The sequence below is a fragment of the Salmo salar genome, chromosome ssa20, assembly GCF_905237065.1.
Source record: "Salmo salar chromosome ssa20, Ssal_v3.1, whole genome shotgun sequence".
In the NCBI taxonomy this organism is placed as follows: domain Eukaryota; kingdom Metazoa; phylum Chordata; class Actinopteri; order Salmoniformes; family Salmonidae; genus Salmo; species Salmo salar.
In genome coordinates, this window is record NC_059461.1 from 46544422 (window position 1) to 47697854 (window position 1153433).

General features: G+C 43.0%; 19 protein-coding genes, 1 non-coding gene and 1 pseudogene across 43 annotated transcripts in view; 12 read left to right on the top strand and 9 right to left on the bottom strand.

Annotated features, from left to right (window-relative positions):
* Positions 1-1924: 1924 nt before the first annotated feature.
* On the top strand, positions 1925-4680 carry LOC106612424 (uncharacterized). Of its 2 annotated transcripts, XM_045703455.1 has the most exons (10): positions 1925-2122; positions 2269-2592; positions 2775-2810; positions 3031-3081; positions 3242-3349; positions 3492-3516; positions 3630-3673; positions 3781-3831; positions 3930-4042; positions 4351-4680. In XM_045703455.1, exons 1-10 carry the CDS (start codon positions 2074-2076, stop codon positions 4489-4491), a joined length of 942 nt encoding a protein of 313 aa, XP_045559411.1. In that variant the 5' UTR covers positions 1925-2073; the 3' UTR covers positions 4492-4680. The 2 variants fall into 2 exon arrangements, with proteins under 2 accessions (XP_045559411.1, XP_045559412.1); XM_045703456.1 differs by lacking the exon at positions 3781-3831 and having other exon boundaries at positions 1938-2122.
* Positions 4681-14966: 10286 nt separating this feature from the next.
* Positions 14967-21043, top strand: nrgnb (neurogranin (protein kinase C substrate, RC3) b). The gene is made up of 3 exons (XM_045703457.1): positions 14967-15255; positions 16731-16944; positions 19034-21043. The coding sequence occupies exons 1-3, from the start codon at positions 15241-15243 to the stop codon at positions 19087-19089; spliced, it is 285 nt and encodes a 94-aa protein (XP_045559413.1). The 5' UTR covers positions 14967-15240; the 3' UTR covers positions 19090-21043.
* A 6038-nt stretch (positions 21044-27081) lies between these two features.
* hepacama (hepatic and glial cell adhesion molecule a) lies at positions 27082-36727 on the top strand. Its single transcript, XM_045703458.1, has 7 exons — positions 27082-27314; positions 28939-29286; positions 29779-30060; positions 32610-32703; positions 34717-34796; positions 35218-35306; positions 35417-36727. The coding sequence occupies exons 1-7, from the start codon at positions 27224-27226 to the stop codon at positions 35750-35752; spliced, it is 1320 nt and encodes a 439-aa protein (XP_045559414.1). The 5' UTR covers positions 27082-27223; the 3' UTR covers positions 35753-36727.
* A 6484-nt stretch (positions 36728-43211) lies between these two features.
* LOC123729211 (high affinity cGMP-specific 3',5'-cyclic phosphodiesterase 9A) lies at positions 43212-58281 on the top strand. Of its 3 annotated transcripts, XM_045703461.1 has the most exons (20): positions 43212-43890; positions 44335-44529; positions 49860-49930; positions 50268-50345; positions 50526-50569; positions 50787-50841; positions 50966-51036; positions 51178-51265; positions 51437-51521; positions 51654-51728; positions 51993-52079; positions 52222-52326; positions 52499-52581; positions 52927-53083; positions 53323-53436; positions 54078-54182; positions 54454-54582; positions 55039-55134; positions 55385-55465; positions 56319-58281. In XM_045703461.1, the coding sequence occupies exons 2-19, from the start codon at positions 44461-44463 to the stop codon at positions 55433-55435; spliced, it is 1563 nt and encodes a 520-aa protein (XP_045559417.1). In that variant the 5' UTR covers positions 43212-43890; positions 44335-44460; the 3' UTR covers positions 55436-55465; positions 56319-58281. The 3 variants fall into 3 exon arrangements, with proteins under 3 accessions (XP_045559417.1, XP_045559415.1, XP_045559416.1); XM_045703459.1 differs by lacking the exon at positions 55385-55465; XM_045703460.1 differs by lacking the exon at positions 55385-55465 and having other exon boundaries at positions 43823-43890; positions 44357-44529.
* A 20280-nt stretch (positions 58282-78561) lies between these two features.
* On the top strand, positions 78562-102589 carry oafa (OAF homolog a (Drosophila)). 2 transcript variants are annotated; one of them, XR_006760947.1, is made up of 5 exons: positions 78562-79368; positions 91796-91930; positions 92401-92581; positions 99825-100683; positions 100919-102589. XR_006760947.1 is itself a non-coding variant. In XM_045703462.1 (4 exons), exons 1-4 carry the CDS (start codon positions 79138-79140, stop codon positions 100100-100102), a joined length of 825 nt encoding a protein of 274 aa, XP_045559418.1. In that variant the 5' UTR covers positions 78562-79137; the 3' UTR covers positions 100103-102589. The 2 variants fall into 2 exon arrangements, 1 of the variants encoding a protein (XP_045559418.1); XM_045703462.1 differs by having other exon boundaries at positions 99825-102589.
* A 234-nt stretch (positions 102590-102823) lies between these two features.
* Positions 102824-106801, top strand: LOC123729213 (TLC domain-containing protein 5). The gene is made up of 3 exons (XM_045703463.1): positions 102824-103170; positions 105171-105373; positions 105673-106801. Exons 2-3 carry the CDS (start codon positions 105178-105180, stop codon positions 106203-106205), a joined length of 729 nt encoding a protein of 242 aa, XP_045559419.1. The 5' UTR covers positions 102824-103170; positions 105171-105177; the 3' UTR covers positions 106206-106801.
* On the top strand, positions 102849-122536 carry LOC123729214 (TLC domain-containing protein 5). 3 transcript variants are annotated; one of them, XM_045703465.1, is made up of 3 exons: positions 102849-102891; positions 110441-110643; positions 120535-122536. In XM_045703465.1, exons 2-3 carry the CDS (start codon positions 110448-110450, stop codon positions 121065-121067), a joined length of 729 nt encoding a protein of 242 aa, XP_045559421.1. In that variant the 5' UTR covers positions 102849-102891; positions 110441-110447; the 3' UTR covers positions 121068-122536. The 3 variants fall into 3 exon arrangements, with proteins under 3 accessions (XP_045559421.1, XP_045559420.1, XP_045559422.1); XM_045703464.1 differs by lacking the exon at positions 102849-102891 and adding an exon at positions 105040-105127; XM_045703466.1 differs by lacking the exon at positions 102849-102891 and adding an exon at positions 106230-106470.
* Positions 122537-123699: 1163 nt separating this feature from the next.
* On the top strand, positions 123700-204518 carry LOC123729215 (rho guanine nucleotide exchange factor 12). 4 transcript variants are annotated; one of them, XM_045703467.1, is made up of 42 exons: positions 123700-124263; positions 125267-125397; positions 169891-169911; positions 170706-170800; positions 177621-177677; positions 179196-179294; positions 180091-180140; positions 181454-181511; positions 181760-181962; positions 182198-182275; positions 183024-183143; positions 184520-184636; positions 184894-185031; positions 185338-185436; positions 185703-185813; positions 185996-186094; positions 186859-186901; positions 187677-187782; positions 188020-188157; positions 188349-188381; positions 189360-189474; positions 189587-189695; positions 190012-190230; positions 192545-192689; positions 192940-192972; positions 193260-193414; positions 195121-195267; positions 195452-195537; positions 196180-196305; positions 196723-196837; positions 197702-197802; positions 198162-198239; positions 198530-198605; positions 198834-199001; positions 199307-199394; positions 199650-199727; positions 199858-199952; positions 200240-200443; positions 200689-200937; positions 201340-201566; positions 203356-203431; positions 203566-204518. In XM_045703467.1, exons 2-42 carry the CDS (start codon positions 125366-125368, stop codon positions 203574-203576), a joined length of 4398 nt encoding a protein of 1465 aa, XP_045559423.1. In that variant the 5' UTR covers positions 123700-124263; positions 125267-125365; the 3' UTR covers positions 203577-204518. The 4 variants fall into 4 exon arrangements, with proteins under 4 accessions (XP_045559423.1, XP_045559424.1, XP_045559425.1 ...); XM_045703468.1 differs by having other exon boundaries at positions 123700-125397; positions 170709-170800; XM_045703469.1 differs by lacking the exon at positions 177621-177677 and having other exon boundaries at positions 123700-125397.
* A 19708-nt stretch (positions 204519-224226) lies between these two features.
* LOC123729216 (glutamate receptor ionotropic, kainate 4) lies at positions 224227-718737 on the top strand. The gene is made up of 21 exons (XM_045703471.1): positions 224227-225042; positions 366969-367123; positions 478897-479030; positions 539048-539212; positions 548629-548726; positions 570701-570866; positions 577799-577977; positions 600682-600735; positions 640217-640378; positions 642464-642616; positions 643798-643902; positions 692783-692890; positions 700572-700775; positions 704665-704778; positions 711001-711110; positions 712077-712250; positions 714049-714214; positions 714763-714988; positions 715622-715750; positions 716113-716231; positions 717599-718737. The coding sequence occupies exons 3-21, from the start codon at positions 478949-478951 to the stop codon at positions 717998-718000; spliced, it is 2916 nt and encodes a 971-aa protein (XP_045559427.1). The 5' UTR covers positions 224227-225042; positions 366969-367123; positions 478897-478948; the 3' UTR covers positions 718001-718737.
* LOC123729349 (U7 small nuclear RNA) lies at positions 699260-699312 on the top strand. The gene has a single exon (XR_006761135.1). It is a non-coding gene; the product is annotated as a U7 small nuclear RNA (small nuclear RNA).
* An 18718-nt stretch (positions 718738-737455) lies between the features above and the next one.
* On the bottom strand, positions 737456-740969 carry drc12 (dynein regulatory complex subunit 12 homolog). 2 transcript variants are annotated; one of them, XM_045703472.1, is made up of 6 exons: positions 740772-740969; positions 740538-740606; positions 739948-740067; positions 738730-738840; positions 738498-738628; positions 737456-738114 (listed from the first exon to the last, which is right to left on the bottom strand). In XM_045703472.1, exons 1-6 carry the CDS (start codon positions 740941-740943, stop codon positions 737986-737988), a joined length of 732 nt encoding a protein of 243 aa, XP_045559428.1. In that variant the 5' UTR covers positions 740944-740969; the 3' UTR covers positions 737456-737985. The 2 variants fall into 2 exon arrangements, with proteins under 2 accessions (XP_045559428.1, XP_045559429.1); XM_045703473.1 differs by having other exon boundaries at positions 738748-738840; positions 740772-740960.
* A 40207-nt stretch (positions 740970-781176) lies between these two features.
* Positions 781177-836478, top strand: cbl (Cbl proto-oncogene, E3 ubiquitin protein ligase). Its single transcript, XM_045703474.1, is given in 17 exon segments — positions 781177-782035; positions 801289-801536; positions 817672-817818; positions 818386-818542; positions 826289-826410; positions 827418-827555; positions 828402-828489; positions 828923-829054; positions 829219-829431; positions 830093-830188; positions 830190-830225; positions 830506-830883; positions 831059-831153; positions 831369-831539; positions 831787-831875; positions 832174-832398; positions 832869-836478. Coding segments are annotated over 17 exon segments (2787 nt in total). The 5' UTR covers positions 781177-781891; the 3' UTR covers positions 833177-836478.
* Positions 836479-839888: 3410 nt separating this feature from the next.
* mcamb (melanoma cell adhesion molecule b) lies at positions 839889-891991 on the bottom strand. 5 transcript variants are annotated; one of them, XM_045703475.1, is made up of 17 exons: positions 891752-891991; positions 857237-857364; positions 856643-856874; positions 856438-856508; positions 856097-856184; positions 855379-855558; positions 854902-855029; positions 854528-854663; positions 854049-854164; positions 847161-847302; positions 846955-847085; positions 846467-846605; positions 846186-846221; positions 844851-844940; positions 843729-843855; positions 843209-843314; positions 839889-842984 (listed from the first exon to the last, which is right to left on the bottom strand). In XM_045703475.1, exons 1-17 carry the CDS (start codon positions 891813-891815, stop codon positions 842955-842957), a joined length of 1944 nt encoding a protein of 647 aa, XP_045559431.1. In that variant the 5' UTR covers positions 891816-891991; the 3' UTR covers positions 839889-842954. The 5 variants fall into 5 exon arrangements, with proteins under 5 accessions (XP_045559431.1, XP_045559433.1, XP_045559432.1 ...); XM_045703477.1 differs by having other exon boundaries at positions 839889-842989; XM_045703476.1 differs by having other exon boundaries at positions 857237-857361; positions 891752-891931.
* A 16907-nt stretch (positions 891992-908898) lies between these two features.
* On the top strand, positions 908899-913081 carry rnf26 (ring finger protein 26). Its single transcript, XM_045703480.1, has one exon. It carries the CDS (start codon positions 909462-909464, stop codon positions 910809-910811), a length of 1350 nt encoding a protein of 449 aa, XP_045559436.1. The 5' UTR covers positions 908899-909461; the 3' UTR covers positions 910812-913081.
* Positions 913082-938609: 25528 nt separating this feature from the next.
* On the bottom strand, positions 938610-943021 carry LOC123723924 (complement C1q tumor necrosis factor-related protein 5). Of its 4 annotated transcripts, none has more exons than XM_045703483.1 (4): positions 942666-943021; positions 942293-942386; positions 939961-940193; positions 938610-939806 (listed from the first exon to the last, which is right to left on the bottom strand). In XM_045703483.1, exons 3-4 carry the CDS (start codon positions 940184-940186, stop codon positions 939271-939273), a joined length of 762 nt encoding a protein of 253 aa, XP_045559439.1. In that variant the 5' UTR covers positions 940187-940193; positions 942293-942386; positions 942666-943021; the 3' UTR covers positions 938610-939270. The 4 variants fall into 4 exon arrangements, with proteins under 4 accessions (XP_045559439.1, XP_045559440.1, XP_045559437.1 ...); XM_045703484.1 differs by having other exon boundaries at positions 939961-940196; positions 942666-943008; XM_045703481.1 differs by lacking the exon at positions 942666-943021 and having other exon boundaries at positions 939961-940196; positions 942293-942557.
* Positions 943022-953000: 9979 nt separating this feature from the next.
* Positions 953001-1007851, bottom strand: kmt2a (lysine (K)-specific methyltransferase 2A). Of its 5 annotated transcripts, none has more exons than XM_045703488.1 (34): positions 1006892-1007850; positions 993689-993761; positions 987373-990740; positions 986414-986591; positions 985940-986174; positions 985751-985815; positions 985106-985669; positions 984804-984883; positions 982327-982566; positions 981453-981599; positions 980646-980741; positions 980263-980383; positions 978996-979109; positions 978458-978642; positions 976416-976589; positions 975953-976063; positions 974242-974315; positions 970384-970589; positions 970090-970190; positions 969858-969995; positions 966795-966953; positions 966372-966489; positions 965808-965886; positions 965558-965718; positions 965174-965341; positions 960451-965065; positions 960249-960317; positions 959988-960166; positions 959684-959758; positions 959335-959509; positions 958681-958785; positions 958367-958450; positions 958045-958174; positions 953001-957712 (listed from the first exon to the last, which is right to left on the bottom strand). In XM_045703488.1, the coding sequence occupies exons 1-34, from the start codon at positions 1007135-1007137 to the stop codon at positions 957437-957439; spliced, it is 12909 nt and encodes a 4302-aa protein (XP_045559444.1). In that variant the 5' UTR covers positions 1007138-1007850; the 3' UTR covers positions 953001-957436. The 5 variants fall into 5 exon arrangements, with proteins under 5 accessions (XP_045559444.1, XP_045559443.1, XP_045559442.1 ...); XM_045703487.1 differs by having other exon boundaries at positions 980646-980744; XM_045703486.1 differs by having other exon boundaries at positions 982327-982569.
* A 6533-nt stretch (positions 1007852-1014384) lies between these two features.
* On the bottom strand, positions 1014385-1039478 carry LOC106612478 (ubiquitination factor E4A (UFD2 homolog, yeast)). Its single transcript, XM_045703490.1, has 20 exons — positions 1039378-1039478; positions 1037460-1037631; positions 1036979-1037149; positions 1036014-1036126; positions 1035549-1035701; positions 1034504-1034663; positions 1033773-1033975; positions 1033365-1033556; positions 1025075-1025408; positions 1024808-1024934; positions 1022600-1022907; positions 1021318-1021450; positions 1019318-1019508; positions 1018984-1019084; positions 1018718-1018831; positions 1017938-1018112; positions 1016515-1016695; positions 1016074-1016221; positions 1015822-1015979; positions 1014385-1015587 (listed from the first exon to the last, which is right to left on the bottom strand). The coding sequence occupies exons 2-20, from the start codon at positions 1037587-1037589 to the stop codon at positions 1015452-1015454; spliced, it is 3228 nt and encodes a 1075-aa protein (XP_045559446.1). The 5' UTR covers positions 1037590-1037631; positions 1039378-1039478; the 3' UTR covers positions 1014385-1015451.
* An 8382-nt stretch (positions 1039479-1047860) lies between these two features.
* On the bottom strand, positions 1047861-1063066 carry nherf4a (NHERF family PDZ scaffold protein 4a). 3 transcript variants are annotated; one of them, XM_045703494.1, is made up of 11 exons: positions 1062890-1063066; positions 1061434-1061616; positions 1061221-1061282; positions 1060835-1061046; positions 1060315-1060519; positions 1050579-1050715; positions 1050102-1050309; positions 1049634-1049782; positions 1049109-1049327; positions 1048604-1048828; positions 1047861-1048502 (listed from the first exon to the last, which is right to left on the bottom strand). In XM_045703494.1, the coding sequence occupies exons 2-11, from the start codon at positions 1061445-1061447 to the stop codon at positions 1048470-1048472; spliced, it is 1464 nt and encodes a 487-aa protein (XP_045559450.1). In that variant the 5' UTR covers positions 1061448-1061616; positions 1062890-1063066; the 3' UTR covers positions 1047861-1048469. The 3 variants fall into 3 exon arrangements, with proteins under 3 accessions (XP_045559450.1, XP_045559448.1, XP_045559449.1); XM_045703492.1 differs by having other exon boundaries at positions 1049586-1049782; XM_045703493.1 differs by lacking the exon at positions 1062890-1063066 and adding an exon at positions 1062205-1062312 and having other exon boundaries at positions 1049586-1049782.
* Positions 1063067-1063596: 530 nt separating this feature from the next.
* LOC123729174 (NLR family member X1-like) lies at positions 1063597-1068564 on the bottom strand (annotated as a pseudogene).
* Positions 1068565-1110608: 42044 nt separating this feature from the next.
* LOC106612429 (ATP-binding cassette sub-family G member 4) lies at positions 1110609-1144752 on the bottom strand. Its single transcript, XM_045703495.1, has 17 exons — positions 1144626-1144752; positions 1144395-1144467; positions 1144192-1144235; positions 1139199-1139481; positions 1120615-1120732; positions 1119798-1119930; positions 1119377-1119427; positions 1119102-1119247; positions 1117721-1117844; positions 1117326-1117440; positions 1116965-1117110; positions 1116722-1116820; positions 1116294-1116462; positions 1115692-1115792; positions 1115357-1115515; positions 1114977-1115095; positions 1110609-1112578 (listed from the first exon to the last, which is right to left on the bottom strand). Exons 4-17 carry the CDS (start codon positions 1139437-1139439, stop codon positions 1112353-1112355), a joined length of 1947 nt encoding a protein of 648 aa, XP_045559451.1. The 5' UTR covers positions 1139440-1139481; positions 1144192-1144235; positions 1144395-1144467; positions 1144626-1144752; the 3' UTR covers positions 1110609-1112352.
* Positions 1144753-1152541: 7789 nt separating this feature from the next.
* The window catches only part of LOC123729220 (porphobilinogen deaminase), a 13289-nt gene continuing 12397 nt past the window's right edge, over positions 1152542-1153433 (bottom strand). The window contains exon 14 of the mRNA XM_045703496.1: positions 1152542-1153433. This exon is cut by the window's right edge and continues 1032 nt beyond it. The gene's annotated coding sequence lies outside the window, so the exon portion shown is untranslated.

Sequence of the window (1153433 nt, forward strand, 5' to 3'; positions counted from 1 at the left end):
TTTAGTGAACACAAGTATTACATGTAAAGTACTACAATATATAAAACAACTTGAGAAAATACCTGAAGCAAGGGCAGGTTGTTTCAGTAGAGGATTGATCCATAATGCTGAGAGACCGAACAGAAGAGACCCAACACTATACCACTTATACATTCTTAGAAAATGTCAAATAAATTCCACATTATCCCGTTAACCTGTATCTCTGTTTGCCCAGTGTAGTCAAAGAGTATGAGGCCGTTTGATCCAAAGGATGAAACTGAGACCTCAGTCATTGAAAGTGAAATGTGAACCATGATGCAACCTGATTCCAAGAAGCCTCCTGGTCAGTCATATAATGGTATTCAATGTGCTCTCCTGTTACCTTGCACTTTCAAAGTGAATGCAATGCATCTAGAAAGCTATGCCAGTCAAGGCCTCTTTTTCGATCTGGACCGATTCTTCTTGAGGAGGGAATCAAGGATTCCTGATGACAGTATATGAAAACTAAAAAGCCGTTTCAAGAAAGTTGATGCCAATACTCAATCAAATGAAGTTCTGTATGCACAGGTTTCTTTCTGATATTATGCAACACCTCTCACAGTGTGGAATATCATCCGTGACACCTCGGTAACCTACACACCCAGGACGTTCCTAAAAATCAACCACAGCTTAAGTGTAAAGGTGAGGTGAAAAAGTGCGTAATGAATTACTGTTTATTAATGCAGGTCAGAATCAGACATGCAATCACCCTCTTCCTCACCAGGCTTTGGAACAAATGCAGTGACAAAACTGCAATAGGTTTATCAATAGTTGATGCACCAAGCCGGGCGACTTGGGCACAATGTTTCATTTGTTATGGTGCTTTCGAAAAGCCTTGTTTTCACTATCCCTACTTTCCAACAGCACAAACAAACAGACAGCCAAAATACAACCTACACAGCAACACTTAAATGAAAGGATCGATTCAGTTGTGGGCTGAAAATGTAAACAGACATTTGAGTGTTACTATCAGCCTAATGCAGCAGCAAATGTAGTGTGTCTAGAGTTTTTGTATTTTGTCCCTGACACACTCAATAAAACACTGTTAAAATACTGTATGCATGGGTTTGATCTTTTTGATATAATGCTGGTGTACCTTTGATAGGTGATTTGAGTTGAGTTTGTGTACAACAGAACAACCCTAAATACCACTCATAGGTTTACAGTATACTGTATAACTTACAATATGTGCAAAGTACCAAACATTAAGTCAGAAGACGACAACGTTAGACTGACAAAATATAATTATTCAACATTTTTGTTACATGAAGCATTCTTCTTTTTCTTGTGGTAAATGAATGTAGGATGTTTCCTGTTTGTCTCTCACTCCTCAGCAGAGGGTGAATTGCTGTGCAAATCTATAGCTGCAGTTGTGCAATGCAGGCGTTAACACAAAGCCTACTATTGTTTGTTAGTATCAAGAAGTAGACATTGTAAGTCACAGTACTACAGGGCTACATTAAAGATTTTTAAAAAATTGTCTAGTTTTGTCATATTTTAGGTGGTATTAAAGCTCACAAAAATACTTTAGATATTTAACCATTTTGTACATGTACTTTACATTTAATTATCTGTGTTGACAGCTACATACAGTACATAAAGTGTCCAAACAAAATTGTAATTGGATATAATGTGGAATGTATACATTAACATTACATTAATAAGTACTTTACTCCAAGAAAAAGTTGTAAAAGATCTCTAGCAATGAATTACCATTAAAATAAATTTAAAAAACATGGGTATACTCAAACACCACACGAATGCAATTGCATTTCAGTATGCATATTGAAATGCCATTTTGTTTCATGTTTCCTATGGATCTTTCCATTACCCAAATCTACAAAAGCAGATGTTTGAATGGAAAGTTAAGAACACTTTTATCAGGCATCCTGTTGAACACCACTTCCTGTACCTTCTACCTGGTGCATGCTGCAATATGATGGCACAACCCAATGTGACACCAGTGGTGCAAGTGTATTTTTTAATCAAGCAAATTCCGAGAGCTAACCTATTCATATAGTTGAAACATAGGGGATCTGGACAAATTTGGACAGGATGCTAATTTTAGCCCATTTGCCATTGCTGCTTCTTTTGGGAAACCAAGGTAAAATAAATTCCTCTACTTTTTACTTTATGTGTTTTCGGTTTCTGGTACAAGGATGATAATCAAATGTCCTCAAGCTATATATTTATATCCAAGGCCTACTGACTGAAGAATCGTTGCCTCAATTTATGCCTTTTTCATTACAGATTCAGTAACCTGTATCGACCTGGAGAAACAGCATGAAGTCATCTATGCAGTAGTTGGAGAACCTCTAGTATTGAACTGCACCTACAACTGCTCATCTGGATTTGTCCGTGGCCACTGGATCAAAGTCTCAGACTGTCCTCATTGTCCTAGGCCAAGGGAAACAAAAAATGTCACAAAGAATGGTGACCTCTGCACACTACCATTGTATTTTCCACATCTGTCCACGGAAGATTTTCGGTACAACTATACCTGCTTTTCTGAAGATCACGAAAGCAAACATTTCTCACGCAAGATAGAGGTTTTGGTATCACTGCAGGCACAAGGTAGGCAAAAACTAGTTGAAATGACCTACTGTACACTGTAGTTCTTACAGCATGTGCATTTTACCTCTAAAAACAAATTGTGTTCAAATGAATTATCTTAATTCTGTTAAAAAGTGAATACATTTATACATCAGTAATTACTGGATAATTGTTTTAAATTATATTGTATTTTCTTTTGCCAGGTCGACGTAGTGCCCCGGCCACAACGGTCACTACTGGTAAGTCTCACTGGAGAATCTGCTACTTAGGCTCTGGTCAAAAGAAGTTCACTATATAGGGAATAGGGTGCCATTTGAGACTCAACCTAAATCTCATTTTCTGTAATAGTCTAATTGAATTGCTCTGAGGCTGTTGAATGACATAGGCACAAAATAATATATACCCATCAAATTTCACTAGCTTACTTGATCCTGATGTCTACCATTTTCTGTGTTTTAGATGTATCGGTGACAGCGTTGAGTAACCACGAAGACTCAATAATAGATAATGGTGAGACAAAATGCTGCTATTCTACTCCTTAAAAAGAAATTGTGAAACATGTTTAAATGTATTGCAAACAACAAAAGTAACCCCCTGTTTGAGGCAATGACGAATGAGTTGCAAACTGAGATTCAATAATAATATTGTCTCTGTGCTGTCTTCAATACAGAGGAATTCCCAGTTGTCAAAGTGTTGGCAACAGTGACAGTTATTGTGGCTGCTGTGTTGACAGCCGTGGCTGTCTACTTATGTATGAGCCGCAATCGATATTGCAAAGGTGCGTATACACATTGTAAATCCAATTATGAACGCCCAGTTTCTGAATCTGAATGTCGTAAAATATGATTACTACTTTCCAAAGTTGTTATTCATTAATAACTACAGTATATTTAATTAATGCGATTTCTTGTGTATTTCAGGAAAACCTGCTGTTATCTGTACAGGGTATGTTTTCTTCATACAATGTGGCATGTTTGCTAAGGCATTTTAACACACTTTTCATTGCCAATTATTATGTGGACTTCCTATGTGGAATTTGTTCATTGGTCTTTTATCAGCACAACATCAAGAGAAGGATCTAGTGTTGGAAGGCTGACAACAGGTAAATATTTGTTTAATAATACGAAATTTCTGAAACAACCAGATCACTCAATGTCATAATTCTAATAGGTTACTTAATATAATATAAGATACTTACTTATCTTATAGGTGCATGCTTAACTAATTGTGAGAGGGTGGCACTGAGAATAACTCCAGCTGGTAAGCTAATGGAATGTACCATTCATTTCAGTTGCCAAGCTGGGTGTATTCTAAGAAAATCTACTGTACAAAACATTGCATTTCCTGTTTTGACCCAGATTGCCAGAGTGATCATGAGGTTCCTTATGCTGACATCATGATTACTATGCGAGGGGCCAGCACACCTGAACTCACACAGATCTCCTACCTAGCACCGGGGGACCATAGAGAGGTGAGGATTTGAAACTATGGCTTTGTGAGTTCTGTGTGAAATGGAAAGCGCTCTACAAATAAAATGTATTATCTATTATTATTATTATTATTATAACTTCTACAACACCACACCGCATTATTTTACGTCAACACCACCATACGTCACCATATGTGACCATATTACTGACATTCACCATATTCAACGTAATACGTCAGTGGAGGTTGTGTAATGGCTATTATTGGCTAATGCAGCCACAGTCACAGGTTGAGACTTTATTTGAATCTCACCTGAAATGGAATCCTGTGCGTTTCATGTCCCCCATGCAGAGGTGGAGAGAAGAGGCAGGCCCTGAAGCTAGGTCCCACCTGCAGGCCTCCCGCTCAGCTGATAGACTGCATGTCCAGCCCCGAGAGGTCTCCAGGAAGATGAGCACAAACTCTGAGTACGCTGTCATCACCTACTCTTAATCTGTGGGGCTGGAGATGATAAAAGAGGGAATAAGAGAGAGCAAGTGAGAAATGACTGTCACTGTACTCATATTATTAATCCTTGGCTGTTTTGTTTGCATGTTTTTAACTGTAGCAAGTTGTTTCTATAACTTTATAAAACAATTAACTGTGAGTATCATCCAATAAAGTCATACTTTTGTGTCATGATGTGGTTTCATGTGTCATTTGTTATCTCACTCAGTTTGAACCTCTTTCGTCGCCGTAGTCAGAGCCTTGTTTCCTAGCAACAAGCACCAACACTCTGGCATCAACTGTTGCTGATGCAAAACAAACGTTTTGCGAAACTGTTTGAGGCCAAAAACATTAGCTAAAGGTAATGTCATGTTCAATGATATCTTTATTTCTCCATGCAGCAGCCTCTTGCTAGCATTGCATCCAATGTTACACTTCAGAACGTTAGCTAACGTTAATCTCACAACATTAGTTAGTACTTGCCGGGATAAAGTTGACAAAACAGCATCAGACCGCTTTTTTTCTCCACCTATTTAATTGAAAGAAAAGGACAAGAGAGACCAAATAAATGTGGCTCAATTGCCGTGTTGTTTTATTGCTCATTATGAATGATTATTCCAGTGTATTTGCCATAGTGACATTTGTTTTTCATGATGAATGAACAGGTTCATACGTTGCTTTTGGTTAGCAAAGACACACAAAAGTAGAAAGTAGAACTAGAAATTGTGCACCAATATTTAATTTTAAAAGCCTGTTATACAGTATTAAATTAAGTTCCCTTTAATATAGAACACGTGGAGAATTCAATAAATCTGTTTTTTTTTATATGAATAAATCCTTGCTAAAGAGGCAAAATTCAGCACTTTGAAAACTCTGTGTCAACCCTGTGTCACTTATAGGAAGTTTTAACCCCAAAATGTTACCAAGTTTTCACCATCGTTGTAAATCCCAGGTTATTGTGTTGCTTTGACAGTCATTTCTGAAGATTATTATTTATTTCATGTGATTAATGATTTGTTTACGTCTGTCCCTACTTTTAAGGTCAACCCTGTTATGTGAACTGAACTCTTGGTGAAATCATTCCTTTTAAAATATATTTTTGAAAGAAACATTAAACATGAGTGTAATCATAGTGCAAAAGCAGGTGTGCTGGTTCTACTTTTTGGGGGCGTTTTGTGGTGTTTTGTGGTTCAAAACTGAGCGGGTCGAGCATAACACGTCAACCCTGTTACCCACAGATCAACAGGCAAGAAATGTTTTGAAATTTAAAATGTTTTTGTAAAGCTTGCATTCAATTGCTAGTCGCTGTTGCACACAAGTTTCTTTCCCCCTGTCGCAAGGGGATTTCATCTGATTTAAGATGAAATCGTCAACCCTGTTATGGTCAACCCTGTTACTTCTTTTGGCACTTAATTGGCACTTACTATAGTCATTTTTTTATTTAAACTCTTGAGATGGGAAAACATGTTTGTTATGATATTGAATATGTTCTCTTTATGACAGAATGTTACATTTAGGTGAAATCAACATTTTTTGGGGGGGGGCCAAGTTACACTTCTCCAAAAGGCACCAAATTGGTGGAACGACACATATCATAGGCCTAAAATAAGCCTCTCAATTCCAGAAAGGAAAAGACTGACATTAAATCATCACTCCCAAGAACTACATAAGTCACCTACCCACAGTATTTTCTGCAAATGAGAAAGGTAGAGGTACATTCATTAGCTTTGGGAAAAGTCTGGAAAAGGTTTGGGTTTTTATGAGATAGGCAAGCACCCTGATATTCTACTAAATGAGTCAGGGAGCCACAATGTGCACATCCGCAGTAAGACACCAGCCTGAGTCAGAAGATGATGACGAGACCATTGTCAAAGTAGTCAGGATGTATAAGGACCGAGAGGGAGATTATTAGAGAGAACATTGACATTCAGTACATTTGAATACTTATTTTATTATACCCATAATTTGTATCATTATTTATGAATTCTCAGGGAAAACAAAGGGTGAGCTGACTGAATCTCAAACAAAAGATGTAACTGGTAATATTGAGCCAGTTGGGATTCCATCTCTCACAAACTCAAACCTTGATGTCTCTGAAGATGTGCAGGGAACTGAAAGTCAAGGAAAAGACTAAATGGACAATGTCACAGATAAAGATGTAATTTCGATGCAAATAGATCCCTCCTCAGAGGTGTCAGACAATAAACTCACAGATATGGATGCAGACACTGAAGAACAGTAAGAAAGAGGAAGTAAAGAAAGAGACAAAAGAGCTGACAAAGTGGTATGCAAATCTGATTTTATCTGTAAATTGACAAATTTGAGCCCAGTGAGGAGGTTTCACTCGGTGGACTTTCAAATGTCGATGTAAGTGCTGAAGAACTGAGAAAGACTGAAGAGGGAGAAGAACAAACTTATGAGGAAATCAGCCCTGGTGATGGTGCAATGCTTGGAAGCTCAAAAAAAGAGAACCACAGTAGTGAATTTGAACTTACTCAGGAAGTCTCATTCACTGAACGTTCCAATGTAGATGTACAGTGCCTTGCAAAAGTTTTCATCCCCCTTGGCATTTTTTCTATTTTGTTGCATTACAACCTGTAATTTAAATGGATTTTTATTTGGATTTCATGTAATGGACATACACAAAATAGTTCAAATTGGTGAAGTGAAATGAAAAAAATTACTTGCTATGAAGCCCCTAAATTAGATCTGGTGCAACCAATTACTTTCAGAAGTCACATAATTAGTTAAATAAAGACCACCTGTGTGCAATCTAAGTGTCACATGATCTGTCATATGATCTCAGTATATATACACATGTTCTGAAAGACCCCAGAGTCTGCAACACCCCTAAGCAAGGGGCACCACCAAGCAAGCGGCAACATGAAGACCAGGGAGCTCTCCAAACAGGTCAGGGACAAAGTTGTGGAGAAGTACAGATCAGGGTTGGGTTATAAAAAAAATATCTGAAACTTTGAACATCCCACGGAGCACCATTAAATCCATTCTTTCCAAATGGAAAGAATATGGCCTCACAACAAACCTGCCAAGAGAGGGCCGCACACCAAAACTCACGGACCACGCAAGGAGGGCATTAATCAGAGAGGCAACAAAGAGACCAAAGATAACCCTGAAGGAGCTGCAAAGCTCCACAGCGGAGATTGGAGTATCTGTCCATAGGACCACTTTAAGCTGTACACTCCACAGAGCTGGGCTTTACGGAAGAGTGGCCAGAAAAAAGCCATTGCTTATTAAAGGAAAAATTAGCAAACATTGTGTTCGCCAAAAGGCATGTGGGAGTCTCTGGTCAGATGAGACTAAATTTAGATTTTTGTCCATAAACAAATAACGCTATGTCTGGTGCAAACCAACACCTCTCATCGCCCCGAGAACACCATCCCCACAGTGAAGCATGGTGGTGGCAGCATCATGCTCTGGGGATGTTTTCATTGGCAGGGACTGGGAAACTGGTCAGAATTGAAGGAATGATGGTTGGCGGTAAATACAGGGGATTTCTTGATGGAAACCTGTTTCAGTCTTCCAGAGATTTGAGACTGGGACGGAGGTTCACCTTCCAGCAGGACAATGACCCTAAGCATACTGCTAAAGCAACACTCGAGTGGTTTAAGGGGAAACATTTAAATGTTTTGGAATGGCCTAGTCAAAGCCCAGACCTCAATCCGATTGAGAATCTGTGGTATGACTTAAAGATTGCTGTACAGCAGCGGAACCCATCCATCTTGAAGGAGCTGGAGCAGTTTTGCCTTGAAGAATGGGGGAAAATTCTAGTGTCTAGATGTGCCAAGCTTATAGAGACATACCCCAAGAGACTTGCAGCTGTAATTGCTGCAAAAGGTGGCTCTACAAAATATTGACTTTGAGGGGGGTGAATAGTTATGCACGCTCAAGTTTTCAGGTTTTGTCTTATTTCTTGTTATTTCTTGTTTTTTTCACAATAAAAAATATTTTGCGTCTTCAAAGTGGTAGGCATGTTGTGTAAGTCAACATGTTGTTTAAATCAAATGATACAAACCCCAAAAAATAGATTTTAACCTCACTAGGGTAGGGGGCACTATTTTCACCTCTGGATGAAAAGCGTGCCCAAAGTAAACTGCCTGCTACTCAGGCCCAGACGCTAGGATATACATATAATTAGTAGATCTGAAAACATGATAGAAAACACTCCAAAGTTTCTAAAACTGTTAAAATAATGTCTGTGAGTATAACAGAACTGAAATGGCAGGCGAAAACCTGAGGAAAATCCATCCAGGAAGTGCCATTATTTTGAAATGGCTGTTTTTCCAATGAAAGCCTATCCACCATTTAAAGGGATAGGACCCAGATTCCGTTCCCTATGGCTTCCACTAGTTGTTAACAGTCTTTAGACATTGTTTCAGGCTTTTATTCTGAAAAATGAGGGAGAATGACAACTTTGAGTGAGTGGATAGTGGGATGTCCCCAGAGCTGTTTTCTGCGCACGACCGAGAGCGCGCCTTTCTTGTTTTTCTTTTATATTGATGGCGCTATTGTCCGGTTGAAATATTATCGATTATTTAGGCTAAAAACAACCTGAGGATTGATTATAAACATCGTTTGACATGTTTCTACGAACTTTACCGGTACTATTTGGAATTTTTGTCTGCCTGTTGTGACTGCATTTGAGCCACTGGATTACTGAACAAAACGCGCCAACAAAATGGAGGTTTTTGGATATAAAGAGGGACTTTATCAAACAAAGCGAACATATATTGTGTAACTGGGAGTGTTGTGAGTGCAACCATATGAAGATCATCAAAGGTAAGTGATTCATTTTATTGCTATTTCTGACTTTCGTGACTACTTGGCTGGTAACTGTTTGTAATGTTTTGTGTGCTGAGCGCTGTCGTCAGATAATTGTATGGTTTCCTTTCGCCGTAAAGCCTGTTTGAAATCTGACACGGCGGCTGGATTAACAACAAGTTAAACTTTATTTTGATGTATTACACTTGTGATTTCATGAAAATTAAATATTTGTAGTAATTTAATTTGAATTTGGTGCTCTGCAATTTCATCGGATGTTGGCCAGGTGGGATGGTAGCGTCCCACACCCCCTAGAGAGGTTAATTTCAGGTTGTAAGGCAACGAAATGGGAAAAATGCCAAGGGGGTGAATACTTTCGAAAGTCACTGTATGTGCTGAAGAACTGAGAGGGACAAAAGAGTGCGAGGAACAAGGCACTGCAGAGGATGGCCACAGTGAAGTCTTCAAAGATCTTGCTGATGCTCAGGAGAGTTCAATATCGCTCATGGTTGAACTCAGTGGACGATTATCACCACCCCAAACTGAATCCCCTTACCCTATTCTGCAGGAAACAACTGACAATTCAGGGGGTGTTCCAGAAGAGGAAGGAATAGAGAATCTAATTGTTTCCACAACATATACTGGGGAAACGTATGAAGTTGCACCCTCCATTGATGATGCCTCCAGAATCTTGTCAGATAATGGAAGTGTTTTAGGTGATGATAAAGAGCAAAAGGAGGAAAGTCTTGTTCAGATCAGCACTGAGGAGCTGCCTAAAACCCTTGAGGTCAAAATGTATGAACAACAGCCAGAGGAGGAAGGTTCTGTCGAGGTTTCACAAAGTGAATCAAAACGACCAGATGTTGTGTCTGAGGATGCTGAGGAAGAAACAGGCCTTGTTGGAGATGATACTCAAGACCCTGTTGAATCTAACACTGACATCAAAGGGGAAGCAGAGTCAGTCACTGCTGAGGCTGATGCTCAGATTAAGGCAATGTAGCAGGAGGCTGCTGATATAGACATGGAACAAGATTACAATTCTGATTCAAGTAACGAGGATGAGGAGAAACTGAGTAAGTTGAACGTCAGCACTCCTAATCAGCAGGCCTCTGAAATAGAGCAGAAACAAGAGGATGACACTGATCATGAGAACAAAGATCTAAATAAGAAGGAAATCAGTGAAGACATATCGCAACAGGATTCTACAAAGATAGAAAATAAGCAAGAGAATGATGATCCTCACACCAATGATGATGAAATGGATGAAAAATACATTTTAAACACATATTGATAAGGTCCTTCAAAGATACAAGGAGAAGCTGGTCAGGAGAACAAGGTTAGACCTATAGAACTGCAGCAAGAGGACGATGAGAAGGAGACAGGGGACACAACTGAGCAACAGGAGGACGCAGTGGAGTACAGGGAAACTGAACTAAAAGGACCTGGCAAATAGGATACAGACCAAGCTGATGACAACCCAGAGCACATGCCAGAAGGACAAATAAAGGACAGCGTGGACAAGACTTATGACCAGGTAAAGTTAAATGTTTTGTTGATTTTTGGGGGGAATTTTTATGTATAGTACAGTCATTTACCCACTGTCATTCAGTATTTCATTTATCCATTGCAGGTTTTATATATTGACACAGGTCAGTTTGGATTGGTCATAACAGCTAGATTGTCGTTGGGAAAATCCATGTAGCAAGCTGTCACGCCCTGACCATAGAAAGCCCTTGGTTCTCCATGGTGTTTAGGTCAGAGCGTGACTAGGGGGGTGTTCTAGTCATTGTATTTCTATGTTGGTGAGTTGTATGGTTCCCAATTAGAGGCAGCTGGTAATCGTTGCCTCTAATTGGGGATCATATTTAGGTAGTCTTTTTCCCACCTGTGTTTTGTGGGATATTGTTTTGAGTGAGTGGATGTAGCACATCGGTACTTCACGGTCATTGTCTGTTTCTTGGTTTGTTTAAGTTTCACTAAAATAAAGATGTGGAACTCCAATCACGCTGCGCCTTGGTCTGTCCTTTCCGACGAGCGTGACACAAGCAGAAATTTTGTTGTTGTATAATATACCACTTTGGTTATACAGTGTACGTAAGTTTGGTCTGCAGTGTAACCACACTTTTAATGGAAACATCTTCCCTAACAGACAGTATAGGCAGGCAGTATGCTAGCAGTAGCAGCTTATGCAGACTATTCACCTGGTTCAGAGACTCTAATGAAATGTGTCCTTTGCAGACTGCTCCCATTCCTGTCCCAAGTAGCTGTATTAAAAATGAACCCTTCAAGGACATCTCTGATCAACAACATCGCTCTGTACCTCTCCACACGGGGTCTCCAGTGAGAGGTGATTGAAAATGCCCCAAAAATAGTTCCGCTTCCTCATGATGACATGTAGGGACATTGAATGTCATCCATTCACCTTAAGCAGACACATTTCAAGTAGCAGTCTTTTTTGCACCCCCTTTTGCCCTCAGAACAGCCTCCATGTGTTGGGGCATGGACTCAACAAGGTGTCAAAAGCATTCCACAGGGATGTTGACTCCAATGCTTCCCACAGTTGTGTCAAGTTGGCTGAATGTCCTTTGGGCGCTGGACCATTCTTGATACACACGGGAAACTGTTAAGTGTGAAAAACCCAGCGGTTCTTGACATACTCAAACCGGTGCGCCTGGCACCTACTACCATACACCAAGTGACATCTATAAGAGATCATAACTTTCACCTGGGTTCACCTGGTCAGTCTATGTCATCAACCTGGTCTCAGAGCATTTCATTTTATTCTGTACATAAGTCCGAGACACTCCATTTAGTATGATATGTTACATTTCGTTTGCTATGTATTTAGGATGTCTATCACCCATTTCGTATGATATGTTTTGCAAAACGTACAATATGGCTAACGTTAGCTAGGCTAGGGGTTAGAGGTTAAGGTTAGGGTTAAGTTTAAGTTTAGGAGGTAGGTTAAAGGGTTAAGATTAGGGTTAGGGTTAGGGGAAAGGTTTGCTAAAAGGGTTACGGTTAGGGGAAGGGTTAGCTAACATGCTAAGTAGTTGCAAAGTAGCTAAAAAGTAGTAAGTAGTTGAAAAGCTGTTAATTAGCTAAAATGCTAAAGCTGTCTGTGATCAGATTCGAACCCGCAACTTTGGGTTGCTAGACGTTCGCCTTATACCATCCACCCCGACCAACCACCCTACTTTCGTTTTTGCCTTAAGTAACCATCTGTCTTATGTAACCATACCAAATGTAACATATCATACTAATTTGAGTTACCCTGATTTACATGTATTATCTTACGTCGTGTAGGAGACCAAGCTGATGTCCTGGAAAGAGTAGGTGTTCCTAATGTTTGTACACTCTGTGTATATCACGGACATGCCTTAACTATCTTGTGTCTAGCTTTTTTTTTAAAACAGGCTATATTCCTTTCTCTTTCCATTTGATAGGCTATGAGTATGAATTTGGGCTAGGCTACGCTTTCATCATTGTTGCATGTTTGGCTTTCTCCAGATCAAACAATGAATTAATCTAACGGAGTTCCATCTAAAAAAAACATAAGGTACCCAGGCGACTAATAATGAGAGAGAACAAACAATATCATTAGCCTATAGAAACATCTAATGGCAAGTTTAATCAAGTTTAAGCTTATTAAGAAATAAATGATCCTTGCGGTGTGGACAAATCCCATCATGCGAGGTTGAAAACCAAATTGCCACTAAAGTATCCTCCTACTAGGCTGATCATAAAAGCTTTATGACAGTTAAAATTATGAACAGTAGCTTATTATTTTCCAAATATTATAATAGCCTAAGAAGGTGTTGTCCTAAAGTTGCCACTTTCAGAAAGAACAAGAATGAAAGTGGGAGTCTGTAGGCCTAGACATAGACTATTCTCAGTCACAGCTTTATGACAGATTGAACAAACAATATTAAGAGAGGAGGATGAGCCAAATAAAACAATTATTATCCAGTTCTGAAGAATGTAGACTTTGCTTCTATCCAGCTCATGATTTATAACCTAACAGGAAGACAGCCCATTCCTCATCAGTTGCAGCTGTCACTTTGCTCAGTCATGTGGGCGCCACACAGACACACACACAAACCCGTTCCTTGCTGAAGCTTCACCAGAAAGGAATATTAGAAAAGATTTGCATGCACTTAGCCTCAACCCAGACTTTCAACAACATCTTTTGTCATGATTCGTCCAGTTATAGCATGAGATTTCTTTCTATAGACCAACGGTGGTTTGACATCGTCCAACCCTAGTGCGTGTGTTTGTTTGTGCATAGCCTAATATATTGGATCTGAATTTTCAGTGCCATGTTCTGTTTGTTCTTGGTTATTCCAGTCTAAATGATCAATGAGCCCTAAACAAGATTTCTGAGCGTGTGAATTTCTGAGAATGTGAATTGCATGATTTAGACTATTCCCACTTGGCACAGACGTCAATTCAACGTCTATTCCAATTTGTTTCAATGACATTTCATTGAAATGACATGGAAACAACGTGGATTCAACCTATGTGTTCTGAGTGGGTTGTCACCAATAACCCATTTGATATCTTTGAGCCGATGTGGTCTTAGGCTGGGAGGTAGGGAGAGTAGGATTTAGAGGGATGTTACCATGGAAACTTGCACCATCCTTTCCCCCTCTTAGTCTTATCAGGGAAGGTCTGGAAGATGGAGATGCACATGATGAACTACCAGTAGATAGTTTGCTAGACAATGCGAATTTGTGCATATGGCTTGTGGAAAATAAACTGAGAAAAGGGAGACCGGTTAGTTTGTATTCACTGGATCACTGTATTTTGCAACTTAACTTCTGCAGCATATCTGCAGCATATCCATCCCTTCTCTATTTCTCACCTTTAAATGTAGGCCATCTACTCTGACCTATACCACATGTCTTGTCGAGTGACTTTGTCCACTTTTTTTGCTCTTCTTTATTCCCAGGGACATTATGACTGATCTTTATCTGTAGGCAAAGGGCAGTTTAGTCACTGTACTGTACTCATCCTTAAATTGGCTTTGATAGATTAACAAGATGACTAGTAATGACTCACACATACACATCACATGTCACACACACACGCATATCACACAAACACACACACACACGTCACAACCCAAACCAAACAGAATCGTACATTTCCAACATACATCTGGTGAGGGGAACAGACCGTAAGAAAATATATTTATTGTACGTTTCAGACCTTTAACTCAAAGCTGAAACAAAGCGTGACCAGGTGGATTTTGGAAAGATAATATATTGACATAATGGGATGAAACAGGGGAGGCAGTCATGTAAGAGAGGAACACGGACAAATGGATGTGTTTGCCGCTCTCCTCCCTGTCTCAGAGGCAATGAGCGAGGGCGGTGGTGGCAGCTGGGATCTGAACGATGGAAAGGGTTTTTAGTTCTCCCTCTAAGTGTGTACAACTGAGAAACAAAACCAGTACTACATGTACTGTACATGTCTGTACATTGTGTGCGTGGTTTCTCTTGGGTTTTCCGGTTACACTTTACTTGGCGTCTGCCAAATGGTACAGTATGTGGCATGTGCCAAATGGCCAGACACCATCTGTTAAAGTGGACATAACTTATAATTATCACTTAAAAGATTTTTGCAATGTGTGAGACCCTTAGTTGATGACTTTGTCCTATACTGTACTTTGAGGTCAGGTAAGTCTTTGAAGTGAGGGGTACAATAGGTCTGTGGGAGCACAGCAGGTAATCAACCTTAATGAGACTGGGAAGATAGACCACATGGTTTGTGTGCTTACAGGGGGTTGTTTCGCACTCTCTCTTTCTCTCTCCCACCCTCTCTCTCACACACTCTATGCAAGCGTATACTAGGGAGTGTCTGTTAGTGGGAACGAGACGTCTCTAGTGGAGACACGAGATACATCTTGCTCGGTCAACACTGAGTGTACAGGCAAAAGGCATTTTAGGTCAGTTCATCCGAAGATTGCTCATCATGGACTGCCACATTGTGAGTACATGCTTGAAATTACTTGTATTGCTTAATACACTGAACTAATATCTAACAAGTAATTATACAAAACTATTCCTTCGTTACAGCTTTTTAACAGCATTACAGCTTTTTTTATATCATTCTAATTGGGTAATGGATTTATTAGAAGGCTTTTATATATGTGTTGAAAGAGCTTTATATTTTAGGAACCGTCAGAAAATCATTTGTTTCCTTGTTATGGTCTTTTGGCTTGCTTGTTTCATCAGCCCTGAAAACTCCAGCTCTGATCTACCAGGTGTCTACTGCACCTGCTTCAGCTTTCTTCACAAGGCAACTTTCTGCCAAATTGATCCTATATTATTTGCATATGGATTGGTTGAAATGCTTTAAATGAATACTTTATGAATATCTATTGTAGAATGATATTGATAGCCAGAATGAGTATAGGTTGTTAAAAGTATGAGTTTGTTTCTTTGTCATTTGAGCTCATTGAGATGACACATTTAGAGCATACTGTAGATTAACCCCTTGAAGCGTTAGAGAAACCTCACGGTGGAATGAAAAACACTCCTGTCTTTCTGCTGCTGTAAGATATGCGAATGTTGGCATCCTACTCAGCCGTTAGACCTAAAACTAATGAATGCTATCTGTAATAGTGGGTGGTCACACTCCCACACTAAGGGGTTTCACTGAGGACACTCTCAAATGCATCTACTTACAGTGCAGTGGGCTTTCTTTGTTTTGCCTATGCACCACATTTTTTAAGAGGGGATGAGCAACTGGTGGGGTGCAGCGGACGTGTTTGGATGATTGCTGACAACCATGTCACTGTTCTGTAACCACTTGTGAATAAGGAGACTTGTCTCTCCCACCCACCACTCACCAACCCAGCTTTGTGTATTCTGCCAGTAATAAGCTACATGGTATACAATGGTGCTGTCTTTGTGTTATGAGAGTGTCAGAGAGAGAGAGAGTCTGAGAGATCTAAAGTTGAATTCCCTTTATGTTCTTCTCACTCTTGATGGACAGTCTGGCTGACTGGCAACTTTTGAAATTGGGGATCACTTTGAAGCAGAGAAACGTATTTCCTTTCTGTGCATAGCGTTGCGTGTCAGGTTAAGCAGTTTGGGAACATTGTTTACATAGCAGTTACCCCGTTCCAGTTTAGCAATGGCAGAAGTTAAGGCAATAGGTGTGAGGAAAAACAACAGAGAAGATAGAGCTTCTGTCCGTAGAGTTACAGTGTGATTTAAGGGCCTTCTAGACTTAAGCCCTTGGACCCTTTAGGACCCTGAGGATGCAATTGAGGAGGATATTTCAATATCATTGACAACCATAGACAGCCTGATATCCACTGGTGTTGTCCTCAGGCGGATTTAGTCATTTTGGGCTCCTAGGCAAAACTTAATCTGGGGCCCCTACTCATGCTACATTACCCCAACCAAGCCCCCTCTAAATCACCTAATTTCTCAGATATACTTGTCCTCCTATAGGAAGAATGCAGCCAACCCCAGGAGGAGGAGGACATCATGGACATACCTCTGGATGACCCCGAGGCCAACAAGGCAGCTGCCAAGATCCAGGCTGGCTTCCGTGGTCACATGACCAGGAAGAAGATTAAGCCTACTGACAAGCCTGAGGGGGAGGAGGAGGATGAGGAAGTGAGCAGCAGTGGTGAGGCCCTCAACGGAAACCAGGGGGACACAGGTCAGTGACACTAGTGTCCCCTGACACATACACACACACACACACACACACACACACAGTCACTCACTCACTCACTCACTCACTCACTCACTCACTCACTCACTCACTCACTCACTCACTCACTCACTCACTCACTCACTCACTCACACACACACACACACACACACACACACACACACACACACACACACACACACACACACACACACACACACACACACACACACACACACACACACACACGTAGACCCAAACCGGTTTAGACAGGTATTAGCCTTGATATCCCCCTCAGGACTAGTCTGGTGAAGGCCTATGTCATCAATAACAGTTATACACAAATTATTGCAGTGTATTTTCAGCTAGTAACTTTCACTTTAGACATTGGCTGATAAACCAGTTATGGATCTGATGCTTGTGTCCCTGACATCCCCTACATCTTGTACATCCTGATTTTCACACTATTAGCGAAGTAACAGGACGACCATTTTGTGTCCATAACAATATTAAATGCATTTATTGATCTGTTTTCAACATCAAATGCATACATTGTATGCATAATTCAGGGACACATGAAGGTCCACCATTTAACACAGCTTGAAACCAATTTAAAAGCCATGCATTATTAACGAGGTCTAATAAAGGTCCTTAATGAGTTATTTCAATGTAAGCAATGTGACACGCTCCATCCAAATCTTTAATCACTCCATAAAGGCTGCAGTGCCTGATTGAAATCTACAATGAATGTCTTTATGAGGTGATTATTACTGAATACTCCATTAGTTATATTTTCAAATTGATGGATGCATTCGAATGAGAAATGTTGATCACAACTCAGATGTGTGATATAGGGTGTCGGTGCCCAGAACCATGGCAAATCTTATCTAGAAATTCTGCGATAGTGTTCAAATATAAAGTGAATGACATGCCTTTCTATCTAATCAACACGTTTTGTGGTGAAAATATATTCAGGGCAAAACTGTACAGTTTGCACAAATAAATGTTGAAAGTGGTTTGCCACAGTATTTTCATAGTTGAGCTCCAGTACATTTTTTTGTCAGTTTCTGTTTAAACATATCAGCTACTGAAGTGTACGTTTTTTTGGTGGGTGACTTAAAGCCTCGAGAATACTTCCAGGAATCAAAAAGTGTACATTGCAGCTTATTTCACAAGTTTTGATTCCAGGGGCAGAGTATACTATATTAGTGTGTTACCCATCCCAAATGCAAAATGCATTTGACTTATTCATTGTATCGTACAGCAACAGCACATATTATGCAAACAGGCAACCACCACTTCCCTGGTTCGTCCTTTGTTTAATAAAAAATGGGACAGGACATTTTGTGGCGTTTACAGTGTTTAATGTGTCTGTTCTATTTGTTGGTGTTGATTTTTGTGTTGAGTATGTGAAAACATGGGACAGGGGTTAGAGTATGTTCCAGGTCCAGTTTGTGTTGAGTATGTGAAAACATGGGACAGGGGTTAGAGTATGTTCCAGGTCCAGTTGTTTCACCTTTACAGTACTTGAATTGGGTTTAGCCCCGTCCTTGAGAAAGACCAACAAACAACTTTCCAATTCAAGCCTTCTCACCAACCCCCAACCCAGATCTTGGTTGCCAAGCATCTTTATGTAGCAGTATTATTTTTAACACCAGGTGCCTTATACCTCTGAGACACAGTAGAATTAATGTTCCTTGTCGTAGAGGCATGGGCCAGCTAAATCTCTCCCTCTTGGAGTAGCCTCTGCTTTTCACTTGGGTTATTGGTAACACTTCCAATGAATACAGTCTTTTATAATGCATTATAAACTCATTAATAACACATGAGCTATGCATAATGCATTATAAGGAGGGTATTCATAGGAAGTGTTTCACCAGGATCGGTAATACCAATTGAATCGTTGCAGTATGTTTTTAGTACTATTATGCTTATCACCACCTTTTGTGAGACGCCTCAATCTTGCGCATGTCATTATAGCCTTGCTGCTGTTTGGGGTCAACACTTTATTATGGAGTGTGAGTGAGTAATGGCTAAATGAATTCATCATTCCATCTGCAGTGCTAAAATCAGCTTCTTCTTCGGTCTGTTTTAGTATCAGGAGGATCAGAGGGAGTAGAGAGAGATGACACATCTGTGCCGGAACAGTGAAGCCTCTGACCTCGATGAAGAGAAGAAGAAGAAGAAGAAGAAGAGGAAGAAGAAGAAGAAGAGGAAGAAGAAGAAGAAGAAGAAAAAAAAGAAGAAGAAGAAGAGGCATGGCTGTGGCTGTACCTTTTTTTTCGAGGGGAGCAACTTTCTATGTAACACAAAAAAAGAAGTGTATTATCCAGATTTTGGGATGTGTCATCTGATTTGTGAACTCTTTAACACTCCTGCTTCCAGGCCCAATCTGCGTGGATGGTCTTTGACCCAAATTTGCGTCTCTCACTGCATGTACTTGTGAAACTTCTGGTAGTGTGCTAGTCTAGAAGAAGATATGTGAGGCTGATAATAATTGTTTTCTCATGCTAAACAGGCCTAATTTGAGTCGAATATAAAGTTTGTGTACAATTATGCATTATGAACGCACGTCAACCGCTGGAATGCTTGTTTCTATGTTGCTTCAGGTGCTTGTATAATTACTATTTCATTATTTCTGGTGTACACAATATCGCTAAAAGGGAGGTAGAGACCCTTATTGGTTATTGGAAGGCATACTATTTAAGTTGATAATTAATGTATTGTTATTTAGATTTGTAGTCTTTTAAGTGTTGTGCACCATAATGAATAATGGAATCACTTTCACATATTGGTCAGCGTCACCATTTTCTCCACATCAGATCTTCCAACACAGTAAGCATGCAGTACTATGTACTATAGTTTATTTGCGGATAGTAGTACTCACGTTAAGCTTTATCCTTAGAGAAATTGCTAAACTATTGACCTAAATCAGGTGGTATTATTATCAGGGGTTGGAACCCAAATTATTTTCCAATCGTTTCGTTCTGAACAGAACCATCATTTTTTTTATTTCCATTCCACTGTTCCGACCTGCAAAATGAAGTTCTGAACCGGTTCTTACCCCAAAAAATTACAAGTATATAACTTTCATTTCTGTTCTTTTATAAACCTCTGAAATATATATATTTTTTTACATTAGCTCAACATTAAATGACTTCACCAATTAGTGCGGATAGAGCAGCTTGCTATGGAGTGGGCAAGCTATAGTTGTTTTAGCCTTTGCAGCTTAGGCAGCCGTTAGGCTGGCTACAGTTGTTAACATGCGCGATGGACGGTCACGTGTAGGGGCATGAGATGCAACTGAAATTTTGCAGGTGGGGAGAGAGCGAGAAATGCTGGAGGGGGAGGCTTGACTTGAAGCGCTGGGCATTATTATGACATGCATTATCTGAATTAGGGCCACATCATTATTCCTACATAGGAGCGGTTTCTATGGAGGAACTTTGAATGTCTTTGAACTTCCGAGTGTTGGCTTAAAGTTGGACCAGAGCTAGCTAGCTAGCTTTCTAACAAGCTTGTGTGTGCAGAGTGGCACCAGAATTAAAAACACATCATACCTTTTTGTAGTTAATAAATCTAATGTGAAACGTGATAGTATCTGTAACTAGCATCGAAAAACTGAATCCATTCTTCTCTAATTATAAATCTGAATTTCTGAATCACGCTTGTAACGTCAGTAGGCTACAGTAGACTAAGCTTCGGAGGGAGAGGGGCAGGTTGCCTACACATGCAGATGCACTGGCAAAGATTTTCAGCTGGCAGGCAGACACTGGAATAAGTTTTTGAGTGACGGAGTGAGGGCTTTGCAAAGGCACATTGTTGCATTTTTTTATGGGACTGAAAAAAAATGCCTGGAATGTAAAATAACGTTATTAACCGGTCACCATGCTTTTAAATGAACTGTCCTGTTCCAGAACGGTATAGATCACTTTCTTTCACAGTTCTGATTCTGTTCCTCATATTTTTGGGTTATTTTCTGGTTTTCGGTTCTGTTCCCTGAACCGGTTCCAACCCCTGATTATCATCATGCTTCATGAACAGATTTAATTAAATCATTGTAAAAGAATAACAGTTGTAAATCAATAAATCCATATCAAATGTTTGTGTAGGAAATCATTTTCAGCTGTTCAGAGCACCATATATAATTCATAACAAAAACAAGTCTTGACCCTGATCCTTACCCACTCATGGATATGGTGATGAGTGTTTGAAAAAGATGAGTAATTTATATGTAGAAGCAGTCATTAACGCTTGACCCACAAATGACTGTATCCAAGGTTATTGAGCTAGGATTATGGAACGAATCAATAATAACAGCAGAGTCTTCAAGCAAACATGATCACGCTGACAACAAATTATGACAGAACATGATCTATCACCCGATATTGAATGGTGTTTCATAGAATGCATCAACCCTAGTTTTAAAGGGAACGTTCAGGATTTTACAACTTGATGTTAGATGGTTACTCACCCTGAAAGTAGTCTATGGTCCAGGAAAAATTGTAATCTGAACTTCCCCTTTAAGAGTTAAATGGATTCCAAAAGTAACGTAGGGAACGCAATCTCAAGACAGAACTTTTTTTTTTTCACTCAACCTGTTATTTTTTCACTGAACCGTAATGCAGCATAAGCATAGCTGTTAATTGGAAAGTCTTCCCACCACTAAACTGAAACAAATGGTAAACTGGTCTTCCGTGAAAAGCTTTCTCTGTAGGGGAACGCCAGGAATAACTCACATCACATGACAAGTAGGAGACTTGCTTGATTGTTTGGTTGGTTGAACAGAATCTCATCTTTCCCCAGTTTCCATTCATGTTGCAGCTTTGAATATAATACATATCATTATTTTCCTCTGAAAAACATTTTCATTGTGTCTCACATTTCAACAGGTGCATCACCTGTTAGACTGCTGTCAAATATCTTATCATCTTACAAATAATAGTAATAATTAATAATAATAGATTACATTACATAATTGATTACATTTCTATAGCGCTTTTCATAACAATCTCAAAGCAACAAAGGACAGGTTGTGTCAGCGATGTTCTTTAAAGTGAATCTTGATACTGCTTTAGTCGAAAAAGTTACATTCATAGTCAGTGATGTTTCATTGGCTGAGGTGCTCTTTCTGTTGCCTTCTCTCTCCATATGAGAAAAGAGCAGGGTTGAGATATGGAAGGAGGAAGCATAAGACTCACTCACAGCTAACCCACGCTCACTCCCACACACATCTTAGCTCAGCCCAGCCACACAGAGGCACCGAAGGAATCTCTCTCCCCCCTCGAAATGGGTTCTGTCACCGGCTGCTGAGTGATAAGGCATTAAAGAGACGTTCTGCTGGTTTTCCATGGCAACACAAAGCCACAGAAGACAGCACTAGTTTCTCAGCTTGACACGGCGCCTCACCACCTCTCCCATGGTTCCCACAGGTGTCCAGACACAGCTGCCTAATGACACTGACTGTAGAATCAATACGCCAGACAGACACCTCCAAACAGCACTTCAGCCACAGGGAACTGTAAATGAATTTCTAAAAAGAGTTTGATGGACAGCTTTGTCCAAAAGAGTATTTCACCATGGAAAGATTAACAGCATCCAAATACAACAATTTGTTAATCAATGTTTTTCAATGCAGACAAACTGTTCCAGAAATAAAATACTTCAGCTGAGACAGAATGCAATATCTGAAATTTGGCATCTATTTTGATCTCATTTTGAATGTAAAATATATATTTTTAAACATATGTGGTTGTGTTTAGTCCTTTAAGGGCTGGTGAATGTTGTGGAGGAAAACAATCAGTCTGGGTGTTTGAAACTTGCATCAAATGAAAGTCTGATAGTCTATTTTTAAAATGTTAATCTGGATTGATTCGCTCGCTTGGTTCCCTCACAGCTTGTCAGTGCAATCGCTGTGTTCTCCTGGGCAGCAATTAGTGGTGGAAGTAAGTCAAACTCAACAGCAGAGGGCGCTATTGGTCATCACGGTCATCATCATCATCATCATGTCTACGACCTCACTCTTTAACGACAGGGCTCGTATTTATAAAGCGTCTAAGAGTAAGAGGGCTGAACTAGGATCAGGTCCCTCCTGCCCATGTAATCTTATTCATTATGATCTAAAAGGCTAAACTGATCCTAGATCAGCATTCCTACTCTGAGATGCTTGGTGCGCTAGATTTCTAGGTTATCCAAACTGTGGGTCATTGGGGGTGCGATTGAACACAATATGAATTTCACTGATTACTGGATCGCTCAGCCCATACTGAAAAGGGACACACTAGCTCTACCATGTACCATTGGGCTAAAGTTCTTCCTTGCTGTCATCACAAGAGTCATACACACTGCATGTATGAAGCTACGTGTACACAGTCAGCCTAATTCTCATCTTTTTCCACTAATCGGTCTTTTGCCCAAACAGATCAGCTCGTTTGGCAAAATTGGACAACATATCAGCCTTTGAAAAGGATTCCATGTCCACGTCCAGTCTCTGTGATTTAACTATAGTCTGGTCGACAGAGAACTGCTGTGTGACTTCTCTCTGATATCGTGTGTGACAGTGTGTCTTATACATGAGCAGAAGATGGCCCCTCATACTCTCTGTTATATATTGACAGCAAGTGTTTCCCTTGATTTAGGAACCGTTAGAAGATGAGAGGGAGAGAGAGGGGTGCTTTTACCCAGGGCTCAAGAAGACAGAGTCAGTCAGATAGAGTCTGATTGTGTGTCTCAGCCCTCCAGGCTTTGATGGCTTACTACAGAGGAGTTTGAATACAGGGACCCTGTGAGAGTTCTACTCAGGGCTCGCTCTAGCCTTTTGGGGGCCCTAAGTAAGAATTGGTTGCAGACCCCCCCCCCCCCTCTCTCGACAGTGGAGAGAAAAGGTTTTAAAGTTCATTTTCTGCAATTCTACTCATTTTGACATGGGGCAGAGAGACATTTGTTCAGTTTTAAAGCGAATTTCCTGCTAATGCAAAACTAAATTTCAAACTTACCCTTTGTGAATTCTACTATTTTTACTCTCAACAGTAAGTTGAGACCCCAACTGAGTTCATTAAAAAAATATTATAAAATAAATGGCCGGGGGTCCTAAACGACCGCTTATATCACTTATGCCTGGAGCCGGCCCTGGTTCTACTATGGGTGAAAGATTCCAACGGTTGCTGGGTTGGCTAGTTCTGACATTCCACTTCTAGGTTTATTACACTGCCTTTGTTGAATAAACAGTAAGGCAGAATGTAATCATAGGGATTTCCCCTATGGACATGACATATGGTGCAATGTACAGTACATCACTGATGGTCTCTGCATCAATCCAAACTCATATTGAAGTTTTGTCAATATTGTCTGATAGACAAGTAGAAGGCTGAGAGGTTATATCATGTTAACGTTACTCCTTGTAGTCCAAGGACATCACATGCTCTGTTTAAAGGCGAATTGGCTCTTGAAGCCAAAACTACCAAATACTCAATCTAAACATGAATCGATTTAGTGTAAGTGTAAGTCTGGAATCAGACAATCTGCCGTGACATGTGCTTATTGCAGGTGTATAAATTGTGAGACTGAGCATTGAGCGGCAGGAGGAATACAGTTGTGATGATGGTGACAGCCTTTATGGTAAGGTGTTTAGCCTGACACTGCTTTGCTTATCAGTGATATTGATATCTGTTGTTTGCATGTGCAGTGCCTTCAGAAAGTACACCCCTTGATTTATCCCACATTTTGTTTGTGTTACAAAATGTGATTAAAATAGATGTAATTGTCATTTCTTGTCAACGATCTACACAAAATAATCTGTGATGTCAAAGTGGAAGAAAAATTCGAACATTTCAAAAATATGAATGAAAAATGAAACACTAATATATCTTTAGATAAGTATTCAACCCCCTGAGTCAATACATCTTAGAATCACCTATGCCAGCGATTACAGCTATGAGTCTTTCTGGGTAAGTCTAAGAGCTTTCCACACCTGGATTGTGCAACTTTGCCCCTTGCTCTTTTCAACATTCTTCAAGCTCTGTCAAATTGGTTGTTGATCATTGATACAACCATTTTCAGGTCTTGCCATAGATTTTCAAGCATATTTAAGTCAAAACTGTAACTCGGCCACTCAGGAACATTCACTGTCTTCTTGGTAAGCAACTCCAGTGTAGATTTGGATTGTGTTTTAGGTTATTGTCCTGCTGAAATGTGAATTCATCTCCCAGTTTCTGGTGGAAATCAAACTGAACCAGGTTTTCCTCTAGGAGTTATGAAGGACACCTGTATCTTTGTAATGACTGGGTGTATTGATTCATCATCCAAAGTGTAATGAATAACTTCACCATGCTCAAAGGGATATATATCTATATATTTTTTTAACTAGGTGTAACCGATGTGAAATGGCTAGTTAGTTAGCGGTGGTGAGCGCTAATAGCGTTTCAATCAGTGACGTCACTCGCTCTGAGACTTGAAGTAGGGTTTCCCCTTGCGTTGCAAGGGCCGCGGCTTTTGTGGCGCGATGGGTAATGATGCTTCGTGGGGTGTCAGTTGTTGATGTGTGCAAGGGTCCCTGGTTCGAGCCCGGGTTGGGGCGAAGAGAGGGACGGAACCTACACTGTTACATTGGCAAATCAATTACTAAGAACAAATTCTTATTTACAATGATGGCCTTGTGCAGGGGCAGAATGACAGATTTTTTACCTTGTCAGCTCGTGGTTTCGATCTAGCAACCTTTCAGTTACTGGCCCAACACTCAAACCACTAGGCTACCTGCCACCCCAAAGGATATTCCATGTCTGCTTTTGTATTTTTTTTACCCATCTACCAATAGTTGCCCTTCTCAGCGAGGCACTGGAAAACATCCCTGGTCTTTGTGGTTCAATCTGTGTTTGAAATTCACTGCTCGATTGAGGGACCTTACAGATAATTATATGTCTGGGGTACAGAGATGAGGTGGTCATTCAAAAATTATGTTAAACATTGTACACAGAGTGAATCCATGCAACTTATTATGTGAGTTATTAATCAAACCTTTGCTCCTGAACTTATTTAGGCTTGCCATTATAAAGTGGTTGAATACTCAAGACATTCCAGCTTTTCATTATTATTTTTGTTTTACTATTTCAAAAAACAAAATTCCACTTTGACATTATGGTGTATTGTGTGTAGGCCAGTGACAAAACATCTCAATTGAATACATTTAAATTCAGGCTGTAACGCAACAAATGTGGAATGTGGAAAAAGTCAAGGGATACTTGACTTGTGAATACTTTCTGAAGACAGCCCAGAGAGAGAACATACTTTTTATTTGTCTGAACTGCAGTGTACACGCTGCAACAAGAAGCTGAATTGCAGGTATTGTTACAATGATAAGATGATCAGAAATATCAAAACATGTTATAACAACATCAATCATGGTATCCTTTATTGTTCATATCTCCAGTGTATTATTTCTGTGTATTATTTCTGTGTATTATTTCTGTGCTCATTGATTTCCAGATTTTAATGCACCACCTAGTGGCCACATTGGGAACACATTGAATGTTTTTCTGAGTACTTCCCATACTTCTCTTCCCATCGTCTTACATCTGGGGTGTATGCACTAATAACCAAACGGAAGCAAATGGGCCATGACAGGGAGGGACTAACCTGAATTTGTCCAAAAAGAATTGCTTGTTTTCATTGCAAAACAGTTTTTTAAGGTGTGGACTAATACATAATCACTGTTTCTCTCTTATTTAGAGTGTGAGTCTGGAGGGGGGTTGGGCAGGGGGTGGGGACAGTAGTTGGGGAGAGTAGTTAGTTGTTTTTCAAGAGCAGTTATTCTGTTTCTCCGAGTGGGGTCCTTTTATAAAGCCTTTGGTTTATTAAGCAATTCTGAGCAGCACTGTAGGAATGACAATAAAGATACTGTTACTGAATACACTTGTTTTCAATCAAACAATATTTTGAAATGTATTGAAACCATATACATACGCTTGAAAGATATGAAGTCATCGTTGGTAATAGCAAATTTTACAGCCATACAAATGCAGTACAGAAAATAACAACATTTAAATGTAGCTATCTTCTTTAGCCTCTCACCATAATAAAAAAACAGTGCTTATTTATCTATGTCTCTGTCTAACAAAGCTGAGGGGACACACACACAGTGCTTTTGTTCATGCTGGGGTCCTGAGTGCTGGGGTTCAGAGTATGCAGGCAGCTGAGCCCAGTCTTGCAGTCTTGTGCATTCTCAGGGACGTGCCTGGAGTGGACAAATCATGCCCATTGGGTGGGAGAGGGACTCAGCGCTGTACCCAAGATGAAGGAGGAGAGGAGGAAGACTTCCTCGAAAGAAGACACAGTGTTTCCTTCGCTATTTTCACTCTTCGGCCTCTTTCTTTTCCAGGCAGGTAAGTGAACACTTTCAAACTTCATGATTTACTTTTTGGGAAACACAATGTGGTAAAGAACAAGTGGCTGAATCAGGAATGAATAGATAGTTTGAATGAATATATATGTGACTATATTGGCAAATATGTTTATCACATAGTAGTCAAGTAATAAGTGATAAGGCGATCAAGTAGATATTTGAGATTTATACAGCCGTCCTATTTAGATTCAGAAATTATTTTTTACATTGTTTCGTTAGCAATTCATTTGAACATGGATTTGTTTGATAATACATGATTTGATTGTAACCATAGTTCCTTTATGTGCTTGATCACTTCATTAAATATTATGTTAAAGTAGGCTAAGTGCTGTACAACATATTTAATTGGCCCAGGCAGTGAGAGTTGTTTTGTCCTGGTGTACCCTCTTAGCTCGAAGGCACAGGTCTATTCAGCCATACAGCTGTAGTGAAAAGAGCCTTGGTGAGCTGAGCTGTTGTTGGGATGTAAGTAGGGGAAGCATAGGTTAAGCGTTATGATATTACGAGAAGAGGCTTTGGGGGACTTGGAGTTGGAGCCCAGGCGAGGCAGTGGTGGTGGTGGTTTCTCTGCATTAAGAGCCTGTCTCAGCCTGCTTCTGCTGTGTAGCTGTGTGTTGTGTCATTGTGGCCATCCACTATTAGCAGAATCACTGAACCCTTGTGTCTCCTGCTTCTACAATCACAAAGAGCATGTCTCTCCCAGTGTTTTTTATACCACGGGAGGGAGGAAATCAGTCCAACAATCCTGGCCTTTGTCTGCCTCTCCCTGGCAACCCCCTTCAGGCTGAAAATTGTTACCACAGCGATCGAGCGATGCCATGCAGACACGCTACAGGGAGCAGAGCTGTGGCCGAGGAAGCTCGGTGCCAGATGCTCTCTCTCTCTCTCTATTGCCCCAGCATGACAAGCAACAGCCCATCCGTTAAGTACAGCGCCCATAAGTGGCTTCAGCCTATGGCTACATGTGGTCGAGGATGTGGGGACTTATAGGAAAGTCCACTGTGAGCATAATGGCGTTACTGTGTGTGGTTTCCAGGGCGGAATGAGACAAAAGGATGATATGCGGGTTATGTTGTAAGCCATCCTCCTGTATGCTCAAGGGGGATCCATTAATGGTACACAAATCAAAACAGATGTAATATGTTGGGCTTGTTTGGAGAGGGTCTGTCCTGTTATTGAATTTTCACTGAATGATTGATTGCGGTAATAATGAGGAGGTTTGAGGGACGACGTTTTCACTTGTAGATTTAATTGGATCTTGAGTCGTCTTGATTTCAAAAGTCCGCTTTCAAGAATAAAAGTTAGATCTACTCCTGGACTAATTTAGGGAATGGAGTGGAAAATATAGGCCCTTATCTGACTTTATTTTATACTGTATATCTGTGAGAGGCATATAAATACATAAGACAAACATCAGAAAGATCCATACTTTTTATTAGGACCTTATACTAGACCAGATCTCTCTGCTTGTAGGTAATGTGGTGACAGTAATCAGCCACTTACAGCCATCAAATCGTCCTGCATGCATGCGATCACTATATCCTGCACTGTATAGTCTACCACAGTGTTCACTGAACGTCGTGTGTTGGACTGTGTCCATGCAGTCAGAGTGGCTGGTGTCAACATCACCAGTCAGGCTCATCTGGTCCGAGGCACATTGGGTGGAGAGGCCCTCCTCTCCGTCAGCTACAGCAGCACCAGCTTCGACCAACCGGTCATCAAGTGGCAGCTGAAGAGGAACAAGCAGCAGCCCATCACCGTAGTCCAGTCAATAGGCACCAGCATCATCGGGAACCTGCGGCCCGAGTACAGGGACCGTATCATGGTGTTTGAGAACGGCACCTTGCTCCTCCACAACCTGCAGCTGTCTGACGAGGGGGCCTATGAAGTGGAGATCTCCATAACGGATGATGCCTTCACTGCGGAGTTCAACATCAACCTCACCGTAGATGGTAGGAAAGTTTCCTCTGTAGCTCATTTGGTAAAGCATGGTGCTTGCAACACCCGGATAGTGGTTTTCGATTCCCAGGACCACCCATACATACAATGTATGTGAAAGATTTAGGCAAGCATGACTGTAAGTCGCTTTGGATAAAAGCATCTGCTAAATGGCATGGTATTTGAGATCGCATTTACAATACGGCTCAGGCTACCGTATTAAAATAAACAGTCCAACAACTGACCAACTATTCACCTTAGTGACCTTAGTGAATTTACATCACATAAGGCTATTCCAGACTGAGGTGTAAGGCTAAAAAGTGTGGTCACACTTTAAACAAAGTACATCTTATAGCAGCCTTTATAAGTTCTTTCTAAGGCCTACTTTAAAGAGTAGGTAGCTTGTTATTTCTTCACAAATCATATACTGGGATAAGCATACTATCTAAACAGTGGAATACAGTTTATGTCACATCTATTTGACATGTTGTGTATTCTCCCCCCAGTACCTGTGTCCAGACCCTACGTCCAAATGATAGCCTCATCGGTGCTGGAGTTGAGTGAACTCTTCACCTTACACTGTTCCCACGGCGATGGCACCAAGCCCACCTATGGCTGGCTGAAAGGGGGAAAGGTGCTGACCAATGACTCGCGCCTGCTCCTGTCACATGACCAGAAGTATCTGACCATCGCCCGGGTGCTGATGTCAGACGATGACATCTACAGCTGTACGGTGGATAACCCAATCAGTAGCATGAGGAGTGTGCCTGTCAAACTCACCGTCTACAGTAAGTAGAACTACAGTCGTAGTACTTTCTCCCTAGTAAGGATATTTATCTTGATTGCTTCAACATGTACAGTACCAGTCAAAAGTTTGGACACACCTACTCATTCTAGGGTTTTTCTTTATTTTTACTATTGTCTACATTGTAGAATAATAGTGAAGACATCAACACTATGAAATAACACATATGGAATCATGTAGTAACAAAAAAAGTGTTAAACAAATCAAAATATATGTTATACTTGAGATTCTTCAAAGTAGCCACCCTTTGCATTGATGACAGCTTTGCACACTCTTGGCATTCTCTCAACCAGCTTCATGAGGTAGTCACCTGGAATGCTTTTCCAACAGTCTTGAAGGAGTTCCCACATATGCTGAGCACTTGTTGGCTGCTTTTACTTCACTCTGCGGTCCAACTCATCCCAAAACCATCTCAATTGGGTTGAGGTCGGGTGATTGTGGAGGCCAAGTCATCCGATGCAGCACTCCATCACTCCCCTTCTTGGTCAAATAGCCTTTACACAGCCTGGAGGTGTGTTTTGGGTCATTGTCCTGTTGAAAAACAAATGATAGTCCCACTAAGCCCAAACCAGATGGGATGGTTTATCGCTGCAGAATGCTGTGGTAGCCATGCTGGTTAAGTGTGTCTTGAATTCTAAATAAATCACAGTGTCACCAGCAAAGCACCATAACACCACCTCCTCCTCCTTCATGCTTCACGGTGGGAACCACACATGCAGAGGTCATCCATTCACCTACTCTGTGTCTCACAAAGACATGGTGGTTGGAACCATAAATATAACATTTGGACTCATCAGACCAAAGGACAGATTTCCACCGGTCTAATGTCCATTGCTCATGTTTCTTGGCCCAAGCAAGTCTTTTCATCTTATTGGTGTCCTTTAGTAGTGGTTTCTTTAGAGCAATTTGATCATGAAGGCCTGATTCACGCAGTCTCCTCTGAACAGTTGATGTTGCGATGTGACTGTTACTTGAACTCTGTGAAGCATTTATTTGGGCAGCAATCTGAGGTGCCGTTAATTGCCGATTTCTGAGGCTCTAATGAACTTATCCTCTGCAGCAGAGATAACTCTGGGTCTTTCTTTCCTGTGGCAGTCCTCATGAGAGCCAGTTTCATCATAGCGCTTGATGGTTTTTGCGACTGCACTTGAAGAAACGTTCAAAGTTCTTGAAATGTTCCATATTGATTGACCTTCATGACTTAAAGTAATAATGGACTGTTGTTTCACTTTGCTTATTTGAGCTGTTCTTCCCATAATATGGACTTGATCTTTTACAAAATAGGGCTATCTTCTGTATACAAACCCTACCTTGTCACAACACAACTGATTGGCTCAAACGCATTAAGAAGGAAAGAAATGCCACAAATGAACTTTTAACAAGACACATCTGTTAATTGAAATGCATTCCAGGTGACTACCTCATGAAGCTGGTTGAGAGAATTCCAAGAGTGTGCAAAGCTGTCATCAAGGCAAAGGGTGGCTATTTGAAGAATTTTAAATATAAAATATATATTCATTTGTTTAACACTTTTTTGGTTACTACATGATTCCTTATGTATTATTTCATAGTTTGACGTGTAGGAAATAGTTCAAATAAAGAAATATATGTTTTGATATGTTTAATCTCTTTTTTATTGGTTACTGCATGATACCATAAGTGTTATTTCATAGTTTTGATGTTTTCACTTTAATTATAAAATGCAAAAAATATTAAAAATAAAGAAAAACTGTTGAATGAGTATCCAAACTTTCGACTGGTACTGTACCTGTCAGGGAAAGGTTGAGATGACGTTCATTATGAAGAAACTTAATTGATGAGAGAGAGAGAGAGAGAGAGAGAGAGAGAGAGAAATCCAGTGAAAAGCTTGAGTTACTTATGAGGGCCAGTAGATAAAGGAAGCTGGTGGAGCTGAGGTCTTGCCCCAGTGGAGCATACTAATCCTTACTTCATTTTCCCCCAACTGAGACAAGGGCTGTGTAACAAATGGCACTATATAGGAAATAGGGTGCCATTTGGGATGCTACAACAGTGCGACAAGAGATCAGTTAGCCCCATAAGGGTCCTGTTTTCTCTCCTTACATACAGCCCTGTAAAAAGCCTCAAAGCAGCACTTTACAATCCTAGCTTTCACACACAGACTTGGCTGGCACAGCTAGTGATGGAAAACCTTAGTCTGGTTCCAGATCTGTTTGTTCTGTCTTGCCAACTCTTATGGTCATTGTTGCGCCAAACGTTGGCAAGACAGCACAAACAGATCCAGTTCCAGACTAGGAGAACCTAGCATTTTTACTCATTCTGAAACGGTTCCATTTTATTAGATGTTATTGTGGTCTCCACTAAAAGTTCTACAGTGGAGTGTGTTAAGATAGGCCTATAGTAGAGAAAGAGGAGAGTGTAGCTAATTTCCAGAGTCCGAGAGGTGATATCTTTGTCTAGTCCGAGTGGACTCTTTGCTTGTACAGTGGGGAAGTGTTTACGGTGTGTGAGAAAGGGCTACTCTGTTGACCACAGGCTTCATTCCTTTGCCAGGACGGAGTTCCCTGTATATCATCCTTACCACCGGGGGCATTTTCCTCCTCATCACCCTGGTGACAGTGTGCGCCTGCTGGAAGCCCTCTAAAAAGTAAGGGTTCCACATTATGCCTCCATCTTCCTATTCTGTTTGATACGTTTCAAGGAACAGAGTTAAGCACTAGGCAAGGAGCAGGCGGCTAGAATCGTAATCCCCTAGCCTAGCTCTCGACTACTCTGCAGTCCTGCAGGCGCATGTCCAATGTTACACTAAGGTTCTGACAACGATAGCATCGTGTGGGAGGGATTATATCTCTGTTGTTTAAAATGCAGTGATAATGGTATCCCACTAGCCTGGTGCCAGAACTGTTTGTGCTGTATAGCCTACTCCGATGGTTGTTGTCAATGTTGTCGCTATACAGCACAAACAAATCTTGGACCAGGCTAGAATTACACTGTATGCAGCATTTTAGATGTTCTCAAGGAGACAGAATGTACAGTCGTGGCCAAAAGTTTTGAGAATGACACAAATACTAATTTTCACAAAGTCTGCTTCCTCAGTGTCTTTAGATATTTTGTCAGATGTTACTATGGAATACTGAAGTATAATTACAAGCATTTCATAAGTGTCAAAGGCTTTTATTGACAATTACGGCAAGTTGATGCAAAGAGTCAATATTTGCAGTGTTGACCCTTCTTTTTCAAGACCTCTGCAATTTGCCCTGGCATGCTGTCAATTAACTTCTGGGCCACATCCTGACTGATGGCAGCCCATTCTTGCATAATCAATGCTTGGAGTTTGTCAGAATTTGTGGGTTTTTGTTTGTCCACCCACCTCTTGAGGATTGACCACAAGTTCTCAATGGGATTAAGGTCTGGGGAGTTTCCTGGCCATGGACCCAAAATATCGATGTTTTGTTCCCCGAGCCACTTAGTTATCACTTTTGCCTTATGGCAAGGTGTTCCATCATGCTGGAAAAGGCATTGTTTGTCACCAAACTGTTCCTGAATGGTTGGGAGAAGTTGCTCTTGGAGGATGTGTTTGTACCATTCTTTATTCATAGCTGTGTTGTTAGGTAAAATTGTCAGTGAGCCCACTCCCTTGGCTGAGAAGCAACCCCACACATGAATGGTCTCAGGATGCTTTACTGTTGGCATGACACAGGACTGATGGTAGCGCTCACCTTGTCTTCTCCGGACAAGCTTTTTTCCCGATGCCCCAAACAATCGGAAAGGGGATTCATCAGAGAAAATGACTTTACTCCAATCCTCAGCAGTCCAATCCCTGTACCTTTTGCAGAATATCAGCCTGTCCCTGATGTTTTTCCTGGAGAGAAGCTGCTTCTTTGCTGCCCTTCTTGACACCAGGCCATCCTCCAAAAGTCTTCGCCTCACTGTGCGTGCAGATGCACTCACACCTGCCTGCTGCCATTCCTGGGCAAGCTCTGTATTGGTGGTACCCTGATCCCGCAGCTGAATCAACTTTAGGAGACAGTCCTGGCGCTTGCTGGACTTTCTTGGGCGCCCTGAAGCCTTCTTCACAACAATTGAACTGCTCTCCTTGAAGTTCTTGACGATCCGATAAATGGTTGATTTAGGTGCAATCTTACTGGCAGCAATATCCTTGCCTGTGAAGCCCTTTTTGTGCAAAGCAATGATGACGGCACGTGTTTCCTTGCAGGTAACCATGGTTGACAGAGGAAGAACAATGATTCCAAGCACCACCCTCCTTTGGAAGCTTCCAGTCTGTTATTCAAACTCAATGAGCGTGACAGAGTGATCTCCAGCCTTGTCCTCGAGAACACTTACACCTGTGTTAACGAGAGAATCACTGACATGATGTCAGCTGGTCCTTTTGTGGCAGGGCTGAAATGCAGTGGAAATGTTTTTGAGGGATTCAGTTCATTTGCATGGCAAAGAGGGACTTTGCAATTAATTGCAATTCATCTGTTCACTCTTCATAACATTCTGGAGTATATGCAAATTGTCATCATACAAACTGAGGCAGCAGACTTTGTGAAAATTAATATTTGTGTAATTCTCAAAACTTTTACCATGATTGTAAACACTACACGAGTATACATGTGAAGCACTCATCTCCTATTTGTCTCTCATTGGGTTTAAGAAAGAAGCGGCGGGCTGCTATGGCAGCCATGTTGCAGAGATCTCCAGTATATGTAGAGAGGAGTGACATCAGTCATGATGGTAAGGGGAGAGAGGAATGTGAGCTTTTGACAGTGCTTTTTGAATGTGTGATGTTCTTTGTTCCCCACGCTAATTATTTCGTTTATTTATTCTTCCTATTACAGATATTTGAATGCAAACCTTTTTAGATGGGTAGATTTCATGGCAAAGTTATAGTCAATACACATTTTTTTGCAGAGTAGGCCTACACCACAGTAGGCTGCTGAGGGGAGGATGGCTCATAATAATCGCTGGAATGGAGTAAATGGAATGGTCTCAAACACATGGTAACCATGTGTTTGATGTGTCCGATACCATTCCATTAATTCCGTTCCAGCCATTACTATGAGCCGGTCCTCCCCAATTAAGGTGCCACCGGCCACCTGTGGCCTACACACATTTCTTAGTTTGTACAGTTGTTCACACATTCTTTAATTTGCAGTTGATGTGGTGCCAAAAACAATAGCCCATGGAACCCATGGAACCCATGGCCGTAGGAGCCCAATGGCTCTTTATGTTGTCAACGAAGATGTAAGTCACAGATTTTTCAATTACTGAAGACTAGTTTATTTTCAAGAATGTTGTTAGTTTTCCCTTAATTTTTTCTGCTTAACTCTATTCCTTCATTGTTGTTATTCCAGGAGAGTCTCGAAGGTGAGGATGATTGTTCAGCCAACTCCATCAGCCCCTCAGACCTCGCCCCGCCTGGTTACCCCAGCCCCCTCCCACTGTCCTCCCACTCACCCGAGGCACCCACCCGGCCCGTTCGCAAATACCCTCGTACCCCTGTGCCCTCACCCCCTGCCACCCCACTCAAGCCCTCTGCTCAGCCACCTGTCATGCCCTCAGCTCCACCCCCTGGATCACCTCCACATGTCCAGAGCTCAGGGCGTAAACTCCTCCCTCCTGTGGGCATCCCCACCAATCAACAGACAGAGGAGCTCCTGGCTACATCAGAGGCCGACGACGGGGATTAACGTCTGAATGACCACCCTCACTCACCTATCACTGCTTCTACTGTAGAATTCATCCACATCTAACCATGGAAATGTGTCGATTATCTTGTCTGTTTGGCTGGGTTTTGGTGTAAAGATATTTGCTGCGTCGGGATCAACTGCTCTGATCATGGTTTCCCTATACCCCTGGAAAAATGGTACGTTGTTCTTTTTTCCCACCAAGGTTTAAAAACATGAAACATCATCCATACTGCACAACACTGCTTTGAGATTGTTTCAGGTGTGAATCTACTTGGACCAACGGCCTCCATGTAGCCTGACTCTCGATCACTTTGCGCTTTAGCCAACTCCTCTCTGCTGTGGTGACAATGATAGTCAGAGGAGTGAGCTACAACACATACAGATCTGGGATCAGGCTAACCCCCATGGCTATTCTGGTGAACTCATGTAACACACAGTATCCACCAATCATTTTTTTGGGGCAGTCAATGTATGGCTCAGTTGGTAGAGCATGGTGTTTGCAATGCCAGGGTTGTGGGTTTGATTCCCACGGGGGACCAGTACGGGGGAAAAAAATGTATGAAATGTGTGCATTCACTACTGTAAGTCACTCTGGATAAGAGTGTCTGCTAAATGACTAAAATGTAAGGGGCAAGGGGGATGTAAGTAGCCACAGTCAATTTACACTGGAATCTGGATATGTTATTACTTGAAAATTAGAGTAATGATAATGCATCCAATTTGTTTGATTTGCTACTTCCAGTAGAGGGAAGGGGGGGTTCACCGAAACTGCCACCCTAAGCCTTGGACTCATTATGTACATATGTCAATAGTGTATGTGATGTTCTTAGAATTGTTTTTGGGACCTTTTGCCTCCAAATACATTTTTTTCAAATAACATTTCATCCTAAAATCGTGTTTCTATTCCATGTTTCAAAATGAAATGACATTTATAGCCTAAAAAATGTAACAATAAATGCAATGTTGGAAAATGCCTCTATCATGAAATAGTTTTACTTTAACCTGTATACCAGCATAAAAACAGTTATTTCTATTCAATACTGTGAGGCGTGTAATATGTAAGACTTTTATTTTGACATGCATTGATATCTATATTCTATTTGGCTCCTCCTGTAAGGGCTTCTGGGTAGAAGATTCAGAGCTGCCATGATATAGTGTGTGGGCTTGTTGCTATTCCCCTCTCCCCTTTTTAGTTCTCTATTTCACCTGATAAGTTATGCAGTCCCAACATTAAGTTTGCACTAAGAGTCCCATCATGAAGTTTGCAGTCTAATGCAAAGATGATTGAACACTGTGTCAGCTTCTCCAACTGCAAGACCTACAACCCCACAGATTTACAGTGGCATACAGTGTGGCCATGAGCTGCATGCCAGACTGCAAGTCCATCTTGTGTCCAGTAGGTGATGCCCAAGCAAAAGCTGAAGGTTTGATGGATTTTATTTTTATTAGGATCTCTTTCAGCTCTCAAAGGGCTAGTGTTCTAATAGTCCTTAACAAATGTTAAAAAACATATACAAAAAATGTGAAAAACAACACAACCTAAGTAAAAACACAATACACACAAACACAGATACGAATCCCTAATACCTCTCTAATCATAGCCTAGCTCTCTTGAATGTTATGGGGTGGATACTTCTAATCAAACTGATGAGACCCCTGGGACAATGACTGTGTTTTAAATGGAGACCTGCACTCTAACACTAAGGGCTACAGCATACTAACTGATAGATTGAGCTTGAATAGTGGTCTAAAGTGCTTTCAGAGGTTGAGATGAAGGTTGAGGCCCCAGCCGAGAAGACCTACAGGTGGAGGACACTAACCTCAGTGCCGGCTTCTAGGCATAAGCGACGTAAGCTATTCTTTTAGGAACTCAGTCTGGGTCTCAACTTATTGTTGAGAGTTATAATAGTAGAATACACCAGTTGTAAGTTCGAAATTTGTGCATCAGCAGTTTCTCTCTTATTTTGTCAGTCACTCAACTAGCCATGTCAGCTAACAAATTTTAGATTGGTAAGTTAGTCTAGACAGTTATCTAAACTTGTAGTAATAATGGCCAAATACTGACTGGGCACACAGGGCAAGTGCCCAGTGTCCCTGACCTCCAGGGGCCCCCATTGATTTAATTATTCACTCTCACTCAGATACTGTATCATTAACATGGCATAATGGCAAAATGTGTAGATTTGCAGGAAATTTGCTTTAAAACTGTAAAAAAACATCTCTGCCACATGGCAAAATTTGTAGAATTGTACAACATTTCTCATAAAACTGCAAAATATTCCCTCTTCCCCATGGCAAAATGTGTAGAACTGAGAAAACCTGCTTTAAACTGCAAAGTAAAAAAATCTGCCCAATGGCAAAATGAGTAGAATTGTATGAAATGTGTTATAAAATTGTTAAATGTTCTCTCTGCCCCATGGCAGATAACTTGCTTTAAAACAACAAAAAATGTATCTCTGCCCCATGGCAAAATAAGTACATTTCTATTAAATGTTTTATAAAAATGCAACATTTTCTCTCCGCTCCATGGCAAAATGTGTATAATTGCATCAAATTAGGTTTCAAACTCCATTTTCTTTAGCTCTGCCACATGGACAAATTTGTAGAATTGCAGAAAATTTGCCTTAAAACTGCAGTAATGTATCTCTGCCACATGGAAACATTTGAAGAACTGCATGACATGTCTTATACAATTACAAAATGTTCTCTCTGCCCCATTGCAAAATGTGTAGAACTGCCAAACATTTGCTTTAAAACGTCTCTCTGCCACATGGCAAAATAAATATAATTGCATGAACTGTATTATAAAATAGCAAATTTTTCTTTAAACCTCATGGCAAATGTGTTGGATTGCAGGAAATTAGCTTTAAAACTGCAAAAATGTCTCTCTGCCACATTGAAAAATTTGAAGAATTGCATGAAATTTGTTATAAAATTGGTAAATGTTCTTTTTTCCCCATGGTAAAATGTGTAGAACTGCAGAAAATTTGAATTAAAACGGGAAAGATGTCTCTCTGCCCCATGGCAAAATAAGTAGAATGGTATGAAAGATATACAGTGGGGGGAAAAAAGTATTTGATCCCCTGCTGATTTTGTACGTTTGCCCACTTACAAAGAAATTATCAGTCTATACTTTTAATGGTAGGTTTATATGAACAGTGAGAGACAGAATAACAACAAAAAAATCCAGAAAAACGCACGTCAAAAATGTTATAAAATGATTTGCATTTTAATGAGGGAAATAAATATTTGACCCCTCTGCAAAACATGACTTAGTACTTGGTGGCAAAACCCTTGTTGGCAATCACAGAGGTCAGACGTTTCTTGTAGTTGGCCACCAGGTTTGCACACATCTCAGGAGGGATTTTGTCCCACTCCTCTTTGCAGATCTTCTCCAAGTCATTAAGGTTTCAAGGCTGACGTTTGGCAACTCGAACCTTCAGCTCCCTCCACAGATTTTCTATGGGATTAAGGTCTGGAGACTGGCTAGGCCACTCCAGGACCTTAATGTGCTTCTTCTTGAGCCACTCCTTTGTTGGCTTTGCTGTGTGTTTTGGGTCATTGTCATGCTGGAATACCCATCCACGACCCATTTTCAATGCCCTGGCTGAGGGAAGGAGGTTCTCACCCAAGATTTGACAGTACATGGCCCCGTCAAATGATGCGGTGAAGTTGTCCTGTCCCCTTAGCAGAAAAACACCCCCAAAGCATAATGTTTCCACCTCCATGTTTGACGGTGGGGATGGTGTTCTTGGGGTCTTAGGCAGCATTCCTCCTCCTCCAAACACGGTGTGTTGAGTTGATGCCAAAGAGCTCCATTTTGGTCTCATCTGACCACAACACTTTCACCAGTTGTCCTATGAATCATTCAGATGTTCATTGGCAAACTTCAGACGGGCATGTAAATGTATTCTTGAGCAGGGGGACCTTGCGGGTGCTGCAGGATTTCAGTCCTTCACGGCGTAGTGTGTTACCAATTGTTTTCTTGGTGACTATGGTCCCAGCTGCCTTGAGATCATTGACAAGATCCTCCCGTGTAGTTCTGGGCTGATTCTTCACCGTTCTCATGATCATTGCAACTCCACGAGGTGAGATCTTACATGGAGCCCCAGGACGAGGGATATTGACAGTTCTTTTGTGTTTCTTCCATTTGTGAATAATCGCACCAAATGTTGTCACCTTCTCACCAAGCTGCTTGGCGATGGTCTTGTAGCCCATTCCAGCCTTGTGTAGGTCTACAATCTTGTCCCTGACATCCTTGGAGAGCTCTTTGGTCTTGGCCATGGTGGAGAGTTTGGAATCTGATTGATTGATTGCTTCTGTTGACACGTGTCTTTTATACAGGTAACAAGCTGCCGTTAGGAGCACTCCCTTTAAGAGTGTGCTCCTAATCTCAGCTCGTTACCTGTATAAAAGACACCTGGGAGCCAGAAATCTTTCTGATTGAGAGGGGGTCAAATACTTATTTCCCTCATTAAAATGCAAATCAATTTATAACATTTTTGACATGCGTTTTTCTATATATTTTTGTTGTTATTCTGTCTCTCACTGTTCAAATAAACCTAACATTAAAATTATAGACTGATCATTTCTTTGTCAGTGGGCAAACATACAAAATCAGCAGGGGATCAAATACTTTTGTCCCCCACTGTAATATTCCAACATTTTCTCTCCACCTCATGGCAAAATGTGTAGAACTGCAGAAAACATTTAAAACTGCAATAATGTCTATCTGCCCCATGGCAAAATAAATAGAATTGCATGAACTGTATTATAAAATAACACATTTTCTCTAAACCTCATGGCAAATGTGTTGGATTGCAGGAAATTTGCCTTAAAAAAGCAAAAAATGCCTCTCTGCCACATGGACATTTTTAAGAATTGCATAAAATTTGCTATAAAATTGGTAAATGTCCATTTTGCCCCATGGCAAAATGTGTAGAACTACAGTAAATGTGATTTAAAACAACAAGGATGTCTCTCTGCGTATTATAACATTGCAACATTTTCTCTAAACCTCATGGCAAAATATGTTGAATCACAGAATGTTAGCTTTAAAACTGCAAAAATGTTTTTCTGCCCCATAGAAAAATAAAAAGAATGGCATTAAATGTATTAGAAAATAGTAACATTTTCTCTAAATGTCATTGCAAAATGTGTTGGATTGCATGAAATTTGTTATAAAATGGGTAAATGTTCTTTATGTGTAGAACTGCAGAAAACTTGATTTAAAAGCGACAGAGATGTCTCTCTGCCCCATAGCAAAATAAGTAGAATTGCATGAAAGGTATTGTAACATTTTCTCTCCACTTCATGGAAAAATGTGTAGAACTGCAGAAAACTTGCTTTAAAAATGCAAAAATGTCTCTCTGCCCCTTGGCAAAATACAGGACAGTGTCTGTGCTTGATGTATCCGATAGCTACAGAGGAGGACATAGAGGAAGAATAGGTAAATAAGGGTCTTTCATCCTCCAGACACAAAACATGAAGGATTTCGAGAAAGGATAGAGAAAGGAGATAAAAGGAGCTTCTGAGCAGTCTTCAACAGTTCTGAGCTGTGTTGGGGTCTGAGGGAGCAGGAGAGAGTATAAGGGCGAGACCCGGATGCAGACACAGGAGGCAGATGGTAGAGGTACGATATTTATTGTAACAAAGGGAGTAGGCAAACGCAGGTCGGGGACAGGCGAGAGTTCATAAACCAGGTCAGAGTCCAAACAGTACCAGACAATAGTCAGTCTTGAGGTCAGGCCAGGTAGGGGTACGGAGTCAGGATAGGCAAGGATCGAAACCAGGAGTACTAGAAACAAACAGAAACTGGGAAAAATAGGAGCAAGGAAAACCGCTGGTTGACTTGGCAATCAAGACGAACTGGCACAGAGAGACAGGAAACACAGGGATAAATACACCGGGGATAATAAGCAACACCTGGAGGGGGTGGAGACAATCACAAGGTCAGGTAAACAAGATCAGGGTGTGACAGACAGAGAGAGAGAGAGAGAGAAAGGGGGTAGAGAGAGAGAGGGAGATTGGGGAAGGAGATAGAGGGGGGAGCAATAGAGAGTGCGAGAGAGAGAGATAGGTGTGAGTTAGAGAGTAGGAGAGAGATTGAGAGAGAGCGAGAGAAAGAGAGAGAGAGCTAGAGAGAGAGAGAGAAAGAGAGAGATTGGTTGTACGTCTTTTATCATGAAAATCAGACCGCACATTTCACGTTGTCAACTTTGTCCTGTTGATTCTGCCTCCCCGATTACCCAAAAAGGTGTGATGCTCCTTGCTCCCATTTTACATAAGCATTGAAAATAGATCTGATTTTGTTCTCAGCCCCATTGTCCCTGTTCAATTTTTAAAGATCAGTTAAACACAACCCTTCTTGAGGCGGCTGAGCTGGGCTGGCACAATATAATATTGTAAGCAAATACAGAAGAGTAGATCTGTTTGACTGAGTTTAATGTTTGGGGATATTATCTTTGATCTACGGAGCCATCTTGTATTATTCCAAGCTCTCAATGTGCTTTTCTGCCTCTCTGTCTCTACCCACTAAGGTAATGTGTACTCAAGGCCTGTACTTATACCTTAGTGACTCTATCTGGCTTGTGTTGAGGAGTCAGTCAGTCAGTGGCATATCCGTCCCTGTGAATCAAGGTAGAGGAAGCTGTTATTCCTCCCCCAGTGCAATTAACTATAGCAGACCTGTATGGTTGGAATAGGCATAGTCTTGCCTATTGTGAGCATGCCACACACACACACATGGGAATTCAAGCATGCACACACACGCATGTGCACACGCACGCACATACACACACACACTCCTCTCAAACTGCGGGATAGATAGTGAGAGCGGGAGGAATGACAGTGACAACATGAGCATTGCCAAATAGTAGCCCACATTGTTTTATGAAAGACATCTTTGTGAGTCTGTGTTATGGATCGTTGGTTCTAATGCTAGCCTTAACCTTGATTGAACTCAGTTGGCTCTGTTGAATTTTGAAGGTTGTTGATACCGAATGAGAATAGGGGGCTTGAGCGCAAAGTGTATTTGATTTTGATATGGTAGAATAGCCCATTGGTTTAGACATAAATGTGTTTCTTAATCCAGAGTGAATATTGATTGACTTTTATCACAATATCTACTTACTGTAGGCCTACATAGATTCACAGCAGTCAATATGATGTTGAAAAGAGGAGTTAAAGGGATATGGGAAGACTGGTAGATCTCTTGTGATCTCTAGATCTCAAGTTGTCTGCTGCTGAACTTGTCTGACTAAACCATCTGCTTGTCTGATTTTCAATGAGGGGTTGAGGAGAGAGAGAGGTGTGTGTGTGTGTGTGTGTGTGTGTGTGTGTGTGTGTGTGTGTGTGTGTGTGTGTGTGTGTGTGTGTGTGTGTGTGTGTGTGTGTGTGTGTGTGTGAGGAGCTGTTGGATGACCCCACAGGTGGACGATAAGGTCCCACTTGACCTCAAAGTCACCTTTTAGTTCTAAAATCCATCAACCTGAAGTGGATGCTGCCTGCAAATGAAATAAAGACAACTTTAGTTGTGAACGTGGGTTGTGTTGCTACAACACAGCAGAGCTATCCAAATAGCTTGAACGTATTTCTATGTGTACTTCCGAATGGTTAAATACCGTATCTTCTGCTCCCTCGATAGTGAGAGAAAGCAGCAGTCTCACTTGATCCATGTTCTGACAAGTATTAATTGTCTAACTAATGTCCACCAAGCCACTAATCCACTAATCCTACCTACCACCTCCTATTGTATTTTGACCTCCAGCCAATTAACTTACTGACAAAGCACACAAGTAATAATGTCTGAAGTAATAAAGACACTTGAATCATCCCGTGCATACATGCATATATCTCATTGATAAGACATATGGAAATGAGTGTGTAGTAGTGATCAGCAGCTTTCGCAGCTTCTATACTAAATATCTAAATATATACTAAAATGTTATGGGGATAGGAGGAGGGCAGCCTCTTTTTTTTATCACCGTAGTAACAGTCCCCTGGCAACGGACCAGAGTGCCAATTATTGTAAAAATATCCCCAGGTTCTCCCATCTCACTCTGTGTATTAGTAGCATCAGCAGCGCCGGGAAAGTTTAGAAGCTTCTCGCGTCAGGGGAAAACGCCATCGCTGACACAGTAAGTCATTGTGATGTGTTTAATTAGTATTTTACCATGAAAGATTAGATTCCAAGATAGAGCTTCAGAATACATTTGTGATTTAATTTGATTTATGTGTATTGTCCTTACAGTGCTGCTTTTCATGTTTGTGTTATCATAGTCAGAATAGTGATAATAATTTCATATGTGTTGATGGAGGTAGATGGAAATGATGAGATGAAAGCAATTGATTGGTGATATTTGATCAGTGATTTTAGTGTGCAGTTGAAAATTATAATGCAAAACTGCTTTATAAGTGAACATTTTTTAATTGTTTCCTGGATTACAGATGAATTGAGATAGTAAAATCAGCATATGTAATGCTTCATCATTTTCAAGTCTCAGTTCCAATGAAGTTGTTTATTGCAGTACTTCAGTAGTGGCTCCTGTGTTGCAGTCATAGCATCTCTCGGTGTTTCCCAGGGCTCTGACCCTGGCCATATAGTCTCCTCTGCAGGAGGAGCCTTCCTCCTGCTGGATTGGTGAGAGCGAGAGAGAGAGAGAGCTAGAGAAGGAACGAGAACGAGAGAGAAGCATAGAGGAATCAGCATGGGGTCCAGCTCTTCTTCCTATGCCCCAAAAACCATCTATCTGGACGTGGATGGCAAGGTTCAGAAGGTGGGTCCTCCTCTATGAGATTTATATTGTCTCTCTTTTCCCCATTCCCTTTTCTGATCGTTTTTTTGTCCATACTAATCTCCCTGGATAAGGTGGGTCCACCTCTTGATGAGGTTTATATTTTTTCCCCAATTACTATATATTTTTTAATTATTGACTTCTATCTGATATTATCCGGATCAGCTGAGTTAACAGATTGCGCCATCAGCTATTTTCTTTAGCGTAGCTAGTCAGCATACTTAAAATGAACTAGTGAACACCAAGAATAAATCTCTTATTACCTACCCATGAGTTCCATCCATTTTCATTAGCAAATATCCTAGTTGACCAAAATTAGATCCACAGACAGAATAATCATCTTCTGTGTAAGAGGAGATGTCCTCTGAGCTAGTCAGTGGGAGCGCTGGGGTCACTCTGTGGGGACTCCCGTATCAGAGTTAGACATTTATCATAGACAGCATCCAAATTATCTTGTTTGATTACATCTCTTCAATCATTGAGGTCCCTGGCTGCAATGAGGGAGTCAACCAATAGACAGACAGATGGTGAAATGATGTCATTTTTCTGGTAATGGTAGGCTACAGTATGATTTGACTACTGTATGAATCAGGTGACCCAACCAAAAGCTCGCCAAAGTCATATAATCTCTACAGGTGCCTAATGATATTGACAGAATGAGGGTTAAGGCTCCACGGTTTTTGTCGGTTACCACACACCTCATCTCGTGCTCCAGTCATTCTGTGCCCCTTGTTGCCTATACGCTCTATTTTATTTCTATATTCGTGGCGAATATGTTGTAAATACTCCTCAAAACATGAGTCATGTGAGAGGCCTCTGAAATAGCTGTGTTTTCAAGCTGTGGTAAAAATAGACCAAGAGGTGGTGTGACGGTGTGGTTCACAGGTGTTCGTGGCGGACTTTAAACGAACGCAGACAGTGCCACCTGTTGCAAGTATGTTCTATGCCTTCATTGTTTTCTACTCTCCCCTGAGTCTGAGGAGATGGTCCTGTGTGGCTCAGTTGGTGAAGGCACGTTGCTTCCAATGTTGTAGTTGAAATTCCCGCAAGGATCACATACAGAAAACGTATGCACTCACTGCACTGTAAGGAAAACCATTGTGTGGTGGACTGATTCATTATCAAAGGGGGAAGAAACAGAACGTGATATTTGTGAGGGTAGAAACATCACTAGCCTACCCAGTATATTCTTGTTATCGCAGCTCCCGGGCCATTGCACTGTAAGCATGCAATGCAGATAGACAACAATATAGGCTACTGTGTCTCATATTTGCTCTCATCGTATAAGCTACAACATTGTGGTGTGAGGGTCGACCACCGACTCAGAACTTTGAGTGATCTCGCTCTCTGAGGTTGTTGTGAGCAAAGTTTAATCAGGTCAACACTCGCAAGGCCGTGGGGCCCGATGGTATTCCAGGGCACGTTCTCAGAGCATGCGCATAACAGCTGGCAGGCATATTCACTGTAATTTTCAACCTCTCCCAGTCTGTAATCACCAAACGTTTAAAGATGACCACCATCATTCCTGTTCACAAGAGCTCTAAGGCTTCCTGCCACAATGACTACCGCCCTGTAAGCATTCACATCTGTAATCATGAAATGCTTTTAGAGGCTGGATATGGCACACATCAACTCCATCATCCCAGACACCCTAGACCAACTCCAATTTGCATACCGCCCCAACCGAACCATAGACGACACAATCTCAATTGCACTCCACACTGCCCTCATCCACCTAGATGCGTAAGAGGAATACCAGTGTGAGAGTGCTGTTCATTGACTACAGCTCAGCGTTCAACACCATTCTCCCCTCCAAGCTCGTCACCAAGCTTAGGACCCTGGGAGTGCACACCTCCTTCTGCAACTGAATCCTGGACTTCCTGACGGGCCGACCCCAGGTGGTGAGGGTAGGCAACATCACCTACACCACGCTGACCCTCAACACGAGGGCCCCACAGGGGTGTGTGCTTAGTCCCCTCCTGCACTCCCTGTTCAACCACAACTGCATTGCCACACACAACTCCAACACCATCATCAAGTTTGCTGACGATGCGACGGTGGTAGGCCTGATCACCAACGACAATGAGACAGCCTACAGAAAGAAGGAGGGCTGTGACCTGGCAGTGTGGGGCCGGAACAACAACCACTCCATCCACGTCAGTAAGGTCAAGGAGCTGATAGTCAAATCCCATAGAAAATGCTAGCTAAATGCTAATGAGGGCATTGCAAAACAAACTATTTGCAAGCAGGGGATGGAACCGGTTCAGGGACCAGAACCGGAAACCCAAAAATATCATTATCATCACAATATCCTTGTGTTTACTTGATAGCTACCTACAGAAATAGCTAGCTAGAACAAAGTTAATAAGATTAAAATTAATTAAAAAGAGTTAAAAGCAATACAAACAGGGGACGGGGGGACGGGGACCATCCACATCGATGGGGCTGCAGTGGAGCGGGTCGAGAGTTCCTCTCTGTGCAAATCACTAAGAATCTAAAATGGTATGGGCCCTTAAATCCTCAAAAAGTCCTACAGCTGTAGCATTGAGAGCATCTTGACTGGTTGCATCACTGCTTGGTATGGCAAATGTACTGTCCTCGATCGCATGGCTCTACAGAGGGTGGTGTGGACAGCCCAGTACATCATTGGGAGCGAGTTCCCTGCCATCCAGGACCTGGAGTGAAAGGAAGGCCCGGAAAATGGTTAAAGACTCCAACCACATTTTTTTAAACAACTAATTGACCGATGTCGGTTAAATTATTTGAATTCCATTTCATTCAAAAAAAATTTGGTGAGCTCATTGCTCACATTGCACATTGCGCTGAAGTTTTTGTAGAGATACAGTACCAGTCAAAAGTTTGGACACACCTTCTCATTTCAGGGTTTTTCTTTATTTGTACTATTTTCTACATTGTGAAATAATAGTGTAGACATCAAAACTATGAAATAACATATATGGAATCATGTAGTAATCAAAAAAGTGTTAAACAAATCAAAATATATTCAAAGAAGCCACATTTTGCCTTGATGACAGCAATGCTGAGCTCTTGTTGGCTGCTTTTCCTTCACTCTGTGGTCCAACTCATCCCAAACCATCATAATTTGATTGAGGTCGGGTGATTGTGGAGGCCAGGTCATTTGATGCAGCACTCAATCACTCTCCTTCTTGGTCAAATAGCCCTTACGCAGCCTGGAGGTATGTTGGGTCATTGTCCTGTTGAAAAACAATTGATAGTCCCACTAAAAATAAACCAGATGGGATGGAGTATCGCTGCAGAATGCTGTGGTGGCCATGCTGGTTAAGTGTGCCTTGAATTCTAAATAAATCACAGACAGTGTCACCAGCAAAGCACCCCCTCAGCATCACACCTCCTCTTCCATGCTTCACTTTGGGAACCACACATGCAGAGATCATCTGTTCACCTATTCTGAGTCTCACAAAGACATGGCGGTTGGAACCAAACATCTCCAATTTCGACTCATCAGACCAAAGGACAGATTGCCACCGGTCTAATGTTCATTGCTCGTGTTTCTTGGCCCAAGCAAGTCTCTTCTTATAGGTGTCCTTATCGGTTTCTTTGCAGCAATTCAACCATGAAGGCCTGATTCACGCAGTCAACTCTGAACAGTTGATATTGAGATGTGTTACCTGAACTCTGTGAAGCATTTATTTGGGCAGCAATTTCTGAGGCTGTAAAGTCTAATGAACTTATCCTTTGCAGCAGAGGTAACTCTGGGTCTTCCTTTCCTGTGGCGGTCCTCATGAGAGCCAATTTTGTCATAGCGCTTGATGGTTTTTGCGAGTGCACTTGAAGAAACTTTAAAAGTTCTTGAAATGTTCCGTATTGACTGACCTTCATGTCTTAAAGTAGTGATGGATCTCTGCATGCTTATTTGAGCTGTTCTAGCCATAATATGGACTTCATCTTTTACCAAATAGGTTTATCTTCTGTACACCAGCCCTACCTTGTCACAACACAACTGATTGGCTCAAACGCATTAAGAAAGAAAGAAATTCCACAAATGAACTTTTAACAAGGCACACTTGTTAATTGAAATGCATTCCATGAAGCTGGTTGAGAGAATTCCAAGAGTGTGCAAAGCTGTCATCTAGGCAAAGGGTGGCTATTTTGAAGAACCTCAAATATAAAATATATTTTGATTTGTTTAACACTTTTATATTTACTACATGATTCCATATGTGTTATTTCATAGTTTTGATGTCTTCACTTTTCTTCTACAATGTAGAAAATAGTAAAAGTAAAGAAAAACCCTTGAATGAGTAGGTGTGTCCAAACTTCAGATCTAATGACCAAACAGTGCTATCGCAATGTTGCATTTGGCAGCATTTCAAACAGCAACTGCTTCTCCAATGGATATGTCCTCCAATTTATTTGGCTCATTAAACCTTGAATGCATTCAGGGATAAAAATTGTCAATGCCCTCTTCATATTTGATCCACTTAGCACAAGTGACTCTACCAGATTTTGTTACCTTTGAACACTGACTTGCCTATTTATTCAAGTCTGCTTGGATTTTGGATATATAGAGCCAGGCACTTAGTAAACCCAGTATACTTGTGATTACACAAACCCCTGTTGTTATGGTGGCAGAGTTTTTCAAGTAGAGACCTGATAGTGACACATGTCCATTCAAGGCCTCAAGAGTTTGAGGCATTGTCTACTACATCTGCTTGTGCAAAAGGTCTTCAAGTTGTTGGAGGCTAGCCAACATCGCAAGCTTAGATACACTTTATTTGACAATTCATTTCAGACAGACACAATATAAAACGAATATGTGTGCCGTCAGTATACCACTACATAACTGACATCGTTCATGAAATGTAGAATCTGTTTTGGCATTTCTGTGTATATTGCTGTGATTTACAGAGAACGATACAAACTCTCTCACTGGGTTGATGACGCAAGGATTTGTTGCTAGTATGCTGTTAGAGTGTCGTATTATCTACGAGATTGGGTTGGTCCCTGACAAGGGTAGGCTACACTGTGTTTAGTTCACACACATCTTCAACTGCATGCCTTTGTGATTTAGTCCTCAACATCTTAACTCTCAACATACAGGGCTCACTTGAAAAAGAGATGTGACTTCCCTGTTTAAATAAAGGACACATAACATTTAATAAAAAAAAATACAATTGTTTTCTTCCCCCACTCTTTCCACTTTGGACACTGCAGCCTTTTTTTTTTTACACAACAGACTTAGGTCTCACAGAGAGCTGACTGTTTTAGGTGGCTTGAGATGCGTAGAGAGACACAAACGACTCTCACCATGCGTCTGCCATTTTTTTCAGGTGGTTTTCAGTCGGCACTGCAGCCCGTGTGACATCAAGGAGCTTCTTTGTTCCTCGTCCAACATCCCCAGGTCAGTGACATTTCTCCTTCTCTCGTCTCTCCCACCACTCCCTCACAGTCACACATCAGTCTAAAGTATGCATTACACACAACACATTTGTTTGAAGTTCACTGCAAATGTATCGACTCACTATCCTGACAGAGCGTTTATGAATGATAAGTCAACTACAAGTAAACACCAAACGACAAGCTTAGCTTGTGTTTTAGAGAATGCTAACAAGAAATGTATGTTGGAACCCTTTATAATGCACTACTTTTGTGCCCTGGTCAACAGTACTGCAGTTTGGGAATAGGGTGCTATTTGGAACACACCCTTATTATTTATTCTTGTTGCTCCCCGTCCACAGGAATACTGCTATCACGATGGTAGATCCTGAAGGGGCCCTGGTGTCCATAGACCCTACTATGCCTACCAACTCTCCCAAGTAACACGTCACCTTTACCCAAATCACCAAATCTCAATGATACAGTATATTTATTGATCTCAGTCATAGATTAATCCAAAGAATGCATAGCATTTGTACTATGTGTAAAAATGATTTTCAAATGTGACGTAAACAATGACTTGATGAATGATGTTGGAATGTCACTGACATGTTTTACAGCTCCTTGTACAAAGTCATTTCTTTATCCACCGGTCAGCTAGGAGGTGAAGTACCAACATGATATTTCAAATTCAGAAACACTTTAAACTTTTACCTTTTAGTCCTTAATTCAATCTTACTCACATAACTCACATAAAACGATCACAGCAAAACTTGTAAAAACAACATTAAAACAGATCTGGGTACTAAACATTTCTTCATGTTCACAGGTAGCATTTTGATCACTAGAGTGAGTTATTTCTTGTTTGTTTGCACCCACAGATAAAGAAGACATGTTTCAAAACGTGTTATCTCAGGTGGCGGAGCAGTTCAGCAGGTAATTGGTGTGTTTATGTTCCACTGCAGACAGAAGCACTCCGCTTTAGTCTTTTCTCTATCCGCAGAAATACTTCCATGACACCAGAGCCTTTCAAACAAACCCCTTTCACATATTTGTGCAGGGCTTTCCGAATCAACGAGCTGAAAACTGAGGTGACCAACAGACTGGCAATGTTGGAGAAAAGAGTGGAGTGTATGTGCAGGTTTTTTTTACTGAACTTTCGATGTGTGTTTCTCTCTTTGTGTGTGTGTGTGCATGTGTGCATGTGTGTGTGTTGTTTCACTGATACTGAATTCCCCATTTTATGTACTAACAGTCATGTTGACGTTACAGTGGAGGGATTGAAGGTGGTGGAGATTGAGAAGTGCAAAAATGACCTAAAGAAACTACGAGATGAGATGACATCCAGAGGAGGAGGGAGGTACGGTGACCTTTGACATAAATGACACTCATCAAGCCATGCTCCAGATTTCTTAGGATATTCTATAGTAAGACTTTTATGATGGTTTTAAAATGTTGTTGTGATTTAGAGATATCATACAGCTAGTAGATCGATGATACAAATGTGATGTATTCGCTCGCGTCTCTTCAGAGTTGGGAACTGTCCCTGCAAGTACAACTTTTCAGACGACGGGAAAAAGCTTAATCCCAGACGTGACGTCCCAAGTTATCCAAAGGTACGGAATTAGGGGATTCTAGAAATATACAGGAGCCTACACGTTTTTTTTTCTTCTGTCATATCTAAAGATATTCATCACTTTGACATCATTAATCCTAGTAATCCTGTGATTTCTCTCTCATTTCTACAGTACACCTTATCCCAGGAGACAATTGAAGCACTGAAGAAGCCAACATTCGATGTCTGGCACTGGGAACACAATGAGGTTAGTTCTCTTGAGATTCAGATCTAATATCTATCATATTTCCAACCAGGCATATATAATCCCATTTTTGTAGTAAAACAAAAGTATTTTCTCAAATTGGGAACTTAAAGGAATAACTACACTCAAAAACGATATTTTGGTATTTTGTTAATTAGTCCAATCCCAAAATGTTTTGCATGTCAGCAATCAAGTTTAAGATAGAGCACTTGTTGTGCCTTATGATGATGATGTGTAGTATTCCTTTGACTTTGATTGGTGGTTTAGATGCTGAGCTGCTTGGAGTACATGTACCATGACCTTGGACTGGTGAAGGAATTCAACATGAACCCCATCACTCTCAAACGCTGGCTGGTAAAAGTATAACTGTATAAAAGCAATTACCTCAATGTGCAAGTGGATATGCTACTGATATGGAACAACGACTTCAAAGAAGAGAACCATAGAGTATTGATGACTAATTGGCTAGTTTGATTGACAGCTTTCTTTCTCACAGCTGGGCATTCAGGAGAACTATCGCAGCAACCCGTTCCACAACTTCCGCCACTGCTTCTGTGTTAGTCAGATGATGTATGGCATGATTAACCTGTGTAACCTGCCGGTAAGAAACAACTGTACTAATATAATATAGTACATGCCATTTACCAGACACACATGGTCTATAACTAGGGTCCAGAGTTTTTTCCTGGTCAGGTCAGGATGTCAGGAAAATCTCCTGGCACCTTGTACTAGAGATTTATAGGAGACTAACATGTGCTGTGTGTGTTCCTCAGGAGAAGATGACTCTGACGGACATGGGCATTCTCATGACAGCTGCAGTGTGCCACGACCTGGACCACCCCGGCTACAACAACACGTAAGTGCCCAAAGGTTCCTACTCTGCGCCTCAGTTCCCCCTGCTCTACAGCCTTTGCTAGATCTCTGAATAGATGTCGATGATAGACACAATACTGACAGTGTTCATTCACAAAGAGATGTTTTGGAACTTCTTCATTTATGTTATTACATTGTGGAAATGGTCCAATCTATGCTTCCAGGTTTGATGTAAAGTTAGAAGTTCCTTCCTAACCATGTAACATGACCAGGGTAAAACTCTGGGCCCTAGTGATTATAGGCTTCCCTGGTCAGGTCATGTTGTCAAGGAACACTCCTGGTCTTAGGCATAAATCAAACTGTCACAGAGGTGTATTTTGCTCGTCAGGTACCAGATCAATGCTCGCACAGAGCTGGCCGTGCGTTACAACGATATATCTCCCCTGGAGAACCATCACTGCGCCGTGGCCTTTCAGATCCTCTCGCTGCCCGAGTGCAACATATTCGCCAACGTCGAATTGGAGGCCTACAAGCAGATCAGACAGGTAGGTGGCGTCCTAGGCTAATGCACAGTGATTCTTCTGCATCCCAATTTGCACCCTATTACCTACATGTGCACCACTATTGACAGAAGAAGAGCACTATATTGGGAATAGGGTCCCATTTGGGTTGCTGCCTTTGTCTTTTTGCATTTCCTTCTCTCCAACTAACCCCGAGATATTTCGCATTGGCCTAAGGCAGGAGGGGGCTTCATCATTTGTGATGATTCCATCTCCCTTTACAGGCCATCATTACCCTGATCTTGGCCACAGACATGGCCCGGCATGGAGAAATATTAGACTCCTTCAAACATAAAGTGGACAGCTTTGACTTCACAAACGAGGAGCATGTCACATGCGTACGTATCGTACATCACATGACATCAACTGTCTGTGTATACTGTATATCAAGAGGTGCCAAATAGGCATAACTTTGTTCAGGTATAGCCTCAGCACTTCAGCAAACAACAGAAAGCAGGAGGGTTGCTCAATAACAAAGACAGGGATGGAAAAATAGGGCATACCCAAGAAAGACTTTGAATAGTGGACTGGTGATATCATGTGATTGTAATGGAGATAAGAATGTACTGTAAGCTCACTACACAGCTATCTTGAAATGCCACTGATGGAGCTGTTAAATTAGATATTTTTTGATAGCTCAAACGGTTGGTATGTTGTCAAGGCAGGCGTTCACGTGTGTCTGCGAGCAGAGGATCACTGGTTCAAGCCCAATATGGGGACAGGGACAGTGGAGAAAGCTAAACTGTTTGCAGCACACTGATGTCGGTTTCATGACACCAGTCCTGTCCATCCTGTGGAATAAAGCCAAGAGGGTTCTAAGATAAAGTGCCTGTGTTAATCTTAAGCGCTCCAAAGCCTTTTTACCACAAGTAGACCTTTCCTGAAAAGTCAAACTAGCTAGCCAATGATAAAAACTATGGTTGTGTTGACATTACGCATGGTGAAAAGGTATCTTTATGCCTTGTCCGTATGTGTGCAGCTGAAGATGGTTTTGATCAAATGCTGTGACATCTCCAACGAGGTCCGGCCTACCGAGGTGGCTGAACCCTGGGTAGACTGTCTGCTGGAGGAGTATTTCATGCAGGTGATCTCAATCAAGTCTAATCATGTCTAATAATAATAATGTATAATAATAAAGTCTAAAAATAATGAGTCTAGTAATGTGTTGATTGGAATTATGGGGTGAAAACAGGCTCAGCTGTCACTCTTGAAGTTGCGCATGCTTTATTTAGAAGGGTAAAAATCATTTGTGTTTTTGCCATCTTGGCCTTCATCAGAATGAGTCTATTAATTAGAATGATGTCATTAAAGAGTGGAGTGACATGTGCAAACCCTCCTGTCTCGGGAATGGACAGAGTGACAGGGAGAAGACTGAAGGACTGCCGGTGGCTCCGTTTATGGACAGAGACAAAGTGACCAAGCCCACTGCCCAGATCGGATTCATCAAGTTTGTCCTCATCCCAATGTTTGAGACAGTCATGAAGGTAGGCGTGTGTGTTTGAACTACAAAGTAATGTCACCATATTTAAAAAATATATATATATTTAACTAGGCAAGTCAGTTAAGAACAAATTCTTATTTACAATGACGGCCTAGGAACAGTGTGTTAACTAACTTGTTCTGGAGTGGAACGACAGATTTTTACCTCGTCAGCTCGGGGATTACAATCTAGCAAACTTTCGGTTACTGGCCCAACGCTCTAACCACTAGGCTACCTGCACGCCCCAATATTAGATTGACATAGTGTGCAAGTATGCATGTGTCGGTGTTGGTGTTTGTGCACACAAGCGTGTGTGCATGTGTACCCGCCTGCGAGTGTTTGCGTGTGCTTCCGTTTGTACACGTCTCTTATATTTCATGACCTCTTGAAAACAACGCCAGTGGATAATTCCATATTGTCCTGAATACCTACCTACCATCCTCCCCTGTGTGTGTTGCAGCTCTTCCCCCAGATCGAGGAGATCATGGTGCAGCCTCTGAGAGACTCTAGAGACCACTACGAGGAGCTGAAGCAGATCGATGACGCCATGACGGAGGTAGGACATCTGTTCTCACTTAATATTACACTGTCCTTCAGGGTTGGGGTGAATTCCATTTTGAATTCCAGTCAACTCAGAAAGCAAACCAAATTCCAATTCCCACTTTTCCTAGTTGAAAAACATTGGAGAGAATTGGAATTTCTTATTACTCACAATCAACCGGGGTATTTGTATCAGGGGAGGGGTGGGATTACACGTCTGTGTCCAACCACTTTCTAACATAAAGATGTGTCTTTTGTTCAATGAGGCACAGAAGAAAAAAACTGAAAATATGTCATTAGGAGGGAAGAAGAAGTAAGCTTTGCTACTGCGAGCACAGTGGTACTGTGTAAGTAACTGACTCTGATTGGCCTGTAGTGTTAGTCCTGAGTGCCCCCTCTCTCTTCTGCCTCTCTCCAGTCTGCCAACAACAACGCTGCTGCAAGCTAGTGAGCTAGCTATAATAGGAGCGCAAGGCTTTTTACTACGACCGCACAATATTTTCATCACTCTGAATTTGCTTTCGAAAAAAGAACTGAATTAACAAAAAGAAACAGCTCAACTCTACTGCATTACAAATGTTTGTTTTTACAAAAAAACAACAGACTCTGGTGAGTATTTGGAACCACCAGCAAGATGAGGCTCTTCCATTGAAGATGAGGTTTATAGTTGAAGTATTCAGTTCTATAGTATTCCCCTCCAATTTGCACCAATCAGTCCTGGCCCTTGGGAGGGGGGGGCACTCACCTCAACACCAAAAACGAAGCTGGTCAGCCCAGTGGCAAAAGCAAAGTGGTGAAAACGTTGCGCTTCCGTAACGTCATCAATGTGGGTCATTGGATTCTTCACAACCTCATTGATAACGTTCTGACGACCGAATAGTGTCTTCCCCGTCTATGATTTTACAGTTTTTCTCTCCCTTTGCTGTTTGTGGTATTGCAAGTTCATAGTGTGCAGGATTTTCCACAGCGAAGAGCATTGTGATGGATATGGATACCGATGGAGCCAAGTCACAATCAAGAATGCTTTGCCCTACTAAAAGCACTGTGTGTGTGTGTGTGTGCTTGTATGTGTGCGTTGTGTGTGTGTGCGTGTGTGCGTAGGCTTGTGTGCGTGAGGGTGTGCATGTGTGTGTGCCACTTAATCAGAATCCTCTCTGGAGAATCCCATCTGATATCCTGAAGTGCTTTTTTTCATTTTAGGGCTCTGGCTCTCGTTTTATGATCCAAAAATTCAAAAAGGTCATGGGTCGTCCTGATCTGCGTCTTTGAAGATGGAGGGTGAAAAGACTTGTCTTCTACACACTGAACCAACCTCAGACTACATGAAACCTCCTGGTTGATCTCCACTGTTTTGTTATGAACATTACAGAAGGACGATCGCTCTGTTTCAATGTCCACACTAGCATACTACATAGGATGAATTCATGTATCAGGCACGTTGGAATATAGCTCATCTGAACGCTAGTTGGTCATTGTAGGTATCCACGGCTGTGTATACACAGGCAGCCCAATTCTGATCTTTTTACCCAATTATTGGCAAAAGATCTGATCTGATTGGTCGAAATACCAATAATTGGGCAAAATATCATAATTGGTCTGTCTATGTATACACAACCTATCATAATTTCTGAGTGACAATTGGTCAATGTAGGTCTATTTTTTGCCATATTTTCTGCTTTCAGTTTTTAGTCACACTTGTTGATGTTGCCTATTACGGTATAATGAATAACAACTAAGATGTTTACTGGAACACTGTATTTTCCTTTTTCAATTCTCCTATTCAAATGCAAAACTGTTTCTAAAACAGTTTGAATAAATTGACTCTTAATTTAACCATGTCAAGTACACAGCATATTTTAACATAATTATTATTACGAGGTTTAAACATTATTACAACAAATTCAACTAATTATCCCCTAGTGTGTGCACTGAATGAATTTACATAAATTCATATTTTGAGGTTTGTGTAATAGCACATCCATTGTTGTTCAATATATTCAGTCTTAGATACATGTTGTAAGTTATTACAGAAGTATTTAATTACAATTTAAAATGTTATTCTTGTATTTTATTTATTTTTGCATAGAACATCCCACGTAAACTGTGAAAACTACATTACAGTTGTAAAACACGTAACATCCTTTTATACAAAATGTGTCACCTAGTAATAAACTCCACCAGTATTTTGAAAAGTTGCAGGTTATTAAGAAGAGACCAAAATGTTCAGTAGTGTCTGATTTTCATTTCAGAAAGTCATTCTCATTGAAGGTTCATGAGTAATACCATTGACTCTTCTCTGAATGGTGCAGGGATGAATGAACCAATGGGAGGTCGAGCTCGGAAGTCTTTGAAAGCTTGTGTACTTTACTTGAAATCTGTATTCTAATGTGTATGCTTTATGCACAATACGGATGGCCCACGCTTACGCTTGGATTTCCTGCTCGTTGTCATTTAGGAAAACCATTTTAAGAGCGTGGTAGTCCATAGCTTCAGGCTTTGAGGGGGTATATGTTGAAACAGGACTTCTTTGACAGTTTTGTTGTACAACCCCAAACTACCACTTAACCCACATCTCTCTATAGTATCTCTCCACAAAAAATAAGTGGGTGGTATTCAACAGGTACAGTAGATTTCCTATTGCCTGTTTTATAACATTTATTTATTGCGACCTGTTTCACATTTCCAAGAGTGATAATTGTCTATCTGTAAGACGATACTTAAATACAGTATGCTTACACTTTTTATGACCTACATGATGCTGATGAAATTTGGATGATAAAGTATATGGCTTTGAAGAATCCAAAGAGATAGGATGTCAATACTGACTTTAATGTTTTCTGCAGGTCTGCTGCTAGATAATAATGACTTTTGGACAAATCCAGAGGGACAAACAGGGATGGAAATAACTTCATTCTGTACGTTTTCTTTGTTAGTTTTCACGTGGCTTCATGTCTAAGTTCTTTTCACCTCTTTTCTGAATCTGTTTGATTGTGTCTTTGGGCTGAACTTGAGTATGGCCTAGTCATTTTGTTCAGAGGGAACTATCTTTATACTCTATGTTGCATGGATATAAAGGACATCAACCACCTGAGCCACGACCTGTTCACCCCGTTATCATCAAGAAGGCGAGGTCAGTACAGGTGCATCAAAGCTGGGACTGAGAGACTAAAAAACTGCTTCTATCTCAAGGTCATCAGACTTTTAAATAGCCATCACTAGCTGGCTACCACCCAGCTACTCAACTCTGCACCTCAGAGGCTACTGCCCTATATACACTACCGGTCAAAAGTTTTAGAACACCTACTCATTCAAGGATTTTTCTTTATTTTTACTATTTTCTACATTGTAGAATAATCGTGAAGACATCACAACTATGAAATAACACATATGGAATCATGTAGTAACCAAAAAAGTGTTAAACAAATCAAATATATTTTATATTTGAGATTCTTCAAATAGCCACCCTTTGCCATGATGACAGCTTTGCACACTCTTGGCATTCTCTCAACCAGCTTCACCTGGAATGCTTTTCCAACAGTCTTGAAGGAGTTCCCACATATACTGAGCACTTGTTGGCTGCTTTTCCTTCACTCTGCGGTCCAGCTCATCCCAAACCATCTCAATTTGGTTGAGGTCGAGGGATTGTGGAGGCCAGGTTATCTGATGCAGTACTCCATAACGCTCCTTCTTGGTCAAATATCTCTTACATAGCCTGGAGGTGTGTTTTGGGTCATTGTCCTGTTGAAAAACAACTGATAGTCCCACTAAGCCCAAACCAGATGGGATGGCTGTAAGAGGTGCGTACTGGCGGCAGAGAAGTCAGGCGCAGGAGAGCAAAAACTGATTTACAACTGCGAAGTTTAATAATAAAAACCACCGTAAAAAGAACAATATATCAAATGGGTACAAAACCCGTCACACACCAGCATAATGTGCACAAGCACTTACAACAAACAATTCCGGACAAGGACATGGGGGGAACAGAGGGTTAAATACACAACATGTAATGATGGAATTGAAACCAGGTGTGTGGGAAGACAAGACAAAACAAATGTAAAATGAAAAGTAGATCGATGATGGCTAGAAGACCGGCGACGCCGACCTCCGAACGCCGCCCAAACAAGGAGAGGCATCGACTTCGGCGGAAGTTGTGACAATGGCGTATCGCTGCAGAATGCTGTGGTAGCCATGCTGGTTAAGTGTGCCTTGAATTCTAAATGAATCACAGACAGTGTCACCAGCAAAGCACCCCCCACACCATCACACCTCCTTATCCATGGTTTACGGTTGAAAATACACTTGCGGAGATCATTCGTTCACCCACACCGCGTCTCACAAGACACGGTGGTTCGAACCATAAATCTCCAATTTGGACTCCAGACCAAAGGACATATTCCACCAGTCTAATGTCCATTGCTCGTGTTTCTTGGCACACGCCAGTCTCATCTTATTATTGGTGTCCTTTAGTAGTGGTTTCTTTGCAGCAATTCGACCATGAAGACCTGATTCACACAGTCTCCTCTGAACAGTTGATGTTGAGATGTGTCTGTTACTCTGTGAAGCATTTATTTGGGCTGCAATTTCTGAGGCTAGTAACTCTAATGAACTTATCCTCTGCAGCAGAGGTAACTCTGGGTCTTCCATTCCTGTGGCGGTCCTCATGAGAGCCAGTTTCATCATAGCACTTCATGGTTTTTGCGACTGCACTTGAAGAAACTTTCAAAGTTCTTGAAATGTCCCGTATTGACTGACCTTCATGTCTTAATGTAATGATGGACTGTTGTTTCTCTTTGCTTATTTGAGCTGTTCTTGCCATAATATGGATTTAGTATTTTACCAAATAGGGCTATCTTCTGTATACCACCCCTGTCACAACACAACTGATTGGCTCAAACGCATCAAGAAGGAAAGAAATTCCACAAATTAACTTTTAATAAGGCACACCTGTTCATTGAAATGCATTCCAGGTGACTACCTCATGAAGCTGGATGAGAGAATGCCAATAGTGTGCAAAGCTGTCATCAAGGCAAAGGGTGGCTATTTGAAGAATCTCAAATATAAAATATATGTTGATATGTTTAACACTTTTTTGGATTCTTCATGATTCCATATGTGTTATTTCATAGTTTTGATGTCTTCACTATTATTCTACAATGTAGAAAATAGGAAAAATCAAGAAAAACCCTTGAATGAGTGGGTGTTCTAAAACTTTTGACCGGTAGTCTACATTGACATGGAATCACTTACCACTTTAATAATCAAATCAAATGTTATTAGTCACATTCGCAGAATACAACAGGTGTAGTTCTTATAGTGAAATGCTTACTTGCGAACCCCTAACAACAATGCAGTTTAAAAAAAATATGAATAAGAATAATAAATAAAAGTAACAAGTAATTAAAGAGCAGCAGTAAAATAACAATAGTGAGACTATATACAAGGGGGTACCGGTGCAGAGTCAATGTGCGGGGGCACCGGTTAGTCGAAGTAATTGAGGTAATAATAATAATGTTTAAATACTGCATTACTCATCTCATATGTATATACTGTATTCTATTCTACTGTATTTTAGTCAATGCATTACTCATCTCATATGTATATACAGTATTCTATTGTACTGTATTTTAGTCAATGCCTACTGTATTTTAGTCAATGCATTGCTCATCTCATATGTATATAATGTATTCTATTCTACTGTATTTTAGTCAATGCCTCTCCGACATTGCTCGTCCTAATATTTATATATTTCTTAATTCCATTATTTTACTTTTAGATTTGTGTATTTTTGTGAAATGTTAGATTCTACTACTACTGTTGGAGCTAGGAACACAAGCATTTTGCCACACCCGCAATAACATCTGCTAAATATGTGTATGTGACCAATAAAATTGCATTTTGATTTGACAAAAGTAACCACTAGGCCTTGCTATCTCACTCTCCCACCAACATTGTATCTTTCTGATAAATTATACTTTGCACGTAAACTGGTTGTTTTAGTTCTTTGTTTGATTCTCACTGCAGTATCATTTTGCCCTTTTCTTTCATTTCAATTACACATAAACACCCTTTCGACATGTCCTACTCTGTTGATGATGCGGCATCAAGAGATGACTCCCAAGACAAATCTAACCTTTTTCATCACTCGAGTTTGTTCAATGAAAGGACAGATCTCAGTGGACTGAGAGACACGTCTTGTCTTTGAATGGGAGTAATTACCCCCCAGCCCCCCCCCCCCCCCCCCCCTTCTCCCTACCTCCCTCCTTTGCTCTACTCACTTGCGTGCGAGACATCAAGACACACAGTTTTTTCATTAACCAGAAGGAATGCTTTAATTAGCTATGACATACTCTTATCACAAAGGTGATGTTGTTGCTTTGCCAAACAGAGCTAAAGGGACATATTGATTTAGTTTAATATACTGTATGTACCCTTTAAATACCTTGTATCGGATTACCTAATAAATGTCATCAACTGTTGGCGACCTGTTATTCAGGGCAGGTGGGGCTCTGTTTTGAGCCCCACATTTTTAGCAACAAAAAATATATATACACACCTTACCTGTTTGGCATAATATTTTGGTGTTAATATGAGTCGCATATCAGTTTGCAAACAATGTAAAAAATATATATCATTGAGTTAATAAAGCCACATACAAACATGGTCTCTTTTGTTTTCTTGAGTAAGGCAGCTCCAAAATGCAGCCTAGCTCAGTGCTTTCGGTGGTGGTGGGGCGGGCCACCAGAAAATAGGAGCATTGTGCCATGATTGGCTCAGTGTTCTGTCACTCATGGGGACACTACGTCACGGCCAAGTAGTAAGGGTAGACATTGAAAGTTCAACCCCTATGGCTCCTGCCATAGAATTACATTAGTAGTGCCCTTCCAAGAAGGCTCAAGGTCATTGGCCACAGATAAAATTACGTCAAATCACATTATATGTACAATAGCTTTGATGGGACTGATCATGTCAACATCTTACTTTCAAAATCTAGCTAGCAGTCATCATCATGAATCAATTTGACAATCTACTGGCAAATCCTTTTTAATCATTGTCATATGAAGAGAGATAATGGAGAGAAATTATAGATAAAATGTATCAGTGCTCATCGGCCATTGGACATAAACATTACACAACAAGTTGGAAATCGTAATTTCAACAATGAGTGGTTTCGAAGGATTCGGTGACAATGGATAACTACCAGCATTGCAACTGGGAAGTCGGGAATAAACGAGCTCAGACTGTGAAAATATGTTTTGAACGGTCATCCAACTTGGAATTGTAAATCTGGCCACTTTCTCTTTCTTTGATGACAATATTTGCCGACAAAGGACCGCCGCGCCACCTTCCTGTTCAAGAGAGCACATCATAACAAGGTCCAAAAATGTCTTATATGTTGCTGCATAAATGATATAATATGCCAGGGAGATATGTATACTGTAGCTAAGAAAGTAATACCAAGTGTATGTTGTGTAGTAAGCTGTTAGTAGCCCATGTGCCTCACCCTAATAATTTGGTCTATTTTCACCTCTTAATTTCACCTACTGTTCTGACTTGGTGGTGCACATGTAGCCTTATAACCTGTGTTTAAGAAATGTAATCATTGAATATTGTAAGAGCTTTCATTGTCTGCTTATATGCCCACTTTATTTATCCTGCGGTTCTGACATGGTGTACAGGGAAAACACTGTAGGAATGGCCCATGTTCTGAATTCTGTCGCTGTACATTTCAAAACTACTGAACAAATAGTTATATTGACTACGTCCATCCTGGCTCATTCATTAATGTCTTAATAGAAATTATGGATTGCCTCTTATCCGCTAACTCAAAAATAATCTAATTTTACATTTTAGCAGATGCTCTTATCCAGAGCGACTTACAGTAGTGAATGCATACATTTCATACATTTTTTCCCCCCGTACTGGTCCCCCGTGGGAATCGAACCCACAACCCTGGCGTTGCAAACACTATGCTCTACCAACTGAGCCACAGTTGTTTAACACTTTTTTTGGTTACTACATGATTCCATGAGTTACTTCATCGTTTTGATGTCTTCACAATTATTCTACAATGTAAAAAATAAAGAAAAACCATTGAATGAGTAGGTGTGTCCAACTACTTAACAACTACTTAAATATGATCCCCAATTAGAGACAACGATGACCAGCTGCCTCTAATTGGGAATCATACAAAAAACCCAACATAGAAAAAATAAACTAGAACACAACATAGAACAAATAAACTAGAATAAACCCCCCAGTCACGCCCTGATCTACTCTACCATAGAAAATAAGAGCACTCTATGGTCAGGACGTGACATATTGTCATTATTTTCCCTGAACTGATTAAGAACATAGGAGACATCTAATTCGTTTTTTGTTTAGAACAACAAAAAACTGAGTGATAATATTAAAAGTTTAGTCTGAAAGTCTAATCAAATATTATTCTTAAATTAACTGATTTTTATTGGGATTGTTTTATTAGGCTCATTAAATTTCAGCGGTGGCATGGACATCGACTCTAGGGGGGCATTTATTTTCTTTGGCACTTCTAACATCCATTTAATTGAACAACAACCCATTACTGAAGTTGTTTTTAAGAATGCAATTTTTATTAAATAATTGATAACTAAAAAGTATTATAAGTGCCTTGGGCAAGCGTCACATCTCATATTCTCTTTCCAAAGGGCTTTAAATGTATTTTTGTTGATTTAAAAAAGGTTAACTACTGTATCTCTTTTAAATAAAGCTTGACATTCCATGGTAAAAACAACAAGACCTTCCAAAGGTTTTCCAAAAAGTTTGCAACATGTTTCATTCTAACATGCTAATGTTACTTATCTGAAATGGCTAGCTAGTTAGCGGTGCACACTAGTAGCATTTTAATCGGTGATGTTGCTCGCTTTAAGACCTTGAAGTAGTTGTTTCCCTTGCTCTGGAAGGGCTTTAGCTTTTGTGGAGCAATAGGTAACGATGCTTTGAGGTGACTGTTGTTGCTGTGTTCAGAGGATCCCTGGTTCAAGCCTAGGTTGGGGTGAGGAGAGGGAAGGAAGACCAGAAGTCTGAGGTTTTGCATTTTTCAAACACCTGAAACACCTTTTTCCTGCAATCTAGAGCCATAATCATTACACTTAATTCTATGTAAAAAAAAATCAACATGACAAGCATTATATGTTCAGTACGAGGCTGTCACAATAAGTGGATAAGAGGAGGCAGTTTTTACAACAGCAATGTTTTGAACACCAACCTCTAGGTCGATCTGAATGTACCTGTGGAGCCCCATACGACCTGCATCCACCTCCTGAAGACGCAGAGTTTTTGAGGCTCTGGCTTAAAGCGCTGAACCTAAAGAAACCACCAAAACATCAATTTGTGTGCTCCAAACACTTCTTTGTCAAGAAGCCTACAGTGGAGCATCCTTTCCCAGAAAAATGGCTTGGCTACGATGCTCCACTCATGAAGAAGCGTTGTGTGTTGGTCAGGCAGTCATCAATGACAGGTAAGCCAAACGCTTGAGCAGTTTGCCTGCTCTCATTTTGTGTCTTCCTCTTGTATCTGAGCACAGTCTCATAATAGTACAATTTATTTCCTCTACAACTCAATAAAACATTCCCGTTTTATATATACTTAATTATTATGATTATTAAGTATTATTAGTAGTGTCCATGCAGTATAGTGTTTTATTGTACGGTTTTGTTATTAATTGTCCATTGACTTGTTTAACAAGCCATACTGATTTCTTAACAGATGACACAACAGGCCAAATTCCCCAAATTGAACATGGGGATTGGCCAACACAGATAGAAGGAATGGATATCCCTTCAGAGAAGGATGCCCAAACCCAATGGGAAGACCCATCTCTAAGTGATCACAACTACTGCTCAGGTGATCATGTAAAGCCCACTACCAGTGCAGCACCTCTCTACAAAACCCTGCTGAGGAACGAAGCGGAACATCTCCTACCGCTCTACGAAGGCAGTTTTCAGTTAGACCTGACAGACCAACTCCTGATGACACTGATGAAGCTGAAGCTCAGCTTGCTGCAGCAGTACCTAGCAGAAAGGTTCGGTGTTTACCAGAGTATTGTCAGTCGAGTGATTAGTTATTTGATTGACATGATGGAAGAGAATCTGAGGGAGAACATTCCGTGGTTGCCAAGGGAGACCATCCGTGCTACAATGCCACAATGTTTTAAGGACCACTACCCAGGAACAACCTGCATTATTGACTGCTCAGAAACTGTTTTACAGAAGTGCAAGAATCTGGATTCAAGGGGGGAGTCATTCAGCCATTACTACGCCCAGAACACTATCAGGTACCTGGTGGCCATTGCACCTTGTGGTCTAGTGATGTTCATCTCCTCGGGATACAGTATGGAGGTAGATGTAGCGACAAATATACAGTATAACATTGGATTTTGGGTTCCTGGAGTACCTCTGTCCAGGTGATGAGGTCATGGCTGACCGGGGCTTTACAGTCCGTGATCGGCTACAAGAGAGGAAGGTCAAATTAACAATTCCAGCCTTCACAAAAAGTGGCGCACAGCTGTCACAGGAGGACACCACAAGTACAAGAGGGATAGGCTAACATGAGGGTTCATGTGGAACGCGTAATTCAAAGGCTCAAACGGTTTCGAATCATCTCACAGACAGTGCCAGTCAACGTCTCATCTAAAATGGACAAAATACTTTGAATTTGTGCTGCCCTGTGTAACCTGCGTGGTGATATCACTCATGAAAATGCTGAATGAGCTGACCAGTCAAATGCCATTCACAGTGTCGATTTTCCAATATGAATTACAGTTGTCTAAAGTTACGTGAAATACATTTCAATTCATTCTATAACAACTCGACTTAATTATTTGCTTTACACACTCATTAATATAAATAAAAACAATACTGTGACTGCTGACGGATTAAGTCAGGCTTTTTAAATGAAACACAATGTGTTAATAGTAACTGCAAACAGGAGAGACATCTGACTACATACTTCTACAGAGCTGCATATATTTGTCACTCAGTGACAATCTGCCTGCCTGATGCTCCTCAACAATAAATGGCAGCATGTGTGTAAAGTAGAATGCCTTCAACCTCAGGACAGCCTCTGCAGAGAACTGTGCGTCATAGGGAACAGGCATGACAACTTGCTGGGACGGAGTCCAGATGAGCACCTTACTTTCTCTCGGTCCTGTGCAAAACATACCAATTTGTACCTGCATGTAGTAGCCACGTGGTCCATGTGGTTGTAGTTGGGGTGTGCCCTCCACCACCTTCACATCACAGGCTTTCCCATTGAAGACATCATCCAGAGACTCACAGCCCTTCCCCATGACAGGACACTTGATCTCCAACAGCTCCTTGGAGTTCTGCACTCCGTCAGGGTTTGCTGGTAGCCATGGCTCTTCAACACTGCCAACACTGCCTCTGTGGTCCACAGAGTATCCACAGTCTTCCAGCCACTGGGAGGCCATCAGCTCATTATTTTTCCAGTAGCATGTGGCTGCATTCCCTCGGAACCTGGGATACAGATGCTCCTGGAGAAACTTACCAGGGTTGGTGGATTCCCTGTCAGGGACTGAGCTGAGCTTGCAGTAACTCGAAGCGTCCTTTAGTCATGCCACAAGTGTGAGGCACTCTGCTCCTTTGTGATCTGTTCCAAAACAGTCAACTGGGTTGGGTCAAGTTTCACAAATTCATTGTAGAAGGACAGGCACTTCTGGCAGTTGTAACTGACATGCTCTCCATGTGGCTGTGAAAGAGTACAGAATCTATATGAAGTTATTATATGGAGTTTGAAAGCATTGCACAGAAGAGACACACATCAGTTCAAATACATTAAAATGGTACAGCCACAAATAAAAATTCCTTTTAGTCCAATTTTACCTGGGTTGCTACTGGCTGTGATATTATTGTCAGTTCAGCATTAACACACTTATAGAGCAGACTCTCCACAGGCAGATTCACATGCAGGAGTAGGAGGCAGGGGTGGACATTCAGGACGCTTTTCTGCATATTGGTCACTGGCCTTATGGTGTGTGAAGTCAATGCTGTTTAATCACATTGGCTCAAGGTTCCTCCGAGTCCCTGCATAGCATTGTCTCTGCTTATCTGTGCAGGCTATGCCAGTTAGCCTACTGGACACTGCACACCTGTGATAGAATGTTTGTTACAAAAAAAGACATTCTGAGAAAATCCCCTTATTAACAGCTGTGTGACTGAGGACTATGTGATCAACTTAATCAAAACACATGCAAGTTTTATCATAAATTTACCTTGCTATTGTTCCCAATGAGATGACTTAAACTTACCATACTTTAGGCATTACCCCCAACCACAAGGATATTTTACCAACTTATTCACCCAGAAAAACTATAACACTAAAGAAATACATGTGATGCTGACATGTTTAAATAAATGTTATACCTTACTCACCTAGACTCAGTAATCCTACCTTGCTTCACCGACATGAGATTTGACAGGATATTTACAGATTACCCACATGAATACAGCAGTTGTGTTGATCCACAAATACATGTTAACATAACCAATACATCATGACACTCTCAATTCAGCTTTCATCCAACAAAACTGCTATGTTAAGCCTATTTTATCATTCTGTGTCTAGATAAGGCAGTATTGCGCACTTTCATCTATAAAAGGAACAAAGAAAAAGGCTATACACATAAATTACAAGACCAAGTAATGCGGAGATTGATCATAGATATCATCTGAGAACTATCATAACGTTAGCCTATGGATTATAGTATCTGTCACCACAACACATGTAGGCTGCTTGTACGGTGTAATCGCTTAAATTAAGTAATGTTAGACATAGAAATGCTAGCGCCTTTGCTTATTAGCCTACCTTCCACAAAATTGAGGCTGCATGACTTTCCAAGGCCAGCGATGCAAGTGCATCCAGCCGTCTCCACTGATCCGTTGTTGGATACAAGTACCCATGCAGAGTGGTAAGAGCTGCTTGATTGGCTGGGCTGAACATCGGCCTTAAAAAAATACCAATCCTTTTCCCTCCTCCTGGTGAAGAAGAACCCGGCCCACGTTACCACAGTGGAGGTACTGACCGGCCTCTGTACTCTTGTAATTTTTCATAGTGGAACCATCCACTCCCAAGGAGAGAATGAAGTAATAAAAAATGTTCCCATATGTAACTTTATCATGTCATCCACCCAATTATTAATCATGGACGGATGGGGTACGGTGATACCATCCGACCTACGAATGGCCATGTGTGTGTGTTCTCAAATGTGAGCCATGTTTTGTTTTTGTTTATTTGTTAAGATGTGTTAATGTTGCGCATTTTTTATTATTAGCTAGCCACCGCTCGGAGGTAATTCGCTAGCGTTGACGGAAGTTGTGAAACGGAAACACAAACACAATCGCGTTCGAAAGGGAACTGGGTCAAGTGGGCAAGACTAAATAAGGCGAATACAGGACAAAAGAAATTGACAAAGTAACTTGGTAACACAGGCATTCACCTTTATAAAACCAGTCATCACCTTCATGAGTGTTGCAGTATCATTCATAACAATCTTCATAACACATTTATTCAACGTCATTCGAGACTTGTTTCCAGAAACTCTTCAGTCAAACAGTTGTCAGAGAATTGTAAACTCCAAGAAGTAGATGTGTTTTAGGAGGTGTGAAATAGCTTCCCTAATAACAGTGAACCAGGAAGAGACACAATGCTTCTCAGTAAAAAGGGACCTGTGGTAATCTGACCTCACTAGAAGCTCTGTACAGGCCCGTATCATGATTTATCAAATAAACTTTGTTCTTTAAACTGCATTTGTCAGTGAAAGTGTGTTGGAGATATGTTCTCTGGAATGTTAATCATAAGAGATTAAATCTGCACTCACCACAATGGTTGAAACTCATAGAGGAACTAAACACATCAAGTGAGACTGCCAGATAGTTTTTCTTTTTAAAAAATGGGTTACTTTGACTTATGCATCAGGGATAGGTCAGGGATGGGCCGGCCACATTCAACCGATTTGTATTTCAAAATCAATTTGCCCGGCCCGAAAAAAGGGAAGCTATTTCAATATAACTCGATTATAATTTATACATACTGTATATCAAGTTTAAGAAGCTCAAGTGTAGCCTGGAGTCCTCTTTTCATCCAAAAGAATCATGTATTGTGGAAAAGAGAAGTATGTACATTCATGTGCATTTAGAGATAACAATGATAGGTAGCAGCTGGCAATGTGTAGCAGCTGGTAATTTCTTTAGCTTAAAGGAGCAACACAAATGATTTGAAGTTGCAGAGCCATTTTGGACTGCCCAGTACATGTATCTCTCCTCCCTATGCTTTCTTTCTTTCTTTCTTTCTTTCTTTCTTTCTTTCTTTCTTTCTTTCTTTCTTTCTGCACAGAGCGTTCTCTAGGCACAGAGACTTTTCCGTGGCTGTTTTTCTGTAAATGACTAGGGTAAAAGGTCAGTGTGTGGGCTGGATGACTGCGCTATTGCTTTAAATCCCTCCATCAGCAGGCCTTCTTCCAGGGGAATTTCTGCTGCAGCTGCAGGCCCTATGATGACCCATGAACCTATAGCCTTCATACCCAAATTCTTCAAATTCACAGAGCAGCAACATTTCAACCTTACATGCCTTGTACATACCAACTACTTTCTCGGAGAACGGTCAGTGGAGATCGCGTTTAAGATTCTCTGCATTTAAGCTACAAAGTGGTTGTTTGTCATCTTCAGACCAGGCATAATGGTTATACGGTTTTGTGAGTCACTCTCGTTCTTTTCATTGCTGACCATGCAGAAAGAGACGACGACTCAGTGCTGACCAGTCCAGACACAGGCCATTTCAAGTGCTCAGACGAGAGACAAAGGTGCGCTTTTATGAGAACAGCTTTTAAACTCACAGGTGTTCTGTTCTTGACTCCCACATGCACGAGAATGTCAGATTCCAACTGATCTCTGGGTAGGAGCTAGGGAGGTAGAGACAAGACAAATACAGATAAAAGTAGCACGTCCCTCTTCCTGTGAGAGCCATTCTCTAGGCTATTTATGGCAGCATCGCAACTCATTGAACTGTTACACTTTCTACATGTTTGACAAGATTGGAAAACCTCACAAGGACACCTGTATCAGCCCCAAGTCGTTAACTTTACAGGATGTCAAGACGCAGCATAGGATTCTGCTAAACAGAGAGCATATAGCGTTTTTATTAAACCAGGTCCATTCTCATATTCTCATTCAACATTTAATTTATCACAGCTTCTTATAACATATGAGAGCAGTTTATTTCGTGTGTGAGTTATCCCTTGACTAGAAAATCTCAGTTTTTCATAAATAAGGCAATCTCTCAAAGGCAACATTCTTTTATGAAAATATGGAGAGGTCTAGTTTCCAAAAGAGCTCTGGTGGCTATGGAGGCTATGGAGGCTAACCCATCTTAAAGTATACATGTCCTGCATACCAGCATTTACCAGTGCTGTATCCACAACATGTGATTGCATAACATCCCAGATGCAGGTCAAACAACCCTGATTTTCAAGAAGGGGGTCTTTTCTGTTTTGGGAAATAGATGTTTTCAGAGAATGGTCTTATCTTGGAGCTTCTCTTTTTCTGTTCCTCTTCTCAAACGTCTTTCTTTAGTTAGTAGGTGAAGAGCTGGAACTAAATGTCAGTTACAGTAGTACTGTAATTGAATGTTCCTCTTCTCCAACCTCTATTTTTAGACTCGGTGAAGGGTCTTATGCAACTTAACTTTAAAGCGTTGCAGGAACGTTCACACGGTACTCATTCATTTTAGGAAGGGATATTGGAACCAGTTGATCGATTTGAAACAGACACCTAGGGCATTGAAACAACAACATGGAAAAGGTTTCTTTTTCGAGAGCTGACATATATGTCATGTAGCGGATGCTTCTGAAATACCCCATCATATCTTCATTTGCACCACCACTGAAAAACGTGAGGGAAATGGCCAGTTCACATGACACAACAGTCTATTAGTGGCGTAATGTATACATGGTGGATGACCATGAAGAGTAACTCCCTTGCATTTGTCAAATAACATCTTTATTTTTTATCTTTATTCATCCACATATTATGTGCTTGTATTAGATCAGCCTGCTATTAAACTCTATTAGGCCTACAACGAACAATAGCAAGACTTGCAGTATCTACATTCAAAAGCATACGTCAGTGCTTGCCCTCTTTTGCAACAGTCTAAAAACAGCCATTTTACAACGTCTGCTGCTGTAGACTGTTAAATGAGTGGTTATTTAATCCAAATTAGAATACCAGAAGACTCCAAAAACGAACAGATTCAGCTTAATCCTGCTCAGAGCGAAAATCAGGTTGCTAAAGGAAACGGCCAGACGGAATGGTTTATGCCGCGATAATCTCCTGCAGGCATCTTGATTGTGTGTTGGCAAAACATCAGTAGCGGCACAGCGACCGCTGGCCCACACGGCAATTACACTGTGCTCTTATCAGAATGAATAGCAGGCCTGTTGTCAGCCCGGGCTTAACAGCAGGTAACCATGCACTCTCTCTGGGCTGTCCTGACACTAATATACACCTATCTCTCTCTTTCTCGCTCTCTGTTTCGCTCTCTCTGTTTCTCTCTCTCTGTTTCTCTCTCTCTCTCTCTCTCTCTCTCTCTCTCTCTCTCTCGCACTCAGTCTGTCTGTTTCTGCCTCTCTCTCTCTCTCTCTCTCTCTCTCTCTCTCTCTCTCTCTCTCTCTCTCTCTCTCTCTCTCTCTCTCTCTCTCTCTCTCTCAGGTCATGAAAGCACACTTATTGCAGAATACTCGCCTTGCACTCTGTCATTCCTGTCACCGGCCACTCATGACCTCTCTCATACTTATGGGGACTTTCACTCACAAAAGCTATTTTGGGATTTACAGTGCAATGGAGAAGACTATAGGATAGCAGTTGGAGAAGTTTATTTCAGTACACAATCTTCTTATCCTTTTATTCATTGCATATCTTTTTATATAGCTGGTGTCTCCGATGAAATTCGGAAAAACCAACAACACAAAAAATAAATGTATACAACTATCCTAAATGAGAAGAAACAGTCGAGTAAAGAAAAGTGGGTCAAACGGTCCCCTCAGAATGACCCCAACACAGCCGCAACATCTTCCAGATCAACCTCCCCCAGTACATAATTGTTCCTTTGACCTTTTGAGTCTTAATGTCATTTGTGGTAACCATTCCATGAGTTTGATTAAACAATGCTTATCCTAACATCCACAACAGATGGGCCGGGATAATGCGCTTCAGTTCCACAGCACCCTAATTTAATCAATAGCACCTGAGGGTTTGCAGGAGATTCTTTGCAGACCAGTCCTGCATGCAGCTCCGCACCGCTGTATTGCAGATATTTTCCTCTGGTTAGAAAATGACCAGAGGAAGTCCGGCCGACCTCACGTGCAAACCTCTTGTTGGCTATTCGTTCAACCCTCACAGTGAGCTCTTATATCTTTGGGTGCCGGTAGATATAATAATTTTGCAGACTGATGGATCAAGGCCCATCTGATGTGTACACACAAGTATATGACAGGCTCTCCCTCTTCTGTAATTAGGAAGTTGTCGATGGAAGAAACTAAAGACAAAGTCTTCTTACGTACGGCAGCAGTCTAAAGATAGGCCATAAGAGGAGTCCTAGCAGGTATTACATCATGACAGCTTTGACCTCGCATAGTGGGGAAAGATAAATGATACCTTCACCGGCCATGTTTAAAGTGGGATAGTCTTTCCTCATGCATTGGGGTCTGGCAGAAAAGGGCTTCCATGGGGTTTAATGCTCCCACAATGAGTCCAAACATGTTTGTTTATTTTTATAATTCTAAAGACTTTTTTTTCTCTCTTCTCTCCCTTCGACTCTGGGAATTTCCATGGAATTGTGTTTAGGATTCCTTCCGTGGAGCTGTGTGTGTGCGTGCGTGCGTATCCCTTGGAATGAGAGTAATACTCTCTCTCTCTCTCTCTCTCACTCTTTTCTCTTCTTCGTTCTGTCTTTGCTTTGAGCTGTTCTCCCTGGACGAGCTGCTGCTGGAAGGATCCCATCTGGACGCCACTTGTCTAGGCTGTTGGGTAAACAACGGGCAGGCGGGGGAGGAAAAATGTGGCAATTGAGTATCACAAGAGTTGAACCATTTGATTTATCTGTAAACAACCTCTTGACAATGGAATTTCCATGCATTTAGTCAACATTTGGCAAAGTTAATGGAGCAGAGTTAATGGAGTAGACATCAAGGCTAGTATGGTTCCACTTTCTGAGTGACCTTATTACCTTCATAACAGTCAACGAATGTCCTTGTCTGTGTCGTTATCTACTGTCATCACTTAAGTCAAAAATGTGACATTTGAAACTGGAAGTCTATTCCTTTTCTTGTTCGTTCATTTCCAAGGGGACTTTTAGAGTTTAATGCTAACATTTAAGGCTCCCGAGTGGCGCAGCGGTCTGAGGCACTGCAGCTCAGTGCTAGAGGCGTCACTACAGACCTTGGTTTGATTCCAGGCTGTATCACAACTGGCCGTGATTGGGAGTCCCATAGGGTGGTGCACAATTGGCCCAGAGTCGTTTGGGTTTGGCCGGGGTAGGCCGTCATTGTAAATAAGAATTTGTTCTTAACTGACTTGCCTAGTTAAATAAAATACAAATATTGTTGGAGTATGTGCTCTTGCTAAATAAAGGACTTTTACAATGTTGCCATTTAGCTTTCATTTACCATTCTACCAATCACCTTCTTTGCCCTGAATACATCTTAGTGAGTTCAGGAGACGTCACTTCATCATCAGAGCTGAAATGACCATCTAGCCATTGGTTTTCTCCATGATATACAAGTCAAACTGTATTCCAATTATCACTGTTTGCTGCAGACTACACTCACTTCTCCACTCTTTTCCATATACAGTTTTTCTAATGCTGCTTTTGCCTTGTTGCTGATCTCCTCTCCACCATGCGAGCCTGTGCTCCTGGAGGTGAGCTACTGTAGCTAAGTGTACAGCTCTACCATCAGAGACATGTGTAAGAGGATATCCCCCCACAGCCCACAGTGCCACGGCAGACTCCAAGTATCCGAGCCAGGGACCTGGGAGACTGGAAAGCAACTTAATCTGAGCCCCTACAGTCCTTATATAAATTAGACAGTCAGTCAGCCTCAGCCTCCCACTCCTCTCACATCTGTCTGGGATAGAGATCAAGCTCTCTCAACCACCACAGGCTCTCCTTCTCCTCCTGCTCCCTCATGCTGGAGCGGAAGACGACGGACTGACTCATGGGGCCGGAGGTAAACAGTTCCTGGCCAATTGTTTTGGGAGACATTTTGGAAAAGGGTTAAAGGGTATCATGCTGTAGGAAGGTTGCATCCTGTGTTACGTGATCATGGTCTCCCAGTGTTTTCTAGAGAGTGGGAGAATGTTGGCTATAAGTTGTTGGCTATATATTATAAGTTCAACTGCACAAATGTATACGCACACTTTTTCTTTCAAGGTTATCATTAGCTTTTAACAGAGGAATCGGTTAAAGAGGGCTTGGAGAACAATCTGGGCCCCATGTGATGCTCTCAATCCCCAATGTAAATACTTGCTCATTGACTCTTGCCATGTCAGCCTGCTCTATATATGCTTTACTCCTCTGCAAGAATGCCAATCTCTAAAAAGAGGTTGAAATATACTCACCAGATGAGTGCATGGATCACGATCATTGTCCAGTGTTCCAGAGATTGTTATTTATAGGCTTAATAACTGCTTGAAAAACAATGTAATAACTAATTGACTCAATTGTTATATGATATCCTGCTTTTAAACCCAACAGTGTCTACATTTGATCGTTATCAGTGTTTAAAATGGTTGGTATTCAGCAGAGTAGAACAGAGTGGGTCAAACCTAAAGCTTACCATTTGGACCAACAAAACTTTGCAGTATAAATCCCCAGTAAGTAGGCTTTCTCATTCATACTTTTCAGAGGAATGCAGCATTATCACCCTGGTTTTAGCTAAACCCAAATACCTGACATATAGGCATATTACTTGTCCTTAATTAAACAAGAAGAAATGCTACAAAACAATTCAAACGTGGTAATTTTGAGTAATACAATACTTAAAAAATTGTTCATAAAGAGGTATTATTAATAGTTGAAAAATTAGTAGGGCTGTAAGTATACCCTGGGATGCATATTTTCTATTACAATTGAGTAGGGCTGTAAGTACGTTTTCTATCACAATTGTACATGTCGTGTAGAATTCTCTTGTAGAAGGGACAGCAACGAGTTCCCATATTGCTGTGGAATGGCAGTGACCATTTAAAGTAAAACATTTCAACCTTGAGTCATGTTTATGTGGCACCTTGATAAAGAGCTGAGTCTCCACAAGCCCTCATTGCATAAAGATGAGATCCTTATGTGACTCTGTGTGTGTGCACGCACATGTTTGTGTGAATGTGTATGTCAGAGTGTGTGTGCTTGCGTGCATGGAGTGAATGCGTTTGTATGTTCGTGCATGTGTGTGTGTGTGTGTGTGTGTGTAGGGCAGATAATGTGGGGTACAATAGAACACAAACAGTCTTGGTACTAGTTACCGCTTGTTCATAATTTTGAACTCCCAGATACCACAAAACACCTGTAGGCACTGTTTAGACTGAGAGATGCAATATGCATGTACGTATATAGTAGAGCAGAGCAGAGAGTTGAGTGTGATCATTTCTTCTCAGAACTGGTACGTTTAAAGTGTGATGTCCAGGATAGGAAACCTCTGTAGCTGTACTGTGACAATGACGAAATGCCAAACATTGATGAGTTCACAGGCCAAGTAGGCAACCATAATGTCAATGATGCAGGTCCTACCTCAGGAATGCAAACACATTTCCTCCATCTATGTCTCTTGACCAACCAATTCTACACAACCCTCCTCTCAACAATGTCAGAAGCAATGTTGGAATGAGACATTGCTTGTGAAAACGGTGCATTGTACCACAAGAGAGACAGCTTGTGGCACAATTTGTCAAATGAATTATAAACAAACTGTAGCTCTTAGTTGTAAGAACAACATGCAGATTAAACATGATGATCACGGAGCTTCACTCAGTGTCATTACCTATTACGTAGGATGGTTAAATCAACTGAGACATAATGGCTAGTGATTTCGCAACCCAATATTTGAAAGGCTGTTGTTTTGGTTCTCCCCAGTCATGCAGATGAGGGAGGTTGAATGACCCGAGTGTGTTCCCGTCACAGTTGGTCCCTGACATCCACTCTTTGTCTGACCACAGACTAATAATTCAACACTTTTATGGGTCTGTATATGTTTTTATTGGTCAAAGAGGTCCTTTGATGTAGAGAGGAAATTATACAAAAGGCAAGGCGAACGATCATCCATACACAGACAGGCCTTTGTGCTCTTTTGATAGCCGGATCACTAAATGCTTAGTTAATCATGAACACCTTTTGTACACTGCCGTGACTAACCTGTGTACTGTGCACTGGCAAGTCAAACAGTCGTGCACTTTGGACTGAGATGTTTGGATATACAATACGGAAATTATTAAGTAAATGGGAACAACGTGCCATATAAGGCAAGGCAAGCAAACGAACAAAGTCTGATGCTGAAAAAACAGTATAAAATTGTATCTCTCAAGCTTCTTTCAGGGGAAGTGAGAGGTTATAATTCTGGCATGACCTTTGTTTACTCTGTGACTTACACAGTTGTAAACCTTTATATTTGTATCATTGATTCATAATGGGCTATACTGGTATTATCGACACTTAGGTCAAGAACTTGTTACAAAACCTTTGTCTGATGTGACAGGTGTTACGCACTCAAGCAAGTAAGAACATTAAAGCCTCAATATGTAACTTTTTGGGTGACCCTACCAAATTCACATAGAAACATGAGTTATAGATCTGTCATTATCATTGAAAGCAAGTCTAAGAAGCAGTAGATCTGTTCTATGGGCGCTAATTTCTATGCTTCCTGTTCTTAAGTTTAATTTTTGCATCTTTTACTTTCAGTTTTATACACCAGGTTCAAACAGCTGTGAAAAGACATTTCACAGCGGTTTAGATGGTACAATAATTCTCTATGCTTGTTTTGTCACATACTAAAATTAGGCAAACTATTTGAATTTTTGCCACCAGGAAATGGCAGAGCGATTTCTGCATAGTGCACCTTTAACCATAGTCGCCAAAACAAATTATCCCATGCTAAACACATACAGAGATCAGATAATAATCAATTTGATGACAAATCAGCATGTTCAACAAGGCTCTGCGCTAAGCCCATAACTGCTTGAGGTTTACACACACCACAAAGGATCTGTTTGCTTGACCTTCTTGGCTCCTCCAATTCACCAATTCATCAATGTGCCTAACCAGCTGACACTGTTTGTTCAGGTTTAGAGCCCTGGTTATTTGTTTTCCCCTTCAGTGGAGCGCACCCTCACTTGGTTGCAGCAGTGCGTAAGTGCTCCTCCACAGGGTCACCAACCTGGAGGCCACCCAGCAGGCAGTGCATCACCTGGAGATAAGAGATCTGATGATGAGGTCTAGCTGTGGAACATCACTGCCTTCAGAGGTAATCTACCATTAAATGTGGCACTTTGATTGAGCCACCGGTCTCCAGATGTTGCTCTCTGTGTGTGGCACTTCCTTTTACACACCTCTGTATTGTCAAAGTTCCCCCTTAAGGACATCATAAAAGTATAATAACACGAGTGAGTAGGAAAGAGGAGTGACTTTTTCCAACAAGGAAATCAGTGAATACCCCATGTAGCTTGACACAACTAGTAATTATCTGAAGTTCACAAGCTATAATTCAATGGCCTCATAAATAATGGATGACATTGGGTTAGATAGTGGATGACTTTGGGGCGGCAGGTAGCCTAGTGTTTAGAGCTTTGGGCCAGTAACCGAAAGGTTTTGGATTGAATCCCTGAGCTGACTAGGTAAAAATCTGTCATTCTGCTCCTGAACAAGGCAGTTAACCCACTGTTCCCTGGTAGGCCATCATTTTAAATAAAAAAATGTTCTTAACTGACTTGCCTAGTTAAATGAATAAAATAAAAAAGATAGCTTTTAAGCGCAAATAAAAACAATGCCGCTGTATGTTTTGAAATCATTAGATGTTTTTAGCCACAAATTTTATATAACGCCATATATAAATTCAGAAAAGAATACGGACTATTTTGATTAGGTGAATTAAAATCCATAATCAAATGTACACAATCATTTTCACACAAACGATTATAACAACTGCAGTAGGTTTATAATCTTGTGCAGTAGTGGCAACAACGCTTCATAATAACAAAAACGGTGTTATAATTATTCAGTTTACCTTCTCTTGTGGCCTATACCATACCATATGCTATAATTATTGTGCAAGCTTGGATTTTCTTGTTGGATCACAACCAAATCATCACATATCCTTGTGCTACCTTTCGAGGGTGCTGTGCCTTTAAGAGTTTGCAACGCTCATTGAATTCACAGCGCCGTCGCTGAAAGTTTTTGAGGCCATGCAAGTAGGATAGTCTGCTGTAGTTTGGATACTGAATGAAGTGACCGGACTGAATGAGAATAAAAGAAAAAATATGAGGATAAAAACAGAGAAGCAACGTGCTGTGTTACGATCAAGAGAGAGTGTGGGATAGTACATCGCGCATGATTCTGATATGCATTGAAGTCGTGCGGGGCAACGTTTTTTTTAGTTGTTAAAAAGTATCTGTGAAATGAAAAGCAGAGATTGAAGTCTTGATCGAGGTTGGTTTACCTACTGTATGCGTTTGACAATTCACCCGAGTCGCGTTAATGTTTGTACAAAATCAAATCAATCACAGCATGAATTATAGCGTAAAGCATGGAAGACGAACAACTGCTTGGATTTCATATATTTTTTTTTCTTCACAAAGAATAGATCGCAAAGGGGCTACCTGTTGAAACTGAAATGCAACTAAATAATTATCTGTTGATATTGAATAGAGACGGTTGGATTTCACCTGGACTTTAGTATTTTTCCTCTGTCAAGTTCAGTTCTGCGTCTTCTGGAATGTTTGGGAGTTGTGTTCCACCGGTTTCAGCTCGGATAAATGCATTTCTCTGGGCACTAATATTTTTAACAACGTTCGGACTTTGTTCAGAGCTGAAAGTTCGTGTTCGTTTAGCTGATGGACAAATCACAGAGGAAGTTCTAGAAGCAGACAGTGAAAAAGACTCCATCACACTTGAGTTCAAACAGGAAGATGGAACTCTCATAACATTTGTTGCTGACTTCAAACAGGTGAGTGGCTGCAAATTTGTTTTGCCCCACACCTTCACTGTTTTGTTGGGTTATTGCCCAATGACCACCTATGTTGCCAGCCTGATCAGAGGTAATGCAGATGTTGAATGTAGACTAATATACCTCCATGTAACTAACTTAGAAAACAGTACACCATAGCCTAATCGTGTTAGTGTAGCCTGTGTCATTTCAGTGCTGATGAGTTGACTCCCTGGCCATGGGCCCTCCTCTCCTCATACTGGTAAATTCCTCAACATGCATGAGTGGATAATCTGAGGTGGCACAACAAACTGAATATTGAATTAAGCTCTCGCTTGTAAGGATCGGTTTAGGAATGTTTTTCTTACTCTTTTGCAATACAACTCATGTCTTTACTCTGAGCCTGCTCAGTCCTATCAACACAGAAGGGCCTAGTCGGAGAGCAAGGACACCCATCTACTCCAGTGGTTCACAAACGTTGTTGTGCCAGGGACCGGAAAGCTATGGTCCTTCTTTCTTGCAGGACCAGTTACATTAAACAATGGCTACATTTAAAACTAGCACAAAATAACCGACTAAGCCTAAACCAGTGTCGGCTAACCGTAAGGGACCTGTCAGCAATATCTCCAGGACCGGTGCTGGTCCATGGGCCAGAGGTTGAGAAACACTGATCTACTCACTGCTTCAGTGTGACATGTGAACCAGCAAACATGCAGCCTGTTGCCCGGGTGCCTCTGGTCACTGTGCACTACTCTCAGACACAGACCAAAGGCATGCGTCTGTGATTGTTGCAGTCGCACAGAAACTGACAGCCTGGCAAGAAGTGAAGGGGGAGATTTTCTAGGATTAAGTGGGCATGTCTTACCTTTTTTGATCTGTGGTATGGTTCACAAATCAAATGGGAAATTTTGTGATTAAAAGAGGCCGGCACGTTGCCAAATCGGTGATGACACATCTCTGAGCACATCACACCATGGCTGTGAAGCCTGTTTAGCCAAATTAGCTACAGGCACTCTTTCCTCTTGGTTTCCTCTCTGTTTGATCAGTTCCACTTGGAGGCCTGCCTCTCCATTCCGTTTACATGTGGTTCTCATTTAACTCTCTATCTCAAGTATTTATGGGAAGTTGGATCAACTTTGACTTCAAGCGGCCATTTACTGCTCAGATCCGCATATGGAAAGGAAAGCTCTTAAACAGGGGATATCAAACAATGGGTAGCAGTAAATGGACAGAGTAGATATATATATCAATGGATTTGTTGCTGTAATGATTTTGTTCACGGGACCAGCCAGCTAGGTGTGTAGATGCTGTTATTATCAGTCATAGCCTCATGCCAAAATCCCCATGAGTTGGCATGGGTTGTGGGAACAGGAGTACTGTAATCTATGGGATCAGTACAACTATGAGAATCGGAATGAGTCATTCTGTGATAAGAAGAGGGGGGATGAACTGAAAATTTTACACAAACATGGACGTGTGGTGAAATGATATGGCTACCTAACAAACCACACCTCAATCTGTAGGAATGGATTATTCTTATTCCCCATTTGCATGAAAACAGCTGGAATGTGTACATTAATTTACCATGTTCAAGCAAGCACTTGACCCCAAAATGTAGCCCCTGATTCCCAAAAATTACATTTTACTAAAAAGGGAGATGCAATTGCCAAAGTCTCTACACTAAAATCAAAATACCACTGCTTTACATTGAACTCCAATGTTGTGGCACATTCAGAATTACCCAGGCGTAGCAGTTACGATAGCAGAACTAGAGCCATCATAACAGTGCTTTTGCAAACCTGATAACAAGTAGGGCAGGGTACCCCAACTGAATTTGGACCTCCGGTGTTTAAAAAAATAGATATATAATGATTATGTGTGTGTGTATTTGGACTGTAAAAACACCAGCAAATCAGCACTAAGTTATTTTAATTTTGTAAATCTGTTCCAAAGTATTCCCATGCATAATAGAGAGAAACAGTATGTAATCATGTGCAAATGTAAGCAAGGTTTGAAATATTGATTTAGTTAAATATTATATCAGTTTGGGATTCTTGCGGTCAATTTGCAGTTGACAAATGATTTGTAATTATGTTCCGGCCCACTGACCATCCTCTCGAAAAAAAGATTGAGACGCGGGCCAATCTAGTTGATGATCCCTGAAGTAGGGCATCATATTATAATTCTTGTATTTTTAAGTCTCTAGTCTAAGACGACCTAATGTAAAAACAAGTGTTATGTTACCTTGAATGAAAAGCAAAACCTCCCCAGAGTTTCACTTCAGGGCACAACCTCCAGCCCACGACACGGGTGGAATAAAATAGTTTCAGTCCTTCCTTTTTGAAGACAATCAACTGGGAATGTCTAACATTTTTGAGGGGAAGAACTATCTGGGAATGGTCACGATGATGCAGGCCAGGCCCGCACACACTCATCAGTGAGAGAATGTTTGTGGTCTTTCCCAACAGTTTGAATGTGAACCACAAAACTAGCTTGGCTGTGTCCCAAATGGCACCTTATTCCCTAAACACTGAGTATACCCTTTCCCCTCAAAACAGCTTTAATTTGTCGGGGCATGGACTCTACAAGGTGTTGAAAACGTTCCACAGGCATGCTGGCCCATGTTGACTCTAATGCTTCTCACAGTTGTGGCAAGTTGGCTGAATGTCCTTTGGGTGGTGGACCACTCTTGACATGGGGAAACTGAATGTGGAAATACCCAGCATTGTTGCAGTTCTTGACACAAACCGGTGCACCTGGAACCTACTATCATACCCTGTTCAAAGGCACTTAAATATCTTGCCCATTCACCCTCTGAATGGCACACATATACGCAATCCATGTCTCAAGACTTAAAAATCCTTCTTTAACCTGTCTTCTCCCCTTCACCTACACTGATTGAAGTGGATTTAACGGTGACATCTATAAGGGATCATATCTTTCACCTGGATTCACCTGGTCAGTCTATCATGGAAAGAGCAGGTATTGTTAATTTTTTGTATCCTCAGTGTATATAGGGAAAACACCAGGAGACAACAAACATACTATTTACACAAGGGAACATAATATTATTTACAGTACAGTTAAATTGGATCTTTAGAAAGAGGATACAATATTTATTTTTTTAAGCTAAACTTAGCTTTTTGCCTGAGTAACCTCTTGTGGCAGAGCATTCCACGATGACATGGCTCTATACATAACTGAGTAACCTCTTGTGGCAGAGCATTCCACGATGACATGGCTCTATACATAACTGAGTAACCTCTTGTGGCAGAGCATTCCACGATGACATGGCTCTATACATAACTGAGCAACGCATTAAATCTCCATTTTTGGTTTGGGTACCGTAACGAAACCATAGTGGCTTGTCTGGTGGGGTATGTACTCTATATATATATATATATATGTATAAGTATACCCTGGTTAGAATCCAGGCTGTATCACATCCAGCCGTGATTGGGAGTCCCATAGGGCGGCGCACAATTGGCCCAGCGTCGTCCGGGTCTGGCCAGGGTAGGCCGTCGTTATAAATAAGAATTTGTTCTTAACTGACTTGTCTAGTTAAATAAAGGTTACACACACTGACCAAAACGTTATTTTGTTGGAGTTACGTATGTCCCCATTACCAGTAAAACATAATCAAAACCTATTTCTTTCACTTACTTGCTGTTCATTTGTTCAGTCGTTTCATTCTCATCCAGGATTTCATCATACATGTCAAGCAGTGAAGTTTCAGCTCTCTGTCCGTGGCCTTTCTTCCTCGGTGCTGTCACTGTGTCCGTTTCCATATTGTTCAGCCGTGTATGTAACATTTCACGTAAACCCTGTTTCTTGTCTTCATTGAAGTACCGGTCCTTGAACATAGCATCGAGCATGGTGGCGACACAGTAAAGAGAGAATGCCACCGACTCGCTTGTTCACAGCCTGTGTTGGCAGTTTTGTTGAGCAGGCGTTTCAATGCCATGACAGAGGGCATCACGTATGCTGCAGGCGCAGTTGATGAGCTTATTTCTCGAGTCAGTTGTTCGACTGGAGCTAGCTAGTGTGTTCATGTTTCAAACATGTTCTCAAGTGCCATTGAAATGGCAGCAGCGGTATGATAACCAGCATATTCATGAGCATGCGACTTTCCTCAGTATGAAATCCTTGACGACCCAGTGTGCTATCAGACTTGGCATGCTCATGGGGCTGATATCGCTGGTCCAAATGTCAGTCGTGACCCTATTACTGTGCAACTCCGGTAGGGCAACATCTGAAAAATAGTGCACTTGGTAGTGTGGTCGAGCACCGGTACAATCGGCGAAAGCCAACATCGCCCACAACAGAGAACGGTTGATTGTCAAGGGCAATGAATACCATTATCTTGGTGTTAATGGATTTTGCCTTTTGAGTTCTCGCTGAAATCTTCTTACTCTTTGGATTGACTTCTCGACTTGTTGACTGCTCGATCCACACAGCAGACATTGTGGGCTAGGTTAGGAATGCTGTGTTGCACGTGTAGCGCAAAATTTTACGTGGCGTCATTACGTCATGTACCTACACTACCATTTAAAAGTATGGGGTCACTTAGAAATGTCCTTGTTTTTGAAAGGAAATCACTTTTGTCAATTTTGAAATAACATCAAATTGATCAGAAATACAGTATAGACATTGTTAATGTTGTAAATTACTATTGCAGCTGGAAACGACTGATTTAATGGAATATCTACATAGGCATGCAGAGGCCCATTATCAGCAACCATCTGTCGTGTCTATGGCATCATTCAATTTGAAGACTTATTTTATCAAATCAATTCTCTGTAATTATTGTTACATGATTAAACTAATCATGTAAATGTAATTAACTAGGAAGTCGGGGCACCAAGGAAGATCTTCAGATTATAAAGTTATAATTTTCCTAATTGTCTTTTAATTAATTATTCTTTACCTCACGTTAGTCTCATTCCAAACGTCGTAAATTGTTTATCTGCACGAGCCCAGGCTTTACTATGAATTATCCATACATCAATTGTCTTAATCATTTATTTACTAACTAAGTAATCACAGAAATGCATAAACAAACACAGTAGATATGGTTACAAGGAAACGATAGGGGAGGTTCCCTAGTGGACTAAGCCGATATGACGGCTTGGCGGACAAAGGGAAGTGGGTGTGGACTGAGAAGGGCGGAAAAGACAGTCACTACACAGTTGATAATTATGTTAATTGAAATGCTAATCCTTTGCACTTGAACGCTCACTCATTCGGGAATAATTGCAATCAATATATATATATTTACGCCCAGTGTGTCATCGTGGCCTCTGTTGGAATCGTCAGTCCCCTCTGTTGGAAAGTTCATCCGAGCGTCTCTCTCGCTGCTTACCTGAAGTCTTTCGTGGTTAGAATGGATACTTCAGAGTACCATTCAGAAATGTTCTTATAGAATAGATGTTTTGTCGGTCTTCGCATCCCAGGTTGATATAATTTCTAGCTGCAGACTAGTAATTAGTATCTAAGATTTGCTCTTATTCTTTCGGGATCGATATTCTCAGATTTTAAGCATTTCCAGCCTTGTAGCCAATGCTCCACGTGGTATGGTTAGGAATTCAACAACCATTACAACCTTAGCTTAAACTGAGGTTTTTGTGGTCTAAACTCAACCTGTGCCCCCTCGGTGTCCATCGATCTGAAGAGGATTTCTTAAGGAGGGGGTTTTATTCGTACCAGTAGAAAAGGGCTGTTCCATGACGCTAGATCATGTCTGTGCTCACGAGGGCAGGCCAATGACTTAGTTAAACTTTAAAGGGAATACAATTATTTCACATTAAAGGTTTCACATATTACATTTCACAAATTGTTTCATTTTTACTCATTTATTTTATACAAGAATTAGATGCAAACACCATAATTGAGAAATGTACATATTCAGAGAGATAGTCATGTGTGTTTCCTGTCCTCTCTGAGGTCACCAAATGAAACACACTCGTCATACCCGTCCCTTTAGGAGTTCGCTATGTAAAATCCTTTGTTCTCTCTGTCTCTTTCTGCATGGCCCGGGGGAGAGGGTCTCCTCCAGGAATTTACGACCTGAGATAAGTGTGTATGTGAGAGAATACCCAAAAAGGGCCACGTCATGACACATCACTCCTGTGTTCCAATGGCACGTTGTTAGCTATTCCAAGTTTTTATAATTTTGAAAGGCTAATTGATCGCTTTTGATACCTAGAAAACCTTCTGCAATTATTTTAGCACAGCTGAAAATGGTTGTGCTGATTTAAAGAAGCAATAAAACTGGCCTTTAGACTAATTGAGTATCTGGAGCATCAGCATTTGTGGGTTCAATTACAGGCTCAAAATGGCCAGAAACAAAACCTTTCTTCTGAAACTCATCAGTCTATTCTTGTTCTGAGAAATGAAGGTTATTCCATGTGAGAAATTGCCAAGAAACTGAAGATCTCATACAACGCTGTGTACTACTCCCTTCACAGAACAGCGCAAACTGGCTCTAACAGAATAGAAAGAGTGGGAGGCCCTGGTGCACAACTGAGCAAGAGGACAAGTACATTAGTGTCTAGTTTGAGAAACAGACGCCTCACAAGTCCTCAACTGGCAGCTTCATTAAATAGTACCTACAAAACACCAGTCTCAACGTCAACAGTGAAGAGGCCACTCCGGGATGCTGGCCTTCTAGGCAGAGTTCCTCTGTGCAGTGTCTGTGTTCTGTTGCCCATCCTTTTCTTTTTATTGGCCAGTCTGAGATATCACTTTTTCTTTGCAACTATTTAATCAATTTTAGAATAAGGCTGTAACGTAATAAAATGTGGATAAAGACAAGAGGGTCTGAATACATTCGGAATGCATTGTATGTGTGACCGATACTATAATTGCAGCTTATTTGTCTCACACATACACACTCTGGTTGAGATGAGCAACAGATGTTGGGAATATACCTGACACACTATCACTTTAAATTTACTATGCCTCTGTACCGACAATGCCACGGTCGTGTGAACGAGAACATTAGCTCTCTCTTAAGTCTTTTATCTGTGTTCATAAATGTATTGTGTTTCACAACTCCCTTAGCCCTCAGGCTGTCTTATGTCAAGATATTCTCTCTTCAAAGAAAAGGTATTTATGATACGCCCAAACAGTAAGCAACTCTTGGGATGAATTGATTTATTTCTATCACACACCCACTTGTTTGTAAAGAGCAGCGAGCACAGTGGTTAGCCTTTATGAGCAGACTCCCATTGCGATATATCTCTGACCCGTTTGGCAGCTGCCCATCCCTTTTTATCCTTTCATAGCCATCGCATATCTCCCAGTAACCTTGGACAAGTAGTTGGAAACTTGAACAAGAACTTGGACCCCGTTGCAGCACAATTACCATTGCATCTTTTTGTTTCCAACTTTTCATTATTATCTGGGTGGCTTACACGTTATTTGGTTGCTCGTGTGGGAATTCTGGGAAATTTCTCTCAGCATTTCCTCGTGAACATGAATTTGGGTCCGTGCAATGCATCTGAAGTCGACTCATTTACCAGATCTTATGCTTGACTGAGGCCATCCCACTTTGTCACTTGCACAAACTTGTCAGACTTTTTTTTTTAACAGGCAAGCAGTGTCACCTTTTCCAGGAAATATTGTGGTTTTAGGAATGGATGCCATACAGATTAGAACTCTTGGACCACCGGGGCCATCCAGTGAATCCATCCACTGTAGTTGTGTAAGCTCCCACTATTGCACTGAGTCATATGGGAAGGATATGGACTCCAACTCCCACCATGTATTGATCCCTGTGTGGAAGATCTGCTCCACAGATAAGAAATGGGTAGTTGCTCACTACACAGGAGCTGCAGGGCATTTCCTCAGGATATCTTTTAAGGTTAGCAGACAGTCAGCATGCACACTAAAGAGGGGAGGTGTGGAGGAAGAATGGTGTCTAGTTTATTTTTCTTAAGACGAGCTGCTTTCTGATGGTAGCCTTGTTTTGGTGTAGAAAAATAATTTAGGCTGCGTTGTTATTTAGTGGATCACTCTAGGCCAAGTTTGCTGTTTTGGCGATTTTTAGCCTGCTGTTTTCAGAGCCTGTTCCCATATTTAAATATATATATTTTTTCTCACTCCTGTGGTTGTTGGCTACACAGCACAAACGGAGCCTTTCTCCCATACTCATTGTCCTCTACTCTGCTCTCCCTGAGGACTGCCTCCTGGCCTCGTCCACTAGCGGATGTCTTTATTCTGCTCTGGGTCGACAGGCAGATGTTGTGCTTTGAACACTGCTAATAATAAAAAGGTCTCCTGTCATTCCCACAGTCGGAGACCGGCAGGAGGGGAAAGGGCAGGCACAGTAACGCCGAATACCTTTTGACCTTTTCGCAATCAAATGCACCACACAACACTAGACCTTTTTTTTAATTTTATTTTTATGACAATGGATATGATTTCTGCTTGGTTTAGCCCGTCTATACTCCATTTTTGGACTGCAGCTCAACAAGGAAAGCAAGCCACCTTGTAAAATCAACACTAAGAGATACGTTCTATCAGATATGGCCAATTTTCTATGTAATGTCAAAGGGGCCTGAACTCCAGTGTGTTTTTAAACTTATCAAGCAACAGATAATGGGAAAATGGCCATTCCTACACATTGTAGATGACATCGTTGATAAGACCTGTTTTGATGGTGTTATTTATTTTACTTTAATGCGTCTTTTCTTTTCAAGGGATAACCAACTCAATCTCAAATTGAAGTTTGCTATGTTTATATTCAGGATCTTCCTGCCTGTCCTGTGAGTGTACTTTGGGTTGTCACAGTTGTGGCCTCCCAAACATGATTGAGCTACGAAACGTATGATGGTCCATAAACAAATGTAATGTTACCATTTCTTTGGGTCATAAAAATATACAACTTGTCTTATCTGCGTCGCGCCATTTACAGTGCTATTGTTTGGCATAAGGGGAAGGAAAACCTAGGTGGGCAGAACAATTACACCGTGGAAATGATCAGTAAGTATTTGCTCAATGCCTGAGCAATTTGGATTCTGAAGAGGTTGCTCTGGATTTTGATGTCCACTGCCTGTTGCAAGATATGAACTCTGGGACAAAGGTGGGGGCTGGAGCTGTATGGGACTGAAGCAATAGCTGTAAGCAGGGGCGTCGCCAGCGTCGAGCCTTTGCATGAGCAAACTCATTTATAATGACTTTAAAGTGTTTAATTTTCTAGCTAACTGGTTTCCAATTGAAAGGATGACAAGGCTGTTCAACCTGTCTTGGCACATTGTAGATCTTAGTTAGTTCTTTATAAGTTCCAGCTTACTAAAGGCACGTTCGCCTCCAGCAACTGTTCCAGGCATTGTACGGAAGAGTCGCAGTGCAACGCACACCTCTCCAAAAATGTTCTGTAGCTGCATCTCGTGGATGGCATTCAGGAGCTCTACAGGACGAAGACCATCTGAAAAAGTGGCACCATACCGTCTTTAATGTCGCACTTCATTTTCAAATCCATATGTGAGACCTTTGGTGTACTTGTTTCTCAATTTGTGGCAAGATAACCAAATTTGTGTTTCAGTCATTTTCCTAAATGTATTGGTGAAAAACTCCTCGCATATAGCTGCAATCGTGTGGAACCGCATGTCCAAATGACTGATTTGAACTATCCAGAGCCACATAGAACACTGTTGTGAAATCCAGTGTCTGACTTCTGTTAATTTGCTATGTCATCTTCACTCTCATCAGGGGAAACTCCTCTGCTCCTCTACACCAACTAAGTGTGCCAATCAGTGCACTGACATTTTAAAACATTAGATAACAAATGGGCTTGGACTCCTAGGAAATGAAAGGCCAATTTTCTGAATGTCAAATGAGAAGCCATGTCTGTTCATTTTAGATATCAATGCAACACACTCCTCTTGTCAGGGATGTTGCTGAATGTTGGGTAAAACGCGTAATTCTATATAATTATGTGGTCATATTTCCGCTTTTAGCAGATGGGCTTATTTTATCATGTTTTCTCATAGCACTTGGCACATTTTATTTTTATGCACAAATATGTAGTTCAAATATTAAAAGTGGTCACTGTTTTGGTAAAAAGCTGAAGGATGTAAATGTAACCACTCTCAAATTCATAAACAGCTATGGCTGCAAGGACAGACCATACATGATGTGTCATTTTATAACTTTAAAAAATATATATTGGAGTCAATCAATCTTATATTTTGGGCTGTGATGGGGTTCCATGAGGCAAAAGTAATATTTCAATATTCAATGGGTATAAATCATTCATTCAAAAGTCAAGAAATCAGATTGCCCTTTTTAAACTTGTTCACAGAAACCCAGTTCCTGGTTTTGATAGAACAAAGCCCCTGATTTAAAAAAAGAATAATAAAAAATATTTTTTTTATTACAGATTCTCCTGACTAGTGTACAATGCACACTTCAGTTTAGGGGCATATTTAAACATGAAAATGCTTGAATAAAAATGACCAGTCGTACAGTTGTTACAGTCCTATCACACAAATGTGTCAACAAGTTCAGTTATCTTTGTCATTTTAATTGTCAATCTTTTAGGTTTGGGCAGCTGTGGATACAACCAGTGCCAGTCTCTGAAGTGCAAGGGAAGTAGAGTGGGCCAACAGGAAGGGTTGCACACACTCCTCACCCCATTAGCATTCCTGTATGTGTCCCAAATGGCACCCTATTCCCTACATTGGGCCCTGGTCGGGATACCATTTAGGACACAGCTCCTATCTATCGATTAGCTCTTTGGCCCTAGCCCCTTTTAGCTGTTTGCGAATCTGGATAACTAAATCAGACTAGTGGTGAAGCTTCCATCATATTGTTTCCACCTTACAGATGTACTAACATCAAAGGGTTAGGGCCAGAGGTAAATGGTAGGGAGTGAATTGGAGCCGACTATCTATGCAAATTGATTTGAGGTGGCCAGTAGCTTGTGCTCAGTCACCATCTGCTGCTAAAGAGATTTGCCTTTGCCGACAAGGCATTTGCATAATGCACTGATTTAAAAAGAAAAGAAAAAAAAAACATTACCAACCCGCTTGCCAGATTTTTAAGTAGGATCTATCTTTTGATCGCTTTGGCTTTAATACTCTCTCGCATGGTGCCTTGCTCGTGACATGGCTTATTTGCATTCTGTCATCATATGAGCAGGTGTACTACTTTTTAGCCATTTTCTGACACCGCCCATCATTGGTTGCACATTTTCTCACTTATCCTGTAACCTGACGTCTGTCTTTTCTCGAGCGCACAGTGTTGCTGTGGTAGTTAGGCCTGGGACTTGGAGGGTGCCAACCTAGTGTGACTTGGCACAAGAGCTTCTGTTGCAGCCCAAAGTTAGGACTACTCCATGATCCTACTGGTGCTGTTGTATTTATAGAACAGAGGGTGTCCTCTTATTTGTTTTTAATAAATTATAGCCATTTACCAGGTTACTGAAACCACCCCCAAAATGCCATAAATGGTTTTAAAATGTGCCAAAAAAAAACATTTTTCTTGTACAAAAAAAAAACACTTACGTTTTCGCCTTTTTTAAATTCACACACAGTAGGTCTCCAACATACTTTTAGAGCAGGATGTTAAATGTAACATATAGCTGTCACCCAGTCTTAACACCTGCCATAACACAATGCTGGGGTTGGAGAAGCCTTGGCTGCATTACCATGTCCTCCCCTTGTACTACCCCCTGCTGCTCTCTGCCTGGGTTTCTCCCCTATGATGGTGGTTTCAGAGGAGAGGAGCAGTGCTGCTTTCCTGTAATTACCCTGAGTGTGCCTGGTGCAGTCCCTCCGCGGGCTGTCTGGTTCTCCGCGGACTGTGTGTGTGAGAGATGTCAGGGAAGGGAGAGCTGATGAATGGGGGAGACGGGTCTGTGGCTTTGCTGTCCTCGGCTGGAACTTTCTCTTTATGGCCTTGGGGCCGCAGCCAGATCTCTCGTTCGGTTGCCAACAGCAACAAAGTTGTGGTAAAACCTTCCTTCCAACATCTTCATTTTTCTGCTTTGTTCGCAAGAGTGTAATGAGATGATTCATCTTTTTGAAGTTATGGGTGTTAAAGTTCAAGAAGAACTCTTTGGGCACCGATTTGACTGTGTAAATAAACAGTGCTAGTGAAAGGAGACTGAATGTGAATTTATTTCCAAATCTTTCATTCTAATGTGGTTTAGTGTGTAACGGTGCAGATGCAGAATGAAGGATTCAGTTGCTTAACTTGCATTCCAACCTTGTTTCAAGGCTACTATACTGGTCCAAAACAGTATGGCACACCCTAGCAAAACGTTTTAAAAATGGTAAATGAAAATCTTTCTTTCTTATTGGACAAGTCCAGGAAGTCCCTCGCTGTTTCAATTGTTTTTTTGTTTTTCTTCCGTATGGTGCATAATGAACACGACCCAGATCCTTATGCAGTTGCAGTTACCCTGCCTCACAATCGGTCTCCCTCCTTCCCTCCCCTTCAGCATGTGAAGATCTTCCGGGCGCTCATCCTTGGGGAATTGGAGAGGGGCCAGAGCCAGTACCAGGCCCTGTGCTTCATCTCGCACCTCAACCACAACGAGTTCATCCCCAGCGAGTCCATGGCCCGACTCAGACAGGTATGTGTCACCCACCGGGGTTCTAACCCGGGTCTCAGGTGCTTCAAGACTGTTAGTTGCTGAGTTAAAGGCATTAGCTCAGGGAGCTAACAGAAGTATTCAGGTCTCAGGCAAGTTTAGTCATCGCATGAGAGTGGATCCAAACCTCCTCTCTTACATATGCACTAGTAATACAGAGAAATGAACTTTCTGAGTTGCTCTGTTTGAATATGTTGAAAGTGTATCCTTCCGCTCCTTCAGGTAATCACTGATCTAACAGCATGATACTTGCTAGCAAGAGGTTCCTATGTAGCTTCCACCTATTCCTGCTATGTCAGATCAGTGATAACACCAAAGGAAGGGTACAGGGAATAACAAATAATAAGGCCAGTGGGTATCCTTGCTGGGAGTGTTGGGGAAGTGAATGAGCATGATCCCATTTGATAAAGTGACCATGGCGACATGACTGACTTTGTCCTGCGGTCCACCAGAAAAACCCTCAATCCATTCGCACGGCGGAGGAGAGGCGGGGCCTGGACCAGCTGACCATGAACGTGGCGGTGAACCTGAGCCAGGCGTGGCAGCTCAGCAGCCACATCCACAACATGTGCAGCGAGGCCCGGGAGGCTATCTACACCCGGGAGAGGGACGTCAAACATTGGCTGGAGAGAGGTCAATAGAATGAATATGTGGGCACATCGTCACACAGATTTGAATGGATTTTGGGCAACCGACATATACAACAAAATGCACAATGTGGACCCAGAGGATATCGCTTGAAAGTATTCATTTAAAACGCTTATTTCCAAAGTGGTCCTCAATGGTAAAAACAATAACACATAATGATTTAAAAGACAAAACAAAATTACGAACAACCATAAATACATGAATTTATATTGACATCCTAAAAAGTGGCACTATTCACTGCACTTCTCCCTAACCTTAAAAATCAGCCATATTAAAACAATCTATTAATTGCACGTCATACCAATCCTTCAGATAATACACCTGACCAGCAGTAGGGGGCACAAGGGGCAGTGGAGTGGTTTCCCTTACTATTACAACCTTGACCAAATTAAACTTTGCCTGCTTTTTAAAGCTATTTTTAATTTTTATTTGCTTGATCTCCAAGGGAAGTCTATTCCATAGACAAATGCCTACAGTGAGGGGGAAAAAAATATTTGATCCCCTGCTGATTTTGTACGTTTGCCCACTGACAAAGAAATGATCAGTCTATAATTTTAATTTTAGGGTTATTTGAACAGGTGAGACAGAATAACAACAACAAAATCCAGAAAAACGCATGTCAAAAATGTTATAAATTGATTTGCATTTTAATGAGGGAAATAAGTATTTGACCCCCTCTCAATCAGAAAGATTTCTGGCTCCCAGGTGTCTTTTATACAGGTAACGAGCTGAGATTAGGAGCACACTCTTAAAGGGAGTGCTCCTAACCGCAGCTTGTTACCTGTATAAAAGACACCTGTCCACAGAAGCAATCAATCAATCAGATTACAAACTCTCCACCATGGTCAAGACCAAAGAGCTCTCCAAGGATGTCAGGGACAAGATTGTAGACCTACACAAGGCTGGAATGGGCTACAAGACCATCGCCAAGCAGCTTGGTGAGGTGGTGACAACAGTTGGTGCGATTATTCGCAAATGGAAGAAACACAAAAGAACTGTCAATATCCCTCGGCCTGGGGCTCCATGCAAGATCTCACCTCGTGGAGTTGCAATGATCATGAGAACAGTGAGGAATCAGTCCAGAACTACACGGGAGGATCTTGTCAATGATCTTAAGGCAGCTGGGACCATAGTCACCAAGAAAACAATTGGTAACACACTATGCCGAGAAGTACTGAAATCCTGCAGCGCCCGCAAGGTCCCCCTGCTCAAGAAAGCACATATACATGCCCGTCTGAAGTTTGCCAATGAACATCTGAATGATTCAGAGGACAACTGGGTGGAAGTGTTGTGGTCAGATGAGACCAAAATGGAGCTATTTGGCATCAACTCAACTCGCAGTGTTTGGAGGTGGAGGAATGCTGCCTATGACCCCAAGAACACCATCCCCACCGTCAAACATGGAGGTGGAAACATTATTCTTTGGGGGTGTTTTTCTGCTAAGGGGACAGGACAAGTTCACCGCATCAAAGGGACGATGGACGGGGCCATGTACCGTCAAATCTTGGGTGAGAACCTCCTTCCCTCAGCCAGGGCATTGAAAATGGGCCGTGGATGGGTATTTCAGCATGACAATGACCCAAAACACACGGCCAAGGCAACAAAGGAGTGGCTCAAGAAGAAGCACATTAAGGTCCTGGAGTGGCCTAGCCAGTCTCCAGACCTTAATCCCATAGAAAATCTGTGGAGGGAGCTGAAGGTTCGAGTTGCCAAACGTCAGCCTCGAAACATCAGCCTCGAAACCTGTTTTGCAGAGGGGGTCAAATACTTATTTCCCTCATTAAAATGCAAATCAATTTATAACATTTTTGACATGCGTTTTTCTGGATTTTTTGTTGTTGTTATTCTGTCTCTCACTGTTCAAATAAACCTACCATTTAAAATTATACTGATCATTTCTTTTTCAGTGGGCAAATGTACAAAATCAGCAGGGGATCAAATACATTTTTCCCTCACTGTATATGGAAAAACGTGCTCCTCGCAGTACCGTTTACTCTTGGGATTTTACAAGACATAACACTAGCTCTGGTATTGTGACTGTGTTGGTTATAGACCATATCAATGTGGTTTTTCATGTAGTCTGGGGCACGATCCTTTAAGATGTCAAGCATATGATTTAAGTTGGTCCACTCTGGACTCAAGGCAACAAGTCCACCTTCTGGAACTCCTGTACCCCTATGTGGGTCCTAGGGGAGACATTCAGCATATACCTGATAACATTATTTTGCATGACCTGCGTTGTCTTTTTCAGCTTTTTTGATAGCCCACTATACCTAGCAGAGTAGGCATAATCAAAATGACAACTGAATCAGGGTTGAGACAAGCAGTTTAACTTTAATGTTAAAATATCTAGTGTTATAATGTACATTTAATTTGTTTGCCATTTTAGATTATTATTTTTTTTGCAGCAATCAGGTCTCCAGAAAGGGATTTATCTAGGGACACAAAGATAAGATACTTGTTTTAGATTCTCTCTCCTTGCCTGCACAGTTTACCATTATCTTGTCAGCCCTAAGCAATCTATGTTTTGTTCCAAACAAAATCAATTCAGTTTTTACCAAATGTAGTGACAATTTGTTGTCAGACAACCAATCTCTAACAAAATGCAATTCCTTAACTCAGGGTCTTTATGTAAACTGCATCCTTCCATGATACCAGTATGGGTGAATCATCAGCATAAAGCAAGAGTTTGCACTTTACTGTATCTGGCATATCATTAATGTATATAAGAGAGGCCCTAAAATGTATCCCTGCGGTACTCCAAATGCCTCCGACAGAACATCACCAACATTACATACTTGTGTTCTGTTGGTCAGATAAGACCTAAAACAATTCACTGCTACATAATTTAGACCCATGCATTTCAGTTTCATCAGGAGAATATTATGGTCCACAGTGCCGAAAGCTTTCTGCTAGTCTAACACCTGTATAGTTCCCCTTCTCACTTTTCTGCTTAATGTGGATATGGCAAGTATCAGTGGAATGAGCTGTTCTAAAGCCAGATTGTAGTTCATAAAGAAGTTTGTGCTCAAGAAGGTATCCCTCAAGTTGATTTAAAAACGAATCTCTCAACAACTTTGGATAAGGTGCTGAGGATTGACACAGGTCTGTAGATTCCTACATTTGTTTAACTGCTCTTCTTGTGGAGTGGAACCACCTGGGCTGTTTTGAGATCCTTGGGAAATGTACCACTACTAATAAATGTTTACAATATGTTATCATTTTAGCAGTGACACAAGCACTATTCTTTGAATTGTGCAGGAAAGTTATCCAGCCCTGTTGCTTTGTTTATGCTTAATGAGCACAGTAGTTTAACTTTGTCCTCTATTACCATGCACAGCTCAAACAAATAATTTGTGATACCTTTGCTATGGTAAAAGTAGTTAATGAAAGACAGGCCATAGTGTTCAGAGCAGAAGGGTAACTTCTTAACCAGAGATGAGGCTATAGTGGTAAAAAAATTGGTAAAATAATGTGCAACCTTTTGCCTGGTCATAACATAAAACATCAATATCCAGGCCAATACTACAGGATTTTACATAAGGGGGAGTTTTTAAGCCAATGTCCATTTAAAAAGTTCTAAAGTACACGAGGCTGATGTAAGTTGTCATTAACGGCATCTATATAATGTTGGGATTTGGTCTTATCCATTTTGTATCTTGCCTGGTTTCTACAGTTAATATAACCATCATAATCTTGTTGTAGATTTGTCCTTCTGAATCTGGCCAGGTAGCGATCCCTTTTCCTTATGAGGTCTAAGATCTCGGAAGTGATCCATTTCCCTGACCGCTGTTTGATTTCAATTTGTTTCATCGGAGCATGAGTCGAGTGCAGACAAACAGATCGTTAAAAAGATACCAAGCTTGATCAACATCACAGTTTAGTACATGAGACCAATCCAAAATTCCAAGGACCTCTTTTTTGAGTATTGTTTCATAGACCGTACCTTCATGAATATATTACCTGGCTCTAGTAGCATTATGGATGTCTTACGGGTACAGTAGGTTACCATATGATCACTAAAACCAATATTTAAGACTCCTGACTGGCAGACATTCTCTTGATCTGATTCAATAATCAAATCCAAAGTTGATTTACTGTCAATACACACCCAGGTTGGCTCAACAATCAGTTGTTCTAGTCCAAATAACTTATTTTTAAAGTTATACAGGGCATTTACTAGTGTACTTTTCTTGGGTGATAACTGCACATTTGTATTAAAATCGCCGATAACACACACCAACAAGTATAGGACGACATTCAGGAAGAAGTATATCTACCCATGAAACCTCAAGACCATCCATTTTCAGATCTGAAAGAGGATTAAAATGCACATCATTCCTAGTAAAAACACACACGCCGCCACCGTTTCGGTCAATTGTATGAACGCTATAACATGGTAGTTCAACCTCATGGTTGGATGGGTCAATTGAGGACGATGTCACAGTAACTACTGCAGCTCGTGTGTTAGAAGCAAGGAATTTTAGTTCCTCTAATTTCAGCAAGGAATTTTAGTTCCTCTAATTTCAGCAGCAGGCTCTGCGTTCACATGGATAAAATGAAGTCCTCTCCGGTTGAAACAGTCAAACATGTCATTTTCTGTGCCCACTGCTGATACATCGACTATCTCATCTAGATTGCACTCATCATCCCTGCTTGTGTCCAGCATCCCAATGTTTGGCACCGCATTTAAACAGCATACATTGCAAACAAGCAAAATGTTACTTTGAGACTTTACAGCTTCATCATATGACAAGGGGTTGATAGTTCCACACTTTATGAACAAACAAATGTCACAATCCACTGCTTTTGAATTCTTCCTTACTGTCTTATCACAGTTTGGGCACAGTTGTTTAGCTTGCTTTGTGGTGTTTGGGCCAGGACGGGTGTACAGCATAGCAGGCTTAATGTAACACGCAGCCGGTCTCAGCGGCGTTTACTGTGTACCTTCCCCGAGCGGCTCAGCTGTTCCTGTAGGAAAGGTGATATCAGGTGCTGGTGTTGTGCCGAAAAATCTCCCCCTGCCATACCCCCCCTTTGCGTTCTTCATTGCTGCGACTTGCTTGCTAGTTGAGATTTCTGCTCTTCACTCCGTTGTCAGTTTAGCCTACATTTCACTGATCTCAGTAGCAGAAAGCATTTATGTCTGCAGTTTTCGGGTTGGCCATTTGTTTCAAGTGTCTGTGGCGGTTCTAGCTTGTATGGCGCCCCTCAGCGGTGGGCGGCTGCCCATGTCGTCCGTACATAAATCCGCTACTGATTTTATATTAGTCTATAAATCAATCTCTTTGCCAAAATTCGTCATATCCCCCGTGTTATTCGACTAGTATTTTTGAAAGTGTAAGGATAATAATTCAGCTATAATTGTTCTGAAATGTTTATTGCTTGCCAACATTTTACTCCCTCTATGTTTAACATAAAACACATTTATTAATTCAGTTTCCTATCCTGATGTGAAGTTTGTTCTATAGAAAGTATTTCACTCTGATGTGTGCCACAGAAAGTATTTGACTCTAGCCACAACATTTAAGGAAATTAGAAGGGGGAGGGGGGGTTCTGGCAGGGGGGAGATTTTCGGCACAACACCTGTTCAGTTGCTCATGGCCGAAGTTCACAGTATGAAAGCGAAGATTTCCATCCACGTCTTTCGGTGTTGGTGGAACGGGAGTTTAGGATAATCGCCATGTTTGAATTGTAGAATAAATCAGAAACGCCAAAGCAAAACTTCTGGCTAAAGCCATAATAGTATTGCACGTTGCGATGTACAAACAAACAAACAAACAATACTCGAATAGCAAAAAATAAATTAAGAATCTGTTAGGTGAAAATAATAAGTGATCTGCAGTGGTGTAAAAATATTTTAAGGTAGTAATTAAGTAGTTTTTAGTGGGAATGTATTTGAGTATTTATATTTTGGACTACATTTACTTCACTACGTTCCTGAAGAAAATAATGTACTTTTTACTCCATAAATTTTCCCTAAGACCCAAAAGTACTCATTACATTTTGAATGCTTAGCAGGACAGAAAGTGTCCAATTCACATCAAGAGAACACCCCTGGTCATCCCTACTGCCTCTGATCAGGTGGACTCACTAAACACAAATGCTTTGTTTGTAAATTATGTCTCAGTGTTGGAGTGGCTATCCGTAAATAAATAAAAATGGTGCTGCCTGGCTTGCTTAATATAAGGATTTTGAAATTATTTATACTTTTGATACTTTAATTATATTTTAGCAATTACATTGACATTTGATACTTAAGTATATTTAAAACCAAATACTTTTTAGACTTTTACTCAAGTAGTATTTTACTGGATGACTTAATTTTCAATTACGGTATCTTTAGTTTTATTCAAGTATGACAATTGGGTACTTTTTCCACCACTGGGGATCTGTATCTTTCACAGTCAATGTTTTGGCCTAGTGGCTTTTCTCAAGACAAGGTACACATTACTCCACCTTTGTGTGGACGTGGAATAAAAGATGCAGATTACCTTTTCATTTTTGTCCTCCCAGCTTCTCTTTTTCATTTGGAGAGGTCAGCCCCTCCCTCGGTGAAGTATGATTGACTGGAGTGCTGAGCTGGAATAAAAGCCTTCACACACTATGTCCTCCAGGAATTCAGTGCCCACCCTTGGTCTAGACCTTAATCACACTCTCGCTCCAAGTTTAATTCATCCAATACATGTTAGCTCTATATGTACACTACCAAACTAGCCCAGTTCTACTTCAATAACACTATTAGTATTTGACAATGTAAAAAAAATACACAATTGACTGTAAAGTCACACTCTCTCCCTGATAGTCTGTTTTGCTCCTATAGCTCTCTTGCTCTGAGTGTATATATGGCTCAACTTTAGGCAATCACTTTTTGTGATTGTTGATAGTTTTTTTACGAAATCTGGCTGAAGAGCCCTGTGTCTTTTTAGTTTATATGAAGTCAACCGTGTCTAGTTGTAGATAATGTACTACTGTACTGTAAAAAATGTAGCCTAATGGTCAGTGCAGTGCACGGTGAACCATCTGTGATTGAATAGAGATAGCAGCACTCTTTTGCATGGAAAAAGCTCCTTATTACTAGCCTAGTCCCAGATCTGTTTGTGCCATCTTACCAAATCCTATGGTCATTGTCACAGTGGGTGTTGGCAAGACCGCAAAAACAGATCTGGGACCAGGCTACCTTAATTAGTGCATTGACTCACAAATATGTTGCTTGCTGCACCTGTAGGAGTGGAGGGCTCCATGTTTGAGATCCTGCCCCAGTCGGTGGACGTGGTCCCGGTCCTGCTGTCGTGCCGCTCTACGAGAGACCTGTGGCAGCCCTGCTCCTGCAGCTTCAGCCTGCGTCTGGAGTGGTACCCCTGCCTGCTCAAGTACTGCCGCAACCGCGACACCACAGGCAAAGGCAGCCCCTACAAGTGCGGCATCAAGAGCTGCAGCAAAGGCTACCAATTCACCTACTACGTCCCCCACAAACAGCTCTGTCTCTGGGATGAGGAGATTTAGCAGCACACTGGCCGTGCAGTCAGACCCCTCCCCCCCCCCCCAAACAAGCCAATGCTTTTCTTTTCCTCCCTTATTTAATTTGGATATCACGTTGGAGTTCAGTTCATCCTGTCGTGAGATGATAACAGTTTGATGCCTTAAATGGAACAGTTTAGGTTGAAATTGAGACCAAAGCTATACCCTCTCAATGACTCCTTTTGACATTTCCTATAGTTGGGATATGATGCTGCCGAAGTGTCCAGGTTACCTACTGTGCAACCTAAAGTTACTCTCACACGTTTGTCCCCAGCTAATAGAAAATGACTACAAGAACCTCCTCTCATAAGGACACGTTTATGCATACGGCTGGACAGTGCAGCTTCTTTTCTACATTTCTTGCCCAGTGGGATGACTGGTGAAGGAACAATGTTCCCATTATGTTGTCACAGGAAACCGTGGGATGCAAGATCGGAACGGTCAGTTGGACAGTGACTTATGACGTCATAAACACAGCTTTAGCCAGCTCTCTTCCTGGTCGATGGCAACTCGGGTTGCAATCAACAATGTTTCTCTGATGCTGGGATTATTTATTTGGTTGCAAGGTGAAGTTATTGAAGATTCTTATGTATAAAATGACTAATCTGAAAAGTTTTCTTTGATATAAACTTCATCCCATTTTGTCTTTGATTTGTGTCAATTACAAGCTTAATTTCCAAAAATTCTGCATTTGTTAGCAATTAGACAGAATTGTAGCAAAACAGACAGATTATATACACAGTGTTATAAAACATTAGCAACACCTTCCTAATATTGAGTTGCTCCCTCTTTTGCCCTCAGAACAGCCTCAATTCGTCAGGGCATGGACTCTACAAGGTGTCAAAAGCGTTCCACAGGGATGCTGGCCCATATTGACCCCAATGCTTCCCACAGTTGTCAAGTTAGCTGGATGTCCTTTGGGTGGTGGTGGACCATTCTTGATACACACGGGAAATGGTTGAGTGTGAAAAACCCAGCAGCGTTGCAGTTCTTGACACACTCAAACCAGTGTGCCTGGCACCTACTACAATACCCTGTTTTTCAAGGCATTTCAATATTTTGTGTTGCCAATTCACCCTCTGAATGGCAAACATACACAACCCATGTCTCAATTGTCTCCAGGCTTAAAACTCCTTTGTTGACCTGTCTTCTCCCCTGCATCTACACTGATTGAAGTGCATTTAACGGGTGACAATAAGGGATAATATCTTTCAACTAGTCAGTCTGTCATGGAAAGAGCTAATGTTCCTAATGTTTTGTACCCTCAGGGTATATAGTGAAAATGTCTGGGCATTGTATTTAGTTAACAGTATAGATGTTGATGCTAATTTAAAGTATATTGTTGAAGAGCAAGTTACTTCTATCTATTCTATTACAGTAGCCTCAATGTTGTTTTTCTTCTGTCAATGTGATTTTTCTTGGGACCAAATTTCATGAATCCCAATTCACCATGGAAGGTCACCTCTGAGTATTTGTAAACCGTCTGGGTTTGAGAGAGAATGCCACTAACTTGAACATCATTCACAGCTCAATCACTGATGGCCATGATTTTTTTCTTTTACATAAATAACATTTCATTTTGACAAAGGTCTCCAAGTTGATTTGCTTATATTTCATTATTCTTTAAAGTTTGGCGGCAAACCACAGTAAAGATTCACAAAGGAAATATTCTCCAAGGAAGGGCTGAAGTTGCAACTTATTTGATTTGTGTTCACTTTTTTCACTTATCATGGAATGGAACTTTCTGAGCAATACTTCCACCTGTCGTTAATGCATGAATGGAATGCATTAAACTTCAACACATTGATTATTGGGGGGAAAAAAACATCTAACCATAGTCAGTGAATCCCTTTTACCGTTATTACATTTCACCTGTCGGTTCATTTCATTAACATCACAATTTGTTAAATGTACGGGTAGGCCTTCCTGATTATCACTTAGATATGTGATTCCATTGCACACAAAACACTTTGATCAGGTAGGACTAAAATAATCAGCAATCTGTAGGGAAAAGTCCAATTTTATTCCACAATATGATCTCTTGTCTGCTATCCGATTCCTATACCTCATTACATAATTTTACATCTTGAGTAGCTTAATGTGTTTAATCATATTCAGTAGTAACTGGTACCTAATTGTTTTGTTTAATTCTCCTGATTTTATTCTGTCACATTATGCTAATGCAATGTCTTTGTTCGCTTTGTGTATGACATCTTCCATAATTGACCAACCAAAATGTCCTTTTTTTGTTGTTGTAAAAACCCTTCAAACTGTGGCCATTCTATGGTAACCTATGTGCCTTAACACTTCAACTGATATTTGTGCAACGTAAAACTAAAGTCTCATATTTTTCTATGTAAGAGTTGTGTATGTTTGCAAAGAGCAATACCACAGAAAATGAAGTAATTTACAATTCAAAAGTATATTTTGCTTGTAAGGGTTCAATAAAGGCACCTCTTTTTTTGCACTGCACTTTTGTGGGTGGTTTTATTCAGCAAAAATCTGAGCAAATTCAAAAACTTCAGAACGAGATTCACTGACACCTACCATGCTTCAGGTACAGTATACATTTTCATGTAGCTTCCATGTTCCCCACTTGTACCAGAGAACATTTCTACAGAAGGCTTATACCTGCATCTCACCTTTTCACCTCCACGTACTGATGGAAAAATAACAATATTACCAGCGGATGGCGCCCCAACCCCATTCTAGTTGACAAGTAGACACCACCCGACCACGTTAAAGCTACTGCTACATTCGGAACCAGGCTAGCAGTAATTATCTTTTGTTTTTGTCTATTGAGTGCTGGAAACTAATTCACTAATTTCGTTTAGGGTTGGGCAGCTATCTGCAACACCATTTGCTGATACTGCAAGGTGGGGGAGTTGGCTACTGAGATTAGATACCCGAGACGCAATTTTTCGTTTATGAGCCGAGTAACGTAATGGACACAAAGAACCAAAGATGAAGTGACCGTCACCCGAGGGACCATGCTGGCCACAAAGAGACTAGAGATGTCACGGACGTGAACGTGCAAGCGGTGCAGAAATAAGGTGACGTTACAAAGTAGTTATTTCGCTTTGTTCGGTTTGCCTACATTTTGAAAGCTTGAGGAGCCAAGCTCTTGTCCATCTCGCTTGCTGTATTCTAGCCTGCCTTAGGAAACTGATATTGTCTAGACAGCTCATCTGGATTCATTTTTATTCACTTTTTAATGTGTTTTTACCTCAAATATTCGCATCTTTATAAATGGCTCAGTCTGAAGTCATCTTGGCAGTGTTATTTTCTCTCTTTGCTATAGAGCCCTACAGTGGAGGTGTCATAAAACCCCTAAAACGTAGTGGTCAAACGGGGAAATGGTTCCAATCGTTTTTCCACCATGAATTTTTCACATAGGGGATTTTAGAAACACTTAAAATATGGGCTGTGTTTCGTGTAGGCTTACCCTGGCCTGACGTTTTGGTAACCATGTAAATCTCTTTTTTTTAATCAAGATATTCAGCTCCATGTACTCTGATTCGAAAATGCTAGTTAGCATCAAAGTAGACATCATGCAAAACTACAAGTCCCTGCAAGCTCCTACAAATCATCTCTGAAAACGGGTATTGTGTCTTTTCAAAACTGTTAACAAAATTATTCATTTAAAGAAATGTAGCCAATTTATTAATTACTACATTTAACTAACATTAGATGGTTCATCCAGAGATTCTTTCCTTTCCCTCAATTTGCCCATCTCGTCCAGATCATTGCGTTTGTAGTTCTTTATGATAGCCACATTAGCATTTACTTTTTTGGGGATAAATACAAGCTAATACATTGATAAAAGTCACAATGTCTTAGAGAGATTTACAAGGTTATAAAAATGTCACGCTAGGGTAAGCCTACACGAAACACAGCCCTTAGTTAAGTGTTTCTAAAATCGCCTATGGGAAAAATGAATGGTGGAAATATGATTGGAACCATTTCCCTGTTTGACAGCTCAGTTTTATGGGTATTATGACTCATACTGTGGTACTCTATACTAGCAAACTAGCTGCTCTCTCCCCTTCTGCACTGATGTCAAAACAATCGAACAGGGGAAATCATAGCTAGCTCTATAAATAGTACGCCAAATTCATGATGTTAATAATAAACATTTGCATTTGGATATTTTTTACATAATGTACATAATAAAGGTGCAAGTCTAAATAATAAATAGGTACCCTAGCTTGCTTTATGACAGTTTACTGGCAGATATGGCTACTGTCTGCACTGCAGCACAACCTGGTCTCAGAGCATTTTGTGTTATTCAGTATGTAAAACCGGGACTCCATTTAGTATGGTAAGTATTCATTTGTGAATGTCCATCATCCATTTCGTATGATATGTTATGTGATACGTACATGTTACGAATTAGCTAAACGTACAATGTTATGGATTTGCTAAACATATATGTTACAAATTCCAATTTGTTGTGCCTAACGTTAGCTAGGTCGCTAACGTTAGCTAGTCAAGCGTTTAGAGTTAAGTTTAGGAGTTAGGTTAGAGGAAGGGATAGCTAAAAGTGATAAGGTTGTCTATGATGAGATTCGAACATGCAACCTTTAGGTTGCAAGACATTTATGTTATACACCCATCCATCCCGACCTACCACCCTCTCTTGTTTTTTGCCTTAAATAACCTTCTGTCTTATGTAAGCATACCAAACGTAACATACAGTATGATACTGATTTGAGTGCCCCGGATTTGAGTTTACTATGTTACGTCTTGTCTATGAGACCAGGATGTGCTGCCCCACTGCCCCAGACACAATTACTTTTGGACTAGTTTTGAAACTCCCTGAAGTGAGCTAGCATGAAATTTCCCCTTACCAACTTGGTTGTATCATGGTCTAATTTCCCAATCCTATGACATGAGACGTCCCCCTCCCCAGACCTTCACTACTCAGACTGGCCAGAGCACTACAGCTGCTCAGTTCAGATATACACTGTTTAGCAGTCTCTTTGGATTATAACAAGGGTTCATTGAAAGGTAATGTATTTCCGTATTGCAATTTAAGTTTTTGTGTTTTTAGCTGAGGGATGACATCGCTGGCTGTCGGCGTGGTCCTCTGCCTAACGGGCTGGATCACTCTCTACATCCTACTGTGTAACACCAGTGGCTGCCATGGCTCTGAGTGGAACTGTAGGCTGGTCACACTGCTCCATGGAATCCTTGCAGTTTGTATAACAGCATACATAGGCTATGTGGATGGACCTTGGCCCTTCACACATCCAGGTAAGATGCTCACTATCTAATCCCATGCAGTGTTGCTCCTGCACCACCTTTCTGTAAAGGTTGGAGCTACATGTTTTTTAATGTAGTTTCTTGATCAGTGTACTTTGATGTGTGTACAGTACCAGTCAAAAGTTCCATATGTGTTTTGATGTCTTCATTATTATTCTACAATATAGAACATTGTAAAAAATAAAGAAAAACACTTGAATGTGTAGGTGTGTCCAAACGTTTGACTGGTACTGTATGTATGTTACTAACCATGAAGAGTGTTTACAATAACGTTGTGGTCTTGTTTCTAGGCACAAAGAACACCCCCCTTCAGATCACTGCTATGGTCATTAGCCTGGGCTACTTCATCTTCGACATGGGCTGGTGTGTTTACTTCAGCACAGAGGGCCTAGTGATGCTGGCTCACCACACCATGAGTATCCTGGGTATCTTGTTGACCCTGAGCTTGGGAGAATCAGGCATCGAGTCCTGCGCTGTACTCTTTGGCAGTGAGATCACCAATCCCCTGCTGCAAGCTCGCTGGTTCCTGAGACAGTTGGGTCGCTATGAGAGCCTGACAGGGGAGGCGGTGGATGTTCTGTTTGTAGTGCTATTTGTGTTTATGCGCATAGTGGTTGGCGGAAGGATGTTGTACTGCGAGCTCATCTCCCCACAGCCCAGGTTCATTATAAAGTGTGGGGGAGTTGCCATGTATGTGCTGTCCTGGGTGTTCATGGTGGACATTGGTCGTTTCGCCTACCGCAAGAGTCAATCCAAATACAGACGCTGGAGAAACCAACACAGATTGGAAACAGATAACAGACATGATGGAAAGACAGACTGAAAGACTTCCTGATCTTTAGAAGATTAATATAAACATCCAATGTGTATACTAATATACCTTTAACACATGATTAACTAACACATGGTTGTGTGTAAGCGAAGGGTCAAAGTCAAGCGATTCTTTAAGTCTGTATGATTATCGGGGAATAGTCTTTGGTATTCAGTTTACACTTTTTTTGTGCTCAGTTCAGAAAAAAACAAGCTGCTCAGTTTAGACATGCACTGTTCATCAGTCACTTTGGATTATTACACAGGTTCACTGGAAGGTAATGTACAGTGCCTTCAGAAAGTATTCACGTCCTTTTTCCACATTTTGTTCAAATCAATTTCTATTTGTCATATGCTTTGTAGACAACAGGTGAAATGCTTACTTACGGTTCCATTTCCAACAATGCAGAGTTGAGATAAAAAATATAATACTTAAAAAAAAAATATTGACACAAGGAATTAATACACAGTGAATAATTAATAAAAATAACAAAAATAACATGGCTATATACAGGGAGTACCAGTACCGAGTCGATGTGCAGGGGTACGAGGTAATTGAGGTAGCTATGTACTGTAAATATAGGCAGGGGTAAAGTGACTAGGCAACAGGATAGATAATAGACAGTAGCAGCAGTGTATGTGGTGACTGTGTTGTGTTACAGCCTGAATTAAAATGTATTAACCTTAGATTTTTTGTCGCTGGCCTACACACAATACCCCATAACATTAAAGTAGAATTGTTGTTTGAAATTTTGACAAATTAATTACAAATGAAAGCTGAAATGCCTTGAGCAGTGGTGGAAAAAGTAACCAATTGTCATACTTGAGTAAAAGTAAAGATACCTTCATAGAAAATGACGAAAGTGAAAGTCACCCAGTAAAATACTACTTGAGTTAAAGTCTAAAAGTATTTGGTTTTAAATATAGTTAAGTATCAAAAGTCAATGTAATCGCAAAAATGTACTTAAGTATCAAAAGTAAAAGTATAAATAATTTCAAATTGCTTTTATTAATCAAACCAGATGGCACAATTTTATTTATATTTTTTTATTTATTGATAGCAGGGGCACACTCCAACATCATTTACAAACAAAGCATTTGTGTTTAGTGAGTCCGCCAGATCAGAGGCAGTAGGGATGACCAGAGATGATCGTCTCTTGATAAGTGCGTGAATTGGACCCATTTTCCTGTCCTGCTAAGCATTCAAAATGTAGCGAGTACTTTTGGGTGTCAGGGAAATGTGTGGAGTAAAAAGTACATTGTTTTCTTTAGGAATGCAGTGAAGTGAAAGTTGGTAAAAATATAAATAGTAAAGTTTAGATGCCCCAAAAAACTACTTAAGTAGTACTTTACACCACTGGTCTTGAGTCAGTAAGTATTCAACCCCTTTGTTATGGCAAGCCTGAATAAGTTCAGGATTAAAAATGTGCATAACAAGTCACATAAGTTGCATGGACTCACTCTTTGCAATAATTGTTTTTAATATGATTTTTTAATGACTACCTCATTAACCCCACACATACAATTATCTGTAAGGTCCCTCAGCCGAGCAGTGAATTCCAAACACAGATTCAACCACAAAGACCAGGGAGGTTGTCCAATGCCTCCCAAAGAAGGGCGCCGTTTGGTAGATGTGTAAAAAAGGATAGTGTATCAATACACCTAGTCACTAGAAAGATACAGGCGTCCTTCCTAACTCAGTTGCCAGAGAAGAAGGAAACCGCTCAGGGATTTCACCATGAGGCCAATGGTGACTTTAAAACAGTTACAGAGTTTAATGGCTGCGATAGGAGAAAACGTTGTAGTTACTCCACAATACTAACCTAATTGACAGAGTGAAAAGAAGGAAGCATGCACAGAATTAAAATATTCCAAAACATGCATCCTGTTAGCAACAAGGCACTAAAGTAATAGTGCAAAAAATGTGGCAAAGCAATTCACTTTTTATCCTGAATACAAAGTGTTATGTTTGGAGCAAATCCAATACAACACATTACTGAGTACCACTCTCCATATTTTCAAGCATAGTGGTGGCTGCATCATGTTATAGGTATGCTTGTAATCATTAAGGACTGGGGAGTTTTTCAGTATAAAAAAGAAACGGAATGGAGCTAAAAACAGGCAATATCCTGGAGGAAAACCTGTTTCAGCCTGTTTTCCACCAGACACTGGGATATGAATTCACCTTTCAGCAGGACAAAAACCTATAACACAAGGCCAAATCTAAACTGAAGTTGCTTACCAAGAAGACAGTGAATGTTTCTGAGTGAACGAGTTACTGTTTTGAATGAAATCTTCTTGAAAATCTATGGTAAGACCTGAAAATGGCTGTGTAGCAATGATCAGCAGAGCTTGGAGAATTTGAAAAGAATAATGGGCAAATGTTGCACAATCCAGATGTGGAAAGCTCTTAGAGACTTAACCACAGAGACTGACAGCTGTAATCGCTGCCAAAGGTGATTCTAACATGTACAGTATTGACTCAGGGGGTTGAATACCTACAGTGGGGGGAAAAAAGTATTTGATCCCCTGCTGATTTTGACTTTTGCCCACTGATAAAGAAAGGATCAGTCTATAATTTTAATGGTAGGTTTATTTGAACAGTGAGAGACAGAATAACAACAACAAAAAATCCAGAAAACCGCATGTCAAAAATGTTATAAATTGATTTGCATTTTAATGAGGGAAATAAGTATTTGACCCCCTCTCAATCAGAAAGATTTCTGGCTCCCAGGTGTCTCTTATACAGGTAACGAGCTGAGATTAGGAGCACACTCTTAAAGGGAGTGCTCCTAACCGCAGCTTGTTACCTGTAAAAAAGACACCTGTCCACAGAAGCAATCAATCAATCAGATTCCAAACTCTCCACCATGGTCAAGACCAAAGAGCTCTCCAAGGATGTCAGGGACAAGATTGTAGACCTACACAAGGCTGGAATGGGCTACAAGACCAGGGTCTCCCTGCTCAAGAATACATATACATGCTCGTCTGAAGTTTGCCAATGAACATCTGAATGATTCAGAGGACAACTGGTGAAAGTGTTGTGGTCAGATGAGACCAAAATGGAGCTCTTTGGCATCAACTCAACTCGCCGTGTTTGGAGGAGGAGGAATGCTGCCTATGACCCCAAGAACACCCTCTCCACCGTCAAACATGGAGGTGGAAACATTATGCTTTGGGGGTGTTTTTCTGCTAAGGGGACAGGACAACTTCACCGCATCAAAGGGACGATGGACGGGGCCATGTACCGTCAAATCTTGGGTGAGAACATCCTTCCCTCAGCCAGGGCATTGAAAATGGGTCGTGGATGGGTATTCCAGCATGACAATGACCCAAAACACACGGCCAAGGCAACAAAGGAGTGGCTCAAGAAGAAGCACATTAAGGTCCTGGAGTGGCTTAGCCAGTCTCCAGACCTTAATCCCATAGAAAATCTGTGGAGGGAGCTGAAGGTTCGAGTTGCCAAACGTCAGCCTCGAAACCTTAATGACTTGGAGAAGATCTGCAAAGAGGAGTGGGACAAAATCCCTCCTGAGATGTGTGCAAACCTGGTGGCCAACTACAAGAAACGTCTGACCTCTTTGATTGCCAACAAGGGTTTTGCCACCAAGTACTAAGTCATGTTTTGCAGAGGGGTCAAATACTTATTTCCCTCATTAAAATGCAAATCATTTTATAACATTTTTGACATGCATTTTTCTGGATTTTGTTTGGTTATTCTGTCTCTCACTGTTCAAATAAACCTACCATTAAAATTATAGACTGATCATTTCTTTGTAAGTGGGCAAATGTACAAAATCAGCAGGGGATCAAATACTTTTTAACCCCACTGTATCTAATCAAGATATATTAGTGTTTTATTTTTCCTAAATGTTTTTGATTATTTTTTTTTTAAGTAATTTTTCTTCTACTTTGACATTAGAGCATTTTGTGTAGATCATTGACAACATTTTTTTTTACAATTAAATCCATTTTAATCCCACGTTGTAACTAAACAAAATGTGGAAAAAGTTGAGGGGTGTGAATACCTTTTGAAGGCACTGTATTTCCATATTGTAATTATGCTGCATTTTACAGAACATTTACTGAACATAAAATGTAGGTTAATCAGACTTGCTCACACAAATCTTGAGCATAGCTAATATTTTTGTTTATAGTAGGAAGTAAAGTGTGTCATGCAATCTTTTAAAACTTCTATATGTGTTTGTTGGTCATTAAGTGGTTTTTGTCTTGTTTTTGTGTATTTAGCTGAGGGATGACATCACTGTCTGTTGGCGTGGTCCTCTGCCTTACAGGCTGGATCACTCTCTACACACTACTGTGTAATACCAATGGAAGCCGTGGCTTTGAGTGGAACTGTAGGCTGGTCACACTGCTCCATGGAATCCTGGCTGTCTGCATAACAGCCTACATAGGTTATGTGGAAGGACCTTGGCCCTTCACACATCCAGGTAAGATGCTCACTATTTAATTGCACGGAAACAGTGTAATCTTTTCCATGTAGAGTGCTGCTTCTCGAACACCTTTTTCTAAAGGTGGTTAAGTTGGTATAGGGATCATTCCGTGTCATTTCAGCAAGCCATGATACCCACCCTCTGATATTGTTCTGAAATCGTTTGTTCTGTTCTGAAATCTTTCTACAGATAAGATTAGCATTTTTGCAACATTATTTTGTTCAGATAAAATTTGATCTGTGAGAAATTAAGCTAATTGATTTTACCCAAATTGGCAATTTGAATATGTAGGCTTCATATAATATTCAATAAATATAGTACCTTACATCCAATTACAAACTTTTTTGTAACGATGAGTAAGACATTAGGAATCCAAATAAATTGTTAAAAGCCACCCAGGGACCACCACACCCCACGCCAATCCCAACCCAACAACGAGTATACGGTATCAGTTCTCTATGTCTGACAAGTAGTATGGAGCTGTGGCTCGGAGTATTGTTGTTGCATCCTATGTAATGTCTTCTCAGAAATGTGTAATTTTAAATTGTTAGGTTTATGTCGCATCCTGCATCCTGATATTACCAGGTTCTGACCGCTAGATGGTGCTGTTGCAGGACTATATAAATACTTACGGTAATATAGTAATATACACTGAGTGTACTAAACATTAGGAACACCTTCCTAATATTGAGTTGCACCTCTTTTTGCCCTCAGAACAACCAATGCTTCCCACAGTTGTATTAAGTTGGCTGGTTGTCCTTTGAGTGGTGGACCATTCTTGATACACACGGGAAACTGTTGAGCTTGAAAAACCCAGCAGCGTTGCAGTTCTTGACACACTCAAACCAGCCCGGCACCTACTACCATACCCCTTTCAAAGGGACTTAAATATTTTGTCTTGCCCATTCACCCTCTGAATGGCACACATAGACAATCCATGTCTCAATTGTTTCAAGGCTTAAAAATCCTTCTTTAACCTCTCTAGTGTATGTGGGAAGAAATCGTCCCACCCAGTTAACAGCCAGTGGAATCGAGTGGTGCGATATTCAAATACCTTAGAAATGCTATTACTTCAATTTCTCAAACATATGACTATTTTACACCATTTTAAAGACAAGACTCTCGTTAATCTAACCACATTGTCCGATTTCAAAAAGGCTTTACAACGAAAGCAAAACATTAGATTATGTCAGGAGAGTACCCAGCCAGAAATAATCACACACCCATTTTTCAAGCTAGCATATAATGTCACAAAAACCAAAACCACAGCTAAATGCAGCACTAACCTTTGATGATCTTCATCAGATGACACTCCTAGGACATTATGTTAAACAATACATGCATGGTTTGTTCAATCAAGTTCATATTTATATCAAAAACCAGCTTTTTACATTAGCATGTGACGTTCAGAACTAGCAAACATACCGAAAACTTCCGGTGAATTTACTAAATTACTCACGATAAACGTTCACAAAAAACATATTTATTTTAAGAATTAATAGATACAGAACTCCTTTATGCAATTGCGGTGTCCGATTTTAACCTCTCTAGGGAAGGTGGGACGAAATCGTCCCACCTACGTAACAGCCAGTGGAATCCTGTGGCGCGTTATTCAAATACCTTAGAAATGCTATTACTTCAATTTCTCAAACATATGACTATTTTACACCATTTTAAAGACAAGACTGTCGTTAATCTAACCACACTGTCCGATTTCAAAAAGGCTTTACAACGAAAGCAAAACATTAGATTATGTCAGCAGAGTACCCAGCCAGAAATAATCAGACACCCATTTTTCAAGCTAGCATATAATGTCACATAAACCCAAACCACAGCTAAATGCAGCACTAACCTTTGATGATCTTCATCAGATGACAATCCTAGGACATTATGTTATACAATACATGCATGTTTTGTTCAATCAAGTTCATATTTATATCAAAAACCAGCTTTTTACATTAGCATGTGACGTTCAGAACTAGCATACCCCCCGCAAACTTCCGGTGAATTTACTAAATTACTCACGATAAACGTTCACAAAAAACATAACAATTATTTTAAGAATTATAGATACAGAACTCCTCTATGCACTCGCTATGTCCGATTTTAAAATAGCTTTTCGGTGTAAGCACATTTTGCAATATTCTAAGTAGATAGCCCGGCATCACAGGGCTAGCTATTTAGACACCCACCAAGTTTAGCCCTCACCAAAGTCAGATTTACTATAAAAAAAAATGTATTACCTTTGCTGTTCTTCGTCAGAATGCACTCCCAGGACTTCTACTTCAATAACAAATGTTGGTTTGGTTCAAAATAATCCATAGTTATGTTCAAATATCCTCACTTTTGTTCGTGCGTTCAAGACACTATCCGAAGTGTAAAGAAGGGTGACGCGCCCGACGCGTTTCGTGACAAAAAAATTTGAAATATTCCATTACCGTACTTCGAAGCATGTCAACCGCTGTTTAAAATCAATTTTTATGCCATTTTTCTCGTAAAAAAGCGATAATATTCCGACCGGGAATCTGTGTTTTAGCTCAAAGAGAGAGAAAATAAAAACATGGGGTCGCCTCGTGCATGCGCCTCAGTCTCATTGTCCTCTGATAGACCACTTACCAAAGGCGCTAATGTTTTTCAGCCAGGGGCTGCAAAGACGTCATTCAGCTTTTTCCCAGGTTCTGAGAGCCTATGGGAGCCGTAGGAAGTGTCACGTTACAGCAAAGATCCTAAGTTTTCAATAAAAAGAGTCAAGAAGCCCAAGGAATGGTCAGAGAGGGCACTTCCTGTACAGAATCTTCTTTCAGGTTTTTGCCTGCCATATGAGTTCTGTTATACTCACAGACACCATTCAAACAGTTTTAGAAACTTTAGGGTGTTTTCTATCCAAAGCCAATAATTATATGCATATTCTAGTTTCTGGGCAGTAGTAATAACCAGATTAAATCGGGTACGTTTTTTATCCGGCCGTGTAAATACTGCCCCCTAGCCCTAACAGGTTAAAATAGCTTTTCGGCAAAAGCACATTTTGCAATATTCTGAGTAGATAGCTCGCCATCACGGGCTAGCTAATTTGACACCCACCAAGTTTGGCGTTCACTAAACTCAGAATTACTATAAGAAAAATTGGATTACCTTTGCTGTTCTTCGTCAGAATGCACTCCCAGGACTTCTATTTCATCCACAAATGTTGTTTTGGTTCAAAATAATCCATAGTTATGTTCAAATATCCTCTGTTTTGATCTTGCGTTCAAGACACTATCCGAACGGTGACGCGCGGACGCGTATCGTGACAAAAAATGTCAAAATATTCCAATACCGTACTTCGAAGCATGTCAAACGCTGTTTAAAATCAATTTTTATGCGATTTTTCTCGTAAATTAGCGATAATATTCCGACCGGGAGACGTCTTTTTCGTTCAAAGACTGAAAATGTAAAATGGCCTCTTCATGTGCACGTGCGCGCCCGTCTCATTGTTCTCAGATCGACCACTATCCAAATGTGCTACTGTTTTTCAGCCATGGACTGCAAAGTCATCATTCAACGTTCTGGCGCCTTCTGAGAGCCTATGGGAGCCTTAGAAAGTGTCACGTTACAGCAGAGATCCTCTGTTTTCGATAAAGAGAGTGTAGAAGGCCAAGAAATGGTCAGAGAGGGCACTTCCTGTACAGAATCTTCTCAGGTTTTGGGATGCCATATGAGTTCTGTTATACTCACAGACACCATTCAAACAGTTTTAGAAACTTTAGGGTGTTTTCTATCCAAATCAAACAATTATATGCATATTCTAGTTTCTGGGCAGTAGTAATAACCAGATTAAATCGGGTACGTTTTTTTTATCCGGATGTGAAAATACTGCCCCCTACCCTAGAGAGGTTAACCTGTCTCCTCACCTTCATTTACAATCAGTGGATTTTACAGGTGACATCAATAAGGGATCATAGTTTTCACCTGGATTCATCTGGCCAGTCTATGTCATGGAACACAGTGTATAGATATAAACAGGAGTTATAGTGATCAGTAACAGGATTAATACTAATAGTAATGGCAATCAATAATCAATGGACAGCAGCGTAATAGAGTAATAAATTAAATCAATAATAATTTTGGCAGCAGCGTAGGTTGTGTCGGAGTTGGTAGAGACCTGTGGATGGGCATATATAGAGTCAGTGTGGACAGTCTGTGGGAGAGGGAGAGCAGTAGTTGTTAGCCATTTGAGAGTATTATGGCCTGGGGATAGAAGCTGTTTAGGAGTCGGCTGGACGGGAGCATGGAGAACAGTCTTTGGCAGTTTTTTTACCCTTTCTCAGACACTGCTTGGACCGTCCTCAACTAACTCTGTAGGGCCTTCCTGTCACGGGCGGAGCATTTGCCATACCAGAGAGTGGTACAACCAGTCAGGATGCTCTCAATGGTGCAGCTGTACAGCTATGCCAAATCGTTTCAGTCTCCTAGGGGCTTCTTCACAACTGTTCTGGTGTGAAGAGACCATGTTAAGTCCTCAGTTATGTGGACACTGAGAAACTTGAATCTATTGACCCATCCCCCCCCCCATTTCCTGTAGTCCATGATCAGCTCCTAGGACTTGCTGATATTGAGGGAGAGGTTGTTGTCCTGGCAACACAGTTCTCTGACCTCCTTCCTGTAGGCTGTCTCATCTCCGTTGGTGATCAGGCCTACCACCGTCATGTCATCAGCAAACTTGATGATCGAGTCGGAGATGTGCGTGGCCACACAGTCATGGATAAACATGGAGTACAGGAGGGGGCTAAGCACACACCCCTGTGGGACCCCCGTGTTGAGCGTCAGCGTGGCGGAGGTGTTGTTGCCTACTCTAACCACCTTGGGTCGGCCCGTTAGGAACTCCAGGATCCAGTTGCAGAGGGAGGTGTTCAGTCCCAGGGTCCTGAGCTTGGAGGGCACTATAGTGTTGAATTCTGAGCTGTAGTCGATGAACAGCATTCTCAAATAGGTATTCCTCTTGTCCAGTTAGGAGAGGACAGTGTGGAGTACTGTAGATCTGTTGGGGCAGTATGCAAATTGAAGTGGGTCTAGGGTATCTGGGATGATGGAGGTAATATGTGCCATGACCAGCCTTTCAATGCACTTCATGACTACAGATGTTAGTGCTACAGAGCAGTAGTCAGTGTGGCAGGTGGCCTTAGAGTTCTTGGGAACAGGAATAATGGTGGTCAGCTTGAGACGTGGGGATTACAGACTGGGACAAGGAGAGTTTGAAAATGACCGTGGAGATGCCTGCGAGCGAATGTTGACCAGATTAAAAACCTTATTCACGTCGGCCTCGAGGTGCAAGCTCACTCAGTCCTCTGGGACGGCGGGGCCCTCGTGCACGGCTCTGTGTTGTTTTTGTCGAAGCGTGCATGCAATGTATTGAGTTCGTCTATATAGGCGGGAGTCTCGAGCCAGGATTTCACTACGTATTTAGGCAGGAGTCTCGCCCCCTAAGCTCTACAGATCAGAGCTGATGCTTAGTGTTGCTAGCTATTCTCTCAAAGCATCCGAAGCAGACAGCGAGGCACCAGCTCGCAGCATCAAAGCAGACACTGAGGCACATCAAGACATAAAGCTATTTAGCATATATTTTTTTATTATAGTTGACTTTTTCTTGGAACACACTTCTCTTGTGTATCCAATTGTATGAAATCCATTCCTTGCACACAGATTCAGTACTGTACTCAGAATGTCATTCCACCCGTGTCAACAGTGTGAGAAACATCTCCCGGCCTCAGATGAGCACACTCATCTGCTTGGGACCTGAACATGCTCAAGCGGCTTCACAGTGTAGCAGCTGTTGTACTCAGTGTCAGAAATTCAAACAGAGAGTATTAAAATCTTGACTTGAGAGCTTTGTGGGCAGAACCTCTGGACTGTCATCAGATAGATGAGTCTGCCACACAGATCATTGATCGTAGACCTTCCTCTGCAGATTATTCCAAACGCTTCAGGTCAAATGACAGGTCTCACTCACCTCGTGATCCACCGCCCAAATAACACCATTTCTTATCCTCGCCTGGGCACAAATCTCGCCATATTGAGGTGCGCAAGGAGATTGGCACTGGGCAGCCACATGGCAACCATAATGCACATCCTGGCCAGACTTCCTCCGCCGGTACCAAACTCAACCCCTACCTCTGAACAGAGTGTGGTTGTTGAATCGGACGAGACTGATGTACTGTCCACAAGAGCTTCCCAGTCTTATACCACTGACTATGATCACTCTGATGATGATGATGATGGTATGCACCATGGCTCTAGCATCGTCCAGTCCCAGCCTGTCGGCCTGGCAGTAGCAACGCTCATGCCCCGCCCACCCGCGGATCTGTATTTTTCAGCCATCAATTTCCTGTGTTTGAGGGGTGCAAAATCCACTTGTCACTTAAATCTCCATGGATTGATTGCTTTCATTTTACTCCTGCGACTCTTTCGTACTCTTGCTTGTGCCTGACGTTTTTTCACGTTAACGTTACGACGTGGAAATGTTTGTAAGGACCTGTCAAACACACCCCGGTGGCTGAAATGGGCTCAATGGAATACATTCTCTTTCTTTTGCATTTATAAGAATGCTAAAGCTTAATCTTGGATTTAACACATCATCTCGACACTTGCGTCACAAGGAAGAGAAGAATGATAACTTTATTTTGATGGGTGTTCATTTTTTGTTGAATTGAAAAAGTTATAATTTTTATAATAATAAGATGCACTGAAATGAAAGCAACTTCTGAAAATGAAGACTTATAGTGAGTGATATTATGTCTGATCTCGCAAACAATGTAAATAAAGTATGTATAGATATATGTAATATAGAGCCAAGCATGTTGATTTTTTTTATCAGAGTGTATCCTGCTATTGACTCACTTGTTGAATTATGCAACAGAATGTGACAACAACAGTAATTAATGAGGCAGTCCAGACAGCACAGGTGAGTGCAGGTAGGCCTAGACATTTTTGTGGTTGCAGCCTTGTTCCAACCCCTTTATCTTCATGTATTAATATATGCCAGTACACCCAGTGTATTTATGCAAATTAGGCACATATAGTTTTCTTTATTTTAACACAAAATATGAAATAAATACCTGATACCATTAGAAAATGTAGTGTATATATGAGTGCATTCTAAGAAAAAAAAGTTAAATTTGACAAATTGAATACCTGAATTCCCACCAAAATCCCACTCCATTCATTATTTGTCTGTGCCAGTAAAATGTTTTCTGTGCTATAATTGAGTCAATACTTGATGGATTCAAACAGTTTGGAGTATCTTCATCCGTTGCATTTATTAGAATTGTTTTTAAACCTTTTAACAATTTTGATGACCGTTGCTACTGGAAGTAACAGTCGACCAGAAAATATCCTTTGAAATCTTTGAGAGGGCAAGCAGGAACCTCAATGTGGAGCACGCCCCTTCTGCCATGGTGTCCACATTCAAGTTTGATGAATTCAGCTCTTCAAAGACTGAGGTATGCCTCCTGTTGTTCAAAGACTTTGTGCGTGAGCTCCAATGCACATGAAACACGCCAAATCAAAGAACCCCTGCCATGCCAAGCAAATGCACTCGCTTAACTACAGTTCATGATGGAGACAAGAATGGTTTTGGCCATTTCCACCGTATGGATAAATAATTTGCTTCACTTGTTCCGCCTGCTTCTCTCTGTCACAGTTCAGACCAAGAGCTGGCTTACAAACAATGCAGGACATTTGATTGCTTCCTACGCAGGACACATGACAGCACCTCTCTAGCCTCTGGACTTGGCAATTCAGAAACGATACTGGCTTCCTTTCAGGAGTAGCTGCAGGCACGCCTCTCCGCAATCTACGACACTAAAACCATGAAGGAACTGTCGACAGTGACAGATCTGCTCATCCAGTGCCTTCAGGGAAATGCTAAGATGGTTGGGAAAACTTTGGCCACACTGTGTGTTGCACAGCGCCACCTATGTTTAGCGCAGTCCAAGCTCCCTGACAAAGAGAAAGTTCCACTCTTAGATATACCCATATTACCTGGCCAGACTTTTTGCTCAGCAGCGGCCCACTTACAAGGCTCAGACAGGCTGCACGTGCTCAGCAGTGGAGAAACAGACACTCTCAGCCATACCAATGAGGTGGAGGGCCTTATCGCCCTCGGAAAAGGCAGAGATGCACCACATGCAGACTGCGTACACAGAGCCTTGGTGCTACTGCAAGTTGCTCGCTTGCCCCTCGCGCTTTCACAAAGTGCATAAGCGCAGTGTCAACACCCCTTCGCCAAGCAGGAGTCGGGGTCCTGGAGTACTTAGACGATTGGCTAGTATGTGTAGGGTCAGAAAGCCTCGGCACACACATCCATTGTCTCGCATCACCTCTCCGAGTTGGGACTAACAATGAGCTTGGACAATAGTTCTCTGGTCCCTACTCAGTGTGTGCGCTTCCTGGGTTTGAAACTGTACACTGGAGGAAAACTCTTGCCGGAAAGAGTGGTATTGTTTAGAAAATCTCCTTCAACATTCAAACTGAGGAAATAGGTGACAGTGCTAGAGAGTCAGAGGCTTCTAGGCCCCGTTGTTTTGTTGGGCTTGCTCCACATGAGGCCAATACAGTGATGGTACAACAGACACAGTCTATGTCCCAGAATGGACAAACACAAAAAGCTGACAATTTCAATTAGTTGCTAGAGAGCATTACAATGGTGGTGAATACCACTTCAAACTCCCAGTGAAGATCTCCTAGGCGCAGTTCACAACCAGATGACTTTGATTACAGACACATCCCTACATGGATGGGGAGCCGTCTTGAACCAGTAAAGGGTTTGTGGTGTACAGTCAGCACCATGGACAACAGCTCACATCAACGTACTGGCGCTGAAGGCGTCCACCTTGCACTCCAGCACTTCCTCCGAACATGTACTGATACGGACAGACAACACGACAGTGATTGCGTACATCAACTGCCAGGGCGGACTGAGGTCAATGGCACTACACCAGGTAGCAAGGGAGCTATTGCTTTGGGCAAACACACACCTTACATGCCTCAGAGCAATACACCTGCTGGGACCAATCTGTTCGCATTGCGAGACTCAACACATTGTCCTATGTGGTTCTCCATGAAGGGTTCATCAGGCCCACTCAGGGTCAGCTTGTGGCTATTCATTGGCCACAGAGTCACTGGTTTTCAGACCTTGTACAGCTGACAACCTCCCAACCATGGGAACTCCCTCTTCAAGCAGACCTCCTGTCTCAAGCAAATGGCAAGCTTTTGCACCCCAAACCCAGCATATTGAAGTTGTGTGTGTGGCCCCTGAACGTGACCGCCTTGTAGCTGTACCCTCCTTAGTAATTGATACAATACAGGCAGTAAGGGGGTCCTCTACACAAAGACTCTATTCCAACAAGTGGAACGTGAACAGGAAGTGGTGTATTGCCCATGCAGAATCGCCATCTTCCTGCCCAATTACTGACATTTTGTCTTTTCTCCAGAAGCTTATTTCTGCAGGGATGTCCCCATCTACATTGGATGTGTATATGACAGCCTCCCCACTTCTCACAGGAGAGTCGTGAGTTGCGTACACTTTGCACGGTTAGGGAATTGAGTGACCATCTTGCCGCAACAAGAACTGTTCGTCAAACATCTTGCCGCCTTTTATATTGACAGGTCACATGGGTACAGTAAGGGAGGGGCCTAACTGTAAACATCTTTGATATTAAGCATCTCATCGCGTGAAGGGGAAGGAGTTTCCATAGGTCGTTTGGCGACCCGTTAATCTCAGAGAACCAAGGCTTACATTCATAACCAAATGTTCTTCATGTAGAGTTTCTTGCCTACTATAATTTGATGTGTGTATGACAATGTTACTAACCATGAAGAGTGTTTCCAATAAAGTTGGGATCTTGTTTCTAGGCACAAAGAACACCCCCCTTCAGATCACTGCTATGGTCATTAGCCTGGGCTACTTCATCTTTGACATGGGCTGGTGTGTGTACTTCCGCACAGAGGGCCCGGTGATGCTGGTCCACCACACCATGAGCATCCTGGGTATCTTGTTGACCCTGAGCTTGGGGGAATCAGGCATTGAGTCCTGCGCCGTAATCTTTGCCAGTGAGATCACCAACCCCCTGCTGCAAGCTCGCTGGTTCCTGAGACAGTTGGGTCGCTATGAGAGCCTGACAGGGGAGGCGGTGGATGTTCTGTTTGTAGTGCTATTTGTGTTTATGCGCATAGTGGTTGGCGGAAGGATGTTGTACTGCGAGCTCATCTCCCCATGGCCCAGGTTCATTATAAAGTGTGAGGGAGTTGCCATGTATGTGCTGTCCTGGGTGTTCATGGTGGACATTGGTCGTTTCGCCTTCCGCAAGAGTCAATCCAAATACAGACGCTGGAGAAACCAACACAGATCGGCAGCAGTTAACAGACATGACGGAAAAACAGACTGAAAGACTTCCTTATCATGATTAAAAACATCCAATGTTTATACTAATAGACCACCTTTATACAATTGGTTGTGCATACTGTAACCATGCGGTCAAAGTCAAGCCATTCTTTGGGCCTATATGATTATTGGGGACAATTTTTTTGGTATTTAGCTAACACTTGTAAATTTTTTGTTTGCTTTTTTATTACAAACAAGTGTAAGAGAATGTTGCAAAAGCATCTTGAAAAATGTAGAACTGTAGCAAAAACAATTGAGACATAGTTTGTCATTGAAACCAAAGGACCTAGTGCCAATATGATGAACAGATGTATTTCACAAGCTTACTGCAATGAACTGTAACCTAATAGTATATTCTTCTAACCTTGTATCCAGCAATAAGTTGACTATTGGGAAACAGACACTTTTGATATCCATCCATTGATTCCCTCCATCCAGATGACCAAACATTCCCTCTCCATCATAGGTTAGGCCACACCTGTTTTGAGGCAGTAAAATTGAACCAATACTGACTGTTTCCTTACTTTTGCAGTATTTTGTTATTTGATGCAGTAGTTTTCCTGCAGAAATTCAACTTTTTTGCAATGTGTTATATAATTTTTCTAATTTCAGTCTAATTTGTCTAATTTAAATTGTGGTACTCTTTATAAGCCGTGGAATATCCCATGTTCCATTTCGTTTTCAGGAAGATGTTTATAAATGCTCGCTGAGATTGCAGTGTTATAGATTGTGTATTGTATGCATATTCATACGGAGTACATGACACTGGCTTTTATATAACATAAAACTCAGTAAAAAGCGACATGTTTCTTATGATATCTGTCTTTCAATTTAGCTAGTATAATGCTTTTCACAACGGTTTTTCATTTAACTTCACAGCAACAACAAATCAGTAACAAATTTGGAATAAAGTAATTATATGTTTAGTGGCATTCCATTGCTTGATTGGGTATATTAGTCATTAGTCATTGTAAATTTGTTGAAAATACCAATTGGTAAACAGTGATTTGTGCTAAATGTTTTGTATCGGTTGAAATGTTCCAGTATGATGCTAGAAGGTCACATTTCCCAATATTGTATGCATTCATATTTGAAATTCACTACTTTTATATTAAATATTTAAATCTGGTGCCTAAATAGTTAGATATGTGGATTTGTATGTCAACATTCACCACCCCTGTGTCTTAGTTTAAAAATACCAATGGTCACTGTATTGCTTAAAATCTTCCAGTATGACGCTAGAAGGTCACATTTCCCATTATTGTTTGCATTCATATTTGAAATTCCCTACTTTTATATTAAATATTTAAATATGGTGCCTAAATAGTTAGATATGTGGAATGGTATATTAACATTCACCATCCCTGTGTCTGTGATAAGGGAGAATCATACAAGTGTGCCTTTGTGACTTTATACGTGTTCAAATGTAATGTTTACTTTTGTTGTGTGTTCAATAAATACCCTGAATACAGAGCTGGTAAAGAAATATGTGCTGTAATATCAAGTAAATTATTCCAAAATGATTGCATCCCAGTAGGCCTATATAGTATAAAAACGTTTTTGAACAATTTGAAGAGGTTGTTTTTTTTACTCAGGGAACTACTAGTTTGCCATTTGTTGCAATGAACTTTTACATGTATTTATGTTTTATTACAACAATTTTAAAGAGATACAATTCTACATTACAATCAGAGAAGTAGTGTAGCCTTGTCCCATACTGTAGGGTAGGTAGGCTTATTATGCAAAAGCCATCAGAGTTCTCTGTGCTTGAAGTATTCAAATTGTCCACATGGTGGCATATGTAAATCACCAATCCTCCATTATACTGTAGTATAGTCCTCAACCAAAGATGTTTGAACACATTTTGCTGCTAAATGCCATAAACATTTATCCCTGTAAAGTGTTATGATTTATGAGTTATGATTGTCACAGTAGGAAATTATTGTACTTTATTAACTGGTCATTTTAATGGGATAGTTCATCCACAAATTAAAGTTTGTCAGAAGTTGTCAGACCTCAAAAGGTGAGTCCTGATGAGTCCACGTCCTAACCATCTCCTGTGTAGATCCAATTATACAGTATACTTGAATCCCAAATGAATGGGTGTGGTACAGGAATCTCATTTTATTCTGTGCCTTGTTTTCATTCATTTGGGTTGGAGGCATACAACAGTTAACATGGACTCCTCTTGACATTAGACCACTTTATGAGACCTAAAAACATCTGTCAAACTTTGATTTTGGAGTTTCAGATGTTTTCAAGTTTTAGAAGTGGTCTAACACAAATATATAAGTAGATACAATGAGGGGAATATAAGATGGTGTTGCAGAATACCAATGTGATAATCATTAGGCCAATAATAACAATGATAATTTTAGGTTTCACAGAAAATGTATCTACATTTTAAGTTCGAAATAGATTTGTAATCCTATCTGCCAAGGACATCCAATCAGACACTATAATGAAAAAGGCGAATGTATTATTATTGTTATTATTATTTTTGAAAGTCTGGCAAGGTTTTTATTTGAATCCCATCTGCCAGTGGCATCCGATTAGACACCATAATGAAAAATGAAAAAGACAAATGTATTATTATTGTTATTATTTATGATAGTCTGGCATGTTTTTTTTCTGGCGGAAGTAGACAGAAGCAAATTGGGAGCTGTTGGCCAGGGCGTAGTTATCCTGATATTTTGTGAAATTGTAGAAAGTCGGGTATTTTTCTCCTCAATAACATATCTGGAAACACATTCTAATAATCACGTTATTCTAAAGTGATAACCGGCTCAGTGTTTATTTTGTGTAAATGAGATAATTATTTTGTTAGCTAGCTATCCTTGTTAGCATAGCATAGACATCCAAGGGAATTCTGCAGAGAAACAACTCAAATTGTCTGAATTCTGGAAACATGGAGTCAATGAAAACTGCGCTCCGTTAAGTTTTGTGGATGTTTGCAACCCGAAGGAGATCTACAAGAAACATTTTGAAACGGTTCCTTAGGTCGTGAGGACTTCATATATATTCGTCGGGACACGTTTTATATTTTTTGCTAAGCTAGTTTTTGTGATTTAGTTTTTGGGAATGACATTCAGAATTGTCGGAGCATACGAAGCAAAGTTTTCTAGTTACTGAAAGTATCCCGTTTTCGTTGGTACAGTAGATAGCTAGCTAGCCACCGTTGGCCGAGACTCAGCAGCAAGGTACAGTAGTTAGCTAACGTATTCAGTCGGCTGAATTTCAATGATTTACTTTTGTTTCGTAGCTAGCTATCACTCTTAACTTTTAAGGAAAACGTATATTATTGGACACGTTTCGAGTCTACTGGAGGAAAAGACGTTAGGGTTTCCACTCCCTGGAGTTAACTAACCGCTAGTTAGTTAGCTAACGTTAGAGTCTGGCTAGCTTCAAGCTATCTGAACTGAAGCTCCCAACAAATTTAGACGGGCACATTGGCTAGCAAGCTAAATAGTGCAATAGCTAGCTGGGGGGAAAAAAATATGCATTTGCTATAGCTAGCTGATCAAGCTAAGAATATTACATAGTTTGTTATTTTGCTGCAATAATTACTAATAGTTATCTAGTTAATTCACAACACGGGTTTCAACTCAGACTTGTCAGTTTTTAGAAATTCTCATGGTCACGAGGGGCTGGCTGCTCGTCTACGGATAAAGGCAAACCTGGAGTCTGGGAACACCAAATGGGACTGACTCGATTTTCAACATCTTTAAAAAAGATACGCTGGCTGTTACTACACCAGGCCGGGTTAACTGGTTGTATTTTCTATAGGGCAAAAAGAGTGAAAGTGGAGCCTGTATCAATATTTTCCAAGGGAACACATTGTCAATAGCAACATCATCCCCGACCCTGGTGTCTTGTGCGATAAAGTGGAGAGCTGCACGACGTAAGACGAGGGCTTATTAGAGGTCCTAATTTATCTCAAGAAATTGCTACAGTAGCGAAAATTGCATTATCATCAGTGGCTTCACTGAATACGTACCATTTCATTGCAAATGATTGCAAAACTATTACTTTGAGGTATTGAATTCAGTATTAGGACATACCCAGACATTTATTTTTCACTGGGAGTCTATCGCCGACAATTGAAGGTGTTTTCATGACATTGTTATTTGGAGATTCAGCTCTCAATGTTGTTGATTTTTGTTGTTGATGTCATCACCTTTTTCGATCATCTCTTCAACATAGACGGATGTTAGAGAAGGGCTATTCAAAGAGTCTGTCTTATCATACTTTGGAAAATGATAATTGGATATAAATCACAGCAAATCTAGAAACGGAAGCCCAATGAGCGACACACAGTCCAGTATCACTGATAGGTAAGTACGACCTTTTCCAGGTATTATGTAAACACACTTCACAATGTCATTGAAGACAGCATGCCTCTTGGCTCCTGTACTTATGCACCTTTGCTTTATCAGACATGTTATGTTTGATCTCAAGTCTTGTAAAAGCCTGCAAGGATTGTTATGGCCACTATGGGAATTTTCCACCGGCTGCATGCAAGTGGCAATTCTTCTGATGTTATGTTATGGCCAATTGTTACAGTTTCTGGAGTCAGCTATAGACTTTTTCTATCACCCATATGGTATAGCCTAAGCTGTATGTAAGTCATTTGTATTAAATGTGTATTACTACTGAATATTACTCAATATGTATTCCAACATCCCAGGCAAGGATGTTGCCCCATTTCAAAACGATAAACCAAAAGGCAGGCCTACGTGGGGCTTTATTTTTCATTACAGTATTGTTTTTAAGTAGCACAATAACCCCCAATATATTTTCTCAACCCAGCACTCTACTCAATTCTCCAATTTGTCGCACCACTGAAATTGCCCTTTTTGGTCGGGCAGACCTCTGACCATTTTACCATGATTTTGGCACCAACAACCATTTTAATTTAGAAATAGGCCTTGAGCAGGTTGTTTTTACACCACCAAAGAGTGAAAATGGAATTTGATCTGTTCCAAGAGCATCAGCCACAATCATGGCAATAGTGTGTGTAGAGCTGAAGAGAGCCTGACAGCCAAATGAAGGCATGGTGCAATTGTGTCCTCTGCACCTGAAATCCACTTTCCTGCAAAGAAGGAAATTAACAGACCAGATATTCCACGCCTGTACTGGAAGCTGTTTCATTCATCTTATCCAAAATAGCGAAATTACATTTCCAACATGAGTAGTCTTATGGGGTGTTTTGAATGAATAGGATGCTACTTTTAGTCATTTAGCAGACGCTCTTATCCAGAGCGACTTACAGTAGTGAGTGCATACATTTAATTTCATGCATTTTTATTTATTTATTTATTGTACTGGCCCCCCGTGGGAATCGAACCCACAACCCTGGCGTTGCACACACCATGCTGGCGTTGCAAACACCATGCTCTACCAACTGAGCCACAGGGAAGGCCCTGTGGCTCAGTAAAAATAGTAATGCTGTAGCGTTAAGATTTCCCTTCACTGGAATTAGTAAAAATAATTCTACCAATGCAACTACATTTGTGTTTAATGACAGGCGTTATCTATCGGTGGCTGCAGTGCAGCGCTCTTCTCTCCTCTCTGTGAGCTGCATTTTGTTTATGCTTTGGCTTGTCTAAAAGGCAACAATACACTACACAATTTTGCTTTCTACGGGCTCTAACCATCGGAGAACCTCACATTTAACGATTCAGTCAGGCCAAATTGTAGTGACCTAGTAATTGGTATAGTACATACACCTGGCCGCACCTCTGTGGCAGTACGATTGGGCAGTTGGGCCAGAATCAGGCTATATTTGCTGGGCAGGTTTGCACATGTGCAGGCCTAGTAAGAAAACCATCATAGCAACTGAGGAAGCATAACAATGCACATATAAGGAACACAACTTCTGTGCACATGGACTACTGATGTCCTGTTTGAGAGCGCGAAGATGAGTACTGGAGGTAAACTTTGATGGCTTGCTGCTGCTATAATTGATTTCAATAAACACTATGTTTTGTTGCCCATGGGTAAGCTATTTATCAGAGATGTTGCCCTCACAATAAGCCAGATTCGAGTAATTTACATAACTTGCATTACATTGATTGTGCCGTGGCTGCCGCTTCAATCAGAGATGGACAGCGCATGGGTGCTGAAATTAGGCTTCATTTTAATTTGACTTTACTAACAACTAGGGCTTTGTGTTGAAACCTATTTCTTGTTATTTAAGAAATAAGAGCTAGGGCTGTGGCGGCCATACATTTTGTCAGCCGGTTATTGTCATGCAATTGAGTAATTGTCACAGTAATTGACCGTTAATTAACATAAACACATTTAGCATCTCCAGGCCTCCACAGATATAAGCCGCTGATGCGTGCCTTTTGGAACATCTACATTTACAAAAAAAATATATATAATAAATCAATTTAATATACATCACAATAAATTCATTATTTATTTTAGGCAGGTCTAAAGAAACATGATATGAAGAAAATGTATTTCAGAAGAACAGAATGAGTGACTTGGCTTACTGTATGTTATCTGGCTATATACCATCCCATAGGCTGTAGGCTTGTTCATTTAGCACACAAGATATACTTATAAGTCCCTTGCCATTATTTTATGATTTTATAGTAAGAAGAATATCATTGAACTTAGCTGAATAAAATGGAAAGGATATTTTTCCTGTTTCGGAAGTAGTGCACATATGAGGTGGCTGTGTTCAGTGTAAAAGTGATCATTTGAAACAGGTCCTATACGCTATATTTATAGTTATTTGGCAACTTCAGTTATAAGTGATACAAACATTTAGAATGTCTTACAAATCAAAACCTACACGAAATGACCAAAAGTATGTGGACATCTGCTCGTCGAACATCTCATTCCTAAATCATGCCTATTAATATGGAGTGGTCCCCCATTTGCTGCCATAACAGCCTCCACTCTTCTGGGAAGGCTTTCCACTAAATGTTGGAACATTTCTGTTGGGCGATTAGGCCTGGCTCGCAGTTGGCTTTCTAATTCATCCCAAAGGTGTTCGATGGGATTGAGGTCAGGGCTCTGTAGGCCAGTCAAGTTTTTCCACACTAATCTTGACAAAACATTTCTGTATGGACCTCGCTTTGTGCACGTGGGCATTGTCATGCTGAAATAGGAAAGGGCCTTCCCTAAGCTGTTGCCATAAAGTTGGAAGCACAGAGTCATCTAGAATGTCATTGTATGCTGTAGCGTTAAGATTTCCCTTCACTGGAATTAAGGGGCCTAGCCCGAAAAATCAAAAACAGCCCCAGACCATTATTCCTCCTCCACCAGACTTTACAGTTGGCACTATGCATTTGGGCAGGTAGCGATCTCCTTGCATCCGCTTAACCCAGATTTGTCTGTTGGACTGCCAGATGGTGAAGCGTGATTCATCACTCCAGAGAACACGTTTACACTGCTCCAGAGGACAGACGATTTTTACGCGCTACAGCACTCGGTTGGCCTGTTCTGTGAGCTTGTGTGGCCTACCACTTTGCGGCTGAGCCGTTGTTGCTCCTAGACATTTCCACTTGACAATAACAGCACTTACGGTTGACCGGTGAAGCTCTAGCAGGGCAGAAATTTGACAAACTGACTTGTTGGAAATGTGGCATCCTATAATGGTGCCACGTTGAAAGTCACTGAGCTCTTCAGTAAGGCCATTCTACTACCAATGTTTGTCTATGGGATTGCATGGCTGTGTGCTTGATTTTATACACCTGTCAGCAACGGGTGTGGCTGAAATAGACGAATCCACAAATTTGAAGTGCTGTCCACATACTTTTGTAAAATGAGTTTAGATTTAGAATGTCCATTATCAAATGGGCAGGGGGAAAAAGACATGTCAGATGCTGCTTTCCCGCGTGTTTGTTTTTCAATCATGCCAGGTAGGCTACTCCAGTTTTCACTCCATGCATAAACCACTGTGTGAGGAGCATGCACTCTCGCTGCATGACCGATGATATTCTGCCCAAACTCCATATGCCATGACCTCTCCAACCCTGTTCCTGCAGCTACCCAGTGTTTTTAATTTGGGTAACCAAGTGAAATTTGTTCTGGAACATTGAAAGTAACATGTTTTAACGAGGGATGCATGATATATCGGTGAACTTTTTCGGAATCGGACGATATTAGCTAAAAATGCCAACATCTGTTTCGGCCGATGTCTAGTTTAACGCTGAGTTGCAAAACCGATGTCAAAGCTGACGATCATACCCATATAACATAATGATGCCATGTAAAATGTTGCGCTTTCGTGCAACACAGCATTCCTAAACTAGCCCGCAATGTCTGCTGTGTGGATCGAGCAGTCAACAAGTCGAGCAGTCATTTGAAAGAATAACAAAATTTCAGCGTGACAACTCAAGGGCGAAAGCCATTAAAACCAAGATAAAGGTATCCATTGCCCTTGACAAACAATCATTCTCTGTTCTGGGTGATGTTGGCTTTCGCCGACAGGTCGAGCACCGTTACACACTATCATGTTCGCTATTTTTCAGATGTTGCCCTACCGGAGTTGCACAGTAATAGCGTCACTGCTATTAGCTTCATGACATGCATACTATGGAACACCGTTTGGGTCTTTTGCGTGTCAAAAACGATACAGTAGCACTGTCAAAGCAGTGCAAACAAGCAAACACCGGCCACGAACGATGTGTTTACAATACCACGTCGGTAATAAAGCATCATTTGTTTGACCGCAACCTCTGGGGTAGCTAGCTTAAGCTTGGTACCTAGCTAGCACCAATACATCCAGCCTGAAAACAATGACCAGTAGAAACTGCAGTCATTTTCATTATTCTTAGCAATGATTTAGGAGACCTTGTGAGTAAGTATTGTTGTTCGCCTATTGAAATTGAAAATAAACTAGCCAGCTACTTAACCCTGTTGCCCAAAGCTAACGTTATAAGCAGCCAGCTAGCTTCATCTGGCTAGTGATGCTCGACCGGACCGGGTTTTGTGTTATGTAGCTAGCCACAATAAGGATTAGGCACAAAAGTGAAATTTGTGGTTTGCCTTCAAAATAAAAGTATGTCATTGACAGTGATGCAAATTAATACAAAGCTTAGTAGAATTATGCCTTTTATTTTGAAGGCTAACCGCAAAGTCCACTATTGTGGCTAGCTTCACATAGATGGGTCAAACCACCATTAATCAAATAAGAACTGTCTTATAAATTACCCTAATTTATTAGATGATGACACCTAGCTGTATAGTTAGCTAGCTAACTATAGCTACTGAAACAGATTGTCATTTTGCTATGTTTTTGGGGAAGAACATTGTTTGCATCCATGAGCTAGGTATCTTTTTTTATGACCAGCACTGCAGGTGCGTGACACAACTTTACCAGCAATGTAGCATACGTATCGATTAATTGTTGTGATATATGAAATACGAGTGATTTGTGTAATATCTACGTGAAAATGTATGAACGCGTTAAATTATTATGTGACGTGCAGTCATATTCAGGTCCTGATTGGTCAACAAGCTTATTTGACACATCAAATAGTATTAAATAGTACCTTTTTTGACACGCAAAGACCCAAGCGGCATTCCAAAGAAATTCTGGTTGAGAATGAAACGACTGAACAAATGAAAAATGAAACGGCACAGCAAGTAAGTGAAAGAAATAGGTTTTCATTATGTTTTACTGGTAATGGGGACATACGTAAATGCCAACAATATTGATTTTTTTGTCTGTTAAGAATAAATTCTTATTTACAATGATGGCTTACTCCTGCCAAACCCGGACAGCGCTGGGCCAATTGTGCGCTGCCCTATTGGACTCCCAATCATGGCCGGATGTTATACAGCCTGGAATAGAACCAGGGACTGTAGTGACGCCTCTTGCAATGAGATGCAGTGCCTTAGACCACTGCGTGTGTGTGTGTGTGTGTGTGTGTGCGCGTGTGTGTGTGTTCTATTTAACTACTAGAATGCTTAATAACCTGTTGGGGCTACAGGTTAGCAATGAACCCCGAGACGGGATTGCTAACAAGGCTGGAAATTCAAAACATCAAAAATCTAATAATTTCAATTTCTCAAACAATCAACTATTTTACACAATTTAAAAGATAAACATCTCCTTAATCTAACCACATTGTTCGATTTTCAAAGAGGCTTTACGGCAAAAGCATAAAGTTAGATTATGTTAGGACAGTACATAGCCACAAAAGTACAAACATCCAGTTTCAATTCAAGGTCAGGCGTCACCAAAAGCAGAAACCAGCTAAAATTATGCACCAACCTTTGACAATCTCCATCAGATGACACTCCTAGGACATTATGTTATACAATACATGCATTTTTTGTTCCATCAAGTTCATATTTATATCCAAAAACAGCATTTTACAGTAGCGTGAAATTCAGATTTTTCTTCTTCTCTGAAATGCTTCCGGTGAACATAACAAAATTACTATTCGAAAACATTGGTAAATTATAATATTGTCATTCAAAGAATAATATATTATCATCTCGTAATTGCTACCGAATGGCCAGATCTCAAAATAACTTTACTGGGAAATCACATTTTGCAATAAACGGGGTGCTATGCTAAGAACAATAAGTTATGCTATACAGTTAGCATCATCTAATATCGATAATAACATTGTAAATATCCCCTTACCTTTGATTATCTCCATCAGAAGGCACTGCCAGGAATCCCAGGTCCAGAACAAATGTGGTTTCTTTTGACAAAGTTCATAATTTATGTCCAAATAACACCAAGTAGTTAGCGTTCATTATGCTCCCACAAAACGTGGTGGGGGGGGGGTGTAAAATCACGCCGAAAAGCTAAAAAAAACTAGTAAATAATCTATTTACGTTAGTTCAAACATGTCAAACGTTGTTTAGCATTAATCTTTTGGTCCATTTTTAACGTTAAACATCAGTAATATTTTCACACAACCTATCCTATGTCTAGATAAACAATTATGACAAACTCACGCTTCTCAGATTTATGCGCAGGCGCAAAAAAATGAAGTGACGACATGTCAACTTACCAGCATTCTAATTTGCTCTCTGTTTATCATAGACGCTTCAAACAACTTTATAAAGATCGTTGACATCTAGTGGAAGCCGTAGGAGTTGCGAAATGAATCCTTTCTCACTATGGTATCTATAAAACAATGACACTAAATAGTACAGTCACAAAATTCACATTTTTTTTTTTATCTATTTTTCACAGGTTTTTGCCTGCAATATGAGTTTTGTTATACTTACAGACACCATTCAAACTGTTTTAGAAAATTCAGAGTGTTTTCTATCCGAATGTGTTAATAATATGCATATCCTAGCTTCTGAGTTGGTGTAGGAGGCAGTTAAAAATGGGCACATATTTTTTTCAAAATTTCTCAATACTGCCCCCTAGCCCCAACAGGTTTTAACCTCTTGGGGCTAGGTGGGACGCTAGCGTGCCACCCGTGGTGCACTCCATCAACAGCAGGTGCATTTCAAGAGCGGCAAATTTGAATCCAAATAAATGTCAAAATTCAAATTTTTCAAAAATACAACTATGTTACACCATTTGAAAGATAAACATCTTCTTAATCTAACCACGTTTTACGATTTCAAAAAGGTTTTACGGCGAAAGCATAAATTTAGAGTATGTTAGGACAGTACATTTACAAGAGTTGTGTGTAATGTTTTGTCAAGTCAAAGACAGGGTCACCAAAACCATAAAACCAGCTAAAATGATACACTAACCTTTTACAATCTCCATCAGATGACACTCCTAGGACATTATGTTAGACAATGCATGCATTTTTAGTTCTATCAAGTTGATATTTATATCCAAAAACAGCGTTTTACTATGGCATTGATGTTGAGGAAATCGTTTCCCTCCAATAACCGGCAGTCAAGTCAGCGTCACAAATTAAATAATTAAAATTAGAAAACATTGGTCAAATATTATATTGTCATTTAAAGAATTATAGATTTACATCTTTTGAACGCAATCAACTTGCCAGATTTAAAAATAACCTTACTGGGAAATCACACTTTGCAATAATCTGAGCACTGTGCCCAGAAAAATACGCGTTGCGATACAGACTAGACGTCATGTTGGGGAGATCTAAAATCGAAAATACTATGTAAATAATCCATTACCTTTGATTCTCTTCATCAGATGTCACTTCCAGGTATCACAGGTCCATAACGAATGTAGTTTTGTTCAAAAAAGCTCATCATTTATGTCCAAAAATCTCCGTCTCGTTAGCACATGATGTAAGCCAGCCGGACTTCTCGTCATGAACGAGGGGAAAAAATATATTTCCGTTCGTTCAAACATGTCAAACGTTGTATAGCATAAATCATTAGGGCCTTTTTTAACCAGAACATGAATAATATTCAAGGTGGACGAATGCATAGTCTTTTATAACGTATTGGAACGAGGGTACCCAACATGAAGTAGCGCGCCAGGTGTCTAATGGGACATCACCGTTCCATGGCTCTTGTTCGGTCAGATCTCCCTCCAGAAGACTCAAAACACTTTGTAAAGGCTGGTGACATCTAGTGGAAGCAATAGGAAGTGCCAAAATATTCCTAAACCCCTGTGTTTTTCAATGGGATAGGTTTAAAGTCAATACAACACATCAGGTATCCACTTCCTGTCAGAAAATGTCTCAGGGTTTTGCCTGCCAAATGAGTTCTGTTATACTCACAGACACCATTCAAACAGTTTTGGAAACTTTAGAGTGTTTTCTATCCATATATAATAAGTATATGCATATTCTAGTTACTGGGTAGGATTAGTAACCAGATTAAATCGGGTACATTTTTTTTATCCAGACGTGCAAATGCTGCCCCCTAGACCCAACAGGTTAAGGCTGCAAAAATGTTAAATATCGGTTATTGGTATCGTTTTTTTTGGCAAGAAAAATATTGAATATTGGCATCGGACAAAAATGTAATATCGGTGCATCACTAGTTTTCACAACAAAAGCTATTTCATTAAACTGTTCACCGTCCCTCTCTCTACTAGCTTAACCTCTTGGGGCTAGGTGGGACGCTAGCGTGCCACCTGTGGTGCACTCCATCAACAGCAGGTGCATTTCAAGAGCGGCAAATTTGAATCCAAATAAATGTCAAAATTCAAATTTTTCAAAAATACAACTATGTTACACCATTTGAAAGATAAACATCTCCTTAATCTAACCACGTTTTACGATTTCAAAAAGGTTTTACGGCGAAAGCATAAATTTAGAGTATGTTAGGACAGTACATTTACAAGAGTTGTGTGTAATGTTTTGTCAAGTCAAAGACAGGGTCACCAAAACCATAAAACCAGCTAAAATGATACACTAACCTTTTACAATCTCCATCAGATGACACTCCTAGGACATTATGTTAGACAATGCATGCATTTTTAGTTCTATCAAGTTCATATTTATATACAAAAACAGCGTTTTACTATGGCATTGATGTTGAGGAAATCGTTTCCCTCCAATAACCGGCAGTCAAGTCAGCGTCACAAATTAAATAATTAAAATTAGAAAACATTGGTAAAATATTATATTGTCATTTAAAGAATTATAGATTTACATCTTTTGAACGCAATCAACTTGCCAGATTTAAAAATAACCTTACTGGGAAATCACACTTTGCAATAATCTGAGCACTGTGCCCAGAAAAATACGCGTTGCGATACAGACTAGACGTCATGTTGGGGAGATCTAAAATCGAAAATACTATGTAAATAATCCATTACCTTTGATTCTCTTCATCAGATGTCACTTCCAGGTATCACAGGTCCATAACGAATGTAGTTTTGTTCAAAACAGCTCATCATTTATGTCCAAAAATCTCCGTCTCGTTAGCACATGATGTAAGCCAGCCGGACTTCTCGTCATGAACGAGGGGAAAAAATATATTTCCGTTCGTTCAAACATGTCAAACGTTGTATAGCATAAATCATTAGGGCCTTTTTTAACCAGAACATGAATAATATTCAAGGTGGACGAATGCATAGCCTTTTATAACGTATTGGAACGAGGGTACCCAACATGAAGTAGCGCGCCAGGTGTCTAATGGGACATCACCGTTCCATGGCTCTTGTTCGGTCAGATCTCCCTCCAGAAGACTCAAAACACTTTGTAAAGGCTGGTGACATCTAGTGGAAGCAATAGGAAGTGCCAAAATATTCCTAAACCCCTGTGTTTTTCAATGGGATAGCTTTAAAGTCAATACAACACATCAGGTATCCACTTCCTGTCAGAAAATGTCTCAGGGTTTTGCCTGCCAAATGAGTTCTGTTATACTCACAGACACCATTCAAACAGTTTTGGAAACTTTAGAGTGTTTTCTATCCATATATAATAAGTATATGCATATTCTAGTTACTGGGTAGGATTAGTAACCAGATTAAATCGGGTACATTTTTTTTATCCAGACGTGCAAATGCTGCCCCCTAGACCCAACAGGTTAAGAAAGGAATGAAGGAAAGACGGGAGGAGATGGAAACGCATGGTGGTGAGCTATTCTGTAGCTAAAGTTAACCTCTCTAGGCTAGGCGGGACGAATTCGTCCCACCTACGTAACAGCCACTTGCAGCCAGTGGCGCGATTTTCAAAACATTAAAAATCCTATTACTTCAATTTCTCAAACATATGACTATTTTACAGCTATTTAAAGACAAGACTCTCGTTAATCTAACCACACTGTCCGATTTCAAAAAGGCTTTACAACGAAAGCAAAACATTAGATTATGTCAGCAGAGTACCAAGCCAGAAATAATCAGACACCCATTTTTCAAGCAAGCATATAATGTCACCAAAACCCAGAAGACAGCTAAATGCAGCACTCACCTTTGATGATCTTCATCAGATGACAACCCTAGGACATTATGTTATACAATACATGCATGTTTTGTTCAATCAAGTTCATATTTATATCAAAAACCAGCTTTTTACATTAGCATGTGACGTTCAGAACTAGCATACTTCCGGGGAATTCGCTAACATTTTACTAAATTACTCACGATAAACGTTCACAAAAAGCATAACAATTATTTTAAGAATTATAGATACAGACCTCCTCTATGCACTCGATATGTCCGATTTTAAAATAGCTTTTTGGTGAAAGCACATTTTGCAATATTCTAAGTACATAGCCCAGGCATCACGGGCTCGCTATTTAGACACCCGGCAAGTTTAGCACTCACCATAATCATATTTACTATTATAAAAGTTTGATTACCTTTTGTTGTCTTCGTCAGAATGCACACCCAGGACTGCTACTTCAATAACAAATGTTGGTTTGGTCCAAAATAATCCATCGTTATATCCGAATAGCGGCGTTTTGTTCGTTCGTTCCAGACACTATCCGAAATAGTAAAGAAGTGTCGCGCGCATGGCGCAATTCGTGACAATAAAATTCTAAATATTACATTACCGTACTTCGAAGCATGTCAACCGCTGTTTAAAACCAATTTTTATGCCATTTATCTCGTAGAAAAGCGATAATATTCCGACCGGGAATCTGCAATAAACTAAACAGCCGAATTAAAATACTCCATGGGGGCTAATCGCGCACGCGCCTCACTCCATTGTCACCTAATGGGACACTTGAATAAGATGATAATCTGTTTCAGCCTGAGGCTGCCTCGTCAACCTTCATGATTTTCCCGCGTCCTGAGAGCCTATTGGAGCCCTGGGAATTGTCACGTTACAGCTAAGATCCTTACTTTTCAATAAACAGATGCAAGACGCACGACTCCTTGTCAGACAGGCCACTTCCTGCATGAAACCTTGTCAGGTTTTTGCCTGCCATAGGAGTTCTGTTATACTCAGACACCATTCAAACAGTTTTAGAAACTTCAGGGTGTTTTCTATCCAAACCTGAACAATAATATGCATATTCTAGCTTCTGAGTTGGTGTAGGAGGCAGTTAAAAATGGGCACATCTTTTTTCCAACATTCTCAATACTGCCCCCTAGCCCAAACAGGTTAATGTCAGTATTAATTATGAAAATATGAAAAATGCTCTATTACTAGGCTATTCAAAATCAAATACAAATTCACTGTAATTGTAGGCTAACTCTGTAAGCAGTTCTTCACAAGCAATAATCAAACAGCATCGCCTTGGTCTATACATTCTCTCCCAGACTCATGGATAGAAAGTTTGGAGCGTAGCATGAGGTAACCAGTCCATCCACTATGCATAATAATACAGTCACGCTCAAAGGCGATTTACTAGAATTTGTTTAATTTTGGAGTTATAGGCCAGATCAATTATTCACCAGACATCTTAAGTCTGTATTTTTATTTTTTTTCTGCCGTGTGCAATATGTGGTAGGCTATGTATTGTATAACAATACAATCAATATTTTAATGTTGTTTTTTTTTCCGGGCTTGGGCTCATATATAGGCGTATGCATAAGCTCTATAATTTATATGGGTGTTTTGAATTAATCATCACCTTAGAAACCCCTGTCCATTTCATTGTTAATTGTTGTGGATGTTGTTTCAAAGCCTATGTTTTCCACTCAGTAGTCAACCTGTTGTTGAACTCATTTCTAGGGATGCACGACATATCGGTGAACATATCGGAATCGGACGATATTAGCTAAAAATGCCAACATTGTTATCGGCCCGATGCCTAATTTTACACCGCTGTCCAAAACTGATGTCAAAGCTAGACATGCATACTAGAGGTCGACCGATTAATCGGCATGTCCGATTTATTTAGGGCCGATTTCAAGTTTTCATAACACTCAGTAATCTGCATTTTTGGACGCCGATTACATTGCATTCCACAAGGAAACTGCATGGCAGGCTGACCACCTGTTACACGAGTGCAGCAAGGAGCCAAAGTAATTTGCTAGCTAGCATTAAACTTATCTTATAAAAAAAAATCAATCTTCACATAATCACTAGTTAACTACACATGGTTGATGATATTACTAGGTTAACTAGCTTGTCCTGCATTGCATATAATCAATGCGGTGCCTTTTAATTTATCATCGAATCACAGCCTACTTCACCAAACGGGGATGATTTAAGTGGATTTGCGAAAAAAGCACAATCGTTGCACAAATGTACCTAACCATAAACATCAATGCCTTTCTTAAAATCAATACACCAAAGTATATTTTTTTTAAACCTGCATATTTAGTTAAAAGAAATTCATGTTAGCATGCAATATTAACTAGGGAAATCGGTATTAGTATTGGTATCGGTATTGTTTTTTTTTTGGTAAGGAAAATATTGGATATTGGTATCAGGCAATTATGTCATATGGGCTGCTGGGGCTGCTGCGTTACATTTTACTCTAGGTGGGCTCTGATTTCCTACAATTTGGGAAAATGCTTTGGGAGCCCTTGTCAGTGTGTGCAGTTATCTCTTTGTCATATATAGTTTTGCTGATCTCCACGTTCCCCCCTGAGGCTCTCTCGGGAAGTGGTGACATCGCTGATAAACAATGCCTGTTAGTGTGATTTTTAGGGGCAAAGCCATTTTGGACTTCAAGAGGTGGCCAGTCTGCCAGGGCACCAAGCCGTCTGCCGGGGCATCAAAGCCGTTAACCAAAATAGACAATTTTAAATTGATTGAAAAACACTAAGTATTCTGTTCAGAAAAACATAAGTGTATGTAAATGTACATAATTAGCTTACATATCAAAGTGTAGGTGATAGCCTATGCGTATTGGCTACAGCCTCTCATGTCCACACCAATGCTGACATTATGGAGGCGCCATAAAATCTAGCCAAACTTTAGAGACTTTATATATCCCTTTATGTCCCTTTCCCTGTATGTACAGAAGTATGTGGACAACCATTCAAATTAGTGGAGTCAGCTATTTCAGCCTCACCCGTTGATGACGGGTGTATAAAATCGAGCAAACAGACAAACATTGGCAGTAGAATGGCCTTACTGAACAGCTCAGTGACTTTCAACGTGGCACCGTCATAGGATGCTAACTTTCCAACAAGTCAGTTGGTTCAATGTCTGCCCTGCTAGAGCTGCCCCGGTCAACTGTAAATGCTGTTATTGTGAAGTGAAAACATCTAAGAGCAACAACGGCTCAGCCGCAAAGTGATAGGCCACACGAGCTCACAGAACGGGACCACCGTGTGCTGTAGCGTGTAAAAATTGGCTGTCCTCTGTTGCAACACTCACTACCGAGTTACAAACTGCCTCTAGAAGCAACGTCAGCACAATAACTGTTTGTCGTGAGCTGAACAGGCCGAACAGCCTCACATAAGCCTAAGATCACCATGCGCAATGCCAAGCGCCGGCTGGAGTGGTGTAAAACCTGCTGCCATTGGACTCTGGAGCAGTGGAAACGCGTTCTCTGGAGTGATGAATCACGCTTCACCATCTGGCAGTCTGGAGGATGAATCTGGTTTAAGCGGATGCCAGGAGAATGGTCTAGTGCCACTGAATGCATAGTGCCAACTGTTAAGTTTTGGTGGAGGAGGAATAATGGTCTGGGGCTGTTTTTGATGGTTCGGGATATGCCCCTTAGTTCCAGTGAAGGGAAATCTTAACGCTACAGCATACCATGACATTCTCACTTTTCGGCAACAATTTGGCGAAGGCATGACAATGCCCCCATGCACAAAGCGAGGTCCATACAGAAATGGTTTGTCGACATCGGTGTGGAAAAACTTGACTGGCCTGCACAGAGCCCTGACCTCAATCCCATCAAACACCTTTGAGATGAATTGGAATGCAGACTGCAAGCTAGGCTTAATCGCCCAACGTCAGTGCCTGACCTCACTAATGCTCTTGTGGGCGAATGGAGCAAGTCCCTGCAGCAATGTTCCAACATCTATTGGAAAGCTTTCCCAGAGGAGTGGAGGCTGTTGTAGCAGCAAAGGGAGACCAACGATTTTGGAATGAGATGTTCATTGAGTAGGTGTCCACATACCACATACGGTCATGTAGAGTATATAGGCTAAACGCCAGTCATGTTTGACAAATATTTAATGTAGGATAATTAATATTAACATCTAAAGCAGGGGTATTCAGCTCTTACACTACGAGGTCCGGAGCCTGCTGGTTTTCTGTTCTACTTGATAATTAATTACACCCACCTAGTGTGCCAGGACTAAATCAGGCCCTGAGTAGAGGGGAACAATGCAAACAAGAAGTTGAACTGGCTTCGAGGTCCAGAGTTGAGTTTGAAGGGTCTAAAGACTTGATTCTGTCAACATACTCGAGGCACGGTTCGTTCAGATAGGAGTTGTGTAGCTTACCGGATTGGATGCAACTCAATCCAACTGCTGATTGGGATTTTCAATAATTTTATTTAGGTTGTTCACCATAAGAAATGGTGTAGTAAGTTTATATATTTATTTTGTTCTTTAAACAGTCAGTGTATTTTGTCAGTTTTAAATGAACAGGGTAATTTCATAAAGGACTCATGCTCATTCTGCCCTATCGCTGAGCTCAGGTGCCTTAACACACCATTGACATACACACACACACTCACTCACTACAGCTGGGCGTTATGGCCTACAAATCATGTCTCGATATTTTTCCCAACTGAGTGTACAAAACATTAGGAACACCTTCCTAATATTGATTTGCACCCCCTTTTGCCCTCAGAACAGCCTCAATTCATCGGGGCATGTCTCCTCCCCTTCATTGATTTGACATGGATTTAACAAGTGACATCAATAAGGGACTATAGCTTTTCAAGTCTGTCTTTGAAAATGCCCTTTTTGTTACAAATGTAATCAGAACCATCATAATAATGCACATTCACTAATAATGAGTAACTTCTTGTAGCAGGCATTATAAAAAATTATCAACTGGGTTGTTTGAGCCCTGAATGCTTGATTGGCTGACAGCTGTGGTATATCAGACCATATACCACGGGTATGACAAAGCATTTGACTTTACTGCTCTATGTTGTTAACCAGTTTATAATAGCGATAAGGCACCTCATTTGTGGTATATGGCCAGTATACCACAGCTAAGGGCTGTATCCAGGAACTCCGCGTTGCCTTGTGCATAAAAACAGCCCATAGCCGTAGTATATTGGCCATATGCCACACCCCATCGGGCATTATTGCTTAATTAACATAGTTCTCAGAAAACATCTCTCAAGCCCACGTACTAGTGAGTAGCCAGATAATCTTTATATTTAAAGTTTCGCCAACTTGGATCTATTTGCTAGCTAACAAGGCAGAACAGTTGAGTTGCTAGGAACACACCCTTCTGTCCATCTCCAGCTGTTTGAATAGCATGCTAGCCTGTCCACTTTGTTCAGATGTTAAAGTCAAGTGGCCTACCTTATTTCACAGAATGAGGAGTTGCCAATTCCTTATATATTTGTATTTTATGCTTATTGCACATTTATAAATCACAGACCAAACAGCTAGTATTACAGCCTTTGGCTAAAATGATGCTAGCGGTATGTGGTACCAAAGTGAGCAGGAATTTCCCCATATCAATATTAATACCTTAAACATAAAAAGGGTAACTTCACCTCTGAGACATTATTTTACTGTAATAATGTGTTTCGGTGTCCATATGACTGATTCTGTTGGACCTAAATGCAAATGGTGAGTTGTCAGAGAGGAAGAAGTGATCTCTCTTCTTTGTTGTTAGTGGAAGGGGAGGGGCTTGGTGTGTGTGTGTGTGTGTGTGTAAACAGAGAGGAAAAGGGCGAAGCGAGAAGTTACACTCCCCAAAATCAGTCCAAAATAAGCCCAGTGCGTTTCTATTGGCTTATTTTGGACCTAACCTTGTCGCCTGCCTTTTGGACAATGACTCCCATTGTTTGGGTGGAGACATGAGAATCTCGTCGTTATATACAGATCCCTGGCTTAAATGGGAGGTGCACAGAAGAAGCGAAGGAGACCAGACCAAAAAGACATCAGAAAAAGCAGACATAAACGATCATAAAAATAGATGAAATAACCTTGATTCTTGAGATAAAGACACTTCACGCAAAAACATACATTTGATATATAGCCCAGCCCTAACAGACACACACTCACACACTCTCTCTCTCTCTCTCTCTCTCTCTCTCTCAAACAAACAAACAAACAAACAAACAAACAAACAAACAAACAAACAAACAAACAAACAAACAAACAAACAAACAAACAAACAAACAAACAAACAAACAAACAAACAGCCACTCAGCTTAGAGAAGTGATCTCAGACAGATCCAGCTCAGAGGCCCAGCGCCTGAGTTCCCATCAGCAGCAGATATTCATTTTTAATTGGAAACCTTATTTAATCACATCAATTAGTTCCCCGAATCGCACACAATCGTTTCAAACTAAAATGTATCATATCGGAGCAAATGTTTCTAGATGCGTATCGATTTGTTCATTTACAGGAGAGCTGCATATCCCTATGAGAGACCCATGTGAGGTGCTTCGAAGCGCGGCTATTGGCAGCCGGGAGAATAATTATTCTATATTTAACTTAAGGGCACAACGGCCACTTTTTAGTGGCCATTACAGCCACACAAAGGGGCATCGGCAGCCATGGCTGGGAAATTCAAGGCCTGGTGGGACCACACTCCCTCCCGGCCCTCTCCCATAGGTCGGCTTGTTTGTCAGTGGAAGGGAGGCTGGAGTGGTCTGTTCTACCTGGCTGTTGAAGGCCTAGGACACACAATCGGAGACCCTGTGAGTTGGGATCTGACTAAGGTTCGCTCCGCCAGGTTTATTTTTGAACTGCTTGTTAGCCTACTAGATGACAGCAAAACATACATGTGTACATTACTCCCAGCCTGTGGTGCACTCCACTGGTCCGTGTTCATGCAGAGTAAGCTCTTTTAGCAGGTGTGAACTGAGCATGCAGGGGTCAAAGTAAAAAGGGATGTCTCGTGATGAGCTGTGACGACTCCAGCTCCATGGAGGGGAAAATGTCAATATTGAATCAATATTTCACTGATACTATTAGCTAGAGCTGGGAATTGCCAGGGACCTCCTGATCTGATATTATGACGATACTTTGGTGCTGATTCGATATATATTGCGATTCTATATGTATTGCGATTCGATTTTCCAAACATTTTGCTCACTATAAGTCTCCTGCAGAGAGACATTATTATTATTATTATTATTATTATTATTATGAGTTTTGATCAGTCATGGAAATAGAGTGCTGGAAACATGTTGGCTAACTATTTTAAAAGAAGATGAACAAGCTTTATGATGAACAATATCAGCGTTTTGGCGCAGGTACAGCCGACTAGCGGTAGGTAACGCTACCTAAAAGAAAGGCTTTCATCTTCTGTCTTGAAGTCAAAGTATCGATATAATATTGTCTAAAATAACATCACGGTATATAACTGTATAGATTATTATTTTCGTCACTACTATTAGCACACACTTAAACATTACAGGCCAGAACATCTGAAACAGAAAACCTTGTTGAGCAACCGATTTCATGTAAATCAAGGTTTGTTCTAAGCTATGCAATGCTTTAGCAAGGTAGCCTAGATATTATGACTGGATACCCTTATTATGCCTGGAATAGGTGTTGAGTCAGATGGAATTACTGGACATACAGTCTGTTGGGTGCCCTCTCACTAGAGATGCCTCCTCATGGGGCCTTTCATTCTCTTGATGGAATGTTATGGCGATGGCTGGTGACGCAACATGGCCGTCCCAGCGGTCCCATCCGTTCACTCTCAACTCCTACGTCGTTATTTTACTCCGTTGTTTCCTAATCCCCTTCCTCTGTCATGGTTCTCAGGGTGCCGCTAAACCTCGTAGTGAATCTACTGTTTCTTGAGTTTTAATAAAAAATCATAATAATCCAGTCTGCTCTCTCACTACCCTTCCCCAACGTTGGGTTGGGCACCTGATTTTCCTCTGGGTTTAATTGCCTTGGAGGCTCATCGTAGATCGATTCAGTCTCTCACTGGCGTGTAAATGAGGAGCTGTGGAGGGCTTGCCTCACACCTTGCTGCCACTTTGGCAGGCACACACCAGCTCCCCTACCACTGCAAACTCCTAGTCCCTATCACCAGCCCCAGCAGCTCTAGAAGGAACAAGTACATTATAAAAGATTACTGTAATGTTGAAGAATGACAGGTCAGGCGGGCCACACCTATAAATGCAATCAATGTTCCCTCAAAAAAAAAATCAGCACTGAGCAAATTTCACTTGTAGTTTGCGTTTACTGTGAACATTGAGGCTCTCCCCGCTTTAAGTTACAGCTTTAAGTGGTCAAGTAGGCTACTTTGGCTATTTGATCATAATGTAGGCTTACCAGAGTGGCCAACCATCAAGAACAATTGAGAAAATGCATCCCATAACATTTAACATGGAAGTAGCTGTTCTATCGTTCAGCCTAGAGTGGCAGCCAATGTGTGGTGTTCAATGTAGGCCCACATTCCATGAGACTTTTGAAACATGCAGAGCTTGACATTAACCTGCTTATCCACTTGTCTTTCAGAGAAGGTGACTGAAAATGTTGTTGTTTGATGCAAGAAACCCCTTTGCAAAATAAAATGCATTATTATTCCCATACCATTATTACAGAAAATCAGACAAATTATGCTACACTCTGCCTATTGGCTACTTAGCTTATTCAAGACATCTCAAAATACAACACTGCCCCTTTTAAGTCAAAAGAAAAGCGATTAGCTGACTCGCTTTTCAAAGATGTCTAGAAATGCACACAATTTGTGCTCTTGTTGGAAGCGACCACACCCCCATTGTTGACTAGAAATTATCTATAACTGGGCTAATAACGCACTAACTAGCAAATAATATCAGCAAATGTGCACATGTGGCTACATGCAGCGCTCGTTTTGATCTAAAAACAAGTGCATCTACTCAGGGGTGGCAGGTGGCCTGGCAGGTAGGAGCGTTGGGCCAGTAACCGAAAGGTTGCTGGATTGAATCCCCGAGCAGACAAGGTAAAAATCTATTGTTCTGCCCATGAGCAAAGCAGTTAACCCACTGTTCCTCGGGCGCCAAAGACGTGGATGTTGATTAAGGCAGCCCCCTGCACCTCTCTGATTCCGAGGGGTTGGGTTAAATGCGGAAGATGCATTCAGTTGTACAACTGACTAGGTATCCCCCTTTCTTTTACTCGCTACCGGTCATACTGTAGCCTGAACAAATGGCGCAGATCCATATATGGCAATAGCTATTTGCATATAGGCCTATTGCAGCTCTGCTTGGTTAATGACTCACAGGTCTGTGTTGAGTACGGGCCTGAGTCATGCCTGTCAATGCAATGGAATCCCACTCCCATGAGCTCTGCCTACAAGAAAATCTATTGAAGTTTTGTCACATGTGCCAAATACATCAGGTGTAGGTAGACCTTACAGTGATATGCTTACTTACAAGCCCTTTATCCAACAATGCAGTTTTAAGAAAATATTTACTGAATAAACTAAAGTAAAAAGTAGAAAAAAGTAACACCATAAAATAACAATAATGAGGCTATATACAGGGGGTACCGACTCAATGTGCAAGGGTACAAGTTAGTCAAAGTAATTTGTACATGTAGGCAGGGGTGAAGTGACTATGCATAAAAACAAAGGGGGGGGGGGGGGGGTCAATGCAAATATTCTGTGTGACCATTTGATTAATTGTTCAGCAGTCTTATGGCTTGGGGATAGAAGCTGTTAATGCTAGCTAGCAACTTACCTTGGCTTCTTACTGCATTCGCGTAACAGGCAGGCTCCTTGTGGAGTGCAATGTAAAGCAGGTGGTTAGAGCATTGGACTAGTTAACCATAAGGTTGCAAGATTGAATCCCCGAGCTGACAAGGTAAAAATCTGTCGTTCTGCCCCTGAAGAAGGCAGTTAACCCACCGTTCCTAGGCCGTCATTGAAAATAAGAATGTGTTCTTAACTGACTTGCCTAGTTAAATAAAGGTCTAAAAAATCAGCCAAATCGGCGTAATTCCGATTTCCAATTGTTATGAAAACTTGAAATCGGCCCTAATTAATCGGCAATTCCGATTAATCGGTCGACCTCTAATAAATATATATATATTATTAGATTTTTTTTTTCTCTGGTTGCACATTTGACATGCTGGTAGAAATAATCTTTTGCAAAGTTAGTTTTGCATGCTATTTCTTGCATAGTTTTGAAAGTGGCTAATATTGTGGTTATTCAATCACAATTCCCATAGTAGTGTGAAATGTTGATAGTGTTAACTGAAAGGGAAATCTCTAGAAAGTTGAATAAATTTCAATCGAGTGCTTCTCTGTGCAGGCTCCTATTTCTTCTGCATGTCAGTCCGAGGGGAGCTGCGCGACTGCGCAGCTTAGAGGGAATATTGAATGCAGTATGCAGGTGTTAGTGCCGGCCCTTTCTTTGACAGTCTAAAGACGTAGCTGGTAACTCAAAAGCCGCCTGATGGAAATATGTTTTGTCAGACAGAGGTGAGTCATTCTCTTCAAGTCAAAGCCCAGTATTTTAATCCCAGCCCTGGTTGGTTGCCCATCCCTTCAGTTAGATCACTTTCTTACCTAGAGTTAGGTTAGTGGAGCTAATATTTAGACTGCAGAAAAAATAAATGCTGCCTGGACCCTACTGCACTGCAACAAAAAAGAGCCCTTTATCCATTAACAAGTTAGTGGAACAAATGAAAGTAAGGAGTGGATAAAATAGAATACCATCTGCTCCCAGTATTTTCTATAATTATGTAGCCTAGTATTTTCTCAACAGTGGGTGGTTGGGAGTTGTTGGGCCTGCATAGCGAGAAAGAGATACTGGGAGATTCAGATAAATCTAGGCAATGCCCCAGGGCTGGTGGTGGAAAGGGGGTGGGGTAGGAGTCCAGGCTAAGGGGTGGGGGACCACCACCACGCATCTCGCTTTGTGCTGCTGATGCTAGTGGACACATTGCAATCTCTTATTTGCAAAGAAGTGCTGTAGGGCCCAACATTACTTTCACTTCACAAAAGACAGGATCGCAACAATGGAGAGAAGGACACGGAGGAAGGCAGTGTTGCCATTGTGTCAAGTCTTCACATGTCTGTGCTGTGATTTCAAAGACCAAGAAAAAGTAGGCCCATTCAAGGCATTATATGACTCTGCATGTAATTGTTGTTTTTGCCGCTTAGGACTGTCAGCTCTCTGTTTTTACCCAAAGGGTTTAGGAACTTTCTTGTTTTAAATGAGAGCTGCATGGACAGATAACGTTGCATTTCTTACTTCAGTGGAAGACTCGTTTCCTGACTTGGATGCTCAAAATACTGCAAATCAGAAACAAACTAAAACCAGGGAAGCAGTCTTCCCAGCTAAAGCTCACCGGTAGGTTTGTCAAATGTTTGCCTGGTGACAGTACTGACCACCTCTGAACGGTGCCGGCAGTAAATCTTATTTGTGTTCACACAGCAAAGACCTTGGAAGTTGTCAGCCACTCAGCCTTGTTAAAATACTCCAAACCAGAAGGTGGCAATAGCGTTGTTTGGCAATGCATATCTGTGCGTGTTGCTTATGGTCTAGATTCCAAGCTATCTGAGCTAATGTTGCTATTTTGTAGAAAGCCCTTGTTGATACTAGCCAGATGGCCATAGCTAGATAACTTCCTAGCAAGATGACAAAACAACAATATAATTCACTACCCATATGGCCAGTGCCAGCTCATAGCCAAATGTTTAGCTAGCTAGCTAAAGTTAGCTATGTTGTGCTAGCTAGTGAATATGCTAACTAGCTAAGGACAATGCGCTAACACAGGCAGCTGTTTCATGGAAACTAGCTAGTCCATTGTGATTTAATTATGTCAGTACTAGCTACAGTGGTTAGCTAGCTTGGAGGAAGTATTGGTGCTCAGTGCATTGCATCTGTGCACTTAGATTAGCTACCATCCCATAACCTACATTGCATATGAAGTGTGACAGGCTCATCTGTGGATGTACAGAGAAAATGTCTATTGTTTTGTTGGCTCCCCCACTTGGGGGTCCGTTCTCTTTAATTTGCTCAAGTCAAGTTGTTGTAACTGACGAGCATTGTGATTCTACAAGAAGAATCGGTAGGTTCGTCGCTACCGGGTTGGCACGCAGATTTTCTTCTAGCAAGAGAAGAAACGGCCTCACACTGTGATGTCTATTGGCAGAGAGATTCTGTGCGTTTCATGCTTTAGGCCTATATAAGTTAAATGGGCAATCTGCAGTTGTTACATCAATTTTTGGATTTTTCAATGAACGATATGTACACGTTGATTCTTGAAGAATATAACTTATAAATGCCTCATGAACTTAGTTCAACTGTTGTACTCCATCAGTACCCAAAATATAATCTTGTTTTACTCCAATGTTTATAAACAAAGTAAATGTAAACAAACACTGTATAGCCTCAAAACATGAGTGGGTACATTTCTCAAGCCCCATCCCTCAGCATTTACCGAAACAGGGGCGGGGATAACACTTTCTTATTGTTTCATCTGCTGATTGACCCTTTAACACACAACCAGCCTCCTAGTTTTTCCTCTATCTAGGCACTAGGTCCTATTACACTTCTACTACAATGGCATATGGGAAGGTGTTTGTGTGAGGGAGCAGGGTCTGCTTCTCTGCAGAGGCCGATTAGACATTATTTATTTTCCCCGGCTCCCTTTCCCTGCATCTTGGTGAGGATGCTCAAATTGAATGCGGTCTCAAGGGGTAGTGTGGAGCGGAGACTATCAGTGGCTGCACTGTGATTTAATGACCGACCAGAGCCTAGAATTCTGTGGTCTCGAAGATTAACTCCCCAAAGCAGAACATTAGGAAACAATACAACATTTCCACACTCTCCGGGGGCACAGATGCTGTCGTGAGCCCCTCCCATGCGCGTCAGTTGAGGAAGTGCATTAGGCTAGATGTGCAAAATACACTTAAAGGGAAATTTCACCTCTGCTCTTTCACTGTATATGGCCATTAATATTTTATTAACATATAATGTACCATAAAGTCAATTTCCTCACGCAAATACAAGCGTTTCTGCATCTCACCAGTAGAAATGAGCCATCTACACTTTCCTGGTTGTAAGCAAACCACAATATCCAGAGTTCCATAGCAATTTCAGGACGCCTTCAAGGGTGGGAACACAGTTGGACAAGGAAGTATGGCTCCCGTCAGCTGTAGTCTTTACAAAGCCAGAGAAAATGTGTCAACCTTGATATCCTGCAATGTCCTGGCAGATAGGTTGTTGAGAAAGTGCAATGGCGTTATTGAACAAGGGCAACCATATCAACTCGCTGCTAGCGTGATTGGTGAAACACAAAGGCCACAATAATTGCTACAAAACAATGACTCCATACATTTTTAGATCAGATGGCAGGCTCAATCAACCGATGACGTCATTGGTTGAACTCTCCCAGCATGAAAATTTAAAAAATACAGCTGTAGTTCATAATTACAGTAGCAGTCAAAAGTTTGAACACATCTCATTCCAGAGATTTTCTACGTTGTTGAATAATAGTGAAGACCTCAACTATGAAATAACGCATATGGAATCATGTAGTAACTAAACAATTTTTTTAATTAAACAAATCAAAATATATTTGAGATTCTTCAAAGTAGCCAACCTTTTGCCTTGATGACAGCTTTGCACACTATTGGCATTCTCTCATCCAGCTTCATGAGGTAGTCACCCAGAATGCATTTCAATTAACAGGTGTGCCTTGTTAAAAGTTCATTTGTGGAATTTCTTTCCTTCTTAACCTCTTGGGGCTAGGTGGGACGCTAGCGTGCCACCCGTGGTGCACTCCATCAACAGCAGGTGCATTTCAAGAGCGGCAAATTTGAATCCAAATAAATGTCAAAATTCAAATTTTTCAAAAATACAACTATTTTACACCATTTGAAAGATAAACATCTCCTTAACCTGTTGGGTCTAGGGGGCAGCATTTGCACGTCTGGATAAAAAAAATGTACCCGATTTAATCTGGTTACTAATCCTACCCAGTAACTAGAATATGCATATACTTATTATATATGGATAGAAAACACTCTAAAGTTTCCAAAACTGTTTGAATGGTGTCTGTGAGTATAACAGAACTCATTTGGCAGGCAAAACCCTGAGACATTTTCTGACAGGAAGTGGATACCTGATGTGTTGTATTGAGTTTAAACCTATCCCATTGAAAAACACAGGGGTTTAGGAATATTTTGGCACTTCCTATTGCTTCCACTAGATGTCACCAGCCTTTACAAAGTGTTTTGAGTCTTCTGGAGGGAGATCTGACCGAACAAGAGCCATGGAACGGTGATGTCCCATTAGACACCTGGCGCTACTTCATGTTGGGTACCCTCGTTCCAATACGTTATAAAAGGCTATGCATTCGTCCACCTTGAATATTATTCATGTTCTGGTTAAAAAGGCCCTAATGATTTATGCTATACAACGTTTGACATGTTTGAACGAACGGAAATATATTTTTCCCCTCGTTCATGACGAGAAGTCCGGCTGGCTTACATCATGTGCTAACGAGACGGAGATTTTTGGACATAAATGATGAGCTTTTTTGAACAAAACTACATTCGTTATGGACCTGTGATACCTGGAAGTGACATCTGATGAAGAGAATCAAAGGTAATGGATTATTTACATAGTATTTTCGATTTTAGATCTCCCCAACATGACGTCTAGTCTGTATCGCAACGCGTATTTTTCTGGGCACAGTGCTCAGATTATTGCAAAGTGTGATTTCCCAGTAAGGTTATTTTTAAATCTGGCAAGTTGATTGCGTTCAAAAGATGTAAATCTATAATTCTTTAAATGACAATATAATATTTTACCAATGTTTTCTAATTTTAATTATTTAATTTGTGACGCTGACTTGACTGCCGGTTATTGGAGGGAAACGATTTCCTCAACATCAATGCCATAGTAAAACGCTGTTTTTGTATATAAATATGAACTTGATAGAACTAAAAATGCATGCATTGTCTAACATAATGTCCTAGGAGTGTCATCTGATGGAGATTGTAAAAGGTTAGTGTATCATTTTAGCTGGTTTTATGGTTTTGGTGACCCTGTCTTTGACTTGACAAAACATTACACACAACTCTTGTAAATGTACTGTCCTAACATACTCTAAATTTATGCTTTCGCCGTAAAACCTTTTTGAAATCGTAAAACGTGGTTAGATTAAGGAGATGTTTATCTTTCAAATGGTGTAACATAGTTGTATTTTTGAAAAATTTGAATTTTGACATTTATTTGGATTCAAATTTGCCGCTCTTGAAATGCACCTGCTGTTGATGGAGTGCACCACGGGTGGCACGCTAGCGTCCCACCTAGCCCCAAGAGGTTAATCTAACCACGTTTTACGATTTCAAAAAGGTTTTACGGCGAAAGCATACATTTAGAGTATGTTAGGACAGTACATTTACAAGAGTTGTGTGTAATGTTTTGTCAAGTCAAAGACAGGGTCACCAAAACCATAAAACCAGCTAAAATGATGCACTAACCTTTTACAATCTCCATCAGATGACACTCCTAGGACATTATGTTAGACAATGCATGCATTTTTAGTTCTATCAAGTTCATATTTATATCCAAAAACAGCGTTTTACTATGGCATTGATGTTGAGGAAATCGTTTCCCTCCAATAACCGGCAGTCAAGTCAGCGTCACAAATTAAATAATTAAAATTAGAAAACATTGGTAAAATATTATATTGTCATTTAAAGAATTATAGATTTACATCTCTTGAACTCAATCAACTTGCCAGATTTAAAAATAACCTTACTGGGAAATCACACTTTGCAATAATCTGAGCACTGCGCCCAGAAAAATACGGCGTTGCGATACAGACTAGACGTCATGTTGGGGAGATCTAAAATCGAAAATACTATGTAAATAATCCATTACCTTTGATTCTCTTCATCAGATGTCACTTCCAGGTATCACAGGTCCATAACGAATGTAGTTTTGTTCAAAAAAGCTCATCATTTATGTCCAAAAATCTCCGTCTCGTTAGCACATGATGTAAGCCAGCCGGACTTCTCGTCATGAACGAGGGGAAAAAATATATTTCCGTTCGTTCAAACATGTCAAACGTTGTATAGCATAAATCATTAGGGCCTTTTTAACCAGAACATGAATAATATTCAAGGTGGACGAATGCATACTCTTTTATAACGTATTGGAACGAGGGTACCCAACATGAACTCGCGCGCCAGGTGTCTAATGGGACATCATCGTTCCATGGCTCTTGTTCGGTCAGATCTCCCTCCAGAAGACTCAAAACACTTTGTAAAGGCTGGTGACATCTAGTGGAAGCAATAGGAAGTGCCAAAATATTCCTAAGCCCCTGTGTTTTTCAATGGGATAGGTTTAAAGTCAATACAACACATCAGGTATCCACTTCCTGTCAGAAAATGTCTCAGGGTTTTGCCTGCCAAATGAGTTCTGTTATACTCACAGACACCATTCAAACAGTTTTAGAAACTTTAGAGTGTTTTCTATCCATATATAATAAGTATATGCATATTCTAGTTACTGGGTAGGATTAGTAACCAGATTAAATCGGGTACATTTTTTTTATCCAGACGTGCAAATGCTGCCCCCTAGACCCAACAGGTTAATGCATTTAAGCCGATCACTTATGTTGTGACAAGGTAGGGGTGGTATACAGAAGATAGCCCTATTTGGTAAAAGACCAAGTCCATATTATGGCAAGAACAGCTCAAATAAGCAAAGAGAAACTAAAGTCCATCATTACTTTAAGACATGAAGGTCAGTCTATCCGGAAAATGTCAAGAACTTTGAAAGTTTCTTCAAGTGCAGTTGCAAAAACCATTAAGCGCTATGATAAAACTGGCTCTCATGAGGACCGCCACAGGAAAGAAAGACCCAGAGTTACCTCTGCTGCAGAGGATAAGTTCATTAGTTAGCTGCACCTCAGATTGTAGGCCAAATAAATGCTTCACAGAGTTCAAGTAACAGACATCTCAACATCAACTGTTAAGAGGAGACTGTGTGAATCTGCCCTCATGGTGGAATTGCTGCAAAGAAACCACTACTAAAGGACACCAATAATAAGAAGAGACTTGCTTGGGCCAAGAAACCAGATCAATGAACATTAGACCAGTGGAAATCTGTACTTTGGTCTGATGAGTCCAAATTTGAGATATTTGGTTCCAACCACCTTGTCTTTGTGAGACACAGAGTAGGTGAACGGATGATCTCCGCATGTGTGGTTCCCACCTTGAAGCATGGAGGAGGAGGTGTGATGGTGTGGGCGAGTTGCTGATGACACTGTGATTTTTATTTAGAATTCAAGGCACACTTAACCAGCATGGCTACCACAGCATTCTGCAGCGAAACGACGTTCCATCTGGTTTGGGCTTAGTGCGCTTATAATTTGCTTTTCAAAAGGACAATGACACAAAACACACCTCCAGGCTGAGTAAGGGCTATTTGACCAAGGAGAGTGCTGCATCAGATGACCTGACCTCCACAATCACCTGACCTCAACCCAATTGAGATGGTTTGGTATGAGTTGGACTGCAGAGTGAAGGAAAAGCAGCCAACAAGTACTCAGCATATGTGGGAACTCCTTCAATACTGTTGGAAAAGCATTCCTCATGAAGCTGGTTGAGGGAATGCCAAGAGTGTGCAAAGTTGTCATCAAGGCAAAGGGTGGATACGTTGAAGAATCTCAAATGTAAAATATATTTTAATACTTTTTGGTTACTACATGATTCCATGTGTGATTTCACTGTTTTGATATCTTCACTATTATTCTGCAATGTAAAACAATAAAGAAAACCCTTGAATGATTAGGTGTGTCAACTTTTGACTGGTAATGTATGTCTGAAACACCTCTCATCAATCAGAATTATGTAGGGAGACTGGAAAAACAGCCCAAACAGTGTCTAGCTGTGAATGTTTAAGAAACAATTCAATTGCAAACCTCTTTAAAGTGCAAGTGCATAACAGACCTGCTACACTGGACTCGATGGATGCGCTTCAACTAGCCTACTTTTCCTCCAAATTGCTGCACAGCTCGTGAAGGTAAACACTTGATGTGGCTTGCGCTTCCTCTGGGATATGCTTCCGGTTTTAAAGTTAAAAACCTACAACGACGGGTTGCTTTTGTTAACCTCTATGGGCTAGGTGGGACGCTTGCGTCCCACCTACTCAACAGCCACTTTAAGCCTGTGGCGCGATTTTCAAAACCTTAAAAATCCTATTACTTCAATTTCTCAAACATATGACTATTTTACAGCTATTTAAAGACAAGACTCTCGTTAATCTAACCACACTGTCCGATTTCAAAAAGGCTTTACAACGAAAGCAAAACATTAGATTATGTCAGCAGAGTACCAAGCCAGAAATAATCAGACACCCATTTTTCAAGCCAGCATATAATGTCACCAAAACCCAGAAGACAGCTAAATGCAGCACTCACCTTTGATGATCTTCATCAGATGACAACCCTAGGACATTATGTTATACAATACATGCATGTTTTGTTCAATCAAGTTCATATTTATATCAAAAAACAGCTTTTTACATTAGCATGTGACGTTCAGAACTAGCATACCCCCCGCAAACTTCCGGGGAATTCGCTAACATTTTACTAAATTACTCACGATAAACGTTCACAAAAAGCATAACAATTATTTTAAGAATTATAGATACAGACCTCTATGCACTCGATATGTCCGATTTTAAAATAGCTTTTTGGTGAAAGCACATTTTGCAATATTCTAAGTACATAGCCCAGGCATCACGGGCTCGCTATTTAGACACCCGGCAAGTTTAGCACTCACCATAATCATATTTACTATTATAAAAGTTTGATTACCTTTTGTTGTCTTCGTCAGAATGCACTCCCAGGACTGCTACTTCAATAACAAATGTTGGTTTGGTCCAAAATAATCCATCGTTATATCCGAATAGCGGCGTTTTGTTCGTGCGTTCCAGACACTATCCGAAATGGTAAAGAAGTGTCGTGCGCATGGCGCAATTCGTGACAATAAAATTCTAAATATTCCATTACCGTACTTCGAAGCATGTCAGCCGCTGTTTAAAATCAATTTTTACGCCATTTTTCTCGTAGAAAAGCGATAATATTCCGACAGGGAATCTCCTTTTCGCAAACAGAGGAAAAAATCACAAAGGCGGGGGCGGTCGGGTCACGCGCATAAGCCCAGAGTCCCTTGATCGGCCACTTGAGAAAGGCGATAATGTGTTTCAGCCTGGGGCTGGAATGACGACATTCTGTTTTTTCCCGGGCTCTGAGAGCCTATGGAAGACGTGGGAAGTGTCACGTTAGAGCAGAGATCCTTAGTAAAAGATAGAGATGGAAAAGAAGTTCAAGAAATGGTCAGACAGGCCACTTCCTGTAAAGGAATCTCTCAGGTTTTGACCTGCCATTTGAGTTCTGTTATACTCACAGACACCATTCAAACAGTTTTAGAAACTTTAGGGTGTTTTCTATCCATATGTAATAAGTATATGCATATTCTAGTTACTGGGTAGGAGTGGTAACCAGATTAAATCGGGTATGTTTTTTATCCAGCCGTGTCAATACTGCCCCCTAGCCCTAACAGGTTTTTAAGTGAACACTATGCCTCCAGTGTCGCTGCACTGTGACTGACGCAGAGTCACGGTTGCGCTATGATGGTGGAAGGTGGTCCAAGATCTTATCACTGGCCCTTGCTATATGATCTGACTCATCAAGCAAAACATAAGTGTTGTGGCTTGATCTCAAGTCCTTGTATTTTGGATCAGACAGATACTAGTGCCGTATGGAGTTTCCTGTTTTCACTGCAGGTTCAACCTTGCCCTCAGTCGACACTGTCTGGCCTAAAAGGTAAAGCCAGTTTCTCGCACCCTGCCTTGCAATATTAAAGGGCAGTTCCAGACAGTCTAGGGTGAAAAAATGTCTGTCCCCAAGCTCTGTCAGAAATCCTGATTGGGTTTATTGGGGCAGAAACGGTGCCTTCCCCCTCAGGCTGTGACTGTAGGAGCTCCCTTTTCTTCTCACCAAGGCAATGCTTTGATGTCATAATTGGGGAGGGGCTGTGCCTGACAGTGCCTTAGCTTTGACCCTGCCACTTCAGCCTGGTAGTCAATCCACTGGCTCTCTTTTACCTCTATCTCTCTGTCCTCGGTAATCAACATGGAATCTTACAGGCAGAACAAGGGTCATGTCTTCCAAAGTCACTTGACTGGCAGTTTCTCTTTTCGCTTGTATCGTGACTCATCTTGACTTGGTTCTTGTAGCACATATCTTTTAGCTGTGCAAGACAGGTTGTAGCCTATTATATGGCACTATATATCTTTGAACGTTGTACTTTGACTCCTCTCTCAGACTTCACAAGTCAACCAATTGCTTTAGCCTAAATGCCCATAGGTCACATTGGTTCATTGGCTAATTGCAGGGGTGTCAAACTCATTCCATGGAGGCCCTAATGTCTGCAGGTTTTTGGTTTTTCCTTTCAATGAAGACCTAGACAACCAGGTGAGCGGAGTTCTTTACTAATTAGGGACCTTAGTTCATCAATCAACTACAAGGGAGGAGAAAAACCCCGCAGACAGTCTGCCCTCTATGGAATGAGTTTGAAACGTGGCTTATTGGCTTTGTGATTATGTTCACATGAAGGTAGCATTTCTTTGCACAGTATTGTATGTAATGTATAGCAACCATATATAATATTGTAACCTGTCTGTTCAATCAGACATTGCATTATCAACCTGAATCCCCCAAGAGAGTTTTTTAAATCATGAGCTGTGTGTGTTTGCGGGAGGACTTCTCCTCTGTTAGTGGAAAGACAGGTGATGTCATAGTTGTGACCACAGTGAGTGAGTGTGATGTTGGTGTATGTAGTCTGATACAAACAGCATGTGTTCTCTCTCTCTCGCCCACATTGGCTCTGGAAACATGAGTCACTTTTCTCCCAGCCCCTTGGGCCAGCTGCCCTGAGATCACCCGTTCACAGCTCTCAGATCATTGAGGATGTCAGAACAGAAGAAAGTTCCCCTCTCTCTCACTATAACACCTGTCTGTGCACTACTACACTGCTGCTGGAACCTTCCTTAAAATTACAGCAGTTAGCTCAAGATTTGGCCCAGTTTTAAGCTACACTTTGGCCTGGATGGAAAAGTAGTTGTAGGTATGTGTTGCAGCTACCTTTGTGCTGCTAAGCCCTAGTTGTTTGTCAGGTACCCAGTAGTAACGGTTCACCAAACCCTCAGTTCAGAACGTATTGCGGTTCTGTTTGGTTACGGTACAGCGGAAAAATGAAATGCCAACAGTTTCTGTAGTCAATTTTTGTTTATTTGGCAAAAGACGCTAAATTAAAAAGCACCCTATTTGTGGCCCAAGTTAGGGCTGGGCGATAGTTTGACAGTATTTTATGTTTCTTAATTTGCTTTATATGAGTAGTGCGTGATCCTAGGGTGGCAGCACACATTCTAAGTGATTTCAATGGGTCTTCCTCCATTTTGATTGTTTATACTGTTTTAATTCAACTTCAACCCAAAATAATTGAACATTTTCATACATTTCGGCATTTCCTGCACTCATTTGAGATCATTTCCATACTGCCATGTAAGGCTGTGTAATATTGGCAAACAATCTAGGCTTTATTTTTAACCAAATGTTGCAATTGGGATTTGGCTTGCGATTTAGAGCGAAACACTTGAACTGTTGGAATCATGTAAATAGAATGATTATTCTAATTCTACAGTTAGAATACAATAGTGGGCACTTTGACTACAGTGTTTGACACAACAACGAATGAAAATACCAGGGAGAAGTTATTGTGACAGGATAGGAACCAAAGTGTTTCCTAGGGGACCCTATAATATTTGGCTACAGTTGTTTTCTCATGTAGCTAACATATTCTTGATTTACGTATAATGCTTTGATTTAGGAGATACTGTTGCATGTTGATTTAGGTCTACAGCATTGCTAGTATTATCAGGCTGTATAGCTAATTACCTTTGCTCTGACTGAGTACATTTATTAGCTAGCTAGCAATTAGCATTAGTGATAGCAGGATTTAGGCCCACTTGCTAAGAAAAGACAAACTAGCTGTTTGCAGATGTAAGAAACACAAACTAAAAGTATAAATATAGAACCCTAGTGAATTTGTATTGAGAAGTAAAGTGAAAATGGCATCGTTGTCATCAACATTGTTGCATGTGCTGCATTGACCATGCAGACTATTTGCAAGTGTCTTGTGGTTAAGGAACAAATGCACTCCTAGATCTGTATGGGAAGCAGCATGGAGAGAGCGAGAGCGACTCAGAGATGACACAAGCAGCGAAGTAAGCTGTAAAGATTGATGTTACACACTGCGTATCACATTAAACAAATCAAACATTAAAATCCCGTTATAGAAGGTAAAGTAAAAACCCAAAACGATCCGTGCATCAATACCAGTATATCATAAAATACGGTATACTGCCCATCCCTACCCCCAAGTCCAGCTTCTGTGACAGAATTTACGATGTTCCTTACATTGTCTGTTGTAACAGGGATTGTTATGTTGGGCCTCTCAAGTAGCAGTCTTCACGGAACCGTTCCGAAATGGGCCTGGGGCTTTCCTACCCGGACCCAATATGCATAAAACATTTTTTTAATATAGAGACATGTTCCTAACGGACCCGATGACAACTGGACCAGTTCCATATAGACCTAGATCGGACCGGGTCTGGATCCGATCTGAGTGAGGGAAGCAGCATCCTATGGTTCTCCTAACGATGCATTTAGACTTAAGATGCTTTTGGGAAACCGGGCCCAGAGCTGATAAAGCACAAGGGAGAAACGTTCTGGCAGGCGGAGGAAGGGCCTTGCAGTGTGTGTGTGTGAGTTACACGGGTAGCTAGGTTATTTGACATCTATACTGAACAAAGACATAAATGCAACATGTAAAGTGTTTCATGAGCTGAAATAAAAGATTGCAGAAAAATATTATCTCAAATTCTGTGCACAAATGTATTTACATCCCTGTTTGTGAGCCTTTCTCCTTTGCCAAGATAATCCATCCACCTGACAGGAGTGGCATATCAAGAAGCTGATTAAACAGCATGATCATTACACAGGTACAGCTTGTGCTAGAGACAATATAAGGTCACTCTAAAATGTGCAATTTTGTCACACAACAAAATGCCACAGATGTCTCAAGTTTTGAGGGTGCGTGCAATTGGCATGCTGACTGCAGGAATGTCCACCAGAGCTGTTGTCAGAAAATTGAATGTTCATTTCTCTACCATACCGTTGTTTTAGAGAATTTAGCAGTACGTCCATCCGGCCTCACAACCGCAGACGATGTGTAATCATGCCAGCCCAGGACCTCCACACCCGGGTTTTTCACCTGCAGGATAGCCTGAGGCCAACCACCCGGACAGCTGAGAATTTCTGCGCAAACTGTCAGAAACCATTTCATGGTAGCGCAGCTGCATTCTCATCTTGACCTGACAGCAGTTTGGCACCGCAACCGACTTCAGTAGGCAAATCCTCACCTTCGATGGCCACTGGCACGCTGGAGAAGTGTGCTCTTCATGGATGAATCTTGGTTTCAACTGTACCGGGCAGATGAAATAAATGTGTATGGCATCGTGGGATCGAGCGGTTTGCTGCTGTCAATGTTGTGAACAGAGTGCCACATGGTGGGGGTTATGGTATTGGCAGGAATAAGCTACGGACAACAAACACAATTGCATTTTATCAAAGGCAATTTGAATGCTCAGAGATACCGTGGTGAGATCCTGAGGCCCGTTGTCGTGCCATTCATCCTCCACCATCTCCCCATGTTTCAGCATAATAATGCACGGCCCCATGTCGCAAGTATCTGTGTACAATTCCTGGATGCGGAAAATATTCCAGTACTTCCATGGCCTGCAAACTCACTAGACATGTCACCCGTTGAGCATGTTTGGGATGCTCTGGATTGATGTGTACGACAGAGCGTTCCAATTCCCGCCAATATCCAGCAACTTCGCATAGCCATTGAAGAGGAGTGGGACAACATTCCACTGGCCACAACCAACAGCCTGATCAACTCTATGTGAAGGAGATGTGGCACGCAGCATGAGGCAAATAGCAGTCACACCAGATACTAACTGGTTTTCTGATCCAAGCCCCTCCTTTTTTTATTTTAAGGTATCTGTGAACAACAGATGCATATCTGTATTCCCAGTCATGTGAAATCCATAGATTAGGGCCTAATTAATTCATTTCAATTGACTGATTTCCCTATATGTACTGTAACTCAGTAAAATCTTTGAAATTGTTGCATGTTGCGTTTTTATATTTTTGTTCAGTGTAATTTGATGATGTAGTACCGGTCTTGACTGCATCAAACCGAGAGAAGCTGGTTAGCTAAGCTAGCCATGTTAGGTAGCTAGCTAGGCTAATTGGGGCTGCATTCGCTTTCTCCATGTCCTACAGTTACAAATAACACCTCCATTCAGATTATTAAGTAGCAGCATACTTGTTGGCTCTTGGTCGTTGTAGCATACAGTTGAAGTCGGAAGTTTATATACACCTTAGCCAACTACATTAAAACTCAGTTTTTCACAATTCCTGACATTTAATCCGAGTAAAAAGTCCCTGTTTTAGGTCAGTTAGGATCACCACTTTATTTTAAAAATGTCAAATGTCAGAATAATAGTAGAGAATTATTTATTATATTTCATCACATTCCCAGTGCGTCAGAAGTTTACATACACTCAATTAGTATTTGGTAGCGTTGCCTTTAAATTGTTTAACTTGGGTCAAATGCTTCAGGTAGCCTTCCACAAGCTTCCCACAATAAGCTCCTGACAGAGCTGGTGTAACTGAGTCAGGTTTGTAGGCCTCCTTGCTCGCACATACTTTTTCAGTTCTGCCCACAAATTCTCTATAGGATTGAGGTCAGGGCTTTGTGATGGCCACTCCAATACTTTGACTTTGTTGTCCTTTTCCTCTGAATCAGGGTAACAGCATTGCTACTTCCTCTTACAGTTCACTGTTTTCTATCCCCCCAGCCACTCCTCTCTTGTCGAAAATGACTCACAGACAAGCTCTGTTTTTCGGCGTCCTCCTCTGTTTGGGGTGTCCCTGAACCAGGCCCTTTTGGCACATTGCCAGTTTCCCAAGAAAACACAAACCCTCAATTGAGTATTCAAGTCTGGCCCCGCCTTTACTGCCCCTCCCATTCCCCACCTTCTTCTCTGCTGCTCCCTTTAGTTCCTCCCACTTTGTCCTCTTCCTACTAACTCCCCCCTTCTCCACCGCTTCTTCCAATGTGAATCCTGGTCCGGGCGCCTATAGCTGGATGTTTTGTGAGGATTCTGCCCCGCTGGCATAACAGTGCAGTGAGAAACCTGGCAAAAACATCCAGGGACATTCAGGCAGAAGGCCATGAGTTCACAACAGACATTTGTCTTTGTAATAATTTTTTTTCTCTACACTGACTTTTAAATAAAAAAAAATGTTTTACAAAGAGCACGTGTGTGCCTACGTTGAAAAAATGTAGGAGCTCACAAAGAATTTTAGGAGGACAATTAAAATATTTTATGCAACAAAGCATTTTCTTTGTAGTAATGGTGCAAGCATGACGGTCATGAATCTGCGTTCAGTGTATTCTACATGGCACTCAGGGGCTGCAACAACTATCATCTGGGTGCTACTTTTTTTTAAATAGGTGCTCTGGTGCCCCCGAAATGTAAAATTCCAGGTCACACAGCTAAATATTTAGGTGCATATGCAAGTAAAATGGTCACACTGTAGAGCCCTGCTTTCTTGAAATACAGCCCAATATCTTTATATAGCATTCAGGAAGCCTTCTAGCAAATGCTTTTGCTCAATGATGATGAATGTTGGTTTTGAAAGTTAACAGATACTGGTAGCGTATATTCTTTTTGAGAGCGACTGCTCTTCGTTTTCTTTCCGTTTCTCCTATGATTCACTGAGGGAGAGAACAACACATCTTCAAGCTATGATTATAAGTCCCTGGGTTTAACCTCATTGAGGTTGTTTGTGCTTACTTTTCCATTTCTCCTCTATGGCTTTTTGATGGAGTTGCAGGCAGCCGTCTCTGGAACTTATTACAGTCTGAGAACATTTCATAAATGGGCCATTCAGCTCGTCATTGCCTCGCTGAATGGGATTCAGTGTCGCTAGAAAAGAGATTTAATATGGGTAGTTGGTGAGACAAATGTCTCATACGGTCGACATTCACTCTTACAAACAACAATACAAAATTTGGTCTCACTTCAGTATTGCTGGAGAGGAACTGGAACTTTAGTTTACTAGTTGGTCTTTAGCCTACTAGTTCAGCTTCATGCATAAATCAATTTGAATTCGATCACCTTTTGATGGCACACCTTTTTGATTTGAACGAAACCTTCCATACATATTTTCCCATTGTAGAAATACTCAAAAAGTTAGTTTTTGGACTTGAATGCCAAAACAATTGAGATAAACCTATTTTGCATACCCCACCATACTATGAGACATCCATGTCCTCATCACTGGAAAAGATAAACGGTTGAGATTGATATAATTTAGAAGTTAGCAAAAAGGACTATTAAACTATTTAATTTATTAGAAAGGGGAAAAAAAAGAAAATGTTATACCTTAAATGTAAATGATCTAAAAAAGTTTTTTTTTTTTTTTCTTCTTCAAAAAGTCACTTTCTGACCACTGCCATGGGAAAACATGTATGGAAAGTGTTTTTTTGTTTTGTTTTAAATCAAGACATGCTGTCAAAAGGTGATGTACCCTTTATGTATTTGTAACCCATCACCCCTTTTTATGAGACAGTACCAATGATTTAGTTTACTTAAATCAGCCTAAACTCACTTATAGGTCTGATTTTCAAGAGGTAGCCTCATTATTATATTGAGTCATGCCTAAGAAGGCTGCAGCTTACCCAAGTCATTAATAAGGAGCTTGTTTAGGCTTTGTGTTTGAAAACCGTAGTCATCAGAATAAGTTGTACCCACAGACTGGGGAAACTCCCTGAATCTTAACTAGGGCCCTATAAAATCTGCGATACGGAGAACGTAGACAGAATCGCGGAATCCAGACATTAAAATGCAATTCAACAACCTACATCCCACTGCTGGCTTGCCAGTAAAGCTAAGCAGGGTCGGTCCCTGTAACTATTCCCCAGGTCGTTGCTGTAAATGAATGTGTTCAGTCAATTTAACACCAATTTATATCGCAAAATTACAAATACAGTGCACATTTTCCACATTTTGTTAGGTTACAGCCTTACTCAACAAAAAAAATAATCCTCATCAATCGAGACAATGCCTCATAATGACAAAGCAAAAACAGGTTTCTAAATTACATTTACATAAGTATTCAGACCCTTCACTCCGTACTTTGTTGAAGCACCTTTGGCAGCGATTACAACCTTGAGTTATCTTGGGTATGACACTACAAGTTTGGCACACCTGTATTTGGGCAGTGTCTCCCACTCCTCTCTGCAGTTGCTGCACAGCTGTTTTCTGATCTCTCCAGAGATGTTCGATCGGGTTCAAGTCTGGGCTCTGGATGGGCCACTCAAGGACATTGACACTTGTCCCGAAGCTACTCCTGCGTTGTCTTGGTTGTGTGCTTTGGGTCGTTGTCCTGTTGGAAGGTGAACCTTCACCCCAGTCTGAGGTCCTGAGCGCTCTGGAGCAAGTTTTCATCAAGAATCTCTCTTTATTTTGCTTCGTTCGTCTTTCCCTAGATCCTGACTAGTCTCACAGTCCCTGCCGCTGAAAAACATCCCCACAGTATGATGCTGTCACCACATGTTTCCTCCAGACGTGACGCTTGGCATTCAGGCCAAAGAGTTCAGTCTTGGTTTCATCAGACCAGAGAATCTTGTTTCTTATGGTCTGAGAGTCCTTTAGGGGCCTTTTGGCAAAATCCAAGTGGGCTGTCATGTGCATTTTACTGAGGACTGGCTTCTGTCTGGCCACTCTACCATAAAGGCCTGATTGCTAGAGTGCTGCAGAGATGGTTGTCCTTCTGGAAGGTTCGCCCATCTCTGCAGAGGAACTCTGGAGCTTTGTCAAAGTCCCGATTTTGCTCAGTTTGGCTGGCCGGCCGGCCAGCTCTAGGAAGAGTCTTGGTAGTTCCAAACTTCTTCCATTTAAGACTTATGGCGGTCACTGTGCTCTTGCGGACCTTCAATGCTGCAGAAATGTTTTCATACCCTTCCCCAGATCTGTGCCTCAACACAATCCTGTCTCGGCGCTCTACGGACAATTCCTTCGACCTCATGGCTTGGGACCTCATATAGACAGGTGTGATCCTTTCCAAATCATATCCAATCAATTGAATTTATCACCGGTGGACTCCAAGTTGTAAAAACATCTCAAGGATGATCAATGGAAACAGGATGCACCTGAGCTCAATTTCAAGTCTCATAGCAAAGGGTCTGAGTACTTGTGTAAATATGGTATTCCTAAAATCTGTTTTTGCTTTGTCATAAAGAGGTATTGAGTAAAACATTTCATTTAATCCATTTTATAATAAGGCTGTAATGTAACAAAATGTGGAAAAAGCGAAAGGATCTGAAAACTTTGAACTTAGGGAATTAACTAAATGTATTGGAAAGTAATTACTATGCCCATGTTTATCATAAGACATGAATAGAATGCATCAGTGTTTTATATTTCATGCAACTTTCTGAGGAGGCAACAAGAATTCCCCGTCTATGTGTTGTGCTCGCGTCTACCACTTTGTGTAGCAGGTAGCGATGATGCTAATGAAGAGTCTTCTGGTAGATGGAAAACTTTCCCAAATGTTAAATTTTTTTACTGGACCGTGAGTTCTGTGTGCATAAATGAGAATAATTTGCTGGTGTCAAACCTTGAATGAAAACATGATATGTATTTTGAAATCTGAGAAACCGCTCTTTCAAGTGATTTGACATACAATGGCACCACATCAATCAAATTGTAATCAGTCAAGAAAAAACACTTGTCAAAATGTGTATCTTATATGAAAATCAATGCTTTTCTCCCCAACAAGTGCCATTTATCTAACTTTCTAATGGCGATAGAGAAAAACGGAGTCTTCATTATTTTGTAAGGTTTGATCATCTGAAATCAGAATATAAATACCTTTTACTGTGAATGAGTTAGATGTTTTAGTGACCGGTTATATTTTTCTGTGATCGACACTTATCTTATCTGGATAGTATATTAAACACATATCTGCACCCTCAAAAAAAACAAATATCATTTAGTTTTACATATGTTAAGGAAAGACAAACAAGTGATATAATATTAATAAAACAAGAATAATATTAGAGGGAATACATTTTCTCATTCAAACCTGAAAATGAAGACTAATTTATATCGCTTTCATAAACATAATATGATACAGCATTCATTTCAGGGCTACTTTAATCAACATTTTTACTGGAATTACAAAATCTGAAACAATACCAGGCATATAACAACAATTGGCTTTTTTACATTTTCAATTTCTACATTCAACTAGCATATTGTCTATCACACGAAGATTCAGAAAGGGAACAATTCCAAAAGCACAACATTATTTTAGTCATTACATTTCCAAGTCCTTCATATCTCCAAGGTCATTAGTCATGAAGAAAGGGAAAACATGCAAGGGAGAGGGAACATGCAGGAAAGGGAAACATACAAGAGAGGTAAAATTACTACTTAATATCTGAGCTACATCCGAGTCCCTTTTACTAGTGCCTTTTTCCGCAATAAGTCCGTCACTGGAATGCCACAACCTAAAACAATTTCGGGCCTCTCCGATGCAAAACCGTTTGCCCTCGTATTCAAGTGCCACACAAACAAACCAGGTCCTGTTGTCCTTTATCTTTCCTGTAACAATATCTAGAGGGGGCCTGTAAACTAGGCACGTGCTGTGTGTGAAAAGATGAGCTTACAGTTTTCACAGGCAAAGGTGTGTTGATAGATGGATACCTGTCATTAACATCAATACCTAACCAATGAGCAAAGTACTTTCGGAATGTAATCTGTCAGTAACCAGTTTGACAACTGCAATGTGAACACAGTGTAAAAAGTGTTTTCCACCACTTATGGGTCTTCTGCAAAACATTGTAGGAGTTGATCACTTGATCAGACTTGTCAACCCCACCCATCTGTTTATTTTAATCGTGGATTACAGCAGGCTGGCAGACCACTTTCCTATTCCAAACATCATCCTCTAGCCGCTTTACTTGAGTGGAATCCTTTGCACTGGGAAAATTGGAAAGGCAAGTGACAGTACGTGTCTCTCTCCACTGTATGGCCAATACATTGCCGTCTAACCTACACAAATGCATATCCCCACACTCAGTTTGATGCTCTCACTTTTGAAAGTCCTTAAATGTGTCAGGAAACTGATTCCAGTTTACCCTAGAAGTCCCACATGCATTGAAACTCTGTTTTCTCAGACTACTTACGCACGGGGGTGATGTATAAAAGTTGTCGAACCAAACCTATCCGTGGTTTGCATATGGCCCAACTAATTCCTCAACTTTCCTGGCTAGGTGAACCACACAACCATCCCAACTGCCGGTGTAAACATTGACATTTAAAATGTAGCCTGTGTCAGAACAAGCAATGACCCATAATTTAAATCCCCACCTAGTTGGCTTCCCTTATCATATAGTGCTTGAATCCTGATCGCCCCTTTGATTTGACCATGCGCTCATCTATGGCTTCATTGTGGTTTGCTGATATAGCTTTTTACAAATCTTTTTCAGGTGGTCCAGTAAGTACTGCGGTTTTCTAAGCCTATCTGCATTATCCTCAGTGGCAGGATCCACATGTAACGCAGCCAAGAGAACTTTGAAGCGATTACCCTAGAACCCTGGAGAGACTTTGTACCCCAGTATCGATGAAGGTCAGACTACCTAGATCTAAACCAACTGGACGTTCTGCCTGAAAGGGATAGATTCCGGTACCCATGTATCAACATTATCATAGGACTGAAACATGCTATTGGGCAAGACCGTGTGTTTACACTTACGGGGATATGGAGCACGAACGTGAAGACAAGATGAGAGAAAATAGATAATTGTTAGTATACTTAATAATATATATTTTTAAAACATAGTCCTTTTCCAATTGTATTTATTTTATTTTGTATTTCACCTTTATTTAACCAGGTAGGCTAGTTGAGAACAAGTTCTCATTTGCAACTGCGACCTGGCCAAGACAAAGCATAGCAATTTAACACATACAACAACACAGAGTTACACATGGAATAAACAAAACAGAGTCAATAATACAGTAGAACAAAAGAAAACAAAACGTCTATATACAGTGAGTGCAAATTAGGTAAGTTAAGGCAATAAATAAGCCATGGTGGCGAAGTAATTACAATATAGCAATTAAACACTGGAATGGTAGATGTGCAGAAGATGAATGTGCAAGTAGAGATACTGGGGTGCAAAGGAGCAAGATAAATAAATAAAATAAATAAATACAGTATGGGGATGAGGTAGGTAGATAGATGGGCTGTGTACAGGTGCAGTGATCTGTGAGCTGCTCTTACAGCTGGTGCTTAAAGCTAGTGAGGGAGATATGAGTCTCCAGCTTCAGAGATTTTCGCAGTTTGTTCCAGTCATTGGCAGCAGAGAACTGGAAGGAAAGACGACCAAAGGAGGAATTGGCTTTGGGGTTGACCAGTGAGATATACCTGCTGGAGCGCGTGCTACGAGTAGGCCAATATATCAAGGCCTGATGATATATAACAATAACATGTCTTAGGCTATTCTTTGGAGGGGTTGTCACTGATTTACAGCGGTGTTTGTTTAGACCATGAGACATCCCAAAAATCGGTTTTCTCACAAAACACGATGATGTTCTCTGTTTTGCTCTACGAATCCACAAGTCTCAGGAGAATCATCTGAAGTCGGTACATCTGCCAACTTCTGTCTGTAGCGTCCGGACCATTTGGGCTAAACACTAATATGACCCCTCTGTGCAAAGGTGAGACTGTTTTTGTTTTGTTTTGCTCTAGGGTGCCCACAGGCCTCACAAGACTTGTCTGGTCCCGTGGTACCAGTAAAAAAAAATTAAGGCCAAAAATATATTTTCTGCAAGTATTTTTTTAATTTTATACTTCAAGCGGCCTTAAAACTCTAAATCAAATAGCTAAATGATCCTTGGTATGACCTTCTTAAAACAATTCCATGTAGCTTAGTCGAAACTCCCCTCCCTTGGCTAAGACATGGCTTAGACTCTGATGGGATAATGCAGACATTATAACCTATCAAAAGAGGGGTTTTATGAACAGATTCTTTATTGTAGTGCAGAGATATTGTGACAAACATCGAAAACATGTTTCAGATTTGTATTTTATTTTTATGAATGGGCTGGAAAGAGTTAAATGTCAACTACAAAGTAGCCTATGCTTACCTGGTAGAATTATATCATGATTATCAATCCAGTGGGTATTTGTTTCGTGAACTCTACCATCACTTGCACTACGCAAAAACACAGCTATATACCATTTTTCCCAGACTGCAAAAGTTGTCATCTGATGTGGTTTAAGCATTGTTGTGGAAATCCAAGTTAATCATTTTTCTATTCAAATCTTGTGGTTTCTGAGAGCGAAAACCTGACAAAACAGGGGGAAACGGAAACCTGGAAAAACAAAATGGAGAGAACTGAATTTGGGGAGAATCAGGCAAAACATTCAACAGATTTTATAGGGCCCTACTTAACTGGATCATAATGGCTAATCCTTCAAGTGGTCTCTTTCACTTCCTGGACCCTGTGATAATGCGGGCTTAGCACTGTTTGCTGACAACTGAAGCAAGCTTAAAAAGTTAATAGGGAATGAGTGAGATTTTCCAAATCCTGACTGGTGCTGCCTTTTCTCCTCGGAGCCGCAGTGCTGCCTGCTACCTCTGCAGCCTGGACGTTTCTAACTCAGGAAACGGGAGCTATGCCAGGAGTGCTCATTGTTTCTGGGAATCTGTCCCTGTTTTCAGCCTTGGTGCTGGTGAGGTTAGCTTTCCCCCCCCAAGTCTGGGTCAGGGCCCTTGTTTAAGGAAAATAAAAAGGGGGAAAATGGCATGATATGGATGTGTCTGTTCTCTGGCCTGTTTTTTTTTATCCTTCATGGGATAGCCTATTTATTAATTTGGGTTATAAAAATGGATCATTAAAATTATTAGCATTGGTACATAGTTACCAATGCTAACCTAAGCTATAATGGCTTGCTGAAGCGCTTATTCAGCCTTCTACATGGGCTTGACCGGCTTGTTCACTGTCATTACTTCACAGCCACAGGAAATTCACTTCTAAAGAACTAGCCTAATCCACACATGGCCAACAAAGATCAATGACAGTTCCTCCTCAGTTGTTTCCTCATGAGAACACTCAAACTGCTGGAACCTGCCTCATTATTGATGTGATGGAGCTTAAATGAACAGCATAGAATCTGCTTTTTTTATTTTAAAGTCAATCATTGTGATTAATGGTCTTAGCTCTTCCAATCAAGCAACCAATGCTTCTCTAGAAAAGTTCCCTATTTCAATATATTGATACCCTACTTTACCCCCTACCCCACTTACAGACACTAATCCCTGCAAGGCACTACATACAGGCAGCCAGCCAGTCTGCATCCCAGTCGACAGACTGAGCAGAGCATGACTCAGATTTTATGATCATGACAGTGGTCTGTTTTTGAACTGTAAAGGACACAATTGGATAAGATCTGAGAAGGGGGGGGGATTTGACCTGGCAAAGCCTTTAATCTTTGAGCTGCTGCTGTCTGTATTAAAGAAAGCTGGTGTAGTTTCACCAGGATTATGATGTTTACGAGGGTCAGTCTCGGGAGGCGCTTCAGTAGACCTCTTGTTTTTGCTGCTCCCAAAACCCCTTGCAAAGTACCTGCATTGTACTGTACAGGCTCACATGTTCTTGTTTGAATCTGCTGTCTGCTGATGTTGTCATCACTCTATGTTGTTGCTCGAATCGGATTATGTTGATGATTGACACTCTCCCCTCTTTTACCCTGCAGGTTTCCCAATAAAGCAAACAGGTAAGAAACCTCATTTCATACAACCAAGCAGTAAGCTGTTTTATACGTGTGTTTCTGACGTTTCTACCCAACACAGAAGTAATGTTGTAGGCCTAACCACCAACAGAACACACAGGCCAGATGAAGGAAATGAAGCGGTCTTTAGGAGAAGCCTGCCTGCTACACACACACACACACACACACACACACACACACACACACACACACACACACACACACACACACAGTGGTCCTCCTCACTCAGAGTTCAGCGTCAGACAGGGGAGGGGGACAAAGGGGTCCTTCTTTTAGCACGGCCCATCTCTGCCTAGTCCGGAGAGAAAACAGAGGCCTTTTACAGCCACATGTATGCAGAGCAGGGTCCAGGGTCTGGCCTTATGACATTCCTCTGACGAGGGCCCATTCACTCGCTCCTCCAGCTCTTACAGACCCACTCAGCAGCACAGCCAGTCCAGATCATCTGTCAAATGCAGTTATCATATTCATAAGATGTCACCTCGTCGTTGATGGGATGGCCATTGAGTGAACAATTAAGTTTCTTTGTTTTGTGCTTGTGGATATTCCCATCAGCATTGCAGTTATTGGTAGCACTCCCCGACATTTAAATTGTATGTTATGTTTCCTATAGAAAAAGGACAGTTGTCAGTGTTGTAGGCCTAGTAGCTGCTCACAAGTAACATATTGTGTTCTTCGATAGCACACTGGCTGTGCTCCTCAATTCTCATCAGGTTAACTCTTATGGTTTACGTTTTTCAGACGTTTCCTTGTTTTTACAAAGCTCTCTCTCTTTTCAGAAGCAGTAGCATTCTCAGTAAAGATCACCCCCCTGATAAGAAACCCAAAAGTGATAAACCGGCAGTCTCCTCTTCACATGAGTTTGACCCTACAGGTAAACTTTCTGACACACACACGTACACACACAGATGAATGTTTTGCAATCGGCATGATGGGATGGTGAGAGTCGATGGTGTATGCTATGCACTATGCTTTATGTTCACTGTGTGGATATGCACTGTTTTTTATCTCTGATCTGCTCCTGAATTTCTGAACCTTTAAGGCCACCATGTCTTTATTAGGTCTTGCAGAAGTCTCGCTCTATTTGATTAAGCGCAGATCTTTGCACAATCACGTCTTCTGTTCAGTGTTATTGTACACAAACTGTTTGGTGTCCTTAATGCCAAGTGAAAAAAAACACCAGACAACTTTTTCGTTCATTCACACTATTGAAATCTGGGCGTATAAGAGAAAAAGCACAGATTATGTTTGGGTATGATGACTCATCACTAGCTCTCTTTATTCTCATCAAACAACCAGGGTGATTTAAAGATAGAATTTTCATGCCCTCCAACTTATCTCAGAATGACGCAACGAACACGGACAAGACGTGTTCTGCGAGAGGTTACCCAAGACAAGTCTCGGAGTGGTTGTATCACTTCCGTTCATTTTCTTCTGACGTTTAGGCCCACACTCTAGTCTCATTCTGTCAGGCTAAAGCACAGTTACGTAGAGAAGCAGCAAGCAATGTATTCCAATCTTTAGTGGAGTAATATTATCAAATAATTATTCCCGTTGAAAGATGAGAGATTGGATGAGGTTTCATTCCGATGGACTTTTCTTTACCCCTGTTGCATGTGCACGTTTCTTACTCTGTATTTCACCTTTTGGCTTGCCTTTTTGTGTTGCATGATTCCTATTTCCTAACAATGATATCCCCAAATAGTTTTCAAGCGCCATCTTTCTTTAACGTGATCAGGATTTCTAAATGAATTGGCTGTTTTTTGGGGTTTAAGTCAGTTGTCTCAGTGCTAGTCTCAAGACATTATCTTTCACTGGCATGTTAATAGTTAACAATAACAACAGAGTGTACTTGAGATTGGACTTGGGTTTGGATGGAATACTACCATTTTAACTCTCTATTGTCACAGAATGTCATTATAAGCAGAGGCATATATTTTTCGTAGTGTAAAATAATTGTGCAAAGAAATTTGCGTTAAGGAGGTGATTATTTAACTAGAGTTGAGTAAACTGAGCAATACATAAATAGTCGGCTCTTTGTAACACACATTGTTGAAGAAAGGTTTCAAATAAAATCACGCTGCCAGCTTGAGTTTTGCACTTTGTACAATTATTTTGCACTACGGAAATATCCCCTATAGCCTATAAAGATACCCTGGCTTTCTCTATACAGTGCCTTGCAAAATTATTCATACCCCTTGGATTTCTTCACATTTTGTTGTTACAAAGTGGGATTAAAATGTATTAAAACATTATTTTTTTTTTTAATAGGAATTAAATAACAAAAATATAGTCATTCCATAAGTATTCAGCTCTTTGTAACACAATAAAATGTGAAGAAATCCAAGGCGGTATGAATACTTTTGCAAGGCACTATATGTCTCGGATCATTAGTTTTAATGAGTCTAGATGGGCAATTCCACAGTAACGGAATTACGCTTTGACTCTTTCAAATGTATGTCAAACAAAAACCATTGATTTCAAAGTTTCACAAACCATACAATTCTATGCACAAGGACAATTTACACACGTTTCACAAAAACACATTTACTGGAAGAACTGTGCAGATGCAAAGTTTGTTAGAAGAATTACGGTTAAAAAAAAAACTGTTGTTTTCCGAAAATGCAATATTTGCTCCGAATTAAGATTCTAAGATGTCTGTAGAAAGGAGTGTCAGCTATGACATGACACCTTAAATTTGAAAAACATTATTATGGTTCTTGAACTATAGTAGGTGAAGTGGATTTACGGTTATGGAATTACATCATGGGTCTCTGATCTGTACTATACAGCAATACATAATTATGGATATTAATATACAGTACCAGTCAAAAGTTTGGACACACCTAATCATTCAAGGGTTTTTCTTTATTTTTACAATTTTCTACATTGTAGAATAATAGTGAAGACAACAACTATGAAATAACACATATGGAATCATGTAGTAACCAAAAAAGTGTTAAACAAATCAAAATATATTTTATATTTGAGATTCTTCAAATAGCCACCCTTTTCCTTGATGACAGCTTTGCGCACTCTTGGCATTCTCTCAACCAGCTTCATGAGGTAGTCACCTGGAATGCATTTCAATTAACAGGTGTGCCTTATTAAAAGTTAATTTGTGGAATTTCTTTCCTTAATTCTTTTGAGCAAGTCAGTTGTGTTGTGACAAGACTCACCATGGTGGAGCTAACCAGCAGCCAGCGGCATTTGCTCCACTGGTAGCCTATTTGTGGGTGCTTTTCCAAAGCCTATGTTAGATACTGAAGTGAGTGTAATTGGCTCCAATTAATGTAATTTCCTCAATATCAGGAGTTGAGAAATAAAGTTGGCATCATTAGAAACAACGTTATATTTTCTATACAGTAGGTTTGTAATTATTTTTTATATTTTTCAAGGACCCCATGCAGTTGAATACCCCTGCAGTACAGTACAGTACAGTAGATTATACTGTACTCTACTCTAGTGGGTGAGAATGCTTATTCCAGTATTTATTTTGACAGGGTGTCATATTGAGACTGTGTTTACATTTTTCAAATGAGCCATGCACAGTACAAACACACGTCAATACAAAACATAGTAAAATACTACATTACAAAACAAGATCATAAACTAACACAATCTTCACATAGAGCATTCCCCACTGTTTTAAATTCTCTAAAGGGCAACATGCATTCAAGCCTGAGCCTCCCCTGAACACATTACACATCTGTGGAGCATAAAAGCAGCTCTCCCTAAATCAGAAGCCACCCTATAGCGCACTCTAATCTTGTGTTCTTGTATTGTATTCTATTATTTTGACCTTGACGAGTGTTGTCAGATACATCGGAAGTTTCTGCCGGAGCGCTTTGTAAATAAACAAAAGGGAATGCTGCTCTCCTCTTACATAAAGAGATTCCCAACCCACCTTTTGTTACAATACACAGTTGTGAGTTCTAAAATGATTACTAGTAATCAATCTAAGGGCACAATGGAAAACAGCATCTAAAAGTTTAAGTGTGGACTCTGCTACGTGCATGTAGATTATATCTCCGTAATCTAAAACAGACAAAATGGTCTGGACAACTTCCTTTTTATTATCAAAAGACAGACATGCTCTACTGCTGTAAAATAATCCAATTTTGATCTTGAATTTCTTTACCAGCTCAGAAACATTTAATTTCAAATGGCAATTTATCATCTAGGCAGATATCAAGATATTTATAAGAGAGAACTCACTCAATTTGTGTTCTGTTCAGGCTAGTGAATTCAAGGTCACTTAAGTCTAAGTTACGGGACCTAGAAAATAGCATGTATTTTGTTTGGTTTGCGTTAAGTACTAACTAAGATCTAAGAGTGACTTCTGTAGCGCTTGGAAATCAGACTGCAATTGTGAAAAGGCTTGGTGTTGCAGACCAAGTAAAAAAAAAAAACAGTTAATGTCAAGCCCTTCATAATGTAAAAATGTTTTTAAAAGTGTGATGCAATGTAGGCATACAATGAACATCGCATATAGGCTACTGTATATAGAAATCAAAAGCTATTTCCATGTGAAAATGTTATGGGATTTGCTCCATTGGTTTTGTTGGTAGGCCCTACATTATGCTCAAATAGCCACAATAGCCTATTGGCTACTGTCTAAAACTGTAAGGGTACAGCCTAAGTGTTCACTGTAAACGCGTGCCGGAAATTGCACATATTTCTCACAAGGTTCAAGTTTCCGCTCACAAGACCTAAAATTTGCCCTGTGCCCCCCAAAAATTGAGGGAACATTGGTCCCCACTCTTCTGGAGTGCCAGCACATAAGCTGCCTTTCATACTTTTGGAATATTTCCCGATATCAATGTTACATTTAAAATGTGGGTTATTGAGCCAGTGATGAGGGGTGCTGAAAGATAGGTGGTAGGTGTCATAGTAAGTGTCAGTAAGGGCCGGGAGAGGAGAAAGGGTGGGTTTTCACAGTTTTGCTTTGACCACTAGATGACAGAAAGATAACAGTTATGAGCTGAACATAACAGTATGCCAGTGGAAGGGAGGACAGTAGCAGGTGACCCAACTGTGGTTTGTAACTACTATGAATTCCCATTGTAGCTAATTCAACTGCTGTAATTCCGTTACAGATTTGGAATCAGACATTCTGTGTTTTAATTACTTTAGTTTTTTACAAACTTTATTAGTAGAATCACTAACTAATTGGTAGATCTACCTTGTTATTTTTGTGCACTTTCATCATCCTCCCCCCTCATGAGGTAGGGGATTAGAAAATATTTTAAAGATATTGTGGCTTTTCCGTAATGGAATTTGAAGGCACAAGGCAATGTTTCTTAAACTTACAGAATGCAAAAACTTTCTCCAAAACTAAATCTAAGTGTTGATATTATTTGGCAGGGGTCTTTACTTCAACATTATTGTGTTTTGATGTATTTCTAATACCTTTTAAGACTTTTTTATGTTAGATGTTGCCTTAGACCCCTTTTCCATCTGTTTGACCAGAAATCAAGCCTTTGCTTATTCCACATTTTTAGGATGGGAAATGGTTGAAAAATTTATATATGCCTTAATTTCACAAAAATATAGAGTCTTTGCTTTCATTTGACAGCCAATCCTATGAACTTCACATGTTGGTGTTCATGGCTCCTTTTAGATTTTTTTAATTTTATTTATTTTTTATTTCACCTTTATTTAACCAGGTAGTCAAGTTGGGAACAAGTTCTCATTTACAATTGCGACCTGGCCAAGATAAAGCAAAGCAGTTTGACACATAAAACAACAGAGTTACACATGGAGTAAAACAAACATACAGTCAATAATACAGTAGAAAAATAAGTCTATATACAATGTGAGCAAATGAGGTGCGATAAGGGAGGTAAAGGCAAAAAAGGCCATGGTGGCGAAGTACATACAATATAGCAAGTAGAACACTGGAATGGTAGATTTGCAGTGGGAGAAAGTGCAAAGTAGAAATAGAAATAATGCGGTGCAAAGGAGCTAAATAAATAAAAACAGTAGGGGAAGGGGTAGTTGTTTGGGCTAAATTATGGATGGGCTATGTACAGGTGCAGTAATCTGTGAGCTGCTCTGACAGCTGGTGCTTAAAGCTAGTGAGGGAGATAAGTGTTTCCAGATGGAAATGTCCAGATACTAGCTAAATTTGTTGATGATGTAAGCATCCTTGAAATATCATGAAAGCTATTACTTTTACAAATTGTGTATATGTCGTCATCAATAAAACATCACAATAAGATGCAGAGTGTTCAATTTGCCTGCTGGGGGGTCAAGGAAACTCCCAGCTCTGCTAAAACCATTGACAACTACGTGCCGTTTGTAAGGGACTGTTGAATAAAATGTGAACTATTTGGTTGTAATACCATCACCTCTTGAAGAGCATAGTCAGAACAAAAAATGTCTGATTATTCCATGCAAAACAATTGCGCATATTTAGCACTCATCAGAGTTATACAGCACGTATCTGCCTGCTTTTCATGATCAGTAAGCATCAATTGATCATGTCATTTCACATTGGATATTTGAGTGATATAAAAGTGAACTACACCTGACAAGTATGAGTGGTTTAGATTAATTTCCCATCCTTTGTGGGCTCTGCCTGTCAAGCAGCAGAAGGGCACGTTTCCTGATGTACTGTTAGCTGATAATGTTTACTTTACAAGCTACTGGTAGAAACGTTGTACAGTTGGCTAAACATAGTGGTAAGTAGACCTAATGTACTTTTCTTCAACCAATGTAGGCCTACCTAGCGAAATTACTTAACATCCCGTTTCAACATTGTTTTTAAGAGTGTTTAGTCACGCTTGCTGCAGACAGACATGATCGGCTACATTGATTGATGGACCATGTCAAATTGGCTAGCTAGCTAATAACATCACGTCAATATGGCTAATTAAACAAGCTAACTTTCAGGGGATAAACTAGACGGTTATATCCAAATATTGTTTGATTTGCTTTCTATCTAGAGTGATGATGAGAATAGTCCAACTGACAACTTTACCAGGACGAGGACTTGCCCATGACGAGTTCTTTCCAAAAGCCTAATCTCTGATGAAGCATGCAAAATAACACGTGTTGTTTGCTTAGCTAGCTAGCTACATGCCAAATGGATAGGCTACCCTCATGTAGCTGAAATTGCATGATCAATTGGTGTTTACTGTTCGTGAAAAACATGCAGTTACTGGCTATATAACTCTGATAGTTCCTACTATGCTCTTCAAGAGGTGATGATATTACAACCAAATAGTTCACATTTTATTCAACAGTCCCTTACAAACGGCACGTAGTTGTCAATGGTTTAGTGGGGCTGGGGTATCCTTGGCCCCCCAGCATCCAAATCGGACACTCTGCACCTTATTGTCATTTTTTTTTTTTTGTTATTGATGACAAGCTATGAAATCTATGCTGTTTTTTTTTAATTTGGTTCCAATCCTGTGATAGGCCTAAATTTCAACTGGTGTAATTAAAACATATAGGTGTAGTCAAACGTAATGTTTCAGCTACATACTTCATTCATACTCAGAAAGCCACACCCCTGTCATTCCATCCCATTATTTATTAGCTAATGTTTTATTTAGATTTCTCTGTCCCCATGTTTTCTCCTATAATTTTCTTTCTCTTTGTTTGTCTCTTTTTTTCTTTTTGCGCTGGTTGTTGTTCTGTTGGGTGTTGTGTTGCTCTGCCTGCCCGCCTGCATTCTGGTGGGCCAGACGTTCTGGTGCAGAAGAGTGACTGTGTTCTAGTGGAGGGGAAGCCCGAGTCCTGTGGTAAGCTGCTCCTGGTTGGTGTCGCTAGGCTAGCTAGCTGCCTGCCTCTCTGCTGGTTGTTTCTCTCTCTCTCTCACTCACTCTCTCACTCTGACCCCCTCTGCTCCTCCCGATTCAAAACCCTCCCCCAGCCTAGAGCTCAAATCTCGCCTGACCCAGCCTCTCTTTTGTTTTGCTCCCCCCCCATCTGTGTCAGCTACACCCCTGACCAAACGTCCCACCCACACACCTCAGAGCACCGCCCCCCCCCTCCCGCTTGGGTGTATACACACACTGCATCGGATGCGTTGCCTTTGTCACAACCACAATAAAGCAAGGTTTAAGGGCCCGCTAGGAGGTTTTGATGTAAAACACTCAGGTTTGTGGAGGTCATGTCATTGTTTTATGGAGAGAAGTCTATATATATCAGGACAAAGGTAGCATGATAATATGCCAGCAGAGATGCATGCGGTTTGTCCGTCGTGACCAAACAGTACGAGTGTGAGCTTCTAGACTGGAGGGACTCAGCTACCAGAGTTGGGTCATGTTCAATTATCTGCCAGATGAGATTTTACCGACGTCTCTCGCTCCTTGGATGAAATTCAATTTCTGTGCAGAATCTATCGAAACAACCTCAATAACAAATGGAGATAAAAAAAGACCTTGGTAAACGGCATTTGAATAGACTAGGAATGTGTTGATTGACCATCAGTAGAAGCCCTTACAATAATGCCTTGTTTAGCCTATACCTTCCACTTCAATCAAACGTCCGCTCCCTTCCGCACAGGGTTCCAGAGATTTGGGAGTCCGTGCGGTTGGGGGTGGACTTCGATATTGCATGATTTGGTTTGAGCGGACCTCGCGGACGCCACAAAAGTGGAAGGTGTAGGACAAACTAAGACTTAAGTCTCATGAAGTGTCATGACAGTGAATCAGAAGGTTGTGTGGCGTCTGAATGTCATGAGCATGGCTCTCCCTTCCAAGACCCAGGCAAGCACAGCCTGCCTGTTGGAAGAGCTCAAGGAGGGCAGAGTACTAGGTCTCCACTCACTGACCCTCTCCAGCCTAGTCAATTACTAACTCATTGCCCTCCAAACACCTGTCTACCCTCATCTCCCAGTACAGGAGGTCAAGGTGTGTGTGCGCATCAAGCATGCACGTGTTTATGTGTGTCCCTGCATGTGCGTGCCCTTCTGTTTCAATGATTTTTGTGTGGTTTTGATTACAGTGCCTTGACATCTCAACACTCTACATACACTGTTCTACTAACTCCACTCGCTAACAGAAGTGTGTACATTAGCCTACAGATTTCAAGAACTCTTTGCACTTATTTGACCATAACCTTTACAGTGACCAATGAGTGCAGTAGTAGTCTTAATTTGAATCCTTCACCCTCAGTTCACAGTGTTGTTCTTTAGGCCTGCTACCTCTCCTTCACAGGACACCACTGGGTGTCTGGGTTCGCCTACCAAACTGGCCTGCGTCAAACTGAATCTGAGGCCCCTGTTTGTGACATTGTTCTCTCTCTGTACTGCGAAGGGCTTGTCCAGCGGTGTGTGATCATTCAGAAAGATGAGAATGGCTTTGGGCTGACGGTGAGCGGAGACAACCCAGTGTTTGTGCAGCTCGTCAAGGAAGGTAAGGTCGACCCCCCCCCCACACACACACACACACACACACACACACACACACACACACTACTTTTCATCCTCAATAGTCTCAGGGACAAATCTTAGTATCAGACCATCAGCCAAATACTGGTAAAAAAAAAAAAAAAAAAAATCACCGTGTGAGAGATGGGAATTCTAGCAGGCCCTGAATCCAAGGCAGCTCTTGTCTTGTCCCTTATAGAGGCTGATGTGTGTGTAGTGAGCTGCACACATGAGACCTTTCGGTTACTAGTCCAACGCTCTAACCACTAGGCTACGCTGCCGCCCCAAAATATATATATATATATAACGCATTAGCGTGACATGGTAGGAATTTCTGCCTGGTTGCCTAAGCTCCAGACTGACGTGTACAAAGCCGCACTGGTGTTTATGTTGTGACAGCACAGGCACTCATTTCTGGTGCCACCTATGTCTCAGTTGTCTCCTGACCCTATAATATTCCTCTGAATCCTATCCCATAATGAACCCTCTCTCTGGCTCCTAAAGCCCTATGTCTGGGGAGGAGCAGCCTAATGGGCTCCTTCAGCACCACACAACCACTGTGATGGTTAGGGGCCCGGAGTTCCTCACGATTAGGTCTGGAAAAACTCAGGCCCCAAGTTATGGTGTACGATATGTTACGATGTACTTTGACATTACTTTTATAGCGCAAACAGTGGTATTGTAATGGGTATATTGGGCGTTGTTCATCTTATACACTGTTATTTTTCCCTCCTAAAGGGATGTTCTGTGTTTTCCTGACTCTCGTCCCCTCTGTTTCCTAGATGGCGCTGCAGAGCGTGCGGGTGTACAGACAGGTGACCGGATCATCAAGGTACACTAATCTATACAGTTGCGGCTAAATATATTGGCACCCTTGCACTTTTCTTAAATAACTCCTATTTCTTCTCAAATAAGTTTAAATTAAAAACAACTTTTGGTCTCTACACGTTGTTGGATTTTCAACATTGTAGAACCAATTTTATTTTTGTTAACTTTGAGTTTGTAATTTTAATTTAGAAAATAAAGATAAATGGCATGGACAACACTATTGGCACCCCAGAGCTAGTACTTGGTTGCACAGCCTTTTGCCAAAATATCTTGTAACCATCAATGAGCTTGCTGCGCCTTTCTACTGGCAGTTTTGCCCACTTTTCAGTATCAAACTGCTCTAATTTTTCAGTGTTTGATGGGTACCCTCCACCAACTGCTGTTTCAGCTCTTGCCATAGGTTACAGATGTGATTTAGATCTGGACTTTTCATTGGCTACTCCAGAATAGTCCAGTGTTTCTTCTTGATCCAGTCCAGAGTGCTTTTGTGTTTGGGGTTTTTGTCTGGCTGGAAGACCCACAACCACGTTTGGACACAGGGTTGAACATTGCACTCCAAAACACTTTGATAATTGGCTCATTTTATGACATCACAGGGTAGGATTAAAAGTTTGAAAAAAAGAAAAAAAAGATTTTCAAAAGCTGAAACGAGTTTTCAGCCCAAGGGGAGGGTATTTTCCTGCTCCTCACTTAGAAATGTGCCGTTTTCATATATGTTCACACTGGTATTATGCTGGAGATAATAAAAATGAGTTAGAAAATTGGTTGCCCTTTTTAAGTTAAAATTGGTTCTGCAATGTTGAAAATCCAATAACAAGATGTTATTGTTATTTGAGAAGAAATATAGGGAATTATTTAAGAAAAGTGCAAGGGTGCCAATAGTTTTGGCCACAACTGAGTGTGTATGTATGTGTGTATATATGACATAGTAGTTGCAGGGTCCTGTTCATTTGGCACCAAACTGAAAATGTTTTGAAATAGAGAAATGAAAATTGGTGCTCTTATTGGATAAGTTTCGTGCCTACTGATCACGACCCAGGTGCCTTGTTGCCATCTCTGTATAGTCTCCAGTCACAGCTTGTTTTGTGAACCGAGGCTTCTAGCCAAAACACCAGCTCCATAATGCCACCTGCTGGTTGGATTAGATCCCATCAAAAAACACAAAAACCTAAACATTGCTGTCACTGGGGTGTGTACGAAGAGGGGTGGATGAATGAATTACTGAATTGACATTAGGCTGGACAGGAAATTAACTAATTTGATTTCCAAGCAGTGTTGAATGAAGTTTCTCATTATGACTGTTTTACTTAATTCCAGGTGAACGGGACCCTAGTAACACATTCAAACCACGTGGAAGTAGTAAAGCTCATCAAATGTAAGCGTTGTAAAGTTTTATTGTTCGTAATTGACACTGGAAAGTCATAGCCTGGTTCCTATTTGTGCTGTATTTCCAACTAATATTTTTGTCGTGGTTCTTCCAAAGACCATAGACGTTGGTAATACAGCACAAACAGATCTGGGACCAGGCTAGGAAAGTCATACAATGATAATCAGAATTAGGCCTAGTATTCCGAATACACCTTTTTTTTTAACCTTATCTCCGTATCCATCTTATTTCTTCAGCGGGCTCCTATGTGGCCCTCACAGTGTTGGGGCGACCCCCTGGGTTGCCCCAGATCCCCCTATCGGAGAGCGAAGCTAAGCTGGGGTTCCCGGGGCCCCAGACTGGGTTGTCCCCTGTCACCTCTCCAAACACTCCTGGACAGCCAACGGGGGAGCGCCCATACAGCCCCCATGACCGCATCACCTCTCCTCTACCAATATGGGTATGACCGCCTCCTCTCGCCTTTTACCGTCTTCTGAGATGCATTCCTCCTTTGTGCTCCATCTTCTTCATGTCATCCCTCTTTGCCTGTCTGTCCTCAGTGTGTGTTTCCATAGTTTACATTTGTCTGTTCACTTAAACTCTGTTGTCCTCCCTTGCTACTTCACGTAATTTCTTCTACTGTGTGTTTGGTTCCATGTCCTGATCAAGCACTGTGTATCCTTCCCATTGTACAGGAAGAGAACAACAGCGTACACAGCCAAAAGGTGGACATCCTGCAGAAGATGTTGTCCAAGGAGCAACAAGATTTGCAGGTGAGCATTCTATCTGGTGCAGGAGAAACCATCTCGGTTAGTATTTGGGCATATGCAAAATTCAGGGCCCATATTCATGAAGCGTCTTAGAGTAGGGGTGCTGATTTTAGTTTAGCCTTTTAGATTATAATGACTAAGAATTCATGGAGACCTGATCCTAGATCACCACTCCTACCCGAGACGGTTTATATATACGGGTCCTAGTCTATGAATTGTTTTTCAGAGACTGCTCACTCTGGACTTATGAGGTCAAATACTGAGCGACTGTCAAGAAAAGCAATGTTTTGTAGTTGGATGAGGTTACATTTTGATGCATGTGAAGTCATGGTGTTTGTCCTAGAATTGTATTCTAATAGGTTTTGAGACGTTCAGAACAACACTGGTGTATGGCTTGTGTTGATAAGAGCAAGCCTTTTCCTGTGGTTTTGGACTAGAACAGTCACTCTAGCAGACAGCCACTCAGAAGAGAACCAGTAAACCCCACCACCTCCACTCCAATAATTCTCTCTTGTGCTTCACAGAGCCACATTACCCACTCCACTAAGCACACTTTACTGCTGCTACGTGTGTAAACATGACAGGGCCAGGACAGTATAGCCACAGCAAGTGTGTTGAGAAACACTTTTGAAAAGGAGTGCAAGTCTATACCGTTCAAAGTCAAAAATACTTTTATGGACTTGGCTACTTTGGATTCCAATGACTGTCTGACTGAGTGTCTCGGCTGCCCTCCCCCTCTCCCTCCCTACAGGCAATGAAGGAGGAGTACAGCAGGAATCCGACGCCAAAACTACTGAAGGACATCCAGGAAGCCAAGAAGCACATTCCACAGCTGCAGGGGCAGCTCAGTAAGGCCACTGGAGGAGCACAGGTAACTTGCATCCCCCCCTGCCTGAATAAAAAACAAACATATTGTACAGTGCATTTGGGAAGTATTCAGACCCCTTCCCCTTTTCCACATTTTGTTACGTTACAGCCTTATTCTAAAATGGATTAAGTAAAAACATTTTCTTAACAATCTACACACAATACCCCATAATGACAAAGCAAAAACAGGTCAAAAAACAGAAATAACTTATTTACATAAGTATTCAGACCTTTTGCTCATCCTTGATATATTTCTACAACTTGGAGTCCACATGTGGTAAATTAAATTGATTTGTACATGATTTGGAAAGGCACACACCTGTCTATATAAGGTCTCACAGTTGACAGTGCATGTCAGCAAAAACCATGCCATGAGGTCAAAGGAATTGTCTGTGGAGCTCCGAGACAGGATTGTGTTGAGGCGCAGATCTGGGGAAGGGTACCAAGCATTGAAGGTCCCCAAGAACACAGTGGCCTCCATCATTCTTAAATGGAAGAAGTTTGGAACCACCAAGACTCTTCCTAGAGCTGGCAGTCCGGCCAAACTGAGCAATCGGGGAAGAAGGGCCTTGGTCAGGGAGGTGATCAAGAACCCGATGGTCACTCTGACAGCGCTCCAGAGTTCCTCTATGGAGATGGGAGAACAACCGTGTCTGCAGCACTCCACCAATCAGGCCTTTATGGTACAGTGCCAGACAGAAGCCACTTCTCAGTAAAAGGCACATGACAGCCCACTTGGAGTTTGCCAAAAGGCACCTAAAGGACTTTGACCCATGAGAAACTGATGAAACTCTTTGGTCTGAATGCCAAGTGTCAAGTCTGGAGGAAACCTGGCACCATCTCTACGGTGAAGAATGGTGGGGGCAGCATCATGCTGTGGGGATGTTTTTCAGCGGCAGGGACTGGGGAAAGATGAACGGAGCAAAGTACAGAGAGATCCTTGATGAAAACCTGCTCCAGAGCGCTCAGGACCTCAGACTGAGGTGAAGGTTAACCTTCCAACAGGACAACGGCCATAAGCACACAGCCAAGACAATGCAGGAGTAGCTTCTGGCTATTGTAGTATTAATAACTAATAGCTAGGGTGAGAATCTGTGGTTTTCTATGAGTGCCATAATCAGTCCAATGAGTTTTCCCTGACTATGTAACCTTACCAGGACAAACTTATGGCCCAAGTTTTAGCCTGGCCCTAAGCAATGATATTTATAGGTAGTTGATCTGTGCATGTTCTGCTCCATTTCTGTAGACTGTGTGTGATGAAATCATGACAATATAGATGCTCAATGCTTACAGTCAGACAAAATACTTGTTGGTTTTCTCTTTCAATTATGGGGAATATTTATATTATCTGCGTGTGACTGACTGGGATTTAATTCTAAGGATGCCCTGCAATTGGGTGATGGAGATGACGGTAGCATGGTGGACATGGACCACACACCTTCCTCCAGGGGGGACAGTAGCAATGATCTCTCGTGGAGCAGCAGTACCATGTCCCCTGTAAGTGTTACTTTCAGTTTTGCACCTTGCAGACAGTAAACTACAACCCAAACCTGCAACCCACTGCTGTGTTCCAAACCTGGGTTCTGTTCAAGAGGACATGCAACCAATAAAGAAAACAAGTGTTTGTTATTGGACAGGTCCAGATAATCCCTCCCTGTTTTCAGTCGAGTTTCTTCCATTTGATTCCTAATGAACACCACCCAGGTCTAGCTAGATGAATGTTTGATAGCTTACCAAATGTTCTCCATTTGCAGGTTCCCCGCAGTTTTGCACCTGCCTCCCCGGAGAGCCTGTGCCAAAGAGACATGTTGTCTTACCACAGCCCAAAGAGCACGCCCCGAGACAGCTTCAACTCTTGCCACTCCCCCGACCCAGAAGACACTCCAGACCTGGTGAGATCGAGACCTGGCTCATGTTCATTAGGGCATGCAACTGAAAACATTTAAATGTTTTGCAACGTAAAACCTAAATGAGCATTTCTAATTGGACAAGTCCAGGTAGTCCCTCCCTGTTTCAGTCAATTTTCTTTCATTTGGTGTCTAATGAACATGACCCGTGCCCTGCAGATGTGGAGCCAACTTCATTAAACACCCCTTTGATGGTATATGAGGTTGTTAGCTACCTCAGTGAACGGAGCAGTCAACGCTCAATGAGTGAGAGATCTAAGGGCTGTGTTCCTCCTCTCCCCACCCCTCCAGGACTCGCTGTCCCCCTCTGCTGTTAGCAGCCCTTCCTCACGCTTCGTCTCCCATATCATCGGAGCTGAGGACGACTACTTTGACTCTGATCAAGAACAGGTAGGCCCTAAATACATCCAAAATAAGGGGAGAAATATAACTTCGTTGCATTTTGAAAATTAAGATTCTAGGCTGCGATTATGGCCTATTGACCCAAACGTTTGTTTTTTAACATTCATTACAAACACTGTGAAGCATACCAGGGTGCTGGAGTTTTTTTGTCCAGATTTCTCTCCCCCTAAAAGGGTGAAAGACTGACAAGCTTCACTGAGGATTTTCTAACGAGGTCAAGCTAGCTCGTAACACACACACTGTGTGTATCTCAGGTCAATGGCCAGTGCAGCTGTTTCCAGAGCATGGAGCTGCTCAAGTCCAGACCTGCCCACCTGGCAGCGTTCCTGCATCACGTCGTCTCACAGTTTGACCCTGCACCGCTGGTAAGAGTCCCTACACACGCGCACACACACCCTCACCTGACCATGTTTGTGTTGTGACCAGTTACCGACAACAATAAAAGTTTATATAAAAATACAGGGAGTGCAGTGCTGACACAAAGACATGATGTTGTAGAACGTGTTTGTGTCACCTCTCATTGATCATGTGAAACGTTTCTCTTCAGCTCTGCTACCTCTTCGCTGACCTGTGCAAGCAAACTAACTCCAAAGAAACCAGACGGGTGTTCATGGACTTCCACAACTTCTTCATCGACCGGGGAGCTGTGAGTTGAGTCGAACTAGCCTACATCTGGGCCCACATTCACCAAGAGTCTCAAGAGTAGGAGTGCTGATCTAAGATCATGTAACCCCTGTCCATATACTCATATTTAGTATGCTCTAAAATGATAAATTGATCCTAGATCAGTGCTCCTATTCGGAGACTATTTATGAATACGGGCCCTGTAGTCTCAAGTGGCTTTCATCCACAGTCACTACATGATCACAGCTAGCTTTCATCCAAACTGCAGGCCCAAGCCAGCACAGACTTGCACAGTGCACTGTTGTTATTAAACAAACCCCACAGCACTGTGGCAGAAGTTATGGTCTCCCCCACATCAGTTGTGATTAAACACCTACATCCCCTGACAGTGTTGGTATGATATGCAACACTAGTGTTACTATACAGCAGTGTGTTTGTTTGATTGGTTTATTCTGTCAGGAGTCCCCTCTCCCTGCAGTAATACATTTCTCCTCAGCTGGAGCCGTCATTTCTCTGATCCACTGTTCTGTTGACTCCCATTGCAATATATTGTAGTGCCCTAGACCAATAAGACTGCAGTACTTGAGGGACCCAGAGATTTTCTTCTGCAGTTTTTCTCATACACTACTAACACACACACAGCGTACATTTAGGAATTCTTCTGCACTTGTCATTTTACTCTTTTTGTTAAATGTGAAGTATTTTTACTCTGGTGTTTCTGTAAGCCACATATAAACAAGTCTGGCTTTGTCAATGCCCGTCTAAATGGGTTTTATTTTCATACAGAATTTAAAAGTAGCTGTTCCCGAGTCCATCTCCTCTGACCTTGGTGAGTATTTGTGACTTTGCTTTCATTTCCATTAGTTTCTCTGGCTGACAAATCCATGCCAAGTCACATCTGGGTATATTGAGGAATGACTATTGTTATCTAATGGAATGCCAAATCTAGCCAACTCAAGTTTCCTTACTTCAACAGTGTACTAGCATCATTATCACAAAGCCTCAAAGTGTGTGGTTGGTTGTATAACCAATCTAACACATTTTTTTAAAATTGTTAGACTCCAGTCACCCCAGTCATAGACTGTTCTCTCTGATACCGCGCGGCAAGCGGTACCAGAGCACCAGGTCTAGGACCAAAATGCTCCATAACAGCATCTACCCCCAAGCCATAAGACTGCTGAACAAGTAATCAACCCCCCCCCCTTTGTTTTTACACTGCTGCTACTCGCTGTTTATTATCAATGCATAGTCACTTTACAAATTACCTCAACTAACCTGTATCCCCGCACATTGACTCGGTACCGGTACCCCTGTATATAGCCTCATTATTGTTATGTACATTTCTTGTGTTTTGATTGATTCGACTTTCTTTTTAACTTTAGTTTTTTGGTAAATATTTTATTAACTCTATTTCTTGAACTGCATTATTGGTTAAGGGCTTGTAAGTAAGCATTTCACGGTAAGGTCTACATCTGTTGTATTCGGACCATGTGACAAATAAAATGTTATTTGATTTAATACTACTATCCCACACCAGTTGTTGAGAAATCAAGGCTTAAGCTGTATTTTGTGTCAACCTACTTCCTATCTGTGTGGCTGTGCAGACCGGCGGAGGACGGAGCTAATCCCTGAGGAGCTGAACAGACAGTTAGTCCAGATGATGCAGGACACCCTGCTCCCTGACATCCGGAGGAACCTGGAGGACTTCAGGTCAGTCACCTTGCTCGTGCTCTTCCAAAATGGCTGCCTTTCCTATTGGTGCCTATGTGTTAGTCATATGTAAAGATGGATGAAAGTGAGTCTTAGTTGTAGACAGTGTAACTGTTTGTCTTTATAAACTTGAAGTTATTATAATCCTGTTTATAATTTTCGGTAAGTTGATGTAAGCATGTTATAAGTAAACATACTGTAAGTGGGATCTGACACCGTGGTTTGTGGGGTGTGCAGGCAGAAGCGCAGTATGGGCCTAACCCTGGCTGAGGGGGAACTGGCCCGGCTGGACACGGAGCGCGTCAGAGACCGGGTAGCACTGGAGAGAGAACGCTCCTGTGCTGAAAACATCATCACCAAGATAGAGGATGTCCTGTTAGTAGCAACCCTCACAGCCAAGTTTCTTGATGTAGAACTTCTTTAACATTAGTTTTACTTGCTGACACATTTTAATTGAGGCTGATAATATATTGATTGGAAGTCTACTACTTTTTGTACTCTGACATGTTAAAATCATTTTCTGTGTAATATAATTTGTTCTAATGGAATTTCTTGACATATTTTAGGTTGACAACTCAATCCACAGAGGAGGAGAAATGGTGAGGGGATTCTCTTTTGTTTATCCATTGGAAAGAACAGATATGAGCCCTACATATTTCACACTATCCATTTGATTTTAGTCGGTGTGATGTTTGGGGATTGTCAATGTAAGACTTTATGGTCACAGGCTGACTGGAGACCATGATCGTGTTCAGTAGGGCACAACTTAGCAAAACATTTTGCAGCCAGAAAAATAAAAACCTGTTGTTATTGGACAAATTCATGTAGATCCTCCTTGTCCCACTGAGCACAACCGATATTTACTTGTGGCTGTGAACACACAACATACTCAGTGCTCAATGTGTTTTTTTGTTTTTTTACTGCACACCCCCACAGAACTCTCCATCCTCTAAAGCTAGAGTTGGGAGCACAGGCTGTTGAGCTTTTGGAAGGATGTGGTGAAGTGCACTGCACTCCCTGAGGGGTTTAAGACACTTTGGGGCCTTGCAGACTCTTGGCCTTTCTAACCACTGTCTCTGTCATTTCTACTCAATGTCACACTGGAGACAAACCACCTAGTTTCAGTTCACTGCACAGAAAGAGGACAAGAACCTCATCTTAGATGATTTTGAGGTTGAGCAGTTAACATTATAACAGAAGTCACGTTGTATATGTGGAGTATCTCTTTGCCAGGGGGCAATCTAGCTACATGAGCTCTTGGCCAACCTCCTTTAATAACAAATGACATTTCTCTAGTTCGTTTAGATTCATAAGGGACTATTTCCGACGTTGTGTAACGACCTTATTTCAAATGCCATATGGTCCCGGCATATCCCAAATGATTAATGAATGGACACGACATCTTGCCCGCCGCCGTCACTCGTTTTCACAGCATATGGTCAAAGCCACACTAAAGACACGTCAAGATGTAGTTCACTTCAACTTCATCCCAATCTGTTCCATTGATATAAAACCGAGAATATGGCAATTGAGCCTGGGTCTCTAAATCCGGAATCCTCATTGGTCTGTTGTTGCAGCGCTACTATGCAGTGCGTCATCCTCGCGTACATGAAGCACCTTGGCGTGAAAGTCAAAGAGCCACGGGGCCTAGAGTCCAAAAGGGTCCGCCTGAACTTCCTCCCCAAGATCAAGGTATGAGCCTACCCTTACACTGAACCCTCCGCTAACCTATCTCGGTTTGTTAACCGTCACCCCCTGCTATATCTCTCTTAATGACTGATCATTTGATGTCTGTGATCAACAGAAGAGCGTCAAGACCGAGAAGGAGGGAGGGGAGGAGAAGGTGAAACGAACCAGGTTTCCCAGCATCCTCGGGCCTCCGCGCAGGCCCAGCCGCGTCGACCCCACATCCAGTGAGTGTCTGCGTTATAAACAACACCGGCTTTCATTTAGTAATTTAAGATAAACAACAGTGACCAACACTAGTATACTATAGGTCTCCCAATTTACTGAAACCCTGGAGAGGCATTTGTATTGGTAGATGGTTATCATCACCCACATATCAAAACAAATCATTGTGTTACTATGGAAAAAAGGAGGAGCAACAGAAAAGTAAATAGATCCTATAGTATTGACTCCTGCTACACCTCTGTGTGTCTGTCTGTCTCTATGTGTGCTTCCTGCCTGTCTCTCTGACTGATTGTCTGCCTGTCTTGTCTGTGTGAGCAGTCGGCAAGGCCATGGACCTCAACAAGCCGCGGCCCCAGAAGCAGCTGTCCCAGCCGTGCCTGACGGCCGTGGAGCACCTGGAGGCAGGTCGCCTGACGGCCAGTCAATCCAGCGATGGCTCAGAGCTCACACATTCCTCCAATACCAACGCCACCTCGCCAACCAACAGCACCACCAACAGCCACGCCTCTGACGGAGGCAGCAGAGACTCTGAGTTTGGTGCGACCCTGAACTACCACATACTGTACAAGACTCTAGCTAGTATATACCTACTAAACTCTCTAGCTAGCACAATTCCCATATACTGAATTCTAAACCAAGTACCCTAGTCTCTAGACCACATACTAAATCAAGCGCAGGCAACGCAAGACCAATTACGCTCCCCATAGTGTTTGAGGAGCACGGTTTGTCTGCGGCGCTCTCTAAATTCCTTTGTATTTGGTTTTATGTCCTAATTGTTAGCTGTCAATATTACCTATTATTTTTGGGTCATTGTAGCTGTAGTAGAGCTGAGCGATACAGTGCATTTGGAAAGTATTCAGACCCCTTCCCTTTTTCCAATTGTTACATTACAGCCTTATTATAAAATGGATTCAATAATTTTTTTCTTCAATCTACACACAGTACTCCATATTGACAAAGCGAAAACAGGTTTTTTTGCAAATGTATTACAGAAATGTTTGCAAATGTATTACAAATACCTTATTTATATAACTATTCAGACCCTTTGCTATGAGACTTGAAATTCCGCTCAGGTGCACCTGTTTCCATTGATCATCCTTGAGATGTTTCTTCAGCTTGATTGGAGTCTGTGGTAAATTCAATTGATTGGACATGATTTGGAAAGGCACACACCTGTCTATATAAGGTCCCACAGTTGACAGTGCATGTCAGAGCAAAAACCAAGCCATGAGGTCGAAGGAATTGTCCGTAGAGCTCCGAGGCAGGATTGTGTTGGCACAGATCTGGGGATGTGTACCAACAAACGTCTGCAGAATTGAAGGTCCCCAAGAACACGGTGGCCTCCATCATTCTTAAATGAAAGACATTTGAAACCACCAATACTCTTCCTAGAGCTGGCCGCCCGACCAAACTGAGCAATCGAGGGAGAAGGGCCTTGGTCAGGGAGGTGACCAAGAATCTGATGGTCACTCTTACAGAGCTCCAGAGTTCCTCTGTGGAGATGGGAGGTCAACCATCTCTGCAGCACTCCACCAATCAGGCCTTTATGGTAGAGTGGCCAGATGGAAGCCACTCTTTGGCCTGAATGCCAAGCGTCACGTCTGGAAGAAGCCTGGCACCATCATTACAGTGAAGCATGGTTGTGGCAGCATCATGCTGTGGGGATGTTTTTCAGCGGCAGGGACTGGGAGACTGGTCAGGATCGAGGTAAAGATGAACGCAGCAAAGTATAGAGAGATCCTTGATGAAAACCTGCTCCAGAGCGCTCAGGACCTCAGACTGGGGTGAAGGTTCACCTTCCAACAGGACAACAACCCTAAGCACACAGCCAATACAACGCAGGAGTGGTTTCGGGACAAGTCTCTCAATGTCCTTGAGTGGCCCAGCCAAAGCACGGAGTTGAACCCGATCAAACATCTCTGGAGAAACCAGAAAATAGCTGTGCATCGACACTCCCCATCCAACCTGACAGAGCTTGAGAGGATCTGCAGAGAGGAATGGGATAAACTCGCCAAAATGCAGGTGTGCCAAGCTTGTTGCGTCATACCCAAGAAGACACAAGCCTGTAATCACTGCCAAAGGTGCTTCAGCAAAGTGCTGAGTAAAGGGTCTGAATACTTATGTAAATGTGATATTTCAGTTTTTTTATTTGTATTAAATGTGCAAAAATGTATAAAAACCAGTTTTTCCTTCGTCATTGTGGGGTATTGTGTGTAGAATGATGAGGGGGAAAAATGTCAATAATACATTTTAGAATAAGGATAAAGAATAAAGTGAAGGGGTCTGAATATTTTCCGAATGCACTGTATGTACCAAAATGGACGCTCGGCTCCACTCCACAGCGCATCAAAACCATACTACGCTACAGCCTACTCCGGTTGGAAAGTGGTGCCATGAACTCCATATTAAGAGAAATACATAATCTATTCACGGGAAGTTGACTCTCCTCTCTGTAACTCGAACAGTAGTTGCTTTGAAAACTGTCTTTTCCCCGCAATAACAATTTGGCGCAACGGTCATATTGTTGTGTTTCTCAGAATGCAGCTCTACATTCTCCATCTGCTGCCTGTCCCAACAAAACAGGGACAGGCAGATGCTTTCATATCAGGAGTCAACATATTGCATTGGCTATTACTGTCGACCAAATAATGGTTTTAGAACAATCTACAGGAACGTTGTGTAGCAAAATCACCTTCCTCTTATTGAACAGCTAAATGTTTCAATAAGAGGGCAATTTTCGGTTTATTGTCCCGGCTCTAAGCTGTAGTAATGGTCTTCCCACCTGGCCTGATAGTTGTACAATGTAACTGATCTCTCCGTCTCTCGCTCTCTCTGTCTCTCTCCTCCTCAGTTCTGACCCCTAACTCTGCCTTCCTCAAACTGAGCGAGGGTCTTGGAGACCTGGACAGTCTACAGTACACTCCAAACACACACTTTGACTACAGCCTGAGCCCATACAGCCTGGACCAGCTGCAGGAGGAGGACAGGGAGAGCAGGTAAGATGGACCCCAAGAGTAGTGCACTAAAGAGGGAATAGGGTGCCATTAGATATTTGTTGTATCTACCCTCTATATATAACATGTAATTCCAAACTACTATTTTTACAGTCAACCCTTTACATTTTTTTTTTACTCCTGTTGCGTACAGTTGTTTTAGTAGTTGTTTCATGCAGGCGGAGAACATCTTGATGAGTATGTGAAGCGTTGTCATTCAGGCCTCGTAGTTAATAGTATTCTCTTGTTACAGAATCCTTGAAGGAACACCCAAGTCTATCAGAAGGTGAGTGTTTTCGTTTTGACTTGACCTGCTACTATTTCTGATAAAGACAATGGTCAGATAGTTTGAGTTTTTAGTTAGTCTCCTAAACCTCTTCGGTCAAAATGTGGACTACCTTTTATCAAACGTGATGTAGGCTATGGTTAGATACAGTGAGTTTTTAGATCATTCCTAACATCTTCTGTTATATTTCGTGACTGCATTTATCTTAGTCAGATATTGTATTTTAAGGTTGTAACCAGTGTATTTTAAGGTTGTAACCAGTGTAACTGCTGCCACCTATCTCCCAGGTTGGATGGCCTTGTTTCTGCAGAGGTGCAGAGTGAAGACGATCAAGGCGGCACGGACTCTGAGCACGACCCCCTCAACTGGCAGCAGCTGGTGGGACGTGAGGTATTGGCCGGACTCAGGGCCCACGAGATCAAGAGACAGGAAGTCATTAACGGTAACTTCCTGTTCGAACTGTAACCCAGTCACCATAATAGAAATAAATAGGGCCCATGTAACCTGACCAGGAAAAACTCTGGGCCCTAGTGATTGGCTTTGCATGATTAGGAAAAACCCAGGGCCCTGTACATACTTTATGTCTGTGTTAGTTATTCACTTTTTTTAGTAGGCAGTTTATTGTTCAAAAGGAATAATTACTGCGTTAACCCCTTACACTAGTGGGATTTGGCCTGTTTGGATAGGGCTAAATTGAAGTGTTTCTTACAGAAGAAATATGGGAAGCATATGCTGGTATTCATGGTAGCAATCAAAAGGGAACCGTTTGGGGATAATGAAAACATTATTAGACTGAAGGTGAGGATAAAACCGATAATCTGACACAAGACTGAAACCAAACGGTACACTGTTGATTTTATGTGAATTTTATATTTACTGTACTTTTCGCTGCATTTGTTGATAACAAAATCTGAAAATAATCTGGATACAGTCGGTAACAAGAATATTCATGGTAAATTTGAGGTAGGTTCAACATAAGACAAAAAAAATTACATGGGTTTGAGTGAGAGGTCTAACTGCTCTCTCCAAGTGGCCACATTCCTCTCCAAAGTGTGAACAGGTCCTATGTAATTTCAACTCAATGAATAGTCTTCAACTTTAAGGTGGCATTTTGAGCTTCCCTAGATGTGCCGTTGAGGAACTACAGCAAGCAGACGTGTAGTTGTTTTGTTTGGAACACAGCCCTGCATCCCCGCCTTTACACAATTACTGTTGTTGTTTACTCATTCCAAAAACGGTCCATTATAAATCGCAATCTAGTCAGGTGGACATCATTTGAAAGCGTGTTGTATTGTCAACATGGTTAGCTAAGTTACAAATTACAATCTTACAGTGTTAGGCTTTCACAAGTCAATTCAGAGATGCAGATCGTAATTTTGGTGCGCATAGAATAGAGTGCATTCAATTAAGTCTGAGGAAATCCATCAGAAATATTAATTTATGACGCCATGTCATCTTGTAACTGTACATCATGTGTAGTGATCATAAACGTTGGCAGTGTATATTAAATTAGTTTTATGATATGGAAATATGAAGTGCCCATTTGGACTAACGGGTGCTTGGCTTGCTTGTATGACATCAAAGTGGTATTAATTATAATCCTCAATGTCTCATCTTTCAAAATACATCAAGCCCTCTTTATTTACAGTATTTCCCTCACTCCAACAACAACAAAAATGTTTCCAAGGTAGCGGGAGGGATGGGAGCAACTTCTTGTCGCTATTGTGTTCAAGTTCAGGACCGCTGTCAGTAAAAAAAAACTGCGCTGTGAAGTGGAGACCTTGAGCTCTGAAGTCATGTATAGCATGTTACTATACAGCCACTGCGTTCCAAATGTAGGCGCTTATCAGTGTCCAAATCTGCTATTTCTAACCCATATATGGGTATGAGTGTAAAGAGTTAAGAGTGCAATGAACAGACATACACTAGCAGTGTGTGTGGTAACCACTGCAAACTCAATCAAACAAACTTTATTAATTTGTCACTTTTACAAATGCATCTTTCCTAGTAGGAACCTGGGCCAAAAAAAAAAAGAACAAGCTGAAATAACCGTTTTCGTTATCACTGTTTATCGCTTATTTATGGTTGCCTAATGAGGTCATTTATCAGTCTACGATAGTGATGAGCGCTGTCGGTCTGTGTCTACAGAGCTGTTCTACACTGAGAGGGCCCACCTGCGGATGCTCAAAGTGCTGGACAACATCTTCTACCAGAAGCTCACCAGAGAGGCCATACTGCCTCCTGCCGACATCAAGAACATATTCACCAACCTGGGGGACATTGTTCAACTGCATGGTACTTGCACGCGTGGACATAAGCAAACACACACACACAAACAGGAATGTACATGCACAACCACAAACATGTACACACACACACTTTCCCACTTTGATATGACATGACCCCACACACACACACACACACACACACACAGACACAATGTCAGAATGACCCTCTTACATTCCCTTTCATTTTTCAGTTTTGATATCTGAGCAAATGGCAACAATTCGGAAAAGGAACGAGACGTCCGTAATCGACCAAATAGGAGACGACTTGCTGTCCTGGGTGAGTACAGCTCTTTTTCTTTTGAAGCCTTTTCCCCGACGGAATATGATTCATGTAATAATTGTGTTCTTGGAGAGAAGTCTTTCTCTCTCACAAACCACGAAAGCTGTGCCGTTGCCTGAAATTACTTTTCACTGCGGAATAAACATTCACTTTGTTTTATGGGATTGCTTATCTTTTTAATTGGCAATGAACTGGAGGGTGAAGATGGTTGCTGTGTTTTTGCAGAATGGAAGTAAAATTGTTAAACGATAGTGTGCCACAGATGGACTGGCAGAACCCATCCACTAACCTGGTCCCAGATCTACACGTGCTTCAGCAAAACCCTTCTGTCTATACATGTTTAATAATGTGAAGCACCTGCTCAGGTGGTGCACGGCAACCAGTTGTGCCAGAACGCTCACCACACATCAGCTATCACGGGCGGAGACAACCATGAGAACCAACATAAAGCTATGACAGAATCATGACAGCAATGATAGTCAGAGGGAATTGGCTAAAGCATGTAGAGGCAGATTTAGACCCCCCCCCATCGATCTGGCACTGTGCCGCTACACACACGCAAGGACCAAGGGCTTGGCGGCAGGGAGTTGCCATGGCGACTGACCCCGATTCGCCTGGCTCGCCTGTGTTGTTTTCCAGTTCAGCGGGGGCGAGGAGGAGAAGATCAAGCAGGCGGTGGGCACGTTCTGCAGCAACCAGCCCTTTGCTCTGGAGCTCATCAAGAGCAGGCAGAAGAAGGACTCGCGCTTCACCTCCTTCATGCAGGTAAGTGGAGGAATGGAGGAGAGAAGAGGAGGAGATATGGACAGGGGGGAGGGCAGCGCAGGTACTGGAGTGCACACACAGGGCTATTGGGCACTGCCTGTTACTTGAGATTTAGGTCAGGTATTTGACTATGTAATCAACTTGTGCAGATTGTACAGTACAATGTATATGACAGGGAATGGGATGTATGAGGGAAGCTTGTGTAGTATTTGAATTTGATTTGTTTAAATTCATTTTAAGTAAATTAAACGTTAAAGAAAGTTGTAGAAAGTAACCATTCAAGATGTAGCTCTGTTAAAGCCACAGTCACTGGTGGGCGAAGTATATAAATGAGCGAGAAGGATAGATTGTGCCTGTTTTGTTGCTATTTTCATCATTCCTGTGGCCTTCTTACCTAACTTCACTGTGCATTTGCAGGAGGCTGAGAGTAACCGACTGTGTCGAAGACTCCAACTGAAGGACATCATTCCTGTGGAGATGCAGAGGCTCACCAAGTACCCTCTCCTACTGGAGAACATCGCCAAGTACACAGGTAGGCCACACACACACACACACACAGCTATGCCTCGTCCACTCTACTAAGCCAAGCTGCACTGTACTGGGCTGACTACACACCCACCATAGTTGCTGGAACCGTGCAAGTTCAAGAATGTGAAAATGCATACAAATACATTTATTTATTGAGGCAAGTCAGTTAAGAACAAATTCTTATTTTACAATGACGGCCTACCCTGGCCAAACCCTCCCCTAACCCGGACGACACTGGGCTGATTGTGCGCCGCCCTATGAGCCAGCACAGTACGAGTTGGTTGTGTTTGGCATGATAATGTAAAAAGGGTATTAGACTCTGACAATGAGGTGATGGCACTGGGCTCGAAGCAGACTAGGCCATCACAGTGATGCAGGGCAGCGCGCTTACAGTAGCGTTAATGATAGCAGTGTCGTTCCACTGTGGTGCCCCAGTGACCACCCTTTCTCTCTCTCTGTGTGTATGCGCGCCTGTGTGTGTTTGCGCGCCTGTGTGTGTTAGGAGCTGCCAGCCCAGCTCAAATGAAATCTGTGCTCTTGGTTAAACTGAGATGATTATTTTGGCATTTTCCGAAGTCGGTAATGCACATTTTGGGAGATGTTCTCGCATTATTTGGGTCCCATCATTTTTAATCTTGGCTCTGGTTTAGTTCTCCCTCGCGGAAATAAAATGCACTAAACATAAAGTAGAGCCAGCTGTTAAGGAATGTTAATGACCTCTACTTGGTCTTCATTTCCGGATATGATCGGCTGCTAATGGGTGCAGGAAAATATCCATTTGCTGGGCAGTACCCCACAGAGGTGTTTCTTTTTCTGTTTTTCTCCACAGAATCTTCATCACCCTTTCTCTCTTGTCATTTCATTTCAGATGACACCGTGGAGAAAGACAAGGTAAAGAAGGCAGGCGACTGCTGCAGGAAGATTCTCAACCACGTCAACCAAGCGGTGAAAGAGTCTGAAAACAAACAAGTAGGTGTGACTTAGCGTCATCTGGGAACGGCGGGTACGGAAGCACAGCCTATCCCCCTCGGTCTCCCACATCTCCCCTGTCTCATTTCACCCCTGTTCTGCCTCGAAGGCTTCTCAGCCACTCTGAAATCTGTCCTCCCACTGTTTCTCTTAGAGCCAGCAGAGATGATGGCAGGTGATTTATTGCAGAGAGAATATGGGGTTTGTGTCTCTTGGTTAGTCTAATAGTGCCTGTAGCAGCAGAACATCCAGCTTACGGCTGTTTTTCTGTGTGCCCATCTTTCTTTCTCTCTCTTTTTCTCCCTCTCTTGTTCGCTCTCTTTCTCCGTCTTTCTTTCTCTCTCTCTTTCTTTCCACAGAGGCTGGAGCACTACCAGAGGCGGCTAGACCTCTCGTCTCTGAAGCAGACGGAGAACCCCATGATTACAGAACTCAAGGTGAGGCGATCTATAAAGCATTTCTCAAAGCGTATTAGTCTGCAGACTACCCACAATTGACTTGAAGCAACATTTTTGCTTCAGTTTCTGCGAGGGAGCCACTGCAGTTATTAAAGGGGGAATTTTTTGTTTAAATGTCAGCTGGTAGTGCTTGAAATTGGACTAGGTCATGCAGCTCCATTCATTGGCGTGGAAGAGTACCTGTTTCCAAAGTGAATGTTAATGGGGATGTGACTAAACAAATAAACCCAGCTAATCTGACCTTTGACCTTAACTCCCTCCACACTCAGAACCTGGACCTGACCAAGAAGAAGATGGTCCACGAGGGACCACTGTCATGGAAGGTCAACAAGGACAAGACTATTGGTACGCTTACGACTTCATCAGGCGTTTATGTGGATAAGTAGGGCCAGGAGGATTTTCCTGACCAATGTGATCCAACCGGGGAAAACTCTTGGCCCTAGTTGTACACTACAACTGCAAACAGGGCCCAAACTAATTTCACGTCAGTTCATGTGGTTAGGAAAAACTCCTGGCCCCTAAGACTAACCATATGTAATTCTGTGGTTAAATCCCCTCTTCTTCTGGTCTCAGAGCTGTACACCCTGCTCCTGGAGGACATCCTGGTGCTGCTGCAGAAGCAGGACGAGCGGCTCGTCCTCAAGTGCCACAGCAAAAACCTGTCGGGCACCGCCGACACCAAGCACATCTTCAGCCCCATCATCAAGCTCAACGCGGTGCTGGTGCGCTCTGTGGCCACAGGTGAGTTACCATATAGATGCAATCATATTATTAGTTTCCCTGACAAAGATGGCCGCCCTGTAGTCATGCTACCATGGAATGCCAATATCCATTCTAGTGTTCTATTGAAATGTGTTTGTTAGATCCAACCTTGTTAACACAATCACACCCTATCCCCCTATATAGTCCACGACTTTTACCAGAGCCCTATGTGGCAGCCCTATGTGACTGTGGTCAAAAGTAGTGGATTATATGGGGAATAGGGTATGATTAGAGACGCAGCCAGGAGTCTGACCCTGTTTTCCTGCTATTCTCTCTCCCAACAGACAACAAGTCGTTCTTTGTTCTCTCAATGTCGGACAACGGGGCACAGATCTACGAGCTGATGGCCCAGACCGTATCAGAGCAGAGAATGTGAGTTCTCCTGACACTGTGATTTAGTCATTATAACCACTACTTAAAAACCCCATTTAATTCACTGTAGGTAGAGTAGGTAGAAGTTGGCCCTAACCACATATACAGGGTCAGATCTTTTTCTTACCTGTCTTAATGGTTAAGGTTAGCAATGCAGTTAGGGTTATCTGGTCCTAGGTCTGAGGTAAGGGACACTTTTTATCCGCAGTCTACTCGCCTCTGTCTGCCTGTGAATTGTTATCCTCCCTCCACCAGGTGGCAGCGTCAGATCACCCAGAGAGCGGACGCCATGAAAGTGAAGCCACACAGCGGCATCCACTTACCTCAAACGGAGTACGTTCCTCCTCTCAGTATAAAACGTCTTTGGTGTCTTTTTGGTTTTATTCATCAGCAAATGTATTTCATGATGACCATGACCTTGCTTCTCCTGATACTGACTCTCTGTTCTCTCCCACCGTGTCAGTGGAGAGAGAGACGGTGTGGAGATCATCGCTGCAGACGTAGCCCGACTCAGTAAGGACCCGGACCGCATCTCCTCTGGAAGCAGCCAGTCTATAGGTAACTAAACTAGCACCTCACCTCTCCCGTGTTCCCCCGTCTAGAGTGATCAGTGTATTTGAGAACTTTTTCAGTAGCAGTTAGTGACATTGCGTAATGTGCAGTGGAGGCTGACATCGCTTTAGAATGTATGAAACTGACTTGATGTGTTTGATACCTTTCCATGTATTCCATTCCAGCTATTACGTTCCACCCTCCACCAGCCTCCACTGGTAACATGCTTCAGTAGTATCTAGATTGACCGAAAGGCACGTAAAAGTGTCCTTGTTCTCTCCCCCTAAATAAAGAGTGCAGCGCTGCCTCTGGTGGCGTGATGCAGACCTCTCTCCCAGATGCCAACACCTTTGTAGGACTCAAGCCTGAAGAGGAGGGGCTTTACGGGGACCCAGACCTTGCAGATAGGCTGCCCTTCCGCATGGCCGTAGACGGGCTCAGCGAATTGGTTGGGCTGGGCGTCGGTCCTTCTAGGGCTGACGATGCCTTAAAGACATGTGAGTGAAAGGACATCCGTCTCAATCATCAAGATTGATTCTACCCAGGAAATACTCTAGTTAGAGTTATATTAACCCGGTCAGGCCGGTTGGTCAGGCCGGTTGGTCAGGCCGGTTGGTCAGGGATAGCTCTCCGCCCTAAACAAAAATTACATATATAGATTTTATCTGGTGGGGAATCAATTCATCTAGAATCACACAGACTCTCCATTGGTCTAACCGTATGTGTCCCCTCTCTCCTCTAGTGTCGGCGCTGAAGCAGATCCTGGTGACCCAGCTCATGTCGCAGGAGGACAGCGAGCGTGCCGGGCGCTCCTCCTCGGGGGGCGGGCGTCTTCTCAGGACCACGTCCCTGAGGACCCCCGTGGACAGCCGTGCTCGGGTGGTGGTGCAGAAAGGCTCTGGGATGTGCACCCAGGCCAGCCACCCTGAGGACCCGGCTCAGGACCTGGTGTCTGGGGACACGGGTTTCTTTGAGTCCCCCGAGGATTATGGTGAGCTTGCGGTCGTGTGTGAGTGAGCGAGAGATTGCACATTTTTGTTCTAGCTCAGCACCAACACACCTGATTCAACCAACCAATCTCCCAATCCCTGCGTTGAATAAGGAGAGTGTTAGTGCTGGAGAAGAACAGAAATAGGCACTCCTGTCACCTTTGGGTGTTCCAGTATTAAAGAACCCTGTGCTAGATAACTAGGTTTGAGGACCTCCAGTGCGTAGGTGTGCTGAACAGCAGGGACTCAGCTTGATCATATTCATTAGAGCACCTTGTAGCAAAACATTTTGCGACGGAAAACAAAAATGAGCGTTTTTCTTTTCTTCCTATGGACAAGTTGTTTCAATCCGTTTTCATCCCTTTGGTGCCTAATGCATTGGGCCCTGTTGTTGCGTCTCCCAGCAGGGTACCTGGTCCTGGAGGGCTACGGGGGCTCGGGGGAGAGCAGCACGGACGATGACCTCCAGGCCACCGGGAAGCAGCTGAGCGCCTCGCGGGGCTGCGGGGCAGGAGACTCTGGGATCAGCCTGAGGTTCTCCTCTGCCTCACAGGCAGGTAGCATCTCCAGCTTCAGCCGACAGGTCCTGTCCCACCTCCGCAACCTGCAGACCAACCTCAACCACCTCAAGGTACGCACACATGGGTGGGTGGGTGGGATGGTTGGTTGGTTTGTGACTGACTGACTGACTGACTGACTGACTGACTGACTGGATGATTTGCTTACTGAATTGTTGGTTGGTTGACTAACTTTCGTGACTGACTGACTGACTGGTTGGTTGGGTGGGTGGGTGGGTGGGTGGGTTACTGACTAGGTGACTGGTTGGTTGATTAGGTGACTGGTTGGTTGACTAGGTGACTGGTTGGTTGGTTGATTAGGTGACTGGTTGGTTGGTTGATTAGGTGACTGGTTGGTTGGTTGGTTGATTAGGTGACTGGTTGGTTGGTTGGTTGGTTGGTTGGTTGGTTGGTTGGTTGGTTGGTTGGTTGGTTGGTTGGTTGGTTGGTTGGTTGGTTGGTTGACTAGGTGACTGGTTGGTTGGTTGATTAGGTGACTGGTTGGTTGATTAGGTGACTGGTTGGTTGGTTGACTAGGTGACTGGTTGGTTGGTTGGTTGGTTGGTTGGTTGGTTGGTTGGTTGGTTGGTTGGTTGGTTGGTTGGTTGGTTGGTTGACTAGGTGACTGGTTGGTTGGTTGACTAGGTGACTGGTTGGTTGGTTGGTTGGTTGGTTGGTTGGTTGGTTGGTTGGTTGGTTGGTTGGTTGGCTAGGTGACTGGTTGGTTGGTTGGTTGGTTGGTTGGTTGGTTGGCTGGTGACTGGTTGGTTGGTTGGTTGGTTGGTTGGTTGGTTGGTTGACTAGGTGACTGGTTGGTTGGTTGACTAGGTGACTGGTTGGTTGGTTGACTAGGTGACTGGTTGGTTGGTTGGTTGGTTGGTTGGTTGGTTGGTTGGTTGGTTGGTTGGTTGGTTGGTTGGTTGACTAGGTGACTGGTTGGTTGACTAGGTGACTGGTTGGTTGACTAGGTGACTGGTTGGTTGGTTGACTAGGTGACTGGTTGGTTGGTTGGTTGGTTGGTTGGTTGACTAGGTGACTGGTTGGTTGGTTGGTTGGTTGGTTGGTTGACTAGGTGACTGGTTGGTTGGTTGACTAGGTGACTGGTTGGTTGGGGGGGGTCTAAGCTAACATGGAATTGTTTTAAGATGGTCATACCAAGGATCATTTAGCTATTTGATTTTAAGACCCCTTAAGGTATCAAAAACAAAATATGAAATATTGAATTTGGCATTACTGCTATTAGCCGTTGAAACGCATTTTATAACAGATTCACTACATGGAACAACAGATGGTGGCAAAAAAAATCTAAATTAAGTTTGTTGTAAAGTGTCTGTCCTATATCTGAGACTTATAAGAAAGGTCAGGAAACTATTTAAATGTTGTTTTTTTACATGTTATTTATCCCCTTAGTTTAGTGTCTAAAATATCTCCATATATACTTCCATGATTTTTTTTTTTTACTGGTACCAGGGACCTTCAGACAAGTCTTGTGAGGCTTGTGGGCGTCCTAGAGCAAAACAGAGGACACCATCAAGTCTCAGATGTCCACAAAGGGGTCATAGTGTGTAGCCCAAATTGTTTGGACACTACACACAGAAGTTGGTAGAATAGGCTGTACCAACTTCAGACGAGTCTTGTGAGGCTTGTGGGCGTCCTAGAGCATCTCACCTTTCAATAGAGTGGTCATAATAATTTTGTAGGCCAAACTGTTTGGACGCTAGAGACGTGGAGATTTGTGTATTATGTCCGCGGGACAGTGAAATTGTAGGATAAGGGTTAATTAGTAACGTTGATTGTACATTTTATGTTCATGCGTATCAATTCTGATTGCGGACTGTTCCCTGCTTGTCTGTTTTCTATCAGGAGGTAGAGGCCAAGTATCACAGTCTACTACGCCAGAGGCCGGCCAGGTCATCGACAGACACGGACATCAACAAAGGTAACGTGGCTCTAGTCTTAGGGATTTCAGTGTCTGTGTTTATTAGAAAACCCATGAGCATGTGAGGCGTGACAGCTGAGTTATTGTTTAAGGTCTGACTGCCCTGGCCCTTTCTGTTATTATCTTGTTCCTAGATAAAAGATAGTCGTGGAACTTCAACCCCTTCCCCTTCCCAGGCCTCTGCATCAGGCCGTAAGGGAGACGGTGAAAATGGAAGGGTTGATTCCTTGCCTCCCTGCTGTCTCGTTGACCTGGATGTCCTCTTAGCTTGTCCACTCAACTGCCGAGTACCCTCTTCCTCCTCCCACCGTGGTTCTCCCCGAGAGACTGAGCATGAGCGAGAGACAGTTGGAGGAAGGGGGGGTTTCTCTGGATTTCGAATCCCGCCCTCTCCGTCAGCACAAGGCAATCAGGGAAGAGGGACTGTCCCGAATCCAGCCACCCCCCGTGTGTCCCCACTCCAATTGCTGTGGGCCGCCCTGTGCCTCCCCTCCCATTTCTCTCTACTCCTAGTCATCCCTGCAAGAAAGAGAACTATACCAAAATGTACAAAGCTGTGTGTTTAGGATATATATTAAACACACAAAAAGAAGCGACAAGTGAAAGGAACATTTTAAGATAATGTATTATGTTTTTTTTATCCCATGATGTATTTATTTTCTCTCTTGTGTTTTCCCATGTTGCTTGCATGTTTTGTTGGGGGCCATTTCGACCTCCTTTTAGGCTGCTCCACCCATGTCAGTGGGCACACGATCCTATCCCTAATGAACACAGGAATAATACGAGTGTGCATAGAGTTGCACTTTGTGTGGAGCACCCCATAGGATGGTGTTTAAGCAGCATGGCAAAGTCAGGGGCTCTGTCCTGATCCTCAGTGCATTTTTACAACTGGCTAAAACTCACCCCTCCTACTTCTGTTTGGTAATTATGTCTGTTTTCCCTCCCTGTGCTGCCCATGCTACCGCTGATGTGCCAGTGATCTGACAATTCTAGCTGATAATGTCATAAAGTTCACACACAAACTATCAAGTTGGAAGGTTATGCATAACTTTAATAAAAAATGCCATGACACATTTCTAAACCTAAACACCTTTAGTCCTGTTCTCTTTGCTTAGGTTTTTTCCCAATGTGGCATTGTGGTCAGAAATGGGGATAGACTTGAAATGTTCTCACGTTCCCTTACTTCTAACCCTGTAGATATATCACTAAAACTATTTGATAAACAAGATGACAAGATGGACAGAAAGAAACACCGAGTTACTTGGACTGCAGGACGTACCTCCCTGTGGCTGTGGGAGTTTTTTTCAGCACCATTTTCCGTCGGAGTGAGAGTGAGGTAACAATTGGAGGACAATGGAGTTAGCCTACTCATGAAATGTAACCATCATAGTAAATGTACAGCCTTTTTCACTACAGTTTTGCTCAATACTGACCAATCAGGTAGGTAGGTGAACAACAGTGCAGCCTATGAGTTTGACCATGCAGGAACATGTTGCTATGCTTTTGTTAGGTAACTAACTTCGGTTATCCCATATACAGTAGTTTTCTATTTCTCAGATTTCAGCTCTTTTTGTTTCGTTGTTGTTGTGCTATTACATGGAATGGATTCAGCAATACCATGACTTACTTAATAACAAGGCAATCACGTTGTCCTTTTCCTCCTATATGAAGATTCAGTCACTTGACAACTGCCAGTAGGGGGCAGGCTTTTACCATCTACCAGATAGACACAAGGAGGACCCACCCTGAAACCTGCAGTGACATCAGTTTTCTCTGTCTGAAACAAGGTGTTCTTTTGCTGCTAGATCTGTATCTAGTCTATCATTATATGATTCAGGTCAAAGTATCAAATTCCATTTTTTCTTCAGGCATCTGTCTGAAAGCTCAGTTACTGTCTGAAAGGTTGATGGCTAAATATACCTGAGAGAAAAGGCCATTGTACCCTGTTAATGCAAAGCAATGTAATGTCTGAATAACTAAATCTGCTTTGGAATTTGACTTATGTAGTTATCAAGGGTTTTGAGTTAAATCTATGCTTCACAGTGTGTGCACATTACTTGACACTTTTACATCTTCTTGCTGGAGAGGACAGACAGAAGCCTCTACAAAGGGTTAAGCTCTAATTAATTATCCTTTGAGTGACACATCTCCTGCCTCTGCCTATCCTCCTGAAGACATTCTGCACCGAAATGGAGACCAAGAAGAGAGGGGTGGTAATTGATTGTCACACTTTCCACATGCACCTGTCAATTACCTAATTGAAGTTCTAGACAGAGGCGTGCTCTGTCATCTCAGTTTGAGCTACCGACAAGCCCATCGTTTTTCTCATTCTGCCAATGTATAAGATGGAAATAGGATCTATGACTCTGATCTATGAGTAAAGGTGTGTTCGAGTGACTGTTTAGTCTAGCCAGTAATATACAATTGTATTGTCTATGTAATTTCCATGCACCACCTTTGCTGCTTTAGTTATTTTACAGAAGAGTGAAAAAGTTTCCTGCGAGGTTTAATGCAAGGAGATTTGTGTCTCCTTGAGTCTCATCTTGACAATATCAGGAATTTTTCTGTAACTTGACGCTCAATGTCACCGAGAAGGGTTGCCTGTTTGTGACATTCAGGTAATTGTGGTGCTTTAAGTGTGGCTTGATTCTAAGGATGTTTGGCGATATGACTCACTTGACAGGAGACGTGTGTGTGTGTGTGTGTGTGTGTGTGCGCGCGCGTTTCCACCAGGAGTGAAGCAATTTTCACTTCGGCAACTGTGTGAATATTATAGATACGTACATACCCACCGAATAGACACATGCAAGTGTGAACAAGTTCCACCAAGGCCGTGTGTTTTAAAAGCATTGCCTCTGACCCTGGTGTGACATTGACATTCATTCCGTCATTCATTGTCACTTGACAATGACAACGCTCAATCTACTGCATACATGCAGCAGTCAGCCACTAAGAACTTGTCCTAAAGAATGTACCACGGCTTTTAGCCTATAAACAATCAAATGTTTTTGTATTATTAGAATGACTTCACTCTGGTTAGAGCAGTGCTCATCAGGGACAGTCGTTCCAACAATATTTAGTAACCTTGCACAAGAGAAAGAAAGCTTCTCGTACAATTGATTGCTGGCAAAAATAAAACGTAGATTTTAAATAATTCAGGCATGTATATGGTAATTAATGGCACACTGCCTTTGTTTTATGAGCTGTAGGTCTTTTTTTTAAAGTGTTTCTTGTTTCTTTGTACATTTCCTTGTGTTCAGGCACCCCACATCCTATTCACTGTTAAACATGTTCATATTTTGGTAACACTTTACTTGCTTCTAGGTATAATTCTTTACAATTTGTTAAAAGCTTGTATGAGCCTTTCTAATGTCGTGTAATAAGGTATGTATAATGTGTTGATGTTTATAAAAATGACTACCTTGTATCTAGATCTAACACCACTGACCTTAAATGTTTACAAAGTGACCAGTAAACGAAAGGTTGCTTCTTCGAATTCCCGAGCCGACTAGGTGAAAATATGTCGACCAAGGCACTTAAACCTAATTGCTCCTGTAAGCCGCTCTGGATAAGACCGTCTGCTAAAATATATATATTTTTTTTTACTCAATACCCCAAAGATACCAATGTCAGATTGATCACACTGAGGATCAATACGCCCCAAAGATTGATGAATCTTTCCTCTGCACACTGGAGTAATCACACATCAATCAGTCTGTCACTGTTGCCGTGACAGCTCAGAGGTATTTCGTCATATCCAAATCTATGTCTCCCCTAACAATTGGATTCGTTGTCCACAGAGTGGAACGGCGGGTGTCAAGCTCCCGACCTATTCCCCTCTGGATTTGTGGATACATCTCGTTGTTTGAAAACGTAAAAAAAAAAATAATCCGTGAGGGGTGTGTTGACGTCAACCGCCTATATAATGGAGAGTAAAATGCTCTGCTAGCCTCATGAATATGCATAGATTGTCTCGAATTTCAACAGGGAATACTGATAATTTTTTCTCAAAGTTGCCGGGATGTCATGTGCATCACACCTATATCAGTACACTTGTAACAACCTAAGCATTACGAAACTTCTATTAGATCAAATAATCAAAAAACATAGTCAAGACAAACAGGATTTTTTTTGCTAAATTTGACACTCTTTGCCCTCCATACAAAAACTCACCTCTTTAAAAGTAATTAAGGATCTGCTTTTGGGCAGAAATAGAGCTCTTGCTTTGCCTCCCTCTCAGTCCCCTGAGTGGGCGTGGCCCAGTAGATAACAGGTGGCGAATCACCATGCGTTTCCTGTGGGGTGGAGATGACATCAATGTTCTCGTTGACTGGTGAGTGGGATAATGGTGCTTTCAAGACAACTAGGACCTCGGAGGCAAAAACAAGGTCAAATCATGACGGCAGTGGTCTTCAGGTAGGAAAGTTGGAACTCTAGAAAGATGCCATTGTTTCCGATATGAAATTCAGAGTTGGATGTCAATTCAAAATATTGTTTTTTCGCCAAGTTCCCAGTTGTCTTGAACGCACTGAAGTCAGAGATTTCCGAATTGTTTTGAACACTGTATGAGCCCTTAGCTCTAGCTCAATCAGCTTTCCCCACATCTTTGTCTCCTCAGAACACATTGGACAAGAAGATCCAATGTGATGGACCTTGGACCTCCAATAAGGTGGAGAAGGATGCGAGGAATCGCAGAAAGACAAATTGAGATTGAGCCCTTGTCTTGTTACCACACCACATAGTGATGAACAGTCCAGGCGGATACCTCTTCCAGGGCTGTGGGTAGGCTGTATGCCATGAGGCCCCTAGGTTCAATCTGCTTTGACAGGAAGACCAAAGGAGATCTAGGAGGATATAACCTTCAGGGCCTCCTTTTCAAGTGTGGCTTCTCACGCCACTGAAGCAGTATAGAAATCAATGACTCTTCCCGATGCTGGTGATTACAGTGAACAAGGAGGTGTCGAGGTGCGCACATGCCTGTGTGGGTGCAGTTGTGCAAATGTGTGTATGCGTGCGTGCATGTATATGTGTATTTGGTTATAAGAAGGAGGCTGTGTCGTCAGGCCAGCTCAGCCTTGGATACTCTTAGCTTCACACCTTGGCACAACAAATCAATAATGTATGCGTGTGCGATCGTGTTTGGGGGTATAATTAAGCAGCCGGACAGCTTCCTCCGTGAGCGATTTCTGTTGCGTTGTTACACATTGAGTTAAACAGTGCTTTGGCTGTCTAATGAAATTCTCCCATTCAATTGACTCCTCAGTCATGTGACAAGGGTCAGGAGGACTCCATGGCGGTGCCCTTGGAGTTGGTGATTGATTGGCTGTTTATTAGCTACCACACTCCGAAGGAGGGATAGAAAACACTTGACTGTGGCCCAGTCAGGTGGACGTGTCCCTGTGTAGAGAAGAGGGCAAGCCTGTTCCCTCTCTCCCACCTCAAAGGTTCCGGGACTTAGCTGTAGATAAAGGAGCTTTAATGCATGTCTAGAATCTCAAGAATTACTGGGGAGACCTGGTCAGTTCAGGTTATTTAATCTACCTGGAGCGCCTTGTTTCACTTTGCTCTGGTCCAACCGAGCTGTGATCAATACCGGTCAGATGCTAATGTCAACTTGGTCAAGAATCCATCCAGAGAAAAAGAGGCCTGGAGAATAACAAAGCCAAAACCTGACCGAAATAAAATAAAATCACTATTTTGTTAGCTTGTCTGCATTCTCCGCAACCCCCCTGCAGGCCAGACGTTAAACTAGTCATTTGGAACATTCAAGAGGATCTCCTGCTGACCGGTTTAGCACATCTGACAGTGTCCTGCTGGCGACCAGAAAAGGCAGCCGATCCAGCGGTGCATATAATCCTCTGGGCTAAAGTTAGAGGTTAAAGCTTCCTCAGGCACTACCACCACCACTTACCTAAAGTTCAACCCTTTGGCTGGGGAGGAAATGATCCCAGTCAAGGGTTGTGATAATCCCACACTCACAGTTAAACCATCTCACATATATCGGGAGTGAGAAGGCAAGGCCTGTAAGAAAGGGTGGAAGGCAAACAATGTATGTAGATGCATTAACATTTTCACCCATGCCATGCACTGGTTTTTGTATTGTTAGGGGTTAATAAATATTAACTATTCTCACACATATCCATATTATATAGGCCTATTCATCTGATTTCCTCTCATTTGTTGTGCATTGAGATAGCTTCCCTACTCCACTAGGCCCTTTTAGCATGGTCTTAGTTAGATTGTCTGCAGTGGTCTCTGTGTGTGCTCTCATTGATAAATGCTTGCTTTTAGCTTATTGTTGTTGCTGGACTCTCTCTTATGGACATCCATCCACTGGTAGAAGAAGCCTATCACTCCATCTGAATTGCCTTTTGTGCCATTCTAAGTCCCATTCTAAGTCTCTCTCCAGAAACTGCATGTATGAGCAATTGCCAAGCGTATTTCGGTATCAGTCGAACTTAGCACAAAATTGTCCATGAAAATGCTCTCCATATTTTTTTCATAGCACCAGCATGAGATCCATCCCGGTCCTTTTTGAAACATCTTATTTAGGTAGTTGCTGATCTGGAATGGATGTTTAAATCTCCACCTGTTTGAAAGGATATGCACTGATGGCTCTTCCACTGCCTGCCAGCCGTCAAGATGCGGTGGTCTGATTGCAAATACTCTCAATGTGAATTCCATCCTCGAGAGAGGGAAAAGTGCCTGTTTACTCCGGTTAACCCCTAATAAAGTCAGGGCCAAGTGATTGACACCTCCTCCAAAGGACATACGGTGGAAATGAAGAAACAAGTGGAGGGTGGAGAGATTGAATTACCTAATCTCTCAGAGGTTTGTCAGTAATAGGAGGGTCACAGAACCAGTTCTCCTGTGGCGTTTTAATGATAGAGCTCACTACAGCCCCTCTGTGTTCAGAGTTCAAGAGGGATTGCAGGTACAACAACTTGATCTTGCAGGTACAACAACTTGATCTTGCAGGTACAACAACTTGATCCTAACCCATAGCCAATTTGTGAACTTCTGACTCACTCATGTCAGTTTTGTTACCACAGATAAGCTCGACAAATAACATACGGGTTGCACCATAAGGTGTCTTGGCATAACACTGACTTCCCCTCCCCTCCTCCTCCCACCCTCTCTTGTTGGTAAATTTGAGAGCAGGCAGATCCCCAATGCAGTAAAGGTAATTCAAACCCAGACGGCTTACTCCACCTAATGGTGTAATTGTTTTAAGCATTGTCACATATAATTTGCATCTCGATGGCAGGGCTGCGATAATAACATCCAAAACACTTTCTTTCTTTCCCTCCTCTCCCTCTCTCTCTCTTGATGCTGGAGGAGAGCCATTAGCCAGCTGTCTGTCTGTAGGAGGACAGGAATCTATACTGTTAGTTGATGCAAATGGAATACCACCACAGCAGCAGTGCCTTGGGACTCTGAAGACAACACAGTGCCTGTGCGGTCGAGTCTGATTCATGCCTACTGAATATTTACCAGCCGGTCCATCCTTATACCTTGCTACTCAGGCTAAGGCTCCAGTACACAGAGAGAAGGCAAGGGAGGTATTGAACCACTGGATGACTGTATGCTTTCAGGTGAAAACCCGAACCTCATTCTTTCTGTGGCAGTGTGCTCTCTGATTGGTGCAGAGGGGGCGAGAGCATCACCCAAGGGTGGCCTTTGTGCTATTGGAGGTTCACAGGGCTGGTGTCTGGTTGGTTGCTCGGTTACTCGTAATGCAGGCTCCAGGTGTTTGAATGGAGAGCCCGGTTATTATGCGGTTCCATGGGCCATGGTGGTCATTGGGCTACGTGTGTGCACTGGAGCCTGCACTGACACATTGACTACACTCTGATGCGTACAGTATGTTCAGCTCAGTCAGAATCCCCAGGTGGTGTAATCAAGTGTTTTAAATCAGCAGTGGGTTAACTGCCTTGTTCAGGGGCAGAACGACAGATTTTTACTTTGTCAGCTCAGGGATTCGATCCAGCAACCTTTTGCTTACTGGTCCAACATTCTAACCACTAGGTTACTTACCGCCTCATTTTACCTTGTACGTTTTTTTTCTTTTTTCTCAGTAGTTTTTTTAAAGCCTTTTAGGTGACAAGGTATCGGACAGCTTTGTCACAAAGTGCATGCTGGTCTTTAGAGGAATTAAAAATAATAAGTAGAGATATGTAATTCTAGGTTAATTACGGGGTTGTACTGTTATTAGAACTTCTGAGCAGAAACACAGGGCGATGAAGAAAAACCCTTGCTTGTCTAGACACAAAAAACAAAGGTTCAGCAGCAAGCCCACTATTTGATATTCATAAACTCACTGCACTACCCTGATTATATCAAATGGTTTCAGATTCTGCAATCAAGTGTTGTCTAGTTCAGAGAGGCGTTGACACTAACAAGGGTACACGATGTCATGGATGCTTGTCCATTTCACAGTTAGTTGAATTGTCAATAGAATATGCTCTGAATGCAAAGGAGGCACATTGCTGACAATACATGTTCTGATATTCGCTAGTAAATTTTACCCCAATGCACCTTTCCCTTGCCAGCACTTTCAATCAATACGTCAATGTGGATGCACCGGCTTCAGCATTAATGTGTCATTCATTATGAGTTGGTTCACGCTCTCTTGTTCACATCACATCATTCCGAGGTGATGGCGCCTCCCAACTATGGTCTTTCCCTGCAATTTCACGTCAGCACTCTTCTATTCAGATCCCTACCCACACACCTCTGCCTCCCTTTCTTTCTCTCTCTCTCTCTCTCTCTCTCTCTCTCTCGATTTCAGATCCTGTCTGTATTAAATTCCAATGTGTAAATTAATAACACACCATTTCAAATCTCAGTCTATGAAATAACACATATGGAATCATGTAGTAACCAAAAAAGTGTTAAACAAATCAAAATATATTAAATATTTTCAAAGTAGCCACCCTTTGCATTGAAGACAGCTTTGCCCACTCTTGGCATTCTCTCAACCAGCTTCACCTGGAATGTTTTTCCAACTGTCTTGAAGGAGTTCCCACATACGCAGAGCACTTGTTGGCTGTCCAACTCATCCCAAACCATCTCAATTTGGTTGAGGTCGGGGGATTGTGGAGGCCAGGTCATCTGATGCAGCACTCCATCACTCTCCTTCTTGGTAAAATAGCCCTTACACAGCCTGGAGGTGTCTTGGGTCATTGTCCTGTTGAAAAATAAATGATAGTCCCACTAAGCCCAAACCAGATGGGTGGCGTATCACTGCAGAATGCTGTGGTAGCCATGCTGGTTAAGTGTGCCTTGAATTCTAAATAAATCACAGACAGTGTCACCAGCAAAGCATCCCCACACCATAACACCTCCTCCTCCATGCTTTACGGTGGGAAATACACATGCGAAGACACTGCGGTTGGAACCAAAAATCTCCAATTTAGACTCCAGTCTCTTCTTCTTATTGGTGTCCTTTAGTAGTGGTTTCTTTGCAGTAATTTGACCATGAAGGCCTGATTCACACAGTCTCTGAACAGTTGATGTTGAGATGTGTCTGTTAATTGAACTCTGTGAAGAATTTATTTGGGCTGCAATTTCTGAGGCTGGTAACTCTAATGAATTTATCCTCTGGAGCAAAGGTCACTCTGGATCTTCCTTTCCTGTGGCGGTCCTCATGAGAGCTAGTTTCATCATAGCGCTTGATGGTTTTTGCGACTGCACGTGAAGAAACTTTCAAAGTTCTTGTAAGTTCCGTATTGACTGACCTTCATGTCTTAAAGTAATGATGGACTGTGTTGTTTCTCTTTGCTTATTTGAGCTGTTCTTGCCATAATATGGAATTGGTCTTTTACCAAATAGGGCTATCTTCTGTATACCCCCCCTTGTCACAACACAATTGATTGGCTCAAACACATTAAGAAGAAAATAAATTCCACAAATGAACTTTTAACAAGGCACACCTGTTAACCTCTTACATCTAGACGTTCCGCTAGCGGAACACCTGCTCCAATATCCAATGATAGGCGTGGCGCGAATTACAAATTCCTCAAAAATACAAAAACTTCAATTTTTCAAACATATGACTATTTCACAGCATTTTAAAGACAAGACTCTCCTTTATCTAACCACACTGTCCGATTTCAAAAAGGCTTTACAGCGAAAGCAAAACATTAGATTGTCAGCAGAGTACCAAGCCAGAAATAATCAGACACCCATTTTTCAAGCTAGCATATAATGTCACAAAAACCCCGAAGACAGCTAAATGCAGCACTAACCTTTGATGATCTTCATCAGTTGACACACCTAGGACATTATGTTATACAATACATGCATGTTTTGTTCAATCAAGTTCATATTTATATCAAAAAACAGCTTTTTACATTAGCATGTGACGTTCAGAACTAGCATACCCCCCGCAAACCTCCGGAGGAATTTGCTAATAATTTACTAAATTACTCACGATAAACGTTCACAAAAAGCATAACAATTATTTTACGAATTATAGATACAGAACTCCTCTATGCACTCGATATGTCCGATTTTAAAATAGCTTTTTGGTGAAAGCACATTTTGCAATATTCTAAGTACATAGCCCAGGCATCATGGGCTAGCTATTTAGACACCCGGCAGGTTTAGCCTTCACCAAAATCAGATTTACTATTATAAAAGTTTGATTACCTTTTGTTGTCTTCGTCAGAATGCACTCCCAGGACTGCTACTTCAATAACAAATGTTGGTTTGGTCCAAAATAATCCATCGTTATATCCAAATTGCGGCGTTTTGTTCGTGCGTTCCAGACACTATCTGAAAGGGTAAATAAGGGTCGCGCGCATGGCGCAATTCGTGACAAAAAAAATCTAAATATTCCATTACCGTACCTCGAAGCATGTCAACCGCTGTTTAAAATCCATTTTTATGCCATTTTTCTCGTAAAAAAAGCGATAATATTCCGACCAGGAATGTCCATTTAGCTAAACAGAGGAAAGTAAACAAAGCTTTTGGTCGACGCGGGCACGAGCCTGAGTCTCACAGTACTGTAACCAGCCACTACCCAAACGCGCTACTTTTTTTCAGCCAGAGCCTGCAAAGCCACGATTCAGCTTTTTACCGCCTTCTGAGACCCTATGGCAGCCGTAGGAAGTGTCACGGGACAGCTAAGATCCTCACTCTTCAATAAACAGAGACAAGAAGAACGACACCTTGTCAGACAGGCCACTTCCTGCATGAAACCTTCTCAGTTTCTTGCCTGCCAAATGAGTTCTGTTATACTCACAGACACCATTCAAACAGTTTTAGAAACTTTAGGGTGTTTGCTATCCATATGTAATAAGTATATGCATATTCTAGTTACTGGGTAGGAGTGGTAACCAGATTAAATCGGGTACGTTTTTTATCCAGCTGTGAAAATACTGCCCCCTAGCCATAACAGGTTAAGTGAAATGCATTCCAGGTGATTATCTCATAAAGCTTTTTGAGAGAATGCCAAGAGTGTGCAAAGCTGTCATCAAGGCAAAGGGTGGCTACTTTGAAGAATTTCAATTTTTTTGGTTACTACATGATTCCATATGTGTCATTTCATAGTTTTGATGTCTTCACTATTATTCTACAATGTAGAAAATAGTAAAAACAAAATAAAGAAAAACCCTTGAATGACTAGGTGTGTCCAAACTTTTGACTGGTACTGTAGATATTCCTCTTGTCCAGGTGGGTTAGGGCAGTGTGAAGTGCAATGGCGATTAGGTCATCCATGGATTTGTTGGGGTAGTATGCAAATTGGAGTGGGTCAAGTGTGTCGGGTATGGTGGAGGTGATATGGTTCTTGATTTTCAAAGCACTTCATGATGACAGAAGTGAGTGCTAAGGGGCGACAGTCATTTAGCTCAGTTACCTTAACTTGCTTGGGCTCAGGAATAATGGAGGAAATCTTGAAGCTAGTGGGGACAACACTGGGATAGGGAGAGATGGAATATGTCCGCAAACACTCCTGACAGCTGGTCTGCACGTCTGGGCCAGCAACCTTGCAAGGATAAACACGCTTGAATGTCTTCCTCACGTCGGCCACAGAGATCGGGAGCACACAGTCCTCGTGAGTGGCGGGGGCCCACGTCGGCGGCTCTGTGTTATTTTCCTCAAAGAAGGTGTTTAGCTTGTCCAGGAGTGTGGCAACTGTGTCTGCGACATGTCTGGCTTTCCCCAATCCGTGATTGTCTGGAGTTCCTGCCACATGCATCTTGTGTCTGATCCGTTGAATTGCGACTCCACTTTGTCCCTGTACTGTCGTTTTGCCTCTGATTGCCTTAAGGAGGTCGTAGTTGGTCTGTTTGAATATATCCATGTTACCATTCACCTTGCCGTGGTTATATAATCGTCACAGTTGGAACAACATCCTCTATGCACTTCCTGATGAACCCAGTCATAGAGCCAGAGTATACGTCGATATTATTCCCAAAGGCGTGATATTCCCAGATATTATTTTCCAGTCTGCGTGATTAAAACAGTCTTGAAGCATAGATTCAAGAGTCAAGTGTGTTCTCTCCGCATGTAGCACAGGAGGCTTGTTGATAGAATTTCAGGAGCATTTTCCTCAGATTTCCTTTATTAAATCCCCCAGCTGCAATAAATGTGGCGTCAGGATATGTGGTTTCTAGTTTGCACAAAGTAGTTTCTTGAGAGCCATTGTGTTGTCGGCTTGGGAGCGAATATACATGGCAGTGACAATAACTGAGGAAAATCCTCTCGGGATGTAATACCGTCTGCATTTGATGGTGAGGTATCCCAGATCGAGTTGAGTTCCTGTACATTACCACAGTCACACCATGAGTTGTTAATCATGAGACATACCCCTCCACCTCTGTTTTTTCCAGAGAGTTCTTTCTTCCTATCTGCACGATGCACGGAGAACCCCGCTGGGTGTATGGACTGGGACAATATATCTGTACAGAGACATGATACCTTAAAACAGAGTATGTTACAGTCGCTTATGTCACTCTGAAAGAAGTTCCTCGACCGAAGCTCATCTACTTTATTGTCCAGGGACTGAATGTTAGCGAGTAATATACTCTGAAGCAGTGGATGGTTTGCTCGCCGCCTGAGTCTGACTAGAACCTCACTTCTACTCTGGCGTTGACGTTTTGGTGTAGCACCCGGGATGAATGGGGCTGCCTCGGTGAGTCCAAACAAAGGATCCACGTCAGCGAAGTTGAATTTCTGGTGAGTGATCGCCGATCTAATGTCCAAAATGTATTTTCGTCTGTAGGTAAAAATACTAGATACGTTCTGAGCAAATAATGTAATAAATAACACACACACACACACAAACAAATGTACTGAAATGTTGGCCAGGAGCTATAAACAGGGCGACCTTGTCTTATTTCAATTTGCCCTGCTAACTTTACTAGCAAGTAGCTAGCTAGGTACCAGATTATAGTTGTCTCTGCCAGAATGGCTAGCCAATGCTAGTAACAATGTAGTGGATTTTGGGTTGAAGAACACCTTTCATTGCCCAAATCAGATTCACACTTCTGGAAAAAAATGGATCGATCATGTAATGTACGACGGTCGGCATATTCAAACTGTGCAACACAACAAGAAGGTGAGAAGAAACAGTGATACTCCACTTTTCAGCATGTAAGAATTCGCTTTTAGGAGGCACGTTGCTTCGTCCCGCGACGAGCCATTGTGGGATGAAGCAAGGGGGCACAATGAGAGGGAAAGTTCCCCTATCAAGGGTAACTACAAGAAACTTGCAGAGGTAATTGCTCGTTACAATGCTTTACTTGCTGAGCATATGGACGTTTCTACTGACTTCTCTGAAATTAATTCAGAAGGATTTGATAGCTTCCATCGCATCATCCATTAAAAGTGAGATTAAAAGAGGTTGGGCGCAGTGAATGTTTTTGCATTGGCAAATGGATGAAACCACAGACATCTGCTGTCGCTCGCAGTTGTTAGTTATCGTCAGTTATGTGGATCAAGGCTTTATTCAGGAACCTTTCTTGGGCTAATTTGATGTGTCAAGTAGCCTGTGTTTGACTTTGTGAGTTCTGAGATGTCTGAGTTTATTAACTTTATGGAGAAACGTGTTGCCCAAACCTATGATGGCGCTGCTGTAATGGAATGTATCTGCTATTTGTATTTACAGCTATGTCCCCCCCCCTGTTCACTGATTAAGAGGAGATGACCACTCCACTACCAGTCTTAACAACCTCTCCCTCAATGTGAGCAAGACAAAGGAGCTGATTGTGGACTACAGGAAAAGGAGGGCCAAACAGGCCCCCATTAACATCTACGGGGCTGTAGTGGAGCGGGTCGAGAGTTTCAAGTTCCTTGGTGTCCACATCACCAACAAACTATCATGGTCCAAACACACCAAGACAGTCATGAAGAGGGCACGACAAAACCTTTTCACCCTCAGGAGACTGAAAAGATTTGGCATGGGTCCCCAGATCCTCCAAAAGTTCTACAGCTGCACCATCGAGAGCATTCTGACTGGTTGCATCACCGCCTGGTATGGCAACTGCTCAGCATCTGACTATAAGGCGCTACAAAAGGTAGTGCATATGGCCCAGTACATCACTGGGGCCAAACTTCCTGCCATCCAGGACCTATATAATAGGCAGTGTCAGAGGAAAGCCCATAAAATTGTCAGAGACTCCAGTCACCCAAGACATAGACTGTTTTCTCTGCTACCGCGCCAAGTCTAGGCCAAAAGGCTCCTTAACAGCTTCTATCCCGAAGCCATAAGACTGCTGATCAATTAATCAAATGGCCACCGGACTATTTGCATTGACACCCCCCCCCCCCCATTTGTTTTGTACACTGCTGCTACTCGCTGTTTATTATCTATGCATAGTCACTTAACCCCTACCTACCCCTACCTACACCTACAAATTACCTCAACTAACCTGTACCCCCACACACTGACTCGGTAGCCTCATTATTGTTATTTTACATTTTATAATTTTTTACTGTAGTTCATTTTGGTAAATATTTTCTTAACTCTCCTTGAACTACACTGTTGGTTAAGGGCTTGTAAGTAAACATTTCAAGGTAAGGTCTAGACTTGTTGTATTCGGCGCATGTGACAGATAAGGTTTGATTTGATTTGGAACTCCTGATGTGAACTGAAGCCATGTCTCATGTGCCCTCTCATCCACTGGCACGTTGAATGTTCCCTCTCCAAAGCACTATGATCAGCCCTGTCAATTTTCACATTATTACACATCAATGTGATTTGAATCCTTGATTGGACTAACTCATTCTTAGCTATTTTGTGTAACTGTGTAGTGTTATAGTTTTTTTGTCTTCCCAGACAAATTCTGTCCTGCCCTCGGTGGAAGAGTTGAGCTCTTCTCCAATACCGTCCATCCATGATGAGTCTGTCCTGCACTGAAGCCTTTCCTCTGAACACCTCAACTCATGCCTCATACCCTCATTCAATCACTGCTGTGATCCTTTCCCAACACCAGTAGCCCTCTCATTCCCCATAATATTTTACTATAAATGTCTTTATTAAATGTTTCAGGTTTAAGTAATTTGTCTTTGCCATTTTTTTTAAATACTCTTTGTCGTCTCCGTGCGGTCCACGCCTATAGTAAAACCAGCTTCAGTTTTAGAGATTTACAACGGTAAATCATTGTATTATTGTTTCTCCACACTGTTTGCTAGTAAACTTAGCTAGCTAGCTTGCTGAATATACAATACATGTTATTTAGATCCATTTGAAATCCTATCTTGCGTCATGCATATAATTTTGTAAGATTGAAATGCATCCACGTTTATAGTCATAACCACTGTCAACCCTCATCAATTATGTTACATAGCTAGCTATTAAAATGATTTACAGTTGCTGGTGTTACACGCTTGCTTACAAGTTACAAACGCGAGACGTGGTGCATAACAATTTAGCTGGCACCAGGCTAACTAGCTAGTCATGTGCTAACGTTTGCTGGTAAACCTAGCTTTAGGTGGCTGGTTGTAATGTTTAGTAGCCATATCTACGACAAAAAAAAGAAGAGGTTTTACAATCGAGATATAAAAGATCTCAGATTGTAAAACCTCTTCTATTATTAGTCATAGATATGGCTACAGGTAGTTGTTTAAACATAAAAATAGTCCGATTTCACCCCACTGTAACACAGTAGTATGTTAGCCAGCTATATGGGTTTCTGTAGAAAAACTAAAGTCAGCTAGCTAGGTGGCTTGCAGAAAAAATAACTTACTTAGCTAGGCACCGTATTTTCTCATCTGCCCTCTCGGTGCTTGCATCGGCTGTAGATGAGCTTCTAACGTTAGCAAAATCCAACTCTTTGTTTTGAATCCTTTTTGCTATATTCCAGTTGAAATATGTATGGTTGAATTTTACCATGTAGCTAATAGAACATCAAAAAATGCTCCATCGTCAAATTCGTGTTGATGAGAAGAATCACTTGAAGCCATTGCGTCTGGCCAGTTCTTTCTGTTTTGCCTAAAGGATTGTGTTGTTACTAGCCCTCTCCTTTTCGAAAACATGGGCCAGAGCACAAAGCACCGCCCAACACAAGTTGTAGTCTTTCAGAGACTAGAAAGAATGTGCCCGCTTGTATATTTAGCAATGAATCTGCTGATAGGAACCTTGCTGAAAGGCATCGATGGCTCTATCGAACAAGGACAACCATATCTACACGCACAAAACAGTCTAGTGCGATCAGTATAACATAGAGCCTTCGCAATATGCCACAAAGCAATACCACATGTATTTTTAGAGTTCACCTCCCCATCAATACACTGGAAGTCATCATAGGGTGTATCATTCAGCTCGCGAAGCCCAGACCTGCCCTCCTCCTGGGCAATTATGTGTGAAACACATCTCACTGTCCTAGAAATGCCTCGGACATGATGAAAACAAGCCCAGATTCCTCTAGGGTGAAATTCCCCTTTAAAGTAATGTTCTCATGTTGTTCCGAAAACTTTAGGAAACAAGTGTTCAGTGGGAATTTCAGTACTTCAGCATAACATTTTCTACAGCACCTCTCTGATTTAGAGGGGTTGGGTTTTACTTATTTATTTATTTCACCTTTATTTAACCAGGTAGGCAAGTTGAGAACAAGTTCTCATTTACAATTGCGACCTGGCCAAGATAAAGCAAAGCAGTTTAATACATACAACAACACAAAGTAAATACAATATAGCAAGTAAAACACTGGAATGGTAGATATGTAGTGGAAGAAAGTGCAAAGCAGAAATATAAATAATGGGGTGCAAAGGAGCAAAATAAATAAATACAGTAGGGGAAGAGGTAGTTGTTTAGGCTAAATTATAGATGGGCTATGTACAGGTGCAGTGATCTGTGAGCTGCTCTGACAGCTGGTGCTTAAAGCTAGTGAGGGAGATAAGTGTTTTTCCAGTTTCAGAGATTTTTGTAGTTCGTTCTGGTCATTGGCAGCAGAGAACTGGAAGGAGAGACGGCCAAAGGAGCAATTCGGTTAAATACAGAAGGTAGGTATCTCCCTTTCCCTTTACAAGTTTCCTAATGGTTATTTTTAAAGTTATGTTCTCAGAACGTTAAAATAAACGTTTTTCTGTGTGAATTTCAGTACTTCAGCATAATGTTTCCTGCAGGTTTCCTCATGGTTCTATTTAAAGTCATGTTCTCAAATTGTTCCAAGAACGTTAAGAAACAATGTTTTTCTGTGGGAATTTCAGTACTTCAGCAAAATGTTTTCTGCAAGTTTCCTCATGGTTTTACTTAAAGCAAGCTCTATCCTGGTGGCACAGTGGACTAATTCCATTGATAGTGAACAGAAGATCATGGGTTTGAATCTCACTGACATCATGACACAAAAAATAAATGGGGTTTGTATGCATAAACTGTGCTTGGAGGTCAAAACAGTTAACCTAAGTAGCTGTGTTATTACATGTCTAATTGGATGGTGGACTGAAGACGGTGGTGAAACAGCTTAGGTTTGTAGGCCTCCTTGCTCGCACACGCTTTTTCAGTTCTGCCCACAAATTTTCTATAGGATTGAAGACAGGGCTTTGTGATGGCCACTCCAATACCTTGACTTTGTAACCCACTGTTCCTAGGCCATCATTGAAAATAAGAATTTGTTCTTAACTGACTTGCCTAGTTAAATAAAGGTAAATAAAATTGTCCATTTGGAAGACCCATGTGCGACCAAGCTTTAAATTCCTGACTGATGTCTTGAGATGTTGCTTCAATATATCCACATTATTTTCTTCCCCCATGATGCCATCTATTTTGTGAAGTTCACCAGTCCCTCCTGCAGCAAAGCACCCCCACAACATGATGCTGCCACCACCATGCTTCACGGTTGGAATGGTGTTCTTCTGCTTGCAAGCTTCCCCCTATTTCCTCCAAACATAATGATGGTCATTATGGCCCAACAGTTCTATTTTTGTTTCATCAGACCAGAGGACATTTCTCCAAAAAGTACCATCTTTGTCCACATGTGTAGTTGCAAACCGTAGTCTGGCTTTTTTATGGTGGTTTTGGAGCAGTGGCTTCTTCCTTGCTGAGCGGCCTTTCAGGCTATGTCGATATAGGACTCATTTTACCGTGGATATAGGTACTTTTGTCTCTGTTTCCTCCAGCATCTTCACAAGGTCCTTTGCTGTTGTTCTGGGATTTCTTTGCACTTTTCACACCAAAGTATATTCATCTCTAGGAGACAGAATGCGTCTCCTTCCTCAGCGGTATGGCGGCTGCGTGGTCCCAGATGAACGTGGTACCTTCAGGCGTTTGGAAATTGCTCCCAAGGATGAACCAGACTTGTGGAGGTCTACAATTTTTTTCCTGAGGTCTTGGTTGATTTCTTTTGATTTTCCCATGATGTCAAGCAAAGAGGCACTAAGTTTGAAGGTAGGCCTTGAAATAGATCCACAGGTAAACCTCTTGACTAAAATTATGTCAATTAGCCTATCAGAAGCTTCTAAAGCCATGACATAATTTTCGGGAATTTTCCAAGCTGTTTAAAGGCACAGTCAACTTAGTGTATATAAACTTCTGACCCACTGGAATTGTGATACAGTGAATTATAAATGAAATAATCTATTTGTAAACAATTGTTGGAAAAATTACTTGTGTCATGCACAAAGTAGATGTCCTAACCGACTTGCCCAAACTATATTTTGTTAACAAGAAATTTGTGGAGTGGTTCAACCCAACCTAAGTGTATGTAAACTTCCGGCTTCAACTGTATATTATTTATAAATACATAAAAACTAGGACAATTTATGAAATAATAAATCCCCAAATACAAGGAACTGGAACACAAAAGTACCCAAAGCCCGAAATTAGTCAGAAATAAACTAGGGAGGAGTTTTTAAATACATTGGGGTCATTCAGGGCCTATATGTTGGCATGCTTTCTCTATATATGCAGCTTAATAGGCTATATTCGGTTATTATGATAGGTGTTTAAAAAACAGGTGTATAAAATCGAGCACACAGCCATGCAATCTCCATAGACAGACATTGGCAGTGTAAAAGTAACTGAGCTCTTACTGAAGAGCTCAGTTACTTTTAATGTGGCACCGTCATAGGATGCCACCTTTACAATAAGTCAGTTTGTCAAATTTCTGACCTGCTAGAGCTGCCCCGGTCAACTGTAAGTGCTGTTATTGTGAAGTGGAAACATCTAGGAGCAAACGGCTTAGAAGTGATTGGCCACACAAGCGCACAGAACGGGACCGCTGACTGCTGAAGAGCGTAGCGCGTAAAAAAATTATCTGTCCTTGGTTGCAAGACTAACTACCGAGTTCCAAACTGCCTTTGAAAAAACAACGTCAGCGCAACAACTGTTCGTCGGGAGCTTCATGAAATGGGTTTCCATGGCCAAGCATCCGCACACAAGCCTAAGATCATCATGCTTAATGCCAAGCGTCGGCTGAAGTGGTGTAAAACTCGCCGCCATAATACTCTTAGTGAAGGTGTACATTTTTAATTGACAATATGTAGAAACTATGTGAATAGAAAGATTCAGAACTTATGTGAAAGAGCACAGCACAGTGGGAAAATATATGACAGCTACAAATCTAAACGGGATGGTATTCAGAGATAGATGAGGGTAGCTGAAGGCTGGGACTAAAACAATCAATACATAACTATTGGAAATATATACTGTCCGTGAAATTGATGTAGTATGTATAAGCTGGAAGTGGAAGCCTATGCATTGCTATCCATTAGTTTACTCCAATAAGGGGAGTGGTGGTAGGGTTAGGGGAAAATAATAAAGAAGGGGAAAAAACATCTATAAAAATAATTATATATAAAAATATATATATATTTAAAATAATATATTTACAAAAACATTTATAGGGGGGGGGGCAATATTAAAGCTGGTCTATCTAAAAAAATATATATAAAAATAAAAGTCTAATTGAAACATTCAGTGAAAGTTTTAAGTTATTCAAAAACTTCAAAATAACCTTTACATTTCATTCAAAACATTCACAACCTTTAGCTAATGTTTCCAGAAAGTTATATAATTATTTTCAGATAGCCTATAATTTCCTTTCTCATAATGATAATAAAATCTCCCAGGAAAACTTTCAGGGAACAGTATTTAAACATTTTCAGAACCTCCCTGCTACCTAAGGCTACATTTTTGACTGATGTTCTCGGAACGTTTAAGAAACATTCAGTTTTGCCAGTCAGGAAACGCATGGCTTCCTTCGTTCCCAGAACTAATGGGAAACCAAACACGTACGTTCTCACAACTTCCAAGGAACCAAATGTGCTCGCTGGGATTACACTCCATAGGCTGTATAGTGATGCACCTGTAAACTCACTGCACAGAAACAAGTGCTGGTTCCTTTAACATTGGATGTACTGTAGTAAGGCACCAAAAGCTAGTGTGAGAGGGACTTCACTTTACAGCGGCGTCTTTCTCCAGCATCGTTCCGGATGGCACTTGATGTCCATTCGATTCTTAAAAACGAAATTTGAGATTGCTTATTCGGTAAATGCTTGATCAAGATTTCGAGAGATTTAATTAACCGTTGACATTTGGATGCATTGCGTTCCGTACCCTCCCTGAAGCTCAAGCTGTGGTAAAGCATTTTCAACTACGGTCGGTCGGCCGCAGGAGCAAAGGGAAGGAGGGAGAGCCCTATTTTTTTCTTGAGAATAAACTGAATAAGATAGGCTGAAATAAATTCAAGCTACTTGTCAATTTCAAGGCAAGAAAGTACTCTAAGGAAAGGACAATTGTTCACATTTGGAGGAATATACCACTCATTTTCTTAAAAGAAAAGTAGAGGATAATTTCCAACTATTTTGGATGCGGATATAAGAGAACGAATCAATGCCCCATATAACTGTTACCGCAAGGATATACGGAAAGAGGACCGATTTTTAAATGGTTATTGAGTGAGTAGCATGGTCGATACGCGCATATAGCAGGTTATTTCTCTCCCTATACCAGCGTGCAAGAGGCTACCCCATATTAAGGGCTACCCGCGAAAGCGCATTGCTATAGAAAACTGGGGATTGCATTGCACAAACTGCTGCCGTGTTTTCCTTACCGCTAAAGCCAACCGAGTCTACACCTGTTCCATAAGGAGAAAAAAACAAAAGAGATATAAGGAGAAGCACTGCTAAAACAGCAAAAACGTCGATTGATGTTGAAGAGCCAGGTAAGAAAGTGTACAAGTCTACAATGACTGCTTGTGTACTGCTCCTCTGAGATAATCATTTTGAGGAATGGTAGGCTATTGACTTTCATTATGTATTGTTTACGGTTAATAGGGTTCATTGAGAATATAAAACCACATCGTGTAATGTCCATAGCCTATGCAAGATGCCTTATCGGTCCCTCAAATGTGCCATGGGGTCTGCGTTGCGTCAATTGAATAACCTGATTTATCTGCCCCCCCCCCTCATTCATTCATTCCCTATGTATTTTTTTCTATCTCAATTATGGTGAATTAAGTTTATCAAGTGTTTTCCTATAGGAATTGCCTCACACACCTATCCTCTCTGAAAAGTAAATTGTTGCATTTGTGCTTTTGTAATGTAACCTACATGGGGTTTTAAACTGAGTTAGACTAAGCCAATTTGATGTTTGGGGCATGAAGGCATATCATATATCTACTATAAAGTAAAAAAAAAAAAAAAAAATCGAAGGAAAATTCCAGCCACAATATTGGTTGGAAGACAAACTGTCTATCTTTGGGATACAAGTGTCATTCAGGGAAGATTTCCATAGACAGGGCCGCCCTAGCCTTTCGGGGGCCCTAATTGAGATTTGGTTGGGGGCCCCACCTTGCTGGCAAAACATTTTTTTCATTTAAAAAATGTTTTAAAATTAATTTCCTGCAATTCTACACCTTTTGCCATGGGGCGTAGAGAAAATGTTGCAGTTGTATTATAGCTAACTTCATGCATTTTACTCATTTTGCCATAGGGTAGAGAGAAATATTAGCAATTTTTCAGCAAATGTTCTGCAATTTACACATTTTACCATGGGGCGGAGAGACATTTTTGCAGTTTAAAAGCTAATCTCCTGCAATTCTGCATATTCTGCCATGACTGGTGCCATGTTAATATGATATCTGAGTCAGAGTGACTAACAAAACCAGTGGGGGCCCCCTGGAGGTCAGGGCCCGGTCAGTCATTTGCAGATGAGGTTTAGATAGCTAATTTACCAATCTAAAAATGTTTGGTGACATGGGCTAATTGAGTGACTGTCAGTGACCCCCCCCTTTCCAAAAAAAGTAGCCCTGACCACAGGAAGCCTCACCTGTGACAGCCTCTATGCTCACAAGGTTCTGATGAATGTCAACTCCTTCTGAGTTAGAATAAGATATTAATTAGCTAGAGTAATTGATTGATTTGATTGGCATTCACTGATTCATTCATTGATTAGTTTATATTGTTGTGTTTTGCAGTTGCTGAGAGCCTCATACGGTATATGACATTCCCTTGCTACATCTATTCCATCCACTTATCTGATGATTGAAGGTTTAGAATAAGGGAGACAAATATGTTGCAGGATATTGTCAATCAAATTAATCTGTTTGAATTGCTTGATTGAACTCCGACAGGTGTGTGTGTGTGTGTGTGTGTGTGTGTGTGTGTGTGTGTGTGTGTGTGTGTGAGTGTGTGAGAGAGAGAGAGAGAGAGAGAGAGAGAGAGAGTGTGGGTGCATGCTCAGGGGTGTTAGTTGGTGGTTTAGGAGGCTATTTGGCACCCCCTTCTGGACTACATTTGTGCACCTTTGTGTACATACTCCTAATCCATTTCCAAAACCTTTTTTGCATTGGGATTTGGGGCTTACCTAAAGCCATTCAAGAGTTCCTACTCTCCCTCAAAGAGAAACAATCATTTTCCTAACCATAACCACAATCCCGGATTTAGCCTTGACTCACCAGCCACCATTTGGAAATCCCTGCTCTACATTTCATCAAACTAATTGTAGAGCAACTAGAGTCTACCAATTAGACATATTAGGGCTTTGGTGTCTTACTACACTATTTCATGGCTGAAGTCCTGCCTTCAGCCAGGGAAGAAAAGCCACATCTCTGAGTTCTGAAAACATGGGCTTTTCTTAGCGTTAAATTGAGATGGATAATCTACAACTGCCAGGATATGTGTGTGTGTGTGTGTGTGTGTGTGTGTGTGTGTGTGTGTGTGTGTGTGTTTGCATGCGGTGCATACCTGCATGTGTAGGCACGTGCCTGTGTGTGTGTGTGTGTGTGTGTGTGTGTGTGTGTGTGTGTGTGTGTGTGTGTGTGTGTGTGTTCATACGTGTGTGTGCGTGCGCTGTACTGGACGTGAGGCCCACACGGGGTGCCCATGACCTTCCTCCCCAGTTATCCGGGATGATTGTGTTGAAGGTTAATTATCATCACCCACTCTCCCCTGAACAGTTAGGGACAGAGTGACAGTCACTAGTCCTTAACAAAGTCCCATTTCCTCTAAGTGGGCAGGGCCCAGCTCTATCGTGCTCAACATCTGTCTGAGTTCATTTAGCCAGCCATCCGCATACCCCTCTCTCTGGCAGCCTGCTGAAAACACACATGGACTTGCACCCACATGCAGGTACACACACACACACACACACACACACACACACACACACACACACACACACACACACACACACACACACACACACACACACACGCACACACACATGCAGGTATGCACCGCATGCAAACACACACACACACACACACACACACACACACACACACACACACACACACACACACACACACACACACACTGCATGCATCCTGTATGCATTAAATATGGCCCTTTTTATCCAGAGATGATTTATCTATTTGAATAGCCGACACCTCCCATAGGTCACATTTATCATATTCATTCTGCCTGGTTTGTTTGCTGTTGAATTTCAGGTGGAGTAATTTGCTCAAGGGTACACTAACACTGTCCCTCATGTTTGACACTGCATCTTAATGGCCCCAGGTCCAACTCTCTGACCACCATTTGTGCACTAGCGGAGACTCTCCAAGGTTGAATGGGGCATCCTTGGAGTATCTGCATAAGCTTTCATTACCAAAGTGCTGCACACAGGAAATAGTTTTTGGGAAATATTCCCCAATAATTCCTCAGAGTATAACGATGTTAAGGTAAACAGCTACAGCCCCAAAATCCAAATGAAGTTTTCAGCTCTTCCTCTGCTGAATGACTGCCTGAGCAAACACCTGTGTGTTGTTGCAATTTGCACCGGCTGACAGAAAAGTGAAGTAAGATGCATGATCTCATTGAATGCTTGATCAATTGATGGATTGGACACTGAGGCACAACTCCCTAGTGTAGTGAAGGTTAACAGGCCTGCTGCATCCATTGTTCACCATCTGATGGAAGGTGATCTCTACAGAATTGAGACAAGGACAATCATTCACAACATTTAACTTCAAGGGCCACTTTCAAGGCATTTGACAATCCGAAGATTACCCAGGGGACAAATTCTGCTTGAGAAGCTTATGAGTCAGCTAATGGAAATGTGCTTTAAAACTTTGTCAGTCAGGTAAACTCTGCGAACCTGTGGCGAGTGTAGAGCCAAGAGTTTTTCCAGACCACATGACCTGACCAGTGAAAAACTTGGGACCCTATAGTTTACCTGGTCAGGTCACGTTGTCAGGAAAAACTCTGGGCCCTTTATACATTTGATAGAAATGCTATTAGGGAGGACATAAAAGGGAGTTTGAGTTTGTAGCAAATAGATCTTTCTACTGCTGCATAATTACTTTTTGTTTCCAAAGCTCATTCCAATATTAGCAATTGGGACTGGCCGCTTCAGGCTTTGAAGAGATTTGAAATATTAATTAATTAACTTGCAATGATCTGAAAGCTGTGAGTGTGCTCTATGAAAGGATTCAGCCAGGATGACTGGCTTTCTAAGACGGTCCATAAAAGTCCATGTCGACCACTGATGACTGTGATAGATAGGAGCAGAATAGAGACTACCGGCTGGGTCACTTGGGTCTCAGTCACACCTGTGGAACAATCAACTTAAACATGTTATATAGCCTAATTATAACTTATCTACATATGCTATGTTATAGTAACAGATACGTCACCATGGCTGGATCTCATCTTGTTGTTTCTGTGTTTCATATTTGCGACAGCCTTACGCACACAGGTATGTGATCAATGAACTCAACGTCTGAAAGCGTTCACATGTGGGATCTGCTATGTTAAGATGCGAGACATATTGATTCTGTGTCCTGTAGCATTGAACTGGATAGCCAGTAGGCACCTCACCAAGACTTACTGAGCAGTGCATCACATTTCAAAGGCGTCCGATGCAAATTGGCTCTGATGTGGGCTCTCCTGAGTCTTGGGCATTCGCACGAGGCATGTGGATGTTTAATTTCCCTATAGTACATTGACATAGACAAATGATCTGCGTTTGCCATAACCTCAACTTCAATACTATTCAGCAATGTGTTTTCATTTCCTCTGCAATCAATAACATATTCAAGTTGCAAACTATTAAGGAATCATATTCTGCGGCACACAGTCCTAATAATCTGTAATTAACTTTTTATTTCAGAGGTGTTCAATTAATATGGATTTCGTTTTTGACTGTGAAATACTGTAGTCGATTATGGCAGTGGTACATAATACATAATAATACATCATACATGCTTTGCATGGACAGGAGTTTTCCCTGACCATGTGAACTGAACATCTCTTGGCCCATGTTATAGCCTTTAACTAACTAGGGATGATAGTTTTTTCTTCATGCTCAAGAAAAACTCCTGGTCCTATGTAACCGGTGTGAAATGGCTAGCTAGTTAACGGGGTGCGTGCTAATAGCGTTTCAATCGGTGACGTCACTCGCTCTGAGACCTTGAAGTAGTTCTTCCCATTGCTCTGCAAGGGCCGCGGCTTTTGTGGAGCGATGGATAACGATGCTTCGAGGGTGGCTGTTGTCGATGTGTGCAGAGGGTCCCTGGTTCGAGCCCAAGTTGGGGCGAGGAGAGGGATGGAAGCTGTACTGTTACACCTAGTATGTCCAAGACAGGAGTCTATGGTTGTTTTCCTTGTGGCAGTAGGTTTCTTTGTGAATATTTTAACGAAAATAGATTTGCAGGTTTTTTTCTATGGGTGTGGTTGGGCCATCTGTATGGCTGAAGTTTAGAGTATTTTAGAGACCACCATCTTGGTGGTGTAGAGACATTTTTTTAATTTTCCTGCAATTCTACAAAACCATGTAAAATAAATACAGTTAAATTCATTGTTTTGGCATTTAAAATTCATCCTGACTGTCTAGATTTTATTTAGGTGATTGTTAGTTCTCAAATATTATATTATAAACACAAATATAGGTTCATTATATTTTCTACCAGCTTATAGCTGGTTTTAGTTGTTTAAGTTAACACTGAAAGCATTTTAACATCCCGAAAAGTATTATTATATATTTTTAAATGCATCTATGATTTTTTACACTGTTTGGACTTAGTTGGCATGAAAAAACGCTTAGGATTTCAATGACAGAAAGATCCCTGATTTGTAACTTGTTGCCATGAACTAATGGAGCTGTTTAAAGATCGACCATCCACTCAAAATAGTCAGTTTTACATTTGAAAATAATGCATGAATAGAGATCTATATATGGCTCTGATTTGACTATAAATTCATAGTTTATTTTCTGGGCACAATACAGCAAGCCCTTACCTTGCACCTTATATTGGGGATACACTGTATGTTAGTTTGCCCTATAGATAGAAGGATGAAAGAGGAAAGACAGAGCCCTGCACGGGAATACATTTTAAGCCCGAGCCCTACCCATGCCTGCAACTTTCAGTCCCTACACTACCCAGGCCCGAATGCTTCTGCCAAATGTGAGGACCGGCCCTGCCCGAAACTCTAAATCAGAAAGAACTTCCTCCGTTAGTAAATCCATTAACTGCTCCTGTATGTCTGTCACTCGATCGCTCCGCTTGGGCTGCTCTGCCTGCTCTGCCAGATATATTAGAGAAAGGAGGAGATAGGAATCCCATTGGGCAATGAATGTAGGAACGTATAACACCCCACCCAGCAGACTGTTGACCAATCACGTTCACGTTGTCATGCTGAGTCACGCGGTTGCTAAGCTAATCATCATGCGATCCCTTCTCAAAGTCAGGGTGTGAGTCGAGAAACGTGTCTATTTTCCTCAAAAGAACACCACATGACCAAAAGTATGTGGACACCTGCTCGTCAAAGTCTCATCCCAAAATCATGCGCATTAATATGGAGTTGGACCCCCTTTTGCTGCTATAACAGCCTCCACATTTCTGGGAAGGCTTTCTACTAAATTTTGGAATATTTCTGCGGGGAATTGCATCCATTCATCCACAAAGGCATTAGTGAATTCAGGCACTGATGTTGGGCAATTAGGCCTGGCTCACAGTCGGCGTTCCAATTCATCCCAAAGGTGTTCGATGGGGTTGAGGTCAGGGTTCTGTGCAGGGCCCTGACCTCAAACAGTACGTCAAAGAATCACATATGGCAAAGAATCATGAAGATGGAAGGTGATAACAACTGCCGTTACAACTTACCTCTGCAAAGACATGGCCCCAATTTACACGGTCGAGAAACGGGGGTTTCGTGAGTTGGTGCTAACACTCGACCCAAGGTACCAAATGCAAATTGATATGTGACACGTATTAATGCCAAAATAACATGCAAAACAGGCAAGCCCCCCCCAAAATATTTATATTTATTTTCTTTGCAACTATAGTTGAAGTGTTTTCTATTTACCATTTTAGATTTTATACATTCATATTTGATATTTTGTTTCATGCTTAATTGTTGCACAAGTTCTAAATAAAATAAAGAATCAAATATGAGTAATGACCTTTTTATTTGTTGAGTATAATTCAAAATCTAAAAGGAATTAGGCCTTTTCATTTTATATAAACTATTTATAAATTGAATTTAAAGAAAATGTGGTGTATCGTGATATGTATCGTTATTGGGATATGAAATGACCTATATCGGGATATGAGATTTGGCCATATCGCCCAGCCGTAGTTGGAAGCACAGAATCATCTAGAATGTCATTGTACGTCTTTAGTGTTAAGATTTCCCTTCACTGGAACTAAGGGGCCTAGGCCGAACCATGAAAAACAGCATTGGGACAGGTAGCGTTTTCCTGGCATCTTCCAATCCCAGATTTGTCCGTTGGACTGCCAGATGGTGAAGTGTCATTCATCACTCCAGAGAACGTGTTTCCACTGCTCCAGAGTTCAATGGCGGTGAGGTTTACACCACTCCAGCCGAAGCTTGGCATTGCACATGGTGATCTTAGGATTTTGTGTGGCTGTTAGGCCATGGGAACCCATTTCATGAAGCTCCCGACGAACAGTTATTGTGCTGACGTTGCTTCAAGAGGCAGCTTGGAACTCGTTAGTGAGTGTTGCAACTGAGGCAGAGGATCTTTACACGCTACACGCTTCACCACTGGGCGGTCCCGTTCTGTGTGGCCTACCACTTCGCAGCTGAGCCGTTGTAGCTACTAGATGTTTCCACTTCACAATAACAGCACTTACAGTTGACCGGGGCAGCTCTAGCAGGGCAGAGATTTGACGAACTGACTTGTTGGAAAGGTGGCATCCTATGACGGTGCCACGTTGAAAGCCACTGAGCTCTTCAGTACGGGCCATTCTACTGCAAATGTTTGTCTATGGAGATTGCATGGCTGTGTGCTCGATTTTATACAGTTGTCAGCAACGGGTGTGGTTGAAAAAGTAGTTTACGTAATGTCATGATTCCAAAGCTATACAATATTACAGATAGCAAGTTAATTATCTCACATCTTGGAAAATATTTGTTATGTTGTACTTCTTGTTGACGAAATTCATGCTAATGTTGGGTTTTTAAGCTAGCGCCCAATTGACAACCATTCACTCCTTGAAGGAGAGCTCTCCTTGTCCCAGAATTGCCCAGAATGCACTGCGCTGCCCATTGGCATAGCATGGACAACGTACACAATGTGTACGGTGTTAATACGATTCCAGTGGAGTTTCCCATCTCCTCAAAAGTATCTCCGTCTCTGCTCAATAAATGAAGAGACATGATAGAGCAGTTAGCTCTTAGCTACTTTTGGTCATTCTAAACTCTGACAAAACTCAAGTAACATTCTAATTAAAAAATGATAATACAAATAATGATATTTAATGAGGTTTAATGACCTCTGACTCCATGTTATGATCTTAGTCAGATATGACTGTACTGTGCAGCAGAGCAGGAGCAAATGGCTTAGCTTCAAAATGTTACTGATCAATTTAGTGATACCCGAGCCTTACCTGTACCCTAGTTATTGATGAAGAAACAGACCCTACCCGGCCCTAACCCGATGTACAATGTCGGGGCCCCGTCAGACTCGAGCCGGGTATCAGAGCTCTAGAAAGACAGCAACCTTTTTAGAATGACCTGTACAGTCTTCTAGTCAACTCTGAGGATCAGTTTAAGCAGCACTTGAATACAGCTTTTAGTGCCTTTGTTTACTTCTTGGGAGAACTAGAGAACTAGGCGACTGTATAAGAAATACACATCAATTGAACGGTTCTCCTTCTTTAAAACAGACCTTTCACTTTATATTCCGGCTGCCACTGCCAGGACTGTGTCTTTGATACTTGGAGCTGGTGGCTCAACGGTGTTACAGAGATACGGGCCTCCTGCAGAAACAAGTTAACACAGTTCTAGCTCTGTATGGTCACCCAGTGTGAAATTAGACATCCTGAATATTCATATCATATCAAGAAAATACAGGAAGCACCGCTGTCGACCCTACTCAGCACAATCAGGCACAGACAAAAGACGCTCGCGCGCGCACACACACACACACACACACACACACACACACACACACACACACACACACTATAAACTTGAATGTTCATATTTCTAAAGAACTACCCCAAAGCCCTGTGTCAATGTACAGTGAACTTCAAAGCCTAGGCTCTTTAATTGATCATGAAATGGAAAGTGAACATTGCCATCATTATCAGTTGTCGCATGCGGCATACCAATGATTTATCTTGCTATAATTTGACTCCCAGCAAAGTTTCTCTACTGTACATCTTCACGTGACGATTTGGGCTGTGAATAGTGGATGGAGGAGCAATCTTGCTCATATATGATAGCATAATGCATACTATTCCATCAGGATACAGTGAAGAGTTGAATATTGATCATACCAATGGACGGCAAACCTCCATCTGAGCTTCTGAATCGAAGTTTGTGATATTAGTTTATTCCTGCAATACTAATTTCTCCTGTTGGGCGGTCTTGCAATCGAACATTGAAAGGATTGATTATTGGTACACCACTGTTAAATCTTTTTTTCCTGAAATAGCCCAGAGTGCCTCTCACTCCCATCACTTTGATTTGTGAATCTGCATTTTTTCCCCCAAACATCAATACGCTCTCTCCCTCTGAATCTTAGCCAAATAGATTTTTTTATAGTCCTCCAAGGAATTCAGGACTTGAATGTACCCCATTGTCAATGACTGACACAGAGACCCCATTGGTGTGACATAAGAAGTCTGCCTATGTGCGTGTTGTAGTTAGTACATTAGACATTTGGAAGGAATCTATATGGCACCAGTCTCACACACCGCCTGGGGATGAGGGTAGTTTACCCTGGCCAATCCATAGCAAACAAATTGGACACCCTTTCTCATGTAGCTTTTAACAATTAGTGTGATTTGTTTGGTGATGTTTCTTGTTTATTTGGAAGAATAGCAGAAGCAGCTGCTACTCTTCCCGGGGTCCACACAAAACACGACAAGTAACAAAAAACTGATAGACAAGAACAGAACAAATTTAAAATACAACGATATACAAACAATACAACTATAAAATAATCTGAACAACAAAATGAGTGTGTTTGTGTGTGTCCACCTCAGCAGTATTTTAGTACTTGAAACCGGTCTCGAGACCACATATTGAGTCTCGTTCTTGTCTCTGTGTCGGATACATTTGTACTAGGTCTTGACTTGGTCTCCGACAGTGAGGACTCACTCCAGCGGAGTAAAAAAACTCTGAATTAACAGCTTACACTCCTTTCTTGAAACATTAATACAGTAATTTAACAGTGTTTATATCTATTATAGACGTTTGCGTAGTGGCGAACCTATAGGCCTTTATTGTGTGCCAGGTTTGTGATTCTGAAAGGACATACTAGTAGTGTAGTGGAGGTATACGACGGATCAATTATCATGTAGTACAATAGAGAAATCCCCCAAAATATTGCTATCAGGTTGTAAATCACAGCTGGTCTGGTACAAACGGACAAATGTAACTAAGGCTGGGAATGTCAACACAATCAAACTAGCAAGGGCAATGATCACAAGTCAGTCATAACATGGCTAATAGGCTAGTGTATCTATTTATGTAGCAAGCAAATTCACTTTGGGTATCTACTCCACTCTCAGAGCACTCTGAGCGTGCCTGAGAGCAGAACAACTGATGAATTTAACGACTCGCAACACCTGCTGAATATGACCTGTGTCAGCAAACGTTGACCGAAAAAAGTAATACTTAGTGAAGAACACTCTAGAGAACATGTAAACAGCCTAACCAGCTCTGTTACGTTGAGTAAAATGATCAGAGTGAGGTGTTCTTTCAGTTGGGTCTGGAAGTAGCTTGCTAGACAATTTTAGCCAGTTAGCGTGCTTGGTTGGGACAAGCATGCATTGGCAGGGAAGCTGCAGAAGGAAGAGGAGGCTACAATTCCCCATCGTTTATCAGTGCAATTTTGACGGCCAACTAGGGAAAAAGGTTTGAGAGGGTTTATCTAATGTTCCTTTGTTAGATTTTAGCTCATCTTGATCTGGCTGTCATTAGTTGTTCTTGTAGTCGTTGATGTGCATAACTGACGGAGAGAGATCCAACCTTTTCAGGGTTGTTTGATCAATAGGACTGTAAAGTTCCCAAATGTAAGTGGACTCCCATGGTGTTTACATCTTTGCAGAAGTCTATTCAGGTGTATCTTGTGGCTTTTGGCGAATGCATTCTTATGATCTAAAGTAGTGCTGTTACAACTGCCTGTAAACACAGAGTCCAGTTTAAAGTGAATGATGGCAGGCCCGTGTGGCAAATGGCTTGTTGGTATAAAGGTCTACTGTAGCTCTGATTGGCTATGGCGCACCGGTCTGCGTAGACTCCGGTCCTGGGCAAGACAGATGTTTTTTTCCCGGTTTTATTTAGTGCAGTGTCTATTAATTTTCCAAACACATGGTCGCTTTCACACTCTATATTGCTATAGCATTTTCACAAATGCTTTACTATACTAAGAATTTATGAAAATGTAAAAATTACCATGTCTAAGTAGTCGCATGTGAGACAATGTTTAAAAAAGTGTAATATTCTTCCTGGGGGTGTATAAACAGATTTTAATAAGATGTCATATTGCTGAAATGCTGTTATTTGCACTTTAAATGCAACAGTGTTTCACACTCATAAGTTATTTTCATAGAGATGGCTAATAACAGCAAGCGCGCTGCAATAAAAAACACAGCTCCACTCACCAGATGATGATAATTTGAAACTTAATTTAACTTGTGCGGGGAGCTGTTGGCCTTCAAGAAGGCAGAGGTTTCCATACGTTTTTTGTAAAAACAGTCCCACCCATTAAGTCAAAATGTGATTTGTGGATTCCACTGTCACTCAAAAATGTTGCCGTAATACAGCTGAATGGCAGATGCCTTTATCTAACTTCTGATGGCCTAGCCAATGGCTGACTTAGCTAGCTAGATTTATCTCCCCAGAGACCGGCAAAGAAAAATCCTGATTGGATCTTTTTTTCTCTTCGGTGTTTCTCTTGTTCTGAATATTATGGTGGTGATTTGACAAAATGACTATCATGGTCTTGAATTGGACTTGCATTTTTCTGGTCTTGACTTGGTCTCGGACCCCTTGTCCCCCTCCGGGCTTGGTCTTGACTCGGACTCGATTTGCTCCGGTCTTGGTCTTGAATCGGTCTCGCTTTAGGTAGTATCGAACACAACACTGCCTCTTACAGTCCCCGCCATTCCATGAGACCCTGTTGCTGCTTCCAAGCATTGCACACCCCACCTAACATGCTCCTCCTCTTCCACCACTGCAGAGATAGTGGTCTCCAACCAATCAACCCATTGTCCGACACAATCGCTGAGTCTGCTGCACTCTGTTTTAGTTCACCTCTTCATTGATTAACTAGTTATTTTCATCCATGCGTAAATGTGTGGCTGCTACTGGACTCGTCCCTTTTGCTCCTATCCTGGTTGACTTGAGCTGGCTCTGTGTCTGAAATGAGAGCCTGAGCCTTTCAGTGCTGTGGGCTTTTGCAGTTTCTATGGCTCCTCACCAAGGACAAAGATTGGAGACCTCTGCTATAACACCAGTGACCACTTTCCCCTGCTCCTTGTCTCCTCCTTCACATCAGTGGTATCTACCAATCTGCCTGCTTAGCTTTTCCCATGCCCCCTCAATTCCATACCCAGGGCTTAACATGTCAAAGCTAGGGATCTCTGGAGAGACCCCTTAATGTGTAGCGTAGCGGTAGAGAATGATTGTCGGGCCGTTCTAATTGGACAGCCCGGTCGTGACACGGCCGGGCGGCAGGTAGCCTAGTGGGCGCGGCAGGTAGCTTAGTTGTTAGTGTTGGGCCAGTAACCGAAAGGTTGCTAGATCGAATCCCTGAGCTGACAAGGTAAAGATCTGTCGTTCTGCCTCTGAACATGGCAGTTAACCCCACTGTTCCAAGGCCATCATTGTAAATAAGAATTTGTTCTTAACTGACTTGCCTAGTTAAATAAAGGTTACATTAAAAAAAACACGCCAGAGCTCAGGTTTGATTGACAGGGAGAAAGAGGAGATCCCGGGTGGAGAAGCTAGAGTGCCCGGTGCCACTTTTTAATCATGTCGTAGAGCAGTGCCGATAAGAGATGTTCCGCGATTATGGTTTAAGGAGTACGTCCTTGGACCGGGCCATGGGATTTCTCTTCCCCTCCGTCAGAGGGAATGACAACATCAGTATTCATTCCACAGCACCGGGAGGGTTAGGGAGTGGAGAATGTTGGGAGCCAGGAACTTACCATCTCATGGTATTCATTTCTGCTTTTTAACAAAGGTCCCTCTGATGTGTGGTAATTTCATTATGAGTTTTAGTAGTAGCACAATATGTTGCATTGGCCGGGAATAGTTGAAATGCCTTTGTAATAATGTGTCCGTCTTTACTTTGTCACATTTGGTGGCAGTAGTGGGATCTAGTAGCCCTAGCCGTAAGGGGTGGTTCGTTGACGTTCTGCCGAGCAGTCAAGTCCTCATTGGGTAATGTCCGAGGTCGTCAGAGGACTATTGGAGATCAAAACTATATTTCCTATATCTAGTTGAAGTGTGAGCGGAAGTGGACCCATTCTCAACCTACTTGAATAAACGTTGTGACTGGAATCCCATCTCCTCGACCAGTCATGCTCTGTCATCACTCAGTAACTCAGTGGCGCTTTGGCTGGCAATGTGCCGCACCGAGAGAGATTATCAACTCAGCTCGACAGACCCTGAACCCTAGATTACTGCTCGACAGTTGGCCTTTCCCGGTCCCTTCAAGAAGGACATTCTCACCCTCCCGGGTCTGAATTGGTTTCCTCCATAGACATCATCTCCGTAATGAAGGCAAACACAGAGTGAGGTAGAGAATAAATCAGTGGATTGACTGTCTGTAATTAATGGTAATCTCAGTGTGTGTGATACAGAATATGACTCTTTAGTATTTGCAGTCTTTGCCACGGCTCCACAAGCTCTACACAACGAAGGCTTGAATGAGAATCGTTTGTTAGATCCCTTTCTTTTATTGATCTTTTCTAGTGTGTCATTTATGAACGCATGGATGGTTTTTCTTTATAGCTTACAGTATTTCATTAAGAATACTGATGCATGAAAGGCAATACTTTACGTACTTGTTAGCTCAGCAGCTAATGGTGTCTCATTGGCAGTCAGTGCTATGCCTGGGACATACATTATGTAGTACATCACACACTGTAAAACAGGGGTGAGACAATTGGATTAGTTCTGTGAATTATACATTTGAAGTCTCGTTTCTCAAACAAGTACATCTCGGAGGAAGGTGATAGGATTCCATTTTTTTGCCTTTTACAATCCTTCTAAATTGAAACCTGAAACTTCCAGAGAACAAAATGTCAGCAGGTGCAAATCAGGAGAAGGCGCTAATGCGGTCCTGAAGCACAGCTGAAGTACACTTTGAAATGTCAAAACTTTTGTTTTATGTATTCCACAGGTGTGCCTTACCTTGGTGGATCTGACTGATTTGCTCTGCCAACTTCGAATTAGGAATTTTCATTTGAGTCAGAAATGTATTTGTGTGTTGTTGTGCACATGATCCGTATGATCACCACTAACTTGTTTTCCTGTTATCTAATGAAGTATCTGAGTCTCACACGCGCTAGTGTTTGTTTAGAAGCCGAACAACACGTTTTCCCCAGCAAAATGAAATATCTGATCCTAGAAAATCAAACCAACCAGAACAACTCAAACAGAGATAAATGAAAGCGTCAATAAAACAACTGACATTGCCAACAACACCCCCCCCCCCCATTCTCAGTCCCTACCTGTCCATCATATCCACTCCTTAAAATGGAGTGCTGCCAGCCAGACACCGGTGGCTTCATTTGCTGATTTAGCTCCTGTGCATCGATGAGAGATTGTTCATTTTCCCTGAGACAAGGCCCCAGTAGCCCATCCCAGCCCCAAATCTCTTTTGTTTGCCGTAACGGCCCTATCTGTGTGCAGTTGGTTATTTACTGTTTGAGTTTGGGCTGAGAGAAGAGTCGTCAAGGCAGTGTGTGTGAGGGGGAATCAGCAGGAGGACACACACTACAGAGATAAGCAGGCATCTGTTCTGTTCTGTTCTGTTCTGTACTCAGTCAGGACTCTCACCGGAGTCGAGGAACTGCAGCAGACCTTCTACTCACTCAGCTTCATGCCTTACTGAGTCCATTTTACTCAGGCTTCGTGTCATTCACTGACACTAGAAGTGTCCTCAAACCCCTGCTACGTGGCTACCTGCATGTTTTATCTATTGTCTTACACACTTGGAAATGTTACTATTTGAGGCCCTTTGAGAACGAGAGTCGAGAAGAGCGCCATGGTAAATCAAGATGGATTCATTCATTTCGAGGGGGGAAGATTGACAGTTTTTTGTCATCCTTGGCCAAACCCGTTTAGATATTTTTCTCATGATGTCAGAAATACTGTCCATTTTCCCTGGGTGGAGTGAGCCAGAGATGGGCCTGCTGCCTGCCGGCCAAGTGATGATGATGATGATGGTGTGGGTGGCTTCATGGGTGGCTTTGCTGTCAGCCCATTGTCTTCTGACAGGTAGCATCACTCCTACGCAGTGCCAGTCCCTCGATTAAGTGCAGAAGAAAGGCTGATGTAAAACGTACAGTACCAGTCAAAGGTTTGGACACACCTACTCATTCAAGGGTTTCTTTTTTATTATTTTCTACATTGTAGAATAATAGTGTAGACATCTAAACTATAAGATAACACATATGGAATCATATAGTAACTAAAAAAGTGTTAAACAAATCAAAATCTATTTTAGATTTTAGATTCTTCAAAGTAGCCACCCTTTGCATTGATGACAGCTTTGCACACTCTTGGCATTCTCTCAACCAGCTTCCCCTGGAATGGTTTTCCAACACAGTCTTGAAGGATTTTCCACATACCCTGAGCACTTGTTGGCAGCTTTTCCTTCACTCTGGAGTCCAACTCATCCCAAACCATCTCAATTGGGTTGAGGTCGGGTGATTGTGGAGGCCAGGTCATCTGATGCAGCACTCCATCACTCTCCTTCTTGGTCAAATAGACCTTACACAGCCTGGTATGTAAGGGTCATTGTCCTGTTGAAAAACAAATGATAGTCCCACTAAGCGCAAACCAGATGGGATGGCGTATTGCTGCAGAATTCTCTGGCAGCCATGCTGGTTAAGTGTGCCTTGAATTCTAAATAAATCACTGACAGTGTCATCAGCAAAGCACCCCCACAGCATCACACCTCCTCCTCCATGCTTCACGGTGGGAACCATACATGCAGAGATCATCAGTTCAACTACTCTGCGTCTCACAAAGACACGGCAGTTGGACCCAAAAATCTAAAATCAGACCAAAGGACAGATTTCCACCGGTCTATTGTCCATGGACACCACCACTGTCAGTCAGCTTCTCCAGGCCCACTGAGCAATGGAAGCGTCCCAGTTCTCTTCCATTCTGCCCAAAGTATGCATTTCTCTTGCACACTTCCTCTCATGGATTTAACAATGGTGGAAAGTGTCTCTAACCAATGCTTACACCAATCCAATGCTTTTAAATCCATGATGGGGAGTGTACGAGTGCACACTTCGAAAGAAGGCCCTCTAGTGTACGATGGAGCCGAAGAACATGGCTAACGTTTTACATTCTCCCAATTTGTTATTCTTTTTTGCGTTTTGTGTAACTTATTTTTTTACTTATTGTGTACGTAATGTTGCTGCTACCGTCTCTTATGACCGAAAATAACTTCTGGTCATCAGAAAAGCGATTACTCACCGCGGAATGGGAGAAACTTTTTCCTTTAACGAGTCCGACGAGAAGGATATTCTGCTTTATCCCTGATTGTCCCTGATTGAGTCTGTAATACCAGCATGTTTCAAGCAGACCACCATAGTCCCTGTTCCCAAGAACAACCTGCCTAAATGACTACAGACCCATAGCGGTCACGTCCGTAGCCATGAAGTGCTTTGAAAGGCTGGTCATGGCTCACATCAACATCATCCTCCCGGACACCCTAGACCCACTCCAATTCGCATACCACCCCAACAGATCCACAGATGACGCAATCTCAATCGCACTCCACACTGCCCTTTCTCACCTGGACAAAAGGAACACCTATGTGAGAATGCTGTTCATTGACGACAGCTCAGCGTTCAACACCATAGTGCCCACGAAGCTCATCACTAAGCTAAGGGGACTCGGGACTAAACACCTCCCTCTGCAACTGGATCCTGGACTTCCTGACGGGCCACCCCCAGGTGGTAAGTGTAGGCAACAACCCGTCTGCCACGCTGATCCTTAACACTGGGGCGCCTCAGGGGTGTGTACTTAGTCCCCTCCTGTATTCCCTGTTCACCCACGACTGCGTGGCCAAACACGACTCCAACGCCATCATTAAGTTTGCAAACGACACAACAGTAGGCCTGATCACCGACAACGATGAGACGGCCTATAGGGAGGAGGTCAGAGAACTGGCAGTGTGGTGCCAGGACAGCAATCTCTCCCGCAATGTGAGCAAGACAAAGGAGCTGATTGTGGACTACAGGAAAAGGAGGGCCAAACAGGCCCCCATTAACATCAACGGGGCTGTAGTGGAGCGGGTCGAGAGTTTCAAGTTCTTTGGTGTCCACATTACCAACGAACTATCATGGTCCAAACATACCAAGACAGTGGTGAAGAGGGCACGACAAAACCTTTTCCCCCTCAGGAGACTGAAAAGATTTAGCATGGGTCCCCAGATCCTCAAAAGGTTCTACAGCTGCACCATCGAGCGCATCCTTTCTGGTTGCATCACTGCCTGGTATGGCAACTGCTCGGCATCTGACCGTAAGGCGCTACAGAGGGTAGTGCGAACAGTCCAGTACATCACTGGGGCCAAGCTCCCTGACATCCAGTACCTATATAATCGGCCCATAAAATTGTCAGAGACTCCAGTCTCCCAAGTTATAGACTGTTTTCTCTGCTACCGCAAGGCAAGCGGTACCGGAGCGCCAAGTCTAGGACCAAAAGGCTCCTCAACAGGTTCTATCCCCAAGCCATTAGACTGCTGAACAATTCATAAAAATCGCCACCGGACAATTTACAATGACCCCCCCCCCTTTGTACACTGCTGCTACTCGCTGTTGTTTGTTACCTATGCATAGTCACTTTGCCCCCACCTACATGTACAGACTACCTCAACTAGCCTGTACCCCTGCACACTGACACGGTACCGGTGCCCCCTGTATATAGCCTCGTTATTCTTATTCTTATTGTGTTACTTTTTATTGTAACTTTTTATTTTTGCCTACCTGGTAAATATGTTCTTCTTCTTGAGCTGCACTGTTGGTAAAGGGCTTGTAAGTAAGCATTTCACGGTAAAGTCTACACTTGTTGTATTCGGCACATGCGGCAAATAAAGTTTGATTTGATTTGATTTGGGCCTGGAGGAGAGAGAGAGAAGGATAGAGGACAAAGGAGAAGAAACAGACAGAGGACATAGAGTCAGAGTAGGGCCTGCCGGGGTTTCCTTAGCTCTTCTGAGCTTCTCATTAGGATATTATTAAGCCTAATGAGTTGAGTGAGAAACAAGTTTGGTGGAGCTAGCAATTACCCGCCTTACGTCAGAATCAGTTTAATCTGCTAAAGGGCGGAGATTGGGATCCGTGGGCCGCCTGGCTGTGTGATCTTGTGTCTCCTATTGATCAGAGAGGGAGGGAAACTGCAGAGGGCGATTACTCAGGCGCGCTGCTTAAGTCCGAGCCTGTCTGCTATTCTCCCTGACCTGCTCTGGCCACAAGACAACCTACACTCCCTAAAACTACACAACTGACATGACGTTTGTATGTTTAGAAGGGAGGAAAAAAGCAATACTGTAGATGCTATGCCTACGAAAGTAAAGTAATAGGTACTTACTTACCTTAAAAAATAAATACTGCAAGTGTGCTGGGTTTTTCCTTACTCTGTTATTCAGTATTACCAAGAAGTCAGTATAACTTATTTTTTCTATTAGCAACATTTTCTTCTCAGATCATCTTTTTTAGTGTGCTTGTCATTTTTCTTCACTCTGTTGAATGAATCATTAGCACCTGTATTATAAGCTGTCATGATACGCAATCTAAATACGATCTCATTGCCGTGATGTACTTCAGATGCACAGAAGCAGCATCCGCAAGCACCTGGAGGGAATAATGTGTAATTGTTGAGACAGTGCCCACCTTTTAGTATGCTATGATGGAACACAGAAAATATCTAATGCATCCATCTGTTGTGCTCTTCCCTCAAATCATGTAACTCTCTGGCCAACGAAGTCGTTTACCTTAAACTGAGATCAGTTTATAGTTGGTGCTCTTCTCACCAAGGGTGTATCTGGCCAAGGCAGTCGTTTACCTCAAATGAACTGTGATCCGTTTATAGAAGACGCAGAGATTCACAAACCAGGATCAATACAGGGATATCGATTAACGTTCAATAATTCTTAATTCATTGGAGCTGTCTGGTGAGAAAGAGCACTGTTACAGAAGCGCAGACATACTGAAGTCAGCGTCACCCAGACAACAGCTTGTTGTTTGATCCAGGGTGGTTTTAGAGCTTATTGTGCCTCACGGTTCTCTGTGTTCCAACGAGACTTTCTCCACCTTGACTTAAAAGCAGTGTCTAGAGTACTGGAATCTGTTTGCCGAGAAGCCCTTTCTATTTTTCATTAACGCTTACTCGTCACAGTACAAGGATTTTTTAGTAATGCCGTAATGAATCAAATTTCGGTTTGATTTCCCTTTAATTCTCCTCTGAGATGCAATAGCTTAGGTTGAAAGGCTGCTAAGGCGGCAAGTGTTTAAACACAGAGCTGGGGCTAATGAAGACAGAGTGCATGCTGGGGAGGGAATGGTCCTCCCCGCTCTGCCTCAGATAGACCCCTCACACACACATAACTCACACACACACACACACACGCGTACACACACTTGTTTTTCTCTCCTCATGGACCTGAAATGTATTTCCATCCTATTTTCTCTATTTTCTCTTACCCTAACGTTAACCCTTACCTTAACCTCTAAACCTAACCCTAATTGTAATCCTAACCCACAACCTAACCCCTACATTTTTTAAATAGCCTTTGTCCTCGTGGGGACCTGGGAAATATCCCCAACGAGAGAGAATATGTCTTGTTTTACTTTTGGGGATTTCAGGTCAAAACCACACGCACGCACACACACACACACCTCACACATACAGCCAGGGGGATAGATAGAGCCATGCTGCAGAGATTATCTGCATCCGTACAGTACACATGCTACACTATGGAAGCGTCTGCGTTGTTTCCTCTATCGGAAAAATGAATTAAACACCTCCAAATGAAGACTCATGGGAGTCTTTGTACTACTTTGCATGTGTGACCTCGACACAACCATCTCAATTTGTTGACCCACGGTTCAATGCCACATGAATCCGTTACGCCCGGTCTGACCAATTAGGGAGGAGGATGATGAGGTGCCAGCCTGCAGTAGGAATCCTGGTCATTATCTGGCTACAGTCCGTTTGGAAGTGTTGTGGGATCTAAGGAAACCTAAGAACCCTACAAGACCACAGGCTGACTCATCTCATTCGAGCAGAGTCAGCTCTTAAAGCACAATGACTCAATCATTAAAGCCACAATAGGATGACAGGAAGTTTCACGGTGTCCAAAGAGGAAAAAATGGTTCTTCTTCTCCAAGTCTTCCACTACGGTGTTTGATATAGGATGAGTAAAGAGGTCCAGTGTTTGACGGATTAGTCCAGTGGCGTGTGTTAGGCCTTGTTGCAAGAGACAGAGGCTCCACTCAAGTTGATTTGATGAAAGGGTATGGAAATTGTAGTTATTGAAGATGTAGGCCCGAGCTTTTGAAACACCTCCATCTACACTCAACGTCTCTTTCTTTGGACGTTGAAATATGGCACTGATTTACATTGTGATTCACAAAGCGGAAGCTCTAAATACAGTATGCTGTGACCAAAAGTCAAGCGCTCAAGTTATTACATTTCAAACATTAAGACAATTTTCCCAGTTCACACAGTTATGTAATAATACTAATAATAATCTAGTTCTTCACTATTCAATATATGCAATATATATATATATATTGAGTCAAATTGTGTATTCTGACTACTCTCTTCTCTTCTTTCTTTCCCGAAATGCAATTTACTAGTTCATTTGAAATGTTCTCAATTAGCTTTTCCTTATCACATCCTGATCTGCAATTGACTCAATAATGTTGGACTGTTTAATTCCTGTCCCTGGAAATGACCAAGGTACTTTGGTCATTGTAAATGTAAATGTACTTTCACTCCAATTCACAAAGTGAGAATTAATGGGCTGTGGTTAATATGGGGAGTAATCACAAGGGATTTGAACTAAGTGGTTTAAAGACAGACAGCGTGTCATAGGTAGGATGTTTTACGAGCGTCAACATCATGGACATATTTTGTTCAGGCTGAGTATAATAGAGTCTTGGAGTGGGCTTTGACCCTAACCTCAATCCTACATAGTACACACTTTAAGTTACACATCATGGGGCAGGTCAGGTGTTATTAATGGACGTGGCCTCTAACAAGATGTCCGCCTCATGTCTTTGTGCATTGAGAGTTGGATTTAGAATCCAGCAAATATACAATGAACAAAACGCAACATGTAAAGTGTTTGTCCCGTGTTTCATGAGCTGAACTAAAAGATCCCAGCAATTTTCTATACGCACAAAAACTTTTATTTCTCTCAAATTTTGTGCACAAATTTGTTTACATCTCTGTTAGTGAGCATTTCTCCTTTGCCAAGATAATCCATCCACCTGACAGGTGTGGCATATCAAGAAGCTGATTAAACAGCATGATCATTACACAGGTGCACCTTGTGCTGGAGACAATAAAAGGCCACTCTAAAATGTGCAGTTTTGTCACACAACACAATGCCACAGATGTCTCAAGTTTTGAGGGATGCGCAATTGGCATGCTGATTGCAGGAATGTCCACCAGAGCTGTTGCCAGATAATTGAATGTTCATTTTTCTACCATAAGCCACCTCCAACGTTGTTTTAGAGAATTTGGCAGTACGTCCAACCAGCCTCACAACCGCAGACCACGTTTAACCATGCCAGCTCAGGACCTCCACATCCAGCTTCTACACCTGCGGGATCGTCTGAGACCAGCTGAGGAAACTGTGGGTTTGGATAACTGAATAATGTTTTGGGAGTGTTGTGTTCATGACCTTGTTTGGTAGTTTTTTGACTGAGGTTTTGACCAGAGTTTCTGCCCTCTTTTGTGAGCTTTTAATTGACCCTACCAGAAATGCCCCCAGTCCTCAAGTACTCTATGGAATTGCTTAAGAGCATCCACCAATCTGCTCCAACAGCAACACCTCAGCTGAGAAAGATCCAAAGCAATAAAGGGTTGCAACCAGCAGTCATTCAGCAGACAAAGAGGGGGTAAGACCAAGTTGCATAAGATCATGACTGTTGTAGGCAGAAGATTTGACCTCACTAGGCCTCAACCTTCATCTAGGAGTTCTGATGGCAAATCACAATCAAACCTAATCAAAGTAAAGTTACTTAACAACAGACCACCCAACCATGACCACCCAAGTTGGTAAACCATGAGTTTACCAACTTTCCTGATGTTGAACCCCAGATCCCTGCTCCCGCTCTCTCTCTCTTGCACTCGAGGGCACCAGGCTGCCCTTCATTACGCACACCTGTTACCATCATTACGCGCAGCAGCGCTCATTGGACTCACCTGGACTCCTTCCCTTTGTTGATTGTCCCGTCTATAATTGTCTGCTCCCCCGGTTGTTCCATGTGTCTGCATTGATGTCATTATTTTGTCTCCTGTCCAGACGATGTTCCTGTCCTGTTTCATGTCCGCAGTTTATTAAATGTTCTCCCTGTACCTGCTTGCTCTCTTCAGCGTCGATCCTCACATTGTAAATAAGATTGATTAGTTCCTGGCCATTTTGACAAACCATGTACAGTACCATGTAAGCCCCGTTCTTTCCATCCACCTCATTTCATGCTCCTTAGCCTAGCCAGATTAAGGTTCCATGTTTCATGGAACTAGGCTCAAAGTGGTGTAATAAAATCAGTGGGGCTGTGTTTTACTGCTCCGGCCAGTACTGTGGATGTTAATATATTTAGCTGAAGATAAATGCCCTAGCCCTATGAATAGACCAGTTCTTTAAGTCTTTGTGCCCTCTTATTGTCTCCTTCCCAGCGGTATTTCTTAAAGCTATGCTTTAACCCTCCGACGTCTCAAAGCCAAAGAGAACTGGTGTGCCTTTAATTAAAAGTGAGTGTCTGCATACAAAGATAATTGGGAGTTTTGCATTTGTACCACCCAGGGGTGAATGAATGGCGGCTGTTCTCTAGTGGTTGGCTCTGGGGTTTTTTGAGCCTTTGACTAATATTTCTTAACTGAAGGTTAAACATTGTACAGATCATGTTGGACATAAACGGGGAGAGGATCGTCGGATCAGATTGACCTCTAAATGTATCATCCGCTGCAGACGTGTGATTTGTGTTGTAGTTTTTGCACAGTATGTACTGTATGTGGGCACGCAAGGTGACCTGCACTGTAGATCAACGCTGAACAACTGCTTGGGGAGAAGGTCCTGTCCGCCTGACTGGGTATCATTTTTCTCCATTTCATATAATGGAGGGTCTACTAAGCTCAAGTTTGACATTTTACTGCACTGTTAGGAGCTAGTAACACAAGCATTTCGTTGTACCCGCTATAACAGCTGTGTACGTGACCAACTTTGATTTGATTTACTCGTCACATAGGCACTTGCCGTGTCATGGGAACACTGGCTATCTCTCTCACGTTTCCGGTATTCACATGTACTGTAGATCCCTTCCCACTCTGTTGGTAGTACAATGCCCCAGGGCTCTATATGCTATTGGTGGATGTCTACACCATCTGCCTGCGCATCCCTCCGCCCATGTAATGGCTAGCATCCACTGATCAGCCTCATTTTTTTAAAGAAAAGTTCATAGGCCCTATCAGTTCCATGTTCCAGGCTAGTTGAATGCGTAAATACTTTGATAAGCAGCTAACACTGATACATAGCACTGCTGGTTAGAGAGAAATACTCCTACCACGTGTTATAATCATGGCTGAGGAGAAGAGACAGGCTGGCAGGAAAACAAGGCCACAAGAACAGTCAGACTCAATCAGCCGTGAGAGTTGGTAGCTGGCGCTCCACCTCCACTTTGAGACTGTTCCCCTGTTAACCTGTCTCCTGTCTCCTAGACACAGTGACATTTCCACTGCAAAGGCCCGTGTCTGACCTTCTCCTGCTGGCCAGCCTCAGGACGAATCAGAACCCTTAGCCGCAGCTCACCGCTCAACCCCGTCTACCTGATTCCTGTTCTAATTCATTAAAGGGAATAGCAGGTCCCCCGGCTATATTTCAGTCTGCTTTGTATCAATGACAGGCACAATAACCCCTTTAATGGTTGATTGAAAAAAAAATGGCCCTATTATAACCTTTGGAGAAACGAAGGGGTTGAAAGCCTCAATTTGTTCTGAGGGGATAATACCATACAAGTTGTTTGAATGAAATACATCATACAGTCATGCCACGTTATTAAACAAACTAGCACATGCCTCTGCAACAGCATATGAAGACATTTCATTGGACGCCATGAACAACAAACAGCACACCATCAATCAAACGACAGAACACACTCGACATGTGTGTTATGCCAATGTGTTTGGTCCTTGCATTATTTCAATGAATTAGCTCGCTGTGACAAGACGAGTCCTTCAGCAGCTCACTGGAGCGAATCAGAGCTGGCAAGCCTGCCTTTACCCCTCATAAACACCAGTGTGTGAGAAGAAGTGAATCATGCCATTACTGTGTAGGCGTTCCATTGTAGGCGGTCCAAGATGCAGGCTCAGTCTTGCTTAATCCTGCCAATGGTTTTCAGCGGAAGAATTCCAGACCCAGTCTATGGAGCCATGGGTATATCAATAGAGTAGCAGGGAAGAGATTTCCGGAATGATAACTGGTAATGACTCAAGTCTGAGTCATCGGTGTGATTTGGACAAGTAGCCAGGCCAGAGCCTTTTTCTCCCACCCATCCTCACACACGCGCACATATGCACCCATACAGTCACATACACACACACACACACACACACACACACACACACACACACACACACACACACACACACACACACACACACACACACACACACACACACCTTCCCTCTGCATCATTTGTACTACTTAGCTAATGAGCGGTGTACCCTTCCAAGTGGACAAACTCATGGTTAGGCTGCAGAACGTACAAGAAGCCGATGACCACTTATTGTCTGAAACTTCACTAAACTGCACCTGATTAATCCACCAGCCTTCTCTCTCCCACTGAAGGTCACATCATGCTAATAGACGTGACGTGGACCTCACAAAGAAGGGCCAAGTAAATAACAGCACTTTGAAAAACTCAGCCGATGGGACGCTGCGAGCTCAGAACACATGGCAATTAAAGATTCATGATCCAGATTTAGTTCAATCTTGACGTGATTAAGCTGATCGTATCTGACTTTTCCTGCAGTTTACGCGTCGTCGTGCCAGACGCCGCCTTCAAGTTTGGCCAAAAGTAATTTAGAAGAGATTAGGCATTTTTGGGACTTGTTAATTGCATGGCTGTTTTTAGTTGCTGTTGTGATGTTTACATCATTATCTGGCTGGTTCTGACGATGACCTTTTGCAGTTGCCACGCGCAATTTGACACATTTTGAGGCAGTCTTTCTGGTTGTTAAATGAAATGCAACGTGTTAAATTTGCTTAATAAAATAAAAATGGTATTAGAATATCCCTCTTTGGATTCGCCTCAGTAAAGTTTATGTTTGGGTAGCTTTACACTGCAATCTTCCTCCACATGGACGTCTATTATTGTACCTAAATTGCAGTACAATCTTGCTGGCTCTGTCGGTCTCACTGAAAGCTGTGTTATCACCTCTCCCATCACACCACCCATCCAACCCTCTCTTGTTTACTCCTCTATGGCTTTGCAGTTGGGGACATGTGCTTGGCTTTGTGGTCATATTGATTGACAGTGTAACCAGACAATTCCAGTGGGGGCTGAGTGACTGAGTGCTTGTGCACCCTCCTAGTCACTTCACTGTATAGACCTCAGTGAGAATAGCTTTGTGTATATCAGACTAAAGAGAACACAGGCCTACGTGGTTCAGATGCTATCAGCGTTCCCTGTTTGAGTGACATTTCAGACTGGCTTTGATTGGAATGCTTGATACTTCGTCAAAGGCTCAAAAGGACTGGGTGGGTTGTGATTCTGTTAAGGTAAATGGGAACCTCTTTTGTTCTTCGCCCATGCAGGTATGCTTAGTGTGATGTTACCTTGTGGTAAATGTAAATTGTAGACACTACTCTCTGTTCTTAAACCAGTGTCCTCTCTTCTCCTCTCCGGTTCCTCCTCTGTCTCTACCCACTAGTGTTTACCCCTCCCCTCTTCTCTTTATCCCTCTTCACTCGTTCCCTGACTACACCGTTCCTTCATCCATCCCTCTGTCCCCGTATCTCGCAGCCTCTTAGCTGAGACTTGTATTTCAATCGGCTCACAGGCTACTTTCAGAATTCAGAGTCGGCCCCTCACTTAAGTTCATAACAGTAATTAAATGTTGTTTCACTGTTGCTCTTCCCTTTCAAATGGAGGCTCTCTCCCCTTCTCTATCATTTGACATTCTGGCACCTGGATTGAGGCTCTCAGTGCTGGTCTATGGCTATATAACATGTTGTTTTCGATGGATGTCTAATGCGGCATGTACAGCATAGCGTGAATGTCCGAATATGTACACCTTAGACTCTATTTCCTGAAATGTACACCAGACTCCCTAATATGTATACCGTCCTACCTAATATAAATACACTGTTATTACTATTTATTTATTTAAAGAACTTCAGCAGCGAACAGATCCACATGTAAACAGTACATATTATTGTGGGACGTGTAATCTCTCGTGGACAGATTCTCGTGGACAGATGTAACGATGAGAATCTGTCAAGGCTCACGTATAATTATGTGCAGTACTTCCTGGTTTTGGATTTTTGTCATTGATTATTTGGACGAATCAGGACCGGGCGAAGGCGGTGCTTAAACAGGTGAAGTGATTTTCAAGCCTCCATCAAAATTAAGGCAGCTATACAATTTTAAAAACATTACAATACATTCATTACAGATTTCAGAGCACACTAAGTGTGTGCCCTCAGGCCTATACTCCACCACCACATATCTACAACGCAAAATCCACGTGTACGTGTGTGTATAGTGCGTATGTTATCATGTGTCTGTATGCATGTGTCTGTACCCACTAGATTCCACAGCCACAAAATCCAAATTGTCTCTATCGTAAAAATGATTAAAAACTAAAATGTGCTTTTTGGCCGCTATAAACACGGGTGAAATGATCATAATTGTTAACGGCATTCTCCCCCCCCCACCCACCCCAGAAGTAAAACAGGAAATGACAAACTTTTGCGAGATAATTATACTTCTGGGTAACCGAGATTACTTGACGTGTGACTCATGATAATATGCAGACATAGGTTGCAGGCAGGCGGGGAAAGGCACAGCTTTTTTGCGTCAAGGATCCTTGGATCAAAACAACTCCTTGAATCAAGGTGAAGAGATGACATGTATTGCAGGGAGGGAGGGGGACTTAGTCAGCAAAGACACCCCAGACACACTCTCGTATACTAAACGCATGCACACACAATCACAGGAGGCTGCTGAGGGGAGGCTCATTATAATGGCTGGAATGGAGTAAATGGAATGGTATCAACCACATGGAAAACATGTTTCATTTGTTCGATACCATTCTATTTATTCCGTTCCAGCCATTACTATGTGTATTATTGTATTTATTATGGATCCCCATTACCTGCTGCCAAGGCATGGTGCCATGGTGTATTTTTACCTTCTTTTTATATCTGATTCTACTGCTTGCATCAGTTACCTGATGTGGAATAGAGTTCCATGTAGTCATGGCTCTATGTAGTACTGGGCAATGGACCTGATCATTAAGCTGGAGGCCCTGGGTCTCAACCCCGCCCTGTGCAATTGGGTCCTGGAGTTTCTGACGGGCTGCCCCCAGGTGGTGAAGGTAGGACACAACATCTCTACTTCGCTGACCCTCAACACTGGGGCCACACAAAGGTGCGTGCTCAGTCCCCTTCTGTACTCCCTGTTCACCCATGACTGCGTGGCCATGCACGCATCCAACTCAATCATCAAGTTTGCAGACGACACAACAGTAGTGGGCCTGATTACCAACAACGACGAGACAGCCTACAGGGAGGAGGTGAGGGCACTCGAAGTGTGGTGTCAGGAAAACAATCTCTCAACGTCAACAAAACAAAGGAAATGATCGTGGACTTCAGGAAACAGCAGAGGGAGCATCCCCCTATCCACATCGAAGGGACAGTAGGGGAGAAGGTGGAAAGTTTTAAGTTCCTTAGCGTACTGTCAAGAACCGTCTCTAATGTGTAGGCAGGGTGAAGTCAGGCGCAGGAGACAGAACTACGTGAAACACACATTTAATGGAATAAGCCCAAAAATCCAAGGCAGGGCACAACACTCAAAACAATAGGAATAAAATCCAAAATGAGTTGGGACGCAGCCCAGCAGACCCCGATGCCTAATATACAGCACAGTGGAGCATAATCAAATCCCCAACCTATGTAGGACGAAACAAAATTAATCCCGCACAACCCCAAACCAAAAACAGACAGACTAAATAACCCCACTAATGACCTAACCCAAAACAGGTGCTAACCTAAACAGACATCACCAAACAAAACAAAAAAGGGGATCGGTGGCAGCTAGTAGGCCGGCGACGACGACTGCCGAGCGCCGCCCGAACGGGGAGAGGCGCCACCTTCTGTGGACGTTCTGACAGTACCCCGCCGACGCCGACCTCGGGGATGACCCGGAGGACGAGGCACAGGGCGATCCAGATGGAGGCTGTGGAATTCTCGCAACAGTGATGGATCCAAGATGTCTTCCAACGGTACCCAGCACCTCTCCTCCGGACCGTACCCATCCCAGTCCACGAAGTACTGAAGGTCCCCTACCCGACGCCTGGAGTCCAAGATGGACCGGACTGTGTACTCCGGGGCCCCCCCGACGTCCAGGGTGGGCGGAGGGACCTCCCGCACCTCAGCGTCCTGCAGTGGACCAGCTACCACCGGCCTGAGGAGAGACACATGAAACGAGGGGTTAATGCGGTAATACGAAGGGAGTTGTAACCTATAACAAACCTCGTTTATTCTCCTCAGGACTTTGAACGGCCCCACAAATCACGGACCCAACTTCCGGCAGGGCAGGCGGAAGGGCAGGTTCGGGGTCGAGAGCCAGACCCTGTCCCCCGGGGAAAACACAGGGGCCTCACTGCGGCGGCGGTCAGTTCTATCCTTGTGCCGCTCCACAACCCGTTTCAGGGATTCCTGGACGGTTCTCCAGGTTTCCTTAGAGCGCTGTACCCAGTCCTCCACCGCAGGAGCCTCCATCTGGCTCTGATGCCATGGCACCAGGACCGGCTGGTAACCCAACACCACCTGAAAGGGCGACAGGTTCGTAGAGGAGTGGCGAAGAGAGTTCTGCGCCATCTCGGCCCATGGCACGAACCTCGCCCACTCTCCCGGCCGGTCCTGGCAATAAGACCTCAGAAACCTGCCCACATCCTGGTTAATTCTCTCCACCTGCCCATTACTCTCGGGGTGAAAACCTGAAGTCAAACTGACCAAAACCCCCAGTCGCTCCATAAACGCCCTCCACACTCGGGACGTAAACTGGGGACGTCGATCAGAGACTATATCTTCAGGCACACCGTAGTGCCGGAAGACATGGGTAAACAGGGCCTCCGCGGTCTGTAGGGCCGTAGGAAGACCGGGCAAAGGGAGTAGACGGCAGGACGTAGAGAACCGATCCACAACGACCAGGATCGTGGTGTTCTCCTGAGACGGCGGGAGATCCGTGAGGAAATCCACCGATAGGTGGGACCATGGTCGCTGTGGAACGGGGAGGGGCTGTAATTTCCCCCTAGGCAGGTGTCTAGGGGCCTTACACTGGGCGCACGCCTCACGTCTCTCACCAAGGTGGTCCACCAATACTTCCCTCTAAGCCAACGCACCGTCCGCTCAATCCCAGGATGACCCGAGGAGGGTAGCGTGTGCGACCACCGGATCAGTCGATCACGGACACCGAGCGGGACGTACTTACGACCCGCGGGACACTGAGGTGGAGTGGGTTCTGCCTGCAACGCCCGCTCGATGTCCGCATCCACCTCCCAGACCACTGGTGCCACCAGACATGAGGCTGGAAGTATGGGGGTGGGGTTGATGATCCGTTCCTCGGCATCGTGGAGACGAGACAGTGCGTCGGCCTTGATGTTCCAGGAACCTGGGATGTACGAGATGGTGAACTGAAATCTCGTGAAAAACATCGCCCACCTGGCTTGACGAGGGTTCAGTCTCCTCGCCGCCCGGATGTACTCCAGATTACGGTGATCAGTCCAGATGAGAAAAGGGTGTCTCGCCCCCTCAAGCCAATGTCTCCACACCTGCAGGATCCTGACCATGGCTAGCAACTCCCTGTCCCCCACATTATAGTTACGCTCCGCCGGACTCAGCTTCCTAGAAAAGAAAGCACAAGGGCGAAGCTTCGGGGGTGCACCCGAACGCTGTGACAGTACAGCTCCAACTCCAGCCTCGGACGCGTCCACCTCCACTATGAATGGCAAAGAGGGGTCCTGATGCGCCAGCACTGGGGCTTCAGTAAACATGGCCTTCAGCCAACAAAAGGCCCTGTCTGCCTCTGCCGACCACCGCAGCCGCACCGGCCCCCCCTTCATCAGTGAGGTAATGGGAGCCGCCACCTGCCCAAAGCCCCGGATAAACCTCCGGTAGTAATTGGCAAACCCCAAAAACCGCTGCACCTCCTTAACCGTGGTCGGAGTCGGCCAATTACGCACGGCTGAAATGCGGTCACATTCCATCACCACCCCATCTGTGGAAATGTGATACCCTAGAAAAGAGACGGCTTGTTTGGCGAACTCAAATTTCTCAGCCTTGACGTATAGGTCATGCAGTCGTACAAGCACTTTACGCACCAGAGACACATGCGTGGCGCGTGTGGCGGAGTAGATCAGAATGTCATCGATGTACACCACCACACCCTGACCGAGCAGGTCCCGGAGAATCTCGTCCACAAAGGATTGAAAGACGGCTGGAGCATTCTTCAACCCATACGGCATGACGAGGTACTCATAATGGCCCGATGTAGTACTAAATGCGGTTTTCCACTCGTCCCCTCCTCGAATACGCACCAGATTGTACGCGCTCCTGAGATCCAGTTTTGTGAAGAAGCGCGCTCCGTGAAATGACTCCACCGCCGTAGCGATGAGAGGTAGTGGGTAACTGAAACCCACCATGATGGAATTTAGACCTCTATAGTCAATGCACGGACGCAAACCTCCCTCCTTCTTCTTCACAAAAAAGAAGCTTGAGGAGACAGGTGATTTGGATGGCCGAATGTATCCCTGTTTCAAGGATTCAGTGACGTATGTCTCCATAGCCACTGTCTCCTCCTGAGACAGAGGATACACATGACTCTTGGGAAGTGTAGCGTTAGCCTGGAGGTTTATCACACAATCTCCTCGTCGATGAGGTGGTAATTGAGTCACCTTCATTTTACTGAAGGCGATAGCCAAATCGGCATATTCAGAGGGAATGTGCACGGTAGAGACTTGGTCCGGACTCTCCACCGTAGTCGCACCGATGGAAACCCCTATACACCTGCCTGAGCACTCCCTCGACCACCCCTTAAGAGTCCTCTGTCTCCACGAAATTTTGGGATTGTGAGTGGCCAGCCAGGGAATTCCCAGTACCACCGGAAACGCCGGGGAATCAATGACGTAGAGGCTGATACGCTCCTTGTGACCCCCCCCCCCCCCGCATAACCGTAACCAGTGGCACAGTGACTTCCCTAACCAGGCCTGACCCAAGTGGTCGACTGTCTAGGGCGTGCACAGGGAAGGGTTGGTTCAACTGAACCAGGGGAATCCCTAACTTCTTGGCGACCCCACGGTCCATAAAATTCCCAGCCGCGCCTGAATCGACTAGCGCCTTATGCTGGGAATGAGGGAAAAAATCAGGAAATGAAACTAAGACATGCATGTGGCCGACAGGGGACTCTGGGTGAGGCTGGTGCTGACTCACCTGAGGGGTCGAAGTGGTGCTCTGCCTGCCCTCCAAACTCCCGGGCGAACTCCTCCAGCACCGGTTGGCAGTGTGTCCTCTGCGACCACATTGGGTGCCGGAGAAGCCCCCCCCCTCCGGTCTTCCTAGCTGCAGCCCTCCCTAGCTCCATGGGCGTTGGAGCAGGAGGACTGGGAGTTGGAACGGAAAGGACCCGATTGGAACACCCGCGCGGGCAGCCAGCAGGTTGTCCAGTCTAATGGACAGATCGATAAGCTGATCCAGGGTGATGGTAGTGTTCCGACAAGCCAGCTCCCGGTGGACGTCCTCTCGCAGACTACAACGGTAGCGCTCAATCAGGGCCCTTTCATTCCACCCCGCTCCAGCGGCTAGGGTCCGGAACTCCAACGCGAAGTCCTGGGCGCTCCTCGTCTCCTGTCTCAGATGAAACAAACGCTCACCCGCCGCCTTGCCCTCCGGGGGATGATCGAATACCCCCCGGAAGTGGCGGATGAACTCCGGGTAGTTGTCCCTAGCTGAGTCTGGACCCTCCCAGATGGCGTTGGCCCATTCTAGGGCTCTACCCCTGAGGCAGGAGACGAGGACACTAACCCTTTCCTCGTCTGAGGGAGTGGGGCGGACGGTCGCTAGGTATAACTCCAGCTGGAGTAGAAACCCCTTACACCCAGCGACCATCCCATCAAACTCCCTGGGGGGTGCGATCCGAATCCCACAGTGGCTGGACTCCGTCGGCGCTGGTAGGGGCGTAGGGTGTTGATCAGCAGCTGGTGTGTGTAGAGGAGCGCTTCTCTGCCAACCTTCCAGATGTGCCAATACCTGGTCCATCGCCGTACCCAGGCGATGGAGGATGTTGGAGTGCTGGGGTGAAGTCAGGCGCAGGAGACAGAACTACGTGAAACACACGTTTAATGGAATAAGTCCAAAAATCCAAGGCAGGGTACAACACTCAAAACAATAGGAATAAAATCCAAAATGAGTTGGGACGCAGGCCAGCAGACCCCCATGCCTAATATACAGCACAGTGGAGCATATCCCCAACCTATGTAGGACAAAACAAAATAAATCCCGCACAACCCCAAACCAAAAACAGACAGACTAAATAACCCCACTAATGACCTAACCCAAAACAGGTGCTAACCTAAACAGACATCACCAAACGAAACAGAAAAGGGGATCGGTGGCAGATAGTAGGCCGGGCTGTATCACCGCCTGGTATGGCAACTGCAAACTACCTTCCCTCCAGGACACTTACAGCACCCGATGTCACAGGAAGGCCAAAAAGATAATCAAGGACAACAATCACCCGAGCCACTGCCTGTTCACCCCGCTACCATCCAAAAGGCGAGGTCAGTACAGGTGTATCAATGCTGGGACCAAGAGACTGAAAAACAGTTTGTATCTCAAGGCCATCAGACTGCTAAACAACAATCACTAACTCAGAGAGGCTGCTGCCTACATAGACTCGCTAGTCACCTTAAACAATGCCACTTTAATAATGTTTACATATCTTACATTACTCATCTCATATGTATATACTGTATCTTATACCATCTATTGCATCTTGCCTATGCTGCTCGGCCATCGCTCATCCATATATTTATATGTACATATTCTTATTCCATCCCTTTAGATTTGTGTGTATTAGGTAGTTGTTGGGGAATTGTTTGATTACTTAGAAGCCCAAGCATTTCACTACACTCACATTAACATCTGCTAACCATGTGTATGTGATCAAAAAATTGATTTGATAATGTGTGCCTACCATAGTCTGTTCTGGACTTAGGGACTGTGAAGAGACCTCTGGTGGCATGTCTTGTGGGGTATGCATGGGTGCTAGTATTTTAAACAGACAGCTCGGTACCTTCAGCTTGTCAACACCTCTTACAAAAACAAGTAATGAGGAAGTCAATCTCTCTTCCACTTTGAGCCATGAGTGATTGACATGCATGTCATTAATGTTAGCTCTCCATGTACTTTTAAGGGCCAGCCATGCTGCCCTGTTCTGAGCCAACTGCAATTTTCCCTAGTCCCTCTTTGTGGCACCTGACCACATGACTGAACAGTAGTCCCGGTGTGACAAAACCATGGCCTGTAGGACCTGCCTTGTTGATAGTGTTGTTAAGAAGTTAGAGCAGTGCTTTATTATGGATAGACTTCTCCCCATCTTAGCTACTTTTGTATCAATATGTTTTGACCATGACAATTTCCACATGATTCATTACGAGATGTAGTTGAGGTTTAGGGTTTAGTAAATGATTTGTCCCAAATACAATGGTTTTATTTTTGGAAATATTTAGGACTCATTTAACTTATTCCTTGCTACCCATTCCGAAACTAACTGCAGCTCTTTGTTAACCTGTTAGGGCTAGGGGGCAGTATTGACACGGCCGGATAAAAAACATACCCGATTTAATCTGGTTACTACTCCTGCCCAGTAACTAGAACATGCATATAATTATTAGCTTTGGATAGAAAACACCCTAAAGTTTCTAAAACTGTTTGAATGGTGTCTGTGAGTATAACAGAACTCATATGGCAGGCCAAAACCTGAGAAGATTCCATGCAGGAAGTGGCCTGTCTGACAACTTGTGTTTCATCTTGGCTCTTTTTATTGAAGACTGAGGATCTTTGCAATAACGTGACACTTCCTACGGCTCCCATAGGCTCTCAGAGCCCGGGAAAAAGCTGAACGATATCGAGGCAGCCTCTGGCTGAAACACATTATCGCTTTTGGCAAGTGGCCGATCAGAGTACTATGGGCTTAGGCGCGTGCCCGAGTCGACCGAATGCTTTATTTTCTTTCGTCTGTTTACCTAAACGCAGATTCCCGGTCTGAATATTATCGCTTTTTTATGAGAAAAATTGCATAAAAATTGATTTTAAACAGCGGTTGACATGCTTCGAAGTACGGTAATGGAATATTTAGAATTTTTTTGTCACGAATTGCGCCATGCTCGTCACCCTTATTTACCCTTTCAGATAGTGTCTTGAACGCACGAACAAAACGCCGCTGTTTGGATATAACTATGGATTATTTTGAACCAAACCAACATTTGTTATTGAAGTAGAAGTCCTGGGAGTGCATTCTGACGAAGACAGCAAAGGTAATAACATTTTTCTTATAGTAAATCTGACTTTGATGAGTGCTAAACTTGCTGGCTGTCTAAATAGCTAGCCCTGTGATGCCGGGCTATCTACTGAGAATATTGCAAAATGTGCTTTCACCGAAAAGCTATTTTAAAATCGGACATATCGAGTGCATAGAGGAGTTCTGTATCTATAATTCTTAAAATAATTGTTATGCTTTTTGTGAACGTTTATCGTGAGTAATTTAGTAAATTCACCGGCAGTGTTCGGTGGGAATGCTAGTCACATGCTAGTCACATGCTAATGTCAAAAGCTGGTTTTTGATATAAATATGAACTTGATTGAACAGAACTTGCATGTATTGTATAACATAATGTCCTAGGGTTGTCATCTGATGAAGATCATCAAAGGTTAGTGCTACATTTAGCCTTTTTGAAATCGGACAGTGTGGTTAGATTAACGAGAGTCTTATCTTTAAAATGGTGTAAAATAGTCATATGTTTGAAAAATTTTAGTTTTTGCATTTTTGAGGAATTTGAATAACGCGCCACGGGATTACACTGGCTGTTGAGTAGGTGGGACGCAAGTGTCCCACCTAGCCCATAGAGGTTAAGTGTTGCAGTCATTTCAGTCGCTGTAGTAGCCGAAGTGGAGACACCTTCCGGAGACACCTGAAACCCCAGCTCTTTAAGGAATACCTAGGATCGGATAAAGTAATCCTTCTACCCCCCCCCGCCCTTAAAAGATTTAGATGTACTATTGTAAAGTGGTTGTTCCACTGGATATCATAAGGTGAATGCACCAATTTGTAAGTCGCCAGTGGCATGTCGTTAGTATAGATTGAAAAAAGCAAGGGGCCTAAACAGTTACCCTGGGGAATTCCTGCTTCTACCTGGATTATGTTTGAGAGGCTTCCCTTACAAAACACCCTCTGTGTTCTGTTAGACAAGTAACTCTTTATCCACAATATAGCAGGGGGTGTAAAGCCATAACACATATGTTTTTCCAGCTGCAGACTATGATCAATAATGTCAAAAGCTGCACTGAAGTTTAAGAAGACAGACCCCACAATCATTTTATCATCAATTTCTCATCAGTAATTTGTGTAAGTGCTGTGCTTGTTGAGTGAATGACTTTAGCTTCCCTCCAGGCCTGAGGGCACACCCTTTCTAGTAGGCTTAAATTGAAGATGTGGCAAATAGGAGTGACAATATCGTCCGCTATTATCCTCAGTAATTTTCCATCCAGATTGTCAGACCCCGGTGGCTTGCCATTGTTGATAGAAAGCATTTTTTTTTCACCTCTTTACGGAATTCAAAAGTACAATTCTTGTCTTTCATCATTTGGACAGATATACTTGGATGTGTATTGTCAGTGTTTGTTGCTGGCATGTCATCCCTAAGTGTGTTTAACTTGCCAATGAAAAAGTAATTAAAGTAGTTGGCCATATCAGTGGGCTTTGTGATAAATGAGCCATCTGATTCAATGAATGATGGAGCCGAGTTGGCTTTTTTACCCAAAATATAATTTAAGGTGCTCCAAAGCTTTTTACTATCATTCTTTTTATCATTTATCTTTGTTTCATAGTATAGTTACTTTTTCTTTTTATTTAGCTTAGTCACATGATTTCTTAATTTGTAGTACGTTTGCCAATCAGTTAGGCTGCCAGAATAATTTGCCATACCTTTTGCCTCATCCCTCTCAACCATACAATTTTTCAATTCCTCATCAATCCAAGGGGATTTAACAGTTTTTACATTCATTTTCTTAATGGGTGCGTGCTTATTAGTAACTTCAATAAGCAATTTCATGAATGTGTCAAATGCGATGTCTGGTTGTTCCTCATTACACACCACAGACCAGCAATTATTCTTCACATCATCAACATATGAATCACTACAAAACTTCTTCTATGACCTCTTATACACTATATTAGGCCCAGCTGTTGGAACTTTGGTTTTCCTAGATATGGCTATTATATTGTGATCACTACATCCTATGGATTTGGATACTGCTTTTAAGCAAATTTCTGCAGCATTAGTAAAGACGTGATCAATACATGTTGATGATGTCATTCCTGTGCTGTTTGTAAGTACCCTGGTACAGTTTGAAGTTTTTTCTTGAGTGGGCAGCTTGGCCAGTTTGAAGTTTTTTCTTGAGTGGGCAGCTTGGCCAGTCAATATTTAAATCACCCAGAAAATATACTTCTCTGTTGATATCACATACATTATCAAGCATTTCACACATATTATCCAGATACTGACTGTTAGCACTTGGTGGTCTATAGCAGCTTCCCACCAGAATGGGCTTTAGGTGAGGCAGATGAACCTGTAGCCAGATTACTTCAACAGTATTTAACATTAGATCTTCTCTAAGCTTTACAAGAATGTGGTTCTTTATATAGACCGCAACACCGCCTTCGTTGGCATTTCTGTCTTTTCGGTAAATGTTATAACCATGTATTGCTACCACTGTATCATCAAAGGTATTATCTAAGTGAGTTTCAGAGATATGAATGTCATCTGTTACAAGCAAGTTATTGACTTCGTGGACCTTGTTTCTCAGGCTGCATATGTTAATATGGGCTATTTTTAGCACTTTTCTGGGTTGCTTGATTTGTTTTTAATGCTTTACTGGGAATGTTATCAGAAGTAGACTTGATAGTGCAGGTTGAGCTGCACAAAGTGGTCTTCCTACTAGGGCACACCTGCCTCAGTGCTAACAGTGTAACTCTGGTTCATAGGCTCATGATTACTGCATACAATAGCTGTAGGATTAACAAAGGTATTCAGGGGGGTTAGAGGGACATAAATGACTTACATTGTGTCTGCCAACGCCCCTAGGATAATGTACATTTAATGCAGCATTATGACGAGTCATTGTCACAATGGTAGGGATTAACTGAGCTGGTCTTGGATCATCGATAATTCATTGTCTCAACGCAGCCTTGAAATGCGTGGACAGAGTCCAGGAGCCAAGATGATTTGGATGGACTTCATTCCTGTAGAGTATCTTCTGTTTCCAGAAGGGGTCAAAGTTATCTATAAAAGTGACTCCAGCAGAGCTACAATAATCTTTTAGCCAGATGTGTAAGGCCAGTTGCCTGCTGATTTTTTCACACCCGCGGCCCAACGATGGTACTGGACCTGAAATGATTGGCTGTTTTTTTTGTTGAGTCTTTTAATGCTAAAAATCAGTTCTTTAAAACCCATTTTCAGATGTTCCGAGCTAGCCCTCCTGATGTCGTTTGACCCCACATGGCTACGACAGTGTCAGCTCCCGGAATCTGTTGTAGAACAGTCGGGAAGCAGCCTTGTGACGTCCTGTACTCGTGCTCCTGGGTATCACAGGGTTTTTGCCTTGGGAACCAAGATGTTTCTCACCATAGAGCTGCCTATGATGACAGCTGGCGATGTTAAATGGGCCGGTCTCTTAGACAGCCTCACGGTCTGATGAGGGTGGGAGCTCTGAGGATCTGAACCCGAGGTAAAAGCCACCGGAGAGGGAGACAGAACAGAACTATGAGCCCGTCCTCTCCAATTAAGGTGCCACCTGCCGCCTGTGGCACGCATAAATGGACACCCATGTGCGTGCATGTACACACACATACACACACACACACACACACACACACACACACACTAGAGAACGACCAATATGTTTTTTGGGGGGCTGATGCCGATCCAGATTTTTTTGCGGCAAAAGAGGCCTATAGCCAATATTTTATGCTGATATTGAATATCATTACATTTGAAAATATGAATGTGCTAATTTCACAGAGACAGCCACTGAAAAAAAATATGTGCGCATTTATCTATAGGCCTGTGCCAACAGTGCGCAACAATGCATCATTTATCATAACCATTACAGATAACAAATTCTAATTGCTAAATTGCCCCATATACTGTATATTCAGTCAATTAAAAGCAAGTGCCATATGAGATTAATTTATTAAACCGTAATATCAACTGGTTATGTTAGTATCATCATCTGCACATCTATCACTCCAGTGTTAATGCTACATTGTCATTATTTCGGCTCTATGGCCTATTTATTGCCTTACCTCCCTATTCTTCTACATGGCAATGGCATAGCCTTCCGTTGTTAATTTAGCAGACAAGACAGTATTATTTCCTGAGCTCTTATCACAGTCAAGGAACACCTATTTTATTGTAAAAAAAGAAAAAAATCATGATATAATATTACAGAATAAAATAGAACAGAATTTTTAAAGGGTTACAAACCAAAATCCTTCTTTTTGATACACAGTTGTTCGATTTAGTTTATTCTGTCTGTTCTTTAGAATTTTCTAAATGGATGAACAATTCCACATTGAACACTGCATGGGTGATGAATTTACGGCCCTGACATCTATTTGTTGAGTAGGCCTATGCTTCATGATTCTGATGAAAATATGCTTTTGGTCTTTATCAAAATAATGTTTTTGTGGATTTTCAGTGTGGAACCTGTCTATGTTTAGTGGGGTTATCGCCTAGGCTAACCAATTCTAAATGGCACTAGCAGTTCTCAAAGTAGCCTTAGTGGAAAATTATTCAAAAACTACAGCTCGTTATTGGAACACATATTTTCCTACTTCAATCAACCAGTCCATTTTGAATTTGTGATAAAACTGTCGTCATTTGGCAAGGAATGTAGCTTGTGTATCCCATCAGTTAGATATGTTTTCATTTAGGCCTAATGGCAGCACACAGGTGTGTAAGGAGCAGTCGGAACACAATTGAGTGAATTTAGGGAGAAGAGCTGTGGGATGCCTGGCTTGGATTATTTTTTGTTGTGCCCTGCAAATGCACATGTACAAATGGAACACTAGAGTCAAAACAAATTATTTTGCAGCCACAAAGCACATTCCACCAAATAGTTTTTACAGTATTTGATTAAAAAAAAAAATCTCTGGTTAATGATCAAGCTTTGATGTCCGTTAGAGTACTCGATTACTCATGCACATCCCTACGCATATGAATGATTCAATATGAGTTTGTGCATGCATTGGGTTATTGAGCTTGCTCTGCTGATTTCTGTGGATTCTATGGGACTTATAATTAGCCTACTGATGAACCACATTTGCATAGAAGTAGTCTAATCTTTGATGATAGTGTGCTCTGTCTCTTTAAGATGAGCGGCACCAGTCACCACTGGCGTCATGCACAGGCTCAGATCTTTTCAACTTGTTCAGTTAAAAGAACAAGTATTTCAGCTCATTTCGTTCATTTGAGTTAGTAATACCCAGAGCATGCAGGACCCCCAACCAGCGAACAGTGAACTAACAACTCGAAGAGTCACAAACCTAGTTTATGTTGTTCACCATAGGGGGCGTAATGGAGCTCTCATTTGTGACTGCGACATGTAAAAGTGTGCGTTAAACAATGTACATTTGTACAGGTTTAGTTGTGGCTGCAACCGGACTAGATTGGGAACAACATTGGTGGAATGCATAGAGTAGCTCGACTTCCGTGAGGGTGATAAGCACAATACCGTTCGCGAACTACAGCCCACCAAACGATTTGTTCTCGAGTTCATTCAGCAGAGGCTGTGTATGTTTTGGTTCTATAAAGCTGTGTCCATCATAACATTCAATAATCAATGAATTAAATGTATTTGTGCACTGTGCCATCAATTATCACTTAACATGTCTTTTTCTTCTCTATGCTGTTAACAGCTTGAACTATTTTCTTGTATGCATATATGACAGCCAGTTGTTGGTCGAAGCTCGTCTCTGGAGCCGCTGAGGCGGAGGAGCGGGCATCTGTCTTGCAGCCAGCAGGTCAAACAAATGACTAAAATGAACAAGACACTCAGAAAAACAAATCATGACTCTCGAGTCAGTAAAAAGAGTTGTTCAAAAAGATGGAATTGTTTGTGAACTGCACATCACTACAGTTGGCAGGGAATGACAAATACAAACTCTTTGGGTGACAGTCAGCTTCAAAATCAGCATATTTTGTGTTATGGTTGGCATATTATCACAAATAAAAGTACTGGCTAGTGAATTGATGTTAGCTTCAGCTGTAAGGTCGCTAGCAAAGTTAGATTGCAGTGAATGTTTGCATGTTGTTTATTAGCTAGCTAACTAGCTAGCTACCAAGCTAGCTACCAAGCTACCGGTATCTTGTTTTGTAATGTATTTTAGCCTGTATGGATATTGTTTTCCAGAACAGTAAATTAGCTAACAGTTTCGACTTCTACATGCTGTGTCCCATTATTCAAGTGTGTTAGCTAAATTATGTGCAGCATGAGTTGGTAGCCAGCAAAAAGATGCTGCCCCTCAGAGGTCCCTCAGGACAAGCTAGCTAGCAACAATGAGCTAGTGATGCCGGCTGTAGCTACCACAGCAGTTTTACAAGAGGCATAGTTGTTCTCTAACACACACATACATAAACGCGGTTACACAATCAAATAAAATTGTATTTGTCACATGTGCCGAATACAACAGGTGTAGACCTTACCATGAAATGCTTACTTACAAGCCCTTAACGAACAATGCAGTTCAAGAAATAGAGTTATGAAAATATTTACTAAATAAACTAAAGTAAAACATTTATAAAAAAGTAACACGATAAAAATAACAATAACGAGGCTTTATACAAGGGGTACCAGTACCGGGGTACAGGCTAGTCGAGGTAATTTGTACATGTAGGTAGGGGTAAAGTGACTATGCATACTGTAGATAATAAACAATGGGTAGCAGCATTGTAAAAAAAAAAAAAGAGGGGGGGGGGTGTCAATGTAAATAGTTCGGGTGGCCATTTGATTAATTGTTCAGCAGTTTTATGGCTTTGGGGTAGAAGCTGTTAAGGAGCCTTTTGGACCTAGACTTGGCGCTCCGGTACCACTTGCCGTGCGGTAGCAGAGAGAACAGTCTATGACTTGAGTGACTGGAGGCTTTGACAATATAGGTCCTAGTATATAGGTCCTTCATGGCAGGAAGCTTGGCACCAGTGATGTACTGGGCCGTACGCACTACCCTCTGTAGCGCCTTATGATTGGATGCCGAGCAGTTGCCATACCAGGCGGTGATGCAACCAGAAAGGATGCTCTCGATGGTGCAGCTGTAGAACTTTTTGAGCATCTGGGGACCCATGCCAAATCTTTTCAGTCTCCTGAGGGGGAAAAGGTGTTGTCATGCCCTCTTCACAACTGTCTTGGTGTGTTTGGACCATAATAGTTTGTTGGTGATGTGGACACCAAGGAACTTGAAACTCTCGACCCGCTCCACTACAGCCCCTTCGATGTACGGCCCTCCTTTTCCTGTAGTCCAGGGAGAGGTTGTTGTCCTGGCACCACACTGCCAGTTCTTTGACGACCTCCCTATAGGCTGTCTCATCATTGTTGGTGATCAGGCCACTGTTGTGTCATCAACAAACTTAATGATGGTGTTGGAGTCATGCTTGGCCACACAGTCGTGGGTGAACAGGGAGTACAGGAGGAGACTAAGCACGCACCCCTGAGGGGCCCCAGTGTTGAAGACCAACATGGCATATGTGTTGTTGCCTACCCTTACCACCTGGGAACGGCCCGTCAGGAAGTCCAGGATCCAGTTGCAGAGGGAGGTGTTTAATCCCAGGGTCCTTAGCTTATTTATGAGCTTTGTGGGCACTATAGTGTTGAACCCTGAGCTGTAGTCAATGAACAGCATTCTCACATTGGTGTACCTTTTGTCCAGGTGGGAGAGGGCAGTGTTTAGTGCGATTGAGATTGCGTCATCTGTGGATCTGTTGGGACAGTATGCGAATTGGAGTGGGTCTAGGGTTTTCAGGATGATAGCGTTGAATGTGACCCATGACCAGCCTTTCAAAGCACTTAATGGCAACCAACGTGAGTGCTACGTGAGTGCTACGGGGCGATTGTCATTTAGGCAGGTTACCTTTTCTTTCTTGGGCACACTCGGCCAGGGAGAGGTTGAAAATGTCAGTGAAGACACTTGCCAGTTGGTCTCGTATTCCATTTTAAACACAAACACAGATGCACACCCACACTGATGTGCAGTAATCCCATTCAATCAAATGACTGCCTTTGTCATGTCCTCTTCAGTTTTCTTTTTTCTTATAAACAATTCTTCAGGTAACACCAAGGAGATTCTAGTCCTCAAGTGCTGGATCATGATTTGGCAAACAGAGAACAAGACCACAATTCATAGCACCAGGCATTGAGAAGACTTGAGTTATTCAGCCTTTTCTGTACTGATAATGTGCTACATTTAATGAAAGGTCCAATGAAGCCATTTAAAAAAAAATCTCAATATCAAATCATTTCTGGGTAACAATTAAGTACCTTACTGTGATTGTTTTCAATTGAAATGGTCAAGAAGAAACAATAATAGCTTCTTCGCAAAGAGCAATTTCTCTAGCTAGAATTTAGCTAGGACTGTCTGGGAGTGGGGAAAGGAAAACTGGAAAACTAGCTGTTATTGGCAGAGAGGTTTGGGATTCTCTTTATTATTGGTCTATTAACTCATTTACCGCATGGTGATGTCATCAGGCAGGCCAAAATAATTGCTCACAATTTCACAGTATTATTCCAACTTCATATTGTAGAAATATATATATATAAAACACAGGAAAATCTAGTTTTTGACTGCACTTGGCCTTAAATAATTTTGAGGTAGTGCATTTGAGTTGTAATACTGTATGTGTGCAGCACAGAGTCATCAACATTGTGATTATAATCATACTGTAGTCATTGCTATGGAAATTGTTCAGAGCTTTTTGTATTCATTTCTTCTCAGTCATGTAGCTCATTCTCAATGTTTATGTGCTGTAGGGGTAGAGAGATAAGCTGCTGTTAAACCCTTCATAATGATAAAGCAGTCATCCACAATAATATAGGATTTTTCTCATTTCTGGATCACTTGTATGCTGCTTTATTGACCAATTTTAGTCTTAATAATGTATTCGTCACATACAGTATCTTCTCAATTTATACAGTAGACGTTGTATAGACTACTTTACAAATATTGGGATGAAACCCGTCTCCAAACCATTAGAAATGGTGTAAGAGATCCCATTAAAATGTTGTTTCTCCTATTTTAGCCTTATTAACCTCTTTCAATTCCGCATTAATCTATTGTAAATCCTTTTTTGAGCTCCTGCTGCTAATGTAAGCACAGTAACAGAAGGAAGAGCTCCTTTGATTTCTCCTATTTATCATGCCTTTTTTTTTCTTCTTCCAACCAAGGATCCAAAGAGGGATTCATGTTCCTGGAAAGCTTCTGCCTTTATGTTCATTTCAAAGGGGACGCATTAGAATAATCATGAATGACGGACAGATGTTAGCGTGTGTGAGATGGGAGCAGTGTGAGGTAAAGTGTGTGCTGTGAGAGCAAGGTGACTGTGATACTAGGATGGGCTCGGGAGGGTAAGCATATGGACCGACTGAGGTTCGAAACCAGGTTTCCTGGGTGCCAATAGTCTGTGTTGGCCTGTTGAGCTAAAGCCCTATAGGCATTAGTTCAGGGAGCCAACCTAAGTCTTCCGGTCTCAGGCAAGGTTACTCGTGATGCGAGAGTGGTTCCGAACCACCTTCATTTATTCAAACAGTAGTACATGTATGTAAAAACTCTCCAACAATGTATACGAAAGCGCTGCCTATGTACGTGAGTATATATTTGTTTGTGTGCAGTGCACACGTCTTTGTGGCATAGGGAGGGGGAGTTGTTGAAGAGGTGGACTCAAGGGGAGATCTCACCTGCCTAGCTGTCAGTCATTCAGGACCAGCCAGATGGCTGATGATGCGGAACCAGGCTGTCTGTCCGTCCGTCTGGGCTGTACTGGCCCGTAGCCTGTATGTAGCCCCGGCCTGGCCTGGCTGCACTGTGCTGCTCTCTCTACCTCTCCAGCCCCAGACACACTCAGACAATGTGTCTGAGATACATTCTGAACTCAATCATTTTTTCCCCACTATAGTCCCTTTCTTTCTCTCACCAAACAAAATGCCCCTCATAATGGCAGCACATTCCATTTTCACAATTCACATCAACCTCAGTCGGTAATAATCAGCCTATTCACCACAGACTGGGGCTAATGCGAACCGTTTCATTCGGCCGTCTCTGATTTCTGCCTTCATTTATGAGTCTGTCTTAATGGATGTAAATGGGAAGATGAAATCAAAGCACTCAGTCTAGTCTGACTGAGGGAGGAGAGGAGGCCACTGCCAATATCAGTGGGTTGATTCTCCTCACACATGCCAGTATGGGTTGCAGTTTGTTTGCCTGTTTATTAAAGTGTCAGTGTGCACAATGCCAAAGGACTAACGAAAATCATTTGGCATAATATTTGGCGGAAAGACAGCTTAGTATCTCTCTGGATTAAAAACACACAATCATACAACCACGCCAATTTCTTGGGGAGAGAGAGCGAGAGAAAAAAAGTAAATAGAAGAATTAGTACTTGTTCAATTTAATTAGGCGTTCTCGATTGAAGTTTGGGGGACGAGCTTGGCTGAGTAGGCAATTTAAAAACGGTATGGAGTATAAGCAGACAGAATTAATTCCAAGCTGCATGGATGAGCTCGATGTGGGTTTTTCCCTGGGAAGGAACTATAGAAGGAGTGTTACATCGTGACTCTGCCCTTCAGAGATGTGACCTTGATTTGGATCTGCATTTCAGAGTCCCTATGGGCTCTGGTCAAAAGTAGTGCACTAAACAGGGAATAGGTTCCATTTGGGACGCCGGCTCAGATTGACTACACAGTGGCGCAATAACAGTGTACTCTTTATCTTAACCCACACCACCCACATGACCTGCTGTTGTTGTGCTGGACAGCTAAGTGATTGATGATGAATAATGTGATTCACTATTATTCACTGTGAAGCATAATGCTCCCTTCTTTAGCTCCGACTGAACAGCTGCTTCTGTGTGAAAATAGTCACGATTCTTTCGTAATACAATTAAGATAGTCATATGATATCATTATATGACTAATTGTCCCCCACGATGAAATTGACTGTTCGTCACACAGACACTGGCCAGATTTGGACAGAACTTGGGCGAATGACGCGTCTTGCCATAGAGATCTGTCATTTACAAAATGACACTGATTGGCCCAAGGTGAAATGTGTTAGTGCATGTGACTATCTCAATTGGCCCAAGGAGGGCGCCGCATCATCTGTGGGGGACGACATACATCAAATCAAATCAAATTGTGGTTTAGAAATATGGTTTATAATGGATGGCCTGGTCGGTTGTCTTGCAAGTCTATCTCCTCTGTTTTAAGAGAGTGGCCCTTCAATAACAAAAAGACAAACAAACAAAAGCGGGATACTTTTTTTCCATTCCTCCTGAGTAGCCAGTGCAATAAATCCATGTCACATTAAAAAAAGCATCAGATTTGGATTGAGAAAAACAAACAATCCGTTTGATTTTCCTGTGGCTGCTGCTTGGTGAGCGATGATATGAGCTCCTCTTCTCTTTTTGTTTGATCCAGCAGAGCACTTACCCACCCCACCCTGCCTACCCCATAACTCTCCACTCTGTGACTCATTTACACAGGGCCTCTTACGGCTAACATCGCATTTCCAAAGTTGGATCCACAAAGCCTGATTTTCAAGATAAACTTCACATATACGGTACACAAACACGGCGGTGTGTTTGCCCCCTGATAGCACTGTATGGATTTAGCTGAGAGAGATGAGGGAGAGGCAGAAAAAGAGAGGGGGAGGGAGAGAAAGAGGGAGGAAGAGAAAGAGAGAGGGAGACACAGAGAGAGGGAGTTAGAGACGAAACGGTCAGCAGGCAGTCTGAGATGTAGGTTTTGACTTTGCCACTTTTAATCCCCTCCATCAAGTCTGCCAATCGCAAGCCGATGCTTGATGGGAGTGACAGAACACTTGGAGGGGAGCTGTTCACAACTTGATTAATCCCACTGCTAAAGTCGGTAATGATATATTTATTTTGAAATTACAGAGCTCTCTGGGAGAGGGTGGGGAGAGTTGATAATGGATGTTGAGGCGAGGGCAGCAGGGAGGCAGACTTACATATCCTGCTACCTGTGATACCTTGCTTTAGTGGAGCCAGAGGTGGCCTGTTATTGTCAGCCATCTCTTTGCTCCATGACAGGATCTGGACTGAATCTGATTGTGTGTGTGTGTGTATTTGGGTACATATGTGTGCACCAAGGCAGACAGGTTGCATCTTTGAGATGCTCTGTGTGTGTGTGTGTGTGTGTGTGTGTGTGTGTGTGTGTGTGTGTGTGTGTGTGTGTGTGTGTGTGTGTGTGTGTGTGTGTGTGTGTGTGTGTGTGTGTGTGTGTGTGAGAACGTGAAGGACACTGATCAGGCCTGTTTGCAGGGGGGCGAAGAAGGCTAATGCATGTATTGACGTCTGTGAAAATGTTACAGTGAACATTGCCTGAGGCAATGCTTAGCAGCTGCATGTGGCTCCTGCTGTGATGTCTGACCACAGGGTGTCTCGCTCTCAAATTGGATGGATTTTTCCGCAAAGAATGTTATTCATTCTTATATTTATCCACTGAAGAAGTTACAGCTGAAATTAAAATCTTTATCATGCAGTTAGCAGAAGATGTTTTTGACGTGTTCGATGTTAGTCTGCCCTCTCTTTGACTAAACCAAGATGGCGCCCTGGGGTGAGCAGTCTGTGCGGACTGTCATTTTGCTCCTTACATCCTTTAAATCACAGAAAATCACGCAAAAAATGAAATGAATCATGACAAATGCCCATGACATCCTCAAGAATCATTCATTACATTATGTATCATCATTGTTAACATGTCTGGCTCTGTGGGAACATGAACATGAGGTTAGGGATGTGTCCTTAGTGTAAATCAGTGAATCATTTCAAATGAGCCCTGCTTACATGATTCATTCTACCTCATTATTACTAATTGAGCTAGTGTTCCTCCTCTCCTCCCAGAATCCTTAAGTAACCAGCAATTGGATCATGAAGTCAGGCAACAGAAATACCCATAATGCAACTGTTGATTCGGTCATACCAGGCGGAGATTTATTTCACTCGCATCGCCCAACGGTCCCCCAACATACTTCACTTCCCGCCATTGAAAATGAATGGGGCTCCGTTATTTCATTGCCCCCATCGTGTTATGTGGAAATGCACTGCTATTCCGCACTACACAGAGCTATACACAGAGCCCCATGTGGAGGCAGCGACTGACTCAGTCAGATTCATCTGCAAGCTTTGGCAATATCCCCAAAAAACAGAGAAACAGAACAGTGCCACTGTGCAACTCGGCTCCCGCTAGAGATGTCACTCCACAGGATTAAAGGGGGGGGAATCTTTTATGTAGAGCTTCCACAGGAGCTGTTAGGCACCACTACAGTCCTAGAAACGTGACAGAACTTTCATTGGGAACAGCGTCTGTGGTTGAAATGCAAATAGATGTTTGGTTAGGATCTCTGCCTGGGTCCCCCTAGCTAGCTAGCTAGTCGTTGTTTGACTTTTCTGTTAGTTTAAAAGTTAGTTTAAAGCTGTGCATAGATTTGCTTTGATCAAGCTAGATCTCTTTCTCCAGATCCCACTATTTGAGAGATTAAATTGCTCTCCTATCAGTTTACAAGTGTGGGTGTGATTCGCTTAGCCGGGATGGGGGCGGGTCTTTGAGTCTTCCTGAGCAGAACCTTATCCAACACCAAGTTACAGTATGCTTGTTTGACAACTTTTATTAACTGTGACCGGAACATTTCTACTCCTGATTTTGAACATGCCCTAATTTTTCTTTCCAGCATATTGAGCCCATTGTTGGCAAAGTTACTGGTTCCACCTCAATTCAATTAAAAACAGAGCCTAAACCCTTCAATACCCAACCCCCCACACTAAACCCTAAGGTGTATACTTGGAATGGTGTTGTACCATCATCACGTATACTTGGAATGGTGTTGTACCATCATCACGTATACTTGGAATGGTGTTGTACCATCATCACGTATACTTGGAATGGTGTTGTACCTGGGACAGGGAGGGAGGGTAAAACGGCACCAATGTTAATAGGGATGCCACCAATCAGATCAGATGGCAAAAGATCAGAATTGGGCAGCCTGTGTAAAAGCAGCCTAATTGTTTGTGAACAGAGGTAGATTGGAGAGGGGGCCCTCTGCTCTGTTCATTAGGTCATCTCTGATAGTTACTTTGTCATGGGAAGTTCTGTGGTGTTCATTAAATTGCTGTTCTCATCCCGATGATGGAGTACGCTTTTGGAAAAACCCAAGGACGATTTGGTTTGAGCCAATCTGTCACACTTGATGACTGAGTTGTTACATCTCGTTAGTCGTTGGCCTACAGTAAATAATGACTGTTTTGGCAATGGGAGAATGGAACACAGACTTTGGCATTATGGCAGTCTACATATCATCAGAATGGAAACTATAGCATCCTGTATTGATAGTAAATTTGACTTGCCATCATATTGAAGGTGAATTTGGGATCAAGCCTGCGCTTGGAAAGATTATAGGCTGATATATGATGTCAAAACCCATGACAAGTAAAAATTACAGTTTTCCTTTGACTGAGCTGTATCGAATAATACGGCCATGGCACTTAACGGTTGTCAACACAGAGGGGGGACAAGTGCAGTGAGAGCGTTGAATGGCTTGCAGGGGAAGGACACATTCAGTGACTCCAGAACTTTGTCATATTGATACAGCGCCTAGAATGAAAAAGGCAGTGGTTGGTTGGGGGAGAGCGAGCGGGAGCAGGGAGGATGGACAAGCCAGTCAGCCAGGCATGAGGGAGGGTAGCATATGTTGGCTGTCATCTCCTTTCTCTTTTTCTCCCTCCCGCTTTCTCCGATAGCTAGCGGCAAGCATCTGAGGTGGCTAGCTGAGTGACAGGAGTGAGCACACACCTGACAGGCCAGCTCCTTCACCGTGACACCTGGGGGATTCAATTTATATCAGGTGTCTAGACTGCAGCCGGGCCCAGATCCCGGACAGACACGCCCCTTTGGAGCTCAGTGTAACGCGTGCCAGATGCTTTTGTAGCCGGGGAATGGGGTGGGGTTAGGGGCGGCAGGCATCGTAAATCTCGCATGGGTGGGGGGGGTGGAAGTTGGAGGGGAGGTAGAGGTAGAGGGGTCGGGTGTAAGGGGGTGGTGAGCTAAAAGATAGAGGGCGAAGAGATACGATGTTGGAATTTTCACCTGTGAGCAGACTGGACTATCGCTGTTTCACGTTAGGAAGTGATTTATCGGCGCGGTTTTCTTTTTTTGGGGAGGGAGGATGGGGTTGTCCAATAGTGGGTCGTCATTATTTAGCTCCTTGCTGTGGCGGTTTCAGTACCTTCGTGTGAAGGGTTACTTCTTGTCTCTTAGGTCCCCCTCCTACTTTCCCCCGCAGGGAGTAATAAACAGTGCGTCTTCTTCCACCGCCGCCCACTATGTTGATGGTCTCTCCCGTCTTTCCATATGCAACAGCTCCGTTGGGAATCTGAAGAGATCTATGCAGGGAGCAGGGCATCAGGGGCCACTCATTTGGGGGACTAATCGCTCCAATCGCCAAAAGGGAGAGGACACTTAATTTAATTACACAACAATTATTAATGACGCTGTCTAAAGAGCCGAGAAGGGGCATTTTCTCCTGTGATTACTCAGGCCATGAAGGAAGAAGATGGAAGCCGCTCCTTGTTTCAGGTTATTAGGGAAGGCCATGAACAAAGATGGCCTCATCTATCAGCTGGGGATAAAGAGAACTGTGTTTTTCCTTTTTTCTAGTCGTGCAGCAAACTGTGCTTCTTCTCATCTCAATGAGCCGAGCTGACATTTGCTCCTAAATCCCAGTCAGTTGTGGGCTTATCTCATCTTTATTAGCTCGGCTTATAGGAAATTCTTGTTTGTTTGTGTAGTAGGCCTATCTCTAGGAAACAGTACTTGACTGTACAAGGAAAGGGATTGGAATGCAAGGTTAGACATGAACATGCTGTAATCATGGAACAGCTAACGCCAGCCTGTAAGCTTGAATTCTGCAAGAATCAATATGAGCTTGCTGGTCATGACCGGTATAAAACTCCACCACCCCATCCCTCCCTCGACCCATAGAACAGATTTCAAATGGATCTGGCAGACGGAACAAAATGTAATCTGTCCGACGAGGATTCACATAGACATAAACGTCACTGTGTGTATTTTTTTTTTTTTACCTAATATTAAATATTACCTCAACATAAAGGAAAAGCTTCTTGACCGATGGTGTAGCTCTCAACTGGACTGACTTTCCTGCCCAAATGCATTCTGGATGATAAAAAAATATCTAGATTAAGTCATGTTAAATAAAATGAAAAGAGTATCGGTGAGGAGCTGTGGCTAGTCCCAGAGTGGTGTTGATGCACAGGGACACTAGACTACCTCAGGCTGCAGACTTGAAGACTTTTACACCACACACCTACAGACTGCTGTAGTGGTAAAAAGCTAAACTCCGTCTGATTCTTCACAGGTCATTGGCAACTCCTGAATGGAGCGAGTTCACGGATGAGGGGGTCAATTATTTGTCCTCCTTTCTCACATGTTGAAAGTGCTATCCGCCACTGTAATTATTTCCCAACGGCTAATGACTATTTTGTGAGGGGGGAAAAAACAGCTGGAGTTTCCTCGGGTTAATGTAAGATACAGACAGCGTTGCCTTGGTAAAGGGTATTGTTTATGGTTGCTACTGCCGTCTCCATGGTGACCAATAGTCCAAATGTAATTTGGCAAGATTTTATGTGAGTTTTAAGTGTCAACAGTCTATTAACCCTTCACACGCAGTCCCAAGGGAGACGTAGTTAACGTCAGATGGTATTCACTCAAAGTGAAGGGAACACGGGGAAATGGGTAGTAAAGTTGATCTAGTACAGTATGTACAGATACCATGGTGCGTTCATCAGCCAGACTGCCTCTGACAACGTGGGTTCGGCGTAGTTGATATGTGGTGGAGGGGATCAACGCTGAGGAAGGCGAGTACTGGAGCATTAAAGCTGACGAGCGGTTTTTGTTTAGAAAAACTCCTGGTCAAGTGGTAGATTGATAATGTTTTCAATTCAAGTTTAAACCACAGTTAGAGAGAGAAGTTATCAAAACTGACGATCCAGTTGTGTGCCGGAGATTTTTTCAATTAGTTGAAATCTGGCTAGTTGAAATCTCGCTGTGTGGATAAAGCAAAAAACAAACAAGATAAACAAAAAGAAGACCCTAAACCCTTAAGTCTGTGATTATGGTCCAATTATTTTTGAAAAGCTTAGTACAAATAAGCACAAGGAAAGAGAGTAGAATAAAAAATATTGCAACGTTTGGGAATCAATCGGTCATGGAACGTGCATGAACTCAGTGAAACAAACAGTATATAAATAACCCATAGATCTAATTATCAGACCTCAAAAGGGCATCCTTGGTATTGAAATTGAGGGTCAGTGATCTTGCAGCGTTGGTGGCCACCTTGGTAATGACATGCACAATTACAAAGACTTTTGCCTTTGTCTTCGGCAACATAGTGGCATGCTGCCAGTACCTACCTAATTATTTGTGAGGGGTAGGCATTGCTCACGACTGGGTTCACAGTGTTAATCACCATAATAAGAGGAATATAGGTGTGTGTGTGTGTGTGTGTGTGTGTGTGTGTGTGTGTGTGTGTGTGTGTGTTATTGATGTGCTACCTTCCCATGGGAGTGATCAGCCAAATGAGGAGGATTTAATCAGATAAATAGTATTGTGCTCAACAGTATATGCTGGGTCAAGTAAATTCATCCTGTGTACATTATAAATGGATATGTAGATGTATGGTACAGTGCATTCTTATAGTATTTGCACCCCTTGACATTTTCCACATTTTGTTCCGTTACAGCCTGAATTTAAAATTGATATAGATATTTTATGTCACTGGCCTACACACAAAGTCAAAGTGGAATTACAGTCAAAGTGGAATTACACTTGTTCTTCAAATTTTGTACAAATTAATAAAAAAGTGAAAGCTGAAATGTCTTGAGTCTAATTATTCAACCTCTTTGTTATGGCTAGCCTAAATCAGTTCAGGAGTTTAACAAGTCACATTACATTACATTACATTACATTACATTTAAGTCATTTAGCAGACGCTCTTATCCAGAGCGACTTAATAGGTGCATGGACTCACTCTGTGTGCAATAATAGTGTTTAGTATGATTTTGTTTTATGACTACCTCACCTCTGTACCACACACATACAATTATCTGTAAAGTCCCGCAGTCGAGCAGTGATTTCAATTGATTCCAACACAAAAGACCAGGGAGGTTTTCCAATGCCTTGCAATGAAGGGCACTTATTGGTAGATGGGTAAAAATACTGAATATCCTTTTGAGCATGGTGAAGTTATTAATTACACTTTGGATGGTGTATCAATACACCCAGTCACTAAAAAGATATAGGCATCATTGAATGTTCCTGAGTGGCCTAGTTACAGTTTTGACTTAAATTGGCTTGATCATCTATGGCAGGACTTGAAAATGGCTGTCTAGCAATGATCAACAACCAACTTGACATAGTTTGAAGAATTTTTTAAATAATAATTGTGAAAATATTATACAATCAAGGTCTGCAACGCTCTTAGAGACTTTCCCAGAAAGACTCACAGTTGTAAATGCTGCTCAAGGTGATTCTAACATGTATTAACTCATGGGTATGAATACTTATGTAAATGGTTTCTGTATTTCATTTTCAATACATTTGCACACTTTAAAAAAAAACATGTTTTCACTTTGTCATTATGGGGTATTGTGTGTAGGTGGGTGAAAAACAACAATTGAATCCATTTTGAATTCAGACTGTAACACAACAAAATGTGGAATAGGTGAAGGGTTATGAATACTTTCTGAAGTCAGATTTAGGATTTTGTAAATTGGAATGTGTCAGCCTACTCTTTTGACACTTTTGGTTACATGCAGCAAATGGCTCATTGGAAAACAGGTAACACACATTGCAGCCTCTTTACAGTCTTGCAAATATTATGTTGGTCATTTTATTGGATTCATATATTTTTTTTTACATTTCATGCTGCTTTATCTGCATATCCGTATCAGAAAACACAATGCTACTGTAGGAATATACTAATCGTTGACAGGGTTATAGGCCCTGAAATTGATACAGTGAAATATATGATCTAATTAAAGATGTACGTCAATTCAAGTCAACAGATTAAAAGGGGATAGAGAATCGCTATCCATTTGGCGTGGTGGTGTCAGGAAATGAGATGAAATTGTATGAATGGGAGATGTGCACCGCATGAACGCCGACATATTAGCCTCGTCCACTAGCTAGCGTACATGTCCTAATTGTCGCTACCGTGTAATTACAATGTCGGTGAGACTTAGAGGGGAAGTTCACATGGATCGATTAAGTGTAATTTAGCCCCATCGTTAACAGCATCTCAAACAAGACGCGTCACTCCTCTCCTGCCCTCCTTCTCCTTTTCCTGTAGTGAGGCAAGACAGGTGGTTAGAAGCAGGACTCCACAATCCTTTCCCTCGCCTTACTCTCCACCCCTCTCCTCTTCCTCTTTTATCCTCGTCTCCTCTCCTATACTCTTCCTCCCTCTCCTCTACCTCTTCTATCCTCCTCTCCTTCCCGCTCTTCTATTTATAATATTGGGAATGGGGCAGCACAGAGCAGGGGCGGAAATCCCAGGGGGGACACGACCCCCCAATCCTGGGAAAAATATGATTTGTCCCCCCCAATATATCACTGTAAACATAACTATCTAATTTAAATAATATTACTAATACGCAATGAAAGCAATTGTGCTGATTATAGACACTTAATAGCTCATTTTTAAGTTTCAAAAGATTGCGCCCCCCCCCACCCTTTGCCTCACAATGGTTTGATCCACTGCCAGTTCCTTAGTTGGCAAGGTAACAGAGGGTTCGTATCTACTGTAAATTAGTGCTTCAAAGTCCCTGTGATAAGGTTAGTGATAAACTGAAGTCCAAACTGAACAGAAATACACTCTGTTCTACGATTGTCTTAAATATATTTAATGGTCTCGTTGCAAAAGCTAAATTGTCGCAAGGGAACTTTTATTTATTTATTTTATTTCACCTTTATTTAACCCGGGTAGCAAAGATTATAGCAAACACCACTGAAATGGAATTGGTGCTCGCTAGCTTTGCAAATTCAGCTATTGTTGGAAGCTAGCCAATATGAAACAAACGATTAAAATGACAAAAGGTTGCAGCATATGTTGTGTAAATGGTGAACTCATACAGCTGTCAACTCTTGTCACTGCAATCCATTTCACATTTGCTAGCTACCTTTTAGATCGAAGCCCATATAGAATGATAGAAGATAAGATGGTAGAAGCCCATCTCCTACTGTAAATAACCTGCAAACGGTGTGTGTGTGTGTGTGTGTGTGTGTGTGTATCCAGCCTGGTAGAAAATGGCAGAAAAAAGACGGACATCAGAGTATTTTTCAGTATACCAAAACGCAAAGTAAGAACCCTAGTAGCCTAATATCTCAAAGACTAGTTGATAAAATGTTCATAAGAAAGAAGTAAAATACTAATGGAAATGTTTCACAATGATGTCATTAGGCAGAGCAGGCAACAGATGGCACACAGACAGCAGAGTTGGGGACAGATATGCAGGGACAGACTGGCAGAGACAGGGAGTCTCAGGTAAGTTTGTTGAGTCTTTGTTTGGCAACATTATGAAAGGTTCTCAATTTTTTTTACTAGTAAAATAGGAACATAATTGGAAAATGCCATGGATACCCCCACTCTCAACTTAAACTGGTGACTGAACTAAGATTTGTTAAAGGCAATGGTATTGCTGTTGTGATTAGTTGTGTAGTTTTGGGTACCGGTAGTTAGGAGTACGGCAAACACCTTATTTCTTTGGTTCCTCAATATACATTTACCATATTACAACGTAGGGTATGTGTTACAGCATTACTTTTGGTGTCCCCCTCAGGAATTGCTCTTGAGAAAATTTCATGTAATTGTCCCCTCCAAAGTTGATATCAGATTTTCGCCCCTGGCACAGAGCAGTGACTACAGTACTACAGAAGGCCAGTGTTGTCCTGTCTGACTGACACAGATGGTGGCTAACCCTTCAGTACCTGGTCAAGGGACCTTCTAGTGTTTGGAGAGCGATCAGACAGACCAGGCCATGTTTATTTACTCTAGGAGAAGAATAGAGCATCATCTCGCTAGAGCAGCCTATGACTCATAGGCCCCTGTTTAGATCCGGGCTGTGTGCTAACCACAGGAGCACCGCAAACGCGGAGACATTTATGAGCCTAGGGAATGGCCCACACTGCCCACACTCCATTTCGTGGTGCTCCATATGTTATTTTGGCAAAATCAATACGTGACTATGCCCTGCCGAGATTTAGAGGGTCAGTTGTTTAATACAGTACTCCACCATGTGTTGAATCTCCTGGGAGAGACGTTTGATTAGTAGCTGTTACTGGTAGATGCTGGCTCAGTAGCGTCTTACAGTCGTTTAACCTGGGGGCCTGATACACACTTGTGGCACTCAACAGAAGGTTCACATATTATTTTAATGATTTATGGTTTGTCTCTCGGGCCATTCCACAGTAACAGAAATTCGCTGAGACTCAGATTTTTTTAACTTCAAATGTATGCTAAACAAAAAACATTGATTTCAAAGTTTAACAAACCATACAACTCTATCTATGCACAATGACGGCGTTTAACAGTTTACACTGAACATTTTACAAAAAAACATTTACTGGAAGAACGGTGCAAATGCAAAGTTTGGTAACAGAGTTTTGGTAAAATCTCCCTCAGCTTTTTATGTGTCCACGTTTTCTTTGTTAAATATCTGCTCTAAATTGAGATTCAACGATGTCTGCAGAAAGAATGGGCTGTCAGCTATGACATAACACATTGACTTTGAAAAAATCTATTTTTATTATTGAACTACAGTAAGTGAAGTGGATTTAGACCCTGTAACGGAATTCATCATGGGATCCTGATCTGTACCACAAAGAAATGCATAATTATGCATATGAATGTAATTCTCTTCATGTTGATGCCATTTAAATCCTTGGTAAAAAAATATATTTTATACATTTTTGGGATGGAACAATGCTTTCAGTGTAAACTTAAATAAATAAAACCAAATAGTAAGTACAGTTGAAGTTTACATACACCTTAGCCAAATACATTTAAACTCCGTTTTTCACAATTCCTGACATTTAATCCAAGTAAAAATACCCTGTCTAGGTCAGTTAGGATCACCACTTTATTTTAAGAATGTGAAATGTCAGAATAATAGTAGAGAGAATGATTTATTTCAGCTTTTATTTCTTTCATCACATTCCCAGTGGGTCAGAAGTTTACATACACTCAATTAGTATTTGGTAGCATTGCATTTAAATTGTTTAACTTGGGTCAAATGTTTCGGGTAGCCTTCTACAAGCTTCCCACAATAACTTGGGTGAATTTTGGCCCATTCCTCCTGACAGAGCTGGTGTAACTGAGTCAGGTTTGTAGGCCTCCTTGCTCGCACACACTTTTTCAGTTCTGCTCACAAATTTTCTCTAGGATTGAGGTCAGGGATTTGTGATGGCCACTCCAATACCTTGACTTTGTTGTCCTTAAGCCATTTTGACACACCTTTAGAAGTATGCTTGAGGTTATTGTCCACTTGAAAGACCCATTTGCGACCAAGCTTTAACTTCCTGACTGATGTCTTGAGATGTTGCTTCAATATATCCAAATAGTTTTCCAGCCTCATGATGTCATCTATTTTGTGAAGCGCACCAGTTCCTCCTGCAGCAAAGCACCCCCACAACATGATGCTGCCACCCCTGAGTTTCACGGTTGGGATGGTGTTCTTTGGCTTGCTAGCCTCCCCCTTTTTCTTCCAAACATATCGATGGTCATTATGGCCAAACAGTTCTATTTTTGTTTAATCAGACCAGAGGACATTTCTCCAAAAGTATGATCTTTGTCCCCATGTGCAGTTGCAAACCGTAGTCTGGCTTTTTTATGGCGGTTTTGGAGCAGTGGCTTCTTCCTTGCTGAGCGGCCATTCAGGTTATGTCAATATAGGACTCATTTTACTGTGGATATAGATACTTTTGTTCCTGTTTCCTCCAGCATCTTCACAAGGTCCTTAGCTGTTGTTCTGGATTGATTTGCATTTCTCACACCAAAGTACATTCATCTCTAGGAGACAGAACGCGTCTCCTTCCTGAGCGATATGACGGCTGTGTGGTCCCATGGTGTTTATACTTGCGTATTATTGTTTGTACAGATGAACGTGGTACCTTCAGGCGTTTGTAAATTGCTCCCAAGGATGAACCAGACCTGTGGAGGTCTACAATTTTCTTTCTGAGGTCTTGGCTGATTTCTTTTGATTTTCCCATGATGTCAAGCAAAGAAGCACTGAGTTTTTTTTATTTCACCTTTATTTAACCAGGTAGGCTAGTTGAGAACAAGTTCTCATTTACAACTGCGACCTGTCCAAGAAAAAGCAAAGCAATTCGACACATAGAACAACACAGAGTTACACGTGGAATAAACAAACATAGTCAATAATACAGTAGAAAAAAAGTCTATATACAGTGTGTGCAAATGAGGTAAGATTAGGGAGGTAAGGCAATAAATTGGCCATGGTGGCGAAGTAATTACAATATACCAATTAAACACTGGAGTGATAGATGTGCAGAAGATGAATGTGCAAGTAGGGATACTGGGGATGAGGTAGTTGTATGGGGATGAGGTAGTTGGATGGGCTATTTACAGATGGGCTATGTACAGGTGCAGTGATCTGTGAGCTGCTCTGACAGCTGGTGCTTAAAGCTGGTGAGGGAGATATGAGTCTCCAGCTTCAGTGATTTTTGCAGTTCGTTCCAGTCATTGGCAGCAGAGAACTAGAAGGAAAGGCTGCCAAAGGAGGAATTGGCTTTGGGAGTGACCAGTGAGATATACCTGCTGGAGCGCATGCTACGGGTGGGTGCCGCTATGGTGACCAGTGAGCTGAGATAAGGCGGGGCTTTACCTAGCAAAGACTTGTAGATGACCTGGAGCCAGTGGGTTTGGCGAAGAGTATGAAGCGAGGGCCAGCCAACGAGAGCGTACAGGTAGCAGTGGTGGGTAGTATATGGGGCTTTGGTGACAAAACGGATGGCACTGTGATAGACTGCATCCAATTTGTTGAGTAGAGTGTTGGAGGCTATTTTGTAAATGACATCGCTGAAATCGAGGATCAGTAGGATGGTCAGTTTTACGAGAGTATGTTTGGCAGCATGAGTGAAGGATGCTTTTTTGCGATATAGGAAGCCAATTCTAGATTTAATTTTGGATTGGAGATGCTTAATGTGAGTCTGGAAGGATAGTTTACAGTCTATCCAGACACCTAGGTATTTGTAGATGTCCACATATTCTAAGTCAGAGCAGTCCAGAGTAGTGATGCTGGACGGGCGGGCAGGTGCGGGCAGCGATCGGTTGAAGAGTATGCATTTAGTTTTACTTGCATTTAAGAGCAGTTGGAGGCCACGGAAGGAGAGTTGTATGGCATTGAAGCTCGCCTGGAGGTTAGTTAACACAGTGTCCAAAGAAGGGCCAGAAGTATACAGAATGGTGTCGTCTGCGTAGAGGTGGATCAGAGAATCACCAGCAGCAAGAGCGACATCATTGATGTATACAGAGAAGATAGTCAGCCCGAGAATCGAACCCTGTGGCACCCCCATAGAGACTGCCAAAGGTCCCGACAACAGGCCCTCTGATTTGACACACTGAACTCTATCAGAGAAGTTGTTGGTGAACCAGGCGAGGCAGTCATTTGAGAAACCAAGGCTGTTGAGTCTGCCGATAAGAATGTGGTGATTGACAGAGTCGAAAGCCTTGGCCAGGTTGATGAATACGGCTGCACAGTAATATCTCTTATCGATGGCGGTTATGATATTGTTTAGGACCTTGAGTGTGGCTGAGGTGCACCCATGACCAGCTCTGAAACCAGGTTGCATAGCGGAGAAGGTACGGTGGGATTCGAAATGGTCTAATCTGTTTGTTAACTTGGCTTTCGAAGAAAGGCAGGGTAGGATAGATATAGGTTGTAGCAGTCTAGAGTGTCTCCCCCTTTGAAGAGGGGGATGATCGCGGCAGCTTTCCAGTCTTTGGTAATCTCAGACGATACAAAAGAGAGGTTGAACAGGCTAGTAATAGGGGTTGCAACAATTTCGGCAGATCATTTTAGAAAGAGAGGGTCCAGATTGTCTAGCCCGGCTGATTTGTAGGGGTCCAGATTTTGCAGCTCTTTCAGAACATCAGCTATCTGGATTTGGGTGAAGGAGAAATGGGGGAGGCTTGGGCGAGTTGCAGTGGGGGGTGCATGGCAGTTTACCGAGGTAGGGGTAGCCAGGTGGAAAGCATGGCCAGCCGTAGAAAAATTCTTATTGAAATTCTCAATTATAGTGGATTTATCGGTGGTGACAATGTTTCCTAGCCTCTGTGCAGTGGGCAGCTGGGAGGAGGTGCTCTTATTCTCCATGGACATTACAGTGTCCCAGAACCATTTTGAGTTTGTGCTACAGGATGCAAATTTCTGTTTGAAAAAGCTAGCCTTAGCTTTCCTAACTGCCTGTGTATATTGTTTCTGACTTCCCTGAAAAGTTGCATATCACGTTTGAATGAAGGTAGGCCTTGAAATACATCCACAGGTACACCTCCAATTGACTCAAATGATGTCAATTAGCCTATCAGAAGCTTCTAAAGCCTAGACATAATTTTCGGGAATTTTCCAAGCTGTTTAGTGTATGTGAACTTCTGACTCACTGGAATTGTGATACAGTGAATTATAAGTGAAATAATCTGTCTGTAAACAATTGTTGGAAAAATTACTTGTGTCATGCACAAAGTAGATGTCTTAAGCGACTTGCCAAAACTATAGTTTGATAACAATACATTTGTGGAGTGGTTGAAAGACGAGTTTTAATGACTCCAACCTAAGTGTATGTAAACGTCCAACATCAACTGTATGTAGAAAAGATAATGGAACAACAGTAGATTCTGAAAGTATTCAGACCCCTTGACTTTTTCCACATTTTGTTACGTTTACTGCCTTATTCTAAATGGATTACATTTTTTCCCCCTCATTTTTTCCCTCACCGATCAACACACAATACCCCATAATGACAAAGCAGAAACAGGTTTTTTGAAATGTTTACAAATGTATTAAAAATAAAAACTGAAATATCACATTCACATAAGTATTCAGTCCTTTTACTCAGGACTTTATTGGAGCACCTTTGGCAGCGATTACAGCCTTGAGTCTTCTTGGGTATGACGGTACAAGCTTGGCACATCTGTATTTGTTGAGTTTCTCTCATTCTTCTCTGCATATCCACTCAAGGTCTGTCAGGTTGTACGTATTTTCAGGTCTCTATAGAGATGTTTTATTTGGTTCAAGTACGGGCTTTGGCTGGGCCACTCAAGGACATTCAGAGACTTGTCCCGAAGCTACTCCTGCGTTGTCTTGGCTGTGTGCTTAGGGTCGTTGTCCTGTTGGAAGGTGAACCTTCACCACAGTCTGAGGCACTGAGCGCTCTGGAACAGGTTTTCATCAAGTATCTCTCTGTACTTTGCTCCTTTCATCTTTCCCTCGATCCTGACAAGACTCCCTTTCCCTGCCGCTGAAGAACATCCCCACAGCATGATGCTGCCACCACTATGCTTCACCGTAGGGATGGTGCCAGGTTTCCTCCAGACGTGGCGTTTGTCATTCAGGCCAAAGAGTTCAATCTTGGTTTCATCAGACCAGAGAATCTTGTTTCTCAAGGTCTGAGAGTCCTTTAGGTGCCTTTTGGCAAACTCGAAGCGGGCTGTCATGTGACTTTTACTGAGTAGTGGCTTCCATTTGGCCACTCTACCTTAAAGGTCTGATCGCTAGAGTGCTATAGAGATGGTTGTCCTTCTGAAATGTTTTCCCATCTCCACAGACAAACTCTGGAGCTCTGTACTTGGCCCTCCTCACCCGATTGCTCAGTTTGGCCGGCTCTAGGAAGAGTCTTGGTGGTTCCAAACTTCTTTCACTGTGTTCTTGGGGACCTTCAATGCTATAGAACTTTTTTGGTACCCTTCCCCAGATCTGTGCCTCGACACAATCCTGTCTCTGAGCTCTACGGACAATTCCTTCGACCTCATGGCTTGGTTATTCCTCTAACATGCACTGTCGACTGTGGGACCTTATATACACACTGCACTGTAGGAGCAAGAAACACAATAATTTTGCTGCACCAGCTGTAACATCTGTTAATCTCTGTTTGCGACCAATTAACTTTGATTTGATTTGTGTGTTGGTGTGCACGCATGTGTGCTTGCGTGCATGCGCATGTGCGTGCATACATGCGTGTGTCCCTCTCCGGGTATCTTGGGCTGCTCTACATTCCCCCAGCTTGTAGGGTGATTGGCAGGGTGATTAAGAACAAGTCCTTTCATATCCTAGTGTCTCTCATACATTACTTACCCTCGCCAGCCGAACTGACAGTCAAATTAATGTGCAGAGGCACAAGCTAGCTGCCATGGATGGTATGAGGTGGTGCTTTGAGTCTATTACACAAACAAGGTGCACCATGAAATCTGAAGTGCACAGGCTTTATATCTGTGTGAGCATTGTCTCTCGGTAATGCTGATCTGTCGAAATCATCACAGTGACACATTGGATTTTAATGGTTTAGATTAAGACTTCCCACTGTTGGCGTTGGTTGATGTCTGACTGGCTGGCTGACTAACGCGTCTATGCAAATGTTTTTTTGTGGTGTAGCCTTATTAAGTGCCTCACACCAATTCACTCTGCACTCAAACTGCCATTAACGATGTACCTAGGAAGCATGGTCAGCCAAATTATGCTTGACTGCGCCACCCCCAGCACTCACTGATAAACACCCATCTCTCAAATGAGACCCATCCACAGATAGCTAGCTCTCATGAACGCACCACCAAGTACTGCTTCACTCAATACAGGGTATTAGCCAGCCACCTTTTTTAAACTTATTTTCCATTTACCCCTCATAACCTCGTTGCATACTGCTTGTTGACTCGAGAGAGTCGTGATTTGCTCATTTGCTCACCTCTCCATTGGTAAGCTGAGGGGAGTCTATCAACTAGAATGGGTTTAGCAACAAACTGCTGATAATGAAAGCTCTTGACGGCAAATATGAAGTGAATTAAACAGCCTCACAAACGTTATTTTTACCTGGCCTACCGAGATTCTGCTTTGTTGTGTATTCAGGCAATTTCCGTACAAATTGAATCCTGCATTTGGCCTGAGATGGTTAGCCAAATAGAGGCCATTAAGATGTACTTGGAAGTTGAGGAGGCGAACAAACGTGCGAGCCAGCTATCATCGCTAGGTACTATACTCTGTGACCCCTTATTTCCCCATTTAAAGGAGAGGAGGTAGGTCACGTCTTTACTGTGTACCTGACATTAGGGCTGGGTGATATGTCAAATTAATTTGTGTTCATGTTTTTGCACGACATTTCAAATGGCTGTATTCATTTTTATGAGCGTTTACAGTGGGGGAAAAAAGTATTTGATCCCCTGCTGATTTTGTACGTTTGCCCACTGATAAAGAAAGGATCAGTCTATAATTTTAATGGTAGGTTTATTTGAACAGTGAGAGACAGAGTAACAACAAAAATATCCAGAAGAACGCGTGTCAAAAATTTTATAAATTGATTTGCATTTTAATGAGGGAAATAACTATTTGACCCCCTCTCAATCAGAAAGATTTCTGGCTCCCAGGTGTCTTTTATACAGGTAACGAGCTGAGATTAGGAGCACACTCTTAAAGGGAGTGCTCCTAACCGCAGCTTGTTACCTGTAAAAAAGACACATGTCCACAGAAGCAATTAATCAATCAGATTCCAAACTCTCCACCATGGCCAAGACCAAAGAGCTCTCCAAGGATGTCAGGGACAAGATTGTAGACCTACACAAGGCTGGAATGGGCTACAAGACCATCGCCAAGCAGCTTGGTGAGAAGGTGACAACAGTTGGTGCGATTATTCACAAATGGAAGAAACACAAAAGAACTGTCAATATCCCTCGGCCTGGGGCTCCATGCAAGATCTCACCTCGTGGGGTTGCAATGATCATGAGAACGGTGAGTAATCAGCCCAGAACTACACGGGAGGATCTTGTCAATGATCTCAAGGCAGCTGGGACCATTGTCACCAAGAAAACAATTGGTAACACACTACGCCGTGAAGGACTGGAATCTTGCAGCGCCCGCAAGGTCCCCCTGCTCAAGAATACATATACATGCCCATCTGAAGTTTGCCAATGAACATCTGAATGATTCAGAGGACAACTGGTGAAGGTGTTGTGGTTAGATGAGACCAAAATGGAGCTCTTTGGCATCAACTCAACTCGCCGTGTTTGAAGGAGGAGGAATGCTGCCTATGAACCCAAGAACACCATCTCCACCGTCAAACATGGAGGTGGAAACATTATGCTTTTGGGGTGTTTTTCTGCTAAGGGGACAGGACAACTTCACCGCATCATTTGACGGGGCCATGTACTGTCAAATCTTGGGTGAGAACCTCCTTCCCTCAGCCAGGGCATTGAAAATGGGTCGTGGATGGGTATTCCAGCATGACAATGATCCAAAACACACGGCCAAGGCAACAAAGGAGTAGCTCAAGAAGAAGCACATGAGGGTCCTGGAGTGGCCTAGCCAGTCTCCAGACCTTAATCCCATAGAAAATCTGTGGAGGGAGCTGAAGGTTCGAGTTGCCAAACGTCAGCCTCGAAACCTTAATGACTTGGAGAAGATCTGCAAAGAGGAGTGGGAAAAAATCCCTCCTGAGATGTGTGCAAACTTGGTGGCCAACTTCAAGAAACGTCTGACCTCTGTGATTGCCAACAAGGGTTTTGCCACCAAGTACTAACTCATGCTTTGCAGAGGGGTCAAATAATTATTTCCCTCATTAAAATGGAAATAATTTTATAACATTTTTGACATGCGTTTTTCTGGATTTATTTGTTGTTATTCTGTCTCTCACTGTTCATATAAATCTACCATTAACATTATAGACTGATCATTTCTTTGTAAGTGGGCAAATGTACAAAATCAGCAGGGGATCAAATACTTTTTTCCCCCACTGTATGTCCGCTTGTTCTCATGTTGTCTTTTTGGTCTCGTCTTGTTCGCTCCTTCTGTGCTGTGCACCTTGCCATTTACACTAGAGATGTGTGTATAATGACGAGATGCTCATGTCTCTATGTCGTCCCAAAGGCGGGAAGGCAGGCGACAAGCTTACTGTAGGTTCAAAATACGCATATAGAAATACATTGGGCTTAGCTAGCTAGCTCGATAAGGGTAGCATGCTAGCTAGACACATTGACAGCGGGCATTGCCCTATTTGTTGATGTTTATCAACTCCACATGGAAATTCCCACAACCAATTCGTAAATATGTGCAAGTAGCAGTGGCGGTCAGTGCCATTTAAGTTGAGGGAGGACAATTATTTTTTTGAATTATGAGCATGGCCACATTTCTATTTCAGCATATTGGATGACTGTCTATCATATTCCATTCACCCAGCTCAATGTAACATTGATAGGTTTAGGCTTCTACGTCATACTCAAATTTTCCCAACACATCATGATGTTGCTATTGTACAACCTAGCCGAGGAATGAAAGTTTACAACATACACTAATCGGTCAAAAGTTTTAGAACACCTACTCATTCAAGGGTTTTTCTTTATTTTTACTATTTTCTAGACACAAAACTAGTAATAACACATATGGAATCATGTAGTAACCAAAAAAGTGTTAAATCAAAATATATGTCATGTTGTATAAATTATTGGAGACTGGCACAGGAATACGTAATAGGGGGTTTTAATACTCCACCCATAAATACAACATGTCATGAAAGGCAAGCCCAAAACAAACATGTATACAAAAACACAGGGATGTAACCCAAACAAAAGAGCATGGTTAAACCTCTAATAAATACACGGGACAAGACCCGTAATAACAATCCACGGGACGAGACCCGTAATAACAAGTGCACAACAATACACGGGACGAGACCCGTAATAACGAGTACACATTACACGCAGCACGAAAGCTGAAACAACAAAACACAGGTACTTACAAGACCAACGGACATGGGAACAATAATCAACCAGGACAATGGGGAACAGAGGAAACAAAAATACACATACTAATCAAGGGGAAAAGGAGCCAGCTGTGCGTAATGAAACAGTTCAGTGATGCCTAGAGGCTGGTGACGTAGACCTACAGAGCTGGTGCACGGAATGAGCAGCAGTACCGGGGGAATCCGTGACAATATATTTCATATTTTCAAATAGCCACCCTTTGCCATGATGACAGCTTTGCACACTCTTGGCATTCTCTCAACCAGCTTCATGAGGTAGTCACCTGGAATGCATTTCAATTAACAGTTGTGCCTTCTTAAAAGTTAATTTGTGGAATTTCCTTTTAAATGCGTTTGAGCCAACCAGTTGTGTTGTGACAAGGTGTGTGTGTGTGTGTGTCTTCAAGTGCAGTCGCAAAAACCATCAAGCGCAATGATGTAACTGGCTCTTATGAGGACCACCCCAGAAATGGAAGACCCAGAGTTACCTCTGCTGCAGAGGATAAGTTCATTAGAGTTACCAGCCTCAGAAATTGCCGCCCAAATAAATGCTTCACAGAGTTCAAGTAACAGACACATCTCAACATCAACTGTTCAGAGGAAACTGTGTGAATCAGGCCATGGTTGAATTGCTGCAAAGAAACCACTACTAAAGGACACCAATAAGAAGAAGAGACTTACTTGGGCCAAGAAACAACGAGCAATGGACATTAGACCGGTGGAAATCTGTCCTTTGGTCTGGAGTCTTTTTGGCTCCAACTGCCTTGTCTTTGTGAGACGCGGTGTGTGTGAACGGATGATCTCCTCATGTGTATTTCCCACCGTAAAGCATGGAGGAGGAGGTGTGATGATGTGGGGGTGCTTTGCTGGTGACACTCTCTGTCTGCACATGATCTGAGGACGCGGCTAGGGATGCTGTCTGGGCCGGCAGCCTTGCGAGGGTTAATACGCTTAAACGTCTTACTCACGTCGGCCACAGAGAAGGAGAGCCCACAGTCCTTGGTAGCAGGCCGCGTCGGTGGCACTGTGTTATCCTCAATGGGGCGAAGAAGGTGTTTAGCTTGTCCGGAAGCAAGACGTCGATGTCTGCAACGCGGCTGGTTTTCCCTTTGTAGTCTGTGATTGTCTGTAGACCCTGCCACATGAGCCGTGACTCCATTTTGTCTCTATACTGACATTTTGCCTGTTTGATTGCCTTATGGAGGGAAAACCTACACTGTGTGAATTTGGCCATATTCCCAGTCACCTTGCCTTGATTAAATGCGATGGTTCACGCTTTCAGTTTTGTGTGAATGCTGCCATCTATCCACTGTTTCTGATTAGGGTAGGTTTTAATAGTCATATAACATCTCCAAAACACTTCCTGATGTCAGTGTATTCGTCTATGTTGTTTATTTATTTAAAAAAATACAAGGGGGAATATACACGGCTGTGACTATAACCGAAGAGAATTCTCTTGGGAGGTAATACGGTTGGCATTTGATTGTGAGGTATTCTAGGTTGGGTGAACAAAAAGACTTGAGTTTCTGTATGTTATTACAATCATGAAACATACACCCCCGCCCTCCTTCTTCCTGGAGAGATATTTATTCCTGTCTGCGCGATGAACTGAGAACCCAACTGGCTGAACGGACTCAGACAGTATATCCCGAGAGAGCCATGTTTCCGTGAAACAGAGTCTGCTACAATCCCCTGTCTCTCTGGAAGGAAATCCTTGCCCTGAGCTCGTCAACTTTATTATTCAGAAACTGAACATTAGCAAGTAATATACTTGAAAACAGTGGGTGTTGTGCGCCCACCTCCTGGATCGAACTAAAAGTCTGTTTCGAGTACCTCTTTTCCGTCAGTTGAGTTTTGGAACAGCCTCTGGGATCAGTTCAATTGTCCTGGGGGGTATGAACAAAGGATCCGGTTTGGGAAAGTCATATTCCTGGTTGAAATGCTGGTGAGTTACCGCCGCTCTGATATCCAAAAGTTCTTCCCGGCTGTATGTAATAACACAAAAAAGTTTCTGTGCTAATAATGTAAGAAATAACAAAAAAAAAATGAAATACTGCAAAGTTTCCTAAGAGCTTGAAGCATGGCAGCCCTATCTGTCGGTGCCATTTCCTCTATTAGAACTAAGGCGTTAGTAAACCTGCTACAATCATGCAGTACAGTGTACAGCAAGCAGTTTAGCAGTTACACTGGTGGGCCCCAGTGGCAATACATTAATACAACTAAAAGCTTACCTTGACTTGAAAAAGTTCCAGTGTTGGATAGCCAGCTAGCTAACATAGCATCCCTCTCTGTTTGAGCCGGGTGTTTGAATAGGCTAAACTAGCTAGCTGCATTCACTAGCTAAGTAAGTGAAGTGAAAGAAAATACAACGAAATATAGCTAGCTCTCTCTCTCGCTCTCTTGCTTCTCCTTCTTTTTTGAAGAAATACATTTGTTCAACTATTGTCTTTCTCTTTGAGTCAGCTACTCACCACATTTGTGGCACTGCAGTGCTAGCTAGCTTTAGCTTATGCTTCCAGTACTAGATGAATTCTCTCATAATTTGACTGGGTGGTAATTAATCATTTTGTGAGGTGAATATATTTAGAATAGTTTTATCTAAAAATAATAACTTTTTAAATATTTCACTATTTTCATATTTTTGAAATTCAATGAGGAGGATAGTCCTTCCATTCGTCCTCTGAGGAGCCTCCACTGATAAGTAGCCTTCGTCATTCTTCGGAGGTGGAACCTAAATGTGCATTTCCTCTAGGACAGGAAATTACATCTAAATAGTGGCAGCAACTTCCTCTGGGGGGGTCCTTTACAAGTGAAGGAGTGCAAATGATCAATAGCTCAGTGTGAGATATTACATGTGGCAGTGCAATTTCCATCTCAGAGCCGAGAGCGCCCATCCAGTCCGGCATTTAATTTTCACTCATGATTGAAAAAGATTTATCTGTGTGCAGCAGGCAGGGCCATTGCTGTCAGATTAGCTTAGTGAAATTGGCACCTCTTCCCAGCAATCTGGTAAATATGGAACAGTTCATATGATCACACTATCGCTCGGCAGATGCAGAAAGACAAAGGCTTTTGTCATTTAAGCTGAGACAACTTCTGACATGTCCCCTGTCTTTGGCATGACGCTAGCTCCTAGATTTCCAATATGCTCAGCTATTGTAAAAAAAGGCTGGTAGGAGAGAGCAACATGAGAATGACAAACAGGGAAATACTGTTAAGTAAATAGGCTAAGAAGCCCATCTCGTCAGGTTTGGCTAGAGGCTTCTACTGACTTATCCTCAGGAACTTAAATTCACTTCAGACACGGGGGAAAGAGAAAAGAGTTGAAAAATTGAGCTAGCCACACAAAATACGACACAACAGCATCTCATTATCCACTAAATACCAGCAGATTAATTACAATGACAGTGACAGATGACTCGTTACTGGATCATTGATGCTGGAGCTCGGGTGAGAGAAACACACAGGTACACAATTGTTTCTGCAGTAACCATGTAGATGTACAGTAGTAGTGCAATTAATATGAGGCAGTTCATATCCAATTTGGTGAGTGACTTCACGGTGTTAGTCATATAGTAGCTACATTTCAAGTCAAATCAAATTGTATTGGTCACATACACATGGTTAGCAGATGTTAATGCGAGTGTAGCGAAATTCTTGTGCTTCTAGTTCCAACCTCAGTAATATCTAACAAGTAATCTAACAATTTCACAACAACTACCTTATACATATTTGTATGGAGGTGTTGCCTATTGTCTGTTGTTGGTAGCTTTGCTCCTCATGGGTCGTTTCTGTCGTATCTTCATTGTTTATCGCTTTCATCAAACACCTTTTTCCCCAGTTTTTTTTAAATTCAGTTTTACTCAAATTATTTGGCAGCTTCTTTTGTTTCACCATAAACATTTGTGTAAAGTTTCACCACTTTCCAGTGCAAAGGCTGTAGAATATTAAAATATGTTCAGGAGGAAGGCAGATATGCAAACTATTTGTATCACCTCAAAAACACATAGACAAAGGTCAGTTCACTTCACTCTGCCATGACATTTTGACCACACAGTGGAGTATTAGTACAGAGCTGAGCTGCCGTGCTATTTATGTTCACCACCCCACAACTACAGTGGGGGAAAAAAGTAGTGATCCCCTGCTGATTTTGTACGTTTGCCCACTGACAAAGAAAGGATCAGTCTATAATTTTAATGGTAGGTTTATTTGAACAGTGAGAGACAGAATAACAACAAAATTATCCAGAAAAACAAATGTCAAAAATGTTATAAATTGATTTGCATTTTAATGAGGAAAATAAGTATTTGATCAAATTGTATTGGTCACATACACATGGTTAGCAGATGTTAATGCGAGTGTAGCGAAATTCTTGTGCTTCTAGTTCCAACCTCAGTAATATCTAACAAGTAATCTAACAATTTCACAACAACTACCTTATACATAAAGGGAGTGCTCCTAACCGCAGCTTGTTACCTGTAAAAAAAGACACCTGTCCACAGAAGCAATCAATCAATCAGATTCCAAACTCTCCACCATGGCTAAGACCAAAGAGCTCTCCAAGGATGTCAGGGACAAGATTGTAGACCTACACAAGGCTGGAATGGGCTACAAGACCATCGCCAAGCAGCTTGGTGAGAAGGTGACAACATTTGGTGCGATTATTCGCAAATGGAAGAAACACAAAAGAACTGTCAATATCCCTCGGCCTGGGGCTCCATGCAAGATCTCACCTCGTGGAGTTGCAATGATCATGAGAACGGTGAGGAATCAGCCCAGAACTACACGGGAGGATCTTGTCAATGATCTCAAGGCAGCTGGGACCATAGTCACCAAGAAAACAATTGGTAACACACTACGCCGTGAAGGACTGAAATCCTGCAGTGCCCACAAGGTCCCCCTGCTCAAGAATACATATACATGCCCGTCTAAAGTTTGCCAATCAACATCTGAATGACTCAGAGGACAACTGGTGAAAGTGTTGTGGTCAGATGAGACCAAAATGGAGCTCTTTGACATCAACTCAACTCGCCGTGTTTGGAGGAGGAGGAATGCTGCCTATGACCCCAAGAACACCATCTCCACCATCAAACATGGAGGTGGAAACATTATGCTTTTGGGGTGTTTTTCTGCTAAGGGGACATGACAACTTCACCGCATCAAAGGGACGATTGGACGGGGCCATGTACCGTCAAATCTTGGATGAGAACCTCCTTCCCTCAGCCAAGGCATTGAAAATGGGTCGTGGATGGGTATTCCAGCATGACAATGACCCAAAACACACGGCCAAGGCAACAAAGGAGTGGCTCAAGAAGAAGCACGTTAAGGTCCTGGAGTGGCCTAGCCAGTCTCCAGACCTTAATCCCATAGAAAATTTGTGGAGGGAGCTGAAGGTTCGAGTTGCCAAACGTCAGCCTCGAAACCTTAATGACTTGGAGAAGATCTGCAAAGAGGAGTGGGACAAAATCCCTCCTGAGATGTGTGCAAACCTGGTGGCCAACTACAAGAAACGTCTGACCTCTGTGATTGCCAACAAGGGTTTTGCCACCAAGTACTAAGTCATGCTTTGCAGAGGGGTCAAATACTTATTTCCCTCATTAAAATGCAAATCATTTTATAAGATTTTTGACATGCGTTTTTCTGGATTTTTTTGTTGTTATTCTGTCTCTCACTGTTCAAATAAACCTACGATTAAAATTATAGACTGATCATTTCTTTGTAAGTGGGCAAACGTACAAAATCAGCAGTGGATCAAATACTTTTTTCCCCCACTGTATGTTTATCTGTCACTGCGGCCTACCCCACAACACATAAGAGATTATTTCTAGGTTTTATCTGTCATTAAATCATTTTTTCTCTACAAAGTCGCATATTTTAGCCATCTTTTTAACCATCTGCTGTGGTCAACTTGCCAATCATCTGGTGTGATCATCAAAAAGTGTGAGGTGTTTGCGTGTTCATGCATGGGTGCCTGCGACTGCCTGTGTGTGTGAATTTGTATTCTTACCTGTATTAGCCTAGCGGTTAGAGCGTTGGGCCAATACCTGAAAGGTCGCTGGTTTGAATACCTGGAAAGGTGTAAAAACTGTTGATGTACCCTTGAACAAGGCATATAACCATTTTCTGCTCCAGGGGCACTGCATTACTATGGCTGACTCTGTAAAAATGTCACTGCACCTACAGTACCAGTCAAAAGTTTGGATACACCTACTCATTCAAGGGTTTTTATTTATTTTGATTATTTTCTGCATTGTAGAATAATAGTGAAGACATCAAAACTATGAAATAACACATATGGAATCATGTAGTATGCAAAAAAGTGTTAAATCAAAATACATTTTATATTTGAGATACTTCAAAGTAGCCAACCTTTGCCTTGTTGTTAGCTTTGCGCACTCCTGGCATTCTCTCAACCAGCTTCAAGAGGTAGTCACCTGGAATGCATTTCAATTAACAGGTGTGCCTTGTTAAAAATTCATTTCCTTCTTAATGCGTTTGAGCCAATCAGTTGTGTTGTGACAAGGTACAGTATACAGAAGATAGCCCTATTTGGTAAATGACCAAGTCCATATTATGTCAAGAACAGCTCAAATAAGCAAAGAGAAATGACAGTCCGTCATCACTTTAAGACATGAAGATCAGTCAATGCGGAAAATGTCAAGAACATTGAAAGTTGCTTCTAATGCAGTCACAAAAACCATCAAGCGCTATGATGAATCTGGCTCTCATGAGGACCGCCACAGGAAAGGAAGATCCAGAGTTACCTCTGTTGCAGAGGATAAGTTCATTAGAGAGTTACCAGCCTCAGAAATTGCAGCCCAAATAAATGCTTCACAAAGTTCAAGTAACAGACACATCTCAACATCAACTGTTCAGAGGAGCCTGCGTGAATCAAGCCTTCATGGTCAAATTGCAGCAAAGAAACCACTACTAAAGGACACAATTAAGAAGAAGAGACTTGCTTGGGCCAAGAAACACGAGCAACGGACATTAGACCGGTAGAATATGTCCTTTGGTCTGCAGTCCAAATTGGAGATTTATGGTTACAACCGCCTTGTCTTTGTGAGACGCAGACTAGGTGAACGGATGATCTCCGCATGTGTGGTTCCCACCGTGAAGCATGGAGAGGAGGTGTGGTGGTGTGGGGGTGCTTTTCTGGTGACACTGTCTGTGATTTCTTTCGAATTCAAGGCACACTTAGCCATCATGGCTACCACAGCATTCTGCAGCGATACGCCATCCCATCTGGTTTGGGCTTAGTGGGAACATCATTTGTTTTTCAACAGGACAATGACCCAACACACATTCAGGCTGTGTAAGGGCTATTTGACCAAGAAGGAGAGTGATGGTGTGCTGCATCAGATGACCTGGCATCCACAATCACCCGTGGTTTGGGATGATTTGGACCGCAGAGTGAAGGAAAATCAGCTAACAGTGCTCATCATGTGGGAACTCCTACAAGTCTGTTGAAAGGCATTCCAGGTGAAGCTGGTTGAGAGAATGCCAAGAGTGTGCAAAGCTGTCAACAAGGCAAAGGGTGGCTACTTTGAAGAATCTCAAATATAAAATATATTTTGATTTGTTTAACACTTTTTTGCTTACTACATGATTCCATATGTGTTATTTCATAGTTTTGATGTCTTCACTATAATTCTACAATGTAGAAAATAGTAAAAATAAAGAAAATCTCTTGAGTAGGTGTGTCCAAACATTTGAATGGTACAGTAGGTGCAGTGAAACGTTTGATAGGGTCAGCCATAGTAGTACGTTGCCACTGGAGGAAATAATGGTTAAGTGCCTTTTTCAGGGGCACATCAGTTTTTGCGCCGGAAGTAATGCTATTATAGAGAAACTAGCTCACAAAGACATTTCTAATTTCTCAAAATGGAAGCCCTGAAGTGAGGTGATTTACCCCAGAGAGGCATCTTATTGGGTAGCCAGCCGATCCGACCCTCTTGCTTACAGCTGCACTAGGGTCGGACAGACTTCCTCTGTATATTAAGACACCACAGAGCTGGCTCGAAATATGTCTCGGAAAAACATACCTCAATCTAGGGAAAAGAAATGCATTGTACTCAGAATTGTCCCATTATCCCAACTGTTGCGGTATTGGGTTATGGTATGGGCAGGCATAAGCCCACCCACTTGGGAGCCAGGCCCAGCCAATCAGGATGAGTTTTTCCCCACAATGAGTCCCCACCTCAGACAATCCCGCAGGATGTGGATGTTCTGGGCAGGTGTGGTTACACGTGGTCTGCGGTTGTGAGGCCGGTTGGACGTACTGCCAAATGCTCAAAAACTATGTTGGAGGAGGCTTATGTTAGAGAAATTAACATTACATTTTCTGGAAACAGCTCTGTTGGACATTCCGGCAGTCAACATGCCAATTGCACGCTCCCTCAAAACTTGAGACATCTGTGGTATTGTGTTGTGTGACAAAACTGCACATTTGTGACCGACCGGCTCGATTCGGTCTTATGTATTGTAACTGGTGTCGTAATGATCAGACCAAAACGCAGCGGGAACGTGTATACTCATCTTTTTAATGTGAAGAAAAGAAAAAAAAAATCACGTATACAAAACAAATGACACTAACAGTCCTGTCAGGTGCTCAGACACTAAACAGGAGACAACTACCCACAAATCCCATAGGAAAAAACACCCCTCTTAAATAAGACCTTCAATTAGAAGCAACTAGGAGCAGCTGCTTCCAATTGAAGGTCAACCCCATTAACTAAACTTAGAACTAGACATACTAGATAAACATAGAAATATACTAACATAGCCCAACAAACCCCGAAACTCTAAACAAACACCCCTCTTACATAATAACATAACCCAACAAACCCCAAACCCAACAAACCACATAAAACAAACACCCCCTGCCACGTCCTGACCAAACTACAATAACAAATAACCCCTTTACTGGTCAGAACGTGACATGTATAAAAATTTGAAATGGTGTATTTTACATTGCATAAAAGTAGAGACTCAGAACTAGAAAATTGTATATCATACACTACAGTTGAGGAAAAATGGGAAAGTAATTCTGCTTTGAAAGTTGACAAACTTGTAACCTCACTTTTGAGAAAATGTCACATTTTGTCATATAAATGCCACACATATTTTGGTAAACCTACTGGAGAGCCCCTCTGTCTACACCCATTCAGGGAGTTCACACCCTCTTAAGCCTTAGCCCCGCCCATCTCTTTAAGGATCCACATGTGAGGCCATGTACTAAACAATCAAAGATTTCAAGACTAAAAGTTGGTTTTTACTACGTCTATCAACAGTTGTCACAGAGACATTCTATTGTCGTCCGACATCAATCAAATGTATTTATAAAGCCCTTTTTACATCAGCCAATGTCACAAAGTGCTATATAGAAACCCAGCAACCCCAAACAGCAAGCAATGCAGATGTAGAAGCACGGTGGCTAGGAAAAACTCCCTAGAAAGGCAGAAACCTCTGAGGCGTGGCCAGTCCTCTTCTGGCTGTGCCAAGTGAATATTATAACAGTACATGGCCAAGATGTTCAAACGTTCATAGATGACCAGCAGGGTAAAATAATAATAATCACAGTGGTTGTAGAGGGTGCAATAGGTCAGCACCTCAGGAGTAAATGTTAGTGGCTTTTCATAGCCGATCATTCAGAATTAGAGACAGCAGGTGCTGTAGTTAGGGAGAGTCGAAAACAGCAGGTCCGGAACAAGGTAGCACATGCGGTGAACAGGTCAGGGTTCCATAGCCGCAGGCAGAACAGTTGAAACTGGAGCAGCAGCACGACCAGGTGGACTGGGGACTGCAAGGAGTCATCAGGCCAGGTAGTCCTGAGGCATGGTCCTGGGGCTCAGGTCCTCCGAGAGTAGAGAAAGAGAGAGAGAGAATTAGCATACTTAAATTCACTCAGGACACTGGATAAGACAGGAGAAAAGCTCCAGATATAACAGACTGACCCTAGCCCCCGACACAAACTATTGCAGCATACTACAGGCTGGTCCAAAATAGGTGATCCAAAATAGCATAACTAGTGTATTTTAACACGTCAATCTAGCAAACCAGGCAACAAAATGCAACTTATAAAGCCCTTTTTACATCAGCCAATGTCACAAAGTGCTATATAGAAATGCAGATGTAGAAACAATGTTTTGGTTCGTTTCTAACTTGTTAGCTAGTTAGCTAATGTTAATTAAAGTTAACTGGCTAGCCAGTTCAAACAATGACTATATCATATAGCTGACAACATCTTCACTTTGCATCATTTGTCTTCATTACTACAGGAAAATAAACTCACAACAATATAATTATTTACAAGTTAATGACAAGACGATTACAGAAAATAGCTTATGATTGTGAGTGTGACGAAATAAAAGCAAAGCATTCTACCGGAAAATTGTAGAACTTGGACACTGTCTCGTTGGCCTAACGTTATATCCTAATTTGACTTTGGTGTAGGTCATGTTCTTCACATTACCGTCTCTGGTAAACACATACTATATCAAATAATATCTAAAGTTTATTTTTCACATGCACAGGATACAGAAGGTGTAGTGAAATAGTTACTTGCATAGTGGAGACTTTTGTTTAGATATGTAGCTAGCTAAACAATGAACCATAATCCCAACTCATAACTTTACTACCCTGCATGAATTTGTATGTAGCTAACCAACCAGGTTCAATGTTAGCTAGCTAGCTAACATTAGGCAATAACTAGCAATGCAAATGGCTCTGAGATACAATAATATTACTACACCGATCATACATGTAACGTTAGCTAGCGAGCCAACCAGCTACTAACGGTATGCTTTAACTTTAAATGTAAACGACTTTATGACAAATTAGAAATGTATAATATCTGAAAATGTAGCTAGCTAGATTATCTTACTTGTCACGGATGCCATGGTTGCCCTTAGTTTGAAGATGTAATCCGGAGAAAGGTGTTTTATACAACAGCCTTCTGTGTGTTCTCTTTGACTCCCTCTGCTTATTTGCAGTCAAACACCAGAATTTTCTCCATCTCCTTAGCTATAATACTCTAATTACACCAGGCATTCCACTGACTTCAAAACTCGGTCCTCCAGAAAGTGGAGAGCAACACTTTTTGCAGTTATACCACAGTGGAACAACAATTAAAAAAAAATCTTTGGTTCTACTGTGTGATACCTTTAAAAGAAAACTGCGTTATAAAGGATTACCTACACATCCTGACCAGCTCATGTTAAAGACAAAAGCGTGCTACATTGCAGACCAATTCAAACTCATCTCTCGGCATGTCCAGCCCATCCATTATCTCAGCCAATCACGGCTAGCGGGAAGGTTCCCGCCTTTTTCCATGGCTAAACCAGCTAGGCTCGCAATTTAACAATTGTATTCGTATTTACAGATGACGTACATGTTTGTTATCAAGGCACATGTTCCAGAAGGCATTTCTGCCAAAAAGCACATTTTGATAAAAAAGAAAAGAAAAGTTGAAGTTCGAATGGCTCTCCTGTGAAGTAGTGACTCACGACATATGCCTAGTTTCCTGGAAACGAGTCACATATACTAATTGATAACAAAAAAACATTATTTGGGGGATTTTTAAAATATTTTAAATGGTATAAGCTTTGTAAATGATAACATAAATAGGACTGGTGGAATTATCTCACACATGCAGTTAACACAAATGTATGGACATTTCTGCTCTATCCAAAATTACAACCAACTGATTGCAGTCTTACCGCAAAGATGGAGGAGGCAAGTGGAAGGGGGAGAAGGTAAGGTGTTCCAGTTCCTGCCAATATCCAGAAACTTCGCAGAGCTATTGAAAAGGAGTGGGACAACATTCCACAGGCCACAATCAACAGACTGATCAACTCTATGCGAAGGAGATGTGTCGCTCTGCATGAGGCAAATGGTGGTCACATCAGAGACTGGTTTTCTGATCCATGCCCCTACCAAGTCACCAAAATCCATAGATTAGGGCCTAATGAATATATTTCAATTGACTGATTTCCTTATATGAACTATAACTCTGAAGTTGTTACATGTTGCGTTTTATATTTTTGTTCAGTATAGATAACCCAATGTGTTGGGTAAAAAATAAAAAAAAACTCAATGCGTTGGGTTAAAATACCCAATGCTAGGTAGGTGCTATAATGACCCATGGTTGGGTTATTTTTAACCCATTTGTTTTTAGAGAGGTATAATCAATGCTATTATGGTTGGGAGGTCATTAATCAAGGCTATAGCATAATCTTACAATAAAAGCCTCATAAGAACTATGCTATCCCCTTTTTCTAGTTCTCCATCTTGACTGCCAACCACTCTAAACTCATCTCTATTCGAGTCGTGTGTGCTCCTTCACCATGTCCTTGCCTAGCTTGCATTTTTCTCGATCTCTGTTGAAAGGCAACAATGCTTGCCTTTTGAAAGAGAGGAAAGACTTCTCAGGAGGAAGAGGTGACAGTAAAGCATATCACCTCTCAAAGAGTAAAAAAACTTGCCGACCTTGGGAGAGATCCCAGTGTGCTAAAGAAAGAGTCTTGTCGAACCATATCTTCAGAGTTTTCTTTGCTATATCCTCCCCCCTGGGACTAAAAGACACAGAAATGACAAGGTGTAGCCTCTGATTTATTGAAGGTGTGCCAATCTATCTCTGGCTAGTCTCTGGCTAATGGGAGTGGGCGGTAATGGGGGTAGAGGTAGAATCAAAGCTTGTGTTACTACCGGGCCAGTCTGGCACAGCTGTAAATCACTTTAATGCTATGTGACTGCTGGCAGAGTTGTCTGAGAAGCAGATACCTCCAGCTTTGGCTAGCTGGAGGGTCCCAAATGTCCCTGACTGTTTCCACATATCTGCCCATCACAACTAGGTGGTGTTCAGTAGGGAGAAAACGTTTTGAAATGAAATGGGGAGGTGCTACATGACCTTATCTAATATTAAACACTAATTTTGTTTTCCGTTGCAAAACATTTTTCTACAGTTTTCCTACTGAACATGACCCAGGTCTAGCGCAGGCAGGCATGTCGTAAGGACTGACTGTGTCCACACAAGGGAGTGAAATTGTCACTCCCTGACCTTAGAGAATAACAAGGATCTCTATGTTTGGTTAGATCAGGGTGTGACACGGGTGGGAAATTCTCTGTTTTCTGTTTCTTTGTTTTTGGGCCAGTGTGGTTCCCAATCAGAGGCAGCTGTCTATTGTTGTCTCTGATTGGGAATCATACTTAGGCAGCCTGTTTTCCACCTGAGTTTGTGGGATCTTGTTTTCTGTTTAGTGTCTGTGCCTGACAGAACTGTGCGCTTTCGTTTTTTTACTTTGGTATTTTGTTGAAGTGTTTTTGTGAATAAAAGTATCATGAACACTTACCACGCTGCACCTTGGTCCACTTCTACCACCAACGAGAGCCGTTACAAAATAAAGGCCGTAGGATAGTACACAGAGACACATGCCAGTGTTAGTTCTCATGACTTTTGCCCTATTGATCAGAGATCCATACTGAACAAAAATATAAACTCAACATGTTTAGTGTTGGTCCAGTGTTTTATGAGCTGAAATAAAATATCCCAGAAATGTTCCATACTGTAACGGTCGTCATATGGAGTAGACCAAGGCGCAGCGGGTTGAGTGCTTATTTTAAACTTTAATTGAACACTTAAATAACAAAACAAGACCACGCACAGCATTGCAAAAACAACTTCCCACAAACCACAGGTGAAAAAAGGGCTACCTAAGTATGACTCCCAATCAGCAACAACGATGTACAGCTGTTCCTGATTGAGAGCCATACCAGGCCAACAAAGAAATACACAACCTATAAAATCATAGAAATACAAAACCAGAACAATACCCAAAAACCCCGGAACACATAAAACAAACACCCCTCTTACATAAATACATATCCCAACAAACCCCGAACCACATAAAACAAACACCCCCTGCCACGTCCTGACCAACCTACAATAACAAATAACCCCTTTACTGGTCAGGACGTGACACATACACACAAAATGGTTATTTCTCTCAAATTTTGTGCAAAAATTTGTTTACATCCATGTTAGTGAACATTTCTTCATTGCCAAGATAATTCACCCACCTGACAGGTGTGGCATATCAAGAAGCTGATTAAGCAGCATGATCATTACACAGGTGCACCTTGTGCTGGGGACAATAAAAGGCCACTATTTGAGTTTAACTATAATATTTATTGTAATATTTGTTCTGTCTTTTCTGGTGGATTAAACTGAAATTGCAACCAGCTTTCTATGACTTGTTTTAAAAATAGCGATATTTTGGAGAGGATTTAATTTTCAAATAACCGAAAGTGAGAGGTTGTAATATGAATAAAGGGGAAAAGGCCATTCTTGAACAAAGGGTGAACCATTCTTACTAATCTGTTAGAGAACCAGTTCGTATTTAAGTATAGCTTTTGTCTGACTGAAGCCTTTAGTGAGAGATCCAATGCTTTAATATTTAATAATTTATGCCCTCCGAATTCATATTCATTATATAAATAGGCCCCCTTAATTTTGTCTGGCTTGCCATTCCAAATAAAGTGGAATATGTTTTGCTCATATACAGTGCATTCGGAAAGTATTCAGACCCATTCCTCTTTTCAACATTTTATTACGTTACAGCCTTATTCTAAAATGGATAAAATTAATACTTTTACTCATCAGTACACACAATACCTCATAATGACAAAGCAAAAACAGTTTTTAGAAAATGTGGCACATTTATAAAAAAAACTAAACAGAAATACCTTATTTACATAAGTATTCAGACTCTTTGCTATGAGACTCGAAATTGAGCTCAGGTGCATCCTGTTTCCATTGATCATTCTTGAGACGTTTCTGCAACTTCATTGGAGTCCACCTGCTGTAAATTCAGTTGGTTGGACATGATTTGGAAAGGCACACACCTGTCTATATAAGGTCCCACAGTTGACAGTGCATGTTAGAGCAAAAACCAAGCATTGTGGTTGAAGGAATTGTCCATAGAGCTCAGAGACAGGATTGTGTCGAGGCACAGATTTGGGGAAGGGTACCCAAAAATATCTGCAGCATTGAAGGTCCCCAAGAACACGGTGGCCTCCATCATTCTTAAATAGAAGTTTGGAATCACCAAGGCTTTCTAGAGCTGGCCACCCGGCGAAACCGGGCAATCGGTGAAGAAGGGCCTTGGTCAGGGAGGTGACCAATAACTGGATGTACACACTGACAGAGCTTAGTAAAAGAGATAGGAGTCAAGGCAACAAAAGAACCAATGCAGTAACAACCAATGCAAAGTAATTCATACATTTCAATGCAATAACAACGATTGGAATGCAATTCATACATTTCAAAATGTTTAACGCTAGCTAAGTTAGCTAGCTGGTTTCTGAGATAGACACACCTTCAATACAGTGCCTTGCAAAAGTATTTCTTCAAATGTTATTGTCTTACAAAGTGGGAGTAACATTTTATTTAATTGTAATTTTTTTGGTCAACAATCTACACAAAATACTCTAATATCAAAGTGGAAGAAAAATATATATTTTTAAAGATTAATAAAAAATGTAATAAAAAAATATATTCATTGCATATGTATTCAGCCCCCTGCTTCAATACATGATAGAAACTATTTTGGCATCGATTACAGCTGTGAGTCTTCTTGGGTAAGTCTATAAGAGCTTTGCGTACCTGGATTGTGCAATATTAGCCCATTATTTTTTTTTCTTCCCAACAATACTTCTACTTCTATTTCCAGCTTATATACACTATATACATTTTACGGACGCAGTATATTTTACAATAATGATATTTTGTTTGTTTTTAGTTCCATCCTTCAGCTACCCTCAACCCCTCCCATTTATCTCTGAAGACCATCCAGGTTTGATTTCTATTTGCCATATATTTCCCCCATTATTCTTTCTTAAAATTATTTTGCTGTCATCTTGATCAGCAAGTCCAGTATAGATGTAGCTTTTTTTGCATCTACCACCATGCTTGAAAATAAGGAGGCAGTTACTCAGTGATGTGTTGTGTTGGATTTGCCCCAAACAGAAGGCTTTGCATTTAGGTCAAAAAGTGTATTCCTTTGCTGTGTCGTCCCCCCCCTCAGTATTACTTTAGCGCCTTGTTGCGTTCAAGATGCATGTTTTGGAATATTTGTATTCAGTATATTTGTATTCTTCTTTTCACTTTGTCATTTATGTACTACGTTGTTGACCCATCCTCAGTTTTCTCCCATTACAGCCATTGAACTCTGTAGCTATTTTAAAATCACCAAATGCCTCGTGGTAACATCCCTGAGCAGTGTCATTCATGTCCTGCAGCTCAGTTCAGAAGGATGACTATATTTGATGTGTCTGAATGATTTAATACATAAGCCACAGTATAATTATTAACTTGACCATGCTTAAAGATATCTTCAATGTCGGATTTGTTATTGTTAAGCATCTACCAATTACTGCCCTTTTGAAAAACTCCCTGGTCTTTGTAGTTGAATCTGTGCTTCAAATTCAATACTTAACTGAGGGACCTCACAGATGTTGCATGTATGGGGGACAGAGGAAGGGTTAGTCATTCAAAAATAATGTAATCCCCTATTATTCCATACAGAGTGAGTCCATGTAACTTATGTCATTTGTTAAGCAGCATTTTACTCCTGAACTAACTAGGCTTGTCTAAACAAATGGGCTGAATACTTATGCAACAATTATACTGTATTTTAGTTATGAATGTTTTATTTATCTTAAAGAACTAAAAATGTTCTTCCACTTTAACATTAGAGTATTTTGTGTATGATTGTTGACAAAAAAATTACAAATCCATTTTAATGTCACTTTGTAACACTGAATACCTTTGCAAGGCTCTGTATCTTGTTAGAAATAGCAATTGAGGTAGATATGTAATGTAGCTAAACAAGTATCTAATTTAAAATTACAATAAATAAATGTTAACTTACCCATTTTATCACTGTCCAGTAGCACCACAGAATATTTGCAGATCAGTGAATCCATTTGCTTGTCTATCATGGTTTATGCTGGTATCATATTGCATCAGAGAAACACTACATTTCCACCAACCGTCCATCATTATATTTCTCCATTTTTTACTCCATGTTTGAAATGTATGTTGACTATCTAGTCTAGACCAGAGCCATCTGAATATATGGCTCTGGTCTAGTGCTTCCTGTTGAACATTCTCCTCCTCCCTGTTTGTCCAGTGTCACTGATGTATAGAGCGTCACTATGCTCCACTCACTTTGACACACACACACACACACACACACACACACACACACACACACACACACACACACACACACACACACACACACACACACACACACACACACACACACACACACACACACACACACACACACACAGAGCATCTCAAAGATGCAACCTGTCTGCCTTGGTGTGTAAGACAGAGCTTTGATGTTGTATCCTAAACGGCTGCTGCTCACCTCCATCCCAAATCAGCATTCAATTGAGCAGTTTCTGTGTCTCTTGTTTTTTTGTACTCGGATGTCATTGATTGGTCTCCATAGAGTTTATTTCTTAAAACAGGCTTTAAGATGTGAATAGGTTGAACATCGCCAGGTTGGTATTTTATGCCCTTTTATTTTGTGTTTGGGGGCGGTGGGGCGTGGTCGACTTATGGCATAAGCTAGATGTAGGTGGAGGGTGTTCTGAGCTGTCCGTCTACAAGCTCAGGTGTGTGTGTGTGTGTGTGTGTGTGTGTGTGTGTGTCTGCAGGCGTGTGCACGTACAGTACTGGACGTGCATACAAAGTGTACAAAACATTAGGAACACCTAATGTTGCACCCCTTTTTTTTGCCCACAGGACAGCCTCAATTCGTCGGGGCATGGACTCTACAAGATGTCGAAAGCGTTCCACAGGGATGCTGGCCCATGTTAACTCCAATGCTTCCCACAGTTGTGTCAAGTTGGCTTGATGTCCTTTGGGTGGCGGACCATTCATGATTCACGCAGGAAACTGTTGAGCGTGAAAAACCCTGCAGCGTTGCAGTTCTTGACACAAACCAGTGCGCCTGGCACCTACTACCATACCCCCTAAAAGGCACTTCAATCTTTTGTCTTGCCCATTCACCATCTGAAGGGCACGCATACACAATCCATGTCTCAATTGTCTCGAGGCTTAAAAATCCTTCTTTAACTGTTCTCCTCCACTTCATCTACACTGATTGAAGTGGATTTAAGTGACATCAATAAGGGATCAACGCTTTCGCCTGGATTCACTTAGTCAGTCAATGTCATGAAAAGAGCAGGTGTTCCCAATGTTTTGTACACTCAGTGCGTGGCGTTAGTGTGTGCCTGCCGTATGTGTGCGCTTGCACACTTGCAGGTGTTTGTTTGGAAGTACAGCGTCATCTCAGTGACAGATTGTACCACAGGCTACTCACTTACCCACCCCTTAATCAACTTGTCGCTCTCCCTTTTTCATTAATGTCCTTTTCTATACCGTCATCATCATCCATCTCCGACGTTATATCTTATCAGACGTGGTCATTAGCTCATTAGCACTATCCTGACTTAATTTATATATTTGTAGGAATTTCCCGGAGATGGATTGGCAGGGGATGAATTGGTGTCAAGAGCTGGACAAATAAAGAGGTCTCTTTAGTCGGTTACTGGACTATTGTGAGTGAAAGGAGAGTGACCTCATCATCATTGATTCTTACTTGATTCATTATTAAAAAAGATAACCCATTTGTAGCCTATTCTGTGTGAAACTGATTGATGATAATGATCACATACAGTATGTTTGGCAATATAGGCTAGTTTAAAAAAAAGTATTATTGATTAATAATTGATTAAAGTAGGGATATAGAACAGACGCTATAACTTTTAATCTGTAGATGACACTGAGAAAGTCATTGTGTGATTTAAACCTGACGTTGTGCCCTGAAATATGAGCAGCTTTATCCACCTTAATTCAATCTGATGGTCATACAGAGGATTGGATGTTGTCCAACTTCTATTATTAATGGAGGGGCTAGAATGACATCTTCAAAGGCATGGTGGTCATCAGAGTAGAGAGAGAGAGCTGTGACCACCTTGTCCCTATTAAGGATTTATCAGACCACTTTTTAAAATGAACACTTTTAATGTTCAGACTTAATGCAAATACCGCTGTAAAGGATGTCAAATTACCCCAATTTTACATGTAATTATGACAGCACTTAAGTCCAACTACTTAATATCTACACTCCCTCTGTATTTATTTAGACAGTGAAGCTAAAACATTACTAGTATTTGGTCCCATATTCTGAGCACGCAATGACTACATCAATCTAGTGACTCTACAAACTTGGTGGATGCATTTTCAGTTTGTTTTGGATGTGTTTTGGATTAAGTTTTTCCCAATAGAAACTGAATGGTGAATAATGTATTGTGTCATTTTGTAGTCACTTTTATTGAAAAATAAGAATGGAAGTTGTTTCTGATCATGGATAATCGTGAGTAATGATGAATGAGAAAGTTAGAGAAAAGTTACTTATTTACATAAGTATTCAGACCCTTTGCTATGAGACTGGAAATTGAGCTCAGGTCCATCCTGGTTCCATTGATCATCCTTGAGATGTTTCTACAACTTGATTGTCCTTCTGGAATGTACTCCCATCTCCACAGAGGAACACTGGAGATCTGTCAGAGTGACCATCCAGTTCTTGGTCACCTCACTGACCAAGGCCCTTCTCCCCCGATTGTCCACCTGTGGGAAATTCAATTGATTGGGAAATGACTTGGAAAGGCACACACCTGTCTATATAAGGTCCCACAGTTGCAATGCATGGCAGAGCAAAAACCAAGCCATGAGGTCGAAGGAATTGTCCATAGAGCTCTGAGACAGGGTTGTGTCGAGGTACAGATCTGAGGAAGGGTACCAAAACATGTCTGCAGCATTGAAGGTCCCCAAGAACACAGTGGCCCCCATCATTCTTAAATGGAAGAAGTTTACAATCACCAATCGGGGGAGAAGGGCCTTGATCAGGGAGGTGATCAAGAACCAGATGGTCACTCTGACAGAGCTCCAGAGTTCCTCTTTGGAGATGGGAGAACCTTCCAGAAGGACAACCATCTCTGCAGCACTCCACCAATCAGGCTTTTATGGTAGAGTGGTCAGGCGGAAGCCACTCCTCAGTAAAAGGCACATGACAGCCCGTTTGCAGTTTGCCAAAACGTACCTAAAGGACTCTCAGACCATGAGAAACAAGATTATCTGGTCTGATGAAGCCAAGATTGAACTCTTTGGCCTGAATGCCAAGCGTCACGTCTGAAGGAAACCTGGCACTATCCCTACGGTGAAGCATGGTGGTGGCAGCATCATGCTGTGGGGATGTTCTTCAGCGGTACGGACTGGGATACTAGTAAGGATCGAGGGAAAGATAAACGTAGCAAAGCACAGAGAGATCCTTGATGAAGACATGCTCCAGAGCACTCAGGACCTCAGAATGGGGCGAAGGTTCACCTTCCAACAGGACAACGACCCTAAGCACAAAGCCAAGACAACGCAGGAGTGGCTTTGGGACAAGTCTCTGAATGTCCTTGAGTGGCCCACCCAGAGCCCGGACTTGAACCCGATCGAACATCTCTGGAGAGACATAGATACAGTGCCTTCTGAAAGTATTCACATCCCTTGTCTTTTTCCACATTTTGTTGTTATAAAGGGGGATTGAAATGGATTTAATTGTCATTTTTTGTCAACGATCTACACAAAATACTCTGTACTGTCAAAGTGGAAGAAGAATTCTAAATGGATTTTATTTTTTTATATGGAAAATCAAACACTAATATCTTGATTAGATAACTATTCAACCCCATACATCTATACATGTTGGAATCACCTTTGGCAGTGATTACAGCCATGAGTCTTTCTGGATAAGTCTCTAAGAGCTTTGCACACCTTGATTGTATAATATTTGCCTGTTACTCTTAAAAATTTCTTCAAGCTCTGTCAAGCTGGCTGTTGATCATTGCTAGACTTACTATAGATTTTCAAGCCAATTTAAGTAAAAACTGTAACTAGGCAACTCAGGAACATTCAATGTAAGCAACTCCAGTGTATATTTGGCCTTGTGTTTTAGGTAATTGTCCTGCTGAACGGTGAATTTGTTTACCAGTGCCTGCTGGAAATAACTAAATTCACTAGGATTTTGCCTGTGGTTAGATCTTTTTTCCTAAAAAACTCCCTAGTCCTTTGCAGATGACAATCATCCCCATAATGTGATACAGGCACCACCATACTTGAAAATATGAAGAGTGGTACTCAGTGCTGTGTTGATGGATTTGCCCCAAACATAACGCTTTGTATTCAGGACAAAAAATTCTTTGCCACATGTTTTACAGTAAACTATTACTGCCTTATTGCAAACAGGATGCATGTTTTTGAATTTAAAAAAAAATCTGTACAGGCTTCCTTCTTTGAAATCTGCCATTTATATTAGTATTGTAGAGTAACTACAATGTTGTTGATCCATCCTCTGTTTTCTCCTATCACAACCATTAAACTCTGTAACTGTTTTAAAATCACCATTAGCCTCATGGTGAAATCCCTGAATCTGTGGTTGAGTCTGTTACTCCTGAATGTATATAGGCTTGCCATAACAAACGGGTTGAATACTGATTTACTCGAGAAATTTAAGCTTTGCATAATTCCACTTTGACATTATGGGGTATTGTGTGTAGATCAGTGACACAAAATATCAATTTAATCCATTTGAAATTCAGGCTGTAACACAACAAAATGTGGGAAAAAGTCAAGGGGTGCGAATACTTTCTGAAGGCACTGTACATGCGTCACCCCAAGATAGCGCTTGGCCCGTTTCCTCCAGTGAGATGGCAGACAGAGACAGCAGACATTACTTCATTATCTTGTCCCACTTTGAGAGGTTTCTGAAAAGACTGTTACTGTTCTTCATTATAAATTCCATTAAGCTAAGACAAGCACACGCATTACACAGAGCAAAGACTAAATGGAGGATATGTCAGGCTATACAAATGACCTTTACTAAGAATGCCCCAAAGAAGACTTCGTTCTCTCTTTTTCCTATATTCTGCAGTCACTTTTTATTGCTTATTACCACCACTCACATTTTAACTATGTCGTTCCAAGCCGTCTTGAAATGTTAATACAGGCGATAGTGTCTCAATATAGTATTACTGATTATATCATCAATTCTATTCTTTATTTTTTACCTGTATTTTTCATTTAACTTATTAGCTGGACATGTTTGGTAGACTCGTTGTTTGAACCTGCGGTTATATCTCAAGACTGACTTTGCCTCAGTGTTTTAGACTGAAGACGCAAGCCCCTAACCACAGTCCTCCTCAGAAAGATGGCTTCTCCATGCATGTTCTGGTACAGACAAGACCATCAGTCTCGGACAGTTTTGTCCTTGGAAGGGGAGAAAATGCAGGGGAAAATGGAAAGAGTTTAGTAGTGTACTGTATGTTGAATAATGACTAAAGTTGTTGTTCAATCTCATCCTTTATTTTTATAGATTTATTTAGTTTATGCAAATTAAACATGGGAGATTACTTAAATAATTATTTGTTTTGTGACAATTCATCACGGTAAGTAATGGAGATGATCTGAAGGACTTTGAGAGGTTGAGATTCCGAGACATTTCATTTCAAACAAGTCAGCAAAATGCCAAACATAGGCCTACCACTCATGAAAGTTAACAATGAAATGTACTCTTTAAAATGTCAAGTAGAAACCAAGGCAGAGCTTACCATCTCTTTCACCTGGAAAAAAACATGTTTAGATACTGTAAGTTTTGCTTTGATTGTATTTACTTATATTAATACTTGTGGTTTGTCTGTGCCAGCCAGGGATGCTTTGAGGAAGTAATTCAGCCTGATGTATGATCAAGTAGGTAGACAGGAAGACGTACACTTTTGATTACATTTTTTGTTGTTGTTGTCAAATCGCCAATTGGCAACCCATCCCTTATGGGATTAATTGACACATAAACAAACATTACAATAATTCACTGTGGTAATTAACTAACCCCCCCCCCCTTAAAATATTTAGATGCACTATTGTAAAGTGGTTGTTCCACTGGATATCATAAGGTGAATGCACCATTTTGTAAGTCGCTCTGGATAAGAGCGTCTGCTAAATGACTTAAATGTAATGTAATGTAAATGTAATTCTTCTGGTGTTCTCTGCAGTGTGTATCACATAATGATTGAAAATACATAGTAAATAAGGTTATCAAAACAACCCTAGAGTAGTAAAAATATACATACAGTCGTGGCCAAAAGTTTTTGCCACCACTGTACTTGCTGAGTCGGCCAGGGCAGATGTCCCGTATAGAAAAGTAATATGTTCGTCAATAAAAATACCAAAATATTTATAATTGCTAGTAAACTCAAGAATATCTTCACCAAAACACAACAGAAAAACACTTCTCTTAGTACCTGGTTTTCTAAAATGCATTATCTGTGTTTTTGTCTGGTTGATCATGAGTCTTCATCTTTTGCACCAATTTACTGTATATAATAACATTTTCTGCAGATCATGCTCAGTTTCTGCCGTCAAAATAATATCATCAGCATATAAAAGGGTACATAGCATTTCATCATCATATCTTACTCCAATATTTAACTGTTTAATTTATTTTGCCAAATCATTAATAAACATAGCAAACAAAGTCGGTGACACACCCGAGGGTGTGGGAAACCAATCTGTTCAATATTCATTAACACGCACAGAAGCAATTGCGTGATCAAATTTCCAATAAACCCCTGTCTTTAACAAACTATAGGCTAAAATATCCCTATGTACAAAATAAAAAGCTCTCTGGAAATCAATGAAACATACAAAAGTAGGCTGATCTTCATGTAATCTATTTCTGACTATTATACAGACCGAGAAGATATGATCTATACATGCTCTGGATTTACGAAAACCATTTTGTTCTTCCACCAGAATGTTTATTTTTTATATATTTTTATTAAAGTTTTAACAAAATGTACATCAATGTAAGAACAAAGATTTTACCATATCCCAACCACCCACCCACCCTACCTCCTTACAACACATCCACCCAACCCACCTAGCCCCAACCTACCTCTCCGCCCTATCTCAGTCCACCCACCGATTCCCTCCCTCCCAACCACCCACCCCCAACCCTCTTCCAACCACCCACCCTGATCCCCTCATATAGCCAAACCATCCCACACCCTCCCTCAATTCGGTCCTCAAAAATTCTACAGAGAATTCACAACAAATAAACAAGAATACGGGGGGGGAATTCAAAATACAAAAACAGAAATAAATAAATGATCAGTAAACCTTAGACAAACTTGCTTGGACTGGATAGCATTATATTGATGACTGTACATATTATGTAATGACTACTGGTAACGCCTACTGGGAAACCTTAAAGCATCTCATCAGAGCCATTCAAGTATGATATAAATGGTTGCCATTTTGTACAAATGTATCATTGGAACCCCTAAGAGAATACTTAATTTTCTTAAGCTTTAGGAAGAACATTACATCGTTGAGCCATTGAGAAGTAGAGGGGGGCTGAGCAGACTTCCACTGGCGAAGAATTCTACGTCGAGCTAATGAGGATGTAAAAGCAACAATATCGGCATGTTTGGTGTCTAAGGAGAACAAGTCTTCTGGAATACCAAAAACAGCTATAAAGGGACAAGGCTGCAGGTTTATTTCAAGCACCTCAGATAAAGTTTTAAAAATAGAATCCCAGTAATTTTGTAGTTTAGAGCATTGAATGAACATGTGCCTAAGGTCACATGGTGAGACATGACATCTATCACACTCATTATTTACATTTGGATATATGTCAGACAATCTGGATTTGGAAAAATGCACCCTATGTCAAACCTTAAATTGTATGAGACCAAGACGAGCACAAGATGTAGTGGAGCGTACTCTATCAATCATCTGATCCCACCACTCCTGTGTAAATGCAACACACATTTCCCGTTCCCAAGCAGATGTATTTTTGTTAGTGGAGTGTTTGTCCAATGACAAAATACACAGATAGATCTGAGAAATGACTGCTTTCTGTCGAGGTAATGGAGTCAATATGCCATCCCAGGGTTGGCAAGGGGGTGGAGCAGGGAAGCCAGAAAATTGGGAGGAGACACAATGCCTAATTTGAAGGTAACGGAAAAAGCAAAGAGTATTTAAAGGCCAGGTTGGGAAAACTACAAAAAAATTATATTTACATATAAATCTTGGAAGGACTTAATGCTTTCTCTTACTGGACAAGGAAAGGTATTATCTATTAGAGAAGCGGGGAATAAGTGATTCTAATCAATAGGACCCATAGTAGATGCAGCTGAGAATTTAAAATGTCGTCGAAACTGATACCAAATCTTGAGTGTGGAAAGCACTACAGGATTGTGAGTATAGCGAGAGGGGGATGTTGGGGGAGAAGAGCAGAGTAAAGCAGGAAGAGAAGAAGAAATACAAGAATGTGCCTCTAGGTGGCACCATGGGGTATCTGGAGCATGTAACCAGAATGGCAATTTCTGAAAGTTGGCTGCCCAGTAATAGTATAAAAAGCTGGGTAGTGTCAGCACTCCACTAAACTTGCATCTCTGAAGTAAAGATCTATTGACTCTAGGTACCTTTCCTCCCCAGATAAATGTGGTAACAGCCTGATTGTTTATACAAAAGTGTTTTTTTAAGTCAATCAATCAATGGGATAGATTAAAATTGATAAAATGTTCATTTTTACAGCATCAATCCATCCTATAAGTGATAGTGGCAAGCTACCCCATCTCTGAAAGTCAGTTTTCATTTGCGCAAGAAGGGGAGCAAAGTGTGCAGAAGTCCTTCAGTAAGTAGCTAGACAAAAAGGAAAGGAAAAAAAACAACAGGAAAGCTCTGCAAAAGCCTGGAATTGTAGCCATGCATTACTATGTTAGCCATCTAGCCAAATAAAAAGGACCTCCCAAGTAGAAAAGTAATGGCAACAGGGAGAAAAAAAAATGCCCTGCTGTAAAAGTCAAACATACCTTCAACTTAGAGACTAGGCTATGCATGCTACCTGGCAAAACAGTAGGTCATAGAGACAAGATACGGCTCAGAAGTGACTGTCGAACCAACGCTGGGCGTCCTCGTGGGAGTTGAATTGTAGCTTCCCCCCGGCATGTTCAATGTGCAGACGAGCAGGGAAGCGGAGTGAGAATTTCACTTTCTTCTCATGAAGTTTGCGTTTCACGTTGAGGAATTTAGCTCTTTTCTTGGGGACATTCGAGCTGAGGTCAGGAAAGATGAACAAGTGTAGCTGGTCTCTGCCCTGCCTCTGGAGGATGCTCTCCTTGTCACCGTAGTAGTGAAAACTGATGATAAACACTCTAGGCTTGGAGTTGTTGTCTCCGCCTGCTGGGGAGGGGCCAATGCGGTGGGCTCTATTCAGCTTCGGGGGTGATGGAAAGAAGAAGAATTCCGCAAAGAATTCTGACATGAACTTAACTGGGTCCCCTCCTTCACATTTCTCTGGTATACCAACAACACATTGCAATGGCGAGAACGGGATTCCAGATCATCGGTCTTGTCAATCAGGTTTTGGTTTTCCGGAGTGCTACTATGCGGTCACTGTAGTCACACAGGTCATGTACAAAGCCGTCAATTCGGTGGCCTTGTTCATCCGCAGCGGCTCGGACACAATCTAGGACTGAGAAGAAGGGGGCCAGAGCAGCATTGATGGCAGTTTTGAGCTGTGGCAATGGTAGCTGTAATTTCTGAGACCAGAATCGTATAGAGGTTCTGAAGATCTGTGGGCAGTGTGAACGCATGAGACTCTGTAACAGTTGGACTGGAGTCGGCGCCATTATCATTCAGGTTTGCCATCGCGGTTGAAACGTTATTTACAGGTCTTCTGCTCCTCAGGTCGTGTGACATTTGAATCAAGAAGGTAATTTACGAACTCATCAATCAAATATGATATGTAAGAAAGTGGAATGCAAGGTACACATTTGGCAAAATGAACTAATGCGTAGGAGCTTCGTCCACGAGTTTCTTCTCCATTCACATGCTAAACTGGAACTCCCACCAGAATGTTTTGATGCTACAAAAAGGTCATTAGCCTACTGTTGAGGATGGATTAAAACTTCTTTGGGATCGGTGTCCCGTCAATGGGACGGTTGAGCTAACGTAGGCCAGTGTGATTAGCATGAGCTTGTAAGTAACAATGAAATACTATGACATAGACATATCTGATATTGCCAGAAAGCTTAAATTCTTGTTAATCTAACTGCACTGTCCAATTTACAGTTGTTATTACAGTGAAATAATACCATGCTATTGTTTGAGGAGAGTGCACAATTTTGAACATGAAAAGTTATTAATAAACAAATTAGGCACATTTTGGGCAGTCTGATACAAAAGTTTGAACATAAATGCAATGGTTCATTGGATCAGTCTAAAACTTTGCGCATACACTGCTGTCATCTAGTGGCCAAAATCGAAATTGCACCTGGGCTGGAATAATACATTATGTCCTTTCTCTTGCATTTCAAAGATGATGGTACAAAAAAAATACAAAAGAATTGTTGGTTTTTTCTTGGTATTATCTTTTACCTGATCTATTGTGTTATAGTCTGCTACATTCCTTTCAAATTTCCACAAACTTCAACGTGTTTCCTTTCAAATGGTACCAAGAATATGTATATCCTTGCTTCGGGGCCTGAGCTACAGACAGTTAGATTTGGATGTCATTTTAGGCCGAAAATTTTAAAAAAGGGGGCGGATCCTTAAAGACCGTACTTAGTAAACTTATGCCTCTATAGGCACTCTCAGGTCATATTTTTAAGATTTGGGGATGGGATTCACTATAGACTTATACCAAGTGGATGGGAGTATACTGTACTCAAAACAAGTTTGGAGCAAATCATATAGGATGTCAATTAATTGAGGGGATTTTAAAACTTCATTAGGCAGTTCGTCAATGCCAAATGCTTTCCCATTTTTTGCAGCGTCAAACACCTTAACTTCTGCCACAGACAGCTCCTCATTTAAGTACGGGTTACATATATAAGAGTTCTAACATTGAGTTTTCTAGTTTAGTTTTCAGGGAACATACATTATGTCTCAAAATATGCCACATTTTCGTTTCCTGAGAACAAACTTTCAAACTCCCACTCCTTAAGTACTGTGGCAAATCTCTTCAAGATTAGGAGTGTTTGTCACAAATGAAGTGGGAAACTGTCACCAAAATTATCCAAGAATGAGAGTTATTTCGAACAGGACAGTACCTGTGTGTTTGTTTCTCCGTCCTGGTCCACCCAGGCCGCAGGCAAGGTCAAGGATAGCATGGTTCGGTACACGAATAGGGTTCTCGGTAGGTCCAGGTCCAAACAGTCCAGCTCATAGACGGTAAATCCAGCCGATATATATCTATATCATCTCTTTCTCCATGGTTCACAGATCCTTCCAGCCCTTTCTCTCTCTTCCTGGTTTGTCTTGACCCTTTATTTGTGGGTCGGCCCCATCTTCTGAGGGTTCCCCTTGCAGTCGGCCATTTTGTGATCTGTAGTTGTAATCGGGTGGCCATTTTAGTGATAGAGCAGAACTAATAAGCGGTATCTGCCCTCACGTATCTACCATTTATAACTCGACCCCCTTCTTTTCCACAGTACCTGTGTACTATCAGAGTTCAGCCCTCACTGCTGTCCTCTGAATTCCATTGGAATTTTCTTATGTTGTTTTGGTCCTAACTTATTTGTTTCCAAAACTGTTAAGGATTTTTTGTCTGTATCATCAAGGTGGAATGACTGCCTTCTGATATCTCCGTTTGAATAGGCAGAGAGTCTTTTATCAAACATGCCGATTTTTCTCTTGCGCATTACAGACCACAGGTTCCTTAACTCATCATTCCAATAAGGCTTGTTCAGCTTGTAAACTTTATTGGACTTGGAGGTGTACAGTATTCTTTATTCACATAATTGTTTCCCAATTCAGAATATATGATATTCTAAAAATGTTTCATACCACACATCTACAATGAGGGAAAAAAGTATTTGATCCCCTGCTGATTTTGTACGTTTGCCCACTGACAAAGAAAAGATCAGTCTATCATTTTAATGGTAGGTTTATTTGAACAGTGAAAGACAGAATAACAAAAAAATCCAGAAAAACGCATGTCAAAAATGTTATAAATTGATTTGCATTTTAATGAGGGAAATAAGTATTTGACCCCCTCTCAATCAGAAAGATTTCTGGCTCCCAGGTGTCTTTTATACAGGTAACGAGCTGAGATTAGGAGCACACTCTTAAAGGGAGTGCTCCTAATCTCAGTTTGTTACCTGTATAAAAGACACCTGTCCAGAGAAGCAATCAATCAATCAGATTCCAAACTCTCCACCATGGCCAAGACCAAAGAGCTCTCCAAGGATGTCAGGGACAAGATTGTAGACCTACACAAGGCTGGAATGGGCTACAAGACCATCGCCAAGCAGCTTGGTGAGAAGGTGACAACAGTTGGTACGATTATTCGCAAATGGAAGAAACACAAAAGAACTGTCAATCTCCCTCGGCCTGGGGCTCCATGCAAGATCTCACCTCGTGGAGTTGCAATGATCATGAGAACGGTGAGGAATCAGCCCAGAATTACACGGGAGGATCTTGTCAATGATCTCAAGGCAGCTGGGACCATAGTCACCAAGAAAACAATTGGTAACATACTACGCCGTGAAGGACTGAAATCCTGCAGTGCCCACAAGGTCCCCCTGCTCAAGAAAGCACATATACATGCCCGTCTGAAGTTTGCCAAAGAACATCTGAATGATTCAGAGGACAACTGGGTGAAAGTGTTGTGGTCAGATGAGACCAAAATGGAGCTCTTTGGCATCAACTCAACTCGCCATGTTTGGAGGAGAAGGAATGCTGCCTATGACCCCAAGAACACCATCCCCACCGTCAAACACGGAGGTGGAAACATTATGCTTTGGGGGTGTTTTTCTGCTAAGGGGACATGACAACTTCACCGCATCAAAGAGATGATGGACGGGGCCATGTACTGTCAAATGTTGGGGCAGAACCTCCTTCCCTCAGCCAGGGCATTGAAAATGGGTCGTGGATGGGTATTCCAGCATGACAATGACCCAAAACACACGGCCAAGGCAACAAAGGAGTGGCTCAAGAATAAGCACTTTAAGGTCCTGGAGTGGCCTAGCCAGTCTCCAGACCTTAATCCCATAGAAAATCTCTGGAGGGAGCTGAAGGTTCGAGTTGCCAAACGTCAGCCTCAAAACCTTAATGTCTTGGAGAAGATCTGCAAAGAGGAGTGGGACAAAATCCCTCCTGAGATGTGTGCAAACCTGGTGGCCAACTACAAGAAACGTCTGACCTCTGTGATTGCCAAAAAGGGGTTTGCCACCAAGTACTAAGTCATGTTTTGCAGAGGGGTCAAATACTTATTTCCCTCGTTAAAATGCAAATCATTTTTGACATGCGTTTTTCTGGATTCTTTTGTTGTTATTCTGTCTCTCACTGTTCAACTAAACCTACCATTAAAATTATAGACTGATCATTTCTTTGTCAGTGGGCAAATGTACAAAATCAGCAGGGGATCAAATATTTTTTCCCTCACTGTATATCAAATGTTGTTTCTTGACATCTTTGCAGAGTTTTGATGAGTTCCAACAGAGCTCTACATATTATTTCAGAACAAAGAAAGTCATTTGGCATGTTTATTTTCTAATATTTAGGCCTACAGTGCATTCGGAAAGTATTCAGACCCTTTGACTTTTCCACATTTTGTTACGTTACAGCCGTATTCTAAAATTGATTGAATAGTTGTTTCCCCTCATCAATGTACTACGAGATGGCACATTTATTAAACAGAAAAAACTGAAGCATCACATTTACATGGGTATTAAGACACTTTACTCAGTACTTTGTTGAAGCACCTTTGGCAGCGATTGCAGCCTCGAGTCATCTTAGGTATGGTTGGATTCTCAAATGATTGCCTCGCCTGGTTCACCAACTACTTCTCTGATAGAGTTCAATGTGTCAAATCGGATGGCCTGTTGTCCGGGCCTCTGGCAGTCTCTTTGGGGGTGCCACAGGGTTCAATTCTTGGGCCAACTCTTTTCTCTGTATACATCAATGATGTCGCTCTTGCTGCTGGTGAGTCTCTGATCCACCTCTACGCAGACGACACCATTCTGTATACTTCTGGCCCTTCTTTGGACACTGTGTTAACAACCCTCCAGACGAGCTTCAATGCCATACAACTCTCCTTCCGTGGCTTCCAACTGCTCTTAAATACAAGTAAAACTAAATGCATGCTCTTCAACCGATAATTAAGAGATGGAAAATTGTTTTAAAAAATGTATCCGTCTTAAAAAATGTGGCATAAGGCTTTAATTTCTGGATTTCAAAACACAATAATGTTGATGTAAAGGCCCCTGCCAACTAATATCAACACATTTAATTTTTGAGAAATTGTTTACGTTCTGTAAGTTATAGTGCCTTGTAATTCCATTACAAAAACCCCACATATCTTTAAGATATTTTTTAATTTCTCTCCCGTTGAGGAAGAAGGATAATAAAAGTTCACAGAAGTAAGAAGAGCTACCAATTAGTTAGTGTTTACTGATATCAAATTTGTTTAGGAATTATTAAGCGATTAAAACTCATACTTTTGTTACAGGGTTCTCTCATGATCAGTTAGCCCTTTAAAATGATAAACTTGGATTAGCTAACACCACGTGCCATTGGAACACAGGAGTGATGGTTGCTGATAATGGGCCTCTGTACGCCTATGTAGATATTCCATTTAAAAAACTCTGCCATTTACAGCTACAATAGTCATTTACAAAATGAGTAATGTCTACACTGTATTTCTGATCAATTTGATGTTATTTTAATGGACAAAAAAACAAGGACATTTCTAAGTGACTCCAAACTTTTGAACGGTAGGTAGTGTATATACTGAGCAAAAATATAAACACAACATTTAAAGTGTTGGTCTCATGTTTCATGAGCTGAAATAAAAGATCCCAGAAATGTTCCATGTGTACAAAAAGCTTATTTCGTTAAAATGTTGTGCAGAAATGTGTTTACATCCCTGTTAGTGAGCATTTCTCCTTTACGAAGATAATCCATCCACAGGGTTGGGTGGGTTACTTTTTAAAATGTAATCTGTTACAGTTACTAGTTACCTGCCTAAAATTGTAATCAGTAATGTAACTTTTGGATTACCTAAACTCTAACCGTAATCTGATTACTTTTACTTTTGAATTACTTCACCCGTAAAACACATAAGAACAAAAAAAAGATTACCAATTTAACATTTATTGCAAGATGTTTGAGCCACTAAGCAGAGCCACGTTAGAGCACATCACAAAACATTGTGACAAAAAATGTATTTAAGCCCTGTATACCTGCCTCTCAAATGCCACCTTCATCCTGATCTTGTCCATGTCTAATTGCAGTCAGACCACAAAGCAGTCCACTTGTTCTTTGTCTTTGAGGTACATCCTCACCTCATCCTCTGCAGTGCCACTGGCCCTTGTTGTTGCACCACCGAACACAAAAAAATTGTCTGTGCTCCCTCAACATCTTTACAGTGTGTGTTCTCCAAAGAAGCTGCTTCTTGAACTAATGTGCTCCGCATCTCCTCTCTCTTTCAAGGGTTGAGCCAACACAGTCGAAACTTTGGCACGGTAGCAGTTGCCATTTTTGCTTCGCATAGGTCCAAACCGGCGGTCTATAGCCTCAATGTGACTGCAGTGATGATGTGTGCCAGAGATATTTTCTCTGAGAGCTTAGACTTCAAGCTTAGTATTATTGGGAAAAGAAAGCCAAGAAAACACTTCTCTCCCTGAAGATCAATAGAGAATGTGAGGGGCTGTAGGACTGTACTCTAATCCTTGAGAAAAGCAATCTCACAAGGATGTAGTTTGCTGCTCACACCCAGGTCTTCACAGATTTGCCACAGCTGGTCATCTGTGAGGGTTATATGAGTTTGCAGATGGCACGGTACGCTGAGCTCCATCTTGTCACACATGGCAGTTACTTTCAAGCTTGCAATGTCCTCTATTGCCTCTTAAGCTAAATGTGGACCTCTGTGCTTTGCTGCAAATGCTGGAACATTTTGACATTGCACTTCTGTACAATTTTCGTGATGGACCTTGGGATGCAGCTTTGTCCACCTCATTGGTGGCGATGAGGTTGAGGGTGTGTGCCCCACAACGTTGATGTGGATGGAGTAAAAAGTTCAGTTCTTGCTCAACCTCCTCAATAACCCCAACCACATCATCAAACCTCACTCCATCATCCGTATCATCTTGCTCCTCTTCATTTCCACTGAACTCCCAGAATGCCTTTACAAAGTTGTTTCCATTGTCTGTCACTGTGGCCCTCACTTTGTGTTGAATTTTTAAGTCTGCATGTATTTCACTTAACTTGGCAGCAATCAAATCGTAGGTATGATATCCTCTCAGTCTCGCACAAGCCAAAGCAGCTGACTTCCTCTCGAAGGTGTCCTGCTAGATCCAGTGACATGTCATGCCAAAGAAGCTTCTGTTATGGGCAGACCAGATGTCTGCTGTGGTGCACACTGACTTTACGCTCTGGAGTTTGGTGGAGAGAGCTTCTTTCATGGACTTCTTTCATGGACAATTCGTTGCATCAAAGTCTTTCTACACATGACCATTCTCCAACCACTAATTCCTTCTACTAGCTTGCGGAATGAAGGCACCTCTACTAGTGAAAAGGGTTGCACATCGTCTATGATGAAGTCAAATACCAGGTGATTAACCCGGCTTTGTGAGGTGTGTGGTCCTCCTGGTTGTAGTTTTGCTTTTTTCAAATGGTGTACAAGATGTCCCTTTTTGGCCATCTGCAGATGGCTGTGCACCTCTGCACTCCTCCATGTCATCTGGCTGGGTCTTCCATTGATTGTTATGCATCCTCTGAAAAAAACAAAATGTAATTAATTACTTAACTATGACATTACAGTATAAGTAAAATAACAGTGGAGTGAGCACCTTGTTATTGTTTCAATTAATGATTGTGGCTTTACCCAACTTTTGTTCACCCTTTTTTAAACATATGATTCACTTTCTATTGCCTATCCCTGTCTGATAAACCCAGGGCTGGGGTTGGAACATGTAACCACTCACACATGGACAAAGCTGTGGATTCAATGATGTCTATGGTGGTTTACATTGTTTATCTCAAAATACTCAAAAACAAAACAATGGACTAATACAGTATTATACTTTGAGTTATGATTGAATAATACAGGCATTTGTTTACATTGTTTATCTCGAAATACTAAAAAACAAAACAATGGACTAATACAGTATTATACTTTGAGTTATGATTGAATAATACAGGCATTTGTTTGGGTTGAAAAAAACTATTGAACAGCAGGAAAACTGCAGTGTGGCTTTTTTGATTTGGGTAGCATGTTACTCTGAAACCATAGCTAGCTAACTAAGTTAGCAACAACCCTGACAGTGAGAATCGTGTTATGTTGGGTTACAGATTGCAACATGCTTTCAAAACTTTGTTTTGTTACTTTTGATTTAGCTGCTAGCTAGGCTATGTAGCCCAGTGAATCTCACCCAACTATCTACAACTGATTTATCATAGTTAAAATAGATTTAATTGATAACAAATTAGCACAATAGCATACTTGCTATGATATCTTGCTAACTGCAGTAGCTAGCAACCGACAGAGCAACCTTAAGTGAGCAGCATACCACATGCTGTAGGAGAGTTGGCAAATTAAACAGGCTAGCTAGCTAAAATTCTGACTAAATAGCTAGCTAGTATTCTCTGAAATCTCTGACCTATGCTGGAACATTGGTAACATTGTGAAGACAATCTGTGTGTCTCTAGAGACTAGCTAGCAAAGCAAGCTAATGTGCCACACCTGCAAATCATCATCCTTACCTCCAAGTGTTTCTTAAGGTTCAAAGTTGAGTGTCTGGATGTCGACAGCAGCTTTACCATTGTTAACTTCTCTAGGGCCAGTGGGACGATTTCGTCCCACCTACGTAACAGCCAGTGGAATCCCGTGGCGCGTTATTAAAATACCTTAGAAATGCTTTCTCAAACATATGACTATTTTACACCATTTTAAAGAAAAGACTCTCGTTAATCTAACCACACTGTCCGATTTCAAAAAGGCTTTACAACGAAATCAAAACATTAGATTATGTCAGCAGAGTACCCAGCCAGAAATAATCAGACACCCATTTTTCAAGCTAGCATATAATGTCACATAAACCCAAATCACAGCTAAATGCAGCACTAACCTTTGATGATCTTCATCAGATGACAATCTTAGGACATTATGTTATACAATACATGCATGTTTTGTTCAATCAAGTTCATATTTATATCAAAAACCAGCTTTTTACATTAGCATGTGACGTTCAGAACTAGCATACCCCCCGCAAACTTCCGGTGAATTTACTAAATTACTCACGATAAACGTTCACAAAAAGCATAACAATTATTTTAAGAATTATAGATACAGAACTCCTCTATGCACTCGCTATGTCCGATTTTAAAATTGCTTTTCGGTGAAAGCACATTTTGCAATATTCTAAGTAGATAGCCCGGCATCACAGGGCTAGCTATTTAGACACCCAACAAGTTTAGCCCTCACCAAAGTCAGATTTACTATAAGAAAAATGTTAATACCTTTGCTGTTCTTCGTCAGAATGCACTCCCAGGACTTCTACTTCAATAACAAATGTTGGTTTGGTTCAAAATAATCCATAGTTATATCCAAATAGCGGCGTTTTGTTCGTGCGTTCAAGACACTATCCGAAAGGGTAAAGAAGGGTGACGCGCCTGACGCGTTTCGTGACAAAAAAAATTCTAAATATTCCATTACCGTGCATGTCAACCGCTGTTTAAAATCAATTTTTATGCCATTTGTCTCGTAAAAAAAGCGATAATATTCCGACCGGGAAATCGTGTTTTAGTACAAAGAGAGAGAAAATAAAAACATGGTGTCGCCCCGTACACGCGCCTCAGTCTGATGGTCCTCTGATAGACCACTTACCAAAGGCGCTAATGTTTTTCAGCCAGGGGCTGGAATTACATCATTCAGCTTTTTCCCGGGTTCTGAGAGCCTATGGGAGCCGTAGGAAGTGTCACGTTACAGCAAAGATCCTAAGTTTTCAATAAACAGAGCTAAGAAGCCCAAGGAATGGTGAGAGAGGGTACTTCCTGTACAGAATCTTCTCAGGTTCTTGCCTGCCATATGAGTTCTGTTATACTCACAGACACCATTCAAACAGTTTTAGAAACGTTAAGGTGTTTTCTATCCAAAGCCAATACTTATATGCATATTCTAGTTTCTGGGCAGTAGTAATAACCAGATGAATTCGGGTAGGTTTTTTATCCGGCCGTGTAAATACTGCCCCCTAGCCCTAACAGGTTAAACATAGTTTGCATTGAACTGTTACATTCCTGCCCTGTTCTTCCATGAACACAAACTTTGAAACGCCATCCCAAAAAATGCACTGCGTTGGCACACCAAATCAAATCAAATCAAAAAATCTAATCAAATTTATTTATATAGCCCTTCGTACATCAGCTGATATCTCAAAGTGCTGTACAGAAACCCAGCCTAAAACCCCAAACAGCAAGCAAAGCATGTGAAAGAAGCACGGTGGCTAGGAAAAACTCCCAAGGAAAAACTCCCTAGAAAGGCCAAAAACCTAGGAAGAAACCTAGAGAGGAACCAGGCTATGAGGGGTGGCCAGTCCTCTTCTGGCTGTGCAGGGTGGATATTATAACAGAACATGGTCAAGATGTTAAAATGTTCATAAATGACCAGCATGGTCAAATAATAATAATCATAGTGGTTGTCGAGGGTGCAACAAGCACGTCCGGTGAACAGGTCAGGGTTCCATAGCCGCAGGCAGAACAGTTGAAACTGGAGCAGCAGCACGGCCAGGTGGACTGGGGACAGCAAGGAGTCATCATACCAGGTAGTCCTGAGGCATGGTCCTAGGGCTCAGGTCCTCCGAGAGAAAGACAGAAAGAGAGAAAGAGAGAATTAGAGAGAGCATATTTAAATTCACACAGGATACCGGATAAGACAAGAGAAATACTCCAGATGTAACAGACTGACCCTAGCCCCCCGACACATAAACTACTGCAGCATAAATACTGGAGGCTGAGACAGGAGGGATCAGAAGACACTGTGGCCCCATCCGATGATACCCCTGGACAGGGCCAAACAGGCAGGATATAACCCCACCCACTTTGCCAAAGCACAGCCCCCACACCACTAGAGGGATGTCTCCAACCACCAACTTACCGTCCTAAGACAAGGCCGAGTATAGCCCACAACGATCTCCGCCATGGCACAACCCAAGGGGGGGCGCCAACCCAGACAGGAAGACCACGTCAGTGACTCAACCCACTCAAGTGACACACCCCTCCCATGGACGGCATGGAAGAACACCAGTAAGCCAGTGACTCAGCCCCTGTAAAAGGGTTAGAGGCAGAGAATCCCAGTGGAAAGAGGGGGACCGGCAAGGCAGAGACAGCAAGGGCGGTTCGTTGCTCCAGCCTTTCCGTTCACCTTCACACTCCTGGGCCAGACTATACTTAATCATAGGACCTACTGAAGAGATAAGTCTTCAGTAAAGACTTAAAGGTTGAGACTGAGTCTGCGTCTCTCACATTGGTAGGCAGACCATTCCATAAAAATGGAGCTCTATAGGAGAAAGCCCTACCTCCAGCCGTTTGCTTAGAAATTTTAGGGACAATTAGGAGGCCTGCGTCTTGTGACCGTAGCGTACGTGTAGGTATGTACGGCAGGACCAAATCAGAAAGATAGGTAGGAGCAAGCCCATGTAATGCTTTGTAGGTTAGCAGTAAAACCTTGAAATCAGCCCTTGCCTTAACAGGAAGCCAGTGTAGGGAGGCTAGCACTGGAGTAATATGATCAAATTTTTTGGTTCTAGTCAGGATTCCAGCAGCCGTATTTAGCACTAACTGAAGTTTGTTTAGTGCTTTATCCGGGTAGCCGGAAAGTAGAGCATTGCAGTAGTCCAGCCTAGAAGTAACAAAAGCATGGATTAATTTTTCAGCGTCATTTTTGGACAGAAAGTTTCTGATTTTTGCAATGTTACGTAGATGGAAAAAAGCTGTCCTTGAAACAGTCTTGATATGTTCTTCAAAAGAGAGATCAGGGTCCAGAGTAATGCCGAGGTCCTTCACAGTTTTATTTGAGACGACTGTACAACCATCCAGATTAATTGTCAGATTCAACAGAAGATCTCTTTGTTTCTTGGGACCTAGAACAAGCATCTCTGTTTTGTCTGAGTTTAAAAGTAGAAAGTTTGCAGCCATCCACTTCTTTATGTCTGAAACACAGGCTTCTAGCGAGGGCAATTTTGGGGCTTCACCATGTTTCATTGAAATGTACAGCTGTGTGTCGTCCGCATAGCAGTGAAATTTAACATTATGTTTTCGAATGACATCCCCAAGAGGTAAAATATATAGTGAAAACAATAGTGGTCCTAAAACGGAACCTTGAGGAACACCGAAATTTACAATTGATTTGTCAGAGGACAAACCATTCACAGTTACAAACTGATATCTTTCCGACAGATAAGATCTAAACCAGGCCAGAACTTGTCCATGTAGACCAATTTGGGTTTCCAATCTCTCCAAAAGAATGTGGTGATCGATGGTATCAAAAGCGGCACTAAGATCTAGGAGCACGAGGACAGATGCAGAGCCTCGGTCTGACGTCATTAAAAGGTCATTTACCACCTTCACAAGTGCAGTCTCAGTGCTATGATGGGGTCTAAAACCAGACTGAAGCGTTTCGTATACATTGATTGTCTTCAGGAAGGCAGTGAGTTGCTGTGCAACAGCTTTTTCAAAAAAATTTGAGAGGAATGGAAGATTCGATATAGGCCGATAGTTTTTTATAATTTCTGGGTCAAGATTTGGCTTTTTCAAAAGAGGCTTTATTACTGCCACTTTTAGTGAGCTTGGTACACATCCGGTGGATAGAGAGCCGTTTATTATGTTCAACATAGGAGGGCCAAGCACAGGAAGCAGCTCTTTCAGTAGTTTAGTTGGAATAGGGTCCAGTATGCAGCTTGAGGGTTTGGAGGCCATGATTATTTTCATCATTGTGTCAAGAGATATAGTACTAAAACACTTTAGTATCTCCCTTGATCCTAGGTCCTGGCAGAGTTGTGTAGACTCAGGACAATGGAGCTTTGGAGGAATACCCAGATTTAAAGAGGAGTCTGTAATTTGCTTTCTAATGATCATGATCTTTTCCTCAAAGAAGTTCATAAATGTATTACTGCTGAAGTGAAAGCCATCCTCCATTTGCGAAGGCTGCTTTTTATTTAGCTTTGCGACAGTATCAAAAAGAAATTTCGGATTGTTCTTATTTTCCTCAATTAAGTTGGAAAAATAGGATGATCGAGCAGCAGTGAGGGCTCTTCGATACTGCACGGTACTGTCTTTCCAAGCTAGTCGGAAGACTTCCAGTTTGGTGTGGCGCCATTTCCGTTCCAATTTTCTGGAAGCTTGCTTCAGAGCTCGTGTATTTTCTGTATACCAGGGAGCTAGTTTCTTATGACTGATGTTTTTAGTTTTTAGGGGTGCAACTGCATCTAGGGTATTGCGCAAGGTTAAATTGAGTTCCTCGGTTAGGTGGTTAACTGATTGTTGTCCTCTGACGTCCTTGGGTAGGCAGAGGCAGTCTGGAAGGGCATCAAGGAATCTTTGGGTTGTCTGAGAATTTATAGCACGACTTTTAATGCTCCTTGGTTGGGGTCTGAGCAGATTATTTGTTGCGATTGCAAACGTAATAAAATGGTGGTCCGATAGTCCAGGATTATGAGGAAAAACATTAAGATCCACAACATTTATTCCATGGGACAAAACTAGGTCCAGAGTATGACTGTGGCAGTGAGTAGGTCCAGAGACATGTTGGACAAAACCCACTGAGTCGATGATGGCTCCGAAAGCCTTTTGGAGTGGGTCTGTGGACTTTTCCATGTGAATGTTAAAGTCACCAAAAATTTGAATATTATCTGCTATGACTACAAGATCCGATAGGAATTCAGGGAACTCAGTGAGGAACACTGCATATGGCCCAGGAGGCCTACTCACTCACTATAAAAAGTGAGTGAGTAGGCTGCATAGATTTCATGACTAGAAGCTCAAAAGACGAAAACGTCATAGTTTTTTTTTTTGTAAATTGAAATTCGCTATCGTAAATATTAGCAACACCTCCGCCTTTGCCGGATGCACGGGGGGTATGGTCACTAGTGTAACCAGGGGGTGAGGCCTCATTTAACACAGTAAATTCATCAGGCTTAAGCCATGTTTCAGTCAGGCCAATCACATCAAGATTATGATCAGTGATTAGTTCATTGACTATAACTGCCTTGGAAGTGAGGGATCTAACATTAAGTTACCCAATTTTGAGATGTGAGGTATCACAATCTCTTTCAATAATGGCAGGAATGGAGGAGGTCTTTATACTAGTGAGATTGCTAAAGCGAACACCGCCATTTTTAATTTTGCCCAACCTAGATCGAGGCACAGACACGGTCTCAATGGGGAAAGCTGAGCTGACTACGCTGACTGTGCTAGTGGCAGACTCCACTAAGCTGGCAGGCTGGCTAACAGCCTGCTGCCTGGCCTGCACCCTATTTCATTGTGGAGCTAGAGGAGTTAGAGCCCTGTGTATGTTCGTAGATAAGATGAGAGTACCCCTCCAGCTAGGATGGAGTCCGTCACTCCTCAACAGGCCAGGCTTGGTCCTGTTTGTGGGTGAGTCCCAGAAAGAGGGCCAATTATCTACAAATTCTATCTTTTGGGAGGGGCAGAAAACAGTTTTCAACCAGCGATTGAGTTGTGAGACTCTGCTGTAGAGCTCATCACTCCCCCTAACTGGGAGGGGGCCAGAGACAATTAATCGATGCCGACACATCTTTCTAGCTGATTTACACGCTGAAGCTATGTTGTGCTTGGTGACCTCTGACTGTTTCATCCTAACATCGTTGGTGCCGACGTGGATAACAATATCTCTATACTCTCTACACTCGCCAGTTTTAGCTTTAGCCAGCACCGTCTTTAGATTAGCCTTAATGTCGGTAGCCCTGCCCCCTGGTAAACAGTGTATGATCGCTGGATGATTAGTTTTAAGTCTAATACTGCGCGTAATGGAGTCGCCAATGACTAGGGTTTTCAATTTGTCAGAGCTAATGGTGGGAGCCGTCGGCGTCTCAGACCCCACAACGGGAGGAGTAGAGACCAGAGAAGTCTCGGCCTCCGACTCCGACTCGCTTAATGGGGAGAACCGGTTGAAAGTTTCTGTCGGCTGAATAAGCGACACCGGTTGAGCATTCCTACAGCGTTTCCCTCCAGAAGCCATGAGAAAGTTGTCCGGCTGCGGGGACCGTGCGAGGGGGTTTATACTAACGTTACTATCTGTACTTACTGGTGGCACAGACGCTGTTTCATCCTTTCCTACACTGAAATTACCCTTGCCTAACGATTGCGTCTGAAGCTGGGCTTGCAGCACAGCTATCCTTGCAGTAAGGCGATCGTTCTCCTGTATATTATAAGTACAACGACTGCAATTAGAAGGCATCATGTTAATGTTACTTAACTTCGGCTGTTTGAAGTCCTGACGAACCATGTCCAGATAAAACCTCCGGGGTGAAAAAGTTGAATGAAAAAAGTTGAGTGAGGGAAAAAGTAAAAATATACGGTAATGAAAAAGTAAAAAACCGTCAGGTAGCAAAGTAAGATCGGCAACAAAACGCACAGCAGCGTAAACCATACCATACACCATACCTTTTTCTTTTGTGTTCGTGTATGTTGCTTAGGGGGGAAGATCAAAGTAGCACTTTTTCGGTTAATGACTGACGTTAAAATGAAAGGTAATCAATAAAACAGTTGTTTCATGTACATTCATGTACATTTATTTTTTTTTTACAGTTTTTTGTAATCCGTTACTCCCCAACCCTGTCCATCCACTTGACAGGTGTGGCATATCAAGAAGCTGATTAAACAGCATGATCATTACACAGGTGCACCTTGTCCTGGGGAAAATAAAAGACCCCTCTAAAATGTGCAATTTTGTCACACAACACAATGCCACAGATGTCTCAAGTTTGGAGGGTGCGTGCAATTGGCATGCTGACTGCAGGAATGTCCACCAGAGCTGTTGCCAGAGAATTGAATTTGACTTTCTCTACCATAAGCTGCCTCCAACGTCGTTTTAGAGAATTTGGCAGTACGTCCAACCAGCCTCACAACCGCAGACCACTTGTACCCACTCCAGCCCAGGGCCTCCACATCCGGCTTCTTCACCTGCGGGATCGTCTGAGACCAGGCACTCGGACAGCTGATGAAACTGAGAAGTATTTCTGTCTGTAATAAAGCCCTTTGTGGGGAAAAAATGCATTCTGATTGGTTGGGCCTGGGTCTCCAGTGGGTGGGCCCACGGCTGTGCCCCTGCCCAGTCATGTGAAATCCATATATTAGGGCCTAATGAATTTATTTCAATTCACTGATTTCCTTATATGAATTGTTGCATGTTGTGTTTATACTTTTGTTCACTTTCGGTGGGGGTAAAGTGACTAGGCAGCAGGATAGATAATACACAGTAGCAGTGTGTGTGTGTGTGTGTGTGTGCATGTGTGTGTTTGGGTGTCAGTGTAAGTATGTGTGAGTGTGTGGGTAGAGTCCAGTGTGTGTGCATAGAGTCAAGAGATGTGCAAAAAAGGGTCAAAGCAGCTAGTCCTCATAGGCTCCTGGGAGAAAACTCTAGTGCAGATCTCAAGTACATTTTCTCAAAGCCTTACTTCCTTCTTCATCTCGGTTTATACCTGGTCATAATGTGCCTTGCAATAATTGGTTACAGTAAACCCAACAGCTTGAGTAGAGTTTCAATAAACCAGTAGACCATATTTGGCTAAGATTCCAGGTGACAAACTGAACCATTACATCAGTGTGGTTGACATGAGACCACAAATACAATTAGCTTGTTAGTGGCTGGAGTGTACAGTACAACAGGGCCTTCTCTCTCGACCTTGGTAGGAAATCCTCCCTAACTTAGACCAAATGGATTCTTACAAAGAGTGAATTAGTTTCAGAAACCACCTGCAGGAAGACCCTATATTCTATGATAACAGAAAGTATTTTGTTTTTCGAAGGCCCGTTGGACATCTCTACTCACTGTCCATTTGAGCTTACAAACAAAACACAAAGGCATATTTATACATTACCAAGGGTTTTTCTTTATTTTTACTATTTTCTACATTGTATAATAATAGTGAAGACATCAAAACTGTGAAACAACACATATGGAATCATGTAGTGTCCAAAATTGTGTTAAACAAATCAAAATATATTTTAGCTTTGCACACTCTGGTATTCTCTCAATCAGCTTTATGAGGTAGTCACCTGGAATGCATTCCCATCTGGTTTGCACTTAGTGGGACTATCATTCGTTTCTCAACAGGACAATGACCCAAACCACACCTCCAGGCTGTGTAAGTGCTATTTGAGAGTGATGGAGTGCTGCATCAGATGACCTGGCCTCCACAATCACCTGACCTCAACCCAACTGAGATGGTTTGGGATGAGTTGGATCGCAGAGTGAAGGAAAACTAGCCAACAAGTGCTCAGCATATGTGGGAACTCCTTCAAGACTGTTGGAAAAATATTCCTCATGAAGCTGGTTGAGAGAATGCCAAGAGTGTGTAAAGCTGTCATCAAGGCAAAGGGTGGCTACTATGAAGAATCTAACATATATTTGGATTTGTTTGACACTTTTTGGTTATTACATGATTCCATGTGTTATTTCATAGTTTTGATGTCTACACTATTATTCTACATTGTAGAAAATAGTAAAAATAACTGTCCAAACTTTTGACTGGTACTGTATATTGCTAATGCAAATCACCATGACCCCGCCTCTATGTCGAAGTCTTTATTACATTAATCTGGCCATAAGGGCACCAAACTGACCTATGACTTTTCCAGACCCTTCACTATTATAGACGTACGTTTCACAAGTTTGGATAGCACCGTACAGTGAGTAGAGCACAGTAGAGTACAGTCTAATACAGTAATACAGTACAGCAAAGAAACATAGTGTAGTACAGTCGAGTAGAGTATTTTGTACTGTACTGAACTATACTGTACCAAACTCTACTTTACTCTACTCTGATGTCCAATCTTGTGAAACTTGAGGAGAATGACATTCATATCCATAATTATCATATTAGGGACCCATGATGTATTTGCGTTACCGTAATTCTGATACAGGGTGTAAATCCACTTCACTTACTGTAGTTCAACAACCAAAATATAAGGTGCCATGTCATAGCTGACACCCCATTATTTCTGCAGACATCTTTGAATCTTCATTCGGAGCTGTGGAATTACAGCTTCAGTGAAGTCAAGGGGACGCTGAATGTTTGTCTTGATCAGTGCACATGATGTTAGCCAATATGTGACCAACCGTCTAAATTGATGGGTCATGTGAAGAAAATGCTATAACAACCACTCAGCGACATCTAGCTAAGTGGATGGGTAACTATTGTCTAGACATGTACACATGATCATGAAATACTATGGATGGCCGTAATCACCCCCAGACACACTTGCTAATATGATGGGTTGTGTAATAGTCTTTTGTTTTTGACATGTAGCTAGCTAGCTAGCTAAACTATGATCTGGTATAACCCCAACTCATACTATTACCAATACAAACATTGTCATAGCTGTAGTATGAATCTGCAGGTAGATAAAGCTAACAAACTAGGTCCAATGTTAACTAGATAACATTAGGCTATAACTAGCAATGCAAATGAATTTCTGATTCTAATAATATTACTACACAGATCATACACGTAATGTTAGCTATCGAGCCAGCAAGCTAACGTTTGCTAGCTAACTAACAGTATGCTTTAACTTGCAATAAAAATGACTTCCTGACAAAATTAGAAACTTATATCTGGAAAATGTAGCTAGACTCTTACCCGTATACATGGATGAATGCTTCACAGCAGACTGGAACCATTTAACTCCATTTTGTTTGTAGCTACATCTTGTTTGGCCAGCTTTGTGTCAAGGCACTCCGGTTCACACCGACCATGGCGTGTGCAGAAAGTAGCCTATCACTTTTCTGTCGATAGCGCCTGCTAAATTCAGGGCATCAATGTCGTTGAGATAAGTAGCAAAACTTTAGTAGTTCTCAGTGGCTGACGTTATATCTTTCAAAAACGACATGGTAGAAAGGACTGTCAACACATACTGAACAGCTCAAGCTATAGACAGAAGCGTGCTCCATGGCAGACCAATCCAAACTCATTTCCCGGCATGTCCAGCCCATACATTATCTCAGCTAATCATGGCTAGTGGGAAGGTTCCTGAATTTTTCCTTGGCTAAACCAACTAAACTCATAATTTAACAATTTGAATCGTATTTATGGATGGAATACAAGTTTGTTATTAAGGCAAATTAAAGTTAATATGTTCCAGAAGGCATTTCTGGCCAAAAACGCATTTTGATAAAAAAATTTAAAAAGTAATTATGTTCATATGCTGCTCCTATTGTCACGTCCTGACCAGCAGAGGGCGTAATTGTGTTAGTCTTGGTCAGGATGTGGCAGGGGGTTGTGTTTGTTAAATGTTGTGTGGGTGATTGGACTCCCAATTGAAGGCAGGTGTGTTGAGTTGCCTTTGATTGGGAGTCCTATATAGGAGTGTATGTTTTTCTTTGGGGTTGTGGGTAGTTGTCCTTGCACTGCGTTGTATGTGCCTGCAAGACTGTTGCTGTCGTCTTTATTGTTTTCGTCCAGTGGATACTCCTTTTTTTTAAATTAAAAAACGAGTATCCACATACCTGCTGCGCCTTGGTCCATTTCTGAAGACAGTTGTTACACCTATGAAGTAGTGATGTTTGACATACGCCTAGTTTCCTGAAACGAGTCACATATATACAAAAGTATATGGACACCACTTCAAATTAGTGGATTCGGCTATTTCAGCCACACCCATTGCTGACAGGTGTATAAAATCTAGCACACCGCCATGCAATCTCCATAGACAAACATTGACAGTAGAATGGCCTTACTGAAGAGCTCAGGGACTTTCAACGTGGCACCGTCATAGGATGACACCTTTCCAATAAGTCAGTTTGTCAAATTTCTGCCCTGCTATAGCTGCCCTGGTCAACTGTAAGTTCTGTTATTGTGAAGTGGAAAGGTCTAGGAGCAACAACAGCTCATCCGCGAAGTGGTAGGCCACATAAGGTCACAGAATGGGACCGCCTAGTTCTGAAGCGCAAAGAGACTAGAAATCGTCTGTCCTCGATTGCAACACTCACTACAGAGTTCCAAATTGCCTCTGGAAGCAACGTCAGCACAAGATCTGTTTGTCCGAAAGCTTCATGAAATGGGTTTCCATGGCCGAGCAGCCGCACAAAAGCTTAAAATCACCATGCGCAATGCCAAGCGTTGGCTTGAGTGGTGTAAATCTCGCCGCCATTGGACTCTGGAGCAGTGAAAACACGTTCTCTGGAGTGATGAATCACGTTTCACCATCTGGCAGTCCGACAGACGAATATGGGTTTGGCGGATACCTGGAGAATGCTACCTGCCCCAATGCATGGTGCCAACTGTAAAGTTTGGTGGAGGAGGAATAAGGGTCTGGAGGCTGTTATTCATGTTTTGGGCTAGGCCCCTTAGTTCCAGTGAAGGGAAATCTTAACCCTATAGGATACAATGACATTCTAGACGATTCTGTGCTTTCAACTTTGTGCCAACAGTTTGGGGAAGGCCTTTTCCTGTGCACAAATCGAGGTCCATATAGAAATGGTTTGTCAAGATGTGTGGAAGAACTTGACAGGCCTGCACAGAGCCCTGACCTCTACCCTATCGAACGCCTTTGGGATGAATTGGAACACCAACTGCGAGCCAGGCCTAATCGCCCAACATCAGTGCCCGACCTCACTAATACTCTTGTGGCTGAATGGAAGCAAGTCCCCGCAGCAATGTTCCAACATCTAGTGGAAACATTCCCAGAAGAGTAGAGGCTCTTATAGCTGCAAAGGGAAGACCAAATCCATATTAATGCCCATGATTTTCAGATGTTCGACTAGCAGGTGTCCACATACTTTTGGGCATATAGTGTATAATATATTCTTAGGCTATATGGTAAATATCACCAGGGGCGCAACTTTCACTGGGGATTGGGGGGGACATGCCCACATTTTTGTGCCCCCCAGATTTATAATTGGAATGTGATGTAAATCGACGCAATGGTGTGCTTTAGGACCATGTGGACGCCTCCGAGCGGTCGGGTAGGCTGTTTGGAGTGTTTATCTGACTGGATAATAAAAAATAAAAAAATGTATGTCCTCCCCCATGACCCTGAATATCACCACACTACAATCTCATAATGGGGGTCAAATCAATTCAAATCACATTTTATTTGTCAGATGCGCCGAATACAGGTGTACAGTGAAATGCTTACTTACAAGCCCTAACCAACAATGGCGTTTAAATATTTGTGTATATATATATATATATATATATATATATATATATACTGCTCAAAAAAATAAAGGGAACACTTAAACAACACATTCTAGATCTGAATGAAATAAATAATCTTATTAAATACTTTTTTGTTTACATAGTTGAATGTGCTGACAACAAAATCACACAAAAATAATCAATGGAAATCCAATTTATCAACCCATGGAGGTCTGGATTTGGAGTCACTCAAAATTAAAGTGGAAAACCACACTACAGGCTGATCCAACTTTGATGTAATGTCCTTAAAACAAGTCAAAATGAGGCTCAGTAGTGTGTGTGGCCTCCACGTGCCTGTATGACCTCCCTACAACGCCTGTGCATGCTCCTGATGAGGTGGTGGATGGTCTCCTGAGGGATCTCCTTCTAGACCTGGACTAAAGCATCTGCCAACTCCTGGACAGTCTGTGGTGCAACGTGGCGTTGGTGGATGGAGCGAGACATGATGTCCCAGATGTGCTCAATTGGATTCAGGTCTGGGGAACAGGCGGGCCAGTCCATAGCATCAATGCCTTCCTCTTGCAGGAAATGCTGACACACTCCAGCCACATGAGGTCTAGCATTGTCTTGCATTAGGAGGAACCCAGGGCCAACTGCACCAGCATATGGTCCCACAAGGGGTCTGAGGATCTCATCTCGGTACCTAATGGCAGTAAGTCTACCTCTGGCGAGCACATGGAGGGCTGTGCAGCCCCCCAAAGAAATGCCACCCCACACCATGACTGACCCACCGCCAAACCGGTCATGCTGGAGGATGTTGCAGGCAGCAGAACGTTCTCCACGGCGTCTCCAGACTCTGTCACGTCTGTCACGTGCTTAGTGTGAACCTGCTTTCATCTGTGAAGAGCACAGGGCGCCAGTAGCGAATTTGCCAATCTTGGTGTTCTCTGGTAAATGCCAAACGTCCTGCACGGTGTTGGGCTGTAAGCACAACCCCCACCTGTGGACGTCGGGCCCTCATACCACCCTCATGGAGTCTGTTTCTGACCGTTTGAGCAGACACATGCACATTTGTGGCCTGCTGGAGGTCATTTTGCAGGGCTCTGGCAGTGCTTCTCCTGCTCCTCCTTGCACAAAGGCGGAGGTAGCGGTCCTGCTGCTGGGTTGTTGCCCTCCTACGGCCTCCTCCACGTCTCCTGATGTACTGGCCTGTCTCCTGGTAGCGCCTCCATGCTCTGGACACTACGCTGACAGACACAGCAAACCTTCTTGCCACAGCTCGCATTGATGTGCCATCCTGGATGAGCTGCACTACCTGAGCCACTTGTGTGGGTTGTAGACTTCGTCTCATGCTACCACTAGAGTGAAAGCACCGCCAGCATTCAAAAGTGACCAAAACATCAGCCAGGAAGCATAAGAACTGAGAAGTGGTCTGTGGTCACCACCTGCCGAACCACTCCTATATTGGGGGTGTCTTGCTAATTGCCTATAATTTCCACCTGTTGTCTATTCCATTTGCACAACAGCATGTGAAATGTATTGTCAATCAGTGTTGCTTCCTAAGTGGACAGTTTGATTTCACAGAAGTGTGATTGACTTGGAGTTACATTGTGTTGTTTAAGTGTTCCATTTATTTTTTTGAGCAGTGCAATAGAGATTGCATCATCTGTGGATCTGTTTGGGCGGTATGCAAATTGGAGTGGGTCTAGGGTTTCTGGGATAATAGTGTTGATGTGAGCCATTACCAGCCTTTCAAAGCACTTCATGGCTACGGACGTGAGTGCTATGGGTCTGTAGTCATTTAGGCAGGTTGTTCTTGGGCACAGGGACTATGGTGGTCTGCTTGAAACATGTTGGTATTACAGACTCAATCAGGGACATGTTGAAAATGTCAGTGAAGACACCTGCCAGTTAGTCAGCACATGCCCGGAGCACACGTCCTGGCCCCGCAGCCTTGTGTATGTTGACCTGTTCGTTGTTGGATCGTTACTAGCTTCAATAGACAGTCATAAACCCCGCCCATTTCTACAATCTTCTTAAGATTTTATTTTAAATCTAGCTCTAACCTTAACCAAACCTCAGCGCTAACCTTATGCCCAACCCAAACCTTAAAAGTCCAATGCAGACGTTTTTATCTCAAGATCAAATAATTTTTTAGTCACAATAACTTACTGTGATTTTTTAAAATTAAAATGGTAAAAAATAAACAAAAATAGCTTCTTAGCAAAAAGCAATTTCTCAATCAAGAATTTTGCTATATCTGTCCGGGATTGGTCTGAGTGGAGAGGGGAAAACTGAAAACTAGCTGTTATTGCCAGAGAGGTTGGGAACTACATTGCATTCGGGAAGTATTCAGATCCCTTGACTTTTTCCACATTTTGTTACGTTACAGCCTTATTCTAAAATGGATGAAAAAAATATCCTCATCAATCAGAACACGATACTCCATAATGACAAAGCGAAAAAAAATATTTTTTTAATTTTGGGGAAAGAGACTGAAATAACTTATTTAGATGAGTATTCAGAACCCTTTGCTATGAGACTCGAAATTGAGCTCAGGACATCCTGTTTCCATTGATCATCCTATAGAGAATTCTACAACTTGATCTGAGTCCACCTGTGGTAAATTCAATTGATTGGACATGATTTGGTAAGGCACACACCTGTCTACATAAGGTCCCACAGTTGACAGAACATGTCAGAGCAAAAACCAAGCATTAGGTTGAAGGAATTGTCCGTAGAGTTCTGAGACAGGATTGTGTTTCTGCAGCACAATTTCTCCAGCATTGAAATTCTCCAAGAACACATTGGCCTCCATAATTCTTAAATGGAATAAGTTTGGAACCAACAAGGCTCCACCTAGAGCTGCCCACTGGCCAAACTGAGCAATCGGGAATGTTTTTCAGCGGCAGGGACTGGGACACTAGTCGGGATAGAGGGAAAGATGAACGGAGCAAGGTACAGAGATCCTTGATGAAAACCTGCTCCAGAGCGCTCAGGACCTCAACATTGGGACGAAGGTTCACCTTCCAACAGCACACAGCCAAGACAATGCAGGAATTGCTTCGGGAGAAGTCCCTGAATGTCCTCGAGTGGCCCAGCCAGAGCCCGGACTTGAACCCAATCAAACATCTCTGGAGAGACCTGAAAATAGCTGTGCAGCGACACTCCCCATCCAACCTGACAGATCTTGAGAGGATCTGGAGAGAAGAATGGGAGAAACTCCTCAAATACAGGTGTGCCAAGCTTGTAGCATCATACCCAAGAAGAATTGTGGCTGTAGTCGCTGCCAAAGGTTCTTCAACAAGGTACTGAGTAAAGGGTCTAAAAACTTATGTAAATGTCATGTTTCAGTTTTTTTAAACCAGTTTTTTACTTTGTCATTATGGGATTTTATGTGTAGATTGATGAAGGAAAAAAACAATTAAATCAATTTTAAGATAAGGCTGTAACGTAACAAAATGTGGAAAATGTCAAGGGGTCTGAATACTTTCCAAAAGCATTGTATCTTTCTTTTTGGTCTATTATCAAATTTACCACTTGATGACATCACCAGGCAGGCCAAAACTCCATTCCACCACATCAAGCTGAAATCAGCTTTTCAAATTGCTCTTACCCTAAAAGAGCATTATCACAATTTTCACAAGTCCACAGTGTTATTATATAGAAATATATATATATACAGTTGAAGTCAGAAGTTTACATACACCTTAGCCTAATACATTTAAACTCAGTTTTTCACAATTCCTGATATTTAATCCTTGTGAAAAATCCCTGTTTTAGGTCAGTTAGGATCACCACTTTATTTTAAGAATGTGAAATGTCAGAATAGTAGTAGATAAATCATTCTATTTCAGCTTTTATTTCTTTATTTCCCACATTCCCAGTGGGTCAGAAGTTTACATACACTCAATTAGTATTTGGTAGCATTGCCTTTAAATTGTTTAACTTGGGTCAAACGTTTCAGGTAGCCTTCCACAAGCTTTCCACAATAAGTTGGGTGAATTTTGGCCCATTCCTCCTGACAGAGCTGGTGTAACTGAGTCAGGTTTGTAGGCCTTCTTGCTCGCACACGCTTTTTCAGTTCTGCCCACAAATTTTCTATGGGATTGAGGTCAGGGCTTTGTGATGGCCACTCCAATACCTTGACTTTGTTGTCCTTAAGCCATTTTGCCACAACTTTGGAAGTATGCTTGGGGTTATTGTCCATTTGGAAGACCCATTTGAGACCAAGCTTTAACTTCCTGACTGATGTCTTGAGATGTTGCTTCAATATATCCACACAATTTTCCTTCCTCTTGATGCCATCTATTTTGTGAAGTGCACCAGTCCCTCCTGCAGCAAAGCACCCCCACAACATGATGCTGCCACCCCCGTGCTTCACGGTTGGGATGGTGTTCTTTGGCTTGCAAGCCTCCCCCTTTTTCATCCAAACATAACGATGGTCATTATGGCCAAACAGTTCTATTTTTGTTTCATCAGGCCAGAGGACATTTCTCCAAGTTTCTTTGTCCCCATGTGCATTTGCAAACTGTAGTCTGGCTTTTTTATGGCGGTTTTGGAGCAGTGGCTTTTTTCTTGCTGAGCGGCCTTTCAGGTTATGTCAATATAGGACTCGTTTTATTGTGGATATAAATACTTTTGTACCTGTTTCCTCCAGCATCTTCATAAGGTCCTTTGCTGTTGTTCTGAGATTGATTTGCACTTTTCGCACCAAAGTGCATTCATGTCTAGGAGACAGAACGCGTCTCCTTCCTGAGCGGTATGACGGCTGCGTGGTTCCATGGTGTTTATACTTGCGTACTATTGTTTGTACAGATTAACGTGGTACCTTCAGTCATTTGGAAATTGCACCCAAGGATGAACCAGACTTGTGGAGGTCTGCAATTTTTTTTCTGAGGTCTTGGCTGATTTCTTTTGGTTTTCCCATGATGTCAAGCAAAGAGGCACTGAGTTTGAAGGTAGGCCTTGAAATACATCCACAGGTACACCTCCAATTGACTCAAATTATGTCAATTAGCCTATCAGAAGCTTCTAAAGCCATGACATCATTTTCTGGAATTTTCCAAGCTGTTTAAAGGCACAGTCAACTTAGTGTATGTACACTTCTGACTCACTGGAATTGTGATACAGTGAAATATAAGTGAAATAATCTGTCTGTAAACACAAACTACTTGTCATGCACAAAGTAGATGTCCTAACCTACTTGCCAAAACTATAGTTTGTTAACACGAAATTTGTGGAGTGGTTGAAAAAAAAGTTTTAATGACTCCAACCTAAGTGTATGTAAACTTCCGACTTCAACTGTATATAACAAAAAAATCTACTTTTTGACTGTGCTGAGCCTTTAAATTAAGACCAACAAACACATTTTCTAGTCAGTTTTGTCTTTGTGGCTGTGGAATCTGACATTGTGGCTGAAGAAGCTAGTGGAAACCAATAATGGGTGGACTGGTGGCCATTACCTATAGGAGCAAAGCAGGAAGTGCAGGCAGGAAGTGCAGGCAGGAAGTGCAGGCAGGAAGTGCAGGCAGGAAGTGCAGGCAGGAAGTGCAGGCAGGAAGTGCAGGCAGGAAGTGCAGGCAGGAAGTGCAGGCAGGAAGGGAAGTGCAGGCAGGAAGTGTACCGATCAATATATGCTGTGATTTGTTGATTCAACTGATATTCCCCAAAATATATTCCATTGCATGAGCTACATAGGTTAACATAATTTGAATGAACATTCAACATTTCAGCAAGGAGCAACAAAGTTTCATTACGTTGTTAAAAGTCCATGTTACCGCAGAAACAGACTCAACTGCACGAATGTCCCGCCATCCCGTCTTCAGTCAGCTAAAATAACCGGTTATGACAGTTAATTTATTTTCATGGTCTTCGTCTATAACCGTCGGTTACACTGTTGTACGGTAATTGTGCCAGCCTTAGTGTTGCAGCGCATTGTCTGTATTTCATCAGTCCAGACTACATTCGAGTGGAGGAAAATCAATTACTGTCAGGCAATACGTAATTGAGACAATCAAATTAGTCTATTAGTAGCAGGTAGAAATGTTTCTCCTCCCATCGGGGGAGCAGCGGAGCAAGGGAGCACAAGGTCAGATGGAGATCACAGATAGCTTGCGCGTCTTCATCCACATAAATCAAGGAGGCATCCGATACGCTCAATGAAAGCATTCGCAGGAGGGCAGGCTAAGAGATACTAGACACAAGGAAAAAATAAATTAGGATTGTATTGAGGGAACACTCTTCAATTAATGAACATTTATCCCATTTAACATTATGATATAAGCTCACTAGAGTCTGTGGAAATGAAATGTAATTAAGATGGTTATTATAACCTTAATCAAAAAGCTATTTTTGACCCCAAATATGTTGAACATGGAAACAAGCACTTTCAAGCGACTATAAGATTTCCATTACATCCACAATAATTTTTCCATAACGACAGAGACATGTTTTATTTTGAGCACAAAGCTGCTGCCCTGCTTGTGTACATGTCAATGGTGTGTCTGTGACCGATTCCTCGTTCTCTCCTGTTCCGCTCTTGAATCTCCACAGTGCAATGTAATGAGTCCTGCGACATCATTGGCAATATTTTTATGCATTCATAAATTACTTCAAATTCAGGTGGTGGCACTGGCCAGGGGCCAACCTTAGGCCTTTAAATCTCTCCTCAATGTCAGGTGTCTCACGGTCAAGCGTCTGGTTCAATCGCTGTCACCCTTTAGCCAGGCTACCTTTTATTAGCCAGGACGTTAAAAGCAGGTTTGGGAACTGAATGTAAAAATCTAAAATCGAACTCCGGGAAGGGTGAAAAAAAACGGAGACAGGCTGGAATCAGTAGACACATCGATGCTTTATGAAGCCCCTGGTGCATTTGGCTCATTATGATCAGGAACTGTATAAATGAGTTTATGGCACCTAGAGAGCTTCTAATGAAAGAGTGGTTATGACACAAGCTGAAGTAGGGAAGATGAAATATCTTCCCTCATAACAATAAAAATGAACTCCAATGTTAATTGAAGCACTATTTATTGTCGGGGCCTACTTGCTCTTTGGCGGCGGCGCACGGTTGGCAACCCCTAGCTTATGATATTTATCTTAGCACTGTAATTTTGAGTGTCCTCTGCAGTTGTTAATGATGTCTCTTCTTGACACTCCCGGGATTGCTTCCCTTGCTAGAGAACATTAGTCTGCTAAGATACAATTTAGGAATCTGGCTTCTAACCTCCACACGGTATAAACTACTACTTCACAGCATTTGGAGTTATATTCACGTTTGAGTGGTTTTGACAAGCTATCCATCATAAAGTCCTGTAATTATGCATTTCAAACTGTCAACTTTCTACAAGGTCTATTAGTATACAGTATCTATCCTTCTGTAGCAATTAACCTCAATTTTCCCTGTTCTTAGTATACATTTTATTTTGTGGAAATACTGTATTTGACTGCCATATGAAAATAAATGTCAAGTAAGCTCTTCGTCGACATTTATCTAGAAACATAATATTGCAAGAGAACTGCATCAGAGGTTCATGTCCTGACAGACTATAACTTGTTGCCACAGGGATTGTTCCCAAAGGTTTGACTGCTAAAGGTACAGCCTGGAAATATCCGTCTGGCAAAGGTTGAACTAAACTGAGAGAGATTATCGCTCTCTTCTCAATCTAACCTTTTGCCACCTCCCTGAGGAGACTTCAGAAAGACTAACTCCAAAGGCCTGTTTCTGTGACCATCTTTTTCTGGAGGTGCCATTTTTTAAACACTAGAACTGCCATCCAAGTCATTTGAACTTTATGTGAATTTCTAATTGTAATATCTCTGCCGTTTTTTTAAAAGTCATATACATCAAAAGGCTGCCGTTTCATGATATTCAGTATTTTTAATATCTTGGTATGCTACACAGACATTTGATGAAAGAGGAGCAATGTACAGTAATAGATGCAATTTATACATTCATCTCTGCCTGTCCAGACTTAGCTGGTAAATGTATGAGATGTATTACTACCGGCTGTCATGCCTTACTCAAGTGGGCGTTTAGTTTACTTTCTGCCTCCACTTTCAGAAATACAATTGGACGACTATGACCCAAATAGGGAACTGATTTCAATTTGCTCACCCATTTAATTACAGTGCATCTACTCTCTTTGAATACCGAATTATCTTTGGTGGGGGAGTTGGACAGAGATAGTACAGTAACTGTGTCTATCTGCATTTTTTTAGATGCACTTGTGGAAATTTGCTTACTGTATGGAGTTTATGGGTTCTTTGATAAAAGCGCACACAGAATTCCATTCCACCCTTCATGGGAAGAAGAGATTTTTTGATTTGGATACTCGTTAGATACTACTGCACTGTTGGAGCTAGGGACGCAAGCATTTTGCTACACCCACAATAACATCTGCTAAATATTTGTACGTGACCATTAAAATTTGATTTGATGTAGAAATATGTTGCTTGATGTGGATGTTTGGATATGGCCACTGGACAGTGGGTAATCCAACTGCAACCGATGGAAATTTTGCTACTGAAGTATACTTTGGAAGCAATTCTTAAAAAGTTGGTATTTTACCATGGTAAATGTTTTCCACTGCTGAGAACCAACCAACAGTGATGGTGTGGTTCGCCAAACCCACTGCCATTGTTTTGAGTTACGATTCGCATCATGGTTCAAATGGTTTATGCATTCATGTTCCCTGGGACCGCGATTATTCACCAGGTCCTACATTGTAAATGTACATGAAAAGGTACAGTACATGAACACCTAGTGGTGTTCTCCAACTGGCCTAGGAAGATTCAAAGTCATGGAGTCATGTTGCTTGCCTAATATACCTTAGTAGGATACCTTTGGGATTCGTACAAGGACACACTTAGTGTAGATCCTCTAGCCAGGGTCAAGGTCAGTGTATCTGGCTGGGGTCTCTCTTTGGTGGCTGGAGCTGATCGTGGTGCTGGTGCCTCTCCCCTAGAGTGAGGGAGACAGAGCGAGAGAGAGAGGACATTGGATAAAGAGAGAGACAAAGAGGAGGGAAAGAGAGAGAGAGGGTGGAAAGAGAGCAGAGAAAATTAGATAAATAGAGGGACAGCAGGGAAAGAGATTGAAATAATGGACGAGAATGAGCATAGAGAGAGATGCAGAGAGGAGAGAGAGAGAGCGAGGGAGAAAGGCAGCGAGTGAGGCAGCTGCTGGCTGGACCTGGCCAGGCTCTGCTGATTTAAGGACCCAGGCCACAGGAAGGGACTGCTCAATACGCTAGGCACGTCCCCCCAGCCACGGCTAGAGGAAGCACAACTGCCATTCAGCTCTGCAGACGCCTAAATGAGTCTGTTCTGTCCTGCAACGGACCCTGGCAACGGGCCCTCTTTCTCTCCCTCCATCTCTCCCTCTCACTCCCCAGATCACAACACTTCCATTTCTGAGGCACTTCATTGCAATCACTTCCTGCCCCACCACTAAACTGTGATAAATGACTGTCCTTTTATTTTAGAAAGCCCAGTATCCCAATGTTCCCTTCTCTCCAAGACATTGTATGCCTCTTCTGCTAGGTTCTCTCCCTCGCCAAACTCTCTTGATATCTTTCTCTCTCTCGCTCTCTTTCTCTTTGAATATTTTTTGTGCTTTATTGGTTTTTAAAAGAATTGCTCTTATAAGCCCTGAACAATTGCTATACTGCATCCAATAAACTCAGACTCCATTTTTCATGTATTATCCAAATGGTTCAGATACACACATAAACACGCGCACACTCGCTATCACACACACAAGCACACAAACACACGTAAGTACACACACACCACCCCCTGATACATTACACTTCAATCAGTGCACCGTTTTGGATTTCACAACGTCATGCATAAATGCTAAGGCAAACAACCAGAGACAGATATACCCCCACTGAGTTGACAGCTCCTGAGATAATAATAATCTCTGATCTCTTGGCTGTTGTGAGCCAAGAGCCCACCTAACCATATGTTGTCTAATAGCACTATTAGTAGAAGTGATGGGGTTCTAAGCCAATGGATGCTTAGCTATGGGGTTTGAAGTGGCCAACCCATGTTCCTCCCTGTTACTTTGATCAGCCCAGATGTTGAAGAAATAAGTGTCCCTGTGGGTCTTGGTGTGCTGCTGTTCCCAAGCTAGGGACATACATGAATTCCTCTCATTTTCTGTTTGCTCTGAATGTGCGCATCTTTGTTTGTGCTCTGTGTCTATTTGCCTGTGTATTCTGTGTCTGTGTGGGTCTGTGTCTATGTGAGTGTATTTTTCTGTGTATTATGTTTCTATGTTTGGGTCTGGTTAGGCTTGTTTTTTTTTTTAGATTGTCATACCTTCATATCGATATTCTGCCATCCTGGGATATTCGGTAATACCGGCACTGAACACAAGGGGCCATGTTTTCAAACCCCACTGAGCCTCTGTAATCTGAACATTAGCAATGCTAACAAGTACATGTAAAATACCATAGCGAACACTAGCTTCCAAAAATGTTATACAGTCTCTGACAAACTATTTGCAGGACAGAAATCCCAGCTCACAAAGTTATACAAGTAACAAAAAAATTCTACTAACAATTTTTGCACACACAAAGCAAATATTAGACAGCAAGGTTCTTCATCCACGAGGGGATTCTCTGCTTTTACCAAGAGAAGCTTGATTTTATAAGAAACTAACCACTTAGCTAGATAACTAGCTACTGACTTAGCACTGCAGAACATTTAGCACATCTTAGACAGTTAACTTAATAGTTAGAAGATATCTAGCTCGCAAACATTTAGTTGTGAATTCCATACCGTAACTAGATCACCTGGCGCATGCTGCACAACAGTGAGTGACTCACAAGGCTCCGGTCTCTCACCGTTGTATGCTTGTAAACAAACACTAGGTGACTTTTGACTACTGGTAAGCTTCATAATGTGACAGGTGATATGAAGAATGCAATCTGCTTTATCTCCTATTGCACAAGTTGACTGCAGGTATGTACTTAAAAAGTAGCGACAAAAATGTAAATGTATAAAACAAACTTGAAATAAATAGTTTCAACAGTATTGACGGTATTGGAAAAACCATCCTGTGGATATTTCCAAATACCCCGGTATATACAGTATACCGCACAAGGTAATCTGAAGGTTAGCAATGCTAACAAGCACATGTAAAAATGTTGCTTAACAAGTCACATAATAAGTCGCATGGACTCACTCTGTTTACAATAATAGTGTTTAACATGATTTTTGAATGACCGCTTCATCTCTGTACCCCACACACATACAATTATCTGTAAGGTCCATCAGTCGAGCAATGCATTTCAAACACAGATTCAACCACAAAGACCAAGGAGGTTGTCCAATGCCTCGCAAAGAAGGGCACCCCTTGGTAGATGGGTAAAAAAAAGCAGACATTGAATATCCCTTTGAGCATGGTGAAGTTATTAATTACACTTTGGATGGTGTATCAATACACCCAGGTACTACAAAGATACAGGCGTCCTTCCTAACTCAGTTAATGGAGTGGAAGAAAACCACTCTGGGATTTCACCATGAGGCCAATGTGGAATGAGTCAAGGTGTATGAATACTTTATGAAGGCACTGCATATACAGTGCATTCAGAAAATATTCAGACCCCTTCCCTTTTTCCACATTTTGTTACGTTACAGCCTCAATTCAAAATGGATTTTAAAAAAACATAATAAAAATTTGAAAACATGTTTTTACATTTTTATGCAAAAATACAGAAATATCAATTTTACATACAGTACCAGTCAACAGTTTAGACACACCTACTCCTTCAAGGGTTTTTCGTTATTTTTACTATTTTCTACATTGTAGAATAATAGTGAAGACATCAAAACTATGAAATAACACATTCAAAAAATTATTAAACCTTTAGATTTTAGATTCTTCATAGTAGCCACCCTTTGCCTTGATGACAGCTTTGCACACTATTGGCATTCTTTCAACCAGCTTCACCTGGAATGCTTTTCTAACAGTCTTGAAATATAGAAGTTCCCACATATGCTGAGCACTTGTTGGCTGCTTTTCCTTCACTCTGCGGTCCAACACATCATAAACCATCTCATTTGGGTTGAGGTTGGTTGATTGTGGAGGCCAGGTCTTCTGATGCAGCACTCCATCACTCTCCTTCTTGGTCAAATAGCCCTTACACAGCCTGGAGGTGTGTTGGGTCATTGTCCTGATGAAAAACAAATGATAGTCCCACTAAACGCAAACCAGATGGGATGGCGTATCGCTGCGGAATCCTGTGGTAGACATGCTGGTTAAGTGTGCCTTGAATTCTAAATAAATCAATGAGTGTCACCAGCAAAGCCCCCCCCACACACACACACACACACCATCACACCTCTTCCTCCATGCTTTACGGTGGAAACCACACATGCGGAGATCATCTGTTCACCTACTCTACAATGTAGAAAATAGTAAAAATAAAGAAAAACCCTTGAATGAGTAGGTGTGTCCAAACTTTTTACTGGTACTGTAAGTTTTCACACCCCTGAGTGATTACAGTGGAGTCTCTTTCTGGGTTAAAGAAAGCATTTTCCTCATCAGTCTACACACAATAATAATAATAATGACATAATGACAAAGCGACAAAGCGAAAACAGGTTTTTAGAAATGTTTGCTATTTTATTAAAAATGAAAAACAGAAATAACTTATTTACATAAGCATTCAGACCCTTTGCTGTGAGACTTTAAATTAAGCTCAGCTGCATCTTGTTTTCATTGCTCATCCTTGAGGTGTTTCAACAACTTGATTGGAGTCCACCTGTGGTACATTTTATTGATTGGAAATGATTTGGAAAGGCACACTCCTATCTATGTAAGGTCCCACAGTTGACAGTGCATTTCAGGGCAAAAACCAAGCAATGAAGTTGAAGGAATTGTTCGTAGAGTTACTGTACGAGACAGAATTGTGTTGAGACAAAGATCTGGGGAAGGGTACCGAACAATTTCTGCAGCATTGAAGTTCCTCAAGAACACAGGGGCCTCCATCATTCTTAAATGGAGCAAGTTTGGAACCACCAAGGCTCTTCCTAGAGCTGGCCGCCCGGCCATACTGAGCAATAGGGGGAGAAGGGCCTTGGTCGGGGAGGTGACCAAAACCTGATGTTCCAGAGTTCCTCTGTAGAGATGGGAGAACCTTCCAGAAGGACAAACATCTCTGCAGCACTCCACCAATCAGGCCTTTTTGGTAGAGTGGCCAGACGGAAGCACCTCCTCAGTAAAAGGCACTTGACTGCCTGCTTGGAGTTTGCCAAAAGGCACCTAAAGGACTCTCAGACCATGCGAAACAAGATTCTTTGGTCTGATGAAACCAAGATTGAACTCTTTGGCCTGAATGCAGAGCGTCACGTCTGGAGGAAACCTGGCACCATCCCTACGGTGAAGCATGGTGTTGGCAGCAACTTGCTGTGAAGATGTTTTTCAGTGGCAGGGACTGGCAGACTAGTGAGGATCAAGGGAAAGATGAATGGAGCAAAGTAAAGAGAGATCCTTGATGAAAACATACTCCAGAGTGCTTAGGATCTCAGACTGGGGCCAAGGTTCACCTTCCAACAAGACAATGACCCTCAGCACATAGCCAAGACAACGCAGGAGTGGCTTTGGGAGAAGTCTCTCAATGTCCTTGAGTGGCCAACCAGAGCCCGGACTTGAACCTGATCGAACATCTCTGGAAAGACCTGAAAATAGCTGTGCAGCGACTCTCCCAAACTGACAGAGCTTGAGAGGATCTGTAGAGAAGAATGGGAGAAACTCCCCAATTACAGGTGTGCCAAGCTTGTAGCATCATACCCAAAAAGTCTTGAGGCAGTAATCACTGCCAAAGGTGCTTCAATAAGGTACTGAGTAAAGGGTCTGAATACTTATGTAAATGTGATATTTCCTTTCTAAAAAATAAAAAATGTCTAAAAACTTGTTTTTGCTTCATCATTGTAGGGTATTGTGTGTAGATTGATGAGGGAAAATAACTGTTTAATCCATTATAGAATAAGGCTGTAATGTATTTTTTTTTTGAAATAGTCAAGGGGTCTGAATACTTTCTGATTGCACTGTAGTATGATAGCATACATATTTTTAAATATTGAGAATGAACAAAAGAAAGAACTTATTGAATTTTTTTTACAGGAGCATCTTACTCTTACGCCTGAAAAGACTTCTGGTTTCATGCGAAGCCATGAAGAACTGAACGCCTGATGAAAATCCATAATCTTCGCAACATCATGCAGTGAAAACACATTTAATGAGCCTCCTTTAATTCTCCCTCTACACACACACACACTTTTAGGAATAGTGAGGTGAGGGTCAAGCTGTAATGCTCCTGAGAGTGGTTGGAGGCCTACATTACCTATGGCAACTATGACAAAACAAAATATCCCAAATATACTCAACATCTCCAAAAATACATCAACCTCTATAGGCATTCCTTATTATCTTTGAATGTGTCCTGCATGTCCAGAAAAATTGGGCTGTCACAGCCTGCTCTGACAGGAGCTTAATTAACATGTCGCTGATATCGCTATGTTACTATTAATATGGATATATTTTTTTCTGATCTGCTATTGTCAAGTCATCCTGGAAATTAAAAAGTTAACCTTATAAATGGAAAAGAACATCTAGTAGGTTGGCAGTTTGTATCACGGAATTCTTCATCGTTCCACTTGTCCGTGAGAAAACTGGGAATCTGGTCTTTGTCATTGTGTTTTCTCTAACCTTACAGAGAGAGCGAGAGGACATGTTTGTCTTGCTGACTGGTGGTAAAGTATACTCTAGGGAGTCTGTGCTTCACCTGCTCCCTAGGGTCAATATTATTTTCATGTGAAAGACCTTGACTGTGCATGAGTACACTACGGTTCTTAAATTACTTGGATAGAGGACATTTACATGCACTATAATGGATAGTTATACTGTCATGTAAAGCCTAACTTTCAGTCTGAGAATATACACAAAAAAAAACAGTTTACAGAGTCAATGAGCCTCGAGCCTGTGGTTTCTCTGTGCAAATGGTCCGAAATGCATGAACACAATTTTGCAAGGTCTCTTTTAATATAACATTTGCACCGCACCAGTTGTGTATATTTTAAAATGTGCCCCGCAGCTAGCCAGGGAATGGCGCCTTCACGAAAATCATGAATAAACCAACAGTAGATATTTGTCAACAGAAACGGCAGTCAATTTTATCTTATCAGTAATTGCTGAATTTCCCCAACAACATAATTACATGCATACGTCTTGGTGTATTGGCAGAAGTGTGGAAACAAGTTTGATTTAATCTCTTCAAAACAGCCCAAATGTTAATATCTAATCAAATGGAGCTTACTTAAAAATTAAAAATTAAAAATGTTTGCTTGCATCTAATCAAACATCACTAACTTTTTGAAATGGATAGTTTGTTCAACCATTTGCTCACTATGAAAGAAGTTTATGGCTTGTTTTCTTTAATCTGAGGTATGAATTTAAAGGGACAATACAGTCCAAAATCAGACCTCAAAAGTAGTCTAATGTCATGATGTGTTCACGACCCAGGCCGTCTGTTTTTACATCCTGCTTTATGCCACAATGTAAAATGAATGGAAAACGTAAACCCCATGTAATGTTTTGCTGCTTATATGTTCTATTCATTTGAGGATGAGGCATGTAGCCATCGATCTACACATCCAATGAGATGGCATGTGGACTCATATTGACATTAGACTGCTTTGGAGGTCTGGAAAAAATGTGACAAATTTAGATTTTGGAGTGCAATGTCCCTTTAAACCCCCCAATGCCAACCACAGTCAGATTACTGCTTTGCTGATAATTTGTGCTGTACTCACACACCCTTTTGTCACGTAGAGTTGCAATGTAGAGAGGTTTAACTTCTTTAATGTACTCCACTCAGCCAGTCCTGACGCTTTTGGCCTGTACATCTTCAGCCCTTTGTGTCCCCTTTCTTTATGTTTCGTCACACTATGCTTTGAGCCACTGGCAGGCTAAGTGTAATCCCTTTTTTTGCTGTGGTAGATTTAGTAATACTGTACTTGGCTTACTAAACATGGGTAGAGCTCAAAGCATGCTGTACAGTACACTTTTCAACAGTATGGGTGAGTAAGCTATAAATAAAGGACTGCAGGGGTCCTTTGGGTGTCTGTAGCTGTTGGGCCAAAAAACACAAGGTTAAACTTTGTTCTGTAGCTCCCTTACCGAAAAAAAATTGGCTACTGGCAAACCTTTGGCCAAGTTGCCATAAATTTGCAGCAAGCTCATATTTTCACATGCAAATTAGTTTTGTTGCTAACTGTTACGGCAAATGTGCGACTTGTGAACTTCTGGCAAACAACTTGTGGCGAACATTCTACTGTTTGCTGCAAATGTGCTGCAAAACTCAGTATGAATATGCAAATTATTTCAGGTTTTTGGAAACTGTATGTTAACAATGTTGACATGTTTTGTGTACATAAACCAAATCACATATAACTTTAAATGAACTTGCCTCTTACAGAGAAAACTAAATGAACATGCATATAAAAATACAAATGTACTAAATATACTAAACAATATGTATTCAATGTCTTAACAGATCAAGATAAATCCAATACAATTTGAAGTCATCAGCATGCTAATGAAGAAAAGACCTAAGACTGGATATTTCCTGTAATAAATTGTTTATTTAATATTTGTATCTAACTACAACATGTACATGAGAGAAATGTAAACACTATGGGGACGTTGACCTTAGGATGTTTAAAGGGGCAAGTACAGAATTTACATGAGCCAAGTGATAACTGAGCAATAGCTTTCAACCAAAGGAAGTTTTTAAAAAATGATGTAGCTAGCATAAACTGGGACTGTCACGCCTTTGCCTACGCCTGCGCCTGCTCCTGCTCCTGCTCCATCCCTCTGGCGCTCGACGTCGCTGGTCTACTAACCACTGGCCCTGGCAACTATTATTACGCACACCTGCTCCCGATCATTACACACACCTGGTCTTCATTTCTTCGGTGATTACTCCCCCTTTATTTAGTCATCAGGTGGTATTGTTTTCTATCACGCCTCTCACGTTTGTTCATCTGTATCGTTTCTTTATTAAACTCACCTTCTACACCTAGAGCCACATTATACAAGATTTTTCTCCAGCCAAGCCTCAACACAATTGATTCAAACTAATCAAACTAATTGATTCATAACTAATTATGATATTCAATCTAGACTAGGGACTTCATCAAGAGACAGTTGTCTATTAGTTGGCTCTTCTTCGTGATTCAGGTGTGTAAGGCTTGGGTGGAAGAAAAACAACATAACTTGAGTTATACTTAATATGGCAAATCATATTATTTTTCCAAAAGGAGTTATTGTGAATTTACAGTACATCTCAAAGCCATGCATGCAAGAAGTCTTGACCTGGTGTACACATATTTCTCTGTCCTCAATCTGTCTTTTTGCCTTGTAACTGATTGTTTCTAGAAAGAGAGAAGGACAAAACATGATCATGATGCGCTAGCTACTCGTTTAAAGCAATGAACGATGTAATTGTTACAAAGACAATGTATGGGCTACATTTATGAGAATAACACATGCATTTACTTACCTTATCAATCTTGAAGACTCATTTATCACCCCAAAAAGTGTTATGAATGAGTGCACCACAAACATCTTTCCAGTGTGTTGATGCATCCTCCTCCCAATACAGCCTCTTCCAACACCACTGTAAGGGGAAGGGTATACATCGGCAAAAGTTAAGTCTTGCTTTGATGTCAAGTAAGCTCATATTGTTGCTGTTGTGCTAGCTAACATGCTATTGAACAGTGACAGTAGCATATTGACATGCATATTGGTAATAAAAGACAGCAGGCAAATCATTAGTTAGCTAGCTAGCTATTACATTATTTGTGCAAAAATATGATAGCTAACGTTAGCTAGCTAGCTAAGCGCTAGCCAGTCAGTGTTGCTGACAGATTGAAACTGGTATCAAGAAAATGTGTTTCACTCTATCCCATAAAACATGAAATTGCTAACTAGGCATCAATTAGCTAACACAATGTTAATGTTTATTAGGAAGTTTAATTAATAAGTTAGACACTCCACTGGACAACTTTGGTAGGTAGCTTAGCTAGATGGCTAGCTTGGTTTCCATTTTCCAACAGGTTTTTCTAATCCCCCTGATTGGTCGTCAATTGTTACTGGTCTTGGAACTCGTGTTCACCAGAAATGGCTTCTGGTAAACTGTTTGCCACTAGTGGCAATAAATATGGTTGTTGTCTATGGTTTGCTGCAGAGTCACCACTAGTGACGAACATTTGCACATTTCTAGCAGCATTTTGTGGAACACTATTAAGTTTGCCACAACAATGCATTTTTGTAAGGGCTGTCTCAATGTTTCACAGTCTATGAAGACTGGAAGGACATTTTATCACCATTCCCACTGAGACTTTGGATCCGTCAGCACTTCACTTTTTCTCCCTATTATTACTTACATCCCCTCAAACTGTATTAAAGCGCTTCAAATATTAATTTGATATATCTCCACCGTGCCTACTGTACATAGTCTCTTGATAGATAGATACCTTTAATCTTTTAGCATTTACTTAAAGATGAATTGGACCACTTTCCGCCTGAACAAAAAAGCTTTGAAAGCGGCATTCTTTTGGTTTTTTTCTCCACTATCCAACCCACAGAAAACCCCAGGAGAATTGAAAACACCTCTGGTTAGGATGCTCTGTCTTAAATGATACCAGTCAAATGGCAGGCCTTCTTTGATTTGTATTTAGGATCTGAATACATGATAAAGCTTTTGAGGTAGCAGTGTTTTGTGTTTATTTTGCCTTTATGTTTCATTGGCTTAGACCAGGGCTCTCCAACCCATGTTCCTGGAGAGCTACCATCAGGACCGGCCCTCCCATTAGGCAAGATTAGGCAGTCACCTACGGCGGCACTTGAATTCGGGGCGGCATTTTGGCAATTGGCTGCCACCCTCCGGCGTCCCTGATCGGCTACTACACCACTGGCACCCCAGACACTAGCTCATAGTGGTTGCTGCAGTTCCTGCCCCCACCCCATTCCCGCTTCTATCGAAGTTCACTCCCACTATCCTTGATAGCTATGGTGATTTGTGTGTTTATATGGGATTATCCAATTGTGAAAAATTAATAAAAATGTGTCCGCCATTTAAATGATTGTACTCTTCGCTGCTAGAACCAGCAAACGGGGTCAGTCTCGGCGAATGAACGGCCTGTCCTCAGAGGCTTGTCATTCTCCACACTGGCTGATGGATATTGCTGCACGCTGATAAGATTCAGCAGAGAACTTCTTTGGTTTAGAGATTGTGACTCTTATCATTCGTTTTTTTTATATATTCGCTTCCTGGTAGTTTTTGTCTCTTAGACATTGTAGCAAATTTTGTTTCAAATCTCTATAGCTTACTTTTAGCTGAAATGATATCCACTAGTAGTAGCTAGCTAACGTTAACTGGCTAGGTTAGCGGCGAACGAGCCATCCACTTCCACCGATGATGACAGCTCTCTGGGTGGACAAGAACAGCACCAGGCCGAGCCACACCTCTAAACAATGCCGGCAGAGACCCTACTACTCAGATTCGTTACTCCATGTACCCGATGACAGTGGTGGTGCTGTTGCTAAGTCCGACTCCCAGACAAAAAAACATAAAAGATCCCGGTGAGTGGCCAAAATACAGTACCAGTCAAAAGTTTGGACGAAACACAAACAATGCACCGACGTGAAAACAGAGTCAATAACACCTGAGGAAAGAACCAAGGGGAGTGACAGATATAGGGATGATAATCAAGGAGGTGATGGAGTCCAAGTGAGTGTCATGAGGCGCAGGTGTGCTTGACAATGGTGACAGGTGTGCTGGATAATCAGCAGCCTGATGACCATGAGGCCGGAGAGAGAGTATACGTGACATTGGACAAGGTAGAGGTGGTATACAGAAGATAGCCCTATTTGGTAAAAGACCAAGTCCATATTATGGCAAGAACAGCTCAAATAAGCAAAGAGAAAGGACAGTCCATCATTACTTTAAGATATGAAGGTCAGTCAATCTGGAACATTTCAAGAACTTTGAAAGTTTCTTCATGTGCAGTCGCAAAAACCATCAAGCGTTATGATGAAACTAGCTCTCATGAGGACCGCCACAGGAAAGGAAAACCGAGAGTTACCTCTGCTGCAGAGGATAAGTTCATTAGAGTTGCCAGCCTCAGAAATTGCAGCCCAAATAAATGCGTCACAGAGTTCAAGTAACAGACATATCTCAACATCAACTGTTCAGAGGAGACTGTGTGAATCAGGCCTTCATGGTTGAATTGCTGCAAACGACTACTAAAGGACACCATTGAGAAGAAGAGACTTGCTTAGGCTAAGAAACACGAGCAATGGACAATAGACCGGTGGAAATCTGTCCTTTGGTCTGATGAGTCCAAATTTGAGATTTTTGGTTCAAACCGCCTTTGTGAGACGCAGAGCAGGTGAATGGATGATCTCCACATGTGTGGTTCCCATCGTGAAGCATGGAGGAGGAGGTGTGATGGTGTGGCGGTGCTTTGCTGGTAACACTGTCTGTGATTTATTTAGAATTCAAGGAACACTTAACCAGCATGGTTACCACAGCATTCTGCAGCGATATGCCATCCCATCTGGTTTGTGCTTAGTGGGACTATCATTTGTTTTTCAACAGGACAATAACCCAATACGCCTCCAGGCAATTGAGATGATTTGGGATGAGTTGGACCGCAGAGTGAAGGGAAAGCAGCCAATAAGTGCTCAGTATATTTGGGAACTCCTTCAAGACTGTTGGAAAAGCATTCCAGGTTAAGCTGGTTGAGAGAATCCCAAGAGTGTGCAACGCTTTCATCAAGGCAAAGGGTGGCTACTTTGAAGAATCTCAAATATAGAATATATTTTGATTTGTTTCACACTTTTTTGCTTACTACCTGATTCCATATGTGTTATTTCATAGTGTTGATGTATCACTATTTTTCTACAATGTAGAAAATAGTAAAAATAAAGAAAAATCCTGGAATGAGTAGGTGTGTCCAAACTTTTGACTGGTACTGTATATGAATGGATCTTTATGGAACATGTTAGTGCAGGCTGGGCCATATCAGGATAAGGAGGGGAATTTCCCAAGAGATGAGGGTCAACGAAAGTTTTCAGTGGCACAGTACATAGGAAGATGGAGAACGGGGAGAGAGTAGAGACTCCATCATTTCCAAGCAAAATTATCCAGCCTTCTGGTTTTGCTGCAAACTTTTTTCACACAAGTATAAATCTGCCCTGGTCAGGGATGGAACCAGGGACTGAAATAATCTGTGCCACCTCCTCAGCTCGCATGAGAAGTGGCATGACCACCTAGATAGTGTCCAGAAGATCAGGCGGGTGTCCAAGCAAATTATCGATGCCCAAGCCCAACGGGCCATTGACGAAAAGACTCTCCACTGGCAGCCGGTGCTGAAGAGGCTCATAGCCCTGATACTCGTAATGGCCACCCAGAACATTGCGCTACGGGGGACCAGTGACAGGCTGAATGAGACAAATAATTGGAACTTTCTGAAGTTTGTGAAAATGCTGGGTATCTTTGATGGAATCATGAAGGAGCATGTAAGGAGACTATAGTCCAAAAAATGCACTAACTTTTGGTAAAAGAATCCAGAAGGAAATCATTGACATGCAGAGATCCAGCAGACAGTGTGCAGTGAGCTAAAAGCAGCCAAATATTTTTCTTTAATTTTGGACTGCACACCAGACAAAAGCAAAACAGAGCAGATGACCATGGTGGTGCGTTTTGTTTCAACCGAGGATGGTGGGTCAGTTCGCACGAGAGAGCACTTCCTGGATTTTAGTGAACTGCTTTACACAACGGGGGCGGGCATCAATCAATCAATCAACTGTATTTATAAAGCCCTTTTACATCAGCAGATGTCACAAAGTGCTATATAGAAACCCAGCCTAAAACCCCAAACAGCAAGAAATGCAGATGTAGAAGCACGGTGGCTAGGAAAAACTTCCTAGAAATGCATGACTGAGATGCTCATCTCAAAACTACAGAAACATGGCATCGCCAGCATGAACATGAGAAGGCAGGGGTATGACAAGGGGCGAATATTCTCTCTGATGCAGCATCGTGTTGCTTGGAGGTGGCTGGGTTTTTTAACACCATCCAAGAGATTTATACATTTTTATCCAGATCTACACACCGCTGGGACTTGCTGAAAGAGCATGTAAAAGATGGACTCACAGTGAAACCCCTCAGCACCGGGAGAGAGGAGAGGGGAGAGACGTTGTACCATGAGGTGTTGCTTTATCTGTTTTTTTAAACCAAGTTTGCTGTTTATTTGAGCAATATGAGATGGAACAGAGTTTCATGCAATAATGGCTTTATGTAATACTGTGCGCTTTCTTGAATTTGTTCTGGATTTGGGGACTGTGAAAAGACCCTGGTGGCATGTCTGGTGGGGTAAGTGTGTGTGTCAGAGCTGTGTGTAAGTTGACTATGCAAACAATTTGGAATTTAACACATTAATGTTTCTTATAAAAAGAAGAAGTGATGCAGTCAGTCTCTCCTCAACTCTTAGCCAAGAGAGACTGGCATGCATAGTATTTATATCAGCCCTCTGATTACAATGAAGAGCAAGATGTGGTGCTCTGTCCTGGGCCAGCTGGAGCTTAACTAGGTCTTTCCTTGCAGCACTGGACCACAATAATCAAGATTAGACAAAACTAGAGCATGCAGAACTTGCCTTTTGGAGTGTGGTGTCAAAAAAGCAGAGCATCTCTTTATTACGGACAGACCTCTCCCCATCTTCACAACCACTGAATCTACATTTGAAGTTGGAAGTTTACATACACTTAGGTTGGGGTCATTAAAACTTGTTTTTCAACCACTCCACAAATGTCTTGTTAACAAACTATAGTTTGTCGGTTAGGACATCTACTTTGTGCATGACACAAGTCATTTTTACAACAATTGTTTACAGACAGATTATTTCACTTATAATTCACTGTATCACAATTCCAGTGGGTCAGAAGTTTACATACACTAAATTGACTGTGCCTTTAAACAGCTTGGAAAATTCAAGAAAATGATGTCATGGCTTTTGAAGCTTCTGATAGGCTAATTGACATAATTTGCGTTAATTGGAGGTGTACCTGTGGATTTATTCCAAGGCCTACCTTCAAACTCACTGCCTCTTTGCTTGACATCATGGGAAAATCAAAATAAATCACCCAAGACCTCAGAAAAAAATATTGTAGACCTCCACAACTCTGGTTCATCTTTGGGAGCAATTTCCAAATGCCTGAAGGTACCACGTTCATCTGTAGAAACAATAGTACGCAAGTATAAACACCATGGGACCACGCAGCCATCATAACGCTCAGGAAGGAGACGCATTCTGTCTCCTAGAGATGCACCTACTTTGGGGCAAAATGTGCAAATCAATCCCAGAACAACAGCAAAGGACCTTGTGAAGATGCTGGAGGAAACAGGTACAAAAGTATCTATATCCACAGTAAAACAAGTCCTATATCGACATAACCTGAAAGGCCACTCAGTAAGGAAGAAGCCACTGCTCCAATACTGCCACAAAAAAGCCAGACTATGGTGTGCAACTACACATGGGGACAAAGATTGTACTTTTTGGAGAAATGTCCTCTGGTCTGATGTAACAAAAATAGAACTGTTTGGCCATAATGACCATCGTTATGTTTGGAGGAAAAAAGGGGAGGTTTGCAAGCAGCATCATGTTGTGGGGGTGCTTTGCTGCAGGAGGGACTGGTGCACCTCACAAAATAGATGGCATCATGAGGCAGGAAAATTTGGTGGATAAATTGAAGCAACATCTCAAGACATCAGTCAGGAAGTTAAAGCTTGGTCACAAATGGGTCTTCCAAATGGACAATGACCCCAAGCATACTTCCAGGGTTGTGGCAAAATGGCTTAAGGAAAACAAAGTCAAGGTATTGGAGTGGCCATCACAAAGCCCTGACCTCAATCCTATAGAACATTTGTGGGCAGAACTGAAAAAGCGTGTGCGTGCAAGGAGGCCTACAAACCTGACTCAGTTACACCAGCTCTGTCAGGAGGAATAGGCCAAAATTCACCTAACTTATTGTGGGAAGCTTATGGAAGGCTACCCGAAACGTTTGACACAAGTTAAACAATTTAAAGGCAATGCTACCAAATACTAATTGAGTGTATGTAAACTTCTGACCCACTGGGAATGTGATGAAAGAAATAAAAGCTGAAATAAATAATTCTCTACTATTATTCTGACATTTCACATTCTTAAAATAAAGTGGTGATACTAACTGACCTAAGACAGGGAACTTTTACTAAGATTAAATGTCAGGAATTGTGACAAACTGAGTTTAAATGTTTTTGGCTAAGGTGTATGTAAACCTCCAACTTCAACTGTTTATGTTTTGACCATGACAGTTCACAATCTATGGTAACACCAAGTAATTCGGTCTCAATTTGTTCAACAGCCACACCATTCATTAGCAGATTAAGCTTGAAGAGCACAGTAGTGTTTTCAGCATTCTGTACAACATCCCCACCATCAAGGACAGGGACAGGGACTGCGCAACACTGGAGAGGGCCCTTACCTACGGGATTCCAGGGACATCTAAGTGATGAGCAGGGGACTGGACAGTGAGGCAAAACGACTCGACGCACTGGAGTACATATTCAGACATCAAATGGCCTTGTATCCCAGTGCCTTTGCTTTCCCTGAGAGCTCTTCTCACTCCCCGTGACAGTGGTAAGTTGAGAGCGCACATTCTCCAAGTTCAAACTCATCAAAAACTAGCTGTGCTCTACCATGAATCAAGAGAGACTCAGTGGACACGCCACCATATCAATTGAACACGAGTTATCTGACAAAATCAACCTCGCAACAAGCATTGCAAGCATTTGCTGCCAGGAAGGCCAGGCGAGTCAACTTCGAATAAAAGGTAAGCGTTGATCATACACTCGCATTAATTCTATAACCGAGTAATTTGTAAGATTCCTCAATTATCTATCACGTGTGTACTTTGTATTTTTATTTATTTAATTGGACTACATCCCCCTCTATCTCCCCTCCCTCTATCTCTCTCTGTCTCAGATGATTTGATTTCAGTACCATGGACAGCCACCGAGAGAAAACGTCGCTGACTGCAATGCAGCAGCACAGCAGAGGACAGAGACCCCTCTAGGCAGAGGCTAAATAAATAAATGCTGAAACTGATGTTGGACAATCAAATTCGATATGTAAATAAACGAAATTCGTGAAGGCTGGGTAATTGACATACTGCTTATTTTACACTGCTCCAGCGAAACGAGGCCCGCCATGCATTTACGAAAGCACTTGTTTCCAAAGCTCAAAGGATCACTTTTTTTTTTACAGTTCTACAGGAATATGAAATGATATGTTAAGTATATAAAAGTGTTATTTTATTGTAATTTTAACAATTGTGGGGTCGTGCCATGTGTGATAACAGGTGGCATATTATTAGTAAGAAACATGTTTTCCTACTATAAGCAGTTGGCTGCATAGTGATTGCAACATTGTAACTCCGATGCAGGGGTTAAAGTAAAATTATCTTCTGCCTGGTAAGGGACCTCCTATATGGGCATAATCATAGAATAACATATAATTGTAGCCTATTTCTTCATATTCCAAAAAATAAGTGGTAAGCCTGCCTGTTTGACAGACACAATTATGTTATCCATAGATGTCCGTATAGCCAAATCCTCCAATACTATCGAATGCACTCCTCAAATGCCTCCGTGTCTGGGAAGGGCTTGGTGTGTTTGGTTAAAATCAGGGCTTGAATTGAGTGAGGGTATCACATACCCTTTGTTAAATAAAAGGGCAAAAATGATATCTCTTGTTTGCTTTATATTTTCAAACAAATACGTAAAAAGTGTTCAGATTATATAAAGCGTTCTATAACAATGCGTAACTCCGTGATGCCTTATGGTAGAAACGAGTTTTAAAATGCCCGCGAAAGACGTGACTTCGATGCTTATGGGGATAGATTGATTCCTCTCTGCCATTCTGAAGCTGAGCAGCAACCTATAATATTCGAGGAGATTAAAAAAAAGGACTTTGCTATTCTGTCCCTATTAATTGAGCTATTCACTTTCTGAAAAGATAAGATGTTTGTTTTAAACCCAGGCAGCTTTTAAGGAAGAACTACTGTTGTTGGGTTATACAACGGACAAGTAACCAGATGTGTTAAACATTGTGTTTAATTTGTAGTATAAATCTATTAATTGGGCTGATATGTTCTGTTCCTGAGAATTTTTGCTGAGAAAAACCTATAGTCGACCACCTGCTGTACATTGTTTAGCCGGGTAGGAGGCAGTTTTTTATTTCACCTTGGGCGGCAGAACGTCCAGGGCCGGCCCTGGCTACCATCCTGTACGTTTTTGCGCCAAATGTAATCACCCGATTCTAATAATTAGCTGGTTGCTAAACTTAATCTCGTTAGTTAAAATGGGGTTGAAGCGAAAACCTACATGAAATGTAGCTCTCCAGGAACAGGGATGGAGAGCCTTGGCTTAAACTATGTCATATTAATCAGTTTGACATGTTTCCTATAGTCCTACTGAAGGCATACTGTGCACGCTTTCCTTCTGATCATGCTTTGACGTTTCTAAAGGAATGGGGTAATCAGTAAACCAGGGAATGTAATTTCTCAGTGGAGTCCAGAGTTAATCAAGGATGCTTAAAGGAAGAAGTCACAGGTGTTGCTGTGTCGAGGTTACACAAGTAATCTTTTTTGCTGCCACAGTGCTAAGTGATTAGGTCCCTCTCTAAGGAATTTGAATAATGTCATCGCTATTTAAATGCAATGACGTTCAATTAATGCCTTCTTGTAAATTATATTTACTTTCTCATTTACCGTAAAATTAGTTTGCAATATTGTGGATTAGTTTTCTTCAAATCAAATCAAATTTTATTGGTCACATACACATGGTTAGCAGATGTTAATGCGAGTGTTCCGACCGTGCAGTAATATCTAACCAGTAACCTAACAGTTTCACAACAACTACCTTATACACACAAGTGTAAAGGAATGTATAAGAATATGTACATATAAATATATGGATGAGCGATGGCCGAACAGCATAGGCAAGATGCAGTAGATGGTATAGAGTACAGTATATACATTTGAGATGAGTAATGTAGGGTATGTAAACATTATATAAAGTGGCATTGTTTGAAGTGAATAGTGATACATTTTTTACATACAATTTTTTATTATTAAAGTGGCTAGAGATTTGAGTCAGTATGTTGACAGCAGCCACTCAATGTTAGTGATGGCTGTTTAACAGTCTGATGGCCTTGAGATAGAAGTTGTTTTTCAGTCTCTCGGTACCCGCTCTGATGCCCTGTACTGACCTCACCTTCTGGATGATAGCGGGGTGAACAGGCAGTGGCTCAGGTGGTTGTTGTCCTTGATGATCTTTTTGGCCTTCATGTGACATCGGTTGGTGTAGGTGTCTTGGAGGGCAGGTAGTTTAGAATGATAGTTTAGTTAGTTTGGGGAATAATAATTTAGGGTAGTTTAGTTTAGAATGAATATGAGTTTCAAAGTTATCCAGGAAATGCACAGAGGCTAGTGCTGAGCAGTTAACCAAAATGTTGTTTCTGATGTCGGTTCAATTACTTTAATTCCATTTAGTACATTTTTTTTTGTGAACTCAATAAATAATTTCTCTAGAGAGAAATCCTATCAAGCATGAGAGACATCAAATCAAGAACGGAGTGTGGGACGTTGTAGTTTTCAATGAGCAAATATTCTACCTACTGTATATCCATAAAAAAAACGATGCCAGCTGATTCTTGATTTCGACTGGCTGAGAAAAGCTGCCTGCCTGCCTGTCTGTCTCGTCCCGACTCCCGACACGTTCATTACTATGGGACAGCTGGAGATCGAATTTGAGTATTGAAACAATGTTGCAAATGTCGGAGAGATAGACAGCAATGTTTATACAAATCTCCAGTGTTGAAAACTAAACGTTAGTCTAAAAGAAATGTGAGATAATGTCTAGATGCTTTTTGTAGTGAAGATCAAGTTTATAAATTGCCTGGCTGGACTGATGAGACAGTGGATTGGCTTTCAGATGGAATAGAGTAAATAGGCATTTTAATGTCATATATTTAGCCGGTGGTAACTTGTGGAAAAGACACCGGCTGAAATGCGTTTTTAACCAATCAGCATTCAGGATTAGACCCAGCCGTTGTATATTATGAGGACATTACATTATGAGGACATTATGAGGACATACAGTTAATATTGTGACATGGAGGACTACCGCTTCCAAAGTGATGTTTAGTCAGAACCAGACTGTTTATCCCTGGGTTGTCCCCTGTGTCTTGCAGCGTGTCAGCAGCAGTGAGACCCAGCAGAGTGGTGAGGGTGGTGTTTGAGATGCGGAGAGCCGTATAGGAGCTAAGTGGGCACCTCACCTTAACGCCATCTGCTTCCTGTGCCGCTTCAAGATGGATTAGAGCCTTTACGCCTCCAGAGATCAAAGGTACGTGATGTCTCGTAATCAGCCGCTACTCACCTGCTCTCCTCGATAAGGCTTAGCCCAGGAGTGGAGGAGTGTAGAGGAGCAACAGAGGGAGTGTCAAGTCCCACTGTTGTTTGTCTAGTGTAGTACAGTGGGCTACATCATGGCTGGCCATTACTCCACATGGAATATAATGCATTTCAAAAGTATTCAGACCCCTTCAGTTTTTCAACTTTGTTACGTTACAGCCTTATTCTAAAATGGATGAAATAAAAAATGTTCTTCATCAATCTAGGCACAATGCCCAATAATGACAAAGCAAAAACAAGTTTTTAGAAGAAGATTAAAAGATAAAAACTAAAAAAATGTATTTACATAAGCATTCAGACCTTTTGCTATGAGACTCAAAATTGAGCTCAGGTGCATCCTGTTTCCATAGATCATCCTTGAGATGTTTCTACAACTTCATTGGAATCCACCTGTGGTAAATTCAATTGATTGGACATGATTTGGAAAGGCACACACCTCTGTATATAAGATCCCACAGTTGACATTGCATGTCAGAGAGAAAACCAAGCCATGAGGTCAAAGGAATTGTCTGTAGACCTCCGAGACAGGATTGTGTCGAGGCACAGATCTGGGGAAGCGTACTAAAAAAGGTCTGCAGGGTTGAAGGCCCCCAAGAACACAGTGGCTTCCTTCATTCTTAAATGGAAGAAGTTTGTAACCACCAAGATTCTTCCTAGAGCTGGCCGCCTGGCCAAACTGAGCAATCGGGGGAGAAGTGCCTTGGTCAGGGAGGTGACCAAGAACCCGATGGTCACTCTGACAGAGCTCTAGAGTTGGGAGAACCTTCCAGAATGAACAACCATCTTTGCGGCACTCCACCAATCAGGCCTTTATGGTAGAGTGGCCAGACAGAAACCCCTCCTCAGTAAAAGGAACATGACAGCCTGCTTGGAGTTTGCCAAAAGGCACCTAAAGGACTCTGACCATGAGAAACAAGATTCTCTGGTCTGATGAAACCAAGATTGAACTCTTTGGCCTGAATGCCAAGCTTCACATCTGGAGGAAACCTGGCACCATCCCTACAGTGAAGCATAGTGGTGGGAGCATCATTCTGTGGGGATGTTTTTCAGCGGTAGGGACTGGGAGACCAGTCAGGATCAAGGGAAAGATGAAAGGAGCAAAGTACAGAGAGATCTTTGATAAAAACCTGCTCCAGAGTGCTTAGGACCTCAGATTGGGGTGAAGGTTCACCTTCCAACAAGACAACGACCCTAAGCACACACCCAAGACAATGCAGGAGTGGCTTCGGGACAAGTCTCTGAATGTCCTTGAGTGGCCCAGCCAGAGCCCAGACTTCAACCCAATCGAACATCTCTGGAGTGACCTGAAAATAGCTGTGCAGCGATGCTCCCCATCCTACCTGACAGAGATTGAGAGGATTGGCAAAGAAGAATGGGAGAAATTCCCCAAATTACAGATGTGCCAAATTTGTAGCGTCATACCCAAGAAGATTCAAGGCTTTAATCGCTACCAAAGGTGCTTCAACAAAGTACTGAGTAAAGGGTCAGAATACTTTTTTATGAGGTATTGTGTGTAGATTGATGAGGGGGAAAAAAACTATTAAATCCATTTTAGAATAAGGCTGTAACGTCACAAAATGTGGAAAAAGTCAAGGGGTCTGAATACTTTCCCTGAATGCACTGTATGTATGATTGCGCCAGAGGGGGCTGAGAGAAAGAGCCAGGCTGCTTTTGATGCAGTAAATTGTGCTGCAGACATTACATTTTTCAAGGATGGGGAATTAAGAAAGATCGGACTGCAGAGAGGACCTTACCTGGTCACAGGAAACTCTTTGAAGATGTTTTAGGAAGAAGGAGCTCTCTTGTTTATGTGAGACTTGCAAGCAAGCTGCATGGGAGGGATGGGAGGACTAATATACTGTTGCACCACCTCTAAAGTGCCTGAGGGAAGGAAATTATTTGTTTTTAGTGTAGCACAGTTTTTACAGAGTTTAAACATGGGTGAGATGCACTGTACCATCAGTATGCGCTAGAGATGCACTCCCTCTTGACTTTTCTTACTTTATTTGTTTCTGTCAGGAATCTTCCTGCTTGTGTTTGTTGTTTTAGCACGGTGCCAAAACAAGCCATTACTCTTTTCCCAGTGCCGCGCCGACTTAAAACCAAACTGTGCTGCCTCGCATATCTTATTTGCACATTCTCCTTTTCAGCAGGGTTCCAGCCACTGAGGGCGACAGGTAGCCTAGCGGTTAAAAGGGTTGGGCCAGTAACCGAAAGGTCGCTGGTATGAATCCCTGAGTCGACAAGGTGAAAAATCTGTCAATCTGCCCTTGAGCAAGGCACTTAACTCTAGTTGCTCTGGATAAGAGCGTCTGCTAAATGGGTCAAATGTCAATGTAACCAGCTCAGTACAGCTTGGCTCGGTTTGGCTCAGTAGTGTGAAAAGCCCTTTTGAATCTGAAGAGACAGATCCAATATTGCCTCTGAAGTATTTTTTTGAGAAAAGGGACTTTGTCCAAAATCACATACAGTACGTATCTGAGTGTAGCAGGAGATCAGGATTTTATGCCAAGCCATTTTTTATTCACAGGAGAATAATACGACGTAGCCGGCGGATCATACAGAGGCGCTCTCCAATATCTACCTGCTGTTCTGGGCCAGGGAAAAAACAGCCACATTCAAAGGAAGCTTAGATTGACACAAAGAGGATCTGAATTTCCCCATACCTGCAGATACTGTATCTTCCAGATGGCAAACAATGGTTATGTAGAGTCGATCACACTGAAAGGTGTTACTGTAATTTCCGGACTATTAAGCGCACCTGAATATAAGCCGCACCCACTGAATTTAAAAAAAAGTCTTATTTTGAACATAAATAAGCCGCACATGTCTATAAGCCGCAGGTGCCTACCGGTACATTGAAACATATGAACTTTACACAGGCTTTAACGAAACATGGCTTGTAACATAAATAAATAGGCTTTAACGAAACATGGCTTGTAACAAAAATAAATAGGCTTTAACGAAACACAGCTTGTAACAAAAAATAAAAAATTAGCAGTAAGCTTTAGTTGTCTTTTTGCACTGAGTCAATTCCTCACGCTGCTGTTTCCAACGTCTTATCATCGACTCATTAAGACCAAGCTCCCGTGCAGCAGCTCTATTTCCTTTTCCAACAGCCAGATCAATCGCCTTCAACTTGAAAGCTGCATCATATGCATTTCTCTGTGTCTTTGCCATGATGAGGGTGACAAAATGACTACCGTAATCAGAATGATGGGAAGTTTGAGAGCGCTCAATTTAATCTAAACAGTAAACAAAAAAGTTGTTTGACCTTAACCCGTTCGGCAATTTCATTGGTCTAATGAAAGCTTCATGCCGACAAAAAAGCGGGAAAAATCCATATATTAGCCGCGTCATTGTTTAAGCCGCGAGGTTCAAAGCCTGGGAAAAAAGTTGCGGCTTATAGTCCGGAATTTACGGTAAGTCTTTTAGAGCTGGCTTCCTCACCTGTGAACTTTTCACTCAGCATGCATTGTCTGGTATATTTTGTGTTTTTATGTACTTTTTCCTCATACATGCAGACGCACACACAAACGTACACACAGACAGAAGCATGTACACACACACACACACACACACACACACACACACACACACACACACACACACACACACACACACACACACACATCTTCAACGTTTTTTATGGAACAAACTGTTTACTGTATTTGTGGATGAAATTTCAATACGAATGAATGTGCTGCATAACATGCTTTTCATATGTTTTAAGTAGCCCCAGTCCTCCCACAGACTGCATTGGTATGGTCTGAATACAAATATAAGAATACACAGTCTGCTCAGAAAGCATGGCATCCCTCTGAGGTACTGGCCCTGTGAAATTCACTGGGAACCGAATTTTACTTAGCTGACTTTGGCCCAGATATATTTCAATTTCATAGCATATGCATTCTTGCATGAGGTGCACTTATATCACTCTGCTGCAGATACTGCAAAATATCCCTCCAGTGTACATAAACCTCCACTTTTATACCGGATCCTAAATCACCAGAGTGTTTTTTAATTTTTTACTCAAGCTAGTTTATCATCTTCATTAAAATGGCCATACTTCATATTGTTTACCATTTAACAGCTCTCAGTGATGCTCCAATAACCAAACAGCATTGTGGTGCCACATCCGCCATCCGTTCCTGTGTGAGCCGTGCAGCAAACAGAGCCGGGTAGAGTTGAATCTCTCCAGCAGTGTGTGTTCACTGAACTCATCAGGTCCAGTCTGCCGCTGAGGTCTCCTGCCTTTATCCATGCACCTGAGAGCTGGAGATAAGCCACACTGATTTTTGTCTGCTGCTATGTAACAGATTGCATTGTGAGACGGGCATCAAGGACCCAGGAATCACTGGAGGGAAGTCTGGGCTGGCCAGAAGGAGCGCTGTGCGTGTTGAGAGAGAGAAACTTTTTACCTCAGAGTACCATTTGAATGAGAAACAGCTGACGTGTGCGTGGGCATAAGTGTGTGTGGTGTCCCCCCAGAATGGCTGCATGGTCATCATTCCAGTTGGGCCCCATGTAGAGGCTTGGATTAATGCATAAGGTCATTGACTTGTGAGTAAGGCTGTGTAATCAGCAGCTTTTACCGCTGCTATAAACCCTTTTCCACAGTTCTTTGGGTCACGGAGTGTGCAAGTTCTCTCACTTCATCAAGAGAGTGAGTGGGAAAGGTCACAGCGGAGAGGGTCAAGGAGACTGAGTGTGTCACTGATTCGCTTCCACCCAGCATGCGATTTCCCTAAATGTTACTGTCAATTTTCTTATCAGGCAAAAATCATATTTTCTGACAGATGCTCGGCTTGTGCCACATAACATGGCTTCTGATCCAGATTGTGCATCTGTGTGCCATTCAGGGCTGTACTGATAGTTTTCTGTTGTCCTTCCCGGCGCTTGTCCTATTGCCCATTGAAATTCAGTTTGTTTCACTTATGTTTGATCAGTGTTGTTTAAATAGCTGTCTCAATATTTGTGGGCCCAATTGTGAAGATGCCTGGTTGTTTAGCTTCATCAGTGGGAATCGTGTTTCTTTTTCCCCCCATGTAGTAGACGGGTCGTCCCACACTGTGACAAGTCTAGCGGAAAATGAAATTAGGAGAGGAGTAGCAGTTTGATTTAGGATTCCCAGCTAGCCAAGTTCTGCCTGTGTTGTACATTAAATATACAGTACAGGCTAGTACAGGGTGAAGTGAAAGGGATTGTTATGCGATAACCGTACATGCGTACACTGAAATGTGCGAGTCATCAAGGTTTACGAACTCAAGGGATGTTGACCTTGAGTAATCCGTTAGAGATCCACTTAAATGATATGACCTGTGTTACTGTTGTGCTGTTGCGGTCTCTCATGTATACACAATGTAATGCACAAGCGTACACCCTCTGCAATGTGAATGTGAAGTAAACAAAACTGCCCAGAACTGGAGATGCACTGTTGAGGTCCTTTGCTTCACTAGGAGCTAAAGGTGAAAAACTAAGTCAAACCATGTGAATGACATCGCTTGAAGTTGTTGAAAGCAGTCAAACAGGTAGGCATGTTGCAGGCTGTTTGATTCTGGAAAAGGTAGATAAAAGAACACATTGAAGCCTTGAACAAGCTCTGTCTCCATATGAGCGTTACAGGTCTCTCATTACACAAGACATCCTTTGGACCTGGCCATGATATATTCCTTGATGGCAGGAAGTGAGATTGTTATGCTCTGTAAAGCCTAGAGTAATGGAAGCTGTTTTTAGCATTACAAATCGAGGACATATCGAGGACCTATCAGCACTTACAACTACCCAATTGGCAATTACAACCAATAAACTGGTTCTACAATGTAAAAGGCAATTTCCACATCCATTGTTTTAATGATTATTAGCCTATTGATATTCCATCACCATTCATACATGGAAAAATAATGTTATCTTATTCAACTCCAAAGCGTGGGCCACATAGCCTATTTCTAGGGTCACCGGGGCATGCACGCTCCTCTTACACACAAGAAGTAGGATAAACATTAGATGGATGGTGCTTTCAAGACAATGCAGCACTCCATCACTCTCTTTCTTGGTCAAATAGCCCTTACACAGACAGCTTGGAGGTGTGTTTTGGGTCATTGTCCTGTTGAAAAACAAATGCTAGTCCCACTAAACACAAACCAGATGGGATGGCGTATCGCTGCAGAATGCTGTGGTAGCCATGCTGGTTAAGTGTGGCTTGAATTCTAAATAAATCACGACAGTGTCACCAGCAAAGCACCCCCACACCATCACACCTCTTCCTCCATGCTTCATGGTGGAAATCACACATGCAGAGATCATCCATTCACCTACTCTGCGTCTCACAAAGACATGGCAGTTGGAACCCAAAATCTCAAATTTGGACTCATCAGACCGAAGGATAGATTTCAACCGGTCTAATGTCCATTGCTCGTGTTTCTTGGCCCAAGCAAGTCTCTTCTCATTATAGGTGTCCTTTAGTAGTGGTTTCTTTGCAGCATTTCGAACATGAAGGCCTGATTCACACAGTCTCCTCTGAACAGTTGATGTTGAGATGTGTCTTTTACTTGAACTCTGTGAGGTGCAGTTAATTGCCGATTTCTGAGGCTGGTAACTAATGAACATCCTCTGCATCAGAGGTATCTCTGGTTCTTCCTTTCCTGTGGCGGTCCTTATGAGAGCCAGTTTCATCATAGCGCTTGATGGTTTTTGCGACAGCACTTGAAGAAACTTTCAAAGTTCTTGACATTTTACGGATTGACTAACCTTCATGTCTTAAAGTAATGATGGACTGTCATTTCTCTTTGCTTATTTGAGCTGTTCTTAACATAATATGGACTTGATCTTTTACCAAATAGGGCTATCTTCTGTGTACCAACTCTACCTTGTCACAACACAACTGATTGGCTCAAACGCAAATTAACTTCTAACAAGGCACACCTGTTAATTGAAATGCATTCCAGGTGACTACATCATGAAGTTGGTTGAGAGAATACCAAAAGTGTGCAAAGCTGTCATCAAGGCAAAGGTGGCTACTTTGAAGAATCTCAAATATAAAATATATTTTGATTTGTTTAACACTTTTTGGGTTACTACATGTACATTATTTCATAGTTTTTGTCACGTCGGACTTGGACTGGCTGATAGGTGGAATCAAGTGCAGGAGACAGAGGTGCTGGAGGTGAGTGTCTTTTAATAATCCTTACTCACACACGCCGAAAAGCACAGGGCGCTATACACAGTTCCAGTATTTGTTAACTGCGCCCGTACAGCACAAAATATAATTCCTAAGGCAAGGAGCGCAGCCCGGTAAATCCTTCTACAAAACAACTGTCGATCACGCAACGTGGACAATAAACAATCCCGCACAAAATCCCAACTGAAAACACACATTAAATAAGTCCCCACTAATGACATACACAAAACAGGTGCGGAACAGAAAGACAAAACTAAACGACACAGAAACAACGATCGGTGGCAGCTAATAGGCCGGCGACGCCGAGCGCCACCCGACCGAGGAGGGGCGCCACTTTCGTTAGATCCTGTGACAGTTTTGATGTCTTCACTATTAATCTACAATTTAGAAAATAGTAAAAATAAAGAAAAACCCTGGAATGAGTAGGTGTGTTCAAACTATTGACTGGTACTGTAAATAAACAGAACTTCTACCTCATGATTCTTGCAAACATTCATGTCCACCATAAACATCGCACCCACTCAGAGGGTAAGAAATGGTAAATGAAAATGTATCGTGTCATACATGAAACAGAAATGTCTAAGTGTTGCATTAAACGGTATGGGGATGGAATGATGAAACAGTAGCAATTATTGTAGGAGTAGATAGATTTGCCGCACTGTCTATAGAGTTTGGAGAGCACAAGTGGAGAGACGTGCTTATGTTTGCTCTTTGCAACAGCAGGCTAATTTATTAATTTTAACAACAAATTCCAAATGCAAGCTTCATAAGTAAATGATCAATTTCAACCAATTTTTACATACCAAAAGACCAGTAGGCCTATGCTAGTAATTGTTGCTTGATGCCCAATTGCTGGTGAGCATGTAAAGTAAACAATTCATATTGGTTCCACTGGATATCATAAGGTGAATGCACCAATTTGTAAGTCGCTCTGGATAAGAGCGTCTGCTAAATGACGTAAATGTAATATTCTTGATCACCAAACCATTTTTGGAGCTGCATATTTATTTCCGACAATCCTCTCACCCTACGAATTGGTGTTTGCGCTGCAAACAATCCTATCACTGTACAGAACCTGACCTTTGTTGATTGACAGTTTGCTGGTCCAATCAGAAGGGAGAGTGTGCGTTTCACTAGCCAATCTGTTGCACATTCTTTTGCAAGGGGGGGTGCTGCGCCTACTGTCTCGAGCTGTGTGGAGAGTAATCCACAGAGACTCTGGACCACAAAATGAGTGACAAAACTTGGCCAGATAATTTTATGTCATCAGTCTCAAGTCAACATTTTGTCCATAAGTCTTAAGTCATAAAATTTGTGACTCAAGTCAAACACGAATCCAAATCACGTGACTCGAGTTCACAACTTTTCTCTGCCATTTTATATTTATGAACCCGTACTGGAATTCCATCTGTTTCATTGAGGCTGTAAATACAAAACATGTACTATTGCCTATTCTCCAACATATCCAACATATGTCTCGGCCTCATGTTTAAAAAAATGTATCTAGTGCCATGTGCTTCATCTCTGCAGATCTGCTTGTTGCTGACTGTAAATTAGACTTCCGGCAACTTGTGTTTATGTTTGCTTAGAGAGTGAGAACGAGAGAGATCTCTTAAATGAACCGTCTCGAGATGCATAAAGAGAGAAGAGATGGGATGGGGTAGGGAGAAAAACAAAGACAGATAGAGGGAAATGGAGGGGGCCCAGGCTACAGTAACATCTGGCTCCAGTGGAGTGTGGTGAAGGGTGGTATTGCTAGAGCTTGGTAAACACCATTTAGGATGGAGGAGTGGGGACCATCAGTAAAAAGACTGTTGCTCCTGCCAAAGTCTTCTTGCCTGATTGATCGAACCACTTTGTTCTATATTTCTATTATTGCAGTTTTATGAGATGTGGGCTGTGGAGGGTGTGAAGGAGAGGAGGGCAAGGGGTTTTTAGTGCCCATATCTATGCATTGTCTTTTGCTGTGCAACATTTAAGTAAGCAAGCAGTTCTCAGATAGCAAAATTATTATGGCCAAAATCCAGCCCACATATACCAGGTGATGTGACCAGATCTGACCCACAGTCATCTGCTATTTGTGTTGTAGCCTAGCTACCAGTCAGAGTCTTACAATAGCACAGCAATGTTTCATATAGGTCTACATTGTGACATTTTACACAGCTCACTACATTTTCTTTCTCCATTGTACCTTTTAAGCCTGCACCGAGGCATGAACATTTCTCCCACTGGCAGACAGTGCATTGTGGAGCTGTGGAATGGGTGAAGATGAGACAATTTGCTCTGAATAACCCTGTGCATGGGCCCAACACTGAGTGACAGTTCCTTATCACTGCTACTGCCGGCTGATCAAAGTTGAAACAGGGTCAGGCTGAATTTAAGAGCAGCTAATTAAATGTCCGGGTTACACGCAAAGTGGTGCTTCATTTATCTTCTCATGCAGAGTCGGATGGAGATACGGAGCACGGAATAAAAGGAGGTCTGAGTATTACTTCCAAGTTCAACAGCATCAGATAGCAAGAACATTCAACTGGCTTCATGTTTTTTCCCCATCTCCCTCATCTTGTTTTTTTAAATCATTGTTCTGGGGGGCTCTAATAGGAGCTAAATCTAGACTATTCCCATGTTTCTGTCCATCTGCTATTCCTGTGAGCTGTGTCAAGGCCTTTTCCAAATGTCCATTTTCACAGGCTGCTTGAGAGGAGCGGGCGGTGATGGGAAGGCAGCAGTGGGGTGTGAAAAAGGTCACCGTTACTAGATCTGCCTGGCTGTACCCTCGGCTATAGTACTCTCCACTGGGGGAAAGCCGTTTTACACCCAGTGACACTTCCCAAAACAAGCACATGCTATTGACTATACTGTACATGATGAATGATGGATGCTGAGCCATGACAACAAAAAAATGTGCCTTGAGGTCTCATCTCCATTGTCATCTGCTGTGCTTGCAGAACAAGACAACCCCCACTGTTGAAAACACAATGAGTCCAGAACTTGAGATGTGCATGAGCTCCGTACGTAAATCCACCAATGGGTAGTTCATCATTTCTGGGAACGTTCTTCAACCCCAATTGAATGTTTTTGATATGTCAAAATTGCTAAAACCTTCGAATCTTTGTGATTGGGGTCGCATAATATAGAATTGTACATCAGGGTAGATGGAGAACATTGTCCAGATTGACACCGCGGGTAAATTTGCCTATTGAAATGCAGCCATGTTTCAGCCATGGTAGATGATTACCTCAGAGAGAAAAGGCTTAGATTGATGAAGGCAATCTCCATGGCCCAGAGAAGAAGCATCAGCATCCGGCCTTGCTGCTTAGACAGAGACAAGTCATTCCCTCTTAACCCGAATGACCCATGACATTCTCACGAAAACCATTCCATGCTTCCCCCTCTTTTAGTGACAGCAAAAATCGATGCAGATGCTCTTCAACTTAAAATCTCAACCTATTGACCCAAAGCGTAGGTGCACGTCAATTACCCTGTTAACCTGGCAGATATCAACCAGTCTCTCATCTCCATTGCCTAAGACCCTGTTTAAAACATATCAAGGGAGCCTATTATCTGGAATTCTGGGAATATAGATTGTTGATAAGATGCTCGGCACGTTTTGGTATTTCTTCTGAACTTAATATGCTGATAACTTAATAACAAGCATAGCGAGGGGAGTTTGGAAGCAGCAAGCCTGATCATGGAATGACTCATTTTCTTTGTGTGGCCCACCTTAAAGTGTAATTACTCACCGGTGGCCTGTGAGAAGCATTCATCTGGGCTGGGTTGGTCACCTCCTGGCTTCGCCATGTTCCTGAGAGGGGTGGATCTGGGGAGCTGAGCAACAGCAAGTGTAATATCTCAAACCGGACATCCATGAAGTCTGGAGATGAAAGTAATATTTCTCCTCCACACAGCCACAGAATAAGGCACCACGAATGTGTTTATTGGGGGCCCTGATGTTACTGCCCTCCTTGCCTTGGACGGTCGGTCGGTCCACTTAGCATGCGTCTCCAGCCCCACACTATTAGTTTTCAGAAACAGACCTCCAAAAAAAGGCTGCTCTGAGGGTAGTCTCTGCTCAGGGTTTGATGTATTGCCTTCCATAAAGAACTTTCTGGCGCTCATTGTTTTTGTTTTGCGTTTTAAGCAGACTATTAGGCCTTTCATCTCTCAATGCTCAGCCTACAGCAGCCACCTTATCTTTTAGTAGCTAATGAGTAGTGCCTAGCCCCCTTCGTTTGGATTGTGAAAGTGAATATATCAACTCCAATCTTTTTTCTGTATCGGCATAAATCAACATGGTAAGAAACCTTGAAATGGTTCTTATCTGCATTGGACCCTGCATTGGATAGTTTATAAGAGACCAAGATACAGTGATACGGCAGCCTTCCTATGACCTCAACTGTATCATCCTTTGTGATCATTTAGAATAAGGACGTTAACAGCACACTAGCTACTAAAACAACATTGTACATTCACCATTTACGTTTCAGCAATACGGTATTACAAAGAGTTTGGGTTCAGAGTGAATTAATAAACGTACACGCTCTTTGAGGATGCCCAATTTGCCAGCTGCCGCTGGTGATATGTTGTCCCTCACTGCACTCCGTACCAAGAGTGATCACTTCTCTATGACTTCTGTAGAGGTTTTTGCTTGCATCTTCAAATTGAATAAGTCAATCGAATAGGCTGTGTGGTGACACCACAATCAGATCAGAGCACTGGCACCATGCTCTGCAAATAGGGAATCTAACATTGTTTTGTGTGGAATTGTTCTGGGGGCCCAGGTAATGCATCTCTAAAGGGACCTCTCCATTGTCTTAAATGTGAGCCCTGCCAGACAACGTGGCCGCCGTGTCCTTGAGCATGAAGTATCTCAAATCGAGAAAAAATGCAAAAAAACCATTGGATCTTTTTGATTCATTTAGCATTTGCAATCCTTTTTTTGTTGTTTCGATTTTTAGATCACTCGCTCTCGGAACTCTGAGAGAAAGAGTACCAGTTTGGACACACCTACTCATTCAGGGGTTTTTCTTTATTTTTACTATTTTCTACAATATAGAATAATAGTGAAGACATCAACACTGAAATAACACATATGGAATCATGTAGTAACCAAAAAAAGTATTTTAGATTTTAGATTCTTCAAAGTAGCCACCCTTTGCCTTGATGACAGCTTTGCACACTCTTGGTATTCTCTCAACCACCTTCACCTGGAGTGCTTTTCCTACAATCGTGAAGGAATTCCCACATATGCTGAGCACTTGTTGCCAGCTTTTCCTTCACTCTGTGGTCCAATTCATCCCAAACCATCTCAGTTGGGATGAGGTCGGGTGATTGTGGAGGCCAGGTCATCTGATGCAGCACTCCATCACTCTTAGTGAAATAGCCCTTACACAGCCTGGAGGTGTGTTGGGTCATTGTCCTGTTGAAAAACTATATGGAATGGCATATCGCTGCAGAATGCTGTGGTAGCCATGCTGGTTAAGTGTCCCTTGAATTCTAAATAAATCACAGACAGTGTCAGCAGGAAAGCACCATCACACCTCTTCCTCCATGCTTCACGTTGGGAACCACACATGCAGAGATCATCCGTTCACCTACTCTGCGTCTCACAAAGACAAGGCGGTTGTAACCAAAAATCTCAAATTTGGACTCATCAGACCAAAGGACAGATTTCCACTGGTCTAATGTCCATTGCTCGTGTTTCTTGGCCCATCAGAGGTAACTCTGGGTCTTCCTTTCCTGTGGTGGTCCTCATGAGAGCCAGTATAGGGCTATTTTCTGTATACCACCCCTGCCTTGTCAGAACACAACTGATTTGCTCAAACGCATCAAGGAAAGAAATTACACAAATGAATTTTTAACAAGGCACACCTGTTAATTGAAATGCATTCCAGGTGACTACCTCATTAAGCTGGTTGAGAGAATGGCAAGTGTGTGCAAAGCTGTCATGAAGAATCTCAAATATAACATTTGTTTAACACTTTTTTGGTTACTACATGATTCCATATGTATTATTTCATAGTTTTAATGTCTTCACTATTATTCTACAATGTAGAAAATAGTAAAAATAAATAAAAACCCTTGAATGAGTAGGTGTGTCCAAACCTTTGGTACTGTACATTAATAGTTTCTACCCCTCTGTGGATGTGTGACTAGCCCTAAAATGATTAATTCAAAAATATTCAAACTTGGCCTGCATGTTTAAAATTAGTTGTCTTCGACATTAGCATTTGCTTGAGAGGGTTACAATTTATTTCGCCTTCTGTCAAATAACTATTTAAGATCTATTTCGGTTTGAGAATTTATCTGTGACTTGGATCACAATTGTGATACATATCTTGAAATTGAAGGAAGTACCATTTTATTTATTTATTTTGCCAGAATGCCGTCATCACTCATCCCCAGTTGATGGAAATAACCATCTCTGTTTCTGACTCGCTTTTGACCTTCAGACCGTGACAGAGAGCGTACAGTAGCCTAGCCATTAGCTCAGGGAAGATATGGCCCTATGTGATGAGGTCACTATGACACCAGAGAGGAAGGAAACCGATCCCCATTTCCAAACCTCACTGAGCGATGGCCGTCCAACCCGGGGTGAACAAACTTCCATTCCCATGTTATTGCACCCATGCCTCCCATACAGGCCTGCAAGATTTATCCAGGCTGTAAGTCTCGCGGACCTGGCATTGCCAGAAAATGGCCCCTTCCCTCCCCCTGCCTCCCTCCATCCTGTCCTATCCATCTGGTCGTGTCTGAGCAAGAGTGGGGGAAACTATCGCAGCTCCACATTACCCGTGCCGCACAAAGTGGCACCTGCATTAATCACAGTGGGGGCTGGAGAGTCGATCTGCTCTGTTCCGCAGTTTCTTTGGGGGGTGGGGTGGGGGAGTTGTGATAAGGGGAGAGGGACCGGGGCTGCAGCAGTAGCAGCACAGGGAGTGGGGAGTCAGCAGAGATCTAACAGGACATGAGATGGAAGTGAAGCGGGAGGGAAAGGGAAGCAGGAGCTGAGGCAGTGCGTGCTGGGGCCCGCAGTGCGTCTGTTTACTCTACTGCTGTTGATTAGTTTAGGGAAATGGGGGGTGGGGGGTGGGGGATATATGACAGAAGAACAGAGGAGTCATGCCTGGGCACTCTGGCTATCTGGAGCTAGCTAGCTAGCAGACACACTACAAACAGAGACTTTTCTGACAGAGTACAGCTGTGTCACTATAATACTCTGAGGGACAGAGATAACGAAGCAGCTTACCCACAGCGTCAAAGACCCTCGTATCCCCTGATCTACAGTGCCTTCAGAAAGTATTCATACCCCTCGACTTATTCCACATTTTGTTTTTGCAGCCTGAATTCAAAATGGATTCACTTTTTTTTCATCATCGACACAGAATACCCCATAATGACAAAGTGTACAGATAAGTCTTTTTTGTGTAAGTCTCTAAGAGCTTTGTACAATATGATTGTACAATATTTGCACATTCTTTATTATTCTTTATGTACACATTATGTATTCAGGACATAAAGTTAATTTCTTAGCCACATTCTTAGCAGTTTTACTTTAGTGCCGTATTGCATTCAAAAAGTTTTTCATTCTGTACAGGCTTCCTTCTTTTCGCTCTGTCACATAGGTTAGTATTGTGGAGTAACTTCAATATTGTTTATCCATCCTTAGTTTTCTCCTATCACAGCCTTTAAACTCTGTAACTGTTTTGAAGTTTCCTTCCTCTCCGGCAACTGAGTTAAGAAGGACGCCTGTATCTTTGTAGTGACCATCCAAAGTGTAATTAATAACTTCACCATGCTCAAATGGATATTCCATGTCTGCCTTCTTTGAGAGGCATTGGAAAACTTCCCTGGTCTTTGTGGTTGAATCTGTGTTTGAAATTCACTGCTCGACTGAGGGACGTTACAGATAATTGTATGTGTGGGGTACAGAGATGAGGTACTCATTAAAAAATCATGTTAAACACTATTATTGCACACAGAATGAGTCCATGCAATTTATTATGTGACTTGTTAAGCAAATTGTTACTCCTGAACTTATTTAGGCTTGCCATAAGAAAGGGGGTTGAATACTTGACTCAAGACATTTCAGCTTTTCATTTATAATTAATTTGCAAAAAATATTAAAAACATTGTGTGTAGGCCAGTGACACAAAATCTCAATTTAATCAATTTTAAATTCAGGCTGTAACACAACAAAATGTGGAAAAAGTCAAGGGGTGTGAATATTTTCTGAAGGCACTTTATAGGAAATATGTTAGGAAACCGCTTTAGTATTTGTAAGTAGCTGTAGTAGTTTATTTGTTATTACAATCCTCTGTATATATTGTTATTGATTTAAAAGAAACTGGTATTGAATACTTGGTGTTAGTGCTCGAAAGACAACAGTTGACTTTTTAGGTGTCCGGAAAGAGGACATGAGGCTATGATTCAGTACACAACTTCTGTTACACTATCATTCACTAAGCCTGCAGTCGTTTGAGGTAACAGTAGTTTCACTGTAATTTGGGGTAACAGTAGTTTCAGTTTCATTTGGTGTAACAGTAGAAAGGTACAGTCATTTGGGATAACAGCAGTTTGTCATTTTGGGTTATAGCAGGTCAAGAAAAAAATAATAATAATATCAACACAAATGCATAATGAGAGTATCGACTTTAGATGCTATCAGACATCTGCCAGTGCCAGGTCAAATGGAAAGTTATTTTACAGGTCCTGAGTGCATTTAGCTAAGGCCACTTTGTTCGCCCAGGCAGGGCTTTGCATGCACAGAGAGAGAGAGTGAACTTTCCCCACCTTCATGATGAATGCATCCCAGGCTATCAAGGCATTCAGGCAGTGTTTTTGAAATATTCTTTCAATTTCCATACACACAATGTTGTTTTGGGAACATTTCAACAAGCTTTTGTCATGGTGGCACTGGCAAATTGTTCAACCTAAATCAGAACAAAGTACCCCACAATGTTGTTCTGATCAGACACGTCCCATAATGTCCATTATGACATAATTTTGTGGTCAATGAAGGAAAGTATTCACACTACAGTGTATACCCCCCCCCCCCCCCACACACACACATGAACACCCACCCATTCTCAAATCATCGGCAGTGTCTATTCAAACATGACTTTTCAATCATACCTCTTCTGTAGTTCATTAACAGTTGATGGGCCCATTCAAATAATGCAATTCGACCATGGTGATTGTTTCATTGGACACTGATATTCCTCTGTCAATACTCATGATGTGAGTCTTCCATGGCATAACATGAATTAACATGTTGATAATATCAAGATTTGACAATTAGTTGTAATTACCGGGATAACAAACACCTGTGTGACACCAATCTGACACCCGGCAGAATCACTTTAGGGCTAGAACCATATCAGGGATGTTTAATGGAATGAGTGACTCCTCTGTCTTATTTTATAAGGTAGTGCGCTGCATTTTTAATGGATCTGTCCGACCAGAAATTTACCCCCTTGGCAACGACATAAAGGTTCCCAATCGAACAGCCTCACAGAAACTAAAGGGTGTCACATGGCAAAGAGGTGCCACTTTTTATGAGTTTGTCTGGCAGCCAGAGTCCAGCGGCATCTTAACAGCTCAGCACTTTCTAGTCCTCTTAAATATGAAATGCACTAACTTTATAGTGTCCGCAAAGAATGCTGTTGGGTGTTGTGCATTTACTTGTCAATATGACTTCTACATAGCTATTTCCGTGTATCTTACTATAATACACAATTTCATTTAGAATTTTTTAGTGTTTCTAGAGCTTGAACTTTTACTGACCATACAGAAAACCTCAGCTGGACAGTCCAAATGGTCTCAGTCCACTTAGCTTATACTTGGTTTAACTTACCTCAGATATGCCCCAGCACTTTTTTTTATCTACATTTGAAGTCGGAAGTTTACATACACCTTAGCCAAAAACATTTAAACACAGTTTTTCACAATTCCTGACATTTAGTCCTAGTAAAAATCCCCTGTCTTAGGTCAGTTAGGATCACCACTTTATTTTAAGAATGTGAAATGTCAGAATAATAGTAGAGAGAATAATCAATTTCATCTTTTATTTCTTTCATCACATTCCCAGTGGGTCAGAAGTTTACATACACTCAATTAGTATTTGGTAGCATTGCCTTTAAATTATTTCACTTGGGTCAAACATTTCGGGTAGCCTTCCACAAGCTTTCCACAATAAGTTGGGTGAATTTTGGCCCATTCCTTCTGACAGAGCTGGTGTAACTGAGTCAGGTTTGTAGGCCTCCTTGCTCGGACACGCTTTTTCAGTAATGCCCACAAATGTTCTATAGGATTGAGGTCGGGGCTTTGTGATAGCCACTCCAATGCCTTGACTTTGTTGCCCTTAAGCCATTTTGCCATAACTTTGGAAGTATGCTTGGGGTCATTGTCCATTTGGAAGACCCATTTGCGATCAAGCTTTAAATTCCTGACGGATGTCTTGAGATGTTGCTTCAATATATACACATAATTTTCCTGCCTCATGATGCCATCTATTTTGTGAGGTGCACCAGTCCCTCCTGCAGCAAAGCACCCCCACAACATGATGCTGCCACCCCCGTGCTTCATGGTTGGGATGGTGTTCTTCGGCTTGCAAGCATCCCCCTTTTTCCTCCAAACATAACAATGGTCATTATGGCCCAACAGTTCTATTTTTGTTTCATCAGGACATTTCTCCAAAAAGTACGATCTTTGTCCCTATGTGCAGTTGCAAACCATAGTCTGGCTTTTTTATGGCGGTTTTGGAGCAGTGGCTTCTTCCTTGCTGAGCGGCCTTTCAGGTTATGTCGATATAGGACTCGTTTTACTGTGGATATAGATACTTTTGTACCCGTATCCTCCAGCATCTTCACAAGGTCCTTTGCTGTTGTTCTGGGATTGATTTTCACTTTTCGCACCAAAATACGTTCATCTCTAGGAGACAGAACTCGTCTCATTCCTGAGCAGTATGACGGCTGTGTGGTCCCATGGTATTTATATTTGCATACTATTATTTGTACAGATGAACGTGGTACCTTCAGGCGTTTGGAAATTGCTCCCAAGGATAAACCAGACTTGTGGAGGTCTACAATTGTTTTTCTGAGGTCTTGGCTGATTTATTTTGATTTTCCCATGATGTCAAGCAAAGAGGCAGTGAGTTTGAAGGTAGGCCTGGGAATAAATCCACAGGTACACCTCCAATTAACGCAAATTATGTCAATTAGCCTATCAGAAGCTTCAAAAGCCATGACATAATATTCTGGAATTTTCCAAGCTGTTTAAAGGCACACTCAATTTAGTGTATGTAAACTTCTGACCCACTGGAATTGTGATACAGTGAATTATAAGTGAAATAATCTGTCTGTAAACAATTGTTGGAAAAATTACTTGTGTCATGCACAAAGTAGATGTCCTAACCGACTTGCCAAAACTATAGTTGTTAACAAAAAATGTGTGGAGTGGTTGACAAACGAGTTTTAATGACTCCAACCTAAGTGTATGTAAACTTCCAAGTTCAACTTTATGTAGTCACGTAGTCAGTTTACAATATTTGGATAGAAAATGTCAACAGGAAAACAACATACATTTGAACATCAATGTCATAAACAGATGGCAATAAATAATCAAAGGTCTTACAATCAGACTTTGATAGTCTACAACAAGGGTATTCAATTCCTACCATAGAGGTCTGGAGTTCTACCTGATAATTAACCTCTATGGGCTAGGTGGGACGCTTGCGTCCCACCTACTCAACAGACAGTGTAATCCCGTGGCGCGATATTCAAATACCTCAAAAATGCAAAAACTTCAATTTTTCAAACATATGACTATTTTACACCATTTTAAAGACAAGACTCTCGTTAATCTAACCACACTGTCCGATTTCAAAAAGGCTTTACAACGAAAGCAAAACATTAGATTATGTCAGCAGAGTACCCATCCAGAAATAATCAGACACCCATTTTTCAAGCTAGCATATAATGTCACATAAACCCAAACCACAGCTAAATGCAGCACTAACCTTTGATGATCTTCATCAGATGACAACCCTAGGACATTATGTTATACAATACATGCATGTTTTGTTCAATCAAGTTCATATTTATATCAAAAACCAGCTTTTTACATTAGCATGTGACTAGCATGTGACTAGCATTCCCACCGAACACTGCCGGTGAATTTACTAAATTACTCACGATAAACGTTCACAAAAAACATAACAATTATTTTAAGAATTATAGATACAGATCTCCTCTATGCACTCGCTATGTCCGATTTTAAAATAGCTTTTCGGTGAAAGCACATTTTGCAATATTCTCAGTAGATAGCCCGGCATCACAGGGCTAGCTATTTAGACACCCAGCAAGTTTAGCACTCACCAAAGTCAGATTTACTATAAGAAAAATGTTATTACCTTTGCTGTTCTTCGTCAGAATGCACTCCCAGGACTTCTACTTCAATGACAAATGTTGGTTTGGTCCCAAATAATCCATTTTTATATCCAAACAGTGGCGTGTTGTTCGTGCGTTCAAGACACTATCCGAAAGGGTAAATAAGGGTGACGAGCATGGCGCATTTCGTGACAAAAAATGTCTAAATATTCCATTACTGTACTTCGAAGCATGTCAACCGCTGTTTAAAATCAATTTTTATGCCATTTTTCTCGTAAAAAAGCGATAATATTCCGACCGGGAAATCGTTTTTTATTACAAAGAGAGTGAAAGTAAAAGCATGCTATCCCCTCATGCACGAGCCTCAGTCTAATGGCCCTCTGATAGAGCACTTGCCAAACGCGCTAATGTGTTTTAGCCTGGTGATGGAATTACATCGTTCAGCTTTTTCCCGCCTTCTGAGAGCCCATGGGAGCCGTAGGAAGTGTCACGTCATGCCAGAGATCCCCTGTATTTGTTAGAGATGATCAAGGAGGGCAAGAAATGGTCAGACAGGCCACTTCCTGTAAGGAATCTTCTCAGGTTTTGGCCTGCCAAATGAGTTCTGTTATACTCACAGACACCATTCAAACAGTTTTAGAAACTTTAGGGTGTTTTCTATCCAAAGCCAATAATTATATGCATATTCTAGTTACTGGGCAGGAGTAGTAACCAGATTAAATCGGGTACGTTTTTTATCCGGCCGTGCAAATACCTCCCCCTAGCCCCAACAGGTTAATTGCATGCACCTGGTGTCCCAGGTCTTAATCCGTCCCTGATAAGAGAGGAAACATTTTAAAAAGCAGTGGAAACTGACCTTTGAAGTCCAGATTTGAATTTGAGGGTTCTACAATAGTACAAAATAGTGGTTTGTGCTAGGGGGACATTTGACTTTTCACCTTATCTGAGATTACTCTCATTTTAGTCTCCATTTCTGTGGGAATGCATTGAAGTACTAAACAATGAAGAGAAGCGCCATGTGTGTCAGTTTAAGTGAATGTGGCTACTTAGCATAATATCCAGATGCATTTAGCCACCACATTGCTCTGCTTTGAGACTGAGGAATGGAGATTATGGTATTTAATAACTTACATGTCATTTAGACTGTCAGTTTAGATGCAGATCTCTTGCTGGCTGTAACACGCCAGCTGCTGAACTAAATAAAGAGTGACGTATCACCCATGACAACAATTTACCAATACTCCCTTGTTCTTATTAGCCTAGTAGAAGCCCAGTTTGAATGTTGTCAGATTCAGAAATATATCCTGTGCATATGGAATACATGTACTGTATGACATCTGGAATGTACAATTGGGACAATTCCACACTAGGCTATGTTTCACAATGTATGTTCTTCATATTAGAGTATGATAACATTATTTTCACACCTTTAAAGCCTTATCCCAAGCGGTTGATGCAAATTCTAATCTGTTTCATATACTATGGCAAAAGGGCAATAACGTATGTGGCTGCGTGAGATTGCTTGTCTCGGCTTCAAGTAAAATATTAACAGTGACCTTGTATAATCGTACCCTATATGTACTGGCCTGTGCAGAGGAGAGGACTTGTGTATTTTGAAATAATGAACATGATTCATGATATTCTAGGGGCTGGCTCCAACAGGTCCACCACCGCTAGTCATTAAAGAGATGAGCTACAAAGTTAAAAAGGTTAACAATTAATTAAATCACCGCCATGATGCCAGATCATTTAACCCCAGTGGTTGTTATTAATAGCGAAGAGGGAGAAGGGCAGTGGAGGGAGTGCGAATGCACTCCCACTTCAAATGTCATGGCAGAGTCTGTTGACTCGGGCAAAATACCATGTCAGTCTGTTGACTTGGAGAGATCGAGTTAGGCACTGGTTTTTAATGATCAACGCTAATATACAGCTGCTAATGGCTAGAGCTAATATTCAGATAGAGAAAACACTGCAGCCTGGACACAGTGTCTTACACAGAATCAGCACAGCATCCTTCGCAGTATCAACGCTGATGCAGCTGATTGTAGCCTACAGTAGTCTCTCTGTATGAAATTAAGTCAGGTCAAGGATTGTTTACCAGTTGGAGCTACCTTTTCTTGAGCTGCACTGTATCGCATATACTAAAAACACTACCTTGTTTTGCTCTTGCACTCTTTTCTTTGTTAAGATAAAAGGCGTGTAAAATGGGCAAAAAATTGCTTACACGCAGAGGAGTATGTGCAAACACTCCCACATAATGTGGTAGCACACTGTTTGAAGCAGCACTTCAATTGGCCACCCGAACTGCGCTCAACATGGTTTCCCACACATCACGTTGGTTTCTCTCTCAGATCAGGATTCAATTGTTTTCCCAAGTGGGTTGGCTTGGAAGGAATGCAAAAAGGGGAATGCAAATACACTCTGATATCTTGCGAAGGTGCAAGTCCATGATTTTCAGTTCTGGCTTGCCTGTGTTGACATTTACTGTAGTTTTCCACCTTTATGAAATATTGGTGATCGTTTGTGAATGTGCAGAAGTTGAATTGTTTATATAATCCCTCGGTTTTTGCTTTTTTTAATGGATACTGTAAATGTGTCCTAGGTTTACATAAGGATAACCCTATATAGGGAAAGTATGTCAGAGGAAAATGTTTTTTTTCCATGGTGTTACAGGTTTTGGTTTTTCCATTTATGTTTTGAGGTTGGACTTTAGCAGGTATAGCTGTGCGTTCTGATTGGTTGTCACCTCGATAGTCAGTATGTGTTCCACCTTTGCTGGTTTGCCATCTTGTTAGTGCGAAGGTATTCCACCTGTGCTGTGCAGAGCTCAGGTGGCCCTGGCCCAGTGCTCCAATTGGTCTTGAGAGTGGTGGAGGGCCAACACCTTCAGTTACCGCTCCCTATTTTGATGTCTAAAAAAAACATTCCTCTATCTGAGCTTCCCTGTTTTCGTTTGCCCTACTTTTTGGTTTGCTTCCTGTCTTTAAGGCACATTTTGTGGGTGTCTTTTAGGTTCCAGTTGGTGTTGCTAGTCAACTTTCAGTGGACACCCCCATGAGTGTCGTTCAGAATCCCTCTTAAAACCCCACCTGCTTTGTTTTGGTTGTTGTCAGTGACTCTTTGTTAGTTCCCCCTTCTGTTTGAGCGACATTATTTGGTTTTCTAGCTGGGGAACGTAACAATGGTAAAATAAATCATGTTTAATGCATGTGAGAATCCACTCATGCACAAATGATTGTAGAGGTCTTAACGTCTGATTTAACAGTCTAAGAAATAATTACTTTAGAATAGGTGCATTTACTTTGCACAAAAGCAGGTACTTTGTTTGCATACGTTTGTAATTAACAAGCATGACTGAAAAATAACTAAACTAGGGATATTCATGAAATGTCCTTGAAGACTTTTGTTTTTGAATATTGATACTACAGTGCCAGTCTTAATGTTATAGCAAGATTAGATACAACGTATTAAACCAATCCATTTGAAGGGAATGTAAGCTTGATACGTTTTCTTTTGATATTTTATATGGGCATCAAATGTGATGTTCTGAAAAAGCTTATAGCTACATTGGTCAAAGCGTTGTGTGGAACCTCTCAAATGAATGGAACACACCTGAGCTATCATTCTTTCTTCCAAGACTGCACGGCCATTAAATGCAAACAATTCATTTTTCCAATTCCTTCAGTTTCACATTTTTGACATTGAAGTCCTATCTGTTGCATAATTTTTGGAGATAAAGTGCACTCTGAAGTACAGCCAAAACATTAGGGTTATGTGTCATTTGTGAAACATGTCTTTTCTATAATTGCTGTCAACAGCATTTGCAACAGCAGTTGTTTGAGCACAAACTCTTTTCACTGAACAATATAAGAAATGACTGGGTAGGCATTTCTTGGTACTCTTCAGCTACACACAAGCAGCAGAAATACGTTTGTACTCGGAATAAAATAATTGAGTTTAGACAATGCATACCGAGTCTGAATAAGTGACAACCAATAGGGAAGTGACAGTCATGGAATTTTGGATGATGGTTATTGACCAGCCAAATGAGCGCAGTCACTGTAATAACTGTTCGAAGACACATTTTCTCCCCTCTGAGTGCATGTGCTGCCATAGAAATAGAATGGCCGTCCTCATTCAAGTCAGCATGATAAGTGGACTGGTAGCCATTGCGGCGCACCCATAAGAGCAAAACAGGAAGTAAAAGCAGGAAGTGCACCCATCAATATGTGCTGGGATTTGATGATTCAACTGAACTGACATGATAAAAAATGTATTCCATTGCATGTGCCAGATCAGTTAAGATCATTTGAGTGAACATTCTACATTACCATGGAAATGATTGCATCACAATACCAGGCAGCCATTGCGAGTGTACCCATGAGTTAACAGTCAAATAGGTCGTTATCAATAGAATGTCACAATAAGGCGCACAGTGTTCAATTTCCCTGCTGGGGGTCAAGGAGACCATTGCGTGCCATTTTCAAGGGATTGTTAAATGTTAACTATTTGGTTGTAATACCATCACCTCTTGACGAGCAGAGTCAGAACAAAAAATGTCTGATTATTCCATGCAAAACTATTTGTCACATTAGCTCTATCATCAGAGTTATACAGCAAGTAACTACATGCATTTCATGATTAGTAAACATCAATTGATCATGCAATTTCAGATATGTGAAGGTAGCCTCATTAAATGTCTCAATATTGGCCACCATTAATTGGATATTTGAGTGATATAAAATAAAAGTGAACTATACCTGACAAGTATGAGTGGTTTAGATTCATTTCCCATCCTTTGTGGGCTCTGCCTGTCAAGCAGCAGAAGGGCACGTTTGCTGATGTACTGTTAGCTGATAATGTTTACTTTACAAGCTACTGGTAGAAACGTTGTACAGTTGGCTAAACATAGTGGTAAGTAGACCTAATGTACTTTTCTTCAACCAATGTAGGCCTACCTAGCGAAATTACTTAACATCCCCTTTTCAACATTGTTTTTAAGAGTGTTTAGTCACGCTTGCTGCTGACAGACATGATCGGCTACATTGATTGATGGACCATGTCAAATTGGCTAGCTAGCTAATAACATCACGTCAATATGGCTAATTAAACAAGCTAACTTTCAGGGGATAAACTAGATGGCTATATTTGCTTGCCATCCATAGTGGTGATGAGAGTAGTCTGACTGAGAACGTTACCAGGATGAGGACTTGCTGATGCCAATCTCTTTCCAAAAGCCTAATCTCTGATGAAGCGAGCTAAATGACACACATTATTTGCTTCGCTAGCTAGCGAAGCAAACACATTCCCCCATGAATTCCAATGATTGTTAGCTTGTGGTGGCTAAAGTTGGCTGAAGTTTGTAGTGGCTGTTTAAAGAGATCTGAACAATGGATTACAGCTTCTCCTGGCCCATCGACTACTTTCAGGGTGAGGAACCATCTAACATCAAGTTGTAAAATAGTGAACTACTCTTTTAAGAGTCAATGTTACTGCAGAAACCGACGCAAACTGCACGATAGCCCTGCCCTCAGTCAGCTGTTCTTTCCACAAAAATAATAATATATTATGCTAGCGCAAAAATCTAAATGCTTGATTCTCTCTATAGAAATCTTATGTTCTCAGTTAGATACATAAAAAGTTGAGTAATACCAACGGTTTCATATAAAGGAATTTACAAATGCGTTTCCCACCCACAATTCTCAAGTAATGTTTTTTTGCAATGCCATAACATGTTGAATTACAAATAAAGTCAAAGGAACACAGACCTTAAATAACCACATGTAGAATGGGGCTTCCGAGTGGCGCAGCGGTCTAAGGCAATGCATCTCAGTGCTAGAGGTGTCACTACAGACCCTGGTTCGATTCCAGGCTGTATCCCAACCGGCCGTGATTGGGAGTCCCTTAGGGCAGTGCACAATTGCCCCATTGTTGTTAGGGTTTGGCCGGGGTAGGCTGTCATTGTAAATAAGAATTTGTTCTTAACTGACTTGCCTAGTTAAATAAAGGTTAAATAAAAAATATGTATGTAGATAGCACTTTTCACTGCAAAGCTTCAATTAATCTGTCTGCAAGGCTTTGTTTATATTTTCACTAGTCCCAATTGTTCCAATTTGGCTGATATACACTCAGTCACGTGGCCATGGCTTGCTATATAAAGCAGGCAGACAGGCGTTGAGGCATTCAGTTACTGTTCGATTGAACGTTAGAATGGGCAAAACGAGTGACCTAAGCAACTTTGAAAGTGGTATGATTGTTGGTGCCAGCAGCATGAGTCCATGGCCCCATCCTACTTGGTGTCAACGGTACAGGCTGGTAATAGTGTGGGGAATGTTTTCTTGGCACACGTTAGGTCCCTTGAGACCAGTTGAGTAATGTTTGAAAGCCACACCTTGTAGAATCCATGCCCTGGAGGCAAAGGGGGGTCCGACCCAGTACTAGATGGGTGTACCTAAAAATCTGTCCACTGAGTGTATATTCTGATGAAATTATTAACCAACTTCAGTGAATAGTAGTCGGTTTACAGTATAGGTAGATTTCGAAATCCATCTGAAATCCATTCAGCTCTCACTTGTAACTGTGCAACATAGAAATAATCTCAGGGCAGTGTCTCACTCTGTTTCTCTAGACTGTATTTCCATAAGATTACAACATTTGGTCACATAATATTCAGGTTTAAATAACACTTCCAAAGCGGCTGTCCATTTTCTTTCCCCAATTGAATTAATTGCAGATGACCTCATAATCAGAATCTGTTAGGTTGTTTGCCCCCACATGGTTCTTTGAATTACATTTACATTTACATTTAAGTCATTTAGCAGACGCTCTTATCCAGAGCGACTTACAAATTGGTGCATTCACCTTATGATATCCAGTGGAACAACCACTTTACAATAGTGCATCTAAATCTTTTAAGGGGGGGGGTTAGAAGGATTACTTTATCCTATCCTAGGTATTCCTTAAAGAGGTGGGGTTTCAGGTGTCTCCGGAAGGTGGTGATTGACTCCGCTGTCCTGGCGTCGTGAGGGAGCTTGTTCCACCATTGGGGTGCCAGAGCAGCGAACAGTTTTGACTGGGCTGAGCGGGAACTGTGCTTCCTCAGAGGTAGGGGGGCCAGCAGGCCAGAGGTGGATGAACGCAGTGCCCTTGTTTGGGTGTAGGGCCTGATCAGAGCCTAAAGGTATGGAGGTGCCGTTCCCTTCACAGCTCCGTAGGCAATCACCATGGTCTTGTAGCGGATGCGAGCTTCAACTGGAAGCCAGTGGAGAGAGCGGAGGAGCGGGGTGACGTGAGAGAACTTGGGAAGGTTGAACACCAGACGGGCTGCGGCGTTCTGGATGAGTTGTAGGGGTTTAATGGCACAGGCAGGGAGCCCAGCCAACAGCGAGTTGCAGTAATCCAGACGGGAGATGACAAGTGCCTGGATTAGGACCTGCGCCGCTTCCTGTGTGAGGCAGGGTCGTACTCTGCGAATGTTGTAGAGCATGAACCTACAGGATCGGGTCACCGCCTTGATGTTAGTGGAGAACGACAGGGTGTTGTCCAGGATCACGCCAAGGTTCTTAGCACTCTGGGAGGAGGACACAAGGGAGTTGTCAACCGTGATGGCGAGATCATGGAACGGGCAGTCCTTCCCCGGGAGGAAGAGCAGCTCCGTCTTGCCGAGGTTCAGCTTGAGCTGGTGATCCGTCATCCACACTGATATGTCTGACAGACATGCAGAGATGCGATTCGCCGCCTGGTTATCAGAAGGGGGGAAAGGAGAAGATTAATTGTGTGTCGTCTGCATAGCAATGATAGGAGAGACCATGTGAGGATATGACAGAGCCAAGTGACTTGGTGTATAGCGAGAATAGGAGAGGGCCTAGAACAGAGCCCTGGGGGACACCAGTGGTGAGAGCGCATGGTGCGGAGACAGATTCTCGCCACGCCACCTGGTAGGAGCGACCTGTCAGGTAGGACGCAATCCAAGCGTGGGCCGCGCCGGAGATGCCCAACTCGGAGAGGGTGGAGAGGAGGATCTGATGGTTCACAGTATCAAAGGCAGCAGATAGGTCTAGAAGGATGAGAGCAGAGGAGAGAGAGTTAGCTTTAGCAGTGCGGAGAGCCTCCGTGACACAGAGAAGAGCAGTCTCAGTTGAATGCCCAGTCTTGAAACCTGACTGATTAGGATCAAGAAGGTCATTCTGAGAGAGATAGCAGGAGAGCTGGCCAAGGACGGCACGTTCAAGAGTTTTGGAGAGAAAAGAAAGAAGGGATACTGGTCTGTAGTTGTTGACATCGGAGGGATCGAGTGTAGGTTTTTTCAGAAGGGGTGCAACTCTCGCTCTCTTGAAGATGGAAGGGACGTAGCCAGCGGTCAAGGATGAGTTGATGAGCGAGGTGAGGAAGGGGAGAAGGTCTCCGGAAATGGTCTGGAGAAGAGAGGAGGGGATAGGGTCAAGTGGGCAGGTTGTTGGGCGGCCGGCCGTCACAAGACGCGAGATTTCATCTGGAGAGAGAGGGGAGAAAGAGGTCAAAGCACAGGGTAGGGCAGTGTGAGCAGGACCAGCGGTGTCTTTTGACTTAGCAAACGAGGATCGTTCTTTTCTTTTCAAAATGGTTGACGAAGTCATCCGCAGAGAGGGAGGAGGGGGGGAGGATTCAGGAGGGAGGAGAAGGTAGCAAAGAGCTTCCTAGGGTTAGAGGCAGATGCTTGGAATTTAAAGTGGTAGAAAGTGGCTTTAGCAGCAGAGACAGAAGAGGAGAATGTAGAGAGGAGGGAGTGAAAGGATGCCAGGTCCGCAGGGAGGCGAGTTTTCCTCCATTTCCGCTCGGCTGCCCGGAGCCCTGTTCTGTGAGCTCGTAGTGAGTCGTCGAGCCACGGAGCAGGAGGGGAGGACCGAGCCGGCCTGGAGGATAGGGGACAGAGAAAATCAAAGGATGCAGAAAGGGAGGAGAGGAGGGTTGAGGAGGCAGAATCAGGAGATAGGTTGGAGAAGGTTTGAGCAGAGGGAAGAGATGATAGGATGGAAGAGGAGAGAGTAGCGGGAGAGAGAGAGCGAAGGTTGGGACGCCGCAATACCATCCGAGTAGGGGCAGAGTGAGAAGTGTTGGATGAGAGCAAGAGGGAAAAGGATACAAGGTAGTGGTCGGAGATTTGGAGGGGAGTTGCAATGAGATTAGTGGAAGAACAGCATCTAGTAAAGATGAGGTCAAGCGTATTGCCTGCCTTGTGAGTAGGGGGGGGAAGGTGAGAGGGTGAGGTCAAAAGAGGAGAGGAGTGGAAAGAAGGAGGCAGAGAGGAATGAGTCAAAGGTAGACGTGGGGAGGTTAAAGTCACCCAGAACTGTGAGAGGTGAGCCATCCTCAGGAAAGGAACTTATCAAGGCGTCAAGCTCATTGATGAACACTCCAAGGGAACCTGGAGGGCGATAAATGATAAGGATGTTAAGCTTGAAAGGGCTGGTAACTGTGACAGCATGGAATTCAAATGAGGAGATAGACAGATGGGTCAGGGGAGAAAGAGAGAATGTCCACTTGGGAGAGATGAGGATTCCAGTGCCACCACCCCGCTGGCTCGATGCTCTAGGGGTATGCGAGAACACGTGGGCAGACGAAGAGAGAGCAGTAGGAGTAGCAGTGTTATCTGTGGTAATCCATGTTTCCGTCAGCGCCAGGAAGTCTAGGGACTGGAGGGTAGCATAGGCTGAGATGAACTCAGCCTTGTTGGCTGCAGACCGGCAGTTCCAGAGGCTGCCGGAGACCTGGAACTCCACGTGGGTCGTGCGCGCTGGGACCACCAGGTTAGAGTGGCAGCAGCCACGCGGTGTGAAGCGTTTGTATGGCCTGTGCAGAGAGGAGAGAACAGGGATAGACAGACACATAGTTGACAAGCTACAGAAGTGTTGTTTCTTGTATTATTGTCTCTTGTGTCTTTAGAGAACTGTTTCACTTTGATATCCTTTTTCTTCTGTCCTGATTTTCTCTTTCTTTTCTTCTGTTAACTAGATATTCCTTGTTGTTCTTCGTTAGCTAGCTAGCTTCTTCCAAAAGAGTCCCTAGCAACTGCTTAGCAACTGGTAAACAATTCAGCTAGCTAAGATAAATAACTATTTTTCATAAAATTGTAGTTTTCAAAAGCCTATCTTCTTTGTTGCTCGTTTTTTCTCCTATTCAGTCTTGCAGTTTTCTTTTGCTTTTTTCCAATGTACTTCACTCTAAAAACCATGTAAATTTCAATATTTGTAGGAGCTCATTTTTCAGCTGCTGCTGCTCAAATTAATTGAATTGAAAGCATATTATCTATTCATGTTAATTCACTGTGCTATCATAGCTGTTATTGAAGGCTATATCAACCGCTCATCCCTGGCAAAATTGGATGAGTATCTTTTGAATGTGCTGATTCCGTGAACAAAAAAAAAACAGAATAAACCCTGGTGTAACTCAGATAGTGCCGCAGCTGCAATTTTCTCCATTTGGACAGAATGGGAAAATATTCAAAGGGAAGCAGCCGCCTTTTCCCCAACAGCCCACTGATTTTCATATTGACTCAATTCTGACTTACTGAGCAGAGATTGTGTGTGTGGTATGTGCATTTCTCTTTCTCTCTCTCTCTCTGTCTCTGTTTTCTGCCTCTCAAACCGTACTTTAAATTGATCATTTCCCAAACATTGAAGTACTCCCAAGGACCACTGGGCCCCCTATCAGTGGGCTCTTCTGAAGTGCTCAACAGCCATCTTGCCAGAATATTACATGTTTCATTACTCTTGACTTGGCTCCGTCCTCCATTGGCAGAACAGCGCGCTTCTTTTCAGTTTGTCAAAAGTAACTGACAAATGTAATACACGTGGAGAACGTTGCCAAATATATCCAGCAAAATAACCACGTCCCCTAAGTATGAGTCTGCCGTCGAATGCCGTTTGCCGGTGTTGTACCGTATGGCCACACATGATCCTCTATCACACCACAGCTCACTGTTCATATAACAGTACATTGCCAGGGCTATCTGACATATCTGCTGTTTTTGTTTGCCATAGTAGTTGCGTTACACCCCTGAAAAAGTGGAGAAATAATCAGGAGAGTGATACGGTATTGTTTCCTCAATGAGAACTTTCACTGCAATGAGGAAAAAGACCGCGATTTCCCCGCGAACTTGGGTGGAGACCAGAGCAATCGATTTCAGGCTCATAGATTAAGAGCATTTAGTAGATCACAAATTAACACTTTTACCCTTCAATTAGGCACCACAAAATAAAGTAATCAATATAACGTTTACACATTCCTCTCACAATTCTTACCCTTTGTACGCTTGATGGATTTTAACTTTTTAACACAATTATATGAATTTTATCAATCTCTGTCAACTAGTACTGAATGCATGATCTTTTTAACCTTAGATGTTTTAAGATCCTCACATACTATGAACTCACTAATACTTTTTAATGTATAACAGGCTATGAGTATTTCCTTTAACCTGTCACAGTTGCATACACTCTGAGATCCTACTATTCAGTATGTGTGCTACTATATGGCTGTGATATTCATATCAACCCTGTGTGGAGGGAAAATATCACCCAAGGAAAGTATCACTGTCAGAATCTATATAAGATTGTCCAACTCAGTCCCTAACAGTGATGAGAAAACCTTTTTTATTTTTTATTCTGAGGCAGGGAAACCGTTGGCAGGGAATTGCCACGTCAAGCTGTATCTCTTTTTCTCCTGCGTGAGCTACAAGAAAGGAATTCTAAAATTCTGCCGAGCAGTAGCGTTCCCCAGGCGCCCCTCTTGTGTGTAGTCCCCTCCTGGGACCTCCTAGTCTACGACAAGACAAAGGGAATGCCTCCAGGGTAGGTGTGGGGAAGGGATCCCAACATTTACTCAGACGCAGAAGAAAAACCCATAATTCCCAACAATCAGAAAGTTAAAGTGGAAGTGATGGAAGCGGTTTGCACGTGGGTGCCTTTTGGTGGGAGACCAGTGCGATTTAAATCAGCGGCTCCACTTGCTCTCAATTAATATGTAAATGCTGTTAATAAGGTACAGTGAATTATGGGTAAATGAAGCTAAAAAAATTATGTCTTTCTCCTTCACTTACTCACGCCTTTATCGGTCCATCTCCTTCTCTCTATACTTGATCTCTTCTTCTTTACCCTCCCCTCTTTCTTTTTCACTCTCCTCTCCTCTTCAGTACATTAGTCATGTCACTGCACAGAATAAGAAATAGTTCAGTGTCCTTCTCTCCTTGTCTTGGAAGGCTGTAGTGTGTGCTGGCTAGCGCCATAGCCCCTGAACAAATCAACCTATTATCAAGACCTTCATTAGCTGACTCAGGTGGGCTTTGTTGGGCTGGGACAAAAGCCTCCAAACACTACGCCCACCCAAGTACCAGCTGTGGAAAAACTTTGTAACTGGTAAATGTTTAGAATGACTGTTTGAATCCCCATAGTTCCTTGTCAGACGTTCACATTTAATCAATGGCTGTCGTGTTATATCATCAGCATTGCTTAATAGCAACATATGTGCCTCGATTAAAAATTCCTTCCTTTGCCCACTGACTCCAAATATTTGATATTCCTCCCTGCACTCAATTACATGTAAACCAAGACGCCCTAGGCCTAGAGCTCCTCCCTAGATCTGCTGCCAGCAAATCAAATTACAATGTCATTATTTATTCCAGTCTGATTAATTACTTGTTTGAGTGTCCTCTGACTGTCTGTGACCTACTACTGTGACTAAATAGATTCTTACAAGATACATTGAGATGCAATGCCATCATCATCGTCGTCATCACATGATTCCAGTGTAACGGATGAACCTTTCTCAATCTCTGGAGGGGTTTCATTCTACCAACACTATGCTGATCATCTTAACACTGCTATGTGGGATTTAAAAGACAGCCTCACCGATTAACTCAGCCACCCCTGAGCTTCTTCACACGATTCAATGTGGGATCATGGGATGTGTTGGTCGTACATGGAGGGAGGGAGTAATACTGGCATTGTGCAGTGTCAAACAAAGAAGCTGGTAGTATAGCTGCTCAGTGTAGGTGGCGGACAGCACAGCTCTGCCTCAGCCTGCCTGTTTTGTCTCTGTGTGCTGGGCGATGATGTTTGTCCGTAGTCTCTGAGGCAGGGACTGATCAGAGGTATTCTCTGAAGCAGAGCACACTGGCTCCCTCCCTTCGCTCTTGCTGCAGTAGAGGCCTGCCTGCAATAAACCCCTTTCTGTGTCTTCATTGCTGGTGCAGCATTTGAGTAGTTTGAGAAGTCCACACATGCCTCCAGGACATTATGCTATACAATAACGCTAAGGAATTTTGCAGTGTGTAGGGTATAACCCATTGTGTGTGTTGTTAAGGATATTTTTCCTCTGCTGTGCCTTCTGATGTCGAGCCCAGCTTTTTATTGCAGCTGTTTGAAAAGTCTTGAGAGGGCACATATATTAGCGTCATGCCAGCATATCCCATATATTAGCGTCATGCCAGCATATCCTATCTTTGGCGGTCTTCCTTTTCTTAACATGACAGCCATGTGTCATCTCTGATTGGCTCTTTGATCTCCCAGGAAATTAAGAAAAATGGATGACATAAAACGAAAGCGAGACGAGATATTGTCAATTCCTCCCCCCATGGGAATTTCATGGGGATGTTCGTATTGCATCATCTGTACAAACAATGTTGCTGTGCATTCCCCATTCCTCTAATCTTAGTCCTTTATTTGATTTGCTTGTTTGTTACCTCTGTTTGTGGGTTTTATCATTATGAATCTGCTTGGTTGAGTAACTTAATGCTCTGTGCCTGTATGGCTGCATCCCAAATGGCACCTTATTCCCTATACTGTATAGTGCCCTACTTTTGACCTAGACCTAGATGACACCCTATTCCATATAGTGGACTACTTTTGATCAGGGCCCATATGGCATCCTATTCCCTATATAGTGCACCACTATTGACCAGAGTCCTATTAGCCCTTGTCAAATGTAGTATAGGGAATTGGAACGCACTGCACCCTGTGTTCATATAGCATCTGCTGAATGTCAGGTGGGATGGCTGAAGTTTTGACTGTTATTGATTGTGGACCGTGACTTCTGGACAGGCAGGGTGGGGGCAGCTTTGTCTGAGCGCACCACGCATGTCCATCAGTCTCACCATGACGCGGTGGCCTCATTCTGCATGCATCCTCTGTCAACCTCACAGCAAGCTTTGTCATTTACTCCGAACCACTGACAAACATTAGGTGGTGGCCAGTATGTAAAATGAACGTGATGAATATTTTCTCTCTTCATCTCGCGTCCTGTCCGTCTATTTAATCACTCTATGTAAATGTGGGAACTGTATGGGGTGAGCGCTCACAGTATCTCACCGCTCAAATGACCCTGCAAGGGTCTCGTATAGTCGATTTATCAAATATAATTGGTGAACATCAAATCAAATACAATTGACGGGTGTTGGAGGAATAAGACAAATCCTTCCGTTATTCTTTAGAGGAGATTTGATCAAATTTCATGATGACTGCAACACAGGGAAAAGATTTCTGTTGATACAGTTTGCTCAGAACCAGGCCAGGATTTCTGTGAGCTGTGTGTAGATTGAGTGTATATGGTTTTTCAACGTTCTGATTCTGACTGCAGAGCATGCAAAGCAAAACCAAATAACGTACACATTTTACTTAGTCGGAACCTGTGAAAGCATTTATACTTATTTCAAAGAAAGTTTGCAGCTTATTGACAAGATATTCCATTCTAAACAGTTCTTATGTGCCATCAACAAAAATGTTATATACTGTGAAGCAATTATACTCCGACTTGTTTTCATATTTCTTTCTCTTTCTTTAAAAAAAAATGATTGGCATAATTGTTGCAAGCTGAGCTGATAAATCCATATTTCTGGACGATATTTCCCACCCAGTTACCTCAAACCTTTCATGTTGTTCTACATGTATATGCTAATGAGTTATATTATCCTGCAAGTGAGGCAAATTGACTTAACAAAGCAGTGTTTTAACTTCTTATCAACACTTTGACAGAATTGTCCAAAAATAGGACTTTGGAGAATGTAGGTCAATTGCCTAGTTAGTTACTTCTCAATATTTACAGTAATGTAATATTTACAGAGAAAGACAGGTTTACAGAACTGTCATCATTAACACTGAACGAAATGTTGCTGGTTTGAATTCCAGGGCAGACAAGGTAAAGAAATATGTTGCGGTGCCCTTGAGCACGGCAATTAACCCCAATTGCTCCGGGGGCGTTGAACAATGGTGACCCTTGCTGTGACCCCAGGGACTGGGTGTCTCAGGTGTAGCTGGGATATAGCATACTAAACCTATTCCACTATGCTAGATAAATCCGCCAAGAGATAGCATGCTCATACAGATTGCATTGTGCATTTTAAACAAACATGCATATAACGTGTCTGATGAGATCGTCACCGTATTTTTCACATTTTCTCCTATTATGATTTATTACTGGTACATCATCACAGCTATATATGAACATTCCCATGTCCATTATCACAGTAACTGTAGATATTATCCCTTATTGTTTGGTATGGATTTACACAGAAGCTTCTACGCTTGAACGAGTTATGAAAAAAATACTCTTGATTTTATGCAGACAGCTTAACACGATTGCTGGATTCTCATTTCCTTTTTTTATTTTTTATTGTGCTCTAAACACAAAAAAGGTTTTTTTTTGCAGACAATGTACAGTAAGTAGGGCTATGAGTTGTCTTTGGTTGTTGCCTAGCAACTACTTTTTGCCTTTTTCTGTTTATTCTTCAACAAAATAGTCTGCCTTCCAATTACTTTAACGAATGTAATCCACTGTAGCAGCTTTTCTAGATTTGCTAGCAACAAATGCATTTGGCTGCTGAGGAAATGGACAAAAGAGGACCTTTGATTGCTATGAGAACATACACCGAGTGCACAAAACATTAGGAACACCTTCCTAATATTGAGTTCCACCCACTTTTGCCCTTAGAACAGCCTCAATTCGTCAGGGAATGGACTCTACAAGGTGTGGGAGGCGTGCAAATCAATCCCAGAACAACAGCAAAGGCCCTTGTGAAGATGCTGGTGGAAACAGGTACAAATTATCTATATCCACAGTAAAACGAGTCCTGTATCTCCATAACCCGAAAGGCCGCTCAGTAAGGAAGAAGCCACTGCTCCAAACCCGCCATAAAAAATCCAGAATACAGTTTGCAACTGCACATGGGGACAAAGATCAGACTTTTGGAGAAATGTCCTCTGGTCTGATTAAACAAAAATAGAACTGTTTGGCCATAATGACCATCGTTATGTTTGGAGGAAAAAGGGGGACGCTTGCAAGCCGAAGAACAACATCCCAACCGTGAAGCACGGGGGTGGCTGCATCATGTTGTGGGGGTGCTTTGCTGCAGGAGGGACCGGTGCACTTCACAGAATAGATGGCATCATGAGGCAGGAAAATTATGTGGATATATTGAAGCAACATCTCAAGACATCAGTCAGGAAGTTAAAGCTTGGTCGCAAATGGGTCTTCCAAATGGACAATGACCCCAAGCATACTTCCAAAGTTGTGGCAAAATGGCTTAAGGACAACAAAGTCAAGCCCTGACCTCAATCCCATAGAACATTTGTGGGCAGAACTGAAAAAGCGTGTGCAAGCAAGGAGGCCTACAAACCTGACTCAGTTACACCAGCTCTGACAGGAGGAATGGGCCAAAATTCACCCAAGTTATTGTGGAAAGCTTGTGGAAGGCTACCCGAAACGTTTGCCCCAATTAAACAATTTAAAGGCAATGCTACCAAATACCAATTGAGTGTATGTAAACTTCTGACCCACTGGGAATGTGATGAAAGAAATAAAAAGCTGAAATAAATCATTCTCTCTACTATTATTCTGACATTTCACATTCTTGAAATAAAGTGGTGATCCTAGCTGACCTAAGACAGGGCATTTTTACAAGGATCAAATGTCAGGAATTGTGACAACCTGAGTTTAAATGTATTTGGCTAAGTTGTATGTAAACTTCCGACTTCAAATGTACATACATACACATCTTAAAAAAAAAATTTTTTTCCTTTATTACTTTCTAACCCTATTACTTTCTAATATCTCCACTAATTGGAGTAAACTAGTGAACAACAACTCTTAGGCTTCTACTTCCAGCTTATACATACTAAACTCAGCAAAAAAAGAAACGTCCTCTCATTGTCAACAGCGTTTATTTTCTGAAAACTTAACATGTGTAAATATTTTTATGACCATAACAAGATTCAACAACTGAGACATACACTGAACAAGTTCCGCAGACATGTGACTAACAGAAATGTAATAATGTGTCCCTGAACAAAAGGGGGGCTCAAAATCAAAAGTAACAGTCAGTAGCTGGTGTGGCCACCAGCTGCGTTAAATACTGCAGTGCATCTCCTCATGGACTGCACCAGATTTGCCAGTTCTTGTTGTGAGATGTTACACCACTCTTCCACCAAGGCACCTGCAAGTTCCCGGACATTTCTGGGGGGAATGGCCCTAGCCCTCACCCTCCGATCCAACAGGTCCCAGACATGCTCAACGGGATTGAGATCCGAGCTCTTCGCTGGCCATGGCAGAACACTGACATTCCTGTCTTGCAGGAAATCATGCACAGAACGAGCAGTATGGCTGGTGGCATTGTCATGTTGGAGGGTCATGTCAGGATGAGCCTGCAGGAAGGGTACCACATGAGGGAGGAGGATGTCTTCCCTGTAACGCACAGCGTTGAGATTGCAAGCTCAGTCCGATGATGCTGTGACACACCGCCCTAGACCATGACAGACCCTCCACCTCCAAATCGATCCCGCTCCAGTTTGCAGGCCATTTTTGCGGTAATACTGCAGTTAGTTGGTTGTAATTTTGGGTAGAGCAGACCATATATTTTTGTTAACTGTATGTGTGACATAACGCCACCAGTCCTATTTATGATATCCTTTACAAATATTATACCTTTTTTAATGCAATTAGTTTTTTGTATCTATTAGTATATTTGAGTTTAACCACAATATTTGTTGTATTATTTGGTCCGTTTTTTTTCTGGTGGATTAAATTGAAATTGCATCCAACTTTATATGGCCTGTTTTAAAAATAGCAATATTTGGGAGATTATTTCCTTTTCAAATAACTGAAAGTGCGAGGTAGTAATCTGAATAAAGGGAAAAAGGCCATTTTTGAACATGGGGTAAGACATTCTTAGTAATTTGCGAGAGAGCCCGTTTGGATATAAGTATAACTTTTGTATGACTGAAGCCTTTAGTGAGAGGTCTAATGCTTTAACATTTAATAATTTCTGTCCTCCGAATTCATATTCATTATATAAATAGGCCTGTTTAATTTTGTATGGCTTGCCGTTCCAAATAAAATGGAATACATTTTTCTCATATTTTTAATAACTGTTTGCTAGGTGTAGGCAAGACCATAAGAAAATAGGTAAACTGGGATATGACTAAAGAGTTAATCAGGGTGATTTCTCCACAAATTGACATGTATTTCTCTTCCCATGGTAGCAATATCTTATCTATTTTTTCTAACTTTCTGTTACATTTTCTTTCGGGATATGTATTCAGAGTATGTCCACATCACCATCATACTATTTTATTTGTAAACTACATAGTAATGTAAAAGTTGTATTTTGTGGTGATCCAATACATAGTAAAGTAAATGTATCATAATTTGGTTGTTATCCAGAGGTTATACAAATTATCTAGATCCTCTGAGGCTGTGGAGGATCCAAATTGTGAATTTAAAAGAAAACATGAATAATCAGCATACAATGACACCTTTGTTTTTAAGCCCTGGATTTATAACCCCTTGATTTTACCCTCGATATTATTGAATCTGATTTTAATAGCTAACATTTCGATGGCCATAATAAATAGATATACCGATAGTGGACAACCTTGTTTTACTCCTCTTAACAGTTTAAAACGTTCTGAGAAGTAGCCATTATTTACTATTTTACACCTAGGGTTACTATACATGATTTTAACCCATTTTATAAGAGATTCTCCAGGCATTTATATATAAAATCCAGTCGTACTTTATCAAAAACCTTTTCAAAGTCAGCTTTGAATAGCAGGCATGGTTTCCCAGATTTTTCAAAGTATTTTATTGTTTCCAGTACTTGACTTATATTATCTCCAATGTATCGTCCATGTAAAAAACCTGTCTGATTAGAATGGATAATATCTGACAATATCTTTTAACTTCTACGCGCTATACATATTTCTAGAATTTTTGCATCACAACACTGAAGTGTAAGGTGCCTCTAATTTTTTAAATGGACTGGATCTTTATATTTACCACTTGTATCCTGTTTTAGTTGTAATGAACTCAGACCTTCTTGTTGAGTGTCCGATAACCTACCATTTACAAAAGAGTGGTTAAAACATGCTAATATAGGTCCTCTGAGTATTTCAAAAAAGTTTGGTATACCTAAACTGGTATACCATCCAGCCTTGGAGTTTTTCTCTGACTTAAAGGCTTTAATTGCATCAAGAAGTTCATCCTCTGTATAATTTGGCCTTCACATGAGTCTTTCTGTACAGCTGTTAATTTTACATTATTAATAGAACATAAATCCATACAATTAGCTTTGGTTAGAGGAGATTTTGGGGACTGAAACGAAAACATATGCTTAAAGTACTTTGCTTCCTCTTTCAAAATATAATTTGGTGAATCATGGGTGACTCCGTCATTTGTAACAAGTTTCAGTAAATTATTTTTGGTAGCATTTCTATGTTGAAGATTAAAAAATATTTTGTTGCACTTTTCCCCATATTCCATTCTGTCTATGGTACGGATATTATTGCTATCTATCTGTTCTGTTATCTGTTCTCTTTTGACCTAAATTGCTTTTGTTTTATAGCTGAGTACTGAATTGCATGGCCTCTAAAGGCACATTTAAAAGTGTCCCATACAATAAGTGGATCAGCTGTACCTATGTTTGTCACGCTCGTTGTCGGAATGAGACCAAGGTGCAGCGTGGTAGGCGTACATTTACTTTTATTAAAAATGACACCGGAAAAACAACAAAATACAAAAACGATTTAAAGCTATATGCAGTGCAGAAAGCAACTACACACAAACAAGATCCCACAATCACAGGTGGGAAAAAGGGCTGCCTAAGTATGATCCCCAATCAGAGACAACGATAAACAGCTGCCTCTAATTGGGAACCATACTAGGCCAACAAAGAAATAGAAACATAGATATGCCCATCCAAGTCACACCCTGACCGAACAAAATCGAGAATAAAAAAGGCTCTCTAAGGTCAGGGCGTGACAATGTTATGTCGGTAAAATTCAGTTACAAATTCCTATGTCCTAGTTAAAAACAAGTTATCATCCAATAGGCTTTGATTAAATGTCCAATATCCTCGCCCACGTGGAAATTCAGTAAGAGTAATGTATATGCCAATTATGTGATGGTCAGACCACATTCTGTCCCCTATCAACACTTTTTTTTAAAACTTTTGGTGCCAACGAGAATGACATAAGAAAGTAGTCAAGACTACCAGCTTGATGTAGCCTCCACCATGTATATCTCACTAGGTTAGGATATTTAAGCCTCCATATATTCACTAGTTCCATCATATCCATGACATTTGTGATTTCCTTAAGTGCAGGAGGGCGATGGTTTTTAGTGTGATATCCATTGAGATATTTAAAACAGTATTATAATCTCCCACCATAATAATAATAGAGTATTGTATTACTTGTAGGGTTGCTCATGTGTTATATATATTTTCAAAGAAACATGGATCATCATTATTTGGTCCGTAAAGGATAATGAGCCATATCTGTTTATGGTCCAATAATATATTTAAAATCATCCATCAACCTTGCGGACAATTTGCACATTCGGATCAAAATTATAATCACCCCTTTTAAGTTTCTTTGCCCATGGGAGAAGTATATTTCACCCCCCCCCAGTCCTTTTTCCACACAACTTCATCTAAAATTGTTGAATGAGTTTCCTGTAAACAATAGATATTATATTCCTTCTCTTTAAGCCAGGTAAATATTGTTAGTCTGCTAAGCCATTACAATTATAACTGGCTATACTTATTTCACAATTACCATAATGAGATAAGTTTCAAATCGGTTTATCATAATATATGTTTGTAAATTTACCATTGAAAAGTACCATAGTGATTGGGTGTCCATATAGCTGTACCGTGATATTTGCATTGCTACTAAGTAACCTTCCAATTGTTCTTCACTATTCCACCTGCTAAAACCCCTACCCAGCAAAGTTGGGTTTTCATCCCAGTGACCGGCAGTTACCCACGAGTATATGAAGTGTTAATATATAGTCTAACTTACAGATATTGAACATTACGTTTATAGACACACTTGTTTATATAAGGTCTCACAGTTGACAGTGCACGTCAAAGCAAAAACCAAGCCATGAGGTCGAAGGAATTGTCCGTAGAGTTCTGAGACAGGATTGTGTCGAGGCACAGATCTGGGGAAGGGTACCAAAACATTTCGGCAGCATTGAAGGTCCCCAAGAACACAGTGGCCTCCATCATTCTTAAATGGAAGAAGTTTGGAACCACCAAGACTCTTCCTAGAGCTGGCCGACCGGCCAACTGAGAAATTAGGGGAGAAGGGCCTTGGTCAGGTAGGTGACCAAGAACCCGATGGTGACTTTGCCAGAACTAGAAGGGCAACCATCTCTGCAGCACTCCACCAATCGGGCCTTTATGGTAGAGTTGCCAGACGGAAGCCACTCCTCAGTAAAAGGCACATGACTGCCCGCTTGGAGTTTTCCAAAAGGCACCTAAAGGACTCTGACCATGACAAACAAGATTCTCTGGTCTGATGAAACCAAGATTGAACTCTTTGGCCTGACTGCCAAGCGTCACGTCTGGAGGAAACCTGGCACCATCCCTACGGTGAAGCATGGTGGTGAAAGCATCATGCTGTGGGGATGTTTTTCAGCGGCAGGGACTGGGAGACTAGTCAGGATCGAGGCACAGATGAACGGAGCAAAGTAAAGAGAGGTCCTTGATGAAAACCTGCTCCAGAGCGCTCAGGACCTCATGCTGGGGCGAAGGTTCACCTTCCAACAGGGCAACAACCATAAGCACACCGCCAAGACAAAGCAGGAGTGCTTTCGGGATAACTCTCTGAATGTCCTTGATTGAATAAGTTTGAAACCACCAAGACTCTTCCTAGTGCTGGTTTCCTCTATCCTAATCACTCCTCTTTCACCCCAGCTGCCAAACTAACCCTGATTCAAATGACCATCCTACCATGCTAGATTACGGAGATGTAATTTATAGATCGGCAGGCACGGGTGCTCTCGAGCGGCTAGATGTTCTTTACCATTCGGCCATCAGGTTTGCCACCAATGCTCCTTACAGGACACATCACTGCATTCTATACTCCTCTGTAAACTGGTCATCTCTGTATATCCGTCGCAAAGAACCACTGGTTGATGCTTATCTATAAAACCCTCTTAAGCCTCACTCCCCCCTATCTGAGATATCTACTGCAGGCCTCATCCTCCACATACAATACCCATTATGCCAGTCACATTCTGTTAAAGGTCCCCAAAGCACACACATCCCTGGGTTGCTGGTATTTTCAGTTCGCTGTAGCTAGTGACTGGAACGAGCTGTAACAAACACTCAAACTGTACAGTTTTATCTCTTCAATCAAAGACTCAATCATGGACACTCTTACTTACAGTTGTGGCTGCTTTGCGTGATGTATTGTTGTCTCTACCTTCTTGCCCTTTGTGCTGTTGTCTGTGCCCAATAATGTTTGTACCATGTTTTGTGTGGCTACCATGTTGTTGTCATGCTGTGTTGCTACCATGCTGTGTTGTCATGTGTTGCTGTCCATGCTATGTTGTTGTCTTAGGTCTCTCTTTCTGTAGTGTTGTGTTGTCTGTCTTGTCGTGATGTATGTTTTGTCCTATATTTTTTTTTGCCTTGTGGCAGGCCGTCATTGTAAATAAGAATTTGTTCTTAACTGACTTGTCTAGTTAAATAAAGGTTAAATAAAAAATAAAATTGGCCCAGCCAGAGCCCGGACTTGAACCCGATCGAACATCTCTGGAGAGACCTGAAAATAGCTGTGCAGTAACGCTACCAATCCAACCTGACAGAGCTTGAGAGGATCTGCAGTGAAGAATTGGATAAATTGCCCAAATACAGGTGTGCCAAGCTTGTAGCGTCATACCCAAGAAAACTCTATGCTGTAATCGATGCCAAAGGTGCTTCAACAAAATACTGAGTAAATGGTCTGAATACTTATGTAAATGTGATGTGACATTTTTTATAAATTAACAAAAATGTCTACCAACCTGTTTTTGCTTTGTCATTATGGGGTATTGTGTGTAGATTGATGAGAAAAACAAAACAAATTAACCAATTTTAGAATAAGGCTGTAACGTATCAAAATGTGGAAAAAGTCAAGGCGAATGCACTGTGATGCAGCTTTATTATCGTATCGTACAGATATGGAGAAAAAAATTATTTGCCCTAGTGATGCAAAAGTACTGAAACCTTTTTCTGCCAATGTGAGGTTATTTCTCTCGTAGGCTGCTCTCATGACGGGAAATCAAGCTGCGTTCAAAATGTCATTCACATATTTACAGGCATTAATGAATAGTGATGTGGGAGGATCAATGTCTATTCGTAGCTGTCAGTCAGATGTCAGTCAGTTGAAAATGCCATCAATCATTTGGAACACCCTAGCCTCTCCTATCTCTTCTTCTCAGGGCTATGCAGAAACAGCTATGCTTGTTAAACTGGGGCTGTCACACTGGCTGACATCAATGACATACTACTAGGCTGCAGCTTCGTAGGTCTCCTGTGAAGACTGCTGGAGAGGTGATAAATTGCCCTACTTTTGACCAGGGTGGTAGGGCCAATACACTACTTTTGACTAGAGCCCTATGGGCCCTGGTGAAAGTAGTGCACTATGAAGGGAATAGGGTGCCATTCGGGACGTAGACAGGTATTCATGGTCCTGTGAGACAAGATGTGTGATAACCAGCCCTATAAAGAATGCAACCCAATGCTGCGTGAGACACTGTTATGGATGCTGTTTCGACTGAGTCAATGTGGAATTGGTTTCATTTCCATTCTCCTTTCTCTGGTTTATCTCTTTATTCATGCAGAGTTTTAACCGACAGTTTGATAAACCTTTTGTTGAACAGTGAACTCCAGAGATATTAGCCACCGGGCCAATCTTTTAAAAGACCTATACAATAGGGGTTGTGATACTAGCCTACTGCTGACCAGGCAATGTTCAATTACATTTTAGGGCACTGAAAGAGAAACACTTTAATATCCTGGTGGAAATTACAATTGAATGGCCATCATTTTTTTCTTATCTCACATTCATCATCCCATTTTCAGAGTTTGTTTTAATACCTCTGTGAAATATTGTAACTCTTTAGGAGATATAGATATTAAGACGACGGTATACTGTATGTACCCTGGGTAATCGAGTGGTCAGAGCCGCCGCCTGTAGGACAAGTCTTTATCTGTCTTTCACACTCTTATCTATCCAATAAAACATAGAAAATGAAAAAAACGTGCCTTTATAAAAAAAGGAATCATTATATCTACTATCTAATATATCTACTGTATAGCCTACGTTTGGTTGGGACCAGTGGTCACCCTAATTCTTTGGCATCTTTAGCTGTTGGGATACAGTGGCCTGAGGACAATTTTCTGTGTCATTATATTGTAGTGCAGATGTTGGCTCTTCTTCAGGCTGCCTGGGGGTGGTGGTGGGGGTGACATGACACCAGCGTCGTGTGGTGGTGGTGGCAGGGCTGGGAGGGGGAACCGGTGGGTGCTGACTGCCATGTTTTGATATACCCCTGGCTCCTGGCCAAGCCAAACACGTATCAGCGCTCCAGCTTGCCTGCCATTTATTGGATGATGAAACTGGAGTTGCAGTAAATGAAATTTCATCCGAGGAATTTCCACACAACCGAGCTGTGAAATGTTATAATAAGTCTTGGTGTGTGTGTTAGTGAGCGCTTGTGTCTGTTCGTCTGTGCCTGCGTGTGTGTGCGTTCACATCTACTGTACATGCATGCTCACTCATGCACATAATATTATGGAAAAATGATATATTCACAAGCCCTAGCCAATCATGTGGAACTAAATAACACTAGCTTTCCTAAAGGGTTAACACATCCCCATGACATTACTATCCTTTTCATCAGGCTTTATTCTTTGCAGTTGCCCGATTGTGAGGTATAAAAATCCCGGGTTATTGCTGACTGACAATTAATTTCGTCCTAAGTGGTAATGATGGGGAGGTGGTCACCTGTGGTACAAAATCCTCAGTCAAGCAGGGCATGGACAACCAGAGAATAACTTATGTGTTCCACATTAAATTTAATAGCACAATCTTAACTTTTACCAAGAAAATCGAAATTATTATTTTTATGGTGTAAGCCATTTTAGCTTTTATTCAAAGCGACTTAGTTATGTGTGGATACATTTTTCATATGTGTGGCCCTAACGGGAATAGAACTCACAACCCTCGACAGTACAAGCACAATGCTCTACCATTTCCATTGGTAATAGTTCAGGCTGTAACAATGGCTGCATCCCAAATGGCACCATAATCCCTACTACTTTTGACCATAGAGAATAGGGTGCTATTTGGGACACAGGAAAAATGCCTTACAAATCATTTCAAATTTTATTGGTCACATACACGTGTTTAGCAGATGTTATTGTGGGTGTAGCAAAATGCTTGTGTTTCTAGCCCCAACAGTGCAGTAATATCTAACAAGTAATATCTAACAATTTCACAACAATACACACAAATCTAAAGTAAAGGAACGGAATTAAGGATATATAAATATTTGGACGGGCAATGTCAGAGCAGCATAGACGAAGATACAGTAGAATAGAATACAGTATTTAAGAGAAAAAAATATATATTTCACCTTTATTTAACCAGGTAGGCAAGTTGAGAACAAGTTCTCATTTACAACTGCGACCTGGCCAAGATAAAGCAAAGCAGTTCGACACATACAACAACACTGAGTTACACATGGAGTAAAACAAACATACAGTCAATAATACAGTACCAAAACAAGTCTATATACAATGTGAGCAAATGAGGTGAGATAAGGGAGGTAAAGGCAAAAAAGGCCATGGTGGAGAAGTACATACAATATAGCAAGTAAAACACTGGAATGGTAGATTTGCAGTGGATGAATGTGCAAAGTAGAAATACTGGGGTGCAAAGGAGCAAAATAAATAAATAAATACAGTAGGGGAAGAGGTAGTTGTTTGGGCTAATTATAGATGGGCTATGTACAGGTGCAGTAATCTGTGAGCTGCTCTGACAGATGGTGCTTAAAGCTAGAGAGGGAGATAAGTGTTTCCAGTTTCAGAGATTTTTGTAGTTCGTTCCAGTCATTGGCAGCAGAGAACTGGAAGGAGAGGCGGCCAAAGGAGGAATTGGCTTTGGGGGTGACCAGTGAGATATACGCGCTGGAGCGTGTGCTATGGGTGGGTGCTGCTATGGTGACCAGTGAGCTGAGATAAGGGGGGACTTTACCTAGCAGGGTCTTGTAGATGACCTGGAGCCAGTGGGTTTGGCAATGAGTATGAAGCGAGGGCCAGTCAACGAGAGCGTACAGGTCGCAGTGGTGGGCAGTATATGGGGCTTTGGTGACAAAACGGATGGCACTGTGATAGACTGCATCCAATTTATTGAGTAGGGTATTGGAGGCTATTTTGTAAATGACATCGCCGAAGTCGAGGATCGGTAGGATGGTCAGTTTTACGAGGGTATGTTTGGCAGCATGAGTGAAGGATGCTTTGTTGCGAAATAGGAAGCCAATTCTAGATTTAACTTTGGATTGGAGATGTTTGATGTGAGTCTGGAAGGAGAGTTTATAGTCTAGCCAGACACCTAGGTATTTGTAGTTGTCCACATAATACCGGCTAGGACATCCGGGTTGGCGAAGTGTATACATATGAGATGAGTAATGCATAGACTAAGATACAGTAGAATAGAATACAGTATATACATGAGATGAGTAATGCAAAATATGTAAACATTATTAAAGTGGCCAGTGATTTCAAGTCTATGTATATAGGGTAGCAGCCTCTAATGTGCTAGTGATGGCTATTTAACAGTCTGTGGCTTTGAGATAGAAGCTGTTTTTCAGTCTCTCGGTCCCAGCTTTGATGCACCTGCACTGACCTTGTCTTTGGGATGATAACGCGGTGAACAGGCAGTGGCTCAGGTAGTTGTTGTCCTTGATTATCTTTTTGGGCTTCCTGTGACATCGGGTGCTGTAGGTGTCCTGGAGGGCAGTTTCCTTAGGTTGAACAGGCACCTTTGCACCTTCTTCACCACACTGTCTGTGTGGGTGGACCATTTCCGTTTGTCAGTGATGTGTGAGGAACTTGAAGCTTACCACCTTCTCCACTGCAGTCACGTCGATGTGGATAGGGGGCCGCCCTCTGCTGTTTCCTGAAGTCCACGATCAGCACCTTTGTTTTGTTGACGTTGAGTGAGAGGTTATTTTCCTGGCACCACACTCCTAGGACCCTCACCTCCTCCCTGTTGGCTGTCTCGTCATTGTTGGTAATCAGGCCTATTATTGTTGTGTCGTCTGCAAAATTGATGATTTAGATGGAGGCGTGCGTGGCCACACAGTCATGGGTGAACAGGGAGCACAGGGCCTCAAGCTTAATGATGAGCTTGGAGGGTACTATGGTGTTGAATGCTGAGCTATAGTCAATGAACAGCATTCTTACATAGGCATTCCTCTTGTCCAGATGGGATAGGGCAGTGTGCAGTGCGATGGCGATTGCATCGTCTGTGGATCTATTGGGGCAGTAAATAAATTGAAGTGGGTCTGGGGTTTCAGGTAAGGTAGAAGTGATATGATCCTTGACTAGTCTCTCAAAGTATTTCATGATGACAGAAGTGAGTGTCACGGGGCAATAGTAATTTAGTTCAATTACCTTTGCTTTGTAGGGTACAGGAATAATGGTGGACATCTGGAAGCATGTGAGGACAGCAGACTGGGATAGGGAGAGATTGAATATGTCCGTAAACACTCCAGCCAGCTGATCTGTGCATGCTCTGAGGATGCGGCTAGGGATGCCGTCTGGGCCGGCAGCCTTGCGAGGGTTAACACGCTTAAATGTCTTATGTCGGCCATGGAGAAGGAGAGCCCACAGTCCTTGGAAGCGGGCCACGTCGGTGGCACCGTGTTATCCTCAAAGCGGGTGAAGAAGGTGTTTAGCTTGTTACGTTCCCCAGTTTCTGTGTTGTGGTTTGTGTATTTTCATGTATGTATTTCAGGAAATGGATTCCTGAAATTCTCTCCAAGCAGCTGATTGGTCGGCCCCCATTGCTGATTGGAGAGCTGACCCCGCCCCCTTGTCAGGACGCAGCTGTCTCCAATTACCAACTCCTGAAGCTTTATAAGCCAGTGTTCTGTTCCTCAGAAGGGAGATGATTGCTGAGAGAGAGAGAGGAGGCTGATGGCTATTATGTTGGTTGTTGCTAACAGACATGAGTGTGTCCTGTGTTGATTGTTGCTGGGGAACTGATTGGTAAATTTTGTGTTGTTCAGAGTTTTCTTAAGTATTGTGTAGCTGCTGATTTGAGGTATGTGTGTGCCAATAGAACTGTGTTTTTGATTATTGGAATTGTTACTTACATTTGTGTAATTCTGTTTCATTTGTTCCCAGGGGGAAGGGGAAGGCACCTAGGGAGTGTTTAGGCAAGAGGCCCGCGGGCATACATAACCCGTAGTAGTTTACTGTCTATGCACACTAGGAAAGACCTGGGCGGACCATCCCCTGTATTTTGGTTAGTGCACTAAGTGGTGCTAGTTAGGTAAGTAGTGGGTAGGCAGGTAAGGTAGGAGAGGGGGCTTTGATATTTACTTTCTTTGCTTTGGTTCCGTCCAGCCCCTTTTCTCCAAAATTACCGTGCGACGGAATAAATTCCCTGTAAACGGTATTCTCTGCCTTTTGTCATCCTTACTCACACCTACACTCCCATACCTCTTTCACAACACGGAGAGTTGAGTTGTAGCAGGGTGTTGTGTTCCCTCTTCCGAGAGGCGTGCGTAACACTTGTCTGGAAGCAAGACGTCAGTGTCTGCGATGTGGCTGGTTTTCCCTTTGTAGTCTGTGATTGTCTGTAGACAATGCCACATACATTCTGTGTCTGAGCCGTTGAATTGCGACTCCTCTTTGTCTTTACACTGACATTTTGCCTGTTTGATAGCCTTACAGAGAGAATAACTACACTGTTCATATTCCAAGTCTCCTTGCCATGGTTAAAATGCGGTGGTTCGCACTTTTTTGCGGTGGTTCGCACAGTTTTGCGCGACTGCTGCCATCTATCCATGGTTTCTGGTTAGGGTAGGTTTTAATAGTCACAGTGGGTACAACATCTCCTGTACACTTCCTGATAAACTCAGTCACCGTATCAGTGTATTTGTCAATGTTATTCTCGGAGGCTATTCGGAACATATCCCAGTCCGCGTGATCAAAACAAACTTGAAGTGTGGGCTCCGATTGGTCAGACCAGCGTTGAATAGTCCTTAGCACGGGTAATTCCTGTTTAAGTTTCTGCCTATATGAAGGGAGGAGCAAAATTGAGTCGCTCAGATTTGCAGAAGGGAGGATGGGGAGGGCCTTTTAGGCATCCCGGAAGTTGGAGTAGCAGTGGTCGTGTGTTTTACCAGCGCGAGTTCTACAGTCAATGTGTTGATAGAACTTCGGTAGCGTTTTCCTCAAATTTGCTTTATTAAAATCCCCAGCAACAATTAATGCGGCCTCAGGATATGTGGTTTCCAGTTTTCATAAAGGTCTTTGAGGGCCGCCGTGGTATCGGCTTGAGGGGGAATATACACGGCTGTGACTATAACCAAAGATAATTGTCTTGGGAGGTAATACGGTCAGCATTTGATTGTGAGGTATTCTAGGTTGGGTGAACAAAAGGACTTGAATTCCTGTATGTTATTACAATCACACCATGAGTGGTTAATCATGAAACATACACCCCCGCCCTTCTTCTTCCTGGAGAGATATTTATTCATGTCTGCGCTATGAACTGAGAACCCAACTGGCTGTACGGACATTATATACTGAGAGAGCTATGTTTCCGTGAAACAGCGTATGTTACATTCCCTGATATCTCTCTGGAAGGAAATCCTTGTCCTGAGCTCGTCAACTTTATTATCCAGAGACTGAACATTAGCGAGTAATATACTCGGAAGCGGTGGGTGGTGTGCGTGCCTCCTGAGTCGGACTAGAAGTCTACTCCGAAAACCTCTTCTCTGCCAGCAGTCTTTTGGATCAGCCTCTGGAATCAGTTCAATTACCCTGGTGGGTATGAACAAAGGATCCGAGTAGGGATCGTCGTAATGCTGGTAATGCAGGTGAGTTACCGCCGGTCTGATATCCAAAAGTTCTTCCCGGCTGTATTTAATAACACAAAAAAAATTCTGGGCTAATAATGTAAGAAATAACACATAAAAAACGAAATACTGCAAAGTTGCCTATGTGCTAGAGGCACAGCTGCCCTATTTGTCAGTGGCATTTTTACAGCGAACAGGTCAAGGATTAAGGAAATTCATTTGTCTTTTTTTTTGTTCACTGTAGAGAATTTGTTATTGTTATTGGGATTACATACCATTCCTGGGATAGGCCAAGGAACATGCACATACACAGACACTATTGTCATGCCTGGCATATTGTTGTGGCTCCATAAAAGCCCTCTAGTTGAGGTAATGGGACAGGTTCTGCATTCATTCCTCTCCCCATTGATTTCACATTTGTATAGAAATAGATGCATCCACCTTTTTTTCTATGGAGAGAGCTGGGCTGGCACCAGGCATGGACTCAATTAGTATCCACTGCATTGCGGGGTCATGGTGCCCCTGATGTAGTGCTCTGGTGTGCAATTAAAGGACTGAACTAGCAGTGCGCGTTCAGCTGCAGGCGGAATTTACATGCAGCATATTTACAGTAGGCTGCATCCCAAATGGCACTTTATTCCGTATATAGTGCACTACTTTTGACCAGGGCCCTTAAGGTAAATCTCAGTTCTTGGTCAAAATTATGGAATAGGGTGTCATTTGGACTCATTATCATTGTAGAGTACATGAGCAGTTTGCGGTGGAGAAAATAAGAAGACGTGGCTCTCATTGTAAAACAACTATTTCATCATCACTTTTCTTTGACAAAGAGCCCGTTGCTGCTCGATATGGTGTGGACTAGCTCTCTGTTAATGAATCTTCCCCTTTACGCTGTATGTGTTGTGTTTTGCTGGAGTTATAGTTTTTCTTACATCCATAAACATTTTCCCAGGGTCTCTACTTGCTTTATTTGTTTGTATCACTTTCACTCGCTTTCTCATCACTTCACTGAATCTTGTATGGATATTGTTTCCATTTTTTAAAATCCTGAAACAACAGTACCTAGAACACATCCACATAATCACAAAATTAAGTTGCATCCCAAATGGCACCCTATTCCCTATATACTACAGTACTTTTGAACAGAGCCCTATGGGTCCCAGTCAAAAGTAGTGCACTATATAGAGAATAGGGTGCCATTTGGGACACATACATAGAGAATCAAAGGAAGGAAGTGGTCCAATCATGACCACAGTCAATAACATGGCAGGGGTGTCTTGTGTTATCCCTGTACATCCCCTCAAAGGCCAGAAGGGATTCAAAAACAGGCCTCATTACGAGGTCCGGAGCTGGAAGATGACCCTTAAGCCTTTCTAGAACAACCAGCTCTCCTTCTCCTGCCATGAAAAACCTCCCCACACCTCCATGACAGGCCTTGCTTTCCCCGGCTCTCTGATCTACCTGCTCGTCTCCTTCCCTCACACACAGAACCATAAATTACACTCTAACCTCCGTCGGCCTCTGCCCTCCTCATTACCTGCTCGCGAGCCATTGTTTCTCAGACTGTGAGACACGGTCACAGCATTCTGGTAGTTGGTAGTCTCACCCTCCCTTTACATTGGAATACGGCTACTCAGAGGAATGGGATTCTCAGGCGCGCGCACACACATGGCCTCTCCTCAGTATGCAGAGCAGCAGAGAACCCTTGTGTAATTAACATGTGTTCATTCATGAACTCCCGCAGATTAGAATGATCTCTAAAATTCAATAAACCGAAGGCTGAAAAGAGAGAGTGCTATACCAGAGGGTTGCTACACTAATTTACTTTCAGGCAGTGCATTATTTTTCATGAATGCATGCCCATGTCAGAACATATTCTAAAAAGGCTCCTAGGTCCATTACAAAATGTTACTTTCATCTTTTTGGTCTGCTACATCAATTCACCCTAAAAACTTTTATGAGCGCAGGCAAAGTACTTGGCTATAACCTGGCCAGATTTCAGCTAAAGGGTGTTAACCTACAGAATTCTATTTGACATTTTAGTCATTTAGCAGATGCTCTTATCCAGAACGACTTACAGTTTGTGATTCATATCCAGTACATTTAGCACAGTTCCTGAGATAGACTAGCGTCCAGGGGGTCTACTTGTACATGAAGCTGCCTCACGCTATAGAAACAGATGAGAAGTAAGTGCAGGGAGTGAACGTTTAATAAATAATGGACATGAAACAAAACACGGACAGCGTCTGGACAGGGGAAACATAACATTAATGCTGACACAGGGATGAAACTGAGGAATAGACAGATATAAAGGAGGCAGTCAATAAAGTGATGGAGTCCAGGTGAGTCCAGAGGATGGGCAATGTTACTTACAACTACATTTAGCATAGTAAACAGTCCCTCCAGGATTTAGAGAATTTTTTTTGTGATTTCTGTGGCCAAAAATGCTTGATCTTCTGTTTTTGTCACGTTCATTTTATATAAAGCAGTAGAAAGTCGTATGTACTCCGTTTTAGGACGATTTAAAACAGAATACAAAAACAATTAGAAACATTTAAAGTGCTCAATTTTGTTTATTTTCCTGAACAAAAGCTATTTTTCTGAACAAAAAAGGGGTGGAAGCTAACTCAAAAAATGCATGCCCCTATAATCTGTAAGTACTAAAAAAAGATTAAACTAGGACAAAAGAAACACTTGGGGTCCAATCTTCAATTAAGACATGTTATATTAAGTTAAGTCTCTGTCTCTCTCTCTCTCTCTCTCTCTCTCTCATATAGATTGAAAGCTGATCAATCGCTTTCAATTTTGAGGATCGATATTTCTTCCGCATAAGTTGTCTTCAAAATACTTGAGATTGTGATTTTTTTTTTTCTGAAAGGGTCGTAAGGGAGATAAAGAACAGAAAATATAGTATTGTGGTTGTTATGTACTTTTAAAACAGTATTACCATTTCAAAAATCCAGAAAGTTTGTGCTTTCGTTATTAAGTTTTACAGAGAGTTTAAAGCGGCAAAGTTGACAAATTGCACTCTGTTTTGAGCAGCACTCTCCATAGACAGACTGGGGAGAGCAGAGTGCCGAACACCCTACTAAAGTCAAGGCTAGCAGAGTAAAAACAAAACGCCACTCACCTTGATTTTTTCAGCGCTTGCCACAGTCTTCCCTGCTGCCACTTCAGTCATGGTGATCTGCCGCTGCTGTGGGAACTGTTTTGACATTCTCATGCTTTGCTGATTTCGAAGTGACTGTTGATTGTCGACTTTCTCTTGTGTTCCAGCACAACGTTGCACGGAGTGAAAAACAATTTCCCTCCACTTTCATGTAAAACATTTGGAAATTGTTTCGCACGGTCTTTAGCTGTTATTTTTGTTGGCAAATGAGATTGATTTCTGCTCTCGCATAATATGCGCTGATTGTTTGATTTTGCATTGAATTATGCGATCGCTGAGGGACTGAGTAAAGTAGCATTCATTGTGCCTATTAAAAAAGTGGTTGACTGTCCAAAACTCGCAGCGTCCATTGGAGCTGACCCATCCTCTCCAGAGGAAAACAGCAACCTTCAGTAAATGTGATACAAAGCAAGAAAAACAGGCAGCGCCAGAGTTGGCAGCGAAACGACCACAGGGAGTTGTGCTTCCATTAGAGTTGTGCTTCCATTATATAGCACAACTTTTATTTGATTGAGGACGCCTGGTAAGGTTTAGCGCCATGTTTGTACATCGGCCATAAAAAGGAGAAGACAGAGTGGTGTAAACTCCAGTTTAAACAATACAGGAAGAGTTACGACGCGGTGCTCTGTAATCCAACATGTGTTCTTCCTCACCATTCCCTGGCGTGGGTGGGTGCCATGTTTAATTTCCACAACAGTGTACATCGATCTCAGGTAGAATAGTGTATCGTGTGTTGGGTTTTCAGTGCTAAATTTGAGCCGGATCCTACCAGAACAGGTTCTGGCACCTCTCCGTTTTGGACTGTTTCGTTCCGGAACCTATTTGTAGCATGATTCTTTTTTTCTCCACTTTTTAAAATGTACAAAATTGAATAAAAACGATCAAAGTTCATTTGAGTTGGCTCTTCGTTAATTCTCCTGCCCCCCCCCCAAACAATATAATGTAATATAAATTTTCAGCCCGGGCCTGATATTCTAAGAGTTGATTTGGGATTATGATTTGAGCAACACTGTATCTCTCACAGAACTAGAATAAGATTCACTTTATATGATCTCTCTCCCTCTCTCTGCTCATATAGACATGAGCCTGCAACCCTCATCTCTCCAGCGTTGCACTTCATAATTTATTTCCTTATAGAATCATAGCCAAGCAAAGGGTTCTGGAGGAGCTGCAGCACCCCTGATAAATTGAAATACATTTGCCAAAGTTATAGAATTACTGCTGTCTGTTCAGAAATAAAACAAATAATTCAGAGTAGCCTACTACCCGCTATTGTATTTGAAATATTGCGAAAGGCCTGTTTTGTCTGCATGCTTTTATGCATGTGCGTTCCCGACTGTAGGCTACCAAAGTATTTGATCAACTTCCAAATATTGTTTTACAAAGTAGATGATTGGCTTTTGGCACGAACGCATTGGCCATCACCGGCGAGTGAGCTGTGCATCATTGGATGAGTCAGTGACACTGGAAAGCATTTTTAGGACTATAATTTCAGCCTCATATTGTACCTAAAATATATGTCTCCACACACCTAGGCCTAGGCTATTGATGGATTCAAGACAAGGTTGTTTTTATTCATCTCAGTTTGTCAATCATTTCAATCATTTGTGTGGTATTAAAAAAGATTATGCCAAAGTCTCCAGTCATGTTGAATTATGTAGAAGTGCATGAAATACATTTATAAAAGGCCAAATTTTTCCTGGACCCTGGGCAACTAAAGTTTTTCCAAACGTGTGCAACTTCTGTAAGTGCTTCTACTCTACTGCTCTATGCTATTACGCAAATGCGATGACATGCATGCAATGCTTTATTATAACATTGTTTTTTTTGGTACCTCAGAGCTCCCGAGGTCACCCCCCTCTCACGCTCACATTTTGTTCTGGCACCTTCCAATTTACAAATTAAGCACTGGTTTTCATAGAGAACTAAATTGCATTCTGGGAGGTTGACCTCTCCTTACCCAAAATAGATTCAATTTCCTGGAGTGGGTGCCAGGATCCTCTACACAACAGTGTATAGGCGTCTGTTTATAGGGATCTGAGTAGGAGGAGGAAAGCTGAGTTGCATTCTAGGTGGTTAAACACCATAGAGAAACTTGTTTTTTGGTATTTGATGAATCTCGATCCACCGAATCCGACGATGTCGCACTTCTGCATCTACGGTGAAAGGTGACAGAGCTAGAGCGGTGTTTGTCAGACCATGAGACATCCCGAAAATTGGTCTTCTCACAAAAATCAGTCTTCTCACTAGTCTGTAGCGTCCGAACGGTTTGGAAACTATTATGGAAAGATGAGACTCACAAACATGTACATGTCGGTTGTTTTGCTCTAGGTCGCCCACAGACCTCACAAGACTCGTCTGAAGGTACCAGTTCAAAAAATTCATGGAAGTACACTGAACAAAAATATAAACACAACATGTAAAGTGTTGGTCCCATGTTTCAGTGTGTGTGTTTCAGTGTGTGTGTTTCAGAGTGTGCAATTGGCATAATGACTGCAGGAATGCACACCAGAGCTGAATGTTCATTTCTCAACCATAAGCTGCCTCCAATGTCATTTCAGAGAATTTGGCAGTACGGCCAACCGGCCTCACAACCACAGACCACATGTAATCACACCAGCCCAGGACCTCCACGCCATCCCAGGACCTCCACATCTGGCTTCTTCACCTGTTGGATCGTCTGAGACCAGCCACCCGGACAGCTGATGAAACTGTGGGTTTGCACAACCAAAGAATTTCTACACAAACTGTACACAATTCCTTGAAGCTTAACATTTCCCAGTTCCTCCAAGACCTGCATACTCACCAGACATGTCACCCATTGAGCACGTTAGGGATGCTCTGGGGCAACATCTACGACAGCATGTTCCAGTTCCCGCCAATATCCAGAAACTTCGCACAGCCATTGAAGAGGAGTGGGACAACGTTCCACAGGCCACAATCAACAGCCTGATCAACTCTATGGGAAGGAGGTGTGTCGCACTACATGAGGCAAATGGTGGTCACACCAGATACTCATTGTTTTTCTGATCCACGCCCCTACTTTGTGACCAACAGATTCATATCTGTATTCCCAGTCATGTGAAATCTATAGATTAGGGCCTAATGAGTTTATTTCAATTGGCTGATTTCCTTATATGAACTGTAACTCAGTAAATCTTTGAAATTGTTGCATGTTGCGTTTATATTTTTGTTCAGTGTATACAGTACCAGTCGAAAGTTTAGACACACTTACTCATTCAAGTGTTTTCTTTATTTTTTACTATTTTCTACATTGTAGAATAGTAGTGAAGACAAAACTGAAATAACACATATGGAATCATGTAGTAACCAAAAAAGTGTTAAACACATTTTTGATTCTTCAAAGTAAAAATAAAAAATTGCTAAAGGATTCAGTCATTTTAATAGTCACATATAAAGGGTTGCAGGTGTGCTTGCATGGTACAGTGAAATCTTAGGTTCCGAGCTCCAACATTCAGGACTAAGTGAAATAAAATAATGAAAATGGAAATAAAAAACAACAATAGAAATAGCTCTAAATACTCCATAATACACATCATAACTGTAGCAGTGATGAATACATGTCCATTGTGGAAATAAATGTCCAAGGAGGGAAGGGAGGGGCACAATAGCCAGCAATCAGTGACTGACTGCGTCCCAAATGGCGACCTATTCCCCATTATAGTGCACTACTTTTGACCAATGCCCTTTTTTTCCTCTATGGACCTTGGTAGACAAGGTCAATGTGGCAGAGCTGGTCATTCAAAAGCCTATCATTAAAGGATGAATAGATGGACAGCTTTTGGTTTGTTTAACTTCTTGTTCTCAGATAGATTCTTGGAACTCTGTGCTCTGGATGAGGCCTTGAAGCACTTTAGCTCTTTTGCATTTGCCAGGCAGCAAACACAGCAGCTGGCTTTCAGCATCATTGCCATACAGTTGAAGTCGGAAGTTTAAATACACTTAGGTTGGAGTCATTAAAACTCATTTTTCAACCACCACAAATTTCTTGTTAACGAACTATAGTTTTGGCAAGTCGGTTAGGACATCTACTTTGTGCATGACACAAATCATTTTTCCAACAATTGTTTACAGACAGATTATTTCACTTATAATTCACTGTATCACAATTCCAGTGGGTCAGAAGTTTACATACACTAAGTTGACTGTGCCTTTAAACAGCTTGGAAAATTCCCAAAAATTATGTCATGGCTTTAGAAGCTTCTGATAGGCTGATTGACATAATTTGAGTCAATTGGAGGTGTACCTGTGGATGTATTTCAAGGCCTACCTTCAAACTCAGTGCCTCTTTGCTTGACATCATGGGAAAATCAAAAGAAATCAGCCAAGACCTCAGAAAGAAAATTGTAGACCTCCACAAGTCTGGTACATCCTTGGGAGTAATTTCCAAATGCCTGAAGGTACCACGTTCATCTGTACAAACAATAGTACGCAAGTATAAAAACCTTGGGACCACACAGCCATCAATACCGCTCAGGAAGAAGACGCGTTCTGTCTCCTAGAGATGAACGTACCTTGGTGCGAAAGAGGCAAATCAATCTCAGAACAACAGCAAAGGACCTTGTGAAGATGCTGGAGGAAACAGGTACAAAAGTATCTATATCCACAGTAAAACGAGTCCTATATCGACATAACCTGAAAGGCCACTCAGCAAGGAAGAAGCAACTGCTTCAAAACCGCCATAAAAAAATCCAGACTACGGTTTGCAATTGCACATGGAGACAAAGATCGTACTTTTTTGGAGAAATGTCCTCTGGTCTGATGAAACTTAAATAGAACTGTTTGGCCATAATGACCATCGTTATGTTTGGAGGAAAAAGGGGGACGCTTGCAAGCCGAAGAACACCACAACCATGAAGCACGGGGGTGGCAGCATCATGATGTGGGGGTGCTTTGCTGCAGGAGGGACTGGTGCACCTCACAAACTCGATGAGGAAGGAAAATTCTGTGAATATATTGAAGCGATATCTCAAGACATCAGTTAAGAAGTTAAAGCTTGGTCGCAAATGGGTCTTCCAAATGGACAATGACGCCAAACATACACTGCTCAAAAAAATAAAGGGAACACTTAAACAACACAATGTAACTCCAAGTCAATCACACTTCTGTGAAATCAAACTGTCCACTTAGGAAGCAACACTGATTGACAATACATTTCACATGCTGTTGTGCAAATGGAATAGACAACAGGTGGAAATTATAGGCAATAAGCAAGACACCCCCAATAAAGGAGTGGTTCAGCAGGTGGTGACCACAGACCACTTCTCAGTTCCTATGCTTCCTGGCTGATGTTTTGGTCACTTTTGAATGCTGGCAGTGTTTTCACTCTAGTGGTAGCATGAGACGGAGTCTACAACCCACACAAGTGGCTCAGGTAGTGCAGCTCATCCAGGATGGCACATCAATGCGAGCTGTGGCAAGAAGGTTTGCTGTGTCTGTCAGCGTAGTGTCCAGAGCATGGAGGCGCTACCAGGAGACAGGCCAGTACATCAGGAGATGTGGAGGAGGCCGTAGGAGGGCAACAACCCAGCAGCAGGACCGCTACCTCCGCCTTTGTGCAAGGAGGAGCAGGAGGAGCACTGCCAGAGCCCTGCAAAATGACCTCCAGCAGGCCACAAATGTGCATGTGTCTGCTCAAACGGTCAGAAACAGACTCCATGAGGGTGGTATGAGGGCCTGACGTCCACAGGTGGGGGTTGTGCTTACAGCCCAACACCGTGCAGGACGTTTGGCATTTGCCAGAGAACACCAAGATTGGCAAATTCGCCACTGGCGCTCTGTGCTCTTCACAGATGAAAGCAGGTTCACACTGAGCACGTGACAGACGTGACAGAGTCTGGAGACGCTGTGGAGAACGTTCTGCTGCCTGCAACATCCTCCAGCATGACCGGTTTGGCGGTGGGTCAGTCATGGTGTGGGGTGGCATTTCTTTGGGGGGCCGCACAGCCCTCCATGTGCTCGCCAGAGGTAGCCTGACTGCCATTAGGTACCGAGATGAGATCCTCAGACCCCTTGTGAGACCATATGCTGGTGCGGTTGGCCCTGGGTTCCTCCTAATGCAAGACAATACTAGACCTCATGTGGCTGGAGTGTGTCAGCAGTTCCTGCAAGAGGAAGGCATTGATGCTATGGACTGGCCCGCCCTTTCCCCAGACCTGAATCCAATTGAGCACATCTGGGACATCATGTCTCGCTCCATCCACCAACGCCACGTTGCACCACAGACTGTCCAGGAGTTGGCGGATGCTTTAGTCCAGGTCTGGGAGGAGATCCCTCAGGAGACCATCCGCCACCTCATCAGGAGCATGCTCAGGCGTTGTAGGGAGGTCATACAGGCACGTGGAGGCCACACACACTACTGAGCCTCATTTTGACTTGTTTTAAGGACATTACATCAAAGTTGGATCAGCCTGTAGTGGGGTTTTCCACTTTAATTTTGAGTGTGACTCCAAAACCAGACCTCCATGGGTTGATAAATTGGATTTCCATGTATTATTTTTGTGTGATTTTGTTGTCAGCACATTCAACTATGTAAAGAAAAAAGTATTTAATAAGATTATTTCTTTCATTCAGATCTAGGATGTGTTGTTTAAGTGTTCCCTTTATTTTTTTGAGCAGTGTACTTCCAAAGTTGTGGCAAAATGGCTTAAGGACAACAAAGTCAAGGTATTGGAGTGGCCATCACAAAGCCTTGACCTCAACCCTATAGAAAATTTGTGGGCAGAACTGAAAAAGCATGTGCGAGCAAGAAGGCCTACAAACCTGACTCAGTTACACCAGCTCTGTCAGGAGGAATGGGCCAAAATTCACCCAACTTATTGTGGGAAGCTGGTGGAAGGCTACCTGAAACGTTTAACTCAAGTTAAACTATTTAAAGGCAATGCTACCAAATACTAATTGAGTGTATGTAAACTTTTGACCCACTGGGAATGTGATGAAAGAAATAAAAGCTGAAATAAATCATTCTCTGTACTATTATTCTGATATTTCACATTCTTAAAATAAAGTGGTGATCCTAGCTGACCTAAGACAGGGAATTTTTACTAGGATTAAATGTCAGGAATTGTGAAAAACTGAGTTTAAATGTATTTGGCTAAGGTGTATGTAAACTTCCGACTTCAACTATATGCGGAACACAAAAGGTTATTAAGACTTTTAAGCCCATTGCCGTGACAAACTACGGCAGTTATAGATCAAAGACCCCACTTCCTCCCAAAATCAGAGAATCACCGCAGGCATCACAGAGCTACCAATGTATTGTTCACAAATTGTATAGCCTCAATCTATTGCAGTTGTCAAGCACGTAGACCTTTACAGTGACATACTCCATTAATCAGAAAACATACTAGGACTAACTAGTGGAGAGAAAACGTGTGCGTGTATGTGCACATGTCTTGGTGTATGTATGCGTGTCTATGTACGTGCACATGTTGCAGTGTGTGTGTGTGAACGTGTGTGCGTGCTAACATGTGTGTGTGTGTGTGACTGTTCATGTGTGTGTGTGTGTGACTGTTCATGGGTGCTGACAGGGTAAGGAAAATGTCTCTTGACATAGGGTCAGTGAATCTAATTGTCTCTGTTCTCCCAGGATTTTAATGAATTTGTTATGTTCTGTTCTGTGCCTGTGGATCAACAGCATGCTGCTTTCACAAGTAAACCCAGAGAGCAAAATAGCCCATGTTCTTATGAGATGTTTAAGACATTTCCTGTCAGACTGGTCATGCTGTTAAATTTAGCAACCATGGATAAGTGCAGCACCAATACAACTGCGGGAAATTACAATACAATGGGAAAACACATAGTCATACACTGCAGGAGTGGGTTGAAAATATGGCTTGTTATACAAGCCTCAGGAATGAATATACTTCCACGGAGGACTTGTGCAAACGCAACCCGGAAATATTATAGGAATGTTTTCGCTGGGCCTATTACACATCTACAATGTAACCCACAGAGACGAACAGCATATTAACACATCATCTTTGTAAAGGCTTTTTTACAGACGGATTGGGAATTATATTTGGATTACCATGGAAAGAACATGAAAACCCCCCACAAAACCCAGCATGCTTAATCTCCATTCTCATTTCCTGTATAGGAGCATTACTGCGTAATTAGTATGCCGAGAACCCTGCATTGAAAATCATCACAACACCTGTGAAATTACAATTTTACTACCGTCAGGACGCTTGCGCTGCTTTTAGAGAAAATAAAGTTAGAACATTTTTAGATGTGGTTCATGTTCAGTCTTCTCCGCTTAGAGAATTCCAGCAGAATGATTGCCGTCTCAAGGACAAGTTGGCTTTCCATGTTAAAACATGGATTGCTTGCCCTCAAGTGAATATGTTTGCGTAGAAAAGTTTGTACAGTATGTGTGGGTGGACTACAGTTGACTATAGAATACTATAGTACCTAATATAGAATTCTATTGAATTCTGCAGCACAATGTAGTATACTGCAGAATACTATACTCCACACTGTAGTATCCCTTGATCATGGCTAGTACTTACTTGAGAATTTTGTAGTATACTGTAGAATACCATACAACACACTGTAGTATCCCTCGATCATGTAGTGTTTAATTTAGAATTTTGTAGTACACAGTAGAATACACTACAAACTTCAGTTTCCCTCGATCATGTGTAGTATATACTATAGGATGTTGCAGTATAATGTAGAATACTATAGTAAATACTACAAAAGTATCCACAAAAGCACTGTAGTAAATGCTACAGTAATGTCCACAAAAATGCTACAGTTTTTTAACTATAGTAATACTACAGAATTCAATTTGCATATACCCCACCCATTCTCCTACCCCTTATCCCAATTTGTACCACCCATGAGTGAAAAACCTACATGCCGAGTATAGACTAACTATTCTGTGCCCTACAGGTTATAGGAAAGGGCAGAAGCTCTGAACTATTACATTTTAGTCATTTAGCAGACGCTCTTATCCAGAGCGACTTACAGTAGTGAATACATACATTTCATTTTCATTTCATGCATTTTTTTAATATATTTTGTTGTACTGGCCCCCCGTGGGAATCAAACCCACAACCCTGGCGTTGCACACACCATGCTGGCGTTGCAAACACCATGCTCTACCAACTGAGCCACAGGGAAGGCGTACTAACTGTCCAGACTCCAATCCGACCTACCTACAGGTTATGGAAACTGTGCTGTTCGAGTATTTGTCCAGTTGGTTTCCTCAAGGAGAAAGACCCCACTTCTATGTCAAAGATAATATATATTTTTTAACTATAGTAAATACTACAGTATACACAGTAATGTCTGCAAAAGCACTACAGTAAATATTATAGTATATAAATATAGTTATATTATAGTATGTATACCACAGTATATTATAGTATTATTTCATGTGGGAATGTGATGTTTATGTGGGTTCGATCATACACTTTGAGTAGTTGTTGGTTGGTTGGTTTTGACAATGCAGAGTTAGAGTTGTTGTTAGCACCTCTGCAGGGCTGGAGCACCTTGTAGACGGAGACCATTTGTTCTTGGGCTTCTAGCTTCTGTTAAAACAATGATTGTTTTCCAACGTGGCGTAGTGATGAATGACTATACCTCAGTATTGGTGTCCTGTGTGAGGTCTCTTCTCCAGGCTGGGGTAGGTTGTATTGGATCTTGCTCTAATCCAATTGATGGTCAGCACCTGCCCTATGGCTGAGCAAATCCAGGTGACATCATAGCAATGGTCGATTGAGATGACATGGTTTGGATTACTCCATAAAGGGACCAGGCAGCTACTAGAAAACTCCCACAAATCAAATCAAATGTATTTGTCACATACACATGGTTAACAGATGTTAATGCGAGTTTAGCGATATGCTTGTGCTTCTAGTTCCGACCATGCAATAATATCTAACAAGTAATATAACCTAACAATTTCACAACAACTACCTTATACACACAAGTGTAAAGGAATGAATACGAATATGTACATAAAAATATATGAATGAGTGATGCCCGAACGGCATAGGCAAGATGCAGTAGACGGTATAGAATACAGTATATACATATGAGATGAGTAATGTAGGTATGTAAGCATTATATAAAGTGGCATTGTTTAAAGTGGCTAGTGATAAATTGATTACATCAATTTTTCCATTACTAAAGTGGCTAGAGTTGAGTCAGTATGTTGGCAGCAGCCACTCAATGTTAGTGATGGCTGTTTAACAGTCTGATGGCCTTGAGATAGAAGCTGTTTTTCAGTCTCTCGGTCCCCGCTTTGATGCACCTGTACTGACCTCGCCTTCTGGATGATAGCGGGGTGAACAGGCAGTGGCTCGGGTGGTTGTTGTCCTTGGTGATCTTTTTGGCCTTCCTGTGACATCGGGTGGTGTAGGTCTCCTGGAGGGCAGGTAGTTTGCACCCGGTGATGCGTTGTGCAGACCTCACTACCCTCTGGAGAGCCTTACGGTTCTGGGCGGAGCAGCTGCCGTACCAGGCGGTGATACAGCCCGACAGGATGCTCTCGATTGTGCATCTGTAAAAGTTTGAGTGTTTTTGGTGACAAGCCGAATTTCTGCGCCTTCTTCACCACGCTGTCTGTGTGGGTGGACCATTTCAGTTTGTCCGTGATGTGTACGCCGAGGAACTTAAAACTTTCCACCCTCTCCACTACTGTCAAGTCAATGTAGATATGGGGCTGCTCCCTCTGCTGTTTCCTGAAGTCCACGATCATCTCTTTTGTTTTGTTGACATTGAGTGTGAGGTTATTTTCCTGACACCACACTTCGAGGGCCCTCACCTCCTCCCTGTAGGCCGTCTCGTCGTTGTTGGTAATCACGCCTACCACTGTAGTGTCGTCTGGAAACTTGATGATTGAGTTGGAGGCGTGTATGGCCATGCAGTCGTGGGTGAACAGAGAGTACAGGAGAGGGCTGAGAAAGCACCTTTGTGGGGACCCAGTGTTGAGGATCAGCGGGGTGGAGAGGTTGTTACCTACCCTCACCACCTGGGGGCGGCCCGTCAGGAAGTCCAGGACCCAGTTGCACAGGGCGGGGTCAAGACCCATGGTCTCGAGCTTAATTACGAGTTTGGAGGGTACTATGGTGTTAAATGCTGAGCTGTAATCGATGAACAGCATTCTTACATAGGTATTCCTCTTGTCCAGATGGGTTAGGGCAGTGTGCAGTGTGATGGCGATTGCGTCGTCTGTGGACCTGTTAGGGCGGTAAGCAAATTGGAGTGGTTCTAGGGTGTCAGGTAGGGTGGAGATGATATGGTCCTTGACTAGTCTCTCAAAGCACTTCATGATGATGGAAGTGAGTGCTACGGGGCGGTAGTCATTTAGCTCAGTTACCTTAGCTTTCTTGGAAACAGGAACAATGGTGGCCCTCTTGAAGCATGTGGGAACAGCAGACTGGGATAAGGATTGATTGAATATGTCTGTAAACACACCAGCCAGCTGGTCTGCGCATGCTCTGAGGACGCGGCCAGGGATGCCTTCTGGGCCTGCAGCCTTGCGAGAGTTAACACGTTTAAATGTTTTACTCACGTTGGCTACAGTGAAGGAGAGCTCGCAGGTTTTGGTAGCGGGCTGTGTCAGTGGCACTGTATTGTCCTCAAAGCGAGCAAAAAAGTTGTTTAGTCTGTCTGGGAGCAAGGCATCGTGGTCCGCGACGGGGCTGGTTTTTCTTTTGTAGCCCGTGATTGACTGTAGACCCTGTCACATACCCCTCGTGTCTGAGACGTTGAATTGCGACTCCACTTTGTCTCTATACTGATGCTTAGCTTGTTTGATTGCCTTGCGGACGTGTTAACACTATTTGTATTTGGTCATGTTTCCGGTCACCTTGTTCTGATTAAAAGCAGTGGTTCGCGCTTTCAGTTTTGCGCAAATGCTGCCAACAATCCACGGTTTCTGGTTGGGGAATGTTTTAATAGACGCTGTGGGTACAACATCACCGATGCACTTGCTAATAAACTCGCTCACCGAATCAGCGTATTCGTCAATGTTGTTGTTCGACGTTATGCGGAACATATCCCAGTCCACGTGATCGAAGCAATCTTGAAGCATGGAATCCGATTGGTCGGACCAGCGTTGAACAGACCTGAGCGCGGGTGCTTCTTGTTTTAGTTTCTGTCTTTAGGCTGGAAGCAACAAAATGGAGTCGTTGTCAGCTTTTCCGAAGGGAGGGCGGGGGAGGGCCTTATATGCGTCGCGGAAGTTAGAATAACAGTGATCTAGGGTTTTGCCAGCACTGGTAGCACAATCGATATGCTGATAGAATTTGGGGAGCATTGTTTTCAGATTAGCCTTGTTAAAATCCCCAGCTACAATAAATGCAGCTTCAGGATATGTGGTTTCCAGTTTATATAGAGTTGAATGAAGTTCTTTCAGGGCCGTCGAAGTGTCTGCTTGGGGAGGGAATATACACAACTGTGATTATCGAAGAGAATTCTCTTGGTAGATAATGCGGTCGCCATTTAATTGTGAGGAATTCTAAGTCAGGTGAACAAAAGGACTTGTTATGATCACACCAGGTCTCGTTAATCATAAGGCATACACCCCCGCCCTTCTTCTTACCAGAGAGATGCTTGTTTCTGTCGGTGCGATGCGTGAAGAAACCAGGTGGCTGTACCGACTCAGATAGCGTGTCTCGAGTGAGCCATGTTTCCGTAAAACAAAGAACGTTACAGTCTCTGATGTCTCTCTGGAAGGCAACTCTTGCTCAGATTTCGTCTACCTTGTTGTCAAGAGACTGGACATTGGCGAGTAGTATGCTCGGGAGCAGTGCGCGATGTGCCTGTCTACAGAGCCTGACTAGAAGACTGCTCAGTCTGCCCCTTCTACAGCGTCATTGTTTTGGGTCACCGGCTGGGATCCGATCCATTGTCCTGGGTGGTAGGCCAAACAGAGGATCCGCTTCGGGAAAGTCGTATTCCTGGTCGTAATATTTTTATTTATTTTTTATTTTTTATTTCACCTTTATTTAACCAGGTAGGCAAGTTGAGAACAAGTTCTCATTTACAATTGCGACCTGGCCAAGATAAAGCAAAGCAGTTTGACACATACAACAACACAGAGTTACACATGGAGTAAAACAAACATAGTCAATAATACAGTAGAAAAATAAGTCAATATACAATGTGAGCAAATGAGGTGAAATAAGGGAGGTAAAGGCAAAAAAAGGCCATGGTGGTGAAGTAAATACAATATAGCAAGTAAAACACTGGAATGGTAGATTTGCAGTGGAAGAAAGTGTAAAGTAGAAATAAAAACAATGGGGTGCAAAGGAGCAAAATAAATAAATAAATACAGTAGGGGAAGGGGTAGTTGTTTGGGCTAAATTATAGATGGGCTATGTACAGGTGCAATAATCTGTGAGCTGCTCTGACAGCTGGTGCTTAAAGCTAGTGAGGGAGATGTGTTTCCAGTTTCAGAGATTTTTCTAGTTCGTTCCAGTCATTGGCAGCAGAGAACTGGAAGGAGAGGCGGCCGAAGGAGGAATTGGCTTTGGGGGTGACCAGAGAGATATACCTGCTGGAACGCGTGCTACAGGTGGGTGCTGCTATAGTGACCAGCGAGCTGAGATAAGGGGGGACTTGACCTAGCAGGGTCTTGTAGATGACCTGGAGCCAGTGGGTTTGGCGACGAGTATGAAGCGAGGGCCAGCCAACGAGAGTGTACAGGTCGCAGTGGTGGGTAGTATATGGGGCTTTGGTGACAAAACGGATGGCACTGTGATAGACTGCATCCAATTTGCCGAGTAGAGTGTTGGAGGCTATTTTGTAAATGACATCGCCAAAGTCGAGGATCGGTAGGATGGTCAGTTTTACGAGGGTATGTTTGGCCGCATGAGTGAAAGATGCTTTGTTGCGAAATAGGAAGCCAATTCTAGATTTAACTTTGGATTGGAGATGTTTGATGTGAGTCTGGAAGGAGAGTTTACAGTCTAAGTAGACACCTAGGTATTTGTAGTTGTCCACGTATTCTAAGTCAGAACCGTCCAGAGTAGTGATGCTGGACGGGCGGGCAGGTGCAGGCAGCGATCGGTTGAAGAGCATGCATTTAATTTTACTTGCATTTAAGAGCAGTTGGAGGCCACGGAAGGAGAGTTGTATGGCATTGACGTTCGCCTGGAGGTTAGTTAACACAGTGTCCAAAGAATGGCCAGAAGTATACAGAATGGTGTCGTCTGCGTAGAGGTGGATCAGAGACTCACCAGCAGCAAGAGCGACATCATTGATGTATACAGAGAAAAGAGTCGGCCCAAGAATTGAACCCTGTGGCACCCCCATAGAGACTGCCAGAGCCCCGGACAACAGGCCCTCCGATTTGACACACTGAACTCTATCAGAGAAATAGTTGGTGAACCAGGCGAGGCAATCATTTGAGAAACCAAGGCTATTGAGTCTGCCGATGATGATGTGGTGATTGACTGAGTCGAAAGCCTTGGCCAGGTCAATGAATACGGCTGCACAGTATTGTTTCAAATCGATGGCGGTTAAGATATCGTTTAGGACCTTGAGCGTGGCTGAGGTGCACCCATGATCAGCTCTGAAACCAGATTGCATAGCGGAGAAGTTGCGGTGGGATTCGAAATGGTCGGTAATCTGTTTGTTGACTTGGCTTTAGAAAGGCAGGGTAGGATAGATATAGGTCTGTAGCAGTTTGGGTCAAGAGTGTCCCCTTTAACCTGTTGGGTCTAGGGGGCAGCATTTGCACGTCTGGATAAAAAAAATGTACCCGATTTAATCTGGTTACTAATCCTACCCAGTAACTAGAATATGCATATACTTATTATATATGGATAGAAAACACTCTAAAGTTTCTAAAACTGTTTGAATGGTGTCTGTGAGTATAACAGAACTCATTTGGCAGGCAAAACCCTGAGACATTTTCTGACAGGAAGTGGATACCTGATGTGTTGTATTGACTTTAAACCTATCCCATTGAAAAACACAGGGGCTTAGGAATATTTTGGCACTTCCTATTGCTTCCACTAGATGTCACCAGCCTTTACAAAGTGTTTTGAGTCTTCTGGAGGGAGATCTGACCGAACAAGAGCCATGGAACGATGATGTCCCATTAGACACCTGGCGCGCGAGTTCATGTTGGGTACCCTCGTTCCAATACGTTATAAAAGAGTATGCATTCGTCCACCTTGAATATTATTCATGTTCTGGTTAAAAAGGCCCTAATGATTTATGCTATACAACGTTTGACATGTTTGAACGAACGGAAATATATTTTTTCCCCTCGTTCATGACGAGAAGTCCAGCTGGCTTACATCATGTGCTAACGAGACGGAGATTTTTGGACATAAATGATGAGCTTTTTTTTAACAAAACTACATTCGTTATGGACCTGTGATACCTGGAAGTGACATCTGATGAAGAGAATCAAAGGTAATGGATTATTTACATAGTATTTTCGATTTTAGATCTCCCCAACATGACGTCTAGTCTGTATCGCAACGCGTATTTTTCTGGGCGCAGTGCTCAGATTATTGCAAAGTGTGATTTCCCAGTAAGGTTATTTTTAAATCTGGCAAGTTGATTGAGTTCAAGAGATGTAAATCTATAATTCTTTAAATGACAATATAATATTTTACCAATGTTTTCTAATTTTAATTATTTAATTTGTGACGCTGACTTGACTGCCGGTTATTGGAGGGAAACGATTTCCTCAACATCAATGCCATAGTAAAACGCTGTTTTTGGATATAAATATGAACTTGATAGAACTAAAAATGCATGCATTGTCTAACATAATGTCCTAGGAGTGTCATCTGATGGAGATTGTAAAAGGTTAGTGCATCATTTTAGCTGGTTTTATGGTTTTGGTGACCCTGTCTTTGACTTGACAAAACATTACACACAACTCTTGTAAATGTACTGTCCTAACATACTCTAAATTTATGCTTTCGCCGTAAAACCTTTTTGAAATCGTAAAACGTGGTTAGATTAAGGAGATGTTTATCTTTCAAATGGTGTAAAATAGTTGTATATTTGAAAAATGTGAATTTTGACATTTATTTGGATTCAAATTTGCCGCTCTTGAAATGCACCTGCTGTTGATGGAGTGCACCACGGGTGGCACGCTAGCGTCCCACCTAGCCCCAAGAGGTTAAAGAGGGGGATGACCGCAGCTGCTTTCCAATCTTTGGGAATCTCAGACGACACGAAAGAGAGGTTGAACAGGCTAGTATTAGGGGTTGCAACAATTTCGGCAGATAATTTTAGAAAGAAAAGGTCTAGATTGTCTAGCCCGGCTGATTTGTAGGTGTCCAGATTTTGCAGCTCTTTCAGAACATCAGCTGACTGGATTTGGGAGAAGGAGAAATGGGGAAGGCTTGGGCAAGTTGCTGTGGGGGGTGCAGTGCTGTTGACCGGGGTAGGGGTAGCCAGGTGGAAAGCATGGCCAGCCGTAGAAAAATGCTTATTGAAATTCTCAATTATAGTGGATTTATCGGTGGTGACAGAGTTTCCTATCCTCAGTGCAGTGGGCAGCTGGGAGGAGGTGCTATTATTCTCCAAGGACTTTACAGTGTCCCAGAACTTTTTCTCGGGACACTGTAAAGTCCTTGGAGAATAAGAGCACCTCCTCCCAGCTGCCCACTGCACTGAGGATAGGAAACTCTGTCACCACCGATAAATCCACTATAATTGAGAATTTGACGTTGCCCTTATATTCAATTGTTCCTCTCAACTGTATGTAATAAAGCCTAAGATTTTCTCGGGTAACATTGTAAGAAATAACACATTAAAAAAACAAAATACTGCGTAGTTTCCTAGGAACGCGAAGCGAGGCGGCCATCTCTGTCAGTGCCGGAAGTAGGAATGTGAAGAATAGAGACGAAGGCATTAACCTTCACCCAGGAATGGACTGCACTTTTTTATCTGTAATCTTTATCAAAGCTTGCGTCTGTGGGACCAGGTACAGTTCCTATTGCTTTCACCATAACACAATGTCTCTCTCTCCATGCTTATTGAGGACTCCACGTATCTGTAATACATCATTAGCCCCATACAGGTGTTGGAACAGTCTCAATCACTAGTCGGTATTCAACATGTATTGTTTTCAGTAAACATTTTCATTAGTATTCGTGAGGAAAAGTCTGATAAGAGGGTTTGATATGACCCAGCTTTGTCTGCCGCTCACTTATTTTCAAAGAGATCCCTTCTCCATTATAACAGCCATCCACTGTAATGCATGTAAACTCTCCTCCCAAACCTCTGTTTAACATCACCCCGGATGTGTCACAATTGGCACCATATTCCCTATATAGTGCATTATATTTGACCAGAGCCCTATGGGCCCTTGTCAAACGTAGTCATACTCTATAAAGGGAATAGGGCACAATTTGGGACGCATCCCCTGTATCCCAGGCCCAGCCAGCCTATGCTGTTTTCAGATGAATGTCTTCCTGCTTTCCTAGTTGTTTACCTGATGATTAAAGACTTATCTGGAGCTTGCATGTGACAACTGTTTACCCCATCTGTCCTCATATAAGGGCCTGTGGAATTATGCATTTATCTGACTGTCAACATCCAGGTTTAACATATTTATTCATGATCAGAGTCTGCAGGCACGTTTTAGAGAAGTGAAGCTTGTTAACAGGATGAATCGTGGTTGACGGGGGAAGTAAAAGGGGAAATGTCTGTAGAAATACAGTACCTCAGGTTTCCTGAGTGGCGCAGCAGTCTAAGGCACTGATCAGTGCTAGGGGCGTCACCACAGATCCGGGTTCGATCCTGTGCTGTGTTGCGACTGGGAGACCCATGAGGCGGGAGGGTTTGGCCAGCTGGGATGTCCTTGTCCCATCGAGCTCTAGCGACTCCTTTTGGCGGCCGGGCACATACACGCTGGCTTCGGTCGCCAGCTGTACCGTGTTTCCTCCAACACATTGGTGCGGCTGGCTTCCAGGTTAAGCGAGCAGTGTGTCAAGAAGCAGTGCGGCTTGGCGGGGTTGTGTTTTGGAGGACGCATGGCTCTCGACATTCACCTCTCCCGAGTTCGCACGGGAGCTGTAGCGATGGGACAAGATTGTAACTACCAATTGGATATCAAATGAAACGTTATTTGTCACATGCGCCAAATACAACAAGTGTAGACTTTACCGTGAAATGCTTACTTACAAGCAGTTCAGTTCAAGAAGAGTTAAGAAAATATTTACCAAGTAGACTAAAATAAAAAGTAATAATAAAAGTAACACAATAAGAATAACAATAGCGAGGCTATATTGTCATGTTCGTCGTAAGGATGGGACCAAGGCGCAGCGGGAATGTGTATGCTCATCTTCCTTTATTACGAAGAAAACCAAAACAAACACTTAATCAAAAACAACGACGAAAAAACAGGCCTGTGAGGCACACAGCTACACATGGAACAACTACCCACAAATCCCAATGAAAAAACACCCCTGTTAAATAGGACCTTCATTTAGAGGCAACGAGGAACAGCTGCCTCCAATTGAAGGTCAACCCAATAAACTAAGCATAGAAATAGAATAACTAGACAGACATAGAAATAGACTAACATAGAACATTACCCAAACAACCCCGAAACACATTAAACAAACACCCCCTGCCACGCCCTGACCAAACTACAATAACAAACAACCCCTTTACTGGTCAGGACATGACATATATATTTACAGGGGGCACCGGTACCGAGTCAGTGTGTGGGGGTACAGGTTATTTGATGTAATTTGTACATGACGGTGGGGGTGAAGTGACTATGCATAGATAACAAACAGCGAGTAGCAGCAGTGTACAGGGGGGTACAATGTAAATTGTTAGCACTACCCTCTGTAGCCCCTTACGGTCAGATGCCGAGCAGTTGCCATACCAGGCAGTGATGCAACCGGGCAGGATGCTCTCGATGGTGCAGCTGTAGAACCTTTTGAGGATCTGGGGACCCATGCCAAATATTTTCAGTCTGCTGAGGAGGAAAAGGTTTTGTTGTGCCCTCTTTACGACTGTCTTGGTATGTTTGGACCATGATAATTCGTTGGTGATGTGGACACCAAGGAACTTGAAACTCTCAACACGCTCCAATAGAGCCCGTCGATGTTAATGGGGGACTGTTCGGCCTGCCTTTTCCTGTAGTCCATGATCAGCTCCTTTGTCTTGCTCACATTGAGGGAGAGGTTGTTGTCCTGGCACCGCCCTGCCAGTTCTCTGACCTCCTCCCAATAGGCTGTCTCATCATTGTCGGTGACCAGGCCTATCACTGTTGTGTCGTCAGCAAACTTAATGATGGTGTTGGAGTCGTGTTTGGCCACGTAGTCGTGGGTGAACAGGAAATACAGGAAGGGACTAAATACACACCCCTGAGGGGCCACAGTGTTAAGGATCCGCGTGGCAAACATGTTGTTGCCTACTCTTACCACCTGGGGGCAGCCCGTCAGGAAGTCCAGGATCCATTTGCAGAGGGAGGTGTTTAGTCCCAGAGTCCTTAGCTTAGTGATGGGCTTCGTGGGCACTGTCGTGTCTTTGGCATCATTAAAACTGAAGACATATTTATCAAATAACTCTCTAATTATTATTACGTGATTAAACTGATTAATCGTGTAACTGTAATTAACTAGGAAGTCGGTAACCAAGGAAAATATTCAGATTACAAAGTTATAATTTTCCTAATATAACTTTCAGATATTTTAATATCTGATCACTTAGTCTTCTGATTAATGACGTATTCTTTACCTCGTCAGTCTCATTCCAAACGTCGTAAATTGTTGGTTATATGCACGAACCCAGTCTTCACTATGAGTCATCCATACATCAATTGTCTTAAAATCATTTATTTACTAACTAAGTAATTCACAGAAATGCATAACAAACAGTAGATATGGTTACAAAGAAATCATAGGGGAATGTGCCCTAGTGGGCTAAACCGGTATGGCGGCTTGTTAGACAAAAAGGGGTGTCAACTGAGAAGGCACTACAGAGTTGATAATTATAACAATTGAAATGCTAAACCTTTGCACATGAACGCTCACTCATTCGGGAAAAATTGCAATCAATATATATATTTACGCTCAGTGTGTCGTCGGGATCTCTGTTGAAAAGTTTGTTTCTGTTGGAGAGTCTGTCTGCCCTCTCTCTCTCTGTCGTGGTTAGGATGGATAGTTCAGAGTAACATTCATTCATGTTGTTATAGAATAGATGTTCTTGACGGTTGTCGGTCTTCGTGTTCAATGATACCGAATTCCTAGCTGCAGACTTGTAATTAATATCAAAGACTTGTTCTTATTCTGTCAGTATCGATAGTCTAAGAGTTTAACCACGTGGTATGGTTAAAAGTTCAGCAAGAGGTAAGCTGGTCTCCAACCTTTAGCCATCTCGTAATTGAGGTAAGCTCGGTCTGGTGATAGAAAACCAAGGTGGGGGTTTTATTCGGAAGAGCAGAAAAAGGCTGTCTCATGACGCCAGGTCCTGTCTGTGTCCCTGGGGACGTGCCAAGGACTTAGTTAAGACTCCATAGGGAATTGGAGTTTCCTTCATTAACCTCTTACATCTAGACGTTCCGCTAGCGGAACACCTGCTCCAATATCCAATGATAGGTGTGGCGTGAATGACAAATTCCTCAAAAATACAAAAACTTCAATTTTTCAAACATATGACTATTTTACAGCATTTTAAAGACAAGACTCTCCTTTATCTAACCACACTGTCCGATTTCAAAAAGGCTTTACAGCGAAAGCAAAACATTAGATTATGTCAGCAGAGTACCCAGCCAGAAATAATCAGACACCCATTTTTCAAGCTAGCATATAATGTCACAAAAAACAAAACCACAGCTAAATGCAGCACTAACCTTTGATGATCTTCATCAGATGACACGCCTAGGACATTATGTTATACAATACATGCATGTTTTGTTCAATCAAGTTCATATTTATATCAAAAACTAGCTTTTTACATTAGCATGTGACGTTCAGAACTAGAACTTCCGGTGAATTTACTAAATTACTCACGATAAACGTTCACAAAAAACATAACAATTATTTTAAGACTTATAGATACAGAACTCCTCTATGCACTCGCTATGTCCGATTTTAAAATAGCTTTTCGGTGAAAGCACATTTTGCAATATTCTGAGTAGATAGCCCAGCCATCACGGCTAGCTATTTTGACACCCACTAAGTTTAGCCCTGACCAAACTCCGATTTACTATTAGAAAAGTTTGATTACCTTTGCTGTTCTTCGTCAGAATGCACTCCCAGGACTGCTACTTCAATAACAAATGTTGGTTTGGTTCAAAATAATCCATAGTTATATCGAAATAGTGGCGTTTTGTTCGTGCGTTCAAGACACTATCCGAAGTGTAAATAAGGGTCACGAGCACGACGCATTTCGTGACAAAAAAATTCGAAATATTCCATTACCGTACTTCGAAGCATGTCAACCGCTGTTTAAAATCAATTTTTATGCCATTTTTCTCGTAAAAAAAGCGGTAATATTCCGACCGGGAATCTGCGTTTAGGTAAACAGACGAAAGAAAACAAAGCATGGGGTCGACTCGGGCACGCGCCTGAGTCTCACAGTACTGTGACCAGCCACTATCCAAACGGGCTACTTTTTTTCAGCCAGAGCCTGCAAAGCCACGATTCAGCTTTTTGCCGCCTTCTGAGAGCCCATGGGAGCCGTAGGAAGTGTCACGTAACAGCAGAGATCCCCTGTAATGGATAGAGATAATCAAGAAGGGCAAGAAATTGTCAGACAGGGCACTTCCTGCATGGAATCTTCTCAGGTTTTGGCCTGCCAAATGAGTTCTGTTATACTCACAGACACCATTCAAACAGTTTTAGAAACTTTGGAGTGTTTTCTATCCAAAGCTAATAATTATATGCATATTCTAGTTTCTGTGCAGGAGTAATAATCAGATTAAATCGGGTACGTTTTTTATCCGGCTGTGAAAATACTGCCCCCTAGCCATAACAGGTTAAACAGTCCAAAATCACATTACACAATTTCACAAACAGTTCCATTCTTATTCATTCATTTTATACAACCATTTAGATGTAAGTCTCATAGCTGAGGCTATTGTATAAACATGATTATGGTAATGTGGCGGTATTGTCTCTCATGAGTTTCACAAAATTGTACCAAACGGACCAGTTCGTAGCTGGATTCTTCACCGATCTTTTATACCTTCTCCAGAACCTGAATATCGTTCGGTTCTCCAGTTCTGTGAGGTGGAAGAACTCCTTTGTTCTCTCTATACTGGGGCCATGAGGAGAGGGTCTCCTCGTAGGAATTTACGACCGCTCTTACAGAGCCTGGTGTCAGAAGTATAGAGGTCGGGGGATGGTGCTCGCAGTGTCCAAAGAGGGCAACGTCATGACAGCACTATGGTATTGAAAGCTGAGCTGAAGTCAGTGAACAGCATTCTCACATAGGTGTTTCTTTTGTCCAGGTGAGAAAGGGCAGTGTGGAGTGCGATTGAGATTGCGTCATCTGTGGATCTGTTGGGGCGTTATGCGAATTGGAGTGAGTCTAGGGTTTCCGGGAGGATGCTGTTGATGTGAGCCATGACCAGCCTTTCAAAGCACTTCATGGCTACTGTCGTGAGTGCCACGGGGCGGTAATCATTTAGGCAGGTTACCTTCACTTCCTTGGGCACAGGGACTATGGTGGTCTGCTTGAAACATGTAGGTATTACAGACTCGGTCAGGGAGAGGTTGAAAATGTCAGTGAAGACACTTGACAGTTGGTCCGCGCATGCTTTGAGTACATGTCCTGGTAATCCATCTGGCCCAGTGGCTTTGTGAATGTTGACCTGTTTAAAGGTTTTGTTCACATCGGCTACCGAGAGCGTTATCACACCGTCATTCAGAACAGCTGGTGCTCTCGTGCATGCTTCAGTGTTGCTTGCCTCAAAGCGAGCATAAAAGGCATTTGGCTCGTCTGGTAGGCTCACGTCACTGGGCAGCTCCCGTCTGGGTTTCCCTTCGTAGTCAGTAATAGTTTTCAAGCCCTGCCACATCCAATGAGCGTCCGAGCTGGTGTACTAGGACTCAATCTTAATCCTGTATTGATGCTTTGCTTGTTTGAAGGTTAATCTGAGGGAATAGCGGGATTTCCTATCAGCATCCGGATTAGTCTCCCGCTCCTTGAAAGCGGCAGCTCTAGCCTTTAGCACATGTTGTCTGTAATCCATGGCATCGGATTGGGATATGTATGTACAGTCACTGTGGGGACGACGTCGTCGATGCACTTATTGATGAAGCGGATGATTGAGGTGGTGTACTCGTCAGTGCCATTGGATGAATCCAGGAACATATTCCAGTCTGTGCTAACAAAACAGTCCTGCAGTGTAGCATCTGCATCATCTGACCACTTCCATATTAAGCGAGTCACTGGTTCTTCCTGCTTTAGTTTTAGCTTGTAAGCAGGAATCAGGAGGATAGAATTATGGTCAGATTTGCCAAATGGAGGGAGGGGAAAGCTTTGTATGCATCTCTGTGTGTGGAGCAAAGGTGGTCTAGGATTGTTTGGTCTCTGGTTGCACATGTGACATGCTGGTAAAAATTTGGTCAAACTGATTTAAGTTTGCCTGCATTAAAGTCCCCGGCCATTAGGAGTGTCCCTTCTGGGTGAGCATTTTCTTTGCTTATGGTCTTATAGAGTTGGTTGAGAGCCAGCTTCATTCTGTGGTGGTAAATAGATGGCTATGAATAATATAGATGAAAACTCTCTTGGTAGATGGTGTGGTCTACAGCTTATCATAAGGTACTCTACCTCAGGCGAGCAGTACCTTGAGACTTCTTTAATATTAGACATCGCGCACCAGCTGTTATTGACAAATAGACACACACCCCACCCCTCGTCTTACCAGAGGTAGCATTTCTGTTCTGCCGGTGCATGGAAAATCTCTATATTGTCCGTATCATCGTTCGGCCATGTCTCTGTGAAACATAAGATGTTACAGTTTTTGATGTCCCGTTGGTAGGATAATCTTAATCGTAGGTCATCAATTTTATTTTCCAATGATTGCACGTTAGCAAGAAGAACAGATGGCATTGGGAGGTTTACTCGCTCGCCTACGGATTCTCAGAAGGCTGCCCGATCTGCGGCCCCTTTTCCTGCTTCTTTTCTTCACGCAAAAGGCAGGGATCTGGGCCTGTTCCAGTGAAAGCAGGATATCCTTCACGTCGGACTCGTTCAAGGAAACAGTTTCTTACAGTCCACGGTGAGTAATTGCTGTTTTGATGTCCAGAAGTTATTTTCGGTCATAAGAGATGGTAGCAGCAACATTATGTACACAATAAGTAAAAAAATAAGTTATACAAATCACAAAAAAACTAACACAATAGTACAATTGGTTGGGAGAATGTAAAACGTCAGCCATGTTCTTCGGTGCCATGTTCTATCACGAAATTGGGGAGAAAAAGTGGTAAAGAAATATAGTATTTCTATACAGTATATTTCTATAAAGACAATTCAGATGACAAGATTGAAACCCTCTGTTGGTATGTAAAGTTAGTCCTGGAAGTGTGTAACACAAATGTTTCAAACTTTTTCTAAGCATTTAAAGTCATTAATGACTAATTACAACTAAGTACTAATTCGTTGAGGTGGGGTTGAACTTCTAAGTAGAATTGAAGTGATTGCAAGCCAGCTGATATTCCGGATTGTTATGTTAGGCCTCTCAAGTTTCCACTCTGATCCTGCATTTGTAACTATGTGGGGCATGGGAATTTACCAGTTGTGAAGTCGTAAATAGAAGTATGATGTCTTCGTGTGATTTAACTCGTAGAGAAACGCTGATTGGCTAATGGCCAACAAGCTGTGTGATCTATACACCAAAAGTACAGATATCATGCTTGTAAACATTTACATTTTAGTCATTTAGCAGACGCTCTTATCCAGAGCGACTTACAGTAGTGAATGCATACATTTCATACAATTTCATACATTTTTTTTTCTGTGCTGGCCCCCCGTGGGAATCGAACCCACAACCCTGGCGTTGCAAACACCATGCTCTACCAACTGAGCTACAGGGAAGGCACATTCAAACCACATTTAATAGATAGCTTTTTTATAAATAATGTTTTATTGTTGCATTTAACTGCCAACAATGCTGTTATAGTGGCCATTTCCTTAGTAGGTGACATCAGCGGTCACCATGTGGGAGAATTGTGTGCTCAGAGGATACTTTTCCACTTGTAATTACTAGTTTGAGGACTGTTCAAATTCCCACTTCCCACTTGGTTACGAACGAATCATGACACTGCCTTCTTCAGTGCCAAAAAACTGTTTGCTGAAATGGGTACAAAAGAGAAGTTCGTAACGTCGCTCGAGCACTTTCACGAGGTGCTGAAACCCCTTATTCTCAACCACTGAAAATGGGCGCATATCCACGGCTATAAACCAAAGATATAAACATAGCCTACCGATCGCTCTTGTAATTTCTTTGGCCTGGTCAGAATCAGCTTTCATGGGCTGCTTGAATGCAGAGGAGAGACGATGTGTTGTTTCTTTGCGTTTCCGTCTTGCTCTGGTATTCTGGGGTGATGTAAATGTGTCATAATATTTGAGGTGTTGGCAGCTGCATAGGCTATTCTCGTTGAGCATGGTGACACTTAACGTTTTATCCACAACTTTCTGTCCATCGCGGTTGTAATCTACAGGTAAGCCAAAATGTTCCCAAATTGAAGATTTAAACGACGTAGGATCCTCCAATTTTGGTTTATCGACCCCGCTACTGCCATCATACAGAACTAGTTCCTGGCTGCATCTCACAAAAGGGCAGTGTGAAATGTGCCAATTAAGATTATAAATTTTATTACAACATGCACATAGACTCTAGTTGTTTTAACCGAATAGCCAGAATTTTTTTTCTTCACCTGAGATTTACTCAAGAGGTAAAGGCCTACAAGGCAGTGTAGCCTATATTATTTTATGTATTCATTCGGGTTCACAGTGCGGTCAAACCGAGGTCCCCACGTGTGCCGTTACACTCCTAGTGATTACACCCTGACTCTCAAAGTATAAATAACATGTCATTTCATAAGTTCAGGCTTTTAAAGGGTAAGTTGACAATTGTATCATTTCGCTAATGGGCCACTAAGTCCACTTAGTTTCACTGATTATCGGTCTTAAAAGCACTGATTTTCTTACAAGCACTACTAATCAAATTACGAATGGAAGGCAAGTACTGTATGTAGTGCATGGTGGCTATACAGACCACATAATCATTTTGCCCTCGGTTTCAACTGTTTTGGCTTCAGAAGAGTACAATGTCATTTCCTGTTTGCTCATTGGTGTTCTCCACCATTGTTTGTTCCGTTCTGCCAGTGGTAGGACATGTTGGCCGGCTCTGTCTTTGATTGTTGCTCCTAGCTCTCATCCAAATTGATTAATTGAGCCAATTAAGAGTCCATTCAGACTCGGGAAGCAGATGAGTTTGTCATTTCTGCTATCTAAGCCAAACCATAGTAGACTCACATAGAAGACTTTGGCAAACAGTACATCCACGACACAATGAAACACAATTCAAAAAGTTGGAGACTTTAAAAATAGGTGTTTACTTTTAACAACAAACAACTTAACATTCACATACTGTGGCATATGGCAGGGAGAGGTGAGGCTGTGGATCATTAAGCCTGGGAGTGCTTGGGGATAAAAGAGGAAGTGGCCTGCACAAAGGGGCAGAGAATGGAGAGAAAAATGTGTGTTATGAAGAGCGGGAGAAGAGAGAACAATATCTGTGTAATTACCCGTTGTGACCTGGACTGTCTGATTACCCCCCTTGTGTACTGAACCAGATTGGCTGAGGACCCGAGTTTTAGGATTACCCTGGAGAATGGAACGGACAACGAGAACAGTTTGTGGACTATGAAGTAATTGGTGAATTCCCCCTCCTTCCGCAGTGTACAAAAATCCCTAATAAACCCCCCATTTGCATTCTAGTTGTGTTACTGGTGCATTTTTTTGTTATTGAACTTGGTGACGTGGAAACCCCACACCCTTGAGCCTGCTACAATAAATTTCCACAGACATGAATGACATCACACTTTTTCAGACCCACATGTTCCCACCGTACCCACACCCAATGAAGCCCATATGACTTCAAATTATGTTATGTTGTTTCTGTCTTTTTTCAATATTTAAATAATAAAGCATTGGATTATTCTATTCTCTTAATGTTGGAGTATCATTTGTCTTCCAGTGTTTAAGTAATAGCTTCAATAATGTAAGTTGACTTTTAATCCATCTATCTGCATATTTCAAGACATGGCATATGGGGGTGCGGTGAGATACCCAATGGGTTGGACAATATTATTTTTGTCACTATTGGACGCACTCATTCAAGGGTTTTAATTTATTTTGACTATTTTATACATTGTAGAATAATAGTGAATACAAACTATGAAACAACACATATGGAATCATGTAGTAACCAAAAAAGTGTTAAACAAATCAAAATATTTGAGATTCTTCAAAGTAGCCACCTTTTACCTTGATGACAGCTTTGCACACGCTTGGCATTCTCTCAACCAGCTTCACCTGGAATGCTTTTCCAACAGTCTTGAACGAGTTCCCACATATGCTGAGCACTAGTTGGCTGCTCTTCCTTCACTCTGCGGTCCAACTCATCCCAAACGGGTTGAGGTCGGGTGGTTGTGGAGGCCAGGTCATCTGATGCAGCACTCCATCACTCTTGGTCAAATAGCCCAAATAGCCCTTACAGTCCCACTAAGCACAAACCAGATGGGATGGCGTATCGCTGCAGAATGCTGTGCTAGCCATGCTGGTTAAGTATGCCTTGAATTCTAAATAAATCACTGACAGTGTCACCAGCAAGGCACCCACACACCATCACACCTCCTCCATGCTTCACGGTGGGAACCACACATGCGGAAATCATCCGTTCACCTACTCTGTGTCTCACAAAGACACGGCAGTTGGAACCAAAAATCTTATTTGGAATGCCATTGCTCATGTTTCTTGGCCCAAGCCTCTTCTTATTGATGTCCTTTAGTAGTGGTTTCTTTGCAGCAATTCGACCATGAAGGCCTGATTCATGCAGTCTCCTCTGAACAGTTGATATTGATATGTGTCTGTTACTTGAACTCTAATGAATGTATCCTCTGCAGCAGAGGTAACTCTGGGTCTTCCTTATCTGTGGAGGTCCTCATGAAAGCCAGTTTCGTCATAGCGCTTGATGGTTTTTGTGACTGCACTTGAAGAAACTTTCAAAGTTCTTGAAATTTTCCAGATTGACTGACCTTCATGTCTTAAAGTAATAATGGACTGTTGTTTCTCTTTGCTTATTTGAGCGATCCTCTGTATACCACCCCTACCTTGTCACAACACAACTGATTGGCTCAAACACAAACCTGTTGGGGATACCCCTTCCCGTTCGGATCCCGATTACGGGATTGCTAGACAAGATACAACGCGCAAAATTCAAAACAGAATAAATCGAATAATTTAAATTTCTCAAACAATCAACTATCTTACACCCTTTGAAAGATAAACATCTCCTTAATCTAACCACGTTGTCTGATTTCAAAATACTTTACGGCGAAAGCATAAAGTTAGATTATGTTAGGACACTACATTGAAAATAGCTGTGTGTACTGTTTTGTCAATGCAAAGACAGGCGTCACCAAAAGCAGAAAACCAGCTAAAATGATGCACAAACCTTTGACAATCTTCATCAGATGACACTCCTAGGACATTATGTTAGACAATACATTCATTTTTTGTTCCATCAAGTTCATATTTATATCCAAAAACAGCATTTTACAGTGGCGGTGAAATTCAGAAAATATTTTCCCTCAAATGCTTCCGGTGAATCAGCGCTACAATTTACAAAATTACTATTCGAAAACATTGGTAAATTATAATATTGTCATTCAAAGAATTATAGATTAACATCTCGTGAATGCAACCGCATTGCCAGATTTCAAAATAACTTTACTGGGAAATCACACTTTGCAATAAACGGGGTGCTATGCTAAGAAAAATAGGCTAGGCGATACATGTTAGCACCATCTTGGAACCATCTAAAATCAAATATACTATTGTAAATATTCACTTACCTTTGATTATCTTCATCAGAAGGCACTTCCTGAATTCCCAGGTCAACAACAAATGTAGTTTTGTTCGAAAAAGTTAATAATTTATGTCCCAATATTTCCTTCTTGTTAGCGCGTTCTGTAGGCTACTCAAAATGTACCGAAGCCCGCGGGACTGTCGCCACGAAAGAGCAAAAAAAATATATTTACGTTCGTTCAAACATGTCAAACGTTGTATAGCATAAGTTTTAGGGCCTTTTTCAATCAGAACTTCAATAATATTCAAGGCGGACGATTGCATTGTCTTATAAAATGTTTCGGAAAGAAAGGGTCCCCACACGCATGCGCGTCAGAGTAGACATGGCCATCTGCCTATGACCAACTTTCCAGGCTTCTTGTTCGGTCAGTTTTTACAGGAGAACACTCAAACCACTTTGTAAAGACTGTTGACATCTAGCGGAAGCCTTAGGAAGTGCTAAATGAATCCTAACTCACGGTGTGTTACATAGGCAAAGTTCGAAGGTGATTCCACAAATCAGATTTCCACTTTCCTGCTTGGAATCTTCTCAGGTTTTGGCTTGCCATATGAGTTCTGTTATACTCACAGACACCATTCAAACAGTTTTAGAAACTTTAGAGTGTTTTCTATCCATATCTACTAATTATATGCATATTCTAGTTACTGGGCAGGAGTAGTAACCAGATTAAATCGGGTACGTTTTTTATCCGGCCGTGCAAATACTGCCCCCAATCCCCAACAGGTTTTAAGAAGGAAATACATTCCACAAATTAACTTTTAAAATGAACACCTGTTAATTGATATTCATTCTAGGTGACACAGATGGATTATTATTGTTTACAGACAGATTATTTCACTTATAATTCACTGTATCACAATTCCAGTGGGTCCTCCATCTTGTGCCAATAGCAGTTATTTTTAAGTCTTAGATCTAATAGTTTTATATTTTTTTCAGAGGTTTTGTATATCTTACCTATCATATGAATATAGATTTTCTGACTTAAATAGGATTCCCTTTAGATTGCTCTGATGTCCAAAAGATTTTATTGAAATTTCGTGATATAATACTTAAGTTGCATATATTTGAAAATGTCTACATTGGTCAGTCATATTTGCTTTTGATCGCTGTAGCACGGCATTGCTGCATCCATCATTAGTTACAGGTTCAAGTGCCAAGCTGAACCTGTTTTTTGTTTGATTAGGCTTGACCTCGCTGGCATCATTTAGACACATGAAAAATGTATGAACAACAAAAAACTGTGAGTGTTTATGATCCTCTAAGCAAGCAAATTGCATTAATGAAGGGCTGCATTCGTTACTTTCATGCAAGATTTACTAAATGGATTTCATGCTATTCTTTTCATTACTTGATGATGGTGCTATATCCTTTTCACAACTACAACCCACTCCAGATGCTCTGCTTAGCCTCCAAAGACAGGGAAATTCTCTCTCTCTCTCTCTCTCTCTCTCACACACACACACACACACACACACACACACACACACACACACACACACACACACACACACACACTGCCTCTCAGTAGCAAAGGGTTAGGAGCTGCCTTGTCTGCCACCTGATATTAATGTGTGCAATTTGGATGTGTGCGTCATGGGAGAGCACCGTGGTATAAGAGGAGTTGCTTTTATGGCCTAGGCTTTGCTCAGCACAAGTAAACAGCCTCGGGGCCGCCGGGCACACCTATAATTGTGGCATTAGAAGGCGGTCAGGCTGGTGCTTCATTAGCCATAGTGTGAAGACAGCTGAGGGGCCTGGGGGAGAAGAAGAGTCAGCTTTGTGTGTGTGTGGATGCTCACAGACCAGATCGGCGGAGCCCCAGCCAGCCAGCGCCAGCGCCACAGATGTAGGTGGACAATGGCGGATGGCGGAACAGTAGTGTATTTGATCTGGCCTACGTTGTTGCAGGAAATCAGATGGCAATTAAAACACATCACTAGCTGCTCATTAGCACTGGAGACAGGATCATGGTGCGATTCAACTTGCCACACGTACAGTCACGTGAAAACACACACACATGCACACACACACTCAGCCCTCAACAGCTGATTAATGGCTAAATCGAACATCTCACTGAGGAGTTAGAGGTGATGAAAAATTCATTGGACTTGAGGTTGTTTTTGGTTTCCCTTTAGGATTAAATTCCTAGAAACAGTTTTAATTTGTTTTCCTATGGACCTTCGGAATTTGGACAGGTTTTGCTACTATACTATTGCATAAACCCTCTTTAGGTTGCTTCTCACTCTCCCTCTCTCTTTATGAGCGAGTGTATGTGAGGAGGTTTTCACTTCTCATGTGTCTTAATTAGCAGTAAAGGGATACTTCGGGATTTGGGGGATTTTATCTACTTCTCCAGAGTCAGATGAACTCATGGATACCATTTTTTATGTCTCTGTGCGCAGTTTGAAGGAAGTTGCTAACTAGTGTTAGCGCAATTGCTGAAAAGCGTTACCCGTAGACTTCCAGTCATTGCGCTATCTACTAGCTAGCAGAAACCCATGAACTTGCAGTCATTGTGCTAACGCTAGTCAGCATTGGCTCACAAAACTGCCTCTAATTTCCTTCATACTGGACGAAGAGACATAAAATGGTATCCACAAGTTCATCTGTCTCTGCCAAAATCACGAAGTATCCCTTTAATGCTGGTGGTTATGTACTCCATGATAAGAACGGTAAGCCTTCACTAACCAACACAGAACAGAATTGATGCTAAACGTTATGTAAGTTCCATTGCACCTGGAATCCCTCTGTCTACCTGGATACCTCAGGGCTGTTCTAGTCCTCCCAGTTATTTAAGCATGAGACATGAAGGGCAGCGTCTCTTGCCCACTGAATGTTAAGGCAGAGGCGGCTGTGATTTGTCTCAGGAGAAGCATCACTCTGGTCTGGGCACAGGGCAACAGTCAGAGCTACAGAGGTCTGTCTAATGCTGGTGGTAAAGGTAGAGGTGAAATAAGGATGATGAGGAGAGAGGACAGGGATTCTTATACAAGTTCTATACTAGTAGAGCCAGAGCTCTCTAATGTAGGGTAGTGGCATAAAGCCAGAGGTGATTTGAGGACCTTTCAAATAGAACATACTGTTTTGTATGGATGAGATGACTGCCAGATAAGTGCAGGAACTGCAATAGGTTATTCTGTGCAGACTCTACAATGTATTATCCAATGACCGTAACTGTGCCAAAAGTTTCATCTGAAAACAGACTGTTCTAGTCCTCGGTTGTTGATTGATTAACGACCAACTGTATTCAGTGTATCACAGCTTGTTGTTGCTCAATGCTATACTTAAGCATTAAGGCCCAAGGGGGTGTGGTATATGTCCAATATAGCAAGACACAATGCGGAGTGCCTGCCCTCAGACGTGGTATATTGGCCATATATCACAAACCCCAGCGGTGCCTTATTGCTATTATAAACTGGTTACCAATGTAATTAGAGCAGTAAAAAAAAGAGTTTTTGTCATACCCGTGGTACTGTATATGGTCTGGTATACCACGACTCTCAGCCAATCAGCATTCAGGGCTCCAACCACCCAGTAAATACTCCCAAAATGTGTCATGGGACATCAGTCTGACTTCATTTTCTGGTTATATACCAGTTTTCTGGTCGTAGAGACGTCAGACATCCAGATTACAACCAAGTAAACGTGCAAAAATGTATTAGACCTAAACATGACGTCACAAAAAAACTGCAGCCGGCAAGCAGTTCTGTCTGCTAGGTTATGGAGTAAAATGTTCTAGATCACAGCCATTGGGCACTATTGAATACAATAAGAGCTAAAAGTTGTTGAAAAGTTGTGGAAATATTTTAATGCATTTTTTTTTATCTGACATGTTCATATTATTATTTATTTTGTATTTTTTACAACGTTTAAATAAATGTTGTGAACAGACATTTCAGTTGGACCTTGGACAAATAAAGTGATCTTAATCTTAGAGGAGCTGTCACGCCTACTCCTGCTCCTTCCAGTGCTCTGACATCGCTGGTCTACTAACCACCGGTCATGGCAACCCACATTGTGCACACCTGGCAACCATCATTGCGCACACCTGCTCCCCATCGTTAAGCACACTTGGACTTTTCTATTCTCTCTGTTCCTCAGCCACATGAAAATGACTCTGATTTCTTTAGGCCTCCTCCGAGGTCACGACATCTTCGCTTTCCCCCGAAGGCACTGGCAGAGTTCAAAATAGTACAGCAATCAGGGGATAATTGTAGGTCTGAAACAAATGTATTTTGGTGACAGTGAATGCGTTTGCATTGCCTTATAATATAATAAACATAATGTTCCTTACTCAGAACTCACTGTATCCTATCATCTAAGACAGGAACATAACGCCCACATGTTCTAATGCGTGGAAAGAATCTGCTATATAAGGGTAATTTATCTCTGAATTTATAATGTAGACAAATTATACAGAAACTTTGCTCAGAAATAGCAGCATGCAGCCATTGGAGTAATTAGGATAAATGTCCTTATTCTGTCATTTATTTACTTAATTTACTTGGATTTACTATTTCACTTAATTTACTAATAGCATAAAGCAGCAGTGGCTGCTATGATCAGAGTCATGTGGTTATAGAGATTAGCCTATGAAAATCATGTGGTGATAAATCCATTGTCTTTACTATAATGCTGTATGTGTCACAAGCGTCGATGAACGGTGACCAAAATGCAGCGGGTATAGTGCTCATCTTTCTTCTTTATTTAGAAAAGAACACTCAAAACAAAATAAACAGACGACGAAACAGTTCCATAAGGCACACAGGCTATACAGAAAACAACCACCCACAAAAACACAGGAAAAACAGGCTGCCTAAGTATGGCTTCCAATCAGAGACAACGAAAGATGCCTGCCTCTGATTGGAAGCCATACCTGGCCACACATAGAAAAAGAAACATAGAAATAGAAAACTAGAACCAAAATCCCCTAGAATCAAAAAACAAACACCCCCTGCCACGCCCTGACCATACTACAATTACAAATTACCCCTTTACTGGTCAGGACGTGACAGTATGTTTGTATATAATATTTTTACCAACCAGGTGTGTGCTTATTGGCATCTAGCTTCACTTGCCGATATGTTCATTCACATTTCTTAATCATTTTTCCCATTACATTGATTTCCAGTTCACCGGACATTCAAACAATTTCAAACCGGACTTGACTATTTGTTGATTTATTGACTCCACCACTAATTGGAATCAAATGCAGTCACCTAATTTTCTCGTCTAGCTCTGCCTAATTTTTTTGTAGACTATAGTGAGTTATATATCTATTCAGTCAAGTGTGACAAGTTTCATCCCCAAAAATGTAAAAATCCTCGTATAGAAATACTAGGTTGGAAGAAACATTGAGTATTCACTCTGTCTGTCTTCTATGGTCGACACGATGAGGCACTTTCTGTTAAAAGCCCAAGTTAATACAGGCCCTGCTGGAGGCTTGCCAGCCTTAAATCTTGGCATTGCCCTGTGCTCGATGCAGGGGCCTGTGCTTTGCCTACGTGGCAGAGAGAGAGAGAGAGAGAGAGAGGGGGGGGGGGAATAGAGCGAGGGTGTCGTGCGAGCAGGGGGTGGGTGGTTCGCCCATGCATCTCTCCCCCAGGAGATGGCTATCGATTAGCCATTTGTTACCCGCCGGTGCCTCTGTCACTCCCTGCTAGTCCCTGAAAGGCTGTTAATGGCAAAGCGATGGAGAGGATGAGCGGCCCTGCACTGCTCAACACCCACCCACTGTCTGTCTCCCATGTGTCCCCTGTTCTCATTCACCGCTAGTCAACTCACATATCCCCCATCCAGACTGAAGCCGCTCACAGAAGACGTATTGACATGTAAGGCGAATTAACGGGTAATGTACTGAAACATTTACAGGTATTCTAACATGTAATACCATAGTAGTTCATTTCACAAGTTTTTTTAAATTCTGTTTTAGAATATAACAAAAAGGAGCATACACAGGCAATCTAATGTATAATTAATTTAAAGTCTTAATTGCTGTAAGCATATGGCAAAACCATATTCATCTGACTCCACTCATAGTAGACTTAATTGTTGACAATGTTAATCCCTCAGAAGTTGTCGTCATTACACCTATTCCAACCACAGTCATTAATTGACTGATAAGACCTCATTAGCAAAGTCTCCCCATTTACAATCTGTCAGTACAATTGACAATAGGGTTGCATAAATATAAAGCTCCATACAAGAGTATAATTATGGAATATTAGTAAATAGCTCTTAACTCTAATGTGCTGCACTGTGTCTGATGTAAGCTAGCATAGGAGATGTTTACAGTGTCTTGCTTACTTACTTAGGCCTATCACTCCTCAAGAAGCATAGGCTATCGATGACTCCTCTCCATCACACCCTGTTTTGGACAGTCTTCTATAGCTCATTCCACCCCATGCTGGTTCTCTTGGTGTCTCCCACATCAAAAAAATATTATAGTTTACTATAGAATACTACAGTACTTGGTATAACATTCTGTAGTATTCTGTAGTACACTGCAGTGTGCTGCAGAATATTATACTGTACAATGTAGTATCCCTCGATCATGTGTAGTACTTACTGATTTTTGATGGACAGACGCCTCACAAGACCTCAACTGGCAGCTTCATTAAATAGTACCCACAAAACACCAGTCTCAACGTCAACAGTGAAGAGGCAACTCCGGGATGCTGGCCTTCTAGGCAGAGTTGCAAAGAAAAAGCCATATCTCAGACTGGCCAATACAATTAAAGATTAAGATGGGCAAAAGAACACAGACACTGGACGGAGGAACTCTGCCTAGAAGGCCAGCATCGCGGAGTCGCCTCTTCACTGTTGACGTTGAGACTTGTGTTTTGCAAGTTGAGGACTTGTGAAGCATTTCTCAAATTAGACACTCTAATGTACTTGTCCTCTTTCTCAGTTGTGCACAGGGGCCTCCCACTCCTCTTTTTATTCTGGTTAGAGACAGTTTGCGCTGTTCTGTGAAGGTAGTAGCTTCTGTTTCTTGGCAATTTCTCGCATGGAATACCCTTCATTTCTCAGAACAAGAATAGACTGACGAGTTTCAGAAGAAAGGTCTTTGTTTCTGGCCATTTTGAGCCTGTAATCGAACCCACAAATGCTAATGCGCCAGATACTCAACTAGTCTAAAGAAGGCCAGTTTTATTGCTTCTTTAATCAGGACAACAGTTTTCAGCTGTGCTAACATAATTGCAAAAGGGATTTCTAATGATCAATTAACCTTTTAAAATGATAAACTTGGATTAGCTAACAAAACGTGCCATTGGAACACAGTAGTGATGGTTGCTGATAATGGGCCTCTGTAGGCCTATGTAGATATTCCATTAAAAATCAGCCGTTTCCAGCTACAATAGTCCTTTACAACATTAACAATGTCTACACTGTATTTCTGATCCATTTTATGTTATTTTAATGGACAAAAAAAATTGCTTTTCTTCTTAAAAACGAGGACATTTCTAAGTCACCCCAAACTTTTGAACGGTAGTGTACATATGGAAAGATCGAGGCAATAGGGACTGTCTAATTGTTATGATTTTTTACAATATTGAGTATATGCAGAGAAGTAGGTTACTTGTATCGTCATCTCCAACATTGGGACCTTCCATTTTAAAGCATTGCTTTGGTATGGATTTATGCATATACGCTCAGTTTTGTTCCTCCATTGTATTCACCTTTCCTTATTTCTGTTGTCGATTGCGTTTCTGTGCGTCAATGGAAAGGCTACAAAACTATGAGCAAACCAACCTTTGTATTGAGCACATGGAATTGGATTGTGATGACAACAATGAATGAAGCCTGCACACAATGTGTTATAATATTATAGTTGATGTCTATGAAATTGTTTGGTGAAATATGCATTAAAGGAGATTAATTGCCCATAATTCTGCACCTTTGGATAGTTGTATTTCCAATTTTGATCATCATGATTTAGTGCCTGCAAATACAATTATATTCTATTGATCTACTCTGGATTTTTAAAACACAGAATTACTTTCCATTTTGTCTGCTTGGATTCAAGATAAGTATGGTTGTGTTAATCTTGTTGCGACAGTATAATAAAGTTTTGATTAATCTAATTTCTGTTTTGAGAAGGCAACAACATTTTGAAAAGGCATTTTACTGTTTTGCAAAAAGCCACAGAGTGATGTGTCTTGTGGACTCTGTTTTGAAAATCGACAACATATTTCCATGAAATGCTTGTACGCGATTGAGAAACTTTAATAGCACTTTCTATAAATGTTGTACTACATTGCAATAACTGTCCTACCAGACATATTACCATAGTGTACTATAGTACTTATTAGAGTTTACCGTATTATACCGTGGTGCATACTATGGTAGGCCTACAAATAAGTGTATGTGTACTATGATAACTTTGTAAATAATGGCATTTATCCATATTACCCTACTGTTCAATGACAATCATGAACACAAGACATGTGTTGCACTGTACATATGTAGCCATTGGAGAAATCGTCTATCATGCCGGAAAGCTGGAAATCATTCCATCAATAACATCATTTTATTTCTGGAAAATACATGTATGGTTAGTGCAGTAGTGTACTGTAGAGAATAGGGTGCCATTTGGGACGCAGACCCTTGTCCAGTCCTGGTTAGCCTTTCATTCCAGTAGGTGGATTTGGATGCTTTTTTGGAAGCACAACGAAGGCCGAAGACCTATGTGTCTGTTTCATTGTTATCACCTTGTCCCTACCCCAATAGATTTCTTGACAGTTTAAGATCAATGATCAGTGGATTTTCATCAGCGTGAGTTCAAGTGCTACTAGTACCACAAGGAGTGACTAAAGAGCTGCCCTAGTATTGGCCTGAGGTGAATACTACTCTACCCATCTTCTGTGTGATATTATATTGTGACCGCTTGTCGAAAAGGGAGCTTTTCAATTTGCCATTGACGAGAATAACAATACTGATTCATTTAAATGTGTGGAGACGATGGTGTGTAGATCTTTCTGTAGGGTGAGCCTGGTGTTCGTTATAACTCTGTAGTAGGCCCCAAGCCTAGGACTGAACTCCCTCTGACATCTAACAGCATGGTGTTGAATTCACTTTCATGCCAGCTGTCAAAGTGTAATTTAATATGGATGATCTGGGATCACCTTGGTTTCTTCTGACCAGATTGTCAAACCCCTACACCTCTCATTTCACTAGAGCTGTCCCCAGTTTTATTTTAATATATTTTCTGTGGTCTTTCAGACATTTTTATTTTTAACAGACAGGACAGTGTTGAAAGATGAAAGTGAGGAGAGGGTTTATGACTAAGTGGTGGGTCCTGGCAAACTGAGGAGATGTGTTTGGGAGTTTTACTATAGGCTCTTCTGTTTAGCTTTTCTCACTACCCCATTGAAATACCTGCAGCTGAGGCCTGGTGTGGCCTAGTGCAGTGGTCCTCAAACCTCTCCTCTGGGACCCCCAGACATTTCACAATTCTAGAATACTTTAAATACATGGAACAGCTGGGGGTCCCGGAGGAGAGGTTTGAGGACCACTGCACTAGGCCACACCAGGCCACAGCGGATTGATTTGGCGAGAAAAGACATCAGCTGAGATCGCGGATTCTCCGTGCATTAAAGACAGACCCAAGGGTGACCCAGGCCCGGGCGTGCGCTATCAGTTTACACGAGCATCCTGATTCACCAACCATTCTCTTTTATGGGAGCTGCTGCTACTGCTTTCAAATGGAACAGCAAAAGCGCTCTAACTCTCTGAATAACGATACTCTTTTAATAATGCATCTGTTTGCAACCTTCCAAAGGTCAGTTGAGGTCTCAGTTGTAGCACTGAAGATATGTGCTGTATTTCAGGAGGGGACTCCAGGCACTCTGAGGCAGAACATTCTGCTTGGTATGGAGTCAATTCCCCAAAGCGTTTCAACAGTCAATGTTGTTAGGGAACGGATGGAAGAATGATAGTAAGGTTATCTGTACCACCAACAATGGGTATACTCGTTCTGTTGTGTTGCTCTTTTCTCTGCCACTTCTGCCTCTGAGTTGTTTTCCATAGTTCTCTCACTTTTTCCAGATGTAATGTATTATACAAGCATACAGTGGTACTGTTGCAGCTACTAAAAAATAATAAATAAATAAACCTGTACCATGCATTGCAGCAATTGTTTTTCCAATATCGCGGTGCAACCTGACTTAAAAGCCCACGACTGTTATTCTATGGTGGTGCTGTGTGACTCTCCCTTGCTGGTATGCTAGATCAATATGTAGTGGGCACTCTCATATCAGACCTAAACAGCACACCAATTCATGGATCAATGGTTGGCTGGCCCTGCTAAGGCGTAGTCATTTCATTTGTCCAGACATATTTGTCCATCTGTATAAAGCAGTGGTTCTCAGTGTTCACTTAACCACCAATCACATTTTGCTCTGGCTAAAGTACACCCTCAGGTGCAACAGATCATAAGGCCAATGTTCCCATGAGTCTTCCCAACTACTTCCTGTGGATAGGCCAGGTATCCCCAGGAGTATTAGTATATCAAGGCAGAAGGCGAGACACAGGAGGCAGATGGTTGGAGTCTTACAATGTCTAATAAACCAAAGGGGTTTGGTCGTGGACAGGCAAAAAGGTCCAAACCAGATCAGAGTCCTGGAGGTACAGAGTGGCAGACAGGCTCATGGTCAAGGCAGGCAGAATGGTCAAGCAGCCGGGTACAAAGTTCAGAAAACAGGCAAGGGTCAAAAGCAGGAGGACTAGAAAAAGGAGAATCACAAAAGGAGTACGGGAAAAACACGCTGGTTGACTTGACTAAACATACAAGACGAACTGACACAGAGAGACAGGAAACACAGGGATAAATACACTGGGGAAAATAAGCGACACCTGGAGGGGGTGGAGACAATCACAGGAACAGGTGAAACAGATCAGGGCGTGACATAGTATCCCAGCTTGAGAACCAATGGTCTCTAGTTTGGACTCAAACTACTACAACTACAAACTATTCAACTCAACACCATGCATTCCATCTGCATAGTAAGAAACCACAAATGAAGATGCATATCCTCTCAAACACCCCAATTATTTTTTGGGTTCAACAGTCTGAAGTCATGTCAATTGTACAGTGGCATGCAAATAAACATAATCTGCAGTACCTGACATGTTTGGTTGAACTGACAGTTGTAATGAGCACTTGGTGTGGATTCAGAGTGAGCTTCTGACATCCTGAAACATCCAAGATTGACAGATGAGATATTTAGGATTGTATTTATCCTTCTCCTGACAGCTGTTACAAACATGATTACTGTCAAAACCATCAAAACACTCTGATATTCAATGTTTGTTTTAGGCTTCTTCCTGAGCAGGAGTAGGTGTGACAGATATTCTGAAAGAGGAAGAAAATTATTTTAAGCATATGTTTTCCTTTCAGTCCCCACCATCTCCTCTAACCAAAGCTAAATGTATGGATTTTTTTCTATTAATAATGTCAAATTAACAGCTGTACAGAAAGACTCATGTGAAGGCCAAATTACATAGGAGGAACTTCTTGATGCAATTAAAGCCTTTAAGTCCGAGAAACTCCAGGGCTGGATGGCATACCAATGGAGGTATGCCAAACCTTTTTTGATAAACTCAGAGGACCGTAATTAGCATGTTTTAACCACTCCTATATAAATGGTAGATTATTAGACACTCAACAAGGTCTGATTTAATTTATTACTGAAACAGGATCCTAGTGGTAAATATAAATATCCAGTCCATTTAAAAATTTGGAGGCCTCTTCCACTTCAGTGTTGTGATGCAAAAATTCTCGCAACATGTTTAGCACATAGAATTAAAAGGTATTGTCGAATATTGTTCATCCTAATCAGATAAAGTTATGTGTACAATAGTCAATAATGGCTACTTCTCAGAAAGTTTAAAACTGTGAAGATGAGTAAAACAAGGTTGTCCACTATTGTCATATGTAACGGTCGTCGTACGTAATGGACCAAGGCGCAGCGGGTTGAGTGCTCATCTTAACTTTATTTGAACACAAACGAAACAAGAAAACGATCGAACGAACAGTATTGCAGGCTACACAAACAGCTATGCAACAACAACTTCCCACCAAGGGACAGGTGAAAACAGGCTACCTAAGTATGACTCTCAATCAGCAACAATGATGTACAGCTGTTCTTGATTGAGAGCCATACCAGGCCAACAAAGAAATACACAACATATCCAGTTGTTCCACTGGATATTATAGGTGAATGCACCAATTTGTAAGTCGCTCTGGATAAGAGCGTCTGCTAAATGACTAAAATGTAAATGTAAAATGTAAAGAACATAACCCAAAAACCCCAGAATACTCTAACCAAACACCCCTCTACATAAACACATACTAACAAACCCTGAACCACATAAAACAAATACCCCCTGCCACGTCCTGCCAAACTACAATAACAAATAACCCCTTTACTGGTCAGAACGTGACAGTAACCCCCCCCAAAGGTGCAGACCCCGGATGCACCTCACACAAAAATAAACACAAAAATAAACCCCCCAAACTAAAGGGAGGGAAGGGAGGGTGGTTGCCGACGGTTCCCGTGCTACACCCCCCCTCCCCAATCCTCCTACTGTGGAGGTGGCTCAGGTTCTGGCCTTAGTCCCCCACCTAACCTGTCCACCCCCGCTGAATACCTCTGGCTGAGGCACGTCGCTGTAGACCTCGGGCTGAAGCACTTCGCTGTAGACCTCGGGCAGAAGGACGACTCTGGGAGCTCCGGACTGTAGGGCGACTCTGGCTGAGCCGATTCCGGACTGTAAGGCGACTCTGGCTGCACCGATTCCGGACTGAAGGCCGTCTCACTCGGCTCCGGACTGTAGGCCGTCTCACTCGGCTCCGGACTGTGGGCCGTCTCACTTGGCTCCGGACTGTGGGCCGTCTCACTCGGCTCCGGACTGTGGGCCGTCTCACTCGGTTCCGGACTGTGGGCCATCTCTAGACGGGGCACTGTCGCCGGACACTCAGGAAGGGGCACTGTCGTCGGACACTCTGGACGGGGCACTGTTTCCGGACTCTCTGGACGGGGTACTGTCGTCGGAAGCTCTGGACGGGGTACTGTCGTCGGAAGCTCTGGACGGGGACTGCGCACTGAAAGCCTGATGCGTGGGGCTGGTAGTGGAGGTACCAGACTGGAGACACGCACCCCAAGGCTAGTGCGAGGAGCAGGAACAGGACGAGTTGGACTGGGCTGACGCACTGGAGGCCTGGTGCGTGGGGCTGGTACTGGAGATGCCAGACTGGATACACGCAACTCAGGGCTAGTGCGAGGAGCAGGAGTAGGACGAGCTGGACTGGGCTGACGCACTGGAGACCTGGTGCGTGGGACTGGCTTTGGATACGCCAGACTAGATACACGCACCTCGGGGCTAGTGCGAGGAGCAGGAACAGGACGAGTTGAACTGAGCTGACGCACTGAAGGCCTGGTGCGTGGTGCTAGCATTGGATGTGCCAGACTGGAAACACGGACCTCAGGGCTAGTTTGAGGAGCGGTAACAGGATACACTGGGCCGTGAAGGCGCACTGGCGGTCTTGAGCGCAGTACTGGCACCACCCTTACTGGCTGGATGCCTGCTTCCCTCTGGCAAATGCGGGGCGCTGGCACCGCGCACACCGGCCTGTGAATGCTCAGCCTCGACGCCGTGCGCATCACCCCATAGCACGGGGCCTGACCAGTAACAGGCTGCTTCCTATAAGCACGGGAGTTGGCTTGGGGCTTAACCCTGGCCCAGCCAAACTACCCGTGTGCCCCCCCAAAACATTTGTTGGGGCTGCCTCTCAGGCTTAAATGCCAACCGTGTGTATAGAGCCTCATACCGGCGCCGCTCCACCTTGGCTGCCTCTATCTCCTCCGGTGGGCGACGATATTCCCCAGCCTGGTGCCATGGTCCAGCCCCGTCCAGGATCTCCTCCCATGTCCAAGTTTCCGGATAGTTCACATAATTCCTCCGTTGCTCCTTACCTCGCTGCTTGGTCCATTTGGGGTGGGAAGTTCTGTAACGGTCGTCGTACGTAATGGACAAAGGCGCAGCGGGTTGAGTGCTCATCTTAACTTTATTTGAACACAAACGAAACAAAACAAGAAAACGATCGAACAAACAGTATTGCAGGCTACACAAACAGCTATGCAACAACAACTTCCCACCAAGGGACTGGTGAAAACAGGCTACCTAAGTATGACTCTCAATCAGCAACAACGATGTACAGCTGTTCCTGATTGAGAGCCATACCAGGCCAACAAAGAAATACACAACATAGAGAGAGCAGAGAAATACGAAATAAAGAACATAACCCAAAAACCCCGGAATACTCTAACCAAACACCCCTCTACATAAACACATATACTAACAAACCCCAAACCACATAAAACAAATACCCCCCTGCCACATCCTGACCAAACTACAATAACAAATAACCCCTTTACTGGTCAGAACGTGACAGCATATCTATTTATTATTGCCTTCAAAATGTTAGCTATTAAAATCAGATCCAACAATAATATTAAGGGTTTAGAAATCCAGGGCTTAAAAATAAAGGTGTCATTGTACGCTGATGATTGATGTTTTCTTTTAAATCCACAATTTGGATCCCTCCACAGCCTAATAGTGGAACTAGATACTTTTTCTAACCTCTCTGGATTAAAACCAATTGATGATAAGTGTACTACATTGCATATTGAATCCCAAAATAATATACATTTTACATTACCGTATAGTTTTCCAATAAAATGGTCTGACGGGGATGTGGACATACTCTGTATATATATCCCGAAAGAAAGAAATGATCTCACTACAAAAAAATATAATAGAAAGTTAGCAAAAATAGATAAGATCTTGCTACCATGGAAAGGAAAATACTTGTCTATTTGTAGAAAGAATCACACTGATTTACTCTCCAGTCACATCCTAGTGTACCTATTTGCTTATGGTCTTGCCCACACCTAGCGACCTGTTTTATCAAAATTATGTGAGCAAAACAAATTCAATTTTGTTTGGAACGGCAAGCCATGTAAAACTAAAAGGGCCTATTTATATATATATATATGAATTCGGAGGGCAGAAAGTATTAAATATTAAAGCATTAGACCTCTCACTAAAGGTGTCAGTCATACAAAAGTTATACTTAAATCCGAACTGGTTCTCTAGCAAATTAGTAAGAATGTCTCACCCCATGTTCAATAATGGCCTTTTTCCCTTTATTCAGATTACAACCTCTCACTTTCGGGTTATTTGAAAATGAAATCATATCCAAAATGTCGTTATTTTTAAAACAAGCCATATAAAGTTGGTTGCAATTTCAGTTTAATCCACCAGAAAAGACAGAACAAATAATACAACAAATATTGTGGTGAATCTCAAATATACTAATTGATAAAAAAACATATTTTTTGTTGAATAAAAAAAAATATATAATCTTTGTAAATTATATCATAAATAGGACTGGTGGAGTTGTCACACATGCAGCTAACAAAAATATATGGTCATGTCTGCTCTACCCAAACTTACAACAAACTCATTTCAGCATTACCGCAAAAATGGAAGAAGCAACTGGAAGTGGGAAGAAGTAAGGAACTTGTCTGTCGGCCCTGCATTAAAAAACAAAAATTGGTTAAAGAAAATTGTGATAAATAAAAAAATATACCAGTTTCATTTAAGGATAAAAAAATTGACAGCTGTGCCATAAAGATTGCAAAATATTTGGGAAGAGATTTTCGATGTACTGATTCCATGGCACATGGTTTATGAACTGACACCAAAACAACACCAGATTCAGAACTTTGAATTTTTCAATTTAAGTTATTATACAAAATTCTTGCAACCAATATAATGTTATAAATATGGGGATACAACCTTCCCAGCTCTGCAGATTTTGGTTCAAAGAGACAGAGTCATTAGATTATTTATTTTGGTACTGTCCATATGTAGCTTGTTTTTGGTCATAGGTCCAGGAATGACTGAAGAATTTACCTGAAGCTAACACTGCTGATAGCAATACTGGTTGATATGAAAAGTCAGAGTCAATTGAGCAATAATATAATAATACTTTTACCAAAGAAATATAGATTTAATTTACAATCTGTAGAAACAATGAGAATAGAAAGGTTCAGAACTTTTGTCAATCATCACAGCACAGTCAAAACATATATGTCAAATAGAAATCCAATATGGATGGTGTTAAGACATAGATGGATCAAGTTGAATCGAGCTGAAGGGTGGGACTAATAATAACAGGTTAACAAATGTAAAATATATTGTGTCTGTAAAATGTATATTGGTTCAGAACTTTTGTGAAACTGCACAGTTAAAAATATATGGCAAATTGAAATCAAACTGAATGGACATCAGAAATAGATGAGAGAGGTTGAGGGTAGAGGAAGGACCGGACACACCTGTCAAAGGTTTGGACACACCTACTCATTCCAAGGTTTTTCTTTACTTTTTGTATTTTGTATTTTCATGGTCGAATTGCTGCAAAGTAACCACTACTAAAGGACACCAATAAGAAGAAGAGACTTGCTTGGGCCAAAAAACATGAGCAATGGACATTAGACAGATGGAAATCTGTCCTTTGGTCTGATGAGTCCACATTTTAGATTTTTGGTTCCAACCGCCGTGTCTTTGTGAGACGGAGAGTAGGTGAACGGATGATCTCCGCATGTGTGGTTCCCATCATGAAGCATGGAGGAGGAGGTGTGTGGGTGCTTTGCTGGTGACTGTCAGTGATTTATTTAGAATTGAAGGCAAACTTAACCAGCATGGCTACCACAGCATTCTGCAGCAATACGCCGTTCCCATCTGGTTTGCGCTTAGTAGGACTCTCATTTGTTTTTCAACAGGACAATGACCCAACACACCTCCAGTCTGTAAGGGCTATTTCACCAAGAGAGATGGAGTGCTGCATCAGATGACCTGGCCTCCAAAATCACCTGACCTCAACCCAATTGAGATGGTTTGGGATGAGTTGGACCGCAGAGTGAAGGAAAAGCAGTCAACTAGTGCTCAGCATATGTGGGAACTCATTCAAACTGTTGGAAAAGCATTTCAGGTGAAGCTGGTTGAGAGAATGCCAAGAGTGTGCAAAGCTGTCATCAAGGCAAAGGGTGGCTACTTTGAAGAATCTAAAATGTTTTTAAATTTTTTTAACACTTTTTTGGTTACTACATGATTCCATATGTGTCTTCACTATTATTCTACAGTTTACAAAAATAAAAAATTTAAGAAAAACCATTGAATGAGTACAGTAGGTATGTCCAAACTTTTGATTGGTACTGTATATTTACAAAATATATGGGGGATTGGAAATTATGCAGACATTTACATTGATGGAGGCTTCAATCGATCTGCAATATTAAAGCTGATCTACCCCCTAAAAAAATAAAAATAACCTTGTGTCATCATTCAACATTAGAATTTTGACGTAAAGTGTACATTGAATGTGAGAAGATGAATCGTTTTGGAGTTGATCATCTTGGAGGTCTCGTCCGATGGACTATAAGAGGTTCTGTGTTCAGTGGTGAGCTACGTTTTCCCAGCCAGTCAGTCAGTAGGCAATTTACCCCAATCAGTATCTGTGCGAGACAGGGTCAATGGCTCCTGTATTTACAGCTCTTCACATACCCTCTCCAAGCTGTGTCCTCCTTGATATGAGATGACTCCCCAGCTGATATATTTATCTCCCAGGAATGAAACATAGACAGTATTTCAGCATGCATTATGATCGCCACATCCCAGACACCACTGCCAAATCTGCTTACAGATTTCATTGTAGCGTTGATACAACGTGCAGCAAATATTTCAGACTGCTGAGAAAGTTACTGTTCAGTCTTTCGCCACAGAGAGAGATCAGCATTTCATATAACGGTCTATCACCACTTCATTAGATTTGGAGCCTTGTGCCCTATTAAATTAAACCCTCACACCAATTTTCAATTAATTCATGCATGGAGGCGTGCGTGTGGATCAGAGGATGCGGCCGCAGGGGATCCACAGATAAATGGCACCGGAGGGGATGGCTGCTGTTTTACGGGCTCTTAACCAACTGGGCTATTTTGTTTGTTTTTTCGCTTTGTTTGTAACTCATTTTGTGTGTAATGTTGCTGCTACCGTCTCTTATGACCGAAAAGAGCTTCTAGACATCAGGATAGCAATTACTCACCTCGAACTGGATGAAGATTTCTTTTAATGATTCCGACGCAAAGGATATACTGCTTCCTGTAGACCAGGCCCAAATCCCTGTCATTCGTTTGAAGAAAATACGTAAATACAGGAGTGGAGGTCTGGGTGCCTTCTGAGAATTTGTCAGCGAGTGAGTAAACCACCACTACCCTCGGTATTATTGGCCAACGTGCAATCATTGGAAAACAAACTGGACGATCTATGATTAAGACTATCCTACCAACGGGACATTAAAAACTGTAATATCTTATGTTTCACAGAGATTTGGCTGGATTCTCAGTGTTTCGTCAAGACAGAGCAGCTACGTCTGGTAAGACGAGGGGTGGGGGTGTGTGTCTATTTGTCAATAACAGCTGGTGAGTGACGTCTAATATTAAAGAAGTATCGAGGTATTGCTCACCTGAGGTAGAGTACCTTATGATAAGCTGTAGACCAAACTATCTACCAAGAGAGTTCACATCTATATTATTCGTAGCAGTCTATTTACCACCACAGACCGATGCTGGCACTAAGACCGCACTCAACGAACTGTATAAGGCCATAAGCAAACAAGAAAATGCTTATCCAGAAGTGGTGCTTCTAGTGGCTGGGGACTTTAATGCGGGCAAACTTAAATCTGTTCTACATCATTTCTACCAGCATGTCACATGTGCAACCTGAGGGGAAAAAAACTCTAGACCACCTTTACTCCACACAAAGCTCTTCCTCGCCCTCCATTTGGCAAATATGACCATAATTCTATCCTCCTGATTCCTGCGTGAATCCTACTACACCGGCTCTGACGCTCTTCGGATGTGGCAGGTCTTGATAACTATTACGGACTACAAAGGGAAACACAGCCGCTAGCTGCCCATTGATGCGAGCCTACCAGACAAGCTCAATGCTCACATTGAGGCAAGCAACACTGAAGCATGCATGAGAGCACCTGACTGTGTGATCACGCTCTCCGTAGCCGATGTGAGCAAGACCTTTAAACAGGTCACCAATCACAAAGCCATGGGGCCAGACAGATTACCAGGACGTGGACTCAGAGCATGTGCGGACCACCTGGCAAGTGTCTTCACTGACATTTTTAACCTCTCCCTGGCCGAGTCTGTAATACCTACATGTTTCTAACAGACCATCATAGTCCCTGTGGCCAAGAAAGCGAAGGTAACCTGCCTAAATGATTACCGCCCCGTAGCACTCACGTCGGTAACCATGAAGTGCTTTGAAAGGCTGATCATGGCTCACATCAACACCATCATGCCAGAAACCCTAGACGCACTCCAATTCGCATACCGCCCCAACAGATCCACAGATTACACAATCTCAATCGCACTCCACACTGCCTTTTCCCACCTGGACAAAAGGAAGAACTATGTGAGAATGCTGTTCATTGACTACAGCTCAGCTTTCAACACCATAGTGCCCACAAAGCTCATCATTAAACTAAACACATCCCTCTGCAACTGGATCCTGTACTTCCTGACGGGCCGCCCCCCAGGTGGTAAAGGTAGGCAACAACACATCCACCATGCTGATCCTCAACACTGGGGCCCCTTAGGGGTGCGTGCTTAGTCCCCTCCTGTACTCCCTATTCACCCACAACTGCGTGGCCAAGCACAACTCCAACACCATCATTACGTTTGCTGACAACACAACAGTGGTAGGCCTGATCACTGACAACGATGAGACAGCCTATAGGGAAGAGGTCAGAGACCTGGCATTTGGTGCCAGGACAACAACCTCTCTACAATGTGAGCAAGACAAATGAGCTGATGGTGGACTATAGGATCACCAGCTATCATGGTCCAAACACACCAAGACAGTTGTGAAGAGGGCACGACAACACCTTTTCCCCCTCAGGAGACTGAAAAGTTTGGGCATGTGTCACCAGATCCTCAAAGATTTCCACAGCTGTACCATCGAGAGCATTCTGACCGGTTGCATCACTGCCTGGTATGGCAACTGCTCGGCTCTACAGAGGGTAGTGCGTACAGCCCAGTACATCACTGGGGTGAAGCTTCCTGACATCCAGGACCTATATACAAAGCGGTGTCAGAGGAAGGCAAAAAAATTGTCAAAGGTTCCAGTCACCCAAGTCATAGACTTCTCTCTGCTACTGCATGGCAAGCGGTACCGGAGTACCAAGTCTAGGACCAAAAGGCTTCTTAACAGCTTTTACCCCCAAACCATAAGACTGCTGAACTAATCAAATGGCCACCCGCACTATTTACACTGACCCCCCCCCTTCTTGTTTTTACACTGCTACTACTTGCTGTTTATTATCTATGCATAGTCACTTTACAAATTACCTCGACTAACCTGTACCCCCGCACATTGACTCGATACTGGTACCCCTGTATAGAGCCTTGTTATTTTTATGTACATTTCTTGTTAAAATGTGTACTTTTTTTTAATTTTAGTTTATTTTGTAAATATTTCAATAACTCTATTTCTTGATCTGCTTTGTTGGTTTAAAGGGCTTGTAAAGTAAGCATTTCACGGTAAGGTCTACACCTGTTGTATTAGCCGCATGTGACGAATACAATTTGATTAGATTTGGCGTGTGAGGCACCAGATAACCAGTTATATCATTTGGGTAGTCAAGTTAGCACTAGCAGCTTGTTCTGATGACGGTTTCATGTTGCGTTGTGATTAATTATGCACTGCAGATCTGTTATGATGATCACACTGGGAGTTTAAACTCCTTTTCACCCCTTTCTCCTAGAGAATAATGACATTTCTCTAAGTGGAGAAAACAAAAGGGAACATTTCAACAGTACATGACATGTTATGTCACCACCCTGTTGAGAATGTGGCTACAACACTTTTAATTGCTTGTCTGAGTTTTTGTCGGAGCACTCGACACTTGGTAATCTGCCCATTGTTTCCTCCGGCGCCAATTATCACAGCTGTAGAATGGGACTCCATTGTTTGTCTTTGACGTAGTCATGTTGTATTGCACCTATATGGATATAAACACATGATTTCATCTCACCATCAGCAGAAGTTATCTCTTTGTAAAAAGAGCAGGTGTGTGTCGTTTCCACAGTGTGCACTAGAATAGAGAGGCTTGGGTGATCACGCTCTCTGTAGCCGACGTGAGTAAGACCTTTAAACAGGTCAACATTCACAAAGGCTGCGGGGCCAGACGGATTACCAGGTGTGCTCCGGGCATGTGCTGACCAACTGGCAGGTGTCTTCACTGACATTTTCAACATGTCCCTGATTGAGTCTGTAATACAAACATGTTTCAAGCAGACCACCATAGTCCCTGTACCCAGGAACACTAAGGTAACCTGCCTAAATGACTACAGACCTGTAGCACTCACGTCCGTAGCCATGAAGTGTTTTGAATGGCTGGTGAGGGCTCACATCAACACCATTATCCCAGAAACCCTAGACCCACTCTAATTTGCATACCACCCAAACAGATCCACAGATGATGCAATCTCTATTGCACTCCACACTGCCCTTTCCCACCTGGACAAAAGGAACACCTATGTGAGAATGCTATTCATTGATTACAGCTCAGCGTTAAAACACCATAGTACCCTCAAAGCTCATTACTAAGCTAAGGATCCTGGGACTCAACACCTCCCTCTGCAACTGGATCCTGGACTTCCTGACGGGCTGCCCCCAGGTGGTGAGGGTAGGTGGCAACACATCTGCCATGCTGATCCTCAACAATGGGGCCCCTTAGGGGTGTGTACTTAGTCCCCTCCTGTACTCCCGGTTCACCCACGACTGCATGGACAAACACAACTCTAACACCATAATTAAGTTTGCAGACGACACAACAATGGTATGCCTGATCACCGACAATGACGAGACAGCCTACAGGGAGGAGGTCAGAGACCTGGCCGGGTGGTTCCAGAATAACAACCTATCCCTCACCGTAACCAAGAGAGATGATTGTGGACTACAGGAAAAGGAGGACCGAGCACACCCCCATTCTCATCGATGGGGCTGTCGTGGAGCAGGTTGAGAGCTTCAAGTTCCTTAGTGTCCACAAGGAACTTAAAGCTCTCAACAAACAAACTAGAATGGTCCAAACACGCCAAGACAGTCATGAAGAGGGCACGACAAAGCCTATTCCACCTCAGGAAACTAAAAAGATTTGGCATGGGTCCTCAGATCCTCAAAAGTTTCTACAGCTGCAACATCGAGAACTGGTTGCATCACTGCCTGGTACGGCAAATGCTCGGCCTCCGACTGCAAGGCACTACAGAGGGTAGTGTGGACGGCCCAGTACATCACTGGGGCTAAGTGAGGTCCTGCCTGCCATCCAGGACCTCTACACCAGGCGGTGTCAGAAGAAGGCCCTAAAAATTGTCAGAGACCCCAGCCACCCCAGTCATAGGCTGTTCTCTCTACTACCGCATGGCAAGCGTTCCCGGAGTGCCAAGTCTCGGACAAAAAGGCTTCTCAACAGTTTTTACCCCCAAGCCATAAGATTCCTGAACAGGTAATCAAATGGCTACCCGGACTATTTGCATTGTGTGCCCCCCCCAACCCCTCTTTTACGCTGCTGCTACTTTCTGTTTATCATATATGCATAGTCACTTTAACTATTTAACTATACATTCATGTACATACTACCTCAATTGGTCCGACCAACCAGTGCACCCGCACATTGGCTAAACGGCCTATCTGCATTGTGTCCCGCCACCCACCACCCGCCAACCCCTCTTTTACGCTACTGCTACTCTCTGTTCATCATATATGCATAGTCACTTTAACCATATCTACATGTACATACTACCTCAATCAGCCCGACTAACCAGTGCCTGTATGTAGCCTCGCTACTGTTATAGCCTCACTACTGTATATAGCCTCACTACTGTTATTTTTCACTGTCTTTTTACTGTTGTTTTATTTCTTTACTTACCTATTGTTCACCTAATACCTTTTTTTGCACTGTTGGTTAGAGCCTGCAAGTGAGCATTTCACTGTAAGACACCTGTTGAATTCGGCGCACGTGACAAATAAACTGTGATTTGATTTGACTTGTGCCATTCTCATCGACTGCTCATTACTGTGGCCGATTCCATCAACTGCTCCACGGAAACTCGCCGAGGCCCCTCTCATTCGATATTCGGCTGGGCAGGCGGCTGTGCACAACCCATGACAAGCTACCCAAGTCGATTGGCTATAATTACATTTAGGCGAATTGATTCAGCTTTTTGTATGTTTTTCTAATTGTAATTTTCCTGCTGCGATCAAGGAATTAGAGGGAGCCTGGCCTTTAATGAACTCTTGAGCTAAACGCTGTCTGGCTTACTGATGCTTCCTGAAGTTTGACACACTGGTGGACCTGTGTGACAGCTGTTATTTGCATACAGTTTTTCCGGAAACTTCTCAGGATATGGCAGTGATTTGTCCCACCTTGAGAAATATGCTGGTAGGTGTGATGTTTCAAAACAAAAACGTTCTATGTTAATCAGCAGATAAAGTGAGCAGCTAGTTGCTATCTTTGCCTGTTATCGTACTCAACCACACATGCTGACGTACTACTGTAGGTGAAGGATGTGAAATTCGGTCAGATCATAATGTCAACACACCTTGTAAAGAATTGAGTCCTTGAGCTGCAGTGAACCCGTGATTGTGCCGATTGGATATACTGATGTCTGATATGGCTATTGTTTTTATTGTGTTGATGGTTTTCTTGTGCTTAGTGTATTTATGTAAATTGTCTCAAATAATTCAGCATTTGCTGCTATTGATACTTTGTAATGCCGAATTTGTGAAATAAACAATTTTCTCTTTCCCTCTATTGTTCACAATTGCGCCCATTAGAATAATTTGAGAAAAAATAGGAGTATGTATTTTCCTACTTGACCAACTCCTCATTACAGAGACTGACACAGTTTAGTCTGTGTCCTTTCCTATTCGATCCAGCTATATAACCTCCATCGATGAGTAAGCCATAGTCTATAACTAGGTCCCAGACATTTTTCCTGATCAGGTCAAATGATTCTGGAAAATACCGGGCCCTAGAAGAAGTAATAGAAATGTCAGGAACTCAAGATATAGATATAGAGAGTAAATAATGAGTTACTTTTTAATCCTATACAGTTATATGTATTTGATTGTCATGTCCTGACCAGTTAAGGGGTTATTTGTTATTGTAGTTTGGTCAGGACGTGGCAGGGGGTGTTTGTTTTATGTGTTTCGGGGTTTTTGGTTAATGTTCTATGTTAGTATATTTCTATGTTCGTTCTAGTCTTTCTATTTCTATGTTTAGTTTATTGGGTTGACCTTCAATTGGAGGCAGCTGTTCCTCGTTGCCTCTAATTGAAGGTCCTATTTAATAGGGGTGTTTTTTCATGGGTTTTTGTGGGTAGTTGTTCCATGTGTAGCTGTGTGCCTCACAGGACTGGTTCTCTCGTTGTTGTTTTTGTTTAAGTGTTTGTTTTGGTTTTCTTCATAATAAAGAAGATGAGCATACACATTCCCGCTGCGTTTTGGTCCACTCCATACGACGTACGTGACATTGATAAGAAACTCCTATAATAAGAGAGAAGATGCTGCAGGCCTGATGGCACAGATGACCATTCATCACAAGGCTATGGGAGGCAAATGCATTCTCCTGACGAGAAACACTGTCATTTCTTTCAAGGATATGTGTTTTAATGGACTTGCAGAGATTCAACTCCCTGTCACGAGTGACGAATGGTTTAAAGAGTCAAAGATGAACACATGTAGCAGTTTATGGGGATTTGCACATGATCACAGACAGATTCTGATCCTGGATCAGCTTAGCACCTGTTCCACATGCTGTCACTCATGTGTGAAAACAAACTCCATCTGTTCCAAATTCATTCTGCTGTGTGCGTGAGAGATTAACCCCAAATGGAGGGCCTGAGTACCAGGTATTGGGATGGTGCGGTAGCGTGTGAGATTTGTGCTGCACGAAAAACATGCTAGCAAGCGGATGCTATATAGAAGTTGAATATGCTTATCTTCAGTTCTGGTGAAAGCTAGTCATGCTTTTAGCAATCAGAAAAGCAACAGGGAAGTGCAATAATGTAGCGTACCTGTCACGGGTGTTGTCGGTGAATGAGGACCAATACGCAGCAGGTACGTGAATGCTCATCTTGATTTTTAATTATCTTTCAAAACGAACATACAAAATAACAAAACACGAACGATCAACAAAAACAGTCTGGTAAGGCACAAGGCGAAACACAGAACAATCACCCACAAATCACACATACAAACACACCCTAATATATGGAACTCTCAATCAAAGGCAGATAGACAACACCTGCCTTCAACTGAGAGTCCCAACCCCAATCAACCAAACATAGAAACACACAACCTAGACTAACCATAGAATACTAAACATAAACCAAAACCCGGAATTACTAAATCAAACACCCTTTACACAAAACACACCACCCCGAACCACATAAAACAAATACCCCCTGCCACGCCCTGACCAAACTACAAAACAATTAACCTTATATACTGGCCAGGACGTGACAGTACCCCCCCCTTAAAGGTGCTACCCCAGAAGCACCTTAACAAAAAATAATCCCAAGCAACACCAACAAAAAGTCCCCTTTTCTAAAGGGAGGGAAGGGAGGGTGGCTGCCGTCAACGACGGCACTGTGCTACACCCCCCTCCCCAACCCACCTATTTCTGGAGGTGGCTCTGGCTCCGGCCGTTCCAGGCTGTCGGGCCACTCTGGCATCGCCGGGGGGCAGTCGGGGCAGTCTGGCAATTCGGGAGAGTCTGGGCAGTCTGGCAATTCGGGAGAGTCTGGGCAGTCTGGCAATTCGGGAGAGTCTGGGCAGTCTGGCAATTCGGGACAGTCTGGGCAGTCTGGCAATTCGGGACAGTCTGGGCAGTCTGGCAATTCGGGACAGTCTGGGCAGTCTGGCAATTCGGGACAGTCTGGGCAGTCTGGCCACTCCGGCAGTTCAGGGCAGTCTGGCCACTCCGGCAGTTCAGGGCAGTCTGGCCACTCCGGCAGTTCAGGGCAGTCTGGCCACTCCGGCAGTTCAGGGCAGTCTGGCCACTCCGGCAGTTCAGGGCAGTCTGGCCACTCCGGCAGTTCAGGGCAGTCTGGCCACTCCGGCAGTTCAGGGCAGTCTGGCCACTCCGGCAGTTCAGGGCAGTCTGGCCACTCCGGCAGTTCAGGGCAGTCTGGCCACTCCGGCAGTTCAGGGCAGTCTGGCCACTCCGGCAGTTCAGCGCAGTCTGGCCACTCCGGCAGTTCAGCGCAGTCTGGCCACTCCGGCAGTTCAGCGCAGTCTGGCCACTCCGGCAGTTCAGCGCAGTCTGGCCACTCCGGCAGTTCAGCGCAGTCTGGCCACTCCGGCAGTTCAGCGCAGTCTGGCCACTCCGGCAGTTCAGCGCAGTCTGGCCACTCCGGCAGTTCAGCGCAGTCTGACCACTCCGGCAGTTCAGCGCAGTCCGACCACTCCGGCAGTTCAGCGCAGTCTGACCTCTCTGGCGACTGTTGACTGGCGGGCAGCTCTGACGACTGTTGACTGGCGGGCAGCTCTGACGACTGTTGACTGGCGGGCAGCTCTGACGACTGTTGACTGGCGGGCAGCTCTGACGACTGTTGACTGGCGGGCAGCTCTGACGACTGTTGACTGGCGGGCAGCTCTGACGATGACTGTTGACTGGCGGGCAGCTCGGACGATGACTGTTGACTGGCGGGCAGCTCTGACGATGACTGTTGACTGGCGGGCAGCTCTGACGATGACTGTTGACTGGCGGGCAGCTCGGACGATGACTGTTGACTGGCGGGCAGCTCGGACGATGACTGTTGACTGGCGGGCAGCTCGGACGATGACTGTTGACTGGCGGGCAGCTCTGACGATGACTGTTGACTGGCGGGCAGCTCTGGCGACTGTTGACTGGCGGGCAGCTCTGGCGACTGTTGACTGGCGGGCAGCTCTGACGACTGTTGACTGGCGGGCAGCTCTGACGACTGTTGACTGGCGGGCAGCTCTGACGACTGTTGACTGGCGGGCAGCTCTGACGACTGTTGACTGGCGGGCAGCTCTGACGATGACTGTTGACTGGCGGGCAGCTCTGACGATGACTGTTGACTGGCGGGCAGCTCGGACGATGACTGTTGACTGGCGGGCAGCTCGGACGATGACTGTTGACTGGCGGGCAGCTCGGACGATGACTGTTGACTGGCGGGCAGCTCGGACGATGACTGTTGACTGGCGGGCAGCTCTGACGATGACTGTTGACTGGCGGGCAGCTCTGGCGACTGTTGACTGGCGGGCAGCTCTGGCGACTGTTGACTGGCGGGCAGCTCTGACGACTGTTGACTGGCGGGCAGCTCTGACGACTGTTGACTGGCGGGCAGCTCTGACGACTGTTGACTGGCGGGCAGCTCTGACGACTGTTGACTGGCGGGCAGCTCTGACGATGACTGTTGACTGGCGGGCAGCTCTGACGATGACTGTTGACTGGCGGGCAGCTCTGACGATGACTGTTGACTGGCGGGCAGCTCGGACGATGACTGTTGACTGGCGGGCAGCTCGGACGATGACTGTTGACTGGCGGGCAGCTCGGACGATGACTGTTGACTGGCGGGCAGCTCGGACGATGACTGTTGACTGGCGGGCAGCTCTGACGATGACTGTTGACTGGCGGGCAGCTCTGATGATGACTGTTGACTGGCGGGCAGCTCTGACGATGACTGTTGACTGGCGGGCAGCTCTGATGAAGACTGTTGACTGGCGGGCAGCTCTGATGAAGACTGTTGACTGGCGAGGCTGGGTTGACGCACTTGTAGCCTGGTGCGTGGTGCTGGTACTGGGCTTACCAGATTATGTACACGCACCTCCAGGCTAGTGCGGGGAGCGGGAACAGGACGAGTCGGACTGGGTTGACGCACTTCCGGGTCCGCACGAGAGACAGGAGCTGGAAACCCAGGGCTATGGAGGCGCACAGCCGGTCTAGATCTTACCTCCTGCACAACCCGCCTTGGCTGGATGGAACTAGTAGCCCTGTACGAGCGGGGTGCTCGTACAGGGCAGACTGGGCTGTGCAGGGGCCTGATGGTAGCCGTGCGTAGAGCGGGAGTTGGGTAGCCTGGTCCTCGGAGGCGTACCGGCGACCAGATGCGCTGCGCAGGCATCCTCCTACCAGGCTGGATGCCCGCTCTAGCACGGCACCTGCGAGGGGCTGGAATAACGCGCACCGGACTGTGCGTGCGTATGGGTGAGATAGTGCGCTCCTCAGCGAAACATAGCGCTCTCCACCCCATACGCTCCTCCATATACCCACGAGTAGCTGGCTTCCGGCTCTTCTTACGCCTAGCCAAACTACCCGTGTGCCCCCCCCCAAAATTTTCTTGGGGGTGCCTCTCGTGCTTCTCCTTCAGCGCGTACTTGGCCTCGTACCACCGCCTCTCTGCCTTGGCTGCCTCAATTTCCCACTGCGGGCGTCGATAATCCCCAGCCTGGTGCCAAGGTCCGGCCCCGTCCAGAACTTCCTCCCAAGTCCACTTCTCCCGCCAGTCCAACTCGAACTCCGTCTGCTCCTTCCTCTGCTGCTTGGTCCTTTGGTGGTGGGTGATTCTGTCACGGGTGTTGTCGGTGAATGAGGACCAATACGCAGCAGGTACGTGAATGCTCATCTTGATTTTTAATTATCTTTCAAAACGAACATACAAAATAACAAAAACACGAACGATCAACAAAAACAGTCTGGTAAGGCACAAGGCGAAACACAGAACAATCACCCACAAATCACACATACAAACACACCCTAATATATGGAACTCTCAATCAAAGGCAGATAGACAACACCTGCCTTCAACTGAGAGTCCCAACCCCAATCAACCAAACATAGAAACACACAACCTAGACTAACCATAGAATACTAAACATAAACCAAAACCCGGAATTACTAAATCAAACACCCTTTACACAAAACACACCACCCCGAACCACATAAAACAAATACCCCCTGCCACGCCCTGACCAAACTACAAAACAATTAACCTTATATACTGGCCAGGACGTGACAGTACCAGATGAATAAAAACGGCCTATAATTTATTGAGGCTAAGGTGAAGATAGATGAGCGTAGGGACGATCGACGGCGGTTGCTTTGTGTTCTCAGTGTGTGTGTGTGTGTGTTTGCTTGCGCGCATGTGTGCGTGTCTGTGCGGGCGTGCGAATGTGGTGTGTGTCTGTGCGTGCGAGCGTGTGTGTGTCTGCGTGCGTGTGTCTGTGTGTATGTGTGCGCACGTCATAGATTCTTCTATTATTTTTCTATGGTGTGCGTGCCATAGATCCAGGCTTCTATATAATCCATGCATTTGTGTGTTATGTTCTCCAGGTGGCTGTGACAGGGGGACCCCCGGGGCAGGACCCATGAGGAGTCATAGAAGATGCTCGCAGCCTGGGCGCCTCTGTTCCTCTTAGCCATGTGGGTGAGATGTACCTCCGCTGGGCCACTCTCCTTCAGAATAGGTGAGTAGTCTGATCTCTGACCCTGCATGGCTGGAGGGCACAACTCACCTCTCCCCTACCTCTCCTCACTCCTTATTCAAAAGGCGCCATCACAAGAGCTCCTCTACGTGTAATTCCAGGCCTGGTTGAGAGCGTTGACTTGCTCTGACAACTGATTGCTTCTTCAGTGCATCTCAGCAGCACTTTGACGAGAGTTCGGTATCACTCCAATTGTAGCGTAACAAGAAGAGGTGCTATTTTCTGAATGTTATATTCTGTCTGTTTCTGCCTGTCTGTTATTTCTGATGCAGCAGAAAGGTACTTTCTTGTGTGCAACAGGGTACCTTAACCAAACGGCTAGAAAATCTCATTTTCTGCTACCATTTCCCGAGCTGCAGTGGAAAAAACTAAGTGAGTGTCAAAATGAGTCATGATATTATACTTTGCCTTATTTGAGTGTTAGTTGGGAAAACCAGTTACCTGTTTAGATACATTTTAGTGTATGGTGTTTACAGGCCCGTACTCATTTTCACACAGAGATGAGAGGAAATGGTGGGTAGAGATGGACGACAGGGGTCCTCCTATCATTACATTAATTAGCCGATCCGTAGCCGGATATCCACCAGCCGTAGGGCTGGGTCTGGGGCAGCAGTGACCAGGACATCTCTCTCTCACAGCAGCAGCAGCAGAGGCCACCTCAACATGGGCTGATTTCTCCCAGCAATCACTGTGACAGCAGATGGAGGACAGACAGACTAACAGCAGCATAACAGCAGTCTATATTGATTTCTAGTGTGCCATATCTGTAATAACAACATGTATATTGGGTAACAAGCCGTGCAGGGATCAGAGAAAGGTCTGGCACTGTGAATGTGCCTTGCCGATCAATTTTTAAAGTGCACAATATGCTCGCAGAGAAACTTCTCAGTTTGCTTTAGTCCATCTCCATGCGATCGCGACAGGGAGCATCAAACACACAGCCTCCCAGCTAGCACATTTGGTTCCTTGGAAGTTGTAGGAACGTACGTTTTGGATTTCCCATTGGTTCTGGGAACAAAGCCATAAGTTTCCTGACCGGTAAGACGGAAAGTTTTTTTAAATGTTCTGAGAACGGAAATTACAGGTTATTTGGAGGCTTTCTTAAAACTTTCACTGAATCTTTTAATACCTTTTGCTAGCTTAGTTTGGGTTAACTGTTTTGAACTCCTAGCACAGATTGGACACATGGAAATGAATTTGCTTTGGCATTAATCATGCAATTTTTTATTTGTTTTTTTATTGTGGCACGGCATTAGTAATATTCAAACCTATGATCTTCATTTTAGTCTATTCAAACAGATCCCATTTCAAAGGAAACAAGCACTCATTTAAGATGAGGTGTGGCCCACATACCTAAGCACACTTTACAAGATAGAGGAGAAAGAATGTTAATGCTGAGAAAGGAATGTTAATGTTTTTAAATAACATTCTTAGAACGTTCTTTGAATGTTACTAATGTTTTCTTGTTGTTTTTATGCAAAGTTTTCTTAATGTTATGAGAGCATGACTTTAAATAGAACCAAGAGGAAACCTGCAGAAAACATTGTGTTGAAATATTGAAATTCCCACAGAAGAATCTTGTTTTTAACGTTCTCTGAACATGACTTTAAATACAACCATAAGGAAACCTGCAGAAAACGTTATGCTCAAGTACTTAAATTTCCACAGAAGAACGTTGTTTCTTAACGTTCTGAGAACATGACTTTAAATAGAACCATGAGGAAACCTGTTGGAAACATTATGCTGAAATACAGAAATTCCCACCTATGAAACGTATGTGCTAGCTGGGTATCCTGCACCATTCCCAGAACGTTGTGGGAAGGTTGTATGCAAATTAACCATATGACAACCACATTCTCACCAAGCTCTAAGAAACATATGGTCCTTAGAACGTTTTGTGCTAGCCGGGTCCCAGAATTGTCTTGGATAATTAGTGAATGCTGTATTATACTACCTCCTCCTCCTCTGTTTTCTCCTACCCTCCCACATTCCCTCCCTCCACCACCTCACATCTCTCTACAAAGGCACCTCCATAATGTTTATTCCCATCTTGTTTTAGTTGATAGTTAATTAGGCGGTCAGGCCTGGGTTTTCCCCCCTCTCTGATGTCAGGCGGTGGGAGCTCGCCGCCGTTGAAGCCTGTCAGTGGCACGCTGCGGCGCCGGCATTAGCATCGGGGCTGTTATTTCACTCCCGGACGTCTTTGCCTGCTGCCCACTGCCACGCTCCAGGAGGTGATATTTAACAATGCTAGTCCCCTCGAGTCCTGCCTGACTACCGGAATGTCACTGTCTGGCCTTCATACGGAATGAATACATTGCAACAGGCCTAAATAGCACCGCTACGCTAGCATCACACCCCACTGCCAGACAATAGTTTAGTAGTTGAGCACAGGTGAAATGAGGAGAGAAGGATGTTGTCTTTGGTTGAGTCTTAATTCTCCAGCCTTTTCCAGAAGTGTGCACTTACACACTCCCAGTCAAGACTTTAGTAAAAAGCATGTGATTGGTGTAAGCTTTGGCTGGGGTGAGTTTCCATTCATTGTCAAATTCATGTGAGAAGGTGTGCATGTTGGGAGAAGAGTTGGAGAATCGGGACGCAGCACATGCCTCTTTTGTTTGGCAGATTGATGATAGATTTGCAGAATACAGTATGGTCAGATGATTGAGATGACATGATTGCGACAGAACCAATGAACTGTTTTGATGATGCTCTTTTTGGGGGGGATAGATGAGAGGAGTCCATCCAGAGATCCAGCTAATGATATCATGAAAGTTGGAAAGGTATAACTATCCCAAATACACTGTCATTCTGTTAGAACAGGTGTTATCCAACCTCCTTGATTTCACTAGCTGAAATTTGTATTGCCTGCATACAGTATTTGTAATTTAAATGTACAATATGCAATCTTAAATTGCTAGAACAATGTTGCTATGTGATGCCAAAACAGCGTTATAAAAAAAAGCTTACTGTTTGAATTCGCCTCATCTTTGCTGTGTTACATTCATTGACTGTGTTTCCAAGGAGTTCTTTTCAGTTCCGCAGACAAAGTTAATCATTAGTCAGATTAACCAATTATGGCACCGGAGGGGATGGCTGCCATTTTATAGGCTCCTAGCCAATTGTGCTATTCTGTTTTTTCGCGTTTGTAACTTTTTTTGAACATTATGTTTCGCCACCATCTTTTATGACCGAAAAGAGCTTCTGGAAATCAGAACATCCATTTCCTCTAAAGAATCGGAGGCAAAAGATTTTCCCCAGACCTTGCCCAAAACCTCGTCATTAGCATGAAGAGTGTCTATTTGTCAACAACAGCTGGTGCGCGATCTCTAATATTAAGGAAGTCTTGAGGTTTTGCTCACCTGAGGTAGACTTCCTCATGATAAGCTGTAGACCACACTATTTATTTCGTAGCTGACTATTTATCACCACAAAACAATGCAGGCACCAAGACCACACTCAAAAAGCCGCATAAGGCCATAAGCTTCTATGCTCACTTCGAGGCAAGCAACACTGAATTGGATGAGAGCACCAGCTGTTGCAGACAACTGTGTGATCATGTTCTCCGTAGCCGATGTGAGTAAGACGTTTAAACAGATCAATTCACAAGGCCGCAGGGCCAGTTGGATTACCAGGACGTGTACTCAGAGCATGTACTGACCAACAAGTGTCTTCACTGGCATTTTCAACCTCTCCCTGAACGAGCCTGTAATATCTACATGTTTCAAGCAGACTACCACAGTCCCTGTGCCCAAGACCACCAAGGTAACCTTCCTAAATGACTACCGCCCCGTAACACTCACGTCTGTAGCTATGAAGTGCTTTAAAAGCTGGTCAATAAATAGTTAATCAAATGGCTACCCAGATAATTTGCATTGACCCCATTTTTTACACTGCTGCTTCTCGCTGTTTATTATCTATGCACACTTTACCCCTACCTACATGTACATATTACCTAAATTACCTCACATTGAGTCAGTACCAGTAACCCCTGTATATAGCCTCGTTATTATTATTTTATTGTGTTATTTTTTGTTCTCACTTTAGATTATTTTTCATGTATTCTTTTAGCAAATATTTTCTTACTTACTTTTTAAAAAGTTCTGCATTGTTGGTTAAGGGCTTGTAAGTAAGTATTTCATGATAAGGTCTACTACAAATAAAATTGTATTCGATTTTGAAAAAGCGAGTGCAGCACCATTTCAGTGTTTCTTTTCACACGTAATATCTGACCCGTTTATCATTCTCACAGTTCAGAACAAAATGTATTTCAGTTCAGAACAAAATGTATTTGTTACCTCAGAACTCCCCTAATGTTCACAACAATGAGTAAACACTACACAAAATGTGTATTTATTAATATCATTTGTATGATTTATTTTCTATCTACTGAAGGAGGGAGGCCAAACTAGAGATATATGGATTAAGTTACCACACACATGCACGCGCACAGATGCCAGTTGAGGACTTGTGAGGTGTCTGTTTCTCAAAATAGACACTCTAATGTACTTGTCCTCTTGCTCAGTTGTGCACCGGGGCCTCCCACTCCTCTTTCTATTCTGGTTAGAGCCAGTTTGCGCTGTTTTGTGAAGGGAGTAGTACACAGCGTTGTACGAGATCTTAAATTTCTCGGTAATTTCTTGCATGGAATAGCCTTCATTTCTCAGAACAAGAATAGAGTGACGAGTTTCAGAAGAAAGGTCTTTGTTTCTAGCCATTTTGAACCTGTAATCGAACCCACAAATGCTGATGCTCTAGATACTCAACTAGTCTAAAGAAGGCCAGTTTTATTGCTTCTTTAATCAGGACAACAGTTTTCAGCTGTGCTAACATAATTGCAAAAGGGTTTTCTAATGATTAATTAGCCTTTTAAAATTATAAACTTGGATTAGCTAATACAACGTGCCATTGGAACACAGGAGTGACGGTTGCTGATAATGGGCCTCTGTAGGCCTATGTAGATATTCCATAAAAATCTGCTGTTTCCAGCTACAATAATCATTTACACTGTTAACAATGTCTATAGTGTATTTTTTATCAATTTTATGTTATTTTAATGGACAAAAAATGATTTTCTTTAAAAAACAAAGACACTTGTAAGTGACCCCAAACTTTTGAACTGTGGTGTACGCACGCACGCACGCACACACGCGTACACGTACACACACACACACCTCCCTGCAGTGTTTAATAGAGATCTCTCCCCTGGTAAATGCCCTGTATGAGTGACAGACTCAGTGCAGCATGAATGACAGATGACCCTCTCTGCTTATTCTCCCCCCAATGGAGGCATACAGTCTGCGACTCACTCATCAGCGCCTCATATCAATTTGCCCGAGGCTGCACACTGCAGCGGCGTCACACCACATGTAGCTGCTCCGTGGGGAACTAGCTCGATCTAACCGCTATACAGACGAACACCGGAGGTGGCCTACAACATACCGTACTGTCGGCTCCCTGCTTTAATATGGACAAATGTGTTGAGCGGCGGCTTGCGGTGGCGGCCAAGCAGATGCATGTGTTTTATATCACGGCGGGCAACGTTAGTCTACATGGTCTCCTTTCAAGACATGCACAGGTAGCGGTTGTGACAGAGGGGAACATGTGTGCCCGTTTGAGCGGATGGGATGTACTGTAATCAGCCTGCAGGGAGGACTGCGAGGTAGACTAACCCAGAAAAGATGAAGAGAGAAGAAACCAGGGAGGAGAGGAATACTGTAGTAGCAACTCCAGCCCTTGGCCATGAGAACGAAGACAACAGTTTATTGCTTTGATAAATCATGTTTGTGCTGATGTTGCACTGCTGGCGATGCTCCTCAGGGTTCTGATCTGGTTAAAAATGAATGATCTTGGTTATTAGGCCTGTATCACAACAGGTGGGTATCAATATATTGATTCACAGATGGAAATTATACATATGTATCGTGCTAACATCCCCGTATCGCTACATATCATTCAACAAATGAACTGAATATAGTACTTAATAAATTATACCCTCACTCATCAATAAATCATAATGCACTATGTAAAGTATTATTCATGACCAGGGTCACAGTAAATGGTGGTAGGGAGGTTTTGGTCTGGGGCCAACATTTGAGCATCACTACTCTACAGTACAGCAGCCTGGTCCCACATCTGGCAAGACGGAACAAACAGATCTGAACTAGGCTAAGCGAAACCTGTTCTTAAAAACTTTTCTTGACATCATTCCATGTGGTTCTTGTTGTCTTTATGTTCAGTGTTTACACAGTACCAGTCAAAAGTTTGGACACCTACTCATTCAAGGGTTTTTCTTTATTTTACTGTTTTCTACATTGTAGGATTTGTTTTATTTATTTAACCTTTATTTAACTAGGCAAGTCAGTTAAGAACAATTTTTTATTTACAATAATAGTGAAGACAACAAAACTATGAAATAATACATATGGGATCACGTACAGTGGCAAGAAAAAGTATGTGAACCCTTTGGAATTACCTGGATATCTTCATACATTTGTCATAAACTTTTATTGTGATCTAAGTCACAACAATGGACAAACACAGTGTGCTTAAACTGATAACACACAACTTATTGTATTTTTCTTGTCTATATTGAATACATCATTTAAACATTCACAGTATAGGTTGGAAAAGTATGTGAACCCCCTAGGCTAATGACTTCTCCAAAAGGATAACTGGAGTCAGGAGTCAGCTAACCTGGAGTCCAATCAATGAGACGAGATTGGAGATGTTGGTTAGATGCCCTGCCCTATAAAAAACAATCACAAAATTTGAGTTTGCTATTAACAAGAAGCATTGCCCGTTGTGAACCATGCCTCAAACAAAATAAATCTCAGAAGACCTAAGATTAAGAATTGTTGACTTGCATAGAGCTGGAAAGGGTTACAAAAGTATCTCTAAAAGCCTTGATGTTCATCAGTCCACAGTAAGACAAATTGACTATAAATGGAGAAAGTTCAGCACTGTTGCTACTCTCCCTAGGAGTGGCCATCCTTCAAGGATGACTGCAAGAGCACAGTGCAGAATGCTCAATGAGGTTAAGAAGAATCCTAGTGTCAGCTAAAGACTTATAGAAATCTCTGGAACATGCTAACATCTCTAGTGACAAGTCTACAATAAGTAAAACACTAAACAAGAATGGTGTTCATGGAAGAACCCATTGCTGTCCAAAAAAACATTGTGGAACGTCTGAAGTTCGCAAAAGAGCACCTGGATGTTCCACAGCGCTGCTGGCAAATATTCTGTGGACAGATGAAACTAAAGTTGAGTTGTTTGGAAGGAAAACACACTATGTGTGGAGAAAAATGCACAGCACACCGACATCAAAACCTCATCCCAACTGTAAAGTATGGTGAAGGGAGCATCATGGTTTGGGACTGCTTTGCTGTCTCAGGGCCTGGACAGCTTGCTATCGTTGAAAGAAAAATGAATTCCCAAGTTTATCAAGTCATTTTGCAGAATGTAAGGCTATCTGTACACCAATTGAAACTCAACAGAAGTTGGGTGATGCAACAGGACAACAACCCAAAACACAGAAGTAAATCAACAACAGAATGGCTTCAACAGAATAAAATGTGCCTTCTGGAGTGGCCCAGTCAGAGTCCTGACCTCAACCCGATTGAGATGCTGTGGCATGACCTCAAGAGAACGGTTAACACCCGACATCCCAAGAATATTGCTGAACTGAAACGGTTTTGTAAAGAGGAATGGTCCAAAATTCCTCCTGACCGTTGTGCAGGTCTGATCCGCAACTACAGAAAATGTTTGGTTGAGGTTATTGCTGCCAAAGGAGGATCAACCAGTTATTAAATCCAAGGGTTCACATACTTTTCCCACCCTGCACTGTGAATGTTTATACGGTGTGTTCAATAAAGACATGAAAAAGTACATTTGTTTGTGTGTTATTAGTTTAAGCAGACTGGGTTTGTCTATTGTTGTGACTTAGATGAAGATCAGATCACATTTTATGACCAATTTATGCAGAAATCCAGGCAATTCCAAAGGGTTCACATACTTTTTCTGGCCACTGTAGTTACCAAAAAAGTATTAAACAAGTGAAAATGTATTTTAGATTCTTCAATGTAGCCACCCTTTGACTTGATGACAGCTTTGCACACTCTTGGCATTCTTTCAACCAGCTTCACCTGGAATGCTTTTCCAACAGTCTTGAAGGAGTTCCCACATATGCTGACTACTTGTCGGCTGCTTTTCCTTCACTCTGCGGTCCAACTCATCCCAAACCATCTCAATTGGGTTGAGGCCGGGTGATTGTGGAGGCCAGGTCTTCTGATGCAGCACTCCATCACACTAGTTTCATCATAGCGCTTGATGGTTTTTGCGACTGCACCTGAAGAAACTTAAAAAGTTCTAGACATTTTCCAGATTGACTGACCTTCATGTCTTAAAGTAATGATGGATTGTCGTTTCTCTTTGCTTATTTGAGCTGTTCTTGCCATAATATGGATGGTATTTTACCAAATAGGGCTATCTTCTGTATACCACCACTACCTTGTCACAGCACAACTGATTTACTCAAACGCATTAAGAAGGAAATCAATTCCACAAATTAACTTTTAACAAGGCACACCTGTTAATTGAAATGGATTACAGGTGACTACCTCATGAAGCTGATTGAGAGAATGCCAAGAGTGTGCAAAGCTGTCATCAAGGAAAAGGGTGGCTACTTTGAAGAATCTGAAATATACACTGCTCAAAAAAATAAAGGGAACACTTAAACAACACAATGTAACTGCTGTGTCTGTCAGCGTAGTGTCCAGAGCATGGAGACGCTACCAGGAGACAGGCCAGTACATCAGGAGACGTGGAGGAGGCCGTAGGAGGGCAACAACCCAGCAGCAGGACTGCTACCTCCGCCTTTGTGCAAGGAGGAGCAGGAGAAGCACTGCCAGAGCCCTGCAAAATGACCTCCAGCAGGCCACAAATGTGCATGTGTCTGCTCAAACGGTCAGAAACAGACTCCATGAGGGTGGTATGAGGGCCCGACGTCCACAGGTGGGGGTTGTGCTTACAGCCCAACACCGTGCAGTACGTTTGGCATTTGCCAGAGAACACCAAGATTGGCAAATTCGCCACTGGCGCCCTGTGCTCTTCACAGATGAAAGCAGGTTCACACTGAGCACGTGACAGACGTGACAGAGTCTGGAGATGCCGTGGAGAACATTCTGCTGCCTGCAACATCCTCCAGCATGACCGGTTTGGCGGTGGGTCAGTCATGGTGTGGGGTGGCATTTCTTTGGGGGGGCGCACAGCCCTCCATGTGCTCGCCAGAGGTAGCCTGACTGCCATTAGGTACCGAGATGAGATCCTCAGACCCCTTGTGAGACCATATGCTGGTGCGGTTGGCCCTGGGTTCCTCCTAATCCAAGACAATGCTAGACCTCATGTGGCTGGAGTGTGTCAGCAGTTCCTGCAAGAGGAAGGCATTGATGCTATGGACTGGCCCGCCCGTTCCCCAGACCTGAATGCAATTGAGCACATCTGGGACATCATGTCTCGCTCCATCCACCAACGCCACGTTGCACCACAGACTGTCCAGGAGTTGGCGGATGCTTTAGTCCAGGTCTGGGAGGAGATCCCTCAGGAGACCATCTGCCACCTCATCAGGAGCATCCCCAGGCGTTGTAGGGAGGTCATACAGGCACGTGGAGGCCACACACACTACTGAGCCTCATTTTGACTTGTTTTAAGGACATTACATCAAAGTTGGATCAGCCTGTAGTGTGGTTTTCCACTTTAATTTTGAGTGTGACTCCAAATCCAGACCATGGGTTGATAAATTGGATTTCCATGGATTATTTTTGTGTGATTTTGTTGTCAGCACATTCAACTATGTAAAGAAAGAAGTATTTAATAAGATTATTTCTTTCATTCAGATCTAGGATGTGTTGTTTAAGTGTTCCCTTTATTTTTTTTAGCAGTATATTTAGATTTTTGAAACACTTTTTTGCTTACTACATGATTCCAAAGGTGTTATTTCATAGTTCTGATGTCTTCACTATTATTCTACAATGTAGAAAATAGTACAAATAACGAAAAATTCTGGAATGAGTTGGTGTCCAAACATTTGACTGGTACTGTACATCTATTGGTTCTTGTCCTATTTTCATTGGGTCCTGTCCAGTAATAACTTACATTACATGTTTAATAGGACACAGTCAATCAGTCCAACTACACAATCCCACATTAACTTCTGAATTGTTATTAGACTCATGTCCATGGCCTTGGTTACTGTATGTTTTTGGGTGCTGACCAAAAACACTGTCATTAGGTCTCTTTTTTTTCGTGCTTTAGTTATTTAATCATACAATCGATGACAATAAGCATAATAGTGGTATTCTGAGTATTTACACTTCATACTTTTAACTATAAGAAGCTGATGAATGGCTGAACTGTGACATATCCTTGAACATGAAAATAAAAGCCTCCTTGTCTGAATGTGGATGGGATAGAAAGTCATCTGGATAAAAGTAATCTGGATAAAAGAGAGGAAGACATTTCTCTGTCACGAAATATACCATTTAACAAACCAGTTAGGCTTGTCGACGTGTTATTGTCAGGGTATGCTGGATGTGTTTCACATTATATCCATGAACCATATAATCGAGCTATGCGAAAACCTGACAGAGGACCTGCTCTCGGAAAAGAGGTGAAGCTCTGGTGAAAAGTGGAACAAAGGGAAACTGCCATTCACAAATAAGCAAAGTGGACCGTTTGTCATTAACACGTTCCATTACGGATGTGTCTAAACGAACGACCCATTTCACCCCGTTCCTCTCGCACACACTTGACAGCTATTCACATTTCTCTGCCCCTCTGAATTGTATTTCTCCAAGGAGATCATCAATGCAGAGTGACCTAACTGTCTCCTACTTCTCTTGCATCTTTTTTTGTTGTTGTAGCACAGGTCCCCCGCATAAGAATGTCTTGGTTGCGTGTTGGAGACGTCTCATGTTGTTAAGGGAAGCAAGGTCGGACATACTGTAGATAGCGTCACACTACACTTCAAGTAAAAAAATGATCCGGCCGTACAATTTAGGCAAAATAAAGGGTGTTATTTCTACACATTCACTCTCCAAGATTAGTAATAAACTATATATACAAAAGTATGTGGACAAATTAGTGGATTCGGCTATTTCAGCCACACCCGTTGCCGACAGGTGTATAAAATCGAGCACACAGCCATGCAATCTCCATAGACAAACATTGGCAGTACAATTACCTTACTGAAGAGCTCAGTGACTTTCAACGTGGCACCGTCATAGGATGCCACCTTCCCAACAAGTCAGTTAGTCAAATTTCTGCCCTGCTAGAACTACCCCGGTCAACTGTAAGTGCTGTTATTGTGAAATGGAAACGTCTAGGAGTAACACAGTAAACAATACTGTGCTGCCGTATTCATTGACCTGGCCAAAGCTTTTGACTCTGTTAATCACCACATCCTCATCGGCAGACTCAGTAGCCTTGGTTTCTCAAACGATTGCGTCGCCTGGTTCACCAACTACTTCTCTGACAGAGTTCAGTGTGTCAAATCGGAGGGCCTACTGTCTGGACCTCTGGCAGTCTCTATGGGGGTACCACAGGGTTCAATTCTTGGGCCAACTCTTTTCTCTGTATACATAAATGATATCGCTCTTGCTGCTGGTGAATCTCTGATCCACCTCTACGCAGACAACACCATTCTGTACACTTCTGGCCCTTCTTTGGACACTGTGTTAACAACCCTCCAGACGAGCTTCAATGCCATTCAACTCTCCTTCCGTGGTCTCCAACTGCTCCTAAACACAAGTAAAACTAAATGGATGCTCTTCAACCGATCGCTGCCTGCACCTGCCCGCCTGTCCAGCATCACTTCTCTGGACGGTTCTAACTTAGAATTTGTGGACAACTACAAATACCTAGGTGTCTGGTTAGACTGTAAACTCTCCTTCCAGACTCACATCAATCATCTCCAATCCAAAGTGAAATCTCGAATTGGCTTCCTATTTCGCAACAAAGCATCCTTCACTCATGCTGCCAAACATACCCTCGTAAAACTGACCATCCTACCAATCCTCGACTTCGGCGATGTCATTTACAAAATAGCTTCCAATATCCTACTCAACAAGCTGGATGCAGTCTATCACAGTGCCATCCGTTTTGTCACCAAAGCCCCATATACTACCCACCACTGCGACCTGTACGCTCTCGTTGGCTGGCCTTCGCTTCATAATCGTCGCCAAACACATTGGCTCCAGGTCATCTACAAGACTCTGCTAGGTAAAGTCCCCCCTTATCTCCGCTCACTGGTCACCATAGCAGCACCCACCTGTAGCACGCGCTCCAGCAGGTATATCTCTCTGGTCACCCCTAAAGCCAACTCCTCCTTTGGTCGTCTCTCCTTCCAGTTCTCTGCTGCCAATGACTGGAACGAACTACAAAAATCTCTGAAACTGGAAACACTTATCTCCCTCACTAGCTTTAAGCACCAGCTGTCAGAGCAGCTCACAGATCACTGCACCTGTACATAGCCCATCTATAATTTAGCCCAAACTACTACCTCTTCCCCTACTGTATTTATTTATTTTATTTATTTTGCTCCTTTGCACCATATTATTTATATTTTATCTTTGAACTTTCTTCAAACTACAAATCTACCATTCCAGTGTTTTTCTTGCTATACTTTATTTACTTTGCCACCATGGCATTTTTTTGCCTTTACCTCCCTTATCTCACATCATTTGCTCACATTGTATATAGTCTTATTTTTTTTCTTCTACTGCATCATTGATTGTATGTTGTTTTACTCCATGTGTAACTCTGTGTTTTTGTATGTTGTCGAACTGCTTTGCTTTATCTTGGCCAGGTCGCAATTGTAAATGAGAACTTGTTCTCAACTTGCCTACCTGGTTAAATAAAGGTGAAATAAATAAATAAAATAAAAAAACAATGGCACAAGCTGCGAAGTGGTAGGCCACACAAGCTCATAGAACGAGACCACCTAGTGCTGAATCCTGTAGCACGTAAAAAATAATCTGTCCTCGGTTGCAACACTCACTGAGTTCCAAACTGCCTCTGGAAGCAACGTCAGCACAACAACTGTTCATCGGGAGCTTCATGAAATGGGTTTCCATGGCCAAGCAGCCGCACACAAGCCTAAGATCACCATGCGCAATGCCAAGGGTCGGCTGGAGTGGTGTAAAGCTCGCCGCCATTGAACTCTGGAGCAGACATTGTAGACGATTCTGGCCCTTTCCTATTTCAGCATGACAATGCCCCCGTGCACAAAGTGAGGTCCATACAGAAATGGTTTGTCGAGATCGGTGTGAAAGAACTTGACTGAAGAGCCTTCCCAGAAGAGTGGAGGCTGTTATACTCCATGTTAATGCCCATGATTTTGGAATGAGATGTTCGACGAGCAGGTGTCCACATACTTTTGGTCATGTAGTGTAGTTGTCATGGAAAGTGAGAGGTCAGGGGCGGACTGTGCCAAAAAGTCAGCCCTAGCATTTTAGCCACACCATCCCACATTACCGTGCGTGCACCTGCCCCACAAGCTACTTACACACACAGGCAGTAAATCTACTGACACATGACATAGGCAGTACTCTATAGTACAGCATTTCTCAACTGTTACTGTACCAGTGACTGGTGAAACATAGTTCTTCTCCTTTTTTAACAAGCTCTGTTTAACCAGCTCATGTTTAAGACAAGTGTAACATATAAAAGCACCAACTGAGATACATTTACATTTTAGTCATTTAGCAGACGCTCTTATCCAGAGCGACTTACAGTATTGAATGCATACATTTCATTTCATGCATTTTCTTTTGTACTGGCCCCCCGTGGGAATCGAACCCACAACCCTGGCGTTGCAAACACCATGCTCTACCAACTGAGCCACAGATACAAGTCACCACTATAGCCATGCCTCTGTTGCCTCCCTGTTGTGCAGTCTGTTTCTGCATCTTCTCTGCTGTCACTCTGTCTCTGTCACTCTGTCTGTCACTCCTAAGTGTTAATTGCTATTACATATTCAGCCAACATATTAAGGAACTGGTCGTACATCTGTGTCTCTCTGTTTTCTTCCTACCGCCACTGCACTCCCCTCTGAGCTGTATCTGCTAAGCCTAGCTTCCTTTCCCACAGCTCTGATACCAGAAGACTAGGGTTGTCACGTCCTGACCATAGTAAGTGGTTATTTTCTATGGTAGAGTAGGTCAGGGCATGACAGGGGGTGTTTATCTTGTATTTCTATGTTCAGTTTCTAGTTTTGTATTTCTATGTTGGTTTTGTTTGGTATGATCTCCAATTAGAGGCAGCTGGTCGTCGTTGTCTCTAATTGGAGGTAATATTTAAGTTGATGTTTGTCCCACCTGTTTTAGTGGGTGATTATTTGTGAGTAGTGTTTGTTTCTCCTCTGCGTGCGTCACGGTTTGTTATTTTGTAGATTTCAGTTATTTGATGTATTGCATAGTTTTCACAGATTAAATAAATATGTGGAACGAAACACACACTGCACTTTGGTCCCCTCTCTACGACAGACATGACAAGGGTACCACACTGCATGTGCTGGGCCCAGAAACATCCTAGTTGTGAATGAATAAACACATTTATTAGATTAAAGAAGTATTTAACAAATGCCTAATAGATGACTATTGGCTCATAATATCTTATAAAATCATAAGTACATAAAATCACAACTTATATTGCAAATATAAGTGCCTGGCTTTCATACATCCTAAGGGTTAAGTACTATTATTGGCAGTACATCTGTGTCAGTGTGTCTCTCTCTCTCTCTCTCTCTCTCTCTGATTACTTCCTACCTCGACTGCACATTTGGAAAGTATTCAGACCCCCTCTTTTTACACATTTTGTTACGTTACAGCCCTATTCTATAATGGATTAAATAAAACCATTTCTCATCAATCTACACACAATACACCATAATGACAAAGCGAAAATAGTTTTTTTTACAACATTTTAGCTAATGTATACATTTTTTTTAAACAGAAATACCCTATTTACATAAGTATTCCGAAATGTGCTATAAGACTCGAAATTGAGCTCATGTGCATCCTGTTTCCATTGATCATCCTTGAGATATTTCTGCAACTTGATTGGAGTCCACCTGTGGTAATTTCAATTGATTGGACATGATTTGGAAAGGCATACTGTCTATATAAGGTCCCAACTTGACAGTGCATGTCAGAGCAAAAACCAAGCCATGAGGTCGAAGGAATTGTCCGTAGAGCTCCGAGACAGGATTGTTTCGAGGCACAGATCTGGGGAAGGGTACCAAAATATTTCTGCCGCATTGAAGGTCACCAAGAACACAGTGGCCTCCATTATTCTCATATGGAAGAAATTTGGAACCACCAAGTATCTTCCTAGAGCTGGCTGCCGGCTAAAATTGAGCAATCGGGGGAGAAAGCCGTTGGTCAGGAAAGTAACCAAGAATCCGATGGTCACTCTGACAGAGCTCCAGAGTTCCTCTGTGGAGATGGGAGAACCTTCCAGAAGGAAAAACATCTCTGCAGCACTCTACCAATCAGGCCTTTATGGTAGTGGCCAGACGGAAGCAACTCCTCAATAAAAGGCACATTACAGCCCGCTTGGAGTTTACCAAAAGGCACCTAAAGGACTCTCAGACCATGAAAAACAAGATACCCTGGTCTGATGAAACCAAGATGGAACTCTTCGGGCTGGATGCCAAGCGTCACGTCTGGAGGAAACCAGGCACCACTCATCACCTCGCCAATACCATCCCTACGGTAAAGCATGGGGTTGGCAGCATCATGCTGTGGGGATTTTTTTAGCGGCAGGGACTAGGAGACTAGCCAGGATCCAGGGAAAGACGAATGGAGCAAAGTACAGAGAGATGCTTGATGAAAACCTACTCCAGAGCTCTCAGGACCTCAGACTGGGTCGAAGTTTCATCTTCCAACAGGACAACGACCCTAAGCACACTGCCAAGACAACGCAGGAGTGGCTTCGGGACAAGTCTCTGAATGTCCTTGAGTGACCCAGCCAGAGCACGGACTTGTACCCGATCGAACCTCTCTGGAGAGACCTGAAAATAGCTGTGCAGCAAGGCTCCCCATCCAACCTGACAGAGCTTGAGAGGATCTGCAGATAATAATGGGGAAAACTCCCAAATACAGGTGTGCCAAGCTTGTAGCATCATACCCAAGAAGCCTCAAGGCTGTAATTGCTGCCAAAGGTGCTTCAACAAAGTACTGAGTAAATGGTCTGAATACTTCTGTAAATGTAATATTTTTATTATCTATTTTTAATACATTTACAAACATTTCTACAAACCTGTTTTTGCTTTGTCATTATGGGGTACTGTGTGTGGAATGATGAGGGGGAAAACAATTTAATCAATTTTAGAATAAGGCTGTAATATAACAAAATGTAGAAAATGTCAAGTGGTCTGAATATTTTCCAAATGCACTTTATACACTGCTATACCAAACATTAGGAACACCTTCCTAATATTGAGTCGCACCCTTTTGCCCTCAAAACAGCCTCAATTCGTCGAGGCATGGACTGTACAAGGTGTCGAAAGAGGAATGCTGGCCCATGTTGACTCCAATTCTTCCCAGAGTTGTGTCAAGTTGGCTGGATGTCCTTTGGGTGGTGGACTATTCTTGATACACACGGGAAACTGTTGATCATGAAAAACCCAGCAGCATTGCAGTTCTTGACACAAACCGGTGTGCCTGGCACCTACTTGCCCATTCACCCTGACTGGCACACATACACAATTCATGTCTAAATTGTCTCAATGCTTAAAAATCCTTCTTTAACCTGTTTCCTCCCCTTCATCTACACTGATTGAAGTGGATTTAACAAGTGACATCAATAAGGAATCATAGCTTTCACCTGGATTCGCCTGGTAAGTCTAGGTCATGGAAAGAGCAGGTTTTGCATACTCAGTGTATATCCTTAAACATCCTGTGTTGTGTGCAATGTCTACCAATTGCATGCCCATCTTTTTCTAAGAAATTACACTGGTCACTCAGACATAAATAATTAAGCAATAAGGAATGAGAACCCGGGGATTATCGTGTGATAACTCCAGACTAAGGACTGTTCTTAGGCCCGAGGCAAACCGATAATCCCCAGGTTCGAGGGCCTTATTGCTTTTATAATCCTTAAAAAAGGATTAATGACATGTTTTCATTAAAAACATTCTTTGAATTTGTCAATTTGTTTTATTTCATACTTCCACCAGACAATTTAGTCCGGACAAAAGCCAGTTGTTAGTTGTGAGGTTCTGAAGTTGCTAACCAAACAGGCTGATTTGTTCATTCGTTTTGGGATATTTCACGTTGCTATAGTAAACAAATCATTGGCATGTAGCTAGATGGCTAGGTAGCAGAGGTTCAATGGTGATGAGAGACAAGAACTTAAGTAAATAATGATTTAATAAATCATTTATAAATAGATTTTCAAGTCAGTAATATAATTATGGAGGATAGCTAGGCTAATGTTACTTCTCCTTTGCTAGCTAGCTAGCCATTTAAAGGAAAGCTAACACACTGTGCATTTTAGTTTGTTTTACCTTTGTTTCTACATTGCCATTTCTTTGGATATATCCATTATAATGATCCTGATAAATGATTTTGCCTGGCTGAGAGAAGCTCTCAGTCTCATCACGTTCATATGTATAGCACGGTGAAAAAACTGCAACATGTTGTACAGGCCAGCTTATATTATCCCCTCTGTACCAAATGCTAGGCTAGTATCATGGGGAAATATTGTCTTTTTCCCACTTAAATTGACTGACTGTGCTGTGGGACAGTGGAGGCTGGGCTGTCGGACAGTGGATCCGCATTGATAAATCTAATGGAACTGTTAACAGGCGCTACCCGTGTAATGCGGGGATTGTGGTGATATAACTCCCTGCTATCAACCAATCAGCATTTGGTAAAGTTTTTATAAATTATAAATAGCACTCACTTTAGATTAAGGACTGCAGAAAAAATAAGAAACCCGCACACTGCTCTTGATAGTATCACTGCTCTATAATAAGCTTTACGCATCGGCCTCAAGGCCTAAGCTTATAAAAGAACAGTGATACTATCAAGAGCAGTGTGCGGGTTTCTTCTTTTCTCGCATCTTATTCAACTGTTACCATGCACCTGTAACAAAGATGGCTCAGATGGGCGAGTGCCTTGTGAATTTTGAGATTAAGGACTGCAGAAAGATTAGTAAATGGTTTATTAATGTGGGAGTAAGGATTAATACATGGGGAACACACCATTTATAAATGCCTTATAAATGGTTTATTACAGGCCCTTAAAATAAAGTCTTACCCATCCTAGTTCTGAATGAATAAACATATATTAGACAAAAAATAAAATCACTGAATAAATGCCTTATAGATGACCATTGGCTTATATAATAACTTATAATAGCCTAACTACATATTTCAAATTAGTTCCTGTCATGTGTTCTCCCATGCCCAATTAGCTAAAGGCTACATGTAATTCAATAGAAGAAAACAGAGAGAGAGAGAGAGACTGCCAGTTCCTTAATGTTTGGCTTTATAATACAGCCAATGGCTACATTAAGGAACTGACAGTCTCTCCCTCTCGCTCTGTTTTCTTCTATTTAACTCAATATTAAACCTTCTTTGTTGTCATACAATGATGCCGAGACTAGTTTATGTGGATGCAGATAGATTTACAGCATTGTTCTTCGTTTGACAGTGCCACTGATGCGTATCTTTCGGCCACGAAGTGAATGAAATAGGCGGGAAATAGGCAGGACTTTCCGGCCTACAGTGGCGGTGGCTATGTAATGTAATACAACACCAAAGTCACTCGTTACTACTGCTCATAAACGACGACCCACTCGCTGGCTAAAAAGACAGATTCAGAAGCGAATAAACATTGATAAAACAAGTAAAATACACAGACAGTCCCCAAATTTAACAGAGGATTATTTAGCAATTAGTATGCATTAATTCAATGTTTCATTGCAATAGTTTATGACTTGTATTTAATAAAAAGCAGTAGCACTGCATTTCATGTTTAATAGATGGTTATTGGCTTACTGTATGTGTTATAAAAGCCAATCAAACAACTTTTTAGTCTATTGCAAGTTAATGCCTGTCATATGCGTTTCCCCAAATCACCCCTTCCCTAATTAGGCCTAAGTGTTAATTAGCCTACTATTTCATATGATAAACAGCCAAAATATTATCTGGCAGCAGTAGGCTAAATCTGTGTCAGTATGTGCATCTTTCTCTTCTCAAATATATTATGACACCAGAGAAATTCCGCAAAAATAATTTTAAAAAACTTAACAGGCCCATGTGCCGCCGGCTGTGTCCCTTTTTTAAATTTCGACCTGCCCACCCAACAAAAAGATGGTTTGGCCCACCTGGAATTTGCCAGAATTGCCAGATGGTCAATCCGTCCATGTAAGAGGTGTTTGATTAATGGTGTCTGACGTTTGCGACGACACTGGCAGTGTGGTCACAGGGTGGGTCTGGCTTTACACTGTTCCGATGGCACCTTATTTCTATTCACATGGCCAACTACTTGGCAGTGGTGTCACCCTGCAAAGAAGTCAGGGTCCAACAGTGACTGACTGTCTCCTGCTAGCATTTTAATCATGGGTTGTTTTTTTTACCACTTTTCCTCCCCAATTTCGTGGTATTCAATTGGTAGCTACAGTCTTGTCCCATCGCTGCAACTCTTATGCGGACTCGGGAGAGGCGAAGGTCGAGAACCGCACGTCCTCCGAAACACAACCCATCCAAGCAGTACTGCTTCTTGTCACAATGCCCGCTTAACCCAGAAGCCAGCCACATCAATGTGTCGGAGGAAACACCGTGCACCAGGTGACTGTGTCAGCGTGCATTGCACCCGGCCCACCACAGGAGTCGCTAGTGTGCGATGGGACAAGAACATCCCTGCCGGCCAAACCCTCCCCTAACCCGGACGACGCTGGGCCAATAGTGCACCACCCCATGGATCCCCCGGTTGTGGCCGGCTGTGACACAGCCTGGACTCGAACCAGGATCTCTAGTGGCTGTGACCCACTGCGCCACTCGGGAGGCTACTGATGGCTTTTCACATGCAGGCTGGTTGAAAAGTGTCAGGCTATCATGGCAGGACATATTACTTTTCACGTTTATTTTTCTTCAACCTTAGCCTATGTGTATTTAAAACAGACAGCTCCAAAGATAGCGAAAGTTGTTTGTTTTGGAAGTCCAAAAACGGACGTACCAATCCCAGATTGCGCCTTCAACTTTCAATTCAAGTACTTGCAAAGTCTCGGGACATGCTGCTTTAGGTTGGTGTCCTCTAGTTTGGAATTAAACTCCTACCACAGATAATGTAGTCTCTAGTCATCTGTTGGGTTTCAAAAGTAATAGTATTTCTATTCTGCGTGCTGTATTAAAACAAATGGGATTCCAATAACCTTTGTTCCTGTAAATTCAATCACTGACTCATTATGCCGATGCCAATTTGTAAAAGCCTGTCTCTTACTGGAATGCTATAGATAGTGTGGAAATAGGTGTTGATTACATCTATCCAGGAAGCAAAGATAATCATTCTATCACTCTCACATTGGGCAGTTTCTAGCCACGTATCTGAATATCTGAATATCTGAATAAAGTGGAGTAGAGGTTCTCTTTAATAACTAATATGTTGCTGTAGAACATTCTATTCAATTCCATACACTTTACTTGTCCCCTTAGAGCATTACAATCAGGGCTATAGCGGTGCGATACATACAACCACACAGGCACAAGAGTACATTAAGAGTACACAGACTACAACAATGACTTGAAAGTGCAAGGCAAATAAATATCAAAAAGTAAATATTCTACAGTAGCTTTTAAACTCAACCTCTTTGGGAAGCAAATGGTAGCAGCTGGTACACAGCTTGTGGTCTAACTTCTCATCACATCACTGGACGCTCGGCTCAATTGATCATGATACCGTCGAGCACGTTCCCTTGTGGTCAACTGATTTTTTTTTTCTTCTCACAAAACCACTCTATTCTCCGCAGCTTAGGAGAGGGGGATGGGAGACATGGAGGGGGACGGGCGGTCAAAGCAATACGCTAGACAGAGCCAGGGGATGGAGATGAGGAGGCGACTGAGGTGAAATGAAAGAAAAACAGTGTGAAAGAGATAGAAAGGAGAGGGGGAAAGGGAGAGAGATGTCATATGTCTGTCTTTTCCGTGACACCGCAATGATGCAGCCATCCTCCGGCGGACGGTATTCCGCCCTGAGAGAGAGGCAATCTCTCAGCGGGTGTCATTACCTGTCATTCAAGCTAACTGAGGAAGCAGATAGACATTGGCGGTGGGGCTGACAAACAGGCTCTCAGATGGAAGAGGAAAGGGAACAACGAAATAATACAGCACTGGAAAACTAATTATACTCAAAGGGGAAATACAAAGCCATACGTGTGCATTGTATTTTAATACTCATTCTAAACAGAATGGATTTTGTTAACATCTCTCAATAGGAATGGGAAATGGTATATCCTCTGAGGACATGAAATGTTGATTTTCACCTTTGTGCTCAATGCCATCCTAACGGACAGGCAGACGCACTTGTGAGCATAGCTTAACTTGTTGTCAAAAAGGAACGTTCTGCAGGCTGGTTTTCAGGTTGACCCAGTCATGCTCTGACAGAGTGCCTGCACTTCTTGACAGTTGGTAAATGTACTTTCATTATTCAATAAAATACCTCACCTTTTGACAAGAGCCCTATATGCCCCCCCATTGGCCCTGGTCAAACGTAGCGCACTCTTGAGGGAAATAGGGTGCCATTTGGGATGCAACCTCTGATGGAGTAGTGCCATGCTTCGTTTAGGTTTAATCCAAGGTAATGAAAACGGTTGTTCTAGCGCCTGTCTATGAGCAGTGAGTGGCGTGATCATGTCACCGAGTTCACTCCAAGCCTTCCAGAAAGGGGTCTGGTGGAGGAGAGAAGATTACATTGGTCTATTGGAAACATCAGTCAATTGTTAAAGACCAATGTAAGTCCATGTGGGGCAGAGGGGTGGTGATTTTGTGCTATGAGCTGGTTCCAGGTCAAGCTGAGAGACTCACTGGGAAGATAGATGGATGTCAACCGGTGCATTTCGTGCAACACGCTTAATGGAAACTGCAAATACAGTGTGTGTAGAATTATAATTGTTTGTTTAAAAAGTTTAGGATATAAAGTACATTACTAATGTACGTGCAATATATTTTACTGCTAGTGTTAATGCACAAATGCACTGTCAGAAGAATCATACTTTATGCACAAAGAAAATATATTAGATTGACGTGTGTCATTGGGAATATTCGTCAAAATAAATAAATGTTTGCGAACAACATAGGATGCGCTTTAACCATTCACAATATTTAAAAGGGAACCACAGGCAATCTTGGTTATTTTCTCTGATACAGTATTCTCCCCAAGCTTGCAGATATGACTCTGGGTTTGTGACACCATTGAAGTGACAGTCTGGAAATTGAGTGCCAGTCATTCTCGCCATTCATCCACATGAATCTGGCTGCCTGAGGTTCAGGCTCATTTCAACCCAGGTTAGGTTCATAATCCACATGCATTATTCACCTCCACTCACGAGCACAAGGAGAGAGCAATGGCTGCCCTCGTGAACTATTTTATCACCCCTCCAAGAGTGCAACTGGGACACGCTTGACCAAAGTCTCCATCTTAGGCAGTATCCATCACATAGAGGGACAACAGCAAAGGTCCTCTGTCACCTTGACCACTGAAGAGCAACGGCTTCTGCTTTTCACAGACCGAATAAATCATACAGTACCTTTAACCTGGGCACTTCGGTGTGAATAAAAATGACTAACCTTTGCAATGTCTTTTAGCGAAATAGTAGTGTTATTATGTGATGGTATATCAAATATTTACTATACAAATATAAACAATTCTTACTAACGCTGGAAGTCATTTGATACCACAATTTCTCTACTTTTGTTACGTTCAGTAATTGGGTGCCAATTACAGTACACGTACACTACATGGGCAAAAGTATGTGGACACCTGCTCGTCGAACATCTCATTCCAAAATCATGGGCATTAATATGGAGTTGGTCCCCCCTTTGCTGCTAGAACAGCCTCCGCTCTTCTGGGAAGGTTTTCCACTAGATGATGGAACATTGCTGTGGAGACTTGCTTCCATTCAGCCACAGGAGCATTAGTGAGGTCGGACACTGATGTTTAGCGATTAGGCCTGGCCAGCCGGTGTTCCAATTCATCCCAAAGGTGTTTGATGGGGTCGAGGTCAGGGCTCTGTGCAGGCCAGTCAAGTTCTTCCACACCTATCTTGTCAAACCATTTCTGTATGGACCTCGCTTTGTGAAAGGGGGCATTGTCATGCTGAAACGGGAAAGGCCTTCCCCAAACTTTTGCCACAAAGTTGGAAGCACAGAATGGTATACATGTCGTTGTATGCTGTAGCGTTAAGATTTCCCTTCACTGGATCTAAGGGGCCTAGCCCAAACCATGGAAAACAGCCTCAGACCAGTATTCCCCCTCCACCAAACTTTACAGTTGGCACTATACATTTGGGCAGGTAGCATTCTCCTGGCATCCGCCAAACAGTGAAGCGTGATTTATCACTCCAGAACACACATTTCCATTGCTCCAAAGTCAGTGAGCTTTACACCACTCCAGCCAACACTTGGCATTGCAAACTGCCATCGAAACCCATTTCATGAAGCTCCCAATAAACAGTTATTGTGCTAATGTTGCTTCCAGAGGTAGTTTGGAACTCATTGGTAAGTGTTGCAACCAAGAACAGACTACCACTTCATAGCTGAGCCATTGTTGCTCTTAGACATTTCCACTTCACAATAACAGCCCTTACAGTTGACCGGGGCAGCTCTAGTAGGGCAGAAATTTGACAAACTGACTTGTTGGAAAGGTGGCATCATTTTAAATTTTTGTCATTTAGCAGACACTCTTATCCAGAGCAACTTACAGTAGTGAGTCCATCCATTTTCATACTGGTCCTCCATGGGACTCATACCCACAACACTGGCATTGCAAGCACCATGCTCTACCAACTGAGCTACATGGGGCATCCTATGAGGGTGCCACGTTGAAAGTCACTGAGCTCTTCAGTACGGGCCATTCTACTGACAATGTTTGTCTATGGAGATTGCATGGCGGTGTGCTCGATTTTATACACCTGTCAGCATCGGGTGTGGCTGAAATAGCCGAATCCACTCATTTGAAGGGGTGTCCACATGACATAATGTGTAGAATGCTAAGTAAGTACGTAGAGTGACTAAATGCATCTTACAGTTGTTGTTTCTCAGTGAGAGATGATACAGTCAGTTTTAAATTGAGTTTACGAGCCACAGATTGAAGTGTGTGCTAATATTTTTGTCACTGTTAACACTGCTGTAAAGGTTAAAGTGGTCCTCGGGAGAGAGAGATGCTTGCCCAGTGTGTTTGGGAGGTTGCCACTAGACTAGTGCCTGTGGATGGCTCCATAGAGAGGGAGAAAGAGAGAAGAGGGAGGGAGAGTGCGAGACCGAGAGAGGGAGGGAGAGAGAATGAAAGAGGTGCAGGCACAGAGACAGAGAAAGAGAGAGACAATAGAGGAATGTGTGAGCCTCCTCTCTGACAGCAAAGTGCCCATCAGTTGTAGCCTCTTCTCCTGCAGGGCCCTAATACAGACCCGGGGAGCATCGCGGGTGCAGCAGTTGCCTGTGACTCATCCTTCACGGGGCCCACCTCCCATGGCCTGCTGTCTGTAGACGGGTGGAGCAACATTGGAGCTGGATTCATATCTCTGATCCAGGTGACTGGGCCCAGAAGGCTGTTCTCCGCTGCTCCCCTGTTCTCCACCTCTCAGGCAATGATCAGGTTAAGAATGGAAATGGCGTGGGCTGCTGTACTATAGCTGTGGGTCCTCGAGAGGAGTCATTGTGATTCGGCAGCATAGCAGGGTTAACAATGTACAAGTACAGTTAGATCCCCCTGAGCTCAAGCTGCGAATTCATGTTGTTTGTTGTCACAGACTGCAGATGTGCAGATTGGTACAAACCCACTAGTGGTGCATTGGGAGACAAAGCAGCTCAACGTGGCTGACCCTGACCACAAATTGCTTCTTTAATAAGTGATACACCTGACGCCAGAATGTGGCGCGTTGACAACAAGGAGGAGGAATAGCGGGTTTGGGATAGAACAGGGACAGGAGGACACAGGTGAGTGAGAACAGAGCGCGGTATTTCAGGGCTTTCTCCCTGGGCCTCGCTGAGTGTAATCTGCTCGACAGATAGCAGAACACTGGGAGGACAATAAAGTTCTTACCCTGAACAGTCAACTAGATGATGGACTGTGGGACCGCCATCACGTCAGACAGGGAGGACCCTGTGTGCTGATGCGTTTGCTTAACTCTATGTGGACATGGGAGGTTATTTTCCACTGTGCACTCAGGTGTGTTATTAACATTGTGCAGTCCACTCTGATTGGCGACCGATGGGTGCTGACAGGTGGCGCGTGTATTCACGCGTGTGTGTGTGTGTGTGCACGGGTGTTAATAGCTGCTTGTGTGTTTGTGAGTGCTTATCTTATCAACTGTGTCCTTGCTCATGCCTGACTGGCGCCCTACGTCTACTTCATAATTGAAAGGTTCTGCTTCCTCCTCTCCCTTTAACACAGAGACACAGAAAGGCCATCAGGAACAGAAATTCACTGATTGCGCGCAAACGCATTCGTACACACACGTACACGTACAGGCACACATGCACACACATACAGTAACCTCATTAACTACCGGCTTCTCCCCACTGCCTGGTGGGGTGTTGAGTAAGCTCGCCATTAGGCGGTGGAAATGAAATGAAAATAAAAGCAGTATGCCCACCTCTCAACCATGGCGAGCCAAGCCCCCATGCCTTGCAGGCAGATATAGTGCCTTGCAAAAGTATTCATCACCCTTGGTGTTTTTCCTATTTTGTTGCATTACAACCTGTAATTTAAATGGATTTTTATTTGTATTTGGTGTTATGGACAAACACAAAATAGTCAAAATTGGTGAAGTGAAATGAAAAAAATTACTTGTTTCAAAAAATTCCACAAAATTTTTAAACGGAAAAGTGGTGCGTGCATATGTATTCACCCCCTTTGCTATGAAGCCCCTTAATAAGATCTGGTGCAACCAATTACCTTCAGGCATCACATAATTAGTTAAATAAAGTCCACCTGTGTGCATTCTAAGTGTCACTTGATCTGTCACATGATCTCAGTATATATACACCTGTTCAGTAAGGCCCCAGAGTCTGCAACACCACTAAGCAAGGGGCACCACCAAGCAAGCGGCACCATGAAGACCAAGGAGCTCTCCAAACAGGTCAGGGACAAAGTTGTGGAGATGTACAGATCAGGGTTGGGTTATATAAAAATATCAGAAACGTTTAACATCCCACAGAGCACCATTAAATCCATTATTAAAAAATGGAAAGGATATGGCACCACAACAAACCTGCCAAGAGAGGGCAACCCACCAAAACCCACGGACCAGGCATGGAGGGCATTAATCAGAGAGGCAACAAAGAGACCCAAGATAACCCTGAAGGAGCTGCAAAGCTCCACAGCGGAGATTGGAGTATCTATCCATAGGACCACTTTAAGCCGTACACTCCACAGAGTTGGGCTTTACGGAAGAGTGGCCAGAAAAAAAGCCATTGCTTAAGGAAAGAAATACGAAAACACGTTTGGTGTTCACCAAAAGGCATGTGGGAGACTCCCCAAACATATGGAAGAAGGTACTCTGGTCAGATGAGACTTAAAATTGAGCTTTTTGGCCATCAAGGAAAATGCTATGTCTGGCGCAAACCCAACACCTCTCATCACCCCGAGATAACCATCCCCACAGTGAAGCATGGTGGTGGCAGCATCATGCTGTGGGGATGTTTTTCATCGACAGGGACTGGGAAACTGGTCAGAATTGAAGGAATGATGTATGGCGGTTTAAGGGGTAACATTTAAATGTATTGGAATGGCCTAGTCAAAGCCCAGATCTCAGTCCATTTGAGAATCTTTGGTATGACTTAAAGAATGCTGTACACAAGCGGAACACATCCAACTTGAAGGAGCTGGAGAAGTTTTGCTTTGAAGAATGGGCAAAAATCCCAGTGTCTAGATGTGCCAAGTTTATAGAGACATACCCCAAGAGACTTGCAGCTGTAATTGCTGCAAAAGGTGGCTCTACAAAGTATTGACTTTGGGGGAGTGAATAGTTACGCACGCTCCAGTTTTCAGTTTTTTTGTCTTATTTTTTCACAAGAAAAAATATTTTGCATCTTCAAAATGGTAGGCATGTTGTGTAAATCAAATGATACAAACCCCCCCCCAAAATGTTAAAAATGATTCCAGGATGTAAGACAGTAAAATAGGAAAAATGCCAAGGGGGGTGAATACTTTCGCAAGTGTGGTGCAAGGTGTGCTAGCCATGCCAGCCAGCAATGCTCAAGGCTGAGGTTAGCTGGAAAAGGTGGATGGCAGGGGCCTGGCACATCTGGAGGGGGTTGTACATCAGGAAGCCTCGCCAGCGTCTCCGCAGGGGGCTGTTTTCGAAGCCAGGTTTAAAGACCAGCCTAAATTGGAGTGGATGGGTTGGCGAGGCAGGTGTGCTGCGTTGCCCAGACTCGTTCACGAGGCTGATCAGTGGGGTGAGAGACACTTGACACCAATGACAGGTAGCCTAGTGGTTAAGAGCGTCGGGTCTATAACTGGAAGGTTGCTGGTTCGAATCCCTGAGCTGACTAGGTGAAAAATCTGTCACTTAACCCTAACTGCTCCTGTAAGTCACTCTGGATAAGAGCGTCTGTGTAAATTTTGATGTACTGTATTACTGAGCTGTTTTACAGTATGTGATACTTACAGTACAATGAAATCGAGCTTCCACTCCAAATGACCCGCCGATGAGAAGAGAGATTCTATTGCTGTACCAGGTCTCCCTACAAAATATATATTTTAACCTCAAGGGACTATTCTGGTTGAATGAAGGCTAAATGAAATCATCTGATCCAGAGAATAATAGTTATTTATGCGTTACATAAGGAATATGGTGTGACAATGGGGCCAGGGCTGGCAGCAGATGGTGATAGTTGACCTGGCCATCTTTTCATTAGACCCTCAGCCAACCAGCCATAATGAGGGGACATAGGGTAGAGGATCTGTATGATACTGAACTGACTTAACATCCAGCCCCATGTTCAGTTAGCATTGTGTCTCGCTAGCGAGCAGGGTGATTGAAGGGACAGGAATCACACCAAACCAAGCAGGGGTTAGTTTCTGTAATCTAACTTTGTAGTGGTATGTTAATTTTCTCGACAACCCAGACAGAACAGTACAGTGACTCTCTCATGGGTGTGTGGCTAAGGTGTGGAGAGAAGTAATGTACCATCTTAGCTACAAAGGTTTTAGTCTCCCCCCTGCCAGAATCCCCCCCCCCCCCCCTTCTAATTTCCTTCATTTTGTGGCTAGAATCAAATACTTTCTATAGAACAAACTTCACGTCAGGATAGGCAACCTAAATGATTAAAGAATGTATGTGTGTTATATTAAACATAGAGGGAGTAAAATGTTGGCAAGCAATAAACATTTCAGAACAATTATAGCTGAATTATTATCCTTACACTTTCAAAAATACTAGTCGAATAACACATGGGAGAGATGACGAATTTTGGCAAAGATATTTAATTATAGACTAATACAAAATCAGTAGCGGATTTATGTACGGACGACATGGGCAGCCGCCCAGGGCGGCATCTTGCTCGGGGCGCCCCCGGGTGCGGGCGGGCGCTGAAGCGGAGGTTCGCTCAGGGCGCCATAGAACCGCCACAGACACTTGAAACAAATAGCCAACCCGAAAACTGCAGACATAAATGCTTTCTGCTACTGAGATCAGTGAAATGTAGGGTAAACTGACAACGGAGTGAAGAGCAGAAATCTCAACTAGCAAGCAAGTTGCAGCAATGAAGAAGGGGGGGTGGGGGGGATTATGGCAGGGGGAGATGTTCGGCACAACACCTGTACAGCTTTCCAGCAAAATAAATAGTTGGGTACGCCATACCGGTAAAATATGAGTCTATCACAATAATGAAAACAAAACGTCAAGAAAACTGTAGGCTATTACACCACTATTTCTCATTACTGCATGTCAGAGGCATGAAAAATGAACGAATGGACTTGAAAACGGGTGGTATATCATACGCTCCAAAATGCGATGTGGTTTAAGGAGAACACTGACATTTTGCCAAGGTTGAGATGAGTGGCCGAAACCCAGGACGCGAATTAATTCTGTCCTAATGACGATCGCCACATTTCATTAGACTGTTTGGTGTTTTGTGTAAACGATGTCTCTTTCCGTGCACCACTTTGTTTGGAGGCTTGAAATATGTTGCAAGTGGGGGGGGGGGGGGGGGGAGAGAAACATGACTGTTTGCGTTTATGCCACAATAAAAGATAATACATTTTAAAAGTGAAATGACACATTTTATCACTAGGCCCTCAAAGACGCAATTGAATTAATAGGGATTATAAATATAATTAGATGATTAGGCCCCATTAGGCAGGATTAGGCAGCCGCCTAGAGCGGCAGTTTGACGAGGGCGGCATTTTCCGAGCTAAACTGACCAAAACGCACCTCCAACAACACATACCTTACATTATTCTGCCCCAAAACAATGCTAACTTATCTCACCCAGTGGCATTAAGGCCATATACTAGGTGAGCGCTGATGCCGCCCCATGATAAGCAGTGCTCACTTTGCCAAAGGCAGGGGTACAAAATATTTAGCTTGTCCATGCCCAGCGCGCCTCTCCAGGGTGCTGTTGGAGAGACGCAGCGCTGCGGCGCTCCACCAACGCTCCATCAAATTAATTTAACATAAATTATGTAGCCTGCGGTAGAAAGAGTATTACCCCATGAGGTTTTTATGTAGCTCATAGACTGGAGACCAAATGTATTACAATGTCATGAGATAGATACCTTTTTAATTAATGAGGAGAGAGAGTGCAGCAGAAAGGCATCTAGGAAGACAAACGGGGCAGGCATCTTTGGGGCGGCTGCGGCGTAATCAAACAGAGCTAGACAGCAAATGGTGCTGAAAGTAATTAATTTAAACAATTGTCTTCATTTTAATTCGACTTCACTAACGACAAGAGGGCTTTGTTGGATCGTATTTCTTCCTATAAAAAATAATAATAGGTAGGACTACCTGTTTAACAGACGCAATTATGCTCTCCATTAATTTGTCAGTATAGCCAAATCCTCCAATACTGTCACCATCCACTCCGTATAGTCAAATTGACTGAGGGTTTGACATAAACTTTCTTAAATAAAAAGGCAAAAAAGGATGCCTATTGTTAGCTTTATATTTTGAAATGAATAAATAAAAAGTATCTAGATCATATAAAACGTTCTATAACAATGCTTAACTCCGTGATTCCTTATGCTAAAACAAGCTTTAAAATGCCCGCACTCATGCATATGGGGATATTTCGATTATGACATTCTGAAGCTGAGCTGTGGGACTTGAATATTCGAGGAGACAAAACATTGACTTTGCTATTATGTCCCTATTAATTGAGCTTTTCACTTTCTGAAAAGAGAAGATGTTTAAACCTAGGCAGCTTTTAATGAATCACTTCTGTTGTTGGGTTAAGCAACGGAGGAGTAGCCAGCAGTTAAAGTTCGCATTTTTCTACGATGTTCGAGCCTCTGTCTGGGTGGATTGGTAACTTTTGAAATTTCCATGCTTAGATTCACAAGCATGTCTAATATTACATTTTCAAACCTCAACCGTTTCGTTGCAAACAAGACACTGGTTTGGCATTGGAGAAATATGGCAAGAATGCCTATTTCTCACTCCATTCATCCCTAAAACGTCTATTTTCATTATTCACCTTTCTTTTTAGACTTTCTCAGAGCGACATTGTTCTGTTTATTGCAAGCTGTTTTTCCCAATTAACGAACAAAGTTCATTTAATAGAAACATTGGCGATGTTATCAGTGTAATCGGATAGAACATAGTAGGATATGTTGTTGACATTGAGCTGATTATATAGCGTACTAAGCAGATGTGTTAAAACGTGTATTTAATCTGTAGCATATAGGTTTATGAATTGGGCTACTATTATGTTCTGTTCTGCCGACTATTAGCTGAGAAAAGAAATTGGAGCAAGGCCAAACCTATTGGAGACCGCTGCTGTACAATATTCTACTTCAGCCTGGTAGGAGAGGGTGGTATATTTTTGTCTCGCCTTGGGCGCCTTTCACCCCTGCATAGACTGATTGATTGGGATATATCAGTGTTATGACCTTAGTCATCAGCAGTGTTTCCCGCCTTACTGTTAGACCTTCCCACAGCGCCACAACATGCTTAGTGGGAAGAACCCAAGCCAACTTTAGCTCCTGCATTGCCACACCATTCATAACCCAATTTAACGTTAGCCCCATGTTTGGCCACAACCATTCTTAGTCAATTAGGGCCTAAACTAACATTAGCTCCTGGACGGCCACGCCATGCTTAGCAGGAAGAACCCAAGCTTTCTCTCTCTCTCTCTCTCTCTCTCTCTCTCTCTCTCTCTCTCTCTCTCTCTCTCTCTCTACTTCCGGTTTTCACATTGAGATGGCAATACAGAGTCTCACTGGAGCTTTTTACCTTGAGTCAATTGGATAGGGACAGTTTCCTTCTAAATGGCAGCCATTTGGAGGGAGGGGAATGAATGAGTTTCCTGTGACATATCTCTCTCTCTCTCACACACACACACACACACACACACACACACACACACTCTCTTTCCTCAATGAAATCACAAGAGTGTTTGGAATAGAGACTCCAAGGCACAGAGTTGGGGGAATAGTTGGTATAGATTGTAAACACTGTGGAGCAGGGTCAGAGGGCTGCCAAGGCTGATGGGTAGTGATGACAGATCCACCAAGTGGCGGTTGCCATTCAGTATATTCCAAATCATTTTACATAACACCTATCACAACAGAGCCTTACACTGTATATATGCCATTGAGTATATGTTTTTATCCAAAGCGACTTAGTCATGCATGCATACATTCTTCATACGAGTGGCCCGAGCGGGAATCGAACACACAACCCTCGTTGTTGCAAGCCCCATGGTCTAGCATATATCCATTCTAATGGGGTTTATTTTTCTCCCCCCTCTGGAGATATCCATCCACGACCATTACTCCGTCACTCTATCCTTTGATATAGTGAGCTTTTTGTCTGCATCCGCATAGCAGCACAGAAATGTGAATGGGAGTATTATTATATACCATGTCTTTTTGTGCTCAGAGAGACAAAGAGGGTCAAATAAAGCCTGAACAACAGCCGAAACCATGCCTTTAACACAAAACAAATAGAAAAACATCTCACCGTGATCGCACACTTAAAGATACATGATATCCTCCACATAGAGAATAACATGTACAAATGTCTTGTCGCTATTCTCTCAGTAGCTGTTATTTTTTAGTTAAAAGCTACTCAAATCCACTCACTGTCAAACCCACCTAAGGAAGCAATCCTTAGACTGTCTACAGAGAAGGATGCAGGGAGAAGATACATGAATTTTAAATAAGGCTGGCAGCGGAGTTAATAATATCTTCCTTGCTCACTGTGTGTGTACCTGTTTATGTGCCTCTATTTGTGTGTGTGTGTGTGTGTGTGTGTGTGTGTGTGTGTGTTTTGCCCGACTCACGCTTCTCCCTTGAGGTAAATGAGCTAGCCTGGCTTACCCCTGCTTCAGTCCTATTACCAATGGGCGTTGCTCTTCCAGCCCAGTCCCGATCCTCGTAGCCCTGTGCAATTATACCTCCAATAGCCCTCCTCCATCCAAGTTGTTGTCCTTGCTATCTAGGGCCTCAGCCATCGCCTCACTCACACACTTATCCAGTGCCGTGAATTGAGTTCGATTCACCACTTCTAAATCTCCAGGGGTGGGCTGGCGCTGTACCCACATTTCTACCTGTACCTTTTCCCACTTCTCCAGGGGGTCGTTTACACCTAATATATATAGTGTAACTGGCCTCTTCCACACCCAAGGCAATGTTTTATTAATCTCCCTATCTAACCCCACCTCGGTTATATTGCGGCAGGGCCATTTCATGCGTGAACCTGAGTCGTAACTCGTGAGAGTTCTACACCCCCCTGCTGGACAGGGCTTCCCATCCACATGCAAGCCTGGGTCCATGATGGGCGGCAGGTAGCCTAGTGGTTAGAGTGCTGGGCCAGTAACTGAAAGGTTGCTAGATTGAATCACTGAGCTGACATGGTCAAAATCTGTTGTTCTGCCCATGAGCTTAGCAGTTAACCCACTGTTCCCCGGGCGCAGAAGACGTGGATGTTGATTATGGCAGCCCCCTGCACCTCTCTGATTCAGAGAGGTTGGGTTAAATGCGGAAGACACTTTTCAGTTGAATGCATTCAGTTGTATAACTGACATGGTATCTCCCATGTCCAGTATTTTTGTTGCACACTGTTCATAGTATTTATATCTTTATTAACCTGCCTATGGATCCGTGGCCTCAGGTCACCTTCAGGTCTTACAGCTGTGCTTGCCTCCCTTGACCCTGTGGCATGTCAATTTCAGTTCTCCCCAGAACCAGCCATCCCGGTATATGCTTACAATGCATTCCGCCTCCCCTTGATCCACCATTTCCACGCACCCCCTTTCCCAGAGTGGTGTGTCTGGATCTCCCTTAGGGTTCTTAATGCACCAATCAGCATACTTTGCAGTATGCTGGTCCTCCCATTTCGCTAATCCAGTTCACCTGCATAGATCTGTCCTCTAGTTCGGACTATGACACCGTGGCCAGGTACCAATACCTATGGTCCCAGTTCACATCCAAAACTTGAAAGCCAGTCTTATCATTCAAGTTGCCGTCAGTGAACCAATTATCCAGCCCTTAGGTACAGTTGTCAACCGTATTGTTCAACTCCCTACCTATTGCTTCGTTGAACCCATTCCACTTTCTGCTTATATTCCAGTGACTGAATAAATGACTACTATCTCTGGGGCCCTGACCTTGTCCCCATCCACAGATCATTGGTAGCGTGTAAGTTTCAAACACTAAGTTATACGCTGTTCCGTTAAACCGCTTAGTTGGCCTTATTCCTACCCTAACGTGTGAGCGTTCCCAGCCAGGTGCCCCGAGGATGTAGAGAGTCACCATGAGCAGAGCCCCAAACAACATGTTCATTTCGTACCCTCGTTTACACCGCTTCCTGCCTGGCTTTCCTGCGGGCCCAGATGGCGGGAAGGCTCCATCTCCTTTTCATTCTTACCCTTCCTAGGTGCTGGCTCGGGGGCGTCCTTTCTTACCAGGTCAGTTCCAACTTCTGGCCCTACCTTATTTCTGTCGAAAGAGAGTAGAGACCTGTTTGCGGCACATAGACTGTTTCACCCCCAGCTGCACATGCTCCTTCCCTGCCAGTGGACCAGACGCTCGTCCACCTGACCCCCAGGGACCTGCAGCACACCCTGTCTGATTGTCTCCTCGGGCAACTGCCGTCACATAAAATTCTCTTCCATCTCTGGCTTTTATGGGACCGTACTTCGGGTTCACGGCCACCCTTTCTGGTGCAGTTCTTGGGTTATGCGGCTGATATGGTTTCCCGCGTGCCCTTCGAGCTTGTCCACGGCGAGGACAGGAATGGGATAGGCCCATTTCTGTCCTCGCCGTACCAGTCGTTGCCTTCTTCGGGCAAAAGTCCCTATCTGGGTTCCTCTATGTACTCTTCCTTGTATCTAGGTGACTTCCTAGCCCTATCCGGGGTCAGCCCTTGCCTATCACTCGCTGATCAAGACGGACTGAGGCTAAGTGAGTTCAATGGCTGAAACCTAACTGTGTTCTGCCCATGACTGTCGGCCCCCAACTCTCCCTCCTTCCGTTACCATTCCCCTGGGTGCGGGGTCCCTGGCTTTAACCTCTCACGGGGTTCATACTCATTCCCTCCATCTAGGGAAAAGGCTACTTTCCTTTCCATGTGCACATCAGCTCCCGGGGTCAGTGACCCAAGGCACTGTGGAGGGCTACCATGTGGCGGTTGCCTGGAAACCCGTTGCGAGAGTGGCGGCGGCTGGGGGGGCGATGATGGTGGACAGGGGGTTTGACTATGCTGTCCCTGTGGGCCCCGTCTTGAGGTTTCCTTTTCAGCAATTTTACTATGATTACTTTTTTCAACGATATCTTACCCGGAGGTCGCGCCTTATCACACTGTTCTAATGCTGCCAGCATTGCTTCCTCACACACACGTGGGTTAACCCCAAAGTTTCCTGCTGATATTATGGGTACCGCCAACGAGGCCGTTCCTCCTCGGTCAGCCACCTCCAACACGTTCCTTACACCCCCCCCTCCCCCTCGGATAGGGCGACCCGTAGTTCGTCAGATCCCCCCCTGTAGTGACTACACAATACTTAACCGGTATGGGGCCCCATGATTGAGATAAGAATTGTCCACTATCGCGTCTGCCCTACTCCCTGCTATGTTACCTACCACCATAGCTATTATTAACCTGTTTACCAACTGCACCTAGTTGATGATTACCGGTTCTGGTGGCAACCCCCAGTCCCCACCTTTTGGGATCCCCCCCTTCACCGTAGGGATTAACCCTTCTCTAGGGCAGAGCTGCGCTCAGTGCTTCGGGACCTCGTGCCTCTTTCAATGGCTGGGTTCCCAGGTCTGGGGCCTGAGATACTGCATTCCCCGCCTGCAAGGCACTTTTCACCTCGCCAGGAGGGGCTCTAGGCAAGTTGCCTTTCCCTCTCCTTCCTGACCCCATCTCCTCTCCTGGGGTTTAGGTTTTTGGTGCTACTCTTGGGGGTGGTACTGGCGCCATTCCATCGCCATCTTTCCCTGCCCGGGAGGCCAAATCAACACAGTCCTCATCCAACCCCTCTAGTTACCAACCTACCCTTTCATCAGGAAACACCTCAGGCTCCGGTCTCGGGTCAAACCAAGACACCTCCGACGCGCCTCGGATCGCCCTTCTCCTATCCTCCATCTGATCCTTGAAGCACTCCGTGGCTCAGACTTTACCAACCTAGAGGAACCTCGTTCCTTTTTCTCTCCTCCATACCTCGGTGCTGTGTAACCATCTGGGCCAGAGTGCATGGTTCCTTTCCCACCGGCTCTCTCGAGACCCCCTTGGCACAGCCCCCTTTGTCGGTTACATTCAAATCCTTTAGCAAGATGGCCAGTTCCTCCCTGTTTTTTAAGTAGGAGCTCCCAACCTCAGTGCTGGGGGACTCACTTCCCCTCTCTCCTACACTGGTGCTGTGAGACCCTCCGCTGCCCAGTGGGCTGCTGCTGCCTCCACAGCCCTACTGTAGCTCTCAGGTCCGGGACCGTCGGCCTGTGTTTCCGGACTCCTACTACGCCTCTGGATTATGTATCCCACCTTAACCCCCGGAGTATTATCCAGATATTAGTCCAGATACATTTTATCCCTTTTGGCTTCATACCCCTTCTGCCTTGGGCCTGCCCTTACACCATCCTTGGTGAGCATCAGCAGTACCTTTGGAGTATCCTTTCCCACCGCCTTGAGGTACTTATCCGACAGATTATTAGGGCTTACTATGGTCCGTATCGCTCCCCTTCCTAAGGATGCCATGGCCTTCCACCAAGCGCCCCACTGAACCACACCTTCCCCCATGGTTTCAGAGTTTCCCTCTGGGACCTGAGCTAGGAGAATGGGCTTCTGCTCCCATTGCTGATCTAGCTCAGCTAATTGACCTGGTCATATTGACCACATCATATCATACTCTTAAATACAAGTAAAACTAAATGCATGCTCTTCAACCGATCGCTGCCTGCACCTGCCCACCCGTCCAGCATCACTACTCTGGACGGTTCTGACATAGAATATGTGGACAACTACAAATACCTAGGTGTCTGGTTAGACTGTAAACTCTCCTTCCAGATTCACATAAAACATCTCCAATCCAAAGTTAAATCTAGAATTGGCTTCCTATTTCGCAACAAAGCATCCTTCACTCATGCTGCCAAACATACCCTCGTAAAACTGACCATGTTACCGATCCTCGACTTTGGCGATGTCATTTACAAAATAGCCTCCAACACCCTACTCAACAAATTGGATGCAGTCTATCACAGTGCCATCCGTTTTGTCACCAAAGCCCCAAATACTACCCACCACTGCGACCTGTACGCTCTCGTTGGCTGGCCCTCGCTTCATACTCGTCGCCAAACCCACTGGCTCCAGGTCATCTACAAGACCCTGCTAGGTAAAGTCCCGCCTTATCTCTGCTCGCTGGTCACCATAGCTGCACCCACCCATAGCACGCGTTCCAGCAGGTATATCTCACTTGTCACCCCCAAAGCCAATTCCTCCTTTGGCCGCCTCTGCTGCCAATGACTGGAACGAACTACAAAAATCTCTGAAACTGGAAACAATTATCTCCCTCACTAGCTTTAAGCACCAGCTGTCAGAGCAGCTCACATATCACTGCACCTGTACATAGCCCATCTATAAATAGCCCAAACAACTACCCCTTCCCCTACTGTATTTATTTATTTTGCTCCTTTGCACCCCAGTATTTCTACTTTGCACACTCATCTACTGTCATATCTACCATTCCAGTGTTTTTAATTGCTATATTGTATTTACTTCGCCACCATGGCCTATTTATTGCCTTTACCTCCCTTATCTCACCTCATTTGCTCACATTGTATATAGACTTATTTTTCTACTGTATTATTGACTGTATGTTTGTTTTACTCCATGTGTAACTCTGTGTTGTTATATGTGTTGAACTGCTTTGCTTTATCTTGGCCAGGTCGCAGTTGTAAATGAGAACTTGTTCTCAACTTGCCTACCTGATTAAATAAAGGTGAAAAAATATATACACTGCTCAAAAAAATAAAGGGAACACTTAAACAACACATCCTAGATCTGAATGAAAGAAATAATCTTATTAAATACTTTTTTCTTTACATAGTTGAATGTGCTGACAACAAAATCACACAAAAATAATCAATGGAAATCCAATTTATCAACCCATGGAGGTCTGGATTTGGAGTCACACTCAAAATTAAAGTGGAAAACCACACTACAGGCTGATCCAACTTTGATGTAATATCCTTAAAACAAGTCAAAATGAGGCTCAGTAGTGTGTGTGGCCTCCACGTGCCTGTATGACCTATCTACAACGCCTGGGCATGCTCCTGATGAGGTGGCGGATGGTCTCCTGAGGGATCTCCTCCCAGACCTGGACTAAAGCATCCGCCAACTCCTGGACAGTCTGTGGTGCAATGTGACGTTGGTGGATGGAGCGAGACATGATGTCCCAGATGTGCTCAATTGGATTCAGGTCTGGGGAACGGGCGGGCCAGTCCATAGCATCAATGCCTTCCTCTTGCAGGAACTGCTGACACACTCCATCCACATGAGGTCTAGCATTGTCTTGGATTAGGAGGAACCCAGGGCCAACCGCACCAGCATATGGTCTCACAAGGGGTCTGAGGATCTCATCTCGGTACCTAATGGCAGTCAGGCTACCTCTGGCGAGCACATGGAGGGCTGTGCGGCCCCCCAAAGAAATGCCACCCCACACCATGACTGACCCACCGCCAAACCGGTCATGCTGGAGGATGTTGCAGGCAGCAGAACGTTCTCCACGGCGTCTTCAGACTCTGTCACATCTGTCACGTGCTCAGTGTGAACCTGCTTTCATCTGTGAAGAGCACAGGGCGCCAGTGGCGAATTTGCCAATCTTGGTGTTCTCTGGCAAATGCCAAACGTCCTGCACGGTGTTGGGCTGTAAGCACAACCCCCACCTGTGGACGTCGGGCCCTCATACCACCCTCATGGAGTCTGTTTCTGACCGTTTTAGCAGACACATGCACATTTGTGGCCTGCTGGAGGTCATTTTGCAGGGCTCTGGCAGTGCTTCTCCTGCTCCTCCTTGCACAAAGGCGGAGGTAGCGGTCCTGCTGCTGGGTTGTTGCCCTCCTACGGCCTCCTCCACGTCTCCTGATGTACTGGCCTGTCTCCTGGTAGCGGTTCCATGCTCTGGACACTACGCTGACAGACACAGCAAACCTTCTTGCCACAGCTCGCATTGATGTGCCATCCTGGATGAGCTGCACTACCTGAGCCACTTGTGTGGGTTGTAGACTCCGTCTCATGCTACCACTAGAGTGAAAGCACCGCCAGCATTCAAAAGTGACCAAAACATCAGCCAGGAAGCATAGGAACTGAGAAGTGGTCTGTGGTCCCCACCTGCAGAACCACTCCTTTATTGGGGGTGTCTTGCTAATTGCCTATAATTTCCACCTGTTGTCTATTCCATTTGCACAACAGCATGTGAAATTTATTGTCAATCAGTGTTGCTTCCTAAGTGGACAGTTTGATTTCACAGAAGTGTGATTGACTTGGAGTTACATTGTGTTGTTTAAGTGTTCCCTTTATTTTTTTGAGCAGTGTATATATATATATTGATAACCTTTGTTTCTCCCATACGAGCTCAGTCACACCACTCAAAACCCGTTTTGTTTTAACCCTTTCATTCACCCTTGACCATGTTCCCTGGGGGAAAACTGACACAAAGTTGGCCATGATTCAATTACCCCTATGTTCTCTTACCTGTGGGCTATCGACTCTCCCCGAAGTTGTTTAATTATGTTTTTTTTAAGACTAACCCTTTAGTCTTGCCCACCCAAGGCTCTTTTTATCGTTCCCATGCGGGAACGCCAAAAATGTCTTGCCCAACTCACGCCTCTCCCTTAAGGTTAATGAGCTAAACTGGGTTACCCCTGCTTCAGGTCTATTAACTGTGGGCGTTGCACCTCCAACCCTGTCCCGATCCCGACAACCCGCTGATTCCAGCCACAGCTGGAGTGAAATAAACATTTTTTTATTAAAAACCACTCAGCGGGACGTTGACTCGGCGGATAGGGCGACCCGTAGTTCGTCAGGCTCTCCTAGGGCTAGAAGACCAGGGGAACTTGATGGTGAGTATACTTTCTCCACTTGGAAAATGTTATTATAAAATATATACCTTAGTTTTACACCCACGTCACCTGTGGACCTGGAGTTATTCACCGTAATGGGACCTAGTGTCCCATGAGACGGAAGAGGTATAGTCACTATGTCATGTCTTAGCCTAACATCCTAAGACATTTCTCATACAAACCCCAAGCATGGACCCAACCTGGTAACAAAGAGAGGAAACTCTCTGGTCTATTTCAGTCGGTGGCCCCTCGAGAGGAAATACACTGCCTGTATTTATTCAAGCAAAGCCCTTTACAATGAGTCTATTTATCCTTTGAATACTCCAGCTCCCGACCTCGAGGAAACCCAATGCCGTTCCTCCTAAAGAAAAATACAAATTATATGACCCTGCCTGTGTGGGTTAAGAGCAGAGGCTTACCTCTAACTGATCTCTTAGAAAAGTTAACAGGCTCCGATCTCAACAGCTAAATATAGCAATAAAAGCTATAGCAAAAATGCCCCAAAAAGAGAGAGGTGTTTTAGAAACAGGCTGTCTGCAAAAAAGCTAAAGTGAATTGAATAAACAAACCCTCCTGACTTACAAACAATTACTTATATACTGTCAAGCCTCCCTTATACACTCCTCCCCACAACCCAGTTACATCAGATTCATATAATACTGGAATTTCCCCTTATACAATCACTACTCCTCTGGTTACGTAGTGCTCTTTATTGTACAAAACATCCCCCTTACACAATCATTCCCTTGAGACTGGTTACATCTGGATAAAACAGAAATACCTTATTTACACAAGTATTCAGACCCTTTGCTATGAGACCCGAAGTTGAGCTCAGGTGTATCCTGTTTCCATTGATCATCCTTGAGATGTTTCTACAACTTGGTTGGAGTCCACCTGTGGTAAAAACCAAGCCATGAGGAATTGTCCATAGAGCTCCGAGACAGGATTGCGTTGAGGCACAGATCTGGGGAAGGTACCAAAATAGTTCTGCAGCATTTAAGGTCCCCAAGAACACAGTGGCCTTCATCAATCTTACATGGAAGAAGTTTGGAACCACCAAGACTCTTCCTAGAGCTGGCCGCCAAGTCAAACTGAACAATCGGGGGAGAAGGGCCTTGGTCAGGGAGGTGACCAAGAACCCGATGGTCACTCTGACAGAGCTCTAGAGTTCCTCTGTGGAGATGGGATAACCTTCCAGAAGGACAAACATCTCTGCAGCACTCCACCAACCAGACCTATATGGTAGAGTGGCCAGACGGAAGCCACTCTTCAGTAAAAGGCACATGACAGCCCGCTTGGAGTTTGCCAACAGGCACCTAATGACTCTCAGACCATGAGAAACAAGATTATCTGGTCTGATGAAACCAAGATTGAACTCTTTGGCCTGAATGCCAAGCGTCACGTCTGGAGGAAACTTGGCATCATCCCCTCAGTGAAGCATGGTGGTGGCAGCATCATGCTGTGTGGATGTTTTTCAGCGGCAGGGACTTGGAGACAGGTCAGGGTCGAGGGAAAGATGTACGGAGAAACGTACAGAGAGATCCTTGATGAAAACCTGCTCCAGAGTGCTCAGGAACTCAGGCTGGGGTGAAGTTTCACCTTCCAACAAGACAACGACCCTAAGCAAATAACCAAGACAATGCAGGAGTGGTTTTGGGACAAGTCTCTGAATGTCCTTGAGTCACCCAGCTAGAGCCCGGACATGAACCCGATCGAACATCTCTGGAGAGACCTGAAAATAGCTGTGCAGCAACGCTCCCCATCCAACCTGACAGAGCTTGAGAGCATCTGCAGAGAAGAATGGGTGAAACTCCCCAAATACAGAGGTGCCACGCTTGTAGCGTCAAACCCAAGAATACTCGATGCTGTAATGGCTGTCAAAGGTCCTTCAACAAAGTACTGAGTGAAGGGTCTGAATACTTATGTAAATGTGATGTTTCAGTTTAAATTTTTTTGTAAATTAGCAAAAATGTCTAAAAACCTGTTTTTGCTTTGTCATTATGGGGTAGTGTGTGTAGATTGATGAGGGGGAAAAAACAATTGAATCCATTTTAGAATAAGGCTGTAACGTAACAAAATGTGGAAGAATTCAAGATGTCTGAATACTTTCCGAATGCACTGTACACTAAGTCACTCTGCTCCATCAACTACTTTTCACCTTCCCCCCTTCTGACACACAGGTGGCGACACGCATCATTGGCGGAACTGCTCTTACTCCCAGGAAAGGCCTGCCCGCTCAAAGACGTCTCCATCATGATTGACTCCACAGTGTCGCCCTCCCAGAGTGCAAAGAACCTTGGCGTGACCCTGGACAATGCTCTCTGCAAACATCAAAGCAGTGATCCGCTCCTGCAGGTTCATGCTGTCCAACATCGTACTGTGTGTACAACCCTACCTCACACAGGAAGCGGCACAGGTCCTAACCCAGACACTTATCCTTTATCGTCTGGATTACTGCAACTCGCTGTTGGCTTGGTTCCCCACTTGTGCCATCAAACCCTTGCAAATTATCCAGAACGCTGCAGCCCGCCTGGTTTTCAACCTTCCCAAGTTCTGTCATGTTACCCCACTCCTCCGCACACTCCACAGGCTCACAAAGCTTGCATCCACTACAAGACCATGGTGCTTACCTACGGAACAGCAAGAGGAACTGACCCTCCCTACCTTCAGGCTATGCTCAAACCCTACGCCCCAACCTGAGGACTCCGTTCTGCCACCTCAGGTCTATTGGTCCTCCCACCCCTACAGGGAGTGCAGCTCCCGCTCAGCCCAGTCCAAGCTCTTCTCTGTCCTGGCACCCCAATAGTGGAACCAGCTTCCCCTTGAAGCTGGGACAGCAGAATCCCTGCCCATCTAAAAAGAAAAATAACTAGCACTTGCACTTCACCCCCCTCCGTTACTTTCTATGCCTGTGATATGTGGTTGTCCCTTCCTAGCGATCTTAAGATGAATGCACTAACTGTAAGTTGCTCTGGATAACTGCGTCTGCTAAATGACTAAAATGTAAATATGGTGTGTATAGACAGTATAGAATTTTGAAGGAAAATGGTATGTTGGATGAGCTATGTTGAGAAAACAGTATATACATACACACAGTGAGTAAACAACTGTATATAAACAGAATAGGAGGTGGCCGCATTCAATGACTCTATATACATTAATATCAAGGTGCAGGGCAGAGTCCTGGGCAGGTAGCTGGCTAGTGATGGCTGTTCAACAGTCTGATGGCCTAGAGATAGAAACTATTTTTCAGTCTCTCGGTCCCGGCTTTGATGCACTTGTACCGTCTCTGTCTGCAAGATGGTAGCAGAGTGAAAAAACTGTGACTCGGATGGCTGAAGTCCTTAGTTAGGTGTAGGCGTGATATTTACTGTGTGTGTGTGTGTGTGTGTGTGTGTGTGTGTGTGTGTGTGTGTGTGTGTGTGTGTGTGTGTGTGTGTGTGTGTGTGTGTGTGTGTGTAATGTGTGCATACGTGTTAATCTTTATCAACCTGACTGAATAATTCACCATGCAAGCCACAAGAACTGTATGCATAATTGCGTGACATTACTTTTGCATGCCACCGGTCTCATCACCCTTAACACTTTATCTCAGCGCCTGCTTTGCCAATTAAAAACAGGGGGATTACATTAATCAGAAATTAATTCAGGATCCAGGTACCTATGTAGCTCTAGCAACACCTATAATAGTAACAAAGCCAAACTGTGGACTACAGTCAAATCGTAGAAATGTTTCAAAATGCAATCTGGTTGCAAGGCAGCGACTAGAATAGGGTGTCATTTGGGACACCGCCTCGATGAACAACCCCCTGAGAGAGAGAGATGCAGATGGAGAGGCAGAAAGGTGAGGACTGAATTACAGGCTTTGCTAGCCATGTTCCTGCTGTCTGACTAAATGGAGAGGCTGATCCCAGGGGTCCGTGGCGGAGGGCGGGAGCTCAGCGCAGGGTCATTATCAGCCAGCTCCACTGAGCTGTAGTCCTGCTTGACTGATACTCTCTATGCTAGGCTAATCACCCATACACTATCTGGTAATAGCTAATGGTCCACCAACTGGGTGTTTTTCACTACATTATTACTGTGTGTGTGTGTGTGTGTGGCGCGCATGCATGTCCTCAAAACAAAATGTCACCGTTTGTTGTTACCTGGGTGACCCTACTTGACCCAGCCGCTTTGAAATAAAACGACTGTTCTAACAAGACCCGGATCCTTCTGCGGACGAAATGTTGGAATGGAAACAACCTACGACTACTGTATAGTGTTGCTATACCTCGAGCAGCAATCCTAGTTTATATTCTGGACGAGTGGACAACTGCATGTCAGGCTACATCCCTCTAAAGGTTTAAACAGCGCTGTCGTCAGTGAAATGTGATGTGTGACTGTGATGTGCCATGATGGCGGTGGTGGGAAAATAACAAACCCTCGGTCAGAACAAGGCTCATGAGAGACCATTACTGTACCGTAGCAGGCTACACTGGTGTGAAAGTGAATCCAATTGAATTCCATCCTCCACAATCCTCCATCATGCTCTTGAGGATTTCTTGCCTAGTTTCTCCGATAAAGTCTCTGGCTGCTCGTCCAACGCACTGGAGGGGATCGCAATGCACAGTCAGTACTGTTGTTAGCTAAAGGCCAAAAATAAAGGCACCTTTTCTTTAATGAGCCGGAAGCACATTTCCCCGAGCTGTCACTGAGGTTATTGTTATTTTCTATAGAAGTTATGTTTTCTGCAGTAGTAAGCTGGAGAATGGTGATAATGATGAACAGAATGGATGAATCGGTGATAGATTACCCTGCTATATGGTGTAAATCTGAATCACACAACAACGCTAACCAATTATCAAGTCTTTAAAAGGCGATGGAGATTTTCCATTTTCTACAGCAGTATTATAAAACGGTAGATGACACTCACACTCATTGAGATAGTTGGGTAACAGTTTACATGAACTGTATGCTCAGAATCATACGCGACATACATTACAGCTAGCCTACATAGAGTACACAATGCAATTGGGAGCTGCATTATTAGCTCTCCAAATGATTTAAAACGTTACGGTCCATTTACTCATAGCATTGCATGTGTGTGTTTGCGAGAGGAATTCCTCCCTTAAAGTGGAACTGAAAGAATTTTAGCAACATGAAATCTTATTAAAATGTGTTCATATACACCCCCAGGAAGAATATTACTTTTTAGTTATTTTTTTTCATTTTCTGACAAGCGAGCACTTAGATATGGTCACATTTTCATATATTCTTAGAGTGTTTGGGAATTATGTAAAGTAAGGAATTTGTAAAAATTCGATTGAAATATAGAGTGGGAAAGCAGCCGTGCGTTTGGACAATTAATAGGCACAGCATTAAATAAAACCTAATAAAAACATCTGTCTCGTCCAGGACCGGAGTCTACACAGACCGGTGCGCCATAGACAATCAGAGCTACAGTAGGCCTTTAGGCAAACAAGCCATTTGCCACACAGGCCTGCCATCATTCACTTTGAACTGGACTGTGTGTTTACAGGCAGTTGCAACAGCGCGACTTTAGAGCATTAGAATGCATTCGGAAACTGCCACAAAATACACCTGAATGGATTTCTGAAAATTATGTAGATACTGCATGAGTCCTCTTACATTTGTGAACTTTGTAGTCCTGACTCCCATTGATCAAACAACCATAAAATGTAACGAGTGTCGTGTGGAGGACCAAGATGCAACAGGGAAGTGTATACTCATCTTCTCTTTTTAATATATAAGAAGGAGAAACAAAATAAACACGTATACAATTAACAGAAACGACACTAACAGTTCTGTCAGGTGACAAGCGCAAAACAGAATACAACTACCCACAATACAAACACACCCCTAATTATAGGACCTTCAATCAGAGGCAACGATAGACAGCTGCCTCCAACTGAAGGCCCCAACACCAATTAACTAAACATAGAAATACAAATGACTAGACAGAACATAGAAATAAACTAACATAGAACAATAACCAAAACCCTGGACTAATAAATCAAATACCCCTCTCTACATGGACACATACACACAACCACCCTGAACCACATAAAACAAATACCCCCTGCCACGTCCTGACCAAACTAAACACTAACAAATAACACCTTTACAGGTCAGAACGTGACATAAAAAGGTAGTCTATCTTTCCCTATATGCACATCAACAACTACAAGATCAACAACTAATGATAGCCAGATCAAGATGAGCTAAAATCTAACAAAGGAACATTAGATAAACCCTCTCAAACCTTTTTTGCTAGTTGGCCGTCAAAATTGCACTGATAAACAATGGGGAATAGTAAGTAGCCTGCTCTTCCTTCTGCAGCTTGCCTGCCATTGTGCATGCTTGTCCCAACCAAGCTCCCGAGCTAACTGGCTAAAGTTTGCTAGCTTGCTAGCTAGCTACTTCCAAATGCAAATAAGCGAACACCTCACTCTGACCTTTGTACTCGTCCTAGCAGAGCTGGATGGGCTGTTTACATGTTATCTAGAGCGTTCGTGGCTAACTATGACTTTTTTGTCTACACTTACTGACACCGGTCAAATTCAGCGGGTGTTGCGCGTTCGTGAATTCATCGGTTATTCTGCGCTTTGGCACACTCAGATGAGAGTGCTCTGAAAATGGAGCAGATAGCCAGAGTAAATATGCGAACGCAAGATATATGCTAACTGGATACCAGTTGTTCCATGTTCAGCATAGCTAGCTAGCTAGCAAAGCGATTCACATTTCTTCCTAGCTAACCAAATGACACCTGCATCTCTAGCTCAGTAGCCACCGAAAAACAATATGAGTGGAAAAAGTCAGTCCCTTACCCACTCCTCCAATGGCATGACAACTTCCTAGCAGCTAGCTAGCTACAGTGTCTAGCTAACATTAGGCTCTGTGTTTTTAGCTTGCCACATAAATAGATACACTAGCCTATTGGCCATGTTATGACTGACTTGTGATCATTGCCCTTGCTAGTTTGATTGCATTGACATTCTCAGCGTTATTTACATTTGTCCGTTTTTGTCCTAAATATTGAGCCATTGAAATTGAAACTGTGTATCCCGAATGGAGGCAGCCAATAATGTACCAGACCAGCTGTGATTTACAACCTTATAGCAATATTTTTTGGACTACCAAGAAATGTATTGATTGATTATATTAATCATGCATTGAACTGTATCCACGTATTCTGCCAACAATGACTTATTGTACGTCATGGAATGTTGAGTCAAGTATAGCCTATTTTAAAACCGTTTTTGTAGCATAAACTGGGAATTTTATATTTTTGACTTATATGATTGTCTGTTTGTTTCATATCTGCATAGTAGTTAAAATACTATCAGTTCCACTTTAAGCTTTAATAGTGCTCTACCCAGTTATAATATTGGTGTAATGTATGCTTTAAGAACATAGGCAGTTAAATGTACATATTGTTTATAAATACAATTTCTATAGATTTTTTCTCACACACAAAACAAAAAAGACCAACAAACAGAAAAGATACAACGAACACAGTCAACACCACATGATATCTAATAAACAACTCAAGCCACACACAGCGTTTTGCAGTTGCTTCTTCAGTCTGTGAGTAGATTCTCATTGTCAGAATTCCTAGACTTGTGACGTAGTCTCTCAGCTATTGAAAGCTGGCTATCAAGGTTCAGTTGTGAGAGGTTTGAAGCTCTTCTATCCTCCTCCCAGCTCAGACAGATTCTGTGTAGGAGACTGTGGGCTCACCTTAAATACCACCCTATTCCCTATGTAGTGTACTACTTTTGACCAGGGCAGAGGGTGTCATTTGGGATGCATCCTGTGGCTACAGCATAAGAGCACGCCTGGCGTTCTCTTTCCACAATGCAGCCCACCACCAGGTGATAAAATGGGTGGAGAGGGCTGGAGATGTAAACAATTATCCCCAGCACCACACATCCCAGGGACTGGATTCCAATGGCAGGCGGGATGAGCTATCACCCCCGTTAATGCCGTCATTAGTCCCCCGTGCCTAATGACCTCTCTTAGACCACACATAGAGTACACACACACACACAGACACACAGGATTGATCAATGTCAGAGAAAGTTTCCTATGTGCCCTTTCTCTAGAATTTCTTGTAAAACCGCTTTCTATCGTAGAAAGTATTGCTTCCGGACTCTTTTAAGTCTTTTCTGGGAACTAAATAAATGCATCCCACGTCCTGAGGGGAACTCTTGCTCTGCGCTACATTTCTATCTGGGGATTGTTTTGCCTTATGATTCATAACTGAAAGAACTTCTCTTGTATTCCTCATTTGAAATCTACTCTATGTAACTTCCTGCTGATATCAGTCTTTGGCTTTTCCAAAGTTTCCCACAGGTTCTCGATCCTGCTGGGATTTCCATTGGGGATTTCCCTTATACTCCAACTGTATATAATACTGTACTTTTTAACAGAGCCACATAGAACCCCATATATGGAGAATGTCATTTGAGACTGAACTTGTCTCTTAAAGGAAAAATCTACCCCAAAACTATCTTCAGTTTTTTTTCTTCATTAGCCCACTGTTGAAAAAAGCCCAAAATGTTTTGCATGTCAGTGATAAAGTTTTCAATATATAGAACTTTCAAAGTACAGAAAGAGTCACAGTATAATGCGCTTTTGTGTGGTATTTTCCTTTAATCAACCGCTATCAGATTAGATTCCAGCCTCTTATCAGCCTTCTGATTACTTATTGCATTTGCCTTAGATATTTTGGTGGATGCCCAGGCAGTGACACTGCTGTCATAGCTACATTAATCACAAGTCCAGATGGATCAATATGTCGTAATTCGCTATTTTTCATCTCAGCCCATTTCTGAGATGAAGAATGTTAGAATTGAACAACGCCGTGGCAACAAAGCACCCTCATACTCCCTTCATACTCAACTGTGTCATTAATTTCCTGTTGGGGCTCCACTAAGGCAGTAAACAATATGTTCTCAGAAGTATAGGCCTTCTCTCTCTCTCTCTCTCTCTGAACAATGACATGATGAGGACACTACTGCTAGCAAAGTTATTTTGAATCCCCTTGCATTTCCAACCAATCCGTATGTTCTTATCACAAATGTTTCACTATGTTGCCAATGTAATGAAGCCACAGGTTGTGCTCCAATAGATGGTGGGAAACACAAGCTCTCATGAACATTTGGCTAAGCTATGGAGAGATACATGTCTTTGGTCTGCCACGTTGAAATGTTAGGATGTAAAGTACTATAGAATGATGTGAATGAACACATTTTATAATATGAATATAATAATGAATATAATGCTAGACACCTCTTTTAATGACAGTGCCTTCAGAAAGTATTCATACCCCTTGACTCATTTCACATTTTCTTGCCACATTTTTTGCAGTATTCATTTAGTGCCTTGTTGCAAACAGGATGCATGTTTTGGAATATTTTATATTCTGTACAGGCTTTCTTTTCACTCTGTCAATTAAGTTAGCATTGTGGAGTAACTACAATGTTTGTTGATCCATCCTCAGTTTTCTCCTATCACAGCCGTTAAACTCTGTAACTGTTTAAAAGTCACCACTGACCTCATGGTGAAATCCCTGAGCGGTTTCCTTCCTCTCTGGCAACTGAGATGGCAGCATCATATGTATATACTGTATTCTATACTATTCTACGGTATCTTAGTTACTTAATAATGTTTACATATCTTGCATTACTCATCTCATATGTATATACTGTGTTCTATACTATTCTATGGTATCTAGCCACTTAATAATGTTTACATATCTTGCATTACTCATCTCATATGTATATACTGTATTCTATACTATTCTACGGTATCTTAGCCACTTAATAGTGTTTACATATCTTGCATCACTCATCTCATATGTATATACTGTGTTCTATACTATTCTACGGTATCTTAGTCACTTAATGTTTACATATCTGGCATTACTCATCTCATGTGTATATGCTGTTTTCTATAACATTCTACGGTATCTCATTCCCCTAATAATGTTTACATATCTTGCATTACTCATCTCATGTGTATATACTGTTTTTTATACTATTCTACTGTATCTTAGTCCGTTCTGCTCTGACATCGCTCGTCCATATGTGTATATAGTCTTAATTCATTCCTACTTAGATTTGTGTGTATTGGGTATTATGTTGTGTAATTTGTTGGATTTTACTTGTTAGATATCACTGCACTGTCGGAGCTAGAAGCACAAGCATTTCGCTACAACCGCAATAACATCTCCTAATCATGTGTATATGACCAATACAATTTGATTTGATTCGATTTGAGTTAGGAATGACGCCTGTATCTTTGTAGTGTCTGGGTGTATTGATACACCATCCACGGTGTAATGAATAACTTCACCATGCTCAAAGGGATACTCCGCTTTTAAATGAAAATATTTACCCGTCTAATGATAATCATCTCTCTTTGCGAAGCATTGGAAAAATCTCCCTGGTCTTTGTGGTTGAATCTTTCTTTGAAACTCACTGCTCGACTGAGGGACCTTACAGATAAACGTATGTGTGAGTTACATAGATCAAGTACTTATTCAAAAACCACGTCAAACACTATTATTGCACACAGTCCATGCAACTTATTATGTGAGTTGTTAAGCCAATTTTTACTCCTAAACTTATTTAGGCTTGCCATAACAACGGAGTTGAATACATATTGACTCAAGACATCTCAGCTTTTTATTTTTAATTCATTTGTAAAACTTTCTTAAAGTATAAATCCACTTTGACATTATGGGATATTGTGTGTAGGCCAGTGACACAAAATCGAAATTTAATCAATTTGAAATTCAGGCTGTAACACAACAAAATGTGGAAAAAGTCTAGGGGTATGAATCAGTGGTCGGTGCCATTTAAGATGAGGGAAGATGATTTTTTTTTCATGATCATGGCCTTATTTCTATTACAGCATATTGGATGACTGTCGTTCATATTCCATTCACCCAGCTCAACGTAACATCGATTTAGGCTACTACATGATACTAGAATTTTCCCTGTACCCATCATGAGGTTGCAACAACTTAGCCTATGAATTCAAGTTTACAACGGTCGAGAGAATAGGTGACAGACAATGACACATTCAATACCGGCTTGCACGCTCTTGCCTGCATCTAGCTGATCTAGGGTGTAATCACCCAGTTGCAAATGAGAGTTTCTATTGGACAAATTCAGGTATGTTTCTCCACATTTGTTCTGTTTGCTTCCGTTTAAGAAACGTTTTTCAACAGAATTGGTGGAATGAATACACCCGTGATCAAATGCAAACACAGTTCACTTTCAAAGCAGCCACATAAAAACAGCATGATCACTTTGCTTGTTGTATATATAATTCCATTTCTCAACTATGTACACACTCTCCTCTCATCTTTTCCCTTCGCTTGTGGACTTCACTGCTGTCTGTGACATCAGCTGTCTGTGACCAGGCGTAAAAACTTTCCAAGTCAAACCATCAAATCATGACCGATAACCACTACACACAGCCTAGAACTAACGTGTTACTAAACCCACTACAATCATGCAGTACAGTGTACAGTCAGAAATCAGTTTAGCAGTTACACAATAAATTATAAACCAAATACATACCTTGACTTGGAAGAGTTCCAGGGTTAGATAGCCATAGCCAGCTAGCTAAAATAGCATCCCTCTCTGTTTGAGTTGTGTGTTTGAGTAGGCTAATCTAGATAGCTGCATTCGCTAGCTAAGTGAAAGTGAAAGTTTAAAAAAAATATGACCAAATATAGTTCTCTCTCTCTTTCTCTCTTGCTTCTCCTTCGTTTTGGAAGAAATGAATTTGTTCAAAATTTTTCAACTATTGTCTTTCTCTCTCTTATTCAACTACTCGCCACATTTTAAGCACTGCAGTGCTAGCTAGCTGTAATTTATACTTTCAGTACTAGATTCATTCTCTAATCCTTTGATTGGGTGGATAACATGTCAGTTCATGCTGCAAGAGCTCTGATAGGTTGGAGGACGTCCTACGGAAGTTGTCATAATTACTGTGTAAGTCTATGGAAGGGGGTGAGAACCATGAGCCTCCTAGGTTTTGTATTGACATCAATGTACCCAGAGGAGGACAGAAGCTAGCTGTCTTCCGGCTACACCATGATGTTACCCTACAGAGTACTGTTGAGGCTACTGTAGACCTTCATTGCAAAACAGTGTGTTTTAATCAATTATTTAGTGGCGTGAATTTATTTAGTATCGTTTTATCTAAAAAGGCTAACTTAGAAAATGTTTCACTATTGTTATATTTATTTATGTTTGTACAGCTCATACTCACAGTTGTAAAATACAAATCAACACATCAACAGAGCTCCAGTTAATCTACTGAAAGACTTCCAATTCTGTTAAGATTGAGTTTAGTACACTTTGTCATGTCACTAAAGTGAATAAAACATCTATTAGACATGCATGACAAACGGCCAATTGGCTATGCTGCTCGCTGCCTTACCTTTAATCCCCCTCAACCCTCGTCCAACAGTAAAATCACTGATCAAAAATCGCCTGTCCATTGTCCACGCTAATTAGTATCTGAAGTAATCAGTGGAGATTTGTATTCCCATGGTCAAAATACCAAACTCATTAACTGAAATATTAAGTTTGATTTACAAGTGAGACAATTTGCATTAATAAAATGAATAAATTAGGAAGGAATCTGACTGGGGTTTGAAATTAACCTCTCAGTCAGTCAGAGGAAGGAGATATCAATGTTCCAGAGGAGAGAGTAAATACAGCTCAGAGGGTGTCTGAATCAGTGCCAGTGTATAAACCCTATAATTATTAAAGTCAGGAGTGGGTCCTTCAGATGAGAGCCAGCGAACAACATTAAACATTACTGGCTAATATGACCTTGAAAGCACTTTTGTCTCAGCTTGGTAGCGAAGACCAGATGAATTTCAATAATCTCCCGAAATATCCCTCTGGCCCTTTCTTGTAACGGAGTGGAGAGACGTTTGACGAGAAGAATGTATTAACATTCTTCTCGTCAAACGTCTCTCCACTCCGTTACAAGAAAGGGCCAGAGGGATATTTCGGGAGATTATTGAATAATACCTGAGATGTTTAATCATCATCACGTTTAGGAGGCTGGTGAATCTTCAAGCAATATGTGTGAAATGCTCCTTTTCTGTACTGTACTTTCACACATCTTACATAGATGGACTTTTTGTATGTTTCTTGGCTCTGGCTCGCTTGTTATGTCGCCTGGTGTGATTACGCAGTGAGCTGTTTTGATAAGAGACTGTAGCGATGAATTAGGACACCTCAGAGGACCGTTAGAACACCTGATGAGGTGCTTTGCCATTTGATGCTTTTAAAAACCAGACCAGAGCGCAGTCATATTTAATGTTATGCTATTAAGTTTTGGATCAACTGGCATAGGCAGTGCTCTGTCTTTGTGTTCTCTTTCTTATTTCAATGCTGCCATGTTCTTAGGATAAACATGAAAGATTCCCTGTGAATACATGTTGCAGTGGGATAATAATTCACTGCAGCGAGAAAGCAAGGAATCGTCTAACGTCCTCAAGTCGCTGAGATGCACCACAGATGCTTACACATCCCACATCCCATGTCATATTCCCATGAGATATTCAACAGTTGTTTGCGAGGCCATCTGAAGTATGTGAATCATTCTCTGTAGACACTACAGTATGCATGGAGAACTGCATATGCAATTACTACTGTATAAGCAATGTTCTTAGGTTCTGAATATGTAGCTATGTTTCTTCAATGGAGAAACTCAAGTCTGGCCGTTCTGCCACTTTCCCTATCCTTAGGCTTGGGACTGTTCAGCAAGGCACAATCATTTGGAATGTCTAGACAGAAATATAGTGAACAACAATATTAACGCAACATGCAACAGTTTCAAAGATTTTACTGAGTTACAGTTCATATAAGGAAATCAGCCAATTGAAATAAATGTGTTAGGTTCTAATCTATGGGTTTCACATGACTGGGCAAGGGCCCATGGTAGCCAGGCCCAGCCAATCAGAATTAGTTTTTCTCCACAAAATGGCTTTATTAAAGACAAAAATATTCCTATGGTGTACATTCCTGCAGTCAGTATGCCAATATGTGGCATTGTGTTGTTTGACAAAACTTCACATTTTAAAGTGGCCTTTTATTGTCTCCAGCACAAGGTGCACCCACCTGTGTAATGATCATGCTGTTTAATCAGCTTCTTAATATGCCACACCTGTCAGGTGGATGGATTCTATTGGTTAAGGAGAAATGCTCACTAACAGGGATGTCAACAAATTTGTGCACAAAATTTAAAAGAAATAAGCTTTTTGTACATAAGGAACATTTCTGGGATCTTTTATTTCAGCACATGAAACATGGGACCAACACTTTACATGTTGTGTTTATATTTTTCTTCAGTGTATATAATGTAGAACAAACAAATCTCTGACATTTACTGTTGATATAACAATTCACGTCAGCTCTGTTAATGACATTTCTATCTGCAACGTCCAACAATGTTTGCCAATACTAAATGTGGCCGTAATAATAGTGCACTACATCATTGATTCAAAATCACCATGTGACCAAAGCCCAGCTTCTCCCCATTGCTCCCTCCCTCTTCTCCATATCAGGTAATCGCCAGGCTTCGGCACACCTAAGAGCTTTCAAAATGTAAAGCTTATTACAGACATGTAGAGAGAAAGACAGGTATTGTCTCTGCTTGTACTGTACTGCAATGCCTCGGCACACCTCTCGGCTGCCCATTGATTGGTTTAAAAGGTTCAAGGGCTACTCCATGTCTTCCAGACTGAATACAGCATTACTGTACCTCCGCCACAATTCCTATTACTCAACCATTACATATCGACCACTCACAAATGTCACCTCTTCATAACAGACCTTCCTGTTGATTGGTCTAGCTTCTAGAATGTCATAGGGATTGAGTTCACCAGTCTGTTGGATCGTATGCATGCATTGGTGCTTATGCATTGTTTCACCAGTTGATTATCCTTACCACATTCCAAGTGACCACATTATACAGAACTATGTGTCGGCCGAATGTCTGCGTCTCCCTGGCTTTGTTGTGAGCTGCTATGGGGGGGGGGGGATATGGGAGAATTGCCCAGCTCTGGCCCTTTCTGCTCTCACTATAGAAACAGAACAAAACTTGCCAGAGGCAGTAATCGAGGGAGTGAGACCAATTTGGGCTGTGTAACTGACGGTGGACGGGCAGACAAACTGTCGGATAGACATGCTATGTAAACAGGCTAGGAGACGTTCATTGTAGACTACTTTTTAAACATTAAAACATGTATTTTACATACACTGTCTGTCGGTCATGTCTTTATGCGGTGTGCTTTGTGTAGAAATATAGGCTATAGGTACAGTGCATTTGGAAAGTATTCAGACCCCTTCCCTTTTTCCACATTTTGTTACGTTTTTTTCTTCATCAATCTACACACAATACCTCATAATGACAAAGCAAAAACAGTTATATTCTTTGATGTTGCACATTTATATATTATTTTTTTACAGAAATACCTAATTTACATAAATATTCAGACCCTTTGCTATGAGACTCGAAATTGCGCTCAGGTTCATCCTGTTTCCATTGATCATCCTTGAGATGTTTCTACAATTTGATTGGAGTCCACCTGTGGGAAATTCTAAAAATAATTTTGTACCTTTTTTTAACTGGGCAAGTCAGTAAAGAACAAATTGTTATTTACAATGACGGCCTAGGAACAGTGGGTTAACTGCCTTGTTCCGGGGCAGAACGACAGATGTTTCCTTGTCAGCTCAGGGATTCGCTCTAACAACCTTTCGGTTACTTGCCCAACGCTCTAAACACTACGCTACCTGCCGCCCCATTTCTACAATTTGATTGGAGTCCACCTGTGGGAAATTCAATTGATTGGACATGATTTGGAAAGGCACACACCTGTCAATATAAGGTCCCACAGTTGACAGTGCATGTCAGAGCGAAAACCAAGCCATGAGGTCGAAGGAATTGTGTCGAAACACAGATCTGTGGAAGGGTACCAAAACATTTCTACAGCATTGAATGTCCCCAAGAACAGTGGCCTCCATCATTCTTAAATGGAAGAAGTTTGGAAACACCAAGACTCTTCCTAGAGCTGACCGCCTGGCCAAACTGAGCAATCGGGGGAGAAGGGGCTTATTCAGGTAGGGGACCAAGAACCCGATGGTCACTCTGACAGAGCTCCAGAGTTCCTCTATGGAGATGGAAGAACATCCCATAAGGACAACAATCTCTGCAGCACTCCACCAATCTGGCCTTTATGGTAGAGTGGCCAGACAGAAGCCACTCCTCAGTAAAATGCACATGACAGCCTGCCTGGAATTTGCCAAAAGGCACCTAAAGGACTCTCAGACCATGAGAAACAAGATTCTTTGGTCTGATGAAACCAAGATTGAACTCTTTGACCTGAATGCTAAGCATCACGTCTGGAGGAAACCTGGCACCATCCCTACGGTGAAGCATGGTCGCGGCACCATCATTCTGTGGGGATGTTTTTCAGCGGCAGGGACTGGGAGTCGAGTCAGGACCGAGGGAAAGATGAACGGAGCAAAGTACAGAAAGGTCCTTGATGAAAACCTGCTCCATAGTGCTAAGGGCCTCAGACTGGGATGAAGGTTCACCTTCCAACAGGACAATGACCCTAACCACACAGCCAAGACAACGCAGCAGTGGCTTCGGGACAAGTCTCTGAATGTCCTTAAGTGGCCCAGCCAGAGCTCGGACTTGAACCAAATCGAACATCTCTGGAGAGAACCTGAAAATAGCTGTGCAGCAACGCTCCCCATCCAACCTGACAGAGCTTGAGAGCATCTGCAGAGAAGAATGGGAGAAACTCCCCAAATACAGGTGTGCCAAGCTTGTAGCGTCAAACCCAAAAAGACTCGAGGCTGTAATCGCTGCTAAAGGTGCTTCAACAAAGTACTGAGTAAAGGGTCTGAATACATATGCAAATGTGATATTTCAGTTGTTGTTTTTTTATACATTTGCAAAAATGTCAAAGAAATGTGTTTTTGCTTTGTCTTTGTGGTGTATTGTGTGTAGATTTTGGAGGGAATAAAAATATAAATATTTTAGAATAAGGCTGTAACGTAACAAAATGTGGAAAAAGTCAAGGGGTCTGAATACTTTCCGAATGCACTGTACATCTTGTAAACCCCAATGTTTTGTATTCGGATTGACTATATTTGACTGCCATGTAGATCTAGTAAAGTAAAGTTAGTAAAAGTAAAGTAATACCAAGGCAGTTAATTGCATATTCAAACACCCTTCATAGCGACTCTAAAATCTCAATTTTAACAAGTAAAAATGATGTAAAATGTGGTATTTTGTCAGGAACTCATCACATGTTCATTACTTTTTAAAGTGTTAATTTGCAAATGTATCTCCAAATGAAACTTTGCGTGAGACAAACTGTCCATGTTTTTCCTTGCAATCAAATCCATATACATTTTAATTGGATAAAAGCTTCTTCCCCATCATGTTAATTATATTCTGTAGGCTACGTTGTGTTTGCACTAGCAGAGACAAGGCAAGGCACAATCTGTACATACTGACTAATCCAGTATCTCCCTCTTTGAATCCCGTTATTCACCAAAAGTTTAATTAAGAGTAATGTGGTGGTTATTTCTGTATTATCAAATGAGGAGAGTCAAACTTATCACACAAGTCAGAGTTATACTTAAAATACATATTTATTAGTGACAGCTCTGCAATAACGATGGCTGGTCGACGAACCGCCCTTAGATGATTCGTTTAATTCCCCCGACACAAAGGATACAAAGATATTTTATAGCAAAGATACACCCCCTTAGTCTCCATGACAAACAACAGATGTGTGGAATGGGTCACAAGGTCAGACTTGATATATGAGAAAGGAGTATCCCCCAGCCAGATAGAATTTGCTATGAAGATTGTTCTTTCCCTGGTACTTCACAGTACAGAAACACCAACTCATTCTATGGCATAAATCAATTGTCAACTCCAGATACCCTGATCTCAAGTAAAACTAATTTCCTTGACCACAAACCTAGCTAGACGAGCTCATTGAGGGGAGTGAACCTCTGGGTTATACACTATCCCAGGATAGGTGCAACATCAGAGATGACGTACGATGGTTCCAGACACTACCCCACACATCCTGACTCAGACCTTATCTCCCCCAAGGCTGAAGGAGGGAGTGACTGGGCACAGGCATTGTGGAGACAAGTAATTGGTTCCCCATTAATCACACCATCCTTTCACATGGTTTGTAATAGGTAAAGATACATACGGTATCTACATATGAAGACAATGTTCCCTCCTGTCCTCTTCTCTCTCTGATATTCTGCATAGCAACAGGGACATGTGATAGACAAGCCTGACTTATCCCCTCTCTGGGCCCCAGGTGACTGAGGCCCATATGAGGGAGGAAGTGCAACTGCCAACACCAGAGTCCGAAGGGATACTTGCTAATAACAAGAGTTCCACAGTTCAATCATATAAGAATATTTTACAGATAAGACATCTTAATTATCTATGTTACCGAGTAAATTCTCATTCTTCCGCCACAGTAAAATAATGGACAAATGGAAAAATATATGGATAAATAAACCTCAGGCAACCTTTTGCTATACCTTCATCTGGATCTTTGTAAACATCCCTACTTGCTGTGACCACCACCAAGAGAAATGGTGCTCTAGATAAATGGTTGTCTCGTTGACCAAAGTGTACTTGTGTTAGTTTTATCTGTGTGATCTGCTTGGGAAAAGGACAGTTTTATCCCAGCGTGGCTGTGGTTTATCAGCTCTAATGCGACAGTAATTATTACATTGTCATTGCCCTCCATCTAGATCCGATCCTGTATCTAATTACAGTGCTATTAATCTCACTCGCTGGACAACTCAGGGAAAGCAGCAATAGCTGTGATTGCTGTTCAAATGGAGCCTATAGTGTGAATGTTTTAGCAGTTATCTTTCAACAAAATTGTCAGGCAAACGACCTGCTCTTTAGTGGAGCCTTTCATTTTGCTCTACAGGTTGAGCTATGTATTGACGCAAAGCATAGAGAAATGCAGATGTCAGTTCTACACACGTCTGTACATGCATTGATTGACCTCACCGTTAGGCAACATTCCTACAGAAAGAAAGCTATTATTTAGCACTTAAGCAGATTGCAAATGCTACAGCTTCTGGTGGATTGTGTCTATGCTGGAGGGAATTATACAATTCATATTATCAATTCCCTGTTTTACTTACAGTATGGTGAGCTCAGGGTTCACTTCCCTCGTCCATTGATTTATACCTAAAATGTAATGTTTTTTTTTTTACTTAACCTAGTCTAATTCGACTAATTACGCTGGAATGTTGAACCTGAACCTGCTGTCTTGGGACACACAGGATTGCAAGCTATGCACAATGTGCCTTTTCAGTTATCCTAAAACTGTCGTGTGAATCGACCACTGAGTTGCTCATTTGCTTGCTAGGACACAGCAAGGCCCGATCTCTCAACTGGTTGTTTGATTCATTCATATTAATTCCCCCATCACACATATGACACATGCAGCGTGCGCATCATGCGTGAAACAAATATGTTAATTCTGACATGGTTGCGATAAATCACGAGTGAACAGAACAGCCCTTTTAAAATGTGTTGCCTCATCACTCATGCATTTGATTGAGTTCCAAACTTAGATAGGACCTTGCTGGCTGTTGCTCCGGATTAGGAATCACAAGATTTGTAAAGCGGTTGTGTTTGGCTTCTTTTTTTTTACACTGTAGCATGTAGTCACTTGTTTATACTGACTATACATTTAGTAATGATATAACAATCCCATGAAGCATATGTGTGATCTCTGTAGTTCTGCATTATTTGTAGCACAGTTATGTTTGAGGAAATCATGAAGTATATGCACTGTGTCTTGACAATGTGGGCCATCGTGACACCGGGTTGCCAAAGAGCCCTTCTAATGTTTTTCTTTCTTCCCATTCTCTTCTGCAGCCGCCATACTTGACGACCCAATGGAGTGCAGCCGGGGTGAGCGATTGGCCATCACTCTGGCAAAGGACAGCATCAACCGGTCCAGTAACCGCTCCACAACGGGAAAGCTGGAGGTGGACATCTTTGAGCTGCTGAGAGACAGTGAATATGAGATGGGAGAGACCAGTAAGTAGTGGGCGGGTGAGGATGAGAGAACGAGATGGCTTCCGACTCTGTCATCATTTTCAAAAAGTGAAAGACCAGGGTGTCACTGAGTGCCACATTAGAACATCTGTCTGTCTCTGGCTGTCAGGCTGTCAGTGTCTGTCTGTCCGTCCGTCCATCCGTCCTTCTGTCTGTCAGTCTTTTAAATTCTGTGCCTGTCTCCCCTTGTTATCCCCTGCTTTCAGAAATCCCTTGAGTACAGCGAGATAAGTCTATCTTGTTTAGTAATATTTGTAGTAGCGAGAACAGTGGTAAACAAATTATTGGAAAATAGCTGAGGTGCTCTCTCGTGTGAAAGAGCAAAATGAGCAGTCATATTTGGATGTTTCAGGAGCCAAAAGGTATGTTGATGTCTGGATGTTAGATTTTGGACCTTGTTTTGTTTCCTTGTTTACGCCTAGCTGTTTGAATGACTAGACTAAAGATATACAGTAAATACTACAGCTCTAATAAGGTGGACAGGATTTGGACAAATCTTAATACCAATGTCAATAGCCTATCACCATGACGTTGTGGATTGATACAGTGCAATGAAATATTAATAATGCATTAACATTTCAACAAGTTGGTTTTGGTGCTGGTATTTTCATACTAGCTACTTTGAGTAGATGAAAAAAATAATTTCGCTATTTGAGTTAGAATGTTATGACCCCTTTAGGTATCCCCCAAAAATATACACATACAGTTGTAGTGGGAAGTTTACATACACTTAGGTTGGAGTCATTAAAACTCGTTTTTCAACCACTCCACAAATTTCTTAACAAACTATAGTTTTGGCAAGTCAGTTACAGTGAGGGAAAAAAGTATTTGATCCCCTGCTGATTTTGTACGTTTGCCCACTGACAAAGAAATTATCAGTCTATAATTTTTATGGTAGGTTTATTTGAAAAGGGAGAGACAAAATAACAACAACAAAAATCCAGAAAAACGCATGTCAAAAATCTTATATATTGATTTGCATTTTAATGAGGGAAATAAGTATTTGACCCCCTCTCAATCAGAAAGATTTCTGGCTCCCAGGTGTCGTTTATACAGGTAACGAGCTGAGATTAGGAGCACACTCTTAAAGGGAGTGCTCATAATCTCAGTTTGTTACCTGTATAAAAGACACCTGTCCACAGAAGCAATCAATCAGATTCCAAACTCTCCACCATGGCCAAGATCAAAGAGCTCTCCAAGGATGTCAGGGACAAGATTGTAGACCTACACAAGGCTGGAATGGGCTACAAGACCATCGCCAAGCAGCTTGGTGAGATGGTGACAACAGTTGGTGCGATTATTCGCAAATGGAAGAAACACAAAAGAACTGTCAATATCCCACGGCCTGGGGCTACAGATCTCACCTCGTGGAGTTGCAATGATCATGAGAGCGGTGAGGAATCAGCCCAGAATGATCTCAAGGCAGCTGGGACCATAGTCACCAAGAAAACAATTGGTAACACAGTACGCCGTGAAGGACTGAAACCCTGCAGCGCCCGCAAGGTCCCCCTGCTCAAGAAAGCACATATACATGCCCGTCTGAAGTTTGCCAATGAACATCTGAATGATTCAGAGGACAAGTGGGTGAAAGTGTTGTGGTCAGATGAGACCAAAATGGAGCTCTTTGGCATCAACTCAACTCGCCGTGTTTGGAGGAGGAGGAATGCTGCCTATGACCCCAAGAACACCATCCCCACCATCAAACATGGAGGTGGAAACATTATGCTTTGGGGGTGTTTTTCTGCCAAGGGGGCAGGACAACTTCACTGCATCAAAGGGACGATGGACGGGGCAATGTACCGTCAAATCTTGGGTGAGAACATCCTTCCGTCAGCCAGGGCATTGAAAATGGGTCATGGATGGGTATTCCAGCATGACAATGACCCAAAACACACGGCCAAGGCAACAAAGGAGTGGCTCAAGAAGAAGCACATTAAGGTCCTGGAGTGGCCTAGCCAGTCTCCAGACCTTAATCCCATAGAAAATCTGTGGAGGGAGCTGAAGGTTCGAGTTGCCAAACGTCAGCCTCCAAACCTTAATGACTTGGAGAAGATCTGCAAAGAAGAGTGGGACAAAATCCCTCCTGAGATGTGTGCAAACCTGGTGGCCAACTACAAGAAACGTCTGACCTCTGTGATTACCAACAAGGGTTTTGCCACCAAGTACTAAGTCATGTTTTGCAGAGGGGTCAAATACTTATTTCCCTCATTAAAATGTAAATCAATTCATAACCTTTTTGACATGAGTTTTTCTGGATTTTTTTGTTGTTATTCTGTCTCTCACTGTTCAAATAAACCTACCATTAAAATTATAGGCTGATCATTTCTTTGTCAACGTACAAAATCAGCAGAGAATCAAATACTTTTTTCCCTCACTGTAGAACATCTACTTTGTGCATGACACAAGTAATGTGTCATGCACAATTGTTTACAGACAGATTATTTCACTTATAATTCACTGTAACTCAATTCCAGTGGGTCAGACGTTTACATACACTAAGTTGACTGTGCCTTTAAACAGCTTGGAAAATTCCAGAAAATTATGTCATGGCTTTAGAAGCTTCTGATAGGCTGATTGACATAATTTGAGTCAATTGGAGGTGTACCTGTGGCTGTATTTCAAGGCCTACCTTCAAATTCAGTGCCTCTTTGCTTGACATCATGGGAAAATCAAAAGAAATCAGCCAAGACCACAGAAAAAAAGTGTAGACATCCACAAGTCTGGTTCATCCTTGGGAGCAATTTCCAAACGCTTGAAGGTACCACGTTCATCTGTACAAACAATAGTACGCAAGGGCCTCCCGCGTGGCGCAGTGGTCTAAGACACTGCATTGCAGTGCTAGCTGTGCCACCAGAGGTTCTGGGTTCGCGCCCAGCCGGCTGCGACCGGGAGGCCCATGGGGCGGCGCACAATTGGCCCAGCGTCGTCCGGGTTAGGAAGGGTTTGGCCGCACTAGTGACTCCTGTGGTGGGCCGGGCGCAGTGCACGCTGACCAGTTCACCAGGTGTATGGTGTTTCCTCCGACAGATTGGTGCGGCTGGCTTCCGGGTTGGATGTGCATTGTGTCAAGAAGCAGTGCGGCTTGGCTTGGTTGGGTTGTGTTTCGGAGGACGCATGGCTCTCAACCTTCGCCTCTCCCGAGTCCGTATGGGAGTTGCAGCGATGAGACAAGACTGTAACTTCTACCAATTGGATACCACGAAATTGGGGAGAAAAAAGGGGTAAAATAAAAATATATTAAAAAAAAACAATAGCAAGCAAGTATAAACACCATTCATTGGACCACGCAGCCGTCATACCGCTCAGGAAGGAGACGTGTTCTGTCTCCTAGAGATGAACGAAAAGTGAAAATCAATCCGAGAACAACAGCAAAGGACCTTGTGAAGATGCTGGAGGAAAGTGGTGATCCTAACTGACCTAAAACAGGGGATTTTTACAAGGATTAAATGTCAGGAATTGGGAAAAACTGAGTTTAAATGTATTTGGCTAAGGTGTATGTAAACTTCCGACTTAAAATGTATATATATACACTACCATTCAAAAGTTTGGGGTCACTTCGAAATGTCCTTGTTTTTGAAAGAAAAGCAAATTTTTTTTGTCTCGGGCATAGTGGTGGAGGAGACAGACGTAGGAAGCAGCGAGAAGGGTTATAGCTTTTAATGCTCGAAAAGCAAAACACCTGCCAACCCAACATGCGAACTTAGCGCACACAAAATTAAAGTGCCCCAAACACAGGGGACAAAATACAGTGAGCGCAACACGATGCACTAGCGCAAAATACAGACAGCGCTTACCCAAGCAACACACAGAGGAAACAATCCCGCACAAAGAGCAGGCGGGCCAACTAGCTAATATAGCCCCGCTAATCAACCCAACTACGGACAGGTGCAAACAATAACAGAAAGGGGGAAAACAAAAAGGAATCAGTGGCAGCTAGTAGGCCGGTGACGACGACCGCCGAGCGCCACCCGAGCAGGAGGGGGCACCACCTTCGGTGGGAGTCGTGCCACAATGACACGTTTTGTTAGCTAATCCAAGTTTATCATTTTAAAAGGCTAATTGATCAAACTGTTGATCTAATTAAAGAAGCAATAAAACTGGCCTTCTTTAGACTAGTTGAGTATCTGGAGCATTAGGATTTGTGGGTTCGATTACAGGCTCAAAATGGCCAGAAACAAAGACCTTTCTTGTGAAACTCGTCAGTCTATTCTTTTTCTGAGAAATGAAGGCTATTCAATGCTAGAATTTGCCAAGAAACTGAAGATCTCGTATACCGCTGTGTACTACTCCCTTCACAGAACAGCGCAAACTGGCTCTAACTGGAATAGAAAGTAGAGTGGGAGGCCCCGGTGCACAACTGAGCAAGAGGACAAGTACATTAGAGTGTCTAGTTTGAGAAACAGACGCCTCACAAGTCCTCAACTGGCAGCTTCATTACATTTTACCCGCAAAACACCAGTCTCAACATCAACAGTGAAGAGTTGACTCCGGGATGGTGCCTTCTAGGCAGAGTTGCAAAGAAAAAGCCATATCTCAGACTGGCCAATAAAAATAAAAGATTAAGATGGGCAAATGAACACAGACACTGGACAGAGGAAGGTTGGAAAAAGTGTTATTGACAGACGAATCTAAGTTTTAGGTGTTCGGATCACAAAGAAGAACATTCGTGAGATGCAGAAAATATGAAAAGACGCTAGAGGAGTGCTTGATGCCATCTTTCAAGCACGGTGGAGGCAATGTGATGGTCTGGGGGTGCTTTGGTGTTGGTAAAGTGGGAGATTTGTACAGGGTAAAAGGGATCTTGAAGAACGAAGGCTATCACTGCAACGCCATGCCATACCCTGTGGACGGCGCTTAATTGGAGCCAATTTCCTCCTACAACAGGACAATGACCCAAAACACAGCTTCAAACTATGCAAGAAGTATTTAGGGAAGAAGCAGTCAGCTGGTATTCTGTCTATAATGGAGTGGCCAGCACAGTCACCGGATCTCAACCCTATTGAGCTGTTGTGGGAGCAGCTTGACCGTATGGTACGTAAAAAGCCAATCCAACTTGTGGGAGGTGCTTCAGGAAGCATGGGCTGAAATCTCTTCAGATTACCTCAACAAACTGAGAACTAGAATGCTAAAGGTCTGCAAGGCTGTAATTTCTGCAAATGGAGGATTCTTTGACGAAAGCAAAGTTTGAAGGACACAATTATTATTCAAATGAAAAATCATTGGAAAACAAGGACATTTCTAAGTGACCCCAAACTTTTGAACGGTGGTGTATATTTTGATAAAATATAGAATTTGTCCTTTACCACTATAGCCCAGAGAAACGCATTGAATAACACATTCATAAATGTAAAAAAAATTAAGTCAAAAAATCTATCATAAGAAACAAGGTTTTGAAGTAGCTGGAGATATAAGAAAGCTCATACTGTGTTTAACCCCTTTTTTGGGTAGGCACAAAAGTACTTTCATACTTCCGTAAATTTTTTGAAACGGTACTGGTTACGTTCAGACTAGTCCTGTGACACTTGTGGGGGTCGTAGAGCAAAACGGAGAGCAAAACACCATCGTGTTCATGAGAATATTCCCTTTCCACAGTGGGGTCATATTAGTTTGTAGCCCAAACGCTTCGGAAGCTACAAACAGAAGTTGTCATCAACAGTATTTGACTTCAGAAGAGTCCCCTGACACCTTTGGGGGTTATAGAGCAAAACGGAGACCGCCATCGTGCTCCCCTTTCCGTAAATGAACCTTTATTTAACTAGGCAAGTCAGTTAATAAGAACAAAGTCGTATTTACAATAGCGTATTTACAATACCTTTCACCGCAGATGCGGAAGTATAGCATAGGCGGATGTGGTGGACTGAGAAAAACAGATATCTCTAGTTTAAACTGATGGATTCTGATGGGGATTTTTTTTATTATGTTACTTAGATTGATGCACCTGTGCGTCAATCGACTCTAGGGGGTTAAACGCACATTGTACTGTAGGTGTATGCCCATTAGATTCATACCATCATTCAGTCAGTAACCTTATTGAGCTGGGGCTTCCAAATTGAGGACAGTAGCCCTATTGTTATAAAAAAGAGGACCCTTCCTTGCAATTCTCAGAATTAGTAGAGCTTAATGGTCGTGGTAGCTCCTCCTCATACATAAGAACAACTGTATTCCTCTCCCTGCTTGGTTGGCTGCCTGTAAACCCCGTCCTAATTTAGTGCTGTAGTGGATGTGCCCAGGTAGAAATTGGATTAGGGATGGATCAGTGGCACCAGTAAGGGGGAAATCTCACACAGCCAGCACTACCTGCCCAGCACAGTGTGTGTGTGTGTGTGTGTGTGTGTGTGTGTGTGTGTGTGTGTGTGTGTGTGTGTGTGTGTGTGTGTGTGTGTGTGTGTGTGTGCGTGTGCGTGTGCGTGTCTTTCTGCCCGCCCAGCCCCAGCCTTCCCACAACACCAGACCTCTTCCTTTTATTAGAGCTCTGATTAGGGCCATGAATGATGGATAGAAAGTCAGCCAAGACCACCAAGCTTTGTAGAGGCATGTGCGTGAGTGCCCTTACAAAACACGCACGTCAAATGTATGTGAAATTTAGAGTTCGCATGTTAACTCCACCTTTTCACATGTGAGAAAAACGTGTTTTCACCTCACTTGAATTTTGCATGTGAAAAATGGGATATACCATTTCACATGTGAAAAACTTTCTCGTGAAAATCTCACGTTCAACATGTGGAATTGCAAGTTCCCGTGTGGTGGTGAAATGGTGTCATTCTCCTCACATGTGAAAAGGTGGTGTTAACATGTTGCAGTAGAAATTTTTCCACATATGGGACTGCAAATTCTGTAACACCATTCTGTAAAAAGGTAACTTAGCCTACCTGAGTATAATAATTCAAGTGTGTTACTGCTGCAGGTACACGCCTCTCACCTTCATATGTTGGTCAGTGACTATTAGAAAGAGCCCAGTGAAAAGAACAGAAGCTAGTGCTCCATGTCTCCTTATTTATCCTGTTTAACATGTTAAAATGAGCACTGTCAGAGTTAATCAGTTAACTCAAGTTCACTTTTTGTAATTTCAGTGCAGACATTTGTTTTGGGGGGCACATTGTCTGAAATCTTTCAAAATACACTGAAAACATCCAACATAAATTACAGTTCAATTTGAGCAAATTATGAAGCGAATCCTGTGATATACTCTATACATTTTGTAATCACTTTGACAGCTCTAGTTGTCATTAAAGTGTGAAAATGCATATGTGAAAGTGTAGCGGACATGAGTACACGTGAAATGTATAATACCACATGTGAAATGTTGGGAAACCACATGTGTCTGAGTCATGTGAAAAATATCCATGTGTCTGACTCTTTTTCACATCTGATTTGTTCACATGTGAAACATTGGTGTGAAATGTCACGCGTGTCCGAAAACCACGTGTGTGTACAAACGTTTACATGGGACATTTTTCACGTGATTTGTTCACACGTGTTCAGATGTGTCCAAAAAACACATATTTGTACACCTTATTTTCACTTACTGCGTGTGAGTGGTGTGTGTGTGTGTGTGTGTGTGGTTTTGATGTGTGTGTGTGCGTGCATTCTTGTGTGCCAATGAATGTGTATATTTCTGTCGGTTCACAGAACTGAACTCCAGGTCCCGTGCATATGTTGGCTTTATCTCATTTGCAGCTGCTGCAGCTTTCAATGGGAATTAATTGATTTGAGGGAATCAATTGTAAACAAACAGAATGGACTCCAGACAACCCACTGACCTTCTGACCAAGATTAGACAGAAGTGGTGCAGAATTCCGTTATAATGATCCACATTCATATTGGAAAAGTTGTCACTTGTCACGGATGTAAATTGCTTTGGCCATAGAACGAGGAGGAGCGGGAAAAGAATCCCAAACGGACACATTGGCCTTTTCTCAATTGAATTTGCTCAACTACTGCGTTCTCTCTCCTCTGTCCTCTCTGGCCTACTTTTGAAAAAGGTAATCGAGGAGAGGCAGCGAGGAGAGTGAAAGTGGATGAAAATGCACTTGTATGAAATGGCTGTCCTTATCCAATCTTGCGTCATCAGGCAAGTTACGTGTACAGGGTGGAATTCCAAAATAAATATACAAAGTGATAAAAACTAATTCAGAAGAAATTAGAAAAGGACATTCTGTTCCCTGTGTAAAATAGAAAACACACCCCTGTGAAAAGCCTCATGGGTCATCATGTCAGGATAATCAAGATCACTTTGTAGTTCGGTGACGCCGTGCAGACAGGTGCAAATGTGCTTTAAATGGAGGAGAGAGGGGCAGGTGGGTGGGATAGGAGAAGGAGGGGAGTGTAGGGGACACTCCATTGGATGACAAAGGGATTATTTATTAATCATTTGATTCACTGCTCCTGTAATTTTCTAATCTCGTTCGGCGAGGATCCCGAGCTTTGCTCCAATGGCTAAAAGATTGTCCCCCTTTACTCTCCCTTTATAAATATTTACCCGCATTTGGTGTTTGTTAATGGCCCATCCCCCATCCCAGCCAGTCTGTCTCCCTCCACGGTTGTGTCCGAAATGGCACCCTGTTCCCTACATAGTTCACTACATAGTACATCTTAGCCGCCCACATCTTAAAACAGCAGTCCTCCTTCTCACTACCATACAATGTTAATTAAGGACAGGGATCAAGCCCCACCTGAAATTACATTTTGTTTCCCCTGCAAGTAAGATTAAACCCAAACTCGTGTGCAGGGGAGTGCATAGGGAAAATTATATTTCCCTAAATATGTTCCCTTTTAGACACTGATTCAGTGTGATGGTGATGGTGGATGTTAGAAAAGACAGATCACAACTGCTTTTTGAAGACTGATAAAATATCTGAAAGGTTTAGATTAAATGTAGTTCTCAGCTATTATTTTAACCAGGTCATTGTGCCCCTCTGCATGACGGCACATTTTGCTTGGCACTAACTCCTACATGACACTTGTAAGTACTACTTTTGTCCCCAATTGTTATCTTAAAAAGAATGCTTCTTGACAAGAGATTCTAAATGGTTAGCAAAAACTTCCACATGGCCAGATCTCATTCCAAGCTGTTGCTAATTATGTTCTATGATTGCACCCCCATTCAATCTGTCATATTTCAATCCACAGCTGTAGATCTACTATCGGTGAGGTGAAATCTTACACAGAGCAGCTGTAAGTTAATACATCGATAGAACATGATCAAGTTAATAGGCAGAAAACCCCAAAACCTCCTACTTATTAAAGATGAACTGGGAACCGCTGGCTCAGACTGTTAGTGTAGGATAAAACTACACACTAAGCAACATACAACTCCTATTTAATAGGCTGAATGTGGTCTTTTGACCATGTCCTGTCCTGTATTATCTGACTGGATGCTTGTCTCTCTGTGTTGACAGTGTGCCAGATCCTGTCCAAGGGAGTGGTGGCAGTCCTGGGTCCCTCCGCCAGCCCTGCTTCCAATTCCATCATCAGCAATATCTGTGGAGAGAAAGAGGTGAGTACTGGCTCGTATTTTGACTGGCTTTATTTTGCCTGTCACAATAGCACTGTTTGCCAGTCATATTATGGAACAGTATGTTTTATTATTACTGTGGTTTTGAGACCGTGCTTGACCCTTGTCAATGACTCACGTCAATGCCACAGCAGACAGAATTCTTTTCATAACGTTCTAAGCTATTGTCTGAATTTTCAAAGGGGCCAAGAGTCAAGGACTTAACAGCGTACAACATTAATCTAATCTAATCATTTCTCAGATGGATTGTAAATTGTCTTGGTCCTGCCATGTGTCTGTTAGTTTTGTGAAGGACCACTTCTCGTTGAACAACATAGAAGGTCATAATTTATATGTTTTCAGTTCAGGGTCCATTCAAATAAAATAAAATCAAATGTTATTTGTCACATGCGCTGAATACATGCGCCGAATACCTTACAGTGAAATGCTTACTTACAAGCCCTTAACCAACAATGCAGTTTTAAGAAAAAAATAAGAAAAGTAAGAGATAAGAATAATAAATAATTAAAGACAGCAGTAAATAACAATAGCGGGGCTATATACAGGGGGTACCGGTACAGAGTCAATGTGATGGGGCACCGGTGTCGAGGTAATTGAGGTAATATGTACATTGAGTCGTGATGTTGAACAGTTTTGCTTAGGCTCCAGTGATTTGTGCTTACTGCAGGATGTTACTACTGTCTTTTATGCATGCTATTATGCAAAATGTCAATTTATATAAGTCTATAATAAAAATCACATTTATTTTCCGATATATGTCACCTTTAATGAGAACTGTGATGATTTGATCAGTCTTTAGGCTTGGACTCCCTGCAGTTGTAACTCTCTAGTGATGTATACTGTCTATCTCTTTGAAATGTTCTGAACCTGAGGTCATTCCCTGTGTGAATAAATGAACATGTAGATGAATTGTATGTTCTTAAACAAGTTAACTTTCTGTAATGTATTCATCGGACCATGTGCCACACAAGACTCCTTAAAGCAGCGTTTCCCAAACTTGGTCCTCGGGACCGCAAGGTGTGCATGTTTTTTTTTTTTTCCCTACACAGCTGTTTCAAATAATCAACTAATCATCAAAACGTGCACCTCTTGGGGTCCCGAGGACCAAGTTTGGGAAACGCTGCCTTAAAGGGATACCTTGTGATTTTGACAATGAGGCCCTTTATCTACTTCCCCAGAGTCAGAGCATGCTAGCAGACACCCATAGACTTCCAGCCAACGCTAGTTAGCATTGGCTCACAAAACTACCTCTAACTTCCTTCATACTGGACACAGAGACATAAAAATGGTATCCACCTGTTCATCGGACTCTGGAGATGTAAATATCATAAGATGTTCTTAAAGATGTTCTTAATCTTAACTTTAATGCTAAATGATTAAGGCAAATACATTAAAATGTTTCACGCAAATACCATCTAAAAGGCCAGGCACAAGACTGTGTGAGTTCTGCAGGTCTAAAACGATGATGACATGTAAGAATGATGATGCCACATCCTGGCTTTTAAAAAAGGCCAACAGAATAGTGTTTTCGAGGAGTTTCTCGAATAGCTGTCAGAGGTGTACTCTGACAATGAATAAAGGTCACATTGCTCTGTTATTACCCTGAAAGGGATATCTCACTAATGGTCTCCTTTTGCAAACTAGACATATCGATAGTCTTTCTCAGTAGAGGACAACAGGCCTGGCCCTGGCTGATGGAACATGTCTGTGGGATTGAGGGAGGGAGAGTTCTTTGGCCACTTTATTACGACCTGTTTGAGGGGAGAGTGGAGTGTGATGGAGAATATTGTTTTCCAATATAATTGCCAGAGGTGTGTGTTTAATGCAGTAGCCACATAGTACTAATGTTGATTAGCAGTTATTATATTGATATTGCGTATGTGCTGGTATAATGTATATCCAACACTGACAAATAGATCAATGAGGAATCAATGTGTTGTATACAGTGTCTTCAGAAAGTATTCACATCCCTTGACTTGTTCCACATTTTGTTGTGTTACAGCCTTAAGTTACATGTCGCTGGCCTACACACCATACCCCATAATGTGGAATTGTGTTTTTCAAACTTTTTACAAATTAATAAAAAATGGAAAGCTGAAATGTCTTGAGTCAATAAGTATTCAAGCCCTTTATGGAAGCCTAAATAATTGCTTAACAAGTCACATAATAAGTTGCATGGACTCACTCTGTGTGCAATAATAGTGTTTAACATGATTTTTGAATGACCTAATATCTATACCCCACACATACTATCTGTAAGGTCCCTCAGTCGCAGTGAATTTCAAACACTTATTCATCCACAAAAAACAGGGAGGTTTTCCAATGCCTCGCAAAGAAGGGCACCTATTTGTAGATGGGTAAAAATAAAAGCAGACATTCAATTTCCCTTTGAGCATGGTGAAGTTATTAATTACACTTTGGATAGTGAATCATTGCACACAGTCTATACAAAGATTCAGGCATCCTTCCTAACTCAGTTCCCGGAGAGGAAGAAAACCGCTCAGGGATTTCACCATGAGGCCAATAGTGACTTTAAAACAATTACTAGTTTAATGGCTGTAATAGAAAATTGAGGATGGAATCAACAACATTGTAATTACTCCACATTACTAACCTAATTGACAGAGTGAAAAGAAGGAAGCCTGTACAGAAGACAAATATTCCAAAATATGCATCCTGTTTGCAACAAGTAACTAAAGTAATGCTGCAAAACATGTGGCAAACTGAGTACCACGTTTTATATTTTCAAGCATAGTGGTGGCTGTATCATGTTATGGGTATGCTTGTAATTGTTAAGGACTGGGGAGTTTTTTAGGACAATAAAGAAATGGAATGAATCTAAGCACAGGCAAAATCCTAGAGAAAAACCTGGTTCAGTCAGCTTTCCACCAGATACAGGGAGATTAATTCACCTTTCAGCAGGACAATAACCTAAAACACAAGGCCAAATCTACACTGGAGTTGCTTACCAAGAAGACAGTTAATGTTTCTGAGTGGCCGAGTTACAATGTTGACTTAAATCTACTTGAAAATCTATGGCAAGACCTGAAAATGGTTGTGTACCAATGATCAACAACCAATTTGACAGAGCTTGAAGAATTCTGAAAAGAATAATGGGCAAATGTTGCGCAATCCAACTGTGGAAAGATCTTAGAGACTTACCCAGAAAGACTCACAGCTGTAATCGCTGCAAAAGTACTTTTACCAAGTATTGACTCAGTGGTGTGAATACTTATGTAAATTAAATATTTTTGTGTTTCATTTTCAATACATTTGCAAAAATGTATAAAAACATGTTTTCACTTTGTCTTTATGGGGTATTGTGTGTACAGTCGTGGCCAAAAGTTTTGAGAATGACACAAATATTAATTTCCACAAAGTTTGCTGCTTCAGTGTCTTTAGATATTTTTGTCAGGTGTTACTATGGAATACTGAAGTATAATTACAAGCATTTCAGAAGTGTCAAAGGCTTTTATTGACAATTACATGAAGTTGATGCAAAGAGTCAATATTTGCAGTGTTGACCCTTCTTTTTCAAGACCTCTGCAATCCGCCCTGGCATGCTGTCAATTAACTTCTGGATCACATCCTGACTGATGGTAGCCCATTCTGGCATAATCAATGCCTGGAGTTTGTCAGAATTTGTGGGTTTTTGTTTGTCCACCCGCCTCTTGAGGATTGACCACAAGTTCTCAATGGGATTAAGGTCTGGGGAGTTTCCTGGCCATGGACCCAAAATATCGATGTTTTGTTCCCCGAGCCACTTACTTATCACTTTTGCCTTATGGCAAGGTGCTCCATCATGCTGGAAATGCATTGTTTGTAACCAAACTGTTCCTGGATGGTAAGGAGAAGTTGCTCTCGGGGGATGTGTTGGTACCATTCTTTATTCATGGCTGTGTTCTTAGGCAAAATTGTGAGTGATCCCACTCCCTTGGCTGAGAAGCAACCCCACACATGAATGGTCTCAGGATGCTTTACTGTTGGCATGACACAGGACTGATGGTAGCACTCACCTTGTCTTCTCCGGACAAGCTTTTTTCCGGATGCCCCAAACAATCGGAAAGGGGATTCATCAGAGAAAATGACTTTACCCTAGTCCTCAGCAGTCCAATCCCAGTACCTTTTGCAGAATATCAGTCTGTCTCTGATGTTTTTCCTGGAGAGAAGTGGCTTCTTTGCTGCCCTTCTTGACACCAGGCCATCCTCCAAAAGTCTTTGCCTCACTGTGCGTGCAGATGCACTCACGCCTGCCTGCTGCCATTCCTAAGCAAGCTCTGTACTGGTGGTGCCCCGATCCCGCAGCTGAATCAACTTTAGGAGACGGTCTCCTTGAAGTTCTTGATGATCCGATAAATGGCGGATTTAGGTGCAATCTTACTGGCAGCAATATCCTTGCCTGTGAAGCCCTTTTTGTGCAAAGCAATGATGGCGGCACGTGTATCCTTGCAGGTAACCACCGTTGACAGAGGAAGAACAATGATTCCAAGCACCACCCTCCTTTTGAAGCTTCCAGTCTGTTATTCGAACTCAATCAGCATGACAGAGTGATCTCCAGCCTTGCATTTCACACCTGTGTTAACAAAAGAATCACTGACATGATGTCAGCTGGTCCTTTTGTGTCAGGGCTGAAATGCAGTGGAAATGTTTTTGGGGATTCAGTTCATTTGCATGGCAAAGAGGGACTTTGCAATTAATTGCAATTCATCTGATCACTCTTTATAACATTCTGGAGTATATGCAAATTGTCATCATACAAACTGAGGCAGCAGACTTTGTGAAAAGACATTTTTGTGTCATTCTCAAAACTTTTGGCCACGACTGTAGATTGGTAAGAGAGAGGAAAAATATATTTAATCGATTTTTTATTCAGGCTGTAACACAACAACATGTGTAATAAGTCAAGGGGTATGAATACTTTCTGAAGGCACTGTATATTTTACTTTCTATATATATATATATATATATATATATATATATATATATCAACCCGGCATCTACAGTAGCCTATATAGTGTTACATGGTGTTGTGTGTGTGTGTGTGTGTGTGTGTGTGTGTGTGTGTGTGTGTGTTTGTGGCAGTTGTTGTGAAGGTGTTGGGGAGTCAATTACTTCCTGTCTGTGCTCAGTGATTGTGTCTGTGTTCATAATTCTTTACTGGGAGAGTGCACAGATGCTGGCAAGCTGACAGGAGGCCGAGTAAATAGGGGGACATATGAAAATATGGCTCATGACAGCCCCTTCCATGTGATCAACCTATTACAAACACTCAATTTATCATTCGGAGAGCTCCATATCCATTTGGGAGGCTCTAAGTGATGCTGTACAGAGGCATACTGTAACCCATCTGGATGTTTAGAATGGTAACTAATAAAAACAGTACCTGTTCAGTGGACAGGTTTTTATCTCTTCACAGGAAGCAATTGCGTAGCACAGATGCCGAGAACTCCTAGCTCCATGTACAGTATAATCCTTTTAACACCTCTTAAACGTTAGCTTTCCTATTTAGTGGACTTTGAGCGGTTCTAGACCGGTTCTGACCAACATTTTTGTGTACAGAGTGCTCTGTGAACAGCACAACATCAATTGCTGCACTCTTTGAAATCTGACACCTCATTTGCATAGAGAGCGACACATTAGATTTTCTGGCCTATGCAGATAATGGTTTGATTTCCTCTGGCTGTGAACCTCGCAGCTTCGCTTACAATACGGGAAATATGAAATGGGATACCCTAACTATAGCAGCAAAAGCAATCTCATCACGCTGTGATGTTCATTGATGGATTTAGACCACTTTCTCTTGGTCACAGCAAGACAAAATCACTTTGTGTTTAAAGCTGAAGTTGTAACAAGTCAGCAAGCATGGCGTCTGCGTCGCTCAGAGGATGCTGGGCAGAAAATGCTCTGTCGTCAGTTATGAAGTGTTGCCAATTTTGTACTGTCAATAAGTATTATCATATTTATTTTACAGTTAAAAGATAGGTTAAATATTAAAGTAATTTATAATTTGATTGTTACTATATTTAGAATGCATTTCAATCATTTCATGCCCTATTCCCCCACTTTTGTTGAGTAATATTATTTGTTATATTTTCATCTTTTTATCATGTTTGTACTGTGTACTTGAGCTTGTGTCCTCAAAAGAGACTACACCTGAGAAATGTATAACTATTTTTATCAGAAAGGTGAGATTTGAATCTTCTGGCAGTTTAAGCATTACTAGGTATTGTTTATGGCTGTCTTATGATAAATAATTATTGTCTATTTGTCTGTCTATTTAGGCAGAAATCTAAATGTTTACATTGCATTGAACAGTTTTTTATGTTTTGCTGTTGAATGCTGCAGAACATGTTTTAAGTAATAGTCTTCTACACTGAACAAAAATATAAACGCAACATGTAAAGTGTTTGGTCCCATGTTTCATGAGCTGAAATAAAAGATTCCCAAAATGTTACATATGCACAAAAGCTTATTTCTCTCAAATTTTGGGCACCAATTTGTTTACATCCATGTTAGTGAGCATTTCTCCTATGCCAATATCATCCATCCACCTGACAGGTGTGGCATATCAAGAAGTTGATTAAACAGCATGTTCATTACACAGGTGCACCTTGTGTTTGGGACAATAAAAGGCCACTCTAAAATGTGCAGTTTTGTCACACAACACAATGCCACAGATGTTTCAAGTTTTGAGGGAGCGTGCAATTGGCGTGCTGACTGCAGGAATGTCCACCAGAGCTGTTGCCAGATAATTTAATTTTAATTTCTCTACCATATTTTGGCAGTACGTCCAACCGGCCTCACAACTGCAGGCCACGTATATGGCATTGTGTGGGTGAGCGGTTGCTGATTTCAATGTTGTGAACAGAATGCCCCATGGTGGCGGAGGGGTTATGGTATGGGCATGCATAAGCTATGGACAATGAACACAATTGCATTTTATCGATGGCAATTTTAATGCTTAGAAATACCGTGGCGAGATCCTGAGGCCCATTGTCGTGCCATTCATCCGCCGCCTTCACCTCATGTTTCAGCATGATAATGCTCGGCTACATGTCGCAAGGATCTGCATACAATTCCTGGAAGCTGAAAATGCCCCAGTTCTTCCATGGCCTGCATACTCACCAGACATGTCACCCATTGAGCTTGTTTGGGATGCTTTGGATCAACTTGTATGACAGTGTGTTCCAGTTCCCGCCAATATCCAGAAACTTCGCACAGCCATTGAAGAGGAGTGGTACAACATTCCACAGGCCACAATCAACAGCCTGATCAACTCTATGCGCTGCATGAGGAAAATGGTGGTCACACCAGATACTGACTGATTTGCTGATCCACGCCCCTACCTTTTTTTAAGGTGTCTGTGACCAACAGATGCATATCTGTATTCCCAGATATGAAATCCATAGATTAGGGCCTAATGAATTTATTTCAATTGACTGATTTCCTTATATGGACTGTTAATCAGTCAAATTTTGGAAATTGTTGCATGCCGGTTGATATTTCTGTTCAGTATAATTTACGTCAGTTGTAAGGACCTCTGACGTGGGTTTAAAAATTGAGGAAATGTCTCTGGTTTTAGCATGAATCACACAGAAAATCTCACTGCCTATAGACTGCCAATAGGTACTTATCACTGTGGGAGACCGTTCATTCTATTGCTAGAATAAAAGCGGTACCTGCTGCATGCTGACTGGTAGCGACAAACCTGACGGTTCTACTTTTAGATTTGCAGTGCTTGTCAGTGGCCAAGAACTTCACTTTGTGCCAATCAGAGAGCACGAACCCCCACATTGGGGGAGCCAACAGGAGTGACAACAAATAAAATAAAATAAATTTTAAAAAATGGATTTTTTTCTCCGTTGCCATGTTTGCGGTTTTCGAACAAATTGTGTAACTTTGAAAACGATGTTGCGGTTGAAAATGTATTGGTAGCGGATTGTTTTTTTGGGCTACTTCTAGTGAGTGAATGGGTGAATGGTGGGAGGGCTGGATGGGTGTTTATGTGTTCAGAGCACTGGTTGAGAGAGCGCTGCATCTGAGTCACCAAGACAGAGCAGCACACCCACTGACAACTTTTTGCCAGTTGTCTGTTGGTGGTTTAGATTGTCATTATGGAGACACATATCCACCCCTTTCTCTATAAAACATATTAACGCACTAGAAGTGATATAACAGAGACAAAGCAATAGAAAATAACTTTAGGCGCACTAGAGGGCTTTAGATAAATAAACTGCATTCTAATGTCGACTTTTCTTATGGAAAACCATATCAAACGCATGCTCAGTGCTCAGTTCTTGGGTCTCAAGCGCTGCACGAGTGAACATTTGATATGGAAGATAAAGAACTCCCTCGCATGCTTCTGTTATGGGGAAAAGTCCACAATGAAACATGCTGACATTAAATGTGGAGAATGACAAATTTGCATCTGTTGGCTATCAAGTAGGCTATTACTTTATATGCCATTGTAGGCTACTGTAGCCTACCATGTGATACAATGAATATGTTGAAATGACGATATCGCTGGACTCATTGCAAATCAATTTGTGCCACTTGTATAGCCTACCTGGAGCTGGTAAACGGGTTTAATAAATAACCTATATCTTCAGTTTATTGTGGTTGTTGTAGCCTTGTGTTATTATGCAATTATCAATGGCCATGTTTAGTTAATTAATGTGGAAGTTATCAATTGTGATCATGGTCACAGCTCTACTGCAAATGTATCATTTTGCACATTTAATGTCAATTTCATTGTGGACTTTTCTCTGAAATGAGATGTTGGCCTATCAGGTGCTATAGACAACCTGCATCTAAGCAAACCATGGTAAAGTTGAATCGCAATTATAAACCCAGATTTTAGTCAGTAGCCTATGCCTATTGAAATAACAAGCCAACCTAGCAAATAGACAATTTATAACTATTTGTAGTCTTAACATCTGGCTCATAAGAACTGTGCAATTGCCAGAAAATAGCCTAACAATCGTTTTTTGAAGTTTGTCCAAGTTTTTGTTTTATTATATAAAAATAAACAATTAGGTGGTATAAAAAGTTTATCCAAGTATTTCACTCAAACTCTCCTGTCGGATTTATTTATAGTTATGCAGATGGGAAAACAGGATTTATTTAATATAATAAACTGGGTGGTTTGAGCCCTGAATGCTGATTGGTTGAAAGCTGTTGTATATCAGACCATGTACCATAGGTATTGCAAAAACATTTATTTTACTGTTGTAATTATATTGGTAACCAGTTTATAATAGCAATAAGACACCTCAGGGGTTTGTGGTATATTTGCTAAAATACCACGGCTAAGGGCTGTGTCCTAAGAACAGGGACCACACCTCCTCGGGCCTTCTTGTTTAATCATTGCAGTCAAACATGTTAAATTGACATCCATTGATGGAAAATTATCTGGAGAGTTTAATGAGGGCAAATTATATTTTATCTTGGGACGTATTGTTAAGCTCGCATGAATTATAATTTTGATGGCAAACCGAATTCAGCATCTTAGTCTACATCATCTTAGTCTACAGCTTCTTGATGTCTGGGGGGGCGGAGGGACCTCCCGCACCTCAGCATCCTGCAGTGGACCAGCTACCACCGGCCTGAGGAGAGACACATGAAATGAGGGGTTAATGCGATAACACCTATAACATACCTTGTTTATTCTCCTCAGGACTTTAAATGGCCCTACAAACTGTGGGCCCAGCTTCCGGCAGGGCAGGCGGAGGGGCAAGTTTCGGGTCGAGAGCCTGACCCGGTCCCCCGGCACGAACACGGGAGCCTTACTGCGGTGGCGGTCAGCGCTCACCTTCTGCCGCCAACCAGCCCGTTTAAGGGATTCCTGGATGGCTCTCCAGGTCTCCTTTGAGCGCTGCACCTATTCCTCCACCGCAGAAGCCTCGGTCTGACTCTGATGCCATGGTACCAGGACCGACTGATAACCCAACACGACCTGAAACGGCGACATGTTCGTGGAGGAGTGGCAGAGCGAATTCTGAGCCATCTCAGCCCATGGGACGAACCTCGCCCACTCTCCTGGCCGGTCGTGGCAATATGACCGCAAAAACCTGCCTACATCCTGATTAACTCTCTTCACCTGCCCATTACTCTCGGGGTGAAAACCCGAGGTCAGGCTGATCGAGACCCCCAGACGCTCCATAAACGCCCTCCACACCCGGGACGTGAACTGGGGACCCCGATCAGAAACGATGTCCTCAGGCACCCCTTAGTGCCGGAAGACGTGTGTAAACAGGGCCTCTGCGGTCTGTAGGGCCATAGGAAGACTGGGCAAAGGGAGGAGATGGCAGGACTTAGAAAACCGATCCACAACGACTAGGATCGTAGTGTTCCCCTGTGATGGAGGAAGATTGGTGAGGAAATCCACCGACAGGTGAGACCAAGGCCGCTGTGGAACGGGAAGGGGATGTAACTTCCCTCTAGGCAGGTGTCTAGGAGCCTTACACTGAGCACACACCAAACAGGAGGAGACATAAACCCACACGTCCCTTGCCAACGTGGGCCCCGCACTAAGAACCCGCACCATCCTATCAATACCCGGATGACCAGAGGAGGGTAGCGTGTGAGCCCACCTGATCAATCTATCGCGAACACCAAGTGGGACGAACCTCCGACCAGCTGGACACTCTGGTGGAGGGGGATCTGACCGTGACGCCCGCTCGATGTCCGCGTCCACCTCCCCTACCACCGGTGCCACCAGACAAGAGGCCGGAAGTATGGAAGTGGGATCGATGGACCGCTCCTCGGTATCATAGAGACGGGACAGTGCGTCAGCCTTAGCATTTTGGGAACCTGGTCTATACGAAATGGTGAAATTAAATCTGGTGAAAAACATCGCCCACCTTGCCTGTCGGGGATTCAGTCTCCTCGCCGCCCGGATGTACTCCAGATTACGGTCGTCAGTCCAGATGAGAAAAGAGTGTTGCTTTCCCTCAAGCCATTGTCTCCACACCTTCAGGGCTTTTACCACAGCCAACAACTCCCGGTCCCCCACATCATAGTTTCGCTCCGCCGGACTGAGCTTCCTAGAAAAGAAAGTGCAGGGGCGAAGCTTGGGGGGCGTGCCCGAGCGCTGTGAGAGCACGGCTCCAACCCCAGCCTCAGACTCGTCCACCTCCACTATGAATGGCAAAGAGGGGTCCGGATGCGCCAAGATGGGAGCATCGGTAAACAGAGCCTTCAGACGACAAAAAGCTCTGTCCGCCTCCGCCGACCACCTCAAACGCACCGGGCCCCCCTTCAGCAGTGAGGTAATGGGAGCAACCTCCAGTAGTAATTGGCAATGCGGTCACACTCCATCACCACCCCAGATGTGGAAATGCGATACTCCAGAAAGGAGACGGCTTGTTTGGAGAACACACATTTCTCGGCCTTGACGTATAGGTTATGCTTCAGCAGTCGCCCAAGTACCTTACGCACCAGAGACACATGCGCGGCGAGTGTAGCGGAATAGATCAGAATGTCATCGATGTAGACCACCACACCCTGCCCGTGCAGGTCCCTGAGAATCTCGTCTACAAAGGATTGGAAAATGGCTGGAGCATTTTTCAACCCATACGGCATGACGAGGTACTCATAATGGCCAGATGTGGTACTAAACGCGATCTTCCACTCATCTCCCTCTCGGATACGCACCAAGTTATACGCGCTCCTGAGATTCAGTTTTGTGAAGAAGCGTGCTCTGTGAAATGACTCCACCGCCATGGCGATGAGAGGTAGCGGGTAACTGAATCCCACTGTGATGGAATTTAGACCTCGATAGTCAATGCACGGACGCAGACCTCCTTCTTCTTCACAAAAAATAAACTTGAGGAGACGGGTGACGTGGATGGCCAAATGTATCCCTGTCTCAGAGATTCAGTGACCTATGTCTCCATAGCCACTGTCTCCTCCTGTGACAAGGGATACACGTGACTCCTAGGAAGTGCAGCGTTAACCTGGAGGTGTATCGCACAATCCCCTTGTCGATGAGGTGGTAATTGGGTCGCCCTCTTTTTACAGAAAGTGATAGCCAAATCGGCATATTCGGAGGGAATGCGCACGGTGGAGACTTGATCCAGACTCTCCACCGTCGTTGCACCAATGGAAACACCTAAACACCTACCTGAGCACTCCTCTGACCACCCCTCAAGAGCCCCCTGTCTACATGAAATTTGGTGATTGTGATCAGCCAACCAGGGAATCCCCAGCACCACCGGAAACGCCGGAGAGTCAATGAGGAAGAGACTAATCCGCTCCTCATGCCCCCCCCACTGCGTCACCATGTCCAGTGGAACCGTGGCCTCCCTGACCAGCCCTGACCCAAGTGGTCGACTATCTAGGGCGTGCACGGGGAAGGGTTGATCCAACTGAACCAAGGGAATCCCTAACCTACTCGCGAACCCGCAATCAATACAGCTCCCCGCTGCGCCCGAATCTACTAGCGCCTTATGCTGGGAGTGAGGGGAAAATTCAGGAAAAGAAACCAACGCATACATATGGCCAACAGGGAGCTCTGGGTGAGTCTGGTGCGGACTCACCTGAGGTGTACGAGCAGTGCTCTGCCTGCCCTCTCGACTCCCAGACGAGCTCCTCCAGCACCGGTCAGCAGTGTGACCTCTCCGACCACAACTGGTGCAGGAGGAGGCTCCTCCTCCAGTCGACCTAGCGGCAGCACCCCCCAAATCCATGGGCATCGGAGCAGGTGGGCTGGGAGGTGGAACGAACAGGACCCGATCAGAACGCCCACAGGCAGCCAGCAAGTTGTCCAGTCTGATGGACATATCTATTAGTTGGTCCAAAGTGAGGGTGGTGTCCCGACAAGCTAGCTCCCTGTGGACGTCCTCTCGTAGGCTACACCTATAATGGTCTATCAGGGCCCTGTCATTCCACCCCGCGCCGGCGGCCAGGGTCCGGAACTCCAGTGCGAAATCGTGGGCGCTCCTCGTCTCCTGCCTCAAATGAAACAGACGTTCACCCGCCGCTCTACCTTCTGGGTGAACTCTGGATAATGGTCCCTCGCCGAATCTGGGCTATCCCAGACCGCGTTGGCCCACTCCAGGGCTTTCCCCGAAAGGCAGGAGATAAGGACGTTGACACTCTCCTCTCCCGAAGGAGTTGGGTGAACGGTCGCAAGGTAAAGCTCCAACTGGAGCAGGAACCCCTTCCACCCGGCAGCCGTCCCATCGTACTCCCTCGGGAGCGCCAGTCGAATCCCACTGGGGCCGAACGCCGTTGGAGAGGGTGGTGGTGCAGGCTGAAGAGTGGCTGAAGACGGGGTAGGGAGACCGCTCCTCTCCCATCTCTCCATTCTCGCCAACACTTGATCCATAGCCGTTCCCAGACGGTGGAGAACGGCTGTATGCTGAAGGACACGCTCCTCCAAGGATGGGGAGGGCGCGTCCGCTCCTGCTGACTCCATATACACTGCTCAAAAAAATAAATGGAACACTTCAACAACACAATGTAACTCCAAGTCAATCACACTTCTGTGAAATCAAACTGTCCACTTAGGAAGCAACACTGATTGACAATAAAGTTCACATGCTGTTGTGCAAATGGAATAGACAACAGGTGGAAATTATAGGCAATTAGCAAGACACCCCCAATAAAGGAGTGGTTCTGCAGGTGGGGACCACAGACCACTTCTCAGTTCCTATGCTTCCTGGCTGATGTTTTGGTCACTTTTGAATGCTGGCGGTGCTTTCACTCTAGTGGTAGCATGAGACTGAGTCTACAACCCACACAAGTGGCTCAGGTAGTGCAGCTCATCCAGGATGACACATCAATGCGAGCTGTGGCAAGAAGGTTTGCTGTGTCTGTCAGCGTAGTGTCCAGAGCATGGAGGCACTACCAGGAGACAGGCCAGTACATCAGGAGACGTGGAGGAGGCCGTAGGAGGGCAACAACCGATCCTGTCGAGGTTCGTTTGCTCGATAACGTTATGGAAATAGGATTTATTGGATAAATGTGGCAAGTCATGTCTTGCTACAAAAAAAAGTATAGTTTTCAAGACTTCTGGGCGGGTTTTGAGAGGTCATTGCACTAGTAATTTTAGCTAGACCTGGCAACCCTGCGTACATCCAAGGTTAAATGTCATGAGCCAGTCATACTTCATATGCAATGAAGGCTATGGTATGGTAGCTGGCATGCACAGATGCAATGCACACAACACTAAATACTTATAATTGAAATTATTTTCCATGAAACAGCTGCCTGTGTTAGCTGCTGTTATTTTCAACCTCAGTCAGCTGTGAAACCTATGGATATGGCTTTGGAAAACAATGCATGTGGGTGGGCTGCATTGGGTGACCGCCTTCTAATGGGAATGCCCCTGTCATTTGTGACGATAGAATGATATTTTGTCTTAAATGTAAATTATTTCAGAGAGGACCTTTGATTCATTGGATTGAATAGTGATTTAAATGTTTCACCAAATGTGAATAATGTCAATACTGTTGAACCAGAGATGTAACGCGCCTTAGAATCATATTTTAGAAAGTATACTTAAGTGATAGTGTCAGATTTACTTGGATCTTTTGAGATATCCAATTTCAATGTGTCGGAGCTATGATTTCAAAGCTCTCTTATACATCTTTGGCTCAGCAAACCTTCTTAGCCATAATCCCCAGTTAAAAATATATTCTATATTTCTTCCCTCCCATTGTAGAATGACTATTTTGGCATTTGGCATCCTTTTACCCAGACACTCAAACGCATTTCTTCATGATAGAAATACGATTCAATATTTGCTATATTGAGAAGAGTAAGATTATAGTAGTTCAGTGGGGCAGTGCCTTTGAACCTGACTGACATGAGGACTGCATGCAGAGCACTCTTCTGAAGGACTTCACAATAGCCCTGGAGAGGCACAACAACAGGAGGTCCCTCACATCCACACACACTCTCCCTCTCCTTGTGAGAATACATTGTGAAAATTGCTTGTATTCTGAATGTCAGTCATGAGCAGATATTCAAATACATCTTTTTTTTTGTGTAGAGAGGCTGCCACGGTGCTTGTGTAAAAAAATTATTCAGTTAAATGTTAAATCAATTTTTTTTATATATACTGCAATCCTTTCTGTCAGGCCCAAATGTTACATTTAATGAAATGAGACTGTGAAAACACCCTGGGTCAGTTTACCCTGCCAGGTTCTCATTGATAGTGCATGTTAATTCAGGATTATTTCACTCGGCCAAGCATGAGGCATCAACTCTGACCACTATACACGATTAAAACACGGTTCAACGGCCATGAATGGAAGTTGAACACATTTTTTATGGTCTCTTGGTCCTCAAATTTACATGGTTATTGTGAAAGCAGTAATTAACATATGATATTCAATTTCTGCCCTGTATTTTTCTGACATTGACCTGTGTGTTGACTGAACTCACTGTGTGTGAGTAGTGTGTCTCAGTCTGATTGTAATGGACACCATGTTCTCTGGCCCAGCAGCACATATCAGTGTGTATGGTCACAGTGTGGAATTGCTTTTATACTGCAGTATGCTCACATTCCAGCCTATCCTCCATGCCCCGAGACCATGTTCCAGGAAATATCCTCTCACCTAACATTTCCCTGGTAGTGCTTTGAGATGCACGGAAATCAGCCAACGCAAGTCTCTTCTCACCCCCCCCCCCGCACTTCACCACGCTCAGCATCTCTGGCTGATTTCCGAAAGAGGTAGAGGTCTGACCTGGCGATCCCCCAATGAAAACTCAGTGAGAACGCTTGAGAGATCCTTAGAGGGATTTCGGCCGACCCTTTTCTTACCCCTTTATAATCACACACCATCAGCCTAATACTGGATCCCTCTTTCTGAGAACAGACAATATTTCGTTTGGGGTATTTACATTTTGGCAAGCGGTGTTGACTTAAATTTTTCGATGTACTGTAATTGGTCCTTTATACCCAGAGGCTATTTGCGGGGGAAGGCTTCCTCTCCTGACTGGTGAATGGGATGCTATGTCTGCCGATGGCAATGTTTCGGATGTTAAGCTCGGTGTCACTCGGTGCAGGGTGCCTCTGTTCCGCATGCTTGCAAACAAAACACAGGTGCGCCTGCTATTGCTGCTGGATTGCAATTAGAGATGCACAGCTGTTGCATACACACCTCCTGACCCCCTTCTTCTCTGTGTCATTGATCTGTCTTGTCGAGTGTTGCCAGGAGATCTGTGCATATCTAAATTCACTCCCTCTGTCTTCAGGAAGCGGCTTTTATTTGATCAGGGAGATGAGTGCGAGCACAGCCGCTCTCTGGTTGCCAGCGATGAATGGGCGATGCAAATTCAATTTGGCCGTTTGTTGTCATTATAGATATGCAAAAGCATATTCCATATTCCATTGTTCCTTTTGTTTTCTAGTCATCTGTGTCATTGCACTGGCCCTTTTGTTTAGGTACGAGGTGATAAGATTCGAACAGACCCATCACAGATGCGGTCCTCAGAACCGCTGAACAGAATTCATTGCCCCACAAACTCTCTATGCTATGTCTCACTTGTCTCACATCTGGACCACCTAATACCTCCCTCAGGAACTTCAAGAGCTTAAGAGTGGTCACAAGAAGCGTTTCATTCCTTACAAAGAATACAACAGGTGTAGACCTCACCGTGAAATTCTTGCTTACGAGCCCTTAACCAACAATGCAGTTTTCAAAAAGTAAGATACATTTGCTGAATAAACTAAAGGAAAACTATTAACACAATAAAATAACAATAATGAGGCTATATACAAGGAATACCGGCACAGTGTCCATGTGCAGGGGTACGGGTTTAGTCGAGCTAATTGAGGTAATATGTACATGTACATAGGGGTAAAGTAACTATGCATAGATAATAAACACGCAAGGTAGCAGCAGCATGTGTGAAGGAATATGAATGTATGAGTGTGTGGTTAGAGTCCAGTGAGTGTACATCGAGCCCGTGCAAGAGAATCGGTGCAACATATTATAATAAAATAAGGAGGTCAATGTAAATAGTCTGGGTAACCATTTCATTAACTGTTCAGCAGTCTAATTGCTTGATTCCAGGCTTGCCGTGCGATAGCAGAGAGAACAGTCTATGACGTGGGTGGCTGGAGTCTTTGAAAACGTTTTGAGGCACAGAGATGAGAGTGAAGAAGAACTATAGATTTTCCAAGGAAAGGGAGCTTTTTTCTCACGGCCGGCTGGTCAATGAGATGGGGATCTGGTTATCAATGTTCCACTTGCATAGAAAGCCGTTGTGGGATCCACCACAGACCGCTCCATCTTCATCAGCCACCCGCCTTGGACAAACCAAGCCAAGGGGACCTGCTCCGGGATCATTACAATAATAGAGGCTGTCTCCTCTCTCTCTCTCTCTCTCTCTCTCTCTCTCCCTCTCCTCTCTGTCTCCGACCCCCTCCCTCCCTCCCACAGCAGCTGAGCTCCTACTCTGTGTCACTCAGTGCCACGTATGATCAGATGGATATGATCACCCACACCTGCCCCATCCCATCCCTTCCTTTCTCTCCACCACAGCCACTTCTGCCAGCTCTGGGGTTGACTGACGGACTGTGTTCTCCTGTGCATCTGTTCTCTGATGGGCTGTGGCCAACCTGTATGCTCCTCTCTGTGCTCAGCACTGCTGGTGAGCCCAGGCACTCCACAGTGGCTATGTTGTGTGTTAATTGTGAGTGGGCCAGTTCTGGGCTTGTGACACATGGCTAATGTTTTATTTTCCCAACAAAGGACACCATCAGTTATGGCTGACACACTGCCCCCCATAAAGGATGTCTGATATTTTATTAAACATGAGTTTTGTTCAGCTGGCACATAAGGGGCAAGGTAACAGATGTAAGATCTCATTATATTTTGGCTTACCATATGGCATCAGATTTGCATGCCTCCCTCTGGGGACTCCAAGGGCTCATGGATGTTGTTTCACAGCCTACATATAGGTTTGAGTTGGACACTTGTCAACTTCTCAGTGGAAGCAGGCCCGGTAAATTAGGTTTCACCTTCAGACCAAGCGCTTTGAGAAACCGTGCTAATTTCCACATAGTTAGAAATGTATACTTTTTATCATTTGACACAACGTTTGCAGGAAACCTCAAGCTATGTCTTGGAGATCACCTCGACCAAAAATAGAGTCTTTCTCAGTCCTTTTTTGTGTGGAATAAGAACATTGTTTTAGGTGAAAACAAAGTACATGAAGCCCAACAATAACCTTGAGTCTTCTCAGAACACCATAACAGACATTGAGCAAATACAGAAGAATGCATTTGCTTGTTGCATTGGTATTCTCTGTGTTTTACTGTCGCTTGTTTTAGGGGTCTGTGGTTACACTTTACTTGAACAATGCATCATAAAGGTTTTATACTATTACCACTATCATTACCACTATCACTATACCATTACCACTAAGTCTTTTCAGAAGACAATAATGCCATCAAGATAGATAAGTAGATGATTGCAGGTGAGGTCACCAAGCACCACTTCCCATAAAATATTGGAAAATGACTGGTGCATTGCACACACCAAAGGGTACGCCTGTCCACTCAAACAGCCCAAAAGGGTTGTGGCACTGCCGTCTCGTCCCGGCGTAATGACACCTGTCGTAAACCATTGAGAATAACAATCCTGATCTATGAGAATGCCACAATGTAGACCCCACCGTCATAGAAGAGTCGCGTTCGAAACTTACTGTTGCGAATGCGACACCAACCAGTCGGGGGGCCAAGGTCATGCTTGTGAGACGGTAGCATTATGTAGGCGTTCATGGTGCGTACCGCAGGTGCTCCAGTGTGTTCTCTTCACACCCCGTGGATAGCGCCCGGTTTACCAGTTAGCCCTGCTCTCTGGCTCGCTGCCTCACTTCAGAGTCCTGTGCGGAGCTCTCTCGTTAAACAACTCTGTCACACGGCAGTAGCACACACTCAACACACACAACCAGAAATTGCATCTCTAATACACTAGCAACCCTCCCCTCAGTCTCCACCTCTTCAAGCTCCGAGAGACGTAGTGGGGTTTAAGTGTCATACGATTGCATTGCTGTAAGTGATCTGTCAGAGGATGGCTATTTCACTGCATAATATCCTATTTTTCCCGTAACAGTCATATACCTATATGGGTCAATGTGATTCATTCGCTTATGAAACCTTTGTCGGTAAGACAGCAGTAAGTGTGCTGTCTATGTATCTGTTTTACTGAAGTGTGATTTCATTAGTAGTCCCTCAATGATGGAGGGACATTAAAAGGTTTTCCAGAGCCAACTGGAGGAGGAGGTTACGTCGAGCAGGGTGATCATGACCCACTCCCCCGTCTCACAGACACGAACCCTTGACATCACAACTTTGTCTCGTGGCGGTTGTCGCCTTGGTTTTTATAGAACTTCCAGGGTCTGCATTGTTGTTCCTGACGAAGAGCACCTCTCAACTAACATTTCATTTGTTCTATGAGTTAAACTTCTTATTTGAGCTCACTGAAACCAAAGAAACCAAACCTTTTCCTTCCTGATGCGTTTATATTTTCGACACTGATTTATTGTTTTATTCATACTGTTCACTGTAGAGCTACTGGGCTAGTTCTTATGTCAGTTTAGCAGGCCTCTTTGCTGTGGTTTCATGCTTTGGTAGACAAATAATTCCTTCATTGAGCCAACATATCACAACAAGTATTCACCAATGGGCCAATGGAGGTCTCCTCTCTTCTCTCCAAACCCGACTGCTTCACAGCAAAGCTACCAGAGCGGAAAGGCTCTCCAAACAAAAGGGGCACGACGATAACACTCTGCAATCCGTGCTGCGAGAGCGAGTAGGGATCCTGGAAGGGCAGAGGGGTGGGGAGTGGTGGAGGGGTTGCATTTCCCCTGTGTGGCTCGGTCGTTATCCGTGTTTCACATTTTTGCCACCACAGCCACTGCCTGTCAGGAAAAGAGCGCGCTCCATCCATCCACGCTTCCCGGGGACTCCATTACACCCTGATGGGCAGGGATTTCAAATGAATTGGGGATACAGGGGCATAGGGAGAGCGATGTATGGGCACGCGGAACTGTGCAGGCAGGCAACCTGCTGTGATGAAGAGGCTTCCCAAGTGGCGCAGCGGTCTAAGGCACTGCATCTCAGTGCTAGAGGCATCACTACAGACCCTCGTTTGATTCCAGGCTGTATCACAACCAGCCGTGATTGGGAGTCCCATAGGGCTGCACACAATTGGGCCAGCATCATCCGGGTTAGGGTTTGGCTGGGGTAGGCCGTCATTGTAAATAAGAATTTGTTCTTAACTGACTTGCCTAGTTAAATAAAGTTTAAATAAACATTGTATTATCTCATGGCCCAAACTGCATCCTTCCAGGTACCCCTTCAAGCCCCACTGCACTAGCTGCTGCCCACCTGGTGTATTGCGTTCCCAGAGGCCCCACAGCCTGCTGCCCATCAGTCTGGGTCCATCCATCCACACCTCAGTGGATAGTGAATTAAAAGAGAGATGGATTCAATTTCTTCTGGAAGACAGGAGCGAGGAGAGGTAGAGGGGGGAGGAGATGCACTTGTGCGTCACAGGTGTAAGTTATGTTAGTCATAACTTTGGAAGTTGGGAGCGAGGGGGGTTGGACATCTTCATAGACTCTCTGCACATTTGTGTTTATCCTCTTAGAGAAACTGAGGACTTGTTATGACTGGATCCACAGCAGAGGCACTGAACGAACGGCTGCGATTTATTTAGCACATCAAACCCCAGCTGTGAAAACAGACGCCCAATCAATACTGAACATCCCTGAACGTTACAGGAAGTGTTTGTGATTTTTGGTCTCTTATAGATTCTTATCCGAGTTTTGTGTTTTTAACTTAATGCTTGGGACTCATTTAGCCTCATCACTGCATCGCAGTGCTAGAGGCGTCACTACAGACCCAGGTTTGATCCCAGGCTGTGTCGCAGCCGGCCGAGACCGGGAGACCAATGAGGCGGCATACAATTGGCCAGCGTCGTCCGGGTTAGGGGAGGGTTTGGCCGGCCGGGATGTCCTTGTCCCATCGTGCTCTAGCGACTCGTGGTGGGCTGGGCGCATGCACACTGACTTCGGTCGCCAGTTGTACAGTGTTTCCTCAGACACATTGGTGTGGCTGGCTTCCGGGTTAAGAGAGCAGTGTGTCAAGAAGCAATGCGGCTTGGCTGGGTCATGTTTCGGAGGATGCATGGCTCTCGACCTTCGCGTCTCCCGAGGCCGTACATGAGTTGCAGCGATTGGACAAGACTGTAACTACCAATTGTATATCATGAAATTGGAGAGAAAAAGGGGTAAAAAGTAAGAAAATATATAATAATTAAATAAAAAACTAGATTTGCAACGCTGCTGGATTTTTCACGCACAGCAGTTTCCCGTGTGTATCAAGAATGGTCCACCACCGAAAGAACGTCCAGCCAACTGGATACAGCTGCGGGAAGCATTGGCGTCAAAAGGGGCCAGCATTCTTGTGGAACGCTTTCAACACCTTGTAGAGTCAATGCCCCGATGAATTGAGGCTGTTTTGAGGGCAAAAGCTGAGTTGCAACTTAACATTAGAAAGGTTTTTTTATGTTTTGTACACTCAGTGTATAAACTGTTCTTTATTTAATCAAGCCCAGGAGTTATAGTTAATTTAGTAGGCGTCTGTGAGGGAGTTCTTGAATTATTCAAATGACTTTGTTTTAGTTTCAGATATTAGATGCTTCTAATTAGCCTAATGAGAATATAATGAACAATTGTAATTTTGTACTCTGCACACTCCTTCGCCAAAGTATTGCACTTGGAACTGCTCAACGAGCGGTGCTACAAACATCTCCTCTAGCAATGCTTTGGTTTTGTCAGGATCGTGCTGTTTTGTTGACACAATATTCTCATACAACAAGAGCTAACGGTCCATCAGAAACTGTCTTTGTTACTTTATTCATTCATCCTGAACCTTATCTTCTCTCTCTCTCTCTCTCTCTCTCTCTCTCTCTCTCTCTCTCTCTCTGTAGGTTCCCTATGTGAAAGTGGCCCCCGAGGACATTCTGAAGGTTCAGTTCCCCCGCTTCACCACCCTGGACCTGCGCCCCACCAACACAGACATCAGCCTGGCCGTGGCTGGCCTGCTCACCTTTTTCAACAGCACCACAGCCTGCCTCATCTGTGCCCAGGCCGACTGTGAGTGGGTCACGCACCACTAACTCTTTGTTGCCATTTGTACCATATACACACATTCCATTCCATGCGCACACACACACATAAATCCACTATAATTGAGAATTTCAATAAGCATTTCTCTACGGCTGGCCATGCATTCAACCTGGCTACCCCTACCCCGGTCAACTGCCCGGCACCCTCCACAGCAACCCGCCAAAGCCCCCACCATTTCTCCTCCACCCAAATCCAGATAGCTGATGTTCTGAAAGAGCTGCAAAATCTGGACCCCTACAAATCAGCTGGGCTAGACAATCTGGACCCTCTCTTTTTAAAATGACCTGCCGAAATTGTTGCAACTCCTATTACTAACCTGTTAAACCTCTCTTTCGTATCGTCTGAGATTCCCAAAGATTGGAAAGCTGCCGCGGTCATCCCCCTTTGAACACTCTAGACCCAAACTGCTACAGACCTATATCTATCCTACCCTGTCTTTCTAAGGTCTTCGAAAGCCAAGTTAACAAACAGATTACCGTCCATTTCGAATCCCACCGTACCTTCTCCGCTATGCAATCTGGTTTCAGAGCTGGTCATGGGTGCACCTCAGCCACGCTCAAGGTCCTAAACATCATCATAACCGCCATCGATAAGATGCATTACTGTGCAGCTGTATTCATCGATCTGGCCAAGGCTTTTGACTCTGTCAATCACCACATTCTTATTAGCAGACTCGACAGCCTTGGTTTCTCAAATGATTGCCTCGCCGGTTTCACCAACTATTTCTCTGATAGAGTTCAATGTGTCAAATCGGAGGGCCTGTTGTCGGGACCTCTGGCAGTCTCTATGGGGGTGCCACAGGGTTCAATTCTCGGGCCGACTCTCTTCTCTGTATACATCAATGATGTCGCTCTTGTTGCTGGTGATTTTCTGATCCACCTCTACACAGACAACACCATTCTGTATACTTCTGGCCCCTCTTTGGACACTGTGTTAACTAACCTCCAGACGAGCTTCAATGCCACTCTCCTTCCGTGGCCTCCAACTGCTCTTAAATGCAAGTAAAACTAAATGCATGCTATTCAATCGATCACTGCCCGCACCTGCCCATCCGTCCAGCATCACTACTCTGGACGGCACTGACTTAGAATACGTGGACGACTACAAATACCTAGGTGTCTGGTTAGACTGTAAACTCTCCTTCCAGACTCACATTAAGCATCTCCAATCCAAAATGAAATCTAGAATCGGCTTCCTATATCGCAACAAAGCATCCTTCACTCATGCTGCCAAACATACCCTCGTAAAACTGACCATCCTACCCATCCTCGACTTCGGCGATGTCATCTATCAAATAGCCTCCAACACTCTACTCAACAAATTGGATGCAGTCTATCACAGTGCCATCCGTTTTGTCACCAAAGCCCCATACACTACCCATCACTGCGACCTGTACGCTCTCGTTGGTTGGCCCTCGCTTCATACTCGTCGCCAAACCCACTGGCTACAGGTTATCTACAAGTCTCTGCTAGGTAAAGCCCCGCCTTATTTCAGCTCACTGGTCACCATAGCAGCACCCACTCGTAGCACGCGCTCCAGCAGGTATATCTCACTGGTCACCCCCAAAGCCAATTCTTCCTTTGGTCGCCTTTCCTTCCAGTTCTCTGCTGCCAATGACTGGAACGAACTCCAAAAATCACTGAAGCTTGAGACTCATATCTCCCTCACTAGCTTTAAGCACCAGCTGTCAGAGCAGCTCACAGATCACTGCACCTGTACATAGCCCATCTGTAAATAGCCCATCTATCTACCTCATTCCCATACTGTATTTATTTGTTTATCTTGCTCCTTTGCACCCCAGTATCTATACTTGCACATTCATCTTCTGCACATCTACCATTCCAGTGTTTAATTGCTATATTGTAATTACTTCGCCACCATGTCCTATTTATTGCCTTCACTCCCTTATCTTACCTCATTTGCACTAACTGTATATAGACTATTTTTTGTCTTTTTCTTTCTACTGTATTATTGACTGTATGTTTTGTTTATTCCATGTGTAACTCTGTGTTGTTGTATGTGTCAAATTGCTATGCTTTATCTTGGCCAGGTCGCAGTTGCAAATGAGAACTTGTTCTCAACTAGCCTACCTGGTTAAATAAAGGTAAAATAAATAAAAATAAAACACACACACACACACACACACACACACACACACACACACACACACACACACACACACACACACACACACACACACACACACACACACTGTGGTTTTGGGATACAGTGCATTCAAATAGATGCAGAATCACCCTGCAGTTGATACACCCACACACAAGCCTATCTATAACCCAAATGCATTTACTCTTGCATAATTCTTCCTCCCCAAAATGCATCATCATCTAGTAAATCGCAGGCAAATGACTTTGCTTTTCACGTAGTCCATTAATGCATCTTCCTCTTTTATTCCAGTGTGACATTCTTGTGTGATGTCGCATACACTTATCATCCAACACCTCCCACCCTGAGACGACAATGTCATGTCTGACCTTAAAAAGAGAAATACATGAAAATACCCAGTATGGATCCATGATCAAACCGCCAGACTCAAAGACGTCAAAGACAAAGCAACAACAAAAAAAGTATGAAAGAATGGAAGATTAAATCCCAGTCTGTTTCCACCATTCCCCGTACAGAAATCAGTAATTACAAGTACCCGTACAAAGTCACATTGACCCCATCTGCTACAGGCCAACTTTCCCCTTAATCAGCTTAGGGCTTTGAAGTGTGGCGGACTGGATTTCAGCTCTCGATTAGAACCGAGGTGTTCTCAGCTGGCACGAGCCCGCCCACCCTCTCCTCACCATCACCCCCACCCCTCACACAACTCTCCCAACCAACTTCAGAAAATAATGGTTGACGTTTATGCTCAACCAAGCCAGTTTGACTGAGGTGTTACCCGAGAAACAGAGATAACAAGAAAGAAAAGAGGGAGGGGAAAAAAAGAAGCCCTCCAACAGCTGAAGAGTTAGTGACTCAGAACTGCCTGGACTTTGATTCTTGACAATGACTGCCGGTGTCAAAACTAGCTAGTTGTTATTTTCCACTTGGTGTTTATGCCTGTTGCTGTCAATCTGCCGTTTAACGGAGAGCTCATCAAACGATGTTGGTAATCAGCCCACAGACACATGACAGTTCCGTGCTTTGCAAGAGTTATGAAACGCTGGGGAATATTGACATATCCATGAAGGGCCGCGATCTCACCATCAACAAGCTGTGTGAGAGAGGAACCTCAAACTTTAAAATGTCCTTTTTATATGGCTCTGTATGAGATCCTGCCTGTGTCAGTGTGGGCTAAGGGGGAATTGATAAGGCTGCTGAGGGGGAGCATGGCCCTTCCCTTCCTGGACAGCAAGGAGGATGCCAGTCACTTTAGCTGAGGGAGGGGATCTAAACATACTACTGCAATTGCACATAGGGGCAGAGGGAGAGGTTGTCTGGAAATGACACGGGTTGTAGTGATTGCCCTGCTATGTGACCCCTTCCGCAGCGCCACTGTAAAATACCAATGACGGCTTGGGCTCGGCAATGTGCTGTAACAGCAGTAGCAGTAGCCGCGGTAGCGTTAGCTGGCTGGCAGAGGCCCCGTGACGGTCGGCACTGGCCTCATTAATCACAGCGGGCCGGTGACAGCCTAATAGAGCGTGGCCGAGTCATGAATATTTCCCAGCCTGCCCCTGGCTTCCTGGCTGAGAGAGAGAGAGAGAGAGAGAGAGAGAGAGAGAGAGAGAGAGAGCGAGAGAGAGAGTGTGGAGCTAACGCAAAGAAGGACACCCATTAATCTGGCTAACCTGCCTACCGCTGTCGATGGCCGTGCAGTTGTGTGTGCAGTCACCGCACTCATGGAGTTGTACAGTAGAACATAGAGAACCTAGCCACAGGGGTGGAGAAGGACTGTGTGGGAGAGGGGAGCACTTTGTTAACAGGGAGATTTGTGCATGGGAGGTCAGCTGGCGGGCAGCAGACAGGTGGGAGGGGACAGATCACCCACACTTTATTTCTGGGGGACTGGCTCAGACAAGACCAGCGGGGACAGGGGGGTGGGGGGCATCCTGGTCAACACAACATCTTATGTTATGAATCCGCTATCACCTAATGTAGCATTTTATCGTCCGAAATGAATGAGCTAGAAGCAAGGCAAATAGTACCCTTTGAATGTAAAACTGAAATGACTTCTCGGATGACATGCACCATAGCAACCAACTCCCTATGTTTCTTATTGAGAGAGGTTAGACCAAATGTTTTAAAGGCACACACACGCCAAAGTTCTGGGCTTTCTCCAACTGTCAAGGTAGATGTTTGTGTCTTGGAGAGGAACAATTATAGGATATGCTTGCTCAACGATTCGACTCTCTGCTCGGAAAATGTCATGAGTAATCTGTAATTAAAGTTGATCAAGTAAAATAATGTCTCTCTGTCTCCGGAGAGAGCTGGATGAATAAACTCTGTGGGAAGACGGACCGGTTAACTGGGGTGATGAAGTGATTTAGCTGTTTACCGGAAATGACTTGTTGTTGTTTGTTGTCTGGGGATCAAGCTGAGCAATCCTCCCGCCGTGATGGCATTTAGAGAAAGTTCCAATACGGATTATGATATATTTACAGCTCCAGTAACAGCAGACGTCAGCCCACCTTAATTCTCCCCATCAGAATGAATAGTTGCTGTGGTGTCAGTTCTGTTGCACTTCCTCCCTACTGAAAGACATCAGTAAGTGAGGAAACTGTGGAGAAAATATGGCTCCACCTAAGGCTCTAAACAGAGGGATGAGAGTGAGCTTTCTCCATCAGCTTTCCCTGGGGGGGTCTAATGAGAACAAAGCAGAGGAGAGCCCTGGTCCGCTGTTTGCTCGTCTACCAGGATGAAAAATGGAAGAAAGTTTTCTTTCAACAGGGAAAAATGAGAAAGGATCACTCAGACCCACAACGTCCCAAATTCCCCACCCTTGCCCATTAAAGAGCTCTAGTGACACGCTGAACTGTTTATATAAGAGAGAGTGATAGACTATCGACATTTTGATCTGTGTGGTTATATTCAGGTTCGGGTAAGTTCATGTACTGACACGCTACCAATGCCTAGACGTTAGCACCTGTCCTATCCCAAGCACTCCAGTTAACAAATGCTGCTGGTCTGGAGGGAAAACTACATTGAAGTAATTTAACTCTCTTCCATCCGCCTGTCAATCGCTTAAATCACCTGATTAATCATGGTCATTTGGGTTCGGGCCTGTTTAAAAAGTAGATCCATCTTTTACTGTGAAATGCCATGAAATTCTGCAAACTGCACCCATTCGGTTGTAGAGTACAGGGTTCCCGGACAGCAGGAGTCCAGCAGCCCAGTCCAACAGACTGGTGTGCAGCCAGTTGAGTGCTGTGTTGACACTGGCAACACAGCACAGACCTGTCATTGGTCCTGGCTGAGCAGTGTATTTGCATAGAGGCACAGTGTGCAGGAAGGTAAATGAGAGTCGGGGCTTTGTGAGAGCCCAGTGAAATGTGACGGCCTGTGAAAAGGGGGGAAGTGACTGGCTGCCCAGACTGAGTGGCAGGCCTTACCTTTATCTGTCTGCCTGAGAGGCAGCGTCAGGCAGTGCTACAGTATGTGTGGCCCATGCCAATGAGGTACCTACAACATTGTAGAATCACAAACCAACTACTGCAGGGCAGCAGCAGCACAGCCTCCACAAAGAAAACAGACTTCACACGTCTCTAACCTTCAACGGTCTCCCTTTTTTCCACGGCCAACCGAGAAACAGTGCCTCTCCGTTTGAGAATAATGATGTTATTTTTCATTAGCATGGGTTCAAAAGCCTGAAACGTTGAAGCGACAAGGCTGCTCAAAAGAGATTGTGAAATGAAGACACCACGTACATACTCCATTTTTATTTGTGTCGCTTTGAATCATGCACCGCCTAGACACCAAATGGAAATTTATTCCCCACTGGTTGAATGCAAGGGAATGACAGGAGGGGCAACTAAATGTACTAAATGTGAAATTGCAAGCAGGGAATGAAGATTGAGAAGGTTTCGAAGGCTCATCACAGATACGCTGTGTAACTCAACAGGTAACGGAGCTGACAGTCTCGGAGCAGACAGGCATCATCGCTGATGATGTGCGTTTCTAGGAGAAACAAACCATTAAAGGCATTAGGATTCGATGAGTTGGAACACGCAGTGCCTTAGGAACAGTTGCTGCTGCTACTGCATGTAACCAAAGGAAGAAAACAATAGTTATATGTAAATAGGCTCTACTATGATCAATGCTGGATTAAGTTGTATTGCAATGTACTGTATGTTCTGACACCTATGCATGTATATAACGTCACCTCGAAGGGAGGGGGGGAAAAAACACAGCAAATGAACTCTATCAAAATGGCTTTTTCTACCACGAATAAGGCTTGGTCTCTGTTGTATTAGAAGTTCAGTAAAGTGCCACTGGAAACATATTCATTACCTCACTTCTAATTAACCCGTATCCAATCTCATTGAAGCGGTTCTGGGAACTAAATGCTGGAGATGGTGTTTAAAAATATCACCTAGCAATTAATGACTTTACAATTAGCTGTAATTACAGGTCATCAGTTCAATTATTTTCGGTGGGAAGGATTTTAATGACCGTGTTATTGACAAACAAGGCATAAAAATAACGTTCTCTTTTCAGGGACGGGTCGAAAATATCGATTCGCTGTTCTTTTTATGAATACGGTGTTTCTCACACAAAATGACGTCTTTGTATTTTTTTTAACTTATTCAATTGAAACGTTTTTGTCGTTTTTCACTGTCAGCGCAAGTTTCCAGAAATGTGACTTTAATACTCAGAAATTCATCACAGTTAACCTTTGGAGATTCATTGTCTACCTGCTCATAATAACATCTCTGTCTGCGTCCCTGTCCCCACAGGCTTATTAAATCTGGAGAGACTGCTACGCCAGTTCCTCATCTCCAAGGAGACCCTATCGGTTCGCATGCTGGATGACAGCCAGGATCCCACACCCCTTCTCAAGGAGATTCGCGATGACAAGACTGCCACCATCATTGTGGACGCTAACGCGACAATGTCCCACATCATTTTGGAAAGGGTGAGTCTGTCTGTCATAATGCTTTACAGTGTGCTCTTTCCCGATGTTCTGAGACATCTCAGCAGTAGCTGATGACACATTTTTGAAAATATCTATATGTCGATGGCAAGATAAAGTTCAGGGTCAAGGTTGATATTGAAAAGAATTGAACGAGTTACAGGCTGAATCACTTACCGGTGAATGAGTGTTGGACTGAATGAATGGTAGCTTTCAACATCATACACATAGTTCTGATATACGTACTGTAGGCCTACTAGCATGAATAAATCATGGAATATCTGTAACTCCATATTTGGAGAGTAGAATGGTGTGCAAATACAATTAGAGGAGATTGTGGAGTGCCGTTGGGCTTAGCACTTAAACCACTAGAGTACCGAAGAGTAGCAGCAGAGATTGGAAATATTGAGAAATTAAAACCAATGCTAGAGATGGGAAATATGGAGATATTAAAACCAATGCAATTAGCTTTTTAAGAAAAAGGTCTAGTCAGTCAAATCATTTTACTTCAAGTGACAGGCGTGAGATGTAAATTATGTTCTGTTCTGTGATCATTCATTAATAATGGAGAAGTACATTCATCTGACTTCATTTGTTTTTGTAAGATCAGAAAGACTACCAAAGACTACATCCCTAATAGGTTTAAATGGTTGATCTTTATAACAAATACAATCCTTAACATCACAAGCACTAATTAATATTGTTGTAGATTAAAGAAAATAGAAGTGACTAAAGTTTATTATAATATGTATTTTTCCCGTTTTGACAATTTACAGACAGCTGTTGGTAGCAACGACTTTCTTTGTTGATAAAATAACCTATTTTTCAATCATGGAATGATGAACTCTTTTTGAACTATTTATGCTTTCTATTGAAGGCATCTATCACTCATTAAGTTATATGTTGTGTATTTATAAATAAGATCATTCTTTGCTGGGTGCTTATATTTGTCCTATTTCACAAATGTACAAGTCTGTATTAATAATGTGTGAATTGGAAATGTGTTTTTTTTTTCTTCCATATCCCAACTCTCTCTGAGACCCTCCGAGAGTGGGGACACGGTCAGGGTCTGCCACTATCAACGGCAACCCTGGAGCAATTAGGGTTAAATGCCTTGCTTAAGGGCACATTGATAGATTTTTCATTGTGTCAAGTCAGAACTAGCAACCTTTCAGTTACTGACCCAACACCCTAACTGCTAGGCTACCTGTTGCCCCGTAAAAACACCAGCTGAGATTGGCAGTTCCGTGGAGAGCCAGGGATTGAACCCGGGGACTCATACATGCAAAGCATGTGCTCTACCATTGAGCTATATCCACTCAGTTGTGAAGAGCTAGTCTGACATGCATAATATAATAAGATTTAATTGGACGTTCATATCAGATATTACTATTCTTCGCAGTAAACTGTCAATATGACCTTTCAATGATGTCTGTTTCCACTAATATAACCATACCTGAAGTGAACAGAGAAGTTAGCAATTAAAGCAACAAAATAGAACACTCTGTAGCTTGGCAGAGTTCTTCCGACGCCGACATGAAGTTAATACTTTGGGTGATAGGACAAGACTCCTGCTATCCATTCTAAAGAGCTGTGATTAGATCTTAAGGTGGCAGAAACACAGGTGAAAGGCACCTTGCAGCAAATGGCCGTGTTGTAATTAAAACATAGATATTGGATACGTGGCTGCAGTGAAGGAGACAGTGACTAAAGGGAAATGGAGAGACAGAGAAAGAGAGAAAGACAAAGAGACGGACGGAGACCAAGAGAGAGAGCAATTGAGCACTGGCTAAGGGTGCATGCTCGGTTTGAATATTTGCTGTTATTTTACAAATGTTTAATCCTGAAAAAAATCCCTTTTCTCCCGGGTAGCCCGGTATTTCCCACCAAAACCGGAAGTGTAATTCAAAAGCATATAAAGTATATAGTCTATGTCTGGATTTTATTAGAGTTTTGATTGAAAATTCAGTGCTACCTGAGCCTGATGAGCTGTACATAAAAATCATTTCATGAGCCCTACTGTACATTAAAGACATTTTATGAGCCCATGCCCAAAAAAATTCTAAATGATTGTGTCCTTTTCCAATACATATATGATATACAATATAGGCTACTGCACATTACGCACTACAGAAAAACGTACAATCCCATAGATGTAGCTAGCTATATGCTCTCTTGGGTAAATAAATGAAACAAGCTCCAGTAGTCTGATCTTTTTTGAATGTGAATTGTATTACTGTACCGTATTGTATTATACTGTACTAAATGGACTGGAATTACGCACCTCGTTCAAACCATGATAAAGCTGAGAGAACATGCGATTCTGGTGCAGCACATGCGGCCTGCAAAGTTAGAAGCGTAGGCTAGCGAATTAGTAGGCTGACGCATATATACTTTTCATAATATTTCCCCTAATGTTATTAGCCTACCTCCTCTTTCTCTCTATTGTTGCCTCATTCCTTCCTCGCTTTCAACAGTTAAATGAGACAAGTTCCATTGTCCTTATCTTCATCATTCCAATGACACCCTTGAATAATATAGGACTAGAATTAGATGCAGATGGCATTCAATTCTCTTCACGAAGATTGAAATGGTTAGGGGACTTAATAAATAACTGCTGTAGCCTACCGGCATCGCTCGTTCGCTCTTGTTTCAAACTCCCTGTGAGTTCTATTGGCTGCTGTATTTAACATTCAGAAAACAAGACTTTGGACACACCTACTCATTGACAAAGAAAAACCCTTGAATGAGTAGGCGTGTCCAAACCTTTGACTTGTACTGTATGTCTATCTTGAACAGGATTATCTTTTTTGGATGCAATCTGAATGGAATTGATGAGAGAGAGTGAGAGAAAGACTGCTCGCCTATGCTCCGATTTAATGCAATGATATTCGAGGGATAGGCTGTTTCAAAAGTCTGCAGCTGCAATAAAAAAAAAAATCTTCACAATCAAAACTGAAGGTGACCCCCGAAAGCCAGACGGAGATGTGTAAATTAGACGTGCATTCGGTCCATAGGCTACGCTGCAGCAAATGTAAGCCTACCTGTCACAAGAAAAAAAGGTACCGTGATGAGATGATAGGTCTGCATGCATTGTGAACTGCGCTCCGTACTGAGATGGGCTGTCTGTCCCCACCGTGAGCGTTGATGATTGATCATGCAGAGAGCAGAGAGAATGCCGTAGAGAAGCAATATTTAGAAGTCGCAAATAATTTGACAGTTCCATTTCATGTCATGCTGTTGATATAAATCATTTATTATAATTTACCGGTTTCTCGCAGTTATTTATCCTAGGAAATGGGAGTGGTTTTGGGCGGTAAATCTCGGTAAATCTCGATAACTGGCTTTCCAGCATTCAACACTAGTGCATGCCAGTGCCATAGCAGGACTGGCACTGGAAAAGCCAATCCCTCACAATATCCTCTGAGGAGACACGCAAAAATGTGCCCGTCTTCCCATCCGCATCGATCTGGCCAAAAGCCACGCCCACTAACGTTTCTTCTCCACGATAAGTCTGGATTTGTTTCCTCCCCGGTGACTTCTCGAATGCCAACACATTCAAACCATTTTGATTGGTTCCAGAAACCGATGGGTTGGGCCCGAGCCGGCCTGCAGGAATCATGAATCACATCATTTTGACATCAGCTCAAACGACTTCTAGGACAGCAGATTCAGACTGATGTATGGCGTGATTGATAGAGCAGCGTAATTCAATTCAGGATGAGTCATCAGGCAAAGCTAATATCCCTGCCCCAATGAATATTTTTCTACATCTTTTTTTCTCTAAATGTTTTTCATTCTCTCCCTCTAAAGAATTTATCTCTCCCTCACACACTCCCTCCCTCCATCGCTGATTCGTTTTTCTGTTGTCATATTTCTGTGTTCATCCAGTCAATTCTTACTGTTTTATTTCTCTGCCACTCTCCTCTTCAGTCTCAATCTTTGCCTCAATCAGAGATACTGATGGCCGTTGCTGGGCATCCTGTCACCATGGCAACTCGGGGGGCAAAGAGTAACAACCCACAAGAGCTGACAGTGGGATTTCTTTCTATGCCTTCGCCTCTGTCCTACAGTCGCTCCATACCTCTATTATCATTCCTCTGTCTTCTACTCCTCCTTTTCTCCATCTCTCTGTCTGGAGGAGGTGTGTAGTGGTGCTGTGGATAGTTTGTTGGCACGCAGCCCGCTCATGAGGAGAGGATGTTGGCCGAGCAAATTGATGCTTTTGGCCAACATTTTGTGCTAGACTGAGGATTTAATTACATGGTAAGCTGTAAGGACTTTGTATAAAAGAGTCTAATCTTATTACCCTCTCTTCACGCAGGACATTCTATCCTCTTTGTTTCTGGATGTTTACATCTTTCGTTAGAATGCTGGTCAGCCAGAGGTATACTTCTTACAATGAAGACAGTGGGAATATTTTTTCAATACTCTGAAAAGTGTTAATTTAAGTGGGACTCATATAAGCTCTGTGAAAGTATTATATTTAACCCTCCAGTAGTTAAATAAATCAGTGTATTTGCTGTGTGTACTGCAGCAGGGCGTTAGTGGTCTGGGGGTTTAGCTTCAGCATCACTGAATGTAATCTCGATATGTCAGCCCCCCGTGTTGTCCTACTATACAAAGCTGTGATCGGATTTGCTCAGATATTGTGCTCAGCATGGTGGGGAAGAACTATACGCCCCAAAACAAAAACCTGGGAAACAGAAAAAAAGGGGCTATGAGAACAATAGAAAGCTGAGGAAGTTTGGCTTTGTGCAAGCCAAAGGAAAAACACTTTCTTTCCATTATTTATATTTGTAAACTTGCTGAAGTCCCTGACCTGTACTGCACATTTAAAGGCATATTAACTGTGATTAAAAAGCTGGTCAACTTAAAAATCTGGTAAAAAAGCTTGTAAACTCTGTCGTCTGTTGTCCATCTTCATTCTCAACACTTCAAGATCAAGACTTAGAACAATGTGCATTTTGCAGTGTGGTGTCCACCTGTCCTTCTCCACTAAATTTGACTTAAATTGACCTGACAATCTGACACTATAAAACGGTTGAACAAATGTTAGCAAACAAGCAAGTAATGTATCATATGGTCGGTTTCCTCTTATTAGCAACTATTAAAATAATTGTCAGGTATGCGTAAGTGAGTCAGGCGCAGGAGGGCAGGTATTTGGTAGCACACGGAGCCTTTTATTCAGGCGAACCAAAAGCACACGGCACAATGAACACGAAATGCAAAACGGGTATACACAGATAAACACAGATAAACAATACCACACAAAGACATGGGGGAAACTGGAGAGTTAAATACACAACACATAATGAGGGACAATGAGAACCAGGTGTGTGGAAAAACGAGACAAAACAAATGGAAAATGAAAAATGGACCGCCCGAACAAGGAGAGGTATCGACTTCGGCAGAAGTCGTGACAGTACCCCCCTGACGCACGGCTCCAGCAGTGCGTTGACACCGGCCTCGGGGACGACCCGGAGGACGAGGCGCGGGGCGATCCGGATGGAGACGGTGGAACTCTTGCAGCAGAGAAGGATCTAACACGTCCTCCACCGGAACCCAGCATCTCTCCTCCGGACCATACACCTCCCAGTCCGTGAGGTACTGAAGGCCCCTCGCCCAACGTCTTGAATCCAGTATGGAATGAACGGAGTACGCCGGGGCCCCCTCGATGTCCAGAGGGGGCGGAGGAACCTCCCGCACCTCAGTCTCCTGGAGTAGACCAGCCACCACCGGCCTGAGGAGAGACACATGGAACGAGGGGTTAATGCGGTAATCGGGGGGAAGCTGTAACTTATAACATACCTCGTTCACTCTCCACAGGACTTTAAATGGCCCCACAAACCGCGGACCCAGTTTCCGGCAGGGCAGGTGGAGGGGCAGGTTTTGGGTCGAGAGCCAGACCCGGTCCCCCGGTGTGAACACCGGGGCCTCACTGCGGTGACGGTCTGCGCCCACTTTCTGGCGCAGCACGGCGTGCTGAAGGTGGACATGAGCGGCGTCCCATGTCTCCTCCACGCGTTGGAACCAATCGTCCACCGCAGGAGCTTCGGTCTGACTCTGATGCCAAGGAGCCAGAACCGGCTGATACCCCAATACACACTGGAAGGGGGTGAGGTTAGTGGATGAGTGGCGGAGCAAGTTCTGGGCCATCTCGGCTCAGGGCACGAACGCTGCCCACTTCCTCGGCCGGTCCTGGCAATAGGACCTCAGAAACCTACCCACATCCTGGTTTACTCTCTCCACCTGCCCATTACTCTCGGGAGGAAAACCTGAGGTAAGGCTGACCGAGACCCCCAGACGTTCCATGAACGCCTTCCAGACCCTTGAGGTGAACTGGGGACCTCGATCAGACACTATATCCTCAGGCACCCCGTAGTGCCGGAAGATGTGTGTAAACAAGGCCTTCGCAGTCTGTAGGGCCGTAGGGAGACCGGGCCGAGGGAGGAGATGGCAGGACTTAGAAAAACGATCCACAACGACCAGGATCGTGGTGTCACCCTGTGAAGGAGGAAGATCAGTTAGGAAATCCACCGACAGGTGTGACCATGGCCATTGTGGAACGGGTAAGGGTTGTAACTTACCCCTTGGCAGGTGTCTAGGAGCCTTACACTGGGCGCCTTACACTGGGCGCACACCGAGCAGGAGGAAACATAATCCCTCATGTCCTTAGCCAAGGTGGGCCACCAGTACTTCCCGCTCAGACAGCGTACCGTCCGACCGATGCCTGGATGACCAGAGGAGGGTGACGTGGGGGCCCAATAGATCAGCTGGTCACAGACAGCAGACGGAACGTACAGATGCCCAGTGGGACACTGGAGGGGAACGGCCTCTGAACGCAACACCCGCTCAATGTCCGAGTCCCGCTCCCACACCACCGGCGCCACCAGGCAGGAGGCCGGGAGTATGGGAGTGGGATCCATGGGCCGCTCCTCTGTGTCATACAGCCGGGACAGTGCGTCTGCCTTCACGTTATGTGAACCTGGTCTGTAAGAAAGGGTGAAAACAAAACGAGTGAAAAACATGGCCCACCTTGCCTGGCGACGGTTCAGTCACCTCGCCGCCCGGATGTACTCCAGATTACGGTGGTCAGTCCAGATGAGAAAAGGGTGTTTAGCCCCCTCAAGCCAATGTCTCCACCCTTTCAAAGCCTTGACAACAGCCAACAACTCCTGGTCCCCCACGTCATATTTTCGCTCCGCCGGGCTGAACTTCCTCGAGAAGAAGGCACGGGGCGGAGCTTCGGTGGCGAACCCGAACGCTGAGAGAGCACAGCTCCTATCCCAGCCTCGGACGCGTCCACCTCAGCTATGAATGCCAAAGAGGGATCCGGATGAGCCAGCATGGGAGCCAAAGTAAACAGAGCTCTTAGCTTCTCAAAAGCCCTGTCCGCCTCAGCCGACCACTGCAACCGTACAGGACCCCCCTTCAGCAGTGAGGTAATGGGAGCAGCTACCTGGCCAAAACCCCGGATAAATCTCTGGTAGTAATGGGCAAACCCTAAAAATCGCTGCACCTCCTTTACCGTGGTGGGAGTCGGCCAATTACGCACGGCTGCAATCCGGTCACTCTCCATCTCCACCCCTGATGTGGAAATGCGGTACCCTAGGAAGGAGACGGTCTGCTGAAAGAACAGGCATTTCTCAGCCTTGACGTACAAGTCATGCTCCAACAGTCGTCCAATTACCCTGCGCACTAAGGACACATGCTCGGCGCGTGTAGCGGAGTATATGAGAATGTCATCGATATACACCACTACACCCTGCCCGTGCAGGTCCCTGAAAATCTCATCTACAAAGGATTGGAAGACTGGTGGAGCATTCATCAACCCATACGGCATGACGAGGTACTCATAATTCCCTGTGGTGGTACTAAACTCTGTCTTCCACTCGTCTCCCTCCCGAATACGCACCAGCTTATACGCACTCCTGAGATCCAGTTTCGTGAAGAAGCGCGCCCCATGCATTGACTCAATTGCGATAAGAGGTAGCGGGTAACTGTACCTCACTGTGATTTGATTGAGACCTCTATAGTCAATGCACGGGCTTAAACCTCCATCCTTCTTCTTCACAAAAAAGAAACTCAGGGATTCGGAGACATATGTTTCCATAGCCTCCGTCTCCGCCTGTGAGAGGTGATACACGTGACTCCTGGGAAGTGCAGCGCCTACCAGGAGATCTATCGCACAATCGCCCCGTCGATGAGGTGGTAATTGAGTCGTCTTCTTTTTACAGAAGGCGAGAGCCAAACCGGCATATTCAGGGGGAATGCGCACGGTGGAAACCTGGTCTGGTCTCTCCACCGTAGTAGCACCAACGGAAACCCCTAAACACTTACCTGAGCACTCTCGCGACCACCCCGTGAGAGCCCTCTGTGGCCAAGAAACAGTGGGGTTGTGACAGACTAACCAGGGTAGGCCCAGCACCACGGGAAACGCAGGAGAATCAATAATGAAGAGATTAATTCTCTCCGGATGACCCCCCTGCGTCACCATGTCCAAAGGAGCAGTGACCTCCCTAATCAACCCTGATCCTAATGGTCGACTATCTAAGGCGTGAACAGGGAAAGGTACATCCACGGGAATGATGGGGATCCCTAAACTATGTACAAATGATCTGTCAATCAAATTCCCAGCCGCGCCTGAATCGACGAGCGGCTTATGCTGGGAATGCGGGTAAAACTCAGGAAAAGTGACAAACAAAAACGTGTGCAACAGAGGGCTCTGGGTGAGAATGGTGCCTTCTCACCTGGGGTGACGCCAAAGTGCCCTGCCTGCTGCCTCGAACCCTAGAGGAACCAACACGGCACTGACCAGCAGTGTGACCTCTGCGGCCACAAATGGTACACGTGAGAGCCCCTCCTCCAGTCTCCCTTTGCACAGGACCTCCTAACTCCATAGGCACCAGGCACCGGAGCGGTGGTGCTGGGAAAAGGAATCGACAGAGCCCTCTCTGGATGTCCACGGGTGACCAGCAGGTCATCCAGCTGAATGGACATGTCCACCAGCTGGTCGAAGGTAAGCGTGGTATCCCTGCAGGCCAACTCCCAATGGACATCCTCGCGCAGGCTGCAACGGTAGTGGTCGATGAGAGCCCTGTCGTTCCATCCCGCTCCAGTGACCAATGTCCAAAGTTCCAGTGAGAACTCCTGGGCGCTCCTCGTATCCTGCCTTAGGTGGAACAACGTTCACCCGCCGCTCTACCTTCGGGAGGGTGGTCGAAGACTGCCCGGAAGCGGAGGGTGAAGTCCGTGAAGTCATCCAACGCCACATCTCCCTCTCCCCATACGGCGTTGGCCCACTCCAGAGCTTTCCCTGAGAGGCACGGCGGCCACTCTTTCCCTTCCCGAGGGAGCTGGATAGACGGTGCTCAGGTAGAGCTCCAGCTGTAGCAGGAAGCCCTGGCACCGTGCCGCCGTTCCATCATACTCTCCGGGAAGGGCGAGACGCATCCCACTGGAACCGGATACAGGAGGGACAGTTAGTGAGGACTCCTGTTGTACTGGAGGAGGTACTGGAAGACCTCCTTGTCTCTCCCAGTGATCCATCATCTGAACTATGCGGTCCATAGCGATGCCAAGATGGTGAATCAATGCCGTGTGCTCCTGGACACGCTCCTCGACTCCGCTACTATAGGTACCAGCCCCTGCTGACTCCATAGTTGGTGTGGTATTCTGTCAGGTATGCGTAAGTGGCTGCAAGGGAGTCAGGCGCAGGAGGGCAGGTATTTGGTAGCACACGGAGCCTTTTATTCAGGCGAACCAAAAGCACACGGCACAATGAACACAAAATATAAAACGGGTATACGTAACCCAGCGCAACCAGACTAACGTGCGCATACATCAACAAAGATAAACAATACCACACAAAGACATGGGGGAAACAGAGAGTTAAATACACAACACATAATGAGGGAAAATGAGAACCAGGTGTGTGGAAAAACGAGACAAAACAAATGGAAAATGAAAAATGGATCGGCGATGACTAGAAGGCCGGTGACATTGACCGCCGAACACCGCCCGAACAAGGAGAGGCATCGACTTCGGCAGAAGTCGTGGCAATAATAATAACCATACAATCAAAAGATAAATACTCAGTGTCATGGAAGTGTGCACATATACAGTATTATGAAAAAGTATTTGCCCCCTTTCTAATTTTCTCTACTTTTGCGTATTTTTTATACAAAATGTTATCAGATCTTACACCAAAATCGAATATTCATAAAGGGAACCTGAATTAACAAATAACACAACAATTACATATTTATTTCATTTATTTCATAAACAGAATTATGCAACACCCAATGTCCATTTGTGAAAAAGTATTTGCCCCCTTACACTCAATAACTGATTGTGCCACCTTTAGCTGCAATGACTTCAACCAAATGCTTCCTGTAGTTGTTGATCAGTCTCTCAAGTCGCTGTGCAGGAATGTTGGCCCACTTTTCCATGCAGAACTGCTGTAACTCAGCAACGTTTGTGGGTTTTCAAGCATGAACTGCTCGTTTCAATTCCTGCCACAACATCTCAATTGGGATTAAGTCTGGACTTTGACTAGGCCATTCCAAACTTAAAATTGGTTGCTTTTTAGCCATTTTCATGTAGACTTGATTGTGTATTTAAAATCATTGTCTTGCTGCATGACCCAGCTGCTCTTCAGTTTCAGCTCACAGATGGATGGTCTGACATTCTCCTGTAGAATTCTCTGAGGCAGTAAAATATCCCCAAACCATCACAATATCACCACCATGCTTGACCATTGGTATATGGTTCTTACTGTGGAATGCAGTGTTTGGTTTTCGCCAGGCATAATGGGACCCATGTCATCCAAAAAGTTATACTTTTGAATCATCTTCCCATAGAACATTCTTCCAAGAGTCTTGATGATCATCCAAGTGCTTCCAGGTGCTTTTTGGCAAACTTGAGTCAACTTTTTGGATGACATGGGTCCCATTACGCCTGGCGAAAACCAAACACTGCATTCCACAGTAAGAACCTCAAACCCACTTTCAAGCATGGTGGTGGTTGCAGCCATTCCAGCTAAAGGTAGCACAACCAGTTATTGAGTGTAAGGGGGCAATTACTTTTTCACACGGGAATTGGGTGTTGCATAACTTTGTTAATAAAAAATAAAAAAATATTTGTAAACTCAGGTTCCCTTTATCTCATTTTAAGTTTTGGTTGAAGATCTGATAACATTCAATATTTTTAGAACACCTACTCATTCAAGGGTTTTTCTTTATTTTTACTATTTTCTACATTGTAGAATAATAGTGAAGACATCAAAACTATGAAATAACACATATGGAACCATGTAGTAACCACAAAAGTGTTAAACCAATCAAAATCTATTTTATATTAGCCATAATAATAGCTATATAATAGCCACCCTTTGCTTTGATGACAGCTTTGCACACTCTTGGCATTCTCTCAACCAGCATCACCTGGAATGCTTTTCCAACAGTCTTGAAGGAGTTCCCACATATGCTGAGCACTTGTTGGCTGCTTTTCCTTCACTCTGCGGTCCGACTCAGCCCAAACCATCTCAATTTGGTTGAGGTCAGGGTATTGTGGAGGCCAGGTCATCTGATGCAGCACTCCATCACTCTCCTGTTGGGTCATTGTCCTGTTGAAAAACAAATTATAGTCCCACTAAGCCCAAACCAGATGGGATGGCGTATCGCTGCAGAATGCTGTGATAGCCATGCTGGTTAAGTGTACCTTGAATTCTAAATAAATCACTGACAGTGTCACCAGCAATGCACCCCCACACCATAACACCTCCTCCTCCATGCTTTACGGTCGGAACCACACATGCGGAGATCATCCGTTCACCCACACACCATGTCTCACAAAAACTCTAGACCAAAGGACAAATTTCCACCGGTCTAATGTCCATTGCTCTTGTTTCTTGGCCCAAGCAAGTCTGCTACTTGAACTCTGTGAAGCATTTACTTGGGCTGTAATTTCTGAGGCTGGTAATTCTTCAGTGGTTCCTCCTTTAAAAGTTGCGAGCTTGCACCACGGGACTTAGAGGTAATGCAGCATCACGGATTCATTGCTCCGGACCACCACAAGGGGGAGTTTCAGCACTCATTATGCATTTGGGTCCCAAGGTTTTTATATGACCAATCATATCGAGTGGTTCCAATGACAAATTTTGACGTGAGCCACCCTTGCCTGGTGGCGTTCTTCAACAAAGATGGCTGACAAAACATTACAGTGGAACCAGATGTAAGTTGTTATAATGTCATAACAAGTCAAGCAAAACATTTACAATTGAGAGGAACATGTTAGTTAACCTCTTACATCTAGACGTTCCGCTAGCGGAACACCTGCTCCAATATCCAATGATAGGCGTGGCGCGAATTACAAATTCCTCAAAAATACAAAAACTTCAATTTTTCAAACATATGACTATTTCACAGCATTTTAATGACAAGACTCTCCTTTATCTAACCACACTGTCCGATTTCAAAAAGGCTTTACAGCGAAAGCAAAACATTAGATTATGTCAGCAGAGTACCAAGCCAGAAATAATCAGACACCCATTTTTCAAGCTAGCATATAATGTCACAAAAACCCAGAAGACAGCTAAATGCAGCACTAACCTTTGATGATCTTCATCAGATGACACACCTAGGACATTATGTTATACAATACATGCATGTTTTGTTCAATCAAGTTCATATATCAAAAAACAGCTTTTTACATTAACATGTGACGTTCAGAACTAGCATACCCCCCGCAAACTTCCGGGGAATTTGCTAACAATTTACTAAATTACTCACGATAAACGTTCACAAAAAGCATAACAATTATTTTAAGAATTATAGATACAGAACTCCTCTATGCACTCGATATGTCTGATTTTAAAATAGCTTTTTGAAAATGTGAAAGCACATTTTGCAATATTCTAAGTACATAGCCCAGCCATCACGGGCTAGCTATTTAGACACCCGGCAAGTTTAGCCTTCACCAAAATCAGATTTACTATTATAAAAGTTTGATTACCTTTTGTTGTCTTCGTCAGAATGCACTCCCAGGACTGCTACTTCAATAACAAATGTTGGTTTGGTCCAAAATAATCCATCGTTATATCCGAATAGCGGCGTTTTGTTCTTGCGTCCCAGACACTATCCGAAATGGTAAATCAGGGTCGTGCGCATGGCGCAATTCGTGACAAAAAAATTCTAAATATTCCATTACCGTACTTCGAAGCATGTCAACCGCTGTTTAAAATCAATTTTTATGCAATTTATCTCGTAAAAAAGCGATAATATTCCGACCGGGAATCTCCTTTTTGGCAAACAGAGGAAAAATCACAAAGACGGGGGCGGCCAGGGTACGCGCCTAAGCCCACAGTCCCTTGATCGGCCACTTGAGAAAGGCGATAATGTGTTTCAGCCTGGGGCTGGGATGATGACATTCAGGTTTTTCCCGGGCTCTGAGCGCCCATGGAAGACGTAGGAAGTGTCACGTTAGAGCAGAGATCCTTTGTAAAAGATAGAGATGGCAAAGAGGTTCAAGAAATGGTCAGACAGGCCACTTCCTGTATAGGAATCTCTCAGGTTTTGACCTGCCATTTGAGTTCTGTTATACTCACAGACACCATTCAAACAGTTTTAGAAACTTTGGAGTGTTTTCTATCCAAAGCCAATAATTATATGCATATTCTAGTTACTGGGCAGGAATAGTAACCAGATTAAATCGGGTACGTTTTTTATCTAGCCGTGAAAATACTGCCCCCTAGCCATAACAGGTTAATGTAGAGACAAACGTTTGTGCATATTTTTTGTCATAAAGTTCATTCATGAAAATCGCTATTTAGCAAGTTATCTGACTAGCTAACATTAGCCAGATAGCTAGCGTTAGGAGAATGAATTTGTAATTCGTGTTGTTTAATGTTTTAGGGACTCCTGAGAAAACCAGCAAACTAGGCTGTCGTCTTGTGAAACAGTGGATGTAAAGAATCTTGCTAGCTTAAGCATTTACTGCAAATTGAATGTACAATTGCGTAAGCTTGCCTTGCAATGCAGCTGAAGTAACATAGCTAGCTAACTGTTTACTTGCTTATTGTGTAGTGGAGGATAAAAAATAACTGTATGCCGATGGATGTGTAGATAGCTACAGTATGTAGCCGATCTGTGTATGGACCCTAAAACGTTCTGAACTAATATTCATACCAATCTATGAACCTCAGTTATCATAGTTGTTGTATCAACTTCAAGTCTGAATGGCATTAATGAAGCCTATGGATAGAGTAGAATATAATAACCTCATTGTGCCAAGGATGCTAGTCCTATATACACATGTGCTATAGTTATTACCACACATGAGATCCCCACATCGTAGCCTGTACATTGAATATATTCACTGATCATGTACTCTTCCTTGGCAAAAAAAGTTGCGGTTCAGGTATGAATCTCTGAGACATTCTTTTTCAGTCATATCAAACTCCATTCTTTGAATGATGCTCTGTCTGCATGTATGTATTACAATTATATACTTCAACAATGTTTACCACTCCTGCTCCTGGGACATCAATGATTACACATTGTACCTATGCAATAGACTAGAAACGTGATTGATTTGTAATTCATATATACAGAAAAAAACTATGCATATCTAACTCCCTTCATCTGCATTAATGTGAGAACACAGGATAGTATTTTATTGAGATACTTAATTTCAACCAGTGGAGAATGTGAAACGCTTTATTGAAAGAAGTTCATTATCCAGGTGTAATAAATACATAAATGCATTATAATTATGATAATTGTAATAGTATACATACATGTTCAATCTGTACTTATAAAACGAGGAAGAAAGACGAGGTGGGGAGAGAGGTGTGGAAGACAGAAAGGGAAAGACGTAAGAACAGCGGCAGACAGCATATGATTCATGAATTACAGTGCTACCCTAATATTCTCTCAGTTCAGCACAATTGCGGTGTCTCCTAAACAGCCTTGGGCCCCCAGTTGGCCCGCAAGGTTATCTTAAGAGCGGGTGAGGTGGCGATGACGGGACTGGCTTCCTCTCTCACATCAAAACATACCTGCAGACGAGTGACAAATGGATAGAGAGCATGATTAAGCCTTGTTTTTTCATTCTACCACGGTCAGTCATCTTAATCAGGAGGTGAAATGCAAAACTGACCTTCGATCATTAACTCTGGGACTACTACATCTCTGTCTGTATTTCAATGTAAAGCATCTCTTTAATAATACTTCCTGTTGACCCGACCAAGTGACATCTCACCTATGATCATGCTGTGCCCTTTGTGTCATCCAGTTCAGATGCGAGTGGGGTTCACCAAAACAGTTTATATAACCTAGAGGATTTAGGGAGAAGGGAGAGAGGGATGAAGTGAAGAAGAGAGACTGTTATTGTGTGTGTGTTGTCATGACGTTGGCCTGTGGGTAAGGTTTATGACCCCCCCATAAATACCTTTCTCCCTTCCCCTCTCTTTCTGACCCTACTGAAGGACTTGAATAGCCTGTGTTAAATATAGAGAGTCTGGGAACATCAAACAAATGGGGAAAAGGAACCATATTTTGGTAATAAAACCAGTTGGAAATATGCTTGGGAACGTAATGAGTATGGATGTCAGTTCGGTTGTCATCTGAGACATTATGACTGATGACAGGACGACATAAACTGTACCTGAGAAAGTATACACCCTCTAGTTATCAGAGTAACATGGAATTGTTATGCAATTGAAATGTTTGGTATTGAAATTGTTTGTTAGGAGATTAAATGTAATTTTAGCTTCCAAATGAGAGAATTGGGTTTTCATAAGGAAAGTGCCCTGCTTGATCAGTGGCCCACCCCTGTGAAGAGACAGGGGTTATAAACGATGAAACACATCCTTCCCCCTCTCCACTATATAAGCCTTTGACGAAAAGATAACCACATGTTCCAGTACGTGAGGTCTGCAGCCTCTACGTTAGAAGGACACACATGTCAAGTACAGAACTAAGCCAATCTCGGCGTGAGCTTTGGTGGCGAATGGTATGAACTTTGAGCTTATTCACTACAGAAGTGATACTTCCTAGCCGTTGAGTTAGCAGCGGCCGCTGTAGACGTGGGCTAGGAAAGGACGGACGACGGATCCAGTCTAACAAACAGACGAAGATACCACCACGTATCTAATGTACCACCAGAGACATTCTTCCGAGGAAAGGAAGATCTGTTGGCCAACCCGGCCAGCATCTACGTCCAATCTACCGAAGCGCAGCTCAGAGTAAATATTTATTGCATTTTCCTTTTCCAAATGGGCGGTAATTTAGAATGCATAAGATAATGTATTTACGATAGCATAGCTGCTGTTTCTTCGTTCCTAAGTCTTCCCGCTCTTTCATTCAAGCCCAACCCCCTTTCCTTTGTGTAACCAGCCATCATGTATGACATCATTTGTATTCGGTGTATTTGTAATTCTGTGTGATTAGTTTAGGTATTTAGTAAATAAATAATTAAACCCAATTTGGTATTGCTGATTCAACTTGTTAGCCAGGGTTCGTGAAGATAGCCAAGAATTTACAACGTTCATTATGAGACTGAAAATAAGATTTAAGGGTTAATATTGACTGCTATCGATGTAAAGTATTACTAAGTATTTTAAGAGTTTATTCTGAAGATAACGGCTCTATAAACGTTCTTCCGTGGTGCCCCGACTTTCTAGTTAATTACATTTACATGATTAGCTTAATCAGGTAATATTAATTACAGAGAAAGAATTTTATAGGTTAGCATGTCATATCACTTAATCCGGCATAGCCAAAGACACGACAGTGTGGTCTCACCCGGTGTCCACACTAATGGCTACAGAGTACTTTATGCTGAAAAACAGACATACGAGGACAAACAATAGAAGACAATGTCAATAGAAGATACTGTATGTGACGCAGACACCTATCAGAGTGTACCTAAAACATTTAAATATAGTGTCTCACCACTTGGTTATTGCAAGGCTAACCCCCAGGGAAATCATGACTTGGCAGTAACAGATAGTCCAGTGAAAATGGCTGTGTTTATGTGGTGTAAATCTGAAAATTAGCAGCTGACATCTGAAGGGTTTTTTAATTAATGCATGTGAGACAGGTTCCATGTACAACAAGACAGGCAGAGATGGAGAAAAAGAACACAGAACAGTTTAATTACCTCTGGTTATGGACACTTTTAAAGCTTCCACGGCCTGTTCCTTGGACAGTGAACATCTGACAATGTCAACATTTTTGACCCCTTGGTCAGCACGCTCTCTGAAAGTAAAGGAAACAGCTTATTTTTTATAGTTATGAAAACAATAACTGATATATGACCGTTCAATCTAAAGCAGCCTATGTCATTTTTAGGATACGTCAATACAGCCCAGTGCTGCTTACCTGAGATGCCATCTTCGTAGGTGTCTGCTTTGACTTCCTTTGTGTCGGAAAAAAGTTGCTTTCAGAACAATTATTTTTGATTGAAAATAAATAAGGTTTTGCTCTCGACAAAAAGACACAAATACCTCCATAGCATATAATAATTTGCCTGTGAATAACCACACCTTCATACAAACGTGCTACTATATGCAGAATTCTTGACGCACAACCAAATTCTTGACGCGCTACCATATCCTGCCAGCACGCCCACAGCGAGCCACTCAAGAGCTGAATGATGATGCGTGGAAGAGGGAAAGGAATGAGATGGGAACAGCAATTTGTTGCAAGTTGGAGAGGGCTAATAGCTGAACAATAGACTATTCTACCTTTACTAAAGAATAGTCTAATAGCCGAGCTAGGTGTGAAACCCCCCCCTCCTATTGCAGACCAGATTTGCCCTAACGACCAAGGGTAGCTTGCTACTCAATGTAATAAAGTAATGACTTTTCAAATAAGTTACTTTACACGTTATGTTGGCTGACAATTTGTTAGCTACGCTGTCCTTACGAACCACATAGCATATCATTACAGCAGTGTGTACCGGTATGTTAGCTAGCTACCTAACGTTAGTAGTTTAGTATACATGAAACTTTCCAGTATATTAACTATAGGCTATCTAACTACCCAACGTTTATTGACTTGATTATTCTCGTCAATCTTAGCTTAGCTAAATGGTGCGCTCGGTGCAAGCTCCTCACCGTTGCCGTGCTAGAGTTGGCCGTCAGCCAGGAAGAATTGCGCCGGCTCAGCGTATCTGGTCTCCAGTGCGTCTCTTCGGCCCAGGTTACCCTGCGCCTGCTCTACGCACGGTACCCCCGTAAACCAGCACAGCCCAGTTCGTCCTGTGCCAGAGCTCCGCCCTTGCTGGGCTCAAATAACCATCCAGCCAGGACGGGGTGTGCCAGCCCTAAGCTCCAGAACTCCAGTGCGCCTCCACAGCCCAGTATACGTTGTGCCTGCTCTGCGCACCCAGTCTCCTGTGCGTCTCCCCAGTCCGGGGACTATTTTAATCAAGGGACATTCGGGTGCTTTCGTAAATTCGTTCTGGCTATCTATAGGCTGGATAATAGAACGAGTCAAAATTCACCCAAGGCTGAAAAACACTTAAGAACGTTTGCTAAGCTGAAACAGTGGTGCGAGCCCATAGCAAATTATTATTGAATGTTCGCAGAGCCTGTTTTGACTGGAGTGATGCTTAGAATTCCATAAAAAAATGTATCTATTTTAATTTTACCACTACAATCTGTTCGTCGGACGAAAGTGGAAAAAAAAAACTTGTGTAGGAAGTAAACATCCGCACCTCGATGGTGTCAACTGTGCTTATGTCTCCGTAATGAAAAAGTAGGGAAAAAATAAAAACTTCTAATTCTGGTCGAGCGATCAATGACAAACGAGCTCGCTGCCCAGACTTACATAATTACAAAGAGGAGATTCTCCTGATTAAAATGGTGCCCTCTCCTCGCCCCTACCTGGGCTCCTCTGCACACATAGACAACAGCCACCCTCGGTGCATCGTTACCCATAGCTCCACAAAAGCCGCGGCCCTTGCAGAGCAAGGGGAAGAACTACTTCAAGGTCTCAGAGCGAGTGACATCACCGATTGAAACGCTATTAGCACGCACCCCGCTAACTAGCTAGCCATTTCACACCGGTTACACCCGACTTATATATATATACAGTTGAAGTCGGAAGTTTACATACTGTAGTTTTGGCAAGCCAGTTAGGACATCTACTTTGTGCATGACACAAGAAATGTTTCCAACAATTGTTTACAGACAGATTATTTCACTTATAATTCACTGTATCACAATTCCAGTGGGTCAGAAGTTTACATACACTAAGTTGATTGTGCCTTTAAACAGCTTGGAAAATTCCAGAAAATGATGTCATGGCTTTAGAAGCTTCTGATAGGCTAATTGACATCATGGGAAATCAAAAGAAAAAAAAATTGTAGACCTCTACAAGTCTGGTTCATCTTTGGGAGCAATTTCCAAACGCCTGAAGGTACCACATTCATCTGTACAAACAATAGTATGCAAGTATAAACACCATGGGACCATGCAGCCGTCATACCACTCAGGAAGGAGACGTGTTCTGTCTCCTAAAGATGAACGTACTTTGGTGTGAAAAGTGCAAATCAATCCCAGAACTACAGCAAAGGACCTTGTGAAGATGCTGGAGGAAACGGGTACTAAAGTATCTATATCCACAGTAAAACGAGTCCTATATCGACATAACCTGAAAGGCCGCTCAGCAAGGAAGAAGCCTCTGCTCCAAAAATGCCAGACTACGGTTTGCAACTGCACATGGGGACAAAGATCGTACCTTTTGGAGAAATGTCCTCTGGTCTGATGAAACAAAAATAGAACTGTTTGACCATAATGACCATCGTTATGTTTGGAGGAAAAAGGGGGAGGCTTGCTTGCCAAAGAACACCATCCCAAACGTGAAGCACGGGGGTGGCAGCATCATGTTGTGGAGGTGCTTTGCTGCAGGAGGGACTGGTGCACTTCACAAAATAGATGGCATCATGAGGCAGGAAGATTATGTGGATATATTGAAGCAACATCTCAAGACATCAGTGAGGAAGTTAAAGCTTGGTCGCAAATGGGTCTTCCAAATGGACAATGACCCCAAGCATACTTCCAAAGTTGTGGCAAAATGGCTTAAGGACAACAAAGTCAAGGTATTGGAGTGGCCATCACAAAGTCCTGACCTCAGTCCTATAGAAAATTTGTTGGCAGAACTGAAAAAGTGTGTGCGAGCAAAGAGGCCTACAAACCTGACTCAGTTACACCAGCTCTGTGGGAAGCTTGTGGAAGGCTACCCGAAAACGTTTGACCCAAGTTAAACAATTTAAAGGCAATGCTACCAAATACTACTTGAATGTATGTAAACTGGGAATGTGATGAAAGAAATAAAAGCTGAAATAAATCATTCTCTCTACTATTATTCTGACATTTCGCATTCTTAAAATAAAGTGGTGATCCTAACTGACCTAAGACAGGGAACTTTTACTAGGATTAAATGTCAGGAACTGTGAAAAACTGAGTTTAAATGTATTTGGCTCAGGTGTATGTAAACTTCCGACTTCAACTGTATATATATGTGTATGCGTGTATGTATATGTGTGTATATATATATATGTATGTATGTATACATACATACACATACAGTACATACATGCATACACATATAAATACATACATATACACATACAAACATATGCAATTACATATATATAAATACCTATACATACATATATGTACATATCTTAAAAAATATATATATATATATCCTTTATCCTCCAACCCTACCACCCCTCTCCAAATTGGAGCAAACTAGTCTCATTGTTACTACAGATTGTAAATTGAAAAAATGTTTTGTTGTTGCTAAAAGTATTGCTATATTATTGGTCGATTGACTATGACTTTTCATATCACCCAGTAGTGCTATCTGCAGTGTTAGTTCTAGGTAAATATTGCAATTGTTCAGCCATTCCTGGACCTGCGACCAAAAACATGCTACATATGGACAGTACCAAAACTAATGATCTAATGATTCTGTCGGGGAACACATTGTTTGGGATTATTCCGCCACAAACATATACCTGTTTGAATCATATTGTTTTTTGCTGTAAGGCCTCTTTGGATAAATACATTTTTATGCCAGAAGAACCTGTGGCTCTTGGGAATGGGAGTTTGTACCCCTGAGGTAGATGTAGAGAATCCAACAAGGTCTCACAGTCTCACATCAGAATTAGATGTTCATCCATGTTTCTGAAACATACCATTTTTTAAGTTATTCCAAACGTCAATTTTAGGAGTGTTTGGGGTAAGTTTACAGTAGACATTAACTCCAAATTCTTAAGTTTAGGCATTAACTCCACATTCTTAAATTAAGAGTTAAGGTTTGCGATAGGATTAAAATGAAAACAAAACTTTCTATCACTGGATTTGAACTTGCAACCTTTGGAATAAGAGGCAGGGGCAAGACTCCCATCCACCATCCCCGTCTACATCTCCTGACGTCCTCAGACATGGATGGACGTTGAATATTGACTTGTATCACGGGTGACCTGGCTGAGAGAATCTTCTAGGTGAAATGTGTGTGGGTGGTTGAACAGAGACCTGCTGTAACTTCCATCGAATGAGATCCAGGAGTCAACAAGTCAAACCTTATTGAACAGTTTTCCCTTGACATAGTGTACTCTATGAAATATGTTTTTTCTTTTTGATGTATCTCTGTATCTTTCATGTATGTCAGACTAAGTCAGACTGGGCTGATTGGAAAACACGTTTTTAAAAAGCTTTGCATTGCACCATTATTCCACAGTTCACATTGGTTGAAACATTCAACAAATTTGGTGGAACAGTTTATAGCAAAATAAATATACTCAAAGAAACTCAACTGTAGAAAGTTCACCTTGTCCTTCACAACCAGTGCTTGCTTCTGAGGCTTTGATTTAATCAAATCCTAAAGTATTGAGCAGCATACTAAAATATCGTATTACTAATTGCACCCAAGAGAGCCCGTCATCAGATAAGAATATGTCATGTCTTATCAAGATGTGGGTGGATTTGATCTGCCGCTGTGTAATCGAGCAGGAGACTGCAGAGAATCTCTCTCTCTCTCTCTCTCTCTCTCTCTCTCTCTCTCTCTCTCTCTCTCTCTCTCTCTCTCTCTCTCTCTCTCTCTCTCTCTCTCTCTCTCTATCTCTTTTATTTATATATATATATATATATATATATATATATATATATAAACGCTGAGTATATAAAACATTAAGAACACCTTCTCTTTCCATAACATAGACTGACTAGGTGATTCCAGGTGAAAGCTATGATCCCCTATTGATGTCATCGGTGTAGAAAAGTGGAGGAGACATGTCAAAGAAGGATTTTTAAGCCTTGAGACAATTGAGACATGGATTGTGTATATGTGCCATTCAGAGGGTGAATGGGCAAGACAATAGATTTAAGTGCATTTGAACGGGCTGTGATAGTAGGTGCCAGGTGCACCGGTTTATGTCAAGAACTGCAATGCTGCTGGGATTTTCACGCTCAACCATTTCCTGTGTGTAACAAGAATGGTCCACTACCCTGTGGAATGCATTCGACACCTTGTAGAGTCCTTGCCCTGATTAATTGAGGCTGTTCTGGGAGCTAAAGGGGGTCCTAATGTTTTGTACACTCAGTGTATTTCTCCTTCTCAATATATGTACCTATTTTTCTCCTTATCCTTATCTCTTTCTCCCCCCCTCTCTCTCTCTTTCTTCCAGGCGTCGGAGCTGGGCATGCTTTCCGTCTACTACACCTACATCTTCACCTCGCTGGTAAGGAGATGGGGCCTGCTGCTGCTACTCGCTAATGGAAATTGATGATGTTGGTAACACTTTGCACTAATGGTCCTGTAGAGATGATTCATATCGGCCTGATTGATGACTCATTAATGTCCTGCTGGAGCCCATGTTTTCCTCTCACCCAGTTGCTCGGATCCCCATGTCTTTTTGTGCCACTGGGTGCTAGGGGGAAAGAGAGGGGGGATCATCGTGGAGAGTGATGACCCGCGCCCTCCATTTCCTAAAGAGAGAGAGCGATTGCTCAACAAAGCATCATACAGCGCCATCCCCACAGGAAGAAGAGACCACTCGTTATTTATGTAATTTTCTTTCAACGTTCAGTTAATCACCACTTTCCGCGCCTCGTCCCCAACGTCGCAGTATTCCCTCGAAATGACACACGCACTGCTCGGCTAATCCTCCTCCACAAATGGCAACTTTGATTAAGCCTATTTTCAACGTGTAAAGAATACTGTTCGCTATACTTCCAAGTAATCAGGGCAGGGAGTCAGGTCACTTTCTACTGCTCCGAAACAGAGGAATGTATTATGGAGGGTCTTTCTTCTGCAGGTTGAGTGAGTAATTACACATTCCGTTCATGTTGAGGGTGGGGAGAATGGGTGAGTCAAGGTAGTCCCTCCCTATTTCAGTCAGTTTTCTTCCAGTTGGTGCCTCATAAACACGACCCTGGTGTGTAACATAGGTGTCAGTGCACGGTGCCTGTGATGGCAGGCAGAATGCCTGTGGGGCACTGTAAGAAATTAAATCCCATGTCTCCGATAGTGCAGCAGCCCAATTTGTGTTTCGGCTGGGGGAGTAGACATTTGTCATTTGTCACTAGCTGTCAGATGTGGTGATAGGACAAGTTTGTGATCAGCAGCTCCAGAGGATGAGAGATAGTCACTCCTCACATCCTCTGTGTTATATCTCTCTATATACTGTATCATCTATCTCTCTCTCTCTCTCTCTCTATCTCTCTCTATACAGTATAATCTATCTCTCTGTCTCTCTCTCTGCCTCTGTCTCTCTGTCTGTCTCTCTCTCTCTGTCTCTCTCTCTCTGTCTGTCCTGGTCTCTCTCTCTCTCCCTCTCTGTCTCCCTCTGTCTGTCTCTGTCTCTCTCTCTATCTATCTCTCTCTGTCTCTCGGTCTCTGTCTCTCTCTCTCTCTCTCTCTCTCTCTGTTTCTCTGTCTCTCTCTCTCTCTCTCTCTGTCTGACTCTTACTCTCTCTCTCTCTCTCGCATCCCAGACTGTCACCTCCACCTGCATTGATCTGTCTGGGAAGCTGGAACGTATTTAAATTGGTATGTGTGCTAGGTAATCCAGAGATTTTAACAGATACAGTGGGCCTCGTTTGGATGCAACACATTTGTGAGTTTAAATTACTGAAGCTGTGAATCATTTTTAGTTAATTGACCACGGTATTCAAAAAGTTACATTATATCGTAGGTATGATCAAATCCTGGAATGCAGTCATCCAAATTTTTACTTGAACTTGACCGTAATCCACACTTTATCATCTGTCGCACTAACGATTAGACTACATGTATTCCTAATTGAAAAGTAATATAGTACTGAAAATAGCACAATGAGCAATCTCTGTCTAAAAAATCTGCTTTATACAGTACCAGTCAAAAGTTTGGACACACCTCCTCATTCAATGGTATTTTTTAATTTTTACTATTTTCTACATTGTAGAATAATAGTGAAGACATCAAAGCTATGAAATAACACACATGGAATCATGTAGTAACCCCAAAAGTGTTAAACAAATCCAAATTGAGATTGCTCAAAGTAGCCACCCCTTTGCCTTGATGACAGCTTTGAAAACTCTTGGCATTCTCTCAACCAGCTTCAGGGGTAGTCACCTGGAATGCATTTCAATTAACAGGTGTGCCTTGTTAAAAGTACATTTGTGGAATTTCTTTCCTTAATGTGTTTGAGCCAATCAGTTGTGTTGTGACAAGGTAGGGGTGGTATACAGAAGATAGCCCCATTTGGTAAAAGACCATGTCCATATTATGGAAAGAACAGCTAAAATAAGCAAAAGAAAAATGACAGTGCATCATTATTTTAAGACATGAAGGTCAGTCAACCCGGAAAATGTCAAGAACTTTTAAAGTTTCTTCAAGTGCAGTCGCAAGAACCATCAAGCGCTATGATGAAACTGACTCTATACATATGCATAAATGAATCAGCTCCTTACAGAAGTGGAGTTACAGTTAAATGGAGTTCAGTTGGTTAGCTTTAATGGTAAGTGAACAGAGAACAGCTGTACTTGTCTCTAATTGCCCAATGTGGTTTCCCGGCATGAAATGCCATCCATGGGAGCTATAGAGGAATGGTTGCTCTGTGATTTGTACGTGCATTAACTCCGAGATCATCTCGTTGAGCCTCGCGGCGGTCGCTGACGGTTAACCTGGGAAGTGACATTTTGTATTGTCTGATTTCGTCTCCAAGCACAACGCTGAGTCGTAGAGATATGGCTCGTTTTCAGGAGAGAGATACAGATTAGGTTTAATGTACATATACAGTACTCACGTTCATTGCCAATATGTGACCTCAGGTGATGACTCAGTTTGTTTGTCCGTTAGAATGTGTTTTTGTTGACATTGCGCATCGAAATGCCAATGTGAGGTGACAGGGAATCATCAGCTAACACATTGTGCAATTCAAAACTGTTCATTCATCTCGGTTTTAATATTAAGAGCAACCATGATGTTACTCAGCCAACACATTTATAGTTCTAGCAAGGATCATTTTCATTCTCCTACTCATTCGCATTCATAATCTTAAGAAGGGTCATGCCGAATGTTTATCTATGTAACACAGTAGGCGTGTAACCTTCCCATGAGCCTGTGTTTAGAGTACCACAGTATGAGTCATAATACCCATAAAACCTAGCAGTCAAACAGGGAAATGGTTCCAATTTTTTTTCACCTTTCATTTTTCCCATAGGGGATTTTTAAAAAACACTTAAAATAAGGGCTGTGTTTTGTGTAGGCTTACTCTGGATTGACGTTTTGATAACCATGTAAATCTCTCTAGGACAAGTTGGCATTTATCAATATATTTGCCTGTATTTACAATCCAAAAATGAAATGCTAATTAGCTGTTAATGTGGCTATCATAAAGAACTACAAATGCCATCATGATTTGGATGAGGCTGTTGAATCAAGGCAAATGTAAAAATCACTGGATTAACTATATATACAGCACCAGTCAAAAGTATGGACATACCTACTCATTCCAGGGTTTTTCTTTATTTGTACTATTTTCGACATTGTAGAATAATAGTGAAGACATCAAAACTATGAAATAACACATATGGAATCATGTAGTAACCAAAAAAGTGTTTAAAAAAATCTAAATATATTTTATATTTGAAATTCTTCAATATAGCCACCCTTTGCCTTGATGACAACTTTGCACACTCTTGGCATTCTCAAAACCAGATTCATGAGGTAGTCACCTGGAATGCATTTCAATTAAACAGGTGAGCCTTGTTAAAAGTTATTTTGTGGAATTTCTTTCCTTCTTAATGTGTTTGAGCCAATCAGCTGTGTTGTGACAAGATAGGGGCGGTATACAGAAGATAGCCCTATTTGGTAAAAGACCAAGTCCATATTATGGCAAGAACAGCTCAAATAAGCAAAGAGAAACGACAGTCTACCATTACTTTTAGACATGAAGGTCAGTCAATCTGGAAAGTTTCTTCAAGTGCAGTCGCAAAAACCATCAAGCGCTATGATGAAACTGGCTCTCATGAGGACCATGACAGGAAAGGAATACCCAGAGTTACCTCTGCTTCATTAGAGTTAACTGCACCTCAGATTGCAGCCCAAATAAATGCTTCACAGAGTTCAAGTAACAGACACATTTCAACAACTGTTCAGAGGAGACTGCGTGAATCAGGCCTTCATGGTCGAATTGCTTCAAAGAAACAACTACTAAAGGACTTGCTTGGGCCAAGAAACACGAGCAGTGGACATTAGACCGGTCCAAATTTGAGATACATTTTTTCAACTGCTGTGTCTTTGTAAGCCCACACAAAACACAGCCTTTTATTTGAAGTGTTTCTAAAATCCCCTATGGGAAAAGTGAATGGTGGAAAAACGATTGGAACCATTTTGTGGGTATTATAACACCTCCACTGTGGGACTCATCAGGTATCATCCCGGCTTCCACTGCTTTACCCAGCTTGCTCCTCTCCTCCTCTGACATCCCTATACATCTGCAGCCGGAGAGCTATTCCTCTGCATTGGCGATTTTAGCAAGTAAATCTTGTTGGGGCAAAAAAGAAAAAGAAGAAAGTGGGATGCATGCCAGCAAAGCCACTACACAACATATCACTAAACAATACATTAATTGCACTGTAACGGTGACAAATGGTGCCCACAAACTGTTACGGCCTACATAAAGCTGTCCCAACAGCAGAGTCCCAACAGCATTCCCAACACCTTGCCACTGCTATACCTGGCTATCAGTGGAGCCTTGTCTGGCAGCGAAACAGTTCATTCAGCCTCATTTACTGCCTTTTAAAAAAACATAGCTGATATGGCTAACTTGCTTAAACAAATGTGGTTTCTACTGACAATTGAGATGTACAAACTATGGCATAAGGGGACGACAAGCAGATAAGACGCAATCCGTAATTTCGATTAAGACAATGAGTGAGCTAGGATGGACGTAGTCAATAGAACTATTTTTTTCAGCACTTTTGAAATGTACAGCGACAGAATTCAGAACATGGGCCGTTCCTACAGTGTTCTCCCTGTACACCAAGTCAGAACCGTAGGATAAATAAAGGGGGCATATAAGCAGACAATGAAAGCTCTTACAATATTAGATGATTACATTTCTCTAAAACAGGTTATTGGCTACATGTGCACCACCAAGTCAGAACAGTAGGTGAAATTAAGAGGGGAAAAGGGACAACTTATTAGGGTGAGGCACATGGGCTATTAACAGCTAACTACTTACACTTAGTGTTACTTTCTTAGCTACAGTATACATACTCCCTGGCATATTACTTCATTTATGCAGCAGCATACAATACATTGTTGGACGCATCTTGTGCTATGCTCACTTGAACAGGGAGGTGGAGCGGCGGTCCTTCGTGGGCAAATTTTGTCATCAATCTTTGTCATCAAAGTCTGGCATTCTCTGGATTTATGGTGCTTTCAAGACAACTGGTAACTCTGAAAAAACTGACGAATCATGATGACGTCGGTGTTCTTCAGGTCGTAGCTCTAGAAAGTGGCCCGAGTTCCGGATTTACAATTCCGAGTTGGATAACCGTTCAAAATGCATTTTCCCTGTAGGAGCTCATTTTTCCAGAGTTACCAGTTGTCTTAAACTCACTGAAGTTAGATTTCCCTGTTTCGAGTTAACAGTTGTTTTGAGCACAGCTCAAATCATGCTTCATTGACAGCATGGCCAATGTTGAATGTTTATAATTTTAAACTTGGAAAAGAGACCGTTAATCCTAGACTTGGGACCACACAGCCACTCCACTGAATAACAGGCTAATGATTGCTTTGCAATGCTTGCAGTTACCACGGATCCCTTCCAAACCACTCATTGTTGAATTTGCGATTTCCAACTTGTTGTGTAATGTTTATGTCCAATGGCCGATGAGCACCGATACATTTTATCTATAATTGTTCATTATGTCTCTTCATATGACAAGGATTAAAAATGATTTGCCAGTAGATTGTCGACTTGATTCATAATGATGACCGCTAGATAAGATTTTGAAAGTATGATGTTGACATCAGTCCAATCAAAGTGACCAATGAACTTGAGCCTTCTTGGATGGGTACTTCTAATGTAACTCTATGGCAGCAACCAAGGGGCTTGAATTTTTTATCTCTACCCTTAGACTTGGCGGTGAGTGATAGAACACTGAGGCAATCACGGCGCAACTAGAGAACATTACCAACATCTACACTCTGTATTTTCCGTTGGTTGCCCCACCACCACAGAAAGCACTGAGCTAGGCTGAAACACCTGTATTTTGGAGCTGCCTTACTCAAGAGACCATGTTTGTATGCGGCTTTATTAACTCAATGATTTAAAAAAAAGTGTATTACATTGTTTGCAAACTCATATGTGGCACATATTAATGCCAAAATAACATGCAAAACAGGCAAGCTAAAAATGTAGGGCTCGATGAACGACGGGTTGCCACTAGCCCTCTGACACACACTGTGACAAACGACCTGCCACTCCATTTGCGTGCCTAATTTGTTTCCTCAAATCATCTCAAGATATGTCTCATAAAAAAAGGGGGGCACTTGGCAAATGACTTCTAAACAGGATTCTGGTGTTGCTTGTCTGGGATTCAGGGTGTAATATTTATCTTGGTGTTTGTTTTGCTTTGTTTGTCTCGGGTGTTTGTTTCCTGAGTGCAGTCATTCAGAGATGTGAAGCAGGCTGATTGATTTAAGGAGTGCGCTGGAAGGAGATTGCAGCCATTCCTCTTCTTCTTCCCTCTGTCTGTCACGGCCGTGATGTTTTAGAGAATTACAGATGAGCCCCTCATAGGACAATGGAACATAACTTACAACCTTACTGAGAGAAACCCAATGAGCAGCATCGTCTTGTCCAACATCATATTTATCTGTGTCATTGTGTGTGTGTGTGGGGGGGTTATGTGTGTTTGTGTACAAGTTAAGTACCTCAATCCCCAACAGGTTGCAAATTAATTCATTAACAGCCTTTTTTTTCGTGTGTGGGCATGTGTGAGTGAGTGAGTGAGTGAGTCTGCGTGTGTGTGGGTGTGTGTGTGTGCACGTGCGCATATGTGTGTGTGTGCGTGGACCTATGCAGGGTCGTTGAAAGCCAGGGTCATTGAGTGGCAGTGCTGCGAGTAGCAGCTAATACTGTGGAAATGAAAAAGGGCAGCTGAAACTGTGGGAGAGGGATACATGTCCACTCAGATAACATCAACCTGAGTTTTCTACATTGACTCTTCACATTTTCCTCCATGGGGTCACTTATTGAGAGAGGCTTAGGTAAGGTTATAGGAAAGGAGCCATGGAGAAGGTTAAGCCAGTGGAATCGGTTCAGTCAGTAGACATGATGCTCACACACACACACACACACACACACACACACACACACACACACACACACACACACACACACACACACACACACACACACACACACACACACACACACACACACACACACACACACGCGCACACACACACACACACACACACACACACACACACACACACACTTTTACCATCCCTCCCTCGTTCTCTTATAGTAACTTCTTGGTGTATATGTGTACACTGAGTGTACAAAGCATTAGGAACACTTTCCTATTGACTTGCACCCCCTTTTGCCTTGAGAACAGTCTCAATTCATCAGGGCATGGACTACAAGGTGTCGAAAGCGTTCCACAGGTATGCTGACTCCAATGCTTCCCTCAGTTGTGTCAAGTTGGCTGGATGTCTTTTGGGTGGTGGACCATTCTTGATACACACAGGAAACTGTTGAGTGTGAAAAACACAGTAGCGTTGCAGTTCTTGACACACTCAAACCGGTGTACCTGGCACCTACTACCATACACCGTTAAAGGCACTTCAATCTTTTGTCTGGCCCATTCACCCTCTAAATGGCACACATGCACTATCCATGTCTCAATTATCTCAAGGCTTAAAAATCCTTCTTTAACCTGTCTCCTCCCCTTCATCTACACTGATTGAAGTGGATTTAACAGGTGACATAAACAAGGGCTCATCATCATTTCATCTGGATTCCCCTGATCAGTCTTTGACATGGACATTTGTACATTCAGTCAGTGTATAGATTTTTTCACTTAATGACAGGCCAGTCGATGAGGTATTACTGTCCCCGGGGCGAGGGAGATGGATGAGGGAGAATGATCATCAATGGGCAATCATTACGGGTAATACGCTTGAATGTATGCCACCCAGGGGAGAGCGATGAATTCTTTCACTGTGAATTCCTTCATTAACACATCAGCCCAGATAGCCAGCCTATTATGAGCCGGACCATGTGTTCCCTCGCAACATTCATTTCCCTTTCCTGCCTCCAAAGGATAGGGGCCTCGCCATCCGGAAAGTAATGAATAATCAAGAAACAATCATTTCAGTTAACGATGCAGTCGGAATTAGTCCGGCAAGGTCGTGGAGAAAGGAGTTGCAGACAGGTGCCCATTAACGCAGCCTATCTCTGCTATTTGTGGTTTACAAGCCATTGTCTACTTAGCGTTAGCTGACAACAGTTTGAGCCTTAATGTAAATTCAGTACTGTCATCCAAAATTAGTGGCTTTAAGTAGCTGAATAGGAGAGTCACAGCATTTTGAGCAGCTCTCCCCTAGCAGATTTGTTTCATAGCCTATACAATGGCAGAACCTGATAGAGCTTCGTCACCTATATGTCGATAGAATCGTCCATATTCACTTAGAAAACCCGCCCCTCTTCCCTCCCCCTTCGGATTCCACCAGAGTAGTGTGCGTGTGCATCAGAGTGATTTTTTGCCTTCCGATCCAAACTACTCGGCAGGATTGAATAAATCACACCCGGTAATGCACAGCGCCTCGTCTTCCGTCAGCAAGATGCCTAATGCCATTCGAAGGTTAGGCGAGCAGAAGATCACTTCACTTTGAGGCCCCAGCGCACATGGCTTGGTTGACATATTATGGCCATCGCCTAGCGGGGGCCATTTTCCTCCTGTTTGTTTAGCTCTTCATGTTTCATTTCCTCGCCACACACCCATGATCTCTCTTGTCAATGCCGTCGTTTGCATGCATCTACGCTTGAGGAAGAGCTGCCGGTGTCTCACGCTGTCACACACACACATGCATGTATGCACACACACACACACACACACACCGCACGCACACACACACATACACACACACACACACACACGTGCACACACACACACGTGCACAGAGGAGGAAGATAACAGGGTGGCCTTGCAGCCTGCAAAGCTACCACTGCCAGGAAAAAGGCAAAATACAACAGCCAGTGGCATAATGCCATGACTCAATGTACACACACACGTGCACATGCAGAAACACACACACACCACTCTGTCTCTCACGCAAGCACGGACACACACAAGCGAACACACACAAACACACACTCTCCCTATCTTCCCCTCTAATGCACACACATAGTTTGTACAAATACAAGCTTGGTGGTCTTTGAAATCTATACCGTCCATAGCGGTTACAAGAGTCGGTACTGATTATTACAGTATGACAGATATTATATAAAAATACTAAACTAAACTTCTTCCTCACGGAAATTGTCTGAGGAGTTACAACATAAATTGCGCTGCATATTCTAATTTTACTCATCCGCAATATTTGAAATATTACTGTATTTGCTCACAGCACAGTGTGTTTGCGAGAGGAAAATGTCGCCTGTAGAGCAATTCTCTGACACCAGCTTGACTGAATGGTGGATTACAAAAAAAACACAACTCCCTATGTCTCTGTTGTCTCTCTGACTACACGCCATTTACGACTCCCAAACCTCGCCATTCAACATGCTTTAAAAGTCATTCCACTGTGACACCCAAAATGATTTGGGATTTAATGATTTCCTGGCAAACAGCTTATGTAAGGTTCATATTTCCTTGTTTAGACACAGAGTTTGAGAATCAATCAACTGAGTAATAGAAAAGGTAAAAGGCTACGTGGAAAGGTGACAACAGAGAGTGGAGCCTCTCGTCAGAATATAAAGTATGTCATTATTTTGTCCTATGCTAATGCTGGCATGATGTGTTCACTTAAGCATTGCTTCCTTGTACTCAAGGGGGAAGATTACTCTGCATTGTTGCCAGTGCAGATAAATTCCAGCGAGGGGGCAAAATGCATTTATGGGGCGATGTGACAGACAGATACAAATGTTTTTCTTAAATTGACACCAACCATTTAGCGCCTAACTTTACTGCTTCCCATCAAACTTTCTAGTTTATGCCTGAAGTCAGGTAGACTATAGATTACTGTGTGTCTCCCTCTTTGCGGCTCCATTTCTCTCTCCCTGTGCAAATGTCTTCATGGCTCAGTTTTAGCAATTACATTGCCTGCTATAGCATCCCATTCCCTCTATCAGAGGCATTTACTTTATGGAATCATGTAGTAAGCAAAAAAGTGTTCAACAAATTTTATTTTACGTGTGAGATTCTTCAAAGTAGCCACTCTTTGCCTTGATGACAGCTTTGCACACTCTTGGCATTCTCTCAAGCAGCTTCATGAGGAATGCTTTTCCAACCGTCTTGAAGGAGTTCCCACATATGCTGAGCACTTGTTGGCTGCTTTTCCTTTACTCTGCTGTCCAACTCATCCCAAAACATCTCAATTGGGTTGAGGTCAGGTGATTGTGGAGGCCAGGTCATCTGATGCAGCACTCCATCACTCTCCTTGGTCAAATAGCTTTTACACAGCCTGGAGGTGTGTTGGGTCATTGTCCTGTTGAAAAACAAATGATAGTCCCACTAAGCCCAAACCAGATGGGTGGCGTATCGCTGCAGAATGCTGTGGTATCCATGCTGGTTAAGTGTGCCTTGAATTCTAAATAAACCACCGACAGTGACTCATCAGACCAAAGGACATACATATTTCCACAGGTCCAATGTCCATTGCTCATGTTTCTTGGCCAAAGTAAGTCTCTTCTTCTTATTGGTGACCTTTAGTTGTGGTTTCTTTGCAGCAATTTGACCATGAAGGCCTGATTCACACAGTCTCCTCTGAACAGTTGATGTTGATGTGTCTGTTACTTGAACTCTGTGAAGCATTTATTTGGGTGCAGTTAACTCTAATGAATGTATCCTCTGCACCAGAGGTAACTCTGGGTCTTCCTTTCCTGCAGCTGTCCTCATGAGAGCCAGTTTCATCATAGTGCTTGATGGTTTTTGTGATTGCACTTAAAGAAGCTTTCAAGGTTCTTGAAATTTTACAGGATTGACTGACCTTCATGTCTTAAAGTAATGATGGACTGTCATTTCTCTTTGCTTATTTGAACTTTTCTTGCCATATTATGGACTTGGTCTTTTACCAAATAGGGCTATCTTCTGTATACCACCCCTACCTTGTCACAACACAACTGATTGGCTCAAACACATAAATTAACTTTTAACAAGGCACACCTGTTAATTGAAATGCATTCCAGGTGACTACCTCATGAAGATGCTTGAGAGAATGCCAAGAGTGTGCAAAGCTGTCATCAAGGCAAAGGGTGGCTACTTTGAAGAATCTGAAATATATTTAGATTTTTGAAACACTTTTTTGGTTACTACTTGATTCCATGTGTTATTTCATAGTTTTGATGTCTTCACTATTATTCTACAATGTAGAAAATAGTACAAATAGAGAAAACCCCTGGAATGAGCATGTGTGTCCAAACTTTTGACTGGTACTGCATAAGGCCTGTAAATACCCTTAGAGCAGGCATGGGAGACTCCAGTCCTCTGAGGTGTCACACTTTTGACTGGTACTGCATAAGGCCTGTAAATACCCTTAGAGCAGGCATGGGAAACTCCAGTCCTCTGGGGTGTCACACTTTTGCTCCATCTGACTCCAAAAATCACTAATCATGATGATCAGTTTAAATTGCAATTAGTTGAATCATCTCCGTCCCCTGAGAGCGCACGCGCATGTGCCTGCATGTGTGTGTTTTCACTTATCCAAATGGTGTGTGTCTGTGCGTGGGTGGGTAAGTGCCTGAATGTGTGTGAATTTACTTATTCAAATGAGCTGATTGTCACATTGGGTATTGAAAACTTTTGGAAAAACTGGAAAACTTTTTACTTCTTTCTTTTCTTTGACTCTGTAAATCAAACTCTCTCTAAATCAGCGGCGGCTAATGTTGTGTGACCCTTCTTCCCGTATTTCATGCTCTTTGAAATGGAGTCTCTCTATTCAATTGTCTTTCTTATGCCAAGCGCTAGCTACGCTTTTGTGTTCTGGCTCCTTCAGCATTTACTTCAAATCAAATCAAATTGTATTGGTCACATACACATGGTTAGCAGATGTTATTGTGAGTTTAGCGAAATGCTTGTGCTTCTAGTTCCGACAGTGCAGAAATAACTAACAAGTAATCTAACAATTCCACAACTACGTAATACACACAAATCTAAAGGGATGGAATAAGAATATATACATATAAATATATGGATGAGCAATGACAGAGCAGCATAGGCAAGATGCAATAGATGGTATAAACTACAATATATACATTTTTAAGTGGACAATTATTTCAATTCTGTATGTAGGCAGCAGCCTCTCTGTGTTAGTGATGTCTGATGGCCTTGAGATAGAAGCACAATTTTTCAGTCTCTCTTTCCCAGCTTTGATGCACCTGTACTGACCTCGCCTTCTGGATGATAGCGGGGTGAACAGGCAGTGGCTCGGGTGGTTGTTGTAATTGATTATCTTTTTGGCCTTCCTGTGACTTCGGGTGCTGTAGGTGTCCTGGAGGGCAGGTAGTTTGCCCCCGGTGATGCGTTGTGCAAACCGCACGGCCCTCTGGAGAGCCTTGCCGTTGTGGACGGTGCAGTTGCTGTACTAGGCGGTGATACAACCCGACAGGATGCTCTCAATTGTGCATCTGTACAAGTTTGTGAGGATTTCAGGTGACAAGCCACATTCCTACAGCCTCGTGAGGTTGAAGAAGCGCTGTTGTTCCTCCTTTACCACACTGTCTGTGTGGGTGGACCATTTCAGTTTGTCAGTGATGTGTACGCCAAAGAACTTAAAACTTTCCACCTTCTCCACTGCTATCCCATCGATGTGGATGGTGGGGGATGTTCCCTCTGCTGTTTCCTGAAGTCCACGATCATCTCCTTTGTTTTGTTGATGTTGAGTGAGAGGTTGTTTTCCTAACACCACACTCCGAGTGCCCTCACCTCCTACCTGTAGGCTGTCTCGTCGTTGTTGGTAATCAAGCCTACTACTGTTGTGTCATCGGCAAACTTGATGATTGAGTTGGAGGCGTGCATGGCCACGCAGACATGGGTGAACAGGGAGTAAAGGAGGGGGCTGAGCACTCACCCTTGTGGGGCCCCAGTGTTGACGATCAGCGAAGTGGAGATGTTGTTTCCTACATTCACCACCTGGGGGCGGCCTGTCAGGAAGTCCAGGACCCAATTGCACAGGGCGGGGTTGAGACCCAGGGCCTCAAGCTTAATGATGAGCTTGGAGGATACTATGGTGTTGAATGCTAAGCTATAGTCAATGAACAGCATTCTTACATAGGTATTCCTCTTGTCCTGATGGCATAGGGCAGTGTGCAGTGTGATGGCGATTGCATCGTCTGTGGACCTATTGGGGCACTTAGCAAATTGAAGTGGGTCTAGAGTGACAGGTAAGGTGGAGGTGATATGATCCTTGACTAGACTCTCAAAGCACTTCATGATGACAGTAGTGAGTGCTACAGGGTGATAGTAATTTAATTCAGTTACCTTTGCCTTCTTGGGGACAGGGACAATGGTGGACATTTTGAAGTATGTGGGGACAGCAGACTGGGATAGGGAGAGATTGAATATGTCTGTAAACACACCAGCCAGCTGGTCTGCGTATGCTCTGAAGACGCGGCTAGGGATGCCGTCTGGGCCGGCAGCCTTGCGAGGATTAACACGTTTAAATGTCTTACTCACGTCAGCCACGAGAAGGAGAGCCCACACTCCTTGGTAGCGGACCGTGTCGGTGGCACTGTATTATCCTCAAAGCGGGCAAAGAAAGTGTTTAGTTTGTCTGGAAGCAAGACGTCAGTGTCTGTGACGTGGCTGGTTTTCCTTTTGTAGTCCGTAATTGTCTGTAGACCCTGCCACATACGTCTCGTGTCTGAGCCGTTGAATTGCGACTCCATTTTGTCTCTATGCTGACATTTCGCTTGTTTGATTGCCTTGCGGAGGGAATAACTACACTGTTTGTATTCATCAAATTCCCAGTCACCTTTCCATGGTTAAATGCAGTGGTTCGCTGTTTCAGTTTTGCGTGATTGCCGCCATCTATCCACAGTTTCTGGTTAGGGTAGGTTTTAATAGTCCCTGTAGGTACAACATCTCCTATGCACTTCCTTATAAACTCACTCACTGGCAATGTGAACATGTCTAGGTCTGTGTCTGTATTGGATCTAGCTCAAATCAAAAGGTGTGTGTGTTTCTGTTGTCTGAGGAGAGATGGGGGAGAGAGCAGAAGACACATTTTTCTTCAAATGGACAAATAAAGTTGTATTGTACAGTATCGTATCAGTTTCATATCACAACTCAGGCTAAGACCCAGATGCAGACACAGGAGGCAGATAGTATGAGTCTCAGAGTTTATTATAGTTCGAGGAGCAGGCAAAAGGTAATCAAAATCAGAGTCAGGCAGGTACAGGGCGGTGGGCAGGATCAGGACTGGGAAGACTAAGAAAAACAAAAACTAGAGCACAGGAAACACGGGAACACGCTGGTAGGACTTGACGGGACAAGACGAACTGGCAACAGACAAACAGAATACGCAGGTATAAATACACAGGGGATAATGAGGGGAGATGGGAGACACTTGGTGGGGGGTGGAGACAAGCACAAAGACAGGTGAAACAGATCAGGGTGTGACATTTCATCTGAAACTGTTGAATACCTGACATCAGCAGCAGACATTTCCTTGGCCTGGGTGAAATAACCTTCTCTCCTCAATATTCATCAGCCTGTCTTGTCCAGGCTGTAGGTGATAAAGTTCTGCGGGGCTCGGTCTAGAGTATCAGGGGAGTCAATTGGCCTCCAGAGATCGATCGCAAGCGCTCAGGGCTCACCGAAATGAGAGTTTAGCTCCCCTCTCATTTCCATCGGCTGTGTGAGATAAACCCTGCTGTCTTGTCTCGTCTGAGTCCAACTTACAGGCTATGAGGCTCATCTCTGACATACCACGAGATGAGATGACCCCAGGCAAACTTTGGCGTGAACCCACTGCTGCAAGTGTGCAAGATGTGTCATCCATTTGTCAGTGTTATCTGTCTCGCAGCAAATTTCCTCTGTGTTCAGGATTCCTTACCTCAGAGCCCTTCATACAGAGAGCAGCATTAATTTGTAATTGAAGTGGAATAGTTCCTTTTTAATAGTATTTCTCAAGTGTGACATCATTGGGTTTTCTGTTTCTATTTCCTTGTTCTACCCTGATTCGAGAGAGAATAGAGATAGTGTAAAAATTGCAGTTCATATTCTCAGCATATGGTGTACTCTGCGAAATTCGTGGCCTTGTCCACTACTAGATTATTCAGGAGATCATGTCTCTTCCACCTTATAAATGTGCTATTATTGTTGCAGGCTCAGCCATAATTCTCTGAATAATGGATCCGCAAGAGGTCATTTATTTTTAACACTCCACAGAAAAGCCAACTTGTTTTTGATATATGCCCCTATTAAACATTTTCAAATAAAGGTAATGCATCAACTTCCACCGTGCTGTGCTGAGATGTACAGTAATAGAAGCATTGCATGCATTATTGCCGTCATCTCCTATGAACCCATAGGAATATGATACGGTATTACTCTCATAGGTTACGTCCCAAATGGCACCCTATTCCCTTAATAGTACACAACTTTTGACCATGGGCACATAAGGAATAGGGTGTCATTTGGGACTCATACATACATACCAATATTTACTGTTGTCTAAGACAGTGGAAATTAAATATTAATTCATCAAATTTCAGTATTACCTCTATATATAATGAGTGTGAGAGCTGTGCTGACATTTATTGATGCTCCTTACTCCCCAGTCTCTGTAATTAAGAGGCAGCAGGACGCTTTGACTGAATTTACATGGCAATTGATATGAGCATGAAATGACTTATTGCCCAAAACAGTGTGTGAACATTCCAGCTATTAGTGTAATCACTGTGCCACTAGAATTGGATTTCATTATTGCACACAGACAGAGCTGCCTGGGCTGAGAAGGCATTACTGTCTTCTTCCACCGTACAAAAGGATGTAATTAATTGATATTGTAAAATAAATATGCCAATTTAAAGATATGATACTCAATCAGGAAGTACTGGAGCCCTTGGTACTGCATTCCGGTGGTGTCTTTGGATTGATTAGGCATAGAATGGGTTTCTCTTTCCCGTTTTGCTCATCAGACGTTCTTTTCATCCAAAAACCTGGAGGATGTTCCATGAGGGACCATCATCATCACCATCCTCAAACTCCAGATCTGTTGACCATAAACTTCTTCCAGTAGATTCGATTACCAGCAACGTTTGCAGTTTTAAGTGGTTGAAGCCACTTGTTTTTCTTCCCATGCCTTTCTGTTGTACAGTATGCAATTTTCACAAATGTGACCGACTTTTTTTGTAGCAAAATTTGAAATTGTGTTTTTTACATTGGATAAAATCAGTCACAGAGTAAAAAAATTATATATCATACACTGCATTTGAGGAACAATGGGAAAGACTATAGGCGATTCTACACCTGCATTGCTTGCTGTTTGGGGTTTTAGGCTGGGTTTCTGTACAGCACTTTGAGGCATCAGCTGATGTAAGAAGGGCTATATAAATACATTTGATTTGATTTGAAAGTAATTCTGCTTTGAAAGTTGATAAACTTGTAATCTCACTTTTGAGAAAATGGCCTTTGAATATTTTGGTACCTACTGGAGAGCTCTTCTTTGTCTACACCCATTCAGCATTGTTCCCACCCCATTTAGTGTTCTGTCCTAACAACAGCAGTCAAGCACCCAAGCTAACTGGCTAACGTTGGCTAGCTTGCTAGCTACTTCCAGACATTTGATTCGCCCTAGCAGAGCTGGTTAGACTGTTTTTATGTTATCCAGAGCCTTGGTGACGGCAACTGTGCTGCTGGCAACAATTTACGCTTTTTTTGCCAACGTTTACTGGCACCGGCCATATTCAACGGGTGTTGAGTGTTCGTAAATTCGTCAGTTATTCTGCGCTCTGGCACACTCAGACGAGAGTGCTCTAAAATCAGAGTATTTACCAGCTACATCTATCAACAGTTGTCGCAGTGAAATTCTATTGAAATGGTTACTTGCATAGTGGAGTCTTTTGTTAAGACATGTAGCTAGCTAGATAGTTAAACAATGAACCATAGTCCAACTCATGGTGTTACTACCCTGCATGAATCTGCAGGTAGCTAACCAACCAGGTTCGATGTTAGCTAGCTAACATTAGGCTATAACTAACAAAGCAAATTACTCTGAGATACGAATAATAACATCATACACGTAACGCAAGCTAGTGAGCCAGCCAGCTAAAGTTAGCTGGCTAGCTAACAGTACACTTTAACTTGAAATGAAAACGACTTTCTGTCTGAAAAATCTGAAAATGTAGCTAGGTAGACTATCTTACCCGTATACATCATGGATGGACGCTTCTCCCTGTCACTGATGCCATGATTGCCCTTAGTTTGAAGATGTAATCTGGAGACAGGTGTTTTCTCTATCTCCTTAGCTATCATACTATAATTCCACTGATTTCAAAACTCAGTCCTCCAGAAAGTGTAGAGCAACACTTATGCAGGTCTACGACGCAATATATTTTTTAAAAGCCATGTTAGACAGGATTACCTACACATACTGACCAGCTCAAATAGACAGAAGCGTGCTATATGGCAGACCAATTTGAACTCATCTCTCGGCATGTCCAGCCAACTCATTATCTTAGTCAATCATGGCTAGCGAGAAGGTTGCTGACTTTTTCTGTGGCTAAACAAACTAGGCTTATAATTGAACAATTTTATTCGTATTTACAGATGGCATACACGTTTATTATTAAGGATCATGAAAGTTCACATGTTCCAGAAGGCATTTCTGCCAAAAAGGCACATTTTGATAAAAAAAAGTTTATGTTCAAATGGCTTTCCTGTGTGTAGTGACCCGCGACATACAGTGGTTCCTCCTTTAAAAGTTGCGAGCTTGCACCACGGGACTTAGAGGTACGCAGCGTCACGGCTTCATTGCTCCAGACCACCACAAGGGGAGTTACAGCACTCATTATGCATTTGGGTCCCAAGGTTTTTATATGACCAATCATATCGAGTGGTTCCAATGACAAATTTTGACACGAGCCACCTGGTGGCGTTCTTCAACAAATATGGCAGACAAAACATTACGGAACCAAATGGTAAGTTGTTATAACGCCATAACGAGTCAAGCAATATGTTAATGTAGAGACAAACCTTTGTTAAGTTAATTTATGAAAATCGCTATTTAGCAAGTTATCTGACTAGCTAACATTAGCCAGATAGCTAGTGTTAGGAGAATGAATTTGCAATTGTTTAATGTTTTAGGGACTCCTGAGAAAACCAGCAAACTAGGCTGTCGTCTTGTGAAACAGTGGATGTAAAGAATCTAGCTAGCTTAAGCATTTACTGCAAATTGAATGTACAATTGTGTAATCTTGCCTTGCAATGCAGGTAAAGTAACATAGCTAGCTAACTGTTTACTTGCTTATTGTGTAGTGCAGGATAAAAATAACTGTATGCCTATGGATGTGTAGCTAGCTACAGTATGTAGCCGATCTGTGTATGGACGGTTCAGGTATGAATCTCTGAGACATTATTTTTCAGTCATATCAAACTCCATTATTTGAATGATGCTCTGTCTGCATGTATGTATTACAATTATACACTTCAACAATGTTTACCACTCCTGCTCCTGGGACATCATTGATTACACATTGTAACTATGCAATAGTCTAGAAACATGATTGATTTGTAATTCATATATACAGAAAAAAACGATGCATATCTAACTCCCTTCATCTGCATTAATGTGAGAACACAGGATAGTATTTTAATGAGATACTTAATTTCAACCAGTGGAGAATGTGAAACCAGGTGTCATAAATGCATTATAATTATGATAATTGTAATATTATACATACATGTTCAATCTGTACTTATAAAACGAGGAAGAAAGACGAGGTGGGGAGAGAGGTGTAGAAGACAGAAAGGGAAAGCGGTAAGAACAGAGGCAGACAGCATATGATTCATGAATTACAGTGCTACCCTAATACTCTCTCACTTTATTACAATTGTGGTGTCTCCTAAACAGCCATTTAAATATCGAGGGCTATGTGTCTCACCACTTGGTTATTGCAAGGCTAACCCCCTGTCATGGGCGTCGTAAGGATTGGACCAAGGCGCAGCGGATAAGTGCTCATCTTCTTAATTTATTTAAAGAAAGCACTTAAACAAAATAAACAAACAACGATACCAGTTCCATAAGGCTCCCAGGCTATATGGAAAATAACCACCCACAAAACACAAGTGAAACAAACACAACTAAATATGGCCTCCAATTAGAGACAACGACAACCAACTGCCTCTAATTGGAGGTCATTGCCAAAAACCCAACATAGAAATAGAAAACTAGATATAAACATATAAATAGAAAACATACAACCTAAACCAAACACACCGAAACACACAAAACAAACACCCCCTGCCACGCCCTGACCAAACTACAATGATAAATAACCCCTTTTACTGGTCAGGACGTGACACCCCCAGGGAAATCATGACTTGGCAGCAACAGATAGCAACAGATAGTCCAGTAAAAATGGCTGTGTTTATGTGGTATAAATCTGAAAATTAGCAGCTGACATCTTAAGGGTTTTTTAATTAATGCATGTGAGACAGGTTCCATGTACAACAAGACAGGCAGAGATGGAGAAAAAGAACACAGAACAGTTTAATTACCTCTGGTTATGGACACTTTTAAAGCTTCCACGGCCTGTTCCTTGGACAGTGAACATCTGACAATGTCTACATTTTTGACCCCTTGGTCAGCTCGCTCTCTGAAAGTAAAGGAAACAGCTTATTTTTTAAAGATATGAAAACAATAACTGAGAAATGACTGTTCAATCTAAAGCAGCAGATGTCATTTTTAGGGTACATCAATACAGCCCAGTGCTGCTTACCTGAGATGCCATCTTCGTAGGTGTCCGCTTTGACTTCCTTTGTTTCGGAAAAAACTTGCTTTCAGAGCAATTATTTTTGATTGAAAATAAGAAAGGTTTTTCTCTCGACAAAAAGACACAAATGTACCTCCATAGCATATAACAATTTGCCTGTGAATAACCACACCTTCATACAAACGTGCTACTGTATCCAGAATTCTTGACGCACAACCGAAGATGCTGCCATATCCTGCCAGCACGCCCACAAGCGAGCCACTGAGAATGATAAATGATGACGTGTGGAAGAGGGAAAGGAATGAGATGGGAACAGCAATTTGTTGCAAGTTGGAGAGGAGGGCTAATAGCTGAACAATAGACTATTCAACCTTTACTAAAGAATAGTCTAATAGCCGAGCTAAGTGTGAAAACCCCCCCTCCTATTGCAGACCAGATTTGCCCTAATGACCAAGGGGTAGCTTGCTACTCAATGTAATAAAGTAATGACTTTTCAAATAAGTTACCTTACACGTTATGTTGGCTGACAATTTGTTAGCTACGCTGTCCTTACGAACCACATAGCATATCATTACAGCAGTGTGTACCGGTATGTTAGCTAGCTACCTAACGTTAGTAGTTTAGTATACATTAAACTTTCCAGTATATTAACTATAGGCTATCTAACTACCCAACGTTTATTGACTTGATTATTCTTGTCATTCTTAGCTTAGCTAAATGGTAGAGTCGTTGTGCTTTCTCAAAGGACATTCGGGTGCTTTCGTAAATTCGTTCTGTTTATCTATAGGCTGGATAATAGAATGAGTCAAAATTCCTCCAAGGCTGAAAAACACTTAAGAACGTTGGCTAAGCTGAAACACTGGTGCGAGCCCATAGCAAATTATTATCGAATGTTCGCAGAGCCTGTTTTGACTGGAGTAATGCTTAGAATTCAATTTTGCCTAAATGGCACAAAAAATGTATCTCTTTTTATTTTACCACTGCAATCTGTTTGTCGGACGAAACTGGAAAAAAATGACTTGTGTAGAAAGTTAACATCCGCACCTCGATGGTGGCAACTGTGCTTATGTCTCCGTAATGAAAAAGTAGGGAAAAAATAAAAACGTATATTTCTGGTCTAGCGATCGATGACAAACAAGCTCGCTGCACAGACTTACATAATTACAAAGAGGAGATTCTCCTGATTAAAATGGTGCCTGTGTTACAGTTTTGCTTTCAACACTCTCCTCGCCCCTACCTGGGCTCAAACCAGGGACCCTCTGCACACATAGACAACAGCCACCCTCGATGCATCGTTACCCATTGCTCCACAAAAGACGCGGCCCTTGCAGAGCAAGGGGAAGAACTACTTCAAGGTCTCAGAGCGAGTGACATCACCGATTGAAACACTATTAGCACGCACCCCGCTAATTAGCTAGCCATTTCACACCGGTTACACCAGACTTGAAAAAAATCTAAATATACACATTGCGAGATATTTGGCGAAATAGACAGACATGCCTATATTTCCCCCATAGGAAACAATGGGAAGACCGCAGAGTTCCAATATTATTTTTGTTGTTTACATTTTAGCTATAAAACAATGTGAGCAGTTCTCATTGCCAACAACAGCGAAGCAGGCATTGTGACGTTGAACAATAAGCTGGGAATAGAACGTTCGGAAGGCGAGTTGGTGCTCAATAGAACTAATAGGAGCTGGCAGGGTGAAAAATGCACTAAAATAAGGCCTGTTTTTTCACGATTACTTCAAAACGACGGCAAGCAGCTGGGAAATATGGTCATATTATGAAACTGGGCTCCACGGTTTTTAAAAATGTCATGTGTCCAGCCTACTATCTACACGGATTTCAGAGCACTCTCGTCTGAGTGTACCAGAGCGCAGAATAATTACTTTACGAGCGCTCAACACCCTTGAATATGGCCGGTGTCAGTAAACGTTGGAAAAAAGCGTAATTAAATTGTTTCCAGCAACACATTTACAGTCACCAACGCTCTGATTAACACGAAAACTGCCTTACCAGCTCTGCTAAGGCGAGTAAAATGGTCAGAGTGGTCTCATTTGTGTCTGGAATTAGCTAGCCAACGTTAGCTTGGGTGCTTGACTGCCGTTGTATGGCCAGAACGCTCAAATCAACCCTACTCCTCGGCCGAACGTCCATTGTGCACACCGAGAGCGAAACGGTCTGAATTTACAAACTGACAATTTTCTCTGAATGGAAACACCATAATATTAATCAAATGAATTATGCCAAATTTCTTCAAATGAATCCCATATACTATGTTATTACAAAAAAGGTTTTAAATTCTCTGTTAATGCCAATACGGAATACTATCAAATGCTTCTTAAAGATGCCCTCTGGTGGTCAAACTAGCAATAACTTGCAGTAACAGAAGAAATGGCTGAGAATTAAAATACGTGCCACAGAATGCTGCAGCAGCACGCAGGGTGTGCTGCAGTATGATGCAACGTTTAAAGGAGGACCCCTGCACGCCTAGTTTCCTGAAACGAGTCACTAATCCCTGATGGAATGCCTCAGTACTCTCTCTTGTGTATGGGGCCTTGAACTCGCATAACATGCAGCTACAACACCAACAAGGCTTTTTCAAGTGTTTTGGCACTCAAGGACAATAGCTACTCTGAAAACATAACCCTCTAATTATGACGTTGTTCAGTAGGCTACTATAAAAGACCCTTTCGCTGCTCTCCTCTTAATACACTTAACACAAACATTCAGCAACATTTCTCGGAAATCACATGAGCTGTGACCATTCTTTCACATTAAACGTAACTCACAGAATGGGTGATAATATCTCATGTCACTGAAAGCAAAAGATGAGGTAATATTGGTGTCAGTCAGTTATCATGTACCATTTAAAGAGATGCCTAATTAAATGCGTAGAGTAAATTCCTATTTAGTCAACTGTCTCTGACGTTAATTAAAGCATCCTTGCAACAATTCATGTCTACCTTTGATCATGGTAGGCATTCGCAGCTGTACAGCTTGCTAATGCTAACATGCTTTTCTTTCTAATGTTAACATGCTAGCTGGTTTTCTCTTTCTTTTGTGCTAGCTTGTTACTCTGCATTAGCTTCTTGACATTGAGCTATACGGCTTGCTAATGCTAACATGCGTTTCTTTAAATTTGTTATGCTAACATGCTAGCTAGTTTTATTTTTATTTTGTGCTAGCTTGGTACTCTGCATTAGCTTCTTTACATTGACCTAAATGGCTTCCTAATGCTAACATGCTTTTTTATTTTAGCCTCTTGAAATTGCTGCTGTTATACAATTAGCCTCTGAAGATGTACAGTTTGTAAAACACAATCCTATGTGCATGCTGAAATGTAGTCTAATTCTATCTTTAAGTATGCTTGGACGCTCTTGGAGCTTAGAGAGTATGCAAGCTCACTATAATCTTGGCACATCCATCCTATTTGAGAAAACTAGATTGATGGAAAGAGGGACAAGTCTGAGTTTCCATAGGGTTTCGACCTCACATACATACCCAGAAGGTCATCCTTGGCTGTAGAGAATACACTTCAAAATAAGGTTGGATTTTGTGTGTTTGCTTATTAGCAAACATAGCTTAGCAAGTATGTTACACAAGGGGTCCTTACTAATGGAAGATTACCTTACAGGCATTGAAATGGTGTTAGATTCTATGAATTTGCAAAATAATGTGTTTGTTAGCAAGTATGCTCAGCATTACAAAACAAATCGTTTTTGATAGATAGCTGAAGGAGTCTAGCTGTGTGGCCCCTGTTGGTTGGGCCCCTAGCAGCTGTGTGAATGTGCGTGCGTGTGTGTGTGCATGTGGTCCCTGACAGTGCACAACAGTAAGGTAACAGCCAGGTCTCTGGGGAGCTCATTATTCAGCTCTCAAGTTGGATTCACCACAACAAACAGAATGTGGGAGAGTTTTTTTTGTGTTTGTGTGTGTGCATGTGCATGTGCCTCAAGCTCCCTCACGACGCCAGGACAGCAGAGTCAATCACCACCTTCCGGAGACACCTGAAACCCCACCTCTTTAAGGAATACCTAGGATAGGATAAAGTAATCCTTCTAACCCCCCCCCTTAAAAGATTTAGATGCACTATTGTAAAGTGGTTGTTCCACTGGATATCATAAGGTGAATGCACCAATTTGTAAGTCGCTCTGGATAAGAGCGTCTGCTAAATGACTTAAATGTAAATGTAAATGTGCCTGCCTGTCTGCGACGTGCATGCATGTGTCTGCACGCATGTTTGTGTCTGTTAGTATGCCTGTGTTTTTCAGAATATGCTATTAAGAGGGTCCAGGAGGTGCCAGCAGGGGAACAGCGGGTTGGCCCAGCACCTCGTTTCTGATTGCTCTCCAGGTGACAGGCTGTGTCAGGAGGCCCATGGCCAGCCTGTCAGCTGGAGGCCACCGGGGCCAACCTGCCTGGCCCACCTCTCACACTTACTCTCTGTCTTTTCTGCTGCTCTTTATGCAAGCAGGGATGTGTGTAGGGATGTGTGTGTGTGAGGGTGAGGGGGTTGGAGCGGGTTGTGGGTCAGGTGAGGAAGGGTGGGTGGGTGGGTGAGGGTTTTGTGTGCGTGCATGTATACGTGTGTACAGTTCCTTCAGAAAGTATTATTCCACATTTTGTTGTGTTACAGTTTAAGATTACTCTGTTTTTCGTATGATGTACCCAATGATTAATGAAAACTTGCTATGTCCTCATTGTGATTTTATGGACGTATTCAATGCGTCTTATCTATACACTTTTGTAATATTTGTGAAATGCATATTGTTATGTTTGGTAGCACTTATTTATTTTTCCTTTGCCTCCAACCCCTTTCCATACGTGGAACGGATGTGGGTGGGGCTAGGTCTACATAGATGTGCTGTTTTCAGAAAATTCACAAAAGCTCTGACGAAGGCCGTTAGGCCGATACGTAAGCTTATTAAATATCAGTGATACTATCAAGAGCAGTGTGCGGTTTCCTTTTTTCCTTCATCCTGTTTCAACTGTTGCCATGCGCCTGCAGCAAGATTGCTCAGATGTGCGAGTGCCTTTTGAATGTTGTGTCACAGTCTGAATTCAAAATGGATTCCATTTAAAAAAAAATATTCTTCATCCTCTGTCAAGTTGGTTGTTGATCATTGCTAGACAGTCATTTTCAAGTCTTGCAATAGACTTTCAAGACGATTTAAGTCAAACTGTAACTAGGCCACTCAGGAACGTTCAATGTCATCTTGTTAAGCTACTCCAGTGTATATTTGGCCTTGTGCTTTACATCTACAATGGTGTTCATTCATCCTCAGTTTTCTCCTATCACAGCCATTAAACTCTGTAACTGTTTTAAAGTCACCATTGGCCTCATGGTGAAATCCCTGAGCAGTTTCCTTCCATTCCGGCAACTGAGTTAGGAAGGATGCCTGTATCTTTGTAGTGATTTGGTGTACAGTATGTAGGGGGTACAAGATGTGGTAGTCATTCAAAAATCATGTTAAATACTTATTGACTCAAGACATTTTAGCTATTCATTTTTAATGAATTTGTATTTCTAAAAACATAATTCAACTTTAACATTATGGGCTATTGTGTGTAGGCCAGTTACACAAAATCTCAATTTAATACATTTTATATTCAGGCTGTAACACAACAAATTGTGGAAATAGTCAATGGGTGTGAATACTTTCTGAATGCACTTCAGCTTTTATTAGGTACATGAAAATGGATCGCTCCTGAGTCACGTGGCCGCGGCATCCCCAAACCATCACACTAGCACCACCATGCTTGACCGTTGGTATAAGGTTCTTACTGTGGATTGCAGTGTTTGGTTATCGGCAGGCGTAATGGGACCCATGTTGTCCAAAAAGTTCTACTTTTGACTCACCTGTCCATAGAACAGTCTTCCAAGAGTCTTGATCCACGTGCTTCCAGGTGCTTTTTGGAAAAACCTGAGTAAACCTTTTGGACAAGATGGGTCCCGTTATGTCTGGCGAAAACCAAACACTGCATTCCACAGTAAGAACCTCATACCAACGGTCAAACATGGTGGTGGTTGTCTAATGGTTTGGAGATGCTGCCTCAGGACCTAAATGACTTTCCTTAATAGAAGGAACCATGAATTATACTCTGTATCAGAGAATGTCAGGCCATCCATCTGTGAGGTGAAGCTGAAGCGCAGCTGGGTCATGCAGCAAAACGCACAATCAATTCCACATGAAAATGGCTAAAAAGCAACACATTTTAAGTTTTGGAATGGTCTAGTCAAGGTCCAGACCTAATCCTAATTGAGACGTTATGGCAGGACTTGAATCGAGCAGATCAAGCTTGAAAACCCACATATGTCGCACAGTTCTGCAAGAGTGGGCCATAATTCCTCCACAGCAATGTGTTAGACTGATCAACAACTACAGGAAGCATTTGGTTGCAGTCATTACAACAACTACAACCTAATTTTGACCAAAATGAACTGGAGAGATTATTGCTTCCAAGGTTTCCTGTTTTCAAGCTCTACAGAGGGTGCTCTAGCAAACATACAGCAGAGACCTGAGGACAGCATCCAAGACCTGGAACTGAGTGAGTAGTGTTTGGTCTGATGCTATTATGAAAGCCAAGAAGAAAACGAAAAATGAAAGAAATGAAAAATAAAGTACATTACAATGATATATTTTATTTTATGGGGACTGAATGGTGAGTTAAGGCTCCCAGGCTTGCAAGGACAGACCAGATACAAATTCAATTAGCACTAAGGTGTGAAGTAAAAGGTGTTGAGGCCTTTGGGCCCAACAAGTGGCAGGAGTCTTTGAAGCGTCCTCTGAAGCAGCTGTTCAAAGACCATTCACTGGCATTTTCTACAAGAAATCTGCCTCCAGAAATAAAAGCTCCTCCCAAGTGGGTGTGACACCTACTCCTGTTGCCTGCTGCACTGCTTCTTGGATTCCACCTGGCGATCTGTTCACCGTCTGCCCTGGTCTGTCTCCCCCTGTCTGGTACAGGTACCTCCACCACACTCACCCCTCTCTCCAGCACATACGCACTGTTGGGGCGAGAGACTCTGAATTTACAATGGCTAGCCCCAGGTCCTTATATATTTTATTATTTTATTGTGCATTTTGCTATTTTGCTATTTGCCTCATGACTCCTGCATACTTTGTTGACTACAAACATTCTTTACCCAACCGTTGGACAGACTTTGTTTGTTCCCACAGTCGGGAGTCTGATTCTCTATTGGCCTCCCATCCTATTCTAACCACCTCTCGCCGGCCTTGTATTCATGTTACCTGATGAAATTATTGTACAATATGATCTTGCTGCCATCTGATGCACATTCAGATGTCATAAATCAGCACTACAGAGCTCTCCCTGTCCTATGCCCATCCTCTGCTCTCGCAAAAGCCAGTGTTTTCTGCACGTTAACGCTAGAAGCTTAGTACCAAAAATGGATCAATTGAAAGTGTGGGTTCACAGCTCCGATCCAGATGTGTTGGTGTTGAGACGTGGTTAAGGAAGTGTGTTTTGAATACTGATGTTAACCTTTCTGGTTATAACCTTCTTCGGCAAGACAGATCTTCCAAAGGTGGGGGAGTGGCAATCTTTACCAAGGATCACCTTCGGTGCTTGATTGTCTCTACCAAGTCTGTCCCCAAACAATTTGATTTGCTGGTTTTAAGGATTAAACTTTCAAATAGCTCTTTGTTGATTGTTGCTGCGTGCTATCGTCCTCCATCAGCACCAGCTGTACCCTACCTGCCCTAAGCTCTCTCCTGGCCCCTTACACTAAGTCTGAATTTGTCCTACTAGGTGATCTAAACTGGGACATGCTTAAACCACCTCACCAAGTCCTAAATCAATGGGACTCCCTAAGTCTTTCTCAGATTATTACCAATCCCACAAGGTACGACTCCAAACACCCAGAAAAGGCTACTCTCCTCGATGTTATCCTCACAAATAATCCTGATAGGTATCAGTCTGGTGTTTTCTGTAATGACCTTAGTTTTACAGCCTGTGTTCGTAATGGCTGCTCAGTGAAACGACCTGTCCTGATTTGTCATAGATGCTTGCTAAAAAACTTTAATGAGCAAGCCTTCCTTTATGAACTGGCCTCTGTAAAAGGGTATAGAATCAGCTTGATCCCCTCTGTCGAAGACTCTTGGACCTTCTTTTTTGATATTTTCAGTGGTATTGTTAACCTCTATGGGCTAGGTGGGACGCTTGCTTACAGTTGAAGTCGGAAGTTTACATACACTTAGGTTGGAGTCATTAGAACTTGTTTTTCAACCACTCCACAATTTCTTGTTAATCAACATGCCCCCATAAAGAAAATGAGAATTAAAAACAGGTTCAGCCCCTGGTTCGACCATGATCTTGCAGAGTTACTCCACCTCAAGAATTGCATTTGGTGAAAGGCTCGGCACACGCATACTCAGGCTGACTGGCTATCGTTCAGGCAAATGAGAAATAAGTGCACTCAGGCTATCCGGAAGACCAAAGTTAGTTACTTTAAGGAGCAGTTCTCTCTTTGTGTGTCTAACCCCAAGAAGTTCTGGAAAACGGTTAAAGACCTGGAGAATAAACCCTCCTCCTCTCAGCTGCTATGTCCCTTAATGTAGGGGTGGCAGGTAGCCTAGTGGTTAGAGCGTTGGGCCAGTAACTGAAAGATTGCTAGATTGAATCCCCTAGCTGACAAGGTAAAAATATCTGTCGCTCTGCCCCTGAACAAGGCAGTTAACCCACTGTTCCTAGGCCGTCATTGTAAATAAGAATTTGTTCTTCACTGACTTGCCTGGTTGAATAAAAGAATGTTGATGATGTGGTTGTTACTGACAAGAAGCACATGGCTGATCTCTTTAATCACCACTTAATTAAGTCAGGATTTCTATTTGACTCAGCCATGCCTCCTTGCCCGTCCAACATTTCCTCATCTCCCACCCCTTCTAATGCGACTATCCCCGAATCTTCTCCCTCTTTTTCCTCTGAGTCCAATGAGTCACTGACTCCGATGTGCTAAAGGAGCTCCTTAAACTTGACCCCCAAAAAACATCTGGGTCAGATGGTTTCGACCTTTTCTTCTTTAAGGTTGCTGCCCATATCATCGTCAAGCCTATCTCCAACTTTTTTAACCTGTCTCTCCTTTCTGGGGAGGTACCCATTGCTAGGAAGGCAGCCATGGTTTGTCCTTTATTTAAAGGGGGAGATCAATCTGATCCTAACTGTTATAGGCCTATTTCTATTTTTCCCTGTTTATCAAAGTGTTGGAAAAACTTGTCAGTAATTAACTGACTGGCTTTCTTGATGTCTATAGTATTCTCTTGTGTATGCATTCTGGTTTCTGCTCAGGTTATGGATGTGTCACTGCAACATTAAAGGTCCTCAATGATGTCACCAATGCCCTTGATTCTAAGCAATATTGTGCTGCTATTTTTATTGACTTGGCCAAAGCTTTTGATACGGTAGACCATTCCATTCTTGTGGGCCAGCTAAGGATTATTGTTGTCTCAGAGGGGTCTTTGGCCTGGTTTGCTAACTACCTCTCTCAAACAGTGCAGTGTATAAAGTCAGAAAATCTGGTGTCTCAGCCACTGCCTGTCACAAGGGAGTACCCCAAGGTTCGATCCTAGGCCCCACGCTCATCTCAATTTACATCAACAACATAGCTCAGGCAGTAGGAATCTCTCTCATCCATTCATATGCAGATGATATAGTCTTATACTCAGCTGGCCCCTCCCCGGATTTTGTGTTAAATACTCTACAACAAAGCTTTCTTAGTGTCCATCAAGCTTTTTCTACCCTTAACCTTGTTCTGAACACCTCCAAAACAAAAGTCATGTGGTTTGGTAAGAAGAATGCCCCTCTTCCCACAGATGTCATTACTACCTCTGAGGGTTTAGAGCTTGAGGTAGTCACCTCATACAAGTACTTGGGAGTATGGCTAGATGGTGCACTGTCCTTCTCTCAGCACATATCAAAGCTGCAGGCTAAAGTTAAATCTAGACTTGGTTTCCTCTATCGTAATCGCTCCTCTTTCACCCCAGCTGCCAAACTAATTGATTGGCAGGTAAGATTCAGATGACCATCCTACCCATGCTAGATTATGGAGACATAATTTATAGATTGGCAGGTAAGAGTGCTCTCGAGCGGCTAGATGTTCTTTACCATTCCGCCATCAGATTTGCCACCAATGCTCCTTATAGGACACATCACTGCACTCTATACTCCTCTGTAAACTCCTCTGTTTACCCGTTGCAAGACCCACTGGTTGATGCTTATTTATAAAAACCCTCTTAGGCCTCACTTCCCCCTATCTGAGATATCTACTGCAGCCATCATCCTCCACATACAACACCTGTTCTACCAGTCACATTCTGTTAAAGGTCCCCAAAGCACACACATTTATGGGTCGCTCCTCTTTTCAGTTCGCTGCAACAAACACTCAAACTGGACAGTTTTATCTCAATCTCTTCATTGAACGACTCATTCATGGACACTCTTACTGACAGTTGTGGCTACTTTGTGTGATGTATTGTTGTCTCTACCTTCTTGCCCTTTGTGCTGTTGTCTGTGCCCAATAATGTTCGTACCATGTTTTGTGCTGCTACCATGTTGTGTTGCTACCATGTTGTCATGTTGTGTTGCTACCATGTTGTTGTTATGTTGTGTTGCTACCATGCTGTGTTGTCATGTGTTGCTGCTTTGCTATGTTTTTGTCTTAGGTCTCTCTTTATGTAGTGTTGTGTTGTCTCTCTTGTTGTGATGTGTGTTTTGTCCTATATTTATATTGTATTTATTTTTTATTTTTAATCCCAGGCCACCGTGTCCGCAGGAGGCCTTTTGCCTTTTGGTTGGCCATCATTGTAAATTGAATTTGTTCTTAACTGACTTGCCTAGTTTAATAAAGGTTAAATAAAAAATATAAATATAAATTGCAGCTAAAAGTGGTACATCCAGTTATTGAGTGTAAGAGGGCAATTACCTTTCCACACAGGGGAATTAGGCGTTTCATAACTTTGTTATTTAAATAAATAAAGTAAGTATCAATTTTGCTAGCTAGGTTTCTCCAGACGCCGCCGGTGGATATTTGGTGACCTTGTGTTTCATGTGTTTGACTGTACCCAGGAGGGGCACACTTAATGACCATCTCATTTGCACGGGCTCCTCTTCTAATGATCTGTTAAAGTGCACTTAAAGAGTAATCATGGGGCCAATCCCATTGGGCTTGTCAGGATACACTGGGGAAAAGTGATGGGAAGACCATGAAACTGTTATCAGCGCGCAAATGGTAGTCAATAAAGGTGTGGTGGGGACTTTAACTTAACTGTTCGAATGTCGTAGCCCTTTACACTTGTAACTGTATACGGGTTGAAAATGGCAGATTTGGACACTGATAAGCCCCTAAATTGGAACAGCAGTGACTGTACAGTAACATGCTATACATGACGTCAGAGCTCAGGGTCTCCTCTTCACAGCTCTGTATGGGTTTTGACTGACAGCCTTTCTGAACTTGAGCACTGCGGGTGACAAGAATTTGCCCCCATCCTTCCCACTAATTGTCTGAGTGAGGGAAATGTTGTAAATTAAGAGTACTCGATGTATTTTGAAATATGAGATGTTGAGGATTATAATAAATACCACTTTGATGTCATACAAGCAAGCCAAACACCCGTGAGTCCAAATGTGCACTTCACATTTCCATATCATAAAACTCATGTAATACAGTGTCAACGTTTATGATCGCAATGTTTGATGTACAGTTACAAAATGACATGGTGTTATACCCTGGGTCGTCCTGAACAGAATGAGCCTATGTTTGTTGTATTGTGAATAAAAGGTGTGTACCACGCATCTGAAGGCACTCATGAATCCATTCCATACCCATCAAAATGGTGATCTGCTTCTCTGAATTGCCTTTTGAAAGCCAAACACTGTAAGATTGTATTTAATATTTTAGCTAGTCAAGTTGGCAGTAGAACAACATTTCAAATGATGCCCACCTGACCCAGATTGCGATTTATAATGGACCATTTTTAAACAACAGTAATTGTGTGATGGCGGGAAGGCAGGCCTGTGTTCCAAATAAAGCTACAAGTGCGCTTTGTCACGATAGTGACGGATGGTGGCGCCCCTCCTCGGCCGGGCGGAGCTCGGCGGTCGTCGTCGCCGGCCTACTAGCTACCATCGATCCCTTTTTGTTTCACTTTCGTTTGGTTAGGTCTAGGTAGGCACACACCTGTTTTGGGTTAGTCATTAGTAATGGGGGGTTATTTAGGTTAGCGTAGGATGTATGTGGTTGTACGTGATTGTGTTGCTTGTCCGGGTTTTGTGTGTTCGTAAGAACGTGTATTTAGTTTTTCCTTCTGCCAGTGGTTTCTTTTATTTTGTGTACACCACCGCAGAATCGTTCTGGGCTGCGCCCCTATACCTTGTCGACCACGTACAGTGCTTCAAATAAAGAAGGGTGGTCACGAACTCTCTCTGTCTCCTGCGCCTGACTCTACCTCTCCTGTTGTTCCTCGAGCCAGCCCGTGACAGAAATCACGTACCGTAACTAAATGGAGTCAGCAGGAGCTTCAGCGCCAGCCATGTCCATGGAGGAAACCGTCGACCAACACTCCACCCTGCTCCACCGGCTGGGGAACGCCATGGATCAGGTGTTGGCGCGCCTGGAGAGCTGGGACCGACGCGCTCTCGGCCCCCTGAACTCGGCAGGCCAACAGCCTGCGCCCCCACCAGCACCCACAGCACCCGGTACCAGTGGGGTGAAACTCGCTCCCCCCAGGGAGTACGATGGAACGGCCGCTGGGTGTAAGGGCTTCTTGCTCCAGTTGGAGTTATACCTGGCGACCGTTCGTCCCTCTCCCTCGGGGAGGAGAGCGTCAGCGTCCTCGTCTCCTGCCTCACGGGTAAGGCCCTGGAATGGGCAAACGCCGTGTGGGACAGTCCGGACTCAGCCAGGGACAACTACCCAGAGTTCACCCGCCGCTTTCGGGCAGTATTCGATCATCCCCCGGAGGGGAGAGCGGCGGGTGAGCGGCTGTTTCACCTGAGGCAGGAGACGAGGAGCGCGCAGGACTTCGCTCTCGAGTTCCGGACCCTGGCCGCGGGAGCAGGGTGGAATGAGAGGGCCCTTATAGATCACTACCGTTGTAGTTTGAGGGAGGACGTCCGCCGGGAATTAGCCTGTCGGGACACGACCCACACACTGGACCAACTGGTGGATCTGTCCATCCGACTGGACAATCTGCTGGCCGCCCGCGGACGTCCGACCCGGGCCCTGCTCATTCCACCCTCCAGTCCTCCTGCTCCCACGCCTATGGAGATAGGGGGGCAGCAGCCAGGAAGACTGGAGGGGAGGTCGCTCCTGCACCTCATGTGGTCGCAGAGGGCACACTGTGGACCGGTGCTGGGGAGACTCCCCTAGGAGTCCAGAGGGCAGGCAGAGCGCTCCTTTGACACCTCAGGTGAGTCAGCACCAGCCTCACCCAGAGCCCCCTGTCCGTCACATGTATGTGTCAGTGTCCTTTCCTTGTTTCTCCCCTCACTCCCGGTTTAAGGCGCTAGTCGATTCAGGCGCAGCAGGGAGTTTTATGGACCGTGGGGTCGCGGCTAAGTTAGGGATTCCCCTGGTCCAGTTGGACCAACCCTTCCCGTGCACGCCCTAGACAGTCGACCACTAGGGTCAGGGCTGGTCAGGGAGGTCACTGTGCCTCTGGTCATGGTAATGCGGGGGGGTCATGAGGAATGGATTAGTCTTTTCCTCATCGATTCCCCAGCATTTCCAGTGGTTCTAGGGATTCCCTGGCTAGCCACTCACAACCCTAAGATTTCGTGGGGACAGAGGGCTCTTAAGGGGTGGTCAAATGAGTGCTCGGGCAGGTGCATAGGAGTTTCCATCGGTGCGACTACGGTGGAGAGTCCAGACCAAGTATCCACCGTGCACATTCCCTCAGAGTATGCCGATTTGGCTATCGCCTTCAGTAAAACGAAGGCGACCCAATTACCACCTCATCGACGAGGAGACTGTGCGATAAACCTCCAGGTGGGCGCTGCCCTTCCTCGTAGTCACGTTTATCCCCTGTCTCAGGAGGAAACAGCGGCTATGGAGACATACGTCACTGAGTCCTTGAGGCAGGGATACATTCGGCCATCTCACTCACCCGTCTCCTCGAGCTTCTTTTTCGTGAAGAAGAAGGAGGGGAGGTCTGCGCCCGTGCATTGACTATAGAGGTCTAAATGCCATCACAGTGGGTTTCAGTTACCCACTACCTCTCATCGCCTCGGCGATGGAGTCATTTCACGGGGCGCGCTTCTTCACGAAATTGGATCTCAGGAGCGCATATAATCTGGTGCGTATCCGAGGAGGGGACGAGTGGAAAACGGCATTTAGTACCACATCTGGCCATTATGAGTACCTCGTCATGCCGTATGGGTTAAAGAATGCTCCCGCAGTCTTTCAATCCTTTGTGGATGAGATTCTACGGGACCTGCTCGGTCAGGGTGTAGTGGTGTACATCGATGACATTCTGGTCTACTCCACTACACGCGCCGAGCATGTGTCTCTGGTGCGTAAAGTGCTTGGGCGACTGGTGGAGCATGACCTATACGTCAAGGCTGAGAAATGTGAGTTTTCCAAACCAGCCGTCTCTTTCTTGGGGTATCGCATTTCCTCATCAGGGGTAGTGATGGAATGTGACCGCGTTTCAGCCGTGCGTAATTGGCCGACTCCCACCACGGTGAAGGAGGTGCAGCGGTTTTTGGGATTTGCCAATTACTACCGGAGGTTTATCCGGGGCTTTGGTCAGGTGGCGGCTCCCATTACCTCACTGTTGAAGGGGGGCCCGGTGCGGTTGCAGTGGTCCGCGGAGGCGGACAGGGCCTTTAGTCGTCTGAAGGTTTTGTTCACCGACGCTCCGGTGCTGGCGCACCCGGACCCCTCTTTGCCCTTCATAGTGGAGGTGGACGCGTCCGAGGCTGGGGTAGGAGCCGTGCTGTCCCAGCGCTCGGGCGCCCCCAAAGCTCCGCCCCTGCGCCTTCTTCTCTAGGAAGTTGAGTCCGGCGGAGCGTAACTATGATGTGGGGGACAGGGAGCTGTTGGCTGTGGTCAGAGCCCTGAAGGTGTGGAGACATTGGCTTGAGGGGGCACGTCACCCTTTTCTCATCTGGACTGACCACCGCAATCTGGAGTACATCCGGGCGGCGAGGAGACTGAACCCGCGTCAAGCCAGGTGGGCGATGTTCTTTACGAGATTTCGGTTTAACATCTCGTATATCCCAGGTTCCCGGAACACTAAGGCCGACGCACTGTCTCGTCTCCATGACGCCGAGGAACGGTCCACCGAACCCACTCCCATACTTCCAGCCTCCTGCCTGGTGGCACCGGTGGTCTGGGAGGTGGACACGGACATCGAGCGGGCGTTACGGACGGAGCCTACTCCTCCGCAGTGTCCAGTGGGTCGTAAGTACGTTCCGCTCGATGTTCGCGATCGGCTGATTCGGTGGGCTCACACGCTTCCCTCCTCGGGTCACCCAGGGGTTGAGCGGACAGTGCGTGGTCTTAGTGGGAGATACTGGTGGCCCACCTTGGTGAGGGACGTGAGGCACTATGTCTCCTCCTGTTCGGTGTGCGCTCAGAGTAAGGCTCCCAGGCACCTGCCTAGAGGGAAATTACAACCCCTCCCGGTTCCACAACGACCATGGTCCCACCTGGCGGTGGATTTCTTGACCGATCTCCCGCCGTCTCAGGGCAACACTACGATCCTGGTCGTTGTGGACCGGTTTTCTAAGTCCTGCCGTCTGCTTCCGTTACCCGGTCTTCCTACGGCCCTGCAGACCGCAGAAGCCTTATTCACCCACGTCTTCCGGCACTACGGGGTGCCCGAGGATATCGTCTCAGATCGAGGCCCCCAGTTCACGTCCAGAGTGTGGCGGGCGTTTATGGAGCGACTGGGGGTTTCGGTCAGTCTGACCTCGGGGTTTCACCCCGAAAGTAATGGGCAGGTGGAAAGGGTAAACCAGGAGGTGGGCAGGTTCCTGCGGTCCTACTGCCAGGACCGGCCAGGGGAGTGGGCAAGGTTCGTGCCATGGGCCGAAATGGCTCAGAACTCTTTGCGCCACTCCTCCACCAACATATCACCATTCCAATGTGTGTTGGGTTATCAGCCGGTCCTGGGGCCATGGCATCAGAGCCAGACGGAGGCCCCTGCGGTGGAGGAATGGGTTCAGCGCTCAAGGGAGACCTGGAACGCTGTGCAGGAATCCCTGGAACGAACCAGGGTACGACAAAAAGCGAGCGCTGACCGGCACCGCAGCGAGGCCCCGGTGTTCACCCCAGGGGAGAGAGTCTGGCTCTCGACCCGGAACCTGCCCCTCCGCCTGCCCTGCCGGAAGCTGGGTCCGCGGTTTGTGGGGCCATTTAAAGTCCTGAGGAGAATAAACGAGGTGTGTTACAGATTACAACTTCCTTCTTATTATCGCATTAACCCCTCGTTTCATGTGTCTCTCCTCAGGCCGGTGGTAGCTGGTCCGCTGCAGGAAAATGAGGTGCAGGGAGGTCCCTCCACCCCCCTGGACATCGGGGGGCCCCCGGCGTACACAGTCCGGTCCATCTTGGACTCCAGACGCCGGGCGAGGGGCCTGCAGTACCTCGTGGACTGGGAGGGGTACGGCCCGGAGGAGAGGTGCTGGGTACCGGTGGAGGACATACTGGACCCAGCGCTCATCCGGGAGTTCCACAGCCTCCATCCGGATCGCCCTGCGCCTCGCCCTCCGGGCGTCCTCGAGGCCGGCGTCGGCGCGCTGCGGGAGCCGCGCGTCAGGGGGGGAGTACTGTCACGACAGTGACGGATGGTGGCGCCCCTCCTCGGCCGGGCGGAGCTCGGCGGTCGTCGTCGCCGGCCTACTAGCTACCATCGATCCCTTTTTGTTTCACTTTCGTTTGGTTAGGTCTAGGTAGGCACACACCTGTTTTGGGTTAGTCATTAGTAAGGGGGGGTTATTTAGGTTAGCGTAGGATGTATGTGGTTGTACGTGATTGTGTTGCTTGTCCGGGTTTTGTGTGTTCGTAAGAACGTGTATTTAGTTTTTCCTTCTGCCAGTGGTTTCTTTTATTTTGTGTACACCACCGCAGAATCGTTCTGGGCTGCGCCCCTATACCTTGTCGACCACGTACAGTGCTTCAAATAAAGAAGGGTGGTCACGAACTCTCTCTGTCTCCTGCGCCTGACTCTACCTCTCCTGTTGTTCCTCGAGCCAGCCCGTGACACGCTTGCTCTAGTTCCTCAACGGCACAGCTAGGAGAGCTCAAAAAACACCTTATAGTTGACTTCTTTGAGTCATAAAGGTGCATTGAAATTACTTAGGAACTGTGCACACTTTGGAGGGGTGTGTAGCCACTTGGATACACCAGTTAGACCTCTCACTCAAACCCTTGTAATTGTTTTGTCTTATGTTGGACCTACCCCAAACTTTCCAAGAATATTCTGATCATGTTAATGAATGTATCCAGAGTAGTTTCAGCTATAATTATCAACAAATGCGGCTAAAAGAACAGTAAATGTAAAACTCACTTAAAATCAACAGTGTAATGTTGTGTCAGGTGAACTCTTGTCCTCAGCTTTAGTCTAATAATTGTCCCATAATCTCCAAACTGTTACCTTTTAATTGCTGCCATGGTTATGCATATGCTTTCCATATTTCTTCTGTAAAAAACATCTCAATTTATCTATATCCATATAGGCCAATTCCCACAAGTGTAAAGGGTTAAAGTAACGCGAAGGTAATTGAAGTGTGTGTGTGTGTGTGTGTGTGTGTGTGTGTGTGTGTGTGTGTGTGTGTGTGTGTGTGTGTAAAATGTTTCCACTCGTAGTTTATTTTTTATTGTTGCCGTATAAGAAGGGTCAGTGCCCATATATTATGCTATTTTCATAATTAAATATATTGATTATAAATATTGAGGGTAATTAAATGTTTTAAGATGTGGGGTGTAGTTCCAATTGTACTCAGGGCTGTGAACAACACCTCCGTCCATGTTGGAAATGTTCTCATGAATGAATGAATGAATGAATAAATTAATCTTTCGGCATGTTTATTTTAATACTCATTCATAAAGAATTAAGCACGGAGATTACACTGTTTCTGGCTCAACTCAGCTTTCCTTTTATCAAGTGCTGTGTGTTTCACTCCTCAATATCTATTTATCTCAAGTCCTCAATGTCCTGAATGCACTTGGCAGAAAGTTCAAAAACAATCTGCCAAGAGTTTGCCTCGAAAACATCAAAACATCGGAAGCTAGTGCGTCAGCTTCGATTGGGGTGTAGCGTCTCGCCTTAAACTTTTCAGATTGCTTTTCTTCACCTGGCATGGACAGAAATGTACTGATTTCAATCAGATACAGAGACAACATGGCTAAGAGAGTAAATCAAAAAGAGCTGTGTCACCACTAAACAGCATTGTGTTGTTGGTCTAGATTGGGAAGACGTAAGGCTGCCAGTTTGCATTGCGGTCTGTAGCTAGTGATGCTAAGGGAATTCACCAGGGACTTTCGCCTGTTCTGTTCTCCCTCAGGGGCTCTGATGAAAAATATTTTGTTCCTCCGTGGCCTGCTCACCTTCTCCTACTCTGCTAGTGTTTGTTGTAAGAGCACCAGCATCTAGTTGGGCTTTGATCTAGTGCTGCAGAGGAACCCGCTAACACGCTACCTTATCTAATCCTTGGGATTTTAAAGGCTACTGCCGGTGTCTTGTGAGGTTCCTGTTCTCAGAATGATTCTCTTCCTACTCAACTCACCAGCCCCATCACCTCTTATTGAGGATTGGACACATTCGCGCACGCACACAGACACGCACACACACACACAGACTCAGCACAGACACACCACCTCCTCTCTCCTGTCTTCCACTGTAGAGTAGTCTGTCTCTGACTAAACTGTCTGAAGCCTGGGCACCTTTCCTCCTCCTCCTTTTCCACCTCCTCCCCTTCATATCTGTCCCCGGGCTCAGCGAGGTGACAGGCGGCGTCACTGTTATAGACTGTAACGCTGGCACTGACACCTGAGGGTGACTGGGCTGATATCTCTATTAACCTTCTGGTGACGTCCTCCCCACCGCTCGGGAGCCACCAGACTGAACTTAGGGACATCAAAGTATAAGTTGTTTTTCACCCAAGCACATTTCCATGGGCTCGTTCCAGGCTGTACACACCTGCCCACGCATGTATGAATATGCGCTAAACTACAAAAGGAACACATGCACACGTTAATGCACACACACACCACATACATACACACACCACACACACACACACGCACACTGAATGAATTACGTGGGTTGTGTACATGTTAGGAATCTTAATCATCTGGATTAATGAACTTAATATAACGAACATTCAAGTAATTCAATGAAATTGGGGCTAAACTTATTAGATTAGCATGTGCCCTTTTCCCTGACATTGATTAAATATTCCGTTCATTCACATATCTCCTCCATATCGAGGCAACTAAACATGATTTATGTCGGACATGTCAAAGCCCTTGTCATACACTGTACATACCTAATACCATTATACCTTTGACCCTCTGACTCCTCCCTCTGCAGGAATTCTCTCTGCTGCGATTGGATGACGTGCCCAGTGAGCGGGTGAACATTCTGGGCTTTTCCGTCTTCAACCGAACACATCCCTTCTTCCAGGATTTCCTCCTCAGCCTCAACCGTTCCTGGCAGGAAAACTGTGACCACGCCCCCTTCGCCGGCACACCGGTGAGACCAGGGTTCAGGTTTATGTAGGACAGAGAGGATTTCTCAGCAGCTAGACAATCATATCTCATCTCCATAATATATTTACATCTGAAGGTTCTGTAATGTTGCAGGTAGAAATGTAACAAATAGACCCGATGATTCCCAAGTCTACTCTAGCATGTACTATTGGAAATTCAGCTCTGTTAGATACATTTCCATCTGTAACCAAACAGAGTGTTCAGATATATGCAGAAAATATATTATTCTCTAGCAGTGTTTCTTAATCCTGTTCCTGGGAACCCTTTATTTGCTAAATATCTACCTGAAACCTTCTGAAAGGTTCACCCTCCTGAATACACTCCAGCTCTTTTCCCATATTACAAGGTATCCCCACACGAGCGTCTGCGAGATTCGGCTTCATTACAAGCTATTAGATCTTTAAGAATGCTAAGGCTTGAAGTCTTTCTATGCCTTTAATACAGTTGTCTGTGTAGTCGTTAATTAGTCATTCTTAACGATCAAATTAGTTAATTGCCACATGCTTACTAAATGAATATGCGACTGGTAGTGTAGTACATAACATTAGCATAACATTCTTCCATGCCGCATTTGAAAAATGTTAACCCAATTCACCAGACTTGTGTAAACGACAAGTTTTCTGACATCAGAGAGCGACGAGGAATTCATTAATTGGGTTTATTGAATTTTTGTTTCTTAATTAAGCCCTCAAGAAAGATTTTGAAAAATCAATGGCTGCTGTTTTTTTAGAAACCAGCTGTTTTTCTCTAGTTGTTTTTTCCCCCTCATAATTAGGAGTTATCTTTAATTAATCACAGGATATTTTGTAGTCTATCAGATCGATCACGAAGAGCAGTGGAGGGGTAACAGCTCTGAGCCCCTAATAAAACAAGAGTAGCGAGAGCGAGCTACACCTTCTCTCCCTGCTATTCATTTGCAGTGTTCCAGGGAGCTCTTTCATATCAGGTTCCATTTTTAAAGACCCCTCTCTCTCGGCTGCAGTGTCATGGGAATGAGAGAGGTGGAGGGACGGAAGAGAGTGAGGTGAGGAAGAATGGATGGGGGGGGTTACAATGACTTGCAACCAAAGTGTGTCAGATATTTTCAAACCTAAAAATGATTTGAGATAGGTCCACATTCCAGGCCATTTGTTTTGTAGATCCAGCTACAGTATATGCCTCAATGCATGACAATCGATGGCGTAAGATGTGGATTCATTTTGATATTAGACTACTTTTGAGGTATGAAAAGACCTGACCAACTTTGATTTCGAAGTGACATCTCCCTTTAAGGTCACATGGTGCATAATCGTGACTTATGATCAGGAAGTTGCTGTCATCGACTTTCCATCCTGGAATCCAAATGACACTGAACCACTGTACACACTCGCTCTAACTACTGTTTTCCAAGCTGTTGTTTATACTCTGTTGCCTGTAGCGCAGTCCAATTCAACATTGGCCTATGCAAGGAGGAGATATATCATGGAAATTATGATGGTTATGGGCCTTATATGGTGCTCATTGTTTACTGTGCATCACAATCATCTATATATTCCCATATCAATATGCACAACAGATCAGGGCCAGGGCTTATTGGTTTATTATACAGACATATAACAGTGAAATACTCCCTCTCTCCCTCCTATAATCTTTGCCATCATGCATTTTAATTGTTTTTACATACACGGATGGGGCCTGTATGTAAACAGTCTACAGGACAAATCCCCCTTCCTGCGCTTCCACCTCCACCCCGACGGATGTGTGGTAATTGGAACAGCCAGGGCTTGCCAGCTCCAGTAGGGGTGAAAGTGGTGCGGCTTTTTTTCCCCTCTGTCAGCACATCAGAGGATCCTAACGATCTAATGGAATATCTGACTGCTGTATGGATGGCATTTTGGGGATCGCTTGTTTTAACCCATCACTGACCGACCAGAGCGGACCCAAGGCGTCAGGGAGAATGGAAGATCGGTGTGTGTTTACCACAGAATAGCCCCCCTTTTCTTCCTTCCTTCCTTCCTTCCTTCCCTCCCTTCTACTTTCTTTCTTTCTTTTACTTCTTCTTTCTCTATCCCCCCCCCACCCCTCTCAGCTCTCGTCGGCGCTGCTGTTTGACGCAGTGCATGCGGTGGTGGCGGCGGTCCAGGAGCTCAACCGTAGCCAGAACGTGGGCGCCACGCAGCTCTCTTGCAAGTCCTCCAAGATCTGGGAGCATGGCACCAGCCTCATGAACTACCTGAGGATGGTAAGGGCGCCCCACTCTGGATAGGAGGGGAATGGCATTCTGTTGTTGGTCATGTTTAAGATTAAGATTAGATTCATCTTTGTGGAGCAAAATTTGACTGCAGTGCGCACTGTGATATACAGTATGCTCCCAAGTGTGTTAGTTAACATTATACTAAAAGCCATTTGTTGTGTATATCTTTTTGCAGTAGATATTCAGCCAGCTGATCCCTATCCCCTAAACCTAACCTTACTGTTTGATCTACCAGCTGAATATATTTACATTTATGTATTTATATTTATATTTAAATCTTCTAGCCCTTCTCTTACCACTGGGTATATAGTCAGTCATATTGTCACATTAACTTGGGTCACTGCTAGTCTGGTACCAGATCTGTGTGTGCTGTCATTGATACGCCTAAGACCATAGGAGTTGGCAAGACAGTACAAACAGCTCTGGGATCAGGCTAGGTCACTGCCCCTATTTCTTCATCTGTAGCCTATAGCAGGGAGAAGGGGGGCAGGGAGGGAGTTAGAGACTGGTTGACTGGCTGTCACACTGTAATGCTCATAGTCCCTCATTAGGAATAAATGGCCTGTGAGTGAGCCGTCAAGACACTAGAGTGTGACATGTATTGAATTTCAGACTGTTTTTTTCTTCTTTAGTAAAAGCAAATCTGAAAATGATTCATCTGTTGCCATTTAGATGTTTTACCACCATCACTTTGTCATCACACAATCATTTCGTTTGAGACTCCCTCGTATCGATCATACTGCTGGTTTCTCAGTATCAGATGATGGGGTGGCTTAGGGTTTTGTTGCAGCATAATTGTCAGCCCGCTTCCCTTCTGGATAATTTAATCAATATGGAACTAAAGCCCGACAGAACCCAGACATGGATGTGAAGTTACTGACATACCTGGGTTCAAACAGTATTTATTTTTCTTTCAAATACTTGGGAGCATCGGATTGAGCCTTGCCTGCAGTGCCGGATTGGCAGGGTTTGCAGTTTTCCCTTTTGGAACTACTCCATTGGCTCTGTCCCTCAAGGCAACCTCAATCCAGCACAGCTGAAGGATTTGAAAGCAAACTAACACTATTTGAACCCAGATTACTGACAGCAAAAACAACAGTCGCAGACCAAGTGAAACACCTTAGTAACATGGGAGCTTTTCTCTCTTGTTCTCTCTCTCTCTGGGATAGGTAGAATTGGAAGGACTAACGGGCCACATTGAATTCAACAGCAAAGGCCAGCGGTCCAACTATGCGCTGCGGATCATGCAGAACAGTAGAGATGGCCTTAGGCAGGTAAAGTAACTCTCCCGTTCATACAGTGTTACAGTACAATGTTTTGCCCGGTCGCAGGCCTATTCTTTTTACCACTACCCCAGAACTGCTGTGTGAAGCACTCCCTTACATCCTGTAATAGAGCTCTATGGTGCAGCGGGGAGCCATGATAATGTATTCAATTGATGTTTGGTCGTAGAAATATCCCCTTGACCCGCATGGTTTTAAGTGCTGAGGTGTCCAAAACCCCTCCATGTGCACTATTAAATATTTAGAATGCCATTTGGACTGGCGCAGGAGGCATGGCTGAATTTGAAGGAAAGGGAAAGAAAGGAGGGTTTTAATCTTGTTTTTCGATAACTGTTTTTGGTGTCCTTTACTGAGTATCTTAATCTGAATCAGTATAGTGTTTTCAACAGTGGTGCTGATTTTGGAAGAGTTCCTAAGGAAAATGTGTTATTATAATGCCTTCTGGGACTTCACCTCAATTCACAAACCTGCATCAATTAATTTCACAGTAGGACATGTTGGTTTCATGTTGAGTTACGTTGCTTAGTTCCAGTATACATTTGGCTAGCCATCAGTATAGACTGATTCTGGTCTGGCGCTGTGCATGATCAAAGTCAAACATCTTTTGGCCTTGCCACGTCACTTGAATCTGGAAGTCTCACAATCATTCCAGTGCTCTTACAATGGATATGGCCTACTAAACATGCTGCACTGTAGCTAAAGGAAAAATCCATCCAAAACGACTAATTCCTTTAATTTATAGTGTTATTTAACACTAATATGTTAGAGCAATATTTTATTTTTTACTAATGGTGCATTTCGGCAATATCATAAGGTTGGTAGCTACATGGAAAATCGTTGTGGAAATCTGTTGCAGCTCAAGTCGACTACAAAATCCACGATGTAATTGCTGTCTCTATGGGCTGGCTAGGTAGCAAACGTAGCTACACACAATATTACCAAAGACAATATCAGCATGTAAAGTAGCTAGATAGCTGTAAAATCACCTAAACAAACTGCACTATCAATTTACATTTACATTTACATTTAAGTCATTTAGCAGACGCTCTTATCCAGAGCGACTTACAAATTGGTGCATTCACCTTATGATATCCAGTGGAACAACCACTTTACAATAGTGCATCTAAATCTTTTAAGGGGGGGTTAGAAGGATTACTTTATCCTATCCTAGGTATTCCTTAAAGAGGTGGGGTTTCAGGTGTCTCCGGAAGGTGGTGACTGACTCCGCTGTCCTGGCGTCGTGAGGGAGCTTGTTCCACCATTGGGGTGCCAGAGCAGCGAACAGTTTTGACTGGGCTGAGCGGGAACTGTGCTTCCTCAGAGGTAGGGGGGCCAGCAGGCCAGAGGTGGATGAACGCAGTGCCCTTGTTTGGGTATAGGGCCTGATCAGAGCCTGAAGGTATGGAGGTGCCGTTCCCTTCACAGCTCCGTAGGCAATCACCATGGTCTTGTAGCGGATGCGAGCTTCAACTGGAAGCCAGTGGAGTAAGCGGAGGAGCGGGGTGACGTGAGAGAACTTGGGAAGGTTGAACACCAGACGGGCTGCGGCGTTCTGGATGAGTTGTAGGGGTTTAATGGCACAGGCAGGGAGCCCAGCCAACAGCGAGTTGCAGTAATCCAGACGGGAGATGACAAGTGCCTGGATTAGGACCTGCGCCGCTTCCTGTGTGAGGCAGGGTCGTACTCTGCGAATGTTGTAGAGCATGAACCTACAGGATCGGGTCACCGCCTTGATGTTAGTGGAGAATGACAGGGTGTTGTCCAGGATCACGCCAAGGTTCTTAGCACTCTGGGAGGAGGACACAAGGGAGTTGTCAACCGTGATGGCGAGATCATGGAATGGGCAGTCCTTCCCCGGGAGGAAGAGCAGCTCCGTCTTGCCGAGGTTTAGCTTGAGCTGGTGATCTGTCATCCACACTGATATGTCTGACAGACATGCAGAGATGCGATTCGCCGCCTGGTTATCAGAAGGGGGAAAGGAGAAGATTAATTGTGTGTCGTCTGCATAGCAATGATAGGAGAGACCATGTGAAGATATGACAGAGCCAAGTGACTTGGTGTATAGCGAGAATAGGAGAGGGCCTAGAACAGAGCCCTGGGGGACACCAGTGGTGAGAGCGCATGGTGCGGAGACAGATTCTCGCCACGCCACCTGGTAGGAGCGACCTGTCAGGTAGGACGCAATCCAAGCGTGGGCCGCGCCGGGAGATGCCCAACTCGGAGAGGGTGGAGAGGAGGATCTGATGGTTCACAGTATCAAAGGCAGCAGATAGGTCTAGAAGGATGAGAGCAGAGGAGAGAGAGTTAGCTTTAGCAGTGCGGAGAGCCTCCGTGACACAGAGAAGAGCAGTCTCAGTTGAATGCCCAGTCTTGAAACCTGACTGATTAGGATCAAGAAGGTCATTCTGAGAGAGATAGCAGGAGAGCTGGCCAAGGACGGCACGTTCAAGAGTTTTGGAGAGAAAAGAAAGAAGGGATACTGGTCTGTAGTTGTTGACATCGGAGGGATCAAGTGTAGGTTTTTTCAGAAGGGGTGCAACTCTCGCTCTCTTGAAGACGGAAGGGACGTAGCCAGCGGTCAAGGATGAGTTGATGAGCGAGGTGAGGAAGGGGAGAAGGTCTCCGGAAATGGTCTGGAGAAGAGAGGAGGGGATAGGGTCAAGTGGGCAGGTTGTTGGGCGGCCGGCCGTCACAAGACGCGAGATTTCATCTGGAGAGAGAGGGGAGAAAGAGGTCAATGCACAGGGTAGGGCAGTGTGAGCAGGACCAGCGGTGTCGTTTGACTTAGCAAACGAGGATCGGATATCGTCAACCTTCTTTTCAAAATGGTTGACGAAGTCATCCGCAGAGAGGGAGGAGGGGGGGGGGGGGAGGAGGATTCAGGAGGGAGGAGAAGGTAGCAAAGAGCTTCCTAGGGTTAGAGGCAGATGCTTGGAATTTAGAGTGGTAGAAAGTGGCTTTAGCAGCAGAGACAGAAGAGGAGAATGTAGAGAGGAGGGAGTGAAAGGATGCCAGGTCCGCAGGGGAGGCGAGTTTTCCTCCATTTCCGCTCGGCTGCCCGGAGCCCTGTTCTGTGAGCTCGTAGTGAGTCGTCGAGCCACGGAGCAGGAGGGGAGGACCGAGCCGGCCTGGAGGATAGGGGACAGAGAAAATCAAAGGATGCAGAAAGGGAGGAGAGGAGGTTTGAGGAGGCAGAATCAGGAGATAGGTTGGAGAAGGTTTGAGCAGAGGGAAGAGATGATAGGATGGAAGAGGAGAGAGTAGCGGGAGAGAGAGAGCGAAGGTTGGGACGGCGCAATACCATCCGAGTAGGGGCAGAGTGAGAAGTGTTGGATGAGAGCAAGAGGGAAAAGGATACAAGGTAGTGGTCGGAGATTTGGAGGGGAGTTGCAATGAGATTAGTGGAAGAACAGCATCTAGTAAAGATGAGGTCAAGCGTATTGCCTGCCTTGTGAGTAGGGGGGGGAAGGTGAGAGGGTGAGGTCAAAAGAGGAGAGGAGTGGAAAGAAGGAGGCAGAGAGGAATGAGTCAAAGGTAGACGTGGGGAGATTAAAGTCACCCAGAACTGTGAGAGGTGAGCCATCCTCAGGAAAGGAACTTATCAAGGCGTCAAGCTCATTGATGAACTCTCCAAGGGAACCTGGATAAATGATAAGGATGTTAAGCTTGAAAGGGCTGGTAACTGTGACAGCATGGAATTCAAATGAGGAGATAGACAGATGGGTCAGGGGAGAAAGAGAGAATGTCCACTTGGGAGAGATGAGGATTCCAGTGCCACCACCCCGCTGGCTCGATGCTCTAGGGGTATGCGAGAACACGTGGGCAGACGAAGAGAGAGCAGTAGGAGTAGCAGTGTTATCTGTGGTAATCCATGTTTCCGTCAGCGCCAGGAAGTCTAGGGACTGGAGGGTAGCATAGGCTGAGATGAACTCAGCCTTGTTGGCTGCAGACCGGCAGTTCCAGAGGCTGCCGGAGACCTGGAACTCCACGTGGGTCGTGCGCGCTGGGACCACCAGGTTAGAGTGGCAGCGGCCACGCGGTGTGAAGCGTTTGTATGGCCTGTGCAGAGAGGAGAGAACAGGGATAGACAGACACATAGTTGACAAGCTACAGAAGTGTTGTTTCTTGTATTATTGTCTCTTGTGTCTTTAGAGAACTGTTTCACTTTGATATCCTTTTTCTTCTGTCCTGATTTTCTCTTTCTTTTCTTCTGTTAACTAGATATTCTTTGTTGTTCTTCGTTAGCTAGCTAGCTTCTTCCCATTTAGTAGTCTGCAATCTCACTATGCTGTACCTGCAGATCAATGTGCCTCACAGAGTGGAGTCTGACATTCGCAACAGCAGATATACTTTTGAGGAGATTACAAACGTTGCCCGTGCTACGTTAATGGACCGAGTGGTGCATTCTGGGCGATTCTGGGACAAGGAGCACTCTCCTTCAAGGAGTGAATGGGAGTCTATTGGGCGCTAGCTCAAAAACCCAACATTAGCAACATTCGTCAACAAGAAGTACAACATTACAAACCTTTTCCGAGACGTGAGATAATTAACTTGCTATCTGTAATATCGTACAGCATTAGAATGGTGACAGCACGTCCTTTCGAGGACAATAGGCACGTTTCTCGACATATACACTGACTTTGAGAAGGGATTGCACGACGATTAGCTTAGCGACTGCTTGAAGCAGCATGACAACAAGAATGCGATTGGTCGACAGTCTGCTTGGTGGGGCGTTATACTTTCCTTCATTCACTGGATTCCTATCTCCTTTCTATAATACCTCTGGCAACGGCATCATGCAATGCACCCTGGACTAAAGTAGGCAGGCAAATAGGAAAAATGTGCTAGACCCTGCATTAAATTACACATTTCTTGAGGTAGGAATATGATCAATGACTCATTCAAGAGAAGACATCCTCTCGAGTTATGACATCGACCAGCATTGAAATCTGACATGTATGATAGACGTTTTCGCGATCTTAAAGTTGTATTCCTATTCCCTTCCAGTGTAATGAGAGCAACTTTATCACAGTGCTTCGTCATACCAGCCGGATTTCTGCCTGCTTGAATGCCAATAACTCCGATACACATGAAAACATGAAATGTCCCAGGGAATCGATAGAAAATCACTCAGAGATGCACAAAAAAACAATGTAACATTCAAAATGGGTGAACCTTTCCTTTAATGCTGAGGTTTCTTCTTCTTTTGGCCCCAGATTCTGTTGGCTGCACATGAAGTGTGCTTTTATCTCTGAGACGGCTCTCTTTGAGATAAACACTGCCGTTGAAATTGTATCTTTGTGTTCTGTGTGTTGTCCGGCCTTGCGGCGGAGGGAGAAGTGGCGGAGACACAGCTCTCATATAGCAGGTAGTACTTTAGTCTCTACAAGTTTGCAGCATGTCCCGGAGCACCTGTCCTTGTATGACCTCTCCCCCCACTCCCTGTAGCACCCCCCCTCCTCCCTCCCACAACTCCACTATTATCAATTCTCCATTGACTGCACCTATGGCACCTTACTCCACATAAATGAATAAAGCCTTAGTACAAGCCTGATCCCAGATCTGTTTGTGCGGTGTAGCCAACTCCTAAGGTTGATGTTATGCCAATTGGAAATGGCTATATGTTATGCAATAGGAGTTGGCTATACAGCATGAACAGATCTGGGACCAGGCTATACTGTAGTAGCACCACCTCTCTCCCCCTATTACTGTCTATTCACCACTGACTCTGGCACCTAAGGCACTTTACTCCACAGAATGTCCTAAAGCACTACTCACCCTCCTACTCCCGCTTTCTTTGCATCGAACATAACAGTGTTTGTGGGTTACTGGTTGTCTCAGGAGTCGAGATGGTGAACTACCCTGAATGTTAAACACGAATACTAGATGTACTATAGCTGACAGGGTGTAGGCTTTATTGAATGTTGACTTAAACTTCTGTCTTACTGTATCTCTTAAAGGTTACGTCTCTCGATACATCTTACGTATTCGATTTGATGTCTCCACTTGAAGCTTCTCTATGCAATAATAGTTATACCCAGAACATGTGTACTTTGAAAATTCCCATCACCTGCCACTCAGAAATGTTCATGACGTTCAGAAAATTATGACTATATACAGTTGAAGTCGGAAATTTACATACACCTTAGCCAAATACATTTAAACTCAGTTTCACAATTCCTGACATTTAATCCGAGTAAAAATTCCCTGTCTTAGGTCAGTTAGGATCACCACTTTATTTTAAGAATGTGAAATGTCAGAATAATAGGAGAGAAAATTATTTATTTCAGCTTTTATTTCTTTCATCACATTCCCAGTGGGTCAGAATTTTACATACACTCAATTAGTATTGTCACAAAAGATGCCGTGTTGAAGGGAAGACCAAAATGCAGCGGGTATGTGGATACTCATTCTTTTAATGGAAAAAAACGAAAAGCATCCACAGGAAAAACAAAACAATAAACAGTACTCACGACTAGACAGTGTAGCAGGCTCAATAAACGCAGTGCTCACAAACAATTACCCACAAACACACAGACAAACACACCCTACTAATATAGGACTCCCAATCAAAGGCAACTCAACACACCTGCCTTCAATTGGGAGTCCAATCCCAATTAACTCTGCATAGAAAACAAACCTAGAACCTATACCCACAACTAACTAACTAAACCTAGAAATACAAACACAGAGCAGTGCCCAAAACCCCCGGAATACATAAATAAAACAACCTACTACCTACACCACCACCCCAAACCATATAAAACAAATACCCTCTGCCACATCCTGACCAAACTCCAACAACAAATAACCCTTAACTGGTCAGGACGTGACAAGTATTTGGGAGCATTGCCTTTAAATTGTTTCACTTGTGTCAAACGTTTCGGGTAGCCTTCCACAAGCTTCCCACAATAAGTTGGGTGAATTTTGGCCCATTCCTCCTGACAGAGCTGAGTCAGGTTTGTAGGCCTCCTTGCTCGCACACACTTTTTCAGTTCTGCCCACAAATGTTCTATGGGATTGAGGTCAGGGCTTGTGATGGCCACTCCAATACCTTGACTTTGTTGTCCTTAAGCCATTTTGCCACAACTTTGGAAGTATGCTTGGGGTCATTGTCCATTTGGAAGACCCATTTGCGGCCAAGCTTTAACTTCCTGACTGATGTTGCTTCAATATATCCACATCATTTTCCTGCCTCATGATGCCATCTATTTTGTGAAGTGCACCAGTCCCTCCTGCAGCAAAGCACCCCCACAACATGATGCTGCCACTGCCGTGCTTGACGGTTGGGATGGTGTTCTTCGGCTTGCAAGCCTCCCCCTTTTTCCTCCAAACATAACAATGGTCATTATGGCCAAACAGAGGACATTTCTCCAAAAAGTACGATCTTTGTCCCCATGTGCAGTGGCAAATCGTAGTTAGGCTTTTTTTATGGCAGTTTTGGAGCAGTGGCTTCTCCCTTGCTGAGCCACCTTTCAGGTTATGTCAGTATAATACTCGTTTTACTGTGGATATAGATACTTTTGTACCTGTTTCCTGCTGCATTAAGATTCCCCTTCACTGGAAGCAGTGGTGTAAATAACTTAAGTAAAAATACTTTAAAGTACTACTTAAGTATTTTGGGGGGGTATCTGTACTTGACTATTTATATTTTTCACAACTTTTACTTCACTACATTCCTAAAGAAAATAATGTACCTTTTACTCAATACATTTTCATGACACCCAAAAGTACTCGTTACATTTTGAATGCTTAACAGGACAGGAAAATGGTCCAATTCACATACTTGTCAAGACAACATGCCTGGTCATTCCTACTGATCTGGCGGTCGCACTAAACACAAATGCTTTGTTTGTAAATTATGATTGAGAGTTGGAGTGTGCCCCTGGCTATCCGTAAGTTAAAACAATTGAAATAAAATTGTGCCATCTGGTTTGCTTAATATAAGCAATTTGATATGATTTATGCTTTTGCTTTTACTTTTGATACTTAAGTATATTTTTGCAATTACATTTATTTTTGACAGTTAAGTATATTGAAAACCAAATACTTTTAGACTTTTACTCAAGTACCATTTTACTGGGTGACTTTACCTTTTAATTGAGTCATTTTCTATTAAGCTTAACTTTTTTTCAAGTATGACAATTGGGTACTTTTTCCACCACTGACCAGAACTAAGGGGCTTTTACCGAACCATGAAAAACAGCCCCAGACCAATATCCCTCCTACACCAAACTTTACAGTTGGCACTATGCATTGGGGCAAATAGCATTCTCCTGGCATCCACCAAACCCAGATTCGTCGGTGACAATGGTGAAGCGTGATTCATCACTCCAGTGAGCGCGTTTTCACTGCTCCAGAGTCCACTTGCGGTGATCTTTACACCACTCCAGCCAACACTTGGCATTGTGCACGGTGATCTTAGGCTTGTGTGCAGCTGCTCGGCCTTGGAAACCCATTTTATTAAGCTCCCGTCTAACAGTTATTGTGCTGACGTTGCCTCGCGGCTGAGCCGTTGTTGCTCCTTGATGTTTCCACATCACAATAACAGCATTTACAGTTGACCAGAGCAGCTCTAGCAGGGTAGAAATTTGACGAACTGACTTGTTGGAAAGGTGGCATCCTATGACGGTGCAACGTTGAAATTCACTGAGATCTTCAGTACGGCCATTCTACTGCCAATGTTTGTCTATGGAGATTTCAATGGCTGTGTGCTCGATTTTATACACCTGTCAACTGCGGGTGTAGCTGAAATAGCCGAATCCACATGCTTTTGGCCATGTAGCGTATGTATACAGTGAGGGAAAAAAGTATTTGATCCCCTGCTGATTTTGTACGTTTGCACACTGACAAAGAAATGATCAGTCTATGATTTTAATGATAGGTTTATTTGAACAGTGAGAGACAGAATAACAACAAAAAAATACAGAAAGACGCATGTCTAAAATGTTATAAATTGATTTGCATTTTAATGAGGGAAATAGGTATTTCACCCCCTCTCAATCAGAAAGATTTCTGGCTCCCAGGTGTCGTTTATACAGGTAACGAGCTGAAATTAGGAGCACACTCTTAAAGGGAGTGCTCCTAATCTCAGTTTGTTACCTGTATAAAAGACACCTGTCCACAGAAGCAATCAATCAATCAGATTCCAAACTCTCCACCATGGCCAAGACCAAAGAGCTCTCCAAGGATGTCAGGGACAAGATTGTAGACCTACACAAGGCTGGAATGGGCTACAAGACCATCGCCAAGCAGCTTGGTGAGAAGGTGACAACAGTTGGTGCGATTATTCGCAAATGTGAGAAACACAAAAGAACTGTCGATCTCCCTCGACCTGGGGCTCCATGCAAGATCTCACCTCGTGGAGTTGCAATGATCATGAGAACAGTGAGGAATCAGCCCAGAACTACAAGGTAGGATCTTGTCAATGACCTCAAGGCAGCTGGGACCATAGTCACCAAGAAAACAATTGGTAACACACTACGCTGTGAAGGACTGAAATCCTGCAGTGCCCGCAAGGTCCCCCTGCTCAAGAAAGCACATATACATGCCTGTCTGAAGTTTGCCAATGAACATCTGAATGATTCAGAGGACAACTGGGTGAAAGTGTTATGGTCAGATGAGACCACAATGGAGCTCTTTGGCATCAACTCAACTCGCCGTGTTTGGAGGAGGAGGAATGCTGCCTATGACCCCAAGAACACCATCCCCACCGTCAAACATGGAGGTGGAAACATTATGCTTTGGGGGTGTTTTTCTGCTAAGGGGACAGGACAACTTCACCGCATCAAAGGGACGATGGAAGGGGCCATGTACCGTCAAATCTTGGGTGAGAACCTCCTTCCATCAGCCAGGGAATTGAAAATGGGTCGCGGATGGTTATTCCAGCATGACAATGACCCAAAACACACGGCCAAGGCAACAAAGGAGTGGCTCAAGAAGAAGCACATTAAGGTCCTGGAGTGGCCTAGCCAGTCTCCAGACCTTAATCCCATAGAAAATCTGTGGAGGGAGCTGAAGGTTCGAGTTGCCAAACGTCAACCTCAAACCTTAATGACTCGGAGAAGATCTGCAAAGAGGAGTGGGCCAAAATCCCTCCTGAGATGTGTGCAAACCTGGTGGCCAACTACAAGAAACGTCTGACCTCTGTGATTGCCAACAAGGGTTTTGCCACCAAGTACTAAGTCATGTTTTGCAGAGGGGGTCAAATACTTATTTCCCTCATTAAAATGCGAATCATTTTATAACATTTTTGACATGCGTTTTTCTGGATTTTGTTGTTGTTATTCTGTCTCTCACTGTTCAAATAAACCTACCATTACAATTATAGACTGATCATATCTTTGTCAGTGGGCAAACGTACAAAATCAGCAGGGGATCAAATACTTTTTTCCCTCACTGTAATCGCTCCACGCCAGTAATGGTCATTGGATGAGACAAGGCGTTAGATGCTGGTTAGAGAGATGGGGAGGGGAGTTGTTTGTTTAGTTCTACAACACCTCCCACATGCTGCTGTGATGGGTCTGTTTCAGCCTGGCACCAGTCAGAGGTGTGAATGCCTTGGCAGGGACTGGGAAGGTGATGCCAGAGCTAGCTGGCTGCCTGGCCCACACACATATGCACGCGCATGCACACACACACACACACATCCATGCTCACATTTGTGAGCGTATAAACACATACACATCAGGGGCGGATATCCCAGGGGGGACGGGGGGGACACGACCCCCCCATCCTGGGAAAAATATGATTTGTCCCCCCCCAATATATCACTGTAAACATAACTATCTAATTTAAATAATATTACTAATACGCAATGAAAGCAATTGTGCTGATTATAGACACTTAATAGCTCATTTTTAAGTTTCAAAAGATTGCGCCCCCCCCACCTTTTGCCTCACAATGGTTTGATCCACTGCCAGTTCCTTAGTTGGCAAGGTAACAGAGGGTTCGTATCTACTGTAAATTAGTGCTTCAAAGTCCCTGTGATAAGGTTAGTGATAAACTGAAGTCCAAACTGAACAGAACTACACTCTGTTCTACGATTGTCTTAAATATATTTAATGGTCTCGTTGCGAAAGCTAAATTGTCGCAAGGGAACTTTTATTTATTTATTTTATTTCACCTTTATTTAACCCGGGTAGCAAAGATTATAGCAAACACCACTGAAACGGAATTGGTGCTCGCTAGCTTTGCAAATTCAGCTATTGTTGGAAGCTAGCCAATATGAAACAAACGATTAAAATGACAAAAGGTTGCAGCATATGTTGTGTAAATGGTGAACTCATACAGCTGTCAACTCTTGTCACTGCAATCCATTTCACATTTGCTAGCTACCTTTTAGATCGAAGCCCATATAGAATGATAGAAGATAAGATGGTAGAAGCCCATCTCCTACTGTAAATAACCTGCACACTGTGTGTGTGTGTGTGTGTGTGTGTGTGTGTGTGTGTGTGTGTGTGTGTGTGTGTGTGTGTGTGTGTGTGTGTGTGTGTGTGTGTGTGTGTGTGTGTAGCCAGCCAGGTAGAAAATGGCAGAAAAAAGACGGACATCAGAGTATTTTTCAGTATACCAAAACGCAAAGTAAGAACCCTAGTAGCCTAATATCTCAAAGACTAGTTGATAAAATGTTCATAAGAAAGAAGTAAAATACTAATGGAAATGTTTCACAATGATGTCATTAGGCAGAGCAGGCAATAGATTGCACACAGACTGCAGAGTTGGGGACAGATATGCAGGGACAGACTGGCAGAGACAGGGAGTCTCAGGTAAGTTTGTTGAGTCTTTGTTTGGCAACATTATGAAAGGTTCTCAATTTTTTTGACTAGTAAAATAGGAACATAATTGGAAAATGCCATGGATACCCCCACTCTCAACTTAAACTGGTGACTGAACTAAGATTTGTTAAAGGCAATGGTATTGCTGTTGTGATTAGTTGTGTAGTTTTGGGTACCGGTAGTTAGGAGTACGGCAAACACCTTATTTCTTTGGTTCCTCAATATACATTTACCATATTACAACGTAGGCTATGTGTTACAGCATTACTTTTGGTGTCCCCCTCAGGAATTGCTCTTGAGAAAATTTCATGTAATTGTCCCCTCCAAAGTTGATATCAGATTTTCGCCCCTGATACACATCCATTCCTTGTTACTATTTTTCTATTTATTCCTCGTGTTATATATTTTTTGACTATTTCTCTTTTTTTTCTCTCTGCATTGTTGGGGAGGCCCCGTAAGTAAGCATTTCACTGTTAGTCTACACCTGTTGTTTACGAAGCATGTGAAAAATAACATTTGATTTGATGTAGGCACATTGCACACACACACACACACACACACACACACACACACACACACACACACACACACACACACACACACGCACATTGCACACACACACACACACACACACACACACACACACACACACACGCAGCTATTTACTCACATATTGTTTCCACATCATACATTGACACAAATGCTGCAGACCATTTGGTTTTGGAAACATACAGTAGCTCCACCTACGCTGTCTCTCCAGCCCATGATATGAATGTATAGCTGAGAGAGAATCCTTAAAAATGGAACCTGGTATGAAAGAAGAGCAGGGAGAGAAGGCGTAGTGAACACTTTTTCTCTTTTTCACGCCCTCCCTACCCCTTTTCTATGTCTCTCTCACTCTCTCTTTTTCTCTGTTTAACTGGCTGGATTCCCCAGACCCCCACAGCTATTGGCATCCATGTTCCATGCAGTCCTGTGGCTGCTATGATCGTCCCACACGTGTGTGACCTCGGAGGCTCGGGGGACAACGTGAGAGGCACAGCTCCAGAGCCCCTTCACTCCCCAAAGTGAATTTCTCTGGCAGGCATTTCACATATCTGAACTGTGCACTTCTCGGAAAAACACATCAGTTACTGCTCTGTTGGAACCTGTTTATCATGGGGAGCTATCGCGGCTTGACAGGCATCTTCAGTTTAGATGTAATTTGCCTTTACCCCAAGTAAGAGACATTACGGCTGATGAAGAGTGATAGCGATGGTAGTTTTTGAGGAAGGCCCTTGCTGAGACGTACAATTTCAAAGGAATTTTGTGAAATATTGTGTTACAGTTGATGCGGTTGATTCGTCCGTGAAGATGACGTCAATGAATGTCTCGCCAGCTTCGATCCATGCCTGGGCCTGCAGCACACAAAGTTCTTTGTTTGTCAGATGAATCACTGGGTTGAAACTACAGAACAGTACAAAACAAAGGAACACACATGGTTAATATTCTGTAAAAAGAAAAGATATATATATATATATATATATATATATATATATATATATATATATTATTTTTTATATATATATATACACACACACACACAAGTAATAGGTGGTCTACTAAAATATTAGCGTAAAGTCCACTTAAGTTTCTTCAACTGTCTTCTGACTGCGATTATAGCGATGTTGATGTTGTGCCGTGATGCCAGCAGATTCCTGATGGCCTTTGCCGATCGCTCATCATCTTCATCCGTCAGTGAGTCGATGGCTTGAACAGTCTCGTAGGAAATGGAGTACAATGTAAAACATGTGCAGCAGACAGTAAAGACCAGCAGTAGGGACGAGATGATGGAGGGACAAGATGATGGAGTCACAATCCATGCCAGGCACACCTGTGAGCTCTGGAACTCTACCTCCCGACAGGCAGAGGCAACAATCGTGGCGGGTTCGTCAGGTCATCGGTTCACCCTGACATTCCCATACCCCTTCTGCCACCAGAAATTGATGAACTGTTCACCAAGCACAGCGAGGGCCATCCAGACCGTTATGCTGTTCTGCTATTCCAAGGATGTGTAACCCGAAGAGAAATACCTTGAGTGGACAAAGAATACCAACTGGGATGGATCCTGAGGCAAATTTGGCCTCGGGATCCTTTGAGTGTTCATCATGAATACTGAGTCTCAGAAGTTTCTGTCCATGAGTGATGCAACCCAAAAAAGCATGAAAGACAGTTAATGAGTACTTGAGGTCGCCAAGTCTGGACATGGCCTGCTCTCCTTTATCTTGGAATTAGTCATACAGTATATGTAGGCTGCAGTAAACATCTCATTGTCCTGTTGGTTTTTGTCACACTGCACAGTAGCCTAATCAACAGATTCATTTTGAAACTATATAAAAAAAAAAAAAAATCTCATTCAATAATATATTTCTACCGCTGTGTTTTTATTTTTAGATTACAGTTCTCGGTTTACATTAGTGATGGACCTTGGTCACAGTTCACACATTGATGAGCCATTAAATTGGACAACAGCTAGCAGAAACCCTCATAATTGCTAATTGGTGATCAAAACTACTTTGTATCTGGCCATCCAGATATAATGGCAAATGTAACAACCCCTACAAATATGTCAATTTATTATAATCCACCCTACCAAAATCCCCCAATTTCTGCCTCTAATTTCTAGATGTAAATACATTTGACCGTCATGCTTATTGGTCTATAGAATACTTTGCATAATTTAGTGGAATTAAATTGGCCTGTGTGTCTCTTTATTTCTGAACTGGTAATTGAAGCGCGCCTCCCATTCACTATTCAAGTGCAGGCGACAGGCTATCAGCGCGTCACACACCACTTTACAATGTGAGCTGGAAGCATTTTGAAACAGGTTTTCAAACACTTATTTTTCACAAGTGTAGTAGGTTGTGAACTCTGCAAACAATGTTTCCACTCCGAGAATGAGAATGGTAAATGACTGTAATTGATACATTTATTCAATACCCTGGAATACAAAAGAAGCCATCCAACCATGATGAGCTTTTAGCAGGACAATAGACTCTTGCCAAATTGATTTAGATTTGTAGGGGCTTGAAATATATTAATGGATGTTTAACGGATGTTTTCCTACTAATGATAATGACATAAAGAAGGAGATCAAGAAGGAGGGTAGGAGGAGCAAGCTCTGTGTGCTTATTACAAAATGTGTGATCTTTTTTCTGACCATTTCAAACAGTGTAACCAACAAATACAATAATAATTTACAAACAAATTATAATCAATTCCATATAGTCTGTTGTAACAAAAAAGGTTTTAATGTCTGTAGTACAGACAACATTAAAAACAGTTGAAATAATTCCTGAATTTAATTGTTTTAGTCGACATGTTGTGGTTTATTTATTATTTAATTATTCAAGGTTCCCTTTGTTATTTTGTTTTATAACTAAATGCATGACTGTATTTAAAGACATGGATGACTTGTATGCTGTGTGATGACGTGCACAAATTAATGATTGATTGATATTTATTGAAGTAGGCCTTTAGGCCAATAAGTAAGTTGTGTTAACAAATCACCGACAGTGTCACCAGCAAAGCATTCCCACACCATCACACCTCCTCAAATCAAATAAAATAGAATGTTATTGGTCACATACACATGTTTAGCAGATGTTATTGTGGGTGTAGCAAAATGCTTGTGTTTCTAGCTCCAACAGTGCAGTAATATCTAACAAGTAATATCTAACAATTTCACAACAATACACACAATACACACACATTTTAAGTAAAGGAATGCAATTAAGAATATATAAATATTTTGACGAGCAATGTCGGAGCGGCATTGACTAAAATACAGTAGAATAGAATACAGTATACACATATGAGATGAATAATGCAACATATGTAAACATTATTAAAGTGAATAGTGTTCCAATTATTAAAGTGGCCAGTGATTTCAAGTCTATGTATATAGGTCAGCAGCCTCTAAGGGGCTAGTGACAGGTGCTATTTAACAGTCTGATGGCCTTGAGATAGAAGCTGTTTTTCCGTCTCTCGATCACAGTTTGGATGCAGTGGCTCGGGTGGTTGTTGTCCTTGATGATCTTTTTGGCCTTCCTGTGACATCGGGTGCTCTAGGTGTCCTGGAGGGCAGGTAATTGCCCCAGGTGATGGTTTGAGCAGAGAGCCCCCTCTGGAGAGCCCTGTGGTTGTAGGCGGTGCAGTTGCCGTACCAGGCGGTGATACTGCCCCACAGGATGCTCTCAATTGTGCATATATAAAAGTTTGTGAGGGTTTTAGGTGCGAAGCCTAACTTATTCAGCCTCCTGAGGTTGAGGAGGCTCTGTTGCGCCTTCTTCACCACACTGTCTGTGTGAGTGGCCCATTTCAGTTTGTCAGTGACGTGTACGCCGAGGAACTTGAAGCTTTCCACCTTCTCCACTGCAGTCCCGTCAATGTGGATAGGGGGGGTGCTCCCTCTGCTGTTTCCTGAAGTCCACAACCAGCTCCTTTGTTTTGTTGGCATTGAGTGAGAGGTTATTTTCCTGGCACCACACTTCCAGGGCCCTCACCTCCTCCCTGTAGGCTGTCTCGTCATTGTTGGTAATCAGGCATACTACTGTGGTGTCTTCTGCAAACTTGATGATTGAGTTGGAGGAGTGCATGGCCACGCAGTCATGGGTAAACAGGGAGTACAGGAGGAGGCTGAAAACGAACCCCTGTGGGGTGCCTGTGTTGAGGATCAGCTAAGTGGAGGTGTTGTTTCCTACCTACACCACCGAGGTGGCAGCCCGTCAGGAAGTCCAGGACCCAGTTGCACAGGGTGTGGTTCAGACCCAGGGCCCCAAGCTTAGTGATGAGCTTGGTGGGTACTGTGGTGTTGAATGCTGAGCGATAGTCCATGAACAGCATTCTTACATAGGTATTCCTCTTGTCCCGATGAGATAGGGCAGTGTGCAGTGCAATGGTGATTGCATCATCTGTGGATCTATTGGGGAGGTAAGCAAATTGAAGTGGGTCTCGGATGTTAGATAAGGTAGAGGTGATATAAAGCACATCATGATGACTGAAGTGAGTACTACGGGGCGATAGTGATTTAGTTCAGTTACCTTTGCTTTCTTGGGTACAGGAACAATGGTGGACATCTTGAAGCATGTGGGGAGAGTAGACTGGGATAGGGAGAGATTGAATATGTCCATAAACACTCCACCCAGCTGGTCTGCGCATTCTCTGAGAATGGGATGCCGTCTGGGCTGGCAGCCTTGCGATGGTTAACACGCTTAAATGTCTTACTCCCGTCGGCCAAGGAGAATGAGAGCCCCTTGGTAGCTGGCCGCGTCGGTGGCACTGTGTGATCCTCAAAGCGGGTGAAAAAGGTGTTTAGCTTATCCAGAAGCAGGACGTCAGTGTCCACAACGTGGCTGGTTTTCCCTTTGTAGTCCGTGATTGTCTGTAGACCCTGCCACATATGTCTCATGTCTGAGCCATTGAATTGCGACTCCACTTTGTCTCTGTACTGACGTTCTGCCTGTTTGATTGCCTTATGGAGGTAATAACTAAACTGTTTGTATTCAGCCATATTTACAGTCACCTTGCCATGGTTAAATGGTTCGCAATTTCAGTTTTGCGCGAATGCTGCCATCTATCCACGGTTTCTGGTTTGGGTAGGTTTTAATAGTCACAGTGGGTACAACATCTCCTATTCATTTCCTGATAAACTCAGTCACCATATCCGTGTATTTGTCGATATTGTTTTCAGAGGCTACCCGGAACATATCCCCGTCCGTGTGATCAAAACAATCTTGATGCATGGATTCCGATTTGTCAGACCAGCGTTGAATAGTAATGGTAATTCCTGTTTGAGTTTTTGCCTATAGGAAGGGAGGTGCAAAATGGAGTCATGATCAGATTTGCCGAAGGGAGGGTGGGGGAGGCATTTCGAAAAGTTGAGTAGCAGTGGTCCAATGTTTTCTCAGAGTGAGTGCTGCAGTCAATGTTTTGGGAGAACTTCGGTAGCATTTTCCTCAGATTAGCTTTGTTAAAATCCCGGGCTACAATAAATTCCGCCTCAGGATATGTGGTTTCCAGTTTGCATAGAGTCCAGTGTAGTTGTTTGAGGGCCGTCGTGGTATCGGCTTGAGGGGCAATATACAGTTGAAGTCGGAAGTTTACATACACCTAGCCAAATACATTTAAACTCAGTTTTTCACAATTACTAACATTTAATCCTTGTAAAAATTCCCTGTTTTAGGTCAGTTAGGATCACCACTTCATTTGAAGAATGTGAAATGTCAGAATAATAGTAGAGAGAAGGATTTATTTCAGCTTTTATTTCTTTCATCACATTCACAGTGGGTCAGAAGTTTACATACACTCAATTAGTATTTGGTAGCATTGCCTTTAAATTGTTTAACTTGGGTCAAACATTTCGGGTAGCCATCCACAAGCTTCCCACATTAAGTTGGGTGCATTTTGGCCCATTCCTCCTGATTGAGGTGGTGTAACCGAGTCAGGTTTTTAGGTCTTGCTCGCACACACTTTTTCAGTTCTGCCTACAAATTTTCGATGGGTTTGAGGTCAGGGCTTTGTGATGGCCACTCCAATGCCTTGACTTTGTTGTCCTTAAGCCATTTTGCCACAACTTTGGAAGTATGCTTGGGGTCATTGTCCATTTGGAAGACCCATTTGCGACCAAGCTTTAACTTCCTGACTGATGTCTTGAGATGTTGCTTCAATATATCCACATAATTTTCCTTTCTCATGATGCCATCTATTTTGTGAAGTGCACCAGTCCCTCCTGCAGCAAGCACCCCCACAACATGATGTTTCCCCCCCCCGTGCTTCATGGTTGGGATGATGTTCTTCGGCTTGCAAGCCTCCCCCTTTTTCCTCCAAACATAACAATGGTCATTATGGCCAAACAGTTCTATTTTTGTTTCATCAGGCCAGAGGACATTTCTCCAAAAAGTACGATCTTTGTCCCCATGTGCAGTTGCAAACCGTAGTCTGGCTTTTTACGGCGGTATTGGAACAATGGCTTCTTCCTTGCAGAGCGGCCTTTCGGGTTATGACGATATAGGATTCATTTTACTGTGGATTTAGATACTTTTGTACCTGTTTCCTCCAGCATCTTCACAAGGTCCTTTGCTGTTGCTCTGGGATTGATTTGCACTTTTCGCACCAAAGTACATTCATCTTTAGGAGACAGAACACGTCTCCTTCCTGAGCGGTATGACGGCTGCGTGGTCCCATGGTGTTTATACTTGCGTACTATTGTTTGTACAGATGAACGTGGTACCTTAACCTCTATGGGCTAGGTGGGACGCTAGCGTGCCACCCGTGGTGCACTCCATCAACAGCAGGTGCATTTCAAGAGCGGCAAATTTGAATCCAAATAAATGTCAAAATTCAAATTTTTCAAACATACAACTATTTTACACCCTTTGAAAGATAAACATCTCCTTAATCTAACCACGTTTTACGATTTCAAAAAGGTTTTACGGCGAAAGCATAAATTTAGAGTATGTTAGGACAGTACATTTACAAGAGTTGTGTGTAATGTTTTGTCAATTCAAAGACAGGGTCACCAAAACCATAAAACCAGCTAAAATGATGCACTAACCTTTTACAATCTCCATCAGATGACACTCCTAGGACATTATGTTAGACAATGCATGCATTTTTAGTTCTATCAAGTTCATATTTATATCCAAAAACAGCGTTTTACTATGGCATTGATGTTGAGGAAATCGTTTCCCTCCAATAACCGGCAGTCAAGTCAGCGTCACAAATTAAATAATTAAAATTAGAAAACATTGGTAAAATATTATATTGTCATTTAAAGAATTATAGATTTACATCTCTTGAACGCAATCAACTTGCCAGATTTAAAAATAACCTCACTGGGAAATCACACTTTGCAATAATCTGAGCACTGCGCCCAGAAAAATACGCGTTGCGATACAGACTAGACGTCATGTTGGGGAGATCTAAAATCGAAAATACTATGTAAATAATCCATTACCTTTGATTCTCTTCATCAGATGTCACTTCCAGGTATCACAGGTCCATAACGAATGTAGTTTTGTTCAAAAAAGCTCATCATTTATGTCCAAAAATCTCCGTCTTGTTAGCACATGATCTAAGTCAGCCGGACTTCTCGTCATGAACGAGGGGAAAAAATATATTTACGTTCGTTCAAACATGTCAAACGTTGTATAGCATAAATCATTAGGGCCTTTTTTAACCAGAACATGAATAATATTCAAGGTGGACGAATGCATACTCTTTTATAACGTATTGGAACGAGGGTACCCAACATGAACTCGCGCGCCAGGTGTCTAATGGGACATCATCGTTCCATGGCTCTTGTTCGGTCAGATCTCCCTCCAGAAGACTCAAAACACTTTGTAAAGGCTGGTGACATCTAGTGGAAGCAATAGGAAGTGCCAAAATATTCCTCAGCCCCTGTGTTTTTCAATGGGATAGGTTTAAAGGCAATACAACACATCAGGTATCCACTTCCTGTCAGAAAATGTCTCAGGGTTTTGCCTGCCAAATGAGTTCTGTTATACTCACAGACACCATTCAAACAGTTTTAGAAAATTTAGGGTGTTTTCTATCCATATGTAATAAGTATATGCATATTCTAGTTACTGGGTAGGAGTGGTAACCAGATTAAATCGGGTATGTTTTTTTATCCAGCCGTGTCAATACTGCCCCCTAGCCCTAACAGGTTAAGGCATTTGGAAATTGCTCCCAAGGATGAACCAGACTTGTGGAGGTCTACAATTCTTTTTCTGAGGTCTTGGCTGATTTCTTTTGATTTTCCCATGATGTCAAGCAAAGAGGCACTGAGTTTGAAGGTAGGCCTTGAAATACATCTGAAGGTACACCTCCAATTGACACATTTTCTGGAATTTTCCAAGCTGTTTAAAGGCACAGTCAACTTAGTGTATGTAAACTTCTGACCCACTGGAATAGTGATACAGTGAATTATAAGTGACATAATCTGTCTGTAAACAATTGTTGGAAAAAATGTGTTGTGTCATGCACAAAGTAGATGTCCTACCGACTTGCCAAAACTTTAGTTCGTTAACAAGAAATGTGTGGAGTGGTTGAAAAACGAGTTTTGATGACTCCAACCTAAGTGTATGTAAACGTCTGACTTCAACTGTACACAGCTGTGACTATAACCGAAGAGAATTCTCTTGCCAAGTAATACGGTCGGTATTTGATTGTGAGGTTTTCTAGGTCGGGTGAACAAAAGGACTTGCGTTTCTGTATGTTATCACAATCACACCGTGAGTAGTTAATCATGAAACATACACCCTTGCCCTTCTTCTCGGAGCGATCTTTACTCCTGTCTGCGCGATGAACTGAGAACCCAACTGGCTGTACGGACTCAGACAGTATATCCCGAGAGAGCCATGTTTCCGTGAAACAGAGTATGTTACAATCCCTGATGTCTCTCTGGAAGGAGATCCTCGCTCGTCAACTTTATTATCCAGAAACCGAAAATTTGTGAGTAATATACTCGGAAGCGGTGGGTGATGTGTACGCCTCCTGAGTCGGACTAGGAGTCCACTGCGAATACCTCTTCTATGATGGCGGTGTTTTGGATCAGCCTCTGGAATCAGTTCAATTGCCCTGAGGGGTACGAACAAAGGATCCAATTCGGGAAGGTCGTATTCCTGGTCGTAATTCTGGTAATGCCGGTGAGTTACCGCCGCTCTGATATCCAAAAGTTATTTCCTGTTGTATGTAATGGATCAGCCTCTGGAAAAGAATTCTGGACTAATAATGTAAGAAATAACACATAAAAAACAAAATACTGCAAAGTTGCTTAGGGGCTAGAAGAACGGTTACCCTATCTGTTGGCGCCATGCTTTAAGGTGGGAACCACACATGCGGAGATCACAAAGACACGGCGGTTGGAACCAAAAATCTCAAATTTTGACTCAGCAAACCAAATGACAGATTTCCACCAGTCTAATGTCCATTGCTCGTGTTTCTTGGCCCAAGCAAGTCTCTTCTTCTTATTGGTGTCCTTTAGTAGTGGTTTCTTTGCAGCAATTCAACCATGAAGGCCTGATTCGTGCAGTCTAGTTGATGTTGAGATATGTCTGTTACTTGAACTCTGTGAAGCATTTATTTGGGCTGCTATTTCTGAGTCTGGTAACTCGAATGAACTTGTCCTCTTCAGCAGAGGTAACTCTGTGTCTTCCTTTCCTGTGGCGGTCCTCATGAGAGACAGTTTTCATAGTGCTTGATGGTTGTTGTAACTGCACTTGAAGAAACCTTCAAAGTTCTTGACATTTTCCAGGATTGACTGACCTTCATGTCTTAAAGTAATGATGAACTGTTGTTTCTCTTTGCTTTTTTGAGCTGTTGTTGCCATACTATGGACTTTGGTCTTTTACCAAATAGGGCTGTCTTCTGTATTCCAACCCTACAACAACACAACTGATTGGCTCAAAAGCATTAAGAAGGAAAGAAATTCCACAAATTAACTTTTAACAAGGCTCACCTGTTAACTGAAATGCATTCCAGGTGACTACCTCATGAAGCTGGTTGAGATAATTCCAAGAGTGTGCAAAGCTGTCATTAAGGCAAAGGGTGGCTACTTTGAAGAATTTCAAATATAAAATATATTTTGATTTGTTTAACACTTTTTTGGTTATGATTCCTCATGTGTTAAGTCATAGTTTTGATATCTTCACTATTATTCTACAAGGTACAAAATAGTAAAACTAAAGGAAACCCCTTGAATGAGTAGGTGTGTCCAAACTTTTGACTGGTACTGTACACACTCACAAAGAAATCCATTAATATTAATAAAAGCATGATACTAAGACAATCTATTTCCAAAGAACAGAATAACATGTTTTAAGATGGATTTGTCTGTGCTATAGTAACTGAGGCTATGGTTGCTTCATGCCAACTAAATCAAAAAACGTGTTATGCTCTTTCAGATAGGGTATAGCAACCAAAATGTCTGGCCTGCGTGCTTCATGAAGACGCCCTCAAAGATGCCCTCTGGTGGTTTCAACGAGCGTTAAAGGCGTTAACGGCATTAACAGCATTAACGGCAACGATGGCTGACAGTAAAATACTATGACCTCATGCGCTGTGACATGCCGTGCCATACCGAGCATACTGCAAGCTGTGCTACAGTATGACGCAACTTTTAAATGAGGATTGACTGTAGTTCGTCTTGCTTTATTATGACAGCGCATATATATGGCTTGAGATATCGTTCATAGTTTGGCGTGTATAAGGCCGTATAAGAATAATGCCCATTCCTAATAGGTTTTTGTTTCACAGAATATTACGATGATACGCTGTCGGTCAAATAGAATCTTTGCATTCTTCAGGAAACTAAATAAAATGATGAATTCTGCATTGGCACCTGAACCCCACCCCAACCCATCACACATACACACACACATACAGTTGGAATGGTTCATATTTTGGGGGGAATTAGCTATAATCCTGGGCACCCATTGTTTGATCCATTTATGAGTGTGTGTGTGTGTGTGTGTGTGTGTGTGTGTGTGTGTGTGTGTGTGTGTGTGTGTGTGTGTGTGTGTGTGTGTGTGTGTGTGTGTGTGTAATGAGCTGTACAGTATAAAGAAGATTTAGCTCTGTGGAGCCCTACACAGTTCTTCAGTAGTATTAAGCTGTAAATATAGTTTTTCCAGATTTATATAAGTGGGCAATACAATTCAACCTGCTCTGTTAATGCAAACATAACTCAGACAACCTTTCCTCTGAGTTCAGAGGGAAAGAGCGATCATTTTTCTAAATCAGCCAAGGTTTCTAACAAAGTACAACGTCATGTAGTTTGGGAGGTAGAAATATGAGAACAATAACATCACTTTTATGGTGTACCTTGTTCGGCTGGCAGTTAGGTGCCTTTTGAGTGACCTCTTTGACATTGTTCAACAGCTGAGCCCTGTGTGTGCGTGTGCATGTGTTTGTGTGCCTACACGCGCGTGCATTTGCCTGCGTGTGGACCAATGCAAGTGCCCTTCGGACGGTGTGAGTGAGCGACAGGCCTTGCTTGTTAGGGCCTAATGACAGCCTCTACGCCCCAGAAGGCCATGGCTGCCTGCATCCTGTCTTCCTCTGCCCGCCTGCCAGGCTGGCATGTGTCTGACAGCCGCCTGGGCAGTGGGCACACCTCTGGGCCAAAGAACAGACCTGCCTGCCAGACTTCACCCCCACCACCACCACCACTGTCGACCCAGTCCAGCCGCTCTCTTGCCCCCTCACACCTCCCTGCCACCATGCCGGCTCTCCACGGATGGCTCTCCATTGTCTTTATTGTGCTCATCGACAGACAGCAGCGAGCCAGCTATTAATTAGAGTGAAAGCTGGTGCTGGACTAATTGCAGGCAGCGACAGGCTGTTAGTGTAGCTCTCGGGTTTATTTGTTATTGTGTCTCTGTCTCCTGCAGGGGGGTTGGTTGGTTTGCTGGCTGAGAGAGAGAGAGTGGAGAGAAGAGAAGCATGAGGCCCCTTCCGTGCGAAGGGCGATTTGCTAATTAAGTTTGGTAATGGAGGCTGTTCATCAAGGCCTTGGAATGAAGCACCTGAGGAAAGGGGAAGAGACACCATGATAGGGCAGCAGAGTTGGGAGGTGTTTTTACAGTCTTTTATGTCCAACAATAAAAAAAATATAAACATAATTTTTTTTTTGGCTCAGAAAATATACTCTATAGCAGGGGCAAAGTAAAACCATATTCAGTCCTCAGGCCTCTAATTGGGGAACCCTGATATAGAGTATGTTAGGCAGAGTGGGAAGGTATAGAGTATGTTAGTGCAGAGTGGAGAGGCTATAGAGCAGGGTTCTCCAACCGGTAGCCCACCAGCTGAATTTGGCCCGCGGGTGATTTTATTTGGCCCCCCAAGTTTTCTGAGCAAAAAAAAAAGTATAATTTTTTATGTTATTTTCTATAGTTGGACATAAAAGCTCAAAGTTATTTTCATTTTGGAAATCTGTTCCAAAGTATTCTCACGCATAACGATATGTGATCGTATACAAATGTAAGCAAGGTTCAAAATATTTTAGTCAATTATTAAATCTGTTTGGGATTCTTGCGGTTAATTTGCAATCTACAAATTATTTGTAATTATGTTCCGGCCCCCTCACCATCCACTCAAGAAAAAAATTGTCCCGCGGCTGAATCTAGTTCCTGATCCCTGTTACAGAGTATGTAGGGCAGACTGAGAAGGCTAGACTGTGTAAGGGCAGAGTTGGGAGGCTAGACTGTTTTAGGGAAGAGTGGGGGAGGGGGCTAGACTGTGTTAGGGTAGAGTGGGAGGGCTATAGAGTGTGTTGGGGAGTGGGAATGCTAGACTGTGTTAGGGCAGAGTGGGTTGGCTATTAGTGTTAGGCAAGAGTGGGGAGGCTAGTGTGTTAGGAAAGAGTGGGTTGGCTATTAGTGTTAGGGCAGAGTGGGAAGGCTATTAGTGTTAGGGCAGAGTGGGTTGCCTATTGGTGTTAGGGCAGAGTAGGTTGGCTATTAGTGTTAGGGCAGAGTGGGAAGGTTATTAGTGTTAGGGCAGAGTGGGAAGGTTATTAGTGTTAGGGCAGAGTGGATTGCCTATTGGTGTTAGGGCAGAGTGGGTTGCCTATTGGTGTTAGGGCAGAGTGGGTTGGCTATTAGTGTTAGGACAGAGTGGGAAGGCTATTAGTGTTAGGGCAGAGTGGGAAGGTTATTAGTGTTAGGACAGAGTGGGAAGGCTATTAGTGTTAGGACAGAGTGGGAAGGCTATTAGTGTTAGGACAGAGTGGGAAGGCTATTAGTGTTAGGACAGAGTGGGAAGGCTATTAGTGTTAGGACAGAGTGGGACGGCTATAAGTGTTAGGACAGAGTGGGAAGGCTATTAGTGTTAGGACAGAGTGGGAAGGCTATTAGTGTTAGGACAGAGTGGGAAGGCTATTAGTGTTAGGACAGAGTGGGAAGGCTATTAGTGTTAGGACAGAGTGGGAAGGCTATTAGTGTTAGGACAGAGTGGGAAGGCTATTAGTGTTAGGACAGAGTGGGAAGGCTATTAGTGTTAGGACAGAGTGGGACGGCTATAAGTGTTAGGACAGAGTGGGAAGGCTATTAGTGTTAGGACAGAGTGGGAAGGCTATTAGTGTTAGGACAGAGTGGGGAGGCTATTAGTGTTAGGACAGAGTGGGGAGGCTATTAGTGTTAGGACAGAGTGGGAAGGCTATTAGTGTTAGGACAGAGTGGGAAGGCTATTAGTGTTAGGACAGAGTGGGTAGGCTATTCGTGTTAGGACAGAGTGGGAAGGCTATTCGTGTTAGGACAGAGTGGGAAGGCTATTAGTGTTAGGACAGAGTGGGGAGGCTATTAGTGTTAGGACAGAGTGGGAAGGCTATTAGTGTTAGGACAGAGTGGGAAGGCTATTAGTGTTAGGACAGAGTGGGAAGGCTATTCGTGTTAGGACAGAGTGGGAAAGCTATTAGTGTTAGGACAGAGTGGGAAGGCTGTTAGTGTTAGGACAGAGTGGGAAGGCTATTAGAGCATATGTGTCAAACTCATTCCATGGAGGGACAAGTGTCTGCGGGTTATCGCTCCTCCCTTGTACTTGATTGATGAATTAAGTTCAGTAATTAATAAAGATCTCCCCTCACCTTGTTGTCTCGGTCTTAGTTCAGAAGAAAAAAACAAAATCCCGCAGACACTAGGCCCTTCATGGAATGAGTTTGACACCCCTGCTTTAGTGTGATGGGACTACAGTGGGCTTTTAGATCTTTGTGTGGAAGCCACTGCCGCTGTGATTTGTCCCACGACCTCTAGCACAAACTGCAAACAATCTTCCCTCCTAAGAACTAGTGATTCAGTTGTTGTTATCAAAGTAAGTACAGGCAGGATTTATTTGTGGGATATGTGGGGGGTGAATATTTTGACCACTGTGAGGCACGATGGTATAACTTTATTGGTTCTGGCGTCATTGGTTCCAGCTATACAAAACATTTAGATGCAGTATGGTGAAGGCCAACTGTTGATTGATGACCTCTAGTCTAAGGTATGACCATGTAATTATGAATTAGAATACTAGAATGGACATGAATCTTCTTATGACGGGATAAAGGTCAGCCATTTTGGTCAGGGAGTTGGTCAACTATGGTCTGCCAGTGCTGTGATATTATGTGTAATAATTTATCTGCACTATATGTTTGTTAGCTAGCTAGCCAGCCAGTTTTAGAGGAATGATTCCATAACTTTTTCAAATGAACTGCCAATATCCCAACATTCCATTCAAACAATGCAGTCAATCCACAGTTGTCACGTATACTCTCTCTCCGGTCTCTAGGTCATCAGGCTGCTGATTATCCCGCACACCATCGTCTCGCGCACCTGCACCTCATGACACTCACGTGGACTCCATCACCTCCTTGATTATCTTCCCTATATCTGTCACTCCCCTTGGTTCTTTCCTCAGGTGTTTTTGACTCTGTTTTCATGTCAGGGCGTTGTTTATGTTACGTGTTTATTGTTTCATTTATTAAAACACTCACTCCCTGAACTTGCTTCCTGACTCTCAGCGCACTCGTTGAGCCACTGAGAGCCATACAGTGGCTCAAATCAGTCGATTATAGGACTTAGACAAGTTGTAAATGCAACAAGTACTGATATTGTATCATGTAATAGCACTCACAGCTTTCCAAGAAAACAAAAATGTTGACATATATTATAGAGGCTATTTATACAGAACATTTGTGTAAACTGTATTTATAATTAATTATCTGACAATATTTTAAGCTGACAATTTCCTATTACACTATTTCTGATGTATGATATGCCTTACTTTTATTTTCTTCCATAAGTAAAATCTGGATTGTGCCTCCACTGCTATTCATTCCAATTAGACTGGTTTGGATTTCTCCCTGAACAATAGTCCCAGTCGGTATTAGATAGAGGGTGCATTCGTAAATTGACTCTGCCTGTCTACTCTGATTTCAGAGCACTTTTGTCTGAGTGTGCCAGAGTGCAGAATAACTGATGAATTTACGAACACACAACACCTGTTGAATATATCTGGTGTCAGTAAACGTCGGCAAAGAAACATAATTCAATTTTTGCCAGCAGCACAGTTACAGTCACCAACGCTCTATATCACATGAAAACAGCCTAACCAGCTCTACTAGGGCAAGTAAAATTTCCAGAGTGAGGTGTTCTCTCATTTGAGTCTGGAAGTAGCTAGCAAGCTAGCCAATTTTAGCCAGTTAGCTTCGGTGCTTGACTGCCGTTGTGAGGTGAGAACGCTCGGCTCAACCCTACTCCTCAGCCAGAGCGTCCAGTGTGTACTCTGAACGCTCCGAGAGGAAAACACTGACAATGTTCTCTGAGCGTACTCTGGCACTCCAGAGTGAATTTACGAACAAACCCACAATGTTAGTAGAAAGAAGAGGAAGGGAAGCGCTACTGAGGTACACAATTGTACATTTTGGTAGACTGAAGGTACTCTTTGGTAAAAGGGGTGAATTGGTCATCAAAAAGAAAGGAGGACCAAGGCACTCTTCATATAATGAATTAAAATGCCTTTATTTGTATGTGTTTCGGCTGCATGACCTTCGTCAGGGAGTACAAAGAAATAATATAATGTCCTCTTTTGAACAGCTTTTCCAATTAGCCCTAATTTGAAGAGGGAGTGGTTACAAAATTGATTGGACACATTGATTGGTGGGTTAGAAGGATTACTTTATCCTATCCCAGGTATTCCTAAAGAGGTGGGGTTTCAGGTGTCTCCGGAAGGTGGTGATTGACTCCGCTGTCCTGGCGTCGTGAGGGAGCTTGTTCCACCATTGGGGTGCCAGAGCAGCGAACAGTTTTGACTAGGCTGAGCGGGAACTGTGCTTCCGCAGAGGTAGGGGGGCCAGCAGGCCAGATGTGGATGAATGCAGTGCCCTTGTTTTGGTGTAGAGACTGATCAGAGCCTGAAGGTACGGAGGTGCCGTTCCCATCGCAGCTCCGTAGGCAAGCACCATGGTCTTGTAGCAGATGCAGCTTCAACTGGAAGCCAGTGGAGTGTGCGGAGGAGCGGGGTGCCGTGAGAGAACTTGGGAAGGTTGAACACCAGACGGGCTGCGGCGTTCTGGATGAGTTGTAGGGGTTTAATGGCACAGGCAGGGAGCCCAGCCAACAGCGAGTTGCAGTAATCCAGACAGGAGATGACAAGTGCTTGGATTAGGACCTGCGCCGCTTCCTGTGTAAGGCAGGGTCATACTCTACGAATGTTGTAGAGCATGAACCTACAGGATCGGGTCACCGCCTTGATGTTAGCGGAGAACGACAGGGTGTTGTCCAGGGTCACGCCAAGGCTCTTAGCACTCTGGGAGGAGGACACAATGGAGTTGTCAACCGTGATGGCGAGATCATGGAACGGGCGTCCTTCCCCGGGAGGAAGAGCAGCTCCGTCTTGCCAAGGTTCAGCTTGAGGTGGTTATCCGTCATCCACACTGATATGTCTGCCAGACATGCAGAGATGCGATTCGCCACCTGGTTATCAGAAGGGGGAAAGGAGAAGATGAATTGTGTGTCGTCTGCGTAGCAATGATAAGAGAGATCATGTGAGGATATGACAGAGCCAAGTGACTTGGTGTATAGCGAGAATAGGAGAGGGCCTAGAACTGAGCCCTGGGGGACACCAGTGGTGAGAGCACGTGGTGCGGAGACAGATTCTCGCCACGCCACCTGGTAGGAGCGACCTGTCAGGTAGGACGCAATCCAAGAGTGAGCCGCGCCGGAGATGCCCAACTCGGAGAGGGCGGTGTCGTGACGTTGTATTAGTTAACCTCTCTAGGCTAGGCGGGAAGAATTCGTCCCACCTACGTAACAGCCACTGCCAGCCTGTGGCGCGATTTTCAAAACCTTAAGAATCCTATTACTTCAATTTCTCAAACATATGACTATTTTACAGCCATTTAAAGACAAGACTCTCGTTAATCTAACCACACTGTCCGATTTCAAAAAGGCTTTACAACGAAAGCAAAACATTAGATTATGTCAGCAGAGTACCAAGCCAGAAATAATCAGACACCCATTTTTCAAGCCAGCATATAATGTCACCAAAACCCAGAAGACAGCTAAATGCAGCACTCACCTTTGATGATCTTCATCAGATGACAACCCTAGGATGTTATACAATACATGCATGTTTTGTTCAATCAAGTTCATATTTATATCAAAAAACAGCTTTTTACATTAGCATGTGACGTTCAGAACTAGCATACCCACCGCAAACTTCCGGGGAATTCGCTAACATTTTACTAAATTACTCACGATAAACGTTCACAAAAAGCATAACAATTCTTTTAAGAATTATAGATACAGACCTCCTCTATGCACTCGATATGTCCGATTTTAAAATAGCTTTTTGGTGAAAGCACATTTTGCAATATTCTAAGTACATAGCCCAGGCATTACGGGCTCGCTATTTAGACACCCGGCAAGTTTAGCACTCACCATAATCATATTTACTATTATAAAAGTTTGATTACCTTTTGTTGTCTTCGTCAGAATACACACCCAGGACTGCTACTTCAATAACAAATGTTGGTTTGGTCCAAAATAATCCATCGTTATATCCGAATAGCGGCGTTTTGTTCGTGCGTTCCAGACACTATCCGAAATAGTAAAGAAGTGTCACGCGCATGGCGCAATTCGTGACAATAAAATTCTAAGTATTCCATTACCGTACTTCGAAGCATGTCAACCGCTGTTTAAAATCAATTTTTACGACATTTTTCTCGTAGAAAAGCGATAATATTCCGACAGGGAATCTCCTTTTCGGCAAACAGAGGAAAAAATCCCAAAGGCGGGGGCGGTCGGGGTCACGAGCATAAGCCCAGTGTCCCTTGATCGGCCACTTGAGAAAGGCGATAATGTGTTTCAGCCTGGGGCTGGAATGACGACATTCTGTTTTTTCCCGGGCTCTGAGCGCCTATGGACGACGTGGGAAGTGTCACGTTAGAGCAGAGATCCTTAGTAAATGATAGAGATGGAAAAGAAGTTCAAGAAATGGTCAGACAGGCCACTTCCTGTAAAGGAATCTCTCAGGTTTTGACCTGCCATTTGAGTTCTGTTATACTCACAGACACCATTCAAACAGTTTTAGAAAATTTAGGGTGTTTTCTATCCATATGTAATAAGTATATGCATATTCTAGTTACTGGGTAGGAGTGGTAACCAGATTAAATCGGGTATGTTTTTTATCCAGCCGTGTCAATACTGCCCCCTATCCTAAACAGGTTAATGTGACGACTGTTGCTCATCAAATGATTAACGGTTTATAATTGCGTGATTAAATGAATTAAGCAATGAATCAAGCAATTATTAACTCATTAACCTGGGGCACCATGGGAACATTATTTTGATTGAGTTTCTATTTCCCAAATTAACTCAAAGGATATCAGAATATCGATTTTACAACAGTCGCTAAATTAATCAATCTCTTGTCTCATGTCTGAACGTCGCATAATCCGGGAATCTGCACGAACCCGGGCTACACCAATGAGTTTACCACACCAATCTTAGTTGATTATTTATTTACTAGCAAGCTAAAATGATGATAAAAATACACATACACAAAACACAGTCTAGCTATTGATTAGGACTTAGTATAACGGGCCAACACACTATGGCACGTGTTACCCAAAATGGGGATTTAAAAGAGAGAGAAACAAAGAAAGTACACGAGAGAAATATACATTTGGGTTCATTTGTCAGTCATGCTTATTTAAACCTAGCCTTGCCCCGAACTGCCGCTCTTATGGGTCAGAATATAATGATGTAATTACGTGTTGGAGGTCTCAGGTGGGAAGCTCCGCGTGGGTCGTTTAGGCTTCTCAATGACGCACTTCTCCGGCGCAACTCTCTGGTTGTCCTCACGATGTCAGTGTCCTTCTTGGCTTAGTGGTCTGATCCCTCGCCCTTGATCTGAAAGGGGTCTTCTGAGGACAGACAGCTCTGTAGCTCAGAGCTCACAGCTTAGGACTCGAACGGTGTAGATACCACGATTCAATGGAGAGTGGAGGCTGGGTGGTTCGGCTTGAATTCACCCGCTTAGACACAGCTACTCGTCCGTAGCTCGTGTAGAAAAAGATTTCTTTGTCTTCAACCTTGTGTTTCGTTTTGGGGTTCATTGACTTTGTTAGACCTTCGCTGCAGCTTGGGGTCACTTAGTCTGATATGTTAATTCTTCACGCTCCTGTCTTATACCCCCGGGTCAGAAGTGGGCGTAACCGCCTTTAGGGCAATTCTCTGGGCGTACCAAGTTAAGGGACAAGGACTAGATTTGACTAAAATCCAATTTTAGACACTAACTTCACATTTCATCCTTACCAAAACATTCTCTTTGATTTGGATATTTTCCACACAACGTACAATGTATAAACATCAGGCATATACTGGGATAACTCTTAAAGGTACAATGTTTTCATAATAACGTCATCTCTTAACCTTTAATAACAATACAAAAGTTACATACATTTTCATATTCCACCTCTCGTCATGACCACCATTGTGGCTGACGGAAACCATTGTTCCAAAGTCCCTTTATTGCATGTTTAATGTTCTGAGGCCAGTTCTCCATTGTGAGGACAAAGGAATTTCTCTGTGGCCTAAGGTTTATTATGGGCGTGAGGGGTCATAAAACCCCCACATCTTCAGACCCCTAGATCTCTCCTCCCCTGTTGGGGGTTTGGGAGATAATCTGTAGGGTGGTGGTCTCCTGTACCCTGACCTGATCAGGACAGTCATGACAGCGGAGAGGAGGATCTGATGGTTCACAGTATCAAAGGCAGCAGATAGGTCTAGAAGGATGAGAGCAGAGGAGAGAGAGTTAGCTTTAGCAGTGCGGAGAGCCTCCATGACACAGAGAAGAGCAGTCTCAGTTGAATGACCAGTCTTGAAACCTGACTGATTTGGATCAAGAAGGTCATTCTGAGAGAGAGATAGCAAGAGAGCTGGCCAAGGACGGCACGCTCAAGAGTTTTGGAGAGAAAAGAAAGAAGGGATACTGGTCTGTAGTTGTTGACATCGGAGGGATCGAGTGTAGGTTTTTTGAGAAGGGGTGCAACTCTCGCTCTCTTGAAGACGGAAGGGACGTAGCCAGCGGTTAAGGATGAGTTGATGAGCGAGGTGAGGTAAGGGAGAAGGTCTCCGGTAATGGTCTGGAGAAGAGAGGAGGGGATAGGGTCAAGCGGGCAGGTTGTTGGGCGGCCGGCCATCACAAGTCGCAAGATTTCATCTGGAGAGAGGGGAGAAAGAGGTCAAAGCATAGGGTAGGGCAATGTGAGCAGGACCAGCGGTGTCGTTTGACTTAACCTCTTACATCTAGACGTTCCGCTAGTGGAACACCTGCTCCAATATCCAATGATAGGCGTGGCGCGAATTACAAATTCCTCAAAAATACAAAAACTTCAATTTTTCAAACATATGACTATTTCACAGCATTTTAAAGACAAGACTCTCCTTTATCTAACCACACTGTCTGATTTCAAAAAGGCTTTACAGCGAAAGCAAAACATTAGATTATGTCAGCAGAGTACCAAGCCAGAAATAATCAGACACCCATTTTTAAAGCTAGCATATAATGTCACAAAAACCCAGAAGACAGCTAAATGCAGCACTAACCTTTGATGATCTTCATCAGATGGCACACCTAGGACATTTTGTTATACAATACATGCATGTTTTGTTCAATCAAGTTCATATTTATATCAAAAACCAGCTTTTTACATTAGCATGTGACGTTCAGAACTAGCAAACTTCCGGGGAATTTGCTAACAATTTACTAAATTACTCACGATAAACGTTCACAAAAAGCATAACAATTATTTTAAGAATTATAAATACAGAACTCCTCTATGCACTCGATATGTCCGATTTTAAAATAGCTTTTTGGTGAAAGCACATTTTGCAATATTCTAAGTACATAGCCCAGCCATCACGGGCTAGCTATTTAGACACCCGGCAAGTTTAGCCTTCACCAAAATCAGATTTACTATTATAAAAGTTTGATTACCTTTTGTTGTCTTCGTCAGAATGCACTCCCAGGACTGCTACTTCAATAACAAATGTTGGTTTGGTCCAAAATAATCCATCGTTATATCCGAATAGCGGCGTTTTGTTCGTGCGTCCCAGACACTATCCGAAATGGTAAATCAGGGTCGCGCGCATGGCGCAATTCGTGACAAAAAAATTCTAAATATTCCATTACCGTACTTCGAAGCATGTCAACCGCTGTTTAAAATCAATTTTTATGCAATTTATCTCGTAAAAAGCGATAATATTCCGACCGGGAATCTCCTTTTCGGCAAACAGAGGAAAAATCACAAAGACGGGGGCGGCCAGGGCACGCGCCTAAGCCCACAGTCCCTTGATCGGCCACTTGAGAAAGGCGATAATGTGTTTCAGCCTGGGGCTGGGATGACGACATTCAGGTTTTTTCCCGGGCTCTGAGCGCCCATGGAAGACGTAGGAAGTGTCACGTTAGAGCAGAGATCCTTTGTAAAAGATAGAGATGGCAAAGAAGTTCAAGAAATGGTCAGACAGGCCACTTCCTGTAAAGGAATCTCTCAGGTTTTGACCTGCCATTTGAGTTCTGTTATACTCACAGACACCATTCAAACAGTTTTAGAAACTTTGGAGTGTTTTCTATCCAAAGCCAATAATTATATGCATATTCTAGTTACTGGGCAGGAGTAGTAACCAGATTAAATCGGGTACGTTTTTTATCCAGCCGTGAAAATACTGCCCCCTAGCCATAACAGGTTAACAAACGAGGATTGGATGTCGTCAACCTTCTTTTCAAAATGGTTGACGAAGTCATCCGCAGAGAGGGAGGAGGAGGGGGAGGGGTAGGAGGATTCAGGAGGGAGGAGAAGGTGGCAAAGAGCTTCCTAGGGTTAGAGGCAGATGCTTGGAATTTAGAGTGGTAGAAAGTGGCTTTAGCAGCAGAAACAGAGGAAGAAAATGTAGAGAGGTGGGAGTGAAAAGATGCCAGGTCCGCAGGGAGGCTAGTTTTCCTCCATTTCCGCTCGGCTGCCTGGAGCCCTGTTCTGTGAGCTCGCAATGAGTCGTCAAGCCACGGAGCAGGAGGGGAGGACTGAGCCGGCCGGGAGGATAGGGATCATGGAGAGTCAAAGGATGCAGAAAGGGAGGAGAGGAGGGTTGAGGAGGCAGAATCAGGAGATTGGTTGGAGAAGGATTGAGCAGAGGGAAGAGATGATAGGATGGAAGAGGAGAGAGTAGCAGGAGAGAGAGAGAGAGAGAGAGAGGTGTAAAAACGAAATACGTCAATCTTTGTATTCAATTCATTAGTTGAGTATGTGGGGGCAATGGACAGTCCTTTAGACAATACCCTTACACAATCATCAGAAAGGGGTTCTCCAGAAATGTTGATCACGGCCTTGTTCTGGTCCTGCTCCGTGTGGTTGGATGGTCTTGATTTTTTCCTCCCCCTCCGTGTTGGCCTCTTCTGCGTCCTCTCCCTCTCTTGTTGAGGTATCTGCGTGACTCCTCTTCCTGATCTAAAACATCTTGGGAGGAGCTGGCCCTCATCGTCACTGCTTGTAAAGTTGAAAGAAACAGATCTAGGCTTCCTCCTCTGCAGATGTGATTCTGAATTCTTGCACATTGTTTTTCCTACAGGCAAAGACCTTGCCATCTCTATAGTACATTTTACATTTTAGTCATTTAGCAGACACTCTTATCCAGAGTGACTTACAGTAGTGAATGCATGCATTTCATACATTTTTTTTTCTTCCCATACTGGTCCCCCGTGGGAATCGAACCCACAACCCTGGCATTGCAAACACCATGCTCTACCAGCTGAGCCACATCTCTTCTAAATGTTCTTAGCTTGTCTTGCTTCAATGTCAGAGTGAATGTGTCTACTTTCTCTTTCAAGATCTCATCACATTGTGCTTTGTTGGAATTGTCACTGTGTTCTGTGATTTTCCTTTTAACTTCTTCAATTTCTGTTTGGACTACTTGTCTGTCATTTTTAGATTCTTCTATTAGAAGTAGCATTAGGTCAAAAGAACACTTGTTGAGAATAGCCTCCCATTTATCTCTAAATTCAGTTTTACCTTGTGCTCCAGTAGCTGGAAACTTCATAATACGGAGTCCTCTGGGGATTAGGCCTTTCCTCCAATAGTCAGACAAGGTGATAGAATTGAGGTCAAGTTTGGTATCTTTCTCCATAAGGTGTTGCAAGTCTCTGTAAGCCTTGTTTAAGTCCAATCCAGTATTCTCTGTGGATGTCATCTCATCTAGCAATGAGGTAGTTGTAATAATCCTTTGGCCCTCTTCATGGGAATAGGAATAGGAAAATCTTGTAGCTTCTTGGGTAAAATCCATAGTTTGAGTTGTAAAATGTCCCCAAAAACACAGAAAAAAATGGCTGTGGAGCTGCTTCCTCTAAACACCACCCAAGTGTTATGCTTAACTACTAGAAAGAGGAGGAAGGGAAGTGCTACTGAAGTACACAATAGTACATTTTGGTAGACAGAAGGTGCTCTTTGGTAAAAGGGGTGAATTGGTCATCAAAAAGAAAGGAGGACCAAGGCACTCTTCGTATAATGAATTAAAATGCCTTTATTTGTATGGCATGTTCAATAGAAACAAGGTTTTTTTTTTAAATCCGACGCGAACCCAGAATGTTGTGGCCCCACCCACCTGTGGGGAAAACAACCTGTGGTTACCCCACTGGCTCACTGCAAAAACTTAACCTTTTTCAAATGCAATTTTCTTGTGTGCTTATTTTAGTCAATTACAAAGCTACATTTAAGAAAACTACATGGCTAAAGATAACTTTTGAGCATGTTACCTAGCTTTCTCACTACTTAGAAAAGCCTAATAATAAAGCATATTACTACTTTAAAAAAAGCATAATGTTCTTGCAGCCATGTGAGTGAGTGCTAGCTTGCTACCGACCAGAACGTTAAGCTAGCCAAGACCAACAACACAAACAAATGGACTATACAGCTACAAGTAGTGAGTGGAGTTACAAACAGACTGTACTAAATGTTTTTCCCCACATTTACACTACATAACCAAGAGTATGTGGACACCTGCTCGTCGAACATCTATTTCCAAACTCATGGGCATTCATATGGAGTTGGTCCCCCTTTGCTGCTATAACAGCCTCCACTCTCCTGGGAAGGCTTTCCATTAGATGTTGGAACATTTCTGCAGGGACTTGCTTCCAATCAGCCACAAGAGCATTAGTGAGGTCGGGCACTGATGTTGGGCGATTAGGTCTGGCTCGCAGTCGGCGTTCCAAATCATCCCAAAGGTGTTCAATGGGGGTCAGGGCTCTGTGCAGACCAGTCAAGTTTCACGAAGCTCCCGACAAACAGTTATTGTGCTGACGTTGTTTCCAGAGGCAGTTTGGAACTCGGTAGTGAGAGTTGCAACCGAGGACAGACGATTTTTATGCGCTTCAGCACTCGCTGGTCCCGTTCTGTGAGTATGTGTGGCCTACCACTTTGCGTCCACTTCACAATAACAGCACTTACAGTTGACCTTGACAGCTCTAGCAAGGCATAAATTTGACGAACTGACTTGTTGGAAAGGTGGTATTATATGACGGTGCCACGTTGAAAGTCACATCTCTTCAGTAAGGCCATTCTACTACCAATTGTTTTCGATGGAGATTTCATGGCTGTGTGCTCAATTTTATATACCTGTCAGCAACGTGTGTGGCTGAAATAACCGAATCCACTAACTTGAAGTAGTGTCCACATAGTTTTGTATAGCTACAGTACTAGATACGTGTAGCCTCACCACATTTCTCGCTTTTCCCACGCCAAGTAGCCTGAATCCACAGGACTCTTCTCGTAGGCTTTTTTCCTTACGTGGGAGCATTTTGAACCGTAGGTCTGGATTTATTTTACCTGGTTACTACATTGAACAACACAGCAGCTTTTCGCCATGTTTTCTTATTTCTGTTTAATTAAAAATCCACGACGAAATGTGCTCTTTTACAATGGGGTCAATGGGAAAGAATGTTTGTTTTCCCCAATTTCTGTCAGTGGTCGGGGGCAATTCCTTTTTATGACGTGAATATCGACATGAATTATATGTCTGCCATTTTCATCCCATTATGGCACTTTGAGGGTTTATGAAATAGCCGCTGTAGTAATTTAATAGGATGTCTATGGGTATGACTGCCGTGACAAACTGTATGTTAATGGGTAACTGTACCTATAGGCCAAGTAGAATGGTCGAAGGGGAACAACTCTAGCTAGCTGCTGTATAGGTTGTTGACTTCATGTATCTCAAGGCACAGCTTGCACTTGTAATACACACAAGCAAGGTTATTCACAAGTAAACCCAGCAGAGGAGAAGACAAGATAGAAAAAAGAGGAAAGCATCATGTCTTTATTGCTCCCTCACTCTGAGTCAACACGGGGAAGAGGAACTTTGCACAGTGGGCCACTTTAATCTACATCAAATGATTTGAGTTCTGTTATTTACAGAGCTTCCGCACTTCTAGGGTAAACATCCCCGTTTTGCATTCCACTTTTTTATATTGGATTTATTTATTTTTCCTGTCGGCGGCGTTCCCCGTTTATTACGCCAATCTGCCTTTCTTCTCCTCTCTCCTTTATCTCTGAAGAGTCTGAGAACTCAATAAGCTGCTGTGGCTGTGACTTGCAACGGCACTCAATTCAATTTCTATCTCTGACTGCTGCTGCGGCACATGGAAGAGGGGAGCTTGACGTTCCACCCGGGCAGACAGCACAGCAGCAGGGAAGTCTGACACCTTAAAAAGCTCCGGCCTCATGACGGCTCCATGTGGCGCAGCCACCCATGACTCCACTGGAAAATGAGCGTCTCTTTGAGCAGGCCTGACAGACGTAGCTTGGAACTAATGTGCCAGTGTGGTGGCTGGAGTTGAGGCTGACACCTATACAAAGTGTCGGGGACCAGAAGCTTAGTTCGACACTATGGTGCTCCGACGGCTAAGCCGCTCCCATTCAAGTCCCCCAATTAGGTACTCTCCGGGTGATAGCTTTGTGGGAAAGGACAATTCCTTTTTAGTGTGCTGTCGATATCCCCAGTCACTAAGTGCACAGCGGTCAGGGCTTAATAAGGCACGGATAGAGCCTGAGCTTGAGAAGAGTTGGAGATGAATTACATGAAGGTTTTACAGTCGCTATGTATTAGGTTTCATTGATTGATACTGGCACAGCAGCCAAGGATAGTCATTTTATACTGCAAACTAATATGTACTGTGCCCTTGAGAATTATCTTGGTATGAGTTAAGTGCCTTGCTCAAGGGCACAACGGCAGGCAATGGCATCTAGGATTTGATACTAGCAACCCGCCAGTTGCCAGCTCATTTCCCATCAGATCCGGGATTCAAACTGGCAACCCTCGCTGGCTCACGTCTCTAACCGCTAGGCTACCTGCCGTCCGAGTCTGCAGTAGAGGTGGACACAGGAGTGAAAATTCATTCCTGTCCCGTCTTGTCCTGTCAAATGTTTGCCCGTACTGTCCTGTACTGATATCATAAATAACTTCCTCCATTAGCTGCTGGTCTGTCTGTCCACCGCCCTGTGTGTGAGTAGCCATAGCAACTGCTTCGTTGCCTGCTGCTCAGCAATCATGAGACAGTTGCCTGCACACACAGCTGATAACAACCACATTAAGAGATTTTGGAAATGAAGGCAGCCCTTCTACTTACCCAGAGTCGGAGGAACTAGTGGATATGTGTTAATGTGTATGTCTCCGTGTGCACTTTGAAGGAACAATTGGGCTTGACTGGTAACGTGATTGGTAGTAGAGCAGCTATGCCGCTTCAGGCCGCTTGTCCCGCTCTCTGGGTGGTATGTGATTAAACTGCAGCATTTTTTACAAGCCGTGTACTCGGTTCCTTCATTGTCAAAGACAACTCTATCAAATTTAGCCAAAACATTGCTCTTTCCTTTTAATGGCTCTGTGAGTGATGGTTCCTTGTCTGCAACGAGATGATGCAATTCCTCTCTTGAAGCATTCATCGTTCACTCGTTAAGCATCTGTGACTGGGGAGTACAACTGGAGGGAGGCAAAACAGTAAGCCTACAGAAGGGGGATGGGGGAAATTACCATTTAATTTGAATAGATTTTTATTAAGTAAACTATATTAGGCCTACACACTTTTTTTATGAAATGCTCCACACATATATATACTGAACAAAAAATATAAACGCAACATGTAAATTGTTGGTCCCATGTTTTATGAGCTGAAATAAAAAGTCCCAGAAATGTTCCATACACACATGAAGCTTATTTCTCAAAATGTTTGTGCACAAATTTGTTTACATCCGTGTTAGTGAGCATTTCTTCTTTGCCAATTTAATCCATCCACCTGACAGGTATGGCCTTTCAAAAAGCTGATTAAACAGCATGATCATTACACAGATTACGCAGGAATGTCCACCAGAGCTGTTGCCAGAGAATTGAATGATAATTTCTCTACCATAAGCCGCCAAAACAACGTTTTAGAGAATTTGGCATTATGTCCAACCGGCCTCACAACCGCAGACCACGTGTAACCATACCAGCCCAGGACCTCCACATCAGTCTTCTTCACCTGCGGGATCGTCCGAGACCAGAAACCCGGACAGCTGACGAAACGGAGGAGTATTTCTGTCTGTAATAAAACATGGCTCCCAAGTAGGTGGGTCTATCGATTTCTAACCATTCCTGTACTGCCCATTCCTGTGGACTTTCGATCCTGTCCCGGGATGTCCCGAACTTGACTTCACTCTCATTCCTGCCAGAATCCCACAGGACCCACAAGGGAGTCCTTTTCCCGTATCAACCTCTAGTCTGCAGGACAGTTCTCAGAATGGAACAAAAAGCACTGGCCTCCCGACAGTATTAGCCAAAGACCTTTTCAATAGAGTGAGACCACTGTAAGTGGTGGAAAAAGTACTCAATTGTCATACTTGAGTAAAAGTAAAGATACCTTAATAGAAAATGACCCAAGTAAAAGTGAACGTCACCCAGTAAAATACTACTTGAGTAAAAGTCTAAAAGTATTTGGTTTTAAAAATACTTAAGTATCAAAAATAAATGTAATTGCTCAAATATACTTAAGTATCAAAAGTAAAAGTGTAAATCATTTAAAATGTCTAATATTAAGGAAACCAGACGGCACTATTTTCTTATTAATTTAATGTAGGGATAGGCTGTGGCACATTTCAACAAGTAATTTACAAACGAAACATTTGTGTTTAGTGAGTCCGCCAGATCAGAGGCAGTAGGGATGACCAGGGATGTTCTCTTGATGAGTGTGTGAATTGGATAATTTTCCTGTCCTGCTAAACATTCAAAATGTAACGTATTCTTGGGTGTCAGGGGAAATGTATGGAGTAAAAAGTACATTATTTTCTTTAGAAATGTAGTGAAGCAAAAGTTAAAGTTGTCAAATATAAATAGTAAAGTACAGATACCCCAAAAAGCTACTTAAGTAGTATCTTTCAAGTGTTTTTACTTAAGTACTTTACACCACTGTATACTGTAAGTCCTAGTAGGAGACAGAGAGCATGTGTATCCAGGCACAGCCACTCATTGGCCCCTGAGGAGTCCAACTCCACACCCAGTTCGACCACATACCACAGAAAGTCATCCTTTACCCCACTCACATTGACTTCTTTCTAGCTGTAATAAAGAGAAGACACTTGCCCCCAGATGAATTTCATCACCTGACAAGGTATTTGCCCTGCTAATGAGATTGCTCTTGCTCCTCTAGATCCTCTTTCTTTCCTCTGCTCTATGTATCCCAGAGCCCTCTCTCTCCCTCTCGCTCTCTTTCTTTCGATCCTCACTTGCTGTCTCTCTATCTATCCTCCTCTCTCTCGCTCCTCTTTTTTATATATTTTTTTATTTTACCTTTATTTAACTAGGCAAGTCAGTTAAGACTTTCCTGGAGTAATTGTGATGGATCTGAAAGTGCTTCCAGGAAGTCAGTGTTAGCTTTGAGAACAGCATATATTTATTGAAAAGAGATTCTGCAGACGCTTTCATTCACATCCTTTGATTATGATTTCAGAGATTAAAGACTAAAGCCGATTGTAAAGCTTTGTGATTCAGCGGTCTCTGAGTGAACATGGTTTTAATGCAGATTTACAGAGCAAGTTTTGGACCACACTCACAGTGACCCATGTGCCTATCTGGCTCATTTCTCCCTCTTTCCCTCTCTGGCTCGGTCTCTGAGACATCATGCTCTTTCCTCTTTTGCTTTTTGTCAGTTTGCATGCAGATTGGAGATGGGGGAATAGATCAAAAGCGGAATGGATGAGCTGGTTTGGAAGATCCCCCCAGCCTTAGCGGATTTCAAGGCTGACTGAGACTTTGTATGTATGTGTGGGTGGGTGGGTGGGTGTGTGTGTGTGTGTGTGTGTGTGTGTGTGTGTGTGTGTGTGTGTGTGTGTGTGTGTGTGTGTGTGTGTGTGTGTGTGTGTGTGTGTGTGTGTGTGTGTGTGTGCGCACTTTGCATGCATGTGTGTGTTGTTGTCTTTCTGTCACCCTACACTGTGCAGTCCTTTTCGTTGCCAGGGCTTAGCAGCAGAGCCACTCTAGTAAAGACATGGCAGTATAGCCATTACACAGACAGGTGTGTGTGTGTTGCCCGGTACTAGTGTTTCCTCCATACATGCTCCAAGGACAGGCAGGGACCCTCAGCAACGTTGATCCCCTCAGTCTGCTGCATCCTGTAGCACTTTATTTAACCTCTGCCTCCAACTAAGACCTGGTCCCTATCCATTCCCTGTTTCTGTGTGGCCCAAGAATGGATCCAGAGAGAGAGAGAGACAGAAAGAGACATTTGCTGAACAATCCTGGTTTTTAAGGGACAGTGGTTGGGAGGGCATCGTGTGTGTGTTTGTGCGTGTGTGGGCATTGTGTGTCTTCACGCCCATGTGTGTGTGCCTGTGTCTGTTTCAGAAGGGGGAATGGCCTGTGGCTCAGACGTGCGCTTTGAAGTGCTCAGGCGGCCGCTCGGCTCCCTCTCTCAAACCAGCGCTGGTGCTCGTTATACCAACAGAGAAGGTGACGCCGCGGCCACCGCGCTGGCAATGCCAAATAATGAATGTGGAAAACAGGCTTTTGCATCGTGGAAATAACAACAAATGTTTTTGTTCGCCTGGTAGGCGGTACAAATTGAAATTTTGATTGTATTGAAAGGTCACGTCGTGAAAGCACATAAACGAGCCTGACCTTTTGGGCTGGCCTTTCCTTGACTGGTGTGGTCATTACTAGAGCGGAAACATAACAAAGCCAAGACAGCCACACACACACACACACACACACACACACACACACACACACACACACACACACACACACACACGTAGAAGTCTTTATTCTCTATAGCATATTTCCCCTAGTGGTTGTTGAGATAACGTTGTCTTTGTATGTCTTGCGCTATTTTGATTCAGAGCCATCTTCATTATGCGAAAGCAAAGTGCACATCTCTGTGTTAGCAAGGCAGCGTTTATTTATGCAGTGATCCACCATTCTGATCATGGGGAGATGCAGTACTACAGGCACACCTGGGACCTGTTTAATAGGGGAACAACGTACCAAGCGTCTCTTACTGGACAAGCGTTTCTTACTGGACAAGTTCAAATAGAACCTCTCTTTCCGTTTTGTGCTTAATGAACATGACCCTTTTTAATGAAGGTGAGACAGCTAGCATCACACAGCTCCTCTGGGAAACCACATCGTGCACATCTCCTCCGACGCATGCGCGCGCACACACACACACACACACACACACACACACACACACACACACACACACACACACACACACACACACACACACACACACACACACACAGAGTCCTTATCCACCATCATAATCCAAATCCTTTAGCTACAGAGCAAAGGCTTGGTGTCTACATTACCCTGCAAGATACTGGTGGTGTAGCAGTAGCACCGTAGCATGATATACGTATTTGTCAGAACACAGCCCTGCTTGCCATGTCCTAATGGTTATGCTGCGTTTTTCAAACGGAAATCTAAGAACGGTGTCTTTCCCTTGAGCAAGGGCCCTTATCTTGGGCCTATACGCTGTAATTTCAGGTGCCAGAATGAGCCCGGGGGTAATCCCTCACACACGCCACGCCGCTTCCCTGCTCTCTTCCTCTCTTCCTCACACCTTTCCATTGATTTCTTCTCTTCCTTTCTCTCTGCACTTTGCTCTGGTTCCTCAGTAAATGACTGCCACTCCTGGCTAGGACACTAATCTCCTCCTCTCCTCTCGCTATCTCGGCTCACACTTCTCCCGAGGAGTCACTGTGGAGAAAACAGCTCAACCCGAATTAAACATGAAGGTGTCGAGAGGCAGTTAGCTCAATTAGCATTTGAAGAGGTTGTATAGCTGCGCAGTAGGACTATTATTCTACCGTCTACAGACGCAACCTATCAGAACACAGGAAAAAGGGTTGAGAGAACTCAATTTGGAACGCTTTGCTTAAGCACTGTATCTTAATTGTCGCTTTTTTAAAAAAAGGGTTGGGATTCGACATCATTGGATCTTCAGTTTGTGGTGTATAGACGCAGGACGGGGATTGAGTGAGCACCATATTGTGCTTCGGCAAGATCGATCGAAACTCTTGTCTCCACCTCGGGGAAATGTTCTTGCAACACACTCGAGGCCAAAAGGATCACTTGTAACATCGAAGGAGCTAGAAGGAAAATAACTTCCTGTTTGACGCTGATGTTACAGTATATGTACCTGTATGTGAAGTGTATTGAAAGACACTGGTTATATTTCCGATTCATCGTACTTCATTTTAATTCGCAGGATATGGGTGCCACTTAGAAAGTTACTCCCATTTACCTTGGCCGGTCCTCATGTCATGTTCTTGATTGTTGAAACGGCTGTTTTCAGTGCCACTCAAATGTTTGTTAAAGTAAGACAGGTAACATTGACGAGGGAGGACATTGAACTGTTTAGATTGGCAGATAAATTGTATGTACAGTACATGTATCAAATTTGTCAAAGTTTGGCCCAAACAGCTAAAGAACCATCATTTAAGGTTTTGTTAACCCACTGGGCTAAAGCCCAGATATTAGCTATGGGAGCTTACATGCGTTTTCAGGTATCAGGCAAGGTGTCTAATAAGACAAGCGTAAGGTAGTTCAAATCAAATTTTATTGGTCACATACACATGGTTAGCAGATGTTAATGCGAGTGTAGCGAAATGCTTGTGCTTCTAGTTCCGACCATGCAGTAATATCTAACAAGTAATCTAACCTAACAATTTCACAACAACTACCTTATACACACAAGTGTAAAGGAATGAATACGAATATATGAATGAGCGATGGCTAAACGGCATAGGCAAGATGCAGTAGATGGTATAGCGTACAGTATATACATATGAGATGAGTAATGTAGGGTATGTAAACATTATATAAAGTGACATTGTTTAAAGTGACTAGTGATACATTTATTACATCCAATTTTTAATTAATAAAGTGGCTAGAGTTGAGTCAGTATGTTGGCAGCAGCCACTCAATGTTAGTGATGGCTGTTTAACAGTCTGATGGCCTTGAGATAGAAGCTGTTTTTCAGTCTCTCGGTCCCCGCTTTGATGCACCTGTACTGACCTCGCCTTCTGGATGATAGAGGGGTGAACAGGCAGTGGCTCGGGTGGTTGTTGTCCTTGATGATCTTTTTGGCCTTCCTGTGACATCGGGTGGTGTAGGTGTCCTGGAGGGTAGGTAGTTTGCCCCCAAACTACTTCTGTCACATAGGCACACTAGTATATACAGTATATGTACGCCATGATCAGATCAGATCAGATCTGGCTTGTGTGTGTTTTGTATGTGTGTGTTTAAAGTGTGTGTTTATGGGTAGGTGTACGGTCTCACTTGTGTCTCATCTCTACAGTGTTTATGCAAGCTGCTGTGCGCTGCATTCCCTATTGTCATAGCTAGCTGAGTTGAGCAGAGGGCCACTCTTAGAGCAGTTCCTCCCTGTTGGCGGATGCCTGGGATCTCTTCCTGCTCTGAGCCTCCCACATATCCACACACTCGCACAAATGTACACACACACACACATACTCAGCCCCTCTATTTCTGTCCCTGGCAGCCTGTGCTGCCTCTCAGTTACCCGTCCTTAACCGTCTGCCCTTCTCCTCACTCCCCTCTGCTCCGCCGCAGACCGCCCGTGCCTGGTGGTGCATTGCTGAGCGTTTGCCTTCCACCACGACTGTCTACAGGGGAGATGCACTTGACAACTGATTGCACAAGCTGATTGCTGAACAACGTTCTGCAAGATCCCTGCAAGGTGCACATGTTATTCTCCTCCCCTCCCCTCCACTGCCTGAATTCCCAGAAGCCATTGGGCAGCTAGCGCAGCGTTGTTACACCCCTGTTTGTATTCCATTTGTGTGTGCATGGTGCTATCTCTCTCGTTCTCGTGCACCATGGAGGAGTGCAACAAAGAGGAAATGGAATGTAAGATCTTTTGATCATATTCTCAAAGGAGAAATCTGATTCCGGGAGTCTTTCGTTTTTTTGTTTTTTGGGTAGGTGGTGGGGGGGCGCATCAGGAGTTCACTCTTGGAAGAATGGTAAACTTTCAGATGGAGTCTCTGATTATGTTAATAAGCATGTAGAAAGGATTGTCTGGAATTTAGCCTTGGAAACTTGTCTTAGTCAAGTGAAGCTCAAAGTCTTGACTGAACAGCAAATCAGCAAGAATATTGTGAATGTATTGTATGAATCACCTTGATTACACAGTTTTTGTAGGATATGAATCAGTATTTCACAAATAGATGCCAGTTGCTTCTAGATGATTCATAATATATACTGAACAAAAATATAAACACAACATGCAACAATTTCGACGATTTTACTGAGTTACAGTTCGTATAAGGAAATCAGTCAATTGAAATAAATTAATTAGGCCCTAATCTATGGATTTCACATGACTGGGATATGCATCTGTTGGTCACAGATACCTTAAAAGGTAGGGGCGTGGATCAGAATACCAGTCAGTATCTGGTGTGACTATCATTTGCCTCATGCAGCACGACACATCTACTTTGCATAGAGTTGATCAGGCTGTTGATTGTGGCCCTGTGGGATGTTGTCCCACTCCTCTTCAATGGCTGTGTGAAGTTGCTGGATATTGGCGGGAACTGGAACACACTGTCGTACACGTCGAGCCAAGGCATCCCAAATGCTCAGTGGGTGACATGTCTGGTGAGTATGCAGGCCATTTTCAGCTTCCAGGAATTGTGTACAGATCCTTGCGACATGGGGCCGTGAATTATCAGGCTGAAACATGAGGTGATGGTGGCAGATAAAAGGCACGACAATGGTCCTCAGGATGTTGTAACGGTATCTCTGTGCGTTCAAATTGCCAGCGATAAAATGTCATTGTGTTCGTTGTCCGTAGCTTATTCCTGCCCATACCATAACCCCACTGCCACCATGGGACACTCTGTTCACAACGTTGACATCAGCAAACCGCTCACCCACAGACGCCATACACGCTGGTCTGTGGTGAGGCTGGTTGGACGTACTGCCAAATTCTTTAAAACAACATTTGGAGCCGGCTTATGGTAGAGAAATAAGCATTCAATTCTTTGGCAACAGCTTTGGTGGACATTCCAGCAGTCAGCATGCCAATTGCATGTTCCCTCAAAACTTGACACATTGTGTCATGTGACATAACTACACATTTTAGAGTGGCCTTTTATTGTCCCCAGTACAAGGTACACCTGTGTAATGATGAACATGCTGTTTAACCAGCTTCTTGATATGCCACACCTGTCAGGTGGATGGATTATCTCGACAAAGGAGAAATGCTCACTAACAAGGATGTAAACAAATATGTAGAGAAATAGGCTTTTTGTGCATATGGAAAATATCTGGGATATTTTATTTCCGCTCATGAAACATGGGACCAACACTTTACATGTTGCGTTTATATTTTTGTTCAGTATACTAGAAAGTATGGGTTGAGTGCATATGGAGGGCATTGTTATCGCACAGCCTTCAAGAAGCAATTTTGAGCACGCAATATGTACTATATAAGTCATATATGCCATTTAGCAGTCAGCGTCAATGCTTTTCTACAATTACTGTCACTGACAATCCATACTATAAATCAGTATCAAGGATTTTCGACATTGAAAGGCCTAGGCTATTATGTGTCAGTCAGTCAAATATAGGTGGTATAATGGTATAATGGTATCTCACTGCTTTGTACTGTGTGACAGTGAAATGTAATAGCTACATAGTCAAAAAATCTATTTAGACATGCACATCTTCACACATACACACACACACACACACACACACACACACACACACACACACACACACACACACACACACACACACACACACACACACACACACACACACACACACACACACACACACACACACGCACACACACGCACACACACAAATACACACAGCCACTCTAATGCAGCCAGCCATTCACCGGACAGGGATTGATTTGTAAGGGGATGATAAATTAACCAACACCTCAACAAAAGACGTTAAGCAGAGAGTCCAATGAACCATGCTGCTTTGTAATTACAATACCAAACCAAAAATTAGGCATGATGTAGCACCGCCACTGAGCGACATGTGTGTTGGGGTGGGGACAGGCAAGATGGGATGATCGTACAAGGCCCTCCTGGAGGTGTGCAAGGGGAAGTGGTGGAGGGGTGCCAGCCGAGCTCTAATGAGGACATTGGCTCGCTTCAGAGAATTGGGTGTAATTGAGCTAAAGAAAGCATTCTGTTGTCTCCTGATTGAACACAGGCCCCAACGTATTTCTTCAAGGAGCAGCATGTGTCTCTGTCCTTTATCTCGCGCTCCCTTTTCTCTCCCTCTCTCTTTCGTGTGTCTCCCCCTCTGAAGGCTGACCTTAAGAGGGGGAGACTGGCTACGGTGACACTGGTTACAGCTCAGAAGAGAGAGTATTGTCTGTTGGGGTAGTTTGATAAGCTGCTTGCTGCCTGGCCCTTTGATGAACTCTCTAACAGTTGTTTTCTCTCTCTCTCTCTTGTGTGTGTGTGTGTGTGTGTGTGCATGTGGGTATCTATATCCCCCTGGCAGATTGGCCAGTGGCACTCAGAGCAGGGCCTGTCCATGGAGAGGAAGCTTCCATCAATCAACGTGACAGACACTCTCTTCAACACCACCCTCACCATCACCACTATTCTGGTGAGTGAACCGTCACGGCAACACACTCCTACGGTCACACGTTCGGGACACTCCACTTGGTTTGGAATGGAGAGAGTGGTAGACATTCAAGTGCAGTGGGGTAGTATTCCTCCATACCACACCGTCACACTCAGAATGACATACACAGGACATGCAAGTGTACACTCCACGTTAACAATAGAGAGAGTGGTGGATAATAAAGTATTGTGGCGTGGTACTTCACCGTAGTAAATCACGCCACCCTGTCACACCGGCACACTCCAAATGACAGATACTGTATGTGCTGGATCACCCACTTGGTTTAGATATGGAGAGTGGTTGAAAATAAGGTGTAGCGGGGAGGTACACCTTAAACTGTCCTGTCATTCATAGAGTTGACGTCTCTGCCTTGACGGCGAAAGGCAGGTAGCCCAGCAGTTAAGAGCGTTGGGCCACTAACCGAATCCCCGAGCTGGTAAAAAAAAAAAAATCTGTCGACGTGCCCTTGAGCAAGGCACTTAACACTAATTGCTCCTGTAAGTCGCTCTGGATAAGAGCATCTGCTAAATGACTACAATGTAAAGGTTGATTTGCCCCCCCGACTCTGAAGGTTTCCTTGATGTAAATACAGTCTCATCCTCTATATACACTCAGGAAGGTGTATTGCTGGTGTGCTTAGCGGGCCGAGTTGTTTAGATACTATCTGTAAGGCTATACGCTTAGCAATTAAAGATGTCATCCATGTGGCAGTTGACAGCTTGTTATTTGGCTGCGAACTTCCAGCATGGAGGAACGAGGCTATTGGTCTGGGGAGTAAATGAAGCTCTTCTCCTCTCCTCCCATTTGCACACCCTGCAGGGAGATCCTCTCTCTTCATCGAGCTAGGTCACGCTGCTTTTCTGCAGGCCACTGAGGACTGTGGGAGTTTTTATGGCGGAAAAACACTGGGGTTCAATATAGCCATTCATACAACGGATTCTGATCGACTGAAACAGTGTGGGGTTCAATAGAACCATGCTACCACTGGCTAGCCCTGCTAGCGCTTGCAGCAGTGCTGATTGCGTGCGTGCCATATAGTTAGCCCGAGAAATCCAAATTGTCCTCCCTCCCTCCACTACTTGATGAATCAAAAGACAAGCCCAAAGTATCTTGTAAGGAGGGCCCAAATGCCCGCAATGTTATTCGCAATGTCACACTTACTGGTTAAGAGTGGAGTAGGAGTAAAGTGTGTCTGTGTTAACCCGCGACTTGTGAAAAAGGACTCATTGAGAATGATTGGGATTCAGGTGGAATGGTTCGGTTGGTTTCACCGACCGTGGGGGCTTCTTTAACAAATGAGAAGCTGTTACAACGGAGGCTGCGAGAGAGAGAGAGAGAGAGAGATTGGGGGGGAGAATTGCGGCGGGCCGATCAAGCTGCTACGTGTTAATTTCGCTAGATATAGAGTCGTCCGGGCCAATTTCAAAAGCCACCGAGGAGCAATTTCGTCGCTATCACAACTCATTCATCACGGCGTGATTGCTGTGTCGTGCTTTATCTCTGCCGGTGGGGGCGTGCTAGACTCTACAGTCTTGAGTGGCTGCAGCGCGGAACGGCACCAGGAGGATTCATCCTACACCTGTGGGTCTACTCCTCCTGCAGATTGTTCCAGTACAGTTCCGCATCGCTGTCACTGTGGCCTCTGTGTCTCCGACCGACGCAATACAGCAAAGAACCTCCCCCCCCAAAAAAAATTGTCTAATTGATTTTGAGCCTCCACAGATGCCAAACATTACCTTGTAATCTCTCTGTTTGTTACCGATGTTTGGTTTTTCCATTCCTTTGGATGTTAGTGAAAGAAATACATGCCGTAGCTCTTCCGCTGTGCCACCAGGAGAGGTGATATTTCTGAACTCCTGATTGCTCTGGGAAGATAATAGAGACTCGGCTCTAAGTTGGTTTGTTTTTAAGTCATTTTTGATTGGCTGGCTCAGGCCTCTTTAGGAGGGAGAGTGTCACCTTCAGGCTTCAGACCACAGTCACATGGTCAGTGAAGTGTAGTGTAATCCTAGTGTATGGTTGTTCAGGAGGGTCGGGGTTTGATTATTCCCATCATCCTCTCTGCTCAGTCAGTGTGAGCAAAGATGGCCACCTGTCAAGGACTGACCCAAAGCACTGTACCTGATGCAGACCTGGGGTCAAATAGTATTTAAACCTTTAAAGCTGTGGAATCCTTAATGGGTAAACTGCCATGTCCTTTTGGGATAGTACAACAACAAAGAAATTACTGCAAACAACGAACACTTTTTTTCCCCCTTGGAGATACAACAGAACATCAGCATACAGGTAACTTCCAAAATAATAGAAACACTTGAGTAAATGAGAGATAAAAAGCATATTGAAAGCAGGTGCTTCCACACAGGTGTGGTTCCTGAGTTAATTAAGCAATTAACATCCCATCATGCTTAGGGATCATGTATAAAGATGCTGGGCAGGCCATTATTTTGGCTGTACATAGGATGACAAGGCCCCCCATCCACAGGGGCACGAGTGGTCACTGAATGATTTAATGAGCATAAAAACGACGTAAACCATATGCCATGGCCGTCTGTCACCAGATCTCAAACCTATTGAACACTTATAGGAGATTCTGGAGCGGCGCCTGAGGTAGCGTTTTCCACCACCATCAACAGAACACCAATTTATGGAATTTCTTGTGGAAGAATGTTGTTGCATCCCTCTAAAAGAGTTCCAGACACTTGTAGAATATATGCCAAGGTGCATTGAAGCTGTTCTGGCTCGTGGTGACCCAATACCCTATCAAGACATTTGGTACGGTGGTTTATTTTGGCAGTTAACTGTATGTACTGCAATTTTTTTGGGACCAAGATGCACGAAGCTCCCCAACTCTGCTTCGTCAATAAATAAATAAAATAATTACGACCGTGGGGTAACAGTGGCGCTGTTTCTCCCTACTGCGAATTCCATCTTTAAACATTTGCTTGAGTCTACTTGGAGTCCCAGATGGGCAGGCTTTTCACTTTTGAGACTGTATCATTGGTTCCATTGTGCCAGTCAAGCTCAATCAAGCAAAGCTAAAGTATTTGAAACAAAGACATGTCCTTGTTACAGAACAACAATACCTGAGTGCAGATAAGACGGTGGTTTTTAGATATACTGTAGGCCTTACTTACATTATTACATTGTGAGAGAGAAGTGTCATTCAGCAGCGTTGCAGTTCTTGACACACTCACCGGTGCTCCTGGCACCTACTACCATACCTCGTTCAAAGGCACTTGCCCATTCACCCTCTGAATGGCACACATACACAATCCATGTCGCAATTGTCTCAAGGCTTAAAGATCCTTCTTTAACCTGTCTCCTCCCCTTCATCTACACTGTTTGAAGTGGATTTAACAAGTGACATCAATAAGGGATCATAGCTTTCATCTGGATTCACCTGTTCCCGAGTGGTGCATCGGTCTAAGGCACTGCATCTCAGTGCTTGAGGTGTCACTATAGGCGTCACTACAGACACCCTGGTTTGAATCCAGGCTGTATCACAACCGGCCGTGATTGGGAGTCCCATAGGGACCCATTGGCGTCGTCCGGGTTTGGCCGGTGTAGGCCGTCATTGTAAATAAGAATTTGTTCTTAACTGACTTGCCTAGTTAAATAAATAAAAATATATAAATAAATAAATGGAAAGAGCAGGTGTTCTTAATGTTTTGTATACTCAGCGTATATTTGAGCTGCCAGTTCGCTATAGGCTCCGGACCACATAATTGTATTTGCTGGAGGATGGGGGATATTGCGAGGCTAGGGGGTTGTGACTGCTCCTTTAACCAGACCCGGGTTCAAGAAGTATTTGTTTTCTTTCAAAAACTCAGCACGTTTGATTGAGCGTGCCTGTCGTGTTTTCTACACAGCACATCGAGAGAGAGAACAAACTGTGACTGACGCAGCGTTAAGGAAAGCTTTGACTATGTACAGACTCAGTGAGCATGGCGTTGCAATCGAGAAAGGCCGCCATAGGCAGACCTGGCTCTCAAGAGAAGACCGGCTATGTGCCCACTGCCTACAAAATGAGGTGGAAACTGAATTGCACTTCCTAACCTGCTGCCAAATGTGTGACCATATTAGAGACATATTTCCCTCAAGATTTGCAACCTGTAGCCACAAGAAAAGGGCAGCCAGTGGAGCACAAACACCCTCGTACTTCAACTATTTGCTTATTGTTACAACACTGTACATAAGACAATAGTATATATTATTTTCAAACTCTTGTGAGTTTAACGTTTACTGTTCATTTTTGATTGTTTATTTCCCTTGTAGAGAGAGAGAGAGAGAGAGAGAGAGAGAGAGAGAGATTCCCCCCCACATTATTGATGTCTGGGTTTTACTCCCATGATTGATGGGTCAGAGCCAGCTCTTAATTACATTTTTCTGCAAGTTTTTATTAATTTATTTAACAGGGTGGGTCACCGTTGAGACCAGGGAGCCCCGTGAACATGAACATACACAACAGAATGAAATACAACATCATGTAAAACCAAAATAACAATAAATACAACGCCATCTGAACTGTCCAATGGGGACCAGCGAGTCGAACTTCAAGGTGGTCTTCAGGCAATTCCGTGAGCTGGGGGCGTAAAAAACGAAATGCATTTTTCCCGAACTCAGTGGAGACCAGCAGGACCTCCCAGAACCAGCCAATCTCCAATTAATACATGAGCTGAGGTAGTTAATCAGGTCACCAACTGAGGATGTTCTTCCCCACCTCTATGTAGTGTCGTAACAGTGGGGGATATTGGGGGAGATAAATATAGAAGTACTTTGCCTTCCTTTCACACTCATCAATCAACAAGTGAGAGCTAGCTGAGAAATTATGGGCCGCATTTAATTAAGCGGAGCTGCCCACTCCTCTCTGTCGCCGGGGGTTTGGAGACCTAATAATTGAATCCAGAAGGTTTGTTTATTCGTTTCCAAGCTTTCTCCCTTGAAACCCCCACCGTGTAATGTACAACTGGCCCGTGAAATGCTACTCCTTAATAAGCCCTAGTTTGGGAGGGGAAAGGGAAAGCGTCCGTCCGGCTGCAATGGTTGAGCGCTTCTACCACCAGGCTGCTGCGAGCGATTAAATAATTTGCATTTATATTGTGCTTTCCCGCGTGGCGCCGCATAACCACAGCAGAGGTGTCAACTCGGGGGCAGAAAGGTAACATGCGTGGCTGTTTAATAAGTTAATGAATGGAGAGGATTTGCATTTATAGAGTGTCACTGTGCTCTGACTCAGGGCCCTTCGTTCTTTCTTTCTTTTCTGTACTTTTCTTCTTTAACATGCAGTCCAGGAGCTCTCCTGCATGCATACATTCAAAGCATCCGCCGGTTTCTCCCTCCGTCTAATACTGATGAGTATGTCTACGTAAATACATTCCGTGACCTCAGATATGATGCGGAGAAGGCTAGGAAAACCCCGTTCTATTATCCCTATTGCTATTTTCTTATCGGTGCAACGCAAAGCGGTGTGTGCACTGAAAACTCCAGCGAGGTGGAGGGGGGGTGGGGGTAGAGGACATAGAAGACTAATCAAGTTTAAAATAAACTGGTCCGGTAGTACCACAGGTAGAAGAACTGTTGTTGCCATGGCGACAGGATGGTCGGTGGCGGTGTGATATGTCCTCCTCTTTGAGGTCTCTGGTTTTCCACTTTGTGTCATAATGGAGGGACGCGCACTTCGTTCTGTCAGATTAATCCATCTCCCGGTCGCCAGTCAACACAAACGCCACCCCCAATAGAAGTATGACAGAGCAATTGCACTGTTTGCCGTGTGTTCCATCTATATTTCTGTATGTCAGACAGTGTGATTTTTCTCTCTCTCTCGACTTAAGTATAAAGCTCACTGTTACAGAGGACAGGTTAAAGAGGCTACTTGTTACAAGGCTGGCTTCACTCTGTTAAACCGACATGTTGCGAAGGTGACAAGTCCTCTCCAACAATGTCATTAGTAGGCTCCCACATAAAAGAATACTAGAGTTTACTATAGAATTCTGTAGTGAACTGTAGTATACTGTAGAATACTATACACTGTAGTATCCCTCAATCATGTGTAGTACTTAGTACAGAATGTTGTAGGATACTCTAGAATAACATAGTAAACACTACGAGTATTATCAGCAAAAAATATTAGCAAAAACAATGCAGTCGCAAGAACACAACGTTTGTTTTTTTTACTATAGTAAATATTGCAGTATTACATTAGCATTTATCCTGGCCATTCCCCTCCCCCATGTCCCAATTTGTCCCACCTGTAAGAAACCTACATATATATTGTGTTCCCTACAGGTTATAGAAAAGAGCAGACACTCTGAACTATCTGTTCCGACCCCAGTCCTACCTACAGGTTATGGAAAATGTACTCTTTCAGCATTTCTCCAGTAGGTTTCCTCAAGGAGAAAGCCCCCCACTTCTATGTCAAAGATAATAAAACAAAAATACTTTACTAAAAACTACAGTAATGTCTACAAAAAACTACAGTAAATAATACAGTATACTGTACTACAGTCCGCAAAAACACTACAGTAAATACTACAGAATACTACAGTCTGCAAAAACACTACAGTAAATCCTACAGTAGACTACAATCTGCAAAAATACTACAGTAAATACTATAGTATATACTATTATTTTTTAACACAGTATTTATACTACAGTAAACGGTAAATACTACAGTATACTACAGTAAATACTACATTATTCACTGTAGTGTTTTTGTGGAAACACTACAGTGAATACTACAGTAAAGTCTGTGAAAATACTACAGTGAATACTATAGTATTCCTACCATAGTACACACTATAGTATTTTTCCATGTGGGCTGCAGCAGTCAAGATTTGATGCAAGCTTTATTAAACCATTCTCCAAAAAAAGTAAGCACATTTAGTGTTTTAGCTAGGGTGGCTGGCGTAAAATGTGGATCCCTGATTGGTTGATGAATCTCTCTTAACCCCCCAAATTTAAATCATTGAGCTGCTTGCTCAACATTATGAAAAAATGAATCGTAAATTATGAACAAACTTTAAGAAAGAGTGAGCCAGTCAAAAACAAGGTTGTAAAACAGTCGGTAGAGGTGCCAGACAGAGGCTGGACAGTGGCAGGTGCCTGAGTGCTTTTGTTCCCCCGCGCCAAGTACGGTGGTAAAATTAATTGATGCATATGTAACCTTAGATATATGCTCATTGGCTCCTATTTAAAATGAATGACCTCTGGTGAGATAGTGTCCACTGTCCAGACAGACAACTTGCTAAAATCAACTTTACCCTACCTGGGGTGGCAGGTAGCCTGGTTCGAGCGTTGGACTAGTAACCGTAAAGGTTGCAAGATCAAATCACCGAGCTGACAAGGTAAAAATCTGTCGTTCTGCCCCTGAACAAGGCAGTTAACCCACTGTTCCTAAGCCGTCATTGAAAATAAGAATTTGTTCTTAACTGACTTGCCTAGTTAAATAAAAGTAAAATAAGGAGAAGTTGTCAAGATTGAGATGATGCTATGCTATGCTATGCTATGTTTATTGTTGCGAACTCGGAGGGGCTGCCCCAACCGGGACTCGGGTCCACCTTAAAACGTTACGCCAAGAGGTCCGAGGTTGCTAGGTATTGGGTTAAGGTCGCCACGTTATCATGGTGTTCTACATGTGCTCTGCTACATCTGTGTCCCTTTGCAGGAGAACCCTTACGTGATGCTGCGACCGAACCACCAGGAGATGGAAGGGAACGAGCGCTACGAGGGGTTCTGTGTGGACATGCTGAAGGAGCTGGCGGACGTCTTGAAGTTCAAGTACCGGATCAACCTGGTGGGGGACGGGGTGTACGGGGTATCGGGGACCAACGGCACCTGGACGGGCATGGTGGGAGAGCTCATCTCCAGGGTAAGAGCAACAGCGTCCTGTAATCAACCTTATTAATAGGGCCAGGAGTTTTTCCCGACCACATGACTTGTTTAGGAAAACTCTGGGCCCTACCATCACCATCCATACCCCTACCATTTACCCCCCTCTACCACTTCACAGCATAATGCCACTCGAACTATAGACCAATTCATCAAAATTCAATCAGATGTTATTAATGTAGCCTTTTTAACAGCAACATGTCACAAAGGGCTTTATAGTAATCAGAACTGTTCACAGCCAGATCACCCCTAACAAATCCCTTGACACAATGATAGTGATGCAACTGATACCCTCTGTTCGTGACATTATGGAGAGTTTGTTGTCACGGAAATGTGTTCACAACCATTGTGCGCTGTCGCCACGATGCTCGTGTACTTGTTTTTTTTGTTGTCAGGAAAGCTCTCCGTTGTGTTACAACCGTTACGCCAGATGCGTTGCATCAGTTGTACAACTCTAGTGTGTATGGGGCCTATATGTGGGTGTTATGTGTGCAGACACAGTGTGTCTCCGTGGACTCCAGGGTCAAACGATTCCATCTGATACGTGATAGGCTGAGTGTCTCGTAGTGAAACATGTCCCCAGTGACGTGATGGAGAAAAGTAGTGCCCAAAGCAATTGATTGATTCACATTCAGAGCGTTCTACAGCAAGGGGATGTAACCATACAGAGATGTGATGAGGAGGAGGAGAAAGAGAAGAAGAGGCGGAGTAGCGTAGGGGAGGAGGAGGAGAACAAGGATGTAGTGGAGGAGCAGGACGAGGAAGGCTGTTAATTAGTCCAGATAATGCCTGATCCAGATGACACAGTCTTGAGTTGCGCGTCCCAAATGGCACCCTACTCCCTTTATCGTGCACTACTTTTGACCAGGGCTCGGGTCAAATAGGGTGCCACTTGGGACGTGGCTGTGTTCCGTTCACCCTTCCCACTCAGACACAGCTCATCTGTCCTAATGAATCTCCATTAGCCCCAGCCACCCTTGAGCGGACACACACAGCCCAGAAATGCCTTTAAAAGGGCCCAGCTAACCAGGAGCTGGTGATGCAAAGCCATTAAGGAAATAAAGAAAGGATTGCCTGCTCTTATTATTGTATCAATTTGTCCCCCTGCAAGTTGTTTCTGGTTTGGTGACCTTGAGGAGGTCTCCACTCTGTCTAATTGCGCCTCACACGATACCGCTACGGAGTGCCGGAGTACCGAGGAACGTCGGAGAGGGTGAAGATCGAGGGGAGACAGAGCGGGAAGGTGTGGGATCACTGAGTCCCTGCCTCTGAGCTCCACTCTCTGGAAAGACCTTCAAAATGGAAAGGACAAATAGAGGAGAAGAATAGAGAAGAGGAGGAGGAGAGGGAGGAAGAGAGGGGGAGAGAAGAGAGGTTGTACTGTAGCTAGCCTATAGTGGCTGACAGGGTTAACACAGAAACGTAGAGCGAACGCTGAGAGAAGAGAATGTATGGCCCAGCTTTCCACAAGCTTCCTATGCAAGGCTACAGTCTGCTAGCTGGGGACGGGGGCTTTACTTTAAGCAGCCATAGAGATGGAGACAAAGCCCTAGCGGGAAGATGAAATGCCACGTACAGTGGGGAACCTCTAACTCAATGCATTATTCAGCAGCTGTAGAGACGGCTTAGATTTTTTTTCCTATCTCTTTTTTTTTCTTTCTGGGGCACAATCTTATGATTGAGCGAAAGTGGAAACAAGTGTGGTGGCATGGGGAAAGAATACAACGATGCATTATTTAAAAGCTGACTTTATACAGTTTGTTTTCTCTATCTCTCTCTCTCTTTCTCCCCCCAGAATACTTTGAATATCTGTTAGAGTCCAGTAATCCATATTTATATTCAATAGGTGCATCAATATTTCAGCAGCCACTACAGTTCTGTTGTTCCTTTTTCAGAGGAGGAGTGACTTCTTTCTTTTGTTGATTTTTTTTGGCCTAGATACTTTTTGTTGTTGCATTGGGGCATGCTGGGGGTTGGCTAAATGCCTGATTTTACTTGTTCATTCAGAGATGTTGTCAATGAAAACACTGTAAAACAACCACTAAAAAGCCTTCCAGACCTTGTTCACCACTGTGTTAGCACCTGGAGCTCTTTTTTTGCTGTTCAAGTTATTCTGGACAGAACTGGTCAACTCCTCCAGGGGCGTGTACTCAAACAGACTGAAGCTGCGAAAAGCCTTCCCCTGCACCCCCCCTCTCTCTCTCTCTGTCTCTCTGTCTCTCTCTCTCTCTCTCTCTCTCTCTCTCTCTCTCTCTCTCTCTCTCTCTCTCTCTCTCTGTCTCTCTCTCTCTCTCCTCTCTCTCTGTCTCTCTCTCTCTCTCTCTCTCTCTCTCTCTCTCTCTGTCTCCCTCTCTCTCTCTCTCTCTCTCTCTCTCTCTCTCTCTCTCTCTCTCTCTCTCTCTCTCTCTCTCTCTCTCTCTCTCTGTCTCCCTCTCTCTCTCTCTCTCTCTCTGTCTCTCTCTCTCTGTCTCTCTGTATCTCTCTGTTCTCAACTGCTGCTCTCAGATCAAGGCGAAGACATATAATAGCCGGAGTCCTTCATAGGACCACCTACTGTACAATGAAAAGTGTATGATACCCACTTGACAGGGTACATTACAACATCAGACCCTACAGCTATACTACTGTCTATACTGTGTCTCAAACGAAGTTCATCTTTTTGATTGGTCCACATTTGTTTGCTAGTTCATTTATTTTGTGTCAACGTGCACTGTGACCATAATGGCATGGCCCTAACTGATGATGGGTGTGCTATCAGAGAAAAATATTTCCACAGATTCTTTTGGACAGAGCCTTCTAGCCAAGTTAACAGGGGGCACACTCACTTGGCCCGACAATCAGAAAAGGGGCTGATGGGTAAAAAAAAAAAAAAAAGGGGTCATGAATGCTGACGGCCGGATCCAGCACTGTAGGCAGGCAGGCTCTCCTCTCATTTAGAATTGAGCTCTGACAATCCTCTTATTTTCCAACTGCAAAAGACAAAGAGCAGCATAGGGTTGCACTGGGTCCCAGGAGAGATGAAAATCCCTTGCAGATGCACTTTGTAGCGTCGGATGATTATTGGGATTGAGTAGCCACCGCCACAGGCCTACCATGCCCAGTAGCACTGACTGACCGGCTGGCTAGCTGGCTCGGCCTGGCTGGCTGGCTGGCTGGCTCGGCCTGGCTGGCTGGCTGGCTCGGGCTGGCTGGCTGGCTCGGGTTGGCTGGCTGGCTCGGCCGGGCTGGCTGGCTGGCTCGGCCTGGCTGGCTCGGGCTGGCTGGCTGGCTGGCTGGCTGGCTGGCTGGCTGGCTGGCTGGCTGGCTGGCTGGCTGGCTGGCTGACTGACTGACTGGCTGGCTCGGCCTGGCTGGCTGACTGGCTGCTGTGTCAAGTGATTTGTCATAACAATCTGCCCTTCGCCTGCTTGCAAAAACATTGCACTCTGTGTGTCTCAAATGGCACTCTATTCCCTGTATAGTGCACACATTTTTACCAAAGCCTTATGTGTCCTGCTCAGAAGCAGTGCACTACATACTAAATAGGGTGTCATTTGGGACGCAGGCCCTCCCCTTTGTTCTACACTCTGTTCTCCCTGGTGTCCTGCGTGAGTCAGGTCTTGGACACAAAGCCAATGGTGGATTATGCTACATACTGCTGGCAGACTATGCATCACGGACAACAATGGCAGCACAGTAGGTGTGGAATTACACTAGTCGCCTACTTGCTACTTACTTTCCATGCATTTCCACCACCACAACCCAACTTTTGCGACTGTAGATTTACCTATCTGTGCATATCTGAATGGTTGGTGTGGTGTTTGTGTGTATGTATGTGTGTGTGTGTCTGTGTGTGGTTGCGTGCGTGCGTGCGTGCGTGTCTATTCCAGAAAGCGGACCTGGCCGTAGCGGGGCTCACCATCACCGCAGAGAGGGAGAAGGTCATCGATTTCTCCAAGCCTTTTATGACCCTGGGAATCAGCATCATGTACCGTGTGCACTTGGTAAGACTAACCTCTGACCTCTCCGACCCCTACAACCAGCTTGCGGCGACCCCACACCCCAGGCACCACGGGAGTCAGTGGACCGTGGCTAATGACCTAGCGGCCAATCATCAGCCTCGGTCTGGGAGCCGGTTCAGCCCCTCTCCTCCTCTCACTACATCCCTCTCCTCTCTCTACCTCCGCCAGAGTAACAGATGGTGTGCTCTGCTCCATGATATGCTGGTGTGAATCGACCTTTCATTCCCAATCTCACTTCTCCTCTGATTTTGAATGGGATCTGATTCTCACCAATAACAGCCCTGAGCCCTGCGTATAGAACAAGACCCAGGCAACAGTTGTGGAAATCCAATACGGCTGTTTCTATGTTTTAACACCAGCCAACCATTAATCAAAGCCCAATATCCAAGGTGACACGCTGGTATCTCCTCTGGCCACCGGCCGGATGGAGCCGCTTTGGACCGAGCGGTGGTGTGTAAAAACATTTAATATGGCGTCCCAGTAGGGCATTTACTCACAGCCGCCCCTGTCCCCCCCATCTGCGTCCCTCCCCTTTTCCTTGGTGCTAATAGGTGTAGCTGCCAGGAGAGAGGCTCCATTGGGCCAACAGTTGGTCAAATGAATCGATAGCAGCAGGTGCACAGTAAGTGGGCTGCCGTATCACCTCTGCGGCGGGCTGCTGCTACTGCTGACGTGTTGGAACATGCTCATCGGCGTGTTCCTGCGAGCTGACACGGCATGCAAGATTGACACGCACACACACACACACACACACACACACACACACACACACACACACACACACACACACACACACACACACACACACACACACACACACACACACACACACACACACACTCCTACTGCACTAACAACGCAGGCACAGACAGACAGAGAGGGGGAAGGATAGAGGGATGAAGACCACGTGTAAGGTAACTGGCAGAGAGAGATGTGGAGCCTCCACTGCTTAAGATCAGGAGTGACGGGCGGAAGAGACTAACTACAAAGTGTGAGGGTCTGCTGCACTGATCTCTCTCTCTCTCTCTGTCTGTCTGGAGTCTTTACACAGTACCTGTCCCTGGTGTCTCCTTCTTCTCTCTTCATCCCTCTACCCAGGACTCCCTCCCTCCCAGCGCCCCTTGGCAATCTCTTAGGTCTCCACAGAGCAGCAAGGCTCCAGCTCCACCATTCAATATTAGAATTTCTGTGACTGCACTTGTTTAGGTTTAATCCACTAGCTATTGATCTCTGACGCAGTGATTTCTACAAGGGAGCCTGCTGCTTATTTCAGACTTTAATTGAAATTCTCAGCCTGATCAATAACAATGGAAAATGGAGTAAAATCGAGACGCCTGTTGATTTCTAATGACCTGCTGCATGGTCGTAGAATAGGCTTGCTACCAGGGCCGAATTACCGAACAGGCATGCAGGGCATGTGCCCCTGGAAGTAGATGCACTGGGGCCCCAAATGCGTTAGTCTGGCCCTGCCTACTACAGTTTAATCTCTTTCTGTCCATGGTGCACCCCAATAGTGTGTGTGTGTGTGTGTGCACCTGTGTGTTTGTGCGTGCACCTGTGTGTGTGTGTGTGTGTGTGTGCACCTGTGTGTGTGTGCACCTGTGTGTTCTTAATCTCTTTTTGATTATCTTGATTAACTGGTTTGTTTTATAAAGTGTTTTGGGAGAGCGCGACAGTCCTCTTTTGATTACCCTACATCCTTCATCTCTCCATCTTGGAGTATTCGCCGAGGCTTTACCACTCCCCCAATTTGTCCACTTGTTTAATCAAACCCCCTTTCTCATCATCCCCCACTTCTATGTTCTGAGGACATCTTTCCACCAATCCCTCCCACCTAGTAGTAGTAGTAAAGACAGAAAGAGACAGAGACAGAGAGAGAATGGAGAAGAGAGAGAAAGAGAGACTATTGAGGGTGCATATGGATATTAAAAACCTAATTAGACCCACTAGATAATTAGGGGTTGGTAGAGAGGGGAACGGTGTCACATTCACGAGCTGCCCTGTGGGAGTGTGGCACTGGGATCCTGATTGAGTGTGCCTGCCCTCCTCCAACCTTGCCTCAACCTCCACCTTCCCCGCTTCCCCTCTCCTGCGAGAGAGAGCACTGAGGGAATCTGGGACAGCGGCAAATCAGCAGCCCCCCCCCCCCCCCCGACCTCTCGCCACGTAAACAGAACTCCTCCGCCTCCGTATTCATGGAGACCATAATAGCAGGGATGCGAGTGGCGGACCACAAATAGGGACGCATCTCTTAAGGTGGCTGGCGTTTGAAAAAATGACCTGTTACTCTCCTTCACTCGGTGTGTTGCTGTCGTGCAGTCCTGCCTCCCTCCTAGGTTGAATACGTGGGGAAGGACAATAAAGGGAGGGAAGAGGGATATGATATGCTGGTGAAATCCTTGAACTCACTAAAGGTAAAGACAGTACAGTATGAAGATAGAAATTGCTTCTCCAATAGAAATCCCAGAGGCAATGTCATGGCGACGTTAGCTAGCTGAGCTCATGCGCAGAAACACGTCATCGGGTCTAGCGGTCGTCTCGTTCCGAACTGTGCATGTGCAGGCAGTCAAATCGAAGGCAACCCTTTGATAAAAAGTTGTTTTTGACAAAAATGAAAACCTATCAGTTTGTCACTTTCACGAGGTTGACGTAATAACAAGTTCAACTACTTAAGACAATGGCTCGAATGTAGTTTGTGGTAAGGAAGAAGTTTCCACTTCTCTCTCATTGACTTCTCAAACCCCAGCCTGGTCTGCTTGGTCTGCTTCACAAGCGTTCCCGGAAGTCTCGTGATGTTGCGCCTCTGGGTTTGGAAACTCTGTGCTAAAGGTCTTATATCCCGCAACTTAACACAAAGTAGAGCCTATGGGAGAGGGGTTTGTATAATGCTTCATTTCCGATTGTTTGGATTGGCTTGTAAAATCAGCATGGGCAATGAGGCAGTTGTCACAACCGGCGCCTCCCGTCTCCTCTCTTCCTCTCCCCCGGTTCTCCATTTGATGGGATGATGATGATAATTGCACTCTGTAAAGCCCATGTCCAATAAAGATCTTCCTATCCAGTCAGATAGCCATACATGCCTGGATACAGTCATGAGTACAGTCAGAGACTTGTTGTACAGTGCAGAGCCCATGGTCGAGTGGTAACAGTGCTGACTTTTGGCACATGATCAGTGAGACCAGGGTTCAGTTCCCGCTTTCCCGCAATGTCTAAATTGTAAAAAAAAAAAAAATGCCATTACATATTATAAACTGTATAATAAGTCATAGGTGCATATTTGTATATAACAAGTTATAAACCATTATACCCGCAGGCTTCAAGTAAAGTGTTACCAAAAAATTACCTGTTGTGATCGTAGCTGCCTTCGCCAGTCGGGATGCCCACCTTGACTACAGATCAGTGCAGATGACTGGCACCTCAAAGGGCTTCCTGACAGGCCGAGGGGGCTCTCTCTCCTATTTGAGAAGAAACAAACGTACCATCACAGCTTGCCATCCCTACCTACCCCCCTCCCTCCATCGCCCAGTACACACACACACACACACACACACACACACACACACACACACACACACACACACACACACACACACAGAATAACATTTTACCAACTTAACCCTTTAACTGGCACATCAAGAAAAAAATATCAGAAAAAGTATTGTTCTGCAAAATATGTGTATATAGCCTCAATATAGGCTATTTATGGAGAATATTTGTTTGCATGACATAAACTTCGATAAATAATGCATCGCAAACATCTCAACCAGCTGGTTGAGTTGCCCAATTAGAGTAAATACATTTTGTATTGGAATTTGCATATACTTTTTCATTTAAATTATATCTGCTTCATTTACTTATAATGGAAGATAGGCCTAGTTAAATGAGGACTGATATCAAATAAGAATCAAGTGTGATACATTTGTGTGTCATAATATGAATATTCAAATGTATGTAAATGAATGTGCAGGCAGTAAATAATTATATGGATTTGAAAGGATTTTTGTATTTGCACAGACAAAGAAATATCAGAACAATATTTCTCTATTGTCCATTATCACTAACTTTGACTTAATAGCATTCCTTTAATGGGCAACTCAACCACTGGATAGAGCATATTAGTAATTGAATCATTCTTAAATGGTGGTTTAAAGGCCAACAACATTTTACAACCTTGTAATTTCCCATTTTATACATAATTAGTACAACAAAATGTGTAGTAAATGAGGTTTTCAGCCATCTTTGAATGGGTGTTAAAGTGAAAACCACATGACCATTTTACTAAATGTCATTGGATGAGATGATAAAATATGCCAAACAAAATTCATATGTTTAATTTCATTTAAAATTGGTTGTCAAAATGAGCTCCAACGCCCAGTTGAGCTGCATGTTAAAGGGTTTTAACACTGCTGTGCTGAGATGTCTGGAGGGCCACAGGGAATGAGCTACTGTGAGCTACAGGACAAGAGTAAAAAATGCTCAGTGGCTTTACACAAGCAAATAGAATGGTTGGCTGAGCCATACTTGATAGAAATGCCTAGAGAATACAAACATACTACTGTAACACTTTCAAGGTCTAACCTCAAAAAATACAGTTTGGTCACACAGACCTTCCCTTTGTCAGTCCCTTTCACTCTGTACTTGCATTTTTGATTCTCCTAGGCAACTGTTTACATTACATCAGGTGTGCCTATGTTTTTGTTCTATGTACTGCCGTTACTTCTTGAAAGTTGAGCTCACTTCATAGTGTTATTGTGCGGTATGTCTCTCTCCCCCTCCGTCCATCTCTCTCTTTCTATTTCGCTCTCTCTGATCTTTTCCATCTGCAAGTGTTGTGCTTGTTTCCTCAGCATCTGCCCTTCCTTAATGGTCCCTTAGTGGAAACTAAACAGGGAATTAAATAGAGTAGCTCTGTAAACAAAATGCTCGCTTCACTTGGCACCAGATTGGATGACCACAAGACACCTCGTGTCAGCACAACCTTCACCTAGTTACGTTTCGCCGGTATATCCTTGCAGGAGTTGTCACTGCATTGCACCGTTATTGGCATCACCTTTAAATGCACGTCCTGCCTTTGTAACCGAGGTGGTTTGGAACGCCTTTAACTCAGAGGGCTAAGACAGTCTTGTGGCATGCAGGAGACCCGGGTTTGAACCCTGCGGTCACATCCTCAAAAAAAGATACACACACACAATACCCTTTCTCGTTTCAAGACTCTCTCCGACACTAGAATGGCCTCTGACCAGTTTGAGTACCGTTACAGAGTCCCCCTATCAGAGAGTACGGTGACGCCGGTACCATAAATGGATCATTTTCACAAGGCAAGCCTCCATCAGCTGGTAGCACCAGGCTCCTCAGACAGGCCATTCCTAATTCTCTCTACTGTAATTAGAAATCTCCAGCTCCACTCCTCTGTTTCTCAATTACACTAATACAGGAGTGATTACAGACACATTAATGAATATCTGACCTCAACCAGGCCTAATTATGGATTCATTCATCATTAACATTTTTAGATGCCCTTAACTCCTTTCCCCTCGCCGCACATGCAATATATTTTGGGGGGAGGGAGCATTTGTGTTGCGTGCATGTTGTATTGCTTATTATCAAGGCGATTGGCTTTTTGGTGAATTGATGGTACATGTTACATTTACTGTAAGTGGTCAAACAGCTTCTTATGACATATTCTTAACACATTGAGGCCACATTTGATGTCAGATAACCTACATAGCTGTGCTGTTGCCCCTAACAACACCACGTCCGTCCTTACCGTTCTTGTCTTTGATGGACTGTACTGGTTTGGGTTTCTCCATGTCCATTGCAGATAATGTAATTGCCCCTAGCTGGTACGCTGGACCTCTCACTTTCAACCATGCATTTTCCAGAGCTCTGTTTCAGATTGGTAATTGGTTTCATTTTGTGGACAATGGCAATCGGTGCTAAATAATTAAGCAACATGAATTAACTCCATATAAAACCCAGGCTGATAATCTCCCAGTAGTAAATCTAGACCTGAGGCATATAGCTCCATGTCTCGGAGTCTCAGTCATAGTAAACACAGGAACGTTCAGTCATAGGGATAAATCTGTAGCAGATATACTGGCTAAGGGTGTATCTGTGTGTATGTAATGTAGCTAACCACCTTACTCTCTCTCTTTCTCTCTATGTGTGTGTGTGTGTGTGTGTGTGTGTGTGTGTGTGTTGTAGGGGCGCAGACCTGGCTACTTCTCCTTCCTAGACCCTTTCTCCCCTGGGGTGTGGCTCTTCATGCTGCTAGCCTACCTGGCAGTCAGCTGTGTGCTCTTTCTGGTTGCCAGGTGAGTCCACCAACTCCTCTCAGCTCCACATTGACATCTACTGGTGCTTTGGAGGAACTGACATGTCATATGCTGTACAACTACAGTACACACGTGTCGTGTCCCAATAATCTCTCCTTTTCCCGAATTGTGCAGTTGTTCATGGATTTGATAGGAAATGACTGGTATATGTAAATTCCCTATAGCCCATGGAGTAGAGAACGAGTGCACACTTCAGTAGGAAGGAGAGATGATTTAGTAGCAGGCAGCAACCCCTTGATATAATAATGTATGTATTTATTGTGTAAAAAGTGATTTTATTTTGGGGTGGGGGGGACACTTTTGTCATTTTGAAAGGCGATGATTTTGAAAGTTGATGGAAGTGGAACCAACTTGATTAAATGTTGATGTCATGTGCCTGAAAGAAAAATCAGGTACATTTTAAAAAGCAACAATTCAAGAAAACAACCTACCACGGAGAAGTGAAAGACGGCAACAACTGTAATGAGACATTCTGAGAGGAGGGGTTGCCAAAGGTGTGCTGACATCACGGTTGAAGGGAATTCGATTTGTTGGAAGTCAATTATTCTTTCCTCGTTTGTATGTGGAATGATCTAAATACGACGTGTTACTCTGTATTAAGTATTACCCTTGGAGATTTGCCTGAGTAGTCGAAGCATGCATTCAATGAATTACAGGTTTTTAGAACGTGTATCATCCTACAAACACGATAATATACCGGAATCTGTCATGGCAGCTCAATCTTCTGCTCCATACAGCATATTTAGTAGCTTAGTAGACTGCTTTCACTCACAGCAGACTGCAGCAGGTGTATGGGAGTGTACATCAGCTGACCCAGGGTGACTGAAAAACACATCACACCACCTCATGGGACTCAAGGTGACTTTGTGCTTCGCTGACTGTTTAAGTTGTTGTATTTCCCCTCTAATGTCTCTACGCTGTGTGCGTGCGTGTGTGTCTGTTTAGACTCACCCCCTACGAGTGGTACAATCCCCACCCCTGCCTGAAGGGGCGCTGTAACCTCCTCATCAACCAATACTCGCTAGGCAACAGCTTCTGGTTCCCCGTGGGGGGGTTCATGCAGCAGGGGTCCACCATTGCGCCCCGCGCCCTCTCCACGCGCTGCGTCAGTGGAGTATGGTGAGTACAAATGTGTTTTTTTTTTCTCGCATAGTCCTTTCCAGAAGAGTTCCAGCAACTATGGTGGATGCGTAACCAGGCCCATCCAGTACACCTTTGGCTTAGCACAGCTTGGTTTGCCACAAATCATACTGCTTGACTTAGACACCTTGGCTTTACACATCTGTCTCGATGTAGACCTGAACCGTAACGTTGCTCAGATATATAATTTCCACCATGGTGGATGGTTAACCAGACAGGCTAGCGCAGGTAAGCTCGGCTCAGTTCAGTAGTGTGATAAGGGAAACATGGGAAAATGTTACTTTGAAGTTCCTGAAGCTGCAGTCGAGAGGTCAAGGCCACAGGCAAAAGGTCAACCTCTAATTAGCAACCACTTATAAACCCTTAAGACAACGCTATGATCATATCATGTATGTGCCCCTGCTCCAATTAGCCTACCATCTGGGCCCTGAATATTTCCTATTTCCTATCCAATTAAGAGTCTGATACTATACTTGATACTGTACCGCTGAGGTAGTCTGTATGTCTGAGTCCATACCTGGTAGTCACTGAGGTAGCCTATGTGCTTGAGTCTGTAGCTGATACTGTACCTCTGAGGTAGTCTGTGTGAGTCTTTCAATGATACTTCATTTTGTTTATTAATTCAACCATTTTAAAAAACAAGCACACATAAAACTTGAAAAAGCCATAGATGCACATGAATATAATTAATGGTGTGGTCCTCTTGAGACAAGATGGCTAGACAAGATCAAACACAGTATGGCAGTGAAATAATAAAACAAAAACGGAGAAGAAGAACATCAATCATCATTGCAGTTACATCATAAGGGTCATTCATAGTTTTTGACTTTATTTTGAAAGATTATGTGCAGAGGCAACTCATTCCACTCTGAGGCTCCAGTATACAAGAAAGTACCTTTCCCAGTATTACTCCTGAACCTGTATAAGCACACATTAGCAACACCTGATCTGGTGCTGGGATTGTGTGCATCCCTAACATGGGGACAGTAATCAGTTAGATATCTGGGCGCAGAACCATAAATACTCCTGTAAACCAAACCCAGTCTAATCTGGGACACCCTAGCCTCAACAGGCAGACAGTTGAGTTCCTGAAAGCAGCTCCTGCCTATGTGAGTACGTGGACTCGCCTTCAATACTACCCTGATCAGCTTATTCTGGGCTATCTGGAGCTTCCCCTTCAGAAGCTTAGATAAGCCCCCAAACCAGGAAATACTAGTGTAGTCAAAATGGTATTGAATGAGGGCAGTGGCAAGCACACTCATGGAGTCCTTATCAAGCAGCTTGGACTTTCTAGCCAAACATGTCCGTAGCACTTTACTGGCCATGCTCACACCTCCCAAGCTTCCATCAAGGATGCATCCCAGGTAGCTAACAGAGGTTTTAGTTGACAGCACCTCACCCCCTAACTCCACTTTGATTTCAAAGGACCTACACAATTTAGGTCTGGACCCAAAAATAATAGTGCAGAGATAGCTTATTATCTCCAAGCAATTTGCTAATGTTAGTAAGCTCTGTGCTAAGAATGCCCTGCAACATAGTTTTACTTTTTATGAGGCACCAAAAGTGTACAGTCATCCACATAAAGGCAAAGACGGCAAGATCAAGCATCTTTCATATCCTTTATATACATTAAAAACCGTAGAGGCCCAAGCATGCTCCCCTGCGGAACGCCACAACTCATTGGGTTTGCCTGAGACAGTGAACCATAAACCTCTATAGCTGATACTGTACCACTGAGGTAGTCCCCGTCTGACTGCTGCTCCCTCTGTCCCTCCAGGTGGGCGTTCACCCTGATCATCATCTCGTCCTACACGGCCAACCTGGCTGCCTTCCTCACTGTCCAGAGGATGGAGGTGCCCATCGAGTCAGTGGATGACCTGGCTGACCAGACGGCCATCGAGTACGGCACCATGCACGGGGGCTCCACAATGACCTTCTTCCAGGTGAAGGGCACGCACACACACACACACACACACACACACACACACACACACACACACACACACACACACACACACACACATGCACGCATACCACACACATGGCCCCCTCCACTATAATAGATGACCTGTCACTGATCTTCTCTTAGACCCTGTCACCTCACTGTCTGTCCCCCGCTCCACCTCCACCGACCATGGCTTATCTGTTTCCTGTCTGATTGTCAATATCCTCTTCCCCCTGAAGGAAAGCTCAGTGCTGCACCTGAAGAGATAGGCAGTGTGGGTCAGCCGCTGACTTTCCCTTTCAGCCTATGTAGTTGGCCTCAAAGCAGGCTTTCATCTGTCAAAGAGAAAGGGTGGAGACAGAGACAGAGAGAGAAAGACAAAGACCAAAAGGGAGACAGTCAGAGGGAGCTCCTCTCTCTCTCCTTTAGATTCCTACGGGGCCTCTTTTGTGCTCCAGAGCCCAAAGCATGCCCTCAGCCCTCAGATCAGACGAGATCTGACTGTGCTTCTCCCTCTTCTTGTCACATGACCCCCCTATATCACAGAACTCGCGCTACCAGACGTACCAGCGCATGTGGAACTTCATGCACTCCAAGCAGCCCAGTGTGTTTGTGAAGAGCACGGAGGAGGGCATCGCCCGCGTGGTCAACTCTAACTATGCCTACCTGCTAGAGAGCACCATGAACGAGTACTACCGACAGCGCAACTGTAACCTCACCCAGATAGGAGGTCTGCTGGACACCAAGGGCTACGGCATCGGCATGCCAGCGGGTAAGTGTGGAGGGAAGATGGGGAGGAGAGAAGGGCATGGAGTAGAAGGAGGGGTGGGTAGGTAGGAGAAGGAGAGAGTACCAATTTTACACATCTCCAACTGGAGCGGGCATTTTTTGGGGGGCAAATTTATGGGTTTTCTCTGCTCACTCTCCTTAGTGCGGCGTTTATGAAAAGGAAATGCTGTCACTACATCACTTTCAAAGCCCATGAACAGTGGAGCGAACTGGAATGAGTGAAATTTATTTTAATCGACTCTTGGTATGGACTGGAGTTTGCTTGAAAAATCTATATTTTATTGTTCAAAGTGAAACCAACAAATGCATTGGTTTTTGTCTTTGAAAAGTGTTTCCCAAACCGGTCCTCGGAAACCCCCAGCCATACCACATACCAGTATTTGTTCAATTTGGAGAACAGTCTTAGTATACAGTGTGGGATATGCAAATCATAGGTCATAGGAAGGTTACGTTTACGCACACACATATAGACTAGCACTTCTTGTAAACTGCACTCATCATAATGCATAAAAACACATCCTACAGGAAACCTCCCAGGAATGAATCTATATGCTCACTCCTTCACGAGATGGTCTTTGCAGGGCTGTGACCCTCTGTACATCTCCTCCCTCCTCAGGGTCAGTGTACCGGGATGAGTTTGACCTTGCCATCCTCAAGCTGCAAGAAGACAACCGTCTTGAGATCTTGAAGAGGAAATGGTGGGATGGTGGCAAGTGTCCAAAGGAGGAGGATCACCGTGCCAAAGGTGCCATTACCCCTCCATCTGTCATTCTCTCTCTCTCTATCTATCCATCCATCCATCCATCCATCCATCCTTCCCCCTTGTCCGCCCCCTCTCATCTTACTCACCCTATTTAGACAGGTGTAGTATCGGGGTCACTGTGATGCTGACTGTGGTGTGTGTGTGTGTGTGTGTGTGTGTGTGTGTGTGTGTGTGTGTGTGTGTGTGTGTGTGTGTGTGTGTGTGTGTGTGTGTGTGTGTGTGTGTGTGTGTGTGTGTGTGTGTGTGTGTGCATGCGTGTTCGCGCAGTGTGGCGGGGGGGGGCGTGTGTGTGTGTATATGTGTGTGCGTTTGTTATTCTATTTCTCTCTCTCCCTCCCTCTCAGGGCTAGGCATGGAAAACATAGGCGGTATCTTCGTGGTGCTGGTGTGCGGTCTCCTGGTGGCCATCTTCATGGCGGTGCTGGAGTTTATGTGCTTTCTGCGGCAGACGCCCGGAACAGAGGTGAGAGAGGGCTATTTTACCTGCATCTGCTTTGTCTCCCTCTCCCCGCCCTGATGCTCTCTTCTCCCAGACCCAGCTCAACTCCAGGAGCAGCAATCCCCACAGGCCCACTATGCTGCCTCACACATGGGGAAACACACAGCTTCCTATCCCTGCCACCCCTTGCCGAGTGGGCGCCACTGCCTTTATTTGCCTCCGAGACCTTACAGCACAAAGCCAAAGATAATACCTGACATAGGGTATCTAACTATCTATCTACAGGCCTTTAGGTAATAGACTTCAGCTGTCTCCACTGGTAGTGAATGTGGCTTCAAATGCCGTGCTTTTATTCTTGAACAACCTAAAATCAGCCCCCTTTGAATTAACATTTAAATGAGACGTAGTTTCGTGGTTTGACATTTATTTTATTTCCGTTTCTGCAGTAATTTGCCGTCATGTTTTTCTTTATGAAATATAATTGTGTTTTCAGTTGGATTTGTTCCCGATACAACACTGTGATATAAAAAAAATAATATCTAAATAAACCAGCATGTTTACAGAAAAGCCTATGCCACCTGACTTATTTTGGGGGGAACTAGGAAACAATCAAGTGTGTGTGTGTGTGTGTGTGTGTGTGTGTGTGTGTGTGTGTGTGTGTGTGTGTGTGTGTGTGTGTGTGTGTGTGTGTGTGTGTGTGTGTGTGTGTGTGTGTGTGTGTGTGTGTGTGTGTGTGTGTGTGTGTGTGTGTGTGTGTGTACAAGCTGTCTATTTATCTAATTGCTTATTTGGATTGACTTATTTGATTTTTGTCAGTTGGCATGGCATGGCTCATAGCCCACACAGTGCCTCTGTAAGCGTTTCCCTTCTATTACACGGTACAAAGGGAGATGCCATGGGCCAACACAGTTAGAAAGCTGTACTGTGTGACTACATCTCTGTTCTTCTCTCCTCACAGAGAGGAGACAGGCACACTAGCACACACAGATACAGTAACACCCATTTAATGCAGCTTGGGCAATTAGTCTTATGTCATAGAGATGACAATGGCTAAATTTACAATGTAACCAATATTTCACAATCATTTCCTATAATATATAAGAATGTTAAACAATCTAGTGGAAATATATAAATATTTAACCATCAAGTACTGTACACAATGTTGTACAGTTGTCTGTTTTTCTTTGAAGACCCTAGGTTGTTATATTTTCTCAACAAACTACGTCTTCAGTTCCTTTTGTTAGATATTGTCACATTTAAATGTTCAGTACATCCTATTCTATCTTATTTGTGTAGCTGTTGTCTGTCCGTCAGTCTCTGATCTTGCAGTGTGTCAGTGAGATCACCCGGTCTCTCTCTCTCTTCCCTCTCTCTCCCTGTGTGTGTTGCAGCTGTCGGTGTGTGAGGAGATGCTACGGGAGCTCCAGGGGATCGTCCTGTGCCGGGACAGCCTACAGCTGAGGCGTCGGCGGGGGACGACCATGCTCCGTCCTCGCTCCCTGCCTCTGGAAGAGCGCCGGGCGAGGGCCGCCGCCGTCAGCCTGAGCAATGGCAAGTTGTGTGGCGCTGCCGCCGGCCTGCCCCTCTCTGAGCCCCTCTCCCACAGACTGGCGCAGGAGGCGGCTTTGGTGGCACGTGGCTGCAGCCACATCCGCATCTGCCCCGAGTGCAGGCGCTTCCAGGGGCTGCGCGCCATGCGTCCCGGGGGAGGCCCCAGCCACGGCGCCTCGCCCACCCATAGCGAGGAGAGCATAGAGTGGGAGAAAACGACCAACAGCAGCGAACCTGAATAACAATGAACCCCCCCCCCCTTGACCTGGACAACCCTTTTACCTACCTAGACCACCACACACCCACTGTACTACTGTACCCAGTAGGCACGTCTCCACAGGGGCAACAGGGGGCATCATGGGAAGGTCATGTGGTACTGTGACAGGAGCTATCTTGGTCCTGGTGTATTTGATTTGGGAGGACGGCGGCTGGGGCGTTGGCTTTGGCTGTGGAAATTTTGGGCACGTCCCCCCTGGAAGGGATCTTTGAGTTGAGTGGAGCTCTGGAATGATGCCCTGGGCTTAGTGATGGAACTCCCGTTGTACATGTCCATAGAGACTACCAGAGGAAGTCCGTGAGAGGGGACACGACCTCTCTGTATGGGCTGTCTGTCTCGAAGGCCCTATGCCCTGTCTAGGATGTGAAGGATACAGGTTATGGGGCATTTGTACTATGCAGTATTTTCTGTCACTCGTGCTAATTGTTGATTTGTTTATAAATTATTTGTCCTTTTGTTGTGTTCTTGATATTGACCATATTGTTACTATTCTATTGTTCTCTGAGACGATACCATTTTTTATTTTCTCGAGAACTGTGGACATTATTGCCTTTTCAGAGCTAAAAACAGAGAACACATAGAAAAAGACTTCCAATTCAGCATCATTCTTTGAAAGTGCCGACAAAAAAAAGAGCATATTGAGCGATGGGAAAGCACCACGGCCTTGAGACGACGACAAAGAGAACTGAACATAAAAACAAACACAATGACTTGGTTTATAATAGTGATTATATTCTATATGAAAATATGTTTTAAACATATTTCTGAAAGACAGCAACGCATGTCAACAGGTGTGATGCTGATGATTGGAGGGGAGAGTGAGTTTCCCGTTCAAACAATTTGCCCAGAGAAACAAAGAACCCCTAGGTAATCAGAAATAGTCCTCATTCGTTCCCTTTGCGCATGTGTGGGCCCTGTCTCTTGATATTGCCCCCAGATCACAAGTCATAAACAATACTAGGAACCACAACATACCACCATTTTGAGTTTATTTCCATTGTCCACTGTGGTATACAGTATCATATGAATCCCATATACTATAAGAAATTGGTATTGGTTCGCTATTTCCAATGTGTGCTCTCCATTCCCTCCGTTCAACTCACTCTCTTTGTCATCGTGCTGCGCCATTGCCTCGACATGACTCAGACACAATCTCTGCGGCATGCACTACACACTCATGCACACGCACAGAAACGCACACACTCACACATGCAGGCACACAGGCATGTGCACACACACACACACAGACACAATACACACAAACATTACATGCAGGCAATGCAGATAATCACACTACAGAGGTAGTCATACTGAGATGGTGGCATTGGGGAAGAATTCAACACATTCCAGAACAAATTAAAACTCCCAGTAAATGTTTTTACAGGAATTTTACTTTGATTTATTAAAGACTCCACCCAAAATGAAACATTGTCTGATGTTTTCATAAGTCTGAGGGGTTTGAAGTCTTTTATGTGACATTTATTCCTGGATCACCATTTTGTAAATTCCGCAATATCATTTCGAAAAATGATATGGTGCCAATTATTCCAATTAATTTAGGATATAGGACTGCAGATTTCCCAATGATAACAAACCTGAATTTTGGGGTGAGCTATCCCTCTAGACCGTATTAATTTGGCACCAAACGGAACAAAAAGGACTGAAACAGGGAGGGCCTACTTGAACTTGTCCAATAAGAAACAATCATTTTAATTTGACTTTGCAATTTTTTTTTAAAGCGTTTTCCATCACATGCCTTAATGAATACAATCCTTGTAATGAAATGAAGGCCATCCCTGTCCAGATTGGATTTGTGGAGCAAAGCTGCACTTTCTCCATGTGTTCATTCAAGTTGATTTAGTCAATGTACCATATCGTAAATTCATTGATGTAGCATGTAATGTTACTAATTTTCCTTTAGGAAGTTGGATGTTTTATACGTTGCTGGTGGTGTCCTTGGGATTCATTGTTTTGGCTGTGCTTTTCTACTAAATTGACTAAAATGAGTGGGAGAAAGTGAACAACTGTGGTCTGTCTGTCAACGTTAGGCTTTGATGGATCCGCCTCCTTGACGATGCCCAAGGGGTCTGCCACTCATATGTCAAGAGTGCCTGAAACCAGGCCATCTTGACAAAGTATTCGATTGGAGGTATCCAGGTATGTCAGGTTCATTTGTATTTGTCACGTCCAATCTAAAACCTGGACCTTAAATCTGAAGGGACTCTTTCAACATTTGAATTAAATCCACTATTAAGTTGATTTCATTCATCTCTAAAATTGCTTTTCAAGGCATCTATACAAAGTGCCAATCAAACACCGGATTTCCGCACAGGATATGCATTCTCCTGCCTTAGTGTACTTGGTTGAAGGTGTATGACCTAGGCCATGCATTTTTACAATGATGTTAATGAAACGGCTGAGCAGATAGCTTAGTTTGGGTCAATGAGGGTCTGAGACTGTAGAAGGAACTGTTGTCTATTTTCATAATGCCTTAATCTATATCCCTTGCGCCAGCAGGCCACAAATGCAAAAGATCCCTTAAGAACAGTGGTATTCAAACTTTTTCAGTGGGGCACAAATTTTTTTCCACCAGAATTTCTGGGGACACCATTTTCTTCCTAAGAATTTCTTGCGACCCCACCTCAAATATAATGGCACAACCTTAAAATCATTTTGTTTTTCACATCAACAATAAACCATCAATTCATTGCATTTTCCTCCTATACATTTTTTAAAGAAACCAATAAATACATTTACTCAAATTATATTTTCTAATTATCTTTCTCAGAAACATTTTAATGTTGTTCCATACAATAATCTGTACTCATAATGTTTTGTTCCTAATATACATCTATACACTGATTGAGTGTAAAAAACATTAGGAACACCTGCTCTTTCCATGACATAGAATGACCAGGTGAATCCAGGTGAAAGCTATGATCCCTTATTGATGTCACTTGTTAAATCCACTTCAGTCAGTGTAGATGAAGGGGAGGAGACAGGTTAAAGAACAATTTTTAAACATTGAGACAATTGAGACATGGATTGTGTATGTGTGACATTCAGAGAGTGAATGGGCAAGACTACCATACCCCATTCAAGTGCCTTTAAATGGGGTATGGTAGTAGGTTCCAGGCGCACCGGTTAGTGTTTTAAGAACTGCAATGCTGCTGGGTTTTTGGCACTCAACAGTTTCCCGTGTGTATCTAGAATGGTCCACCACCCGAAGGACATCCAGCCAACTTAACACAACTGTGGGAAGTATTGGAGTCAACATGGGCCAGCATCCCTGTGAAACGCTTTCAACACCTTGTAGAGTCCATGCCCTGACGAATTGAGGCTGTTTTAAGGGCGAAAGGGAGTGCAGCTCAATATTAGGAAGGTGGTGTTAATGTTTTGTACACTCAGTGTGTGTATATACACTGCTCAAAAAAATAAAGGGAACACTTAAACAACACAATGTAACTCCAAGTCAATCACACTTCTGTGAAATCAAACTGTCCACTTAGGAAGCAACACTGATTGACAATAAATGTCACATGCTGTTGTGCAAATGGAATAGACAACAGGTGGAAATTATAGGCAATTAGCAAGACACCCCCAATAAAGGAGTGGTTCTGCAGGTGGGGACCACAGACCACTTCTCAGTTCCTATGCTTCCTGGCTGATGTTTTGGTCACTTTTGAATGCTGGCGGTGCTTTCACTCTAGTGGTAGCACGAGACGGAGTCTACAACCCACACAAGTGGCTCAGGTAGTGCAGCTCATCCAGGATGGCACATCAATGCGAGCTGTGGCAAGAAGGTTTGCGGTGTCTGTCAGCGTAGTGTCCAGAGCATGGAGGCGCTACCAGGAGACAGGCCAGTACATCAGGAGACGTGGAGGAGGCCATAGGAGGGCAACAACCCAGCAGCAGGACCGCTACCTCCGCCTTTGTGCAAGGAGGAGCAGGAGAAGCACTGCCAGAGCCCTGCAAAATGACCTCCAGCAGGCCACAAATGTGCATGTGTCTGCTCAAACGGTCAGAAACAGACTCCATGAGTGTGATATGAGGGCCTGACGTCCACAGGTGGAGGTTGTGCTTACAGCCCAACACCGTGCAAGACGTTTGGCATTTGCCAGAGAACACCAAGATTGGCAAATTCGCCACTGGCGCCCTGTGCTCTTCACAGATGAAAGCAGGTTCACACTGAGCACGTGACAGACGTGACAGAGTCTGGAGACGCCATGGAGAACATTCTGCTGCCTGCAACATCCTCCAGCATGACCGGTTTGGCGGTGGGTCAGTCATGGTGTGGGGTGGCATTTCTTTGGGGGGCCGCACAGCCCTCCATGTGCTCGCCAGAGGTAGCCTGACTGCCATTTGGTACCGAGATGAGATCCTCAGACCCCTTGTGAGACCATATGCTGGTGCGGTTGGCCCTGGGTTCCTCCTAATGCAAGACAATGCTAGACCTCATGTGGCTGGAGTGTGTCAGCAGTTCCTGCAAGAGGAAGGCATTGATGCTATGGACTGGCCTGCCCGTTCCCCAGACCTGAATCCAATTGTGCACATCTGGGACATCATGTCTCGCTCCATCCACCAACGCCACATTGCACCACAGACTGTCCAGGAGTTGGCAGATGCTTTAGTCCAGGTCTGGGAGGAGATCCCTCAGGAGACCATCCGCCACCTCATCAGGAGCATGCCCAGTTGTAGGGAGGTCATACAGGCACGTGGAGGCCACACACACTACTGAGCCTCATTTTGACTTGTTATAAGGACATTACATCAAAGTTGGATCAGCCTGTAGTGTGGTTTTCCACTTTAATTTTGAGTGTGACTCCAAATCCAGACCTCCATGGGTTGATAAATTGGATTTCCATTGATTATTTTTGTGTGATTTTGTTGTCAGCACATTCAACTATGTAAAGAAAAAAGTATTTAATCAGGTTATTTCTTTCATTCAGATCTAGGATGTGTTGTTTAAGTGTTCCCTTTATTTTTTTGAGCAGTATATATACAGTATACACATATATATATATATATATATATATATATATATATATATGTTTTGTTTTGTACATTTTGCCGACCCCACTGCAGCCTAGCTTTGAATACCACTTTTTAAGAACGTTCTCTCGCTTCAATACTAGAAAATTGCTAGTGAATTCCTTTAGTAGCCAATGCCACCACATTCAACAAATATGAGGTTCATATTCCCCATTAAAATTCCCTCAATTACACCATAGATGGTGTTGCAACTTAACAATTCCTTTGCTTGTGGTATGCACAGCCATACTTTTCCTTAGATTGATTTTACAAATACACTTGGGATCATCATCTGTTTTCAAAGGATTCGATTTCTTCTCATGTCTGTTCATTTTAACACTGGAGACCAGTCCGACATGTTTCCATACAATGTGAATACTCGTAAATACATTTGGTTTTATGCTCTACGAGAGGTTTTACCCTGTGAGTGAAGTCGTCCTGGTTTTGCTGTGTGACTATTCTCTGAGAGGCGTTTGCTGTACAGTGTGTTTGTTTTTGAGCTCCTAAGGATACAGAGAGAGGGCGTAAAGAATAACCTGTACAGCGCTCATTGTTATATCATATAGAGGCTATAGTGTCAATCCTCTTATGGAACTTTATTGTCATAGGTGTGTGAATACAGAATGCTCAACAAGGGTTTCCCAGTGGAGGTTCCAGGGGCTCTTAATTTCTACAAGCCCTCACCTTAACCAGTATCCACATCAAACTGAACTTGTGTGAACACACACACACATCCACATACAAGCACACACATACTGCACACACGTCTACAGGCATGATGAATAATGATACATGCAAACATTCAATCTGCAGGTTTTCTATAAGGAGATTGTATGTAGTGGCTAGGTCACAGAGGTTGCATACAAAATGGTACCCTTTCGCTAGTCCCTGCTCTGGACAAAAGAAGTGTGCGCTATATAGGGAATAGGGTGCCATTTGGGACAAACACTGAGACACCATGGGGTCAGCTGGATGAACTCCCGAGTTTAGGGAATGGATAGTGGGATTCTGTGCGCCCAACTTTTATGCATCGAAAACATTTACAGACGTTCAATCAAGCGTAGTTGGAATAAGATTGCCAATTACCTTGAAGGCTAAAGGGAGTTGAATTGGAATGAAGAGGAATCGTCACGTAGAAGTAGCACTCTGAGACTTTCACTGGGAGACCCTGAGTAGGATGGCAGGATTTAGCTGCTATATTTTATATGCTTTATTTTCTTATGTTGTCATTTTTATTCCAATATAAATACATTTCTTAAAACATAAATCGCCGATCTGAGGGTGTCCTGTTTGTCCTATTGTCTATATTCAACGTTGTAAGGCCATGCAAAATGTTAACACGTATGGTGAACAATATGTACAGTTAAATAGGCAGGTATCCTAGCAGTTAGAGGGGCGAGCCAGCAGCCGGAGGGTTGTGAGATTGAATCCCGGGTCCGACAGGACAAATCTGGCGGGAAGTGAGCTGGCAACCGAAGGGTTGCTGGTATCAAATCATAGATGACATTGCCTGCCTCTGTGCCTTTGAGCAATGCACTTAACCCACCACAACACAGTGTTGCAGCCCCCGCACCTCTCCAAAACCTGTATATGTATATATGTATGTCTTTCGGAGGGGTTGGGTTAAAAGAGGAAGTCAAATTTAAGTTGGACATTGTGTGCACTTGACCAATAAAGTGATTTTGAGATCTTGATCTTAATTGCATTTTCCAAGTCTGACAAGGTAAAGCCTGGGCCCCTATTCACAAAGCGAATAGTAGTTCTAATCTAGGATCAGATATAATCTTGTTAATTATGATCTAAAAGACAAAGGAAAGATTCTACAAATGAAATGTTACAACAAAAGGGATACGTTGCTTCTTACTTGACTTGCCTAGTTAAATAAAAGGTTTAATAAAAATTGAGAAATAAACTCAAGCTTCTTAAGTACAAGCCTACACTAAATTGTGTGGGGCATATACTGATCTCTTCCTTAAAGCTAATGAAATTAGGTTCACAACTACGGTTGCAAACTAGGGTTGCAAACTTTCAAAGTTTTCCAGTAAACTACCAGAATTTTGGTATCATTCAAGAATTGTATGTAATCTATCACAAAACACTTAGTGGCCCTTTCAGGTACTTCAGATTATCACAGTTGTCTGTAATTATCTCTGGCCCTCTCTCTGGCTTTATCACATGTAAAATATATGAAATAATTCAATAAGATGATTTTAAAATAAAACATAGAATGATGTAGCTGTAAAACATTATCCTAAATATAAACCATCAATTTATTGAATACTTTTGGTGTTTATTTAATATGAGAGTTTCAGCATAAATAAATACAATGCCAGTCAAAAGTTTGGACACACCTACTCAAAATAAGAATTTGTTCTTAACTGACTTGCCTAGTTAAATAAAGGTTAAATAAAACAAAATTCAAGGGTTTTTCTTTATTTTTTTTTACTATTTTCTATATTGTAGAATAATAGGGAAGACATCAAAACTATGAAATAACACATATGGAATCATGTAGTAACCAAAAAAGTGTTAAACAAATCATAATATATTTCAGATTCTTCAGAGTAGCCACCCTTTGCCTTGATGACAGCTTTCCACACTCTTGGCATTCTCTCAACCAGCTTCATGAGGTAGTCACCTGGAATTAATAGCTGTGCCTTGTCAGAAGTTCATTTGTGGAATTTCTTTCCTTCTTAAGGCTACTTTGAAGAATCTCAAATATAAAATATATGTTGATTTGTTTAACACTTTTTTGATTACTACAGTCATGGCCAAAAGTTTTGAGAATGACACAAATATTAATTTCCACAAAGTTTGCTGCTTCAGTGTCTTTAGATATTTTTGTCAAATGTTACTATGGATTACTGAAGTATAATTACAAGCCTTTCATAAGTGTCAAATGCTTTTATTGACAATTACATGAAGTTGATGCAAAGAGTCAATATTTGCAGTGTTGACCCTTCTTTTTCAAGACCTTTGCAATCCGCCCTGGCATGCTGTCAATTAACTTCTGGGCCACATCCTGACTGATGGCAGCCCATTCTTGCATAATCAATGCTTGGAGTTTGTCAGAATTTGTGGGGTTTTGTTTGTCCACCAGCCTCTTGAGGATTGACCACAAGTTCTCAATGGGATTAAGGTCTGGGGAGTTTCCTGGCCATGGACCCAAAATATTAATGTTTTGTTCCCCGAGCCACTTAGTTATCACTTTTGCCTTATGGTAAGGTGCTCCATCATGCTGGAAAAGGCATTGTTCGTCACCAAACTGTTCCTGGATGGTTGGGAGAAGTTGCTCTCGAAGGATGTGTTGGTACCATTCTTTATTCATGGCTATGTTCTTAGGCAAAAGTTTGAGTGAGCCCACTCCCTTGGCTGAGAAGCAACCCCACACATGAATGGCCTTAGGATGCTTTACTGGTGGCATGACACAGGACTGATGGTAGCACTCACCTTCTCTTCTCCGGACAAGCTTTTTTCCGGATGCCCCAAACAATCGGAAAGGGGATTCATCAGAGAAAATGACTTTACCCCAGTCCTCAGTAGTCCAATCCCTGTACCTTTTGCAGAATATCAGTCTGTCCCTGATGCTTTTCCTGGAGAGAAGTGGCTGCTTTGCTGCCCTTCTTGACACCAGGCCATCCTCCAAAAGTCTTCGCCTCACTGTGCGTGCAGATGCACTCACACCTGCCTGCTGCCATTCCTGAGCAAGCTCTGTACTGGTGGTGCCCCGATCCTGCAGCTGAATCAACTTTAGGAGATGGTCCTGGCACTTGCAGGACTTTCTTGGGCACCCTGAAGCCTTCTTCACAACAATTGAACAGCTCTCCTTGAAGTTCTTGATGATCTGATAAATGGTTGATTTAGGTGCAATCTTACTGGCAGCAATATCCTTGCCTGTGAAGCCCTTTTTGTGCAAAAAATGATGATGGCACGTGTTTCCTTGCAGGTAACCATGATTGACAGAGGAAGAACAATGATTCCAAGCACCACCCTCCTTTTAAAGCTTCCAGTCTGTTATTCGAACTCAATCAGCATGACAGAGTGATCTCCAGCCTTGTGCTCGTCAACACTCACACCTGTGTTAACGAGAGAATCACTGACATGATGTCAGCTGGTCCTTTTGTGGCAGGGCTGAAATGCAGTGGAAATGTTTTTTGGGGATTCAGTTCATTTGCATGGCAAAGAGGGACTTTGCAATTAATTGCAATTAATCTGATAACTCTTTATAACATTTTGGAGTATATGCAAATTGCCATCATACAAACTGAGGCAGCAGACTTTGTGAAAATTAACATTTGTGTCATTCTCAAAACTTTTGGCCACGACTGTACATGATTCCATTTGTGTTATTTCATAGTGTTGATGTCTTCACTATTATTCTAGAATGTAGAAAATAGTAAAAATAAAGAAAAACCCTTGAATCACTAGGTGTGTCCAATCTTCTGACTGGTACTGTATGTCAATATGTATTTGTTGTACATTTTTTGGCGTCAAACTGGTGGCTGTTGTGAAAAAAGTCAATAGTTGGATGAGTTGCAGAGGTCATTGAAAATAATGCCATTGTTGATTAGAAGCTTTTTTCATTAATTAGGCTATTTTCCCTTGAACCATATGGTCTATCTACTAGAACTCATGGACATTATGGACACAGATATATAAATAATACTGTATATGGATTCAAGTTATTCAAGTGTAAATGACCAAAGTTACTATATATTGCCATACATTTTCTGTTAATTACCCAAATTACTAAAGATTTGCAACCCTATTCACAACTCAATCTGTCTGCATTTCCTCAATTGGGTTTTGTCTATCTCCATCTCTATCCATGACTGCAGAGCTGACACCTCAGACCTGGCTACAATTTAATTATATTGTTACCCAACCCCAGTTCTCTCTCTCCTTTTCTCTCTTCATGCAGATGCCTCTCTAGACAAGGGCCTGTATTCATAAGACGTCTCAGAGTAGGAGTGCTGGTCTAGGATCAGGGCCCCCCTCTCCATGTAGTCTTATTCATTATGATCTAAAAGGCAAATCTGATCCTAGATCAGCACCCATACTCTGATACAGTGTATGAAGACTGGCTCAAATCCCCATTTGCACTAAAGTTGGCATTGCATAGCCTGCCAACGCGTCACCTCCTGTGTGCCGTGTTGAGCTCTGCTTGTCGTGAGATAGACTTCTCATCCCCTGCGATCTCGCTGCTAGCACAACATAAATAAAGCAGATCACCATCCAGCAGGCTCGGAGATGCAGGAATTTATCAAATGGATGCAAACTTAAGGCCTGCAGTCCATGTGTGACTCCCCTGGCATTCTGATTTGAATGAGGCAATAGAATTATCTCTAGATAGGATGGGGATGATACTGGGTTTTGCCCAAAAACTCAATACTGTTTCCTGTAATGAAGATTCTATGGCTCTTAGTCTTTTTTTATTCTTTTTTAATTTTATTTATTTCACCTTTATTTAACCAGGTAGGTCAATTGAGAACAAGTTCTCATTTACATCTGCGACCTGGCCAAGATAAAGCAAAGCAGTGTGACAAAAACAACAACACAGAGTTACACATAAACAAACGTACAGTCAATAACACAATAGAAAAATCTATGTACAGTGTGTATAAATGTAGAAGAGTAGGGAGGTAAGGCAATAAATAGGCCATGTAGGCAAAATAATTACTATTTAGCATTAACACTGGAGTGATAGATGTGCAGATGATGATGTGCAAGTAGAGATACTGGGGTGCAAAAGAGCAAGATGATAAGTAACAATACGGGGATGAGGTAGTTGGGTGTGCTCTTTACAGATTGGCTGGGTACAGGTACAGTGATCGGTGAGCTGCTCTGACAGCTGATGTTTAAAGTTAGAGAGGTAGAGATAAGACTACAGCTTCAGTGATTTTTGCAATTCATTCCAGTCATTGGCAGCAAAGAACTGCAAGGAAAGGCGGCCAAAGGAAGTGTTGGCTTTGGGGGTGACCAGTGAAAAATACCTGCTGGAGCGCGTGCTACGGGTGGGTGTTGCTATGGTGACCAGTGAGCTGAGATAAGGTGGGGCTTTACCTAACAGACTTATAGATGACCTGGTGCCAGTGGGTTTGGTGACGAATATGTAGTGAGGGCCAGCCAACGAGAGCATACAGGTCGCAGTAGTATATGGGGCTTGGTTGACACCCCTGATGGCACTGTGATAGACTTCATCCAATTTGCTGAGTAGAGTGTCAGAGGCTGTTTTGTAAATGACATCGCCGAAGTCAAGGATCGGTAGGATAGTCAGTTTTACGAGGGTATGTTTGGCAGGATTAGTGAAGGAGGCTTTGTTGCGAAATAGGAAGCCGATTCTAGATTTAATTTTGGATTGGAGATGCTTAATATGAGTCTGGAATGAGAGTTTACAGTCTAACCAGAAGCCTAGGTATTTGTAGTTGTCCACATATTCTCATAGTCAGAACCGTCCAGAGTAGTGCTAGTCGGGCGGGAGGGTGTGGGCAGCAATTGCTGAAGAGCATGCACTTAGTTTTACTTGCATTTAAAAGCAGTTGGAGGCCACGGAACTAGTGTTGTATGGCATTGAAGCTCGTTTGGAGGTTTGTTAGCACGGTGTCTGCGTAGAGGTGGATCAGAGAATCACCAGCAGCAAGAGCGACATCATTGATATATACAGAGAAAATAATTGACCCCTGTGGCACCCCCATTGAGACTGCCAGAGGTCCGGACAACAGACCCTCCGATTTGACACACTGAATTCTATCTTAGAAGTAGTTGGTGAACCAGGTGAGGCTAATCATTTGAGAATCCAAGGCTATTGAGTCTGCGGTGATTGAGAATGAGTCGAAAGCCTTGGGCAGGTCGATGAAGACGGCTGAACAGTACTGTCTTTTATCGATGCCGATTATGATATCGTTTAGGTCCTTGAGCGTGGCTGAGGTGCACCCATGACCAGCTCGGAAACCAGATTGCATAGTGGAGAAGGTACGTTGGAATTCGAAATGGTCGGTGATCTGTTTGTTAACTTGGCTTTCGAAGATTTTAGAAAGGCAGGGCAGGATGGATATAGGTTTATAACAGTTTGGGTCTAGAGTGTCTCCCCCTTTGAAGAGGGGGATGACCGCGGCAGCTTTCAAATATTTGGGGATCTCAGACGATATGAAAGAGAGGTTGAACAGGCTAGTAATAGGGGTTGCAACAATTTCGGCTGATAATTTTAGAAAGAGAGGGTCCAGATTGTCTAGCCCAGCTGATTTGTAGGGATCCAGATTTTGCAGCTCTTTCAGAACATCAGCTGTCTGGATTTGGGTGAAGGAGAAGCAGGGGGGTGGGCTTTGGCAAGTTGCTGCAGGGGGTGCTGAGATGTTGGCCGGGGTAGGGGTAGCCAGGTGGAAAGCATGGGCCAGCCATAGAAAAATGCTTATTGAAATGATCGATTATCGTAGATTTATCGGTGGTGACAATGTTTCCTATCCTCAGTGCAGTGGGCAGCTGGGAGGAGGTTCTCTTATACTTTTTAAAAGTAGAAGCTCTAATTGTTTGGGCACAGACCTGGATAGTATGACAGAACTCTGCAAGCTATCTCTGCAGTAGATTGCAACTCTGCCACCTTTGGCAGTTCTATCTTGTCAGAAAATGTTAAAGTTCGGGATGGAAATTTCTGGATTTTTTTGTGGCCTTCCTGAGCCAGGATTCAGACACGGCTAGGACATCCAGGTTGGCAGAGTGTGCTAAAGCGGTGAATAAAACAAACTTAGGAAGGAGGCTTCTAATGTTAACATGCATGAAACCAAGGCCTTTACAGTTACAGAAGTAAAAAAAATTAGAGAGCCTGGGGAATGGGAGTGGAGCTAGACGCTGCAGGGCCTGGGTTGACCTCTACATCACCAGAGGAACAGAGGAGGAGTAGGATAAGGGTACGGCTAAAGGCTATAAGAACTGGTCGTCTAGTGCGTTCGGAACAGAGAGTAAAGGGAGCAGATTTCTGGGCGCGGAAGAATAGATTCAAGGCATAATGTACAGACAAGGGTATGGTAGGATGTGAATACAGTGGAGGTAAACCTAGGCATTGAGTGACGATGAGAGAGGTTTTGTCTCTAGAGGCACCATTTAAGCCAGGTGAGGTCACCGCATCTGTGGGGGGTGGAACAAAAGGGCTAGCTAAGACATATTGAGCACGGCTGGAGGCTCTACAGGGAAATAAGACAATAATCACTAACCAGAACAGCAATAGACAAGGCATATTGACATTAGGGAGAGGCATGCGTAGCCGAGTGATCATAGGTTCCAGTGAGTAGCTAGGCGAGCTGGTGACACGGCGATTCAGACAGCTAGCAGAAGGGCCTTCGGGGGACGTCGCGACGGAAGAGCCTGTTGAAACCCCCTCGGACGGTTACGTCGGGGGACCAGTCCTGATGGATCGGCGGGGCTCCATGTCGGCAGTAAAAGGGTCCAGGCCAATTGGCAAAATAGGTATTGTAGCCCAAGAAATTGGCTGATGGACCTCTTCAGCTAGCCGGGAGATGAGCCTAGCTCGAGGCTAGCTAAAGGATAACTGGTGCTTGCTTCGGGACAGAGACATTAGCCTGGAGAAGCCACTCGGATAGCAGCTAGCTAGCTGCGATGATCCAGTGTAAAGGTTCAGAGATTGCGGTAGGAATCCGGAGATGTGGAGATGTGGTGGAGAAAAGCAGTCCAATATTCTCTAGACAGCTAGCGGGCAGCGGCTAGCAGGCTAGCAGATGGGCCTTCAGGGGACGTCGCAAAGGAGGAGCCTGTTGAATCCCCCTCGGACGGTTACGTCGGCAGACCAGTCGTGATGGATCGGTGGGGCTCCATGTCGGCAGTAAAAGGGTCCAGGCCAATTGGCAAAATAGGTATTGTAGCCCAAGAATTGGCTGATGGACCTCTTCAGCTAGCCGGGAGATGGGCCTAGCTCGAGGCTAGCTCCAGGCTAACTGGTGCTTGCTTCGGGACAGGGACATTAACCAGGAGTAGCCACTCAGATAGCAGCTAGCTAGTTGCAATGATCCGGTGTAAAGGTTCAGAGCTTGCGGTAGGAATCTGGAGATGTAGTAGACAAAAAGCACTCCGATATGCTCTGGGTTGTTATCGCGCTGTGCAGACTGGCAGGAATTGACCGGTCTGAGGCTGGCTGATGTCTGAGTTAACGTTGATGACCACCAGCAGTGGCTAACTGACTACAAGCTAGTAGCTAGTTAGCTGGCTAGCTTCTGATGGGGGTTCCGGTTCTAAAGTGTAAAACAATTGCAGATCCGTACCACATTGGGTGAGGCGGGTTGCAGGAGAGTATGTTCAGCCCGTAGATGGGAATTGAGATGAAAAAAATAATAAATGATATACGAAATATATACGAAGGAAAATATATATACATGGGACGGGATGGGACAAGACAACAGACGTCTGACTGATACACCATCTTGGATTTAAATCTTAATCTATGGAACTGTATAGAATCTGGATGAATTTAGTTCATTTAAGATTTACATGTGTATGAATGAATTTAAGGGTTTCAGCAAGGCCAGTCCTGGCCGTTCTGCCGCCCTAGGCGAGACCAAAATATTGGTTCAATTTAGAATCTGAATGAAAGGTGAAGAGACGTATTTTCTGTATGCTGAAATCAGGCTCATTTTCGGTTCTGAATGACAGTTGAAGACGTAATTTATAGACAAATCAAGGCCAATCTGAACATAACATAGAGGTCTATGATTGGTTCAGATTTGGACCGGACCCAAAATCTATGTCCGTGGACGTTGAAATCAAGGTTGGTCCGTACCGCACGTGTATGTTTGGGCCAAATCAAGGCTGGTCCACACCAGGCCTAAAACCAATGACCTTGGATGTGGAAATCAAGGCCGGTCTGGACTGCACCAAAAATTATGGCTGGTCCAGACAGTACCAAAAAAAGACGTCCAAAAGATGTTGGCGTTGGTCCGTCCTTACTGGGGTGTAGCCTACCATGTCCTCCTGCAATGGCATTTTATGAATGCCCATCCATGTGTTAGGCCCACCTCTTTATTGGTCCACATTACTGTGACTACTCAATTTGGCTATTTAAGTTCTAAATATCAGCCTCCCAACTTTATAAGGAGTTATCCTGAGCCTCTCTGCAATGTGTTTACACAGCAGGAAATGCAAAAGAATTTTCATTTTCGCTATGATCAGCTCGTCAAAAATTGACGGATACAAACTTGACGCCACTGATCACGACAATTTTGCCAACGGGGTGAAACTCCTGGACAGCAGTTGTGAGTAGCCTGATAGTCCATTCCATATCATGCTATTTAATGAGCTTCTTGATATGCCACACCTGTCAAGTGGATGGATTATCTTGGCAAAGGAGAAATGCTCACTATCAGGGATGTAAACTAAATTGTGCCCAAAATTTGAGAGAAATAAGCTCTTTAAGGTTATGAAACATTTCTGGGATCTTTTATTTCAGCTCATGAAACATGGGACAAACACTTTAGATGTTGCGTTTATATGTTTGTTCAGTATATATCTGCTACATGATTTATGTGACATAATTCTTTTGACGGAACGTTGGTGGAGCGTGGCAAAGATGCGTCTCCCCAACAGCACCCTGGGGAGGCGCGCTGGGAATGGACAAGCTAAATATTTTGCGCCCCAGCCTTTGACAGAGTGGGCACAGGTTATCACAGGGCGGCACCAGAGCTCAAATAAAAAGCCCATTTGTCACTGGTTGAGAGAAATTGTAAATGTTTGGGGGCAGAATTATTTGTTGTTGGAGGTTCGTCTTGGTCAGTTTAGTATAGAAAATGCCGCCCTCTTCAATCTACCGGCATAGGCAGCTGCCTAATCCTGCTTAATGAGCAGGCCGGCCTTGGGTTTCAGGGTATTTATCAATGACGAGGTTAGATTGGAGGCAGCAGTGAAATGCCCAGTCTGGTAGTTTTGGGGTAGGGGAGAATCAGAAAAGAGAGCCTATGGAGTGTGATGATAGGGTAGCAATGGAGGGTCATTACGGTATGATATGGTAAGTATATATTTTGAAGCTAACTAAAGGACTGTTCGAAGCTTAGAACGTAGTAGGCTACACAATTGTAGCAACACTATATGGCCAGTGATTGTTACAAAATAAGAACATTGAGTTTCAATTATCTGATTGCAGACAATATCATGCCCATCAAGTCCCATCCTCCAGCTACACACGTTATAATCTTATTGTATTGCAATGTATCTCTATTATGTACATTCCTGATCATCTGCTTTTTTAAGGTAAAAAATAAATGAAAACAGATGTAATTGACACTGATTGGGTTCTTATTTCATTGATGCAAGTACCACAGTAAAAGAACATTGGCAACCAGTTAGCAGGACACAAAATATGACACAAATTTGAGTGTTTATTGATTTGCTGGCAATTCTATGCAATGACCCATTGTGGTTTATAAAGAGTGGTATTCAAGAGTGTTTCTAACCAAGGTGAGACGCTGTCAGGGTCTGCATTGCCAGACTCTCGTTGTTGGACATATTGACCAATACATCTTGACATTGTTTGTCTTTCAGAGAAATAAAATGGAGGTTAATTTACTTTGTTGGGTCCCCTTGCGCTTTATTCCTGCCTTAATCGATGGCCCTCGAATGGGGAAACATTGATTGCCTAGCAGCCAGATTGTGTGTGAGGCAGAGAGACACATCAGCCTGCACATAAGTGTTACTCTGAAGAAATATGCACATTTCAGCAGGGAGACATACACATGGGCACATGCATGTGTGTAAACATGTACACACACACATCAACACACACATATGCACACTTGCACACACACAGATGTTTTCATGGGCAATCGCAGCAGGAGTGTATGATGAATCATCAGCTGGAGACAATCTCAGATTTGTGATAGTGAGACAGTGATAGCAACCTGTATGCCCTACTGTTGACAGCCATGGGAGTATAGAGTATCAGCACACAGTATTATTTCCTCCAGTTTGCATCATAGGTATACATCTTTTTATGCATCTGCAGCAGATACGGCTGCCACTTAATTGACACGAATGCCATCCTGTATTGCAACAATCAGACCATAGGGCTCATGTAACCTTCCCACGAATGTGACCAAGGATAGAGTCTGGTGATTTCTGCCTACTTGTGGAGTTGCTATTCACTCAAGAAACATGTCTCAATTGTGTATGATTTATACCACTAAAGCGACAAACTAATTGCAATGAGTGTACACACACATTACTAAAATTAAGTTGGGTTCATACTTCTTATTGGAGTGAATTTAAGGGAGGTTTGATCATTAGCTGCTGTGGAAGCACAAGAAGAAAAGCATAAAGCAGCAGAGACACCTACAGGCTCCAGTGGAGAAAGTGCTTCTTCTGGTTAAAGAAGCAAAAATTGGCACTCAGATAAAGTTTCAGACTTCATCATGCGTCATTGGTTGTAAGCACAAACTTAGCCTAAAAAAACTTGTCAGTAAATCATATTTATTTTGGGCCATGGCTCTTTTTAATAATTTGTCTTTTACACTCCATTGTTTGTACCTTTTGGTATCTATTTTTGAATAGTTTTATTTCCGTTGTATATATATATGTAAACACTACCGTTCAAAAGTTTGGTGTCACTTAGAAATGTCCTTGTTTTTGAAAGAAAAGCAATTTTTTTTGTCCATTAAAATAGCACAAAAATGATCAGAAATACAGTGTAGACATTGTTAATGTTGTAAATGTCTATTATAGCTGGAAATGGCAGATTTTTTATGGAATATCTACATAGGCGTACAGAGGCCCATTTTCAGCAAGTTTATCATTTTAAAAGTCTAATTGATTATTAGAAAACACTTTTGCAATTATGTTAGCACAGCTGAAAACTGTTGTCCTAATTAAATAAGCAATGGCTTTCTTTAGACTAGTTGAGTATCTGGAGCATCAGCATTTGTGGGTTTGATTACAGGCTCAAAATGGCTAGAAACAAATCATTTCTTCTGAAACTCGTCAGTCTATTCTTGTTCTGAGAAATGAAGGCTACTTCATGTGAAAAATTGCCAAGAAACTGAAGATCTCGTACACTGCTGTGTACTACTCCCTTCAAAGAACAGCGCAAACTGGCTCTAACCAGAATAAAAAGAGGAGTGGGAGGCCCCGGTGCACAACTAAGCAAGAGGACAAGTACATTAGAGTGTCTAGTTTGAGAAACAGATGCCTCAAGTCCTCAACTGGCAGCTTCATTAAATAGTACCCGCAAAACACCAGTCTCAACGTCAACAATGAAGAGGCGACTCCGGGATGCTGGCCTTCTAGGCAGAGTTGCAAAGAAAAAGCCCCATCTCAGACTGGCCAATAAAAAGAAAAGATTAAGATGGGCAAAAGAACAGACACGGGACAGAGGAACTCTGCCTAGAAGGCCAGCATCCCGGAGTCAACTCTTCACTGTTGACGTTGAAATGATAAACTTGCTGATAATGGGCCTCTGTACGCCTATGTAGATATTCCATTAAAAATCAGCCATTTCCAGCTACAATAGTCATTTACAACATTAACAATGTCTACACTGCATTTCTGATCAACTTGATGTTATTTTAATGGACAAAAAATGTTATTTTCTTTCAAAAGCAAGGACATTTCTAAGTGACCCCAAACGTTTGAACGGTAGTATATATATGCAGTGTCCTCTTAACTGTGATGGAAATGTACGAGAGAGATAATGTGCATCTACTGTATTTTTGCGTCTTGTTGTTTATTTCCCTTTGTGGCCTCTGGCTGTGCTGCTTGTGTCCCACTTGGCCTTTAGCCCACACAGCATATGGCCAGTAAGTCCATACTTCACACTACCATCATCTTCACTGGATCTCTGCTTAAGTAATGGCATCATTATATTCTAAACAACATTACAAACCTATACAAGTACCTTTTAAGTGGGTATACAAGTACCTTTTAGTGGGTAATTTGAAATTAGTTTTGTCTTAACATGGTTGACAAGCAAACACTTTAAATAGCGTTGCCACAAACGCAATAGTTATGAAGCAAATCGGCAATCATATCTTTCACCAGGAAGAGCCTAAAGCTAGGCTTAATTGTGCCATGATCAGCCACATCTAGTGGACATGAAAAGGTAGTGTTCAATAAAATACCTGAATGACCATCAGGAAAGATGGAAGATGCACGCTGGTGAAAATGTACGATACATAAACTAACTTCCTTACTTCCATAAATATGTGTTGTAAGTGTAAAAAAGCCAATCAATGCACAGTAGTTGTTTCCCTCTCAAACAATAGCCATTAGTTTGAGAGTTAGTATGTAAGTTACTGTGGATCATTTCAAATGACAATTTGTGTAACCCAAAGATTCAAAACTTAATATTTGTGAATGACCATCAATACCACAATAACTATAGGAAGAAAATCAAACAACTGCATGTACTTAAGAAGTATTTTAAGAAGTATTATACATCATGAAAGATAAAGTAACAAAATGAATCAAACACTGGCTGTTACAATATTGTCATTAAGTTTTCCTTATCATTATGAATGACTTCAAATCCACATGGAATCTATCTATTTACTTTACCATAATGTGTGTCAAGCGTCTCAGAGTAGGAGTGCTGATTTGGATCAAGTCCTCACTGTCCATGTAATGTTATTCATTCTTATCTAAAATAGAAAACTGATCCTAGATCAACACTCCAACTCTGAGATGCTTGACACATACGAGCCCCTGGTGTGCCTGCTCTTATACTAGCAATGACACTATGTGGTGGTGATCAGAGCCAGTATTCATAAAGATTACCAGAGTAGGAGTGCTGATCTAGGATCTATTTAGCCTTTTAGATTATAATGAAATGTACATAGACAGGGGGGTAAAAGGGGGGGGACATGGATCCGAGATCTGCACTCTTACCCGGAGACATTTTATCAATACGGGACCTGGTTACATAATTAGACACTTTCAGATGTCCAGTGAGTTCAAGCCAAAGTCAGAGAGCAGCTCTTTGTATTCCTGATGGACAGCAGTACTCTCATGCTCCCACCGCAGTCGAGCCTCAGCCAGTTGGGAGGTCAAACTGTCCAAAGTGTCCTGATAGGGGTCAATCAAGAATTGTTATATCGGAGAGAGGGTGTGTGTGCCAAATAGCACTCTATTCTCTACTTTTGACGAGAGCCAACTAGTGCACCATACAGGGCAAATAGTGCCATTTGGGAAACACACTGGGAATCATTCTCATGAAGAGAAAAACAAGACATACATATAATATCTCAAACTTTATCACATCTATAGCATACGTTGTTATCAAAGATATAATCAGTGATTGCAAAAGTTATGCACAGCATCAATATCATTGCCCGATCTTCATTTTCTTCAGACAGCTAACAAATGTGTTTGCATTCCTTTCATACTCGTTCCCTGTGATAATGTTACAACGTAAGCCCTCTTTGATAAGCTGAAATCAGTTCACTCACATGCAGAATCTTCTCATAGTCGGTCTCCATGTTGTCCAGTTTGTTTTGTAAGTCAGCTATTGTGGTATCCTTCTCCTGCTGCAACTGCTCATGCGCGTTCCTTTCTGCTCTCAACTCCTCCTGACACTGAGCTGAGCACACACACACAGACATCACTTACAATGTATCTGATTATTACTAAAACAACAATTGTTGCAGCTTGAATGAACTGGATATACTGTAGGAAGCTTACATGTGTTCAATAGCTTACCAAGCTGTTCTCGCAGCAAAATGGCCTCATCCCCCAGCTTTTTCACTTTGACCGTCATGTCTGTTTGCATGGTCTTATACTGACGGGTGAGATCTGCAAGGTATGACAGTATTACCTAAAGAGCACCCTACTAATAATAAAGAATAATACATTTTATTTTTTTAGCGCTTTTCAAGACACCTAGGGTGTTTCTCAAAATGCATACTACCGTGCTCGCAAATTGGAGAACGGGAGGGTCGGAGTATGAGTCCAAATCAAAGTCTGCGAAAACGGAGCACACTTCTCGAATGCGTTTTCTGTTTGTACATATCGATGCAAGTTTCAACGGAAAGTATGCAAAGAAATATCACGCAACCACATCAAAAAAATGAAGCAACATTTCTTGAAATCAATGGCGGCCATTATTTGAGCTGACGCGAGAGAAAATACTCTCCGACTTCGGAATGAAATGTTGCCTAGTCACATCTCATATGTTGCCTGACTACAACATTTCATCTAGATACTATAATAAATACATGCTGTGTTCATTTTTGGCACGCTTGCCTGCCTATGTACTGTAGTTCGCAAGCCCATAATAAGTCAATAGGTCTATGAATTTACTCTCTTGCAAAATATTAGTTTTAGGACATGTTTGCCTGTTAAACTATCTGGTTAGCTACATTATTACGGTTCACATATAGCTAGTTGATAGTTATGAAGTAAAACGGTTGCTTTGTGTATATCTTGTTTCGTCTCTATTGCCATTGTTGTCCTGGCTGGAAGACGGTTCAGTGAATGGGTAAGTCCATAGTAAGTCAATATGGCTAACTGGCTAACTAGCCCTGAAGTATTGGTGGCTACCCAGGGAAAATGTACATCTACATTCCATAACAGTAGTTTTAGGTCATTTTTGCCTGTTTAACTAGCTGGCTAGCTAGATTATTACGATTCACATATCTAGCTGATCATTAGGAAGTAAAACGTTTGCTTTGTGTATATCTTGGAAGAAGGTTCAGTGAACGGGGAGGTGAAGTGTGAGGTAATACAGTAGGGGGAGTGCGAGTCCTTCTCAAGTGTATCGTTTTATGCATTCTCCACACTCTCGTCCTTACAAGAATGTACTCAAGAGAACGTGGTCGGGGGAATGCACTCTGAGCATGACAGTGTGGACCACGATAGTATGCACATTGAGTGTGTTTGAGATTGTTCTCTTCCACCAACCTGCACTGACGTCTTTGCGGTCCAGTCTCTCATGGTGGAGCTCCTGCTCCATGTCCCGCATACGAGATCTCAGGTCATGACTGATGGACTGGGCCTGCTGTGCCACATCCCCTCGCAGAGCTGTCGTGTCACACATGGAGTATGTATTTGATCAGTGTGTAAAATAACTTTGGAGTTATTGTTCAATGAATTCATAGTTGTTCATATTGAAATCAGTACAATATCAGAAGTGCTGTGGGATCCCTGTGTAATTATTCTAGTTAGTGTTTTAACCTCCTAATAGGCAGCCTAGTCAAAAGATCGGTTCGTGCGCTTGCCTTCTCCACTGTCATTCCATAAGAAGTTGACAAGAGAGCAGAAACAGACCCGCACCCAGGCTAGTTCATTTGTTCTAATCTGCAGATTATCATGAATTTATAAAAATATATATATATATTTTGAGTTGAACTGATTTAACTGACTTATTTGATGATTGGAGCAGAAACATACCAAGGTTCCCCTTGAATAGCTTTCATTTTAGAGTCGGTGCTCTGCTTTTAATGAACGCATTTTAGGAGCTCTAAAAAGTGGCCGCACTCTAGTGTTCTCACCAAGATGGTCCCTCAGAATTGTTACATCCAATGCACTTCGCCTGTACTTCTCCGCCAATTCATTTCCCCCTGCATGAACACAGTGAATTAGACAATCCTCAGATATGCAGAGCCCAGTTAAAAGTGTGCGCTCTTTCTAACAGGCAAAATAAGGTTTTAAAAAATTACGAAAATGAAACATATTAAATCGGAAATGTAACAGTAAGCAGCCCTGAGAAAAGAAAAAAAACATACCCTCATTTGTTTTCTTATTTTTGGTCTTTGATTTATTGATATTACTTTTCCCTTTCTTCTTCTTTGGAGGCATTATTCTGCTGCAAAATTCCTCTACAACCGATGTGCCTATAAGCAATTGCGCATTGCTTGGCGTCCCGTTGTTGCTGTGGTGACAACGCGTCACATTCATGGAATCCTTATTCAGGAATGCTTTGTAGGTTGAACGCTCCAAAAAGTTTTTCAAGTTAGTAGCCTATAATACCATATGTTCTATTCGGTTGGATTAATTTCTAAGTTTCATTAACAAATATGAAATAGCAGAGAAGCATGTATTTGGTCAACTGAGGACTAAGTTCGTGTAGTGTATAGAGAAATGTGAGATACAATTATTTTATAGGATTTATTTATTAGAATATTCGGTGTAGGGGCATACGCGTTTTATTTATTTAAACATATCCTAGTCCAATCAGAGATTAAAAGCAGGTGAGCTGGTTCTACTATTTTTGGTGTTTTGTGGTGGGAAACTAAGCAAGTCGGGCATATGTCAACCCATAAATAAACAGGCTAGATTTTATAAAAAAATTTTAAAGCTTGCATTCAATTGCCTGGATTTCTTCAGTAAGGGGGTGACTGCAGCTGTTTTGAAGATCAGTGGTACCTCTCAGGTCAGCAGGAACTTGTTGATCAGGGTGGTGACGCTGGCTGAACAAACATAAGCAAGCTAGATGAACCGGTTTTGAGTAGGGATGTAGTCAAGGGAGCAAGTGGTGGCCTTCATTTTAGAGATGATTGACTGCACAGTGGAGGTTTCTACCATTATTATCACTAACGTACAGTACCAGTCAAAAGTTTTAGAACACCTACTTACTCAAGGGTTTTTCTTTATTTTTACTATGTTCTACATTGTAGAATAATAGTGAAGACATCAAAACTATAAAATAACGCATATGGAATCATCTTGGCATTCTCTCAACCAGCTTCATCAGGAATGCTTTTCCAACGGTCTTGAAGGAGTTCCCACATATGCTGAGCACCTGTTGGCTGCTTTTCCTTCACTCTGCAGTCCGACTCATCGCAAACTATCTCAACTTAGTTGGGGGGATTGTGGAGGCCAGGTCATCTGATGCAGCACTCCATCACTCTCTTTCTTGGTAAAATAGCCCTTACACAGCCTGGAGGTGTGTTGGGTCATTGTCCTGTTGAAAAACAAATGATAGCCCCACTAAGCCCAAACCAGATGGGATGGTGTATCGCTGCAGAATGCTGTGGTAGCCATGCTGGTTAAGTGTGCCTTGAATTAAGTGTGCCATAAATCACAGACAGTGTCACCAGCAAAGCACCCCCACACCATAACACTTCCTCCTCCATTACAGTGGGAAATACACATGCGGAGAGCATGCATTCACCCACACCGTGTCTGACAAAGACACGGCGGTTGGAACATAAAATCTCAAATTTGGACAAGTTTCCACCGGTCTAATATCCGTTGTTCGTGTTTCTTGGCCCAAGCAAGTCTCTTCTTCTTATTGGTGTCCGTTCGTAGTGGTTTCTTTGCAGCAATTCGACCATGAAGGCCTGATTCACATAGCCTCCTCTGAACAGTTGATGTTGAGATGTGTCTGTTACTTGAACTCTGTGAAGCATTTATTTGGGCTGCAATTTCTGAGGCTGGTAACTCTAATGAACTTATCCTCTGCAGCAGAGGTAACTCTGGGTCTTCCATTCCTGTGGCGGTCCTCATGAGAGCCAGTTTCATCATAGTGCTTGATGGTTTTTGCGACTACGCTTGAAGAAATTTTCAAAGTTTTTGAAATTTTCCGTATTAACCTTCATGTCTTAAAGTAATGATGGACTGTCGTTTCTCTTTGCTTATTTGAGCTGTTCTTGCCATAATATGGACTTGGTCTTTTATCAAATAGGGCTATCTTCTGTATACCCCCCCTACCTTGTCACAACCCAACTGATTGGCTCAAACGCATTAAGAAGGAAAGAAATTCCACAAATGAATGTTTAAGAAGGCACACCTGTTAATTGAAATGCATTCCAGGTGACCACCTCATGAAGCTGATTGAGAGAATGCCAAGAGTGTGCAAAGAGTGTCTACTTTGAAAAATCTCAAATGTTAAATATATTTTGATTTGTTTAACACTTTTTTGGTTACTACATGATTCCATGTGTGTTATTTCATAGTTTTAATGTCTTCACTATTATTCTGCAATGTAGAAAATAGTAAAAATAAAGAAAAACTCTTGAATAAATAGCTGTTCTAAAACTTTTGACCGGTAGTGTAGTCAGAATGGTTGTGACATGCAGAACAACAATTAGAATGATGGAGTGTAGCCTGACTTGGGGAACCCCAACTAAGAAGGCCGCAAAACGGAAGCACTGGCACTTTCTTGTGTATGCCTTCTGTGCCTTAAGGCACAAAGAGGATTAAGTAATTCAGAATGGCAGGACCACTAGTCTTTTAGGGCAGACCACATCCCAAGGGGAGCAAGATTGGACTCAATCACTTTATGGTTCAGTAGTGATAGCCTGATGCTTTTTTCATTATCGTACCATGTCCTATGACTTGGTACATTTTCTTCCACCAGTGAGCCAAACAGCTCAACTGAGCTACCAGTTGCAGGGAGCGCCTCCATCCCTCCTTGAGTCCCTAACAATGTAAAACCCTTTTATTGCCTAACAATTAACAAAATCTACAGTACATCTACAGATTTTACACAGAAATTATGATTGTGGAGCTCTTACTGGAGGTCCTTCCACTTGAGGAGGAGGTTGAGCTCCAGCTGGAGCTCTTGTTGGAGGCCTTTCCATCCAAGGATGAGGACCTCTGGCTGGAGGCCCTTCCATCCAAGGATGAGGTGGAGCTTCAGCTGTAGTGCTCGGGCTAGAGGCCCTTCCACCTAAGGACGAGGTGGAGCCCAGCCAGGAGGCCCTTCTACCAAAGGACGCGGTGGAGCTCTGGCTGGAGGCCCTTCCACCCAAGGGTGAGGAGGACCTCCAGCTGTAGCGCTCGGGCTAGAGGGTGTATTCCTGGCTGGAGGCCCTTCCATTCAAGGAGAAGGTGTAGCTCCATCTGTGGAGCTTGGGTTAGAGGCACTTTGACCCAAAAACAAGATGGAGCTCTGGCTGGATGCCTTTCCACCCAAGGACGAGGTGGAGTTCTGCCTTGATGACTTTTCACTTAAGGAAAAGTTCTGTAGCGCTCTGACTGTGTCACAATCGGCCATGACCGGGAGTCCCTTAGGGCGGCGCACAATTGGCCCAGCATCGTCAGGGTTAGGGGAGGGTTTGGCCCGGGGGGCTTTACTTGGCCCATCGTGCTTTTGCAACTCCTTGCGGCAGGCCGGGCACCTGCAGGCTGACTTTGGTCGTCAGTTGAACGGTGCGGCTGGCTTATGGGTTAAGCTAGCAGGTGTTAAGAAGCGCGGCTTGGCGGGTCATGTTTCGGAGGACACATGACTCAACTTTCGTCTCTCCCGAGCCCTTTGGGGAGTTGCAGCGATGAGACAAGATAATTGGATCACAAATTGGATATCACGAAATTAGGGAGAAAAAGGGGGTAAACATTTTAAAAAATGAATGACTTTTCGTCCTTTCTTTCCCAAAAGCTTGAATAAAGCAAAACCACATGCCAGACTATGTGTGGATATTAACAGTAATAAGTTGAAGATACAGCCATAATAAATGCATGTTAATACACTACAGCCATATATTAGGATTGGGAGAAAAAAAATGTTTTTACATAAGGAGAGCCCTTGAACTGAGTAACAGTTCAGATGCTCCCACAGCCCCACGTTTGGAGGACTTGGCATAAAGTAATCGTTACCTGTGTTATGTAACACCTTGGCTATGTTCCCCCCCCAAAATACTGTGTTCAGTTCCCAAGTATTGGTTCACCAAGACCAGTCTGTATAAGAAGTGGGGACTGAGCCCAGATTAGACTAGGCTTACATTAGTTCTGTAGAGGTGTCATTTTAGAATGAGGGGTGCCATAGCTCTGCTGGTGTTGCTGTTGTGTTTGTTTGAGGCATGGGCTCAGGGAGAAAGTGGATGGGGAGAGAGAGTGGATTGAAATTAAGCTCAGGAGCCCAAAGACTGAAGCTGTCGACAACCCAACCAATGTTTAATCTGGCTCTATAGACGGGTTTGTTGTTTAGCAACAACACCAACATGTGTGCAACTATGGGGCAAGACAGACAGGGTTGGCTTAGATTGTTGACAACATGTAAACTATATTTCCTCTCCAATGTTTATTGAAAACAATGAGCACTTGTTGTCTCTCAAATACATTGTTACACTTGTTGGGTACATACTGTAGCTAGTGAAATTTTGCCATATTGCATAGACTTGACATCAGTCAAAACTTACTGAAACGAGGAATGTACGATTCCCCACATGGTAGCTTCTTGTCATTGTTGCTAACGATCTGACCATCCAGGATCACAACAACAACACAGCCGTATGCAGCAATGACAGCAAACAATACATCGAGAATACCCCCCACTCCTCAACAGGAAACAGAAAAACAAATAAATGCATGTTAATACACTACAGGTGCAGATGGTGAATGGATACTGCCTGATGACTGAGGTTGGTGAGGCTATATGAAGGGAGTGTAATCAGGGTGGAGATGAAGCCCAGGTGTGCTTAACGATGGGGAGCAGGTGTGCGCAATGATGGTTGCCAGGTGTGCGCAATGTGGGTTGCCAGGACTGGTGGTTAGTAGACCGGTGACTTCAAGCACCGGAGGGAGCAGGAGTAACAGTACCCCCATCCCTCATACTCACAGCTCCAGCCGCAGGATGATGCCAGCCAGGAGACAGCCCCGAGGAGCGGGCCAGTCCGAACGCCTGAGATGGAAATCCCGGATGATGTTGGGGTCCAGGATGTCCGCCACCGGGACCCAAGAGTGCTCCTCAGGACCGTAACCGTCCCAGTCCACCAGGTACTTGAGCAGACCCCCACAACATCGGATGTCCAGGAAGGACCTACAGTAACAGCATAGGCGGGGGTCCAGGAACCACTGGTCTGAGGGAAACATGAAAGGAGGGTGAGATCCGGTAGTTGGTAGGGAGTTCTAAACAATAGGTTACCTCATTGACCCTCCAGAGGACCTTCAAGGACCCCACAAACCGGGGGCTCAGCTTCCGCCAGGGCAGGCGGAGCGGGAGGTTCCTGGCGGCTTTCCACACCTCTGCGTGCCAGAACCACTCGTTAACTGCAGGGGCCTCGGTCTGGCTTGCAGTCCACGGAACCAGGGCCGGCTGATATCCCAGGACGCACTGGAATGGAGTCAGCCCCATGGAGGAGTGACAAAGTGAGTTCTGGGCGTATTCCGCCCAGGGAAGGAACCGGGACCACTCCCCTTGCCGGACCTGCCAGTGACTTCTTAGGAACCTCCCCAGCTCCTGCTTAGTCCTCTCCACCTGCCGTTAGACTGAGGCCGGTACCCGGATGTGAGGCTGACCGTGGCCCCCAGCTGCTCCATAAAGGAGGACGTCATCAGAGTGTGCAGCTGAACACTATGCTAGAAACACTTGGTTTGTTATTTGACTAAAACATAACCAATATTCGTTAAATATAAATACCAAACTTGTTTTTTGTATGGATTCCGCGACGCGGTTAGCTTTTAACAGCTAGTACCGCTATTTCTTGTCCCAGAATCCCGCTTAAGACAGGTTGAAGCCTGCTTGACAGAGCCGCTAAGCTGCTAGCCATCAAGTTAACGAAGTTAGTACCAGATGAGTTTTGCAATAGAGCCCTCTTTGTCTGGGGAAATAAATTAACTGTTCCAGCGCTGTAGGAGCTGTATCTACTACACTTTGTTTCGGGACAAACCGGATCACTCAGAGTTCCAATACGGCAATTGTTTACTTGCCGAGGATTATAGGCTTGAGGTGGCTTCCTTGATCACACAGGTAGCAGGCCTACGTAAGAAACTGGGGGAAATGCAGAGTGGAATGTTTACCTTTTCTACGCTGGTGGCTGGATGGCAGTCGCACTTGTTGGATGCATCTCCGCCTTATCGTTTGTCATTATCTGACTGGCCGGTGTTGCCCGGGGCTCCCCTATCTGATAGTGGAGTCGAAGGATTACAGCAAGAGGAGCATGGCAATTAACGATGGTCGCATGTCATGAGCCGTGGAAGCTGAAGGCAGCGGCTTTCCACAAAGCACTCAACACTCCCAACGAGAGGCCCGGAGCAGATACAAACAACCAACTGTTTGGCCATCCTGGAGCCTGACCACCCTATTCATAGACGGTTCTCTCTGCTACCACACGGCAAGCGGTACCGGAGTGCCAAGTCTAGGTCCAAGAGGCTTCTAAACAGCTTCTACCCCCAAGCCATAAGACTGAACATCTAGTGAAATGGCTACCCAGACTATACACGTTGCCACCCCACGCACCACTACCACTCTCAGTTGTCATCTATGTATAGTAACATTTAATTAACTCTACCTACATGTACATACTACCTCAACTAACCGGTGCCCCCGCACACTGACTCTGTACCGGCACCCCCCTGTACAGTGAGGGGAAAAAAGTATTTGAACCCCTGCTGATTTTGTACATTTGCCCAGTGGCAAAGAAATGATCAGTCTATAATTTTAATGGTAGGTTTATTTGAACAGTAAGAGACAGAATAACAACAACAAAAATCCAGGAAAAGGCATGTGAAAAATGTTATAAATTGATTTGCATTTTAATGAGGGAAATAAGTATTTGACCCCCTCTCAATCAGAAAGATTTCTGGCTTCTAGGTGTCTTTTATACAGGTAACGAGCTGAGATTAGGAGCACACTCTTAAAGGGAGTGCTCCTAATCTCAGTTTGTTACCTGTATAAAAGTTACCTGTCCACAGAAGCAATCAATCAATCAGATTCCAAACTCTCCACCATGGCCAAGACCAAAGAGCTCTCCAAGGATGTCAGGGACAAGATTGGAGAACTACACAAGGCTGGAGCTTGGTGAGAAGGTGACAACAGTTGGTGCGATTATTCGCAAATGGAAGAAACACAAAAGAACTGTCAATCTCCCTCGATCTGGGGCTCCATGCAAGATCTCACCTCGTGGAGTTGCAATGATCATGAGAACGGTGAGGAATCAGCCCAGAACTACACAGGAGGATCTTGTCAATGATCTCAAGGCAGCTGGGACCATAGTCACCAAGAAAACAATTGTTAACACACTACGCCGTGAAGGACTGAAATCCTGCAGTGCCCGCAAGGTCCCCCTGCTCAAGAAAGCACATATACATGCCCGTCTGAAGTTTGCCAATGAACATCTGAATGATTCAGAGGACAACTGGGTGAAAGTGTTATGGTCAGATGAGACCACAATGGAGCTCTTTGGCATCAACTCAACTCGCCGTGTTTGGAGGAGGAGGAATGCTGCCTATGACCCCAAGAACACCATCCCCACCGTCAAACATGGAGGTGGAAACATTATGCTTTGGGGGTGTTTTTCTGCTAAGGGGACAGGACAACTTCACCGCATCAAAGGGACGATGGAAGGGGCCATGTCCCGTCAAATCTTGGGTGAGAACCTCCTTCCCTCAGCCAGGGAATTGAAAATGGGTCGTGGATGGGTATTCCAGCATGACAATGACCCAAAACACACGGCCAAGGCAACAAAGGAGTGGCTCAAGAAGAAACACATTAAGGTCCTGGAGTGGCCTAGCCAATCTCCAGACCTTAATCCCATAAAAAATCTGTGGAGGGAGCTGAGGGTTTGAGTTGCCAAACATCAGCCTCGAAACCTTAATGACTTGGAGAAGATCTGCAAAGAGGAGTGGGACAAAATCCCTCCTGAAATGTGTGCAAACCTGGTGGCCAACTACAATAAACGTCTGACCTCTGTGATTGCCAACAAGGGTTTTGCCACCAAGTACCAAGTCATGTTTTGCAGAGGGGTCAAATACTTATTTCCCTCATTAAAATGCAAATCAATTTATAACATTTTTGACGTGTGTTTTCCTGGATTTTTTGGTTGTTATTCTGTCTCTCACTGTTCAAATAAACCTACCATTAAAATTATAGACTGATCATTTCTTTGTCAGTGGGCAAACATACAAAATCAGCAGGGGATCAAATACTTTTTTCCCTCACTGTATATACTGTTATTTTTTTGCTGCTTTTCTAAATACTTTTCTCTTATTCTTATCTGTATTTTTTTGAAACTGCACTGTCAGTTAGGGGCTCATAAGTAAGCATTTCACTGTAAGGTCTACACCGGTTGTATTCGGTGCATGTAACTAATACAATTTGGATTTGATCTTCCTGCACCTTCGTCGCTGGGGGTACCTGTGTCTGCGGCCGCAGTGCGTACTCCTATGATTTCAAAGTCGACGTCGGCAACCTTCCGTCCCTGCTCTGGATTGAGCGGGGCATCTCCATCTGTCGGAGGCCTGCTCCAGGCACAGTGAGTAATTGGGTTATCAAGTTATCCTGCCTCTCGCCCGTCCATAAAGGGTTCTCCGAATCCTGTGACACGTGGGAGTGGGCGGATTTCCTCGTCCTTCTCCCCAACTGTGATTTTGGGCAGCTCCATGGTAAGAAATGTGACCATTCCTGGTGCAAAACGAGTAAATTACGTTACTAAGCTGCTCCCGAATGTACTACGTCAGGACATGGAAATAAATTATATCGTAGTCCATCTTTGACATCTTTGGACACTGTGTTAACAACCCTCCAGATGAGCTTCAACTCTCCTTCCGTGGCCTACAACTGCTCTTAAATACAAGTAAAACTAAATGCATGCTCTTCAACCGATCGCTGCCTGCACCTGCCCGCCCGTCCAGCATCACTACTCTGGACGGTTCTGACTTAGAATATGTGGACAACTACAAATACCTAGGTGTCTGGTTAGACTGTAAACTCTCCTTCCAGACTCACATAAAACATCTCCAATCCAAAGTTAAATCTAGAATTGGCTTCCTATTTCGCAACAAAGCATCCTTCACTCATGCTGCCAAACATACCCTCGTAAAACTGACCATCTTCCCGATCCTCGACTTTGGCGATGTCATTTACAAAATAGCCTCCAACACCCTACTCAACAAATTGGATGCAGTCTATCACAGTGCCATCCGTTTTGTCACCAAGCCCAATATACTACCCACCACTGCGACCTGTACGCTCTCGTTGGCTGGCCCTCGCTTCATACTCGTCGCCAAACCCACTGGCTCCAGGTCATCTACAAGACCCTGCTAGGTAAAGCCCCGCCTTATCTCTGCTCGCTGGTCACCATAGCTGCACCCACCCATAGCACGCGTTCCAGCAGGTATATCTCACTTGTCACCCCCAAAGCCAATTCCTCCTTTGGCCACCTCATGACTGGAACGAACTAGAAAAATCTCTGAAACTGGAAACACTTATCTCCCTCACTAGCTTTAAGCACCAGCTGTCAGAGCAGCTCACAGATCACTGCACCTGTACATAGCCCATCTATAAATAGCCCAAACAACTATCGCTTCCCCTACTGTATTTATTTATTTTGCTCCTTTGCACCCCAGTATTTCTACTTTGCACACTCATCTACTGTCAAATCTACCATTCCAGTGTTTTAATTGCTATATTGTATTTACTTCGCCACCATGGCCTATTTATTGCCTTTACCTCCCTTATCTCACCTCATTTGCTCACATTGTATATAGACTTATTTTTCTACTGTATTATTGACTGTATGTTTGTTTTACTCCATGTGTAACTCTGTGTTGTTATATGTGTCGAACTGCTTTGCTCTATCTTGGCCAGGTCGCAGTTGTAAATGAGAACTTGTTCTCAACTTGCCTACCTGGTTAAATAAAGATGAAATAAAAATAAAGTAGTCCATGTGGGTTTTAATGACATTATGAAGGGCAGCTCTGAGCAGTTAAAACTTGATTTTAAAAAGCTGACTGACTCTCTGCTAGACACTAATAAAAGACCCATCATATCTGGCCCTGTGCCCTCTGAATCTTGGCATTGAACACTTAAGAAGGATTCTTTCTTTACGTGATTATTGCAGTTCAATGGGTGTAACAGGTGTGCGCAATGATGGTTTGCAGGTGTGCGCAATGTGGTTTGCCAGGACCGATGGTTAGTAGACCTGCGATATTGAGCGTCAGAGGGAGGAGCAGGAGTAGGCATGACAACAACATTGCTCTTAAGGAATTGGCACCTTGCTTCATTGATATATGACATACTGTACAGTATCAGAATTATGCTCAGCATTAAAAATAATTACTGTGGATCAGGGTGGGTTGCAGGTTGTCTTGCCCATCATCACCAGATAGATACGCTATAAAGGGCTACCATATCTTTACGAATGTATCAGATCTGTCAGAGATATGGTAAATTCTTGGTATTTGTAGTAAACTGGTGACTTCAGCTAACCAGGTTTTAAAAACAGGTACAGTCTCTTTATTCCAAAGGCTTAACATGTCATACTGTACAGTCGTCTGTTCCCAGTGGGCTGAAGTCGTTAGGTGCTGTGACCTGCCTAAAACAGCAGTGTCTGGAGCTGGTATGAGGTTACAGCTGTATACTTCTGAGTAACACTTAAAAATATCCTGCCAGAATGTGTGTAGTTTGGGGCATGACCAAAAGAGGTGTGTGAGGGCAATTTATGTTAAACCTTACTAATGCTTGTGTACTAAGATATCCTTCTTTAAGCCTAGACATTGGGCTTGAGATTGTTAAAGAAATTAACTCCTATAACATAGAAAAGTGTTTGTGTGCATTGATATAGGCATATTCTAACTGTTCTGTGTGTGTAGAATGAACCCATGATGTTCAGGCACTCAGCCAAGAATATGACAGAAACTGACTGGTTCCTCTTGATCCTAGACAGAGTAAAGGTTATATCCTGCACACCAGTAACAGAGCTATTGTTCTGTTTTGGAGCCTGTTTCTGTGGAAAGATTGTGGTGGAGAAATCAGAATTAGCTAAGTAACACAGATAATGAAGATGTCTTATCTGCAGAATATGCTTATATGATTGAACTGTTGAAACTCTTGTTATTAGAATGTCTCCTTTCTGATTCTGGTGTTGGCAGTTGCACTTCCTCCCTCAAATGGGCCTCAGTCACCTTGGGTCCAGAAAGGGGAGAAGTCAGCCTTATCTATCACATGTCCCTGTTGTTATGTAAAATAACAGCAAGGAGTATGGCAGAGGAGGTCAGAAGGAAACATTGTTTCCTTATGTGAACTGTGTGTCTTTATTGCAAACCATGTGAAGGGATGGCGTGAGTAATGGGGAACCAGTCACTTGTCTCCACAATGTCTGTGTGTCAGTCACCTCCTCCTAGGGGGAGATAGTTTCCACCTTGAACTAGGGGAGAGAACAAAGTAACAACAAATGTCCTAAGTTCTTAGTACTGAACAAAACAACCAGTTATTTGTATTTGGGGCCCAAGGTCTGGCACAGGATGCGTGGGGTTAGTGTTTGGAACCACTGTATGACATCTCCGAAGTGGCACCTATCCTGACCTATCCTGAGATAGCTTCTGGGTTAAATACTAACTCCACTCAGTGGGCTCTCACTCCACCACCTGTGGGGGTGGGGCGACCAGCCTCCTTGTTGTAACAAGTCTTTTAATAAAAGTAACACCTTGATTGATTATTAATTTTTCCTCTCATTATAGATTAAGGGTAGAATTTCCACCACAGGTGACTACGGGTACCCTCGGCAGACTTGCAGTTAGGGCATATCGGAGAGACCAAGGGGTAGAATGAGTGTAATTTGGTACAGGAATAGTGTAGTTGTGAATCACTTTGTATTGAATAAGTTGGTGTCGGGAGTTTATCAAGCACAAGTGAATATCTCGAAGGCAATCAGCCCAACTGTCATCAGCAATCTCCATACCAAGGTCTTCCTCCCAGGTCTCCTTCAAATGTTGTGTGGGTACAGAGTAATATGCTGTAAAGTGATCTACACATCTGGAGATCAAACTCATGGAGTCAGGGGCAATGTTCATGAAAATATACAGTTCGCGGGCAGGTGTAATTGCCTCAAAATTTGGTATATTTAAGCAAACGTAATTTCTTATCGGAAGAAGTTAGATGCAGGGAGATTGTACACTTCCCTCAACTGGGCAAATGTGGCAAAAGTATTATTGATGTAAAGGTCTGCAATAGCAGTAATGCCCTTTCTCTTCCAGAATAAAAAAGTTGTCAGTCTGTGAGGGGGGAAAGCATGGTTATGGTAAGTAGGAGTACAGGCTGATGTCTCTGGGAGAGCGAATATTTTCTTTATTTTTACATGTATAAAATATATTTTTTTGCATAAAGTTACTGCATTTAATACTTGTAGGGGATTTAGTTGGTGAAAAGAGAAGTGCTGGAAGAGAGGTGTCGTGTATATCTTGTTCAATAGCGAGCCATGAAGGGGTGGAGGGATCTACCACACCAGGGTATGCATCTTACCTATAAACCAGTGCTCTAGCATTTGCTGCCCAATAATAATGCTGAAAATTTGGCAAGCTCAGGCCCCCTAATTCTTTGGGCATGATTATGTGTTTTAGAGATACGGTGTACTTTGTATCCCTACATGAAAGGCAAGATGATATAATCCAATGATATGAAAAAAGCTTTAGCTAAAAATATAGGCATGTTCTGAAAGAGATAAAGGAATCTGGGGAGCGTAACTATTTTAATAGCGGCCTATCATAGATAGAGGCAACACTCTCCAGATCTCAATGTTGCGCTTCAACTTCTCATGTCGAGAGAGTTCAATTTATAAATCAATTTAGGGTGCTTGGGGATGACAACACCTAAATATTTAATTTTGTCTCCTGTGATTTGAAAAAGTTTTGTTTAAGAAACTGCGGGTTTAAATCATCTTTAAGAGGCATACATTCACTTTTATCCCAGTTTATGGTATAGCCAGAGAGTTCTCCAAATGATTCAATGAGCTCCAACAACAGTGGGAGTGACTCTTCTGGGCGTGAGAGGAACAAAACGATGTCATCCGCATAGAGCGAGATGTGGTGATCAACCTTGCCCATGTTTAGTGGAGCAATGACAGGATGGCTTTTAATAGTAATAACTAGGGGTTCCATAGCAATGGCAAATAGCAACGGACTCAAGGGGCAACCCTGGCGGCAGGAACATTGAAGTGAAAACAGAGGTGATTTATTGTAATTAGTGAAAACTGAAGCCGCCGGCCACGCTTATTGTATTTAAAGAGACAAAACTGTCGGCCTAACCAAACTCATTTATTACTGTCAGAATGTAGTTCCATTCCATTTGGTCAAATGGTCTTTGAGCGTCAAGTGCAAGAATGGCAACTTTAGAATCTTTGTCATGTTTGGAATACATGATATTCATCAGTTACCTAATGTTAGAAAATGAGAATCTGCCTAGGATAAAACCAGTTTGGTCATGATGAATTATAGTCTAAATATATTTATTTAGTCTTTTTGCAAGTGTTTTAGTAAACACCTTAAGGTCGCATCCGAGGAAGGCAATGGGATGATATGAAGATGGATCTGTTTCATCTTTCCATAATATTAGGGACATATTGGCTGAGTATAAACACTCTTGGAGTCTGCGAGTTTCAATAGAGTGTTTAAACATCCTCAACATCAGAGGAGTAACCTTATCTGAATACACTTTGTAAAACTCTATACCAAAGCTGTCAGGGCCAGCCACTTTACCATCAGGGAAGGAAAGTACTACAGAGACAACCTCTTCTAAAGTTCCTCTATTTTAAAGAAAAGAGCGAGATGCGGTGATCATGATTCCTTTAAAGAATAGAGGAAATCAGACATTTCCACTGTATCTACAGTAGTCTGAAGTGTAAAGGTCTTGATAAAACTTTGTGAAACATGCATTCATTTATTTTGGGTCCGTAGTAACAGCTTCTGTACTAGATTTAATTTTATGAATAGCTCTATTGGCCTGTATACCTCTCAGCTGGCACACCAGTAGTTTATCCGGCTTGTCACCCAACTCAAAGTGTTTTTGTTCAATCTTTAATTAATAGCATTGTGTTTACTTGGTTAGAGTGAATAATATTGTATTCATATTTTAGTTTTATTTTGTCATTCAGCTTCCATATAATCTCTCTCAGGCACCGGGAGCTGTGCCTCGAACAAGATGGAGCTGACAGAGAGGGCCGCCTCGCTTCTAGTCCTTAGGAAACTTTGCAGTATTTAGATTTTTTAATGTATTATTTCTTACATTGTTAGCCCAGAAAATCTTAAGTGTTATTACATACAGCCGGGAAGAACTATTGGATATCAGAGAGATGTCAACTTACCAGCACTACGACCAGGAATACGACTTTCCCGAAGCGGATCCTTTGTCAGAACCACCCAGGGCATCTGAACTGATTCCAGAGGCTGACCCAAAACAATGTTGCCACAGAAGACGTAGATGGAGCAGCCTTCTGGTCAGACTTCGGAGGCGCTTCCAAGTATATTACTCGCTTATGTCCAGTCTCTAGATAACAAGGTAGACGAAATTATGGCAAGGGTTGCTTTCCAGAGAGACATCAGGGATTGTAACATACTCTGTTTCACAGAAACATGGCTCTCTCTTGATATGCTGTCGGAGTCGGTACAGTCACCAGGATTCTTTGTACGTCTTGCCGACAGAAATAAACATCCCACTGGGAAGAAGAAGGGCAGGGGTGTATGTTTCATGATTAACGACTCATGGTGTAATTGTAACTACATACAGGAACTCAAGTCCTTTTGTTCACCTGACCTAGAATTCCTCACAATCAAATGCCGACCGTATTACCTCCCAAGAGAATTGTCATTGGTTATTGTCACAGCCGTGCATATCCCCCCTCAAGCCAGCACCACGACGGCCCTCAAGGAACTTCACTGGACTTTATGCAAACTGGAAACCATATATCCCGAGGCTGCATGTTTTGTAGCTGGGGATATTAACAAAGAAAATTTGAGAACAAGGCTACCTAAATTCTATCAGCATATTAATTGTAGTGCTTGTCCTGGCAAAACTCTAAATCACTGCTACTCTAACTTCCACAATGCTTACAAGGCCCTCCCCCGACCTGGCCCGCCCTCCCTTTGGCAAATCTGACCATGACTCCATTTTGCTCCTCCCCTCCTATAGGCAGAAACTCAAACAGGATGTACCCGTCACAAGGACTATTCAACGCTGGTCTGATAAATCGGAATCCACGCTTCAAGATTGTTTTGATCACGCAGACTGGGACATGTTCCAGGTAGCCTCACAGAATAATATAAATGTATACGCTGATTCGGTGAGTGAGTTTATAAGGAAGTGCATAGGAGTTGTTTTACCCACTGTGACTGTTAAAACCTACCCTAACCAGAAACCGTGGATAGATGGCGGCATTCGGGCAAAACTGAAAGCGTGAACTACTGCATTTAACCATGGAAAGTTGACTGGGAATATGGCCGAATACAAACAGTGTAGTTATTCCCTCCGCAAGCCAATCAAACAAGCGAAATGTCAGTATAGACAAAAAGTGGAGACGCAATTCAACGGCTCAGACACGAGACGTATGTGGCAGGGTCTACAGACAATCATGGACTACAAAAATAAAACCATCCACATCACAGACACCGTCTTGCTTCCAGACAAACTAAACACCTTCTTTGCCTGCTTTGAGGATAATACAATGCCACCGATGCGGCCCGCTACCAAGGACTGTGGGCTAATACTTCTCCGTGGCCAACGTGAGTAAGATATTTAAACATGTTAATCCTCGCAAGGTTGTCGGTCCAGGTGGCATCCCTAGCCACATATTCAGAGCATGTGCAGACCAGCTGGCTGGTGTGTTTACGGACATATTCAATCTCTCCCTATCCCAGTCTGCTGTCCCCACATGCTTCAAGATGGCCACCATTGTTCCTGTACCCAAGAAGGCAAAGGTATCTGAACTAAATTATTATCACCCCGTAGCACTCACTTCTGTCATCATGAAGTGCTTTAAGAGACTAGTCAAGGATCATATCACCTCCGCTTTACCCGTCACCCTAGACCCACTTCAATTTGCGTATGTCCCCAATAGGTCCACAGACGATGCAATCGCCATCACACTGCACACTGCCCTATCCCACCTGGACAAGAGGAATACCTATGTAAGAATGCTGTTCATTGACTACAGCTCAGCATTCAACACCATAGTACCCTCCAAGCTCATCATTAAGCTCGAGGCCCTGGGTCTCAACCCCGCCCTATGCAATTGGGTCCTGGACTTCCTGACGGGCAGCCCCCAGGTGGTGAAGGTAGGAAACAACATCTCCACTTTGCTGATCCTCAACACTGGGGCCCTACAAGGGTGCGTACTCAGCATCCATGACTGTGTGGCCATGCACAGTCCAACTCAATCCTCAAGTTTGCAGACAACACAACAGTAATAGGCTTGATTACCAACAACAACGAGACAGCCTATAGAGAGGAGGTGAGGGCACTCGGAGTGTGGTGTTAGGAAAACAACCTCTCCCTCAACGTCAACAAAACAAAGGAGATGATCGTGGACTTCAGGAAACAGTAGAGGGAGCACCCACCTATCCACATCTACGGGACAGCAGTGGAGAAGGATCCAAAATGCAGTTTTAAGTTCCTCGGGATACACATCACGGACAAACTGAAAGGGTCCACCCACACAGACTGTGTGGTGAAGAAGGCACAACAGCGCCTCTTCAACCTCAGGAGCCTGAAGAAATATGGCTTGTCTCCTAAAACCCTCACAAACTTTTACAGATGCACAATTGAGAGCATACTGTCGGCCTGCATCACCACCTGGTATGGCAACTGCACCACCCCTAACCGCAGGGCACTCCAGAGGGAGGTGCGGTCTGCACAACGCATCGCCGGGGGCAAACTACCTGCCTTCCAGGACACCTACAACACTCGATGTCACAGGAAGGCCAAAAAGATCATCAAGGACAACAACCACCTGAGCCACTGCCTGTCAGTACAGGTGCATCAAAGCTGGGACCGAGACTGAAAAATAGCTTTTATCTCAAGGCCATCAGATGGTTAAACAGCCATCACTACCACAGTGAGGCTGCTGCCTACATACAGACTTGAAACCATTGGCCACTTTAATAAATGGATCACTAGTCACTTTAATAATGCCACTTTAATAATCTTTCCATATCTTGCATTACTCACCTCTTTTGTATATACTGTATTTTATACCATCTATTGCATCTTGCCTATACCGCTCGGTCATTGCTCATCCATGTATTTATATGTATATATTCTTATTCCATTCCTTTACTTAGATTTGTGTGTATTAGGGAGTTGTTGTGGAAGTATTAGATTACATGTTAGATATTGCTGCACTCTCGGAATTATAAGCACAAGCATTTCGCTACACTGCTAACTATGTGGCAAGTAAAATTTGATTTGATGATTTGATTGATTTGATTTCTAATTATCTTCTTTGCCTACATTTTGTCATGGTAGCCTCATCTGATATTACATGCCCAGGCATAACAGCCTTAAATGCCCCCCACAGTGGAGTCGGATACATCAGCAGTATCATTCTGGGACATACAGTATATTCCCTAATTAAATTGGCTGTTTGTTGGTGAAATTGTTCATCATTAATGTTGGATTAAATCGCCAGCTGAATTGAGGCTTTGTTCTGCTGAAATCCATTTGTAATGAAACGGGACTTTGATCGGTAATTATATATAATATGTTACTTGGTAGAGGTGATGTTAGATGTCCGTTTAGAGTCTGTTAATAAGTACTCAATTCTTGTGTATGATTTATGCACATGTGAGATGAAAGAATAATCCTCATCCGTAGGGTGTTGTAATCTCCAAATGTCAGCAAAGTTCATTGCTCCAATTAAATAATTCAAGACAGTGGTGTAATTCAGTGAAGTGGTAGGACGAGTAGGAAGCCTATCCATATAAGGATCCAAAATGCAATTAAAATTTCCGACTGTAATTAAATGTGAGGTTGCCAAATCTGGTAAGAGATTGAAGACATTCCGAAAAAACCCTGGGTCATCGAAATTTGGTGCATAAAGACAACAACAAAAATAATGTTCTGATACTACATGGCCTATTACTATGATAAAGCAGCCAATTGGGGTCGCTTATAGTAGAAATATGTTTGAATGGGACAGTTTTTCAAAACAATATGTCTACACCTTGGATGCAAAATCTGATTGATAAATCTGCGATACCCAAATACATTTTAATCTCCATTGCTCAGTATGCTTTATGTGAGTTTCTTGTAGAAACATGTCTCCAGATAAAGATTTCAAATGGGAAAAAACTTTGCTTCTTTTCAAATTCGTTCTCAAACCATGTACATTCCACGAAAGAAGGGAAATGTCGCCACACTGTGGCGAAGTGGTAGAGTTACCAGTAGCCATAAAAAAGTATTATTTGGTCCTCAAATACATTAAAATTGCAGCAGTAGGGCTGGTGCAACACGTAAAGAGCAAAGGACAAATGAAAAACACAAAAAAACATTCTCCACCTTCCTCCCCCCGTCCACTTCCCTAAACGATGTGGAATATAAGTTCCCTAATAAAGACTGTGGAACTGCTGGACACTACAAGGAGACATAGGCTAGCTAACCAATTGAATTTGAAACGAAATTAGCGTACATGCTCTTGTAAAAAAAATTGAATTGAGCTTAACAATGTAGTCAATATGTTCCTACTAAAACAGGGAAACCAGTCAGGTGCAGTCTTACCTGCCTGCAGGACTATGACAGTGCTGCCATATCTAAAAGTGTGTGGGGGGGGGGTAATCGGAACTACCTCTCCTGGTGAACAGCTACTCAGGACAGCCCTATTGGTCCTACACGTCGGTGGCTATAGTAGTAATCTTGTCCAGTGGCGACCCATTGTGTAGTCTTGTGTTGTGTAGTGGCTTTGCTGGCATGCATGCCTCTTTTTATTTTTTTTGCCCCACAAAGATTTACATGCTAAAATCGCCACTGATCTTGTCAATGAAAGACTCGGCATCCTGTGGTTTTTCGAACACCTTCTCTACCGTACCATGGGTAAGAATCAGCCGAGCGAGGAAGAGAAGACCGTGTCTGATTCCCGCATCTCTGAGTTTCTTCCTTGCTCCATCGAAGGCCTGGCGCTACTTGGTTACCTCAGCAGTGTAGTCTGGGTATATGTTAACACGAGCCTTGTTAGATGGACAGGGGGAATTGCTGGCGGGACAGGCACAGAATCTTTTCCTTCTCTGGGTCGTGGTGGATTTTGGCAATCATGAAGCGGTGCTGCGTAGCGGAGAGCACACCGATGCGGTGCGCTTGGTCCACTTGTGGGAATTGTCAATCCCTTACAGTTTTAGTATGAGTTCTGCCACGAACTGTGTTGGTCTGCCATTCTAAAAAAAATATTACAAGCCTGTGATTTTGATATTTGAACGCCTTGAACGTCCCTTGAGGTCAATTAGCTTGAGATTCATAGCTTTGTTTGCTGCTAGTAGCTCTTCATACTGTCATTCGAGGGTGGTGATGTCTTTCTTGTGGTCACCTGTGTTTACTTCCAGGTAAATCATGCGGGTTGTGTGGTCAGCCAGGGATGTTTGCACTGATTGTAAGGATGAGTCCAGATGAGTAAATCAAGCGTTCATGTCCTCTTCCATTTTCTTGATAGCTGCTAATATGATAGTCAGTGAAGGCTCTGAGTCAGGGTTAGTCATGCTAGCCATTACGGCCAGGCTAAAGCAAGCATCGCTATCCTCTCCTTGTGCTGTGGTGGGTTCAGACACGACAGTAGGGACTTTGCCATCTCTCTTGCTGGTTGTTTTTGGATAATTAGTTTCCCCTTGGCCTTCTTTTTCATAGACCCTGTATCTCATATGGTTGCTCATTGTTGCAGTTTGGTCGGGCAAAAGTCTAATTTTAATCAAATTTAAGTAGGGGTGAGGAGGAGGTAGTCAGAGAAGCGTGTACTCCATGTGGTGCTCGCTAGCACACCTGTAAATACATTGCTTTCAGTGGGAAGAGATAAGTGTCACAGGGTTGTCACTTATGTTAATACATTGCATTCACTAAGAAAAGAATAGTGTGAACCAATTTATGTTTTTGTCAATACATGGCAGTCAATGGGAAATGTCCTTCTTAGTTGTCCGGTCACCATTGGGCTGTTACCTCAGAACAGCTACTTAGCTGTACTAGTGATTGTCTGGGAGGGGTTTTCTCCTTTCCCCCACTCAGGTAGATAGTCAAAGTTCCAAACCACTTACCCGCAAAGCTGCAAATGGTGGTGTCCTGGTCAGATAAGTTAATTTTCTTCACCTCGTGTTGAAGTTGAGAGTTACAACCGTTGTAGTGTAAATACTTTTCAAGTTACTGATGAATTCACAAAATGAAAAACAATATGACATGATTCTTCTTTAGGTCCCCACTGACCATTCCCCACATTCTGATGTTAGGAATATTGTTCCAGTGTTCACTTTTTGGACGTTAGAGTTTTTGGCGGTAAAAGTCTTCTGGAGACAAAGTACATTCCAATCCCAATACTACAGAGCCAGAGAAAGAGTTCTCTCCTGCTTAGATTTACGACCGGGTGTGGAGGTGTCAAAACCCCCACCGTTCCCTCCTCCCCCCCTTTGCGGTTGGGAGAGGTTCTGCTGATTGTCAGCCATTGACAAGCTGATCTGACCCATTGTGATCCTCATGTGTAGTCATGACACTATATAAGGTCCCACAATTGACAATGCATGTCAGAGCAAAAACCAAGCCATGAGGTCGAAGGAATTGTCCGTAGAGCTCCGAGACAGGATTGTGTCAAGACACAGATCTGGGGAAGGATGCCAAAAAATGTCTGCAGCATTGAAGATTTCAAAGAACACAGTGGCCTCCATCATTCTTAAATGGAATGAGTTTGGAACCACCAAGACTCTTTCTAGAGCTGGCCACCCGGCCAAACTGAGCAATCGGGGGAGAAGGGCCTTGGTCTGGGAGGTGACCAAGGCCCCGATGGTCCCTCTATAGTTCCTCTGTGGAGATGGAAGAACCTTCCAGAAGGACAACTTTCTCTGCAGCACTCCACCAATCAGGCCTTTATGGTAGAGTGGCCAGACTGAAGCCACTCCTCAGTAAAAGGCACAAGACAACCCACTTGGAGTTTTCCAAAAGGCACCTAAAGACTCTCAGACAATGAGAAACAAGATTCTCTGGTCTGATGAAACCATGATTGAACTCTTTAGCCTGAATGTCAAGCGTCACGTCTGTAGGAAACCTGGTACCATCCCTACAGTGAAGTATTGTGGTGGCAGCATCATGCTGTGGGGATGTTTTTCAGCGGCAAGGACTGGGAGACTAGTCAGGATCGAGGCGAAGATGAACGGAGCAAAGTACAGATGAAAACCTGCTCCAGAGCGCTCAGGACCTCAGACTGGGGCAAAGGTTCACCTTCCAACAAGACAACGACCCTAAGCACACAGCCAAGACAACGCAACAGTGGCTTCGGAACAAATCTATGAATGTCTTTGAGTGGCCCAGCCAGAGCCCGGACTTGAACCCAATCGAACATCTCTGGAGAGACCTGAAAATAGCTGTGCAGCAACGCTCCCCATCTAACCCGACAGGGCTTGAGAGGATCTGCAGAGAAAAATGGAAGAAACTCCCCAAATACAGGTGTGCCAAGCTTGTAGTGTCATACCCAAGAAGACTTAATGCTGTAACATAACAAAATGTGGAAAAAGTCAAGGTGTCTCAATACTTTCCGAAGGCACTGTGTCAATACAATACAAAATATAAAAAGATGAGACTTACGGACAGGCATCTCTCTCTCTCTCTATTCCCTTATCCACCCTAGCTCCGTCTCTCTTCTCTCTCGCCCTCCCTCCACTTCGCTCTACCTCCTCTTTATCCCCCCTCCTCTTCGCTCTCCCCCCCTTTTCCCCTTCTCCCCCTCTTTTCCCTCCTTCTCTCTCTTTCTCTTTCTGAATCCCGCTCTCTCTTTTCTATCTCTCTCTTTCTCCCTCCTACCTCCCTATCGCTCTCTCTCCCCTTCCTCCTTTCTCTCCCCCTCCATCCTTCACCCTCTCCTCACTCCCCTCCTTCATCTCTCTCTCTCTCCCTCCTCTCTCTGTCTGTTGACTCTCTCTCCCACCTCCCTCCTTCACCCTCTTCCTTTCAATTCAGTTCAATTCAAGGGCTTTATTGGCATGGGAAACATATGTTAACATTGCCAAAGCAAGTGAAATAGATAATAAACAATTAAAATGAACAGTAAACATTACACTCACAGAAGTTCCAAAAGAATAAGCGGTGGGGAGGGCCTAAGGATAGATACAAATCTGTATATATTTTTATATATTATAATTTGCAATTTTGTTTTTATTGATTTAATCTTTTTTTGTCTTAATTGTAATGATCTTCCTATTGAATTTCTTCAGTTTGTGTTGGAAAAAGAAGGGTTAATATCCAAGAGAAAAAAATATCCCATCAGAATTTTTCTTTGGTAGAAATCATTTAGCTGGGCTCAATGCTCTTTGGCTAGGCCCTCAGGCTTTGAGTAGAAGGCACCAGCCAACGTCATTGACATTGACTTCAATTAGAGCAGCATTTTGGAATGACAGTAGAATCAACCAATCACAACTTGTCTTGTAATGGGTGGGACAATTGTATGATGCCTCAAGGGCCTCTAGAAGGCCTAAGTATACATCACTAATTCAGACCCAATAGAGAGCCTTATCTTGTTTTCTCACGCTTGAGCCTAGCTAGCTGGCTAGCTTTTTGCAGTGAGTGTATGTAACAATAGCGATGGCAACTGCAGAGAGAGTAATCGAGGACGATGTGGTGGCTAAATTGTTAGCATCAGCCTTTTCAAGACTAACTTTTAATGAAAAGTTCAGTCTTGCACAGACCGGGAGACCAACACCTGCACTGCATGATTTGGTGCAATGAGGAAAGAGTTTTGAAAGGCATTTTCAAGTTAATAATTATGAGCGCTATCCGTGGATAACCGGCCGTGAGCTGACAAAAAAGCTTTACTGTTGGAATTGCCTACTCTTCAGCACCGATAATAGCTCAATCTGGACAACTGGTTTCAAAGATTTTGCCTGTTTGACAAAGTCAGCACTTCACCACCAAAACTCAACTTCACACCTGAGAGCTACAGTGAGTTTTAAAAACATTTGGTGAAACAAGAGTAGACCTTCTTCTTAACTAGCAGCGGCGCAATGAGACACTTGCTCACAATGATAAAGTCAGGCACAACAGGGAGATTCTACAGCGCCTTATTCATACGGTTGTGTTTTTAGGCAAGCAGGAATTAGCATTCAGAGGACATGATGAGGGTAAAGAATCAGCTAATAAGGGAAACTACTTGGAAATACTGGATTTCTTGGCTGAGAATGACAGCACGTTAAACTGCCATTTGGCTATGGCTACCGTGTTCTCAGGCACTTCCAGCAAAATCCAAAATGACCTGATACACGCGGTCGCAAATGTAATGACAGATGTCATGAAGGAAGAATTGAAGAAAACCCCCTTTGTAACCATCGTGGTTGACGAGACGACAGACATCAGCAATGTAGCCCAAATCTCTTATGTGTTGCGTTACACTACCGATGGTGGTGTGAAGGAAAGGTTTTTCAAATTTGAGGATGTAACTGAGGATAAACGGGCAAAGCGGTTGCTGCCCGAATTATCAGCTTTTCAGAGGAGTGTGAATGCACCGCCAAAGTTGTGGCACAGTGTTACGATGGGGCCGCAGTCATGGCCTCTGGTATAAACAGAGTACAAGCGAAGGTGAAAGAATCTATCCCGCAAGCTCTGTTCATTCATTGCTATGTGCACACTCTTAATCTGGTGATGTCACATGGTGCTGGTAAACTAAAAGAATGCAATAATTTTTTTCCCTTATCTTGGTGGCCTAGCATCGTTTTTCTCGAGATCTGTCAAAACGAACAAAACTACTGGATGAAATATGCCAGGGAAGACTACCCCAAGTGGCGCCAACACGATGGAACTTCTCCTCACGCTTAGTTTGCACTGTGTATGAAAAAAAGACGGAACTCATTGAACTCTTTCCATACATAGTGGACCATCACGATGACTTTGATGATGACACCGTTCACAGCGCAGATGGATACATGATGCACCTGACAAGCTTCGAGTTCTGCTTCCTGCTATCCGCGTTCTACTCCATATTTGCATACTCCGACGTGCTGTTTGGAATATTGCAGAACAGGGAGTTTGACATGCAGTTCTGCTTGTCCAGGGTGGACGACTTCTACAACACCACAGAGAGGGGAAAAAGGAAAATTCGCTTCCATCTACGAGGACACTGTGAGTGAAACCGGAGTTCCAAGGGACACATATGCAAGGAGACGTTCGCGGGCAGTACCAACAGCTATACATTGCGATCATCGACAACATTGTCACTCATCTAAGAAACAGGTTCAATGACCATGAAAGGCTCATGTTCCTTGCCCTCCTTGACCCCCAAAGGGAAACGCCAAACTTTCCAAACGCTGCGTTCTCAAGTCTCAAGGAAAGCTATGGCCCTAATTTTGATTTGCCACGGCTTAAAACAGAACTCACCATTATGTACTCGATGTCTGACTTCGAGGGTAAGAGCCCGGCTGATCTGCTCCACTTTCTCCAGCAGAAGAGACTAATTGATAGTGTGCACCAATTGTGTCTGCTTACCTGTCTAGTTTTGAATATTCCAGTGTCCACTGCATCAGTAGAAAGAATATTTTCTGCATTAAATAGGATCAAGACATATTCCAGGAACACCACTGGACAGACCTGACTGTGAGCCCTTTTTCTCAATCGAAAAATAACTTATTTCGGTTTTAAAATCAAAAAGCAAGTTATATTAACCTGCCATTGCCCATTTCATTAAGAAGGACAGGAGAATGGACTTTGTTTTTAAATGATAATCATAATGGTGAGTGGACTTTTTGTTTTCATCTACAGCTTGCTTTTTGTCGCTATCTCGTTCATATCATTTTGAATACAATGTGTAAAATATTATTTCAACTTTAGATCACTGGTTGTGTGGTAAAAACAAAGGTAATGACATTGCAATTGGAAGTACTGGGCACATGACATTTCGTGTTGTGGTGCATTTTTTTTATTGATGAATGCTGGAGATCGAACATCGAATACAACTTTTTTCTCTCTGACAGCAAATACTGTCCGTGTTCTTGAAACAATGTGAGTAGTTCTGTGGTTGAATTTATTCCGCCACTATTTGAGTGACTGTTTGTTTTGGCAAATGTTTCTTTGAAACGACGCAACCGTATTTTCTTCTAACGTGGTTCCTGCTATTGATATTTGCAACCGTTGTGTACATGTGCTGCTTCTGTGAGCCACAGCCGAGGCGTGGCTTAGGGCCGTTTGACTCTGTCATCAAAGAATTGCTTCTCCTACATAGGTTTGACTCTGTCATCAAAGAATTGCTTCTCCTACATAGGTCTGCAAAAGAAAGGTCTCAAGTCATGCTCTGTATACACAGGCATCCGAGTTCTCTATCTATATGTATGACGTCAGATCTGTTTCCGCAACTGAGGGCCTAGCTCCAATAGTCACGGTTTGCCACTGGAATAAAGACAATTCAAATGTCATATTATGCCTATATACAGTGTTGTAGCAATGTGCAAATTGTTAAAGTACAAAAGGGAAAATAAATAAACATAAATATGGGTTGTATTTATAATGGTGTTTGTTTCTCTTTCCCCTCTCTCCCCGTCTCTCTCTCCCTCCTCCACCCCATTCTCTTTACCTTCTTCTTTCCTTCCATACCCCTCTACTCATCTTTCTTCTGTTCTCTCTCCTCTCTCTCCTTCCTCTCTCCCACCTCCACAAACAGGATATTGACGCATAAATATGTGTCAAGGGGTTTGACACATAGTAAGTCAAAAATGACATTCAATGCAAAAAAGTTGGCGATAAAGCTGCAATGGGTAAATTGGTGAAAAACAGACAGACAGAAGGTTAGGCAGACATACAGGGAGACAGACAGACACATGCAGGCAGGCAGGCAGATGCAGGCACAGACAGACAGACAGACAGACAAGCAGACGCAGACAAACTGACAGACAGGCAGTTTCAATCTAAATAAATGTGACCAATATCCTCTTCAGAATTCATTCTAACAAGGATCTTAGTTTCTAGAACTGCAAGACCATTGTGTCCAATGGAGGTCAAAAATGATTTTGGGTCAATTAACCCTTCAAAACCGCCCTTATTACCCCCAATTAAGTCACTTCCTGTAATTGTGTAATTGCAGGAAGCTGAAGCTGAAATTCAATGTAAGGCCTCCTGGGGACACTCTTTAACAATGCCCTGAGTTAGTATGTTTTATTTGTATAGTTCCAGCCCAAGCAGCAGATCTATCAGGGGGCAATACCCACTGGGCACAGATTTCAGTTCAATGTCTAGTTTTGATTTACATTTGGTTGAGTTGTCAACTAATGTGAATTCAATGTGAAATAAACAAAACATTTCACCATGTCATTGTATTTAGGTTAAAAGTTGTGTGAAAAAAAGACAAAATGCCCTTACGTTGATTACTTTTTGCAAATCCAATTAGTTTTCCATGTTGATTCAATGTCATCACATAGATTTTTAGGGGTTGAAATTATGTGGAAACAACATTGATTCAACCAGTTTTTGCCCAGTGGGTAGTCACAGACAGGGAGAAAGAGGTGGAGGAGCTGAAGAAAGAGAAGGCAGCTAAATGTGTGGATATTATTTTAATTTATCCCTAAAAGAAATTGTTTATGATTTGGTCGTCTATATCAGATCGAGAGCTCCAAATATGTTCTCTCTGTAATTCCCACCACCGGGACCAAGTGACAGCTAGCGAGAAAGAGATGGAGGACTTGAAGAGAGAGAATGCAGGTAAGAGGCTTTTATAGTGTGATCCCTTCGTCACAGTGTTGATTGCCAACTAATTCTACCAGAAACAGAAACATTTTCACAAACTGTGCATCTATCATTTCCAGAAGTTGTTGGTGACAACAATCTATTTATCTCCTCATCTATTATCATCTGAGAGTCACATGATACTGTATGCTACATGTGATTCCATTTTTCTTATAGAAGTCGGAACATTTTGTGAATTTATCTTTCAACGTGTAGCATATCATTGCCTTAGGCTCTTTAGGTCAACAATATGAATGTTGTGTTGTTGAGAGCATTGGTTGGAATCTCAGGTATGCCGTGACAGACATGGATCACATTACAGTAACACAGTGTATTGTATGCTCGATGGTACTGTACTGAAGTACAGTGTAGTTGAAATACTGTGGAGTTCACAGACAATCTGAGGATTTCATTTGAGAAGGTAGGACCTTTCACTGATGATACCACTATGGTCTTCACCAAAGTCATCGCAAACATCAACAATGCTTACAGCTCAGTTACAGGTACTATTAACACATGTATGTACACATCATTTCCAAAGAGACCAGCTACAAGCACTGAGTCCAATGTCACTAACAGGGTATCTATGTTGATCCCTCCATGCAATTCCTCTGATGCAGGGACCTTCACAGCACCAGTTAGAGGAGTCTACTACTTCAGATTCACTGGCTTGGACAACTGCAAACCTCTGTACGTAACCGAGCAATAGTCATGGAGGGTAGGAGTATTGCTCCAGTGGAGCAATTCTAAAGATGGAGCAGGGGGACTCGGTCTACATGACGCTCCCAAAAGGCTACAGGCTCATTGATAATGGCTTTCACAGCAGCTTCAGTAGATTCCTGCCCTGTGTGAGGGGAATACAACTAGAGATGTAATGAGCCAAAATATAGGCATGAGTTACTCTGTCAGACATACAATACAAAAAAACATGAATGACAGACCAGCAGTAATTTAACAAAGGTCACGTTCCATCTGCTTAGACGTTGCTAGATCTTACAAAAAATATTTTTGAAAGGTCATCCAACTCGGAATTCCAAGTTCGGAAACTCTGGCGTCTTTCTAAACCTCCGACTTTCCGACCTGAAGATCACTAACGTCATGATTTGACCTCGTTTTTTCTGAGTTCCCAGTTGTCTTGAAATCACCAAAAGCAATCTGTTATTCGATGACACAGTTGATGATGTCGCACGCAACCATTGGATGCATGCAACGTCTTAAGCAGTGGAATGCAACCAAACTGAAGTGCTTGAGGAAGCAGGCCACAGGTGCCAGCAGTCAGCTAATGAGCAAGATTGTAAACAGCCGTTTGACAATCAAAGGGACATTTCACTCATTCTTCATTCAAACAAACAGGTAAAGATTATGTTGATGGTAAAATATCAATTAAAATAACTGTCCAGTGAAAATCTCCCTTATAAAAGTAAATTTTCTGTTAAAGGTCCAATGCAGCCGTTTTTATCTCAATATCATAATTTCTGGGTAACAATTAAGTACCTTAAAATGATTGTTTTTAATTAAAATGCTCAAAAAGAAACTTGTCAAAGAGTGATTTTGCAAGCAAGAATTTTGCTATGGCTGTCTGGGAGTGGGGAGAGGAAAACTGAAAACTAGCTGTTATTGGCAGAGAGGTTTGGAACTTGTTTCTTATTGTTCTATTAACAAATTTCTCGCCTGGTGATGTCACCGGGGAGGCCAAAACTCCATCCAACCAAAACAGGCTGGAATTTCAGGCGGTCTTGTCAAACAGCTCTTACACTAAAAGGCCACTAACATTTTCACAATTTCGCAGTATTAGTCCAACCTCATAGTGTGGAAATATACACTGAGTGTACAAAACATTAGGAACACTTTACTAATATTTTACTAATACCCTTTTGCTCTCAGAACAGCTTCAATTCGTCGAAAACATGGACTCCACAGGGATGCTGGCCCATGTTGACTCCAATGCTTCCCACAGTTGTGTCGTTGGCTGGATGTCCTTTGGGTGGTTGAAAGGCACTTAAATATTTTGTCTTGCCCATTCACCCTCTGAATGGCACACATACTGTACACACAATCCATGTTTCAAGGCTTAAAAATCATTCATTATGCCATGCCTACTCCCGCTCCCCCTCTCTGGCACTCGAGGGCGCCAGGCGGCCCATCCTTACGCACACCTGTCACCATCGTTACGCGCATCAGCGCTTCATGGGACTCACCTGGACTCTATTACTGTATTGATTGCCTCCCCTATATCTGTCACTTCCTCTGTCATTAATGTTGTTTTGTTTCCCCTGTCCAGATGAAGTCCGTGGTTTGTTTCATGTCTGTTATTTATTAAATGTTCACTCCCTGTACTTGCTTCTCGTCTCCCAGCGTCTGTCCTTACAGAATGCAGACATCAAAACTGGAAGCATCAGGGAGTTTTTTTGTTGGGGTTGGTGACATCGGGTCCGTGCCGCTGTCGAAGGAACCAGGGATGCCTCGGGCTTCCATGCCTTAGCCGGCTCGAGAGGTTTTCTTGCCTCGGTTGGCTCGGCAGGCTCCCATCCCACGTCATGCCTCAGCCGGCTTGTCGGGCTCCAACGAGTTATCAATTTTAGATCAAACTAAATATCATCACATCACCAAATAATTAATTAAAACACACTATTTTGCAAAGAAGGTATACAGAAGCCTCACCAGCACTCTGTAGGGTAGCACCATGGTGTAGACAGAGGAAAGTTAACTTCCATCCTCCTCTGGGTAAAATGACTTCAATACAAAACGTAGGAGGATCATGGTTCTCACCCCCTTCCATAGACTTACACAGTCATTATGACAACTTCCGGAGGACGTCCTCCAGCCTGTCAGAGCTTTTGCAGCATGAACTGACATGTTGTCCACCCAATCAAAGGATCAGAGAATGAATCTAGTACAGAGAGAATAAACTACAGCTTGCTAGCACTGCAGTGTATAAAATGTGGTGAGTAGTTGACTCAAAGTGAGAGAGAAAAATAGTTGCATAGTTTTGAACAAATTCATTTCTTCCAAAACGAAGGAGAAGCAAGAGAGAAAGAGAGAGTCAGTTTTTTTTCAGTTTCACTTACTTAGGTAACAAATGCAGCTACTATATCTAGTTTAGCCTACTGAAACACTCTGCTCAAACAGATGGATGCTATGTTAGCTAGCTGGCTATGACTTTCCAACACAACACTGGAACTTCCAAGTCTAGGTAAGCTTTTGTTAATAGTAATTTATTGCCACCGGGGCCCTCAGGTGTAACTGCTTACTGACTGTACACTAACGTTATGGCATGATTGCAACGGGTTTACTAACGCGTTAGTTCTATGAGCTATGCTGACTATGACATTACTTTAGCTAATATGGTGTCAACGATGTAGGCTGTGTGTAGAGGTTTGGCTTGGAAATGTTTTTTCGCCTGGTCACATACAGCTGATGTGTTGTCCACTGAAGTCTACAAGCAAACGGAAGAGAAGGAACACAACCTGGCTGTTATGAGAGTGAACTCTGTTTACACGTGATCAGGGGTGTATTCATTCCGCCGATTCTGTTGAATCTTTCTAATCGAATAGTATCCACAGATTGCGAGTTGAAGATAGATACTTTTACTAAGAGTATTGGTAATTGACTGACCAGGTCTCTCCAGATCTCCCAACAATGCTATTTCTAGGGTGAATTTTAGATTAATGTTATGCTTTTTCAGCCATTCCTGAACTTGAGACCAGAAACAGGCTACCCGAGGGCAATACCAAAACAAATGGTCTATTGATTCTGTATCCTCACAACAAAATCTGCAGAGCTGCGATGATTGTATGCCCCAAATATTCAACATTCTGTTGGTGGCAAGAATTGTATACAATAATTTTAGCTGAAAAGCACGAAGTCTTGAATCTTGCATCGTTTTATATATCAACCCATACACCCTGTACCATGGAATTGGTACATCAAAAATCCCTTCCCAAATATTTTGCAATCTGTAGCCTTTCAACTGGACAATATTTATTTGTGTGAATATTCTCCGGTTCAAATAAATTTGATACTGCCATCCCACATTGTTTATGAAAATGTATAACACTCCAAAATATACTGTAACCCTAAAGATCTTTATTTATTAAATGCATTTTAAGTTTTCGGTTCCCTAAACCTAAAAAAACTGAAACCATATCATGGTCCTCAAATGAAACTGGTATACTTTCCTATTTATGCTATTTTTATTCCTCTGCCAGTTTTGATCCTTTATATTAGGCAAACAGACCAGTTCCCTAGCGCCTCCCACTGCCAACTGCCTCTTCCATTTTTTGGGGAATGCTGTAATCAGTTGGTTGTAATCTTGGATTGGGCAGACCTTTCGATACAATTCTGATAACTCCATGAAAGAAATAACTCTACCATTCCAATTTACAATGTCATTTAAAAACAAAATACCTTTTTCAAACATATTTTCCATAAATACAGGTCTTTTATCAACCAGCACATTTGAGTTCAACCATAATATTTGTTGTAATATTTGTTCTATCTTCTCAGGGGGAGGAAATTGAAATTGTAACCAGCTCTGCAATGCTTGTTTGAAAAAGAGAGATACTGAAAAAGGTTTCATTTTCAATTAATAAAAAATGAGACATGGAAATCTGCACAAAGAAAAAAGGCAATTTTTAAACAATGGATGGGCTTTTACATTTACATTTAAGTCATTTAGCAGACGCTCTTATCCAGAGCGACTTACAAAATTGTGCATTCACCTTATGATATCCAGTGGAACAACCACTTTACAATAGTGCATCTAAATCTTTTAAGGGGGGGGGGGGGTTAGAAGGATTACTTTATCCTATCCTAGGTATTCCTTAAAGAGGTGGGGTTTCAGGTGTCTCCGGAAGGTGGTGATTGACTCCGCTGTCCTGGCGTCGTGAGGGAGCTTGTTCCACCATTGGGGTGCCAGAGAAGCGAACAGTTTTGACTGGGCTGAGCGGGAACTGTGCTCCCTCAGAGGTAGGGGGGCCAGCAGGCCAGTGGTGGATGAACGCAGTGCCCTTGTTTGGGTGTAGGGCCTGATCAGAGCCTGAAGGTATGGAGGTGCCGTTCCCTTCACAGCTCCGTAGGCAATCACCATGGTCTTGTTGCGGATGCGAGCTTCAACTGGAAGCCAGTGGAGAGAGCGGAGGAGCGGGGTGACGTGAGAGAACTTGGGAAGGTTGAACACCAGACGGGCTGTGGCGTTCTGGATGAGTTGTAGGGGTTTAATGGCACAGGCAGGGAGCCCAGCCAACAGCGAGTTGCAGTAATCCAGACGGGAGATGACAAGTGCCTGGATTAGGACCTGCGCCGCTTCCTGTGTGAGGCAGGGTTGTACTCTGCGAATGTTGTAGAGCATGAACCTACAGGATCGGGTCACCGCCTTGATGTTAGTGGAGAACGACAGGGTGTTGTCCAGGATCACGCCAAGGTTCTTAGCACTCTGGGAGGAGGACACAAGGGAGTTGTCAACCGTGATGGCGAGATCATGGAACGGGCAGTCCTTCCCCGGGAGGAAGAGTAGCTCCGTCTTGCCGAGGTTCAGCTTGAGCTGGTGATCCGTCATCCACACTGATATGTCTGACAGACATGCAGAGATGCGATTCGCCGCCTGGTTATCAGAAGGGGGGAAAGGAGAAGATTAATTGTGTGTCGTCTGCATAGCAATGATAGGAGAGACCATGTGAGGATATGACAGAGCCAAGTGACTTGGTGTATAGCGAGAATAGGAGAGGGCCTAGAACAGAGCCCTGGGGGACACCAGTGGTGAGAGCGCATGGTGCGGAGACAGATTCTCGCCACGCCACCTGGTAGGAGCGACCTGTCAGGTAGGACGCAATCCAAGCGTGGGCCGCACCGGAGATGCCCAACTCGGAGAGGGTGGAGAGGAGGATCTGATGGTTCACAGTATCAAAGGCAGCAGATAGGTCTAGAAGGATGAGAGCAGAGGAGAGAGAGTTAGCTTTAGCAGTGCGGAGAGCCTCCGTGACACAGAGAAGAGCAGTCTCAGTTGAATGCCCAGTCTTGAAACCTGACTGATTAGGATCAAGAAGGTCATTCTGAGAGAGATAGCAGGAGAGCTGGCCAAGGACGGCACGTTCAAGAGTTTTGGAGAGAAAAGAAAGAAGGGATACTGGTCTGTAGTTGTTGACATCGGAGGGATCGAGTGTAGGTTTTTTCAGAAGGGGTGCAACTCTCGCTCTCTTGAAGACGGAAGGGACGTAGCCAGCGGTCAAGGATGAGTTGATGAGCGAGGTGAGGAAGGGGAGAAGGTCTCCGGAAATGGTCTGGAGAAGAGAGGAGGGGATAGGGTCAAGTGGGCAGGTTGTTGGGCGGCCGGCCGTCACAAGACGCGAGATTTCATCTGGATTTCATCTTTTCTTAGTAATCTACTTGAGAACCATTTAAGGAACAACTACAACTTTTCTATAAGTGAAGTTAATATTCAGATAGGCACGGTTTATCTTGTCTGGATAAGCATCCCAGATAAAGGAAAATATTTTTTGCTCATATGATTTGAAAAAATGAATTATCAGGAGTAGGCAGCTCCATAAGTAAAGTGCCTTCAGAAAGTTTTCAGACCCATTGACTTTTTCCACATTTTGTTAGGTTATAGCCTTATTCTAAAATTGATTAAATTGTTTTTTCCTCATCAATCTACACACAATACCACATAATGACAAGGCAAAATTTGAAATATTACATTTACATAAGTATTTAGACCATTTACTTAGTACTTTGTTGAAGCACCTTTAGCAGCGATTACAGCCTTCTTACAGTCTTCTTGCATATAACGCTACAAGCTTGGCACACCTGTATTTGGGGAGTTTCTCCCATTCTTCTCTGCAGATCCTCTCAAACTCTGTCAGGTTGGATGGGGAGCGTTGCCGCATGGCTATTTTCAGGTCTCTCCAGAGATGTTTGATGAGGTTTAAGTCCAGGCTCGGGCTGGGCCACTCAAGGACATTCAGAGTCTTGTCCAGAAGCCACTCCTGCATTGTCATGGCTGTCTGCTTAGGGTCATTGTCCTGTTGGAAGGTGAATCTTTGCCCAAGTCTGAGGTCCTGAGAGCTCTGGAGCAGGTTTTCAAATAAGGATCTCTCTGTACTTTCCTCCGTTCATCTTTGCCTCGATCCTGACTAGTCTCCCAGCCGTTATATAAACAGGTGTGTGCTTTTCCAAATAATTCCCAATCAATTTAATTTACCACAGGTCGACTCCAAACAAATTGTATAAACATCTCAAGGATGACCAATGGAAACAGAATGCACCTGAGATCAATTTCGAGTCTCATAGAAAAGGGTTTGAATACTTATGTAAATTAGGTATTTATTTATATTATTATTTAATTTTTTAATTCTAAGAAACGGTTTTCGCTTTGTCATTATGGGTTATTGTGTGTAAATTGCTGAGAATTTGTATTTATTTCATTAATTTTAGAATAAGGCTTTAAGGTAACAAAATGTGTAAAAATGTAAGGGGTCTGAATACTTTCCGAAGGCACTGTAATTGAATAAACTGAGATATGACTAAGTAGTTAATCAGTGCAATTTTTACATACAGTTGAAGTTGGAAGTTTACATACACTTAGGTTGGAGTCATTAAAACTCGTTTTTCAACCACTCCACAAATTTCTTGTTAACAAACTATAGTTTTGGCATGTCGGTTAGGACATCTACTGTGTGCATGACACATGTAATTCTTCCAACAATTGTTTACAGACAGATTATTTCACTTATCATTCACTGTATCACAATTCCAGTGGGTCAGAAGTTTACATACACTAAGTTGACTGTGCCTTTAAACAGCCTGGAAAATTCCAGAAAATGATGTCATGGCTTTAGAAGCTTCTGATAGGCTAATTGACATAATTTGAGTCAATTGGAGGTGTACCTGTGGATGTATTTCAAGGCCTACCTTCAAACTCAGTGCCTCTTTGCTTGATATCATGGGAATATCAAAAGAAATCAGCCAAGACCTCAGAAAGGAAATTGGAGGCCTCCACAAGTCTGGTTCATCCTTGGGAGCAATTTCCAAATGCCTGAAGGTACCACGTTCATCTGTACAAACAATAGTATGCAAGTATAAACACCATGGGACCATGCAGCCGTCATACCGCTCTGGAAGGAGACGCGTTCTGTCTCCTAGAGATGAACGTACTTTGTTGTGAAAAGTGCAAATCAATCCCAGAACAACAGCAAAAGACCTTGTGAAGATGCTGGAGGAAACAGGTACAAAAGTATCTATATCCACAGTAAAACGAGGCCTATATCGACAACCTGAAAGGCCGCTCAGCAAGGAGGAAGCCACTGCTCTAAAACCGTCATAAAAAAGCCAGACTACGGTTTGCATCTGCAAATGGGGACAAAGATCATACTTTTGGAGAAATGTCCTCTGGTCTGATGAAACAAAAATAGAACTGTTTGGCCATAATGACCATCGTTATGTTTGGAGGAAAAGGGGGGAGGCTTGCAAGCCAAAAACACCATCCCAACCGTGAAGCACGGGGTGGCAGCATCATGTTGTGGGGGTGCTTTGCAGCAGGAGGGACTGGTGCAATTCCCAAAATAGATGGCATCATGAGGCAGGAAAATTATGTGCATATTGAAGCAACATCTCAAGACAATCGTCAGGAAGTTAAAGCTTGGTCGCAAATGAGTCTTCCAAATGGACAATGACCCCAAGCATACTTCCAAAGTTGTGGCAAAATGGCTTAAGGACAACAAAGTCAAGGTATTGGAGTGGCCATCACAAAGCCCTGACCTCAATCCTATAGAAAAGGAGGCCTACCAACTTGACTCAGTTACACCAGCTCTGTCAGGAGGAATGGGCCAAAATTCACCCAACCTATTGTGTGAAGCTTGTGGAAGGCTACCCGAAACATTTGACCCAAGTTAAACAATTTGAAGGTAATGCTACCAAATACTAATTGAGTGTATGTACACTTCTGAGCCACTGGGAATGTGATGAAAGAAATAAAAACTGAACTAAATCTTTCTCTCTGCTTTTATTCTGACATTTCACATTCTTAAAATAAGTGGTTATCCTAACTGACCTAAAACAGGGAATTTTTACTAGGATTAAATGTCAGGAATTGTTTAAAACTGAGTTTAAATGTATTTGGCTAAGGTGTATGTAAACTTCCGACTTCAACTGTAAATTGACAGGTATATACCTCTACATGGTAGCAGGATATTGTCTTTTTTTACTAGTTTTCTATTGAAATTCATTGTGGAGAGCTCATTTATATAGTTTGTGATATGAATACCAAGTTTTTCTACTTCAACGTTAGCCCATTTTATAGGTAAACTACAGGGTAATGTAAAAGGTTTTAAATTGGTTTCATGAATAGGTTTTAAGAAAAGTTATCTAGATCTTCAATGAGACATTGCAGGGATCTAGCTTGCAGACTTAATATAAAACTTGAGTCATCGGAATACATGGACACCTTTGTTTTTAAGGCTTTAATTTCTAATGCTCTAATTAAAAACAAATATATATATATTTCCCCTTTATTTAACCAGGTAGGCCAGTTGAGAACAAGTTCTCATGTACAACTGCGACCTGGCCAAGATAAAGCATAGCAGTGCTACACATAAACAAACGTACAGTCAATAACACAATAGAAAAATCTATGTACAGTGTGTGCAAATGTAGAAGAGTGGGGAGGTAAGGCATTAAATAGGCCATGTAGGCAAAATAATTACAATTGACCATTAACACTGGAGTGATAGATGTGCAAGTAGAGATACTGGGGTGCAAAAGAGCAAGAAGATAAATAACAATATGGGGATGAGGTAGTTGGGTGTGCCATTTACAGATTGGCTGTGTACAGGTACAATGATTGGTAAACTGCTCTGACAGCTGATGCTTAAAGTTAGAGAGGGAGATGTAAGTCTCCAGCTTCAGTGATTTTTGCAATTCATTCCAGTCACTGGCAGCAGAGAACTGCAAGGAAAAGCGGCCAAAGGAAGTGGGGGATGACCAGTGAAATATACCTGCTGGAGTGCGTGCTACGGGTGGGTGTTGCTATGGTGAACAGTGAGCTGAGATAAGGCGGGGCTTTACCTAGCAAACACTTATAGAAACACCTGGAGCCGGTTTGGCGACGAATATGTAGCGAGGGCTAGCCAACGAGAGCATACAGGTCGCAGTGGTAGGTAGTATATGGGGCTTGGTTGACACCCCTTATGGCACTGTGATAGACTTCATCCAGTTTGCTGAGTAGAGTGTTGGAGGCTATTTTGTAAATGACATTTCCGAAGTCAAGGATTGGTAGGATGGTCAGTTTTACGAGGGTATGTTTGGCAGCATGAGTGGAGGCTTTTTTGCGAAATAGGAAGCCGATTCTAGATTTAATTTTGGATTGGAGATGCATAATGTGAGTCTGGAAGGAGAGTTTACAGTCTAACCAGACACCTAGGTACTTGTAGTTGTCCACATATTCTAAGTCAGAACCGTCCAGAGTAGTGATGCTAGTCGGGCGGGCGGGTGCGGGCAGCAATCGGTTGAAGAGCATGCATTTACTTTTACTAGCATTTAAAAGCAGTTGGAGGCCACGGAAGGAGTATATATATGGCATTGAATGTATATATACACTGCGTGCACAATTGTTAGGCAAATTATATTCCTTGGGATTAATTTTACTCTAGAACAAACACAATGCTCTCAGTCAATCCAAAATTTTATTGAACCTCAAACCTGAATGTTTAACAAAGGAAAAGTGAGTTTTGTCTTTCTCAGGGAAATATATAAAAGTGTGCAAAATTATTAGGCAACTATTAGTGTGCAGATTTATTAGGTAACTAAGTTACAAAAATAATTTCTCAACTCACTTGTTGATTCTCAATGTGTAGAGTAAGTGTAACAGATAAGTAACACAAAATGACAATTATATAACATTTTTGGCCTTTCAACAATATTCAGTTACCAATATAGCCACCCTTATTTTCAAGAACTGCCATGAATCTTCCATCCAAAGAGTCTTACAGGTTCTTGGTCTGTTCACGATCAATTTTCGCTGAAGCAGCAACCACAGCCTCCCAAATGCTGTTCAAAAAGGTGTATTGTCTTCCATCACCGTAAATCTCACTTTTGAGAAGGGCCCACAAGTTCTCAATAGGATTTAAGTCAGGTGAGGAAGGGGGCCAGGTCGTTATTCAGGCATCTTTGAGGCCCTTGCTGGCTAGCCAAGCAGTGGAGTACTTGGATGCATGTGATGGAGCATTGCCTGCATAAAGATCATGGCCTTCTAGAATGCTGAGGACTTCTTCCTGTACCACTGTTTGACGAAATAATCTTCCAGAAACTGGCAGTAGGTTTGGGAGTTGAGTTTCAGTCCATCTTCAACCCGAAAAGGTCCAACTACCTCATCCTCAATGATAGCAGCCCATACCAGTACCCCTCCTTCACCTTGCTGGCACCTGACTCAAAGTGGTGCCCTGTGTCCATTACTGATCCAGCCACGGACCCATTCATTTGGTCCATCAAGAGTCACTTTCATTTCATCTGTCCATAAAACCTTTGAAAAATCAGTCTTCAGGTATTTCTTTGCTCAATCTTGACACTTCACCTTGTGAATCTTATTCAGTGGTGGTCTTGTTTCAATCTTCTTGACCTTGGCCATGTCTCTGAGCACTTGACACCTTGTACTTTTGAACACTCCAGGTAGGTTCTGGAATACGGTGGCACTGGAGGATAATGGGTTCCTGGTAGTTTGACGTTTAATTCTTCTCAAGTCTTTTGCAGTTAATTTGCGCCTTTTCTTCCCCATGCGTTTTTTGCGCCCCAGTTGACTATTCGCAACAAAACGTTTGATTGTCCGGTGGTCACGCCTCAATAGTTTAGCTATTTAAAGAGTGTCGCATCCGTCTGAAAGGCATTTTACATTTTTGGCTTTTCAGTGTCAGTTAAATCTCTTTTTTGGCCCATTTTACCTGAGGTAATGAGGCTGCCTAATAATTATGCACCCCTTGATATAAGGCGTTATTCACTTTCGCCACACCCTCCCTCATTACACAAATACATATCACCTGAAAATGATTAAATCCAATAAGCATTCAAGTTTATATGGTTTGGAGTTCGAAAATGTGAATAGAAATAATGATAAGATCAGAATACTCACTTGCCTAATAATTGTGCACGCAGTGTATATATATATATATATATATATATGGCATATATATGGCATTGAAGCTCGTTTGGAGGTTTTTTAACACAGTGTCCAAAGAAGAGCCAGATGTATACAGAATGGTGTCGTCTGCGTAGAGTTGGATCAGAGAATCTCCAGCAGCAAGAGTGACATCATTGATATATACAGAGAAAAGAAAATGTCCTAATGTTCTTATTTGATCTGATTTTAATAGCTAGCATTTCGATGACCATAACGAATAGATAAATATGGTGACAGCAGACACCCTTGTTTAACTAATTCAAAACTCTCTGAGAAGTAGCCGAGAGACCTTTACATGGTTATCAGAACGTCAGGCCAGGGTAAGCCTACACAATACACAGCCCTTATTTTAAGTGTTTCTGAAATCCCCTATGGGAAAAACGAATGGTATCATTACCCTGTTTGACCACTAGGTTTTATGGGTATTACGACACCACTGTGGGGTTCTATAGGCAAAATATGTGCATTGATTGAAACATATAGTTTAAGACCATCTGCTCTACAATTCGCTCACTGTACATCATTCGAAACAACACTGTAGGCTACTTTCAAACAACACTGTACATAACTCAAGAAGATCTAAATGCATATTCCCAGGGTCACAAATTTCACTTTTTTTTTTTTTTTTTACACATTATGAAATTGCATACCACCCCTCCCCAGTGTTATCATTGGAATGTCATACAAAACAGGGCAACTGTGTGCTTTAGGACCATGCGGACACCTCCGAGCGTCGGTTGGCTGTTTGGAGTGTTTATTCGACAGGATTAAATAATAATAATAATAATGCCCCCCCACTTCGAAAACGAAAGTTGCGCCCCTGCATATTCCCACATGGGAATGAAAACTGATATGAAACTGATTTGAGTTCAAATACTTGGCGGCATGGATGTTTCACTGGTAAAAGTTGAATAATTTTTATTCACGATTGACAGTGAGAAATGTTTAGGAAGGTTTAGCACAAAAATGTGTGCATAATGTAGAGGACACATGCGCCGGTGATTCGGATTATTAGCTCTGGGGAAAGGTTTCCAGAAGAGCGGAACGGGCAGTTACCTTCGAAACCAAAGCCTCTGCAGTTATATAACATCTGAATTATCATCTAAGAGAGTTGAAACGACAACGGTACAGACATGGCCTTACGCGTTTTAGTGCCAAGTGCACACTTATCATGTAGTAGTACCCATCTACGTAAGCTACAACATTAAGTATAATGTAATGATTCATGCCACAGGAGCGGGCACAGGCCAATGTCACCTCAGTTGTTGTTAGGAATTTACAACAAAAACGTGTGTCTGAATTTACACAGCCAAATATTTTTGGTAGAAAGGAATTTCCGACCAGAACATCATCAAGCTATCTGTTAAAACAGACGCGCGTGCCTGTATTTTCACCTCGAGATCGCGCATGAAGAGGGCGTAGTTAGAGGAGGTGTTGGGGGCAACATTTGTGCAAGAGGGAGGGCAGGGAGAGGTTCTGCAAACGGAAGGGGATGAACAGGAAGAGCAAGGGCCGTGCACACAGAGGGGAGGGAAACTGCAGGCTGTGTGTATTTTTCTAAATGTATTTATGCACCTCGTCTCCCTTCCGCCTATGTTAATGATTTGTGTTAGTTATGTAAATGTCCCTTTTGTTTATTGGCGCCACCGTCAGCTCTTCCTTCTACCTCAACAGTAAGAGTATTATCAAGCTATCGTGACTGTATCCAGCCTGCCGCTGAACTTCCCGTCACTGAGAAGAACGCAGACGGAAAGATCGAGCAGCTGAATAGGGAACATAAGGGTTGTCAATGAGAATACAGTTCAATCTACACGGAGACCAGACGGATAGACAAATCGATATCATTGTCTTCTTTTAGTCGACTAGACGGGTCTCGACTGGCTTGCTTGCCAACCTGCGTTGTATTTCTTGCTGAGCACCCAGCTGCAGTTTGCCCCACTGTCGTCGAGGCTCGAGACAACCACTGGTGGGGGGTTTAATGGGATCCTTGTTTCAATAGAACTCCCTTCTCCCACCCCCCGACGGACCTTCGCTCGAATCCGACTCGGGCGCTGTCTTCCCCGGGGGGTGCCGGTTTTTGCTCAGTCTGACTGGGGAAGGAGGGCGGCCCCCCCCCCCAGCATTGACTGTCGCTCTGGCCGACCCCAGTGGAGCCTAATATGGCAGGAAATCTGAAGAAAGGCGGAGGACTGATCGGGATGATGAAGGACGCGTTTCAGCCTCATCACCACCTCCATTCCCATCACCAACCTGGGGCCGTGGACAAAAAGACGGTGGAGAAATGCTGGAAACTAATGGACAAGGTGGGTGACTAGCAGTCGGAGAACTATCTATCTAGGTACAGTACCCAGTTGATGATCAGTGGCCCAGGAAATTAGCTTAGCTAACTTGAGCTAATTTGCTGGCTAGCTTCCTAGCTAACGAGACAGTGTCTAGCTAGCTAGATAACATTAGTTAGCTAGGGGTACACCGACCAGCTAGGCTACACCGAATAGTAGAGAAGGTGGTAGCTAGCTAACGTTAATTATCTATAATATATTGTGTTCATCTGCAGAATATGTAGCTAGCTGAAGTTAGCTAGAACTGGCTATATGGTTGTAACTAGTTAGTTTAATGCTGGTGTCTGGATTGCTAGCTACGTTCGCCAGCTACCTAGGCAACTAGCTAGCCAATTAACATTAGTTAGCAACATTGGCCAGTATAATCTCGTGTGCATGGGGATGGTGACTCAATCATCATCCCAGATTAGGGTCATGAAAGTAGTAGCTAGCTAGCTGAGTAGTAGCTAGCTGAGCAAAGTTAGGCTTGGGTTTTGATCATACCCACCGAGCTATATTTTACTGTTTAGAACAAGATCCATCCCATTGACAAAGTTGTTCAATAAGGTTGTAAAATGTGAGACTTAGCTAGCTAAATGTGATTTGAATCTGTCAATTGTATGATCAGATATTAAACACAATCATTGTCTAAACAATGTGCCAACAATCTAACTGCTCGAGTCCAACACTTAGCCGTGGCCCCTGAAATCCAGAGTATTGCGCAGCAATGAAATTAATACATGTGAGCATAATAAAGAATTAGCTACATTTACAGCATCACTTCTTGAAAATGTAGCTGGATGACCCCTAGTTTCCTGTGTGATTCACACTGAATTATCACAGTGATTCAGAGGACAAGACAGCCTTTTTATGTTTGTTTCTCTAGTAGTCTACACATGTCATTCTTTTGACTTATCCGTAAGAACCCAAGCCGCTGAAGATTGTCATAGTGGCACTTTTTTGGCCAAATTTGCATTTCTTTCCACCAGACGAGCACATCTGCATTGACTCATTATGAAGAAGAGGTCACTTCACACAAACAGAAAAACAGAAGTGACACTGCAATGTCAGTTCTCCTTTTCTGTTTCAGAAAGTAGCCTGGGCTTCCCAATCAGTGGCACAATGTCTAGTCTGTCAGAGTTGAGAAAGAGGTGTGTGTGTGTGTTTCCACAAGACCTTTGAAATAGAATTGTTTGTCCACGATGGAGGTTTTGTTGAAAGGAAAACCACTGTGGAACCTGCGATATGTGATCTTTGGCCTGCTGATTTTAGAAGAATGCTACCCAGTATCAACAGGTCTCTGTCAAATAGTGTGTGAGCGCTTCAAGGCAGGATACAACTTTACCGATGACCCCTGTGGAGACTTTGTTTGTTACTGCGGCAACTGGTACCCTATCAAGTGTTCTTCATAGAATTTGTACAGTGTGATTGTCCCTCCCCTCTTTCAAAACGGGTTAACAATCATTACACTGACCTTTCTGCATCAGGTTTAACCAATAATAAAAGCTTGTCTTCAGACGGTTATGCTACATGCACAAGTTAGCCTATCTGCTCATTCAAATATCATGAGGACAACCCGAACAACAGTGCATGCTTGTCATAGATCTGCCTAAGAACGTCAAAGTTCAGTAAAAGTGTTTGAATAGAATATAAGTGGCCTTTAGGGTTATTATAGGCTTATTACTCTTCCCATGTTGATTTGGGTGTCTCTCTCTCAATGAAATTACAATTTAAGGGGCTTTATTGGCATGGGAAACAGTCAGTATTTTAGTGTTTTTTTTTTAATCATAGCAGGAACCTGCAGTCATGGGTTACGTCCCAAATGGAATCCTATTCCGTATGTGGTGCTGATCAGAAGTAGTGGGCTATATAGAGAATAGGGTGCCATTTGGGATGTAACAGTGATCTAGAACACAGTGGTATAGAGCTCAGGGAGGTCAGCTCAGCCCTGCAGTATGGGGGGGTCAGGGTTGGGGTTGGTTCTGTCCCAGTCTCCAATCCTGAGGTTAGTGAGAGAGCAGAGGAGGGGAATGAGGCACAGCTGAGAGGCAATCTTCTCTTCGTTTTTGGTTCGGTCCAGGCCACAACGACTGGATGTGCGTGTGCGTGTGCGTGTGTGCACGTTTAGCCAAGGGCTTATCTGCTCTCTGACAGGACTCATATTCTTGGGTTGGAAGCGCATTAGGGTTTACTGTGACCCCCTCTGTCTGACGTCAGCAGTGCTGCTGCTCAGCCAACCCCCCCCCCATACTCAGCTGGCTACACTCAACACATAGATGGATACAGAGAGAAGCATGCTATCTCTCTCTCTCTCTCTCTGTTTCAGTTCAAGGGCTTTATTGGCATGGGTAACTTATGTTAACATTTCCAAAGTGAAGTAGACAATAAACAAAAGTGAAATAAAACTATAAAAATGAACAGTAGTTCCAAAATAATATTCCATATTACGTCAATATACAGTGTTGTAACAATGTGCAAATAGTTAAAGTACAAAAGGGAAAATAAATAAACATAAATATAGGTTGTATTTTCAATGGTGATGCATGATATGACATTTGTGGCCGATATCCAATATTTTCCTTGCCAAAAAAAAAAGATACCGATATTTAATATTTTTGCAGCCTTTTAAGCATTCTAGTACAGTTAAATAGTTAACACACACACATGGACGCAGCGGTCTAAGGCACTGCATCTCAGTGCAAGAGGCGTCACTACAGTCCCTGGTTCGAATCCAGGCTGTATCACATCCAGCCGTGATTGGGAGTCCCATATGGCGGCGCGCAATTGGCCCAGCGTCGTCCGGGGTAGGCTGTTATTGTAAATATGAATAGGTTCTTAACTGACTTGCCTAGTTAAATAAAGGTTACACACACGCTGACCAAAAATACATTCTTTGGGCATTTTATGTATGTCCCCATTACCAGTAAAACATAATCATATTGTTCTTTCACTTACTTGCTGTGCTGTTTCGTTGTCCATTTGTTCAGTCGTTTCATTCTCAACCAGGATTTCATCATACATGTCAAGCAGTGAAGTTTCAGCTCTCTGTCCGTGGCCTTTCTTCCTCGGTGCACACTGTCACTGTGTCCGTTTCCATCTTGTCCAGCTGTGTATGTAACATTTCACGTAAACCCTGTTTCTTGTCTGCCTCGAGGTAGCGGTCCTTGTACATAGCATCAAGCATGGTGGCGACACAGTAAAGAGAGAATGCCACCGAATCGCTTTGTTGAGCAGGCGTTTCAATGCCGTGACCGAGGGTGTCACATATGTTGCAGACGCAGTTGATGAGCTTATTTCTCGAGTCAGTTGTTCGAATGGTGCTTGCTAGTGTGTTCATGTTTCAAACATGTTCTCAAATGCCATTGAAATGGTAGCAGCGGTATGACATTTGGTCATACATTTGGCAGGAGATTAGCAAGTGCAGCTCAGTTTCCACCTCATTTTGTGGGCTGTGTGCACATAGCCTGTCTTCTCTTGAGAGCCAGGTCTGCTTATGGCGGTCTTTCTCAATAGCAAGGCTATGCTCACTCAGTCTGTACATAGTCAAAGCTTTCCTTAAGTTTGGGTCAGTCACAGTGGTCAGGTATTCTGCCACTGTGTACTCTCTGTTTAGGGCCAAATAGCATTCTAGGTCGCTCTGTTTTTTGTTAGTTGACACATTGGAAAGAATTATCTTTTTGTTTTCTCATGATTTGGATGGGTCTAACTGTGTTGCTGTCTTGGGGCTCTGTGGGGTCTGATTTGTGTTTGTGAACAGAGGACTAGCTTGCTTAGGGGACTCTTCTCCAGGTTCATCTGTCTGTAGGTGATGGCTTTGTTATGGAAGGTTTGGGAATCGCTTTCTTTTAGGTGGTTGTAGAATTTAACCGCTCTTTTCTAGATTTTGGTAATTATCGTCTATCAGCCTAATTTTACTTTGCGTGCATTATTTGGTGTTTTATGTTGTACACTGAGGATATTTTTGCAGAATTCTGCATGCAGTCTCAATTTGGTGTTTGTCCCATTTTGTGAATTCTTGGTTGGTGAGCAGACACCAGACCTCACAACCATAAAGGCCAATGGGTTCTATAATTGATTCAAGTATTTTTTTAGCCAGATCGTAATTGGTATGTCAAATGTTATGTTCTTTTTGATGGCATAGAAGGCCCTTCTTGCCTTGTATCTCAGCTCGTTCACAGCTTTGTGGACGTTACCTCTGGCGCTGATGTTTGGGCCAAGGTATGTATAGGTCTTTGTGTGCTCTAGGGCAACGGTGTCTAGATGGAATTTGTATTTGTGGTCCTGGCGACTGGATCTTTTTTAGAACACCATTATTTTTGTCTTACTGAGATTTACTGTCAGGGCCCAGGTCTGGAAAAATCTGTGCAGAAGATCTAGGTGCTTCTGTAGGCCCTCCTTGGTTGGTGACAGAAGCACTAGATCATCAGCAAACAGTAGACATTTCACTTCAGATTCTTGTAGAGTGAGGCTGGGTGCTGCAGACTGTTCCTGTGCCCTCGCCAATTCCTTGATGTGTGTGTGTGTGTGTGTGTGTGTGTGTGTGTGTATGTATGTTGAAGAGGGTGGGGCTTAAGGTGCATCCCTGTCTTACCCCATGGCCCTGTGAAAATAAATGTTTTTTTGCCAATTTTAACCTCGCACTTGTTTGTGTACATGGATTTGATAACGTATGTTTTTCCCCCAACACCACTTTCCATCAATTTGTATAGCATACCCTCATGCCAAATTGAGTGTCAGGCTTTTTTTAAATCAACATAGCATGAGAAGACTTTGCCTTTGTTTTGGTTTGTTTGTTTGTCAATTAGGGTGAAATTCATGGTCTGTCGTACGGTAATTTGGTAAAAAGCCAATTTGAATTGTACCCGCAAACACCAGTCTCAACGTTAACAGTGAAGAGGCGACTCCAGGATGCTGGCCTTCTGCCTCAGTTTCATGGCAATTTCTTGCATGGAATAACCTTAATTTCTCAGAACAAGAATAGACTGATGAGTTTCAGAAGAAAGTTCTTTGTTTCTGGCCATTTTGAGCCTGTAATCGAACCCAGAAATGCTGATGCTCCAGATACTCAACTAGTCTAAAGAAGGACAGTTTGATTGCTTTTTTTAATAAGGACAACAGTTTTCAGCTGTGCTAACATAATTGCATAAGGATTTTGTAATGATCAATTAGCCTTTTAAAATTATAAACTTGGATTAACTAACACAACGTGCCATTGGAACACAGAAGGGATGGTTGCTGATAATGGGCCTCTGTAGGCCTATGTAGATATTCCATTAAAATTTGCCATTTCCAGCTACAATAGTCATTTACAACATTAACGATGTCTACACTGTTTCTGATCAATTTGATGTTATTTTAATGGACAAAAAATAGCTTTTCTTTCAAAAACAAGGACATTTCTAAGTGACCCCAAACTTTTGAACTGTGTGTGTGTGTGTGTGTGTGTGTGTGTGTGTGTGTGTGTGTGTGTGTGTGGTGTGCGTGCGCACACACACACACCGTTCAAAAGTTTGGGGTCACACACTACATTTTATAATTATTATTATAATACCAGTGCCAATAAAATAAAGAATAGTTGTAAACAAATGAGTAAGAATGGAATTATATTGCACACAAAAATAAGTGCAATGCAGTTTGTGTGTGTGTGTGTGTGAATTAAAGGGGGTTTCCAGCCAAGTAGTCTGCATATTAGATGCAGTAGTTGGTGCACCTCTCCAATCTCTGATTGTTCTAGGTGTCTTTTGCCCGAGGTTACCTCATCATATGTAGGCTGATGATCTGAATGATAAATGCTGTGGACTGCATCATGTGGTGCACTTCTCTGAAGGACAGTGTTCTGCCTGACCCTGGAGTAGTGGTCAGTGCTGTGTTGTGATGGGCCGGGTCTAGTTGTGATGGGCCGGGTCTAGTAGAGCTCTGTTGTGATGGGCCGGGTCTAGTTGAGCTGTGTTGTGATGGGCCCGGTCTGGTCTGGTAAATCTGTGCTGTGTTGGGCCATGTCTGGCTCTTCTCTCCTGGGGATGGTGGGGCTACTGTTGTTTCAGAACGTGGAGCAGGGGGCCACTGCTGCTGTGGTGAAGGGTGTGGGTCCCTGCCAAGTGTTGCATCCTTTAGGTCCTTAGCAAAGGTTCTGACACTGTCCTGATCAAGATGCACATTATCGTGTAAGTGTTGACATGTCAGAGTGGGGTGGTGAGCCGTTCTGACGTTGAGCAGTGAGGCACAGTCCACAGTGATCTGTTGATTTGATTTTGTTGATCAACTTTCCTGGGACGTCTTTTCTTGGTAGGGCCCAACTATATTGATTTTTGGGAACATAGCCTGTACCTGTTCTGCCACTCTTCTCACTGCCCCAGATACATTTTCACCTTTGTCAGTGTGGAGGATGATGTTGTCAGGGGTGTCAATCCTGGTCTGACTGAGTAGCTGCATTGCACTCTCAGTTGTAGGACACCAAAACCTATACTCCTGGTGTCTAGGGAATAATCTTTCCTGGACTAAGAACTTCCCATTTGAATCGATAAGGATTGCAGTTGTGGGTGATTGTCTGGGTGGAGCAGACTGGGAGGCTGGAGCAGGCTGGGAGGCTGGTATTCTGACCTGAGCTGGAGCAGCACACTGGGAGGCTGGTATTCTGACCTGAGCTGGAGCAGCACACTGGGAGGCTGGTATTCTGACCTGAGCTGGAGCAGCACACTGGGAGGCTGGTATTCTGACCTGAGCTGGAGCAGACTGGGCGGCTGGTATTCTGACCTGTGCTGGAGCAGACTGGGAGGCTGGTATTCTGACCTGGGCTGGAGCAGACTGGGTGGCTGGTATTCTGACCTGGGCTGGAGCAGACTGTGCTGGAGCAGACTGGGAGGCTGGTTGGCTGACCTGGGCTGGAGCAGAATGGGAAGCTGATGTAGTGTCATCAGGCTATGTGGTGGAGCCCATTCTGGTTGTGCTGGTCTCAGGTTCTGCCTCTGTTGTACCAAGCTGGTGGACAAGTTTCTGAGATGAGTTCCGCTTCTACTTTTAGGGTAGCAAACACATTCTCAAAAGCCTGGAGACTTGAATCATTGCCATGTATCAATACAGTTCCATTATTGTATAAGTTGACTGTTTGATATGTGTTGCTCTGGTCAGCTTAAAAAAATCTGATCTGGGGCCTCCTGAGTGGTGCGGTGGTCTAGGGCACTGAATCACAGTGCAAGCTGTGCCACTAGAGATCCTGGTTCGAGTCCAGGCTCTGTCGCACCGCGACTGGGAGACCCATGGGGCGGTGCACAATTGGCCCAGCGTCGTCCGGGTTAGAGGAGGGTTTGGCCAGCAGGGATGTCTTTGTCCCATTGCACTCCAGCAAATCCTGTTTTGGGCCGTGCACGCTGACACGGTAGCCAGGTGTATGGTGTTTCCTCCGACACATTGGTGTGGCTGGCTTCCAGGTTAAGAGGGCATTGTGTCAAGAAGCAGTGCTGCTTGGTTGGGTCGTATTACATGACCGTTTGCTCCTGTATTTCTTCATAAACAAAAAAAGAAAAGTCATCTCACTGTCAACTGCGTTTATTTTCAGCAAACATAACGTGTAAATATTTGTATGAACATAACAAGATTCAATAACTGAGACATAAACTGAACAAGTTCCACAGACATGTGACTAACAGAAATGGAATAATGTGTCCCTGAACAAAGTGGTGGTCAAAATCAAAAGTAACAGTCAGTATCTGGTGTGGCCACCAGCTGCATTAAGTACTGCAGTGCATCTCATCCTCATGGACTGCACCAGATTTGCCAGTTCTTGTTGTGAGAAGTTACCCCACTCTTCCACCAAGGCACCTGCAAGTTTCCGGACATTTCTGGGGGGGAATGGCCCTAGTCCTCACCCTCGGATCCAACAGGTCCCAGACTTGCTCAATGGGATTGCGAACCGGGCTCTTCGCTGGCCATGGCAGAACACTGACATTCCTGTCTTGCAGGAGATCACGCACAGAACGAGCAGTATGGCTGGTGGCATTGTCATGCTGGAGGGTCATGTCAGGATGAGCCTGCAGGAAGGGTACCACATCAGGGAGGAGGATGTCTTCCCTGTAACGCACAGCATTGAGATGTGTGTGGCTAAGTGTGGCTATTTGAACAATCTCAAATAGAAAATATATTTTGATTTGTTTAACACTTTTTTGGTTACTACATGATTCCATGTGTTATTTCATAGTTTTGATGTCTTAACTATTATTCTATGTAGAAAATTGTAAAAATATAGAAACTCTTGAAGGAGTAGGTGTTATAAAACTTTTGACCGGTGGAGTGTGTACATTTTATTTTACAACACTTGCGCAGGCTACATGAGCGGTGTGGTTAGCATGTCACTCATGAGACGGATGTGGCAGGGTCTACAGACAATCACGGACTACAAAGGGAAAACCAGCCACATCCCGGACACTTAGGTCTTGCTTCTGGACAAGCTAAACACCTTCTTTGCCGCTTTGAGGATAACACAGTGCCACCGACACGGCCCGCTACCATGGACTGTGGGCTCCTCCGTGGCCGACATGAGTAAGACATTTTTAAGCCTGTTAACCCTCGTAGGGCTGCCGGCACCCCTAGCTCCATCCTCAGAGCATGCGCAGACCAGCTGGCTGGAGTGTTTTATGGACGTATTCTTTATCCCAGTCTACTTTCCCCACTTCCTCCAAAATGTCCACCGTTGTTCCTGTACCCAAGAAAGCGACGGTAACTGAATTAAATGACTGTCATCCCTTAGCACTCACTTCTGTCATCATGAAGTGCTTTGAGAGACTAGTCAAGGATCATATCACCTCCACTTTACCTGTCACCCTAGACCCACTTCAATTTGCTTACCGCCCCAATAGAGCCACAGACGATGCAATCGCCATCGCACTGCACACTGCCCTAAACCATCTGGACAAGAGGAATACCTATGTAAGAATGCTGTTCATTGACTATAGCTCAGCATTCAACACCATAGTACCCTGCAAGCTCATCATTTAAGTTCTGGGCCCTGGGTCTGAACCAGTGCTAGGCCTGATTACCAACAATGACGAGACAGCCTACAGGGAGGAGGTGAGGGCCCTGAGAGTGGTGCCAGCAAAATAACCTCTCACTCCACGTCAGCAAACTACCTGCCCTCCAGGACACCTACAGCACCCGATGTCATAGGAAGGCCAAAAAAGATCGTTAAGGACATCAACCACTCGAGCCACGGCCTGTTCACTGCGCTATCATCCAGAAGGCGAGGTCAGTACAGGTGCATCAAAGCTGGGACCGGGAGACAGAAGCTGTTTTTCAATCTTAAGGCCATCAGACTGTTAAACAGCCATCAAATCAAATGTATTTATATAGCCCTTCTTAGATCAGCTGATATCTCAGTGCTGTACAGAAACCCAGCCTAAAACCCCAAACAGCAAGCAATGCAGGTGTAGAAGCACGGTGGCTAGGAAAAACTCCCTAGAAAGGCCAAAACCTAGGAAGAAACCTAGAGCGTAACCAGGCTATGAGGGGTGGCCAGTCCTCTTCTAGCTGTGCCAGGTGGAGATTATAACAGAACATGGCCAAGATGTTCAAATGTTCATAAATGACCAGCATGGTCAAATAATAATCACAGTAGTTGTCGAGGGTGCAACAGGTCAGCACCTCAGGAGTAAATGTCAGTTGGCTTTTCATAGCCGATCATTGGGAATATCTCTACCGCTCCTGCTGTCTCTAGAGAGTTGAAAACAGCAGGTCTGGGACAGGTAGCACGTCCGGTGAACAGGTCAGGGTTCCATAGCCGCAGGCAGAACAGTTGAAACTGGAGCAGCAGCACGGCCAAGTGGACTGGGTACAGCAAGGAGTCATCAGGCCAGGTAGTCCTGAGGCATGGTCCTCAGAGATAGAGAGCGAGAGAGAGAGAATTAGAGCGAGCATACTTAAATTCACACAGGACACCGGATAAGACACGAGAAATACTCCAGATATAACAGCCCCCCGACACATAAACTACTGCAGCATAAATACTGGAGGCTGAGACAGGAGGGGTCAGGAGACACTGTGGCCCCATCCGATGATACCCCCGGACAGGGCCAAACAGGCAGGATATAACCCCACCCACTTTGCCAAAGCACAGCCCCCACACCACTAGAGGGATATCTTCAGCCACCAACTTACCATTCTGAGACAAGGCCGAGTATAGCCCACAAAGATCTCCGCCACGGCACAACCCAAGGGGGGGCGCCAACCCAGACAGGAAGACGACGTCAGTGACTCAACCCACTCAAGTGACGCACCCCTCCTAGGGACGTCATGGAAGAGCACCAGTAAGCCAGTGACTCAGCCCCTGTAATAGGGTTAGAGGCAGAGAATCCCAGTGGAGAGAGGGGAACCGGCCAGGCAGAGACATCAAGGGCGGTTCGTTGCTCCAGTGCCTTTCCGTTCACCTTCACACCCCTGGGCCAGACTACACTCAATCATAGGACCTACTGAAGAGATGAGTCTTCAGTAAAGACTTAAAGGTTGAGACCGAGTCTGCGTCTCTCACATGGGTAGGCAGACCATTCCATAATAATTGAGCTCTATAGGAGAAAGCCCTGCCTCCAGCTGTTTGCTTAGAAATTCTAGGGACAATAAGGAGGCCTGCGTCTTGTGACCGTAGCGTACGTGTAGGTATGTACGGCAGGACCAAATCGGAAAGATGGGTAGGAGAAAACCCATGTAATGCTTTGTAGGTTAGCAGTAAAACCTTGAAATCAGCCCTTGCCTTAACTTCTATGGGCTAGGTAGGACGTTAGCGTCCCACTCTATTCAACAGCCAGTGGAATCGCGTGGCGCGAAATACAATACCTCAAAAATGCAATAATTTCAATAATTCAAACATATGACTATTTTACACCATTTGAAAGATAAGACTCTCGTTAATCTAACCACATTGTCCGATTTCAAAAAGGCTTTACAGCGAAAGCAAAACATTAGATTATGTTAGGAGAGTACATAGACACAAATAACCACACAGCCATTTTTCAAGCAAGCATATATGTCACAAAAACCCAAAACACAGCTAAATGCAGCACTAACCTTTGATCTTCATCAGATGACACTCCTAGGACATTATGTTATACAATACATGCATGTTTTGTTCAATCAAGTTCATATTTATATCAAAAAACCAGCTTTTTACATTAGCATGTGATGTTCAGAACTAGCATACCCACCGAAAACTTCCGGTGAATTTACTAAATTACTCATGATAAATGTTGACAAAATACATAATTATTTTAAGAATTATAGATACAGAACTCCTTTATGCAATCGCTATGTCAGATTTTAAAATAGCTTTTTGGCGAAAGCACATTTTGCAATATTCTGAGTAGGTAGCTCAGCCATCATGGCTAGCTAATTTGACACCTGCCAAGTTCGGGGCAACCTAAACTCAGAATTACTATTAGAAAAATTGGATTACCTTTGCTGTTCTTCATCAGAATGCACTCCCAGGACTGCTACTTCCACAACAAATGTTGTTTTTGTTCCAAATAATCCATAGTTATGTGCAAATACCCCCGTTTTGTTCGTGCGTTCAGGTCACTATCCAAAGGGTAACGCGCGAGCGCATTTCGAGACAAAAAAATTCTAAATGTTCCTTTACCGTACTTAGAATCATGTCAAACGCTGTTTAAAATCAATTTATGGTATTTGTCTCGTAAAATAGCGATAATATTCCAACCGGACAATGCTGTATTCATTCAAAAAGGAAGAGAAAAAATGGCGAGGTCTCGTGAAGCGCATCTCCAATCTCTTAGCCACCAGGCTGACAAACTGTGCTCCTGTACTCTGCCCGGAGACAGGAGACGCGTCAATCCGCTTTCTGGACGCTTTAGAGAACCAATGGAAGCCTTAAAAAGTGCTACATAAACCCACGGGCACTGTAGTTTCGATAGAGAAGCAAAGGGAGAACTACAAAATCGCAGACAGGCCACTTCCTGCTTGGAATTTTCTCAGGTTTTTGCCTGCCATATGAGTTCTGTTATACTCAGACACCATTCAAACAGTTTTAGAAACTAAAGAGTGTTTTCTATCCAAATCTAATAATAATATGCATATTCTCGTTTCTGGGAAAGAGTAGTAACCAGTTTAAATCGGGTACGTTTTTTTATCCGGCTGTGAAAATACTGCCCACTAGCTCAGACAGGTTAACAGGAAGCCAGTGTAGGGAGGCTAGCACTGGAGTAATATGATCAAATTGTTTGGTTCTAGTCAGGATTCTAGCAGCCGTATTTAGCACTAACTGAAGTTTATTTAGTGCTTTATCCGGATAGCCGGAAAGTAGAGAGTTGCAGTAGTCTAACCTAGAAGTAATAAAAGCATGGATGAATTTTTCTGCATCATTTTTGGACAGAACATATGGAATAAATCTTTCCTTGAAACAGTCTTGTTATGTTCGTCAAAAGAGAGATCAGGGTCCAGAGTCACGCCGAGGTCATTCAGTTTTATTTGAGACGACTGTACAACCATCAAGATTAATTGTCAGATTCAACAGAAAATCTCTTTGTTTCTTGGGACCTAGAACAAGCATCTCTGTTTTGTCCGAGTTTAAAAGTAGAAAGTTTGCAGCCATCCCCTTCCTTATGTCTGAAACACAGGCTTCCAGCGAGGGCAATTTTGGGGCTTCACCATGTTTCATTGAAATCTACAGCTGTGTGTCATCCGCATAGCAGTAAAAGTTAACATTATGTTTTCGAATGTTATCCTCAAGAGGTAAAATATATAGTGAAAACAATAGTGGTCCTAAAACGGAACCTAGACCAATTTGAGTTTCCAATCTCTCCAAAAGAATGTGGTGATCGACGGTATCAAAAGCAGCACTAAGGTCTAGGAGCACGAGGACAGATGTAGAGCCTCGGTCTGACGCCATTAAAAGGTCATTTACCACCTTTACAAGTGCAGTCTCAGTGCTATGATGGGGTCTAAAACCAGACTGAAGCATTTCGTATACCTTGTTTGTCTTCAGGAAAGCAGTGAGTTGCTGCGCAACAGCTTTTTCTAAACTTTTTGAGAGGATTGGCTTTTTCAAGAGGGGCTTTATTACTGCCACTTTTAGTGAGTTTGGTACACATCCGGTGGATAAAGAGCCGTTTATTATGTTCAACATAGGAGGGCCAAGCACAGGAAGCAGCTCTTTCAGTAGTTTAGTTGGAATAGGGTCCAGTATGCAGCTTGAAGGTTTGGAGGCCATGATTATTTTCATCATTGTGTCAAGAGATATAGTACTAAAACACTTGAGTGTCTCCCTTGATCCCAGGTCCTGGCAGAGTTGTGCAGACTCAGGACAACTGAGCTTTGGAGGAATGCGCAGATTTAAAGAGGAGTCCGTAATTTGCTTTCTAATGATCATGATCTTTTCCTCAAAGAAGTTCATGAATTTATTACTGCTGAAGTGAAAGCCATATATGGCCCTCTTGGGGAATGCTTCTTTTTAGTTAGCTTTGCGACAGTATCAATAATACATTTTGTATTGTTCTTATTTTCCTCAATTAACTTGGAAAAATAGGATGATCGAGGTGCAGTGAGGGCTCTTCGATACTGCACGGTACTGTCTTTCCAAGCTAGTCGGAAGTCTTCCAGTTTGGTGTGGCGCCATTTCCGTTCCAATTTTCTGGAAGCTTGCTTCAGAGCTCGGGTATTTTCTCTATACCAGGGAGCTAGTTTCTTATGACAAATGTTTTCAGGGGTGCGACTGCATCTAGGGTATTGCGCAAGGTTAAATTGAGTTCCTCAGTTAGGTGGTTAACTGATTTTTGTCCTCTGACGTCCTTGGGTAGGCAGAGGGAGTCTGGAAGGGCATCAAGGAATCTTTGGGTTGTCTGAGAATTTATAGCACGACTCTTGATGCTCCTTGGTTGGGGTCTGAGCAGATTATTTGTTGCGATTGCAAACGTAATAAAATGGTGGTCCGATTGTCCAGGATTATGAAGAAAAACATTAAGATCCACAACATTTATTCCATGGGACAGAACTAGATCCAGAGTATGACCGTGGCGGTGAGTAGGTCCGGAGACATGTTGGACAAAACCCACTGAGTCGATGATGGCTCCGAAAGCCTTTTGGAGTGGGTCTGTGGACTTTTCCATGTGAATATTAAAGTCACCAAAAATTAGAATATTATCTGCTATGACTACAAGGTCCGATAGGAATTCAGGCAACTCAGTGAGGAATGCTGTAAGTGGCCCAGGAGGCCTGTAAACAGTAGCTATAAAAAGTGATTAAGTAGGCTGCATAGATTTCATGACTAGAAGCTCAAAAGACAAAATTGTCGTTTTTGTTTTGTACCCTATTTCATTGTGGAGCTAAGGGAGTTAGAGCCCTGTCTATGTTCGTAGATTAGATGAGAGCACCCCTCCAGCTAGGATGGAGTCCGTCACTCCTCAGCAGGCCAGGCGTGTTCCTGTTTTTAGGTGAGTCCCAGAAAGAGGGCCAATTAACTACAAATTCTATCTTTTGGGAGGGGCAGAAAACTGTTTTCAACCATCACTAGCCAGCTTCCACCAGGTTACGCAACCCTGCACCTTAGTGGCTGCAGGTAGCATCATGTTGTGGGGGTGCTTTGCTGCAGGAGGGACTGGTGCAATTCACAAAATAGATGGCATCATGAGGCAGGAAAATTGTGGATATATTAAAGCAACATCTCAAGACATCAGTCAGGAAGTTAACGCTTGGTCGCAAATGGGTCTTCCAAATGGACAATGACCCAAAGCATACTTCCAAAGTTGTATCAAAATGGCTTAAGGACAACAAAGTCAAGGTATTGGAGTGGCCATCACAAAGCCCTGACCTCATCATGTAGAACATTTGTGGGAAGAACTGAAAAAGCGTGTGCGAGGAAGGAGGCCTACAAACCTGACTCAGTTACAACAGCTTTGTCAGGAGGAATGGGCCAAAATTCACCCAACTTATTGTGGGAAGCTTGTGGAAGGCTACCCGAAACGTTTGACCCAAGTTAAACAATTTAAAGGCAATGCTACCAAATACTAATTGAATGTATGTAGTTGTCTGACCCACTGGGAATGTGATAAAAGAAATAAAAGCTGAAATAAATAATTCTCTCTGCTTTTATTCTGACATTTCACATTCTTAAAATAAAGTGGTGATCCTAACTGACTTAAGACAGGGAATTTTTACTAGGATTTAATGTCAGGAATTGTGAAAAATTGAGTTTAAATGTACACTGCTCAAAAAAATAAAGGGAACACTTAAACAACACATCCTAGATCTGAATGAAAGAAATAATCTTATTAAATACTTTTTTCTTTACATAGTTGAATGTGCTGACAAAGATAATCAATAGAAATCCAATTTATCAACCCATGGAGGTCTGGATTTGGAGTCGCACTCAAAATTAAAGTGAAAAACCACACGACAGGCTGATCCAACTTTGATTTAATGTCCTTAAAACAAGTCAAAATGAGGCTCAGTAGTGTGTGTGTGGCCTCCACGTGCCTGTATGACCTCCCTACAACGCCTGGGCATGCTCCTGATGAGGTGGCGGATAGTCTCCTGAGGGATCTCCTCCCAGACCTGGACTAAAGCATCCACCAACTCCTGGACAGTCTGTGGTGCAACGTGGCGTTGGTGGATGGAGCGAGACATGATGTCCCAGATGTGCTCAATTGGATTCAGGTCTGAGGAACGGGCGGGCCAGTCCATAGCATCAATGCCTTCCTCTTGCAGGAACTGCTGACACACTCCAGCCACATGAGGTCTAGCATTGTCTTGCATTAGGAGGAACCCAGGGCCAACCGCACCAGCATATGGTCTCACAAGGGGTCTGAGGATCTCATCTCGGTACCTAATGGCAGTCAGGCTACCTCTGGCGAGCACATGGAGGGCTGTGCGGCCCCCCAAAGAAATGCCACCCCACACCATGACTGACCCACCGCCAAACCGGTCATGCTGGAGGATGTTGCAGGCAGCAGAACGTTCTCCACGGCGTCTCCAGACTCTGTCACGTTCTCAGTGTGAACCTGCTTTCATCTGTGAAGAGCACAGGGCGCCAGTGGCGAATTTGCCAATCTTGGTGTTCTCTGGCAAATGCCAAACGTCCTGCACGGTGTTGGGCTGTAAGCACAAGCCCCACCTGTGGACGTCGGGCCCTCATACCACCCTCATGGAGTCTGTTTCTGACCGTTTGAGCAGACACATGCACATTTGTGGCCTGCTGGAGGTCATTTTGCAGGGCTCTGGCAGTGCTCCTCCTGCTCCTCCTTGCACAAAGGCGGAGGTAGCAGTCCTGCTGCTGGGTTGTTGCCCTCCTACAGCCTCCTCCACGTCTCCTGATGTACTGGCCTGTCTCTTGGTAGCGCCTCCATGCTCTGGACACTACGCTGACAGACACAGCAAACCTTCTTGCCACAGCTGGCATTGATGTGCCATCCTGGATGAGCTGCACTACCTGAGCCACTTGTGTGGGTTGTAGACTCCGTCTCATGCTACCACTAGAGTGAAAGCACCGCCAGCATTCAAAAGTGACCAAAACATCAGCCAGGAAGCATAGGAACTGAGAAGTGGTCTGTGGTCTCCACCTGCAGAACCACTCCTTTATTGGGGGTGTCTTGCTTATTGCCTATAATTTCCACCTGTTGTCTATTCCATTTGCACAACAGCATGTGAAATTTGTCAATCAGTGTTGCTTCCTAAGTGGACAGTTTGATTTCACAGAAGTGTGATTGACTTGGAGTTACATTATGTTTAAGTGTTCCCTTTATTTTTTTAAGCAGTATATTTGGCTAAGGTGTATGTAATCTTCTGACTTCAACTGTATATACTTTATCCTATTCTACTGTATTTTAGTTCTAGTGTATTTTAATGCAACTCCAACAATGCTCAATCTAATATTTTATATATTTCTTAATATCATTATTTTACTTTTAAATGTGTGTGTTTTGCTGTGAATCATTTGTAGATACTACTGCACTGTTGGTGCTAGGAACACAAGCAGTTCGCTACACCCACAATAACATCTGCTAAATATGTTTGTGACCAATAAAATTTGATTTGATTTTGACTGTCTGCAAGTTGAACATGATTGTGGCCAGTAAGTCTAAGGTAGACACAGATTGTCTCTTTTTTTTGATCTGGCTTTTATACTATATAAAAAGAAGTAGCTGACAAAAGTAGGTAGTGTAGTTGATTGATTATTTTGTGGAAATTAGGCCCATCTTCCTTGTTTCATTCTGATAACGTTACTCATTCATCGCAGAATGCCATGGCATGCGTGTTTGTGTTCATTGATTGTGTTTATGGTTGTGTCTCAGCTGTATGCCATGCTTCGCTATATTATTTTTCACCAGATGTGTTAGTAGCTTGAGGGGATTGACAATGGGAAGTGCAAACCCACACACAGCCAAGATGCCAGCCTCTGACAAAATCTTGTAAAAAAAAAAAAAACAAGTACTGTCAGTCCCTTGCATCAACATCTGCTGTACAGTGCATTCAGAAAGTATTCAGACACCTTCACTTTTTCGACATTTTGTTATGTAGAAGACTTATTCTAAAAATATATTAAATGCATTTTTTGTTTTCATCAATCTACACACAATACCTCAATGACAAAGCGAAAATAGTTTTTTTTAGAAATGTTTGCATATGTAAATAAGGTATAATTTTTTAAAAATTAAATAAGTATTCAGACCCCAATCGGGGAGAAGGGTCTTGGTCAGGGAAGTGACCAAGAATCCGATGGTCATTCTCACAGAACTCCAGATGTCTTCTGTGGACATGGGAGAACTTTCCAGAAGGACAACTATCTCTGGGGTGCTCCACCAATCAGGCCTTTATGGTAGAGTGGCCAGATGGAAGCCACTCTTCAGTAAAAGGCACATGACAGCCCGCTTGGAGTTTGCCAAAAGGCACCTAAAAAACTCTCAAACCATGAGAAACAAGATTCTCTGGTCTAATGAAACCAAGATTGAACTCTTTGGCCTGAATGCCAAGCCTGGAGGAAGCCAGGTACTGCTCATCACCTGGCCAATACCATCCCTACAGTGAAGCATGGTGGTTGCATCGTCATGCTGTGGGGATGTTTTTCAGCGGCAGGGACTGGGAGCATAGTCAGGATCGAGGGAAAGATGAATGAGCAAGGTATGGAGAGATCCTTGATGAAAACCTGCTCCAGAGCGCTCAGCACCTCAGACTGGGGTGAAAGTTCACCTTCTATACCCAAATAGACTCGAGGCTGTAATCGCTTCCGAAGGCACTTCAACATATAGTACTGAATAAAGGGTCTGAATACTTATGTAAATGTGATATTTCAGTTTTTTAATACATTTGCAAACATTTCTTCAAACCTGTTTTTGCTTTGTCATTATGGGGTATTGTGTGTAGATTTATGAAAACAATTTAATCAATTTTAGAATAAGGCTGTAACGTAACAAAATGTGGAAAAAGTCAAGGGGTCTGAATACTTTCCAAATGCACTGTGCAAGCCATAACATGATGATTCATAAGAAAACATAGGTCTTCACTCGTGTATGTGTGTGTGTCTTACCAGACCAACAGGAAGCTGTAAGCCTGAGATGAGTGTATTTCATTTTCTTCACTGTGTTGAAGGCTTTAAAATAGACTCACTTAGCAAACCCTGAATGTCACGATCTCAGCACTGATCTTTCACTCGCTCTCCCATGCACTTTTACTAGATCTCCCACCTCTCTCTTTTTTTTCTCTCTTCCCTTTAGTACTTAGTCCTTACTTGCCTTGATGCTCTGGCAACACACTGCTGCACAAATTATTATTTGTCAGATAGAGCTGGAGTATTTTACATTCACGCGAAAAGTGGTGTGATAAATATAATCCACGTCATCACGCTATCATAATACCCATGTATTTGTCAAATGGCGTTCAGTGGTAGTTTCATTAGTGATATTCATGGTCCCTTTTCACTGACCATTTTATGTGCAGAAGTTCTGCTTCTGCTAGTTTAAACACGGTACGCTCTTGAAGTTAGTTCAGTTAATGTTAGGGTACTTGTCAGGGTTGTGGTCAATTCACTTCCTGAATTGAAAAGCTCTTTATAGGAAACCAATGTGCAACTTTCAATTCAAGAACTAGCATTTTTATTCACTTCCTGAATTGTATTAAAACAGAATGGATCCCAACCCTGGGTATGCATTAGCGTGCTACTTACTCTCTTCCTCCACGGTTGCTGGCTTCTTATTTGTCTCAGTAAGCTGATTCATCATCTCCCCTAATGTGTCCTATTCTCTCCCTCCATCCAGGTGGTGAGACTGTGCCAGAACCCCAAGCTGGCACTGAAGAACAGCCCACCTTACATCCTGGACCTGCTGCCAGACACCTACCAGCACCTCCGCACCATCTTATCCCGCTACGAGGGCAAGATGGAGACGCTCGGCGACAACGAGTATTTCCGCGTCTTCATGGAGAACCTGACCAAGAAGACCAAGCAGACCATCAGCCTTTTCAAGGAGGGGAAGGAGCGCATGTACGAGGAGAACTCACAGCCCAGGTGAGAGGATTACTTTTTTGGAGATTGAGGGGGAAATGGATCTTGTTGTTGACGATATATAGTTACTTTTCCTGTAATACCTAGGTACTTTTCTCGATCTCAAAATTGCCGTATCCTGATTTTTATGAGACATCAAGAGAAGGGCCTCTGTTTTTGTACATCGAGCGAGAATTGGGTTTCGTCATCCTCCTCCTGAAATTCTCTTGTGAGGTAGGTCTGCACCCTGACCTGTGTTGGGTGATACTCAGTTCATTCACTACCAGAATATTATCCCTTTCATGAGCCCAGAGCTAAGCCGAGCTGTACGGTACCGGCCTTGGTTACACATCCACCATAGGTCCAGGAACCGTAATTGAAGGAACATGGTGAAAAGCAAGTATCTGATCCAGTACGGTTTGGGATGGCACAATAGTAGGAGAAACAAATTCAGAGCCTTTTCAGACTATGTCTGAAGTGAAGTGGGGGGTACTTTTTGTTGAACCCTTCCCAGTCATAGCGTGTAGGGTTTCGATCTCATCAGTGGGTACGTTTCTTCACCTATCTTAAAATGGAGCAATTTAGGCTTGTGCTGAGTAACAGCCAAAGAGAAGGGTGCTGTGGTTTGCACAAGTGAACGTTTGTGGTCAGGATGACGCTGGTCTACTTGCCTGTGACTCTGTCTCTGTTCACAGCCTTTGTCGGCAGTAGCCCCCAAACTTGCAGGTTATAAGGAGCTAAAGAAACTGCAAAATGTAGTCTAACACGTTTTATTTTGGTAATAACATCAACAACAACAAAAGTCACTCTATATGCAAGGGTATACATACAAACAACTTACGGATACACACAAACAATGACTACATCTCACACCCCCATCCCTAGTGCCTGCATTATTGTTTGCCACTAGGCCTTAAATTGAATCAATTTAACTAACACCTTTTTTTTTATATATGAAATTGTTAAACAAAATGTATTATAACATCTTTTTAGATGACTGAGCTCATGTTTTGCCACAGCCCTTGCTGTCCATGCATTCCCTTTATGATTTGTAGGTCAGGGGCCAGAGTAATCAAGCATCTCAGAGAAGGAATTGTATGCGAAGCCATTAGCAAAGTTGAAACATTTTCACCACCGTTTATAAATCCCGTCAGAAATGCAGGATTTGGCCTAAATCTGGGAGGGAAATGGGCTGTTACAGGCTGTCATTCAACTTTGCCAACGGCACCGCGTATAATTCCTACTCTGAGATGCTTGATAACTACGGCCCCAGGTTATACAGTTAAATAGGACGATAGGCTAAGCTTGATTAGCACATATCTATCTTATTGCTGGCCTCTCCCAGCCCAATCGGTTACACGCAGGGGGAGCATGATTATGATGGCTTGAGTCAAGTATCAATAGCATATATTTTGTCCATAAACTGATACACAAATTAGACCCCTGAGCTCAGTCAATCTTCAATCTACTCAAAACACTAGCCTTTCTATTTACTTTTATTTTTTAAACTTTTTATGAAAACGGTGGTTAATTTCCTCCTTTTAATGCAATGAATCAGAGTAGCGATGACTCTTGTCTGCCTGTAGTTTTTGCACGGCTTCTGTTTTCTCGGACAATGAGTCTCCTTGTGCTGAAACTAAGGGAGCGGAGGCTCCGCTCACAAGTTCATTCCTCTTCTGTCTTCCCCCTAATTGAATTAGCATTAAGCAATGGGCCCATTTTGAACTGTCTTAACCACTCCTTTGTGAAATACAATTTCATCACTTCGTTACAGAGGGAGTGGGTTCTAAAGCCGGAGCTGGTAATAACCGATGAAGCTCCCCCACGCAGGGATCAGAGACAAAGAGCGCTATTGTGCCTAGGGAAGGGCTCAAATGAGTAGGCTATTGCCCGGTAGAGTGTTACCATTAGAAAATGGCTTTAGCTGAGTAACACTCCTCCCAGCTCTACCTTACCTTTTTTACAAGGAGCACGTGTTTGCCTAAGTTGAAAAATGCAGGCGGACACACAAATTTAGGAGCACAATGAAAAATATTTCAGGTGCTAAAGCTCCTAAATTAAAAGTCCATGTCGCGCGGTTAAATATTTAGGGGCGTATGCGATTTTAAAATGGTCGCACTATAGAGCCCGACTTACCGCTCTCTTTCCTTCTGGATAGGATGGAGATGGTTAAAACAATTTTATCCACTGTTAGCTTCAGACTCGACTGAAATAGTTTCCTGTATCGACATAATGTTAGCTTATTCCCTTACCTCTGGTTGTTAAAGATTGAGCACCATTTAGTGAAAAATGATGGATGGGAGTTATGAATGATGTATGATAATTACATGGTCGTTTCTTCTCAGACCATTGCAGTACGACGAGCGATAGAGTGGGTGGATGTGGTGCTGAGATGCTAGATTTCGCCACAATATTACCCCCGTTAAATTTACTCTTCTATTTATTTTCATTTTGGCGTCCGGCCCTCCATATTTAGATTTGAGCAGTACAAATCGTTTTTTGCTTCTCTTGTACACAGACATACAGACTCACAGCCCCCATAGGCTCCCGAGTGGCGCAGCGGTCTAAGGCACTGCATCTCAGTGCTAGAGGCATCACTACAGACCCTGGTTCGACCCGCGTCCGGGATTGGCCGGGTAGGCTGTCATTGTAAATAATATTTTGTTCTTAACTGACTTGCCTAGTTAAATAAAGGTTAAATTATTATTATAATTTTTTTTTTTAATTCTTAGGAGTGTGGACTTTGCATTCAGTGTTCTGACTGTATTGCTGGTTGATTACCACAACCGCGGTAGACTGAAAGCCCAGCCTTTTGCTAATTTGAGTTCCGCTTTTTGTGCGGCGGTGGTCTGACATGGGAGTCTAGCTGCAACGCTGCTGTGTGAGGGGGCGAGGTGGTGTCTGCGAGAAGGGACCTAATGATTAACAGTGACACACAGTCACAAACTGTGGAGTCAATGTGGACAGAAAATAGGCACTTCCTATATCCAAATATTGTTCTGACCTCCCTGAGCTTTGCTATTTGATATGGCATCCTATTCCCTATATAGTGCACTACTTTTAACCAGGGCCTATGCGGCTTTAGTCAAAAGTATTGCACTATGTAGGGAATGGAGTGCCGTTTGGGATGCTGCCAAGAGGAGAGTAGTCCCGAGTCTGTAGTCCGAGGCGCGAGGCAAGGCTGTCATTTTAACTCCTAACGCCGTTTTCATATCCACGGGGCAGGAAACCAGAACAACAGGCTGGCTCTCTCATCCTTCTTTCACTCCACCGCATGCCCATGATCCTGGCCTTGTTGGATTTGAACGTGTTCAGATCAACATAAGAGGAAGGGACACTCCCTCTACATTCATGCATCCTCGTTACAGCCTCCTGCAGCCTGTTGCAGCCTCCGCTGGCTACAGCTGAGGGTACTGCAGATGGTGGGACCCCAGCGACGTTGCAAGAAGGATCTGCATGGTTGGCCCTGGGCCTCCTACTTCTTCTTCCTCACTACTGCAGACACCCACTGTCTCTATACCATCCTTTCTCTCTGCAGACAGGGGAAGAGCTAGCTTCTCATATCTTCTTGCACCTGGCAGTCTCAAGCCAGTCTGCACGTCCCTGAAAGTGCCTCGGTGGCTCACACAACCCCCCCTCTCCGTATCCATCTCTTCTAATACCACCTTACTCTTGACACATTCAATCTCTTCTCTAAATAAGACAAAGAAATGATTGCAAATGGTTTATTTTGATAGTTTTGAGAATGGTGACCAAACGGTGGTCATTACAGTATGTAGTTGCTATCTAAAGGGGCTTCTCTGCCTCTTATCTATGCTGCCGGAACTCTGTGGTATCATGCCAAGTTTAGCGTTAGTACCATGACGTCACTGTATTTGCAAAGGGCACTTGTGCCAGTTGCTAAATTTGTCCCTCAAAGCTCTGGCCTAAGATAAAGTATGACTTCCCATTTTCTATAAATGTGCCTGACTAGACAGGCAGACAGCCTGCTGGTAAAACAATAGTTTCCCTCTCAGGAGCAGGCTATTGGCTTTGACTATCTCTCCCATCTTATCTGCTGGCAAAGGTCTGTGAACGGATCAGTTCTAGCAATAGGGAAATGCACTGTCGGATAACAATATCATGCAAAAAGGATGTTGACATTTTTGGGGTGCATGCAGAGAATGTGATCTAGCCTACATTTGCATAATGCATACTGTAGCGTCACTCATTGTCTGCTTATCTGTGTTTTAGGCTGCTGAATTGTACATATTCTTTGCCACCTCATTCATTCATTCATTCATACACCATTCATACTTTTATATAACTGTTCTGTCTGAAATTTTAGGCTATTTCTTGATGGGTTCTGTAAGATCAGACAGACGATTTGTGGTTGGTTTCTGACTAGTGGTGTGACAAATGGAAAACATTTAACGTTTAAACAGCCATTTATTTATTTTTTCAGTAAGAAAAAATCTTAAAATTCCATGTGAATTCACAATACAGCTGTGCTGCTTCCAGCAATGGTTTGGGTCTGAGTCCCTTTCAGATCGTTAAGCATTGCACCTGTACCTCAATTCCACCTTGCAAAGTTTGCATATCCTCCTCATTTAACTTATTAAAGTATTGCCGTACAGGGAGAGCTGACCCCATTTAGTCGACTGGTCGATTGTTTGGTGGATATACATTAATTAATTTCTGTTAATGCATTAAATATATACTGCTCAAAAAAATAAAGGGAACACTTAAACAACACATCCTAGATCTGAATGTAAAAAATAATCTTATTAAATACTTTTTTCTTTACATAGTTGAATGTGCTGACAACTGAATCACACAAAAATAATCAATGGAAATCCAATTTATCAACCCATGGAGGTCTGGATTTGGAGTCACACTCAAAATGAAAGTGGAAAACCACACTACAGGCTGATCCAACTTTGATGTAATGTCCTTAAAACAAGTCAAAACGAGGCCCAGTAGTGTGTGTGGCCTCCACGTGCCTGTATGACCTCCCTACAACGCCTGGGCATGCTCCTGATGAGGTGGCGAATGGTCTCCTGAAGGATCTCCTCCCAGACCTGGACTAAAGCATCCGCCAACTCCTGGACAGTCTATGGTGCAACGTGGCGTTGGTGGATGGAGCGAGACATGATGTCCCAGATGTGCTCAATTGGATTCAGGTCTGAGGAACGGGCGGGCCAGTCCATAGCATCAATGCCTTCCTCTTGCAGGAACTGCTGACACACTCCAGCCACATGAGGTCTAGCATTGTCTTGCATTAGGAGGAACCCAGGGCCAACCGCACCAGCATATGGTCTCACAAGGGGTCTGAGGATCTCATCTCGGTACCTAATGGCAGTCAGGCTACCTCTGGCGAGCACACGGAGGGCTGTGCGGCCCCCCAAAGAAATGCCACCCCACACCATGACTGACCCACCGCCAAACCGGTCATGCTGGAGGATGTTGCAAGCAGCAGAACGTTCTCCACGGCGTCTCCAGACTCTGTCACGTCTGTCACGTGCTCAGTGTGAACCTGCTTTCATCTGTGAAGAGCACAGGGCACCAGTGGCGAATTTGCCAATCTTGGTGTTCTCTGGCAAATGCCAAACGTCCTGCACGGTGTTGGGCTGTAAGCACAAGCCCCACCTGTGGACGTCGGGCCCTCATACCACCCTCATGGAGTCTGTTTCTGACCGTTTGAGCAGACACATGCACATTTGTGGCCTGCTGGAGGTCATTTTGCAGGGCTCTGGCAGTGCTCCTCCTGCTCCTCCTTGCACAAAGGCGGAGGTAGTGGTCCTGCTGCTGGGTTGTTGCCCTCCTACTGCCTCCTCCACGTCTCCTGATGTATTGGCCTGTCTCCTGGTAGCGCCTCCATGCTCTGGACACTACGCTGACGGACACAGCAAACCTTCTTGCCACAGCTCGCATTGATGTGCCATCCTGGATGAGCTGCACTACCTGAGCCACTTGTGTGGGTTGTAGACTCCGTCTCATGCTACCACTAGAGTGAAAGCACCGCCAGCATTCAAAAGTGACCAAAACATCAGCCAGGAAGCATAGGAACTGAGAAGTGGTCTGTGGTCTCCACCTGCAGAACCACTCCTTTATTGGGGGTGTCTTGCTAATTGCCTATAATTTCCACCTGTTGTCTATTCCATTTGCACAACAGCATGTGAAATTTATTGTCAATCAGTGTTGCTTCCTAAGTGGACAGTTTGATTTCACAGAAGTGTGATTGACTTGGAGTTACATTGTGTTGTTTAAGTGTTCCCTTTATTTTTTTTAGCAGTGTATTTTGATTAGTCTTTTACTGTTTTCATTTTCTGAGTGGACACGTTTGCAGACCGCACAACCTAGGCTACACTAGTTTTTGTTAATTTCATTCCATTTAGGAGTTGTTCATTTATTCATCGACACATATATATATATTATATATATTTTTTTTTTTAGGGGGTAGATTGTAGCTTCCATCAATTTAATTGTCTGTATCACTTCCAATCCCCCATAAAATATATTATATATATATATATATATATATATAAATACACACTTTAAAAAATATATATTTTCCTTTTACTTTCTAACCCTACCACCCCCTCCCGTAATTGGAGTAAACTACTGAACAACAACGCTTCTGCTTCCAGCTTATACATACTATATAAATAGTTGTCATTGTCGTTTGTTTGAAGCGATCCTGTCAATGTTGAGTAAAGACGCGCACCAGATTATACATAGTAGTATGCCTGCCTGGCCTGTGTGCAAATGTAGGCCTATAAATGTGCCCATTTGGGCATCTGATAGTATTTCTGATTGTCTTAACTTACCACCACTGTGGAACTTCTCAAAGTAATTTTTACTTTACCTCAAACAGCAAGTGAACAAAGTCTGTTTTTACATCCATTGAGAATAGCCCCTCAATGTAGCCTATTCAAAAAATAAAAATAAAATCCATCTCTCTTTCGATAACCACTCAGCGTGGGTAAAAAATGGTGGAAATGTCATAAATAGGACTACCTGATTACGGTCTACAGCTTATCATGAGATACTCTACCTCAGGCCTACCTAATTGCTTCTTATCCCTTGCGCAGTCTGTCCAGAATATACAATGTTGCAAATTTGCTGGAGCTACACTAGCTAGGTCAGACCCAAGTTAATAGTTCATACAATATTTCAAGTTCTTTGCAGACAGGCCATGCCTAGCCAATGTGATTTATAGAATATTTATTTTTATCAGGATATTTTCTACCTGCAGGCTGCAATGTATTTATTTGTTGGCTTTATATATGCTATTTTTACATAGTTGGCAATGGTTATAGAAGTAATTTTTTTACATTTCGATTAACCACATGATCATTTATTTTGAGATTCGAAGACTTTATTATACTGAAAAATATATAAATGCAATATGTAAGGTGTTGGTCCCATGTTTCATGAGCTGAAATAAAAGATCCCAGAAATGTTCCATTTGCACAAAAAGCTTATTTCTCTCAAATATTGACAATACATTTGTTTACATCCCTGTTAGTGACCATTTCTCCTTTGCCAAGATAATCAATTCATCTGACAGGTATGGCATGTCAAGAAGTTGATTAAACAGCATTATCATTACACAGGTGCACCTTGTGCTGGGGACAATAAAAGGCTACTCTAAAATGGGCTGTTTTGTCACACAACACAATACCACAGATGGCCCAAGTGAGCGTGCAATTGGCATGCTTACTGCAAGAATGTCCACCACAGCTGTTGCCAAATAATTTAATGTTCATTTCTCACCTGCGGGATTGTCTGAGGAGGTGTTGAGGCGTATTTCTGTCTGCAATAAAGCCCTTTTGCAATAAAGCCCTCCAGACCAAGATGGAACAGCTGCTTCTGGTAAGACAAGGGGTCTGTGCCTATTTGTATCAAGGAAGTCTTGAGGTTTCGCTCGCCTGTGGTAGAGTATCTCACGATAAGCTGTAGACCACACTAAATTTACCTAGAGATTTCATCTATATTTTTCGTAGCTGTCTATTTACCAACACAAACCCATGCTGGCACTAAGACCGCACTCAACGAGCTGTATAAGGCCATATGCAAGCAAGAAAATGCTCATCCAGAGTCGGCACTCCTAGTGGCCAGAGACTTTAATGCAGAGAAACTTAAATCAGTTTTACCTAATTTCTACCAGCATGTGCAACAAGAGGGGAAAAAAACTCTAGACCACCTTTACTCCACACACAGAGACGTGCACAAAGCTCTCCCTCGCCCTCCATTTGGCAAATCTGACCATAATTCTATCCTCCTGATTCCTGCTTACAAGCAAAAACTACCAGTGACTTGCTCAATACCAAAATGGTCAGACGACGCAGATGCTAAACTACAGGACTGTTTTGCTAGCAGAGACTGGAATATGTTCCGGGATTCTTCCGATGGCATTGAGGAGTACACCACATCAGTCACTGACTTCATCAATAAGTGCATCGATGACGTCGTCCCCACAGTGACTGTACTTACATCCCCATCCAGAAGCCATGCATTACAGGCAACATCCACACTGAGCTAAAGGGTAGAGATGCTGCTTTCAAGGAGCGGGACTCTAACCCGGATGCTTATAAGAAATCCTGCTATGGCTTCCGACGAACCATCAAACAGGCAAATCGTCAATACAGGACTAAGATTGAATCCTGCTACACCGGCTCTGGCATTCATCGGATGTGGCAGGGCATTCAAACTATTACGGACAACAAAGGGAAGCACAGCTGCGAGGTGCCCGGTGACACGAGCCTACCAGACAGCTAAATTACTTCTATGCGGGCATCGAGGCAAGCAACACTGAGGCGTGCATGAGAGCACCAGCTGTTATGGACGACTGTGTGATCACACCTTTAAACAGGTCAACATTCACAAGGCTGCAGGGCCAGACAGATTACCAGGATCTGTACCCCAAGCTTGCGCTGACCAACTGGCAAGTGTCTTCACTGACATTTTCAACCTGTCCCTGACTGAGTCTGTAATACCAACATGTTTCAAGAGACCACCATCGTCCCTGTGCCCAAGAACACGAAGGCAACCTGCCTAAATGACTACCGACCCGTAGCATTCACGTTTGTAGCTATGAAGTGCTTTGAAATGCTGGTCATGGCTCACATCAACACCATTATACCAGAAACCCACTCCAATTTGCATACCACCCCAACAGATCCACAAATTATTTTTTTACATTTTACATTTTAGTCATTTAGCAGACGCTCTTATCCAGAGCGACTTACAATAGTGAATGCATACATTTTCTTTCTCCGTACTGGTCCCCCGTGGGAATCGAACCCACAACCCTGGCGTTGCAAACACCATGCTCTACCAACTGAGCCACACGGGAATTATGCAATCTCTGTTGCACTCCACACTACCCTTTCCCACCTGGACAAAAGGAACACCTACGTGAGAATGCTATTCATTGACTACAGCTCAGCGTTCAACACCATAGTGCTCTCAAAGCCCATCACTAAGGACGCTGGGACTAAACACCTCTTTCTGCAACTGGATCCTGGACTTCCTGACGGGTCACCCCCAGGTGGTAAGAGTCGGTAACAACACATCTGCCACGCTGGACCTCAACACGGGGGCCCCTCGGGTGCGTGCTCAGCCCCCTCCTGTACTCCTTGTTCAACCATGACTGCATGGCAAAGCACCACTCCATCAACATCATTAACTTTGCCGACGACACAATGATGAGACAGCCTATAGGGAGGAGGTCAGAGACTTGGCAGTGTGGTGCCAGGATAACAACCTCTCCCTTAACGTGATCAAGACAAAGGAGATAATCGTGGACTACAGGAAAAGGAGGGCCAAGCACGCTCCCATTCTCATCGACAGGGCTGTAGTGGAGCAGGTTGAGCGCTTCAAGTTCCTTGGTGTCCACATCACCAACAAACTATCATGGTCCAAACACACCAAGACAGTTGTGAAGAGGGCACGACAAAGCCTATTCCCCCTCAGGAGACTGAAAAGATTTGGCATGGGTCCTCAGAGCCTCAAAAAGTTCTACAGCTGCACCATCGAGAGCATCCTGGCTGGTTGCATCACCACCTGGTATGGCAACTGCTTGGACTCCAGAGGGTAGTGCGTACGGCCCAGTACATCACTGGAGCCAAGCTTCCTGCCATCCAGGACCTATATACCAGGCTGTGTCAGAGGAAAGCCCTAAAAATGGTCAAAGACTCCAGCCACCTTAGTAAAAGACTGTTCTCTCTGCTACAGCACGGCAAGCTGTACCAGAGCACCAAGTCTTAACAACTTCTACCCGCAAGCCATAAGACTCCTGAACAGCTAATCAAATGGATACCTCGACTATTTGCATTGACCTCCTTCACCCCCATTATTTTATGCTGCTGCTGCTGCTGCTGCTGCTACTCTGTTTATTATCTATGCATAGTCACTTTACTTACATGTACATATTACCTCAACTAACCTGTGCCCTCGCACATTGACTCTGTATTGGTACCCCCGTATATAGCCTCGTTACTGTTATTTTATTGTTGCTCTTTTTAATTAGATTTAAATGTTTTACCTACGGTTATTTTAGTAAAATACTTTGTTTAAACCTTTTTTACTGCATTTTTGGTTAAGGGTTTGTAAGCATTTCACTCTACCTCTTGTATTCAGCGCATGTGACAAATAACATTTGACCTCTCCGGGTTGGGCATCTCCGGCGCGGCCCACGCTTGGATTGCGTCCTACCTGACAGGTCGCTCCTACCAGGTGGCGTGGCGAGAATCTGTCTCCGCACCATGCGCTCTCATCACTGGTGTCCCCCAGGGCTCTGTTCTAGGCCCTCTCCTATTCTCGCTATACACCAAGTCACTTGGCTCTGTCATATCCTCACATGGTCTCTCCTATCATTGCTATGCAGACGACACACAATTAATCTTCTCCTTTCCCCCTTCTGATAACCAGGCGGCGAATCGCATCTCTGCATGTCTGTCAGACATATCAGTGTGGATGACGGATCACCACCTCAAGCTGAACCTCGGCAAGACGGAGCTGCTCTTCCTCCCGGGGAAGGACTGCCCGTTCCATGATCTCGCCATCACGGTTGACAACTCCCTTGTGTCCTCCTCCCAGAGTGCTAAGAACCTTGGCGTGATCCTGGACAACACCCTGTCGTTCTCCACTAACATCAAGGCGGTGACCCGATCCTGTAGGTTCATGCTCTACAACATTCGCAGAGTACGACCCTGCCTCACACAGGAAGCGGCGCAGGTCCTAATCCAGGCACTTGTCATCTCCCGTCTGGATTACTGCAACTCGCTGTTGGCTGGGCTCCTTGCCTGTGCCATTAAACCCCTACAACTCATCCAGAACGCCGCAGCCCGTCTGGTGTTCAACCTTCCCAAGTTCTCTCACGTCACCCCGCTCCTCCGCTCTCTCCACTGGCTTCCAGTTGAAGCTCGCATCCGCTACAAGACCATGGTGATTGCCTACGGAGCTGTGAAGGGAACGGCACCTCCATACCTTCAGGCTCTGATCAGGCCCTACACCCAAACAAGGGCACTGCGTTCATCCACATCTGGCCTGCTGGCCCCCCTACCTCTGAGGAAGCACAGTTCCCGCTCAGCCCAGTCAAAACTGTTCGCTTCTCTGGCACCCCAATGGTGGAACAAGCTCCCTCACGACGCCAGGACAGCGGAGTCAATCACCATCTTCCGGAGACACCTGAAACCCCACCTCTTTAAGGAATACCTAGGATAGGATAAAGTAATCCTTCTAACCCCCCCCATAAAAGATTTAGGTGCACTATTGTAAAGTGGTTGTTCCACTGGATATCATAAGGTGAATGCACCAATTTGTAAGTCGCTCTGGATAAGAGCGTCTGCTAAATGACTTAAATGTAATGTAAATGTAATTTGATTAGGAGCGTAACAGCAGAATCTACAAAGGCCAGCATCAGTAGGAGGAAGAGTGTCGGGAACAGATTTGTTTTCTTCTGCTTAGGCTTTCTTGATCTCTGGCACCCTCGTGTCATTTGTGTGTCTTAATTATTTAAACACAGTGTGCTTAAAGCATCAGACAAGCTCAGTAGCCTACATATAGTTGATTTTATTAAAACACATAGGGTGTGTCAAAATAGGGAAAAATACACGTTTAAAAATTTCGACCAATCCATTGGAACAGACAAATCTAGGTCAACCAATATTGATTTTTATTTGGGGACAGCCTTACGTACAGGACTTCGCTTCTGTCGCTTTCCGTTCTCTGCCAATTTTCCAGCTGTTAACAATGATGACGTAAGGATGGAGTCTATCCAAAACAGTCGATTCCTCGACTTCTTGCCCGGTGTCGACTCTCATTTCTGAGTGTCAAAATTTGATTCTGCTAGGAATCGAGTCCTAAGATTCAGTGTTTTTGGAACGGAGGAAACTGTTAATTTGCCGTACTTCCAAGAACATTCGCAACTTTCATAGCAAGCTAGCGAGGGATGGAGAGAGAGGGGAAGGGGCACAGTATAGGAAGGTCGGCCACCAGGCAGACAGAGTCAGAACTGTGCACTAGGCCTATCTATCAGCGATCAAAAGCTGTATCTCACAATTTCTTTGCTTACAGTGTCTTGCGGCTAGGATATTCTACACGCAACAGACCGAAGACTGAACACATACTCGCATCATTAGATAAGAGAAAGACACAGGCGTGCACACACACACACACACACACACACACACACACACACACACACACACACACAGGCACGGACACATATATGCACGCGAACACAAACACAAACACGCACACAGAGGCAACACTGCATCATGTTTATTTATGGCGTTCTGCTGTCAGTTTCAAAATAATACAGATAATCTAGTCCTCACACTAGATGATGAGGAACATTAGGCTATTAACAGTTTCCTATTTGGCCTGGTGACACAGCAAATAGGCTATGGACGTGTGGTAAAGGGTATTCAGACAGGAAATAGTAAGATTAGGCATTGCTTGATTTCTCTAACACTGTTAGCACTTAATAGCACTTTGAGTGAACATTTTTCAGGGGTTAGGCAGTGACTTGTGTCTTTCTGAGTCTTTATCAGGGTGGATGCGTAAGTCTGCTGTCACTGCTGTTTCCTATCAGAGATCTGGTGCGAAGCCACTTCCGGAGAGTTCAATGTTATAATGTGAAGACTGTGATGAAAGGGGAGCCCAGTTTTTCCATCTTTTGGCAGCGATGTTTCTTTTCTTTTTTTCTGTCGAAGTGTCAATACGAGTATTGTGGCGTGCTTTTGTTGCTGCTGCACGCTGGGTGTTGAGGATCCTAGTTCACAGACTGATGGCTACATTGTATTGCGTTGAGAGAAGGCCTACCACCAGGCTTGCAAGATGTCAATCTCCCCCCCCCCTTCCCCGAATGTCATGTAGGCCTAATGTGTGCAGTGCCCCAGCCACTGTCATTTAGACCCCCAGACCGTCCGTCCGTCCAGTAATTGGCTTCAAGTGGTCCGCGGCTTTAGCTTTCTCGCTTTCTATCTCAGAAAACCATAAACGGGAAGAGAGCAACTAGCTGCAGGTCAAAGGTCAGCACCGTATCCAGGGAGAGCTTGGCCCATCCCCGCGGTAACGGCGAGGATCTATGCTTAATTGTCGAGGCAGCGCTGGATTGAGGGGGCATATGTATCTGCGGGTTAACTAGCGCATGCAGAATAAGAAAAGGGCTGCATCCCAAGTGGCACCATTTTCCCTATATAGTGCACTACTTTTGGTCAGCGCCCCACAGGCGCTGGTCGAAAGTAGTGCACTATATGGGGAATAGTGTGCCATTTTGAATGCAGAAAGAAATGCCATGCCGGGGTTAGCAAAACACCCAGCAGCCCACTCACTGAGGTTGCATTTACTTAGAGAAACACTCTCTTTCTCTCCCTCTCTCTCCGGCTAATGATGTCCTTGGGTTTTTCAGCGGAAAAGGAATGGACATAAATAATAAATGGATGTATTTGTGAGTTGGTGTAGTTTTTTGAAAATTCTAACTAACTTTTGTTGGGTGCTGCTGTTTTGTGTCTGTGTACACTGGTTTTGAGTTAAAGCAGATGACACATACAGACAGAGGAGTATAGGACTAGCCTATATTTTTTTATTTTATTTAACTAGGCAAGTCCGTTAAGAACAAATTCTTATTTACAATGACGGCCAAACCCGGACGAAGCTGGGCCAATTGTGCACCGCCCTATGGGACTCCCGTTCACGGCCGGATGTGATGCAGCCTGGATTCGAACCAGGGACTGCAGTGACGCCCCTTGCAGTGCCTTAGACCGCTGCGCCACTCGGGAGCTAATATGCACTTGTGAGGATCCGAGAGGATTCTAACAATGTTTTAATAGCACCACCTTGCCCTCTGATAGGAGTGTGTTGACTAAGCAGTGTGTCAACTCCACTGTCCACTAGGCTGGTCTCTGTATCAATCAACATACATGAGATGCATTTAAGGGTTAGGGTTCCCTTGCCTCTCCTTGTAGCATTGGTGCCATGCCCAGTCGCACAAAGAAATACATAGCAAGAGTCCTACCCTAGTCAGAGATATGAGGAAAGGAAGCACACGCACACTGTAAGCTCATAAACTACAATATCACTCTCAGATTGACAGTAACTCATTGTTTCACTTAATGGTGACGACACACACACATACACTAGTCTCTCTCTCACACACACACACACAGTGGCTGAGCACAGGTGTGCTTCACCGAGGGCACTTTGCCACCTTTCCCTAAAACTGGAAGCCTGGGGATGTTCATGGCAAAAAAATTAGGTGGACACCCGGTGTAAATCAGTGATGCCGTGCAGCATATCAAATGCCTTGCTTGGGCAGAACACCAAAAGTGTTTACTAGATAAGTGTCGTAGATGCAACAGGGCGTGAGGATGGCTGGGAAACCGTTCGTACCATTTTTGCAATACAAAATTCTCCATGACCTCTAAGGGAGGCGAGAACGGAAACTTGATTTTGGCGGTATGGCAATGCGAGACTACCCTCACAGAAACAGTGTGTGTGTGAAGGTGACTCCAATTTCCGCTTTCTGTTTGCCATCGCAGCCCACTCTCTTAGCTAGGGGCGGTAATGCCCACAGCACTTCCCCTTCTAGAAATGTGGGCACTCATAATTGGCATACTTTTCCAGTGGAAAATAAATCGTTAAGATAAATTAAGCCCATTGGTTGATGCTTTAAAAAATATATATATATTATTAAACTGGAAAGTGTAAAGGAGGGATAAGAGAATTGATTAGTAAGACGGGCTGAGTTTTGCAAGGGTTGTGACGAGGGGAAACGGGGCAGATAGAATGCCTCACTCACTCTAAGGCTTAGCTGGAAAGCCATTCACAAAAAAGATTCTTTCTCTTCTCGTTTTTACAGTTGAGTGTGAAAAATGCCTCCACAGGCACGCGCGTGCTCACTCACACTCACACACACACACTCAACTCACACAATTTGTCAGGGTGTCTGTATCTTCACTCTGTCTTTTCGAGCTCATCTTAAGTCTGTCCTCTCCTCTCTCTCCCCTCCCTTCCCCACCCTTCCTCTGTGCTGGCATTGTGGAGTGAGAGGAGAGGGAGAATCTGGTTTGAGGCAGCTGCTGCGACGACGCTGCCGCCACACTCGCGCTCTCTTGTGCATGTCAATTTTCCCGGCCCCAAGAGCCTCGCACAATCCCTCACTGTGCTATCCCGTAAATCACGCGCTTTCTTTTCCACTTTCTCCCCCCTGCCGCCACTGCGCTCACCCGCCTGCCCCACCTCGCTGCTCATGTGCCCAGGGGCGGCGGCTGGAATCAGAAAAATGTACCAGGCATGTCGTGGCCTCACTTCCCTCCAACCACCCCTCCCTTCTGCCCGTCAAACCCCAGCATGCACATCCAGGGCCTTGGCTAGCACGTGTTGCGTGATGGGGGTCTGGTCCCTCCTGGCACTCTCTCTCTCTCAGCTTCCACCATGAAGCTCGGCCCCTGGCCTCTATCTATGCTGTGGCGTGGAAATTACAAAGCCATGTTAACATGACATGTTAGTTATCGGTGGTTAAAGTTAGCTGATATGTGTAGTGGCTGTTTTAAAGAAAACTAACCCACGGATCGGTTTTCTCCTGGCCCATAAGACTGCTTTCAGGGTGAGGAACCATCTAACATGAAGTTGTACAATGCTCTCTCTCTCTGTTCCTCTTCTGTAGACGGAACCTGACCAAGTTGTCGCTGATCTTCAGTCACATGCTGGCCGAGCTCAAAGCCATCTTCCCCAACGGCCTGTTCCAGGGGGATAACTTCAGAATCACCAAGGCTGACGCCGCCGAGTTCTGGAGAAGATCGTTTGGGGACAAGTGAGTCCACCTCTGCTCTCTGCAAAAGTAGACATTTGCTGCAAGCTAGCTAGTCACGGTGGAAGTATTTACATCTACGTGGTAAGACTGGATATATTTATGCACCACATGATGGAAACAGGAAGAAAGAAATGGCTTTGACCTTTCAAGCTATGTGAGGTAGCCTTGATAAGCAGATAGAAAGTAGTTACTTGAGAAGATTTTTTTGTTTGTTTACTATCCTTGTTTTATTAGTCACATTTTTGTCAGTTGCCGTAAACACCCAGAACCAGGAAAAGGAACTGGCCAAATTAAACCCACAAGATTTCATATGGCCTGACGAAAAAGTGTCCATAAAAAGAAGAGAATCAGCCATGGCTTAATGTAGTTGTTGACCCCTGCCCTAAACACTATTATTGCACTGTAGCAAATAACATGTTTGGAACGTCCATATTAAGGGTCAAATCAGAAGTGGGACCGGACATTGTAAGTGCAATAACAGGGAAGGTTTAATACACTGCATCAACGTTGCTTGTTCAGCTCAATTGGGTATAGTATAGTTAACATGTTGTCCTGATGTGTTTTCAGGACTATAGTGCCTTGGAAGGTGTTCCGGCAGGCACTGCACGAGTTCCACCCCATCAGCTCGGGCCTGGAAGCCATGGCCCTCAAGTCCACCATCGACCTCGCCTGCAACGACTACATCTCCGTCTTCGAGTTTGACATCTTCACCAGGCTCTTCCAGGTCGGGCCTACACTCACATGCGCACACACACATGGACGCACGCAAACACACGCGTACATGAGCTTGGATGCATGGTCACACGCATGCATGGTCGCAAACACACACAATCACACACTTCCCCTTTGTACTACACACCACTGCGACGACGTACACAATTTCTCTTGAGTGATAAGTTGAGAAAAGGGTCTAACAGTGCTCATTACCATAGCCACACTTTCTAACTACACATGAGTTTTCCACAGCAAGACTATTGTGGCCATGTGTGTTTCTCTGCTGTGTGTTATTGGGTGGCAGTTGTCTGCATCCCTGCCTGCCTGCTGAGAGAGAGACAGGGAGCTAGTGTTTTGAGTTGAGTGGCTGCTTCACGTGTGTCCAGGCTGAATAGAAGCCTCTTGCCGCCCCTTGTTGTTGGCATAATGCAGGCTCCAACTCTTAAAGAACCCACTTTACAGCAGTGGATCTCAACTGGTTTTGCTTCGGGACCCATATTGAACCAGGTTGTCGAAGTTGCGATCCAATATTCGCATCGTGATTTTATTTATTTTTGCCAAAATGCAATCTGGAAAACTGTTTTATTCTATATTGATAGCAAATGTGCCAATTATATGACAAGGGAACAACAGTCCCATCTTTTTGATTTTCAATAATTCAATTTTGCCCATATTCTGGTTTGAGACTATAAAATCAACCAATACTCTAAATGAATAATTCTATATTGAAAATACTATGATTGAAGAAAAGTAATTTGGAGGTAAAATTATTTAAATGTAAAGGTTCATTATGATTTCTACACACTTTCTACCTGGTCTTAGTCATTTCAATTCAGACTGGAGTATATATTTAAAAAACACTCACAACCCATTCAAACCTGGGTCGCAACCCACCAGTTGGGAATCGCTGCTTTACAGGGAGTCAGGAGACTGGATGAAATGAAGTGCCTTGGAGAGGAGTGGTGTTTTTTGGGCTAATTCTATCAAGTCGTTAAGTGGCCACTGGACAGAGAACAGAGAGCGCTTACTGGGCCTGCTGGTCAGCTGTGAGGCACAAACCGTACCACAACATATCCGTCCTGTCACAAAGAACCTCGGAATCTGACACTTCAGATTCTATTCTAGTTGCATTGAAGATAAAGTTTAAGCCTAGTCTTGGACTGGTTTCAATTTAGATGAATCTGTGTCCGGGGACCCCCCCCCCCCGCTGCTCACACACGTCTTGTTTAATGCTGCTGCTAAATGCTAAAAGACCAACAACCAACTAAGTAATTGTCTCATTATAGTTAGCTCCATGATGCACAAAGCACAGGGTTGTATTCATTAGGGCACGCACCGGGAAATATTGTAAAACGTTTTTGCGACGGAAAATGGAAATGAGGTGTTTCTTATTGGACAAGTCCAAGTAGTTGCTCCTTGTTTCTGTCAACATTTTTTCTGTTTGGTGCCTAATGAATATGACCCACGCCACTTACATGGCAATTCCGAAACCTAAAAGCGAAGGTTTATATAAATGTTCCTCTTTTAGTCATCTGTTTCTTTTGTTGTTTCTAAGGGACAACTAATATTTGATTTGATGGTTTCTTTATTTCATTAGGCCGTAGCTAGCTCCCTGGCTTATGTGATAGTGAGTGGATTGGATGCAGTGCAACCTAGATGGCTGGCTGGCTGCGAGTCATGCTGAACAGCTGAATACAGGCTCTTTATTTGGGTTTTAGAAGCGCCCTAGAAATAGCCGCGGCGTGTTTGCCGACAGCGCTCATGTTCCTTTGAAGCCCCTGGACATCAAGGTCATGCTTCTCATCAGCATGTGAATCAACCTGTATGATGGATAGACAGATAAAGGAGACACTGCAGTAGGATGGAAGCATCATTTCCAGTTAGTAACACAAGACAGGGTGGTCTGTTTAAAAGTAGTGCACTATATGAATAGGGTGCCATTTGTGACGTATCCATTTGCTGTTAGCTATTTAACTATACTAGAATGCTTAAAAGGCCGCTAAAATTGTAAATATCGGGTATCGTTTTTTTTTTGGCAAGGAAAATATCGGATATCGGTATCGGACAAAAATGTCATATCGGTGCATCACTAATATAAGATATATCGATAACTGTCATTTATTAATCATTATCTCATATCAGTCTCATTCTGAAAGTCGCAGACTTCTTCAATCCGCAAGAACACCAGCCTTTTCTGATTATTCAGTTCTACACAAATTGATGTAATTAATTAACATGAGACAAAAGTCCCTTGTGGACTGACAAGATATGACGGCTTGTTACACAATGGAGAGGGGGTGGGGAAAGCGAGAGATAAAGGGATGTTTATCGTGGATACATTCTATAACTTCTATAACTATTCTCACATTAATCATATACCTTGCACATGAACCACCGTCCGTCTGGGTAAGAAATGCAATGTACAGTTGTAGTTGGAAGTTTACATACACCTTAGCCAAATACATTTAAACTCAGTTTTTCACAATTCCTGACATTTAATCCTAGTAAAAAAGTCCCTGTCTTAGGTCAGTTAGGATCACCACTTTATTTTAAGAATGTGAAATGTCAGAATAATAGTAGAGAGAGAGTGATTTATTTCAGCTTTTATTTCATTCATCACATTCCCAGTGGGTCAGAAGTTTACATACTCTCAATTAGTATTTGGTAGCATTGCCTTTAAATTGTTTAACTTGGGTCAAATGTTTTGGGTAGCCTTCCACAAGCTTCCCACAATAAGTTGGGTGAATTTTGGCCCATTCCTCCTGACAGAGCTGGTGTAATTGAGTCAGGTTTGTAAGCCTCCTTGCTCACACACGCTTCTTCAGTTCTGCCCACAAATTTTCTATAGGATTGAGGTTAGGGCTTTGTGGTGGCCACTCCAATACCTTGACTTTGTTGTCCTTAAGCCATTTTTGCCACAACTTTGGAAGTATGCTTGGTGTCATTGTCCATTTGGAAGACCCATTTGCAACCAAGCTTTAACTTCCTGACTGATGTCTTGAGATGTTGCTTCAATATATCCACAACATTTACCCCCCTCATGATGCCGTCTATTTTGTGAGTGCACCAGTCCCTCCTGCAGTAAAGCACCCCCACAACATGATGCTGCCACCCCCGTGCTTCACGGTTGGGATGGTGTTCTTCGGCTTGCAAGCCTCCGCCCTTTTCCTCCAAACATAACAATGGTCATTATGGCCAAACAGTTCTATTTTTGTTTCATAAGACCAGAGGACATTTCTCCAAAAAGTATGATCTTTGTCCCCATGTGCAGTTGCAAACCGTAGTCTGGCTTTTTTATGATGGTTTTGGAGCAGTGGCTTCTTCCTTGCCGAGCGGCCTTTCAGGTTATGTCGATATAGGACTTGTTTTACTGTGGATATAAATACTTTTGTACCGGTTTCCTCCAGCATCTTCACTAGGTCCTTTGCTGTTGTTCTGGGAATGATTTGCACTTTTCGCACCAAAGTACGTTCATCTCTAGGAGACAATGTGTCTCCTTCCTGAGCGGTATGATGGCTGCGTGGTCCCATGGTGTTTACACTTGCGTACTATTGTTAGTACAGATGAACTTGGTACCTTCAGCCGTTTGGAAATTGCTCCCAAGAATGAACCAGACTTGTGGAGGTCTACAACTTCCTTTCTGAGGTCTTGGCTGATTTCTTTTGATTTTCCCATGATGTCAAGCAAAGAGGCACTGAGTTTGAAGGTAGGCCTTGAAATATATCCACAGGTACACCTCCAATTGACTCAAATGATGTCAATTAGCCTATCAGAAGCTTCTAAAGCCATGACATAATTTTCTGGAATTTTCCAAGCTGTTTAAAGGCACAGTCAACTTAGTGTATGTAAACGTCTGACCCACTGAACAAAGTAATGTCCTAACCAACTTGCCAAAACGATAGTTTGTTAAGAAGAAATTTGTGGAGTGGTTGAAAAACAAGTTTTAATGACTCCAACCTAAGTGTATGTAAACTTCTGACTTCAACTGTATTTATTTGTAGATGTCTTTGTACTTCGTCTCTCTGTTGAAACCAATCGATCCTTCTATGGGGAATGTCTCGATGGGTGTAAGGTTCTGGTTGTCCACCAGAGGTCACAATGTCCTTAGTTGTATGTGGCTTCAATGATTCACCAGTGATTTTCAGAGGTGAGCTTCTTGACACTTTTCTTCCTCGGTTAGATAGTCAAAGTTCTAGACCCCTTTACATGCACAGCTGCAGACTGTCAATGTTTTGGTCTAGTGAGGTTACCTTCTTCATCTCGTGTTGAGTTTCAGAGTTTCAACCATTTGTAACTTTTAGCTCACGTTTCACGTTTGCTGGTCTGCGAGTTAATTCTTAGCGAGTCCTTTTAAGCACTCTGGTCGAAAAGGGCGGTTCCATCTCACTGACATGCTCTTCTGACCTCATTTGAGGCGTGGCTCTGTTAACGTGCAAGGGACATGAAAACTATGATCTCGTTTGAAAACTAAAATCACATTCCTATCTTAACAAAAATAGTTTCTTTGTTCTTCATATTGTATTAACATCATATTGGATGGAAACGTAACAGCTGAAGGTGGTTTCCTTCCTAAGTTACAGTATTTGGTTCATACAGTTAATAATACAAAATGAAAAGCAATATGACATGATTATTTATTACATCCCCACTGACCAATCTTAACATTTCTATCTTAGAAATATTGTTCCAAAGTTCACTCTTTGGGTGTTATAGTTTTGGCTGCAAAAGTCTTCATTGGGGACAAAGGCATACCTTTAGTAATACTAAAGAGCAAGAGAGGGTTCTCTGCTGCGTAAGATTTACGATTGGCGTGAGGTGTCATAAAACCTGCCCAGGTTAAAATGGCTATCTGTCAGCCTTTTGCCAAGCTGATCTGAGGTCTTGGATAGAGGTCGACCGATTATGATTTTTCAACGCCGATACCGATTATTGAAGGACCAAAAAAATCGGCTGCCGATTAATTGGCCCTTTTTTTTTTTTTTTACATTTGTAATAATGACAATTACAACAATACTGAATGAACAATGAACACTTTTTTATTTTAACTTAATATAATACATCAATAAAATCAATTTACTCTCATAGAAATAATGAAACATGTTCAAATTGGTTTAAATAATGCAAAAACAAAGTGTTGGAGAAGAAAGTAAAAGTGCAATATGCGCCATGTAAAAAAGCTAACGTTTAAGTTCCTTGCTCAGAACATATGAAAGCTGGTGGTTCCTTTTAACGAGTCTTCAATATTCCCAGGTAAGAAGTTTTAGGTTGTAGTTATTGTAGGACTATTTCTCTCTATACCATTTGTATTTCATATACGTTTGACTATTGGATGTTCTAATAGGTATTTTAGTATTGCCAGCCTAATCTCGGGAGTTGATTGGCTTGAAGTCATAAACAGCGCAATGCTTGAAACATTGCGAAGAGCTGCTGGCAAACGCAGTAAAGTGCTGTTTGAATGAATGCTTACGAGCCTGCTGCTGCCTACCACCGCTCAGTCAGACTGCTCTATCAAATCATAGACTTAATTATAATATAACACAAAGAAATACGAGCCTTAGGTCATTAATATGGTCAAATTCGGAAACTATCATTTCGAAAACAAAACGTTTATTCTTTCAGTGAAATACGGAACCGTTCCGTATTTTATCTAACGGGTGGCATCCGTAAGTCTAAATATTGCTGTTACATTGCACAACCTTCAATGTTATGTCATAATTACGTAAAATTCTGGCAAATTAGTTCGCAACGAGCCAGGCGGCCCAACAGTTGCATATACCCCGACTCTGCGTCCAATGAACGCAAGAGAAGTGACACAATTTCCCTAGTTTAATATTGCCTGCTAACATGAATTTCTTTTAACTAAATATGCAGGTTTAAAAAAAATACTTCCCTGTAGCTGTTGGTAGAGCATGGTGTTTGCAATGCCAGGGTTGTGTGTTCAATTCCCATGGGGGGCCAGCACAGAAGAAGAAAAAAAAAATGTATGAAATGTATGCATTCACTACTGTAAGTCGCTCTGGATAAGAGCGTCTGCTAAAATGACTAAAATGTAAGAAAGACATTGATGTTTATGGTTAGGTACATCGTGCAACGATTGGGCTTTTTTCGCAAATGCGCTTTTGTTAAATCAACCCCTGTTTTGGCGAAGTTGGCTGTCTTTGTTAGGAATAAATAGTCTTCACACAGTTCGCAACGAGCCAGGCGGCCCAAACTGCTGCATATACCCTGACTCTGTTGCACAGAACGCAAGAGATTTTAAGAAAGGCTTTGACGTTTATGGTTAGGTACACATTGGTGCAACGACTATGCTTTTTTCGCGAATGCACTTGTTAAATCACCCGTTTGGCGAAGTAGGCTGTGATTCAGTGATAAATGAACAGGCACCGCATCGATTATATGCAACGCAGGACAAGCTAGATAAACTAGTAATATCATCAACCATGTGTAGTTAACTAGTGATTATGTTAAGATTGATTGTTTTATTATAAGATATGTTTAATGCTAGCTAGCACCCTACCTTGGCTCCTTGCTGCACTCACATAACAGGTAGTCAGCCTGCCACGCAGTCTCCTCGTGGAGTGCAATGTAATCGGCCATGATCGGTGCCCAAAAATGACGATTACCGGTTGTTATGAAAACTTGAAATCGGCCTTAATTAATCGGCCATTACGATTAATCGGTCGACCTCTAGTCTTGGATCCTCGACTTGGAGAGTTATGACAAGTAGTAGGTTTGCTAATGGCTCATATTGGTGATGCTGCGTGCATGACGGTTAGCACCTGGTAGTGGTTGAGGTAAAGAGGTAAACGCGTAGCTTTCTTTCTGGTCATATTGTGACTGAAGCTGAAGTCAAAGCTGAAACAACTGACTGATATAGCCTTGAATCTAGGACCGTGTCCTAGGGTTGTGTACATTGGGCATAGACTGGGCTAAAAAAAAGTTCCCTAATATAAATGCTTTCACAGTTACAGCCACAATTTAAAAAAAAATTACATCTGAAGTGACAGGATGCCATTTTGGGGTCTGTTTGGTCACCATACATGCATAACCCATTGGTTAACTGTATTGAACAAGGCTAGGTCTTTGGTCATTGTGTTTCCACATTATTTTTTGTGTTGTTTCCTCTAAATCATCAGCATGAATTCACTTCACAGTTTTTGACATGTCAAAGGACCTCATAAACTCACTGGTGTGGATCCCCCTTTGTACCACTATGTATGCTAGCTAATTGCTAAGTACATTTTTAAAGAAGTTTATAGCGCATTAGCTTCCATTGCTAGCAGTATAACTTGCACAATCACTGGCCTAACTCTATTTCCTCTTTCCTCTTGTCACCACGCGTACATTTTAAGACCAGCCAGCTGAAAATAGTTCCTCATGGTGTGTCGGTGTACTCTGTGAATCCGTCCGTCCCTTCTCCCCCTCCCGGCGGAGTAACACTCTAATTTGAGTCAAGCAGGCAGGCGTAGTGCAGCGCAGGGTGATTTGACTCTTAGTACAGTACCTTCGTAGCTTCTCACTATCGTTACCACATTACCATTCCCCGGGGGCAGATCTGATATGAAGATAGGGTTGCATCTCTGGAGAAAGTAAAGGGGAGCTTTAAGAGTCAGTCATGACTTCTTGCATTACTCTTAACGTTGTACCACGGTGTTGTACCACTCTGAGACGACGGGACTCACCCTCCGCTCTGTGTGTGTGTGTGTGTGTGTGTGTGTGTGTGTGTGTGTGTGTGTGTGTGTGTGTGTGTGTACAGCCTTGGTCATCTCTGCTGAGGAACTGGAACAGCCTGGCGGTGACTCACCCGGGCTACATGGCCTTCCTCACCTACGATGAGGTCAAGGCCCGGCTGCAGAAGTTCATCCACAAACCTGGCAGGTCAGTGAGAGACTACATACGTACACAGACGCACATCAACACACACACACAGCATATGCACACTGACAGGAGCACACACACACCTCAGCTAAATACACTTTCTCCGCTAATGTCAAAGCACAAACACAGTGACAGATGCTGCTGTTTATTATGCGCTTTCATTCAAGTTACCAACTCATTATAACCATTACTCTGCATATTAAAATAATCTATAAATAATCAACTCACTGACTTGCCCGTGCTCTCACGTACTCTCACGCTCTAATACAGCTACTTAGACAACTGTTAACCACACTGCGTTCTTACACAGTCTGCCTGTCATGAGCGTACACACCACTAACAAACCCAACCTTGCACCACCAACCTAACACACACTTACACAATGACACAGAAGGCGCCAGTCCGCCCCCCCTCCCGGTCTCACGTGCCCCCTGTGGCACATGGAACGGCGTGGTACCTAGCATCAATAGGACGTATTGTAGAGACTGGCCTGATGTCAATACTCGCTCCAACGGAGCGCAAGTGTGTGACACAACGCAGCAAGTATTTAGCCTTCATTCACCCTTTAGTCCTAGTTGACAAATTTGGTGACGCTTTATAATGATTTTAATGAATAAGCTTTACTTAGCTATTTATGGATAGTGTATATTCATACTAATAATACTTGAGGATTCTGTGATGTATAAGCATTTACCAGCATTGTAAGCATATATACTGCATTGTAAGCATATATACTGCATTGTAAGCGGTGGGTGGGTGTGTGCGCACAAACACTCACACTATAAGCAATACAATTTATAAGCGTACCGTATATTGTTTACTAAGCTTGTAATGCCCACAATTGCTTTATAAAAGGCTTGTTAATGAAAATATGTCCTTTTTAGTATTGAACTCAGGACGGGAAGCTCACCAGGAGGTTGTTTAGGGTGGGGATGAGCTGGGATTGGGCATTTTATTTAGTTTTTTTCCCCCTGTTGTCATTAGTCCTTGGTGTGTGTGTTCCACAGCTACATCTTCAGGCTGAGCTGCACCCGGCTGGGCCAGTGGGCCATCGGCTACGTCACTGCAGATGGGAACATCCTGCAGACCATCCCCCACAACAAGCCCCTCTTCCAGGCCCTCATCGACGGCTTCCGGGAAGGATTGTGAGTTCACTAACCCCCCTCTCTCTCTCTTTCTGTCTCACTGTCTGTCTTTCTGTCTCGCCTGTATTTCTGTCCCCCCCCCCCGCCCATATAAACAATGTGGATACATCTCAAAGTCCCTATGCCACTGAATTCAAACCAACACATCTCATGTTGCATCGGCCACGACTCCATGTCTGCCTCTTCTGTTTTCATAAGCAACAGGAGAGTTTGATTTGCAATGTGCAGTAGTTTGGGTGGATAGTGGATATAATATCGTCTCCTGCAGCAGTGGTTCCGGACTCTGGTCCTCGAGTAAACCCCAACAGTACACCTTTCTGTTGTGGCCCCGGACAAGCACACCTGATTCTACTCGTCAACTAATCATCAACCCTTTGGCAAGTTGAATTGAGGTGCGTTTGTTTGGGGTTTCAACAGAAAGGTGTACTATTGGGGGGTACTCGAGGACCGGAGTTGGGAACCACTGTCCTCGAGTATGCCGGTGTTCAAACATCTGTTTTTTTTATGTGGTAAGTATCTTCAAACCTGTAATCAAATGCTGAATTAGTCTGTGGAAAGGTTTGCTTTGCAAAGAGCCTGATACATGTGTTCTATAAAGCCACTATGAAAGTATCACTTGGGCCTCAAGGTTACATGAAAGCTATAGTCAAAAGCATGCAGTATGGCTGCGACTCAAATGACACCCTATTTCCCATATTGTGCTGTGCTTTTGATCCTATTTGGCAGGCCTGTGTGACTCTAGTCAGTAGTAGTGTACTTTATAAGGGGAATAGGGTGTCATTTGAGACAACCTATGTGTGTTGCTTTACCCTTGTGAGTGACCAGAGTTCCATCTCCTCTGCCCAGCTACCTGTTCCCAGACGGGCGCACCCAGAACCCAGACCTCACAGGACTGTGTGAGCCCTCGCCACAAGACCATATCAAAGTCACACAGGTAGGTTCTCTCTCTCTCTCTCTCTCTCTCTCTCTCTCTCTCTCTCTCTCTCTCTCTCTCTCTCTCTCTCTCTCTCTCTCATTCATATATATATTTATATATATATATATATATTCATAACCTCACAGTACATACTGCACTTCCTGAATCTCGGGTCCTGTTTAGTAGGGGAAAAGTTTTGAAACTGAGTGAAACGCATAGGAACGCGTCCAGTAGAAAATTCTCATTCGTTTTCTGTTTCAAAACGTTTTGCTGTGCTGTGTCCTCCTGAACATGACCCTGGCTCTTTTTAGTTGCCGTATACAGTACGAACCAACCTCCGCTAAGGGTGCTTTAATGTGCTCTATTTGTATGAATGTGTTACCCTGTGCTCAGCTGAGATCTGCTGAAATCCCATGGCTGACTGTGTGTATCTCTGTGTGTATGTCCTCAGGAGCAATATGAGCTGTACTGTGAGATGGGCTCCACCTTCCAGCTGTGTAAGATCTGTGCGGAGAATGACAAGGATGTGAAGATCGAGCCCTGCGGTCACCTCATGTGTACCTCCTGTCTCACCGCCTGGCAGGTACTGTCCCCCTAGTTTCTTTCACACTTGCTGGGTAGGGCGGGTTGGGTGGGTGGGTTAGTGGGCGGAAGTGTGTGTGTGGGTGCATGCATGTGCGTCCTCATATCAACATGAATTTCCCTAATCCCTCCTCCCTCTCTCTCTCTTATTTTCTTCTCATTCAGGAGTCGGAGGGTCAGGGCTGCCCGTTCTGCCGCTGTGAGATCAAGGGCACGGAGCCCATCGTGGTTGACCCCTTTGACCCCAAGGACCCCATAGGTGGCTCCTGTAGGGGCCTATTCGGGGCAGAGGGCGCCCCCTCGCCCAGCTACGACGATGACGACGACGACCGGCTGGAAGACCCCCACCTCATGATGAGCAAGCTGGCCTGTTCCAAGGTGAGCGCGGTCTAGCTGGGTCCTAAAGCTGATTATGGAGCCCTCTTCTCTATAGCTCCGGGGTGGCGTTTTCTCTAGGTGACAGGTCTAGGATCAGCTTCCCCGCCCCCCAATCTTAACCTTAATAAATGCGACAAATACGTTACTCTTCCTCTATCCCTGGGCCACGTTCAGCAAGGTTCAACACTGGAACGTTCAGATAGAAACTTATTTGACTGAATTTTTCTCAAAGTTTGCCTACTGAATCTGGGCATATAGCCTACAGTAATCCTTGTGGACTATAGTTGAGCACCCCTGCTGTGTGAACTGTTCTGAGGAACTCTTCCCCTCTCTCTTTCTCGCACCTTCAGAGTGTAAGATCACATCGCTTTCATCTTTGACTTCTAAGGTCAAGGTTAGCTTTGCTTCTCCCAGGTATTTGATGTGGAGGGGCCCTTTCTTTTTTCTCCTCCTGTGAGCCGGCCTCTCTCAGCTGTCTGTAACACGTCAGAACTCAGCCAGTGGAGTAAGCTTGAATAGACGAATACTTTGAGAGTGAGACTACACACACAGCTTTGATGTGATGGGGAAAGTTTTCCTCTGGTTTTGAAGAGTAAGTGCAGTGAAAAGTCTCCAGAACTCTCTTCCTGAGCTGTGGGGTGGCGATGTTGGTGCGTTGCAGGTGGAGCGTCCCCCCTCGCCCATGTCCCTGGCGCCCCAGTCCTCCCTGCCCCCCGTGCCCCCCCGCCTTGACCTCCTGCAGCACCGACCACCTAACCCCCCCAGGAGCATCCAGCCCAGGGGCCACATCCAAGGCAAGCTCTCTGCTCATCAAACAGCAATAGACAAATGGGAATGTCACAAGTTGAAATGTGTGAGAGAGGGGCCTATTTAGCCACTGTTTGAGGACAAAATAATAATTCAACCAAAAACCTCAAACAACTTTCTTAAAAAACCAAAGGCATGACAGCTGTTAATTAATGTGCTTCTGTAATAAGTTGACAAATACTCATATGAAGTAGGCTACTTCCTCCTTTGAAAACAGATTCAATTGATTGTCCCAATGGTCTGTAATTGTGCTCTCCTTTCCCCTAGGCGTCCTCCCACCACAAGGACAAGCCTCTCCCCCTTCCCCCAGCCCTGAGGGACCTGCCACCCCCTCCTCCCCCAGACAGACCTCTGTCTGCCGGGCCTGACGGGTGGCTCGGCAGACGGCCCCTACCCTGCACCCCCCTGGGGGAGCCCAAGCTGCCCCCGGCCCCGCCCAACCGCAACCTGGCCGACTGGAACCCCAGGCCAGTGCCCAAGGCCCCCGGACAGCCACCCGGTGTGGGAGACACGCGGGGGGTACGAGAGCTCTCCAACAGACACTCGCTCCCCCTGGCCCTACCCTCAGTGCTAGACGGATGCACCGACGGACAGAGGAACAACAGCTCGCTCAGTCTGGACCATCAGCTGGAGAAGGGAGCCCAGGTCTAACACGATGTTCTGTTAGAGCAGTTGGTTAAATGTGGTTTCACAGACATGGATTTAACCTATACCAAGACTGTGTACAATTTGTATGGGGATCACAAATGGGAATTTACAGAAATAGGACTTTAGCTGTGTCTGACTGTGTGTCTTGTCTGTCTTCTCTGTTCCTCCCCAGAGTTTTGGAGGCACGGCGTCTGGCAGTCAGGTGTATGACAACCCCAAAGTGAAGCCTTCAGTCTCGGCCAATGCCATCTATGCTCTGTCAACAAGGTGCAGTAAAGTACACACACTCCTCTCCCTGCTGTGTGAATGTGTTGTATGATGTATAGGGCCAGGAGTTTTTCCTGAACAAGTGACTTTACCCATGAAAAACTCTGTCCTAGGTATAGCCTATACTCAGAACCCAGAGTTTTCCCTGATCAGGTCCCAAAATCTCCTGGCCTTGGTTATATGAAGTGTCCCCCTCTCTCTCCCTGCGTTGTCAGACCCCATCCAGGTCTGAAGCCAGTGGCTGGGGAGGAGGCCTACGAGAGTGACGAGGAGTCAGACTACATGATCCCCACCTCTCGGCCCGTCCTGGCCCCCATGGCAGCCCCCCTTGTGGTGGCAGAGACCCCAGTCCCCAAACCTCCTCAGCCTACCTCTCTCAACTCATGGTAAGCACCCTCTGCTATAAGTCAGCATATCCTCTCATTGAAAAACACTTCACTGTAAGTTCGTTGATAATGTTGATGATATTGTAGGGGTACTGTGTACATCTTCTGTTATGTATTTTCTTATTCTGACATTTGATTGCACGTCAATAGCGAAAAACATAAGTAAAAAAATGAAATAATAATAATAATTATCTGGCCATATGATGTCATGTCCTATTAGTCTCCCTCCCCTTCCTGTGTTTGGTAGGCCCATGCTGAATGACCTGGATGAAGGACCTCAAATGTACGAAGCCATGTATAACGTCCAGGCCCAGGCTCACCTGGCCAGAGACTCGGGTACTGCCATACCGCAACACTGTCTGTGTGCCAAATGGCACCATTTTCACTACATAGTTCACTATTGACCAGTACTTTTTGGCTACTCTCTGTTCTAAACCCCATCTACTTCTGCTTATTATAAACACACATGCAGTATACCCCATCTTTGCTAGTTCAGCACTCCAGCTCTATTCTCATTTTAGCCCACTAATCTATCCCACTGTATTCTATTCAGTTGCATTCTATTCAAAGAGATTAAAATGTCATTGTTTCATTTCACCCTTCTGACCCCACTGTGAATCCCTCCGTTCCCCAGATTACTCTGAGCTGCCCCCCTTGGCCAGTACCAATTGTCCCATCTGGGAGATCCCCTGCCCGGTCCAGGAGCCCCCTGAGGAGGTAGAGGAGGAAAATGGCTACGACATCCCCAAACCAGTGTTGCCCATGGCCCCGGCCCGACGCACCCTGTCCGAGCTGGGGGCCACTTCCAGCGCCGCCTTCAGCCGTCTCTCCATGGACAGCGAGCCCGGAGCATCCGCCTGTAAGCGTCTGCTTCAGAGCCACCCGTTTCAGACCCCTGTAGTTAATTTGTAGGGCGGGGAGTTTTTCCTGACCTGATCCTGACCAGGGAACACTGGGCCCTAGGTAGTTTATTTGATAGAGACTATGTACGACAAAACGGCGCACCGGATTTGAGTTAAATAAATAGCTAATTCTGTTACTAGAGCCCAGAGTTTTTCCAGCCCAGTCGTGTTGAGGAGAAACTCCTGGCCCTATGTGTCTCGAACGGTTAAACAACCCTGTTTATTTAACAAGGTAGTCCCTAGTGTTGTATTCCTATATTTATACTATTTCAATTATTTTATCTCAGAGCACCCTTATGGCGTCTTCAAGACTTCCGATTGCGAATCGAGATTTGGGCAGCAGTACTGGATTGTAAATGTGGATGCTGCTTGTTGTTCTGTGGTTTGTGATGTGAATGCTGTTTTATTCTCCTCCCTGTCCTTCTAGCCTTCTCAGATTCCAGCGACGCCCCAGAGCGGCCGCCCAAGCCCCTCCCCCGCCGCATCAACTCCGAGCACCGGCCCAGCCCCATACCGCCAGGATTAGGCGGTGGTGGTGGAGGAGGAGGTGAAGGAGGAGGTGGAGGAGTAGCCAACCCCCAGATCACCAGTGAGATCGAGCATCTCATGAGGCAAGGCTACACCTACCAGGACATCCAGAAAGCCCTGATGATTGCACAGAACAATATGGAGATGGCTAAGAATATCCTGCGCGAGTTTGTCTCCATTCCCTCCACAGCTCACATTCTTACATAGTATCTCCTCTGCTCCAGCCCTGCCCAGCTCAGCCCAAAGCCCATCGCCTGCAGTACTAGCGCTTCAGTGCTAACTGGATCCCCTGCAGTCTCCTGTCCGGCGCCCTCTCAAAACTAGCTCACTCCGAGCCCTGCGCTTCACGCGCTTTTTCAAGAGTGTCCGGACGCCTTTTGTAATGTGCTGCAGGGCCACTCCAGATCCCATGGGGTGAAGTGATGATGATGATGATGATGATGGTGGCTCATCGCACAACCGACGCTTCGACGGCCGTTTTCACGTCCTCTCGAGGCCTCTACCGAAATGTAATCGACACCTCCCCCCCAAAAAAACATGTATGTGTGTCTATCTAAGAATTGAATATATAACTAAATATATATTAAATGTGTATAATGTATACATATATATATTTCCAATGAGTTCCGCTTCGAAGGTCTGTTTTTTTTTTCATGTCGTTCATGTCAAGGATAGATTGCAGAGAACAAAGATGGTGATTCTTTGGAGAGAGCACCCTTCTATAGTCCCCGGCCCTCACTTTGAAGAGAGCGACGGTCTTCGTTTAGCATTCAGAAGCAGGCGTTTCCTAGACTCACAGCAGAACATTTGGCAACATGTCAAATATGGCCTTTATTAATATTGCTTTGGTACTTCTTTGGGGGGGGAATGAATGTGTGTGTGGTTTGCCTCAAAGTAGCATGATGTTAGTGTGGGTTGTCTAGACTGTTGTCTTCAGCTGAGGGTGTGTGTGTGTGTGTGTGTGTGTGTGTGTGTTGGGCCAATGACTTGGCTAGTAGGGTTGGGACATGTGATGGCTGACCTAGCTCACTGGCTGACCATTTGACTTAAAACCCCGGTGAAAAGCAAAGCTGTGTTTGACTGTGTTGTTATCTATGTGCATCATTTTCTACTGTGGGTGGCATTATTTCCTACATCTAACCACCCCTAATCATCTCGTCAGTGATTTCGATGACCAGGCTGGGAAGCCTGTGTTTTTTTTCCCAGTAAGACTGTTTTTAGAGGCAGTCCTGGCTCTGCTGTCAGAGCTAGTCAATCGAAGCCATCTGGGAGGTCCCGGTTGGCCCATGTCCCAATCCCTCTTCTATTCGTGTGCAAAATGAATGTGGAATTAATATATTGCTCGGACGTTTTCGTTCTTCTTGTAGTGCTCTCTAACAAGAGTCTGAATGGGAGAGGCAAAGTGTACTGAAATTGAATGGTGAGAGAAAAAGGATTGATGGATTCTAATAAAGGCCCAGTACCGGGGCCAAGATTCTATGATACATTGAAAACCGCTCAGACATGAGGAGAGCTTCGTCCGAGACGTACGCCGAAGCTGTTCAGCGTTGTGAGAAAAATAATGTGTCATCGATTACTTTAATAATATATTATTATTATGATCATTATTGTTATTATTAATTCAGAAGTGCTTTACTGCTGCTACTATTGTTAGTGCTATACAATTAAGCCTTAAATGTACATTTGTGAATATTGTTTAACCTGTCTTTTTTAAAGTGACAGTATCTCATTTGTATTCTTTATTTGGTGACGTAGCATACTTGAAAATGCAAGCAGCTTGGGTTGTGCAATTCAAGCTGACTTCAGTCGTTTTCCCATTTTTTAGGATAGTGTTGGACTGGACAGCCTTTAGAGGAATTACGATGATATCGTAAATGGCACGGTCAGCATATTGACCTAAGTGGTAGCATCAGCAAAACAAACAGTGTGATTGATGAAAAGTAACAGTGTCATAACTCATTCAGAAATCTGTATTGTAGATGCCTCCACTTTTAAAGGGGAGTCTAATCTAATCTAGATTACAATTGTTGCGAGCTTTGTCATTAAGGATTGACTTAATTGCACAGCTGCAAAAAGCCCAGTAGCTTAGTGAACAAGAACATGTAGAGACGCACACCCAGAACATTGACGAGTTGCAGCCCAAAAAAAAAAGAGAAGGGGTGGGGGGAAAGTTGCACATTCTATATAACTCTTGTTTATTTTCGTAAACCTTTTCGGTCACACAGTGACGGGGTTCTAAAGAGTGTATGACTTTCTTTTTCCTATAGAGATATTACAACCAGTGTTTGGGTCAACGCAACAGCAGGGTTTGTGGACCAGTTGGGAATGTGGACATTTTTCTCTCTGTTTTTCGATTGTTAAACACTCCCTGGTTGAAGGAGGACTAACACATCTTCCTCTGTAACTAGGGTTGCAAAATTACTGAGATGTTCCCAAAATTCCCAGGTTTCCCAGAAATCCCAGTTGGAGGATTCCCAAATTTTAAGATACCCTCCCTGCTTTTACCTCGTGATTCCAGGAACAATTTTGCAATCCTATCTGTAACTCAGGAATACCGTATGTACCCTAACCAGACAAGTGACTTCACATGGACTGTTCCCACTCGTCTTGACTCTGAGTTGGCAACGAGTTGTTAAACTCACCAATGCACTCATTGAATTACAGTAGGTGCATCGTGTTCCTGTATGTCTACATGATAGGTCTTCATTCACTTTGAGTTTTCCTGTGTTTTCAGATTCAGTGGTTATAGGGCCTTCAGAGTTTGAACGCAACCCACAAACCTCTATTTTTAGAGAGTCCATACCGATGAATATCCGAATATCCACACGTATTGAATTTACGAAAGAAGCCTATTACTAATTGTCATTGTAACTTGCACATAATTATGTGCTGACTTCTATTACATTGTTGGTTAAAATGTAAACATCTCACTGGCTCACATTCCTAGATTTTTCTCTCCAGGACCGGTACTATTGAGATACATTGGCTTCACCCCTAAAGGTGGAGAAGCTCTGTTAATGGGATTGCCGCCACGGGCTGTAGAATCATCGTATAGGCTAGCTTCTCAACTGTATCTCACGGTCTCCAGACTGGAAGAGGTTTGTGGTGTCTTTTTGTTTCTTTTTCTTCTGTTCCTAGTTGCCTTGAGGGAAACGGTGAAGTAACTTTTGAATGCACCACGTTCAATAGGGATTGTGAGGTTTCAGAATGGAATCACTTATCCTTTAATCTGGATTACTGTACTGATTCTTGTCTATGTATGAACATGGATGTATGTATGTATGTATGTATGTATGTACATTGCCTTCAGAAAGTATTCATACCCCTTGACTTATTCCACATTTTGTTGTTACAGCCTGAATTCAAAATGGATTACATGTATTTCTTGTTCTCACCGATCTACACACAATACCCAATAATGGCAAAGTGAAAGTGCTTAAAAATGTATTGAAAATTAAATGCAGAAATATCTCATTTACATAAGAATTCACACCCCTGAGTCAATACATGTTAGAATCGCCTTTGGCAGTGATTACAGCTGTGAGTCTTTCTGGGTAAGTCTCTAAGAGCTTTGCATTCCTGGATTGTACAATATTTGCACATTATTTTTTTCGTTTCTATTCTTCAAGCTCTGTTAAGTTGGTTGTTGATCATTGCTAGACAACCATTTTCAAGTCTTGCCATATATTTTCAAGCTGATTTAAGTCAAAACTGTAACTCGGCTACTCAGGAACATTCACTGTCTTCTTGGTAAGCAACTTCAGTGTAGATTTGGCCTTGTGTTTTAGGTTATTGTCCTGCTGAAAAGTGAATTCATCTCCTGGTGTCTGGCGGAAAGCAAACTAAACCAGGTTTTCCTCTAGGATTTTGCCTGTGCTTAGCTCCGTTACGTTTATTTTTTATCCTGAAAACTCCCCAGTCCTTAACGATTACAAGCATACCCATAACATGATTCAGCCACCACTTAGCTTGAAAATATGGAGAGTTGTACTCAGTAATGTGTTATACTGGATTTGCCCCAAATATAACACTTTGTATTCAGGACAAAAAAAGATTTTTGGTGATTTTACTTTAGTGCCTTGTTGCAAACAGGAGGCATGTTTTGGAATATTTTTTATTCTGCACAGTCTTCCTTCTTTTCACTCTGTCAATGAGTTAGTATTGTGGAGTAACTACAATGTTGTTGATCCATCCTCAGTTCCTCCTATACAGCCATTAAACTCTCAAACTGTTTTAAAGTCACCATTGGCCTCATGTTGAAATCACTGAGCGTGTTCCTTCCTCTCCGTCAACTGAGTTAGGAAGGACACCTGTATCTTTGTAATGACTGGGTGTATGGATACACCATCCAAAATGTAATTTATAACTTCACCATGCTCAAAGGGAAGTTGAATGTCAGCTTTTATTTTTACCCATCTACCAATAGGTGCTCTTCTTCGAAAACCTTCTGGGTCTTTGTGGGTGAATCTGTCTTTGAAATTCACTGCTCAACTTAGGGACCTTGCAGATAATTGTATGTCTGGGGTACAGAGATGAGGTAGTCATTCAAAAATCATGTTAAACACTTATTGCACACAGAATGAGTCAATGCAATTTGTGACTTAAGCACATTTTTACTCCTGAACTTATTTAGGTTTGCCATAACAAAAGGGTTGAATACTTATTGACTCAAGACGATTCAGCTTTTCATTTTTTATGAATTTGTAAAAATGTAGAAAAATATTTTCCACTTTGACATTATGGGGTATTGTATGTAGGCCAGTGACAATCTACATTTAACTTCAGGCTGTAACACAACAACAAAATGTGGATAAAGTCAAATGGTGTGAACTTTCTGAAGGCACTGTAAGTGTATATTGACTTTTTCTGCATACTATACCAATTTGTGCTACGATACTGTCACTTTAAAAATTAAGTGTATACTTACTAATTTAAAATAATGTGCGGAAATTGCTATGTTTTATTTTATTTAGCATTCCTGTATATGTCAGAATTCTATTTTGCATTTTTCCCCCAACGTTTTTTTGTTTACTTTTGTGAATAATTCTGTGAGCAGTGCCATATGTTTAGAAGTGTCGGTAATGTCCTACTGATGACTAGAATAAGGCATTGTCTGACGAGAGAACATGGTTTCAACCCTTTGGTCTCAGATAGTCCAGTGTTCTCCTTACAGTTCCTATATGCCCTCTCTGCCTATTGGATGGCGTCACCACGTTACACACCAAACCTCCTTTTCTCAATTGGAATTGTTCAACTTTTTACCAGAAGAGGGAGCTGTCTGTCCACATTGCAATGTTTCTCTTCAACAGTCAAGGCGTTTTAACTTTTTGATGTTTTTTAATGCTCATATCACTTTGGAAGTATGCACAGTGCTGTACTGTTTATTAAATGAATAGTAAGACGTCTTGTCTCGGGTCTCTGTTTAACGGTACTTATGCATTGCTCAAGGACTGTGTTCAGCTCTCTACTCTGGTTCACACCTGTGCCGCAGCAAAATATTTTCTTCATCCGTCTAGTTTTTAAATCCCCATGTTTTATACATAACATGTTATTGACTGCTGATTGTGCCCCAGGCTTGGGCTTTTGGAAGACACTTGTCCAATCCCAAATCAAGCCCTTGACCCTATGTACCTTGAGAAGTAATATGGTAATTGCTCCTGAGACCTCCGTAAGTGCATAGGGGTTATGGGTGGATTTGGGATTGGGGAAGTGTCCACCTCTCTCTCGTTGCCTTTCTGCTTCAGCTTTTCTCACTACCAAGTGTGAACTGCCATCAGTGCCACCACGTCCACTTTGGTTTAAAACATATGTCTGTAAGTCAATGCATGTGGATGGTCTGATAACGGGGCCTTTCAGAGTCCATTGTTCTTTGTTATGCATTTTCCATTATAAACCTATTTATTAATTTAATGCTTTACTGCTCCTCCAAAACTTCATAAAATCATGTTTTTTTTCTGGAATTTGAAGCATTTTTTCATGTCTTGAAAAAAATATATATCTACATTGCTATGCTGCATTTATTTTGTCCATAATCATTTATCCTGTTTTATTTATTTTTGCTATTTATCCATTATCATAGACATCCATCAATTTGATGCAATCCTGTCTTGTCACTTGAATCACAAAGAAAAGACCAACTAGGGTTATGTCCTGATTCTCCACCCTTCTCCCGAGTCCAGAAACATGCAGTCGTAGATTTAACAATGGTGGAAACTACCTCAAACGCTTACACTCAATGCATTTAAATCCATGACGGGCAGTGTGCACTCTGCACATGCACGCTTTGGGAGAAGGGTGGAAAATCGGAAACCTTGGACTATAGTTTCTACACTGAACTTGAACATGACTCAATTATCCACATTGGGGTGCGGTTGTCCTCCATTGAATCTCCCAGTGATAAGCGGATGCTCTGCCAGTCCACCTTCCTGTCCAACTCCAACAATCATCCCTGCAGTGATCACTAAGGGACGATCGAGGTCTTACTTGCTTACTTGTCATTTGTGCCTTTATCTGAATCTTAAGTAAAACTCCTTGGTAAGAATTGTTAGCACCATTTTAGTGTTCTTATGAAAGGTCTAAGATCCTTTATGAATATAGACCCAGTACAACCAACTCACTCCTGTTCCCCCTCATCTTGGTATCAATTATAAATGGGATAATTATCTAAATATATTTTAGTACTCTTGGGAAGCAACGTGGGGAAACATGGGAGATGACCAAAACACTGCCTCAGCTATTGTAGTACAGTATACATTCCTGTCTTCACAAGCCAGAAGTGGTCTTCTCTTCCACCGGTGTTTATATTTGGAGTATATACTATACAGTATTCTTTCTATCAATGGATGGCTAGTCCTGTCAAAAACGGAAAGCGGAAGGTCGTCAAGATGATGTACAATCTTTTCAGGCTTAAGGACACAAGTTTTTCATTTAACAGTCATTTTTATTTGGCATTTACTTAATAAAAATAAATTGCAAACAAAAGGAATCCATTCACCTGTCCTGAAGTTAATCTGTCTTTGCAACTCAGATATTACAAATATATCTTTTTTTTTAAATAATCAAAATTAACACTGATAGTTCTTGTCCAAAATATTAACAAACAATTCTTTAGGGGGAGATAATGAAGGGTGTAAGTAAAAAGAACCAAACATACATTTTACCTCATACTATCAAAGATCGATGATTGTTATACTTTTCTCCTCTGACTGAACTGTAACGTATGATTGGGAGGACCATGAGTAAAAACAAAAAAAACTGGTGGCCCTAATGATTGATGCAGACTGAAGTCTGGCGCTCACTTAAGCAAACCAGCTTTTAACCTGTAGTGTCACGAGAGGAAATTCTGGGGTATGTGTTTTAACATGGCCATGAGCGAGCTCTTCGGATCTTACTTGTGATTTAAGAAAGCTCAAACTAAGGAGTGTATTGTTATCAAGTCATTCTCTCCTGTAGAAATGGTAGCAGTCTGACCAACAGATAAAATGGATTCTTGCCATTTTGTTTGTAGAATGAAAACCACTAGGTATGTGTATGTACATGTATACACATATACGCATAACATTTCAGAGGAGTTCAGAGTTGAACATTTTAGTCCCTGTTCAGATGACTTTCATATAGTGTAAATGTGAGATTTTTTTACTTTCAGCATCAAGCCATCAAGGGAAATATAGTATTCTTTCTTACAAAGATATCTACATATGTCCGGATGTTGTGTATCCCTGGAAATAATCAGAATTCATATAAATGTTACAGTTTTGAAAACATAGCTTGTCCAAAAAAAGTGGTGTCTTGGCACAACTTACAAGTTGAGCTACCTACATATTTCTTTACTGAATTAAATATGACCACTACCTTTTTAAAAACAATATCTATCTTTATCCTGTTACCTCATATCTCAGTGATAATGCCTTGCATTAAGCCTGGGAAGAAAACACAACTTTGCTCAACTTGGCATTTCCTCAACTTACCCAATGGCCAACATTTTGACTTATTAGCCCACACAGCTACAAGGATGCACTTTCATGGTATGTTTAGGAATTCATATTGAAGCTTAGAGACCTCAACCAATGTATAGAACAATCTTAAAATTATATACTTTGGTTTAGATACATGAAACCTCTAACAAATTCATTTGACTTGGTGAAAATCTGTTTTTTGGACCTAACTTTTGACATGTGGTTTCTTCCTTCACAGACTTCCTGAAATGATGACCTCTTCCTAAATATTTGGTCAAATTATTCATTTTGTGAATGGTTTCCTAGAAACAAGGGTGGCTCAACTTACCCCTCTCCCCTAGGTCAAAGAGCCATTTTACCTTCACTTTCATAAAAAAACTAGCTGACATTTCACTCGCATTACACACGCAAACACTCCTTCACCCAACTTAAACCAGAGATTCACAGACAAAACATGACAAAAAAATCATAAACAAAACAAAATCAGTGCACTTGACATTCTCACAAATAACGATAAAACAAGTGTGTAAGAAAGTAAGCTATACTGCTAGCTGTGATTTGTAGAATAAGAGGCTGAATGTATAAGGCAGACAAGTTTACGAACAGAAACTGAAAACATAGCGTGATTCTAACCTCTTATTTCCAAAGAGTACAACAACTATGGAAGAAGAAAAAAAGAGTACAACAACTATGGAAGAAGAAAAAAAGAGTACAACAACTATGGAAGAAGAAAAAAAGAGTACAACAACTATGGAAGAAGAAAAAGTAACCAATGACACTTTGGCTTCATCGGAGCTCTGCTATTGGCTATTGTAGTACAAAATAACCCAATCCTGAACAGATAGGAATGGGGACCCCTTATCCATGGATATTTCACCACATATCCTTCCTTCCACAAATAAATCACTGATTTGACCTGATTGGATAGGCCTTCACCTATCCAAATCATGTCAGCTCATTGATTACTCCAATGAAGGAAAGAAGAAAGGATGTATTCCAACATATTCAAACAGGGCCCATCTCTCATAAGATAAGGCCTTACATGTTCATTCACAAAGCCAAAAACAAAGGGAAAACACGTCTAAGATTAGTTTCAGTGGTAAGTAAAAGCTACAACAACAAAAAAATACAAAAAAACTAAACTAAAACGGAATCATGACCCATACTGGAGTCCATTTTGAGAACATAGCTCTAAAGGTTGGATGTTGGTTTACATGGGTAGATGAAGCAGGCTGTATACATGTAGACATGGTTGGTAAGACCGTCATTATGCACCCATGGCCCCATGGTTTCAGTGTACTTCATACAAAGTAGGAAGTGAATGCAGCCAATCACACGCAGAACAACAGCAGGTGGACCTCTAGAGTAAAGCTAGCTCTGGTCCAGGGCGTTAGTTCAAGTTCTTCCACTATGCTGCCGAGGAACGCGCACTAACGCCTGGACAAGAGCTAGTGCAAAGCCTACACAGATGTCCCTTCATCAAAAAGCAACAATCCCAAAACAACTCCTAGCCATGTCTTTTTAAAAGGTTTGTCTCGGGGTATTTTAAATAAAGGATATATACATAATATAATACTCTTCATGAAGAGCAGTTCCAGGCTGTTCTTCAGTGATTGGTTGCCCGAGTTGGCATTTGGATTAAGGAAAATATATAACAAACAGACCATCTTATTTTATGCTCTAACTGGATTTTATGGGTGCAAAGAATAACCACATTCATTAAAATTGCTAGGCTGATCCCAGATCTGTATGTGCTTAGGCCAGCATCTCTGTCATGTTCTTCGTTATGCATAGGAAAAACATGATAAAGTATGAAATAGCATGACTTAAGAGAACATAGCCATGTCCTTTGTTAGCCACTGCCATGCTAAAGAACTACGAATCTGGGATCAGGTTAGAGAACTGCAGCACATATCAGATGAGTTCTCCTGGAAGTTGTAGGCTATGAGGCATCAAAGGATCCATCCCACCCTGAGAGAGTGAACTGGACTGGGAGCAGCTGCAGCAGTCGCCCCCTCACACACCTATGCTCACTTCTGCACGTACATATACTTATCACCCTTTACTCCAGAGGACAAACACACACACACACACACACAATGTGTAAATGTGCTAATGGACTGTATCATAGGACAGCTGGTAAGGAACATTCAACACCAACACAACATTACATTGTATTAACCACTAAAGTTCAGATACTAAAAAATACAATTTTAACTATAATTTTGATGAGTAGTTGTACAATTTATAAGGATGGTAAAAAATAGCCAGTGTCCATAGTTACCTGGTCACTAGGAGGTTTCTTGTCTCCGTTGACACTTAAAAGCACGGCCTCCTCTGTGTTGTCACTCTTCATCTCCACCACTATGCCGCCCTTATTCGGTTTGGTACTAGAAGGACAGCTCGTAATCACCAGCATGACCAATATATTACCCTTTTCACACTACTACGAGCTGGCCTGTTTATGCCTCCACCATAGTTGCGATACTAAAAAGGACAAGAAACTATCCCAGCCACCACAGTACGGTTCGGGTTAGCACGATAGTGTGAAAAGGGTATCTGATAGCAACTATAATGACACATCAGGTAAAATCATGGAGAAATAAAAACGATGAGCTATTGTAGAGATATCGGCTGAGGCATATCCAACAAATTAAGTGCTCTGATTTTTTTTTTAAATCTCCAAATGCACAGCTCCTCCAGCAATCCTGGTTGGAGGATTCCTGGAAAACCTGGGAATTTTGAGAATGCTTCTGGAATTTTGCAAAACTTAAATAAATAAAAAATGTGGAAAACACACTTACAGATCCTGCTTGCCTGAACGCCCACATGGGAGCTTGCCCTTCTTGTACAGGAAGTACAGCACACTGCCAAGGATAGCCAGCAGGAGAATACAGATGATGATGACAGCTATGATCACACCGCTGCCCTCTTGTGGGACAAAGAAGAAGAGGCGGAACCACGGGTCATTTCCTGTCCGGTAATTGCTTTATGATAACATCGTCCTCTTAAGGAGTTTCTGATGATGCTTGTGCTGTGTGTGTGTGTGTGTGTGTGCGCGTGTGCGTGTGTGCACGCGGTCGCTTGCATCATTCAGAGACAACAGCATGCACAGGTGGTGGTGGTGATGAACAGGTGTACAGTCTCTGAACCAGGTTGTTCATCATGGAAGAAGTTCTTAAGTGAGGACTAAAGATCAGTCAGAAGGAACACTTTCCAGAGTTGTGCTGCTTGGTTTCTCTGTCAGAGAATACCAACCAGAACTACAGTAGGAGGTAGGACAAAGGGAGAGAGAAAAAGTGAAGGAAGGTAAAGAGGCGGATGGGTGCACTTGGGGATGGACCTCCCCTGGAGGAAGGATGCAGATGTAGATGGATGGATCCATCATCAAGGGAGAGAATGGGTGATACCACTCCATTCTCTCAGGAGGGGGGTTGTACTCAAAATGCTCAATGTGCAAATTGAACTTTTCAGCCTGGTTTAACTTAGTTTTTTCTGATTATGTTTCCGATGATTCATGAAGCATCATACAGAGAAAATATACAAATGATAACATTGTAACTAACAATGTATGATGATAAAAATGTTTTAAAAAATCTAGATTTCATAATATTCCACTTTATCATTTATAAGTATCTCTCCATATAGATAAATACGGTACATTTTCACACAGTATTCAATTATGAATTATTCCATATGTCACAGGTGTTGCCTCCTGAGTAGTGAGTACAAAGCCCTCCCCTGCATAGAGAACGAGGTTCCTGTGTTGAGAAAGAGAGAGTGTGCAGGTTGTGGAGGGTGATGGTGGTGGTGGGGGGGTTCAGTCTAGGCAGTGTGAGCTGGGTGGAGCGAGGGGTGGGCAGGGCAGCCTTCTAAGCGCGTTAGGTGGGTGGCAGCATCAACACCCAGGACCAGAAGTCACAAACCTTTCTTGACTCTCTTCGGAGGAGTTACTGGGGTTACTGTTGTTACTGTCACTGGAGCTACCACTGTTACTGGAACTAATGGAGTTGTTACTGGACAAACCACATGGACACAGTTATCACGATAATACAGCAGCTCTATGGCAACCTAACACTGTTAACCATTGTGCAACAACCGCCTTGTCTACTTAGCATAGCCCTAATCACTTAGCTCCGTGTCACAAACACAGATAGGCAGGAAACATGAACCAGGAAAGGCTCTGCAGTCTGCACTCCCCCCCCAAAAAAAATGTCCTAATCATTTCCAGGAGCGGCAGCGCTGGCTATTTAATCCAATTTTGTCTGCAAATAAAACAACAAACAGGATTTTTCCTCAGAGGGACGTAGGCAAAAGATTTCCTGGCATGACGTGAGCGGTCCGCTGAGGTAATGGGAGTCAGGAGACTGTGTTGAGGGCACTTTACCATCAGCGCACGGCTACAGTTTCAGCCTCGATCCTGATCTGTTTGCAAACAAGACAGCTATAGGCTATCTTTATGCACTAGGGCGATATGCAGCCATTTAGTGAACATAGTCCGAAATAGGATGACAGCGTAGTAAGAGTTCTATGGCTTGGTTTCCTGGACCCAGATTGAGCCTAATCCTGGACTAAAAAGCATGCTCAATGACAGCCCAGAATCTCCAATGAAATAGATTTTTAGTCCAGCTCAGGACAAGGCTTAATCTATCCGTGTCTGGGAAGCCGGGCCATGAGGATTTAATTTAATCGAACATCTAATTATGATAGTTATCAAAGAACAGATCAGGATATGTTCGTATTATATGACGGCGCAACATATGGAAAAGAAACAGCTCTCGCACACCAATTAGTCAATAAAAGGTTTCTCAACCATGACCGTCCTCATCAGTAGAAACCTTAGTGCAGCCATAAAGACCATTTAATTATGGGTTTTAATTCAGATTTTGGTCATTTCTAAAAGCACCTGTCGCGTTTTTTTTCTTTTCTTTAAAAAGAAATTCTACCTGACTCACATAGAAAGCTAAACTAGACCATAAACCGTTCAAACACAATATTGGGAAAATATGATTGAGCATAGGGTGCGCGCTTGATTGATAAATGAAGTTCCTTGTTGCAACACCGTGGTCATTTTTATTGCATTCGCGCTGCACAGGTGATCAGATCTCACAATGCTTGGCAAATGTTAAGCACCCCATTGACGTGATATAGTGATCTTCTGGAATGTGCAGCATGACCGCAATAAAGACAACGTGGAACGCAACCAATGCCATAGCAGTGATGACAGTGAGTGTTATCTACTGAAAGAGTGGTACACTTACCTGAAGTACTGGGAGCTGACGAGGTCGTTTGGACAACTGAAAACAGGCAAAGGGAGAGTGACACTCTACTGTTAGCACACTGAGTTTGAGGGAAACTAAGAGAAGCTTTACTAAAGATGATTTGAAGCTCAGGTTCAAGTTTTCTGTTATGTTGCCATGAATGAAATCCTTCGGTCATTAGTATATTCTGCCTGTTGATTTTCTCTTAACAGTCAAACCGGACATGTTGACATACAATAGACACGAGATGAGAAGCAAGAAAGTGGACAGACAGATCTTACTGGCTTTGAGGTTGAAGGAGATGGAGACTGTGCCATGGTCGTTGGAGGCGTTGCAGTAGGCTGTGATGTCAGAGGTCACCTTGACGCTCACCACACTGAGAACCTCGTCCTCTGTCTCTCTTTGGGACACCTTCAGGATCTAGCACAAACAGGGAAATAAAGCACAGATAAGACCAGAAACCGAACAGCGGGTGTGTCCCAAATGTCATCCTATGGGCCCCGGGTCAAAAGCAGTGCACTACAATGGGAAAAGACGGTCATTTGAGACGAACAATAAACATTATTGACAAATGTAGAGATGTCAGTTAAGAAAGGAATGTTGAACGTGAGTTGCTTTGTCTATTAACATTGTTACAGGAAATGACCCAGGTAGCCAGGATTGGAACAGATCTGTGCATAAATAGATCAAAAGCTAGTCAAACATTGTCTGTATGAGCGGACCCAGAGAAGCCCTCTTTTCCTGCTGGCCTGTCTGTCTTTCTGTCTACCTGTGATTCGTCAGAGGAGCTCCAGGTGATAACAGGGGTTGGGTATCCTCTAGCATGGCAGCTCAGCTTCTGGGGCTTCTCTGGGCTCACCTCCTGGACTGGGTCTGCTGACTTCTTGATCTCTGGGCGCCCTACATGGGAGAGGAGGAGGGTTAGTTGTGTGTGTGTGTGTATATATATGTGTGTGTTTGTGTTTGTGGGCTCACCCTGTACGAAGACACGTAAAGAGCCAGTGGTCTCCAGTCCTTCCAGTGAAGGCACCTTCACCACACACACGTACGTCCCCGCCATGTCAAACACAGCGTCCTTCAGGGTCAGTGTGTGGCCCTCCGCAACTTTCTTTCCTTTCTAGACACACACACACACATCTAAATCAAATCCAACTTTATTTGTCACATGCGCAATGAAATAATTACTTACAAGCCCTTAACCAACAATTCAGCTCAAGAAATAAACTGAAGTAAATAATAATAAAAAGTAACAAAATAAAATAACAATAACGAGGATATATACAGGGGGTACCGGTACCGAGTCAATGTGGGGGGGTACGGGTTAGTCGAGGTAATTTGTACATGTAGGTAGGGGTAACGTGACTATGCATAGATAATAAATAGCGACTACCAGCAGTGTAAAAACAAATGGGGGGGGTCAATGTTCAGTTGAGGTCGGAAGTTTACATACACCTTAGCCAAAGACATTTAAACTCAGTTTTTCACAATTCCTGACATTTAATCCTAGTAAAAATTCCTTGTCTTAGGTCAGTTAGGATCACCACTTTATTTTAAGAATGTGAAATGTCAGAATAATAGTGGAGAGTGATTTATTTCAGCTTTTATTTCTTTCATCACATTCACAGTGGGTCAGAAGTTTACATACACTCAATTAGTATTTGGTAGCATTGCCTTTAAATTGTTTAACTTGGGTCAAACATTTTGGGTAGCCTTCCACAAGCTTCCCACAATAAGTTGGGTGAATTTTGGCCCATTCCTCCTGACAGAGCTGGTGTAACTGAGTCAGGTTGGTAGGCCTCCTTGCTCGCACACGCTTTTTCAGTTCTGCCCACCAATTTTCTATAGGATTGAGGTCAGGGCTTTGTGATGGCCACTCCAATACCTTGACTTTGTTGTCCTTAAGCCATTTTGCCACAACTTTGGAAGTACGCTTGGGGTCATTGTCCATTTGGAAGACCCCTTTGCGACCAAGCTTTAACTTTCTGACTGATATCTTGAGATGTTGCTTCAATATATCCACATAATTTTCCTGCCTCATGATGCCATCTATTTTCTGAAGTGCACCAGTCCCTCCTGCAGCAAAGCACCCCCACAACATGATGTTGCCACCCCGTGCTTCACGGTTGGGATTGTGTTCTTCGGCTTGCAAGCCTCCCCCTTTTTCCTCCAAACATAATGGTCATTATGGCCAAACAGTTCTATTTTTGTTTCATCAGACCAGAGGACATTTCTCCAAACTCTTCGTCCCCATGTGCAGTTGCAAACCGTAGTCTGGCTTTTTTATGGCGGTTTTGGAGCAGTGGCTTCTTCCTTGCTGAGCGGCCTTACAGGTTATGTCGATATAGGACTCGTTTTACTGTGGATATAGATACTTTTGTACCTGTTTCCTCCAGCATCTTCACAAGGTCCTTTGCTGTTGTTCTGGGATTGATTTGCACTTTTCGCAACCAAGTACATTAATCTCTAGGAGACAGAACGCGTCTCCTTCCTGAGCGGTATGATGGTTGCGTGGTCCCATGGTGTTAACACTTGCATACTATTGTTTGTACAGATGAACGTGGTACCTTCAGGCGTTTGGAAATTGCTCCCAAGGATGAACCAGACTTGTGGAGGTCTACAATTTCTTTTCTGAGGTCTTGGCTGATTTCTTTTGATTTTCCCATGATGTCAAGCAAAGGCACTGAGTTTAAAGGTAGGCCTTGAAATACATACACAGGTTCACCTCCAATTGACTCAAATTATGTCAATTAGACTATCAGAAGCTTCTAAAGCCATGACATAATTTTCTGGAATTTTCCAAGCTGTTTAAAGGCACAGTCAACTTAGTGTATGTAAACTTCTGACCCACTGAAATTGTGATACAGTGAATGATAAGCAAAATAATCTGTCTGTAAACAATTGTTGGAAAAAGTATTTGTGTCATGCACAAAGTAGATGTCCTAACCGACTTGCCAAAACTATAGTTTGTTAACAAGAAATTTGTAGAGTGGTAGAAAAATATGTTTTAATGACTCCAACAGGGGCGGCAGGTAGCCAAGTGGTTAGAGCGTTGGACTAGTAACGATAGATTGCAAGATCGAATCCCAGAGCCGACAAGGTAAAAATCTGTTGTTCTGCCCCTGAACAAGGCAGTTAACCCACTGTTCCTAGGCCATCATTGAAAATAAGAATTTATTCTTAACTGATTTGCCAAGTTAAATAAAGGTAAAAACATTATTTTTTTTTAATAAGTGTATGTAAACTTCGGACTTCAACTGTAAATAGTCTGGGTGGCCATTTGATTAAATGTTCAGCAGTCTTATGGCTTGGGGGTAGAAGCTGTTAAGGAGCCTTTTGGTGCTAGACTTGGCACTCCGGTACCGCTTGCCAGATGGTAGCAGAGAGAACAGTCTATGACATGGGTGACTGGAGTCTATGACAATTTTTGGGCATTCCTCTGACACTGCCTGGTATATAGGTCCTTCATGGCAGGAAGCTTAGCCCCAGTGATGTACTGGGCCGTACGCACTACCCTCTGTAGAACTTTCTGAGGATCTGGGGACCCATGCCAAATCTTTTCAGTCTCCTGAGGGGGAATAGGTGTTGTCATGCCCTCTTCACAGCTGTCTTGGTGTGTTTGGACCATGGTAGCTTGTTGGTGATGTGGACACCAAGGAACTTGAAACTCTCGACCCGCTCCACAACAGCCCCGTCGATGTTAATGGGGGCCTGTTCAGCCCACCACGATCTGCTCCTTTGTCTTGCGCACATTGAGGGAGAGGTTGTTGTCCTGGCACACTGCCAGGTCTCTGACCTCCTCCCTATAGGTTGTCTCATCGATGTCGGTAATCAGGCCTACCACTGTTGTGTCATCAGCAAACTTAATGATGGTGTTGGAGTTGTGTTTGGCTACGCAGTCGCGGGTGAACAGGGAGTACAGGAGGGGACTAGGTGGGAAAGGGCAGTGTGGAGTGCGATTGAGATTGCGTCATCTATGGATCTGTTGGGGCGGTATGCAAATTGGAGTGGGTCTACGATATCCGGGATGATGCTGTTGATGTGATCCATGACCAGCCTTTCAAAGCACTTCATGGCTACCGACGTGAGTGCTACGGGGCGGTAATAATTTAGGCAGGTTACCTTCGCTTCCTTGGGCACAGGGACTATGGCGGTCTGCTTGAAACATGTAGGTATTACAAACTCGGTCAGGGAGAGGTTGCAAATGTCAGTGAAGAAACTTGCCAGTTGGTCCTCGCATGCTCTGAGTACATGTCCTGGAAATCTGTCTGGCCCCGTGGCTTTGTAAATGTTGACCTGTTTAAAGGTCTTGCTCACATCGGCTACCAAGAGCGTTATCACACAGTCATCCGGAACAGCTGGTGATCTCATGCATGCTTCAGTGTTGCTTGCCTCGAAGCGAGCACGAAAGACATTTAGCTCGTCTGGTAGGCTCGCGTCACTGGGCAGCTTGCAGCTGCGTTTGCCTTTGTAGTCCGTAATAGTTTTCAAGTCCTGCCACATCTGACGAGCGTCAGAGTCGGTGTAGTAGGATTCAATCTTAATCCTGTATTGACTCTTTGCCTGTTTGATGGTTCGTATCGGGATTTCTTATAAGCGTCCGGATTAGTGCCCCACTCCTTGAAATCGGTAGCTCTAGCCTTTAGCTCGATGCGGATGTTGCCTGTAATCCATGGCTTCTGGTTGGGATATGTACGTACGGTCACTGTTGGGCGACGTCGTCAATGCACTTATTAATAAAGCCGGTGACTGAGGTGGTATACTCCTCAATGCCATTGGATGAATCACGGAACATATTCCAGTCTGTGCTAGCAAAACAGTCCTGTAGCGTAGCATCTGCGTCATCTGACCACTTCCGTATTGAGCAAGTCACTGGTACTTCCTGCTTTAGTTTTTGCTTGTAAGCAGGAATCAGGAGGATAGAATTGTGGTCAGATTTGCCAAATGGAGGGTAAGGGAGAGCTTTGTATGTGTCTCTGTGTGTGGAGTAAAGGTGGTCTAGAGTTTTTTTCCCTCTGGTTGCACATGTGACATGCTGGTAGACATTAGGTAAAACGGATTTAAGTTTGCCTGCATTAAAGTCCCCAGCCACTAGGAGTGCTGCTTCTGGATGAGTATTTTCTTGTTTACTTATGGCCTTATACAGCTGGTTGAGTGCGGTCATAGTGCCAGTATCGGTTTGTGGTGATAAATAGACGGTTACAAATAATATAGATGAGAACTCTCTTGGTAGATAGTGTGGTCTACAGTTATCATAAGGTACTCTACCTTAGGCGAGCAATACCTTGAGACTTCTTTAATATTAGACATTGCGCACCAGCTGTTATTGACAAATAGACACACACCCCAGCCCCTCGTCTTACCAGACGTAGCTTCTCTGTCCTGCCGATGCATGGAAAATCCCACCAGCTCTATATTATCTGTGTCGTCGTTCAGCCACGACTCAGTGAAACATAAGATATTACAGTTTTTAATGTCCCGTTGGTAGGATAGTCTTGATCTTATATCATCCATTTTGTTTTCCAATGATTGCACATTGGCCAATAGAACGGATGGTAGTGGAGGTTTACTCACTCAAATTCTCAGAAGGCAGCCCGATCTCCGCCCCCTTTTTTTCTGTCTTTTCTTCATGCAAATTACAGAAATTTGGGCCCGTTCCCAAGAAAGCAGTATATCCTTCGCGTCGGACTCATTAAAGAAAAAATCTTTGTCCAGTTCGAGGTGAGTAATTGCTTTTCTGATGTCCAGAAGTTATTTTCGGTCATAAGAGATGGTAGCAGCAACATTATGTACAAAATAAGTTAACAAAAACAAGTTACAAACAATGCGAAAAAGCAAACAAAATAGCACAGTTGGTTAGGAGCCCGTAAAACGGCAGCCATCCCCCCCAGCGCCAATCAAGCACAGCTACACCTCTTTTAGGAGATTTGAAAGACACAGGGAGATTCGAAAGACACAGGGAGATTCGAAAGACACAGGGAGATTCGAAAGACACAGGGAGATTCAAAAGACACAGGGAGATTCAAAAGACACAGGGAGATTCGAAAGACACAGGGAGATTCGAAAGACCCAGGGAGATTCGAAAGACATACTTGAGTTAGATATCAGGGGATTGTGGGAGCTGTTTAGTTAGACATTATCAATCATTGTCTTCTGCTGAAAAAACATGGCTTTCCTTTCTCTGCCATATCGTGGATTGAGAGTTACCTATCTAACAGAACACAGCAGGAGTTATTTCATGGAAGCCTCTCTAACATAAACCAGGTAGAGTTTGGCATATGTCTAGATAGCTGTCTTTTGACCTACCACCAGTATTGAGTAAAGCCTGTGTGTCTATGTATCTTGATGTATGTTGATGACTCACATCAGCTACCACAGCAAGTGAACAAAGAGCTGCAGTCAGTTCTAGAATGGGTGGCAAGTAATAAGCTAGTCCTAAATATATCAAAACTAAAAGCTTTGTATTTGTGTCACGTCCTGGCCAGTATAAGGGTTAATTGTTATTGTAGTTTGGTCAGGACGTGGCAGTGGGTATTTGTTTTATGTGGTTCGGGGTGGTGTTTTGGTAGAAGGGCGTTTGATTTAGTATTTCCGGGTTTTTTGGTTTATGGTCTATGTTTATGTATTTCTATGTGTAGTCTAGTGAGTGTGTTTCTATGGTTGGTTAATTGGGGTTGGGACTCTCAATTGAAGGCAGGTGTTTTCTCTTTGCCTTTGATTGAGAGTCCTATATATTAGGGTGTGTTTGTCATTTTGTGGGAGATTGTTTCTTGTTTAGCGTGTGTGAGCCTAACAGGACTGTCTAGTAGATCGTGAGTACGTTGTTTATTATTTTGTGTTCACTTCTGAGTTAATAAACTTCAAGATGAGCATTGTCAATCCTGCTGCATATTGGTCCTCCTTTTCCGACGATGATTTCGCTATATCGTCTGACGACGACGAAAGCCGTGACAATTTGTGGCCAAACATTAGCTAAACCCTAAACCTAATATTGTCATGAATAATGTGGCAATTGATCAAGTTGAGGAACTGCTTGGTGTAACCCTAGATTGTAAACTGACATGGTCACAACATATTGATGCAACGGTAGCTAAGATGGGGAGAGGTCTGTCCGTGATAAAGCACTGCTCTGATTTCTTGACATCACAATCAACAAAACAAGTCCAACAGGCTTTAGTTTTATTACAGATGAACTACTGCACAGTTATATGGTCAATGCCACAAAGAAGATCATAGGCAAATTGACTGCATCACTACTTGTCTTTGTGAGAGGTATTGCCATGTTGAAAGTAGCTAATACACAGCTCTGACACCCATATATACCCACAAGACATGCCACCAGGGGTCTCTTCACAGTCCCAAAGTCCAGAACAGACTATGGGAAACACACAGAACTACATATAGCCATGACTACATGGAACTCTCTTTCACATCAAGTAACTCAAGCAAGCAGTAAAATCAAATGTAAAAAATTTATAAAAACAACACCTCATGGCACAACATGGAATGTGAAGAGACACACACACAAACACATGCACACACACACACACACACTCTAAAACACACACACACACACATTTTAATGTTGAGGTATTGTGTATTTTATATTGTACATTTGTATTAAAAGACTAATAATGTAATAATATATTGTATGATGTACTGTTATATTTAAGATGTAGGCTGTTGTGTTTTGTTGTAAGGTAATTGATTTAACCCTGTTTTGACCCTAGGAAGAGTATGGGGATCCTAATAAATACTAAATATCAGCATAGCTAGATCGCCTCTAAAAATGAAATATACAGTAACATAGTCTAATATAACTGTGTAGGAGTATAGCGTTTGACTCAGTGGGCTACTGTAATTTACCTTGAACCATACAGTGTGTGTGGGCAGGGAGGACTGAGCGTTGCATGTGGCCATCAGCTCCTCTCCCTGGGCTATGACATGGGTGTCTTTGGGAATCAACACAACCGGGTCCAGATCTATGGACACACAACATCCAATGTTAAGAACACTGCTACACCACTCTATATACAGTAGGCCAATGTTAGTAACCAGATCGAAGGGGCAGTGGTATACATTGTTCACATTCAGTTTCACATTCGCGACCCACAGTTTGAGAGCCAGTGCACTACATTACACTACATTTCACTACTACTGCAATAATTAGGCCAGGAGTTTTTCTGGAGCCAGGGAATAATTCCTGGTGCTACTAATAAGACCATAAAGAGGATCCTAAGTTTTTCCTGGTCATGTCACAACTCCTGGTGCTACAAATAATGACTAACGTCCCAGGAATGTCCGGGAAGTACAGGACAGTTGTACCAGAGTAATGTCTCACTCACAGTCGACGAAGAGCTCTGTTTGCCCTAGGGTTTCTTCATACGTGTCCAGGTCCAGCGCTGTACACGTGATGTTGCCGTTGCTTTGCCGCGTCACGTCTTTCAGGACCAATACGTTCAGCTCAGATTTCAGCTCCTCCTAAAGAGAGACCGTGGCATTTATAACATACATCAACAGTGTTGTGTATGAACAAAGACATGCACACACACACACACGCACACACACGCACAGTCCACATCCAGAGGTTTAGGCACATCCAATCACTTACAGTAAACACATGCATAAATGTACATAGTTCTGGTTATAGTTGGAGACACAGGAAGCATTTTATTTAACATTTTTACATGGGACTAGGAGATAGGCAAGGGTTTCTTACCATATTGTGCATGAATGTAAAGGGTGGTTGAGGATTCCCGTCGGCACGGCAATGAACCTCAACTGTGTCTCCTTCTTTGACACTACCCTTCGGTGACTCCACCCACACATCAAGAGAAGTGGTTGGATCTGAAGAGATTTTACATTCATTTGATTTAACCTTTATTTATCCAGGCAAGTCAACAAGATTCTGATTCTCGTTGACAAATATGACCTGGAAAGTGGCAAGTATGGCCGTATAAAGTACAGGACAAGAGAAACTTGACAGAAACATGTGGCGACAGCACAAACAATCCAAAAATAAAAACGTTGCACTGTAGCATAGTTACTTGTATTTATGATTCATGCTTCTCGTTGAGACTGAATGAGATTTGAGATGGCACTGTACTTGTGTACATCTGTGACTGTGCATGTGTATAGTTTTCTACTGTCTCCATATGAGGGGGGGACACATTAAGAGGGTGCACAGTAGACTCACAGTAGACAGTAATGTTGATCTTGTTGGTTTCAGTCATCTTGGTTCCACCAGGGACAAGGTAGCTGACTTCGCAGTAGAAGAACGAATCCTTGTCTTTCTTGACCACATTTAGGTGAAGGTCACTCTGGACAGTATACAGACCACTGGACTCCTTAGTGACCAGGGTCACCACAATGACCTCTGTGAGACATGCAGCACATATGGAAAACAGAGAACTTGAGTTACTGTAGAAGTGTAGCTGCTTGCACATGTTGATGTATCCCCAATGGCCAGGTTGGGGACAGAATACATGGGGTGGTTTACTATCACTTACTTTTGTTTTCTATTTTTAAATATATATATATTTTTAATTAATCTTTTCCACAGCCACATCTCATATTCAGGCACATGAAACAGACATCTATTTTTCCAACAGGCATGATCTGTGTCATACTAATCACTGATCATTGTTCTTCAATTTCACTGTCAAATTCCTGACTGACATCAATCTGCTTTTCATCTTTGATAACCCCAAAAATATGTTTGTTATTCCTTGTGAGATCCGAGGCATGTTTACAACATTCTAAATGTGTTTATTACTGTCACGTTGCCAGCACAAAAAGCAGGAAGAGCATGAAGCAGATGTGGAATTGATATCTGTTATTATCAACTCTGTTTCACATTGCGTAGATACTAATGTGTCTATGGTCACTGTTGTCCAAGCCTTAGTAGTACTCACCGCCTGGCGTGTTCTGCAGTGAGCTCTGGTCACGGTACCAAGTGATGTTGGGCCTGGGGTAGCCGTTCTTAGCCTCACAGCTCCCTATCTGTGGAGAAAAATGACGTTACACGGTCAGTGTAAACCCTTTTCTCCTGAAAACCATGTACTCGATTACGGGGATAAAAAGCTCAATGTTTTTTTGTTTTTTTTTTACAATAAAACCAACATACTTTGCATTTTGCCAAATGTCAGTGTTACAAGCCCTCAAAAGTTACAAGCCCTTACCTTATCCCCATGCTATAACCTGAAGTCCTCACTGTCTATTGCTAACAATGTGGTTTTTGTTTGTTCGTTTTTACCTTAGATGGGTTCTCATTGCTGACAGAGATCCCAGATTCCTCCCCCGTGATGATTGGACGATCAGGTGACGCTAGAGAGGAACAATGGATGACATCAAATAGAGAGCAATAGCTAGAATACTGAAGCTTTATAAGCATGCCACATGCTTTTTAGTCCAGGACTAGGCTAAATCTGGGTCTAGGAATGGGTGCATCACACTCTTACCGAACACCTTGAGCATAGTGCGTCCCTCATCGCTACCGGCTGTCATCCCGTTGACGTGGCAGATGAACTCTAGCTCATCCTCCACCTTCACGTCCCTGATGGTCAGCACCACCTCGCTGCTATTCCCCTTCCCGTTCACACTGATCTTGTCTGTGAACTGCCCGCCCCGGTCGACTACCTGCATGGTGCTGTTTCCATAGTAGATCCTCAAGCGGACATTGGTCTTTGTAATCTACGATCCAAGTCGAAGATCATTGTCAAAGTCAATTGGAAAACAGGGCAGAGACAGAGGGACGAATCCTTGAGCTCCGTGGGTGTAAAGTAAATATTTGTGCCCATGTAAATCTCCCATTTACATCAATGTTAGCTGATGCATAAATGTACAGATGTAGGTTAGGAATCAGCCCAGAGAGCTAAGAGAGCATGTGTTCATTTGTGAAACAGGGATCTGAGATGGAAGGGATGCGTTAGCCTGGTTGTCAGATCTGTTAGTCCTTTAGCCAACTGCTAACAGAGTTAGCTAAAGCACAAACAGATTTTGGAACCAGGCTAACGTGCGTGTGTGTGCGCTAGTGTCCATGTTCTACTACTCACCATGTACCACTGGATAATGACGTTGTCGGGGCTGTCTGAGACCGTGAACATGCATGTGATCTGAGCCGTGTCCCCCAGAAACACCTCCACTCTGTCCTCCATGTTCACCTGCACCTTGGCCCAGGCTGCTGTAGAGACACAGAGAAACAAGCCACATGTTTGAGATCATTTACAGCAGGCAGAGTGTGCAGAATCACTCACGTTTAAAGACCCTTTTCACGATGATGTGAAAGTTTGTCGTTTTGATCATACGAAATAATAATTTCTGTACCAACATTAAAGATGGAATCCGCAGTAGGTCTTCTATCAATGAAAAAACTGTTTGTTGTTTGCAGTAACTTCGTTGTTGTAATATCACAAACGGACATTGCTGTTTCACCATTCACACACACACACACACACACACACACACACACACACACACACACACACACACACACACACACACACACACACACACACACACACACACACACACACACACACACACACACACACACACACACACACACACACACACACACACACACACACACACACACACACACACACACAATCACACACACGCACACACACATCTGCCTGGCCTGATATGGTCGGAGCTGAAAGAAAGCAACAAAAAGCTCATAATGGTCAAAGAAAAAAGAAGCAATGACAGGAATTCTGGGAGCCCACCCGTGTCCATATTAATGTTCTGCATTCCAGTGTGTCACCGTTTAGGAGGGAAGAAAGACTCAATTTACAGACAGCATAGTGAGCCAGTGTTCGGCTCTCTCACAGAGGAATGAGTGGTTTTTCCCTCCAAGCGTGTCTAGGACGACACACAGGCCAGAAGGGCCATTATGCACTTTACACACAATATGAAAGCAGACTCCTTCCTATAGCCTCTAGGTTGGCAATGACCCCTTGCTGTGCCTATAGACTTGTCTGCCCAGATCCATTGTTAATTTGCCACTTTCAGTAGCATGCTGTGAGTTAAGAGTTAAGAAAGAAATGTGGCAACTCAATCAGGGGTGGTTTGTTGATGTGGACATGGTGTGTGTGTGTGTGTGTGTGTGTGTGTGTGTGTGTGTGTGTGTGTGTGTGTGTGGGGTGTGGGGGGGGGGGGTGGACAGTGTGTCTTTGTGTGTCTTATTAGATGCATGGTCTACGTACATGTACTGTATGTACGTGTGCGTGTCTTCCTTTTCCCTTTAACAGGTGAGACAGTTCACATGGAGGGCACATTAATAATCACTGAGCATGTTTGACCTCAACAACACAGTGACAGCCAGGTTATTATCTCTCCGTCCTGTCCTGCACCAACAGCAGCAAACCCACATCACACACACACACCAGAGGCTAATGGAGGAAGAAGGATGTTGTGTTATTACAGTGATTCAATTAGGTATCCCCACAAAAACATTTCCTGTGCATTAGCAACGTAACAACAGGCCAACGCTGACTCACTCTGAACAGGGGGTGGGTGCTACACATTGGTCTCCGTACTTACAAGATCTACAGTACCATTCTAAAGTACAGACACTACTACTCATTCCAGGGTATTTGTACTATTGTCTACATTGTAGAATAATAGTGAAGACATTACAACTATGAAATAATACATATGTAGTAACCCCCAAAAAAGTGTTAATCAAATCAAAATATATTTGATATTTGAGATTCTTCAAAGTAGCCACCCTTTGCCTTGACAGCTTTGCACACTCTTGGCATTCTCTCAACCAGCTTCATGAGGTAGTCAGCTGGAATGCATTTCAATTAACAGGTGTGCCTTGATAAAACTTCATTTGTGGAATTTCTTTCCTTTGGGCCAATCAGTTGTGATGTGACAAGGTCGAGGTGGTATACAGAATATAGCCCTATTTGGTAAAAGACCAAGTCCATATTATGTCAAGAACAGCTATAAAAAAAAAGCTAAGAGAAATGACAGTCCATCATTACTTTAAGACATGAAGGTCAGTCAATGCGGAAAATGTCAAGAACTTTGAATGTTTCTTCAAGTGCAGTAGCAAAAACCACCAAGCACTATGATGAAACTGTCTCTCATGAGGAACGCCACAGGAAAGGAGGACCCAGAGTTACCTCTGCTACAGGGGATAAGCTCATTAGAGTTACCAGCCTCAGAAATTGCAGCCCAAATAAATGCTTCACAGAGTTCAAGTAACAGGCACATCTCAACATCAACTGTTCAGAGGAGACTGTGTGAATCAGGCCTTCATGGTTGAATTGCTGCAAAGAAACCACTCCTAAAGGACACAAATAAGAAGAAGAGACTTGCTTGGGCCAAGAAACACGAGCAATGGACATCAGACCGGTGGAAATCTGTCCTTTGGTCTGATGAGTCCAAATTAGAGATTTTTGATCTCCGCATGTGTGGTTCCCACCCTGAAGCATGGAGGAGGTGGTGTGATGGTGTGGGGGTGCTTTGCTGGTGACACTGTCAGTGATTTATTTATAATTCAGGCACACTTAACCAGCATGGCTACCACAGCATTCTGCAGGGATACCCCATCCCATTTGGTTTGCGCTTATTGGGACTATTATTTGTTTTTCAACAGGACAATGACCCAACACACCTCCAGTGTAAGGGCTACTTGGCCAAGAAGGAGAATGATCGAGTGCTGTATCAGATGACCTGGCCTCCACAATCACCCAACCTCAACCCAATTGAGATGATTTGGGATGAGTTGGACCACAGAGTGAAGGAAAAGCAGCTCAGCATATGTGGGAACTCCTTCAAGACTGTTGGAAAAGCGTTCCAGGTGAAGCTGGTTGAAATAATGCCAAGAGTGTGCAAAGCAGTCATCAAGGCAAAGGGTGGCTACTTTGAAGAATCTCAATATAAAATATATTTAGATTTGTTTAACATTTTTTTGGTTACTACTTATGTTTTATTTCATAGTTTTGATGTCTTCACTATTATTCTACAATGTAGAAAATAGTAAAAATAAAGAAAAACCCTTGAATGAGTAGGTGTTGCCAAACTTTTGACTGGTACTGTATAACGAGTTATTGGTGGTCGGGAGGCCAGAATGTGAGAGGAGCTGTGCCCCTTGTCCACACTGTGCACATGTGAGGTGAGTACCTTCACGTGCAGAAGAGATACGTTCAAACATTATGTAGCCCTTATTAAGGCTTTATGAATGCAGCCTACTGTAAGGTGTTACCAAGACCTTTCTCCCATGGTATTAGGCATTATCTTATCTAACATTGAAGATAATTATCACATAGCATTATCTCGCAAATAAACAAAATGCTTGATACCAGCAGTTGAAAACATCCTTTCATCATTATGACATGAAATGCTTTGCAGGTTTTTAAATGTGATTACCTAGTAGACTAGACTGGACACAAACTTCTTGCGGATCAAATTCCTTTAGCGGGATCAATTTGACAACAGCCAGTGAAAGTGCAGGACGCCAAATTCAAAACAACAAAAATCTCATAATTAAAATTCCTCAAACATACAAGTATTATACACCATTTTAAAGATAAGATTCTCGTTAATCCAACCACAGTGTCCGATTTCAAAAAGGCTTTACAGCGAAAGCACACCAAACGATTATGTTAGGTCAGCACCTAGTCACAAAAAAACATACAGCCATTTTCCAGCCAAAGAGAGGAGTCACAAAAAGCAGAAATAGAGATAAAATGAATCACTAACCTTTGATGATCTTCATCAGATGGCACTCATAGGACTTCATGTTACACAATACATGTATGTTTTGTTCGATAAAGTTCATATTTATATCCAAAAATCTCAGTTTACATTGGTGCGTTATGTTCAGTAATGTTTTGCCTCCAAAACCACCGGTGACTTTGCAGAGAGCCACATCAATTTACAGATATACTTATCATAAACTTTGATAAAATATACAAGTGTTATGCACAGAATTAAAGATACACTTCTCCTTAATGCAACCGCTGTGTCAGATTTCAAAAAAGCTTCACGGCGAAAGCACACTTTGCAATAATCTGAGTACAGCGCGCAGACACCAAAACAAGCCATACAAATACCCACCATGTTGGAGCCAACAGAAGTCAGAAATAACATTATAAATATTCACTTACCTTTGATGATCTTCATCGGAATGCACTCCCAGGAATCCCAGTTCCACAATAAATGTTCATTTTGTTCGATAAAGTTAATCTTTATGCCCAAATTCCTCCATTTTGTTCGCGCGTTAGGTTCACTATTCCAAATGCAAGGCCCGCGCTTACTAAGTCCAGATGAAAAGTCAAAAAAGTTATACTACAGTTTGTAGAAACATGTCAAACGATGTATAGAATCAATCTTTAGGATGTTTTTATCATAAATCTTCAATAAAATTCCAACTGGACAATTCCTTTGTCTTTAGGAATGAAGAGGAACTCAGCTCGCTCCCAAGGCTGTGCGCGTGACTGAGCTCATGCCTTTTTCTCAGACACCTGATTCCATTAGCTCTTATTCTCTTCCCATTCACAGTAGAAGCCTGAAACAACGTTCTAAAGACTGTTGACATCTAGTGGAAGCCTTAGGAAGTGCAATATGACCCCATTTACACTGTATATTGGATAGGCAATCACTTGAAAAACTACAAGCCTCAGATTTCCCACTTCCTGGTTGGATTTTTCTCAGGTTTTTGCCTGCCATATGAGTTCTGTTATACTCACAGACATCATTCAAACAGTTGTAGAAACTTCAGAGTGTTTTCTATCCAAATCTACTAATAATATGCATATGCTACCTTCTGGGCCTGAGTAGCAGGCAGTTTACTCTGGGCACGCTTTTCATCCGGACGTGAAAATACTGCCCCCTAGCCCAAAGAGGATTAATGTCTTAAAAAAAGTTTCATGAAAAAACGTGGCTTCAAACACAGCATTGTTCAATGCAGTCAGACTTTAGCTGGAGGCAGTTGTCTGCATACCTAAGAATCAACCACCTTGAACATCATAATTGAATCTAATTACAACAAACGAGTCTGAGACACGTCTGGAGCGGGCTGACAACTCTGATTATTTCTAGGTGTTGACATGCTCCCTGACAGAAGACGAGAGACTAAAAGGAGTGTCATTACAATGCACTAGCAAGGAAGTCACTGTTGACAGTTAAAGTGAGGAACCGGAAGTGTTCCAGCTGTCCATGCTCAATTATGTGAGAACAGTGGGCTTGCCAACAAAGCGTGGCATAATTACACCAGATAACAGAAACAAGCATTTTCAGGTTAACTCTTCATTATTGTTACTGCTTTCAAAGACATGTAAAGGCGGAGCCATCTTTTTCAGGCCATATTATATCAAATATTTTGCATATCTGCACACAGGACTTTGATGTATTTGTAGAAATAACTACTGCCTGCAAACACCTAGTGCAGAGCGATTATCTGAAATGTAGGTTATTTCTCGGTTTTTAAACAACTAATTGATGACATTGGTTCAATTATTTGAATTCCATTTGGTTCAGGTTTTTTCTGCAACCGCAATGCGCACATCGTACAGTTTCTAGAGATAAATCACATCCAACCTATAGTCCGGAGTTGTAGTTTCCAACATGCCAATATTCTACATAGTTTAGCGCATAAAATGAGGTAATTACCTACAATGACCATAATCCACTGCGCATCATTTGTCGGTCTGTGTATATATATTTTTGGGTGTGATTTTGTCAGACAGCATAGGCATCAGCTCTATAGAGATGAGATGATGACTTGGAATGAAATAATAGTCATCAAATAAAACAAAGATACACAACAACTGAAATGTTTAATAAAGTAAAGTGAATACATGAGGGTTAATAAGTAATAAGCAGTAATGGGCAGTCACTACCATCATGGGACTTTTATTAATTGTTGTATTATGTGTTGTGCATTTAATGTTTACACCTTGACAATGTTCCCCTCTTTCTCTCTCTCTGGCCCAGCTGAACCCAATCAGCCCACCAGCTGCTCTACACATACACACACGAAAGCACCCACATACGCATATGCAAGCACCCACACATCCCCACAAACAATACACACGCACGCTCGTGCGCACGGTCATGTCCAAATACCCATACTAGCGTACTACATACAACCGGCATACTCATTTCGGCGTTCACTCGTCTTTCCAGCTCACGTGTTTGACAACAGCTGATAATTGACGCGCTGTACTTAAATGAACTATGGCGGGAGTCAACAATCACGCACTAGATCATGCATTCTGAGTAATATTTTCGAGATTTCACATACTATAAAGCTTTTTTTTTAATTTTCTTCCCCTAACCTGCAAGTGCAAAAAAACAGAAGCCCCCGACAGGTAGATGAGACACGGCACTGGCTTTTCAAAACCTGGAATGTGTTTTGACTCAAAGGGATGGATGGAGGGACATGCCCTACCCGCCTCCCTCCCTCACTCTGTCCATCTGTCTGTCTGTCTAGCTAGCTAGACTGGCTTGAGGGGAGCAGGTGAGGACCCCTCACACACACACCACCTCTTATCTCTTCATATACTGTATCTCCCCACCTCATCCGCTTCAAGGTCTCACCTTTCAACTAGCATAACCACTGGACCTTGACAGGATATATGGGTTTCAACCACACTAGCCAAAGACCTGCATTGTTAATTACATACCATCAGAGTCTCAGCAGTCATCTTTGCGATTCAATTAATGCCGCCACTGAGGTTAATGATGATTTAAAATCAATTATTATGGAGGATGTCCTTGTGATTTCCTAACTGAGAGACCTGTCATCTGACAAGACTGCTCATCCCTATCGTCTGGCTTGGAGGGCTATGGAGTGGTACAAATCCCTGCGAGGGGGAGGGTGGATTGATCTTCCAGTCAGGTGAGTGTGTCTCTGTCAGGGGCGGAAATCCCAGGGGGGACGGGGGGGACACGACCCCCCCATCCTGGGAAAAATATGATTTGTCCCCCCCCAATATATCACTGTAAACATAACTATCTAATTTAAATAATATTACTAATACGCAATGAAAGCAATTGTGCTGATTATAGACACTTAATAGCTCATTTTTAAGTTTCAAAAGATTGCGCCCCCCCCCACCCTTTGCCTCACAATGGTTTGATCCACTGCCAGTTCCTTAGTTGGCAAGGTAACAGAGGGTTCGTATCTACTGTAAATTAGTGCTTCAAAGTCCCTGTGATAAGGTTAGTGATAAATTGAAGTCCAAACTGAACAGAACTACACTCTGTTCTACGATTGTCTTAAATATATTTAATGGTCTCGTTGCAAAAGCTAAATTGTCGCAAGGGAACTTTTATTTATTTATTTTATTTCACCTTTATTTAACCAGGGTAGCAAAGATTATAGCAAACACCACTGAAACGGAATTGGTGCTCGCTAGCTTTGCAAATTCAGCTATTGTTGGAAGCTAGCCAATATGAAACAAATGATTAAAATGACAAAAGGTTGCAGCATATGTTGTGTAAATGGTGAACTCATACAGCTGTCAACTCTTGTCACTGCAATCCATTTCACATTTGCTAGCTACCTTTTAGATCGAAGCCCATATAGAATGATAGAAGATAAGATGGTAGAAGCCCATCTCCTACTGTAAATAACCTGCACACTGTGTGTGTGTGTGTGTGTGTGTGTGTGTGTGTGTGTGTGTGTGTGTGTGTGTGTGTGTGTGTGTGTGTGTGTGTGTGTAGCCAGCCAGGTAGAAAATGGCAGAAAAAAGACGGACATCAGAGTATTTTTCAGTATACCAAAACGCAAAGTAAGAACCCTAGTAGCCTAATATCTCAAAGACTAGTTGATAAAATGTTCATAAGAAAGAAGTAAAATACTAATGGAAATGTTTCACAATGATGTCATTAGGCAGAGCAGGCAACAGATGGCACACAGACAGCAGAGTTGGGGACAGATACGCAGGGACAGACTGGCAGAGACAGGGAGTCTCAGGTAAGTTTGTTGAGTCTTTGTTTGGCAACATTATGAAAGGTTCTCCATTTTTTTGACTAGTAAAATAGGAACATAATTGGAAAATGCCATGGATACCCCCAGTCTCAACTTAAACTGGTGACTGAACTAAGATTTGTTAAAGGCAATGGTATTGCTGTTGTGATTAGTTGTGTAGTTTTGGGTACCGGTAGTTAGGAGTACGGCAAACACCTTATTTCTTTGGTTCCTCAATATACATTTACCATATTACAACGTAGGCTATGTGTTACAGCATTACTTTTGGTGTCCCCCTCAGGAATTGCTCTTGAGAAAATTTCATGTAATTGTCCCCTCCAAAGTTGATATCAGATTTTCGCCCCTGGTCTCTGTGTAGCTGTAAAGTCTGGCACACTAGATGAATTCTATTCTAAACAAGACTAGGGCTACATCTAAATATTCTTTCAAATATTTAGATGTAAGCTGTGGATTCTCCCCACTAAAAATAAATCCATTCTTTATTTATAGTGGGCTTTACCCTGGTCTTCGGTAAACTGACATTTCACAAAGCTAAAATGATTAGTTAGGATGAACAGTACAGTTTAGGAACCAGGAGGACAGAAAGCAGCTATTCCATGCTTTCTCATCCTTTTCCCCATAGATGTTTGTTATAGAATTTGATCACTGCACGATACAGTGCATTTGGAAAGTATTCAGACCCTTTCACTTTTTCCACATCACATTTTGTTACTTTACAGTCTTAAACAGAAACAGGATGCACCTAAGATCAATTTCGAGTCTCATAGCAAAGGGCCTGAATACTTAAGTAAGTAAGGTATTTTTTAATATATACTGCTCAAAAAAATAAAGGGAACACTTAAACAACACAATGTAACTCCAAGTCAATCACACTTCTGTGAAATCAAACTATCCACTTAGGAAGCAACACTGATTGACAATAAATTTCACATGATGTTGTGCAAATGGAATAGAAAACAGGTGGAAATTATAGGCAATTAGCAAGACACCCCCAATAAAGGAGTGGTTCTGCAGGTGGGGACCACAGACCACTTCTCAGTTCCTATGCTTCCTGGCTGATGTTTTGGTCACTTCTGAATGCTGGCGGTGCTCTCACTCTTGTGGTAGCATGAGACGGAGTCTACAACCCACACAAGTGGCTCAGGTAGTGCAGCTCATCCAGGATGGCACATCAATGCGAGCTGTGGCAGAAAGGTTTGCTGTGTCTGTCAGCGTAGTGTCCAGAGCATGGAGGCGCTACCAGGAGACAGGCCAGTACATCAGGAGACGTGGAGGAGGCCGTTGGAGGGCAACAACCCAGCAGCAGGACCGCTACCTCCGCCTTTGTGCAAGGAGGAGCAGGAGGAGCACTGCCAGAGCCCTGCAAAATGACCTCCAGCAGGCCACAAATGTGCATGTGTCTGCTCAAACGGTCAGAAACAGACTCCATGAGGGTGGTATGAGGGCCCGACGTCCACAGGTGGGGGTTGTGCTTACAGCCCAACACCGTGCAGGACGTTTGGCATTTGCCAGAGAACACCAAGATTGGCAAATTCGCCACTGGCGCCCTGTGCTCTTCACAGATGAAAGCAGGTTCACACTGAGCATGTGACAGACATGACAGAGTCTGGAGACGCCGTGGAGAACGTTCTGCTGCCTGCAACATCCTCCAGAATGACCGGTTTGGCGGTGGGTCAGTCATGGTGTGGGGTGGCATTTCTTTGGGGGGCCGCACAGACCTCCATGTGCTCGCCAGAGGTAGCCTGACTGCCATTAGGTACCGAGATGAGATCCTCAGACCCCTTGTGAGACCATATGCTGGTGCAGTTGGCCCTGGGTTCCTCCTAATGCAAGACAATGCTAGACCTCATGTGGCTGGAGTGTGTCAGCAGTTCCTGCAAGAGGAAGGCATTGATGCTATGGACTGGCCCGCCCATTCCCCAGACCTGAATCCAATTGAGCACATCTGGGACATCATGTCTCGCTCCATCCACCAACACCACGTTGCACCACAGACTGTCCAGGAGTTGGCGGATGCTTTAGTCCAGGTCTGGGAGGAGATCCCTCAGGAGACCATCTGCCACCTCGTCAGGAGCATGCACAGGCGTTGTAGGGAGATCATACAGGCATGTGGAGGCCACACACACTACTGAGCCTCATTTTGACTTGTTTTAAGGACATTACATCAAAGTTGGATCAGCCTGTAGTGTGGTTTTCCACTTTAATTTTGAGTGTGACTCCAAATCCAGGCCTCCATGGGTTGATAAATTGGATTTCCATTGATTATTTTTGTGTGATTTCGTTGTCAGCACATTCAACTATGTAACGAAAAAAGTATTTAATAAGATTATTTAATTCATTCAGATCTAGGATGTGTTATTTTAGTGTTCCCTTTATTTTTTTGAGCAGTGTAGTTTTTAAAATAAATTTCAAACATTTCTAAAAAAGTGATTTTGCTTTGTCATTATGTGGTATTGTGTGTAGATTGTTGAGGATTTGTATTTATTTGATCTATTTTAGAATAAGGCTGTAACATAACAAAATGTGGAAAAGGGAAGGGGGTCTGAATACTTTCCGAATGCACTGTATATGTTTCCATACATACTCATATACACCACTCATGGTTCATAATGACAGTTCAATGACATCTCTGTCACCTCTAAGAATAACAATACCATATCATGTGTGTTTGCTTACCCTCTATGGGCAAGGCGGGACGAATTCGTCCCACCTATGTAACAGCCACCTGAATTCAGTGGCGCGATTTTTGAATCGTTTGAAATACTATTACTTCAATTTCTCAAACATATGACTATTTTACAGCTATTTAAAGACAAGACTCTCCTTAATCTAACCATACTGTCCGATTTCAAAAAGGCTTTACAACGAAAGCAAAACATTAGATTATGTCAGGAGAGTGCCCAGCCAGAAATAATCAGACACCCATTTTTCAAGCTAGCATATAATGTCACAAAAACCCAAACCACAACTAAATGCAGCACTAACCTTTTATGATCTTCATTAGATGACACACCTAGGACATTATGTTATACAATACATGCATGTCTGTTCAATCAAGTTCATATTTATATCAAAAAACAGCTTTTTACATTAGCATGTGACGTTCAGAAAAAGCATACCCCCGCAAACTTCCGGGGAATTTACTAACAGTTTGCTAAATTACTCACGATAAACGTTCACAAAAAGCATAACAATTATTTTAAGAATTATAGATACATTACTCCTCTATGCACTCGATATGTCCGATTTTAAAATAGCTTTTCGGATGAAGCACATTTTGCAATATTCTAAGTACATAGCCCAGCCATCACGGCTAGCTATTTAGACACCCGGCAAGATTAGCCTTCACCAAAATCCTATTTCCTATAAGAAAAATGTTCTTACCTTTCCTGTTCTTCGTCAGAATGCACTCCCAGGACTTCTACTTCAATAACAAATGTAGGTTTGGTCCCAAATAATCCATCGTTATATCCAAATATCCTCTGTTTTGTTCGTGCGTTCTAGACACTATACGAATGGTAAATAACGGTCGTGCGCATGGCGTGACAAAAAATGTCTAAATATTCCATTACCGTACTTCGAAGCATGTCAACCGCTGTTTAAAACCAATTTTTATGCCATTTATCTCGTAGAAAAGCGATAATATTCCGACCGGGAATCTGCAATAAGCTAAACAGCCAAATAAAATTTCTCCACGGGGGCGAATCGTGCACGCGCCTCATTCAATGGTCCTCTGATCGGCCACTTGGATAAGGCGATAATCTGTTTCAGCCAGAGGCTGCATCGTCATCGTTCAGGTTTTTCCCGGGTTCTGAGAGCCTATTGGAGCCCTGGGAATTGTCACGTTACAGCTGAGATCCTTACTCTTCAATAAACAGATGCAAGACGCACGACTCCTTGTCAGACAGGCCACTTCCTGCATGAAACCTTGTCAGGTTTTTGCCTGCCATAGGAGTTCTGTTATACTCACAGACACCATTCAAACAGTTTTAGAAACTTTAGGGTGTTTTCTATCCAAACCTGAACAATAATATGCATATTCTAGCTTCTGAGTTGGTGTAGGAGGCAGTTAAAAATGGGCACATATTCTTTCCAAAATTCTCAATACTGCCCCCTAGCCCAAACAGGTTACACGATACGGTAGACACTGTACAATGTGTTGACCCCCTAAGCGTCATAAATAGACCCCCTACTTTTGTGCCGTGTCAGTGTTCGTGAGAACCTAGGAACAACATGGCTGGGTTTGTTTGGCTCTAGAACAGGAGAGAGTTGGCACTGGACCTGGCATTGAGAGTTGGCACAGAGAGGTGCTGTAGCCTAGATTCTTACATTTTGGTGTAATCCTTCGACAGGAGAAATATAGTGGATGGCAAGCGGTGGAGTAACCTCCTGAGAGGGCAACAAAGTTCAAGACCGTGTCAACCCAACACAGAACTGCCTTCTTGTACCACTAGTTTCCCTTGTTGCCTAGAGGTCTTAAAATCCTTAAGAGAGTAGGTCTCTCTCTGAGGCATTCCCAAAGATGCAAATATGAGGACCTTGTCAAGAGCTCGTCAATCAAATTAGTTCTGCTGCTGTACCCTCTGTCTGTTCTAACAGGCACCAAAGAAAGAGCTCCCCTTTAATCATCAGAACCATCAAATGCCCTTTTATCTGTCAAAAACACTGATCCTCACAGGTTACGCTGTGCAGGCGTACAATTCGCAGTCAGTCAAGCATGTCTGCATACACAGAACATGTTAAAAGTCATATCATCAAATATGCTTTGGGACTAGACCTTCAAAGAGAATGGAAAAGTGATCACAGGTGTGTGTGCTTCAGAGCGAATGAGAAGAGGCCCACTATGAAGCATCAAACACTAGGACTCTGCCCGTCCCCTAATTATTGCCTGGCTCATTAACTTTCAATATCCTCTTTTGGGAGTCTGTTTTATTAGGAGCAGAGTGAAGTTGCCCCCTAGACACCGGTCTTGAGTAAATGTAGGATTTTTCCCACTAATTGGTAAGATTAGGTAGGATTGGGGGAGGGGTAGCTGATCCTTGATATGTACCTAGCGGGAAACTTCACCCCAGAGCATTTAATTAGGGTTGGGGTTCCTACAACTTCCTGCTAGGTTTTGAATAGCAACAGCAGGATGCCAACGCTTATTACCTGAAAAACATGTATCACTACTAGCTATAACCCGGGTTTTCACAAACCAGTTCCTGGGGCCTCCCCCTGGGGGCACGTTTAGTTTTTTTGCCCCAGCACTACACAGCTGATTCAAATAACCAACTCATCATCAAGCTTTGATTATTTGAATCAGTTGTGTACTGCTAAGGCAAAAAACTAAACCGAGTTTGGAAAACCCTGCTATAGGACCGAGTTTGGAAAACCCCGCTATAGAGAACTTAAAAACACATACATACTTTATCTCATTGGCACTGTGGCGAAGAACAACCCACATTTCACTGGTGGGACGACTGCATGGGCTCCCATTGAATACATATGCAGTACCGTAAAACATGCTACTTTCATTGTAAAAAACAACAACATAAATCAGCATCAGCGCACGAAATACACGTTCACATTACCTTACTGTAGATTGTGACATATCAAAACTGAAATACCACGTCAACAACTGTTGTAATGGCAGTAGTTCTGTAAATGTCTGCCCTTTGCATTAAATTCCAACAAGTTAGAACAAAAGTGTTAAATGATGTGTTCAACAATAGAGTAGCCCCAGTCTGAATAGGAATGGCGAACAGGCAAAGCCCTTGGCCTTGGGCGTAATGGACTCAATATAAAGGACCATGAATAAGACATGTTTTCTCACTAAACTTGGTATTTGATACACAGTGGCTATAGAATAAACACCAGCAGAAACCTTAAAAAAGAAAAACATAACCGAGAGACACAGAACTGTTTTTCTATGCCATCACTAAAACATTGGGTATATTCTGAAATCTCTTGAGACCTAACAACAATATGTACAGTTCTCAATTCCAGCCATCATTTATTGACACTGTGCTAGCTACAGTAGTGGCGTAACCTTGGGATAGTGCTAGTGTAGAGTAGAAAAATGTAGAAAAATGTCTATTGAACAGTGATTTAAAAATAGATGTAATGAACGTAACAAAATAAAGGCAATTTCCCAATACTGGGAGAGGATAAGGCCCAGAAGGAAAGGCCTGAGTTATGGTGCCACCTACTATGGTTCCAACTTCACTGTGCTGAGTTAGCTGTTAGCCAGTTAGCATTAGAAAGGCTAACTCCAACTTCACTGTACTAAGTTAGCTACAGTAGCTATCTTGCACTGCAAGAAGCTGTGACTCAGCTGATACTTTACATGCTGAGCGATAGTACTGACATGGGCAGCTACAATAGGCACATTTCCGTGCCAAAATTCAAGACAACATCCAGGTGGACCAATAGAAGAGGAGTGTTATAAGTAAAAAAAAACCAAAAAAACATCAATTTTAGGAACAGGTGTTGTGCTTGGTCACCATGACCCAAATGCTTTTCCCTGGGCCATCATCTAATGCCTACTCTAGGGGCCAGTCAACATACCATTACAGTCCAATGATGTATAAGAGAGAGGAGTAGGAGGTTGAGCAGAAAGTAAACATAAGATGGATAAATGGGACCACACACGCAACAGAAAAGAATGTCATCCGATTTTTTTCTCAGTGAATCCGATCCCTTCTTACTCTTTCAGCAGCACACCTGTTCCTAAAATCACCTCAGGCGCGGATTTTTTTTTTACTTAACATTCCTCTTCTATTGGTCCATCTGGATGTTGTCTTGAATTACATGTTCCATAGGGAGAAAAGGTTGTGAAACAGGGACGTACTACCTGAACCTGTCCAATGAGGTTACAGGTTTTTTGTTGTCTGTTGCACTGTTTTTCTACGATGTACCCTAATGAACACGACCCAGTCTAGAACATTCTCCGGCTCCCACTGTGGAGAGACTGAAGACTACTACTGCAGATTCAGCAGGTTCACTGGCTCATCGCTCTTGAAATATTTGTTATTTCTTTGGCATTGTCTCAAAAGATGAACACCAAAGGGAGTTCACTGTGTTCTCCTGCTTTGATAACTTGGCAACATATTGCTCTCTTCCACGCACACTCTCCAATACTCACTGTTTGGATAACCTCTGCATAAAAGTATGTGTTTTACATGACTTCTGACATTATGTGGGATGCGGTCAGCTTCCCATGTCCAGCTCTGACTCCCACCCCCCAGAAATACAAGTGAAATCATAACAAAATGGACACTATCTCACAGCTGCATTTTAACTGCAAACTCAGAGGGTTCCCGCCTTTTTGCCTTATCCCATGGTGGTACAAATGTCCCCTTCCATCCTTTTTCCCACATTTCAGAGAAAAAGTGGCCTCCAAAAGGATTTGTGTACTCAGGAAAAGGCAAAAATAACACTGAAGCACAAAAGTATGGGAAAGGCCATTAGGGACAATCTTATTTTCGTGCCGTATTGACTGTGACGACAGAGCAAACCCCATGACATGCCTTCAGAAATATGAGACGTATGCTGGAACTCTCTCTCTCTCGCATTGTCTCTCTCTCAGTGGCAATTCTAAAGATAGCCACCTTTGGAAGTATTCGAGAGCGGCTCTCTCCTTTTTTGGTGTACCCTAAAAGTGGCGTGAATCAATGCCAGGTAGTACACAGTACTATACAAGGGGTTGAGTGTGCCAGAGAAGCAGCCGTTCACCCTTTGGAACACAGAAGCCCCCCCCCAACTTTATGAATATTTTTCATTGTTGGTCATAAAAGATTGTTAAAACACAGGGAAATCAGCTCCAATTGATTTTAATTTTGGAAAACTGTTCCAAAGTATTCCCACGCATTATAGATTGTATACAAATGTAAGCAAGGTATTAAATGATTATGTTTTAGTCAAATATTATATCTATTTGGGCTTCTTGCTGTCAATTTGTGGTCTACAAATTATTTGTAATTATATTCCAGCCCCCCGCCCATCTGCTCAAGAAAAAATTGGCCCGCGGCTGAATCTAGTTGATGATCCCTGTTTTAAGGGCATTCGATATCCATGCAGTGAAAAAAAGCCTTTATGTGGAGATAAAACAAAAATAATTTGGAGCCAATATTACAGAAAGAGCTTTTCCCTATTAAAAAGTATGGGTCGAATCAGTTTTACTTCAACGTCTTGCAGAGCAATAAATTAATAAATTAAATTAAAACGAATGTAGCATATTTTACAAGGGCTTTATCATAGTATGCTAGTCCTGAAAATAGTAGCAATGTAAGTGATCTTATAAAGAAGGTACTAAGCTAACATATGGAATTGTTTTAAGATGGTCATACCATGGATCATTTAGTTATTTGATTGTGAATTTAAGGACTTTAGGTATCAATATATTTTTTGAGGGGAGGATAAAATATTGAATTTGGCCTTTACTACTATAGCCCAAAGAAACGCATGAATAACACATTCATAAACGGCAAAAAATACATTAAAAAAATTGCTAATAAGGAATAAGGTTTTGAAGTGCCTGTCTGATATCTAAGAGATATAAGAAAGCTCAGGAAATATTTATATATTTTTTTACACATATTTAACCCTTTATTTTGTTGACACAAAACTACCTCCATACTTCCATTAGTCTGACATTAGTGGGGGTCTCATGGTCTGACAAACATGGCTGTAGCTCAGCCACCTTCCACCGCAGATGCGGAAGGCCGACATAGGCGGATTGAGATGCGGCCCATGCAAGCTTAAACTTAAGGATTTTGATGGGGATTTTTGGTATTATGTTACTTAGATTGACGCATGGGTTCAACAACAGACTCTGAAGGACTAAACATTTTACACTTGAAAGCGTCTTAGATTAGCTAAATGGCTACCGCAAAGATAGAATGAAATAATGTCGTGTCCACTGTGTATTATTTCATGTGCTTCTTCATGAACGATGCTAAGATGGAAATTACCTCACCCAATAATACAGCTCTATATGGAGGAGCCATACAACATATAATTGCGATAGGATCTTGTACAGTAGCTAATGGCTACTGTACAGTAAGGCCAGAGAGAAGAACATTGTCTGGAATGTAAACAGACACTACCAGAGTGCTCTACTGTATGTTCCATGAAACAGCACAAACACACGTGCACGTGCACATGCACGCACAAACACAGTAAGGGAGTCAGTAGTGTGGTCTGCATTAGGCATTAGGGTTAAAATGCCTAATGTGCCTTAAATGAGCTGGGAGACGTTTGATGTTTCAGAAAACAGCATTCATTATTAAGCAGCAGTGTGTACTGACGGCAGTGGATGAGACACTGCTTCTGACACGGGCTGAGCGATCTCCCCCGCCACACCAGTACTCTCCGATACCTATACAGGCCGTCAGCTAAAAGCAGGGCTCTTTGAGGCTCTACTCCGGTGTTCTCTCACTTCTGATCCGAGATCCGAGATGCAAACGGACGTGGCTGAGGCCAAAGACAATATTTGACACTGCTGTCCCATCAGCCCTTTACATCTCTCAGAGCCAGCGCCAGTTTAGCAGGCCTACCATATGAGTCTTATCTCCCAGAAAGAGAAAACATATATACGGTTGTTTGATATAATACAGTAACTACTGTACATCTGAGTTTTCTCAAATGTAGCCCTCTGTAAAATATTATGTCTAAATATTTCACTTGGTGTAACTGTCAAATTCAATGTGTGTCATGTTCACCAGCAACTACAGAAATTGAACTTTTCTCCTTGTCTGGCTAGTCTGGCTCTGTGGTTCATCTATAACGGCATTCAATCACATCTGCTGAATCAAATATAGCAAACAAAAATATAAACGCAACATGTAAAGTGTTGGCACCAAGTTTCATGAACTGAAATAAAAGATCCCGAAATTTTCCATACACACAAAAAGCTTATTTCTCTCAAATTTTGTGCACAAACTTGTTTACATTAGTGAGCAGTTATCCTTTGACAAAATAATCCATCCACCTGACAGGTGTGGCTTATCGAGAAGCTGATTAAACAACATGATCATTACACAGGTGCACCTTGTGATAGGTACAATAAAAGGCCACTCTAATATGGGCAGTTTTGTCACACAACACAATGCCACAGATGTCTCATGGTTTGAGGGAGCGTGCAATTGGGATGCTGACTGCAGGAATATCCACCAGAGCTGTTGCCACAGAATTTAATGTTAATTTCTCTACCATAAGCCGCCTCCAATGTCGTTTTAGAGAATTTGGCAGTACGTCCAACCGGGTCATGTAACCACGCCAACCCAGGACTTCTGCATCCGGCTTCTTCACTTGCGGGATTGTCTGAGACCAGCCACCTGGACAGCTGATGAAACCGAGGAGTATTTACTATATATATATCTGTAATAAAGCCCTTTTGTGGGGGGAAACTCATTCTGATTGGTTTGAATTGAGAACCGTGGCAGGAATCCAGGGCTGGTCTGAGGGGTCGGAGGCCCTCTGCCCCTGAATCTGGCGGGGGAACAGAAGAGAGAAGAGAAGCAGGCAGGCAGGGGGAGAAATGTCTGAGGAATGCTCGGCATCTCAGTCCATCATGGCTGCCTTGGTTATTGGAAGGGCCCAACCACATGTGCACATGCATGCATGCACGCACACACGCACGCACGCACGCACGCACGCACGCACGCACGCACACACACACACACACACACACACACACACACACACACACACGCACTTTCTCAGAAAACCAAACCCAGTTAACGGACCACTGTCCAGAAGTTTCTAGCTACTTGACAGTGAGACAGGGGCGAGCACTCCACAGCGATTGGCCACCGTGTCTATAGGAGTCAAGGAGAAAGCACAAGGAGTGGTAGTACCAGGAAGGGCCTCCTCTTCCTTATCCTCCTCCTCCTCTACTGGTCGATGGTGACTGGCTGGTGTTGAGTGTTTTCTCTCAGGTCATTAATCCTCACCACAGGAACAGAGAGCAGTGTGCGTTTGACCCCAGAGCAGAAGTCAAGGGGTTGAGAACCACAATCACATAGGCCTAGCTAGAGCGAGAAAGCTATAGAAATGACCACTGTCATGACATGAAAAAACACAGTTCAATAAGAGTAATAACAGTTCGCTTTCTGTAGTACACAGTAAGTTCATGATATACTTCATATTACTGATCTACAATATTCTCCACATAGAAGATTCAACAGATTCTCCAGAACAACGATGAAAATCCACACAAATGGTATATCTTAGCTTCTTCCTGGAAAAGAACATCTTCACTAGAACATATGTTCTAGAACCAAAACAGCCTTCTAAACTCACATGGTCTAAAGTCATTTTCTGCCTTCGCATTGAGATGCTGTAGTTTGTTAAACCTCGCAAATCAGAAGCACATGCCTTGTTTTAGGGGAGCATTCTATCTACGTTAGCAAACCTTCTGAGAACCTTTTGAGCAAGTTTTGTTGTTAAAGTCAGGAGAACATTCCCGTAATGTCAAGCAGAACTTATCTAGAACGTGGTTACAATGTTCTCAGAGTATACATACAACATTAATGTTTAAGATGCGTTTGATGGGATGTTGCAAGAACATTCATGTGTCCAGTTTTATGAGGGTTAGGAGAATATTCCATCAACTTTCCACCAAACATACACAGAACATGGTTGCCATGTTCTCGCAATATTAGATGTTAATGTTCTAGACACTTTTCATGGGAACATGGCAGCAACATTTCTGTATCATTTGTCAGGACGTCAGGCCCTGATTGGTGAACCACTGATCCTTTCACAGCTCTTTTTGTCTGTTGGCAAGGTTAGGGATACTCACACACTGCTTTTAACATAGTGTTTTCAACTTACATATTTGACTACATGGTGCATGTTAATTTATACAGTAATTATTGTTCAATATGTTCTCACCTGGGATTTGAACTCACTTGGTTCACGGTATTTAGATCTTCCTGCTACGCCACCAGATCTGTGTCAGTTATCAGCTAATTTGGACTATCAATGATTTTATTTCCTTATTTAAACAATTGATGGTCTTTCTGTATAGGTGTCTAATGTTGTTGGGGCATATTAACCTGTTTTAATGATACTCCTGAATCACTATGATCAATACAAGTTTTTTTCTCGAGTGTACTTTTAGCAGAGCTGAGATTTACTTCAAAGTGCATTCACCCTATTGCTTACACATATCAAGTTGTTTCAAATGTACACACGTGCGTCGGGAGGAGGGGATAGGGTGGTACTGGCCCAATAAGCACATGCCCTAGAGATATACGTTCTTGGGACAGTAAGTGAGAGTGTTCGTCATTGGTGCTGGTGGCCTAGGTTTGAGACCCGAAAGGAGAGTCACCCTACTCTCACATTCTTAGCAACACACAGTATGTTAATGTCATTACTTGGCAACAGTTACAACACACCTATCTGTTCTAATTTAAATGTGTTTCTCCTTGAAAGAATGTAGAATTCTAAGATAGCTGAGCATCTCAAAGAGAACTCTGTAGTCTTTTTCAAATCCACAGCACATATAACATTTGGAACAAACGGTCTCTCTGATAAGGAATCACATCAGCTCTCGTCGTTGCATTTCTATCTGGAACAATGCTAATTTGTTGACAAAACATGGACCAGGTCATAGTGTTGTTTCTGATAGAAATATACCCAGAACATGGTTGCCATATTCTCAGAATATCAGAAATGTGTCTGTTTATAGTAGCATGTCTGTACTTTCTCACATTTGACATTTAAGCAATGATGATGACAGTTATTTTATTTATTTAACCTTTATTTAACTAGGTAAGTCAGTTAAGAACAAATTCTTATTTACAATGACGGCCTACCCCGGTCAAACACAGACGATGCTGGGTCAATTGTGCGCCGCCCTATAGGACTCCCAATCACGGCCGGATGTGATGCAGCCTGCAGTTATACCAAAACAATACACAGCACAGAGTTCCAGCTCCAAGTTTTAAAGGGATACTTCAGGATTTTGGCAATGAAGCCATTTACCTAAATTCCCCAGATGAACCCGTGGATAAAATGTTTATGCTTCTGCGTGAAGTTTGAAGGAAGTTGCTAACTAGCGTTAGCACAATTGCTAACTAGTGTTTAACGCAATGACTGGAAGCCTATGATAACTCCTAGCATGCGAGTAGATACCATAGACTTCCAGTAATTGAGCTAAAGAATATTTGATTGATTATAGTAATTCAGGAGTAACATTAAAACAGGTTAATATGCCCCACCAACATTAGGCAACTATACAGAAAGCCCTTAAACTTCTGAAATAAGTCAATAAAATCAATGATGAGAATAGTCAGATTAACTGATACTGTCACGTTCGTCGTAGGAATGGGACCAAAACGCAGCGGGAATGTGTAAACTCATCTTCTTTCTTTAGAAGAAAACCAAAACAAACACTTAATGAAAACAACGACGAAAAAACAGTCCTGTGAGGCACACAGCTACACATGGAACAACTACCCACAAAAACACATGAAAAAACACCCCTATTAAATAGGACCTTCAATTAGAGGCAACGAGGAACAGCTGCCTCCAATTGAAGGTCAACCCAATAAACTAAACATAGAAATAGAAAAACTAGAACTAACATAGAAAAAGACTAACATAGAGCATAAACCAAAAAAAAAAAAAACACATAAAACAAACATCCCCTGCCACGCCCTGACCAAACTACAATAACAAACAACCCCTTTTACTGGTCAGGACGTGACAGACACGCTGGCGTAGCAGGAAGATCAGAATACCGTGAACCAAGAGGGTAATGGGTTCGTGTTGGTGGCAGGGAAGTCAGGCGGAGGAGAACGAACTTGGTATTAACGGAGTTGTTTAATAAGTGCTGACGAAACTCCAAAAACCAAAATATACAAAAATAACAAAATGGGAACAAAATCCGTCGCACACCAACACATACTAGCACAATCACATACAATATAACAATCTCAGACAAGGACATGAGGGGAAACATGTACACAACAAAATACACAACATGTAATTGATGGGATTGGAACCAGGTGTGAAGGAAGACAAGACAAAACCAATGGAAAATGAAAAATGGAACAATGATGGCTAGAAGGTCGGTGATGTCGACCGCTGAACACCGCCCGAACAAGGAGAGGGACCGACTTCGGTGGAAGTCGTGACAAAGAGGTTGTGAATTCAAATCCCAAGTGCGGACATGATGAATAATAATGACTGTATAAATGAACATGCACAATGCAATCATGTGTTAAATACAGTGCATTCGGAAAGTATTCAGACCCCTTGTTTAGTTACATTACAGCCTTATTCTAAAATGGATTGAATCGTTTTCCCCCCTCATCAACCTACACAAGCTTGGCACACCTGTATTTGGGGAGTTTCTCCCATTCTTCTTTGCAGATCCTCTCATTCTCTGTCAGGTTGGATGGGGACTGTCGCTGCACAGCTATTTTCAGGTCTCTCGATCGGGTTCAAGTCTGGGCTCTGGCTCGGCCACTCAAGGACATTCAAAGACTTGTCCCAAAGCCACTGCTGCGTTGTCTTGGCTGTGTGCTAAGGTCGTTGTCCAGTTGGAAGGTGAACCTTCGCCCCAGTCTGAGGTCCTGAGCACTCTGGAGCAGGTTTTCATCAAGGATCTCTCTGTAGTTTGATCCGTTCATCTTTCCCTCGATCCTGACTAGTCTCCAAGTCCCTGCCGCTGAAAAACATTCCCACAGCATGATGCTGCCACCACCATGCTTCACCGTAGGGATGGTGCCAGGTTTCCTCCAGACATGATGCTTGGCTTTCAGGCCAAAGAGTTCAATCTTGGTTTCATCAGACCAGAGAATCTTCTTTCTCATGGTCAGAGAGTCTTTAGGTGCTTTTTGGCAAACTCTAAGTGGGCTGTCATGTGCCTTTTACTGAAGAGTGGCTTCCAGAAGTTGTCATAATTACTGTGTAAGTCTATGGAAGGGGGTGAGAACCATGAGCCTCCTAGGTTTTGTATTGAAGTCAATGTACCCAGAGGAGGACGGAAGCTAGCTGTCCTCCGGCTATACCACGGTGCTACCCTACAAAGGGCTGTTGAGGCTACTCTAGACATTCATTGCAAAACCGTGTGTTTTAATCAATTATTTGGTGATGTGAATATATATAGCATAGTTTTATCTAATAAGGATAACTTTTTAAATGTTTCACTATTTTTATTTTTATGAAGTTCACTGAATTTCCTCCTATGAGGAGCCGCTGCTGGTGAGGATCCATAACCTTGCCAACAGACAAAGAGTTATACATGGATCGGTGGTTCACCACTCAGAGTTTTGATTGGCTCGGTAAAAAGATGTGATGTGTAATATATTTTTCTTTGGACGAATGAATGTTCTTGCAACGTTCCCATGAAACGTGTCTAGAACATGAATACATTGTTTTCTGACACATGGCAACCATGTTCTGTGTATGTTTGGTGGGACGTTGATAGAATATTCTAGACAATTGGACACATGAATGTTCTTGCAACGTTCCCATGAAACATGTCTAGAACATTAATATCTTAAGTCCTGAGAACTTATATTTGACATTAACGGAATGGTCTCTTGAAAACATTCCTTGCACATCACAGGAACATTCCTATCAAAACGTTAGTTAATAATCTAAAGAGACTCTTAAGGGAACGTTGTCTAAAGTTGTGGGAACGTTTGCTGTTAGCTGGTATGATCCCGCTGTGTTTGTGTTTGCAATGCCATCAGTTGATACTCAGCAATATCACCTACATTTCCTATACCACTTTGTATGGTGATTCATGAAAAGTGGCAAACTCAAACAAACACATATTTAGAGTATAAAAGGACAATTATGGTCAAAATAAATGCAATCTCACTCATTTAGCCCATCGTCTACTCTATGTAAGAACATCATTCTATTTGATCTGGCTCCAGGAGCTTAATGCTTAGACAGAGACAGTGCAGAAGGACCATTTTACTAAACACAAAGCCGTTGAGTGGCCTCAGATTCCAGCAAATCACGTAATGAGCTCCGGGCTTTAGACGTGGCTTCCACACAACACAATTCATGTGACAGTGGACACTGGACAGTGAAGAACACAGAACAGAACAAGCCTCTTTCATTCATAGCACAAACAGGCTGTAACTTAGTTGTCTATAAGATCAAAGTGTGTATGCATGCGTGCCTTTCTACTTCTCTGTTCATGTGTGTCTGTGTGTCAGCTGAGGGGGTGAAAAGTTGAAACAAATGTCACTCCATTGGTTCACACAGCACAGCTGTCATGCCTGACTCTCTCCGATCCGTTATCATCATACTACTGTAATGAGTAGAGCTATATTATCTAATAACCACATGAATACATTGAGAGGTGCTTAGCCACAAAATATGCCAATTACTGAAACAAATGACCTCAACTGCTCCTGAGGGGCAAAGAGGAAATAAAAGCTAGCCTGGTTTAATTTAGCTCTCAGCGTTTGTCTCCCAACATTTTAATCCTAAAATAGGCAGAGACAGCAAGAATTGGCACGTATAACATCTTAATAAATGAGAAATCTGGAGAAAACAACAATACTCTTTCACAACCAGGTGATGAGTCGAGTATTAAAGCAACTGTTTACATGCCGACTGGGCTTTGTCCCGAAATATTTGTTTGGTTATTGTATCCAAAAGCATACAAACATTAAATAATGTCCTTCTATGGTATCATGCCTTGTCCTCTGAGAAAACGCCAGACAGCAAAACAAACTGAGAGTCACTAATAATTGTGTAGGTGTGAAATAAAATCATAGACTGATACAGGAAGACAGTCTGATGAAGGTGCAGTCATAACAGGCTAGTGCGTAATATTTGTAATTATAAACTGGGTGGTTAGAGCCCTGAGTGCTGATTGGCTGACAGCCGTGTTATATTAGATTGTATACCACGGGTATGACAAAACTGTTATTTTTACCGCTCTAATTATGTTGGTAAACAGTTTATAATAGCAATAAGGCACCTCGGGGGTTTGTGATATATGGCCAATATACCACGGCTAAGGGCTGTATACAGGCACTCTGCGTTGTGTCGTGCGTAAGAACAGCCCTAAGCTGTGGTATATTGGCCATATACCACACCTCCTCGGGCCTTATTGCTTAATTATAAACAGGGTAGTCCTGGATGCCAGAGGGGGTGTGGTATATGGCCAATGAAGCAAAGCGGAGTACCTGGGTTCCTGCCCTTAGCCGTGGTACACTACATGACCAAAAGTATGCTTGAAAATCTTGTTCCAAAATCATGGGGATTAATATTGAGTTGGTCCCCCGTTTGCTTCCATAACAGCCTCCACTCTTCTGGGAAGGCTTTCCACTAGATGTTGGAACATTGCTGCGCGGACTTGCTTCCATTCAGCCACAAGAGCATTTGTGGGGTCGGGCACTGATGTTGTGCGATTAGGCCTGGCTCGCAGTCTGCGTTCCAATTCATCCCAAAGGTGTTCGATGGGGTTGAGGTCAGGGCTCTGTGCAGGCCAGTTAAGTTCTTCCACACAATCTCGACAAACCATTTCTGTATGGACCTCACTTTGTGCACGGGGCATTGTCATGCTGAAACAGGAAAAGGCCTTCCTCAAACTGTTACCACAATGTTGGAAGCACAGAATCGTCTAGAATGTATGCTGTAGTGTTAAGTTTTCCCTTTACTGGAACTAAGGGTCTAGTCCGAACCACGAAAAACAGCCCCAGACCATTATTTCTCCACCACCAAACTTTACAGTTAGCACTATGCATTCAGGCAGGTAGTGTTCTCCCAGCATCCGCCAAACCCAGATTCTTCCATCGGAATGCCGGATGGTGAAGCGTGATTCATCACTCCAGAGAATGCGTTTCCAATGGTGGCGCTTGGCATTGCGCATGGTGATCTTTGGCTTGAGTGTGGCTGCTCGGCCATTGAAATCCATTTCATGAAGCTACCGACAAACAATTATTGTACTGGCGTTGCTTCCAGAGGCAGTTTGAAACTCGGTAGTGTATGTGATTGCAACCGAGAAAATACTATTTTTACGCGCTATACGCTTCAGTACTCAGCGGTCCCGTTCTGTGAGCTTGTGTGGCCTACCACTTTGCGGCTGGGCCGTTGTTGCTCCTAGACGTTTCCTCTTCACAATAACAGCACTTATAGTTGATCTGAAATAGATGAGTCCACTCATTTGAAGGGGTGTCCACATACCTTTGAATATATAGTGTATGTTGGCCATATACCACAATGCCCCGAGATGCCTTATTGCTATTATAAAATGGTTACCAAAGTAATTAGTGCATTAAAAAGAAATGTCAGCCAATCAGCACTCAGGGCTCAAACCAGACAGTTTATAATGGCCTGAATGCTGATTGGCTGAAAGCCATGGTATCAGACCATATACCCCGGGTATGACAAAACATTTATTTTTACTGCTCTAATTACATTGGTAACCAGTTTATAATAGCAATAAGATACCTCTGGGGTTTGTGGTATATTTCCAATATATCACGGCTAATGGCTATATCCAGGCACTCCACGTTGCGTCATGCATTAGAACAGCCCTTAGCCGTTGTATATTGGACATATACCACACCCCCTCGTGCCTTATTGCTTAAATATGGGCAAAAGTTTTTCACAAGGCCCATAAAAGTGCATTTTTTTTTTGCGTAGTCAAACATTCTCAGCGATTGTTAGTTTTGAGAATCAAGGTTTACTAGAGGACAAAACCAACAATCCAAAACCAACTTTGGATACTTACTGCCAAAACTGTAGAGCTAACTAACTGATATGAAAGAAATTGAACAGAAATTCAGTTCTCAGATTTTTATTTCAGACCTTGATCAAACTACTGTTTAATAATGACCAAGAGCAGAGCAACATTTTAAGTGACCGCTGATGTTTTTGGCCAGGAAGAGAGCTCTCTATTTGTCAAAGAAAAACCAAAATTACTTTTCCTCAGTGGACAAAGCATCAGTTTATGGCTGACCAGTAGTGGCATACAGAGTTTGACTTGGTTTGGTTTGTTGCTTTAACCCAGACCCAAGACTGGTTTAGCAAGCACACAAGCTATTCAGGGGAGTAAAATGACTCTACTGCGATAACACTTTTTCTGACCTCATACCAGAAACACCTAGCTACCACAGCCACCAAAAGGAACACTTCCTAAGAACTAGGTTTCTTCTCAGGATCTCAGGAGAAGACTCATACTAAAGTGTTGATGACACAGCAGCAAGTCACTGAGGGGTTATTTTTTGTGTGGAGGGAAAGCGAAGGATTGAGATCTACTAGCCAACGCCCCTCAGCGACAGGAGAATAACAGCAAGAGGTGAAGAGGTGGTTAGTCCCTTAATGTCCATATTAGCTCCTCCTACGGTGCCTCAGTGGGGGCAGTTTCCATTGAGATAAACACAATGCGAAAGTGCTCTGGTAAAGCTGGGGAGGAGTTGAATGGAGGCGGCTTTGTTTACACTGTTCAAGAGCACTGCAGCAACAGGCAATCAGAGTGTTGATGATGAATTTAAACGTGATGCCAGACAACTTCTCAGGGTAAACGTGTATTCTGTGTGAAAAGCTACTAATAACCAATCAAAGGATGTGTACCCTAATAGATTTCCACCCTCTCTCAGGGTAGCTATTTGTTATTCCTGCAGTTAAAACATCCAAGACGACACAACGTTCAGTGATTTGAAACAGTGAATCAAATGCCTCTGTAATCTCTTGTTCTGAGAGTTTGATGAAGGGGGCTTTACATGACTGTTGTTCTGATGGCGAGATCACATCATCAACAGGTGTCAACAGACAGAACCAAGAAGGCCCAAGCCTGTAACATGTGTGGGCAGTGCAGCAATTCTCGCAGAAATATATTTAGCATTTTCCGCTAAATTGTTAGGCTAGATCAGAGGAGGCCGTTGGGAGGAGCTATAGGAGGACGGGCTCATTGTAATGGCTGCTATTGACTGAATGGAACGGTATGAAACACATCACACATATGGAAACCACATGTTTGACTCCGCTCCATTAATTCCATTCCATCCATTACAATGAGCCCGTCCTCATATAGCGCCTCCCACCAGCCTCCTCTGGGCTAGATAAACGTAAGGTAGGTAATTGGCAGGTAATTACATCCAATGCGGTCAAGCATTATGTCAATGACGCCAGTCTGACACTTATTCGGCTCCAATGACAGAACACTTGGTCCGTGTCGAAGCAAACCACAAGAGATCAAATCAAATCAAATCGTATTGGTCACATACACATGGTTAGCAGATGTTATTGTGAGTGTAGTGAAATGAGGTAGGAGGAGGTGTGGGAGTGGGTGGCCAATAAAGGAGGATTCCAGAGGCTGGAGGACTTCAGAGGAATCAAGTAGCAGCCGTGCCTGAGACATGACCCCAGGGGGATGCGGACAGACAGGCTACTGGATAATGAAGACTTCAGTAACCTGAACCTCCGTCTGGGTTCTCTCAGACTGTTTTGGCGCCTGGTGTATGCAGCTGTGTGTGCATCTGTCTAGAGATCAGTTCAACGGGAATCAAAAGAGCTAAGGTATAAGGGCAAGATAGTGGCAAGACACACTAAACATTCATGGATCAATGGACTGTCCTACAGCCCCGATGGAGAACACATATTAATGCAATATGTTGCAGGTGTCTTACATATGGCCTGCCTCATTGCACATCTGGAGACATTGAAAGACTGCAATGGCAATTTCACATCAAGCCAATCTGTAAATGCATTACTGAACGCAGCATTGAACCAATCAAAATCAAAACCAGATCGGAACCAGATCCTTTACACCTGGAAATAATACAAAAAAGACACAAGAATTGTCTTTATCATAAAAAACATTTGTATGGCTGTTTAAAACATTAGTTGACGACAGAGATTTTACTCAACGAGCCTGATTGCTTAATTGATCGAGCAGTGGTTGTGTGCTACCAATTAGCTTAAGCGAGATAGCCAGTGCTAACAACGTGTCAACAATGCCCTGACGTCAACAGTGGAGGGGCCTGGGAGGGAGCCTCCACACAAACAAACAACTCAATGGACTGCTCCTTTAATTTCTCCAGTCTGATCCAGCACACCATGTATTGATTGTGGCAATGCCTGTCTGTGGGGGCAGATTCATACCCTCCGATCTGTACTTTACACAGGACATTTCCCTTCCTGGCTTCTGTCCATTGTTGTCTCTACTCGTGCCATCTCTAGTATTGAAAGTCATTCCCTACAGCCTAAAACCATTAGGCCATTTCATCCTGACAACACAGCAAACATAATGCCCTGGTAGCCGCTGCTATACTCTCTAACTTGTTTCGCACTTCAGATGGTGTCCTCTACAAGTTAACGGAGCGAGTAAGAGCGAGCAAAAATCAAAGTTAATGGTTTGGAAGATTGATTATTTTTCAAATTCTATTTATAATCACTAAGCTTGGCTTGTGAAACGTTCCTGAATCCTTACACCAGCGTGGCTGCAGACTACTGAGAGAGGGTACTTCATTCAGGAAGCCTGGCTTTGTTCAAGAGCTTTGACAGGCCGCTCAAGATAAAGAAAGTGTGCTCCTTTCTAGCTAGCCAGATACAGCAGAAATCCAGTTGCAGGAGAGATCCTTTGGGGTCCGATTAAACTAATATTACGCTAGCAGATCCCTAACTGACTCTGGTTGTTGTTCTAACCTAATTCAATCATAGGGTTGATTTGGAAAAGCCCCCAAGTTTCCTGAACGACCCATAACTTCCCTCAAAACCAGACCCCTGACAATGGCCTCTAGCCGTTTAGAGATGAGGACAGCATGTTTTTACAAAATTGTGACTATCTGATCAATCAGGTAGTTTCCCAGTTAGCTTTGATGTGTCTTCAGACTTCAGAGCACCATACCAGCAACCGAGCAACATCGTCACAACTCAGCCTCACTGTCCTCTTTTCGAGTCAGATTACAAGTAGGATCCAAGACGGTGCAAGATGCTAAATGCTGAAAAAGAAATCATTCATGTTTCTGTTCCTGACCTCCTTCCATCTTCCTGTACCGTCCTGCTAATTCTTAGAAATTATTATGCTTTGCAAGATGTACACAGTTTACGAGGAATGTGTGTTTATTTTTTTATATTTCTATCAAAACAATTTCACAGGACCTTGTATTTGCCAATTTGATTTAAATGTATAGCATTGCTTGGGGTGTGATACTAACTTCCTCTTCAGGCATACATCGGAAAGGCTTATCCTTTGAGTTTATAACTTTTCCCGTTGATTTCGCACAGAGATCTGGACATTTTCACACAGGACTAAAACCGATGAATGACCATTGTGCGAAGAATGAATTTACATTACACAAAGCATTTCTGATGGATGTTTCACAGTAACAAGCGAACAATATCAAAAAGCGGAGGTGGCCTGTTTCTTGACTTTGTCACAAGGACTTTGTGTTGAATGGGAATATGTAAACAATGTTTGGAGAGCTGAGCTAAAGTTTATTTCTGGACTATGATGATAAGGGGCAATGTGGCCTAATCTGTGTACAGCACAGGACATTACGGCATTAAAAAAAACAACCACAGCTACATTTCTGAGCAGGGTGGCTAACCAGCTGCTATTCATCAAACATATACACCTACCACACTGTTCTCAAAAGCATTGGTTATGGCTTGCTTTCAAATGTAAAACGATAAAGCATTTGTATAGGGTTAGACCTGCATAACATAAACATAATATGACACATTCCTAACATCTTCCAAATGATATAATAAGATCTGTCACATTTGTTACGTCGCACATTTGATTGATGACGTACATGTTGTCGTTACACATGCATTAATGATTTATAAAAGAGGTAACGATAAATATGGGGAATATTGAGATTTTATGAAACATTTATGATGGCGCCCGCTGATCTATCACTAAACGTTCATTATTGCACCTAGCTACATACAGTTTACGCTCCCCAGCCACCATATCTGATAGTACTGTGGTAATTAAAGACATCAAGCAAGTGTCTGTGGTGAGGCTTCATTCACAAGGACTCCAAGCAGTGTGAAGAAAGATATTAACTATTCAGGATCACGTCCCAGGCTACTACTTTGAATTCCTGGATACATTTGACTGTAGGAGGATTCTACCTAAAAACTGAATTGTTACATAAACAGGATGAGGATGGACAATGTGTGCCACTGGCTGTAACTGGTTGCTCTTATCAGAAGGCTAAGATGAACAAGGCTTTACAGTGTAAGAACTCTGTCACCGTGAAAATTAAAGTGGGGCTTGGAAGTGAAACAGTGGCATTCCGCACTCTATCCCCTTTGCCAGAGGCCCGAATTTAGGGACTTCTGTTTCAATCACAGCTCTCTGCTGATTTGCTGCCCAGATCTACACTTCATTATGTCAAAGCTGTGAGGTTGGGCACAAGGACTTTTATTGTGTACATTGATTAGCAGCCCCTCTCAACAGCATCCCTCAACAACAACAAAAAAGATGTCCTTTTAATGGGAGATGTCTTTGTGATGAGCATGCCGTTTCCCCAGTATTTGGAAGGTGTTACAGGAAAGTACATTGTATCATTAGGAAAGGGTCATTATTGGAATCCCTGATGATACCATCACTCCTTTGATGCCTTCACTATTGTGAAGGTTTATTTAGATATTACTGTAAGCAGCTTGATTAATGTATTTAGATAAGTTATTAAAGTGATGTTGCTCCTTTGACGGTAAATGTCAAAGTATTTGCTGGGGCCTTGTGGTCAATAACAAGCTGGCATGCTGGCATTCTGGCACAAAGATATCTTTGAAGTCTGTGTCCAATATGACACTTGGCCTCGATAGCAACCAGATGAGGGCAATCCCTTCTGATCACTCTGGCATAGTAATCAATTGAGGCTAATATGAAATCCACAGCAAGACAAGACTTGACCTGGTTTATTTTTTCCCAGAATGAACGCATCTGACTTTTTATGCGGCTGTCAAATGTGAATGTGAAAGATACCCATCAAAGAATAGACCAGATAGACATCAGACAACCCCATAGTAAGAAATCAAGAACATGCCCAACAGTAAAGACTGAAGACATAGCCTATAAAGTCATATGATGTAACCTGCTCTATCAACCCCTGCTATATGTATGTTCAACATGATAGCTATGGCATTTCCACTGTAGTCCAAAACTAGCATCTACTTCCTGAGAAACAAGGAGTGTGGGAAAAGAGGGGCGGTGGGAAAACACCACAATTGGTCCTCCGAGCCCAAGAAGTAAGGCAGGGTTTAGGAAGTATGCTCACCAGAAGCAGGGAGGTCAAGGAAAAGATGAGATTAGGAACAATAGCTGAGCGTGAGCTAAAAGAGGAGACAAGTACAATAAAGGGAGGGAGTTAGCGAGACGGGGGTCCAAACAGGAGGGGAGAGAAGGCGACCAGGGATGTAAAGGGGTAAGAGGGAAGGGAAGTCAGATACGCAAAGGACGGGTTATAAGGGAAAGACCGGAGACACCTGTCTAAATAAACAGACATAGACAAATATGATGAAAAAATGCTTTGAAATGGCTGAGCTGTAAAATAGGATATTATACGCACCACCAGGCTGCAGCACGCTTCCTACAACATGCCCCTCACCTCATCCTCCCACCCCACCCAGGCAGCACACCCTAAAATACACTTATAAGCCATCATTCCACATTTTAAGGATTGGATCCTTTTTTTCAATCTTCGCCTTAAATGACATACCCAAATCTAACTGCCTGTATCTCAGGACCTGATGCAAGGATATGCATATTCTTGATACCATTTGAAAGGAAACACTTTGACGTTTGTGTAAATGTGAAATTAATGTAGGAGAATATAACATATTAGATCTGGTAAAAGATAATACAAAGAAAAAAACATGAGTTTTTTGTATTTCTTTTGTTCCATCATCTTTCAAATGCAAAAGGCCACAATGTATTATTTCAGCTTAGGCGCAATTTAGATGTTGGCCACTAGATGGCAGCAATGTATGTGCAAAGTGTTAGACTGATCCAATAAACCATTGCATTTCTGTTCACAATGTTGTATCAAGACTGCCCAAATGTGCCTAATTGGTTAATTAATACATTTTCAAGTTCATAACTGTGCACTCTCCTCAAACAATAGCAATGGTATTCTTTCACTGTAATAGCTACTGTAAATTGGACAGTGCAGTTAGATTAACAACAATTGAAGCTTTCTGCCCATATCAGATATGTCTATGTCCTAGGAAATGTTCTTGTTACTTAAAACATCATGCTAATCACATTAGCGCACGTTAGCTCAACCCGTCCCATGGCGGGGATACCAATCCCGTAGAGGTTTTAAAATGACACTGGTGCTCCTTTTGTATCACAGATTGAGTTAGTCCATTTCAAAAAATATATTATAATCTTAGATGTCAGTAAGGCATAGCCTAGCAGAGGGACCTGTATCCTTTTTCCTTCATTTCCCCTTACCTTTTCCCCTAGGAATCGTTCTGTGTAGATTTGGTAAGAGCATGCATACTGCATCCATCACACGGTGATCATATTTGACTCAGTATGAAAATGTACGCACTCACTACTGTACTGGATGTCACTCTGGATAAGAACGTCTGCTAAATGGCATAAATGTAAATGTTGTCAGAACATGACCAAGATTAACCCTGGTAGGAAGACATGACCTGACAGTAAGCAGCTATTCGACCAAATGACAAAAAAAACATTTGTAACAACCAGTATCTGCGAAGCATATAACAAAAACATAGCTGTATTTGATGGGTTTACTGCACAAACATTCATAGACCTTAGAGCAGGCTCCATAAAATCAGAAATAATTGAGCTATTTCATTATGGACAAAAATACAATCGCATCAGTGGAATGCTTTTCATAATTGCAGTTATGTGAATAAATTGTTTTTGATCTAAAATAAGTAAGCTATAGGACAGACTAGAAAAGTGGTCTCTTTGTGACAACTTTCATCTTTTTCATGGCCAGTTACAGATTGCATTCCTCAAGAGTCACACATACCTAAAATTACAGTATTTGGGTATTCAGTCAAAACAAAATAATGACTCATATACAGTAATAGTGAGGGCATGCATACAACATGAAAGAAGAGCTTACCTTTTTGTTCATATGCATAGGCTAAGTGACACAATCTAATGACCATCTTTCAAGACAGAATTTGCTGTATAGGGGTGACTAATTCAATCCACTTATTCTATCCACTTACTACTACTATTTATATGATGACAAATAAATAACTACTTTATACACATTAGACATGCACATGTGTAAATCTCAAATACTTCTATTACTTGAATTATTGTAACTAGGTTACCTACTGTATCATTTAACTTTAACTGATAGTAGAAAACTGATATGCTTTAAACATCCTAGGCAGCTATATTCATCATTTGTGAAAATAAGCTACCATTTGCTTTTCAGCTTTCTGAAACAATTGACCAGAAAAAACGACCGAATAAAGGTAGCAACATCACATATTTGCAGTTTGCTGAGTCTACGCAGCCTTATTCGGAGCAGAGCAGAGCAGAGAAGCGTTCCATCAAGAAGCCAGCCTTCAGTTGACAAGCAACCCCGCAAAGTTTCCAATGTACAGTACAGTAGTCACAAAACGATAGACCGCAGAAAACCGCGTCCTAGGCAGTGTTTTCAAGAGGTTATATCTGTATTAGGTCACATACCTTTCCAGGCCAGAGAAAGCAGGAAAAGTCCCACGAACATGGAAGACTTCATTCGTAAAGCCATGTTGTTGCTTCTGCCCAGTGTCGTCCTGAGAGTGAGTGTGACGGCTGGACGATGCTGGAAAACTGCTAGACAGACTCAGGGTGCGAGAGAGGCAAGAGATCTGGGTGCAGATATGGTCGAGAGGGACAGTGCAGTTGGTAGGAGGAACTTGTAGGGGAGAGAGCTCAGTACAGTCAGTAGCCTAATCTTTCTGAACAGGTAGCCTTAATGATAACATGGTTTGGTACAAGGGTTCCTTGATTGTTTAGAATGGAATATAATAGAATATAAAATATAGCTGCGAGCAGCAATGAACGGGGTACACAAGATCAGTTGGATAACAAAGCAAGCACTCAATACTTAATGTATTGAGTTTCAGTGATGGAGAAGCTACTCTAGAAATCTAGTTTACCAAGGTACCAATTACTTCACACTGGAAGAAGTTAAGCTAAACTAAAGCTACCCTTAAGAAAAATATAGTTTACTTAACTAAAATTACTTTGAAAAAGTAGTTCACTACATCCAAACTACTTCATAAATTATCATATCTAAATATAAATGTCATAGACTTGAAATTGCAAGAACAAATCACTCTGATGTAAGATGTCAACAGAATGTGTAATGTAGCATATTAAACACAAAAACTAGGTTTCAAGTGAGAATTAGGAATTTTCTATTTGCAAACAAGGATTGTGTAGTTTCAGTAGTTAGCTACACCACTACATGGCAAAATGTTAATTAACTACTGAAAACAATACCTAGATTTGAATTTAGTTAAACTATGACCAAGCTACTGCAAAATGTAGTTAAATAACAAGTTGAACTACGTGTAATTCACTTCTCCCCAACACTGTTGAATTTATATACCAATTCTCGGGTCAATTTGACTAATGTTAAGATATGTGAAATATTTTCAGCGTTAGTTTATTTGTATATTGCCGTCATCTTTGAAATCTGGGACTTTAGTTTGTTGAAATCTGTTTGTGTAAATTATTTAAATCTCACTAAGTACACTCCATTTTAGCATTCCAAAGTACTTCAATACACTCTTACAGCTGTAATACACTGACTGCGCAAGCGGCAGGACTTCTGGTTTCTAATTTTCCCGAATAAAATATCCACTTTTCACCACATTCAGACCACATAATAGGGCAAAAATATGTGATTATACAGATATACTAATCACAATTTTTCACATTGTTTGTCTGCATAATTTAAGTCTGACATTCATTTGCAAGAGACAAAGTCCACTTGATCACTAGTTATTGCTCTAGTATCTTATGGTGCCACTGGTGCCAATTATATCTACAGTGGCAAGAAAAAGTATGTGAACCCTTTGGAAATACCTGGATTTCTGCATAAATTGGTCATAAAATTTGATCTGATCGTCATCTAGGTCACAACAATAGACAAACACAGTCTATTTAAACTAATAACACATAAACAATTATACATTTCCATGTCTTTATTGAACAAACTGTGTAAACTTTCACAGTGAAGGGTGGGGAAAGTATGTGAACCCTTGGATTTAATAACCCGTTGACCCTCCTTTGGCAGCAATAACCTCAACCAAACATTTTCTGTAGTTGCAGATCAGACCTGCACAATGGTCAGGAGGAATTTTGGACCATTCCTCTTTACAAAACTGTTCAGCACTATTCTTGGGATGTCTGGTGTGAACTGCTCTCTTGAGGTCATGCCACAGCATCTCAATCGGGTTGAGGTCAGGACTCTGACTGGGCCACTCCAGAAGTAATATTTTCTTCTGTTGAAGCCATTCTGTTGTTGATTTACTTCTGTGTTTTGGGTCGTCGTCCTGTTGCATCACCCAACTTCTGCTGAGCTTCAATTGGCAGACAGATAGCCTAACATTCTCCTGAAAAATGTCTTGATTAACTTGGGAATTCTTTTTTCCATGATAGCAAGCTGTCCAGACCCTGAGGCAGCAAAGCAGCCACAAACCATGATGCTCCCTTCACCATACTTTACAGTTAGAATGAGGTTTTGATGTTGGTGTGCTGGGCCTTTTTTTCTCCACACATAGTGTAGTGTGTTCCTTCCAAACAACTCAATTTTATTTTGATCTGTACACAGAATATTTTAGCTGTAGCGCTGTGGAACATCCAGGTACTCTTTAGTGAACTTCAGACGTGCGCATTGTTTTTTTGGGACAGCAGTGGCTTCTTCCGTGGTGTCCTCCCATGAACACCATTCTTGTTTAGTGTTTTACGTATTGTATACTCGACAATAGAGATGTTAGCATGTTCCAGAGATTTCTGTAAGTCTTTAGCTGACACTATCTAGGATTCTTCTTAACCTCACTGAGCATTCTGCACTGTGCTCTTGCATTCATCTTTGCAGGACGACCACTCCTAGGGAGAGTAGCAACAGTGCTGAACTTTATCCATTTATAGACAATTTGTCTTCCTGTGGACTGATGAACATCAAGGCTTTTAGAGATACTTTTGTAAACCTTTCCAGCTTTATGCAAGATCTCTTTTGTTCGAGGCATGGTTCACATCAGACAATGCTTCTTATGGATTATTGTGATTAGTTCAAAGACCAAATTTGGAGTGAATCTGAATGTTATTATTATTTTAAGTATTAGCGTTACATAGTCAAGAAAGTGAATTGTTAATAGTTTCATAATTTTTTTAAGATATGCCAAACTTAATATGGTTCATCATGGTAATGTATTTGATGACCCTAAAAAGTTTAAAGTTGACAGTTAATTGTGGAGTGGATTTACAATGGATTTAAATGGACACGTAAAATCAGATTTCCTTATTTATCAATAATTAAGCCATCACTTAATCCAATTTTGTTATTTTGACTTATGGTTCATGAAAAATATATTTTTCAAAAGTTTTCAAGAATGTCCAAGATGGAGGAAAATCTATCCTGGTGGACCTTTGGGGCAAATTTGTTCAGCAGGAGGAAAGATACCTACATACAAAGTTTCAAGTCTCTAGGCTGCTTATAACTGAGACTGCTTATAACTGCTTTTAGTCCAATCGGTGCCATTCTTTTTATCAAGTTACTCAACGCTTGAGTTATTTGACCAAGTCAAGGAAAAATAATACTAATACAAATTCAGACAATAACAATAGGTTTCACAGCTTCACTGTGAACCCCTAAATATCTTCATTGTCTTCATCTGAAATGTGAATTATTTGAGTAATTGCCAATTATGCGAATCACATCTCGCGGGTTGAGTGCTCATTTTAAACTTTATTTGAGACACGTAACAACAAAACAACAAAACAAGAAAACGAACGAACGCACAGTATTACAGGCTAAACACAGCAGTGCAAAAACAACTTCCCACAAAGGACAGGTGAAAACAGGGCTACCTAAGTATGACTCCCAATCAGCAACAACGATGTACAGCTATTCCTGATTGAGAGCCATACCAGGCCAACACAAAGAAATACACAACATAGACAGAGCATAGAAATACAAAACATAGAACATAACCAAAAACCCCGGAATACTCTAAACAAATACCCCTCTACATAAACACATATCCCAACAAACCCCGAACCATATAAAACAAACACCCCCTGCCACGTCCTGACCATACTACAATAACAAATAACCCCTTTACTGGTCAGGATGTGACACCATGACTGATGACTGAAAATGTAGTTGTACATTGAATATTAGCCCTTGTAGGATAAGCATAGACACATGGACATGGTATGTGCTTTATGAAAAGCATTACATAAATCTTGGAAAGCTGTGAGAAGACAATCACCAATGGAGTTATTTATTTGATCTGAATTTTTCAGCCTTGCCAGCAGCTCTTGGATCGTGGGGCCCTAGGAGCCTCCAGGGGCCCCTGCAGTCATGGCTGTCCTATCAGATCTCAGGAATTACAAAACATTTAAATAGTGGGAAAAACCATTTGACATGTATGAGTGAAAAATACGCTACATTACCAAAAGTATGTGGACACCTGCTCGTCGAACATCTCATTCCAAAATCATGGGCGTTAATATGGAGTTGTCCCCCTTTGCTGCTATAACAACCTCCACTCTTCTGTGAAGGCTTTCCACTGGATGTTGGAACATTGCTGCGGGGACTTGCTTCCATTCAGCCACAAGAGCATTAGTGAGGTCGGGCACTGATGTTGGCCGATTAGGCCTGCCTCACGGTCTGCGTTCCAATTCATCCCAAAGGTGTTCGATCGGGTTGAGGTCAGGGCTCTGTGCAGGCCAATCCAATTCTTCCGCACGGATCTGGAAAAACAAATTCTGATGGACCTCACTTTGTGCACGTGGCATTGTCATGCTGAAACAGGAAAGGGCCTTCCCCAAACTTTTGCCACAAAGTTGGAAGCACATAATCGTCTAGAATGTCATTGTATGCTGTAGTGTTAAGATTTCCCTTTACTGGAACTAAGGGGCCTAGCCCAAACCATGAAAAACAGCCCCAGACCATTATTCCTCCTCCACCAAACTTTACAGTTGGCACTATGCATTCGGGCAGGTAGCGTTCACCTGGCATCCGCCAAACCCAGATTTGTCCGTCAGACTGTCGGATGATGAAGTGTGATTCATCATTCCAGAGAACGTGTTTCCACTGCTCCAGAGCCCAATGGTTGTGAGCTTTACACCACTCCAACCGGCGCTTGGCATTGCGCAAGGTGATCTTAGGCTTTTGTGCGGCTGCTTGGCCATGGAAACCCATTTCATGAAGCTCCCAACAGTTATTGTGCTGACGTTGCTTCCAGAGGTAGTTTGGAACTAGGTAGTGAGTGTTGCAACTGAGGACAGACAATTTTTACGCGTTACACGCTTCAGCACTCGGCGGTTCTGTTCTGTGAGCGGCTGAGCCGTTGTTGCTCCTAACCGTTTCTCTTCACAATAACAACACTTACGCTTGCAGCTTTAGCAGGGCAGAATTTTGATGAACTGACTTGTTGGAAAGGTGGCATCATATGACAGTGACACGTTGAAAGTCACTGAGCTCTTCAGTAAGGCCATTCTTCTGCCAATATTTTGTTTATAGAGATTGCATAGCTGTGTGCTCGATTTTACACACCTGTCAGTAACGAGTGGGGCTGAAATAGCCGAATCCACTCATTTGAATGGGTGTCCACATACTTTTGTATATTTTTTTTAATTTAATATTTTTTTTTTTTTTCACCTTTATTTAACCAGGTAGGCAAGTTGAGAACAAGTTCTCATTTACAATTGCGACCTGGCCAAGATAAAGCAAAGCAGTTTGACACATACAACAACAGAGTTACACATGGAGTAAAACAAACATACAGTCAATAATACAGTAGAAAAATAAGTCTATATACAATGTGAGCAAATGAGGTGAGATAAGGGAGGTAAAGGCAAAAAAGGCCATGGTGGCGAAGTACATACAATATAGCAAGGAAAACACTGGAATGATAGATTTGCAATGGAAGAAAATGCAAAGTAGAAATAGAAATAATGAGGTGCAAAGGAGCAAAATAAATAAATAAATACAGTAGGGGAAGAGGTAGTTTTTTGGGCTAAATTATATTATATATAGTGTATGATCGGACTGAGGGTCCCTTAAAATGTAATTGTGTTGAAATGATACATGGGCCTGTTCTCTTGCCGGATTCGTAAAGCATACATGGCATTGAATTACATTTCAGTAGGTTCCAGAGCATTCCCGAGCATTCAATTGCTTGACCAACAGCTGTTCTAATTGATAAATCAAAGCCTATTAGAAAACTTAGATTGCTCTGCTTATTCCTCTGTACTCAAAATGTGCTATATCTGGGCCTTCGGGAAATCATGGATTTCAACTACAAGCCTCAATACATTTGCCACATGATAAAGAACTTGGAAACTCAAGAAGAAGGAACCACTACTCTGTGCTGAAAGAAAACATCTGGTACAGGTAGACAGAAGTCTTTTTAGGTAGTCTGAAAAAACAGGCTAGCTCCAGTACAAAAAGCACAGTGTGCTCGCTGCACTAGAGCCAGGCGTTTTATCATCAGCATTGGAGCTCCTCCTGTGGTGTGAGACCAAGTGTATCCGAGTCGACAGTCTCAATATACAATGTGTTTGCATACAAAGCCGCTGACTGTTTGTACACCTGTGGGAGAGCACACACACGTCACTGCTGTCAAGTAATAAAAGGTTCCTTCTCACCATTAGGCACTGGCAGCAGTAGGGAAAATGCAATAGACAGGCATTTTGGCTGCATTTTGGCTCCTCTGCATTTGTGGGACTTTGAGTCTAACTGAACTACTCCTTTGAAGTGAAGTAGATTGTTATGAACTAAGATTTGATTTATTTGATCAGATTACTCTTTGTCTGTCTGTCTGTCTGTCAACCCCCCCCCCCCTCTCTCCTCCTCTTGCTCTCTCTTTCTGTGACAGGGGAATTGAATAGGCGTAGTAGCACTGAGTTTTCAATGAGATATGAAGTTTATTTCCAAAATGCTATATCCACCAATTTTTCAGATTTGTGTTATTCATGAGAAATTATTGCTTATGTGTATAATATTACTGTTCTCACATTTTTATTAATGATTTTTAGATGTGTATGAAAATGTATTTTTTTGCTAAACGCTATATATCCATTGTTTAGCTGGAATGGCGTGTTCGTATACAGTATGTTTGACTGTGATATGTGGTTGTCTCACCTAGCTATGAATGCACTTATAAGTCGCTCTGGATAAGAGCATCTGATAAATAACTTAAATGTAATTTCATTCACTAAATATTAATGTCACAAATGAAGGTTGAGTAATGCATCTTCTGAAACATGACCCGCCAAACCGCGGTCCTTTACACCTACCCACTTAACCCAGAAGCTAGGTGCACCAATGTGTCAGAGGAAACACCTTTCAACTGACAACTGAAGTCAGCCTGCAGGCCCCGGGCCCACCACAAGGACTCACTAGAGCGCCAGGAGCCAAGTAAAGAATGCTGGGCCAATTGTGCACCGTCCAATGGGACTCCCGGTCACAGCTGGTTGTGACACACCCTGACCTAACAAAATAGAGAAATAAACCATCTCTCTCAGGTCAGGGCGTGACAGTACCTCCCCCTCCCCCCCAAAGGTGCGGACTGCCGGCCGCAAACCTGAACCTATAGGGGAGGGTCCGGGTGGGCATCTATTCTTGGCGGCGGCTCTGGTTCGGGGCGTAGCCCCCACTCCGCCCGCTGATCCCCTGCTCCTGTGTCGCCGGAGGAACCAGACCGTGGATCATCGCCGGAGGCTCTGAACTGCCGACCGCCTCTGAAGACTCTGGGCTGCAGGCCGTCTCAGGAGGTTCCGGGCTGCAGGCCGTCTCAGGAGGTTCCGGGCTGCAGGCCGTCTCAGGAGGTTCCGGGCTGCAGGCCGTCTCAGGAGGTTCCGGGCTGCAGGCCGTCTCAGGAGGTTCCGGAAATGCAGGGCGTCGCTGGAGGTTCCGGGCTGCAGGGCGTCGCTGGAGGTTCCGGGCTGCAGGGCGTCGCTGGAGGTTCCGGACTGCAGGGCGTCGCTGCAGGCTCCGGGCCATGAATTATCATTGGAGGCTTCGTGCCATGGATCATCCCTACAGGCTCCGGGGTGTGGATCATCACTGGAGGCTTCGTGCCATGGATAATCACTGGAGGCGTCGGACCATGGATCATCACTGGAGGCTTCGTACGTGGAGCCGGAATGGGTCTCACCGGACTGAGGCGACGTACTGACAGCCTGGTATGTGGAGCAGGCACAGGACATACGGGGCTGTGGAGGCGCACTGGAGGGAGAGTGCGAGGAACAGGCACAGGATGTACTGGGCTGTGGAGGCGCACTGGAGGGAGAGTGCGAGGAGCAGGCACAGGACGTACTGGGCTGTGGAGGCGCACTGGAGGGAGAGTGCAAGGAGCAGGCACATGCTCACCACGATAAGCACGGGGAGTTGGCTCAGGTCTCAACCCTGACTCCCCCAATCTACCCGTGTGCCCCCCCCCCCCACACATTTTTTTGGGGGGGCTGCCTCTCCTGCTTCCCCGGCAGGCTTCTGTATCTCTCCAATACTTGCCCCCAAGTCCAGTCTATCCTCTCTCGCAACTCCTCCAGAGACCAGGAATCCATCTCCTCCCGGGAACGCTGCTTGATCCAGTTGTGATGGGTAGTTCTGTAATGGCTGTCGTAGAGAGGGGACCAAAGCGCAGCATGGTAAGTGTTCATAATTATTTAATACTGAGAACACTAGAACAAAAATCACAACAACGAAAAGCCAACAGTTCTGTCAGGTAACAGATCACAAAACAGAAAACAACTACCCACAAACACAGGTGGGAAAAGGCTGCCTAAGTATGATTCCTAATCAGAGACAACGATAGACAGCTGCCTCTGATTAGGAACCATACTCGGCCCAAAACAAAGAAATACAAAACATAGAATGCCCACCTCACACCCTGACCTAACAAAATAGAGAAATAAACCGTCTCTCTCAAGTCAGGGCGTGACAAACACCCAGCCAACTTGACACAACTGTGGGAAGCATGGGAGATAACATGGGCCAGCATCCCTGTAGAATGCTTTATAAACCTTGTAGAGTCAATGCCCTGATGAATTGAGGTTGTTCTGAGGGAAAAATGGGGTGCAACTATTAGGAAGGTGTTCCTAAGGTTTTGTACAGTCAGTGTATAGGATTTTGGAATGAAACTCTTTATACACTGCTCAAAAAAATAAAGGGAACACTAAAATAACACATCCTAGATCTGAATGAATGAAATAATCTTATTAAATACTTTTTTCGTTACATAGTTGAATGTGCTGACAACAAAATCACACAAAAATAATCAATGGAAATCCAATTTATCAACCCATGGAGGTCTGGATTTGGAGTCACACTCAAAATTAAAGTGGAAAACCACACTACAGGCTGATCCAACTTTGATGTAATGTCCTTAAAACAAGTCAAAATGAGGCTCAGTAGTGTGTGTGGCCTCCACGTGCCTGTATGACCTCCCTACAACGCCTGGGCATGCTCCTGATGAGGTGGCGGATGGTCTCCTGAGGGATCTCCTCCCAGACCTGGACTAAAGCATCCGCCAACTCCTGGAAAGTCTGTGGTGCAATGTGGCGTTGGTGGATGGAGCGAGACATGATGTCCCAGATGTGCTCAATTGGATTCAGGTCTGGGGAATGGGTGGGCCAGTCCATAGCATCAATGTCTTCCTCTTGCAGGAACTGCTGACACACTCCAGCCACATGAGGTCTAGCATTGTCTTGCATTAGGAGGAACCCAGGGCCAACCGCACCAGCATATGGTCTCACAAGGGGTCTGAGGATCTCATCTCGGTACCTAATGGCAGTCAGGCTACCTCTGGCGAGCACATGGAGGGCTGTGCGGCCCCCCAAAGAAATGCCACCCCACACCATGACTGACCCACCGCCAAACCGGTCATGCTGGAGGATGTTGCAGGCAGCAGAACATTCTCCACGGCGTCTCCAGACTCTGTCACGTCTGTCGCGTGCTCAGTGTGAACCTGCTTTCATCTGTGAAGTGCACAGGGTGCCAGTGGCGAATTTGCCAATCTTGGTGTTCTCTGGCAAATGCCAAACGTCCTGCACGGTGTTGGGCTGTAAGCACAACCCCCACCTGTGGACGTCGGGCCCTCATACCACCCTCATGGAGTCTGTTTCTGACCGTTTGAGCAGACACATGCACATTTATGGCCTGCTGGAGGTCATTTTGCAGGGCTCTGGCAGTGCTCCTCCTGCTCCTCCTTGCACAAAGGCGGAGGTAGTGGTCCTGCTGCTGGGTTGTTGCCCTCCTACGGCCTCCTCCATGTCTCCTGATGTACTGGCCTGTCTCCTGGTAGCGCCTCCATGCTCTGGACACTACGCTGACAGACACAGCAAACCTTCTTGCCACAGCTCGCATTGATGTGCCATCCTGGATGAGCTGCACTACCTGAGCCACTTGTGTGGGTTGTAGACTCCGTCTCATGCTACCACTAGAATGAAAGCACTGCCAGCATTCAAAAGTGACCAAAACATCAGCCAGGAAGCATAGGAACTGGGAAGTGGTCTGTGGTCACCACCTGCAGAACCACTCCTTTATTGGGGGTGTCTTGCTAATTGCCTATAATTTCCACCTGTTGTCTATTCCATTTGCACAACAGCATGTGAAATGTATTGTCAATCAGTGTTGCTTCCTAAGTGGACAGTTTGATTTCACAGAAGTGTGATTGACTTGGAGTTACATTGTGTTGTTTAAGTGTTCCCTTTATTTTTTTGAGCAGTGTATATTATAATAAGTTATACAATGACTAAATAAAAATGTAATTGGTATATGATATTTTATGAGGAACTATCATTGTTACGATTTCAATATTTCATAATTAGTTTGTATTCTGTAATGAAACAGGCAGGGAGCAGGTCTCGAACCCTCAACCTTCTAGCCCAAAGTCCGGTGCGCTATCGACTGTGCCGCAGAAGCATGCTCGACCGGCAGAGTAGATTTCCGCGCTTATAAACCCAGGGTCGTCACAATACATTTATGGCTTTGTTTTTAATATTTCTTAGTCTGCCATTCATAGGCTCTATTTCAAGCCTGTGTTCTTTAAGATATGTATTTTATTTATGTTTATGTTGTCCTACTGGAGGCTGTGGGAGAGGTCTCTGTGGAGCTATTTTCTCAGCTAGCTGCACTTTCTCAGCTAGCTGCCAAGCCTCCCCAGGTCAGACTACTGTGAACTTAAAAGCCCTTGAGGTGAGGTACAGTACATGCAGGGGGCATCAATAATAATACCATGATTAAAGGTGGAAGAGGTGTTCAAGCTTCCATCGAGACAAAGGCTTTTAGTCTTTCATTGTTGCTTCCCATTATCTGCTGTGTAGTCCTGTGTAGTCCTGTGCAAGGCAGGTGTGTTGCCGTCTGGGGATCAAGCTTTCTAAAACCGTAATGAAGGCCATTCAACAGACCAGACAACTCCTTTTATGCTCAGTAGACTTCATTGCACTCTGTTTTTCTTTCCCCATGATATCAGACGACGATCTGTTTGTGGAGACGTTGCTCTGAAACATAAGTTAAACGCAGATAAATGACCACAACTGCCTCCTCCTCTTCCTCCTCCCTCCATCTGTGTTTACAGCAAATCCATTTTCTCTGGTTTGGTTAAAGCTCCAATCCACAACACTCACTCATAGAGTACTCCTAGGGAGGGAATACACGTCGGTCTCTGAGCAATGCTAATCATCACACACAATACATAAATATGTTTGACATTATTTGAAAAGGCTTCATCCAACATATTTCTTCATGTTGCAGGTGAAACTTTGATGTAGATTCTAGAGTATCTTTGTTCAGTTTTTGTGTGTGAAAATGTATACTTTATTATAGGAATAATAGTGCTGTGACCTTAGGTAAGATAGAGGCCAACGGAGTGGTGGCTGGTGTGTGGATGACCTTCAGAAGTTTACCAGAAGTCAAACAGGGAGATCACGACACCTCTGGATGAAAAGGGGACGTAAACAAAGAGGCTGTTGATGCTTCCACTTCCTGTATGGCTTGGCAGAATCCTTACACTGTGTAGTGATAGGTTAGCAGATGAATGGGGCCCCTGTTTCTTGACGAACCAGTGAAATGTAACACACATTCAGTTTAGACAAAGTAACAATTCTGATGTCAACCGAATGTATCATACTAGATTGTTCTGTTATGAATGACAAATTTTGTGGATACAAAATGTGTATCCACAATGTAATAATGTAAGCAAACAACAGCCATGAATACAGGCAGGGGGTGAAATGGGGGGATGTGAAATAAATGGTCATCTTTTGTAAAACGGAGCTTGTATTTTGTAAAACTGATTCCAAAGATTTTACATGGGTGTATCCCCAGACAGATTTTGTTCTCCTTTTCAACCCCTGAATATGGGTACTTATTTTGCTACTACAGAGTGAAGCAGCAGTGGACCATGCCTTGCCTTGTTGGCTTTCACATGATAGAATACAATGTGCAGTATTCTTGTGAGACAAATGAATTGATCTAAATACAGTAGAGCCGTATGGTCAATGGACAGTCTGGTAGTAGTGAGGTGAGAGGCCAACCTAAGACACAGCTGTCAATAATGTGATTAGCTTGGGAATTTGTTCCTGCATTTCTTTCAGCCCAGCACAGACTAGTCTAGCTGTGGTGTGTAGGCTATGGTAGGTTAGGTTTCACAGTCAGTGGGTGGATGGACAATTCTCATCATTGTGTCAGAGCTTGCGCACATGAGGAAGGGTGGAGTTTTATAGTTGACATGTAGAGAAGAAAATGGAAAAACATCCAAACGTTTCCGCCAATCATTCATTGTTTTACTACTAGGTCATGTGACATATGTTTACTGTACATGTGACCATTCCTGAAATACCTAGAAGAGAAGAGGCTTATATTGAAACGATATGTCACAGCATTGTCACACCCTGATCAGTTTCACCTGTCCTCGTTATTGTCTCCACCCCCTCCAGGTGTCACTTGTTTTCCCCAGTGTATTTATCCCTGTGTTTCCTGTCTCTCTATGCCAGTTTGTCTTGTATGTTTCCAAGTCAACCAGCAGTTTTCCCGTTCTCCTGCTTTTTGCATTCTCATTTTTCTAGTCCTCCCGGGTTTGACCTTTGCCTGTTTCTGGACTTTGTACCCACCTGCCTGACCATTCTGCCTGCCTTGGCTAAGAGCCTGTCTGCCAGTCTGTACCTCCTGGACTCTGATCTGATTTTGACCTCCTGTCCACGACCATTCTCTTGCCTACCCCTTTGGATGAATAAACATTGTAAGACTCCAACCATCTGCCTCCTGTGTCTGCATTTGGGTCTCGCCTTGTGCCTTGATAAGCATACTCATTTAGTACACGGAAGTTATGATGAATGCAGTTAAGACCAGCATTGCTGCGATATAGTAAATGACTGCCATGTTGTGGGTTTTGGAACAATAGTCTTACCGTCTCTACCACTTTGATATGATAGGTTGTGTCAGCCTTATTCCTCCGAGGTTATTGATGGTAAGTCAGTTTATGCTTACATTATAGCTGTCATCAGCTCTTCCCTTGACCATTAATTTTAAAATTATGTAAATATGCAAATTATACAAGTAAAATAGTCAGATTTGCTGTATATTTGTGATGTACAGTAGAAACAGAGAAGATGGCAGTGTTATCTTTTTCGTCGAGATAAATCTTATGAATGCTCTTTACCTGTAATATGATACATCCTAGGCAGAGGGTTTGGGAAGATTGGGAGCATTCAGTTTGGAAAATAAAATAGACTGGGACTGAGTAAGGAAAAGACAACACAAAAAAAGTGCCTGGATGCCTCTCCCCCTTGCAGTTCCCAGGGACTGCAAAGACCCTAGAAGACCCAAGAGAGTAACCTTTTGACTTGGCTGACAGAGAGGGACAGAAAGTCAGGGTATTCTCGAATTTTGTGAGGGGACACAGAAAAACACACATAGGGTGTTCCAAACAAACGTCCTGCTTTTTCATTCAGGATCTTCACAACTTGAGATCTGCATATCTTATTTACTTTGAGTATTTTAGGTGATGTTTTGGACGTTTTTTCTTGATGGTTGTCTTTGTATCCCTTTACATTAAACTTTAGACCCATGACAATCGTAATCTTCGTCTGTTGGGAATAAACACACTTAAATGTTGTCCTTGAATCCGGTTGCCCTGTCATTTCCCCTTTGACATATTCTCTAGCCTAGCACCCTTAGCATATAACCCAGAGCACCTTGGTCCCTGCATGAGTGTGATTTATGATTGGACAGAACTCCTGTTTGTTATTGCGCTTGCTCTCTGTGGTGGAAAGAGACTCTATAGCTCATGATCTAAGAAGAGCCTAGATGATGGAAAGAGGGAAATAAGTCATTCTTTCCAGGCCAGGCCCAAGAGCAAGTTGTTTTGGGGTTATCTGCTCGAATGAGAGAGGGCCATTGTCCAATGCGCACAAGGGTGGGAGCACGGAGTGTGCGCAGGAGTCCTTTTTTCTGCTAAACTCTGTCACTGTAACTTGGATTGTGACAAAGGGACACTTTGATAATAGACGCAAGCTTTTGCAAATCCCTGTCTCCATGGTGATTACATGTAATTATAGGCTATTAACCATTAAACATCCCACAAACAGTGTTTCGGGGTATGTCCAGTCCTACCCAACGCCATGAAGAGTGAGAGAGTGATTTAGGCTGTTCTTTATCCAAAGTCCATCCAGTTGTAACTGAGTTATAACTCAGTTTATCACATCTGTGATGCCTAATTTTGGAATGTCAAAATTTGCACATCTCTGGACTCATTCCTAAAATGTTAAAAGAAGCATAACATTGAGCATTCTAACATTATAAATTAAATTGAGCTAAAAAGTGACGACCATGTCGACCAAGTAGAGCCATCCCAATGGTCCTGGGAAGGAGAACTTTCACAGACCAAGAATGTCGTCCTGGGGGACTTCCACATTCAACAGTAGTCTTACTTTTTCTGATCTTTCTCTTTCTCAGTGAGTCAGTGCCTCAGTGCCCCCCCTCCCACTCTGTTTCTGTGTCTCTCTCTTTCTATCTATCTTTCTCTCTCTCTCTCGCTCTCTCTGCACATGTATGGCTCTTTCTTACCACTGTGGGCTGCTGTGGTATGCAGGGTCTTAGCCTGGGTTGTGACCAGTCTGCTCGCCAGTGATTTCTTCTGTTTGGAGTTTGTGTTTTCCCATAGAAGCTTCTGGTCTGCTGATTACCCCCTGCTCGCTGTCACACCCTCTCCCAGTCTGTGAATATTAATAGTACTCTCCTCCAGTTACACTGGCAGGCTGCCAAAGTCAACAGAGGATTAGATGGTCGCAATACAAAGCTACCCGAAAACTAACCACAAACTCCTAAATGAAAAATAATCCTGTCACACATCTCAGAGATAGAGACGCCTAAAGGTCAAAAGAGGAAAGTTAAATAAAGTATTTGGGGTTTAACTGATTTCCTTTCCTTTCACATTATGTCATGAAACTATAGTAATTTGCCACATGAGAAATATAAAAGTGATATATTACTTAATTCTTATGCGTTATTGAAAATAGTTCAAGCTTATTTGATTGCAGACAGTGGACAGTAAAATATGAATAAATTACCATTCATTCTAGTTATCTTTTCCCTGCTTGGAGAAACAAAGAGTTGACAAGATCATCACAACACCCAGTTGTTAAACAGCCATTTAACGCAGACCAGGGGACGCCACCCATCAGATCACTTCCTGTGTTAAAAGGGGTGATCCTCTTTTTTTACAGCCCACACTACAATTAGGACTGCCGATCATGTACAAGGATGCAAGGGCGGGTCAGCCGGTCACATTCTCTATAGCATGGAAATGACCCGGCGGGCGGGAAAATCAATTGTAGAAAATGCGTCCTTGGCGGGTCCCCTCGCCTTGTAGGAAACGTGTCAAGCGGTTTTCTTATTATACCCTGGGACGCATCCTGCTGGCTTCTGTTGTTCTCCAATCTGGGACACATTTCAATATTGTTTGTTTATTTTACCCAGGGCCTCTGACGAGACCGTTTCCATTTTGGCACAAGAGCAGAGATGGGCAACTGGCGGCCCGGATGTAGGTACGCAGACCCATGTGCCACTACGGCCCTGCATGATAAGTTGTGTTTTTTTGTGGCCACCACCTCCATCAAAGTTGGTCATCCCTGCCCTAGAGCATGAGGTTGTAGATTGTGAGACTGTCGTCACTGACAAATGTTCAATGTGTGTGTGTGTGGGGGGGGGGATGCTCCTGTCGGTCATCGGCTGTTTGTCTTATCGAGACACATACCTCCATACTACTGATAACCCTCTGACTGGGTTTTGTAAAAGTATTTTTCTTGGTTAAAATGAAAATCTAGAACCATACACTCCTCCTTATTGGGAATGCCCCTTTGGAGCTGTAGTAAGTAGCCCTGTGCCTTGGGGTTGGGATTGAGTGTCACACTTATCCCTAGTGGAATGAATCCCAGATGTGAGCTTGCTGGAGGGGTGTATCTACTGTGTAAAGTCTAAACAATAATTTAAGAGATTAATTTATAAGTGTACCGAGGCCATCATAAAACCCAGTTAGATTTTTTTTTATCACCTCGTTGATGGGTTTTTACTGGTTTATTACTGGTTTATTACTGGTTTATTACTTTGTTTTTTAAGGATAAAATGATCAAAGGCAGGCATAATTGCATGACATGTAGGCCTAATCTTCATCAGAGACAGTTTGGTGGTCGCATTGTAATCTCGGCAACCCAGAATCATATTTCGCCAGGTAACCTATAGCATGCACGTTCACCCCTTGCAAAATTATGATTCGTCCAAAAACACCTGTGAGGCAAAAAACAGCGCACCGGTAGAATTGTTCCTCATAAGCCTGATATCCCACTGCCTCTCAACAGATGTAACAATTTAATGTTACTGATAGTACTGCAAATGAAGCATTTGGTCCAGCAGTAAAACAAACAGGGGAAGCTGAGTCCTGCCCCCAGACAAACTGTTACCATAAAAGGCATAGAGTACAAAGAAACACACCGGACTCTTAATAGGCTAAACAAGTAACTGAACTCATGCAACTGCTCTTCCTCCATACTGTGACATTAATTGCTTAAACAAATGGTGTCTTTGTTGGTTCCAATGATTCAATCTGTTTCCCATGATCATATCAGTTCCTTTTTGGCATCTGCTCTCCTTCCACACTTCCATACCCTCAGCTGGAGAGGATGATCATCAGACAAGGAAGGAAACTTGGTTGAAGTTATTGTTCTGCAAAACATAGCTTTTATTTTGTCATCGTATATCAGGCGAGGTAATGGGAAGCTCAACACACAGAGTGGTAAGGGAATTTGAGTCACCCTTACAGCGTGCATGAAAACGATGACTGTAGTGTATGATTAAAGCCCAGTAAAAAAAGAAAACCCCTAAACTACAGATAAGTTGCCTAGTCAAAGTTGCCTAGCCCACTAAATGTACTTCAATTTAATAAATGAAATATAAAGTTCTGATGAAAATGTAACTGTAAATGAAATGAAATGTATTGAAAGTAGTTTCATCAAAGATTTTTTCCAACTGCATTGACTTCAATTAAGGAAATTAATTTTAAACCGGTTGAATTTACATACGTTGACTCTCGTGATGCGGACAGACGTGATTCATTGGAGGAGAAGATCATGTGACCAAACCGAAACCGTTATGGTGGCTGGCGTGTAAATATGGTTATGATTATGGTGGACTTTGAACAGGGAGATGACAGATACGTTATTGACGACGGGTCATGAGTAAATGTAACATTTTGTGAGCCTAAGATGGAAATGTATTTAGCAAGAAAGGTTTATGCTGGTTAGTTGGCTAACCGATGAGCTAGCTAGTTACTGGTACTAGCCAGCTCGAGTTTGGAAGTATACGTCCGCTGATTACAGTGCGTGCAGATGTTTGCACTTCAGCCAAAACAAACGCGGTTGCACAGCTGTTTATTTGAAATTGCAAGTGGAATGTGCCCTACCGACGGGTTTGGCAGGTAGCTATGCTAGCTAGTTAATAGAGCTAGCATTGTTATGCTAGATCGCTAACTAGTTTAGCTAGCTGGCTAATTGTACCGAACGAGAAGTGGACAACGCATCTGCCAACCTTATCTAGCTAGCTATGTGTAACCTTTGCTGGCCAGACCAAAAAGTGATTTTATCAAGACAGTGAAGCAACTCGAGTAAAACCTTTGTCATGGGTCTGGTGAACCTTGTCTTTTGCACCATTGGGAGATGTTTCAATTTCATATCTTTACTCCTGGACCTAAATTTCTTAATAGTCCATTCAGTGATACGTCTCCTGGCGGCATGTATCACCTTTGTGAATAACCTACCCATGTTACTGACCAACTCAATTGTGAAGTGCTGGAACTTCACTGTGTTCTGCATGGTCACCATGATGGACAGCGTAACACTTTTGGCCCAGGGCACAGTCAACATGTTAGGGCGCTGGCTGCACCTCTTGGGAGGTGTTCTGGAGAGTTTCAAAATGGTGGGCTACTTGTCCTCACATGTTCTCCTGCGTGTCAGGGATCTGTTCCACCGTGGGCTGCTGTGTGGCCACTGCTTGCTGCAGCAGGTGTGGGAGGGCTGTGGCATTGTGGTCAGCCTGGTGTTCTACCTGGTCAACACGGTGGTCAACCTGCTGCTCATCGGGACACAGAACGTCTACTCTGTTGTAGTCAGCATGTGGGAGGCGGTCTCCTGCCCCCTGCAGAAGGCTGTGGAGCTCACCCTCACACTCTTCACCTTTCTGTACAGCAGCCTGGTTGGCACCTCAGTCGTTCTCTGGACTCCCATCAGGCTGGCCCTGGAGTTCCTGGGCTCACTCGGACACATCTTCGTCAACGTCTTCCTCCTGAACATCTATGGCCTCATTCTCACGGCGACCATTGTTGTCACCGCCACAGTCTACATGAACCCTGAGCTGACCAGTCTTGGAGTCCGGCGCGCCTTCGGTTTTGTCAACTCTGTCCCCACCCTGCATCTCATACAGAGGGCGCTCCATCTCCTCTACGTGCTGGAGAGGGGCGTGTGGCAGAGGCTTCAGCAGCAGGCCAGCCGTCTACACCAAACGATAACACCAGTCTACAGGAACATCAGAGTGAGGGGTGATGGCCACGCCAGGCAATCTGAGCCCAGTGACAGAGAGCAGGGGGCTCTTACGGACAGTAGGGAAGGAGACGCAGCACCAACCGCTGAACATGCTGCCCGGCCACGGCAGGTAATGGATGACCTGTGGGACCTAGCGTTCCCCAGCTCTAGCAGCACAGACAGGCCTTTACAGAAACTCTCCTCGGGGGAGGAGTGCTCCAGCTCCAAGGGTCCCCCGGCCGACAGCCTACTGACTCTGCTCAAGGACCAGGAGGAGAGGAAGAAGTGCGTCATCTGCCAGGACAGCACCAAGACAGTGGTGCTGCTGCCCTGCCGCCACCTGTGTCTGTGTCGGGACTGTACTAACATACTGCTACGCCAGCCCGTCTACCAGCAGAACTGTCCACTCTGCCGCCATATGATCCTTAATACCATGGATGTATATCTCTGAGGGTCCAAATGGGGGAGGGGCGTTACCCAGAGTGCTGCCTTGTTAACATGTTAAATCTCAGGTTTAGGATGTGCAGAGACTATAGGCTACATCTACACCTGCAGTACATTGCAGCTCAGACGCACGATATCCAAGTCCAGTGCACTGCTGAAATTGCTTGTCGTCCGTGGCTGATGTCATAAATGATGCCTGTATTTTGTTCAGACCACCATGACAGTGCTTGCCAAAATGTTTACACTTGTTTGTTCAAATGACTGAACACTTCATGTGCTGTACACTTCATGTCGTTCCAAACTGTATGTGCTGTGTAAACCTAATAAGGAATGCTTGCTGTGTAGCAGTTAATTGACTTTATTCAGCATAAGTTCAGTTTGAAAGCATTCCATTGGCAGTTTAAAACACTGGAGACAATACCGTATCAAATGCTGTCGTAAAAACACATTTTGTAGCTTATGTATAGGTTTAAATGGTGACAACCTCTCAAATGCAATTTGCCAATAGCCAATATTGTTCCAAGCAGTTCACATCCAGAGACCCATAAAAAGTGTGAAATGGTTTTGGATTGTGAGAAAGGGTTAATTTCATAAGCTATGGTTGTCTAAAAATATCAGTGTCAGAAATCATTAACCAGATCTATCTGTCTTGTCATATGAACACATTTTTTTTTGGTTTTGTTCAAATTATTATTCCATCACTTTTATCACTATAGCCAGTTCTTTCCACTATGCTGACATATGAACACTACCTAATTTATGCTCCACACAAGGTTTATTCATCTTTATAGTTATTAAAATGTTTTTATCTTGTGATCAAACATTGACATGTTCACAATGACCACCATTCGTCAGTAATGGGTTCATAATTCCTTGTTTCGATTTTGTCTCTTTGCTCAAAATAAGTATTGATCAAAGCTCTGTGAAATGCCATGTTGAAGATTTACAGCACAAACTGCAATGGTTATTGAATTAGATTGCAAGTGTTGCAGAAAGGCCTGTTAAGTGACAATAAAAGCAAAAGGCTGGTGAGTCATATTTGATATGCCTTTTTTGGGCCAAGGTTTCATAAATGTTGGATAGGCTCTGCCCGTAATATATTTTGGGTTCAAACACGATGGAGTGACTTCAATATTGTGACAGAGTAGCCAGAACGTGAACCACAGTGTCACTGATGTCCTGTGATTGTTTTAGTCTCATTGACATCGTGTAGCCTATAATCATTTCCCACTGTCTTTGTTCCAATCAGAAGTCTTAACATTTGTCGGTTATTTCAACAGATGCTGTAATCACTCATTCAATACTTTGACCTTTATCCCTTTTATGTAGTGCCAAACCAACATTTTCCAAAAGGCCTACCATTTTCTTAACACTCCATGTAAAAAATATAAAAACTATGAAACCAACAATGGTCTATGATGTGACATATTGATAATAATCTGGAGAGAGAAAAGGTTGGGCCCATGAATTATCTGACTTGACATTATACTGATACAAATGTATGAAAACAGATGAGGTGTTTTATATTTTTGATGTCCAGAGTAAATCCTAGGTTATATTCTGAGTTTACCTCTTTTCCCAAAGCCCTTTAATCGTTGTGTGACATCCCTGTCTACATATACAGTGGACTCTTATCACAGACCACACATGTTGCCATTCACATGGCTTATTTTGTCTAGGAAGACTGACCTGTGTATCCAGGGGACATGGCATAAAGTTATGGACGTTGCAATAAGCCATGAATGGGGTAGCAGGTAGCCTAGTGGTTAAGAGTGTTGGGCCGGTAACTGAAAGGTTGATGGTTTGAATCCCTGAGCTGACTAGTTGAAAAATCTTACCCCTAATTTCTCCTGTAAGTCTCTGGATAAGAGTGTCTGCTAAATGACTTATGTACACATTTATTTTGTTTTATAAAGGTTTATGAATGTGGCCATACTCACGAAAGATAATGACAAATGTCTGTGAGACAATAAACAAACAATCTTTCGGTACTGTTTTTCTCTTGTGAAAAAAATGTCTTTGATGTATTTTCACTATTTACTTCGCATCGCTGTTCAGAGCAGTCAATAGACTGGGTTTTTGTTACAGATTGGGTTTACCAGCTTGTGTGAGAAAACCTAGGTTTGATTCAATCCACCAGAAAGAGAACAGCACCACAGCCAGTTCTGTTTCACGGGATGCTTTACTCATAATAGATCATATCAGCACTAGATGCGTCAGCATCTTTCAGATAATCAAGGCTATTATTTCCTTGTTGATAAAACAATGTTTAATGTATAATTGATTCCGGCCCTCTTGACTAATGAATCCCCAAATAAGTGTTTCACATTACATGCACCAGACATTGGTAATGTCTTGAGTCAAATTCCGAAATGATTGGGCAATGTTTCCAACATACATTTTGAACTTGGATTAGTTAAAACCCATATTTCTTACCATTGCTATGCCACCATTGCCAAGATATCTATTTTGATCCATCACTCTGAAGTTCACTAAAACTGCTAGATTTTCTTGAAAACCAAGTAGGATGGGGATGTTGAAGATTCCATATAAATGTAGCCATTATGCTAACCCTGGTGCTAGTATCTCTGAATGTGAGAAAGTAGCCATCCCCTGCACCAGACTTCCCCAGCTGTGAAGAGAGGGAACCAGTGAAGAGCAGCAGCTGGGGGTGATGGGTGTAGGAAAGGGTCAGGAAAGGGGGCTCTACTTGACATCGGGGACCACTTCCTCCTTGTGGTTTATAACTTCTGGGACTTAATTCCCAAAGTCCCTTTTAAATATATCCCATCTGTGACATGTAAAGTGTTGGTTCCATGTTTCATGAGCTGAAATAAAGATCCCAGAAAAACAAGCATAAAAATCTTATTTCAAAAAATGTGTATGCACACATTTGTTTACATCCCTGTTAGTGAGCATTCCTCCTTTGCCAAGATAAGTCATCTGCCTAAACGGTGTGACATATCAAGAAGGTGATTAAACAGCATGATCATTATACCTTGTGCTTTTCACCTTTATTTAACCAGTAAGGCCAGTTACAACTGCGACCTGGCAAAGATAAAGCAAAGCAGTACAACAAAAACAACACAGTTACACATAAACAAACATACAGTCAATAACACAAAAGAAAAGAAAAATAGAAGAATCTATGTACAGTGTGTGCAAATGTAGAAGAGTAGGGAGGTAGGCAATAAATACAGTGAGGGAAAAAAGTATTTGATCCCCTGCTGATTTTGTCAGTTTGCCCACTGACAAAGAAATTATCAGTCTATAATTTTAATGGTAGGTTTATTTGAACAGTGAGAGACAGAATAACAAAAACAAAAAATCCAGAAAAACGCATGTCAAAAATGTTAGAAATTGATTTGCATTTTAATGAAGGAAATAAGTATTTGACCCCTCTGCAAAACATGACTTAGTACCTGGTGGCAAAACCCTTGTTGGCAATCACAGAGGTCAGACGTTTCTTGTAGTTGGCCACCAGGTTTGCACACATCTCAGGAGGGATTTTGTCCAACTCCTCTTTGCAGATCTTCTCCAAGTCATTAAGGTTTCGAGGTTGACGTTTGGCAACTCGAAACTTCAGCTCCCTCCACAGATTTTTTATGGGATTAAGGTCTGCAGACTGGCTAGGCCACTCCAGGACCTTAATGTGCTTCTTCTTGAGCCACTCCTTTGTTACTTTGGCCGTGTGTTTTGGGTCATTGTCATGCTGGAATACCCATCCACGACCCATTTTCAATGCCCTGGCTGAGGGAAGGAGGTTCTCACCCAAGATTTGACGGTACATGGCCCCGTCCATCGTCCCTTTGATGTGGTGAAGTTGTCCTGTCCCCTTAGCAGAAAAACACCCCCAAAGCATAATGTTTCCACCTCCATGTTTGACGGTGGAGATGGTGTTCTTGGGGTCATAGGCAGCATTCCTCCTCCTCCAAACACAGCGAGTTGAGTTGATGTCAAAGAGCTCCATTTTGGTCTCATCTGACCACAACACTTTCACCAGTTGTCCACTGAGTCATTCAGATGTTCATTGGCAAACTTCAGACGGGCATGTATATGTATTCTTGAGCAGGGGGACCTTGCGGATGCTGCAGGATTTCAGTCCTTCACGGCGTAGTGTGTTAACAATTGTTTTCTTGGTGACTATGGTCCCAGCTGCCTTGAGATCATTGACAAGATCCTCCTGTGTAGTTCTGGGCTGATTCCTCACCGTTCTCATGATCATTGCAACTCCACGAGGTGAGATCTTGCATGGAGCCCCAGGCCGAGGGATATTGACAGTTCTTTTGTGTTTCTTCCATTTGCGAATAATCGCACCAAATGTTGTCACCTTCTCACCAAGCTGCTTGGCGATGGTCTTGTAGCCCATTCCAGCCTTGTGTAGGTCTACAATCTTGTCCCTGACATCCTTGGAGAGCTCTTTGGTCTTGGCCATGGTGGAGAGTTTGGAATCTGATTGATTGCTTCTGTGGACAGGTGTCTTTTTTACAGGTAACAAGCTGAGGTTAGGAGCACTCCCTTTAAGAGTGTGCTCCTAATCTCAGCACCTGTGATACAGAAATCTTTCTGATTGAGAGGGGGTCAAATACTTATTTCCCTCATTAAAATGCAAATCAATTTATAACATTTTTGACATGCGTTTTTCTGGATATTTTTGTTGTTATTCTGTCTCTCACTGTTCAAATAAACCTACCATTAAAATGAATGACTGATCCTTTCTTTGTCAGTGGGCAAACGTACAAAATCAGCAGGGGATCAAATACTTTCCCTCCCACTCTATATACAGGGGAGTGCCGGTACAGAGTCAATATGCGGGGGCACCGGTTAGTTGAGGTAGTATGTACATGTAGGTACAGTTATTAAAGTGACTATGCATAGATGATAACAGAGAGTGGCAGTAGTGTGTGTGTGTGAATAGTCTGGGGAGCAATTTGACTAGATGTTCAGGGGTCTTATGGCTTCGGGGTAGAAGCTGTTTAGAAGCCTCTTGGACCTAGACTTGGCGCTCCGGTACCGCTTGCCGTGTGGTAGCAGAGAGAACAGTCTATGACTAGGGTGGCTGGAGTCTTTGACAATTTTTAGGGCCTTCCTCTGACACCGCCTGGTATAGAGGTCCTGGATGGCAGGAAGCTTGGCCCCAGTGATGTAGTGGGCCATTCGCACTACCCTCTGTAGTGCCTTGTGGTCGAAGGCCGAGCAGTTGCCATACCAGGCAGTGATGCAACCAGTCAGGATGCTCTCGATGCAACTTAAACAACCCATATGTAGATGTACGTAGGTTCAGAGTGGTCTCTTTATGGATCATTTGATAGAGATAAGGTTAAAAGCATCATATGACTGTCTAAATACTTATGGGATTTTTTCTGTCAGGGTTATACATTTAGAGAAAACTGCCCCTAAGGCCTGAAAATGTGTTTTTCGCAGTAAGAGATGAGTTAGAGCGAAATATGGTGGAATTTCGACATAACTTATAACGTATAGTTCCTTGCAAAAGTATTCATCCCCCTTGGCATTTTTCCTCTTTTGTTGCATTACAACCTGTAATTTGCATGGATTTTTATTTGGATTTCATGTAATGGACATACACAAAATAGTCCAAATTGGTGAAGTGAAATGAAAAAAATAACTTGTTTCAATAAATTCAAAAAAATTCAAAACTGAAAGGTGGTGCGTGATATGAAGCCCCTAAATAAGATCTGGTGCAAACAATTACCTTCAGAAGTCACATAATTAGTTAAATAAAGTCCACCTGTGTGCAATCTAAGTGTCACATGATCTATCACATGATCGCTGTATGTATACACCTATTCTGAAAGGCCCTAGAGTCTCCAACACCACTAAGCAAGGGGCACCACCAAGCAAGCGGCACCATGAAGACCAAGGAGCTCTCCAAACAGGTCAGGGACAAAGTTGTGGAGAAGTACATATCAGGGTTGGGTTATAAAAAAAATATCAGAAAATTTGAACATCCCACGGAGCACCATTAAATCCATTATTAACAAATGGAAAGAATATGGCACCATAACAAACCTGCCAAGTGAGGGCCGCCCACCAAAACTCACGGACCAGGCAAGGAGGGCATTAATCAGAGAGGCAACAAAGAGACCAAAGATAACCCTGAAGGAGCTGCAAAGCTCCACAGAGGAGATTGGAGTATCTGTCCATAGGACCACTTTAAGTTGTACACTCCACAGAACTGGGCTTTACGTAAGAGTGGGCAGAAAAAAGCAATTTCTTAAAGAAAAAAATAAGCAAACACATTTGGTGTTCGCCAAAAGGCATGTGGGAGACTCCACAAACATATGGAAGAAGGTACCCTGGTCAGATGAAACAAAAATTGTGCGTTTTGGCCATCAAGGAAAATGCTATGTCTGGCGCAAACCCAACAGCTCTCACACAGAGAAAACCATTCACACTGTGAAGCATGATGGTGGTAGCATTATGCTGTGGGGATGTTTTTCATCAGCAGGGACTGGGAAACTGGTCAGAATTGAAGGAATGATGGATGGCGTTAAATACAAGGAAATTCTTGAGGGAAACCTGTTTCAGTCTTCCAGAGATTTGAGACTAGGATGGAGGTTCACCTTCCAGCAGGACAATGACCCTAAGCATACTGCTAAAGCAACACTAGTGGTTTAAGGGGAAACATTTAAATGTCTTGGAATGGCCTAGTGAAAGCCCAGACCTCAATCCAATTGAGAATCTGTGGTATGACTTAAAGATTGCTGTACACCAGCAGAACCCATCCAACTTGAAGGAGCAGGCGCAGTTTTGCCTTGAAGAATTGGCGGAAACCCAGTGACTATATGTGCCAAGCTTATAGAGACATACCCCAAGAGACGTGCAGCTGTAATTTCTGCAAAAGGTATTGACTTTGGGGAGGGGGGGGTGAATAGTTATGCACGCTCAAGTTTTCAGTTTTTTGTCTTATTTCTTGCTTGTTTCACAATAAAAAATATTTAGCATCTTCAAGGTGGTAGGCATGTTGGGTAAATCAAATGATACAAACCCCCAAAAAATCAATTTTAATTCCAGGTTGTAAGGCAACAAAATAGGAAAAATGCCAAGGGGGTACCTTTGCAAGCCACTGTAGTACAAAGCATAATTTAGGGTTTTTCATCAATATTTTAAAACCACGAGGAGAGAGGAGCAGAAATAAACATCATAGAAGAGGTACACTAAAGCAAAGCCATAAAGATACTAATAGAAACGCGTGAGCAGTCTATCAATTCGGCTCAAATATGGGAATAAAATCTAATTATGGATAAAACTTGGGCCCTGCTGAAAGGAAAATTCCAATCTTAGAGAATTCAGGGATGTATTTGTGACTTGGCACAATGACATAAAAGAAGAATCATTAGCTCAATACACCAGCGTATTGATGTTAGCATTCTATTTGCGCAATTGCACTTTTTGTGAAGTAATTTGAGTATGTAGTATGCTTATTGGTCTTAAGATACAAATTATTTGATTGAACTAATTATGACAAATTTGTTGGTTGCGCTATCATTATGAACTGCATAGCATGTCATTGCATCGAACTTGCTAGTATATTGACTATTCACGTCATGCTTAGCTAAATGGTATAGTTGTTGTGTGTTGTCAATGGACATTGTTAAATTGGGTGCTGTAAATTCGCTCTGGCTATTTCATTCGGATTTCAGAACACTGGTTTGAATGTACACGGATGCTCAACACCAGGCTGAATATATCCGGTGTTAGTAAACATTAGGGAAATAACGTAATTTGAACTATTGCCGGCAGCACAGTTAGTCACCAACTTTTGAATAAACATGAAAAAAGCCTAACCAGCTCTGCTAGGCAAGTAGAATGGAGAGTGAAGATGTATTCTCTCACTTATTTCTGGAAGTAGCATTAGCTAGCAAGCTAGCCAACTTTAGCCAGTTAGCTTGGGTGTGAATCAAGAAAAGTATTATATTTTGTGAGGTCAGAGAGCTTGGATCAACCCTGCTCCTTGGCAGATTGTGGGGTTGAATAATCCTTGTGAGAATCAAGGACAGTGGATATTAGGTAACATATTAAAATTAGCAGTATATATGGGCAAGAGCACGAATGATGTTACGAATAGTCAAACTTTGTTTCACGCCGCATTTAAACAATCGCTAAAGGGTGTAGATTTGAGGGTTCTGTGTTGATACAATATGTAGTGAATGTATTATTGGCATAAAACCTGTGAACAGAAGATATGTTTGTTTTGACTATAATTTAAAACTATTACCATGTTTGTTCTTAGATATAGCAGCCAGTGTTCGTTTTAAGATACAAACTGAACATTTTAACAGCTTGCTTAGTTCCAATAGAAAGGCTAATTTACTCAACATAAATAGCGAGGCGATTTCCAGGTTAAAACAGCAGGTCCCGTGTGGCTCAGTTGGTAGAGCATGGTGTTTGCAATGCCAGGGTTGTGGGTTCGATTCCCGCGGGGGACCAGTATGGAGAAAAAAAATCTATGAAATGTATGCATTCACTACTGTAAGTCACTCTGGATAAGAGCATCTGCTAAATGACTAATATGTAATGTAAAACGTTGTGTGGTCTAAATGCTCTGCTGGAATAACCCAGTGAGAATGGAGTTGTATTTAAATCACTGAATCATGAACTGAATATATGCTTGTAAACAAGTGTTAGTTTTCTTACTTGTAGCCTACTCAGAAGAGACAGTTGCCTAAATCTAATGAATTCTAATAATAGAGGATATGCAATTGCGATAAAGCTGTGACCATGATCATGATAAAACAAGGCTACAACAGCAATGGATGGAAGTTTTGGATGGTAAGAGGCTGTAGTATTGTGCCCACCCGAATGTGTTTTTTCCTTAAGAATTGGCTGAGGTATTTTATACATTTGGGCATTACAAGTTCATCTTAAAATAACAGATGTTTAATGAGAGTGAAGCAGAGGTTGGTATTAAAATATAGAGTAATATTGTAAACATGTCAACATTGTCTTCTAGTAAGGAGTGTTAGTTTCTAGTTCTCAGAGTAAAAAACTCTTCGGTGTCATGACTTCCACCGAAGGTGGCTCCTCTCCCTGTTCGGGCGGTGCTCGGCGGTCGTCATCGCCGGCCGTCATCGCCGGCCTACTAGCTGCCACCGATCCATTTTTCCTTTTCGTTTGTGTCTGTCTGTTTTGTCACACCTGTGTTCCATTAGTTGATTTCGGTGGGTTTATTTACCTCCGCTGCCTGCTAGTCTTCGTGCGGGATTGTTTGTGTGTTACTTTGTTAGGGGTGCGTGTCTGCACCACGGGGTTTTCTTTTCACTCGGTAGTTGTACTGTTTTGAACTATGTTTAGGAGTAGAGGTTTCTCCTCCGTGTGTTGCGTTACTTTCCCTGTGTGTGGCGACTTCGTTTGAGCGTGTTTCCCCCCATGTTGTTGTTGAGTTGGTACTCCTTTAATAAACGATTGTGCCACTGGGACTTCCTTGCTCTTCTGCTCCTGATTCCTGCACCTCCCTCCTACTAGGAGGCACGTAACATTCGGACACTATGAAAGCTTAACCAAGTTTATTCTTCCCAGAGGGTCAATACAGCTACATTAGACAAAAACATGGTTTCAACAGTGGTAGTATACAGACCCCCCTTTGGGTGGAGTCTCCTCCTTATCACTAAACATCATTATTGCTAGGAAGGGAGCTGAGTGATATGGGCCTTAAATTGGTTCCTCCCCGTACTGCTACATGTGTTGCTTTCCCTGCACTCAGCCCCTCCCAAGCTTACTTATGGCACCCCTCATGTCTCTATACGATCTCCTGTAACAATATACATTGTCTCTGGGGATGATACCGCTCTATCATCCCCCGATCACATTCCATCCCACTTAACAGTCGGATGTAAACATTCTGTCTCACACAGGCCTCATGTGTACCTCGCCTCCTGCTACAGATACATGTGCGCATATATCTTTCCATCTAACCCATAACACAATAGTCACTACTCCGAATGCACTTCTACAGTTATAAACATACTAAAACATTCCTAAATCAATTAGTCAATATACATCAGTCCCTCCTCTGGAACAATGATCACTCTTATGTTCCATGACACCTTAAAACATATTGACTTAAAAAGGAAAGAGAAAAAGTGCACGTTTAATAATTTCACACCACCCTTGATGTGACTAAGATTGGGGACAGAACCGCCCATCTGTTACGTTCTATGCTCATGTGATGCTGGTCTTTATCATCCAGCAATCTATATGTATTGATGCAATTCAACATAAAAATTCTGATGACATGGTAAGACAAAAGAAAAATGGTTGACCCAAGCTAACCTCCAGTGAGTTCTCTAATAACCTCCCTGTCAGAGGACACATAAAGATAAGGTTTCTAGAGCCTCCCTAGGCCTAATACATTTGAGCAGTGCCCCCCCCCCACCCCTCCAGTTTGAAAGCAACTCTCTCTCGCTGTATCCGAATCATAACTAAAACATTTGATAAATTATCCAACCCAAATTTAGAATGACCGTCCTTAGGTCTTTACTTTGAGTCTATGACTCGAATTCAAGCTTCTCAACCTAGCACACATCATCACGGATAGAACATTTATAAACGGGACCTTTTATTGCCGGTAATAACTCTTCTCATTACAGCCCCCCTTTGTCCCTGTTTTCCTGACGTGAGTGGCCTGGTGTTCACAGCGTGTGTAGACCTTCCTCAATACCACCCCACCTCCTCCCGGCACTTATCATTCTAGCATGTCTTCAGATAGCGTTACAGTTCATCTTCCCAACGGCATATGTAACTCTTGCCTGTCACATTTGATGGCCCTTGATAATGTCCCGATTTCAATATCCAAATAGCACCTGATCCGCTACCAAGCAGTTCTGTCTGGGTCGTTTCTCCCACCAGCACCCCAGGAACATGAGAGAAATTTTAATGTTAAATATCTCCGTGCTGACTCCACATGTGGAGTCTTAGCATTCCTGCTGCCCGTACCCAGGTTTGACTCAGACTCAGATTGGAGTGTTTAAAACTTCTTAGGGATAGGGGGCACTATTTTACGTCCAGATGGAAAGCGTGCCCAAAGTAAACTGCCTGTTACTCAGGCACAGAAGCTAGAATATGCTTAGAATATGTTTAGATAGAAAACACTCTAAAGTTTCTAAAACTGTTAAAATAATGTCTGTGAGTATAACAGAACTGATTTGGCAGGCGAAACCCCGAGGACAAACCACCCGGGGAATTTTTTTTTTAGCTCACTGTGTTTTCAATTGGTTTTGTATGGGAAGCTCTATTTGATAGGAACCTGGTTGCAGTTCCTATGGCTTCCACTAGATGTCAACAGTCTTTAGAAATTGGTTGATGTTTTTCCTTTGAGAAATGAGTGTCAAGCCAAGTGGACTCTTCTGTTTGTTGCGCATGAACTGGAACACGCTTCACGTTGTATTTATCCGGTATTGAACACAGTATAATCCGTCTTAAATTTCATCGATTATTTACGTTTTAGGATACCTAAGGTTGGATTAGGAACGTTGTTTGAAATGTTTGGACCAAGTTTACAGGTAACTTATTAGATATTTTGTTGGCATGTTGGGCGAGTTGGAACCGGTGTATTTCTGAATAAAACGCGCCAAATAAATGGACATTTCTGGGACATAAAGAAGGACATTATCGAACAAAAGGACCATTTGTGATGTTTCTGGGACATTTTGGAGTGCCAACAGAAGAAGATCTTCAAAGGTAAGGCATTAATTATATCGCTATTTCTGACTTTTGTCGCGCACCTGCCTGGTTGAAATCTGATTTTCATGTGATTGTATGCGGGGCACTGTCCTCAGATAATCGCATGGTCTGCTTTCGCCATAAAGCCTTTTTGAAATCTGACACTGTGGCTGGATTAACAAGAAATTAAGCTTTATTTTGATGTATAACACTTGTATGTTTTATGAATTTTTATTATGAGTATTTCTGTTTTTGAATTTGGTGCGCTGCAATTTCACTGGATGTTGTCAAATCAATCCCGTTAACGGGATTCGAGTGGGAAGGGATCACTAAGAAGTTAAGTCACAGTCGCATTGAACGCCTTTGTCGCTCTTTCTTCAGCCGGTTAGGGAGGGTTTTGAGGTTCACACACATTGTTTGTGGTAAAATTATTCATACTATGCATTAAGACATCATCTGCCTTCACCTTCCACAATAACCTCAAGAGAGGACAGATCAGAACAACAGTTTAGTTCAATTCATTTCTGTTTCAGGAAATCTAGGCAAGCATTGACTATATGACCAATTATTACATTCCCAATTTTCTTAATAACATTATCTCTATGACAAACGTCAAAGAGCATAACAACATACTGTTACTGTTGAAACCATTTTTAAATTTAGTTCATACTCCCGTATTTTACTGGCGACCTCTTGGAAGAGTTACCAGATCAGGAAGTTAGCACCCTAACCCATCGGGGAATCTCACAATCCAGTAGACCCAATCTGGTGAAATTTGTATCGAAACAAAAACAAAAATGAAATCAGCAATGCGCATAGAACCATTCATTTGGAGTAACTGTCATCCCTTTTTAACATTTATTTTTGCAGACTGAACAAAATATACTTGTATATTTACCCAAGGACCAGGACCCCAGGGAACTGGTAATTTTCCCTTCGAACACATGATTCACATCGTGATTCAAAAACAACATGTTAAATCAAAAATAAACTAATTCAAATAACCAATCAATTTAGAGTTACAACTCTTGATAACTCCATAAGGAAATAATAGTATCTCATAAATTAATGGTAAAATAGAATAGAGGCTGATGTTTCTCATTCATTTTATAATTAAATCCCACCTGTTTCGATCATTTCTAGTGAGATTGATCAGGCCTCACCAGAAAGACATCATACAGGGCAGTCGACACCATTAAATATTTCTCCTTTTTCTTTCTCTGTCCTTCAGAAACCCTTTAAACATTTCAAACATTTCCATCCTTCTGCATACCCAATTTAAAACCAAATTGGAAAGACCCCAGTAAATAAATCCTCTGGTATCAACACCACTAATGCATATTCATAACCGGTAAGTTGTGTGTGCTTTGTAGTTTATTTCTTTAACAATTGTTGTATTTTATTGCTTTTCAATATATATATTTTATTACAATCCCTACAATGTCTAGTAGTGTGTGTTCCACTATTCGACGACTCTATGGGAACTTTGTAATACTCAGAATAGCCATGGAGTAGTCTGTGTCTCTGAAAATGTGGTTATCAATATGCAGTTTATCGACTATGAGAGCTACGCGTTTCCCTTTCAATCTATTTTCCTTGAAGATTGGAAACAGAACTTTGCGCCATTCTACAATTTCCTTCGGGAACTGATCATTCATGCCTATTTTCGTGCCAGCAAGTCTTTTCCCCAGGCTTTTAACCATTATTTTATCTTTAAAGAAAGCAAATTTGCCCTCTCTGTCCGAAACGGTGTACACGTTCGAGTTGGATTTTGTCGACAGCTTCTTGTAGGAACTCCCAACTACACCCTCAGGAACTTCTGCTTCTTTCTCTTGGATACCAGTAAGTACCAGATTTTCTTTCATGGATCTAGTCTGTATGTCAAGTAAGGCTTCTCTCAGAAAGATGTTCTCCTTCTTAAGTTCATTAACATCGGTTTCAATCTTATTGACTGTCCCTTTTAGCTTGCTTGTATCTTTTTCCAATGTCGCAGCTTTTTCGTCACTCATTTCGAGGCTTGCCTTCAAATCCTGTATATCCTTACTGCCTAATTCAAGTATGCCCATTGATTTTAAAAGATCGGTTTCCACCTTTACCGTTCCCGGTGGTGAAAAGATGATCATGTTTGGGTGTTGCTTGTTTTTGTATTTGTCGATACATTTCTCTAGCCTTGTGATTTGTTTTGTGTTGTTATCCAGATTGAAGGTTATAGCTCACCAGTTTGGGAAGTGCTAATATTTAGTCTAACTTACCGATATTGAATATTACGTTTTTATCTTGAGGTGATCTACACTGCTATGCTCAGTCCGCCATCTTTTCTGGGAAACTTAGCATAGCTGTGAAAGTTGACATTGTGTTTCTGAATGACATCATCAAGAGGTAGAATATATAGTGAAAACAATAGTGGTCCTAAAACGGAACCTTGAAGAACAACGAAACTTACAATTGATTTGTCAGTGGACAAATCATCCACAGAGACTAACTGATATCTTTCCAGACAGATAAGACCTAAACCAGGCAAGAACTTGTCCGTGTAGACCAATTTGGGTTTCCAATCTCTCCAAAATAATGTGATGATTAATGGTGTCAAAAGCAGCACTAAGGTCTAGGACAAGGGGGGGGCAAAGTACCACCCGCCTGGCACTTAAATCCATCCCGCGAGACATTTTCTAAATGTATTAAATACGATTATATTTGAGTTACGATTTTTGGCCTAAAATTACTTAGAAATACCATAGGAACTTCTTCTGATTTAATCAATGATGGTAACAACCAGGGGCTCTCACTTATATGACAGGGTGTCTGCCTGCTTGGAAAAAATGAATCTACCGTGGAGCAAACTGACAAACGTCACAACAGATGGATCACCATATCTAACCGGTAAAAACATTGGCCTACTAAAAAGATTACAAGACAATGTAAAAGAAGAAAGCCCTAACTCGGAGGAATGTTTTTCTTCACTGTATTATTCATCAGGAAGCCCTGTGTAAAAGTGTGTTAAAGCTGGAAAATGTTGTAAAAGTGGTTGTCAACTTTATACAGGCAAGGGGGCTTAGTTCATTCAGCTGCTCAATGACACAGGGGCAGAACACCAGGACTTGTTGTACCATTCAAATGTGTGCTGGCTAAGCCTGGGGAAAGTATTTTGCCATGTGTGGGAACTGAGAGGGGAGGTATGTTCCTTAATACAGTTGGTAATGCTGACAACTTCTCAGAGTTGAAAGACACAGACTGGCTGGGCAACTTTGCACTCGGTGTGGACGTATTGGGGCATCTGAACGATCTAAATGTGAAACTGCAGGCAAATGGTGTTTTTGTGCATGAACTGTATTCCAACGTGAAAGCATTCAAGGCCAAACTTATGTTGTTCTCCAGAGAAATTAGCAGCCAGTCTCTCGCTCATTTTCTGACACTGGCCACACTGATCGCGCCCACATCGCAGTGCCGCACTGGGCGCATACAGTAGCACTTTGATCGACCCGTATGCTGAGTTTTCCCACCGCTTCTCAGACTTCACCAAGATTGAGACGAGCTGGAGCTTGTATCATGCCCCCTGTCTTTCGACAGTGAGAAAGCACCACCAGACACACAATTGGAGCTCATCGACATCCAATGTGACAGTGCTTTGAAGGAGAAGTACAAAACGGCAACAATAGAAGAGTTCTATGGCTCACTGAATGAAACAAAGTTTCCAAACATTAAAAAGCACACACAAAGGATGTTTGTATTATTCGGGTCCACATATGTGCGTGAACAAACGTTCTCTGTCATGAATTACAACAAATCCTGTCACAGGTCAAATTTAACAAATTACCACTTATCAGCTGTTCTGAGAATCTCTACATCAAAGCTGACACCAGACTTTGATGCCCTTGCCAAGAGAGGTGACCAGACCCATTGTTCACATTAAGACTCGAATAACTGTGACTGGGGTAGGCAAGGATTATGCTTTTTCAAGGTGACGGTTATGCAGTGAGCAATGCACTTGGATACAGGTAATTTGTCCCCATGCATCTAACAATGAACACTTATTCAGTCAGATTTGGGCTAAGGTGATTGGATAACTGTAAATATGGCCCACAATGGAGATGATAATTGTTCCTTAATATGCTTTCAAAAACAGACCATTCCAAATGCAACGGATGCTCTTACCATATGTTTTACTCAAATGTTTTAATCATTTTTTTTTTTACACATCTGCTGTTACATTTTGCATGTCTCCAGTCATATAATATTTATCTATTTTTAAGTTTGCATATTGTGACTGTAAGTTTGATTGTACTTTACAAGGGTAGAGATGCAGGATCTGTGTGTGTGTTTGACTGTGTCTGTGATGTTATAAATTATATACATTTTGTGAGTGGGGGGGGGGATTCGATATAGGCCGATAGTGTTTTACATTTTCCGGGTCAAGGTTTGGATTTTTCAAGAGAGGCTTTATTACTGCCACTTTTAGTGAGTCTGTTACACATCTGGATGATAGGGAGCCATTTATTATGTTAAACATAGGAGGGCCAAGCACAGGAAGTAGCTCTTTCAGTAGTTTAGTTGAAATAGGGTGCAGTATGCAGACTCAAGGTTTAGAGGCCACGACTATTTTCATGAATGTGTCAAGAGATAAAGGATTCAAAAACGTGTTCGTATCCACTGATCCTAGGTCCTAGCAGTTCTGTGCAGAGGGCCTGGGCTTTGTCCTGGGCTTTGGAGAAATACGCAGATTCAAAGAGGAGTCCGTAATTAGCTTTTCGTCTAAGAAGTTCATGAATTCGTCACTGATGAAGTGAAAGCCATCCTCTCTTGGGGAATACTGCTTTTTAGTTAGCTTTGCAATAGGATTCTCCTCAATTAGGTTGAAAAAATAGGATGATCGAGCAGCATTGAGGACTCTTCGATATTGTAAGGTACTGTCTTTCCAAGCTTGTCAGAAGACTTCCACTTCGGTGGAGCGCCATTTCCAATCCAATTGTCTGGGAGCTTGCTTCAGGGCTCGGGTATTTTCTGTATACCAGGGAGCAAATTTCTTGTGACAAATGTTTTTTGTTTTTAGGGGTGCGACTGCATCTAGGGTATTACGCAAGGTTAAACTAGATCCACGGTATGACTCTGGCAATGAGTAGGTCTGGAGACATGTTGGACAAAACACACTGAGTTGAAGCCAAGTCTGTGGACTTTTCCATGTGAATATTGAAGTCACCAAAAATGTGAATATTATCTGCCATGACTACAAGGTCCAATAGGAATTCAGGGAACTCAGTGAAGAACGCTGTATACGACCCAGGAGGCCTGTAAAGAGTAGCTATAAAAAGTGATTGAGTAGGCTGCATAGATTTCATGACTAGAAGCTCAAGAAACAAAACCGCAGTAATTTTCTTTTGTGAATTGAAATTTGCTGTCATAAATGTTAGCAACACCTCCACCTTTGTGGGATGCGTGGGGGATATGGTCACTAGTGTAACCAGGAGGAGAGGCCTCATTTAACACAGTACATTGATCAGGCTTGAACAATGTTTCAGTCAGGCCAATCACATCAAGATTATGATCAGTGATTAGTTAATTGACTTGGAAGTGAGGGATCTAACATTAAGTAGCCCTATTTTGAGATGTGAGATATCACAATCTCTTTCAATAATGACAGGACAGGAGGAGATCTTTATTCCAGCGAGATTGCAAAGACGAACACCGCCATGTTAAGTTTTGCCCAACCTAAATCGAGGCACAGACACAGCCTAACTGGGGATAGCTGAGCTGACTGTACTGACTGTGCTAGTGGCAGACTCCACTAAGCTGGCTGGTTAACAGCCTGCTGCCTGGCCTGCACCCTATCTCATTGTGGAGCTAGAGGAGTTAGAGCCCTGTCTATGTTGATAGATAAGATGAGGGCATCTCTCCAGCTAGGATGGAGTCCGTCACTCCTCAGCATGCCATGCTTGGTCCTGTTTGTCCCAGAAAAAGGGCCAATTACCCACAAATTCTATCTTTTGGGAGGGGCAGAAAACAGTTTTCAACCAAAGATATAGTTGTGAGACTGTTGTAGAGCTCATCACTCCCCCTACCTGGGAGGGGGCCAGAGACAATTACTCAATGCCGACACATCTTTCTAGCTAATTTACACACTGAAGCTATGTTGCAGTAGGTGACCTCTGACTGTTTCATCCTAACATCGTTGGTGGATAACAATATCTCTAGATAGAACCATGTCCAGATAAAGCATCCAGGGTGAAAAAGTTGAGCGAGGAAAAAAAAACAACGATGTTGGTAAATGCAGGCTCATTATCGTGACATTCATCCGCCCCATGTTTCAGCATGATAATGCACGGCCCCAAGGATGTCTCAAGGATCTGTACACAATTCCTGGAAGCTGAAAATGTTCCAGTTCTTCCATGGCCTGCATACTCACTTAGACATGTCTGGGATGCTCTGGATTGACGTGTACGACAGCGTGCTCCAGTTCCCGCCAATATCCAGCAACTTTACACAGCCATTGAAGAGAAGTGGAACATCATTCCACAGGCCACAATCAACAGCCTGATGTAAAGGAGATGTGTTGCGCTGCATGAGGCAAATGGTGTTCACAGCAGATACTGACTGGTTTTCTGATCCACGCTCCAAACATTATTTGGATGCATATCTGTATTCCCAATCATGTGAAATCCATAGATTAGAACCTAATTCATTTATTTCAATGGACTGTTTTCCTTATATGAACTGTAACTCAGTAAAATCTTTGAAATGGTTGCATGTTGCATTTATATTTTTGTTCAGTGTGAGAACAGAGTAACACAGTTCACGGTACCAATGAATAGAGAGTACAGACATTGACTAAACATTACACCTGTCATAGTTGTATTGTTCATCAGGAGACTAAGCTAAAGCAATTGAAGGCATAAGCCAATGTTACTCATCACACCAGTGTAGTTCCAAACCACCTTTGTTACACATGGCATATGGTTTTTATGATCAGGCTTTTGCCACATAACTGTCGTTAGAGCCTCCATGATACAGCAGCACCCTCCAAGTCCTTGGGGAGAACCGCCCAAACAGAACCGCCAAACAGGTGAACTCCAGGAAAGGCCTGATGACCGCATACATAAGCATTACATGTTTCATTTTCACGGAGCACAATGTTGTCAGGGCTCCTGTGTCAGAAATAATGCCTGATTTAGGGGCTTGCTTCCATGTGTGGAAAACAGCTAGGTAATTAAGGAACAACAAGATCACACGGAGCGCAAGTAGTCTCACAATGGTTCAAGGACAATGACACTTAACTAGCATTGGCTTGACATGTAGAGCGGCCTTTGTTGTGTTGTTACCAGAATTAGAATGTGTGTTCCAACTCAACTCCTGAAAATTCTATCGCACCTTTATAATTTCAATAGAATCCAAAAGCTTTGGTCAATCTGACCAGCCCCACTGGTTAAAAACTGGTTCAATCAATCTTGTTTCCACGTCATTTCAACCCCCCAAAATCAATGTGAAGGCGTTGAATCAACAAAGTCATCAACATACTGGCATTTAGTCATTTATTTTCACCGAACTTTTTTAATTTTTAAATGTTTACGTTGAATTCACATTAGTTTACAACTCAACCAAATGTAAATCAAAACTACATGTTGAATTGACATCTGTGCCCAGTGGGGCACATTTCACAGTTTTGTGTTTATGAGCATGATCTAGTTGAGACAATAAAAAAGGAAAACAGTGTGATCCCAGTACAGTTTTTTTATGCTCTAACTGTTTCCATTGCATCATCCACTACAGTGTACAGTTTGATGTCATAAACAGCATGTCATGATCCGCATTATGGCATCAAACCTATATAAACCGCAGTCTAACACAAGTGGCTGCTGTGTAGAGACACTGGAAATATCGTTGGATCCATCTCTTGTGATCACGAGTATGAGAGAAAATGACGTATTTACCTGATTTGTTTGATATTAATAGTTAACGATTATATACTTAACAAATAGTAAGACATTTCTGTTCTGTTAAATGCTGTGTTTCTGTAAAGGGATGGTTTCCACTCTAGCTTCCTGCAGTTAGTCTGGGCGGATGGTGAAGGAAAGGGGTTTTGCTACAGATAGCTTGAGCTGACAATGACTTTGTGATAAAAACCTACAGCCAGCATTCCATAGATAAGATGTGGTATGTATAACCCGAGATAGAGATAGCCTGGAAGAGTTTAGAACAATCCCTCATTGTCTCATCATCCTGGCATCTGGGAAACTAAGCTGGGTTGGGGGAAAACAACATCCTGTGCAGATAACCAGGAGATTAACCAAGGTGGCTTATGATGCCCCCGATCAGCATGCGAAGGGTGGAACCAGCCCTGACTAAGCATTTTTAGGTCTCCTATATAAGATCTCTGTTTTTCCATTATCAGTTAAGCTCTCGGCAACACACACTTCGGAGTGTGGGGTCGACGGTATCATTATTGCAATAATTAATCGATATTGCAAAAAGATGATTGTTTGAAGAAATGACAAAGTCTCTCTCACTTGGTTAGAATTTCCCCCACACGAGAGACACCATCTTGGATAAGTGTTTTGATTTTGGAACCAGCAAGTTGCTTTGAAGTGCATTATATTGTATTGAGCATTGACAGCCGCAGACTGTCAAAGGGGGCGGTGTTGCAATCTACTGCAGAGATAGCCTGCAGAGTTCTGTCTTACTATCCAGGTATGTACCCAAACAATTCGAGCTTCTACTTCTACTTTTAAAAATCCACCTTTCTAGAAACAAGTCTCTCACTGTTGCCGCTTGCTATTGACCAGCCTTGGTGTGCCCTGGACACCATATGTGAATTGATTGCCCCCAATCTATCTTCAGAGCTCGTGCTGCTAGATGACCTAAACTGGGACATGCTTAACACCCCTGGCCATCCTACAATATAAGCTTGATGCCCTCAATCTCACACAAATTATCAATGAACCCACCAGATACAACCCCAAATCCGTAAGCACGGGCACCCTCATAGATATCATCCTAACCAACTTGCCCTCCAAATACACCTCTGCTGTTTTCAACATCCTGCGGTCAAACGACCACCCCTCATCACTGTCAAACGCTCCCTAAAACACTTCAGCGCACAGGCCTTTCTAATCGACCTGGCCCGGGTATCCTGGAAGGATATTGACCTCATCCCGTCACTAAAGGATGCCTGGTTATTCTTTAAAAGTGCCTTCCTCACCATCTTAAATAAGCATGCCCCATTCAAAAAACGTAGAACCAGGAACAGATATAGCCCTTGGTTCTCTCCAGACCTGACTGCACTTGACCAGCACAAAAACATTCTGTGGCATTCTGCATTAGCATCGAATAGCCCCCGGGATATGCAACGTTTTCGGAACAAGGGGGTGGCAGTTAGCCGCTTTTGAAATGTTGTCTAACATGTCCAAATTGATTGCTGATTTTTCCGACCAGCTTGCCAGTATGGCATCCTCAACCATTGTGCTGTTTAGTAACATGCCGTCGATCAGTGGAGGGCGGTATGTGTTGGCTGGAGAGTCATCCAAGCCACACAGGAAAACCTCTTGTTCGGTTAACTTTCGAGTGAAACCTGTTACTGTCATCTGCCACTAACGGCGGACTCATGACCAAGTTCACCAGGGTTTGTCTGTTGATGTCGCCATTCCTTCGTCGTTGGGTAATGTATTGCAGGTAGCCTTCGATGAAGGCAGTGGTGTCAGTGGAGGTGGCATGGTTATTTGTGACAATACTTGGTTGTTTTCAGGGAAGTTAGGAACAAATATACACAGGCAGTTAGGAAAGCTAAGGCTAGCTTTTTCAAGCAGAAATTTGCATCCTGTAGCACAAACTCAAATACATTCTGGGACACTGTAAAGTCCATGGAGAATAAGAGCACCTCCTCCCAGCTGCCCACTACACTGAGGCTAGGAAACACTGTCACCATCGATAAATCCACTATAATTGAGAATTTCAATAAGCATTTTTCTATGGCTGGCCATGCTTTCCACCTGGCTACCCCTACCCCAATCAACAGCCCTCCACCCCTCACAGCAACTCGCCCAAGTCTCCCCTATTTCTCCTTCACCCAAATCCAGATAGCTGATCTTCTGAAAGAGCGGCAAAATCTGGACCCCTTACAAATCAGCCGGGCTAGACAATCTGGACCCTCTCTTTCTAAAATTATCTGTCAAAATTGTTGCAACCCCTATTACTAGCCTATTCAACTTCTCTTTCGTATCGTCTGAGATTCCCATAGATTGGAAAGCTTCCGCGGTCATCCCCGTCTTCAAAGGGGGAGACACTCTAGACCCAAACTGCCACAGACCTATATTTATCCTACCCTGCCTTTCTAAGTTCTTCAAAAGCCAAGTTAACAAACAGACCATACCGACCATTTTGAATCCCACCCTACCTTCTCCCCTATGCAATCTGGTTTCAGAGCTGGTCATGGGTGCACCTCAGCCACGCTCAAGGTCCTAAACAATATCATAACCGCCATCGATAAGAGACATTACTGTGCAGCCGTATTCATTGACCTGGCCAAGGCTTTCGACTCTGTCAATCACCACATTCTTATCGGCAGACTAAACAGCATTGGTTTCTCAAATGATTGCCTCCCCTGGTTCACCAACTACTTCTCTGATAGAATTCAGTGTGTCAAATCGGAGGGCCTGTTGTCCGGACCTCTGGCAGTCTCTATGGGGGTGCCACAGGGTTCAATTCTCAGGCCGACTCTCTTCTCTGTATACATCAATGATGTCGCTCTTGCTGCTGGTGATTCGCTGATCCACCTCTACGGAGACAACACCATTCTGTATACCTCTGGCCCTTCTTTGGACACTGTGTTAACTAACCTCCAGACGAACTTCAACACCATACAACTCTCCTTCCGTGCCCTCCAACTGCTCTTAAATGCAAGTAAAACTAAACGTATGCTCTTCAACTGATCGCTGCCCGCACCTGCCCGCCCGTCCAGCATCACTACTCTGGATGGTTCTGACTTAGAATACATGGACAACTACAAATACCTTGGTGTCTGGTGAGACTGTAAACTCTACTTCCAGACTCACATTAAGCATCTCCAATCCAAAATTAAATCTAGAATCGGCTTCCTATTTTGCAACAAAGCATCCTTCACTCATGCTGCCAAACATACCCTCGTAAAACTGACCATCTTACTGATCCTCGACTTTGGCGATGTCATTTAAAAAATAGCCTCCAACACTCAACAAATTGGATGCAGTCTATCACAGTGCCATCTGTTTTGTCACCAAAGCCCCATTTACTACCCACCACTGCGACCTGTACGCTCTTGTTGGCTGGCCCTCGCTTCATACTCGTCGCCAAACCCACTGGCTGATATATAATTTTGTTATCAATGTTCATAAACTTCAATTAATCTACTCAGTCCACAACCCAGAATTTGTAAAGTTCTGGTTGAATGAAACAGACAGAATTCCCAGCTTACAATAGTCAAATGTTTATTCACGAGGGCACTCTGCAGTTCATATACAAAGACCTCTATTTTATACCAGGCTCCTTCTTTACGCACACACATACACACGAACCTTTAGGAGAATTATCTCCTCCTCCAGAGTTCTCAACACTGTATATCACTACCCAGCCGACAGTTCCATTCCCCCGAGATTAGGGAAACCTTGAGGGGTGCTCCCTCTCATATCATAAACTCTAGCTAGGTCGGGTCAGACATAGGTTAATGGTTCTCGGTGTTTTCTTAAACACACACTCACATTCCTCTCTTATCCTAGTCCAACCTAGTTAGAACTTTACATTTAACAATTGAATTACTCATTATACATGCTACATAAACTATATCACTAATAGTTAGGTTTCAGGGTAGAATTATTTAATAATTTATCTTTAGACATATAATTATTTTATCACTGGCTCCAGGTCATCTACAAGTCTCTGCTAGGTAAAGCCCCGCCTTATCTCAGTTCACTGGTCACCATAGCAGCACCCACCCGTAGCACACGCTCCAGCAGGTATATCTCACTGGTTACCCACAAAGTCAATTCTTCCTTTGGCCACCTTTCCTTCCAATTCTCTGCTGCCAATGACTGGAATGAACTGCAAAAATCACTGAAGCTGGAGACTCATATCTCCCTCACTAGCTTTAAGCACCAGCTGTCAGAGCAGCTCACAGATCACTGCACCTGTACATCTGTAAATAGCCCATCCAACTCCCCATCCCCATACTGTATTTATTTATTTATCTTGCTCCTTCGCACCCCAGTATCTCTACTTGCACATTCATCTTCTGCACATCCTACCATTCCAGTGTTTAATTGCTATATTGTAATTACTTCGCCACCATGGTCAATTTATTGCCTTACCTCCCTTATCCTACCTCATTTGCACATGCTGTATATAGACTTTTTCTACTGTATTATTGACTGTATGTTTGTTTATTCCATGTGTAACTCTGTGTTGTTGTATGTGTCGAACTGCTTTGCTTCATCTTGGCCAGGTCGTAGTTGTAAATGAGAACTTGTTCTCAACTGGCCTACCTGGCTAAATAAAATAAAAGACAAGAGGGCCTTCATAGCTTCTCCCACTGCCCTGAGGTTTATCTTGGGGTAAGTATTGCCTCTCACCAGTCTCCATTCAATGTTTATATCATTGTATGTAGAGAAGTGCATCTTTTCTCTCAACTAGATTAGGCCTACATGGTGCGTTTGCTTGATATTCAGTATACACATACTATAATATGATACAAAGCTATTTTCTGTAATATTGTTTTTCCGTTTAGATGTTAAGTTTCAGAGAGTTGGTTATTTTTTAAATATTCCACCATGACTTTGAGAGAGGATCTGAGTCTCCTGTTCCTTGGAGCTTGAGAGGCCGTGTACATCCTAGACCAAATGGACATCTCGAAAAAGGCTGGGGTAAGAAACAGTCTAATAAAGCTCAGGTAACTGCCAAAATAAAGGAAACACTTGAGTAAATGAGGGTTCTGGCGGCTCTGTTATGGTGTGGGGTGCATTTTCCTGGCATGGTTTAGGTCCACTCAACCAGAGGGCAAGGTAAACGCCAATAAATGCACAGCCATTCTGAGTGATCACCTTCAAACTACACTGCATGGGGAATCATTTCTATCCTGATCGGAGTGGTCTCCTCCAGGATGACAATGCCCCAATCCACAGGCCACGAGGGGTCACTGAATGGTTTGATGAGCATGAACAGGATGTAAACCATATGCTATGGCTGTCTATGTCATCAGATTCCAACCCAATTGAGAATTTATGGGAGATTCTGGAGCTGCGCCTGAGATAGAGTTTTCCACCACCATCAACAAAACACCAAATGATGGTGTCGCATCCCTCCAGTAGAGTTCCAGACATTTGTTGAATTTATGCCAAGGCGTATTGAAGCTGTTCTGGCGGCTCGTGCAGTCCCAACGCCCTATTAAGACTCTTTATGTTGGTGTTTCTTTTATTTTTGGCAGTTACCTGTAATTTTCTATTCAGCCGATATATGCAGCATTTGCTGTGAATATGATCTCCAGCGTGGGAACATTCCCTTTATAAGGCGCATTGTCGACAATGCACGATCAGATTGAATCCTGCCCTTATTGTATAGCTAAAAGACACCTCAACAGAGAAATATTGCAGTTTTGAATTGAATGTTTTATTTTTTCAATATACCTTAAATAATGAAACCCAAGTGGCATTATTTCTGTGTTTTCAATCTCCTTGAGAAAACCGAACTGTCTTATTTCAGAACCCTCCTTGGTACACTTGGACGTTGTCCCCGAGAGCATTAACAGCCTTAGCGGGGATGACAATGAAGTCTGTTATTTAGCGAAGAGGCCATGGAGTTTGACCTGCCAAACCAGCTCAAGGTTTCTCGAGTGGCACAAAATATTATCAAAGATGAGAACATTACGAGATAGATTTTGATGTGTGTGGAATAATCAAAGATGTTTTGATGATTGTAAGACCACATCGGACCAGTGTTCAGTGTTGATGACATCGGCCAAGTCTTTGGGGAGGGTAGGTTTTTGACTCCAGTGACAATCTATAGAAGGCACCATCACATCACCAAAGGAAACATACTAATTCTACTGTTCCTTGACAGAGGGATATGCATAGATACTGTCAGCAAAGAGCAAAGGCATATCTGAGAACAAGATTCGTCAATCCTAATGGCAAACAAATCGTAGTTATCATATTTGGCAATGACATACAATGTCCAGAGTTCAGTGACAGACTAAGTGATAGAGAATTTTAAGGAGTGTGCACACAATTTTATATATAAATAGTTCAATCTCATAGAATAGTTCCCTTCTCATTCCTGTTTCTGAGTGCAGCACCAATGGACATGACCTGTCCTAAGTGTTCATCTTACTCACACCGGAGACAGGTGTTCACAGTTGGCCCAGGGCCTAGTTCTAAAAGGAAGTGTAGGCCTATCTCTGCTTCAGTTTATCTTACCGTTATGCAGCACACACATTCCATAGTTCCTGAGCCAATGGGAACTATTTAAAAAGCTCTTTCAATGCCCACGCCCACACAGTAGGGCCATGGACTGCTTCAAACTCCAAGATCACCCTTCACTTTGTGATGGATTAAAAGCAGAATAAGAATCTAGGAAAGGATGCATTGCATAAACATTTGTTCATGAATAAGGTGATGAGAGGAGAGTTTATGGGCTGGAGCTGGGCCGGATGAGGAAAATGGAAGTGGGCCATAAGTTAATGTCTTTGTAAATGTAATTTAAACATTTAGCTACTATTGTTATAACCAGCAGGGCACTTCAACCCCTAAAGACTGTTATCTTACATATTCTACCAAGATAAATTGGGTCACAAATTACTTGTGAATTCTTATATTTGAGGCACTTGGTAACAGATGTTCCCTCCAGTTCCCTCCATGTTCCCTCCAGTAACCAATGGGCAAAAATGGTTTTGAATGAGGCACTGCTGTGCTGTGGTGATACAACTCTGCCATCATGTGGACAAAGTGGCTCTCCTTCTCACCATAGGAACAATGAACAAGTTACTCTTACCACTCTCTATCAGTAACCCCAGGCAGGCAATAGATTCAGCTTCATAAAGGTTTTTAAAACACAAGATCTGAATGTGTTGTGATACAGTATCTTTGTATTTTTTTATTTTATTAAGAAAGGGATGAACCTTAGGCAAAGAGTTTCAAAGGCTGTTCCTTTGCTGATCTTGTTCTCTGACTTTCCTGCTCTAGACACTCACCCATGCTTGCTATTTCAATGAATGACATCACTGTCTCATTCATCACTGTTTGGCAGTCTCGCTGTCAGAGAGAGAGAGGGAGAGATTTACAGGGCCTGAACTAATGGAAAAGAGTGACGTGAATAGTGAGAGGAAGATTGATTAACTCTCCGTTCCCTCATTTCTTCAGGACAAAAACTATTAAAGTGTATTTTGGGAACATCATTTTGCCCAAGAGTTTGAGGCAAAGGGGAAAATATGAGTTCCTTGTCTCAAAGTGAGAATATTTAACAGTCAGAGAAGCATTCCACTGGTTTTGGCAGCGCAAGGTAAACAGTGTCTGCCTGTAGCTAAGAGTCTGTCAATGTACTTTAAAGTTTAGATCCCCAATGGTGAAACAGCCACCTCCATGTGCAATATTACAACAACAAAGAAGTTACTGAAATCAAAGCACACTGTTTTTCCCCCTCAGACATCATTGCACGCACAATAGAAGAGCACAATATATGATGCCATTTTTTTTTTTCATCATGCTGCGCGACATCTCACCTTGAAATCAATAACAATAATGCTGGTGGAGCGGCCGTGCCACTACTTCCTCCTACTGTGAGTTTTGCTTTAAGAGAGGAGCCCATGTTTGGTGATGCCATTAGACTGAAGTAAACAGGGGCTTCAGTGGAAAATAAATCCACACTGATACTCTCTTTTCACTTTTTGAGGTCTTCTTGGATAATAAACATTATAATCTTAGAAAGAGAAAATAATACAGTACCATTACACTGGCAGGCAAGCTGTCAGCTTGTCGTTAAATCATAATCATTAATATGTAACCAGGCATATTGTCCTCGTTGAGCACATAGTACCTGATGTCCTCTCTCTTGTGAGTCCTTGTTTGTTGTGTTGCCATAGATGGACTTACCTGGCCACAGTATTAGGTATTAAAGCCAGTCATGAGAGTTGCCATTTTTATTGGTGACATAACTGAGGGTTGCACAGACAGATAAGTTAAAAGATTGTGAAAAGCCTATTTTAGGGCTTCCGTTTGAATACTTTACAACTCGTTTTTTTTGCACAAAATACTGTCTAAGCACCATGACATCAGTCAGTGATGTCACAGTTGGAAGCCCTAAACAGCTCACATACCTGTATGATGCCTTCTTGAATCCTCTTTACCTCTCCACCACTAAACTGGATATATAACCTTCTTATGTTACTAATTCCTACCAACTGCAGGAGCCAACATGTCTCATTTAAACCCCCGTCCTTGTTTATAAAGACAAAAAAACGATGATGCATGTAGATCAAAAACTGTGTAGGGCCACCGTCAGGTCGTCTGTTAAAATGATTCACCATCGCACAGCAGCAGTCAAATGGCTAACCTGAAGCACAGCTGAAAGCACGACAGTTCACCTGATTCATCATCACAACTCATCAGTATGGTATGTGCCATAGCCTACTGCTTAATGTGTTTATGCAATACCAGAGTTTTCTAATAACCTTCTAAAGAGGCCACGAATCATGTAGAATGGCAGTAAATTTGTTTAAAATGTTCAAATATTTTCTGAGGGAGGACCCCCAGCCCCCACACTAAACTTGGTCCCCCCAATGTCTATACCCCTTCGCCCTTGGCAAAGACAGCAGAGTTTTTCCAGTCCGAGTACACAAGGAAGCCAGTGAAAGTGCTGTCAGTCTTAGAGCTGGAGTAGAAACCACTGTACTCTCCCAACGCCATTTGCACCCACACCTGGTCGCCCGGGATGAGGTGCAGCAGCGAGCCTCCGGACAAAGACGCTGGCTTGGGCCAGTTCCCATAGAACTGGAAATAGGACGCCATCGTGTGAGCGTTCTTCATCAGGTCAAACTGCAGGCTGGCCCGGTAGACAGTGGCATGGACCGCAAAGTAGTAGACGCCGGGCACTTTGCAAGTGAAGCGTCCTGTTTCCATGTCGTAGTCGCCCTGCTCGTTGAGTACTACCTTGTCAAAGCGCACAGCGTCTTCTGCCGCCACGGGCTTGGTGCGGCCCTCGGACAACTTGGCGCTGAAGGCTGATTTGGGAGCGATGGCGCACTCCCCTGACTGCCCCCTGTCTCCTTTATCTCCAGGGTTCCCCTGGTCTCCAGTGAGGCCCCTAAAGCCTGTGTCACCTTTAGGGAGAATAGGGAAAAGACACAATGCTGTTACTGTTGTTCATTCAATAACACTTGAACCAACAGTAAACCAATTGAACCAAGGGAAGACTCATGGATCATTATAGTCCACAGTATGTTGTAGAAAGTATGGTGCCCTGATGTGACTTACCTGGCTCTCCCCCGACTCCCTTCTCTCCCTTCTCCCCAGGGGCAGAATCACGCCCGTCCCTCCCATCTCTTCCTGGTTGGCCAGCACCTCCGTGCAACCCAGGGGTGCCTGGGATACCTGGGTGTCCCGTACACAGACTGGGCGGTATCTTGTTGTCTTCTAATTGGTTGGTGAAGTTGACCAGTAGAACGGGGAGGAGGAGGGGCCATAGCTGGAGTGATTTCATTTCAATGCTACTATGTAGAGGAGAGAAACATTCTCTGTCAACATAAAGGAATGGAAAATACATTTTCTACTTGATACTCGTTTCTCTAGAACTGACTTTTCAAGGGGATCCACATAGTGTTCCATCCGTGAGTTTATAAATAGATATGGAGTTCATTGATTTGTTCTGCAGATGAGATGAGAAGCACCATACTGCAAAGGTTACATAAATCACAAGGAAATCTAATAACAAAACACTTGAGCCCATAAATGCTATGTGCTGAAATCAGTGGAAATATCCTTCAAAGAATGATGATATGAAATAAGAGCAGAAAAAGAACCTGTAATATAGTGTAACAGCGGTCATATAGTAGAGATTGAATCAGCTTTTCTTATTGACAGATTCATGCATTGTGAATACAGACGTCCAACTCCTTTCCCGTTGGTCACAGGTCTTGGACTCTCCCTCAACTGGACACATCTAAGAGGAGGGGTCAGATGATCAGGGGAAAGCATGCAACTGGAGAGAGGGAGTAACGGAAATGGAATGACCATCTAAAAAAATAACAGAAGACGCCTCATACCACGGACACAAAGCATTGGGAGTATAGGCCCCCAGTACATTTAATGAGAGCGTACACCTATGGCTGACAGGCATTACACCTTTTAAAGGCTATAAGGGCAATCAGATTATGACCATACCCTATATCTGCTTGTAGCTGTTGGCATCAGTAACGTACACTTCAGTATACTTGTTTTCTCCGTTTTTAAAACAGCTGTTTCACATTGAATGTTAAAGAGAGCAGCGGTGCCAGAATGGAAGCAATCATTATTTACACAGTTCAAAACAAAAGCTCAGTGTTAATCCCTGCTTTCCTTTGGCGTGAGTTCAGGATCATCTTGTCCGTCCCGTGCGTGCGTGCGTGCGTGCGTGCGTGCGTGTGTAAGCCTGAGCGTGTTGAATTGAGGAAGAGAGTGTCTCCGCCCCCTCCTTTAGCAGTGCTGGGAAAGAGAGGAGCCAGCTGTGAGAGACTGACTGACAGCATGTCTACAGACTAACACTGTTGGCTACCATGGGACCGCAACACAGGACAAGCCTCAAAAGGCCTGAACATACAGACACTGGGAACGACAGGGCATGTCTCCAGAGAACCTCACAATCAATTTGCTGATCGCAAGAGTGGACCCAGTGGTAGAGAGCTGTGCAACTTGATCACACAACAGTATGCTCACATTGAACAATTGAAATCACTACCACAGAATATGCCCATATTCAAACATCCGTTTTAGACATACCATAGAACAATCGTCGAATAAGGACTTCCAGCGTGTAGTGTGCTCACTACAAGCAAATATTACTTTAAGGCCAGAAAAGACCTTGAAATCCTCAATGCACTGTCTTCCAGGTTATTTTCAGCTCACTGCCACCCTTGTGAGTCAGTGGTATATATTTCAGCCTCAGCTGCTGTATTCTTTATGGCAGCATTTAAAGACCTGTACAGAGCAGAGAGGGCTGGCTTGTGGAGAAACTAGCCAAAAGCTGTGTCAGCATTCTGAGGAAGAACAGACAGACAGGATAAACACTGGAATCTGAGACGCTGCAGACCTCTGTATCCCTATCCCTTATAATGACCACAAACTCCCTTTTTTTTTGCGTGGGAGTACAATATGCAAAGTACAGTAATACATCGGTATGTATTGTTGCAACTTTCTGAGCAACTAACCATCCAATAACATACAGGGGACGTTAGCAGTATCACAAAGAATCCCAGTATAACACGTTTCTGATAAGGATAGCAGCAGTTTTATCACTGGTTAGAAAAAAATGTATGCTATTTCAATATGATAGCCAGTGTGACGAATAGGCTACATTATTTGTTACTTCAATAAAACATTTATATTCCAATTATATAGGAATTCATCAACACATTTGCAAAACAAAATTAGTTGCCTATGAAATATACACTCCTCCATTCCTTTACTGACTGTTTGCGTGGCAGCAAAAGATTCTCAATGTAAAATATATTATTTTCCTTATTGTAGATCATGTTGAGCCACCCCTACTCACAGCAGACAGCAAACATATACAACTATTTTCAATCAGGTATTATTTGAAAATAAAGTTTACCAGTCAACGTCCAAAAGTCCTTAGGAGCAGCAGTCTTTGCCTTGTGCTGAAGTGAAAACAGTCAAAGTTATCTTTGCTGCTTCAGCCAAAGAGCCTGGGAAAAGAGGAGAACTCTCAGCCTTGAAAGGAAACGGTAATGAAAGCAAATTAGAAAGAGGGAGGGAGGGTGGGAGACAGAGAGGAAAATATAGTGAGAGTAGGAGGGAAATATTTGAAGTCTCCCCAGCACAAATAATAAAGAGGAAAATAAGTCTTCAATAAGTCAAACAACAAGATCAGGATCAAAACAAGAGAGATGTTGAGAAATCAGGAAAGCGAGGGAGTGGGGAAAAGGAGGTGCAGTGAGGATAACAAAGGTTGGCAGATTACATACGATTTAAAGATTTGAGACTGGAGGAATTTCTTTCCCAAACATAAACAGTGGGAGAAGATCAAGGGGTTGTGGTCACTGGTCAGGGATATGTATCCACGATACACTGAGTCAAAGTCCTGGAAAACTCGAGCAATACTGTATACTGCTGTTACAGCCTACGCGTCATATTGGCCTTCGAATCAGAGGATTCTAAATTATTAGCCTTAACGCTGAGACAGTTGATCAGTTTTGCGAGAGTAAAGACACAGGGAGAGACTTGAAGTTATGCTATGTTATCTTAGAGTGAAGCAACATTTTTCTTTCTTCTGATTTTCTCCCGAAATTTAAACAATAGAGACTTCGGCTGGAGTCCTCTCCTCGTAGCAGTTTTAAGCTGATTGAGGAATGTGAAATAAACATCCCACATCTCACTTAACTGTTTGCAGCCACTCTTAAAGAGGATGTGACCTATTTTACTGAACTATCACTCACTTTGATCGCTGTCTCTCCATGCACACCAGCATGTGTGTATCCCAAAATTCTGCAACAGCGTTTACAAAAGACACCACCTTAAGTTAGTAGTATGTCACTGATGACACCGCTACAGGTACAGACTACATTGGTGGGACTGTTGAGGCTTGGTCACATTTAGGGTGGAACCTCCATGTTTCTACACATAGGTTTGGTTTGGTATTTTACACTACAGCACTGTTTTATGGGACATTGGCCAAGAAGGGGTTGGCAATGGCTCTTTGAAATCCGAAACCGTGACTTTTCCTTTTCACTCTTTAGGCAATTAAACTGTTTCACAGAGGACTTCACAACCCTCGTGTTGAGCTCAGTAGCCATAACTGCACTCAGGTGGAGCAGATTTATGCATGGTTTCAATTACCATTAGAAATATAAGCACATTTTGTCCCCTGCTCAATAACGGCCTGTTAAAACGGCAAACTATTACAGAGGCACTTTCAGATACAGCAGTGGTTTCTTTTTTTTATGTCCCTAGATCAAGGTTCCCCAACTTGCCCTCGAGCCAAATAATTGTATTTTCAATTTTTATTGCAAATAAAGAACAGAAGAAAATCTGATCAAGTGATTTTAATTTTGTGAATCTGTTCCAAAGTATTCCCACACATAACAGAGAGATTTACAGTATGTGATCGTTTACAAATGTAAGCCAGGTTTGAAATGTTTTGGTCAAATAGTATATCTGTTTGAGCTTCTTACAGTCAATTTGCAGTCTACAAATTATTTGTAATTATCTTTTTATGCTGTCATTATTTCACAAGACCACCTGGGTATAATATGTCAAATGAAGGTATACTGAACAAAAATATAAATCCCATGTTTCATGAGCTGAAATAAATTAGCCCAGAAATTGTCCATACACACAAAAAGCTTATTTAGCTCATATTTTGAGCACAAATGTGTTTACATCCCTGTTAGTGAACATTTCTCCATTGCCAAGATAATCCATCCACTTGACAGGTGTGGCATATCAAGAAGCTGATTAAATAGTGTGATCATTATACAGGTGCACCTTGTGCTGGGGACAATAAAACCATTTTTGTAAAAGGTATTTCTGACCAACAGATGCATATCTGTATTCCCAGTCATGTGAAATCCATAGATCAGGGCCTAATGCATTTATTTCAATTGACTGATTTCCTCATATGGGGACTGTAACTCAGTAAAATCTTAGACATTGTTGCATATTGCATTTATATTGTTGTTCATTACAGATCAGGTGTGCTTGATTCATCTTAGTTTGCCATTTGTGACAATTCCAATGTTTCCATTGTACTACCAGGCAAATGAATTAGCGTGCAGATCAAGTATTTGAATCAACCCCTGTCTCTTATTCTCTCTAGTCAATCACCATACCAACATATTGGCACTTGCCGGTAATAAAATAAACCATGCCTTGAGCGTGTTAAAGGCCAAGGTCAGGTAAGATTTCTTGCTGTTCAGTTGTCATTTCATAGGGTTCTATTACACCAAGGACCAATAAATAACCAGGTGGTTTATCCATCCAAACAAGAGCCTGCTACCTGGGGTCCATTTCATCTCAATTGAAGAGTGGCTCTGGTTATGTATACAAGCTAAAGTTAGTGATTAGTGGCTACGGCCATAGAGGTGCCTGTATAGTATTATTATTCTATGCCTATAGCTCTGGCTCTGTGCAGTATACAAACCAGAGTACTTACAGAAGGTCATTTGAGTGAACTGTCTGGTTATGTGAAGTGTCTGTACCTGTATTTTCCATCCGGTCTGTTTATTTCTCTTGATAAGTCTGCAGATCAATTCCTTCCTTTCATCCTGCAACTCGCTAATCTTCATTGCGTTGCTCTCTCTCTCTGCTCTGTCTTTGAGCATCTCTCGCCCTCTCCACACACGGTCTCACATCCCCCAGGTTCTATCTTACATTCTATAGTATTTTTCTTTCCCAGCTCTATCAATGCCTCCTTGTATTCTTCCTTCTCTTCTTCCAAAATCTCTCACCTGACCTTCTTCTCCATGGACCCTCTCTCTCTCTACCTCTCCTTTTCTATTTCCTCCTTGATCCTCTCTTTCTTCACAGTCTCCTTAATCTTCTCATTCAACCCTTCATCAATCTCTTTGTCTTCGTCTCCTCCATTCTCTCAATCCACTCTGACTAGTCAAATAAAATAAAATAAAATGTTATTTGTCACAATCACATGGTTAGCAGATGTTAATGCGAGTGTAGCGAAATACATGTGCTTCTAGATCTGACAGTGCGGTAATATCTAACAAGTAATCTAACAATTCCCCAACAACTACCTAATACACACAAATCTAAAGGGGTGAATAAGAATATGTACATGTAAGTATATAGATGAGCGATGGCCGAGCGGCATAGGCAAGGTGCAATAGATGGTATAAAATACAGTATATACAGTTGATGTCGGAAGTTTACATACACTTAGCCAAATACATTTAAACTCAGTTTTTCACAATTCCTGACATTTAATCCTAGTAAAAGTTCCCTGTCTTCGGTCACTTAGGATCACCACTTTATTTTTAGAATGTGAAATGTCAGAATAATATTAGAGAGAATGATTTATTTCAGCTTTTATTTCTTTCATTACATTCCCAGTGGGTCAGAAGTTTACATACACTCAATTAGTATTTGGTAGCATTGCATTTAAATTGTTTAACTTGGGTCAAACGTTTTGGGTAGCCTTCCACAAGCTGGTGTAACAGAGTCTGGTTTGTAGGCTTCCTTGCTCGCACACACTTTTTCAGTTCTGCCTACAAATATTCTATAGATTGAGGTCAGGGCTTTGTGATGGTCACTCCAATTCCTTGACTTTGTTGTCCTTAAGCCATTTTGTCACAACTTTGGAAGTATGCTTGGGGTCATTGTCCATTTGGAAGACCCATTTGCGACCAAGTTTTAACTTCTTGACTGATATCTTGAGATGTTGCTTCAATATATCCACATAATTTTCCTACCTCATGATGCCATCTATTTTGTGAAGTGCACCAGTCCCTCCTGCAGCAAAGCACCCCCACGCTTCACGGTTGGGATGGTGTTCTTCGGCTTGCAAGCCTCCCCCTTTATCCTCCAAACATAACGATGTTCATTATGGCCAACAGTTCTATTTTTGTTTCATTAGACCAGGGGACATTTCTCCAAAAAGTACGATCTTTGTCCCCATGTGCAGTTGCAAACCATAGTCTGGCTTTTTTATGGCGGTTTTGGAGCAGTTGCTTCTTCCTTGCTGAGTGGCCTTTCAGGTTATGTCAATATAGGACTCGTTTTACTGTGGATATAGATACTTTTGTACCCGTTTCCTCCAGCATCTTCCCGAGGTCCTTTGCTGTTGTTCTGGGATTGATTTGCACTTTTCACACCAAAGTACGTTCATCTCTATGAGACAGAGCGCGTCGCCTTCCTGAGCGGTATGACGATTGTGTGGTCCCATGGTGTTTATACTTGCATACTATTGTTTGTACAGATGAACGTGGTACCTTCAGGCATTTGGAAATTGCTCCCAAGGATGAACCAGACTTGTGGAGGTCTTGGCTGATTTCTTTTGATTTTCCCATGATGTCAAGCAAAAAGGCACTGAGTTTGAAGGTAGGACTTGAAATACATCCACAGGTACACCTCCAATTGACTCAAATGATGTCAATTAGACTATCAGAAGCTTCTAAAGCCATGACATCATTTTCTGGAATTTTCCAAGCTGTTTAAAGGCACAGTCAACTTAGTGTATGTAAACTTCTGACCCACTGGAATTGAAAACAATGGAAACAATTGTTGGAAAAATTACTTGTGTCATGCACGAAGTAGATGTCCTAACCGACTTACAAAAACTATAGTTTGTTAACAAGAAATGTGTGGTGGTTGAAAATTAGTTTTAATGACTCCAACCTAAGTGTATGTAAACTTCCGACTTCAATTGTACATGTGATATGAGTAATGTAAGATATGTAAACATTATTAAAGTGCCATTATTTAGAGTGCATTGTATAAAGTGACTAGTGATCCATTTATTAAAGTGGCCAGTGATTGGGTCTCAATGTAGGCAGCAGCCTCTCTGAGTTAGTGATTGCTGTTTAGCAGTCTGATGGCCTTGAGACAGAAGCTGTTTTTCAGTCTCTCGGTCCCAGCTTTGATGCCTCTGTACTGACCTCGCCTTCTGGATGGTAGCGGTGTGAACAGGCAGTGGCTCGGTTGGTTGATGTTGTTGATGATCTTTTTGGCCTTCCAGTGACATCGGGTGCTGTAGATGTCATGGAGGGCAGGTAGTTTGCTCCTGGTGATGCGTTGTTCAGACTGCACCACCCTCTGGAGTGCCTTGCGGTTGAGGGCGGTGCAGTTGCCGTGCAAGGCTGTGATACAGCCTGAGAGGATGCTCTCGATTGTGCATCTGTAAAAGTTTGTCAGGGTTTTGGGTGACAAGCCAAATTTCTTCAGCCTCCTAAGGTTGAAGAGGCGAAGTTGCGCCTTCTTCACCACACTGTCTGTGTGAGTGGACCATTTCAGTTTGTCTGTAATGTGTATGCCGAGGAACTTAATACTTTCCACCTTCTCCACTGCTGTCCCTTCGATATGGATAGGGGGGGTGCTCCCTCTGCTGTTTCCTGAAGTCCACGATCATCTCCTTTGTTTTGTTGACTTTGAGTGAGATGTTGTTTTCCTGACACCACACTCCGAGTGCCCTCACCTCCTCCCTGTAGGCTGTCTTGTCATTGTTGGTAATCAAGCCCACTATTGTTGTGTTGTCTGCAAACTTGATGATTGAGTTGGAGGCGTGCATGGCCACGCAATCATGGATGAACAGGGAGAACAGGAGGGGGTTGAGTACGCACCCTTGTGGGGCCCCAATGTTGAGGGTCAGCGAAGTGGAGATGTTGTTTCCTACCTTCACCACCTGCGGGGGCCCGTCCGAAAGTCCAGGACCCAATTGCCTAGGGCGGGGTCAAGACCCAGGACCTCCAGCTTGATGATGAGCTTGGAGGGTACTATGGTGTTGAATGCGGAATGTAGTCAATGAACAGCATTCTTACATTCTTACATTCTTATTCCTTTTGTCCAGATGGGATAGGGCAGTGTGCAGTGTGATGGCGATTGCTTCGTCTGTGGACCTGTTGGGGCGGTATTCAAACTGAAGTGGGTCTAGGATGGCCGGTAAGGTGGAGGTGATATGATCCTTGACTAGTCTCTCAAAGCACTTCATGATGACAGAAGTGAGTGCTACGGTGCGGTAGTCATTTAGTTCAATTGTCTTTTCCTTCTTTGGTACAGGAACAATGGTAGCCATGTTGAAGCATGTGAGGACAACAGACTGGGATAGGGAGTGATTGAATATGTCCTGTGGCAAACCTCTTCAAAATTAGGAGCGTTTGTCACAAATTAAGTGGGAAACTGTCACCAAAGTCAGCCCAGAATGAAAGTTATTTCGAACATGACAGTACCTGTGTGTTTGTTTCGCTGTCCTGGTCCACCCAGGCCGCAGGTAAGGTCAAGGATAGCAGGGTTCGGTACACAAATCTGGTTCTCGGTAGGTCCAGGTCTAAACGCCAACAGGTAAGTCCAAAACAGTCCAGCTCGTACACGGTAAATCCAGCCAATGTAGATTGTCTCTTTCTCTATGGTTCATAGATCCTTCCCGCCCTCTCTCTCGCTTCCTGGTTTTTCTTGACCTTTTATCTGTGGGTCGGCTCCACCTTCTGAGGGTTCCCCTTGCTTCTGGGAATTGTAGTTTTGGCAGTCGGCCATTTTGTGATCTGTAGTTCTGATCGGGGTGGCCATTTTAGTGATCGGGCAGAGCCCGTTTATTAGTTCTGCCCTCACATATCTGCCATTTATCACATTTACATTACATTTAAGTCATTTAGCAGACGCTCTTATCCAGAGCGACTTACAAAATGGTGCATTCACCTTATGATATCCAGATATGATATCACTCGACCCCCTTCTTTGCCACAGTCCGTAAACACACGAGCCAGCTGGTCTGCACATGCTCTGAGGACACGGCTAAGGATGCCGTCTGGGCCAGCAGCCTTGCAAGGGTTAACACGTTTAAATGTTTTACTCATGTCAGCCATGGAGAAGGGGGGGCGCAGGCAATGTTAGCGGGCCGCGACGGTGGCACTGTATTATCCTCAAAGCAGGCAAAGAAGGTGTTTAGTTTGTCTGGAAGCGTGACGTCAGTGTTCGTGACGTGGCTGGATTTCTTTTTGTAGTCCGTGATTTCCTGTAGACCCTGCCGCATACGTCTCGTGTCTGAGCGGTTGAATTGCGACTCCACCTTGTCCCTGTACTGGCATTCACTTGTTTGATTGCCTTGCGGAGGGAATAGCTACACTGTTTATATTCAGACATATTCCCAGACCTCTTTCCATGGTTAAATGTGGTGGATCGGGCTTTCAGTTTTGCGCGAATGCCGCCATCCATCCACGGTTTCTTGTTAAGGTAGGTTTTAATAGTCACAGTGGGTACAACATCTCCAATACACTTCTTTATAAATGCACTCACCGAGTCGGCGTATAGGTCGATGTTGTTCTCTGAGGCTGACCGGAACATATTCCAGTCCGCCTGTTCAAAACAATCTTAAAGCGTGGCTTCCAATTGGTCGGACCAGTGTTGAATGGTTCTCGTCAATGGTACATCCTGTTTGAGTTTAAGACGGAAGGAGCAAGATGGCGTCGTGGTCGGATTTGGGAGGGCGGGGAGGGCTTTGTATGCATCACGGAAGTTAGAGTAGCAGTGGTCAAGGGTGTTGCGCATGCGCGTAGCGCAATCAATATGCTGGAAGAATTTAGGTAGACTTGTTCTCAAATTTGCTTTGTTAAAATCCCCAGCTACAATAAATGCAACCGCAGGATGTATGGTTTCCAGTTTGCATATAGTCCAGTGAAGTTCCTTGATGGCCGTCTTGGTGTCTGCTTGAGGGGGAATATACACAGCTGTGACTATAACTGAGGTGAATTCTCTTGGTTGGTAAAATGGCCGGCACTTGATTGTAAGGAATTCTAGATCGGGTGAGCAGAAGGACTTGAGTTCCTGTATGTTGTTATTATTACACTATGAGTTGTTAATCATAAAGCATACACCCCCACCCTTCCTTTTCCCAGAGAGGTGTTGTTCTCTGTCGGCGCGATGCATGGAGAAGACCCGGTGGCTGAACCGATTCATCTTCCACTTCTCTTCCAACTCCACCTTTATCCGCTTCACCTCCTTCTCCTTCATTTCCCTCCTCTCTCTCAACCTCCTCAAGTTTAAAAAGATCCAACTCTTTCTCTTTCTTGTCCTCACCCTCTCTACTTACATCTTCTCCTCCATATTCAGCTTCACACACTCCACCTCGTCATTCCATTTCTCAAACTACTCCATATCTCCACTTTGTTCTCCCTTCTTTTCTCCCTCTCTTTCGCCTCTTTCATCTTCTATCCCTCCAACTCCTTTCTTCACCTCCACCTTTGCCTTCTCTTCCACATCAGTTTTCATTCTGACCATCTCCTTTTCTTTCTTTTTAATAATTTCTCCTGTTCTTGTCATTTTCTTCCATCTCTCATCCAGTCAACCTTTCCACTATTTTATTCCTCTTCAACTTCTTTCTCCCTGTTCGACTCCAACTTTTCTCCAGTTTCTCTTTCTGTCTATCCAGACCCATGTCTTTCATAACGACCTCCTCCCGCTTGTTCTCCACTTCATTGTCCTCCTTCCTCACCCTCTGTTTGTCCTTCTCTGCATTGCCTCCTCTTTCCTCTCAATCTCCCCTTCCCTCTTATTTTCCTCCTTTGTGCTCTCTTATCCCATCTCTTTTATTTCGATCTTCTCTCCCTCCTGGATTTTCTCCAGCAGTCCATAGAGAACTTTCACAGTCTTTCTTCATCTCTGCATCCACACTCTCCTTAACTCGATCTCTCTATTTCTTTCCCCCAGCTCTCTCACTCCATCTGAGGAGCTGACTGGAAAAGCAATGAGTATGTGAATTAAGCTTTAAAGGTAGAGGCACACTAGTATCAGTGGGGTGATCTGGTTAGCTGATCTGAGGAATCCCAGGTCTGGGAGAAGAATATCTAGTGAAATGTGATCTGCTCAATAAGAGGGCTGCTAGCAGGAACGTATCTGAGGTGCCACCTGTGGTTGTGTCCTGGAGCACTAAACCCAAAACACTGTCTATTATTTCTATAAAACAAACTGCTTCTCAGTTGACCAAATATGGTTATCTGCTACTGCACGTTTGGAACTTGCATTACAATTGAAGTATTTATGACCTAGATTTGTATTCTGAATTGACAACTTCATTTTGGCTTTGTTATGGTTTGGGTTACCCTGCTGCCTTCAAAATAGGTTATGTGAACTGAGGAAATCAAGTTGAGTTTGCAAACTAGATAAACTTCATACGTCCCACATCAGTGGGATACACTTTTTACAATAGGGTACTATGGGGTTCATAAACATAGAAATTGAGAACTGAACAGATCTGGCCACAGTTTCCCAAAAGCATCTTAAGGCTAAATTCATCATTAGAACCTTTGTAGGGGCAGTGTTCAATCTCCGAGCTGTTTCCCAAAACCATAGTTACTAAAAGTGCACTTAAACTCTCGATATATACACCGACTGCCTCGTAAAACGGCTAAGTGTGTTGTTAGATGTGTTCTTTCCCTATCGCGTCACTTTATACACAGAAGATCTCCGCTAAACATAAACAGCTCTATTCTATCTGCCTCTCTGTGACCGATAACTTCAGAACGAAGTTGACTACAAATACAAAGTTGCCAATGTCTTTGCAACTGAACAAGCGAAGGTTAAAAAGAAAAAAAAATGGTCCTATAGGCACTGAGCATACAAAACATTATGAACACCTGTTCTTTCCATGACAGACTGACCAGGTGAATCTAGGTAAACGCTATGATCCCTTATTGTCACTTTTAAACTCCACTTCAATCAGTGTAGATGAAGGTGAGATAGATTTTTAAGCCTTGAGAAAGGGATTGTGTGTGCACCATTGTGGGTGAATGGCAAGACAAAATATTTAACTGCCTTTGAACGGGGTATGGCAGTAGGTGTCAGGTGCACCGGTTTGTGTCAAGAACTGCAACGCTGCTGGGTTTTTCACGCTCAACAGTTTCCCGTGTGTATCAAGAACGTTCCATCACCGAAAGGACATCCAGCCAACTTGACACAACTGTGGGAAGCATTAGTCAACATGGGCCAGCATCCCTGTAGAACGATTGACAGTTTGTAATCTATGCCCTGACAAATCGAGGCTTTTCTGAAGGCAAAAGGGGGTGGTGAAACTCAATATTAGGAAGGCTTTTTTAATGTTTTGCACAGTGCATTTCAAAGATATGAAGATAGAAATCAACTTCAGTCAATTTAGTAATTTGTAGGGTACTGTCTATATTTTGCCTGAATATTTTTCATCATATGTAGTGCGCAATGTGCCAAATGAACGTGATTTAGTGCATCAGAGTAAGCATTAGAATAAGCCGCCTCAATATTTGTAGTCATAAGGTGATCTCTCTAGGAGCCGATCCGTCATCAGTATCGTGAAATAATTAATGTTAACGTTAAGATTTGAATGGAGAAATCTGATCAGAGAGCAGCGCTGCCTTTCTTTCGATCCTATCAGTATCTACATGCTCCAACCGACAGTTAGCGAACGCTCTTTCTGTGTGGCGTTTTGGAAAACGCATGTTACATCTTCGGGCCGTTGTAGGAACAATGCACTGTTAAAAACATTTGTAAGCCTACGTTGCATCGCTATCGGGAAACCTAGCCCAGCATGTTATCACTAACACATACCAATATGTGGACTATATTCTAGGTTGGCAGAGAACAAGTTACAGAAACGGAGACAGAGCCTTAAGAAAGAGTAAACGAGACATGTTTATTATTTAAACTATCACTTAAATAAAAAAAGTGCATAGAAAATAAACATGATTAGAAACTTTTCTTTTTACAGTTATGTACAATTGTGTTTCCTAATTATACATTCAACCTTAAGTAGTTTGTGGTTCACTATTGTGGTTCAACTTTCCTTCATTTCTGTGACAGATGAGAGAACACTGATGTACAACTAATAGGGAAAAATATTATCATCATCATCATTCTCATGGAGTTCAGGAGGAAGTGTTAATAAGACAAAGGTATATTCAAGGCATAAGAAGAGCCGTTTAACCGTTTCCAAGTCCTACCGCCAACTCCCCTTGATGCCACGTCTCATCTCAGGCTGATAAGTTCTATACACAAGGAACAATTATAAAATTACAAATACAGTTAAGTATTTTTTTTCCAAACTTCTTTCAAGCAGGTTCCGGCAACTACCTTGACCTGTAAATTCATGGATGTTCCAATACACAAAATAAATAAATAAAAACGTATCATCACTTCCTATAAAACAATACATGATAAAGTACAACCAAAGCTTCCAAAGAGAGGGGTGGGTAAGGGAGACATGGAAGACTAAAATAACATTTGTGGGATTCGTTTTTTTTCCTGGTCTCCACAAACTCAACTCAATTATACCACCATCAAGTAAGCAGTCTAAAATCCCTGTTAAGAATTTACAAAAGAATAAAAACATTCACTACAACAATCAAACACAAAATGGCTGACTTCAAGAAGTTCATAACCACATTATACGTCTTACTACATAAATACTGTTTCTTTTTGCAAAAAATAAAATAAATGAAATAAACTGCAATGCTCCTGCCAATGGAACATACACAGGCACAGGAAAACTGGTACTGGACATCAATATACAAAGATGATGTACGTTAGTTATTTTAAACTGATACTGTAACACAAAACCATTATAGAGTACATTGAACATTGCTATTAACCATTATAAACCTGCTGTTTGCTACTGTAACTAAGTTTGTCTGTTCATTCCGTATATTGTATAGATACTGAAGTACATGTTACTATTTCTGTTTCGGTATATGTTTTTATGTATATATAGCATAATTACAAGTGAAGGAAAAGGGCCACTGGTGTGGCGTGGTATTATGAAGTCCAAGAAACAACGGAATCTATCTGCCATTTAAAAAAAACACTTGACTAATGGGTTGTTGTTCACCAAGTACTGAAACATCACACTTTACTGCTATGGATCTGTAGAGGAGTCAGAGACGGAGCCTTTGGGATTAGTAAAAGGATTACCAAAGCTATCTTTGAAGTCTTCGTTTATTCAGTGTGACCTTTTGACGTTAAACTAGAATGCCGTCCCTCAACCTTTTTCCCTCTGAAATGAAACAAACAAACTGTCCTGTAAGGTCATCTTCCCAGTCTTTTTGTGGGTTCTTTTTAACTCAAAAACAAAACGTGGTTGATACCATAAATCACCACAATTGAGTTTTTGTATATACATTCATTAAAGACCTAGCAGCAGAATTCAGCATGACCCTGTGCCTCACCCTAAGGCTAGCCAGGATGGGAGGACAGCGAGAGCTGAACCAAAACTGTATCCCTGAATTAGCTGGCAAAACCCAGGCTGCAAGGAGGTTGAGGAGTGTTCACTGTTGGCCTCCAGAGTGGTCCCTGCACTCTGAACGTCCCTTACACACATGGGAGAAGGTCGAGCAGAAGTGCACTTTCCTGGGGGCCACAATTCCTAAGGGAGCTTACAAACAGTATCTGTGCTTGTGGTTTTTAAAACATAGGAACCCATTGTGTTTACAATGAGTAGAAAGTCATTTCCCATGTTAAGTCAGTGCCTGTCACAAGTGCAATGTGTTGGCAAAGTTATGGATTCACTTCACAGCCTGGGCAGGGTAAGGGTTGGAGAGATTCTGCGACGGCCTTACAAGATATAAAGTCAACAGACTACGAGGAAAAACGGATTACAAACCAAAAACATAACAAAAAGGGACAAAAAGTCACTGGCCTGAAGTGGCTCGCTATAGGACAACTGGAGCCAGAGTTGCACAAAGCAGCAATTTGGTGATCTTCGTTCAAGGAAATATATGCCTGTCATCAACCTATCCAATTTTTGTACCCAATGTCCCCATTCTCACCAAAACCGGGACTGCTTCTGTCAATCTACTACTGTTATATTTACAAGTCACAGAGTTGTCTAAACGAAGCATGCTCAGGTACAACAAATGCAAAGCAAGAGATCAAGCGAGTTGATGAACTCTAACAGAGGTTGCATTGTGGTCAATGGTAACGGTTAGCCTCTAACCTTCCCTAACGCCATCAGCTTCTACTGAGCTTCTAAAAATGCTTTCCATGTGTAGCCTGTCTCATGTAAATGCCACAAAACAAACGCTGGACTTCACGAGGGAGTCGAGTAGAAACACAAAACATTGACAGTATTAATATGAAGGGAACACTTCCATGGGGAATCCTGGAGCACTGATGTGGCTATAGGCGTTAAATTGTGTTATGTCCTTACAGTTAGCGGATTTTGGAGCGCGTTTGATCCCAACAGGGAGATGTTGAAATTTGTAGAGACACTTTTGGAAAAAAGGTGAACGTGAACGAATTGCGCACAGTGAGACGCCCGGGTCTGAATGGCCTGGCTGGAGGCTCCGCGTGGTGTGTGGAATTAAGGCTGGGGAAAAAGGAGATATCAGACAGCTATTCCAAAAGATGAGCACTCTAACAGACTCCCTCAAGGGCATATAATAATGCCATGCTGCTAACATGCAGACAATGGAAATGTCCTTGATTGACAAATGGAGCTACTGGTGGACTGGGCTCAGCGGGGAGGGACAGCTTCAGTCTTTGGAATCCAAAAAGAAACATTCAGGCTACACATAAAATTAACGGCAATGAAAAAAACTGCTTTGAAAAAAAGGTAGCTCAATAAAAATGTAGAGACCAAGCATTAGTGTTTGTAAACCTCTATTTCCTACAAAAATGGCAATAAAATAAATACGATTTCTTAAAAATATAAATACTATTTATAACATTAAGTGCTATTCACTAGTGAGTGCTTTTTAGTCGTGTGTATAGAAAAATATATATATTATTTACATTCTCAAAGCAAGCATGATATTTTTCTGCCCATAACAAAAAAGGGCCAGAAGAGACAAGACTTCAAATGACCTGATTCGAAAAAAAGAAAAGAAAAATCCTTTGCAACAGTAATTCATGAAATGGGCCATAATTTCAAACTTCAAATGGGCTTAAGGGGAAATCAGATTTAGGGGGATGACGTTTGGTTCTCGTCGCTGTAATTCCAGACTCTGTTCGAACCAAATTTGTAATAAGACATAACGAGTGCATACCTGCGATACAAATAGATGGCTCAGTCTATCATTTCTCCTATACAAAACCAACAAATAACATTTACTACAGCAAAAAAATCTAAATAAAAAAGGTTAGTCCCTCAACTGTCAGTCCACCAGAATCTCAGCCTAGCTTGCTAGTCACGGCCACGACAATCTAATGACCGCCACCCGACTACGTGTCTGACAACGACTCTGTACAAGTACAGTCGCGCTTAACAATAACATACGACTTGAAAATAAATAATCTACAGGCTTCTTTCTTTCCTTCCTTCTGTCGTTTTGACCCCGGCTCCCTCTAGTGTTTCTCTTCCTAACACATCTTGCGACTTGTTGCTCTGGACAGGCATAAGAGCTATTTACAGTGTCTTTGAATACACAGCGAAGCAGCCCAAGCAAAGCTTTATGTTATTGCGGCTACTCCGAAGGCTGCACAGGATGCACATTCCGACAGGCAGATGTGTATAAACAGATGAGGCCAAGAGAAAAGCGTCCTCTGATCAGTTCTAATACGTCCTCGTTCTATTTCTAAAATGCAGAGAAAATTCCCTTCCACAAATTGCACTTTGGTGTGTAAAATGGAACTCTTACAAGGTGGCAATTCTTTTTTCTTTTGTGTGCACATAATCAATGGAGTCTATGCTCACACAGAATTGAGATATCGCTAGAAAAATAAGTTGAGGTCATGTTAAAATTCAGAACAAAAAGGGCAATTTTTTAAAAATCTTTTTGAATCATTCAAAGACAGAAAACGTTGAAAATTGCAAATCTTACACATTTACCATTTCCTTTGACTTCTCAGAGTCTGAAAAGTAAACAAAAACAACCAGAGGCACAATAATAATTTGTTCTCTTTCAAAAACATAGCTTGTATCGAACTTAACCCGGTCTGTAACGCGCCTGTTTCTGCACAAGCCGTACAGCAAAAAGGGAGGGCAGTACTGGAAGCATCACTTTGCACTCTAAGACCTGGCATTGCATGGATGGCGCCACGCTAGTCGAGGCGACTGCTTCGGCAGAGTGGGAGAAGGACCGCTAACGCCACTACCATTACACGGCAGAGTGGGGGGCTAGTTGAGGAACTTGCGGCACTTCTTGGTTCCGCAGTTGCATGGAAGCTTATTGCCCGGCTCCTCGATGGGGAATTTGTAGTCGTATGTGAGCTCCTCGCCGCGGTAGATCTTGCGTGTGGCGAATATGACGATGTGCTTCTGCCCGTCCACGTTGATGACACGCGAGTAGCAATTGGGCTCGCACGAGTGGTTGATGAAGCGGGCGGCGTTTCCGTGCACGGTGGCGTCCACCACTTCGTAGTCATCAATGCGGAACATGTAACAGCCAACGCCCTGTAGAGGGAGGGACAGGAGAAGAGTGTGAGACTCCATTGGCTGAGGATTGCATTATCAAATGACTAAAAGATCCTGACTGGTTAATGTTGTTGACACATGAAAACCACATTCAGCGGGGCCCAACACTACAGAACATTCAGATAGAAATACCTTTATTATGCAGAACGTCCCTCTCTGAAAAGCAGAATAAGAACTCACGCAAGTTCTTTTCATGACATTTCTATCTGCACCTTTCCACAACGTTTGCCTATCGAAAGTGACCCTGTTCAGACTCAAAGCGAATGAGCACAGAGGACTGTGTTCCATTGACGCCTGGCTTCTCTTCTCACCTTGCCGTCGTAGTACTTCTCCCGTTTGTCGGTGAGGACAGAGCGGATTACGTTTCCCGAGTACTCGATCACCATCTCCCCCACGTCGATGCTCCTCTTGCAGAACAGACCTCGGCCGTGTATGGCTGACCTGTGAGGGGAGGACACATAGGGGCTAAAGTGACAACTGGTTCAACAAAGGGTTTCCGCTTTTAAACCCCACTCTGGAACAAGGACGTAGTTACAGCAAAGCTACGGTAGTAGTTCCTCTTCTTGTTAAAACCATTCCACTGAGTTTGGATTTGTATTGTGTAAAACGTCACGTAGCCAGTGTTTTCCTAACCTGAACACCCCCACCGCCTCCTTGGACGTTTTCTTCAGGTGTCGGAACCTCATGGGCATGGGGAGGTCCATGCTGGTGGCCCGGCTGAAAAACAACAGTAGGACAGTGTGTTATGAGTTCCAACGAAGGAAGGACGGTCTACTACCACCGTGAGGCTCCAACAGGTGGATACAGGGATGTGAACAGAAAACAAAGACGACAGACTACAAGTCCATTGTAATGATGATACGGAGAATAAAGAAATGGTCCTCCTGATTTTCTGAAGTAAAAATAAACTAAATAGAGGAATTGTGTAACAGGGCGGCGTGACTCACCGAGCAGACTTGAGCTGCACCTCCTCGTCCTCCTCGTGGGGGTTGTACTCGGGAGGCTGGCGGTGCTTGGAGGCCAGGAAGTTGAACATGTCAAACACAGACCTCCTGCGGCGAAGGCAGATGGAGCAGACACAGGTCAGATGATGTAAGAAAATTCAACTCAATGACACAGACTCTTAACCCTAGGAAGGACCTCTCCCAAATAGTGACTTGAGATTTGTTAACGAAGATGCAGTTATCAGCTCCAAAACATCAGTTAAGAGAGCCAGTGTACAAACGGCTCACTACATTTTAATTGCTGAAGTAGAATGCATAGATCTGAATTTCTTCAACAATCAAAAGAAAATGAAGAGACCCGGGTGCAGCTAAATAAAATAAAAATTAAAAACTTTAGAAGTGCATCCTTCCTGAACTAATCAATAATTAGACATGATTCATCAGGTGAACACAAGGTCTCCGCCACATGGTCTTCACCTGTCAACTCATGACTCAGTGATGACTTTAAGGAAAGGATGAAGGCAGGATGCACATGGAGGCTGGTCCAGGCAGGAGAAGGGACCTCGTTATAATAATACATAGAAGAAAATACTGTACATTTGTCTGGATACTAATCCAATCCTATCTATGCCTTTAAGTGCTGGAAGAGGGCTGTACCTGTGGTGGAGCTCGGCGCGGGCCGAGCCATGGGGGTTGAGCGGGGGCTTGTCGGCCTCCTCGGGCTTGTGGAAGCGGAAGCGGTAGCTGCGACAGTGCCTGGAACCATACAGCTGCTCCAGCAGGAACACCACAGCATCGTGGAGGACCCCCAGCATCCGCAGACCGTTCACTCCTGAGAGAGAAAAAAAAAAGAGAGAGACAAGATTGAGAGAAAGAATGATAGAGAGAATAAAGGAGTCGAGGGGGTACAGAGAAGGAAAAAAAAAAGTTTGATGAGTGACCATTTCATTCTTCAAAAGAAATGAACCGGCATAAACAAAATAAAATCTGATAAATGGTACTTCACCTTCAAAGGAGAGCTCTTTGAGTCTGGCGTTGGAGCGGGCCTCCTGGACCTTATCTGTCAGGGATTTCCAGGCCTCTGTGGGTCAGAGGGAGAAAACAAGACAGGTCAGCTTAGTATCGCATAACTGTGTTAGTATTAAAAGTAGACATTTCGTTTTCTTAATCTGTACGAGGATTTGGAAATAAGAGATCTTGACTGTTACACATTCACTTCAATAACTTTAGAGCTGTTTTCTACCATTGAGTGTCATAACCATGCTACATGGAAACACAGAGCAAGAGGATAAGGTCAGGACTTTGGATACCTTCGATACTCTCGCAGCGGATCTGGAAGCCATCATCGCTGCATATCTCAAAGATGAGTCCCTTCTTGGGCTTGCTGTCCATAGAAGAGTCCCTGCGGCTACCCTCCTGGTCAGGGGTGGCCACCAGTAGAGAACCAGCGGCGGTCTCGCCTTTCTCCTCAGGGAACTCACTGGTTTTACTGGTTAGAGCAGGAGAAACATTACCCATTGACATATTAATAGTATAGAAATGGAAATGGGTGACAAGCTTGCATTACTTACCTTTTGCAGGTGCCCCTGTCTCTGGGCTTGCCTGTGTCCATGGACTCGGGAGAGACTGGCTCTCTAGAGCTACAGTGGTAGAGGGAATTCAAATATGGATGTAGCAGGTGGCAACCATAGTATAATAACACACATTTAGTGAAATCAGTATAGTCCTAGTTGATTTATCTTTTATGAGTTATCTTTTATGTGAGAATCTTACCCAGGAGTGGAGGGTGCCCGGTCTCCCTGCGTCTCCCGAGGAGGCTCTGTCTGCCAACCCTTGTGTTTCTTCCCGCTGGCCTTGTCTGGACTCTGCCTCATCCGCTTGGCTTTCTGCTTCCCTTTCCCAGAGCCCGTAAATGCCGTTGCTGCAGCGCTACACTTCAGCTCTTGTTTCTGCTCTGATGAGGACCTGGATATAGGCATGGCGCTTGAGCTTTGAGAGCGGGAACTCTGGGGGAACACTCCAACCAAATGTCCCTTGCCAGAGTCTTGTGAGACCGGGCTGGGGGCCAGAGCCACAGGTTGTCCACTAGCATTTGGCGGGTGTTGTTGCCGCTGGAAAGCTCTGCTTTCCGGGTCCACCTGCTGGCTGACGGACATGCTGATGGTCTGATGGGAGGGAATCACACAGATGCTGCTGGCGATGGAGGTCTGGGCGGGGCTGCACAGCTGAGACATCAGAGGTGCTCCAGACTGGAGGAGCATCTGTTGCTCCGGAAGGCCCAGGTTGTGTGGGGTGGCTTTGAAGAGGAGGCTGCTGATGGGTCCCGTGATTTCAGCAGAGCTGAGCACCGGGGTGCTGAGAGAGACAGAGCCTGGCGCAATGAGGCCTCCGGGCCCGCTGGGCTGAGCCATGGACACCATGTTCAGCACTGCTGACTGGTTGGGGTTGAGCCCCGAGACAGTGCAGGGCAGCAGGTGGGTGGAGGAGTCGTGGCCCAGGATGCTAGGCTGCCCACTGGGAAGAGGCCTCCTCCGCTGGATGGGCTCAAAGTACATGACTCCCGATTTGGGTCTCTTGATAATGTTGGGGACATTGCGGTGAGAAGTGGTGGCGGCCGTGGTCAGGGTGCCCAGCTCGACCAGTCCGGACTGGGCTATCTGTGGCGAGGACAGGTTGATCAGAGTCATGTTGGGTCTCACCTCAGACGGGGCCAGGGTGGGCTGGCTCCTGGAGCGGGCTAGTTTCTTGGTCTTCCGCGGCTGGAGACGGGAAATGGGTCGCTTCTTGCCGTGTCCAGACGCGAGCACGGCCGAGGATGTGGAGATGGAGGCGGCGCTGGACACAATGGTCACGTTGGGCGCCAGGTCGTGCCTCCGTCCGGCCTCGGTCACCAGGATCTGGGGCTCGTGGGAGGGCACCCCGATCAGGAGGCCAGAGGTGGTGCTGGGAATGCCAGGCTGGAAGCCCGTCTGGGTAGTGCCGGTGAAAGTATGGATCTGAGGGTGATGGGACATGGTGCCCAACACTTTACCCCCAGCAGGAAAGATGGGCTGGGAGGTTGTTATCCCGGTGGTGAGCCCTGTGGTTAGAGTCATGGTATCCATCACTCCTGTTGCGCTGACCGATGGGGTGATCTGGATCTTCTGAGTGACACCATTGGGGAGAGTCTGTAGGACATAAAGGGGTTGCAGATGCTGGTTGACCACTATGAGTTTTTCCGGGCCTGGTTTTAAATGAGAGGTGGTCTGGACAGACATGCTGGCCACCTGGGAGGGTCCGGGGCTGACTGAAGAGGCAGCAGGGATGTACTTCTGTCCCTGGAGAGGCAGGGTGGGGGTGCTGGGTAGAACGGGGGTCCCAGAGCTCCTGGTCAGATCCTGGTTATCTGCGTCGACCACCTGGCCCAGGGAGGGACTGGTGATATGCTCAAACTGCTCCGGGGTCATGTGGCCTTTTCTTACCTGAGATTCTCGGCTACCTCCACTTCCTTCCTGCTGGCTCTCAGGGGACACACCGGCCCCTCCTCTCTGCTGCTTGTCCTCGCCTCCTTTCTCTGCGATGGTATCGTCAGAGGCTGCCAGGGACAGTATGGTGCGTTCGGAGCCCTCTGAGATGAGGCCGCCATGGTTCTGGTTGTTGACCGTGGGGCTGCGAGTGGTCAGGACAGAAAGGTCAGAGGGCAGCTCCAGAGGCAGACCATATGGCTCTTCGACCGAGATGGACGTGCTCACCCCACTCTCCACGGGCTCAGCACTGGCCAGCGGCTGAGGGAAGTCCTCGAAGAGGATGTCTTTGCGGCGGTTGACGCCCACCCCATAGCCCTCGTCCAGGGAGAGGAGCTCGGAGGAGGAGGCCTCAGGCTGCTGCCCGAGGGCCTGCATGGAGGGCGTGTTGAGGACAAACTCCATGATGTCCGACGGCAGGATGTTGCCGCAGTCGTCACTGTTGTTGTTGTCTGAGTCTGACTTGAGCAGGTCAGTGCTAAGTGAGAGCTGGGCCTCCAGGGGGTCCTGTCTTTGGGACGACTTCACCCCACCCAGAGGGAGAGAGCTGTCCTTCTGGCTCTTCCTGCCTTCTCGGCTGTTGTTGCTACTGCTACCACTGCTCCCACCCCCTCCGCTGCTGTTGTCCGCCTCCTTCCCAGAGTCACGCTCCAGCTTCTCCATGTGCCTCTCTCTGCCCTTCCTTTTTCCTGTGCTCTTGTGGGAAGAGGACGCTGCGGTGGCCGTGGTGGTGGTGTTGGTGGTGCTCGCGCTGGCATCACTCTCTGAGCTGTCGTCAACGCCGTCCAGCTGGCCAATCTGCTGGTGGCTCAGGAGGCTCCGGGTGGGAACTCCATCCACAGCAGCGACAACCCTCTCCTCCTTCTCATTCTTCAGGAAGCGTTGCAGCTGAGAGCCCCTCCCCAGGCACTGGTCAATCCCCTCGATTGAGGGCATCACAGGGCCGGGGTTGATGATGGTGCGGGTGAAGTTGTAATAGTATGGATCCTTGTTGGAACACTGGTTGAATCCCCCTTCCTCTTCTTCTCCGCTGTCCCCTGAGGAGGAGTTACTCCTATCGTCCGCCCCGTCCACTTGGCCTTCGGCCGAGCGCCTACTGCCCCCAGCCTTCCTCTTCCCAGGCCCGTCCCCGCTGCTGCTGTAGAAAGGGATATCCTCCTCTCCATAGGAGCGCACCCCGTAGAAAGGAGTCAGGCCGAAGAACATGTTGGAGCGGGCCCTGGCGCTGCGCCTTGGGTAACGTCGCTTGGCCGAGCCCGAGCAGTCACTGTCGTCCTCGTGGCGTTTGTCCCCGTCGCCGCCTTCCTCCTCCAGCAAGGCATGGTCATCCCTGTCGCTGGTCCCCTCGTGCTCGGTGCAGCGAGCCAGGAGGCGCTTCTCCTCGCGGTCCTCCGGGTGCAGTGGCGGGCTGTTCGATTCTGAGCTCTCCGAGCAGGCCGACGGAGAGAAGAGTGTGGAGCAGGAAGACCTGCGGTGGGGGGGTCCCTCCAGGCCCACTGGACAGATGGAAGTGGTGGTGCAGGAGTCAGAGGAAGCGCTCACGGTGTTAGTCCCGTTCGGGTCGGTCTTCAGCGGCGTCAGGGACGCCTTGACTATAGCCCGCTTTTTGTCTCTAGCGGCCGCGACTTCGTTGGCTGTTACTCTTGCTTGAACCTGTGAAGCCCTCATGCTTCTCTCCGAGGCTAACCTGGGCGGCTTGATGGCCTCTAGGCTGGAGCTGTTCTTCTCAGGACTGGAGAATCTCTCCCTGCTCTTTGAAGATCGCCCTTTTCCCTGATTCTCCAGCTTTTCCACCTCCTGCTTGCCAATGGCTTTGGTGTTGTTGCTGAGGGTTGCAGCCTTGCTGTTGCAGTTCTGAGAGGTCGGGGTTGGAGCGTTAGTGGTTCCACCAGTCTCTTTAGCATTGTTGTTGTTGAGCGTGGGGTTCTTGTTGCTGTTCTGAGGGGTCTTCTCCCTCTCTTTAGATGCCTCTCGGCTGTCGATTGTTCGGACTTTGGAGTGCTTGTCTTTGGTGGTGGCGGCCGAGTGGCTGGAGGGAACAGCCGGGGCGGCTTGGGAGCTCCGTTTGATGACGTCATCCTCGGCCCCCGAAGACCACAGGGGCTTCATGGCGACGGCAGGGGCTGGCCCCGACAGATAGTCCTGGGACTTCCTCCCAACGCTTTTGTGGAACAGGGGCTGAGGATACCCCAATTTCCCAGAATCTTTAGAGGCTTGCGCCAAGGTCACACTTCCCTCCTTGGCCGGGTTGCAGCTACTACTACCACCACCTCTGTCCTTGGACAGGGTCGTGGTGACACAGTGGCGGGAGAGGAGCGTGACGCCAGCCGACAGGTCTGGGACCTTCCCGCCCTGCTTCCCCTTCTCCGCCTGGGATTTGCTGTTGCTGGCCCTTTGGTGCCCTGTCAGGAGACCTGTACCTGGTGGTGGGGAGGCCTGGCTCGCTCCTGCCATCCCTGGGGCCATTGGGGAAAGTTTGGGGTTCTCTCCCACAGCCTGCTTGCCAGGCGCACTTTCTTTCCCACCGTCTGTCTTCATCTCAGAGATGCTGTGGTGGTGTCTGTGTTGACCTCCAGGGCTGAGTGAGCTAGTCTCGCGGCTCTGCGTTCGGACTCCGCTGGCGGGCGGCTTCTCCGTATCCCTTAGACCCAGGTCTCTGGAGGCAGAGGAAGAGGAAAGCACAGGGGGTGGGGTGGAAGAAGAGAGCAGGGCCAATTGGTTCATGGCGGCAGCCACCCCAGCCTGTGGAGGGGAGACTACCTTCTGTCTGGGCTGGGGGGAGAGGGAAGAGGTGCTGTGGCGCCGGGAGCCGATGCTCCTTAGGCCGGAACTCAGAAGGGGGTCCCCCACCGTCACAATCTCATGGGCCGACTGAGAGGATCCGCCTGCAAAACATGGACATAAACACATTTTACCATGCAGCATGTCTCCACGTGTGAATGGGAGTTTACAATGACAGTTTGAGGTAAATGGGGTAAAGAGTTTGAAGATACCTGGGGATGGAAGTGGTCTGGAGCCAGGGGAGCGCTGGCACGGAGGGTAGCTTGGGTGCCTGTTCCGTGTGTAAACTTTAGGAGGATTGGGGCTGGAGGGCAGCAGGGACAGGCGATTGGAGGGCTTCAGAGAGTCAAAAGGGTCGGGCACCGGAGACAGGACTTTATCTGTCAATGAAAAGTTTAATGCAATCAATTCTTCAGAATCCTGCATTTTGGAGGAAGAGCTTGCAAGTAAGCATTTCACTGTACTGTTTACGCCTGCTGTACCCTGTGCACGTGATAAAATAAACGTATTGAATGCGTTTACACGCCGGCTACAAACTAGACCAAATGCAGTGCCGCAATGAATAATGTAGTGATGCAGCATTCTGGCTCACACACCTAAGATGGGCATAAAAGGGCTGTGGGAGATGGTGCGGTTCTCCTCTGGAAGAGCACTCTTCAGGTCGGGCTCCACCACAGTAGGACGACACACCAGGATCCTGCAGGTGTAGACACAACGCTTCCGGGCGTCTAGAGTGCTCCAGTATACCCTGGAACACCTGTGGTGACAGAAACCAGCAAATTTATGAGTCTTCTGTTGCACTGACTACTTCACATAAAAGACAGGCGCAGCACTGTGTGTACTTACTGGTAGCCGATGGGGAAGAGTTTGCGCTCGCAATCCGAGAGCTCGGTCAGTATTCCAAGGCAATCGATGGTCATGGAGCCTGCGATGGAAGAAAAATAAATAAATAAATAAATAAATAAAATACAACCCCCAATCCAAGGAGGCCATTCAGAAACATGTTTGTTGGGCCTGCTAGTGTCTCAAAACTCCGAACGCCCCTGGCCGTTTCACTACTTTGGGAAAGCCCTGAAATAGCACAGCTTATTCACCTAATTCAAGGACTTGATGATCAGTTTACCATTTGAAAAAAAAATCAGGTGTGCTGCATAGCTCTGGAATAGATCAAATATGATCAGATAACGGCTGGGGGTCCCAGGGAGAGGTTACAGACAGCAAGCAGAGCCATATGTAGGGTGCATCCCAAACGGCACCCTATTCTCTATATAGTACACTACTTTTGACCAGAGCCCTATGGGTCCTGGTCAAAAGTAATGCAATAAATAGGAAATAGGGTGCTGTTTGGGACTAGTCCATATAGATCTCTATATATGGCTGTGAGGGGGGGAATAATATAAACATACGCACCTATCATCATGTGGATGTTCTCCGGCTGAAGGCCGGTCAGGAACTTCCTCCGCAAGCTGATCCCCTCCAGGTCCACCAGGATCCTCCGCGTGACCTCGAAGCCAGACTCTGACACCACCTGGGCAAGGAAGTCATGCATTTCAAACGAAGTACCTACAAGTGTGCCCTTCTCCTCACCTTGACCTCAGTTTGACCCATTCTGCAGTATAATTTCGATAGATACGGACTAACTGCATGCATGTTGTTTTTACCTTTTACCAGTAAGCCAGAGCTTTAAAAAAAAAAAAAAAAACGGACATTGAATCAACATTTTTATCTGTAAAGTTAAGGTATCTTCTAGATGTTTGTTTATGTGTGATGCTGCAGGTGGGTAAGGGAGGTGGGCTGGAGAAGATAAGGAAGGAGTTCTGCTTTGCGTCTCACCTCTCCTTTGATGAGGTCACGGTGGCGCTGGCAGTAGACCTTCTTGTCCTCCAGGAAGACACAGTGGCGCTGCCGGGCGCACATGAAGTGGTAGTTTCTGGTGCAGGAGGTCAAGCAGCAGCCCACTGTTGCGCCAGGACGTTGGCAGTTCTCGCAGCGCTGCCGAGAGGAAAAACAAACATCACAGGACACTGCCATTAGACATAGATAATCAACACAGACTCAAGGTCATTTGAGTAATAAATATATGATTAAAAAATGTTTATTTAAAGACTTTCATATATTTAGTATCAAGAGCATGCATAATAGAAGACAATGTAAATGATGCACAAAATCAAGTAATGGCAACATGCGTTTTCAAGTGAAACATACACTACATGACCATGCTTGTCAAACCTCTCATTCCAAAATCATGGGCATTAATATGGATTTGGTCCCCCCTTTGCTGCTATACCAGCCTCCACTCTTCTGGGAAGGTTTTCCACTAAATGTTGGAACATTGCTGCGGGGACTTACTTCCATTTAGCCACAAGAGTATTAGTGAGGTCGGGCACTGATGTTGGGCGATTAGGCCTGGCTCGCAGCCGGTGTTCCAATTCATCCCAAAAGGTACTTGATGGGGTTGAGTTTAGGGCCCCGTGCAAGCCAGTCATGTTCTCCCAGACCGATCTCAACAAACCATTTCTGTATGGACCTCGCTTTGTGCACAGGGGCATTGTCATGCTGAAACAGGAAAAGGGCCTTCCCAAAAGCTGGAAGCACAGAATTGTCTACAATATCATTGTATGCTGTAGCGTTAAGATCTCCCTTCGCCGAACCTAAGGGCCCTAACCATGAACCATTCCTCCACCAAACTTTACAGTTGGCACGATGCATTGGGAAGGTAGCGTTCTCCTGGCATCCGTCAAACCCAGATTTGTCCGTCGGACTGCCAGATGGTGAAGCACGATTCACCACTCCAGAGAACGCATTTCCACTGCTCCAACTGACAAACTGATGAAAGGTGGCATCATATGACGGTGCCACGTTGAAAGTCACTGAGCTCTTCAGTAAGGCCATTCTAGAGCAATGTTTGTCTATGGAGATTGCATGGCTTTTCGTTCGATTTTACACACCTGTCAGCAACCCGTGGCTGAAACAGCCGAATCCACTACATTTTAAGGGGTGTCCACATACTAAATTAATATACACTATTTATACAAAAGAAAGAATATCCATTTACTAAGAATAAACAGTACTTTCGCAAAGTATTCAGACCCCTTGACTTTTTCCCAAAGAAATTTACGATAAAGCGTTATTCTAAAATGTATTTAAAAATGTTTTCCCCTCAATCTACACACAATACTCCATTATGACAAAGCAAAAATAGGTTTAGAATGAAAAAAACTGAAATATCACATTTACAAAAGTATTAAGACCCTTACTCAGTACTTTGTTGAAGCACCTTTGGTAGCAATTCCAGCTTCGAGTCTTCTTGGGTATGATGCTACAAGCTTGGCACACCTGTATTTGGGGAGTTACTCCTATTCTTCTCTGCAGATCATCTCAAGCTCTGTCAGGTTGGATGGGGAGCATTGAAGCACAGCTATTTTCAGGTCTTACCAGAGATGTTTGATCGGGTTCAAGTCCGGGCTCCGGCTGGGCTACTCAAGGACATTCAGAGACTTGTCCCGAAGCTACTCCTGCGTTGTCTTGGCTGTGTGCTTAGGGTCATTGTCCTGTTGGAAGGTGAACCTTTGCCCCAGTCTGAGGTCCTGAGCAGGTTTTCATTAAACATTTTTTAAATGTTTTATTTTATTTAACTTTATTAAATAAACTAGGCAAGTCAGTTAAGAACAAATTCTTATTTACAATGACTGCCTACTCCATCCAAACCCGGACGACACTGGGACAATTGTGCACCGCCCTATGGGACTCCCAATCACGGCCAGATGTGATACAGCCTGGATTCGAACCAGGTACTATAGTGACGCCTCTTGCACCGAGTTGCAGTTTTTTTAGACTGCTGCGCTACTCGGGAGCCCAAAATCCTTCATCAAGGATCTCTACATTGCTCCGTTCATCTTCGCTGTGACCCTGACTAGTCTCCCAGTCCCTGCTGCTGAAAAACATCCCCACAGCATGATGCTGCCACCACCATGCTTTACCCTTAGGATGGTGCCAGGTTTCCTCCAGACGTGACGCTTGGCATTCAGGCAAAAGAGCTCAATCTTGTTTTCATCAGACCAGAGGATCTTGTTTCTCATGGTCTGAGATTCCTTTAGGTGCCTTTTGGTAAACTCCAAGCGGGCTGTGCCTTTTACTAAGGAGTGGCTTCCGTCTGGCCACTCTACCATAAAGGCCTGATTGGTGGAGTGCTACAGAGATGGTTGTCCTTCTGGAAGGTTCTCCCATCTCCATAGAGGAACTCTGGAGCTCTGTCAGAGTGACCATAGGGTTCTTGGTCACCTCCCTGACCAAAACCCTTCTCCCCTGATTTTGGCCAAGTGGCCTGCTCTGGGAAGAGTCTTGGTGGTTCCAAACTTCTTCCATTTAAGAATGATGGAGGCCACTGTGTTCTTGGGGACCTTCAATACTGCATAAATGTTTTGGTACCCTTCCCCAGAGCTGTGCCTCGACACAATCCTGTCTCTGAGCTCTACGGACAATTCCTTCGACCTCATGGCTTGGTTTTTGGTCTAACATACACTGTTACCTGTGGGAACTTGTATAGACAGGTGTGTGCCTTTCCAAATCATGTCCAACCAATTGAGTTTACCACAGGTGGACTCCAATCAAGTTGTAGAAACATCTCAAGGATGATCAATAGGATGCACCTGAGCTCAATTTAGTCTCATAGCAAAGGGTCTGAATACTTATCTAAATAAGTTAATTTTTATTTATTTTATAATAAATTTAGCAAACATTTCTAATAACCCGTTTTCGCTTTGTCATTATGGGGTATTGTGTGTAGATTGCGGAGGACTTTGTTGTTTTAAATCAACTTTATACTAAGGGGTCTGAATATTTTCCGAAAGCACTGTACATCTCGTACAAATGGGTATTTTGGTTTATTAGTCTTACCAACTGTTTCCCTCGGATCACGGCCATGTGGACGTTTTTCAGAGAGCCATCATCATCTTCGAACACCTCGGCTGACCACAGGGCACAGTTCACGTGGGTCCACTCGTTCTGTCCGATGTACAGCAGCCTGCCGCCCTCCTGAAACCAGACACAAGCACAAAGAACACGATCAAGAGCTGTACCACGACTAATCGCGACTGCTAAGGTGGCGTTTAGCACAACTTTGACTTACGTTGGTGTTATCATCTCCGTACTTCAGACACAGCACACATTGGCGGTTGTCGCTGACGCCAGGGGGTGGGAGCAGCTCAGGACTGTCTTCACAGCTCAGGTCTGAGAGAGACAAGAAAGCAAGCCACAAACACATCATTTCCTGCAACTGAAACAGTATCAGAAAGTGTATCCATTAAATACTTAGTGTAGGTGTGTAAGCCAAATGGCACCATATTCCCTATATAGTATATAGGGAACGGTGCACTACTTTTGTCCCTAGGTGTTGCCCTATAGTTGTGTTGAGCAGACTCACCGTGGAGCATAGGGGGTGTTTGAGGAAGTAGAGGCCGGGGCGGCGGGGGGGAGTCGGGCTCTCCGGGGGTCTTGGGGCAAGGGGCCGGGATGATCTTCTTCCTGAGGAGGGGCTGCCCGGCGCGGGCGATCTCCTCGCGCTCCTGCCACTGGGCGTAGTTGTGGTCCAGGGAGGGGGGCAGCACAGCGTTGGGGAGGAGGCCACTGCTGCAAGAAAAACAGACAGGTAGACTCAGACCCGGTTTGAATCCTTTATAAATGCATCCTTCCGGCCTTCCAGTCTTGAAGGGTTAACATTGAATCGGTGAAAGCAAGTTTTTCACTGCATTGATTTCACCAATTATGTCAATTTAGATCAGTGAATACAGTACTTCAAGAAAGTACAGCAAGAGCAGACCTGAACAGGGGCTAACACGGATTGAAATAATTCTCAAACACAACTGTTATACCCCAAAGCAATGCATTTGGTAAATTTTCAAGAGCGCAGACAATCCAAAATGTAAATTATAATCTAACCGTTTATAATCTTCTGAACGACTCACTAAATTGGGGTTACAACTTTAATTAGCCAAAACACAAAAAAGGCCAGGTAGTAGATAATGGACCCTATCAGATATTTATGTAGTTGGTTCTGTTTAGTAACTAATATACAGTGCATTGATAAAGTATTCAGTTACAGCCTTATTCTAAAACTGATTCAAATAGTTTTTCCCCCTTCAATCAACACACAACAACCCATATAAAAAAATATTTAAAAAATATCGAAATATTCAGACCCTTCACTCAGTACTTTGTTGAAGCACCTCACACTGCCTTTTCCCACCTGGACAAAAGGAACACCAACATGAGAATGCAATTCATTGACTACAGCTCAGGGTTCAACACTGTAGTACCTTCAAAGCTCATTACTAAGCTAAGGAGCCTGGGACTAAACACCTCCTGCAACTGGATCCTGGAATTCCTGAAGGGCCGCCCCCAGGTGGTAAGGGTAGGCAACAACATCTGCCATGCTAATACTCAACATGGGGGCCCCTCTTGGGTGTGTGCTCAGTCCTCCTGTACTCTGTTAACCCATGACAGCATGGCCAGGCATGACTCCAACACCATCATTAAGTTTGCAGACGACAAACAAGTGGTAGGCCTGATCCCCGAGAACCATGAAACAGCCTATAGGGAGAAGGTCAGAGACCTGGCCGTGTGGTGCCAGGATAGCAACATCTACCTCCAAGTGATCAAGACAAAGGAGATTATTGTGGATGACAGGAGGAGGAGGACCGGGCATGCCCCAATTCTCATCGACGGGGCTGTAGTGGAGCTGGTTGAGAGCTTCAAGTTCCTTGGTGTCCACATCACCAACAAACTATCATGGTCCAAACACACCAAGACAGTCGTGAAGAGGGCACGACAAAGCCTATTCCCCCTCAGGAAACTGAAAAGATTTGGCATGGGTCCTCAGAGCCTCAAAAAGTTCTACAGCTGCACCATCGAGAGCATCCTGGCTGGTTGCATCACCACCGGATATGGCAATTGCTCAGACTCTGACCGCACAGCACTAGAGAGGGTAGTACGTAGGCCCAGTACATCACTGCTTCCTGCCATCCAGGACCTCTATACCAGGCTGTGTCAGAGGAAGGCCCTAAAAATGGTCAAAGACTCCAGCCACCCTAGTCATAGACTGTCCTCTCTGCTACCGCACGACAAGCTGTACTAGAGCGCCAAGTCTTAACAACTTCTACCTGCAAGCCATAAGACTCCTGAACAGCTACCCAGACTATTTTCATTGTCCCCCCCACCCCCTCTTTTACCACTGCTGCTACTCTCTGGTTCTCTACCTACATATTACCTCAACTACCTCGACTAACCTGAGCCCCCGCACATTGACTCTGTACCAGTACCCCTGTATATAGCCTCACTACTGTTATTTTACTCTATTTTTTACTTAACACTTATTTTTCTTAAAACTGCATTGATGGTTAAGGGCTTGTAAGTAAGCATTTCATTCTGAGGTCTACACCTGTTGTATTCAGCACATGTGAAATACAATTGGATTAGATTTGATCCCTCGCCTAATTAGGAGTAAACTAATGGACAACAACTAAGGCTTCTACTTCCAGCTTATACATATTATATACATTTTACAGATGCAGTTTACAATAGTTATCTTGTGTTTGTTTTTAGTCCCATCCATTTTTCAACTGCGCTGTTTCACAAAAGTTCTGAACCTTTCCATTCTCATAGATTCTACATTTTGTAAGTTAAAGAAACATTTTTGACAAGAGTATTATTCATCGATTGACTTTTTTTTTTTTTTTTTTTAAATCACCCAGCAGTGCTATTTGCAGTTAGTTCCAGGTTAATGTTGCAATTCTTCAGCCATTCCTGGACCTGCGACCAAAAACAAGCTACAAATGGACAGTTCCAAAACTAATAATCTAATGATTCTGTCTCTTCGCAGCTCAATCTGCAGAGCTGGGGAGGTTATATCCCATATATCATTACTGAAAGAATTTTGTATAATAATTGAAATTGAAAAATGAAGCTTTGAGAATCCAGCATTGTTTTGTGTATCAGTTCATAAACCATGTGCCATGGAATCAGTACATGGAAAATCTCTTCAACCATTTTGCAACCTGTATGGAGCAGCTGTCAATTTTTGGGTCCTTAAATTAAACTAGTATTATTTCATCACCATTTTCTTTAGCCAATTTTGGTCTTTAATGCAAGGCTGACAGACAAGTTCCTTACTTCCTCCCCCTTCGACTTGGCTCTTCCATTTTTGCGGTCATGCTGGAATTAGTTGGTTGTAATAAGCTAGCTCATTCACTTACACGGTGAAGCCTTGAATAATGCGCTCTCTGCTGGCTGTTTTTAATACTTTATAAGCCACGTTGTTGGTAGGGACAGCATCCACTTTGAAAAGCAATGCTTCGCTGAAGCCCCCCTTCCATCGTTGTGCCCCGCAGATTGACGAGTTGACGCCCAATTTGTCAGCCTCATTCTTACAAATGTATCGCACTTTTTCCGAAGTGTTAAATTTGCGTTGCTATAGAGGCACACGGGCACTTGCATTTTTATTCAAGATGGCCAAGCTTTGTGTGGGAGGGTGCAGCAACACTTCCTATGCAATTGCTAGCTAGCTCCATACTACTAAGCCACAAGTTGTTTCTTAAAAAAACAAAATCCCGAGTATATGAAGGGTGAGCATGACTTTTTAATTCCTCACTGTGCAATGCTGACCGCGAGGCTTTGTCGGACTGTTTCCGTAGTTAGAGCTGATTTGGAGAAAACCTCAAACCAAATTTACAGAACAATATTACAGTATTATAAAAATCCAGATGAGTTTTTGATTTGGGAATGTTTTCTTGGGGTGTTCCAAGTTACTATATGCGTTTCTGGTATTGAGAAATAGCTGCTACGCGCACTTCAAATATTTAAATCAACAAATGGGGTTGAAAGGCAGGACTAAAATCGGCGCGGCTAAAACCGCAGGGCGACCACAGAGGAGTGTTCAAAGCTCATATTATGTCAAAAGGGACACGGGCTGGCCCCCGTTCTCACAAAGGAAGCGGAAGGATGCACAATTCATGATCTACGGCAAGAAGAGATCTAAACATTCAGATGGACTTGGCTCCTCGAGCAGGTCAGTCAGTGTCATTTGTTTGCACAGATCCTCCCATGCGTTGTAGGCCCCTATGTATCAGCGAGAACATTGAAAAGTTAAGTTCACTTAAGACATAAGCTACTGTAACAATAATTCAGTTTGTCATTTCCACATGAATCATTAATGTGACAGGCAGCATGTGTACCGGTCTATTATTCTCTTGTGTAATCTCATTGATATGTTGCTGTTAACACTCACTTGGTGGAGAATTTGTGCGTTTCCCAGAATCTGGACTCCTTGACTTTGAACCAAGGGAATAAGCGCTCCATTTGCTGCAACAGAGACGGGGAAAAATAGACATTATAGGCCCACATTTCTACACTATGAGGTGGTGTAGTAATACTGTGAAAATGATGAAAATGCCATTTTGGTGTAAGAGCGGTTTGAAAAGACCACCTGAAATGTCAGCCTGTTTTGGTGGGATGGAGTTTTGGCCTTCCATGGTAATGTCGCCATGCGGTAAATTAGTTCATAGACCAATAAGAGTCAGTCACAAACCTCTCTGCCAATAACAGCTCATTTTCAGTTTTCCCTTCCCCACTCAGACCACTGACATTCCTGGCCAAATTCTTGCTTGAGAAATGTCCCTTTGCTAAGAAGCTATTTTTGTTTATTAATGTACCATTTTAATTGAAAACCCAGCAAGGCACTTAAATTGTTACACAGAAATGATTTGATATGGAGATAAAAGCAGATACATTGGTCCCTTAAAGAAAAAAAAAAAAAGGTACAGTCTGGGACCTGGGAATTTGTTAAATAGTTTAAGAATATAACTTAAACTATGTCAAGAGCTTAGCACCACTGTCTTACCATAACCCAAAATGACTCAATTAGCAAAAAAAGCAAACAGCTAAAACTTCATCCCAAATGACACCTTACGCCCCACATAGTGCACTGGCTCCTGGTCAAAAGTATTACCCTACCATTTGGGAAGCAGCATGTCAACCAGTGGAGTCAAATCAGGGTGAATACTACTATACTGAACAAAAATATAAAATGGAACATGTAAAGTGTTGGTCCCATGTTTCATGAGCTGGAATAAAATATCCTATTAATATTCCATATGCACAAAAAGCTTATTTCTCCCAAATTGTGCACAAATTTATTTATATCCCTGTTAATGAGCATCTATCATTTTCCAAGATAATCCATCTACCTGACAGGTGTGGCATATCAAAAACCTGATTAAAGAGCATGATTATTACACAGGTGCACCTTGTGCTGGGGACAACAAAAGGCCATTCTAAAATGTGCAGTTGTGTCACAACACAATGCCACAGATGTCTCAAGTTGAGGGAGCGTGCAATGTGCATGCTGACTGCAGGAATGTCCACCAGAGCCGTTGCCAGAGAATGGAATGTTTCTCTACCGACTCAAACTTCGTTTAGAAAATTTGGCAGTACGTCCAACCGGCCTCACAACCGCAGAGCAGGTGTATGGCGTCATTTGGTCGAGCGGTTTGCTGATGTCAGCGTTGTGAACAGAGTGCGCCATGGTGGCGGCGCAGTTATGGTATGGGCATGCATAAGCTACGGACAACGAACACAATTGCATTTTATCGATGGCAATTTGAACGCAGAGATACTGTGATGAGATCCTGTGGCCCATTGTCGTGCCACAATCAACAGCCTGATCAACTCTATGCGAAGGAGATGTGTCGCACTGCATGAGGCAAATGGTGTATTCCCAGTTATGTGAAATGTATAGATTAGGGCCTAATGAATTTATTTCAATTGACTGATTTCCTTATGCGTTAAATAAAAAAAATCTAAAAATGAACTGTAACTCAGTAAAATCTTAAATTTTTGCAATATATATATATACACACACACACACACATCTTCAGCATACTACTGAAGCTGAGGCTGAGCAAGCTCTCTGTAGGCTAATTCCTGTTGGCTCTCCTCACCCGGATAAAGAAGGACTTGACCATGCTATTGGCTTTCCTGTTCTCTGGCTGCCCGCCGTCTGAGTTGATGGCCATCTGGATGATCTTCACTATGTCATCACTGAACTCAAGCTGAAAGAGAGAAGAGAGAAAACACCGCACTGAGTGAGTGACACACTGCTCTCCATCTCATCCCTCTCTGACAGTGAACTGTGTTCGAACTTTGAGCGCAGAGAGCTCCCCGGGGCTGAGCTTTCATGCCACTCCTCAGGTGTCTGTGGATGATGTGGCTCTGCATTCATAGAAATATAGCTCCTGTTCTCACACAATGCTGGGTGGATGCTGATGGGATGAAAGGTTTGAAATGGACTGAGACAACCCAGTCTGCAAATATAAAACAAATGCTTTTGCGGGGCAGTTGATTGAATGTGTTTAATTGCACGGTTCTGAGATCACATGAGTTGGGATGTGATTTTAGACTCACCACAGACTTGTAGCGCCCGGCGACCAGCTTCTTCTCCACCGACTCCAGGTCGAGGGGGGAGTCGTTGGGGGGCTTGACCTCGGTCAGGACCGGGGGGTCGGGCCCCTCGGGGGAGCGACGTGTGGGTAAACTCTCCTCTGTCTCGGGGTTCAACTCAGGTGGCTTCATCACAGCCTAAAGAGAGCGAGAGATGGAGATAGCGGGGTGGGAATAGTCAAATTACTAAATACATCTGATCCATTTGTCCATTTGCTCTCCTAACACGTCACAGACATACAAAGAAAATGTACAGTGGCAAGAAAAAGTATGTGAACCCTTTAGAATGATCTGGATTTCTGCATAAATTGGTCATAAAATTTTATCTGATCGTCATCTAAGTCACAACAATAGAGATTGAATACATCATTTAAACATTCCCAGTGTAGGTTGGGAAAAGTATGTGAAACCCCCTAGGCTAATGACTTCTCCAAAAGATAACTGGAGTCAGGAGTCAGCTAACCTGGAGTCCAATCAATGAGATTTTGGTTAGAGATGCCTTGCCCTATAAAAAAAACAAAAAAAAAACTCAACATTTTAGTTTGCTATCCACAAGAAGCATTGCCTGTTGTGAACCATGCCTCAAACAAAAGAGATCTCAGAAGACCAAAGATTAAGAATTGTGGACTTGCATAAAGCTGGAAAGGGTTACAAAAGTATCTCTAAAAGCCTTGATGTTCATCAGTCCACAGAAAGACAAATTGCCTATAAACGGAGAAAGTTCAGCACTATTGCTACTCTCCCTAGGAGTGGCCGTCCTGCAAAGATGACTGCAAGAGCACAGCGCAGAACGCTCAATGAGGTTAATAAGAATCCTAGAGTGTCAGCTAAAGACTTACAGAAATCTCTGGAACATGCTAACATCTGTTGATGAGTCTACGTTACATAAAACACTAAACAAGAATGGTGTTCATGGGAGGACACCACGGAAGAAGCCACTGCTGTCCAAAAAAAACATTGCTGCACGTCTGAAGATCGCAAAAGAGTATCTGGATGTTCCACAGTGCTACTGACAAAATATTCTGTGGATAGATGAAACTACAGTTGAGTTGTTTGGAAGGAAAACACACTGTGTGGAGAAAAAGGCACAGCACACCGACATCAAAACCTCATCCCAACTGTAAACTATTATGGAGGGCGCATCATGGTTTGGGGCTGCTTTGCTGCCTCAGCTTGCTATCGTCAACAACAAATTAATTCCCAAGTTTATCAAGACATTTTGCAGGAGAATGTAAGGCTATCTGTCCTCCAATTGAAGCTCAACAGAAGTTGGGTGATGCAACAGGACAACGACCTAAAACACAGAAGTAAATCAACAACAGAATGGCTTCAACAGAAGATAATACACCTTCTGGAGTGGCCCAGTCAGAGTCCTGACCTCAACCCGATTGAGATGCTGTGGCATGACCTCAAGAGAGCTGTTCACAACAGATATCCCAAGAATATTGCTGAACTGAAACAGTTTTGTAAAGAGGAACGATCCAAAATTCCTCCTGACCGTTGTGCAGATCTGATCTGCAACTACAGAAAACGTTTGGTTGAGGTTATTGCTGCCAAAGGAGGGTCAACCTGTCATTAAATCCAAGGGTTCACATACTTTTCCCAACCTGCACTGTGAATGTTTACACGGTGTGTTCAATAAAGACATGAAAACGTATAATTGTTTGTGTTAATAGTTTAAGCAGACTGTCTGTTGTGGTGACTGAAATTTTATGACCAATTTATGCAGAAGTCCAGGTAATTCCAAAGGGCTGACATACTTTTTGCCACTGTTTAATCTGTTGGGCCAGGTGTTTTTCCTGGTCATGTGACCAAACCAGGACAAACTCTAGGCCCTAGTTATAGCCGACATTCCAGGGCCCAGAGTTTTTCCTGACCCTGTCACATGAGCAGGAAAAACCCGGCCAGGTTACACCCCACAACCAGAGCTTTAAGTCTTTCCCTGGTGAAGTTACATGGTCAGGAAAAACTCCTGGCCCTAAACATGCAACCCCATATCCCCTCACCTGTCTGTAGCGGAGCAGGTGCGTAGAGGTGCGGGAGTTGAGCAGTGCGGTGAGGACCTGGCGCACCAAGCCCTGCAGCTCCTTCTCCAGGGCCGTCCTCCACTCAGCCGGCTGGCGCTTCGTACAGTTTGTGCAGGTGTAGGCCACGCTCTCTGGCAGATTCGACAGCAGCTCGTACATCTCGTCTGGTAGTGGGAGACAAGGGAGCAGAGAGGGAGGTTGACTTTTGACACTCATTTATCGGTTGGTTATCGGTCAATTCTCAGTATCAAAAAGTGTTGACAACAGATCCATGCCGAGTATATGGCTACGGAAAGGCATTTTACAAGTGTTTCTGGGTATATCAACAGAAGTTGAAATTGATAAGACATTTAAATATAAAACACCCCCCCGAGTAGTGAACAATATAGCAGCCAAAAGAAAGAACTGTGCCGAGTTCAAATCTGTATCGCATAACGGGAGAGGTGTTGAGAAACAGACACTGGAAGACGCAATTGTTTCCAGCGAGTAGAGTTGTGAAACAAGAGGGCCCACTGACCTGTGAGGTTCTCACACTTGGAGTGGACCCAGTGGTCGCACCTCCCACACTGCATCATCTTGCTGTCGTAGTCGTCGTCGTCATAGCACTTATCGCAAAGGGGGCAGAAGTTACCTGGAAACACACAAGCCGTTGGGTCATAGAATGCTAAAAGAAATCTCTCTCTCCCCAAACCCTACTCAACCCTTCTCATAGTACTGAGGAGACAGATCCCAGGGTCGTGTTCTTTAGGGACAAAACTGACTGAAACCAGAAGGGACTACCTGGACTTTGCTGACTAGAAACATTGTTTTCTGTAGCAAAACATTTTATATAATCGGTGTGCCCCCTAATGAATGCTTTTGACATTTTCCTTGGTCAATTACAGATGTAGACAGTGAGCGAATAGCCCGGGTAGTGTACAGCTACATCATTCTACATTACTTGAGACCAGAGGTCTCAATTTGGTCGCATGTGTGACAAAATATTTTGCTGTGCGACCATGAGTTTTATTTTGGGAGCACTGTGTGACTTATTGTTATCTCCCAGAAAATAGTTGTTGTAATGACAGGGCTTCGATGTATCGTTGTTTCCAAGTGCCCTAGAGAAACTAGCAAGTGCATATTAGTTACCGTCATGGTTGCACCAATACTACAGCGAAAACGGCTTGCCTCGACTAGCCCAACCAGGTCAAGAGCTGACCCATATTAAATGGTGCAACATTCATATATTCCTACAGCAGCTCGCCGAGACCGCATTATACATTCATAAACTGTCTTGGGCAGTTCTAAAAGTACTCACGGCTGGACGTTGTTAACCATTTGTTTACACTGTTGTTCAGTCATGTTACCTCATTGACTAGCTAACAACCTGGTTGGGGCCACAGAAAGGAAGAGGGATAGCTTCTTCAGGACGTCAATGATTGACAGATCTCTTGCATGTTCTCATCACAAAGCTGATGTTTTAAAGAGACTATGTACCATTTTCAACGTAATGTATCACAATAGGAAAATAGTTATTTTACACAATGTGGAAACCTAATATTCCACAAAAGACTAATTTCAAATGACAGGTATTCGTATCAACGTTTAAGCTTTTATAATAAACATGTATTTACAGTGTTACATATTCGTTTCTAGGGAAAAAAAAAAAGTGCATCAAAAGTATCTAGAATTTATATAGGGCCAATAAAGGCTGAAGCTCTATCAATTGTGTAAAAAAAGATTCTGGGTGCTCCTAAATTCCATGTGGTGCTCCTAACTTTAAGTTGGGAGCACCAGTGACTCACCTTTAGCGAAGAGTTTGGCACAGTCATGACATAGGGAGAAGTCATGTGACCACTGGGCGTCCCAGGCCTTCCCAGGTTTTGTGGCCCCACAACTCTTACAGCGAACACACTTGGTGCAGATCTGGACACAACAAGGACAGAGGGAGAATTCATGACAAATTCATTCAATGACAATTAATGGTTAAACAAAAGGCAGTCGATATAAAATAAACATTATGGTCGCCAGGTGGCAGTGAACCTGTCTAAACCTTACCCTAAACTTAACCCATTTCGATTTCCATGCCTAGCCCTAACCGTCGGGTCTGCTGGCCAAATATACACTAACAAAAAACGGATTTTACTGCTTGGAGGAGGGAGCAGGAAAAGAATGGCGCGATGCATACCCAGACCCGTTTCTTCTTGGTGGGTCTGGTGGGATGGTTGGGTCCCAGGCACTCGGGGTGATAGCTGTTTCGGCACTTCTCACACTCCAGAAGTTGCTGCTTGGGGAAGAAGAGGTGGAGAGAAGCAAGTTAGCAACCTAACTGCCATCTTGCCTCAGACTTTGTAATTAGACAAACATTGAAGCTCTAAGTACCCTTGAAATGTAACTCTCTACCTCTTTGTGGAAGACATTGAATAGAGCCAGACATTACAGGGATAATGATATAGCAAGGCTAGACAAGCAGTGGGAAGTTTTCCTCCCAATAGTGCATACCAAAAGGCCTTCATCATGATATTGTTAAGGTACGTGTCCCAAATGACACCTTATTCAACATTTAGAGCACTCCTTTTGACCTGGTCTGGTCAAAAGTAGTGCACTAAACAGGGAACAATTTGGGACACATACATTGTTATTTGTCTGGGTCAAAACCCTGATTAGAATGACAAAGAGGAATAAACAGCATGATTAAGTAACTGGTTCCGAAATGAATATTTTCTGAAAAGTCCCCGTGGCATATCCCCTCCCAATCTAATAACTCAGGAAAATGAGGGCGTGTGCCATTATGAGATTTCAAAAGAATTTGTTTCGCTTTAGCTTTGCGGATTAACATTCGCGCGTTTCTTTCCACAAGCAGTAGAAGACACGTCGACTGACGCTACTGATCTACTTCTAGAAATTACCACAAACAAATACGCATTCTCAAAACTCCCGAACCACTAAATAGCCTGTGTTACTCACTCAAATCATGTGAAAGGGAGAGCCTTACTTTAGTCTTCTGGTGCTGGAGGCCACAGGTGTGGCAGAAGCGGCAGCGGCGGCAACACCAGTTCTCCCACTGCTCCTCCAGAGGGCGCTCAGTCTCCCCCAAGCAGAAGAGATGGAAGGGCTCGCAGCACACCTGGCAGAAGACAAACTGGAAGAGAAGGAGAGGGAGGGAGGCGTGTCGGTGCGGTACACAGTCGGTGGGGAGTTTTCAGTCAGTTCAAATTAATACAAATGGGTACTAAAGTGGGATATGTGGATATAAAATGCTGTGTGTGAGAGAGGTATTATTCAGACACTTTGAACTGCCTGAAGACTACCACTATGGGTCTAAACCATGTGGCCTGTCTGCTATCTGAGTGTTTGTTGCTAGGCTATATACAGTATACTAGGGTATTTAGACATTCTCAACGGTATGATTATCAATACCCTCACGGGGGCGTTCTACACCACTGTAACTTAACTATGTAAGATGTGCCAAATAAATTCTATCCAGCTATGCATTTGGTTTGCCAACTTGCTAGCTAAGTGGTTAGATGGCAAGATCAAGCTTCTTGGTTACAGCAGAGACAATCAATCCCCTCCTGGATCAAGACTCATGTTGCCTAAATTGTGTTGGTAATACCGTAGACTGTACAGAAACTGTATGTAAATCTGGATACCGTCCAAAGCCATTGGTAGCCTTTGATATGTCATAGTGGGTCCGCTGGTGCTGTCCGGTACAACCCTGTGATAGACTAGCGTCCTGTCCAGGGGGTGTACCACCATGTTATGTTAGATGAGTAGCTCACTTTATTAAATTGTTCTTTTGAAATACAAAGAAGCTCTCCTTTTCCCTCATGAGAGCGAGCGAGAGAGAGGAGGCGCCCGTGACTCACCTCAACGTTGCCACTGCTGGCACAGAGGAAGCAGACGACCCGCGGGGTGATTGGCACCGAGGTGAGGAGGCCGAGGCCGCCCGTGGCCCACACGTTTTCCACGTCATGGTCTTTCTTAAAATCCACTCTGATTCTGTGCACTCCGTCGCAGGGCACTTTCTGCTTGGCAGTGCCTCCAGTCGAGGGAGTGCTCAGCAAGTTTAAAGTACTGCTCTCAGGTTTGGTGGCCAACGGCTTCTGCTGCTGGGGAGGTAGAGGAGAGGGGTCAGGGATGAAGGCCAAGGGGCATGCATGGGACTTCTGGAATATAATTGTATATCACTTCATTGCCCATCCAAAGATGGACGTTTATTTGCCTCTGGCATTGCCTTACAAAAACGTCACGTCATAAAGGGAACTGCCGAATAGCGCTGCGGCGGTCATGGAATTTGGTCAGCCGGTTCTTGTCATGCAAAAGACTGCCGGTCTCACGGTGACTGACCGTTAACCAGAAACACATCTAACATTTCCAGGCCTCCACGCAACGGCTACAAGCCACATACAAGCAGATGATGCACATCTTAGGAACATCAACATTGAAGAAAGTCTAATAAATCTATTTAAAAATTGTACACCATGACAATAAATCCATAATTTTTGGGCAGGTCTAAAAGAACCATTATGATATGAAGAAAATGTATTACAGAAGATGAGTTGGCTTACTGTATGTTATCTGGCTACGCACCATGCCATAGGCTGTAGGCTTGTTCATTTAGCAGACTAGATATGCTTATAAGTCCCGTGCCATTATTTTATGATTTTATAGTAAGAATATAATTGAACTTAGCTGAAATAAAATAGAAAGGACATTTTTTCCCCAATACAGAGCAAGTGTGCATATGAAGTGGCTATGTTGAGTGTAAAAGTGATCATTTAAAAACTAGGTCCTATATGCTAGATTAAGAGTTATTTGGCACCTGTAGTTGTGAATGATAGGTTGCACGCACTGTTTTCTCATCAAGTGATCACAATTTCAACAATCACACTATTCTCAATTTAATCTTGTCTTCACTAATATGTCAAATTGGTTTTGAATGACCCATTATCAAATGAGCAGGGGTGAGGGAAGCCTTCCCTGTAGCTCAGTTGGTAGAGCATGGTGTTTGCAACGCATGGTGTTTGCAACGCCAGGGTTGTGGGTTCGATTCCCACGGGGGGCCAGTATGGAGAAAAAAAAATTTATGAAATTAAATGTATGAACTGTATTCACTACTGTAAGTCGCTCTGGATAAGAGCGTCTGCTAAATGACTAAAATGTAAAAAAAAATGTAAAAATGGAAGAGATGTCATCCGTATGCACTCGAATAGCAAATGGAGATGCTTTTCTGCCGGTTCTCATACCTACCTACCTGGTCAAAAGTTCTAGAACACCCACTCATTCAAGGGTTTCTTTATTTTTACTATTTTCTACACACAAAACTAGTAATAACATATATGGAATCATGTAGTAACCAAAACAAAGTTAAGTTCATTAGAGTTACATGCCTCAGAAATTGCAGCCCAAATAAATGCTTCACAGAGTTCAAGTAACAGACACATCTCAACATCAACTGTTCAGAGGAGACTGCATGAATCAGGCCTTCATGGTCGAATTGCTGCAAAGAAACCACGACTAAAGGACACCAATAAGAAGAAGAGACTTGCTTGGGCCAAGAAACACGAGCAATGGACATTAGACCGGTGGAATATGTCCTTTGGTCTCGAGTCCAAATTGGAGATTTTTGCTTCCAACCACCGTGTCCTTATGAGACACAGAGTAGGGGAACGAATGATCTCCACATGTGTGGTTCCCACCGTGAAGCATGGAGGAGGAGGTGTGATGGTGTTGGGAGGCTTTGCTGCTGACACTGTCAGTGATTTATTTAGAATTCAAGGCACACTTAACCAGCATGGCTACCACAGCATTCTGCAGCTATTTAAAAAAATAAAAATAATGTTAAATGTATTTTATTTTTTGATTACTTTTTTGGTTACTACATGATTCTATATGTGTTACTTCATAGTTATGATGTCTTCACTATTATAAAATAGTAAAAATAAAGAAGAATGAGCAGTTGTGTCCAAACTTTTGACTGGTACTGTGTGTGTGTGTGTGTGTGTGTGTGTGTGTGTTTTCTCACTCAGTTTCAAATCGGCTGTTGAACTTCATCCTTATCCCCAGTGAGGTGAGTTTTAAAAGCATGATACTGTTTTGATAAGTGTTTGAGTTTTGATTGCATTGATGTCAAAGTGGTTAGATGGACAATAGTACCCTGAGTACCAGGCCATTAATGACCTGATGGTTGTTAGCGAGTTGGGTACTACCAACGCATGTCCTGAGTACATAAGAGGAGACTACCGTGACTCAGCGGTCACATGGAATTTCACTGCGGTCATGACTCATGACTACCGGTGTGGCGGTAATCCAGTCACCGCAACAGCCCTAGTGCAGAACATACCTTCTCTTTTGGTTTGGTAGATTTAGGTGGTGGTGGGACAGAGCGAGAAGCCTGTTTCTTCATTTGTTTCCCTTCGGGTGCTGAGGGGACACAGGTTATAAGAGTACCAACGTTAGCTACTATCCCATTTAGAGCAAATCAGTGCTTTAGACCGCGTCAAGAGAGAAACATAATTATATTACTTAATAGCGTTAACAGTTGGATATACTAACGTGCAAGGGAAAACAGCTATATCTAGCCATTTCAGAAAGGGGTAATCATAACCATTACAATTGGAGATGTCATGCTATGGCTCCTCCTACCTGTGTCTGTGATGGGCGTGGCTAAGCTCTGCTGCTGGGGCTTCCGCTTGGCTTCTGTGGGCGGAGACTTGGAAGCCCCTGCTCCCTCCTTTTTTGCTGTCCCCTGGGTGGGCTGTGGCCTCTGATGTTGCTGTGGTGGCTGCTGGGGCTGGGGTGTTGGTGGGGAGGGGGAGCTCTGGAGTGAGGAGGACGACGAGGAAGAGAAGGAGGAAGGGGAGGAGGGAGGGGTGGGCTGCTGGGGCTTACGTTCCTTCCTATTGGCAGCACCCGTGGGTGACGTCGCAGGATGTTTCTGGTCTTGCCCAGGGGCGGTGGTGCAGCTGGGGGCCTGGTCGTTTGGGGGGGTAGGGTTGTCGGCTGTGGGGGACTGCAACTGTGGCGGTGACTGTTTTTGCTTCTCCTCAGCTGGCTTCAGGGGAGGGGTTACACTCTTTTTGCGAGGGGGCTCCTCCTTCAAAGGGGGCGGGACCTGTTTGAGACTGGGCTCAGTGCTTGTTGGGCCCTTGACGGGGTGTAATGCCTCCTTTTTTTCAGACAGTTTGTTCTTCTTCTTGTATTTTTTGCCTAAAAATAAAAATTATACAATCCCATCAATTACACAGAACTGTGAATGACAAGACATTGTGGCTTTATGCAGACACAGACCTTTCACTTGCTTCTTGAGAAAAGTCTTGGAAGGCATCCACTGCAAGTTCTGACACTTTCGAACCCTGCGACAACATACAAGCATACAGTCAGTCACATATTCAAACATTGTGGCGTGAAATGAGTGAGACTGGGATAAATCGCTCAACTCAAGTCAATATAACAGGATTCTCAATTTCTCATACTCACTTGCAACACTGCTTCTTGATATTGCGGCCCCCGAACTTGGGCTTGTCCAGGCAGTTGGTGCAGACTCCGCAGTCGTCGGGGACCTGGCAGCCGGGACACTGCCTGCAGCGCCGCGACCGCCGCCCCTTCCTGGGCGCTGCCCCTCCCTCCTGGATGATCTTGGTGTGCCTCATCACCGGCTTGATGGGAGGGGACTGGGGCTCCGCCTCTTCTGAGCCCGCCACTGAAGATTTGTCTGGGGGCATTCGCAGCATAATATGGTGACGAATCAAAAAAAGGTCCCAAATAGAAATAGGTAATCACTCTTGTAATGGGGTGCAAGGCCAGGAACATATGAAACAGAATAAGATACTGCCCTTAACCTCAAACGCCATGGCTTCATTGATTTGTTGAAGCAGCATTTGAGTACAAGAGCGGGTCATACTTCATTACAAATATTCAAAAGGGGACATGCCCGTTTAACACGGATCTCACCATCATTCCCCATGGAAGACAGGATCTTTTCTCTCTCCTCCCACGGCAAGGCACTGAGAGTGGGCATGTCGTCGGGGAACACGGCCCGGTTGCGGCCCAGGGCCACAGCGGCGCGCCGACACACGTGCTTGATGCGCGGCCCTCGCACCGATGTCTCCGAAGAGTCGCTCTCATGACTCTGGTGGATTAAAGCCCCCCCAAAAAATCAATAGTTAAAACTTCCCTGGATCGAGATAAAGTGGCTGAATTCTGGGACTGTGTTTAAAAAATATTTTTTTAATCTATGTTAACTCTAAATCAGTCTCTGAAGGGGCTACTCTGTAATAGGGTTGTCCCAATACCAGTATCACGAAACTCTGCAGATTCGTGGAAAGGAAACAAAGCAGACTTACATTTCATGTTGCAGACACACAGCCTGTTATCGCAGTCACATTTGTTTATTTTCCAAGCTATAGACTACCATACAATATTTTACATACAGCAAAGTTTTAAAGGGACGTAGAGTTCAGTTTGCTTCAAGTTCTTTTTGTTTGGTGGAAAATCAAGTATCCCCATACTAGTATCGTGACAGCCGTAATCTGTAAACCAGCATTCTCAAGGCTCTCTTACCAGCTGACAGTCCTCTTAAATAGATACACATCTTTGGGGGGGAGGGGGTTCCTAAAGGAGAATATATTTGTGCACTTCTGTCTGCATAATGTACAATGTGGTTTGGCAGAATTCCCCTTGAATAAACCCCTTTCAGGGACATTCCTGCTATCAAGTTTCAGTCTGTGTTCAAAACACTCACAATGCTATTGATTGCAGCAAACATTCTCAGAATCATGTCAAATGATTTCATTGTGGTTGTGAGGAGATAGCGATAAAACATATCAAAACCCTTTCCGTGTTAAAGTAAACCAACAGAAATAGCCTAGTCAGCGGAGTAGAGGCTGCGGGGGAGGAAGAGGGGAACTAACCTGAACTTTAGGATGGTCTGGAGACTTCAGCGACTTGCTCTTCTCGATTTTGAACAACTGCGCTTTGGCCTTCTTCAGCAGGCCTGCCACCCGCTTGTCGGCCACAGGCTGCTTCTCGGCGTGCGCCAGCATGGAGCCCAAGGATGGGATCGCCGGGGGCTTCTTGCTGCCGGTCTGCACCGGGGGAAGGCCTGTCTGTTGGGCAGGGGCACATGTTTTCTCCTTCTCCCCAGGCTCAGCCTCTGGCCCCCTCTCCGAAGGCCGGTTCTTTTTGGATAGGCGGCCCTTGGTCAAGATAAGGGGAATAGAGGAGTGGACTGCAGCCCTGTCTACAGGTGCTGCCTCTGTTCCCGTGGACTCAGGTACAGACTTCTTCCTCCCAGGTGTCTTTTTAGGAGCGAGGGAGGTCAGAGACTCCTCCCCTTCCCTCCCCTCCCCGGCAAACAGGCTGGGTGTCCTATTGGGAGAGGCCTCTGGAGTGGACGCCTTGCCTCTCCTCTCCCAATCTTTTCTGCCCTCCCTTTTGTTCTCTTTCTCACGCTCTCTGCTTTTCTCGGTCTCCCTTTCCTTCTCCTTGACAGGAGCCGACTCCCGGGAAGCCGAGGCACTCCTCTCTTTCCCCCCTTTCCCAGCACCACGGCCCATCTCCTGGGGACTGGAAGTGAAGAGAGAGAAGAGTTGGGAAGAGGAGCAAGAGGCGGAGTTGCCACCCGCACCACCACCACGGCTCCCGGCTGCTCTATGTCCGTCGGAGGAGGAAGGTCCGTGTGTGGAGAGGCCCAGGGGGCCCGGTGAGAAGGTGCTGAAAGGGGCAGGCGTTAAGGCACTAGTGGGCAGAGAGCTGGAGGAATTGCTGGTGCTGCTGGCACCAGTGGAGATGGAGCCTGTCAGCACAGACAGTTCAGAGGGACCTTTTCCAGGCGGGGCCCCTGGCTGGCTGCTCCGCGTGGTCATGGAGTGTGAGGGGGACCGGGGTTGACCGCGCAGGGGTCCCGGGATCGTCCTCTTCTTGCGTCTCACCGACCGGCCCGACTTGGGGGAGGACTGGAGGGGAGACAGCGAACCTGGGCTGCTCCCCGATGACGACTGCAGGGTGACCGACTCAAAGATACGCGAGTGCGCCTCGCTGGGAGTGAAGCGCGGGGCGCGCAGCAGGGGGCCGCGCTTCTGGAGTGGCGACTCGAAGCGGGACGAGGGGTGCTGCTGGTGGTGGTGGTGGTGATGCAGTGGAGAGAACAGGCGGGTGCCTGCCCCGGTCCCACCGCCACTGCCTGGCGCAGGGTAACCCGCTGGAGCAACACCCCCGGCACCAGCGCCATGGGGCATTAGACCCACGTCTTGAGCCGTGAGAGGTGGAGGGCGGAAGTTGTCGAAGATAGGCTTGCGGATAAGGCCCTCCTTCGCATACTTAGCGGAGGAGAAGTACTGCTGATCAGTGCGAGACCGAGATGTCCAGCGGAAGGTGGGCTCTCTCAGGATGGACCTGCGCTTGTCCTGCAGGCTGGAGAGCACCAATGACTGGCCCTGGAGAAACGGGTGGGGCAGGATCCAAGGGGAGTGGGGGTGATGCTCCGCCATGTTGGAGCCTGACTGGGCCTGCTGCGGAGAGCTAAGGAGAGAGGCAGGCGGGGGGGACGAAGATGATGAGGCAGCCTGTTGAGAGTTGGACATCAACACTCCCGTGGCCGGGCTGATGATAGCTTTCTTCCCTCCGGTGGCCAGGCTGCCTCTTCTCCTCGCCCCAAGGCTGCCCCTGCCCACACCCTGCCCTCTGCGGCCCCTCCGGCCCCGCTCAATCAGAACCCGCTGCTCCGGCTCGGGCTCTGACGGATGCCTGGAGGTGTGCAGCATGTCCGCCTCCCTCTCTCCCTGGGAGGACGGGGAGTGGTCTCGCTCGTCGTCATGCTCGTCGTCATGCTCGGATAGGGCCTGAGTGCCCTCCGAAGCCTGGGAGTCGCACGACGAGTCGTCCAGGCTGGGGCTGCTGGATCGGGACGACTCACCCGACGAGAGCTGGGAGGAGTGCAGGGACACAGCGCTGGAGCCGCACGAGGCGACGCTGCTGCTGAAGCGCCCATTGCTGGTGCTGTTGTTGCAGCTGTTGTTGAGCAGGCTGGCCGCCACGGCCATGGCCCTGCTGGGTGTGACAGTGGGAGGCGGGAGAGGGATGGTGTCGACCGGAGCTGCGGTCACGGCTTTAGCAGCGGCGGTGGTGACTGCAGCAGCCCGCATGGGGGAGGAGGCCGAGGCAGGCTGGGGGGCAGCGACGGGGGGCGGGACAGCGTCTAACCGTGCCATCTTCATGTGGGGGTGAGAGGCGCCGAAGCTGCCTTCGTCCTCGATGAAGCGCTTTGGGGTTTTAATGATGCGCAGCGAGACGGTGCTCACCACGGGCATGATGAACTGCCTGATGTTCTTCAGCTGCGTTCTCCTCCTCCTCCGGATGCCTGCCTCCATGGCTGCCGCCCCTTGGACTCCTATGGCAACCACCTCCTTCTCTAACAGTTTCTTTTTCTGCGCACCTTTCTTGGCACGCTGCAGCAGCTGCTTGGCGATTGCGGCGTCAGTGCGTTTGGAGGGGGGAACAATACGCACGGGCTTGATGTGGCGAGGGCTGGTTCTCAGGTTCAGTGGCCTGCCCAGCTTGGAGGGAGAGGATGAGGGGAGCGGGCTTGAGGAGCTGTGGACGTCGGGGTTGTCGTCCTCCTCAGCAAAGTGGGACACCCTGAGCTTAGACTGCTGTTGAGGAGTGTGGGGGTCCGTATCTCTGTCCCGGCGGACGCTGAAGGACTTTTGTTTGGTTTCCTCTGAACCAGAGGCCTGGGCGGCAGCAGCCTCGGCTTTGAGGCGCTCGGCAGACGGAGGCCGTCCTCGTCTGCGCCGGGGCACGCCGGGCACCGGCACACACTTCCTGGCGATGGCCTTGAGTGGGCTCAGTTTGACCTCCCGCAGCCGCTTCAGTTTGGTCACCTTGGACTCACGGCTCGCTTTGGGAGGCTTGGCCTCTGTGTCGTGCTGCTGCACGGAGCCCAGGGGCGTTCTCTTTGTGGCTTTCCTCTCCTCGTCCCGGTCCTTGCGGTGTGCAGTTGTGGAGCTGTACTCCTGCCCCACCTGCCTGCTGTCATTGTCTGTATGGCTGCAGGCCTGCAAACTCCTCTGGGTGCCAGAGGCCGGAGGACGGCCTCTCCTCTTCTCTCCAGAGCCAGGCGGCCTCCCGGGCAGCCGCTTGGCCTTCTCCACAGGCCACTCCTGGCCCTCCGGTTTCCCCGAGGCAGGCGAGGGGGAAGGGCCGGCGCCTGCGGGCCCTTTCTGTGCAGTCTGGGCCCGCGGTGGTCGGCCTCTGGGCTTCTTCTCCTGCGTGGGAGTAACTGGTACAAAACAAACAAAAATAACAGGTTTCAAATAAGTGGGGCTACTTCTACTACTGTTGGGAGAGCAGAGAGAGAGATTATATACACACACACACGACTAAAAGTATGTGGACACCTACTTGTCAAACATCTCATTCCAATATCTTGGGCATTAAAAGAGGTTCTGCTCAGCGACTTTCTCTATTCAACCTGACAGAGCTTGAGAGGATCTGCAGAGAAGAATGGGAGAAACTCCCCAAATACAGGTGTGCCAAGCTTGTAGCGTCATACCCAAGAAGACTCAAGGCTGTATTCGCTGCCAAAAGGAGCTTCAAAGTACAGAGTAAAGGGTCTATTTTTTTATAAAATATGCAAAAATGTCTAAAAACCTGTTTCGCTTCATCATTATGGGGTATTGTGTAAATTCCCATGGATTTAAAAAAATATATATACATTTTAGAATAAGGCTGTAACGTAAGAAAATGTTGAAAAAGTAAAGGGGTCTTTATACTTTCCTAATGCACTGTATGCATATATATATATATAGACACCGCTTCAAATTAGTGGATTCGGCAACAATGGCTCAGCCACGAAATGGTAGGCCACACACGCTCACAGAATGGGACTGCCAAGTGCTGAAGCGTGCAAAAATCAACTGTCTTCGGTTGCAACACTCACTACCAAGTCGCAAACTGCTTCTGGAAGCAACATCAGCACAAGAACTATTCGTCGAAAGCTTCATGAATCATGGCCGAGCAGCCACACACAAGCCTAAGATCACCATGTGCAATGCAAAGCGTTGGCTGGAGTGGTGTAAAGTTCGCCGCCATTGGACTCTGGAGCAGTGGAAACACGTTCTCTGGAGTGATGAATCACACTTCACCATCTGGCAGTCCAACGGACAAATCTGGGTTTGGCGGATGCGAGGACAACGCTACCTGCCCTAATGTATAGACACTGACAGTTGTGGGTGCATTGCATGATATATTGTGGTCTCTACCTTCTTGCCCTTTGTGCTGTTGTCCGTGCCCAATAATGTTTGTACCATGTGCTGCTGCCATGTGTTGCTACCATGTTGTTATGTGTTGCTGCCATGCGTAGTCATCTTAGGTATCTTTATGTAGTGTTGTCTCTTGTCGTGATGCGTGTTTTGTCCTATATTTTTATTCTAATCCCAGCCTTCGTCCCCGCAGGAAGCCTTTTGGTAGGTCGTCATTGTAAATAAGAATTTGTTCTTAACTGACTTTAAATAAAAGGTTAAATAACATTTAAAAAAAGTGCCAACTGTACAGTTTTGTGGAAGAGGAATATTGGTCTGGGGCTGTTTATCCATGGTTTGGGCTAGGCCCCTAAACGGTACAGCATACAATGACATTCTAGACCATGGGTGTCAAACTCTGGCCCGCGGGGTAATTATATTTGGCCCGCGAGACAATACCAAATTACTACTAGAGCTGGCCCGCCGGTATTATACAGCGCATTCACCGCTAATACTACAAATCCCATAATGCTCTGCTGTTGTTTTCGCGCGCCAATCAGGACAAGACCCAGAAACGCCCTCTCCTCTGTGACAGTAGTCATAGCAACATAGACGCTACAACTGTCAGCGCGCTCTCTCTTCCCAAAAATGGCGAAAAGAAAGTCAGAAAACAGGAGCTTTCTGGACAAGTGGGAGGCAGAATATCTGTTTGTCTTGTTTGTGGAGTCAATGTGGCTGTAAGTAAGGAGTACAACATTAGACGACACTATGAAACGAAACACCATGACAAATACAAGGACCTGGACATGACTCAAAGGAGCCAGAAAGTAGAGGAGATGAAAAGAAGTTTGGTTTCACAACAGAATATGTTCAAAAAAGCCACATCACAAAGTGAGGCTGCTGTAAAGGCTAGTTATATAGTGGCAGCAGAGATCGCAAAATCAGCCCGGCCCTTTAATGAGGGAGAGTTCGTGAAAAAGTGCATGATGAAAGTTTGTGACCTCGTATGCCCAGAGAAAAAGCAAGCATTTTCAAACGTGAGCCTGAGCAGGAACACAGTAGCTGATCGCACATGTGATCTTGCCACCAATCTGTATGACCAGCTGATGGAAAAGGGAAAAGATTTCGTTGCGTTCTCCCTCGCTGTGGATGAGAGCTGCGACGCATCTGATACTGCTCAGCTGTCAGTCTTCATCCGTGGAGTATTATCATTTTATTTGTAAAATTATTAGCCAGTGGAAAAAGTTTATTTTGGTATTTAAATCAGAAGGCTGCAAATAGAAAAGAGGCATACGATTTTTATTTAAATTTTATTTATTTAATAAATGAATGCCATTGTGTTTTTTCATTTGAAATTCGATTTTGCATGTCTCCACTATTAAATTATATATTGTATGGTAATAAGCAATGCTTGTTCCATATTCAATGTTAAAGCAAAACTTGTTTGGGTCCATATTAAAAGGTTCATTTGTTCAATGTTGGCCCGCGACTTTGTTCAGGTTTTACATTTTGGCCCACTGGGTATTTGAGTTTGACACCCCTGTTCTAGACGATTCTGTGCTTCCAACTTTGTGGCAACAGTTTTAGGAAGGCCCTTTCCTGATTCAGCATGACAATGCCACCAAGAACAAAGCGAGGTCCATACAGAATTTGTTTGTCAAGATCGGTGCGGAAGAACTTGACTGACCTGCACAGAGCCCTGACCTCAACTCAATCGAACATCTTTGGGATGAATTGGAATGTCAACTGTGAGCCAGGCCTAACCGCACAACATCAGTGCCCGACCTCACTAATGCTCTCGTGACTGAATGGAAGCACGTCCTTGCAGCAATGTTCCAGCATCTAGCGGAAAGCCTTGCCAGAAGAGTGGCGCAGCAAAGGGGGGACCAACTCCATATTAATGCCCATGATTTTGGAATGAGATGTTGGACGAGCAGGCGTCCACATACTTTTGGTCATGTAGTGTACGTAAATAAAAACACCTCACCTGCCAACGTCCTTGACTGACTCTGCATTCGTCGGTGTTCACTGACTGTACCAAAGCCTCCAAATGCTCCTTCCTATGGCGGGAAAAGACAAGAAACATGAAATCTGACCAAAATGTTAACACGTTTGCCGAAATACTTCAATAGAATAACAGCATGATTAATGTGTTTATTTATTTATTTTTTTAAAGGTCAAAGTGATTCAGAATTCAAAGGCACAATATTCAGGCTTAGCTGTGCACTTCAGTCATCCCTGTACTGAAACCCCCCATAACAAAGATAGAGTTTAGTCCCCTTAAAAATGACGGTAGTCCAATCTCACTTTCACCGGGATGCTGACTCACTCCAGTCATTACTTTTCCATATGCTTTCCAGATTAGTTGCCTAAACCCGCTGGATAAGGTTCAGTCAGAACGCTAGACATTCTCAATTTGAAAATGTCCAACTGAGCTGAGTAACACAGTAATGCCAAAACCACAAGTCAGTCGAGCATTTTCCTGTCTTAGGTAAATGCTAAGCTGATTAGGCACGCTCAGGAAAAACAGTCTCACCGTCTAAAATATCTGAAAAAGAGGCCAGGGGCAAAAAGCCAAGAAGAGCAATTGAAGCAAGGGTCGCGTTAGAGTTCAGAAACCGAAATTTTCAAAAGCAGATAAAAAAATACAAAAAATACAAAAATATGCATTTTAAACCATTTCACCTGTGTTTTATACTGAAAGCCAAGTTTCTTTTTCTTCAATAGGAGTGATCAGGGGCGTGCAAATATACTTTTCCCTTCACAGAAAATACATTAGCGCAAAAGATAATTCAGCAGAAAATATCTTCATTTTCATCAGATGACAACAGAAGTGCAACGCTATTTGGCTAAGAGCCACACAAGTAAATTAGCTTACAAATTAAAAAGCAAGGTACTTTGTGCAAAAATGATTCATGGCCATGATATTTCTATTGTTTGTTTCTATGATAATATATCCAGCTACATTTTCTGTTTGGCTTAAAGTTAATCTTGCATTTTACCTGAGAAAAGTAGGCTACAGCGAGAAGAGTGGCAGAGAATTATAGCCACACGTCAGTCAGAGCGCAGTCTGCTGATATAATGCCTGTTCGTGAATTCTCATCCTGGAGAAGAGCAACTGAAACACAAAATGTGTCTGATGCCGAGCAGAAGTTACAATAAGAAGTAGTGATGCACTGATAATATATTTTTGGCCGATACCCTATATTGTCCTTGTCAACAAAAATAACAATAACCGATATTTACAATTTTTGTGGCCTTTTAAGCATTCTAGTATAGTTAAATAGCTAACACACACACGGACGCAGTGGTCTAAGGCACTGCATCTCAGTGCAAGAGGCATCACTACAGTCCCTGGTTCGAATCCAGGCTGTATCACATCTGGCAGTGATTGGGAGTCCTATAGGGCGGCGCACAAATTGGCCCAGCGCCATCCGGGCCGTCACTGTAAATAAGAATGTGTTCTTAACTGGCTGGCCTAGTTAAATAAAAAGGTCACACACAGACTAACCAAAAGTTATTTTGTCGGCATTTACGTAAGTCCCCATTACCAGTAAAACATAACCAAAACGTATTTCTTTCACTTACTTGCTGTCATGTTTCGTTGTTCATTTGTTCAGTCGTTTCATTCTCAACCAGGATTTCTATGGAATGCCGTTTAGGTCTTTGTGTGTCAAAAAAGATACTAACACTATTTGACGTGTCAAATAACACGACAATCTGTTTCAGTAGCTATAGTCAGCTAGCTAACTATATAGCTAGGTGTCATCTAAAATAACCCTAATTTATAAGCCAGTTCTTATTTGGTTAATGGTGGTCGGACCCATCTATGTGAAGCTAGCCACAATAAGGATTAGCCACAATAGTGGAATTTGCGGTTTGACTTCAACATAAAAGTATGGCATAATTCTACTATTTGTATTCATTTGCATCACTGTCAATTACATACTTTTATTTTGAAGTCAAACCGCAAATTCCACTATTGTACCTAATCCTTATTGTGGCTAGCTTCACAAGACATAACCCGGTCCAGTCGAGCATCACTAGCCAGATGAAGCTAGCTGGCTGCTTATAATGTTAGCTTGGGAAACAGGGTTAAGTAGCTGGCTAGCTATTTATTTTCATGAACTGAAGTTCAATTTCAATAGGCGAACAACAAGTGGCAACCTAGCTAATACTTACTTTTAAGGATCCATAAATCAATGCTAAGAATATTGAAAATGACTGCAGGTTCTACTGATGATTGTTTTCAGGTTGGTTACATTGGTGCTAGATAGGTACCAAGCTAAAGCTAGCTACCCCAGCAGTTGCGGTCGAACAAATGCTTTATTACCAATGCGGTATTGTAAACACATTGCAAACACCGGCCACGAACAGACTTTTTTTTGTACAGATTTGACAGTGCTACTATCTTTTTTGACACGCAAAGACCCAAACGGCGTTCCATTGTATGCATGTCGTGAAGCTAATAGCAGTGACGCTATTACTGTGTAACTCCGGTAGGGCAACATCTGAAAAAAATAACGCACTTGGTTGTGTGTACCGGGTGCTCGACCAGTCGGCGAAAGCCAACATCACCCACGACAGAGAACGGTTGATTGTCAAGGGCAATGAATTCCATCATCTTGGCTTTAATGGATCTCGCTGAAAATGTCTTACTCTTTCAAATGACTGCTCGACTTGTTGACTGCTTGATCCACACAGCAGACATTGTGGGCTAGGTTAGGAATGCTGTGTTGCACATGTAGCGCAACATTTCACATGCCGTTATTATGTGACGTACCTACATTATATAGGTATTCACGGTAGCTTTCACATCGGTTTTTAAAACCTGTTTTGGAGACTGGTTTTTGTTCAGAATTTCGGATGACTGACGTGCCCAATGTAAACTGCCTGTTACTCAGGCCCAGAAGCTAGGATATGCATATACTATATTGGTAGCATTGGATAGAAAACACTCTGAAGTTTCTAAAACTGTTAAAATAATGTCTGTGAGTATAACAGAACTGATATGGCAGGCAAAAACCAGAGGAAAATCTATCCAGAATTGTTTTGTTTTTTTGAGGCCATTTCAGTGCTAGCCTATGGGAAATACAACTAGATAGGACCCAGATTGCAGTTCCTATGGCTTCCACTAGATGTCAACAGTCTTCAGAAAGGGTTTCAGGCTTTATTTTTAAATGAGAAAGTAGTTGGAAGAACTACAAGGTGTTTCTCATTAGAAAAGTAGCCTTGTTGGCACGTGAATGAGGTGCTCGCTCTTCGTTATTTATCTTCCCTATTGCACATACTATTCTCTGCCTTAAATATTATTGTTTATTTAGATAGAGTACCTGAGGATTAATTAGAAACATCGTTTGACTTGTTTGGACGAACTTTACTGGTAACTTTTTGGATTTGTTTGTATGCATGTTGAACGAGTGGATTACTGAGATCATTGGTGCCAACTATTCTTACTTTTTTGGATATAAAGAAGGACTTTATCAAACAAAACGACCATTCATTGTGTAGCTGGGACCCTTGTGATTGCAAACAGATGATCTTCAAAAAGATAAGTGATTTATTTAAATCGCCATTTGTGATTTTGTGACACGTGTGCTGGTTGAAAAAGTATTTGTTTGGGGCGCTGTCCTCAGATAATCGCATGGTATGCTTTCGCCGTAAAGCCTTTTTGAAATTTGACAACGCGGTTGGATTAACAAGAAGTTAAGCTTTTAACCTCTTACATCTAGACGTTCCGCCAGCGGAACACCTGCTCCAATATCCAATGATAGGCGTGGCGCGAATTACAAATTCCTCAAAAATACAAAAACTTCAATTTTTCAAACATATGACTATTTCACAGCATTTTAAAGACAAGACTCTCCTTTATCTAACCACACTGTCCGATTTCAAAAGGCTTTACAGCGAAAGCAAAACATTAGATTATGTCAGCAGAGTACCAAGCCAGAAATAATCAGACACCCATTTTTCAAGCTAGCATATAATGTCACAAAAACCCAGAAGACAGCTAAATGCAGCACTAACCTTTGATGATCTTCATCAGATGACACACCTAGGACATTATGTTATACAATACATGCATGTTTTGTTCAATCAAGTTCATATTTATATCAAAAAACAGCTTTTTACATTAACATGTGACGTTCAGAACTAGCATACCCCCCGCAAACTTCCGGGGAATTTGCTAACAATTTACTAAATTACTCACGATAAACGTTCACAAAAAGCATAACAATTATTTTAAGAATTATAGATACAGAACTCCTCTATGCACTCGATATGTCCGATTTTAAAATAGCTTTTTGGTGAAAGCACATTTTGCAATATTCTAAGTACATAGCCCAGCCATCACGGGCTAGCTATTTAGACACCCGGCAAGTTTAGCCTTCACCAAAATCAGATTTACTATTATAAAAGTTTGATTACCTTTTGTTGTCTTCGTCAGAATGCACTCCCAGGACTGCTACTTCAATAACAAATGTTGGTTTGGTCCAAAATAATCCATCGTTATATCCGAATAGCGGCGTTTTGTTCTTGCGTCCCAGACACTATCCGAAATGGTAAATCAGGGTCGCGCTCATGGCGCAATTCGTGACAAAAAAAAATCTAAATATTACATTACCGTACTTCGAAGCATGTCAACCGCTGTTTAAAATCAATTTATCTCGTAAAAAAGCGATAATATTCCGACCGGGAATCTCCTTTTCGGCGAATCTCCTTCTCTACCAACTGTGGCTCAGTTGGTAGAGCATGGTGTTTGCAACGCCAGGGTTGTGGGTTCGATTCCCACGGGGGGCCAGTACGAACACAAAAAAGACATGAAATGTATGCATTCACTACTGTAAGTCGCTCTGGATAAGAGCGTCTGCTAAATGACTAAACTGTAACTGTAAAAATCACAAAGACGGGGGCGGCCAGGGCACGCGCCTAAGCCCACAGTCCCTTGATCGGCCACTTGAGAAAGGCGATAATGCGTTTCAGCCTGGGGCTGGGATGACGACATTCTGTTTTTTCCCGGGCTCTGAGCGCCCATGGAAGACGTAGGAAGTGTCACGTTAGAGCAGAGATCCTTTGTAAAAGATAGAGATGGCAAAGAAGTTCAAGAAATGGTCAGACAGGCCACTTCCTGTAAAGGAATCTCTCAGGTTTTGACCTGCCATTTGAGTTCTGTTATACTCACAGACACCATTCAAACAGTTTTAGAAACTTTGGAGTGTTTTCTATCCAAAGCCAATAATTATATGCATATTCTAGTTACTGGGCAGGAGTAGTAACCAGATTAAATCGGGTACGGTTTTTATCCAGCCGTGAAAATACTGCCCCCTAGCCATAACAGGTTAAATGATGTATGACACTTGTATTTTCATGAATGTTTAATATTAAGATTTTTGTATTTTGAATTTCGCGCTCTGCAATTTCACCGGATGTTGTCGTAGGTGTCCCGCTAGCGGTTCATGCGCCAAGAGGTTATCGTCGGCGTTAAAACTAGACATAGGGCTGATATCGATGTTGGCATTTTTAGCTAATATCGGCCGTTTACCATATATCGTACATCCGTAATAAGAAGCATTTAAGATGCGTTAACAAAAGCAGCAAGATATTTCTTACGCATTGTCTTTTATGCTGTGTGAAAAAAACAGAAATCTGCATTAACAGGACCCCTGTGAACCTAGGGCTTTTTAGTAGCCTATACCTCAAAAGGAAAATTGCTGAATAAGCCTATTAGCATAGATATTTCATCAGATGTATAAAATGTGAAGCATCCGGTTGGCGTTTCTACTCACTACCAAATATGGTAGTGAGAGGAAGCTCAGTGGCCGGCAGTGGGAGAAGATGGATTTGGACCGACATTCTGCAAATGTACTTATCGACGAAACATTTGATCTCAATACAGTTCTGTTCCCAAAACTAGAATCTGTTACCAACAGAGTGGACTAGGTTTTGAAGATCTTAGCCTTTGACAAAGTAGCAAAAAAATGGCATTGTTTAAAAGTAATGCAAAGGTGAATTGAGTAATTGCACACGCGCACTTCACAGAGCAGACGTTCCCCAACGGAAATATGCTAATGTATGCTAGAACGCGCGATCGGATGTACCTCGTGCTTGGCTCTGCCCACTATGGCTCATTTGTTCCCATTTGAAACGACAAGCTGTGGCCTACCTTGGTTTAGTTCTAAAACCTTTGGGGAAACATTTCATATAGCATTGATGGTCACAGACAGTCATAAGGCTACACAGATGTATTTAATGATATCTATTGCACCGTTGAGAATTACATTTGTTTCTCTTCACTTCCAGGAAGTACCATCAAAGCACACAGGTATCCATAGCAGCAGTGGTTGCTAGGCTGCCTAACATCAGCTGTGATGTCTCCCACTCAGTCAGGTAATCTTTGAGAGGGCCTGATTGGACGACTCATCTCCTGACATAACACACACACACACACTCACTTATTAAGGTACTTGTTTTACTTTCCTCTTAAATGCTTCTCTCTTCTAAATTTTGAGGTAAGGCACAGTGAACGAGGCCATCTGTAGGAGTTACCGGAATGCAATAATTCCAAAGCAACCCAAACAGCATGTTACACATGACTAATAGTGATCTCTCAGTTGACTAGGCTGCGTCTCAAATGGAACCCTATTGCCTGTTTAGAACACTATGGGCCCGGGTCAAAAGTAGCACACTAGACAGGGAATAGGGTGTCATATGGGACACAACCCTCATCTACAACTGTACATGGTGAACCTAATCAGTGCAGTCTCTACAGTGGGGTACTTTATATCAGGATATAAACGAGTCACAATCACAGCACCAGGAAGTGTGTCCTTGGATTGATTCAATTAAAGATCAACTCCGCTCACTTGGAATTGGACAGAAATGGAATATTACCCAGTCTCCAGGACCCTCCATTTGTAATTATGTCTGGGCCACAGGATGAGTGTGTAACAGTAATTATAGATAAAGCAGATAAAACAGGAGGCAGACGGACTCAATGTCCTCCAACACCAAGGTGGGACTCAGCTCATCAACTGCAAAAAGCCTGTCAATTTAACAGCAAACATACTATATGGTCAGCTTAACTATCACAAGGATTGTTGTTTATGACAGTCAGTAGTACTGACCATTAGACTTGGACAACTGGGCAAGTTGCGAGGCCAAAGATAACACAAAAGCCCTTAGATGCCCATCTTTGCATCCCACCGTAGCTAGGCCTTACCCCCACTAGCCACAGTCCACAGATCATCCCCAGCCATCCAACCCTAGGGCTGGTGAGATTAATATCTCAAAGTTCCTTTGGAAGTCTTTTGTGTCACTCCGTGTCAGAGGAGTGTGTCATTTCATAATCTTTATTTATAGCAGCATGTGGGGCTGCAGTTTAAGTCCCTTCGGCCCAGTTTGTAGAGCAGCTGCTGTCTAGGAGTCCACACTACAGTTTTAACTCCAACCTGAATAGCACAGCCAACTTGTTAACGTCACATTTACTATTAATATAGTGATTAGGCCACATTCGGTCAGCTGCAATTTAATTTATCATATAGCCTAGATTTTTGGTTATGACGACAAGTGTTGATCATTTGCAATATAATAGCAGCATCAAATGACCAGCTTTGCCTTTTTAAATTCATTCATTTTCAAATCATGTTGCCCACTGATACCTGAATTTTTAGATCGATCCACCTCTCACTTCAACTCTGACACTGATCGACTCTGTGCTGCAGTTCATACAGGCAGTGTTTCTCAGCATCTTCTCAGGCAGGCTGCTATAGCTGTTGGTTGGTTGCAGGGAACTAAGGGGGGCGGAAAGCGACAAATGCGAGTAGCTCGATGACATCACTGCTCTGCCTCTCTGGCACTCACACAAACACTCGTCCTCCCTTCGCGTGAACCACACCGCAAGATGTAAACAACAGAGCCAAAACACGAGGAAGGAGGAAAGGGGGATGGGCAGAAAAGGAGGATGTGTGTGTGTAAAGGGAGGAGGTGGGGGGCAGCATCTTGACCACCTGGTACAGCAACTGAGCCTGTGCATGTCTCCAGGGGGACTGTGAGGATGAAAAGGGGTTGGGGTTGAACACGCTCGCACAGAAGCAAGCTAAATCCCAATCTAAACAAGCCTCCCACACACTAAAAGCCTCCCACTCCCCGTGCAGCCAGCCATGCGCAAGAGAGGCACACACTCGCTCCACGCCCACATGCAACCCGGGGAGAGCAGCATGCTGCGAAACCAAAAAGGCTTATGGGCTCGCTTGCAGGACAGAGAGCCACCTGCTACGGCTAGGACAGGGGGAGGCAGGTAGCCTAGCGGTTAAGAACATTGTGCCAGTAACCGAAAGGTCGCTGGTTCGAATCCCCGAGCCGACTAGGCGAAAAAAAGAAAAAAAAACTGTGTGCTCTTGAGCAAGGCCATAAATGCTCCTGTAAATCTCTAGATAAGAGCGTCTACTAAATGAATAAAATGTAGAATGTACAGTCAGGGAGAAAGGGGATGAAAGGTAGCATGCTTAGTCGGAAGGCTCTTGTTAGAGGGTGACAAAAGCTTTTGTCGTCTACTCAGACTCCACATTTTCTTACTCCTGCTTGCGTTTGTTTTCCATCCACAACATGCTAATTTGAACCTACATTTGCACATCATGAACTGCCTAGTCTTTCCTCATAGATTAGTTAAAAACTGAGCAACAAGTCCAATTCAATGCGGAGATGTGCATGTTCCGGTCTGCTAGTTGGGCCTGTCCCTTGCAAACACATAACTATCAGAGCGGATGTAAAAGTGGTTTACGGTATTCTGTTTTGCATCACTAGCAAGTGGGCGTATGTGGGCGAGGTGAGAAACCCAATATGACTGTTCTTTAATCAGAAGAAAACACTAGTTAGCGATATTCAGCTAACGCTTCCTAAAATGTATTCATCTACTTTCAACATTTACTGTCATTTTAAACACCAGGCAGAAGTCCCAGCAGTAGTTCCCTTTAAACGCCGAGTAAATAAGTCAGAGGGCTGCTCCGCTCTTCAGGACTGCTGATGCGCCACACACACACACACGTGGCTGCCTGCCATCCCTGTAACCCCATATATCCACATCATGTAGTGCAACTGATCATTAACTCTCAGCCCTGGCATATTTGAAAGCTGTAGAATTCATCTAAATGCCTAGAGAACCTTAAGTCCCCCTTTAATTACTAGCATTGTTAAAAGTTTAAACTTTGACGCTTCCCCCAGAATTCTAAATCATTTCATACTGTATAATTATCTGTCGAGACATCTGCCTTTTGAAGTTTCAGACAGTCCTTGTACATCACTGCGCTAAACCCCAAGTGAATATCGAGAGGTGTCAGGAAAAGAAATGTAAACCAACAGACTTGCTTTGCAGTTTGAAAATTCTGAACGTGGTCAGGGAACAGGATTACGAGCACAGGGAGAACTCAATGTGTGTTTATTTAACAATTGCGATTGATGCAATGAATGGAGGGAAGGATAAAACAGCATGATATTTTGTACTACGCAACTGTATTACTCAATGTGGGCTACAAGAATAAAACCGGAAAAGGTCTGGAGCTGGGTACGGACAAATGGGCCTCCTGATCATATTCTCATGATAGTGATTTGGAGCAGCCGTCCCTCTAAATCCACACTGATACCTCTGAGCAGCCGAATGAAGAGCTAGAGGCTTCACTCCGATTTACTATGGATACTCCTAACCTCCTTTGAATTTCAATTGGGGAGGAGATCATACTGCATGTATATGCCCTTCCGGTGGCATATTCCTAATAAAAGGCCACTGGGGAATTCTGGTCAGATTGCTCTGGCCAATGACTGATTTTTAAAAATTTTATTTAACTAGGCAAGTCAGTTAAGAACTAATTCTTATTTACAATGACTGCCTACACCAGCCAAACCCAGACTACGCTGGGCCAACTGCGGTTGTGATACAGCCTGGATTCGAACCAGGGTGTCTGTAGTGATGCCTCTAGCACTTAGATGCAGTGCCTTAGACCGCTGCGCCACTCGGGAGTCTCGGAAGAATTCAAAGAACTCGCAAGAAAAAAAAAAAATTTAAAAAGTTAATTCTGAGTTTCCCACTAAAGATTGATATTAGTCTCTCTCACGTGCCAAAATACTGGGTAAAAAAAAGCAGATACTGCTAGAATTGATGGCTCATGTTCCCAACACCTCACACCCACAAGGGCAGAGAGGCAGCTCCGACCAGCACACTAATCAAAACAAAGCTGAAGACGCCTCCTGCGAGGTGTAACAAGGGGCATAAAGTATGGGGGACCAACCCCACACACAATTGATGGCTTTCTCACAGCCCTGAAAGCAGAGGTGAAAACCCTTTGGCCGCCTGCTAGAGCAGAATAAAGCAGTGGATGGGAGGGCCTGTGACTAATTCTCCTCCCAGCGTTGTCCCTAGGGGAGGAGGCTTCGCTCTTCACCCTTTGATATCCGTGCCTGTGCTCTTTCAGCCGTCTGCACTTCATGAAAGCTGGAATAAAAGCAGACAAAGCTTCCTGCTTGGATCCACACACTGTCTCTGGGACGGGAGCTCCGCCATATAAATAGGGCAAACACCTGCTGGACCCCTTCCGCCCAAACACAACATTTAGCAAAAACCAGTGAGGCAAAGTATTCCGTTTGCTAACATCTATTCAGCTGCACTTGTGTGAGGGATTGACATCGGTCTTAATCGGAGTCAAGCGAGAGAGGGGTTTGATTCTAAAGACAAAACAAAAGTGAGTCTGATTTTTGTTAAAGGCCAAACAAATGTCCCCAAAAAGACACCTTTGGCAGATGGGCGCTTAAATAGACAACCATCATTTGGCTGGATCAATAAACATTTAAAACACCCAATTCAATAGCCTACAAATGCTGCAATTTGAACAACAATGGTCTACAAGCCCTCTTTTGAGGGATCCCAAAAGGCTTGGCTAATCTATTCCAAAGTGGCAGCTGTCAGAAGAAAAGTTGAGCTCAGACGGCCCCTGTGTGGCTGAAGTGGATTTGGGTCTGCTTGGAAGGCGGGGCTCAGTGTCCGGCTGCTCTGTGAGCTCAGCAGGCTGCGATGAGCCAGAACAATCCTGCCCAGGCGCAACAGCCACTGAATGAAATCACAATGCTGTGTCTGCAACTTCCATGAGTGGCAAGTTACACTGGGATTTTGGCCGTATGTCCCCACCGCATCCCAACGTGTTTCCCCCCTCTTTGTGTGTCTTGGGATAGAGGGGGACATGTTGATCTGTCTTCCTATAAAAAAAAGTGTTAGCTCAGACAGAGGGACTCATTTCCATAGCACTGGCCAACATCAAAGTAGAGCATATTAACCTTTCGGCTAATCTACTAGTGATGGTAGGAGACGTGTATACACACTCAGGACAGAATCAATGTTTCCTGATACCCCAATAGTTCTTATGATAAGGGGCTTATTGAAAGAAAAAAGAAAATCACACACATGAATGAGTACGGGACTGGAGAACCCTCAAAATATGCTTTCTAAACATCAAACCATCAAACCAAAAATTGCACCAATAAGTACTCTAATATAACAGTACATCTTACAACGTTGGTAAAGTGTTGAGTTACCCTCCATGTCCGATTCTACTACAACACTAGGGTCTACTCCCACTGCATTGAACGCGTGCTCATCATGAAAACATAAAGATGGTAGTTAGCTATGCCCGAACACACCCCCCCATCACAAGGTCCGACAAAAAAAAAAGGCTCGTTATTATAGCTCGCTAGACTACCGTCAGTACTAGAAAGATGGAATTCGGAGGAACACACATGACACTGGCGAACCATTCTCAGCCCACCAAAAAAATTGTAGTTCGCTAGCACTTCATCAGATGTCCACAATGCCGACATTATTTTGGTACTACGCACTGTGTGAAGACGGGGGAAAACATGTCCACCTCCCATTTTCCTATGTATCAGCAATAGCTAGCTACCGTGGCGTAGTGCGTAGCATGGTAACGTTAGGTTCATGAGCTAAACACTTAGCCAAAATGTGCGAGTCTTACTACAAAGCTAAATCCATCACTTAGCAAGCTACCCCGACCATTAGCCATACCCAATTATCTAATTCGACAATGTTGTTTCTAACTATTGTAGCGTCTACCTAGCAACTTTAGAAGCGTGGATCAAGGCAGATAGACGAATAGTAGCTAGCTGATCATTTAGGCAAGGTAAATAGCCTCGTTCGAAGGTTAGCATTGAACTGACACCTCGCAGCAAACTATGGATAACGACAGCTTATTGAACTCTTCAATATACTATAGGTGTTTAATTCTAAGCTAGTCAATGTTTGCAAAAAAGTGGCTAACGTTACTAGGTTATGGCAATTCAAAAGAGTGGAGTATAATTCACGTTAGGTAGCTAGATGCCTAATAAGAATCAAAAACATGAAGTTCAGGTTACTTGTCCTCCAAGTTGACATGTTTTGTTTTCAAACAGGAACCTCGCTCGCTAACCGGGAGGTCCCATGCTACAGTGTTAATCAATGTAACACTAGCATCACAGAAATGTACCAAAAAAACTGAGCCAACGTTAGCTAAAGAACGCTAAAGTTATCAAGTTACTGTATCACACTGGCTCGTAGGACCTAATCCTGAACTCTGAAGAGGAGTTGATGATGAGATATGAGGCTCTATCCCTACAAGTCACCACTCCACAACTAAGCCAACAATGGCCGCTAACCAGATACTGTAGCTTTATATCACATCCCTCTATTTTCGCCTCTGTATCAATGTTGGACAACTAGACAGACAATAATTAATTCACTTTGGCCAAATTCTGTCTAGAAAGTCACCAGGCTACTTTTAACTATTCACAACATCAGCACCGTTGGTGCTAGTCAGCTAACTACTGATCCTAAAACGGGCTTCCTTGTTGTGAGTTGTGTGGTGAATCACTGTGAAAGGAATAACGTAACGTTAGTAACAGCACATGGATTGAAGCATGTTGATGGGCTTGATACCCAGTGTGGGGATCAAGGCCAAACAAAAAGTTAACTACTCTGCGATGACAAGTTGAGTCACACTCCTAACACCGAATACGGAGGCAGCAACATATAACTCCTTGGTACTATACCATTGCTAGGGTGTGTTCGATACTTCATGTTACACTTCTCATTGCAGCTATTTCACGTTAGCAAGCTAGCTACAACCAACCACAATCAAGTTGGTCTTTCACTTACCTCCCCGCTGCTTGAACCACTCGACTCTCCCAAAACATCCCGAAATTTCTGCAGGTTGCAACCGATAGCAGATGAGACCTGTAACGCAGCATCAAAGCCGGGTCCGAGCCCAGCCGTGTTCGGGTGGGTCCCTGTGCTACTTCGAAGGGAGGCAGTGACCCGGATTCGGCCCGCTCTCCTCCCGGTGCCTAAGTTGCTGCTCCCTCCGGGCCGAGCGGGGAACCGCCACCGACAGCTGTGCGCCATTTTACACTCTGCCTGTCTGCCCTAAGATCAGAGAGCTCAGTGGGCGTAGCCCTAAACCAGCGTTTCACATAACCCCCGCACCCTTCACCACGGTAAAAAACATCCGTATCCATGTTGCGGGGTGGAGATAAAGTGGCCCCGAATATGCATTTATTCAATGTTCCTAGTCAAAAAGAGTATAGCCATAGCTTAGATAAACACGTTCCTGGGCCGTGTCCGGAAAAACACCTAACAGTCCTTAGCTACTGATGCTTGATCCATCTCAGAGATCCAATTAAATTCCTAATTATATGATCCATCCAACGTTAGCCCACATGAAAGATGTGTCGCTGCCAGCTAACTGGCTAGCACAGCTAACTAGAAAGCCAGGAACTCACAGTCAAACAAAGCAGAGAAGTCGTAGCTAGATAACAAACAGCTAATAGCTAGCTAACGTTGATCTTCACAACTATGCCAATATATACATAAATTACATTTAGTCGACAAATGCCAAATGGCAGACTGGAAATTAAAGTATATAACGTTAACTAGCTAGACCGTGTCTTACGTGACGTGGTAGACCAACTCGCTAGCTAGCCACATTTTAACGTTAATTCGAAAGTGTAGACTGCCCCAAAAAAATAGATACCTTTTCTAAATTAAACAATGATTGAAACAAATAGCTAGGTATTTGACAAAATAAAAATATAACTGCGACTACACATAGACGTGGTTGAATTTATATCAGGAAGTAGCTAGGCTAAGTTATTTTTTTTTTTATATTGCGCCATAAACAACCTGGTATGAGCAGAAGGAACGTGGTCATATATGGGTCAGACATCGATCGGGATTGGTGCCAAAATCATGAAAACGTAAAGCATAAATTGCTTACTTTCACAAATCATACAACAAAATTGTACAAGACAGTCACTAACACTGTTTTTGGTCTGCTATTAAACTTTTACTTTTAATTACAATTGGAAGTGTTAAAATTGTAATGCACCTGCAATTGTACCTGAAACACACGACATTCTGAAATACTTAATTTACACTAATTTACAGTCTTTCTTTAATGATAGTTAATTTGTCATTTATTTGTATAACAGTTACTTCAACTATAATTACACTATAACTTGATCACCTGTATAACACAATATTATGTAATATATGATTTCTTATTTCAGATGTCAGAAACACAAACATTGTGCAGTTGAAAATAAATATAATTTAAAATCTTTTAAATATTTGTCGGAAACAAATTGCACTTTCATCTCAGCTACTTAAATCAATTAGAAGCCATACCCTTCCAGACTTTTTGTAAACAACAGGTTCACTAACAGTGAAATGCTTACTATGGGCCCTTCCCAACAATGCAGAGAGGGAAAAATTAAAAGAGAAATAATAGAATAATAGACAAATAGTCAGGGTAAGTCGCTCTGGATAAGAGCGTCTGCTAAATGACTTAAATGTAAAATGTAAATGTAGCCATTTGATTAGCTGTTCAGGAGTCTTATGGCTTGGGGGTAGAAGCTATTTAGGAGCCTCTTAGACCTAGACTTTGCGCTCCGGTACCGATTGCCGTGCGGTAGCACAGAGGACAGTCTATGACTAGGGTGGCTGGAGTCTTTGACCATTTTTAGGGCCTTCCTCTGACACAGCCTGGTATAGAGGTCCTTCATGGCAGGAAGCTTGGCCCCAGTGATATACTGGGCTGTACGCACTACCCTCTGTAGTGCCTTGCGGTTGGAGGCCGAGCATTTGCCATACCAGGCAGTGATGCAACCCGTCAGGATGATCTCGATGGTGCACCTTTAAAACCTTTTGAGGATCTGAGGACCCATTCCAAATCTTTTCAGTCTCCTGGGGGGGAATAGGTTTTGCCGTGCCCTCTTCACGGCTGTTTTGGTGTGCTTGGACCATGTTAGTTTGTTGGTGATGTGGATGCCAAGGAACTTGAAGCTCTCAACCTGCTCCACTACAGCCCCGTCGATGAGAATGGGGGCGTGCTCGGTCCTACTTTTCCTGTGGTCCACAATCATCTCCTTTGTCTTGATCACATTGAGGGAGAGGTTGTTGTCCTTGCACCGCACGGTTAGGTCTCTGACTTCCTCTCTATAGGCTGCCTCATTGTTGTCGGTGATCAGAACTACCACTGTTGTGTCATCAGCAAACTTAATGGTGTTGGAGTCTTGCCTCGCCGTGCAGTCATTAGTGAACAGGGAGTACAGGAGGGGACTGAGCACACACCCCTGAGGGGCCCCCGTGTTGAGGATCAGCGTGGCGGATGTGTTGTTACCTACCCTTACCACCTGGGGGTGGCCCGTCAGGAAGTCCAGGATCCAGTTGCAGAGGGAGGTGTTTCTTCCCAGGGTCCTTAGCTTAGTGTTGAGCTTTGAGGGCACTATGGTGTTGAATGCTGAGCTGTAGTCAATTAATAGCATTCTCACATAGGTGTTCCTTTTGTCCAGGTGTGAAAGGGAAGTGTGGAGTGCAATAGAGATTGCATCATCTGTGGATCTGTTTGGGCGGTATGCAAATTGGAGTGGGTCTTGGGTTTCTGGGTTAATGATGTTAATGTGAGCCATGACCAGCCTTTGAAAGCATTTCATGGCCACGGATGTGAGTGCTACGGGTTGGTAATCATTTAGGCAGGTTACCTTAGTGTTCTTCGTCCTCGATGCACTTATTGATAAAGCCAGTGACTGATGTGTTGTACTCCTTAATGCCATTGGAAGAAACCCAGAACATATTCCAGTCTGTGCTAGCAAAACAGTCCTGTGGTTTAGCATCTGCTTCATCTAACCACTTTTTTATAGACCGAGTCACTTGTGCTTTCTGCTTGAATCTTTGCTTGTAAGAAGGAATCAGGAGGATAAAATTATGGTCAGATTTGCCAAATGGAGGGCGACGGAGAGCTTTGTATGCTTCTCTGTGTGTGGAGTAAAGCTGATATAGAATTTCTTTCCCTCTGGTTGCACATTTAACATGCTGATAGAAATGAGGTAAAACTGATTTAAGTTTGCCTGCATTAAAGTCCCCGAACACTAGGAGCACCGCCTCTGGATGAGCATTTTCCTGTTTGCTTATGGTGGTATACAGGTCATTGAGTGCCGTTTTAGTGTCTGTGGTGGTATGTAGACAGCTACGAAAAATACAGATGAAAACTCTAAGTAGATAGTGTGGTCGACAGCTTTTCATGAGATACTCTACCTCAGGCGAGAAAGACCTTGAGACTTCCTTAGATAACATGCACCAGCTGTTTACATAAATGCATAGGCCCCCGCCCCGTGTCTTACCATAGGCTACTGTTCTGTCCTGCCGATAGAGCATATAACCCGCCAGCTGTATGTTCTTAATGTCGTCATTCAGCCACGACTCGGTGAAACATAAGATATTACAGTTTTTAATGTCCCGTTGGTAGGATAAATGTGCTTTCAGTTCGTCCCATTTGTTTTCCAGCGATCGAACGTTAGCTAGCAGGACGGAAGGCAAGGGAAGATTAGCCACTCGTCGCCTGATGCTTACAAGACACCCTGATCTCTTTCCGTGAAGTCTCCTTTTCCTTCTCCAGCGAATAACGGGGATCTGGGCCTGGTCGGGTGTCTGTATTATATCCCTCCCGTCCGACTCATTGAAGAAGAACTCTTCGTCAAGTTTGAGGTGAGCAATTGCAGTTCGGATGTCCAGAAGCTCTTTTCGGTCATAAGAGACGGTAGCAGCAACATTATGTACAAAACAAGTTACGAACAATGCGAAAAAACTAACAAAATAGCATGGTTGGTTAAGAGCCGACAACACCATCACAAAACAGAGCGTACAGAGAGATGCTTGATGAAAATGTGCTCCAGAGCACTCAGGACCTCAGACTGGGGCAAAGGTTCACCTTCCAACAGGACAATGACCCTCAGCACACAGCCAAGACAATGCAGGAGTGGCTTCAGTGTGTGCTGATTTATAAAAAATAATCACATCTACATAAATATTCAGACTCTTTACTCAGTACTTTGTTGAAGCATCTTTGGCAGTGATTACAGCATCAAGTCTTCTTGGGTATGACGCTACAAGCTTGGCACACCTGTATTTGGGGAGTTTCTCCCATTCTTCTCTGCAGATCCTCTAAAGCTCTGTCAGTTTAGATGGGGAGCGTTGCTGCACAGCTATTTTCAGGTCTCTCCAGAGCTGTTCGTTCGGGTTCAAGTCCGGGCTATGGCTGGGCAAATCAAGGACATTCAGAGACTTGTCCCAAAGCCACTCCTGCATTGTCTTTGCTGTGTGCTTAGGGTCATTATCCTGTTGGAAGGTGAACCTTCGCCCCAGTCTGAGGTCATCAGCGCTCTGGAGCAAGTTTTCATCAAGGATCTCTCAGTACTTTGCTCCGTGCATCTTTGCCTCGATCCTTTCTAGTCTCCCAGTCCCTGAAAAACATTCCCACATGATGCTGCCACCACCATGCTTCACCATAGGGATGGTGCCAGGTTTCCTCCAGACGTGACACTTGGCATTCAGGCTAAAGAGTTCAATTTTGGTTACATCAGACCAGAGAATCTTGTTTGGTTTGAGAGTGGTGGTCTGAGAGTCTTTAGGTGCCTTTTGGAAAACTCCAAGCGGGCTGTCATGCGCCTTTTACTGAGGAATGGCTTGCTGCTGCAGAGATGTTTGTCCTTCTGGAAGGTTCTCCCATCTCCACAGAGGAACTCTGGTCAGAGTGACCATAGGGTTCTTGGTCACCTCCCTGACCAAGGCCCTTCTCCCCGATTGCTCAGTTTGGCCGAGCGGCCAGCTCTAGGAAGAGTCTTGGTGGTTCCAAACTTCTTCCATTTAAGAATGATGGAGGCCACTGTGTTCTTGGGGACCTTCAATGCTGCAGAAATGTTTTGGTCCCCTTCCCCAGATTTGTGCCTCGACACAATCCTGTCTCAGAGCGCTACGGATAATTCCTTCGACCCCATGTCTTGATTTTTGCTCTGACATGCACTGTCAACTGTGGGACCTTACATAGACAGGTGAGTGCCTTTCCAAATAATAACCAATCAATTGAATTTATCACAGGTGGACTCCAATCAAGTTGTAGAAACATCTCAAGGAGGATCAATGGAAACAGGATGCACCTGAGCTCAATTTCAAGTCTCATAGCAAAGGGTCTGAAGACAAGGGGTCTGAATACTTTCCAAAGGCACCGTACTTGAATAAAAGGAAGGGGCATGGATCAGTAAACCAGTCACTATCTGGTGTGACCATCATTTGCCTCATGCACCGTGACAAATCTAATTTGCATAGAATTGATCAGGCTGATTAATTGTGGCCTGTTTAATGTTGTCCCACTCCTCTTCAATGGCTGTGCGATGTTGATAGATATTGGCGGGAACTGGTACACGCTGTCGTACACATCGATTCAGATTATCCCAAACATGCTCAATGGGTGACATGTCTGGTGAGTAAGCAGGTCATGGAAGAACTGGGGCATTTTCAGCTTCCAGGAATTGTGTACAGATCCTTATGACATGGGGCCGTGCACTATCGTGCTGAAACGTGATGGAGGCGAATGAATGGCGCAACGATGAGCCTCAGAATCTCCTCACGGTATCTCTGTGCATTCAAACTGTTATTGATAAAATGCAATTGTGTTCATTGTCCGTAGTTCACGCCATCCCATACCATTACATCACCGCCACCATGGGATACTCTGTTCACAATGTTGACATCAGCAAACCGCTCGCCCACTCGACAAGCACGCAGATGAGCTTCCCTGAGACGGTTTGACAGTTTGTGCAGAAATTCTTCGGTTGTGCAAACCCACAGTTTCATCAGCTGTCCGGATAGCTGGTCTCAGACCATTCCCCAGGTGAAGAAGCCGGATGTGGAGGTCCTGGGCTGGCGTGGTTACACATGGTCTGCGGCTGTGAGGCCTGTTGGACATACTGCCAAATTCTCTAAAACTACGTTGGAGGCAGCATATGGTAGAGAATTAAACATTCAAAGGAGAAATGCTCACTAACAGGGATGTAAATATATTTGTGCTCATTGAACATGGGACCAACACTTTGCATGTTGTGTTTATATTTCTGTTCAGCGTAATTGGATAGTGTTTTTTGGTAAAACTTTGTTCATTTCCTAATACACCATACAATTATCAGTATGTTATGTTAACTTTAGTACTTAATGAATGAGTATTGGAAATACATGAGTTATTGCCTGTTATTTTTATTTATTTTTATTTTTATTTCACCTTTATTTAACCAGGTAGGCAAGTTGAGAACAAGTTCTCATTTACAATTGCGACCTGGCCAAGATAAAGCAAAGCAGTTCGACAACATACAAAAACACAGAGTTACACATGGAGTAAAACAACATACAATCAATGATGCAGTAGAAGAAAAAAAAAGAAGACTATATACAATGTGAGCAAATGATGTGAGATAAGGGAGGTAAAGGCAAAAAAATGCCATGGTGGCAAAGTAAATAAAGTATAGCAAGAAAAACACTGGAATGGTAGATTTGTAGTTTGAAGAAAGTTCAAAGATAAAATATAAATAATATGGTGCAAAGGAGCAAAATAAATAAAATAAATAAATACAGTAGGGGAAGAGGTAGTAGTTTGGGCTAAATTATAGATGGGCTATGTACAGGTGCAGTGATCTGTGAGCTGCTCTGACAGCTGGTGCTTAAAGCTAGTGAGGGAGATAAGTGTTTCCAGTTTCAGAGATTTTTGTAGTTCGTTCCAGTCATTGGCAGCAGAGAACTGGAAGGAGAGACGACCAAAGGAGGAGTTGGCTTTAGGGATGACCAGAGAGATATACCTGCTGGAGCGCGTGCTACAGGTGGGTGCTGCTATGGTGACCAGTGAGCGGAGATAAGGGGGGACTTTACCTAGCAGAGTCTTGTAGATGACCTGGAGCCAATGTGTTTGGCGACGATTATGAAGCGAAGGCCAGCCAACGAGAGCGTACAGGTCGCAGTGGTGGGTAGTATATGGGGCTTTGGTGACAAAACGGATGGCACTGTGATAGACTGCATCCAGCTTGTTGAGTAGGGTATTGGAAGCTATTTTGTAAATGACATCGCCGAAGTCGAGGATTGGTAGGATGGTCAGTTTTACGAGGGTATGTTTGGCAGCATGAGTGAAGGATGCTTTGTTGCGAAATAGGAAGCCAATTCGAGATTTCACTTTGGATTGGAGATGATTGATGTGAGTCTGGAAGGAGAGTTTACAGTCTAACCAGACACCTAGGTATTATTAGGCTACTGGAAGAAGTAATGCAAAAGACTGATACTGTAACACATCAAAGCTTTTTATTTATTAGTCATACTGTACATTCAAAATACATTGACAGTTAAAATATTGCATTATAATTTCACTCTGGTAATCATCAAGTTAGTAGATATACCACATACAAATGCATGCTACCAAATGGGTATTCTTTCACACGTTCTACTAATTTCTTCAGCAAATCACACTTTACTTTGAATTAAGTCTCAAATTCAAAACAAGAGCAACTCGCACAAGTTACAAACTGCTTTGGAAATAACCAAAGCAAGTGACACCCCAACTCCTACATTGTCTGTACCATCTCTTGTTTAGGATATAAGGCATATCCATTGACAGCGCATTTCATACCATAAATGCAACAAAGACAAAATAATAACTTGAAAATTGTCTGGTCGATGAAATTAAAGCAAGGCTGGTGGTTTTAGGCACCGATTCCTTAAATTAAGATTGGTTTGCCCACATTTTATTACATGCTTGCATAAGAAATGATTTCAATTGTAAATGCTAAATAACGTTAGATAATCTTGTTCATAGATGGATCGTGCATATAAACCTTATGGTTACTATAGAGACAAGGGGAAATTAATAAGACATATGACATTTTCTTGTTCTGAAGTCCAAGTTCAGTATACTTTGCTTACTTTTAAAATATAAAACATTTGGCAGAGCTGATGATCATTTAGGAATTGCTAAACGATTGTTGTCCAGTTAGACCAGTGGTTCTGACCAGACTGCAACCACTAATGGTAAACAGCATATTCTCTGAAGCAGGGGGCAGAATTCTAAAACCACCATAGGGCACATGAATGTAACAGTGCAACTCGGTTTTCAATTGCACCACTACCTGCTCTCTTGACAGTTTTTGAGACTTGGGATCTTCCATTGACCAGTGAGGGTATTTGAGTGATGTGCTCTGCTTGAGAGGGAGATACCAGTGTCTCACGTGGTTTGAAGTCCGAAGCTTGAAGGCAAGCACACATGGATGAGTCAAAGTGGAGCATACTACTGTCGGTAAGGAGGTGAGGGAAGGTATGGTACAGTCATAGTTTGTTTGAGAAGATCCCAGGGCTAGCCACTAGGGCCCATCTGCAGCCGCTCCTGCTTATGCTGGGCCAGCCACTGTAAGATCTGTTGCTTCAGCTCCTCGTTGGGCCGGATCTGGTCCATGGTGAGGGGGCTGCGGTTGAACGGGTCTGTCTGATCACTGTAGGGAAATGAAAATTGATACTCAATATCGTACAAAAAACTTGATCTCGGGCTGTATGTTTCAAGCCACTCAGAGTAAGACTGAGTGGCTTTTAGATCACAATGAATAAGACTACATGGACAGGGGGGACCTGATCCTAGATCAGCACTCCTATTCTGAGATGCTTGATGCATGCAGTCCCTGGAATAAACCAGCAGCACGTAGACATACTACTCCTAAGGGATCCCTCACCTGAGTAAATGCCGTGCTATGGTTGAGCGATCAACCGTGACATTGGAGGAGGGGAGCAGCACAGGGTCGAGCATCAGTGTGGACATAATGGGGTCCAGGAAGTCGTCTGGGGCGTCCGCGTACGTTTCCTCATCCTGCAGCTGTCGGTCTGCATGAGACTAAGACAGGAGACAGGCAGTAGTTATTCATTTAGGGTTATGGTATGGAGACGGCATAGTGGTACAGTGTAAGGTGATTTTATACAGATCTAACCTTTATTTTGTCAGCAAGGAGACCGAAACCAACAATAATTTCTCCAGGCTTGTTAATCTTCTTCAGGACTCGGACAGTCTGAGAGAAGAGCGTGGGAGAGTAGGAGCGCCCGTCTTTTGGGACAGTGGCACAGAAATTCCCTTCTTCACTGTCGAAGACAAAACAGACATTGTTAGAGTCACTAGAAACCAAATAGCCACCTTATATGCCACACATGGATTCAAATTGTACTTAAAAAAGGTTAAACTAATTTAGCCATGCTTGCCTGGCACAATTGAACCATCCAAAACATGCAAACACCACCCACCTGGCACGCCAGGCCAGGCAAACGCTCAGAATATTTGATCGACTGAAGTACAGATGGAAAAAGCATGCGAATTTCAACCCCAAAAACTTCTGAGCCTTGTATTAGCCTTGAAATACTGCCTTTATGAAACGTACCCCAGGTTAAGGTAGATGGTGCAGATATCGGAGACCAGTTGTTGAGGCTTGAAGTCAAACTCGCTGAAGTCTTTCACCTTCAGGGCGCCCATCTTGGGGCCAACCAGGTGCTGCAGGAAGTGGTTGAGCATGGAGATGATCCTCTCGGCCATGAAAGGGTGCACAAAAATACCCTTGATCTCTGGGATATCATGGAGAGGGAGAAGCGAGTAGGAGTTTCAATATATTCATATATACAGAGTGTACAAAACACCTGCTCTTTCTATGACAGACCGACCAGGTGAATCCAGGTGAAAGCTATGATGCCTTATTGATGTCACTTGTTAAATCCACTTCAATCAGTGAAGAAGAAGGGGAGGAGACAGGTTAAATAAGTATTTTTAAGCCTTGAGACAATTGAGACATGGATTGTGTATGTGTGCCATTCAGAGGGTGAATGGGAAAGACAAAATATTTAAGTGCCTTTGAACGGGGTATGGTAGTAAGTGCCAGGTGCACCAATTTGAGTGTGAAGAACTGCAACGCTGAGCCTCCCGGGTGGCGCAGTGGTCTAAGGCACTGCATCGCAGTGCTAGCTGTGCCACCAGAGAGTCTGGGTTCGAGTCAAGGCTCTGTCGCAGCCGGCCGCGACCGGGAGGCCCATGGGGCGGAGCACAATTGGCCCAGCGTCATCCGGGTTAGGGATGGTTTGGCCGGCAGGGATATCCTTGTCTCATCATGCACTAGCGACGCCTGTGGCGGGCCGGGCGCAGTGCACGCTGATCAGGTTGCCAGGTGTACGGTGTTTCCTCCGACACATTGGTGCGGCTGGCTTCCGGGGTGGATGGGCGTTGTGTCAAGAAGCAGTGCAGCTTGGTTGGGTTGTGTTTCGGAGAACGCATGGCCGTACGGGAGTTGCAGTGATGAGACAAGACTAACTACTACCAATTGGATACCACAAAATTGGGGAGAAAAAAGGGGCAAAAAAATAAATAAATGAACTGCAACGCTGCTGGGTTTTTCACACTCAACAGTTTCCCATGTGTATCAAGAATGGTCCGTCACCCAAAGGACATCAAACCAACTTGACACAACTGTGGGAAGAATTGGAGTCAACATGGGCCAGCATCCCTGTGGAACGCGTTAGACATCTTGTAGAGTCCATGCCCTGACAAATTGAGGCTGTTCGGAGGGCAAAAGGGGGTGTAACTCAATATGAGAACGGTGTTCCTAATGTTTTGTATCCTCAGTGTACAACAGTGTCATCAAATATAAAGTATTGCCATTTACCTTTAACAGGGCAGACTCTTAATTTTGCTCAATGAATTGGACAATGATGTATAAAAAACTAAAACACCCATAGTTTGTGTAACTCTAGGTAGAGACCTATGTCCAAGACATTATCCACTCATTGTTATCCATTCATCCTCCCTCTCCAACTAACCCGATGTGAGGAAAGCCAGTGTGCCGATGGTCTCGTTGGACATGATGTTATGGAAACGTGCCAGCTGTCCCAACATCTGCAAACTGGACTCCTTCTCCCTGAGGGCATCGGGAGCCAGGCCCTCCCACTCGCCATGGTCCTTCTCCAGCTGCAGAAGCTTAATCTTGCTCAGGTACTACCACAGACAAGGACCAGATCAGACAGAAGTAGTGAGAAAATCTGACATAGTTTAAAACGTAGGATCTTCGGATAAACAAGGGAAAACACAACTCAGCCGAGGGCCAATTTCTTCTTGAGCGGATGGTCAGGCGGCCGGAACATAATAAATCATTTGTAGACTGCAAATTGACTGCAAGAAGCCCAAACAGACATATTTTATTTAAACATAATCATTTCAAACCTTGCTTACATTTGTACACGATCACACACGGTAACTCTCTATTATGCGTGGGAATACTTTGGAACAGATTTCCAAAATGAAAACCAATTGGAGCTGATTTGCGCATGTTTTTACAGTCTTTTATGTCCCCAAAAATGAATAAAAAGATAGATCAGTAGAGGCTGGTGAGGTGAGGACGATTCATCGTAATGGAATGGTATAAAACGAATAGCAACCATGTGCTTAATACCATTCGTTTATTCCATTCCAGGCATTACAATGAGCCCGTCCGCCGATTTAAAGTGTCATCAGCCACTGCTGAGATGGACATAAGTCAACATAAGTCAACGCTAGGAATGTCCTTTTCATAAAACGAGAGCGAAACGCTGACAGTTTCTCACCTGTATAGCTTCGTCGAGTAGGAAGATGGCGTCGTTCATCAGGAGATTCAGATACCGCAGGAAGAGTGGAGGATTCATGGCCTCGAGGTTCTCGGATGCATAAACAGCAAGACTCTGAAGTAAACGACATTCCGCATAAGAATTTCAGGGCATTATGGTGCAGAACTGAAAAGCAATAGCCGTGTGTTTTCTGCGGTCTTCAATAAGGACTACTCTAAATGTGGTACCATCTAAATAACTGAGGAAAAAAAGGGAAACAAGCTTGCCTTAATGCTCTCTCTGTAGCTCTCCTTCCCCCACATGTACTTGAGGATGGGATACATAGGTCTCCTGTAGTTGAACTTCTGTTCAAACTGGTGAGGGTCACCTGAGGAGAAAAGTCAATAACATACAAGTCACATGCATGCACTTGAGCTTCATTACAAAGGTTTAGATTGTAACACACACAAACGCATGTGCGCAAGACACACACAAACGCATGTGCGCAAGACACACACACACACACACACACACACACACACACACACACACACACACACACACACACACACACACACACACACACACACACACACACACACACACACACACTTAACCCACCAGTGAACTCAATGTCCACAAACACAGCAATGAGTGCCTCAGCCAGGTGAGGTGCATGGTGGTAGGAGCAAAAGACCCTTTGACGCTGGAACATGATTGGCTGGGCTGTGCCAGCCGATGCCGGTTCCATGTGGGGCATCACCGCCTCCAGCACCTCTGCCAGCTTCGCCCGCAAATGAGGGTTCTTCATCCTGGGTACATGGGTAAAGAGTAACACAATAGGAACATAGATGAGTCCGAATGGTAGATGCATAAACCCCTTAGGAATATCACATCCAGAAGAGTGTTGTAACAGCCAATGGCGATCCACAATTGAGATAAACAGACCTCAGGGTATTGTACACTACCGTTCAAATGTTTTGGGTCACTTAGAAATGTCCTTGCAAAATTAATAGGAAATATAGTCAAGACTTTGACAAGGTTATAAATAATGATTTTTAATTGAAATAATATTGTCCTTCAAACTTTGCTTTCGTCAAAGAATCCTCCATTTGCAGCAATTACAGCCTTGCAGACCTTTGGCATTGTAGTTGTCATTTTGTTGAGGTAAATCTGAAGAGATTTCACCCCATGCTTCCTGAAGCACCTCCCACAAATTGGATTGGCTTGATGGGCACTTCTTACGTACCATACGGTCAAGCTGCTCCCACAACAGCTCAATAGGGTTGAGATGTTACTGTGCTGGCCAAACTCCATTATAGACAGAATACCAGCTGACTGCTTCTTCCCTAAATAGTTAATGCATAGTTTGGAGCCGTGCTTTGGGTCATTGTCCTGTTGTAGGTGGAAATTGGCTCCAATTAAGCGCCGTCCACAGGGTATGGCGTTGCAAAATGGAGTGATAGCCTTCCTTCTTCAAGATCCCTTTTACCCTGTACAAATCTCCCACTTTACCACCACCAAAGCACCCCCAGACCATCAAATAGCCTCCTCCATGCTTGACAGATGGCGTCAAGCACTGCTCTAGCATCTTTTCATTTCTTTTGTGTCTCAAATGTTCTTCTTTGTAATTCGTACACCTCAAACTTAGATTCGTCTGTCCATAACCCTTTTTTCCAATCGTCCTCTGTCCAGTGTCTGTTCTTTTGCCCATCTTAACCTTTTCTTTTTATTGGCCAGTCTGAGATATGGCTTTTTCTTTGCAACTCTGCCTAGAAGGCCAGCATCCTGGAGTCGCCTCTTCACTGTTGACGTTTAGACTGGTGTTTTGCGGGTACTATTTAATGAAGCTGCCAGTTGAGGACTTGTGAGGCGTCTGTTTCTCAAACTAGACACTCTAATGTACTTGTCCTCTTGCTCAGTTGTGCACCGGGGCCTCCCACTCTTTCTATTCTGGTTAGAGCCAGTTTGCGCTGTTCTGTGAAAGGGGTAGTACACAGCGTTGTATGAGTTCTTCAGTTTCTTAGCAATTTCTTGCATGGAATAGCCTTCATTTCTCAGAACAAGAATAGACTGAGGAGTTTCAGAAGAAAGTTCTTTGTTTCTGGCCATTTTGAGCCTGTAATCGAACCCACAAATGCTGATGCTCCAGACACGCAACTAGTCTAAAGAAGGACAGTTTTATTGCTTCTTTAATCAGGATAACAGTTTTCAGCTGGGCTAACATAATTGCAAAAGGGTTTCTCATGATCAGTTAGCCTTTTAAAATGATAAACTTGGATTAGCTAACACAACGTGCCATTGGAACACAGGAGTGATGGTTGCTGATAATGGGCCTCTGTACGCCTATGTAGATATTCCATAAAAAATCTGCCGTTTCAAGCTACAATAATCATTTACAACATTAACAATGTCTACACTGTATTTCTGATCAATTTGATGTTATTTTAATGGATCAAAAATGAGCTTTTCTTGGAAAAAAAACAAGGAAATGTATAAATTACCCCAACATTTTGAACAGTAGTGTATGTACCAGGATACAAGAATATTATGCACAAACATTTGGCCTGGTACTGTGTGTGCGCACGGGTGAACTCAATGCCTCCCCCTCTTTCCCCTACCTCTCCACGTTTCCCATGAACACAGTGATGAAGTTGAGGACCTGCTCCAAGCTCTCGGCAGAAGACTCCAGGACCTCGTCGGCAAAGCGGCGGAGGAAGACAAAGAAATCTCCCAAGTTCTCCGCAAAGAACTCTGCAGATGCACAAGAATCCTTTTGATAACCAACCCCTCTTAGTAGTCTTAATAAACTCTCTCCCAGAGGAGGCTGGTGGGAGGGGCTACATGAGGATGGGCTCTTTTTAATGGCTAGAATGGAGTCAAAAACGTTGTTTCCGTGTGTTTGATGTGTTTGGTGTTTCCATTAATTCAATTCCAGCAATAACAATGAGCCCGTCCTCCTATAGCTACTCCCGCCAGCCTCCTCTGCTCTCTACTTGTGTTATTCTCTCACAACTCTTCTATAGCCCTGTCATTGAGCAAATTATTATTTATTTTTGCTGTTATTTAGCACAGTGGTTCCCAACCTTTTATGAACCGTGTCACATCTTGATGGGATAAAACAATTCTGTGGCACACCTAAAATGTCCCTATTAATTAGTATAGTACCTTACTCATGACTCATTTGTGTGTACCCCTTTAAGAGGGTCCCGCAATCTGTGCAGAAAAATAAAAAAAAAGCTCTTAAAATAGGTCTTAAGTTGTGAAAGGTTTGAGCTAGAGACGAGCGGGTTTCTGCATTGTAAAGGTGCAACCACAGCCACAGAGCCATGTTCCGTTTGTTTCTATGGCAGAGGCTGTGGTACAGCTAAGCCTAATGGTTCTCACAGGCAAAGTAAAATGATACAAATGTAACAACAGCGTGAGCGAACTGGATTTGAAACCACGATACAGATAAAACCATGTGCCATTCAATGTATTATCTGAGCGGCACTGGTGCTCCCACTCCACAGGTCATGTTTACAAGTGAGTGTTCAAAACAATTATCAAGATTAGGAAGCCATTTACGGCACACCTGGTTGAAGACCTCTGATTTAGCACCTCTACTGTACGCACTGACTGCAAGTCAGCATAAGAGAACCTGTCAAATGACCGAAAACGTGATGTCAAGCTTGATGGCGCAACATTGAAACGACCGCCAAAAGTTGAGTTGTTGATGGCCTTTGCTACTCATGGGGCGATTGGTCTAAGTAAGTAAGTAAACAAGCAAGGTTGACGGAAAGCTTTACCTGCAATGACTGATACTTGGTTGTCTTTCCTACCTTAGTTAAATACTCTGACTAAGTTGCAAAACAAAAGAAGAAAAAAAGTCTAAATGACAAAGCGGGAGGGAGGGGTAGCTACCTGGCATGTGACAGAGCAGGCTGTTATGTAGCGGTGGCAGGGGGAAGGAGAGCTGGGCGTGCTCGGGCCCCTGGTTGCTGAGGCCCAGTTGAACCAGGAGTGTGGCGCTGGACGCCTGCAGGTTGAGGCAGCACTGCAGCATGCCCGGCTGGGTGGCTGCTGCCTTGGTCGACAGGTAGACCGTCATGAGGCGCTCAAATTGCTCGCGAAGCTGCTCGGCCGCCGGGCCGCCCGTGAGCTGGGCCTCCCGCCACGTACCCTGCAGCCGGTGGAGCGACTGGTTCATCTTCACCATCTGCTCGTGGAGTCTAGGGAGAAGCAAGAAGACACAATCCAACTTTCTTAACCATATGTCACAGTGAACAATTGAAAGGTCCAGTTCACAACGTTAGATACAGTACATATGGCTCAGCTGTTATGAACGATAACAGGTAACATATCCCCGGGCACAGATCGAGCCTACTCCTGGACTTAAACCCATGCTCAATGGAGAACCTCCACTGAGAAGTTTTTTGTGTGTCAAGGAACAGGCTTAAAACCTGTTGGGGCTAGGGGGCAGTATTTACACGGCCAGATAAAAAAACGTACCCGATTTAAACAGGTTACTACTCTTGCCCAGAAATGAGAATATGCATATATTAGTAGATTTGGATAGAAAACACTCTAAAGTTTCTAAAACTGTTTGAATGGTGTCTGTGAGTATAACAGAACTCATATGGCAGGCCAAAACCTGAGAAGATTCCATACAGGAAGTGCCCTGTCTGACAATTTGTTGTCCTTCTGTTGCATCTCTATCGAAAAAAAGCATCTCTGCTGTAACGTGACATTTTCTAAGGCTTCCACTGGCTCTCAGAAGGCGCCAGAAAGTGGAATGGGGTGTCTGCTGTCTCTGGGCGAAGAACAGCAGGAGAATTTGTGAGTGGTCAGCCTGGGGACAGTGACACTGGAGATGCGCGTTCATGAGAATTCTCCATTTTTTTCTTTCAGCCTTTGAATGAATACAACGTCGCCCGGTTGGAATATTATCGCTATTTTATGAGAAAAAAAGCATAAAAATTGATTTTAAACAGCGTTTGACATGCTTCGAAGTACGGTAATGGAATATTTTGAATTTTTTTGTCACGAAATGCGCTCGCACGTCACCCTTCGGATAGTGACCTGAACGCACGAACAAAACGGAGCTATTTGAATATAACTATGGATTATTTGGGACCAAAACAACATTTGTTGTTGAAGTAGAAGTCCTGGGAGTGCATTCTGACGAAGAACAGTAATTCTGAGTTTGGTGAGCCCCAAACTTGGTGGGTGTCAAAATACCTAGCCGTGATGGCCGGGCTATGTACTCAGAATATTGCAAAATGTGCTTTCGCCGAAAAGCTATTTTAAAATCTGACACCGCGATTGCATAAAGGAGTTCTCTATCTATAATTCTTAAAATAATTGTTATGTATTTTGTGAACGTTTATCATGAGTAATTTAGTAAATTCACCGGAAGTTTGCTGTGGGTATGCTAGTTCTGAACATCACATGCTAATGTAAAAAGCTGGTTTTTGATATAAATATGAACTTGATTGAACAAAACATGCATGTATTGTATAACATAATGTCCTAGGAGTGTCATCTGATGAAGATCATCAAAGGTTAGTGCTGCATTTAGCTGTGGTTTTGTTTTTTGTGACATATATGCTTGCTTTGAAAATGGCTGTGTATTTTTGGCAGGGTACTCTCCTGACATAATCTAATGTTTTGCTTTCGCTGTAAAGTCTTTTTGAAATCGGACAATGTGGTTAGATTAACGAGAGTCTTGTCTTTAAAATGGTGTAAAATAGTCATATGTTTGAGAAATTGAAGTTATAGCATTGTTTTGGTATTTGTATTTCGCGCCACGCGATTCCACTGGCTGTTGACTAGGTGGGACCAGGTTAATCTAGGTCAGAAAAACAGCACCAAAAGTATTGTGTACTAACATGGTAAGTAGAACTTTCTTCATGCACAAACCCAAAACCAAGTAATATACTAATGTTCATCATATGGATACAGCATTGCTAGGTCAGGGGCATATTCAGTGAGGAGATATGTTCCCATATTTGCAGATAGAAATGCATTGAATAGACCGGACATGATTCCCTATTCTACTTGAAAGACACTCATATCTATCCTATCATTTTAATTATATCTAAATGTTCCGTAACGTTGCCAGTTAGTTACCTGTGGAAGCCCAGGTGAAGGGTCATCTGGGTGAGGATGAGGTTCTCAGTGAGGAGGCTGTACGACTGGGCGTACTCCACCGACTGCTGGGGGGGAAGGGGGACAAGACACGTCTCTTTGTCCAGACCTAATGATCAATGAGAAAATGAGGATAGGTTCATATTTACTAACATAAAATAGAGAATCAGCTATGTAAAAAGGACATCCAATGATCCATACCCACATGCACGCATATACAAGAGCGCACATACAAACATGCAGACAAACCTCTGGCATGCACGTTGCGATTGCGCCGCTCCTCCTCGCTGAGCTCCTTGAGGGCGCAGTAGGTGGGGTTGAAGGTGAGCAGCTTGGGCGAGCGCGGCCGGCAGAAGGGCTGGCACAGCTTGAGCAGCGCAGCGCCCAGATTGAGGAAGAAGGCGTCTGAGGCGTACATCTGGAAGAAGATCTCGGGCATCTGGTTGGCCCAGATCTTGGTGCGCCCGGCGTTGGCCTGCAGGCAGCCGCCCAGCCAGGAGAGCAACAGGTGGCGCGTCTCACCCGACTGCTGCAGCAGGTTCTTCAGGAGCTTGTGCAGCTTGTCATGGAACTGGCCCATGAACTGGGACGAAAGGAGGACAGGATAGGATATGTCAATAAGTAGATGGGAGCAGTGTATGTGAGCGGAGTTGAGCGGTCTGAAATCCCACTCATCACTCACCGGCACTCCAAGTCTTTCCCAACCGCTCCGCTAAAAATGGCTCTGCGCTTACAGAAAAAAAAAAAAAAAAAACTGCTGATCCAAATTTGCTATATTTATTAAAATCCCTATATTATTTCAAGGCTATAGCCTACAAAGATATACATTGTGAAGCACTTGCGAGTGCGACACAAACGCTGATAGGGACATAAAGCACTCAGCATTTAAAAAACATTTTGTTGTATTATGCCATAAGTCTATAAATTGCATATATAGGCTGTGACAGACTTAGAATTAAATACATATTAAACAAAAAAATGCCTTCTATACACACACAGTGCCAGTCAAAAGTTTGGACACACTTACTTATTCAAGGGTTTCTCTTTATTTTGACTATTTTCTAGGTGTGTCTTGTTAAAAGTTAATTTGTGGAATTTCTTTCCTTCTGAATGTGTTTGAGCCAATCAGTTGTGTTGTGACAAGGTATGGGGGGTATACAGAAGATAGCCCTATTTGGTAAAAGACCAAGTCCATATTATGGCAAGAACAGCTCAAATAAGCAAAGAGAAATGACAGTTGATCACTACTTTAAGACATGAAGCTCAGTCAGTCCGGAAAATTGTGCAGTCGCAAAAACCATCAAGCGCTATAATGAAACTGTCTCATGCCACAGGAAAGGAAGACCCAGTTACCTCTGCTGCAGTATAAAAGTTCATTAGAGTTAACAGCCTCAGAAATTGCAGCCCAAATAAATGCTTCACAGAGTTCAAGTAACAGACACATCTCAACATCAACTGTTCAGAGGAGACTGCGTGAATCAGGCCTTCAAGAAACACGAGCAATGGACATTAGACCTTTGGAAATCTGTCCTTTGGTCCGATGAGTCCAAATTTGAGATTTTTGGATCCAACCGCCATGTCTTTGTGAGACGCAGAGTAAGTGAACTGATGATCTCTGCATGTGTGGTTCCCCCCGTGAAGCATGGAGGTGGTGGTGTGATGGTGTGGGGGTGCTTTCCCGGTGACAATGTCTGTGATTTATTTATAATTCAAGGCACACTTAACCAGCATGACTACCACAGCATTCTGCAGCAACACACCATCCCATCTGGTTTGCGCTTAGTGGGACTATCATTTGTTTTTCAACAGGACAATGACCCAAAACACACTTCCAGGCTGTGTAAGGGCTACTTGATCAAGAAGGAGAGTGATGGAGTGCTGCATCAGATGACCTGGCCGTCACAATCACCTGACCTCAACCCAATTGAGATGGTTTGGGATGAGTTGGACTTCGGAGTGAAGGAAAAGCAGCCGACAAGTGCTCGGCATATGTGGGAACTCGTTCAAGACTGTTGGAAAAGCATTCCTCATTTAGCTGGTTGAGAGAATGCTAATAGTGTGTAAAGCTGTCAAGGCAAAGGGTGGCTACTTTGAAGAATCTCAAATATATTTTGATTTGTTTAACACTTTTTTGGTTACTACATGATTCTATGTGTGTTATTTCATAGTTTTGATGTCTTCACTATTATTCTACAATGTAGAAAATAGTAAAAATAAAGAAACCCTTGAATGAGTAGGTGTGTCCAAACTTTAAACTGGTACTGTATATTTGCACCCATCTCAGTGATCTAATCCATTGCGGAGGCCTAGGCTAAAAGCCAATTTATGCTTGATTCTAAAATGTGGTCGGATGTTCCATATGGAGGGTGTGACGCAATTGCGGAGCCTCCAGAGGTATGAGGAAGCCAAATCGAGCTCTGTACATCGACATGCGCCTCCCAAATGTTGTAACAATGCGGAGGGCTCTGTATAGCACCGCATTGACATGATTGGTTGACGGTAGGTGGGGGCGGTACGTCCTGTATAAACACAAACTCACTTCCAGACAACAGCTCTGCACTGCTCCGCAAAGCGCAAGAAGTATGAATCCACTGACTTGTGCTGAGGCCATTGTTGCCCTGACTTCTTCTGAGGCCATATCACTAGACGTTGGATTGACCATGTGCCCAGATGCACTTCTCTCTCCAGAATGCGCTCAATCCCGCCAATTTGTGCACAGTATTGTTTCATAACTTCATTGTGTGAATTGTTTGCGTTTGATTGTTAGTGTCTATGAAGTCCCCATTACATATATCACCAGTTGTACATTTACCGTTAATTCCTAATCTACAATGTTTGTTACTTCGGTTACAGTCATTTCTTTTAATGCATTCAATATTGTTCCAGTCTTCCTGTTCTCATTGTCTGAGTGGACACATTGTTTGCAGAGTGCACAACCTATGCTACACTTGTGAGAAACAAGTTTTGGTTTATTTAATTCCATTTATGAGGCTACCTGGCCTGCGCGCAAATGTAAGCATATAAATGTGCCCATTTGGGGATCTGATAGTATTTCTGATTGGCTTAATGCACCACCACTAATGACCTGTTGAGCTTCTCAAAGTCATGTTTTCTTCACCTCAAACAGCAAGCAAACGAAGTCTGTTTTTACATCCATTGATGTAAATAGTTCCTCAATGTACTGTATTTGAAAAATCTTTCCAGCTCTCTCCCTTTCGATGACCACTTAGAATGAAAGGGAAAAATGTTATGCTCTGGCCCAGTGGAAACATCATAAAATAGGCTTCTTATCAGTGCTCGACTTGGACTGAAATAGGTTCCGGTACTCATTTTGGGTTTTGGGCTGGTACTGTTTAAATTGATGTGCAGGAGCTCCACAATACTTTGAAGCTAATATTCTGTAAGACTAACAGGGTTTGAGGTGCCGGTACTCAGCTCCAGTGAGCTCCTGCCCAAGTCAAGCACGGCTTCTTATCCCTTGCGCAAATAGCCTACAGCTGTGTCTGTCCTGATCTCACTGGCACTGAAAACTGAGGGCCCAGAATAAAACTGAGGGCCCAGTCTTTGTGCCGGACCCAACGTTCAAGTTCGTTGCAGACAGGCCATGTGTAGCCAATGTGATTCATTGGATATTTATATTTAATCTGGATATTTTCTACCTGCAGGCTGCAATGTTTTATTTGTTGGCTTTATGTAGGTTATTTTTACATAGTTGGCAATGGTTATAGAAGTAATTTTTTAGGTTTGCATAATTTTCATTTAGATTGAGATAGAATTTTGATTGACCACATGACAATGAATTTGAGATATCAAGACGTTATAAATTAAATTAAACTGTTTAATGAAAATTTGCATATGAAAACCATACCTGGCAAGCAAATCGGTACAAATTGTAAGATAAATTGGCATTCCACATGAGAAAGGTTGCCGACTCCTTGTGTAGCCTATTACCGGCAAAGCCAGCAGGAGCGGAAGGAGAATAGTTGGGTCAGGTGAAGTTTTTTTTCATTCTGGTTATCTAGATCTCTGGCACCCTCGAGGCATCAAACTGTAAGCTTAAAGCATCAGGGAGATACTAAAGTGTTTTAGTACTATATCTCTTGACACAATGATGAAAATAGTCATGGCCTCCAAACCTTCAAGCTGCATACTGGACCCTATTCCAACTAAACTACTGAAAGAGCTGCTTCCTGTGCTTGGCCCTCCTATGTTGAACATAATAAACGGCTCTCTATCCACCGGATGTGTACCATGCTCACTAAAAGTGGCAGTAATAAAGCCTCTCTTGAAAAAGCCGAATCTTGATCGAGAAATTATAAAAAACTATCGGCCTATTACGAATCTTCCATTCCTCTCAAAAATTTTACAAAAAGCTGTTGCACAGCAACTCACTGCCTTCCTGAAGACAAACAATGTATACGAAACCCTTCAGTCTGGTTTTAGACCCCATCATAGCACTGAGACTGCACTTGTGAAGGTGGTAAATGACCTTTTAATGACGTCAGACCGAGGCTCTGCATCTGTCCTCGTGCTCCTAGATCTTAGTGCCGCTTTTGATACCATCGATCACCACATTCTTTTGGAGAGATTGGAAACCCAAATTGGTCTACATGGACAAGTTCTGGCCTGGTTTAGATCTTATCTGTCGGAAAGATATCAGTTTGTCTCTGTGAATGGTTTGTCCTCTGACAAATCAATTGTAAATTTCGGTGTTCCTCAAGGTTCCGTTTTAGGACCACTATTGTTTTCACTATATATTTTACCTCTTGGGGATGTCATTCGAAAACATAATGTTAAATTTCACTGCTATGCGGACGACACACAGCTGTACATTTCAATGAAACATGGTGAAGCCCCAAAATTGCCCTCGCTAGAAGCCTGTGTTTCAGACATAAAGAAGTGGATGGCTGCAAACTTTCTACTTTTAAACTCGGACAAAACAGAGATGCTTGTTCTAGGTCCCAAGAAACAAAGAGATCTTCTGTTGAATCTGACAATTAATCTGGATGGTTGTACAGTCGTCTCAAATAAAACTGTGAAGGACCTCGGCGTTACTCTGGACCCTGATCTCGCTTTTGAAGAACATATCAAGACTGTTTCAAGGACAGCTTTTTTCCATCTACGTAACATTGCAAAAATCACTAACTTTGTCCAAAAATGACGCAGAAAAATTAATCCATGCTTTTGTTACTTCTAGGCTGGACCACTGCAATGCTCTACTTTCCGGCCACCCGGATAAAGCACTAAACAAACTTCAGTTAGTGCTAAATACGGTTGCTAGAATCCTGACTAGAACCAAAGAATTTGATCATATTACTCCAGTGCTAGCCTCCCTACACTGGCTTCCTGTTAAGGCAAGGGCTGATTTCAAGGTTTTACTGCTAACCTACAAAGCATTACATGGGCTTGCTCCTACCTATCTTTCCGATTTGGTCCTGCCGTACATACCTACACGTACGCTACGGTCACAAGACGCATGCCTCCTAATTGTCCCTAGAATTTCTAAGCAAACGGCTGGAGGTAGGGCTTTCTCCTATAGAGCTCAATTTTTATGGAATGGTCTGCCTACCAATGTGAGAGACGCAGACTCAGTCTCAACCTTTAAGTCTTTACTGAAGACTTATCTTTTCAGTAGGTCCTATGATTAAGTATAGTCTGGCCCAGGAGTGTGAAGGTGAACGGAAAGGCTGGAGCAACGAACCGCCCTTGCTGTCTCTGCCTTGCTGGTTCCCCTCTTTCCACTGGGATTCTCTGCCTCTAACCCTTTTACAGGGGCTGAGTCACTGGCTTACTGGTGTTCTTCCATGCCGTCCATGGGAGGGAGGCGTCACTTGAGTGGGTTGAGTCACTGACGTGGTCTTCCTGTCTGGGTTGGCGCCCCCCCTTGGGTTGTGCCATGGCGGAGATCGTTGTGGGCTATACTCGGCCTTGTCTTAGGACGGTAAGTTGGTGGTTGGAGACATCCCTCTAGTGGTGTGGGGGCTGTGCTTTGGCAAAGTGGGTGGGGTTATATCCTGCCTTTTTGGCCCTGTCCGGGGGTATCATCGGATGGGGCCACAGTGTCTTCTGATCCCTCCTGTCTCAGCCTCCAGTATTTATGCTGCAGTAGTTTATGTGTCGGGGGGCTAGGGTCAGTCTGTTACATCTGGAGTATTTCTCTTGTCTTATCCGGTGTCCTGTGTGAATTTAAATATGCTCTCTCTAATTCTCTCTTTCTGTCTTTCTCTCGGAGGACCTGAGCCCTAGGACCATGCCTCAGGACTACCTGGTATGATGACTCCTTGCTGTCCCCAGTCCACCTGGCCGTGCTGCTGCTCCAGTTTCAACTGTTCTGCCTGCAGGCTATGGAACCCTGACCTGTTCACCGGACGTGCTTGTTGCACCCTCGACAACTACTATGATTATTATTACTTGACCATGCTGGTCATTTATGAACATTTTAACATCTTGACCATGTTCTGTTATAATATCCACCCTGCACAGCCAGAAGAGGACTGGCCACCCCTCATAGCCTGGTTCCTCTCTAGGTTTCTTCCTAGGTTTTTGGCCTTTCTAGGGAGTTTTTCCTAGCCACCGTGCTTCTTTCACATGCTTTGCTTGCTGTTTGGGGTTTTAGGCTGGGTTTCTGTACAGCACTTTGAGATATCAGCTGATATACGAAGGGCTATATAAATAAATTTGATTTGATTTGATCAGACAAGCTCAATGCACATACTTGATTTTATTAAAACACATAGGGTGTGCTCAATTGATTGGTCGAAAGAACAAACAACTTTCGGTCAATCAAGATTGTTATTTGTCCGCGACAGCCTTAATAGGTAGGCCTAAAGGTTTTTAAGCATAAATAACCCAATCAAAAACGGAAAGCTCCTTGAAAGTAGGAATATGCTAGGCCTATTGGACCAAAATCAATTATGGCCTATTGTATAGATAATAGAACAAAAATGAAGAGAACTTCAGAGATAAGATTTTTACTTTATAAATACTTTGCTACAATGACACACTTAGTTACCTACCCACCTCGTTCCTTTATTTTAGCATGTGCACGTGGTAAGTACACCATCACGATTCTTTAGTTGTGGACACTACATCACCGCACTCCCTCTCTTGCTCTTCATCTTTGTAAGTCACCTTGATTTTGCACCTGTGTGTTTTATCAGTTCCTTTATGAAAATATTTAGCAAACTCCATGACAGTAGCTAAAGCAAGGGGCTATAGCAGCACCCAATAGACTACAAATGCATGCTGGGTCGGGCATGCACCGAGCTCGTGAAGTGAGCGCTACTGAAGCTCTCTCTACTGGAACGAAATTGGAGTGGGTAAGAAGGCCGATGCTCCAGCCTTTGGGAATGTCGTGCCGCACTCCAGTGAAATTAGGCACACTCCGCTCCAGCTCCACTCACATACTCTGGCACGGGAGGTGATCACTTAACAACACTGTAACCTACACTTGTTGTTCTACTGGTGTGTTTATAAGATCTTGTGGTGAACTCTCTGGACAAAGCCCCATGTTATGTTGTCAGTGGATCATTTCAGCACGACATTTCTTGTTTAATTCAGATTAGAAAAATACCCCTGACTGCTATGATACCCTGTTATTGTCTGAAACCTATTGAAGTGGTATTTAGAACAGGGGTGCTCAGACTTTATGGCTATGTTCATAAGGTTAATAACTTGAATATGTTTCAAACGACTTAAAGATGCACCATGCAGAAATCCCTCCACCAGTTCGCCTCATTTCAGTTTGTGTGACAAAACAAGCAAGTATAGTGTAGCGAATCATTGTACCATCTAAACTGCTGTGGAATATATTTACCATAACCCAAAATATTGTATTTTCAGCTGGTGAACAAAACCAAAAGACGCAAAAATGAAATTTAAGACAGGAAGCATAGAAATAGCGCACATAGAACAGATCTACTGCTTCTTAGACTTGCTTTCAACGCGAATGACAGATCTATAACTTACATTTCTATGTGAATTTTGTTGGATACGCCAAAAAGTTACATACTGCAGCTTTAAATATGGTAAAGGTATTGGAAAGTTCAGGAAAACCTCAGGGAAACTCATCAGGCAGAAGTTCCTCTAGCCTTTTGGGGTGGAACAAAACATTTTAGTGCCTGCCTTCTTGGCAGTGGATAATTGCATAATTATTATGCATTGTTAAAGTAACATTTTCAGCAATTCTTTACATTTTGGCATGCAGTGTAGAGAAAATGTTGCCGTTTTAAAACTAATTACATGAAATTCTACAAATTTTGCCATGGGGTAGAGAGAAAATGTTGCAATTTCAAAGGTTCTACACATTTTGCTATGAGGTGAATAATTGTTTTTGCAGTTTTAAAGCAAATTTCCTGCCATTCTACACATTGTGTAGCTTAGACTAAGCTAGTGTCTGACCATTGGCAGTAAGCTAGACGTAGGCCTAAGTGGGGTTCTGGAGACACAGAAGACGATAAGGTTAGGGGTCCGTCCCAAATAACACTCTATTCCCTATATATAGTGCACTACTTTTGACCAAAGACTCTAGTGCCCTTACCTGGTGTATGTTGGACTCCTGCACCTTAATTTCCTGTGGACTGGAGCGTGAGGGGTTGAGGAAGAAGCCGTGACCCTCCACCACCCCCGGGGTCTTCAGCAGGCAAGAGATACTCAACACAGTGCCAAGGAGGGTTTTCTGATACTGAAGCCCATTGTTGGGATCTTTGGGTTGGATGTGCTCCACCAATACCTGGAGGAAGACAATTTGAAGTACATTAACAAAGAGTAAACTACTTTTGAGATCAAGGTTGTCCATCTCAGACATATGAAAGCAGCTGTTGTAAAAAAAAATAATAATAATCTTGTTATGAATAGAATACATTAGAATAGTATAGAATATAATCAAGTAATAATCATGGTTGTACAAAACAATCCAGAGGAATGACGATGCATTACGGCCCCTGACCGTAGCGATATCTTTTTGGCGGCTGAAGTAGAGGAGCAGGTCCAGGTAGGAGAAGAGCAGCAGCTGGCAGAGATCAAAGTCTTTCACACGGCCTTGGAAGATATCGAGCACGGGCACGATCACCTCGCTGAAGGTGCGCACCTCCTGGTCAGCTAACAGGCCAGCGATCACCTCCTCCACGAACTCCACCACCTCCTCCAGCTCTGCAACGCTCAACAGAAAGCACACAAAAAGGGGCTTAGGTATAGATAAGTAAAAACCCGGTATAATAGCCCTGTATAATGCAGAAAAGATGCTGTACTTTACAGAACCAGACGTGTACAGGGTTTTTCCTGGCTCAAAAAAAGGGCTTAGGTATATAGAGCAGAAACAAATCACCTGTATATATAGGCTAAACAGTTCGGTAAAGTATATTTTCTGTATTGTACAGGCATCTTTTTCCCCCCCTTTTCTGGACACAAACCACACGCAACATCATCAGGACTTTATACAACAACACAGCAAAGTGAGGATATTATGCCCTAATAAATACAGATAGACAAGTTCAAACCAGTCTAAACCAGTTCTTTCATCAGCGGGTGCAGACTAGACTAAGTTACAGCACATCCTGTCTTGGGAGGCCTCAACAGTTGATACCTGAGCAGCAAACACCACTTTCTTTGGCTACTGAGATGGAACAGAACCGGGATCCTCAGACAGTCGGGGGGGCTTTAATAATTTAATGGACTCACGGGCTCCGCCGACTCCCTCTAGCAGCAAATCCAGTAGCTGCTCGTACACGTTCTGTCTGATGTAGATCTCTGGGGTGAGCAGGACCGTGCGTGTGTTGGACACCGTCAGGTTCTTACAGCGCACCGCGTACGACAGCAGCTTCTCTGGTACTTTGGTGACCTGGGGGTGTGTAATGTCAGGAGGGAGCAGGGAGGTTAAGAACTTGTCACATCATTGTCAGCAACGGAGCACAAGCTAAACATGCTATATTTAGCCTATATGCAGACTGAAATGATCTAGAAATAAAACAGCAGATTTAACCTTAGACAGGTCATTCATTTTTGTTCAGCAAGACTATTAATCTTTTCACACTGCTTCGCTTTACATTGTCCCATGCAGCATGGTTTAGACACAGTGTACAAAACATTAGGAACACTTTTCTCATATTGAGTTGCACCTCCCCCCTTTTGCCCTCAGAACAGCCTTAATTCGTCAGGGCATGGACTCTACAAGGTGTCGAAAGCCTTCCACAGGGATGCTGGCCCATGTTGACTCCAATGCTTCCCACAGTTGTGTCAAGTTGGTTTGATGTCCTTTGGGTGACGGACCATTCTTGATACACATGGGAAACTGTTGAGCATGAAAAACCCAGCAGCGTTGCAGTTCTTGACACACACAACCGCGGTGTGCCTGGCACCTACTACCATACCCCGTTTGAAGGCACTTCAATCTTGTGTCTTACCCATTCACCCTCTGAATGACACACATACACAATCCGTGTCCTAATTGTCTCAAGGCTTAAATATCCATCTTTAACCTGTCTCCTCCCCTTCATCTACACCGATTGAAGTGGATTTAACAAGTGACATCAATAAGGGATCATAGCTTTCACCTGGATTCACCTGGCAAGTCATGGAAAGAGCAGGTGCTCCTAATGTTTTGTATAGTCCTTGTTTACCTTTTAAAATTGTCCTATACAGCACACTTTTCCTGACTGAATTATGGCTGGGAATTCGTGGAGAAAGAAATTAGGAACGAGAGGGAGTGCTGTGTATGTGACCCCACCTCTTCCTTGGCTCTCTGGTAGCATGCGTAGAGGAACGGTATGGCGGACTTGTCCCCAGCGTCTCGGTCGGCAGAGAGATTCACAGCATTACACGAGGTCATGTAGATGAGGTGGTTTCCTGGCTCCAGCATCAGTAGTCTGTTGAAGAGTGCCTGATATAAAAAATATATATATATAAAAAAGAAAAGAAAACTTAGCCAACATTCTGTGCTATGAACTTCACGTACTCACTTACTGATCTCTGCTCCACTCTATGAACTTTGTTCGCTATGAATTTTTCACTATTCCATCTTCTTAGAGTAGACGATGCACTGTATATTTAATAGCCCTTGAAACTACAAGCCAGCGAGGAAATCGGTATGAGAAGAGGATACAGTACATGTGGATCTTATGGCATAGAGGTCAACTGAGCTGACCAGCAAACAGTTCGCCACCACCATTACCAATGTTCAATCCTACTGTACCTGCTCGATGTTGTCCATGTCCAGCCAGTCTTGACCGTCCATCTCAGTGGCCATTTCCTCCAGGAACACACAGCGTGGAGGAATCCCATTGCCTCCTCTCAGACTGGGGTCACCTGAGGTCAAACAATAGTTCATGTTTTACTTTTCACTTAGAGCAAACACGGTCATTCATGACTCATTCCAGCATCTAGTTTATGAGTATTGAACTGGGGTGAGTCATTTACTGTTCACTGGATGGCCCTGAAATGGAATCCTAAAAGAGGCCAGCGGTCCAGCAGCACCAAAGAGCACGAACAGATTAGATTTACACTAGAAATGGACAGACAGTGGCTCCGTCATCGGGGCACTTTCATGCCAGTCAGTGAGGGATGATGAGCGGGAAAAGAGGAGACAGTGGACAGTAATCTGGGACCTGTAGACTCCCTTGATGACACAGCCTCTGAGTCAGCCAGTTGGCTGATGCCAAGCCGATCACTCTCTGTCTAATCTAGTACACACAGTGACGGCGTGAAGAAAAGACCACCAGGAAGAATGGTTGTACTGAATTCCCTTGAGTTGAAGAAGGAGTTGAAGAAAGCTGTAAATTACACATTGACCATGCCTCAATACAGCACTTCAGATCAATCAACAGAAAACAGAGGGGAATAAAGAAGGCAGTCAGAATGGGGGCCTGGTCATTAAAACAGGGGGATGTTGATGGGCAATTAATCAAGCCATAGCTTGTGTATGGACACACAAAGGGTTGCCTGGGAAACAGACTGATTTGCTTTAGTTCATACCACTACGGTACATCATATAGACCCAGCCAGGCAACATTAAGGGTTGTTTACATGACAACAAGATTCAGTAAACTAGAAGGGACAAGTGGCATCACGCTGCCACTCCAATGGAAAAAGGTGTCCTAAATGAATAAGAAACACGGTGTAAAAGCCCTAATACGCTCCTATCGAACTTCCTGCACTCACTGTTGTCCAAGGTGATGAGGAAGATCCTCTGGATCATGTGGTTGATGTTGAGCTGTTCGCACAGCTCCTGCCGCGACAGGAAGGAGCGGCTGATCTCGGCCACCGAGTCGTCATTGTCCTCGATGCTGTCCGAGTTCTCCGACTCGGACTGACTTCCCTCCGAGTCCTCCGCTGCAATACGAGATAAGCCAGCAAATATAAGAAACCGTATGAGATCATTGTCAAACGTCAAGCCAGTGAGCGTGCTGCATCATATCAGTGATGTTTAAGTTATACTGACAGGCTATAGCCTATATAAGTAGCACAGTGAACCATTAGAGCTGGAGTGGCCACGTGGTTTGCAGGCCTTTATTCCAAACCAGCACTAAAACACCACCAATTGAGCTAATCATGCAGCCGATTAGTCAGGTCATGTGGGCTAGAGCTGGGCTGGAGCAAAAGCCTGCGTGCCCTGTAACTCCTCCTTGGGAGGGTAACTCACAGGGAGGTTCGCCATGGTGCGAAGGTGGTTTCTGGCCCGATGCAAACTGCTTGGCGTCGGCGAGGGAGCTGAAAAGGGCAGCGAAGGGGTTGCGGGAGATGTTTTGGTTGTTGTTGCCCTGGTCAGTCATCTCACTGGAGCATAGACTCCATCAACAACTGCTGGCACCAGCCTAGACAGAGAGGTACACTGTGGTATGGAACACTGGACTAGGTGAGTTCAAACAAATCTATAGAAGTTGTTTCAAGTGTGTTGGTCTGTGAGGGCAATCAGGGGATGCACGGGAACCCAGACTCTGAAATCCCGAACCTGTTTGCTAACGATCCACTCCTTATATGCTACTCTGTGTCAAGGAGTGCCAAGGAGTGGAATGATAACTCAAAACAGACTGGTACCCCCAGGCTAAACCCAGACAGTACGCATTTTCATTTAGGCCAGAGGAATAACAGAAACTCAATGTTAATTTGTGAACCACAGACTGACTGGTTAGCTTATGGACAGGGCTCTACAGTGCTACCATTTTGGGGGCATATGATCCCAAATATTTTGCTGTGCTACCTGGAATTTTGGTAGCACCAGTGCCCCAAGAAAAAAATTATAATCCCCCAGGTAATAATTGTTGTATTGAATTCTTTGCTGTTCCTCTGCCCACAGCCTCAGTAGCATGCAAACGTGGTGGCACCGAAAGAAAGGTAAAGGGAGAACTTCTTTAGGGTATGAGCTTCAAAAGCAGCTAGGAATCATATAGGCTATATCTCAATCTTAAAAATGGTTTTTTTTTACTGGTGCTCCTAAACCCTGTGTTTTATCTAGAAAATGTATTATATAAACCCATTGATTCTTGAAAAGTATAACATAATGCCCCATGAGTTTAGTTCAACTGTCTAACCCCATCAGAAGGCAAAATAGCTTGTTTTTCCAATGTTTGTAAACAGAGTAAATGTAAACAAACTCTGTATAGCCTCAAAACATGGCTAAAACTATAATGTTGATATCTGGTCTGTCCTTGCAGCCATAGCTCTGTCTATACATTTGAGTGTGGTTATATTTCTCCAGACCCATCCCTCAACCTTTGACGGAAACTGTGGCGGGGTCCATTCTTTGTTATTGTTTCAACTGCGGATTGCTGCTGTAATACCTCAAATATTTTTAATTCTGCTCCTAAATATCTTTGTGTGCTCCTACATTTTTCAGATGTAGAGCACGTGTCACAGTGGAGTCCTGATTGAATGCCGATGTTTACTGTTTTACTGAAATAAGGCAGAAGAGCACATGTGTTACAGTACAGAGTCCTGAATCAATGCTGATGTTTACTGTTTGACTGAAATAAGGCAGCATAGACAGACTGCCAACAGATGGACGTCTTTCATCTTACACTTTGATTTTGCATAATGTAAGGACATTATTATCATCATTATGATGATGCGTAGGAAAGGGTCTGTCATCGTCAAGTGGTGGTAACCTGGACACCTGTAACATGCTAGTTAGTCACATAGCTGGTTAAAACTAGCTAGCTAGTAACTGGCTAGCTACTTAACGAGCTGTCAAGTGATGATGTACCGAGATCACAACACACGAATAAAGTGATGTTATTTGAAGGAAGGGCACATAGCTAGCAAGCCACTTATCTTTCGATAACTAGAATCGATTGCATAATGACTCAATAAGCAAGCTGATAATGTAGCAAGCTAGTTGTCAGTGAATCACCGGTTCCGCTCAAGTAGCTAGCTAGCTAGCAGTCGCAGGCGTCGTATTTAGCTGGCAAGCTAGTTAACTTTAGGCTAGCAGATGGACTGCACATGATCCAGGTAAGTTGTCAAGCCCGCTGTACTTTGTCAGTCACGGGTCAAAACTTGACTCTTTTGACAGATGTCAAACAAAAAAAAGCAGATATTCAATTGTCGGAATAGTGTCATACCTGAAACAACAGCAGATAACGTGTATTTCAATTAGCTAGAAAAGCTTTCTTTCCTCTGCTTTGGTTCTCGCACCGCTGTGAAGCAGGCAAGAATAACTAAGTACGTCCGGATCACGGATCGTTTTAATTCTTCACAATAAATGTCCCGTCCTGTATAATTTGTCAATTCATAATTAGAACGAAAATGATGGAAAATGTGCACAACTATCGATATATTATATACTAGTTATCATACAAAGAATAATACAAAATATTTCTATAAGATATCTCATTTATTTGTTTGTTCTTTATTTGTTCAAGCCTAAATGGTCAACAATGTTTTTTTGTGTGTGTACTCCTATCATTTATTGCACCGTACAAAATAATCTGTATATTGTGTCGCAGTAAAAGGGGGGTCCATTCTAATCAGGAGCACTTCTAGTTCCAAATCCACAGAGTTCACACCCAGAGGAGCGTTGCTTGTAGTGGCCAATCAACTGAAATCCAATATATTTTTTTTCATATTGGATGTACATATTGCACCATACAAAATGATCTGTAAATTCTGTCACAGTAAAAGGGGGGGGTCCAATCTACTCAGGAACACTTCTAGTTTCCAAATCCAGAGTTTACTCCCAGAGGAGCATTGCTGCTCATTTGGTGGCCCTTTATAGAGTGGCCCATCAACTTAAATCCAATCATTTTTTTTTTTGTTGTGCTTTTGTACTTGTCTTTTGTATCAGATTCTACTAATCAGCTTATTAGTAGAAACATGTTTGGTAGAACTGGGCTTAAACAAAGGCTTGCACACCTTGTGGTTCCTTAAGAGCAGGTTGGATCAGAATAAGTGCTAGTTCCTAAGTCTGATTATTGTAGGTTTGGCTGTAAATATTTTTGTTGTTGTTGTTGTAATAAGCCCCTATATTTACAGGTATTTTAACATACATTTCCATGTAAATAGTTTAGTTATTGTTAGTGATTAGTTTTTTTTCCAAGAGGTTGCTCGATTGTCTTAAATGCAATCATAGATTTTTTTTTACAGTTTCTCCAACATTGGCTTAAATGGGTTTTTGTTTTTTCACTTCTCTCTAGAAAATAGATATTTCAAAGTAGCATCAAATAAAAATGAGCATTGACATTATTTCTGTATCCATGTGTCATCATTTTGTGTCTTTACTGAAATACAACTTACCTTAAATGTTGCATTCATGTTCATCAGCAACTCACTTAAGGAGCATTTCCACACCTGGATTGAGAAATCACTTGTCCATTATTCTTTTCAGAATTCTTCAAGCTCTGTCAAATTGGTTGTTGATCATTGCTAGACAACCATTTTCAGGTCTTGCCATAGATTTTAAAGTAGATTTCAGTCAAAACTGTAACTCGGCCACTCAGGAACATTCACTGTCTTCTTGGTAAGCAACTCCAGTGTAGATTTGGATTGTGTTTAGGTTATTGTCCTGCTGAAATGTGAATTCATCTCCCAGTGTCTGATGGAAAGCAGACTGAACCAGATTTTCCTCTAGGTTTTTGCCTGTGCTTAACTCCATTCAGTTTTATTTTTTTTATCCTGAAAAACTCCTTAGTCCTTAACGATTACAAGCATACCCATAAGACGATGCAGCCACCCCTATGCTTTAATAATATGAAGAGTGGTACTCAGTAATGTATTGTATTGTATTGGATTTGCCCCAAACATAACACAAAACGTTAATTGCTTTGCCACATTTTTTTTCTTAAGAATTACTTTAGTACCTTATTGCAAACAGGATTCATGTTTTGGAATATATTTATTCTGTACAGGCTTCCTTCTTTTAACTCTGTCGATTAGTTTAGTATTGTGGAGTAACTACAATATAGTTGATCCATCCTCCGTTTTCTCCTATCACAGCCATTAAACTATGTAATTGTTTTAAAGTCACCATTGGCCTCGGTGAAATCCCTGAGCGGTTTCCTTCTTCTCCGGCAACTGTGTTAGGAAGAACGGTATTGGTATTTTATTAGGATCTCCATTAGCTGTTGTGAAAGCAGCAGCTACTCTTCCTGGGGTCCACATGAAACATGACATAATATAGAACATTAATAGATGTTAAAGAACAGGTCAAGGACAGAACTACATCAATTATCTTTGTAGTGACTGGGTGTATTGATACACCATCCAAAGTGTAGTTAATTACTCCACCATGCTCAAAGGGATATCTGCTTTGCTTTTTTTTTTTACCTATCTACCAGTGGATGCCCTTTGTGAGGTATTGAAAAATCGCCCTGGTCTTTGTGGTTGAATCTGTGTTTGAAATTCACTGCTTGACTAGGGGACCTTACAATTATCTGTATGTGTGGGGTACAGCAATGAGGTAGTCATTAAAAAATCATGTTAAACACTATTATTGCACACAGAATGAATCCATGCAATTTGTGACTTGTTAAGCACATGTTTACTCCTGAACTTATTTAGCCTTGCCATAACAAAGGGATGGAATACTTATTGACTGACATTTCAGCTCTTCATTATTAATTAATATGTAAAAATACTTTGACATAATGGGGTGTGTAGTCCAGTGATCAAAAATCAAAATGTAATCAATTTTAAATTCAGGCTGTAACACAACAAAATGTGAAAAAAGTCAAAGGGTGTCAATACTTTATGAAGGCACTGATTGTTCGATAGGAAACATGGCTGCAAAATTAGCAGCGACACTGCTGGGGGTATAAAGTCTGTATTTGGAAACTAAAAGTGCACCTGATTAGAAAGGACCCCCCCCCCCGTCCCTTATACACAGTGGCGACCCGTCATTTTTTTAAAATCCCAGGCCCCAGTCCCCGCAGGAGGCCTTTTGCCTTTTGGTAGGCCGTCATTGTAAATAAGAATTTGTTCTTAACTGACTTGCCTAGTTAAATAAAGGTTCAATAAAAATAAAAGTCATTCAGGGCAGGTGTTTTGAGCCCCACCTGTTGAGCAAAAACATAAATATATACAGTATATATAGAGAGGTTTGTTGTTGTTGCCTGTTTTGCGTATTATTTTGGCATTAATACATGTCACATATCAGTTTGCAAACAATGTAAAAAAAAATATTGAGTTAATAAAGCTGCATATGAACATGGTATTTTTTTTGCTTTCTTGAGTAAGGCAGCTCCAAATGCAGGTGTTTCAGCCTAGCTCAGTGCTTTCTGTGGTGGTGGGGCAGCCAGCGGAAAATACAGAGCGTAGGGGTTGGTAATCTTCTCTAGTTGCACTGTGGTTGACTCCGTATTCTGTCACTCATTGGGACACTACGTCACCGCAACATCTACGGGGAGAGCTAGAAAGTTCAAGCCCCCTTGGGTGCTGCCATAGAGTTACATTAGAAGTGCTCATCCCAGAAGGCTCAAGGTCATTGGCCACAGATAAAATGATGTCAAACCACGTTATATCTACCGCAGCTTTGATTGGACTGATCATGTCAACATCATACTTTCAAAATCTTAGCTAGCAAGCTAGACAAGCAGTCATCATCATCATGAATCACGTCAACAATCTACTGGCAAATCCATTGTCATATGAAGAGAAATGATAGATAAAACATATCGGCTGTTGCTTATCGGCCATTGAACATAAATATTACACAACAAGTTGGGAATCGCAAATTCAACAATGAGTGGTTTGGAAGGAATTAGTGGCTAACTGCAAGCGTTGCAAAGGAACTACTATTTTGCTTCCTCTGCTATTCGGTGGAGAGGGTGTGTGGTCCAAGTCTGAGTTGAAGGGTCTCTTTCCCAAGCTTAAAATGATAAACATTCACACGCAACACCATGGGCCAGAAAAGGTTGAATACATTGGCCATGCTGTCAAACCAGCATGACTTCTGCCATGTTCAAAACAACTGGAAACTCGGAACTGGGAAATCTGACTTCAGTGAGTTCAAGACAACTGGGAACTCTGAAAAAAAAGCTAGCTCCGAATGGGAAAATATGTTTTGAATGGTCATCCAACTAAGAATTCCAAGTCGGTAACTCGGGCCTCTTTCTAGAAATATGACCAATATACCACGGCTAAGGGCTAAGGGCAATATCCAGGCACTCCGTGTTGCATCATGCGTTAGAACAGCCCTTAGCTGTGTATGTTGGCCATATACTGTACCACACCTCCTCAGCCATTATTGCTTAATTGAATACCTTTTTTGGCAAAGCTGGGATTTTTTGTTGTTGCTCGCGCAACAGGCATCTATATCGGTCAACTAATACTAGTAATGGCCCAGAGCACTACTTTTGTGAAAATATTATTATAATTTTGTATATATATTTGTTTTATTAATATTTTTTTATTATTCAGATTTTTCAAGGGGTACTGCAGCTGATGACCTACACACAATACCCCATAATGTCAAAGTGGAATTATTATTATTATATATTCTTTTTTACAAATTAATAAATCATTATTAAGAGCTGAATTGTCTTGAGTCAATAAGTATGCAGTCCATTTTTTATAACAAGCCTAAATAAGTTTGCCTAAATAAGTTTGCTTAATAAGTCGCATAATAATTTGTAGGGACACACTCTGTGCAATAATAGTGTTTAACATTATTTTTGAATGACTACCCCACACATACAATTTTCTGTAAGTTCCCCAGTCGAGCTTTGAATTTCCAACACAGATTCAACCACAAAGACAAGGGAGGTTTTCCAATGCCTCGAACAGAAGGGCACCTACTGGTAGAATGGTAAAAAATAAAGCAGACATTGAATATACCTTTGACCATGGTGAGGTTATTAATTAGACTTTGGACAGTGTATCAATACACCAAGTCACTAAAAAGATAATTGATGTAGTTCTGTCCTTGATCTGTTGTCTATTAATGTTCTATATTATGTCATGTTTCATGTTTTGTGTGGACCCCAGGAGGAGTAGCTGCTGCTTTCACAACAGCTAATGGAGATCCTAATAAAATACCAATATCGTTCTTCCTAACACAGTTGCCGGAGAGGAAAGAAACCGCTCAGGGATTTCACCAAGAGGCCAATGGTGACTTTAAAACAGTTACAGAGTTTAGTGGCTGTGATAGGAGAAATCTGAGGATGGATCAACAACATTGTAGTTACTCCACAATACTAAACTAATTGAAAGAGTTAAAAGAAGGAAGCCTATAAATAAGAAATATATTCCAAAACATGCATCTTGTTTGCAACAAGGTACTAAAGTAATACTGGAAAAAAATGTGGCAAAGCAATTCACTTTTTGTCCTGAATATGATGTGTTATGTTTGGGGCAAATCCAATACAACACATTACTGAGTACCAGTCTCCATATTTTCAAGCATAGTGGTGGCTGCATCATGTTATGGGTATGCTTGTAATCATCAAGGACTGGGGAGTTTTTCAGGATAAAAAAAGAAACGGAATGGAGCTAAGCACAGGCAAAAACCTAGAGGAAAACCTGGTTCAATCCACTTTCCACTAGACACCGGGAGATTAATTCACCTTTCAGCAGGACAATAACCTAAAACACAAGGCCAAATCTACACTGGAGTTGCTTACCAAGAAGACATTGAATGTTCCTGAGTAGCGGAGTTACAGTTTTGACTGAAATCTACTTATGGCAAGACCTGAAAATGGTTGTCTAGCAATGATCAAAAACCGTCTTTGACAGAGCTTGAAGAATTTTGAAAAGAATAATGGGCAAATGTTGCACAATATAGGTGTGGAAAGCTCTTAGGAGACTTAACTGCAAAGACTCACAGCTGTAATCGTTGCCAAAGATGCATCCACAAAACAATGACTCAGGGGTGTGAATACTGGGTCATTATGGGCTATTGTGTGTAGATGGTTGAGAAAAAAAATCGATGGAATCCATTTTGAAGTCAGCCTGTAACACAACAAAATGTGGAATAAGTCAAGGGGTATAAATACATTCTGAAGGCAGTGTATGTCCAATATGGAAAAATCAATTGATGGGCCAATGTAAGTGCTGCAAAATGAGCAGCAACGCTTCTCTTGGTGTAAAGTGGGTTCGGCACAAAAGCTCTAACAGGTTAACTGATATTTCCTAACATGACTTTGTTGGGTAAAGACTCTAATTCAAAACTCACTTACTCAACTGCACCCAACTCCTTTCCCACCCACCCTGAAACCACAAATGAATACGCCAAAAGGCAAGGATCCACTTTCTCCCAAAATGTCACTCCTACTGGACCAGATTCTTCTTTATCATGTCCAAGAGACGGAGAATTGCTTCTTCTTCTTCTACTTCTTCTTCTTGTGGCTTTCCGGCAGACTAGACGCAATGCTGCGTATTGCTGCCTTTCACAGTTTGGAAAGTGCATTGCATATTTGTTCACAAAAAAAAGCTAAATGGGGGAAATGGGGAAAAATGAAATTGCACCGCCATCTAACCCTATATAAAGTATATGCCACTACCCCCAACACAACCCACCACCCTTCCCACTACTTTGCACCAAACAGATCCTACACCTTGATGTTGACCTGGGATGCTGGAACCCTTTCTCTCAAAACCCCCTGTAGTTCTTTTGCAATAAAATCTCTGATACCCAAAAACATCTCTGCTGCTGCTACTACCAATTCAATCTTCTGGGATTTCCTTTCCATCTGTGCGGTACAATTAATGATCATAGCAATAAACGCCAAGCAGCCAACCTTACTAAAGCACAAACTGTTCAGGGTCTCTCTGTACAAGCATACTACTCACAGGGATCCTCACAGGGATCCTCTCAGGCTCTCTCACCCTTTGCCCACCATCCTCTACTTTCCTCACTGCCTCAGCATATGACACATTCCGCACTGCTCTCACCCTGGAAACTTAAATCTGTCTCACTCGCACAGGACATTTCTGATCCCCAGCAACATGGCCATCCCCACAATTGAAACACTCCACTTTTTACACTGAAACTACACAGTCTTTTGTTCCATGGCCCCCTGCATATATCTCACACCTTGGAATCTCCTTCCTACATACTGCTGCAACATTACCATAAACCTGACACCTGAAACAACATAGTGAATTCGGAACAAAAGCTCTCACGGGATAACTTGTATAGCGTAGCATGACTTTATCCGGCAAACACTCGGCATCAGAACTCAGAAGGACTGACAGGGTTTCCTCAGTCGCACCAAAAGGCGTGCATCACAGACACCAGCGATCCCCAACTTCAGTTGATCCACCTTAACACTCAAACCCCACCCCAGTTATCACTCCTTTCAATGGCGCTGGAGAGCAAAGCAGGACACCACTTTCGTCCCGAGTCTCGAAAAGCTCAGCGCCCTTTCCCTCTGAGCAGCAGACACACAAAAAATCAACACATGTCCACCTCTGGATACTTTGACCTAATTGACAGAAGCCAACGCCTTCTTCACCCAGCCTGATACCACAAACGTGTCGGCCAAAGGCATGGATCTACTTTCTCCACTAATCGTACTCCCACTGAGCTAGAGTCAACCTGGGAATTTTCTCGGAAGCCTTCGCCTCACCTGATGACGCAGGTTCTTTCTCCTCACTTTTGTCAGGATCAATTTCAAGTTCACTATCCGTCGCCTGCTCAGGGTCTTCAGGCGCATAACATGCATTTTTCTGTCCTGTACTTGACCCAAAGGAGAAAGTACTCTGTATTTTACAGTCGGTTCGGGTTTGCCCTTCTTTCTGTCTCGATTCTTCTCGCCATCCACCCTCTTCCTCGCCCGGTCCTCCGACATGATGTCTTCCATCTCCTTGTGAGACATCAGGAAACCCACTATCAAGCTTCCTGCTGCTGTCATACTCCCTTAAGAAACCCGCCCACGTTCGCATACGCTGAGTCATTCACCACGAAGCTATTGCACTATCCAGGGGTTTATTTCAATAGTCTAAATAGGTTTCCTCTCTGCGTATCCTTGTCTGGACTGATAAAGTAGGCCTCAACTAAATATAGGGTAAACTAAACTAAACCTCAAAATGTAGGTAATTGTTGAGTACTGAGATGTACACTATGGGGAATCAACATAGTTTAAAGATGCTTTATCTCCTCTTCTGTTATCCTTCATTTACACTGATCTGAAAAAATCTGGACAAGTTCCTTGGTAGGTTTCCATATATCTTCTCAGATCACTGCAGCAGAAATGGTGACGATGAGGAAATGGCAGGCTGGTGAGCTTGAATAGCACTCAATGCATGAGTGCGACCTTAGTGATTGCATGACCTCGTCAAGAGTTTAAGACCTCTCTTGGTGTAATGGTAAAGGTGTCGAAGGAATCCATGTTAGGAATTTGTTTTAATATGAAATTCTGCAAAGGCTAAAGTAGGTCTGGTGCGTGCACTGTAGATACTCACTGAATCTCCTTCCACCTTTACCCATCAGAATTCAGCTTGTAATGGACGTTTTATCATTTTGTGTTGTTTGATGACACAAACAAGGATCAACACAGTACAAGTACAAAAATGTAAATACTCAAAATAAACAAGACATAATTTTGTCTATACTTGCATAGCTATATACTGTAGATTGAACTAGTTTTATGCAATTGTATGCCTCGTCAAGTGCTTGGTGATAGATCTTTAATCTTTGTGCACCTCCTTGAATCATCACATACAATAATGATCATAGATTCTCAACTGAGCCTCACTGATGTTTTTCCCATTTTATTTTGTTTAACCTGATTTCAACTTAGAATAAACCTGAACTTCATTATCCCATCATATACACATGAGATATTAATAATTGCAACAGTGTGCAATCTACTCTGCAAATCCTCCTTTGCAAGAAGCAGGTCATAGCATAGCTCTATCGGCACAGTCCTGACAAAGAGGACATGTGAGATTGGGAGATGTGGGGCGAAGGGATTAAATCCTCCATTTCAGATGGAAGCAGACTCCCCATGGCAGTGCCCCCAATGCCTCCCCCCCCAATAGGGCCCTGGTCAAAAGTAGTGCACTATATAGGGAATAGGATGCCATTTAGGACACAGCGCAGGCCAAGCATCTATTTCAGCCCTTCTCTTTCAGGTTGCATTTAGAAGTAGAGGGAATAGCTTCATTGATTTCATCCTGCAGCTGTTTTTTGTTGATGTTGTGCCAGTGCCAGATCCTCTGTTAGGTGAGATGCCTAATGTTGTCTTCATAATGACTTGGGTCACTTCTCAGCATTCCATCACAAGAAAGCATCATTCGTTTTCTCTGAAACCTGCAACGTATTAGATTAATAAGTATTATTTACCTCAATCTGTCGTATTAATATTTGTATCTGTGTGTGTGTGTGAGTGCATGCGTGTGAGTGTTCCTCACCTGAGTGCTGTGGAGTATGACTCCAGGAGTGATTGGAAGCCCACTATGTTTGAGTCTCTCATACCCTGACCTCTCCACAACCAGTAATTTCAAAGACATCTCGCTCTTCTTTATCAGCATCACAACGTCCTCAAAGTACTCATTCTCTACATTCTGGCCATTCACCTCCACAACTACATCCCCTTCCCACAGTCCAGCCCTATGTCCTGAGCCCTTTACCACCACCTGGAGGACAAAAGAAAACTGTAACCGTGCCACTCATTTCTCATACAAACCATCTTAACACCTGCCTTCCTCATTATAGCAATGCATGTAGAAAACAACACAGCAGATCAATATCGGGAACTTTTGATTGATGATAGCTGTTACTCATTAGCACAACTATGATTGGGGATGTTTCAAATAGCCTATTTATGTCAGGAAACATAATGATAGAGATTACAACAAATAAATGAGCGAGAGATAGATGATAAGGGTGTTATGTTGTTGACGTTCGAAGGAATACCTGGCCTATGAAAGTTCCTGGCTCATGTTGAACACAGCCCAGATTAAACCCAAAGCCTGATTCTTCTCTCTCGAGGACACAGAGTCTTGGACAAGGAAGTGAGCCGTGCTCGTTCTTACTCAGCCCATCCTGAATCTCAGTACAAGGGGACTGTGTCTTCCTCATCCTCTCTCCTTCTGGCAGACTGTCCTCATGGAATAGCAGGGGAGATAGACCCAACTGCAGTAGGGAACAGAATAGACTGTTTTTGACTGGGAAGGTATTTTTAGTTGACATCATTCTTAGACAATCTTGTATTTGGTGTCAGCATTGATCTCAGCAACATCTTAACATAATCATCATCTTACTGTAATTCTCTCGTGAGGTTAAATAAAATACAATTCAGGATCCTACTAACTACAGTATCAATATTTGAACACCAGAACTCGCATAACTCCTAATTTCCAAACTGCACATGACCTCCGTCCGCTTACACACCTGTGTGTAGAAGTCTCTTCCGTGTATGGATATGGTGGTGAGGCTAACCTGGTTGCCACTCTTCCTCACTGTCCTGACAATATCCTCATGCTCCATAGACTCTGAAGGCTGGCCATTGACCGCCAGCAGCAAGTCTCCATCCTGCATACCAGCCTCTTCTGCTGGACTCCCCACATCCACCTCACGGAGTAGGTTAGCTGGAATCGACAACAAACAATTCAGCTCAGCCAGCAGGTATAATGTTTATTACTTGTTATAAGCATGTATGAGTCTTTCTAATGTCCTATTACAAGTTTGTAATGTGTGTAGTATGTCTTTCTGTGCAGTACATTTTCTACGGACTTAAAATTACTTATTTAGTTAGGATCATTGAGAGATGATAATAAAGATATTATAAGGTGGTCATAGTAGGTGCTTGTAACATGGTCATGCATGCTTACGACAAATGGAAGTTTCTAGCAAAAAAAGTGTATTGTTAGATGATGTGTGTGTACTGTATGTGTGCATCATTCTCACCAATACGCCCCCCTGAAGTCAACCTCTCTTGTCGTAATAAGAAGCCGTATCCATCTGACCCCTGGACCAGATGCATCGTTGTGGGTCTGTGTGGCAGGTTGTGAGAGCCGGCCATGATAGGCAAGATGGGCAGTTTTCGTCGGATGTAGCTCGCTTCACTATCTCTGTCGATGACTAGGACGGTCACATGGACGCTACATTTCTTCACCTGAGCAGTACACAGAGATAAACTTGAGGGAGAAGTGAGGGACATGCTTGCTCGTGCACACACACACACACAAACACACACACACACACACACACACACACACACACACACACACACACACACACACACACACACACACACACACACACACACACACACACAGAGACATACTAAGACACATACAGAGACACACACAGAGACACACACACATCTGCCATGTGAGTTTGCTTACCAAGAGCAGTTCCGAGAAGGAGGGTCTGTATGCTTACCATTTTACTGATAGCTGAATGGGTGAGCGTTGATACCATGGCACCGTTGATCCACACCAGTCTATCTCCGCTACGCACCCCTGCCCTCGTTGCAGGACCCTCACTTACTGTGCTCAACATGTATTGACCCTTCTGACCTGGAGAGATTAAAAACAGACACAAACAAACATCTCCACAGAGATCCTCTCTTCGGTAATCAAATCTTATTTGTCACAAACGCTGAATACAATAGGTGTAGACTCTACCGTGAAATGCTTACTTACGAGCTCTTTACCAACAAAGCAGAGTTAAAAAGTATGTAAAATAACAGTAAAATAACAATAACGAGGCTATGTACAAGGTACCGAGTCAATGTGCAAGGGTACGAGGTAGTTGAGGTAAATATGTTTGTATAGGTAGGGATAAAAGTGACTGGGAAATAAGGATAGATAATAAACAAAGTAGAAGCAGCGTGTGTGAAAGTGTGTCTATGTGTCACGTGCTGACCAGTAAAAGGGGTTGTTTGTTATTGTAGTTTGGTCAGGGTGTGGCAGGGGGAGTTTGTTTTATGTGTTTCGGGGTTTTTTGGTTAATGTTCTATGTTAGTATATTTCTATGTTCGTTCTAGTTTTTCTATTTCTATGTTTAGTTTATTAGGTTGACCTTCAATTGGAGGCAGCTGTTCCTCGTTGCCTCTAATTGAAGGTCCTATTTAGTAAGGGTGTTTTTCCATGGGTTTTTGTGGGTAGTTGTTCCTGGTATAGTGTTGTGCCTTACAGGACTGTTAGCGTCTTCGTCATTGTTTGTTATTTTGTTTTTCTGTGTTCACGTTTTCTTCACAATAAATAAGAAGATGAGTTTACACATTCCCGCTGCGCATTGGTCCCATCTTTACGACGAACGTGACACTATGTGTGAGTGTACAGTATGTGTGTGGCGTCAATATGCATGTGTGTTTTCTGTGTGTGTTGGCGTATGTACAGTGCCTTCGGAAATATATTCAGACCCCTTGACTTTTTCCACATTTTGTTAGGTTCCAGCCTTATTCTAAAATGGATTAAATAGTTTTTTTCACTCATCAATCTACACACAATACCCCATAATGACAAAGCAAAAACAGGTTTAGACATTTTTGCTAATTTAAAACAAATAAAAAATAAATATCACATTTACATAAGTATTCAGACCCTTTACTCAGTATTTTGTTGCAGTACCTTTGGCAGCTATTACAGCCTCAAGTCTTCTTGGGTATGACGCTACAAGCTTGGCACACCTGCTTGTTCTTCTCTGCAGATCATCTCAACCTCTCTCAGGTTGGATGGGGAGCGTTGCTGCACAGATATATTCAGGTTTCTCCAGAGATGTTCAATCGGGTTCAAGTCCGGGCTCAGGCTAGGCCACTCAAATTCAGAGACTTGTCCCGAAGCCACTCCTGTCTTGTTTGGCTGTGTGCTTCGGGTTGTTGAACTGTTGGAAGGTGAACCTTCACCCAGTCTGAGGTTCTGAGTGCTCTGGAGCAGGTTTTCATCAAGGATCTCTCTGTACTTTGCTCCGTTCATCTTTGCCTCGATCCTGACTAGTTACCCAGTCCCTGCCGCTGAAAAACATCCCCACAGCATGTTCTGCCACTACCATGCTTCACCGTAGGGATGGTCTAAGGTTTCCTCCAGATGTGACGCTTGGCATTCAGGCCAAAGAGTTCAATCTTGGTTTCACCAACCAGAGAATCTTGTTTCTCATGGTCTGAGAGTCTTTAGGTGCCTATTGGCAAATTCCAAGCGGGCTGTCATGTGCCTTTTACTGAGAAGTGGCTTCCTTCTGGCCACTCTACCATAAAGGCCTGATTGGTGGAGTGCTGCAGAGATGGTTGTCCTTCTGGAAGTTTCTCCCATCTCCACAGAGGAACTCTGGAGCTCTGTCAGAGTGGCCATCGGGTCCTCGGTCACCTCCCTGACCAAAGCCCTTCTCCCCCGATTGCTCAGTTTGGCCGGGCGGCCAGCTCTAGGAAGAGTCTTGGTGGTTCCAAACTTCTTCCATTTAAGAATGATGGAGGCCACTGTGTTCTTGGGGACCTTCAATGCTGCAGAAATGTTTGGTACCCTTCCCCAGATTTGTGCCTCGACACAATCCTGTCAATATCACGTTTTAGGGAAGACCCAGATGCAGACAATGTCGAAGTAACCAACGTTTATTACTAGAACAGGGGGCAGGCAAAATGACAGGTCAAGGGCAGGCAGAGGTCGGTAATCCAGATCAGAGTTCAAACGGTACAGAACGGCAGGCAGTCTCAGGGTCAGGTCAGGCAGAGGTCAATAATCCAGTGTGATGTGACAAGGTACAGAACGGCAGGCAGGCTCAGGTTCAGGGCAGGCAGAACAGGAGACAAAGGGCTGTGAGACATGGGTTTGATTCTAGACACATGAAAAGTGGGATGTATACGGAGGGTACGGGGCAACAGAAGACGAACAGCAGAGGGGCTAATGACCTTGTAGATGGGGAAAGGGCCGATGGACTTGTTTACGTGCTGCTGTGTGGTTTTTTGCTACTTTGTTGCTGACGTTATTTTGCTACCTGACAACTTTACGTTTTTTACGTTCTAATTTTTGATAACCATTTAATATTTTTATTTTTCCCCTCGCTCTACTTTTTTCATTCAACTTTTTCACCTCGGACGCTTTATCTGGACATGGTTCTACAGGACCTCCACTAGCCGAAGCTAAGTAGGAATATTAACATTATGCCATCTAATTGCAGTCGCTGTACTCATATTATACAGGAGAACTATCCGCTTATGGTGAGGATAGCCGTGCTGCAACCCCAGCTTCAGACGCAATCGTTTGGCAAGGGTAATTTAAGTGTAGGAAAGGATGAAACAGCATCTGTGCCACCAATAAGTACAGATAGTAGTATAAATCCCGTCGCACAGTCCCCGCAGCCGGACAATTTTCTCATGGCTTCTAGAAGAAAATGCTGTCGGAGTGCTCAACCGGTGTCGCTCATTCAGCCGACAGAAACTTTCAACCGGTTCTTCCCATTAAGCAACGAGTCAGACTCAGAGGCCGAGCCTTCTCTGGTCTCTCCTCCACCTGTTACGTGGTCTGAGCCGCCGAAGCCTCCCACAATTAGCTCTGACAAATTGAAAACCCTAGTCATTGGCGACTCCATTACCTGCAGTATTAGATTTAAAAATAATAATCCAGCGAACAAGAACACAGTGGCCTCCAGCGATCATACATTGTTTACCAGGGGACAGGGCTACTGAAGTAAAGGCTAATCTGAAAATGGTGCTGGCTAAGGCTAAAACTGGCGAGGGTGGAGGGTATAGGGATATTGTTATCCACATCAGCACCAACGATGTTAGGATGAAACAGTCAGAGGTCACCAAGTGCAACATAACTTCAGCGTTCAAATCAGCTAGAAAGATGTGTCGTCATTGAATAAGTATCTCTGAAACATGGCTTAAGCCTGAAGAATATACTATGTTAAATGAGGCCTCTCCTCCTGGTTACACTAGTGACCATATACCCGCATATCCTGCAAAGGCGGAGGTGTTGCTAACATTTACGATAGTAAATTTAAATTTACCCAAAAAAAACGGCGTTTTGTCTTTTGAGCTTTTAGTCATGAAATCTATGCAGCCTACACAATCACTTTTTATAGCTACTGTTTACAGGCCTCCTGGGTCGTATACAGCGTTCCTCACTGAGTTCCCTGAATTCCTATCGGACCTTGTTGTCATGGCAGATAATATCCACATTTTTTGTGACTTTAATATTCACATGGAAAAGTCCACAGACTCACTCCAAAAGGCTTTCAGAGCCATCATCCAGTCAGTGGGTTTTGTTCAACATGTCTCTGGACCTACTCACTACCACAGTCACATTCTGGACCTAGTTTTGTCCCGTGGAATAAATATTGTGGTTCTTAATGTTTTTCCTCGTAATCCTGGTCTATCGGACAACCATTTTATTATGTTTGCAATCGCAACAAATAATCTGCTTAGAACTCAACCAAGGATCATCAAAAGCCGTGCTTTAAATTCTCGGACAACCCAAAGATTCATAGATGCCCTTCCAGAATCTCTCCACCTACCCAAGGACGTCAGAGTACAAAAATCAGTTAACCACCTAACTGAGGAACTACATTTAATATCCTAGATGCAGTCACAGCCCTAAAAAAAAAATGGTCATAAGAAACTAGCTCCCTGGTATACAGAAAATACCAGAGCCCTGAAGCAAGCTTACAAAAAATTGGAATGGAAATGGTGCTCCACCAAACTTGAAGTCTTCCGACTAGCTTGGAAAGACAGTACTGTGCGATATCGAAGAGCCCTCACTGCTGCTCGATCATCCTATTTTTCCAACTTTATTGAGGAGAATAAGAACAATCCAACATTTATTTTTGATACTGTAGCAAAGCTAACTAAAAAGGAGCATTCCCCAAGAGAGGATGGCTTTCACTTCAGCAGTGATAAATTCATGAACTTCTTTCACGAAAATATCATGATCATTAGAAAGCAAATTACGGACTTCTCTTTAAATCTGCGTATTCCTCCAAAGCTCAGTTGTCCTGAGTCTGCACAACACTGCCAAGACCTAGGATCAAGGGAGACACTGAAGTTTTTTAATCCTATATCTCCTGAGACATTAATGAAAATAGAAATGGTCTCTAAACCTTCACTGCCTTCCTGAAGACAATGTATACGAAATGCTTCAGTCTGGTTTTAGACCCCATCATAGCACTGAGGCTGCACTTGAAGGTGGTAAATTACCTTTAATTGGCGTCAGACCAAGGCTCTGCATCTGTCCTCGTGCTCCTAGACCTTAGTGCTGCTTTTGATACCATCGATCACCACATTCTTTTGGAGAGATTGGAAACCCAAATTGGTCTACACGGACAAGTTCTGGCCTGGTTTAGATCTTATCTGTCGGAAAGATATCAGTTTGTCTCTGTGAATAGTTTGTCCTCTGACAAATCAACTGTAAATTTTGGTGTTCCTCAAGGTTCCGTTTTAGGACCACTATTGTTTTCACTATATATTTTACCTCTTGGGGATGTCATTCGGAAACATAATGTTAACTTTCACTGCTATGCGGATGATACACAGCTGTATATTTCGATGAAACATGGTGAAGCCCCAAAATTGTCTTAGCTGGAAGCCTGTGTTACAGACATAAGGAAGTGGATGGCGGCAAATGTTTTACTTTTAAACTCAGACAAAACAGAGATGCTTGTTCTAGGTCCCAAGAAACAAAGAGATCTTCTGTTGGATCTGACAATTAATCTGATGGTTGTACAGTTTTCTCAAATAAAACTGTGTAGAACCTCAGCGTTACTCTAAACCCTGATCTCTCTTTTGACGAACATATCAAGACTATTTCAAGGACAGCTTTTTTCCATCTGTGTAACATTGCAAAAATCAGAAACATTTTGTCCAAAAATAATGCTGAAATGTTAATCCATGCTTTTGTCACTTCTACATTAGACTACTGCAATGCTCTAGTTTCCGGCTACTCGGATAAAGCACTAAAACTTCAGTTAGTGCTAAACACAGCTGATAGAATCTTGACTAGAACCAAAAAATGTGATCATATTACTCCAGTGCTAGCCTCTCTACGCTGGCTTCCTGTTAAGACTAGGGCTGATTTCAAGGTTTTACTGCTAACCTACAAAGCATTACATGCGCTTGCGCCTACATATCCCTCCGATTTGGTCCTGCCGTGCATACCTACATGTAGGCTATGGTCACAAGACGCAGGCCTCCTTATTGTCCCTAGAATTTCTAAGCAAACAGCTGGAGGCAGGGCTTTCTCCTATAGAGCTTAATTTTTATGGAATGATCTGCCTATCCATGTGAGAGACGCAGACTCTGTCTCGACCTTTAAGTCTTTATTGAACACTCATCTCTTCAGTAGGTCCTATGGTTGAGAGTAGTCAGGCCCAGGGGTGTGAAGGTGAACGGAAAGGCACTGGAGCGACGAACCACCCTTGCTGTCTCTGCCTAGCCGGTTCCCCTCCCTCCACCGGGATTCTCTGCCTCTAACCCTATTACGGGGGCTGAGTCACTGGCTTACTGGTGCTTTTCCATTCCGTCCCTAGTGGGGGTGCGTCACTTGAGTGGGTTGAGTCACTGACGTGTCTTCCTGTCCGGATTGGCGCCCCCTCGGGTTTGTGCCGTGGGGGAGATCTTCGTGGGCTATACTCAGCCTTATTTCAGGGTAGTAAGTTGGTGGTTGAAGATATCCCTCTGGTGGTGTGGGGGCTGTGCTTTGGAAAAGTGGGTGTGCTTATATCCTGCTTAGTTGGCCCTGTCCAGGGGTATCGTCAGATGGGGCCACAGTGTCTCCCGACCCCTCCTGTCTCAGCCTCCAGTATTTATGCTGCAGTAGTTTTTGTCGGCGGGCTAGGGTCAGTCTGTTATATCTGGAGTATTTCTCCTGTCATGCCCGATGTCCTGTGTGAATTTAAGCATGCTCCCTCTAATTCTCTCCCTCTGTACACTCCCTGCAGTGATGATGTAACCCAGGAAGGAGATGTGGAGTGATGGAATTTTCACTTCTCTGCTTTCACAAAAAGCTGGTTCTCCAGGAGGCGTTGGAGAACCTGTCAGATGTGGAGCACGTGTTCTTGGCCGGAGCGGGAGAAGATGAGGAAGTCGTCGAGGTAGACGAAGATGAACCGGATCAACATTTTGCGGAGAACATCCTTAACCAGAGCCTGGAACACAGCTGGGGCATTGGTAAGGCCAAAATGCATGAGCAGATACTCATAGTGACCACTGGTTGTGTTGAAGGCAGTCTTCCACTCATCCCCTTCCCGTATCCGCACCAGGTGGTAGGTGTTCCATAGGTCCAGCTTGGAGAACATGGTGGCCCCCTGGAGAGGCTTTGAAAGCCGAGGAGATGAGTGGTAGCAGGTAGCGGTTCTTCACCGTGATGTCGTTGAGGCCCCGGTAGTCAGTGCACGGGTGCAGGGTTTTGTCCTTCTTCTCCACAAAGAAGAACCCTGCAACGGTGGGGGAGGCAGAAGGACAGATGAACCCTGCAGCTAGGGAATCCTCAATGTATGTCTCCATAGCCTTGGTCTAAGTCCTCGGGCAGAGTGGTGCCTGGGAGAAGGTCAATCCCACATGCATAGGGTCGGTGCGGTGGAAGTAAAATGGCCGAGCCTTACTGAACACCTCCCGGAGGTCCTGGTACTCCGCGGGAATGGCGGAGAGGTCAGGAACAACTTCCAAGCCCCCAGAAAGACTTCCCGGGGCAGGCTGCGCTGACTTCAGGCATTGAGCATGGCACAAGCAGTCCAGTCTATGATGGGATTGTGTCACTGGAGCCAAGAGAATCCCAATACCACAGGAACCTGAGGAGACTTAATGAGCAGAAATTGGATCATCTCGCTGTGGTTCGCTGACACACGTAGGTTGATGGGAGTGGTATTGTGGGTAACCCGGCTATAGAGCACCCGTCTACTGCTCTAATGTCCATGGGAATGGAGAGGGGCTGCAGCAAAATGGCATGAAAAGGTGGTGCGAGTACGGGGAGAGTAAAAGTTTTCCATATGGCCCACCAGAGTACTCGCTCCTATCGGTGAGCTTGGTCTTTTAGTGGACAGGTGGAGACAAAATTACCAGTAGTCCCGCAATACAGGCAACTCTTAGTGTGAAGCCTGTATAGCCGTTCAGCTGGAGACAGCCTAGCTCTGCCTAGTTGCATTGGCTCGGGAAGAGGTGAATCGGCAGACTTCGGAGACTCTCGGGGGAACTCAGGTAGCCTTGGGTTCTCTCGGTAACGGAGCCGTCGGGGACTTCCAGGATGCCTCGGAGGCGAGGTGGAATCGAATCTCCTCTCCTTTCTTCATTCCCGTAGTCGCCCATCGATCCGAATGGTCAAGGCCATGAGCAAGTCAAGATCCGTTGGTAGTTCCCGGGCTGCAAGCTCGTCCTTTACTTCCTCCGAAACTCTGTGCAGGAACATGTCGAACAGTGCTTCCAGGTTCCAGGCACTGTCAGCTGCCAACGTGCAGAAATCCACCACATAGTCTGCCACCACACTGCGGGAGTTCGAAGCTGGAGTAACTTCCAGGCAGCCTCTCTCCCGGACAACGGAGCATCGAAAACTTTCTTTACCTCCACCACGAACTCCTCCAGACTGAAGCATACGGCCGCCTGTTGTTCCCATACTGCCATTGCCCAGGCGAGAGCCCTCGCAGACATTAGAGTGACGAGGTACGCTATCTTAGAGCGGTCCGAGGGGAAGAAGGAGGGCTGCAATTCGATGATGAGGGAACACTGAGCGAGAAATGCCCGACACGTGCTCGACTCTCCATCGAAGCATTCCGGGGGAGGTAAGCAGATTTCCCGGTAAACCGGGGTGACCCAGGGAGGCGTTGCTGGTAACAGCCAGGTTACTGAGGGGCTGGGAGATTACCATCATGGACGGCTGCCTAACGGACAGTCCGTGGAATTGCTCCAGCAATGTGTTCAACGCTCAGTCATGGCGTTCGGCCAAGGTCTGGAACCCTTCCATAAGACCACAAAGCAACTCCTCGTGCCTTCCAATGGTGGCTCCTTGGGAGGAGATGGTGTTGTGGAACTGATCTGAGTTTGCTGGGTCAGTCATGGCCAGTTCCTACTATCACATTTTAGGGAAGACCCAGATGCAGACAGTGTCGAAGTAACAAAAGTTTATTACTAGAACAGGGGGCAGGCAAAACGACAGGTCAAAGGCAGGCAAAGGTCGGTAATCCACATCAGAGTCCCCTAAGGTACAGAACGGCAGGCAGTCTCAGGGTTACGGCAGGCAGAGGTCAATAATCCAGTGTGATGTGACAAGGTACAGAACGGCAGGCAGGCTTAGGGTCAGGGCAGGCAGAATGGTCAAAACTGGGAAAACTAAAAACAGGAACTAGAAACAGACAGGAGCAAGGGGGAAAACACGGGTAGGCTTGACGAACAAAACGAACTGGGAACAGACAAACAGAGAACACAGGTATAAATACACTGGGGATAATGGGGAAGATAGGCGACACCTGGAGGGGGGTGGAGACAAGCACAAAGACAGGTGAAACAGATCAGGGTGTGGCAGCCTCAGAGCTCTACGGACAATTCCGACCTCATGGTTTCGTTTTTGCTCTGACATGCACTGTCAACTGTGGGACCTTATATAGACAGGTGTGTGCCTTTCCAAATGATGTCCAATCAATAGAATTTACCACAGGTGGACTCCAATCTAGTTGTAGAATAGGAGAACCCTTTTTGGTTCCAGGTAGAACCCTTTACGAAGAGGGTTCTACATGGAACCCAAAAGGGTTCTACCTGGAACAAAAAAGGGTTCTACCTGGAACAAAAAAGGGTTCTCCTATGGGGATAGCCGAAAAAACCTTTTGGAACCCTATTTTCTAAGAGCGTAGTCAAGATGCTCTCAATGGTGCAGCTCAGGGCCCATGCCAAATATTTTCAGTCTCATAATCATACTATACAGGCCTTGACATTTACATTAACTCTGCACAAGATTTTGATATTGAAAAGATGAGAAAGATGCCAGAGTTTGATTGAGTGGCAAACAACTCATCATCTCTCGACCGTCTCTCGACTAACCCTAAATCAACCTAGGTTGATAACCTGGGTTCAATTCCACAGTCCGCCATTTCTCAAATTTGACTCCACGCTTATCTGTCTTCCCGTCTCCCCCGCTCTCCTTCCTACTGTTTAGCAAATCATCTGCCAAAAAAGATTACGGAATGAATAACTCATAACTACCTTCAATGGGGATGATGCTGATTCCCAGACCTAAGATAGGGTCTCTGGTGATGTGACACAGCCTGGGCCGGGAACACGTCTCCCCTCGGTAAGCCCTGGTCAGAGCCTGAAGGTCCAGGCCCTGGGCCAGCGCCTCCTTATACTCCTCCCCCTTCAGAACCAGCAGGAACAGCTGCAGCCCACACGCCTGGATCTTCTGCACCACCTGTCAATCAGAGAAGAACATGCTGCAGCTAAGAAACAAAGACTCTGTTTAGACCAAGTAGGTAAGCCTTGTCCGAGCCAGAATGGCTCATAGGGCAGGAGCCTGTTTATGTAGTGTGTAGCAGCTTTATGTGCAGAGGACACTGTCGGAGACATTGTAAGAGAAGAGGTTCTCTCAGATCTCTTAAAGTCTGGTTCTGACCCACATGTGATGAAGCAGACCCGCATTACATACAGAACTCACATCTGTGTGCCAAAGCTTTAAGAAACGTGTGCACAGTGATTCCAGTGGCATAACGGTACGTCTGGTTCTCACCCTGGGGAACTCCATGTTGTCGACAAAGTCCTCATTGACCTCCAGCACACGGTCCCCGTCCCTGAGCCCACTGAGCGCTGCAGGACTCCACGGATCCACCTGGCGGACAACATAGCCCCGGCAGCTCCTCTCCATACGCAGATTGAAGCCAAAACTCTGGCCCTCTTTGCACTTTATCTGGCACAGGCGGGGTACCGGACTGGGGTCTGGCTCTGGAGGGCAAGACAAAACACTGCCATTGACATAGCATGGGCATTGTGTGTGGATACCTAAAGAAGTCAGGCTTATCTTGATTACTATGATTGATGAACTCCTGTTAGTCAGACCATCTTCCATGCGTTGGGAAATGATGGATGATTTTGGATGCGTTCATTCTCAAACCTTACCAGGGTCGTCTGAGATGACCAAGGCTGGATTGTCGATCCCCTCTTTCGGATTGAAGGTGAATCTTTGAGTAAGGAAAATAAAAAGGTAAAAGTTTAAACATGAATTGGCTTTAAGGATGTGTGTTAAGGACATATTCGCTAATGTCCTATTTTGTATTATGACAATTGTCTCTAGTCCAATTCACAGCCATCAAAACAAACAAAAAAACTTGCCTTGGAAATTCCATTGCATCCTCAAGACCTAGAATGACATAAAAAAGAAAAATCCCTCAAGTTTGTTTTCTCTGCAGTAATGATTCCAGGAATGACCTTCTCCCTGTGGCTGTGTGTCCTTGGTCCAAACATCCAGGTTACTCATCTCCAAATGAAATCCAATGCCTTCAGAAAGTATTCAGCCTGTAACACAACAACATGTGGAATAAGTCAAGGGGTATGAATACTTTCTGAAGGCACTGTATGTTCCCCAGGCCCTGTCTGGACACAATCAAAGGTGATCATTAGCTCAAAGATTTAACATCTCTCCAGCATCCAGCCCTTCTATTTTTCAATGTTGAGCCGTACAGTAAATGTCCTTACAGATTACTTTGATGAATGAATCGTAGTGAGAGAAAAACTTGTGACCCGTGTCACAGCATAGCATTTGATAGGCACAGTCAAGTCATTCATTACTTATTACTGTAACGTCATTCTAAGGTTTGGCTTCGTCTTTCTTCATGAATATCCTAACCTGGCCTAATGACTAACAATAGGATGAGGAGGATACTCACTCTCACGCCCCAGCATGCCAGTCCTTATACAAGCATTTCTCATTTGTTTACAGAATTCATCCCTTCCCCTCCTGCTCGACTGTTACACACACACACACACACACACACACACACACACAGACAGACAGACAGACAGACAGACAGACAGACAGACAGACAGACAGACAGACAGACAGACAGACAGACAGACAGACAGACAGACAGAGACGACACATACCCACATTCAACCTCTTGGCAAGGAGAGGTCTGTGCAGGCTGTCAGGTTGTTAGTGGTGATATCTGCAGTGTCATGTTCCCAGCTATCTGCTGACTGTCATTATTCTAGCTGTGGAGGGACCGGACAGCTTTTATCACAGGGCTTTTATTAAAGGAATGCTGCCTTTTTTCATTCTCTATTATAGGTGGACCTAGAAAGGACTGCCCATGTTGCATGTTGACTATCAACATGTTTATTTTGGATTCAGCAGTCAATGTAGGCTAGCATATTCATGTATGCTGAGGGGGTAGCAGTTAACAATTCATTATTCACCCCCCCCCCCCAAAAAAATGTACAATACGGTCTTCATTTTCATTTTAGAATCAAACTTGTTACTTTGTAGCACTGTCACACAACACAGAAGGCTACCTTTAATCGCCAATGACTAAACACACTTTTGAACACACTCACACACTCACAAGGCTTTTGTAATGTACAATGCTATTTGAATATACAAATCTCATATTGTGTACTCATTCGATTTCTAAAGCAAGACCAGCCTAGTGAAATGGAGAAGCATGTCTGTGTCTTGACATAGAAAACAATGGAGACTGGTCTTGAGAAAGGCCTTGCGCCAAAACGTATACATTGAAAATTATATCCTCTTGTCCTTGTTGTGTCTAGACGTAGAAAAACAGACTCTTACCTGTCGTGTACCTCATGGCTGCTGTCTGTCCTTGTGTCTGGACGTCCTCCTGGCTGCCCGAGGTTGTGTGGAGGTGCAAGGTACACAGCAGATTGGGACGTTAAGATTCCTCTGTTATGTCAGCATTTGAGACGGTAACTCCTTCTTCCTCCACCATAACACTAGGCCTCCTAGGCTTAATGTTTAGCTAACCTATGACCAGACCTGGTAACCCATCACAACACTAAACACTCCCCAGGTTTCTTAGATAAGTGTTACCATAAAATGGTTTACGAGCTTAAACAACTTTAAGCTGATAACCAACAATTTGACAATATTGACTACACTGTTAAGGCCACTGGGGGTCATGAGTGCTACACTGCAGGTGAAAGAATGGTTCAAAACTTTGGTGGTTGATTAGTGGCACAATGAGACTAAAACAGCAATGAGCCTATCTGGAAATTCTATGAGGATCTAGGTTAGCGCTCTGGTTTCAATGTGTTGGTGTGGGGACCTCGAGTAGATCACTGTCCATTCTAAACATGATGTAGTTCATTTCAAAATAGACATGCTGTAATGATATTGATTTGGAAGTTCATGGGTGATCTTCAATTAATTTAATCAAAGTGCACATTACTTCTCTATATTGTGGCAAGAACAAAAAAGTTATCCTATTGGTCAATAAACGATGATTCTTTTATTTATTTATTTAAAAAAAAATTGGGGGGGGCGTAAGCAAAGGAGGTTTGTTGACACAGCACAGCACAGCCTGCACTGAGTACATTACATGCAACACTTAATGTATTTTCAAGTATCAATACATGTTGCTCCATTTTATCAATTGATTGTTCCTAATTAAAACAGCAAAACACTCATTAATGAGCACAAACAACACATTTCCTTTCAAATCTACTTGAATATCTCTCTTAAACACCAACAGACATACTCAGGCAAAAAACTGAGAAAATACAAAATACTACAAATTTGAAACACAGAGTACACAAGGAGGCCCAAAACAAATATTCCTACTTGCATAATAGGGTATGCGAACACCTTCCTAAGTAGGCTTGAAAAGGACACTTTCAGTTTCACACCGTTAAAATATGTTATTCAATCAATTTTGCATAGATTTGTCTTTCCCACTTCTCACATGCTAAAATTCTTCAAGGCTATGGATATGTGGGCTTATGCTATGGTTGAAAGTGGAAGACTTTGTAAATACTGAATAGCGCACATTGAACATACAGTACATCATGGATCATGTTAAAATCCCCAAACATTGCTTTTCCATTATTTGGCACTCTCATCAGTCCCTGTCGGGATCTTCTTCAGTAGCATCTGCAGGGTCTGCCTGACGCCGTTCTCCACCCTGCGGAAGTGCATCTTTTCCCAGAAGCTTGGCGCCTGCTGCCTGCCCCACTCCAGGTCTCGGTGGAAGATCTGCAGCTGTTCCCAGATGAGTTCCCGCTCCCAGGACGAGGCGTCAGCACCTTCACGCACCGCCTCGTGCCTCCCTGCTCCAGTGGGATTTCTCGCATGTACAGGGACTGCTTCCCCACGTTTCTGAGAGGATTCAGGTACAAGATGTGGGACACAATGGAATTAATGTATACACATAACCTACATATAGACACATTCTTGTGGTTATTCTTATTGTGTTACTTAGGATTATTATTTTAGCCTACTTGGTAAATATTTTCTTCTTGAACTGCACTGTTGGTTAAGGGCTTGTAAATAATAATTTAATTGTAAAGTCTACACTTGTATTCAGCACACGTGACAAATAAAGTTTGATTTGATTCAAACACCACTTCATACAAAGACGATACATAATAAGTGCATGATGAAAAGAAAATAGCCCAAATAAAATACTAAAGAAACCATAGTGGTCAAGTCACATAAGTTATTTTTTTTTAAAGGGGTCTGCAGCTGTTGGCCCACGAGCAAAATCTGGCCCCCACAGAATAATTGTATGCCCTGCCTAATCCCATATTATGTAATTCCAGGACATGTTGATACAGTGCTGATTAGCTTACTGCACAGTGTGGATGCTTGGGTGCTCACTGCAGGCGTCCACCAGGGTCAGAGCAGCATTGTCCCCGATGTTGTTGTAGGCCACTTTGAGCTCCTGCAGGCCAGTGTGCTGGTTGAGCCTCTCGGCAAGCTCGCAGGCCCCTTGCCCGTGTGCATCAGGGACAGCAGCCTGAGAGACTGGTTCCCTGGCAGGGAGTCCAGCAGACAGCGAGCCCCGGCTACAGAGGGACAGTCACAGGGCACTGTATCAGCATTCAGACTGGACAAGTAGAGACTGGTTGAAGCAGCATGTTATCTGTTAGTTAGATATTAGACCAACCCTCATTTGGACAATGTGGTTGTTCTATATATAGTAAATATCTTATTTGAAGTGTAAAGTGAGCAAGTTCTTAAATTAGAGAAATTGCCCCTTTCTGACCAAAGCAAATGAATGAATAAGGCAATATTTATTTAAAGCTTTAGTTATACTTAAGTTCCATTGACGAGTCAATATTATTATTACCAATATCTACCTTTTGAGCCATAGAAAAGGCAATAAGGCCATAAACCTGGTAAAGAGTCAACCTCTTACTGTAGAGATCTAATAGTACTGTTGGGGTCAAGTAGTATATCTTTCAGGACTCAGGACCCAGGCTATTAAACTGGAGACAACAGAGAAAAAACATACACAGCTATCACAAACACACGCCCACACACGTGTTAGCCTGCAAACCACGAACCTACAGGTACTGTCAATAGAACAACAATAAAATATTTTATAAAACACAGATTACACTCCTTTTAAACTTGTGAAATCCAGATTAAAAACTTGAACACAGATTAAACTCCATGTTGCAGGTCTTGATGAAGTAACACCATGCTTTTTTTTACAACCACAACCAAAGAGCAGGCCAGGCTCAATAACCTGATAACACTAAAATAAATATCGCACACCCTGATCTGTTTCACCTGTCTTTGTGCTTGTTTCCACCCCCCTCCAGGTGTCACCTATCTTCCCCATTATCCCCAGTAAATGTATACCTGTGTTCTCTGTTTGTCTGTTGTCAGTTTGTTTTGTTTCGTGAAACCTACCAGCAACTCTTCCCCTGCTCCTGTCTGTTCTTGCTCCTGTTTTCTAGTCCTTCCTGGTTTTGACCTTTCTGCCTGCCCTGAGCCTGCCTGCAGTTCTATACCTTGCACCACCTCACTGGATTATTGACCTCTGCCTGCCCTGACCATGAGACTGCCTGCTGTTTTGGACATTTTGCACCCTGTCTGGATTACTGACCTCTGCCTTGCCTGCCCCTGTACTAGAAAATCGACACTGTCTGCATCTGGGTCATACCTGAAACCTGATAGATATCAAAGATTATATTATGGCTAGTAAAGTCTCCCTTTACTCCCAATGCTCTTTCCTTTCGATACTCAGCAATAGCATCAGAATATCATGTTTTCAATGCCCACAGGGAGTACACTTTTTACGCAGCAAGTCAAACACATTTAGGCTATAATGTCAAACCTACCATGAATGAATCCATGAATGATACTGGATGGATCAAGTCAGGACCTGATATGTCACTTGGCATTTAATGATTTTAAGGCCTCCTTTGCAAACATTAATTAGCAATTCAAACCAAAAGCAGCAAATATTGCTGCATGTTTGTACACCTCTCAGTAAATAGAGGATTTGGAGTGTTACTGATAAGGCTTTGGGCCTTAGATTAGATTTACCATCTGTATTCTTAGATTTACCATCTGTATTCTGAAAATTATAACATAACTCAATCGCGTGAACAGTGGGTATATGTAACTTAGTAGGTAAAAATACACTACTAATATGACGTTTTTACTGTGGTAAGTAGTGACTGTTACCATGGACAGATACAAGAGGTCAATCTTGTGAGTTGGTGAGAATTTCCCAAGCTCCTAACAAACAAAGTTGACTTGACTAAAGCCCCACACATCGAGCCTTCTCTTACTTGAGGTTGAGGGTGTGGCAGAAGGCGGGTCACAGAATGGTCAGCAGGTCATTGGTCAGATGACAGGAAAAAAGGTCCAGCTCCTCCAGGTGGTGCCTCAAGAGTATACAGGCCAGCACAGAGCTCAGGATGAAGCACTTGAGGGGTGTCATGTGCAAGGGGGACAGCTTGATGCTGCGGATGGAGAGCAGGACCTCTGCCGTGAGCCTGGGATTTTGGTACTTGTAGAGGAGTACCAGCAGGACCATGAGCTCCTCAGAGGGCTGCCACTTCACAATCTCCGCTGCCAGGTGCTTCTTGAGGTTCCGTGTGATCTGAGCCACCATGGTGCTCTTGATGCTGCAGCCCAGTTGCTCCAGCAGAACCCAGTTCCCGTAGTGAAGCAGGCCGTCCATGAAGATGGGGTAGAGCTTGAAGGACCGGCTGTCCAGGCACTCCTAGGGCTGGGGGCCGTGAACTCCCGGCAGGCTTTGCTGTACTTGGTCCAGCACGTCCTTGTTGAAGCTGTCCTCTGTGTGGAACATCTCTGCTACCAGGGTGCGGGTGATGCGGCCCTTGCTGTGGCTGCTGATCTTCTCAAACAGGCTTGGAAAGAGCTTGAGCAGGTTGAAGACAGCGAAGACCCTGAGGGGGATGAACTTAGAGATGATGCTGATGAGGGTGTTGACGTCTTCGCCCACTAGTCCGATGGCCACGGGCACCTCTTTGCTCAGCTTCTCCAGAGCTGTCTTGTTCTCACGAGGACGGTGTACAGAGCAGACCGGTACTCTTGCATGTCGGGAATGGCAAACACATAGTGCTTCTCCTTTTCATCAACCTCTGACCCTTTGGTCTCGATGCAGGGCACCAGAAAGAAGTCGAGAACATCAGTGCGGAACACGGCCAGCTGACGCAGTTCCTTCTGTTTTGGTCTTACCCCCCAACAAACTGTTCCAGTTCCTCTTTGGAGAAGGAAGTGCGCTTTTTGTTGACTCCTTCAAAGTCCAGTTTGCCCACAGTGCTGACCACAGAGCATCAACGAGTTCTGCTGCTCGAGAGAAGATACATTTCCACCCATGTCCAGCACCTCCCCTCCAACGTTGAGCCTCAGGAAGCTGGTATAGATACCAGTTAGCATACTTATGGGTGCCTGGACGTTGTTGAAATGTAATAAGTGGAGGATGGCACAAGTCAGCCAGCAATAAGAAGGTAAAAAGTGATAAAGCAGCTCGATGAGGGACTGGGCCTCCTGGTTTCTCGGCTTCTCTCCAATCTGTTGCAGCAGTCGGCTTGTGAGGTATGCTCGCTGGCGATCTGTGTCATTGAAGCCACATCTCTGCGTAGCGTTTCACATACTTCGTAGGGATGTGGGTCAAGGGCAGACAACCTGGTGGTGACCAAAATACTGGCCTAAAAAAATTGTAGTTAAATTATCAACACATATACATTACTAAAAATGTTTCATCAAAACTTACTGGGGTTGGAAAAAGACTAGAACCAGTCTAGAACCAGCTTCCACACTACCGGGCTCTTCCCTGACCCAACCGCCCCGTACAGCGGCATGTTAAAGCCCTGCTCCCTGCCTCCTTGCTGAGTGGGCTCAAAGAGCTGCTCCGCGGTGACCGAGGCACTCTGAGGGGCCTGGGATGCCTTGAGGAGGGGGGTGATTAAGGGCCCTTTCCTCTCCTCTGGCTTCCTCTCCAGGATGAGTGGCTCCACGTGCATGGCCTCTGTGCTCTTACTTTTTGTTGCTTTTTAATGTCTGTTAATTGCATACTTATTTTCTTTATAGTTACCCTGAAATAATGGCTGGTATGTGATGTGATGTGTGTGGCTGAAACATGCAAAGAAAAGGGCATAATAAGAGAGAATAGGATTATGCAATTAGATGGTGCCAATCTTTTCCATTCACTTGGGAAGGAGGCTTACTAATACATAGCAGGGACCTACAGAACAGATGGAGTGAATTACGAGGACCAGACTTCAACCTTAAGTGATGGGACATATGTACAAGCTCAGTTTACCTGTTTAATTATGGACCAGACTTGCCTGTTTCAGGCCCACTGGAGCAAAAAAGCCTTGAATGAAATCCACTGGCTGAATATAAGTATTTCAACTTCCTCCATAGTCCTCCTGGAAGCCTCAGCTGTCTGTGGGGGTAGACACAGAGGCTCACTCAACAACAGGGATTATTTCTCTACTTACATGTCACAACAGGTAGCATGTCTCCAGGACACACAAAATACTGATCGAGCAATAAGACTAGTACATTATGGGGTGGTTTCCTGGACACAGATTAAGCCTAGTCCTGGACTAAAAAGCAAGCTCAATGGGGGAAAAATGCTTTTTAGTCCAGTATTATGCTTAATTTGTGTCCAGGAAACCGCCCCTGTGTGTTGTCTGTTTACACTGTATGTAAGGGTGGAACTGTAAAATGTAAATGTCTGGGTAATGAGTAGTTGGTTTGGTGTTTGTGTCAAATGTGCATGTCTGTGGAAGAGAATGTTGACTAACCTGTGACATGAGCTCATCATCCTAGGAGTGACTCTGCTTGTCAGTGGGCTGAGGTTCACATATAAAGACAAACACAGTCACCACATCATATCATTCTCAGTGGTTATAAGGAATACATAATACATAAAGTATAGAGTAAATGATTATAGTGGCAATTCTGATCCAACCATTAATGTATACATTGTGGCCCTGGACTGAGATGATGGAAGTTCAACATGTAGCTAGATGTAGTAGTTAATTACTTGTTACTTTTATCTCTTATTCTTATCCATATTTTTTTAAAACTGCATTGTTGGTTAGGGGCTCATAAGTAAGCATTTCACTGTAAGGTCTAGACCTGTTCATTTGATTTGAGTTGAGTAGGCTTGGCATTGTTGCCCATGAAAGGAAGTTAGTCTAGCGAGCAAGCATTTTAGCCAGGTAGCCTAGGATAACAAAAACTAAAAGCTTGTACTGTATGACACAGTCATAGACCTTGATGTGATTGGCCTGACTGAAACATGGCTTAAGCCTGATGAGTTTACTGTCTTAAATGAGGCCTCACTTCCTGGTTACACTAGTGACCATATCCCCCGCGCATCCCGCAAAGGCGGAGGTGTTGCTAACATTTACGATAGCAAAATTCAATTTCCCCCCCCAAAAACAGACGTTTTTGTCTTTTGAGCTTCTAGTCATGAAATCTATGCAGCCTACTCAATCACTTTTTATAGCTACTGTCCTAGACCTTAGTGCTGCTTTTGATACCATCGATCACCACATTCTTTTGGAGAGATTGGAAACCCAAATTGGTCTACACGGACAAGTTCTGGCCTGGTTTCGATCTTATCTGTCGGAAAGATATCAGTTTGTCTCTGTGAATGGTTTGTCCTCTGACAAATCAACTGTAAATTTCGGTCTTCCTCAAGGCTCTGTTTTAGGACCACTATTGTTTTCACTATATATTTTACCTCTTGGGGATGTCATTCGAAAACATAATGTTAACCTGTTATGGCTAGGGGGCAGTATTTTCACGGCTGGATAAAAAACGTACCCGATTTAATCTGGTTACTACTCCTGCCCAGTAACTAGAATATGCATATAATTATTGGCTTTGGATAGAAAACACTCCAAAGTTTCTAAAACTGTTTGAATGGTGTCTGTGAGTATAACAGAACTCAAATGGCAGGTCAAAACCTGAGAGATTCCTTTACAGGAAGTGGCCTGCCTGACCATTTCTTGAACTTCTTTGCCATCTCTATCTTTTACAAAGGATCTCTGCTCTAACATGACACTTCCTACGTCTTCCATGGGCGCTCAGAGCCCGGGAAAAACCTGAATGTCGTCATCCCAGCCCCAGGCTGAAACACATTATCGCCTTTCTCAAGTGGCCGATCAAGGGACTGTGGGCTTAGGCGCGTGCCCTGGCCGCCCCCGTCTTTGTGATTTTTCCTCTGTTTGCCGAAAAGGAGATTCCCGGTCGGAATATTATCGCTTTTTTACGAGATAAATTGCATAAAAATTGATTTTAAACAGCGGTTGACATGCTTCGAAGTACGGTAATGGAATATTTAGAATTTTTTTGTCACGAATTGCGCCATGCGCGCGACCCTGATTTACCATTTCGGATAGTTTCTGGAACGCACGAACAAAACGCCGCTATTCGGATATAACGATGGATTATTTGGGACCAAACCAACATTTGTTATTGAAGTAGCAGTCCTGGGAGTGCATTCTGACGAAGACAACAAAAGGTAATTACATTTTTGTTATAGTAAATCTGATTTTGGTGAAGGCTAAACTTGCCGGGTGTCTAAATAGCTAGCCCGTGATGGCTGGGCTATGTACTTAGAATATTGCAAAATGTGCTTTCACCAAAAAGCTATTTTAAAATCGGACATATCGAGTGCATAGAGGAGTTCTGTATCTATAATTCTTAAAATAATTGTTATGCTTTTTGTGAACGTTTATCGTGAGTAATTTAGTAAATTGTTAGTAAATTCCCCGGAAGTTTGCGGGGGGTATGCTAGTTCTGAACGTCACATGCTAATGTAAAAAGCTGTTTTTTGATATAAATATGAACTTGATTGAACAAAACATGCATGTATTGTATAACATAATGTCCTAGGGTTGTCATCTGATGAAGATCATCAAAGGTTAGTGCTGCATTTAGCTGTCTTCTGGGTTTTTGTGACATTATATGCTAGCTTGAAAAATGGGTGTCTGATTATTTCTGGCTTGGTACTCTGCTGACATAATCTAATGTTTTGCTTTCGCTGTAAAGCCTTTTTGAAATCGGACAGTGTGGTTAGATAAAGGAGAGTCTTTAAAATGCTGTGAAATAGTCATATGTTTGAAAAATTGAAGTTTTTGTATTTTTGAGGAATTTGTAATTCGCGCCAGGCCTATCATTGGATATTGGAGCAGGTGTTCCGCTAGCGGAACGTCTAGATGTAAGAGGTTAACTTTCACTGCTATGCGGATGACACACAGCTGTACATTTCAATGAAACATGGTGAAGCCCCAAAATTGCCTTAGCTGGAAGCCTGTGTTTCAGACATAAGGAAGTGGATTGCTGCAAACTTTCTACTTTTAAACTCGTACAAAACAGAAATGCTTGTTCTAGGTCCCAAGAAACAAAGAGATCTTCTGTTGAATCTGACAATTAATCTTGATGGTTGTACAGTCGTCTCAAATAAAACTGTGAAGGACCTAGGCGTTACTCTGGACCCTGAACTCTCTTTTGACGAACATATCAAGATTGTTTCAAGGACAGCTTTTTTCCATCTGCGTAACATTGCAAAGATAAGAAATGTTCTGTCCAAAATTGATGCAGAAAAATGTATCCATGCTTTTGTTACTTCTAGGTTAGTCTACTGCAATGCTCTACTTTCCGGCTACCCGGATAAAGCACTAAATAAACTTCAGTTAGTGCTAAATACGGCTGCTAGAATCCTGACTAGAACCCCCAAAAATGATCATATTATTCCAGTGCTAGCCTCCCTATGCTGGCTTCCTGTTAAGGCAAGGGCTGATTTCAAGGTTTTACTGCTAATCTACAAAGCATTACATGGGCTTGCTCCTACCTATCTTTCCGATTTGGTTCTGCCGTACATACCTACACGTACGCTACGGTCACAAGATGTAGGCCTCCTAATTGTCCCTAGAATTTCTAAGCAAACAGCTGGAGGCAGGGCTTTCTCCTATAGAGCTCCATTTTTATGGAATGGTCTGCCTACCCATGTGAGTGATGCAGACTGGGTCTCAAACTTTAAGTCTTTATTGAAGACTAATCTCTTCAGTAGGTCCTATGATTAAGTGTAGTCTGGCCCAGGAGTGTGAAGGTGAACGGAAAGGTACTGGAGCAACGAACCGCCCTTGTTGTCTCTGCTTAGCCGGTTCCCCTCTCTCCACTGGGATTCTCTGCCTCTAACCCTATTACAGGGGCCGAGTCACTGGCTTACTGGTGCTCTTCCATGCCGTCCCTAGGAGAGGTGCGTCACTTGAATGGGTTGAGTCACTGATGTGGTCTTCCTGTCTGGGTTGGCACCCCCCCTTGGTAAGTTGGTGGTTGAAGATATCCCTCTAGTGGTGTGGGGGCTGTGCTTTGGCAAAGTGGGTGGGGTTATATCCTGCCTGGTTGGCCCTGTCCGGGGGTATCGTCAGATGGGGCCACAGTGTCTCTCGACCCCTCCTGTCTCAGCCTCCAGTATTTATGCTGCAGTAGTTTGTGTCGGTGGGCTAGGGTCAGTCTGTTATATCTGGAGTATTTCTCCAGTGTCCTCTGTGAATTTAAGTATGATCTCTCTAATTCTCTCCTTTCTTTCTTTCTTTCTTTCTTTCTTTCTTTCTTTCTTTCTTTCTTTCTTTCTTTCTTTCTTTCTTTCTTTCTTTTTTCTTTTTTCTTTTTCTCTCTCTCTCTCTCTCTCTCTCTCTCTCTCTCTCTCTCAGGGGACCTGAGCCCTAGGACCATGCCTCAGGACTACCTGGCATGATGACTCCTTGCTGTCCCCAGTCCACCTGGCCATGCTGCTGCTCCAGTTTCAACTGTTCTGCCTGCGGCTATGGAACCCTGACCTGTTCACCGGACGTGCTACCTGTCCCAGACCTGCTGTTTTCAACTCTCTAGAGACAGCAGGAGCGGTAGAGATAGAGCCCTTGGTTCTCTATGGTATAGTAGGTCAGGGCATGACTAGGGGGTGTTCTAGGTTTATTATTTCTATGTTGGTGTGCTTGGTATGGTTCCCAATCAGAGGCAGCTGTTTAGCGTTGACTCTGATTGGGGATCATATTTAGGCAGCCATTTCCCCACAGTGTTTTGTGGGATCTTGTTTTGAGTTAGTGCATGTGGCACCTCTTATGTCACGGTTCGTTGATTGTTTGTTTTGGTTTTTTTTGTTTGGAAGTTTCGCTTAAATAAATATGTGGAACCCAGATCACGCTGCTGTCGTGTCTTTGGCATCATTAAACTGAAGACATGTTTATCAAATAACTCTCTGTAATTATTATTGTGCGATTAAACTGATTAATCGTGTAACTGTAATTAACTAGAAGGTCGGGGCACCAAGGAAAATATTCATATTACAAAGTTATAATTTTCCTAATATAACTTTCCGATATAATAATATCTGATCCATGAGTCCTCTGATTAATGATATGTTAGTTTACCTCACACCAGTCTCATTCCAAACGTCGTAAATTGTTGGTTATCTGCACGAACCCAGTCTTCACTATGAGTCATCCATGCATCAATTGTCTTAAAATCAATTATTTACTAAACTAAATAATTCACGGAAAGTCATACATACAGTAGGTATTGTTACAAAGAAATGATAGAGGAATGTGCCCTAGTGGGCTAAACCGGCATGGCGGCTTGTTAAACAAAAGGGGGGGTCAGTGCAGAGAAGACACTACAGAGTTGATAAATATTAACAATTGAAATGCTAATCCTTTGCACATGAATGCTCACTCATTCGGGAACAATTGCAATCAATATACACTGCTCAAAAAAATAAAGGGAACACTTAAACAACACAATGTAACTCCAAGTCAATCACACTTCTGTGAAATCAAACTGTCCACTTAGGAAGCAACACCGATTGACAATAAATTTCACATGCTGTTGTGCAAATGGAATAGACAACAGGTGGAAATTATAGGCAATTAGCAAGACACCCCCCATAAAGGAGTGGTTCTGCAGGTGGGGACCACAGACCACTTCTCAGTTCCTATGCTTCCTGGCTGATGTTTTGGTCACTTTTGAATGCTGGCGGTGCTTTCACTCTAGTGGTAGCATGAGACGGAGTCTACAACCCACACAAGTGGCTCAGGTAGTGCAGCTCATCCAGGATGGCACATCAATGCGAGCTGTGGCAAGATGGTTTGCTGTGTCTGTCAGCGTAGTGTCCAGAGCATGGAGGCGCTACCAGGAGACAGGCCAGTACATCAGGAGACGTGGAGGAGGCCGTAGGAGGGCAACAACCCAGCAGCAGGACCGCTACCTCAGCCTTTGTGCAAGGAGGAGCAGGAGGAGCACTGCCAGAGCCCTGCAAAATGACCTCCAGCAGGCCACAAATGTGCATGTGTCTGCGCAAACGGTCAGAAACAGACTCCATGAGGGTGGTATGAGGGCCCGACGTCCACAGGTGGGGGTTGTGCTTACAGCCCAACACCGTGCAGGACGTTTGGCATTTGCCAGAGAACACCAAGATTGGCAAATTCACCACTGGCGCCCTGTGCCCTTCTCAGATGAAAGCAGGTTCATACTGAGCACGTGACGGACGTGACAGAGTCTGGAGACGCCATGGAGAACGTTCTGCTGCCTGCAACATCCTCCAGCATGACCGGTTTGGCGGTGGGTCAGTCATGGTGTGGGGTGGCATTTCTTTGGGGGGCTGCACAGCCCTCCATGTGCTCGCCAGAGGTAGCCTGACTGCCATTAGGTACCAAGATGAGATCCTCAGACCCCTTGTGAGACCATATGCTGGTGCGGTTGGCCCTGGGTTCCTCCTAATGCAAGACAATGCTAGACCTCATGTGGCTGGAGTGTGTCAGCAGTTCCTGCAAGAGGAAGGCATTGATGCTATGGACTGGCCCGCCCGTTCCCCAGACCTGAATCCAATTGAGCACATCTGGGACATCATGTCTCGCTCCATCCACCAACGCCACGTTGCACCACAGACTGTCCAGGAGTTGGCGGATGCTTTAGTCCAGGTCTGGGAGGAGATCCCTCAGGAGACCATCCGCACCTCATCAGGAGCATGCCCAGGCGTTGTAGGGAGGTCATACAGGCACGTGGAGGCCACACACACTACTGAGCCTCATTTTGACTTGTTTTAAGGACATTACATCAAAGTTGGATCAGCCTGTAGTGTGGTTTTCCACTTTAATTTTGAGTGTGACTCCAAATCCAGACCTCCATGGGTTGATAAATTGGATTTCCATTGATTATTTTTGTGTGATTTTGTTGTCAGCACATTCAACTATGTAAAGAAAAAAAGTATTTAATAAGATTATTTCATTCATTCAGATCTAGGATGTGTTATTTTAGTGTTCCCTTTATTTTTTTGAGGAGTATATATATTTACGCTCAGTGTATCGTCGGGATCTTTGTTGAAAAGTTCTGTTCTGTTGGAGAGTCTCTCTCTCTCTCTCTCTCTCTCTCAGAATGAATCTTTCAAAGCGACATTCATTAATGTCGTTATAGAATGGATGTTTCCAGCGGTTGTCGCGGTCAATGATACCGAATTCCTAGCTGCAGACTAGTAATTAATATCAAAGACTTGTTCTTATTCTGTATCGATAGTCTAATAGTTTAACCAGTGGTATGGTAATAGTGGTATGGTTAAAGTTCAGTAGAGGGATGCATGGTCAAACCTATTAGCCAACTCGTAATGGAGTGGAGGCCTGGTCTCCGGAAAGAAACCCTGGGTGGGGGTTTATATACTGAACGTAGAAAAGGCTGTCACATGACGCCAGGTCCTGTCTGTGTCCCTGGGGGTGTGCCGATGACTTAGTTAAGACTCCAAAGGGAATTGGAGTTTCCTTCATTAACAGTCCAAAATCACATTGCACAATATCAGAAACAGTTCTATCCTTATTCATTCATTTTATACAACCATTTAGATGTAAGTCTCATAGCTGAGGCTAGTATATAAACATTATTATGGTAATATGGCCGTATTGTCTCTCATGGGTTTCATAAAATTGTACCAAACGGACCAGTTCGTAGCTGGATTCTTCACCGATCTTTTATACCTTCTCCAGAACATACATGTCGTTCGGTTCTCCAATGCTGTGAGGTGGAAGAATCCTTTGTTCTCTATACTGTGAAACACTCTGTCTCTTTATACTGTGGCCATGAGGTGGGACATTTTCTTAGGAATTTACGACCCCTTCTGACCACAGCAGCCTGGGTGTAGGAGACAGAGGGAGATGGTGAAGAAGTGCAGGGGGAGGGGGTCAACTGTGCTCGCTGTACCCAAAGAGGGCAACATCATGACACTGCGCTTTGGTCCGAGTATGCTTCCAACGACGTTCGTGACAGATACTCTCAATGATTGGCTATGAAAAGCCAACTGACATTTACTCCTGAGGTGCTGACCTGTTGCACCCTCGACAACTACTGTGATTATTATTATTTGACCATGCTGGTCATTTATAAACATTTGAACATCTTGGCCATGTTCTGTTATAATCTCCACCCGGCACAGCCAGAAGAGGACTGGCCACCCCTCATAGCCTGGTTCCTCTCTAGGTTTCTTCCTAGGTTTTGGCCATCTAGGGAGTTTTTCCTAGCCACCGTGCTTCTACACCGGCAATGCTTGCTGTTTGGGGTTTTAGGCTGGGTTTCTGTACAGCACTTTGAGATATCAGCTGATGTAAGAAGGGCTATATAAATACATTTGATTTGATTTGATAGACACACACACACACACACACACACACACACACACACACACACACACACACACACACACACACACACACACACACACATAAATCAGTGCCATGGACAGCCACATCATATTAAATTTAAGTTGATTTGCACTAAATCGTTTTTTGGTATCTTTTAGTTGTCACTGTATTAGACTAAGCATAGGTGATTAGATTATGTTCAAGTTGAAATGGTCCTGGAATAGTGGAGGCAGAGCCTGTTTTCTTTGCGACTTGCTGTAACTTTCTGTGGTTCTAAATCAATAATTGTTTAGTAGTCCTAAAATGTTTGAAAAATGTACTCGCTTGACCATGCTGTAGGTCATGTACCTGTTTATAACATTCAATATGTTTCGTGGACTTCACTGGACAGATGCTCTCCGGTTTTGTGATGAAACAAAGGTGTGGTTCAATTTATTCTACCACTGTCTTCTTATTGTCTTGGCCTTAGGCCTATATATCACGGTGTCAATGTCACGTCCTGATCAGCAGAGGGAGTAGTGGTGTAGTATTTTGGTCAGGACGTGGCAGAAGAAGTCTGTATGTGTTGTCTAGTATGTCTGTTTCTGTGTTAGTCTTGTGACTCCTGATCAGGAACAGCTGGGGATCGTTGTTCCTGATTGGGAGTCATATATTTAGGAGTATGTTTGTCACTTGGGTTTGTGGGTGGTTGTGCTAACACTGCTAGTCCTTTTGTTTGTAGTAAGCCTGCTAGCCTGTCGTGAGTTTCGTGTTTATTGTTTCCCTGTGTATGCTTTGCTCTTCTATATTAAAAAGATGAGTATCCACATTCCGTCTGCAGTTTGGTCCATACAACACGGCTTCAACTATTATGACAGTCAAGGCATATGAACTAACTGGTTATAGAGCAAACAACAATTATCACAACAGGTTTTAATTTGTCTTTTTTCCCCTGGCTTGGCATCCCCGGTACCCAAGCACAGCAACTGGAGGCAGCTCCTGCTTTCTTTGCGACTCTGTGGTTCTAAATCAATAGTTGTTTGGTAGTCCGAAAATGTCGGAAACATTAACTTGATTGACCATGCTGTAGGTCATGTAACTGTTTGTTACATGCATGCTTTGTGGACCGGACAGAGGTTGTTCTCAGGTTATGTGATGAAGAAAATGTGTGGTTGAATTTATTCTGCCACTAGCTAGGTTTCCATCCAATTGGCGACAGATTTATATGCGAAACACTCTAGAATCCGCATTGAAGAAAATATGCGCATTCTCCCACCAGTGGTGTGTTTCCACCAAAATGACTTTTTGCAGAAACAAATCGGTGCGTGATGACCTGATGCACAAAAAATGTATTTTCAACTCTACAGTTTTGTCACAAAAACTGTTGCGTTAAATAGCAAATGTGCCTGCTTTGGTCTGGCACGTGCGCTCTTGCCAAAAGCTCGCAGATACAGTGCGGGTAGGCTGTGCGGGTATAGTCTACAATATGAAATTATTATGGATAATAGCAATAATATTTTTATTTGTCAAACGGCTGTCAAGCCTCGATCATCATGTCACCAGAATAAGACCCTCAATATTTATCCGAGGTAAAGACAGTTTCAAGTTGGATATTATCTCCCTCGCTAGCGTTAAGCACCAGCTGTCAGAGCAGCTCACAGATCACTGCACCTGTACATAGCCCCTCTGTAAATAGCCCATCCAACTACCTCATCCCCATACTGTATTTATTTATCTTGCTCCTTTGCACCCCAGTATCTCTACTTGCACATTCATCTTCTGCACATTCTACCATTCCAGTGTTTAATTGCTATATTGTAATTACTTTGCCATCATGGCCTATTTATTGCCTTACCTCCCTTATCCTACCTCATTTGCACATGCTGTATATAGACTTTTTCTACTGTATTATTGATTGTATGTTTGTTTATTCCATGTGTAACTCTGTGTTGTTGTATGTGTCGAACTGCTTTGCTTTATCTTGGCCAGGTCGCAGTTGCAAATGAGAACTTGTTCTCAACTAGCCTACCTGGTTAAATAAAGGTTAAATAAAAAATGTAATTAATAAATATTCAACGGATATTCGCGCTTTCAAACCTCAATAGCTTTCAAACCACTTGAGCCACAAACTCCAAAAAAGTGTCATGATGTTGGAAAAACTGCACACAACATTGCACTGGTCTTATTTTCACGATTTGACACTAATTCACTTTCCAAAGCTAATAAACATGTGGAAATGTGAGCAGCATTTTGTATTCCTAGTTGAATTAGTTAGGGAGTGTAAACAAGTACAAACTTTTTTTACATTCGAATTTCAATAGCTCCTTGGTCATGTGACCTACTTGACTCAGACAAGGTTCAGAATGTCCACTAACTACCCTTCTATATTCCACACCCTTTAGTTGGTCCATTTTCATCTCACAAGATTTTACATGAATTTTTCAAAAGAAAGAAATTCAATAGCTCCTTGGTCATGTGACCTAATGACTTCAAACAAGGTTCAGAATGTCGCGTAGTGATGCCTTTAGCACTGAGATGCAGTGCCTTAGACCGCTGTGCCACTCAGGAGTGGTCCTTCAGACAAGGAGGTGAGTGAAAATGTTGTGTTTGATGCAAGAAACCACTTTACAAAATATAATGCATTATTATTCTTATAAAATTATTACAGAGAATCAGACAAATTCTGGTATCCTCTGCATATTGGCTAAATACAAAATACAACACTGCCCATTAAGACCAAAAAGCTCTTTACCTGACTCGCTTTTCAAAGAGCTCTTGTAGGAAGCAATCACTCCCCTATTACTGACTACAAATTATCTATAACTGGGCTAATAACTCACTAACTAGCAAAGGATATGAACAAAATGTGCACACGTAGCTACATGCAGCTCTCTTGATCTCAAAATAAGCCACATCTACTCACTACTGCTCATGCTGTAAACACAGTCCAGTTCAAAGTAAATGGCATAGATCTATATATGGCAATGGTCTATTTGTATATAGCCCTGCTGCAGCTCTGATAGTTTATGCCACACTGGTCTGTGTAGAGTACGGGTCAATGATTAATATGTCAATGCAATAGAATCCTACTCTGATGCGTTCTGCCTACAACAAAATCTATTGCATAGTAGGTTTGGTTTTGGTATGATGCATTGAAAATGGCTAATATTGCATTGATTTGATCATAATGCCACAGTAATGGGAAACGTTGATAGAGTTAACAGGAAAAACTCTAGAACAGTGATCACCAACCTTTTCTGAGTCAAGATCACTTTGAGTCAAAATGCAAGCCGAGATCTACAGCTCAGTTTTTTTAACACGATTTTAAAAAAAACTGACGTTTATGCAACATCTACCAATTCAAAACAGTACTGTAGCAATGATGTTTGTGCAGTAACCTATAGGCCCAATACGTTATTGTTGCATATTGGCTTTGCTTGAATTGCCCTACCAATGCATTGTTGTTCGGGCCCAAAATTATATTTCAAAATTTGAGGTAGGTTATATGATCACACTGGTAATAGATCTGTTGTTGTATTACTTGTGAAGAAAGTCTGAGGGTCTGCCTCAACATCCCTCCACTCTCCCTTTTTTCCAGTGACACCGACCAAAAAGGGACACCGTCTTCCAGCTGAAACTGGAGTGGCACCGTATTATTATGCACAAATTCATGTTGGTAATATTCATCGACATTAAAAAGACACAATCCGCTAATAATAACAACAACGCAAGCCTATAGATACACTTTCCTACTCATTCATTAGTTCTGCAGTGCTTGTTGTAGCGCTGAGTGGAAATAGGAAGAATGCGCATTTTATGGTTTGTATAAGCGTTGAATACAAAGTGTTGACAGTGCTGAGTAAGAACTTAAACATGAACTCACTCAGAAAAACCAGCATCTCTTTGCTGTGTTCATTGACAGTCTCTCTCTAGTCATGGTTTTGAACATTTCAAAATATCACAGTATCAACTTTGATGTAGCTTTCTTTTATGCCTGTTACATTACAGCAGACACGGTCATCTGAGCCATCCGATTGGTCGGCGGTAGGCCTATAGTCGAATGCCTATAGGCCTATAGTCAAAAGGGGGCATAAACCAAATGCCCCCTTTTGTTGTAGGTGGGTACAGTATCTGGTAGCTCTTAAACTCTAGGCAGCATTCTTCCTCCTCCCTACAGTTCTCAGCAGTTAGCTTCGCCCATGACTGGCTCATGTGAACTACAATCCCGACACTGTGTTTTAACGTTCAGAAAACATCAATAATCATTGCTTGCAATAGTGCCTTCGAAACATATGGCCGTTATCTTTCAGCGAGAAAGAATCCTTCAACTAAAAAAGACACACTTACGATAGCAGTTTTGCACATATCCATACATGGTGCCTCCATCCGACACAACTACACTTCCGCTACATTTCTCTAGTTATGCTAGATGCTCCGAACACTGGAACATCCTGCAATAATTGGATGTTGAGACCTTTTTTTTATTCATGGAAATTCACGACTGAGCTGTATTCTTGTACGGGTGGTCTCCTCCGTCTTCAGTCGGTTTTCCACAAACAAGCGCTGTAACATGGACATATGGCTGTGTGGGAACCCTAAACTATAGATGTGTATCAAATCAAAGTGTATTTGTCACGTGCTCCGAATATAACAGGTGTAGACCTTACTGGGAAATGCTTACTTACAGGCTCTAACCAACAATGCAATTTATAAGTAAAAAAAAAAAAAGGTATTAGGTGAACAATAGATAAGTAAAGAAATAAAAAACAGTAAAAAAGACAGTGAAAAATAAGAGTAGCGAGGCTATATTGTAGCGAGGCAATAACAGTAGCGAGGCTGTATACAGGCACAGGTTACTGGGGCTGATTCAGGTAGTATGTACATGTAGGTATGGTTAAAGTGACTATGCATATATGATAAACAGAGAGTAGCAGTAGCGTAAAAGAGGGGTTATCAGGTGGTGGGTGGCGGGACACAATGCAGATAGTCCGGGTAGCCAATGTGCGGGGGCACCGGTTGATCGGGCTAATTGAGGTAGTATGTACATGAATGTATAGTTAAAGTGACTATGCATATATGATAAACAGAGAGAAGCAGCAGCATAAAGGAGGGGTTGGGGGCAGACAATGCAAATAGTCCGGGTAACCATTTGATTACCTGTTCAGGAGTCTTATGGCTTGGGGGTACAAACTGTTGAGAAGGCTTTTGGTCCTAGACTTGGCACTCCGGTACCTCTTGCCATGCGGTAGTGGAGAGACCAGTCTATGACTGGGGTGGCTGGGGTCTTTGACAATTTTTCGGGCCTTCCTCTGACACCGCCTGGTATAGAGGTCCTGGATGGCAGGCAGCTTAGCCCCAGTGATGTACTGGGCCGTACGCATTACCCTCTGTAGTGCCTTGCGGTCAGAGGCCGCGCAATTGCCGTACCAGGCAGTGATGCAACCAGTCAGGATGCTCTCGATGTTGCAGCTGAAGAACCTTTTGAGGATCTGAGGACCCATGCCAAATCTTTTCAGTCTCCTGAGGGGGAATAGGCTTTGTTGTGCCCTCTTCACGACTGTCTTGGTGTGTTTGGACCATTCTAGTTTGTTGGTGATGTGGACACCAAGGAACTTGAAGCTCTCAACCTGCTCCACTACAGCCCCGTCGATGAGAATTGGGGCATGCTCGGTCCTCCTTTTCCTGTCGTCCACAATCATCTCCTTAGTCTTGGTTACGTTGAGGGATAGGTTGTTATTCTGGTACCATCCGGACAGGTCTCTGACCTACTCCCTGTAGGCTGTCTCGTCGTTGTCGGTGATCAGGCCTACCACTGTTGTGTCGTCTGCAAACTTAATGATGGTGTCGGAGTCGTGCCTGGCCATGCAGTCGTGGGTGAACAGGGAGTACAGGAGGGGACTGAGCACGCACCCCTGAGGGGCTCCAGTGTTGAGGATCAGCGTGGCAGATGTGTTGCTACCTACTCTCACCACCTGGGGGCGGCCCGTCAGGAAGTCCAGGATCCAGTTGCAGAGGAAGGTGTTTAGTCCCAGGATCCTTAGCTTAGTGATGAGCTTTGAGGGTACTATGGTGTTGAACGCTGAGCTGTAGTTAATTAATAGCATTCTCACGTAGGTGTTCCTTTTGTCCAGGTGGGAAAGGGCAGTGTGGAGTGAAATATAGATCGCATCATCTGTGGATCTGTTTGGGCGGTATGCAAATTAGAGTGGGACTAGGGTTTCTGGGATAATGGTGTTGATGTGAGCCAATAACAGCCTTTCAAAGCACTTCATGGCTACGGACGTGAGTGTTACGGGTTTGTAGTCATTTAGGCAGGTTACCTTAGTGTTCTTGGGCACAGGGACTATGTGTCACATCCTGGCCAGTATATAAGGTTAATTGTTTTGTAGTTGGTCAGGGCGTGGCAGGGGGTATTTGTTTTATGTGGTTCGGGGTGGTGTGTTTGTGTAAAGGGTGTTTGATTTAGTATTTCCGGGTTTTGGTTTATGTTTAGTTAATTCTATGGTTAGTCTAGTGTGTGTGTTTCTATGTTTGGTTGATTGGGGTTGGGACTCTCAGTTGAAGGCAGGTGTTGTCTATCTGCCTTTGATTGAGAGTCCCATATATTAGGGTGTGTTTGTATGTGTTATTTGTGGGTGATTGTTCTGTGCTTAGCCGTGTGCCTAGTCAGACTGTTATTGTCGTTCGTTCGTTTTTCGTGTTTGTTATTTTGTATGTTCATTTTGTTTGAGAGTAATTAAAAATCAAGATGAGCATTCACGTACCTGCTGCGTTTTGGTCCTCTTCTCTCCAGTACGACATTTTCAAGGATGAGTACGACTTATTCTATGACAGAATCACCCACCACCAAAGGACCAAGCAGCAGAGGAAGGAGCAGACGGAGTTCGAGTTGGACTGGCGGGAGAAGTGGACTTGGGAGGAAGTTCTGGACGGGGCCGGACCCTGGCATCAGGCTGGGATTATCGCCGCCCGCAGTGGGAAATTGAGGCAGCCAAGGCAGAGAGGCGGTGATACGAGGCCAGAGTGGACGCGCTGAAGGAGAAGCACGAGAGGCACCCCCAAGAATTTTTTGGGGGGGGGCACACGGGTAGTTTGGCTAGGCGAAGGAAGAGCCGGAAGCCAGCTACCCGTGGTTATATGGAGGAGCGTATGGGGTGGAGAGCGTTATGTTTCGCTGAGGAGCGCACTCTCACCCATACGCACGCACAGTCCGGTGCGAGTTATTCCAGCCCCTCGCAGGTGCCGTGCTAGGGCGGACATCCAGCCTGGTAGGAGGATGCCTGCGCAGCGCATCTGGTCGCCGGTACGCCTCCGAGGACCAGGCTACCCAACTCCCGCTCTACGCACGGCTACCATCAGGCCCCTGCACAGCCCAGTCTGCCCTGTACGAGCACCCCGCTCGTACAGGGCTACTAGTTCCATCCAGCCAAGGCGGGTTGTGCAGGAGGTAAGATCTAGACCGGCTGTGCGCCTCCATAGCCCTGGGTTTCCAGCTCCTGTCTCTCGTGCGGACCCGGAAGTGCGTCCACCCAGTCCGACTCGTCCTGTTCCCGCTCCCCGCACTAAACTGCAAGTGCGTAAACCCAGCCTCGCCAGTCAACAGTCGTCAGAGCTGCCCGCCAGTCAACAGTCGTCGGAGCTGCCCGCCAGTCAACAGTCGTCGGAGCTGCCCGCCAGTCAACAGTCGTCGGAGCTGCCCGTCAGTCAACAGTCGTCGGAGCTGCCCGTCAGTCAACAGTCGTCGGAGCTGCCCGTCAGTCAACAGTCGTCGGAGCTGCCCGTCAGTCAACAGTCGTCGGAGCTGCCCGCCAGTCAACAGTCGCCGGAGTGGCCAGACTGCGCTGAACTGCCAGAGTGGCCAGACTGCGCTGAACTGCCGCAGTGGCCAGACTGCGCTGAACTGCCGGAGTGGCCAGACTGCGCTGAACTGCCGGAGTGGCCAGACTGCGCTGAACTGCCGGAGTGGCCAGACTGCGCTGAACTGCCGGAGTGGCCAGACTGCGCTGAACTGCCGGAGTGGCCAGACTGCCCTGAACTGCCGGAGTGGCCAGACTGCCCTGAACTGCCGGAGTGGCCAGACTGCCCTGAACTGCCGGAGTGGCCAGACTGCCCTGAACTGCCGGAGTGGCCAGACTGCCCTGAACTGCCGGAGTGGCCAGACTGCCCTGAACTGCCGGAGTGGCCAGACTGCCCAGACTGTCCCGAGTTGCCAGACTGCCCAGACTGTCCCGAGTTGCCAGACTGCCCAGACTGTCCCGGAATAAGCATGTTCAAGAAAATGTTTCCTCTGGGCGTAAATTGGTTCCGTGAATGGAAAATGTGTCTTATGTATTTGTTATAACAAGATTTCTCAAGTAAGCCCACGCCTTCCAAACTGAGTTCTGGATAAACTCTGTGATCATCACCAAAGCTAAGATGAGTTTTCGTTAGTGTACTTAGACCACTGGGAATGGCTTTGATCGCATAAATAAACTCTCTGAAAGGAACAATGACTTAGTCCTTACAGTTATGTCTGAATTATTCCACAAAATAGCTTTATGTGGGGAAAAATGTGCAGGAAACGTATTTTCCAGGACATTAAAGCTTGTTGGTGAAACCTAGTCAATTTAGCGGGTAATCTTTCAGGAATATAATTACATTTCAGTAAAAATGTAAGACCTCCCAACTTATTAAACACATTGTTTGGAATGAAATACCAAATTGATTCTGTATTGACCAAACATCTTTTCAACCAGTTGATCTTGAAAGTGTTATTTATGTCAACAAAATCCAACACTTCTTCAGATCGTTTATTTGAGAGGACTGACTTTTTTAGTTTGTGAGACTTATTTTCCAGAGAAAGTCAAGGAAGGTCTTGTTGATCTCTTTACAGGTAGAGGGATTTACATATAAAGATGAAGGGTACACAAAGCGAAACAGTCCCTCTGCCTTGGACAGAAGCACTCCCCCAAGTATAGAAAGATCATTATTAAATATATTCTTGGTTTTCTTCATTTTCATATGTTGTCTGACTAAGTAGTTTTTTGACAGATGTATTCCTAAACATTTAACACAGTCCTTTACAGGAATATTTTCTATTTCTTTATCATCAGAGTTTATTCAGTTTTAACCCAGATGCAATAGAGAATGCAGTGATAGCATTAAGGGAATGGGCGACCTGGTCTTTGTCTTTTAAAAAAAGAGTAGTAACGTCAGCCAGTTGTGAAATTTTGATTTCTCTGTTAAAAATGGATACGCCATGCAGATTTGCATTATCCAGAATATCTAGAGATAGAAGTTCCACAACCAAAATTTGTAAAAAGGGTGAAATTGTGCCTCCCTGTCGTACACTTCTGTTGATACTGAATCTTTTGGACGTGTTAAAGTTTAGTAACACAGAACTATTTATATCTTTGTAAAACATGCAAATGACTTTGATAGCATTTTCAACGAAACCAAAAAGTTTAAGAGACCGAAAGAGAAATTCCTGTTCAATTGTGTCAAAGGCTTTATAGAAGTCCAAAAATAAAACAACAGCATCTGAGTCAATTGCATCTGAATAATCTAAAAGCTCCAAGACCAAATGAATGTTGGATCATATGTGACGACCCTTCATATATCCTGTTTGAGTCTCATTTATAATGGTATCTACAGTGGGGGGAAAAAGTATTTGATCCCCTGCTGATTTTGTATGTTTGCCCACTGACAAAGAAATGATCAGTCTATAATTTTAATGGTAGGTTTATTTGAACAGTGAGAGACATAACAACAACAAAAATCCAGAAAAACGCGTGTCAAAAATGTTATAAAATGATTTGCATTTTAATGAGGGAAATAAGTATTTGACCCCCTCTCAATCAGAAAGATTTCTGGCTCCCAGGTGCCTTTTATATAGGTAATGAGCTGAGATTAGGAGCACACTCTTAAAGGGAGTGCTCCTAATCTCAGTTTGTTACCTGTATAAAAGTTACCTGTCCACAGAAGCAATCAATCAATCAGATTCCAAAATCTCCACCATGGCCAAGACCAAAGAGCTCTCCAAAGATGTCAGGGACAAGATTGTAGACCTATACAAGGCTGGAATGGGCTACAAGACCATCGCCAAGCAGCTTTGTGAGAAGGTGACAACATTTGGTGCGATTATTCGCAGATGGAAGAAACACAAAAGAACTGTCAATATCCCTCGGCCTGGGGCTACATGCAAGACCTCACCTCGTGGAGTTGCAATGATCATGAGAACGGTGAGGAATCAGCCCAGAACTACACGGGAGGATCTTGTCAATGATCTCAAGGCAGCTGGGACCATAGTCACCAAGAAAACAATTGTTAACACACTACGCCGTGAAGGACTGAAATCCTGCAGCGCCCGCAAGGTCCCCCTGCTCAAGAACACATATACATGCCCGTCTGAAGTTTGCCAATGAACATCTGAATGACTCAGAGGACAACTGGTGAAAGTGTTGTTGTCAGATGAGACCAAAATGGAGCTCTTTGGCATCAACTCAACTCGCTGTGTTTGGAGGAGGAGGAATGCTGCTTATGACCCCAAGAACACCATCTCCACCATCAAACATGGAGGTGGAAACATTATGCTTTGGGGGTGTTTTTCTGCTAAGGGGACAGGACAACTTTACCGCATCAAAGGGACGATGGACGGGGCCATGTACCGTCAAATCTTGGGTGAGAACCTCCTTCCCTCAGCCAGGGCATTAAAAATGGGTCATGGATTGGCATTCCACACACGGCCAAGGCAACAAAGGAGTGGCTCAAGAAGAAGCACATTAAGGTCCTGGAGTGGCCTAGCCTGTCTCCAGACCTTAATCCCATAGAAAATCTGTGGAGGGAGCTGAAGGTTCGAGTTGCCAAACGTCAGCCTCGAAACCATAATGACTTGGAGAAGATCTGCAAAGAGGAGTGGGACAAAATCCCTCCTGAGATGTGTGCAAACCTGGTGGCCAACTACAAGAAACGTCTGACCTCTGTGATTGCCAACAAGGGTTTTGCCACCAAGTACTAAGTCATGTTTTGGAGAGGGGTCAAATACTTATTTCCCTCATTAAAATGTAAATCATTTTATAACATTTTTGACATGCGTTTTTCTGAATATTTTTTTGTTATTCTGTCTCTCACTGTTCAAATAAACCTACCATTAAAATTATAGACTGATAATTTCTTTGTAAGTGGGCAAATGTACAAAATCAACAGGGGGTCAAATACTTTTTTCCCCCACTGTATTCCTTTCTTTAATATTTTAGCATAAACCAGAGCAATTCATTTGTAATCAATATTTAATAAAGTAATTGGTCCCCAATTGTCAATGAGAGAAGGGTCTTTATCAGGCTTCGGAATCAGTGAAATAAGGCCCTGTTTCATAATGGAGACCATTTCAACATTTTCAATGCAATCTTGAAACATATTAAAAACAGGGTCTTCTAGTAACTCCCAAAACGATTTCCCTTTTTTCATAGAATTCAGAGCCTCTCTAATTTCTTCAATTGACAAAGGGGATTTGCAAACTGAGTGGAAATTATCCTCAATTACAGGGACATAATTCTGAATGTGGCAAATGTAGCTTTCACATCCATCTTCCTGAAATTGTGAGTTGTAAAGGTTTTCATAAAAGGAATTGACAAATGTTGATATTGTAAGGGGATCTTTGCATAATACATCATACATTTTGAGTTCTGTTATTGATTTTCTTTTGTAGTTTCTCTTTTTAAGTGCAAAGAAATAACTGGTTTCTTTCGCCCTCTTCAATCCATTTTGCTCTTGATCTGACAAAGGCACCCTTTGATCCGTGTAAAGCTGTTCTAATTCTAGTTGTAAAGATTTAAATACAGACTCTTCTTCTTGAGAAAGATTATCTTTCTTTAGAAAACTATCAAGCATGCTCATCAAAGTTTCTTCTCTAAGGTGCTTCAGCTATTTGGCACGTTTACTTTATATTTGAAGAATTTCCATCTACTTCCATGACCCAAGTCTTTTCTTGCAGAAATATCTTTGGCTAACGACTTGGTGTTTCCAATGAAAATAGGATCTTTAAGAAGTCTGTTGTTTAATTTCCAATATCCTTTAATACCTTTGGATTTTTTAGTAGCTTGTAAATTCAGGGAAATCAAATGAGGATCAGAAAAGGGAGCCAACTGATGATCTACATCCATAACAAATTGTAACAAAATGGGAGAGATTCGGGAAAAAATCTATTCTAGATTTTTATGACAGTTTTGTTGGTCCGGGTATAACCCTTTGCATCTGGATTGAAATAACAGCAGGCATCATCAGAGAGATCAAATCAAATTGTATTTGTCACATGCGCCGAAAACAACAGGTGTAGACATTACCGTGAAATGCTTACTTTACAAGCCCTTAACCAACAATGCAGTTCATGAAAAAAGGAAATATAATATTTACTAAATATACTGCTAAAAAAAATAAAGGGAACACTTAAACAACACATCCTAGATCTGAATGAAAGAAATAATCTTATTAAATACTTTTTTCTTTACATAGTTAATTGTGCTGACAACAAAATCACACAAAAATAATCAATGGAAATCCAATTTATCAACCCATGGACGTCTGGATTTGGAGTCACACTCAAAATTAAAGTGGAAAACCACACTACAGGCTGATCCAACTTTGACGTAATGTCCTTAAAACAAGTCAAAATGAGGCTCAGTAGTGTGTGTGGCCTCCACGTGCCTGTATGACCTCCCTACAACGCCTGGGCATGCTCCTGATGAGGTGGCGGATGGTCTCCTGAGGGATCTCCTCCCAGACCTGGACTAAAGCATCCGCCAACTCCTGGACAGTCTGTGGTGCAACGTGGCGTTGGTTGATGGAGCGAGACATGATGTCCCAGATGTGCTCAATTGGATTCAGGTCTGGGGAAGGCGCGGGCCAGTCCATAGCATCAACGCCTTCCTCTTGCAGGAACTGCTGACACACTCCAGCCACATGAGGTCTAGCATTGTCTTGCATTAGGAGGAACCCAGGGCCAACCGCACCAGCATATGGTCTCACAAGGGGTCTGAGGATCTCATCTCGGTACCTAATGGCAGTCAGGCTACCTCTGGCGAGCACATGGAGGGCTGTGCGGCCCCCCAAAGAAATGCCACCCCACACCATGACTGACCCACCGCCAAACCGGTCATGCTGGAGGATGTTGCAGGCAGCAGAACGTTCTCCACGGCGTCTCCAGACTCTGTCACGTCTGTCACGTGCTCAGTGTGAACCTGCTTTCATCTGTGAAGAGCACAGGGCGCCAGTGGCGAATTTGCCAATCTTGGTGTTCTCTGGCAAATGCCAAACGTCCTGCACGGTGTTGGGCTGTAAGCACAACCCCCACCTGTGGACGTCGGTCCCTCATACCACCCTCATGGAGTCTGTTTCTGACCGTTTGAGCAGACACATGCACATTTGTGGCCTGCTGGAGGTCCTTTTGCAGGGCTCTGGCAGTGCTCCTCCTGCTCCTCCTTGCACAAAGGCGGAGGTAGCGGTCCTGCTGCTGGGTTGTTGCCCTCCTACGGCCTCCTCCACGTCTCCTGATGTACTGGCCTGTCTCCTGGTAGCGCCTCCATGCTCTGGACACTACGCTGACAGACACAGCAAACCTTCTTGCCACAGCTCGCATTGATGTGCCATCCTGGATGCGCTGCACTACCTGAGCCACTTGTGTGGGTTGTAGACTCCGTCTCATGCTACCACTAGAGTGAAAGCACCGCCAGCATTCAAAAGTGACCAAAACATCAGCCAGGAAGCATAGGAACTGAGAAGTGGTCTGTGGTCCCCACCTGCAGAACCACTCCTTTATTGGGGGTGTCTTGCTAATTGCCTATAATTTCCACCTGTTGTCTATTCCATTTGCACAACAGCATGTGAAATTTATTGTCAATCAGTGTTGCTTCCTAAGTGGACAGTTTGATTTCACAGAAGTGTGATTGACTTGGAGTTACATTGTGTTGTTTAAGTGTTCCCTTTATTTTTTTGAGCAGTGTAGTTTAAAAAGTTAAACTTTTTATAGAGTTAAAAAAAATCTTATCAATCAAAAGGTAACATAAGAAATGTACATATGTCGTGACTTTACTTTCATTAATCTGATGACTGTTATTTATTGAATCAACTACGGTTGAAGTGGGAAGTTTACATACACCTTAGCCAAATACATTTATACTCAGTTTTTCACAATTCCTGACATTTAATCCTAGTAAAAATTCCCTGTCTTCGGTCAGTTAGGATCACCACTTTATTTTAAGAATGTGAAATGTCAGAATAATAGTAGAGAGAATTATTTATTTCAGCTTTTGTTTCTTTCATCACATTCCCAGTGGGTCAGAAGTTTACATACACTCAATTAGTATTCGGTAGCATTGCCTTTAAATTGTTTAACTTGGGTCAAACATTTTGGGTAGCCTTCCACAAGCTTCCCACAATAAGTTGGGTGAATTCTGGCCCATTCCTCCTGACAGAGCTGGTGTAACTGAGTCAGGTTTGTAGGCCTCCTTGCTTGCACACGCTTTTTCAGTTCTGCCCACACATTTTCTATGGGATTGAGGTCAAGGCTTTGTGATGGCCACCCCAATACCTTGACTTTGTTGTCTTTAAGCCATTTTGCCACAACTTTGGAAGTATGCTTGGGGTCATTGTCCATTTGGAAGACCCATTTGTGACCAAGCTGTAACTTCCTGACTGATGTCTTGAGATGTTGCTTCAATATATCCACATCATTTTCCTCCCTCATGATGACATCTATTTTATGAAGTGCACCAGTCCCTCCTGCAGCAAAGCACCCCCACAACATGATGCTGCCACCCCCGTGCTTCACGGTTGGGATGGTGTTCTTCGGCTTGCAAGCATCCCCCTTTTTCCTCCAAACATAACGATGGTCATTATGGCCAAACAGTTCTATTTTTGTTTCATCAGACCAGAGGACATTTCTCCAAAAAGTATGATCTTTGTCCCCATGTGCTGTTGCAAACTGTTGTCTAGCTTTTCTATGGCGGTTCTGGAGCAGTGGCTTCTTCCTTGCTGAGCGGCCTTTCAGGTTATGTCGATATAGGACTCGTTTTACTGTGGATAGATACTTTTGTATCTGTTTCCTCCAACATCTTCATGAGGTCCTTTGCTGTTGTTCTGGGATTGATTTGCACTTTTCGCACCACAGTACGTTCATCTCTAGGAAACAGAACGTGTCTCCTTTCTGAGCGGTATGACGGCTGCGTGGTCCCATGGTGTTTACACTTGCGTACTATTGTTTGTACAGATGAACGTGGTAACTTCAGGCGTTTGGAAATTGCTCCCAAGGATGAACCAGACTTGTGGAGGTCTTGGCTGATTTCTTTTGACTTTCCCATGATGTCAAGCAAAGAGGCATTGAGTTTGAAGGTAGGCTTTGAAATACATCCACAGGTTCACCTCCAATTAACTCCAATTATGTCAATTAGACTATCAGAAGCTTCTAAAGCCATGACATCATTTTCTGGAATTTTCCAAGCTGTTTAAAGGCACAGTCAACTTAGTGTATGTAAACTTCTGACCCACTGGAATTGTGATACAAGATAAGTGAAATAATCTGTCTGTAAACAATTGTTGGAAAAATGACTTGTGTCATGCACAAAGTAGATGTCCTTTAGATCACCGGGTAGGGGTTTGTTGTGGAGCCAGAGAGAGCAGCAGTCAGACTAAGTGGGGGATGGAGGATTTGAATGTGGTCTCTTTGAAGTCAGTCTTTACCACAAAAAAATCTGTAAAAACTCAAGTTTATTACTTATTATATTGAACCTTTATTTTAGCAATACATCAAATAAACAACAACATCTATAAACATTTATTATATTGAGTGGAGAACACTGGTGAAGGTTGTGTACCAATTTTATTTTATAATTAACCTTTATTTAACTAGGCAAGTCAGTACAAATTCTTATTTCCAATGATGCCTATAATTGTGCGCCTCCTTATGGGACTCCCAATCACGGCGGGATGTGATGCAGCCTGGATTTGAACCAGGTACTGCAGTGTGTTAGACGACTGTGCCAGACGGGTGCCCAATGTTCATTGTATGTTGACTTTGACATGTTGTGGCTTTCGGATTTACAATATAAAAGAATATAAATACAAAGACTCGTATTTCACTTCCCAGTCTAAGGTAACGTTAGCAGGTAACGTTAGCGTCCTCTCCTTTAACTGCTGTCTATTACATTTTTCTGCAAGAATATGGTCCAAAATCTGTATACTTGGACTTTGATTTAGCTTTTCCAGTATTAGTAGCCATATTGTAAGTTCAACATTTGCAAAACACTCCGTTTCCATAACTCCATAACTCACAGATATGAGTAACGCGCTTCGCCATATTCTTGCATGAATGTCCAAAAGGAAGTAGCCTCCTGGCGCACAAGGTTAGCTGGACAATTGTGTGACGGATACGAGGTTTCCCCCACACTCGTAAAGCCCAGCTCATTGGCTATCTCGCTAGCTTGGTTTGAACACGATTGGTCGCTCCCTTACTAAAATTGGTGTCCTATAGGATATACTACATGCCGAACGATATAGTGAAGTCTGGTTACATTCTAGGGTGTCTGATGAATAAATACTAACGTAATTTGAATGGTTGAAACAACATTTAGTGATAGATTTTACAGATTCCTTTCTTTGCAAGTTGAACGAGTGGAAATACAAAATGGACCTTTTTAGGATATGAAAAATAATTTTATCTAACAAAACGACACTACATGTTATCTCTGGGACACTTAGGATGACAAATCAGAGCAAGATTTCAGAATGTAAGTACACATTTCACCTTTAGATGTGAATGAATCAAACCTGTTTTGTGCTCTCCTCAAACAATAGCATGGCATTTTTTCGCAGTAATAGCTACTGTAAATTGGACAATGCATTTAGATTAACAAGAATTTAAGCTTTCAGCCGATATAAGACACTTATACGTACCAACATTTTCTTGTTTCGCTAAAATCTGCGTACATGACACACTGCCCTACATGATTTACAACTATCCCGTTGACGGGATACCGATCCCAAATAAGTTTTTAAACTGTTACCAAAACATTCATGACTGAGTTGAAGACGTTTAATCTTTTATAATATTAGCCATAAGATAGCATTAGTAACTCTGAATACGTTAGGCTATTGCTTACCTCTCTGTTCAGAAGTCAGGCATCAAAACATACCCACATTACCAACCTTGCAGACGTCAAATGATTGAGATACTTTGTTGACTCGTCTAGTATCCGGAATGACTTGAACATTCAAAAACGCTTGTGCACAAGAAGAAATTATGACCACAATCATTTTCATGTGGTGCAATGTAGGCCAGCCGACTTCCTCAGTTGAGCTGACTGTGTACAAATGGTGCTGTGAGTAAGTGTATGCCTGATGCCCATTACCATTGTTCGAGAGAGCATGCCGTAGCATACTTTGAGTGGCTGGAATCCTCGAAGTTCTTGCACCCCTGTAGATCTGAAATAATTGGATGGTGAAACTTGCTATATCTCCAATCTTAATTGCCGATAGCGATGCATTTCCGTAAGTGGATGAATTGGTCCAATATAATAATAATTGATAACATTTCTAGAGCGCAATCTCAAAACACTTCAAAGACTAAAAACAAACAAGCAATACATAATCATGAGTAGCCTAACTATAGTTAGTTCAACTAATAGAGGCCAAGTCTTTGCGTGCATTCATCCTCCAAAGATGGAAGGGACAGGTTCATGGCTTAATCTGAGGAAGGTGGTCAGGGAGATGGTTGATGAAGAGTCTGATGACGATCATGTAGAGGGCTGCTCTGGTAACCAGCCTGAGTCGTGTAGCTACTGGACCTCTCCTCCTTCACAATGTATGACACCCACTTGGGTGATGCCTCAAAAGCTCTGGGTGCCAGAAAGCTCACCACACACAGTTCAGAGTAGTAGCCACTTGTCCTCACTATGAGGCTTGCATTTTTACTGCCTCTCACAGTTTTAGGTGACTCTTCAATTGATGTTTTCAAAAGACCAGGAACCAGCAGCCAGGTGAAACAAAAAAGCTGGTACAGTGTCCAACTGCATCATTCCAACAAAAACAATTTGCCAGATAGCTCCTTACCACCGCTACACCTGGCTATCAGCGGAGCCTTGTCTGGCAGCGAAACAGTTAATTCAGCCTCATTTACTGCCTTCTTAAAAAACATGGCTGATATGGCTGACTTGCTTAAACAAATGTGACTTCTACTGACAATTGAGATGTACAAGCTATGGCATAAGGGAAGGACTAGCGGATAAGAGGCAATCCGTAATTTTGATTAAGACAAAGAGTGAGCTAGGACGGATGTAGTCAATATAACTATTTGTTCAGCACTTTTGAAATGCACAGCAACAGAATTCAGAACATGGGCCGTTCTTACAGTATTCTCCCTGTACACCAAGTCAGATCTGTAGGATAAATAAAGGGGGCATATGAGCAGACAATGAAAGCGCTTACAATATTCGAAGAGTACATTTCTCTAAAGCAGGCTATAGGCCACATGTGCACCACCAAGTCAGAATACTAGGCTAAATTATGAGGAGGAAAGGGACCAAATTATTAGGGTGAGGCACATGGGCTGCTAACAGCTTACTACACAACATACACTTAGTATTAAGTATTAACTTTCTTAACTACAGTATACATCTCTCCCTGGCATTTTACATAATTTATACAGCAGCATACAATACACTTTTGGACTCACCTTGTTGTGCTGGGGCCACTTGAACAGGAAGGTGCCGCTGCGATCTTTGTCACCAAAATTTGTCATTAAAGTCTGGCATTCTCTGGATTTGTGGTGCTTTCAAGACAACTGGGAACTCAGAAAAAAAACAAAGTCGAATCATGACATCAGTGACCTTCAGGTCGGAGCTCTAGAAAGAGGCCAAAGTTCCCGACTTGGAATTCCAAGATGGATGACCATTCAAAACGTATTTTCCCAGTCGGAGCTCGTTTTGTTTCAGTTTTCCCAGTTGCATTGAACTCACTGAAGTCTGAGATTTCCCAGTTCCGAGTTTCCAGTTGTTTTGAACGCAGCAGAAGTCATGCTGAATTGACAGCATGGCCAATATCCTTTTAATATTGGAAAAGAGACCCTGAAACCCAGACTTGGACCACACACCCTCTCCGCTGAATAGCAGGTTAGTGGTAGTTTTGCAAAGTTTGCAGTTAGCCACTGATTCCTTCTGAACCACTCATTGTTAAATTTGCGATTTCCAACATGTTGTGTAATGTTTATGTCCAATGGCCGTTGAGCACCAATACATTTTATCTATAATTTCTCTTCATATGACAAGGATTGAAAAGGATTTGCCAGTAGATTGACGACTTGATTGATGATGATGACTGCTCGTCTAACTTGCTAGCTAAGATTTTGAAAGTATGATGTTGACATGATCAGTCCAATCAAAGCTACGGTAGATATAATGTGATTTTACGTAATTTTATCTGTGGCCAATGACCTTGAGCCTTCTTGGATGGGCACCTCAAATGTAAATCTATGGCAGCACCCAAGGGGCTTGAATCTTTTTTTAAATTGAAATATTTTAACTCTAGCGGCAAGTCCTGTCTACCGTGACGGTTGACGGCATTCACCTCCAGCCTCAACGGCATTTACCGTCGTGCTCTGATTGAAAACAATGACATCCGGTTTGCCGTCGACCTCGTACCATCTAAACGCAGCTAGGCGTCAAAGGCATTAGGTAGCCTAGCGGTTAAGATCGTTGGGCCAATAACTGAAAGGCTGCTGGTTTGAATCCCACCAACAACACCTGCTCCCTGGGAACCGATGACATGGACATCAATTAAGGCACCTCTCTGATTCAGAGTGGTTGGGTTAAATGCGGAAAACACATTCTGGTTGAATGCATTCAGTTGTGCAACTGACAAGGTATCCTCTTCTCAAAAGCAGGCAACCTGGCTTCAGTTGGGTCATTATAATTCAAAGCAATGCGTTCTTAAATAAATCACACGCTTGCCTTTAGGCAAAGCGGCCACTAGAGAATTTGGTCAATATAATGGATCATCTGTGCGTTAGGTTAGGGGTTAAAAAACAGACTGCTGCATCCTGATTGGCTGAATGCAATACGCAACATCCGGGACTAGCATTTAGCCCTTCTAGCATGGTGGTGGAAATTGGTATTTCATAAAGAAAGAACGCATTTTTCCCAATTTTTTTTGTTTTGCCTTATCACCATTATATCGAGTTAAGGAGGAAACCGAAGCCTTTGCAGCCAGAAGGGGGAATATTTTTATTACAAACCAGTTGCCAGTGGACAGGTGTGTATTACCGGTTGGGCATATTAAATGAAAACTCCATCCATCTTTTGGGACAATGTCAATAATTAAACAAATACCAAAAGATCGTTTTTGGGTGGAATTTTCCTTCAAGCCCAGACAATCGGAGAGCCATAGCACACACTAGGGGATTAGTTTATAGTTTGTTTAATTAAGCTCCACTGCTTTCGAGTCGCTAGCAGTCGATATTCAATTTAAAAAAATGATTAAACCCTTACCGTGTACCTATGTTTGTCCTCTGTTGTGGCAAACCTTTCTTTGTTTGCTGAAATCCATACTTTTTATGATCAAATGTCATACTTTTTAATATAAACATTAATCAAATACAACCACTGACTGTTTCCTCATTACTAACCTAATATAAACTCAGCAAAAAAAGAAACGTCCTCTCACTGTCAACTGTGTTTATTTTCAGCAAACTTAACATGTGTAAATATTTGTATGAACATAACAATATTCAACAACTGAGACATAAACTGAACAAGTTCCACAGACATGTGACTAACAAAAATGGAATAATGTGTCCCTGAACAAAGGGGGGGTCAAAATCAAAAGTAACAGTCAGTATCTGGTGTGGCCACCAGCTGCATAAAGTACTGCAGTGCATCTCCTCCTTTTGGACTGCACCAAATTTGCCCGTTTTTGCTGTGAGATGTTACCCCACTCTTCCACCAAGGCACCTGCAATTTCCTGGACATTTCTGGGGGGAATGGCCCTAGCCCTTACCCTCTGATCCAACAGGATTGAGATCCGGGCTCTTCGCTGGCCATGGCAGAACACTGACTTTCCTGACTTGCAGGAAATCACGCACAGAACGAGGTATGGCTGGTAGCATTGACATGCTGGAGGGTCATGTCAGCAAGAGCGTGCAGGAATGGTACCACATGAGGGAGGAGGATGTCCTCCCTGTAACGCACAGCGTTGAGATTGCCTGCAATGACAACAAGCTCAGTCTGATGATGGTGTGACACACCGCCCCAGACCATAACGGACCCTCCACCTCCAAATTGATCCTGCTCCAGAGTTACAGGCCTCGGTGTAATGCTCATTCCTTCGACTATAAACGCAAATCCAACCATCACCCCTGGTGAGACAAAATCGCGACTTGTCAGTGAAGAGCACTTTTTGACAGTCTTGTCTGGTCCAGCGACGGTGGGTTGGTGCCCATAGGCAACGTTGTTGCCGGTGATGTCTGGTGAGGACCTGCCTTACAACAGGCCTACAAGCCCTCAGTCCAGCCTCTCTCAGCCTATTGCGGACAGTCTGAGCACTGATGGAGGGATTGTGCTTTCCTGGTGTAACTCGGGCAGTTGTTGTTTCCATCCTGTGCCTGTCCCGCAGGTTTGATGTTCGGATGTACCGATCCTGTGCAGGTGTTGTTACACGTGGTCTGCCACTGCGAAGACGATCAGCTGTCCGTTCAATCTCCCTGTAGTGCTGTCTTAGGTGTCTCACAGTACGGACATTGCAATTTATTGCCCTGGCCACATCTGCAGTCCTCATGCCTCCTTGCAGCATGCCTAAGGCACATTCATGCAGATGAGCAGGGACCCTGGGCATCTTTCTTTTGGTGTTTTTCAGAGTCAGTAGAAACCTTAGTGTCCTAAGGTTTCATAACTGTGACCTTAATTGCCTACCGTCTGTAAGCTGTTAGTGTCTTAACGACCGTTCCACAGGTGCATGTTCATTAATTGTTTATGGTTCATTGAACAAGCATGGGAAACAGTGTTTAAACCCTTTACAATGAAGATCTGTGAATTATTTAGATTTGTATGAATTATCTTTGAAAGACAGGGTCCTGAAAAAGGGACGTTTCTTTTTTTTACTGAGTTTAGCAGGCGTAAAAAGACGTCTGAGGAGGGAGCACATGATGCCGCGGAGCTGAGCAGATGTTAACAAACAGAGCTCTTCAAAGTTATCCTGTTATTACCTAAATAACAACTTTGAAACAATATTCTAACATCGGCTGATAAACTGTTAAGTACTTACCTTCCCAAAGAGCCATGGATCTCCAGCCGAGAGGCAAGAAGGATGACCAAAACTTTGTTGAATCCCAAGATAATGATACACCACAGCTAGCAAGATTAGCATTAGCCCTTAAATCTCAGACAGTTCCAGACTGTTGCTTTCAGCAGCCTCTTTCGAGTCTTCCGGCATGCTTGTTACTCTCCTCTGGGAAATTCAAGATGGTAGCAAAGGTCTTTCACTGAAAATTGACAAGAAATCGGCTGAACTCCATTCTTCCATTGACGACCTAAAATCCTCCCTGAATGATCTCCTTTTGAGAACGACTGAGGCTGAGTTGCGCATTAGCACAATTGAAGATACGGTCAGTCGACATGACCAGGTTATGAAACAGCTGCAAAATGACATTGTCAATCTCAAAAACAAGGTAGACCAGATGGAGAACCAGAGCAGACGTAGCAATATCCGTGTGGTGGGATTGAAGGAGGACAGCGAGGGGCGTGACCCGGTCCGTTTCTTCACTCAATGGATCCCTGATATACTAGGCATAACCAACTTCACCAAGCCGCTGGAAATCGAACACACCCACAGAACCTCAACAACGCAACAGTCGCCAGATGAGCCCCCACGGGCTGTGCTGATAAGGTTCTTCCATTTCCAGGACAGGGAGAAGATACTGCAAATCACAAGAGGCAAAGGGGACATCACCATCGATGGAAAGAGGGTCAGCCTTTTCCCGAATCTGAGTGCGGATCTCGTCAGACATCGCAAGCAGCTCAAACCAGTCATCAAAGCACTGAAGGAGAAGAACATCACAGGCTACTTCATTCACCCTGCGCGGATGAAAGTTCAGTACAATGGCCAAATCCATCTCTTCGATACAACGGGAAAAGTGTTCACTTTTCTCAAAGAACTGAACCCTGTTTGATTCACAAAGGTCTATCCATGAGATATGAGTTTATTGTTGTTTTCTTGTTTGTGCTGTCCTGGGACTGAACTGCTGATGTCTACTTGGAATTTGGATCAGTATACCCCGCAATTCGGTCGCTATAGTTAATTTGGACATTTTCAACTAGCAGTTTTCTTTACATTTACAGGAGAGTATGTCTTGGTTTTGTCAATATCCACTGGGCGAAGCAAATTACTAGGCTTACATCCATTGCTTTTTCCCCCACTTATGTTTCTCCTCCTCTCCTGAAAAGAGACTCAAGCAGCCCACATCCCTGGGTCACTCCTCTTTTCAGTTCGCTGCAGCTAGTGACTGGAACGAGCTGCAACAAACACTCAATCTGGACAATTTTATCTCAATCTCTTCATTCAAAGACTCAATCATGGACACTCTTACTGACAGTTGTGACTGCTTTGTGTGATGTATTGTTGTCTCTACCTTCTTGCCCTTTGTGCTGTTGTCTGTGCCCAATAATGTTTGTACCATATTTTGTGCTGCTACCATGTTGTGTTTTTACCATGTTGTTGTTATGTTGTGTTGCTACCATGCTGTGTTGTCATGCATTGCTGCCTTGCTATGTTGTTGTCTTAGGTGTCTCTTTGTGTAGTGTTGTCTCTTTGTTGTGTGTTTTGTCCTATATTTATATTGTATTTATTAATTATTTTTTATCCCAGGCCCCTGTCCCCGCAGGAGGCCTTTTGCCTTTTAGTAGGCCGTCATTGTAAATAAGAATTTGTTCTTAACTGACTTGCCTAGTTAAATAAAGGTTAAATAAAAAGCCCTTATTGTTGCCAGTAATTATTCAGCAATAAATGTTTATTCACAACATTTGTTTTCGACATAGAGAGCTCGTAGGTTTTAGCTTACGCCAAGGTTTAGCTAGTAAGAGCAAGATTGAAATCGAGCAACAACGCATCTCTACAAGTGTTTTCATGTTTGATTGTTGGGATTGTGGTTTTAGTCCGACAATCAGGGTGGGTGGGGTCTCTGTTTTAAAAAAAAGGTTATATGGTTAATGTTGTTTCCTTCCTAAGGAGACACATAGGTCACTTCTGTGTTCAAACTAAAGTTGAAACATTTCCTGACTATTTACATACGAGGGATTACCATTCGGTTATATATTTGAAACCCAACCCATGCTTAATCCACTAAAATATGTCACATTCAACCTAAAAGGTCTTAATAACAGCCCGATTAAGAGGAAAATAGTCTATACATACCTTAAGAAATTAAAGGCTGACATTGTGTTTTTACAAGAAACATCTAACAGCCAGTGAACACAAGAAATGAAAGAATGAGTAGGACAAGTTTTTGCGTCCTCTTAACTCCAAAGCAAGAGGAACTGCAATTTTGATAAGTAAACACATCCCCTTCTGCGTCAACAACACCATCTCTGATCCCTCGGGCAGGTTTGTTTTGGTGCAGGGGCACATGCATTTGGAGTCTTGGACCCTATTGAATATTTACGCTCCCAACTTCGATGACCATATGTTTACTCAGAATGTCTTCCTTCAGGTTGCTCAAGCACCACCAGGATGTCTAACTGGCTGGAGGAGATTTACATTTTTGGTTAGATACAGTTCTTGATAGGTCCTCTGATAAACCCTCCCTTCTTACCAAAGCCGCCAAGCTCGCCATGTCATTCATGAATCATCTCAATTTACTAGACATCTGGATAGGGACAACTCATTTTATTCACACCCACAGAACACACACACGCATAGATAACTTTTTACTATCAGCCCAACTGTTTCATAGTGTTAGACACCGATTATCTCCCTAGATTGCTTAGGGACCATTCTCCTCTGGTATTAAATGGAGCATGTAGATGGAGACTAAATTCTACACTCCTGAAGCAACCTGATTTTTGTGCATTCATCAAAGAGCATATCAATATTTTTACTTTGACAAACAAACCCTCCACTCCTAACAGTTTCATTCTTTGGGGCGCAACAGCTGGTGCACGAAATCTAAGGAAGTCTCTAGATTTTGCTCGCCTGAAGAAGAGTATATTGTGATAAATTGCAGGCCACACTACTTGCCTAGAGAGTTCTCAGCTATACTTTTCGTGGCTGTTTATTTACCACCACAAACAGATGCTGGCACTACGACCGCACTCAGTCAGCTGTATAAGGAAATAAGCAAACAGGACTTTAATGCAGGGAAATTTAAATCTGTTCTACTAAATCTCTATCAACATGTTAAATGTGCAACCAGAGGGAAAATAATTCTAGATCACCTGTACTCCACACACAGAGACACGTACAAAGCTCTCCCTCGCCCTCCATTTGGTAAATCCCACCACAACTCTATCCTCCTGATTCCTGCTTACAAGCAAAAATTAAAGCAGGAAGCACCAGTGACTCGGTCTATGAAAAAGTGGTCAGATGAAGCAGATGCTAAACTACAGGACTGTTTTGCTATCACAGACTGGAACATGTTCCGGGATTCTTCCAATGACATTGAGGAATTCACCACATCAGTCACTGGCTTTATCAATAAGTGCATCGAGGACGTCGTCTCCACAGTGACTGTACGTACATACCCCAACCAGAAGCCATGGATTACAGGCAACATTCGCACTGAGCTAAAGGGTAGAGCTGCCGGTTTCAAGGTGCGGGACTCTAACCCGGAAGATAACAAGAAAACCCGCTATGCCCTGCGACAAACCATTAAACAGGCAAAGCTTCAATACAGGGCTAAGATTGAATCATACTAAACCGGCTCTAACGCTCGTCGGATGTGGCAGGGCTTGCAAACTATTACAGACTACAAAGGGAAGCACAACCGCGAGCTGCCCAGTGACACGAGCCTACCAGACAAGCTAAATCACTTCTATGCTCGCTTCGAGGCAAGCAACACTGAGGCATGCATGAGACCATCATGGAAGACTGTGTGATCATGCTCTCCGTAGCCGACGTGAGTAAGACCTTTAAACAGGTCAACATACGGGGCCAGACGGATTACCAGGACGTGTGCTCCGGGCATGTGCTGACCAACTGGCAAGTGTCTTCACTAACATTTTCAAAATGTCGCTGATTGAGTCTGTAATACCAACATGTTTCAAGCAGACCACCATAGTCCCTGTGCCCAAGAACACAAAGACAACCTGCCTAAATTACTACAGACCCATAGCACTCACGTCCATAGCCATGAAGTGCTTTAAAAGGCTGGTAATGGCACACATCAACACCATTATCCCAGAAACCTTAGACCCACTCTAATTTGCATACCGCCCAAACAGATCCACAGATGATGCGATCTCTATTGCACTCCACACTGCCCTTTCCCACCTGGACAAAAGGAACACCTACATGAGAATGCTATTAATTGACTACAGCTCAGCGTTCAACACCATAGTACCCTCAAGGCTCATCACAAAGCTAAGGAACCTGGGACTAAACACCTCCCTCTGCAACTGGATCCTGGACTTCCTGACGGGCCGCCCCCAGGTGGTGAGGGTAGGTAGCAACACATCTGCCACGCTGATCCTCAACACTGGAGCTCCCCAGGGGTGCGTGCCCAGTCCCCTCCTGTACTCCCTGTTCACCCACGACTGCATGGCCAGGTACGACTCCAACACCATCATTACGTTTGCAGACGACACAACAGTGATAGGCCTGATCACCGACAATGACGAGGGAAGTGGTCAGAGACCTGGCTGGGTGTTGCCAGAATAACAACTTATCCCTGAACGTAACCAAGACTAAGGAGATGATTGTGGACTACAGGAAAAGGAGCACCGAGCACGCCCCCATTCTCATCGACGGGGCTGTAGTGGAGCAGGTTGAGAGCTTCAAGTTCCTTGGTGTCCACATCAACAACAAACTAGAATGGTCCAAACACACCAAGACAGTCGTGAAGAGGGCATGACAAAGCCTATTCCCCCTCAGGAAACTAAAAAGATTTGGCATGGGTCCTGAGATCCTCAAAAGGTTCTACAGCTGCAACATCGAGAGCATCCTGACCGGTTGCATCACTGCCTGGTACGGCAATTGCTCGGCCTCCGACCGCAAGCCACTACAGAGGGTAGTGCGTACGGCCTAGTACATCACTGGGGCAAAGCTGCCTGCCATCCAGGACCTGTACCCCAGCCACCCCAGTCATAGACTTTTCTCTCTACTACCGCATGGCAAGCGGTACCGGAGTGCCAAGTCTAGGACAAAAAGGCTTCTCAACAGTTTTTACCCCCAAGCCATAAGACTCCTGAACAGGTAACCAAATGGTTACCCGGACTATTTGCATTGTGTGCCCCCCCCCCCCAAACCGTCTTTTACCCTGCTGCTACTCTCTGTTTATCATATATGCATAGTCACTTTAACTATACATTCATGTACATACTACCTCAATTGGCCCGACCAGCCAGTGCTCCTGCACATTGGCTAACTAGGCTATATGCATTGTCCCACCACCCGCCAACCCCTCTTTTTATGCTACTGCTACTCTCTGTTCATCATATATGCATAGTCACTTTAACCATACCTACATGTACATACTACCTCAATCAGCCTGACTAACCGGTGTCTGTATATAGCCTTACTACTGTTATTTTCAAATGTCTTTTTACTGTTGTTTTATTTCGTTACTTACCTACACACACAAGCCTTTTTTTTCTCGCACTATTGGTCAGAGCCTGAGCATTTCACTGTATGGTCTACACCTGTTGTATTCGGCGCACGTGACAAATAAACTTCGATTTGATTTGAAAGCCTATCTGAGGGGGCAGATCATTGCCTATACTAAAGGGTTGAAGAGAAAACACGGTGCCGAACTGAATGTCCTTGAATCTGAAATCTCTAAGCTTGAGAAAACCTACCAAAGAGGCCCGACTAAAGACCTATACAGGCTTTTGGTAAATAAAAACTGAAATATAATATTCTGAAAACATATCAAGCTGAGAGGGCCATCACTAAATCAAAGCAGCGTTGCTACGAGCTTGGAGAGAAAGCACACAAAGTATTGGCATGGCAACTGAAAGCAGAGGAAAGTAAGAGGACAATTAACGCTATAGAAACTCTGACTAATGCGATATCTTTTGACCCCACTGAAATGAATGATACTTTTAAGAAATATTACGAGGACTTATACTTCTCAATCAAGCGATGATCTATCAGAGATCGACTCTTTTATCGCCTCCCTCAACCTCCCATGCCTGTCAGAGGAAGACAGAGAGCGCCTGAGTGAACAGTTCTCAATCTCTGAATCGTTGGAGTCCATTAAATCCTTACCTTCTAATAAATCTCCTGGGGAGGATGGCTTCCCTCCAGATTACTGAAAATAATCTAAGGAGCTGTTGTTAACCTACCTTATGGAGGTACTTAAACAAGCCAGGGAGGACAACTGCTTTCCAAAATCTTTCTCTCAAGCTGTGATAAGAGTGATTCACAGGAAAGGGAAAAATGTTAAAGTGCGCCTCCTATAGACCAATCTCTCTCCTTAACACAGATTGTAAACTGGTCACCAAGATGCTATCTAAGAGACTGGAATCATGTCTCCCCCTGTTGGTCAACCCAGATCAGACTGGCTTCGTAATTAATAGACTGTCCTCCAATAATCTCAGAAGGTTCTTTGATATAATTCACCTTGCTAACAAAAACAAAAAGGTTTCCCAATTAACCCCCACCTCTTCGTCCTTGCCATCAAACTGTTGGCTGAGACCATTAGAACGTGCCCTGACATACATGGCTTTGAGGTGGGCCCCCATACCCATAAATGATCACTTTCTGCGGACAACCTTATCTTATTTCTAATGAACCCAGAACATTCCCTCTCATTTATAGAACCTATTAGAGTAGTATAGTTATTTCTCTGGATATACAGTTGAAGTCAGAAGTTTACATACACCTTAGCCAAATACATTTAAACTCAGTTTTTCACACTTCCTGACATTTAATCCTAGTAAAAATGATCTGTTTTAGGTCAGTTAGGATCACCACTTTATTTTAAGAATGTGAAATGTCAGAATAATCATAGAGAGAATGATTTATTTCAGCTTTTATTTCTTTCATCATATTCCCAGTGAGTCAGAAGTTTACATACACTCAATTAGTATTTGGTAGCATTGCCTTTAAATTGTTTCACTTAGGTCAAACATTTTGGGTAGTCTTCCACAAGATTCCCACAATAAGTTGGGTGAATTTTGACCCATTCCTCCTGACAGAGCTGATGTAACTGAGTCAGATTTGTAGGCCTCCTTGCTCGCACCCGCTTTTTCAGTTCTGCCCACAAATGTTCTATAGGATTGAGGTCAGGGCTTTGTGATGGCCACTCCAATACCTTGACTTTGTTGTCCTTAAGCCAATTTGCCACAACCTTGGAATTATGCTTGGGGTCATTGTTCATTTGGAAGACCCATTTGCGACCAAGCTGTAACTTACTGACTGATGTCTTGAGATGTTGCTTCAATATATCCACATCATTTTCTTTCCTCATTATGCCATCTATTTTGTGAAGTGCACCAGTCCCTCCTGCAGCAAAGCACCCCCACAACATTTTATTTTATTTATTTAACCTTTATTTAACCAGGTAGGCTCAAGTTCTCATTTGCAACTGCGACCTGGCCAAGGTAAAGCATAGCAATTCGACACATACAACAACACAGAGTTACACATGGAATAAACAAAACATACAGTAGAACAAAATAAATCAAAAAGTCTATATACAGTGAGTGCAAATGAGGTAAGTTAAGGCAATAAATAGGCCATGGTGGCGAAATAATTACAATATAGCAATTAAACACTGGAATGGTAGATGTGTAGAAGATGAACGTGCAAGTAGAGATACTGGGGTGCAAAGGAGCAAGATAAATAAATACAGTATGGGGATGAGTTAGGTAGATAGATGGGCTGTTTACGGATGGGCTATGTACAGGTGCAGGGATCTGTGAGCTGCTCTGACAGCTGGTGCTTAAAGCTAGTGAGGGAGATTTTAGTCTCCAGCTTCAGAGATTTTAGCATTTTGTTCCAGTCATTGGCAGCAGAGAACTGGAAGGAAAGACAACCAAAGGAGGAATTGGCTTTGGGGGTGACCAGTGAGATATTCCTGCTGGAGCGCGTGCTCCATGATGCTGCCACCCCCGTGCTTCACGGTTGGGATGGTGTTCTCACACTTGCAAGCCTCCCCTTTTTCCTCCAAACATAACGATGGTCATTATGGCCAAACAGTTCTATTTTTGTTTCATCAGACCAGAGGACATTTCTTCAAAAAGTACACTCTTTGTCCCCATGTGCAGTTGCAAACCGTAGTCTGGCTTTTTTATGGAGATTTTGGAGCAGTGGCTTCTTCCTTGCTGAGCGGCCTTTCAGGTTGTGTCAATATAGGACTCGTTTTACTGTGGATATAGATACTTTTGTACCCGTTTCCTCCAGCATCTTCACAAGGTCCTTTGCTGTTGTTCTGAGATTGACTTGCACTTTTCGCACCAAAGTACGTTCATCTCTAGGAGACAGAACGCGTCTCCTTCCTGAGCGGTATGATGGCTGCTTGGTCCCATGGTGTTTATACTTGCATACTATTGTTTGTACAGATGAATGTGGTACCATCAGTTGTTTGGAGGTCTTGTGGAGGTCTACAATTTGTTTTCTGAGGTCTTAGCTGATTTCTTTTGATTTTCCCATGATGTCAAGCAAAGAGGCACTGAGTTTGAAGGTAGGCCTTGAAATACATCCACAGGTACACCTCCAATTCACTCAAATTATGTCAATTAGCCTATCAGAACCTTCTAAGCCAATTTTCCAAGCTGTTTAAAGGCACTGTCAACTTAGTGTATGTAAACTTCTGACCCACTGGAATTGTGATACAGTGAATTATAAGTGAAATAGTCTGTCTGTAAACAATTGTTGGAAAAATTACTTGTGTCATACACAAAGTAGATGTCCTAACCGTCTTGCCAAAACTATAGTTTGTTAACAAGAAATTTGTGCAGTGGTTGAAAAACGAGTTTTAATGACTCCAACCCAAGTGTATGTAAACTTCCGACTTCAACTGTAAGGTCAATTTTGATAAAAGCGAAATATTACTGTTGTCTGTCTTTGACCATCATACCATCAAGCATAAGTTTCCTTTTAGATGGTTTCCTGTGGGCTTCACATACTTGGGAATAATGGTGGATGATAACCTGAACAACCTCTATAAACTCAATCTGGCCAGCTTGTTGAAAACGGTGGAGGGTAACCTGTGTAAATGGATGGATTTGCCTGTCACTCTACTAGGTAAAATTAATGTCATTAAAATGAATGTCCTGCCCAGATTTCTATGTTTGTTTTAATCTCTCCCCTTGCCCACAGCATTCTTTTCCTCTCTCGACAAGCTGACCAGACGGTTTCTCTGGCACGGCAAAGCCCCTAGGGTTATCCTGGACAAACTGACCCTTGATTACGGTCAAGGGGGCTTAAACCTCCCCAATTTCAGAATGTATTACTGGGCTGCATAGTCTAGATTTCTGGCTCAGAGGTTTGATAATGGTCCTTCTCCCTCATGGTTGAACATTGGTCAGTTTGAGATACATGAGGACACTGGGTCAGAATTGTTTTACAAAGGGGACACGAAATCTATAATAACTACCACAGACAGCCCTTTAATTATACGTTCTGTCCTGGCATGGTGCAGACTGCATGAGCTGTTCAGACAAGAGGGATTTCTAAAACCCCTCTATGGAACAATAGATTGATTCCTATGTTTTTCCAGAATAGTCACTTTAGAGCATCGTCTGATAAGGGTATCACTTTTCTGGAACATTGTTATGAGGTAGGAATTCTTATGTCCTTCAACAGCTGAAACAGAAGTACCATTTGTCTAACAACTACAAAGTTTTATTAGGATGAATCTCAAGTGACAGTGGAACCTACCTAAGATGTCACCTATTGAACAACTCCATGCAGACCAACCACTGTTCAAGACCATTTCCTGTGTTTACGATGCTCTTATGTCAGGACTACCACTGCCTGAGCTAGATAAACCCTGACTTAGATGGGAAAAAGATCTGGGTATTAATCTTGATGAGGGACTATGATCCAGTTTAATTTCTTCCATCAGCTCTATATCACCCCATCTAGATTGCACAAGTTCAACCCTGATATCTCCACCCTATGTTTTAGATGTGGCTCAGATGGAGGAACATTCCACTTGGCAGTGTTCAAAACTACACAGTTTCTGGCAAGGGGTAAGCGATACCATATGCTCAATTCATGGGGCTGCATTCCCTTTTAACCCGCAGGTCTGTCTACTGGGTAACTTTACTAATTCCAATCTTAGGCAAAGCCATACTATAAAGCTAACAGAAATATTGCTAGCGATTGCCAAGAAATGTATTGCCTTGAAATGGAAATTGGATTCCCCCCTGCCAGTTGCAGTGTGGCTATCGGAAGTTAATAGTTGTATCCCACTGGAGAAAATCATTTACTGCTTGAGGAATAAGTTAGAGACATTTTACAGAATTTGGCAACCTTTTATTGATTATATGGAGAATCTCCCCTCACATCACATTGATTGCATCTCTATATAATCCTCACGTAATGTTTCACACTTAATGTATAATATGTAGCCTACGGCAGGTGACCATGTGATCCAATGTCTCATTCCTTTTTTATCATTATAGTTTTTTAAATATTCTATATACTATATACTGTATATACTTTTTTTTACTGCACTTACATTATTGTCTGTTGTCTTGTAAGGCTGTCACTTTGTTATATTGTTGTCTAATATCTTCTCATTTTTATTTTGAATGTTCTTAATTGGAAAATGCACAAATAAAATATATATATATTTTTTAAAGACACCTGAGCAGAGTCCCAACATCTGTTTTTCAGGGGAAACGGAAGTTAGGTTGAAAACCGGAAACATCTGCTTTCTTCCGTCCCCGCAGAGAGTGCCTCATTGCTGTTGCTCTAAGAGGGCAACTCAGTGCGAATGCTCATGTGCCAATTGAATCTCATCAAGGAAAATATCAGTGATTGTATTTTGACTAACGTTTCATTAAAAAGCATGGATTTTAACGAACAAAGAAAGGCATTCAACAACAGAAAACAAACATAGGTACGCGGTGAGGGTTTAAGAATTTACATTTTTGAAGTATTGACTGCTAGCAACTTGATTGAGTCCGAGCTTAAATTCTTGGAGTTGAGATCTTGGCTATATATTCCCCATGACCCATGACAAACACATTGCAACACAATCATTATAAGTTAGTAAAGCCTGAAGTCTTTATTGAAATACCAGACATTTGAGATGCTGTACAGTGGAATTGAGAGAAATTATAAAGTTTGTCATATAGCATAGGATTTCAACATAGGGACGGCTGGTGGGGAGTAAGAGGCCAAAATAGGTGAGATAATTAAAATATTTTAGGAATGTCACAGTATATTGTAACTGAAAAGTCAGAATCCAACAAAATTTTGCAACATAGCCTACTGTAACTCATTCTCTTGGCTTGTTTTCCTGAAAGCCAGGTATCCCAATTCCAACAACGTTCAAATATGCAACTCACACACACTCATAAGAATATCAAGCAAGTCCTACGAACTGAGACAGTGAACGCTTGTGCGCAAGGTGGCAGTTAGCCATGGATGACTAGACTGTAATGAAGCTTTATATAAAACAGGCATTATATTATTAAAAGGTCAAATACTGTCATTTTTATCTCAATGTCAAATCATTTCTGGGTAACAATTAAGTACCTTTTACTGGGATTATTTTCAATTAAAATTGTCAAAAAGAAACAAAAATAGCTTTTTACCAAAGAGCAATTTCTCAAGTAAGAATTTTGCTAGGAATGTCTTGGAGTGATCTGAGTGGGGAGGGGAAAACAGAAAACTAGCTGTTATTGGCAGGAAGGTTTGGAACTCTCTTTTTCATTGGTTCATTAACTGATTTCACCAGGCAGGCCAAAACTCCATCCCACCAAAACTGGCTGAAATTTCAGGTGTTTTTTTCCCCTCAAACAGCTCTTACACTAAGAGGACTATCATTTTCACAATTTCACAGTATTATTCCAACCTCATAGTGTGGAATTATATATAAAACACAGGAAATAACGGTTTTGACTGCACTGGGCCTTTAAAGTCATTCATTGTTAGGTAGAAGTACAGTTTGAATGTTGCATCTCTGGTTATACTATAAGTATATACATTACTGTGGCAGTGGAGACAGGTTTAGGACTATGTTTGAGGATAATATTACCTCCTCTTTAATCTATTACCCAAACTAAACTCAACAATGTTGCATACATACATACAGTACATCATGTAGGACGTGAACAGTTAATTGATTAGAGTTGATTAGAGAAACCAAAAAAATATAATTAGGAGAATCGTCCATTTTAGAGAAAGGTACATTTTTCAGACAGTATAAAACAAGTTAATAGCCTAATAAGGTACAGATTTGTTTTTCATACATTTTTCTCAGGTAAAATACATCATATTTATTTTCTAGTTCTCAAAAATATAACTAAACCATAGATGAGAGTGAAAGATAGTAGGAAGAAAAGTGAGTACTTCAGTTGAGGAAATGTAATCAACACTTGATTACAATACTGATTAATTCTGTCTTTAAAAACAGACACACTCCAGTGCAACAGTAGAATGTCCTGTGGCTATGCCAAGGCTAAATGATATGTAAACATTCTCTGTTTTTGGTTGTTCCTGCATGTCAGTCCTTTGAATAGTCTGTGTGCCCTCATCAGTACTACCCTACTGTACATAGAGATGCTTGTAGATGCTTGGAGTCCTACTTGCTGAGGTAAAACATTTATGTTTGTTAGATGTCTCTTCTCTGGTCCCATCATGACTTCAACAGAGAAAAGTGATATATTCCAGTTTTTCCAAGCAGCGATTTATGGTATTGATATATAAACTGGATGTTGGACCCACGTGGTACAGTACAATAGCTTTGCACAGAACAGTGTGGGGCCTTGAGGGTGAGACCTATCGCTCTGACTTGACCTTGTAGCGCAGCACTAGGTAGGTGGCGAATCGGAGAATCACGAAGAAGATCCCCAGAACGATGAAGTCCATGTAGAGCTTGGCATCCTCCACGTCCAACAGTTGGAGGACCTCCTCAGGCTTCTGGAACTTACACACTTTCCCCGGACAATACAGATAGGTACGGTTCATCCCGTATATGGACAGGATCACCCCCTCAAAGCCGTACCTGGGAGGCAACACAGACTAATTGGTCTAAAATCTAGATTAAACCAGATTACAGGTATTGTTATTATTTACAGGTCAATACAATGCAAAGATGGAAATAACCACAGTGTTCCTGTGCATTGGCATATTTTACCCCTCTTTCTTTTCATATTTTATTGAGATAAGCAGGCATGAAGTGAGTAGTGGTGTAACGGTTGTCGTCTGGAATGGAGGACCAAAACGCAGCAGGAATATGGATGCTCATCTTGATATTTATTTTGAACCAAGAAAACACCAAAATAACAAAAGAAGAACTCACAAACAACAAAACAGTCTTGCCATGCTCACACACGCAAAACAAGAAACAATCTCCCACAAACACTAAACCAAACAATTACCCATATATAGGACTCTCAATCAGAGGCAACGAGAAAGCACCTGCCTCCAATTGAGAGTCCAACCCCCCATTAACCTACACATAGAAATACACCAACCCAGATAGAACATAGAAGTACAAAACATAGAACATAAACCAAAACCCGGAAATAATAAATCAAACGCCCTACTAAATAAACCACCACCCCTAACCACATAAAACAAATACCCTCTGCCACGTCCTGACCAAACTACAATAACAAATAACCCTTATACTGGTCAGGACGTGACAAGTGGAGACAATTATAGGTACAGTGGCAAGAAAAAGTATGTGAACCCTTTGGAATTACCTGGATTTCTGCATAAATTTGACATCAAATGTGATCTGATCTTCATCTAAGTCATAACAATAGACAAACGCAGTGTGCTTAAACTAATAACACACAAATTATTGTATTTTTCTTTTCTATATTGAATACATCATTTAAACATTCACAGTTTAGGTTGGGAAAAGTATGTGAACCCCCTAGGCTAATGACTTCTCCAAAAGCTGATTGGAGTCAGAAGTCAGCTAACCTGGAGTCCAATCAATGAGACGAGATTGAAGATGTTGGTTAGAGCTGCCATGCCCTATAAAAAACACTCACAAAACTTGAGTTTGCTGTTCACAAAAAGCAGTGCCTGATGGGAACCATGCCTCGAAAAAAGAGATCTCAGAAGACCTAAGATTAAGATTCTTTGACTTACAGTATATAATGCTAGAAAGAGTTACAAAACTATCTCTAAAGGCCTCGATGTTCATCAGTCCACGGTGAGACAAATTGTCTATAAATGGAGAAAGTTCAACACTGTTGCTACTCTCCCTAGGAGTGGCCGTCCTGCAAAGATGACTACAAGAGCACAGCGCAGAATGCTCAATGAGGTTAAGAAGAATCCTAGAGTGTCAGCTCAAGACTTACAGAAATTTCTGGAAGATGCTAACATCTCTGTTGATGAGTCTACAATATGTAAAACACTAAACAATAATGGTGTTCATGGGAGGACACCATGGAAGAAGCCACTGCTGTCCAAAAAAAACATTGTTGCACGTCTGAAGTTTGCAAAAGAGCACCTGGATGTTCCACAGCGCTACTGGCAAAATTTATTTTGACAGATGAAACTAAAGTTGTGTTGTTTTGAAGGAAAACACACTATGTGTGGAGAGAAAAAGGCACAACACACCAACATCAAAACCTCATCCCAACTGTAAACTATGGTGGAGGGAGCATCATGGTTTGGGACTGCTTTGCTGACCTCAGCTTGCTTTCATCGACGGAAAAATGAATTCCCAAGTTTATCAAGACATTTTGCAGGAGAATGTAAGGCTATCTGTCTGCCAATTGAAGCTCAACAGAAGTTAGGTGATGCAACAGGACAACGACCCAAAACACAGAAGTAAATCAACAATAGAATGGCTTGAACAGAAGAAAATACGACTTCTGGAGTGGCCCAGTCAGAGTCCTGACCTCAACCCGATTGAGATGCTGTGGCATGACCTCAAGAGAGCAGTTCACACCAGACATCCCAAGAATATTGTGGAACTGAAACAGTTTTGTAAAGAGGAATGGTCCAAAATTCCTCCTGACCGTTGTGCAGGTCTGATCCGCAACTACAGAAAACGTTTGTTTGAGGTTATTGATGCCAACGGAGGTTCAACCAGTTATTAAATCCAAGGGTTCACATACTTTTCCCACCCTGCGCTGTGAATGTTTACATGGTGTGTTCAATAAAGACATGTACAATTATAATTGTTTGTGTGTTATTAGTTTAAACAAACTGTGTTTGTCTATTGTTGTGACCTAGATGAAGCTCAGATCAAATTGTATGGCCAAGTTATGCAGAAATCCAGATCATTCTAAAGGGTGTACATACTTTTTCTTCCCACTGTAGAAGGCGTAAAGCGTTGAACTCTGGGGTCGAACCTCCACCGCTAGTGGTCATGTTATGTATAGTTCAAGGTCAGCAGCGCTGCCACTAGACCAGACTACAGCACGAGTGGGACATACCTGACATAGGACACATAGGAGCTCCATTGCAGGTACTTGGGAATGGTGTCAAAGTTGACGAAGAAGCCCGAGAAGAGAAGGACAGGAATGGCAGTGACGGGGCCGACAAAAGTGGCCACCTGTGGACAGATAGGCAGGTAGAGGGGCTAATGGTCTGTACACATTGCAAGTGACAAGTAATTTAATGGTGCTCTTGGACAAAAGTAGATCTGGTTGTTCATGCAAACAGATGGGAAATTAAGTCCCTACATTGTTTAGGTTGCGCTAGGGTAGTACAGACTAGGAGACACATACTCATGAAGGCTACATGTGCCAATGCAAAGTGTTAAGAAAATTAGCTAGATGGTGAAACATTAGCATTAGTTAGTTCCAGCAGGTACCTGGAGGTTGGTGGAGGCAGCACCAACCAGGAGCCCTAGTGACTGGGCTACTAGGGCCGTGCAGATGGACAGGGCCAGGAAGAGCAGGAAGCGGGCGGCCTCCGGAGGCTGATCCGTCATCCAGTACACTATACTGCAGTACATGACGGGACAGAGGACCTGGGGAAGAGCGGGCCGTACTGTACATAAACACTGGGTGGCACTGCTGTATCTATGTTGTATTATGCTGTTGGGCTTTCTGAGACTCAAACGCACACACTTTCTCTTTCCCACTTGCGCGCACACACACACACACATTTTGCTGTGTGCCTGCTTTGTTTGGATGACCAACTCACCTGGAATGGAATGTCAGCCATGGTCTTAGCCAGATAGTAAGCCTTCAGGCTGTACCAGTAGTTTAGATGTTCCCTCAGAAAAACGGACATCTCCAGAGGAACTGCAGGTCAGATATTACGAAACGGCAAGCAATAATTAAATAGTCTGCCTTCTTTAACATACTTACCAATGTCATGGATCCTAGGGGATCCCTGGGAAACAATGACGTTTGTTGCTGAATGGACTATCCAATGGACTACCCTGACTAAATAAATAAAGTTGAATTGACATTGGTTTTAGTTAGCCTAGTAGAGTTAACAAATGCTTATCTGACCCTTCAGGGTAAGCTAGCTTGTTTAAACCTAGGGTTAATGATAGCCCTAGGGCCTAGGCTAAGAACATGCATTGTGAAAAGACTTTGGTTGCATCCCAAATGGCTTTATTATATTCTATTCTCTATTTAGTGCACTACTTTTGACCAGGAAATAGGGTGCCATTTAAGGACGAAACCATTGACTGCAAAGTTCCTCCTGGTGAAACATCAGTACACACTTTGAATGCCTGTAAGCTTAAAACAATACTGATTAACGAACAAGTCCCCCTCACAATTCGGTCAACTCACATGTGAGCACAGTGGGCATCAGAGCTCCGAACATGAGGAAGAGCATGGAGAAGAAGAGGAAGCCGGTGTTGTTGAAGACCTTGCTGGCGTCGTTGCCAATGTTCAAGTAGAGCAAGCCGATCAGTACTCCTATAGAGATGTGGGACATCAGCCTTAGGTGTGTCAACACCTGAAACAGAAATGCTCACAATGACTCACGGTATGCATGCCCTCCTCTCTTATACAATTCACTCATCCTCATGTCACTGATGTATGTATGGGGCAGGTTTATAAGCATGCTCAATGGAGAATCTCATTTAAAAGTGACTTGTCCACTAATCCATGGCTAGGCTTAAGACTAGCCCAAAAAGTTGATGTATACATGCGTGCTATTGCTACCTGTTAGCACCCAGCTACCCGAGGAACCCCTTGTAATTCTAATCACATACCTGGTCTCGACATATTGTTATCAACGTTCTATTGAAGAGAATGCAAAACTGTGTCAAAGTGCTTGTGGCAAATGAATGGCTCTCAATGGCTCCTGAGTCCTGTGAAAAGAGACAGACGGGGGCATGTCAAGACAAAACAGAGTGCCACTGTCTAAAGTCTGCGTGTGAGTGTGTGTGCGTGTGTGTCAGTGAATGGGGCTTATTCCTTAGTGATTCTCAGTTGTATGTAGCATTAGTACTCACCTTGAGGCACTTTGTTGGACAAACAGCGGGTGTGTCTTTTTTGTCACATGAGTTCTTCTTCTCCTCTATGGCACACATTCCACCCTGGGCCGCCTCAAACAGAACAGGATTCCAATCTCCATACTCCCCCGATGCCACTTCGATGACTGGGACAGAGAAAATCCTGCTAACAATTTCTATGAATACCCTGTTACTACAATACATTATGCATAGCTAATAATGCCTTAAAAATACAGTTATATTGCCTTATGAAGAGGGTATTAACGCAACCTGGCAGAGGTCTGCAATGTGGGGCAAAAGACAAAGATATTTAACGGATATTAAGTGTATGTGCTCTGTTCTGAGGTCCCATTGAACTCACTGAAATCTGCCGGGTTGTGGTAGGTGGGACAGTGGAGCCCCAGGTTCTTCAGATAGGGGATGAGGTATGGGACGGTGCCTTTGTATATGCACTGGCCCTGACTCAGGATGTACAGCTGTGGAAGGACAAGACAACACATCAGGTGGAGAGAAAGACACAGCTGGTCCGTGGGTGGGGACCGGAGTATTTCCTGATCACGTGACCCTACCAGAAAAAACTCTGGGCTTTTATACAACTAGGGGGGCCTGGAAATGTTGTGGTCTGGTCGGGTTACAGGGTTAGGAAAAACTCCTCTTCCACAACCAGGGGACAACTATCACAGCTCCGTATGGTCTCTCAGTGTTCATGTGTTGTCTAATCATTTGATGGAAGTGGACAGAGAGGCCTGTTTGTACCTTATCAAACATCTCAAAGAGTTTGGCGCTGGGCTGGTGGATGGTGCAGATGATGGTGCGTCCCCCCAGGGCTAGAGATTTCATAAGAGAAACCACTTGGTAACAGGAGGCACTGTCCAGTCCACTGGAAACAACAGACATAGACAGGGAGAGAGTTAGGGAAGCAGGACCAGCAGGATACCGGTGGTTGACAAACAACCGCTATTTCAAATGAATGTGTGTAGCGGGGTGCGTAATTGGCGGCAGAGAAGTCAGGCACAGGAGAGCAGAACTGGGTAATAACCAAAGATTTATTAAGCAAAACCAATGGCAACCAGAACAACAAGATAAATGGGCACAAAAATAACCCGTCGTGCTCTCACGGGGAACGTGCACAAGCACTACAATAAACAATCCCACACAAAGACATGGGGGGGAACAGAGGGTTAAATACACAACAAGTAAATAAGGGGATGGAAACCAGGTGTGAGGAAAACAAGACAAAACAAATGGAAAATGAAAAGTGGATCGATGATGGCTAGAAGACTGGCGACGCCGAGCGCTGCCCGAACAAGGAGAGGACCCGACTTCGGCGGAAGTCGTGACAATATGGAATGTACTTTATAACACTACGAGTTCCCGTGTGGCTCAGTTGGTAGAGCATGGTGTTTGCAATGCCAGGGTTATGGGTTCAATTCCCACGGGGGACCAGTATGGGGAAAAAAATGTATGAAATGTATGCATTCACTACTGTAAATTGCTCTGGATAAGAGCGTCTGCTAAACGACTAAAATGTAAAAAAAAATTGTATGTCCAATTTACTCCAGCCCAAAACTCAGGCTACTGATGGCTAAATAATTAGAATTAAATTCCATACAACTTTATTAATCCCTGAGGGGCAGATAGAAAGGCACTTTCTGTGCATGGCTACATTTCACATATTCTGAAGGAAAAGGGGGATTTAATCCGTGGTGGAGGTCATGTTACATCATCAGTAGTGTCATGCCTACTCCCGCTGCCCCTCTCCAGCGCTCGACATCGCCGGTCTACTAACCAGCGGTCCTGGCACCATCATTACGCACACCTGGACCTCATCATCATCTTGATTACTCTCCCTTTATTTAGCCCTCAGTAGCCTCAGTCATTAGGCAGTACTGGTTTCGTTCACGTTCAGTACGCTTCTCCTGTTTTGTTTATCTCCCTTCTCTTATCATTAAACTTACCTTCTGCACCTGCTTCCTGACTCCAAGCACATACGTTACAAGTAGGACCAGGAGTTTTTCCTCCAGGCCTTAGATCAAGTAACACTGCCACACTACACCACCAACAAGAATGTACAAGGGCTTATCTTGTCCCATAGTTGATGGATCAGGTAGACATGGTGACATAGTGAGCCTCTTACCTGGTTGGCTCATCAAAGAACATGACTGGGGGATTGTTGACTAGCTCAAGGGCGATTGCCAGTCGTTTACACTGCCCCCCAGATAGGGAGCTGGTGCGAGTGTAAGCACACTCCTGGAGCCCTAGAGCAGTCAGGATCTCATTCACCTACACACACACACACGCAAGCACACGCACCCACACACACACATTGTCTACCTTTAGTAGGTTAACACAAATCACAGTCGTATGTATAATTTCACACATCTGCAAGTTGTTCATTTCTGTCCAACTCACCAGTTCTTTTTTCACTTCCATAGTTTCACTGAGCTTCAAGTTGGCCGAAACCTGAAACAACATCAAATCCATAGAATACTGTAATTTAGCTATGTTTTAGCCATGAAAATGTACGATATCCACTTGAAAATGTATGTTTTCCACTATTCACCCTGCAGTACATCCAGTGGATGGCAACAATCACCACTTTCTTCTACACCTCACATTAGTCCATCATTGCTGCATAATAACAAACCACAAACATACAACCTATTCTCCCAATAAGAACATGTGTCTGGTTCATGTTCATTAGGCACCAAATGGAAGAAAACGGACTGAAACAGGGAGGGACTACCCAGATTGGTCCAATAATAATCTTTACTTTTCAGTTACAAAACTCGTTCAACTGTGTGCCCTAATGAACACGACCCTGTTCTCTCACCATCATGGCTTCCCGGACAGTGAGGTGCAGCAGCAGCATGTCATCCTGCATGATATAACAGGACATCTTACGAAACGTGCGGAGATCTCTGGGTTTCCCATTCACCAGGATCTTCCCTTTCATGCCTGTTTCCCTAAGGAGGACACACAGGAGTGGAGAATGGACGAATACAAATGTATTAATTTGACTATTCCTGGTGCAGTAACATGATGATTCATAATAAACACACAGGTTCAATTCTATCAAACCCACATTATCTGTGGCTCTTTTCCCATGGTCAAACACATCACACAATTGTTTAAAACATCCCAAAATGGTTTTGGGTAGTGTGAAAACCTAATACTAGATACTAGACCTTCCTCACAGTTACTTTAGATGCTTCCAGTTTTTACAATAATAATGTTATGTGTGCAGGCAGACGTTTGTAAACAAAGACAATGAGTTAACATTCCACTCACAGTGGAATGAAACAGAGCAGGAAGACGTTTTGGGAAATTGATGTCAGACAAGAGGTGTTAGTTGAAAATGGGGATGAATACTTGAATAAGCAAAAATAAGTGTTTGCAGGTAGTGTAAGCTATGCAAAAGCAGTGCAGAGCCGTTGCTGAGAGGTAACGTTACCCGCTCATATGCACATGTAGGACCCCTAGAGACCGGGATTCCATTCCTGCCTCAACCCTTTACCCTGTTACACCTTTCTCCCTCTCCCTTTCTGATATATCTGAATAGAACATAAAAAATATATGTACGGTAGACTGGTGTTCCATTCTCCTTTAAAACAAAAAACTATGCAAAAGAATGATAACAGCCCTCTCACCTGTAGCCAGCCAGGATGTTCATCAGAGTGGACTTGCCGGCCCCTGAGGGCCCCATGATTCCAATCAGCTCTCGGCTGCAGAACCTCCCTGACAGGCACTTAAGTAAGGCTTTAAAACCTGGAAAAAGACCAGACACTTAGAAAATCCCTCAGAGAGATCAGTGAGATTGTATTGTGTAAGGAATAGGTCCATTTATGCAGTGGTGTAAAGTACTTAAGAAAAAAATTCTTTAAAGTACTACTTAAGTAGTTTTTTTGGTGTCTGTACTTTACTATTTATATTTTTGACAACTTTTAATTTTACTTCACTACATTCCTAAAGAAAGTTATGTACTTTTTATTCCATACATTTTCCCTGACACCCAAAAGTACTCATCACATTTTTAATGCTTAGCAGGACATGAAAATGGTCAAATTCACGCACTAATCAAGAGAACATCCCTGGCGGACTCACGAAACACAAATGCTTCATTTGTAAATTATGTCTGAGTGTTGGAGTGTGCCCCTGGCTATAAGTAAATAAAAAATATTTGCTTAATATTAAGAATTTGAAACGATTTATAATTTTACTTTTACTTTTGATACTTAAGTATATTTTAGCAATTACATTCACTTTTGATACTTAAGTATATTTCAAACCAAATACTTTTAGACTTTTATTCAAGTAGTATTTTACTGGGTGACTCACTTTTACTTGAGTTATTTTCTATTAATGTATCTTTACTTTTACTCAAGTATGAAAATTGGGTACTTTTTCCACCATTACATATAAGTCACAAATGGTATGAGTTAATGCACTGAAGAGTTGATTAATTTCAGTAATAAATCAAATCGTATTAGTCACATGTGCCGAATACAACAGGTGTAAAACTTACAGGGAAATGCTTACTTACAAGCCCCTAACCAACAATGCAGTTAAAAAAAATATGGATATGAATAAGATATATAAGTAACAGTAATTAAAGAGCAGCAGTGAAATAACAATAGCGAGACTATATACAGGGGGGTGCCGGTACAGAGTCAATGTGCATGGGCACCGGTTAGTTGAGGTAATATGTACATGTAGGTATTATTAAAGTGACTATGCATAGTTGATGACAACAGAGAGTAGCAGCGGTGTAAAAGAGGGGGGGGTAATGCAAATAGTCAGGGTAGCCATTTGATTAGATGTTCAGGAGTCTTATGGCTTGGGGGTAGAAGCTGTTTAGAAGCCTCTTGGACCTAGACATGGTGCTCCGGTACCGCTTGCCGTGCGGTAGCAGAGAGAACAGTCTATGACTAGAGTGGCTGGAGTCTTTGACAATTTTTAGGGCCTTCCTCTGACCGCCTGGTATAGAGGTCCTGGATGGCAGAAAGCTTGGCCCCAGTGATGTACTGGGCCGTTCGCACTGCTCTCTGTCGTGCCTTGCGGTCGGAGGCCGAGCAGTTGCATACCAGGCAGTGATGCAACCCGTCAGGATGTTCTCGATGGTGCAGCTGTAAAACCTTTTGAGGATCTGAGGACCTACAGTTGAAGTCGGAAGTTTACATACACCTTAGCCAAATACATTTATACTCAGTTTTTCACAATTCCTGACATTTAATCCTCGTAAAAATTCCATGTCTTAGGTCAGTTAGGATCACCACTTTATTTTAAGAATGTGAAATGTCAGAATAATAGTAGAGAGAATGATTTATTTCAGCTTGTATTTCTTTCATCACATTCCCAGTGGGTCAGAAGTTTACATACACTCAATTAGTATTTGGTAGCATTGCCTTTAAATTGTTTCACTTGGGTCAAACATTTCGCGTAGCCTTCCACAAGCTTCCCACAATAAGTTGGGTGAATTTTGGCCCATTCCTCCTGGCAGAGCTGGTGTAACTGAGTCAGGTTTGTAGGCCTCTTTACTCGCACACGCTTTTACAGTTCTGCCCACAAATTTTCTATAGGAGTGAGGTCAGCGTTTTGTGAAGGCCACTCCAATACCTTGACTTTGTTGTCCTTAAGCCATTTTGCCACAACTTTGGAAGTATGCTTGGGGTCATTGTTCATTTGGAAGACCCATTTGCGACCAAGCTGTAACTTCCTGACTGATGTCTTGAGATGTTGCTTCAATATATCCACATAATTTTCTTTCCTCATGATGCCATCTATTTTGTGACATGCACCAGTCCCTCCTGCAGCAAAGCACCCCCAAAACATGATGCTGCCACCCCCGTGCTTCACGGTTGGGATGGTGTTCTTCGGCTTGCAAGCCTCCCCCTTTTTCCTCCAAACATAACGATGGTCATTATGGCCAAGCAGTTCTATTTTCGTTTCATCAGACCAGAGGACATTTCTCCAAAAAGTACGACCTTTGTCCCCATGTGCAGTTGCAAACCGTAGTCTGGCTTTTGTATGGCGGTTTTGGAGCAGTGGCTTCTTCCTTTGTCACGAACCGGCTCGAAGTTCATTACAAAAAGGGAGACAACGTGGAGATAAGGAATAACAAAATATATTTAGTAACTGAAGTAAACTAAATACAATTAACAATGGTGTGTGTAGTCAATAATCAGTAGTGTAAGTGAGTGTTTGCGTGCATAAATGTGATAATGAGGGCTGTTGAAAGGTGCCAAAGCAAACAAACAGCCACAAAAATGCCACAACCAAAATCTATAAGTGTGTCTGCATGGAGAGAGTCTCCTCAACGAATGGGGAAGAGGTGTATTTATCCCGGGACACACCCAGGCCAGGTGTGTCCCATGTCGCTGACGACCCTCCTGGCTCCGCCCACCGGCATCCTATTAAGGAAAACAAGAACAAAGAGAAAGAATTAGGTAGACAGAGTGGGAGGGTCGTCACACTTGCTGAGCGGCCTTTCAGTTTATGTCGATATTGGACTCATTTTACTGTGGATATAAATACTTTTGTACCTGTTTCCTCCAGCATCTTCACAAGGTCGTTTGCTGTTGTTCTGGGATTGATTTGCACTTTTCGCATCAATGTACGTTCATCTCTAGGAGACAGAACGCGTCTCCTTCCTGAGCAGTATGACGGATGCATGGTCCCATGATGTTTATACTTGCGTACTATTGCTTGTACAGATGAACGTGGTACCTTTAGGTGTTTGGAAATTGCTCCCAAGGATGAACCAGACTTGTGGAGGTCTACAATCTTTTTTCTGAGGTCTTGGCTGATTTCTTTTGATTTTCCCATGATGTCAAGCAACGAGGCACTGAGTTTGAAGGTAGGCCTTGAAATACATCCACAGGTACCGCTCCAATTGACTCAAATTATGTCAATTAGCCTATCAGAAGCTTCTAAAGCCATGACATCATTTTCTGGAATTTTCCAGGCTGTTTAAAGGCACAGTCAACTTAGTGTATGTAAACTTCTGACCCACTGCAATTGTGATACAGTGAATTATAAGTAAAATAAACTGTCTGTAAACAATTGTTGGAAAAATTACTTGTGTCACGCACAAAGTAGATATCCTATCCGACTTGGCAAAACTAAAGTTTGTTAACCTGTTAGGGCTAGGGGGCAGTATTTGCACGGCTGAATAAAAAAATGTACCTGGTTACTAATCCTACCCAGTAACTAGAATATGCATATACTTATTATATATGGATATAAAACACCCTAAAGTTTCTAAAACTGTTTGAATGGTGTCTGTGAGTATAACAGAACTCATTTGGCAGGCAAAACCCTGAGACATTTTCTGACAGGAAGTGGATACCTGATGTGTTGTATTACCTTTAAACCTATGCCATTGAAAAACACAGGGGCTGAGGAATATTTTGCCACTTCCTATTGCTTCCACTAGATGTCACCAGCCTTTACAAAGTGTTTTGAGTCTTCTGGAGGGAGATCTGACCGAACAAGAGCCATGGAACGATGATGGCCCATTAGACACCTGGCGCGCGAGTTCATGTTGGGTACCCTCGTTCCAATACGTTATAAAAGAGAATGCATTCGTCCACCTTGAATATTATTCATGTTCTGGTTAAAAAGGCCCTAATGATTTATGCTATACAACGTTTGACATGTTTGAACGAACGTAAATATATTTTTTCCCCTCGTTCATGAAGTGAAGTCCGGCGGGCTTAGATCATGTGCTAACAAGACGGAGATTTTTGGACATAAATGATGAGCTTTTTTGAACAAAACTACATTCGTTATGGACCTGTGATACCTGGAAGTGACATCTGATGAAGAGAATCAAAGGTAATGGATTATTTACATAGTATTTTCGATTTTAGATCTCCCCAACATGGCGGCTAGTCTGTATCGCAACGCGTATTTTTCTGGGCGCAGTGCTCAGATTATTGCAAAGTGTGATTTCCCAGTAAGGTTATTTTTAAATCTGGCAAGTTGATTGCGTTCAAGAGATGTAAATCTATAATTCTTTAAATGACAATATAATATTTTACCAATGTTTTCTAATTTTTATTATTTAATTTGTGGTGCTGACTTGAATGCCGGTTATTGGAGGGAAACGATTTCCTGAACATCAACGCCACAGTAAAACGCTGTTTTTGGATATAAATATGAACTTGATAGAACTAAAAATGCATGCATTGTCTAACACAATGTCCTAGGAGTGTCATCTGTTGGAGATTGTAAAAGGTTAGTGCATAATTTTAGCTGATTTTATGGTTTTGGTGACGCCTGTCTTTGAATTGGCACAACATTACACACAACTCTTGTAAATGTACTGTCCTAACATACTCTAAATTTATGCTTTCGCCGTAAAACCTTTTTGAAATCGTAAAACGTGGTTAGATTAAGGAGATGTTTATCTTTCAAAGGGTGTAAAATAGTTGTATGTTTGAAAAATTTGAATTTTGACATTTATTTGGATTCAAATTTGCCGCTCTTGAAATGCACCTGCTGTTGATGGAGTGCACCACGGGTGGGACGCTTGCGTCCCACCTAGCCCATAGAGGTTAACCTCTCTAGGGTAGGGGGCAGTATTTTCACATCCGGATAAAAAACGTACCCGATTTAATCTGGTTATTACTACTGCCCAGAAATTAGAATATGCATATAATTGTTTGATTTGGATAGAAAACACCCTAAAGTTTCTAAAACTGTTTGAATGGTGTCTGTGAGTATAACAGAACTCATATGGCAGGCCAAAACCTGAGAAGATTCTGTACAGGAAGTGCCCTCTCTGACCATTTCTTGGCCTTCTACACTCTCTTTATCGAAAACAGAGGATCTCTGCTGTAACGTGACACTTTCTAAGGCTCCCATAGGCTCTCAGAAGGCGCCAGAACGTTGAATGATGACTTTGCAGCCCCTGGCTGAAAAACAGTAGCGCATTTGGATAGTGGTTGATCTGAGAACAATAAGACGGGGGCGCGCGTGCATGTGAAGAGGCCATTTTACATTTTCAGTCTTTGAACGAAAAAGACGTCTCCCGGTCGGAATATTATCGCTATTTTACGAGAAAAATCGCATAAAATTGATTTTAAACAGCGTTTGACATGCTTCGAAGTATGGTAATGGAATATTTTGACATTTTTTGTCATGATACGCGTCCGCGCATCACCGTTCGGATAGTGTCTTGAACGCAAGAACAAAACAGAGGATATTTGAACATAACTATGGATTATTTTGAACCAAAACAACATTTGTGGATGAAGTAGAAGTCCTGGGAGTGCATTCTGACAAAGAACAGCAAAGGTAATCCAATTTTTCTTATAGTAATTCTGAGTTTAGTGAACGCCAAACTTGGTGGGTGTCAAATTAGCTAGCCCGTGATGGCGAGCTATCTACTCAGAATATTGCAAAATGTGCTTTTGCCGAAAAGCTATTTTAAAATCTGACACCGCGATTGCATAAAGGAGTTCTGTATCTATAATTCTTAAAATAATTGTTATGTTTTTTGTGAACGTTTATCGTGAGTAATTTAGTAAATTCACCGGAGGTTTTCGGTATGTTTGCTAGTTCTGAACGTCACATGCTAATGTAAAAAGCTGGTTTTTGATATAAATATGAACTTGATTGAACAAAACATGCATGTATTGTATAACATAATGTCCTAGGAGTGTCATCTGATGAAGATCATCAAAGGTTAGTGCTGCATTTAGCTGTGGTTTTGGTTTTTGTGACATTATATGCTAGCTTGAAAAATGGGTGTCTGATTATTTCTGGCTGGGTACTATCCTGACAAAATCTAATGTTTTGCTTTCGTTGTAAAGCCTTTTTGAAATCAGATAATGTGGTTAGATTAACGAGAGTCTTGTCTTTAAAATGGTGTAAAATAGTCATATGTTTGAGAAATTGAAGTAATAGCATTTCTAAGGTATTTGAATATCGCGCCACTCGATTCCACTGGCTGTTGACTAGGCGGGACGATTTCGTCCCACATACCCTAGAGAGGTTAACAAGAAATTTGTGGAGTGGTTGAAAAACAAGTTCTAATGACTCCAACCTAAGTGTATGTAAACTTCCGACTTCAACTGTATTACAAATCTTTTCAGTCTCCTGAGGGGGCTTTGTCGTGCCCTCTTCATGACAGTCTTGGTATGCTTAGACCATGTTAGTTTGTTGGTGATGTGGACTTCAAGGAACTTGAAGCTCTCAACCTGCTCCTCTACAGCCTCCTCTACAGGGAGTACAGGAGGGGACTGAGCACGCACCCCTGAGGGGCCCCTGTGTTGAGGATCAGCGTGGCGGATGTGTTGTTACCTACTCTTACCACCTGGGGGTGGCCCGTCAGGATGCCCTGGATTCAGTTGCAGAGGGAGGTGTTTAGTCCCAGGGTACTTAGCTTATTTATGAGCTTTGAGGGCACTATGGTGTTGAACGCTGAGCTGTAGTCAATGAATAGCATTCTCACATAGGTGTTCCTTTTGTCCAGGTGGGAAAGGGCAGTGTGGAGTGCAATAGAGATTGCATCATCTGTAGATCTTTTAGGGTGGTATGCAAATTGGAGTGGGTCTAGGGTTTCTGGGATAAACCCTAGACCCACTCCATTAAGTTTGCTGATGACACAACAGTGGTAGGCCTGATCACTGACAATGATGAGACAGCCTATAAGGAGGAGGTCAGAGAGCTGGCAGTGTGGTGCCAGGACAACAACCTCTCCCTCAATGGAGCTGATCGTGAACTACAGGAAAAGGCGGGCCAAACAGGCCCCCATTAACATCGACAGGGCTGTAGTAGAGCGGGTCGAGAGTTTCAAGTTCCTTGGTGTCCACATCCCCAATGATCTATCATGGTTCAAACACACCAAGACAGTCGTGAAGAGGGCACGACAAAACCTTTTCCCCCTCAGGAGACTGAAAAGATTTGGCATGGGTCCCCAGATCCTCAAAAATTTCTACATCTGCAACATCAAGAACATCCTGACTGGTTGCATCACCGCCTGGTATGGCAACTGCTCGGCATCTGACCGTAAGGCGCTACAGAGGGTAATGCGTACGGCCCAGTACATCACTGGGGCCAAGCTTCCTGCAATCCAGGACCTACAGTATATAAGTGGCGGTGTCCGAGGAAAGCCCATAAAATTGTCAGAGACTCCAGTAACCCAAGTCATAGACTGTTTTCTCTGCTACCGCCTGGCAAGCAGTACCGGAGCACCAAGTCTAGTACCAAAAGGCTCCTTAACAGCTTCTACCACCAAATGGCCACCGGACAATTACATTGACCCCCCTCATTTGTTTTGTACACTGCTGCTACTCGCTGTTTATTATCTATGCATAGTCATCTTACCCCTACCTACATGTACAAATTACCTCTAACCTGTACCCCCACAGACTGACTAGGTACCGGTACCCCCTGTATATAGCCTCGTTATTGTTATGTTATTGTGTTACTTTTTATTATTTACTTTAGTTTATTATTCTTAACTCTTCTTGAAGTGCACTGTTGGTTAAGTTTCACGTTAAGGTCTACACTTGTTGTATTCTGTGCATGTGAAAAATAAAGTTTGATTTGAAATCTAATAAAAAAATGGAATCAAACACTTCATGAGAGCCCATGAGCTGATGTTGCACAACATTTTGTCATGACTCTCCTTGTCGAGGATCCAAGGCCTCAGATCAGCTTGGCAAATGGCCGACAGATAGTCAGACCCCCTCTCTACCACAGGAGAGGAGAGGGGGGGCTGGGCCGGTTTTATGACACCTTCACACCATGTCGTAAATTAAGTGGGAGAGAACTCTCCCTTTGGTCTCTAGTATCAAGATCGGAATGGCTTTGTTACAGAGACATTTTTTGCCGCTCAAAAACTCTAATGTCAATAAAAGTGAATATTGGAACAATATTTGTATGATAGGAATGTTAGGAATGGTCAGTGGGGCCCTAAAGAATAATCAAGTCATATTGTTTATTATTTTGTAATGTTATTAAAAACTGTATGAACCAAATACTGTAACTTAGGAAGGAAACACATTCTAGCTTTCAAGTTTCCATCCAATATGATGTTAGTATAATATGAAGAACGATGGAACTATTTTTGTTCAGATAGGAATATGATTTTGGGTTTCTAATGAGAAAATGTTTTTTCAAGTCCGTTGCACATTAACTAAGCCACGCCCCTAAAAAGGTCAGAAGAGCGTGTCAGTGTGATGGAACCACCTTCCGACCAGAGTGCTTAAGAATTAACATATCAGACCAGCAGACGGACAGCATGAGCTGAACGTTACGAATGGTTGAAACTACCAGACCAGTACATTGCCAGGTTGCTGCTGGCGTGTAGTGGTTGGGAGCTGAACCCTGAATAATCCACCAAAGACTATGCCAGAAGACGTGAGAGCGTGGTCCACACATTGAAATGGTTGGAAACTCTGAAAACCAATATGAAGTGAGAAGATATCCTTCACTACAAGAACAGAAACATTCACAGTATGCAGCTGTGCATGTAAAAGTGGTCCTGAGTTCTATTTGAACACTCTACTACTAGATAAGCTCTACAACTAAGAAGGACATGGTGACTGCTGGTGGACAAGCCGAGCCTTACACCGAAGCATGAACTACAACTACCCCCTCCCCATAGAAGGGTTAATTGTTTCAACAGAGATAGATGATGAACAAAGACATCTACTCGGAAATATATACATTGCATTTCTTATCCAAATGGGCGGTGGTTAGGATGCTAAGTATCCTGATTACTGTGAGTGTAGTTTCCAAATGTATGTACGATAAGTTTGACTCGCAATTTCCCTCTCTCTTCCTAACCCCTTCCTTTTGATAACCAAGCAGTCATGCTGTTGTTAGTCCACTAGGGAACTGTTTCCATTGTATTACGTTTCTAATCAATAACGTTTTCTCACGACGCCAGGACAGCGGAGTCAATCACCACCTTCCGGAGACACCTGAAACCCCACCTCTTTAAGGAATACCTAGGATAGGATAAAGTAATCCTTCTAACCCCCCCCCTTAAAAGATTTAGATGCACTATTGTAAAGTGGTTGTTCCACTGGATATCATAAGGTGAATGCACCAATTTGTAAGTCGCTCTGGATAAGAGCGTCTGCTAAATGACTTAAATGTAAATGTAATGTAAATGTGTATGTATTCTGTGTTATTATTTAGTTAGTTAGTAAATAAATAATTAAACAAATTTGTGTTGTACAGAATGATAGTAAGGTTAGGGTTCTTGCGGATCCAAGGATTATGCAACATTCAGAAAGAGACTGATATGAGGTAATGATTAATAAGTGACTGTTATTGATGTAAGAGATATCTATATATCTTCTAGAGTTAATTCAAGAGATGGTAACTCGTTAAAAAAAATCCTGTGGTGCCCCAAATTCCTAATGAGTTAATTGTTACATGATTAATTTAACCGGATGACTATTAAACATAGTTAGTTGATTCGATAAATAACAGTCATCACATTAATGAAAGATTTCAATTTCTATAGGCTATGCAACTGCGTGAGAAAACAGAGTGATGGCCTCTTGTCACGACTTCTGCCGAAGTCGGGTCCTTTCCTTGTTCAGGCAGCGCTCGGCGTTGCTGGTCTTCTAGCCATCATCGATCCACTTTTCATTTTCCATTTGTTTTGTGTTGTTTTCCTCACACCTGGTTTCAATCCCCTCAATCACTTGTTGTGTATTTAACCCCCTGTTCCCCCATGTCTTTGTGTGGGATTGTTTATTGTTTCATGTATGCGCACGTTAGACTGGTTGCGCTGGGTTATGTCAACCCGTATTGTATTTTGTGTTCGTTGTGCCGTGTGTTTTTGATTCGCCTAAAGAAAAGGCTCTGTTTGCTACCAAATATCTGCTCTCCTGCGCCTTACTCCCGTACAGCCATTACGCATACCTGACACCTCTATTAAAAAGAGGAGGATCCCATCAGCTTTCTATAGGCTAGGCCTACTATATTTATTTCAAAACGTTCCTAATATTAAACACAATGCTTCTCTTTAAAACAGGAGTATGGCCTACCTGACTGGCATGAAAATTAACCACGGAAAAGCATCCTCCATTCGCTATTTAAGTGCATAGATGACATGTATTTTTTCCGCTGCCCCTGTTTCGAGACAGGTGCATGATAATGGTCCATTTTAAATCAAAACAAATTTCACACATATTATTTAGTATATGTAAAGACAAGATTAAATCAAGAATAGTGTGATGGGTGACAATATTAGCCTTGTGAATCACTTGTGAATGATATATTATCACTTGTCAATTCACTTGTCAATTATGCCCAGTTTAAGGCAAACAGCACATGCTTTTTTTGTGAGTAACTTTTTCAAATCATAGTCGCACACCCATAGGACTATATGTTTTGATAAGGTATCACAACTAAAGTGGCCAAATAACTGTTGGGGATAGGGGGCAGTATTTGCACGGCCGGATAAAAAACGTACCCGATTTAATCTGGTTACTACTCCTGCCCAGTAACTAGAATATGCATATAATTAGTAGATTTGGATAGAAAACAATGGTGTCTCTAAGTATAACAGAACTCATATGGCAGGCAAAAACCTGAGAAAAAAATACAAGCAGGAAATGAACATTTTGTGGCTGTACTATTTTCAAGTCATTGCCAATAAAACACACAGTGACAAAGGATTCATTTTGCACTTCCTATAGCTTCCACTAGATGTCAACGATCTTCTTTATAAAGTTGTTTGAAGCGTCTATGATGAACAGAGACCGGATGAGAAGGAAGGGAAGTTGATGTCCCTGGGATGTCGTCACTTCATTTTTTTGCGCGCTCATGCGCACTCATGTGCGATGAGACCTTTTTCAAAACGTTTTTCAAGACACAGGAAAGGTCCGGTTGAAATATTACTGATGTTTCACGTTAAAAATGGCCCTAAAGATTGATGCTAAACGTTTGACATGTTTGAACGAACGTAAATAGATTTTTTTTTTTACTTTTCGTTGTGACTTTTCCCTCCCGCGCCCTACATTTTGAGTAGCCTACCGAACGCGCTAACAACACGGAACAACATGGAGTTATTTGGACATAAATTATGAACTTCATCAAAAAAAAACATTTGTTGTGGACCTGAGATTCCTGGAAGTGCCTTCTGATGAAGATTATTAAAGCTAAGGGAATAGTTCTAATGTTATTTATGATTTTAGATGATTCCAACATGGCAGCTATCTGTATTGCGTAGTGTATTTTTCTGACCAGAGTACTCAGATTATTGCAAAGTATGCTTTCCCAGTAAAGTTATTTTGAAATCTGTCAATGCGGTTGCATTCAGGAGGTTAATCTATAATTCTTTGAATAACAGTTTAATACTTTAACCACGTTTTATAATGAGTATTTTTTGTAAATTCACTGGCAGTTTTGGGGGAGACACATTTTCTCAACGACACGCGCCGATGTAAAATGCTGTTTTTGGATATAAATATGAACTTGATAGAACAAAAATGCATGTATTGTCTAACATAATGTCCTAGGAGTGTCATCTGATGAAGATTGTCAAAGGTTAGTGCATAATTTTAGCTGGTGTTCTGCTTTTGGTGACGCCTGTCCTTGAATTGAAAATGGATGTGTGTACTTTTTTGGCTATGTACTCTCCTAACATAATCTAACTTTATGCTTTCGCCGTAAAGCCTCTTTGAAATCGGACAATGTGGTTCGATTAAGGAGATGTTTATCTTTTAAATGGTGTAAAATAGTTGATTGTTTGAGAAATTTAAATTATTCGATTTTTGATGTTTTGAATTTCCTGCCGTGCTAGCAATCCCGTCAGTGGGATTAGGTTAACCTCTATCCCCAAGAGGTTAAAATGAAGCACATGAATGGAATAGGTCAACTTTTGTACTACGGGGAATAGTAGATTGACATAGGCTAGTGCTTTTTCTGTTCATTAGGCTTACTCATTTTGTTGGTTGACGAAAAGTAAATATGGACATTTCTTCCAATATCTTCAATATGTGCCTCGGAATTAGATAAGGACTCACGCAGTTGCTTTCCCGATGTGTTGGTCTTCACTTGTAGCCTGTGAGAAAGGGCGGCAGGTAGCCTAGTGGGTAGAGTGTTGGGCCAGTAACCGAAAGGTCGCTAGATTGAGTCCCCGAGCCGACAAGGTAAAAATCGTATTAATTATTATATACAGCCCAGGGCCATTGGTCGCAAAAGGCAATGATTTTTTTAGGGGGCATTACGGCCACACAAAGCCGGGAAATTCGAGGCATTATCAAGTGCTTGTCAAATTGTGAATGAGAGACTGATGAAGTGTGTACAGCCTATGCAAAAAAACTAGAGCTCATGCCTTTCATTTCTAAAATCATTATTAGAGTCGCATTATGCAGCATTAGAATGTATTAAAAATCAAAACATATATCGAAACATTTTTATCACAACTAAAGTTACATAAATATAGGAGCACCTGTTTCTTTGTTAACCACTCAACACAGCTCAATACAGAATAGCCGCACGTGCGCACTCCCTCAAATCGTTTGGAGAAAATATCCTTTCTATTTTGTTCAACTGTATTCTTCATACTATTCCCACCATACCTTCTCTGCTATGCAATCTGGATTCTGAACTGGTCATGGGTGCACCTCAGCTACGCTCAAGGTCCTAAACGATATCATAACCGCCATCAATAAGAGACAATAGTGTGCAGCTGTATTCATCGACCTGGCCAAGGCTTTCGACTCTGTCAATCACCAAATTCTTATTTGCAGTCCTGGTTTCTCAAATGACTGCCTCGCCTGGTTCACCAACTACTTCTCAGACAGAGTTCAGTGTGTCAAATTGCAGGGCCTGTTGTCTGGACCTCTGGCAGTCTCTATGGGGGTGCCACAGGGTTCAATTCTCGTGCCGACTCTTTTCTCTGGATACATCAATGATGTCGCTCTTGCTGCTGGTGATTCTCTGATCCACCTCCACGCAGACGACACCATTCTGTCTACTTCTGACTCTTCTTTGGACACTGTGTTAACTAACCTCCAGACGAGCTTCAATGCCATACAACTCTCCTTCCGTGGCCTCCAGCTGCTCTTAAATGCAAGTAAAACTAAATGCATGCTCTTCAACCGATCGCTGCCCGCACCTGCCCGCCCGTCCAGCTTCACTACTCTGAACGGTTCTGACTTAGAATATGTGGACAACTACAAATACCTAGGTGTCTGGTTAGACTGTAAACTCTCCTTCCAGACTCACATTAAGCATCTCCAATCCAAAATTAAATCTAGAATTGGCTTCCTATTTCGCAACATGTGTTCAGACTTTCAAATCCAGGCGAAAGAGCATGACCTGAGCTATGGGTTCAGCTAAAAGCCCTACGGTACTAGGGGCTCAATTACAGAGCAGCACAGGAAACTCTTAGTGATCTCTCCAAGAGCTCGGACAAAATGTCAAAGGACTCGGAGCAGCAACCACCAATCACGGGGCGACATTTCCTTTTCATTCTGGTCACAGCAAGTGATTACAGTCCACATCATCATCACCATCAGAGTCACGTCTACAATGTCATTGTATGCTGTAGCGTTAAGATTTCCCTTTACTGGAACTAAGGGGCCTATCCCGAACCATGAAAAACAGCCCCAGACCATAATTTCTCCACCAAACTTTACAGTTGGCACTATGCATTAGGGCAGGTAGCGTTTTCCTGGCACCCGCCAAACCCAGATTTGTCCGTAGGACTGCCAGGTAAGGAAGTGTTATTCATCACTCCAGAGAATGTGTTTCTGCTGCTCCAGAGTCCAATGGCGGCGAGCTTTACACCACACCAGCCGACGCTTGGCATTACACATGGAGATCTTAGGCTTGTGTGCTGCTGCTCGGCCATGGAAACCCATTTCATAAAGCTCCCGATGAACAGTTTTTGTGCTGACATTGCTTCCAGAGGCACTTCGGAACACGGTAGTGAGGGTTGCAACCTTTTAGCACTCTTCGGTTCTGTTCTATAAGCTTGTGTGGCCTACCACTTTGCGGCCCAGCTGTTGTTGCTCCTAGACGTTTCCACTTCACAATAACAGCACTTACAGTTGACCGGGGCAGCTCTAGCAGGGCAGAAATTTGCCGAACTGACTTGTTGGAAAGGTGGCATCCTATGACAGTGCCACGTTGAAAGTCACTGAGCTCTTCAGTAAGGCCATTCTACTGCCAATGTTTGTCTATGGCGATTGCATGGCTGTGTGCTCGATTTTATACACCTGTCAGCAACGGGTGTGGCTGAAATAGCTGAATCCACTAATTTGAAGGGGTGTCCACATACTTTTGTATATATAGTGTATGTGTATTTATAGTGTATTTCCAATTAGCTAGTTCCACCTTGTCCTTGATCTCTGTCATGTGAGGTGATGACAGCATGTGATGTCATGTGATGTGAGCACAATACTAAGGCAAGGTCAAAATGACTTACACATGCACATGCATGCACACACAAAGCTATGTTTACGTTACATGTCAAGACTTTTTGGTGAGTAAAATGTATTCCCATTCAAATTTCTATTTTCCCAAATCCCTAAACATAACCCTAACCTTAACCCCAAACCCCTAACCCTAAACCTAAACCTAAAACTAACCTCTAAACCTAACCTTAGCCCTAACCCCAAACCCTAAACCTAACCCTTAAACCTAAAATAGCATTTTCACTTTTCAGGACATGCAAAATGTCCAGATTTTTCATAAATGTTATTATTTTCCTATCATTTCAGGACATTCTGGTCCTGACAAGAAAGGACAACAAGTCCATACACACACACACACACACACACCACACGCACACACACCGCACACACACCGCACACATACACGCACACACACAGAGAGAAAAAGAGGCTGGGAGGTGTTTACACCTTAGTTTTTGCTTTGGAGAACAGTTTAAAGGAAACTGGAATACTAGCAGTGTAAGACATTGTCGCATGCCAAAATATAATGTTGCTATTATGCAGGAAAACAGGTACTTTTCCTGTCTAAGTTAGCTCCCCATGGCTTAAGACCTCTTTAAATTCCAGGAAGCACACTGTTCTATTAACTCTCCACATTATATCCTCACACAGCACAGCAGCTTAGCTGTCTATTTTAAGGAACACCTTTGAGGCAGGATTTCAGCTAGATTTCAGTATTCTACTTATTCACATGCCTTTGTTTAGAAAAGGGCTTATCAGCAGCTAGCTGCACCACATCAATCAATGGCTCACTGAGAGTGTAGTAGATGGATGGATGGATGGATGGATGGTGTGCGTGCACACGTGCATGCGTGGGTCTGTGTGTGTGTGCATGTGTCTGTGTGCATGTGAACCAGACTGAGATATGCATGATGTGCTCCGTGGCTGTGATTGATTTGGAATCTGCCACTTATTCTCGAGTGCTCTCTCCAAAGTCTGATTCAGACTGCAATGCTAAATAAGGCAATGACATTTCAAACAAGCTTCAGTGCAGCTGACATTCCATTATGTAATATCAGACGGCCTGTGTAGAATGAGAGAACCAGCCTAAGTGACACGGACTGGTCCGCACTGCATGAATCTAGGCAGTGATGCTGCTGGACCGAGTGTAAGATGATAAACACTGACAATGGAAAGTGTTCTATTCAAGGTTTGCTCATGGCTTTTTGGAAGGTGCCCGGTTAGTAAGGGGAGTGGAAGAGGTTTTTTTTGTCAAAGATCAGGGCTTTACCAGCTCTGAGCTACAGGTCTACTAGTCTCTGACAGCTAGCGTGAGATTTGATCATGGCTTTGAGAATTCAGATCTTCAGGTCTGCCGTTCATTATTGTACAACTAGTGCCAGGTCATATGGTTAGGAAAAACTCCTGGAAAAACTCCTAGGCCTAATTGTGACTGGGTGATGATGGTAAATCCATGGGTTTCATAACAGTTTACTAGTATGTCTGTGTGCTAGTTGGCATACCTCTGTGTCAGTCATCTATGCTTACCTTGAACCTACGCTCCACTAAACTTTCATCATGTACAGTGGTGCATACAGTACATAAACATACAGTACAAAATCTACACTCAGTCAATTAGTGTAATTCTCTGACCCAGGTATCTATTATCAAAAGATTAGCTGTACTTAAATTCCTTGGCTGTCACACAGCCAAATTCATGTGACTTGTTTGGCAAGAATCAACTGATTTGTTGCTTTTTCCTTGATGATGGGGAACATAAAACAGTTACTATATTGATCATCCCTGTCTGCCAGCAATGTGGATGCAGCCCCAGAGTGAGATGTGGATTAGGGTGGACATAGCCATTCAAAGCAACTGACAACTGTTTGCAAACCTGTCAAACTCCTACGCTAGGCCAGGGGATACTTACACACTCAGTGTGTGGCACCATGACACTCAAATTGACTATGTCTGGTTCCCAAATGGCACCCTATTCCCTATATAGTGCACTACTTTTGACCAGAGCCCTGTCTGCCCTGTATAGGGAATAAGGTGCCATTTGGGACGCAGACCTGTGTATACAGATGTAAAGCCACAAGTCCCTTCCCCCAGTAATGATGAGGTCCCCCAAAATTAAACATGTAGGAGGTGTGATCGGTGTTCATGGATTTCAGAGACATCAAAGGCTGAATGAGACAGCTGTATGTATTAGCATGGGGGCTGGCTGTGCTGGCTGAAGGGGATAGTTTCTTTACCACTATACTGCATGGCTTATGAATGTGAGGAACAGTGAGAAGGTAGAGGTAGAGGTAGAGAGAGAGAGAGAGAGAGAGAGAGAGAGAGAGAGAGAGAGAGAGAGAGAGAGAGAGAGAGAGAGAGAGAGAGAGAGAGAGAGAGAGAGAGAGAGAGAGAGAGAGAGAGAGAGAGAGAGAGAGAGAGAGAGAGAGAGAGAGAGAATGAAAAAAGAGAGAGAGAGCAAGAGCCCACTGGACACAGACTTCAATTCAATGTCTATTCCATGTTGGTTCAACGTAATTTCATTGAAGAAACGTGGAAATAACGTTGATTCAACCAGTGTGTGCCCAGTGGGGGGGAGAGAGAGAGAGGGGGAGAAAGAGAGGGAGAGAGCGTGCAAGAGAGATAGAGAATAAAAAGAGTGAAGAGAAAGAGGTAAAGAGTGTGCAGACAGTTCATTAGCTTATCTTGCACACCTGAGAGAATTAAGATGTTACCCGCTTTGTATATGGATTTCTTGCCATGTGAGAGATTTGTAGAGAAAATGTAATGTGACTTTTCTAAATCCGAAATCCTGAGTCAATAGTCAATAGTCAATGGTTCATTTTGGCATGACACTGGTGATGGAATATCATTTTCTTGACCATAAAGCATAAACTGCTCAAATACAGCCCATTTCCTGCAGAGCATTCTGAGGGCCCACAGCTTAGTGTAATGGTGGTGAATTATTTACTGCAATTTCTTCGACAGACGAGCACAGGCAGAACAGGAAAATTCTGCCACTTTTCAACTTCCTATTCATCATCCCCAGCACCATACCAGTGTCTACATGTCTGAAAGTGGCAAGTTTCTATGTTCTGTGGTTTTAAAGATAAGAAGTTCCTAAAAGTTCCTAAAAAAAAATTATTCTCTGTAACATCACAGGGTAGGATTAAAAGAAGGGGGGAAAAAATGCAACAAGTTTCTAGCCAGAGGGAGTGTATTTCGTTTCTCCCCATGTCACCACATATCTCAAAGTGTTTGAAAATCACTGTTTAAAATGTTTGAACGTCTTTGGGTAGAACGTTTGTTCTTTTCTACTTTTCTACAAAACATCGAAATGTGTAGTTTTCACCTATGTAGGTGGTATTGTGGAGAAAATTAAAATGAGGTTGAAAAGTGGTGGAGTTGCCTTTTAATGTCACAGTCCTAATGCACGAGTTATCCTCTCATTAGTGTACTCAGAAGGACCACTCCCACTAGTACAGCACACTGGTAAGTGGAGAGCTCATCTGCTCTCAGTCATTGCTTTTGTCAACATATATCTATTTAATCATGCAATGCAAATCTAGACACTGAGGTATCTCTAATTGTCACCTATTCTGACAGCTATCACCAAAAAACAAATGGTCAATCCAGCAGCCTACTACAAATTGGTCCTAAACAATTCAGGAAGCCTCAAATATGGCAAGGAGCTTTTACTGACAACAAGAACTGACTAGGAAAAGACTCAGGGCCCTAGTTCTATGCCATAACCAAAGTCCAGAGTTTTTCCTGGTCACAGCACGTTGCCAGGAAAAACTCCTGCCCCATACATATTTTCGGATCGTCGACAGACAATGTGGTGTATGTTACTATACCTCTCTTTCTCCAGCACGGCCCTTCCCGGATGGTGTAGGAGAGCTCTGTGAATTCCAGGTCCACCGCCGAACGCTTGGGGAGATGGGAGAAACGCTGGGCCTCTGTGATGTGGTTCTCCACCTTCTTCAGATTTGTCAACAGAGAAGGCTCCTGTGCTCCCCCATTACAGATGGTTTCCTCCATCGGGATGCTGACTGATTCAGGTTCAGGAGGCTTTACGGCCATGCCACTATCAGCCATACCACCGTTCTGCAATGGGGGTGTAGGTGTGTGTTTGAGGCCCTACAGGAGGGAGGAAGAAAAATATTTGCAATTTTTTCCCATATATCTTTTTAGTTATTTTTATTTATATTGTCTATATTTTGTTTTGTGTGTCGTGTATTCATCCTGCCTGCAAACCAAATTCCCATATGGAATAATAAAGATTACCTTTAACCACATGGCGGTGCAATTCCGATAGGATATGGTGATCCAAATGTGCCACACACACACAATCTGGCAATTGTGCAGCTGGTAAGAACATCATCCGACAAAATGTATCCTTCCTTCCTTCCTATCCATAAAGTACAGGTCTGTAAGGTGGATCTGGTCTAGATGTTAGTGGTCTTGCAAGATGCACATACTGTATCTGGTTGCAGTCTAAAGGGGCTGTGCTGATACATAGACATCACTGAGTAGCAGCAAGTCCCAGGAGGTTGTTTTGGGGAGAGGAAACACCACTGGCTAACTGCAGAGGCAATGAACAAACATGTTTGTCTGTCTGTCTGTCCACCCAATCCTCAGAGTCAAACACCATGGATTCTGTCCTGCTCAAGCTGTGCTTGTGATAAGAACTAGCTGTAGTTTCACTTTGATAAGAATTGTAGGATTGTATAACGTTCCCTGGGAACTTGGGAATTACATGTAGGGGTAACTGTATTCCTAGGACTTCCATGTCTCGGAAGATGATGAGCGCCTGAGAAATGCAATATTTTCCATGATCATAACGTGATGAATCCGTTATTATAAAGATGATGGAAATAGAGATATGTAATCTGGATTTTGTTCTTAGAAGAGTCCACTGTAAAGTTCCCAGACGAAGGTGGTATAGTAATTTGTCCTTTTTTTCTGAAGACAGAAGTCACATTTAATCACTCATGGGTTCCTAATCCGTTGAGGATTAACATTTACTTTCTTTTAGCCTTGATCTGGGAGGGCTGGAAGCTGATGCTGGGAGCTAAGGCCTGGAGCTGAGTCTTGGGAAAGTTGCAGCCGTTACAGGTACACTACCAAGCACTGGCATTCCAATAGTGTATGGGAATGGTGTGATCCTCGACTTGCCCTTATTACAAATCTCGGCGCACACATTCTACTGACAGAGGGGAGAGAGGAAACCCTATTGGTCTCAAGGGACCCAGATTTGACAAAAGATACAGCCATGTTACATGGGCCTAATAAGTCATGACAGCCAAACTAGAAACTACAGTACTCTAGGCTAATCCATTCCTGTCCTCTTCTGAACTGACCTCACATATCAGGCCTTAGATCATTCAACCCAAATATGCCATAGCAGGCCTACAGTACATATCTAGTTAGGACCTTATGTAATCCATACCATGGTATCATAACACCTATATCTATTAATGTTCATACATTTTTGTTCAGGAAGATATTAACATCTTACCTGTTATATTTGAATGGCAGGTTAATTGTGTCTCATTTCACAAGTATTTAAATCAGGACAGTTTTTTGGGGTCAGATGTGCATTTTCATCTACACTTTAAAAAAAAGGTTCTAAAAGGTTCTTCAGCATGTCTCTGTAGAAGACCATGTAATGGTTCCAGGTAGAACCCCCTAGAACCTTCTTGGATGACAAAGGTTTCATGTAGAACCCTTGTCCCTGTGTAGAGGAACTTTTGGAACCTTTTTTTCTAATAGTGTCGGACTGTGTGTAAATGTTGGTTAGTTAAGGAAATCAAGAAGGGTTCAATTAAGTTTCTACTTTTAAAACATACCCTAAAGACAGAGCTGGCGAACACAATGGGATGGAGAAATGGATCAACGGGTCTAACCTCTACTGTTGTCATATGAATCATGTCCTATCACATCAATCATACTTTCATATCACATCAATCTAAGTACATTTCTGGATTTTCTTGATCACTATGTTATCACAGGAAGGAGTGCAAAAGATGACCATATTTCAACTAAGAGCTGGGGAAGGCAAGCTTTTTGATAAGTAATGTAGAATCTCCGCCTGAAGAATAATGAGATCAACAGGGAAGTGGGCTTGGTCTCTTATGACTTACTGTAGTCTTCTAGTAAGACCTAAATTCGTAGAAGAGTCTTTGGAGAAAGGCTCACATTCTAACTGTCTGTACAGCACAGCCCCCCACCACATATAGAACACGTAAGATTTGCCACGTTAAAACAGTTGTGTTGAAAGTAGTCGGCTAACCCATGTCATCATGTCCAAATCCATGGAAGTAAACCAAATAATGGCATGACACACTAGGCTAATCAATACGTCCCACTGATGTTACGATATCTTATAAACGGGTACCTGATTGGCTCCATTTCTCACAATTAGGCCCTATCTATTTGATAGCTATATCTACACTGTAAAGGGGTTACCATGAATTTGACAGTATTTTACAGGCAGCTCGTGGCAAGTAAAATGCTGTATTTAATATTACAGTACACCTACTGTAATATAAAAACAGTATCAAAGCAAGTACTGTGTCATGACACATAGTACAATACCGTAGAATGTACTGTATTATACTGTAAAAAGTAAATGTTACCGTAATCAGAATTAATTAATCGATGAATGGATGAATGAATGGATATAGTAACTAAATTCTGTGAGGGGAGAGGTTTGTATTTCACAGTATTTTACTGTAATTACAAGGGATTGATGCAAGCAGGTTGGCTGCTAGGTAAAGTGTTTACACATTACAGCATATTAATGACTTCTAGACGCCTTAACAAAGGCTTCCAAACTGGCAGCGACTACAGGGCAAAACAGGCCAAAAGGACCAAAATGCTCAACCATTTAAGGTTTAAGACTAGCTGCCACTCCAACCTGTCCCCTATAGATAGATATAGCTCTGTTTGTAGGAATTTTCATACTATCATCCCGTGCCCAAGAAAGGGACAGTAGCTAAACTGAATGACTACCGACCAGCAGCATTCACATCCATCATCCTGAAGTGCTTTGAGAGGCTAGTCAAAGACCACATAACCTCCTCCCTCCGCGACACACTCGACCGTCTCCAAATCGCCTACCATCCCGACAGATCCGCGGATGACCTAATCGCCATTGCACTGCACACTGCCCTCACCCACCTGGACAAAACAAACGCATATGTGAGGATGCTGTTCGTCGACTACAGCTCGGCCTTAAATACCATAGTGCCCTCTAAGCTCACCACAAAGCTCACGGCCCTGGGACTGAGCTGCTCCCTACGCAACTGGGTCCTAGACTTCGTGATGGACCGCCCCTAGGTGGGGAAAGTAGACAACTACCTCCTCCACACTGATCCTCAACACGGGGCCCCCGCAAGGGTGCGTCCTCAGTCCCCTTCTGTACTCCCTGTATACCCACGACTGCATCTAACTCCATCATAAAGTTTGCTAATGACACGACAGTAGTAGGCCTGATTACCAACAACAAGATGGCCTACAGGGAGGAGGTAGGCACTCTGACGGAGTGGTGCAAGGTAAACAACCTCTCCCTCAACATCAGCAAAACAAAGGAACTGATTGTGGACTTCAGGAGGAACCAGGCTGGCCATCCTCATCAACGGGGCCGCCGTGGAGATGGTCAAAAACTTTAAGTTCCTCGGTGTACACATCTCCGGGGAGCTGAAATGGTCAAACTACACAGACACGGTGGTGAAAAAGGAACGACAGCGACTTTTCAACCTCAGGAAGCGGAAAAAATTTGACCTGTCCCTGAGGGACCTCACAGTGTTCTACTGGGGCACCATAGAGAGCATACTGTTGGGCTGCATCACAGCCTGGTACGGCAACTTGGTATCACTGCCGACCACAAGGCGCTACAGAGGGTGTTGCGCTCAGCTGAACGCACCACTGGGTGCACACTGCCTGCCCTCCAGGACACCTACAACACCAGGTGTCGCAGGAAGGCCAGGAAGATCATCAGGGACCCCAGCCATCCGAGCCACGGACTGTTCTCTCTGCTTCCATCACTCAGACGCAGGCAGTATAGGATCATCATGGGAAAAAAACTGAAAGAATGGCCAATAGCTTCGACACCCAGACCATCAGGCTGCCTAATAGCCACCACTAATCAGATACCTGCTCTGCCTGTCCCCCTACTGCACCCATGGACTCCTCCTCTATTGCTCCCCCTATGGAGATCCCCCCAACAGACATTTACCCTGCCCTCACACCAATGGTATTTTACCATGTTACAGTTGTAAATATGTATATATTATTATTGTTATTCTTTTCTTCATTGTTCATTCACTTCCCTTTGACCTGCACTGTTGCAGATCAGAGTTTAAGATTGTCTCTGTACCCTGCATTTACATCTGCAACCTTGTGCATGTGACTAATAAACTCTCGAAATCTCTACATTTTAAATTGATGGGGCACTATAATCCGATATACAAGGCACGCCTCAAAATAAATGAATGAGCCAGAAACAACAATACCATGCACCCACTAGAGGTCAAAAGGTTATTGGTGCTCCAAAGATATGGTACAGTACCCTATTCTGTGGAGTGGAATTACAGTACCATTTTAAAAAGAGCAATTTTCTCGCAATGCACCATAATATACCATAACTTTTTCCCGACAAAGCACTATAACGTTTCAGAGTTGTAGTTTATTTTTTTTACTGTTGATAATACCTAAAATTACCATTTAAATGACCGTTTTCTGTTAGTGTATATGTAATAAATGCATCGGATTAACTTTGATACAATGACAAATGTCATAATACTTCATAATAATAATTTTAAAAATCGTTATAAAATAACTCACCTGAAGTTAACTCAGGATAAGAGGAATGTATTCTGTTCCTTCCTCTATCATGTGAATTAAGACAAGACAGAGGTTAATTTAACAGCTCTTGTAAAAAAACTAATATTGAATCATACAAAATAACAGAAATGACAGGTGACGTTCGATGTCAAGGAGCACATGCGGATTACAATAATGTCTGGTCCATGTTGATGCGTCCTTACGATTAGGATGTGAAGATGGCAACTCGCTCTCTTCTTCTAAATCCTTAGGTGCGCTAGAACTGGCAGATCTGTCCTGAAATAGAAAGATCCGCTCTCATTTCCGAGATGTGACGACTATCAGTCATTCAGAGTCCCATTTCGGAAAGAGACTGAATGGATAGCCCAACCTGGGGTTCTGTGACAAAATGCAACGTTCAACAAAATGAAATGACAACTGATACAATGACAGACCTTACATTCGCGGCTTCCCAATAAGTTTGCTATTCACACTGCGTACCGCAACATAGGCTGCTAGGCTACACCGTCAAGGTATTGCCAGCTTCTAGCATTCAGCGCTCTCTGCCTGTGTCGCTAAGGCGTTCCTTGCGGGCGTTCTGGGTATGGACCAGGGGTCCGTTTTGAGGCGAGATGTTAAAGCGTCAATCAGTAGTTGTAACAATATCAAAGCACACCCCGCCACTGTTTAGCTAAAGAGTTGAGGGATGGGACTCTCAAATTCATAGACAGCTATGGATGCTAGGACTATTTTCTCATGGGAAAAAATCGAGGCCATGCTGCCTGCTACATTGTTCTTGGAAATTCAGATCCATTCATCTTAATTCAGGATGACAAGGGAAGTTATGTAAACTGTATATAATACATCAACGGATAATCTACAGAATAGTCTTATAGTAATAGTTTCTAAATATCTTAGAAATGGAAATTTAATGTAGCTATGCAGGGATAGATTGGCCTATTTATATCCATTTTTTGCCATTTTATAATCTATGTTATGTAGGCCTATGTATAGCCTAAATCAGTTGTATCAGACCAGTCTTGTCCCCCAGCTTGACCCCTTTCTCTGAAACGTAGCCCCACTGTCTGTTAGCCTACATCTCAAAACTATTGCAAACTATGAGGGCTGACAGGAATGAGGAGAATGTCTGTGACATCTTGAATGTTGCACAACTGTCGGTGTGTCTGTGCCTGTGTGTGTATCTGTGTGTGTTTGTAGGTGTCTCTACACATGCATGTGTGTATGTGTTTTATATCTTCAAGCAATGGTCATAATATTGTTGTTCCTTTAGGTTGCTGGAGACAACATTGAATTCCACAGATAAATGCAGGGGTGTGATGATATTGGCAACGTGCCACAGCTAGTTGACTGGGGGCTGCATTTCTAAGAGACAGTCTCAGCCCTCTGAACACTGCATGGCAAGTTGAGGCTTGAACACCTGAAAATGCACGAACGTCCACTGTTGCATTGTTTCGTTGTCATTTCGTGTCCCTCCACAGCTACAGGGCAAGGATTTGTCTGAATTGACTCCTGGTGTGTGTGAGGTGTGGGGAAGATGTACGCCATAATTCAATCAATTGCAGATGAAGGTAAACCACACTCCGGGTTCCCTCAGAACGTACATGCTTTATTCTGAGGACTTGTTGGTTTATGTCCACATCCAATGCCCCTTTAAGGCTGGCTCCTGTTCCATTGATGCTGATGCTGCAGAGTCTAGGTTACTTTGAGTGAGGCTTGAGGTTACTAGAGTTCAGATGACTTCTCAAGTGTATACACCAACACACTATCTAACAATAAAGCATGATCAGATCTACTATATCTTCATAAGTGTATACATAATGTACTGTAGGTTCATATGGAGAAAAGATACAGTATGTACAGTGCATTCGGAAAGTATTCAGACCCCTTTACTTTTTCCACATTTTGTTATGTTAAAGCCTTATTCTAAAATGTATTATATATTTTTTTTACTCATCAATCTACACACATTACCCCATGATGACTAAGCAAAAACAGGTTTACCATTATTTTTTTTTTTACTGAAATATCACATTTACATAAGTATTAAGACCCTTTACTCAGTACTTTGTTGATGCACCTTTGGCAGCGATTACAGCCTCGGGTCTTCTTGGGTATGACGCTACAAGCTTGGCACACCTGCATTTGGGGAGTTTCTCCCATTCTTCTCTGCAGATCCTCTCAAGCTCAGTCAGGTTGGATGGGGAGGTGACGCTGCACAGCTATTTTCAGGTCTCTCCAGAGATGTTAGATCGGGTTCAAGTCCGGGCTCTGGCTGGGCCACTCAAGGACATTCAGAGACTTGTCCCGAAGCCACTCCTGCATTGTCTTGGCTGTGTGCTTAGGTTCATTGTCCTGTTGGAAGGTGAACCTTCGCCCCAGTCTGAGGTCCTGAGCATTCTGGAGCAGGTTTTCATCAAGGATCTCTCTGTACATTGCTTCGTTCATCTTTCCCTTGATCCTGACTAGTCTCCCAGTCCCTGCAGCTGAAAAATATCCCCACAGCATGATGCTGCCACCACCATGCTTCACCGTAGGGATGGTGCCAGGTTTCCTCCAGACCTGACACTTGACATTCAGGCCAAAGAGTTCAATCTTGGTTTCATCAGGCCAGAGAATCTTGTTTCTCATGGTCTGAGTCCTTTAGGTGCCTTTTGGCAAACTCCAAGCGGGCTGTCATGTGCTTTCTATTGAGGAGTGGCTTCCGTCTGGCCACTCTACCATAAAGGCCTGATTTGGTGGAGTGCTGCAGAGATGGTTGTCCTCCTGGAATGTTCTCCCATCTCCACAGAGGAACTCTGGAGCTCTGTCAGAGTGACCATCGGGTTCTTGATCACCTCCCTGACCAAGGATCTTCTCCCCTGATTTCTCAGTTTGGCTGGTGGTTCCAAACTTCTTCCATTTAACAATTATGGAGGCCACTGTGTTCTTGGGGACCTTCAATGCTGCAGAAATGTTTTGGTACCCTTCCCCAGATTGGTGCCTCAACACAATCCTGTCTCAGAGCTCTACGGACAATTCTTTCAACCTCATAAATTGGTTTTTCTCTGACATGCACTGTCAGCTGTGGGACCTCATAAAGACAGGCGTGTGCCTTTCCAAATCATGTCCAATCAATTGAATTTACCACAGGTGGACTCCAATCAAGTTGAAGAAACATTTCAAGGATGATTAATGAAAACAGGATGCTCCTGAGCTCAATTTTGAGTCTCATAGCAAAGGGTCTGAATACTTATGTAAACAAGGTATTTCTGTTTACAATGTTTGTTTGTTTTTGTTTGTTTTTTTACCCCTTTTTTTTCTCCCCAATTTCGTGGGATCCAATTGGTAGTAGTTACAGTCTTGTCTCATCGCTGCAACTCCCGTACGGACTCGGGCGAGGCGAAGGTCGAGAGCCATGCGTCCTCCGAAACACAACCCAACCAAGCCGCACTGCTTCTTGACACAATGCACATGCAACCCGGAAGCCAGCCGCACCAATGTGTCAGAGGAAACACCGTACACCTGGTGACCTGGTCAGCGTGCACTGCGCCCGGCCCGCCACAGGATTCACTAGTGCGCGATGAGACAAGGATATCCCTGCCGGCCAAACCCTCCCTAACCCGGACGACGCTGGGCCAATTGTGCGTCGCCCCATGGACCTCCTGGTCGCGGCCGGATGCGACAGAGCCTGGACTCGAACCCAGAGTCTCTGGTGGCCTTAGACCACTGCGCCACCCGGGAGGCCCCCTGTTTTCTATTTTTAATAGATTTTCAAACATTTATAAAAACCTGTTTTTGCTTTGTCATTGTATGGTATTGTGTGTAGATTGATGAGGGGAAAAAAATATTTTATGAATTTTCAATTAAGGCTGTAACATAACAAAATGTGTAAAAAGTCAAGGGGTCTGAATGCTTTCCGAATGCACTGTATATTGCAAAAGGCTGTTTGGTTGGAAATTATTATTATATCTAACAAATCAACATGCTCAGTTTCATAATAAAAAAAATCTTTATTGAGCTACTTTGAATGATTTGGAAGCATGCCTTTATTCAATATCAAAATTGTTGTGGCCCTCCATTTAAGTTGTTACATACTGGAATGGTGACCCCTGGTGGAGAAGCAAAGTTAACTTAAAGAGCCCACTATAGATTTATTTAGAGCCACTATTCAGTGTACATAAAATGGACCTAAGGTAGCATGCTCTTGTTTGGATGGATAAACCACCTCAAAGTATTGATGCTGTTCTATAGAAATGAATTAACTGATTACATCCCTCACCATCCCTGATCCCTGACCTCATCAAAAGGGAGCAGGCTAATTTATTGGTCATTTGTTTAATACGGTCTTAGATTTAGCACTCCTGCCACCAGGTCATGCATGGTTGGTGGTAGGAGTGCTCCTCGGCTTCCAATGTTAGAATGGAAGGTGTTCTTTGGATGAAAGGCTCTTCTGGGCGTAATGAAGCAAACAAGTTCAATGCCACTGTGTAACTCTAAAAAGCCCTCATTAAATTGGTTCATCTTTATCGAAAAGAGATGTGTGTAGATTCAAGAATTCTGTCACGCCCTGATCTGATAGACCAGTCCTTGTACTTGTCTCCACCCCCTCCAGGTGTCGCCCATCTTCCCCATTATCCCAAGTGTATTTATACCTGTGATTTCTGTCTGTCTGTTGCCAGTTCGTGGGCTTTGTCTGGTTGCTGTGACAGTGATTTTCAACCAGTGTAAAAGTTATTTTGTGTGATCATATTGGAACAGAGAGTAGCTTCTGATCAATACTGTTTTGTGATTTGAAAATGTGCCACAGTTTGTCCTAAAATGTATGTAATTCAATTAAGAAAACATGGTTATGAAATAATTCTCGAATTGTTTGAATTCCGTTTAATTTTATGATGAACATTTACTCTGACATCATAGTAAATACGGTGCAAAGGCATGGGTTCCTTGTTCTTTCTTGGTAAAGACCAAGAAGAATGAAGATTGAGGATGAAGAAAATGAAAAGACCTCTTTGAAGACTGTTAAACAAATGTTGAATGAAGAACTATGAATAAAATAAAATATATTTAATTAGACACACAATTAATGAATGTAGATAGCAAAAGCTCAGGTTTCCCAGCCCGGCGGAGATATAATCTTCGACAAAATCATTCGCAAGGAGATTCCTGCTAAAATATTATTTGAAGGGGACGTCTGTGTCTGTCAAGGAGTCTCCTTTTCTTTTGGGGATTGGTTCTCCATGCTTACGCTCTGACATGTTTGGGTGTTGTTTGTATTGATGATATTGGTCGATACGTTTCTCAAGCCTTAAAATGTGTTTTGTGTTGTTATCCATATTGAAGGTTATTGCCCATGAGTATGTGGAGTGAAATGCTAATATTTAGTCAAACTTACAGTTATTGAATATTACGTTTTTATTTTGAGGCATTCCGCACCGCTGTCTTCAGTCTGCCATGGGGGTGATGGTGTTGAGTTACTGTGTTCTTGTGTTGCAGGGGACGTCTTGCAGTCATGCAGCTGCAATACCATGGAAGGTAGCAAGCTAGCTAGCTTTTTGTTTATCATAACTTGCCCTTTCTATAACTGATAAGTTTGTTGTTAGCTAGTTACTTATCTAATTGTGATGATACCATATCACTGACCAGAACTGACAACATTAACTATGGCTGGCAAGCAAATAACTAGCTTGCTAGCTCGCTAGCTGCAACTTTTGGCTATTGATTAATGTATCAAGCTGAAAAAAAAGATAATGCAGGCCTCAGAGGAGGAATCACAAAAGTTGCAAACACTGGTGTAAAATCTGATAATGGAAATGTGAGAGGGCTTTGTTGACCTTTGGTGGCTCTCATATCCACATTCCTGCTGGTACTGCTGCCTGGTAGGTACCTTGTCTACAATGTAATGAAGGCTACAATATAGTCACTATTTTAACATAAATTCCCCTTTGAATGTCATCACGATGCTTCAATATGGTTGGTTACTTGTAGCCCTGGCTCAGTCGGTAGAGCACAGCGCTTAATTGCACCGCCATGGATCATGGGTTCGATTCATGCTGGGTCCAACAACATGAAAAATATACCTGTTGCGCGTAGAAATTGTCTGTCCTCGTTTGCAACACTCACTACAGAGTTCCAAAACTGCATCTGGAAGCAACATCAGTGCAATAACTATTTGTCGGGAGCTTCATGAAATGGGTTTCCATGGCCGCACACAAGCCTAAGATCAGCATGTGCAATGCCAAGCGTCGGCTGGAGCGGTGTAAAGCTTGCCGCCATTGGACTCTGGAGCAGTGGAATCACGTTCTCTGGAGTGATGAATCATGCTTCACCATCTGGCAGTCCGACAGACACATCTGGGTTTGGAGGATGCCAGGAGAATGCTACCTTCCCCAATGCATAGTGCCAACTGTATAGGTTGGTGGAGGAGGAATAATGGTCTGGGGCTGTTTTTTATAGTTATGGCTAGGCCCCTTAGTTCCAGTGACGGAAAATGTTAACGCTACACGTACAATGACATTCTAGGCGATTCTGTGCTTCCAACTTTGTGGCAACAATTTGGGGAAGGCCCTATCCTGTTTCAGCATGACAATGCTCCTGTGCACAAAACAAGGTCCATACAGAAATGGTTTGTCGAGATCGGTGTGGAAGAACTAGACTGGCCTGCACAGAGCTCTGACCTCAACCCCATCGAACACCTTTGGGATGAATTGGAACGCCGACTGCGAGCCAGGCCTAATCGCCCAACATCAGTGCCCGACCTCACTAATGCTCTTGTAGCTGAATGGAAGCAAGTCCTCGCAGCAATGTTCCAACATCTAGTGGAAAGCCTTCCAAGAAGAGTGGAGGATGTTATAGCGGCAAAGGGGGAGACCATCTCCATATTAATGCCCATGAGTTTGAAATGAGATGTTCAACGAGCAGGTGTTCAGTATATGCTTTGTAAACTAACTATATACATAGCTGATCTAGATGTCCCATCAAGCTGATGGTGAGGAACTGCATGTCATATGACCAACATTGCCACCAGCCTGTATGACCGAACAAAGGGATCTGACAAGGAGCCATGTGGAAACTGCAGGGAGTAACTTAAAGTCAGTAGACAATTAAGCCTGGTTCATACTGCAGGCTTTAATGCTCAAATCAGTTTTGTTTCTGAAATCGGTTTAGGAATACTGACTGTCCAAATAGCAAGTTACAAGTGACCAAATCGGATTTGTGTGTGTTCAGACAGCAGTCATATGCTGACATGGCTATGCTAGTTGTTGTAGCAACTAAGCATGTGTGCTCAGTGGTGTAGGCTGATTGCTGCTGGCGCTCATGCTTCCTATCACTCAGAAGTTACGTTGCAAGCTAAGGTGACAACAATGCCTGCCATGGACGTTTACCAGTTGCTTTGAATGTTGAAAATCATAGTGTAAGAACACTTTGCAAGCCTCAAAGGATAAGATTATCCAAGTTTAAAAACGAGTACTTTTTGGCTATCCACAGCAGTCAGCTCGCTAGCCACAGCAGTCAACTCGCTAGCTAGTTAGCGGTTTAGCTTTCTAGCACATTCACTAATTTGTTTGTAAACAATTAACAAGCTAGTTAACTACCACATGTTCTTGTCAAACTGTCAACAGATTCGAATCGGACATGCAAGAAAACATGATTTGAGTCACTTCAAACTGCCAATGTGAACAAGACGTTTCAATTGTCTGATAAACCTGCTGTGGTAGCCCCCACCACTTCTGTTGATTTTTAGCTTCGGTGGCCAAAGTTATCTTAAGTTTGTAGTGGCTATTTAAAGAAAACCTAAACATGGATTAGCTTCTCCTAGGCCAGATCACTTTTAGGGTGAGGAACCAACCATCTAATGTTAATTTGTAAAATAGTGAACTTTCCCTTTAAAGCTTCAATCAGCAGTTGAAACAATAACTGTGTGTTTTCTCCACGCCTGTTTCGGTAAAAAGCTGAGGGATAGGGTTGTAACCACTCTGAAATTCATAGACAGAGCTATGGATGCAAGGACTGACCATCCATGATATTACAATTATAGTTTTACCCATATTTTGAGGCATGTTTGTTTATATTTACTTTGTTTACAAACATTGGAGTGAAAAAAAAAGCTTATCTTTTGGGTTCTGATGGGGTACGACAGTTGAACTAAGCGTGTGAGGCATTTATAAGTTATATTCTTCAAGAATCAATGGGTACATTTAATTAATTCACAAGTCCCAAAATTGATGAAGCGTTTGCAGACTGTTCTTTTAAGACGAAGAGGAACGAAGAGGATTAAGAAAATGAAAACGCTTATTTGAAAACTCTGCTGCTCTACCAAACATTGGTTGAATAATAAACTATGAATCAAATAAAATACTTTCAATGTACAAGCTAGAGAGTAACAAGTGGCTTTAATTGAGGCTGCCTCCTTTTTATGACACAGAATTAATGAAGGTGACAAAGCAAAGCATCACGCTTTCAGATTGCAATACATTTCCATATTCTGTCATATCATGACGAATGCTGCAATATTGAATGACTAGATGGTATGGCAAGTATCATTTGACCAGCATCTTCTTAAAACGTCTGAGCACTAAAGCGGAAAGCAGAAAGCTGCAAAACAGAAATATGGCACAACCACCCCCTCTATGCCTTTCAAGTATCGATAGTCAAACAACATAACACCACTTAATATAACATGATGCAACATAATGAATTTTGCTAAATATAAGTTAGAGGGGTCACAATGAGGAAAACCTGTGCAGGCTCAAGGGGTACAAGGAAAAGGCAAATTTGTAGATCAAGGTAATAAGGTTGTATTAGGTTGTAAGCAAAGCTGTACACACAGCAGCCATATAGACAGAAACTAAAGTAAGGCACAAAACTATGCTACCTGACAGCATAAGGTTTGTTAACAAATGCCACAACATATCTAAAAGGTAGCCTACAACTATATTACATTCAATTAATTTCTCTATTTTCTTCATAACACACACACACATAGTTACCATATGAGCAATATCTAGTGGGATGGTTATGGAATACTTGTTCAGTTCTGAGGTCGTGGAGTGGTAGGCTGGATCAAGTACACACAGTGAACATACCAAACCTGTGCCCGTATTCATAAAGTGTCTCAGAATAGGAGTGCTGATCTTGGATCAGATTTTCCATAATGAATAAGATTACATGGCCAGAGAGTACCTGATCAGCTCTCCTACTCTGAGACGCTTTATGAATACAGGCCCTGTTTTGAAGTATGCAGATGACGTTTGTTGGGTGTTATT

What these genes read in the sequence shown, in the direction of transcription:
- LOC106612424 (XM_045703455.1), top strand. Translation starts at nt 2,074, where the DNA reads ATGCTAATTTTAGCCCATTTGCCATTGCTGCTTCTTTTGGGAAACCAA. An exon ending in GCTTCTTTTGGGAAACCAAG is followed by an intron (nt 2,123 to 2,268) that starts GTAAAATAAATT and finishes TTTTCATTACAG; the next exon opens with ATTCAGTAACCTGTATCGAC. An exon ending in AGACTCAATAATAGATAATG is followed by an intron (nt 3,082 to 3,241) that starts GTGAGACAAAAT and finishes TCTTCAATACAG; the next exon opens with AGGAATTCCCAGTTGTCAAA.
- nrgnb (XM_045703457.1), top strand. An exon ending in CGGAAACCAGGGGGACACAG is followed by an intron (nt 16,945 to 19,033) that starts GTCAGTGACACT and finishes GGTCTGTTTTAG; the next exon opens with TATCAGGAGGATCAGAGGGA.
- hepacama (XM_045703458.1), top strand. Translation starts at nt 27,224, where the DNA reads ATGAAGGAGGAGAGGAGGAAGACTTCCTCGAAAGAAGACACAGTGTTT. An exon ending in TGTCAAACTCACCGTCTACA is followed by an intron (nt 30,061 to 32,609) that starts GTAAGTAGAACT and finishes TTCCTTTGCCAG; the next exon opens with GACGGAGTTCCCTGTATATC. An exon ending in TGCTGGAAGCCCTCTAAAAA is followed by an intron (nt 32,704 to 34,716) that starts GTAAGGGTTCCA and finishes ATTGGGTTTAAG; the next exon opens with AAAGAAGCGGCGGGCTGCTA.
- LOC123729211 (XM_045703459.1), top strand. Translation starts at nt 44,461, where the DNA reads ATGGGGTCCAGCTCTTCTTCCTATGCCCCAAAAACCATCTATCTGGAC. An exon ending in CACCCCGGCTACAACAACAC is followed by an intron (nt 52,582 to 52,926) that starts GTAAGTGCCCAA and finishes TTTGCTCGTCAG; the next exon opens with GTACCAGATCAATGCTCGCA. An exon ending in TCGATGACGCCATGACGGAG is followed by an intron (nt 55,135 to 56,318) that starts GTAGGACATCTG and finishes TTTTCATTTTAG; the next exon opens with GGCTCTGGCTCTCGTTTTAT.
- oafa (XM_045703462.1), top strand. Translation starts at nt 79,138, where the DNA reads ATGTTTGGGAGTTGTGTTCCACCGGTTTCAGCTCGGATAAATGCATTT. An exon ending in TTGTTGCTGACTTCAAACAG is followed by an intron (nt 79,369 to 91,795) that starts GTGAGTGGCTGC and finishes CCTCCCCTTCAG; the next exon opens with CATGTGAAGATCTTCCGGGC. An exon ending in CCATGGCCCGACTCAGACAG is followed by an intron (nt 91,931 to 92,400) that starts GTATGTGTCACC and finishes GCGGTCCACCAG; the next exon opens with AAAAACCCTCAATCCATTCG.
- LOC123729213 (XM_045703463.1), top strand. Translation starts at nt 105,178, where the DNA reads ATGACATCGCTGGCTGTCGGCGTGGTCCTCTGCCTAACGGGCTGGATC. An exon ending in TTGGCCCTTCACACATCCAG is followed by an intron (nt 105,374 to 105,672) that starts GTAAGATGCTCA and finishes TCTTGTTTCTAG; the next exon opens with GCACAAAGAACACCCCCCTT.
- LOC123729214 (XM_045703465.1), top strand. Translation starts at nt 110,448, where the DNA reads ATGACATCACTGTCTGTTGGCGTGGTCCTCTGCCTTACAGGCTGGATC. An exon ending in TTGGCCCTTCACACATCCAG is followed by an intron (nt 110,644 to 120,534) that starts GTAAGATGCTCA and finishes TCTTGTTTCTAG; the next exon opens with GCACAAAGAACACCCCCCTT.
- LOC123729215 (XM_045703467.1), top strand. Translation starts at nt 125,366, where the DNA reads ATGAGCGACACACAGTCCAGTATCACTGATAG. An exon ending in AGGAGCAACAAGATTTGCAG is followed by an intron (nt 182,276 to 183,023) that starts GTGAGCATTCTA and finishes CCCTCCCTACAG; the next exon opens with GCAATGAAGGAGGAGTACAG. An exon ending in CAGAAGACACTCCAGACCTG is followed by an intron (nt 185,032 to 185,337) that starts GTGAGATCGAGA and finishes CCACCCCTCCAG; the next exon opens with GACTCGCTGTCCCCCTCTGC.
- LOC123729216 (XM_045703471.1), top strand. Translation starts at nt 478,949, where the DNA reads ATGCTCGCAGCCTGGGCGCCTCTGTTCCTCTTAGCCATGTGGGTGAGA. An exon ending in CGCTGCGTCAGTGGAGTATG is followed by an intron (nt 712,251 to 714,048) that starts GTGAGTACAAAT and finishes CTGTCCCTCCAG; the next exon opens with GTGGGCGTTCACCCTGATCA. An exon ending in GGCAGACGCCCGGAACAGAG is followed by an intron (nt 716,232 to 717,598) that starts GTGAGAGAGGGC and finishes TGTGTGTTGCAG; the next exon opens with CTGTCGGTGTGTGAGGAGAT.
- drc12 (XM_045703472.1), bottom strand. Translation starts at nt 740,943, where the DNA reads ATGAATGTGACGCGTTGTCACCACAGCAACAACGGGACGCCAAGCAAT. An exon ending in CCGCAAAGACGTCAGTGCAG is followed by an intron (nt 738,841 to 739,947) that starts GTTGGTGGAAGA and finishes CATACCTTGCAG; the next exon opens with ATCTCACCCGTCAGTATAAG. An exon ending in ACTATGAGAAGATTCTGCAT is followed by an intron (nt 738,115 to 738,497) that starts GTGAGTGAACTG and finishes GACCCCTATCAG; the next exon opens with GACACTTTGGACAGTTTGAC.
- mcamb (XM_045703475.1), bottom strand. Translation starts at nt 891,815, where the DNA reads ATGGCTTTACGAATGAAGTCTTCCATGTTCGTGGGACTTTTCCTGCTT. An exon ending in CACACACTGTATGGTTCAAG is followed by an intron (nt 847,303 to 854,048) that starts GTAAATTACAGT and finishes GTGTGTGTCTAG; the next exon opens with AAAGGAAAGAAAGTTGCGGA. An exon ending in CGTTCAGGCAAGCAGGATCT is followed by an intron (nt 843,315 to 843,728) that starts GTAAGTGTGTTT and finishes CTGTCCTTCTAG; the next exon opens with TACCAAACCGAATAAGGGCG.
- rnf26 (XM_045703480.1), top strand. Translation starts at nt 909,462, where the DNA reads ATGGGTCTGGTGAACCTTGTCTTTTGCACCATTGGGAGATGTTTCAAT.
- LOC123723924 (XM_045703483.1), bottom strand. Translation starts at nt 940,186, where the DNA reads ATGAAATCACTCCAGCTATGGCCCCTCCTCCTCCCCGTTCTACTGGTC. An exon ending in GGGAGTCGGGGGAGAGCCAG is followed by an intron (nt 939,807 to 939,960) that starts GTAAGTCACATC and finishes TTCTCCCTAAAG; the next exon opens with GTGACACAGGCTTTAGGGGC.
- kmt2a (XM_045703485.1), bottom strand. Translation starts at nt 1,007,137, where the DNA reads ATGGCGCACAGCTGTCGGTGGCGGTTCCCCGCTCGGCCCGGAGGGAGC. An exon ending in TGCCAAACTCTTCGCTAAAG is followed by an intron (nt 979,110 to 980,262) that starts GTGAGTCACTGG and finishes GTGTGTTTCCAG; the next exon opens with GTAACTTCTGCCCCCTTTGC. An exon ending in AACACCCCCTATGCTCCACG is followed by an intron (nt 970,191 to 970,383) that starts GTGAGTCTGCTC and finishes TGTCTCTCTCAG; the next exon opens with ACCTGAGCTGTGAAGACAGT.
- LOC106612478 (XM_045703490.1), bottom strand. Translation starts at nt 1,037,589, where the DNA reads ATGACTGACCAGGGCAACAACAACCAAAACATCTCCCGCAACCCCTTC. An exon ending in GCTACAGAGAGAGCATTAAG is followed by an intron (nt 1,018,832 to 1,018,983) that starts GCAAGCTTGTTT and finishes CGTTTACTTCAG; the next exon opens with AGTCTTGCTGTTTATGCATC. An exon ending in ACCATCTACCTTAACCTGGG is followed by an intron (nt 1,016,222 to 1,016,514) that starts GTACGTTTCATA and finishes TGTCTTCGACAG; the next exon opens with TGAAGAAGGGAATTTCTGTG.
- nherf4a (XM_045703492.1), bottom strand. An exon ending in GGTCATCTCAGACGACCCTG is followed by an intron (nt 1,061,047 to 1,061,220) that starts GTAAGGTTTGAG and finishes CTTGCCCTCCAG; the next exon opens with AGCCAGACCCCAGTCCGGTA. An exon ending in ACAACATGGAGTTCCCCAGG is followed by an intron (nt 1,060,520 to 1,060,834) that starts GTGAGAACCAGA and finishes TCTGATTGACAG; the next exon opens with GTGGTGCAGAAGATCCAGGC.
- LOC106612429 (XM_045703495.1), bottom strand. Translation starts at nt 1,139,439, where the DNA reads ATGGCTGATAGTGGCATGGCCGTAAAGCCTCCTGAACCTGAATCAGTC. An exon ending in GCCGTGCTGGAGAAAGAGAG is followed by an intron (nt 1,120,733 to 1,139,198) that starts GTATAGTAACAT and finishes GTCTTTTTCCAG; the next exon opens with GTTTTAAAGCCTTACTTAAG. An exon ending in CCACAACCCGGCAGATTTCA is followed by an intron (nt 1,117,111 to 1,117,325) that starts GTGAGTTCAATG and finishes TCTCTGTCCCAG; the next exon opens with TCATCGAAGTGGCATCGGGG.